The sequence below is a fragment of the Ischnura elegans genome, chromosome 10, assembly GCF_921293095.1.
Source record: "Ischnura elegans chromosome 10, ioIscEleg1.1, whole genome shotgun sequence".
NCBI classification, from domain to species: domain Eukaryota; kingdom Metazoa; phylum Arthropoda; class Insecta; order Odonata; family Coenagrionidae; genus Ischnura; species Ischnura elegans.
In genome coordinates this window covers 29,553,930-30,707,362 of record NC_060255.1, presented here as the reverse complement: position 1 = coordinate 30,707,362, position 1,153,433 = coordinate 29,553,930, and the positions used below count along the sequence as shown (strand labels likewise).

Genomic DNA, 1,153,433 nt, shown 5'->3' with positions numbered 1-1,153,433 from the left:
ATGAGAATTTCCTCCAAAATAACACGATGAGGTGGTTCAGTAGAAGAGGGCGAAGCCAGGATCTGCACAGCTGGAATGAAAGATAAAGAGTCTTGACGGGGCAGACAGAGGATGTACGAATAATTGAATGATAGGTGAGTGCTGTGAGCTCTGCAATGTTGAAGGGATATGCGAATATATACGGAGAGGCACTTGGGCAACCAGAATTTTTATTTTTGAACCCCAAAATTTTCATTCGCAGTTTGTACGTTTCCTTCTCTGACCTCATTCGTCATTATTGCGTGATAAAAGGAAAGGTGGGACAAAAGAAATGTTTTTGGAAAAAATTTTTACTCGGAGAATCGACATGCAAAGTCGAAATGAACTGAAAAATATTTTTGAACTTTCTTTTGACCCAGAAACAATTCAGTGTTAGAGTTATACAATAAACGTAAGCTTTTTCTTAATTCCTCGGTTCTTGAAAATTATTAAATATTTTACAAGTGTTTCCTCGGTGTCTTTTGAATTTTTACGTGATAAATATGTGTATGGATTGGTAGTTATGACTTTATGGCTCATACTGGAGTTTCTGAATTCATATTACCATACATTTGTTTACTTCTCCTTGTAATTTCATTTGCTTCTGACTGTAAGAAGTTCGTACTTATTTAAAACAGTGAGACATTTATGCTATGGAAATATGAAATTTTGATGATCATTTATGCATGAACTCCGGCAAAAGGTGAAGCTACATATTAACTAGGGGAACTAGATTTCAATGTTAGCCAGAAGTAAGTCGTTTTTTAAAGATAACTAAGGCTGAGAGAGTGGTAGGATATAATGAATTAGTTCAGTGAAAAGAGAAAGATGAAATTTCATGATGTAATTCCTTGTGGAATCTTACCATACTGAAATAAGAACCCAATTTGGTGTTTTCCGCTCGTTCATTATATAATTCTACAATATATTTGTACTATACAACATAATTTATAAGAAACCAGTGGAAAGTAAAAGCTCATGTTAATAGTTTACTAGGGAAGTATAAAATGGTTATTTTTTATTCAAAAATTATGTTTTATTTATTTTAGAAAAATAATAAGAAAAAAGATTTATTTCAATTAAATTGCTTCAGGCCTTAAATCTAACAATCATTGTCATAAAATAGTATGTGATAAATAATTTGGTTGAATTAACCAATTTTCTTCTTATGTATCTAAATGGATTTTTACGGCCTTTACATTAATCTTCAATTTTAGTTATTTTGCAAAAAAATATCGTTTCAGTCAGAAACCACGTGATAATTACAATTATAGTCCACAAAATATCACGGTTTATTTTGGTTCAAATACAGCGATCTTTTTGCGCCTTAAAATGACAATATCGCAGGGAGTTGAAATTTGGCTATAGCCAACGGTATCAGGGATGAAATTAAATAGTATGGTAATTATATTAGAAAGTGTATGTAATCTACACCGGTCAGACCAGGAGAGTGGAAGTTGCCGTAATTTGAAAGAGTTCAGGACCGCAAGGCAGTGGAATTGCGAATAAAATTTAGTTTCAATTGAAAAAATAATATTAGAACGAGAATGAATAGCCTTGGGGTATATTTTTTTGAAGATTATGTCCTGCTCTAGAGTTGAGCATGAGTTGGGAATGAGTGGAGAGGTGTTATGACAAGAGAACTGAATTTTGCAGGAACCGGTCCAATTGAGTTAAGGTGGGTAGACGAAGCAGAGGAGCACGAGAAATATTTTTTGTTTTATATCCAATCGTGGGAAATGAATTGGGGAGAGAAGGAACTGGAGCAGATTGGGCGGAACAGCCCGTGGCGAGAAAAAAAAAAACTAATTTCGGTCCAAGAGGTCGTCAGATGAGTTGGCCGTGCCTATGAAACAACATTTATACGAGTCCAAATTGAGGTGAGAGGGGTTGATGAGTGTGACCGTTAAGGGAGGCGATATTTCTACGGATTGTATGAGGAAATTTACACCAATATATGTGTCTTGGATCGGTTTCCCGAGGACAGTAATTAAATTAAATTTAACGGATAGGGAGTTTTTTCCTGCTAATTTACTACGAACTCTAAACCAGGCTTTTGGGAAATGAATTAATCGAAACCTTAATTTTTCTTTTCCTATCTTATTTTTTCCTGTTATTTCTTTAGAATCATTCATAACTATCTTCTCCTTAAGTTTCTAAAATCCAGTTTATATTAATATCTGCAAATACTATTTTCGCTAATTACTAGCTTTTTTTCTAGAGTTCTAAAAAGCAGTTGGTTTGAAATGGTAGCCATTTAAGTGGCAACTAATTTGATATCATGCTGATTCGAGTAAAAATAACATTAGATATTAAGAGGTTGGAAAAATTGACCAAACGTCTCGCAAACATGTACTAACTTTATAACGTTTTACTTAGGAACACGTTTTTAACTTTTCATTCGATGCCAACATGGGGTTACTTTACTAAAGAGATAAGTGATGAATGAGTATTCACTGTCGTCAGTGTTAATTTTTAATAATGAAAGATCATAACCTTTCCCGGCGAATAATATTTGCAAAATATTGCCATTGTTGGCTCCAGTTCAATATTTAAACAGCAGCATTTTGAGTTTTGACTAAAAAATGAGTGAACTTAAAATACTTGTAGAAGATAATAACCTGATGACTAGTGGAATCGTTAATGTTAAAAAAAAACCTTACCCGGTGCTCACTTGGGGTTACTTCTCAAAATAGATGAATTAGTATTAAATTTATTCAGCTACAATTTTTAATATGGACTAAAGATTTGTAGAAAGGTTTGCCTTAAAAAACCTTAGTCCATGCAAACTTGGGATATTATATAGGAGATAAGGAATGAATGTTTTCTGTATTCAGTATAAATATTTAATAAGGATTACAAGAATCACGTATTTTTACAAGTACTTCACCGAGCATGTTAGCAAAATTATGAGACGTATCTCCCACACTTCAGAATCCTTATGCGCTGTCAAGTTTTCAGCGGGGGAGCGAGACAAATGCTCCGTGGTCTGGGCTTTAGGCTCACATGAAATGCTGGCACATCGTGCGACGCGAGAGAGGGAGAGAGAACTTCGATTCGTTCCCTTTATTTTTCTCTCTCCCGGGCGTGGAGTGCGAGGGAAACGGTGAAAAAATTTGGCTCGTCGGAGCGGCAAGGTGGAGAGATGGATGGATGCGAGGAATATGCATAGAGACGTAGAATAACAACGCGAGTGTAGGATGAGAGAGGAAGAGAGGTATGATGATGAAAAAAAGAAAAGGGGAGGGAATGAAAAACAAAAAAAGTTGAGGAACCCACCCACACTCACACATACACATTCTCCGTGGAGAGAGAAAGCAATTGAAAGGGAGAGGAAGAGGGGGAGGATGGAAATGTATTCTGGAGAAAAGAGAGAGAAATAAAATGAGATGGGCCGGACTTGGTGGGGATTGGTGGGATAGGACGTGAGGTAGTTTAAGGAGGGGAAGGGGAGTAAGGGGGCAGAGGAGTTAGGGGTGGACATTGAGGAGAGGTAGAATTTTGTGCAGTGAAGTGGAGAGTGAAGGGATAGGCAGTGATGAAGATAGAAAAAAAAGAAATTAAGGGGTGAGACCTCAAATATATTACTTGATCTCCATCTACTAAGCATTCTAATAGCCTTTTTAGAAAATTTAGTAAGTTTAAGATTTTTATAAAGATAAGGAAAAATTTTAGCTTTTAGCATTACAAGATAAAATTTTAGCTCTGGTTTTTTTACTGAAGCGAAAGTCGATAAATCTACTATCCGATACCAGTGTTGGTTTCCGGGGTGATTTAAGAAGGTAAACTCTCCCAGTAGTGTCATTGAGTATACACACACACCTATTGAGTCAGACACACCTACGTAACTCATCTCTTTTACACTTTTTACCTCCTTCCAATCTTTTATTCCAGCTTTACCATTTCCGTTCTTACCATCATGTCTCAAGATATCCGATTGGTTTGCTTCGTCTACATATCATTGAGCCCTCTCGTCTCTCCTACTCTTCTTTATTCCTCCTTAAAACTTATTGATCCATCGTCATCATTCTTCTGTAGCATGATATCTCGAAAGCTTTCTCCACTGCTATTCATGTCTACGCCTCACTTTCACAGTAAAGCATGCATATCAAATGTAACTTCTGATAATTTTTTTTTAATTCTGTGATTAAATTTCAAGCTGTAAGTAGATCTTTATTTTGGTGAAATGCTCTATTAACCTGGGCTATTCTTGTGATGATTTCTTTTTTGTTGTTCCATTCACCAGATATCAAATATCATAATTCATTCACCTCTTCGAATTTTTGTTTCCCTGTTTTGATGTTAGTCATGACTTTTCTTTTGCTGCATACTAATATATTGATTGTCTCTGTGCTTATTTTCTGTTTATACTTACCCATCTTAAACAGAATATTTCTCAAATTCTTCCCTGTCCTTGCTATGATAGTTATGTCATTGGCAATTGAATCGTCATATTTTTCTCCACAGATACTCCCTCCTGACTACTTTTTTTATTTGATTACATCAAAAGCTTAATCGATTCAAAGGTTGACAGCTGCAGGTGACAAAGCATATTCTTGTCTCATAGCTTTCCTTATTATTTTTGCTTTTGAGCTGGGTACTGATTTTATCACTGCTTCTTTTTAGGTAAAATATGGATTATTTTCCTGTCGCTGTAAAGAACTCAAATTTTTTTTCTGGATTCCAAACATCAAGTTCCAATTCACGTTTCCAAACGCCTGCTCTAAGTAAATAAATGCAATGAGAGTGGGATTATTCTTTTCCCTTCTCAATGAGCAAACTCATAGCTAGTATTGCTTCTCTTTTTCCTTTACTTACAATACTTTAGTCACAATATTTGTTACCAACAAATATCCTTGGGTACAAGAACAATTTGCTTGAACGTCCCAATACTTTCAAGTACGCAGGACGGTAGAGAGATTGAGAAAGGGTAGAGAATCTTTGGATAAGGCTATGCATTTACATATATGTACGTTCGTAGGAATGATGGAGGAGGTTGTAGAGAGTAGAGAATAGGTAGTATAATAGAGGTTTCAAGAGAGATAGCCCTAAAGACAGGCAGGGGATGTAGCAGGGGTCGCGGGAATGGCATCAGAGAAAATATATACAAGAGCACACATGATGACTGCAACTTGACCAAAGACCGAGGCCAACGCAGAAAACTTATCTTCTGTATTATTACGTGGAATGAAAATGGTTAGCAAAGTTAATACGTTTCGATTGAGTGATTAAAAATACCTACACTTCTTAGTCAGCCAATCAGATCCAATAGATCAATCACTTGATCTAGGCCGAAGGTAGTACTTAATGGAAATTGCGAACATTAGACGTGGTAAATGAAATAAGTTAAGTAAAATTACCACAGATTTATCCCATTAGTGCATAGCGTCCGATATATCGGACGTGTGTATTTTATTTTTTTTATGGGCTCCAGTTGACTTGCGCTACATTTTAATTACATTTTATTACTGTATTAACTTTAAATGGATGTCTGTCTTCACCCCCCCCCGCTAATTTTTTAATTTGACTCATTGAATTTATCGACTAGAGAAGTATTTATGTGAGATATGGCACACGTCCGATATATTGGACGCTATGCACTAATGGGTTATTTCAACTGATAATTCTTCATGTTCAGTTAAACAGAACTTGAACATTAGTAACAGATTCATATACTCTCCAATTGATTTCGTTGATTGTGCGTCTCATTTTCAACGGGGAGCCAACTAAAGGGGGAGTTATGTGGAATACACATAGTTCGTCTCATTTACCATGCTTAGAAATCTAAGTTCTTGTCTTCGTAGAAGCCTGTGCACGTTCATGCAATATTTTTACTCCGAAGAACGAACTAGAAGGTTGAAGCAACCAGCCGACCCAAGCCTCCATGCGTGTGTGCAGGGAGAAAAAAAAGTAAGGAAAAAGAGATGTGGAAAGTGCGGTGGGGGGAATGGAATGACCCAAAAACGAGATGAGGAAAAAAAGGCTGGATGAGAGTTGGGTAGGGTTAGGGAGAGATGAGAATAGTGAGAAAGGGTATATGCAGGGTGGGGCGCGGAGAAAATGACGTGGTGGTGTAGGGTCGGATGAGAGGGTGTAACAGCGAGAGGAAAAAAGGGGTCACGCGAGAACACGCAGCCCCGAGGGGTACCCGTGGTGGTGGGGAAAGAGTTGGGCATGCTCCACGCGGTGGAAGAACATTGGTGGAAGATGTGGGTGACACCAAGGGGTTTCTTGGTTCGTGACGGTATTGCGCATCACTTGCACGGAATAGACGGAGTGGTTTTAATTAGTGAGGACTTGGTAAAATTCAGGTGTGTTCACATACTTAGGGTAGATATGGCGGAATTAATATTAATTAACACTTAGCGTGCTATGGGCCTAATATTACGCCACGTTAAATCCTTCAATTTGTATAAAATCGTTTCAGGCTTCGCTTGGTGGAAGTTCGATATACCTATTCATGATAAAAACTACAAACGCTAATTTCCACACTTAAATACGAGACTATACTACCTACCATAGTTTGAACATATGCCATTTACAAGAGTTTCATATATGTTTCATGTCAATTTCTTGATAATTACATAATAAGTTGAAACCATGGTCGGTGGTTGAGTCTTGCATTAGTGTGGGAATTACCTTTTGTAGTTTTAATCATGTTTATCATCGATTATTGCGACCGTCATTATTACGCCATCCATCTTTTGAAAAATTATAGCTTACCAAATGCTCAAAAAGTGGTGCTAACTTCTAATTAAAGAAATGAAAAAATCAAAAGCCAAATTCATCCTTTAAAATGGTACCAAACACCTATTCCTCGTATAAAAGGTTGGTCGTTAAGAAATAGCAAAAAAGTATTGAAAATGGCCACCACTGCGGTATAGATCTACAGTAATAAGGTTAGCAGGGTAAGTGTTAAATAAAAAATTGTGGAAAATATCATTATTCATTTATTCGTTTTTTACTTTACTTTCGTGACCGGTTACAATTTTTGTGCCCGGCTTAAGAAATCTCCACTCCCCACGATGAAACTGGAGGAGGTTTCAGAACTGGATGGCAAAACAATGTTATTACACTTTTACCTTGATCGCAAAAATACCTCGAGTTATACTAAAAGTAATTATTAAATTTGGAGCTGCAAATATGGCCAATCTATTGGAAGAACTGCAATCATTGCAGGTATATTAAATTCTATTTAGATTAATGGCATATCAACTTCTGCCGTACTCTGCTATTACTGCGGGAGATTGCTGAGCGGGACAGTCCCGAAAAAATGAAAACAACGAGACAAGAATTTTGGCATTCCTTATGTGGATAAATAATTTGGTCCATTGTAACTGAGCTAGTATAAAATTATTGTTACATCAATTTTGATTTATCAAATAAAAATATATTTTACTGAGTCGTTCAATGTCTGATCTTTTATTGCAGTTATTTTTACTTTTCCAGGTATGAATCATTTCTTTAGATATTCTTTTTTTATTACTTTCATAATCTAAATTAAACTATGTGTTGTTTACAAAGCATAGTGTTGACAATAGCCATACCTTTGACTTTGATGGTGCTGAAATATAAGTGAAGTTAAAATTAAATTCTATGTGACATTCATTACTTAATTTTATAAGCTCTTATACGAAAATGATACCTTAAAAGAACTCTCATGGTTATCTTTATTGTAAATTGAGATTAAAACTCTTGCCTGACCTTTAAGGTTGAAAGCTTAGTTCTCCACGTATTTGAATAGCACTTGAATAAAACGTTGTCGTGGTGACGTTTTGGGAGTAGTAATATCGTAGAGGAAGAGTCTGTTACGATATTCGCCGCCGGCCAGTCCAACACTCCCGTCACAGTTCCTTCCATTTGTCACTCCCCGTGTGGATGTGAGAGAATTCGGCACGTTCATGTGTGAGTCTTGGGGGTCATCACTTTTTTCCCTCCAGCAAAATGGTGGCCTAATGCGAAAGAAATGATGGTTGTCTGTCCGCTCACATGGTAAATGGGAAGGGAGACGTGGATTTTCCCTCAGAATGGGTGCAAAAGTAGAGAGATCCGACGAAAAAGTTGTCGCTAGCATTTCGCGTTTAAAAGAGATAATCCGTGTGCTACATAGTTTAAACGATGGAACGAAACGTGACGAATACTGCACTATAGCCGGCCAAAATCTAATCTACATTTTAGAGCAATTTTAGCATTAAAAATGAAGGGGGAAACCGTATTCGGGAAAAGGTCATGAGGTGACCTACGCAACGACCTCGACCTGCAAAAAGTTCAGATTGGCTATGAAAAATAGCGGAAATCGGATTGTTCCTCCTATGATTCACATCGTATTATAGTAACCTGTTTTGGATGCATTTAGCAAGAACAACTTCCTTAAAATAATCAGGAAACTTCATACCGTTAGCTTTAAATGGAAAACTCCAGCTATTTTTTTTTTAGACTTGGGCATGAACATCCTCAATTTATATAAATTCTATTAGCTTCCAATTATTCCTCAAATAACAGATCCGTTGGCAACCGATAAGCATTTCAATATTTTTTTATTATCTTTTAATTTCTTACATTTTTGAGTCACTGAAAAATCAATTCATAATTTCTGTTGATATGTACAGGAGTTTATACAAATCTTCTTACTTAAAGAAAGGAAAATTTCCGTGAATTGTGCTGGCATCGGACTTTTCATTAAATTGGATAAAAATTGTGTCTAAAAATCTGTTATGCATATCTATGAGTTAAAAAGCGTTTCTGGCATGAAACTCGTACGATAACTTTCCCCGGTATTCCTAGCAGAAATCGCATTAATATTGCTTAAAAACAGTAAATTCAGAGTGATATTCAGTCAAAGGGAGAAGGAGAGGACTTTTTTTTCCCTCAAACAATAAATTTTAAGAACTTTAAAGCGTGGCAGGCCGAATTGAAATCAACCAAAAAGCTTGCCCCACATAGGCAATTGGCTGGTTTCCTGACACCTCCATTTCCATCTCGTCAATTAGGAGGGCTTATGGGATATTTAATGGGATATGGGGACGTATTTGTATATTTATTCATTTGTTTTGTGAATCCGCACCGAAATTACTAAACATACTGCTCTATTAATATAAGGGAAATAAACAACGTTAATACTTATTATAATATTCTTATCTACCAGTTTTTATTAACAATCATGTTGCGTCTTTTTGGAGTTTTGGTTGAAGTGCAAAAAAATTTATTATAATTGTTTATAGAATTTTTTTCAACAACACAATAAAATAAACTTTCTTCGGCATAACTTTCTAGAATTTTAATGGAGATAATCATCTTACGAATCCGTCAAAAAGAGCGTGAAATTTCAAATGTAGCTAATTTGTAGAAACATCAGCTACAGCTACACGTATTGCTAAGGTATTCTAGGGTCAACGCCCTAGTTTACGCTCGTGATAGGTTTCACAGCGATTGAACACGGTAGTCTGGCTTGAGTCAATGAAGTTCTCGGAATGGGATATCGTTCCGAATCGTGGACAGAGTCGCCGCATCCATTTTTGACCATTCCTCAATAGATCCACGGGGTTCAACCATGCGGATCGTGCGTGCATGCCAAATTAGCTCGTTCTGGCCTATTCTGGCCCGTTGGGTACGAGACGTTGAAATGGGTGACAGGATACGTTGATATCGGCTGGCTGAGCGCTTTTGATCGTTGCGTAGTGAGTTGCAAAGTCTACGGTGAGAGGTGGAGAAAAAAAATACCCCTGCCCTATGACCCGAGTAGAAGGCGTAAAATGCTTTTTCACGGTGGCCAAATTTCTTGGACACTTGAATAGCCATAGAATTTATTTTTTTTGGAAAGTCATGGAATCTGTCATGTAGTTTTAATCACATTCTTTAAGCATTTGTATGTCTTCGATACCTGAAAATTGTTTCCTGCATGCCGTTCATGGACTACCATATTATTATTAAAGTTGATTTATATCATAGTATTCATACATTGTGCTGAAAATGAAACTCTTATTGTCAAACTTTTGTCCTTTAAATCTAATCTGATCACTTAAACGAGGATAATAATGATGTATCTAAATTTGAATGTGAGCCTTCCTTTAAAATTATGATTCTTTATATGCTAATGTAGACATGGTAACTCTTATCGATAAAAGGAATAATTATTTGAATTTGTTTTGTAGAAAACTCGGAGCTGAAAATATTTGCATCCTTAGGATATACGCTTTTACCTGTTAGTTCCAGTATGTAATGCGGATAATGATTCATACATGCCGAAAATCATTTCTTATCATAACATTACTATATGAGTCTGCGGAATATTATCATAATGATAGGGGCGGGTAAACGAGGAAATAATAATAAAATAATTCCTTTGGTGGAATATTAATCCCCCGGTTCAAAACTGGCTATGGTTTTTCCATCTATAACATCTCGGCGGCATCGGTGGCGGCGGTATAAAGTCCTCGATAAGAGGTCATGGGCTCGGCTTTCGCCTGGGGAGGTTTTCTCTAACCAAGGCGTGGTTGCAGACGTACGTTTAATTGTTAAATTTGTTGAAAACCCCGGTCTAAAATGATCTCTGTTCGGTGGTATGGGAATTAATAACAATTTGATAGCTGAGGAACGCCAAGGACTGTAAAATTAAAATTCACCAAATATAATATTTTTGTAAAATTATAGGGAATTTTGTTCAATGCAGCACAACAACTTTGACATAATTGGTATTTTATCCTAAAGGAGGTTATGTGATTATCCCATCACAATGACAAGAGTGCCTTAACTGAGAATGTGAGAAAATTTCAATTGGATATTCGAGTGACCACTGTTCATTCGGCGTTCCCTTATGCGACACACAGAAGGCCTGGATTGAAATGAGGTCTGAATTGACCGGTGGGTGGGCTCGGGTCGTATTGGAGGTGTCTTGAAATGTTTCCCTCCAAGAATTCCAAGTTGGTGAAGGAACTCGGGGAAGGCGCACAGTGGTCCGGATCGCGAAAAAGTTGGACAAAAATCAGATTTTCGTTGGATGTCTTTAAAAATTGCTCCCTACATGTTTTTTGGCGAGCTATTTTCATTTCTGCAGTTATTTTTACGAAAAAACTATTATTTCATGCGATATCGTGGATTTTTAACTTATTAACTGGCTAATTGTAACGCTGACTGCATAGATAATCGGTAATCATGATAAAATATGAAAATAAATGATAATTAGTTGTATAGAATGAGTTAATGATCTTTCAAATTAGTCAATAAACAAAAAATCGGCTAAAAGTAGGGTTTTTGGGTGCATTGACTTACGTTAAAGAGGTGCGATTTCCAGATTTTGTGAGATTCTTCTGTATGGACTAAAAAGTAATTACTAAATAAGTGTCAAAATAGTATTTAAGTGACTCTTTTATTCTCATAAAAGCATGATTAATTCCTCATAAATTTACAATTATGTATTATAATTGTTCAGCATCAGATTCTTCTGAATCCTACCCATCCTCCTCTTCTTATTCACTCGAGGAATTTTGAGACTCTTGCAAGACCAAGAGATCACGAACCTCCTGCGGAAGATCTTTAAGGCCCCGGTATTTGCTTAGTTCAGTTCCTAATGTGCTAATAAAAGGATCCGATATTAGGATCAGTCTCCGGAAAATATCCTCATTAGTGTGAAGTCGAGATATTTTTCTCGCGTTATGCTCGCGATATATTCTAATGTCTTTATTGCGAGATTCCTGGGCCTCCTCCGACAGTTCTCCAATAGGAAGAAGAGCCGACTCGATGACATCTGCACCATGTATTAACACTTTGTGCACTGTGGGTGGCATGTAAAACCAACCATAATGTCTCACAAAATTTTCCGCTGTATCCATACAGAACTTTTTAAATTTTACTGAATCAATCAAAAATCCGCAAGACAAAGACCTTAAAATTGTTGAGAATTGAAAGAATAACTCTTCCTCTACTCCTGAAAATTAATTAACTATGTTATTTCATGTGAAAAGTACTGCATAAAGCAATAATAAAAAGATGTTATATTGCAACAATGAATAGAAAGCATTCAAAAATATTGACCCTCGCCAGTAATTTCAGCCGATAGGCGAGAAATTTTGAAGAAGCGCCTAGCTGAGTTTCCATCACTGCATGTGCCATATTTTGGCTTCGGCACATCAACTAAAAGGCCCATTCTCTTTTTAAATTCGTAGGTACCTATTAAAAAATAAGACTACTAGAACAATATCCAAGGGGACCCCATATCACCATTAGAATACAAGGAAAATACGAACCTGAGGTGCTTTGAAGGTTGCGAAATACAACATCAGGGAAATCAACAATTTTGTCCAACCAAGTGCAATTCCTCTTCAAAAAAGAAGAGTTTGATCGCGAACTAGCTCGCCATCTTCTCTCGTTGGAATAAAAAAAATTCATCTTTAAAAAATTATTAAGCTCTAGTTTTGCCTCCTCGTCTTCGTGTAATCTGAAACAACTCTCTAGATATGCATTCAAATTCCTTTTTCGAGCATCCATGGTTTTCTCTTTTTTCTCCATCATTTTTTCGTGCAGTTTACGCCGTGTAAATGCCCATGACATTGTTGACAGTCAACAATAAAAAACACAGGTTTGCAAAAAGCTACACAACAGTATTCTTTCTAAAAAGTTTAAATATCAAATAGAAGGGAAAATATAGACAGAGCGCTGGCTCGTCTCAGACCAATTAAAAAAAACGGAAACAAGAAATGGAAATAAATGAAACATAGTACACCTGCTCCATAATCCTTATTTATGTGGTTATCAGGAACTAATAAATCACTTAATCACAATATTTTTAGCTATCACAACACTATAACTTCTTTGCGAGATCACTGTAAATCACAAAAACTGTAGCCAAAATAGGACTTCGCAATTAGTGATGGATATGTGTTCACATCGACAGAAAAGTTGAAACTGAAGGGTACCAAAATGTTTCGACCGAAATTTGGATGGGGTTAAAAAGAGGAGTAATCTTTACCAATGGAAATGTGGGTATTCCCCCGGATAACTTGTTGGGGTAGGGTTGGACCCCGTAAAGAAAATGTGATATGTTTGGATTTTGAGCGAAAATACATACTAGCGGCGGACCTGCAATAAAATCCGTCCAAAAGGAAGCGGGTGGAGGGTAAAGACCTCATCTATTAACACGTGCAGCTTCACTTGCAAGCCAGACAACCCCTAGAAAAGCAATAAACTCAAGTTGGGTGGTGCGCCAAGTGGCAAAATAGCAAAATGACAAAAGATGGCAAAATGTCCCGGCTAAAGACCCCTTCCCACTTCCCTGAGGTCCGACACGTGTTCGGATAACGGGTCTCTTGCCCGTTCGGATTGAAAGAAAGGGAAGGCGGTTGTTGGTTTTCCCGGTAGCAGTGCATGTAGCCTGTCGTATTTACTTCAATCTATTACCAAATCGCGATTGAAGTCGTTCTGAGAAGCGATCGAAGAAAATATTTTATCTCCTCTCCCAGCGTCCCAACTGCGCTTAACCTAATTCAAATTGTTCCGAAATTATTCTATTGGTCCACACACAGATAAAGTTTGGATGATTACAAAGTATAAAATAGGTTTTAAAATGCTAAAATTCTTATTTTTGTGATTCTGGCCCATGAAACATTGGGAGACACATTTTACCATGTGCCTACACTGCGCTGATGCTAGCGTGTCGACGCTCACGTCTATCGCGGCTAGGAATATAAATCGTTGTTGTTCGCTAACTCGCACAGATTTGCAGCTGATTTCTTTACTAATATCTTTATAATACTGTACTTTATTGTCACCAATAGCCGAATTTGCGCAAATCGACGTCACTTTTTTTATAACTCAACATTTATGCGAATTTTTCCTAAAAAAATTACTCCCCTTCAAATAATTCTACAGCAATCATCAACATCTCTATAAGGTTGAAATATATATTTTATGACAGTAAAATGTCTATATTACTATAGTGCAAAGTTAGTTTACGAATATAATCGGCGGCGTAAAGCCAAAAATAAATCTAAAATGCGTAATTTTCGAAAAAACGGAACAATCAAGTTTCCATTAGAAATAGTGCTACTTTGACGCAATATATCTTAGCAAGCAACTTTTTTTATAAAAAAGTAAGCATGAAAGGTGATACCCCAGACATATTACTACATAACTTCTATAGTCTAAGTGAGTTTCAAGAAAGTCGAAAAAATGATTTTTGTCCACCTTTTTCCGGATCCGGACCACTGTGAGGCGTTGCGTGGGGCGGGAGTTTTTTTGTGAAGGCATCAATTTGGTGGGTGGTAACGGTTAGGGGTGGCTGATGACGGGGCTCAAGGCGGCCAGGGGCGTGCACCGGCGTGACAAAATGACAGGGGGTGGGTGGGAAAGGGTGCGTAAAATCTGATTTGGAAGCCATAGGGGAAAATATCCATCTGCTGTAATGCCCTGTTTGAGGCAGGTGTCTGCGTGAGGATTCAGTCAGACGTACTTGCTAGGATGGCATTCAAGGTAGATTTGTTAATGCATGAAGGTTAAGGGTGTTACTAACATGTAGGCAAGTATAATGGGGTGAGGATATTAAGGTATGATGTAATGAGAAGTATATTTTGTTTCTTATGATAAAAACCATTCATACCAGGTTAGTATTTAGTGCCAGAAATAATATAGCTCGAACTTATTAAAAAACAAAAGTTTTGTCTGTGAAAAAAATTGGTTGCAATGGCGTTTAGATGACTATGTGGTTTCTCCCAGTACGATTTTGGTTGCAATTTACTCGTTACTATCTCAAATTTTAGGTAAAAGTGAAGCATTGGTGTCAAACCGAAATTAATTGTTATCTTTTGAGAAACCGTTGGGAAAAGCTGGAGATACAAACATGAACCAAAAATTAACTCTAGAGCTGAGATATCAGAAATAAGGATTCCAAATGACATTATTATATAGAGTGCGCATCAGCTATCAAACATTAAATTTTCATAATTTTACGCGTACTTTTTCTTCCTCTAAATTTTATACGTTTTTTCGGAATGTATCTGTAATAAATACAAGAGAAGGAATTTCCTGGGTTGGAATGGGAGTTTCAGTCGATAATTTATATATAATTAATGAATTTTTAGGCGATAAGACTTTTTATTTACACAATTTTCTTCTCTGTATGGCACTTATGGCACTTAAGAAATGATGGGAATGTGTTCAATTTAAATCTGGTGTGAGTATTTAAATTCTTTGAGATGTGTTTTTGAATTTTTTCATGAGAGATGATTTCTGATCCTGAACATATCCTTTAATAAACCCTATGTGAAACAAGATATTATTTAATAAACCCTAATTTTACTCAAATTTAATCGATACAATAATTGAAGATGCATTCTTGAAGAATTGAGTGACCTTATTTCATACGATTACAAGAGCTTATCACATTCAATGAGCCAGTGGAAATCTTTCTCTAACGGATCGGATGAATACGGATCCATAAAAAAATCATGAAACTTGAATATTATTCAGATGCTCGCCTTACAGTTCTAACTTTCATTTTTATCCTGTGGGAACACTAAAAAGTCCTGGAGGTGATACAGACTTGTTTCTTGCAGACATATGCCCTTTATAAAATTAGGATGGGTTGAATGGGGTGAATGAAGTTAAAGGAAGGAAAGGATGCTAAACTGATGACGAAATAATATGAATCAAGGAGGAAAAATCAAAGCAGCTTTAAACATGGGGACTCGAAGAAGCGAATACGAACTGCGGGGGTAGGGTCGATGGGAATTTTTTTCTGATTAGAGGGGTAAGATGTGAGCCATGGAAGTTTTTTCAGGGTCTTTTTAATATTGTATGTGCCTGCGATGGCCCTGGAGAAGGAAAAAAAGAAGATTCAGGACGAAGGATCGTGGGCTGATTGGGGGAAAGTCAGGAAGGAGGAGGGCGTTGGAGTGATCGTGTGTGCAAATAAAGGTTTTTTGCAAAGGGGATTAAATCAAGCGGAGACTTATAAAAGGGATGAAAAAAATTGCTAAGCCGCATAGTGAGCGACCTCGCGCACTAGGTAAGGGTGCCTTCGATACAGAAGCGGGAGGCCCTGGAACGCTGGATCGCATAGTCGCGGGGAAAATAAAGGGTCGAGAGAAAAAATCGTAAGTGAGTCTGGAACAAAGAGTGCAAAGCGGGAATGGCTTTACGCCAGGAGTTGTGCGGAAAAATTGGTAAAAAAATATAAGTGGAGCGGGTGGAAATTCTCTCTCTCGTGGCCAAACAGTTGGATTTTTGCTAGTCTAGCTTTTTTATGTCACGCGAATGGGTGCGTGTGTCTCTTTTGCTCTCCTGTGAGCAAAGATGGCTGAGTTTTTCGAGTCGCAATGTTTCATTGGGCCACACCGGTCGATTGTGTATCCCCCCTTGCTCCAGTTTCGTTCTTTGCCCTTGTAGCTCTCAAAAGTTTGTTTTTCTTTTCATCAAAAAGTCAACGCCTCGGTTGCCGCGGTATCGTGTACATTTTCTAAAGTTCCATCATCAAGTGCCATCTCTATATAACAGGGTTAACTTGTTTTTATTTTAGTAACTTCGATATTTATGTACACTAGGTTCATAGAAAAGTTAGGGCAATGAGCCCACTAGTTCACTCATAAGATATTGAGTCTACTTAAGAAGAAATTAAAATTATTTTGCGGTTGCGAATGAAATAATTGGAAAGAATGGATAAAAATTATATTTCCTTGATCTTCTTTGAAAGCGTATGAACAAAAGTAAGAGGCCATAATAGAAGTAAGTTGACTGCTGTTGATTATCTGTTGGACTCATTCATTAACCTTAGCTTCAAGTTCATCCATTGTTACTTAACCATTTTTTGCTCTTAGCGATTGTTTTTAGATATATGAAATTTTTTTTGTTGTTTCATATGGTAGAAATGGAGTTATAAGGGTTATTTTGAGTTATTTTAGTAAATATTAAAAAAATTTGTTTCTGAAGAATCTGATTTTTGCCCGTTTGTGAAAATGGATTGTGATTATCTCTCATCTATCCTTATACATGATTTCTTCTTTAATGAGAGAGATATTTAAAATGGAAGGCGTTTCAAGCATGATAAAATTCCAAAAAAATTGTCTGCCATGTTCCTAGATTTTATAGTTCCGAGCATTTGACATGGCAGACGTAAGTAAACTGTATTTGGGTTTCTATCATGTTTTTGGCATCGGTTCATCTATCTGAAACGGCGAAAAAAATTTCTCTTTAACATCATTATTTCCCACTACAATTGATGCTTTAACTTCCATATATAGATAACATATATACACTTTTAGACTCTTTTTAATGCTGTTTTAAGTGAGACTAGTTTTTTCGTAATTGATCTGCTTTCTGCGGTCTTGGTGAATATTTTTTAAAGAACAAACTTCCTTGCTGAATCGGGATTTTTTTACTAGAGCACCAAAGTTACCCAACTTCAATATTCAATCGATTTTTTGTGCTCCGACTCTGCAGTCTATCGTCCGCTTACATTTTTATCCAAACATAGCTATTGGAGACTGGAATATGTTTTGGTCGAAAGACTGGTGCTTTGAAATGGGACTCTGAGCCGCCTCGTGTGATTCCATATACCCTAGATTCAACTTTTTATCCTTAGCTCTGAAATTTCTCTCTTCAATGAATATTAGAAAAATCCAATTCAAAAAAGGACTTCTAAATAATGACTAAAATGAGAGCGTTTTACCAATAACACCGCAATCCATTTTCAAAGTTAACCGATAACCGTTTGATCATAGGAATAAAATGCGTAACTATTACCGATCTAGTATTTTGACGTCTCTTTTGGATTGCCCGACGTTTAAGGTTTTTTTTCCTCTTAACCATTCCAGTACCACTTTTAACCACTCTTTTTTTTACATCAACGGTGATTAAATAAACAAGCGGTCCTTAAGGTAAAAAAAAATGTGCATGCATAAAGGAATGAAACCCTAGTACCTTCCCGGGAAGCTTGGGTTGCCACCACAAAGTATTGAGACCTCGGAGATTTCATTCAGCGACCCTAATAGGGGCCGGTTACCCTAACTGGCATCCCAAGTCATGCCACGCCATATTACTTAGCTCAAAAGCCAAAACCTCTCAACGCCGGTCTAGAATCAGATTCTGGTTCTCGCCTCTTTTAAATACCTTGTCCCGTATATCTCAATTCCAATTTACTCCAGAGAGAACCCTGCTTGTACTCTATCCGTCAAGGTCCTCATTTACTTTGAACATGGGCCTTGGATATTTTTCAATTAATTGGAGCCTTTAAGCATAATTAGTTTTAAGCATAATTTACTTTTAGGCAACTGCAATGTCATACTTGGAGCCGTTTCCATTTCCCATGAATGTGAAAATTGATTCAATTAGAGCTTTAGGATGTAAATACTCGCACCATTTCGCAGAAATCTACCAACATTCCGCAGTCATGCATGGCATTCCATGCACCATGACCTTCTTACATCTCAATAATTTAAAAAAAATGCCCGTTGTAATAATTCACGCAACCCTATAATAACCATCGCTACTTGTTAAATATGATTTGATGCTTTCAAAGCGAATGATGCGGGTAAAATCTTCTCTGGGTTATCATTTCCATGGGATTTTTCCAATGGAAAAATTAACCCGGTGGGAATCCTTAGAAGAATTTACACGAATCATTACTTATGATTTTTTGCAGTAATAATCTACTTGTATATTATAAAGTACTTCACATTGCCGAATTCTGATAAGACACGTAATGAGAAATGAAACATATGTATTCTTAGAACAAATAATATGAATAATACCTTTGATCGCGCTGAACTAATTCTGGGAATCGCGTAACACTGACGTTAAACGTTTTAGGGTGGGAGCCGCTAGATACTCGGAGGCTGCGCGTTAGGGTTCGATTGCTTATGCAATCAAGAATAGACATCTTATGGAGCGACACGGGAACATCGTATTTTAGCCCATATAGGGTTAACAGAAATGATAAATTTTGAGAATTATTTTGCCGAACGGATAGGTTTGGAAATTAGTTTTCCCCGAACCAAAAAGGACTTTTATAAACGATAGGTGTAACTTCGTTAGAGTATTATCTTTTAATTTTTTGACCAATGATGTCGTAACACTCCCCACCACACGCTTGTTGCGGTGATTTTGGAGTAGTATATAAACGCAGATGTAAGAATTTTGCAAATACCAGCCCGCATGCATGGGAAAATCAGCAAAGTAAATCACTTTCCATGATTTTCTAATTTCAAATACATCATTCCTAACAATGCTGGTCTCACTTTGTAAGCCCGCTCATATCGAGCCATGGCCTTTGGCTGCTATGTAAGGGTAATATTGACTTCTTAGAAGTCTCGTCTTTTGATATTTTTGCTCCAATCAAAGAAGAATTTAGCTCCTATATAGCCTTGCTCGTATGAATAAATAATGTTTGTAGTCGAGTACCCATACATACAAATTTCACTAAATCCATGTACTCACATTTACCAGTCATTGGAAAGTCACGCAAAAGCCAGCATACTCCTTGTACTTTAAGTGTTCGTATCTGTGTTATGAAGGCATGGCTTTATGGCTGCCAAAATTAACGGCGACAGTAAACCTGGAAATAGCGTTTTAGGTTAGAGCTGCGCAGGAGAGAAGGTAGAAGCGAGAGCATGTTTAAATATTTCATAAGAGTGTTCATAAGCGATGCAGAAAGCTAATTGTGGTCTGAAATGCGCGTTCGTTAAGTACCTTTGGCCTTTTGAATAAGTTAGGTAGGTCTCTGTTTCTTTCCCCGCTGAAGGCTCAATGCTACATGGAACACTGGAAAAAATTCTTCTCAGCTTTAATCCACAATCCGGTCAATAATAATGCTCAGATAACAATTAGGAAAATGTGAATACGTAGCCAAATTTTATTTGTGCAGGCGAAGAAGGCATTCTATTATGAGAAATATTTTCCTGCAACTCTTATTAGAAGCGCGGAAGTAAGGTAGAAATTCACCAAATGCTACATGGGTAACATGTCTCTTTGAGGTCAAGAGAAATTGAAGTTAAAAGTAAGCAGATCGGTCAAGAGTGAAGGTATTCAAATTTTGGTGCCATGAAAGAATTATGATGCTGAAATTGTTCGACCAAGTAAGTGACGAGGAAGTCCTTAAAAAGTGGGGTGAAAAAAGAAGCCTTCAAAAACCATGCTAAGAAGGCATGATATTAACAATAATAATTATAATTTGATTACTGAAAACCTCGCTCCTTACGATACAAAAAGTAGAAATTTTTAATACATGACGAACTGTCAGACAATTTAAAATAAAAAGACGACAGTAATAGTTTTAAACCAGTTTCTTGCTTAAAATCGGCAAAAATGCCGTGACGAAATAATAATTACTATTATAATTCGTCTTCATTGGGCGACATTGGGACTAGAAAGTCCCATCTAACGATCTAATCAACCCAGCTTATGGTATGATTACATGACTTAGAGAATCATCGAAGGATAAGTAGACGGACATCATCATCATCATTAGTCAACAATCCTAAGATTGGTTTGACGCAGCTCTCCATTTCTCTCTCCTATCCGTTAATCTCTTCATAGCTACATATTTATTCTCTTTTACATCCTTTATAACCTGTCCTATATAACTCATTCGGGGCCGTCCCTCGCCCTTTTTCCCTTCCACTTGTTCTTCAACGATTGTTTTCATCAGACCATCGTGCCTCAAAATGTGGCCAACTAAGTTGTCCCTTCTTCCGCTTAATGTTTTTAGGAGGCTTCTCTTTTCTCCTACTCTCCTAAGCACTTCCTGGTTACTCACACGGTCAATCCATTTTATCTTCATCATTCTTCGGTAGCACCACATTTCGACGTATTGGAAAGAAAGGAAGGCCCTAATTGAGTTGCAAAGGAAGATTTAACAAAATATTTTGGTGTGAGGAGAGAAAAATGGGTAGGTGCGTCAAACCAATCTTTCAATTGCTGGCTCGTGATGATAATGAGGTGATATTCCCACTTTTGACCTTTCTCCCCACACCCCTTACGTATTCTGACGTATGCTCTACCCACAGTTACAATGTGATTCCAAACAACCAACGGCAATATCCCACGTATCAGTCTGTAGAATGAAAGAACTGAATTTTAGGTTGTCGCTCGGGCTGTGAAAATTTAATCGGGGAGCAAAAAGTGCACAATCCAATTTTAATTGAAGCCCGTATAATGTCCCCATTAAATATGTATAATAAGTGGAGTACGATGCACTCGTTTGAAACCGGTTAAATAACGCGCGTGGAATCCAAAATAATCCACCTCATTGAAATTACCATACATTATTCTAATTTTTAATTAAAATATCGTGTTCTGATTTGACAATGCCCAAATGTTTTTAATTATTTCGTTGCATTACTTTTTCTTCCAATGACCGTGATAAATATAATAATTATTAGTTCATGTCCTTGAATCCACTATCCAATATAAAATTGTCATATGAAGAGACCCGCAAGAATAGTTTGATTCAAATACCTGTGAGTTACCTGAATGGAATTCATTTAAAATGATTGTGCAGCTGATGTTTGTTTTTCATATTTTATTTTCACTGTCCAATCATGAAATGTGATCTACTTTTTCAATCATAATTTATATTTTTACTATTTTCTCCCCTATTATCAGTTGCCATTGCTTTGAGGAATAATTTCGGCTAGCAGATAATTGATTTATCGATTGCCAATATTTTACCTTTGACGATAATTTTATTATCCTAAAACTTATTCTAAAATATCCTAACCTTTTTGTTTTTCCATAGGTAACTAGTATGTAACTTTGGGTAGTAGGTTATCAATCCATTTGGTTGAATAGTGTGAAATGTAATGGATGTAATTTGTGAAGAAAAAAATCCGTTTAAGTTCTGCCATCGTATTCGCAACCTCCTTTGTCGAATCGTTTTAATTAGTTTAATGGTTGTTTTCTGTCAGCTTATGGAGAGCAGTGGCGGACACAGATGGGGGGCGCCCCCCTCCTTGGGGGCCTCCGCATTTCCAAGCATTACAGAACCACATTTTAGCTTTTTTATATCATAAGATGGCATTGTTTTGTATTTTTACATAATCACTTTCATTAAAACAATCTTAAACTTAGTATTTTACTGAATTCTTTTTTATTACGATAAAAGTAAAGGTAATTCAAAGTATCTTTTGCACCTCCCCTTGAATTTTTTCTGTATCCTCTACTGATGAAGAGGTGTAATACTGTAATTACCTTTCCCGTTCCATTTCTACATTGAAAACCTGATTCTTTCAAAACTCATTTTATCTAACTTTGCTCATCACTGCACTATAGTCTGTTCGGATATGTCGCCGAATTATTGGTAGGGTTTTTCAAACGTTTCTCCATGAATACTCGTGGCATTGTTGAGGGTTTTATATGGTTTATTCAGATACAGGTAATGTAGATATGAGTTGGCGAGGTTAAAATATTGTTTTATAAGGGCATCTTATTTTTTGGCCAGTATTGTGTTAAAATTTCTATCTCGGTCGGATCGGTCTCGCATACTCACCATTGTTCATATATTTTTCTTATTGGCCTCGCTTTCTGTATTTTCTGAGTTGAGTACTTAGCCAAGTGGTACGTGTTTGGCTACTACTTCCTTCTTTGTTAATTCTAATCGCATGGCTCTGGAGTGCCAACTTTCATTGTACCATTGGTTTCCCAAAAATATTTATTTTATTTTGAATGTATATTTTGAGGTAACTGCCAGGATACTTATTATGTAACGAAAGCAGTTGCTTGGACAAGATTTTTATCACCCGCCCTAACCCCAATTTACTTTTATAAAGAAACATATTTCTTTCCGCGCGTTTGGCTTGGGATGTGTCAGACCCCTGTTTACCTACTTCTAGCGGATCTTGGGATCTGTTTGGTTTGTGGTTAGTGTTGGCTTCTTGGTCGTCTCATTGAATATAACTTTGAATATAAGTAAAGATACGATATCAACATCATCTATGCAATGTTCTACTAGCTTGTGCACAACTCCGTGAACCATTTTGGAAGACATGATTTGCCAGTGATGGACATGGGGTGCCGGGAGTAACCAAATATCGTTCAATCTCTTGTAGCATTTCCTATCACATGCTGAATATCGAGCCACACTTGTGGTCGCGCTGAGCATGCGGCCCAGGAGTAGCTAGCCTTTCCATTCCATACTTCATCCTAGACCTTTTCTCTCCTTCGCACCACGTGCACCCTAAGCTACCACTCCTCAGGGCACATGACCCTGACCTTTTGTGTTTGCTACCCTATACAGCTACGTCTGCGTCCAAACGAGGCAAGTCCTTCGGCCTCAAGACTCTTGGCGGAGAGAATTTGTTTTATCTCGTGTAATCCGTCAGGCTGTGTACACAAGGTGCTGATGTGTATGCACCAATCCATGGCCCGCGATCAATCATTAGACGAAGCCGCTTTTGTGCGAATAAGCTTTTACCCCTAAGGGTTTCCTCGTGCGAGGCAATCTAGGGGTGTTGACCGATTACGATGGTGTGGGTGGCTGGATAAATTTGGTTGTAGCCGATGGAATAATCCATTAACGCATTAAAAAAGGACGCGTAATGAAACCATAAAGGGCAGTCATGCAAATAGAGGAAAACTCGTTTACGAATTGTAATTAAATTTAAAATAACGCGTGATTTTGCGTTTGTTTGCGGTCTAATTAAATTATAATGCTTCGCTAAAAGGCTTTATGACAGTTAAACAGACATATTTGTGTCATTTTTTCCACCTTTTTTTCATTTACCGATGTAATAACAGGCAAATTTATGTTAATGTCGCTGTTTTTTTATTAGCAGAGGATAAAATTTAATGCTCGACTCGTTAGTTAAATTGCGGAACTGGTGAGGATTATGCATTTTCAATTACATTCATGGAACTGATATTCGCGATACTCTCAAAAATTTCCTTTCATTAGCACATTCTGTTATTGTTACGTCATGATTCCTTTTACACGCGTAACATGCATAAAAGTTTAGCAATCAAAATCTAATCACTCCTTAGAGCCGTCATAGTTAGAAGAGAATAAAGCTAATGATCGCACACTGGTAGCCTCCTACCCTAATACTGTATTGGTCAGCATGAAGAATCTGCAATGCCTAACCGACTTAAGAACTCATTCCATTACAAAATGTCTATTAAAGAATTCATTCCGATAATATAAATGCTTATTCATATTTAGGACCCATATCGAAGGTTAGTGACCACAGGGGAAAGATGAGACCATGTCTTCTGATTATACAAATTTTAATGAAATTCTTAATTTACGTCTTACTCCCGTAAAGTTTTCTTTCCAATGTACACATTTTCACAAAGTACTTAAACAATATCGATGTTCAGTTCGTGAAAAACTGGCAGCGTCTCTACACAGCACCGAGAAATGTAATATTGATTCATATTCCTATTCTATCAAATATTTATTTAGAACACTTGTGAACCGAAATATCTTTTTAATAATTTTTTCCAACGGCAAATGCTGCAATTTTGACGGTATTAGTTAGTTTGGCACGAGGTGATTATTAATAACATTCTCAATGGCTGAATGACTCGTTTTTCATCGAGGTAAATAGCAATTTCTTCCATACGGATTGATTCCAATTGGGAGTAGGGGATTCATTCCTTTTTTTTCTTCCAGCTTCAGCCCTTCATATTTTCTATTATTCCCGTGAGCGTAGTATAATACTTTTCCTCGGAGAGGCTACAGATTATTACAGGTATGTTATAACTTTGACCTAGTTTAAAGCACCTTTTTAATAATGGAGGATAATACACTGAATTTGAGTGAAAATATGTCTTTCTTTATATTAAATCTTTAACTTTCATTGGATAAAATAATGACTTCATTGAAATTTACTTAGAAAAAAACTTGCAGTCAAAGGTAGGCCAGGAGATGATCCAAGAAATTGAAAGACAAAAGGGATCCTTTCATTCATGAAATAATCCCTTACCTTGATATTTCTTGCTCAAAGGAAAAAGTCAGTATCTTACGTTATAAAATGATGCAATTAAGAAGAAACCCTTTTACGGTTCAGCAATTCTTCCCTTTGATGAGATAGTGCAGACTGAGAGAACAGTGAGCACTTTGATGATGGTGCAAGCTTTGGAAGGAATACGAGGAGCAAATTTCAACCCTTTAGTGTGGCTTGCGCCCGCGTCTTTCTTTAGGCGCAAGAGAACCACATGAATTAAGCTGAACCATATTCTCAGTCGACCCCACGTCACTGCGAGTAGCTACTAAGAATGGGTCAAAAGTGCTCCTTCTTTTGACCAGTGCCCTGATTATATTCAGCATTATTTGACCGAATATCCTTGTATGTTATAATGCGTGCTTTTCAGAGACTTGGTTGATGGGAGAGTATTTTTTTATACTACTAGAATTTTAGAAAAGTGACAGTATCATTATCATGATGACATTGCCGGAAAAAATACTTTGCCATTAAAATTACTCGGTGCTTACCAGTTTTTGTCGTGGTATAAAGGTCAATTAATCAATTAACATTTCATAGCCTTGATATGTATATCCAATTGCAATTAGATACAAACATGTTGATCATATGATGATAATGTAAATAAAAAAGGTAGAGCTTGTAATGCACATCTAAAATTTTTGACACAAATTTTCAAATGCCCACCAAATCACGAAGAAAACTCTCTTCAATGGATGGTCTAAATGCTTGTTGTCAATTATATGCTATACGTCCTTCATTTGTATTTTCTTCAAAAACTGCACCTTAAAGTTCGTATTCCGCATTGTATTAAAAGGTTTGCAGTTATTTGGTTATAAGTGGTCTCTATCGAACCTTCGATGGAAAATGCATAGGGTATAGTTATTTAAACCAGAGCTGGTCTTTTACTTATTCGTATCTCATTTCCAAAAAAGAATGAATCATATTTTCATCCGTACGTAATAATCACTGTTGATGATACAGGAATATATGCTATCTAAATATTATTTTAGAATTCAGACGGTTAAGGTATAATTACTACGGGAGTATATAAAAACTATACTTAACCATTATTAAATAATTAATTTATCTTGATCTTCCTTTCATGATTTTAATTCAATATATTTTGTGGGCTGTTCTAAAATATAAGCAAATTTTGAAATAAATATCAAGCGAAACTCGTTTGATTTATATTTATATTAATAAATGATAATTTTTATAATTAAGGTATCCTACGACATTTATAATAAATAAATGAAAAATTTAAATATAATCCAGCAGTTATTTAGCAGATAGTTTACTCGCTATTTTCACTTTTAAATTTTCTGCTGTGTTTCATTTCTCAGTTTGCAGCACGTCTTTTCTAAATTGGCTTTCATGAAGTTTGGTCATCCATAAATCTGGTTAATTGTCTAGCCAATCCAATTCCAATTTTATATATTTTTTTCAATGCAGTACCTTAATTGGCATTTAACGTAGTTGCAGTCTGAGAGTCTTTTTCTCTCACTTTGAAAATCCTTCCATTGTGATTTTTTTCACGATAAATTTTCGGGAGCAATTTGTTTCTTGTTGAGGTTTCGATTAGGGTGCGTTTTCCTTCTATAATCCTTTTAGCGTTTCAATTAAGTTAGTTTCGTCTGCTCTCGTAATTGCTTCTTCCCTTGAAACGACTTCTTCTAGGGAATACCTCAACCACCTGGCTTTTTCAATGCTCCATTCATTTCATTCAACTCTCTTTACTTTTACCTCGTTATAAGTTTCTGAGCTGAATATTTTTATATAGCATAATTATTTGGATTATGCATGCATTTTTGGCGTCCATTGCATTTCTAGTACTAGATACGCGTTAAGACTTTTTGTTTACTTCTATAAAATTGTTTAAATTAGCAGCCTCAATGATGCATTCTGTAACAAAGCCAGAATCAATTTCATCACCTATTTTCATAATGCAGCACTCAGAATACGCATGAATTAAACTTAGGAAATCCAAATGACAAGTGAAACTGCCTGCCAAAAGAAGCTGCAATTCTTATTACATTTCAGTAGAGTCAATTCAATTGAAATGAATAAGTTTTAATCGTAGTAAAATATTATTTCGAAAACCGTTACAATGACACACACCTATAACATCCGGATTTCTGAAGTGGTAATATTGTGAATAATATCAAAATTACTGCGTGGCCATAAAAGTTTCGGTCGACGCTAATGTATGTAGGATACCTTAATTATTATTTCCAATATTTTTTTACTTTCCAACTCCAAACCCTTTTTCGAGTACCTATGTAGAATGCTTCTAAACGTTGATAGCGACGGTAAAGCCTAATGAGAGCATAATTATAACTTAGTTTAGCATAACTTTACTCAATGCGAGCCTTACCAAAAATTGATAAATTTATTGTTAAATTTCATTATAAAACGCGCGTAAGAAATCGAGTGCAGAGATCTTGCGAGAAACACCCTCGAGAAACAAAACTATGCTCCTAGTTAGTGTTAAAATTCAAGAGATATATTTCTTAATAATTCTTTAATTATGTTAGCATAATTGTTGCCATCAGTAGGATGACGATATTTTAGAGCTCCTATGCACGCTATGGCCACGAAAATTCAAATTTAAGTAAGTTAGAAACAATAGACCCACGTTTTACCTTGTGGAATGTGGAATATAATGATAGAAGAAAACATCAACTATCCTTTTTTTTATTTATGTTTTTTTCAGTTTTACGAAACAGACGCCGACCTAGTTGTTAACGGGCAAGCGAATGATGTTGCCCTTTCATTGGAATTTTGGTTACCCATTGAAACCTGGGTCGGCGTTAGTTTGATGTAAATATGGAAATTTACGTAAGTAGGTGATTTCTTGAAAGCTGATATAAATGCTGTTATAAACGTTCATAACGACGCTAAAGCCAAGTACATAACAACTTAACTCTTAACCTATGTGGTTTTAATGCGTAAGCGCGAATAACCTTACCTTTCGATAATAATGACGGTTTTCCATTGAAGCCTAAGTCGGTGTATGTCTGATTTTAGCATAGAAACTTGCCGAAGTTGATGAAATAAAATTTGATGCCGAATCTGGAGTAGTTTTTTTGATAGTTGATATCATACCTAGTTAAGTCGTTGTGTTGAAGGCTTATGGAAGAATTACCCTTCCTACCGATTACAACAATACCACGTCTCATCTCCTCTCAACCTAAGAAAACCCTTTCTCATCTCTGGACCCTTTTTTCATCCCAAAGACTCCTCCGGTCATCACTCTCGCTTTTCCTTATCACTCCTCGGGCCAGATCCTTTGCTGTTTTTTTTCATCATACGCACCACTCTTCCTGCGTCTATCCACCAAACCTCACCCCGCTCCTCAGCGTCCCAGTTCCCTCTCCAATGTCTTCCATTTCACCCCGACTCCACGCCCAACTCGTTAGGGCTGCTGGAGAAACGAGAATTAGACCTGCTGCACCCTACGCTACCCCGCTATCTCCTTTAGCGCCACGTCACGCACTAATCAGTTTTCCCCATCCTCCCTCCGCACTCGTTTGACCCAAAAATTTAAAATACAGGGTAAATCCGTCCTTTTCCTTAGAGAAACCAGAATTTGCGCCCATTTTTCTGCGATATTTATCAACATCACAATAGTTTTTGTTTTAGGGAAGAGCGTTTACAGTTAATCCATATGTTTGGTGTTAAAACAATTGATGAGATCTACGTGCCAATTGGTACCTACTGTGAGGGTGTATTTATTATGGACATGGGGATCTGATGAACAAATTATAAACAAGATATTTTTAAAATATCCAAATAAAATAAGTGCAATTTTTGGGCAAAAAAATTTTTTCAATTTCCAAATTTATGTTCAATTCTATCTTTTCTCCTCTTTTCTTCTCCACGACCATCAGCCTCCGGTAACTCTTATACCACCACTTGCTTCTGGATCTAAATAATATCACGGGTCATATTATAAAACAATATGTAACTCCAAGGCTCTCGAAATCCTGCAACTTTCGTCACCATCTTATTATTGATGGCTTTTTAAGTAATTCCGGGAAGAAGTTAAAGAAATTTTCCGGGAATATAATGGGTTTGATATAACTGGCAGGCCCAGGGAGTTAATTCCATGACTTGTGACCGAAATTATTGTGAAGTTGGTTACCTTATTTCATGTAAAATATAATAACCTCATGATCATCGCAGCTGACTTAGTAGGACGATCAGGATCCCTTATTAAGGATAGCTTGTGTTTTATTTGAACTACTTGGCTACAGTTTATCCACATGGTAATTAATGAGAATGAAAATTGTAAAGTATAAAAACTGTATGTGGCAATTGCTTTTGTTATGCAATTATGAAGAGTTAATTTTGAATGACCGTATTAATATTCTTTATAAATTATTTGTCTTATAATATTATTATTTCCTAGTAGACTGCCATTTCCAAATGTCTTCTCCCACCATTTCCTATTGTCCTGCCGTTGAGTTACTAGTACGAAAGATAGTAAAGGAGGTGTGAGAAACAGAACTTTCCTGAGACCCGACACCCTACGCGTTCCATCCTTCGACCTGATTTTTTTTCCGTTTTCCTTCGTAATCTCCTCTCCCTTACGCTTCCCTGACACAATCCTCCTAAAGTCTTTTGGCAGTCGACGTCTAGAACAAATCTTTTTCTCACACTTGGGCGTGGAAATTTATTTTTGAGCGCACGATAATTTGCAAGGTAACTCCACGCTGAATGGACCTCTGCGTTGGCCCAGATGGTGGGAGAACCGTGCGAGGGGGTGTTAAATGGTTTGGTCCTGAATATATGGGGTAATGATTCTTCCCCTGCGGCCATGATGATCAAGCCCAGACTTAATTCATGCCAAATGAGTCTCTCCAGAACTCCCGGTGGGGTTCCCAAAGTGCTACCCTTTAAAACCCCAATCGGTTCGGGGTGTTCGGATTTTCAACTTTTCTGATGGTCCCCGGCTAATATATTTGGTGTGGCGAGGAAACCATTCCTTTACTGTAGACCCTCACGGAATAATTCAAATCCGTTCCACTCTAGTGTCTACGATAACTTTTAGGTGCTTTTTGTGCAGTCGGAAAAGCCTACTAATTTCAGTAGTAGTTTAATTTTATTGAAATATTGCAGTTTTATTTTGAAATTCTAGCGGATATGTAAATTCTCAACGATCAGAAAGCAGGAGTTTCTTATACTACTTTGTCAAACAAATTATGATTCCACTAACTTCAGTTACCTGATATCAATACCAAATACTATTTTTGTTTACACTTTACGAGATACCAAGCTTTTAAAGCCGAATTCATGATTTCCTCTCTGTAAAAAGTCAGTTCACTTTTTATGTACTCCCGTAAAATAAAAATGATTTATTCTTTTTTATTATTATTTTTTCATGCTTTACTTTTTGGTAGCAATGGTAATTTTTCTGTTCCGTGAAATATCAATTCATAGTGACACAGATAATAGTTATCGATTGAAACTTCAGTCTTAAAAATGGTCTTATGTTGGTAAAAATGCTGATAATGTGCTCTATTTCAGCTCCATGGAAAGCAGTCGTTAAGTTACTGCTAATTATAATTTCCTTTCTTTCTATGTTAAGATTCTCTTTTATATAATTTTCACCACATAGAGATAGTTATTTTGTCATTTTTGTCATTACCTACCAATTTCCGTGCATACAATTGTTTCAGAACCTCTGAGCGCACTTAATTACTATTGAAATTACTGGAAAACCGCTCATATTCAGATGAATGGCTGATGTGGGACGTTATTTAGCCGAGCTGGATAGAACTCAGAAATAGCCGAGTTTGATATATCCCAGTCATTTCTCAGTTTTATGTTGTTCAGGCAGGCTACGCCACTATCGTGTGCCATTTCTCGCAATCGCGCCGAGCGCTTTATTTCCCAAAAAAATAAAATTCCGACGGAAGGCCGTGCTATAGCACCGCGGATGCGCGACCATGGATGGGATGAGACAAAAGAGAGATTGGGAAGAGATCCCCAATGAGATGAAGTGAATTGGATAATGAGAGGGTACGGCCGTAGGAGGAGGCCGCATTACGTTCCGGAATCCTCAGTGCCTAGCGTCGCTGCATTTGATCTCCCGAGTGATATATATTTTCCGACGAAATTAAGTTTTGCTGCAGCCTCCCGCTAGAGCACGTGTATTAGTGAGTGCTTTCTGTGAAACGGTAGGATGGGCGACACACTCTCTTGCCTGGGAGAGAGGCTTTGAGCACTTATCGTGTTTCTCGGGAAGTATGTGCGCTATGGAGTGAATGCGATTTCGTTATCAATATGCGGAGAGAAGAGCTTGTCATCCAACTGATGATATCGAATGGCAGCTACCTTACTGTGTCATTTTTTATTTTCATGCACATTGTATATGTATTGAAATGTTTGTATCTCAGCTTCCTGACTTAGCGCAAAATGTGATAAAGCACTTTTTATTTCCCGAAAGTGTGATTGAAAATAAGAATAGTATCTATAATGACCAAGGTTACTTCCAATCACGAGAGTTTCAGTATATTTATTGAAAATACATTTAAAACGTCCATATCCTGGAGGAACTTGAACTTGCGACCTACTGTAAGGCAGACGAGGACTTAATCCCGCCGTCACGGAGGATGGCGGCTGTATATTTTTATGTCTGAACTACTATCAATATGAAAAATACTCCACATATTAAAATATGATTCAATGGATAATATTTAACTATACATTTTCATGAAAAATGTATTGCTTTATAGTTTAGCAAATTATGCCGTGGGTTTTCATTCTATTTAAAAAAAATTGCGGCTAAGACCCAAACGAGGTAAAGTAAATTTTAACTTATACATAATAGCATTAAACGAGGGGGTTCATTATTACCTATCAAACCGTGGGATTGAGATCTTATACGTTATTAAATACTTTAAATCAGCCTCAAATGTAAATGTAAGTGTATGATAAAGTATTTTCAAATTCCATAGTGATGTGTTTCGAAGATATGCAATGACTGATTGTCCCAAGTTTTTACGTTTGAAAAAATCATGAAGATTTTAGTGCTAGCTGAAGGGAACAATGTATCAGTGTTGTCCTTACAAGTTTTCCAATTAATTGAAATTGCTTAGAAGAACTAATTTTTCGGTTTATCAGCCTTTTGCAATCCGTGAAAAGGCTAATGAAGAGGAAGAAAATAATTAAAATATGCATCTTATTTACAGAAATTGTTTATAGTGATTAATTTAAATGCTCAAGCTCTCAATAAATGACTAATGTTAATGTATAGTACTATTGACAGAGTGTGATTAATTATTTGTTTAAACTTGGGGTTTATAAATTAAGGTTTCTCAGTATTCGGTGTCGTTGCAAATGCGATGAGATGCTCAAGCGAGACCTTATGTCAGGGGCGGAAGGAGTAAGCTGTACCCGATGCGTAACTTACGGCAACTATCAGCAGATCATACAAAACTATCACTCAGCATAAAGACTCGAGAAGGCTTCAGTATGAAGCCTCAATATAGTTATCTCACCTTAACCTGCCTAGGTGCAACTTGATACATGATGAGCCAGACCCATTCTTTCGATCACAGCAGAAACCGTTCAAGTATCCTTTTTCTAAAATAAATGCTACAGAACTTATGGTAATGTTTAGGTCCCTTATTAAGCATAAATATTTTCCTTGTGACTGTTAATTTCAAGATAAATTTGTACTTCTCTCCAGTAACCACCAATTACGTTGACGCAGTTTTAAGTTGTTGTTAACCGACGGGCGATAATCTCAAATTATGAAATCATTTCAGGCTTGACTTCGTTAAAATGCGATACATCCATGATAAAACATGAACTAAAATGGTTATTTCCACACTTTACTATACAACTTCACTACCGACCATGGTTTCTTTTTCATGGTTTTCTACCCTCTATGTAATTTTCATGGTGAAAATGACATAGAAGCCATATCGAAACCATGGTCAGTATTGGAATTTTATTTTAAAGCGTAGAAATTATCATTTGTAGTTTATATTATATCAAGCGCTTATTTCAAGTTTTCAACTCCATATTCACACAGAGTGAAGTCGTTGTGAACAGTGCGAAAGGGTGTGGATGTTTTCGCGTGGGTGTCTGTGTGAAAATGAAAGGGAGATCCGATCATACGAGATTATTTACGCGGTGGAGGAAAGAGTTAGCTATATTTGGTGTGCAGCCAAAGGCGGCCATGGCTCAGGAGTCCGTCCGAAGAGCAAGAAGTGCGTCGGTAGAGAAGAATAATGTGTGGAAGGAAATGAGGGGATCAAGCGAGGGTGGAGCGTGGGCCGGGACGTAATTAATCAGGTATTGAAGCCACGCTAGAGACGAGGAGGATCGAGGAAAAAAGAGTAAGCTTCCCTTCCCTTTTTTTCCCTACGACAGCGGAACGAAATGATAGGAAACAATGAAGAGGGCTCAGCGCTGATCTGAAGGGAAATCCCTAGTGGCGCAGAGGCATCGCCCGTGATTCTTTCCCCACGAAATGTTTAAAAAATGCAAGAACGGTGATCCGGCGACTTAATCCTATCGGAATCCTCATAAAAATTTTCCCGTGTTAAAGGAATCTCGAATACCAGCTCTTACATCTCCATAAGTGTTAGAATGAGATAAAGGTTTTAAAGAATTGTTATAATGGCTTATTCAAATAATAATTCCTATATTTTGTGATAAAAATAAATATATTTTACATAGAGGACGATGTAATGCCTGGTCACTTTAGTGTTCCATAACTGAGGCAGTACCTTTCCTTTACGCTCTTCAATTTATCGGTTTTTACTTCTTATATACTTTAGTATATTGTGCGGTAGCATTTTAAGTACAGAGTCTCATTAGCTAAAGGGAGTTGAAAAATAGTCTTGTTTCGTACCTAATTCATATTTTTAATTGAGAGACGCCAATGCTCATCACTAAATCACCATGTACATCACCAAATGGTCACAAAATAAGTCAGTAATTATTGAATTCGAGTTCGGTATCAAGTAAGAAAAAAAATGGCCATCTCTCATTTCTAACTATTTTATAACATATTTTTGCTAACAAGAAGGTAGGCGATATGGTAATTTCAGACTAAGTTTACCTATTACCTTATAGGTATCAAATTGTATCTTATTTTCACCTTTAAATTTTAACTTTTAAACTTTCATCATTCTTGAACAAGTATTCCTTTATTTATTATAAGATGAATACCATATACATGTGTGTAACTCGACGATGTTGAGAATGGTCTCACTCGATAGTCGATCAAGAATGCTACTAGTTACACTACTTGCCACCAAAATTAAGACATCCTAAGATTCAAGGCGATTAAGAGTTCTTGGTTCGAAACCTTGTCACATCAAAATAGTTATACCTAATGATAAGTGCCTACCCCCACATATCGTGTCCACCCATAAAGGAAAGCAACAATACAGTTAATTGAAAATCAATATTTTATCGATCAATAATCCCAGCATTCTCAAAATGCTTACTCTATCATAGTTCATGAGATAAAATATTATAATTTATAAATGATGATTGAGGACGACATGAATACATTTAAAGCAGTTTTTTCTTATAGCTACGAAAATAAATTCACTCAAAAGAACATTTTCAGAGAAGGGTTTGCTGGTTTTTCGTCTTTTTACTTAATTTGCCAAAAACGCAAGGTGATTTTTCAGTTGGTTTTAAGCCTCCTGCCTTCATTTAGTAATCAGCCAATAGAAAATACAAAATCATTTTATCTCAAGCAAAGGATTGCGTAAGAGTGCTTCATGAAGGGGCAATCGAAAATCAGACGGAAACATGAAAAATGGAAGATACAGTGGTGGGTGACACGAATGATAAAAATAAACCGGCATTAGCATTGAAAATATCACTCCTCACATCTTTTTCGAAGGGAATATATGTTGGCCCGAGGCATTTTCTGTTACGAGAAAGGAATGGAAGAGGAACCGTATTTATAAAAAAGGGAGGATCGCGAGAAAATCATGAAGGAGAAATGCCAGTCCGCAGGAATGCGGTGAGATAGAATGAATTCCCTAAAATGTATCTCGACCAGTCAATGTCGAAGCGATCGTGTGACCGGGGGTGGGTGTTTTAAAATGGAAGGGAAGAGAAGAAAGCATTGAACTCGTCCGCCTCCCCCTCCCTCTCCTCTAAAGCCTTCCACGTGATCCCCACACCCTATTCTACCCCACCTACCGAACTTTGCCTCTCGCCTTGTCAGTTCAATTTCATGCGCCGTTTTCTCGAACTCAAAACCGTAACGGAAGAGAATAAGGGCGTTATCCAGTGGAGTAGAAGAATGGAAGTAGTGGCGGCAGAGAAGAAAAATAAAATATATATATATGTATAAAGGTTCGGCTGGCCTGGCTCCGTCCGGAAAGGGTACTATGGGTAGGAAGGTGGAACGTGAAGGTCTGAGCTGAGAGAAAAAGGTGGCCAGAAAGGAGTCTCTCCCTCAACTACTACTTGGACGTGTCGCCTGGAATGGATAAGAGCGATGAAGACAAAAAAATGAAATGAAATAAGCTAAGCCGTGTGCCAAAGGAATAAAGGAATCCGTCTCGAGCTCTAGTATTAAAATTGCCAATAGGATGAAAAAAAATATTTTCAGACGGGAATGGTTATCACAGAGTGGCGTTGATGATCCTTGGAAGAGTATGGAAGTGAGGGGGAAATTCCAATCAATTGGCTCGGAACTAGATTTCTTGCTGCAAGGGTTGAAATTTTATCATTACTTTGTTGGGATGAGGGTAGATGAGAATATTGCAGATTTTTATGGTCGCTGATTATTATTGCACCCTGGAGTATTTGAAAATTTATTCTTCTTCGACTTTTGTGGTGTAGCTGAAGTGTTTTAATATTAAAGCATAAATTGTGCACGTTGAGAGAATGAGGTTCAGTTTCCAACGATTGGCTCAACACTAGATTTATTACTACAAGGGTTGAAATTTAATTATTACTGAGATAAGAGATAAGATTACGTCAGAGAGTGGTCTTTTGTAGGACTCCGAAATATGTTATTATGTAAACTAAGAAAGTTAACTGAAATGTTCATAAGTTGTTGTATTCATAGTGCGAAAAAATTGAAGTGGCATCTTTAGTTATTTTAAAATTCATTCCAATGAGTATCACAATGAAAAGTAGCAATCTTCCCTAAGTAGTGTCACTTTTGATTTATGCATCTATTCAGGGTAGAGTGAAAATTGTATAAATTTTTCTTTCATGAAATTTCGTGAGATATTTATGACTATTAGATGTTGTGATAGGTATTCGCACTTATGTTTCCTCTTTGTCTAAGCTCTTATCTGTATAGGTATTGTCTTAGAGAGATAGATCCGGGACCGAAATACGTTTCATTCAGTTAATTTGCTAAATATGTAATTGTGGGTTTATAAAAACGCGATTTTTTAAACAGTAATCCTCAATGAAGCTCTTAACGTGCCGCTGCTTTGTATTGACGACCCTAAATACATTCTTCTTTGACATTTATATTTGACTCTTGACTTTATTTTATGACTCGATACTATATAATTGACTAATTTTCCCGTTCTGGCATATTATTATTTTATTTACGTATTGAAATGATATATCTTTATTTCTGTTCGGAGAACATTAACACCGTTTCATCTCCTCTTACTATTCAGCGCACAATAGTCTGGAATCGGAAAAAGCTGGGCATAAGCCAAAAATTACATTTTTGAAATGCTGCGTCTTGATTTCTAACCTCGAGAATTACAGGTTACGGCATTAGACGATCTTAATGTTCCTATGATATTTTTAACCATCCTTATGGTTGACTTTATGATTACCGAAGGAAATTTTGCTTAAAACACGCCTCTTTTTGCATTTATTTTTTCATACTCTCATAAACAGCTCATTTAAAGCCTTTATAACGGAAGGACATTTACAAACGCCCATGCCCTAGATAGGTGTAACTTACCAAGGCGGGAATCGAACCCGCCACCTTCGGTTTGGCAAGCGAGGAATTGAGACCGCCGCTACCGAGCCCGGCGCGGCCAAATCTAATATTCTTGATAAAAGGTTTCTCGGGCTATGCACCGGGTCAGGTCCTCCATGTCCCCTTCTAATGTTTTGATAAGCGATTCGCCCATCGTCTTCAGGGATTCAGGAATCGAATTCAATCGTAGGATTCCTGAATCCCTGATTACGATGGTCGAGTTGCTTATCGAAACGTTGGAAGGAGAGATAGAGGACCAGGCCCGGTTAATCACCCGATAAGCATTACCTTCTATTGGTCGACGGGAAAGAATTATACGGTTAATAAAAGGTTTTTCTAAGATTAAGGAAGCGTTGTTTTTATTGGGTTACAACCTTGTCGCAGTGGAAAGGCAAACGATCAGGTGAAGCGGACGGAGAGGAGGAGGAACGTCGAAGTGCTGGGCATGGTGGGTGCGGAGATGTAGCTTTTATATGAGATACGGAGGGGGGCAAAAGGTATGGATGAAGGGTGTACCTACTTAGCGAGGAGGAGAGGTTGATTTGAATGTTAGCTAAACGATGGTGAAGAAGGAAAAGATTAGGATTCTTAGATATAAGTGAAAGGGAGTAGGCCTTACTGTGAATTGAAGAGGGAAGTGCTTGCTGGAAGGGGAGGCTCACGGAATTCTTCCTAAGCACTCCATATAAACCTACCTTAATTAGTAGAATACATTAATAATAATAATAATAATTTTCATCTCAGCTGCCGGTATCATTCCAAAGCATATCGATGGCTAAGTTCTAACAACACTTATCTCGAAAATAGCAACTTTTCAGTAGAGCAAAATAAAAGATTCATTATTTTTACTTGCACAATGAAATTAAATACCAAAACTTCATAAGACTAAAAAAGGGCTTTATTTGCAAACAAAGAATTGTTTATTGTTTGTATTTAATTTTTTAAATGTTATTACACTTTGTTTAAGAAACCTGTGTCAAACCGGCCGAATTTGAGATACGTGTTGTTAGAACTTAGCCATCGATATACAAAACAGTTTCAAAATACTCAACCTTGATCCAAATTCATGCATGAAATGCAAAAGTCTGTAATAATTTTAACCTATCATATCACGTGAAAATTTCTCAAAGCAATTCAACCGTAAAGAGTTACCTTGGTGAGAACCCGTGCTCTTTACACTAAAACAACTCAGGGAAAACTGAAGAAAATTTAAAACAAAATAATAATGAAAATAATAATAGCAAAGAATGGTTAAGAAAAAGGTTAAGTACGGGTTAAGAAAATACAATTTATCGAACATCCTTGATTAAATGTTTTTTTTTAAGCAAGAAGGAATAAATCCAGTGAGAGAAGGAGAGTGAGTGAGTTGTGTAGGAGGTGGATCAAGACTTATCGCGAGGGGAATAAATAGGAAAAGACGAACTGTCCGGAGGAAGGGAATGAAAAGGAGTCGAGAGAGAGAGTTTGACGGCTTTGAAAGGGAGAAAGTTTTGCGAGGAGGGGACAAACAGCACCGATTCCTGAGGGAAACTACTTCGGTAGGGGGGAAAAGAGAATATGGGATCAAAGCGGAGGATGAGAGGGAGGGATAGGGAAAAAGGAAAATGAAGCGGGAGGAGAAAGAAAGAGAGAGAATAGGGAGGAGTATAGATGGAGAAACAAAACTAAATAAAAAAGGGAGGAAGGACAGGAGGAAATAAAGAATTTCAAAGTGAGACAGGAAGCGAAGCTTTTTGGGAAGGACGTGAGAAGAGAAAAGGGACAGGCCGGAGTGCGAAACACATGATTTAAGGAGGTGGAAAAGTTTGGGAGGGACTTGAATAATCGTCGCGAAGGGAAACTGATGAAAGAGAAGGAAAGGGGAGGGGATCCAAAAAGAGAGGAGGATTTTTCTCTTCTTTAAGGGTTCCGTAACCGTGAACTGGTTCTCGGATGGATACAAAGTCTTACCATTCTATTCTTTTTTTATTTTAAGCAGGATGAGAAAAAAGAGGGTGGTACGTCGCACCCTTTTCTTTCCAGGGGATACAAAAGTCCTCTCTTTTTCTACCCATAGTCTCGCTTGCACTCTTCAGCCTTCCTGGTTCGATTCCGCTCATTTCTGTGTTCTTTTGTCTCTCCCATTCTTCCTCTGGGCGTTGGCTAAGGGCTTTCGTTCGACTCCACTGATTGTGCACCTGCAGCTCAACCTAAACTCCTTTGGCAACACAAGCTTCTAGAGAGACACAACCCAGCCCCTCCTGTTACTATTGTTATTTCGCCTACAGCCTAACTTCCCATGACGTCTAGCGTAGTGGATAAAACTTACGCACTAAGCAGGTTGGTGCAAGAAATTGAGTATGCGTCACATGCATGTCAATTTCAATGCTTAATCTTCCAGCGGTATTAAAGCCACTTACGCTAATGCAAAATAGTATTTCAAGAAATTATTTATGGAAATTTGCATTTAAATAAAACGCATTTTTACGCAGGCCATATGATAGTGGTATCACGAAAAATATGGAATACTATGGGTATCTTGTGGTCTTATCTTGTTTACAAAAACCTGGCAAAAATTTAATGTTCTTCTTGTCAACCCTAAAAAATAGTAAGGAGTATAAGAAAATGGAAAAAAATAATACTATTAATTTACAGTCAAGGGGGACAAGAGTTATGCATGAATAATTTTATATCATCATAAACGGTTTAATAATAAATAATATTTCTATGAGCTTTCTAATCAATCGATAATTGTAAGCAGTTTGAATTGCACGTTACGTGCACCAGTGTAAAGTCTTATACTTCGAGGATGAAATTTGCCATGAAATAATACACAGCATAGCCGGGATCCGGACTCTTTCTTCGAACTTTCTCGGTTCGAACTTTATAGACGTATCTCAGGCACGAAGAAGGTGGCTCAGTTTTTTACTTGGTAGCATACCTGACCGGCAGTCAGCAAATCCGGGATCGCATCTTAACTAAGCATAATAATTTTTTTGCAGATTTTATCCTTGGTGTGTATAATTTAATCGGATTGAAATTATATTCGAATACCTTAATGAGGAATAAGAACCTCTCTCTACACTATATACAAGGAAATTCAATCCTTAGCCTTGCGTCGTGGCTAGAAACATGATAGAATGAAGTAGTCAGTCATCCGATTGAACGAAATCATGAGGCTAGCACTCGCTAATCTTATAATATACTACTGGTATGCCTTGTTCTTTCCTAATCGAAGTCACGTCTTCATTAGCTTCAGATATAACTTGTTTTACATCATTTGACTACTCTTCAATAAGCGTATGAAAAAGAATATTGGAAACTGGCTATGAGATCAGGCAGGTAGACCTGGAGGGGAATGATAAAAAATTGGGCACAAGGTTAGTAATCTTTTCAGTTTTTTCAGTCTGGTGAAAAAAGCCAGCCAAAAGAGTGCGCAAATGGGAAGTGTGGTGAGATTTGGAAAGCCGAAGTTCATGATGAACCACAGCCGAGCAAATCGACTGCAATCACCGGTCCATTGGACACCGTTATTGACGCAAAAGTTCATGAAGACCAACGTTCATGTTGATGACTGCCGTTTTGCAGTGAGTGGCGAACACATGTTTCACTACCCAAGCGCATGCTCAATCTGTTCCATCCAGAGAAGAAGTGACAAGTGGTGATGATCTGTTGTCTCAAGAGCAGTTTATTTATTACTATGCTTAAGGATATGAATATAGATACAAGGGATTTATCCAATGCGGAAAAGCAGTTTAAACTACTAAATTCAATAGTTTTCGATCACTGTCACTTTCAGGTACGAGATCAAAAAGTTACAAAATTGAATGGTTCGCAACCACCACAAATCTGAAATGGCAGTTCTAGGACAAAACTGCCGTTCCGAAAAGGTACGATAGATTCGCACTATAAAGTGAAATACAGAAATACAATACAGGTAAACGGGTGGAGTAAAAAGGATTCATGTTAGTATATAATAAAGATGTGAGGAGGCTTAAACGGTAGGATTTGTTGGTAAGAAAATAGAAAAATACTTATACTAAATGGCGAAGAGGGGCCGGGGGAGCAAGAAAACCTATCTATACACATTATAATAACAGAGAATGGAGGGAAACAGAAGGAAAGACCATCGGCCACTTGAATGAGGGAATGCTTATTAAGTACCCATACTAGTTTTACAAAACGATACGTTTTAACTGGTTAATGCATGTATAAATTTAAAAAAATGCGCATAAAAAAACTAAATTTTGCATCATATCAAACGTCACGAAAATGGAAGAGCCGAGAGGAAGGAACTGGTTCCCCGACCTTGAATTAGTAGAATCCCAAGCCTGAGGCTTAGCCTGGGTGGAGCTCTAACCTCACCAATCTAATCCAACCTCTGGGTTTAATCGCTGAGTGAGTGATTAGTCTTTGGGATCCCTATGTTTTCCGTACGGATCAGGATTTTGGCTTCGTTGAGCATGCAATGGTAAATACCTTAGATTCAGCTAAAGACCCTGGCCTTTAAAACTGACGACAATATCTTTCTTGGCCTTGATCAATCAAGTTTTGAAAAATTGCAATGGCAGAGATAGGTGTTTAACATTAGCAGTAGCTAAAATCCTGGCATTATTGAAAAATCAAAATAGTTTTTCAGCTTTATACGCTAGAATAATCTTATTCCCTAATCGTGTTATATTCGTTTGTAGAAAAAACTGAATTTTGGTATATTCTAAGGTGTTTTCGCTTAGATTTAATTCCCATTCGAAGGAGTAAGTCCCATCTCGAAAAATTATTGGAGGATTAGCCTATGATTCATTCAGAGTCATAGGTCAATTCTAGTAGTTCAATTTGGAAAATTTATTAAATTAAACTCATTCATAATGCATTTTCTTCTAATATATAGTAATGTCAACATTTTTCAGCATCGCTGAGCATTTTTTGAGATATGTACAGAGTGTTTAAAACGTGATAGTGAAGTTATCATTAATAATTACTCTCAGCCATGTGGGTGCGTCATACAATTTTACTAAAAGTTTAATTTCGTTGTGCAAGATGGTATATAGGATACTTTAAAAAAAATTAATGGAGGTATTAATCCGAATGTCAACGATCTAGTCTAAATTGTGCTCATGTTTTAAAAACTGAAATTCTCTTTTCTAAAAGCACTGACGATACGTTGATTGTTCTCACAATCGTTAATTATTATTTATTTTTGATTATGCACTTTGAAAATTTGTTGATTATCATTGATCTACGAATCACAAAAGAATATTGTTAATTTTTTTCTCTCACCCTTTGCGTATCAACCACATTACATAATAATTTTTCAATAGTTTAGAAATTCCTATCTGCTATATGAAATCTGGGAGCCCTTTAAATGGAATTCATGTTTTCATTTACTAATATAAATAATTGGTCTGCATCAATTCAGGCCAAATTACCCTGCTCTTTCGTATAATTATCCCACGAGAAAATAACGTGGGATGAAGGACTTACGTTTATGCATGTCATATCCATTTGGTTCCGTTTATGGTAGGTTGCTTCCGAATCTTTTATTCTTGGCAACCGATGGCTATAACTATGAATCCAATTTGATCATTTATAGAGCCCAATATGAATGAATTAAGCCACGTATTAAATAAACCAACACACTTTTATTCGATATGATTAATTTCAATAATTTTTATATCAACCATAGTCATAAAGCCTGTAATCATAGGCAGTAAAGCTTTATCGTCGTCGTTGCTACTCAAACAATGGCATTTTTAAGGCAAATGATTGACTGTATCGATTAAAATCACATTCATTAATTAAGATCCATCATAGAAGAATGCCACATTATAACTGAATTTTGATTAATGTATTTTCCAAACAAAAATCTAATTAAAGGTTTTTAAAACATGATTTGCATAATCACGTTTTGAAATATCATATTCAAATTAATGAATTTTTGTTTATTTACGTGGTTTGTTCCTTTCGGGAAATGCTGCTATGGCAACATTTAGCCTCAACGTTTCAGTCATACTGGGAGCGTTTTAAATAGAATCATTTACTACAACATTTGTTTTGACATTGCACTTTGAAAAGTTATTATTAATGTGATTGATTTTTCTAAACAGAGCCTTGGATTCTCAACCCCTCAATTGATATACGGATAAAAGAATATTGGGTTGGAATTTATATCTCTCACACTGCGCGTATCAACCGCATAAGTGAATCATTTTTTTTTAATTGTTTAGGAATTCTTATGTTTTCTCTTAAAAGCGCTTTCAGTAGGAGGTGTGAAACTTAGAGCCGAAAATGATTTTAAGGAAGCATTTCTCGAAAGAAACTTACCAGATAGATAAAAGAAGCTGCGAAAATGTTTTGTTTACCTTTACTCTTGCAACAATTTTCTCATCCAACCTGTGTTTTTTTTCAGTTAAATTTGATTTTGGTCACTTTTGTAGTCACTTTTTATTCGGCCTAATAAAACCCTGTATGCTAAGCGTCTGAGGTGATTACCTTATGAGATAAAAAAAATTTGAATGAAATCGCGCGAGCTTTTTCATCTAAATTAATGATTCCATTTAACAACCTTACTCGCCAGTTTCAAACGCAGGAAGAGTCCGTAGGAAGCAGGATAATATTTATTTTAGATTCCCACCAACGGGTATTGGATGAATGATGTCGTTATCCGTGTCGCATTCTGTGACATAGGAGTTACATCGCGGCAGTCCGCTTTTCGCGAATAAAACACGGTATTTATTTTTATGTAGCTCGATGGAACTACGTGCTGCGAGTTGAATTGGTACCTAAATAAAAAAAATAACGAATACCAAGCAATTGTGGAATTTTGTGATACCACGTATCGTAGCCTATTTTTCTAATGAAACAGGAATTTTAATTTTTTTATTGCCTTGTTAAAACATTTGGGACGGAACCATTTTAATTGCAACCCCTGCGTGTTTCCCCAGGATATTCGTGGAATTCGGCAAAGTGCCACCATGCCACCGATATCGACTCGCATATCTCGTATTCAACCCCACTTCTAGTGATTGCGCTTACCCACACCATGATGGAAAGATCGGGACACGTTCAAACAAGGTATACGTTGACACCGTGTGAAGCCATTGTATTCATATCTAGTACTCACAATTTTGAGCTTTCTTCATATGCTTACGATTAAATATACTTATTTTAATAATCATTGAAATCTTGCTTTTATAAGATTGGTTATATTTTATATCGTAAAAGTTACTTTTTAAATAGTAAAGAAAAAAGTGGTCACCTGCACCCACGTATATAATTTTCAGGCCTATAAAATAGTTAGTTTCCTTTATAACTAGCTATTGAATAAAAACATTTTATCGATTAAAACTGATTTGCAAGATTTGGTATGCGTTTCCTATTCCACGACCAAATTTTTAATAAGTGTACACGTGTATCAAAAATTGCACTGGGGTAGTTAAAAAACACGACTTGGGCTAATAAATAATATTTTAGGGAAAATAGTTATTATAAGACACTGTCTCAAGCGTTATTTTGTGAAATTGCTTCATTATTAAATTAAATAAAATAACTTTTTTCCACACTTTATTTTAAATAGGTTTCCGGGTTTCAACATCTAGTCTTATCATCAGGTTTCATTCAATAAAATAGTTATTCACGAAAAAAATAAATATTCGAAAAAGTATGCAAGGAATTTACCATGCAGGGGCATACTTTTTGTTTAAAAAACTTTCGAAAATATGTGCACATATCTAAAATATAAATCCATATGAATCTATTCCACACTACCTTACTCTCATTTCCCTTCCCAAACCTCTTTTCGTGATGCTTCATTGCAGCGGTGTTCAACGGCAGGAGAATATAAGTGAGGAGGTCATGGTGTTACACCCAGTACCCATGCATCCGGCCATTATACGCGAGCTTCCGAGAATCACCGAGTGGAGGCGCGTCATGACCGAAACGGATGCGCAAGATTGGCTCGTGAACGGGTCCGGCGCGATAGCGTCCGTCATGGAATATGGCAGAAATCATTATGGCGGGGACAGTTACTTTTATTGGACGATGACCTTGATTGCCTCAGCCATCCGGGTCGGAGAGAAAATTTGTGCCTTTGAAAATTGGTCAAAGCGTTTAGGGAAGCGTAGGCCGACACGGTGGACGACCGGGTCGATAAATTGTTGATGTTGGATAAGATAAAGGGGAGTGTAATCTGCTTTGTAATTGGTTAGCCATGAACCTTTCCTCGCAAATGGAATGTGGGCGTTCGAAATTTTTTAGTGTGTCATATTTTTTTCTGATTTTTGACCCTTTATCTCGCTACGCTCTGGCTGATATAAAACAGATTAACGGAGATTCGTGACAAACTGAGTTTCATCATCGCATCGAAAATATTCGGTGATTTGTTTTCTACGGGAAATCTGCCAACGGGTAAATTCTCTATGTTTTTATATTAACCTTTTGTATCATACCCTGAATGAGTATATTGGGTGAATTATTGTAAATTTCATACAAAAATGATTATATCAATGAAAGCTATAACTTAGGAGGGGTTGGTATATTGGGATTGTTAACGTATTATAAACGTCTTGAAAGGAAGATGTCGATGCCAACGATAAGTAAAGTGATGAAAGCTGTGTATACTAGACTTCTTAAGCGGATAGTTGGGAAAAATTGCGTTAGAGTTGCGATTTATCATGAAAGACGATATACGATATCGATGCGAACGATAATTTCAAGATGAAAGTATTGCAAACCCGCGGTTTTAAGCGATGACTTCGGACAAAACTACATTACAGTATGCGTATGATAGAAAACTTAATTATGAGTGCTGAATTATGTGATTAGAAATGTATTTACATTATTTAGGTTCAGAAAGAAATTGAGAAAATAAAATCATAAAAAAATTTATATAATACATTGGTGAATCACACCGATACCGGCACGCTGTATTGCGTTCCTAAGGCAGTTAAACAGTCTCAATGAGATTCGTGTAGGATTAATCTTCATGGAAGCTGTTATTTATGCTACTCATTCTCATTCATCAAACTGGCAGCTAAATTACAACCATTATTTGCATTTAGACCGATAATAATATGCACTTTGACGTTTTGTCGTGGATACACAGCATTTATATTCGCAGCAGAAGGCGGGATGTTTCGTGATTTTGGCGTATTTTACCCTCACATCCCAACGTCAGCGTAGCCATCTTCGCTACCTTATGGTCTTTTTTTTGCGCTAGCAATATTTTTTCGTCGTTTGTAATTGGTTTGAACCTTTAGTTTAGTCCCAACGGTGATATTTGTTCGGGGAGAGGCTAAGTATAAAATGTACGGAGGCAGTAGCGTGCATGTCTAGGCTCTAGTCTGGGTGGGGGAGTTACAAGAGACCGCCGTATCGCGAGGGAGGTGCCATTCTGCTTCGCTCCCGGCACCTTCAACTTTGTCGGTGACTTTGCGAGGATCCGCAATAATCTTAATGTTACTGCGTGAACTAGGCACATAACTTCCACCGCTGGATATTACAATGCAGCCGTGATATCTTGTGAGACATCCAAGTAGTTGGCGGTTCCCGGCACCGCGCGTAATCCACATTTTGTGCCCCCTGAGCTGGGACGGGATTGCTCCTTCGGATTTCACCTGGGAAATTCAGCGGCTCCGACGCTATTTGTGCGCAAACAATCAACGTAGTTGGATAAGTTATACTGGAGCTAGGGTTTATAACAGATATATTTAAGTATCTTGGTAGCAGGTGGAAACAAAGCTTCGGCTACCATTCTTTTCTGGAGTAACTTTCGAAAGGAAGTTACTCCAGAAAATAATGGTAAAGCCAGGTGAATGCTCTAATGTTTTGGAATTGTGCATGTTATTCCTAGTTATGACCATTATCCAGATCTAAGAAAATTTAATTATTGCAATGTTAGTTCTTTAAATAAAAATGGCCAAATGTTTTATGCATATAATATAAGGATTTAAGTCATCCTTATGGTTTTGAAACACCTAAATTATTTTATTTTATTTATTTTATTTTATTGTCAAACCACCGGATACAACTCTTATTGGTCATTTTACACCGGGGTGTTTAACAAAAGGTAACAGGTAAACGTACACAAACGACCATGCCCTGGACCGGGGAAACCTACCCAGGCGGGACTCGAACCCGCGACCTCTTGTTTGGCAGGCGGGAACGTTACCCCGCCGCCACCGATTGTAAGTGGTCTTGATATAAATCAGCATAGCCGTATCAAATAATCAACGTAGTCTGATAAGTCATACTGGAGCTAGGGTGTACAAAATATTAGATATATTTAAGAGTCTTCGTAGCAGGTGGAAACAAAGCTTCCACCACCATTATTTTTGGAGTAACTTTGAAAAGAAACTAAGTGCTTCCTTTCGTGTTTTTCTTATTTCTATAGCCAGGTTCACGTGGTTTTAAGCAGATATAATGTTTTGCTCGATATTTGTGGTAAAGACCAGTACCTGTATGTGAGAAAATTTAGCCTTCTATATCGAAAAATTGCCATATGTTCTACGTCAATAGCGTAAGGTTTAAAGTCATCGATGTGGTTTTGAAGCACCGATATTATTTAGCTATTTTATGTGGTCTTACTTTAAATGCTGAAGTTTTCGCCTCTGGGTTGCAATTTGTAACCACGTTCAGCACCAAAGCTTCCTTACGCTTATACTTCTTGAATCGGCCTAGAGATTTCGTTTATGAGAATAATGGCTGCGTTGTCTAGGTAGTTTTAACCCAAGTAGAGTAGCGTTTTTCCCTTCCCCCGAAAATTGTTGGGAACATATTTAAATTGCAATAAGGTTATTTTAAGGCAAAATTTTTCGCTAAAAATCATCATGTGTATTATCAACATGATTTCAGCGTACGTATGCGGTTCATGTCTGTTGATTTTGCGTTGGAGATTGTCCAAGCCTTTCTATGATAATAAAAAAATTCATATCCTCAAGGTGCCTCAAATGGTACTGAACCGAAATGACTTGAAATACACCCCTTACTCGTTTTTAGTTGTACTGTATTTACTTAATAATTAAATTTTTCGGGAAAAAAATTCTTTGCAGTTTATGATAAAGTATTTCTTATAAATTATTTGCGCTAAATTTCATTAGGCTGCGTCTTATCTCATTCTCGCTCACAATTGTAGCATAAGCTAAATTATTTTCTGTATTTTGTAGCTTTTCAGCCCCATGCGTGCTACCCTAATTGGTTACGAAATGGAATCTACCTTTCGTTTCATCTCTTCATATAAAAATTATTCTGCCGCAGCGTTGGAGGTGGAAATTTATGTTCTTTGTTTTGAAACGAAATATGACTAAGCTATGTCGGATGTAATGAATGGTCGGCGACGTAGTGAGCGCGGGTTTTCCTAACGTATTTCCATCGTGCTTCAATTTATGCGAGTTACCGCATAAGTATTAAATTTATTAAAGTTAATTAGGAATCATGAATGACATTGAATTAGCATAGGCATGGTAGCATTTGTGAATTAGCTATTGAATAAGGTTGAGGTTTTTTAATGAGGTTTTTAAATCAATCCATTCCCAAAAGTGTCAATTCAATACTTGAATGTGAATACTTGAAGCCTAATTGATTTAAAATATGTGGATATAATGCTTGGCTGCTGACGGAAGGGTCCTAGGTTCAAATTCCCGGTGAAGCTTTCGAACATCATCATAGAAAATCCTCTAAGAGCGACGTGGCCCAGCGAAAGGAAATGACCCCAACCCTGAATGTGTGGAATTCTCACTCTAGTGGCTTACTGTGGGATAAGCTCTATCATTTCTTATCTAAACCTTTCTTCGCAAAGACATAATTGATGCCATTTATAGTTAATGAGAAGTTGATGATTTTATTATGCCGCAAAATAGAATAGGCTAGGGCAATCATTAAGCTAGAAAAACAAAAGATTAAGAGTTGAAAGAGTTCTTTTATCTAGGAATTCGAATAACGTGTACGCTTAGTTAAGTTAAAAATGCCCTATGTAAAAGGGCAATGACACCGTTTTAGGCTGTGCAGGAATAAATAAATGACTAACGATGGACGAAGCAAGAAAGAAATAGTCTAAAGAGCGCATGCGAAGAGGTATTTCCACAAAAATAAGAATCTTTTTACAGCAGAAAATACAAGCATACGAGTAAGGAGATTCATGTATATGGAGCATGTTTCCCTATGTGAGCTAGGCTTGAATGTTGACGGCAGTAGAGAAGTCAAGAGTGGATGTATTCGGAATGTTGTGCTACCAAGTTAGATGAGGATAAAACGGATCGACCGAGTATGTGATGAAGAAGTGCTAATAAGATTGGGAGAATAGAGAACTCTTTGAAAAACCTTCAGGAGAAGACGGGACAACTTAGTTGGCCACACTATGAGACATGATTGCCTGATGAAAACAATCGTAGAAGGATAGGTGGAGGGGAAGAAGGGCAAGGGATGGCCCTTAAGGAGTTACATAGGACAGGTTATAACGGATGTAAAAGTAAATAAATACCTCGCTATGAAAAAGCTAGCGGATAGGAGATAGGAATAGAGAGCTCCGTTAAACCAATGTTAGGATTATTGACTAATGATGATGTACGTTTACTTTGGCCAATTGCCTTTCCTTCAACATTTAGACACGCCTTTTAAAACGGCATTCGGTTTAGAGTGTAAATGTTGGCAGAAATTGCTGTTTGTCAATATAACCCAATAAAATATGCGGCAATTATCGCATTATGATACTTTTTCTGAATTGATGTTGTAAAGGGTGAGCATTAAGTGTTTCCCTGATCATAAAAATGAATTGCAGCATAACCGTTTGGCATAATAATTTTAATTTGACGCTGTTACATAGGTCAGTGTTACAAGTTTTTTTTAAGTTAAGTTAAATTAAACTAAGACGTGTACTGTATAGATAGCCCGAAAAACGTTAAAGCGTTATTTTAGTTCCCGCCAGGTGTTTTGTAACATGTGCCCTATCACAGTACTCACAGCATCTTGTATCACAGCCATCAGTGCGTCAACGTACACTACTGGTGTGGTGAAGATTGTGTCCTTGATATAGCAATTTAAATTTAAATGATTAGGACCAACGGGTGTTCTGCAATATTTTTTTAATTAGGGCAAGACTTTATGTCAACCCTGTATAACGCCGGGTCCATTCAGGGAATGATGGTAAATTTGTTTAGGTTGTATGCAAACTGTTTGCTGAGAAAGGGACCGCGTTGGGCGAATGGAGTCCTAAATCCTCAACCGTCTGAAGTCCTAAAGTCTTGTGGGAACGGTGAAGAGCAGAGCAATGAGTGGACGATCAAAGACTGGAGATATTCCTCATCAAAACGAAGACGAGACAGGGATTGGTCTTGACCATGGAAGTGAAAAGGAAAAAGGTAAATGATGGCATTTCCAAGAAATCAAAGTCATTTATGAACTTTTGAGGAGGAATTTGCGGTTAACTAGGGTTAGAAGCGTTGGCAGTGTGGCTTATATTTTTTCCTAACCCGATATTAGTGTTTTCTGCATACGTTATTGGCTATAATCATTGACAAAGCTGCAATTTCATTGCACCACTATGTTCATAGTCGTTAGTAATTGGAAAATCTACGTAATAATGGATCATTTCTTCATATCTTGCCAGCTTTAGCCACGTGCTGATTGATAGCTTTGTCGAAGGCTCAATTTAGGTGAGCTTTGTATATAGTGATATAAGTATGTCACTGTTCACTTTGTAGAGTAGTAAATGGCGATTGCTAGAAAATAGTTGTATCATTTATTCGGGTTTACTCATAATTTGTTTCTTTGCATTTGAGTCTCTTAAATCCTCTTAATTTGAACGTATGTAATCCTTTTCAATCGTAAAGAAATGTATTTGAACATGGTTTGAATTGGTTTTTGTAAACTTCTTTAATGACCCCTTGCTATCTATGTCATATTCATGGCGTGGGAAATGACGAGAAAATATATAAATAAAATTGTGGATCAGGTGTTTTTTCCATCAGAGATCTTGTAAATGGGGAAAGGTATGTAGAAAAAAATTGGCAAGAGGTGTGCTACTACACCGAGGAAACCTTCATGTATGAAGAAGTATAGTTTCATCATAAGTGGTAACGAAGTAAAAAGGAAAATAAAAATTTATCTATTTTTCAAATTTAAGGTAAGAGGATTCATATGTAAGACTCACTGTGAAGGAACTCTTTTATGAAATCAGACAGTTTTATTTAGAAATAAGGTCAGCACTTTATCCTTTTCCACATAAAAACCATTTAATGTAAAATATTTAATTACATTACTTTGAAACCTTGGAGCATGTAAGTTCACGTGCTAAATACCGAGCATAATTGAAGCATGTAGAACGAAGGAGTAATCAACTTAGGAGTACACGCAATGCTGTGGGAATTCAGGATAAATACTAATGGAATTAAACAAATATAAGTGTGCAAACATATAATGAGCACCTGAAGTTTATTTTAGTCAAAAAAAGCATCAAACGCGAACATGGAATGAGACTAGTTAAAATTGCAAACTCCCCGCTTAACGAGGTGGACGTTGTTAGCGGTGCGGAAAAACTCAAACCCCAATGGATGTACGATATTAAAGAGCAAAGTTGAGTGAGGGAGCAGAAGCGGCCGGGGACGAAGAGAAATGTTTCGGGAGAGGGCGCAGGGATCGCCGGGGAGAAAAAGGACGACATTCCGAGAAAGAGGAAGAGAATCCAAAGGAGCATGGGGAACGGATAAGTGTGGAGTGGCCTAGGGGTTTGAGTTTAAGGGTACGGAAGGGTTTTACGGTGGGAAGATCCTCAAGGGTTCGTTGTAGGGTGGAAGATCCGGCCTTGCGTGTGGGCGGGTCGGATCCTTACGAGGAGGCATTGGGATGGATCGGTCCTTGCTGGTTGTCCGAGTCATTTGACCGTCACCGCGCCTCTTGGGTAGCCGTTACGTCCGAAGGCAGATTGGGCAGCTTTTCGGGGGAGAATGTTTTGGGGTGGACCTCGGTGTCGCTTTTCCCTCTGTGTCCTTTCCGTCCCATCTTCCTGGTCATCTCTGTCTTTGCCCACCCCAGAAGGCCATAGCAGTTGGGTCAAGGGTGCGATGGAGCGATGATGTGCTTGCTAAAGGAGAGGAGAGCTTTTAAAAGGGAGTAAGTATGTTTGGGACAGGATAAAAAAAAAAAAAACAGGAACGAAAGAGAATTCAGGAGGGGACTGGGTTATCTTATTTTTTCGCAAGGCGACACGTGGTAAAAAAGACGGGAATAAATAGATTTGGTCCGTGAAGGATTTTGTCAAGCATGAGGGGCTCATTGCGAGGGATGATGGGGATTACTTGAGCGGATGTGTATGGGATCAATGTAGCCTGGTGGAATGCTGGCGATCCTCCCTTTCTGATTCCCCATCCGCGGTTTACTTAAGTGCGCGGTCGAGGAACATGGGGGTCGCTTTGGAGGCTATTATGCTGGATTTTCTTGAGAAGAAACCGGTTTTGAATATCAGAACGAGTGAGAAATCTATTTCACCCTTTTACTGCAAGCTCATTTTGTGGGAAGAATCAAGACTGCCTGCAGTACATTTAAAAATCTTCTAAGATTTCAGTATGTTTTTTCTGGTTGTTATTTATATTTTTTGCGTATTGTTTTTTTCTATATACTAGAGATATCTTTGGAGCTTGAAGCCGTGTATTAATTATGCGCATTGAATATTATTTTTTAAACGGATAAAATAAAAATTTCGTTAGTATTAATTTAAAGAGCTGATAATATGCTTAAAAAATAATAGAAAAATATGCGCGTGGCCTCAATATATGACATGAAATAAAAAGTATAGTTAAAAATTTATGGAGCATCCAATGAGGGTGGATTCATTACCCGATGGCAGTAAAAGATTTCCTTGGAATGTAACTTCCAGTCAGTTCAAGAGAGCAAATCTTTATCAGTCGCTTTAGATAACGAAATTTATTATTCATTTTACGCTAAATGAGGAGATTGAATTAAAATAACTGTTTAGTTATAGTCTTACCCTACCATTGCCGCTTTCTTCAACTGATTTTTCATTCGCAGCGTAATGGATATGGAAACGCTTTGGAGACTTTTATGCAAGTCTTCTTTGAAAACAAACCTAATTGTTTTAGGTTTTTGAAGTGATGTGGTGACGACTTTCTAATAAATATATGTATGAATACATAATATCAGAATATCCTTAGTATTAGGATGTTATTGTATTGGCGATATTGAATTGATGTCAACGTTTAATTTTTCACTAAGCCACCTGGTGGTCGCCCATTTCATTCAATTTGTATTTGTTTTTTGTCTTTGCCCAAAAACGAATTTTCTCTCAATATGAATTTAGCACAGTGATTGCTAATTTATCCACGTTCTTTAATTTTTACGCTCATTATTCTGATATCTTAAGTCAAATGTTTTACATAATCAGATATCTGTTTTCATGAATTGAGAACATTTGCGGGCATTCTCCTAAGAGGTAGGCATTGAATATTGACGCCCTTCATAATTCTATCACTAGAGGATATCAAATTCACTACGTTTTTATGAGTATGTTTAAACATACCACACTGACTTAGGGCGCGTTCCGTAATTCACTGGCAGTACTGCTACTGCTGCTGCAAAACGGAACGGAAAACAGTACTGCCACTGTAAGCAAAGCAGTGATTTCGGAACGGTCAACAGTAGCTGCTGTTGATAATTTCGCGGGAAATTGTGAACATAGCAACCCCTTTGAAAGAGATAACATTCAAGATAGAGTTAACATTCTAGATATAATTGGGATTTTATGGATTTCAAAATACGGGTTTAATACAGATTTAATACTTTCTGTTTGTAGGGAATGAATCGTGCAAATACCATTTTCTAAGTAAATTGAATATATACGTTGTAAGCATGAAAGTTCGAAATTGATGGATTGCGGCCTAAATAAATATTTTTTAAATATCCATTGCAATTGAGGATAGACATGTAAAACTTTTAAAATTAAAAGTACTTCAATCTCAGGTTGACAAATGCCTTCAAACAGTGCGTAAACATAATCAAGAACAATTTACAAGGCACCAATACAGGAATTAATTAGGTGTACCTCAATATTCATGTTTGAAGAAAATTTAAATGCAATACAATTCACATATTCGTACTTCATGCAATGGCACAAAACAGTTAGGTCAGTATCCTGAAGGTTAAGCAGACGATTGCCGCTAATAACATACGTACAGTTAATATGGTAGAATAATGTAGTATAGAGAGACGAATTTCCAACGTGTAATTAAAATGCTTTTGCCATTACTTATGTTATTATTATGCTCACACATTAAACAGTACGGAGGAACAAGAAAGTCTACGTATCAATGCATTGCATTGATGAAAGAAATCAACAAAGTTTATGCATGCATTTATGTAACACACGATACCCATACATACATTGAGAACGTAATTTTAATAATAATAGTTTTTTGCGTTGAAGTTTTCAGGAACTTCTTCTTATGTACCACTGGAATTTACGAGACATTATTCAAGACTCCATCGGTAAATCAAACAAAGTTAGCAAAACAAATATTTCATATAGGTAATCAAACACTCATTCGCGCACAACTTGCCATTTGCACATCCAATACATATTTACAATTGAAAATTGGAGTTCTTTTTCTCAGTTTACGTGAATATATTATGAATTATGTCCGTTATACTTCATTTACTTGCGTACCAAATGTTATTAAACAAAGCGGTTGCTGTGTTCCAAAAACAGGTGAACATCGGCTTCCGTCTGCTTACTGCCGCTACTGCTGTTCTAGGCTTGCAGTAGCCACAGTAGAGTTCACAGTAGGGAACGTCATCAAATGACTGACGTCATCGGTTACTGTACCGTACTGCTAGTTGATTTTGGAACGGTTTGGCAGCACTGTCAGTACTGCCAGTGAATTTCGGAACTCGCCCTTAGTTATCCCTATGAGAACCTTGGAACTTATTCACTTTACAATGGCTTAGGTGGCTATTGTTGTGATTGAATATCTCAATTTTACACATGAGTAAATTTAAAAGCATGTGTACAAAATCTAAATCTCTTTCCAATATCTCGGTATTTTTATCGGAGTGAATTTTGAAAAGGTTTTATTTGTAGCGATCCTTTATTCTCCGTAAACATTCAAAATATTTTCCCATGACGCCATTAATGGTACAGAAAATATCGGGTATCATACTTTTGCATTCTTTGTGAATTTCATAGGATATTTGCTGGCATCATTTTATGAGATTTGACATAAGTTAATTGACATACTTGCGTTATCTGTATATGGGTTCATTATTAACTAAAATAACATCAATATTATAGAAGAAGGTTAAAAAGTTAATCCAATTTTTAAATGCAAATTCATGCTGTTTGAATGTGAAAGGGTAAAGAAATAAAGTTTAATGATTCTCCACTCAACACAGATTGTCTTCCTCGACCGATTTTAGTGACTAATTGCTATTAAAAATTGAAAAACTTTAATTTTTCAATTTTTGCTAATGTATCGATTATGTTCATAGCCACTGAAACCAGTCGAAGGGAATGAAATGTGTTGTGTAGAAATATGCAAAGGTTTACAACCTTACCATTAAAAATTTCCCCTAAATAAGCCCGTTCATGATTAATTTTACATTTATGGGTTACTTCGAATCAATTTTTAACGACAGTATCTTTTCGTATTTTAGGTGAGCTGAAGCAACCAGCGTATGAATGCGAGAAACTGGCATTTTTATTGGTAATGTATGCTATACTTTGATAGAAATTTATTCCCTGCTTGTTTTAGAAATTGTAAACTTTGCTGTGGAAAACAAAAAAATGACAAGCTTCACCACAAATTCCATTGTAATTTCAGAGACACAAATTAACGTGCTGTTGATGAGTAACGTATATATAGTGAGAAATATATTTGCCATTGCATAATTAATCATCAATTGCTTTTACTGCGAGCGTCATCGAGTGCCTTTTGGGATTGGATTTTTTAAATGCCCGTCATTGTTTTCAGCGTGCAAATTCTTGGCATTTCATTGCGAATCGGACAGTGGCATTCCACGAGGACTCCCTTCACTGCCGGCTCATAACCCTCCCCTCATTCTCCTACGCAGTAGGGCTGACAATGGTATTCCATGCCCTGAATACGTTAATATTATCCTGCTGCCATGCGTCAGCAGATGTTCCATTGTTTTTTTTCGCGATCGATGCTCATTGGCAAATTAGCGAAACTCTCTCTCTCTCTTTACTTATTTCTGGTAATATACAGAGTGCTCTCCAAAAGTAATGCAATTATTATTTTAAAAGGAAACTTATTGAGCATATTTGAATGAAAACACAAAGTAATTCCCTTGGAGTTCTTTATATTTTTTCTAGCAAATCGACCATAACTGGTATACGCCCAGGAGAGCTTCTTCGGGGACCTCTCACAAATTCCTCGTAACGGCTGATTAACTCTCTCCCAAGGGCGAAAAATGGGTTCATTTCAGGGCTGCCTAAATCTGAGGTAAGAAGAATAAGTCTGATGGGGTCTCTTCATGGGGTTAGGGTAGCGTTTGAACCTGGTGTTTTGCCAGGACCTCGAGGACTCGTAGAGCGTTGTGGGAGGAAATAGGAGCGGCCGAGGAAATTCAATTACATTACTTCCAGAACGCATCCTGTATATCATTGGCTAAGTTCTAACAACACGTATCTCAAAAAAAACAACTTTTCCGGAGAGAGAAAAAAGCATTTTTTTCTGATTGTATATAGTTTTAATTGAAATTTAAAACAAAAAAATACATAAAACTGAAAAAGGAGCATACACTTGCAAACAAACAGTTGATTTTCGCTTGAATTTTATTTTTTATGCAGAGTATTAGAAGCATTTACTCAGACCGGCCAAATTATGAGATACGTGTTGGTAGAACTTAACCATCGATTTAATTTTACTATTTTTTACGCTACATGGCGCAGTTATAATGTAAAATGCTGCTTAATATTCGTCTAAACTTTCGCGGCCATTCGTCATGCTAATGAAAAACTTTTTTGACCTTTTCCTCGCGTCAATTTTCGGATGGCCCCAACCAGTGGTGGATCCAGAATAGGGACAAGGGGGGGAAGTTTTTTCGTATTTTTTTGCACTGCCTGAGCGAACTGGCGTTTAAATAAACTTACTTTCATGACTAAAAATGGCCTTCGAATACCAATCCCTAATAAATAACTGTTTACCCTTGTTTCCCCGTCAGAGTAAACAACAAAACAGCCCCCTTTACCCCGACAACATTCCTTCCACTTGAGTTCTGAGTCAAAGGGAAAATCACGTCGGACCTTCCCTCTACGCCGCTCCCTCAACCCATCGTACCCTTTCCCCTCCATACCCCAACCCTTACCCAAGGTCCCCTCTTTCCCGTGGTAAACTTCAAAATCCCGCCCGGGCAGACATTTTGGCACGAAGCGAAAACGAACCGAACGTTTGGCATTGCACATAATTTATACCACCTACCATCCGCCGCTTCGAACTCAGCCATTTCATATCCTCTGCCGGGAAATGATGAAGTACCCTTTTCGCCTCTCCCCTCCCTCGTACCCTGATTCGCCTCCCTCCGTCCCCGCCTCCAACCTGCCCCAGCAAACGTACGAGATGTCACAGCGGGCTGGCCTTTTAAAAGGGACGGACACGGGACTCCTTCTCATGACTGGGTACAGAGGTGATACCACAAGACACGGGAGATTAAAGTATTTTACATCTAGGTACTTGCTAGAGGCACAGGATCCTGTCTCTTTTACCCCTGGCTTGACAGAAACGTTGTTCCCCTGGTCTACGATAAACTCCGACTGCGGTCACTAGGAGGAGTTAACATGGCGATCGATGCGAAGGTAAAACAAGCCAGATACTAATGTGTGCATGAAAAACTCCTCCTACTGTATGAGTTAAAGTCTGCAAATTAGTTTTTATCGTAAATATGTAATTTGATTAGGAGTTTGACAAATATTTTACCTAGTGATTTCATTCCTTTCTGAAATTAATGCACACCAATGTGATGGAATCTTTACCCATTTTCATCGCTTTTACTCTAAATATCAGTTTTTATTTGGAATTTGTTTGAGATTAAATTAATTTAGATTCCTTGACGTTAAAAATCTGTAAAACCATTTACACAATCTCTCTGAGACTACATAAATTAAAATATTGTGCAAAATGAAACCTTTTATAGGGAAATTAAAGTAAGGTAATCCATGGTTATCATTCGTGTAACTCGTATTACAGTATCTGATAGAAGTAGCGTTCTAATTGATTTTTGTTATGATACCTGCCAATAACATTCTAGTTCAGACTTCAGTACAGTACAGACAGATGTGTAATAATCTTTTTTAAGTTTTAGCACAATATTTACTGCATACCTTGCCCACCCTTATACTTAAATAGCTAATAATCAAAACTAGTCTACCGGTAAGGATTAAGAAGCGTGGCTAGGAGTGACTCTGAGAGCATCTACGTTATACCTCTATGCTGCATTCATTTTTCATTAACTATACCTCGCTAGTTATTTTTAATATTTTTAAAGCCGTTTCTAAGTGATACCACACGCCATTATACTCTAAAATTGATAATATTTTCCCATTGTTGTTAAGTCTGATTTATTTAACTGACATAATGAGCTATGCAAATAAATAAATAGAAATATAATTGGCAGTTGAATTATGTATCTTTTCTCTAACTTACGGTGATCAAAATGCTAAGCAGCTGCTATAAGTAGTGGGGATATATCCTCTTGGATATATCCCCACTACTTATAAGTAGTGGGGATATATCTCTGATACCTTCTGTGTCTTGAATAGAACAAGCATGCAGATAAATCCGGATGTTCAGCCTAGCGCGATGACGCCAAACTTTTTCGCCGCTTTTCAAAGGGGAAAACAAATACTTTTTGGCCAGCATTCCAAAGTAAAAGCGGAAGACACCACGTTCGTGTAGAGTGCATCGGAATAAAAAAATGAGCAAGGGATGTCATGCGATAAAATAAAATACCAAATAAAAAAAAAGACAGCGCCTCCAAACCCTCGTTTTACACCCATCATCGAGACATTATTTTCATTCCCCGCCGTTCTCCGTTGGCACGGCGCCACCATCGAGGATGATATTATCCCAGCGCCAATGAATCGCGGCGGGGTGTGGGTGGTGCGGGCTCTCTGTAACAAATATATGGAGTACTTGAAGTCAGCCACTCTCTCATGCACCCTCCTAACCAGGGGACGCTAAATATGTCTACCCCAGGAAAAGAAGGGAAAGGAAGGCACAGATTTTGGAAGGAAGAACGATACTTCCCGCAACGAAGACAATGTTGGTGAATAAGGTCTATTGGATGTAAAAACTTCAATATTTACCGCCTGTTTTATTTTAGTCTTACATTCTCGGCCATTATAATTCATTGTAAGTTAAACCCTTCTGTATCTACATATCTACTTTGACTCTATGTTCGATTATCTATGCTGTGTTATTTATCCGTAAAACATTATCTTCATTATATTATAAAATAAAACATTCATATAATGACCGGATGACTTTGATGTTTTTCACTGACCGGAAGAAGACTAATTTATAGCTCTACTACAATCGTACGTTTCTTATGTTAATATGATGCTTCAGACATAGCACAGCCTTTCTTTCTTTCGAATTGATTTCATGCAGGCAGTTCCAAAATTATATCGTTATTATATTTTAATGTAACAAAGCTTTGCTATGAATGTTTAGCGATGAAATGTTTCTATGAACAGAAACGGGAACTAGTCATGATTACACCTATCTTAAGCGTATAGCATATTTTTTGATTGGCAAAGCACTTACAATCTACCTTATAAAAACTATCCAGAGTATTCGGATTTTTCAATCTGAATTCTTCTCAATGCACTAAAGGCAGATCTATTATTTGTTAGTTAATTGACGTTCTATGAAGTAAATTTCCTTTTTTGTGCTATTTTCTCACCTAAGCACATCGTGGGGTACTTTATGTTACAGAGAAAGTGACAAACCTAGTTAAAATTAAAAATCGGACCTTAGGTATTCGTCATCTGGCGATGCCTTGAATACCCATACTCTTCCTTATCTAGAGACTGTAAGGCACGCGGGTATCTATCGTGTGTACACAGCATAAGATCCAAAGTTAGAGGTTATGCAGAGTACATTTATCATTACAAGTATAAGATCTGAATATTCAAGCGTTGATGGAGTTGAATTTTTCCATATTTAAATAAATGCATTTCTACGATTATAAAATTTATTACAACCAAGGTTTCAAAGATCATTCATCATCTTCAATATCGTCCCTCAACGTTTCAATTTTAATTCATCACCGTGAATATGATGTAGTAACACTGAAACCTAAGTCGTAATAAATTTTACAATCGTAGAAAATCGCAAGTATTTATTTCAATATTGCTACAATCGCTGTTGGGAACAAAATTGATGCAAAGTGGACACTACTGTGGTTATTAGGATAAAAATATGGATGAGTACACCTTTTCATACATTCGACGCAGCAATGTAGTCTTATTCGTTAGATACGCCCACACATCTTACACAATTTCATGGCATATCCTCGCCGGCTCGTGCGTTCAATTTAAAACCGCATCGACGGCTCTCGGAATCGTGCAGGAAGAGGACGGGTTTTCGTCCCGCGGTATTGCAAAGTCGTTGACATAAAGCAGAGCTTCAATAGCATTTTGCGCATACCTGTTCCACGGAAAAGGCAAGGTTACGCCACTCCCATGAAGGGGGGGGGGAGACAGGAAAAGCGTAGCCTCTTCCACCCTCTTGCCCATCCCCGTAATTTATATTCATAATGAGCTTCGGTTAGAGGAATGCTGGGGATTCTGAGCGGTCAAAAACCCCAACGACTCGTGTGATGACTTCCACCACACCGGATGCTCATAGGTTGGACTATGACTCCCCCCTCCCTTGACCGTACTTCTCACTCTGCCCTATATGTGTGCCCCATCCTACTCCACGCCCTTTCCTTTCCTGAAGGACCTTTGGTCAGCATCCTCCCGGGTTTAATTGCAAGGGAAAAGCTTTGAAGAGTGGTTACATACTTCCGCATATCCATGCGCCAATTGGCATACGAGCAGATGTCTAATGAATATTATTGAAGAGGTTTTTAACCAATTATAACCCAATATTGCTTCTAAGTAACATAAAAATGTATTTATATGTATATAACAATTCATTGTTACATGCATATAAATACCTTTTTGCTACATACATAAAATATATGTAACTGTCAACATTTAAGCGTCAAATATTTTATAGATTCACTTTTAATTTTAAGTTCACGAAAATAAATCATTAACATAGGTTTGTGTTCTCCAGGGGAGGAAGTTTAATGTTTCCATATAATCATTAAGTGTAGTAGTATAACGTAGTGTATCCTTTTACTTCTATCCAATTCGTCCAAAATGGTGGCATAGGTATACATCACATTGCCATATCCTTCCGCATATGCATTCGCCAACTGGCTTACGAGCAGTAAAACAGGTTTTCTTTCAATGTTTATCATAGGTATGAAGTAGCTCTGTAATTATTTTATCTCTAGAGCTTCGAAGAATGGTCCCGACCTTTCGCATATCCGTTCGTCAATTGGCATGCAAGCAAATGTCTGATGAAGGTTATTGAGGATTATTGACCTATTAAAAACCAATTTTTCCTACAAGTAACATTAGAAATATATACGTTTTCAGGTCTTTTTAGGAAATATTTTAACTACGTGTTCATTTTTGCTGTAAAGTTTAATGGTAAAATATGCAGAACGCAGTATATGGTTACCTATAATCTATCAAATCATACCATTCCTGCTCTTTCAGTCCAAGTCGGCTCTAACGAGCATCATCATGGTATTTAAATGTAGGTATTTGTCATTATAGAATGAACAGCCCTCCCAGGATGGGGAAATGCATTTGTCTAATATGCTTTGCAAGTATGACGCGACTTAAACACCTTTTCGAATATTTATATCTAATGGATTTGATTAGTAAATTCGGAAAGTGTTAACAATGGCTAATTAGGACAATTCACTTTTCCGCATATTATGACCTCGTGTTTTGGATAAATGCGGTGGCAAACATTGAGTCAGTTTGAAGGTTTTATTCCCATTCACCTCTCTTGCATATTTTTTAACATATAAGACGATACTTCTACGATAGTACTTCAATGGAATTTGTTACATTTGTTGCGCTTTAAGAAACATAGTTTTCCATACTTTAAATTGGACATATTTCCTGTCACGTAAAGTTGAAAGTTACTTAATATGTAATATAGACTATAAAGGCATTATCTCACTCGTGCGGTTGTTTTCGGTTGCATTTTAGAGTCGAACTGACATCTAAGGTTTATTTTATGCATATTGGGGTCAAGAAAAAGAAAAAATAATTTGACTAAATCGATAAATGAAAGTTTATATTCATCAAATTATAACAATTGCTTAACCTTATAAAACAAAATTTTGCGAGTTGTATCTATGACACTTTGTCTCATCGACTAAGATTCCCGGCATGGAATTACTTATCCTCTTTAGGAAATAATATTTAGCACCATTTGCATGTTCCTCTTCGTCAAAACATCATCGATGATTGCCGTCAGCATCCTGTGCCATTTACGTTAGATTGGAACGGCAGCGGCTTTTAGAATTGGCATCGTAGTTGATGGCCAGAAGATTTTCATCAAGCGAAATGGAGGAGAAGTGAGAAAGATAAGCGTTGGCCTAACAATTCCGAGCGCGTGGTTCCATTGTAAGTTATTGTCGACAGGAGAGGAATTGGGAATTTCGTTTGAGGACTTGCTCGAGGACATGCTGTGACGTTTTTATTGGCTGCCTTGAAAATTGGACCCTGTAGAGTGTCGGAGTTGATAGGTGAATGTGTTATACATGAATGTAATTCGTGTTTTGTTTCAGGTCACTCATACGAAATTATTCGCTCCTGAAATATTCCCTCCATCCCAGCCCTTTCTCGCCGACTTTGATAGATTTATCGTGATTGAGTTTGTCGATTGGTTTTCTGTCCAAATATAATTTCATCCTGAGATTTATTCAGAGCAAAACAACCTTGGGGAATGGACTTGGAGGCTCGTTTGCAAATGGATTCGTGTAATGAGATTTGAATGTGAAATTTTATATTTCTGAGGTTATATGCGCATTAGTCATAAAGTCAATAAGTATGGTTTTTTGCGAGATATAATTTCAGGCCCTAAGGGAAGATGCTCACCCAAAGAAATTTAATTCGCGATGTTCCCATTGAAATGCATACGGACAAATATATTTATTGGGAAATTATTTTACATTAAATATTTAATCAAAAAACCCATTTATGGCTAATTATTTAATTCAATGCTTCAATTATACGCGTGGATGAGTTCTATCTGTATTTTAGCATTCATATGTTACAGAAAAGCTTTTACTTTTTTTAATAATAGCGAATGAATTTTCCTTAAGATTGCAAATTTATAGAAATTAAATCTCCATTTCTCGATTAGAATTCAAAATTAATAGCTTTGAAATAAGTGCCAATGAAAATCGTAGCTATATAATCGAATGCTGTCACCTATTTCACTGGGATAGCGTTCGTATACATTTAAATCGACGGCTTTCTGGATGATCAGCAAAAATAAGTACCCATATAAATTAACTATTCCTGGCCACTCCTATATTCTGGCAGTGATTTGAATTTGAAAAGATAATTTCTTGGCCACCGGAAGCTTTTAATACTTACAGGAAGCTACTCTTTTCAACGTGCAAGGTGGCCTAGCGTTAGGATTCTTTGATGCTTGAATCGTGCTGAGTTCACCTCGTAAAATCCATACCTCGGTCCATATCTTTTGAATCATGAATAGTAATGAAGAGTATATTCCTCCGGCTACTTCTTGATGAAATACACGCGGTAACCCAGTCAGCAATATCGCATCCTCCTCATATTATCTCACACCATTATCATTTTCCATTATTAAACGTCCGCGGTGTACACATCTTTTGGAAGACTAAAACCATCGCTCCCGTAGAATGTGAAAATCGATTACTCCCAGCCGTCACTCGAACGGCGGTGGCTCTGGAACTGATCTTTATCGCGGTATAAATACATAAACCAACGCGGGCACGAGTTGCCTCGGACTGTAAAAACCCACGGACTTATTGAAAGCGGGGTGGAGATGTTGGTCTCAAATAGTCTCCACCCTCAACGCGGACGAGGAAACCTTCCGTCAAAGTCGCCCAGAAGGAGACAGCCGGCGGCACAATGCGAAAACTTAGTCTCCGGAATGATTTATCTACCTCGGAAGGGGAAAAGGAAAAAAAAGGAACGGGCGCTATCCTTTTACCTTAAACCCCTCGTGTTGTGGCCGATGTTTCGGAATGGGATATTAGAAAATGAATAATGACGGAGTGGCTCGAAAGAAGTTATAATGATCTCCTGGGCAGGTGTAAGTGCTTGGAGAAAGGTATTTGATGATAGAGGGCAAAGCGAGGAGCGAATTTGGGACTCGATGGCAATGTAAGAAGCAGTTGCCTGAAAAAGGGTGGACATAATGTCCAACCTTAAGAGTAAATACATGCCTATAAGGTGGCTGCATAGTATCCAATTGATGGCTCAAGGAGCAGCAAGCCGTTTTGCACATGGTCGTCCACTCAGGATCCCTCTTGTATGTATTTTCTCTGTGTGTACGCTCGTAGAGTAGTGTAAATCATCGCAATGGAGATAAGAAACCGAAGTGAGTCACACACAGCTGACAAAATACAATTGAGTCAAACTTATTTCACTTACTCGGATTCTGGATCGAATTTTAAGTGCCATTTGAAACTTTTTTTTATTGAAGAGCTTATTTTACTCTTTAAGGGCAATTAAAACGATGAGAAAGTTTATAAGTAAGGATATCACTAGCTTAAAATTAATGAGTTTTAAGAACTTTATCCTTAATTAATGATACTTTTTTTGTGAATAAAGAAGCTTATCGAATGTATAGGGATTTATTTCGTGCTTTTACTGTTTTATTTAGATGATATTGATATCGCCTTTTAAATTTCAGTACGAATTGGATATCTTTAAGTTTATCGTACATAGAAAATGCAACTTTTTGTTACAGGTATATAGTGTTATGGATCAAAAATGTACATTTCTCATTGGATTCGTTGCTTCTGTTTTTTTCTCTCGGAGGTTATTTTTAATGAAGCAGTATATTACCTTTGAATTTTGACTGCATTTGGAAAGAAGAAAAGAGTTCTCTTCCATACTATCAATAAGTTTAAAAACGGTATTTTGAAGCAGCCAAGGCCTCGAGGGTTTAATCACTGTTTTTCTCTTTATTCCCGCTATCCAGAATATGCCAGTTTATCTGTGGCCTATCCATAATAAGTAAGCTTAACGTATTCAGTTTTGGGTCTAAATTGGTCCAGGAAAAGTACATTTGCTGTTGTACTGTCGAGAAAAAAATATACCAATGATACTATTTTATAGTTTAATTAACGATTTTTTAAGAAAATACGAGTGTCCAAATATTGTGCATAGCAGCCGATCAATCGTCACCAACATTTGATCCTCAGAACCTTGGTCCCTAGGATGAAACTTAACTCACTACACCATCAAAGCAATTGTGCTCTGAAGCAGTTTCTAATTTCAATATGTTGGTTGTGTTCACGAACGTGCCGGTGAGAGTAATCGTCATCTAGAATAAACGTGGGCGAGGCATGCTTTAGAAAATATGAGGTAGAATTCTTATTTGGTTCTTTTAAGAGTTTTCATAGATGTGACGCATGTTATTGAACATAGAATACCCCGGTACAAGGGGTATGTAGTTTGAAAATTGCCGGTTGTATCATAAAATTACGAGGAAAGCGTTTGGGAAGTTTTCATATAGGAAAGCCTTGGAAATCTCTCAGTACTTCTTGAGCTAGGTGCATTCAGCCACAAATCAGCTTTAAGTTAATTTTATTCTGCCAGTGAACAATTTTTTATCGTGAGAACTTGCCGTATTTTTTCCATGATATGGAGGCTTATCACATTTCCATATCGAAATTGATACTTTTATGAACCATGAAATTCATCCGAGTATTCTTGTTGATAGCTTCAAATTATCGGAAATATTGAACAACTAATGAATTTAAAACGCCGTATTTTGAGGAATCAAAATTTGTCTCCATTGACCTCATGGTACCAGTTTGAGTTACGACTAGCAATTAATTTCCCCCAAACTACTCCGTGTCGGATCTGAGGTAATTGAGAGAACATTTTCAATTTGATCCACTTGGCTTGTTTTTGATCCAAGTTGAACGAATCGGAACTGCTCGTTTCGTGAACCTCTGGCCACCGATACCTTCCGAAACGGTAATCTTAGGAAATTCACCCATTCCCCCTACCTCAGGCAATAAGTGAGATGGACCGCATATTACGGCCTGACACTCCGCTACGTGTGGTGAGAAACACCTCATTGTTATAGGAAAACCACCCAGGTTGCCGTGGAAAACCCATCAGAACGACGAACATAAATGCGGCGTGGAACCCATTGGCGAAAAAAAATCCGTTTTCGGGAGGCGGGTTCTTTTTTCGATAGGTAATGGTAATGTTTTCCTCCCCTCTTTGTGGTTCCCTATACCTTGAGAGGAAAAGTGTGGCCTTATGATGACAACTGCTCTTGTTGCATGCGGCAACTATGGGGGCGAAATGTATCCTGATAAAGCTTGTGCCTTCACTACCGGCCTATGAGAAAATATTTTTACTTTCTGAAGGTATGTTATTCCTAGAATAAATCCGGGAGAGGAAATTTCAAACAAATTATAGTCGGTGATGAGGTTCCTACAGCTTTTCCGTCCCAAAAGTAATTCATACTAGTTGTCTAAATGGTGTCGAATTAGACCATAAATACTTAATTAAACGAAATGTAAGAAACTTTTTTCCCACACAAATTTAATACTATACGACCTAGGTTTCGTCGTGGCACGTCATCATCCGGTACATATGCATTGAAGACAGAAAATGATATTTATAATATTACTTTACGATAATACTTATAATATTTAATGCCCGGTATTGCACGGTATTAAGAGGAAGTGACCGAGAGCTAAGGTCTTTTTCACCCCGTGGAGAGAAAACCCGGCGTCGTACACTCACTGCTTTTAACGAAAGGTGTCTAGGGGATCACGGTTTAACGTCCTATGCGACGGATGAATGGCTGCGCCCTGAAGTCCCCTCCTCTAAACACTCAATCAGGTAACGGGCATTCTGTAATGAAACTCTGCCACCGAGGGGATCTGAAATCGGACTCATGGTGGGAAACCAGCACTCTAGTTGTTACACCTCTCCGTAATTAATGACTTTTAAACATTCGAATTTGTACTAGCTGAAACGCCGATTGATTTTCAACAGGAGTATACTCAGGAGAAATCATGTATTGGTTCAATACCAAATCATATTTTTCGTCGCGTTATTTGCATCATTACATTATTTCCCACTTTTTAATATTTTCTCCATGAATTTCTTAAATATACAGTTTTCAACCCATCATGACGAAAGTTTCTTGCAATGCCCTTCTTTCTTCTTCATTTTTTCTATATATTTCAAATTTGCTTGCACTTGGGTTGTGTCCATCGATGAACTCAGAACCAATCAATGCTTCCACGGTGTCAACGAAATACTTTTAGTGGATTTTGAATTTTTACCGAATTAGCCGATTGAATCACAGAGTAAATGTATATTAGAGCGCTCATTATTGCTGCGCAGTTACCGATTGTAGATGTCAACATAGAAACCCTAACTTCGTATTGTTTTGGGAAATGAAACAGCTATAAAAACTTCATTACCTTAACAAATGGAAGTACTAATGCGAACCCTACCTTGTGGGCATTGAATCTTGTGGGATTATATTTTGCTATCAAAATGAATACAATGAAAACGAATGCTTCTATTACTGTCAGCCGATCAGACTATCGGATCCAGTACATGATTTAGGTTTTCCCCTATTTAAATCCTGTTCTCGTGAACAGAAGCCTAAGCATACAGTTCTCTTTGTTTTGCATGGGCAAAGAATAATATGCCATCAGAAAAGGAGGAGTATATCTCACAGACTGTTATTAACGAACAAAGTCACCATTTTTCGGAGATATGCCGTGGAACATGTGTTATGATCAACGAAGATATCAAATTGCCAACAAATTTCATTGCAATACTTAGCTCGCTACACGTGTTTCATTTGTTAGACAATCATCATCAGGTACTTGTGGCCAATACGATAAGAAAATTATGCCTTGCTACTATCAGAAAATTTGTAAGCAATACGATATCTTCGTTCATTATTGTTAGTGACGACACAAACTTTTTCGATGGATATTTTTCCCCTAGAGTACACGCTATCGGAAGAAACCGGGGAATGACGGGGAAGAAATATGAACGAAACATTTTCGGAAGCCTCACACAAAAGAGTGGAGAACTCCCCTTTCTCTCCTCCAGCTACTTCCGTACTCCCCCGCTCTGCGCCGATGAAGGTAATTTCCAATAATAGAGGTCTTGGGAGGCGAGGCAGAGCGTAGCCTCTACAACCCCGAGACCTCCTCCCAGATTTCTTCCCACACCATATCGCTTCGCAGTCTTACGGCCTACCCCTTCCCACCTTCTCCATCACCTCTTTCTCTCCAGAATGGTCCAAAGCTCTCCCCTCCAGCGGAAGGGAATCTTACGCCTCGCTATATGGAGAGTAGTACCACAGCGAGAGCAGGTGGAGGCAACGGCCGTTCGAAAATTTAAATTCTTCCGCCCACCGCCTATTCCGCCTCAGACAACTTCCGTGTCGTTGGCTCGGAATTGGTAGTACGACAAAGCCGTGGAGACATCAACACGGTAACCTGCAAGCCATCTCGAGGATATGTGGCAGGAGGTGAAGTTTCGTCAAAATATGCACTTCACCACGTGCGATCTAAGTTCTGCGAGCGAATGGCGGCGATGAATTATGCTAAAGAATGTAGCCGTGGGGGAATAAAAAATTCTCGAGGTAGAGCAGGTAAGCAAGTTTTGTACAGTGTACCTGCTATGCCACTTAATAGTAGTAAAAAAGGTGGAGAAAATTTCGTTTCTAGGATGAAATCTAGGCATAAAGTCTTTGAGCTAGTTTTTTGTCATCTAAACTGCGAATATTTTAACTCTACCATATTAAAATTATCCAAATATTTCATCTTACAAATCATTTTCGGACAAGCTGTTGAGATTATGTTTAAGTACAAGTAAGGACACGTTTTATTTCGGTCATTCTCATTGACAATTACCTGACAGTCGAGAATTGGCATTCTTTAACAATTTACTGAAGTTTACCCACTTCGTAATACCAGAACAGCAGTCATCATTTGACCAAGTTTCATGCTTAAATTAATATTTTTCTCCTTTTAAAATATTTTTTCTGATTTAAAACTTTTTTTCACTTTTATTTCAACCTGAAATTTGAATGATTAGCGTTAAGGCTTTTCTAACATTCTTTGTTATGTTTTAGGAGAGCTTATAACTGGAAGGTCGTTTGGGGGTTGATTTACCCACAGCTTTTTTTGTTGTACTAATTGTATGTTCCTCTCACCCTTCGGCACTGAATTTTTCAAGCAGGCCTTTTCACCTGTTAGTGACCTGTTATGTCAGTGATCAAATGCGTAATTATGAATTAGAGGGTACCCGGGTCAATGCCATTTGATCAATCTGGTCATCAATATTAAATCCTGAGCCTAGTGGCAACTTTTTACTTGGTGATTGGAGAAAACATTTGAGGTAATAGGAAAACAAGCAGTCTCCAAAACATCTTTCCGTGTATCATACTTCCACATTTATATAATGGAATTGGCGATAGAAGTGAATATATCATTTTTTTCAAATTTCACATATCATTTTATATTAATCTTGGTAATGCTCCAAAGTTGAACACATTCTTCCTCTTTTTTCCAATAGATATCTTCTTTCGAGTAGAATACATTTTCCATTTAGAGAGGATACATCCCATGCTGAGATAGAATACATTAAAAAGGTGACACATATTAAAGGTGAAATTAATTTATAAGTTACTTACATAAATAATTTGGGTCTTATTTCCAAATATCTCATCTCTAGAAACTGCATGGGTACTAAGAAGTAGAAAATTCATTTCAAAGATAGAAAATCCGCGAAGATAAGTAGAGCATTAGGAGTAAGTAGGGCAGCCCTGGAAAAGTCGGCCCACGTCAGGATAAATTTCTTGGGAGCCCCGCCGTGAGGCCATCCATGATTATAATGGTTTAGACGGGGAAAGAGGATTTTTAGAAGTTCTCCCGCGTGACTAGAAACCGGATGGTAAGGGACATCAAGGGAAGAGCCTCCTCCGTGAACTTTTGCTCATTAGCTGCTACGAAGTCATCAGATTTGAAGAAAGATTTTGCTGCACCAGTAGCTCTGCGCTTCTATAAAATTTTGCTCATTTGACCGTTTTCAATTTCGAGTTCTTTCCCTTATGTCATTATTGCCGATATTCCTTATTTGCTGAAACTTAAATACTTTGCTACAGTCAGAACTTGAGCTAAAAAATAGATATTCCCAATTGTACTTAACACAGAAGAAATAGTGAAGTCAATCAAAAAATATTTTTTTCAGCTTTAAAATATAGGTATGCTTACACAAAATCCTGTTTCAATGTGCAATATCTTCTTGGCATAATATTCGTCTATTTTCCATAGTCAACAGCTTATTGCTAAAACTCTGGCAGACTCCAATAATTTATCAAATGTAATCTCCCGTAGCTGATTCATTTTCTTTGATTTTAATTCGGAAATTAATGCTCTAGTTAATTAGGAAATAAGACCCTTATGGAGTTATAGGTGAATTGGTGACTTTCAAGTTTTAGATTATATATTAGAAATTTTAATCCGTGGAAACATCGAGTGATACTTTAGGAATATTGTTTTTACGCAATAATTCAAACATGATTTTAGATTTATCCGACAGAATGATAAGTAAATTTGCATTTTAGGTAACCTTTTCAACTAAGTAATAGTCATTAGTAAATATTAGTCATTAGTAGTAAATAGTCATTAGTGCGCCAACTCAAATGTGGCTCAAGAAGACTGATGCATAACATTTGTCACTTGTGCGTACCTAGTTCTTGTTTCTATCACATTCCTTCAAATTTATCCAAACTAAGTCCCGTGATTTCTTACTCCGACGTTTATTACATTTGTTCTAATTCGGGTTGTTATCAATAATATTGATATAGTTTGAATCCGGTTATTTATTTTGAAAATATAGAAAAAAGCTGAAGGGCCAAATTGAATGATAGTGATAATGAGGATCCTCATTTTACTTTATTCTTATGTATTACATGACCTTTAAATTACATCTGATGAATTTAAAAATACTGGGCAGACTTAATTCAGGGGAAAGAAGGACATTATTGCACAAAATCATACGTCCGGACCCTTATCGGGGTTTTTATCGGTAAAACCTTAAGTGGTTTAAAATCGTTCATTTTAATTTTGAAAATGTCGAAAAAAAACGACATGATCTTATTGAATTTTGGTGATGTAGAAAATACTCACCTCCATTTTTTGCCTGATGTATCGCACCGTCTTTCATTTACACCGTGATGGAATGAAAATATAGTGCAGACCGGAAGGATATTAAAGAGAAAAAAGGATATTATTGCGCAAAAGCTAACGTCAGGTGGCAAGCTTTGCACTCCATTAGGGCCCGGGTCAAAAAAACTGTTTCTCGAATAAAAATAAAAAGGAGGTCGAATGTGGCGAGGAACACTTGGAAGTGGATTGGGGATCACGCTAGGAATTGAGATGAGGTAGCTTTGCAGGGAATGACGGAGCTGCCGCTCGGGAGTGTCCCATCTTATACATGCAATTTAGTCGTGTGCACGTTCCATCGGCTCCACTCTCTAGCACATGTGTGTTGGTGCTGCTTCTTGGTACATTCCTTGACGTTCTCACCTGTGATGCATCCGGTCGCGACCAAGAACGAGCGAAGAAAGCCAAGGAACTGTGCTCTCCCGAGAAATTCCCCCGTGAAAACCCCTTAGCGCTCAGCTTGAGAAATAAAATTGTCCAGATTGTCCTGTTTTTTATTCTTAGGTATTTTTCCGTGAGACTAATTTTAACTCTTGACGTGACAAAAATATCTTGACTGCACGTAAAGCTTTCCGGAGGATGAGTATTTACATTATTTATTTATTAGGAATGTAATTGCTTTCTGTAGTACGTGGCGAAGGATATCAAAAAGCGAAACTATTTTCTTGATTGCAGGGAGGACATAATGATTATTTGAATGTCGAATTTTATATGTTTTGAGTTATTTACATAAAGAACGCCTAATTTGCACATAAGATACCTTTTTCGTGGCCCCTATTTCGCTATATCTTCGCATTGGAATCATTTTAGCACTAAACTGTACCTTTTTAGCTAATAAGTTTAAAAATGAATAAATACCGTTTATTTTTCCGGAATTTTGAGGATTTCCTTACGGTTTTCTTGTAATTTTTTTCAAATTTGTGTATATTTTCAATAGCGAAAGGGGGTCATTAATAATTTTCTATATTATATCAACTAATAAGACATTATCACTGGCTAACGCTTGAGGGTATTCTATAAAAAATTTTAATAATTAAAGTCCTGCCGCAATATCAATATAGATAAATTTATGCTGACCGGTTACTTCCTGCCTTGTGCATGGCTTCTTGCATAACGCGTTTGGGTATATATTATTAGAATTTCATTAATGTTTGTATTAAAAGTAGTCATTTTCTTTGATAGCAAATCTAACCACGACACGAGGTCACGCACCTCTCTTTTTTGTAAGAGCGCCGATAGGTTTCTAGCGATAGCTACGTAAGTGGCTGGATTCACCTAATGACCTTGCTTTTAGTCCCACTATAACTACTACACCGGCCTTCCTTCTAAGTTATAAGAATTCCTATCAGATTATTACTTTTACGAACATTTTATAATTACTATATGGTAAATATACGACTTTAACTGAGCTTCATTATTTTAACTTCTGTTAATTTGTGCCGACTTCATTAATCTTCTTCAGGGATTTTTTGCAATTACACTCTGCGAAATATGGTGAAGCTATGAAGGCTAATAGGAACGAAATTAAACTTAATCAGTGGAAAATGGAATTGTGGACAAAAGTAGTTCATAAATAATGAATTCTAGGTCGAATTATGTGCCTAGTGTACCTGACATTCGCGTTGTAACCATATTATAGGAGAGGACATTGAGTCGATGCAATTACCAGAGAATAACTGCTCGGTTTAAGCAGCCAACGGGTCCAGCTGCTCCCTAGATATATGAGATTTGGATTGGACGGCTTAAACGTTGGTGAGATACGGGCTGAAATAAAATGTAAGAGAGCGGTGGAGGCTAGTCACCTTGGTAGCGATAGTGCTGGACCGTTGTCATTTTTTTCCATTCTTTCGAGCGAAGGCGTATTGGGGCGACAACAGAAAAGGTGAATGAGGGGAAGAATAAGAAAAATCGTTTCGACTTGTGAATCTAGGAATAGTTTAAAAAATCGTAATGTATTAAACACATTCGGTAGGTGTAAGGAAAATATAAAGTTTGTGAAACACTAATGTTCCTCATTTAGCCATATCTACGTAGTATTATTTATTTTATAGAGTTCCATGGCGGCTAAGGCCATTTTGTACCACCCACTGGCTGTAAAAGATAATAAATAATAATAATACCCATAAAAAGTAGTGCGATATTAAAATATGATTGGAAAAAATAAAAAAAGAGTAGCAATTTTCATTTAAAAAATTAAAAATTGAGATATTTATTGATAATTTCTCTTGAGCCTAAGAATGTGATGTGTCGAGAGAAGTGTTCAGTATTGTTTCCTAGTAATTTGATTAGGTTTCCCCCGAGGTTGTCTCACCCTTACGACCCAATATCCTTCACAATCTGTCAGGGCCATTCTCTCTTCTCTTTAAAATAAAAGAAACGTGGTAGTTGCCACCCACTTTTCGAGGGCTGATGACGTCATTTGAGAACTGCTTCATTAATTCGTTCAGGGAGAACCTCCAAATCTGGGTAGGAATCGCTCGCTACAGGGTAAATTACTTGCGATAACATTAGGTGTAGCGGAGAGATGGAGGCCCAATCGGCTGAAGCACTTGGCTTCATTCGCTTGCCTACAAAAGGACTCTGCAATACTAAACTGTTGAAAAGAAGAATCGCATCAAAAGTAGTCAAAATAAGACTAAAGGAGCACAGTAATAATATACGTTACCAGTTGCCTTATGTAGACCAGAATTCTGGGAACTTTGTACAAAAAATATGTAAGAGTTTGAAAACAGATTACTACTTCGGTCCAGCAATCAACTAGTGCACCTGGGAAACACGGAATGACTCACAGCCTTACATTTTCATATGAATTAAAAGCAGAAGAATTAGTGGGGCTGGCCACATCAGCACGAGGGTGACAGACTCGATGCTTAGGATAGTTGTAGAATATTTTCCACTCAGTAAACGAGCACCTAATAGTTGGGAATAATGCTAAAGGATAGTGGAAAGTGCTAAAAAATAATGGAAATATCAGATGTAACACCAAAGAAAAAGCATGACTGTGAAAAGTGGTGAAGTGCTGTTGGCAGGTTAAAAAAACACCTCTTCAGGCCACATAAGAAAATAAGCTTACGAAGAAGTAAAATTTTAAAAAGAAAATGCTGAACGAGTGCATAGTGGATTCGTGGGACTTGACCTGAAGAGACAAAGTGACGCTGGAAGTCTTCGGGGTTAGACAAATGAGAGAAAGACGATACGAATCATTTTGACACATAGGTCATGTTCAAAATAAAGCTTAGCAAGCCAGATATTATGTTATTGTTTTGTAATCTGTAACTCTTTTTTATTTATATTTTGCAAGGGTTGACAGAAAATTTGGTAAATTTTCATCTTATACGTATTGCAACTTCGGATATTTCTGACCCATGACCGAGACCTATTATTCTCTCGCACTCCCCAGATAAGTAATAACAGGGAAAGTAAGACATCAGAATACAGTTAAAATAATGTTTGATTACTTTTTATTTTAATATTTTTCTTCAAATAAAGAGGTTGTTCGGCTTCGCAGGTTGCCCAAATTATAGTGATTTTCATACTTCTTTGAGTCCAACAAAAAATCGCATTTGTTAGAGAATAATGATAGACATTCTTACTGTCCATCATGGCGTACTGGAATCTCTGCATGGCTAAAATATGCCAAAAAATAAGGCATATTGCTGATATACTCATGATAAAATTTTAACGAGATATTTTTATTTCCATACTGTAATATATAAATCCAATCCAGGTTATAGTTTCGACAATGTTATTTTCAAGTACCTGAAAAAGAGATTTTCAAGACCTTTAAAATGGCGTAGAGGTCCGAAGCCATGGTTGGTTGTGGATTTATATATTGAAGTGTGGAAATTACCGTTTGTTGTTTATATTTTTTGATGCACGTATCGCATATCCACCACACCAAACCTGAAACGATATCATATATCGCTATATATATCGTAGCAAAAAGAGCATGAAGTCAAATGACTTTATGGGTCAAAAATGACCAATTTCCGTACTTCGAAATTCCCATCCTCACAATGTTTAAGAATGAGGGGAACGATAAGGAAAGAAATGTAGGAGAAGTCGCTAGAAGTGTTCGTGAGAATTTCTTCGCCTCTTGGTCGTTCCCCTCCCCCGCAGCCTCCTTCTCCTATTTTCTCTCCCAGCGAGCTGTGTCGGTCCTTGGGGAGCCATTACTCCCAGCCAAACGACTTAAGGAACCGCTGCTATGAACAGCCGGCAGCGTGGGTGCTACGTCCTGCCTCCCTCTCCACGGACAAAGATTGCCCAAACTGTAGAGCGTGCTCGGAGGATGGCGGTACCGGTATGGTATGGGAGCAAATGCGATAAATTGAAAGAAAGGATGGAGGGAGTTTGCAAAGGATCGGGAAAATAGCATAAAAACAGCCGTTTGAGATCTGAGAGGGTGGACTGAAAAGTGAATACTCAAGAGTTTAAGTGTTGTTGAAGGCATCCACGGTTTTTCCTTACAGTTTGGCTGAATCAAGTCGTCCTTCCATCTCAACGATTGACAGTTGATCGTCAATCTAGAAATGTGCTTAGCTATGCCAATATAGCTTCGTTGAAGTTAAAGCTTTTCACATAATGTAGTAGTGATGCGTTATTACTAAAAGTTGAAAGAACTTCATGAAAGCTGATATTTTTGTAGAATGAAATGGCACAGTTGAAGGTCTTCAAATACTTTGTGGAACTTACATGGCTAACATGATTTCTATTAATGTTTTATGAGTTGTTTCTTTGAAGATGATTTTTTGATCTATCGAGGAGCCCATAGACTAATTCAGTGAATAGTTTCCTTCAAATTTATTCTTTTCAAAGCATAATAAGGGCAAACTTAGGAAATCATTTTTCGTGGTTTCGTTTTAAGGGATATTTTTCTTATGAATCGTATTTACATTCGTCTCGTCGAATTTTTGAATTCTTTTCTAATGTTTTTATTCCCGTTTTCACAAAATCATTCCCACACCACTCGATAATTCAGAAAATACCGTATACTGTAAACTGTAAATTAATTTATACAATCCACTCAGTTACCAGGTATATAACTTATTTATTTTTCACCTAAGTAGCAGTGCCAGTTGCTTTATAAAAGGAGGTTGTAAAGGTTGAAGGATATATTTTTCCACTTGCCTTTTCCGCTGTAAATCCGTTTCTGAAAGAACATAAGGACGTTTCCTCCTTTTAAAATCATTAAACACAGTTTGATGTTATTCAGAAGAGACATCATTTTCAATTATATTTCTCTGGAAAATTTTCTATGCAAGATGTCACTAGGTAATGTTGAAAAGGAGCTTTATGAGAAAATATACACATGTATACACTCCCTCCGCTTCTTGCTAGCTTTGAATTGAGAGCTACACTCTAAAACTTAATGTTTCTATACCATTTCTTGTAAAAGGGTTGGGAAAAGTAGGTTTCCGATTATTTTTATCTGAAACTTTGTGCTCACCGCTACTGCTGAGGTACCTATCCATAAGAAACTTTTCTTCGTCTCTTGCAATTATCTCTGAAAACAAAGAAATGGGAATAGTCCGATATGCTTCAGCGTCCACGTCTGATTTCAACTTTGATCGCGTAATTATTCGTCATTTGTTTTTTCCCCTTTGCCGATACAAAGCGTTTTGCCGTCACTCCTTTCGCAAAGGTTTTGAGTACTCAATTCGGGACAGTTACTCTGCAAACTTTTTTTTTAATAGTCACTCTGCCGAGCTTTCTCAAGGAATTATTTGTGTCTACTATCTACATTTTTTCATTTTTAACATTTTTACATATTGCAGGAGTCCCACTAGAAATTATATTCCAAACTGATATTACAATGACTGTTTCCGATTATTACCTTTTCTTATGTGGCAAAATTATTATGCATCCGTGTAACTTGCTTAAAAATTCTTTCCATTAGTAAGTTATTTTATGTCGATTATTTTGTATGTTCCGTTATATTTTAAGCTCTAAGCACTAAACAATTGAAAAACAGCCTCTTATGCCAAATTTTAGATGTACGCGACATGCAGACATGGAGGAAAAACTATGTTGCAATAACAGACAAGTGGAATGTCTCCACGCAACTTAATTTATCTTACTATTGTAATGCACATGGCTAAGGAATTGGTATAATTCTAGATGAATTAAAATTCGATAGATACATATTAGATATATAGAATCTAATAACACCGTTGGTGAGGCTAAGAGATACATTTATTTTTTTCACAACTCTTTCAGAGCGTTTTGCTCTATTTCCACAGACATCATACCTGAAAGTTTAGTAGGCACTACGTTTTCGCCCACAATCTTATTTTTTCGTTAAAAATGTGTAAGTAGTATTTCTTTCAACCCTTTCTGTTCGGGTCAAACTAGATCCTATGCTACTCCGTTCGCAAAAAAATTGTCATATTTTATGGTTCCTGTTGGACCTAGAATTATTGTGCGGTTCCGTGATGTCAACCATTACATATTATAATGGCTATAACCCTTTATTTATATTTTCTCTGTGCTTTACCTTATGTCGTATTTTATTTTTTCTGACTCTGTCAGGGAGACAGGAAAAAGTGTACTCCGTGCCATGCCAGTTGCACTGTGACCAAAATATTCCTTGTATTTTTAACCTAAAATTTGGCTTCGGAGTTGCCAGTCCAATACCAACTCTTCTAACTGGTGAAGTACCGTCGTTACGTCCTTGTTTTCCTCTTGTACAGCGTGTGGAGGTGGACGCGGCCCAACGCGTGTGTGGTCGTTTAGAATGCGTATATTCTATTTAAATACGGACGGCGATACGGTCAGACGTGCCGTATCCTGGGAGGAGAGGAGGAACTTGCTGTACCAGAGGGCGCTGCAGGGGATACGTATGTGAACGGATGGGGGAGGGGGGACAGGGAATGGAATGATGGTCGTGTCCAGAACGGGAAATGGAAGGACTTAAAATGGGTTGGTAGTCGGGAAGAAACGGGGTGGGGGCCTGCAATATATGTTTTCTCTCTTCGCAGTGAGAAAAATTCTCGGCCGGGGGTTGTGAAGATGCATGAGCTGGAGGAGGGAGGAAGGAAACTGATGAATTATGTGAAGAGATAAACACTAAAATAGGTAGATGTGTGCTGGAATAAATTTCCAGAGCGGTACTGCATGTATCTATGTCACTGACCGTTAGAGAAAAAGATAATAACGTGTGTGCCAGTTGTTATAAATTGCGAATAAAATTTTGTCTAGCATTAACATGCATTATGCCTTATTTAATATTAAATTATGCATTTTGCTTGGAGTCATGCCAGTACAATAATTCAGTGGTGATTAGTCTTTCGTGAATAATACCGGGCTCTTTATTTTATACATTGTCCTCATATTAGTTTTACTGCGTGAAGCCATTCTAGTTCTAAATATTTCACATGTCTTCTATATTGCCGGAAAATAATGCTGTTGTTTGCCTGAGAGAACTGTGAAATAAAACAGCCAGTGCATCAGATATAATTGCCATATATCTGGATCCCAGTATTTCTATAAATCATATCTTTGAATTTTCGTGGTCAATTAGAACGACTGATGAAAGTATCTGAAAGAGTATTCATAAAAAATATCAATCAAAAGTAATTAAGACAAGTAATACCTCGTATAGTGATTTATTATATTCATTATCATCTTTTTGGGGGTTCTTAACGAAAAAGTATACTTATTTCGACTAATCTATCTAATTATACCATTTAAATTATTTCGTGGCATTAAAAATAATGCAAATTACTACACTGAAACATATCCATACTTTCTCTACTCTTCAAGCAGACAAAATGTAATATTTAGGTTTGTAACTTGACATATAAAAATTTATTATCTGAGTATGATGGAGATTTAACTACTAAATATGGTCATGCCATTGAAGTAAAATTCACTAAAAATGTACCAAACTGAAAATATTGAAGAATGAGGTAGTATCATCTTTGTCGGTTTCTGAAGATCTTAAAATGCATTTATCCTTAGATCCTTCCCATCTCTTATATAGTGGCCGATTTACAAGTGCCTATGCGCATTTGTTTTTTTTAGAAGTTGGTTTTAAAAAGAATTGGCGTCCATATGCCTCTACGAAGTATCTCTAAAAGGGAGTATTCCATATGTGGTATTTTTTATTTTGATTGGCCTTTTTAAATTATTACTGCACATGCACTTAATTTATATGTAATTGATGTTATAAAGTTAGTCATTGTTATTGCTATATCAAACTAATTCCACTGAATTTGTTTTCTTCGCATTAAACGATTTTTATCCATTCCTAAATAGCTTTTTATATTAATCAGTTGCTTATAATGAAAATGGTGAAACGTAACCACTGGATATGACTCTGGGCTATTATTTAGAAATAAATTAATCAGATACCTTAGGTTGTGTAAGCGTTCCGTTTCCTAGTTTCCATGGCATTAAAGATTAAACCCCATACTACCTTACCCATTCCCGTTCCCTTCTCTTCGACAGACTCTAAATCATCCTCCTTGTCTTGTATATCACACTCCTCTATCCCGTGGCATCCTCACAAAATATTATTTTCCCCTCCTTAGACCGACCTAACACCCGCTTTCTCCGTCCAAATCCTCTGCCCCATCACCTTCCGCCAGAGCTTATCACGCCGCGGAGGTTGCCTTTGACCGGGATGTAGTGTTGCCATAAGGGGAAGCAGGAAGCTTTTCACTATGGCTGGAAGGTTGCATCTGTCCGAGCGGCTTCCTTGGGCGTCCTTTTATCAGTATCCACTCTCCGGACCGAGGTCCTCTTCTCTCTCGCAAAGAGGCCGGGTGGCCATGTGGTGGTGATGAGTGGCCAATTTGGATTGTGAAATAGGTGAGCGGCTCAATATGGAGTCTCTAGTGGTGCTTTGGTCGGCACGAATGCATTCATTTGATGTGGCCGACTTAATCCCTGCAAGGGGTGTATAGGAATAGGAGTAGGAGCGTTATATTTGTTCTATCGAGCCGCATTTGAATGCGGTAAAAATAGGACGCGGTTAGTCAATAGCTGGAAATTTTTTATTTACTACTGAGCGTATAGTTTTGTACCGAAATGAATAGGGAATTCTTCATGTTAGAGGGAAGATATTAGAGCCTTTTAAATCACAAGTGGTTGTTTTTGTTTAGTTTTAACAATAGCATATTACTTTGAAAGGATCTTATAGCTTCACAAATATTTGTAATAAAGTAGGCATTTCAAAACATAGATATTGTGAGTAACGCAACTAGTGCTTAAATGTGCTTATTATTACTTTGCATCAATGTTAATAAGGTATTGTATCCGCCAGGTGCGTATCTGATCATATACTCATTTAAGATTAATAGGAACTCGCCTCAATACAATTTTGTGAAGGCGCGTGCGACTACATGAAACTGGACTATTGACGTCAAACTGTTTGATTCACAGCTAGGGACCTAATCATGACTAGGTTTTGGACTAAGTATTACATGCGTTGAACTAGTCATGGATTCGTGATGTCAGTGGTCAAAGGAAAGCTCCTCACTAAAAATATTTCTGTTTGGAACAATATTTGGCCCTTGCCACTCGTGTAGTTTTCACATACTGGAAGAGGCTAGTGTATGGTAGTGGTAATACTTGATTGGTGGCATCATGAACAGATGCAGAGCAGATGCATGTCATTGATCACGATGATGTAAAACGAGATTAAGTAGCAAATGTTTACAAAAGGCAGTTCAAATGAACTACAAAACGTTCAGCCAAATACGGCACCGTTTCCATTGTACCTACTTATTTAAAATCGAATCATATTTTCTTACTACATAAAAGAAAGCTATGAGTGCATTCTTCCATTATCTTAACGAAATAAAGGCCATCAAAAGAAGTACCTACAAACCAATGCCCAATTATTATGCAGAACGATATGAGGGAGTGCTAGACAGAGTCAATTGGAACTTGATTAGCGAAGAAGAAAGGAATGAATTTTCAGGTAAATTGCTAGAGGAAAGGGCAAAAAGAAGGCCATACTTATTTACCTTATTCGCCTTAGTTTGAATTGTCTGCAAAATAGGAGAACTGTACCGCTGGGTCATTATATCTACCTCTCGTTTACCTTTTCTAAGTATGTGCGGTCATTTTGCACAGACTTATATCTCACCAAGTTCATTTGAGTATCATATTTCCACAGCAACAGTAAAATTTTAGTAACAAGAAATCAGTTGACACCTCGTTGAAGCTTTTTCGGGTAACCTCGTCTTCGTCTTAGTAGCCTCGATGCTATTGGGCTTGCCATGCAGCCGCGTCAATCCTAGGTTGATAGTAGTGTTTCCTGGCTGATGCTGGTCATTTATTTTCAATGAAAATGGCTGGAAAACTTTGGAATCAATATAATATTGATGCAGTGATATTTCTTAAGATTTTTTATCACGAATCTGTCGAAACTTTGTTGAGGCTGTAAATTTAGAGTACTTTAAAGTCCCGCGGTCGCATTTTGATTTTTTAGCCATTCTCTGGAGATCAAATATCTTGAGGCTCTGCTGCGTAACGTGCAGAGAATGAGTTACGCCTTTTTTCCCTTGCGCATTGCGACATTGAACCTCGGGCAACAATCGTTAAAACTGCTGTTCCTGCACCACCCTCATACATTCGTGACTGTGTTCGGTCGTGAAAAAGGTCTGTGGGAGGGGTTAAATAGCCAGGTTTAGAGTTTATTCAGATGCGTGCACCATTGCCTGTGACCATCCTAACACGTGAAAATAGGGAGGGCCAGAGAAAAAAAATGGTGGAAAGGATTGATTTCTAATTTTCTCTCCTTCCATTTCGAACACCCGCGTTTTTTTCTCGAGCGCCTATTTTATTGCCCAGTAAGTAGATTATCGTGCCCAGGCTATTCTTCCTTCGCTTTCCTCATGCGTGTTCTGGAAAAGAATTCTTTCCCTTCAATACATACCTACCTACCCGCTACCGAGAACCATTGTGCTACCAGTTTCGCCGCTAAATCTTCTCACCCTTCTGTACGCCACCATTTCCAACCGCCATCGTCACGAGCACCGTTATGTCCTTTCATGATTGCTCACGCTAGAGGAGCACTTTGTGGATCTATCGTAACGAGTGGAGAATTTTATCGTCTGCCGGTTTACCCTCGCCCCCATGCGTTTTACGTCTCTAAGACCCCAGTCTTTCTTTTCCTAATTTGCTCCGATCGCTTGATTTTTACATCTCACGGAACAATGGCAATTGCGGTTCTAGGGAACCCTCTCATTGGGTGGACGAAGTTTAATTTTCTTCTCACCTTCCCGTAGTTACTTCACCTGAACTCGTGTTTTTGTACTAAGCGTTTGTCTGAAATGGATTTTTCAGGATTCTTAATGTGTGAAGTAACTGGTTGAGATAGGCTGCAAAGGGATTCACTACGTATTCACTTTTCATAGCGGTTGTTAATCTTGCATTTTTTTTCGGAAATTTTTGAATTCCTTTCAGCTTTTTATGTTTTACACTTCCTTGAAATTCCTTAAGCTTAAATAACTTAAACATTAAACAAATACATTAATGTCCACGAAAGTTTGTTTGTGCACATATCCGGTGATGGATTTATTAGTGACCTGATTTTAATAGCTTCTTTCAATAGTTTTTGTAATAAAGCTATAAAATTATAAGGTTATAAAGCTATAAAAAAGCTATAAAATCTTCCAAATATTGAGTTTGAATTTCTTCCATTTGAGAAGATATGGACTCAAATGCGATTCGAATAACATTTACTAAACTGACAAGGTATAAATGCTTTTCAGCTTATGATATTATATACATAAATTAAACTTTCTACAAATTTAATTAAATTTAGTTATTGTACTTTGTAATGGCGATTATCCATACCTAAAACGTGTGTCAAAAATTCTTGCCCGGAATGTAAAACTCTGGAAGGCATTACTCCCTAACCACGCGTGTGAAAATTATTCTTTTAAAGTAATTTTTGTCAGATGAAAATTTGATGTATTCATTCAATTCAAGTTTCCTATTGAACCAAATTTGAATTATAATTCAAGTAACCAAGTTTTGAAAAGGAATAAAAGCATGTCGTTTATCATTTGCGGATTCTAATACATCAATTCAACAATTTTCAAACTCACTTCCGACTGGCTTTTCAAAATGAAAAAGTTCCGCTGTAATACCATTCATATGGCAAATGGTGTAACAGTTAATATTTGCAGGAAGTAGTGAATTATTTTTTCTAATTTCCAACTAATAAAATGCATTTATTGGTTTATTGAATGGCAATGTTTTCTTTCATCACTTGTTATATTTTAATGCTAATTTGGATTCCTTGGTTAATGTATAAATGCTCATTGACACTAATCTTTGATCGGACCGAATCCACCTTAACCTCGGTTATCTTGTGGAATTACAGTTTTTGGATGTGGCTAGAACCTTAGCTCCATTTAGCCTTTATGTCTTGTATTATGTCGCTGTCCGTGTGCATTACCCACAAAGTAGTTTAATATAAGCCATATTTTTTTTATATTTGTAAATACTAAGATATATCCATTACTAAACGTGTTCATGCACTTTAGGGAAGATACTAAGAGGAAGCAATATAGTCACGATACTTAAATCAACATTTTATTTGTTTATATTGGCTAATTGGCCCACAAGATGGTTTTAGCATTTCTTGGTAATACGAATGGAATAATTGAAGATCTTTAGGCGAAATGGGCGATTGATCCTAGACTGAAGCATTCTGTGAACACAAATAAAGCGACATGTTACAAATATTCACGGATCAGTTGATTTATGAGGATTTAACTTGTTTACTTGCACAAATCCACTATTATATCTTTCAACTAACATTTCATTCTCAATTCCGTATCTTCTCCAGTTAATGTGATTAAACGGAAGTTTTTATCATTTATTAACAAATGCTGCAATCCATCCGGAAAATTATTTCCATTCTAAGTTCACTACCGTCCAAAATTACTCTGCTGTGCTAAGGAAACGTGTTACTAAACAGCTTATTTAACGAATTTTACTCGGGTAATTCATACTTCTGTACTCGAAGAAATTTAGTTGCTATCTGGAAATTAGCCATCAAAAAATATTTTAGCCAGCCATAAATTCATTCCGGTGTTTATGTAGATATTTTTTGGCAGAGCTTGCCTAGGTACTGTGCTCATTGATGAAATGCATGGGTTTTAATTTGAATTTGTCATCAATGAGTGTTCAATTTTAGCATTTGGAAATTTAAAAATTAACTGGTTACATAACCAATTTTAACCAAGATAACTTGGTCACTCCAAATGAGCAGAGTTTATGGTGGGTCAGATAGAGCCTGCTTCCTTCCAACGTAATCGGTAATTTGTCCGAATAAATTATAAAATACCTGTAAATTTAAGTACAGTGAAAACAAAGATTTTAAATGTTCAAATAAATTTGTCTGTGATAGTACTAAAAATGTTGTTGTCAGAGGCTAATCCAAGCAAATTTTCCAGGAACCCTTAGGGGCTATGAAATACCCCCTTCCGTTTAAAGTACCCTTTCAACGGTGGATTTTTAATAGCCCCTAAACCCCGACAGAATTGCTGTCCTCCCAGCATAAAACTCTAAAATTTGTCCATGTCTGTGCTTAGTAGGATCTGCGTGATATGGTTCTCTGAATGGCTCTGATACCGTACAATGCTTCAATATGTGGTTAATTTATGTGATAGGTTAGTGCTTGCCTCGGAATTCTCATACATACGTTCACTGCTCAAATTCAAGTATCTGGCATTTCCCCGTCTAACTCCTTGTAGCTCACCTTCAACTCTTCATACTATCCTCACTTAGCTAATTTTCTCCGGCAACCCCTTCACAAATCGTTTTACCCCTCCCCTCGAACATTATGCCGCCCTTTACCAACCCCCATTTCCCCACCCCACGGTCGCCTTCCCTTACGGCCCACCTGAGCTTTGGGAGAGCACGATATTTGGAAGTCATTGCGAGGAACACGCAAAGCTTTTTGGTGTTTCTCCCTCTCCCTTAGCATATCTTCCTCTCTCACATCAGACCTTTCGGTAAGGGTATTGGCTGCGAGAATGGGTTGTGTTTCTTCAGCTAAAGGCCTGGACATTCAAATTACGATTCCTGTAAAAGCCTCTTTGCCTCAGGGTTTCCTCTTGCATGGAAATCGAAGATTGTGACAAACGATTAGTGCTGCGGCTTCTAGCGAAGCTGGCGCAAAAAGAAAGAAAGCCTTTCATTGAGACATTGATAAAGAGGCAATATTTTGTGGATCGATAAAATTTTCTATTCTACTACGTTCTTTGGCTGAATTACTTCATCACGATTTATTATTGTTGAATTGAAGATTGATTTTTAATATTCTTGGTTCGGGGAGCTTCATTTGTAACTAAAGACATAAGTGCAGAAACCACATAATATCCAATGGTGAAGAACGAGTAACAAATACTGGTATACAATTACTAATAAACAAACTAAATCTTGTGCTCAGTTTGCAGAACGCAAGTTTTTCAACAATATCTGCTGAACTTATTTGGAACTTATTGTTAAAAAAAAACAATGTGTGCTGGTAAAAGGGAGGGAGAACCACGTGTTTTTGGCAATCTTATGTTTGCAATAATTGGTCGTAATTTGGCTATTGAACTCAGGTCTTTAATTAGATTAATATGTAAGTACTTTACTTTTTTAGGAAAAAGTCTTATTCAGGCAATGGCATTACTACAGTAAGACATATTGAGAAAAAATTATGCTTCATGCTATCATTGGTTTCTTAAGTAGTTAACGCCACAATTTCGGATATTTTTCTTCTTTTTTCTTAAATGTTAATCCAAATAGTGTTGTTGATATAGTTTTATTCCTATAGTGCAGTTTTGTTTATTCTGGAGTTATGTTTCTAGTTTTAAAATTAAAAATACCTTTAACAAGACAAACAGCACTTTCTGATTACATTCATCCGCTTCAAAATTGATAGAAAAATTCATTGTTTACTTTATTTTCCATTTCTATCAACAGTGGATTTGTTTACTGCGGTGCTCTCATTTCCTCGTAATCCTTACTAGTTATTTTACTTCCTCAATGTTCATCATTCACGTTTCTTTCTTTTTTATCGTCTTCCACCGAAGTGCTGTAGGTGTTCTTCCATTTTGGTGTTCCTCGTAATTTTTTTCGTTACAGCATTGTCTGTATACCATATAGTATTTCCGGATAACATAAAAATGACCAGACTGACCAAAATATCTGTAGCCAATCTTTTTTATACCCTTTTAATTAATCAGATTTTTCTCTCACTTGTTGTATGTGTGAATTTTACCAATATCTTGTGGCATAAATGCACTCCAAAGTTTATTTCCTACTTGCACATACCTATTGCGGAAAATTTCGTTCCAGCTATCCAAAGCTACACAATGCTTGTGAGTATTCTGAATTTGGAAATTCATTAAGTTTCCCAAAAAGACACGTAAATGATCAAGTGAGAGGGAGACGTTTTAAAAATTAAGTGACGTTGTTTACTGACTCTCGCGTTAATCGAGCATATTTCTCAAAGATCGGGCAGTTGGGTTGATACGCCGCAGACAAATAAATGCGGTATTGTTAGTCCTCTCGGATTCGATCGGACAAATTTGGCAGGGATTTGGAAAAGGAGAGTCCAGAGATGTTGGAAAAGTAAAGTTTATTACTTATTACATTGCACTTCGCATAGTGATCGCCCACCCGAGTCCCGCTCTGCTCCTCCTTCACTTTGCTTTTATCCCCAGTCAGCCGTTTGTCGTAATTCGGCAAACGGCGTTGCATTCACATTCCTCCGGGAAAGGTGGATGGCACAAAGGGTGGGGAGGAGGCGTCTCTGCCAGGGAGGGGAGCCGTTGCTGCAATTCGGCAATCGGTCTTTGTTGCACATTCCATCAGTGTGAGGAAAGGGAAAAGGTAGATGGGACAAGAAGGGGGGGAGGTGACGAGGCATGAATGCTGACATAGTATATACAGTATATACATTTTTATTCTTTCCAAGGTTTTCATTCCTTGACTCTGGTATCCTTTTATATTTGGCTCAATTCCTTCACCCGAAAAACCGGTCCAGATTGTGCAAGGCTCTTCACCAGCGCTACTTTTTGCACTTGCATTCCGCTAAAACACTGAGGTGGGCAACACCGTTTTTTCATCACCACCGCAAAAACAGGTCCACAGCTCCGAGGAAGACGTAGGTGAGGAGGATACCTTCGCCCGTAGCCGTCAGGGTAGAGGACAACCCACCTGGTACCGTGAGGCTCGCATGACCCCCAGGGAGTGCGAAGCCATACTGGACGGCTTCAGGGTCTCCCATCGGTGGGAATCGGGTGTAGCGCTGTTTTAATCCGCCGACTCTTTAGGAGGTACGGATGGCTGGAGTGTAGTTCGCAGCGTTAGGTGGGCTGGGGTCATAGAGCCGGCCGTAGGGAGACAAGGAGGGAGTGAAAGTCCTCCTCGTCTGGTTATACGAAACGGTGGTCGTGGCCAAGAGTAGAGGCGAGGACGTCATTCGATAGTAAAGCCTTGGGATCCCCCTACGTCCTATTTCACCCCACACTTCCCGACCTTAGTACGGCTTCTGTTGGAACGAGGTGGAAGTGAAAACGGCCGGTTCGAAGCGCTCGTGTCGGCTGAGCCAGTTGGTCGAACGACTTGGGAACTCTTGGGAAAGACGTTTAAGGAACAGGGTCGCGAGGAGACAAATGGGGAAGACGGAATGGCGTCTAGGGGCGCCCGTGGAAGTTTTTTTGTGCAGGGGGAGGAGATTCGGAGCTGTTTTCATACGTGAACGGGTCCGTTTAGGTATTTGCTTCGATCGTGAGTGGGGAGAGGCGAGGGAGTTGTTCAGACGACGTGTTGTTAATGCTCCACTGGATTAAGTACCATATCTTGTTCCACCTCTTACATAGAGATGTGTGTACGGTATGTTGTGACGAGACTAACCGCGAAGTCAATATAATTAATTATTTAGTTAATATGTTAGTTTATGTTACGTATTATGTTAAATGACACTAGGGTATTTGGAGGGGGTGACTGACAGCTAAAGGTCATTTGCACCATTAGAGAGGGTAAAGAAGGAAAAGTGGAGAGAAACCCGGCGTCGGCAGTAGCATGCACTCTACGAAAGGCGCCAAGAGGGCTACGGCTTAACGTCCCATCCGACGAACGGAGTGCTGTGCTAGAAGAGCCCTCCACAAAGTACTCAAGCAGGGATTGGTTAGTTTCAGCAAAATGTCCGCCACCGCCAAGATGTGAATCCGAACCAACTAGGTGGGAGGCCAACACTATAGTCACCACGCCAGCACCTACTCCAACCTACTCTTTATAAATATTAATTTTAGAAAAATATTAATTTTTAAAGTAGATAATATCAAGTGATACGGAGGATACAGGTATGGATAGAGGGAGTACTTAGCGTGGAGGGGATGCTGAAAACAGTGTTAGAGGGTAGACTTTTGGGTAGGGAGAGAAGGAGGAGAATAGGATTTTTAGATAGAATGAAATGGAGTAGGTCTTAAAGTGAATTGAAGAGGAAAGCACATGAAGGAAGGGGAGGCTACCAGAATGCTTCTTAAGTTCTCCATTTAAGGTTAACTTGACCTGTAGAATGCTTCAATAATAATCGAAAAATTTATCAACTATATTCCTCCCTTTAAAACTGAATTTCCGACTCAGTTTTCGACTGCGTAAAAATCATTTTGTGATAATATGTTAGTTATTATTAATAATATGTTAGTTAGTATTTTATTTATTAATATTAGTTAGTATTACTTTTTGTGACTACATTCTACAAGGTCAAACATTCAACAACATGTAATATAAATTTTGTAGCTATTCTAATCGACGCACGTGATCTCCCGATAGTCATTTCTCTCCTTTCTCATTCTAGATTTTCCCGCCATAAAATGTTGGCGTTTCTCTCTTTGCCTTCCGCGAAATCTTACGCTGTCACGAATGTAGCGTAGGTCGGAGGTTAATAAAATTGGTGGGAGATATAACTGCTGCCTTTCCATCACCTTATAACGACATTTTTTCAGCTTTCCCCATCTCCAACTCCTACGATACAGTCTTTTCGAAAAGTTTTTTATTTAGCCCGAAATACTACAATTTTCGAAGCCCAAGAAAAAAGGTAGGATTACATTTCATTTTTTATATTTTTAATCTGTCGGAAGGGAAATGTATTGCCTTCCTTTCCGTGGAGCGATTTCGTTTTTTTCCTTCTATTTCTTCTCGATATATCCCTACTTCTTTTGTACCTTTGCGCAGTAACGCAATGCCATCTGTGCACTGCTCTCTACGTTTGACATGGATTCGTTCGACTGCAGTGCGTTTGAAAAATCCCTCATGCTTGCCATCAAAGGAAATATTCCTCGGTTCTATCCAAAATTTCATTCGTAGCAGCCTGTAGCAGATGGAGTGGAAAAATCATTTGAATGGAAATCGGAGACCTTGAGTTGTTTTACTTATTGTCATAATGCATCAATATTTTTAAAAGAGTCTACTAACCGTTAGAAGCACGTGCAATGTTTATACCTATATCACTAATGCATCACCGTTATGTAAGTTAATATTCCATAGATAAAGAACGAAATTTATTTTGTTCCGTGATATAAACTTATTTTTATGCATAAGTACTTTTTTGTAGGAGGAAATTTTAATAATATGTTTCTCATGCCTAAAACTGACCAATTGTTTCATGGCTGGCAAGATTTTAACTACGCTTACATCGATTTGTGGAGTTTTTAGATATTATGTTCCATATTTCTAATTGCACTTTCTTTTAATTATTTCAATCGAAATGATGGAGTAAACAGGTGACATCGGTGCTAAAAAGTCTTCCATTTTAGACAAGATTTCAAGATGGTTCTTGTTATCTTGACCGTTTTAGAAATTAAATGTACGTCTTTATTTCACGTTTATATTTGATTGGCTGCATTTAATGGGTTAAACACATTTTTTTGCTTATTTCCACGTGAAAATATATTGTTCTTCTAAAATGCTTTTTATTACATTGAGATTTCCTTTTTCAACGATAATGGATAATAAAATATTATGTAGTCTTTTGCGTAAACTCGTATCTTTTGTCTACCTTCAGCTATTGAGTAGTTTAATTAGTATTACAATTTAGTGCCCATATTGATAACAATCTTGTAGCAATTCTTCTTTAAATTTATAATTTATTCATCAAAGAATGAGATCATTTCCTTCGCTTTCAATTCCTTTACCTATTTTCGTATGATAAGGAAGTGGGTATATTCATCGGTTTTATATGTAGTACCCATATTGATTAAATCCTTTTAGAAATTCTTCTATAAATTCAAATTTTATTCACCAGCGAATTAGATCACTTTTATCGATTTTAAGTCCCATTGTTTTCGTGTAGCTCTCACGTTCAATGAACAAATGGGCCGCTTCATCCCCTACTCTAAATGCTAACGGTGCGCGATTCTCTTTCCCACAGTGGGAGCATCAATTCAGTTCCAGGCAATTGCCATCCATAACTATGCTGAATCAGCATTAGCGCTCCTCAAACTCTGTTATTGGCGAAACAAACCGACAACTCCGAACGCAGGCAGCACACGAGGGAGGTACAAGGACGGGGAGCTGAGGAGATCGGAGTCGTGGTGAGATTAAGACGAGGTAGGGAATTAGGTGTTTGCGGGAGCACGGAGCGCAGCCCTTGCCTTTCACTTGATTGATTGGCCAAGTTCATTTACCAATTGGCGCGAAGACGTGCATTCCGATGTCGGAGGCGGGGAGGAAGGTTGAGATCAAGGCGGGGGTAGGTTTGGAGGAGGGGAAGAAGTGGTGAGGTCGGAGATATGCGTTGAACGTGGGAGAACTGTGCTGTGCTGGGATTCACGGCGTGCCCTTGACAACCAATTGGCCGGGGATATTATGTTCTGAAGGAACGGGAAGGTTTGAACTCTGCTCGGATCAGGTTTAATAGAAGAAAACACGAAAGGGATATTTTATCATTATTTTTTTTAGATCTCTTTTACTCTCTTCAGATTGATAGTATTTTTCCTCGAGATTTCTGTCCAGACGTGTAATTAAACACGGGCCCAGTTTTGTGGCAAATGAAGTGAAGGAGCAATTTTCAGGGGTTAATTGGAAACACGCGTCAAAAACGAAGTGGCTATCGTCATTGCTACCTTTTGTTCCCTGGTTAGGAGCGAGTCATTTGCTTCGCTTCCGTGAGCTGCGCTACAAAAAATGTAGGTTGCACGCGATATTTTGCTATTTTCACCTTTGTGTAGTTTTCATTTAATGCGATTTTTTTCAGAAGTTTCCTTTGGGTTTGAGATGAGAAATAACGATTCCATTCTTCGTTTGTAATTGTTTTCATTCTCATGTCATACTTTTTTGTGGAGTGTAACCCTTATAACGCATTTCTCGGAGACCTGAAATTTTGAAATCGTTTCAAATTGATTTGGTAGCAATAGGCGCATTTTGATTTATTTCCAACCGTAAGTTCTTAAAATAGGATAGGGGACTTTATTTTGACATAGATATCGCTTTGACTAACTTATAACTAGTGGTATTCTGCGTTAAAGTTTTTGAAAATGTACTTAAAAACGTGGTGGCATTTATCACCGAGATTAATCGTTGTGAAGCAATCAAATATTAAATAAGAATAGACAGGGATTCGTTATGGTGTCGAAAATACATGATCTTTTCTTTATAGGTTACAATGGAGAGGGGTTACATAATCAGTGCTCTTGTAAAAGGTACCAATATTTTAGGTTGTAGTAGCAGTTCTGTAGTATATTCGGATTCGATGGCAAACAAAGAACTTCATTACTATGATATGCGTTTCCCGTGATATTTTCTACCGTTTTTTTCCCATAAAATAAATAATAAAAAATATTTCATCAATAAAAATTAAATTTATTTATGAATTGTATTAAAATTAATTTTTTTAATTCATAAAAGTCATTTTCAAACTCATTGGAGTCAAGAAATGGCGAGAAATAGTTTTATGATCTTAAGTTCTTGGAGTTTAGGCCAAATAATTCAAAATTTATTTGCCTACGTTTCGGTTTATTTTTAACCACCCTCAGAGCTTTATATGAAAAAATGATTGTAAAATATTGATACATAAATAAAAGGTTTCTAGCAATATATTTTTTTTGAAAAAATATATTTCAAAAATTAAATGAAAAGAGGGAAGACACTAGACATTTGACAAAAATCATTGTCAACTGAACCATTATGTACCTGATAAAATGATAAATTTAATTGTAAATGGTAATTGATATTCAAATGAATATCATAAACATTTCTAAAGCAAATATAGTATATTCTTAGTTTATTTTAAATTGGTTTGTTGCTCCTAGGGTCCTAATTGCTCCATCATGCCTATCACATCAAATAAAGCTAGTGTGGTGGATTACCTCTGATTGTACAGATGTAAATATCTGGATATTATCGTGCTCCCCAAGTTTTACGATCCGGCCGCGTAGCTTTAAAACCAAGCTATTTTTTAGGATCTCATTACGCTTTAATCAGCGTGGCGAACAATGTTTTAAAAAATAAACTCCCCCACCCCTTTCCAAGAACCGCTACAAAGGCTATGCACTCCATCTCTCACTTCTGAATCCTTTACGCTAGCCACTTATGCCTCACCACTCATCACCTGGTGTCTCTTCAACTTCTTTTCGAGCAAAACACTCCTGTATTATCGCAACCATCTACACCCTTCATTACCCTTTTTCACGGAAAGAGATTAAAGAAACAGATGAGCTCGGGGACGGTTGTAAGCGTAAATAAAACAAGAAGAGATATATACGTAGTTTTTTTATATTTAGTATTTACCCTTTTTCCCGTGTCTCCGACCCCACTCGTGAGGAGTTTACCTCCCACCCCTTTGCGAATATGTTTCTTTTACGCCAACATAGTTAATTTCCTCCCTTTTATAATAGACGTTTTTTTCCTTCGCTTTGTTTTCTCCTACCTTTTATTCTCTTCTTACTCGCCTTTTCCCTTCCTTCTTTCTCTTGCGTCGTCTTCTTTATTTTTCACTCTCTTTCTCTCTTTGCTTGAGCATCCTTTACCGTGACCTTATCATTACCACTCGCGCGTCATCCCACCATTCTTCTCATTATCTTCCTTTTTCCTTTATCTTCGCCCCTCCTCTCTCTTCCAAAACTCCAGCGTGTTTTCCCTTCCGTTTCCTTCTTTCTCAGAGAGTGTGTGTTTAATTCTAAATCCCTCCTGCCTCTTGAGCCTAACTTCGCTCTCCTTCCTCACTTCCTGTTAAACTCCAACGCCTTTCCTCCTTCCAAAGAACCTTTGCCCTCGTTCATCTCCGAGGATATACTCCCCTATACACCTCAGGCCTCGTCCTCCTTAAGGAGACGCATCACTCCCTCCCAACCCACCGTATTATGTACTTTTTCGTGAAGCATTCCTCGTTTAAAATGTATGCTACTATTTTCAATTTTGTGGTTAGTGGGGAAAAGAAAGGGCAAGTTAGAATTTATAGACATTTAGGAAGCATCCTGATTGAAGACTGGAGGAGTGAGACAGAGATAAAGACAAGAATAGATATGTAAAGGTAGCATTTTATTAGATGACAAAGGTGTTATTTAGCAGCATGGCCTTATAGCTGAGAAAGAAAATGGTAAAATGCTATGTGTGGAGTGTTGTTATGCATAGATACGAAACATGGACCTTGCGAAGAAGAGATAGGGATAGGATCAACGCTTTTGAAATGCGGGTGTGAAGAAGGCTTGAGTGAGTTAAGTGCGCGGATAAAGTGAGGAATGAGGGGGTGCTGGAAAGAGTTGGGGAGGAAAGAACATTATTGAGATTTGTACTGAATAGAAACGGGAATTGGATAGAGCATATTTGAAGGGGAAGGGTATTTTGGTCTTCGGGACTTGCCAGTGGGCAGAGAACCAGTTGATTATGATGACTTTTAAAATGCATGAAATATTCTTGGAACACATATTTATTATTTTTTATATTTGATCCCATACCACCGAAAGCAGTACTGGCCTTTTACATTGGTGTTTTACAATCTAACTATGATAGTTTCATTTATGCCGGGAATAGGAACGATGATAACTTTTACGGAAGTCACCCGCATTGCACAAGTTGTGCGAAAAATGCACAAAGAAAAAAATATTCACTGGGAGGAATGACGCCTCGGGAGCTTAACTGGATAAAGCACTCGATTGGAAATTGGGGGATCCGGGTTCGTATACTGGTCAAGGCGAATGCTTTTTTCTTTGTGTATTTTTCGTATTAATTATGATACGTGCACAAACAACCATACCCTGGCTAAGGGCAACCTGGCCATGTGGGACTCGAATCCACGTCCTCTTGTTCGGCATGCGATGGCTTTATCCCGGCGCCGACGAGGCCGGCCAATATTTTGAAAGGATGTGAAGAGTAAGCCATTGTCACCATTTTCCTTGATGAAGAGAATTATAACAACTTGGTATTTTTCCACAACACGATTCTTTGATTCAATCAGTTTCAATAATTTATGTGTAATTATAAAGGACAATTTTCCTAGTTTCCATAGTCGATGTTACTTTTATTCAACTTCACTAGGGATTGGTGCTAAATGAATCAGGATAGAGAGAGTTAAGCTGAATGGTCATCTAAGATGGCGGTGAGGTGGTTTGGTGTGGGATGGTGTTGAAGAAGGAAAATGGTCATAATGGTCATCTCAAATTCACCTGAACTCCATCTACCCTGATTCGATTAGCCCCGAACCTTTGAAAACTTACGTAAATTTTACACCGACTCCCAAAAACAATGGAGCTGTACCCCTTAGAAAAACAGAGTAATACGCATGAAGCTTACTTACTGAAAGAAACATTTTTAGCTTACCAAAACTTTTGCATGCGCTTACACAATTTCAACTGATTTCTCATTCAAAAATGTTGCAGATTCAATATGCAATGAAATTCGCTTTACGATCGGTTCTTTGCAACGGATTGATATTGTGAGGCTACTGTACTGAAACACAAACACAGATACACTAAAATTGTATCCTCCATAAAAATTCTAATGGTCTGACCCATGTTGCGACACTATACGTCATTTAAAAAAACTGAAGCAAAAGTTTTCAAAGGATCTTTGAGATTGACGCGGTGTCTATGTTGATATTTGTAATTTCAGTTGTGTTATATGCTTAATTCTTTTTCGCTGATGCTTTTTGCACGTTGGTTGACGACCAAATAATTTTATTTACCTTCTCTTAGCAGAAATACCTTCTTATGTGATGTTCTTTTAAGTGAAGTCTCAATCGATCTTAGTTGAAGTTTTAGTATAGCCTAGCAGGCCACCCGGCGTTTCTCGGGAAGGATACTACCCAGAGATGAGGAAATCTTGGAACTTGAAATTTATGTTCACACAGTAGGATTTTTACATATATTCTTTGAGTGAGTCATGAGGTGTGCCTGCCCGGCAGGATGTCCAACCGCAGAATTTGAATGATGTGACGTAACAACGGTAATGAGGAAACAACGCAAAGGACGCGTCGGACGCAACCAAAAGTAATATTACGAAGTTGGGAACATGAAATGTACCTAAGTATTAACTGAAGTCTCAATTTGTGCAGCTATAAGGAAACGCATAGAGGACAGACAACTAAACATCGTCTTTTGTATGAATAGATGTATATATGTTATAGAGTCACACTAATGGCCAATGTCTTTTACCGGGAATATGAGTTCACGTCAAGAAACTAACACTATGTAGTATCGAAACCAAGGTCAGACCACTAGAAATATTGTAGAATATATATAATATTAGCATAATTAATTATATTTCCTCGAAATAACGCCATCCACCCTTAACTTGGCTCTGTGCTCACTGAAATTTAACTCCGCCAACTTTACCCTCATAAACAGTTCAACCATTCTTAAGGCGGTACATCGGTGGACTTCCCCCTTCCCTCCTCTGTCTCCCTTTATCTTATCCACCTCCCCTCCCCGGCCCATTCCACCTTCCCACTTTTCCCTCCAATGGTCTGAACACGCAAGGGATGCCACCGTTGAAGGACAGCTTAACAAAAGCAGCAGCTGGGGAAATAAACAGGCAGTTTGTTGGGCTCGAGGGTGATTCCATGGGAGCGTTTTATATCTTTCGTGAATTAGCGGCAGGGATTACAGCGGGGAGTTTGGATGCGCATAAGGGGCGGAACGAGAATTTACGAAATTTTTATCGTATTCGAGGAATATGGCTGCCTCGTTTAATATGGTAATAATATTCATTATAATCCAAATAGGTCGGTGGTACAGGGCCAGGTTTGGGTAAAGGTAGGTAATGAAAATGTGCCATAAAATATGAATTTTTTAACATAACACCGACATAATTGTCACTTTATTCCATATCTTCCTGTTGAGAGATCATTTAGGTGGCTAAAGAAGAGTTCGTTTTTAATTACAGATCGGATCCGTCATCTGTCTTGTACTGTAGGTTCGTATCCCCAATTTATTATTAAATACATTAATGAGAGAAGCGCAATGACGTAGACCTATCTTACGTCACCAATGGATGACTCCTTACATTGCAATATATCATTACTTGAGTTGGGTATCCAATCATGTAAAAGGTTTAGGCAAAAAAATTGAAGGTTTATTAGGTTAATCCATTATTTTTTCTGTTCCCTTTCAGCAGATGCCAAAAGAGAACGAGGATTTCAAAAGGGAAGATGGAACTTAGATCCCTGTATTGTTGTCTTTTAATGGTCATACTGAGTTGTAAATGAGAAAAAATGCAAGAATTTAACATTTTATTTCAACCAGTCGGTGGTTGATGGTACTGGAGGCAAACTACTTTACGTATTTAAGAGAATGAATATTATTTGATTGGGGCTCAAAGAAAAATTTAGTCATTCTCAGAAAGCAGTACATTAATTATGCAACAGATAAATAAATTACGTTTTAATAAATTCTCATTTTCCACATGAAATAAATATGCATTACCCACGTTAAAATGATCTACTATGATTATAACTTTAAATTTTCAATATTTCCTTTGGGTCATTATTTAATGTGTACTTATAGCTGCTTTACAGTCATTTGCATGTATTATTTAACAATCAACTAGTTTCTCAGAAGTAACTCAAAGTAAAAATGAGTTTGACTACCCGTGTAATCATAAACTAAAATCAAAATTTACTTTTTTTCCATTTATAATGTCTATTTATGCCGAAATTCATCGGAGAAACCCGCATTATCATAAACGACTCTGTTTAGGCTTTTGAAATTGATTTGAATTAGCTGAACCAGCACAACGTTATTCACATCATTTGATACCTGAACCTTGCTTGCAAAATTAACGAGCCATACTTCAGAAGAAAAAATAACTCTTTCAATAAACCAGAAGCCATACCTAACCCCATACTAGTGCTCATGAGGCACCGGAGTGATTTCCACGTAATCTGTCTGAATGTCCGATACCTCTTATATCACGTGAAATCGCGTGTCTACCTATCCATTCCTCAACTTGGTAACACCCGACTACCCTCTGATCACTCTGTCATTGTTGAATCCCCTGCTATCGAGAAACCTCATACAAATATATCGTGTTTCTACTTTTTGCGTGAGGACAGCGGGCTGGCTTTTGCTACTGAGTCAGCTTATTATTTTCATTTGAGGGAGAAATTACCGCATAAAAATTATCTTATTTTCAAGGCCAAGAGAGATTCTGGTATATGCTCTTCAGCATTCAACATTAGCCCATACAGTGCATATCAATCGAAATAATCGTCCACTTTCTCAAATATCGCATTGTGTCATAGGTGCGCTTACAATTCCCTCTGTTAAGAGTTTATAGCGCTCTAAATATGATGGGGTACCAATTTTATCGTTTGTGTGCGTTTTACTAATTTATAGCATGGTATTCCGCTATCTACAAGCCTTTTTTTATGGATAATTACATCGATTTTTGGGAAATAAGTTAATAAGTCATACCAACTATGGCGTTTATATGCAATTTGGCAAGTTAGTTCTATCCAGCCGTTTAGTGCCTTTATGATGCCTCGTCTCACTCCATCGCATCGCAATCAGTGGGGCTAATTCTTACTTGCTGATTTTGAAGTTTCTTGTCCTAAACCTAACCAGGTTCATTACATCTTTAATCTTCAAATGTGTACTTGGATCTATAGATCTAATCGTGTTTTAATTAAATTTGTTTTGGATTTATAATCTCTCCAACCATATTGTATGAATTGAAAAATATTAATAGTATATAACATATTTTCAATATTTTCATTTCGAATACACTGTATACCTCTCTCTATTTACACTATGATTTAATACCTCCAAAAATGTAATTTAGGCCATAGTAATTATATTTCTCATTTCCTTTGAATAAACTCAAGGACAGATAACGAGACCATAGCGATTGAGGAGTTTTTATTTTGGCGACGAATAAAAATTATTACGGGCTGCACTATCTGCCAAAGATAGTAGAAAATATAAATACGCATAATACAGGGATTCGGGCGCAATAAATTAGCCGCAAGTAATCAACTTTAAGATCTCCGTTGATAAAAGAAGGGAAAAAACAACATGAGAATTCGAGATATATATACATATATAAATGTGTATAAAAGTTGGAAGGAAAAAAAAGACGGGGCTTAATTAGAATGTCTGCGGGGAGATGGAAGCTCAGCGAGCATTTCAATGAAAGGAAAAGTTTTTTCGAAATATTTTCGCTCATATAGAAAAGGCCAAAGAGAGATATAAAAAGGAGGCCGTGGGAAGAGGGAAAACAAGGCGGGGATGCGCGGATGGAGACGAGAAAAAGGGTTTGAGGCGAAGAGAACGGAGGGAGAGTTTAATGAGGTGAGGAAGAATAAAGATCACAAGCGGAGATTTCCGTAAATGGATGTAGGGAAGAAGGTGAAAACAGGGAAGGTAGTCAGCTGGGCTGGAGAACGGAGTTGAGAGTGGGGAAGGAGGGGTGAGTTCCTCTCTATCCTTCCATCTTTTGAAGGTAGAGTCGAGGGGCAGCGTGGATCGTAGTGATATCAACGATATATTTTGGGTATCGAAAAATCGACGACGGAGTAAGTATCGGCTTTCCCGTTACGCCGGTCTCTGTGGTGGCGAGGTAAATTCCTCGCCTGCCAAACAGGTGGCCGTGGGTTCCAGTCCCGTCTGGGTAAGTTACCCCTGTCCAGGGAATGGTTGTTAGTTTACATTAAGTTGTTAATATGTTAATAACCCCGACAGTGGCGGATCCAGGATAGGGTCGATGGGGTCTAATTAGGGGTTAACCTCCTAGCAGTATTGCGAGTCCGAGCATAATTACCATTCTGTCCAGTGTTAACTGGATATAAGGGGGGAGGGGGCTATAGCCCCCCCCTTACAGATCCGCCACTGAACTCCGATGTAAAAGGCCGTGTAGAGCTGTCTTCGGTGGTATGGAAATAAATAAAATACTCACTATGCCTTTAGTCAAGCCCCTCTCAACGACGCTTCACTTTCTATCGATGTGGGGAATGGTTGGTCGTAGTGATATCAACGATATATCTAAGGCATCGAAGTATCGATGTGGGATAAGTATCCGCTCTTCTGTACTTGGCTAGTGTGCCTTAGAGTCAGTTCATCTCCACGCCTCCTCCATTTCCTTCGAATTTTGAAGGTTTGATAAAGTTAAGAGACAAAGCGGATCGTTGTGATATCAGCGATATATCTAGGGTATCTAGGTATTAATGTCGGAGTAAGTATCGGATCATCCGTTATAACTCAATATGACTTGGGGTCAACGATTCGTCACTTTTCTTCCACACTTAAGTGGTAAGGTAGGTAATGCAGGGATGAAGGAATGAGCATAGTGATATGAACGATATTTCTTGTGTACCAAAGTATCGATATCGGGCTATGTATCGGCTGTCTCCTTCTTACATTTTATATCTTCAGGTTTCAATAGTGCTTCACTAATTCTAATAGCCAATTTGCCGGCCAATTGCTGGCCTCGGTGGCGGTGAGGTAAAGTCCTCGCCTGCCAATCCGTAGGTCGTGGATTCGAATCCCGCCGGAGTAGGTGATCCCTAACCACGGCATGGATGCTTGTGTTGTGCTTTGTTAATGTTGAAAACCCGTTGTAAAGGCCACAATGTGCTGTTTACGGGGAAATTGGAAATAAAATAAATAAATAAAATTTAATAAAAAACCTTAGGGGTTAATAATGGCACAGAGGCTGTCCGAATGCGCTTACTGAACACAAAAGCGAGTTTATTTTGATAAATTATGATTTATAATATGAAGTTTGATGAGAAATAATCACAAAACTTCCGCTAATAATTTTACTTGAACAATTGACTTTACTGGAGAGCTATTCGGTTTCAATGAATAACGCCACAGCTTTTTACCATTTGAAGATCAATTTTTGGCATATTTAAATTAATTCAACCCATATGCAATACAGAAGAATGCTGATGATCAAATGGATCAACCGAGTCTTCAAATGAGAAAGTCTTAAGAAGAGTAGCTGAGAAGAAAAGCCTCATGATAACCTTGACAGAAAAGACCAAAGAAACTTATAAGCCATGTTTTGACACAAGATGGAGACAATAGTCGAGGGCAAGTACATGGCAAGAACGGAAAAAGAAGACCTCGAATAAATATTGGTACAAATGAAGAAGGATGCGAAAAAGACGAAATGCGTCAGCGTGAAAAGATAAGCTGATAGGAGAATTGAGTGGAGAACTGCATCAAACCAACCTAGGGATTGTTGACCTGCGATAACGGTTATTATGCATTTGTAGTGAGCAAATATTATTAATTAGGAAATGACACTTGCATTTCCTTTTCCACGTAAAGGACATTTGAAAGACAATACGTCAACATCTATATCTATGTGGAACATAGGTATAGTTCGCAAGCTGCCCTGAGTATTCCATTTTATATTGCGTAACTTTATAGTGTATACATAACTGTATCATTTATTTTTTGAAATATTAGGATTTCAAAAATTAACGCCACAACATTGTAACTTTTTGAGGGCCAATGTTATGCATATCGATATTTAGTCAACCAATATGTTAAAGCATTTGTATCCTTGAGGATGGATAACGTAACGAAACCCGAAAGGTCAGCTGCCTTACATTTTCCTACCCGCGCGCAAACCCGAGAGAACTTTGTTCATTCCATTTGCCGGGAAAAATTTAAATCATATAATACACATGCGATAAATTTTATGTATCGATATACCACATCATGTAGTGTCTAAAATAAGGCATCGATGCTCTTTAGCCGATATCGCACCTGCTTTGGATTAGGAGGAACATTGTAAGATGGAAAATGAATGAGAGAAAAAAGCGGAGCGTTGAGTTGGGATGATAAAAACTGGAGAACGCTCGCTCTTTCCCGGTTACCTCCTATTTCCATCTCCCAAATCGACGTCAGTGTGCGAAAAGACGTCAGAAAAAAGGGAGATTGTCTTCTCGGTAAAGGGCAAAATTTTTCGAAGGGAAAAGAAAATGAGAGAAGGAAAAGGAGGGGGGAAAAAAAGAAACGTCAATATTTGCAGAAGCTTGGGGGTGCAAAACGGAGCACCAGAAAGAGCGTGGGATTGTAGCTATGGGAGTATAAGGGTGGAATAGAACGTAATTTTTTCCTCTTTACGTCCGTGCGGAATGGTGTCTTTAAAGGTTGCCTTCGATTTTCCGCCCAAGTTGCGTCAGTGAAGCGGAAATAGCCCGCGTAACTTGAGAGAGAGCGTCCTTCTTTACTCGCAGTCTTGTTCGTCCCGTCCTACCTGCAAAGTTTTTCCGCTAATAAAAAATGAATCTCTCCGGCCCATTCAAATTTTATGGTGTTAGATTCATAGTAAAGTCCACGGTGTTCCCTTTACAAGTGTATCCAACAAAAAAATTTGGTCCATCGCGCTACTACTTGGAGTATTAAATTATAGAATTTCTGATATGTGCAGTGATCCGAATGAGCGTAGGAATCATTATATTTGGAAATGAAACTCAGTTTTCTTTGACTGGCAAAGGGTATTTTGCTCTCTTTACCCCCCAATTTGTATAAGGAAGTAAAATATGTTAAAACTAGTCAAAATTGGCATTCGTACTCCCTAAATGATATTTTCTTATGCACACCAGCTATTAAATTTGCTTGTTTTGAGCAGGAAATGGATGTTTCATCCAATAATGCGTAAAATTTACTAAACTTTAGCGTTTTTCACCAATAGTGGACAATGAATATGTTACTGTGTATGTCACTGCCGCATATTGATCGCCTATAAGTTAAGGTTAATATTTTGCCACTGCTGTATTATAATTGTAGATAATCCATGATTCCCTTTCTATCACTATATTAGCGTCATAGGAAGTTATGGTTGATTTTGGTAGTTCACACTGAAAAATACGTGTGTATTGATTTGAAAAGCTGTAATTTTACATTGGAAGTAACGTTATGGCTTGATTCATTCTTCATTTTTCTAAACTCCATGACCGATATGCAGTTTGTGCTGAAAGTTATCCTTCCTTTAGAACTGTTATGTGTAAAATAAATAAAATTTTCATTTGAAATTCATTTAAATCTTAAGAATAACTATGCATATAATTCTCGGAAAGTTCCACGAGAGGCTTGTCTATCGTAAAAATTATTATTTCCTGGACAGTTCGTAAAATGATATTTATGCTTGTTTTCCTACTGCTGGTCAAAAATGGTGTCCAGGCATGCACATAATTCGAGTTATATTAGCTTCTGCATGGCCTATAATCTTTATTTACCAATTTCCAACTTGAAAGACCAAAGTGATAGATCTATTTGATACGCGACTCCTAATATCACGCACGTCCTCAAGTCAGAAATGTGGTGTCGCTGAATACTGGTTTGAAACGTAAAATAAACCCTCAGATATTGGTTTCGACTGGGGTGAAGGAAGGAATCCGGTTCTGAAGGAGAAAGAGAGGCTAACTGGCAGGACTCGAACACGCAACTGGAGCGTTTTGACGGCCCGACACGCCATCAGTCAGAGATGACACCTGCAAGGGACCCAGACAAGGGAATAGGTTTCGTCGTTGGAGTGGTAAAAAGCCATCCGAAGTAATTCCTCCTCAGCGCGCGGGCGGTAGGACGTGGGTATTGCGTTACTTCTGCGGGTAGGCGGTGAAAGCGGTGGAATTTGCAGGTGGAGGTCCGATAGGGGAATGGGCCGAAGGTTGTCTCTAGACAGCCCGGTTCGTTATCCCCGGATCGAAAAGGAGAGGAAGGCCGCGCACCGCTTCCATTGGTGGAAAAACCGCGAGCCAGGGTGTAGGGTTACCTGGGCAGTGCCTCTTACACGGAGGTCTTGTGGTTTTCAGCGTTGGACAGGGAGAAGGAGTCGTGTCGTGATATAATGGAGAAGATGGCCCTGTTGATGAACGACCTCGGAGAAACTATATACGCCAAGTGAATGATATCTGCATTCGTTGCTGGCGATAACAAAGACTTTGCGTCATCTACTTTCAAGACCTTTGGTGAGGAGTAATCTATTTATTTTCTCCTAGAGGTTTCTCCTAAATTTCCTCCTTTTGTTCCAACAAACTCTATCTTCAGCGTTTTTCCCTAAGCATTGTAAGAGACACATCCCGTTCACATTAAAGATATTGGTACATGTTAAGTTTTTTTTGTCATCTCTATTTTTCGCCAAGGCTTTTCTTTCTACAATATTTTGCATGAAGTCGAACACTGAGTAAGTGTGGAACAATTTTTCTATTCTTATTTCGATTTCTTTTTCAAAATTTCGCTTTATAACTCGAGTTCATGTAGTACTTGCTCTTTGAATTTTCTGTCGGTCCACTTAGCTCTTGTAATAATCATTCTCCAAGAACCTAATTTCTTCATTGTAGTTTTCACTTATCTGTTTCATGTGAAATAATTTTGATGATAAAGTTGAATTTCATTAATTCTTGAAATTTTCAGTTTTGACTGAAGAAAATTCAGTTGCAAAGAAATGGCTGGTTCCTAACCCAGAGCCGATTCGGCTCTTGCGAAAAATTCCAGCACAGCCTTTTCCATTCATTACGGAACGGTTGCAAGGATACCTGATCGGTCAAGTTGGTAATATGTGAGATTGATGATAAGTGTATTAATTATATTAAAGGTAAACAAAAGTTTTTGAGCGTAACTATTGAAATGGATTTGATTTTTATAATTTTATTTCCATTTAACTGTCAAATATACCTTGGGCAAAGTATTTTCAATATTTTTAAGTTTTAAAATATACTAACGATAGCAGGTATTAACCTATTTTCAATTGTAATTGATGATGTTCTTTAGGTAAAAATAGGGATAAATTCTCGTCCATTTAAATGCTGTTGTGACTCTTCGAGTGGCTGTTGTCTTTCTTCAACTCTACGCGATGCAACAATATTGTTGTTTATGCGACTGGCTACCTGCCTTGGATGCGCTCAATAATCTTCGCCCTTTCTGGCGTGGTCTCTTGAGATTGGCAAAACGGTAACAGGCATTATTTCAGCGTAAACACTCCCCAAAAACTACTACTATAGCTGTTAAACTGTGTCATTCCCATCGCATCCACTAACAGGTTAGAGATAGGAATAAGGGGACCTCATAATACTTAGAGAACTCACTATATTTTCACACGAGCATGTTACGGAGTCCCTTTGCGATCGTTTAAGCCGCAATAAGGAACGCACGTAAATATCCAAGCTCTCCTCATTCCGTTACGGTTTGGGTAAGGATTGGTAATTTTGGCTAAGCACTGAACGCGTGTTTGAATTTCTCTGAAGGAACACAAAATTGGTTGGGCTCAGTGTCAAGAGCTGTTAGTGTTACGAGAATGTAGAACCTACCTATAACTTGGGAGTTGGCTCGGTATAGGCCGGTGCGCAGGCTTCATCAAAGTTAGTGAGGGACTGGGCAGTAGGAATTATGCAATTAAACCCGGCCGAATGGGAAGTTCGAACACAATTTCTAACTCCTGTGCAAATATTCTTGGTTCTAGGGTCAGCCGTTGGCCGCAATATGCGAAGCTACTCCCTGAAATCGTGGGCCGGGCTAATCCTTACCAACCTGCCGCCTCACATCAATATGCTCTGATTGCGGTATACCGGAATAGAAGACCAAATGTCTAGTTTCTATGTTTATACATTTATGGGTAGTAAAGACTTTTAGATTGAAAATTTTCTGTAGACTCTATAGTATTTTATTTTTATTTTATTTATTTATTTCCATCGCCCCGAAAACAGCTCACAAGGCCTTTTACATCGGAGGGTATAACATGAAACAACAACTATCACACACAACCATGCCCTGGATAGGGGCAACCTACCCAGGCGGGACTCGAACCAGCGACCTTCGGTTTGGCAGGCGAGGACTTTACCCCGCCGCCACCGAGGCCGGCGAGTATTTAGAATTCATCTTATTTCTCCGTGAAAGGTTTTGCTTTCCGGGACTTTGAATATAGGTGTGATGCTAGATGTATAAAAAAAGAGGATATCCATTACCAAATGCATATTAGAGAACCATTTTCATTATTTAGCAACTTGAAACACACTTCAAGATAGGGGTTTGAGGGTGACCTCTTCATGCTGTGTTACCGTGCTCTAGCATTATCTCAAATAATTTTCTCTTTATTTATGCAATCAAAACATTGATATGAAAACTGAAAAGGCGTTATCGAGGAATAAAAATCAATATAATGGTCATGAAGTGTCAGTATACATAACTATGGATTTTTTATGTTTATGGTACGAGTATTTTGTTTGATTACGATATTGAGAAAATCTTGCTATATTTAAAATCAAAACGTCTCTTGATACGTTAATAATTTTTACTGAAATTACTTCTGCCTATTCATTTTCCATGTTGATACTATTATATTAATTTTTTTATATATAAAACTGTTTATTTAGAAGAAGGCAAATGCTAACAGTCACGCAAAAAGTTGATGCTCCAGATGGCTTATATGGTTACCTTTTTTGTTTCTTAGGAAGCCTCTGCCACTTTGGCGGCAAACAATATTACAACGCTTCGAAAAATTTTGTCAATGACTGTGTAACTATCTTGCGAATTGCTATGTGTTCTGATGCTCTCGCTGACAACGACAGCGGAATTTTTCGGAAGAGCTTCGTACGTACGCCGAGTAATCTTCTACCTGTGATGTACATAGATTCCTTATCAACGGTAATTCTAGTTTGAAAAAAATCCTCTGCACACGATTACTTAGAATTCGTTCAAGGAAAGCGTTGAAATGTTATGACTAGGACGGTTCTGCTAATCGATAGCGAGGAAAAAAACCCGTAGTAACCGCGGATGAAGATTTTTTTCCTTCCTGCCTGTACGTGAGAAAGAATGCATTCTTCGCAGTTAGGGAGAGGAGAATCATGGGCCTTAGGTCGCGTGAATGGTTGGGAATGGGAAAGGAGAACGAATAGTACCTCTCAGAATTGAAAAATATGGGAGGGAATGAGTTATGGTTCCTCGGACTCTATCCTGGCACCTTTTTATTTGGCTCTAAGAGAAGTTATCGCCCTACCCAGCCTGGTCCTTATTCAAAGACGTAACGGTCAATGTTACTAGCTACTATTCCGGGGGAAAAATACGTGGGGGCATTTTCGTCCTTCGGTACGTGGGACCCAGGAGAAATTTTCATGATTGTTTTCTTTTCGAGGTCGCTGCTGTTCCACCCACTAGTGCAATTCTTCCGCAGGTCTTTTCTTCGAAATACGTTTATTAGAAAATATGCTACCTAGCCAGGACCTTAATTCTTTATTACGACTTGAGGATGTAGGTCTGTCATCAATGTTTGCTTCACGTGTAGGGAGAGGTCATCGTTCGCTGAGATAACGTGGACTCCGTTCATAGCGCTTGCATGGTGAATTTTGATGCAAAGGAAAGATTGTATAAGAAAACGGAACATAAATGTTCATGATTTCCATACTAGTTTCAATAGTTTACAAATATGAAAGTAATATTTGTAAAATATTTTTGTTCCCCATTTATAGCGAATGAAGGAAATGATTTTGCGACGGTAAAAAAGGATTTTTTTCAACTAAAGGCAGTAATTATATCGATACATGAATAATGTATTTGAACATTAAATATTGTTAATTGTTAGTGACTCTCCAAAACTGAAATCGTGCCAGGAGAATGATTGAGGGACTGGAGTCGTCCATTTTAGGAGCTTCAAAGAATGCGAGTATTGCAATGGAATATAGTTGAATTCAAGTTTTTTTTCCGTGATTATCATGCTGCATACTTAGTGCTTTACTCATATTTAAATTATTTTAATTCCATGAATATATTTTCTTTGATCAGTTTATTTACAATATTATCATTGAAACGGCAGAGGTTGACGAAGTTGAAAATCCGAACCAGTTGACATTTATACTATTGAAAGTATAGAATCGGTTAATATTTTTTAAAATTTTATTTCTTGACTATGTTTCTGAGTGCTTGACATGAAAATATTTCTCCTTAAAGTTTACCCATTTCTGGAAGGTTTTTTCTTTGGTTGAAGTTGTAAAATTTCTATAAATCATCGTACGGTAGAGCTTGTCACCACGGATATTTATGACACTACCGGTTTCTGGTAGATATTTTATTTAATCAGAACGGTTTAAGTTCTATTTCTTATTTTTATTAGATATACTTGATACTCTAATAATTCTTTCGGTTCAGGTAGATATTTGCTATAATTGAAGCATTAATAGTGAACATTTGGACGCAATTATGGTTTCCGTGCTCGCACAGTGATGACGAGTACAGTAATATATGATTTTTTTGAGGTTATTGAAGCTCTTTTGATAATTATCCGCGTTTTTTTGTCTATCACCAGCAGACACATAAAATAGCGGCGGACTTTCGGAAAACCATGATCGTATCTAGTATCAACGCCGAAGCTTTCACATGAACTTACGATAGATATAGAATAGGAGGAAATACGGTTGTACGGAAAGTTATATATTTTAGTTTTTTCCGGAGTATAATTTGAAGGAATAATTCTCACGACAATGAGTGAGATACTGCAAGTCCACTTCCATGCCCATTCCCCCCCCCCCCATTCAACTCAACCCCGCTCGTTAAACGACCAGACAACCTAACCCTTTCGCCACTTAAAATAGCCAATATCCCTTCGTCAGAAATTTCTACCATGAAGGAATAATTCTCGTGTTTCCCACGAAGTATGGTTTTGGTTAATTTGTCCCAATGCTTTGAAAGTTTAGTCTGCCATTGTCTTCAGAGGCAGTGTATGGAGCAAAATTCTTGTCCGTATTTTGTTCTTAGATTGAGAAGTAATTTGATTGCTATAGTATATAGTCACCGGGAAAGAACCGGAAATTACGTCAGATATATTTAAAATGTAGAAAATGTTGCTCTAGAAAAGGTAGAAATACGGTCGACGGTAGGGAAGGTAGAAATGTCTGAAACGGAGATATATTTTAAATGGCGAAAGGGTTGCGTTTTCGGGTCGTTTTACGAACGAGGTTGGGTTGAGGAGGGAGAAGAGTGGGCTGCCAGTATCTCACTCATTACGCGCCGTGGACAGATGGGAGGGAGAAATGGACGCAAACACTCAGACAAACACACTGAATATCGCGTGCAACATTCAATTGGTGCGGTCGAGGAAGATGCAGGGGCGTGGCGGATGATACGGCGTTGCGGTTTCATTCCTTCCTGCTTGTGGGGGCGTGGTCGGATCGAGGTGGAAGATGGACTACCGGGAGATAAGGGGTGGAGAACATTTTTGAGATGCATTTTTCGAGGTTCGGATAGCGGGCCGGCCTGGGCGTTCCTCTCCCCATACTTCGCTCCAGGGGAGGTTTATGAGGAAGGCTGGGCGCGTATGTAAAGGAGCTTGGGCGGTCTGAATGACCTCAAGACGAAGGGAGAGAATTGAATTAGGCCGGGGAGGAAAGTTTAAAAACGTTGAAAAGCGGTCTTAAATCACGGGTTGATCTTTAATTACAAAGTGCTCACTCTTCGTGGTTCGGTAGGAGTGGACAAAGTGATAACATTGAGCGTTTTATCCACGATATCACTCTTAGGTTGCTACTATGTTTCGCATGCAATGGTAGCTTGATTGTCTATGCATCTCCTTGGTTACGTTTCGCGTAAGGGATTATGGTAGTGGTGGCCCCTTAGGAATATGTGATAACCCCCAAAAAATCAAGGTAATATATATTTATTTTACCGGAAAATATATTTGGACTTACCATTTGATGCAACTTTATTTTTTAGGACAAAATACTTATGCAATCAAAACTTATGTTACATTATCATTTCTAGCATGATTTGACTTCTCTTATGAGTAATGACTTCTCTGCAGCTTTATTATAAGTTTCAGCATGCTTGATCTAGTCCAAAGATATGAAGAAAATGAAAAAAACCGATTTGTCTCATGCATAGACGGTAGACCACTTCGTCCTATATTTACTTCTCTATTGATACTACCGCAGGTAGTTGGAATGGTTGGAATATTTGTGCGGTTTGCCCGATCTCGCCGCGTCCAAATCTGCTGTAGAAAGAGGGAGCTGTTTGAGTTGGCTCGGTGTTTCTAACTTCTGAAATCCCCTTCCGTTTCAGGGTCGTCATCGACCAAGACTCGCCTTTGTGCGTGCCAGCATTCTAAGCTTGCCATGCGTGGCCGATGCGGAGTAAAAAGCTTATTGGGGTGAGGTGGCCATTAATGTCCTTGCCCGCTCTTCCCAGAATGCCATTCAAGCAACAAATAGGCATGAAGGAACCAAGGGAATACGAGATTTTGGGTGGGGGGGTTGTGAATGTTGGGGTAAAGCGTTGGTGGAAGGGAAGGTTTCTTCAATAAAGCTATGGTATGTCCTAACAGGTAGAAGAGATAAGGTTTTGTATGGCTGGTTCACGAGTTTTTTAAATTCTCATTGAGCTAAACTTGAATCAACTGTCGTCTTCATTATTCTGCTCGCATCTCGTCGAATTGACTTCCGTCCTGTTACCGGAATTAGTCCGAAACGTCAAGGATAGACCACTTTTTGTTTTAAAAGGTGGATATAAATCGGTTTTTAATTATGTAGTAATATGTTTCAATTTTCTTGGTGCATTGCGAACACAATTATTTATTCAACTAACACGCAATAAAAATCACGTGCCCTTTATGGAGCCAACAGCGCTTTATTTTCTAGCGAGTAGTGCGTTTGATTCTTTACTGAAGGATCTCAGGTTCTGATTCCAAGGTCAAAGCTTTTGCTGCATTACCAAAAAATATTCCTCGTCTAGCAACTTGTCTCCAGAAAATAAACTACATTCTGTGCCCTATATTAGCAAATTTCACGTGACGATGATGCATTGTGAAAAACCATAATGCATCATTTCGAATTTTCCATTTGAATTAATTTTATTCATTGTTATTTGTTGTTTCCAGCTTTTATTTTATTAAATTTTGTCAGCTCAGTATTAAATCTCCGATAAAGAATAAGGTGATCAAATTATAAAGTTTTGGGGCATTGGGATTATGTTTTGACATGAGAAAAAACAACATCCACCCTAAAGTGAAAGGCCGAGGTTTGGTATCAGGATATAATAGCTCCTCTGTTTTATTTTGCCGATTGAAGTTACCCATTTTTATGTGCAATACTTATTGTATTAATACTTTATTACTACACACGTTGAAAGTCCACGTCTGTTGTTATTTATAATAGATAGCATTTTTTGAAGAATCAGGTATGTATTTTTCAGCAGCTGTTGTTAACATTACACAACACCATTGTGAGCTAATTCGCTGAATTTACTGACTTTTAAAAAGAAACGTCACAGTAACAATGGATCAAGATTAATTTTCCATAATCTCTTCAAACTAAACATAGTCAAGCTTTAAACTTTGTCTTGGGGACTAAAGGGTATACATTTTATGCTAAAAATTAGCATTTTTGTTGACTTAGGCTGAGTAGTTTTTTTTCATCATGAAAAATTTAATTGGTGCTCGGGGTGTGGAATCATCTGCGCATGACTTTGAAGAAGTATAATTAAATGCATAACTGACGTGCGAGAAGATGAATGGGGAGAAAGCATGAAAGGGATGAATAACTGCCGTAAAGAGGTACTTAAGAATTGACATTTTTTCTTGGGCAAATAGCGCCCTCATTGGAACAAGTAATTATTTGCATACATTTAGCAGATAAGGCATCCAATTAGCAGGCAACCCTCGCGTTCTTCTCACGCTTTGTTTATTGTTCCCAAATTAAATTCAACTACATTGCGGCTAAATTATTTTTCAACGTTCTTTCCTTTTAAGATAGGCGGAGGATTATTTAGCTAATAGAGAAGAAAACCACTATTTAATTTAGACCTTTCCTTCTTGTGTTATTTGCCATTTTATAACATCGGTCTCGGTCCTAGCGTATCTTGAACAATAAATCTTCGTTTTAATTTTTTACCACTTAGCTAATATCGTTATTGCAATTTTTTCAGTGCTTCTTAAGATATGACAGAATCATACGGAAGCATGAATCACAGAAATTGCGTATATTGATTGTTAACATTTAATAAAGCAGAAAACATGAAATTCAGACCAAAAATAACGTAATAACGTAAAAGAAATCATTTTCATCAAAGTAGACATAAATCTGTAGCCCAAAAATGAACCATCTATAAAAAGTAAAATAGTTATTTTGCTATGATGGGAAATGTATAGATAGATATCCATTAATGCCTTAAAATATGACCTCTTCATTTGATAACTGGCACTTTTTAATACCATTTAAGGGTCTTTAGAACAGAAAAACGTTCAATCGCCTCAGATGCTGTAAAAAACGTCCGTCATGAGAGGTGATAAAATTATTAGCTACGGAAATTCTCAACTGGTCATTTGTGGATACTATTCCCATCTTACCTTATATATCCCTTATCGTACCTCACTTTAACTAGAAATATTATGTTTTCATCTCAAGTGCCAATCCTGAAATGAAAATTCAACGATTGTAACCTATAAATGCGTTTTTATAATCTATCAGATACAGTTAAATTATTAAATTCTATACCCAGCAGCTTAGCTTTGCAATTAAGTACTTCAGAAAAAGAAATTCAAGTGACTACCGGATACAGATGAATTAATAATCTATACTCAGTAAATTAGCTACGCAGTATAGTACTTTAGAAAAGGAAATTTATGCTTCTTTACTTAATCACCAGCTCAATTTTGAACCTGCCCAACCATTTGCTATGAAATAAGTACATTATTTCTCAACCATTTGTATTGAAATATATAATCTCATTTAATATGGCTCAGTTGGGCCATGTTTCTCGGATTAACATTTTTCATAACTTGCTGAAGCGTCTCCGTGACGATGGCAATAGAGACTATTCAGAGCGTCCCTGTCTCACTTGTTACACCCATAAATCCTGGTGAATATCTCAGGGATTAAGGATAAGGTGCGTCACGTGTTGGACCAATCTCGAAGTGAACATGTTTCTCAAGCAACTCTATCGGAACACCGCATCAGATGTACCCGAATGACTCAAGATTATATGGATGAAAGTAACAGAGGGAATACAAAAGTTCTGGATACGTGCACATAAAGCAGAACTCTCCGCAGAAGTCCCCGGATACTTTAGGAGAGTGAAGGGGACTACTTATGACCATAGTAAGGAGTAAGGCAGGGGGTGCAAATCTATGTAGGTTCAGACGGGAGGAGAGGGGGGTTGAGGGTAGCCATTGATGGAGTACGGCCACACGTGCTGCGGAGAACTACCCTCCCAAGGAGAAGGGGAAGGTGGCGCTACGGCGGAGGAACAGGGAAGCTGACGCCGGGGGATAATAATGTGCAACTGATGATTGATGGTTAATTCCGGAACCCGTTTGCTTCCACAACGTGCCGCCTCCCCTACCACCTTCGTATTTCCTCAGCCAATGAGCGAGCCCGTTACTCGTACCTTTGGTCCACAATTGCACCTTACGCACCTCGTTTCTTCCTATTTCCCACTCCTCCACGTACTTTTTCATGCTTACCCTCCCATCTTAGGCGTGGATGTTGATGATCTTGCTCTCCTCCAGCTGACATTCCCTTGCTTTCATCGCAGCGTCTATAACCACCTCACCCCCGTTGGTGGCAACCCCCATATGGCCTTCAGTCTCGTGCTGTATAGCTATTGAAGTGTTTGTCCGAGGAGCGAAACTATCGTCTTCCGTATTAATCATCCATCTCCCCCGGTTTCGGTGCCTACCCTCCATTGTAAGCTTTGAAATACCTCCCTTTATCGTTATCTTCACGACGCTCGGTCCCTTGGTTTCAGTCCACTTCCACGTGTACTTTATCGATTACGATGCTCCTACATTTCTTGAGGTTGCCACCAACCATAAAAAATGAATGAAAGAGGTTACTTCTGCTAAGAAAACACAGTAATCTGTTAACTAAGTGAGTATTTTACATTTTGATGCTAGAAACATGGAAGATTCAAAATTAGGAAATGAACTAGAACTGTATCAATCATTTCTCTCCAGCATAGAAGTTCTGCATGAAAGGTAAATTTTAAATCCATTATATTTGTTGAAGTAAACATCCAATATTATTTGGAAACCTTCACGGACTTTGATGCAGTACCAGGAGCTATTTTTTGTGGCTCAAAAGCGTCATCTAAATTAACGGTTGTGCCAAAAAAGTAATTTTTCAGGTCCATTTTTACGTTGGCAATCACATATTAAGACCATCATGCTTGTAACATTTAGAAAGGAAAGACACACGTTGGTCTAAAAACTCCAAAAGTAAACCAGGAGCGTTATTTACCTTAATTGAGAATTAGATTCTGGGCTCCAAAAACAAGGAATGTGCTAGCCTTTGATTGCTTGAGCAATTGACAGGAGTTATTTTTCAGAATGGCGTGAATAGTATTATTTAGAACCGCAATGCTGATAGGCCTGACAGACATTTGATTACAGTTTATGTTTAAAACTGTAATCAAATCATCCTACCAACACACCTTTTAATTTGTCAACGTATTAACTGGTAAATAGCAGGTGTCCTTACACCTCCCGCCAAACTCCTATTTAGGTGCCTCGTAAGTAGCATGTAGATGTAGAAATGGTTTCTGAAAGTTTGGAAAGTGTCTCGCAATCTCTCCCGCGTATCAGCGCAAGGGTAAGTTCAGTGTTGTTGGATAAAAATAAGGAGCAGGGATATACCTAAAGATGTTCATGTTCTTGTGATGGATTTTTACCTTTATTGTATTCAGAGTTTCCCAGCATATTTTGTATGATTCTTTCGGGAAATTCTGCGTGGAAAAGATTTTCACTTAACGTGTCACTCCTCATACTAGGACCGTTATCAAGAGAAATCTAGAACAACGGACACTGCATAAGATCGAGATGAGATCGTTGCTCTCATTCTCTTAGTAACGCTCCTAGTAAGAGGAGATAAATGTCGAATGAAAATGTTTTCCACGTTTCCGAAAGGATATTTACAATTAAAAAATATCGGTATCTATGAATTCGGCATATTTCTTCTAATTATTACTTTTTTTCCTAATTTACCTCCGAGCTTTCGTACCGACTCTTTAAAAATGGCGAGAACCAAGTGGTTTGGATGGGAAATGTGATAAAGGGGTATGGGATGAAGAGGCGGACCAGGGGTTTGAGTAGGAGGAAGCCTTTCCCTCGCGCAGTTCCGCGTTGTCGCAGGTGAGCTGTCAACTGAAGGCGTCGCCATCTGTTCCCGATCGCGTGAAACTCTCTCTTCTGTCGCCGTGTCACAATGACTCTCACCCGCGCCAACCCTTCTCGCGCCTTATGCCCCTCGCCACCCATCTACCACTGCCTAAACTTCCTTTTCCACCCTATTCTGTATCCAAGCCCCATCGTTAATTCGTAAGTCCTAGTTGGCTGTCTACAGTGTCTGGAAAATAATGCGTAGACATATAGTAAGGCGTAGAACTTTTACAATCGGACAGTAGCAGAAAGGGAGCTTTTTTCGAGATTAATATTCGCAAGAATATTTTCATAGGGCGGAATTAAACTTACTACAATAAATTAAGGTGGAAAATACAATTAAATGGCATTTTATATGGAGAAAAACGTCATTTAATTTCTTGAAGCAATGCAAAAATACTCAAAAAGAAGCAAAAAATAAATGCGGTGCTAATTGCGTGATTATTCACCATAGTCTTAAATGTAAGCAAGATAGAACTTCCCAAGTAAAGACATTCAATGGAAGGTTTTCATTGGTCATGGAATAAGTTGAAAAAAGCTTATCTTAGACGTTAATGGAATGTTTTTGTTGGATAAAAAGTAGTATAATCTATTCGTAGGATGCTTTTTTTAACTTATGATATTTTCAGCTGTGTATGGGTGTCCTTAACTTACAACATTTCAAAGGTTAATTTTATACGATTTTCGCGTAAAATAGAATGAAGTTTTTCTAGTTCGCTGCCTATTTTGTCTGGCGAATAAAGCAGAGCATTGGTTGAAAGATAGAAAGATTTAACAAAACCTAGCAGAACGTAATCAAGAAAATAGTTTCCAGGGCCAAAAAGAAAAAAATATTTTTTTTTCTTTTTGGCCCTCTCAAGCATATTTTATGAAAACATGCATTAGAAATTTTCAAAACGACGCCATATCTTCTTGTTCCGCTCAAAGTTCTTGAAAACAATTGGAAATCTGCTCGATTAAATAAGGTTTCCAATGCCGCAAACCGCTTTAAAAAATATGCATTCTTGACCGAGATATTTAAAAAAGAGTGAAAATCGTATATTCGATCTAGCTGGCCCTGGTGGGCATCTAGCGGGCTGGAAATGTGGAGAGGTTAGTCCTATTTGATCTCAAATCGCATACCCCAGGTACGGGAAAAACCCCCTCTTTTCACCTTCTTATCCGGCTATGCCCTTGGTTAAATTTCTATATTTGAGATGCATATAAATTTTGGTATTGGCCTATACTCCTCACCCTGAAGATGAAAACAATAGCATGAGTCTGTATTCAGTAATACGTAACGAATAAAGGTGCAATACAATCAGCCAAGCCGGAGTGATACATCCTCTTAAAGTGAAAGAGTCGCGGACAAAGTTTTTCTTCTCACTCTTACCCTCTCTCCGCTTATATTTCTCTCCACCCATATCCACTGGCTAAATTCCACGTACCGTTAAGCACGCAGTGGTATGCAATGATCGTGTTCTAATTAAGTAACCGGTCGTCGGTTAAATTAGAAAGGGCCTTACATCATCTCTTCCAAACTCCTTTTTGAGAGATATTACTACCTATGGTTCATACGGAATTATTGCATTATACTAACCTTGGGTTGGGCAATGCACCTTACCCTCCTTACCAATATAATTTCATCATGTACTGTAGATAGAGGACGTAAATAGAAGTCATAATAGTGGAAATGGGACAAATTAGTTCTCATTAGTACCCTAAGCCCTTTCTTTCCCTAACAATCTGCAGTGATCTTAAATCTAATGCTGATGTAACCATGGATTTTCATTTTCAATTGAACTAAATAGAAACTCCTCGAAATGCATCCTCATCGAAATAAGATAAATTTCAATATAATTATAATCTTTTACAAATTAGTCCTTTTAATGAAGTTATCCCACCCAATTGACCCTATGGTTAAGCGAAACAGTTGCGTCTTTCTAACTGTAAGATCGTAGAAGTGATAACTCAACTATATTTTTGATAACAAAAAAATACCTACTCAGAAGCTGGTTCCTGAACTCTGATTGCTATCTTTTTGCATTTTAAATAAAAATTTTCTTTGATATAATAATGGTAATGAAAGGCTCATTTTTTACGACTTCAATAGCCAAACAAGGATCCAGAAGCTAGCTAGGGGGTGAAAAATTGCTAGAGGGTGATATTATATTCTTCATGCGATATTGTTGAAAATTGAATCTTGGATATTGGCATGTAAAACTCTTTTCGAAAAAATACATTTGGTGTATCCTCATTTCATCATTACCTTTATAAATGAAGTTAATATGTGGCACTTTAAGTGTCACATATTCACTTCATTTATAAAGGTAATGATGTCAGTCAGTAAAGTTAGTTAAATGGTATGAAAAATTCGATTATATTATAGGAAATATTTCTTTAAATGGTTATTAGGGAATTTAAATTCAATCCAAATTCAAAGATAAATTTAAAATAATTTATTGACTTTTATTAAATCCGTTGCGTATTTTTTTCATAATACTCACTGTCAAAAAAATTCATGTCGTGGAATAGGAAAATCAATGCTTTGAGCCAAATGCATTAAAAAATTTCTCACCATCACATCATTAGCGTGGCACATTAAATTAAATGAATTTATATTCGTTATATTTAAGTCCATAATATCATGTTTACCTAAATATTTTGTTATTTTCTGCATTTTAGTCACTCTATGGACAAATAAATGGAATCTTAGCCTAATTACCCGTCAAATAAACTTATATTTTTATGAACTAGATAATGCTAGCATCGAATTAGGAATTAACCTTTGTCTTTAAACTTAACTTCAGTTAGTCTGATGAAAATTACGACTAAGATATGAAATTTTCGATTGTCATCTGTTTGCACTACCTTTGAAATAAAATAATTTTGTAACGGATCGCGCTCCAGTATCTCCCCACTCGGATAAAATTGTATTTTTTTATATTCAGCCCACCAAAAATATTATCGGCAACGGTCAAGTGACAGAAAGTTGTCAAGAAGGAAACACACGATGATTCCCGTGAGGCATTTATTTGGAAAAGCGTTCGCGAGTTGATTCAAGGAGAGATTAACGGGGCAACACCAGGAATGCTGGGGACAATGAACAAGAGCTGGAGAAATTAAAGCGTAAAAGGAGAAATAGCATGAAGGGTACACCCAGAGGCATATTTTTTCTCTCTCGAGCTTTTATTCCTTTCAAGGTCCTTCAGGGACAGCAACGTCTCTTGGTGCTTCTCTCGCGCTACAGAGCCATACTCTTTGTGAGGGGTGGTTGAAGATGAACAGGGAGAGGAGCGAGGGAAAGGTGAATCTCCCCCCTTAAAGAGAACTCCATTGCTCCTCATTTGCCCTTGTCTATTGAGTAGGTTTGCTCGACAAACGATGTTATAGAAATTTCAAAATATTCTCTTCCATCAATTTTATGGCATCGACAAATTGCCAAAAATAAGTGTATCAAACTATCACTCGAAATTGTTTTTTTAAGGATTTTTTGATAACTTTACGGCTATTATTGCCTTGTGTAACGTAGTATATACTTAACCCTCTAAGTGCCACCGAAATTTGGTGGTACTAGCGAGAAGTGCCAACCTAAATTTAAGAGTTTTGTAGCACTTTATGAAAAAAAATACGAAGTTACTATTTTAGATATCAATGTAATGTTTTTCTCTTTTGCCGAAAAGGAATTATTTGTTGATTGTAGCATTCTAATACATTGGATGAAGGACAATTTTAACTATTAAAACAATATCAGTTTGAAAATTCGGTCTACGCTCGCGCCGATATATCGGCTCGTGGCACTTTTCGCCCGTGGTGCAAAAGCCGATATATCGGCCCGAGGCACAGAGAGGGTTAAGGGTTACCAACATTAAATATGAGACTATCACATGCAATGACGTTTGAATTGTAAAAATTATACCACAGTTATTGAACCAAATCAACGGTTGACAGGTTAATTTCGTGGAATGATGACATGATAGAATCAAACTAAACTTTGCTATATCGATAATGACCCAGAAAAGTCGAAACCGGTATATTTAATAAATAATGCTTGAAATGTAACCAGTTTTATTTTTGATCATAAGTCTTGAAGTCAGTGTGAGGTAGCTACAAGAAAATGGCGCTAAGGTCACCTTAGATAGGTGGAAATAGTGCAATTTAAAAAAATAGTACCATCGAATTATTCACTTTATTTTGAACCATATTTTCATGCTAACGTTGATGGATTCCTTCTTCTGGAAAAGCAATTTTTTAATGAAGTACGCTAAAATTGTTTATTTTGAATCGCGCTTACGCGAACCTACCCCCTGAACTCACCTTTAAAGATATTTTTTTCGCTCTCCGCTCAACATCGTGGCGCGCGCGAATCCCTGCGGACTTTCTCGACAAGGACGCACGATGTCCGACTCGCTTCCAAGCACGGTCCCCAAGGACCAAGCCGCGCGTCCTCCCGGGCGAGCTATCCGGCGAGCCTTCTCTCAGCTCTCCCATCGTTGCCTTTTAACTGCCACCCACCTCACTCGCTCACCGGGCCCGCCAACAACACGAGGCCCGGTTGAAATCCCTGCGGCACCCACCGAGGAAAAAAATAGTAGATATATCGCGAGTCCTCTCTCCAGTGCCTGGAAGTTGACGTCGAGCCGAGATGGGAGAGTGAATGGGCTAATGACAATAAAGGTCTAGTTTCCGGGCATAAAAACGGGTTTTCGTGTGTGTGTGACTCTGCTCGTAGAAACGGTGGGACTGAAAAGTGGGCAGAGGTGGTGAAGGTATTCATGATACTGGGGAAGTGATGAGTACTGAGGTCAGAAGTGCTTTCGGCGCTCGAGGCTGGAGGAGATGGGAACTGCGTCCCTAGGTTTTTCCGTGAGAGAAGGAGTGAATATAATTTTTTTGAAAAATCAATATCGTCTCTCAAATGAAGGTGGTCGTCACTCTTTAACCTTGCTCCATCATTTGGCCGCATTTTTCATTATTTCAAGTTTTACACAGTGTAAAATTGACATGTGATAGTTTGTTTTTAATTTAAAAACCGAAAGTACGTAATATAGAGCAAATCTGTCATTATGATGTCGTTTTATAAAATATTTTGATGGGAAATATTTATTTCTCACTGCATTGGGAGTGTACTTCAAAATCAGAAATATAGTACTGGAGGCAAGCGGATAATGGTGTCATTGTTTTCCTGGTAGGGCTTGAAAGTATCTTGTGTATTTCAGCATAATCTGCGTCTATCAATGAGCCAACTATATCGATCATAACTAATTTTTACGAAGGGGATTAGTTGTATAGACTAAATTTCAAATAAACTACTCGTGCAAGACTTTAATTTGAAGGAGAAATCTAATGATAGCTTTGTATGTGGTAACGATAGTGATATACGCTCCTTCTTATTCTGGCTTATCTTATCAACGTCGTAATAATTGAGTTCTTATACATGACTGACTACTTTAGGCTTGAATATTTCAATCCTATCCATTATGGAAAATGAAATAATAAAGCTTTGATAGGTACACCTGCATATTTAAGTACGCGCGACCTGGGTTTCATAACATACAAGAAAGACGTAACTGCGTTATGAAGCTCGGGTCGTGCCTACTAAAATATACAAGTCAATCTAATAAAGTTCTTAAATTTAAAACTCTATTTCTTGCAAATGAATTGCAGTGGTAAGTAGAGCTCAGGATAATGAAAGGGTATTCATGATTGTTGATTTTTATATTAACATTTTTCACTATGAAAACTTGAAAATCTTGCTTTCAATCACCATCATCGTGGCAGTTAAAGACCTCGTCATAGCAGTTTACATTACAAAATAATACGTAGCTTGGATATTTCCTAAACTGAGCAGAAAATTTACACATTTTTGATGTTGCTTAGAAGCAACATTGGGCTATAAAGGGCTAAAAATAAGCACTTGTGGCTTTGTTCGAGATGAGCTTTACCCTGATCCATCCAAAACAACCTACGGGTTTAATCACGTAGTGAGTAAGTGAAAAAATGCTTGGCATAATTTTATAACTAATAGCAAATTATTCTTCTAACTGAAATAATAGGAAACTGAATTTCACTGATTAACTTTCATCTCCTTTCCTTGAGATGCATAGATGATCCTATGCTAATCGCATATGGTGTACCTATATTTTTCATCAGGGTGATTAATAAGCTAATGCTTCAGAATTTTTATCTCAATATTCATTAGTGAATGCAAGCAAAATGTTCTCCGAGAAAGTGTAAGGAGGCCATGATTGTGTCCATTTCATCAAAAGTTTCCATCTCGAAATTCAGTCCAAGCAATTATTTAGCCCGTGGCGACTCGTGGCCTATGTAAGCATGCCGCCGCACAATGCAATGACCACAGCGCTGGAAATCTAGGCTACCTTTCCCCATTTCCTCTGGTCACATTCTTGCATAATCAAGGACCAGTTTACTCGGTCGTAATTTTGCATGATCTACCCCGTCACAGCGTTTTCCCACTCCGGAACGGATCGTATAGTTCACGTCCATTACTTCCGTTTTCCTCCGCCACCCCAGCACGGCTTGCTCATCTTAATCTGTTGATATTTACCTGCCCACGGAGCAATACTCCATTTTGGCCGCGTTTTAGGGCCTCCAGGCTTAATACAAGTGCGTTTAATCCTCCTTCCCACGGACGTCCAACGGCAAATGGTTGGCCCCGCAGGGAGGGGAAAAATAAAGAGGATGGGTTAGAAGCGAGAAACGTACACAGAGACCCGCACATAGCCCAAGTGAAGGACCACCAGGCTTGTATTCGGGGTACCTCGTCGGTCCCGGCGCTGGGCAACCGGGATTTGATGATTCTGTCTATATGGCCTTCCAGCCAACGAAAGGCTCTTCGTTGGAGGCCTCATCTAATTGCAACAACACGCCGTCGGAGGTGGAAGGTGTTGGAAGGTCTTGGGACGCTAAAAAATGCTTAATAGCCTCCACGCCAAGATTTTATACGGGTTCCTTAAATTTTGCAAGCTTCCATGTGTCCAATTACATGGTAACAGTAGTCACTTCTAGCTTACTTACTATTATACGAAATTTCAAGGCAAATAGGGGAGCGTTAGTATAATATATCAAGGTTAAGAATCAAGTCCTAGGGTTCATCATGTGGTATCGTAATGACTTGGGCGTGATGTTGCGTTTAAAGCAGAATTGAACGGGTTTTACTCACGTGAAAAATAAAAAAAATAGTGTAGAGTGGTAACATTTTTTGCAATACTTCACGGTTGATATTTGCCTTAACATGGATAAAATAATAAAAAATTATATGAAAGTGTTGTAATGTTTTTTGCTCGTCACTTCTGTTAAGAAAATATTGCGCTAGATGGTATATTCTGCTTTGAGGAGGTCTGAGTAAATAAAAAAAAGTGATTATCACTTCCTTTCATTCCTACCTACGCTCATAGCTAGCATTGTGATTTGAGCATTTTAGACGGTCAAATTTTTTTTAATGCATTGATAATTCCTGATTTAAGTTACCAGTAAACTAGAATTAGAATAAATATTTTGATGTGTTCGCCATTACTATTGAAATGTCGCCAATGTCAAGCTTAATATTGATTTTGCTTATTCTGCAAAGCACTTGTCCCTTTTGTGCCAGCATTAGAGATCAATTCTAATCAGATTACTGCACTAACTACGCTACTAAATTTTCAAAGGTAGATTTTATCGATTAAATAGCAATGGTAGTAAAATTAATTTTTAGCCAAGGCTTTTATGGAAAGCACATATTTCTCAGTGTGCATTCTTAACTAACATTAGTTTCATCTTTAAAACTCCTTTGAAATATTTATGTCTATAAAATAGTACTTAACCAATACCTTGCAACGCTGTTGATAACAATCAAAAGTCTACTATTATCCTCATTCACCATAACTCAGTTAAACTAAATCATTGAACCTTACTTAATAAAAATTCACAGAAGGTCATTACATTATCATAGCCGTAAGCAAGTGATCACACATTGTGTTTTTCATCAATAATTTCATTTTTCTTTCAGTGCTTCGTGAATTCCTCTTCCCTGTTTTTCGTCCTGTACAAATTGGTAAGATAAATAGATAATTTAACTGAATTAATTTTGTTGTCTGTCTAATAACTTTTTCCTGTTAAGCCCCCAAATATTTGTTTTTTTATGCATTTTACTGCAAAAAATCCACCTCGGTGGTGGCTTTCAAAATCCACGAATATTGCATAACTACGGAATAAATTCTCAACGCCATCACCACGTCTGTTAGAATTGCCGCTGCATTTTAAGTTTTAAGCCACGATCATTTGGTTTATTTGAATTTTGAACAGACCATTTTAAATATTTATCTATATAAGCGAACGAAAGGGTGTAGCAATTACTTTCTTTAAATTTAAATATTTAGGAATATTTTTATCTTTTATAATTTCTAGTAAAAGAATTGAAATTGGAGATCGAATGTGTTATTATCTACCCTTTCTCATATGCGTGGACTCAGAAGTGGTTTTCAAACGGGAACATTAATCTGTAGCCTCCTTTTGATGACATTGTTTTGGTGTATCTATCTAATTGGATGTGACATAATTTATTCTTATAGATAATGAAGGAAAGATCTTATTGAGCATTTCATTGAAAACGCAGCACGGGTTGGTCTTTGAGTAATAAGAATTTGCTTATTTCATGCTTATTTTTATTTCCATTGGTAAAATGAAATAACCAGAATATTCCTCCTCTGTCCTTAAAATATAGATATAACATTCTAATTTATATTCCACATATAACCCACAATTCTGGATTTCGATCGCTCTCACACATTACACTCATCAATTAAAAGATTGTTTGCCACGGTCCCTGATCTGATTTAAACTGGAAAAACTGAAAAGTATTTCATTGCAGCCCTTCTGAAAATGCGCTTTCATAGCCTTTAAACGGTTATGTCCTGTTCCAAAAAAAATACCATGCCATAAGTAACTTTATTAGAATTCACGTGGACGAATAAATATTAATTATAATTAACTGATCCTGGTTTGGACACTGGTTAAGGAAAATAATTTGTTTGGAGTTAAATTACACGCTTGCTGTAATATATCCTCCTTTGGCAATGGAGAGTGCACTCGAAATCGTCGTATCAGCCATCTTGAATTTAACATCCTGCGAAACACTATACCCGCCGTACAATCTCGACATGCTGGCAGCGTATTCACCAGGATGCGCGCTACAAAATCGCCCGAGGCTATGAATTTCTCGTGAGCCATGCGTAACCTTTGAGACTTTGAGCTTGTAAGGCTTGCTTGATCTATATGTTACTAAAGAAAATTTAATATTGAGCATTTCATTGCAAACGCAGCACGGAGGTGCCATTGCATAGTGAGAATTCGCCTTCCTAATGCAAATGATTGTTTCCTTTGGTAAAAGGAAATCAGCATGATGCCCTCTGCCCTCAAAACATAGATGTAGTATTCCAATTTATGCTATTGTAATACCATTTTTTAATGCAATGAAGAAAATTGAGTTTGTCTGATTAGTTTGAGCAATATAAAAAGCACGGAACAGGTTAATTGGTGAATTATTATTTTAATAAAATAATTTTGCTGATACAGTGCTAATGGCTGGATAAAAAATGAGATGAAAATTTAGATAGCAACTTTCATGATAGTTTTGGCAGCACGTATTGCATATTATTGAGCGAATATGAATTTGGTGTCTGCAATGTACAGACTTCCTGAGTAAAACAAAACAAATCAAAGAGTAATAAAATAAAGAGTCTCTAATTCATACATTTACCGCGGTAGCACTCATTAAAGAAATGACTCGGTCGGAAGACTATGGCTTTTGTCAAAATCTGAATTCTATTGAAAGTAAGTTTGATTGATATCAAACCAGTAGTCTACGTCTCTTTCTCTTTTTGTACTTTATATACTATACTGGACCTGCAATGGTCTGGAAAAAACCAACATAGAAGAATGTTTTTCTTTGGCGAATTTATCTTTTTCCTTTACCTTTTAATTTTCGTATTTAATGTAAGAATTGTAGTTTAATAAATTGCTTTATGTTTATGTAAAACTAAGTAGTGTAACTATGATTTAATGCTAGAATTACATTCATAGTATCTACGCTGTATGACATTTCATTAAAATTCATTGAATCACAGTGTCTAGATGATATCCAAGAGTTACATTCGAACAAATGAAATAAAAATGATTCATTATTGCCACGCTATTACATCAAAGTGCGGCTGTTTAGAATAAACTGGCCTTCAGATACTTTTCCTCCGTGTCTGTTACGTACAGATTACGTACGCTTTGATTTTATCCACGCTACAATTTACACTATATTTTATATCTAATGTTAAAGGTTACAGCCAGGAGAAAACGTCAAACTGTCAGGAACAGCAGTTGGGGAGTATATGCATTGATTTTATTTACAGAAAGAATCTCCAAGGTGATCCAAGAGAGGAGAGAATTGAGCAAGAGGTAACGGGGCATTGTGAGATTGACTCGAGATAAAAGGATAAAGGACAGAAAGGGAGGGAGAGAAGATTTGGAGCAGGGCACAAAAGGAAGAATAAGAGGCCGGATAAAAAGATTTTGACCTGCATGCTAATGGTAGGGTAGGACGGGGAGGGTCTGTTGAACTCAAAAGAGCTGGAAGCAATCGTTTGGAAGTGTTGAGAAGGTTTTGATCCGTAGATGGGGGAGATGAAGAAAGGCCGAATCAAGCGTCTTTGGTGAGCAAAAGAATGTGACTAAGACGTATAGTTAGGTAGTTTGACAATTGACGCTATCAAAGAGTAAGAAAGGACAACGCGTTTTTCAGGAAGGATATGAAACAGTCACCTAACATTGTATAGATATCTCTCTTAGTTAAAAATCGATTCAAAACTTTTAGAGGCTACCAACCTTTTTAGAATTTTCATGTCACTTGTGAATTCAGATCTGTTATTTGCACTTTAATATTTGTATTCTACTTTGCAGCACCTCTGAGGTGCAAAAATGTGATATGTTTTCAGGCTTGATGTGTTTTAAATGCGATGTATTCATAATAAAATGTAAACTAAAAATGCTTGTTTTGCACACTTTAATATGTAACCCTGCTATCGACCATGGTTTCATGTCACTACGTCATTTCTAAGCCTTTTCCAAGGCCATTCATCTATAATATTTTTTCATGCAATTATAGTTTACGTTCTTAGCTTGATGATTTGTCTCTTATGCAGTGTTATAATAGTATTTATTAAAATTTTATGTAGGTATATTTGGAACAAACACGAGCGTATATTACTTTTACTTTCATTTTACAAATCAATTGGCCGCGTTAGATCTTCTTTAACACATCTTTCACAACAAACAGTTTACTCTAAGTTCCAATAGTTTTCTTCCAGTTCCTAGATTCAAGGCACTTCCATTCGATATTATGTTTACCTCATGAAACAAAACGAACGCAGTACGTAAAGAAGCCGAATACGTAGTTTATTATAATCAACCATTCCTAAGCGGGGCATATCATAATATTGGCAAGCATCTCACCGTTCCGTATGTCATAAGCCTAGGGAGCATCAATTCGTGATTACGCCCTCTCTCTGGTAATTCTAAGCGGTGGCTGGGAAACGAAGCGTTTAATTTGGCAGAGAACCGAGTCCACCCATTAGCAGTGTTTCCGCACCGCGCCGAAGTGGTTGTAAATGTGGCATTGGAGCTCACATGCATACACGTTCACATGGAGTTATCTCCCGGGTGGGAATAGCAAGAGAGAAGGCGGCGAGTGGGGATTGGAATTATGACGTAACGCAGTGAAACCATGAGGAAGTGAAAGAACCTGTGAGGAAGAGCGCGACAGAAAAGTGAAAAAAATGCGAAACATCAAGCGGATTCTGGGCACAGTTGCGCGCTCTCGTGCCACAAATTTTCCCTTCATCCGTAGCAGTGAAGTGGAATTTTGAATTCTCCTTTCTTTTGGGCTGATGCTCGTAGGACGAGTGAAATAGGAGGAAGTCAATGTTTTTTTATGCTACGATGGGAGAGTGCGAGATGGGAGTGTGAAGCTTTTTGGTATCTAAATGGACGGTTTTACGCAAGAAGCTACGCATAACTGAGTGTTTGCATAAATTGGTGTGATATTTTGAGCTTAAGTTGACTCAACAACAATGATACATGTGAAACAGCTGTATCTGATGACTTGTTGTCCTGTAGTTTTCCTCAATATTAATGGTTTTCGATAAATATCTATAAATAGAGTGCGAGGTAAACAAGAGGTGAGTGTATCTTTCTAAATGGAAGAATGTACTCAAAGGTCTTCGCAAGATCATTGAGAATTTGTTTAAAATTCACTACGTAAAACTTTCCCATTATTGAGAATATTAATAAATAAAGCTCATTTTTTTTCAATTCTCAGACCTAAGTTACTACGTAAAACGATATGATATGAAGTACTAAATTGGGCTTTGCCTCCAAAATATGAGCGAGATACGATATTTATATGATGCTTTTTCGCTGCGTTTGCCACAATTTCAATGAATGCCAAAAGGAAGGGTGCATGATGGATTTGTAAAGCCCGTTGAATAAATCAGCGACGATTCCATGGTTCTAAGTAGACGACTTTCCTAAAGTCGCTGTGTGTGAATTGAGTAATTGCATAAATAATTGTTATTTTATGCTAAATTTGGCTTTGATTTCCCACAAATATTTGCGTGAAATAGTCAAATGTAAGACGGTATTGGTGGCCCTATCTACGAATTGTTATTACTTTCTCATTGGTATCTAACGTTTGCTAGGCCTTAGAATCGATAAAACGAGGAAAAGCCCTATATTCAAACCTAGGTTGAAACATACTGAGGCACTGAAACAAAGGGCTTATTGTATGAGGTGGTACACGTAGAGAAACAAGAATCCTTATATAAATATGTGAATATCATTGGCTTGGCTCAGAGTGAGCTCACCTCTTCAAATGTCAGCCATCATTTTGGACTAATGAGTTGTAATACTGCTAGCTAAAGCTTGGTAATTATCGTTGAATGGTGCTCTATGAATTGTTTAGTTTTCTATAGCCCTAAAATTTATTTACTACTGTGAATTCGGAGGATACGTTGCAAATATTTCATCGACGAATGAAAAATTATTTTTGTGCTCATTATTTAAGTAAAATTGGAAGGATTGACGCAGATTTGAAATGAGATTCTTCATAACAACGTTCTAGCAAGATAGTAATAGAGATGAGGAATGCCTCGGGATGACCAATAAAATGGGAAAGAAGGGCTTGTGATTTTAATGGCATGCCATGACGTTAACTTTGGCATCAGCCTACGAATCAACGTACGGTATAATACAGGTAAGATTATTTTTACCAAGTTATTAGAACCTCGGGAAACAAAAATGGTGGATGAACTTATTTCATTTTCTCTATTAAATATCTGCGAATTATGCACATATAAAGCAAGGTAGCTGATTTGGTTGTGAATTGATAAACTGACCTAAGTTACCCAAGCTTAAATCCCTATTGAAGCGTTTAAACACCCACAATAGTAACCATCACTGATGATGGTGGTGTAGGGACAGCCTCTCCCTGCCTTGAATGCGTGACTTTAGGACACCTGAGGCTTAGTCTGGAATAATATCTATCATCACCTATTCATTACAGATTTCACGTTGAATATCTAAATGAGTAATCCATTTTCTGTGTCGCAAATGTTATTTTCTAAAACTTTTAATGAAAACGGTAGATATTTGAGTGAAATGACACAATGCGATGTGCAGACTATAAATAAGAATAATAAACACAGTTCTGAAGGGACCTTAAGGTGAATACATTTTACCAACTGGAACAATTATTCACATATTTCAGCCGACCATTTTTAATTATGTGAAGTCCAGTCCGTTTTGCGTTTGTAGCGAAACACTAAATTTGTTAATTTCTATTAGAGTCCAAATTAACACTTTTGCTTTCAACTCTCGGCGTTCGAAGCTCAAAGTATGTTTCACTGGCCTTTCATAACCTTAAATGTAAATGGTTGTGCATAGTTGAATCGCTGAATAAACTTATGGGCATTTCGTGAAGGTGGACTCGGGATATCCACAGATCGCTTGTAGTAGCACTACTCCAAGCCTTCCTTCCCTTATTGGGTCGCTTAGGGCAACGCGGACAAGTTGGAAAGGCGAACGCTTGCGTCAGAAACTGTGACGTCCTTCGCACCGGTGAGGACAGAGTAGGAAATGAGAAAAAAATAACGAACGCAACAAAGGAAGATAGGAAGCGCACGCAAACGGGAGGGGGAGGAGGGTTGTGATGGGGGAGGGGTGTTGAAAAATGAGAAAAATAAGACCCAGGCGTACGTATGGTGGGATGAGAGCAAAAAAAATAGGAATCACTCCCTTTCTCCACTCTTTTCTTCCCTGTTACGAGAGTGATGGGATGAAATGAAGAACAAAGAAACAAAGAAAAAAGGAGGGTTATACTCTGGAACGGGTAGGGTTTGTTTTGTTAGTTGGGGGAATGGGGTTGGAATTGATGGGTGAGGGAGTGATGACGGAATAGAGCGTTAGAAGCGTCCGGGCCAGTGAGCTGGTGAGTGGCAGGCGGTGAGGAAGGAGGTGGATAAAGGGATAGGGAAATGAAGGAAGGTAGCAGTTCATGGAGCCGTAAGGGAAGGGTTTGAGGATGAGGGAGGTTTTGGACTCGGTATTAAGGGCGAAGAAGGACAGGAATTTTGACGAGAGAGGATATATGTGAGAGGAGATATGAGAATGCAAAATAGCGTCCACATAATTTCATATCTCGCAACACCAGTTTTTATGAAGGTATAGTTTTTGATTGACCTCCGTTATCTCATTTAATTGGCATCATGATTAGTAGCATGTGAAACTTAGAGTTACCTCGATTTTCTTTTCCCATTACAATAAATGTGATTTGGAGAGTTTCGAACTAGGAACTTTTGGTGAATAAAGACTAAAATTTGGACGAGAAAGAGAATATGAGAAGATATGTAAAACTATTAAATGGTTCTTGGCTGAAAAATTATTTTAATTCCGATATTAGCCTGGGTATGTTTTGATATTGATCTGGGTTAGTACATTTAGTTGACTTCTTGAGCTGTAGAATATGACTCAGTCCGAGTACTTTGACGGGAAAAAGACTGTGGAAAGAGAGCTATTAATTTGGAGTTTTTGACATGGTTTGTAGATGGTATTACTTTGCGTAACACTGGTTTATGCCTGGGTTAGTCATGCGTTGCTTACTACGGGCGGCTCCTATGTGTAAACACTTTGAATACTAGGACATAAATTAATGACTTGCCTGGCTGTGGTACTTCGCCCTTGAGGTGAAAGAAAAACGGAAAGGTTAATTTACTTAGCCTCTTTTAAGTTTTACTATAATTTCAAGCTGCCAAAAGTGCCTGTCTCAGATCACTGGTTCAAAACGCCCATTGAAAGGACTGTTGTAGGAATACTGCTAGAGTATCCATTACAGTCATGTCAAGAAATGACGTATTATGCACTATTGTGATAAAAACATGTAGGCTTTGGGTCTCGTATGAATATAATACACCTCTTGCACAAGTTTATATTTAGATATAATATTCTCGGGCAAGGAGGGGTTTGAATCATGTAATTCAAGTAGAAGGTCCAGCATTCAATGGATTTATCCGTAGTTAACCTCTTTTAAACATTTGAATTGCCTAATAGTACTGCCAACTCAACTCTATAATGTAAATTTGTTGAATGCTTGTCCTAGATGAATACTATAGCATAGGAAGTTCCGACTTTGGCCTCAGAACTATGAAACTGTGTCCACAAATCTCTTTGTAAAATTGTGTATCTGAAAGGATTAACCAAATTGCAATGTAATACCAACAACTTCCTAGAGGAAGAAGATTCCACGGTAACTCAGGAGATAGAACACCTGGCGAAAATTCGGAAGATTTGGGTACGAATACCGGTAAATGCAAACTAGTTTCAAAGAGAGAAATTTTCAAAACACACTATTGTACAACTCGCTTTCCTCGTACCTTCAACATTAAAAAAAACGCTAAGTTCTTAGGGGTGATACTTTCCGTTGTCGAACGCAATTAATGAACGCATTAATGAGCGCAAATTTGTTCATTCATCGTAGTTTCCTTCGTTCGAAAAAATTAATGGTGGTTCTACTTATCTTAGTCGGGTAGTCAGGGGATTAAATTCTTTCGTCTCTCAAAATATTGTTTGCATTCGTTTGCGTTATATATTTCTTTGTTATCCATTCAATCTACGTGGAATACTTTCCTCTCATTCCCTATGGTCCAGAATGTCTTTCAAATTTCTATAATTTGATCCTCTATTTAACGTTCCCTTTAATAGTTTAAAGGAGAATAACCATATTAATTATGTGAAATCAAGAAATAAATGGCAAGTTTTTCTATCTAGTTTTGCTCTGACGAATCCGTGCCATCATATTCTTTTTATTTGTCTCTACTAATGTTATAGCTTTCAATTGGTCTTTATGATCAACCTCTGATTCATTCCAATTTTACAAAGTTTCAGCAGATGGAAACTAAAGCATGACGGCTATTATAGTTTCACGAATATGTATTATTCAAATTCATATAATATTTTTCAAATGCTCAGTCTACATGTAAGCTAACAACAACGAAAATTTCACAGTTATACTCCTCGTACATTCGTTTTTCAATTTCACATGTGGAAGTAGGTCAGGTTTTCTATATGCAATGAAAAATTTTAAGAAAAAGTAATGCATTAGTATTTCATTCAATCCTTTTTCTAAGTAAGGCTAGATCCATTGATCATTTCTCGTTTCTTCGCTTTTGGTCGTATTGCTGAAATTTAAACTATCGGTAAAGAGATATAAAATACATAATTATTTCTCCAGTAAAATTTTTCAAATTATTGCATTATATAATGCGTACTCACTTGCGATTCAGGTGGGACTATGACCTTGAAAAAAAAAGAATGGATGAATATAGCCCGTGCCATTGGACCAAGTCAGCTGAAATTTTCTGCAAACGTAAGTGGCAACCGTGCCTTGTGAAGCAGCGAAGTCTGGGAAAACAGGTCATGGAAAAAACAATAGGCAGAAATGTTACCAGATAATGAACTTTTCATGGTGATTATGCAGCAGATAGTGATTTTTTTGTCTCTGCGCCCATTTTCTGCAGGCTTCAAAGTAGGTTAGCTTAGGGGGAAAAATGCAGAAAGTTAGTCTCAGAACTCAGTGCTTCCTTTTTTCCCCGCGTTTAAAACTTTTCAACTGGACTTAAGTAAATTACTCAAATGCATATCAAGCTTTGCTTAGCTCATAACGAATGCTAATGCACTAATGAGCTTGAAAATATTTTTAGTCTATTTCAGATTCCACTCAGAATTCAAAGTTTTTCTTTTCATTCTCAAGCGCCCCAGGAAATTTAACGACTTAATCCCAATATGAGAGATATGGCTCTTCATGTGAGTGTATTGGAGAATCGTTTGGTATGAGAAATAAAATGTTTTCTACCTCACCAATCGCTGAACTTCGTTGCCACATTCCGCATTGTATTGATATTACTAATTAGTAATAATTTTCAATTCTCCATACTTGGGCACATCATCGATGATAATGCTTGTTTTTAGCAGCGTCAGCACAAGTCCTATAGAATGCACCATTGAATCAGCTTATGTTATTGTTTATGGTGAACAGTGAACTATTTTAAGGTGTAATATTATCTTATTATCATGGCTATCATGGATGATATAATGCCAAATACAAAAATTCAAATAAAAGCTCAACCAGTCGCATTGATTCCCCCAGTTAATTTAAAATTATACATTACCTTAAGTCAATTTAACATCTATGAGCATGAGGTGTTTTATTTCAAGGGCTTCTATATTAAGACATTTGCTCCTGCTAGCCCCTTTCTGTATGATTCTGTGAATGATTAATCACGAAGAATTAAATTCTCCTTATCCATTTGGAAGTGCCTCCAAGTAACCGCACAACTTTTCGCAGATATATTCGGTATTATAATTTATGGTCTTTGGATGTTCAAATATGATCAAATTTTTCAATGACAGCATAATCAAGATGCTATAACGTAAGGTACATTTACCTAATCATCTTTGAATTGGGAAATAAGATGAAAGGGTTCAAGGGTATTAAGCATTACTGTTAGAGAAATAAATTAATTAAATAAAACGCCTCAAGCTAATAAATATTTAAATGACAGCTCTAAGGCATTGTTGGCTAATATAATTTTAATTTTAATTGGGGGGATTTAATGCGATTGGTTGAGATTTTACTTGAATTTTGCATGTAACACCTTATATCATGTACGACAAACATGGTAATAAGATGATTTTTCATCTTAAAATATTTTAACATTCACCATGAACAATAACCCAGAAACTGATTCAGAGGTGCGGTATTCCGGCCTTACGCTGACGTAGGTGCAACAAGCAACGTCATTGATGATGAGCCAGATTCTGGACAGTTGAAAATTAAATATTTAAATATTATCTGTGACCTTTGGCTCTTCAAGTAATAATATCACAAGTTTTAATGACAGTATAAACGAAATAAAATAAGTGTGACATTAATTTCTGATATTTGAATTGGGAAATGAAATGAAAAGTTTCAAGGACAATATGGCATATGACCCCTTTATTGCTTGGAAGTGTTAATTAAATGGCACCTTTTTCCGAGTATTGACTCCTATGCAATACACCTTTCACCCATTGTTCCCAAACATTCGCAAGCTCAAAGGACTATATTCAAATGAGGTGTGGGACTCGCGGTGATAAAAAATTTCACCTCTTTGTTCACCTCAATATTTTCGAGCGAGAACAAGAGATATTTTCGGGCATTGAAAAGGGAACAGTACCCTCGGTCTTCGGTGAAGGAAAGGTGGAATACGTGTACGGTCTCCATCGAAAGGTCTCAAAAGTGGAGAACAGTGAGCGCGTGTATGTATGGAAAAAAAAGACGAAATAAAAGTAACGGTGTGCCCTGTGTGTCTGGCCGTACAATCGCGGTCTCCTCACGTTGCGAAAGTGGGGGAGACCGCGTCGACTGAGTCAAGCCGCCGACTGTATAAATGCTCCCGAAATGGGTCAACCTGAGCTTTTATCCCTCACTTTTGAATACCTGACTGACGCCATTTATGAGCCGAGGGAGAAAAAACTCTCTTCGCAATCACACTGGACGTTTTCAAGGGAAAAAATTAATCGCGATATATAAGAACCTTTAATTATCATCGCGTGTATCTTTATTTTTTTCAAAATTCCAGTTGGGCATAAATAACGCTCCTAATGAGTCACAAGCCTGGATATCAGCCGGTGAATATCTTCCAGCACGCTGCTTTGCACCCTATTCGCTTTCACTCCGAAAACTGGCTACCGAATGTGAGTGGGTGATTGCACTCCTAAAGATAATCATTATTGCGGGCGCAACCCTCCGTGAAATTTCTGAGTCAATTCTCCGTTCCCGCCTCACCGTGGCCGATTAAGCGATTTGGGCCAATGTTTATTTTAACGACATGCGGTAATACTCTCCGACATGTAATTTCCACCATCTTCTGCCGGATAAGTTAAGGAATAATAAATTTCGTACCTACGTTACTAATCCGTGGCAAATATCCCAATGAGCTGAGAGGCTCTTATGCAAATAAATTACGTACTATTTCGCTGCGTACTTCGTCTGGAGCGGCTATTACCACACAAATATTAGCGTACAAAATTTTACAGTTATATTACGTTGTAATTCGTCTGTTTTAGTTACATTGAACACATTATAAAATAGTACAAATTACCTTCGAGAAAAAGTACGAACTTAGTTCTGAGAGCAAAACTTTTAATTTCAATTTAACACGCGATAGAAAACAATTTAATTCAACGAGATGAAATTCCATAAGTCATTTTGGTAATATTAAAAGTTATAAGACATTTTCTCTGTCATGGGATATTCCAAACATTTAGATTTTGCTGTAACAGAGGCACTATTTACCAGGAAAAAAATTAAATCCATACTTTTAAATGGAGATGCACGGTTACATAGCATAAAACCGTTGTGATGCGTTTCAGAGCTGTATTTATTAGTTCTATTTTTAAATGGTCATAGGCAATTTGTAATAATATTTAATGCTCATTAGTTCTGAAATTGGTTGGAAGTATGTGCCAGAGAACATAATTTAGACTTTTAGTTATTTACATGTATATACATTATTAAAATTTAAATTAAATTGGGTTCCATTTTAGCAAGAAAGATGCAGGAGTTCCCAACGAGATGACTTTTCTTCAGTCTTCGAACTATAATTAATTTTCAGAATCAAGAAGCCTTGCTACACTCTTAACGCATATTCTTGTAATCCTATGCCACAATATCATTCAGTTTTATTCAATATTAATATTTCTTATAATGTTTAATAACCAGCATCTCACTCATTTGAATGACATTGATTTGGGATGTGTACACTGAAAAAAAAATTATAATAAGACTTATAACCCGAAATAAAAGGTGAAGAATCAAGACAGTCTGGGGTATATACGTCATTTCATTTAAGGATTATATTTTACGATTATTTTTTGCTTAAAATAATATCAGCATCTTTTTCGAAGCATACCTACTAACCAAATTGAATAGTATTTTAATCTGCAAAGAGTCAAAATATTATGACACCGTCTATGCCAATTAACCAATTAAGTAGTGATGAGTCATGTTTTTTCACAACAGTTGATGTAGATGAGCGTTATATCACTTCATCGTGGTTTCCAATCTATTAGTACACATATAAATTCCCAATACAATTTCTGATGGAAGGAGCAATCACCGTAAGAGGCTAGACCGTATCCATGCAACCCATTTTAGTGATTTGATGTGGGCAGGCGAAAGGCAAGGCTCTCGGAGCAGTCTATCCTTTGTAGATGACATGGAAACTTGGACGGAGATTTTCAGAAATGGTTACCGAGTAGAGAATGGTTGAGATGAGATGCTTTCGAGCAGGAAAATGAGAGTGAAAAAATCCTGAGGAGGATGAAGACATTTCAGCTACCTTCCCAGGAACTTACTTTCCCCCGAATTCCATGGCGTATCTCAGTCCTCTTGAATCTCCTTGCCTACACGTCATATCCCACCCGATCCATAGCTTACCGTCCCTTACCTCGCTCGCCACAACACACCAACACGAAGTCACCGAAGAAAAACCTCCTCTCCCATAAGCATCCATATTTATATGGGCCTTTATTAATGCAAAGCTCTCGGTGAGCCGTGTGAGGTCCGGCGTTGGAGAGAGCGGTGGTTCGGCTTGACTCCGCTAGGCATGGTCGGGCCTTGAGACAGGGGTTTTTCAGTGGGAGGATCGAGGTTCCCTCAAGTCATGAGGGAGGGTCCGAGTCAGTAGTGGGCATAAAGAGTATGCGGATGTCAAGAGTTCTACAACGCATCCTTGGACCCCACTCTGTTTGTAGGTAACGCATTGCTGGAATTTGGTGCAGGCATTTCTCCAAGTTTTTTTTCTCGTTCACGCGGGACATCCTAATTTCTAAAGATTATAGTTGATGGAATTGTTTGTATTTATCTTGAAGGTAGGTAAATCAAATACAATTTAATTATTTTCCAATGTTAAGACAGTTATATGATTGACAAATACATGTAAAATTACTAGTGGTGTTACTTTTTATTTTATTATTTGAGGAAAAATTCGTATTCAATAGCGTAGCGTAGTCCATAAAATAATATTTAATTCCTTGCCACAGTTACGACAGTCATATGTTTGACAAGTACATATAAAAATCAATATTGTTGTTATTACTCTTTTTTGTTTGAGAGTAAAATCACATAAAATAAAATAGTCACTAAAATAGTATTTATATATTTTCTAAAGCTACCACAGCTATGTGTTTGAAAAATACATACAAAAGTCACTATGTTTTTACTTATAATTTTATTATTTGAGAATTAAATCACATTAATTGTGGGATGTATAATATATAGGAAAAAATATAGGATGTTACATATCGAATATGATACCTAGTAGAGGCACGTATTTTATACATTAATATTATGTATTCTTTCAAGCAATGAATGGTCTTTTTTAATTTCCAAATATCGTAATGAAGTTGTAAACTGGCGATAGCCGTAAAACTTTCGAAATGTAGGACAAGACTTAAAAATATTTCTTGTAAAAATGATAAACAGAAAACAACGCATTTAATCACACGTTTTTTGTGAAAGTTTGGTGGCTGGTTTTAGAACATTAGCAACTTTATATTAGTTTTAGATTCGACAGTGGAATAACGCATATCAAAATTACTTATTTATTTGGTCTCTTGACTTATGATTGAATATCAAGTAGTGATAATGATTATAATTTATTCAAAATTAATTGGGCTCTTTTCATGTTCCTAGGGCGGATAATTTTAAATGAGGGTAGTGTTTGAATAAGGTATACCATTATTGCTCTGAAAATTAAAAAATGAAACAAAAATATTATCATGTATTTATTTCCCAAAAACGACTAGCTGAGCGGGAGTGATGCGTTCCCCTAAAGTTTCACGACGGTACACCATCTTCATCGCACTACTCAAAGAATTCTGACAAATAAGTACTTAGTACCATCAACACTTTTCATTTCGTTGCGTCAGTGCAGAAGGGAACCATGTTTGGCCCACTTTCTCAAGTTTGCATCCGAATGAGCCCTCCCCTAGTTGTGTCACGAATGAAGCATCTTTCGTCTGCGATTCGGCTGGAAGGGGAAGGTATTTATTTATGTAGCGGAGGAACCTACTTGGCTCGGAGCACGTTTGCAGAATACGCTCGGAGTTAGCGTTAGGAGGTGCATTTCCATGCTCCCTTGCGCTGCGCCAAGGAGGTACGAGAAGGCAGAGATAAGGAAATGTGAGCGCCACAAGAGGAAGGAGTGCTTGGAATGTTTAGGAGAGGAGCAGATGGATGATATGAATGTGAAAAATGGAGAGGAAATTGTTTCGTTTTTCCGGAGATGGATAAAGGAATGTTTCCATTCTGCGTCTCATGCCTAGTGCGAAGCTCCCTTTCCGTATGGCCTCGTCTCAGAATGGAAAAGAATACGAATTTATGTGCGTTGCCATATCCTTTCCAATGCTTACGTGAAGACAGTGTGTCAGTCTCAAAACTACACGTAATTGAATGAGGGGACAAAAATAGTAGGATTCATGAAAGTTTTGAAGTCTCCTTTTATTTAAACACTCTGTTTTTATTCTATTAATCTACAGCTAACTGCAACCATATTTTAGTATGCTCTATATATATTAATTTATTCTAATTTTAAGTTGGCAAGAAACTTTAACGTTTTGAGTTATAGTAGCTACGGTGGATTAGAATTAAATTATGAAACCCGGCAGTTGAAGGTGAAGCACTTTTTCTTTCGTTTTGACGTAATAGGGGTTTTTAGAGAGAAAAAAGTTTGAGGAATAAAGTTTTGAGAAATGTAAGTATTACACCTCAAGTCCAAGAGAATACATACAAGGTGCAACTTGTATCTATTACCCTGGGTTGCTAAGAAATATTTCATAAGATACTTCCGAGTTAATAGTAAGACAAATCCCAGTGACTATCCCCAGATAATCCATTGAATTAAACCACGAGATTTTATTTGAACGTTTCCTATTTTGGTTGCAATGGAAGTTGATCAAGATTGATCAAGGCGGGGTGACGATATTTACTATCGTCACCCCGCCCCCAATATTTCAATAATCGAATATGTATGCATTAATTCTTGATCAACATAAAGAAATATTTTATCTGAAAACAAAAATTTAATTGGATAAAATTTTATCTACACTTCCATACCAATTGTCCTTTTCATTATTCAATGGATTTTTGCCGTTGGATTTTATAATTAATAAGGAAGCCATGCTGCATCTGCTAGAAACCCATTTCACTTCAAACTTAGCACATTTCTATGCTTGGATACGTTTTCTCCTCCTTTTTTCGATAAGATAGACATGTTTACACCTCCGTTCATGTTGATTCTGTTTAGTATTCCAATTAATAATATACGGGAAGATTTTGAAATAGACTATCACGCAGAAACTTAAACACACCGTCCTATGTTATGTTGAACTCGACAGAGTGTTGCTCTCGGTCGCGGTTTTCATCTATTTTCTGAAACGAAAAACATGCTAACACTTGTGTACACATTGACACTGTTTAGAATTGTAATGCATAATATATTTTTAAAATATATTATGCATTCCAAAATGCAATACAATATGTTATATGACCGTAAAATAAGGTATGAGTTACTAATTAGAAAGGAAATCAGAGATACTGCTACTCGTTATCATATTAAGCAAATATTAATTGCAAGAATATCGGAAATTTAAAGCTTTAAGAAGTTACATTAATTATTTCTCATTTTACGGAATCCATTGGTTTTAAATAAGTTGAAAATTAATTAATATTATTAAATATAACAAACTATACTCGCTATAGCATTTTCTCCAGTGTAAATAAATGTAATCTGCATTAGGAGCAATGATTGATGTAACTTCTTTACGGTATAACTATCCAGTAGTCTTGAAAACGTTTTCCACAATTGATAACCTCCCGTAGTCTTTCAGCTTTTTTCAGATATCCCCATTTCTCCTAGGATTTCATGTTACCTACTTTAAGTTTTTCAGTGTTGTAACCTTGGCTACGTTTCCTGCACTATTTTTTCCGTTAAGGAAGACTTGTATAGACTTCCATGATTTCTTTCCTGTCTGGCATTCAAAGTAATAGTACATGTGAGAATTTATAAGTGGAATATCTCACAGAAACTGAATTATAGTATCTTGCAACGTAGAAGCCTATGTTTAATCGAAGTAATCAATTACGGTTCTCTTCTTTTACCATAGTCTTAATTATTCCTTACCTACTGTCATTGTTTTTAATATATATTTCGTTTCAAAAATACATGTACAGATGAAGAAACAATACTTCTATACCTTAAAAATAAGTACGAATAAGCAAGCAAAAAAAAACGATTGCATGAATATTTGAAAGTTGAACCGCAGGGGTGACCAATGACTAGGATCCCTTAATGCGCGCTCCCCAATGGAACAATGGAAAAATAAAAGCATGCAATCTATATCTACAGAATGCCCTGCGAGCCACCTCCACGGTGCTTTTTACGGGGTGGACAATCTCCAACATTCAGCATGTTGGAGCAATATGTACACCACACAGTGATAAAATATTAGAAATAATACTCCTGATTATTCAGCAAACCTTTCTTGCAAAAATATCGAAAAGTAAAACCCTCAGGAAATTATACCATTTATTTATAGTAATGCACAATACATTGGTTTTGAAGAAGGAGAAAATGTAATTACTCTTATAAAATGTAATGAGGTATATATTAATAATACTATTTTCTCCTCTTTTGAAACAAATGCAATCTGCATAACGAGAAATGGATGTAACTTCTTGACGGTTCAACTTTCAAATATTCATGCAACAGCAGTTGTCAAAAATAATAACCACCAGTAGTGTCTCAGATTTTTTCTGATATCACTAAATCTTCTAGGAAGCCATGCTACTTCAAATTCTTCAGCGCCGTATCCTTGGCTTCGTATCCTACACTCTTTTATTTCCGGAGCGAAAAACGTGCTGTGTGTTTCGAGACGGGGTCGTCGCCGTCTCCAGGAATGCTGAGGGAGAGGAATGAATTACAGTCCGCGGGAATGGATGCGAAAAGAAATATGAATAAAGAATGGAGGGAGTGGAGAATGGAGAAGGCTCGTAGGGGGAGAGGAGACAGTTGGAGCGGTCTGTCAAGGAGGGCCCCGTCCGAGGCAGGGGACGCGAGAGAAAAGAGGAAGAAAACCTCCTGGTCAAGAATTCTCTTTCCTCATGGTGCCAATTTTTTCTCGAGGAATGGGACGCCGAGAAAATATGACGCATGGGAGTTGGATGTAATGAAATACGAATGGCAGAATCAAAGGAAACTCCACGAGTCTGGGAGAGGAACGGCGAAGCAATGCCTCTTGCATGAGCAACAAATCATTTTTCCGCTCCGCACGCAGAAATCTCTTCGCTGGTGCCTCACGACAGATTTTTCGGTATAAAAAAGCAGGTTTCTTACGGGAGACGGTATGAAGCGCAATAAAGATATGATCCCTCTTCCCTGATATTTTATTTGAAATCTCTAGGAAATCCGGTGTTTTGTCCTCTTTATACTTCTTTTCGTGCATTTTATTCTGACCCTCACTGATTTAAAGATCTTCGTGCATGAAATTCATCTCTGAATTATGAACTTAAAGATGAATACTTGGTGAAACATTTTCAGCTCACAAAAATTCATGATAAATGTACATTTTTTATTTCCCAGAATATCAAAGTTTGCCCATAATTTGGCTAATATCTCAATAGCTTTTATAATATCAATAAAAGTTGCTCCCTCTTTAATTTAAACTAGTTTAGCTTGCTTAATGAACCTTAATCCATGCAACTGATTGAAGGTTTTAACTTTCTGAGTCTTTAAATAACATTTTGCTAAGAATAATAACCCCCCCCCCCTTCCATACATTTTTTCATTGGCAATTCGTTCCATTGTTCACAGAATTACTTTGCTATGCCACAATTATTTTTGATTTTCTGAGCTAGGTCGTTACCGAATGTCAGCGACGACTCCCGAAGAAATTAAAATCATTTGATCCATCAGCCTTCTTTGTCTGGCACCGAATACGTTATTTTATAAATTTTATGTGGTATTACAAATTTTTTGTTTGCATTTATTTCAAAAAGTCTATTTTCCACTGAAATCCATTTGTAACTAATAAGGTAGTTAGCCATATTTACGGCAAGTTTACTCACTTAACGGCAGCTAAAACCCAATTTTTCTGGTCGTTAACTCCTATTGGTGTCATGTTACCACCGTGTATTGTGTGGCAATGCCATATCCAGCTCAACTGCAGTGCTTTGGTGGTGGCTAAAGAGGGGAAGAGACCTCGGAGAAGGGTGAGTTACTACGAGGGTGGGTTCACCGGATACTCATGACTTCGACCCTTCTTCCCTTCTCTTCCCTCTGAAGATTCTCCAGACCACAAAACCACGCACCGCATTTAGCTCCCTCGCACACATATACAAATAGGCACGCCCAGTCAGCTCCCTTGGAAACCCTCCCTCCGAAAGATCTTGTGGAAAATATGCAGAAACTTTTCGGATGGTGCGGTCGCCCGGACTGGGCGACTTTGGTTCTGCCGAAACGGGGATTTTAGTGTGAGGGTATCGGGTGGTGTGGCGTTTGGATGATGCGACCGACAGCAAAGGTCATTTGCACAATGAGGGAAGGGGAGGAGAGTTGAGTGGAGAGAAACCCGGCGTCGGCATTAACCTAATCCTCACGACAGGCGCCAAGGGGACCACGGCCTAACGTCCCATCCGACGGGCGGACTGAAACGCTTGAAATATCCTCTACACAAAGCACACAAAAAGGGATCTGGCTGCTTTTGAAAGATCTCTACCACCGCTGGGGTTTGAATACGGACCACCTGGATGGGGCGTCACCATTCTAGCCATTAATCGAGAATTCAGACAAATGGGATGCCAACTATCGGCTGAATTAAGAAGTAGAGCTCTAAGGATACCAAACAATTACCTTAGCAGACTACGTTGACAAATAATTGGCATTGTAGGGTATTTTCTGATTTCTCTTTTAATTTTTTAGTTAATAAGCAATGATAGTATCGTAAGTAACATGTTTTATGCATTTATATTTATTGATAATATCAGTACCCATTCATTGCCACAGTTCATAATTTACTATGACGATTGTTTTTAGATTAAGACGTTTAAAATAACCAACGTACTAAACTTTTTTTTTTCTATCCTGCTAAGAATGGTGTTTTTTTTAATGGAGTCACGCATATGTAACCATTGAAGGAAGCCTTTGATTAATCGCCGTGAGCAATTAGCGGATATTTCAGCCGTAATTTATCACTACTGATTTATCTATTTTATTTATCACTTATTGCTATTTGCTCCGTAGGTATGGAAATACCTCATCTAAACCAATATATTGATATTGAAACCTCGATATTTTTTACTTTATTTTTCCTAGTGGTTCGACGATTATTCCTATTACTCCAATTTAAGTATGCCGGGACTAGCCACAGTGAGGACTTTACGGCGTCACCCGCAATGCACAAATTGTGCGCAAATCCACAGAGAAAAACTCAACCTCCTTGACCTTGATTCGAACCCGGATATCCTAATTTCCGGTCGAGTGTTTTAGCCAGTTGCGCTACTGAGGCGTCATTCTCCCTCGTGGAAATTTTAGGACTATTCCGGACAAGGTTTGCGGACACCAATGCTATCATCGCAACACTAAACTCGATGCGTTGGCCACATTAGCAAATTACGTCAGCGCCTTCAGCGTAGCTGTCGGTGATTTGGGCCTTGAATACCATCGCGATCCCCGGGTTTCAGGTCATGAGCTGGGAAGGTCTGAAGGACGAAGAGAGAGAAGTTCTGTGGGAAGTCCAAAACATTTCCATGTTTCTCCACCATTCCTTCTCTCTCCCGTTTCCCGGAATGGGATTTTATACCTAATGGGATGCAATCGCCGCTAATGGGTACGTTTTGCGGGACGATTATGCGCCTATTGTTGGAAGGGATTGGAAGCTCGGAGGCTGTTTTTGGTTCAGTTGCACTGTTAGAAAGGGTTCAAAGGGTTTTGGGGACTTGGCGTGACGTCCAGGGTGTGGGAATTCCTCTACTTTTCGGGATCGAAAGGGTTGAAGAAAGGCAGGAAGTGGTACTCATGGTTCTTAACCTACTGGCGTTGAGTAGCTGCATTTGTCATCCTTTGGGCCTGAACGGGATCGAAAATGGGTGGGCAAATGAATGAAGACTATTCTCCTCCCTCTCTCCAGACAAATTTCACACAAATTTTCTCCCTCTGCCCGGGTTTATGTGAACCAAGTGAGGTGAGAACAATGGAGTGGTATTAAGTGCTCATAATCTTCCGGGACCTTTCACCCCTAGTATACCTTATATGGAAGAGTTTTTTTTTTGCATGGGCGGGTGTAGTAATTTATTTTGGTGTCATTCTCTGTGAGTAGCCCTAATAAGGTTGGTAATGAATGTAATTCAACTGATAGTATGTATACTCCGTATTTCTTGTGAATTTTTAGAAATTAGTATTTGTTTGATTTACATTTCAAAAGGAATTATCGTAAGGGATTGATCATCTCATTGGTTCATTATTACTCATGAAATAAATTCGTTTATAACTTTCGATGCCTTTACGTCATGCAAATAATATACATTAATAATATTACAAGCTTCAGTATTCAATTGAACAGTTTCCATCATAATCGTGTAAGAATGGTTTACGTTCCTTACCAAAAGATTTGCAACGAGAATCTCCAAAGAGAAATTCAAGTGTAAATGAACCGCATCTTTTTTCAGTAAAGTCAAGTAATTCCGTGATTTTTATTTCAATGTACTTCTTCCAATGCAGACTAGATATAGGTACATTTAATCGTTACGCATTAAATATATTTATGGAAAAGAAAAGTCCCAAAGCCGAGAAAATATACTCGGAAGCCAAAACATTTTCTAATATTTCAAATGTTTTAGGGCATCCTCTCCTAGTGGATAGAATAGAAAGATAGTTTTCCAAGGTAAAACAAAACTTCATGGATATCACTTGGATGGATAAAACAAATGATTGCTTAAAAATATCTTCTTTTCAATGTTTAGGCACCGTATATAATTTATAGCCCGATAAAAACGCAGAGATCAAACCATCACCGCGGAAACCCTCGTTCTAATAATTTATGAGTTCCGTCAAAGGGCTGCTTCAAGTTTTACTTATAACGTATTCACACTTGAATATCTTGAATTGGAATTTATATTTCATTGCACATCAAATTTCTCAATAACATCCTTTTCACTGATCAGTGAACAGCATGTATGTTGGCGACTTTTTATCTTCTGCTTCACACCGTAAAAAATATTTGAAATGCTCAAAAAGATTAACACATTGGACCGTAGTGCTCAATCGCACTCCTTAGTGTTTCTTAATAGAGCGATAAGAGAGAAATTATGCTTACGATGGAGGTCGTGGCTAGCGTCCAAATAGGTAGTGGCTTCTCCGTTGACATTCCGTGGCTACCCTGCCCAAAGCATTTTCGATTGCTTAATTAATTTAAGAAAATTAGAAATTATATTTTTTCAATTATGGCGATGTAACTCTAGTGTATTGTAGCTATTAAAGAATTTTTGGAAAATTATTTACCAAAAATTTAAAAAGAACAAGTTGTAAAAATGGCGTCAAACATTTTACCCAGTTTTTACCTTAATATGTGCTGATTGAAAATTTCAATATTCATGTTCATTTTTTCAAGTCTCGTCTCTGCATTAGATCTTGAACACCTACATGAAATTTACAGCAATATATGCAATCAAAGGGCCAAGGTGGGTCTTAAAGGGGTCAATATGCTACTAATAACATTGTTGTAAACTACACTCTGTATGAGCGTAATTGCATCTTTTCTACGGAGCAGTTGGAAATTAGTATGTAGGTGACCATCCATCTGCTGTGTCAAACAGTAAAAATATTTTAGAAGCACAACAAGAAGAACCCAATCTACCTTGTCGGCGCTCCCAGGCGTCAGATGATGAACAGATACGATAAATAAAAAACTGCACGCTTCCGAGGAGAGGCGGACCGGGGAGTAGTGTCTTGTCCTCACAGCGGGAGCTATCGTGAGATGTCAATGAGGACCCAACCAGGGGAGCCTCTGCCGTTTGAGGCCTCTCGCTCAAGCTCGTGTGGGTTGGACAACAATAGGTCATCTTTGAGGCCAACTCGGGAGCATTGTTACAGTCGTCAGAGGGGAGTTCATCGACGCGGCAACACCATTAATTTTCCTTCAGCCGTGCGTCCCAGTGGAAAATCCTACGGCCTATCTCCCCCTCTCTCTATATATAATACCACACCCACCCCTGGTTGCTGTACAATTGGATTGTTCGATGACGTCCTTGTGGGAGAGCAAGGAAAATGGGTGGAAAAAATGAAACGGCAAAGGCCACACGGGTCCGGAACTCTAGGCAGGATCCCTTGCGAAGCTTCCCACTGCGAATGTGTCCGTGAGTGGGCGTGTGTTGGCAAAGAATGACGAGGCTGCGGGAATTAATGGGGTTGGAGTGGTGTGTATAGATAGGGTGGGGTGGAGTGAAGAAAGGTGGTGGGGAAGACTAAAAAAAACTAGGGTGAATCAGGTGGGTGGGGTTGAAAAGATGATGTATGGGGTAAAAGATGATGTTGTCATGGGAGATGAAAACGTGATATGGTAATGAAAGGAAAAGTGCATGGATTAGTGAATCAGTGATAATACATTATTTAAATAAATGTAAGATCGTAACACTTTTCCGCAAATATTTTTACTGCGTACAAAGCGTTTCGGCTCACTGAGCCATCATCTGGTATAAGACACTGCAAAAAATTTGAAAATCACCTTTACACCCTTGAGAAATGAGGTTGGGGAGGATTTTTTCATCTTTGAAGAATGGGGTGGGAACAGGCGTACAGGCGCATTATAAAAAATAAAAATAAAAAAAATGAAAATTGTGGAAAAGTGCTACGATCTTTTATTTATTTAAATGCCTAACTTCCACCACTTGAAGCCTTAATCTGTTGAACTTATTCGATAATATATTAATTATCTATTTCCCCTGCATTAAAACATGCACATTAAAAACATCGCATGTAACATATGAACGCAGCACGCGCACGTGTGCAAATGGCTTTTACACCAAGGGTAAAATTCACCATGAAAAAAAAATCTATTGGTTTTTGAATAGTTCAAATCTCGGCTAAGTCAAATGATTTTTCATGGGGAACACCACTGTCAGAGAAAGAAACTTACAGTGTACAAATGTGGCGCGCATTGTTTTTTTTTAATATGCGTACTTTTTTGTACACGGGAAATAAATGGTTAACTTTCATACCTTGTCGGGGATTTTCTGTGTAGTTAACTATCGACTCAGATTCATATCCTGATGAGTTCGGCCCACGACAATAAATAAACAACAACTAACTGTGAATTGGTATAAAATGAAATTTGGCATCAGAATTTGGACTTGATTTCAGTGGGATGGAAGAATACACTGAAGCCAAAAGGATTCGTAAAAAAATACACTATAGACCGTGCCGAGGTATTTGGTTTTTCTTAAAATGAGGTCATAGCCTTCCTTGCGGTGCCCAGCGAAGGAAAGGGACCCACGGCGAAGGGTTGTGGGCAGGTAGTCAACTTTCTATCCGTTTTATCGCTGTCTCCTGTATGTCGTTTAGAGTGTTAGGATTTTTGGCTGGTGGCGAGAAAGAACGGAGCCGAGATTTGGGCAGGTGAGCGTTAGGGGGTGGAGGTTAGCAGGGGACACATTAAGGAACCAAACCTCGGGGTCGAAGTAATACTTATGGGTGTCCATGACCACCCTTCCCCCATGACATTGACTTTGGCTGAAAAAACAGAATTGTCAGAATTGTTTACAATGAATGAACTTCTCAAAACAACACTTTTTACATGACACATTGCAATATTCTCATGGCATATATTCGAACACGACGTGTTTAGTTGTTACAACAATGTTATGAGGGCTGAATTCAATCGATTCAGCTTTTACTTTGAGAAAATCCATCTTGAAATGAAAATACACTTTTCCAGTGAAAAGTTACCAAGGTTGTGTATTTTCATTTCATTATGAGGGCTCTTGATATTGTTGTTATAACAACGACCAAGGCACTTGACAATGTTTGTTCAGGACCCACAACCAGACGTGGTAGCAGTGGAAGAATGGAGATTTTGGAACCTCCATATGGACTTTCACATCAAGGTTTTCATCATGTTTACAAATTTAACGTAAGCGATCAACCATGCTCTAGATAGCGGCAACCTACCCAGGCGAGACTCGATCCCGCGACCTCTTTTAAAGCAGGCGAGGACTTCACCCCGCTGCAACCGAGGCCGGCGTCGGAAAGTAGAATAAAAACGGGTATCTTTATTATTTCAGCTCTATCGAGCTTGTCAGCGATAAAAAGGTCGGTGAACGAGTCCAATATGTACCACAATTTCTTCCCCTTATTAACCCCCTTTCCTCGCTGCATCCGCTCTAGCCTTCCTTGATGGTGTCCAATCGCGCTCCCTTGCTTCCGTCGACCAGACCGAACGTCGCCGCACCCCATGGTCTACGCCAGCCCACCCGCTTGCATCCAGCCCTAATACCTTAAGGCAGCCGTGTCGTCAAGGGAGCGTGTCTCCTCTCGATATTAATAGACCTTGCGGGGGACCCCTTAAGACCTCGTGTGTGTCTCTTGATTCCTCTTCTTAACGGTGTTGCCCTCCTCCAAGAGTCTTAGGCCTCCGAGAGCGTTCTCTGTTTCCAAGGCCTTGATCTTTGGAGTTGCGGACTGAAAAGGGAACGCAATTGTATGGTAGGACGGCGTCTTGAGGACGTTACCCCAAAAATGAGAACTCGGCTCTTTGTAGTGTTATTTTTAAAAATTTAAATCCTAAGGTGCCGTGAAAGGTGTGCTATGTGTTAAATTGAAGAGAAGTGTGGCATAAGTACGAATTAAAATCATTCAAATAATCAATTCGCAATCAATGCAACGCAAACTTCAATTCTGATACCCGAATATCCAGGATTAGCACTCTTGACAGTTATGAGAATTTTAGATAAAATATATAAGTAAACGCGATCTAAATACCTCGTTCTTCGAAATTTCAGTGATACTAAAACATATAAATGAGAGTCAAATTCTAAAATTATTTTTCATATGCCAAAATATTTTGATATATTGTGGTATTTATTAACTTCCATTGATACTTGTTGATTCCGCATGATATTTTTGAAGGAATATTCTAATGTCCTGATAGATTAGCTATGATATCGTTTGCTTTGTCTAATATATCCGGTAACAGCTATAAGAACATGTAATTAGGATGCACCCCTCCCTTCGGACAGGTTTCATTTTATATTTTTTTGTGAGAAATTACTCATTTTTATTCCTCAACCGCAATTTTATTAGACGATGTAATCTTTGAATTTTCTATAATGTACAGGGTTGACACAATTTTTGTTTTTTTTTTCCAGCGAACACTTGTGGTACAGATTTTACGGGTTTTGCACCGGGGCAGGTCCTCCATATCTCCTTCCAACGTTTCGGTGAGCAACTCGCCCATCGTCATCAGGGATTCAGGAATCCTATTAATCTAATAGAAAACTTTTGAAAGAGACACAGAGGACCTAACCGGGTGTGAAACCCAAGAAATCTTTACTTCTACAGGGTAGACCATTGCCAACATTTTTCTCTTTATTATTTAAAAAAAATGTAACTGGGAAAAAACCGAAGTAAAATTTCCAAACTTCAGAGGAAGATAAAATTGTTGGTCAGCCTATGTACATCCTGAGAATTTTAACGGTTTGGAAAAGTCTAAGCGAGGTATCCTTCTACAAAAACTATAAGTCGTCGGAAAGCCATGCTTTCTCCTAATTTTTTAACAGCAATATCTATCATCTGGCCTATGTGTTACCTCTTTGTTTTGTGTAATGTGGGCGTTCAGAAAAAAGTAATGCTCAGCTGCCCTAACAACCTCGTGTGGCTTTAGTTTCCTTTCTTGGAAAGTGGTTCTTCCTCCAAGAGCGCAAATGTCCACTGCTGTCGGTCACTTCCTAATGACATGGGTACCAGATAATGAAAGAGAGGGTAGGACGGTACCTCAAAGCATGAACTTGGCTATTATATGACAATTGGTATGGATATGAATAATCTTACAAATTGTTATTTTAAATCCTATTAGGAGGAGAAAAGTTGCTGTGTGCCAAGCCATTAAAATACTGTCTTTAAAATGAATGCCTAAGTATAATTTTGTCACAATATTTGTATTTTAACTCAATTTTAAGCTCAAAGGAAGCACTAAACATGTATTCCCTCAGTTTTAGTCCTCTAATCCATTAATGTAGAAAATTCTCTCCATTACATCCTCCTCAATCCGTGATCATTGCTGGTAGTTAAAAGTTCTAATGAAAGAATTTCTGGATATTCTAATAAAACATCGTTATCGACAATATGGTGAAGCAGTATGTTAGACTGAATCATTAACATTCCTACGCCATAGCAATGACGCAATAAAATAAAGACAGAATTATACCAAGGAAATCAGTCAATGTTCATTGGTACATGGTGCAGCAACAGACGAAATGCTTTCTTTGACGAGGAAAACCAGCGTATTTGAATCTATTCCATTGCTGCAGCCTTCCCTTACCTTCTCCAAATTACCAAAATACATTCAGCTAAGACCCACATGATCTTCGTAAAAGGATATTCACTTCTCATACAGGAAATATAGTTTTGCTACTCCAACTTAAGACAATGCAATATTGCGAACCTGAATTTTCATGGGTATTTCCACGTATCTAAGTAGTAAAAATCAAAATTAGGACGTTTTTCTGATTTCTAATTGGAACTGATGCTGAGTTAATAATGATTCCTGGGAACTATTCTTTGAAATATGCCATGCCTGGTAATTTTTGTGCATGAGCAAGTGCGTGGCCAAGGATATATTTTTTGCATTTTCGGCATAAAAAAGCCTAAAACAATCAGAATTTTCGAGAAAAAAGACAACCAGATTTGCGTGCCTTTTCATCGAGATTCCACTAAATGCGTGTATGCTTGCATACAAGTAGGTTTGTTTAGGTCCTCTACCTCGTCCCATGGAACAAAACAAAGAATAAAGTTTATTTTTACGAAGAAATTATCACTTTTTCATCTCCTCCATCCTCGCACCTGACCTTGCCCTATCTGGGCTCTCTCCCCCGCGCTATCGGTCCCTCCTTATCTCAAGCTACATCCTCGGGGCGAGTCCCTCCGTTCTTCTTCCCGGCACGAACACAAGGCGCTCACGCATCTCCTCCGACCTCGCCACTGTTACCCGTTAATCCCCGTCTTATCTGCAAACCCTTATCTTCCACTCCTCCCGTTAACACTCCACCTCCGTCTCATCAGCAGGCACCCTAGCGCAACCCCGAGATTTGACGCCCCCCACCCCCACACAAGGGGCGTTAACTGCACTTTCCTCCAACCTCTCCCGAGACTTCCCCTCGCACCGACGGTTTTAAATCTCGGCTCTTTCCTACGCAAAGCACAGCCCCTCAACGCTTCTTTCCGCGCTTTCACATCGCAACTCATTCCTCTACGCACAAGCAAGTTTCTTTCTTCCTTCAGCAGGGTGTCGGTGTTTATAAGGAAAAGTGTGCCTATTCTTGATGATTCCAACACCTTTTATCTAATACAATCTGTCGGTAAATATGCGTAGCAATAATATTGATAAATTTTCGGAACAATATACACGAGAATTGGCCAAAGGTCAGCACGAGAGTTCATTGTGGTAAGCAATCATTATTATTTCATTCAATGCAAGAGCTGCCACTAAAGAAAGTTTTCGCTGACTTCAAAATTTTGGTAATTATCATTTTTCACTTTGACTAGAGGTGAAAACAAAATCATCTAGATTTTTATTAAAATAATATCTTTCAATAAAAAAAATAATTCATGACTTGACGCTGAGTTTTAATTTTGCAGTAAAAAGATGAAAGTGTATAGATTATATATAATAGTTTCACCTGATGTTTTAGTGGGGAAATTGAGATGAGTTAATTAACACGCAATGAAATATAAACATTAAGTAACTCTAGGAAAGCGAATTAAATGCATTTCATTGGTATTTTAAATCTCAAGCCAGTATCATCAAATTTGTTCAAAACCAAGGCTCTGCAACTACTGGAAGCACATATATAGATATAAAAAAATATTATTCATGGCTCGCTTATAAACTATTTGAAAATGTCAATTTGCGCATACATATATATTGCAACATATCTGTTTCGCAGGGTCTCTGGAGTGTTTACTTTTGTGGTGAATACCCATAAAGATGTTTCGATCAAAATACTTGACACTAACGGTCAGTCATATTCTATAAGAAGGCGAAATACAAATAGCTTTTAACTTGAGGTTCTAGTTTCAGTGTCACAATGCATGTGCACTTTAAAGAGCTAACTACTAAATGAGTCCCCATGGATTCTCAATGGATCATAAATAAAAAATAATAATCGTCTCCTAATTTATTGAAAACCTGATTTATATGTTACGACCAGGATTTTGTTGAAATGATGTATATTTGTCACTATAATGCCATCATATGATATTAATAACTGTAGTGAGGCCAGTAATATGCGTATCATAAAAGTTTATGGAATGTCTTCATGAAATTCATTCATGATGAATTAAAGAAAAAAATGTCTGTTTGTCAAACTGGCCTTAAACATCTATTTTTTGAAGAATAATAAGTACAATTATTTTTTTTATTTTATTGACTTTAAGTTAACCTTCAATGCATTAAGGGTATTTAGCTTTTTATATTGCCAGGACGCACACATAATGTATCTTAATGATGTGTTGGATGTGGGATCAAATTGATTCTGGAAATGATGAATTGGAAATTGAATTGAAAAATTGTCTTTCAGTAAAACTAGACAAAAAATTGTATTATTAGAAGAATAATTGGTCTAATAATTTTTTTTGCATGCTGAATTTAAGTTTCTCTCCAATAAATGATGAGTATTTTCCTTTTTATATTTTCAGGATACGCAAATAATATTCTAAAGCAATTTCTACCGTTAATTCATGCTGAGATCGCCTCGTTTTCCTCCAATCAACCAAGGATCCTTTCTTTCCCTCAGCACCACCGTTCCGTTTATCGCCTCCCACGTCTCATGCCAGCGCCATCGGCGACTTTCTTTTTTTTCCTCGCACCCTCCTCCCCTACCCCTTTTCTTTCGCCCGACACCCTTGAGCACGCTCAGGGTCCTCCTCTTAACGGTGGCTATTCTTTCATCGCGCCTATTAAAATTCCTCATTATGCCCCCCATTCATCCGCCTTCTTTAAGCTATGTAATTATCTCGTTAGCCCATTCATCCCTGCTCCCCCCTCAATCCCGTCAAGTCTCCGGCGCCAATTCCTCCCGCGTCCGCCAACCCAACCCCTTTAGGAGCCCTATTCAACTCCCTTTCGGCCCTTCTATGCACCCTCAAATCTCGTTATCCCCCTTTTATACCCCGTCCATGACTCGCTCCCGCTATTCCCATTCCCCAATTAATTCCCGGCACCGTCATATTGCTCGTTTGTTTCGTCCGAGCTGATGGTTTTGCTTTCGTTTTTGATCCAAGTCTTTCCTGATGTGTGCGTTCTTCCTGAGGGAGAGTTCTCCCGATTATAAGGGTGATTTAAAATTTTCATCCACTCAGTATCGGAACATCTTAGTCTCTATTACCATGGAGAAAAAACTGTAAAATCCTCTACGCTTTTCAGTTTTCCTTGGTCTCCTATCAATAAACATTTTCTCAACATTATAATAAACTTAAATATATTCCTGCTATTTTTCGCGATTTTTTCCTGTTATTTTTAATGATTTTGAGGAAGATTTAAATTTTTTATCATTGGATTTTAATTTTTAATCCACACAGAAGCAATCCATGTTGGCATGTTGTGTCAGGGAAAATAGATGAACAATCTTCTTCCCTTTTAGCTTTCCAAATTTATTCTAATGATGCCGATGATTATATTTCCTTACATTTTGATTCAATGATTCAAGGTGACTGGAAGTTATATATGATTATTAAGGACTTGTAATATTTCATGAACCTTAGTTGCTTCAGTCGTAGTGTTAGAGCGTATACTGATTTAGCGAGTACAAGTCAGCAAGCTTAAGAATAAGGACGGCTTAGTGGCATATATTCTCAATAAGAATTGGTGATTTTGATTCACAAAAGGTTTGTACCCGAGGCAAATAATGAATAAGGCCGGATTGTATATTCAAGTTCTAATATCAAGAAGTGTAAGTAATTATTTCATTGATTCAGTTTTTTATGACACCTTCAAATATATTTTCCAAGTTATTTTCTAGGTTTTCTCGTTTAAACCTTAAATAGTCGCGTGAGATAAGTTGCTTAACTACTTGCATTGGGTCGCAATGACCAAGGCGTTAAACCTTTAAAGTACTAATAGTTACATTTTATTAATAAGAAACTGAAACTCTTCAAAGCATTTTATATCGTTTTTTCATAAAGGATAGGGTGACAAAAAGGAGACAAAGTATCGATGCACAATAGAATTCTTCACAACTATTGCATTGTAACATAATCGAGCCGCAGACGAATCGTAAAGTGCTATTTTTCAAGGCTCAAACACTCGCGTCGGGTCAAAACACTAAATTATAATACAAAATGCAATTACATGGATACAAATGGCATGGAAAAAAGGGAAAAGTACGTTGTGAGGTTTAATAGGACGCAAACTGCTTAAATATTTAACTAGATGTCAGTTTCATTAATTAAAAAAAACACTTCGGGCTATGTAGTCCCAACTTGATTACTTAAGAGTTAAAAACCGTCTATTGCAATCTAAAATGGCAAAATATAGTAAAATGTCTTTTCTATGCCGTTCAGCATGTTTTTTAATTCATGAAAAGTTAATTATCAATTATATATGTGACTCCTATTCCTTTGCATTGACTCTATAATCCAAATCACAGGTTAAAAAAAAAATGCACGCCATTGTGTTACTTCAGTAACTGTATGAACTGCTCAATCGTGACTGAGCTTGCTAAAAACTTCAGGGACATAAAGTACCTGAGTGTCTTTCGCACACAAGCTACTCCTGGGAATAAAGCCACTCTTTATATTCACGTATGGAGTCTTATTGTACTGACTTTATATTGTAGAGGATGTTCGTAGCCGTTTTTATACTTTTTTGACAACTTCATTGTCGAATTCTGTCGTCGCACGATCAAGTTCTGCACTTCCTCAATCTCATTGCACTCCCACCACTTCACTACTGTGCCTCTACGACCCACGAGAGCATCCTGTGTCAGCCTAACTCGGTAACTACGTGATTTCTCCACCACCAAAGAGTCTCCTTGGGCGTTTGTCAAATCTACACCCGCTTGGAACTCAATTTCGCGAATTCTCGACTGAATAATCCGTCGATAACGACAAGTCTTGTGTCTTCACCCATAGCTACTTGAATACCCATTTGTAAGCGTCCTTGACTTCCCTAAGCTCAAGAGCTTAATGAAAACTAACACATAAACAAACACCGTCTCATAGAATGGCATTCTTGAAATATTAAAAGTCTAAGTCACACGTTACTTATTCGTGCGTACAATTACCTACTTCGCTTATAGGTAGGTATATTCGTTTTTGTCGAATGTTCATCATATATATTCATCAATATTTTTTCGATGATGCCGAAAGCGCACTTTGTTTAATCTCAATTTATAATAGTAAGTCATTAATTTAGCTTCGACCTTAAGATAATTTTGAAGATAGAATATTTCGCTAAAACCATAATCCTTTCACAACATACTTGTTCTAAGGAATTTATTATATAATCCGCTAAGAAGTTGGGTTGTTTAACATCATTTACAGTTACCATTTGATAAGATATATTTTTGTATTCGATCCTTCAAAAGTATTTGATCCTTCTCGTCCTTTGAAATAAAAGGGTGCACAGTTTTTTCAATCATTTTCTTCTGCTGTTACACCGTATACCTTTTCCTTTTAATAACTATTTGTAATCCAGATTACTTGTATTGTCTTTAAGCGGGATTTTACGTAGATCTCTCTGCACTCTACGTAATATCATCTGTTTTCCCACTTTCGAACGAAGTAACATTATCGATTCACGCACTCTCATCTCCGTGACTTTTGATAATCCTAGTTTCAATCACAAATGCCATTTTGCACTCCTACTGTCACGTACCCAACTTGCATATTACTTTTCTTCCATTCATTTTAATTATTGCTAGCTTTCTAGCCGTCATCATTTCAAAATATCATAGGTAATTATTCTAGCTATTCCATTTACGGCCAATAATAGCCGAGGGCTGACCGAGTGATTACTGAGGGAACGAACTTAATCCGTAGCTGGAAGAATGGGATGACGGGCATCTGTAATTATGTAATTAGTTCGAGCGTTTGTCTGGCAGGCAGTAGAGTGGAGTACAAAAAGAAATCGTGGAAAGAGGGCAACCTCTCTCTATTAAAATTGCTTCGATGTCCCTTTATATATAATATATGCCGTTGAAGTCTACCTCTTGAATATCTTGTAAAAGATCAGCATTTCCCATAAAGTTAAGTCCTCGCCTGCCGAACAGGAGGTCGCGGGTTTGAGTTCCACCTGGGTAAGTTCCTATCCAGGACGTGGTTTTTTTTGTGCAATAAACTGCTAACATGTTAAGAACCCCGATGTAAAAGGCTGTATAGAGCCGTTTTAGGTGGTATGGAAATAAAAAAATATCCTATTTGTAGCATCCACACCGAGCTGTAAAATAGCATTTCATAGATATCCAATTTTGTAATTACTATCTGCGATATTAACAAATTGTCATTCCAAATAGTATTTATATGTAGCATACAAGGAGGTAGTACATATCTGGAGGGGGCACCACTGGTTTCAAGCGTGGAGCGAAGTGTGGCCGGAATGGGGGTGCTTAGGTGGAGCAAGCCACGCCCACTTTGACCAAAACATTGACAATCCCATAAGGGTCAATGCTTACTATTTGGTGAAATTCTTGGTCCTAACTCGTTAATACATTATAATAACCTATGGAACCCACAATGTAAACCTTTTTCTTATTTCATGGGTAGGCTTCGTGAATTTATGACTCAAACAACTTTTCCCAGGGAAAAATTATTATCAATCACCACGGTTACGTTCTACAACCAGCTCAGCTGAAAATAAAACTTTAAGAGAGTAAACCAGTCACTTACCTGTACTGTTACTGCTATTTAATTTTATTGTAGCCAAGGGAAATCTACAAATTACAGTAAAAAGACTATTTTCAACGATATTCCCACCTATAAAGCGGCTAACAGACACGGAGTTTATACATTAATAGAAGTATCGGGAAGGACGGGAAAAATCTGTCGACAATCACCGGCAAAATAGTAGTGGTTGTGGTAGCATTTTCCACTTTATGCAGCGCATTTTCAGAGAAAAACTTAGCCACCTCAAAATATCAGTCGGAGACTAAGTCCAAAAATTTTCAAACCAGGATGGTGGGACTTTGGCCACGCGAAAATCTCGGAAACAGCGCTTCAAGATATTCACCACCTCCTTGGTAGCACATATTCTCAGTAGAATTGAAGAGCACAAATATTTCATTTGCGTGTCTGAAGATTACCAGAAACCATCATAAGCTCACCTATTATCTAGGCATTTGATGCTTTGAAGATATCTAAGAGACGTTGTGAAATGTTCACTGTCCATCCATGTCCAATGTTGGACATCGCTCTCCTATCAACTAAAATTTTCATATTATTATAATAAACTTAAATATATTTCCTGAATGAAGCTTTCCATGGTTTTGCTTACTTCATTGACTCAACTATCTTAGGATGTGTGTCCTTCCTACAGGATAGTTCTCCAATTTTCTTTTTTGTGCATATTTTTATTTTGAGGACGATTTCAGCTCTTAAACTGAACAGAAATTAGTATCGAACCATCTTGGTTGCTCTAATACAGAAAAAGTTGTAAATTTTATCCCCTTTTCAGTTTCCTCAATTGAGTTGGATTGTGCAGATGGTTATGTTATTTCCTTTTCATTTTATTGTGAAGACCATATAAACGTTCCACGGACGATTAAAAGTGCGAAATTTTCCTTCATATTCAGCTTCAATGATGTTTCATGAGTGGACGATCACGAGAGACATCGCTGCAACGTTGTTTGGCGGGTCCTCAGGATATTTGATAGGCAGGTATCCATACAACGTTAATTGGATTAACATAGATATTTCACGGGTGTTATATGTTAACACCTACAATGTTGTCTAGATGCCGGTGGGATATTGATTGCTGCTTGGGTGAGGTGAAAATCTACTCTAGTCAATGATATTTTTATCATCTCTCGAAAACCTTTGAGCGTTAAATACGTGGTGGGGTGCATCATATGAGTAGTACACGCATGCAAGTACCTCATGAACGATTTCCTCGACCGCGCGGGAATGAAGGAGTTGGTTCAAGGAGAGACCGGTGAGAGAGCTGCGGGAACCAGAAGCGGGCACTCCGCACTCCCCGCAGATACGTATTCCGAGGATGTCACCGGTGTGGGTGCCTCAAACTCCAATTAGGCGAGGCTTAAGGAGATATGAAGGGGGTTGCGCAGAATGGAGCTCCGTCGAGTTCGCCGAATTAGCCGTGGGCCTGCCCGGAGTGAGGGCGGGGTACATACGAGGGAAAGGGTTGTCGTGTGTATGTGAGGGTTGGATGGAGAGGGAAGCACAAGGGAACCAGCCCCTCAGGGGATTAAAAACAAGCCAGCGCTTTGGGGAAGGGATGAATGTGCTCAGAGCCACGCGTACGACGCTATGCTAGACGAAAGTGCAATTCTACGCTACGTGTCTTGGCATCACACAAATGATAAGCAAGGTACCTGTACTGATGATAATATAAATATTCGAACTCATAGAGTCCAAAACACTCTAGCTATGGTAACGAAAACGATTTATAATTTATACTATATTCAATATATCAAGCCAATGGTTTTACGTGGTTCTACGCAAGCTTGCTCCAAGCTGCCTGATAAGAACCACAAAAAGTCACCAGTTTACAGATATATTCTCTTATTCAGACTTATTCGGACCAATTATTTTACTACGAGTATGTTCTCGAGAAAATCATCACTTATCCTGCTATATGCTACTTATTTTCCTCTATGCATTGTTTAGAGTACATTGTATTCCAATGCCAACAACACAATATATGTACCTACATCAAAAACTACCCCGCAGTCTGCCCCAATGGATGTATGGTGGGAGTTATTAGGACTATAAGAGGGTACTATTAAAGTGCATCCGGTGAGAGATTTTGATTGAAATCGTCGATATGATTTTCAAGGTTGAAAATGATATCAATATATTGAAACCAAAATAAGTAGTGAAGTGATGCATTAAAGTGAAGAAATTTAAATTTGATGTTTGTATCATGAACATGTCGAATTTCCACTTAATCAAGCTTGAAAAGATTTCATACGATGGTGTACCTATGTATTTAGAACCTGATGGTCATTGTATTTTAACTGAGACACGTGTAGTAAGCTGTTATGGTGAAATTACTAAGCAATACGATACCTTGTTTATCATTTGATATGTTGCTCCAAGACATCTCCCCGAAAAAAGTTGACTTTATTCAAATCAAATGATGCATCACATTGTAGCTGTGCATAGGAATTCTTCTTTCTCTCGAAAACTTTCAATGAACTCTTGGCAAAATTTTGGGAAAATGATGTGATGAAAAAAATCGTTGATTGGCAAGTGGAAAGTAAAGGCAGCGAAGGATAGTCTTAGATGAGATGCATGGAGCTGGTGTTGAAGAACGAAAAGCAGAAAAATGATCTAGGTGTGAGAATATTGGGGTAGTGAAGTGAAGTGAAGAGCTACGTCTAATCCACCTTCGAATTGACGGTTCATGATAATGAGCACTAACTCATCCAGTTAAGTCTCCCACAAAGTGCACTTTTATTGTTAACATGTAGTACCTCCAACGATTTGATCTTTGGATATAACTTATTTATAGTAAAATCTTTCAAAATCGTTGGCACATTACAGTATGGTTTCGCTAGTAGTGGGCCCTGGTCGCTTTCATAGTGGCGAGGGTATTACTCTATCCCGCCCTTCCATTCCTATACTTACCCTGGAGGCGTCGTCGTTGGGCTCCTATCGCGGCGGAGCCTCCATCCTTTTTCCTTTCCATTCCACTCCCCTCCCAGGGTGCACGGGCGTATCAGTTGTAGCACTGACAATGAGTCACGGCCCCGGTGCGTTGTAACCTTCTATGTACCCCCTTTGGGTCCTCATACTCTGTTAACATGTGGTACTCTCTTATAGCCTGAGTCCTTTAAACTCCCACCAAACGCCTATTGATGCGGTTTACGTAGTATTTTTATGCATATGTATAGCGCTACGGGTATTGATATACAACAAAACATATATTTAATAGATATCATTTTATGTATCTAAAATATATACAATAAAAATATATATTGAAAAATACTGAGGGGAAAGAAAAAGTGTATGGCATGATAAGTAATTAAATTCATGTTACGGCTCCTATTGCTCCAAAATGTTTGTTGCATTCTAGTTCCATATTCGTTGAAGGTACCTTTCGGAATTAGGTGGTCTAGTTAATGTCACCAGTAACTGATCTTTAGGAGTGCATAGACTGCATTTCCATAGAAAGTAACTTAATAGAAAGGCACAATCGTAAATTATACCTCACACATCGGCGTTGTTTTCTAAATGCTTCCTCAAATGGCAAGTATATGTAAATTCCAAACCAATCAGTGTTCAGAAAATTTCCAAGATTCTTTGCATGAATGAAGACATACCCATATCCTCTGCGAGAACTCTATTCTTGCATAGAATCTAATTTTCCTGTTATAGCGTAGCAGCACATTTGGCGTATCTTCGCGTAGCATCGCGTTTAGTGTATCGCATCTTATTTAGTGTATCTCATGCATAGCATGAGTAGCATCACATTTACGGTAGGAGGGACTTCGAGACGTGTGCTGTGATTTGCTCGGAGTGGGTAGGAGGGCAGATCTCTAAAGGAATTGGGGAGACGTGGGATTGCAACTTGGAAGGTAGGGTTGGGTTCCCCATGGGATGAATCAGGCAAGCAAGAAGCGTGGGAGGTTATAACTGGCAGCACGGGAGAAGAAAGGAATACATACTGTATAACTGGAGCTAGTTTACAATGTACTTTGAATAATGCATAGGATGATGGAAGATGTCTATAGCATAAAAGGTAATGAAATTATGAAGGAATTGGTGCTTTCCCGGCAAATCTTGCTGATGAACTCTTCTCGGAAAATCAGCCGGGTCAGGATGGACATTGCTGCCAACGTTTCGATAGCATTCTCTGCCATCGTCATCAGGGCGAATCTGATGTTATTTAATGAATTTTGCGTTCATCAGCAAGTGATAAAATGCTTGAGAGCATGTTCGTGCACACATTCGCATTCCTGTGGCCGTCATAGAACTCTGCTCCTTTCACACCCCGTTCGCATTTGGCTACTTAGCCCTACTTCACGAGCGCGTTGGCGGCTGCTTATGAGTAGGCAACGCATATCTCTGTCTTTAATTTTTGCTCTGTAATACATGCATGCAGACATATGAGGACATATGATATGCGGCACAATTATAAAGATATTTACGTTTTACACTTTCTCAATTCTTTCGTGGCTGAATTTGAGCATATTGTCATCAAACACCTTTTTAGAGTTCTTCTTATTAAATACCTTCAACTGCATTTATTATAGCCAGTTCTATGATGGATTTCTCCCATTAAATTTTTCTTCTTTCCGAACTTGATTTTAAATTTCATTGTTTTAGGCTGTAGAGAGTAATACTTTCTGCGTCTCCATTCATATCCTAGTATTTTACTCTTCTTCTTCATATCTTCTGCTTATATAATATACATAATCATACCTTCTTTTTGAGCTGGCCATTTTGCATTGGCAAGTACATCCATTTTAGGAACTGGTCTATGATATCTAAATATCTTGCCAAGGGTATATGCCATAGTATTACAATACGTATTAATTCTCACTACTCTTCCAGATATACCTACGTCAATGTCCTCAAAAATAAAATGCGTGTGTGAATCAACTACTGCACCAATAAAATGGCAATTATCTACTCATCTCGTATTCCCTGGTATAGCATTTTGAAAAAATACATTTATATAACGTATACTATTCATAAATGCATACGACTCCAACTAAGACTACAAAATTGATTCAAAAGCCGTAGCTTTTTAAACTCGCCATTTTACGCCAACTAAGCTCACTGTCTTATTTTACTTAATTCATTAAGTTAATTATACGAATATATTAGGTAATTCATTTATCTTGGTCGGAGGAAGATGTCGTGCGTAAAATTTTCGGCTTTCGGAGGAATTTTGTATTCAAACTAGTGAAGGCCGTAGAGCTTATATTTCCTATTTCAATCTACAATCGAAGAATTGAATAGCTATCGCAACATATTCAAATAAGCTCTTATATTACACTCACCAGTGAAAAACTGTACTTATTGACATTTTTTTCAATATTTTTGATTTCCCTATTTGATTTTCCATTAAAAGCTATATGTTTTAATAAAACAACTTCTATAAATACCGTATTCATGTGAAATATTTTAACCCTTAATTCAAAAGAGATGAAAATCACGTATACTGTGATGAGAAGAATTCCCCCGAATTGGGGATCGAACTGTGGACCTTTCCAAGTCACTGCGCAGAGGGCTACGCTGTTATACGCCAGGTTCCTGGTGCATGTGCCATGGTGAAATTAGGAACCTGGAATAGCGTAGTAATCAGCCCAGTGGCCCGGGAAGCAGAAGGTCTGTAGTTCCATTCCCGGTCCAGGAAATTTTTTCTCGTGGATACTCTGTGAACTGTTTGTCAAATGTTCGTAGATAAATGGAGTCACAGTTTTTATTGACTGAAGTCATAGACTTCAGTGCCCTGGTAACAAAAGCAGTGAATTTGAAAGGTTTTTCAAGTCAAATAATTTATTATTCCTAAAAGATGAAAGTGGAAGAAAGAGAAATGTGAAGAAGGGATAGGAGGTGGAAATATATTCCGCATCTTTTTCCAGCTTTTATGCGCGTTTTTAGCAGGAAGATGGAAGTAATTAATTAAAGGGACGAATATATTTTCTCTGCTGGGAAATAAGCGGTTTATATGGAAATGGATGCTTTTGTTTCTGTAACTGTTACTTAATGTCGGATATTTCTTTTTAAAGGACGAATTCAATTTCCACAAATGGATTCATCCCAAATTTCTCTGTGGACGGAAATGGTAATGAGGTCAGAGGCTGACAAATATTCACTTACGGCTAAATTTCACTAACTGACGCTTTTGTCTATATTTTATGCTTTGTGTCGGAAATAACACAAGAATGCCATTTTCGATTATTTTATTTTGATATCATACAGTTCCCTTTGCATTGACTTTTGTAGCTAATTATAGATGGAAAATAGCGTGCTTTCAATTTTTGTGGGGCATATAATATCGTTGCGTCTTAAATCCATAAATTTTATCCTTCAAGAGCATTCCAGGTCAAAGATTGCACAGTGCTAAATATTTAGCATATCCTAGGGATAAAAAGGTATTAATTACCTACAGTAGAGATAGATAGGTTCCAGTACATACTGGTTAAAAATAAATAACAGTGGTCATATTTTTCATCGGAGGAGCCATATTTCTTTAACCTGGGACTTGAAATGTATTCGTTTATTCAACGAAAGTGGGTTTCTTCGTGTTGTTCAGGAGAATACCCTCCAAATAGTATTGAAATCTTGAACTTATTATTTATTCAATTTTCTTTGTATTTTTCCCGGCCGACTTCAAGAGCCTCATAAAAAATTATATTTAACTGATATCGTTTCCGATTTAGTACGCATTCTATGTACGTAAATCACCTCTATGCATTCAATCTCGTCCAGCATCGTACGAGGCTTTAGCCTTTAATTATGTACGGCCAAATGTAGCACGAGAGGTATACGATAAACCTTTGATTTACTTAGCTGCGTTAACAACTGACTGATAAAAGTCGTGTATTACACAGCGCTTGGTCCTATGAATGATTTATGTGTTCACTTTGCACTAGTTAAATATTTATTTATGCAATTTCAAAAAGCCCACATCAAAACGCTCCATTTAAATTTTGTCATCGGACAGCTGTCAGATTCTCTTCGGCATTGGCTCGTAGATGGTGAGTTTTGAGGCAAGGTCACGCATTCCAATGCATCATTGTCAAAATATTAAAAAATAAGAATCATTGCGGCTTTGAAACTTTAATGAGCGTTCGAAAAATATTTTATTTTTCCTATCACATTTTGCGGGAGTTATTGAGTGTAAACTTACGCTACCAGCCTAGAAACACCCTCATGTAGGTTGCGCAGTTTTTTTCCCAGAGATCATTGTGCTTTTTCATGTGCGGTGTTCATTCAGTTGGAATTTATGCATAGAAATGACGTTTTAGGGAACGCGTCATTATAATAAAAAGTTACTTATTATATTCCCCTGGTTATTTAAAGCAAGTGAAGAAGTAGGGAGGTTGTGTATCATCGATAACTCAAGGAAGTGCATATGTAAAATATAGTGCCATACGTTTGAAATAATAGATGTTTTTCTGCCAAAACAGATTTCGCACATTCCTCATTATGAACAGGATATGTTCTATTAATTGGATTGCTTTTCATTAGTGTGATGTATTATTTGGCCCAACCTATTTGTTTTCTGTATATTTCTGAAATTAATTTTCGCGTTTGAATATATCAGCGTCATTGACTTAACATTCAAGACAGATTTACAAATTTCCGATAACCTTTCCCATATTTTTCTCAAGGACCTAAGGAAGTAATTGAATATTTAATTCATCCTTATTCGGAGCTAAGGTAGGGTAAATAGCAGTTCAAAGCAAAGTATTGACAAGTAAACGTATATACACGTTTTTGGCGGAACTCATGTTTGAAGGGGTTGGAAAATGACTGGAGAGAGAAAAACTCTCACTTAGGATTCAAGATCTTGCTTAAATGGACATGGAGGAGGGGAGTTGAAGTTTCTACTGGCTACAGTTAAGCTATAATTTATGCCTCAAAAAATGAAAAAATATGATTAATCAAATCCGCGTTTATTACATTCAAGGGTATGATGAGAAACGTTTCAACCACGGATGGCTCAGGCAAGTAGAGTTTAAAAGTATGGAAAACAATTTAAAAGGATTTAAGTTTTTCTTTTCAAATAGAAATACTGCCTTACACTAATGTAATAGTTATGTACTATTCTTATTTGCTCACAAATTTTTATATCTCAGTTTAAAGTTCATCAGGTGCTTAATGTTTTCTTTGCTTGGTAAAATAATTACTTTCCCGGGAATTGCTTTTGGAGATTTTCACATGTGAAGCAAGCAGCTTTATTCATTCATAAATTCAAAGCCAACACCCTCGCTCATATAATTACCCAAATGTTACCTAAAATGACCGGGCATTGAATTTATCCTCATTCTGAGACAAGAATATGAAAATAACAAGTAAAAGCAAAGCATGGAAAAGCGTTTTTGGCCGAACTCAGGGTTTAGCGGAGTGGTGGATGGTATACTTCTCTCATTGTATGTAGCTTATGTATTGTCTACTGCTTACGAAGTATTATGCGTCAGTGTTCAAGTTCATCAGGTGCTTAATATTTTCTTTGCTTGCTAAAATAATTACTTTCCCGGGAATTGCTTTTGGAGATTTTCACATGTGAAGTAAGCAGCTTAATCATTCATAAATTCAACACCCTCGCTCATATCATTACCCAAAAGTTACCTAAAATGACCGGGCATTGAATTTATCCTCAATCTGAGACAAGAATATGAAAATAACAAGTCAAAGCAAAGTATGGAAAAGCGTTTTTGACAGAACTCAGGGTTTAGCGGAGTGGTGGATGGTATTCTTCTCTCATTGTGTGTAGCTTATGCAATGTCTACTGCTTACGAAGTATTATGAGTCAGTGTTCAAGTTCATCAGGTGCTTACTGTGTTTTTTTTTTTCTGGAGTAATAACTTTCCCGGGAATTGCTATTGCAGATTTTCACATGAGAAGCTAGCAGATTCATTCACTCATAAACTCAAAGCCCTCGGTCATATTATTCCTTAAATGTTACTTGAAATGACCGCAAAGTCAAAGCAAAATATTGAAACTCACGTTTTTGGCGGAACTCACAGTTGAGCGGAGTGGGAGATGTCTAGAGCACCAAAAAAAACCTCTCCATTAGTATTCAGATTTTGCATGCATCGACATGGAGGAAGAAAAATGGCATTGAGATATTGTTTTTACGTAAAGTTTACACTCATTATATGTATGATGTAGTTAAACCTTCACTAAATGAAATGTAGTCATGTTTAAAATCCGCGTTTACCGATTATACTCAAGAGTATGATGAGAAACATTATCCACTGATTTGACACCGGTGGCTCAGGCAAGCACAGTTTAAACGCATGGAAAACTATTTAAAAATATTATGTTTCCCTTTTCAAAGAGAAGTAGCGCTTTATTCATTATTTGAAGGTTATGTATCGTCTATTGGTTGCAACTTTTCATGCCTCAGTTTTCAAGAGTTTTTTATGTGCTTTGTTTTCTGTTGTTTTGCTAAACTAATTACTCCCCCAGGAAATTCTGTTGGCAAGTTTTGCATTCATTTATTCCCTCATAAATTTTAGGCCAAAATTCCTAACCCTAGCTCATATTTTTTTCCCAAAGATTACCTAAAATGACCGGACATTGAATTTATCCTCATTCAGAGCCGAGGTTGGGAAAATAACAAGTCAAAGCAAAGTATTGAAACTCACGTTTTTGGCGGAACTCACGGTTGAGCGGAGTGGGAGACGTCTAGAGGACCAAAAAAAAACTCCTTCTCTTAGGATTCAGATCTTGCATGCATCGGCACGGAGTGGGGAGAATGGCAATGAGACGGGGAGGTCGAGAGGAGTTGGAGGGATGAAAAAAAATATCGGGTAGTCAGGTCGCGGAGAAAGAGAGAGAAGGGGGCGTGGCAGGAGGTGCAGAGGCCACCCGAAATGTCAAGAAACGGCAGCGGTGGGGATTTGACAAGAAAGCGGTCCCCGCGATGGAAATGCGCGAGAAAGACGCCCGAACGATATCTGATGGGAATAATATAATCCGAAAGCCTTTTCTCCGCTCAACACGACCACGCACAATCGCTCGTGGCAGAATCTTTCAGCACTGGCTTCGCAATGCATTCAGCGAGGACTTTTACCCCACTCGCCTGCACATTCTCCCACCCAACATCACGCCTCCCCTGGAAAATATTCGGAATAACTTTTTTCAGGGCTTACAAACCCTAGATCTTTTTGAAAATTTTATTTTATGAGGAAAAATAAAGTAGACGTGGTTTTCATTTTTATCATCCATATATTTCAAGAGGTGTGGTGGTAATCGTTGATTATGTAGTAGAAGCGGATTGTGATGGCGAAAAATTACCTAACGCTCAAAGTACGCTCTTTCTTAACGTACCTTTGAAGAAAATTTTTGCTAGCTTTCTTCTTTCATTTCCATAAGAGTTTTCAATATTTCTGAAGAATGCATCTGAAGTATTTGCTTCTCAGGTAAATATCCTCTAACACTAACTCCTACTTTCAAACGAGAGGATATAATTGTCTTAGTAGTTTTAAATTTTTGATATCTCTTAGGTGGGGTGGACTCAAATTATAAAAATTCTTTATTGATCTCACTAATTAGCTAAATGTTATGAAAGCTCAATAAAATGCCTTATATTTCCTTTTGAGGTGCATTCAATGGTACTTTTTACTTGAAGGAAATAATAAATATAAAAAATTTCTATATACATAATTTTATTCACCATGCAAATATGTTGGTGAACTTGAATCAGAAGCATTGTTAAGTCATGTGTAGGTATACTTTGAATGCCATGGATATGACGAGTAATACCAAACCGCATCTGAGATTTTTATTTTCATTTTTTTCCATACTTGCAACCATATTTTCTAACACATGTGGGTTTGATTGTACCAACTGAGTTATAAAGAAACGTGTCGCTTTATTTAGCCGATATTTGTACCTCGGAAATAAATATCAGAGTAAAAATATCACTTTTTCCCGTCACGGTGCGAAATTTTCACGTGCTGCAAAAGACCGCTGAGAAATTCAGGCCATAGAAAGCAGTTGAATTGTCGGAGAACCACCAGAATATTTTTTCGCGTGGTGGCAAACTTATTGAATTCCTTGTGAATTGGTACAATCGAAGGCTATTTCATGACATTCGCATCATCACGACAGTAAAAACGTCTGTAGCGTGTTCGACGTTATGTCACGCGGGACGTGGAGCTGACAGACGCAGAAGTTAAAAAATAGAAAATAAGACTGGCGTGTGGCGTTAATAAATGGGAAATCCCGATAGAAGTAGAAATACATGCGTTGCACACATGTATAAATGGAGATATGCTGAGAATTTAGCGCCTAGGGTTACCGTGGGTTTTGCAGTCATAGCTGAACTGAATCGATGCTCCGTTTTCTCTCGTGAATGAAGTGTGGCAGATATGCTTCTGTTTCACCCACGAGTGAATATAACTTGCTAAAATTCACGAGGGAAACAGTACAAGCTCTATAAAACCTGTTTCCATATTTTTTAATTTGGCTTTATATGCATTTTGCCTTATTACTTTCATCGACAGTTAGTTTATTCCGAATAATTCGGGGATATTAAATGTTTATCTCTCTTAGTAGTCCATTGGGATGGATAGATTCAATTCAAAATTCACTTAACATCGATGGAAATATTTCAAAATGAACGGATGGACAGGATATTTTTAAGGCGTCCAACTGGAAGATAAGAATAATTTTGCAAGCAATTCATTGCGGAAAATATATAGGGATGAGAAAAGCAGTGGGAGCGTATTGAAGTGAGAGAAATAAAGAAAAGTTAGCTCCACTGTTCTCTTGTTACAGAAAAAGTAACCGTAGCGCTGGCGGCGAGGGATACGGTCATAAATGCATAGACTGTGCCTTCCTCACCAACGCGTTGGTGAAGAGAGAGGGTAAACTTTCCCTAATGGAGTTTCACCGAGAGAGGTGAAAACTTTGTGAAATATCAAGGGGAAGTGGAAGAAAAAAAAGATGAAGTAGGTGGGCAATAATCGGAGATCCTTGGAAGCAGAGATTTGAGGGGGGAACTTGAAAATTCCCCGCGGTGAAGTTGATGGACCAGTGTGAATGTCAGCGGAAGAATTTCTAAGAGATTGTCTGCGGAAGGGAAATCTGCTGGGGAAATGCCGTAGGAAGTTATGCGCCGAATGTTGTACGCCAAGTAGCGACGGGGACAGGTGTGGTGGTAGACGGTTTGCGCGCTCGCAAAAGAGATGAGGAAGATTGGGTGCGAGACACGGATTGTGAGGACGTGAATGAGGCGAGATATGTGCCGAAAGAGTCCTGGGGAAGGAATACGTGGATTTGCGGCTTCGATGTTCCCCCCACGTGTCGGCAATAACTCGGGATGATGTTCACCGTGCAGGACGCAAAGGTTCAGCCGCCGCCTTCAGAGGGAGACTAGGATATGACGCTAACTGCATGGCAATATTTCCCTGGGAATGAAGAAATAAATTTCGGCCTAGTTCCATATAAGAAATGGGTGCATCAACTTATCACGCAATGCAGAACTGTCAGCTCCAACGAAAATAGTAAAAAAAGTTCTTCTAAAAATCTGGAGGAGTATAGTACCTACGATATAATAAAATTCTTTGGCAAATTCTGTCATATATCCTCTGTTGAGTCTTTGGATTTAATTTAGTGATTTTTTTATTTAATTCTTTTTTCATCACGTAGTTAATCGGTTGAAGGTATCTTCAGTCATGAATGAATGAGTATCTGATCTATTGGCTGTATATTTGGAAAATAAAGCTACATTTCAAATAGTTAAATGCAATATTGCTTCCCTTAATGGCATAAATGAATGGATACAGCTCATTATGTCATTTTTCACCAAGAGTCCATTATTTTTAGTATTCATTGAATTTTTTCATAAGTGTACCATGTCAAAAGAGAAAACTTGATTGGGTCTCATTAGTTTCTATGATTCTACTTATTACGAAGTGCAGACCTCGCATGTTCTAGCAAAAATAGTAAAAAAGGCATGTCCTCTAAGACGAATCTGGAGGAATATGTCTGCGATGTGATAACAATCTGTTGCAAACTCTGTCAAAATACCTCTACTGAGTTTTGGGATCTACTTCAGTGATCATTTTATTTAATTATTTCTCATGAAGTAATTAATCAGTTAAAGGTATCTTCAGTCTTACTGATGAGTAACTGATCTCTTGGATGTAAATTTAAAAACCGATGCTATATTTCAAGTACATAAATGCAATGGAGCCTCTCACTCTTAGCGTCATAAATGAATTGATAGATCTTATTACGATCTTTTACCACCAAGAGCTATTATTTTCAATATTTCTGTAAAGGTTTCATAACTATTCTAATTACAAGCAAAAAGACCTTCAATAATAGTTCCATCGGGGATGACGTAATTGTGTATCAATAGAACTCAAAGTATTATGCTGCCAAGGAAATAATTACCTTTATTACCTGTAGGATTTAAGCTCGTATGCAGAAACAAAGATTAATACCGGTTCCTTACATGAAAAATTCCTTCTATTCTAAGATTCAATCGGCGCAGAGACTTAAGGTATAACAAGGAAATTTTAGCAATGAGAATGGGTTGCAACTCGAAGTTTTCGAATACTTTTTCTTACTGCGTGTGTTTCAAATTTTCATACAGCAATATGTAATGGAGCAACGTTCCCTTTGTTCCAATAGAACTCCATTTGTTCCACGGGTGCGTAGCGGAGTAAGAAAGGCGCCGTGTGAGATGAAACCAATTGCAAAGAGGGAGAACTTATATCCCTGGGAGACAGGAAATAGAGCCGATGCAATATGAAGAAAATCGTTCCCGGCGTAAGTTTCTAATTCAGCCTGGGACTTGGAGCTCAAGTCGTGAAATAAATAGAATAAGTTGCTATGCATGTGAATAGAATGTGAAGTATAAGGCATTATAGGCTAGGATGTGATTGGAGTATGGGACGAGTGCAACATAAGAGGGCTCCCATGTAAAGTTTGGTAGGGCAGAAATTCACAAAGAACTGATACATTATTTCTAGCCCAAAACACCATACCTTTTCCTTCTGGAGCACTATACTCATCAACATTGTCGCTAAGCCCGAAATCATATTTCATTATAGGAATTCGGCTGAATAAAGAGAATGATCAGTGACGGGGGATGAAAGTCCTATTAAATTAAATCTCACCATGAATACCCATATGCAGCCAGTCTCTCGTTAGGTTTATCATAATAAAACGATAGTTTATCATAGTAAAACCCCCGCTTTTCAAGGGTGTTTGATGCAATTATAGTTTTGGTTCATTTGTTAGTTCAGGAGAAACCTTTTTTACTGGGAGAAGGAATCGTTCACTGGTCGCGTTGACGCGCTCAGCAGGAGTCCATGACGTCATAAACTCATTTCCGAATGGGTCATTGATGTGTCACTGGATTTCTCGCTGTGAATAGCTTTAAAAGTAGGCAATGGATGAAAAAACGGAATATTACGGATTTCTTAATTTTTTTTAACTCTATACGTTCGATAGTAAAAACAATTGGTGAAAGAGCCCTTCAATAGGGGAATGATCTATGGAATAGTTAACCAATGTCATGGTATTTCGTGATTGGTGAATTCATTCAGTGGCTATTATCGAGGTTATTTGCTTCTGAAAGCATGGGTACATTTGATAACATGCAAATATGAAGTAGTCGGTGCAATAAAAATGTGGTTTGAGAAATATTCTCGCAAAATGAGTACCTTTGGCGATACTTAGGTCTTAATACTTCATGGCCATCCACCGCAAGCTCAATTACTCAAACCAATGTTGATAGTCTCGTATTGATGAATATCTGTTGAATATACAGACCTTTAATCTTCTATATTCAAGTTTAGCAATCTCTCATGGGAATTTTCTGCATATAGTCTAAGCCCTAGGAAATTCATTGCATAGGAATCTTTCTACATGGCTCTCTCCGGTATTTCAGCCATTTTTAAATAGGTGTTTGCCATGGAATCGAAATTTGTGTCCATTTGGTGAGAAAAAAGCCTATAATAGTTTATCTGGTTGCTAAATGTGTCATAACGGAACATGCTGTTTAAAATTAATGATAATAGTCTCATATTGAAAAATATCCGGTGAGCACACAGAGCTCTAGTCCTCTTTGTTAAATTTTGGTAATCCCTCATGATATCTTTCTGCATATTTAATCTAAACCCTAGGATATTCATTGCAAAATAATTGAATTTATGATTTGTAATTTTTTAATCGAATTCCGACGGATATCCCTAGCATTCATAAGAAGAGTAGAGAACAACATAAGCATAACTTTTACTTGGCATACAATAGCAAGGTGTGAAAATGGTGTAAAACCATTTTGAATTAAAGCCGGTCTTGATCTCTAATTTTTAAGTTGGTAGAATTTTAATTCCCTAACCGATGTGTTGGAGGCGCTCAATAAGTAAAAAAAACTGGAGTAGCATTGAACCAAATCTATACGTTTTGATATGCTTCTCTCAAATTATTGCTACGCTAAGAAGGTATTATTTTGTGATCAAAGATTAGATTTGTATTTAAATGGTGATATATTTCAATGCAGCCGCGTTGAAACGGTCTGAAGAGTCGTGTAGCATATTGGTGTGGAAAGTGGTAGAGTGATCGAACGTGTGATGCCGAGAATAACAGATTGGGAACGCTTTGGCGTGCGGTACGTACCTATGATGGCAGCTGGTAGATCGGAGGAGAGTGAATTATGAATAATATATGTATTTCCGCCTCCGGTAGAGGATATGGATGGTGTCGGCAATGGTGAGAAGCATGGAGGAGAATCGCGAGGGTGGAAAACCTTACCGGAATCTGTCCCTAATGTGTGGTGATGTATGACAGCGCCAATATTTTCCATTTTCTTATAAATATATACATATACTTCTTACGTATTCCTTCCATCGGATTTTTTTCTCGAATACTTTACTCATTATCTCAAAGGAGAAAAATCATGTGTTTTTTCTCGTTTGCACAGATTCTACTCCGCGTATTCACATAAATACATATATTTGTATGCATCGTTGATCTCCTCTTAAAATGTTAATTTTTTAAATTTGATATCAGTTTTAAATTTATTATATCAGAATTTGTGTACTTGACGTTATTGATCTTGTGTACTTGGTATTCTGGTGTTTCTAAAATAACTATGCATTATCAACTTCTGTTTAGATGTTTGATTTTTTTGAGTGACGCAAGAAAGCGCCTACGTTGTCTGTGATCCTAAAAAATATTTACTTCAAAAAGAATCTAAGATTCAGAATTTCTTTATCATTGAGAGGTACTTCTGTTAATATATTCTCACCGACGCGTCGTCAACGACGTTGTAGGTAAAAACTAAAAATATGATTCACTTAGAGTTTGACACTCATCCTGCAAGTTTATTCAGCTACCCTTTAATTCAGATATCTCCAGAGAAACACAGTATCACTTCACATCCATTTTTAACTGCAATCAAGTGCAAAATAACCCTTTAACTGCAAAGCCATATTTATGCATGAGATTTTTTACTGTTAGGTTATGGAGTAAAAAACATAAAAGACTACCTGGAACGTGTACAATATATATTCCGTATTTCATAGGCCAGGTATTGCATGTAGTCTGGCTGAGAGAATGTTTTGAGAAACGATAACGTAGACAAACAATACCAATGCTTCCGAGCTTAATTTTGTAAACATCTATTTTTTTCCTCGGTGGCTGGAGTGCTGAATCAAATGGTGCGAATTCTGGATCGCATCCGTGTCAAGATAAATATTTTTTCCTTCTATTGAATTTTTCACACTTTACGTGCGCTTGTGTTGACTACGTGAAGGCACGCCGCTAGCTAGTCGGTAGTTATTTCCTTGAATGATACGTAATTTTTAGTTGTAGAGTCCACCCAATGAGACCGTGATTGCGCTGTCAAGCTATCGTCAAAAAAGTGCTACAATACCGAGAACCTCCCTAAAAAAGGATGTATAGGGGCACTTTAAAATTAAATCATTAACTGGGGAGAGTTTTTGCGATGATAATTTTTTGAGTGACGAAATTGCCTTACACCGACACTTTAAAAAAGCTCTCATTGGCTGCGGATGTAGGGGATAAATCCGGAAAAGGTATGCCGGAAAAGAAGTGAGCAGAAGGGAAAGTGATAAATTAAAAGAGGCAAGAGAAGGAAAGGACAAAGTGAAGAAATAGAAATTGTGCCAGGGGTAACAGGAGGCAGAGAAGGGATGAGAATCGGAGTAGATAATATTTAATGCAACGGAGTACATTACTTTATCTTCCGGTTACGGGTACAGTTCTCGCTAACTAAACAGGAATGGTCACTTGTTCGAGTACTGCTAGGGTAGTTTATCCCATAAGCAGGGCATCGTTGTTTGTGATCACCCATTGCTAATTGTTGTAGACCATCTATGAGGGTAATTAGTGCAATATTTGGTATGATTAATATAAACTAGTAATGTAAAATAACACCTTGGAACCACTGAATTTTTAATATATATTTCATCATTATCACTGGACAGCAATCCTAAGATTGGTGTGACGCAGCTCTCCACTTAATTCTCCTATCAACTAATCTTTTCATATCTACGTATTTCTTTTCTTTTACGTCCTTCTTTACCTATTCCATGTATTTACTTGAGATCTTTCTTTTCCGTTCCTGCTATCTGCTTGTCCCTCCACGATCGTCTTCATCAGGCCATTATCGATACGTGCACTGCGCAAACGCTCAACAATCGCCTACCGAATCAAATCCGCTCATCTAGTACTAATGGGGCTACTAGATAAGCGTATTTGATTTGGTGGGCGATTTTTGAGCAATTGTGCCGTGGAGGCGTTATGTTTCAAGATATGGCGTATAAGTGTATTTTCTAATTTACAAGCCATTACCACAAATATGAAAAAATTGCCATTCGCCGTTTGCTGGAACAGATTATCAATCTGAAATGTCGGAGCATCTAAGAATTGTGATATTTCGAGTGGTAGGGGACAAAGTGGTAGAACTGTAGCAAATATAGTAGGGAAAGAATGTTTTGCAAGAGTTCAGTAGCGGGGAAAGTAACTGTAAAGAACGTTTGGGAGGATGTAAATTTTGACATTATGTAGAAGTCCCAACAACCATTTCGGTGACATGGATACGTAATTGAACCTTACAGCACTCATTGCTAAGATACATTACAGTATATTAATATTATTACCCATAACAGAAATTAAAGTTTGGTTGAAATAAATTTTTCTTACCGGAGATGTGGGTTAACGAACTTTGATGCTTCGTATGAAATCACCCTTACAAAGGTAATTCTTATGTTAATAATCATGATTAGAACCATCTGATTTTTAAATTTTAAAATCTATTTTAAAAACGTAAAATTGAGCTCTATAAACTTTGGTTCAATTGTTTTCTCTAAAACGCTTTCTATTCAAATGATTTTTTATCCAAGAAGTAGTCTGCACAACTTTTGTTCAGGATAGGGCAGAGGAGAGATAGGAGCTAGCGATTAGGCGAAACATGTCAGGGGTGGTAGGGAGCGAAGTGGAATAACAGGGCCAAGAATAGTGGGAAAAAGAATGGTCTGTAGCAGTTTACAGGAGAGGGGTGAGTATAGGGGTGGATGGAGAACGCTTGGGAACGGTGAGGAGATGGATGGAAGGAAAAGGTGGGGAAGGAGTGTAGCCTTTCCTCTTCTTCTTTTTTTCTATACCGTGGAGGATGTTGTGAGTAGAGTGGGAAGGGCACTTCATTCAAATTCAAGATGAAGCCTCGTGTCGAATTTACATATGTGGCCAGGTGTGTTTTCTTCCCCCTACCTCCCCTCCAACTTTCCACCCTCGCCTTTCCCCAATCCTCAGAATTCTTCCACTTTCCGGCATGACCTCTCCATTTCTTTCCATCCCTTCTTCTTCCCCCTCGTCTTTGTTGTTTTCATTTCTTTTACCCGCTCCTTCCTACTACCTTCCTTCTCACTCTGACACGTACGCAGGTTTTTGGCTTAATTCACTGTCCCTTACGGTGTGAAGGGTACGTTTTATATTTTGTGTCCCTGTTTTGAACTGCATTCAATAATGCTCTGCGTGTTCCTAATTTGTTGAATTATTATGTTTCCTTAGAATTAAGAAGGATTCGGAATTTTTTTTTAATTAATAGTCTTTCTATCGAGTTTATCAAGACAAAATTAATTAGGTACCAATGGATTATGAATAAAATTGTTTTTTACGTTAGATACCAATTTTTCATGCAAGGTATTCCGGGTGAAGACTTCTTACTCCAACCACAAAGCCTTCACAGTGTGAGGTTGCTCAGGGAAGGAATTGCTTTGAATGCCTGACTTTCACATGCTAATTTAAGTTTCGGCTTCTATATACTATAAAATCCACTTCCGACCACTCACTCACTCTTACATAGATTTGGGGTGAACGGGAAAAGATACGACAAATAGTTACGAAGTCGACCTCCTATAAAATCGTCTAAAACCTCATGAAAATTTATCAAAATTCTAACTTTTCTATTTTGTGTCTATCAACTAGTTTAAAATGAAATATTAGGATTAGTTAAAAATGGCCACTGAAATTCTATTGCAGCGCTGCAATCATTAGAATGAAGAAAACAACAAATCATCGTATCGACAAACTTGATTTTTTGAACAAAATCCGAAGTGAAATGGGAAAGGGAAAAGTGGAAAAAAGGAAGGAGCTAAACTTTTGATTCTAAAAATTTATTTTCTGCTAACTTTATCACATTTTCCAGAACATGATAGAACAAAAGGCTGGAAACATCAGAAACGAGGCGTTCAAAAGAAAACGAGAGAAAATGTGCGTTGGAGTTTATTCTTCTCGATGAATAGGACGAGGCTCAAGAATCGGAAGAAAGATAAGGAAAAGTCTGGATTTGTATGAAAGAACGAGGTAAAAGGAGATGAGAAAGAACGGGTTGATGGGAAAAATTCTTATCCTTGCGAGAGTCAAGAGAGAGGATGAAAAGGGTACACTTAAGGCAAAGGTGTAAATAAAACTGGCGAAATTAAATAAAATCGAAAGACGGAGAAAATGAGAAACACGAGGTGCTGGGAGGAAGGTAGCTTTCTTGGAGAGGACATGGGAAAACGACTGCGAAAAAGAGGAGTTTTTCGAATATTTATTTTCCTAATTCTTTCCGCAGGTGGATTGGATGAAGTGCAAATTCGACCATGGACTGGTTGAATTGGTTGGGAAAATAGGCGGTTTATCTCATGATGTGGGCTGCTTCGCCATGGGAAAGAAATTGGGCTGCTGATGAAATTTTACGTATTTTTTATGCATGCATGATTTAGGAATGTGTTTTAATATGATATGAAGTAAACATGCATTGCACTTTCACACGTTAATCTTTATTTAAAAATGAGTCACTATATTTCGCTGATCAGGTGTTAAATACTGATGATGATGATGCATTGCAGTGAAACGTCTTAACTCCTATTTAAATAAATATTAATGTGCAAAAAGGCAGAGTATCTGTTCTTCATATCCTACAATGCACTTCCACGAAGTATCAGCCTCCACCATTAATTTCATGGTTTAACGTAATCATAAACCCATTATAGTTGAAACCAATGCCTTTAGGTTTTAAACGCTTATCATCCTACTTCAATATCTGCCAGCAATGGTAAAAAGCTGACATACTTATTTTTTTATACGTACTAAAAAGATAGGGGAAAAACAACAACAACCGTTTTCATATGATATGAAAAATTAGACTCACAGTGTGTTTGTTTAGGGATATTGTAATTTCTTCGCTATGACGGCATATTAAATATCTTTTTCAGATTAGTTTAACTTATTTTAATATAAAAAAATCTTATATTTTATCATTCTTATTGTCATTTTACCTCCAATATGTTGCCTATCAGTTTCCTCTAATCCCATTACAAATAATACAAATAATCTCAGTTAATTTCTTCCTCTCCTCTGTCTTATTATGCGTTTAGGCTTATCAAGAAGACTTCTGAATTCTCATCTACCTTTCTCATAGGCGTTACCTAGACCAAGAAGCTAGTGCTTCGTTTGATGCTGGAGAACGTTTGGTGGATATGGACCCTTTTTTAAGGGAAGGTGATGTGCCGACGGCTAATTTTTTTTATTCATGCCTCCTGTATTTTTTTTGCCCGTCACTCATTTGTTTTTTTCCTTCCCCGGTTATTATTTCCGTTTCCTGGAAAGTCTTTCACCCACGTAGAGGGAGTTGAAAGAAGGGGGAAAGTTGCTGGGGGTTGGGGGGGGGGGGGAGACGGCATAAAAAATAGATGTGAGATAGAGCGGGGTGGAAGGGTTGCAAAGGGAAGGGAGAGTTGGGAGGAATGTTTTTATTTCGATGGAAATCATCCCTAGGCGCCACTCTACTCCGTTCATGATACGACTGATGAAAATTTGAACTAATAAAATAATCAGCAAGGGGGAGTTTTTGGAGGGAAATATTTGAGCGAAGGAAATGCTGAATAGGAAACGGGGTAAGAGGGAGTTTTAGGGATATCCCGCGAGCAGCACGTGTTATTAGGTGAGGTGAGGTGGAAATTTCCACAATTTTCGCTACAATATGGCCATTTTCAGTCGCCATGAACGGTAAGGTAAGGATAAAATGCTTGGAACATAAATTTTTTATGCAAGAAGAAAGAAATTAAATGTTGTGAGAGCTATACTCACGAATGAATTGTTCGAGAAATTTGGTAATTTTGGTTTAAAATGCAGGGAACGCATCAAGTATTCCTTTTATTTGCTGGAACTAGTTTGAGGTAAACTTTTATGACACTCGAGACCCTTTTTTGTCACTGAAAAGTCAGCCTCATCCTTTTATTTCGTTGTTGGCTGACAATTCTTATGCAATAAATACAATTTTGCAAGTTTTTATTATCACCACTCGCGAGAACATCACCGAAAAACATGAACATTGTTCAAGCATTCTCAACAAAAAAGCTTTTCCTATGCTTCAAAAAGAAATAAAGTTTTTAATGTATAACCAGTGACAGCAGCTATAAATAATTTCAATATATTTACATTAGTCAAAAAAAAAACAAAGAAAAATTTCATCCATTGCCGCAGAAATTTAACTTTACTTACGTAATTGTAGACTGCTATGCATGGGGTTCGCAAGGCTGCGTACAAAACGCGTGGTTATTGGTATGTGATGTCTAGATAGGGGCATCTGGATTCTTCTGTTCCTATGTTACTCTAATATCTCCCCTCTATTGCAATAGATAAACTTTTTTTAGGCTCCGTTTCCTAATAGTGGACTGTCATATCCCCCCAGATCATGAATTGGTGACTGGAGCGGTAGGAACGAGAAAATAAATGTTGCATACGTTGTCTGCGCCTGTTCGGGGTTAGCGAGACCTCATACAAAACACGTAGTTCCTGGTTTTAAATGTTGATGTAGGGGCATCTAGTTTCTACCGTTGCAATTTTGCTCAAGCATCTTTCCTTTATCGCAATAGATAAACTGTTTCTAGGCTCCCTTTCCGAATGGCGGCTTTTCATTTCACCCGAGATGACGAATGTGTTACTGAAGCGGTGGGAATGAGAAATTAAATGTCACATGCGTAGCTCCATGCAAATGCATCGTTAGATTAGGCTAGGTTTGCATGGAGCTTCACGAAGCATTCCAGCAGTCTTCCCTCCTCTCATGGACTCCCTTTTCAATTTAAAATAAGGCCCACTCACTTTTATTCTATTTAACTTCCTATTTTCTTCCTTTCTCTCTCTTTTACCCAACATTCTACCCTCAAGCACCGTTTTCAACATCCCCTCCTCTCTAAATATTCGCTCCATCCATGTCTTCTGTCTCCTCCGTATCCCATCAAAAAACTGCCTGACTTCACCCACCATGTCCAGCACATCTTCATTCCACTTCCTTTTCGTCCACTTCACTTTCTTCATACTTATTCACATCTGCATTCGAACACCTCCAGTCTTCTCTCATCCTCTTTCCTAAGTGCCCATGTTTCCATACCGTAAAGCGCTACATTCCAGATCAGACTCTTCACTAACCTTTGTTGCTATTTTACTCTAACATGTCCCCTCTATCGCAATAGATAAACTGCTTTAAAGCTCTGTTTCCTAATGGCGGACTTTCAAATCCCCCGAGATGCCGAATTGGTGACTCAGGAGGCGGGAATGAGAAATTTAATGTAGCATGCGTGGCCAGTGTCTGTAGCGACGATGAATTGCAAAATTACTTACTCTCACTCCCATGGCCATTAATACTTACGATAGTACTTATATTTAAACTTTCCGCGAGATTCCGCACGGGTAATATTTTCTAAATCCCGCGCGGAATCTCGAGAAAATTTTAAACATTCTGTTCGCCGGGAAGGAGTAAAATATTACGTACCTACGATAGCATTTAGCCTCGCAAACTGTCTGCCTTCAATTCTTCGTATCTTTAGCATCTACCTCACTGACTCCCATTCTCCTCATCTTCCCATCTTTTTTTCGGTCTTCCGGGTGGTCGTCTTCTATCAAGGTTTTCTGCCCAGACTTGTTTTAATAGATCCTCTTGCCCTCTCATCATTATGTGCCCTGCCCACCTTTGTAAATAAATTGTAAAATAAATTGAAAAGCATTTAAATTAATCATCATACAAAGAAAAACTTGATCCATCGACGCAGAACTTTATCTTAAATGCATACGCAATTTTAGACTACTATGTATGAGGTTTGCTTCGGCATCTGGCTTCTACTGTTGCTATCATACTCTAACATCTCCCCTCTATTGCTATAGACACACTGCTTTTAGGCTCCGTTTCCTAATGGCGGGCTTTCATTTCCCCCGAGATGCCGAATTGGTTGACTGGGGCGTTGTGGGGGTTATGTCTCGTTTTGCACCCAGAGCCGTAATACGACTACATCCCTTTCTCTGCTCCCGTATTCCTTCCAACTCGTCTCTAAACTCCTTACCCCATTCCCACAAGGCTTTCGCCCCATCCCAATTTCTCCACCCTATCCCACCCGCCCCGTCGTAACCGGCTCATCCCGGTCTTCTCAAGAGTCCTGCGTGGGAAAAAAGATCTCCATGCCATTAGAGGTCTTCTATCCCCGAAGGACCCGTTCTTCTCCTTGCAGATTCAGTGTGCGTTCGAAGGCACTGTTAGGAGTCGGGGTTGGGGAAAGTTTTCGGGGGGGTTCGAGGGGGGAGATGGGAGAAATGGATTGAGAATGGGAGGGGTTGAGGATTAAAGGGACAATTGTGCGTGAGGTGGATCAAGGAGAGGGTATAGAAGCCGGGGCAAAGGCCAGAAAACGGAAGAATAGGAAATGAACTATTGACCCCTCGTGACGTGGGATGATAAGGCTCCCGATCGTGTGTTACTGGATTTTTCCGTAGCCCGGTTTTCTTGTATACTTCTGTAAACTTTGGATGAACCTAATATTTAATAAGTTCGACTGATACAGGCGTGATATAGTGTAAGTTTGACACTTTGAAATTCATTCTATCACTATTATTTATTCCTGTTAATGAATGGGAAACTAACAAGGGTATCGAAAGAAATGATAGTGCGTGACACCTGTATGAGACACCATCATCGTGTTCAAGAATTATTCAAACGGGTTAACTGGTTAATGTTTATGTAACCTATATTAAGACGGAGATTGCAATGGAAATTGCAAAAAAAACCTTCAGTAAATTTTTGCGATAAACCAGGAGATCTATTTACTTATGCATCTTTATGATATAGCCATCTGTAGACTAAAAACTAACACCCGTGGTCAGGATTACCTTAGCGCAACTAACTGAAAAAGCACTGGGCTATTATAAATATTATATTTCTTATTCTTGCCTGATCCGTTGCTCGTATACGATTAATAAGTTTTAACTTTCCAAAAATGTCGGTACTGCGAAAAAATTAGTTGAATTTTATTCAAATAGGAACAAAAAATAAGCTATCGACCCCTATTGGCGTGGATTTACCTCGTGGGATTCCGTCCTTGCTACTTATTTTTTGTATTGAAGCCCATAATTCTTGCTAATTTCCCTGTAATAAATGCCATATGTATTTGAAGAATAAATCCTTGATACTAGTGAGGTGTGGTACGTTTCACACTGGTACCACTTTGACTAATCTTTCTACGAATGTCCGTGGAAATTTCATCCGTGTAATCCACATTACAAACATATTTTAAATTTAACATAAACATGGATTAGGAATCCCTATTAGGAATTGCCCGTATTAGGATACTTAAAAAATAATTACAATGATAATTTAAAAAAGTTAACTGATAATAGATATGAATCATAAATAAATGCATTTAAAGACAACAATTGTTTAGTTTCTGTTGTAACCTGACGTGCATAAAAATTTATTGATTCTTATTCGTACTATTAGCGAAACTCAGTTCGATTTTTATGCAAAGTAAAATTTTTTTACATTTACGTTTAAATCAACTAACATCTTTTTTGATTGTTTCCTTATGATGTATAGTGATGAACTTTACATGGACCTGGCATTTGTTCGTTAGGTTTGGGTTTCCGTAGTGCTTTATCGATGACAATGCACTCATTATTCTGGATACTTTCCCGTTCACCGTTGGCATGGACATCTTGAAAGTAATACACAACGGTTCCGCATGATATCAAACGCCAGTCGTCTTAGTAGCGTCCTTGGGTTGAGGATATCGAGAAACATTTTTGAGCCCTCTTTATTTATTTATTTATTTTTTCACAAACCACCGAAAACAGCACTGTTCGGCCTTTACATCGGGGTTGATAACATTTAACAATCACAAACATCCATGCCCTGGATAAGGGTAACTTACCCAGGCGGGACTCGAACCCGCGACCTTCGGTTTGGCAGGCGAGGACTTTACCCTGCCGCCACCGAGGCCGGCACTTTGATGGTGAATATGACATGCCCAATCCGGGGAATATCTTTTTCCTCCAAATAGAGGTGGTATTCGTTTATCTGTGAGGTAAGTAGTAAACAGTGTGTGGAAGAGAATCATCTCGCAAAGAAAGTGATTTAGTGTAGGTAAAATAAATCCCGGAATAAGCATGGTAATATCATAAGGGGGCACCATAAAAATTCTCCACACCCTTTATCTGAGTTCGCTTACTGGACTGCTGGTGAAAATACTGTGTATTACTAAAAACATGAGTGGACGCATCTCGAGTAATTTGAGAAACTTTAATTTAATATTTTTTCGAATGCCAATGGAGAACTAGCGTTTCGAGGGAAATAATAACGTGTTAAAAAGAATTAATATAACCTTCTAGATAGCAAGTTTTAAGTCTTTAGCTTATCAGTATTGGTCATCAAAACTGATTGATGCAAAGCTATTTAGTGTTTTCTTATATGGCTGGGCGTAAACTGGAGTAACACGTACGTTATATCTTTAAATATACTTGCATTCAATATCATTTGCTTACTAAAACTATGCAGTTTGAATATCCAATGCTGTTTTACCTATGACGGAGGTAGAATTGAAACAAACGACCATGATCTCTATTATCCTAAGTTCATCATCATCACTGGTCAACAATCCTAAGATTGGTTTGACGCAGCTCTCCACTCAGTTCTCTTATCAGCAAATCTTTTCACACCTACGTATTTCTTCTCTTTCACATCTCTCGTTACTTGTTCCATATATTTTGTTCGAGGTCTTCCTTTTCCGTTCTTGTCATCCACTTGTCCTTCGACGATTGTCTTCATCAGACCATCATGTCTCGAGATATGGCCTATTAGGTTGTTCCGTCTTCTTATTAAGGTTTTCATGAGGCTTCTCTTCTCTCCTACCCTTCTTAGGACTTCCTCGTTAGTAGCTCGGTTGATCCAATTGATCCTCACCATTCTTCTGTAGCACCACATTTCAAAGGCATCTATGTTTGCTTTCTCAACTGCTGTCATTTCCCATTTCTCACTTCCATATAGGAGCATACTCCAAATGTAGGTTCTTATAAATTGTTTCCTTATTTCCATATTGAAATTTCCCGCTGCAATCAGGTCTCCCCTTTGGAGGAATGCTCTCTTTGCGTGAGCTAATGTGCTGATAATTTCTTTCTTTCTTTTACCATCACTAGTGATCCTGATTCCAGTAACAGAATTCATCCACCTCCACCAGTGTTTGATTCCCTATTTTAATGTTAGTCTTGACTTCTCCAATTCTGCTGTATACTAATATCTTAGTTTTCTTTGTGTTTATTTCCAGATGATATTTATCCGTTACCCTACCCATATTAACCAAAACATTTTTCAGATTCTTCTCTGTTTCTGCTATAACGGCTATGTCATCGTCAAATCTTAACACACTATTTTTTCTCCTTGGATATTCACTCCCAAGGCCTTTTCTATGATTTCATCTATTGCTTTCTCGATGTTAAGCACGGCCTTGTCTCACTCCTTTCATAATTCTTGCTTCTTCACAGAGGTGTCCTGGGTGTTTTCATCGCTACTTGGTTTTTGTATAGACTGTGGATTATTCTTCGTCATTGTAGAGAACTCCTATTTCTTTTAGCATTCCAATCGTTGTGTTCCAATCCACATTGTCAAATCCCAAGTTTGTTCTTTTCCATTCTCCTCTATATGAGCAGCCTAAGAGCCAATATTGCTTCCCTTGGGCCTCCGCTTTTTCTGAATTCAAATTTTTCCTCATCCAGACACTCTTCTGCTCTTTGTTCTATTCTTCTATATAAGATCATTGTCAGTATCTTCGACGCATGGGTAGTCAGGTCAGTATTGTCTCCACCTTCGCACATATGAAGAAAAAATGCTGCCCTCTCCCTCGGGTGATGAGAGGCATAATTGTTGGCGGCACCCAGTCGCACGTCATCCCCACAGGATTCGGTATAGTTTTGATATGTCTACCTTACCCAACGATAGACCAATACCCCTTCAAAACACCGTCGCTTCTGTCCAAGACTTCTTATTCGACAAAACCGGCTTATCTCGCAGCTTACCTATATATCTAGAGGTCGACCCACCATCCGCAACCCGGTGGACGCGATTTGCTTCTTAAAAATCAATTTATCATCATGAAAATGCTATAACTCATTTTTTCTGAACAGAACGTCCTCGTATTGACGTATTTAACATTCTAAGAGTGTTTGTTTTCATGGATAAAAGAGTTGAATTTTATTTATATTGAGGAACAGAAAGAAGGGGCAGACACATGTTACGTCCGCATTGATCAGTTAGGTTTTAATCACCACTATCGTGACTTGACTCTCAATTTTCATTCGAGGTCACCGAAGGTTATTCATTCTCTTGATTGTGGCCTAGTTACATCGGATGGCCCTTCAAGATTAATTGGATTGGGTACATCAATTAAGCCTTAGCTACTGCAGATGAAAGCAGCAATTTGTTCTTAAAAAATGACCTTGAGCAGCACATTACGTATTTACTATCGATATTTTTGCTAATTTTTGCTTATTATACCTTCCACATGAGTTATCTATCACAATTTTTAGTTGGAATATGTAACGATTTCCAGATGCGTTTGAGTAATTTTCAATTAAATTCAATTCAAAGATTCATTTCATCGTCTAATATCGTAATTTGCAATGTTTTTTGATGTGAAAGTTTTTTTTTATAATTAGAATTAACAACGTTAATACGCGTTGTTTATTTCACATCGCTACGTACATTATTCTATTCATTATCTCTCTAATTTCCGCGTGTTATCTTTATAATTATTATTATTTCAGGTTAGAGAAGTTTTGCTTGCAAGAGAAAAAGCTAATGAGATAGATAACTTTTAAAGCATTAATTAGGCACTAGTTTTTTCTCCTTGTTTTCCTGTACAAATTTAAACCCTCTTCCGCTTCTTCTTTTGGTTGCATAGCTGAATTTTCCGACTTGCGTGAGGTGAAAAAAATATTAACCCCTTCTTTTTGCATCCCATGCATTTTTCTTCCTGCGGCACGAGCGACGTTATGTTCTATAAATGTGCCTCGTCACGAGTCACATTGGTATGCCCATACTCTTGATTTGAGATTTTGCTTCCCCCGTACGTAGCGGCTTCTGCAGCGCGAGGTGCCTAAGGGCTCCTTGGATTCCTTGGGACTATGTCGAGGTCCTTTTCTCATTTCCCTGATCTTTCCATTGCACTATTCGTTACAGTTTTACACTTCCCTCAAAACACGACAAATATCATCTACTACGCTGTTTACCAATCTTTCTGAGGTCCCACTACAGCTACCATAGGCATTCCTTTGCTCTTTTTTCTGTTCCCTTCCATTTTTGGCTTACAATCAATTCGTAGGCATTGTTGTGTGGAGAATAAAATACAAACGTTTGGTTGATCTCTTTTATCGACAACCACTTCCAATTTTTTTATATTATGTCAATAGTGAATTTAATTATGAGCGTTTTTTTTACCTTTTTACGAATCTAAAAACGTATTTTCTTGTATTTCATGGAAATAGTTTCTCTGTGGTGTACAAACTCACTTTTTACGTACTTTTGGTTGATCTAGTTAATTTCAATTTCATAGTCAATTTTCTTGCAATAGCAGCATTTCTGCCTTGTGTATTGTACTGAACTATCAGCACGAAATTAGATAAATGATATGAGTGGCTTGGAAGCCAAGGGGTGCAAGTGATTTCCTTTTTCTATACACTGTTACACACCACCGAAAACAGCACTATTCGGCCTTTACATCGGGGTTGATAACATTAACAATCACAAACATCCATGCCCTGGGAAAGGGTAACTTACCCAGGCGGGACTCGAACCCGCGACCTTCGGTTTGACAGGCGAGGAATTTACCCCTCCGCCAGAGTACAGAAATTAGGTGTAGAAAACAAACGAGATCAATTAGATAATTGATAAAGTGCATTTGATTTTCCACTCGATGTCAGCACAGAACTGAGACTCACTCCTATTCCCTGGCAACCAATTTTAGTGTATTTCCTCTAACAATTAATGTTACCTAACTCTGTTCAGAAAAACATCACTAGTACCCCTTGGCTTCTCCCATCCTCATATAGGACATTGTTGTGTATGTTCCTAAGAGAGTTATTATTGAATTGCTTGACTAACCAATGGCTTGATTTCGACTGAATACATGAGTTTTATGCATGAGTAAGATTTTTTATATTTATGTAATAAAATTGTAAAGAGAAAAATTATCACGATGAAAAATAATATAGATTAATATTTATAATGTCATAAATACAGTAATTTCCTTTTTTTATATTTTCAGGTAGGTGTAATCCATGATTCAAAACATACAAATGAGAGTAATCTTTCCTGGTAAGTTTGAGCAAAAAATCTTCCAATTGAAGGGTAGATGCATTTGAAAATGGATTGATGCTATTGTACTGAGACATTTGTGGCCTCAGTTGAAATTATACTTGATCTTAATTTGAATGGTTTTCGACGCATTGCCGTACCTTTTCTAAAGGAAACTGGTTGCTAAAAAATGAAAACATTGTAATTGGTGTGAACATATGCTAAACTTCGCATCTTCATAATGTGTCCTGCTCTGACTTCTTTGCCAAACAGAAAGAATATTGAATAATGGCTATTCCACCATGAGAGTTAATTCCACTATTTAGCCACAGAACTACGAAACGTAGACCTCATGAGTAACATTTTCCGGTAATTTTTACAGTTATTACTTCAAAATATACTATCCAAATGTTCGATAGGACCTCCGGCAGTCCACAATACCTGTCACAAATGTGATCCATCCGTATTCAGAAATGAAAGAGATTTTGCAAGTTTAACTTGTAGTGGAACTTTTCATTTATTGTTCCCTTAACCATCACCAATCGTGTCTGCTATTATCTCCATCCATTTTCTTTTGTTCTACCCTGTTTTACAGCAATTTCCCTCTACCTAGTACCACCTTCCTTTCCCTGCCGCCAGGGTTGCGCCACTTGCGCCATGGAGCGCGCAAATTGCGTCTTCTTCTCTCATCATCTCCATTCTATTCTACCATCTGTGAGTCCCATCCATCTCTCTGTTTTAAGTCCTCCGTACTCCAAACCATCTTTGCCCGAAACGGAATCTTCCTCGGCAAAGCGACATAGGACCAACCAGCTCACGTACTCCTTGGAAGAGTAAAGAGGGGAAGGAAGACTTTTTTCGCTGGGAAATGGTAATGGCTGGCCCAGAGGGGGGTGGGTTGAGTCTCCCTTTGACCAGCGGATGATGCTATCGTCCTTGCCCTTCTGAATGTTCTTCTGCTTTCTTCCAATAGCGTGTCCTATTCCCTCATGTGCAATATTTTTCCTACCCCCTCTCCTGGCAGGGTGTCCCCTTTATTCGAGAATTTGAGATCCACGACTGTTTTAAATCGGAGATAAATTTTCCAGGTTGCCCTTTTAAGTCTCAATCAATTCATCATGAAATAGATTTCCTGAATAATTCAACATTTCTATCAGGTTTTATTGTAATCTTTTTGAAAGAATAAGTTAGATGTAGCATTTAGTGGAAAGCGATGCAATATTTCAAAATAACGATGACTTACTCACTCAGGGATTCGGACAGGAGGACTGTCTAGAATGGTGAGGGTAAGCTTAGCCTTTATTAAGCCAAAAAGTATAAAAATTCACGCATTCATTGTATGGGAGAAAATTCATTCCTTGAACCACGTCATACTTCCATCATTTATTGCTTATAGGTGTCCGCAAAGTGCATCCAGGATTTGAACCCTGTATCGTCCAATCAGTTTCCAAGCTCTCTGCAGCAATTATAAGCTAAAAATGAAACTAATAAACTGCTCAAAAATATAACAAATTATAAAAATAAAGTATTTCTATGAAATAACTACTATCTGCTAAATTAATTAAAAAACTATCTAATGCATTAAGTAAAATAACAAGCTAACATCCATCAGTATTGCCAATATCTTGTACTTTGTAATGGGTTATTAGTTTTAGTAGAAGTTTAATTATAATAAACTCTCAGCTTTCAAGATGCACATATACGTATAAGTTAATGAAACTCCAGGATAATGAACAACAAAGTGTCTGTGAGGTAGGGTAAAAATATTTTGCCCTTTACTCAGCTCTAAACGTCCAAATAAACCTTCTCCTTTGACCTTCTACTCCACCACACAGTAATGTTTGTAGCATGTCGCTAAGAGAACTCCAGAAGCACGAAGACAAAAGAAAGTGGGAGTGAGGAGAGGATATATTCGGGTACGTGATATAGGAGGAGCAAGGCATTGGGAAAAAAACGAAGTTCCTCCCCATCGTCCGCAAAGTTTTTAGTTCCGTCGGGATTTATCGCTATTGCTGCTTTTGGATGTTTTCGCTGTTTTCTTCCCCACGAAAACCTATTTTTTATTCCTTTTGTTTCGTATTTCGCGGCCGTCCGATATTATTGGTCGGGTTACTAGAAGTCCTCGGAGCGATTTTCTCTCCGTAAAAGCCATTCGAAATGATGCGAAATGGAGTAAAGATGATGTGAGCGTTCCAGGCGCGGCAATATCGTAATAATTTTCCTGGCGAGACATTCTTTCACCATTTATTTATAGTTTGCGAGTCCCAGATGCGTCAGTTTGTGGAAACGTCCGAGAGAAATACTTCTTTTGGTCATGAAAGGGATGGAAACAGCTTTTTTTGAGGGTGGGATTCTTCACCGTCCATTCCAAGGTTTTATCGGGTTTTGTGCCTGAAAACAAAAAGAAACATATCCGAAAGACAAAAAATGGAATTCTTCATTGAATATAGCTGAGAAAAGTTTCATTAGGGTTCGAATAAAATATATTATACCGGCATAAATGAATGAAGTGAGTGTCGGAAAATGTTCTCCAGTTAATTTTTATCTATATTCCCTCCCTTAGTCTACGATTTACTGTGGTTTTACTTTTTATAAAAGAAGAAATCTTTCATATGTGTGTATGAAAACAATACCATCATCAAAATGTAGCGTTAATTAATTCATGTGACGGGAAATTAATTGTCCTTTTTAACTAGGCTTTAATGCAAGGCCATCTAGTGTCAGGGTTAGGACTCCTCAATAAGTCTCGAAGGGCAATTTCTATTTTATTTTCTATGACAAACCTATTCCCATAAAATCCCAAGTTATGGAGACTCCTCCTTATGGAGCATTGATAAAAAGCTTCTTCTATTTTGATAGTTAGCGTAGCACTGAAATTTTACAGGGTTTATTTTTCAATATCATCAGGATATTAATCTCATGCAATAGTAGTTAACTGAAGTATAAGAACGATAAATTAGTTATGAATATCAACAGAATGACGTACCAGAAAGCCTTTTCAAATGGTGTGTTTTTTTCTACGACTACAATTCTTAGTTGATTTAAATATCTTACTTTAAATAAATAGCTAAATTTAAATAATTCATACTCTTTTGGCGTGTTCTTATTTTACAGCAAGAACAAGAACAATTATATTCGATTCTGTGCAGCTTACCTCTGAAATAAGGAATATTCTGTAAAGCTAAGCTCTGGTGCTTGTACCTTTGAGGATGCCTAAAGCTCCAAATTATTTGTACTTCAGTAATATGGACAGTTATCGAGTAATTATGCATTATTATTATTTTAGTCAATCACTCCCTCTCTTTGCCAGGTCATCATAACAATGACGTGCTCGGTAGTTGGAATATTTTTGTGAGAGATTATTTTTCAAAATTCCCTTGATTATGGCATATAGAATCATCTGCCAAAGCCAGAGGTATCGTGAGTCAGCTTTTACACTTGAAATGCAGTTTTAATTATTTAAATTATTCATTAAATTATTTTCTTTAATACCCCCTGCTTTGTTGAAGTTCCAAAGTTAAAGTGTTAATTTGACAAAATATGTACCTTCAAACACATTGATATTAAAACCTAATGAATTCTAATAAAATGTGCCTGCAAACTCACTCATGCTTCCCTAAAGTCAGATTATTGAGGTTTTGGTAGAACTCTCCCTAAAATAAGTCACAGGCGTGTAAATCTTAACGTGCTCCAGGTATAGGGGCTATTTCTTGCCCAACACCATTACATACCATGAGGATTTTTCCTTGGGGGTATCCAAAGCCATACTCTGGAATTAATGCAAGAACCCTCCGGTTATTAGGTAAGCTCTTCACGCACTGAACCACCTCACAGCCCCTACTATGTTAGAATAGTAACATAGTTTCTTCTCTTGCACTTTTTGTGACCTTTTTATAAGTGATATTTTTCTTATTAATATGATATATTTTTAGATAGTTAATGCACTGGTACATAGATGATCTAAAACATGAGATATAAAATCGATCAAGAATTTCATTGAGTAGAAATAACTTAACTGCAGCATACTTCTCTGAACCCGGTCGAAATGAGTAGGTAATTTTAAAACAAGGAATAGCCTCCCTGCATATATGATCCGGACACTTCGCCGGGACTTTATGTGGACTCATGCATGTGAACATTGCGAAGCAGGCATTCTCTGGCAAAAACATGACTTCCTGGTCCGCGGCGGAATGCATTATCCATCCTCCTCCTCCACATCCCAAAGGCTTAATCGATTCTCCGGAAGCCTCTCCGCCCTTCACAAGGCCACCCCAATGTGCAAAAGCATCGGAGCGGAGTTAGAGAGGTAAACAGGATCTTCTACTCTCCCCGGCATCACCCCGAAGTACTGGAGGGACGTGGTCCGCCGTAACGAATAAATATTTTGAGAACCTCTTCGCCTCCCCAGGCTGTGTGAAAGGGCGTTGGCAGTAGTCAATCAATGGGCGGACCTAATGTTGGCATGACCTTTTGCCTTCATTGAGCCATTGAGCACCAGAAAAAACGCCCAAATATTTGTTTTTGCGTAAGGTTATTAAATTACAAAGCGTCGGAAACTAAAAGCAAAACAAGGCGTTATTTTTTTCAAATTGGTATCCTCCCCCTGGATGGCTAACCAATTCGTTTGTGTCCCAATTAGGATCTCTACTGAAAGAAAAGAAGATTAACTTTTTGACAATGACCCTTTGTTCTCCCCAGACCAACTATTATTTTAGACCAATTGCCTTATTGATTATATAATACGTCTTCAGATCACTAATTTTGAGACTGGTGTTTTCAATTTAGTTGCCGTCATCAATGCGGTTTCGAGACTCCATCTTCGATATTTTTTTCTGTTTTTGTGCGTTGGAAAGATTAGTAATTACTCTTGTGCAAAAGTTAAATTTATGGTTTTGATAGGGTTGATATTCGCATACAAAATAATTTATTGAAAACTTATTTGAATGAACTTCTGTTTTGAATGCTCAGCTTCGATTGAAAGCAAAAATGTAACTTTTCTTTAAACGATTTAAAGAAAGAATACTTATCTCTTGACTTTTACACGCATTCATCTTATTTGAAGAGCTCTGTTTTAGATATGTCGTACGGCTTGACTTGAAATAAATTGGAACCGTGTGTTGTGTGCTTAGAGAAAAAACACGCTGAGGGGTATGCATTTTGGGGATCCCTGCGCCGACCAAATTTTGCATTTCTATGATTTTTTTCGAAGACTGCTACTTAGAATATTAGTGGGAGTTGCTACATATATTTTGAGTACAACTTACCTTTAAAAAATACCATTAGTTGTATCGTCCAATATTTGCATGATTTCATATTTCTTGAACGTATTTGTCGTAGCTATTTTTGGCCCTCTGTTTGCCTTCAGCAGTTGATTGCATTAAAAATCACAAAAAATTAGAATTGCTACCCTACCTAGAAAGTAAAGTGTAGTTAACATTTTCATTTACGTTTAACAAGGAAAGTTTAATTTATAAGTTTCACATATTAATTATTTTTGAGAGAATTTGTTACGTATGTGAAATAGTGTTCAGCTCATTGCATCAAAAACAGGAGCCCATTGTGGCGTGTTTCCAAGAAAAAACGCTGAGGATAGCAAGCTAACCGGGGGAAGGAGTGTTACGTCAGCCAAATTCGAACTCAAATGAGCAATGGGAATCCGCGATGGAAGTGCATGGCGGAATCCGTAAGTTTAGGCGTTTCATCGGAGGATATAATGTATGTACGGACTGAAAGGTGGATGATAGCAATGGGAATTGACCCACAAGAGAGACGGACCTATCGTTCGCTTGCCTCGCTTCCTTTTTTTTCACGGCCGAGTAAAATTTTACGATGCAGCGCATTGGGATGTCAGGGATGGAGGCCGTGGGTGCAGTTAAAAGGTGGGAAATCAGGGAAAACACTTCCAAAAGGCAACGAAATCCGTTCGTTACGGTGCTGCCAACCGTAAAGCGGGACTTTCCCATTCGACCGCTCTTTTTATGGCGCCATTTGACTCCCCTCCACTCTTGGGGGCTGACTCAGGTCCCGCTCTACTCCATATGCTCGCTGCCACACGCGTGCAACCTTCTTTCCTTGCACCCGATTCCATTCCTTCTCTCGCAGTCAGTCCTTTTCTTTATACGCGCTTCTTTTCCTTTTTACAACGCAATGGCATTGTGCCATGGTTTTATTCCATCGTCCTTAACTATTTGACTCAAGGCAGTTTTCTTCTCCTTTCGAAATCCATGCTTTTATATTTAGAGCACTGTAGTTTTGTGGTTCGTACTAAATTGTGGTTCTAGAATGGCCACTCATTCGTTTTTACATTTTGCCAATATAATAGGTTCAAATAAATCGGCTTTTCATCCTTGACACCTGGCTGCGCGAATAGCTGTAACACAAGGTTGCATGGTAACTATCCATATGATTTAAGATTTGATGCATTCCCAACGAATACGCCATGTTGGAGCTCGAAGTGTTGACTAAAATGGAAAACTCAACCCGATGGGAATTCCAAGAAAGGTACGTTGTTACCTATCAAAATTACACATACAAACTGAGGAGAAAATGTTGCAAAAAATTTAGGCCAACGGCTAAATTTAGGGAAATGCCATTCGCTCACGGTCAGTATTCCATACAATCCTAAATATGGGGAAAAGAAATGCCCAAGTATTCTCTTTGAAAAAATAGTGAAAACCGAACTGTGAAAAATTTAACAAAGGGAGGCATTTTCAGGAATATTTGGGAAATGAGTAAGTGACAGATTATGTGAAATAAACGTCCAAAATATTTTTTCACCACCATATTTCAGTAAAAAGGCGATAAAGTTAAATTAAATCATGAGATTTGATAATAAAATGATCGTTATATGTATCACCTTTCGCATAAAATGTGAGAGAGAGACACACACAGGAGCGTTTTGCGTATTGAAAGAGATTGTTATTTTGTTGAATAAAAAACAATCGTGTGCTGTGAAAATTAAATGTAACAGTTGTGCAAATTATATTGCATTAAGAAATCTAAAATTATTTTTATCGACAGTAAAAATAACTCCATGTTGACATGATATTTATTTATATATACCTCTCAAAAAGTATTATCTGCAAATTTATACTCTATGCTTATGATACAACCTTCTAAATGAATTGATTGACTGAATTTTCGCATTTTTCACAATAATCGTTGCATGTACGAGGTAACTTAAGCTATACCTATAAGGCCTACTAAAACGGAAAACGCGCCTGACGGAGGATAAATGTGTTTCTAAGTCATCATGTAGGTAGCACCATTCCTAAGTCCGCACAGCTGATTTTTTTCTCTCTAGTCACCACTCTTTACCGTCTGATGTTAGTAAATTTGTTGAAAGACCACATTCAACATCTATCCTTGGAAAAAAATGCGTCAGTTTATGGTTCCTTCAAAGTTTGTTTACATGCAGCCCTCGTTAATGAGGCATAGTTTCCCCAATGTATAAACTAAAAATTTTTTAATGTAATCTTTTGCTTCCAAATTTAGAAATATAGTATTTCAAAGTTAATATATCTTGAAAAATATAATCTGTGTTCAATATCAAGAGTAAGTAACACCAACATTTACTTCACTCATCACGATGGAATGACTTTTGTTTACCGGTGAGTTATATGAATTTGTGAAATAATTGAACCGAATAAGATGACTCGGATTGAGAATATGAGCATGCTAATTAAATCTCATCGGTAGCGTTTTCACATTTGTTAAACTTTTTTTATCTGCAATTATGCTATTGTAAAAAAGTAAATCGATTCTTATAATGTGCACGAGTTGGCCAGTTTCTGAGAAAGGCAAGTACCTTCCACTGGTGGAGTAAAAGCGATAATTTCCGTCAGACTGAATATAAAAATCCTACCTATCTACTCAAGTGATAAGCTTCGGAAAATATGTTACATCGTTTAACATTAAGATGAGTAAAAATTAATTAAAGGAACCGAATGGAATCGGATTTCAATGATATTTTTCTTCAAGTTAAAGGTTTTTTTATGTTTACATAGGTTAAAGATTTTTGGATCATTGTGATATCTTAGAAATATTAGACGATAAATTAACCTTCATTTTTTGTAGATCAATTGATTTCCATGTCTTACGTTAAGCATATTGTAATATGCCAGAAATATTAAAAATATCACCCGCGGGAAAATTTGCGACTGAAAAAAATCTATCTTTTTCTTAGTTCCGTGGGTCCGAATAAGACGGTAATATAAGAAAATTTTACTGACTTCGTGAGATCGGCTGTTAAGTTCACTGAAGTTATTGAAAAGCGTTGAAAAATTGCTTTAACAGCTAACAAATCTCCATTCTTCGTTTTATGCTACTATTGATGTTGCAATATAATTTGAGTGTTTCTTTTCGCTGGACGCGCAATCAAAGTTATGTCTGATATTACAATGTTATTTTTAATGCTGACATCTGATCAATAAATACGGAAGAAGGGTTGCGTAAGTTCAATATCATAAGGGTTGAGATCAATTTGAAACGGGATTTAAAATTCCGGGTCGTTTCTTTGTGTTATTCCATCCGTTTTAGTAACTGCTTACTTTAGTTGAGCGAAAACACTTATAAAAAAATCCTCAAAAATATCCTCCGTTAGAGACAATTCCGTTAAAAGTTCTTTTGAGAAATCCATCCCAATTTATAAAGTGGTCAAAAATCTATTTTTTCCTGCTTAGGTTTACTTTGTGCTTTTCTGGTAAATTATAACAGTCAGATAGATGTTTTAGCTTTATGAGTACCCATAACTATTGATTACTCGCAAAAGTGTGTGCTGCTATACTGCATCTTGTTTTCTTTAGCATTGAGCTCCTCCAATCTTGGGAACTGCAATAAAAAGGTCCTTTTATTTGGCAACATCAACTAAGTCTTTCATGAACCTCGCCTCTTCACAACCGGTCGTGATCTTTTTCCTTTACGCTGTCCTTCAACCATTTGGTCCTTACGCCTCTCCGACCTTTATTTTTTTTACAACCACTGGTTTTCCTGGCAGGAACCACTTTCCTTAGCTGCACTCCTACCATTAATTTTATATTCCACGCCATCAAAGTCGAAAGTATTTGTCATATACTGGAACTTTTAAATTATTCCATTTTTTTTCTTACCAATTATTCACATTATTTTATGATATACCTTTGTTGCAATTCATAATTTGTGCCTACTTAAGGTGTGATAAAATTTGAGCTTCATTGCAATAGAGAGAGATGGCATTGATTTGGTAACAATTTGGGCTTACTTTTCTAAGCAACGTCTAAGTTTTGGAAATGGTATGAATAAGGGGGTAAAAGTTGAAGTAAAAAGATTAACCATTGGGATAGAAAAAATGGATTCTCTTAAAATGGTAAATAATCCGCAAAAAATATCACCATCATTATCTATTATTTGCTAGAGGTGATTTCTCACTGGGTGAATTATTTGTTGTTTCGTACATAAACAATTTAGGCATCATATGCAACGACGCTGATGGATGAGAAAGCTTATGATAAATTCGCCATTACAAAGTTATTAGAAGCCCGATCTGTAATCTGATAGTAATTCATATTCACTAATTAATTTCTACTTTGTGAGGCAACGAATCAGCACTTCAACAAACGTAGTTAAATGAAACCTTAAATCATCAATAGAACGCAAATAAAATGGGTAATAATTTCACCAAATGCAACATTCTCTAAATGAGGAAAAATAATTGAATCTTTGTCTTTTCACTTTGCTTTATCCGTGGAGTTGGAGTAAATGCAATGGCGATTCGTCATGTCTTATTCCGCAGCATCTCGTTAAAAGCAAGTGTTGTAAAATACGTTAGTCAAATAGCGAGTCATGGCAGCTAAATGACTTAATTTTTAATATACTTATCTAATGACCGCAGCTCTAGATTTAGATCACTGTTATTTCATAATTTCTGGCACATTTAAATCTCTTGTTAGGTTTTTAAACAAATACGCTGAATCAGAAAATGACTAGGATTAGAATTTTATTGTAAAGCATTTTTTGAGGTAAAACTGAGGCCCGAATATTTCCTTTAGCTCGAATTAGATTCCATTTGAAACCATATTACTTGTATTTGCTTCACCATCTTACCTTTCCAATAACTCTTGATTTCTCAGATCTTTCTTGATGATATTTATTTCTACATCAACATGAAGTGTCATGAAAATTTTTTTTCTCTTGACATGCAAAAGACATTGAAAGTTGCATTGTTCAATGTTATGTATATGCATGGAAGTGTTTAAGCATTAATTAACAGTGAGATGATTACAAATAGAATATATCGTGTGGCATTTCACATTACGTGTTATCTTAATGATGCCAGTGTGTTTGTCTCCCTCAGTTTTTATCCATTTTAGAAACGTAAATATAGTCATGCACCAAAGTGATAAGATTTCTGACTTGTCGTATTTGCAGCACGGCATTTTATGCTTTCATTATTACGTTGGCAATTTGGGAAGCAATTTATGGAATCTATGTCAGACAATTATTACTGCTCATTATCCCTTCAACAAATGTAGTTGAACTTCGCTCGTTTTTCTTTGATTACACTCTTTCCTTACGACTCTTCTCATCTACCGTCTATCCTCAGAATTACTTATCCAAGCTTTTATCCTCTCATGACCCTTACATGTATTCCACCCATTTCTCCCACTCCATACCTTATCTTCCGTCGTGCTTCATAAAACTCCACCTACCGTAATACTTCCAAATTTCTCCCCCTTCGCCCGTATTTGACCCAAACTCTCCACAGTCCACTCCTCTTGAGAGAGTAAATCCTTACCTTCTCTCCCGAGCGTGGAGTAATCCTCTCTCTCTCTCTCTCTCCCCTCGACGAACCCCCTTCCATTTGCTATCTGACCCCTTCGCGCGTCCTGAACCCTCAAAAGCCTACAGTTTCTCCCACCCACCCTGCCGTACAGGGTTCGCCGCCTGCTATGTACCCCCTACCTATCCCCACCATCATCGCAACTTACATCGCATCTCTCTAGTTCCTCTCCAAAAACTAACTCCAACTCACTCCATTCTTCTACCTCAGCCCACTACGCTCTCTACCTAACCTTTATCCCTCCCCATCGCTATTACCCCTAACAGAGATTTTTTTCCTCATTTTTAGCCTCTCCTCCCTCCGAGCCCTATCCTCCTGTATCGCAACGAGCCCCTTCCTCTTTCCCTCTAGCTGATCCAGCCGAGGATTCGGCTTATCTCCCTTCCACCACATTCATTTCATTACCCTTTCTGCTTAAATGGTTCGGTAGCCGCTCCTCTTCGCAAAACCCCCTTCCCTCATCCCCCACTCCCAGGAATGCTTCCCATCCCCCATCCCTCCTCTTCGCTCATCCTACTTCTGACACCATTTTCCCCTAGCCAACCCCACCACCCTCCACTCTTTTCCTTCAGTCGATCCATCCACTTTTTCGGGCCCTATACGTGTGTTTTGGTGTGTGTTTAGGTACGGAGAGGAAGCGCCAGAAGTCTCGTTCTCATCCTCCGTCTATATATATTTTTTTCTCCTTGTTCATCCCGCCGGTGCCTTTACGAAGGGAACACAAGCAGCCAATCACAAGCGCGCGCTCTCTTGTGTAAGCTTGCCCAGCCATCCCCATCCCTTCCCAAACACCCCTTTCTTCCTCAGTTTCCTTCCCTTTGACCCATCATCCGAGCCCTTTCCATCGGCGAAGCCCCCCCTTACGTGGGTTTCGCGAAATGTTCTCTCGTTGGAGGACGTGAAAGGTGCGCCTGTTACGTTGCAAGCCTTGATTTTCGGCGTGTACATATTTAACGTCCATCGCTGTGATGAGGGAAGGCTAATATGTCAAAAATCACCTCTGTATGGTCGCTGTGCGTGGAGCAGGAATCATCGAAAATGTTTTGGTAGGCGATGGATCGTTGCTGCTAATGTGGGCGTCATCGTGGTTGTGAATATTTGAAAGTAGAAAATTTTCCTTTTCTTTTTGCGTTGCTTAGAAAGTATTGCAATTTTTATGATGTTTTTCTTAAATTGAAGCAAAAAATTTCAGAAATACTCAATTTAATCGAAGAAAACTAAAAAAATCCCTTTCTCTTCAACGTTTCCCTGTAAATGGTAATTTATCGTTACGCTACATTAATTCGTTAAAATAAATCAAAACATAAGATTTTAAAGCACATAATCATGAAAAATATTCAACCGCAAGGCCTGCAAATTAGACTGTCGTTTTGGACCACCTAAAACCTAAAAAGTTTTAAAACTGATATTTGAAATCTAATCTCCGACGATCTTACAACGATGCATGAAATTCATAAAACACCGAGATCAATGCTTTGAAATATTTAACCCTTTAAGAGATGAAACTCCTCCGACAGACTTTGAAAGGGTAGGTATGAGATCACGCGGCACGATTAGGACGTGTAGGCGACATGATTGGGGGAAGGGCACGTGTACCTCTCCCCTCGTAATTTATCCCTTTCTCTTCCAATTTTCCTTGCTTTACCTTCACTCTGACCTTTCCTCTCCTCACAACCACCCTTTTCTTCACCTCTTTCATCTTTCTTTACCTTATTTTCGTCACCGGGTGCGAAAAGGAAAGGCAGTTGTGGGGGAGGAGGAACTGTGAGTGAGGGGATGAAGGAGAGAAAAAGTGCCCGGAAGCCTTGAGGATTGCCGAAACAGGACGTGGGCCTATGCGATAAGGAAAGGAAAGGGAAAAGCAAGGAAAGAGTTTGTCGGAGGAAGGACGGGTTGGGTGGGGACGTGTTTTGATCCAGGGGACAGCGGGGGGTCATCAAAATAAGAGGTCATAATGGGATCACTCTTTCCTCCTCGGGCTACCATCACAAGGGGCACTATTAGTTCTTTCAGGAGGGTGCGGGCTACGTAGGTAATTTACCCGTGTCCTTTGTAGAGCGTTGAATCAATCAATATTGTGGGTGAAACACTCGGGCTTCCAACCGGGTCAGATTTAGCTCCATCACGACGTGGTTTACAACTCAGCCGTAGTCTTTCAATAAAAATTAGATTGTGTTCGGAGCGTAACGGCTGAACAATGTAATGAAAATTTCTTTTGATTAGGTTCTTATTATTGCGGAAAATTGCATTGAATAGAATTGTATTGTAGCTCAGCTTTAGCATCCAACCGCGTCAGATTTAGCGCCATCTTGACGTGTTTCACAACTTTTCTTTTACCTTGATCACTCCTCGCCTAATATTTCCTTAGGATTTCTGGTTCAATTAGGTTTCATTTTTCATCACAAGACTAGTCTTAATGTTTACACTATAAACTATAATTACTTGGAAGGACATAACCGTAACGAAATTTTGGGGTTAGGCGAAGCTTGAAAGAGATGGGTAGTTCCTTTTTAATCCATAATTTTTAATTTATGCATTCAGCTTCTATTGATATTTTATATTTTCAATTTAATTTCATATCCTATAAAGATGAAGCATAATGAACTTCTTCCGTAATTTTATCTTGGTTTCGCAATACATTAGTCCCCGTGTGCAAATAAAATCATAAACCCTAGCTTTCCGTTGAAACTTGCCCTTAATTGTAGGAATCGCAAGGAGGCAGTGGTTCCTTTTTTCATTCAAATTGGAATTTAATTAATTTTTAACTTTCTTATACAAGGTATACAGCCATTTATAAATGCATTGCTTTACATTAAATAAGGGATGTTAACGAAGAAAACGTATGCCCTGCAACAACGTAGTATGGAGAATTATAAAAATACAGGCCAGAGCTCACATCTGGAATACAATTTCTTACGGAAGTGAAGCATGGACAATGATAGCACTGAAATAATCAGGGATAGAAGCTTTTGAAACGTGGTACTACCGAGGAATGATGGGGATCAAATGGATCGATGGAGTTAGTACTGAGGAAGTCCTGAAAAGAGAGGGAGAGAAAAAGAGTTGGAGAAAAGAGAGTCCTCATGAAAACCTTGCTAAGAAGACAGAAATGCTTTATTGACCATATTTTGAGACATCATGGCCTGATGAAGACAATCGTCGTGGAAAAAGTAGATGCTAAGAACGGAAAAGGATTATCTTAAATAAAAAATATGGAACTGGTAAAGAAGGATGTGAAAGAGAAGAAATATACGTAGGAGTGAAAAGGTTAGCTGATAAGAGAACTGAGTGGAGATCTGCATCAAACTATTCTTAGGATTGATGATCGATGATCATGATGAAAATACTGGTGCTTTTTAGCCAGTAATAGTCTAATCAAAAGAGTTGATAAAGACCGGTTTCATTGGTAGACAGTAGGGAATCCTCTATCGGATTTTCCCAGGGCCATTACGTTACCAAGCAGCAGTCGAAACATCTTATGCTAGGCTAATATATTTGTCTTTAAAATTGATTGAAGTTTTAGTACTTCCACTGTTTAAATGGTCATAAGTAAGACATCTTATAAAATGTTACTGCTACTCATTGCTGCTTAAGTTACCATTGAAAGGATTGGTTACTATCTCTACATCCTCAAAATTAAGGGTCAAGGACTTTATCTTGAGCAAGTGATTTAATTGGGTTACCGTTATATAATAGTTTGCAATAATGACAACCTCACCAACTGATAACTATATTTGGTAACTTTTTGATGTTCAATTTCAATATTTGACAAAAAAGTGCTTTTTTTATGCTTCATAAAAGCTATTGGAGTGCATTGATTTCCGATTTCGGGCTGTCCCTTACTTAAAGTGTAAAGAATGGGACATAAGGCGAAATTCCTTATTCTGGACTAATAGGTGATAATAACTTAAGTGCAACTTCAGTGCACAAGACTAATAGTATAGGTATAGTACATTTATCTGGACATCTCTGTTTCGACAGTTTGTACAGCTCAAATTGCCAAGGACTGTTTTTGGAAGGCTATCACAATTTAAGAATCAAACACCGATATGATTCTGTTTTTTTTAATTTTCTGGGATAATAGCGGCTTTTCTAAACATAAAGAAAATGAGTTTTTTTGATACGCTGAGTCTATTTTATCTCGATTTTTATAATTTAATCCAAGTATGTGGCTTCAACGTGTGCTCCAAACATAAGGTGGAGCTGTTTTAATTACGTAAATGTTGAAGTTATTTTACATTTTTTTATTTAAATGTCAGTGGAATCGTGTTTCCTCGTGTGTACTCAATTTTCCATGGTAAAGGATGAAATGGACGTCTAATGGAGAATACGATCAAAAGGCACATATTGCAACAAGGGGGGGACCAGGAGCAGTGAATTGGGCGGATAATTACGAAATAAGGATAGGCGTGTCAAAGAACCGTTGAACGAGTCTCAGTCAGCCCAGATGGGCAAGGGTAGATGTGAAGACATGATCGCATATCAAAGGAAACCGTTTAGGAAGGTTTGGAAAGCAAATAAACTTTGGCTCAAGGGTTGGATGCATGAGCGAAGGGAATCTGAAAGAAGAGGTGGGCCAGCGCAAAGACGGTTTGATCGCAGGAATGGTTATTTAAGGGAAACTTCTGTGGGTAAAGTTTAAAGTGGTATTGAAAAGGGTCCCCGGAGTTGTTGGAAAGAGTTGGTAGCATGGATGAGGTGATATGAAATTATAAATGTGCATGAATGTTTGATTTTCGAACTCTATTAATGACACCAGCGAAGATATCAAATGTCTCAGGCTTGGAAGTAAAACTACTATACCATAAGAAGTAGTACGTAAACTGTTATCGACACGCGATCGAGTTTTACGTAAGGCCATGTTCAAAACAGCTGGAATTTATTTTTTTTAATTTTCACTTATTTAAGGAAAAGATCTTCATACATACGGGAAAATTACACCTCAATTTCTCATTTTTAATAGCGGATAAGGCACTCCTGAGCAGATAAAGCCCAGTTTGATTGGTACAGATTATGAACGGAAGAGAGAAGGCGTGGTTTTATAAATGATTCCATTATGCAGCACCTTGCTGGTGAAATGCATATTCCATGTTGTTAAATGAGTCATAGATACATTACTGCTGTATACATCGCTTTATTTAGTTTAGATGACCGGCTAGTAATCATCTCGTACGTGCACAAATATTTTCAAATCTACGTGTTTATTAGGATATCGTTTCTCATTGTAACTTCAACGCTGCAGAAATGGGAATCAAACTGGCGTCCTTCGGTTTGACCGGGAAGGACATATCTCCTTCGCTATCGTGGCTTAATCCATAGAATGAAAGAAATCAGGTAGAACTTCAGTACGGATAAAATTCTATGGATTGTGAAAATATTAAAATAAAATAAAAATATATAAATAAAAATGTATAAGATTTAAGAGGTCTACAAAAATTGGAGGAATATTATTGAAAATATTTCATGGATAAAAAAACAAGGAAAATTGGATGTAGAAATATGAAATAATTACTGCGAAAACCTTTTTAAGATAAAGGCAAATTTAAGGGACGAGTGAAATGCAGATCCGTAGTTTGAGGAAAGAAAATTTGGGTTGATGTGAATTTAATCCTCCATATCGGTGGTCCGGAGTGTTAGATTAAAAAGGGAAAGCTCTCGCAAATGCTTCTCCCTTTCGAAATAAAAATAATGGTTGGACGATTACAATCCCAGATTATTTATTTTTCAACTTTCCCTTTCGACGATGGTGTACACTAAGGGATCCAGTTTCGTTTAATTTGTGCCAAACGATCTGGAATTAAATATATTTTTCGTCGTTTCGTGCGAATGGCATATATATTTCTGCGGATTGATCGTTCACAACCCGCTTTCGTTGGACTTGCTTTTCCGATCTCAATTTTAGCCTTCCAAATAGCTACAGTGAAATTTTATCGAACAGCTCCTCACAAGTGTAACTTTGTTAAATGATAATATTCAGGTGGATCTCGACAACCTTCCTTGAAAAAAAATTCAATTTTCAGTAGTAAGTAAAAATTTCACTTATATGTGTGTTTGTGAAATACAGTAACGTAAAATTATTGCTAAAACATTCATTATATCCTATTTTTATGCAGACATGCCTCGACAGTAATCGAGAAATACGATTGCTCTTACAAATGTACCAAATTATCAATTATTTTTATTAACCTTTCCTATTTTAATTTGGTCGTTGGTACCTATAATCATAAGAGACCATACACGTGGCATAATTTGAGTGGAACGCTTTTTGAATGAAGAAGGTTTTAATACTTGAGAGGTCATGGACAACGTGGGCAAGACGCCTTCTTGTAAGAACATAATCCTTGTAAGGCTACTGCCCAATAAAGTTGTTATCTTAGTGATTATATCCCTCAGAATTTCTCATTAGCTCTTCCAAATAAAAGGTAATATTCATGAAAAGATTGCACAGGATGATCCACATGGCTTTCGTCTAGCAAGGAGATTCCTTTGTTTCATCCTGCGCAGGTATCTCTTTATAAACCTTGTTAAAACCTTTAAACCTGAAAATAAGGATGAAGATGATTATTGCAGTCTTCTTAACCCTACGAACCTTATCTCGGGTAGGATCAAGGCCTCTACAAGAAAACCTCCTTCTTTCGTTTAATTAACGAAAAACTGCATTTTGCGAGGGTAATACTTCCCCCAAGGGAGAAAATCCTCTCATTAAACTCTGGTTTCCCCACAATAAAGAACGGAATTCCCCTCAAATTAACGGGAAGTGTATTTTTCTGTTTCATCCTTCCTGACCGCTAGGCGTACCTTATCGATAGCAATTCTTTACTCTAATTTCTTTCCTTACCCTTGGGTGAGCCTTTCCTATTCTGAGGGCATCTTCTGCGAATGCTCTTCGTTCTCTTTCTTCTAGACGCTGGAGGGCGCCACGGTCCAATGGGTTAGTTTCTTATCTTCATCTTTCGAGGAAGAGAGGGCAGGTAGGATCTTCCGTAGTCGCTGGCTTTATCCCGAGAGCTGGATAGGGGAAGCTGGGCTCCTTCAATTAACTTCTCAGTTCATGCGGTGACCAGAAGTTAAAAGGCCTGTGGGTTTTTTCGGCTCAATGCTCGTTGAGCCAATGGTCTGGTAGGTAAAGGAAGTGGGTCCCTACGGAAAAACGTAATGATAATGTTCAGCGGAAAAGTTGCGTCCCAGCTTCCACCTTAAATTATCGGGATTCTTTTGTTTGGGGTCTTAGTTTGAGCCAACGCCACTATCATTCCCCAGTGGCGTTCGCATCGAACCGGGGAGTGGCTGAAGATTTCCTTTGTGCTTTGACTTCCTGACATTGCCTTTGTCTTATCTTCAAATGTTACAATTCCTTTGCCTCAGATCAAGATACTAAGCAATGTAAGTCTGGGGTTTTCTCCAGGGATGTGCTGGGTTAAGGACCGGGACAACAATTTCATTTGGAGATAGGAGGAGAAAAAAGTTCTAATAATCTTGTTGGCTAACTGCTTGACCTATATAGTTTCTTTGATTTTTACCTCAAGAATTATTACGATGATGTTAGGGAAAATAACAATTATCTGTGGTTACTTTTGATAAATTTATTCAGTTATTCTTTTTGCAAGAGATGAAATTCTCTGATTTGGGCGATGTATTTCACTTAGTTCATTATTTATACTTTTACTCCGAAATCGTAGCGCGTAAATATACTTTACGATGGACTTGTCTGCTTTAATCTTGTCAATATTTTGAACGACGGGATCAAACTAAAATATGATTGGGTGAATTTTAAAGATTTTTGGATGATGTGATGATAATGCCGATTGCAGTTGGCTAGTTTATATGCATGTAAATATAAGCATTAGCATCGTTGTAATATGCTTAAACTGAATTGACCAATCCATACGATCAGAGTTGGGTGGGGATCAGCGAGAATTAATTTATTTTTAAGTCAATGAATTTCCGAGTAGTTCTAATAAAAAATTGACTCCGCATTAGTTTACTTTTAAAATACCGCAGAATTTCCTAAAGCATATGTTTGCTTTGTGACATTTATAATTGTAAATAACACATCAGTGTTCGATCAGACTCGGGTTGTGCACTGTCTCAATTTCTGATTGAAATGAAGACTGCAATAATGAAATTACGTTTTGAAGTAAACTTTGGAATACCTTTACAGCTATTTGAGGTAACTATAGCGCAATTTTAATGTATCCAATGTGATTTAACTTCCAATGTATCATATAATTTCGTGATAAGTAATGAAGTTGCATGAGGAAAATCCTATTTTTTATCCCCGTTCATAATGTAATATGTTATTACAGATTTTCGTCGAAATGGCATACATATTCTGGCATTAACCTACATTTTTCGTTTGCTTAAGGTTTATTTACACAACCCATTTTCCCGTGAGGTCGGATGCGTAAACACATTCAATGTCAGAATTACGTCGTTTAAACACCCAAATTCACGAATGCATTTCCAGGAAACAGCTCCTGGTCTAATTTCGTGTATCCTTCCGAGTATTGTCCAGCCAGCTGTCTGTTTGCTCGGGTCCGGTGTCGCGCTGACGCGGCTTGAGACAAATGTGGTCATAAGAACCACTCTATTCATTCGAATTTTCGGAGGCAATATCTTTATTGCCTACATTTACTCTCTATCTCGAAATCCACCTAAATTAACGCGTGGCGGGGTTTGCTAAAACACCAGCCTCGATAGAATATAAACGAAATGATCCTGCGAACTTACTACTCCGAACATATTCTTGACGTGAATATTCGGGAATGGCGTTGGTGTCGTGGATAGAGTGTTGGCTTCCCACCCCGTAGGCTAGAGTTTAAATCTCGGCGGTGGCAGAGAATTTTTAACGACTGCCAAATCCTTTTTTGAATGTTGTGAAGAGGACAGTTCAAGCGCAACACTACGTCCGTCAGATTGGACGTCAGGACGTGGTCCCCTTGGCGCCTTTCTGTAAGAGCAGGCTAATCCATACGCCGGGTTTCTTCCCACCTTTCCTTCCCTTCCCTTCCCTCATGGCGCAAATGACCTTAGATGTTGGTCACCTACTACAAATAACATACCAAGAAAATTATTTTTTTTTGTATTTTCATTCAATGAATTACCATAAGGGGAGCATATGTGTACCATAAGGCAGGAGTAAGACGGGCAAGGGACGGCATCGAATCAGTTCCAATAGACAGGTTATAAGGATGCAAAAGAGGAGAAAAAATCGCTATGAAAAGGCTAGCGAATAGGAGAGAGGAATAGTCAATGGCTGCGTCAAACTAATCTGAGGATTGTGACTAATGATGATGACGTACCAATTTTACTCAAGATAACCGATTCTATACTTGAAAATGTTTTAATAAATGCCGTGGTATGGTTATCTAATATGTTTCCGGAATATTTAATGGAATAATGATGATTACGTATACTCTAACTATTATACGTTTTTACACGACTAATATTCCATTTCCTTCGACCAACCTCAATAGTCGTCCTGAAAATAGCTGAGAAACCATTGACCAGTTAATGTGTTGCGCGACGATCGTCTGAGATTGCAACCACTTGACTCAAGAGCTCCTAGGAGACGCATTCCCCAGGCTCGCGTCGAGTGACTGAAGTAATGTCATTCAGATAAAAGGGGCTTTCCATGAATTACAGCTCTCCGCACCTCCTAGACGTGCAATAGTGCTCCGTCACTGTGATCAAATGCCCTTTCCGTCCTCTCCCTTCGGCCCGAGGCAGACCAAACAGAGGGAACGAAACGGTCGGGGGGGGGGGGGAGGGGAGAAGGGGGGTGTAGAGGGGGTGAAGACCCCTTGTTTATTTCCGCCCTAGCCAACGCCGCAGACGTCTGGTTGCTAGCCGACGACTTGTTCGCGCCTAATCCAGGAATAGCAGCGGTCGCCTTCGCGTGCTTTGGTGCTAACGAGGAATGAAGTCCCCATCTACTCCGCCGCATAAGTACACGGAGGGCTTAAAAAAATATAGCGCGGTAATATATTGGTGGTGGGCTGCAAAAAAAAGGACGAATTCAAAAATGCAGTGCTGGAGAAATTTAGCGAAACACTTTGTGGTGCACTCTGGTGGCCTCATCTCCTAGCGTCATTTCGCGGTTGATTAACCTTGCGGAATGATTTAACGCGATGAAACGCATGCGATGAAAAAAGCGCAAATATTTGCATGCCAACGCATCCGGCAGCAAGACTATTTCATCTTATACTGCGAATACAAATTCCGTCAGCTTAATTATTATTTATCAGCACTTACCGAGTAATATTTTTTTACTTTTTTAGTTTTTAAATAAATTTTAAATATGTACAGACTGCTTCAGCGGACTCATTATAATTTATTTAATGCAAGAAAATGATTTTATTTTTTTGCATGATCTTTTAAAGTTTCTAGGCTTTTTCATGTGCAACTGACTCTTTTAAGTGCATAACAAAGTGGCTTAAGAGTTACCATTGTTTTATTATTTAATCCAGTTTTTATAAAGCCTGGATCTAAAATCATAGATAATGAAAAATCTGTGATTGAGTTGAATCATTGACTAGGAGACTTGAGAGCAATGTATTGTGATACGTTTCCTGTAAAATCAACGGAATTTAAGAATTATTGCCACAATATCTATGATAAATTTGTATGCTCATCTTATTTTACTCGTTTTATTCATCGCAATTGGCCTGCTACTTGTTCTACAATTGATATTTGGTACATTTTATCTATTAAGATTTCAATGTGACAACTTTCAAGAGAGTGGAATTGCGGCTCACCTCTACTTTTTCACTCAACTTATGTAATCCAAAAATTAAAGAGCATTACTTTTGAACAATTGCTTTGCAAGTTTTACCTTGCTTATCCACAACAAGAGTGTTGATATCTCGCATTGCGTCTTGTAAATCCAAATACATAAAAAAGCTTTTTTGTGGAATTATCAAGGAATGCCGGAGTTTTTTCTTTCTAGATCATTTAGAGACTCCGTACCTTACTATATTCCTTAACGTCTTTGGTAAATGCCAGAAAAGAAATCGAATGACAAGCTAATTCAAAACAAGGGTATTATTTTCTCGTATTGCATCTAGTAAATCTAAATGCAGAAAATAGCTTTTTTGTGGAAGTATCAAGGTATCTCGGAGTTTTTTCTTCTTACATCATTTAGAGACTACACCTTACTATATTTCTTAGCGTCTTTGGAAAATGCTAGAAAAGAAATCGAATGACAAGTCTGCAAGTTGCCATTTCGGCTACTTTAAGATTTAAATGAAGCCGAGTTCTCAAAGAAAATCCAGCGTATTTTTCCTCCCTTCCACGAATATCCTTGGCGTTCCTTTTTTCGTCATTCCGCCTCAGACACTGAGTCATAGGTCTAAAAGAAGTATTTTTAACGCCCAAGCGTCAGTAGGAATGTGCTAGCCCCAGTAATTCACATTAGCTTATATCCCTTCCTGAATGTGTTTGCTCTCTCTTTTCACATTACTGCCTCATCCACTTAAGTATACGGATATTATTTAAAATTTGCTTTTTATGAAGACTTAAAATTACCCTTTACCGTCACCATTTAATATTTTTTCTCCTTACTCTAAAATTAGATGATCTATACTTTCGAAAAAGGGAATAATTTGAGCATTTTATGGGCGTATATTGTGTGCCAATATTTTACTAGCTGTTTTTCTTTTCACTCGGTCTTCTTCATATTTCCTGCTATTTTCTCGGGAAATCTTTGCCTGATGTAGGTTTCAATCCTACTTCCTGTTGACTCATTTTGAGCCAAGTGGGAATGAGTCCACAAAAGATTTGGATTGTTTGTTTTTTAATCCGTTTCGCATTATCTCCTTCCGGGCGTATTGAAATCTTGGTAGGCGCGGGAGATGGAGCTGAAAATATCCCTTCTTTAAATTTCAAGATGCTCTCTTCCACGTCCGGAAGATATAATGTGCATGAGCAACTCATCGGGAATATTTTCAGTGTCTTTATGCCTGTCTAACGCCGTGTCTGTTCCCTAATAAATTATTCAGGGAAATTTTCCGAGCCACCGACTTCGATGTGGCACGTGAAAGGAATTGCTGATATTTAAATTCGCCGCTTTTATTTTCTGCGAATCAGTATCTGGCGTATTTTTTTTTACAAAACTAGTTCCGTTGTAAATGAAAATCAAACGTGGCGGAAATGAACGCAAAAGTGAAATGTAAGGCGTCATCATCAGTCATTACAGGTCAACAATCACGAGATTGATTTCACGCAATCCTCAATTCAGCTTTCCTATTCAGATTTGTGCATGTTTTCTATTTTTTCTGATAACTTGTTCTTCATAAGACATTCTACTTTTTCCTTTCTTCTCGTGCACTTGCTCATCATCAGATCATCACGCATCATGATGTATGATCAGATCATCATCTTATGGTTTTCAGTGGTGTTTTCTTTCCTTCATTTTTTTCCCAGCACTCAAACATTACTAATTTGGTCGATCAAAATTATTACCATAGCATTAGTTGCATCTTCTCTGCTCGTATGTGCTTCTTTTAACGTCACAATTAAAGATTCTTATCACTGATGACGGTAACATATATTTTTCCAGCTGAAAAATTGACAGTCAACATCTATCTGTAAAAAATAAGTACTATGGGAGGCTCAATGGATATTGTGCATTATTAAATTCAAGCGTTTGGTCTTAAATACCTAAATACTTAATTACTTTAAACTCGAAGGATCTTTCAATTGTTTTTTTTCTCACCATCGCAGGGAATTTATTTTATTTTTTTTTTATTCTCAAACCACCGGATACAGCTCTTAATGGCCATTTAACACCGGGGTGTTCAACAAATGTAACAAGTAAACGTACACAAACGACCATGCCCTGGACCGGGGAGACCTACCCAGGCGGGATTCGAACCCGCGACCTCTTGTTTGGCAGGCGAGAAGGTTACCCCGCCGCCACCGAGGCCGGCAAACAAATCTATTCTGTGGCCATCATTGTAAGCTGGTCTCTACAAGCAGACAATATGTTCTGAATTACAGAAAATGAACCCAATCCTCGCGTTCTTATTACTTTAGTAAATTACAACTCATCGTCATTTTCAACAATTACATTTTTCTTTATTTCTTGCTATGCAAGCATACAATACTCATTCATTTTACGAGTAGTCAATCTAAATCGCAATTTTAATATGAATTAAAGCATAGAAATACATATATAAATATACTTTACATTAGTTTACCATTTCCTCCGTTTCAGACATGACAGACTGCTTTGCTCGTATTTATCTCAATTAATTACATCCCTGCGAGCTCTAAGCTTAATTCACTTGTATCACTACAATACGATTACTCATTATGTATTCTATTGTACTAATTTTTATTCCTAAATACATTTTGAATATCAGTTTCTCTGCTTGGTGTCCTCACAACAACAATAAAATTCTTTCGAAACCTCGATAAAAAAATTAGGGATGTACAGCGAGGAGGGGAAGAGCATTCAGTACCTCTTTTACCTTTGAATCTATCTTTGTGAAACACGCCCGTTTTTGCGTATAATTTCGTTCCCCGTCAAGTCGAACGCGGTAGAAAAACAGGCTTGTATCTCCATTAGGCGAGGCCTTGGTGAGTTGGGAGGGAAAAGAAATGGGAGACACGGAGGCGTTAAAGCCCTCGCGAAAACAAGCAAAAAGAGCAGCTCATCCGTCTCTACGGTTTTTTTCTCTTCTCTTCTCTCTCTCTCTCGATCCTCCCCCGCCCCCTCTCCTACAAGGGCCTCCTTGTTCCCCCGCCCACCCGTTTCCTCCCCCTGTCCTCCTCTCCCGCTTCCAAATTCCACTACCTCCACACCCCCTGCCACCCACCCGAACCTTCGTTCACTTCCTTTCGAGACCCCACCCATCCGCCTTGCCCTATCTCTTCCTCCGCCCCTGGACCTACTTCCTCCTCCTCCTCTTCCATTCTCGACACCGTATCTCCTGCTTCCTTTTCCGCTGTAATCCTTAATTCTATTTAAGGCTCTAATTTCCTAACTCCCTCTCCTCTCCGTCAACGTGGAATGTACTCTCCAGTTATTCGTCTTAGAGTTTTCGAGTCGCCGATGGTGTTTTATTTTTATAACTTTCGTGATTTCTCTGTAAGTAAACGTAGATAGTGTATCAAGGAGTCGTAGTTTTTGCACAAACGTATGGTAGTGTGATGACTTGAAGCCCTAAGAATTGGGGAAACTTTTCTTGGGATTACTACCTTGTTAAAATTTAAGCATGTTACTGAGGATGAGAAGAGCTGAGGTTGAGCCCCGAGTCATAGCTCGAAACGTTTGAAAAATGGATTTTTAACCCAGTGCGAATACCGAGAAGTGTTACCCCACACGATTCGCAAGGAAAGCATCAAATTTTATCTCATCCGAAATAGCTGAGAATCGGCAGTCCAAATATATCTGTCAAATATTATTTCCAAGAGACTTCCCTTATTTCATCATTTGAATGTCGCAGCTCTCCTATCGGCCAGCCTTTTCATAGTGACTCATGCATCCCTTCTCTTTCACATTTTGGGTAAGTCTTCCTAAGTAACTCATTTGAGGCCTATCTTTCATTTTCTCATCGTTCAGCAATGCTTACAGGACATCATGTCATTAGGCCATCATACATCATATGGCCGATACATTTACCACATCCTCTTACTAATGTTTTTAGAATACTTATACTTTCTCCCATTCTTCAGGAGTTTGGCGGACGTTTTCATGATTAGAGAGACCGTATCCATCCGGGATAGTAAGTAGTTTTTCCTCCAAGTGCATTTTTATGAAAATTCTGAAATGAAGTTAATATTGAACAGTCTCATGATTATTTATAGTGCTAAATATCTCAAAATCTACTCTGTTCACCGGTACCCTCCCCGTCATTCGTTGAATGACATGGAATTTTTTGGGCCTATTTCCTCTCTTAATCATCCATCCTAGACATCATACATCCAACTTCCGTTTCCGCTTCAATCCTTACCTCTATTTAAGGTTCAAATATTGTATCTTTCCTCTTCATGGTATGTAATACCTTGTTTTTAGTCTTTACGGCAAGAAGCTTTGTTTCAGGTGGCCGAATCTCTTCTTTTTTCTACAATTTCATGTTTTCACCTGGATTTATTATGTATAGGGCATCAAGGAAGTATAGCTTTCGCAAAAATGTATGCTAGTGGAAAGATTTTGGTTTGAAGAAGAGTTAGGAAGTGGAATGTAAGAAAATAATTAGTTGTCAATGATTTCACTGATATCAAAATAAATAAATATTTCATTCTCTGTTCAACCGACTGCGATTGTCCTTGTTATTCGTATAATGACACATCATTTGCTTCGGATCGCCCATTTTCCTTTTCACACTTCCATAGCATCGCTATATGTTTAACAGTTCAAATCAACGTTTCCACTTTCGGATAGAACAGCTTGGTTGCGACTTCAAGCATATGCTATTACATAACTCAACCATCATGATAGTACGTAATATGGCATTGTTTTAATGGAAAATGAAAGATATTCATAAGAATAATCGGAATTCAATGAAGACTATTAGACATCGTAGTAAGTATATGTCGCAAATAAAAAAATAGAGTGTTATAGTATCATAAAACTGGCTGCATAGTATAGCGTCGACTTCATGTTATCTAGCTTCAGAGTGGCGCAGCGTAATATTTTCTTCTAATTAATACTCTCGTTCTATTCCAAATGGAAAATGGAATGTTTTAATAATGTACACATTGGAAAGAGACTCTTCTACAGATTTGCCGTTGCATGAATATCCATACCTTCCACTGCTGCATTGAAAGGGTTCGTTGAATGTAATTTAAGATTATCAGCTAGCTTAATATTATTCGATTTGATTAATGGGTTGAGATAATATATCCAAGAAATGTCTTCTTTCATAAAATTGTCACTGAAATCATGTTCCTTGAAAAATATTATTCTTGTGCAATCTAATGCATTTCGTTCTTTCGAGTTTTCTCAGTGATCTATAGTTTTCCATAACAGCTTAGATTTGATTTGTCACAGTATTAATATTGCCTGACTTAAATTTACATCCTAAAAATATGCAAGTTCTTAGGCTGATGCAACACTGTGGCCTTGTCTGGACACTGAACCTCAATTCCCGTGCGAAACGGATGAGGCAGACATGAGTCATATCCTCTTCTTTCAGAACGTTCTGTGAGGATACGGATGCAGTTGTTGTCCCAAAATTAGTCCATTTCGGCGTTTCCAATTTGGCTGTGGCAAGTTGGGAAGCATCGCTTTTTCCAGCTGTAATTTAATTGCGTTTGTTCAATATCCCTGAAAAATAATTGGTATTAGAATATGAAATGGGATTTCTAAAAATACCTTGTTCATTTGAGGTTCAAAGATGGTTCAAGGTATGAGAAATGCAACGCTTAGTTATATTTTTTAAGGTGTTTTATTATGATGCCATCATTCTGAGTGTGAACTTACTAAAAAAATAGATTATTTTAGATAATGTAAACTTTCTCGTAAATTGTGTAACTGAAATGCATAGTATATCCAACTTTCATCGTTTATGTTACGCTTGATTTGTTTGCGTTGAATAATATGGAAGTATATGATTTAGCTTTTTTCTTGTCTTGTAGCTATATAATTTCGAGCCCTATCCATCGGTGACACATGTAAGGCTTAGCCTGTCTTTATTACAAATTTCTAGGATACTTTATCCAAATTAATCTACTCGATAGAGGTACAAATACCAACTCTATTTTACCTAATTACTAAAGTTTGTTCTGAAAACATTCACGACTATAACTATCATCGTGAATTGTATGACAAGCTTTTGAGGTGATATCGAATAACTATCATAAGCCCTGTTTTTTCGGCTTTCTTGAAGGTTTTACTTAAATCACTTTACAGTTCCCTTTGATTTACAATATCTATGGTATTTTTGAGACGATGACAGGGAATTTTCAGCATCTTGGGTGGCAAATGACTGCAGAGATAGAAAACGAGGAAAATTTAGATGAAAAGAGGAAAAAGGGAGGATATAAATACTATGTGAGTCTTCCTACGAAAGGAAATGAAATGTAAAAAAAAGAGCCTAGCTATTCAGCACGTTCCGAGGTTAAATTAATAGGCAGCGTAACCTAATGGTACGGTAATTCCGGGCCACTATCTCATCTGTACCCCGCTTTTTCCTTGCTTCCTTCTGCCTCAATTATCAGCCACCCCTCACTCCTTAAAGCATCTGCTACCTACGATGTCGCCGTCATTTTTCTCCTCTGGTTTACTCTTTTCTAGGCGAAATTCCATCCTCGCGTAGGCCTGTTCTTTCTTTATGTCCCCCTGGCTTTAACCACCTCTGCTTCGTAGTCACCTCTTCCTTACGCTCACTCATTAATCATTCTTAATTCTTCTTAATTCATTCTTATTTACTCCTCTTACAGGAGGACATTCTTTCTTACGCCCTCTCTAACCCACCCATTCCGCACTTCATTACAAGGCCGTAGGTACTATGGAAAATTAGGGTAGGGGGTGAATTTTAGGGGGGTTTAGATAAGAGGATAAATTTCTGGGGGTCCGTTATGAGGGGGAAAACTTAGGGCCGTGTCTCCTGAACATTTCAGGAAGGGTGTGAACCCCGCAACCCAGTCGCTTCGACCTTGGTTCATTATGCGCTATTTTTCCTTACCTTCATGCTTCGCATTCCGATATAACACGGCCTCTCTCAACCCTTCTTTCCTCAGCATTCCCGTCTCTTTGGCTGGCTTTCTTTTTCCCTGGGAGTTTGGCCCCTTTTTGCCATCACAGAGGAACCGACGTCTACCGAAATCCTCGTGCTTTAGCCTCGTTACAAGGCCCCCGCTTTGTCATTTTTCCTTAAGTGCGGCCGGGCCTAATTGGTCATCAGAAAAAAAGTAGAAGCACGTGGAGAATTGGCTCCAGTTCAAGGGAGAATTGGCTTAAGTCTGCAAGTTTTTCGTATCCTTGATGCGTGAAATTATAATTGCATAACTTTATAGCGGGCAACTCTTGTCCTCCTAGTCAATTCTCGTGACAACTGTAAATTTACCCAGGAATAGGTACACGGTGAAAGTAAATTTCGGTAACACTTATAATATTAAAATTTTTTTAAAAATAGTTACAAGTACAGCAGTGCTACACCTAATAGTCCAAAATTTTATTTTAATCTAGTTTGGAACTATTTTTATTTAGAACTAAGTACTTAACTTGCTAATAGCAACCACGAGTCAGGTGTATTACACGTTATAATGCTTTTAGAATATTACCAAAGCTTTAGATTCCTGGCGATACTTGGTGAAATTACTTCATATGAAATAAAAATAACTCTGCTCTTATAGCGCATTTAACTTCTTGTTTTTATAATTATTGACTGATGTTATTCCACATTTTATGAACAAGAACATGCTCAATAAAGTATTTTTACTCATAGATATTAGTACATAGTCGTTAACGATGCTGCGCATATTTTCCTCCTAGAAAATCAGCATAGTAATTTTCTTTCTCTTAATAAGCCTCAGAACTGTTTTGATTCTTTTTCGTAGCACATCATTGGAAAATATATTATCATATATCTAAAATGTTGGCCCCATATGCTTTAACACTAATTGAATCCCTAAACCTTTGTGAAGATTCATAATTTCAAGTTATAAACAGTTTATATAAAACATTTTATTGGTCATGATCTCCATACGATACAAGTTACAGAAATCACTTTGACTTTACTGAGAACGTTCATAGCTTGCGATTTTACGTATTTTGTGAGTGTTATAAGTCATGAATTTAAACTTAAAATATCAAAATAGCATTATATATTGATTATCATCAAATAAGCATAATATATTGGTCGTCTTGTAAAAATTTGAATGAGTGATACTTCCGATATGAAGAATTTGTACTCATTAAGCAGAAAAGAATTTCAGTATCACTTTAAATAGCATTGTTACATGCAATATTGATAAGTCCATTTATTACGGAAATGGAGGTGAAAGTGCGTCTTTTGACTATCGTAGCATATTCAGCAAGAGTTCCATTCTCGTAAAATGATTCATTCAAATATTCATGCAGCTGCTCATGGACCTCTTCACCCTTTGTTTCAGATGGTTAAGGCATGTGTACCTACCTGCATTAGACTCTGCGATTCAAATGAGGAACGAAGCTTTCGATAAAAAGAAATGTCAAATACCATTCCATGCGTCGCAAGAACTCTTCGTGAGCAACTCTTTATTTTCAGCTGATCCTAAACTGTATCCTCTTGGCCTTCGAGGAAAGGAATCCAGATCATGCCATTCGCCAGCCCGTGAACGAGGAATTCTATGCGGGTGGCATTCAAGAATAAGTGTTCGAAATGATAACAGTGCGTGGTTATCACTAACTAATCAGTCGTTTTTTCTCACCATAGTTATTGTTGAGTATGATCTACGGGTTCAGTTTTGACTGAACTATTTTAACTATTTCATTCATGAAGTACTCACTTTTAGGGGTTTATATGATGCTCGTTTTTCATTTATACTCATTCACATTTACAGATGCAGAAACGTTACAATGAGCTGGGAAGAGAATCCATTTTGAACTGGATTTTTTTCTTAAATTTTTAGGAAGAGCGTTCCCTTTTTTTATTCCATGTCTCTTGTTTTTTAACATAGCATCATGATGTATTTGAATCATATTTAACAATCGATGATGGTAGCGCATTGACACTTATCATCAGCATTGATATTTGGACAGTCACAAGCTATACAGCAGCGATTGATTACTTATTTCATCATAAAGCTGAAAAAGATTGATTTAGGAAAACTATTGACCACTTTATTTGAAGGCAACGTTTTTAGCTACATTATCTGCTACATCACACCAGTCTGGACTATCGTTAGGTTATGATAACAGGGAGCAAAGGGTGATGGCCGAGTGTCCTGTGGCTCAGGATTTACTTCCGGTAGCAGTTGTTCCAACTTTTTGCATCAATTTCCAAACTTGAGGGAAAATTGATGCCTTTTAAATTTCATGAGAGCTGGTAGGAAAGCTATTGTGCGCGAATTTTTTCAATGGCTTCTACTAGATTTTATCATGGTTTAGTACCAGCTATCATCCTTTTTGAAATCCATTCACGATATCATAAGAAAAAAACTTCCAACGGATAAATTAACGACCTATGTGATCGGAGGTAACAAGCTAAAAACTGCTTGAAGGAGATGATGTTGTTATTTGGCCACCAAATACGTCTTGACTATTGTTACCCATAGGAAATAATATCCTCATATCAGTGGCACACTTGCATATAAACCTTACGAATATTACTGATGAGGAAAACATAGCATGGTAGTTAGTTTTATTGATAAAGATGTGGGCTGTCAATTGAAGAGTCCCAGGCAAAACTCAGGGTCAGGAATGCCTTCTTAATTCCAAAATAAAAATTATTGATGTGCCAGGCGGCTTAGAGAATGGAATTACCCCGTAGTCCTTATTGTGTGAAATTCACACGCCTACTCTGAACCTCAATCCTAGTCGAGCTATACCCTCACCTATTGATTCCAGCATACGAGCTGAGTTAATGTCCCAGGTATGCATTTTTGTAGTCGGTTTCTTCTCTTGTCTCGCATCCCATGCTTTCTTGCATGCTTTTTTTGCGTACACCATGCTTCATGTGACATGCACTTTTGTTACTTACAGCTTTTTCTTGGTCCTTAATGAGCAATTGTGGCAATTTTTAATCTATTATCTGTTGGATCATTCGTAGTTTAAATACCTATCATATGTTCCTCACTCAAAGAGGCGTCAACGCTCCCCAAAAAACCTCGCACAATCCGCTCCTTTTCCGCTATTTTTAGGCCTTCCACACATACACGACTCTTCTCCGCGCGTCTCTACCCACGCCCCGGCGTTCCTACCCACACCCTCCGTTTCCCATTCCTACTCCCGCTCCTCTTTACCGCTCCCACCACTGCCGCGCCGCGTCTGAATTTCTTTCCCTCCCCAACTCCACGTTTAGTCCATCCGTCCACCCCTCGGTCACATGCTAACCCGAACACTTTCCCTCTCTACCCTCCGTCACGTCATTTTTAGTTTTTTTTAATCTCTACAGACCCCCCACCCAATTCTGCCCTTCCATTCCTTTATATCCCCCTCCCAAAACTCCCAGCACGAGTCTGGGTCCAGAGAAGTGGGAAGGTTCTCAAGAGGTTACCAGCCGGAGGCGGCTGGCACGGCGTCACACACGCTGCGAGGGCGCCTCTGCCCTTGTTCTGTGGCGAAACGAGGGTGGCGTGAATTATTCCCTTTTGTTCCGACAGCAGTAGGCTGGGGTTCCTCTCGAAAACACGACCATCGAGTTACTTTTTTTGATATTTTATGCTGGTTTTAATTTTACGAAACGGGTGACCGGTGGAATCAGCAAGCGATGACGGCGTCGGTCACCCAATTAGACGGTTGAATGGCGGTGTCCGAAATTCCGATGTGAGCACGTGAGCAGTGTCACTTCGGTTCGCGGGAGGAGCTGATCGTAATTTTCATCACTTCACGCGGAAGAACGAGTGATATAGAAGTTGTGAATCAGCTGTGTATTACAGTGGCACAGAGATGTGGCGGTGCATGTCGGCTGTGAGGTGTTAAAAATGTTTGTGAAGTCGAATCGGTGAGTCTGGCATCGATTCTGGCGTTTCTCGGAAAAGTCTTATTCCGGAAAGGATATTCTTAGATTCCACATCGCACATACCACTGGATTTTCTCCAAGAGTAAGTTTCTTTGACTTTCCATGTATTTTTCCCATACTCATGGAATGATGCTGGGAGTGATGCTAAGTTGTGTTCACGTACTGTAGTGAAACCGGAGCGGAGTAAAGCGATTTTTTAAAATACTTATAGTTTGGGCAAGTGATTATTTTATCAAACATTTATGAAACAAAAATGTGAATAACTGTAGCTTGAGCTACGCTATACTCATGCTTTTATGTGAACGAGAGACATAAATGACGCAATAGATGATTCATTTTCATCATCTTGGTTGTGAGTCCATATAAATGTTTTAAAAACGTAAATTACGCGAAAGAATTTGCTGCATCTTATTTGAATTGTGTATGACCCTCATTAACTTTGTCATGAAATCAATACTGCGATAAATTGAAAGTCTAAGACGGTGTATTTCGATTAAAGTTTTCTGCTTTGACAGTAAATAAGTAAAATTGCGTGGAAATGAACTACATTCTTAAATAGGCTTCAATATGTAATCAACGAGGTATTAGAAATATTGTTTTTCTTATGAAACAGAGGTATTATGAGCATTAGTGAGCGAAATCGGTTTTACAATGCGAATGGCGTGTAGGAGCCAAGAAAGCGATTTTTTTCCAGACGGCAGCTCGTTGGCTCTCAGCCATGAGCAGCTGTTCTTATTTTTGATTCTACCTTATTTGACTCGTGGAAGGCACATCTGTCAAAGAGCGGTTAAATTCTAGGTTTAATGCAGCAGGCCAAACGTTTTAGGCTGATAGTCTTCTTCCTTGGTATAGGAAATATAATAGGCTGACGTCAAAAGATGGCTTAGAAAACTTTAAGTGTGACTTTTCCGATAGTTTAATCCCAAGTAATGACCACGATGTAGAAATATTCTTTTAAATTATCTGTCACCATTCATTTTACTGATATTATTGCTGACGATTAATTCTTTAGACATAGTCTTGTATTAAAATGTAAAAAATAATAGATGTGGCCTTGTATTATCAATACCTTGATCTATTTATACCTAAGCGCATTCACTTTCCGGCTGTTTTCTCACACTCTTCTGTTATTCACAGGTTATAATCCAGCCTCAAATACGATTTTCCATCCGTAATTTGCTGTAAATTGTATTTTATTTCTTCAATTCACGTGTGACGTTAATATTCCACGAAATTTCTTTGTTTTAAAATGTTTATGTTGCTAGAAAACCCTAAAATATGATTTGCATGAGTAAGAGTATGCAAAAGTCTTTGGGAGAAACCCCAATACACGTATCAAAAACCCGACATTAATGAATCTATTGCATAGATAAATATGAGCCTCAGTAGTATTTCATGTGTATCATCGTGGTAATTATACTGACTAGTTTTTCTGATGACATTAAATCATCCAGACCAACATGGGCATCTGCATTGAGGTGTATGTGGAGGATCATGGGTGGTCAACAAAGCTCTTATGTTTGTATGAATTTCAGCAACGTAGCAGCAGGTTTTACTATGCTCCCTTAAAATGAGGCCAATTTTCTCTCACTCGAGGATCATTGAAAGTGTTACCGTATAGTGCGGCAGGCATTTCCCTCGCATCCAAACTCACCTTCACAACGTCTCACGGACGCCGCCGAAACATAATTCGAATCTTTTAATCTTCTCGGCCCCTTCACCACTCCTCAACCCCCTCGACACCTTCGTACGCAATGACCTCGAAACGAGAAAAAAGAGAATAACTTTTTTTCCACACTCAGCGCCTTTCATTTGAATTGAACATTTGAGTATTTTCTCGAATAGCACTGCTGAAAGGAGGAAGGGGACAGAGAAGGTTGCAGACAAAATTGAGTGAACTAATTAAAGCAAAGTAACTGACATTAAATTGAATTGCCTTCACTAACGATCATCATTCACAATTTAACATGGAACTGGTTAATTTTCAAAAGAAAAAACGATTGTATCTAGATGCCAATATTTAGTGTAATTTAATGTCTATAATTTTAGGTATCTGTTTGCATTATGGTGAATTTAAGGATATATATTATATTACCTGCATTCTCGGGTAGAGAAATTACGCATTTATTTGGATGACATTCCTTGTCCATGATCTATCCTAGGCTTTTTTGAACAGCTGTTGAGAGAATAAATACATTTTTATTTTTAAAATGTACATGTGCAAGTCATATTACAGTTACTATTCGTAATGCTTTCAAAATGCCTACGTGCTAAGCAGACTAGAAAAGAAGAATTTGGGATTTTAGGTAATCATTCTCCATGAAACGTTTTTAAATGCTTAAAAAGTTCTGATATAAACTCTAAGTTAACCATTTAACGATTATTATATCAAAAAATTAGATTACAATTGAAAATTACTTTAAATGTAAACGTTTCCGTTATCACAATTACTTGTCCTGCCAGTTATTCAAAGCTGGGTTATATGTGATAGCTTTATTTATTTGAATATAACGATTGCAATTGACAAATTGGCTAAAATGTAACCGTTAACGAATTCGCAGTTACTTCTCAACATTTAGATTAAATAGCTACATTTATTCAAATAAAACAATCGGAAATGAAAATTACCCAAAATTTAATTGTTACCACTATCACAATTCCTTTTTCTGCTATTTATCAAAAATTTATATTATACGTAATAGCTTTATTTTTTCGAATATAATGATTTCAATTTAAAAATACCAAAAATGTGACTGTTACCGCTATAACAATTACTTTTCCTGCCAGTTACTCCCCACCTTGGGTCTCACGGAAGGAGTCTAGGGGTTCTGCGGAGAATGGAACCGAGCCGTGTTTAATGAATGTAGTCCCGTGAGAAATTAGCACGTAGCGAAAGCGGGTTGGTCTGAGGTAAGAGGGAAGGGGGGGAAAGAACAAACTGCAGAGAAGGTTGAGGTGGGGGGGAGAAGGGTGGGTTTGGAAGAAAACTGACGATAAGGGCTTTTAAGCGTGAGGTGCACGGGGAGGTTGAGAGGGGTATAGGGTGGGTGAGGAGGCGTTAAGGTGCTCAGGACCTCACCAATGTGGCTGCCGCAGGAAACACTAAAAAAGAAACTCCATTTTTTTCTCTCCTCTCCGCGCTTAGCAAACTCGAGAGGAGTATGGGGAATGGGAGGTGGGTGATACCCGCTTGGTAAGGGGTAAGAGCTCAGGGTGTTGGCGGTGGTGGCTGAATGGAAAACGCAAGGCAAGACGAACCAACTCATTTCCCTATTTCCTGCTGTTTTCCCCAGAGAGGAAAAAAGGTGAGGATCGTGGGTGAGAAATTAAAAAAAAAAATAGTACGTTTGGTCGGGGAAGGAATATAAGGATGTAGTTTTTAAGATGGAGGAATGGGCGAAGATGAGGAAAAAAATAGCTAAAAACAACAGTAGCTAAGCTTCACGTAATACTATAATGGCAACGTTATATTTCACGTTTCCCTCACAATCCCAAAACCGATGGCCTCAATCCCTCGGGGAATGATGAATTGGTATGTTAAGGAGGTAAAACTGCTCTGTATAAATCATTTACTTTTTGCCTACCTTTTAGCAAAACTTTATAACCCTTACAGACCATATCTATTGTGCTTATAAGCTATGAAGGAGCACATTTTGTATTAATAATTCAATCCTATGTTTTCAATGAATATTTTCTCCAGCTCTTTGTGGCAACCGTAACATCGTTTCCAGCTAGCTAAGATTAAATGTATCCATTTACTGCATGTGCTAATGGCTAAATAATAGTAAGGCATAAGGCCTACGTTTAATTTTTATCATGAATCTTGAAGTATAACTAGTAAGGTATGCTCATCAATTTATTTGCGAAATATTATTTCTTTTCATATGGCAATACATTTTTCTTGTGCTTAGTGAACTACTGCAGAGAGAGTGTGTTCCAGATATTATTAGGACATTAATAGAAAATGGGGCGTGGAAAGTCTATTTTCATATACGAAACTCGACGAAGAGAGCAATAAACGATTTTATAAACGATTGTGATAAAATTTGAGAAACAGGGGCTCGCATATCTCCGTTTCTCAATCTCGCCTATATCTCAAGCTATTCGCGACGGTATAGTAACGGTCTTCACCCTATCGGAGATAAGTTGATGACGTCCAAAGTCATGTCTATTGAGTCAATGCCTCTCAGCTACTCCTCAATCTTGTGCTTTGGCCTCTCGTAGAGTATTCACGCTATTTATAGTGATTATTTCTCTTAATGTAATGTTATCTTTGAACGAGAAAGAAAGTCAGAATTCTAGTGACGACAACAGCTCGCGAAAAGTGAGTATGAACTTTCGATTTTTTTATTTTAAACTTACGCAAGAATAGGGTGGTTTCCTATTATTTTTTTATTGCCTGAATCGAAAGATTATTACTCCTGGAGTACGTATTTCACGCTTTTAGATTTTTAAATGACGATATCTATTTTTCGCGATTAAATGAAAAGTGAAAATTTTCTAGCGCGCGAAAACGCGTCGCGTAAGTATGAATGTCGGGAAATCTCTCCGTGTGACGTATTTCTGGTTCCCGCTGCCGCCCTGTGAGGTGACCTTGAGGCGAGTTGAGCGCAGATACGACGCAGGCTGCTAGCGGGTAGCTAAGTACCCTGCTGGCTGGTAGAGCTTGGCTTAAATAAGGATTATTAATACCTTATCAAATGAAGAAAACTTTCCGACCTTAGCCAGTTTTAATAAGTGATTATTAAGACATGTTTCCCTGAGCTCTGCGCCTCATGCATGCATTGGTAACCTCAGACGACGTATAACTCCTATCTTCTCGTATAGAAACTAGGTCCCTGTGACGTCACGTGGAGTGGCATCGCATGGGCGCCAATCTGGCCCTTTTCAAATGAGGATAAAAATGGACCATTGCCATTCGTCTAAACCGGTATTTCTAAAACGAAATAATTTATATATTATGAATACAGTAATGATGGGTAACTAATCGCAATCAATGACTTTCGTTTTCTATGATGAAGGAAACTACCCTATTGCTGAATGGGGCAGATTGTTTTCTCATCGTAACAAGATCAAATGGATAGATCTTGTAGGCAATGCGGAAGTTATCAGAAGAACCAAGGATAGTTGAAGTCTCTTAAAAATCGTGAGTAGAAGATGGGATAACCTAATCACCCACGTGGGTACGTACATTATTGTCAGTAATGACGATTATCGTTGGTAGGGAAGAATGGCATAGGAAGGTACTTGACGAGATAGATTGAGGAGGTGATTGAAGAGTTTAAGAAAGAGAAACATGTTGGTGCTAAGGTTTGTCTGATAGAAAAATTGAGTGGAGAGTAACGTCAAACCAGCATTCGAATTAATGACTATTTGTTATGATGACAAATTATCTCCATCTTCTTTTCTCAATCACTTCTTTTCATGATTTGCATTTTCAGGTCAAGTGAACAACTTTTAGATTTTTTCTCGAAAATGACTCGTACTTCATCATTGGAACAAAACTCCTCAAAAACATCAGCAACGAAGCCTCACGTAATAAGTATGTACTAGAATAGCAATGGTATATTTCGCATTTCCTTCCTCAGCCGAAACAGACGCCACGACGACCTCAATCCCCTCAGGGAATCGCGTAGGTGTATGTTAAGATAACCCTTTCTCCAGGCTTCTATTCTCTGCGTCCTCGACCATTCCACCAGCTCACTCGAAAAATCCCCAGTACTCAAAACCTCTAGCCACCGTGCGCGCCACACCGACGAGCTTCCCGCTAGTGTTTTGTTTCTTTTGCCTTCCTTGGCGCTCTCCTTTTGTTTTCAACCTGATTCGGGTGTTGCCTCGGTAAATACAAGGAAGTGAAGACGCGCATCCCCACATCACTCGCCTGAGCCAGAAGGCGAAGCTGCGAGGGTTTTTGTGTTGGGAAAACTCTTAACACTGGTTCCCTGGAAAGTAAGAGCTTATGTTCACCCCACAACAGCACCGGGCATTTTTCTTTATTCATGTCTTTTGACGACCTTAACTCCCTTTGGTTACCTATCACGGTGGTGGTCTGTTATGGTATCCACTCATTTTTTTCATGTCTGTTATTTAAGCTTGTAAATGTTCCGTAGATTTTACGCCGTGGATAGATCAAGAAGTACCCAATGGATTGAAAAAGGGAAGAATTCGTGTTTATTTATTTTTCAAAATCCACCATTAACGTCAGTTATTAAATGAAAAGAGATGGGGTGGATTTATCATTTTTCGCGGTGACTTCCACTGCAAAAACTATAAATGCACTTTGCTTGTCATAACATGATGCTTTGAACTTTTTAGTCATTATTATGGAGGTATCCGCGGTGAATAAATTGATGATATTGATAGTTGGTTTCCTGGTTAGTTCTGCGTCGACTCATTATTGATGGACGACAGTTTCGGGAGCGTTATAGCTCCCGTCTTCGGGTCCAAATATTTTTTTAGTATCTTTGTAGCAACAATAGCAGCAAATGTTACTGTTGTATATTTGTATGCCACGCATTTAAAGCAGTAACATGTTCGGTTCAATTTTCGGATGTTTTTGGACCCAAAGACGGGAGCTGGAACGCGCCCAAAACTATCGTCCACCGAAAATGAGTCGACAGCAAATTAACCCGACGATCAATCATAAAATTTTTACAGTTATTCATGCGGAATCCTTACGACGCGGCGTACGAATTTAGATGGTGCCCCATCATTCTTAGTTGGACAGAAATGTGTAAAGTTATCATAATCCTAGGATTATTTAATGTAGGTACCATTATGTTGGGTAGATCTTAAAATGTACGTGTATGGGAATATGTGACTGATTTTAATACATCATTTAAAAAATCTTTGAAACAGCATCCATATTGTTGCTCCAAAGATACAAAAAAATATTTGATTAGCTAATTTTTGACCCCGGCCAATTTCACTTGCACCATTGAAAAATCATGACTAAAATTTTTCTGACGTCATGCCGGTAGTACTTAGTTTGGACAAGAAATTGACTCTCAACTATTTCTTAACTTTTTGAATGATATCTATGTTCTTCACTTTGAGGTATTGACTCCTGTGGCGGTGAAGATTCCGATACCTTTTACACGCAAGCGGTTGTTTGTAACACTCCAAACAGTCAAAATATTATCGAAGCCAACGCTTGCAATTTACCAATCTTTCAACTCCTTCTGCTAGCTGCGGGAAGCCCCTTGAAGGGGCATTCCACCCTATACCGTCTTGTGTCCGCCGTCCGCCTTGTGCTACTAGTAAAGAGGAATACAAAAAGTTATCCTTCTCCTAATATTTGGTATCATGTACGTTAATGATTTGCATATCATTATCCCTCGAAGAAATACACTATTATTTGCAATAACATAACTTTGTTTGAACCCAAATTTAAATTTACGCACCAATCCGGTTTCGACAAATTATTAGAGCCATCATCTGATTTTACCTATCTGTTAAAACCAAGGTTGGTTTGAAAATTACAGTGTATTTAAACAAATTCATTTTTCATTACGAATGCGATTTCGTTCAAGTTCTTCTACATATCACAATGTTAAATTTGAAACTATTACCTACGAACAGGAATTTTCCCGTGGATTGTATTTTTGCGATTATATTGCCTCAATATTGGTCTATAGAAAAAATTGCGACATTTTAGACTGAGCGCGTAACGAAAATTTAGTTTCATTTTGAATACTCTGCAAACATTACAAACAATCCGCTACTTTGCAAAACTCCGCGCGCAAGCTATTAAAATTGATCAATATTCATGCCTGCGTTTATATCTTATGCGGGGCTACTTTCTAGATTCCATCGCTTATATCCATGTTATTTTTCACGTTGAGGTGTCTTATTCTATGACGTATGATTTGAGTACACGTAGCAAAGGAGACAAACGCTAAACCAATGGCTAAGAGACAAGGCTCTCAATAAATCTTCCTTAATTCTAAATCAATCAATCTATACTACAATTTTACTTACATTTACCCATAATTCACGCTTTATTTACTACGAACTCCGCCTGTGCCGACATTAGGCACAAGGCAATATATTCTAACTCAACACAAATATGCGTCTCACTTAATTTTAAAATAAAAAAAACGTAAAATTTACCGTTCACTTATCATGAGTTAGTGGCATCAGTGGTATTATTATTAGTATTAAAATTGTTACAAGTAGGCATTTAGCCTGGTGGTAACATGTACATGTGATGAAAAAAAAAACAATAGAAAATATTGAAAAAACAATAGAAAATATTGAAAAAACAATAGAAAAATTGAAAAATTGGTACAGTTACTGGTTTTCAAATTGATAAAAAGGGATAAAACAATCGCAGAACCCCATGAGACTCATCGACTAGGGCGACGAGTCGGGGAGAAACCGCAACCCACCCGGATTAAGTTCGTGTCGTCTTGAATATACCTTCGAAAGGGTAAAGGCCGTAGCCTTTTCACCTCTAAATAGCTCGAGAAATAGGTGACGGGTAGAAAAATGCGGGTATCTTTAAGAAATTCTTCTCCGGTACAACACCAGGTTTATTTGGTCATATTGGCCAACGTTTCAGAAAACGACTTTTCTTCCATTCTTAAGGCGTGTTATTGTCTCAATGTCATGGGGTCGTTTTCCGAAACGTCGACCAATGCAACTGAATTAACCTTTTGTAGTGCCCGAGAAGAATTCCTGAATATTATTCGCCAGGAAAAAATTAAATCAGTTATTTTTATTTTTCAAACTCGAGACCACGAGAAAACGAGAAACCATAGACGACAGGGAGCAAAAATTATTGAATGAGGCCTATATATATATATTGCCTATCACTAAATTTTGTTTATCGTACTTCTACCGCCTTGCTTGGAGTATTGACTTCTTTGAGACAGAGGCCACCCATAAATAAGTTATACTCGCTACTGGTTGCGCCTCGAACTCCAAAGGCTTTCTTTCCTCAAAATATTATCGGATTCGGCACGTGCGATCTACCAATCTTTCACCTCCTCCTGCTCGCCGCGGGGGGCCTCCGGAGAGGGGGATTTTGAGGGGGGGTTCCACCCCTTCTACGCCTTGTGTATATACATACGGCGGAGTCCCTTTTCTTTGTCTCCACCTAAGCCGGTCCCCGCCTCCTATTCACGCGCCAAGCCGGGACGTCCTCAATCTCCCTCGGTCGTGCATAATTCGTCATGGGGTTATGGGTCTCGAGGAGGGCCATTGTCGTCGGATCAGTGGGGCAGGAGAGTGGGGAGAAGGCCTCAAATTGAAGTGCCGTCGCCCCCTAAGACCCTCCCCAACCAGCAGAGCTGAGGCCGATTGATCGCCTGATCACCTGCAAGCCTCACGTACCTACAGTTCCGACCTCCACTCCGACTCAAAGGAGAAACAAAGTTTTTCCTCCCCGGTAATGTCGGTGTACTAACGAAGCATCTCCGTAATGTGATGACAATTTAATATATGCCTTTCATTGGGACTGCTAAAATATCTGAGAAAATACGCAGGTACATATATTTATCACAGATCTACATCTACATGCTACCCCGCAATTCGCCTATAAAGGCGTGTGGCAGGGGGTGTAAGGACACTAGCCGTCTACATATAAAAAGCAAAAGCACAAACAAAATTACGACTAGCATTTGTTAAAGTCATTTATGGTTCGGGGGAAAAACAAATTCCCATATCTATCCGTTCGTCAAAAAAATCTTTATTTACCGCTTCTGTCGGAAATATAGTGTAGTAAGTGATACTAGACAGATAAATCAGTGTCTGAAACCTCCATTTTCGATAATTCATGTTTTAAGTAGGGAGTGAGCAAGGGTGATTTCCGTCTTCTACGCTTGAGAAATTGATTGTTGGCTAAAATATGGTGGTATACTGTTATTTTTTATCGCCTAAATCGAAAGATTGTTACTCCTGAAGTACGTGTTTCACGCTTTTAGATTTTTAAACGACGATATCTATTTTTTGGGATTAAATGAAAGGTGAAAATTTTCAAGCGCGCGAAAATGCGACGGCTAATTGTATGAATCCTTGGAAAAGCCCGTGTAATGTCATTCCGATTCCTGCTGCCACCGTGTGAGGCCACCTTGGTGCGAGGCTACGATTTATCAGAGTACCCTTCTAGCAGGTAGCGCTTAGCTTAAATTACCCTATTAAACTACCCTATTGTCACGTGAATATCAGTATTCTAAATTCCAGCACATAATGTCAATTCTTAGCGGCATTTTCATATGGGTTTGCGAGATAACTGGAGGAATGTCGTGATTCCTGTATTGAAAACTCAACAAACCCTAATAAATGAAATGTGTAAGTTGAAACCAATTGGATAATTGCATAACACTGCAGTACATCGTTAAATATTTCATTTTTTGCTATTAAAAGTATTCTTTCACAAAATATTCGCATTTGATTTCAACTATTAAATTAGTAATTTAACGTTCATTTTCCATTCATCCATCAATGTCACGTCTTGTATCTAGGACTGTTGAAGCCACAAGTGTTGATGTTTCAAGCCATATTTATCTTTCACTTAAGATATTATTGTTCAAAGCAGAACATAGATGTTCTTGTGTATTTTACAATTCCATTCATCGAACTTCTATATTTTACAATTATGTCAAAAGAAACAAAAAATAAATTTTCATCTGTGGATAAAATTTGAAGGAATGCAGTTACTATTTATAAATCCCATTTTCCTTTTATTTCATCTTTCACTGGTGTTGACGAGATACGTTTTAAGCATGCGTGGGACTCTGGAAACCTCATCTGCAAATAGCCTTAGGTATTTTAGAGCAGAGTCTAAAGTTAGGACCTTCAGTGTATACAGTCTTGTCAGTAGTCAAGCGATCGCAACTTGAGGAAAATTTCGGTGTTTATAGGGCAAAGCCTAAATAGTCTGTATTTTGGGGCAGGAAATTTAAGCCGACATATTCTAAAGGTGTTTTCTGCTTGAAGCCACGACATTCGCAGAATACTTATCAATTCCTCGAAGCAACCGAGAGGGCAAGTCGTAGACCACTCGAGGAAAACGTAGTGCGTATATAATTAGGGCACTCATGTATTTCCCTGAAGTTCTCTATTATATCTTTTGCGTCTTTTAACGATTTTTTATTTCATTCTATCATCTTAAAAGCTCCTTTCTTTTATTATAACTGGTCATAAAAGATATCGTTACTGAATGGGCATATTCTCCAACTGACTGGATAAATGGCCTTGCTTAGTCCATTTATTTTTAAACTAACGAAATTTATAATTTCATTTCTCAGTTTCTCGTTAGTCAGGAAAATATGCTCCCAACAGCTGAATTCAAATTTTTTCAGTTATTCTACACTGATTTTACAAAATTCAACAACAAGGGTTGACACGCGTTTTCCTGCATCCTGATTGAAGCAATAGTGCTTCTTCAGCTGGTGCATCCTCTAAAATATTTCTTCCATCGTACATTTATAATAAACCTCGCCGTATCTGTTATTTGCAAACATTACTTTGAGAATATCGAATATTACTGTGTATCGGTCAATTCATTCCCACAGAGTGACACGAAGTAGCATCAACAGCAACGCTGTTATCGTCACTAAACAACAGAAAGAGGAGTAGCGCACTCATCTCTTGGGTGAAATAAATTCTCCTTTGCTTCATTGGGTGAGTGATTCAAAAAGAAACTACGCTCCTGTCATCCCCAGAAAGACTTGCCTATCGCGCAAAACGGGAAGCTGTCATTTTGACTGACGCAATCGTTCCCCAGCTTCCCTGCAATGCTCCCACCTCTTCTCCACCTTCGCCCTCTAGACATTATCTTCCCATCTTCACTTCCTCCGGTGTTTCCTTTTCCTTCGTACGAACTCTACATCCTGATTCCGCGTATGTTTTCGCGGATTAATGGGGTTATATTTTTTTATTAGTTTCTGAAATATAAATTAAAATTAAAAATGTTAGAGGGTAGAATGTTAGGTAAATGAGGGAGAACGAGGAAGAGAATAAAATTTTTAAATTCAAAATAGTAACAAGGAGTAGGCCATACCAGGAATTGAAGACTGAAGTACATGAAGGAAGAGGAGGCTGCCGGAATGCTTCTCATGCACTCCATCGAAACCTACCTTAATCGGTTGAATGAATTTATATTATTAATTATAATTTAAAAATATAAGCACCCGCCACGCTGAGTAATTTGCAGCTTATGATTTGGATGATATTATTCTTTTTATCATTTTCAATTTTTACTCTACAGTAAGTTAAAACTTTCTAATTAGCTAATACTAATATTACTAATGGTAATAAATATATTACTCTTCTTAATCGGATGATGGAAGCGTTTGGGGAAAAATTATAAAGATACCGGTAAACGGAGTGTAATAGCTTTAGAATTTCTAGTGTATATTATTATATTCAGCATATTTGGGATACGTCAGGATTATTATATAAGTATCTTTAACTTATGCACCGGTGACAACATAGTAGGAGATTTTTGTTATGTTACTTTTAGTTCAAGAGTTACATAAGTGATACACTCTTGTATCTTATTATAATTCACGTTAACAAACTGTTGGAATTAACTATCAAGTAATTGCAACACCAAAAAATGCTGTGTTTTCCAATAATACTACACTATTAACTGAAATTGAATTATACAATAAATATACATATTTATATAGAAATGACCCAGCAACCTGCAGGAAATAGTTCTTATTTAAAAGTATATTATCTGACCAATAATTTTTACAACTGAAGGATGTGCATGGGATGTATTTTTTTCCGATTAATTACATCTGTAAATTGTGATGATAGGGTACAGAAACCAAGCCATGGGTTTGGAAAATTCTCACTATAAGGGTAAGGTAGGAAATTTAATTTTCTTGACCCGCTTCGCACTTCGAGGATATTTGTTAAAATTTTGATTTTTCTTTCACGCATTTGTATATGATTCGTAAAAATCCCGGATGAAGCTCAACAGAACTGTCAATTAGCGCACAAATTGTGGCCTTCATTCTAGGGGTCCTTTTGTCCGATATCTTTCGAATGAATCGGTATCACTCCCATGTCATATGCTGGGAAATAAGCGTCACCAAGGATAACTATAAACTCGATTGATTCAGGCTTAACTTTGTGAAAATCCATTGAAAACAATTAACAAGGTACGGTACTATTTCACACAATTTATATTAGACGACCGGTTTCGTCGCAGAGGCGACATCTTCTGGTAGAAAATTCATTATTTTTATTGTTATTTTGTTGTCTATTCGGTTGCTATTACACGTTGGTAGGGGAGGGTTGTGTTGGGGTTGGAGCGTTACTCAACTTTAGGGGAATTTCCAAGAGGGGAGAATGATTGATAAAACCATTCTCATTAGATAAATTTCCATTCCTAGTGTGCTTTCTCATCTCCAACTCCTCCAAGCAGTCCGTCTTCCCTTTTTCTTAAGGTGGAGAAATTCCGGAACAAAATCGCTCCTGTGGTCACTTTACTATAGGTGCTTCGCGAAATGCGACCCTGCCCTACCAACGCGTAATAGCAACCAAATAAACAACAAGAAAGCAATAAAAATAACGAATTCTGTAACTGAAGATATTGCCTCTGCGACGAAACCGGTCGTCTTAAATGAATTTTGTGAAAAAGTACCATACATTTTTAATTTTTTAGGATAACTCTACTTGGATACTAAAGTGCAATGACCTAGCCAACGTTCCATAAACATTCTCACTTTCAGATTGGCGTGTTTTTCGGCCACTTCCTATTCCCTCCCGTCAGTTTCACCCCTCTGCTGGCGACCTCTACCTCATTACTCGTTATATCATCCCCAACATTCCCCCAACCCCTTTTACCAACCCCAACTCACGTGACCTGACACCCCGTTCACTCCACGCCAAACATTGCCCCCTTGAAATATTGCCCATTAAAAACTCGCAAGCCACAGTGAACGGTGGGATCTCTGATAAACCCCTACCCTATTGAATCCCTGTTATTTCGCCATCAATACTGCTGTTATCTCCCCCGGTATTTTTAGGCAGGAGGGTGCGGCGTTATGTGGCCAATCCCATCCACTCCCCATCTCGTCAACCGATCATGCAAATTGCCAACCTTGATTCTCTCGGCATGTACCTTCCCAAAACTCTGCCTCAGTCTGCTATGTGAGGCAGACCTCACCGTCGCGTCGTCATGATTTTGGCTGGTGACCTGTTCAGTTCACCGAAAAAAAGGATTAGAAAATATGACCATAAGATATCCGATGTCTCAGTCTTTTGGGCATGGCTTACTGGACATGGCGGATTTCGACTCTTGTATTATTATTATTTCAATTTTTCCTTGAGTAACTACGATCCTATTACCTCGAAATCACAATTTGTCGCCAGTTTGATTTGCAGCCTGTGACCTTCACCATGAAAAGGAGTAAAAAAAATATGATCTCTCCATATTTAAAGCATGGCTTACTTAATTTTCGTCAATGCGAATTTCATCTTTTATATTATTAATTTTAAATTTGCCTTGAGGAACAACCAAAATTCCTAAGAAAAACTTTTATTGACCATATAAAATTGTATGCAACGCCTCTAATTCTAAAATTTGTTCTAAACAATTCTAGAGAACAGGTTTCGGAAAAAATCACTTGCGCCTTAAAAAACGTGCTCTTTTCGTGCTCTTTCCGTATAAATATCTCACTATCTATTCATTGACCCATTTTCGGTTTTATTTCCTCGAGCATACGCATATATAATTGATGTTATTTTCCAATAAGTATCTAGGACAGTGGATTTATTTTACTGTAAGATTTTGTTTTCTTTACCAAGAAGAGTTCCAATAAGAGACCAGTTCTTGATTCGTTAGCATATAAATAGTTGTTATCATTCCAATTGCGATTAAAGTTGCGTGCAAAGTACGCTAGCAAAATTCTAAATAAAAAGGTACTATCAATATACACTGTAAAATATAGCCTTGTGAACTTTTTTCTTATATTTCTTTAGAAAAAATAATCTTAGAAAATACTCACTGTAACAGTAGTAATTAAAATTTTCAAACTTGACATACATGCGTGTGTTATATAGTATATATTCTGTACATCATGGATATCTCAATATATTGGAAAATCTTTTAAATAGCTAATCCCAACTTTAAAAATATCAATAGAGCCAGAGTGATGAGTCCCCAAAACGAAAGAAAAAACTTGCGAATACAGATGAATGCAATATGAAAGTAGTTTTTGCATGGAATGGAATGACATACATTTCTACGATAATGAAGGAAACTGCAAAATGTCATCATGAAACTCAACTCACACTCCACGGTACCTCTGTTGGAATTTAAGCTTGCGAACTTATCTTTTTACCGCTTGCTTTTTCCCCATCCTCCCCATGAAGATTTGCGGAAAACCAGTTGAACTCGTCCTGGGATTTAATTAAATTAAAAAGTGTCAATTGATTAAAATTTATTTGCATTTCATAAATCCTGTTAAAGCAAATAAAGGGGTTTGATGATTAAATTGGAGAAAGGCATGTTTCCGAATGAACTACTCATTCAAAAGCAAAACACTAATGAGGTAACGTCCAATCGTTGAAATATAAAAATACATAAATTCGGGAAAAGGAGGTACATTAGGGAGCATAAAAATTAAGTGCTACTTGGATATATGTACATATATAAAGTAAAAATCACTGCGAAGGGAATTCGAGATATTACCTAGTGTCATCAGCTTCAACTCTGTAGTAACCTGGGAAATAAACTTTGAAAATCGTACCCTGAATTGGAGAAATAACGCCGATATTTCAGAAAAATTACTCTGATATCAGCTGATTGTTGATTATATGATATCATATTCTTATATGTGGCTCAGTTAATTTTACAGTGAGAGAGATAATTATCTTAGATGAAAAATTCGGTGAAATTGGATGTTTCGCCTCTTCAGACTTGTTTGAGTCTACTGTTTTCTTTGAAGAAAATAACTTTAGATTAGCATTAAATTTATGTAAAGAAAGTTACCTGAAAAACTGCAGCGTACGATTTGTAAATATATTATATGAAAAAAAGTTAATTTCTTTTATTAAATAATGCTGAATAATTTTCTCGTACGGCTCATATATTATAATATCATCCTCTTTAGAAAGCCAAAACCCTTCCCGAGTTCGCTATTTATATCCTAATATTTTCAGCCCAGAAGAAACCATTAGGATAACCTGTTTTCTATTTGCGTTCAACCTTGGTAATATTTACACCAGTGGGTCATTGGGCAGCTTGTATTTGGAGCACACAAGGCCGTGTATTTTACGCATACTCATGAGGACGAGTAGGAATGACGACGCATTTGGGCAGGCTTTGGGTTGTTAGAGGAAGAAATTTGCTCCAGTGGAAAATCTTGTCCCTCTCTCAGTCTCACGCGCTACTAAAACCTTGACCCTTCAACCTCCAGCGAGCAAAACCCTTTCGTCCAATAACGTGGACTACAATTGCACCCTCCAGGGTGATAGTAATAGTAATGCGGTGATATAGAAAGGGTTATGTTAAGGATAAATGGTTTATGGATATGTGACAGTGCGTACGACCTGGGAAAATTTTGCCTTGCAAGCTGGAGGCCAAGAATCGAGTTATATACTGCGGGCAGCGAAGGAAATTGTGTGAGGTGTCGGGGAACGGAATGACTTTTTGTTTCGCACGCCAGTTACATCTAACCTAATGGCCGCCAGGTGGCTGGTATACTCTACATCTACGTACTGTGAACCAACGCTAGGATATTCGGCACGGTTTTAATTTTTACACCCAAACATTCTCGATGAATATGGTCTTGAAAAAATAAATGTTTTTGACTCGTGCTGATGCATGCGGTCATTTTAAGCTGCAATAAAGCGCACGCTACGGGTTGGCTCACCTCCATAAAAATCTAAAATTCCTGACAAAAGCTACTGCTGAAATGTAAATTACCAATGTGAAGCTAGAATCATAAATACAATAAGCGGTATTAATGGTCAAGTATCTGTATGTTACGTTCCATATAATTTAATGTTGGAAATATCTACCGAAGTATAATATAATTCATTATAATTACTTCCCTGAGATCCTTCCTGATTAATAAATTCTTTCTCCTGTCTTAGTTTTTTCTCCGTTTCACTTCCAAATGTTTTTCCTTTAAATAACCACGTTAAGGATGCCTTTTTTGTGTATCTCTCTGTCCATTGCTCCTCTATCATACTTCAAATCAACATCTCGTACATCCTTTTGTTCATAATAATTCAAGGAATATCTCGTGGAATGAAATATAAAAGTGGTTAATGTTTTTTATTTGGCGTGTATTTATGTACTTAGTATAGATACATGTTCATTTCGTCTTCAATGTAGTAACATTACGGTATGCATGAATTATTCGCGTGAGATTTCGTTAACCTTATGCATTTGGTGAATATAGCTTGCGTAAGTTGAAAAACCGAATAAGTTACCTTCATTTAATACCCGTTCAATGTGGCTTCTTGTACTGTAACTGCGTCACTACTTATCTACTCCATGAGCGTAGAAAATTGAGAAGACTCACATCTAATGCTATGTTTAACAAGGCAGTAGTAATCCTTGAATCTCTGTAAGATATTTGCCTCGGGCAACAGCTGACGGGATTTTCCGATTGTACCTTGATAATGTATCCCAACTCTTGCAATCTTGCCCCTAATTCTGCCTATAATTTATGTGGTCAAGATATGTTGCTCCACTACGTGATACCACTTATCTCTACAGGCGATATTCCACTCATGCTGTTACTTGAATAAGGATACCAAATCTCGAGTTAGTTTCTTTAAACCAACAAACTAAGAGTTATACAAAAAATGGTCTTAACAGCCATTGCAGCCTCTCTCTGGTTTAGCTGGAAATATACTTCCACGGTAACTTGTATTCTGAAATTCATCCACTAGACATTCCCCATAAAAGCATTCAAAGCCACCCCACAAAGAACCCATAATCATCTATTGACCTCAACTGGAACTTATAGATAGCTGCTTTAGGCTTAATAATGTGTAATTCCAACACATAAACACATTAAATTTGCACGAAATAGCCCATAAATAATGTATTTTTGGAAAATTTCCTTTGTTTAAGAGCATTTAATTTACTTACCCCTCTAGAACGGTGAACATAACCTCATTTTCATTAAAGCACAATAAAATATCAACTATTCATCCGATTTGGGTAATACGAAAACATATTTACCATTTAAGCTAAATGCCTACCACGAAATATACAAAATTCAAACGGTGGTTAAGAGTCGCAGCTGAAAAACACGATATAAATAATCCATGGCTAAGTGCTAACAACACGAATCTGAAATTCTGCTGGTTTGAGACAGGTATCTTAAACAAAGTGTAATAACATTAAAAGAATAAAATACAAGGAAAAATCAGCTCTTTGTTTTTAAATGAATACTTCTTTTTCAGTTTTATGAACTTTTGGTTTTTAATTTCAGTGCACAATTACAAAATATTAATCGTTTCTTTGCTAACCTGAAAGGTTGCTATTTTTGATATACGTGTTGTTAGAACTTAGCCATCGTAATGCTGAACAGTAATGCTTCAGTGACAGCGATTAGAGGCCTTAAGAAGCTACATGACGGACATGACTTAGGTTCCCGCAGAGAGTGTGACACCATATTGCGTAATCTTTCGGAACCAGCCATTACTTCTGCCTTGACCGAAACACAATGAAGGGGGTTTGCGTGGCACTCGGTGAATGCTATTCCCGCCAGGAGGCACGGATGAAACGCGATCCATCATATTAAATTGCCCTTACCCTGAGAGATAAACGCTTTTCTCGCCCTTCCCTGTCACCTTGTTTAGTCGGCCTGGCGCTAGACGCAAGACCTTTCGGAGTGAAGCGACTGTGGATCAGGCCTGAGGGATTTCTGAACACGTCCGACACATCTTCCTGGGATTATCCGCCATTCCTTGAGCCACTCCAAACTCCCAACACTAACTCCCATGCTCCACCTTTCACTCCCGAAATCATTGAGGTAGATCCCTCTGGAGAAATCTGTGATGTGATAATTTCGCCTTGCTGTTCCTGTCTAAGCTTTTGTGTGGAAGTCCCATCAGGGGTTTTTGGCCTGGTTAATTCATCAGATTTTAATACCACTGGTGCAATGCTTTTGGTCTCCGAATTCATGGATTTCCATGGTAACTGGTGAGCCCATGTAACATTCATGGTCGCTTATCTGCTAACCTATTATGTCACCTAAGTTGGCTGAAAGATAGCTTCCAATCTAAGAAATACCTCTTATCTTGCCGTTCCGTTATAAATTGTAGTAGTATTAAGCAGAAGAGTATTAATGTTCCCTGATATTCATTTCGCTTCAAATGGTGTAATTTTGTTCTCATGTAGTAGACATTAAATTTTTATAGATATCTATAGTAAGCGTACCTATATATGCAATCATACTGATGAATTGCAGTTCTAAAGGTGCACTTTTGGAAGATGAAATTTTAGTACATTGAATAAATAATATTCAGCAATTGAAAAACTAAACTTTTGTACTCTTCGGAAGAAATTTGGTATTCAAATTTAAATAAAACATTTGACAGTTAGTTATTCCTACTCTTAAATTACAAATATAATTCGATATGGTCGTAACTTCTCAATAAACATCATTCGAGTTTGCAATAGAGTACCCTGAAGTGTTTTTCGTTTTATAGGTGTGTAGGTAAAATGAAAGTAGGTTATTGTGTTTGACTCTCATGAAAGTGAAAAAGCACCCCAAAAACTTCCTTTTTCCCTTAAAAAATAAATTATCGTGGTTAAGGGTTTGATTCTATCCTAGCAACTTAAAATTCTGCACACTGAGAATCGTGTGAAGCCATACTTAAGCTAATCGCCAATAAGAGAGAATCTTATTTGATCCATTATCTGCTTTGCCCATTGAAGGATTCAGAAGCATGTTAAGTATGGCGTACTCATTTGATTAGTGCATTGATTGTATTAAGTCTATTTGCCTCCCTTTTTGCGAAGACCGAAATCCAGCTCTTATGGAGGGTAATGAGCACCCAACCTTCTTGGTCTTAGTAGAGAAACAAGTTGTTTGAACGGGACGGATTAAGGCGGGGACTCAATCCCTTAAAACCCTGATTGGTTTTCTTGATGGCTGGGAAGGAAGGGAGTAATTTCTTACTGCGTTATTCTCCAAATGGGGAGTACCTCCGCAAGTTTGAAAATCGGGAGACAAAGCAAATTTGGCGATTGAATGGGGAGTTCATGTTGCCGAGGTCGAAATATGATGGTGCGCTAAGTACGGGGTCGAATGGGCCCGAGCGGGAGAGAGGGGTATTGGGGGATAAATTGAATGGGACCATGTAGTTAAATAGGGGAGAGCGGCTTGACGGAATAAGAAGCTAAATTTTTGAAGGCGGGAAGGGAAAATCTGCTTGTAGTGGGAGGAAGTGACTTGTGCCAAGGGCTCCGGTGATGGGGGGAACAGGTAGGGAAAAGGGGAGAGAAGCTGAGGTTAAAATGTAAACACAACGAAACGAGGGCGGAAATGAGGAAGAGGCGGGGTGTACGTTAAGGGTGGGGGGAAGAGACGGTGGAGGAGAGGGGGGTCGCTGCGTTGGGAGTCAAGATCAATATGTTAGGGGGCTGTGGCGTGTGGGTCGGGAGATGAGCCAGTTACCGTTAGAGGAGTCGTGCAAGCTTAAGACTTAACTCTCCTGCTTTGGATATCGGAAATAGTTTATCCACGGGAAGGCCTTACGGGGCGCGTAAAAAAATGAGTCTTGGTGGCTACGAAAGATTTCGTCCGATCGATTTTTTTCCATATCCCAAAGCGGTCGAGGAAATATTCCAAATCGCCTCATCAAGGTTGGTAAGGGAGTCGAGAGACTCTGAGGAAATCGTGTACTAGGCTACCTTCCAGTTTGATCATTAAAGGGTACGGGCGTGCGTATCGGATTAAATTCATTAATCCCTTTTGAAACGGAGACATTGTTTGCACTGCCTTTCGGTACAGGTTAAAAACCCATCAATGAGGACTAATGAAATTGTGGCACTATGCTAATTCGGTGTTTTTTTGAATAAGTTCAGAAGCCTACTTACGCTTCTTTCTCCTCTGTTTTTATGTGTGATATTATGCTCTATTATATAGTATAATAATAATTCAGAAAACCCATCTGTGGTGTTATTGGTCAAAGAGAATGGAAGCATTTATAAACCTTGCATTAGCTAATATAAAATATAGTTTCCTAATTAGCCAAAAAAAAGATTTTTTTCTGATTTCTGGTTGCTAGAAATTTCTTTAATTACTTTTTTGCTTAATTTATACGAGTAAAATACCTAAATAAAATAGGCAGCATTGGTTGCAGTAAACGTGGCTAAGTGTGCAAGACAAACATTTTTGCCGAAAAAAATAATGCTTGAACTTTATGACAGGTTACGGGGCTGCGATATTTTGTCAATAATAAAAGATGTACAAAGAAGTGAGGGAATTTTGTTAAAATTTTAATTGAAACAATTGAATAAGGAACAGAGATAGGAGTTATTATGTCTCCACTATCCATTCTACGTCTAATGCCGGGATAGCTCGATAATTTTTGCTGCATAATAATTCCGGTTTGAACTCTTTCCAACAGCGTAATATCCTCTGTCTTCTCTACGTTCTTCCCCTGCCCTTTGAATCCCTTCAGTTTTTCTTCATCATCATCAAGACAGCTTTGATCAAACCTGCGGCTCCTTATTCCTTTGCGCAGCAAATCACAAACTCCTTAACCTTTCTTTTGAGCATAATGGTTCTCAACATCCGTAGTGCATCTCAGGCTCAAAACTCTTTCCTTTGTGTTTGGACCTCTCCTCACGGTTCAATCTGTTGTCAGCTCTCAAGTGTAAAAGAAGCCTTAAGATTTTCCATTCAGCTGCCATTCTCACGTGAAGTAGAACTTATTTAAAGTCACGGTGGATCAAAGGTGATTAGCATTATGAATATTCCTCGGAATAGTTGCAGTATTTATATTATTTAATCACTTGATCTAATAATGGTATTGGTTTCTAAAGTCATAGTGAATTAAAGGTGATTAGAATTACGAATATCCTCGGAATAGTTGCAGTACATTCTTTAGATTATTTATACAGTAGATGACATGTTATGAAAATGAAATTCTACAGCGAGATTAATGTTGAACTTATTTTATTCCAATGAAATAATTTTATTGAAAACTCACTTAGGTAAGGCGCTTAGTATTATGAAACTATTGCTTACTTAGTGAATGCAAGAAATCGCATGAAAAAGATGCAATCTTCACTTTTAATAGCGAATTTTGTAAATAATCAACTTTCATGTTAAATAGTGTCCAAAAATATAGGTACCTAAAATATGTCATGAAATAATTAATTTATACTTAATCCTCTTTCAGTGTTCTCCAACTATTTGTAGCCTCATTAGTGTTTTTGCCCCATCATGTGTACCGTTTCGATATTTACCGAACTGAACTGATTTGCATACATGGCTCTCAGAGAAGAAGACAGTAGGTACACCGTTCTCGCGGCGCTAAAAAAATCCAGTGAAATCGATATTTGCCACCATGCACCACAAACCATTATTAAATATACATCACTGCTATTTCTCCTCCTCCACTCCTAAATCCCATCAGTATTTCTCACTATGCACTCTCCCGCCTGGCGGTCTACCTTATTTTCCCGATGTGTCTTCGAGGGCTTTTTGCCTCTTCTCATGCCCTTCAACCTTCTATTCGCTCTCCAAATATTTTATCCCACTCATCCCGACGCGCCCTCTCTTCCCAGCGTCTGCAGCCATTCACCAAGGAGCCCTTTACCAATCTTTATTTCCCATTCCACTCCGTATATCTCCCACGCTCGCTCTCACCGCGTTGTGTTATCCCTTTAGCCTTCAGCCATTCCTTGTTTTCATCCCCCGAGTCTCAGGATTTCCACCACTCTTCATTCCACACCTAGGTGCCCTTTCCCTTTCCCGAGTCACCCAATTCCAATCCACCCTTTATCTTACCGTCTCAAAAATATTATTCCTGAGTTTTTTTCCGTTTTACCGCGTGAGATATCATTTTTGGTGCAATTACTCCTCAATGAGTGTGTACATTTTTTCTAGTCTTTCATTTATCTCTCACTAAGCATGCATAATTTACGGGAGGATAAAACAAATATTGGATTCTTACAAAGTGTGAAATGGCTTTTTTGTCATTCTTATTTCTGCTATAGTTCGTTGTAATGATTGTGTGTGCTAATGAAACCTGTGGAATCAACATGAATGTTAAAAAGTGACTGTGTATGCTGCGTGGCATAAACCCATACCTGTGTCACTTCATGTAATCATCATGAGCCGCGAAAGGTCAAGAAATCAAGAAACAATATGAATTTGTTGCTTCTCAGAATGCGGTAGGTACATGAGGGTACAGTGCAATGTTTTTTAAACTTATGACGAGTAAATATATATTAGTTAGTATATAAAGTTAGCAAAGAAATTACAGGTCATAGTCCCGTGGATTCTGATTCCCGATCTTCCCAAACCTATACGCATTCACCAACTCGCACCCCACATCTCATTCCTCGCCTTCCAGCGCCCTCGGGGGAAAAAACCCTTAGCGGACTTTATTATTTTCCCTCCATTCCCTAACGGATCCGGGTTGAGTCAGCAGGCATCACGGTGAAGGAGGGGGAAAGAGAACTGATTCTTAGGAAGAGACGGGGGAAGTTCGGTTGGTACGTAACTGGCGGAAGCCATGGCTCCATCTCCAAAGACGTCGTAAGGATTTATTTCCTTCGGTACGGGGTAGACTTCCGGGGGACCGACGCACGTCTGACGGGATGTGTGACGATCAATTTGATGACAGCGTGACGACATTGTTACGATGCGTTTCTTTTTACTCTGGCCTCGTTATGGTGGCCGTCCTAGAAAGAGGGATGAACTGATCTTAAAATTCATTTACATAATAACCTCGGGTGACAGACTTTGAATTTTTGATTCCAGTCCAGATTAAACTTGAAGATAGATATTTTCTCAGCGTAGGGAATGGCAATTATTTGAATTAAAATTTCGAGATTGTTACCATGCGTTTCTTTTTCTCTTGCCTCCTTATGGTGGCCGTCCTAGAAAGAGTGGCGAACAGGTCCTAAGTTGCATTTACGTTGAGACTTTGAGTACTTAATAGATTTAAGTATTTTGAGTAGATTAAATCTAACCCTGCTTCAATTTGAAGATAGATAATTTTTGCAGGGGAGGGAATGGTAATATTTCGATCAAAATTGTAGTAAAGTAAGCAAAGAAAGAAAAAATAAGCTTAAAATATAGTCAGGCAAGAAACTGATCACTCTCCACATACTACCGTCAGTTTTTCCCTAGTATGCAGTACATTTTTCGGTTTTTAAGTTTGTTCCTCAAGAATTTAACGATGCATTTTCTTTACTATGATTCATGATTGTGATCACCCTTGATAGAGAAATTAAATGTTTTCTATGTTACAATTTACTTTTAATCTGTCATTAGCGGCCATCAAACGAGGTTTGAAAAAGTGGCCACTTAAGTCGATGGTCGTTGAATTGGGTATACTGTTTAGGTATATTGCACAGCACCTGGAAAGTGTGGATTTTTCGTGAAATTCACGAAATTTTCCGTCAATTTTCCGTGACTGATGTAGATATAAAAGGCTTCATGGCGCAATGTGAACCACAAAGTGCTTTGCATGCGATGATATCGTCTTAGATGATATCTTATCTTGCGTTTTCTTCAATGATTGGACTCCTTTTAATATTTTTGGCAATATCTGATGTTTAAAATCAGCCTTAGCTGACTTCTTTCGACAATTATTTCAATAATTGGAGGATATCAATCAAAAATGTCAGAGTTAATTTTTTAATACTTGAAATCCAAGTCAGCTAAAATTTTAAGAATATTCCCTTTATATGTAGTCGGAATAATTAGATTAAAAAAGCAATTAAGATAACAAAAATAAAATATGTAAGGGAATATATCGCCAGAAATAGAACTCACCACTGTCAACTAACTTCGGCATGTTTTTTTAGTATATTTGATAGACGTTGTAGTTTGCCAGTTGGTTTATCATCCTTAGAGGCCCGGATTCATGTTTTGGGAATGTTGACGATTATACAGTACAAGGACCGTTTGCCATCCGTAAGGTGGGACGATAAGGCGCAGTCTTATGATCACATTGCTATTATAGTAGGATAACGCTAACACAAGTATTTTTCGCCTTTGCATCGTTTCCCTTTCTAAGGTCTGCCGATGGAAATAAATTTGGAACGCCTCTACTAAATACGTTACTACTTTGTAATACTACCCATTTGGGGGCAGAATTGTGTCTAGCAAAATCAAAAAATAATATACATGTTGCAAATGGCCTTTTAAATGACACCTCAGAATATAAATTAACCATAAATGAATACAGTTCATTTTAAAGCTCAACTTTATTACTGTTTTTAGCACTGAAATGAATTCTGTATTGAAATTTTTGTTTGCCATTATGTTTCATCTCTTAATTTCTTCAACAAGACTTTCTTATTTTAGATAGAATTTAGAAAAAGACTTGTTTGTACGAATAAGAGCCTCTTTATACAATTCAGGAGAGTAAAGGAGTGAAAAGGCACGAAGAGTGATTCATTTTAATTGCATTAGCACGACATTCAGTCGCGAGAATAGGATCTTGACGGCGTAAGAGTAAAAACTACTTTTCCGTCTCTTTAGAAAAATTTTATGGACTCCTGTCTAGGAAAGCTGTATTCCCTCCTGAGACTCCTTGCCCCTACTTACTTTGCGAACTTTCTATCCAGCCCTACACATCACACCTCCGAATGTTGTTCCAGGCACACCTTGCCCGCCGTCTTACTCATATCTCCGCTGCCATAATATTTTTACGGTTCCCCCACTCCCCGACCCGAAAAATAGCATCCCCTTTAAGTAGGAGGGGTCTAGGTGGGTGGAACTCAACCCTACAAAACTCTTTCAAACAAAACTTGTTCCCATATTTTTTCTGCGCCTCCCCTTCCTTATCCTCTTGCGAACTCTCGCCCTTGGCCACCTTCGTTCTCATGGCGCCACCGTCGCCTCCCCACCCGCCCTGGTACCCTTCATGATCATCACACATGTCCCTCAGACCAACCCCTTTTTGACACCCCCTTTTGCCCCCTCTTTGCCCCGTTTTTTTGTTGCGTTAAAACCGTCAGCTTGGGAGAAAGTTGTCACCAGGTTAGGAGTTGAGGAATGGTTCCCGTGCTTCCCTAGTGTCTGGGTTTATGGGTTGGGCGGGAGTTTGCTTGCGTTGGGGATGAGAACTCAAGTTTGCCGTTGTGTTAGTGGTGCGAAAGGGTGTGAGCGAAGATTGGTGGGGCTTGGACAGGTTTTTTTCAGTGTCATTTAAGGAGGAACCTTTGATTCAAAGTACTGTCGTCTCAGGTAAATGTAGCACGCGATAAGGAGCTATTCTAAAAATGTAATGAAATCCCATTTAGAGCTCTGCGCCATGAATCATATTTTAATGCTAGCAGTGATATTTATGGTAATCCCTCCCATATCAATGTCACAGAAAGTATTGTAAAGATATATTTATATATCTCAAAGGATTTTGGGTATATTATGTACGTTATTTGACATTTAATGGTGAAAATATGCTCTTAAAGCTTGTATTGCTGCATTGATATAGCTGGAAATAGCAGAGGAAAGGTTACAAAAATTATTCTCGTGATGGCATCCAGAAAAGGATTTGCCTTAAACTTAGATTTTTAAGAACAGAGAAATTTGTATTTAATATATTGATGCCATTTTCTTCTCTTCAATCATTATCTACACAATAATAGGATCCTACCTTAGAAGTGGAGCAAATAGACGAGATATTCTCTAACTTTTTCCTGTGGTAGTAAACAACAAAGATATATCAGCATTACATTACCTAATTGACGAAAAACGAAGGGAAACCACAAGCAAAAATCAATTATTATTGTAATTTTATATTCTTTTTCTCATGATGCCTTGAAATTTGGACGAGGATGAGCTGTTTGAATTTGTGGTGATTCGTAAAATGATTCATTTTATCCACCGTTTCCGGTAAATTAATTAATTTTTATATTGTAAACTGCATTTAAAACCTAATTGCTTTTATTTTATTATTTTCTTAAATAACTACGCACGTGTATCTTGTCAATTTAAAGCGGTCAAATGACAAAAACAAATTGTAAAGAAAACACATGAAATATAAATAGGAGAACAATCCGTAATGTATTTTTCTTATCAGTCAGATGGCATGTATATAATTTTGAGAATGCGTTAAAAAAATGTAAAAAAATTACTAAAGAGATTTAAGTGAATAGCGTAAATAATTAAGTCCAAAGAGGGCGTAGAAAAATGCGTTTCATAACCCAGAGAGGGGAATAAACCCTGAGTCTTGGCCCAGAATGATCTAACCCTTCTTCCCGCGCGGAGTCGTTGTAGTAGTTGAAGGTGACCGGTGCGCGTTATGAACGTGGAACGAGGTCCGGAGGGAAAAAGAAATATCTCCGGGCATGGCATAAAGATTTATCGAGATCCATTGGGCGATAAGAAATAGCAGATATGTAAGGAGCCATGCGAAGCCCGAAGATGGGAATGGGGTGGGCTACGTTGGAGGGGGGAGGAGTAATGGAATGCTTGGACAAGATTTGCACTGCTAAGGAGGAAGTGGTCCGGTCTCCGAAGGAGCGATTTTTTACGACGCTACATTGTCGTGGCGAGGGGTTTTACTACCATCTCCTGATGTAACCTCTCCAGGGACCAGTAAGGATACGTAACCCCTTCCCTGTTTCGTCTCAGAAAAGGAAGCATTTCTTCAGCGCTGACTCCTATCTCCCCTTTCATCATGAAGGGGTTGGTTTTTGGGATTATATGGCAAGTGCAAACACTCCTCCGAGTCATTACATCGGTAGCTTTTTTTTTGTTATTTCACATTTCGGGACCTAAACCGCGCTCCGCACTCTGAGATGAGTAGTAACGTATCTCCGAAGCAATCTAGCGAATGGCTGATACGGGTTGAGCAATGTTGAGTAGTTGAATGGATCTCCGAGAATGCCAGTGAAAAATAGGCATCTCATGACGTTAGCGAAGTGCCTTAGTCAATTTTTACGGAGCCGTTTATCATAACTCACTTAGTTACTAGGGCACCCGGTTGAAGTTTTAAGTGTTCAGTTGAGTTTTATGCGCTATGCCGCTTTAAGTAGTCGAATAATCTCATGGGATGAGCGGGATATTTCCTTTAATTAAGAAACTCTGGAAAATATTAGAAGAATAACGATATTTCCTACACAAATGGATTTCTTGTAGGAAAATGGGATCATAATTTCTCTTTTTAATACTTATTACACGTCAAAAAATCTTAATTTCCAAAATGTTATGCTCATTACTTGATACTGAAAACTTGGTCCTCTATATAGCAGAAATTTCAATTATTATGGAAGGGAAAATTTTATCCTTTATTACACTAAATGGAACTCTTGACTCGAGGTGTTCATGAAATATTAAATAGGTAAATTTTAGTTGCATGTAATGTGGTTTCTTTACATAAAAAATGGGAACTATGAAAAATTAGTGTGAGAAGAACTGTCATTTTCAGTTTTGATAAGTAAAAATCATTTTCTGCCGTCCTACATGCTGGTTTTGCCTGTGGAGTGGAAAATGTGGTGTACAAATTTGACATATTTACCAATATTTATTGACCAAAATCTTGAGTGATCGTTAAAACTATTTCTGTACTGTGCAAACACATATCAAAACTATTTGTGTATCCTCAATTAAGGTAAATCTTTCTATTTCAGGTTTTCATCATCCCCATCATGAAGATGCATCGGTTTGGATAGATATCAACTCGGTAAGTCCTATTATCCTATTTGGTGTAATTGAATTTGGTTCTGGTGTGATGGTGTTAAGGACTTAACCAAATACATACAGCTATGGAGTCATGCGATAACAACGTCATACACAAATTTTTATGAAGAAATCTAAAAATTTTCGTGCGTAGATTTTTATTAATTTATTCTTTGTAGTATGTATTAAGCTAGCCAATTTAGAAGAGATATATAAGACTTAGTTCAGTTCTGAAGAGGCAGCTCCTTGTACAAGGAGACTGAAAAGCCTTTTCTGTACTTTAAAATAAAAAAATAGGGTATAATATGGTCAACTGTGCAGAATGTGCGTCTACAATAGTATAAATAGGTGCAATAGTTTCATAAGAGGAAAAAACATATGCTATTTCACGGGATTTGAACCCTTACTTCTAATTTCAATCTGAATTCTCTGCCATTTTAACTGAGGAGATATTGTTTTCTTTGGTGGAGTTTCCTTAGAAAAACATACTGCCGCACCGCACTTCAAGAATCAGGACACCGGCCACAAATTCAGGAGATGGGAGTTCGAATACCGATTTACCAAATGATTTTTTCCTCAGCGGAATTTTCGCAAGTTAACAGAATCACCAGCGGGTAATTCTGCAAAGGTGCGATGACTTGAAAGTGGTTATTTCCTAGAATAAATGATAATTGCACTTTTTTTCAGAAGAAATAAGTTAAACATTATGGGTCGAATCTTATACATTTGAATGAGAAGATTGTATAGCTACTTTTATATAATTATTTATTATTTGCAGGAAATTACAATTCTATTTTATTTATTACTGTGTTAATTGCTTTTTTCTCGATAAAATTGAAGTTGCATCTCGGAAACGAATTCCGTGACGCTCCTTGGAGTATTCATCTTGATAACTCACACTCAAGAGCAAGCGAAGCGTTCAACAATCCGATTTTGAATCCGTACCGGAGAGAGGCACCAGATTGAAAAGCAGGCAGCGGAGAAAAAGAGGACAGAAACCTCGAAATGCTTCGTCCGTACCCGCAAAAGTAACTTTCATATAGACTACATCCTACTTCATATCTGTTATCCTGAAGCCTTTAACGTCTACCTCTCCAGCAATATCCTCCAATAACCGATATCCGGAAACACCATTATGGCGACCCATCCTCCTCGACGGCCAAACTCTGGGTAGCAGCTCCCCCTACTCGCACCATCACATAACCCCAATACAGCTTACAGTTTCCATTACCGGAAGGAGACCATCCATTTCGCCCCCCTTCGTTTTTTATCCCTCCGCCGTCTTCCTTCTCTCAAGATAAAGCTTGAATTTTGATTACTAATGAAAAAGTTTGGACGCTTCTCAAGGAATGATTGACTATTTCCTTTGTTTGGCTTTAGACAAGGAAGTAGCCTTGTAGGTTCAAAGCTAGGGCAAAATGCTATGCCGGATTTTGTCTTAACTTTGGGCATTTTGTCCATAAAACAGCGTGTCCGATTTCAGCATAATCGATCTTCTTTCCTGGCATTGCCTTTCATTTCAAATCTTACGGGGTGGATCAAAAGGAAAACATTTCCCAATTTTTGTGCTGCTTCTTTTCGAGTGGTTCACTGCCACTTGGAGGTGAGTCTATTGATCTTTTCGTCAGCTGTCTTGATTCCAATATGCTTCAGGTTTTAGAAAAGAACAGAAATTCATCCACGCGAATTTACCGAGTCTTGAGATGTATTCAATTTTAATCATTTATTCAGAAAATGTCATATTTCAACGCAATCGATATTTTTCTCTGAGCGTACCGTTTATTGAGAACATAATAGTGTTCAGCGGTCGGGTCAACGGTTCACATGCTCTCTTGTTTTGAGTTTTTATCAGGTTCAGCTGACCAAACATACAATTTCACACATTTTGTGGCTGTAAATTATATTTAATTAGTAAGTACATGTAGTAAGCATATCATAAGATTTCATCCCAAACGATCTTTCTTTACCACAGTTACTATAATTTCAAATCTAGCTAAATTATATTTACGTTGATTATGATTCTACTATAGGTGGTTCCATTTCTTCTATTTCTTAAAATATCAGTTCTTATATTTCATGTTTCGAGAACCAGCATTAATTTACTCGTAGAAATTTAGCGAGCCTAGTTATATTTGTTTAAATTCTGCATTCAGTGCATGCGCGACGATTTACGATTAACATTTTGATATTATTTCAAGATTCCAACAGCTTAAAAATTTTGCACAGATATCAGCATGATATTAATAGGGAAGTCATTTCTAAATAGGTTGTAAATTTTAATATTGGATTAAATGTTTCGTTTTCCTCGTAAAAAATATTTATGGTGTCACCTGTATTATTTCCACTACTTTAATGAAAACGTATTGAGCGAAAGGGTTTACTGAGGTTATGGTTTAACAGCAACCATATGCATGTATTTTTTTAATGCAGCAAACGATTTACACTTTAGCCTGCAATTTTGTATAATATCTCCTCCGTCATAGTTTTTCCCATCACATCGTTATTGATTTCTCTATCTGAACTATAAATTCGTTGCAATTTGGTTATAGTGTACTGCACAAAATATAGACTAACTAACCAATTTCGATTCTGGACATGGAACGAACTATTGTCCATTGCTACTTCATGCCCACAAAATCAAAAAGTATGCACCACTTCGGATTTAAAATTCAAAGTCGTGGGAAATGCTTTGCATTTCTGCTCACATGGGATATTTTCCTACCGTATTGCATGAATAGTTTTTGTGCCCTTCCGCGTTGGTGAGTCGGAATTCTAAATGTCCGTTCACCGTGCAATGGCAATATCGTTTTGGATACCCAACAATGACCGCGGAAGACCTTTTGTGTGTAGCTATATCTTCGCTTCCTTCACTTAAACCTGCGTCATGACGCTATACGATCGCATCCACGATTTTCTCCGATGCTCCGAAAAGCGTAATCTTTTCCGTTTGTCTCCTTCTTCTGCAGGGCCAATCACACAAATTCCGCGGCATGGTTCCCGGGCCCCTTTTGTTCCGAGGGATTCTCTTTTGTGACACATAAATCGAACCTTTGGTCTCCGCACAGTTATGGAATAGCGCGTGGAGGGAGGATTTTCATGTGTTCCAGGAATGGGTGGGGTATTCGGAACTGCGGATGGTGACGGGCAAAATGTTTAGCGGTCATTGGGTTGCCAATAGCGGGATTGGGATTTTCCGAAGAGCATGTGAGGTAGGCTCTCACTCGGGATGTGAATTTTTGAGTGGTGCACGCACACCCACGCGTGATGAGAATATGGACGCAATGGCCTCGGTGCAAGGGACACAATCATAGTGCTAAAGTTTAAAAAAATACCTCTTATTTTCCACGAATTTCTTTCTGTTGCCTGCTGAATAGAGAGCCTGCAGCATAGAGGCTAAAAGCTGAATGGTTCTTTATTCCTGTGTGAGTACTACCTGTTGTAAATTATTTAACTTCAAGCTTAGGTTGAAAAAGGCCATACGTGCTTCGATCAAACAGTTTGTAAGGGTGCAATAATGTTTCAGGGTGGCTTTTTTCTACTTACCTAATTAATATAAATGAATTATATTTTCTTCATTCTTTTATTTACTACACCGCAAACTAGGTTTAATGCATCAAGCGGCATTTTAAGGGAAAATGAACAAACAAGTTATATTACACATTATATCCCAATGTCGCTTCTACGTAACATAAAAATTAAAGCATTTCCAGCTCTATTCAAGAAAGATTTAAACTAAGTTTTCTTCTGTGCTGTAGAGTTAATTAGTGAAATATGTAGGTGTCACAATAATTATGATTGAGCAGAAAATTTATTTTCTTGTCTTCAAATTTATTTTTATCACAAAAGCAGCTCTGGGTTACAAAGGGTTTGAAATTTAAGAGAAGTTAAAATTACATTTACCAATTTATTTACTCCATTCACCCTTGATTAAAATATTGAGACAAGAAAAAATACCATCTTATTTTACATTATTTTTTATGGCTTTTTCATTTCACAAAACCATCAATTCAATTTAATTTATTCTTCCTTTCTGTATCTTTCTATTTTCCCCTGCCTGGCCTGGATAACAATTTTCAAGAAATTTATAATAGTTCAGTTTGTTGTGAATAGCTTATATTGGGATAAATTGCAAATAGCCATTGCAAAATACCATATTCTGGCCTGCTATTTGTCATAGGATTCTGGTTACTTATCTCATGACGTCTCCTTTCAAGTAGAATGTTATGCATGCGGAATATTTTATTCCAAGAACTGCTCTATGAAAATAATGATTACGAATGCCTGAGTTTCCGAAATTGAAAATTTCTTAATACCCTGGTCAGAAGCACTGTCTTCGTTCTCTCACATCGGATTTTAGTTGCATTTGCGAATGCTGTGTTATGCTATTTATGCTTGTCCCCTGTATCGGAAATTTTGATTTGTTCTTTTATTTATAACAATGTTCATTTGTTCTTAATTGAATTCCGCCATCTTCTCAACGATTCCTTCTATTATTCATGGAAGTTTCCTCGGGTAATGGAGGTGGGCTATTGGCGAAAGTCATTTTGTCCTCTTTCAAGCCGTTATCCTTAATTGCAGGATTGCTGTCCTTAACATAGTTTTACTTCCATGATCGCACCACAGTTGGGCCAAAAAATACTTCATTAAAAAAATAAATACACATTAAAGGCACCAATGGTGCCCAGTGACCATAAATAAACTCCAAATTAATAATTCTCAATTATTGTTAACTGTTTATTTGCATAAGTAAACAATCTGGCTGAACCGTGCGTACTGCTTGGAGGAATAACAATTGTTTAATCTGCTTCACAAATCCTTTTACTCGGTTCCATCGTTATAATGTCTCCTTTCAGCTTCATATGTTCCATCGTTGATAAGTCGTTAATAACTCCTGTCCATTGTGGAGTTTTGTTTTGCCTGCCTCAAGTCAAGGGTTAAGATCCGGGGATGCTACATGTAAGAATGATAATGTGTGCCAGGATTTTCCTTACGGATTATCATGGCCACACAGGGCATGGCACATACATATAGCTGTTTATATTTTTTGACATTTCACAAACAGTGTATATTGTATATTCTTGGTACTGTAAACGTTTGTCAATATTTTATAATATGCTTGCATTGACGTTATCGAGGGGTTAGGTGGAAGAGGGGAGTTTCCAGTCTCAACCTCGCCCGAATAAAGGCATTTTATTATTATTATTTATTATTAAAGTCCATAATTTTTCCAATATTTTAGAGAGATATTTTTCTGGTAAGATTACAGATATTCAAGTTCGTTGCACATTTGAGCTACTCAATTTTTCATTTGTAAACTTAACACATTCTTCTGTCAACCCATCTCTATTTTTATATTAGGTATACTTTGTACTCGTAGACCATTAGCTAAATCAAACGCAATAATTCTGTGACAATACTGGGAGTTGTATCAGGCTCCATCCGGTGAAATTACAGCGCATAGAAATAGGCCTTCTTCAGAGGTTTCGGGTTCTAGTCCCTCCTGGATAGGTTACCCCTATCCAAAGTATAGATGATCGCGCACGTTTGTCACAGCTGTAAAGAACCCCGAAGTAAAAGGCCAATGGCGCTGTTTTCAGTTGTATATAGAATTAATAATTAAATCACCAATTCATAAGGTAATGGAAATTTTCCACTAATACTTAATGACTCAGTTGGGCCAGTATTTGAGTAAATTTGTCAGTAACTTTCAAATGAAGTGCTTTTTTGTGCGATTTACTCCTGTTTAATTTCATTCCACAATCTGGCCGTATCCGTAAGGGATATTTGACTTGTGTCATCTGCTTCTCAAATCTTGTTTATTTCCTAACTCTCGCGCTACTTTTCATCTCCGTTTATCCTTATCTCTTCGGAGTGGGATAACCCTTATCCAAATGGCGGCCATTCCTGTTCATTGCTGAGTTCTTCTTTTGTCCGGCCCCAGTCAAGGGTTAAGATCCGCGGCTGAGACGTGTAAGAATGAGATTGTGAGCCGGTCTCTCCCTCTTCGGATCCACGAGGATTTTTCAAGGTTTTCCGAGGAGACTGGTTAAAGGGAATCCAGGGGTGGATTCCGACCAATGGGATCGAGGATGAAAGTAGAGGGTAAGGGGTAGACAATGGGTGTGGGTGAGAATTTGGAGAGGGTGGACCTCCAAGGGGAATTAATGCGTGCCATTCATCCAGCGAAATTGCCGAATAAAATGAATGCCTATTTTCAGACCATTACTTTTTCTCGGACCTTTTATTTTTTTTTTCGTTCTCCCCTCCCCCCCTTTAACGCTCATCCAGCTCGCAATGCACTCACAAATCTTCTCGCTTTTCCTGCCTTGCCCAAATTTCTTCTTTCGCACCGCTCCCCCCTCGTCTCGCCAGCATGCACCAAATGTTTGCTTTCCGTTTTATCTATACTTGAATTCTTCTCTCTTCGAATCTCTCCCTGGGGAGAAATTTAAGTTTCCTTAGCACCTTTATCTTGTTTATCAGAAAAATAAGTTCTATTTATTATTATCTGTTATGATTATTCAAAGTCAAATTATTAAAAAAAAATTAATTCAAAAATCGATTAATCAAAAAATGCTAAAAATTAATGAAATGAGAGAATTTGCATTCCGATAATAGCTAAATGTTTTTAGGCCGACCGGCCTTACAAGGACAAGGAGAATGTGAAGGAATTCCATATAGATTCCTAGATTGATTCCAAATAGATTCCTACTGTCTATAAATAAAACAAGACACCCGAGTTTTGAGGACCTCTATCGTCTAAACGAGGAATTCAATTTCAATCCAACAAAAAGCATACGAAAGAAATTATGTTTCTACGTTGGATTATTTACTTAAAAAATTTTCCTTCCGATTACTTCCTGTACTTATTTTTTTCTAAAAAAAGTACCCGTTTTTTGCGCGGAAAAATCAAGTTTCCCAACTTTGAGCGCTTAGTATTCCCGTAGTTTTCGTTACCAATAACTTGGAATTTTGATATTAGAAAGCCAAATTTACTATTAACATTTTTTAGAAAACAAATTGTTTTACAGCACGAAAATTGACGGATTTGTTTTAAATAACACAAATATCTGCTAACCCAGAAACTAATGGGTCAAAATTAAGGGAAGGAAATACTTGTGGAGGTAATTTTTTTATTAAATGATTCAACGTATAAATAAATTCTCTTCCGTATGTTTTTTGTTGGATTTAAATTGATTTCCTCGTTTAGCCGATAGAGCTTCTGAAACTCGGGTGTCTTGCTTTTGTTTACAGGCAGTAGATAGATTATACAGCTATATCGGAGGCCTGGAATGTTTTTTTCCATATTTTCCCCCAATTTATTCCTTTTATCATTTTATGAATTCCAAAATTAAAGTTTTAAGGTAATTAATTTCGGAGTAGAGTTATTTTAAACAATAACTTGAGGTTTTTGAGTCTAGTATTTTTATGCAATTGTCAGTGGATTCCGTGCAAAATTATTGTCCTTAAAATACCGCAGTTTCTCTCAACTGCCGCAATTTAAGTAAAATTATCTGTAATAGATACGAGAATAAATGTTGTACTTTATTGCTATGGTCACTGATGTCATTCATTGATCGCTATCTATATGGATTGAATAGTTCCCCTTTTCTATTACCTTCAATAAAATAAGTTTCATATGTTTTAAGTTTAAAATGGTTTCAAGAACTCAATGTGTGCTCATAATAAATTCTTTCTTTATTATTTTAAATAATTACTTTAACATTATCTGACAGTTAATATGCAATAGTTTTTATATGAAAAGGTTTTCCCTCAAGAAGCTATGAATTGTTCTGGGAAATAAAATTTACTCTTGGGGAATATAGTATTGGTACCTGACCGTACCTCCTCACTACAACGGACCTTGTGATACAAAGTTATATTGTTAGAATCGCTCGTTTTATCTCATTTGTATTTGTAAAATTGACTTTTCCTACTCCCTCTAACACTCTGTTATTCATATCGCATTTTTTCAGGATTATATCCCTCCATTACCAATTCCTATTATCTACTAACAGAAATTTCTTTCGTTCATTCAATTTTTAGGAAAAATTCAGGCACTATCCAACTTTTTCAATAAGCTCAAAAATCCAATTACTGACTCTCACTTTAGCAAAACTGGACCATACCATTTTCGTAATCCATTTATTTAATACGCCTACGGGGTAGATTTGAATTATTGGGTTCCACTAATGACTCAGAAAGCAAAAAGATCAAAGTCAATCGTGTTTGCAGTCATAAACTTTTTGCCCTCACATGTTAACAATTTAATGATATTGGTTCGCAGTGATAGTGATTAGAGGAATAAGGATAATGCATTAGACGATGGCTTTTATGTACTAGTAAGTTTTACCACTACCTTCAGTTAGGTTTACAAAAATGGACGGGTAGTGTTTTCATAATGAAAGTAATATAAACCCGAACAAGTCATACAGAAATTCATGGTAGTTTTTTTTACCTAGAATAATGCCTTTCCTGGAAATAAGCGATGGCCTCGTTTGAATTCGGAATTGAAGCTTCGTTCCCAGTTTTCTTGCGCTCCGGCCTTTCACTCAATCCTATTTGAATTGACTAATGACTGGTCATTGTCCATTTTGCCGCTGTCGATTGACCAAGTACGAATTTAGCGCGGAGAATAATATATTGACGAGATGTCAAAGGAGTCCCTTATTGATTTGGATGCATTTAAATTCGTCGCACGTTTAGTGTGGATGAACTGGCATTTTGCTGTGCCTTTCTCTTGTCTATATCTGTATAATATTGGTTTAAATGTATGTTCACTCATGTTAGATCACACTCATGGTAATTCTATGGTGGATTATGGTAATTTTTGTTGTCTATTGATTTTTGTCTTTAATGATTACATGCAATTTCCATTCAAATATTTAATGATGCGTAATTGGGCTCCTAATTTTGAAGATATGGTAATTATATATATTAGTATATTTGCAGTATTAGTAACATAGAGATAGCAATTGATTTAGGTTTTCCTACGAAATATTTAATTTCAATGGACGCCTCACTAATAAAGCGATTCGATGGCACGAATAAGAGGTGAATGGGGTGGAATACCGTTGTGTTGTCACCGCTAATAACATTTAATACAAAGGATAAATAACTCCATAGCACAAGATTAAGTGTAAAAATAATTGACATGGAGATCAGGTATTTATCCAAATCATCAGATTCCTATTAATACCCATTTGATTTAGCGACACTTCGGACGATAAAATATTTACACCGTTGATGCTCGCGGAAACTTCTTTTGATCTAATAACGCAGTGGTTTAATTTGATGTGTTATTGTACCGTTTGCTGTAGTTCGTACTTATTTTTAGACAGAGATAAATTTAAGAATATTATTCCTTGAATTGAGGGCTGTTGTTGCAAATGCTTGACAAATATTGTTGATTTTTTTTTCATCAGGATTCTGGATTTTTTGTTTTAGTACTAATATAAAGAATGAATTACAACATTTAAATCAATTTATCGATACATCCACTGCAAAAACGCTCAACAATCGCCCACCGAATCCAAACCACTCATTTAGTACTACAAGGGCTTCAAGATGAGCGGATTTGATTTAATGGGCGATTTCTGAGCGTTTGTGCAGTGGAGGTATCGTTATCTTTCCGTTGGTCAGGTTTCTAATAATCCGTGAGAAATGTATTTTTTCTGCGTCGTTGATTACTTCGAGAAAGAATGAAAATTCGTAATAAATTGAGAAAATTCGAAAGAAAGAACTGAAAATTCGTAATCATTGATCTATCATATGAAAGACTTTTTGAAGACTCGTGAACTATATATCTTCATTGAAATTGTGAACGTATTCTACTGAAGTATTATCTTCTAGTGAAGCAAAGGCCAGAGCAATTGGATGTTTATTGAAAGTTTTTGGGTTCGATCTCAGATAGAGACTTCAGTCCCCCCCCCCCCCCCCGCCCCTCCAGATGTTAAGGGGGTCCTTGGAACGGAACGTGCTCCGTAGGTTGAATGTATGAATCTCACATGTCTTTGTCATACTCCGGTGTAAGCTCAAACCTCACCAACCTAAATCCACCTTCAGGTTGAACCACTGAGTGATGCGGTCATGGATAATATAAAAAAGAATCCTCAAGTTGACCCCTAAAAGTGTAGTCACCGACTGCGCATTTAAATGGGTTTACAAAAGTCGCCACTCGTGTCACTGACGGACAAATTGATCTCACGGGGAAATAAGGTGTAATTAGGGGTATTAACCAAAACTTATACACATTATGATGTTATGTACAAAGTTCATTAATTTTAAATGCTATTCCAATGAAAAACATTAAGATGAAAAATATTGAAAAAAAAAATGAATGGCATTACGCTCATCACCGCGCGGCGGTAGTTTTTTAAAACCTAAAAAAATAGGACACCGAAGTGGCAACAGAAATCAGCCTTCTATCGGTTGGAATTGGGTTTCTTCTATGCAGTCCCTATGGATGCGGTAACAAACGTATGCTACGGTTTATCCCTGGTGATACTTAAAATAAATCGAAGACTTTTAGAAATGTACTCATCCGTAGCTTTAAGTTTGTAAAAATATTCGTAAGTAATGCGGCCTTACTCTGTCTTGCGGGTTGAGAAAAATAGTGCACATAACTGCCACCCACTTTATTCAACTCAATTTATCCTCAAATTCGGTAGAACTGCAGTCACGGGTCTTTAAATGCGGAATCAATTGACATTTTCATATGGACGGTGTTAAAGGGGAATCAGGATTCAAACGGCGTGTTTCCGGGACCCTAACTAGGATTCTCTTTTACGAAATGGCTACGGCCGTTGCATAATTTGTCAAGGCTCTTGCTCACTCGGCGGTGGAGCTGTCGCGTGGAGGGAATTGAAAAAAGTAAAACACAGCGGGAGAGTCGAGAGCACTCAGGCTCCGTCGCTGAAAATTTACGCCCCCTCCCCCGCTTCCCCTCCGACCTCATTCCGCACTGAATGTGTCGCTCCGGTTTGTGTGACCCGCGATCTTTACCCTTAAACGAACTCTGGCGTTGCGATTCAACTAGACAGCGCCGCATGGCCAGGGCCAACCAGATTGACAGCATTGGTAAGGGCAGGGACAAGCCACGTGGCCCGAAGAGAAAGAACAGCGTAGACATAGTCCTCTCCGTGAAAACGTGGATGAAAATAGACAGGTTTACTACTAGGTGTTTGCGGGCGTAGTGTACTTATTTGGTGAATTTATTGAATTTTTAAATAACTTGAATCTTCATAATCCTAATTATAGGCGAAATACCATTAGACGAATCTGGAATGCAACGAGTCTTTCTCGTTCATTGAATAACATTCAAGAAATTGTGCGAAAAATCCAGAGAGAAAAAATCATTCGCCTTGACCGAGATGATTTTATTTCTCTGTTGATTTTTCGCAAAATTTGTGCATTGCGAGTGAATCCCGTAAAGCTATCACCGTGGCTAGTTCCGGTATACTTTAATTCTTCAAGAAATGATTACTACGCTTTAGGAAATAACAAAGTACTTGAAACTAGAGGTAATTTATAGATTAGAGCAACCTCCCATTCATGAAAGTTAGGCGCCCGCAATGTGGAAGATAACGTGCTAGCTTTCATTATAGATTAGATAGTCCACACATATAATTTTTTGTTGAGCGATGTTTACTTTTGAAAATGAATTTTGCCCTAAAAATGTCTCGTCTGTACATTCTTCGTGAGAATAATTCATCTCTTTTCTTTAATCACAATTTCTTTAATCGACCACTCCCCCTCCGACCCCATTCCACACCGAATGTGTCGCTCCAGTTTGTGTGACATCCATGTGCCCGCGATCTTTACCCCCAAACGAACTCTGGCGTTGCGATTCAACTACACAGCCCCGCGTGGTCACGGTTTACCGTTTCTATGAAAATATTGTGCAGCGAGTTAAGTGAATTGTTGTAATCCACTTCAACGATATAATAAATTGAGTATTTTTCTACTAAATGGTTTCTAACGCGATCTCCGGCATTATTAACTACAAATATGAACCAATTCTGTAATTCCATGCCTTCAAACAACATATTTGATGACTTTTTGGCTGTTTAAACCACTTATGGACACCATTTTCAAACACACCGGACACAAACATAACTATCACGGGATACAAATATTTACCTTTCAATTAGCCCCTTGAAAATATTATTCGTTAAACGATTCGTCATAATTATTGACGAAATACCGTTGGCCGAAAAAGAAATAAAACGCGACTGTCTTATTCAGATTTTAATCTCCAGGAAACTACTTTTACGTTTTAGGAATTAAAGACACTGTATGAAAGTCGAGGAAGTTTATAGTTTAGAACGAGTTCCCATTTACAAAATTCCATTGTTTACAGTATGAAAGATATCTTGATTGCTTACATCATAGGCAAGGTAGCCCGTAGGTTTCATTTTTTTGTTGAGAGTTGCTTACTTTTGAAAATTAGTTTTCCCCACAAATTTCTCTTCAATACATTTTGGGTGAGAGTAACTAATCTCTTTTCTTTAATCCTAATTTCTTAAATCGACCCCTTCGTCCCCAGTTCGCACAGAATGTGTCGCTCCCGTTTGTGTGACGTCCATGTGCAAGCGATGTTTACCCCTAAATTAACTGTTGCAATGCGATTCAACTAGACAGTGTGCAATGGCGAGGGCATGCCAGATTGACAGCCGGGGAAACTTCGAAGCACGTGGACCAACGTTGGAGGTGAACAGCATCGACTAGGTCTTCTCCACTAAAAAGTAATAGACTGAAATTGACTTGTAACGTTCCGTGTGAATAATTAGTCTAGCTGCACGCATTGCTATCGGTGTTAATGTGCTACAAATGGTGATAATGTAGGTTTGGAGTTCACCTATTCCCTATTCAACAGTAATAGAATCAAGAGTGTACAGAATTTTAATAAAACACCACTTACTATCTCACAAAAATTTAGTTTCTTAAATTATAGCTATGCACCTGGAAATAACTATGTAAATTCTTTGCGCGTCTACCGTTAGGTTGTTAATTATGTAAAAATAATTCAACTCGGTTTCCCTCATACAAGCCTTCATATTATATTTAATGTCATTCAAAAGGTTTGGTTGTATTCCTAAATAATTAATTTCCTCCTCAAATTGTTTACTATAACCATTTTTGGATCATGCAATCCATCTTTATACTTTAACACAATGCTCTTAAATTAACTCTGGTGTGTGATTCGACTATATAACGTGGCATAGTCAGAGCACGTCGGATTCACAGCGTGGGTAGGGGAGGCGACAACCCACGTGACTTAACGAGAAATGTGAGCCACGTTCAACTACGCCGTGTCCACGAAAAAGAGAACAAAAATAGAATGAGATTGACTTCTAGCCGTCAGTGTAAAGGATTTACGTGGCCACAGTTGCGTTGTCTCAACAGTTTTTGGAGACTTAGGATTAGCATTGGCGCGATCCGTTTCCATAACAGTATTTGTAGTCTCTGTTTCTCTAATTCCAATTGGCTTCCCTCTTTCATGTGCTTCTAGAATTCATAAATATGCTACCAGAAGTATTAAATTGTATTAAAATGAATATATAGAGGAAATGACTGTGTCTGGGAACAACTGAAAAATTTCATGACACTCGCGCCAATGTAGATAGTTGACATTCATAAAAAATCATGGATATCAAAGTTGCTACCAAGTTGGCGTTGTTCTGTCTTTCATTGTATATTTCGAAAGCTAGTTGAAAGCTGCATAAACACAAAAATCATTTTTTTGTCAACTTTCTTGCAACTAAGAATACTAGAGGAAAGGGAACAGCGAATCATTATGGTTCAGTGAAAGATCCTTTGGTTAGGACATTTCATTAAACACATTGATCACATGAACATTTAATCGAGAGATAAATTGACGTTTAAGTCGCCCCTGGAAGGCCAAGAGAATAGTAGGTACTTGCGGCAGAGAAAAGAGAATAGAAGGAAGAAAAACATCTGGAACTAAAAGAACTAGGTAGCTTTGAATGGAATAAATATTGGGCTGCGGTATTCCCATCTTAAGATTGTATTTGCAATTGATACTAATAGCATAAAACAAAACTTCATGTAATTGCCTCTTTCGTGTATTTACTTCATGACTTTTCTTTGAAGCTTTGTTCTTGAGCAAACTCAGGCATTGCGGGACCGCATGGCATGTCAAGAACCAGCTGTAATAGCAATCGGAAATGGATTGACATCACATGAAGGGGAAGCGACAAGCTACATACCCCGAAAAGTAAGGATAGCAACGTGAACGAGGCTCTTTCCGTCAAAACTTGAACAAAAAGTGAGTGATATTTAATTCCAACACTGCAGGATTTGTGTGGTTGCAGTGGTGTTTTGTAGCTTACCCTTCAAACCGTATATCCTTTCGAAATTTAATAATTTCAAAAATATTTAGTCAAGTATTGCTTTAAAATGCACTTGAAATATGACTACCCTGCTTTCACATTAATTATGATACAAATAATTGGTGGTAAGATAGTACTCTACCATACTGCATTGAATTGCTCGCCCTAGCCTTCGTGTTGCATTTGCAGGAATATTGAAAAGAATACTAAAATTAATTTAAATATCCACTCACAGTTTAAATTTTTAAGGGTATCCCTGTAATGGTATTTCTTGGAATTCATGGACAAGTTAGCTATAATTTTCTTGAAGTTTGCCTGCGTATTTCACCCTTGACTGCCAGATATGTTTGGCATTGGGATTCTATCCATGATACTGTGACGTCCTGTACTATCGGTACCGAAAAAATCAGTCTGCTTTGTGATTAGAGGTGATTGGAGCCCAGTGAAGGATTAACGCAAGGAAAGAAAGACTCCAAAAGAATGCGAGTGGCTTAATGGAGAGAAAAAATCCGACCTCGACGTTTTTTTCGTTTTTTTTGTCTGATTTCAAGCGTTCGCTCTCACTACCATGAAAATTTAGCCTCGCTCGCGGGTAACGCTGTTCGTAGCAAGGGGCGGGTTGAATGGGTCAAAGAACAAAACAGGGCTTTGGTGGTGGACACCAACGTTTAGTGAGCCGGACACGGTCAAAAGCTCTTCCTCTCCCCATGACTGTGCTTTGGCTCTGTGTTTTGGTGCTTTCATTCAATTTTTTCCCACCATTCCCCTTTCATTCATCCCAGCCTGATGTTCTTTCGACAGGGTCACATTACAAACGGTTGATAAGTGACCGAAAAAGTGCGAGGAAAGCGAGGCTGGTAATTTAGCCGCCGCGTGCATTTTGAAAAGAAAATACATCGACAGCCACTCTCAATTTATTTCCCGCGAAAAATTTCTCCCATTCATCTGTGTGTATTTCACTCTTTTATTTGCTAACAGTTTATGGAAATTATGCATTTAGAACTTAAATTATAAGGTTCCTATATACCCTTATACTTCTGGAGAGTGAACTTTCTCTTTTAAAGATCTCGTAGAATTCTCGCTATTCCTGAAAAATGGATATCGGTATTTAATCAGAGAAAATGGCCGTGCATGTTTACGAGTTAGGATATTCGCTAGTAAAATGTGTATTTAAAATATTTTTTGCTTTAATTAGTTCATCCTAACCCAAACTTTGAACACATATTTGGCCTCCTCTCCGGGTAGTATCGATTATATACCAAATTATTGAGAATCAGTGACCTTCCCGGATGGTTCGTGTGATGGCATCAACTTATACGGGAAAAGGTTGGCAGTTCGATGATGTTTTTCTGCAAATAGTAGGAGAGGTAGGTGAGAAATCTAAAAAAGGGAATGATAATGCTTTCTTTCATTTTCCAACTCTGGCAGAATCGGCAGTTTAAGTAACTGACTCCAATGGAGTTTTTATCTCGGCCTCGCAATTCCAATACATTAACAGAACTCGGTTGCTGGAAGAGGAATGTAAGATAGGGAGAAAAGAATCTTACATAGTCACCCATTTTCTCATAACTTAAAAGAAAATGCTAATATAGCAGCCATTTTTTCATGAGAAAGTGACGTTATTGGAGATGAGGTTGAATATCTCTCTCAGGGAGAACTGCTCGCTGATGGATTTCTCACAATATTGCAAACGAAAATAGGCCACGCGAGACATGTACGGAGAGAAAGAATAGCTGGGAATCGGTGACCTTTCCGGATGGTGCGCGTGACGTCATTAACTTATACGCAAAAGGGTTAGAAGAGCGATGATATTTCCCTACAAATAGTAGGAGAGGTAGGTAAAATGTCTAAAAACGGAATGATTAGGATTTTTTTTCATCTTCTAACTCTGTCAAAATAGGCAGTTTAAGCCTATTTATTTGGGGCAGTCTCTATTTTTTTAAAGAAACATTGTTGGGAAAACCGAGCATCGTTATCTAGCATGATACCCAATTTTCTAGTTACTACCTTAAAGTGTTTATGCCCCGAGGAATGTTTCTAATTTTTAACTTCACTGATACCATACTCCAATATTTTATTCTATGATCCTTTCTCTGAGCTATGAGTTGGAGAGGAATTGTTTTTTCGTGGAAGAATGGATTCTTTGGTACCATACGGCCTTAGAGCTAGATGAATATTCAATTGCCTTCGTATTATGCTGTAATTATCTTTTCTGAGAACTCTAAAGGAATGTTTTGCCCTGAAGAATTCATTATTGAACTTAATTGAGTCCAGGAATATGGAGCTGGAAGTCCCACATAATAAAGGCGCAGAAATTAGATTTTATATTTTTAGAAAATATTCAGGAAGAAAAGGGGACTTAAAATTAATTAATTGTAAGGATATTGCTACTAGGCCTTAAAAATTTTAACACCACAGAAACAAAAAAGATTAGTTATTTCACTATTTCTTGCCTGCTTAGTCAGACATGTCTAGGCAAACAAAGGGAATAGGCTGGTTCTTACGAGAGGAAAAATGGGACAATTGTCTTTTTATTTTATTTATTTATTTATCACAACCCCCGTAAACAGCACATAACGGCCTTTTACAACGAGGGATTTCAATATTAACAGAGTACAACACAAACATCCATGCCCTGGAGAGGGATCACCTACCCAGGCGGGATTCGAACCCGCGACCTACGGTTTGGCAGGCGAGGACTTTACCCCGCCGCCACCCTTGTCTTACAAAGTACATCTTTGATGTTACTCCTCAATTTACAGCAAAATTTTTGAAATATACGTTTGATGCGCGCTATTACCAAGTAATAAATATCTGCAATCAATTACAGTTACACATGTTGGATAAACATATCTAAGTATGCTTACATAACTCTCTTACATACTTGTTTAGTAATACTACCTGCATACACCCATTGTCCAATGTAGATAGGTATAGTTGACACGAGTCCCTTACATTGTAGATGTCATTCATTTACGGGCGTACTAAAAGCGTTGCACGGATATTAAACGAATTGGGCTTGTAATCACTAGCAGTGGCGCCAACTCCATGGGGGCGCCCGAGCTCCCTCAAAAATTCTTTATGGGGGTGAGGAAAAAATGTAACAGGCTTTTCGATTTTCCACGGAGTATCTTGCTGTCGAGAGTTGAGTTTTCAGGGTCCTAATATTGATCATAATACAATTCTAAAATGCTTCAAAATACTTTAGAACTAACTATTTATAATTTTTTTATAACTAGGCATCCCTTGTAACTAGAAACTGGGAGGCTGCGTGCTAGGCTTAGACTGCTTGAGCAATTGAGAATGGATAACTTTAAGAGCGACACGGAGAACATCATATTGGAACCACACTACATTTCCAGGTCTGATAGCTTCGATAAAATAAGACAAATATTTCCCCAATGCATATGCATGGGAATTTGTTTTTCCTCCGCACGATAATAGAATTTAATAAATTCTAGGCGTCATTTCGCTAGAGCATTTCCCTTTTATATGTAAGCAGCTGGTCTCCTGACTTCTTCTGCCATACGCTTATCGAGGCACCTTACGAGATATTACTTATGGGTAGATGTAGAATCCATAGTTCCCTGTAGAGTTGCGATCCATCATTTTGCAGTATATAGTCTTTGATTGCGGGAAACAGAATTGAGTTTTAATGAATTTAATTGATCAAATCATCATGTATATAAATTTTGGTTAATACCTCCAATTATACCTTATTTTCCCGTGAAACTTGGATCACTTTTGTCCGTCAGGGACGCCAGTGGCGACTTTTGAAACTCATTTACATGCGCGATGGTTGGCCACACATTTAGAGGCAGACTTGAGGATCCTCTTTTGTAATATTCGTGCCTAGATATTTTGGCAAGGATAAAATGCTTCTTATTTTTTCCGAAACGCACATTACCCTACCGTAGTGTAGAGTTACCCATAATATCCCCCAAAATTTTTGCTTATCCTCTTTCACCTTGTACCCAACCACTCACTTTCTCCCAACATGGCCTTTTTTTTCAAGGTGCACGCGTCGATTCGCACGAATACCCAGAGTTGGCGCTGCTATCGCCAGGCTTTCTCCCTTTAACTCCGCGCGCGCGTCGAAAATAAGAATGCATAATTATCGTGGTCTTTATTGCCATCATCCCCTCCTCCCCTCGTAACAATGCCCTTCCCCCGACACCAGCGCCATTTCACGACAACGAATCTCCTCCCTCGTCCCTCCATCAAAACCCTTTAACGGCACGCATGGGCACACATGGACGGCTCTTAACTCTAAAATTTCCCATCCGATCCGCAGCTCAACACGCCTTTCCTCTTCCAAGCCTTCCCCCGAAGCCATTTCAACCCCACGGAACAAACGCCCCTCCCGCCGACCAAGGCCTTCCACGACGCCACATCGAACGTAAAACATCGGGCAGGAATTCGCCTTTTCGATATTTTTGTAATAAATACTCTCTATTCACTTGTAATCAATATTAGTTAACATAACCAAATGCATGTAACTTTATAGTTGCACATAGTGCTGTACGGCCTACTAGGTTTCGACGTGGCAAGACATTGTCTGATATATTTGCAACCAAGACACATAAATTAGACAAATGATGATATGCAACGTCGAGACCTGGGTAGTACAGTATTTAATTTAAGTGCAAACACAACGTTATTTACTTTTCATTACGTTAAGGCGATTTAGTTAAGTCACGCCCGAGGCAACAAAAATAATAATAAATTTTAAAAAATCACCTGTTCGCGAGTTTTCTCGAAGGAAAATTGAAGGCATTATGGCAATGAATCCAGGTTTTTGTATTCCACTATTATTTTACTAAATATTATACAACCACATGCACGGAAAAATATATATTGTGCATAATATAAGTGAGATTCGTTAATTTGGTTTCATTGCCATGATGTCGCATTACTTAATCGAATCTTTATAGCTCCGTTTAAAAGAATGATAGCCTAGAGGGTAAGGCACTAGCCTTCCAAACGAAGGGAATTGGGCTCGAACACAGGGAACCCTCCCCGTAAGTGCTCGAAGTCCTCGATGGAAAGGAACTTATCCTTCTGTCCTGACCGTGTGCATCCATAAACCTGTATCTTTTATCTGGAATGAGTTCTATTCTCATCTCTCGGAACGCTTGGAACTCACAAACTATGTATTTCTTGGAAAATAATTGCTAAAAACCTTCGTAAGATCTTTAATTATGGAAAATATTTACATTTTAGTATTCCATCAGCTTTTTTACAGTAAGCATCACAATTTCCTGTGTAGTATTATTTTATACCTTTTTGAGCAGTTAGCGTGGAATTCCTCCCAAGTGAAAAAAAATTTTGGATGTTATGCTAATTCAGGCGGAAAAATTTGAAGCATCTATTACCATGCGAGAAATTTTCCATTTGTTTTTGTGCGGAAAACCTCTTTAGAGGAAACAAAATATATAACCTAGGCAATAACAACTTAGCCATAAATCTGTGGAAAAAGTGAAAGTATTTTTACGGATAGCTTCTTTGCACAGATTACAATCATATGTGATCTAGAATGGAGACTGAGGAGATCTCGTAGGCTAGCCGCTGAACTCGACTCCTATAGTGCAGGTAGGAGGATTAAAGGAGGTAGAATACCGCATGCAGGAAGGTATTCGAAGGCAGCGAGATATTCTACTAGAAATCCTAAATGGAAAAAAAGGAAAAGGGGAGCATCCTATCTCGTTGCAAATTCCACAGAGCAGTAGCAGAATTTAAGCATCATTGGGACTCACGATAGGTTTTATTGGCATTTAAATGAGTTATATTCATTTTACATGAGTCAGTTCCTTAATATCCTTTCTCTAGAAGTTTTTCTCAATTGATGGTATGATTCTGAAATATGAAAAAAAGAATAATGAATAATATATATTAGAATTTGTGAATATCCTTTAGAATATTAACAATTGTGTACCTCTTCCATGTATATGACTATCGAGAGTTCCTTAAAAAGCTTTCAATTCGTAACTAGAGGCTAGATACTTTTGTAAATAATATGTTATGTCTTCTTTTTTCGGATGAAAATAAAATCTGATGGTACGGATCTCTTCTCCAGTAGAGAGAACCTTATATGTAGTCATTACATGTTCATTTAAGGTTTTTCACAATAAATGTAATTGCTTTTGATACATAAATGTGGTACTTTTTTAACTTCATGAAATTTTGACGGCACACAGCAGGAAACATTGGACAAACACTGAAATTTCAGCTTGAGAAAGATTTAATCATGAATGGGATTGGAAGATTTCTGCTGGAATTATTTGACTTACATTTTCCCTGGAATTTAATTTCATTCCAGAGATGTTGAATGAGGGGAATTAGCAATTCGGGTGCCGAAAGGAGGTTTATATTAAGTTCTTGCTTGATGCCTTTGCTTTTTAGATGGGATGTTTATCATCATTGTCTTGGATCCAATTCCCAGATGATGTCTCGACCCTATTTTCCGATGAAGCCGATTGTCCAATTATGCATTCGTTTTACTAGGTTATCGGTATCCCATGCCCGCTGGCAGTCAAAACGGCTTCCAGCAAACTGAACCAAAGCCGAGTTTCATTTGAGACAATGTCTGCGCAAAGACTAGTCTTTTTGCATGAACTAGATTGCCGTAGGTCGTCTAAGCGAGCACCAAGTAAGCAAGAGAAGAAATGTTATTTTTTACCACACAAAACAGTGGTAACGGAGATCAATTTTATAGGCTCATCCTCCCGTAGCCCAATTTCAACCGTATGTATGTATGTATGTTAATTATAATTTTATATTCCCATTATATTTAAGCATCGGGTGAAACAATGGCTCTAGCAGTATTTGCTTTAAAATGTACTTTGGTAGGATGGCTAAGAAAATATTGGTTACCTATGGATTTTGCGTAAAAAAGAACAGCGATCTAAAACAGCATCTTACTTGCAAAATTTATATATAAGAAACCTTGAAATGTATATATTTATTAAATAGCTTCCTATTTTAATTTGTGAAAGTATGTAGTAGTGCAGCCAACTGCTTGAAATCTCTTTAACCTACTTGAGAGGCTGTATTAGCATAAAATAATTACATTTCTGAAATTAAAACAACGCAGCTATTCTCCTAACAATTCTATTTTTTATATATCCTTCCGCATGATTCCATGAATTATTGTTTTATTTAATGATAGAAAATCGGAAACTCCATTATGAGTAATTATTGAAAATAAATTATAATATTATAACTTAGGAAATAAAACTGCAATGTATTTCCTGTCATAAAATGGAAAGACCCACAACACACACATTAAAGTTTGGAACGATATTTTTGCTACAGAATTTTTCGAAACTCTCGAAGTTAATATAACCGTGCTAAGTATGCATAGTACGATTCTCATATAATATATAGGTCCTTTAGTATATTCTTTCATTGTGAATATCATACTGATATTTCTTAGTCCTACAACCTACAATACCGTGGTGGATATGAAGGGGAGAAATTTAACGATACCCCTATAATTTTACTCTTAATATTTTCCCACGTATTACCCTTAACTTTCCTTTCAACGACTTCCATTTGGTACTTACAGCTCCTCCTCCTTCGCCAAATTCGGCGCGGAGGATGCCGGGAACGAGGTGTGACGCAGAGACTGGGAGAGGCGGGCCAAAGTTTTAATTTTCCCTTTTATTGCGCGCGATAATGTGAGCAGTTTGGAGGAAGAGTGAAATGGTGGTTTTCTCGCCTCGTGCCGAGAGGAGGGAAGTGAAGGGACAGCAGAGAAAGGTTTCGGCACGGCGTTTGGGATGAAGTGAGTGGGCTACCGGGGGAGAGGTTTGAAAGCAAGAATTTTGAGGGAGGAGCGAAAATTTAGTTCAAGGCATGTACGTATACCCTTCGGTGTGAATTTGTGGGAAGTCTATTTTTTTACGCAAAGGCTGTTAGAACGTAATCTTGTAATTGAGGCACCTGGAGGTGGGACAGATTATGTCATTCCTAGCATTCCAGAGATGAAATGAGCTTCGGCACCGATGAACCTCAACGAGAACAGAGTGTACATACGAAGAAGTATCATTTAGCACGATAAATGTTTCCACGATAGCTATCCTCATGTCATTCACGTTGGGAATGATGCCTTGAAATATATGCAAATTTTAAGGTAAAACTTGTGCACCTAAGTGAGAGAACATCTCTAAAAATTCTGTAATCGTCCCGCAAATGTTTTTCTTTAGCGAGATTGCCCAATTAATTCAACCAAAGTTATAATCAAATTAATACCAAATGCGTTTGTATTTTTCCGTAATACCACGACTCTTTATTTGTTAGTTTTTGTCAATTATTTAAATTTCATGCTATCGTATTGAAGACATAATGTTAACGTACTGTCTTAATTTTTATTTAAATACAGAAGAAATTAATCAAAAGTCTTATCTTCTTTAAAGGAGGTCGCATAATCCTTGATATTTGGATAATACTTGGCTAAACTTTCCTCTTATCCACGGGGTAATGTTAGTCATGTCATATCCTTTTTAATTGCACTACATCTTCCAATGATATTTTGCAGAACTGTGAAGGATAATAACAGCATTTAATTACCATCATGTAATAGACGAGTAAGTAAATTTGTAACATCTTCAGGAAAAAATTTTTGGAGGCCGTACGGTTGAGATTAATATCATTGTAATCTATCCTAACGGAAAAAAAGTTATCAAGTTCTTCGTAAAGTTTTAAGGTAAAGTTTCTCGAGAAAAAAATAAACAAGGTGATGTAAGTAAGAAATCTTATCCTAATTGACTTGCAAGAAAAAATCGGCGTTTAAAAAAGACCAGAGTGAAAAGAATCTAGGGAGACTAAGTTGTATAAAAAGTCCATTGATTCCAGGGCACTATATGTCATAGTTTTCCGAGAATGAGTGAGAAAAATACTTTCCTTGTCCTGGAATAGTAGTGAATAAATCTGCAGACACTGTTCGTCTGCCCGTATATATGATGTATAGGATGTCTATGGAGGTAGAAATTCGTTTAATTAAGGGAAAGAGAGCATTTTGTTTTGAAAGTATTAAAAAATATAATTAAGCGAGAGGAAAAAATGAACACATTTTTTAAAGGGGTATAAAGTGAAAGTTTCACATGGGAAAGATCGGAAGACAAGGCGTGATATTGCGATTTTTTGCGGAAAACTTTGGCAGGGTGAGCGCTGGTTTTTTCCCCGTTTGAAGGAAAGCATGGTTTTGGTGGAGAACAATGCCTTTGCAGATAGAAATTCCCGCAGGGTAGAGCGATATCAGATTTTTTTCAGCGCAGGCGGGAACAAGAGAAGGGGGAAAAAAATAAGGTCGTTTCGGAGGATGTGTGGGTGGGTATATGGAAGGATGTTTTGGAGATCGGAGTGGGGTGGAATTTAAGAGGGATCGGTTTTACAAAATTTCAAAGCGATTCGTCATCATTACGAGCACAATCGATCCTGGTAATCGATAAGTTCATCATTCACCCGCAAAACCGGGCTTAAAATTCATTATTGTTTTTTCCACGACCCCTTTTTCCCTCGCCGTCGGCAAACTTCTCTTGATCCCCGCCAGAGGGATCGTAGTTTAGGGTTTAATATTTTTCCATAGAAATGGGATGGGTTTAAAAGGGACAGACTATTCAGAATTTTTATCGCAATTATTTTTTTTTAGTTCCATCTATCGTGCCCGAAGGTATACGGTTTTTTTTACAACCGGTCAGAGGAGAAGGTGGGTAGGGGTGATAATTCTGAGACTGTAAAGGAGAATATAATGGTAAGTGGTTAATATCGAGGTGCTTTTAAAAGAAAAAGAAGGGAATTAATATATGTATTTGATTATTAGCGTATATTTGTTTGTCCAGAGGGTGGATGTGAGGTTGAACGAGGTACGGCATAAGGGACACGGAAAAAGGAATTGAATCACGAGCATGAAGGAATTTTATCGGGCGATTGAAATGTGATCTTGCCTTTTGTCTCTCCATGAAAAAGCATACCCATAAAATAAACATGGGTTGGGTAGTGGCTGATAACATGTTTTTTTCATAATTATTGTTTGTAAGTCTGATTTACCCCATGGACAAAATTCATTAAAAATGAAATTCATTGTTTAAATGTGTAATCAATATAAAAATCGTATTTTGTTAATATTTCAGTTACGAATTCCGCTATCGCTAATACTAATCGGCTATATACTCACGGCAACAGTGGTATGTATATAAAGTTGCTTAGTTGGTAGAAAATTGCCTGAAAACGTCTCAACGAGGATAAAAGTTACTATCAACCAATCCGCCTATATTTCAGGCTCCGATCCTCGATTGGGTGATGAGTTCCCCAAGTCATGGTTTGGAAAACCGTGCGTCATAGGTATTTCCTAGAAAGTGATTGTGAGTCAAGGTTTAAGAGATCTTCTTGGCATAAATTAGTATTATTTTTCTCTCTCCACGCGATCAGTCATTCGAAATATTTGGACACATGAAAACACATAACTTTAATCATTTCAATTGGCGATCCTCTTGCCCAGCCAGTATCATAAGACTTAGCATTAATAGCGGTTTATATCATTGGATTTATATCTAGGTATCCCACATAGCATTAAAGGCACATTCTCTTACGAATTTCATACGTATTATTTACATATGCTTAGCGGGAATGCTTGCTTTCCATGTCAACGTCTTTAGCTTCCTCTTCCTTGCTTGTTCTGGTGTTTGTAGCACTACTTTCTGCCGTGAAAAGTTTTCGTTGCGTAACACATTAGGATGTAAACATGTTCTTCGTGAAAATTAGTCTATCACTCCGATGGATTTCACTGCAAAAGCCATCTCCAAATTACATATTCAACTAAATCAACAGTAGATATGGCTTAAGTTTCCCATGTAATTTTATGAGATTTAAATAGCAAGTAGGTTTGCAACATTTTTGGCTTTATCTTCCATACACATTCCCAAAATTCAAGGAACTGAAAGCTAAATAGGATTCGGAATGGCTTCTAATCTCGTTCAGCTCATATTTCTTCCATGAGTTAAATGCAAAACTAGGTTATGATTTGACCCATATCTATTTTGATAAATGCCAAAACTTTTTGCCGGAAGATATAATGCTAAAACTTTAGAATGGTACTTTTTTCAGGTGTATGCAGGTTTGAGGCAGAATACATTGGCTTTTCCTTTCCAACCCTCTAAAGCCATTCATTTCGCTGAATTTATGAAGGATATTAAATAAAAATCGCAAGGGTGCATTCATCAATTGTCTCTAATAAGTAGCCAGGGTATTAACTATTCCGATACCCCTTTCATGAAACTTGTTTGCAGAACTAAAAACATCGTGGGGAAATATGTCTCTACGTTCATCCAGCGGTGTAGACTAAAATGTCGAGAATTGCCCTTTTCATCGCATTTAGAAGACGTTTATCTCCATTAGGAAGACATTACGAGTGCTTGAGCCAACTTTTTACTCCAAATGAATAAACATCACATTAATATGGTGATCATCCTTTCGGCCAATTCACGCCAAAATGATTCGGGGAGAAAATGCAAAAATACAACGAAAAAATAAACTTATCGTAACAGTAATCATAATTTGAATGTAAATCGACTGTGTGACCTCATCCATATACATTTGAGGTTTTAACGAGGACAAAATGAGAGAAAACGTTGCGCCTAATTAATAAACGGTGATTCCGACAATTTCATGAATTGATTGCCTTTAATCTTAAAAAATAAATTAAAACATTCATTGTAATTTTGACAATATCATGGGTTATAAATGGATAGAGTGAGAACATCGTTTGCAAAGGCTACTAATGATCGACGGTAGAAATTGAGAAATAAATAACTATCGTATTTTCCGATAATATTTTTTTTTTTAATTTTCCGTTCCGGCGTGTTTACAGTCATCATGTGGATATATAGCAACGAGTTAAAGCAATTCATTCGAACCATGAACCCTTTGATGATGAATTATTTTTTTGTGACTAGCCGTTTTGTACGGCTTCACAAGTTTGGTAAAAAGGGGTTAATACCTTGAGTTGTACCTCGATATGAATCGCACTGAAAATTAATGGTTTCAATTTTTTTCGAATTGGAGTTCATTCTTTTTTGCCTCTGAAGATGGCTTTTGCTTCCGAGTTTGGTAATTTATTGGCAATAATTATTCCAAGCAATTGCCAGCAATTAATCGAATGAATTAAAAATGATGGGAGCATTTTTACTAGGTTGTCATTTTGTAACTGCTCTCTGAGTCTTTATCGCTCTTTGAATGCTTCAGTTAGCCTCGAAATTTTAAGTATAGTTTATATCCTTATCTACTGGCATTTTATCATAGAATTATTTCATCACGGACATCTAATTGCCGTGGTTTTTTTCATTGAGTTTAACGAACATTGATGCCTTTTTAAATACGGTTTAATGCTTGGTAGCATGTGTGCTTAATTCATAATTATCTAACTATAGTTACTTTTTCCCCTCTTATCAACGATCGTTCATAGGCCATACAAAAGGAGTGCATCAAGTCTGTACCCATGTAGAAATAAATATTGTGTATTTCATATTTGAAATTTGCTGACGCTTTTTTAAATACGGATTTAGGATTGTAGACCATGTGGATTCGCTTCAAATTAAGTATCTTTGTGTAATTCTGTTTAGATTATCCATATGTCTTTAGGAACATTGGCGTGATAAAAATTTCATTTTTTTTTCTGTCGCATCATTACAATTCGTTACTTATTAAAGGATTTACAAATATCTTATGGATGTACGGAAAATTTAATATAGCAGTATAAAGATGGAATAATTGTTCCAAAGCAGAAACAATTCAATCTATACTTTTATCAATCAGTCTGCAGGATTTCAATAAAAAATTTCCAATCTCTGTTTATTTTCTGGAGGTAAAGGAAATTTAATATACCATAATAAATATCGAAAAATTGCGCTAAACCAGGAACTGTACAATATATACTTTCATCATTTATACGGCAGGATTTTTTAAAATAAATTCCAATCACTGTTGTTGCTTAGACTTTAATTAATAATTCCAATCTGACTCTCATTTAATATCTTTTTTGTAGTGATTTCGTAATCATACAAGGTATAATACAAGTTTTATATTTCCACTCATTCCAGGTTTTCGCTAGATTGAATCAAAAATACATGTTGGGTAAAGGATGGGGGAAACATAAAGTGAGCATTAAACAGCAGGATATACTGGAAAAGGGCATGGGAGGAAGAGATTCGTGGAAAATGAAGGGAGAGAGATTCTGACGTAGGTGGGAGTGGAAAAAGGGAGAGAGAATCATTGTAGCTCACTTTGTCCCTTTGGCGTTATCAGTGACAGTAACATACCGTTTGGACGTAGGCCCTAAGGCACGGGAGCAGAGAGAAGAGCGTTGGGTTGGAATGGGAGAGGTTGAAGAAGTAAGTGGAGGGGAGGAAGAACTGGGAGTCGACGGGATGGGGCGCCTGGGGCGCCGAGGGAGCGGGAGGGATAGGAATTAATGGCGAGAAAAAATTAGACGTGGAGGAGAGAATAGGTTCAGTGGTGCAGTGGATGTCCGTGATTCCATGGTTACGTACATTCACTTCAAGGTTGGTGGGAGTGTCAGGAGAAGAGCACGTAGCTTGTTAAGAATGCTAATTAAGAAATACTGTTTACTACTTTGCTGGTATACTTTTCGGAAAATTGAAAATAAAATCGTCAACTTTAAATTGTCAGGTTTCTTCAGTATTTCAATCAAAAATTAAACTGCCAACTGAATACTTTTTGGCTTAACTGGTGGTGCTGCTGCATTTCGATAGTACTTTCATGTATAGGGTTCAAGTCATTTCCAAAGTTGTCCTTACTTACACGAATGGTGTGTCGTATTATTTACTCTTCTGATAGTTCAGATGGCTTCATATTATCTTACTTTATCACGGGGGAATGGAATGCGTCTGAATATCCCAAGAGAGCAAAATACATGCAGACACACATCTGTTGGAGTTAACGGTGTCCTATTGCACTTCACTGGAAGAGTGTCTTCTCTTGCAAAAATATTTGCCTCTCTGAATTCCACTATTTGTAATGCTGATGATGGTTGACAAAGAATTAAAGGCATCACAAACGCATTATACTGCGTATGATATATCATCTGGTGCCGAAATTATAGTCAATGAGAATTAAGACTAATTCATATTTCCGTCTGAATTTCCAAGGAGTTAGGCCAGTGTATTGCCTTGGTGGCAAAGAATATTTCTTCCAGGAATTCAGCCATTAATGTAACTACAAACTGTAATATGGGTCTGCATAAGGCAATGGCTTTTTTTATGCTCACCTCCGCTTGATTTAGCTCAGTTGTTGAGATTCAGTACTCTCAGTTACTCTGGCACCGTTTTTTTGTATTTATTACCTCAGAAGTAATCGTAATTATAGTTTTTCTGTGTTTGAGGGCTAAATGAAGTCAAACTCGCTCGGATTAAAAATAAAATAAATGCTAAATTAAGTCTAATAAATTCCCGTACAGGTCTAAAAAAACCGCATTATCGTAAGGCAACAAAGTCTAAAAGTGCTTCGCCCATTGTTATTTAATGAATATTGTTTTGCTAAAATACACGGTTTAGTGAATGGTTTATTTCATGATGTACGATAAATTATAATGCATGTGTGCATCGAAAAATCTAATTATGCCAGTAATACTGAAAGAGAACTTGTGTAACTATACTTGAGTGCTGCATGCTGAAAGTGACTTTGTACGTAGCCACGCGCACGGTTGCAAATTGGCAATGAAATAATCATTTAAATCAGCCGTGATTACAACGTCGATCTCACGATTGCCCGTTTAGTGGAATACCATTTAAATTACTATTAACGTGTGTAACAGACAGCTGACATGACCTGTAATCGGGAAAACAGGGTTCGAAAACCAGATAATCCAAATAATATTTACATTACGAACATCAACCATGGAGCCATGGAGTAAAGTTGTTCATTTGTATTTTTATCGCCATACGTGAAAGCTTAACTCCAGTGAAAATTTAACTGCATGAGAGAAAAAGGTGATAAAATGCGATTTTAATAGAATTACCTTGCTCCTTAGATAAGGGACTTCCTCTGGGGGGAAACCACGCCCCCTATCTCAAGTTATAGCGTCTGCTCGCAAGAGCGCGGTCACATCCGCAGCCGGTGATGGAGGTCGAATGTATGGGCAGGGAGTGAAGGAGAAGGTTTAAAGGTACGACGATGGTGGGATTTTCCCAGTACCTACAACGCTCCGACCTGGCTTACTCCCTTAATTTTACGATTTTTCGTGCGGGGGTCGAAATAGATTTTTCTCGCTCACTGTCTTCTGCATTTTTTCTCCACTCTCTACACGAGGATCAGTCTCGAAGTGGACGCTACAAGGAGAGAGAAGGAGAGTTCATTGTTTTGCGCTATCTTCGATGGAAATAAAGTAAATTGCTCGAAGAAAAAAATCCCTTATGGAGCATTCGTTGGACGGGGTAAATCCGGAATTGGAGCATAAAGTGCTATTAAGGTCTTACTTCGAGCCTTATTCCTCTGTTCCTTCTCTTTTCTCTTCACTTCTGTTACTCCCTTATCGCAGTAGCATCCGTTAATCCACCGTTTTATGCTCTAGAGTCGGGTAAATGGTCGGAGTTAGGCAAAAATAGTGAAATAGGTTTTCCTTTCCGACGGCATTCTCGGTAGATAAGCTCTTGTTCAACCCATCGAACCAGACATATATTTTCTCATTAGCTCATGTGATCTCGCGGGCGATCTTTTATATTTCTTGCCGATCGATTGACTTAAACTCCGTGCCTTTATTTGACGAGAATGGAATGCATGACTTTCACTGTAACATTTCTTGTATTATCCATGGATGTAACCGCGTTTAGACGGCGGTTTATTTATAACTAAATCCAATGCATCTCTTGATTTCACATGCTGTCAGTTTGGTAGGAAGGTCGTTCCTACTTTTAATTTTCAGTGATGCACCAGTGAATACGTGAACTCTTATTCGGCCGAGAGATGATGCTTGGGGTATAGTTATCGATATTTTAGAAATATTTTCGTGAATTTTACTATATCACTTGCTTTCCCAACATATCCAACACCCATGGAGGTTAAACGGCAAATTTAGTGTACACATATTTGGGATAAATCAGTCCTTAATTTTCTATTCATCCTTTTTTCAACAATTTGAGCTGATCTTGCGTTCATTTTCATGTTTCTAAAATCATTTCACTTCAGATACAGCAATTATTCTAGTTTAAATCTGACAGTGACGTAGCATTAATAATTTTTATCACGTTTCTTATGGGTTAACGAAACGAAAACTAACGAAAATCTGTTGCTTTGTCTATTTGACAGCTATATTCAAACAACAATTAACATGTGTAATGCTTAAATCTTGCCGCATAAATGGCGGTGAAATTTCGATGGATTTCCAAGGAAAAAAACCACTGGATTGTGAGTTAAACTGCAGATCTTTGGCTTTCCAGGCCTATGCGCAGAACACTTTGTTATCAGATTCATGATATCTATAGCAATTGTACCGAGACTCTTGGCCCTAGCTGTTGGTACTCGGAAAATTGCTATGAGAAATTTTGAACCAGAAAAGCGTAGTGGTCTGCGCAATTGCCGTGGCCCGTAAAGCCAAATGTTCGTGGTTTGAGTTCAGGGGCAGGAGAATTTTTTCCGATCGCAATTGACGTGAGTAATCAACATATTTACCGTATTAATGCATCTATCAACATAATTTTCTGGGTTAAAACGTGAATTTCCTCATGAAAATCCTAAAAATATAAAACGGATAGCCTATATTTATTTATTTCATATACCACCGAAAACAGCAGTTCGGCCTTTACATCGGGATTGATAACATTTAATTATCAAGCGTTGACAACCATCCATTCCCTGGATAAGGGCAACTTACCCAGGTGGGACTCGAGCCCACGAATTTTGGTTTGGCAGGCATGGACCTTGCCCCGCCGCCACCGAGGCCGACAATTATGTATCCTTTAGTTAAAAGCTATTTTGAAACTTCAAGGAAAATTGTTCATATTTCGTGTTTGGTACCAAACTCCCTAATGGCCAGGATCTTATGTTAAAACATACAAGTTTCTTTTTCTTCTCAGCGAAGTATAAGGCCGGATGAATCAGGTGAAGATGGAAGTGTAAACGCAAGCGTGAGAGTCGCTGAAGTCTTAAAAGGGAAGTGGGTAGGGAGGGGGGGGAAAGTGTTCTGTTTCACTTCCCCCGAGATTTTCGCTTCACGCGGAGGCAACGCAACCTATGATTAATTTCTCTTAATTAATGCCGGGAAAACTTGAAGGGATAACTTTTCACATCCGCTCCCTGGAGCTCACGCCGTCTCATTCCTCTTAACTTGGAGCGACATGGGTCAGGGCGGTGCTCTTGAGACCGAAACTCCATCAAGATCTCAACAATGAGACTAAGCTCTCAGTATTGCTCGGCCACGGGTTGTTAGCCCAGCGGCTCTAAACCTCCTTCCCAGTCCCTATTCTGCTCTGTTTCCCTCTCCGCCGACAGTTTCCCAAACCATGAAAGATGGACGTGGATTGGGGGGTTGCGGACTACCCAGGATAGGGAGGCACAATAGAGGTTGAGAGACAAATGGTAAGAGCCGATACAGAGAAGCTTAGAAGATTGCCCGTGGGATAGTGGAGCCTTGGTGTGTAGTCCAGGGGACTATAGGTCGTCGAGGAAGGTCTCTAAGCCTGATACGAAGTCAGCGGTATGAGATGTAAGCTTTCTTTTCACCTGTAACGTTAGATGTGGAAATGTTTGGAAGGGAAACTCAATCTGGCTACTCTTTGCTTGGCTTTAACCATTTCTATGTGCGTATTACCACCAAAAATGACTTTTCATAACGAAAGAAACTTAGGGAAAGTGGGATTCAGGGTCTGAAATAGCTCTAAAGGTGGCTCATCTTCTGCCTCCATATTCAAATGCAGTAATTTGTTCTAATTTGGAAGGATCATTCTGATATCAAAGCACAGTGTGCAGTTCCAGAGCCTGTTACTCAATTTTTCCATGCTTATGCTGGGAAACAAAGATTGGCATTTATAATTCAAGGAAGCTATAGAAGATCCGCCAAATGCATGTTTGTACGGAGTCACTGGAATATTTATTTCGCACACTATGTGCGTAAATTATATGAGGGAAAAAATTCTACGCCTTCTGCAGGATTTACCTCTTCCTATCCCATTCAAGGCAAACGATTTTTCCTCTGTATGATTCTCCTGTGAGTAATTCTGAGTGACTCTGTATAGATACACCTCTTACTGGTACGCGTATTTGTCCTTGGAATAAACCCCTAGGTCCTTTATTATCAATGTTTAATAACCAAAATTTTCACTAAAGTATTTATTCCGCGAATGTGAAATTCGCATAGTTTACTTTTCTGGGTCCTATTCACGTAGTACCTCTATGATCTTTTAATGGCTACGAGTGACAATGATAATTAATAATTTCAATGGTTACGAAAACCTAATCATGGCGAAGATGTCACTAAGTGCCAAATTCATTATAAAAAATTATCTGTGGAGAAAACTATTTTTACGTAGGGAGTAACTATAGCTTGTTATTTAACATGGATATAAGAGTTAAGTCCGATGCCAAATTATTCGTACAAATGATCTTTCAAGCTGAAAGAGAAAAGATATTACTGGGACCCAAAAGAAAAAATTCTTGATTTAATATTAGCGCAGGAGAAGTAAGGTTATTCCGGCGAAAACGATGGGACCCCTGCAATGACCTCTCAAGCAAAAAAAATTACCCCTATAATCCCCGGAAGATAAGGGATTAATGTCTTCTGGAATGCTGATTCATTGGGAATCCACTGCTCGCACGCAAGCTAGGTTTTTTTTCGCTCTCACACACGATTTGGGCATTTCTGACGTTTCTTTGGTTGTGGAGGAGGTACAGCAGCATAGTGCAGACCGTGGGGCAAGGCAGCAAGAGGTCCAGAGATTTCCAACTCATAACTGACAGCAGAGATGTCATATTAGTCGAGACTGAAGAGTGATGAGGGTCAGGGTACAGGGTTCTTATTAAGGGACGGCGCAGGGGATATTTTTTTAATTGCCCTACCCTCTTCCGCAGGTCCCTTCACCCGGAATCCGTGCCCTTAAAACCTTCCCAGGGATCTAAATTATTAAAGGAAGGGAGTGTGACTTATCGGAGGGAGTTGGTTTGAATTTCCTTGCTCCCGTGAACGTGACTCCATCTCATACCCCTCCGTGACGCGTGTACTTGAGGGTAAAAGGTTGCAAGCGCTTTTTGGAGTGAGCATTTTATCCTGGATTCAAAGAGAAAGGCTTTTTCCTTAGCTGCAAAAGTGGAGCTTCCCTTTTTTCGTCCCGGTCAGCGGAAAATTCTTCATTAAAGGTGAGCGGAGATGCAAATTATCGCGAAAATTTTCATCTCAATGCCCGTGCTGCCGAAGCGAATCGCTTATTTACAGAATAAGAGGAGATTCATAATCTGCGAAAGGGCACTTAGCGGAACAGGGGACGAGATATATAATTGCTCTCCCAAGGGTTTGGGAAAGCATTTTAGGTTATTAATGCTGCAGAGTGAAGCCGTTTGGGCTTCCAAGGAAAAGGATGCTGAAATTTCCGCTTAGAATTTTACCGTGAATGGTCAAGGTACATTTTGGCGGATAAAATGGATGGAAATTGTGCGTAAATAAATAGCATTATCAGCTTTTGCTTACAATGGACTAGGAGAAATATCGTCAAAATACTAGTTAAAAGAGATCAGCTGATTCTATTCTGTAAACGTAAAACAGTAAAAAAAAACGGTAAACATAGCATTGAAACCTTCAAGACTACAATGAAAATTGGCTATATCTTTCAAAATATCGGAATTATTCTTAGCGGAAATTCTTCATAAATGGGAAACATATTCTTATATTATTGAAGGTTCGCAAACATACCTATGATTTCGGTAAAAGGGATAGAAAGCTAACGCCTGATAATGGACGTTGTTCTTGGCCGCACGTTAATTTCATTGCTTGGTCTATGCATTAGCAGTTCCTAGATAAGCTTAAATCCTTCTTTATCGGATATCAGTGTCAGAAACAAATTCATCTACTCCCATTTTCTACTGTGATATTGCGTTATTACCTGCCAACTTTCTTTAAAGGGATTCCCAAATAATTTTCTTTGCGATGGCCATTATTCCTTGAATCGTGTTCCCATCGTTTTGGATGAGAAATGCAGGCAAAAGGAGCATTCTTGAAACGCTGATCACACCACTGAAAACCCCACTCACTTCTGCGCGAATTGCAAATATTATCTGAGAAGAGAAGAAAGATATTGTTATCGGAAAAGTGACCCTTCCAGCTCCACGTCGCAAATAATGCCACACTAATGGGCTATTTTCCCAGGAGGAGTAGGTGGGTGGTTGAAGGATTTTAAGAAAATATTTTTGGGCAAAAAAAAGAAAACATTTTATCCCCATTTTTACGAAAAATATCCTTCTTTTCGAGTTATTAAAGGGCTCTGGGCATTATCGACTCCCTTATCTGAGGGTATTAAAGAGAACGAGGGAATAGTCTCCATGGATATGGGTGCGAGGGAAGGAAATGCGAAGGCAGGAAAGGTGTATGTGTGTATATGTAGTGTTGTCTGGGCATGGAGGACATCGGAAGGCAGCCGGATAAGGCGGCCATCAAGATCGTATAAGAAAATGGAGGAGAGAGGAGAAGGGATGTATCCATGGAAAATGGGTAGGACGACAATGTTTGCGGACTCGGACTAATGGGAGAGCGACTTCGCAGATGAGAGAAGAAACCTATGAACAATGGATGGAAATAAGGATGGAGTCTGAGAGAAATTGAAATGATGATAGCAATATTTGGTTTCAAGGTATTGATTGTTGTTTTTTCGAGTGCTTCTATACTTTTAAAACTATATTTAAAGTTTTTCAGTAATGGTTGTTCTAATCAAGTCAAGGTCAAGAAAGTCGTCGCTGGAAAAAATATTTTATCCTCAAAATCTGATTTTTATGCCAGCCAACTGATTTTGCATTTTATCTAAATATAACTTTTTTTGCATTTGTGGGATTTATCCAAGTAATTCATGAATTTCACTCATAGCAACGGTTGATTTTGGTAATCTAGGACAAGTGGAAGGGAAAATTGGCAAGGGACGACGGCCCCGGATAGGTTACTTAGGAGAGATTATAAACGATGTAAAGGAAAAGAAATATGTAGCTATGAAAAGGATGGTGGCTAGAAGAGAGAAATGGAGAGCGTCAAATGCGTCCAAGCAATCATAAGATTGATGACTGATGATGATGAGTTAAAAAATATAGATCACAGAGGTAAAATTCTGTGAGATAGCTGGATAATTTGAGATAGCTTTCATATATCTAATGGCTAGGTAAAGTTAAATGGGTGGCAGTGGAACGTTCATGCATTTTCACTTAATTTTCACAGTCTTTAAATAATTTTGCTCAGGGTTATAGTATGTGAGAGAAATGCGAAATTATTAGTAAACATCGGTAACATATTGAATGAGATCTATAAAATATGTTTTTGACAAAAACTGTTGTGCCATAACGTAGAATATTAAAATATGAATGAAATAGTAGGTAGATAAAACGTATTAACTTTCTGTGTTAACGATACGATAACGGGTACAACTCTTTGATTGCTAACATTCTAGCACTGATTTTACCTCCCAGGCGTCTGGTCTTCGCATTCCGTTATTTTCTTTGATTTCTTTACTCGTTTTTCAATGCGTTAAGAAGAGTCTATGAAGAAAGACTTATAACCCAAGCAAAGGTTCAAGAGAACATCTATTCTAAAATAACTGGTTGACAGTAACGAGATCATCAAGCTTTGATTATTGCTTTGTCATTCCTCGGCATTTTCTATGGTAAAAGTACTCGCGACTCGAAGGTCTGCCATAACAACACATCATCCTTAAAGATATACTTATTTCACAAGCATAGGTTGAAGGTAAGATCTATTTTTGAATTGCTTGTTGAAAATATTGAGTTCATCACCCTTCGATAGTTGTTTTTTCATGATCTGGAATGTTCTATTGTAAAGTTACTCAGATCTATATTATAAATGAACACAAAATCTGCCATAGCGACACACCATCCTTTAAGGGTAAAGTGATAGATGAGGAGAAAGACCTTATAATGGGAGTGAGGAGACGGTTAAGGACGCGAAAAGGGAGAACAGATAAGATGGTTGGGTGGTAGGCGTCTGTAGGTGAAGAAGAGATAGGGAGGATTGAACGAACAAGTTTCTTGGCTGCTAGGAAACGAGGTGGGAGCAGGAAGCCTGCTATTACAAAAGAGAAGGGGGTGAGAACTTTCTCGAGGTGAAGTGTTTGAGTGCTTGCAAGCCGTGAGTTGAGCACAGGGTGTGGGGATAAGGAAGCCAACGTCGCTCGGTGCTACCCCCATGATACTCCTATTATTTCGCGAGGGTATACATGGGACAAGGATTGAATATCTTGCGACCTCACTCTCCGGCGATCATATTGGATGTACGTCTCTTGTTTATACTGTTTAATATATATTAAATATTGTAGGTTTATAATACTGAGAACACTGGAAATTAAATTCTCACATTGCAGTAATATTTCTGCAAGTTCTTTATTAGAGCATGGTGCTTATCTGGTTTAATCATACGTTACAAATATTATCCATTGAAACGAATGTTCCTTGTCGCTATCATTCGTCTTAGGTTTTCCAGTAACAGCATTTCATTTTTATTTATACATTCAATATTACAATGCAATATTTTTCTATTTTCAACCGTGAAATCTAATGGGTTCACATCGGGAAATACGCTCATCTTAATGTTAAAATCCGATTAGTTTCTGCGATCTGCGATTTCTGTGGTATTTCATCTATCTGCGATTTCTGTAGTAATCTAGAGTAAGCATAATTATAAATGATTTTCCCTCTGGTGTGCTTCGGTTACTGGAAAACATCCCTATATTTCGAAAGAAGCTATTCTTCTCTAAATATACCCCAGCGGACTTCGTCAATGATCTCTGATCTTCGTCTAATTGAATGGTGGTGTGGCTTTTACCTAGTCCCACTGGTATTTATTCATGTTTGATTACATACTTAGCCGTTATGGATTAATTGTAACATTTCTTCGTTTTCATTGAGAAAGGTCTTACCTACAATTATATAAAACTCTCAGACCAATGCCGCAATCATTATTTCCTTTCTCTCTGTGTGTCCTTACTTTCGTTCCACAATTGTGTCTCCTTCTAGCTTAACGACTAGCTTGCCACCCCCTACTCTTAGCCTGTCATAACTAAGAATGGTGATAGAGGAGTGGAATGATGTTGGGAATGAATGGGTTGTTCAGAGAACCGAGTAGAAAGGATGTCGACGGAGCAGTGATCCTCGTCTTTTGCTATTGGAAGCAATCTGCGGCCAGCAGAGAATTAACGAGGGACCCTCTCCATAAAATAAAATTGATGCTATTTTTCTACTCCCTTTCTACGCATTGAAAGCCCTATCTCCTATCGTTAGGCGGCCATGCTATCCTTCACTTATCTATTTCTTTTTAAAAGGATAGAAATATCATGGAATAAAGGAAGAAGAGAGAAAATTTAAAAACCTCTCCTGGATTTAATCTTAAATTTTCATCTGCAAAGCAATATGATTATATTTATTTAAGCCTGCATATCTTTATCAGGTCTCTAATATTTTTTTTAGAAATTTCTACAAAAGAGGTAGGCATTCTAATAATTAAAATGGATAACAATAGCTTAATATAAAAATATTACTATGACGGCTAATACGTGTTCGCTTTTTTCAAGTGTTTCTCCACCATGAATAGAATTTTATTTCTTTCGAGAGTAACGGAAATTGATTGATATATTTACCATTTCTTTTTATATTGAAGTATAAAATAATACATAACAACTTTCAATTTTGAGTTTAATCTATATTAGCAAACAATTGTCTTTTGCTGAGAATGAATGCAATGCACTCAAATGCTGTTAATGTCAGCTGTGGTATTTTTTCACAAGCTGCAATTCTTAGATAACGTTGAGATACAACCCATTGGAACAGAATTGTTTTGAATGAGAATGTTAACATTTTCCGCTTAGACATTCACTCCTCCAGCATTATTTAGATGTGTAGTGCCTTCACTTTTTTGAATGGAGAAAGAAGAGAATATATTTGATTCTCAGAATTAAACGGGCATATATAGGTCTCTCCAAATACGTAACAGTAGACATTGTACGCTAAACATTATATCATTTTGTATCTCTAAAATTAAATTGCGAAGATTCTGGTAAAAATTTTTGCAGCATAAAGTAATATAGCGTATGGTTATGAAGAACAGGACCGAAATATTTAATGTCGCGTCAAAAGTTTCCTACTCCTTCCCTTTATAAGGGTGAGGGAGACACAAAGGAATGTGTAAAAACTGTCAAATATCATAAAGTGAGAACAACCCATTAGCGTCTCGTCGGAGAAGTTTTTGTCATTTCACGACGGGCAATACGAGTGTAGCGTAAGATGTGACAAAGACGAGGGGTAGGGGTAAGGAAGCAAGCAACGTCTTGAGATGAGAAAGAAAGGTGTACATGACACCTCTCATGAAATGCGTTCATTCATCTTTCATGGACGAGTGACGCAAGAAACTCGGGATCTTTTCACATTAGGTTGTCATCTTCTTCCCCCCCCCCCTGGAGCCTCTTTCCTCGCCCGACAGAGGACTCTGCAGAACGCTCCTCCCTCTGTTCCTCCGCACGCATGACGAAGCATTTGCAATCCGTGATCCAGCCATGCTACACCTCGTCAGGTATCCTTTTTCCCTTATCTGTGGCCTCTTCCTTTTTCATTCAGCACCACCTTGTCTAATTTACACGCATTCTGCGTCCGACACGTCTTGGGAGGATAGAATCATGCGAGGGGAAAGGTTATTTTCATTATTTGATGACAGAGAGTGTATATGAAGTCGGATGTGATGCGAAAGTCTCTGCCAATGGACGTTATATATTACTTAATGCCCTAGCTTGTTACTTCGCCTTCTTATAAAAATGATTTGGTTATATGTCACTCAAATTTATTGGAATTTTAACCTGTTTTGACCTTTTGCGTCCTTTTTCATACCCTTATGTATTATTCTTCTGATATAACTGTCTTCATGCCATATTTTCTATCTGATAGGTGCTAGACATTTTTGACGGTTTTATTTGGATTCATGGTAATGGCGTCGTTCACTTAGGCCCAAATCTTAAATTATTTTCTTAAAATCTTAAATTATTTTCAAAAATTCGGTAGAAGGAAGGGAACTCTAATTCAAGATTCAGAAATATTTCTTTGAAGGCCATGCTCTTATAATTTTAAAATAATGAAATGCGAAAGTTGCTGTCACCTGTCATGGATTGGTGATATCCTTAGATTATTGGTTCATTAACCTCGGGCTCAGATAGGACAGGTATTTGAAGAAAAGAATCGCTTATTGGACGGTTAATAATATCTTACCATTAAACATTATGAAAGCTCTTGTTTATTTCCACCGACGCAGGTTTCGGCATACAAGTCCATTTTGAAGGTTTTATGTGCCAAAATTGTATTAAGTGCTTGAATGTTCAAGTTTATGTGTTTTTTATGTGTATTAATGCACTGAAACCTGTGTCGGTGCAGTGGTGTCATGGCGCTGGAACGTACCAGCACCGTTTCGGCACTCATTAACAAAAGATGCAATAGTCAAGTAACACTTTCATCAATTTTGTTACTTAAAATTTATAATACATACATTTTTAACTAAACCAAAAAAATTGTAATAAAATGTAAAAAATGAATTGTAATAAAAAACACAGGTGTTATTTCACTTCTAAAAAGAGTTTTGAAGAGTGCTTTCCGGCACTGCTAATTTTTCCATGACGTCATTGGTTGGTAGAAATGAGTAAGGAAATGCACAATTGCTTTCATTATGTTACACACCAAAGATTTTCAGCGAAATTCGCCGGAAACGGCATCTTTTATTTAAAATCGTACCACTCGAATCCAAGAAGTATATAAAAAGAGGTGACGAGTTGGTAGGAGTGCGTGAAATCATCAATTTATCTGTGAAACGGTTAAAAAAAGTATATTTATCGCTGTGCATGGATTAGCGACTAATTGAAAAACGGAATCGAGCGTTTCGTTACATTTCAAGCCAAATGTACGATCAAAAACTGTTTTCCCATTTTTAATTATATTTTTTATTAACCTCTCCAAATACATATTTTTATAACCTTTTAGACAGTTTATTTAATTTTATATGGTTTAAAAGTGAAACAGAGATTAATATTTTCGTAAGAAACCGTAAATGACTTTGCTCCGTATAAATCAGCAGCAGCGTAGTGGTGTTTATAAATGCGGATAGGAGGCAATTTTATTCCCGTATTTTTCAATATCCCGCTGATTCAAAGCTTAACATGGTACATGAAGGAGGAAACGGAACAAGGTATTGATTTTCAGATCTAGTTGTGTCCAATAACTAGTGGCCTGCTTAGAACGAGGCCGCATCAATTGCAAGTATCCATGTGTGCTTGTAGTCTATTTTCTTTTTTCTTTCCACTTTCCTTTCAGCGTTCTGTCATCGTGTACTCTTTCACTCTCATTGACGTTCACTAACCACAGTTTGGTGCCACTCCCCCAGTTACTCCACGGATTCGAGCAAATGTTTGCCGTACACACGACTGCTTTCCAGCTGCATTCTCCCTAGTCCAGTCTCAGAAACAGTCCCTCTTTGCACAAGGCTATATCTGGTTCACGTTAATCGTGACAAATCCACTTCTAAATAAAGTAGGGATTAGACATTTGCGCTAGCATTCATGGGAAGTATAGATTACCGTTTAGTGAGCTTAAATGAAGTGTTCACCAGTTCATTGATCGTGCATTGATCGTTCATTAATCGTTCATTGATCAATATTATAATTTTATTATTTCCCACCTTTCTCGCTCACGACTCGCTCTCCAAAACTACGGCACGATACAGTACTTAATTATCCTTTACTAAAGAATGTAGTTCATATTTTAATTTAACGTAATGATAAATTAAGTACACTAAAGGATAAAATTCACCATGAAAAAAGTATTTGAATTAGCCGGGAAATTAATTACACAAGACTAGTAGTAGTGAATCACAGGAATATAATATCTATATTGAAAGAAACACTTGCAATTTTCCGCGATGATAAACTTTCATTCCCAACCTAGGCTAGGGACGGTTGGTTTGGAACCATTTTTCACCATGAAGATGAGGTAGCAATATCGAAACCTTAGTTTGGAATAAAACTTTATAATCGTGGAATATTGCAAGTGTTTCTTTCAATTTCCACCCCATTACGCCTAGTACATCTTATCTTTAGCTTTTTTATTCATAAAAACGCTAACTTTTTCATAGTTTTGTGCCCCTTTGTCTAAAATTTTCAAAAGAAGTTGGTATTTTAGAACAATATGTACATATTCTATTCAGCAATCAAATTCAGCAGTAAATTTTAAACGTAAATAAAAGTGCTTGATTATAGGTACCATAATGATTTTTTTTATTTCGAATTGTGGCTTCACTCCCGGCATCCACGGTCTACAGATACCCGGTCTCTATGTCTGTACGGCTTGATTATTTTTTCCGGCCATATAGCTACTAGTTTCGTAGATACAACCTTCATTTAAATTCCTGCGCAATCTATAATCCTCCCTCGACGTATCTCCGACATAGCAGTAAAAGCGTCCAAAATCGAGGTTTGCATCGTCTACCAAGGAGTTAGCCTCCCAGAGTCAAGGTATGTGTGTTTCTCTGCATGTTTGCGTTATGCCGGAGGGGTCTGAATTAATCGCAAATCCCCTCACAGACCGTGGTGTATGATGCGATGCCATTTGCATTCCCATTCAAATTTTGGCTACCGAACAATAACTTCGTATCGCATCAGCTCACGTAGCCGTGGAAGCAGGAGTTTCCACGACTCCGGGTTATTCCGCCAATACCTCTAGTCTCCTCTGTTTGTTACTATGCAGTGGGATACAGTTCTCTATACAGGTTTTCCAGCCATAAATAAAAATACATTTCAAAGCTGTTTAAAATGTTAATTAAATTTAAAAGAAAAACACAAAATTGTTTCAGTAAAAACCATTATCTTATATATTTTGTTCATATTTATTCTAAGAGATAAACTTCAACAGATTTATTCTTATTTTGAAGCTATTTGTAGATTGAACCATTCCCTAGAAATATATCTTGATAAATTCTCTATAATATCATATAAGGCTTGGTTAAACGATCTTAAAGGGTTATTTTCCTCATGTATCGGAAATTTGTTACTTATTTGTTAGTATCATAGCATCAATTCTATATCTGTGATGCTACATTATGTGAAGGAACCAGTAGCATATTTCTACCATTAGTTGATATGAATATCAAAATCCGAAGGCTTGTAGTAAAAACTCATGTTCATCACACTCGAAGTTAGCAGTGGGTGTGCTTTTTGGTGTGCCTCAAATTCAAAAATTTTCACTTTATGCGAATTACTGCGGTAATTAAAGGTTGAAATCTGTATTTGCCTGTGGAAAGCATAATTTTCTCGAAGCCATAGTATTTGAATTGGTTTTATCGTTTCCTTTTCTTGATAATTCTTAGAGGATAAGGAATTAATAATGATATGACTGCTAAACTCATTACCATTTGTTTCTACACCGTATTTGCTTACTATTTTCTGTCCACATCAGAGTTGGAACCCAAAATTTTAAACGGGTGAATGAAATCATCCATTATCAAAGATATTCATTTGCGTCATTTATGTAAGAGTTCCAATAAGAAGTAAAAAAACTGGGATAACTCATTTTAAAGTGAGCTTTATAAGGGAAATATATGCACCACTCCCTTGGATTAAAGAGTTTCTCGTATAATTCTTCAAGGGAAAATTTTTCACTCCCCTACGTCGCGCAAGGAAACATAATAAACCTCTTCCGTTTACTGTCAATCGAAGGGGAAAGTTATCTTTGCAATTAGAGGGAAGAAGTGGGGGTGTGCGGAGATGGCTAAAGAATTGATATTGACTTGAGTTTCCATCCCCTTCCAAAAAAAGTCCCATTCCCTTCCTTCACTTTAAACGCCGACAAATTCTCAACTCCGCGAACTGGGAAATGAATTCATTTTCTAAGCTTTACGCATTGTGCCCGTCATATTATTGTCCTTCGCCCTTTCCCTATCTTTCATTTTCCCCTTAAACTCGAGCCAAGTTGGCGTCCACCGCTTCAAGTTTTCCAACATTGTTGAAAACTTTATTCTTCATTCTTCACTTTACTCTTTCAAAATTGTTTTCCTTCTTTCTCAAGTCCTTTCCTCAATTACGACGCGACTTGGATTTGAGTATTTCCATTTCCACTCTATCGCTAAATTCAGCTTCACGAGTGCTCGGATATTAATCTTTCTGAGAAATACCGTTTTTGCAAACCATTCTATGTAAAGCAACTTTCCTCAAGCGCATAAAAGCATATATTTGCATAACATATTTCGACAGATATTCATAATCAGTAGAACGTTTTTTTTGGAAGTATTTTCTCACTAGTAAAATTATGTATCTGACAAGAGTGTGAAAAAGATCATTAGAAAAGCAACAATAAGGAGAAGCGCAGGTTTACGGATCAATGATTTATTTTATTAGAGGAGCATTTTTCTCCTTGTCTTCCATACCTTTTTTGCGTTATATTTTTCCTTTAGTCGCGAATAAAAGAGGGTAAGAGATAGTATAAATATTTATTGGGTATCCCAATATTCTATTATTAGAATGATGTTTTTAGCTTTTTAATTTCAAGATCAGCTTACCCATCTATTAATCAGCGTATGCATCCAAATGTCATTTTTCTCAACCGTCTCCTTGCTTAAGGAAATCCAGGCTGATTTTATCTAGTCTCTATTAAGCTATTAAATTCAATGAATCTGCTTGCATGCTTAAAATTCTGCGCGAAGCGTCATGTCCTTTCCCCTTTAAAGCTTTGTTTGACTAAGTTTCCAAGAGTAATGACTGCGTTCATCTCTCTCTTAAAAGGCAACCTTCGTAAACGTCAACCGTCGACAGTAGCAACATTTACAGTTCTCGCCGTATTTCGCGACTAAATCACCAGGTGGCGCGACATTTGTCACCCAACATCACACGTGGGTACTCTCATCTCCCTCTCGCCCCTCTATTTGCGTCGTCTCTTCTGTATATCCCCATATTATTTCCCCTTTTACTTCCCAATTTCGGACTTTATTCCGCCCTCAAACCCCTACGCATTACCGACTGTTATTATTCCTGAGGCCGTCTGGTTCTCTGGTGCCTTTCTCCGAGGCAAAGTCATTTCACCACGGTTCAGGAGCATGGAGAAAACCTTGCTCCGATTGGGGGTTACAGAATCGGAAAGGGCGATGCACTCCTACACAACCCTTTTGCGAGGTTTTGGCCCCCGTAAAACTTCAAGGGTTTATGGTATGGAGTGCTAACCAACCCGTCAGCACGGTCTTCGAAAGAGGAAGACGGTAGAGTCCTCTGGATGGCAGTTCTCTGCACTACTCCCTCATAGGATTGAGTCGTGGCATGCATTTCGATTATAAGAATTCCATCATCTTTGTTCCATCGTTTCTATAGGGTGATAGGCGGGAAAATGAAAGTAAATTAGTTTCTTTAATGAACACGCTATTCCTGTCGCATCTAGAGTCATAATAAACTATAACCAAAACAGTGTGGACTTAGTAGGAACATTGTATCAGTAACTTGAAGAACGATGGATTGAAGAACGCGAAAAAGTACAAACTAAACGTTTACCAGTCAAGTTTTTATTCTTTTCACGGGATTTTCCAAGCCATTATCCATCATGTCCTCTGTAAATTAAGGACTATCCTGCAGAGTGACTGCCTACCACACCATATTTCACACAGTAATCAGGATGTGCAAAGAACGAAAAAGGCGGAATGCGACGACTGAACTACATAATGTATTATCTGCAATCCAGAGGGCTCTGGAACAGGATCGCAGCCAGGAATTAAGGCTAGGGGAAGTTTCAGGCGCAACTAACACTGGGGGGTCTGTGGTGTGGTATACCCGCCAGGGTAAGTGGGGGTGCGGGGGCCCTCCGCCAGAAAAAAAATTCAAGATAAATGGGTCAGAATGTTGAGTTTTACGGCCTTCTGAGGGATATTTTGTTAATCCTCACTCTATTCTGTAAGTAATAAAGTAAAAAAGATTTAATTTTAAAATTTCTCGTAGCTCTGGGGGGTTTTATCCCCCAAAACCCCCCCTCGCTGCGCCACTGCTCTGGAAGACGGTGGGTTGTCCGGGCGGAGAAGAAGATGCTATCAGAACCCTTTCCAACTCCGATACTCGAACTCTTACTCAATGTTTCGGCAAGATGTCTCTCTTCCCTCGTTCCCTAAGTCTCGGAATCCCTGCACACACGTACACAAGACTCGTCCGCACCCTACTAAAGGGTTCCTTTCCCTCGCCGTGATGCAAACAAGGGAGTTTGCAGGGTATGGGGGAGTTTTTCCTTGATGAGGGCGAATGTATACGTTGGGCGGCCCGTCGCGGATGTTCCGAGGAACAAGATGGCGTCGTTTGGGCGGAATCTCTTCACCTTAAAGTAAATGAGGGTTTGCTCAAGTCTCCATTGAGACGGTGGACGAGGAGTTTGTCCGGCGAATGGCGTAGGAGTCCCTGGCGAAGGGGAGACCGTGTGAAGAGGCGAACGGAGAGAGAATTTAGCCCCAGCAGAGGAGAACGGCTTGAGTCAACCGACGATGGAATGAGGAGGATGGCCAAAATGCGAGACTCCGCAGTAGTGTCGAATTAACAGTTATAATTGTACAGACGTTTACTATTACACACTACTACATTACTGTGACACATGTACTATTGCACTGATAATGTAAACATTTTATGAAGTGAATGGTGGAGATAACATTACAGGTATAAATCAAAAATAAATTAATATAAAAAATAAATGAGTCCCGTCTTTTTGGACAAAAATGCTCTCAACAGTATCTAGCGAGACACTATTTTATCTTTCTCATTATGGTCCCTTTACTCAGTCACTTTTTCTAATGTCGCAACATTAAATTTTAAACATTTTAATGAAAATCTTAGCATAATGAGAACTGGGAAGGGGTGATATCATAGTTGAGAAAGGGATTGGCTGCTTATCGAAGGGTTTCGATTTCAAACCCCGGATGAAGCCTTCGGATACCCTGAAATAAAATCCACGAAGTGCAAGGCGCCCCATAGAAAATAATGGCCCCCTACTCTGAATGCGGGTTATCAATATACCTGTAGATGAGTCTGGAGAAAAATCTATCCTCACCTATCTTTGGGTTAAATCAATGAGTGAGAGAAGGGGAATGAGACAAAATCATGCTTATATACTTGTTGAAAACTTCATGATTTACTTCATGCTTCCACAGGAAAAATATTTTTAATTGAATGTTCCCTAGTATTTTAAACGATGTTTTCCGTAATTAATTTTGAAGGAAGAGAAAAGAAACGTTTTAGAGGAGACATGAAAGGATATTAGCTCTTTCGTTTAAATAATAAATTTGACGGGATTTTTAGAAGCTACCCCCAAAAAGTATGTGCTATTTCCTAATTTATTGGGTTTTTAAAATTATTATAAGCGGTGAAGGCTTGTTCATTGGCATTAGTAATTAATACTTAAATAATTATAAATTAATTTGGAGGGGCTTATGCCAGCTGCCTAAAACAAAATTATAGATCAATACCAATCGCTATAGTTGATAAAAACAAGAATTAGTTAAATATTACTTTTGTTCTCCATAGCTTTCGAGAAACCTTTCCGAGAAATATTTTACCTGCATAGCTGCTATAATGTCTTTACTGTTCATCCACTACGGAACTTAATCTCTCTTCATGGGCAATAGCATCGTATTAAAAATTTACATCCTTTGAGACGCAAGCCTTGTAATTACTCATGATACTTATGTAAATCCCGGCTATTCTTCATTACCGTTAGTGCTTAGCAAGGCTGCATTCGCGAAATTCTTAATTCCTCGCCGTCCTAATTCATGGCAAGGTTTAAGCTGTGGAATATTTGAACTGTGACTGCATTTTCAAGGATGTGTTTTTAATCCACCTGTTTCCGGGGTAACGCTGCTCTCGTTAGGTAGCACTATGGAGTATCTAGCCCTATTCCTGCACTCATTCATCATAGTCGTCTAGAGAAGCCAACTCTCTTAAATCACCTAAATGCCACCAAAATTTGCGCAGAAGACTTAGTTTCGCACTAAACTTAGTATCTTTGTAATAGTACCTCAAGGCATATTTTCAAGCATTTCTGAATTTTAGGCAAATACAATTTTTTTACCTGTTGGCGTTTTGCTGAAATGTATCATTCCTTTCTTAAGGGTGGAATTTAATTTCTTAAATATAATAGAAATGGATTAAGAGATTTATTATTGATAATATAACTCTGGTATGACAAACACACGAACAGATACATTTAAAGAAATTATTTTTCTAATACGTATTTTTTTTAGCGTGTCTGTCTTTTTTCCGTGCAAATTTTTCCCTTGGCAGTCGGAAGCACGGCGTCTGCTACCAATATTGTTATACGTATTATAGCGTGCTTCTCTCCATCCCTATTATAAGCACCATATTGTCTTCGAATTTTCACATCTCATGAGGTTAAATTGATAACACTAAAATATTATTACTGAATAAATAATATTTTCTTCTTACCTTTTTACCAAATAGTTCATAGTGACCGCATTATTTCATTCTATTGGTCGGTAATTATTTAGCTTTAGCTCAATGGATAAGTAGACATTTCGCAAAATGCAGCTATTTATCACGGTAGAATGGCCAATTAAGTGTAGATAGTTAAATTGGTGATGTTTTGCGTGGAGAGACATATTCTCTCTTTTATTCATTTTTAGTTAGATAATATCATAAAGAAATAAAACTGTATGAAACGAGTGTTCAAAAATTAATGACTGCGTTGTAAGGCTATGTAATAATAATATGTAGATATTTCTATTTATTATTGCCTATGTACGTCAAAGAATAGAATAACTCTTTTTTTAACTTTTACCCAAAATATGCCTTGTTTTCTTTCTTTTTTATAAAAAAACGCTTGTAGAAAATTGGATATTTATGACCGAAAATTTTGTTTCACGAATCCTTATTCTCTCATTGTGAATCTAATGCAAATTATATCTTATGGGTGTTCATTATGAATTATGTGAAAGTGTCTATACCACTACCTGACCAACCTGACATGAAAAGGATTTATCCGTTGTTGGATCAACGTCTTCAGACATACTCACCGAGGTAGGTCTCTTGGGACTCAACTGGATCCCAGATGCTTGACTAGGTGCCGGAATTCGTTACTTGTTAGTGAAACAAAATCATACAGGGGCGCCGACTTATAAAAAATATTGGGGGGGCCCATATCGGAGGTTTTTCCCCGGGAAGAGGTTAAATTCAAAGTGTGTCGCAGCGCCGAAAAGCTGTCATGATTCACACCACAGAATTCAGTTAACCTGCTTAACCTTATAATTATTTGTTTTAACACATTGTTGAATTTATTTTAAAAGGTAACTATCGTCAAACATGGGAAAAAATTACCAATTTATTTTTGTGATTTCACAAAGCATAATATAACTTAATTATTTTCTTGAATTATTGAGGGTGCTCCGCCCCCCCAAACGAATCTTTGAGGGGGCTCGGGCCCCCTCAGGCCCCATGGAGTCGGCGCCACTGAAATCATATTTAGTACGTATTTTTTAAATGTATCAATAACACTGATTGGCAAATGGTTTAAATACTTTTGATTCCAAAGATCCCAATATTTAAGTATGATCTCATCGTTTCCCGGCGGATGATGTCTTGAGGCTGAACTCGGGCTCTCCTCCGGGTGAGGGTCTTTATTGCAACCGATGTTTAGAAAACCGAGTGGCGTGGCCATAAATTCGGCCGGAATATAATTATGCAATGAGAAGACAAAAATTAATGCATTGATAAAAACAAGAATTTATTACCTTTAGCCTACAATAAACCCCGTTAAATGAATTATCCAGACTAATTATACCAGCCCTGGTGGCAGCAGGGAAAAGTTCTTGCCTGAAATACAAGAGGTCGCGGGTTCGAGTACCACCTGGGTAGGCTGCCGCTATCCAGGGCATTGATGTTCGTTTACGCTTGCTTTTTAAGTTAAAAACCCCACTGTAGTAGGCCAATGCTGCTGTTTTCGGTGGTAGAAGAATAAAAAAATAAAATTGATAATAGTGCACTAGTGATTGGGTGGAATCCCAAGATGGGTACTCGAGTTATTTAAGTATCTCTATGATACTGGAATAACCGAGGGTGTAGTGTCAGGTGAATCCCAATATTAAGTATTTTGAACGCCCTGAATTTCTACTGCGCTCTCTACGCACTTCCTTATCTGGAGCAGTTATCCTCTTCTCCATCCCTCTGGCCTTCCCTTCTCCACTTTCACTTCCTCCACTCCACGTCAACCCCTTTCCCTCCATCGCATCCCGCCTCCTTCAACATTCATTTTTCATTCGGCCCGTTCCGGCAGGCAGAGACCCGTATCTCGACGCCGTCCTACCCCCACGGGAAGGAACGGGCCACGCCGCGGCTAGTGAGGGAGCTGAAGGCCAGAGAAAAAGTGTGTGAGAAGGTTTACAGTGTGTAGCAGGTATACTTTTCTAGAATTTTCTGACCCTGATATAGTTATTAATATCAAAGTATTATGCCGATTAAGGTAGGTTTCCATGGAGTGCTTCACAAGAATTCCGTTAGCCTCCTCTTCCATCACGCACTTTCCTCTTCATTTCACAATAAGACCTACTCCCTTTCATTCTTACTAAAAATCCTGTTTTTTTCCTTACTCTCCCTCGTTTACCTAACATTCTACCCTTTAACACCGTTTTCAACATCTCCTCATCGCTATGTACTCGCTCTATCCATACCTTCTGTCTCCTCCGTATCTCATCTAAAAGCTGCCTCTCCTCACCCACCAGTCCAATACTTCGTTGTTCCTCTTCCTCTCCGTCCACTTCACCCTTTTGTATTCTTCGCCACACCCACTTCTCAAATGCCTCCAGTCTTTACTCGTCCTCCTTCCTAAGTGTCCACGTTTCTGCACCGTAAAGCGCTACACTCCAGGTCAAACTCTTCACTAACCTGGTTGGAACATCCATGCCCCAATTCAGGGCATGGATGCTCGTTTACGCTTGATTTTTAATTAAAAAATCCCAATGTAAGAGGCCAATGCTGCTGTTTTCGGTGGTGCAGCAATAAAAAAAAATAGATAATAGCCGGGCTAGTGAGTGGGTGGAATCTCATTGTCTGCATACTCGTGTACCCCGACAAACTCATGAGAACTCGAGTACTCATCTCATCATTGTCTTGGTACTTGTATGCATATCTTGGTGACAAAGTATCTGTGGCGGTGCCGGAGTACTTATATTCTTATTTAAGTATCGCTTAGATATTGGAATAACTGCCTCTCTCCAAACTGGGTATTAAACTTATAATATTTCTCTAACTCTTGGTTTCTCTATTTTCGGTCATTTTTCACGCCCTAACTCGGGGGAAGGGAAAGTGACGTCATTGCCTTGTGATTTCCGGCTGTTTCTTCGTCAACGCGTCGTTTTTAGAGGAGATGAGCTTTTTTTCTGATACAAAAATCCCCCATTTCTTCGTCCAATTACGTTTACAAGTACCTATTTGACGAATATTCTTGCCTTATCCCATCAAGTAGGGAGGTACACTCAGTCCTTTCGTGAGAGGGTTTAGAAACCGTACCATAAAACTGCCACCGACGTAATCTGTAACCAGCGATGTAGTGTTACAGGAGAAATGAGATGGATAGATTGATTGCGTGTGTAGAGAAGACGTTTTAAGAAGAGTAGCAGAGAAAAGAAGCCTCCAGAAAAACTTGAAAACACAACTCAACTTGAGATAGAGAGTTTCTTATTTTTTTACCTTAGCATCTAGTTATTTCTTTAATGTTATTTTCCTTGGTAAATCCTGAAGTTTCAGTCATTTTCAGTAATTCCAGACGCAGTAATGTGCCCTTGAAGAATAAATCACTAGTTCAATTTTTTCAAGCTTAGCTCCCATTTAGACGTTAGTTCTATGGAAAGTTCTCGCTTCTTCCCGTATTTTTTTTATTACCACTGCTATTTTTCAATGTCAATTCAATATTCATTTTCCCTCCCATAGGTGATTTAGTTACATCTTTATTATGTCATTTATGTTACCTTCATATCTTGGAACTTATCATAATTCTAAAACTTATGCCTTTCCACTAATGGTTCGGCCTTATTATAGTATTGCCTTTGTTACTTTATATGTTTTATGAAATGTTTCATCTGTCCCTTGACTAATATTAGATTTAGGACTTGCCCTTAAAAATATCTAATAAGTCCTTTTAAGAATGTCTGGTGCCATTAAAGCTTCTTCCATGACTGTTTTATCGCTAAAACTTTTGTCTTATTTTATATTTGGTAATACATTGCAACTCTAGTATTTTTAGTTCGAAAAATATGTCCTAATGCTTACAATTCATGTTTTTTCCATTACATTGCAAAACATTGGTAAAGCAATAAAAAAGATTTTCTCCTTATAGACTCGTAGAATTCCATGAGGTTTCAGCGTGAAGAATGAGAGAAGACTATTTCATGAACGCAGTTGCGGTCGATGAACGATTTTATTGAGGTTATGGGAAGACGCTTATAGGAGTTTCCACTCTCGTAACGCGTTGGTAAATCCGTAAAAAACAATATATGTGTTTTTGCAATGCATTCATCGTTCGAATGTTTTCTATTTAGCCTTGAGGAGACAGTTCTCAGTATACATTTCGTCTCTGTCCTATTGACTAAGACGTTCCCTGTCTGGTTGTTTGTGTCTTGGCTTGGATCACCATCTGGGTATTGATTTTATTCCAAAGCAAACACTTTCATTACCCAAGTCCTTCTCACCCCCCCACCCCGAGGCGAGGGAAAAAGAGGACATGCCCTACCCATCCCTCTACTCACTTTCTCTGTTCCTCATCCAGCTCCTCTTCCTAATTGTTTCTTCCTGCGTTGTTACCAGCGCAACCTTCTCTCCCTTCCTCGCAGCTGAAACCCACCCTTCGCCCTCTTCCTTTTCCTCGGTGCCTTAATTAGCTCCGATCAGCAGGACAGCTTGAGGGTAAGGTTAGGGTGTAGCGAGGAGGATGAGAGCTGGCTGAATACGCCAGAATAAAAGACACAGCAGCGTCTCTTTCCCGCTACAAGCACGGGGATTAAAGTCCCGTTCACAAAACATTACCTCGGCATAAAATGTCTTAAAATCACCCGGACTGAGGTATTAGTCACAAATTCTATCAATCACAGTTCGTGCTGAGTCGATATCGATTTGAGAGAGATGTGATGTACGAAAACCATAGTTAAAAATGTCGATCAGGAAAATTTATCATTACTGACCATTTCAGTCGAGAAAGCAGAAAAAATATGCATGCAAAACGTAGGGTAAATAGTTTAATGAGATTACGCAACAATTATTGTCAATTGAAAGTTTTTTTTTATTTTACGAATTGAAGTGAATCGTTTTATTAATTTAATTTAGAGTAGTTTTATAATGTGCAATTATAAGTCATCACCAGAGCAAAACAGAACGTGGGCAGCCAACTTTCAGAATGTTTTGCTCCGAATGGTCCAAACTCAGGTTATCTTCAAAGTATATAAATAATTGTTTTTCTCCTCCGTGCTCTGTTACTATAATCTGTGTGAAATAAGGAACATTAGTATTTGTGGCCATGAAATAGATTATGAAACTTGATCTATAATTATGAAACTCGACTGTGAGGATGGGAAATGGAAGGGGAAGGATAAGGTCTTAACATCCTCATTTCAAAAATTTCACATTGCAATTGAAAATGACCCAACGTTAGAAATGCATCGTACCTACTTTAATCATAAATTTGTGGATAAAGCGTCATCTCCCTTTTTCATTAAAGCGGGATGCCATTCCGCTACTTTTTACCTGCTTCATTTACACATTGCCTGCCTCCTTTTGTCTGAGACGATAGAAGAGTTTCATTCCTGCAAGGAGAATTTTTTTTTGATAAAAAGATTGTCGAATAAATAGCTCTGAGTGCATTTATATGGTTCTACGTGCTGAAAATTCTATGAATGCTTGAATTCATATTTTATGGGTTAGTGGTATTGAGTGATCCATAGGAATTTTCAATCATGACCATTTCTTCGTTTATTTCAAATAAAACTTTTAGCCCGGTTGTCACTTTACAGGGAACCTAGTTCAGTCCCTTTCTCTTTCATCCTCACTTCATGAAAATAAAAGTATAATTTGCACAATATTTTGTTCTAAACAAAACTATAAAATATGAACTTTTCACACTTGCCGTCGATATTGCTAATCTGTTTACTGGAAACGTGACAGGGGAGGAGCGTGGGAATGACCGAGGCAGACAAACGATCAATATTTTCCCAAACGAGATTTTCTTCTCGAATAATACCCGGCACGCACAATGCGCAATCATTTGTCACGGTTAAAAGCACCGAAGGGGCATGGGAGGCCTTGGGAAAATATGCGAAAAAATTTGTCCCTTTATATTTTTTTATCCTTCCATTCAGCCTTTTTCTCCGCAGAATTTTATTTTCAAGGCTTTTAGCAATTGGTCGCTCGGGCAAGCATTTCATGTTAATACTCTGCATTCTCTTACTTGTAAATGAAGGTATTTTTTACATGCTTATCATCTTTTCCATAAAAGTTTTAACATTATCAGTGCAGAATGAAGATGAATATTTTTTTCATTGAGTTTAAGACTCTTTATTTATACAATGTGAAAATATTTTACGGTAAATTTTATAGGTACCCTGTCTTTCTATTCAGATCCGGAAATCTATATTTAGATATAATTTTTCATCATTGGTAATCATATATAATAAATCATGTTGTGTGCATCAACAGTACTCCAGTGTTACGATTACATTCCACGATAAATGGTTTTTTATGATGCCACGTTGACCTAGAATCTTGTCGACGGTTATTATATGTTTGATTTTAGGTTTGAAAATTAGCACTTATGGAAAGAATAAATATTTTCGAGAAATCTTATAACTTATGTAAGTATTGATTATATACGGTTTTTCATTACTTTAGTTTAATATTAAATACTGATATAGATACCTTTAATTTCATGCAAAGTTCCTCTGATGAGTCCATGTTAACGTTAGAAACTTAGTCTCTCGCTGTGTCGAACGTAGAAATCCTCCGTGAAAAATGTTTATTAGATACTAACTTTTACCCAGGAAATACGTTATCAATCTGGAAAGGACTCAAGAAAAGAATGTTTAATACGCAGTAAACTTTATGGGTTATTTATCACTTAGAATGCCTGTTTCATGTAATGAATCTATTATGCTTCAAGTATGAATTTGAAATTTCGTGCTGCAAAATCCAAAATATCTGGACATTTATAATTTTATCTTGTAGAAGTGTAAGTTTCGTGAAAATAGCTGAAATGTTTAGTTTCCCTTAAAGGTGGTTCATTATGGAGACTCGCGGTTGACTGGACTCAATAATGCAGCCGTCAAGTGTTCTTCCGTAGTTTCTTCCTTGTAGTCTCAAATTCAAGAAAAGTATAGAAAAAAGCTGAAGCCTTTCCCCCAATTCTTACTTCCTCGCCGAGTATTTTCTGTTGAAAGAAAGGGAAGTATGCCAGGAAACTGAGACCCTTGAGGGAGCTCAATAAATGGATGCTGGAAGAGAGCCTCAGGGTATAGGGTAAGACCCTAAAGGGAAAGGCGGAGTGGAATCGTCCGAAAACCAGGAATGTACGCGAAGGAGGGGGAAGATGGAGGAGGTGAGGGTAGTGAAGAATTAGATGAGGGTGCTGTGGCCCGAAGCTGACAAATTGACGCCTAGAAACGATTGCCAAGGGTTCAGGTTGCAGGGGAGCAAGATACAGATGAGTCCGGAGTGATTTAAAGGGGAACAATTGGCGTTAGCAGTGTTATTGAGTGAGCCGCAGAGCTGAGTACGTATTGTATTTTTTTGTGCCTTTTCCTTGACGTCACCCTTGACGGTAACCTTTGTAGGGCTTTTAAATGTAGAGAATTATGCGAAAATATATGATTATTTATGATGACTAAGCTATGCTACACAGTGCACGAAGGTTCTCGTAGTTTAGACCATTAAGGATATTTTTATTATAACTCTATCACAAATAACTATTCTCGTGGAAGCGTCTTGAAGTTTTGGTTATTACAGTAAATATTATGTCCTTGACGCTGATTTTTATTCTTAAAAGATATTGTCGTTGCTGGTGAGTAGATGGTGGTTTATTATGTGCTGTATTACCATTTTTTTTAATGAAAAATTGAAGGGTATACTTTTTTTTTAAATCCTTCGGTAAATATATCTCCGAACTTGATCTAAAAAGAATAATAATACTAATGCAGTATGCATTGAGATAAATGTTTAACATATCCAGCGATAGACGCTTTGTTCTCTTATCTCTATTTTTTTAAAGCCAAAAATTCTTGATGAAGTAGTAAGCTACGCCATTCACTTAAGGGGAGCAATATGTAATTCCGTATTTTAAACTACTCCCCTCAGTACTGTAGTTGCTAAGCTTTGCGTTTAATGTGGATTATCTTATTTTTTTCAAAATTTCGGAGTATACTCCTTTTTTTAATATCAACGGGTATCAATTCTAGCCTCACCTATTTACTCCCAGATTAACGACTTTTGTAGGTAGGCCTGCATTTCCATCTCCCATTGAAGAGGACAAAATTTGATTTGAATATCAAATTTAAAGTTATCTACGTCATTAATATTCATTGCAAAACCCAATTAGTGGCTAACAAATAGGCGTATTTACTGTGCCAACTTGAGGTAATGCGATATTTATGTAAGATTATTATTGACACCTCCCTAATCAGTCCCTAAACAGTCCTCAACTGTATCCTTGCTTTTGATGTATTACCTATTGGCGATTGGGATCGGAATGTATATGCTTCCATGAAAACTGGAGTATGGGAGGAGTGGTGACAATACTCAGTGAGAATTTGGGCGAGTGAGAGGTAGAGAAGTATTATTTTTTCCCACGCTAGCTTGAAATTTCGTACTTTGGGGAGGTGCTTCGAGAGGCTTGCGGAAGAGTAGGAAAAGACTGAAGAGGTGGAGGAAAGGTCTGACCATCGGTGCGGATAGGAGTGCGGGTTGTCATGGTAGTTTAAGTGGTGGAATCTTTTTGTAGTATGAGAGGATTCCCAGTATTGACGGGTGGGTGATCTGAGGAAATTTATGGAATAAAAAATTGTTGGGGTTTGCCCGGGTTCACCGTTCACGTAGATAGATCTAGCAGATAAGCATTATATTTTGCCTCAACAGCGGGGTGGATGGTATTTAGTTTGTGATAAAATTACTTCAAAGTTTTAAGTTTTTTACTTCGCATTTCATTTTATATGTAATTATCTTTTCTTCCCCTTTTTCCCTGTAAGAAGTTGCTTTTTAAATATGCAACTAATGATGAAACGGGTGCATTTTATTCGAATTAAAATTATACACGATATAATTGTACTTTAATTAAATTAGATATGAGAAATGAATGAGTGGTCTTAGTTTAGGAAATAGAAAGCAATACAGTTTAAAATGATGTCATAATATAATAACTACATTTCAATAATGCATATAAATAAAGTTGAATAGCATGTAATTCCATCCAATTTCACAAATGAAATGCGAACCTTACTTTGAAAGAAAGGCATTCGTGAGAATTTGCAACACAAAACTGCTTCCCCGCAAAAAGTACATTTTTTTAGACGAATATAGTATAATGTATGATTCAACCTATTGTATGAATTGCACTTTCGCCTTTTGATCTTTTTCACCAATTGATTTTCTCACTTAAAAATTAATTATTATTTTAAATAGGTTGCTTTTCATTGCCCTATCTTTGGCATCGGTGATTTTAACTGTACAACGATAGCGTGAAGTCATGAATAAATATTTTTAATTCTAGCATGAGTTTTTAAAAATGCGATGACTGTTCATGTGTGAATGATTTTATGATAAAAGCATGCATAATTGAAAATTCGTTCTTCAAAAATGAAATTGTTAAATGGTACGGTTTCATTTAATCAATCATTCAGCGTAGTACGAGCTACTGCTTTTAAGCTAGTCATTCAATTTATGCAGTTTGTAGAATCGGTCCACCACCCTTTTAAAGGAAGGGAAAATATTCTGTCGCGCCACGCAACGATCCATGTTCAGAGCATGAATTACTCCAGGCTTGACATTTGACCTACTGTGTATACTTTAAGCCTCTATAACACTCCATGGCATACCAAAACATCCCCACGTGCTAAACGGGGCCATAAATTACCCCCCTTAGCCTACTCCTCTCATCCCCTTCGCCCTTTCAGGCCCATTCATTCCATTGCACGATAACCAGACGCCTGTGAAAACCCACTCTTGCTATCCCTTTGGAACCGGTGAAGATTCCAAACCTATAGGCACCCAATTTGTACAACTCGGATGGAAAAATAACTGAGCATCGCCGTTTACGGAATGGCGCGCGCGGCGGTCGGCATGCAGAGGGCGGCGCTGGGAGTGGGAGGGAAAATGGCGGGAAATAACTTGCCTCTCTCCCGGTGGCGGCGGTAGTCGTGAGCGGCGTGCTAAGTGATTGAAGTAATCTATCAAACGCTCGTGCTGAACATAAGGGCTTTTTGTGATGACCGTGCGGCGTAAGTGACGACGAGGGCCATCATTTTAAATTGGAATATGTTATCAACGTGAGTGAAGTATTGTCCCCTGCAATTGTTCGTGACGGGAGAATATTTTTCCCATATAATTTAATTTTAGTATAAAATTGCATGTCTACTCTTGTGTATGAAAATTGAGTTACTTCAAACGGACTACACATCATAGATGCTCGAACAGATAAAAAGTTCCTGGAGTATGGAATCCGTCATTATTACTGGCCCTTTTATGTCACCAAATATTTATTTCTCTGAGTTTCGACACTTGGAATAAACATGACTTCTATTTATACAGAATAATATCGATAAAATTCCTTCTACATTTCAATAGCTTTTGCAGTCTAAGGTATCATTGAGATAACCGATTGGTTCTGTGACACTTTCTCATATGTTTCGAAAATTGTTTCTTCAAAATATCTTAAGTTACCTCACATATAATTAAGAATTAGCTTGTAAGAGTTCATGAGAAAAGTAATCACATATCGAAAAACGTAATGTAGTCATAGCAATGTATGCAAGTAATATAAAAGCAATTCCACAAGTAAAACTCCTAAAATATCAAGATTTTGTTAATTTAAAATGATTTTTGTCACCATCAGTCGTTCTTTGACACAAGGTCCTTTTTATATCCGATTTCAATATTAAGAGAGCTGTGAATGAAATCAAACGAGGTGAGGAATGAATTTTGGAAGGCAGAAGGGAATAAATTCTAATTACTTTCCAGGACCTTAGGTACTGTATATACGTGAAGTGTAGGGCATGGGGCCAATGGTGAAACTTATAATAAAGCACACTATGGGGTAGCAACTGTATTGATGACAGGCTAATAGGATTCAGATAAGGCTGTTTACAAATAATACATATATTTTGACTAATACTCCATGATAAGGTATCATTTTTCAGCTCAGAACTACTTTGCCTATTATTACCCAACATTATCATAGAATTTCTGAAAGTTTCTGCTTGGCACTAAAAGGTCATACTCCTATTCGTATTTGTTAATGACGGTTTCAATGCATTTGTAGTTATAAAAATAGTCAACATCCGATATCTGCGAGATGTTTCTAGTTTTGAAGTCTGCTCCCAGTAAAAATGTATTTAATTGCCATAATGAGAAATTTTAGTTGGTACCGCAAAAGAGAGAATTTTGCCTGCAAACGTAATGTCGAAGAATATCTTGATTTAATCCTATGATTAAGTTTTACCATTTTGAAATCACATGATTATTATTATTATTATTTTTATCCGTCCAATTTATCTTTATGTATTGGTTAAGAATTCTGTCTCGCGATCTGCACCCGAGCCTTCGGAATTAAAAGTACTCTTTACTACTAAGCTTAATCCGTATCTGCGTTCAGCAGGGTTCTGCTCTTTGCTCACGTCACAGCGTAAACAGAAACTGTTCATCTTTTACGCTGTGTCCGTATTTATGTTCAGTGGAAGAAGAGCCTGCGGAGCTGTGTGGGAAATGGTATCTTGCGCTCTTGATGCGTGAACTCAGCGAAGAACAAAGGAAAGCCGCATATGCTTAACTAAAGACTCCTAACGAGAAAGCAGAACGTGTCTCCCCAGCCCTTGGGAAATCCAACTATCTCTAGGACGTTACACAGAAGACATACGTTTCCTGAAAAATGAAAATCACCCGAGTGCTATTGTTGACTCTAAGGATATTATTTTGTGCCCGCCCTTCATCCGTAGAATACAAACTAACAACGGAATTTGAGCTATGTGTACAAAGTAAGCTGCAGCACGGGGATATCTTCTCCCGCACTATTCCATCACGGCTTGAAAAAGAAATGAAGAGGCTTGGATCCAAATACATTTTGCTCCTATGGCCCTTCATTTTCAAGGTCTTTTTTTCTACAGCAAAGGCCAGGAAATTTGAAACAATTTAATTACGACGGTGGTATGTTGTCGCAAGACGTTTTTGAGCGACGAAAAATCTACTAAGAGAAGCATTGTAATTGCAGCGGAAAATTGAGGAGTGTTCCGTTGTTTTACGGTCTTATGAAAAACTGATAAAATTAAGGGGTTGTTTTGCATGGAAAAGGAAAATGAAACAGAGGTAAAAGCATACATATAACATGCATGTGTTCCAGATATGACTTCGGGCAGTAATAGTGTTAAAAAATTGATTTAATACTCCTTATCTCTATGTTGATACGCACGGCATATTTTATTCTCATCTAAAGAAGGACTTAATACCGGTTAAACTTGTTTAACACATCTTAGTTTCAGTTCGCAATGTTCGAAACCCTGAAGCCAACACTATGAAAATAATTATGCATCATGAAAACCTATGTAGGAAAATTAACTTTTAATAGTCAATGCTGGTCACATATATACAGATCAGGATCATATATAGGTCAGATATATGGATACCAAAATACTTTTTAAAACCAAAAACCGTTTGCCTGAAGATAACGGCCGTACCAATTTGCAGTGGATGCAGCAGCAATATTTGACCACCATTAATTTATTTTTCGAGGGCGATGTCAGTTTGCAGATTCCTTCCTCGTTTCTCAGTTTCCTAATTTCCACATTATATTTTGTATATAATTGCTCTTTTAGATTTCAATATTTCAAAGTAAATCGTGCTTGACAGAAAGAATATTTCTTTTCTCAATCGGTCAGGAAGTTACGTCCATTAGTTAAAGAGCGTTTATACGCGTCACTGACTGACCGTTACACCCAGTTTTTGCTCATATATTTCCCCTGTGACTTAATACAAATCAATTTAGGAACTTTCTGGAGGATTCCACCAAAAACAAGTTAGTGAAAGCATACACTGGCTTTGGTACCACCCTGTGACCCCAGTGGAACCGGATATTTTAAACTTCAAAGTAGTCGTCACTGACTGACAAAAATGAAACTCCGTTTTGTGACGTTGTCACATTTCTTCGCATTGTTCTGAAATTATGCAAGATAAAGAAAATCCACGAAATACGTAAAATAGTCCTAAGTGTTGCCCAAATGTATGCAAAATCGTGACTTTGTGTAAGTAATGGTTACCTCTCTTTGGCCATAAAAATGGAGCGACACTGACTGACACATGTGATATGATGCGTGTTAACTTTTCTTTTTCATGGAATGAGCATGGCAAAATATATCTATATTGAACACAGAAATTTATATAAAAGAAACATAACAGTTGCATAGCCCGGGGATATGTCCAGGGGGTCCGGACCCCCCCCCTGAAATATATAAACACAATTATTTTCCTTCAGAAAAAAGTGATAAAATTAGTTTAGAACCCTCTACCTAGTACCCTGTTTTTAAAACATTTTCCCCCTGTGTTAGACCCCCCTGAACGAAATTCCTGGCTACCCCACTGAAACATAAGCACATAGTATGTATTTTATCCAGTAATTTTGCTTCGATTTCTATATTCTCGCTTAAAATGGTGAGTACTCATAGCACTATGATCTATTGCGTAAGGAGGCATCTTAATTATATTTATGGCAACTAACTCCACATGGTGAACAAAGAGTGTGTTTCGTATGGGTGAAATGCCGTGCCACTGTTAGTCCAGCATTTCATTGGAGGCAGAAATGCCGTGGACAGGGATCTCTGCAAATTTTATTTCCATGCTGTTTTAATTACACACTCACACTGCATTTATTACTGGAGAACCCGACTTAAAAGCTTGCCAGGTCATGTTTCTGCCTTTGCCCCCAACTACATCAACACCACTGTTGCCATGATCTGTTACGACTTCATTGCCGATCTCTATTCTTCCTGTTTAATTCCTCGCATTCGCCTCTTTGCTTTTTCCTCTCACGATGCTCGCGCTGTCTCTCTGCTCCCGTCTTTGCCATATTAATATATCCTGACACATGTTACAATTAAGGATTTCATATCTCAACAATCATTCTGCTCCTATGTCCCGCTTTCACAACAAACGTACCGAAGCGACGCGACGACAATGAAGGTGACGGTGATACGCGGCATGCCGAAGTCAACAATTGGCAAAAAAATAAAATACTCCGCTGCATAAAAAAACAATTTACCAATAACAATAAAACTGATACAGCATTATTACTCGAGGAACATATTATGCCACGAATTTAGTGTACCAGTCGGGGCCAATGAAGCGCACGCACCAAAATTTGAAACTTGAGCAATACCAAAGGTTAAAATGTCAGTCAGTGACGGCGCACAGGAACAAAAACGGTGAATGCTGGGGAATTTTTTTACTCTGATCTTTCATCCTTGGGATGGACTTGATTTGGATACGAAACGATTTATCTCCCGCATCCCTCAATTTTGGTCAGCGGAAAAAAATGTATGTCAATCGTCACTGACTGACACCAAAACGACGCACTGTTGCGTTACATTCCTCTGCGTGAGCATGTGACTTTCAAGTATTGATGAAATGGATTGGTAAGACACAGTCATGATTGGGGAGAATGGTTAACTGGAAATTTTTATAGAAAAATCTTATCTTAGTTGCGAAATCTTCAGTAATAGAATGGCTCTGTAAACGGAATCATATGCTCATATTATACGAGAGCTCAATTCCGCGGCGTTGCCGTAAAAAATGGTTGGAGTTTGGAGAGAAACAGGTACGGATTATTAAAATTTGGAATATTTACTCCATGTCAGGACTTTGAGCGGTCCATTTACCTCAAATTGAATTTTTGAACCCTAGTATGACAGTTACGTAGGAACGCTCTAAATGAAGTGGTTTATTGTTGATAATACTGTGGCGAGCAAATCCCCTCCTGAATGAGGGGTTTTCCTTGAAGGCATTTATGATATGTAATGGCGTCACCTACTCATAGTAGTAGTGGTAACTTTCGCGATTTTTCTGCTAATACTAATGTTGTGAGAGAATGCCATCTGTAATGACTTCAACAACTTATAAAAAATGGTGGCAACTTTCGCGATAATTTAATTCTACACTTATGAGAGAATACCTGACTTAGGAAGGCTCATTTCCTATGTTGCCACGGAATTCTTTTTTTGTATTACTAGGACTCCACGATTTCCACGATCTTATTGTAGCTCGAGGTAACAGAATTCTGTGGTTTGGTCCAAATGCCATCCGAAACCGTTTAAAAATCGCAAATAACAGCGAAAATTAGAAAAAATCGTGAAAATTATGCTAGCAATATGAAAATACGAACATATTTATCCGCGAATATCGAGCCCAAAATTACGCCTGAACGAAAAACGACCCCTCTCCCCACTGATACGCTCCTGCTGGGACATGAAGTTCATGAAGGGGAAATGAGAGCGACGGATAGAGGAAGGGTAGGCTGGTCGGCGACAGGGCGCGGGCAGAGTCGGACAGGTCGCAGTGGCCGAGTTTACCACCGGGGACGAGCGGTGACAGGCTCGTAGCGCCACCGGGGAGAGTGCGGTGGAAGCCCGGACACGGGTGGGTGAGCCGGCGGCGGCGGATAGCCAGAAGTATCGGTGACGGTCCGCGCGGTGACGTTGAAAGCGGGGGAAGGCTGGCACAGGCCTGTAGTAATTTACACTGGCCGATTGAATGTAGCGCCAACGGGTGAGGGAAGGCAGATCAATAGATTGGGGCCGGAAGGTAGAGAGACATTGCTGTGTGCTGGTGATGGTGAAGACGATGTGGAGGATGAGATGAGACTGGGCCAGAAATACCGACGTCGACCCAAAATCCTCGTCTCTCCGTTGATTGTACGGGTTCCCTCCGGGAATCAAGGGTCTAGCGCAATGAATTCTGGGCCATAGCCCTTAGCTGAAAATATATACAGAACTGAACTCCAAATATGGCCAATACCATTACTTTATTATAACTAAATATTATTAACGTAATAATATTTCTTTGTATAATCAGCTGAAAATTTAGTTAGCATTCCCCTCTAAATATGGCTTGGAAATGGGAGAGGTTAGCGACCGCGCGATTCAAATAAATTATGCTCTTATTTTTAGCAGCGTTATAATAATACGAATAATCCAGGAACGAATATCATTAATGGTGAAATTGAAATGCTTAAAAACATATGTTTCTGTACATTTGAACCTTTTAAATACAAGTTAAATATAAGTCGTCCCATGCCACTGGCTTGTAAGGGGGAAGGTCAAGTGCAATGGATTCTGGAATATAGCTCTTAACTGAAAATTTTGTCAGTATTACTTTCTAAATATTGCTGGGATTTAGGAGGTAATTTTTTGTCTGCACGGTCCAAATCAATAACTTCCTTTTAGCCATATTGCAATAATGCGACGAATTGAATTAGGTACATGTATCAGAAATGGTGAAATTGAAATGGCGGTTTCGGCGGTTGCTCCAATCCCTCTGCGTTCGCTATTTCTATATCCTAAGTCTTCAGAAGGACAGTTTTAGACAGTCAGAAAACTACTACATCCATTCATTAACCTCCTAATCGCCGGCCATATTTTATCCCATTGATTCTCCTCTGTCAATCTTCGTACTTGATAAAGTCGCACACAATACAGCTTTATCTGTATCCACTTTCCCCTCGCCCATCAATCTTTCGAAACCCTCTTACGGCTATCTTTCTCACTTAAAACCCCCACAAGTCTTTCCTTTTCATGTGGTATCCGTCTTGGATTCTTGCTTTCAATCAATTACCATTCCATCCCTGAGTACCAACTCCCGAATCGTCTGGAATCATTACTTACCGTTACTCTCTTTCCTTTCGCCAGTCTTTCATTACATTCCCTATCTAAGTCATGCCCAAAGACTAGATAAGGTGATATCATTAAGATTATATAAAATAATCAAAAAAATAGACTGTTGATGAACTGAAGTTTATGAACTAATCAGGCAGTTTTTCAACTCTTTATATAGCAGTACAGGTGATACATATTTCGGCTAAAAACTACATTGGGTTTTTTACCTTAAAATAATTAAAATTAGGAATCAATGTCGTTTTTTCTTCATTGATATGAAAAAATATGTTACACTAGTAACAAACTTCCATCAATGCACAATATCATAATTTTCTCTGGAGATCAGCTCATGGCCATTGACACCAGCTTATGCAAAACTTTGGCACAGAATTTAGTCGTCTATACTATTATGTGATTCTTCAATTATATTTCCCGCAAATATGAAGCATCTTACGGGTTTCTATTGATATTTCCTTACTTTTAGATTCTATACTGCTTCTTTGAGGAATTAAGCAGTCGCGTCATTCAGTTCTTGGATGTTAGAACTAAAACTTACTTTCAACTTCGCAAATAACTGCGCTATTTTGCACAATTTACCAATCAAATTTATTTTTCCTCACAGGATATAAAAGCATATGTTCTTACATAAATAGTGAATGGTAAAAGACCTCTATTACCGCAAGGTGGTTCTGAGGCATTTCGAATGTAGGTTACGAACACAGGATTTCCGCTAACTCTCTAACTGCTTCACCCCAAGTGTTCTTTTAGACGTTATCGTTTTGAAATGCTGCAAATGACGGCGAACTGCATTAAAAGATCTCGTGTCTTGAATCAAAAAATACTGATGGATGCATATTAGAATTAAATAGGAATCCTCTATTCTGGGAGAAAATATTTATTTTAATATTTCCTTAACGAAAAATATCTTTTTGCATTCTATTTTTGAACTCATTCCCAAATTTAACGTACATATGCAAAATCCTGCTAAAAAAGTCTCCTAAAACTTAACTGGTACTTGAAATTGGGGAGAGAAAATATCATTGATTTTTGAACTATTGATAAAATAATAAAATAATTAGAAATACTCCATTCAGTTTCAACGAAAGCTTTACAAATGTGTGATTCATACGTCTACGGCTATGGCATTAAGAGTTTAAAAAATATCGGAGAGCCGTAACGGGTATTGTGCTTGGTTCTTCTTACATATGAACGAGAGGCACTTTCTATGATAATTAATTTTCAGATAAATTGTTGTTTTCGATCAATCTTTGTCATGTGGAATTATTCAATGTGGAACTGTGCCCTTTGTTTTATTCTACCTTTTTGCCTCTCTCTTGTATTTATATTCTGGAGTAAGTAATATTTTTCTTCCTTCCTTCATCATTCATTTCATATTTTCCACTTTCTTCCCCTTCAAGGCCGTTTCGCACATATCTTATCAAACACAATGCTGAATATCCATTTGTCTCCTATTATTTTTCATCTCGCCTTCCTTCTTATCCCCGTTTGTCAGTTGTGCCCTTTCTCCCTTTGTGTCGATTCATTCGTCTCTTGCCCCCATTGCCTTTCAACACGCACCGTTTCCGTCAACTCTCCTTTTCTACCCTTTGTCTTATTTCTTTCCGGACCTTCTCTTGCAGCCGAAAACCTCGCTCTGTCACCCATGTCTTCTCCATTGCTCCTTCTTCATTTTTTTCTTGACAACTCTGTCATTCGCTTCCTATCCTCAACGCCTTTTTCCCATTTTCTCATTTGATCATTGCTTTTCTTTCCTGTTTTGTAATCAATTAATGTGTGGTCATGGAGCTTGTAATTTACTATTGAAAGGACATATTCAATAAAGTTCAATTTTTTTTTCTTTCTCTGCTATAAGACCTTATTATGATTTGAAGAGGTAAGTCCATGAAAGGAGGGGAGACTAGCATTTTATTTCTTAAACTCTCCTTGCAAACCTACCTTAATCAGTACAATACTTAATAATAACCACTTTTGTGTCTCTTATATCGTATTTTGGGTGTATAAGCTCTTCCTTCGATGAATTTTTCTGTCGAAAAGTCCATGAATACTGCTCGTGCTTAACTTACTTTCAATAATGTTCAATTTTTTTTCTTTCTCTGCTATAAGGCCTTATTATGATTTGAAGAGGTAAGTCCATGAAAGGAGGGGAGACTAGCATTTTATTTCTTAAATTCTCCTTGCAAACCTACCTAAATCAGTACAATACTTAATAATAACCACTTTTGTGTCTCTTCTATCGTATTTTGGGTGTATAAGCTCTTCCTTCGATGAATTTTTCTGTCGAAAAATCCATGAATACTGCTCGTGCTTAACTTACTTTCTTATTGCTCAAAAGGGGAGACCATGCACCTTGCTACGTCTTCTGATGATATATTATTTATGGTGTACGGTGTAGCAATCGATACTCGGAATGTGAGGAGGTTCCGATGAATTTGCCGTAGTTTGGCTGAAATTAATTATCATTCGCACGCTTAATTTAATTAGCCGCGCATGTGTTAAAATATTGATCTCTATAGTAATACAGTCATTGTTGGGTCTTAGACGTAATCTTCAGTCACAGCTCATGAAGTGACGTTAGGTAATGTTTCATTTATCTATAGCCAGGAAACCGAAGATGCATCTCTAAACTGAATTCTCAAATCAGGTCTACTAGCACTGATAAAATTCTTAATTCTCTATTCATCACCTGATCTATACATATTATCCTATGCCTCCGTTTACCGTTCTAGAAAATGGTATCAAATGTGGTTGGAATATTGTAGCACTCATGGGAGAATTCAAAATGATGATATCAACTCGGAAACGGCCCAATTGCGTTTTTTTATAGTTTATAGCTGTTCAAATTCGATACTAAGGTTCCTTTTTGACTATTTCTTATTTTGCGTCAAATTAAAAATTTATGAGGATGTTGTTGACGGTTCTTTCTTTTTTATCGAATTTGGAGCGTCTCAGGTGTCGCTTGTGATTTTGTCAGGAAGTGCTCCACCTAAGGAGCCTCTTTGGGTCAGGAGGGTACTCGTCTTTATTGGCCCTTAAGCATTGGATTTTGTATTGTGTTTCCAGAATCGATTTCAAGCCTTATCTCTAATTCACTTTTCTCCCCGTTGTGTTGCACTTCATCTGCGTCCTACCGGATTTCCGAATCGGTCTTCCTTGTATTTCATAAATGTATCTCCCAAGTATCCAACAGAATTACACCCGAAATTACTCTCATTTAAGACTCGACTTATGGTATTGTGAATGAGTTATTATTGATTGCAACTTAGTCCGTAGCATCAAATTTAATATCTAGAGGTATAGATATATAAGTCAACAAATGCCATTCACGAGATTCGATGCCTCGCATACTAGAGATCCGTCCTCTTTATGCAATTTTAATGCCCGTTTTTGGTTGACTGTTGCATACCTGGATGAAGATATGCACAGAGGTTTCTTTTTTCGTCAGTAATAAGAGTATAAACAATTTAAAGTTACGTTTGGAAAATTTCGTCAATGGGATGCTTACATCACCACGAACTAGGTATATAGCACTTATTTTGGGTCACACTTTCTTTAAGTATTTGGTGACACCTAATTCCTCTCAGTAACCATATCCATCTCTGGCACTTAGCTTTATTTATGCCCCTCTTCATGTACTTCCGCAGGAAGGCCACTTGTCTTCTTACTCTCTCGGAGTATCTATTTAGTGCCTGTTTTTCTAGATATAAGTACTTCAATTTTAAGATGAGTGAATGCTAATGCGATAATTTGCCACCCGACTGAGGTTTAGTCGTCCTTCTTTGTGGAACGGTTCCATAGATTCATGCAAGAAAAGTACTTGTGCTACTTGATCGATATGAAGCGAAAAAAGTCACACTCTTACAAAGAGAATTTTCTATGCAAAAAATTAGTCTTAAATGGGCTCAAGGTGGATTTTAATAAATTAGTTCATAATTTTACGATTTTGACTCTAAACTATTAGGATACTTTTTATTTAATCTTCTAAAAGTGCTTTATATACACGTAATAGACTAAAGGTACTTGCATCGCAAATTGATACTCATAAATTCTAATTCTCTGGTAATTAGAGGATGTGGGTAGAGCGTAAGAGAATAGGCTATATTTTTGTACTAAACAGGGAAGATGGATATGTATAGAGATTTGTAATATACTTCATTTATGCCTACCTTATGGAATGCATGAATAATGATAATTGCCTAAAATAAAACCACCTTCCACGTTTTAAAGGAATTGTTGAACTTTGAAAATGCTACGCGATAATAAAACTGTTGTCTGACAAAATAAATCACTATATTGAAAAATCAAAGTTTTTATTTCTTAAGCTCCTATAATAAAGGATTTTCACCAAGTTACGTTCGTAACTATTAATTACACGCTTCAAAAGTTTTGAAATATACGCAGGGACCCTGGTTAGATTTCTTAGCCTGTGCATGGTATAAAAATCGAAACTCGTGCTGCAATATATTTTCTTATTGCATAGAATCTTTCTCCTTTTGATTCCTCAACATTGATCCCACAATATCCTTCTCGACCTCCAAGATTTCTTTTTTTTTCTCTCGTATTCTACTCGTTCTTTGTGCTCATGCTACTCGGGTTTCTCGCTCCGAAATCTTTCAATTCCCGCCCTTCAACTTCAGCATTATTCTTCCTTGTTTCCTTTCCTCCAGTGGCTACGTCCTTCTCCCTCTCACTTCTCCCTTCCAGCTTTACTTTCACTTATTTTTTCATCCTTCTCTTCCTCCCGACCTTACCCCCTCTCAGCCGTCACCGAAACCCTTGCATCAATCACTGTTACCATAAATCCCTCGCCTCCACCTCGCAACTTAACTTTCACCCTGCCTCCGTCGCTGCTGCTGCTGTCCAGCGAGCTCTGGCCTTTTCGTTATTCCTGGGGAGGGAGGGTATTTGTACTTTTCGTGGGCAAACGCATTTATTGAGGGCAGGGAGAGAGGGCCTTGCGTCTGAGAAAAAAAGAGAGAAGAGGCGTGAGTGGTCATGTTTTTGTTTCAATCCGCGTGAAGGATGGAGGCGTACTTGGGATTGAAATATTATGTTTTTAGTACCGGTATTATATCGTTCGCCATTTATTTCAGGGGAATAACGACTGCGCTCATTGCTACCTTTCTTGGGTTGCCAGTACATTTTCACCTGACGTTCTTGCTCGATTTCCTGGGATGATGGGCATTTAAATTTATTCAATATTTATTTTTCCGTATGATAAAATTGTTTTGCTAATTTACAGAATAAATAAAATATATCACTCCGATCTTTGATCGAGCTTACCCACGCTACTTAAAGAAATCAATCCTCTCATACTACTCTATCAGGAAAATGGTGATATATAATTAAAAATAAATACCAAACTTCAACCATAATCATCTGCTCAAAAATAATAAGTGTGAGTCCGTCATTGAAAAAAAGACGAGTGAGTGGTCATGTTTTTTATTTAGTCCACGTGATGGATGGTGACTTACTTGGGTTTGCAATTTGTTTTCGGTACCGGACTTATATTGTTTGTCTTATACTTCAGGGTCAAAAGAGGGTGCTTATGTCTGGTTGACTGTACAGTTTCATCAGAAGTTCTTGTTACGTTTCTTGGATTGTTGTTCATGTACATTTATTCAGCGTTTATTTTTATGTATGATCAAAAAATATTTGCTAATTTGCAGTATTTAAAAAATTCGTTCCAATTTTACCGAGTTAATTATATATTGACATATACCATATAGGGTAGTATGAGAGGTTGGATATCTTTAAGCAGCTTGGGTGAACTTGATCAAATCAGGATGACATATTTTTTTATTGCTATACTTGACCTCATTTGATGAGAAAATATATTTTAAATAAGCATAAAAAAGACAATGAATAAATTGATAGCCTATGAAGCCAATAAATCCAGCGAAAACGGCAGCATATTTGCATATATCAGGCAGTGTAATATGAGAGGTTTCATTTCTTTTAGTAACTTGAGTTGATAATTACAAGTCCAGCATTTGGTCATGAATATGGAATTAGATTAGGACCCCTTTGTTCATTCGACTACAGAGAGATCATTTTATCTGATGTTCTTTCTTTCTACAACATTTGTATTACTTTAACAGTTAAATATCTTTAATGAAACCCTACAAAGTTGATAAGTGATAGCCATACTGCTAATCAGTGATCATCTTATCATACTTTTAAACAACTCGGTTATGGTGGTGTTTTACGGGATATGTTGAGGCACCTACTTGCAAGATATCAATGTTCTTCTTGTCTAAGTTGTCATTTCAGTGTAGCGTAACGCTTTTCGAATCAAAAAAGAAGTAATTGTTTTTTCTTTATCGGTATTATGTGTCGAATTAAATGCGGAAAGGAGTTAAACAAAAGGAAAATATTATTACATTAGCTCTATTTTCTTAATTCTTTACTGAACTCTAACATGAGGCGAACTTGGATTTTGGCTTCGCTGGAAATTGACTCCTGGACGTTAATATAAATATAGATTTCTTTCATCGCTCGTTGCCTTTGACGATAAAAAGAACTCGTTTATTTCTTTCCTTAATTAGAAAAGTTGATCTTTAGGCTATGGTTCATTCATTTAACTTCTTTCTATCAATATTGAGACGTTTCCATGGATAACTGAATGGTTTTCAACTTTTTAATCGTACTGAGTCTCGACGTTAACTGTGCTGCTCTTTTCAAAGACAGTGTGATTTTTACCCTATTTCTCTTCATAATTTTTTAATTTTACTTGGGCGCGATGTTCTCTCACAAAAAATAAAATGGCTGGATTCTTTCTTTTCCCAAGGAAAACATATTAAGCCCTTACTAGAGCAAAAGTATTTATGACGATGCTTGCCCAAGCAAGAAAAAAAGCATTTTCAGCGAATCCCTAGCGATTCATCGTTGCCTTTTTTACGCATATAATGCTTTTCCATTTTATTTAGAGTATAAAAAGGTGGATGTCTTAAAATTTAGTTTTTATTCCTCCAAACCTCAACCTCTTATCTCTTTACTTTGGTCATTAAACGCAAAAATTCCTGTATTTCCATACCTACGATGATCTTCTAGTCATTAACTCAATCAGCCAACTATACAATGCAATGTCACTAAGTTTTCTACATCGATCTACCTTTTCTTTGAGTATACTAAAAGCTTAGCGTAATACCTATATATTTTTGAGGACACATGGTATGAATCGCCAATGCTTTAGAGTCGACAGTAAAAACGGACTTCGTGGATCATTTTGTATGGATAACATCTTTTTACAAAAAGTTTCGAAACTATTATCTGCTACACTGCTATTCTTGTTGAACCCGCCTTTTGAAGTGTTGATCAACCGTTTCAAAATACCCTCAAAATTTGCTTTAATTTTTTCAATTGTAAGTGGGGACGTGGTTTTCTTGAACTTGACCATGAAAAATAATATTTTGTACCTGAAATATTTTTGCGTATCAGTTGAAAAGTCAATTTTCTTAGTGCTTCGTAGGTGATATGTATATTTTACGCTTGCATGTCGCTGCTTCAATGGAAAATGGAAACTTTAAAGTTTTATTTGACTTCCAAGTGGCAATCATTATTTTCGTGGGTTTAAATTTGGCTTTAGTCACTATAAGAATTCACCATACTATTGCTGGGTACCTTTGCCCCATCATAATGATGGTTATCATTCTTTTTTATCATTTTCACGAGGAAGGACTCTGAGAACGTAGTGATTGTGAGTTAACCATCACTTATTTACATGTATAAAATAATGACTGTAAATTTGCTCATTATGGATTTTGGATTTATATTTCTCCTTTTTTACAAAATATCATCCACTTACTGTGAGGCTAATTATGATGCTCTCTACTATTGTCTGTATGAAAAGTAAGACAACCAATTTTGAAGTATTCCATCGTTTCAACTAAGAAACGTATTTTAATGTTGGATATTGCATCAGATAAACTGATCATTTTTATATGGAATTATATTCTTTTAATAATATTTTCACCATATTTTCCCAATGGCTAGAACCTCTTTACAGAAAACATCATATGCAAATTTGAAAAATTGTTGAAATGAACGCTACCTTTGCAGACTTGAAAAATAATGGCTCAATTGAAATTTGAGGTGATGGTTTCAAATTCTTAAGATGGCTCGCCATGTTTTACTCCCAAAATGTGCTTCCTGGCTTTTATTGTGACTGCCTTATCACTGCACACTCCTATCACCAACTATGCTTTAATGGTAACCTTCCTAGCATAATGATCTCTTTATTTCCCTTCAAGCAAGTTTTGAAAGATTTCATTCTATGCAGTACCCATAGGCAACCTTTGTTTTCGTACAAAGTAGCATATTTTAGGCCAAGGGACAGCTTTTAAGTTAGTTAGAGTGCCTCGGTAAAAGTAATAAGAATTTGATGAAACTATGGTCGGATATTCTTTGAAAGACGCACCTTAAATGATCTGAAAAAAGGAACCCCATGTGCCGTTTTTGATGTATTTGACGATAAAACTAGTTCAACCCATGCTCTTATGAAGAAATATAGTTTTTCCAAGCTAAGGAAGCTGTTTGTAATAAGGAAAAGTTGAGACGACAACAATTATAGGGACAAAAGTTTGTGACAAATCTAAATACGTACGGGAAGAGATGCCCATGATAAAATAAGAAAATTCTCTGTGAATGATTGCCTGAAACTGGCAAAGTAGAAAAAAATATCTGGTACCAACATTGAAAAAAGAAAACTACTTCCACGATTTCACCTAAATTACGCAAATATGTTTAGTTTCCCGGCTTTTACGTACGTCTTCTAAATATTTTGTTTATGAATAAATATATATTTTTAGTATTTACCTATGTTAGATGGCTTGCCAAAATTATTTAGCAGATTGAGAATATTTAGTCAAAAGCGTCGTCAGCAGTTTAGTGTGCAGAGGTTTGAAGCAGTGTTGAAACTATAGTATGTAGTCAAGTTGAATACTTTAAATACCTTTTAATGATCATTTTTGACATTCGCATTGTGCTGAGGTGCAAAATGGCACTCACAGTTCATTCCTAATTATGGTTCCTTTGTTTAATTTTTTTGGCAACTATTTTGCATAAATAATGCTCGAGTACATCAATTGACTTCAGCCGATGCCACTCTAACCACCTTAAGGCGCTAGGGAAGAAGAGAGTCGATGAAAAAGTCAGTTGTTCCGTGGAAGAAAGAATTGAAGGAGGTAAAAGGTACGGGCTGGATTATGCCGATAGGCATGGGAGGGATTTTCCAGTTATTTAAGGGGACCGTGAGAAATGAACGGTTGTTGGTGGATTCTGAGGATTTGACGCAGTGTTAGGGCAAGCGTGGGAAATGGGGGGTTAGGAGGTGGAGATTAGGAATTCGTATTAGGGTCAAGGATTGAATGGGGGAGCGTGTTAGCCGAGATATATCTCAAAGGAGGGACTGTGGGATGGGGTAGAAATTATGAACCCCAGGAAAGGGAGGAAGGGGATGGGAAAGCAAGCCGGACTAGGCAATCGATTCATTAAAAAGAGTGGTCGAAAAAAATTTGGAAGAAAATGATTGATTTTTTTTTAGCTTGTTTCCCGTTTTTTTCGTGGTTGCTGAACGTGAAGATGAGTTATTGGTTTCTAAAAGGGAGTGATTTTTCTTTTATGAAAGCTTCAATGGAACAAGAAGCATGCTATTTGGATTAGTCTTTGGGGATGTTACTTAAAATTACTGAGATGGGAGGGAATAAAGAATCCATGTGGCCATAATTGGCTGGATTTGCCCAAGAATTCAGCGTAAAATATTTTTATAATGAAAGGACTCAATTTTAGTCGCCATATACCAAGTATTCAAATATTTTTTCTTCCATTCCTATCTATGAGGCTATCTGTACCATATTACTCATAAAGTATGGAAGCATAATGAGCATCGTGCGCTCAGGAATGATTCTAACTGTTCTTGCGCTAAAAAGAACTACAATGAAATATATTTTCAATATTTTCTTGATTTCGGCTTTTAATTTTCAGTGTCAATAGAGATAGTGAAGTTAGGCATATAATAGAAAACATTTTTGGAATTTTTGTGCACTATTTTTTATAATTCCATATTTGATTGAAATTTAAGGTTAACTTATCCGCCAATGATTGTAGGATAATATAATACACCGACACGTAGTACCTACGGATAGCTTGGCAATGAAAATACTTATCAGTGAACGAATCGTTTTTCTTATTAGCTTTGGTATTTATATTGGCCGAGTAGGGCAGGCGTTGAGGTAAACGTATGTTATTTAATTGTTGATAATAAAACATTCTTTAATAACACCATGATGATTTAAACCTTTCTCGGAAAATTAAATGCTGTCTCCATAGAATGTTTCTCAGAATGATATGAACCAATGCCTTTTTTTCCTCTGCCAATATTCCCGACGGTTGATACATAAGTAGGGCCACCAGAGGTTTACTTTAATTGCGTATTACGCTATCAGTAAACATATGTCGGCCAACATTTTTCTCCTCTTATTTGTTAGTAAATTTCAAATTAAGTCCGTGAAAAATGGAACTACATATCGAAATTATCTGTAGGCATTTAAATTTATTAAATTAATGGTTGTGATAGATGAGCTGAATAAAATCTTTTACACATGAAATCTCATATAAAGTGTGTAAATGGAACGATTTAATGTCTAATCTTCTATATTATTTCTACTGTATAGATACCTTTTTCTCAACTTATACGCAACCAAAATCTACAAATGAGGTACCAAAATGCACAGAATTTATCAGAAAACATGCGACGGCATATTTTACTTCCTAAATATTGCTATTGTTTCCTAAAATTGGTTTTTAAATAATAAAAAAAAAACAAAAAAAAACGGTAAATATTCCTGACGTAAGCGGTGCACAAACTGATACATTTGTTCATTTGCAAGAATATCTCGCATACTTTAAATAACTTTTATCAAAATGCGGCTGATTCCACATTCAAGTCTCCTGTTAATACGTAAGTATGATTCATCATGTGCGTTTAACAGAGGATAGTGTAGTTACTTCCAATTTTGTTTTTAAAGAGGTCCTCTGACCTCAATTTGTACATGAACATTCCAATTAAATTTGTACATAAGACCCTGCCTTTTTTTCTACATTTTAAAATTATAAACGTGCCTATCCCTCTGTGGACCTGCATTGAAAAGAGCGGGGGAAGCCCGCTGGGAGCGGGCGCAGCACGTTCGTGATCTTTTATAGACAAAATATTCATCTTTCAGCTAGTATTGGTATCTTGCTTATATTGTACACTCCAATCAGATATTTTTTTTACATTATTATTTACTGGCAAATATCATTATAATCAATCAATCAAATAATGTTTCAAGACTTTTTAATCAGTCTCAAATTGTTACCTTTTGTCTTTTAGCCATTACCTAACCATTTAATGTACTCAACAACAGATGAGTGAAGGAGCTTCGCCGATTTTCCGTTTAAGTGTTTACAGCTGGAATGCATCCATACAACCTTTGATTTCATTATCTCTCCAATTCTCTTGCACACAGTACTTCATGCATGTATCTGGGAGATATAAAGATACTGTTTTCATGCGCAGTAGGCAAGTGTATTTCACAGTACCTAACCCGATCATTCGGTTTGCGCCATAAACGTGAAATGTATACCGAGGACTTCATCTTGAGCAAAGCGTTCACCTGAATCCCGCAGGAATGGTCCACCAACGTTCAATTTACGGCTAGCTAGAGTCATGCATTGCGATTTCATTACGGCGGGACCACTTTGCATATGAAGCACGTTTTAACCTCGGGTAGTAAACAATACCGCCGTAATAAGGGAGTACACTGTAGCACGTGCTTCAAAGTAGGGCTTATGGAGTAGAGGAACATCTAAGACGTCTGCCTTTTCTTCATTCGCTTTCGGAACCATCCTTCTCAAGCGTGCATGTCTCTTTCACTGTTTCGCTCTCTGCTCCGCCCTACTCCTTAGTCATTAACTCCAAGTCGTGCTTCTGAACCTCCTGAGCTATGATTAAGAGTTATATTCTGCTCCCAGTCTGTGTGTGTGTCGGGCTCCACCTTATTGTCTGTCACTAAGAAGGCTTTGACGCGGCGACACTTAAGAAAATGATCGCAAAAATACCTTACCTTCTAATTATCAAAGAGAAGCCCCGACATTAATGAGTTTCTGAATACTAAAGGTCTTCTTATCAGTTTAGTCTCTTATCTTTCCTGCAAACTTTAAATTGTCTGTGTGAAACAACTCATTAATATGTGCTCGTATTACTTTATCTTTTTTCCTTAGTCTTTTCCTCAGTCTATTCTGGAAGCAAATGGTGATTAAATACCATTCCTTCTGTGCCGTTCCTCCTTAATTAATCAAAAATTTATCTCCGTCGAAAATAATCTTTTAAATAATTTTTCCGTCTCGTTAGGAATTCTTTTTATTAGTAATAATTTTGTTTGGGAGAAGTTTCAAGTGATAAGATATTCTCTGTTAGAGAGCGTTCTATCCTTGAAAAAATGATAAATAACATTTGATATACCATTGATAAATACAAGTTATTGAAGATGCGAATGAGATATTTTTATTCAGTTCTTCTCAACACAAGTGCATTATAATATAGCGGGCGAGGTAAGCTCCATTGTTCTTTTCTTGGCATGGAATTAACTTGCCTCTAATTTTCCACATTTTCCTCTACCTTCTTCAATTCAATCAATTATCAGTAGTAATTACTGCTATAGTTGATTAATCTTTAGTCTAGGTCTGTATATTTTTTCATTTCCTTTGTAAATATTTAATTTCACTGTCTAGTAAAATGTAACCAGGACCTTTGTCATTGTAATTAGCATTTTTCCGGTGCATTCTTATGTAGAAGAGTGTCCTTTTGTGTCATCCGTTAGCTTATTCCATTCAACATGTCCAGAGCCTTAGTTTTTACCAGTCAGTCGACTAATAATGGTGAAAATATCACGTTGTGTTATAAAACCTATAGGACCTATTATTTCATGCAAACATTGTTTACCTAAACCTTCATTCTTAAATCTTCACCCCATTGCGCTGACAAGTCTCTCTCGTCATGAATTTCCGATTCTAAATCGCGCTATGAAATGTGCACAGTCATCGGATTTTCATAACTTTTAGCATTATATTGTGGGAGAATATGAATATTTTGAAAAATATACAATGTCAAAATATCCTTTATGCACATAAAGAACTCATATTGCATTAAATATAATGCATTAGAAGGAATAAAATTATTATATACGAGTAGCGATGTTCACTATGTTCTTACGGGAGGAGGGTTCGTTCCTGAACTATTATTAAAGAAATAAAAATCATTTTTTTTCAATGTTCTATGTTGATTACACATTGCAAATTATCATTTCTTTACCTATCATCCCCATTAAAAATAACCACAGAAAAAATAAATACAGGATAGGAGAATGGTAAATAGAAAATAAATTGAAATGGAAGATGTTAATGTTTTCTACCTCAATACCTAATTGCTGCCAGTCCCCTCAGTTTTAACGAAAACATTTGCGCTTAGTTAAGCTTTTTAACATGAAATTTTGTAGGCATTCCTATTAACCTATATGACCCATTATTACGTGTAATCAATCTCTATCTAAACCTTGTTTCTAAAATATTAATATTCTCTACCTATATACCTAATTCCTGCCAATTTCTTCAGTTTTGAGGAACACATATATGCTTACATAAGGTTTTTAACTAACCTTTTGCAAGCATCTCTCCGTATATTCCACTTTGTCCATACTTTGCCCCCAGCCCTGTCTTTTGATTCTCCGACTTTAGCTCCTGGCTGGTCCCATACACCGACCCTTTCTCAGCATCACCTCAAGGAATGAATGCCCCTCATGGACCCTCTCTGTCACCGTGGTCCGTCCTTTTCCTCCTGCACCAAACCCTAGCCCCCGGCACATGGTGGATCCACACACCATCATGCGGGGAACCCGCCTGACTGCCGTTCTCCCAGCCCACATCACAGTACCACCGCCGGCCGCGGCCCCGTAGCTGGCTGCTCGATATTGCCAAGTGTCTTTAGTGCACAGCCGGAATCTCTTTACGATGCTCTGGCTCTGAGGAATGCGATGCATCGATGCCACAGCATTCGATCGGCCGTTACAGTGGCAATTTGTAGGTCAGCTGTCCAGTTGAGGCTCACTGTTATCGAACGAATTCGGTTTAATTACAGGCATTGTGCATCATTATACTATCTATGTTTTGACCATATTATCGTGTTTTCTCTAGAGACAAATTCATGCGGAGAAATCTAGAAAAAAAGAATTATACGATCGGAAATATCTTATTTTTTCTATATAATTATTACTGGCATTGACTTTTATAAAATTGTTATTTTAATATATAATAGTTTATTAAAAATGTAGCCCAACGTTTAGGATTTTATAATAATCATTATCGAGCGTCACAATGTATTTATCTTCTTCTATTTCTATCGTCACTGACCTAACTTCTGTTTCATCACCATCAAATTAATTTTTTTACAAAAAAACTAATTGAAAATATCGTGACGAAATAAAGGTCGATTTATCACTTTTAATAATTAGTTTAAGCCAATTTTGAAATCTATGGCTATGTTCGCTATAAAACCCGAAAAATTTGGATAAAAAATGCTAATTTATTATTATTTTATAAGAAAAAGTTGTGGCTAGCCTCTGTAAAAAGAAGAAATCACAAATTCCATTATTTGAGATATCGTGCTACTTTCCTGAAACCTATACCATCAGATATCGGTGACTTCAGTTAATTAAAATGCTTTTTGTGAATCAGTGCGTGATTTTCTGTGCGGGAACCACAAAATTAAATCGCTTTCATGCATCCGTCGCGCGGTTCCAACTCCTATGTCGGCCGGATCTTATGTTTTAAAGGGAGCATCGGACCCGCCGCAGCGTCCCATCTCCATGGAATGCAATTGCTTTGAATACATTTGCTTCCACGGCCCTCCTTCGCCTTCCACCAGATAGAAACGCATTCTGTCTCCGGGAAGCGTTCCTTGGAGCGCGCCAGCATTGGTTTGTGGTCGGCTCCACGCAAGTGTGTGTTCGCTTGCAGGTGTCTGATTTCCGTCGACCGTTTTCCTCCTCTCTCCATTCCTCCCGTTTCCCTCACTTTCACCAACGAAGAGCCGCCATCACTATCGCTTCACTATGCCTTTGTATTTCGCTGATGAGTGCCCGCTACATCATGAGCTGCTCGCTACCTGCTGACGCGTCGTTACGTGTGTATTATATCTCTCCCTTCAGGTCTGGCTGGTTACAAAATATTTTAGCTCCCTCACGAAGTGTTATTGTTTACCTTTAATCTGGTCCATAAATGTGGTGCTATCAAAGATTGATGAAGATAAAATTGATGAAACAAGTAAGTTAAGAAGAAATGCTGAGAAGAGTGGGAGAAAAGAGAGGTCTACTAAAAACCTTAAGAAGAAAACGGGCTTAAGTAGTTGGCAATATTTTGAGGCATGATGGCCTCATGAATAAAAATCTTAGAAGAACAAATGAAATGAAATGGCAAAGGATGTCCCCGAATGATTTACTTAGGACAGGTTAATAATTTAAAAAAGAGGAAATATGTAACCATGAAAATGCAAGCGGATAGGAGACAGGAATGGAGAGCTGCAACAGACCAATCTTAGGATTGTTGAAAAATGATGATGGTGATGAATCTGGTTCATAATATAGATTTCATTAATGCCATGCGTCCGATTACTCTTGAATGAGACCATTAGTAATAGTCCATATTGGCTATTCTCTAAAGTGGGCGGCTCGGTGTGGATTTATCATTCGTAGTTTTGAACTCCTAAGATTTGTTTTGGAACTGTTTGGTGTTTCTGAGTTTTCACATATATTCATCATATTCCATAATATAGCCAACATTTTGTCTTACATTGCTCCTCATATCTTTTGCAAACCTTAACCTTTTGCAATCCTTTTGCATAACCCTATCCATTCCATTCATTTAAAGTAAATAAATCTGTGGAATTGTTATCACCCAAATTTCGTTTTCAATGAGCCTCTCTATTTACATAAAATGAAATGTGAAATTTTCATATTTTTTTACCGTCACTTTAAACACCTTTATTGATTAAATTCGCTTAAAGAATGTGTCTGCTTGAGGGAATGCCAAATTTATTTTCACATAGGCAGATCAATCCATAAAAATGTGCTCAATGATTCAAACTCAGATACCAAAACCTAATTTCTCACATGTGAACCAGTCGTTTTAAGATATTTATTTTATTTTTATTTATCCTCATCGCCCCGATAACAGCTCATTTAAGCCCTTTTACATCGGGGGAAATAATGTGCAACAATGACTTTCACACACAACCATGCCCTGGGTAGGAAGAAGCTACACAGACGGGACTCGAACCCGCGACCTTCAGTTTGACAGGCGAGGAATTTACCTCGCCACCTCTGAGACCTCATTCCTTCCTTCATCCTAAATTAATATTAACTACATATTACTAATAAGTCTATGTATTATGTTTATAATTTTTTTCTGGAATACTCAACCACCTTTCCTTTGTGAAACTTTTTTTTTTATTCCATTCACTTAGGGTATGTGTCTGCTTGCGGGAATCTCAAATTTGGTTTTCACTGAGTGCATCAATTCATAAAATATCCTTAAAGATCCTCTATTGAGACACTCTCACTAGGACACTCTCTATCGATATCCCGATGGACAGACTCGCCAATACCTAATGTCTCTCACATGCGAACGAGCCTTTTTAAGATATGCATTAGGTATCGCCTACTTCATTCTACCTAATCTTTTCTTCCCAACCCCATCGTCTCTTTTATTTCCTTCCCCACCGGAAACCTGCATTCAGCATCCATTTGCTGACTATACTCGTCGTCTCCACCCTCCCCTTACAACAATCATCCCCCTACCATTCCCATATGTCTCATCCCTTTCACCGTACCTACAGCGCAGCACCACCCACCGCCAAAATCCCGATGACTTCAGAATTCTGCTCTTTTGCGGAAATTGCTTTTGCAATACGGCCTGCTGGAAAGCAAGATGGAATGGATAGCCCCCATCGAGTCTGTGTGCGAGAAAAGGAAAGGGGAGTATAGGTAGGTATATTCGGGTGCGGGAGATGGGGAAAATATTTCTGGCCTATTCGAGCCGGGGTGCGGCAATGTTTTTCGGGTGTGGGTTGCCGAGGTGTGCGGCTCGAGGAATTGGCTGCAGGAGGTGTGGGGGTTCTTTGTCAGGTGGGTGGGTGGCGGGCGGGTGCCGCTGCTCCCGTAAGTGAGTGTTGTTTTTCCATCCGCGCGCGGTCTCGCCGGCGATAACTCCTCGGGATAGGGTCGGGAGATGGTTCCAAAACATCAATAATACATGGGAGTGAGGAGAGCATTGTTGTTGTAAAAGCCATCTCCGTCGGAGCAGTATTCCCCGCCTACCTCGGCCTCCACGTCTTTTTCCATTCTGTTACGCAACTCATCGCCTGGATCCATCTCGTCATACACAAGCCAACCAAAAAATATGAAATAAAATAAATATGAACTCTCGTCTCCCCCAACTTAATTCTTCCCTTTTCCAATTTCTACCTTTTTATTCTTCACAATATCGAGGCATACGTTTATGGATAGATGGTAGTGGATGGGCTCAATAGGGCTCGAGACGTATTAGGTTGGTAGGAAAGGGATGGATTGGATCCCCGAAGTGGATTCAGTGATATAGCGTATTTCTGAGGTTGTGATAACGAAATGCGTGAAGTAATCATTTCCATGTAGGTGATGATCTGGCTTGTCAATTTATTTCTCCTTTTTGATTTCGTTTGTACCTCATACAACTTGACTAGCTACCTTTCTGCCAAAATAGAGGGGGATCCCGTTGCATGACCTATGTGATCTTTAGTCATGGGTAGTTCTATATAACATCCACTGTAGTCTCTTTCTTGCTATAAATATTGATTGTAAATCGATGTGTAATAAATAATGATGGATAGCTACCGACGGCGGACAGTAATATTTTCACAGTAGTGCACCTAAAGTAGGTATGAACTATAACTTAACGGTGACAAAATTTTGCCAGTGCTATTTTAAATTAATTGGAAACACTATTTTTGATACTTTTTTCACTTATGAAAGTGAAATTTTTGTTTCGAATACTTGGATGACTTTCGGTTGAACTTGATAAAACCTTTCAGTCGTTGTGGCCATAAAAATGGACACGACCATTTTTCTTATAGAAAGGGATACTTACTTCCTAATGTGTACAACAGGCCATTATTTTTGGTATAGGCCACAAAAATTAACACAATAAAATGGGATAAAAGTTGTTCATAAAGATTCTTGGGACCATAAATAAGGTAATTTAGCAAAATAAATCTTCCTGGAGGGACAAAATAAACCTGATTGAAAGAGTGCAAAATATACATGGTATTATATAATGTGACTTATGAAAACTTTGAAGCTGCCAAGTTTTAATTAAAGTACAAGTCAGTGGTGTAGCCAGGAATGTTGCTCGGGCGGGTCCATAACCAGGGGGGAAAATTTTTCAAAAACTTGTTACTAAGTAGAGGGTTTTATATTAATTTTAACCCTTTTTATAAAAGAAAAAAATTCATTTTTCAAATAAATATTCCGTAAATTTATGTTTTTCAACATTTTGTTATATTTTCTGGAGTAAATTAATTACGTTTTTATTTTTTCCGGGAGGGTCCGGACCATAGACCTCCCCCCCTAGCTACGCCACTGGTACAACTTCTATTGCAGTAGCGAGCACTAAAAGGATGATAAAAAATTAACAATGTTATAATCACTGTGCATGTTATCCTTCAACGCTGTGTTTCCATCAACCTCGTTACTTTATTAGTTTTTTCCTAGCTAAAGTATGTTTCTATATTTGCTGGTATATCAAAGCTGAAAACTCTGCTCTTTTCTTCTATCAATGATATACTATTCAGATTCATAGGTGTACTTGATTTTTTCATCAGCTCTCTGAGCATATGTCTTTCTTTTTATTTACGGTAATTATGCCTCATTCATTCAGTCACTACCTTTCCCTTATCTCCCGTGGATGCTTCTTTTATTTTCAGTTATATTGAATGCGCTTCTCTCCATTTTTCCATTCATTCCACATTTAAAATCCTGGTTCATAGTCTCATCTTAAATCCTGTCTTACGAACGAGAATTTTCTGATTTTTTCCTTAAATTTTAAAGCTCTCTCTATAGGAATATTCAGATGGCAGCAGTGCATTTTGTTCTGAGGTTTCCACCCAGGAATATCACCCTGGACTCTTCCTCGATGAAGAAAGTCATTTCTGTTAATTCAATTTTTTTGGTAGATACTTACCTGTATTACAGCACCCTTTACCTTTTTCCCTGCCACTGTTTCACAAAACATGTGCACCTTGCTTTTTATTTATGACTGTTCATGTACCTCATCTCTCTGATATTTTGACTGTAGTTACCTATTACACGCAAATCAATAAGCAATTTTTAGTTTTTGCTTAATTTATGACATTTCGTTAAGTCGTTCGACATGTTTTTGTGCATTCATCTACTGCCACTTTATCAGAACTTCTTTTAGTGGGCCAACATCGTTTCTTCGGGCTAAAAATTACTATCATATACTATAACTATGATAAAATAATTACTATATAATATAGTAATACATCGTACTGTTATATCTTCAGAGTAAAACAAAAAATATTGTATATGTGGCATCGAAAATTGATTGCATGCTTGAAAATGTTTTGCAACTTTTATTTTACTCTAATAAGGATTAAAATAATTTATTGGAATGCTCTTATTGCTTAAGATATTATTAGGCCAAACATTTTTCAGGTTTTCTTGATCCTTACGATTTTCTGATTATTATTAATTGTTAACGAGTTGATGCTATCAATAATCACGCCTTTGTAATTGCCATTGGCCATGCAACTCCGAGAGCAAAGCCCGTTTCTTTTTGCAGTGGGAGAAATGTGAAGAGGTTAGAGGGTAGTCGGCGAATAGTTATAACGACTTCATTTTTCTCCTAGTCACGCAAAATAACAGTTAGCAGCGTTACAAGAGGTGTGCTACACGAAAATGCCTCTCATAAATTCTCCAATTACTAGGCCAATCTCTATAAATTATCATGTTAATCATCTATGTCGTGAGGATTTACGAGTTCGTTAATGAAGTAGAAAAGCAATTTCTCAAACCAATAATTCATGATCGCTCTTTCAAATGTAGAGTACATGATTTCGTATTCCTCACCTGAACATAATAATCTCTTAGTAATGCTGAAAACAATCTCTTTTGTTATTCAGCGCTGAGCGATTCTTTTTCCCAAATTCTCATTCCATAGATAGAAACTTAAATAATGCCTACATTTTACTGTTGATGAAGGAAAAACTTTAGTGTGGACGAATTGCATATTAACTAACTTTTTGAGCAAATTTCTTGGACTATAATATCAAATGTTCAATTTATTACTGAAGGTGGAATGTCGCATCTATGTGCACCTGTTCAAGTACATGCGTAAAAATAAGGCTGATAATTTTTATGCTTCAACTCGCTTATCTCAGCAAATGAATTTTCTATTGACTTGGCAAAATCAATTCGGCGACAGGTGTACATGTCAAAATTTAGGCTAAGAGTTCCTAGCCTTTATTGCACTCTGAACATACTGCATGGTAGGATATCGACTAATCTCTACTTACTACATGATTGCCAAATCAATCAAAAAATCCATTTCGGAGATGAAATTATCAACTTGGAATCTCAGCCAGATATAGATTTATTTAATAACTTCTTAGTTTCAAATATATAAAAGAAATTGGAGTAAATGTACCTACTAATACAGTTTTTTTGCAAAATCAGCACATAAAGTGTCAACTAAGAATAAATATTAATTAAAAACATAGATAACCGTGGTAATTTTATAAAACAGGTAGGTACCTACATGAATTTGAGGAACAACGATGGGTGTGGAATTACTAGTCAGAAAAATTGAATAAAGTTGTCGTTTATGTGATAGACGACCTTTTGTGTAATAAGCTTAATGGTGTATGCTTAATTTTTTAGTGGCATTGCTTCACATGTAATAAACTACCTCTGTTACTGATCTTTGATATATAGTGGGTTGGGTAGGAAGCCATCTCAAGACATAGAAGATAATCTAACTCGAAAGCGCATTCATCTGCTCACGGCAATGATTTCGCTCCGTGGTCCAAATTTCCCACAGAGCCTGAACCCCTACCCGAACATTGCAGCATCCTACTCTGCTCGCCACTATCCACATATGTTCCCAGTCCAATTAGTCCAGTAATTGTTCGGGATGAAAACGTGAGGTGTTGAAGGGGCCCAATTGGGGGAGTTTTTGGGGAACGGGGGTTGTTTTTGAGTATGGGGAAGGTGTGGTGGGTGGTGGAAGAGAGGAGGAACTCAGTTGGCGGGAGCAGGAGCATCCAGGAGCGGGAGTTGAGTGTTGACAAATGTGCTGTCAGTTGCCGTTTCGCGGTTTTTCGTCAGGGAGTTTGCGTTGATTAATTCGATGTCCCGGGCTATTCCCGTGTGTTTTAAGACGCCGGGTGGGTAAGCACGAGGCAGCCCCGTGTTTACAAAGCGCTCACGGGTGTTTGGACGGCCAGGATTTCGGGTTGATGTGAGATTTCGAGCGCGGGTGCTCATGGGAAGATGTTCTCCGTGATGGTTCCGGGCGGAGCAAGATGGCGGCCGGGCGCAACAAAACTCGCCGAGTCCAATTACGCCGGTAGCGCGGACGAAATGTTATTGAAACCGATGCTCGGGCATAAAGTCTCGGGCGTATAAATTAAAAGCGAGCGTTAAGCGCCTTTCAACTGCTGCTCTCTCTCAAGTTTTTTTTTTATACTTCTCCTAAATCCCATCGGATTTCACCAGTTTCGGGGGATTTGATTATGCAGGACGGGCGCTAGGGGATTATAATCGCAAAAGAATACATCGATTTTGCTTTCTGCGAACCGCGCTCATCTCCGGGGTTCCAAGGGAGCTCCCTTGTCAAGTTTAACATGCATTATTTCTCTCTCAAATGAGATGTAATGAAAGCCCTTATCCCATCGTAAAGTAGTGATAAATCTCTCGAAAAAGGTTCTTTCTGAAAGAATATGTTTGTCTTTTTTTTGCGAGAAGGGAATGCATATTGAATAGTACTCCATTCATCATGCGATGAAATCGTATTTTTGCTTTTTCCTCGCAATCGCATGTGAAAACCCCATCAATTAATTTTTCCATGGGAGGGTAACGATATCGGAAATTAGTAAATCAGTGTTCTCGAGAATTTTCAGAGGTAGGGCTCCTTGAATAACGTGCGTAATACATGCTAGCTACTTCCTAATGAACAATTTTAAAATACGTGGTTCTTACGTTCGTTTTTATACTAGACAATTATTCTCTGTTTAACCTTGAAAATGTATTTTGAAATGGAATCTATTTTGCTGAAAATATTTCTTCGTTACAGCAGAAAATATAGGGATATTAGACCGTTGAGTATTATTTCTCTCAAAATTTCAGAGCACGCATGAGCTGAGATCTGTGTTCTTCTCCTAGGGTTATCGCGTATTGCGGTCAATACCCACTGATTTATTCGGAGTCACTTTAATGAAATCCTACTCTACGTAGTAACCTGTAACCTACGGTTCTTATGGTTCCATAGTAGTGTTCTTTATGTAATAAAATTATTTTTTTCCAGTCACTCCGAATACTTGTCATTACTTTACCTGGTATGTTTTCCTTGAAGAGAAAAATTTACTTTTTAATTTTTTTTACCGATCCACTCTTACCGTAGCCTTTTGCTGTTATAATAATCAGCATCAATATTTATGCAATGTCCTTCTCCGCTGTAGACTTTGAAACAGCACACATCATTCATTTTCAATATGAAGACGTTTTGAAGACACTTTCTGGAAAACAATGGAACACATAATTTATAAGTTAAAAGTCGTCTTGGAATTTTTTTATCCAGATTACTGAAGTCACAAGCCTGCAGTATGGATTTCCCGATTAACACATGATAACGTTACATATTTTGGTGCATTACGTGAGTGGCTAATGTCCAATTTATACCGACATGGGTAATTTCCATATCTCCTGTAAATGTCGACAAATTACAGAGAAAGCAGCATTAACTATTACTTAGGTTACTTATTGAAATGAAGACTTGTATTTTCTATTTATGCTGTAAATTCCTTTGGCATTTAGTGTCACAATCATGTCTAAACTTAATCACAGGCTCCTGGCATTCACACTTAACTTTTTAGCGTTCAAGCTGTTAACGTCTTCCATTTTTTAAAGCCAGGATTGAAACATCAGAAGCTAAGAAGAAAAATTTATCTTTCCTGCGTCTAAGCTTCAGATTATACCTAGTGTTAAAAGACATTCACCTTCTCATACCACCCCTCAATTGCTGACGTATTGCTCTTCAAAAATTTTCAAAACTTAGGAATCGATAATCCTTGGGTTGCCGTCAATCAGTTTTGGAAAGCGAAATCGTCCCACCAGATAATGTCGAGTCCGCTCCAAACGTCTATTTGTAGCCCATCCCTCCAGGCACGACCCTCCTGGCTCAAGGAAAAGTCTTGAAAACTCCTTCCGTATCTCGACAAAGGGTAGAGTGCACGTGGAAACAGAAGCCCCGTGCGGACAGAGGACAGGGATGTCTATAAGCGGCGAGCAGATCACCAGCATCTGGAGTAGAAAGTAGAATGGAAGAAGAGCACTCCTTAAAGAGTTAAAAGAGTGAGAGAGAAAGGATGGTGTCTCGCCTTTTTTCGCTTTATCGCCATGTCGAGATAGATGCTGGACCCACGTCCCCGGAAGCGTGGCTGTTTCCGCCAGTCTCCCCTTTCGCCCTCGAGTCAAACTTCCGGTATCTCCCGAAGCAGCGTCCCTTAACGTATCTCCGTGAACTACATCCGTCTTGGCACCTCCACGAACTCCATGACACCGTTGGCTGGAGCATCATTTAGTGTGAGAACGCCAGGTCGGCTCTAGCTGCCTTAGCCCCCGTCCTGCTTCTATAGGGCATATCTATTACAAAAAAGTAAAGGCGTGGAGAAAGGGTCTTTTGGATAGCTATGGTTAAGCAATGGTAGGATTCTAACTTTCATTCGTAGTACCACTGCAACTTTGAGTTGGGAATAAAAGCCGGATATTTGAGCGTTATAGAGTGAAAATTTTCCATGGTGAAATAGACACTTTCAATTGCACACGATTCTAAAATTTATTAATATCTATATTTATTACGTCATCTTCAAGGTGATGTAGTAACATAGAAACCTAAGTAGTAATAAATTTTATAACCGTGGAAAATTGCAAGTATACATTTCAATATCTAAATAGATGTTCTTGCCGTCCATTTCTCTCTTCAAGTAGCACCCTTAAGTTTCCATGTTTCTTCTTGCTTACGTCCTACTTTATCTACCCCTAATAACTTCTGGGTCATCCCCAGGGGACTTTTCCTTCAATTTTTCTCTCCATCACTTTCCTCACGTTTTTGCTGCCTTATTACATAGCCTCTCCCACTAGTCCTTTCACTTATCTAATAAAAACATTTTTCAAACTAGAACAAGGAAATCGAAAGTTAAATGCGGTAAAAAAATTAATTCTCATCTCGAGTAAAATATACCAATTTTGCGAATACGAATGTCATGCAAACAAAACACCATGCAAAATTGACAGTTACGACAATTCTGCGCATTATCCATGCAGAAAATTGTAGCCAGCATTACAGGGAGAGTAATATAAATTACAAAACTGGCATTAATTTTTAATGGTCTCCTAGAATTACGTGAATTCTTAATGGGGTAGGCACCAAATAATACCCTTAGTACAAATGTTTAAGTATGAGAGCTGGAAGAGCTATTACAATGGCTTTTATTCCGTGTTTAGATTACCTTCTTCCATGGCCATTTAGAAACTAGGTAATATTTAGCCTCGCCAATTGTCTGCCTTCAATTCCTCCTACCTACTGTATCCTCCTTGCTGACTCCCATTCCCCCATATCCATTAGCACCTCATCCTTCCATATTTTTATCGATCGTCTTCCATGAGGGTTCCCTTTCCAGACTTGTTTTAATAGTTTTTTTGTTAAAACTTGATAGACCTGTTTAAAAATTTTTATGCTATCAGTTTCTTTTGAGCGTTTGTACTATTAGCTGAATTTATTCTGTATCATATCATATGTGATTCACCTTTGTTTGAGTTCATTATGGTACTAAGGTATTTTAATACATGTACTCCTTCAAAATTGTGATCCTAAATTGTAATATTTCTGGAGTTATCAGGAATATCAGGGTTTCGGTGGAATGTTAACTGAAAACCATGATAACTCCGTGTTTAAATTAATGAAAATAATTTGTAAATTATAATTTTAATCTCATATTCCATAATTTTTGATTCGACCAAGCTAGTACTGAAACCTGTGTTGTTTGTTGAATCACCGCGAGGCATCCTTAAAATAATTCATTTCACAGTCAAGGTAGTGACTAGGTCCTGCTAAATATCTAGCAAGGAAACATACTCCAATAGCATACCACGCTTTTTGGTGTCGGACTGGTAGCCTGAGGGTAACGGAGAGAAGTTGAATTTTAAAGCGCGGCATAATGCGAGCCGTGGGCACGTTTTAAATTCTTGCCAGCCCCAAAACACTCCACCGCAAGATGCATTAATTTCGCCAAATCTGGCAGCTCTATCCAGTTGGGTAGAGGACGAGGTACATGCGAATACCATAGTGCGACTAAGGTAGGAACGACACCGCAGGGTGGGATGGGGTAAATAATACCCGTATCCTTTCCTGTGGACAGGTAGCAGTCATTAGTACTCTGCGTGGGCTCTAACTGTGCGGGTAAGAATTCCACGGGAGGCCACGGTTGTATTATTTTTTTTTCAAGGTGCGTTTTAAAATGCGACCTCATTCTTCGTAATGACCTCCCCTCGCGCTGAAACTGAGGTTTTATGCATTCAGGAATGCCAGGCGTCGTGAAAGAAGAATCGAGGGCGCTCAAAATGGCCGGTGAAATTTTTTTCGGACTTCCTTTTGCACGTTAAAGCGGTCCAAACTGCTGTTTCTATGCCTGGATATTCTTTGAATACGTTGGGGATTATTCAGAATGGCTTGGAATTGTGTAATGTGCCAAATCTCGAACTTGAGAAAATTTTGGTGTCTTCCCCGAAGTAGGTGATTAGTTAAGTTCTTTCATCCATTTCTTATGAAAATCGAATTTTTAATAAGTTTGGAGGCACTCATTAACAGTTTATTTGAAGTTTTTGTGGAAATTTTCAACCACAACATCAGCTCTATCTAGGCGTTGATAATCATGATCTGATATCGACTGTTTGAATTTCATCAGAGTGAGTCTTTGTTTTGATGTTGGAGGTAACATCATCAATGAGAAATAGGCATAACTTGCAACGGTTTCCCTTGAATAGTAACAATTTTTACTAAAACGCAATGCAAATTTTTAAATATAATGATGCGTATTTATAGCACCTCATACCATTCTTCATTTATTTTTATAAAATTTAATTAAATTCATTAGGGTATGTTTTGTCGACTGAAAAGCGGATGAAATGAAATGATGAAATGCGGAAACAGATGCTCACACCATCGAATTTTTTGAGAAAAAATTATATCGCTGCTTTTTTTGAAAAAGTGAAAATCACAGGTTGAAAATATAATAGCAAATATCCCAATAAATGTTTGTTAGATGTGAGCTACACTATGATTCACCTGCGGACATATTTTTCAACGGAAAGTTTCAATTACACTCAGTGCATATGCATAGTTGATTTGAAAATTACATGCTTCTACCAAATTTACTCTCATTTCTACCTGGTGGTTGCACAATATTTTTGCCCAACATTGAATAATACTCATCAATGAAAATATTTTCCTTTTTAAAAGTTGAGTTATAAAAATGCTCTAATTCTGTGCCAGGAAGTTTTTCTGGACACATTTTAATGAATTCGGAATCATATTAATCTCCTTTATCAAATGCCACCTTGGAGGCTTGGGTAAAGGGCAACGTTTTTCGTGAAATAACCTGCTTACTCATGTGGAAAAAGAGAAAAAATGTGGAGGTTTTCATTCTCTCTGGAATCATTTTCAAACGAAATTATCCCTTCGAAAACTCTTTGATCGCAATCATTCGGATATAAAAAGTTTATTCGATCAAGCATCCCAAATTTGCCTTTGAATTGCAATAATTTCGAATTTCAACAAATGAGAAAAAGGGACAGTTGGGTGTTTCATCATTGTTAAGAGAAAATCCATAGCTTTGAATACGTCCATCTCTCACAAAATTTCAGGCTGCTGGATCATGAGGCAACCGCAAATGCGTGTAGCATCCAAATAATTCCTTTAATATGTACCCAATAGCGGGATGGTGGAATGAATTTTCGTGCAATAAGCCTTAGGTGCCCATTTTCCATGGGCATTAACCTCTTGCATGCCTAAAATGCATATACAGCCCTTCAATTTTGGTGCCGTAGCCATAATCTGCCTCGCACAATTCCTTTCCGTTCCAAACTCCCCCCCTCACCAGCCTTTGCACTGGGAAAAAGAACTGTGCTTGCATTAAAATTTAAGAGTCCCTCGCCTAATACCGCACGAGACTCGGAAACGGAATCGCACAAGGCACAGCGAAAAATTTCATCTCCCGACCCCATTCTGCCATTTCTCCTTATACATATTCTTCCTTCCTTATATTTTTTTCGCCCCTTGCGGTATGGGGAGAAGTCAAAGGCTTCGGAAGCACTCCTCATGACCTCACCCCTCCCAAACAGCACATATGCCGAGAGCCGAATCGGTAGTGGGGGCACCATCTTGTACCCTGCGTTTGGCTTATGAGAGAGTTTTGAGGGATAAAAAAAATGTGCGGGTGAGCAAAAGTAATGTTAGGCGCCCGCGAGGTTTGAAAATGGGACCAAGTCAGGCACGAGAATAGAGGGAAAAATCGGTCGGAGAAAAATATACTTATCTCTCACCCCCAATACCCACTCCGGAACTCCGCGTCTTCACCGAAAAATGGCTTCGCTGTTTTGCTCGAAATATATCCATCATGTCTTTTCTCTCATTATTGCGACCGCGTCAATTGTGAATTTGAAGGAACCCACGTGGGCATTGAAGCCCAGTCTGGCCAACATGCAATCTGTTTACTTGATGAGAAAGTGTGTTAATTATTTATCAATTAATTCATTTCCAATTAAAATGAAGTGAATATAAAATGAGTAATACTTGGAAATTAGTTGACCACGTTTTCCGGTAATGTGTTAGGTGTGCATTGTAAAATAATTGCGAAAGAAACAATTTCATTTAGAAAATAAAACACCATTTGGGGCTTTCCAGGACTTACAGCGCTTTCTGATTTTTTCTGCTTGCTGATAAAATTTGCTCTCGTATGCTTTCGCTGTACCTATTCATAGTATTTTCAAACTGTTATTCTCAATATCCCCCATTCCCAAGCTGGTTCTTTTACTTCTCTGCTGATCTATTTCCTTGAGTCGTTGTTAATGTGCTCCAAATACCTGATTACCCTTCTGGGGGCAGTAATTTTCACTCTGGTTTATTATTAAGGGTAATTATTGTGTCTTATAACATGGCCTATCTATGGGGTCCTTTTTTTTCTTACGTTTCTCCGCATTAGGAGTTCCCTTTCCTTCTCATTTTCTCCTTCTTTTTCAATTAAAAATTCAAGATATTAAATTCTCTGTTGCTAGCCCAAATTCGTAGAAAATTAATTAGAGTAAGGAAGCTCAGGTCAAGGAGGTGCCCATCCTATGTGTGAGATTCACAGTCCGGGGTGAGGCCTTTTTGCACTCATCGTAGCGAACTTTCGGGTTTAATTTATGAGTGAGGAGTAATCAATGTAACCGGATACGATTCAGTTCCGTTATATAGAGATGGTAAATTTGAGCATTTTAATGTTCAGTTATTTTGAGATAATTATTTATACTTTCTTGAGTAAAATATGACTGATAAAAACTTTATTTTATCTGTTTCGTGTGGAATATTTATTTGCAATTGTAGTAAAAATCTCTACGGCAGAAATATTGCTGAATGGATAGTCCAAAAAAGACATTGCTGATGTACAATTCTGACAGCACGTTAGACCAAGAACAGAGATCAATTGAATCTGTTAGTTTTAGGAACTTGGTTTTCTATTTTTTTCATTACAAATCGTCACTTTATAAATAGGAACTTTGAGCATCAAAATTATTGATGGTGTTGTCGGAATCTGTAAACCTTTGGAGTACGTTGATTTGATATTAGGCCAATGAATTTTTTCTCGATTCTAACAAAGGAATTTCATTTCCCATATTCAATCGCACTCCCATCCATTCACTTTCATTTTATTTTTAAATACGCAAGATTTTTTTCGTTACTTAGGAAATTGGCTTTCAATGCATAGTTAATTGGCTCCGACCCCCAAAAATAAGGAAGTTCTGGATACAAATAGGGGCCTTTCCTGGTGAGCATAGTGAGTTTTTAAGCGTAGGTTGTCCATTCATGGGATCAGGAGATGAACCTATGGAACCGGTCGCTGCAATCTTTGTGAAGAAAAAGCTGACCTTACCCGTCGCCAGCAACTGAGGTTTCGCAAGCCGACCCAAGAGATTAGTTTCTCCATGCGACGCATAGGGTCTCTTCCGCCAAATGCTGTATCCTTGTGCTTGATTTGTTACTCATGTGGTGACTTTTCTCCATGAAGCCAATCTTTAGAAGATACCCACGCATTTTTCTATTATGACATGGTCTACTGATTACTTCCTTTCAGAATATTGTTCTATAGTTCCTAATGAAACGTAATTTTCTTGTGTCTCTGAGGTAATTACTCGGAAAAATCCATATTAGGCATTATAAACTCCAGCTATGGTTTTCTATAACGATTACTTCATGCCGGTGATTCAGGAATTAATTTACTGAAAAACAAATTCAAACAAAACAAATTTGTGGAGGGAAATGGACCAAGATAAATAGATGACCATAAAATTAATATATATATTTATTTGTGAATCTGAACTAACTGATAAGAACTGCATTAATAAATAGGTTATTTGGTTACGGATAAACCAAAAATGTGGTTCTGTTTTCAATGGAGTGAATACTTTTTGATTAAATTCATCATATTGCAGGTAGATTCAATTTTTATTCAGCCTTTTGTGTGTGTGTCTACTGAGCCAAGGTGGATAATTCATTTTTAACGCACCACCCTCTGCAGATGAAAGTGAAAATCCAGAAGTAATATTTCTGGAAGTCGACTAACAAAGCCTCTGCCTTGCTATGGAAACTCACAATCAGAATGTCTTATGCCGACTTTCAGCGGTTTCCAAGTTTTTCCATTCATCCATCGATTTATTTCAATGTCTTTCTTTACCTCTTCACGTACGAGCTTTCTATTCTCCTGGTCTGAGTGCCGGCTCATATATTCCCTTCATACTTTTTAGTGACAGAATCTGAGAGCAGGGGGGCTCATGTTTTGGACCTTGACATAGGTAGACATACATGCACGTGATATTTTTTCCCATTCATTCCAAGAATAGCCTCAGACTATTGTGTGGGAGGAAGCATTACAAAATGTGATGACGCTGTCATGAAGAGAAATAGAACGTAGGCTTTAGAGGGAAATGATTCTCTGATGAAGTTGAAGATTTATTTGCAGTTGATTAAATGGAAGCTTATGGAAAGGCTCACCGTAAGTCATGGACAGCCTACGTTTGCAATTTGTGATTCTGCAGTTAAATAAATTAGAAAACTTTCTAATGGGTCTTTGTGAAACATGGTAAAGTATATCAAGTAAAATTAATTAACATTCTTTTGCCTAAAATAATCGCATTCCCTATGCCTAAAATTTACAAACAGTAACTTATGGAATAAAAGTATGCATTTTGTGCATAATGTAGTAATTGATTTTTGGTTGGCGAAATAATAAAAAAGTACTTTAATTACCCATATTACAACTTAAGCGCTAATAATGAAATCCTTCGTTCTTCAGTCTGTTACGCGTATATGTTTAGTGATATTTATAATGATAATAAGTTTTATCTCCTCCCAGGCATTCATTTACATAAATTGTGTGTGTTTCTCATAACAAAAAATTGTGGAAAAGTAATGATTTTGGTACAATTTTTATGAAATAAAGTTACTAAATTAGCATGTATTCGCCATCCTAAGATTGGCATATTGCAACCTTACATTTCTTCTTATCTCGAGCTAGTTTTTTTACCTCCATGAGACTCTTAGTCCCCGTATCTTTCTTGCCACTTGGTCTTCCTGAGGGGACTATTTCATCAATTTATCCCTTTAATATGTTTCTACCCTATGTAAATGCTTTGCGTCCTCACGTAGCCAATCTACCGCTTTCTCTTTTTTCGTACAGTGATCCATAATATTCTTTCTTCAAATGATCTTTTTCATGCCCCCTGATTTTTCGCTCTCTTCATACATTTTAATACACCATCCTCCTCTATCACTAGGTCTCGAAGGTCGCTGTTCTTTTCGGATGGAACAATATTCTGAAACGTTAGTTAGCCAAGGTTAAAAAAGGTTAGACTCTCTTCTTAAACTCTCCTCTCCACGGAAGGAAACTTTCACATTGTCAGGAAAAAGGTTGATATCCAAGTCCAAGATAAAAAAAATAAAGAATTAATCGCATTTGGTTGAGCTATAAGCGATGTGGAACAATTTTAGGAAGGTATGATTTATTTGTTTTGTCAAAACCCATAACATTGCGAGCTTTTAGGTCCATTATAAAACGAAAAATGTGAAAGTTAAGCTGAGCCGGGAATATCAAAGGACAAAGCCATGATTTTATTTAATGAATTCATATTCAAATTAAATGCGTCTGTGTTAGAAAACCAATTTTAGAATTTTATTGAAATAGTTTAGGCGACGTCTGTATGTAAAATTACATTTCGAAACTATAAGTAGGTAGATCGATGACCTGTTTTCATTCAATATAAATTCAAAGTGCGGTCATTTTCATATGGCTTGTTATGCGTCAATAATTTATAAAGCAATTAATAATTAATATTTTGTCATAGAGATTTAATCAATACCAATAAAATTGAATTAAATTTTTGGTTCACCATTTCAAACGTATTCATTACACCTAATAAAATCCGAGTATGGAGTTTTACAAAACATCATTTGCGTTCCATAAAGCAAAACTTTCACTTGAGTTGACTCAAAAACAAAGAAAGTATATTGAATCCATGTATCATTTTCCTCTAAATAAAAAATTCTACGCGAATGTAATGCAATGAGAATTAGCTCACATTCCCGAAGTTACGTAAAACTCGAGCACACTAATTTTGAACACGTCATATCCGAGTATGATAAAAATGCAAGTTTCCTCGCGCTTGTGAAGTGGCTTATGAGTTAATATGGCTTCAAAATTATTTCAAAAGCATAAAATCGATATTTTCCATTAATTTATAGTTACGAAATATTCATTTTAGGTCATTATTCTTGTTGTAATGTGAAGCATTTCTGCTGCCATGATCCTGCCGTATTATTTACGATGGAGGGAGCAAATGCATTTCTGTTACCACAGAAGTACTAAATTTATGGTTTAAAAAACTTATTACTATTTAAATAATAAAAACATCAATGCAATACGAAAATTTTAAAGTAAATCTCATTGTGGTATTGACAAAAACATGCAAATCCTTTTAAATTAGGTTTTTCTATGCCCGGAACGCCACAATAGTAACTATTCCACGTATTTGTTAATAAAAGCTGACATCGTGTATCAATCATCAAATCTATCAAAGAATCCTTTTGATACACATAACCGTTTTTCTGGCCAGTGTCAAATTTTTAAGACACATTTGTGTTTTTCCCAAGTTCAAGTCAGATTACGCCGATTTAGGTTGCTGTGTAACAGTTGACGCTCTCTCTAGCTCTATTATTACGCCAAGTTAAGTCAAGTTTATGTGTTGTGATCAAGGCCTTATAAACTTTGTATTATGTTTTAAATATTCTCTCGACGTGGTTTTTCATTTCTCGGGAGCTTGTTTCATGTATTTTCAGGTGGGCTTGGTGAATTACTATGGGGAAGGAGCTTGGATGGAATTGCGAGGAATGATTGAAAATCGTTGCAAGGGAGCGCCAGAGCTCAACCATGTGCAGCATCATACTTGAATACAAGAACCCGTATTACGGAGGAGAACACTCTCCCCTTCCATAGGCATCCTGCTTTTATTGCTCTCTGTTCCTCCCCAATGCCTTAGTCATTCGGCTGAGAACCATCAGCCCGCCTCCGCACTCCAATTCTGTACAGTATTATCATTATTATTTATTCATTTTTCCGATTTTTCATAACGCTGCGATCCCTTGTGTATGTACACGTGCATATACATATATATTGTTCCCATTGTCATTCGATCTCTCCTTTTACGCCTGCTGGTAACCAAATTCCATTCAACCTCTAAGGCATTGGTCTTACGGGCAAGCCTCTATTCATGAAACCACTCACGATTACATGCACTGTTCCTAGGAGACGCTTTAAAACGACCTACGAGTGAGCTAGACATTTCGTATTTTACGAGATGAGTGGGAATTTATTGTGTATAGGTTATTCATCTGCTATTGTCAACTAAATTTGCGTATCCATCTCGTTCACTAAAAATAAGCGTAGGCGTTGTTGTTAGTACACCGTCGATTAACTTTCCACATTCCAGCCAGATGCACCCAGGCAATACACGGTGCATCAGATCTTAATCAGACTACATTGTGTTATATTCACGAAATAAATATATTATTTCTTTACTACAGTTATTGACTTAAAGAATAAACTGGATCTCGTATTGGTATAAACAGGAAGATATTTTTGTTCAAGAAATATGCGAAGTTGCTCTCAAATGTATTCAATTGATTCTTTTAGGTCAATGTAAAATAAAGTCTTTTTTGATTAATTTCGAAAGAGTTCACACTGAGATGTGGCCAAAACTTTAGTAAGTAGCCATAAATAACGCTGCTGAGTGCATACCGACGTTCAAGATCGCAATAGTGTGATTGAATGCCGGATAGAAAGAGATAAAATGCAAGAAATAGGAAGATAAATAAGCGAACGCAAAATTTCTCGCCAATTGGATTAACGAGAATGAATTTTACACCCAAGGAGTTTTGGAGGAACGGAAATACCCGGTTAAAATTGAATGTTAGAGACAAAATGGGGCACTCTTTGGGATTAAAGGAGGAGAGTTATTGATAGAAATCAAGTGAAAAAATAAACATTGGGGATGGAAAGAATGTGAGGCTGGGTTAAGGCAAAAAAGGACTGTTTTCAGGGAATTGAATTAAAATTGATAAAAAATAAATTAAGGCAAGATTGCTCCCCCTTTCGGCATTGGGGAAAGGCCTTGCATAAATTTGAATGGTTTTCGAGAAAATATTGGAAAGGGAAGGAGCAGGCGAGTGTCAGCATAATTCAAAGAAGAAAAGAAGCAGTTATTTGAATCGATTGAAAGAAATGGATAATTAAATTAAAAAGTTTCTATATTCAGAATGTATATTCAGTTGGTGGGAGACTAATGAAAGGTTAGGTCAGCAGAAAAACATTTCGGTAGGGCATATTTGATATCTAGAGTGGATTATTCTAGAATTTTAATTATACTAGGATTAAATTCGGCCTACCTTATTGTGGATCTGAGATCGGTCTTCGTTAAATATGCCACGGCGAAAAAGGGTTTGCTGACCGTTCACGAATGAAAATTGGGATACAGCTGGCCTCTGGAGTTCCTCTCTTTTAGTTGATAGTTATTAACGTGGGGAAATAATTTTCATCTGAATTTATACCTCCTATTCAGCATAGCTTAGGGCATTCACGTCTGACTGCACGGTGATGCAGAGCAGGCTAAATTTGACTGGAAAAGGGTGATGCCTGTCTATCTCTTCCAGTCTAAAATGAATGCTAAGTGTTGCATCTGTTGGTCTTGAATACAGGTTTGACACATTGTGATGGCGTGTGATCACCAAAAGGCCTAGGGTATTGAAGGTGCATCAAAGGAATACTCTCAGCGCGGAAACGGCTCTGACTACTAAGTGAGCCCAGAATACAATATAGTTGTTTTTCCCTAGGTTTAGCTTGTTCGTTGTAACGTTCTTAAATATCCACTACTAACTTAACAAATAATTTCAGTAAAATTCAAAAACAAGCTCTATATTTTGAAACTTGGGAGAAAAAAACAACATCAAAAAGCCACCATTACTATCACAATCCCATTTATATTATCCGTACTACCACTCACTGAACCACCGCCATGAACTGCACCAGTGTGGGGGTTTTGAGCTCTTCGTATCCCTTTCCTTCGGTCTCTCTCTCTCTCGTAGACGCCTCCTTCTTCTCCGCGTCCTTTAATTCCTCCTGCCGATCCTGGATTCTGCCGTATTTCTTCCTCCGGTCGCACAATACACCACTCTTTAATTTTTCTCCCGATCCTTTCTATCACGTCTATCTCTTCCTGCTCTGCACACACGACTCCCATTTTCCCATTCACAACCATCTCCTCGTCCCTCACTACCATTGTTAGCTTTAACTTATTTACAAACAACATGGTGGCTTGTTTACATTATGTTACATCGTGTATTCACCAATTTTAATGAAATATCTATGTCTTTTAAAATCCCGCATATTTTCTCACTACGCTCCATAATTCTTTTTTCCCGGATTTAATGGCACTTTTATTACTTATTTCAGTGGAAATATCGACCAATTTTTGTTGAAATTTAAATATTTCCTGAAATCTCTGCTATAATTGTTAGCGGTTTTTCGGGCACAAATCCCAAATATTGTTAGAAAAATTTGCTAGCAATTTTTCTGGCAGGGTATTCACAAAAAATCAAGATTCGTTATAAGAAAACGTTATACCTATATATAGGTATAACGTTTTTTTTCTTCCTACGCGGTACATAAAAATGTATTTTGAAAATATTTTTTACAAACGTAATAATGAAGCTGCAAAGGAAATCAATTTTTTTCCACTGATGTAGGTATGTCCATTCTTATTCTCCGTAAAGTTGGTTTCAATGATTTAGCTACACTATCAGCTAGTAACAAGCTCATGCTGTACCAACGGATATCTGCTTGTGATGCAGAAACATTGAATAGTAGCATCTAGATAAAACATGAGCATAACTATCTGTATTAGTGTCTTTCGAAACGACTAGCCATAAACTGTTTAGTCCTTTACCAATGTTGTTGACCGATTGAGTCAAAAGAGGAGAAACATATTTCGCCTACTCATCTTACATAAGTTTTTTATTTTAGATGACTACTGGAGGAAACTCGATATAAATACCCATAAAAGGCTGAGGTATCAAATTTCTTGGTATTATATTTTCCTGTAACTGATAATCCATTCAATTAAATATAACCACCTCATATATGGGTTCTGTACATATTTATACCAGTTTTCATTGGGTCTCTCTTCCTCCAGCCTAAGCAAATATTAAATCGTAATGACTCCTAAGTTTGAACTTCCCTCGGGTCCTCTCCAACCATTCATGGTCTGCATCATGCTGGCCGACATTTTACGGGTAGACTTCTCCAACATCTTCAGGGCTGATGTACTAACAGGGCTAATGCCACTATTTTTCCAGTATATATACCCTCCTCCTTTCTTATGTTCAGTATCTTTCGAAAAATTTGAGGACTCGGACTCATTAGGAAATTCGATAGGAAAATTTGTGATAGGGTTATAATTTATAATAAATCAGGATTATATGTAAATAAAATGTATTTCTCTTAGCTACAATAGTGAGTTTAATTGTCTTTTAAAAATTTGCTGTTCTAAATGCAAAATTGAAACTACACTCTATAACAATACGTTTCAAGTGGTATATGTCTACTTCTTATTCTTTTTAAAGTTGGTTTCAACGGTTTAGCTATAATGGCAGTCACCATTATGCTCAGGCTATACCTACGGATACCTGAGAATTGTGACTCTGCAACATTGAGTAGTTTCATCGGGATAAAACTTTGGTGCGGTTAGTTTAATTAGCATCTTCAAAACAATGCACCTTAAGTGTTGACTGCATTCCCAATTTTATTGATCTATTAAATTCAAGAGGACTTAAATGAAAGGAAGTGAGAATAAAGATAGTTCGCCTTCTCATCGTTTAAAGGTAAGTATTTTAGATCACTAAAGGAGGAAAATCTTTATGAAAATATCCATAAATGGCTGAGGTGTCGGATTTCTTGGTATCATGATTTCCTGTAATTCACCTTCAAAATAAATCCAAAATAACTTCCTGATATATGGGCTCAGCTCGTATTTATCCCCGTTTTAGCTTTCCTCTCCCTCCAGGCTAAGTCAATATTAAAACCTAACTGCATTTTGAATCGTATAAGATATCTTACACCCAAAGCCGGTTATTTCTGGCGAGCACAATTATTCCTCTCCAACGCATGGTGTATCTGATATCTTACACCTCACTGCTACACTGTGTGGTTCTCAAAGCAGTCAGTAGGTGTTATAGAGGATCAGTTTCTCATGTAGAAGGAAGTCCGCTTTCCGCATGACAACCTGAAGATTTTTCCAAGCATCTATCGCGTAACCAGTATAATTATGTTAATATTTTTAGAAAGTAATTAGTAAAGGTACGGAAGCCAGTGAGAAGTTTTAATTGAGTTTTTGTATCATATGTGATACATTTAATTTATAAGTTGATTAAACCATTTTTTATCATATGTGAGAGGCATTAAAATTTCCTTATTAATTTTAAAAGAAGCCGAAAAAGTTGATAAATTGAACTAATAGAAGCGCATCGAGATATATTTTATAAGACTTTTTTTGCAAGTATTTAGAAAATCATGCAGTTAATGGTTAAATCAGAACTACCCCATATTTTGATGGAAGAACAGGATTGACGGAGCGAGGTGGACAGGTCACGTAGATTCGAAGTGAATTTAAACCTATTCTCCGCTGATGAAGGATGAAAGAGATTCGGAACTTGTGTTGGATGGAAAAGCATTTGGGCCGGCAGCGTGGAAAAGGTATGATGAGGGAAGGGTTGGAAAGGAAAGGGCGAAAGCCTCTAACTGAAGGACGCTAACGTTTTGGAGATTGGGAGGTTTTGAGCTTCGGATTCGCTCCGGGGTGTTTGAAGGGTGGAGCGGGCACGAGGGGACGGGGAAGGTTTTGAGAACGAACCCCATCAAGGGAATTACGTCATTAATTTTCATACACCAAAATCGAATTCCCATACGCTACGTGGTCAGAGAATCAAAATGGATCCCACGGGCGTACACAAACACATTTGCAAATGCTCTCTCTCTCCCGGCCTAAAAACCAGATTGCCTATGCATTCTTAACCCACTCCTTCCTTTCCCCCTAACTCCTCCAATCATCTTCATGAGATATTTTGTGCAAAAAAATCGCCGGCTTCCAGAAGAATAAAAAAGTGAACTCTACTCCCGTCTCCTACTGAAATAATAGGCCGCTTTGTTTGGGGAAACAGGGAAAACATTTTTTACTTTCTTCTCGAGACTAAAAAAAGAACACACGGAATGATTTTTTTAAAGTCAATTATTTTAGCATTCACGGGAATTATCTGCACGAAGTATGTCTGTCTGTGTGCGTGAGAGAAAGGGAGGGAAGCTAGTTGCAGTCAAAGCTCCTGGGACTCAAAGAAGTGTTAACCACTTCAGTACTCTCATATTACCTCGCATGTTATCTCAAAAGAGGATAATTACTCTCAGCAGCATTAAAAAAAACTGTGTCGGAGCGTGGTTAGAGTTGTTCGTAGGCTCTGGAGCACGACTCTTTCATGTATGCTACTTCAATCCAGCTAAAACTGTGGCATCCTTGTTTTTATGGTTGCGTTTTACTCGCTTTTACTAACTTCAAGTAAAGCTACCGATGTATTTTTTTAATTCAATTCAATGTTTGGAAAACTTAAAAATAATAATATTTATATTATTCATTTATCAACTGAGTGATTAAGTGATCATTCATCATACCCTTTATCCTCTTAAGAATTTTCAAAAGTTGTATTTAATTATTTCACTAATTGTTTAAATGTTATTGGCAACCCTCCTTAATAAAGATATTATGAATCATAACCATACCATACGATAACTTTAAGATGTTTCCCGCTACTATTAAATCTATTCCATTAATTTTTTTTGTAGGTGGGTAAATATTTCCCCATACATGCAATTATTCTTGTGGCATTATGCAAAAGGCAAGGATATGTTTACATACCATATTGGACTATTAAGTAGTAGCGTAAGGAAATAATGGAAGGCTAAAGGTAGGAAATTCATTTCTTAGTATTGAAAGGAGTATTGGGAACTGCCATCAGGATTTGCTAAAAATTTTGGTTTCATAGTTATAGCAATTACGCAGACTTTTTCGTATTTCATTTTCTCGTATAATTTGTCAATTTATTGCAAAATTTATTCATTTTCTTGAGTGGAGCTAAGTTTATGGCTTGATGCCCTTCGTTAAAACGTTCACAGTGTTGTGTGCGAGGTAAATTCAAGTGTTTGGAGGCATCATGCCCTGAATCGGTTGTTGTAATATAGGTAGTACTGTATGATGACATTAAAACGTAATATGGAATGGGATCTTTCGGCGATAGGTACGCCTATGTTGATAAACCTGGGAAAAACTGATGCAGTGAATAAATAAGTTTGATTTTCACATTGTTAAATCGTTAAAACTCTACCACCTTCCATTTAAAACTAACCTTTGCCTCCATATAATTTAAAATAGATCTTATTTTATGTATATTCAGGCTTATCACTATTTTTCTCGAATGGTTCTTGGTTTAAGCTCCATCTAAATGATATCAGTGTCCTATCACTGACCACATTAGATTTGGAATAAACTATGAGCAGTTATGTGCAACCTTCTAAAATCGTCAAACTAAGCACACAAAGGCCACGGTGATATACTGTTCTTCGCATCATCTAATTTTACACCTTAGAGATTACTACGGCTTTTGCCCACTCTTTCTACCTACAGCATTACAACTATACAGCGAGAGAAAAACCTTTTGCACCTTGGAATTGGATGCGGCAATTTTTCCAAATAGTCTTTATATTTATGAAGTGTCAACGCAGATGATTATTTCAATAAGCTAATTGAAATTATATCGGGCTTTCTGAGTGAAATATGTAGTAGAAAGCTAATACCCAAGCTTGAGAAAAACTTTAAAGAGAGAACCAGGGACCTTCGGCAGTGAGTACGTAGTATTTTTATTCCGGTTCATACATGTACCTACTGCAATCAATTTCAGCTCAAATTATAATTATAAATCAGATAGCAATTTAAATAGATCACTTTGAGTTATGTATCAATTTAATGTTGCACGATACATAAAAAGGGGATATTTTATTATGACTACTTTTTACATTATTTTTTCTTTATTCAGAGATGTTGGTCGGTATTTCTCGAATTACTAATTAAATACTAAACATTAAGGCCACTCTCTCACCTAAAACCGTCTTCAGAATTTCTGAATGCTTTTCCGATGCAATGGCTTGATTGGAACCGTACAACAACAATACAAATGGAAGAAAAAGTTGTAAAAATGCTTTAACTTCTTTAATTACTACTCTTCTTTGATAATTATTTTACCTCTGCGGAGAAACAGGATAAATTATACCTATATTTCATTTCGCGATAAAAAATGGAGTTGATTTGCTGCGTTTAGAATACACAATAGCAGTGATGTGTGAACTGAATATTTCATGTTCCTAATAGACTTCGTTGCAATGATTAGGAACGAAATCATGCCGTAAGTTTGAATAAGTGTTGAAGTGATTACGTCCGAAATTATCTCGTGGCCTAAGTGGCCTCATAGATTTGGATACATATTTAAAGCAGACACGTGCAGTCTTCAAACATCCCCTTCATTGCTACGTACCCGGTACCTCCGTCACTGTGCCGCCTCAGTCTATTGCAAGAGAATTTCCCGTCTTCGCCAGCGATTTTCGCCCCCCACCCCACTTACAGAGCGTTGGATGGAGGAAATCACAGCTGGAACAATGGTGGCGGAAAGGATTGGAGACAAAACCGAAGGCAAGGAAATTGCACGCAGGGAGGAGCTTAAAGCAGTGGTAGGGGGTTTGGCAGAGTAGTGGCATGAGAAAGAAAATTTCTGCAGCCCACAAATGAAAAAGACCGCGGGAAAAAACACGGACGCACGGTTGCAATCCTATATCCGAGTCGCAGCAGTGAAGACTTCAACTATGCGCAATCCCCTTGCCGGGGATGTGCGATGCATACCAATGACCGAAATGCAATACAAGTTTAAAATATATTTGTAGTCGATTGGCCAATAGATATGGATGAAAACATCGGGGTAATGTTAAATAATGCTTTTCTTTCGGCAATTGTTATCTACTTATATCTATTTGGGTGTTTGTGTATAAAATACAATAATAAAAAAAAGAAAGTACATAATATCAGGTACAGAATACATAGTAGCAGTGATGAGTAGCAGTTGTCATTAGGAAGAGTGAAAGATAATATATTAGTTTCCATAATTTGAAAGAACTATTTACGTAAAACGGTGAAATATGTAGATAAATATTTTGTCTTGTTCTAATGAATTGTCAACAGCTCATTTGGCTAAATTCATTTCTATAACTTAATTATACCTTCATTACATGTGTGGATATCTGAAGATGTATTTAAAGTATGGTTAAAGATTTAGCTCGATAAATTACCGGATGATGGTATACAGAAAATAAAACAATGGATCGATTTACCGTCGTCATTAAAAGAACAAACCGTTAAGTAAAAAGTCCGCAGATTCAAAAGCGATACAGTGGAATTTTTCCATTTTGAAATATATCCTGGCATATTACTGATGATTTCGGGCTTAACTTTGTGAAACTTTCCCATTATGGTAAATGAGAGAAAAATATATTGGTGAATATTCAAATATATTAGTGAAACTAACACAGTTTATTCCCTCTTATACCATTAAAAATTGCAATTTTCTACGATTATAAAATTTGTAGCTACCTAGGATTCAATGCTAGATGATAAGGTCGTTATAATTTTTCTAATCGTGGAATATTGCATGTATTTATTTCAAAACCGGCATCTATCCATACTTTGGGAAAATGTACCAGACGCACTGTCACGCTGATAGATATACCGCAGATCCCTAGCCCCCTTTTTTCGTTTCTGCGCTTCATTTCAGGGGGGTGTCATTTCGGGGGACCGGTTGCATCGGGTCCGGACGTGACGTGGATATTCGAGTGAGTATGACTTTTATGCACCGGTCCCTTTTTTTCCTCTTCTCATTTCACCCTTGTTCGATTCCTGCGTTTTCGAGATGGGAATTTTCAGAGTCGGAATCGGAATTTGGCAAAAATGCTGAAACTCGCAAACGGGAGGATTTTCCAAGAACATTCTGACTTCACTCGCGACCGTGGTTCTAGGAAACATTTGGAAATTAGTTCCTTACACGCTTGCAATGCATAAAGTGATTAAATTGGTAACGTCGACTATTTTTGGTATTTTTACAGTGTAATCCGCGTGACATTTTATTTTTTTGACTGCTTTCATTACTTGGCTTGCTCCAAAATTAGCGAGCTCATTTGCTAAGTGGAAAGCCAATTTTGGCCTGTTCTACGTATCAACTAGTAGAACTCATAAAATTGCATATTTAAATTTTTGGGCTGGGAAACTATTTGGTTTAAGTATATGAAACTATTTAAGTATCAGTTATAAATTTCATTTCTACTACCAGAATATACTGCATTGAATATTCTGTTTAAAGCCGCAACGCTTTTTCGAAGATAACACTGTTTAATATTTTAAAATATTTTTGTGTTTAATGAAATTTCATTTCGATGCCTAATGCATAAAAAAACAGGGAATCGATTCATTGATGGTGATAATTATAAATACTTTTGAAGTACCATACGTATTTTTGAACAGACTGAAGTAAATCGCTTCCTCGATTCCGATTTGGATAGGCGACTATGCATGTATGGCTGAAAAAGAGAAGTTCTAATTGCAAAAGTGCATAAAAATTCCTGGGATTTTCCTTTTAAAATTCTATTGCCTGAGACGCTAACAGACGCACAGTGGGCTGAAATTGAAAAAAAGCTGGCTAAAACCTAAAAAACGATTTTTTTGAGCTAAAAAATTGAAAATTCACATACATATTTTTAGTAAAATTTTGAATAATTCTCCCGATTATCGTTTCCTTTGCCTTTAGGTTAACGACACGCAGGAAGTCATAGCTGAAAAGCTTTAGCAAAAAAACGACCACCCTCGATTTTTTCTGATAATTTTCAAATTCATCCTATTGCAGTGGTTTCATAAATTGCTTTAATGACAAAACTGTTGTACCATATCGATGAAAATTCTTCTCCATCCATTTGGTCGTTTTTTTTATTTTTATATGCCATTTATAGACAATAAAATGTTGGAGCCTTTTTTCAGCCAATTGTTTTCATATGCGTAGATAAAAAGTAGATACTTCCAACGAATTCCGCCAAATACCTTGTACTACGTCTTTTTATGAAGCTTCCGTATTGTGAATCTAGATTAAAATCCTGCTCATACTTGCATTTCCGAATTCTACATCGTTTTTTCGAGCGTGGGGTCGACTCCGGCTCTGGCCGCCGCCGGCGAGGGGTACCTACAGCGACTCTTGTTTTCTCCATTGTACAATACTCTGCATGAATGTTCAACATCAAGTGTAGGCATTTTCATCCATAACTTCTCATCTACCTTGCCTTTTCATGGTTTCACTCACGAAATCCTGAATATTTGGCGCAAGTCTTGTATTACTGGTCAGATACATGTATAGAGCCCCTTTTAACGTTCTCCATTTATGTTCAAACTGACCACGGTTGTATTGCAAGAAGTCGCTTGCTCTTTGATATCTAGTTCGTCCACTAGTGCCCATACGTCGCAGAACGTAGTTCTCCGTTGTGTTGTTCTCCCGTTCTACTTCGGCTGGCTATTTGGAAAGCTTGTGACCTGAATTTTGGAAGGAAGCACAGGCTTATAATAATCTCCGAAACATAACTTCAATAGTTAGTAATACCACTTTAATAGCTCCCTGTTCATAAAATTATTCATTTTTTCTTTGATCGTGGCATTATCAAATTCCATAAGTAACTTTTATCGGGACTTTGGAATTTTCATGCCAGCATTAGAAGTTAATAAATATTACCATAATATATTCCTCTTTCACCCCTTTTTAACATGCAGTCTACTGAATGACTGACAGACTAAAAATTGAAAACATAAATATGAAGACATTTCTGGCATAATTTAGTTCACCAATTCTAGGCTATGATTTCAAGGGTACTCTAAATACGTTGATGAGCCGGAACATAACAGCCATTTGCTGACATGCACTGATTCGCTGCTGATTCTGGATATGATTCAGGGCCAAAAGATATAACGGACAAGAATGATTTAAATATATTATGTGTTTCCTAATTCTAATTCCGTGGTTACTCTGGATGCCAAGATCTGTTGAAAATGACAGGGAAACGGAATATAATTATTTTTTATGTCTGAGGAAACGAAGAAACGTAAAATTTCATCAGTTTTTCGGATATATATATAAATAGTTCAAGTTGAATCACTCACATTGAATAAATAAACTCGTCGAAGCTATCGAAGCACTTCAGGCTTCTTCGTCAGCTGAAGTATGAATGGTGAGGAAAGGAGAGGGTTGGAAGAGGGAGAAGAGGGGTAAGGGGAGAGGTGTATGGGGAGGGGGAGTTAGGAATAGGGGTTAGGATGCGACGTTCAGACCTGGAAAGCTATTGGCTTGAAAGTGCCAAATGCAAGCCAATATATATATATATATATATATATATACATACTCTGTGGCATCGGACGCTTCGAATCGAGCTCCCGAAAAAAGCGAGTTTTTGTGTGGTTTTTTTACCTCCCGACCTACTTACTACGTACTGTCGAGAGCGTAAAGTTTTCATCTTTCCATTGGTGTTAAAATCATTATCGTACGCCTCATAGTATAATTTATATTAGTGTTTTTGTGTTTCTGTCAACTCGACTTGCAGTCGCCGGCGGACTCGCCACCTGCCGCCCGGGCTTTGGCCCGGTCGGATGCGGCGGACAAAACATCGCGATCAGCTGATGTAGCCACAACTATCTACACTTCAACTCCAATCTCTAATACTACTCCTGCAATCATCCCTGCATGCAGCATGCCATCTACTCCACCTACTTCACCTAAGAAGACAGCGAAAGGTTCGCCAATACGCAAAATTAATCAACTTAATTGTCCTGATGATTCTTCTGACTCATTACCGCCAAGCACCGTCCTACGCCGGGAGCATGGAGCGCTCGTGGCTACAACGGCTGTACCGTTATCACCTGAAAATTTAAATACGGTAACTACATGTGCTAAAAGTGAAAATATTACTAAAGTTATTAGCAGTGAAAATGTGCTCAGTCCAATTTCGAGTGTTGGAGGGGTGGGGGGAGCCAATCCCCTTTCCACAGCTGGGAGTACGTCACTCCAAGTGACCTTGAAGCCGGCTTCGCGAAGCATTGGCTATGCCTCGCCAACCACTGCAACCCCACCCCTGCCGCCTACTGCCCCCACCTCCCTTGTCGACGCGTCGGACGAGCTCATCGCAAGACGGCCAACCGCCCCGCCTGCCTCCTCTACCGCTCCCGCAACTCAACGACGCCGCAGCTACGCATCTGCCGCCAGGCCGTATGACCACTATGGCGGTCCGTCGGGCGCGCAGTTCTCAACAGCGGCGAAAACTGTCTTCGCCTTCCAGACAAAGAAGATCGTTCCCTCGGATTCCGGTCCGAATAAAAAGAAAGGAATTATTTTATCTGCTATACCTGATACTTCCATTCACACTTACGTACTAAAACTCGGGGAAAAACTTGGAGGGGGGCATAACATTACGCATGCGACCAGACTGGCTCATCAAAGAATTTGTATTTATTTAAAATCGGAGGAGCTGGTCGAACAGTTTATTGCAAATTATGGTGGATTATCAATAAATAATACCTGGGTTGAGGCAAGGCGAATGGTAACCCGCACCGAGAAAATAACACTGAAAAAAGTTCCTCCTGAAGTAAGTGATGCTGATTTGGCTGATATTCTTAGCCAAGCAGTGCAGATTGTATCCCCTTTTTACTCCCTTACACTCGGCGTCAAAGATGACGGCTATAACCATATTGGTTCATGGAAAAGAACGGTATATGTAGTCAGGCGGGAAGGAATTGTTCTGCCTGATTCCTTCCTTGTCGAAATTGGAGATACACCGCACCGAATTTTCATTGAACATAATGACCACAGATGTAATACTTGCAATAAGCATGGTCATATTTCCAAAGATTGCCCACATTCCCTATTTTCACTGGCGGAAGCAGAAACCAACGAGGAGATTGATGCTACAGAGCGGCTAGAAATTCCCGCTCCACCCCCACCTCCTCCTGAACCACAATCCCTCTCCGTTTCGGGAATCGCACAGCTATCCACCATAAACCCTGACCCCGTGCCTTTGTCATTGCATGCAGAACCCTCAACCTCTAAAAATCTTCCTGGTCAAGAAAAGGAAAAAGATCCCCCTAGTATCACTGTTCGGTCACAATCACCTTCTCGTGACTTTATATCCGAGTCTCATGAGAGGGACTCTGATAGTCAATCTTTTTGCTCCCTTTCACTCCCTCTGAATGCTGAGGATCTTTATGATGATCCTGATATTGGCACAGCTTCTTTACTGGACAGGACGGGTAAGAGGAAGAATCCTGACGATCACCGAAGTACGAGGGAGGCCGGTGGATCGCCGCAGAGGAAGAAGGGGAGTAAAGTTAAAAATCCAGACTTTGAGGGTCTCAGACAGATTGAAGAGTTCTATTTTGAACATCCTGATTTCAGTTCAATACCCTATCCTCGATTAGAAAAATATTTATCCGGGGTAAAGCGGATGGATCCGCAAAGGAAGGCCAAAGAACTTCTCCTCGATGAGGAGGAACTGTTAAATACGTTAAAAGAAATAGTACAGGGGAAAATTGTGAAGGAACAAGCTTTAAAAAATAGACTTCACAGGCTTGTCAGTGCTTTGTCAATAGATAAGAGGTAACTACCCTTCATCGATTTTTACACACATTTGTTTATTTATTTAATTTTTAACTATTTATTCATACATAGCACTAGGAATAGGAGAGGATGCATGAGATTACATTCATGACCTTGAATGTGCGTTCAGTACGGAGCCAATATAAGTGGGCTCAGTTGTCGTTGTTTATGAATAAGCATAATCCCGACATACTTCTCATACAAGAGGCAAACACTGACTTTCCCACAATGCCTTCATTGCCAAATTACACTTTTTACTTTAGCACACCTGTTATTCCTCATGTCGGTGTTGCCTTTGCGATTAAAAATAATATTGGAATATCCTCTCTTTCGACCAAGGTTATTTTCCCAGGTCATGCCCTGGGTTTATGTATGACCATAACGTATCCAGAACGTCATACGTTTTTGCTGGTGACTTATTATGGGCCTCATGATCAAGACCGTGCAGTAGAGCTGGTACATGAGGTGAATAGGTACATAGAGGCGGCCTATTCACAATCAAGAAACCATAACATTTGGGTTGTGGTAGGAGGAGATTTTAACTGTACCATGGCTCCTTCTATAGATAGATCATCTGGAGTAGAGACACATGCTAGGTATGTCTCAAAATTGAGGCAGTTGATTAATCAACATCGACTCGTGGATGTTTGGCGAAGACTTAAACCTAATAAGCCTGGCTTCACCCATTTTTATCACCGAGGTGTACATACTGCATCAAGGTTGGATAGATTTTATATGACGGACACCAGAGTGCAGTCAGTGCATAAAATATGCATTGAATCTAGTTTTTCGGACCACAGAGCTGTGTCAATGCGCCTCATTATTTCAGATAGGAAGAAACATATTCCTTACTGGCGATTTGATAATGCTTTGCTTGAAAATGATAAATACTGCTCCTATGCAAAGCTTTTGATCAAATCAATAGCAGACACACAGGTCCATAAAAATCCATGCGTAGCTTGGGAGCTTCTCAAACAGGAGATAAAAGAGCATGCTGTTACTTACAAAAGAGGATTACGAATGAACTTATCCGCTGAGACCGAAGAAGGTTATTATACTCGTGAGGCTAAAGCCATTGTGGCAAGAGCCGGTTGGGAAAACATCATTACGAATGACACGCCCTCAGCGACACACCTAGCCAAATGGGCTTCTGGAACACAACCAAAGCCAATCCAGAAACTAAAGATTGATGGGCAGTGGGTTGAAGACCCAGAGATTTTGGCGGCTACCCTGCATACACATTTAAAAAATGTTTTTGGCTCAGAGTTAAATATCTCTGAAGACGTCTCAAGTCAAAATAATTTTTACTCTACTCTTGATGTGATCGAGGAAGATAACTCTTTCCAATTGGAAGCTACACTAGAACCCAATGAGCTATTTAACGCTCTCAGGAGTCTCAAGAAAAACAAATCCCCTGGAGTAGATGGCTTAACAACAGAGTTTTATTTAAAATTCTGGAGGGAATTAGAAAAACCCTTTCTCTCAATGTTGAATGCGAGCTTCGCACGTGGGAAATTGCCTCGATCTACATCTACAGCCTTACTTGTAATGATACCCAAGATAAAAAATGTTGAAACACTAAATGACCTAAGGCCTTTGTCAATCACAAATTGTGACTACAAAATCATTGCGAAATGTCTATCCAATAGGTTGTCTCAGGTAATTTCCACAATTATATCCGCCGAGCAATCCTATTGTGTGCCTGGCAGAACGATATTCGATGCAATTTCGACAACACGTGACATTATTCGATGCTATAACGAAAGTGGTGAACCTCTGGCTGTGCTATCCTTAGACCAGGAAAAGGCCTTTGATAAAGTCAATCATCAACATCTTTTTCGGGTATTTACCAAGAGTGGTTTTGGTTCTTCTTTTACTAATATGATACAGACCTTGTATACTGGTGCGGAATGCATGGCCAGGGTGGCTAATTGCATAACTGCTCCTTTTCCATTCAAAGTAGGGATTCGACAGGGCTGTCCCTTGTCAGGTCAGCTCTACTCTCTAGCTTTTGAGCCTTTCATCAGAAAGCTGAAAACTCACTTGCAACCAATTGAAGTAGGGAATTTTATAAAATCCAGAATTGTATGTAGCGTCTATGCTGATGACATTAATATTTTCATCACAAGGGAATGCGATTTCAATAAGGTATTAAGCATATTTAAGGCCTTTTCAAAAATTTCGGGTGCTAAGCTAAATCTCAATAAATGTAACGGTCTCTGGGTTGGTCGATGGAAAACCCGGGTAGACTGTCCTCTAGGCGTTGCATGGTCGACTAGAGGTTCGAAATGCCTTGGTGTCTGGATTGATACTGACCCCATACGCGGAGATGCTAAAGTTGAGGAGGAAATAGCTACGAAGTTAAAAGAGACAATGAACATATGGAAAGTGAGAACCGGTTCAATGTCCTTGAGAGGGAGAGTACTGGCTTGTAACCAGTTTATTGCTCCAAGAATATGGCATGTACTTCAGGTTTTTACCCCGGGATCAGCCATGGTGAGGAGACTACAATCCTTACTGGTTGACTTCGTGTGGAATGGCAGGAAGCACTGGCTTCGTGCAAATGTAGTGACTGCACCCATTAACGAAGGCGGCCTTGGGCTCGTAGACTTGACCACAAAAATAATGGCATTTAGATTCCTTACAGCACAACGTCTATTATTAGAAAAGGATATCAGCCCTTGGAGAGCTCTTGCGTTGCAAAGAATGGAAGCAACCTCGGGCACTGGAAATGCTTACGCTCTCCTCTCTGGAGCGAAAACAATCTACCTTAATCAAACAAGTGACAATTATTACTATTCCCTTTTAGAGTCTTGGAAATCTTTTGATGTACAGCCCCTGATGCCAAGTAATGATAGAGGATCTGATCGACCTCGCTTGACTGGGTGGCCTCCCCCTGATTTAATGCCAACCTTCGTGTTTCACAGCAAGATACACAAATTATTTATGAAATTGCCTTTAGTCAAGCGAAAAGCGTACAAAGAAACATTATATATCAAAAGCTCTGAAACATGGCCTCTGAAATCGAAGGAAACTGATGAAAATGTGCAATGGTTAGGAATCAGAGGGTGGCCAACCCTTGGTTTAGACGCTGATGTGTCGTGGAGACTCTGCCATGGTGCGTGGGCGGATGGTGTGTTCCTCCACCGGATTGGAATAATTCGGACATCAGCCTGTCCCTGGTGCCCTGGTCAAGAGGCTACAGCCTGGCATTTGACATTCCTATGTAGTAAAACGCGCTCGATGTGGAAGGCTGTCGTAAAATCAGTAAAATCACTGACTGAATTAGAGCAAATACCGCTACTTTTCTTATATTCAGGGTTACCAAGGCAGAAAAAATTTTATGCTAAGGGAGTTAGGCTAGCAAATTTTCTTGTATCTCTAGCCAAATCAGCAGTGTATCAAGATGTAACACTTTATTTTAGAGGAAAAGTAGATTTTGTGAACTATTTGCCTTCTGTAAAAAAGAAATTATTGAGAAGGTTAAAGTCCGAAGAAAGCTACCATCGGGCTAATGATTCCATTACAGAATATCTAGCCTTTTGGGGGTATAAGGATTACCTCATAAATTCAAGGACTGGAGAGCATAACAAAAATGCTCTATAATTTAGTTCATTTATAGTAAAAGAAGGAAAAAAAATCCTCTCTGAGATGCAATTTTGAGTAATTAGAAGCACATTATTACCTAACATGATTTGATGCTTGGAAACTAAAAATTCCCACACCTTGAGAGATAATAATAATAATAATAATGTAAAATATATATATATATATATATAGGTATAATGCGAGAACACAGAATGCTCAAGAGCTTCAGGCTATGGAACAAATTTGAGAAAAATCATGAGATCTATTTTGGCCGATCAGAGAGTTTCGTGTATATATTACTTAGATTATTTTCAAATGAAACAAATATAATATTCGTCCTGATGTAGCCATAATGCTTATCATATTAACTGTTTATTAAAGATTAGTTACAATCGATCTCATTGACTGTTAACGTCCCTATTAAAGCTAGAAATTGATTCACTGATTGTGTGATTGATACAAATTAGTAGCCAAACTGGTGATAGGTGTGGATATTTGGCTTATTGGACGTAAAAGTAAAAAAAAATTCATCGGGAGGAAAAATCTGAAATTATTAAAAAGTCGATTATTTTTCGAGATATATCGACTTGAATTAACATGGGAGCCTTATGGGACTAAAACTTTTTCACTTTTTTAATGTATTTCTTAATATGTGAGGAACATGACATTCCCTTGACATAAACTAGATTTTTTGGTTGATTTTTTGGTGTGGTTGTTATTGCGATGAATTGATATTTAGTAGTTTTTATGATTTTTTGAAAGTGCCCCATGCTTTTCTTATGGCACTACGTTAGGATTTTTTTTGACCAACTTGCAATCATCGCAGGACAAATTCCTTGAAACGCAAGATACTAGATTTTTTGGTTGATTTTTTGGCTATCTTGGAATTTTCATATGTCAAAACAATTCCGAGGAATTACCGATTTCGATTTCCCATTGTAGAGGTGGTCGAATTTTCAATCTTGGATTTCGGCGTTGAGACATGTGCCATGTGAAAATTTGGAATCTTCTAGAAAAACCGTTAAGGGTTCTTCGAACCCTACGTTTTAGCTTACTTTCTCCGTATCCCTCTTAGGTTATTCATAATTAAATTCCGAAAAATGTCCTGCACGCGAAAAATCATTGTCGCCATTTTTTTGTGGAGCATACAATCTTGAATATCTTAGCAACCATTTCAGCTAGAGGAATGAAATTTTCAGGGTAATAGCATCATTAAAATAGTCAACTTTTGCTATGATTGCCAATCCGCTCGATCGATTCACGTGCGAGTTATATCGATACCAATCTCCTTGGATACACTTCAATCGCTAATAACTTTTTTGTTAATCAAGTTTTGAACATGAAAGTCATAGACTATACAACTACTAATGTCATTCATCCGACAAAAGTAAAATCAAGCGGATCGATTGATTAGAGTCGAAGTTATGATCGATACAAGGTTGTATTCGATTGAGCCATTTTTTGGGCTTATTTACATAGTTACGGAGATAAAAATTTTAACAATATGTAAGGAAAAAAATGATTTATGCGCACACAGAAATTATTTAGATGAATTATGTTTCCTAAAGAAAATACATCCATTTGAATTTATATCTTTTTGTATTAGGCCCCCGTAAGAAATACACGCATCCCGTCCAATTACGTCACCAATATAAGAACATAGGCTAAATTTTGAAAGCGGGGATATTAGAGAAGGCAGGGATAAGGGAGTGACCATAGAAGGGATATCAATAGGATTGCGGATTTCATAGTACAGATGTCAGCAGTGTCTAATGTACGATTCGATTAGTATAGCAAATACGCAAATTGGCATAACTTGATAAGTATATACGTTGGACCAATGAAACTTGGTAAACAGGTACATCTTGGTATTTCTCACGATACTCTATGGTAGTATGTTTTGTATTCAGTCTCACGTTCGATATATATCGAATCTACTTTTTCTTAAAATATGTCGAATTGCTATAACATATAGGATTTTACATCTAGGGACATAGTTGACCAGGAATTTTAAAGAAGTTACCCATACACTGGATGTCAAACCAATAGCATTGCGGATTTTACAGTACAGATGTCAGTATGATCGAAAAATCGATTCAATTATTATAGCAAATACACAAATTGGTATAACTTGAAAAGTATACCCGTTGGACCAATGAAATTTGGCGAATGTGCACATCTTGGTATTCTTCACAATGCCCAAAAGATATATGTTTTGTATGTTGTCTAACGTGCGATATATATCGAATATGCTATATCTTCAAATATATCGAACTGCTATAACAAATAGGATATTACATCCAAGGGCATAGTTGACCAGGTTTTATATAGTAGATACCCATAGACAGAAAGTTAAACCAATGGCATTGCGGATTTTACAGTACAGATGTCAGTAGGATCGAAAAATCGATTCGATTATTATAGCAAATGCGTAAATTGGCATAACTTCAATACTATATCCGCTGGACCAATGAAATTTCGTGAATGGGTAAATCCTGGTATTCCTCACAATGCCCAATGGAAATATGTTTTGTATGTAGTCTCACGTTCGATATATATCGAATCTACTTTTTCTTAAAATATATCGAATTGCTATAACATGTAGGATTTTAAATCCAAGGACATAGTTGACTGGGGATTAAATAGTAGATACCCATAGATTGGATTTTAAAACAATAGCATTGCGGATTTTACAGTACAGATGTCAGTTTGATCGAAAATTCGATTCGATTATTATAGCATATACACGAATTGGTATAACTTCAATAGTTTTTCCGTTGGACCAATGAAATTTGGTGAATGAGTACATTTTGCTATTCCTCACAATGCCCAACAGAAATATGTTTTGTATGTAGTCTAAAGTGCGATATATATCGAATATGCTTTTTCTTCTAATATATCGAACTGCTATAACATATAGGATTTTACATCCAAGGGCATAGTTGACCAGGGATTAAATATAAGATACCCATAGACTAAAAGTGAAACCAATAGCATTGAGGATTTTACAGTGCAGATGGCAGTTTAATCGAAAGATGGAATCGATTATTATAGAAAATACGCAAATTGGCATATCCGTTGGATTCGTATATCCGTTGGACCAATGAAATTTGGTGAATGTGCACATCCTGGTATTCTTCACAAACCCCAATGGAAATATGTTTTGCATGTAGTGTCTTATTAGATATATATTGATTCAGCGTTTTCTTAAAATATATCGAATTGCTACACATCGAACATGAAGGATTTTACATCCGCGGGCGTATTTGACCTTGAAATATACGGTAGATGACCAAACGGGAAGATAAATCAATATGATTGCGAAATTTTAATTTCACGTTTCAGTATACTTGATAATTCGATGATTACGGTAGCAAATACGCAAATTTTCGTATCTGTCTAACTATTGATGTTTAACCGAAGAAATTTAATGAATATGTTTATTATAGTATTGTTCATGCTGCACCAATTAAATGTATTCGATGATTACGGTAGCAAATACGCAAATTTTCGTATCTGTCTAACTATTGATGTTTAACCGAAGAAATTTAATGAATATGTTTATTATAGCATTGTTCATCCTGCACCAACTAAATATATTTGCTTTCCAAGCTCCCATTCCACACATATAGAATCTACGTTTTTGTAAAATATATCGAACTGCTATTACTTATAGAATTTAACATCTACGAGGACAGTTGAACATTCTTTGGTTCTTTCTCCAACTCAAGTTTCTTAACCGTATTCATATTTTTATTGTTATCAATTTGTTTTGTTGTTATAAATCTTCCTTAGATATAATAATATGACAGCATTGAAAGACATACATCATCAGTGAAATCCGAACATTACTTCATTGTTCGAGACATATTTATTCGGATAATCATTTCATTAGTCTCTGTTCGATTATTTTCTAAAACTGACGTTTTGAATATCATTAAGTTTTCTGTATTCTAACATTATAAATCAAAAATAGGTGAGTAAATCAAGAGGTGATACAATCCTAGGGTAAGGGCTGAAAGACGAAAAATCGGCTACATTTCATAAGTTCATCTATCGTACACTCTATATTTTTCTACATTGCGTAAATCCTCCACATCAAAACGGTTTCCCGAAGCATTTATCACCGTGGTTACTAAGAAGGTCTGAAGTATTGTTGACTGTGAATGAGCGTATTGCCCGCATATTTCACTCATTTAAACGATATTTTGAGTGTTTCTTTCGCTTTTTGAACCACTTATGGGCACATGACTCGGAAACATGTGACACAACTATGTTCCCCCCCCCCTAATTACCCGCTTGATGAATTCAAGCGTCCAATCGACTCGTTTATATTTATGTCTTGATAAATTACCTAGCGCTACGTAACGGCTTCTCCTCTCATAAAGCAATTCAGTATTTGCAACACCTCCAAGCCAGTCTTTTGTCGCTTTCAACATATCAGTTCTTTCCTGCCTATCTGAATAACAAAATGACGCTATCGATCCCTTCGGACGCCATTCAAAGAATAATGCAGAAAGAGTCCGACGTAAGTGCTTCAGGTGAGGGAAGTGATCACCACTTACAGGGAGGCAGAAATTTGAACTAATTCCGGAGACGAATGTTGAGCAATTAACTGTCCTTAAAAATGTGAATGTGAAAAGCAAGACGAGAAAGTTCTCAATAGGAAGGTGCCGCTGCAATCGGGAAAATGGAGAAATAATTAAGATAATAATGTATCGCTGTGGAGTGAGGAGCGCTCTTGTAGCTGAAATTATGTAAACTAAGGCTAATAAGTTTCTGCTTGAGGCTTTCGCTACCTTACATACCCGATACATCTTCAAACCTTCATCTCCATCTACAGATAAGGTCTGAGTGTGTGAGTAATCCTTAAAACTTATATTAAGATGCGGCCTGCTCAGGCCACGAGTCGTCGTCATCAGGTAACTTGACGCAGCTAACCCAACTTGAGAATTGAGGTAGTTAAATATTCACACGCAGGAGAACGGCTGCTAGGTTTTTCTAGTACATTATAACTGCAGTACCGCAGTGTGATTTCAATCAGTGATATAGTGCCGATTGCTGCTATTGTTTTACGGCCGTCACGCTTTCCGCCAATGTAGTGTAGCCCCCTTTACGCCACGCATCTGCATAGCGTCGGCTACACCCCATTTTCTCACCACCTCGAAGGGGTTGCTGAGGTGAGGAGGAGTGGGGAAAGGGCTCAGGTTATATGCGAGACCGCTGGCTGGCTGCGGGGGGGCGTTGGAGTGTTGGCGGAGAGTGGGAGGGGGGTAAGGGGTAGAGACCAATTAGCGTTCCGACGTGGAAAGATAAGACCACTTTGAACCCCTGCCCAGAGGTTGGAGGAGCAGTGAGGTAGGGTAAGAGGGATGGAGGGAAGAGACTAGGGTTGTGTGCAAGAGTCAGGGGGAGGAGGGTTGGAAAAGGGAATGGAGAAATCGGTACGAAATCCCTTAAGGGCGGAAGGATTTCGTGGAATGGTACGGAGGAAAAATGATGGCGTTCCGGAAAAATTTCTGGGCCTAAAATGTGTGGGGGGAGGGGCGGAATGATCCAGACCAGTGCTGTAATTTGAGGGTAAATTTTATTTTTCGTGTTCCCAATTGGTTCATTCTCCCTAAGAAGGAACAGGATTTGGCCAAATTAGGGAAAATTTGAAGTGAAAAATGTTCTAACACTCAATAAAAATATCAAATGTTAGCCGATGCAAGTTGAGATAGGTTTAGCTCTGAGTCACTCCTAATTTTTAAATTCCTTCAAACAGTTTTTCGTGAGCATTGGCTACCATTATGTTTGAGATGAAAAAATGCGCCCCTTAAATAATATGCTGAATTTTCAAGATAATACTAATGTATTTTTTCATGTCATGTCTTCGACGCTCGTCATTCTGCATCATGTAAATGTTATTTTTGTATTTAATGACCAAGACCAAAGATATTATTAGTGAGTGGATTTTATTTTGGTGTAGCATCAATATTTATTCACTTGTACTTTAGAACATGTGCAACAAATTCACACATGAAATCCATATCGTTTCTACTTCTCTCCGTATTATGAGCTATTCTTCTCCTTTGCCCTTCCCTCAATGTGTGATAATAACTTCAGACCAATTGACCACTTTTGCAATCGTGTGAATAGAATGAGCAAAATCAAATATGTCTTTTATGGCAAATGTTTTCTCAAAATACTGACATGCTTGAGATTTAGGAGAAACATTTTTTTTCTTACTTCAATCATGTGACATCCGAAGAAGAGAACTTAAAGTTTTAGAGATATATTTAGCTTTGAGGGAAATGAGGTGGAGGGGGTCTTGCGGATATGGTTGTTGGAGAACATTTCTTGTGTTTATTTTGTGATGGGTGCATGGTTGAAATAGGGATTCTAAGGAGGAATTTCGTGATGAATGGCGGACCTGTTTCAAAATGACAATCTGTTCAGTCTACCGTGTATAAATGGGACCTTTCCCTTTGCATGGATGACGTTGGCTAGTAAAAAGCTTCTCTATAAAAGGCTATGGAACTAAAGATTGGGGCGGGATACAAAGTTGTCTCAGTTACGATAGGCCTTGGTTACGGGCTACATAGATTTATGAATGGCTGCATAGTATTATAGAATGCGGTAACGGTGACCAAGCTGATGAAGTTGAGGTGATGATCTAAACTCATTAGGGGGTTACTAAAATTGGTGCATTGAACTACCAACCCATTTGTAACTACAGATCATGTGACAGTTCTTGATAATGACCTAACGTTAAAACTGGTGAAGCGAATAAATTAGCGTGAAAATTACTACATCTCTACGTATCTTATGACAACGAATTTCCACAGAGTGAATTTTCCAACAATGGATCTGATACATTCCGTAACTCCAAGCTATTGAGAATATGGAGATGAGATTATGGAGGGTGGAATGTATTTACATATCTTTAAAAGCCTTTGAATAAATTGTTTTAGTTAGCAACTTTGTCTCTTTGAAGAGGTTAATAGTACAGATTATTATGCTATTATAAATAATCTCATAGATGTTAACAATCGGCATAGTTTGAAATTCAATAGCCATCGAATGAAGTGCATAGTAAAAAATCTCACTGCATGAAAAACCTTTTCTATGCACACACCATCAGCATTAAAAATGTAATACTAATTTAACCGCAATACCTAAGTAATAAAGTGCACCCAGGAAAAATGCATTTATGATTACATTTCTGTCTTGGTGAATTAAGCATACGGTATTCCTAAGGCTATCACAGCTAAATTTTCAATACAAGAGAAATACCATTCAAATAACCTCGGAATGGTGAAACCCAGCGTGTGATGACAAGCGTGAACATTTCCAACCTCTGCACCTGTCATTTAAAGCAGAATTCATTAATGATGTCGTTAAAATCTCGAAATTGTATTGATTTTGACAGCTCAATTGAAAATGATATAAATTGAATGACGTTTTAATTGCCGCACAGTAAGGAACGGTTTCCTTTCTTTTCATGATCGTGCAATATCAATGCTATCGAATAAAGATAGATGACTACTTCGATGCATGTGTATTGATTTCATCGATTTTTTCCGCCGCGGAAATTGACTACTTCTCTAAATTGGTCGCCTCTCGTAAAAATGTTTCCTTTAAAAGGACGCGGAGAATATTTTTTGCTTTGCACAAACCTCTTCAGACGATACCCATACTAATTTGATTACTTCCGAGAATCCGTATTTTATACATCAATAGAAGGCTTTAGGGAAAATATCCTCCTTGCATATGAATTATGAGAAATGACTCTTGTTAGCTCTATCTACTCTACAAACTAAACCTTGATGTACAGATGTTGAAATACGTGAAAACAGAATCTAAGTTGCTGGTACTTATCGCATGAAAAGCCTCTCAGCATTATTACTGGCGGTTATTAATGATTTATTATCCATACTTCCATTCAGAATTTCTCCATTCGGGTAGCAGCAAATCTAGGTTAATTTAATATCAATTTTATGCTCCTAGGAGCGAAAATATAGGCTTTCAAATAAATACAGCCGCATTTTCGTGTTTATATAATAATAGAATTTTTCATCACTTATTCTTGTATAATTCCTTACTAATAAAGTCAACCTTGTAAATTTTCCGTGAAAAGCTAATTAACTAGTTTTGTTGGTACTCATCAGGCCTCTTTTAGCTTTCAAGGATTTATCTTCTATTCATTACGTGGTAAATATAAATTCTTGATTTTCAGAAAAGCACTTAAGCGAACTATATTTTAAATAACTAAAGCCAAAGAAAAATAAATTTTTCTAATAAAAATTTTGCCATTTTTAGAGCAAAATTAGTTCATAATTAAAATCCATTTTCGCGCATTATATTTATGATATGCCTAGTTCTGGTATAAGTAGAATTTTTAAGTAGGCTTCATTAATATGAGGTCTATTTTACTAGTATTGTGTGTATTCACTATTGTGTGCTTCTTAATTTTAAATGAAGCATGAAATTTGTGTGCATTTATCGAGAAATTTTTTATTAATATTATTAGGTGCAATGATACAGATATTAAGTGGTGTACGTCATTCGCATACAGCTTTACACTCAAAACAGGAAATGAATCAGTCACACCTTCTGAAAACTTTGGACTAGAATGCAGGCATAATCAAAAGTAACCAGAATCAATAGCAACTTAACTGTTAAGGAGAAAAATTGATGAAACCTAACAGGAAAAAAATAAAAATGAATTCTAATCCATCTCCTACCCTTTCTTTTGGCGAAAACACTTAAACATCCCTCTCCGAGAAAATGACAAAAGAGTAGCGAATTTCTCGAGCGAAAATGATGTTTCGAGGGGAAGGTGGGGTAAAGTTTCGGATAGGAAGGGGGGTGGAGAACTATGGAATAAGAATCAAATCCCTTCCGCATTCCTTCAAAATTTGGTGGAAACAGAGCGAAAACTAAATAATAAGAAAATTTTAGGTGGGAGGGTGGAAATGCTCTTTGCTGGTAGGTAGGGTGTATGGGGGAATCGGAAGGATTTTGGAAACTTAGCGTGGGAACTGGGGTTGGGATTTTGTTTGCACGGGGAAGAGGGTGAGGCTGCGGAAGAGACCGAATTGGAAAGTTCGGAAAGGAAATAACGAGTTGAAGTTATTGATTCCACTCGATTCCGACGAACTGACGAGGGCGCTGGGGAGGGAAAATTTTGTTTTCGCCACAGAAATCAGGGACGAACTATGTTCATCCGCTAGTCTGGATCGATTGGATTTAAATTGCCTCCAGATATATCCCCCGCGCTCCGTGCCCATGCTATTTTCCCGTGGAAAAAGATTTTCGGCTAGACTTTGATGCATGGCTTTCGTTCCTGCCTCAACAACATGCGTTATGACAAAGTGGTTAGGCTTTGGTAATTTTAGACTCGTCGAGAGAATAATGTTTGTCAGTTCTGGATTGAGAGCTAAAATATCTGAATATATACAAATATTAATTTACGGATTCAGTAACTTTATTCTAGTGGCCAGAAAAAAATATATTCGGGGAGTTTTGGAGGGGGATGTATTTTAGAAGGGTTCACTTGGAGGTACGCCCGTGACTCTCTTATCATTTTGGGAGGTTTGAACCTCTTGATTACCTCGCTAGAGCCTCGGGCAGTTAGCAAACTAATAATGGGTTGAAATTTATATAGGTTAATGGGTAGTATGTGGTACTGTAATTGAACACGGTTTGTGTAATTTGACAAGATTGATTTTACTAGCCCTTATGCATGTGTTCGCTCAGTAAGTACTCTTTATATGACATTAAAACATTTTTGAATCTATTGCATACAATTTAATGAATCAGACTTCCACTAATTATGCATCTCAAAACTCTGATTTTTAGCTTGCATCTGTGAAGCGTTCTATAATGCTTATATTTAAAACGACGCAGGTTTACTAAGATTTCATTGAAAAACCTCTCATATTTTGGCTCTATATATTTTTTTGAGTTTTCAGCACAGCAATGCATGAAAAGAAATAATCACCATTGTATTCAAATATCCTAATGTCAATTTCTAGGCCTTGTAATGAATATAGCTTTGTAATATCAGCAAAAATGCGATTACTACAGACGGAATTAACATCTCTAATATACTAATTGACTATTTTTGTACATAGTAAAGGTTAAGGAGAGACGACACTCAATTGGAGTTTTTTTTTAAGTCAGCACCCATTCCTATGAAGACTTTTGATTCATTTTTTGGCTTAAAAAGTTTACATTATAATTACTTATTCTGCTTATTTACCTACCCACGTTTTTATGATACGAGCGAAATTTTGCTTTCAGAACATTTTCACTCAAAAGAGAGAGACTAAATTTAGGATAGTCGACCTCTTTTAAAACGCAAGAAACGGGGTAATTTCCCGAGGTAAGGCATTAAATACCAACCGTCTCCTACATTCATACGCCACGGAGGCCCCAGGAGCACAAAACGGACGGAAAAAAAAAAAAATAAATGAGCAACTCACGTCTCAGAACGTGAGGTAGTCATTTCCCTCGAGCGATTGCTGACGAGCGGAAAAGGAAACAATGGCTTGATCACGGCAGCTCCACGGAGCGCATAGCTTCGCCAGCCACACGACACCAAACCTACCACACGCCTCCCACCGCTAAAAATTGTCATTTCCACCCCCCTTCCCCCGTCACCATCCTAACACATGTCCTCAAGCTCCACCACCCTTCTCCCCGTCTCCCCCGTCTCATTCCACCCCCTCAGATCTCTTTCCAGCAGCGGGAAGCAACTCTCCACGTCAAGCGATATCGCAGAAAAGGTCGGGTGCTAAAAGCTGGATTTTCTGGGTAACGGACTTCATTGTTGCCGGGACGTAATACGCTGCTCCGTTGTCTCTTCCTCTCCTCTTTTGGTCCTTTTCTCGTAGCTTGTCTACCTTTTACCCTCACCCCTGAGTCTTTGCGCCTTCCAAGCATTCGTTTCGTTCGTCACTTCCATGCAAAACCTCCGGTGTCATCAACATGCCGCCGCAACAATTAACATGCACTGACAATGATACCCATACCATTATTTGTGGGTATATGTCTCCGTAGGTCAGCAGCGTTAGTCGCTGCTATTTCTTTGGCATGGTATTATGATGTTTTACTTCTGTGTCCAAACGTTGTTATATATTTCTTGGTGAATCATTATTCCGCTTAGCTGTATTTTATTGACTTTGTTCCATACGTATTCCATGCTTTTATAAGAAAAGTACATCCTCCTGCTTAATTACTTTGTATTTAAAACGTTAGCATTCAAAGTAATGGTACTAAAATTGCCTCACTAGTTATTAGTCTAAGTCATTTAAAGCATTTTATTAGCTCCATTAGGACAAGATTGAAATTCGATTATACTCAACGATAATTAATGACCATGATTTAAGCTAGAAAATTAAGACTGTTACAAGAAATTTTCCATATTTAAGTTATATGGTAGGTATTCCTAACATTGTGCTTTATAAATTTTATTTTTCTATACCTACTATTTAAGATATATATGGTGGCATAGGAACACATTCACTAGGTAAATACTGTGCTATTATTAATGCTCTATAATAATGGTATGCTTTACCAGATAGGATTTATTTAGGAGATATTGATATTCAATGAATTTTTAAGTTGCTACTTTTTAACTCACCGTTTTAATATTCGCCTTTACGATCAAATACGATCATTTACTACGTGTTTGGTAAACACTGTGTTTCAGAAACCGGGCTGAACTAATATTTTTAAATTGAAAAAATTATCTAAAACACTTTTTTTCAGGAGTGATATTGGTAGAGTCACTTAATTTTGATACAAATCGTCGAAAATTTTCTCCACTGACTTTTGCTGGGCCAAGACCTCTTGAAGACCTGAGGAAGCACTCTATCCACTAAGCCACCAGTGGCTTAGTGGATAGAGTGCTTCCAATAAAGGGGCCTTGTGGCCAAATCTCTGGCGAATCTTTGCAGGTGTCCGAACGAAGTTATGCATGACAGAGCAAGGTCACCCAGGGAAAGTAACTGGCTCCCTCTCTCCGAAAATATGGGAAATATTCCCGGTTAAGTATATAATACGCTCTACCCTAACCCAACCAATCCTTTCTTGGGTTTGAAACACTGAGTAAGTGAGCTTCGAGTTTACTCCTGAACTGGAATGGTTAAGAATGTATTTTTCACGTTAATTATTTTCCTCCGTATTTATTTTATCATAATGATGATCTCGCTGCAAAGAGTTATTTCAGGCCAAATAATATGAGATTCTTAACCCTTACAGTGCCGAGGAGCGCTGTCGCGCTCCTTCTATCTCTCGAGAAAAGTACCAGGAGCGCGATAGCGCTTATCCTGCTATGTCTCTCTTAGATGCTGATGGTTCACTAATAATTCAATAGTCAGTATTCATTTTATTTTAACATTAACTATTTTCTTTTAACTATAAAAAATTAACTCATATTACAAAAAATTCGTCAAATTAATACATTAAATAGGTGAAACCACATATATTAAAGATTTCTTAAAGTTTTTGTATATATACCTTTAGTTGTTTTTGAGACCTAATTTTTTTTCCTAACCTACTGCAAAATCAGCAAAAATGCCTCTTCACATTTAGCATAGTACCTGGAAAACCGGTTGGCACTTAAAGGGTTAGTAAGTATGTTTAAAGTTACTCGCTAATTTCCACAATTATTCGTCTTTTAATTTACTTCATTAGAGGAAAACGGATACAGTAGTTAGGACATCAGGAACCGAATAGCATTACCAAAGGAGGCGTTCATAAAGAGGAAGGAGCTTTTGAGAGGATCGTTATGGAAGAGTTTATAGAAAAGTTTAGTGAAGAGTTTGATCTGGAGTGTAGCTCTCTACGGCGCGGAAACGTGGACACTAAGGAAGGAGGACGAGAGAAGTTTGGAGGCATTGGAGATGTTGGTATAGAGAAGAATGGAGAAGGTGAAATGGATACAGAGGAGGACTAACGACGAAGTGCTGGGCATGGTGGGTGAGAAGATGCAACTTTTAGATGAGATACGGAGGAGGCAGAAGGATTGGATGGAGCGAGTAATTAGCTGGGAAAAGGCAGTAGGTCTTACAGTCAATTGAAGAAGGCAGTACTGGAAGGAGAGGGAGGCTCCAAGAAATCATCTTTAGTACTACACGGAAACGTACCTTAATCGGTAGGTTACTATAATAATAATAATTCACCTCACGGTCGATTTTAATACATTTTATGAAGAAAATACAAAATGTATATCAACCAATCTTGAAATTAAATCTAATTATCTGTGGAAAATTTCCTGTAACTTTTAATTTACTGCTAATACGTCATTTTATAGATAGCTGCGACATGATGTATGCAGTTCTGTGCACTCCGGAGACCATTTTCACGTACTACCCCTATCCTCTTCCTGTGAGCAAACTCATCACACCCGTACCAGACACCCTGATCTTCTCTCTGCTCTCCTCCCTCGTATATCTCCTGCCTCAAGGCGCCGCCTCCCACATCCGAAACTGTGGCCTAGTTTCAAGTGCTTCCATTGTTCCCGTCCACCTTCCAGGAATTCCTCCTCCCTTTGCACCAATCTATTTCCGCTCGCACCGCGGCGTCATAACACTTCTTCCGTCTGTGATCGGCGCCGAACGCTCGCGCTGTTTCCTTCTGCTGATCTCTTTCGTGACGTGAGGCACGGACTTGAAGTGCTTGACAATCAAGTTCGAACACAAAGGCACTTTAGGATGCTCCACGCTTTTCATTTAGTACTCCCTGTGACACTGTTTTCTTGCAATGCTCAGAAGTGCAGCTGTTATCATGTAGAATACTATTACGCTGCTGAAAATGTTTAAAAATTGTAGTGGCTACTTCTCCTGAAAATCATTTAGCATATATCGCATCTTACATATTATCGAATGATGAAATTATAATCAGACAGTGATGATATCCAGAAGTATGAGGCGTAATTCACCAGAATCAATTGTAGTTGGCGTTATCACCTATTTATTCCTGTGCTTAAATGTAGTTTAGATACAATTTTGAGTTTCAAATATGTTTTCATGTGAATAAAATAAAATACATTGGGTTTTAGAATTAATTTTTAATTTTCATTGCCCTAATTGTGCCCTAATGCCCATGTGGTTCCTCATTATAAGCTTTTTTTCCTAACATTGGGTAAGCTGAACAAAAATCCAAAGTCCCAAATATCTGCTGTGCTCGTACTTTTGATGCTCAATTGGGTTTTTACCTCATTATATTACCACAGGAAATTTGGTTCCTTCTTTTCTTCCTGGCGGTCTTTATATGTCATGAAGAAAGCGAATGAAGCGGCTGGTAGACAATTGCGACCGTGAGGGCTCTTCATAATGTTCTACGTTTTATATATTACCACTTACTGTGACGTTAGTTTTTGCAGTTGTGCCTTTTTTAGTTGACATTAGTTTTTGCGGAAAAGTGTGCTTGTCATGCATGTCATTCTGCTGTTGTAAATATTATCACCTTTAAGGTGATTCAGAGTGAACATTGGTGTAAACATTGCTGACAACCTCGGTGGCGGCGGGGTAAAGTCCTTGCCTGCCAAACCGAAGGTAGCGAGTTCGATTGCCACCGGAATAGGTTTCCCCTGTCCTGGACGTGCGTGTTTGTGATTGTCCAAAGTTGTTATTTATTAGAGGTTCTCGATTTTAAGGCTTTAAATTCACTGTTTCCGGATCTTTGAAGATAAATAAAAATTAATAACGTATATACACATTATTTACCATTGTTTATATTTAATTTCAGTGCGTGGGCCATTGTTTTTTACGCCCTTGCAAGGCATTCTCTGCCCGAAGGAAAATGTTTCTCCAAGCGAGTAAAGAAATCGGAGCTCATGAGACGTCACAAAATTCTGAAAGGTGGGCCGCAAATTTTGCGTTTAATAATTTGAAAATAGTGAGAGAATAGCTGAATGAGATTGATTTATTTTGTCGTAAATTATCTATCTCTCCTCGATCTAAAAATTTCTCATTCTTTGCTGCGATTTTGGGTTTCAGTACACGGCTCCCAAACGATAACGGATCTGGTATCAAATAAAATTGAAGAATTCTTTCCCTTAAATATTCCTTCGTCTTTGTGACACCAAGGTCCTATTTTTCTCCGTCATACTTTTATTTATTTTCAATTAGTGTCCGACTAGATCGGGAGGTTACTACTTTCAGATACGCTACACTTCATTCTACGAACGACATTATCCCAATGTTTTGGTGATAAATTTAGTTTAACACGCCCCACCACCCTGTGACTGAAGTTCTTCTTTCTCCAAATTATCTCTAACCTACCCTTCAACGCTTTCGTTCTGTGAAGTGATTTTTTTCGTTTAATTCGACACGAGCAAATAGAGAGAGTGGATCTGGGAATGAAGGGAGTATGTTCTGTGACACTCGGGACTCGGAAATCACACGCTCCGTTACCCACCCACGCACTCAATGTTTTCGTAACGCCACGCAGCACGCGTTAAACAAACATTCATGATGAAGCATACGAGGTGTACTTTCAAGGAAACAGCCCTATATATTCTTTCGACTACGAAAACATTCCATGGAAGTATCGGAAACAGTTCAACAATACAGATTTTTTATACCATTCACTTCATTTTGTGGATCCTCTATATTACTGAATCGCTTTTCTCCCACGCGATTTCGCAATCAAGTCAATAAATATATTTCCTTACTTACCTTACGCACATTTTCCTTTCTGAGTGCAATTATTTATCAATGTAGGCGTGATAAACACTTCTAAATACTTCATTTAAATATCGTGCACCGTGCAATACAAATATACATTTTCACTCACCAGTAACTTCAAATTCACTCATGAATTACTGATTAACATCGTAACCAAAATTTAACTTCACTTTCATTATTTGACAAGGACATATGTGGTAGCCGATTTCTGATATTTTAGGTGAAGGTTAGATATTTTAGGTAGAGATCAGTGTTTTCAGACATATAAGAAGCGTTATTGAAATTATAAAATAAAAACTGCAATCATTATTCCGCCCTATAAAAAATTAAGCCTCCTCTAACCATTGAGGGTGTTTTTTTAAATCAAAAAAATAAAACCTTTACACTTAACTTCATGCTAAGCACATGGACCACCATAAGGGCCTGGGGCTTGAAGGAGAGTCACAAGGAAGTACATAGTATAAATCCTTCTCTTTATAAAAACAGAGTTTTGGGAATTTTAATGATGATCGGTAGAGCGGTGTTGAAGGCTGTTGGCCGCCATTATAGATATATCCAATTTATAGATGTATTCAAAGAGTTTAACTTCGACGTATAAAATACAAAGAAAACTACACATTTCGCCTAGGCCCACTCGATGACGTTGCCGTCTACACGAGGAATTCTATACCTTGTAAAGAGTACCGATGAATGAGGTTTATTGTGCGCACTTAGCACTATGAGACGAAATTATTGTCATTATCATCTTGCCAAGTACTTCCATTGAGCAAATCAATTTTTTTTTATTCACTCATCCAATAGATACCTCAAATACGTCAATTGCTCACTATAATTCTTTATTTTTCTCTAGTATGATGTGAAGCACGATGTGGTGGAAGTTCTTAATATTATTAAATTTGGACATTGCAGTATTTCCCCTGAAATTAACCCAGTGGAAATTTTTGGACATACTAACTTAACTTTTCATGCAAATTTATTAACATGAAAAATTCAGAAATCCATTGACACGGCATACTTTAGGATTGTACTCCTGCTTAGGAGGTTTAAATTCGTATAAAACCGTATTCCAAAATAATCTTCTAGAATTAGATTACCTCTGAAAGTAGCTCAAAAGTTCTGGTCAAAATAAAAAAGCGTTGGCCCTAACATTTGTTTGCATAGGTATCTTTATGGGATCAAAATGAAAAGTGTAATATTTAAATATTGTTTTTCTTCAACTTCTTCGAGATCGTTATACGATATTTTGCTCTAGGTTGAATACCCGGGATAATGCAATAAAAGTAAATTAACTATAATTATTCATCCGGTCGATATGCAAAATATATTCAATATCATTTATTTCTACTAATTTTTGGATGGTGTATGTACGTGTTCCTCTGCTGATCATATCCTTCTTGTTAATATCAAAATTGGCTACACATCACAAGGCATACAGTGAGGTGTGTTATTTTAAATCCATATTCTTTGCACTAATTTCGTACAAGTGCTTTTCTCGATACTAGTAGGTATACAACGACGAGTCTGAGAAGTTTTCTATGGTCTATGCATTTTAAGTACACGAAAAACCATTCACCTTGTCAATTCTCCCCTCCAATCCTGCTTAGCATTCAACCGGGGCGGAGGTATTAGCCATAAATCATGTTTCTGGACATATTTTCACGCTCTTATTCTGTTGCCTTATCTCCGATAAATTAGACTTTACCCAAAAGGATGAAAGGAAAGCAAACAGGACTTTGAAAGCTTAAAAAAAATAACTGAAAACACGAACACACATGCTATGGTGAGGGATGAGGTGGAGTTTTTCAGTGAACCCCTTTTTATCCTTCAGATTTTCTTCCATAACGTCTTCCTAGTTTCGCTATGGAACTCTTGAATTCGGGCTCAGTTTAATGTGAGAATTCATAGAAATAGACCATTTATATTGATGGTGATTGTTGCACATGAATAACTTTACACATCCTTTTTTCTTAGCTCGTAACAATATTTATTCCAAGTAGTTACACCTTCACAGAAGATCTCTTCAGAGAATTTTTTAAACTACACTTTATTCTATTCAAATGTATTTATAATTTTGATTTGTTTTGTCTTTTGAGTTTGTATTTTCCTTTTTCATCGTTTCTGCATTCATACATTTGTGCATTATATATATATACTAGCTGACCCGGCGAACTTCGTACCGCCTAACAATCAATGAATTTACAGTTTACTTACACCATTTATAAATCGAGAGCGGCTGTATCGTTTTTAATCATGTTTAATTTATTATAATAAAATAAGGATACAAATTCAATAAAACTACGTAAATGAACACCAAAATTGCTTGTCAGAAAGACATTTTCTTTATTGAATCCACATGGGGTGGATCGGAGCACGTTTACGCGGATTTTTTTCAACAATTTTTCTTACGTTTTGGCTTAAGAAATTTTGGGCATTGTGGTTTAATAAAGCAGTTTATGAAATAAAAATTATACGCATTCAGTTGTTGGCTATTTGCGTTATTAGCTGTAAAAAAATGTTTTTAGGTCCAAGTCTGTTGCATACACTTGGCCCTTTCAGAGGGCAGGTTGACACAACCCCAGACCGACGCTTGACTGATGCTCAAAATCGTGCAAGAAAAGCCCCTATGAAGCAGCATTCGCATTAAATGACTTAAGGCGCGCCATTTTTAGTATCTCTGTTTGGAAAAAATGCACTGCGTAAACGTACTGCATGCGTAAACGCACCACGGTGAGCCCTACACATTCGGGTTTAATGTCTTGCGTCAACCACCTTCTGATAAACAACAGTTTTTGTTTTGTATCAGGCGCAAGATGAAGCGGATGAAGCTAAATAAATATAGCGAAGCAAAGCAGTGACGCAGCGAGGGGAGGCTTTGGGGGATAAACCCCCCCCCCACCCCAAGAGCTTAGAGAATTTTTTTATGAAAGATTTTGTTATTAATATTAGGGGGACGGATGACTAACAAACAAAACATATTTAACTATTCACACAGCCACAAAACCCACTATTTTGAACCATTTATCTTAAAAAATGTCTGGGGGAAGTGCCCCCACACTTCCCGCTTACCTTAGCGAGTTTTCTTTACCCTACAGACCCGTGGTATTAGCTGCGCCCAAAACCCCCTATCCTAGCTACGCACTTGAAGCGAAGGAAGAAATACAGAGGATGGTTTATCGACTCGTGAACATAGCACGCTAAATTGACCATGAGAAAATCATGGGTTTTCATTAGCACATGATCACAAACAACACAAAAACTGAAAGAATGACCATGCGATTTTTTTAATCGTTATCACGAATGCATAAAGAATTTGAAATTGGATACGTTTAAGCTCAAAAGGGCATATGAGTTGAGATCATGGAATCTACGGAATGAGGACTTCCTAACCTTTGAATTTTCCTTTGAGTAAAGTTGCGTGAATCACATTCATCACCAATTTTTTAATGATCACACACGTTCCGTTGGATAGTTATGGTTGGTTTAGGCTTCGAAAGATCATGAGCACAGAAACTACATTTTTCTGTAAATCGTGCCTTGGTAAGCCAGGTACGTCCAAGGACTTAAAATATTCTAATTGACAGTTGGTGATTTCGTCTTCGTTTGTTAAACATTTAAAAGATTCGAATCCATGCAGAGTACGAACTATTTGAATTTACCTCGTTTTAGTCATCCACATCTTCGTTCTTGCTCGCTAAATCAACCATCTTTGATTCGGAACACGGACATTACCGTTTGTCAACAATTGCTTGGAGATTTGTTTACAAACACGGTAGTGAAGTGTCAACTCGAGCTGGGCCGCGGCTGGGCTTACAATCAGCTCGAATTAAATTTAAAAAATGTAATTTCAATTTAATTAATATTTTGAATATATTTAGTAATTAAAATGTTATATTGTTACTAAATTCAGTTATTAAAGTGGTAAAAACAAAACAAAGTATTTAATTTGTAGTTTTACCGACTTATCATTTGTTGTGTTACTATAACTCCTAAAAGCATGTCCATAGGAAAGAGATGAACTTTTTTTTGTGAAATTATCCTTTTTTTAATGGCCTATATGTTAACCCCGCCTGAGACGAATCCAAAGAACCAAATCTCATTGAAATCGGTGCAGCCGTTCTCGAGTTATAAGTGTTCTAACTAACACGATTTTCGACTTTCTTTTATATATATAGATATTAAGCACTTTTTGTTGTAAATTCATCGCTATGACTACATGAAGGTATTTAATGTTAACCCTTTCTTCACTTAAAATGGCTCATTGAAATTTCCTCATGTACCATATATTTGCTGAGTCAACAAAGAAAGTTTAGTAAAATTACTGTACTAAAATGTTTTATTTCACATTCTCGTTTTTTTTGTATCTGTGTTTATTTTCTTTGCCTCCAATAAACTTAAGCTTGTTTTAATGTGTCCCGATTATCTCATATGCTCCAAATAGGCCGGTAATATACGATATTATTATTTTTATCTTCACATAACCATCTTCTTTTTTCCTTTCCCAACTTCTTGCACGGTTTCTTTTTCCTCCCTCATCCTCTATATCTTTCCACCCTTCTTCATAGTTTCGACCCCGTCCGGATAAGGCTTCGCCTCCACCCGCTACACCATTAATCATAATCCACCTCCTCCCATCCTCTCACAAACCCTTCCAACAACTTATTAAACACTTCAGCCCTCTTCCGAATTTTACTGGGGCCCCAACCCTATGCATGAATATTCCTTTTAAAAAAGTGGACAACTCCTCCCATTTTACAGCTGGCCCTGAAACAGAGGCGCATGATAGGGCCATCGTAAACCAATATGCTGGATAATATCAGTGGAATGTAAATACTGGGCTTTACACTGAGGACAAATCACTTCCCCTCAATCAGTCTTTTTTCAAAATATACTCTATGCCAAAAACGAAAGTTATTGCATTTACATGTGACTGATATAATGGAATATATTAATATTAGTTAATAAAAGCATTGTAGTATTTCTTTGTTATATTCGGTGGAAATATTGTCATGCCATATTTAACTAATAAAATCCAGCTACTCCATTCAAATTGTCACAATGAGTAAAATATATCCTTGACAACATTTGAGTTTGCCTCGAATATGATTATTTTATTTCAGTATTTTTCCAGATGTAAACTTATTATACCTTATATGTTGGAAAATGTTAAAAAAATGTACTCTGTGAACCTTTAAATTGTATGTCAATACTTTAGGTGATAAAAAAGTAGGTCATTCATCGCTTGAGAAGAGGAAATAATACTGGTTGAGAGGATATTATGTGTCGTCTTAATAGTTTTATCAAGGGTATCTTGCCGCAAATGTCTGCAACCTGAGCTCGACCATAATATGATTATAAAACGGCCTGAAGCAATCTATTTTACAGCTCTTCTTGAAATAAATTATTAATAAATAATCGTATGCAATACCTGAAGTTAGAGCGATGATGACATTTTTCATTGGGCAAATTTATTTTCTCAAAGTCTTCAATTCTTGCAACTAAATAGGTACAGTGAAGGGAAGGTACCCACACTCTGTTATTTCAGTGGAAGAGAGAGATTCATAGTTTTTTGCGGAACAAATAAACTGACTTTTCACTGTGCATGGCGGTAATTTAAGTTCTGAAATTATTCTAACCTTTGGCTACAGCGTTTTTATCCCAAAATTCGTGTAGGCATGCAGAGACGTAACTCCAAGGATTATTTCTTGCCCGTGTTGTCAAGCTGGTAGCTTCATAAATAAGTTTCTGGTGCCCCTTCATTTGCCTTCTGCTTAAGTTGAGAGTACGAAGAATAAATCCTTAAACTTTTCCGCGAATTTCTTTCCAACTCACCGAAAATTTTCCTAGTTGCAGTATATTCAAAGGGAAAAATGAATTTTAAAGCCAGCTTCCAGCCTGTAAGAGTGTGGCCGTAATCGGATTTCAGCTAAAACCTTTTTGCAACTGAAGTTTTTACTCCATTTGTCCTTTGCTTTGCTCAATACTTTCCTTAATATTCTCGGCCAGGAAACAATTTCCTTTAATGCTATTTTACTCAGGAACCAAATGCATCATTGGCTTAACTTAGCTTTTATATATTGAACGTAATTTCGAAGAAGCACTTTTCTCTCCCCATAAAGCTAACCTTTGCTTTATTTTTCCACTTTACCCCTCAAAAGTATTATTTTCAAGAATGTTTTCTACATAGGCATGCAAAAAGATGTATTATTCAATACCAATTCTATGTTCCATTTTTTTCAATTAATGAAATTAATTTTGTATGCCTTTTTCACTTAATACATCTTTCCTCAGCATAGAATGATTTAAAACTTGAATTCCTATGAATATAATTATCTATCAGACATTTCTTTTCCTATTTTTGCCTTTTTTATTAGCTTTTATTTCCTTCCTACTAACTTCATGAAATTAAAACGTATGATTACACTCCAACACAGCTTTTCATGTAGTCTGCTCGCGTGTGATATACCTTCTAACACAAATACTTAATTGCAAAAATGAAAATATTAAGATAGTTAAATTTACATACGACATAAGAATTGCTTAAGAAAATACGTAGGTTGTTCTATTGACTATGACTTACCTTCTATAATTGGTCAGGTTTTCACTTGTAATTTTACATTTTTACATTTTTCATTAAATGAATGGAATTGTAAATTTCATATTCAGGTGAAACGCAAATGTAATAGGCTAGTTTAATTCATCAAAGAAAACGAAAAGCATTGAATGCGATTCGTTACCCAACATTAGTGTATTCATAATATGCAAATTATTTGGTTTGGTTTTAGAATTCCCTGTTTAGGCGAATATCAATGGTCAATTTTGGCCTCATTTGAAGAAGGCCAGATTGGTGCCCACGCGATGCCACTCCTCGTGACGTCACAGGGACGTAGATTATATACGAGTAGTCCGGAGTTATGCATCGTCTGAGATTACCAATGCATGCATGTGGCACTTAATCACTTATTAAAATTGCCCCTGGTCGGAAAGTTTCCTTCGTTTGATAGGGCATTAATAGTCCTTATTTGAGCCAAGCGCTACCTGCTATCAAGGTACTCTGCTACCTGCTAGCAGCCTGCATCTTATCGGCGCTCATAGTCTCGCACCAAGGTGGCCTCACATGGCCGCATCTGGAACCAGAATGACGTCAAACGGGCTTTCCCCAGCATTCTTTCTTAGTCGTTATGTTTTCGCGAGCTTGAAAATTTTTACTTTTCATTTAATCGCGAAAAATAGATATCGCCATTTAAAAATCTAAAAGCATGAAATACATACTCCAGGAGTAATAATCTTTCGATTCAGGCATTTAATAAAAATAGGAAACCACCCCATTGAAAATTGGTGTCACCCAATCACTGTGTTCCTACTGTTACACTTGCATTGAAGCTGATGAGTAGAAATAAGCTATTTTTAATTTAATTTCGTCGTAAATTTGCGCAAATTATATCTAAGAGATTCCATAATGTATCTAAAAAAATAGATAGTGTGTTTTTGTAGTACCCTCTTTATTTAATACTTCCCATCTTTAATATTCATGGATGATTTTTATGCATATTTTTTTAATTCTATGGCTATCATTTTAAATTTAATCTTTATTTATTTTTAAATATTTCTTCTTGTCAGAAGCATATTCACAATTTGGAAGTCGTTTTAAAGTTGAATTTTGTTGATAGTTGATTCTATAACGTGGAAGAAAATTTTTTAATTAGAATTCCACTCCCTCTGAGCATGAAACAATTCGGTGCGTCACTTTCAAATTAAATCCGATTCCTTTTAATGCTTGCGTAAGTCAATGCCCTGTGCTATACCCCACCGGCCCGATTCACTCCGTTTCTATCTTGCCTCCCTACACCCGCTTCTCCATTCTGCCCCGCGTGAATGCACTGCTTATGGAATCAAAACAGGCCGTGCGCAGCTCCGGAGCAGGAAATGGATTGAAAATACACAAAGTGGGCGAGAGAAAGGCAACCAGAGGTAGAGAGAGACAGAGACAGGAGCTTGGTTGAGGTGGAATCCGGGTCTGACGACTAATAAAGGCTACTTTGGGAGGAAGCGGGAAAATTGCGGGCATGTATGCTGAATTGAGCCAAAAGGTCAGAGAGGCAAGCGAATGGCGACCGAGAAGACGGAATGTACGCAGGGACAGCAGGGAAGGTAATAGGACGAGAGAGAAAGGTCCTTGGAGTGGGTATTACTCCGCAAAAGCGCTGGGACAGGGACGGGAAATAAGCTAAGGGCAATGGACCCTGGGTACCCCCGAAAACCCCCGGCGCACCCACGCTCAGCAAGGCTTTACGCCCACCTCTATCCCCGCCTCGTTCCTTTAACCCCAAAATGGAACCTTGTGGAACCGCTCCCTTGCACTTATCCCTTATTTCCCCCACTGCTCGCTGCCTATTCCTTTCTCCAGAGTCTTCCAGTTTCGGCCTGGCCGCTCCTGCCCTAATTTCACCCCATTTCTGACCCCTTGAGCCAGACCCTATCATCTCAGTTCCCTTTCATCAAGCTCACCAACTGTCACACCGACTAGATCAGATAGGGAAACTGCTGCGACTAGTCCAAGTGTTGTCCAATGTGATCTCGACTTACCACTGAAGCTGTTGTAATTGGGTACAATTTTTAGCTATGTATAAGTTTTTTTGTTAGTCGATTCAAATAAACAATTGAAAAAAATTGCACCAAAAGAGTCACTCCCTCTCCATGTGTAACTTCTACGTGTGTGTATACTTCATACAATGTGTAAACTCTACGCAACTGGCTCAACTTCTTTCCCTTAATTTGTTGCGTGGGAATTTAACAAAAAAGTTTTACAGCTATTCTTGACACAAATAGCAATCATTTCAAAAAATGAGGTGGAAAAATTGTTAATTTCAATTTTCTATTTTTACTCTTCTTGGTATCTAATGCTTTTTTATTATTATCAATAAATTATTTTTGAAACTGATTCAATTACACACGCACTCGCAAAAATAAAATATTATATTAAAAATAAATAGGGTAAATTTTATTTACATTATGAGTCCCTCTAAACCATGTATAGCTCATTATAGGGTTCTCTTCCTTATATTTTCCCCTTTTTTTCATTGAGATATACAATAACCAATTGATAATATATAATACAAAATAAAAAAGTTAATTGACGATTGCTTATGTTGTCCTATAATTAAAACACGATATAAAATACTTTCAGAAATTCACACTAATTCCGGCCATCTCATTAAAATTTCACAATGGAAAACAAAATATTTATAAAATTATAGATTTAATGAAATAAAATCATAACTTTACATTATTTTTGTAATTATACTTAAGTCAATATAGCGATTACAATTTTGCTTTTATGTTTTTAATTTTTTTAAATGTTTTAAACTCATTATATCCCGAGACTTCTTTCCATTTAGACTTTGGCTACGCAGACGCTCATTCTCTCTTTTTTCCTCACCTCTACCAGACCCTATCATCTCTGTTATCTTTTAGCAAGTCTGCCAACTGCAGTGCCGAATAAACCCGATAGAAAAATTGTTACAACTAGTTCAAGATTTTTCCAACTCTCCAATGTCTCCAAAAACCCGGCTCGCCACTTAGGGCCGTATTCTTAGTCGACGCTGTAGGGCCAACCGACCCTGGATACGTCATCAGCCCCTACGTAAACCGATCTCGCCCTACATACTCGACATCAAGCCCTACATATGGCCGTTTTTGGAACTAAACAGGCCATACTTGATGTCGGGTAGCTGAACCAGTCCTACACCCTACAAAAAAAATATGCTCGGTCATAAATTTTCGGTCGTCTTTTCTTAGTTTCATAGTTAGTTCCATTACACCACCAGAGTGCAAAATTAGCACTGCGCCATCATCTACGTCATTTCAGATAACTTGACGACGGGATTATCCCCCACCACTTATGTAGGGTCGACTGAGAAACGCATGTAGGGGCCTCTTGTTATGTAGGGACGGATATGTAGTGTCCACTAAGAATGCGGCCCTTAAACCGATAAAAATTTTCATATTCCTTTTTTCATGGAATCCCCAAATTTAGTCAAGTTATTTTTATTCACACTGGTATCTTTGAAGTATTAGGAAAAATCAATCTGGCGATTATTTCCCAAACGTGATTTGTTGGAGTACCTTATTATTACCTTATTTTTTGCTTTTCTCACTTAAGATAAATTGAGCGTCCCCGTCAATGTTGACATAGTAATATCTATCACTAATTTTTCTTGCTGATTTTTTCCTACAGAACCCCTATCTAATTAAAATAGAAACTTTATCCCGGCCTATTGCGAAGGGTTCCGTCATGAGGAAAAAAGCCTCCATTTATTCGGTGAAACCACGATATGATACATTAAACAGGCAAATGAATTTTGATTATATGAATAAAAATTTGAATGATTTTTACTTGAATAATCTGTGACGATATGACGCCTTCAATGAGAGCACAAGGTTTTGTTCGAATGTAATAAAGAAATTAAAATGCTCCATTTTGGAACTAAAATTCACTCTTCACTACACTGGAATGAAATTCTATGCTTTGCAGATGCTAATATTTTCTGTTCTTCATTTTATCACCTTGAATTGCATTATTTGAAGTCTCATTAACTTTATTTTTAAAGCTGCAGAAACGTGCATTAAAAACCAGTACCTATTTATAATATAGGTCGGAGTTTCGCTTAACGTGAATGGGTAACGGATGGATAATAACCGAGCACATCCATCTGTCTCCTGTGAGAAATCAAGCATTGGCTGTGAATATTGTGACGCCTGCTCTCAAAATATACTCTACTGATTTCGTATAATTAATGGTATCATTTTTCTGAAAACAGTATTGAAAAAGCTTTGGAAGAAAATTTATTCTTGCCTGTACAATATATTTAAATGGTTTGACATATTTACTCCCAAATTTCAGATGGCATCATTGGGTATAAAATATTTTAGATATGCCCTATTAATTCCTAATTTAATTAAGTTAGAGATATTTCACTCGTGGATTGCCCATGCAATGGATTGCCCATCTAACGAAAGTTGTGATGATGGTTTGCTTGATGCATAAGGTCTTCATAATAAATTTATTTTATATTGTAAAACGTTTTGATGTGAATTATTCTAAAATACATTGGTAGTGAAACTAGCTTATTCCCTAGTCATTACTCTTTAGTATCAGTAAAACTTAAATAACCATTTATTACGAAGCAGGAGATTTTACTTTGTCCTGTGATGCTCTTCTCATAGACTTAGACGAAATAATGCATTTTAGTATGATTTCACCATTGTCGCTCTCGTTATAAATAATTAATATACTGGTGAATAATGATATAATACTGGCAATTAGAGGCTGATATTTTAACTTAACTATTTAGGCTGAATATTGACTATTAGGCTGAATATTGTAGTAAATTTTCCATGCCATATTTTTATTGTTGTACTTAAAGTGAACAAGTATCATATGTAAAATAAATTTAATTCCTTTGAATTATTTCTGTTTCCATTTCCTAAACGGCTCTGGAAACTCTTTTTATTTAAAATGTATTATTTGGTCCTCTAAGAAAAAATAAATACCTTGGGATTTGAAGGCAACCCTTTCATGATTGGTTAAGCCCCATCCATGAATATCGCATGAAGAACGCAATCGGTTACCGTACTTGTAGTGTTTCATTTCAAAACCAATTCCATGTCCTTCTGCGGGTCGCCCACGTTAAAATGCAGCGGCAGGAAATCAAGACAACCCTCAAGCCGGAGCTTAAACATTGATCTTATTTTCCCTTGACCTCACTCTACAAAACTTCACCCCCAAAAACTTGCCTCTACCCCCAACGGAATCCACTCTCTCGTCCGCGCTAACTCCTGCTCCACCCTGGGTCTCCACACTTTCCCCACCCGGCTGACCCCTGCGTTCTCCCCCCCAACCGAAACTACCCCTTTTTCCTCGTCTCCCCACGGCCCACGCCAACTCACCCACAAGCAGTCGCTGAGGTCCATCCACTATTTATATGCTCAGGGATTCTTCATCTTTCCCCGACCCATCCCTCTCCGCCGCTGACTACCGTGGAGGCAATGCCCTCCACGAAAGGGAAAGACCGTAATAGTGTGTGGGTTTTGGTTAGGAGCTGGAGAGTGGTAAGAGATGTGTTCCTCCGTGTTTAGTCTTGTTCCCACTGTTAGAATTAATCCCCAAAATCTTTATACTCCCTTGCAATCCAATTCAGTAGGTGTGGCGGGATGTGTTAGGACACTAGGCGTTAACAGATAATGCCTTGGAAATGCTCTAACGAAGTTCCGTCTAGAGTTTAATAAAATATGTGGCGATACATCGAAAGGCTTTTGGCTCCAAGGATGGCTCCTAAGATCTGCTCTCGCCAACCATGCGAGTGTTGGAATCCGGGTGCTGGAAAATATTTTAACCGAGCTAACATGAAACTAGATTTTTCTGTAGAATTCTAGGGTAGTGTTAGAGAGGATTCTTGTAGACTTATATAGATTCATAATAATATAATATGTAATTATATATAGTTTTATAATTATATAACGTAAATTTACACAGTTTAATAATTATGTAATTTACATATTATATAATTTTAAAACTACAATAGTCGCCTTACCTATCATACATGGCAGTTTTATGCTACGTACAGCCATTATAAACATTTGAATGCAGTCAGGAAGTCTTAAATTCGCGCTGCCGACGCTACAAATCCTTTAATTTTCTGGAGAAAAACGAATTCCCATACCTATCCGTTTGGCAAAATATCTCTTTAATGTATTGTTTCTTTGACAACTTGGTATATAGCGGGCTTCTAATATAATGTCACTCTAAAAGATACTTGTTCTCAATTGCTCGAATATTCTCGGCCAAGCGTTCAGCCTCTGAGTGTCTAGTCTTTGCACACATTAAGTTCTATTCCCACCCCTGGCTCTACACATGAACGCTGTTTAACTTTGAATTAGATTCTGTCGCAAAACCATGGTAGATATATGATATTTATTTGCTCTTCAAATGTTTACCTTTCGAGCATGAAAGTCCGTTGACTGTCAAAACAGTGATTGTGGAGTTTTTAGGAATTACATTGAAAACAACTGTGTATGCAGGCAAGCATCTTCTTTCAAAATTTTGCCCCAGACATCAAATCTCCGTGGTTAGTAGGACTGCATTATTTCAATAACCTTCCTCCTTGCGCAGCGCCTTCCTATGATAATGTTTGCCACGTAGTAATTATATAGTTCCACGTAATCTGAAGGAAATGACCGACGGTCTAAGCATATGTTCAGTGAAATATATTTTTGCACAAGAGAATAGGGATAGCTACATACATGAAGCTAGAATATTGTATTGATTATAGTACATAACTGATGCAAGAAAGGGTGAGCAAGCCAGAAAAAATTGCTGAAAGCAACTCAATTTATACATTATGTACAAAATTTGGCATTTTTAGTTTGATAGAAAAAATGTTTAACTTTCATGGCTTTTCACTCGGTTTTGCCTCTAGTAAAGGAAAATATTACATAGGTAACGGCATTTTATGAATGAAATGGTTTTCTGAGCTTATACATAGCACAGATATGGCCGTACATGTATCTTCTACACAAAAATATAAATGTTGTAGAATCACTGAATCATAACTTTAAATTTTACTTAGGTACGCATCGTTAATATTATGCTTTCTGAATATTTTCATTGTTGGAATTCTACCAGTGGAAGCCAAAATGACTTAAGGTTATTTCATCCAACTCTTAAAATATATTTGCATCTATTATGTAAGAAGATGGATATTTTTAAAAATTATTTGCGTTATTAGAAGCATTTTTTTTCAGGAAAACAGACAATACTCGTAGAGCATTAGTGGTGAGGGAAGCTGGGTCGTGTGCACTGGAAAAGGAAGGCGTGCGCACAGGGGTTCTTGAGGGAGTGTGTGTTTGGAGCTGTGTTCCTGGAAGGGTTGAACTGGAGGGAGGATGGCCGCAGGGGGTGTGGAAGGAGCTGTGTTATGAGGATGAAGGCAGATGGGTGGAGATATGGGAAGGCAGTCGGGGCGTGTGTGGTCCTGTTTTTAGGGGTGGTGTGGTCGTATCAGGAGCTCGAGGGGAGCAGAGGGAGAGGGAGGGGAAAGAAGAGGGGGTGAATGGAAGAGGGGGTGGAGGAAAGAGGGGAGAGTTCAAGGGGTGAAGAGAGGGGCCGTCCGCTTTTAAAGAGGAGAGTGCTATGGAATGCGTGCGGTTGGTATTAGGGATGCGTTGAAATACAAGTCTTTTACTACAGTAGGTAACTACATAAACTCCACTTTAGTAAATTTTATCTTATATTAACTTATATGCAGTGAAATCTCTCATTTACGAAAATGGCCGAAAATACGCGAATGTACGAAAATGCTTACACTGCGGTTTAACGATTATATTCGGATTGAAAGCGAAGCTTCAGACGCCATGAAGTGGGTTACAGGAGAGGTGATTGGATTAAGTAGGTACTTTGAAAACTCTGTTCGCAGACACCTCTGATTTACGACACCTCTGACTTAAGGACAAAATTCAATTCCCCTGCAGAAGAATATGCATTTGCATAAGCATAAAACCATTAGTACGCACTCTCATACTTACGGACACGGATATTTTTGAGCAACAATTGTGCTCTTTTATAGACTCCATCGCCATGGGTTTTCTGATTGATCTCTCAAATATTGATAGGAATTTTTAAATAAAAGGATTTCATTCTTCTGGCTTAAATTCCTACACTATAATAATTACGGAGTAACATTAAGCTGAAATGAAGAGGTTTAATTCAGGTCTCCTCCGATTGATGGTAACCTCTCACTTACGGACACGTCAGTAATATTTTTTTCAAGTTTAACTTCATCCTTTGCTATATTTAAACGAATCGATGTCAGCTTTTTCAGATTTAGTTAGATACTTCAAAACCTAAGTATCGAGTTTGACTCATTTACGGCCAAAATTTCGAAAACGCAGCATTATAAAGAAACAAAAAAAAATAATTCCAATGAATTTTATTCATAAAGATATGATAAAAATTTCAATAAACGCTGTGAAATACATGCTTTGAGAAAATATTCGCTTTGACTTATTTCTTTCAATCAAATGTAAATCTATTTTATAATGGATTTAGGTTAAATAAAGCAGCATCTCACTGGATACCTATTATCTAAGAATTTTAGTAACAAAATATGACGATACTTGGCAAATAGGCATAGGATTATATCTGACAGTTTAAAAACGGCACATTCCTACGAGATGGCAATATATGGTGATGCGGGTTGCTTTAGTGTCTATTGATTACCGAATTCCGCCAAAGTACCAAAAACGCAACATTTATTTTCTACCATAAGGAAGTTTTTTTGAGGGCCAATATTTTCAATTGCCCTTATTCAGCATGTAATTATGTAAAATCAAATTTTGAAAAATATTTTTTCAAGTATTTCTTTGCTCGGCCGGTACTGGGTTGAGGTACTAGCGAATATTGCCAGTACCTTGCTTGTAGAAGAATGTTATTAGGAATCGCGAGTTCAAGGAATCGTCAATAGAAATGACTTCAAAATGGGTATTTCTAGTACGTAGTAACCGCTACTCAGTACTTTTACCGGTTTTCGTTGTAGAAAATGCTGGAAATTAATCTTTTACTCCCCTCAAGTCGAAATTTGGAGGATGAGGAAACGTCTCTAAGGATCTGCCTCAGTGCTTTGATTATAGTAATTTAAACATCTTTTAGTTCTATACTTCCCCATTCATGGTGACTTCACATCGAGTGAGGAGCAGCCAAAACCGCGTGAAAACTGTCAGAAAGGCCCAATTTAACGAGTGAATTCGGTTTAAAAAAAGGCTCCAGCTGTCATGAATGGGGGAACAGGTGTGGTGATTGAACTTTACTCCTTTGGTTTATGATAAAATCATAAAAGTGGAGTTTATATTGTTCTACTTAAGTTATAAAGTGCATACGTATTTGCTGTGTATGGCATGACGATCTCGTGTCGTCTTTCACGAGTCATCATGCCACACACAGAAAATCTAAGTCGTCATGCCTTACAAATTTGACGTGAAAAAATGACTCTTATAGCGTCATTTTTTCTAGTAAATTTCCCTGAAATGTCATCTAAACTCTCAATTTTAAGAGATGCATTTTTTTTCTTTGTAGTGTTTTGTGATACGTAGCTCACGTTTCGGTCTATATTCTCATTCTTTTAGGTGAAGCATGCATCTATTCCCACAACATTTTCCCAGTGGATATGTAAAATCCATCTCCGGGAAGTAACCTTATGCAATCAAGTTTTGTCATTTTTCCCGCACCACCCCGCTTTTGGTGGGTCAAAGGCCATCTAAGGTCACCTAGTTTCTCTACTAATCAATTACTGCGTGGTGAGAGAGGAGAAACTCCGAACAATTAATTCTCTCTCTAAAGGGGATTCTGCTCGGTGGTAGACATGCCAGACGCAATATGCTCTGATAGCGAAGTCAAACAAAGGTTGGATAACTTTGTGACAAAGGACAAAGAGCACAGGTAATGGAAAAATGACTCTCAAACGTTGGCCAAGTTACACAAATGGAATTATTTTTAAATAGCGATACGTATTCTCTGCAATTGTACCCTCAGCCTGAGGGATTGCGTCAAATGGTGCATTGGCGCGTGTTATGTTTTTTTAAAATGATATTCCTCCTCCAGTCTAATCTTGTGTTCATGAACGCTGTCGACCGAGTTAACTGTTTTTTTTTTTAATTTAATTGAATCTTTTCCTTCAAAAGGTTGAAGATCAAGCTGCGCTCGATAAAGAAGCATGAGCTGTAGGAATTTACTTCTGTGATTAAATGTCATAAACTTCAGAGAGAATGAGTCTACGGTGATCAATTACCTATATATTTCTCGTTAAGCATTAATATTTGTATAGCGATAGAATAATAGTTGAAGAATTATCAATTTCGCGGCCGTTGAAAATGGGTTTATGATTGTCCATTGGCCTTATATTTTTACGAATAGTCGCCTAGAGTTATTTTATCCATGATTAAATGGTACTGATTATAACTGGCTTTCTTCGAGACGTTGAAGGTGAATTTTTGATTCATGTTACCATTATCGGTCAACGATTTAGATATTGCTTTGCTAAAGCTCTCCACCATATTTTGCAGTCATCTAACCATTCCATGCTATTCAGTTTCTTTTACACCCTTCATAGGTTGGAAATCGTGTAACCTGCGAGGGTTTTCGTTGACTTATAAGGTAAATTATGAATCTTAATTGAAATATCACTGTGGAAATTTATTGTCGATATTACATGATATGGATGAAATTATGTGGCATGTATACATTTGCCAAATCAAGTTATATTTTAGCCTTGAGAAGATTTTTCAGTTTTTGGTGCAGCTCTGCTTTCAGTGAATTCCGAAAATAGATAGCCCATGTGTACCTCGATGTTGTTTATTCTTGTGTTAATACGGTCAGTTAAATTTCTTCAGAAATGCAATTTACAGCAATGATATAGGCATATTTATCAATTGCTAGGCAGAAGCTGTGTTGTAGAACAACCGCAGGTACTACAGCTTAAATTTCTCTAGCTTCATTTGAAGAGCTTTTAAATGACAGCGAATTGAAGGCTCTTGGGAGATGCGCTGCCCTTATTCAACTGTTTCTTCCGTGCAACCTTCTGGAGAGACCACTCTAAAGTCTTTATGAACTGATGTCAAAGCTCAAATGGCAAAGCATATATTTTTCGCGTGCGCCTGCACACGGCCATGCAATGACACATCCCAAGTCAAGAATGAAACTGAGAGAGGTCTGGTGGACATTGCAGTTGTAAGTTAAGCACGTATGCTACTAAAAAATGTCCAACTGGACCTGTATATGGCGAGTGCGTCGTGTCAGAACAAAGACCTTTGCCACTTTTAACATGGTAGCTCTTGGCTCATAAAGTAGTAAAGGTGAAGTACACGCTTTGGTGAGAGAGCATATATTTTCATTTCTGCCAGTTTTTCTTCAGCATCCATGTCCGCATTATTTCCTTTTCCGTGCATGAGATGATTTTGAGTGTGGTATTTCAGGCTCCATGACAAAAGTTTGACTATGTAGTCATAGGGATGATAAAATTCACAAATATAACGCGAAAAATATATTTTGAGATGATTTTGAGTGTTATATTTCAGACTCCATGACAAACGTTTACTACGTAGTCATAGGGATGATAAAATTCACGATTACAACGCGAAAAATGTTTTCTGAAAGCATTAAAAAAATAAGGAATGTAGAGACGCTATTCCAAGAATGGTTGGGAAACTTACAAAATTAGCATTTTTAAGCTAATTAATTTTACAACACAGATCTATTTTTAGTGAAGACCGAATCATGAAAAATATTATATTGGAAGCTCAGTATAGAAAATTTGGTAAAATTTGTAGGGGAAGAGGATATCACACGGGTACTGATATTATAAAGTCTAAGAATTTGAGGCAGCGTTAAAAAATAACTTCATTACGTATCCTATTCATTTTTATGAAGGTATTAAATTTTTATATAAAATATTGATATAAAACCTAAGTTTAAAGCTCGCGTTCTAGGATTTTGCTTTAATGCTTAAAATACTATTCATGCGCTTCCATCAGGTATCATTAGAAATTGTTTTGCACTGGTAATTGCAAATGCACTGGTATTTGGTTATTTATGCAGCTAGCTAAGCCTCTCTTGTGGAACTAAATAATTTCAAAGGAGTGGATTGACTAAATTTGAGATAGGTCTATAGAATTGAGTGTGTGAAGTAAGGAAATGTTCAAGTTAGGAATGAATTTATTTTGAAATCAGTGATTGAGTAAAGAGGTAAGAAGCCCAATACTCTATGATATAAAAGCAGGTAATACAAGCAAGCTAAAGGATTTCAGGTCAAATGTATCTAAAAAGCTATTTTATTCAATGAACAAAGGGAAAGCTTATCAAATCGGACTGATACATCTATGAATAACCCACTGGTCCACAATCCAAATAAGTTTGCCATGAGTTTTCTTCGCTGGAACGCGAAATGCTTTTTTTTCTGAAAATCATATCCTTCTTCATTACTTTAATCATTTTGAATGAATAAATGCTCTTTGTAGAAATTTCTTTCCTTAATAGCATGCTTTTTTCATGTTTAATTGTTCTTGCCCATTGGAGAACAGAATATTTTAACAGCACCTATTCTAGAATATTCCATTGCATTCAATTGCAATGTCAAAAAATTTCTGAGACACAAAGGCGACTTTGAGGTACATTTGACGTTCACAAAATGTAACGTCGGCTAGAGAATGGGAAGGGGAAGAAGTAAGAAAGCATAAGTAATTGTTATTGTCTTTATGTGCATAAAATGCAGAAGCTCCCTCGGGGCAGGAATATGAGAATTGTATCGCTTTGAACTCAGAAACAGCGACGAAACAGCTCAAGACGTTACTTCCCTTGTTTGCTCGTAGTAGATTAGTCTCAGCAATACAACCCTTGGTAGATTTTCATTGATCCATCGAGTCCACTTTCAGGTTGCTAAGGAAACAAGCGCGCGAGAACATAACTATGTAAGAAAATGAATGTGGTGCTTCCCATCAAGTTCATCGAATGCCTTTAGTAGCATGAGCTGAGTGGAAAATACCGATGCATCAATTTCAAGGAAAATTAGTACATGAGCAGGGTCGATTTAAGATCTTTATTCCAATTTCATGTGCAAATAAGAGTTAAATTGGGGTGAATAGCCTATAGAATCACTCACTTTTCATTAGTTTGGTATTATGATTTATACAAGCAATAAATTAATATTTTTATACCAGCAAGAAATTCAGCTGTTTAATATTCAACTGCAAGGATTGAGGAAATGATTTTGGTAATGACAGTTCTGCGCAACCGCTATGAAGTTTTTATGCACCATTCCCATGACTTTATGGCATTTTCCTGTATCTCTGTATTAATAAGATATATATAATGGTAATTAGGATTTTAAAAATTGATATTTTGACTTTTTAAAATTTCATTGCATATATGTGCGTACGGTGAGGCAGAAAATTTTTAATGCATAATAATCCACAACATCTTTGGAAGATAATTTCGGCTTAATCGTAAAATTTTTAGGTGCACGGAAGTTAATCTTTACTGAAAATTTTTATCAAGTTGTTATTTAAAACGGCTGTGTATCCAATGAAAGTAAAAACCTCTCATACGATCCATTGGTGTGAAAATTTTGAGTACATGATTCGATAATTATTTTTGCAATATTACGGCTAATCAATCGCTTTTCTTCCTTGAGAGTCAACTCTTCTAGGCATGCAATACTTGAAAATTTCATTTCACACTATTAATATCCGTTATGGTAACACTTTTTTGTACTACCTTTTTATCCAGAGTTTATCTTCATTTTCTTAGGACATTGTTTTCCTGATGGTCCCAAGGAAATATTTATAAAACCAAATCCACCTTCCTCCCTTATGAAGTAGTCATTAGGTCTTTCCAGTCTTGACTTAACCTATTGTTTACATTGGATTGGATTTATTTTATCGGTATGAAAAATTGTCCATAAAAAGTTTACTCGCAAAGGCTCTAATGAAATATATTCTTTATCTTGCAGGGTAGAGTGAAGCTTCGGGACATCAACGTATAGAACGTCATCATCAATGCGGAATACCTTTGAAAATGTAAGTAAAATGTGCAATAGGTAGCAATAATTCTATTTTAAATGATAACAGCTCCAGTAAGGAATGAAATGAATTTTTTTCCCCGAGATCTAACTCTACTGCTGGAAATCGTTTAAGGTTGCATAACCGTGGTACTGCAAAGTAAAAACTAATAGAAACATGACTTATTTTCCAAATATAAAATGTTTTCTATTTACTAATAGAATACCTTGTTAGAATTTTTTTCCATAAATATGCGTCGTCTTCTGCTATTTTTCCTTGACAACATTATTTCGTATAAATACCGTCAAAATTTCATTACTACGCAGGAAAATTTTGCCTTCTTTTTGCATCAAAATTATATTCAATTCTTACTGGTAATACCAATCAGTATATTCTATGCGTTATGCTACTTTTCTGTTCCAATAATTTACGTATAAGTTCTGTCAAAAGTTCTATTACTTAGCAGTGAAGCCGTGCCTTCATTAAGCACCAACATTCTTTCAGTACTAATAATGCCAATCACCATGATGAAAGCAAAAGACAAATAGAAGATAAAGGCTAGCTCATTTGTGGTGAGGAAACTATACGGCGTCATTCTCTCTCCTCCTAAACGGCAGGTAAAACATTTTCACGAGTTTAGCTAATTAGGTTTCCACCGTCCACCTCTTCCTGATGTTCCGTGCAAAATAAATGGACGCGAAGAGACTAGTCTGCAGCTATTACTGGATGGAATTGGACCCGGGAGATTTGGGAAATGTTGGATATACGGGTAGCATGGGAGAGAGATTGGCGTATATGGAGGCGAGGTTGGGTTTGTGATTCTTTGGTTGTTCCTCTCACTCTTGCCCCCACGGGGCTACACGAACCAACCCTTCTCCTAATTGACTTCTATTATCAGATCTCGCGCTGAAAGGTTAAAAAGGTATGTTGTCGAACGTCCCTTGTGCCTGGGACAACATCGCTTTTATTTTTACCGCAGTTCACGCTTTGGCCCTACACGTCCCTTGAGCAATCATTGCGTTACAGGATGACTCATAGTTTAGGTGCCTCGGCCACATGAAAGTGTAGTAACCACCTTCTTTGGGGGGAATTAGCTCAATCATTATTTTGCTCACATTTTTGCCAATGCCATCTGATGTACTAGTAAAGAAGCTACATTATCTTTTTAAATACGTGGTTCTATCCCTTGCCCTGCCGTGGAGAAATCATTTAATTGAAATAAAGATAAAAACTTGAATATTTTGTATCGATTCTTATATTTTGGAAGTTGGTTTTACAACTCCAGTAAATTTATTTTTAACTTTTATAATAAATTTTTATTATTTTTTCCAACAATTTATGGCGTGTTTTTCTGGCTAAACTTATAAAATACAGAGTATCTAAATGGAACATCCAGTATCTCTTCGATAGTACAGCTGTCTTGCTACCATCGTGCAATATCCACAAAAGTAAACTTCACAGCGGACTCAATGAAAGTTATCCTGTTAGAGAGCACTACGTAAAAATTGTCTTCCATGGGAAGACAACTCGTGTGGGTATCAACGATTTTCATAACCTCCTTTATACAAAGTAACTTTAACCAGACCACCAGACTGGCTGCAAGCTAGCCCAAACGAAGAGATAATGTTATCAAGCTGACCAACCTCGCGAGTCACATCCATTCCTCCGACTTCAACTTCTTTCTCTAAATAATTCTGGATAAGCCCTTGACTTCTAGACCCTGAACTATCACTAGACACGGCTCATTCGATGAGCGCGAAAGCCGTAGATGACCTAGAGAATTATCCAGGCGATAAGCAATCATATCACATCTATCTCTAAACTCTCTGCCCTGATAAACGAGGAAGAATTTCCCCACATCACTGGGCCATTCATTGGGCGTTTAATTACGAAACCATGACAGTACATCAGTTTGAATTATCTCAGTGCTCTGCAAAGAGATATCTACAATGAGAAGTAAATAATGCTCAATTTTACGGAAGGAAGAGGAAAAGAGTTATTTTAACACTATGAAATAAGTACTAAATTTTGGGTAGTGTGAATACTTACTAGGCAAAGATTTTGACCAAAGAGTCTGGGGTTCAAAACTTGAATGAAGTCTTCGAACCCCTCCGGCAAAATTCCCGCTGTGTGTGGACAAAAAACTACAAAAACCTATTTTTACAAAGCCGTGGATAATCGATGTAAATTACAAGTCTTTCCAAAAACACCAATTTTTTTTACTTTTACGGTCTGACCCACTGCTAGCCAAGGGAAAATATTATATTTGCGCAAAAAAGTTGGTAATTTTTTTGCATTGGAATAAATACGCTGCAAAATATATTCGGGCAAAATTTTAAAAATTAGTAAGAAATAAAATAAACGTTTAATGTTGCACACCTACACTCAAAGTCTTCCGGAATAAATCTTCACTGGTAATATTAAAGATGTAAGGAAATCTCTCGTTATTCAGTAGACGCAGATGGTCTCTAGCGAGTAATAAATAGCCGAAATTGCAATCTCAGCGTGAACCTTTTTATCATAGAAATCATAAAAGGAAAGGAGTAATATCAATTTGAGCCGTAGCAATATTCAAATTCACTGGATTAGGGATAGGGAGAGCGTCAATCAATGGGTTGCTCTTTAGTTGATTAAATGCTGCGCCTGAGTCCTTGTTTTCGGCTGATTGCTTTCCTGGCTGGCTGTCGAATCTTACTCGGCAATTAATTAGATCGATTGTCGATCAAATTCAGTGATTCAATTCACCCATTCGACCGGCTGAAATTACCCTCCGGTTCCAGCAAGCAATTTCCTGGACTAAGTTCTACGACAGAAAAACGGAATGGACTTCCCTCGCGGATGCCACATTCGTACCGTAAACAAATCTTAAAACGCTCGTGGGATTTTAAGTCGGTTTTATTAGTCAGTCGATTGTGCTGGACCGTTTAGCTTCATTGAAGTTCCATTGTTTATTCAGGAAGAGGAAATCTTCGTTCTAACAAAATGAAAATTGGCGGTCGTCTTTAATTATACTGATTAAAACGTGGAGTACGATTGAATCGATAATGTAACCATCCCATGAATCATTCACCGGCGCTAATCTGCGAAGGCCCTGCTTTTCGATCTGTCAGTGATGCCAATTAATTACTATGGACGTTACCAAACTTAAATTTGCTATTACTAAGGAACAATTCAGAAAATTCTCGTTTTTTCTACTTCAATTACAAATGTGCCTACGTGATCCTTCTTTCCTTTTTTTGTCATAAATATTGTAATTGGTAGTTAACTATTGGATAGTTACTATTAATAAGAATATTGTAACATGATTTACATGATATGGTGGGATATAGGTACCCATGAGGAATTTTATATGTAGTCTTTAACAAACAATGTTCCTTCTCTTTAGAGACTTTTTAAACAAACCAAAAGATTATTTGATGATACAAATATATTCAAATAATGAGATGTGTTCCATATTAGTTTATTTGACGCAACTAAAATGAACCGCATGTAACTAATAACAGTAAATTACATAAACATTTGAACAAGGTGCATTTTGCTTGCTTTCTTGTTTTTATTTACCTACTGCATACATTACAAGTGCGTGGAATAACTTTTCTGCAGTTCATAAACGTACTAGGAATTTGCTTTGGGGGAGGTGTATGAGCATCGGAGGGGAACCCCCCTGGCAACCGAGCATCCGGGATAATTTTCGAAGTATGACATGCCTGGAAATATATTTTACATCATTTTGGCGCTTAAAATTTAACTTGAATAGGATGCAGTTATTAATTGTCAAAATAGGCAATAGTTAAAAATATTTTTTTAATTTGTCAAAGACTTTGGGGGAAGGGATATATCCCCTCATCCCCCAAATGGTTACGCCACTGATTCGTAACATTAATTTTTATTCCCGAATAGGTCTTTATACCCGTAGATATCTCGGCCAACAATGCGCCCTCTGACCACTGTGTTGTTTTGACAGAGTTGTATACCTAAATCCGGAGAGATTGAGGTCAATACCCCATTGCGGACCAAAAAATATTTATTGAGTTTATACGTTGATGAAGCCATTCGCATTCTTCGTGTGTGTTCTCATCTATAACGCAACGCCTGTAATTTGTGGCTATTGTCAAATAACAAAAATATTTGCCTAGAAATGTGAGATTTTTACGAGGGATAAAATCGCTAAATATCGCCATGACTTGAGTGCAAAGGACAGGAATCAATCTTTATGAGTAGTGCTTCCGTATTTATAGCTAATGGAAAGGAAATAAATAATTACCTCAGGAGCCTGTAAATGGGAGAGATAATTTTTGGCTGTGTGATATATACAGTTTTTATCATGAAAAGGCAGTGGAATAAGCGATAGTGAAAATGTAATAACTTATTGCAATTTTCCACGAGTATTAAATTTAGTAAAACCAAGAGTTTAATGTTACTACAACATCTTCAAGGTACAAAAATGATGTAGTAACATTGAAACTTAAGTTAAAAGTATTTATTCCTGCATGTAAAAATTCCATTCCATCACATTTGAATTTCCTGATTTTATTCGTAGTGGTAGTGATAAATAAAGACAATAGAGAGTACATAATATCAAGCAGAAAAAGTTTTTGCATAACTATTTCATGCAAGTGTCGTAAAATGTGGCTATGAATATTTCTTTTGTCGGCTAATTTTCCTACCCAACTAATGTTACTCCTGTAACATATGCACATTAAATTGATGATACTTTGTTGTACTCATATTCTAGCGTACCAATTTTGGAACAATTAACGATTATGGTCACATCGCAAGTCAGGTCAGTTATCGCGAGCATTTCGAGTTTACATATTCATTGAGTTACACATAACGGCCTATGCGTTTTCTGCCCCAATTTTCGCATCGTTTTGAGCGAATCATTTCCAACTCCTGAAGAAGAGAATGCTCATCAGCAACTAGCCAATGCGTTAGAGAGAAATTAAATTTCGCGCGGCCTCTGCTGGTCTTCTTCCTCACATGTCCATATGGCGCTAATTGCATTAAGCGCAGCGACATCGGCGGCAGCCACCCACGAGCACACTGTCCCCTTCAATCGAGTGAGCCTCTAAATTGATGATGGGAAAGTTAGTGAAAATGGAGGTACAATTATTTTGCATTTTGGCTCGGGCGTTGAAAGCGAGTTGGGCAGTGAAATTATCCGTAATTACGTCACCTTCATTCAATCACGCTCATTTTTGTAACGGCTTTGAGCGGAAGTGTCTTTCTCCATGAGTTTCACCACCTTCATACTTTTTAATTACCAATTCACATACGAGGTTACCTCGTCGTGCAGTCCGAATGACAGCGTCATATTAGGGAAACTCGTTCTAGATGGTATCTGTACTTCCACTACACCAAAGCCCTTACTATTCATGGAAACAAAGTACGTAGGCATAGTTCATAAAGGAGCCTTTGCTACTGGTTAAACATGTTTTGCATCGGTCACTTACACATTGCCGCCTCAATGAGCATGCAGCCGGGGCTTTTAGGAAAACCACCCGTCAACCTAAAGAGGGTACTTTTATGCACTAGGGTCTGGGTTTAGAGTTAATTGATAAGCAGCCAAAATTCCATTTTGGTCAATCAGTTTTCCAAACCCTTTTGAATAACTTATATATTATTTTAAAATGTTCAATGTGATGACAGCGCGCTTTCTACGTGAGTAACTTACACGTCCTACTGAAACAAGCGTGAACTGCATTCAGTCAACTGTCATTCAACTATGTCTCTTAGTCTAGCGCAAAGTCTAATAAATTTCATTTCTCAATTATTCATCGCAGGTAAAATAACCTTCATGAAATAGATTGTAATAGAAAATAAACAATTTAAGTTTATTCTAATAATGTCAAATTCATGAAATAAAAACGTGGTAATTGCACGACAGAAAAAGAAAAACCAATCCTTTATTGGAATATCACAGCGTTCATTTGATTACGTTGCATGATTATCTCTTCGAATGAGGGGAAATGAGATCAAGTAGGCATAATCTCATTTTATTAGTGTATCCTAAGGATGGTTTAATTATTTTCATTTAAAAATTGTACACCAAATTAATGATAAAATATTTGACTTCGTATCCGTCGGAGACAAATTAGAATTATTTAATTTTATTGTAAAAAACTATATAATCATATTGTAATTATTTAATATAGCGTTCAATCAAGCTTATATCCACCAATGAAAATCCATTGTACAATTAGATAACTAATTTACTTCACAAAGGCCGCACTTAGCCGCTAAAAACTCTTCATTTGCAAATAAATGCTTCTTTTTCAGTTTTATGAACTTTTGGTTTTTTAATTTCAGCGTGCAAATAAAAGAAATTAATCGTTTTTTTTGCTCTACTGAAAAGTTGCTATTTTTGAGATACTTTTTGTTAGAACTTAGCCATCGATATGCGGGAAAAAGTTAAGCAATAAGAAATAAAGTCTATTCTAATTTGAGATTGCAAAAGATATTCTCCTAGTTCTCCCTGAAATTAATTATTTCTCTTGAGTCAAATGCCATTAATTAAGTTTATTTTTAGAATACGAACTACATCATGTCATAATCCATGAATACCATTACCTGTTATGCAGACACTTTGTGACACCATAAATACTTTCGAAAAGGATGAAATATTTTTTTAATTAGTTACAGCAGGTAACAAAAGATTACTTCATAAAATTGTTTTAGTACACATCAATCAATATATCTCTTCCTGTGCCATGCAAATTCATTCCCCAAAATTTACTTCACGTCCTGCTATCTACAGAAGAGATGAATTTCAGGTCTCTTTATTGGGAGATCGACGTTTGTTTTTGCATAAATTCGTTGGAGAACGACGAAGTTCATTTATACGTCGGATAGGTTTATCTCTGAAAAGCTTCGTCTTTTCTTTGTGCGGCCAGAAAATGAAGCCGTGTGTTGCATCTTGAGATATTGAAATGAGACCGCTGGGAATCGTGGGGGGTAAACGCGACAACTCTAAGCCGACTGTATCGGATTGGGGATCCTCCGTCTGGCTTCCACAGCAGGGTTACAGAGGGAAACGTGGATCAACCCCGGACAATAGACCTACTCTACACTGCATACTACAGGCAACTCTTCAAAACTTTTTTAAGTTTGCCAATGAAGATCCACCAAATACATTCACCTCTACCTATATAAACATTAAAACATACATATCAAATAGCCTTTCTACCATTGTAGGCAATAAAATATTATAAATTTTGTGATGATAAGGAAATAGTCAAGAAAGAAACTGTGACGACGTATTTTTGACCACGTTTTACATTTTTGATAACAGATTCTTTCGTGCAAAAGATAGACTATTGAAGATTTCAGTTTTATTTACGAAGATGAAGGCTATTTAGTTATTATCAAGGTATGATCGCCTTGAATGACTTTTAACTGATCTAAAGGATTAATTTATTCGATCAATCATCCCAAAGGAAACAGGCTGTGCTTTTCTTATTACCATGATGTAAATACTTTAAATGCTCTTCTAAATATTTATCATAGTAATTTTTTAGAATGCATTAATACTTTTGCTGGTCTGTGCCAATATATTTTTAATGAATAATTCCCTTTCAAAGGCTTCACAATTGCATTTTCACACCATCAGGAATTTGTAATTCTTATAAATAAAGAATTAGCTTACAATTCTAATCCTTCTGAAAATTCTAATCTAACATCAATCATTGATAGCTATTGTTATTGCTTGGTTTAAAATAAAGTGAAAACTTATGTAGAAAAATAATTAGGCAATTAGTCCTCCCACACTATTATGTGATTATTTAGCATCCAAACTAGAATGCACATAATATACTTGCAGATAGTAGCTACAGGGTAAGATGCGGGACGTGTCTGGCTGCGCTGAAGCAAGAGAGGCCGTCTCATTGGCTGGTGGGGGGAATCTCGGTACTCTGCGGGGGGTTGGTTCATGGGTGAGACAGGCGAGTCAGATACGGAGATCCCGGACTATTTCTGGCTCCGTCGTGGCGCTCGAAGAACTCGGAGCAAATATACATCGCACGCAAGAGGGGGAATGGAGGTGGGAGACGACTCTTTTTAAGGCTCCTCTCGGGGCAGACGTCTTAACGGTTTTAAAATTGAAGTCGGAATAGCTCCGCGGCCACCTTGTCTCTCACCCATCTGTGCTCTGGTTATCACCCGTTTTGCTGATGATTTAGATGCTCATATCTCAAATTTTCTCCTCTACCCACACTAGCAGCAACCAATTAAATTTTTCTGCTTGCTAATCCTCTCCAACATACGTATTTTTTAAAAAGATCGTAGGCTTTTGCAGCAAATACTATTGACAAAATCTTTCGGGTTTTGCACGGGGTGAGGCTTTCTAAAGCCAACGTTATTACTATTATAGACTAATCCATCCTATGTCATAATACAGTGGGCAGAACATCAGCCAAATATGGTTGATTAATAATAAACCGTTGATTAATGAAATACAATGGTCGCGGACACAGATCGAATTCCAACCCTGAGCCAAATTTGAATAGCCTGGACAACAATGGGTCTCAAACGTCCGCTGGCTAGGTTAGTATAATACCCGGCGTGGACAAAACATGGCAGTCAGCCTTAGACCTGATGACGACGAGGGACTTTGACCTTTAACAGCCTTATTCGGTGCGAAATATTATCTTCATACTAGAGGCAACATTATCTTCATATTTTTTGTTTGCGGTAATGAAAGAGAAAAGAAAGCATTATCTGTTGATAAATTTCGGTTATTTTATAGTATAACTTACTTTTGCAAGCGCATACAGCTGCCTGAAACGATGGATGAACGTATTCCTTGGCATTTACCTCAAGCGTAGATCATATGCTAAATATATCTGACCTTCATTTTTTTAATCCTAGCGTTAGCCAACAGGCATATTTATATTTTCTTCTCTCGTCTTCATCTTTCAAAGGACATAGACTTCCAAGGAAGACAAAGAATGTATCATCGGTACTTTTGTTCCACACAGGATTGTTTTATTGAATAAAACAAATTATTTATAGTACTATATGATAACCTACTCACCTCAAATGCCTAGGCAATTTATAAGATGTTTCATCTGAAGTAGTGGATAATACAAAAACCATGGATAATATTCTTAGCAAAAATTAGTCTTGTAGAAGAACGAGTGTATTTTTTGAAATTTCATATGACCTTGAATTCAAATCAACAAATAATATTTGTGGTGAATTATAGTGCTGCTTAAAATGCTTTTCTTTACTGGCAATGAGTATGAAAAGATTCTTTCCAATCCATTGTAAGAATTCGTGTCGGATACGATACTTTTGGCAAAAGAAATTTACGGATTAGATATTTAATGCACAGAGTTACTTCGTTTCACTAATTAAAAATTGCATGCAGGGAAGAATTAATGCATCGCTTTAAGAGGCATGAATATCGATGCCGAAAATAATGGTTGGCAATGCTTTAGAGTATACATTTCCCAACTTTGATTCGCTCAGATTTTCATGAAACATAGCAGGCTCGTAGAATATTTTAGGGCAACAAACTCTGCAAATTTTTTGTGCCCTTGTGAACTAAGAACCAATTTAAATTGCAACTCGAATAACATCGTGACGCATCCATGCATCTCACGTGTGGGCCAAATGCAGGCGAGCTTACGATTTATGCGAAAATTGAGGCAGCAGGTCAGGAAGGAGACCGCCCGACATGTTTAAATGAAATCAAGGAGGCTAATGGGAAATATTTTAGAGTTTCTAGTTGTAGATAGAATTCAGCATGTTGCTCAATCCTAGTGAACTTACAACAAAACTTTCGAACCGAGGTGTCTAACAAATGTTGACGGCCAGGCATGGCTCTCCTAGGGGGGAATTGCCGCTCGTAGTGACGGTGAATGTGTCGCCAATGTTCCATCAGATTGTGTTTTTAGTAATTTTGATCCCTTAAATCTCGACTAGTTGATCACGAGGACATGGTAATTTCACAGAATTTTCTCTCTTACAGTGATCTTCGCGCCAAATAAGAGCCATTGAAATCGGGGTATTACACTTTGCTGTGTGCATTACTTACAGTACACAAGTGCTTTCATCGACCGATACAAATATCTATATTTTCGATGCATATTTTTATCAATGAATTTATAGTTAAACGTACTTCGTGGGGCTTAATTCCCTATCAAGCCGTGACTGGGTACGGTCAGTATTTTCTCATTCGATATATTTTCAGCAAATGATGGATATTTTGACAAGTTGAGTATAAAGAGTTTACGATGTTTTGCCAATTATGCTGGCATTTTTACTTTTGGCTGTCCGAAATCGAATGAATATCATTGCTTTTCTCAATTGATAGTAACTTTTCTATCTCAACATCTTACCTCATATTTACGTTCATCAGAATTTGAAGGGGGAAAAAACTCTCTGCGTCACCGTCGAGGGTGCTTTTTCATGCAAGAGAGAAGAATTTGACCCGCCTTATTGACGCAAGGTTTTAATTATGAAGGAACCAGCAGTTTCCTGCGTTGGGTTTGATGAAGAAAGTACGTCAACATACGGGAAGGGTTCCTTTTCATGCAAAACCAGTCTCATTGTCTATCATCGCAGGGAGCTGACATGGGAAAACGCTTAACCTTGAGGCAAACGACCCTTGCATTGTTGACAATCCCCATGAAAGACTTTCATTCACTGCCGGTGGTCAAACTGTGCAAACCTCCCTACATTTGCGACTCGGGATAGCTAGAAATATCGGGATATAAAAAGGATAATGCAATATTTAAGTTAATAGATGTAAGGTTGAACTAATGTGTTGTAATTTGAATAATCATTTAGCATGCTGGACATTTCAATGTTGTTTCTTGCAATACAGGCTCCACGGGAATCATTATCGATTCTGATCTCGCTCCTGACACTATAATTCGGTTAGATAGGGACTTCATTTTGAAAAAAATCAAAGTTACTAAAATTATAGCTTGCTTGCACTCTTTTTCTCAACTAAAATTATTACCAGTAAGTGATTTTGGGTAGAAGTACTGAGCAAGTAGGCTTCTTTGGCTTGTAAAATGGCAGTTTCACAAAATTAGCTGGGGTAAAATCGAGGAATTGAACAACATTAACGGAGTGGATGATGCATGCGTAAATATTATCTAAGTTATTGTAAAATATCATATAAACTTGAAAAAAAATAACTTATGCCTTTCCTGGAAGAAATGTAAGTCTTACTGACGGGAAAAAGTTAATTAAATTGTTATAAAAATAAAAAATCTTACTTAGTTATATATTTTAATATCATTGCATAAAGAAATTTCTTCATTGATGAGTGACGCAAGTGAGGACCGTGATGCTTTCAATGAATAAAAAAAACATAAAAATATCACACCCCCAATCAGTTGTGTTAATCATATTATAATTTTCATTCACGTAAGTACATTAAAATAACTTTAATTCAATACGTACAAGTTTTACGCGATGTCCGCAATGCTTCTCTCTTTTGTAGGGACTCTAAGACGAGATTCTTTTAGCCTTTTCCTCGGCGTTCAGATGATACTTGTACGAAGATCTACTCAACCTTTTCAGAAATTTTTAGCGAAGCAAGTCCATAATTTTCCATGTAAACAGGCGTGCATTCAAGGAAATTACCTGTACATCACCCCCTCCTATTTGTGCTCTTGGAAGACAACATGAATCTTGGTTGCAATGAGCAGTGCATCCCACGCCGTTAACAAAGAAGAACATCAGATAAAGAAATAACAATTTAATCAAAGCTCACTGAAAGAGAGATTGCTGGAGTAAAAAAATATACGTGGAAGAGGAAGGTTCTCGTTCTGGAAGTTATGAAGGAATCCCGCGAAAAAAAAAAACATATTTTTCCGCCCACCCCCTTCTTAGATTCGTCGGGACTACCAGGAACAAGCTTCCCACGTCCCAAAAAACCTTCCCTTCCGCCGAGCACGCTGCAGAATGCTTCGAGTTCTAGCCGCGTTGAATGGGGCATGAGGAGGAGGAGAAGTCGAATGCTCCCAGTCCCGCCAGAAGTCGTCTTGCGCGCGCGAATATATAAAGAGCGTTTTTTTTCCACGGAGTGTCGGGAAGGAGGAGAAGTTGTGGAAAAGTGCCGCGAAAGGCAATGCATCACCCCATATAGTAACGACCCGAGACATGCCTCAACACGATATGAATCTCAAAAGTGCATCACGGCGCCGTTGACGCGGCCGGGCCACGTTGGTTTTTAGCGCCGCCAGTGGGGAATTCCGCGTACCCAGTGGCTTCCTTCCTTCCTTGTCGGCAGAATTTTCCCCTCCCACATTTCGTGTGTCCTCCGTACCCGCTCTCTTCACCGCTCCTTCTTCGGAATAAAGTGGTTGTACGAAAAGAGGCGTCTTGTTCTCCTTTACTTCACGGCGCTGTGCGGCTGGAGTCGGAGGCGCTGAGGGAGTAAAAATGAATGAATTTCCCTGCGTCAGGGTCGAGATGAGATATGCGTTTCAAGGGAGAGTTATCAGCATGAGGATGGAGGGGAAGTGGGGTTGCGTTGCACCAGTGCGTATAAGATAGCTTATTTCCTATCCACGCCGTGGAAGCGTAGTGCGCCCATTTCGAGTTGTAATATTGGCAACTGAGATAAGCGGATTGCATTACTTCGGGGTACATCTTATCCTAGGCATTCTCACTTTCTAGCGGAGTTATCAGTAAAATTAGAGACATTCCTCTTAGTAAATGATAGGCTTGGAATTCGTTTTTTTTCCTCGGTCAACGTAGAACATCAATAAATATTAGCCCATAGTGAAAACTCTTAAAGTTCACGCTATATCTCTCTTCCAGATTAACGGCTTTTTTCCAAATAGCCTTCCCTCCATGAGCCCATTTATGTGGCTTTCTGTTTAGCATATAAATTAAGAAATGTCCCTTTGAATATCCTTGGTCTTTCTCACTTTCCGTTTTGTAGCATTATATTTGTAGTGTGGTGACACTATATATGTAGCAACCACGTGGCCAGAATTCTCTTTCGAATCGGATTAGAAGGCAATTATAAGCTTAGGGCATTTTGAAGTTGCTTTTTTCGGGTTATCATTCTATTTTTTGAAAAATAATGATACTAACTAATATGCATTCCTTATCTATCGTTTTTTATTATTTTTTCATATATTGGGTGGTTTTATCGGCGTATTTAGGTACGTATTATATCCAAAATATTTTCTCAGGTCCTTAGAGTATAGGAATGGTTACGGTAAGTAAGATATTGTAAATGCTACCCATACCAACTTTATAAAATAAGTTCAGAACTCATTATACGAATCTAATTGCATACAGGTTTCATTTAAAAAATATATCTTTAACCTTCATGAAATAGTTATTTCTTTGTTTATGACCGGAAAAATCTTTTGGCAACTCTTATTGTGTCATCTTAGCCTGCTCAGGCTTACTGTAGATGTTTTTAATATTTTGCTGGATTGAACCGAGAAATAGATAATATAACCCCTATTGATAAATTTTAACCACCGTTGATACCATTTTCTTCCTGATATGTGAAAAGTAAAAAAGTGTTCTATCTTAAGAACTAGGAGTTGGGTCAAAAATAGAAATATTATAGGCTCGCGCTCAGCTGTATGGGAAGTATTGGTGGGGAATGGGGAGCAGGAAAGTTTGATTGCTTGAGAAAATGGACAGGGTAGCATGACCATTTGTATCCATTGGAGCGTCTTGAAAAAGTCAAATAAGGCCGTTGAAATACGGAAATGGAGTAGGTACGCGATTTCAAGTGGGTTTATGATCAAATGCTTCTTCCTTGCTGCTCATTCAAGTCAAAATGCATGCCAACATTTGAATTCCTACTCGAGTTTTTTATCTCCTGGGCTTTCTGCAGTGAATTTCGTAAAAGCTTTTTCCTCTACAGAGGCATTTTGCCCGAGGACAACTTAGGGAAGTTTGAACTGGGGCATTACAGTTTTGGCTAGCCTTCTAGGATTGCTGAGTGGTCCATGAAAACCATTTTAACTGAGGCCATAGGTATATTTTTATAAATCAAAATACTGTCATACATGCTATGAAGTTTTGTACAGGACATGAATGGGTTCCTTTACTGATGCTTAAAGAGATTATTAAGTCCTAGATTTATTCATTGAAAATAATGAGGTCATCTTTCTGTTGTTTATTACTCACACTGCATTACAAACATATTATCTATCCTGTATTTTAATTCAGGCTAATCATGTTTCAATCTTTAAACTTTTTATCTGGGCATAAAAATATATTTTTTACTGATAATTCTAAGTTTCTGGACAATTTATTGTGCCATATATCCAAATTTTCAGTTTTAGTTCCCTCATTTGAAGTTTGACATATCTGTTAAAAGATCATTTCACATTGAAATGATCCACTAAAGCCTACAAAAAGCAAATTTCGAGCAATCGATACCTCAGCAACACAAATGTAGATGTGCAACACAATTGTTTGTGAAATGACGTCAATTAAAATAATACGTCCCTTACTGTGCAGCTGTAGGAGTTGCTGCATCTATTGAAGCTCTACTAAAACTTCGTATCATTAATAAGTATGTTGATTCCTTAGATGAAAAGAAGTTAATTATTTACAGCTACTTATTAGTAATATTAACTTTTTATTGCGAATAACTCTTTAGTCTCATCGTTATCTTATCGCAAGCTGTTACATTGTATTCACAACCATGGTTATGCTTCAATTGTGTTTTCAGGTTTTTTGGACATGCAATCTCCAGCTAAAAGTAGATACTCAAAATTTCTCCCGTAAATAATCTAGTAACTGGAGGACCAAGTACATAAATAAGTGATGCGTTTGATATTGGTATCGTCATGGAGCTAGCAAAACCGAAATTTAAAGGTCAATTCGTAGTTTTTTGCTTGACCTCAAGTAACCTTTTATTGAAAGAAATTCCCTATTTCAATGTACCTTTCAGCTTACCATTTGTCCAAATTTCACAATAAAAAGCTTTCATTATGTACTGCTCCCGCCATTCTTTTCACCATTGCATGCAGCCCACAATGGGGAAGTAGAATTCTGATGGCCTAGAGTGATGGCGGTGCCTTTTGCCGAGTTCTTACGGTCGCGTGACGAGTTATTTCCTTTAAAAATATCGAATTATTCGTTGGTCACCTTTGTGAACTTTTTGGGCGCGCAGTCCGATTTTGACGTTATTTTTCCCCCCGAATTCATTCAATGCCTGTCACTGGTCTCGGCTTCAGGAGACGTGGATAGGATAAAAAATCGAAATCAATTATTAATACCAGCCCAGATGTTCCGCGGAGAACCAGCAGAAAGGGACCAGCAGATGACGGAAATATGGTGCAGATAGAAACACGAATACACGAAGAATGTGTTGTTCGGCTAAGAGTGGAGCTGTAAACATTCTCGCCGCTTTGATCACCAGAAATATTCTTCTTATCTTCTTGTATAGTTGCCCTCATTTCATTAGAATATAACTTGAATGAAACTACGGCGTCATAACTTCTTTATTATTTACTTAGTATTTCTAACTTCATTATGTTATGGTAGGTATATCAAGTTTATAATTTTTAAATAGTCATTTCTATTTTTTTCTGTGCAAAGGAATCCGTTTATCTAAATAAAAATGTATTCTGGCTTGGACGACAATAGAATTGACATCGCTGTCATACTTGTATTTCAAGTGAAGTGTTCTAGTTCCGGGATTGAATTTATAATTAAGTTCTAAGGACCCTTAAAACGTGTTAGACTAATAATTTTTGATCCACTGATTATTTTTCCATTTGATTTTGTACGATTTCGAATGTATTCGTGAGAGCTAAACAGGATACCTCAGTGATGAGAAAGTATATCCAGATTTTCAAAGTTGTTCAAGAATTGCATTTCTCCATACATTTCTCAGTGTCCAGTTCATTCCTGTATTTCAATGAGAAAATTATCTTAACTTTACATCATTTTCAATAAAATATGATTTGAATAGGCGCAGATATGTTTTAATGGATAACAACGCACAATGGAAGTTATTTGAATGATAAAACGGAAGGTACCTTAGAGAATATAGTGTTCGTTGCTTCGGGGTATGTTTTTCATTTAGCCATAAATTTTAACTTATCAGGGAGAAAGAGATTGCTTTTGGATAGTTCTAATCGCTCACAACACGTTTATAGATTCACACTATAATGAGACCAAGAACAACATCTCGAGAGAGGCAATAACTTCCACAATCCATATTTGTGGGAGTTAGTATCAAACTATAGCACCCCCAATGTGGGTAAGTGCTTGACATTCGAGCTTAAATCTACATCTTAAGTACATTTGGATGAGATTTAGCCTCCAGACCAACCTAACTTATATTTGTGTGAAAAAGTTTTTCTTCGTCATCATTAGTAATTTTACAGCACCACTGCTTGCTGCAGAAAAAAATCAGAATTTCACCTTACTTCCATGAACTGGCCACACCTTTTTGCAGAAACACCTTTTCAGCAATGCAAAATCAAATCATGGGTTTGCTGTGAAATATGCCATTGACACCTCCCTCTGCGATTATAAATTTACTGGTGCTTTGAGTAAAATTCTGAAACCTTCATTCGTGTTATTGAAAATTCAATTCGGTAGTGACTCAGAGTGACATTTAAAATAGTGTTATATCGCTAAAACTATCTGCTCGAAATACATATCGATTCATATCTTCTGTAGAAATAACACGTGTCTCATACCGTCCCTAACCTTTTCCACTACGCAGACCCAGTTTCCTACGATCGCAATTTCCGGATGACATATGGTAAATGGCTGCTCTTTGCGCGCTGAACTTTTCCTGTCCATGCGATGAAATGAAGGCTTAGTGCAAGACGTGAAGGTACAAATACTCGTCCGCGACATGATTCCAGCGGAGAAGACACGAAAACATCGGTAAAGTGGAACCGCAATATTGCAAAGAGGCACTCCGTCAGTATTTGGAGGTCGGTTAGCCTATAGAAATATCAAAATCATGGCTCATGTTTTGTTTTCAAAGAATTTTTCACGAAATTTTTTACGTTGTAGGTACGATATTGGCTGATGTTCTCATTCTGAACCATTTGGGTTTAACTCAATGTTTATCATACTTGCATGCGAATTCATTGTTCCCTGTGATCTACTAATAAATTAAAATTTAGGTACCAGTGTACATTTAAGGTTACAAAATTTTCGCGGTCGATTCCCAGTAAAAAAAAGTGACCGAGAGCCATGCGCTATCGCTGGTTACTTGAACTAAAAATAAGGTAAAAGAAGCTGCAAACTACGTTGAAACTAGGGATAATGGTGATATATCTATTTTATCTTTATATATCTGATATATCTATTTTACATTATAATACTTCCACAAACAAGAACTATATTCGCTCTTCCTTCAATTTCCGAAGAATAACATTTTAGTCCGGGATGGCAATAGATACTAAACGAAAGTCAAAACCATTAAAATTTCAATACTTTTGTTTCCGGGAACACAATGTAGGAACGAAACGGAATGGATTTAAACGTGGGGAGCTAAACTCAGTGTCGAAACAAAATCGGAGTCAAAACCGCTTTGGGTCGAAACTAAACTAAAACTCTGGGACGAAACGAAACGCAGATAAGTAATGGACCACGCGCTTCATCTTCAAACGTTTAGCTTTGACCCACACTCAAACAGCAGAACGGTGAACGCAAACTGGCCTTTCGATTTTTGAGCTCAATGTTTTAACCTCTCGGCACGTATTTCAAGCACAAAACTTCGGGTCGAACGATTCTCTCTAATCCCCCACTCAACTTTAGGGATCAAAACTTAACCATGAGCAGCGGAGTTTCGATTAATTTAGTTTCATTCCCGGGAGTAAAGTTTCGTCCCGGGTTGAAACTAAACTGATTGAAGATTTTAATTTCGTGCAGGAACGAAACTCAACCTAGGTTTCGGATTTTCGTCGAAGCGAGACATTTTCGCTCCGTTGCCTTTGCTATCTCTGATTTTAGTATGCACCGTAGGACTGTACCGCCATCTTTGGGCACACGCAGAATGAGTCCGTTGAAAGTAGCAGAATCATCACTTCGAGGGAGATACGGTGGCATTCATATTGTGGCGAAATTAAGGCCGCTTTATGAATGGTGGAAACTTCATATATGAAATCCACGATCACCACATCCGCATGGAATTAGTTAGTGATTCGGAAATACTGATATCTCTGATCCTCAATCATTGCCGTTTGGATTTCTGCATGACATGCAAGACATTATTCCCAGCAGATAAAATCATTTGAAAGAGAATGAGATTTCGTTTGCGGTTTGAAGGTGGTGATGAAGTTGAGACGCTTAGTATTTTTGCTTTCTCTTGCAATCATCCACGTGAAATTTAGAACACTTCGTAAATCCGGAATCTTAAGAGAGTAAGGCTTGATCATTTTTTTAAATATTAGCTCCTGACAAGATATTATTAGATATGACGGGTTGAGAAGTCAAGGGGTACAATTGATTTTTTTTAACAGAGGTAGGTACAGAAATTGATAGCATAAATAAACAAAAACTTGGTGACCACGGGATACAATTGAGTCTTTGTTCTTTGTTGATATCGAATGGTAAATAAAATCCACTACTAAATATCTAGTTTATCTCGTTTGTATTATTTACCGGACTTCTAAATCTAATTCTGTTTAGAAAGAAAATCAATTGTGCCCCTTGGATTCTAACCCCCTCATACAGGTTTCATTCACGGCCTCAAAACCCTCCTTCTGCCTATATTCAAACCAAACTGCTTCTTGGTTGTTCGTTTTAGTTTTGAAAAGGACGCGTAAACCGCGATCTAAGGATATTTTTTTCCTGACGCATTGCTCGTTTAAAACTTGCAATTACCTTGAAATCTTCCCATAATATATATTTTCAGAGCATGCACTCGTTTCTCGAATTTTAAAATTTTGCTTCTCTCTCTTCTCGGATGTAAGTACTTGATGTTTGAATGCAGACATTGACTCTATAGAGAGGAATATTTAAAGATTATTGGACAATCTTTTAGCATAAATTTTCTGTAAGTCTTCCAAAAATACTTTGAAATTCGCTTATCTACCGGTTTCGAAGCATGTCGAACCTGAAGGAATTATAAATATGTGTCGGTAGTTAAATTTAATTATATGCGGAAAATTGCCGGTAAATTTTGATCTCCTAATACCTACGTTAGAATTCATTTCATCAAACCTAAAAAATCTTTTTTAATGGTGGGAAAAGTTTAACAAGGGTTACTCGTCTCCAAAAAAACAAAATACAATCAATCGAGAGGAAGTTATGAATCCTTTTAAAACCATTTTTCTACTCATAGCAAATTGAGCGAATTGTTGGTGAGAGAACCTTCGGGGCATCTACAACTTTAGGATTCAACAGCTCACATGTAGCGTTCTCTCATTACCATGCTCCAGTTTTATACTCGTACATGTAGTTTCAGGAATCACGCATCGCACACCAGCAGCGTAAGCGATCAGCGAGTCTGTTTGTGGCATGTCAAGCCCCAATATCGTTCCGTACCGCTCTGGATAGAATCAATTGCTCAAGGAGGATAGCGAGCAGGCTGCGGGAAGGCGTGTGAGATGACCGCCGGGGGAGAGACGGGCTGCGTCTCAATTTGGGTCAGATGATCACAACCAACGCCGCATCCCCAAGAAGATGGGATCGACACTGTGCGGAAGCCGACGTGACGGCTTTGCGGAATCGAAGCGGGCAGGAGCGGAATACTCGACTCATTTTTTTTTTTTTTACAATTTAATATCTTTCCCTCGCTACCACCATCGGGAGAGAGGAGGCATTGGTGGGGAGTTTTTTCGGACTGCGAAGCATTCCATCGGCTTGCATCTCCGTTCGGACGTTATAACTTGGCAGGAAGTGGGACGCGGTGTTCGAAAAAGCGAGCGATCGGAACGGGCTTAGCCGCGGGGGTTCTATCTCGCGCGGATCTGCAGAAAGAGTGAGGGACTTCCACATCGCGGCAGGAACTTGAGTTAACGGAATCGAGCGGATATGGTGCTGGGGCTTTTAATTAAAAGAGTTCGGTCGGTGTCTTTGAAAATCGCTCTCATCGCGTTGAAAAAATAATGAAACCGGCAAGATTCTGAAAGTCGTTCTGGTGGTTTGAGTTTAAGAGCAAACTACTGATGGTAAAAGATATATTTCGCTTGGTACTGTAAGTAAATGTTTGAAACGAGGAAAATGCTTGCAAAAACATTCGCAGTCAGAATCGGAAATCAATGTGTTTTAAAAATATTCAGTCCATGTTTTCGTACATTACAAGTTGTCCTGAGTCATAACGAGATACAGTGGCATTTGATGAAGTACATTTTTAAAGCTAAGTTAATGTAGACCCTAATTATCATTGCCGTATTCATTATTGATTTCTCAGTGACTACAGCTGGAATTCCCAAGTTGAATGGAAAACTCAACCGGAAGGAAGTTCATTCATTTTATTTATCCATGATATTTTGATTTTTGTGTCACATTAAATGTTTGCATAAGAATACGATAAAGAATTTAATTCGGAACTATTTAAACCTATAAATCAGAAAACATTTTTTGATCGCTTTAAATTCGACATATTCACAAATTGTTTTGAAAAATAAACCAGAGATTGGCACTGGAAATTATTTTCTATTGTTGAATGTATGATCGATTCTATTACTCTAACGCTTATCATGTTCGTATTAATCTAATTTAATTAGCATAGTAGGTTATTATGCTAAAATTATTCGGTGTGAAGCTCCAACTACTAACAGGACATAATGTGCATACACATTATATGCATGGTTGATACTCGTTTGTCATAATTATTTGGAGATGATTAGCTGTAACCTGCGTTATTCGTTTAGGCCTCAATAGGGACCTGTCAAAATAAATGCGTCTTTAATGCTTCCGTCAGATCTTCAGTGCTCCTTTCCTGCATAGTTAGTTAATATTTCTGGCTTCTATTGTTTAGTAATACTTTTTTTAGGATATAGATGTCGTCGTCATTTTTCAGCTTAAGGTATTTAACCCAATATAAATTTCACCATAGAATTCTACTATGTGAATTATTAGTTATGCTTCAATAATGATGTGTGGATACTTTATGCTATCTATTGAATTTTAATAATGTAGTTTTCATATTTTTTTACAAAAACCTGGTTTACTGGTTAATTAACGTGATTAAAGATCTAAAATTAAGCCGGCAGTGGAGATGAACTTGTAGTCATTAAAATTCGCAGCCTGAAGACTCTTCCCATGCCTGTTGAAAATGCGTGAGAGAGCCAGAAGCTTTCCAGTGCTTGTCGACGAAAGTCAGCCTTAGCAATACCGAGTTTCTAATTTCCGATGCGGCAAATTTAGCGTGGCTCACTCCGGCACGTAATGCTGGGAAAGGGTTCGTCAACACGAACGTTAACTCGCAGTCTCCTCGCTGCGGTGAAGGGAAACGCGTGCGGGTGGAATGCGCACGAAGAAGTTTTGAATAAGCCGAGTCTGTTAGTGGGGGTGCAGAGGTGGAGTTCGGAAAAGAAATGATAATTGAGTGGTTGCCTCTGAAGAGATCAGCGCTATAACGGCCTTCTTTTTCCTTTCGGGTGTTATTCTCTCTCCGTCTATATATTTCTCGCTTGTTGGGCAAGATGGTAGTTCCACTACCACGCGGGTGAAAATACAAATCTAAACTGATAAAAATAATGAGCTTTTTCGGGTTTTACCGCTTTATTCAGGTTTTATCCCAACGTATCGCGGTCCCTGTTTATCGCTTCTTCAATTACCTCTGAAGAAGCGGCTAGCAGGGATCGCGAAACGTCGGGATAAAACCTGAATTAAGCGGTATGACCCGAAAAAGTTCATTATTTTTATCTGCTATGGACCGCAAAAGCCTAAATAAGTATATATCTACATGTGCATCTACATCAAGCCACCACCAGGCTGTGTGGCACGGGGTGATACCACGCTCGGCAGGCAGCACTCATCCCAGAATCCCACTCATCTTAATCAGAAACACGATCGATTGTCGGATAAAGTCCAAGCATACAGGACAACGACACGCGGTCAGACCAGTAACTATGCGAGTGCTAAGGACACAAACATACTACCATTCAAATAAAACTAGTAGTTCGTAATAGAAAACGAAAAGTTAGCGTTGTAAGTAATTCATACATGACCTTTAACATGCAGAGAAATTGATACCTCCACTGCAAAAGCGCTCAACAATCGCCCACCGAATCAAGTCCGCTCATCTAAGAGCTCAAAAATACGAACGCGCTCAGCTGGAAGTAGCCGTAGCATAATCGCTCATCTGTAATTCTCTTAGCTTCGGAGGTGAGCATTTGTGCATCCCCTACTGCCACCTGAGCGTATGCATATTGTTGTGCTTCTAGATGAGCGGATTTGATTCGGTGGATGATTTTTGAGCGCTTGTGCAGTGGAGGTATCGAAATGAATGCAGATAGCTTGTATTGACAATTATAGTAAGTTATTAACTATATAAGCAGAACCTATATTCCCTTGTCCTAGTGAAGCTATTTTAGACATAAACTATCGCTGGTATTATGCTCCCTTATTGCACGTGGAAAAAACGACATCTTAAATATATCGGTTCTTCAGTCTATATTCCTAATCTTACCCTTGTGATCGTTGTATTGTTCGCATATTATGCAAAAAATTCTTTGCTATCATATATAACATCCATAAAGACTAATAACCAAAACTAAAGTACTTGAATATGATTGGTTTACCATTCATTCAATCACTATAATATTTTCAATTTAGCACACTTTACCACTATTTTAGCCAAGCGTAACGAATATTTCATGATTTTCATAATTTCAATATACATGATTTTACTTTAATCAAAGAATTCATTTGCTAATAACTGAAAACGTACCGGGTTACGCTACCACGATACCTGGCTACGAGCCTAAGTTTTATCACGATTCTAATGGTAAAACTAACCTTATAATAGATGAGTTACATAATAACGTAATAATAATGACCAGAACATATAACATGACAATAGCATTTAAACAGGCAGAATGGAGGGAGACCACCCGGCTGGAAGCCCGAACAGCCTTTTTCGATTATAATAGTTGTTGTTAAACCCATATATATGCATTCTCACATTTTACTGTCTCAACAAACCATATAATTCGTTTGTTGAGACAAGTTACGCCCTAAAAAATCTCCATAAAATGTTTGATTTTCGGAGAAACTATGGTGTAGAAAGCTATTACTCCATCAAGTGCAGCATTGAGAATATATTTAGTAAGTTAAATGAAAATGACATATTCTTAGTCCCCCTTTGAGTGCCACGGGAATGGACAATATCGGCAACGTATTGTACGGGAGAGACGTGCAAGCGAACGTCAAATCCAAACTCTTTGTTCAGGCTCCTTGGCCGTCGTCGGAGTTCGTGTTCGGAGGCAACCGAATTAAAGAGGTGGACGACCGCGGCCGTTCGCCCAGCGTTCGCATTTCTTGCTGGCACGGCTCTCGGCTCTCTGCTTTAACTGCCTCAAAGAGTCCTAAGAAAAGAAGCGTGGGAGCGGGTAAAAGGGTCTGCAAAGAGGTCTCGCGCGAACGCCACGCCGACAACAGCAAATGCAAAAATATACAGGTCATACATACAACCAATGGAACCGGCGTGTGGCATGATGGCTAAGGAGAAAATACAACCAATCGAAAGAAGACATCTGAGATCCATTTCAAAAAGTATTTTCTCATGAAAGAGTGAGGTTTCTCGGGTTCCAACAACGTCAAGATTCAGTCTGTTATTGTTCAAAGAAAACAATCATATCCTCATTGCATTATCGGGAAGATTAATTTATTTGCTAGTCAAAATTCTTCAAGGGGACACCCTATCTATTTATCCATTTTACCTATGGTATTAGTTTACCTATTGTTCGTTTTCCGTATTTGATAATATAACCCAACCTTTGGACTATAAAGTTTTGAATAAATGAGATTACAAAGGAGGGTATACTTGTGTGGTAGTTTCATAAATAATAGGGCGGGGAAATCCCAGATCATCTTATAGCCAGCGTTGTCAGTGGTCAACAAAAACCGCCTTTGCGCTGCGACCATAATTTGCCGCTTTATGGAACTCCAATTCCATCTGGCAATATAAAGGAGTTTATGCTACTGAAAGCATAGTGGATCAGGCGTTTGGAGATTCGTATTTGAATTCCGTTCTAGTCATATTTTTTTTTCCTTGAAAATATCTTCCATTAGCGCCATTGTATTTTCACATCTGCTAGTGACTGCGCATGAAATCTTATTTACTTCGAAATGCTTTCATGAAGGGTCGTAACGTCTCCAACAATGAGTTAATGCGCTTTTAAAATAGCGTATTTTTTGTTTTATTTTTCATAAACCTATTAAAGAACTTTTATAAGGCAAGTGAGGAAGGGAAAAATGAGCATTCATTTGTAGAATGGAATGTTATATGACTAATTATAATTTAAAGAGCGAAATTCTGTGCGGGAGTGAGGACATGTTGGATTGATTCAAAAACTTCTTCATGCAAACCTACCGCAACCGGTGGAATACTTTCAATTATAATAATAAAAATCAAAATTTTAATTTTTTATAATTATTACTTTCGACCTACCTTACAGCCACCGAGTGTGTCCACATGATTGCGGATATTTGATCGACTTCGGTTTGAAGACGGCACAATTAACCGGCCACATCGTGAGATACGGTGGAATAATGAAAATTACCTTTGAAGAGCAGGTGGAGGGGAAGAATGACAGGCATTGGGCTCGGCTGATGTGCATAGAGTTGGTGATGGTGGAATTAAAGAAGAAGAGTTATATAAGTTTTAAAAGATGAGCCGATAAGAGAATTGAGTGGAGGGCTGAGTCAAACCAATGTTAGAAATGATGGCTGTAGATGTTGATATATAATTAATCATTAGTTTTAATATTTTAAGTAAGCGCGCTTTACTGTCAAGTTAATTGAGAAAAAATTCCCTTGGATAGGAAATCCAACCACGGACCTTTGGCGGACCAACGCGCAGACCACTACTCTATCCAGTTTCTTACTTTCTAGCGATTTGATCGTTGGATTATTCTTCCTCATAGGATAATCCTCTAAAATCGATGCCACAGTAATGGCTGACGCCTGGTTTCGCTAACTAGAGGGCTCTTTTCTGTTCTATAGCGTTAAGGTGTTTTTCCCCGTCCCATCCCTTCCCTTTCCCTACCCCAGAGGCGTCGTCGGGCTCCTATCGCGGCGGTGCCTCTTTCCTTTTTCCTTACTTTCCTCCCCCTCCCCGGATGATCGGGCGAATCAGCACGATCGCTGGGTCCCGGCCCCGGTGCGTTGTACCCTCGTAGGGCTCCCCTGGGCCCTCATTACTTCTTGTCAAAATTATATTCTGAGTATTGGGAGCAATAATAAACCGTTGTATTCAAGGTGTAGAGAGGTGAGGACCAATGGTGTCATGGTGCCGGAACGCGCCCGATCGCCGTTCCGGCACTGGTTAACAAAAGACATAATAGTCAAATAACATTGTCATCAATTTCGTTGCCTTAAAATTTCTAATTTATAAGTTCAAAGCTTTAGAAAAAATAGAAATAAAATGTAAATATTGACTTGAAATAAAAAAACAGTAACATTCCACTTCTAAAGAAAGTAAAGGAAAGTGCATTCTGGCAGTGCTAATTTTGCCATGACGTCACTAGTGAGGACGCAAGACCTTCAACTTCTTTGAACACAACTCGACTTTCGTGTGGTGCCTGCCAATCGATAGCGATGAAATTTCTTTTAAGTTTCATTCGCTCGTAGCCTGGAATTTCCACTAAAGTAAGTTTTGACTTTTAAGAAAAACTTCCAAATTCGTCCCCATAGATTACGTCGATAGAGGAGAGTGGGATTTGTCACGGTTGGAAAAACAATTCACAAACGTCGTTCATAATCGAGCTCATTATTGCTCGTGGACCGAGAACACCGGAGAGCTGGAAAAAGAAGAAAAAGAGGAAGAGTGACTTTAAAAACCTCAACCGTACCGCCTTTCTGTTAAAACCATATAACCCTTTACAACCTAATGTTGCTCCTAAGTAGCATAAAAGATGTACATATTTTCAGCTTTATTCACTAAATATTTAAACTACGTGTTCTTTTGTGCTAAAGTTTGATAGGGAAATATGTATCCGCCACAGTAATTATGATTTATTGTGAGTAGAAACTTTTCACATTTTTAAATGAGAAATCTTGAAATTTAAATTCTCACAGAAGCAACTCTGTGAAAGAATGGGAAAAAGGAGCAGGATTAGCAAAAAATGGCCGGAAGGTACACGCCCATATTGGAGTCGTCGAAAAAAAGCATCGTGCAACGCAATAGTCGATATTCCTTTTCCCCCGCTTGTAAAACGGGAACCGAATTAAAAGATAAACGTTGGAATAATAACGTGAGAACACAGAAAACTGTACGAGGAGCCATTAAAGTGGTTTGCGAGCTGGAGGGAGGTGTGTGGCGAAAGGTCAGCATGTGACCTCCATCTGTTTGAACGAGTCAGGCCTGTCAGGAGGGGGTGGGAGCAGTCTGGGGGACAAGTTTGTACCCCACCCCCCACCGGCCTCTTATATTTCCAGAGGCGATAGACGAGTAGCATGACAAAACTGCCTTTCATCACGCAATGCCGAAAAGAGGAACGCTTAGAATGGGGTTGGGGTGGGTGTATATAAGTGACCCGGCATGAAAGAAAGACTCTTTACGTGGACGGAAAAAGAGGAGTTTAAGTAGCCGAGGTACTGGCGTGTGTACCGAAGGTGGGTCTCTCTCTCACCGTTGGCGTGGCGTGAGCTACCTCGTAGGGTATAGATGCGACCCTGTCCTCCGTATTTATGTCTCCGAGTGCATTGGGCGTCCGTCTCCCAAGTCCGCACGCCATTACGTATCTATCGCGTCGGTTCAATCTTTTTCGACGTCCCCGCGGGCGGTCCCACCTCGACTGTGCCGCTTCAGGAGCGTGAGGCACGCTTCAAAGGGCGTCCTAATGTGGACAACGGGACGTCAGTGGGTTATTACTTACTCCCTTTGAGGAAATCGTTGCGGGAATAACTCAGGTTAAGCTGGGGTGAGGATAAGAGGAAGTTATACGGTTAAATTAAGGCTTATCTTTTAAGAGGCTATTTTATTTAATACTATTTTTCGTTGTGCAAAAGGATTGAAGTTTTTTTTTAATCAAAGGCCCTATTGTCAAATGATTTCGTGTCGTCACGGAAGTTTTATACTCTCGAGTCTGGACTCTAGTTTGTAGTAAATTGTGTGATCAAGTATTCTCGCAAGTGTCCCAAGATATTGGTTGTACTGTAAACTCCAAGAGCTTCAATTCATCTTTACGCACCTCTTTTGTGAGCGTTATGGATCAGTGTTAAAGTTAATGCAGTTTTCTAGTTGCTTGCAGATCTTTTCATTGTATTACGATTACTTGGTACTGGGAAACGTGATGGTTATAATTTCCCAAGTTTACAAATTTCCCAAGCTAGGGCACAGTCCCATTGTTGTTTAAAAATGCCCACAGCATCGCTCATCCTTGCAGATTTTTAGTGATGAACGGAACATTAAAATGTAAACGCCTCACACAGACATGTCAAAATTCAAAGACGAAAAATTATTTTTGGAATTGCAATTTTATCTTTTGTTGATTAAGTAATTTCATAATAACTCTGTCAATTTCAGCCATTACCAATTCCATAGTATTAAAATGCTATCATACCACTAATCCTTAAGAGTCTTGGCGTGAGAGAGAAATGGCGTGTAAACTAATTATGATCGCAAAGACATTAATCAAGTCCTAATCACCTAATTGAAAGCGTATGAACGCCATTAAAAGGTTACTAAATGCTTAAAAGAATCAATAGTCACTTAAGTCCTTTTAGTGCACTCTTATCTCTTTCACTTAGTGAATTAAGATTTTTTTCGTACTGTTGGAGTTCTGCACATAAAACTACCATTTTTCTCTATGACAGTTTCATCAGTGACTTATAAGCTTTTGGAAAGTGTTAGTGAAGCCTTTTTGCGCTTAGAAAGCAGTATCGGGTCTTTGTCTTGGTTTTCCTCTTGGAATGTCTTTAATAGCTGAAACTAACCGGCGTCCATATTATTATGATAGGCTTGTTCGATAAATGAATCTCGTGTTGCCACGGTTGGAAAGGTTCTTGCACGAATATGAAGTAATGGAGTTTTCTTAAATTGGTACGAGTTTATTCCTTGATGTATGAGCTTTATATATTAACTCTATGATCTATTCGAAGCTGAAATATATATGAATTCCAACTAAGATTCCCACAAATCTAACAATTCCAAGTTTACTTCTCACATTTCCATGACACAACATATAGCAAATATTAGTCCGTTATAACAAAATAGAAACCTTAACCAGTTTTTTTGTTCCATTTCTGAAGCTTTTCTAGGGCAATAAGTATTTTTATTGAAATATTTGTGGCTTAATTTATGCAATAAATGCAATATCTTGATAAGTTATTACCTTTTGCGATTTTACTAGCGATAATTAATGGCAAGCCCAATTTAAATGCAGTGGACTATCAAAAACAATCACAGCTTTTATTTTTATTAATTAGCTTTTGGTTTCATATGCTCCATTGAATATTTTATGGCTTGTGTTTGAAGCCACAAAACCCCAACTGCCAAATTCAATATTCAACATACATGGCTTTCGATTCGAACGCTTCTTAATAATTTGAATTTCGTGGATATGGTCGATGAAAAGGATGAGTGGGAAATAATGAGTGTTCGAGTTATCATTTAAACACCAGCGTTATGAAATGAGCATCCGAGATTTAGCTAATGAAAAAGGCTTTAATATCATGTATGGCTATTTCTCGGCTAATATATTTAGATTCGAGTTCCCAGTAACAGGGGTTAAAACTTTGGTTCGCTTAAAGCTAGTGTTGTATTTACTTATTAAACTTAGCATTTACTTATTTAATCTCAATTTGAAATTGACTCTGAAAGTATTACGTACTTAGGAAATAAGGTATTAAGAGAATGCCAATGATAGGAATCGAGTTTGACCTGAACCTTCTATTAGTAGTCCAGCGCTCTATCCAGCAGGCTCATTTTGGCGAAAAAGTATGGTTAAAAAGTTGCTGGGAATATTTTGTGTGCCTACTGCTTGATCTTTTACTACCTGATAATTGAGCTCTACAGAATCTGTAGATTAACAGATGAAGAAAAGGGATACAATTTTTTGTTTGACGAGTGGTGCCAAATTTTATGGCCATTGGAGATTTTTTTCATCTGTTGATTTCAATTTTTTAAATAATCTTTTATCCTCTTATTTTATCAGCTCTTCCGGAGCTAGAAGTATAGCCCTTCATCCTAAGTTATCCTACAGCGTTAAGCTTTGGCATGACATGGACATTACCTCCTTGACAGCGTGATTAAATTGTTTGGTAAATTCGTAGACAATAAAGCAGAGCGGCCGAGTTGGCTTAATATAGGCAAGCGTCTCGAAACGCTGAAGTCGCATTTGTCAAAGCAATGCTTAGGTCGCCTTAAGGGCTCGATTTTGCTGGTCGTAGTGGCTTTGTCACGTGACGGTGCCACTGGGGTGGAACTGCTCGCCAAACGTGACGGGTGAGTCAAGCAGATTCCAGAAAAGATGGAAAAAAAAGGCTCTCCGAAAAATAATTACAGGGATGGCTTTAGTGCGCTGAATGGGTGTCGAGCCGTCGAGCGGTCATTAAATGGAGTTGTAATTGTACGACTGTGCTATTCGGTTCATGCGCGGAATATGTTATGAGATCCACGCCGCAATCCCTGATATGAATATGACCCCCTCACAAGGATCGTCCAACTTTTACAGAGAACTAGAAATAAAAGTGCGATGGATAAGAGGAGGGATTTCAAATTCCGAGGAAAAAAGTTCATGCTGAAAAATACTTACGATGCCACTAAAGGTAAGCTGTAGCATTGTGCCGGAGGCTGCCTCTAGATATCACTTTTCCTTTGTTTACAGCGTGAGGAAGACTCCATATTGCTTACTGGTAACCCCCTAGTGCTTTCTATTACAAAATATGGCACCGAAGAGCTATTTTTTGTTTCAGTGGAAATTTAAAAAACATTAAACTCCAAAGGATTGTAAAAGCCTATTTCTAATTGTTTTCACCGCATCAAACATTTCTTGCGAGAGAGTAGGGTACTATTTTATGAATTATTTTCATGCCCCCACTTCCGAATTCTCAACCTACCTTTTTACAAGAAAATTATATTATTATAATTCAATAGAGTATGATACTTTGCTTCATCAAGGAAAGATATCTTGTGATTCTATCATATTGTACCTACTCTTTTTCTTACGCCCTAACATGTGTATAAATATGCTCAAGCTATCTATTGTTTTCTAATACTTTTCTCAGCTGAATATGACTGATCATCTCATATTTCAAGAACGTTCATTCTAGAAATTGAAATAAAGCATCATTTTTTTTATTTATTTCCTTGACAAAATGGAAGATAATTACTAGGGTCAGTACCATTGTACGTTTCATTTTTTAATATAGCCATTGAAGATAATTTAGATCATTGGTACAAAAATTTTATAAAATTGGTGTTTCTGCTTTCATTTTAGTATGTTTTTAGGCTGTTACTTACCCTCCTGTTGTTGGCACTAAATACGTAATCAAGGATAATGGAGCCCTATTAATTGCATCTCCATTAACTGGTTGTGGAATAAAAGTATGTCAAGAAAGTAAACTCTATTCTGTTATGGATTACAGTGCATGAAACTCTAATGGTTAGAGCGCTGGATCACTAAAGGAAGGCTTCCAAGTTCATCTCCCGGATGAAGCAAACGGAAAATTCTCAAAATAAATCCATCGAAAGGAACCAGAACCCTACCTCGAAATTGTGGCATCAGAATTCATCTGGCTTAATCCATTAAACTTGTCATATAAACGAGTTTTAACTGCTATTGAGCGATTTAGTTCAGTGAGTGATTGACATCAACCGACTTCTTAAGTTTAAAGTTTAATTCTTTGGGTTTCAATCGCAGGATAGTGTTATGATTTTATCAGTATTAACATCAGTTCAGGCAAAAATTCCATTAGAATTGCGACAAAAACATTGGGTATGCCTGTTGAGTGCATAAATACACTAACTATTGCAGTTATTAGTTGATATTTTATTCTCATCATCATCACTGGTCAACAATCCTAAGATTTGTTTCACTTAGCTCTCCACTTAATTCTCTTATCAGCCAATCTTTCCACACTGACGTATTTCTTCGTTTTTCCATCCTTGTTTATTTCTTCCATATATTTTATTCGAGATCTTCCTTTCCGTTCCTTCCTTGTCCCCCGACGATTGTCTTCATCAGGCAACGATGTCTCAAAATACGGCCTATAAGATTGTTCCATCTTCTTATCAAGGTTTTTATGAGACTTCTTTCTCTCCTACTCTTCTATGGACTTCCTTATTACTTACTATGTCGATCAATAATAGTCTATCATGTTGATAGGAGCTTCAAGAAGAATTACAGCAATATCGGTTCTATTAATACCTCTACGTTTTAATCAAAAGTGAACACCGGAAGCATATTTAGACCTAGTCGGCTAATATATTTCGGCCGAAGTCTTTGGTGCTGAATCTCACATTCGGGGAAGCAATCTTAGGGCAGCCTCGCTTATACGAGAATTACGTCATTCCAGAGTGGCGTGTGTTGAGCTGGTCGCAACCCACGCGTGGCAGCCGCGAAAACGAATATTGCAAAGGGGCGATGCGAAGGGTCGTTTATTTATTAACGCCCCCATCAATGGAAAAGGAAATGGACGGTCAGATTTGCTTTATCTTTTATTTTTCCTTCGCTGCAAAGCCATTTCTCCCACCCCCGCGTCTTTTATGCGTCCACGGCCGTGTTGAATGAAGGACGACTATAGCTGAGCCGGGCCCGAATGAATCGTACGATTCATTACGTGCGATTCATAGTCATGGGCCGCATGAATTGAATCACGTCATTCCATTGAAATGTTATGTGATAAATCAAATGGGTCATTTCGATCATGCGGCATATGAGAATAGTCACATGAAGACATTGACCAATGGCAATAACCGGCACTAAGTATACTGAGCCTGACGCAGTAATTAATGTGAAGTATTTGACCGATTAAGGTAGCTTTATATAGAGAATTTAAGAAGTATTCTGGAAGTCACCCATCCTTTCATGGACTACCCTTTTCAATTCATTCTACTCCTTTTTCTTCTACAAAAAAAACCTCTTCTCTTAAGCATGATGAGGCATAATTATTATTAAGTAAGTTTTATTATTAAGGCATAAGTATTCTGCCGATTTATATAGGTTTTCATGACGCACTTAAGAAGAATTCTGGGAGTCTCCCCATCCATCAAGCACCTCCCTCTTCAATTCTCAAATAGAACTACTCCCTTTTGTTCTATCTAAAAATCCTTTTATTTTCCTTCCTCTCCCTCGTTTGCCTAACATTTTACCCTCTAAGATGTCGCATTAAGAAGAGTAAAAAAATCTTACAGGCATATTTGGACGTCAATGATCGAGGGGAAACATGAAATTTGCAAATTCAGTGGTAGAAATTTTGAATTTTTTCTCACGGTAATGGTCTTTTATACATTCAGATCAGAAATCTGCGTTATTTTTAAAACTTTACTGATCCACTTTTGACTACCTAGAGCGATATGGAATGTATTCTTCTTTGTTATTTTTTCACATGTAATTATTTGATATCGCTTTAATAATTTGAATCATATTGTTAATATTCATTCATGGTGATCGTTCAAGGTTGGCTCAAATTCATATCATTCATTAGGTCTTCAGTGTTCATTCCGAGTCTTAATATCCATATTGTTCGCTAAATTCATTTTAATCAGCCGCGTTCGTTGGCATGTTGGCATGGGTATGTAAGGAAGGGTGGAGAGAAACCCGGCGTCGGCATTAGCCTGCCCTTAACGAAAGCCGCTAAAGGGACCACGGCTTAACGTCCCATCTGACGGACAGAGTGTCGCGCTTGAAATATCCTCCACGTAGCATTCAAGCAGGGATCGGGCAGTCTCTAAAAATTTTCTGCCCGAGATTTGAACCCAAGCCCACGGGTTGGGAAGCCAACACTCTAGCCACCACACCAACCCGATCCCCTACAGTCTATTTCTCATATGATTGCTTGCAGAATTTGAATGCAATATAGCCAGAAGACCATCCAAGATTGCGAAAAAATTGTAAAAAAAACTATGAATACATGCATTTTTTTATTCTCAAAAATCGATGCAAAAATCAAGTGGTCCTACTCATTAGGTTCCTTTTGAATCATTGGAAAGAACGGGTCTTCGGCACGAGACAAATCATACGACTGGATCCACCGAAAGGAATCGAAAAGCCCATCTCTACTCCACTGCTGTCATGACACCCACGTGTTCGGCACGAGCCCTTGTGGGCAGTCGCACGTGGCCGTGCGATAATTATCGCGCGGAGATCTCAGCGTCACGCAATTGTCGGCAGTCACGTTGGCCTTGCGACGGTTCGCATTTGTTTGCGAGGGCTGGAGAGGCAAAGACTAAAGAGGAGGAGGTTGAGGCTGTTCTTAGTTGGGTGGGGCAGCGGGTAAATGACCTGAGTGACGGATAAGATTATCATTATTCTTTTACGTGCGGGCCACAGTTTGTAATTACGCGGGAATTAGGAACGGTTAGGAGTTAATTTAAAGGGTTCCTTGTTTAAGCTTTCGCGAGTTGATTTTTGTAAGGAGGCAGATTTCCGGAACCTTATGTTGCTCTTCCAGCCATTCAAGGTAATATAAAAACTGAAACATTATTATCAACATCGCTTTCACATTACACTATAGGGCGATCATGAGGTTTGATGATATTACATATATTACTAGCGCCATATTAATTTACATAATTTCTAAATTTGGTGATTGATAAAATCTTGGATCACACCACATAAGTTAGAGGGAAATCTCTATTCCCCCTTTTCGCAGGGGCTGTAATCGGCGAAGCCTATGTCGTCATATAATTTTTATTTAGTTTACGAAAATCTTGTATTTTGCATTTGCGAATCTTTCTATCTCTTGGTGGTGGTAATGTTACGCCTCTGAATCCATAATCCTCCTAATTTTCTTTATCTTAATCCCCTTAACGTTCCTAATTTGTTTACTTCAAAGGCCTTTGGTAGGGTCTGGCTATTTTTACCCAACATGCATGGAATTACGCATGAACGAGAAGTAAGTTAATATTTAGCTGCATGTAAACTGCCACTTTGATACCTTAGGAAACTTCTATATGAGGTACGTGAGATCGTGGGAAGAGAGTTCGGATGGAAGGAATACTGAGTGTAGAGGGATGATGGAAACCGCGTTCATGGACCGAAAATAAGGTTAGTGGGAGATGGGGAGGAATAAATAATATATATGGATCGTACAAAAGCGAGTGGGTCTCATCGTGAATTTAAAAGGGACGTCCAATTTAGGAGGGGAATATAGATAGTTATTTTAGGCTTAATGTGGTGGAATTCTAGCGTGTTGCTTAAGATAGTTACTGGTAATTACCTCAAATACCTTAATTCAGTACAAATTGAATGGTGGCAGTCATCCTTCTCGGTATTTCATTCGGATAATCTCCTTAATCTCCATTAATGCCGAAGTTACGATGAAGTCCTTTGCCTTCGTCATTACGGCCGATGACTATGATAATGATAGCGGCCCTGATGTCGATGGAAAAGGATTTCATCGAAACGTCGGCAGAGATGGAGACTGAGGAGATAACGCGGATGAAATCCCGAGGAGAATTCACTGACCTACTAAGTAGTAGATTATTGAAACTGGTTGAGGAAGGGAAGTTAATAAACTTGTGGAATGTGGCTGGTAAATACATTTACTGATCTGGGAGTAATTCGTAACGTGAACCTACCTTAACCGGTAGAAAAGTATAATTACAATTATCATAAAAAATATTTCATTTATTAAAATAAGGCTGGTCTCTTTGAAACAGTTGTTATTTGGTTGAACTGCTTTTCACGAGACGAGAATTATCACCATTCTCCTGCGGTTATAGCGGGCGTCCGTTCCCCATCACGAATCCCCCGAAAAGCGTCATGCATCCTGTCGGAAGGAGCCTAACAGGCCAGCGAGTCCGGACAAGGACGCACTTCACTATGCGGCTGAATGGGGAGGGAAGTTGGGGAGACTATTTGTGAGGGTGGTGGTGGGGGTTGGAAAAAGGGAAAAGCGTGCATGACGTGCAGTTTGAATGGGCAAAACAGGAGGGATGCCGTCTCCCTCACCGTATGACTCACTTCAATGAACAAGCTTCCATGCGACATCCCGGCGCCGGGCGTTTTGCTTTTTTTCTCTTCTGCTCGTCATCCAACTCCCCCTGCCAATATATAGACACGAACCCACAGCCCACTTGTTTATTTTATTTCGCGTCCTCATGGAAGAATTATGTATTGCCGTCATACCATACAATATCTACCCTACTCCGCCTCACGCAACATCATTTTTTCGTGATGTGAATAATTGGACGGCTAAACAGACCGCGACGGGTCCGGTTCGAGAGGAGTTTCCACACCTATGAGACGCAGTAATTGACTTCTCAAGATGTCGGGAATATTTTCCCGACTTTGCAGGATTCTTGTCCAATTAGCTGAGTTCTGTGGCGAGTTCAAATTTGATTTGAAGCCTCGTTATCCTGATCTACCGTTATGGTCGCCTTCTTTTAGAGTCTCTTATCCTTTGGATCAATACGGATTGGGAAAGATGTCTGGCAGGGATTTTCACATTTTTTCTCATCTACTTTGAGCAAATTATCCGTTTTTTTACTATTTGTCTCGTTAAATATTGGTATCATTATTCTGAAGAATTATAAATCTATGAGGATATAAGGTAAATGATTCGGGTGCATTCTTCTTAGGGTTTCCAAGTTGGTTAGGACCATCATGATGAGAGAGGACGTTTCGATGGTAGAATTTCCATTAGTATTAATCTTCTTTTACAGTTGGTAGATAAATTAAGTTACCGTGGAAAATTTCCACTGAATTATACTATGACAGTACGCGTTTCGTCGTTACAAACAACATTATCAAGTGAAATGAATTGTTTGTAACCACGAAACGCGTAGTGTCATAATAAAACTCAGTTGAAATATTGCTATGTCTAATTGTATTAATATTAAGAACTTCCACCATATCGCGCCTCACATAATACAAGGTTCTGAGGAAAAACTTACATGCTAATTTAGTATTTTGTTGCGATACGCCAAATTTTCACCTTAAGAGACGTTGTAAGTACGAGTTGAAAAATCATTCGCCTTCTTTATTATTAGTCACTAAAATTAATTTTGCTAGACTTATAATATTTTTCATGTCCCATTTCAGTTTATTAAGGCGTTTTTCCTCTTTTGAAAGGCGCCTCAGTTACCTTAGAAAGCGTTATAAAATGCCTGAAAAACTTCTCACAACATTTTCCAAATCTCTCACGTGGAAGGTACGTATTTGGCGTACTCTGTTGTCTAAAGGTGTTTAACTCATGAGTGCTAATTTTCAAGTAACCCCATGCCTATCTTGAGTATCTACTACTCTTCAACCTTTATTTCTTCAATTAATACTCTAGGCTTCGTTCTTATTTTTTGTAGATACATCGTTCCACTGACAGTCTTCTATTTATCGGTCCCTGGTATGACAACGCGTTTGCACAAACGACCCGCTGATTAAGAACTTGCATGTGAAACGGCTTCGCGCCTTGCTGAAGAGAAACATAATGTTGTCTCTTATTTCAAATAGCGTCCCTAGCTCACAAGGGGAGGAAGTGAACCGGCAGTAGGTCACACAGCGCCACTGATTAACCTTGCTGCCTCGGCCGTGTAAATGCATGCTTCATTGGTGACATTGGAACAGCAAGCGGAGCGGTGCTCATCCTTCATTGGTGGTGTTTGTGCTTTAACCAGTATGCTGGCTGCGGAAATGCAAAGGAGAATGCATGGAATCCTAGATTCCCCCCACATTACGCTCCTAAGTTAATGACGAACAACGTGGAGCTCCGATTGCTGACCATGCTATTCTGACAATGAGAGAAATATTTTGAATAGAGTATATCTAGAAATAATATCTGTGTTAAAGTAAAATATCTTTTCATGAATTTTTCAAATGCTTCATCACTATGCTTCTACTGAAATAAGATTATCAAATTAACAGCTCTTATAATTTTTGGATGAATGCCTATGCAGCAAAGCTGCGTTAAATGGGTGATGAATATTATTTCAATTTATATATGTTGTCTTTTTAAATGATAAAATTTTGATAGATTACATTGAAAACTGTAGCAAAAGTCTTTCATAATAATTCCTCAGAGTGAATTTTTGTTATTTACGTTTATAGCAATTGTATTGGAGCAAGCAATGTATGAAATAAAATGAGCACATATTAAGAGTAGGATAGATAATCTTGTGATACTTTAAAATGAAAAAGCAATACGGATAATATTAAAATTACTTAACAGACTAGCTCTCAGTAGTCTTTGGTGATTTTTTTCATGCATGCTATGAATAAAGATCTACATCACTGCTGTCACACTATGAGGAGAGATAAAACCATGAAATCATAAATTATTAATTTTCTTTAATTGCCTTTGAAAACTTGTACTATATAGTTAATTCCAACAATTTTCAGCCCATCCACTCGTTCTTAGATGATTGTTTTCATCATATCTATGGTCTATTAAATTCATTAAAGTTCAGATTTAGTCCCACCCTTTTATTTAGGGTTTCACATTTTTCTGAGGACTTCCTCCAAATTCACCCATTTAATTTTTCTATTTTCATCATCCTTCTGTAAGGTATGAATGGAGGGAGTACTTAGCGGGAAGGGGATTTTGAAAACGGTGTGAGAGGGTAGAATGTTAGGTAAACGAGGGAGGGGAAGAAAGAGAATAGGAGTTTTAGAACAAAAAAGAGTAGGCCTTATAGTGAATTGAAGAGGGAAGTGCTTGAAGGAAGGGGAGGCTGTCAGAATTCTTTCAAAGTACTCCGTGGAAACCTACCTTAATCGGTAAAATACTTAACTATACTCATAATAACTATTCTCCTATGATAAATGTCTACGAGAGATTACCCTTCCGTATACCACTCTAGTATTCTACCTTTTGGTATTCAAGCGCTTAGAAAGGGAAACGGTTGACTTTACCGCGTGCATCGGAAACCAGAACATATCGACCTTCATCTCCGCGAACCTAGCTATCGTCATCGATCACATCGCTACTTATGCCCTGATACATATATCCGCAACTATGTCCGGTACAGAATACTCGGCTTTGGAGCGGCATCACTCTTCTACCAAAAATTGGGTTGGGCGTACTGCACATTCCGCCGGCTTTGTAAGAGGATTATCTCATTCGGGAGCCCGCAACCCGCGTAATTTCGTAACTTGGGAAAAGCTATGGCGTCTATTCATAACTTATCTACCGTACACCTCCAGTCTTGCCGATTGGACAGTGAAGAATAAATCATGAGAAAGCCATTTCAGAAAGACAAGCTGTTGACAGAGGTGTTTATTTATCGAGATACACATTTTTAATTCTAAAACTTCATTAAAAATTTTAAAACTTAAAAAACTAAATTTTCAAAAAAAAATTAGTTGAGAAAATAAATTTTAATTCCATTTGATGGAGAAATAACTTCATTACTTACCACGCATGTGCTTTAACACACGACCTTGGCTCTCTCGCCTTGGTGACAGTGTGTGTCACATTTGCAGCGTCATTAATGTAAATGTTATGCCTTTAGCATCAGTAAATGAGCGCGTTAATTTGGGATATAACATTCGCTAATGATATGGGTACCTATTACAGTAATTTCTGTGAATTCCCAGTGCAGTAATTTCTGTCAAAGTGACAGCTAACACTGTGCTGTATGGATATTTCCTTTGAAATTAAAGGCTCGGAAAAATGTTAATCGTTTTTAATGATAATATTTTTTTTTGGTGTGCTTTTATTTTTGTGGTTCGGTGTGCACATTTTACAATGTCAGTTTACATCTACGTGCAACTACCAAAATTCTTCAAAAGGCGTGTGGTAGAGGGTGTTAGGACACTAGCTGTTTACAAAATAAATATGGAGAAAATAAAATGCTCTTATTAAGATATGTGACTACTAAATCCCTCCTAGAATCTATCAAAGTCCTTCATCAATCAGGGGAAAAACGAATTAGTATATCTTTCGAATCGGCAAAATATGTTTAATTTACCGTTCCCTTAGAACTTTAAAAAATATTGAAGTTCTAAAATGATGTTCTCCGTGTCGCACAGAAATATAGCGTTCCCAAATGACTCGGGAAATTTAAGACTAGCAATAAGTCTTCGAATAAATATGAACATATGGGATTGTCGACTACAGTACATATCACCAATTGTAAGATTAAAATGGTAAAATCCGAGAACATGTGACTGATTTGATTAGCAGATTACAACGACATCGTTTGTTTTCCCACTGCTAATTTTATTAGGATATATTATTTCAATTAAAATCAATGCTCATACATCAGGAGGAGTATCTGAACTTCTATAGGATCTACTATTGTTGATCGATAACTTTCTGTCACTAAGTTTTTATACTAGCCATGCTAATGCTGATGTTGAGATTTCATGTTATCCTTATTTTTTGGGTTACTGTACAGCCACGTGGAACGGTATTTTCTACATTTATTCTGAAGAGGATAGATCTTTACTTGAGAATGATAACCCAGAAGGAACGCAGGTATTTTGAGTTTTTAAGCGCACGGTGTAATCAATTCCAAACTATATTAAATGACCCTTAGCCCACTTGTACTTAAGTCAAGCTATAAATACGGGTATGAAGGTTTTTCCACATTTTAGTGTTAGAATGGGATCTATTGATCTCTGCGCTTACAACTTCAGCTTTGTTGATATGAAAAAGGAGACCATTTATTTCGGTTCCCTATTCTGAAAGTACGCTCAACGGAGTGTATTCGAGGGTTCTTGGACGAGCATTCACGGGGCTGTCCATGTCAGGTAAGCCACGCAACCCGAAAAAGAGTCTAACCTTGTCGATACAACGTTTTATGGGAGAAGGATCGATGTAGTCAATCACCTGAATTTTCAAACGGTAGCTTTTCCCGTCCAACTCTCCGATTTCGGGCCTACTCAAAGCATAATAAACCAAACTTTTCTTGAGGATTCTTTTTTTGGGGTAATTGGCCGGAATATGACTAAGAAGAAATATACCTCTCCCTCCATCGGTCTGATTTAATAACTTAACATCCAGTATATCTGACTGATATGATAACTAACTTAAAACTTATGTTCCAATCTTAAACTTTTCGCGGATCGGGTTGATGTGGTGGCTAGAGTGTGGTCTTCCCATCCCATGGTCTCTGGTTCAAATCCTGGCGGTGGCAGAGAATTTTTAGAGACTGCCCGATCCCTGCTTAAATGCTATGTGGAGGGCATTTCAAGCGCAACACTCCGTCCGAAGAATGGGACGTTAAGCTGTGGTCGCCTTGGCACCTTTCCTTAAGAGCAGGCTAATGCCGACGCCGGGTTTCTCTCCACCCTTCCTTCCATACCCTCCCCTCATGGCACAAATTACCTCAGCCGTCAGTCACCACCCCCAAATACAGTACCGCACTTAAACTTTTCAGTGTATGAAGTACACCGTTGTCAGCGTTTGTCTGTTGTACTTGTTGAATAATAATTCTTTCAATTATTTTCTCAGTTGTATTTTTTTGTAATTGAGACATCTAGTAATATGAGAAGTTAACATCTAGTAATCTACTAAAAATGAAAATTTAAAAATGATAAACTAAGTTTTACGCCGTTGAATATGATTATCTGTCACAAAAAAGACCCTTCGGGAGGGAGGAAAGTATCTAAGTAAGTACTTTCAATGGCTGTCAAGTCATTATTAAGTACGGCAATGAAGTATTAATTAATTATGATCTCGCTCCCATTTTACCTCATTTATAAATATTTTTTTACCCCTAAGTTTGCTATCTACATGATATTATTATTACATTATGAGCTTATTAGCAATAATTGCTCAATTTTCCAGGGATTTTACACATTGTGCAAACCCTTCCTCCCAGAGTTCTCTAGATTGCACTCTCAACACCACTCCCTCACCATGTCGGAGTAACATACTAATTATATGGCAATCTAGAGGACCCTGCTTCCTCCTACTTCTTTGCGCCATCTCATAATGGGTCACTTTTAGTGCGTTTCCAAATTGCCATTAAAAACGTTTCTCCTATCATAAAGAACGAATTGGGAGTTCATATAAAGAAGAGGTTTTCTCGACATCACGTCATTAACATTAGAAACTCTGCTTTGGTTATTTCTAAAAATTATTAGTTTAGGACGTCCTAGTTTGAGTTTAATTCATTGGATAAAGAAATTCCTCCAATACTTTTATACAATTATGTACTCACCTCAGTAACATATTAATTACAAAATTAAAAAAATCCGTATCATATTCCGTATGAAAATTATAAAAAATTCGTATAAATCAAAAAAATATTCATCCCTACCCGAGGCGTGATAGGCAGTTAGTATTTACAAAATAAAATTATTCTTTCTTGTTAATTTTTTCCCAGCTTCATATTAATAAACGCTCCTCGGCTCCACGTGTTATTGGTAAATTTATTCCGGCATGCGGAACCATAAAAGTCTATTTTAATACGATTTATCCGACAGATTTCTTTTCCAGGGTCGCTTAATCTAATCGCGATGTAGGCGAGCTGCCTCCTACCAAGGAATGGCGCCTTCCTTAACACGCAATTTGCTCTTCGGGCGTCGTGATGGCCGTGCTAGCGAGGGCACAGGTTTTACCAAGGCGTGCGTGGCAACGAAGTGAGGTGTCTACCGAACGTCAGGGCGAAGATCAATCAACTTGGCCGGGCGCAAAGTATGTTAGGCGGCGTGTGATGGACGGCAGGGCGAGGAAGACGTTTTGGACTCCATGTTCCTTTAGTGACTTAGCACCGTGAGGCGCTGTATTATCGCTGCTGCCATTTACACCACACACTTCAGTGAGCAATCGCCAAAGACCTAGCGACCCGTGGCCTTTAATCCATGAGGAAATGGCCGAAGCTCCAAATTGCATCGGTTTTTGCAAGTAGAATTTTAATGTTTGCTTAAAAGCATTTAGGTGGCCAGTGAGTAATAGTTTGGCAAATATTGCTGCTTACTTTTTAGTTATAATATCCGAAATTTCCGAACTAAAATCGAAAAATACGCTGAAAAATGTTTAAATGAGTAAGCTTTAATTTCAGCATCCACTGCTAACCTATTAGTTAATAACGCTTATTTTATTAAAACTCACAGTATCAATATGTTTCATACTTTTGTCAAAGTATCTGGAAAAAGTAAGAGAAATATTTTTAAATTTTTAATCCATTCGATTTTGCAATGAGATCTCCATTGAATAAAATTAAATAGGATGTTTTTTTTATTTTAGAAAATTATTTTTTGTAAATCGTGACCTTAGTTACCTAACGCAGACAAACATACTTTTTTCCCTGCCATATTTTCTCTACCCCTATCAGTAGAGGTATAATATTTTATTCAAATTTGAATCCAAACTTCAGAGTATCTCCGTCTGCATAATTAAAAAAGGTATAATATTCCTACATATTTAGATGAATTGCAACCCTAGAAAGTATATCACGTAGCTAACTCATACAGATAGCTAGTTGATTCCGAAGAGGGTTAAAATTTTATGGATATCTTGCTTACATCTCCATGGTTGATTTGTTTGCCCTTACCTGTAAATGGAGCATGATTCATGTATTTTAAAATATAGTATACATCAGAATGAGCCTACTGAAATGTTTTACATTTACTATGCTCCATAGCAGCTCTTGATAGCCTTTACGGTGTTGCCACGAGTTATCAATTATTAATTGATTATTAATTAGTGGATAACGAAGATTGTTTGAGCAACTAAAAGTGTGCAAGCAAAGTATGTTGGAACTTACACAAGGGATTTGCATTTTTTTTACATGTATAACTCAAATGTAAACACTAAATTTCATCAAATATTCGCGTGAGGGCCTTACAGTACCATTTCATGTATTTCGAGGATGGAAATACAATGGCTCATCCGAATATGCATGATGTTATCATTTTAGAAAATCATCGCAGGGAGAAAATACGTTACCAGATTCTAAAAAATTCCCTTACCTTTCCGAGAAACTTTGGGATAGCAATATTTTTTAGGTGAGAATTCTTGGATAGCTTGACTTTTTGTAAATATATTATCCTTTTTTTAAAATACATATATCGTGCGTAATGATGTAGTTTTATAGTACGCGGTAGGGTAGAATTCCTGGTCTCGTCCGCGTTGTCATTTTTATGACGACGCTTCACCTACCTACTTTGCTGTAGGCGTCCTCAGGCCAAGCTGAATTCTTACCAACATAAGCCTTCATCCTGGCCTGAGAACGCATACAGCAAATTAGATGAAACGGTGCCATCAAAATGGCAACGCGGCGAGTACCCGGAAATCTACTCAACTGCGAATCTGAACGCCGCGAAAACTTGTACCAGATGTAGTTTAATGTTTATTGCTGGGCTTATACCGAGATGTTAGAATAAATTAAGTTTTAATTTAAAAAAATACTTAATTACGGACAGGTACACCTACATTCAGGAATCAGGATGAGAGATGAATGCGCTTCGGCTCCACGATTCGAGGAAACGGTTGAGACGTGTAAAGGAAGGGTGGCATACGCCCGGTGGACCAAAGACGAGGTAATCACTCATCGTTCGGGATCTCCGCTTGACTCAGAGGGAGGAGGGTTGAGGAAGGAGTTCCGCGGAAGGCGCGAATTTCGCTTGCAGCTGAGAGTGGAAAATTTCATGCGATTTGAGGATCGTTTCATCTCTGACGCAAACTTGCAGCCACCTAAACACGTGATGTAAGACCTTCTCAGCAGCCCTGGAGTTTTTTGTTGCCAGTGCAGGGTGGAGGTACCTAGAAAGAGACTAGTGATGTATGTTGCATGAATAAAGGGTTCCTTGAACGATACGGGTATTTCCGTGCTATTAAATACGCATTGAAGTCTACATGCCACCTTTGCAATACATTTCAATTCGTTGCATACCCTGTTCGCGGTGTATGACATAATATTGCTAAATATTTGCCAAATTTATCACCGACAATGTCTAATAAATATTTATGAATTACATCTCACAGTTTCTCTTGATTTTGTTTAAATTATATTTTGTGCCATTTTTGCTGATATAAATATTACATATTACCTTAATTTTATCCCCCAATCAGTATCGATAGGAGTGAGGTGTTAGGAGATCAGCCAATGAGTAGTATGTTAACACATAAGAGATTTTACCAATAACCTAGAATCCAAATAGCTCGAGATAGCATAATTTAATTAATTTTTCTGGGAAAAATAACTTTGTACTTATGATCTCAGTAAATTATGTCTTAATCTTTCACATTTTATCAAATTTGTCTTGAAATGTATGGTAGTTAGGACGATTCTCTCCGTATCACTCTGAAATTTTTTTATTTATATTTTTAGAATTTGTTTATTTCAAATTTTCCCAGCAGTACACGAGAATTTGCTTGTTATAGATGCACTAACTACGATAGGAAGAAAAATATAGCACCAGTTAATTTATTGGGTATGCATAAAATGGATGGCTTTCAGTCTCCATGACAGAGTGAGCACAATAACATATGCAGATATAAATAAATTCCTCCACCAAAATATGTTTCACTTAGAGCAGTAAAAATTCCGACACATGCACCTTTTCAAATTTATTCATCAAACATCTTTTGGCATAGTATGAATTTGAAACTCTCTTTCTAAACTCCTGCGTAGGAGGAAACATCACTCCCAATCTATCGGTCGTAATTTGGCTTTTCTTCAAGACGTTATTCTAGCTTGTAAATTACGCTATATCATGAAAAGTTCAAGTCATATCTTGCTAAATAAACTCTTTCAAAATGTGCTTGTATCTCAAACATCTTAATTTTAACTCCAAGACGATTCTGAGGCTGTATTTTCTTGTTAAGTCACAAGGAAATGCAGACGAGGGTGTAATCGATGCACCAAAAATTTTCAATACGATTGCTTATTTAACCACCTTTTATTATACTCGCTCTCTTGTTTGTTTGTGTGTTTTTCCTTTCGGGAAAAATCTTGCAACTTAAATCTCGAGCTGATTAGCTAAGGTACTGGCGCTGAAGTTTCCATGATATCTCAAAATTGATTGAAAATGCAATTTCCTATACAATTATTATGATCGGAACAGTATGTTGAGTAATAATCAGAAATAAAAATTAGACTTGTAGATTATTTCCAAACATGGTCCCACACAATGTAACATAAAAAAATCCGTAAAACGTATCCCTTATATCATTACTGAGATATCTCAACTTCCCCGGCCCTTCTTGGAAAGTGCCTCAAATGATGCTAGTCCAATATGTAGGAGTTATCTCTAGCATGTTAGACGTCTATTCGATCGTTGGTCCGTCATGAGGTTTGTAACTACTTTTTCCCCCTTGATGGTGCTACCTGAATTATTCCCTTTAATGCAAAGACGGTTTTCTTGGGATGGGAAAAGGCGCATCACGCAAGCCGAGGCCATAGGAACCTTCCCCCTCAAGAGTACGCTGCTGAGAACCCTGCCTTACTTCCATCTTGCTCCCTCGAATGGCGCAAATAGCGCAACAGGGCAAAAAGGGTTTCCAAAGGGTTTCAGGCTGTCGCCTCCCACTCAAGGTGAGACGTTCAGTCTATGCTCGCCCGGGTGTCTCTCTTTGCTCAGAACATTTTCGCTGCGCTCAGTCCCCTCGCTTGAATGCCCAATACATCTAATCGCTGCCTGGCCTCCTTCTGTGACTGCCACGTCGCCATGGCGAATGGGAGAGAAAAATTGGCCTCTCGTATGAAGAAGACGCTTCTCTCTCTCTTACAACCGGTCGTCTTTTATGACCCATATCTTGAAATTATCAGGGTACACAGGGTGGGAAAAAATAGTGCCACGAAATTATTACCCTGAATGGTTGATGCCAGTAGGAACTAAAATTACTCATGAAGTATAGGTTCAATAACCACCATTTTTAAAGTTACTTTAAGCATCTCATAAATTCGAATACTTTTCCTGCCGAATATTTCTATTTATCGAAGGCATATTGACGTCAAATCTCTTGCTTTAATAATTAAAATCTACATTTATGGAGATGAAATTGTGTGTTTCAAAGGCAAAAGGAAAAACCCACGGCCAATTGGAGCTTTTAGCTCGAAGTTTTATTAGTTTCAAAATTGTGCATTTTCGGCCTAAACATCGCTGTTGCTCTTGATTCCTGATAACATCAGCTATCTTGGGGTAGCAATTTGTAGTATAATTTTCTCCACCCTGTGATCAGTTGGCCTTTGTCAAAATTTGACTGAGTCTTGAAATAGAAAACTTTACTTCGGTATTTTCTTATGCATCAAATTTTGTCTTGGAGGCGCAGGAAAATAAAGAATACAACCTGCTCAAAATATCCTCAATAATTATTAGATGATAACTTTATAATAACTCGAGTCTCATATCATGAAATAAGACAAAATACGACCATTTGAGTGGTGCGAGGAAATTTTGTAAACTAAAACTAAGTAAAAACCAGAGAGATTATCCTCTTCAGCGCATGGGACCAAGATTATAAAGGCAAAAATCCAAGGTCTAGTGTTGGTCTGAATGTCGGCGATGGTCCGATAGGTTTTCGACAGCGATAATATGCGCTTTTATGTGGTTTATTTCATTCGGAAATTTATTTCCAATAAATTTTATTATCATTACGAAAGGAATTTATCAGGGTATGATTGAATTATTCATTCATAAGGATTTATGTTCGGTAACTTCTACCATTTTGCATCTTGATTTGAAAGCACCGCTTCATTCCATATTGACATCAGTTGCTTGTTACTGCTCTGTTAGCTTGAGCACTAATGCACTTTAAAGTATCAATGCCCAATACATCTTGGGCATATGTTCTTGGAGGACTGCGTAAGGAATTTCTCCTAATGTTTGTTCACGCTAACAAGCAAAATAAATCATGGATACACCATCAACTGCGAAGATTTTTTTATTTCCTCTTTAAACTTCACCAATATTCTTATTACACTTTAAAAACACTTTTTATAAGATAACAACTCGAGAGCAAAGACACACCCGCACGCCACAACTATTACAATCCAACTCCTCATTAGTGATGGGTGAAAATGATCGCTTTTCGATGATAATCGATTATTGTGTTCCGATTTTTTCGATTGTGTGATCGATTATGGGGTGTCGATTAAATCGTTGAATCGATTATTTAAGCTTGATATTCACTTGAAAAAATCGGCGGCACTAGTTGTTGTTTTAATATATCTCTAATCGCGTGATAATCAAGTACCGGTGGCTACATTTTTATATATAGTAATTATAACACAGTATATTTGAAATGCTAGTGATAGGGAAAATTCGAATCGAAAAATCGTATGATATCCTCGCTATCATCCAACATAGAATCGGTATAATCGTAAGATTTGTTGCCTGCACATAATCGGTAGAATAAAATGATTCGTTGCCTTCACATAATTGGTAGAATCATATGATTCGATGCCTACTAAAAAATCATAAGATTCTTTGCCTTCACGTAATCGGTAGAATCATATGATTCGATGCCTGCACATAATCGGTAGAATGATATGATTCGATGCCTACTAAAAAATCATACGATTCTACCGATTTTCAAAGTAATCGATTATGCCTTCCCGATTTTTACTCTGAATCGCTGCTAAGAAACCGATGATCATTAGATACGATTAATCGATTAGGGCGGAATTTCGCCCATCTCTACTCCTCATACACTTCATCCCGCGCCGTCAACAACAATTGCCCCACTTCACCTCTGCTGCTCATTATTGCCCGCTTCATTGTCCTCCTCCCATCAATCGTCACACCCACATCCAATCCAAAACAACTCAGAATTAAGTGTTACAAAGTGAAATACTTGATTTAAGTAAGGTGTTGAGGCTTACAGTCATTTTGTACCTTTTCCGTTTCACTACTATTTTTTTATTGTTTCTGCCGTGAGGTTGTGTAGGTATTTAGATTCTCATAAAATCCATCCCTACCGAATACTACTCTCCATCTGCCTTTCTCGTTCGATTCTCACGTGTTTGCAAATTAACAGAGTATGGTATCAGTGATTTTTTTGTACATTTATACCTTTCTTATAGTTACATAAAAATGAACTTGTCCAGAACTGCACTTGAGGAGAGCGCCGAACATCATTGATAATAAGATCACAAATCTCCAAAATTTTATGCTTTTGAAAATTAGTTTAATGAAGACGCTGGTGTAATAATTGAGTGTTTGTTATGGTTAGTAAATAATTTTTAAACTGATAAATTATAATAATTATAGAAAAGAGTGAAGACGGTACAAATTTTTAATTCTTAGCAAATGCATTCAGCAATAGGAAGAGGGCAAATAATGGCAGTAAGCTGAAAATGGCGCTTCATTTGGCTTTTAAAGAAAATCAAAAATTCGATGTAGGAGTATTGAAATCTACCTACTCATCCTGTTTCCCTTATCTTGCTTTTTGGAATCAGTATATTTCATGTACATGACTTATAATTTTTTTACGAATAATGTGTGACGCATATTATTTGAGTTTCGTAGACACGATGGCTCATTTTTGTATGGAATACTGCAATGTTAAACGCAGGACTTGGAAATTAAAAAGAAATATTCACACCTTAATTTGGCGTTGTGAATGTGCTTCGAGCCCAAAAATTCCCTCTAAAATTGCATTTTTTGAATGAATTTTTCTGTTTGGTTGAATTTTTTAGTTATTTGTGTAGTATAAAATCCCAGAACCCCCTTCGACAGTCGAAAAAATATACGCGTTCAGAAGAGCACATTATGCCATTTTCATAAAAATGACCTGTAAGCACTTCATCTCTTGGTTGATCCTCCTTAAGCAACGATGCCCTATGAACTGCTCCTTAGGGGTCAGCCTAGGTGAAACCTCTAGAGAATGTTTTCAACCAAGTCCTGAGAAAGTGCCAGGAACTACGACAAGACGAGGGAAGCGTAGCCAGGAGTAGAGGTAAATTGGGGCCGGGGGAAAGTGCGACATATGACGCATGAGTTCAATAGAGCGGGAGTCTAGCCACACCGAGAAGGGGTCTGATGGCGTGCTCTTTAACCCAAGTTGTGAGCTAGAAGAGAGCTACCGCGCTGGGAGTGGCGGCAGGCCGTTTTCCATGCCTCTCGGGTCGGCTAATGTCGGGGCGTCTCGGTGCCTGAGTTGCTCTCAACAAACTTACTTAACTCCCGCCAAAAACCCCCTTTAATACACGCCGTTCCAAAATGGCGTCAATAACCTCGGCTCTCTATGCTGATTCCCATAACAGCCGCATGAGGGCATGAATAATTACTGCGACGGGCTTTACGCCGGTCATGTTGCGGGAAGAATCCGAGGGAACTCGGGTAACAGTGCCGACGCACTGTGCCCGAAATATCTCCGCAGTGCTCTGAAGTTTTTACGGAGAAATGGATTGCTGAAATCGTACGTTAATGGAACCCATGATACTGCTAGAATTTGATGCGCCACTTGCGGGAAAGTTCAACTACTCAGGGCACAAAAAGCAAATAAATATGTAAAAAAACATTTTTATATCCCACTCTTTTTAAGGTTATCAATTAATTCACAGCAATCTTTGATCAATATCATATGTAATACTTAATGTGGTCTATACTTTGGCGAATAAAATTAAAAACGATTATTTTTGATGTGATTTGAATGCTGACTTTTAATTAACGATTTCGAAAGCATGTCCAAATTTTACCGTGATAATCAGCCTACACCGAGTGAAAATGGATGGTGGTGAAGATACTACTAAAAGTTGAACTACCAATTATGAAATTAACAAATGTAAATCAGCGCAGAAACATAAATTCATTACGATTTCCCTTTTATTTACTGAATAGGGTAATGCATAAAAGTAGATATGGACAGAAAGATCATAAGAATTGTATTACCATATACTTATCGCAGTGTTATATCAAGTATGTTCAAATCAGTCGTTACTAACTAGTTCCCTTGGACCTCCAAATGACCAATTATACTCTTTTTGACCATTGATCAACTCTTTATATCGAAATATGAATCGAATCTAGAACATCTAATATTGCGTAATTTGGCATTTGTCTTCCATTCTAATTGGAAAATAGCCTCAAAAATGGCCGAATAGTTTGCATTAAATCAATGTTTAAAATAATCAGTTAAATATATTACGTATATCTATGTATAATTAATGGGTTAATCTCTATTTTTTGCTACCCCAAATATTGACGTCATATCTCTTGCTTTAATAATTTAAAGCTACATTTATGGAAATAAAATAGTGGATTTCAACAGAAACTTAAATACTTGGATGCAAATAATGGCTCTAGCAAGAGACATAATTCGATCAGATTATTCGTTGGATTTTTCGCTGTGTTGCATTATTCCATACTGACATGATAGCTGACTTTTTTTGGACGTAATTAATTTTTCCACATCGTGTATTTTTTAAGTAGGGAACTTTCCTAGGAGGTTGAAAAAGCCTCACAAAGCGGATTGAGTTTTATTATTTATGTCGTAATCATGATAGCTGTCATTTATTAAATTTATTCGAAGGATTTCGAGGTGTGAAACACGATTCAATACTGGTATTATAATGGCTGACTTCATTAGGACGCGATGAACAGTTTCCCGAATTGGAGGGCTGAGAAAAATATCGATATGAGTCAATTTTTGTTGATTTTGAGATATCCACGACAACCGACTCCAAAATATTCTATATTCCTAGAAATAGTAGTGTGAGGTGGAGATACACTTGAGACCGGCAGGTAGCAGCGCATACTGAATAGTCCTCAGCATTGTTCAAGCTTCTTTGCGAACCATTGTGAAATGAGTCTTTCACCATTGTGTATCTAAACAGCTCACATGGATTGCTGAATCATAACGTTGCAAATTGAAACCCAATAGTGAATAACTACTAAATCTATTCATAATGCTGGTATAGTGGTGATGCCGAAGATGATAAGGATTATAATCCTGAGAACAATGAAAAACCCAAATGTTCAATTATTTCAATACTTTTATATTTCTGACTCACACCCTTATGTTTCTAAGCTCTCCATTTTATACTGTGTGATAAAAACAAACTGCAGTTTCTTTCTACGGTTCTATGTCATCGCAATCCGCGGAGTATATTCTGAAGTTGAGGGCTGCACTTTCAAAGGCTTTCGCAACTTGTCACTCAGCCATCACAGTTGGTCGCTAGCCTCTCGTTCCGAACAGGGCTTGGCTGTCCAATCTCCCGTCCAGCGACCCTTAGGCGTGGTACATGGATACACGTGGAAGCGAGTCCAGGACGAGGAAAAGGGAGATTATCGCCCTCTAGTGCTCATCACCCACTGTATGTGGCACTAAACGTCATCGACCATACTCCTCCTCTTTCCTATACTCTCTCCCTTCCCACAATCAAGTGCCCGGGGGCATACGCGGAGAGTGAGTGGATATTTTCCGCTTCTTCCTCCAATGAAAAGTCCTCAAGCCTGATATGACGTGTACCTCGTCATCCTCGTCACGATTCCCAGACTAACATTTCCCGACCTCTCTCCACCTAAAAAGCACCGACTAGTCGCGCACACCCGTCGTACCAGCCATCCGTGATCGGCAAGCCCTTGTCGAGACCATCTGCAGAGTTCAAACAACGACGCGAAAGGGGCGACGCCCACTTCGGGCGTAGGAACACTAGGGTTTTACTACTGTGTTCATCGATTGATCGTTCATTTTTCGCGGTCTTCCGCCTTGTTTGTCCTCTTTTCCCCTCTCCCTTAGAGCAGCAGTGTAGGACGAGTATGCCTACTTATACAAGCACAAATGGAGAGAACTCTTCCCTATTTGAATTTTAGTGGACACGAGCTTATATCGCGATGACGATGGATTGAGCCTACGTTCAGGTTAGATGTGTGCGCCGACAATAAAAAAATCGATGACGGCGCGACGCGTGTGAAACCATCTTGCGGTGTGCTACGTGCAGCAGCGTCCACGTCGAAAAATAATTTCCGAAGAAGGGAAATGCGCGAATCCGTCGCTTGGGATTACAAATTGTGTTCCGAGAATTATTAAGTAAAACACCAAGATTTAGGCAATCTGCGGTGTTTTCCCAGTGTGTATTGTCTTAGAAGGCTGCTAAGACAATACACTGAGCTCATGCTCATGCTTCCGAAAGGGTAAAAGTCGACAGCCATGTGGAACCGATTGGAAATCTGAGTAGCCCTCAAAAACCAATATAAAATATTGAATGCGCATCCATTGGTTATCTCCAGAAAGTATCACGTGGATGCATTGCGTATAAAGATCAATATTTTGCAATTTGCCGCAATCGAGAGGGCATATAGGCATTTCTTTGACTTGCTTGAAAATGAGATATCCTTCGTTTAAAGAGAGTACATTCGTCTGGAGGAAGTGGCATATTATTGATTCCCTTTGACGGTACCCCTGAAGTACCATACGTACATTGTGGAGAATGTATGACCACTTACAATTAGTTTTAAACCGCCATAAATCTTTCTTAGTGGCGTAATGAAAAATTGCAATGGATTTTTAGAAATGTCTTGAAATATTGCTGCCTAACTTTTTGCAGCTGCTCTGATCTCTTATTAAATGCCTCTCATATTTTAGCTTTATTAAGCGTTCATATATTAACCTCTCTTAACCCGCGCTTATACATGTGGAAATCTCTTTTATGTTTAAGAACAGGTTTGAAAAACGTTTTTATAAATAATTATATCTCTTTGTGAATTTATGTTGATTTAAAAAAAGTTTGGAATAGGTGAAATTTTAACTATTCTTTTTTCACATTTTGAATTCCGAATTTTAAAAGTCCCGAAGCCATTATGGCCTTTCATAAACTACTCAGTTTTCCGGTGGGTTAGGGCTTTCTTTCCATATTTTTGTGACGTTGTGATTCCTAGCTACTGTTTTAGCTCAAATGGGATATATCCCTTACGGCATTCAATCTAGATTTCAAAAATTTCTGCTCCGTCCATGGGAAAAAATTACAGGATAATTCACCTTTCAAAGTGCCGCCATATGGGGAAATTGTTTGCTAACCATCAACCTCGGTAGAGCTAGATGCAAAGGGAATATTTTTCCTCGATTAATTAGATTTTATTTCCACGTGTGATGTTTTAGAGCATAATTGAAATGAGTAGGACCTTTATATATACAAATCAGGTGAAGTAATGATCTATTTTTCGTTATAATGAGGACATCGCTGTTTGCTTTTCGCGATACATTTAAAAAAAATCGAGATTGAAACAGTTTAGATATAATTAGAGCCTAATTTAGATTTACTGGTCTATTGGCTATGTATGTATCGATTGGCTCACACAGTGATACTATCTAGCTTCTCTTTCAGCTCAAATGAGATATAAGACCATTTCTGTATTTCAATCTAGACACCAAATTTTTCTGGGCACCCATTTTTCTGCCATGAAAAAAAATACAAGTGTGACTAACCTTTCAGAGATATGATAGCTGGCTAATTTAGACTTACTGTTGTCTTGGCGATATCAATATCAATCGATACACTCAGTGATATATATTATGTTGCGTTTCATGAACCGTAGTATGTGACATTACGCCATGTATGTTTCACACGGAAATATCGACTCCTTCGTAAAAAAAATTACGACATGTGTCAACGCGTCCGGTTGCAAAATGAAAATTTTGCGGGATCTACAAAAAATTCAACCTGCAGACGGATTGAAAAAAAATTGGGAGGAAACGGCTAGCGTGCCCATAAAAACTCCTCGAATCCGGGAGACGAGTGCCGTAGCATAAAACGCGTGATGTATGGTGCAGTATTTTATATGCGAGGGAGAAGGGGAAGGGGCCGGAGAGTCTTCGACGTTATCGCCGGGTTGCGCAAATGATCCGCATTATAAGTATAACATCCCAAATGCGGTCAGTTTTTTTGCGTGCGGTCCCGCTATTCATCCTTCCTAATACCTTGGGCGGGATGTATGGGTAAGGTCCCTTTCTGCCCCAGAGTATTGGTGCGTTACCTAAAATCGGCGCTTTATACAGGTTTGAAGACTGCCTAATACTCCTCTCCTATCTGCGTCGTTTATCTGCTCACCCATTCGGAAAAATAGGGAATAATGGCATCCAAGCTTCTATATATCTCTGGGTCCGGCCTATAACGTGTGTATGCTGTACGTGGCCATTCAAAATTCCTTCCCCTCAGGCAGTCTTCACGTGCACATCAGCAGACTTTTCCGGGTCAAACCAAAATGAAGTTCAGTTTTCAGGATCCTCCCAGGAATGAATATAAAATTTTGAGCCGGCGTACAGAGATAGACATGGCCGTGAATATGCTCGTGGGTGGATGGGCATGTAAGAGTTTTGGAGCGCCTCTAGGTCAAGCAGCGTTTTCATGTGCTGCTCTCAATTAATTGAGCACGGTGCATTGCTCACAAACTACTGAAACCGCAGAGTTGTACATCCTTTTCTGCATCCTTGAGGAACGTGTTGGCGTAGTGGGTTATGAGTGGGGCTTTTGATCAAGGGGGGCCGGGTTCAAATCCGACTGAAGCCATTGTACAACAACCCTAAATAAAGCCCTCGTAGCGTGAAGTGACCCTTTGAAAAGAAATGGCTCCCATACCGTGAAAGTACATCATTTACGCGCTGGTGATTCATTCGTAGTCCTATTGACCTACTAGTAGTCCTGGATGAACTCTTTCCTTGCCAAATTCCGAGTACTACCTGACCTACATACTTCACTATCAGTGCGCCGTTGGGCATTGCACGCTTTACGTATGGGGCTTGGGTACCAGTGGGGAATATTATAACGTGTATTGCCGAATATTGGGATATTAAGTGTGATATGGGAGTGTTTTTAATGCTGTAATTAGTAATTTACCATTAATTTTTTTTTCATGTAGACATGAGAGATATGTTTTTAAGTGAGCAGGTGGAGGAGCTGAATCCAAGGACTTCCTCTTTACAATTTTTCCTCTCTTAAGAGGAAAAAAATCGGAAATAAAGTCGGTAATAGCAATGAATAAAGAATTATGTAAAAATTTATTTAATTTAGCTTCCAGATATGCTTGACGTATCCAAAAAGTAAAAACAAAAGAATCAACACATATTTTGTGGTGATTAACGCTAGTTATCTTGGTTTTATAATCAATTCATGATACAGGATTGATTCTAATTGTGAGACGAATACACAGTTTGCTGGAAGTATGACAGGAAAATACATTTTCATTGAAATACTTTCGAATACAATTTTTTTATTTAAGGTTAAATAGTTTATGACTCGCATATCAACCTAGGAATCTCTAAAAAAATTCCTGTTTATTTTTATTCATTTCGCACTTGCCAGTTATAAATTGATAAACTTAATGCTTGGTGATAAAAATATTTAGTAAATACGTGGATCTTATGTAAGTTGAATTTTGTAGTACGTTTTATTGCATGTGGCAATTTTAGGAAGAAATTAAGCAATATCTTTTTGTGGTATTGCTTTTTCGTATGTCCCTCTTTAGTGATGAAGTAATGCCTTTGAATACTGCAAATAAGGTCCTTCATAATAAAAACACGTAGATTTTTTTTTCAGAAAATGAGTGGGTTGCTGAGTTAAGGGCATTCCTGTGCAGTGAAGTGGTCTCTTTAAGTCGCAAGGCGCTCTGTAGGCTGCACAGAAACCTTTAAAGTGTTCGCAAAACGGTATTGATGTCCACTCTTTCGTTCATTCACTCAGAAAAGTGAAGTTGAGTCTCTCCTATTTTCCCTAACTTCAGTCTAGAAAGTAGAGCAAAACTGGATGAAATAAAAGAGCTTACCTGAGAGTAGCCCCAGAAGAACTTCGCTAACATGATTCGTTTTACCTATGGAAACTCATCGATAGTGCGAACCAGATAAAAATTTTTCTAAATTTTAGGTCACCTAAAAACTATCATGGACGGCATTATCTTTTCTTGTGCTTTTTGGCAATTCATTAACAATGTCTATGTCAGAGAAACTATCTTCAAATACATTTTAGAGCAAAGAGTTTCATTAATAAATCATGTAGATTTGTCATCGCCCATGCAAAGAGAAAAAATACTCATTGCATTATCAATAATTTCATGCAATTTTCATTTTCAAAGAAATTCATTTCAATTTTCATCATGTGTAAATTCATTATTTTACATGTATATGCCGCTTATTTTTTTAAACTTATTTATTCGACACTACTTTAAAATATAATAGGTATTCTAATTCTCTTTTTAGATCTTTCATATTTTTGTTTTACTTATAGTTTGTACCTACTGATTGAATTTTACTAAATAATTTCCTTGAATACAGATTTGCAGTTGTAATATTTCCATTTTAAAAATGATTTTAGAACGCTTAATGAACTTTATTATCTCCTTAATATAGATTGTTTTAAATCGTGGCTCTTGGATGGATTTATTTCACTGGTACAGCGAATTTTAACGAATAGAGACGGTATTTAGAACATACAAATCCCAGTAAGAAATCAGCACATGCCAGCAATACCCATTGCTAATGATGAAAATTCCCGAACAACTTTCCTAGGCCGAATCTCAATTTGTATAAGCTACCAACTTTCAGTCGAACTGTAATATTAATAAGTTATTTTTCTCGCAACATTCTGAAAAATTATGGGATAAATATGATGGAATATATTTACTGTCCACATCTAAAGCCAATATACTCTGCGCTTCAGAGGTTCGGTAGTATGCATTAGGCACACTTCAACCTGACACGAAGATTCTACCTCACCAATCACTTGGGTCCCTTCACCCTTTTCTATTCTTCTCAACCGTGGCCATATCGCTTGTTCCTTCCTTTCCCTCGTGTTTGCTTTCGTTTACCCTTATCTCATTCACTTTCTCCGAAAGTTCGCCCTTCGCCCAAAGTTTTCCCCGAGGAAGGAGACAATGAGTGAAGAATTGCTTCGCTCGACCCAGGCGGCTCATTGCTTCTCCGATACGAACTTTCCAGGGATCTCCCAACTCAAAGAGCCCGCGACACCCACCTTCCCTTTATCCCAAACCATTCTTTGTTTACTGTCCCCTCTTAGTTCCTCTCCCGGGATGTGCGTGAAACCCGTAGTTATCAAGCGGAGGGGACATTCATCTTAGTTTTCCTTGAAATGCACGGCGAGATGCATTCACCGGATGAAATATATGGAAGAAGCGATGAGGGGGATAAAACGGGGAGACTATGTTTGTATAATATAAAGTAGGTAACTCCTCCAAAAATTTCCCAATTTCACTCAGAGCAAAATAAATATTTTTGTCCGCTTATGTTACTTTTCATTGGTTTAGTTATGGAGTTTTGAAACCTTTTTTTATTTAGAATAAAGAAAATTTATGGAGTCGATGTACCTCGAGTTATTGACATGGAAAAATCGGAACTTTTAAGTCAAATTAATGGGTAAACAGTGAAATTTGAGATTGAGATTTAATTTTTCGTCAATAGCCGGTTATTCAACGATAGTACCTCATTTATCACTATAGGTGCAGTTTTAACGAAGTGTATACGGAAATAGAGGAAGGCTTTTATTTAATAATATATATTATGATTGGTAGCGTGGTGACCCAGTCCAGGAAACGTTGTGTTACTGATCTAAGGGTCCAGGCTTCAATGTCCGTTTGAAGCCTTTCAACTCCCCCCGAATTGCGATGTAAAAAACAGACCCTCCTACCCAATTGCGCAATGTCACTTACCTGTGGCTTCTTCTAGGTTGAGCTCTACCTTCACTCAGCCATTTTACCCGCCAGATTGAAACACAGAGTGAGTGTAAAAGATCAGCTTTGTAAATAATAGAGTGCAGCTCTGCGTCATACTTCTCCCGTGATGCGCGTGGACCTGTAGTTATCAAGGTGAGGGAACATTCATCTTAATTTTCCTTGAAATGCAAGTTGCGGTGCAATCACCGGATGAAATGTACGGAAGAATATATGGGCGTAAAACGGGGCACTATGTTTGCACATAATATAAATTGGGAGCGTGTTAGCATTTTGGGGGCGTGTTAGCAAGATTGATCTACTGATCTTGGGATTCAGGTTTTAATGTCTGCATGACGGCGGGTTGGAGTTCTGCCTAGGTTGGTCGCCTCTAAACAGGACACGGTTGTTCCTGCACTCGTAACTTTTACATTTTTTGAAAAACCTTATGTGCAAGGTGAATATGTGCTGTTTTCGGTGGTATGGGAATAAGTGAATAAGCCTTCCGTAGCCCTCAAATCGAAATACTCGAATTACAAAGAGAAAAACAGGCCCTCTTACCCTAAATGCGCAATATCACACCCTGCGCCTTAGTATATGTTGAGCTCTACCTTCACCAATCCAAACCCACCTTCACATTGAAACACAGAGTGATTATAAAAGGTCAGCTGTGAGGAGAATCGATTGTAGTTCTGCGTCATAACTATCCCGTTATGGTTTTATGGAAAAACAGATGTTACATTCACTTCGGATGCTGTGACGATAGTATCAGGTTGCTGTGTGGTTGTGATAGAATGCTGTGACGATAGTATCAGTTTGGCATTTGATTAGACCACATTGTTCACAAATTACATTCCTAGAGTCGAGGCCACCAGTACATAGGGTGATTTATTCCATGCATAAAGGTGGATTTAATAATGACTAGATTTAATAACGAAACATTTTATCACATGTATGGTGATATTGCCTTTCCCCTTTCAGAAGCTCTGTATTCTAAGATTGTATGATAATGCGTTGAATGAAAACTCTCATCATTCTTCCTTTCATTTCTCTGCCATTCCCATTTCTTTGTTACTCAATAATTCCACATCATTCACAATTTTATCATTAAGCTTCTGCCGTGATTTTATACTTGTCACCAATTCCGCTCTTTCAAAGTTTTCTATTTCTTTAATATTCCTTTATTTCAGTCGTGGTATAATTTGGTCTCTCCGCTGAGCATTGAGATTCCTCATTTCTCATGATCATAAAACTTGCCTTTTTAAAAAAAATCAGATATTTTTTTAATAATAATATATATTTATTCCACATTATGGTACATGAAATTATAACAGCTTACTCAAGCATGAGTTTTCACAAGGTGGAATATAGGCACCCCTGCTGTAAGAACCATTGTTGGGGTTGCCACCTCTTAAATTAACAAGCTGACAGCTGGCCGGTGCGGCCAAAAACAAAAGAATATACCATAAGTAATGAGTCAAAGTACGCTTTTCTTTAACGTGTGTTCCTTTGAGAATATTATGAAAGTTTGAAACATAAAAATAAATGAAAACAAATACATTAATTACCATGATGCATAGAAATATTCCATACACTGTACAGAAATCAGACTAACATGATACAATGTTAAAATAATGTGCAAAGATAGTATTTATAAGTACTCTTCAATATTGTCTATGGAGAACAAACATATTTTCAATTCACGTAAAAACAACGTGAAGGACTTTATAGAGGTGAAATGAAATGGTAGGAGGTTAAACATCTTAGTTGATTTAACTTTGCACTCACATTTTATCGTTTTCTTTTAGCCAGCACCAATTTGCAATATTCGCAAAACCTTTTCGCTCACCTTAAACAAATTTTTGAGTTCGGACTAGTGTGTTAATTGTCTATATTCTAAGATGAGTTTTTATGTAATGAAACATTTTAAACCATTCATTGGGGATATGTTTCGATACTTCTTATATGTTCATGTATAAAATGAAAATTTCCAGATCCATGTGATAGCGTTAATATTTCAAATTTGTCATAGTTTATTTGAATGATATTCAGTCAATGAACAGGATGACCGTTTTTACCCGATGATGCTGAATGAGAATGAACCTTAATGTAATGTTTATCGTTCCTTTTATCTACTATACCTCCATCCCTTCATAGGCTAATCATGGTATTGGCTGTAATATAAGCACCTCTACCCCAATGGGATTGATTTTAAAATAATTGAAATTCCACAGCACTAAAGATAGAACTTTGAAGCGCTAGCATTATTCCTTCCCTATAGCAAGATAGCGACCTAGTTTCTCCTAGACATGTCCTTTGACATGTCAGACAGTTGGTTATGCCTCATATACCAACAGAGCAAAGTAATTGAATCTAAGATTTTAAAAATTTATTTTGCGTTTTCATTTTATTTTGCGACACTATTTAGAGTTTCAGCACTTTTCCCATAGTAAAATTGTGATTCACAATGCTAATTTTGGTCACATTATCAGCATTTGAAATCAAATCGCATGTTTCTATTTCATATTACATCATATTTTGTGTTTAAATGTTGCTAAAAAATGATCAAAATAAAAACGTCGAACATGGCAGTTGAGTAACTGTGAAATATTTAAAAATTTGTTCCCAGCTTACCTACCGTTTGAGTCGTCGAATTTGTCATTTAAACTGTCACCAGTGATTGCTGGGTATGGCTTCGGTTAATTTCCCATAAAAATCTATTTGACCCAAATTTCGTTTTATATTCATATTGTAATTATTCGAGCATTATTTATATTTTCCCCCTTCCATTTAACTGCCCTTCAATTACTGAGACTGGTTAAATTGATTATACACCGGGTCTCTTTCATCAAAGAAAAATATTACTGTCGGGAGTTTTTTCGACCTTTGCCATTTTAACGTGACCTTAGGTATTTTTCCCCTCGGCCAAAGCATAAAAGAGATCGCTTTTAGTTCAACATAGTGCGCCCTTTGAAAATAAACCAAACAATATATTTTTGAATTTAGAGGTCGACATATTGAATTCGTAGCATATTAAAAAATAGATGAAATCAATGGTTTGTGAGGTTACTTTGTGGAACCGTGACATCATAGATTAAAAGTGCTCATTGATTGAAGAAAATTTAGTTAACTTTTTAATCTATAAACTATAAAATAATTGCCTGCATAAAATTGCCTCAGTTGGATGTAATTATTTAATCTTCGAAACTTTGACGCAATGATATCAAGGATCTCTCGATACATCGGCACTATAAATTAGTTTTCCCAATTACATTATTTTCTCATCTCTAAAGATATATGATATGCCTTCATAGATGCACCATAGTTCTGCTATCACTTGGTACTTGTCTACTTGTAGGGAATATTTGTGGCATAGCCCTAAGAAGTTAGGATTCGTCAAGTGTATCTTGAGAAGATTTTCGGATGAGAAAGTAAAATAAATGTGCTATTTCGCTCTATTCCAACCACACCTCGAATATGCAGCGAGCGAATTGGATTTGTTAAAGAAATTCTTAATCCGTGAACGGAATATAATACAAATGAAAGCTGCGCCAATCGGCAGAATTTGCTACGGGCGCACAGACAGCGTTACCGAGATGTGAAGAGAATTAGGCTAGGTGCCGCTAGAGACTCGGAGGCTTCTTAAACTGTTTGAAAAGTTGAGAAAAGATATCATTTGGAGCGACACAAAGAGCATCATTTTATTTCCCCACTTTTATTTCCAGGTCCGACAGAAGCGATAAGTTAAGGGAGATATTTTGCCAAACTTATAGATAGAAATTCATTTCTCCCCTGAACCTTATAGGAATTTAATAAATGCAAGTTGTGATTTTTTATAAGCATTTGCTTTTTAAATGTAGACGGCTGGTATTCCAACACCCCCTGCCACATGCCTTTCGGTGGCTGCGGGTTAGTATGTAGATGTAGGTGAATGAGTACGTAGCATCATTTGTTGTTAAATGCCTCAGGAGTTAAACTTGTCACGTAACGAATCGGGAAGCAAAGCTCAGAACTTCCTCCTCTCTCATCCCACAATTTTGCACATGCATCTCATTTCCCTCCACAACATCTGTCTTCCCTTTCTCTTCCATTTTTATTCAGCCTTTCCCTTCTTTCTGTCTCTTAATTCCCGAGCCCGTAGTTTTAGCGTCACCAGCTTCCTATTCCCGTGCAGCCTCAGGGCGACACTATAGTTTTTAACTCGACGTCGCCCGTTCTTCTCTGCCAGAGCTTTTCCGTTATCTTCCTTCTTTTGCTTCTGTCTCTCTCTTTCTCTCCCTACCTTCATTACTTCCCTTCAATTACGTCGTCTTATGAATCCCTTGGACCTTCCGCTTAATTTTACGTTGTTTCAAAAATTTCAATCTCGCTCCTACCCTTCATGTTCCCTTTTTGGATCTCCAACTGTGCAATTGCACATTCCCCAGACCTCGCCAGTGTAAGTAATTGCCACAAAGGAATGAAGAAAGTATTGAGAACGTAGCTTTTAGGGAAAAATGCAAGTATTCACGCAGATAGACTTCAATGCTTATGTATGTTAGTGTCTGTGTTCGCTGGCATACCATGTTTTGTCCTCAAAAGGCCTTTCATTACTTTCCGATTGACAACTATTTTCATCGAATATTAGCCTCACTAAGTTTACGTAGTTCGTATGAAATTTTCAGGAAAGACTCGTTATTCATACCATAAATGAAGATTTGAGATTATTTCCTTAGTGAGATGTTTGGCACCTCAGCCAACCATAAAATAATATAGGCAACATTCTTTTAAACATTTGAAAGAATAAGACAAGTATTGATAACGTAGCTTTTAGAAAAAGACTCAATAATTAGGTAAGTAATTTATTATACTTGCTGGCGTAACTTTTTTCCTGAAATACTTTCATTCTTTCTTACTTTCTTTCTTACTTACAACAATTTTGATTGAATATTGACCTAATTACATTTACATAGTTTGTATGAAAATAGCAGGAAGGACTCATTTTCCGTACCTTATGAGAAGCAGTGATCTTATCTCTTTACTGAAATGTTTGCTACCTCAGTTAATCACCATGAAATATTTGCACCATTGTGTTAACAAATTTGAATGAAGATTGCAGAGCTTACTCTTTTTATGTTATATATCGTATGTTAAGATTTGAAATTATTTGTTAAATACGAGCAGTAGCATATTTGGCACATTAGTCGACCAATTTTGTTTTTTTTTGTAGGAATAGTATATTATTCACGCTGGCACTTACCTGGTGCCTACCAACCAATAGGTACCTACGAACAAAACCGTTTGAGTTTGCAATAAATAGTTCTCCGGCGGAAATTTTTGTTTCTCCTAAACTCGAATTTTCATGTGCTTTTGAGAAACCATGATGAATAATTTCACGTTAAAGTTATTCTGACTATATAGCCCGCGTGAAATTTTTGGTAGTGACTGCATGAGAACGAAATATGAGGATGTAAGTTTGTGATGAGATACACGCTGCATTCTTGCTGCTATAAATTATGTCATTAATAAATTTACCCTTCAGTCGTTCATCTAACAAGACTGTGGCAAAAACTTAGATATTTTTTCCAGCGAAAAAATACTCACGTACCGAATGAGGTACGGTCGCTCTCTTTAATTCAACCATCTGCCTGCGTGGCTTTTGTCGTCCAGTAGGTGACAGTAATTTCTGGGACGTAAAATATCCAGCCCAGTGCCATTTTGAGCGGCGCGTAGCCAGAGGTGGGATTAGCCGAGCCTGCAGTATGGAGATAGGAGGAAAAGGACGCCTGGGAAAGGTTTGAGGCGTTTTCAGAATAAAATGCTTGATGTGGGAAAGAGAAAAAAAAATGTGGAGTTGGGTGTGTAACGTTGGTCTTCTAAAAGTCCCCTAGTTGTCCTCACGCTCCAGTTAGCTATCAGTTCTAAATGCACGGTGATATGAAAGAGTGTAGGTGGCTCTTTCCCACCCGCTGGCTATTTCTTTACTCATCCCAGTTTCCTCTCCAGAGACTCAGCGACACCAGCCTTATTCGCTTTCCCGTACTCAGGGTGACCACTCGCACGGGGAAGTCGGAGAACAGGAGATATCCCTCGAATAACTACAAAATTTTCTGATTTCGTTAATTATCAACCTGAAACTATACTCTTCCAGGTATCCGTGTTTTATAAGGCCCACTATATGCATACAAATGGAACGAGACTCCAAGACGGGCTCTCAAGGATACAGTCGTGGGGCAGGGTCTGTAAGCGCTAGCTTTTCAACTCTGCACCACAAAATGGGGAGGGCAAGGAAGGAGAAAGGAAGGAGGCGCCGCCGCGATAGGAGCCCGACGACGCCTCCTGGGATTGGACGAGGAATCCCGCACCGTCGCAAAGGTGGGCGGGTCCTACTACCAGCGAAACATGGAAAACCATTTCTGTGCCAGCGATTTTAGAGGTTATTCTATGAGGAAGAATAATCCAACGATCAAATCGCTAGATTGCCCACTATATACACCATTGCGCAACCTGAAATCATATTCCCATGCACGAAACTACACTCTTTTCTAGATATCCTGACTTACTGCCCGCTATAGACGCCATGGCAGATCCTGAAAGCATGGCACGGGAAAGTCGGGGGAACAGGAGATATCCATCGAATTACTAGGGAATTTTCTGTTTTCGTTAATTATCATCCTGAAACTATACTCTTTTCCAGGTATCCGTGTTTAATACTCCCCACTATATCGATGAGTAAGTTCTAACAACACGTATCTCAAATTCGGCCGGTTTGAGACAGGTATCTTAAAAAAAGTGTAATGACATTAAAAAATATAATACATAACTCTTTGTAAATGAATGCTTCTTTTTCAGTTTTATGAACTTTTTGTTTTTAATTTCAGTCTACAATCCAAAATATTAATCGATTATTTTTTCTCCTGAAAATTTCCTAATTTTGTAGATACTTGTTGTTAGAACCTAGCCATCGATATATACCATTGCTCCACCTGAAATCATATTCCTATGCATGAAGCTATACTCTTTTCTAAATATTCTGATTTTATACACGCCATTGCACAACCTGAAATCATATTCTCTGCTATACCTTATGCTGGGCATCGTAGCTCTGTGGTATCCTTATCTAATTTTAAAAATAGTTATGTCTGTTATTGTTTCACATATAATCATTCCATTTCAGACGATAATTATTTTGACTGACTCTTAGATAAATATTGAATACCTATGTTTCTCGGGAGAGCAGATTACCTTGTGGGTGGAGCACTAGATAATGAACGTAGGGTGCCGCTTTTAAATCCTGGGTGAGGCTTTACGGCACTCATAAACAAAACCTTAACCCTGAACGTATGAATTTCACACTCGTGGAGTGAGCTCTACACTCACCTAGCCAAACCAACCTAAGGGCTGAATCACCAAGTAAATGATATGTTATAAAATGGACTGATTGGTGATTGAAAATTGAACCCTTATTTTATTCGGCACTTTATTCTGCAATTGTTGTGCAGCTTATAAAATGAAGAAGAATTCGTCGTGAAATTTCCAAAAAGAAGGTAAACATTTACTCGAAAGGACCCGGGAAAAATATAATTTTTTTTTCTTATTATACATACTGCTCTCCATCGTGCAGGATACCATAATTTATTATATTCTTATGTGTATTTAAAATAATGGTAACATTATTCTTTTTCACATCATAACTTATCCATTTGAGCCAATCATTTTGTCGGCTGAGATTTATGGTGGATCCCTTTTTATTCAGGAATTATATTATAATTTTACACATTTTACTAGGCAGGAAAATTTTATGGAAACTCATTATGATGGCCAGTAGTAATGTGAGAATACAGGCACTCAGGAAGACTGGGAAAACATTAAACCGAAAATTTCATTTCCGCTGCTGAGTTGTCACCATGACGTATCCCTGGCTTCAACTCAGCAAGACCACCCTTATTACGTGTCCCTTACTCTCACACTGATGTTTCCTCACCGTTCATTCCTCAATCGTGAGCACCCATCACGCTAAGCTTGGTGAAATAAAACTTGAATAAAACTGTGTTTCCACACCTCACCCATACCCTGAGTTCGCATATCCTCGGTTGGAAAATCTCCTCGCGGACAATTTATCGTCGAATAATGCAATGTGCTATGCAGTGAACAATCGCCAACTTAAGAGACGGACACCGGACGAGGAGCATATGAGGATAATCGCAAGTGTCGTCTCACCACGCTTAATAAAGGAATGGGGAGAAAAAAGTATAAGGTTTTAGTGAGCAAATCTGCAGTTCATATGCTTGGAAATATTTGCTGAATCATCGGGAGCGTGTGCGGCTGAAACGGTTGAGTATCTGGGGAGGAAATGTGGAGTAAAGAGGCGGAAGTTCCTCTTTTATTCGCCCTCATCTAAAAATTCTCACTATTTTGCATCGAATTAATCTCTCAAGCCTAGTTTCACCGCTGCTAATCTACCTGCTCGATTTATAATTTTTATCTGTTATGCGTATCAAACGCTTTCTTCTCCTCTTTACGATGCGTTCCATTAATTTATTCACTTCGCTTTCAATCCTTTTTTATTGACTAAGAAGTGATGCATTCTGGGGAATAGGGCAGGATGTCATTTATTTTTTTCTGTAGATATTGAAATCCTTTCTGATCAAAGGCTTGCCTGTTATAAAAATTTATTTATCCAATGAAATCCTTAATTATACCTGCTTACTGTCAGTTGCATCTCATGAAAAATCCGTGGACGAGGACAATGTTCAAGATGTGTTCCTCGTAAGGATTAAAGAGAATAATTATACTGCTCGATGGAATATGTAGAAAGGTTACCTTAATTTTGCAGTGACCCATACACGGATGCGTTCGCGTTCGGGATATGGTGATTAATTAATGTATTAGCATTTCTCCGATACTTAAGCATTTACGCATAAATTAAATTCAATTGATATTTGCTATGAATTTCAAAATACGTCTTCTTTTGCTATTTATGTATTTAGCCATTGGTTTTTTTGGTGCGTACATATTTTATTGAACTTCCTTCAAAACTTTTTACCCTTTGAAATTTTTGTTCGCAATTTGTTATTTAAGAGATAAATATTTTATGTGTACGCTTAAGAACTTAAGATGTCTATGATGGCTTGCTATGTAATTACGCTCATCGTCCTAAACTAACCAAGGATGTTGTTCTTCATCATTAGTAGATCTCTCACGGTTGTCTCTTTTTCCTGTACACCGGGTTGAAACTCAAAATTATAGATCGCAAGGTTTTGCTTTTGGGTATAATGGCGTTAAATATGCAGCGAGGGAAAAGGATTATTATTATTATAGTATTCTACCGATTAAGGTAAGTTTCCATGGAGTATTCGAGAAGTGATCAGGGAGCCTCCCTTTCCTTCCAGCACTGCCTTCTTTAATTCACTGTAAGGCCTACTCTCTTTCAATCTATCTAAAAATCCTATTCTTTTCCTTCCCCTCCCTCGTTTCCCAACATTCTACCCTCTGGGAAAAGGATAGGATACTAAAAAAACATAAACCAAAGTGCTTCACGTATCTTTGTCAACTTGGTTATCCTAATAATAGCTTTGCAATAATGAGGTTAAGCCGATGGAAAGGCTAATAGTACTCTTCCTTTGACATGTTTGGATAGCGCAGAATGTCAGATGATGGCATGCTCTTTGAGCCTGAAGCATGCTGAAATAATTGTTTGCAGTAGCAGACTATAGTGGGTGACCAGTCTTTGTAGGCCATAGCAAGTGGCATTTTTAAAAAGCATAGAGATTTTCCCGTATTGATAATTTACACTCTATTTTGTTTCCGTAAGGAAATTAGATGAATCCTCGGCTTATATCCTCGCCTTGGTATCCTCGGCTTTGTTTGCTTTTCCTTATTAAAGGGTCTGAATGATTTTAGTACACACGCTACAGTGTTGGCCTCTCAACGAGATAGACCGTATTCAAATACCTAGCCGTTGGTTATCTATCGAAGAAACAATTCGATTCAAATGTGCATGATATTTGGAGGGCAATTCAAGCATAGTTCTTCATCGTTCGGATTGAATGTCAGCGTGTGATCTGAATAAGCCCTTACCAAATACTTTGAAATAGGCTAAGTGGCACCGGGTATCTCTCCAGAACTCCTTACTATCTTCGGTCTATGTTCCCGTTTACGAATTCTTTCTTAATTTATGACGCTGAAAGAGTTTACAGGAGTGGTTGACGTCATCCAGGAGTGGTTGATGACGTCAACCACTCCTGCTGAGCGGGTCACCGCTTTTCGAGTAGGTTTTCCTCAGCCACGTTTGGTTCCTTGTTACTCACACCATTGTTAGCGATTCAACCCCGGTTTCAGTTATCGGTCTTCCCTGATGAAGTGAATGGACTTGAATTCTAGTATTGTCACCAAATCTAGGAAAATTGGCGGATTTATTCCAATTTTCTATTTTTATCAAACTTGAGAACGGGTTTATGGGAAATTTTTTTTCGAAGTGATTTATCACTCTCTTTCATCTATCGCATTATTTATTGCAATATGCTTTCAGGTTAGAGTAAGCCACTGCATTATATCTCCCTTGTAAAGGAATTTGGTACTTAATCTGTCGGTGGCCTCTGGCAAATAAGCTATGTACATAGTCGGAAAAAGAATAGTGTTGCACCCATAAGAAAAAATTTATCCATTAAATCATTTTCTTCTACGAATCAGGGATTTTTTTATTTTAAATTCATCCAATACAATCTCTTTCAAAAAGTTTAGAATCTATTCGACATAAACTGGGTGATATTTTCGAAGTCTCTTATATAATATATGAAACATTAAATTTATAATAAAATTATAATTGAAATTAATTGTAATTTTGAATCAAAATGTAAAAATTGCTTATTAAGAGTAAATTAAACATAATGATAACATTTCAGAGCTCATTTGTTTAAAATATATAATGAATAAAATGATTGCCTCTTTGGATTGGATACATGACGACTCTTGTATTCAAAATTAGTTGTCACTGTAATTTATCGGAGTAGATACAGAAATTCATTCCTAAATCTCCAATAGCTATGAAAGCCAATATGTCGATGAAAAGGAGTATGCAAATCTTAGTATCTTTAGTATTAACTTTGAGAAAACTTTATTTGTCTGTTAAATCTTTTCATTTATAAGATTCAAAAGCAATTAAAAGAAATTGTTGTGTGTCAAAAGCTTGAGAATTGCTTCTCAGTGAAATATTTTGGAGAAACCTAGCGTTTAACCCTGCCTGTGGCCCCTTCTTGTACCTCTCACTCCTTACTTCATCTACACGGTAGCTTCAACTCATCTTGATCCGTCACCGCCTTCTGACCTGAGCGTTTTGCCATTTGAAGTGTACGTCTGCCTTTGAGAGTGCGAAATATTTTAGGTCCTGTCAACCTTTGCGATTCAAGACGAAATGAAATAGGATTTTGTGGACAAGGGAAAGAAGGGGTGGAATCTGTAGAAAAAAATGGTCGCTTAGCAACGGTGTATGGGGAAGTGTTGATAGTCTTGGAGATTCCGCATTCCTGTAGCGTAATATGCAATTCCTGTAGTCCACTCTCAGTGGCGCCGACTCCATGGGGCCTGAGGGGGCCCGTGCCCCTCCAAAGTTCTTTGTGGGTGTGAGGAAAAAATATGTCAGACTTGTCGATTTTCCCCGGAGTGTCCCGATATCGAAATTTAAGTTATCAGGGTTCTAATGTTGATCATATGACTCTTCTAAAATGCTTCAAAAACTTATAACTCACTACTTATAAAATTTCCCGGGGCAAGATCCCCGGTTTGGGCCTCCCCAACATTTTTTGTAAGTCGGCGTCCCTGTCCACTCTATATATGCTCGTACAAAACTTTTTCCATCGCCATTCTGCCTATTCGTGGCGTTTATCATCTTCGAAATTTATTGTCGTTAATCATTCGAGACGTTTTGCATCTTAACTCGTGGATAAAGGAGCATAACAAAATGAAATGTAAAAAAATGTAATTCCACCCAAAGTTAATACTAAACGACCCCGACGGCAAGACGGATCTGGTAATGATGTCGTGCCACGTTGAAACTTATACAGTACAGACTTAAATTTATGTGGAACTATAAAGTTGTCAAATGTCATTATGTTAAGTCGACTCCATGAAGTCACGCCCGAGATATCGAATTACATCAAGAGAGCGGAAATTCATTATAAATAAGAAGAGATTGATAATACAGCCAAGCTACTTTCCATAAAGGCTAAAAAAGGTGGTTATATAGCTGAATCTTTACTTCACCCTTGACTAATTTACCCTGGTTCCCTCCACTTGCAACATATTTTTATGTATTCCCGTTGGCTGAGATTTTTCAGAGCATTAAAGTTTTTTGACTGCTGAATATGATGTATGGGTGTTGTACTGTCGATAGGCATTAAACCTTTTTGCCGCTTCATCATTCATTATTCATAAATAATATTACCCTGGCTGCCGTCTCTTGTATTAAAAATGTATCAATCATATTGATTCGTATTTTTTTTAAATTGTTTCATCTTAATCTCCATTTAAATTATTGATTAAATATTATTTTTTAGACTTATTTTATTTAACATCACATAACGACAGTATATTATTTAACAAGTGTCACTCTCGTTCGAAGGAAAGTTAAATTTTAATTAATAATCCTGGATAGTTATCTTTTTCTGTCATTCGGTAACCGTAAATATAATTTGAGTAACCAAAGCCACATTTAATTTGGCGTGAACTAAGGCACATTGGTCTACTTCGACAAAAAGATAACTCTATTATTCCGAACATCACGTTGAACCAACTTAATGATTACTTCACGCTGCCTTCACCCTCTCATTTAACATTCACTGATAGTCACCAGTCTATTGATCCTTTAGTACCATTTGATGATAGCAATTTTTACTTTCGTCACGTTACTCCAGGAGATATACAAAGGTTATTGCTCGAATCGAAATCAAAAGCGACTGGAAGTGACAATATTTCGCCATCATACATTAGAATGTCAATGCCAGTAATTCTGCCTGCCCTAACTGAGATTATGAACTTTTCCTTATCAATGGCCATATTCCCGACTGAATGGAAATATAGCTTGGTTCGTCCCATAAAAAAGATCAAAAATCCTTCAGATGTATCCCATTATCGACCTATTTCTATTTTATGCTATCTCTCAAAATGTTTAGAAAAAATAGTTCACAATCAATTAAGTGAACACCTTGAAAATCGGAATCTATTTGACCCTTATCAGCCTGGTTTTCGTAAGTGTTTCAGTACCCAAACTGCACTGCTTAAAGTAACTGATGATATTAGACTAGCAATTGAAAACAAAATGGTCACTATTATTGTTTTGTTTGACTTCAGTAAGGCCTTCGATCGTGTCGATCATACTAAGCTTCTTTTAAAACTTAAGTCACTGAAATTATCTTGTAGCGTGCTGAACTGGTTTCTGCCTTACCTTCATGGTAGGAAACAAGCAGTCAAGGGACATGACGGGAAATTGTCAGAATGGAATTCTGTCACACTTGGAGTTCCCCAGGGTTCGGTACTTGGGCCACTTCTTTTCTCAATTTACATTCTAGATTTGCCTCAGCAACTGAAATATTGTAGATATATGCTTTATGCAGACGACTTACAGATTTACTATCACTGTAAACCCCAAGAAATTGCAGAGGCCGTAAGCAAAGTGAATTCTGACGTGCTAAAACTGCATTCTTGGGCTGCATCAAATAATTTAATTTTAAATGGTGCCAAAACTAAAGCCCTAATTATGGGAGGCACACGTATGCTTCAGCGTATTGATTTGGACCAAATACCAAAAATTAAGGTTGATAATCATGAGATTATTTATTCCCAGTATGCTCGTAATCTTGGTGTCACTATTAGTAATAATATTTCCTGGAAAGATAATGTATCCCAAATTTCAAACAGAATAAATTCCACACTATATCAGTTGAAAATATATAAACATTTACTTCCTATGGACACCAGAAAGAAACTTATTTCCACGTTGATATTTCCTCATCTAGATTATTGCTGCTTAGTTTATAATGACCTTACTGAGGAACTAAACCTTAAGCTCCAACGGCTAATGCATTCATGTGCCAGATTTATTTATGGTAAACGGAAGTTTGAACACATCAGTCCCCACCTTCGGGAACTTGGATGGCTACCAGTTTCTCTTAGGAGAAAATATCTCCTGGGATTGTTCATTTTTAAATTAATACGTAATCATGAGCCAGCTTATCTGTATGATATGTTTCCCATAAGACAGACTACTGAATCCTCATTAAAAATTAGACGACAAGTTTATTTTTACTTTCCACCACACAAAAGTTATGTATATGGAAAATCTTTTGTTGTAAGTGCAATAAAATTATGGCATTCTCTGCCAACTAACTTAACCCAAGTAAAATCAATAGAATCTTTTAAATATAAATACTGGAAATATCTTTATAAAACTTTTTCTTTGTAAAAGTCTTTCCCACCTTTGTATATTGTATATTCTTGAACACTATTTAATAATATCATATGTAATGTAAATGTGCACATCTATAATATTATTATTTGTATTCACTAGTGCCGACTGATATATTATAATGTAAATGTATTGTTTTTCTAAGGTGGCTTTGCCACAGAAAATAAATAAATATATTATTATTATTATTATAAATATATGTGTTGACGATGCCGGTGGGCACTTTTATATCCTGGATAAACATTTGAATTGCAAATCGTAATTTTACCAGCAATCACCAGAAACTTAATAATCAACTAAGTTGCAGACTTCACCGTGTTCACTCATGATTTCACGTCTCATGTATATTGCAAGTTGAATGAGTGCACTGGCTACGCTAAGTAAGAAAATCACTCGAACGAATCAGCTATAACGCGATATGAATCAAGTTTAAATATAATTAAATAGATTCGATGAACTCTCGCAAATATATGTCACGATTTGAAAGAAATATGTTTCACGAAATTATTTTTTTTTAATGTGGCCGTGAGATACTTTCATAAAAGTTTCAATTCAAAATATTCTGCCATTGACTGGGAGTGGAAGGAGTTGGCTATAGATTTATGAATACTGAGTGATATCAAGCTTTAAAATTGCTACTGGATCTTGCGACTGAAATTTTCATGTCACGAAGTGGAGCGGAAATCTCGCATATATATTCTCGCTAGTCTGTTGTCACGAATGCGGAGGTAGTGGATGAAACATTGAGATGATGTGGAGACTAGTCATTCAATTTTTGGCCCTCGCCACTAATTGAATTAGTAAAGGAAGTGACGGAAAGGATAAAAAAGGAATTTGCATTATATCGCGGGAAATGGCTGGAGTAAATTCTTTTTTATTCGCAAAATTTCGTCTAGAATTTATATCGCTCCTCAAAGCCTTTTTGGATTCTTGGCTGAAAATTCCATTTTCGCAAATGACATGTTTCATGCGATGCAATCTCATATCTTCCCTATGAGGTGAAGGTGAGCACATAATTACGTCCCGTGTCCTATTTTACTGTCAGGAACAGCGTTATGAATGCAAATAACGCTTTTCCATCAAGTAGCCCATTTTAATGAATATAAAAACGCCCTTGATTACTCTATGACCTACATCTTACGGGATGCGCAAATAGTTTTCCCCTCTATGTAGGTTATTTTGTTTATTTCCTTATCACTTATAGAGCTCTATCCATTTTTTTAAGTTCACTACACATACGCATTTCTTTGATTTTTATTTGGCCTATGATTTACTAATACGGCTCCAAAATTTGGCAATCTACCATTCCCTTTAGTTTAGTGATTAAACCTATCTTAAATGTCTTACGAGATCTTTGTTTTATATCATGAACGAAATGCATGCATAAATTATGTGCTGAAGGATAAGTAAAACGTTATATTTACGGTTTATTTAAACGTAAAGATACAAACTTCTTCTTCTGGTACTTCAACTTCATGAATAAACATTCATGAGCATGTGATGCAAAAATCCCAAAAAAGCATATCTAGACTGATTCTTCAGAATAAAACCCTATTTTCTCTTCAATTACTTATTTCAAACTTGTTAGCATTCATTTAACACTCAAAATTTGTAGAATAGTGGTGACTCTTAGCAAATAGCTTTTTTCTATCAATTTGTGTCAGTAGTGTTGCCAGGAGTTTCGTTCGAGGGGGTCTAAAACCAGGAGGAAAATGTTTGAAAAACATGGTACTAATAAATGGTTTTGAACTATCTAAATTTTACACATTTAAAAATCGAAAAAACTTAATTTCCTAAGGTACTGTTTTTTTATTAATGATTTTTCAATATTTTGTTTTTTTATGAAGGAAAATTATTGTTTTTTTATATCTCGGAGAGGTTCGGGAGGGTGGGGGTCCCTTCGCTACGCCACTGATTTGTGTGTTTGAATACAATTATAGTATGTTGAAGGCAATATATTATTCTTTCATGGTGAAATTAGATTTCGATTTCTCAGTAAACCATTTTCTTTTTCCAAAACAAATTGCTCAGTTAGGCTTAAAATCAAAACGCTTGGCCCGATTGAGTGCCCATCCTAAACAGTGGATTATTCAGATATTTTTGAGAATATGCATGGGATCCGGTGACCTCATTAAGCTTGCAATGAAAGCGCTTTGTTAACAGCGCTTTCTCTTCGAAAGATCCTTTAGCTGTAAACTTGCAGTGACTTTTTGAGTACCCATTAGATTTGGTGTAGCGATTTTTATTTCCTGTTAAATATATAGAAAGCTTTCCTAAAAGCAGGTGAAATGTTATCCCATATTGCATTAAATTCTTATGAATTCAAAAAGTGACATATTGTTGTTGGAACCGGCTGGCATCTATTTCAATGTATTTCAAAACTATCACTTCGTATCTACAGCATTTTAATTTTTTAATCACCATATTTTCACATGCGACTTTATTACCCGGTATAATCTGAGTATCTGATTGCCTTTTCTGCAGTTTTTATTCTTAAAAATCATTTCAACGTTCAATTGAAATGTATACCTTGATGTATATTTTAAGGAATAAAAGGGATGAATTTCGACTGTTGCCATTCGGAATATTACGGGTATTAATAAAAAAATATTCAAATTTTTTCGCATTGGCCTCTTTCGTATCACTACCTTAAATCTGCTATTTGAAAGCCTAATGATATGTACAACTTATGGTATTTGATCCAATTATTTTTCACTCTTATATTATCTATCACTCTCTTTGCTTTTAAAAGCAAAATATTTACTGTCGGCGGATGGTCTATACATAGAAGAAATACTGATGTCTGCAGTATCAGTCGTGATTATCATTTTTCTCATCTAATTCTGAAGAATTTTTAACCACCACGCCCTGTGCGCAAGGTTATGACAAGGAATTCTTGACAGACATATAACATTTTTGATAAATACATGACGCAAAACACAAATTCGAAAATGGCTAAATTGTGAATAATACTTAATTTTATGCATAGTATTAATAGTCTATGTGACATTGATCGCCCACTTAATTGTAATATTAGCTCTCTTATATTTTTCTCTTTCGGATAGAAACATTGTGAAGTTTGCCAATTCAGCATTGAAATTTATTAACGTCTATTTTTGGAGACCCTGCATTCCAATGGGAATGTAACATTTCATTAGCGACTGCAGCGGATTCCTCTTTCTATTTATCGAAGTTCTTCATTAGTGAGTCCTAACAGTTTTTTTCCTTGTTAAGTTTTCCTATTACTCGTAATTATTTTCCTTGAGCTTTCAGGTTTACTCATGACTACGGATCTTCACTTGATATCATTGCCGTCCGTTTTAATTATCACCTCAACGGAGTCGATTCCATTATTAAAACAGACTCACGTTAAGGTCCAAGAGTTTCTTTCAACACAAATTCCTACTCGAGAGGAATTTTTCCCTTCCGGGTAATCATCAGCTGTTCTACGGTACCATGAGCGCCATTTTTACGTTAAAATAGTCTTTTGAACAGGCAGTGTGACGTATCAATATCCTGCTGCTAATTATTATCTTTGTTCGTTGCTCTTTATAATGAACTAGGATGCAATCAATTCCTTTTTTCTTCTGATGACAGGTTGGGCTCTTTCGTATTCTCGACGCTCATAACCTATTCCTGTAAACACTCTATCATAAAAATGAGGGAAACCGTCTCACATCTTAAAAATACACCTCAATTATTGCTCAGAAAATGATCACAATAATCGTTTACACTAAGCTGTGCAATAAATAACTACATCTCTGATGAGTTATTCATCTATTCGGCGTATATGCCAACATTCTGTGCTGTTAGGTTGAAATTCTTCCGCAAATTATAATTTAATTTCATCTTCTGCGGACTCTGACGCTTTATTATCTAAACTTTTATAGACGAATTTCACATAATCAAAAATTGTACGCAAATAGGAATGCAGCAATTAGGTAATATGAGGTATATTTATATCTTTTTTTGGTCTTAGTATCACTCTTATGGTGCAAAAAAGTCGAATATGAATTATTTATCGGTTATATCAAAAAAAGCACACTCTGTCCACTGTTATATCACATTCCTCTTGAAATTTTATTCATTAATATCAATTAAGAAGCTAAAAGCTTGAACATAGTGGACGTGATGGTGGCAGTGATACCGAAGTGTTGTCATTGCTAATACTAATACATGTATTGATTATATATTTAATATGATAATTTGATTTCAAATGACATAATAAATACATCGATGCCGCTTTGTAATTAATATGGTAAAATCGGATTGAATTACTTATAAATAAACCGTTAGAAATTTGATTTAATATACGCACTTGCACTGTCAAGAGATGGTCTTGGTATCATAACAAGAGCTGTATGAATCATTTGGTAAAAGTATAAAACATTATTTGATGGCAGCCTCAAACAAATTCTTCTCCAAGTCTACCTAAAATTACTCTAAAGTTTAATGGAAATGTAACTTTTTGTATGAAGTAATAAATATTATTATATTCAAACTAAATTGATGGTATAGAAGAACACGTGATGTATCTCAAGCATGTATTCAATGTTTTCCGTCTGAAACGGAAGGGATCAAACAGAAGGGTGGTCTAAAGAGGCAAGTAAGTGATTAGTGATCTGCTGAGGGGTACATAAGGCACATATGTCGGGTTTAGAGGTTTTATACCCCATGCACAGGCGTGGGAAGCTGTGTCTGATACGCTAGATAATCCGTCTCCGCTTCCCCCGTCAAATAGCCCCTTTGTATCTTACACTGGGCCCCATTAGTGCACGGGGATCACGGGCCCTCGGCGAAGTGAGCACTTCATGACTTAGCTTATGAAGGGGTAGTTTCGGTCTCAGTTCAGAGCAATCGTGGATGGGAGGTGCAGGATATATTTTGCGAAGACAGAATTGCGCGTGCGCCAACCAACCCCCATTGACTCCTCGCCACGAGGCTCGTGGAATTGTGCAGAATGGTTTGTTGTAGTATGGGAGGGTTGAGCAGGATATGACTGGGGAGGGAGCCCGGATGGTTGGTCGATTTAGAAGTGTGCACGGGATTTTAAACCCAGGCGTCTATCCGCCGGCTGGTGCACAATGGAGCAGCACTTTTTTCAGCGGAGAAAAGAAAAGGGAGGGTGGCTGTACCCCTTCCTACTACTACCTCAAACATCAAGACCAAACCGTGCATTTACCGGAAACACAATATATATGAAGTGGGCATATACCTTGAGTGCCTTCTGCGAACCTAACCCCAATTATGCTTTTATCTCATTTTAATCTTACCCAAATTTTCCCTATTTGTGTACCTTTATTCACAAATACAATTCTTGCTTTCTAACCTTTTTTTTCTTTTTTGTTATATCTATAGTGGCTAAAATGTTTTTTTTCACTTCAAATTAACCGTCTTCAGATCTTTACTTTATCCACAACTTTTGTCGGATAATATTGCTAAATTTAAAGAAACACCTGCATTTTTTCATGATAACAAACTTTTATTGCAACCTAGGTTTCGATGTCACTACATTATCTCAAAGGTGTACCTAAGGAATAGAAGTTTGTAATCGTAAAAAATTGTGCTACTTTCAATATTGAAGAATTCTACACCGTCGTGGTTAGTTCATTTGATTTTACAATTGGCTAACGTCGGCTCAACTGATGAGTTCGGGTCTTAAACCTTGTTTACAAGAACTTGATTTAGAAAGATCAAACAGGTACCTCGGGAAGTAACGGGTAGTAAGGAAAACAATAATATCGACCATCGTATGAGTCATCGGAAATTATCCTAAATATGTTTCACCATCTCAACTTTTATTGGTGGAATATTTCAGTCTCGAGTTTAATTGATATTAAAGAAACTACTATTAAATAAGTTATTAGGACGGAGCTTAATGAAGAATGCATTAATCAAGCCCCCTATGATTGGTGACTCAGCACAGATGAGTTTACTCATTGGATAACATACGGACGAGTGTTTTCTTTCATCGTCGATTTTAGCCACTATAATGGATTTTTTAGTTGACTTGTTAGTAGAACTTCGAACATTAATAAAAGGAAGTTCCATTGGGAGGATTTATCAAGACTTTGCACATACGTAGGGCATAACATCATGCAGGTCATACAAAAAGTGAATAGTAGTGCACTTATATTTTATGAAATGTGCTGTGCATTCTACATAGTAATTGTAACGCAAAAATCTCATCTCAACTGATTTTTTTATCCCACACTGCGTTTTGAAGAATAAAAATATTTGGTGCAATTTAAAGAGTAAAATGGGAAACTTTCGTGCATGGGATATAAGTACGTCTTACAGCCATGAAATGGAGGGAACTAACCTATAATTTAATGCAGTCCAATGCATGAATAAGGTAATCACGTTGGGGCTTTGTGTTGTATCTTGGTTGAATGAAGGGTATGGGACCAGAAACAATTTTTGAAGGACGTTCCTGTACTACATTCGCTTAAGGGTACGAATTTATAATAGCATGGATCCATGCATGCATGCAAGCAAGCACTTGATCTCGTACCCTTTAGGGATAGGTACGGTCCTAATTTTTGGTGATGGGTCAGTAAATTGGGTCAGTTTTATTACTAACCAGCACACTTTCCGAGTCTTAATATAGTCAAGTCGACCTTCTTTCCTTCATTCTCAGAGATGGAAACATATTTTCCATAATTTCACCTGTTTTAAGATTTCCTTTGTCTAGAGTGATCATTTATTAGCCATTTTCAATTCATTCAAGCTACTCTGTTAATGATTTATTATTATATGCCTGCCTATTATTGCCCGAAGGAATTTTCGTATGATTAGAATAAACATATTAGTAATTTCTCTCCTCTATAAGAACCTGATATTAATAAAAAATGTACCACCATACGACAGAAAACCGCACCATTGGCCTTTTTCATCGGGGTTTTTAACTTAAAAATGAAATGTACTCTAACATCCGTGCCCTGGATCGGGGAAACCTACCAAGGTGGGAATTAGGCCGGCGAATTATGCACATACGATATTGAGAAAATGATGACTGATATAATTTTATTTTGCCTTTGCAGATAATATTATAAGAATGTTTCAGAAATTCAACACCATTTTGATTTCTTATAGACAAAATATATCTTAAATTTGCACTATTTCTGTCAACCATTAGTTTTCATTCACTTCATATACTAAATTGTCTTTATAACTGTTGCTTTTAGTGTTCTCTTTCACCAATGTTCACAAACCCTAATATTTTTACGAATGACAAAATCGGCTGGTAGTCTTCGTGGAGAATCAGTATTGAGCCCTGTTTTAATCTTCGCTGATGTTTTTTCTAATTCAATTAGAAAAGAGTTGTATTAGAAAAGTGAAGAGTTTGAACAAATTTTGCACATATTTCTTCATTATTACTGTTGATGTGCATATTGCTTCCATGTACGTGCTTCCAATGTGATCCACAGAGAGAATCAGGAACGGCGCATTTGAGCTTGAAAGCAGCGGAGGGTTAGGATGTATTCGCCGAACAACTCATGAAGGACCTCTCGGTACACATATCAGCCTTGAGCTGGCAGTGCACGCCGCGGTGCCTTGTACTAGCCAGATGTCACCAGCCAATTTGCAAGTCGTTAGCTTCTGTTCCATTTTTTTCGCACTTGACACGTCCGTTGGATGAGGGGAGGACATTATTAGTCCAGCTTGCGGAGGGGAAAGCATTCTAGTGGAAATCTGAGGATGTGTGGTGTTGGAGTCGTGATGAAGAAGAAAATGGTGGAGGATAAGCCTCTAACGATCTTGATTAAGCCGCAATTAATTATATGCAGGAATCTCCTTCAGCTGAAAGAGAACGTATTGTATTCATGTCTTCTCCTTTAATGGCCTGGTTTCCATTTTGCAAAAATCGATGCTGGTCATTATTCATCTTAGTTTGCTTTTTTGTTATAAATTTTTCATAATATTTTTTACTTTCTCAGGGTCTGGTCTGAACCTTAGCTTTGATTCTAAGTATTGCGAGATTTTTTCAGTATTTCCTAATGATCATTTTTTTTATTTTCATTATTCCAGTGCGATACAATTTTTTAATCTGCTTTGTTAATTACCCTGTGGTAATATGAGGATATAACTTCCGTTTCAAAGAACATGATTCCTGAGGTAGCAAAATTTACTTTTTCTTTTATTGATCTTGCCTCCAAAGCCTACGTTCCGATACAATCATCTATTCTGTTTCGTCAGCAATTCAACTTTCAATTGATAGAACGATATTTTCGCATTTTTATCAATTTCCGCGATAAGCATATTTTCTCACACGTTCAAAACTACACCAACCATGGAATAATTTTTTTTATTATATGGCCGGTAACTTCTGTATATCAAGACCGCACGTAACTTGGTGAAAGATTTGGTGTAGAACTAGAAGTTTAAGACCTTCTTTCAGAATGAGGAAGAAATTTAGGTTGTAAGAAAATCAATTGTACGCGGCAAAGGACATGTTACTTCGGAGTAGTTATTAGAGAAACCGAGTTAAATAAGTAGTCCATAAAGTGAGGAGGTAATCTCTTGCAGGGTAACGTAGACACTCAGTACTCGCCTTCGGTAATCAGAGGACTTCCTCTTGTTATAATTTCCATTCCAACAATCGCACGTGTTCTCAATACCCCACGTTCTCAAATCCACTAACGAGCTTGCTCATTGCACGTGCGTCCATCGCCAGCTTCGGTGAGTGGTGAGTGATGAATACCTATCCTGGTGGTACTGCGAGTAATTTTGAATCTCATCTTGATGAAAACCACGGATGAGCCATACCAAATAACTGCCAGATGCTGAACTACCTCGCCAACGAACTCAATGACCATGTTGGTCCTTTACCAGAGCTCACTTAATTAATATTAGAATATAAATTAAAACTCATCACCAAAAATATTAAAAAAATTTAATTTCTTATTAGTGGATTCAATATTTATAACTCACCTGGAGGGAATTTTTTTCTATCTCCGATCTAACCCCAAAACGAAATTTTTAGTGGTAAAATATGAGTATTCTTCGTCAACTTCACTGAACAAGTCGGTATGCTAATTATAACCACGTGCGTTTTATCGTTATAAGGAAATTTATTCTTTCTGTTATTCAAATTAAGAGCTGATTTGAGTGACGAAGCTTAAAATGCTCACGAAGCTCACGTTGATCATATGACTCTTCTAAAATGCTTAAAAAAACTTAAAACTCACTACTTATAAAATTTCCCTGGCAAGATCCCCGGTTTGGGCCCCCCCAATATTTTTTGTAAGTCGGCGTCCCTGACGCACAACGGAACCGGAAGAGGAAGCGACAAGAGAAAGACGAAACGTTTATGAAGCTCCCATCGTTCCATTTTTAACATTGAGTTATCCCAGCAAGAAAGAATATAAACGGAAGATGAATTATGCGTAAAAAAAACTCTTATATCTTAACCCTACTTACCCTAACAGCTTTGCTGACCGTAGGTTTCCCGTTCATTTTAGATTTCAACACTGGAGGGTAGCACAGGTTCCACCGCTGTAGAGTGAATATACGCTAGTTCTTACGAAAGGGGATGCCCAATTCCATCCCATAGAAGACTGATTTCTGTTGGTTTTTGATAAATTACATCATTATCCATATAAATTTCGGTTAACACCCTAATTATACCTTTTTTACCTGTGAAACTTGGATCAATTTGTCCGTCAGCGACGCGAGTGGCGACTTTTGTAAGCCCCTTTAAATGTGCGGTGGGTGTCAACACATTTAGAGGCCGACTTGAGGATTCTATTTTGTTATATTAATGGTTCTTACGATCACAGTCTGAAAGAGGCACAAGGAATCGCTAAGGGGCCTAAGCTACGCTATCGCTAAGAAATCGTAGGTAAACACGGAATACACAATAACGGAATTGTTTCAAGGATTGAGCCTCGCCACTGCGACGATGAGCGGATGTCCTACGGGAGGGAAGAAGCAGAAATCAGACGTGACGCTTGGTGGTCGTCTGGAAATCGAGAGCAACGCTTTCATTCCCCCGAATGGTTGCGTCTTTGGCGTTGTTTGGGCGAGGTGTAGCGGCGGATACCGGTCGAGTAATTGGAGGAGATGGTGGAGGAGTCGTACCTCCGCTAGTTACGCCTCAATCAGACCCACGTTTCCGCTCTCTCCGAAGTCCCCGCTAATATCCAGGGGCGGAATCGAATTAAAGCAGGGAGGTGCGGGATGTAGAACAGAATACGGATGCGAGGTCCTTGAGAGGAGGTTATTAGGTCCAGGAGGAAATGGAGGAAGAAAGACGATGAGTAGTCTCCTGTACCCGATGTGTGGATGTGGATGGAATAATCTTAGATAGCTGGCGGCTAGATGCCGTATTTGCTTTTTTTGAGGGAAGAATACTTTTCGGATTTTCATTTCGAGCTACCTCATCTTTTGGATGTTATTTCACGCGATCTTCTTTAATCTGTGATTCATTGGTGTTAGGCCTCTGACGAGAAGTCCTAGAAAAAAAATTTCCGACCGCAATGTCTCAAGGTTTTTTTATTTTTATTTTATTTATTTAAATCGCCCTGTAAACAGCACAAAGGCCTTTACAACAGGGAATTATTACATCAATCATCAACGTAGGACAATCACTAGCAACTATGCCCTCGATAGGGGCAACCTACCTAGATGGGACTCGAACACGCGACCTTCGGTATGGCAGGAGAGGTCTTTACCCCGCCGCCACCGAGGCCGGTTTATGTTTATTTCGACCTCTTTGACCTACTGACAATGAGTATTTATGTGGATTTTTTTCCAGATTTGGAAATTAATGTATTTTAAATATACGTATTGGATATAAATATGTTTTATTTTAAGAATAAAATTTTCAAAATAGTTCTTGACAATGATACACAATAATATCACTTCCCGCTTCAATTCAAGGCAATTTCTGCCTATCCGAAAGCTTATTCCCTTTATCAGCGCTCATTTACTCAATCCCAGCTTTATCAGTATGATGGGCCAGCTCTCCAAGCTCATATCTTCCACGATTCCTTCAAGTACCAACCCATTTTAATTGTTATTTTTGCAGCTCATCTTAAAAAGTTTTTGTCAAACCGTCCAATTTCTAGACGCAGTAAGAGGAGCAAGCTGTGAAAAAATAAACGTGCATCCTGTGTTTCCACTTTTGGATACGTTTGATATGGCTATTAAATTACTATTTTGTATCATATCTCCGAAACATTCATGAAATACCTGTACACTACACTACCTCGATTACAATGAAGGGGCTAACTCGGGGATCCTCAGGCAAGAACCAGACGAAATTACGCAACCCTTGCTGCGGCCGGCTTCTCTTTCAAGCCAAATTCATGGTTATTTAGTCTAGCAACTGAACTTGCCTTGCGTTTACCTCATACCATTTTCTAGCGTGTTTACCTTAATTTAACTTTGTGGTAGAAACCACTTAAAACTTTATCTTAGCAACTAACGCACGTTATGAATTTTATATTTGACTAGTTAGCTCCCTCTTTTGAGATCAAATCTATTCTTTTTGTGTACTACGAAAATACCGAATCAGCGATATAAATGCCATTTCAATCATATGTTTTCTTTTTTAAATGCTGGATAATGTAAGAAGTTTCGTCAAAATGAGGTATTGAATCATACCGGGACTATCCACGGTGATAACTTTTACGGAGTCAACCGCAATGCAAAAATTGCGCGGAAAATTCACAGAGGAAAAACCATTCGCCCATTTCACAGGGGAGAGTGACGCTTTAGGCGAATGATTATTCCTCTGTGGATTTTTCGCACTACCCCATGTTAACTTTCCTGTGATAAAATAACCGAAGTGCATTTTATTTGAGCACATGTAATACCATATATAAAATTAAAAAGAAGATTAGAAATGAAATTTGCTGCTATATGAATTGTTTATTCCAACATAAGAATTGATTGATGTGATCCTTAATCGAACTGCCAAGCAGTGTTAGGGCGTTCTCTTCAGAGATTCATAACGGATTTTAATTCTACTTTTAACCTGATAAATATTCTATAAGCTACATCAATCACCACATTTACATTAGCTGCTGAATTGGAATTTTATCGTATTGCAAACTAAAAAAGAAAACTTAAATTCAAATGTTCATGATTGTATTTCATTTTTGCCAAATACCTCTCCAATGACCAATCTTACAAATCTTGAAAAAAATATTCATAGAAACTTCTCCTGGATGCCTTCAAGTTAACGTCGTAAGTGTCTACAGGAAATCAAAGCAATAACTCCTCAAGCTAACCGGAGCAGGGTTCAAAACTTTGGTACATTAAGTTTGTGTTCTCTTAAAGGAGATTTGATGCATTACTTCCTTAATTGCAGTGTTACCTAATGGTGCATCAATATGTAATTGATTGCCAATTAGGGAGTCAATGTAGTGTAATGAAACCCATTAATACCGTATCATTAAATGTGCTGATAAACTTTTACCATTATCTAGACGTATTCATTGATGCGATTTGAAAAGGCTTCCTTCGTGTGTATCTAAACTCCAATTTCTTATCTTTCGCACAGGATGGCTAGGATCTGCTGAGGTCGCGGCCAATCGCGTGGAGTGCTCGCAAGGACGCCAACAGGAGCCGCCACCTCCGCTCTAGTTCGCGGAACCACCGGCGGCGGCGCTACCCTCCTCGCCGTTGAGGTGAGTGCATGTGCCGTTAATGGCAAAGCCCATTTAAGTTTCGTATTGTGCTCCACTCCCCTCCTTAATGGCCGCATTCCTCTCTCTCTCTCTCTGCGATACATGAAAGGATAACGTCTACAACAAGGCTTACAATTAGTAAAAGGTTTTCTCGAAGAAGAAGAAGTTTTAATTGGGAAGTAGCGGTGTCTTTAAGGCGCTGGCCCCTCTTCGAACTCCTCCGCTTTTGCGTTCTACGCTCCATTTGTCATTCTTTCATTGGGGTTAAGGCAAGTTACGATACATGAAATAACAGATTCGGGGCCGAAAAATTTACGCCGCCAAAGTTTGACGATGCACTTAGAGTTCGGAATACGCAGAGCCATGATTAATTTCCTACCAATTTCATAATGACTAAGATATCAGACGTTGCCTCTCAATAGTTTGGCTTGAAGGGATCTCTGCGATGCTATTTTTTCGCTCTTGAAGTGGCCTTCAAAAGTTTTTTTGTGAAAATGATAAACGGAGGTAATAGAAATATCTCTTTTATACAATTCTAGCCATTGGTTCGCTATTTCCCATATTAGTCATAATGTAAACATTTGTAATCATCGAGAGTAAGTCAATATTTAGAAATTGGTATGAAGTTTGTAAGGCATTGCTCTTACGATAGATGAGCTTCAAAGGTATCGAATTAAAGTTTTTATGGCTTAATCTGAATTTTTCTCAATTTCCCTTTGGTGCAATCAACTTGAATTCATGGATCGGGCATGAAGTCATATTATAGCCGTGAAATATCATGATATTAAAACTTGCTGTATTAACCAAATCTAGCAAGCAATTATCTTGAAGATAATGAGAATGGGCTGTATTATTAAAATAATTTAAATTCTTTTGACAATTGGATGACCCTTGCAAATTCAGGATGAAGTGAAGGCTTGTGGATATAAGTTTCTCTCCCTCATTCGGAATGAGGAATATTTGAAATAGACAAACGAAACTGGACTAATATCTTCTGAAAATTGCTTGCCTTAGTTTTCTAACCGCTTGCATCTCCCAAGTTTGTGCAGTGCACATAGGTGGCCGCATCATCCCTCGTTTTGTATTCCCTCGGCAAAGAGAATCGTTAGAAGCTCGCGGGAACGAGGATGTCCGACGTGCCGTGACCGGGCTTAGTAACAGTCCGAATCGTACCATGCCGCGTGGCACAGGCCTGGTGGTAATGCTCTCCCGCTTAATCTGATTTCCCATGTACACATTCCGGATTCTCCTCCGCTACCCTCCCTCTCCCACTAGCAAACCTCCACCTTTTTGTCGCATTCCCGCCTTATTCTCCCGCGCAAATCGATGAAAGCGCCATTTTCTGGCGGGAACGCCATGACGAACTGGATTTCGAGTCTGTTCTCCTGGGTAAATGCTGGATATCTCTCGACACCTCGACGTGAATTAGTGATACTGACCACGTCGATTTCGCGCGATTACTCGTATCCATCCCTATTTTTGCTTTTATCTGCGAAGCACACGGCGATTCAAGAACAGAATGAATAGGTATCCAGTGTTACTTAATTTATTTAGTGAAATATATATCTAAAAAGGCAATATATACACCAAAATCTGGCCGATCAAACTTTGTTGTATTTTTCCAAAGCCTAAGTCTTACTTGAGTCCTGTGAAAATCGGGCAGCATTAGCTAGTAGTAGGAAGAATATTAGGTCGGCAAAGAAATTGACATTTATGATTTTAAGTGGCTGCACAATAATTGTGTTCTTTTTCCCGGGAAAAGTCTCAATTTTCATGATTTTTCAACGTAGTTACCAAAATAATTTGCAAGGGTAGAAGATTATCTTCTTCCACACCATTTAAAGGTGATTGCATAGCTAGAATAATGTGAAAGAATTTACATGTAAGTGATGTTAACTGCTAATTGGCCTAGACTTTTCAAAAAGCAACAGTGTTCACAACTACATACGTATGAATTCCTTTACTTGTTGCAATAAGTGATAACATTACCTATTCTCCTCTATCCTCCTTTAAATGAAAACCTACCCTGACCCTAAATGAACCGTGCTTCACAAAATATTTTGCGCAATGTATCTATTTAAGTTCCCCTAAAATATGCAAGTTGAAATTTGTGGCGATGCACTAAATAAAATGGAAGACTAAGATAATTCTTGCAGTGTGTATTCTGACCATTTTTCATCAAGGATCGTATCAACCATTTGTGTTTCGGTAACAATAAATTTCCTTCCAACTTTGCTCAACCATAATAAATGATATGGTAATTTAATGATCGGGAAAGAGGAAGACGTTTATCGTAGTTTTAAAGAAATATTCAGTTAAAGTAAAATACGGAAACGGATTCACATTTGCAGAAAAGTTTCTCGGGTTTTCCACCGGTTGATGTCGTCCATGTCTCCCGACGTTTCGATCCGCGACTTGCTGATCATCCTGAGGGGATCTTCCGAAGATCATTCGGAAGATCTCCTGAGGATGATCAGGAAGTCGCGGATCGAAACGTCGGGAGACATGGACGACATCAACCGGTGGAAAACCCGAGAAACTTTTCTGCAACTGATACGCCGGGAAAAGCTAAGATCATATAGGATTCACATTTTTTTACCCATGACTCACGATTGCTTGTCCAAGGGCTCAATATAATAAGCGCCGGAATCATGAAATAGGCAAGTACGTAAATGTTAATCAAGCTCGAGAAAGGATACTCATAAAGATGTTAACTTACCTAATGAATCGAGTGGCATACTCTACCGAGGTGAATTAAGGTGAAATTTTTCTTCAGCTATTCAGCTAGGAAAATCGACTAAATTAAATATTCTGGCGAAAAAAAAGTCAGCGCTAGTCATGAGATCACTAGAATGTGAAATCTTACCTGAAATACGATGGCTGTCTTTTCCTGAGCCTCATTAGAGTTTTCGGCTTATTTATTCTGGATACAGGAAGCCGCACGTTCTGAGCTGACAGATCCTTACATAATGGAATCAAAAAAATATAACAGAATATCTTTCGGTTAGCGTTTTAAGTCTCTCAAATAAATTCAGTATTTTAGGCTATGGCTAACACACCTGAGAAGTCCTTTTGAAAGGCCTATTTTAAAAAGCTTTTCACTGGTTCACATTTTTGGGCGGAAACACAAGCTATAGAGACTAAATAAATTATGAATCTCTCATGAAGAACCCATCTAAGTCAAGGAAGTTCTTGCCTATCGTGATGCTGGTATTTTATGGAGGAATATATGTTACCGTTCCTCCATTAAATACCAGCATCAGTATATACTAATTTAGCCGCCAAGCTGGTAAACCGTAAAATCAATACGTAATAAACCCGAACAATATTAAAGAAGAATATATTTTTGACATGCTAATAAAAGCGGATACTATTGAAAAATGTCTATTTCAGTGATTTTTCCTCAAAATCCTGTGCTTTATGCATAATTGGTATTTTGAGAGATCTTTCTTGGAATCTGATGTTATTGAACCAATAAGCAATATGTGTATATTCATAAATATGTTTCTTCCTTGGATTTTGAATTGCACTAAATTCTTCTTCGACTTCATTTGCACCAGATCCATGTAATATCCCGCGAGCAATAGCGTTTTTCATAGGAACCTTGAAAGCAAACTGGTAATACAACGAAAGCGTGATCATATATTTATATTCAATAGGTGAATATTTTCCAATTTACTAGTGATGAAATTCACTTATTTTACTGCAATCTATAACGTTGCTTTTGTCCTCGAAGTCTTGAATTGGAGTCAGAAGTGAAAAAGCACCGGGTTCGAAGTACTTTGCGTAGATTCCAGTTAAAAATGTTTTCTCGAACGTAATTTCAATTTTATATTGTAAAAACATTTTTTCACCCATCACTTGAGAACTATTTGATTTTTTGCTAGTGTACACAAAAACCAAACGAAAACTATAAATAGCCTTTGAAAAACGACTAAACTTAATCATACTCTTCTTGACCTGCGGCGGATTCAGGGAGGCCTAGGAGTCATGCCCCGAAATACCCGAAATTTTATGAAATTCCCCAAATTTTATGAACTATTCTTAATTTTTATTAGTTATATTGTGTATGTATCCTTAAGAATGAGTAAAGGGAGAATATATGCAAATGCATGGCTACAAGTCAGAAAAGTGAAAGAAATTGCACATGCATTTGCAGTGCAGCGGAGCACTTCCTGCAAAAGTTTTTCGCGGGAGATCATCCCTCTCTCTCCCGCCTATAAATCTATAATGTACAGACCCAGGTCATAACCCTCCCCCAAATTTGATGTTGAATCCACCCCCGTGCTTCATTATAACTGAACCTTGACCGAGAACTGAATTGGAATCAACACAATCTTATTTTCTGTGCTAAAATGCTTGCCTAGCATAACCTTTTTACCCATGAATCCAGCATTCACGAAAAATTAATTTAAAATGATATTTTAACTATTAATTTCCATTACCATTAGCAGGAAGTGGTGGGGAGTGGGAATGATTATTTTCCGTGTGTCGAGTTGAATTCTTCCCCTTACTTTATCCATTCATATCCGCAACGCGACATGTGCTCCACAGTGATTGTCGCGGGGGCCTTGCTAGCGGTCGGGATCGGCAGATAGTAGATGGGGTTACACGCTTCTCCACTCGGCTCGGCCTGAACTGGAGGAGGGAGGTGATCCAACCGTGATGATCCCCAACGGGAAACCCCTTTCGTGCCTAAGGTTCATGTCACTGAGCGTACGCGGGCCGTGTTACCCTTCTTTCGCCCCTACGCTGCCGGCTGCATGCATTGCCGGCACCGGCGACCCCGCCCGACGTTCGAAAGCGGTGAAATAATAAGCCAGTTTCCCAGGAGGTGAACGAAGATACGAAACATCGGTGACCCCCGTCCGTCCCTTCAGGCCTCGGGGTCTATTTCTGACCGCGCGTGCTATCAAACCATGTCGTCGTGCTTTTCGCGTACACGGTGAGTACTTTGCTGCTAGGCGGTGTGCTTCGACTGCGATTCCCGGCGCCGAATGTGAGGTAGGACTGTCCACCTGCATTAATTCGTTGTCCCCCTCCCCGTAATCGCGTGGCCTGAAGTATGGGAGGGTCGAGTTCAACGACACAGCGCATTAACTCACGTCTGAAAGCGACCTTGCAGTTGCCGCGGTGATACTGCGACAACAGTGCAAAGGTCGGGTTGAAAGCAATGTTGTTTCGTCAATAATAATGGTTATCTTGGTAGAAACTCTATTAGCACTCATACATTTTCAAAAAAATACGTGAAGCATATGAAATTTTTTTTGTCATCAAGTGGAATAGTTTAAATCAAAGATGTTGAGTATCTCATAGAGTAATTAAGCTTATTGCTTTTCATAAGATGTTTGTTGCATGGAAAGATGCGACCAGCACAATGTAGTGGAACGAATATGAGGATCCATTATGGATTCCAAAACACGAAATGTGGATATGCTTTGCAAGTTATTCTTAGGAAAAAGATAACGTAGGGATAGATCATCATCATCAATGGTCGAAAATCCTAAGATTGATGATTGTATGCCGGGTAAATTCCATGCCGACTCATTTTTGGTGAACGACGGATTCGGGACAGAATACGGGAGCTGGAACGCGCCCGAAACTGTCGTCAACCAAAAATGAATTGACGCGGAATTCACCCGAAAAAATCATCAATTTATTCACCGCGGAAGCCTCCGTAACAATCTTAAGATGGTTTGACCCAGCTATCTACTTAGTTCTCCTATCAGATAATCCTCTCAAAGCTACGTATTTATTGTCTTTCATATCCTTCTTTACCTGTTCGATAAATATTGTTCTAGGTCTCTTTTTTCCGTTCTTGCCCTCCACTAGTCCCCCCAAAATTGCCTTTATCAGGCCAGGGATAGGTAAAAGTATGCTTCGGATAATTGTAGGGTCTCCATTTCCGCTTTTTCAAATCTTCCAACAATAAAACCTAATCGTCTTAAAATATGAGTTGGAGCCTCTTCAAAAAAATAACGGACAAAAAATGCAAACTGAGGGTTTAGCAAAGAATAACTGCATTCATTCGTGGGGAAATCGGAGATAAAGTACCTTAAATATCAAATTTTTTATACCTAGTAGTAAATGTTTTTATTCATTCGTGTACCTAGCTTAAAAACATTTTTGGGAATATTCATACGTTATGATACTTAATATACCTTGCATAGTTTGTTCCTTCATATTCCAAGCCCTTTTGTGATGGAAAATCATTATGAAAATGCAACATTGAAATACGAGTATCAACATATAAGTGAGGAATATATTTTCGTGCCTTTAGCGCAGGATCTACCGTCTAGAGTGTCTTCCTTGAAGACGAAAAGGCGCCGCCGGGTGGGGTGGAGGGTGTGATGAGAACACCACTGTAGAAGTAAGAAAACCTCGCGGGAAGATGACTGTGGGATGAGGGCCTGGAACAGTGTGGGGAAGAGGCGAATACAACTCGATCCTTATCGACTTAAAATTTTCCCAATTATGCAATTTGAGACGGGCGGGAGGGGTGAGGTGGAGAGTTTCCAAAGAGGCCTGGAGTTAAGAGGGAGCTCGAAAGGCTTTTGTATCCCCGCGCAAAGCCGTGGATGGCGGGCAAAAGGGGAAGAAAGTGGGTGGATAATAGGGCACGAGTCACGGGTGGAGGGGGAGGTCGAATGGGTCGGGATATTCGGAATAGGGTGGGAGAATCGAATAGGGCTCGTGGCGACGGTGGTGGGAGTGTGAGAGCGGAGGGCGGAGCAGCGGCGGCGGCCCTAAGGAGCGGCGGCAGGTTGGGCGGGTAATTTCCCGGCATGCCTCGTTAGTCCCGCGCGCGCGAAAAGGGGCCAGCTGGGGTAGTTTGCTCGTGGAGTGTGAGGATTTCGCGGGGGAGAGAGAGAGAGATGAGGAACTGTGAAGGGTAGGATTGCGGAAGGAGAGAAGGTGGTAGAGGAGTTTTTTTATGGTGTTAGTTGACGTTAGGATAATGGAAGTACGGGGTGTGAAGGAGTTTTTGAGGGCGCGAGTAAAGTCCCATTAACAAAAGACCGGATTACCCGATTAGATGCTGTTTTCTTTTCTTAATTATTTTGCCAAACTCCCTCCATTCGTCTGGATTTCCCTTCCAACCCCTTCTTGCGGCTTCTTTTATCCCCCACCCTGATGTCCAAACCTCCTCTTCCTAACGCAAAGGTCGTTCTTTCCAAAAGAAAAGAAGGGAAAACTTGGGAAACGATGCCTAGTTAAGTGGAATCCCGCCTGAGAGGGGAAGAAGAAAAATCCTCCACCGGGAACTTGGCCCGTAATACGTATGCCATTTGTAAAACCTTGTCAGGAACTTGCATATACCACAAGTACCAGCGTAAGACTGCCATATGGTCATTGATGCTTCGGCAAGTTCCCCTGTGGATTTTCTTTTTTTGTTAAACACATAATTTTATTCACGATACGGGATGAAATTTTCGGCTTTAGGTTGTAGATAACTTTTCACTGTCGATTAGTTAGTCAGATTCTTTAACGCTTTAGTAGGTACTATACTTCCATTTTTCTCAATTTTTAAATTGAGTATGACATTTCTTGTATAATAGACGAAGGTCCTCACAGTGTAACATTTCATATCTGTTTGGATTTCAGCTTAAATAGAGTCCTATATTTCTCGATAAGCCAAAAAGTTATTTTTAATTTTTTGGTAAAAATTCTCAGTAAATATTTATTTTTTTCTTGTAATAAAATGCATGCAATTAATTATTTAAAAAAAAAATTTAATTGATTTATTACCCATTTACCTACTTGTTAAATCAATTTCTTAGAGAAGAAATGAAATAAACGATGCAAGTTGGAAATTTAACCAAATGAAATAATATAAAGTAGCATTACATTACTATATCATTTACATTCTTAACACAAATGTTGTGTATGTGTACAAATTACTATTGTAAAATTCCGACAGGTTTTTTTCCATCTGTATCATGATGCTAACTTTTATCTTCGACTACTTACCGAGAGATCCAAAAATTTTAACTAGAGTCAAAGAAATTTGCTCGTGAACCGCTTTTTGAAAATAATTTTCCTAAAAAAAATTTACACTCGAAGAAAATGGTTCATTTGTGACATTTCGTCTATCATTCTGACATATTGTGGAAATTGCGTAGCAGAAACAAACGAGTAATGTCAGCGTAAATTAATACGTTCTCTTTCATTTAAAGCAGCTCAATATTTTTGATGCAATTTATGAATATTCCTATGGGTATATAGTATTATATATATATAGTATATTTAATATTATTATAAAAATAATTACTAGTTGACCATTCGGTCGGGTGGTAACATACATTGGTTACAGTTTATACAAATTAAAACATGACTTTTAAATGAGGAAAATAACATATACGTGGAGAAACACATAAATAAGTAAGTACTACAATATGACATCATTATTCGTGTACGCCCTGTTCTTGCTCGGGATACCATCGCGCAGAACATCCATCCTTTCCCTTTCGCCTAACCCCTGACCTTTTCCATCCTCACGAATATCCTTACGAGTATTTGGGAGTGGACCTGGGATGCCAAGTCCCAGGGCATGGTTGTGGTCGGCCAGCACGAGTGCAACACTCGCACTCATGCCTTTCCTTGCCTTCCTCATCTTCCGTCTTCCACGGGATCCCAGAGTCCCATTTGACACCTCTATTTCGTACATTCCCATACCATTGCAGATATGGTCGGCGTGACGGGCGGTGGGATTTGTAAGCTACGCACATACCCAGAACTTGCATGGGGAATTGTGATTGACCTCGTATGGGACCTTGTAGGACACAGGGGAAGAAAAAGGGTCGTCGCCTTGACTTGTAGCTGGCCAATTGACCAGAACGCATTTTCGCTCAGGTCCTGAGGCCGTCAGTTTAATCCATCTATTTATTTTTCTTCGGCTTCCGACCCCCGTTTCTCTATTTCTCTATCCTTTTCTCGACACTTTCTCTGGCCCACAGGACTCCGATGATGAAACCTGTTTCGTCCTTGTTCCTCAAAAAGTATGTAGGATGGCGTCCCTTATTTGGAAATTCTTCGCAGCCAAGGCGAGGAATATATGAATAATCATTAGATAGCATTCTTTGAATTTAAAATATAAGATCTCATTTGAATACCTTTTTCCATTAGCGGTTTTTCTTTCGGTCTTCACCTTCCGTGTCTCAAGTCAAAAAGCTACTCTTGTGGCAGGATAATCTATACGAGGTATTTTGAAAGTGAAGTTTTTTGTTACTTGACGGAGTAATTCTTTGATATCTACGTGTAATATTTTGCATCAATCTTGTACCGTTAAGGCATGATGATTCTACATGTAATAAAAAAATTCACTATTTTGTCGACCTTGTGGTAATGATAATTTTGCGGAAGGCTTTCAAAATAATTATTTAATACAGTTGAATAGAATGATAAGATTTAGCTATAAACACATTTCGTTTATTTTTCTTCTTTCAGCGTAGACTTACCTTCCTGAAAATTCTTCTCCCTGCGTATGGTAATTACTCTAGTCGACATGCATGCAAAAAAATTTAACGACATATTGTTCTTACATATTTATTGAACTTAAAAATGTAAACCTGATTTCACGAATTCTGATTCTCTTTAGAGCTTCGTCTCCAAGATATTATTTTTTTAGGCGACGAAACTCGTAATATTAAAGTGCACGAGTTAATTCATAAGGCTTATTGCTATAGTAATGAGCGCTAACGCATATCCAGGCACATCTGCAAACTTCCCCATCTCTGACTGAATTATTTGTTTGTTCCGAAGCTCCAAGGCTGATATTGGTGTTCTGTTTCGCTTCAGCTGGTGATCGTTCGAACGTTAATTCCGTTTGATTACGCTTGCATAAAACCTTGGTTCACTGAAGCTAACTGATAATTCTGGATTTCTGGAAGCTTTGTGATATATCATCCTTTAATGATAGAATTTCGCAGTACTACGCAGGCAAAAAATCCTTTTCTCTTAATTTTTTATTTTTTTTATTTCATCATTACATCTAATTTTGTAGGTACTAAAAAGTTGTTGATTGAATGGAGATTGATATAGGATAAAAATATAATAGTATAAGGAGCACCTATCTGGTAATTTCATTTTTAAAACATCTATTCATATTGTTTACTTCTCGTCCCTCCACTAAAATATTTCAGGGAGTATAAAAAACCTAATTATTTTGAAAAAAAATCATTCCTTCAATCCCTGAGGAATTTTAGGCAACTAAATGTATTTCAATAGACCTTTATGGACCGGAATGATTATCTCTGCAATTTTTTATTCAAATAAGGGCTAGTTTTGCTCTACTTCGCAGCCGACCGAGTTTAAAATTTGTCTACGCCGTATCATATACCCTGTATATTGAAAGCAGAACTGGCAGAATCGAACCCATCACCACTATGAAGCGGTATTTTCGCCCTCGCACTATTCTGTATGCATTTCGTTTCCTGTATTCCATGAATCTTTACTATCCATCCCGACGCTATCATCACTAGTCATCATATGGATACCCGCATCTGGGATGAACTTAGTAAAAAAATGAATTTATAGTGAACAAATGACGAGAAATAACTGAATACTAAATAACTAAAAGGGCTGTAACACTCACATCAAATAAATTTTGGCTTTTTGCTTCGATTTTCGGTCCAAAAAACTTTTGCCGGGTTAACTTTGAGATTTTACAATGTTATGCAACTTTATACAGGGAAACCCTCGACGATTATCAATTGCATCGTCTCTATAAGTAAAAGCTGTCTTTTCTCTTAATCATTTAACTATTCTTTTAGTTCAGAAGTTCTTGTTCTTTCTCATAAACATAATTGCGTAAAAATTGAATTCATTCTCTACGACAATTAAAAATTTTCTATAATTTATATCTCAGCTACCTGTCATCCGGAATGATTATCGCTGCAATTTTTTATTCAAATAAGGGCTAGTTTAAAAATTTTCAGATTCGGCCATGTTTAATATTATATCGTGACAAAATAACAGCATTTTAAAGAGAGATATTTATTAAATATTTAATTTAATTGCTAAATTTAGGCAATACACACTATTAAAATACATCCAAGAGGTAAAGTAGCTATGAGTTTCAAGTTACTGGGAATAAATCAAAATTTCATAGAGGGCGCATGCATCCTGTGGTTTGGAGGACCTCGGTTGATTTAATAAAAGTAATTTCATACAATCGAAAATGTTTCAGTATGTTAATCAAGGAGAGAGTGCCTATTTCATGGCAAGTTTCAAGCTGTACATGCGCACGGAGACTCTCAGGCACAAAATCCAGCCACGCGCTCGTAACTTGGCCGTGAGAACGTGATGATTAAAAGATGATAGATAGTAGGACGCTCTGCAGTTACCGCCCCGAACAAATGCATATTCCCCAGCTGGGGATACTTGCTCACTCCCGCCGCTCCGAAATCTAACGGTGCACTAGCGGCTAATTTGAAGCGACGTCTGTGATTAAGGGTGCAATTCCTAGCGCGTCGCAATAAATAATTCCGGGACCATCCCACACTCGGAAGAATGGTGCCGCAGAATTCGAATGATTCCATCCCTGGCGCCGCCCACCGTTGTCATATCGGCTTTGCGGGAATGAATTAGCTATTCATCATCGCGGCATGCAGCCCGGTTCTCGGGCATGCCTTGGAAGGTTTCTGACAGGCTGGAGCGCTACCCCTCACATTGGGCTGGGGTATCTATGCGGCTAGGAGTAAGTTTTCTTCCGGACTATCATCGCAACACCCCTTGTTTATTTTACCCAACCCCTTTTCCTTGATTCCAATCCCCCTTCGTCCGTTTCAAACCCCTCTTCTTGGTAGGTCTTTTCGCCTTCCATTTCCAACCCTCCCTGTTCCCTAGGGGTACTGGGGTACTTCCCCCTCGCACCTATACCTCCGCCCGTACGGCAAGCATCTTGGCGTGACCTACCGCAATAGCGGCCAAACCGTATCTCATTCAGGCAGGCATTTGTTTTTTTATTCATTATTTGCCTCTCTCATGCACTCTCCTTATTTTTATCTTACCTGTGCACGTACGTACCTCTTTCCACCTACGCGGCTACGCCTGCCGCTAACTTCGCCGTCAACCCCAGCCTAACTCCTCCCTCGTGGCATTTCTTCATTTATGTATCTGTTTATTTCTTTTTTTTAGAGGATAAAAATTAACATCGCGCCCTATAGCCAGTCGTGCCTTTATAGAGTTTTCATCCCATTATCCCTCTGCGGTTTCTCGTACGATATTCAGGAACGTTCCGACCACCTCCCTCCGTTGTGCTTTTCCTCTTTAATCTTTCAAATTCTTATTACCTTTTTTTGCGTTTCAGATATTTTTTTATAAATGTCTTAATTTTTTTCTTTCTCTCGTTCGAGTTCCGTTCCGCCCTTAGTAAATAAAATATATTTTCACCAGCAACGCTCGGAGTTTTCAGTTCGTGAATTGCTGCACGACAAATGAGTTTGAATAAAAATAAGAGGAATCCATTGGGCATGTATTCCTGGAAAAAGCAATCGAAAAGCGAGAATCGGGAAATGGAAGGTGATAATTCACATGCTAACAGCTTTCGAATTATTTGGAAATTGGTTGTACTGTGCTATTAACTATCGGCTTTAGCGCTTTATATTTTTAATGGTTAATGTTGGATTTTCTGGGTAGACACTATCATTGTAAATAGTTGTATTTTTAAAACTGTTGAAAAAATTCAACAAACTCTTCAATTCAATTTCTCTACCATTATGCTAACAGCATTCGAATTATTTGGAAATTGGTTGTACTGTGCTATTAACTATCGGCTTTAGCGCTCTATATTTTTAATGGTTAATGTTGGATTTTCTGGGTAGATACTATCATTGTAAATAGTTGTATTTTTAAAACTGTTGAAAAAATTCAACAAACTCTTCAATTCAATTTCTCTACCATTTTGCATGAAAATAACCACCGAATAGGATTGCCTTTTTAATACTTTGCCATTTAATTATTTGGCTCATAATGCTTTCAAATAATCACAAATAAATTCATGTTGATAGAAAATCTATTTTATATGGAAGAAATGGATTTTTTTATATTTAATAAAATAGACTATTTTAGGCAAAGAATTTTTATTTCATCACCTTTTTTCGACCGTTAATATAGAAAATATCTCGTTTGTGGTGCTTTGTGCACTTTAAAAAAAATTATTCTTTTGAGTGAAGTGCAACCACGGGCTAGAGTTGTTTCCGTGGAAACACTGAAATATCAAGCGGACCGAAAAAAAAGCAAAGCGATGACTCTAGTCTATGTGGGTGCTTTGAGTTTGAATTAAATTTGTCTCTGCATCAAATGCGAAACAGTTTTATTCTTTCGCTCCCACATTCATAAAGGTAAATTATTATATCACCCCGGTATCTTATGTCTTTTCCACTCTGCCTACACGTATCATGGGAACCAACTAAGTAGATTACCTGCTATACTTGCTCTATTGTGAGGACTAGTACCTATATATTAATCTTTACTTCCCACCAATGGTATTGGTACGAGCTTCGTTCAGATAATGTGCATTGAATAAAAGGAAATTATAAAATCGTGTACAATTCATTCATAATCTCTAGAGTCTCATGATATATAAGGACTTATTTTATGATTGTAACCTTAGTACCTGACGATGACGCCGCTGCGTCTAAACTAGTTGTACCGCGAGAAAAAATTGGCGGATAAGTACATAGCTTTCTTTTCATTTCTTACAATTCAGTCCTTTGTTTTATGTATTTTAAGTGATATGATAGATTTTTAGCACTCCGTATCCATCCGCATTTATAGTTCCAATGAATATAATGCTGCAGTTTGTACAATAAGGTATTTCATTAGAGACCAAAATCGTTTAGGAAAACAAAAAAGTCATGGAAACTGGCAAATGAGCGATTCATCATTAACCAGCGTATAAAGTTTACTAGATGTTTCCCTACAACTTCTGCCTTTAATGGTCGGGGAATAAGGGGCTAGAGTACCTATCTACCGAACAAATATAAAACTTTTGCATTCAGGTTCAGCCAATAATTTTTATTTTCATGCAATTTTTTCACTCTTACATGTTCTACAATACTTACCTTCTTTTTTCCCCGTAAAAAGATAAATGACAGCAGTGATTCATTAAATGTAAGGGAAAAACAAATAGGAATTTTGTGGGGCAAGTGCCCATTCTTTATTGGGCAAGAGTCCTAATAACAAAGTTTTCACATACGAACTGACCCTTTGCAGAATTTTGGAGCACTATTCTTTCCTCCATGTTTACATTGATAAAATATTATCTAATCAATAATTGGTGGATGTGAGTACAATTTTCCACTATCTTCACAATAATCTGTTTGAAATGATGAATTCTGAATCAATCGTTACTAAAAGACTTGCCTGGAAGAGCCCCATCTGTAACCTATTTTTCAAACGCTTTCTCACTAAAATAAATACTACATAATATAATAGATACTAAAAGCATAGCTCTTGCATCAGTGCATTTCCTGACGATACTCTCTGTCTCACTCACGATATGTAAGGATTTGTTATGTATTATATATTTCATTTTTAAGTTGCGGTAGGGACTATAAAATTTGTCGTCTGCATTACTCGATTAGTGTTCGATTAGTAGTTGCCAGGTACCATGTTCTACTAAAATTAAATGAACTAGTATTGCGCCAACTACATATTCAAGTATATTTAACAACATACTATAGATTATTCGTTGTATCCAGCATGATTGTAAATGTCGCACGATACTTTAAACTTTAGTTCTAAATTACATTCTAGTGCACCTGACATATTTTAAAAAATCGATGTGGTGTGGAGAAAGACTGGAGTATCTCAAATCGGGAATCGAATGCTGGAAAATATTCAAATATTTTGATTTATAACAATCCCTTCTTTCACCGCAATAACTTTTTCTTAAGTGCGTTATTTTCTACAATATCTCAACTTTTAATTACTTTCTATTTATTAGGACTAAAAGTATCAGTAATGGAGTATAATAACATTTCAGTTCGTTATAAAGTTGTCATGTCGGTTGTAAATTATGAAATTATTTACGATTGCATTTATACGTTCTGTATCGAAGTAGTTATTCTGGCTGTGAAAATTATGGCTAAAAACACGTTTTTCGTAATACATACTAAATCAGTGCGGACGACTGATGTATCTTCAACAATCATTTTTTTCCTACGCACCGATGCATTAAGAGATAATAGGTAAAGAGTGTGAAGTTGTAGCTGAATTATGAATGTGATTATTTGCTGAGGAAACATGATGATACCGTTGACACGGTATCTTGGTTGCACGACGGCTGCCTCATTTGGGGCCTCGTTATGTTTTCAAGTTATGAGCCTTCAAGCTATCTGGGATATACGTAGCGCACACCGGAGTCTCTTGCTCCTGTCATCATCGCTGTAGGTCAGGAGCTCACGCGAGCCTATCAGTAGGTCAAGGCTGCTCCACAGCAGCTTCTTCTCTGATACATATCCTAGCTCTTACTCTACTACTATACTACGTAGTTCACCCTCTGGTGTCACATCTATATGAACCCGGACTTCAGAAGTGCTAGAAATGTTTTTAATAAAGCTAGGAAATGCGGCTGACGTGATATTTTTTCTTCACCGTCGGTAATGGTTACAAATTTCTTTAAGTCTATCATAATAGAACGTTATATTTAAAATTAATTTCGAGTGTGATTTCAATATTTTTGAATTACAAACCATATTTTTTATATTGTGATTCTGATCTCATCTGTTGCATGCGTTTAATATGGGCGAGAGTTTTAAAAGTGGGGAAGTCTTGATTTCAAAAATGTGCCACACGTTTACGAGATCTTATTAGAAAGCCTAAAGCCTATTGAAAAACTATGTTATTAATCATTACCAGAGAGCCTGAAGGTGAGGATAATTTGGGAAATGCATTACCTCACCTTGGAATTGAATTTTAAATATCATACTTCGACCTTCTCCAAAGACACTAGTTACACACGCATATTTAATGTATTCGATTAATAATCTGTCCTGTTTTTAAAATTAGATATAATATTTGGTATTTTCGTGATACTTTAGTTTGAAAGGCTGGTTAGCAAATAAAATCCATGTGACATTGAAATAAACTAAAATATTCAATACCAACCGCTCTCTTTGTCAAATATGTTTTGTCCTTGCATGTACGTAGGCCGATATATTTCCGTAGGTACCATTAGGGTTTCCAATAAAATTTTGATTACTTTCCAAATCACGAGAAATTTTTTCGTTTTTTATTGATATAATTGTATATAATATCCCTATTGCTTACGATTGCTTACATACCTACACATCATTAAAACTTTCAGTATTTCGAAAATTGTAGTGGTTATATTTTTTTGTCAATCAATTTGTATATTCCCTTTCTTGCGGTATAAAACATCAACTTAAATAATGCGTACAAATTGAAATAAAGACTTGGTATGGTAGGTATATGTGTGTGTAACTACAAAGTTTTTGGAGTTACTTGAATTATGCTCATGTTTAATCAAATATAATTTGCTAACGAAATAAGTTTACAGCTTGTTACTATCACCGGACGGCGCCCAAAACTTATAGTTAGTTTATAGAGTTCTTTTACGATTATCTTTCATTCTTGTACATACTACGGTATTGAAAGATGTGAAACGGAGGTACAGATAATATTTATAGCTAAATAATTTTGCTTACAGCGTTGAAGGAAATAACTGAATAAAAGGTTGACAGAGTACGAGAACAAAGATACATTGTTGAATGACTTCTATTGTGGCTGAGATACATCCTATGACGTGAAGAACCCCGTGTCCCGGGCCTTAAATTGGAACTTTGATGCCAGCAGAGGGTGAAAATGATGCTTGAAAAGAGTTGCAAGATCGGAAATAACGATGTAAGGAGATTCAGCGAAAGATGTCAAAAGTCATGGGTGCGTGAGCGCTTTAGAGAATGCTTTCTTCTCTTAGAGCTGGGAACTCTTTTTCCAGGAACGGGAATCTTTCGACAGACGTCGTGCGATACACAAAAGGTCGTAATGAAAGGTTAAATTTTTATCAAAAGGTTATAACGGCTATCCAGGTAACTGTCTGTACGCCTGCTTTATAAAGGTGAATGAGGATGATTTTTTTCACAAATCGAGGTGAAAGGAACGGCGAAAAAAATTCGTATTACCGGTGTGGCCTTGTCGTCTGTTGCGTGGTGTCGAGGAAGTATTTTTGGAAGGGCCACTGATATGTCATTGTTAGGTCACCGATGAAAATGAACATCGAGCGATAGGGCTAAGCAATTAGCACCAGGCGCCTGTAAATGAAGAAACATGGACTGCCCTCATGTCATCCACGCATTAGTCCCATGTAACCAAGTGGCCCTTGCGTTTTCCTCTCGATACCCATTGTCACCACAGGAACATCTGCTGCAGATTCTGTCCACTCTCTAAAGTTTTCCTTCTCTATTTTCTTGAAAATTATACGATTTGATTGTATTTTATTTGCCATTCCTGTCGGTATGTCAGGCAAGAAAATGTCGAAAAGTCATACACTTCCATACACTATAGGCTCTACTTCTGCCTTACTTTCAACCTAAAAGCTGACTTGGTAAAAATAACTTCAACCCATTCGTTGTTATGTACCATTTTGTCATCATGAAATTATTCTTTTGCATAGGTATTGAATGTGTCTGCCTAATTTGCTTTGGGATGCGTTGAACGTTTACGGATTCCCGCCGTAGAAATATTTAAGTTCCAGAAGGCTGGAACGTTACCGAAAAGGGGACACCACTATTCAGCGAACATCATCGACTTTCATGTTGTAAATGTTGGAAAAAGATGTTGATCGCAAAAGTGCTGGAAAAAATAGTGAGTAGTGAGTGACGGCGTATTCCGAAGCAAAGCTCATGCCAGAGACCGGAAAAATCTGTGGAATTGAAATGTACAGTTGTAGGGTACATCGAAAGGGAAGAGTAATTTTTTATGTGAAAATGGAGAGAAGACTCTAACCCTTGTGGAAAAATTTGGTGCACATTAAAAGGATGAAGATGATATCAGTTCCCCAAGGGATTCATTGAAAGTAGCATGAACGAGGAAAATATCTTTGTGCCGAAAAATTCTTTGGAAACCTTCACTCAAATGCCGCAGCTCCAAAGAATAAAGTGAACCCTTTTACCTTACTCAATTTGAAAAAAATTATGCTTTATGATCATGAGATCAAAATCTCTTCAAAGCAAAAATTATTTTATTGGCGCAATGGAACGCCAAGTTTACCATTTTTTTCTTTTTTCGATGATGTTCTTTTCCTCAAAAATTTGATTTCTTACCTAGAATGCAGTTTAAATTCAGTATTGATACCTAGAATCCAGAGTACCTAGAGTACCTAGAATCCAGTAGAAATTTATCTTGCAGTGGATTTATTGTTGAAAAATTCATTTCAGTATTGATTGGAAAGTTAAATTTTTATTCGAATATTAGGTCCGTCGACGCGTGAGATGCTAAACTTCAATTACATAATGTTTTTTCGCCCACGATACTTTAATCAAAATAATTTATTTTTTTAACACTTATCAGATATTTGAGAACTGAACGTTAATTCATGAGCTATGAAACTAATTATTTCGTGATTACGATGAAAAGAATCGTAATGGTATTTAATATTTTTTTCTCATTAATCTATCCATAAACATAATATACTATTTTGACGGAAATAGGGAGTTCAGTGCAACTTGCTCCCCTCTTAAGAGATTTCCTAGCTTCGTCACTGGTATATACATTTATCTTTCTCATTGCTTACTTTATCAATACACTTGCCTTTAACGGGATTAACTTTTTTCTTTCAAAGCTAAATAATCAAAGAAGAAAAAAATGTTTACTCCTTTAAAATTTGAAAAATATCCTCTATTGGTCAACTCAAATATCAGCATCCTAAAATACTACTCCCTTAAATCATGGATATTTTTGGCAGTAGTATAGTAGATGTGTTACTAATTTGTGCTATGTTACTAATGAGTGGCTAATTTGGCTTGAGTTCTCATATTCATGAAAATAAATAATTCAGGAATCTATGAAAAAATACGAACTATACGTTTCATTTTTACATTGATTGGTACTTTTTGATGTAGTTTAGACCCTGAATGCAAAAAAATTAGGCTTGAATTGAATTGAAGGGTCGAAGGAAAAATGAAAGGTTTTTTATCCTCATAAACAAGAAATAATGGCACAATTTTCGGATGCAAGAAGGTGCGATAAGAGAACCAAAGATACACAACTTTGGAGTCACACGTTCTGGGGTAGAAGTGTGACAATTCATATTGTGAACGCGTACCCATTTTTTATATTTTTATAATGATGTTTACGTTTCGACGTCGGGACATGATGATTATATCGGTTTGAGAAAAAAGAAGGAAATATAATATAAAACGATACGCTAACGGGAGAAATAGCTCTGTACCGGAGGCGAGTGAAAAAAAGAAATATCGTTCCGATTCTTCCACATTTCTGCGTTTCTCTCGCGGAAACTGGCTCAATAGGTTTACCGATATCATTTGTGTGAGAGTGGATTCATCCAGGATATGGGACACCAAGGCACCGCATTGTGCGAAAAGAAGGAAATATAAGGGAATTTGACGGAGCACCCTTTAATTAAAGGGAAAGAAAGCGGGAGGCATGCGCGGTGTTAAGAGTGCAGTGTGGGAGGGTATTATTTTTTTATTATTGAAATATTCTACGTCTACCGATTATGGCAGGTTTCCACGGAGTGCTTAAGAATAATTCTGGGAGCCTCCTCTTCCATAAGCACTTCCCTCTTCAATTCACAATAAGGCCTACTACCTTCATTCTATCTAAAAACCCTTATCTTTTCCTTCCTTTCCCTCGGCCTCTAATACTGTTTTCAACATCCCCTCCTCGCTAAGTACTCTCTCCATCCACACCTTCAGTCTCCTCCGTATCTCATGTAAAAGTTGCCTCTCCTCACCCACCATGTCCAGTACTTCGTCGTTCTTCCTCTCCTTCCATTTCACCCTCTCCATTATTCTCCATACCCAATTCTCCAACGCCTCCATTCTTTTCTGGTATCTATCCTTCGATATAACCACTCTTAACCTTTTCCTTTCTTCGCCTCGCCCACATCTTTAATTCCTCTAGCCTTCTATCGTCCTCCCTCCTCAGATTCCACGTTTCCCAACCGTAAAGCGCTATATTTCAGATCACATTCTTCACTAACCTTTTCTTTTTACTCTTACATAAAGACCCTCTCATAAGCTCCTTCCTGTTCATGAATGCCTCCTTTGTTGGTGCCATTTTCTTCCTGATGTCCTTTACTACTGTATCCGTTTTCCTCCAACATGCTGCCTAAATAGGTGAATTCGTGGAAAGGTGTAAGGGAGGAGAAAGGGACGATGTTTGGTGAAAAGATGGTGGTGGAAAACATCTCAACTCAACCACGTCAGGGTATCGAGCGCCTGTCTCCTTACACCCTTTTCTCCTAAACCCTCCCACTTGACTTACATCCCTGAGAGCAAAACGAGTTTTCAAGCGTTGCACTGATTTCGAGCACAAGCAGCGCTGCTACTGGAGTTCCACGGAAACCTTGCGAAAGGATTCTTCCCCTTAAAGATCCCTGGAGCGAGTCTGATTTTGAGTATGGGAACGTAAATTACCTTAAAGATACATATTGGTCCCATGTTTACCTATTTTTGGGAAACCATTAGGAATAAAGTGCAATTAACAAGCAGAGGTAATTTAAGAATAACTGAAGAATGATGAATTTTAGCATACCAATTTAACAATAGGAATAACTTAGTGTTAAGGTATAACTTCATCATTAATGACACTCATCAGTCTTTACTTTTCGACGCACTTGGTTGGAGGTATTCATTCTTATGACAATCAGTAATAGGTTTTACCTTTGGCGGGACTTATAGTAAGGATTGCGGAACTAATTTTACGATAATTTCAATAATTATGGTTATATTTGGTACTCTGTGTGATACCTAGTTCTAATTCAAATTTCGAAGAAAAAAAAAGTCCAGCAACGTTACTCAAATTTGTCTTAAAAATACATTTTTCCCTCGAAATATCTTTTGAAACTTAGATTTTTAAAAACATTCTAAAAGAAGCAGTTAGAGAAGAAAGTCTATAACAATGAAACAAATCATTCTTCATCTGTTGAATTGGTGTGATTGGATAATAGAAAATAGAAATTAGTTCTACAATGACAAGATAGTTATTGAATTAAAGTTGGAGTAGAATATGAGTCATAAAGATCTTCAGAGAAATTTGAAAGAAACATTTCTCTCAGTATTGATTAAAAACGGACGTCCACAAGCCCGCAATTGAAAAATGTCACTGCTTTAAATTTCGGTGGCATGAAAGTTTAAACAAGCTAGTCACTATCATAGAACAGTTGATATTATTCCTCAAAATAATTATTATGATGATACTCAGTTACTAAATGCTATGGATAAATGCTGATTTAATGCATGTCTTCTCTGCTGTCCGCCTAACTCTTTTGTCTATGTAATGATATATATGGGCATATTTCCAAGATAAGCGTTTGGTTTCCATTATTGTAATACGACTTGGTTTGCTTATCTAATTAATTTCTTTCCTTACAGAATTTGTCCTTCATTAGTTATTGCTATTTCTGCACTTGTTACAGAAATATATTCTTCAGCATTTTATTTATTTGAAACATGCTAAATTTTACTCTGACCAAGGTTATCTATGACAGGGTAGGCTTTTCATGATCTTTCCTATCGAAGCCTACCTTAGAAATAGAAGAAAAGAGTGCTATACATATTTAAGTCTTCTCGCATTAGCCTTCATTCCACGCACATCAATCATGTGCCCCTCCAAACACTTGACATTTTGAGCGTCTACGGTGTTCATAATTCTTTTGAGCACAATTACTCTAGTGTATTTAATTACTTCTTTGCGTGTGAAGAAGTGGGAATTGAGTGAACCAGTTAAAGCTTTACCCTATTAGTATGACTCAATGGAATATAGGCCTTGAAGAGTATATGCCTCAATTAGAAGGTGAGAATTTAAAACATTAATGAAATCTGTACATTAGTCTCAGGTTCACCACAAATTTGTGGGACGAAAAGTGAGAGAATTTGGATGCTATCTTAGCACAATTTTTTTCATTTTTGAAGTTATGATTGCTTTCAATTATACACATCATTTTAATTTATTAATTTGAATAGTATTGGGAGTAAAAAATTAAACGATAGTATTTTCTAAATTTGATGTAATGAAGTTACTTTTATTTCGCATCATGTCACACTTTTTTGCGGGACCTTTTATGGAATTGATTTTATGCAATTATGAGGGGTTTATTTTTATTAAATTTTTTATCCAAAGGGTTTTTGCGTAACAATTTATCCGTTATCCATTTCGCACGGTCATGCGTAATTAGTGACGACACCGCTATCGTTAAACGCAATGTCAGGAGGTCTTTCGTCGATATTTTCTGTCGCCCGATGAGGAAATATGCTGATTCGAGTTTGCAAACTGTATAAGTGTGCTTTAGTACTCTATAAATTACGAATCCCAATATTTAGTTCTTTGATTCTCAATATCACTTTATTTTTCTCTTGATGAGTACATAGGTTGATTCACTATGGCATTCATTATATTTTTTTATGATATTCCTTGACTGAGGAGTAGCAATAAGGGAATCCTTTTGTTGAGCTGATGTCGATCCTTGATTAAATTTTTAAATTTAAATTTTATTTGAACCTTTTTCCTCAATTTTACGACCCTTTTTATGACCTTTTTTTCTGCCATGTAATATGTATGTTAGATATCAGTAGTTCTTGGCTCACAAATTTTTGGTTATTTTTGTACCTTGCTGAAATGCTCATTATGGTGCAGATAAGCATCGTGCGCCGAAGGCACATCATTCCACTTGACCTCGATTTTGAGTGTAGGAGAAACCCAAGTTGCCGTGTGGATGCGCTAACCAGCTGCAGTCTCATGCCATTTCAATTGAACCCAAGTTTCCGAATCGTTTAGACTCTGGAGCAAGAAGATGATACCGCTTGCGTTATACGACCTTACCAGGCGAAAGCTGTAAGCACCTTAGACGGAATTTTGACCCGAATTAAATTGAAGGTTCGTTCCGGGAATGATCGAACAAAAATTATTTTTTTTCATTTTTCGGCGATTTTTTCTTTTCCTCAATGGTGGCAAAGTTCCAAGACGAAGGTTATTTTACAATGCTGGGCCATATGAGGTTTAAGTGGGAGAAAAAGAAAGACGTAGTGGTGGTTACGGCAGGAGGTAAGGACTCTGTGTGACAACGTGGAGTTGGAAATGGGAGACCCATCAGACTGGAGTAGTCTGCACTTAAACCTCACAAGTTCGACGTCTTCCGTCGTTCTGCGAGACTGCCCTTATAGAGGATAAGACGGACATTTTCGCGCGAGGATGGTTCCCAGTTTCCGGGTCGCCTCGGGAGCTTGTGCGCTGGCTGTTGAGAAGTAGTTTTCAGTGTGGAGCTCACGAAACCACCAACGTTCTCAGCATACGCTTTGAGGATGTGCCCCACTCATGTTTTACGCCCCAGTCGTAATATTAAAAAGAGCTGAAATTCACAAATTTTATTCATTTTATGGCTGCTCAAAAAAATGTACTCATGGTAAAGGCGAAGAATTTTTTTTATTAATTCTAGTATACTTTTTATATTGAAAACTTCAGTGGTGCCTGAAGTATAAAACATTTTTCAATTTGCTAAAACATTTAAGAATTTATTTAAACGATTTTTTTCTCATGTCAACGGACAAAGTCCACAATTCATTTTATTAACATTTCAGTTGCTCAGAAATGATGTAGTGAACGAAATATTTCCCTTAATTCAATTTTGATTCATAGCTTGCTTGTTTGGTTATGCATGGCAACATTTTTCACTCTCATTATTACCTTTATAATTTGTAATGCATACCCAAATGATACGCTAACCAGGAACGGTAGGATTTTATGGCTGGGATTTTACCCGACTTACGGCGTCGATGCACGAATTCTAATACAAACACGATAATAAGAAAATTTAAACTACTATCTACTAATTACTATCGCCAAGTATCGATTTTTTTAAGTGATACCTTTTCCAAATGTATCATTTATTAAAATTATCATTCCGAAGGAACCAAGTCGCAAAAAAAATCCTCTACCTACAAATGAGTGATCAGTGATTTATTGAAGGTAATCTAAATTACTAATCCTTTTCTTTAAATCACTGGGTATTTCCCAAGAGTAAATTTAAGACTTCATCCTTCTGCGACAGCACATGTCGTATACCTACCTTTTCTCTCTCCTTGGTTGCACCACTAGCCACTGGCTTTGGGATAGATTTCGTGCGAATTTTTCTTGGGATTTTTTTCTTGACTTCATAGGATGTGCTTTGCTCTTAGTGCCACAGATTACGGTGTCAACAGCGTATTGATTAGGGCGGATTGTTGATAGTTTTGCAGGAGAATGTTTCATAAGGAAGTCAAAAGCAGAGAGAAGTTTTCACATACCCTAAGCCTAAGAATTAATGTGATGAAATTCCATATACTTACCGCCAAAACATTGAAACAAAAACTAGTGTAGCTAACTTAAAATGTTTGAGTGAATTCCTACCTACAGCATTTTGAATAATTATGACTGAACCGATTTGTATACTTTTCCAAAATGATCTCCGTGCCTTACTTTATTATTTGTGTATTCCTACAGTATCACCAGTAATAAATAGTGAGACATCCTTTTATTTTGTAAATAAACTTAATGTAATGGTATTAGTAGAAATATTAGCTAAGTATGGCGTGTTTTATCTTGCCATATTATTGTAAGCGAACAAAATTCAAGATGATGATGGATGAAAATCTATTATTTGCCAATTATTCTCTTCTTGCAATGATTATAAATAATATTATAATAAATTTAACTTCAACTGACGAAAATATTATTCATGTAACTACATTTATTGATCAGCCGTCAATTGACACTACTGAGGGCTTTCGTAAAAAGACTTTAGTTGCAGGCTCTCAAAGATTCTATAAAGATTTCGATGAATTGTAAATGAAAAGCTGCGTTATTTCGGATACGTATTTATCCATTTACATTCTTAATTCTGTATCAAGTGCAGCGAAAAATTGTCGTAATTTGTGTTGCTGGCATTTCAAATTGAATACGTGTTTCATATTCGGCAAGAGTACTGAAATGTTTTCACCACCTTTTCAAAATATGGCTCCATCTTTCCAATTGGCGTTCATTCGTACGGAATAATAAATCACAAGTGATATGCTCTATCCAAAATAGTTTTCCTTCCCTTTTTCCTCAAACTTGGTGCAACCGTTTAGAATTTAGAAATCAGGTTTTGTTCAGAAGGATATTTTCATGAACCCATGGAAGTTTAATTCGTCCATTCCCTTTTTTAAACTAGTTGTAATAGGCTAATATGAGGCACATATGTAAGTGAGTTTTTGTATAAATGAGATTTATGCAGTTTTCCATATAAATGTCTTTTATGAATAATTTCTACGTCTTTCACACGCACAAAATATGATGTAATCAAGAATTTAAACTTAAATGCACTTATTGAGTGGCTGATTGGATGACATGTAATCCGTTATTTTTAAATAGTCGGGAAAAATAAAATAACCAACGGCCCTAACCTTGCAATTGTTATCAAAATGATATTTACATTGGAATAAAAATATTCTGATATCTTTTACGTAATAAATAATATAATCCTTGTACTCAAAAAGCGGATTTAATTCAAGATTTTGTTACGAGTATTGATCGAAGATAATAGTGAAGGCTAAATAGTGAAGGCCAATATAAATAAAAGTAGCGTGCAACAATCATTACCACACTTAAAATTATACTCTTATTCCATACGACCCATTAGTGGCGGTAGGGGCAATTCAGATACGCGTCAGTCAAATTTGGAATCCCATTAATATGCTAGCAGTATTTACAGACTCCAACATTCCCTCAAAAATTCATTATATCAACTTTGGCTGTCGACATGGTAAATATTAGTCCTGTTGACGAGTGTAAACATTCAAATTCACCCCGTTCTTCATTTGAAACTGTCCCAATATTGGTACCGTGATTATTTCATGCTGAATGCTTTACCCATTCGTATTTGGTTTCCTTAAGAATTCACCATGCAGAAACTCAGGGACAGATGTAAGCAGGATCTTAAATATATTGTGGCTGACCGATAGAGTCATTGCTGTTGAAAGAAAATAAAATACAAATTTGCACTCAGGATAGAATTCACTATTAAAAGAACTACTGAGTTATCCGGACCGGATTAAATTCGGATATCCCGACTGGCGGTAAGGAATGTAAGTAATTTCAGATCAAAAAGAGAGCTCATTTCATCTTTGGTATAGACAACATTTCAAACATGCACGCTAATATTTTCAAATTAAAACACTGAATGGAGTGGTTTGGAAACGAGAATTATTTGGAATTGGATTTAAAACTTGAATATGTTTTTGTTAATTTTATAGTATAAACCAAAAACATCGTGAGCAATTAAATATTTTGGAAAACTGTAAAATTTTCTCATTAAACAACTATTGAATAGAATTAGGATACAATGCCTATTACCATTTTTTAAACTAGATAAAAGGCGCAGAATTAGCGATTATTCAGGATTGTACGCCAGAAATCATAACCCGCTCTCCTGGTGAGTGCTGGATGGAAGTTTATAGGGCCGCGAGAAGTACTAGGCTGGCATTTGACTTTACCTGCATAACGGGTGGCGTATTAAATAACAATGCTGAGTGAGTGTTTGAGGACAACCTGCGTAGGCGGGAGAGGAAGTGAGATTGATTAATAGCCTATGTTGCGTGGGTGGTCGAAAATGAGTAAGCCATGTGCCTGAGTTTCTGTTTGAAAGACTCCGTTGGGAGGGAAGTCAAACGAGAGAGCATGAGTTGAGTTAAAGGGATCGAATATAAACGCGGTAAAGACCATACTAGATGTTTTTAAAAGGGTGCTTGGAGGTTTATTACGAGTATTCAAACGTAATTGACTCCAATGGGGTCACAGCGTTGAATTATGCGGCTTTGCAAAACGTTGCATTGCAAAATCCATCAAGTTTATGCATATAATTATTCGAAAGCAGCCGATAAAACCTTTACATTGAAAACTAGAAGAACTTGTAATCTGGAGCTTTAAAAGGCTAAAATATAAACTACAAAGGGCTAAAACAAAAATTTAGGACGAGATGCCTATTCGAAGCTGCCTTTAGAATGATTCGAAGGGCATTGACAGATCCAAGAAAGAGTAAGTAGACGAAATGGTACTGAAAAAGGTAGGAAATCTGTAAAAAAAAAAGTGATCTCTGGGTGAGAGAAAGACGGAATTAAGGTTGTTGTAGTAGATGGTTATTACTACAGGCGCGGGTGGTAATATGGATTGAAAAGAATGGGAGTATTTCTGAGGATCGGTACACACCTTTTAAGACATTGTAAATGAGAGGAAGACCAAGAATAAACCTACGAGTGTATAGTGGGGCCAATAATAGGGCAGGCATTATTCTTTTTATAGTACTAATTAGAATCTTAGTTCTAATGTTATCTAGCTTTGTTTACCTATAAATTAACTTCTCTAATTTGTATATTACCATTCATAACTTTGAAACGCATTCCATTTATGTAGAAAAATGCTCGCCTTGTCATTTCTTCTACGGCGCGGAGATAAAACGCGCTCATTGAAAGTTGAGAATGCTGTAAGCCATTGCAGTGAAGGAAATCACTTGGTTTTAGTTCCATACATATGTTTAAAATTAATTATATGAGGGAGTTCATCTACAGAAATTAATGTAATAAATGCGATTATTTGTGCTGCTGACGTCATTAAAAATGAATGCTAAATCAATAACTTCAAAGATAGGTAGGTAATTTCCGCAGAAAATACTAATTATTGGTTTTGGATTAAAGGTATTAGTCCAAAATGTATTAGGAATACTTAAAGTATTGCCCATAGGAGGAGCTATTTCGATTAGGGACCTATACTAAAATTAAAATAACTCTTTTATAGCTCACATATGGCTAGATAGGATGCGTATAAAATTGAATGTAGGCTCAAGAAGAATATATTGCTTGTTTAATATGCCAGTGATGCTAAAAATGTGGCCAAACATGCGAGGGAACTCCATCCTAATCGCGCAAGAATTTCCTCTAAACCTTGCTATTATACTACATATTGTTATCAGCCACAAGCAGATTTCAGGAACAAAAAATCAGTCATTTTGAGAGTACTGGAATAAAATAGCGGTAAACGAGAGAAAAAGGAATTAGGTAGTGAATGAAAGGTAAAGCGTATTTATAAGCAGCAAGGTAAAGCTTATTTATAAGTAGAACAAGTCTACAATAAGAAAAACATTTTTCATGAAGGTCCCGCAAAGAATGCAACCGAAGCTTATCGTTTTGATGGTAAATATTCTGTGAAATAAAAGGCTTATTAAGCACCTTAAGTACCAATTAAAATCTATCAAATGCTATCATGAAAGAAGGTAATAACTGTGTTTGATACATAGTTTGGAAAAAAATCAGTTTTGTAAGTTAATTCATGCCAAACATTTCAATTAATAGAGTATGAATTATACCCGCTGGTATCTAAATTCAGTTCAAGCTTCGAGTCCCAATAGGTCGGAGAAATAGAATCGGAGAATAGAAACGAAGTAAATTTATTTTGATTTCTTTATTTCTTGCGCAAACAAGGAGAATTTGGTTCATGCATGTGCAAGTGAAGATATGTATTATCAGTAAAAATTCTGTTTTAGGAAAACCTTCAAGTATTTTTGTTTTTTAAAGTCAAAGCTAGTACAATAGCTTTATTAATTGTTCATCAGGTTATTCATTTATTGGTTTTCATTAAAACTGTTTAGAGATGTAATCGTTAATTTCATGAAAAGAAAAGATAATTGTCGTCAATAATTTCGATTAACCGATAATCGCGCAAATCAAGGTTTCTAAATAATCCGCATGTTGAGATGCCCCGGACTAACTTAAACTGATCCCGTGCATGGCTTACACAGATCTTCATATATTAGTTCTGAGGCTTTCAGAGGCCGAAATTCGTCGTCGATAATTTCAATTTATCGATTGATCGCTTTAAACCAACAGTTCACCAAAACTATCCGCATTTTGAGAATTCCCGTACCGACTTCAACTGATCCCGTGCATGGCTTACACAGATCATCATATCATATCGTCGTCGATTATTTTGATTTATCAACTTATGACACAATCTAAAAATACTTCCTAAAAATCGACCCTAAAAATCCGCATGAAATATATTGAGCATCCGCATCTGTTACGATGTCCCTGACTGGCTACAATTGATCCCGTGCGTAGCTTAGATAGCTAATGCAGTCTTAGTCTCGAGATAATCGTCCAAAAATCGTCGTCGATAATTTCGATTAATCGACTGATCGCACAAGCCAACAATCGACCCTTAAAAATCCGCATAAAATCTATCCTTCCCTCCCCCTATTCATCCTCCTCCATGCCAGCGCCACGCCTCGTGCAAACGAGAAACAGAAGAAAAACTTTGCGCGCTCCAGGCGATCCATTCGTCACCATTTGTTCTGCCAAACTCACCCCCCCCTCTTCTCCCCCCCCTTCCCCATATCCTTGGCACCCCTGCCATTTTTTTCCTAAACCTCCCACACCCCCATCTCGGACCAACTATGCTCCAAATCCCCACCACCTACGCCCAGGAGAAAAAAAATATACATCCCCGGCGCCGTAGAGCGCCAATGACCTGGAGGCGAATGAATATGGAACAAGCGGAAATTATTCGGACGCAGATATAGACGGCATTCAAGGGGTGGGTGGGGTTCGTACGGCAGGAAAGTTTTTTTTTCGGGGGTTTATGTGGACGACTGGAGTTTTAGTGACTTAACTTGGCGTAACTTGGCTAAATTTCACTAAGATCCCATTCGTGAAATATTTAATCTATTATTGATTATTCTCTCTCTCGCTATTAAAATCAACGCAGAAGTATGCCAAGAATGTCAGCATACTTCATTTTGGCGGAGAAAGAAAAATAATAAGCGAAGGTAGGGAAAGATCGATCTATATTCTGATCTCTTCCACCTATTACCTCTGATCGCACATCGATTTTGAAAATAGACATCTCGCTATAAAAATCAGTACAGAAGTGTCCTGAAAAGTCAACCCGCTCCTTTATCGCAGATACAGAAAACAAATGAAATTAAGGTGGTGAAACATCTCTATTCTCATCATACTCTTTGTGAGATGTTTACATTAAATATGCATTTATCATTGATCACTCTTGTACATTGTGTATTTTTATATTCTTTACCTGCGCCTTTGCTACAACGTTCACCGCTTGTTATATATCCACATTCGTCCATCCCTACTACGTTCAAAGTTCTTCCAACTGCTTCAACTTTACTATCAAATCGAATCAAGGTCGGCCACGTCACAATTGATTCGTACTTCGCAGTCAATCTTCACACCTGCAAGACGAGCACAACAATGGACATCAATAGCAGTCAACTTTGACGTATTAAGAGATGTATGTAGTCAGTTGATATGACTCCCGTTCATTATAACTGCCTTTCTTGCCAATTTGAAGAATAATTTATGCTTTTTATATCGATTGGCGATTCCAAGTTTAGTTACGCCGTAGGTTCTTCTCAAGTTTTCATCTCGTTCGTTACAATAATTTACGCCAAGTTAATTTGTTGTGAACAATGTCTTAAGAGAGGCTTTTAGAAAATAGCGATAATTCAATTGTAGCATGGAACTCTTGCAATGAGATTCCAGCACCCTCAGGTCGATGGCGGCGTTCTTAGAAACTATTTGCGCTAAACCAAGTTGAAATAAGGGAAAAAATAACGCGAGTGTGGTCGAGTTTGATTTAGGATAAAAATAACCGAGGGCGAAGTGTAGTGATCAATTTTTTCTACCGTACTTTGATAACGCAAATCGAGAAAAATGGAAGGAGTATGGCCATGAAAAATAGTATGGATATAAGAACAGAATGGAGATATAACCCCGGAGAGGACTTCAAGGTAACTAAGGGGCATCTCGACTTTAATGCAGTGCGTGCGGTTGATTGGTGTTAATTTTTCAAAAGAATGATAAATGACATCCGGTACTAGTTATTTTTTTTATAAATGCTCCTGAGCCATTAACCTAATTTCTCGCTAAGCATTTAATTCAATTTTTCGATTTTTTTATGAACCGACATTATAGTTACGCCGAAGTTAAGTCAAGTTAAGTCATTGCGAGCGAAGAGTTAGGATGGGGCGTACGGCGTTGAGTTCTTTTACTGGATCAAGGGAGTGGGGAGTCGGGAGAGAAGGGTTGGCGGTGACAGGGCTGGGGACAGCGGCAGAGGGGACTGTGAGGCTCTCCGCGCGAACAAAAATAAAAGAAGGTGGCATTTATGCCCGATAAATTTAGTCCACATTCGGGAGGGGCCGAGAGAGAGAAAGGGGAGGGATAGGCTCATCACGGTCGTGGAAACGGGTGGAGAGGATTTTGTTCGGACGGCGAGGGAGGAAGGTAAGAATATCAAAGGGAAAAGGGAGGAAATGGCTCGAGGACAGGGTCGACTGATCCTTTGGCTCCGGAAAAAAGAGACGGATAGGGTACCATACGCCGGAGTAGAAATGCAGATGTCACGAGTGAGTGTAACGCATGGGATTACGTGTTAGTAACCCTTGCAATGAAACAGGTCATTTACCTTATATGTAGAAAATCGTTTACAGTCAAAGATTGGTACTTAACAGAAGGAAAAGTAGGAATTGGCCAACATGACATTTTTTGGAATTGAAATATGAGCTCCGAGTAGGGAATGGATCAGAGCCAATTGATTTGGATATAGAGTTGATCGCGGCCGACAACGGAAACTAATCCACGCGACGGCACTGAAGGTTTTAGTAATAGCATTTAAAGCCGAAAACTAAAATGGATAGGGAATGTTTGGAGATAAAGCCAATACTTATTAATTGAAACGGTATGAAAGGGTCTGCTGCAAGGATGACGTGTTCTAGAGTTAAAGAGACTGACATTGCAAGACCTGCTGAGGAATAGGAAAGAATAGGAGAGATACCAGAAAAAGTAGAAGAGAGAAGATATTACAGTTACATTGCTGCTGAGGTCCAAGAAAAGGTTTAATGGCTTTGTAATTAGCAGGTGAAAAGTTTGTGCTTAATAATGAAAGTGGGATATCGTGTGGGACATAGAGAAGCTTGTGGTGTAGAGACACCAAGCGATGTAAGACCATGACTGCACGATTTAAAACACTCCTCGCGAGTGCTTTCATTAAGACTTTTTTGCCATTCTCCTTGGATTAAGGTAGGTATAGATTTAATAGTTTAATATCATTACCTGGGATGAAAGAAGAGCAACAGACATTTAGCACCATACATCCCAAGCTTAGACGATAATTTCGACAAGAAGGCAGCTACTCCGCCTTATGAGCATTAGACTTGAGACAAGGAAACAGCAGCACAAAAAAATTCATGTCAGCATGGGCACTTTTCGTCACAAACATGGAAAGGTTGATCAAAAGAGGATTGAAGCCTATGACACTTGGTGCTGTGAGGTTGGTGCTGAAGATCAGGTGAATAGAAAGCTGAAGAATCCAGAAGGTTTTCGGATAAAAGCAGAAGATAGGGAACTATGGAGTACCACACACCATCGAAGACCCGTTGCTGCACCGTTTCATAATACATAGCCTGTAATTTCAACCGATTCAGGCATGATATAATAGAATTTCACTATAATAACATGAATGGTAGTTGCACTTTTCCGTATTAATTAAATATGCGCGACGCGTTACGGCTCTCAGAGCCATCATCGGTTATGTCTTGTTGATGGCTCAGTGGACCGAAACGCGTCAAACGAATGAAATTCTTGTGAAAAAGCGCAACTACCATTCATTTCAACATGAAATTATGTGAGATATATAATGGAGGGAAAAAATAGAATGAAACGTATCCCGAGGAAGACCAAGAGATGAGTATTTGGGTCAGAGAGACAACCGGAGGAAGAACATTCGGAAAATGAAGGAACTTACTTAGGAGAGGGCTAAATGGAAGGTGGCCATTGTTAGGATTCCAATACTATCAGGAATACGCATGGCTTCCCTCTAAATCACCCTATATCTCCTACATTGGAATTAACCTAAAAAATATTGCATATGTATGAGCTGCTAAACTGGACTGCTTAGCTATCATCGCATTTTTCCTTTGGGGTGTAAAGGATGTGATCCAGGGAACATGAAGTGATGCTACCACCATCTAGTTCTCCTTTTCCTCACCTCCGGGCCCCACTGAGCGGTATTTTTTTTCATTATTTCCCCTCACTTTTTTTTTAAATGCATTTAGGGAGTATGGTGGGTGGGGGTGAGCCGGATAAAAGGTCAACCAGGCTCATTCAAAATGTCAGCGGGAATGAGTGACCTCAAAAAGTTCTGATGTCCGAAGAAACTTTTTGTAGCCCGTCCTTCCTAACAGCGTCCAGTGGGGGGAAAAGATCGGGAGGGCATTTTTATGGGCCTCTACGCCGATCTCTCCCGGGATTTTATATTTTTTCTGTAGGTTAGGGGTATGAGATTGGGAGGTAAGGTTGGTAAGGGATAGGTTATTCCCTTTTTTTTAATCCTGCTTTTTTCATCAGGGGTCTTTCCGTACACTCAGGAATGACCCCACTCATCCTTACCCCCGTCTTTTTTGCCCCGAGTAAAAATCCTTTTTCACTCTCAACCCACCCACGCTTCAATATATCCCACCTAAAGCCTTTTTTCCCTACTTACTTACCCCATGTCCATCCTCTAACCCCTTTCAGTCCCACTAACCTTCTCACCTTTCCACGCTCCGAAAATTGATACGAAGTCCACGTGGTAAGCAGTATTCTGGGAGGCAGTGGAAGAAGGTAGCCGGCGCCTCGGCGTCCAACGGTTTAGTAGACCTTGGCCATATCCCTTTGCACCCTCCGCTCCAAGCTCCCGGCGAATTAGCCTCACTCCCTCGGCTCATCTGGAGGCCGGGGAATGCCCTTATTTGAGCGTCATGTGGTTCGCGCAAAGCACGCGGTATTTTTCGTTTTTTTAATCTTCTTTTAATATGAATTTAATTTTTTATTGAAGCCCCCCAACGATTCCTGACCCTTATTACGTTTCTTTTTTTTTACATTTTGGGCGTCTCTTCAAAAGGCTGTTTGGTAACCCTATCCCAATAAGAGAAACCTTCATGGATTTCGGGAAAATTTTGGTGGTCCGAGACGCTTAAGAGTCTAAGGCTTGCCCTCCAGGACCTCGTCTCAAATTTTAGTTATTTTATGTTTTTATTTATTTTTTTGTTCTTACGTTTTTTTTCACCCTGACTTTTTTCTGCTTTTAACCGAATGTTTCTTTTACCAAATTATCTGAGAAATTTTGCGTTAACTATGGTGCATTAAACTTTAAAAGATTGCTTACTAGTTTACATGCATACGGTATATGCAGTTGAGTTTAAATTACTTCACAAATTCACAAGATTTACGTTGCCAATTTTGAGTAAACGTTTCTTGTTCAAATACTTTATATTTGATGCTGCAATTATAGAATAACTTATCTACTCTTATCCTTTCAAAGTCTCTTTTAAATCATGCAAACTAGATATTTTACTAAGTACAATTTTCTTACTGAATTCATTACTTATTCTACTCTACCCACCCAAGGAAGCTGCTTTTACAAGACGGGTTTACAAATACTTTTAGAATTTATCATTAAAAGGTGAAAGGAGTTCAAATTTTTAGCCACCAGTGATATTAGTTTTTATTCTATTTAAATATTATAAATATCGATTAAATCGCAAATTACTTCCTTATATTGCTCATGGTAACCCTTCGATAACTGATTAATTAGTCTTTAAATGTCAATCAATATCTAAAATTTTCATTCAGGTAGGCGTTTTTGGTATTTACATATTGAAATGAAATAAATAGACTCATCGAAAGGCAACCGTGTGGTTAGATGATTTATTAGACGTCCATTTTCTACGAATGTGTGTATTTATAGTTTTAGCTCCAGAAAGAATTGCCGGACCAGTAGAAAATTAAATATTACGGCCACAAATTAGTTCACTCAGTTCTATGAAAATCCTTCGCTTCTTTTTTCCCTTTTCCCGTTTTGGGGATGTAAATGAATAACTGTCATTCCAGGATCAATCAACCGGCGCTAATTGGCCCGACAGATGGGAGCCCATGAAACAGTGAGATGGAAATTCCTGACGCGCAGCAAACAATAATTTATGCATTTTTAAATGGGCTAATTGAATATTCGTCGGGCGTCGTTCCGGCCAGGATAATGTTTGCCCGGGCAGAGGGAAAAACCCCATCCTTACATTTCAAAATCCCCGGTTATAATTAGCCCCTAAGTATTTTCAAAAAGAAAAAAAAAAGGAATGGAAAAATAATCTCTTCCCGAAAAGTTTTTAATTTACATCACACCGTCTCTCATCTTCCCGGGGACTTGGAATGATCGCGGCGCCAAGGAATGGAGAGTTTTTGGGGGGTTTTGTGGGAAGACTCAGAGCGCAATGGCTTCGGGTAAAGGGATAACGGTGGTGGGAGAAAAGGATGGATGAAAAAAATGTAAATTTCTCTCCAGGAAATTTTTCGTGTAAACGGGAAAGTTTTCTCTCATTCGCCAAGCCTTTTATATATACATATATATATTGCGAGGAGTTCTAAGGAGGAGAGGAAGGTTCCTTCGTGGAGGTACCTCCTCTGCCGACATCAAAAATTCCTGCCTTATTCCTGCAACCTCCCGTGTGCCGGGTCTACACTAGTAACTTAAGTGACTACTTAAGTTGGCTCTGTATTTAAGTTGGTAGTGTAGGTGTCACCAGCTTCATTTAAGTACACCTCCACTTAAGTCATCTTAGAACCCAACTTAAATTGCGTAGGCAACTGTTTCCGCACGGTTGAAGCTCTTCATGTGTTGTAAATGGCACATAAATACCCATCTCACGTCATCCCGTTGATTATGTTCATGCATGCATGTTCATGATTATGTTCTAAGTTGTGCTGTATTGTATGATGTGGTTATTGAGCGTTCTATTACGTTAGTTAATTTCTAGTGTTGGGGATATTAATTCGACGAATTTATTTTGTAGTGTTTCTCATCTTATTGTTGGTTTTATTTCCGTGAAAACTAATTGCTATGCCTGTTGCTCACGGTGAAACTCGATTTATAAAACTTAGAAACGTTTTAAGGAATTTTAAGACTGACAATGAGACGACGGCAGAGGATCCGGTAAAACAGTTTATTTTCCATGGTGTCATAATCGAAAATAACGTAAACGAATGCACTCAGTAACTTCCCAAACACTGTTATTGAAACTATTGCATAGGGCTTTAATGTTAGTCCTAGGGATGCCGAGGGAGATAAGATGTGGCGATTTCATTTGACGTGGGAGGAATTAATGGTTGAAATTTAACATCAATGGTTTTAATAAAGCAGTGGAATTTGACTAGCAATAAGTGTTTTTGTTTACGTTATGAATATGTCATTCCACGAAGTCACGCTTAGTAATTCTAAATTCCTATGGCTCCATCACCTCTCGCCATATAGCGTTCCCTCAGGAACTGAAATCGGTCTTTCCTTTTAACCTTCTGAATCCAAAACGGTTAATTCACGGAGTTTGGAAGTTTATTTCAAATGACAGTCGCTTTGGATCAAAGAATCACTAATTGCTCTCCTAGACCTTCATCTGTCAACATAACTGTTTCCCGATATAGACAATCACGGTGCTGAAGTCGACTTAAAGCTCAAGTGTAGCTACCGCACCATATTTAAGATTATATTTAAGTGAAGTCACTTAAGTTAAGTGTGTAGTGTAGACAAGGCAGTGGCCCTTCTTTCGCGCTTTTCGTTTCGTTTTTTTTTCTCCCTTGCCTTAATGACGTCTCTCACCTTCCGTACGAGTTCGACCTCTCCATCACATTTCCCCAACTCGAACTAGTACGGCAAAAAGACGATCGTTTTGCCCGATGCCGTACCTACCGATCGCGAGGTTCTTGCCAAACTTTCGGAAGGAAAATTTCGTTAACTCTTTTGAGACACTTGAAGCCTCTCGCGATCAGCGGCTTGTAATGAGTCGTGTCTCCTTAGTTTACGCCCTATCGTTGTTAATTTTGCAACTTTATTTCATACTTTCCTCTTTTGCGTTTTACTTATGTAGAAATTGGCCCTGTATACTTGCGATTCTACATAACATATATATTTTGATTGCAAAGTTATATGGCCATGTTGATTCGTTGATTTTTTAACGAATTATTTGTGAAATGGTAATTAGCAGAAGGTTATGGGCCTAGATTTCACTGGTATTTGGTTATATTTCTGCTATATAAATGTACTCCGCAAGTCTGTTTTTATGTACCCCGATAAGCCATTTTACTGTAGCATAACTTTTGTGACCCTCTTCATCCCAATGTGCGAATGTATAGATATTCGTGTTTGGATTGGAGATGAAATATTTCATCGCTGTGAATTTTGATCAAAGTTTGAGTCAGTAATAACGTATCATCATAAAATGCGCTTTAGAGACACGGATCTCAGATTTCCTTAGCCATTCTGGGCCTGCCTTAATAAGTCTAATGGCATCTCAGTAATGTTTGAAAAAATAAAAGAGCTTCATTTATCGTATTTTCTCAAAGGAGATGGTGATTTTGAAAAAGAAGTAGAGGGTATCTTTATTAGAAGTTGTAGTCCATAAATAACGCAAAGGACTTACATTAAATGTGATGTATTAAATCCATATTTTTTATAGTAGGGATGTGGTTCCTTGCATCAGAACAACTATTCATCTATGACTCATATTTAAATCCCAAATTTTTGTGAAAATTCTTTGATATAATATCGTTTTATTTTAATACTTCAAATAAGAAATTAGTGTACCAAGATGTCATCGATGTATAAGATACCGTTTCATTTCATTGTGCTGCTTTGTAATGACTTGATTGTTAGATGTTAATACGTAGGAAACTATTGACCTAGATTTCATTTGTATTTGGTGACCTTTCTACTATAAACACGTACAACGAAACTATGTTTTTATGTATGCCGACAAGCCATTTTACTGTGGTACGATTCATCGACAAATCAATCATTCCAATTTTGTGATCAGGGCACTCTAATCTCATGTCATGGTTAGCATTAATTATTTATTTTTCCTTGATTCAAACTACATAGTAACTGTATTTATTTTTAATATCCCCCAAATCTCCGAAATTTATTTTTTTATAAATAATTCATTCATTTACTGAATATCCTTCTCATCCAAATATCGATATGACTGAGCCAAAGAATAAAAACTTTTTCTCTTTCTTCTGATTCTCGAGTTATTTTATTCACAAGAACTGGGCTTTCATTCATGTCATATACCGAGTTTTTTCATAATGATCATATCTTACGTAGTTTTTACTACTATCTTATCCTATATCACAGCAGTGGGTTCTAAAAGTAGACTCCTCATTAACCTATTAATGTAGGCTTCCTTAGTGGTCTCACTTCCTTCGTTTTTTTTCTTATGTACCCCAACTTTATAATAATATTTCTTAGCTTTAACGAAATACATTTCCATTCACTGTGGGGCTGAAACCACGTCTTAAAGCACTTGACCCATATCTAGTTCTTTAGCTTGTTTTTCGTATTTTTTTGCTGGAATTTTTACTTAAGTTATCCATCAAATATGACGAGTGGACTGGAGCAAGGTCATGCCATAAAATTAAATAAATTATTACTCTGCCCTATAATTCTAACGCTTGTACACAGATCTTATGCATATTCTCTTTTGAAAATTCGGCTATTGAAAACCGAAATGCATGTTGCATGTTGAATGCAATATGACATGTGATCAATTATTGTTTAATATTTTCAAAAGAGGTAAGCTAGGACATAAACCAGGGCATAAACAAGCGTGGAAGAATTATTTATATTTCTATGAATCCGGAAGGTCTAATTTTATTTTATTTTCAATTGTGATTCACTTTGAAAAATAAAGCGATCCGTATTTTTTCCGATCCCGATTTTTACTCCATTGCCTATTTATGCCAACCTTTCCCATTTCGCAAATACATCGATAACGTCACAAACTCTTGGCGAGCGTGCCGATTCTCTGCAACTCGACTACCTTGTGCACGGATCATTTATAATACGAAGTTGCTTACCCTCTTGTTAGTGAGTCCTTCTCTCAAGAAAAATTCTCCGTGAGTGATGAATGAGCGATATCAATGATGACGTCAATAACTCATGAAAAGTGGGCGGCAACTTTCACGGTTTCATATTTTACGCCTAAGACCAAATGGCTAGGTTGGAAACAGTATAATTTATAATTTTTATATTTTCTGCCATCTATCAAATTCTTTTAATGAATTGTGATTTCCGTGTGAAAGACCCCATTGCACCCATAGTTGCTCGTCACTTTCTAGTTTTTTTTTTCTTCTCGTATCCTTCCCACCAATATCCTCATTGCTCTTCTCACCACGTTTCAACCATCTGTTCCTAATTTTCCCCAGTCTTCTCGACTTTTCTCCACCCCTCCTCAACCCCCTAAAACCTCTCATCTTGCATCTGAGGAAAACTCCCGGCAGGAAAAAACTCTCTCACACTTCAGCCTCACGAGAACCCCTCCGACACTTAGAGGGTGCCTTACCCAGCGCTATCTCCTTCAGCTCAAGTAGTCGACTCAATCTGCCCTATCAGTCCCAACACCCTTGTGACGCCAGCTACCCTTTAAATCCAGCTCAGCCAACAATCTGTGCAGTATCCCACCAAGCTACGCTCTGCGTCTATGGAGACTCCGTGAATGAATATCTCATCGAACAGTTCGGTGCTGAAAAGAAAAAAATAACACTTTGTTGTTTTTATGGTAAATAGAAGATTTTTTCATTTCATTAGGTTCACTAATATATTTGGAAAAGCATGACCCGAGTTTAATGACATAGTTAAAACCACTCGCTCGCCCACAAATATGACCCAGATATATCTGGGAATAATCCCGCTGCCGTACAGTATAGGGAAGGTTGCCTAAATCGCACCAATTTCGGTAAAAACGAATGAACTCAAAAATGTGTGACGCAATATAAGTTTTTAATGCTGCTTAGTATGAGAAGGGATGTCTACTTCTCGCGAAAGTTTTGGGGACAGTAAATTCCAATTTGATCGCGTGTATGAAAATGCAATTCCAAATTTCACCTCTACAAACGGTCCGATTTAGGCAATAGAACTTGGCTAGTCCCACTGTGAAACCATAAGAACTAAGCTATGGTAGCTGATTTGGTATTTTTCCACATGATAGAAACACAAGCAGTTTTCCACGACTAAAATATGCCGAATAATTTATTCACCTGCGACCGGTTTCGATACAAGGTCTCATCTACTGGCCAGAATAATTTGCTAGGTCCACAATAAATTATTTTGGAACTAAACACTTGCAAATTCCCATGATTTATGGAATATTGGCTATTATGAAATATTCTAGTTTTGTTATGATTTTACAGTGGGACTATCAAAGTTTTATTTTTTAATAGCCATCATTTAATTTTTTATTTACGTTTATTTATTTTTGTGCTGTGCAATCACAAGTTATCTAAAGCTTTTTTTACGATCTTTCACTTCCTCTGGTGAAATTTTGTTTGTTCTCAATGTTTCCCTGAGGTTTTTTTTTGCTTGTTGTTGCAAATACTAATGGGCCGGGTTAATTTACCTTGAATTTGTCTTTACGGTATCCATTATATTTGTTTGTTATAAATTATCTTTTATCGTTGTTGTTCGTGTAAAAATTGTTGTATTTTGTATTTGCTCTCATGGGGAAACCCAAGCATAAATAAACTTTCTTTGATTCATTCATTCACCATTTGAATATAAACCAAATCGATGGGTCACACCGCGTGAATATTCTTTGTGAGTTGCTTGCGATATCCCGAAGTTTGCGCGTTGACCAGTATTCCTTTCCTCGCTTTTCTCAACCCTTCTCCAGATTGCCATTTAAACTCCCCCATCACAATCCCCGCCCATTTCATAATCGCTGCCATTCGTCGGGAGGCATTTCCAAAAAGGAGCCAAAACCTTTTTTCTCTCCCATTCCCTTCTCATATTCTTCCTTCCTCTCTCCCTGTCCTCCTTTCTCTCGCCTGCGACTAAAATCCCCCGGAATGAAAAGGAATCGGCGAAAGGCCCATTTTCCCACGCACTTTCCCCCTCCCATCAACCCAGTGGGAGAAGACTAAGGACGGATGCTTGAGGATAAGACGATGCGGAATACAGTTTTAATGGTTTTAAACTGGAAATGGGGAACCTTGATGAATTTTTTAAAGGAATCGATCGCTTTCCGTCCTTCGTCTTCCGCTCTAATCTATAACTCGGTGGAGATTTTTAGAATTCCAGATTGCTCGCCTTCCATGCCTTGGTCATCTCTCGAGAGGGAAAAATGAGGGTGTGAAGTATTAACTGTGGCGTCAGATTTATTTCCGTCCATGCCGCCACCTTTGAGCCATTTTGATCCCCGGGCAGGCTGACTCAAAATTCTGAGGAAAACCCCAGAATAGAGAAGTCAATGCGAGGCTTTAATTATGTGAATTATAGATACTGTATTGTCGTATTTCACGCTGTTAGTATTGACTGTGAAGAATCTCGTTGGTCACATTCGGGTGGTGTGTAATTTTGATGTTTTTGAAATCAACAACTGCAATTTTTCTCGAATTACAAAATTAATTCCGACCCAGGTTTCGATGTGAATTCATCATTTCCAAGGTCCAAATGGTGTGTTATGCATTGTGCATGGGCATGTGATTCTCGCGACTTTACTCAAAGGAAAACTTAAAGATGAGGAAGTTCTCATTCCGAATATTCTATGATCCCAACTTATATGCCCTTTTGAGCTTAAACGTATTCAATTTCCAATTCGTGTTGCATTCGTGATAACGATTAACAAATCGCATTGCCAGTCTTTCAGTTTTTGTGATGTTTGTGCTCGTGTGCTAATGAAAACCCATGATTTTATCATGGTCAAATAAACGTGGTATGTTAAGGAGTCAGTAAACCATCCGCTGTATTTCTTCCTTCGCTTCAAGAGCGCATTTAGGAATTAAGAAGGGGGATTTTAGGCGCAGCTAATAATACTACGGGTCTGAGGGTATAGAAAACTCGCTAAGGTAAGCGAGAGCTGTGGGGGCCCTCCCCCAGATATTTTTAAGATAAATGGTTCAAAATAGTGGGTTTTGCGGCTGTGTGAGTATTTAAATATGTTTTGTTTGTTACTCATCCGTCCCCTAATATTAGTAACAAAAGTTTTTATAAAAAAGTTCTCTGAGCTCTTGGGGGGGGGGGGGTTTCACCCCCAAAACCCCCCTCGCTGCGTCACTGCTTCGCTTCGCTATATTTATTTAGCTTCATCCGCTTTATCTTGCGCCTGATAACAACACAAAAACTGTTTTTTATCAGAAGGTGCTTGACGCAAGACATTAAACCCGAATGTGTAGGGCACACCGTGGCGAGTTTACGCATGCAGCACGTTTACGCAGTGCATTTTTTCCATACAGAGATATGGCGCGCCTTAAGTCATTTGATACGAATGCTGCTTCATAGGGACTTTTCTTACACGATTTTGAGCATCAGTCAAGCGTCGGCCTGGCGTTGTGTTAACCTGCCCCGTGAACGGGCAAAGTTTACGCAACAGACTTGGACCTAAAAATATTTTTTTACGGTTAATAACACAAATAGCTAACAACTGAATCCGTATAATTTTTATTTCATTAACTGCTTTATAAAACCACAATGCCCAAAATTTCTTAAGCTAAAACGTAAGAAAATTCATTTATATAAATCCGCGTAAACGTGCTCCGATCCACCCTATGTAGATTCAATAAAGAAAATGCCTTTCTGACAAGCAATTTTGATACTCATTTACGTAGTTTTATTGAATTTGTATCCTTATTTTATCATAATAAATTAAACATGATTAAAAACGATACAGCCGCTCTTGATTTATGATTGGTGTAACTAAACTGTAATTTCATTGATTGTTAGGCGGTACGAAGTTCGCCGGGTCAGCTTGTAGTTTAATAAAACAGGAATGCAGGAGAACTATGAGCATTATCCATGTGGAGAATGGATCATAAACGGGAAAGGAAAATAAATACTTCCAAGAATTTAATTTCTTTTATCAGTTTCTAAGGTGTACGCTAGACTCTTTTCTCTCTCATTTCTCATGATTTTCTGGCAACCCAATTGAGATTAAATTATATTGATGATTTCAAATAAAATCTTCATTCAAAGCTGAACCCCACCAACTAAGAAAATTCTTGCTTCCTCAGCAGTCTCTTTATCAAGATCCATGTGTGTGAGCTGTGTTACTTTCCATTTACATTACCAATTACATAATACCAGTTTTAATGTAGTGATCGTATCAACATATTTCCTGTTTCAGTAGTGGCAGTTCAACGATATAAGACAATTATACTGCCGAATTTTCTCTCTTCTCGCTCCTCTTCTTAAAATTGTTCGAGAAAGATCTTGTATTAAAAGTTTTTTTCCTTGAAAACCAGTATATTCTTTAGTGTTGAATTTTGGTCTAGAATTAGACACTAGTATGGGAAATTTTGGGGTAACTTTAATAAGTCTCATTTCTACATAGTAACCAATACACAGACTGTTTAGTGTCAGTAGTATGTAAAGCAGCTTATAAATGCTATTGCATTTTTCCTCGACTCGAAATGAACTCACCAATTAATTTGAATACTGAAAGAAATTATGAGTACCTACTCGCGTAATATATTTACCAATGTTTTCAGGCATTTGGTGATGTCATCCAATGCCTTAACCCCTACACGGACTACCCACCACACCATTAATAAATTGTATTATTGGTTCTAATTGGCAATTTGAATGCAAATTATACTTTGAATGGAAAGTTCACCGCTTACCGCCACACCATTATCCAGTCCATTAATGCCGTCAAGCACATTTTTTTTGCAATTGACATTTTATGCCTTTACCGTTTTGAAAAATCATAAATTTTATTTTGTTCGGTAATCTTACCAACCGCAATTACACCGGTGAAGTTTTTATGCGCGTCTAATGTCTGCTCCCAGCGTCTTCTTGCGCGACCCTCGTTTTCCCGGATAATTCCTCGCCTGGCTTTACGATCTCAAGGCCTGATTCGCCCAGTTCTAAAAATTCTTAGCCTGAAAATTCATCTGCATAGACGCTCTCCCTAATTTCTCGCCTCGACCCCCACCACCTTCTTCCTCCCAATTCCTCCTCTTTGCAAAATAAACGAAGGGGCAGTAAGCGAAGGCGGAGCCCTTTCTCCATTTTTACGGCACCTAAAGGAAAAACTCGTGAAAAAAATATTTATGCATTAAATTTTTAAAAGGGGGCTTCTTCGTCTTGCCTTCGTCGACCGAATCTTAATTTCTCCCTTCCCTCCTCCCCCCCAAATCCTCCTTTTTTTCTTTAATTCATAAATCCTGGCATCCCTCGCTAGTTTTCCCTTATTTCCGTCTCGCAACCTGACGGTTAAGTCCCCAGTAAGCTTGAGCTTCGCCCATCCCAGTGGGTGTGTGCCAAATTAGTATTGTATCTGTATGATCGAACCTCAACCAAAACCAAGTGTAACCCATTGTCAATGAAGCGAGTAACCTTCCAAGGCTGTAAACTTTTATTTCTCCTATTTCCCAATTCCTAAGGAGTAATTTTGTTTTCCCAAGTTTCTAGGTCATTTGGATATACATCCAGTAAGCTTAAGCGTGGTCTATACTAGAAGGCATGAACGAAATTAGTATTGTGTATACGAACCTCTACCAAACCTAAGTGTAACCCATTTTCAATGAAGCGAGTAACCTTCCAAGGTCGTAATCTTTGGTTTGTCCTATTCCCCAACTCTATGCGAGCAATTTTGCATTCCCAAATCTCTAGGACATTTGCATACCCAACTACAAGTCTAGTCCTTACTTTCTATCTCCTGCTTCAAAAGAGAACATGATTATTCATATGATCACTTTCTCTTTCTTTTAAAGTCATCATTTATATCACAGGAAAAGATCTTAGGGAGAATTTTGCCTGTATCACAGTGACATTTTATTTCTCCCTCTTTAGTGCTTTAATGCAGATATTGACGCAAGAAAGGTTCTTATTTTGCAGCATTCAAGTACTCATTTCACGTTTCTCGATTGGTAGTGGTCATATATACAAAGGACCTCCATGCAGAATGGCAGTTTGGATTTGGTAGGGTCCAAGCTTAAATCCTTCCAAAATGTAGTTGTAGGTGTATTTCGTAGGCCACCAATTGATAACTGCATTTATCGCGGTAATCCTTAAAATTACACAAACCGTTGCAATTGATTGCCGTTTGGCAACATGGCGTTTATAGAAATCATTTACATTCACAAACATCAATATTTTTATAGGTTATGGGTCATAGAATATAAGCGAATAAATTGAAATGTAAGTTTATCAGTGTTATTTCTTCTTTCGGGGTAAACTGTAGTACTAGATAATGTTCAAACACATCTTTAATTAACAACAACATATGCGTTTTAAATGTACGCAAACGCCATTTTCTTGATCTGAATTAATATTAGCAACTTATTGAGGAAGATTGATGATGCAGACCTAGTAGTTTTCCCTAGTTGGAGTTATAAAGTTAATGAAGTTGACAAAACGGCTAATTTTACGGTTCGCGGAGTCATTTATTGCACTTTTAAAATTTTTCATAAAACAAAAGATAAATCAGAATTAAAACTAATGTTACCTTTAAAATGACTGGTTATTCATTATTTTAGCATGCACTAAAGCCCAGTAATAAATTTGCAAAGTACAGCGGCATATCATTTTGACACCGACAGTAAGCCACAGGCGCGTGACAATCACACATTCACGGTAGGTGTTCCAGTTGCTTTCCCTTGGCTCTCTCATTCTTCGAGGATTTTATCTTGGGGTTGTCCGAAGCCGCCACACGAGATTTGAACTCACATGCAACTACTAACACAGCTAATCTACACAGTGACGCAGCAAGGGGGGTTTTGAGGATAAACCCCTCCCGCCAGAGCTCAGAGAAATTTTTAAGTTTAATCCATTTTACTTAATGGATTAGTATTACTAGTACAATAGTGTTCAGAATTAATCAAATATCTCTTATAAAGTGGTAAAACTAGTCATTTTGAACCATTAATCTTAAAATTTCTGGAGGAGGGCCCCCGCAACTCACACTGGCGAGTATGCAATACCACCATACCCTAGAGTATTAGTTGCGCCTAAGATCCCACCTAGCCTTAATTCTTAGCTGCGCCCCTGAATCTACAAGGTTAACATGGTTGGTATTAATCAGAATTGGTTGCTATCACGAGAAAATTCTCAGTGAAATTAAATGTTTGGAATCCTGTAAGCAAGATAAAAGGTGCGGCAAAAAGAAGCACGAAAGCCAAGCATTTATGAGGCACAGTCACTATAGTACTGAAATTAATAAAAAAGAATGAACATTAAATTAACTGTATTGTAATATTAAGTGGTTTCACACGAATGGAAGGATTTCTCCACCAATTCTACTTTGACATTTGGGTTTCATGCGATATTTTTTTTAAATTTATGCAGTGATAAAAACAATTTTATTCAATAACCTCAAAATCATTAATGTTATTTCCAGAAATTTTTTGGTTAAATTTTCAATGCATTATTTTCTTATGTGATCGTCATGGCAACGATACCAAATGGTCTAAAGGCCTGGTTACACGGTACATTAGAATGTACAAGAATCTGTACATTTTTCTGAATGGTTTTCTGAACAGATTCTTGTACATTCTCATGGACAAGATCCACGAGTAGGTGGTTACACGGTACATTTTTTCGGACATTTTTTCGTACATTTTTTAATGCGCAACAAATTATTTCAACTTCAAATATAAACCAATGGGGAACATGCAAACTTTTTTAAAAGTACTAGAATAATAAGATCCTTACCTCAAATGTACTTGCCGAAAATTTCGCGGATGAATAAGGTTTTATAGCTGAGATATGAGTCTTTAAAAATAATCTTCATCGGCTGTTTGAAAACACGTGACGGAGCGTGCGCGCGTTACATCACGGCCTGGAATCCACTGATGACAGACTGAGGAAGTGGATAGAAAAACTTTCTATTTAGGGACTCAAACGCAAATTTGGCGAATATAATTGCTGCTTTAACGTCAAACTTCGGATTGTGAATATATTGGGTTGCCAAGGCGTTGTTGAAATAAATAAAGGCGATTGTTTGGGGGGCTTTGGAAAGATTAAATTAAAATAAGTTGATTGCAGATTGTGATCTACGTTACACACCAACATCATTTGCTTAATGCAGTAAGTATATTGTAGCATGGACCTTCAATAGAAAAACTTGTGAAAACCATATAAATAGTGTATCCCATAAAACCATATAAAGTGCCCCGAGGTCTAGTACCTCTATTTACTCGCCGGAGAAGTTTTTTGCTTGTGTTCGAAGGGACAAAAATAAGAGTAATGAGTGGTTGATGATCCACAGAATGGAGTCAAATATATTATCTATATTGTCAACGGGATATCCTCAACGTAAGTACACTATTAAATCAGTGTTACCGCAGGATGTTATCAAGTTACTTATTTCACTTTGTGAACAACACTATAAATGTACCTATCATTCTACCCATTGTAGGATCAAATTATAAGGAAAGTGGCTGTTTACGAGAATAAATACTGATTACGATTAAACCACGGTGAAAAATAAGGAATGTAATGGGCGGCCGGCCTCTCGTCACAAGGAGCCCCTAACAAGGAATATTCTCAAAGTGTCTTTCGCCGATATCGTTAAAATTTTGTTGGATAGTACTATTCCATAATAAAAGCACATTTTCAAAATTTCTCGTGCCCTTAAGCCATGTGATATCATTAACAGGACATAATAAAGGCAGTTGAATTTTAGATTTGAAAGCGAGTGTGTCGTGATTTCTCTCCATCCTTCTCCTGTGAATCGGCGCACGCTACAGGAATATACGAGAAATATGAGGCTTTTGGCAACGTAAATTCAATATTTATTACTGCGATGCCCATAACGTTCGCTGCATGTCAACGCAACACCTAAAATTTCGACTCGCTTTGCAGTCGGTCTCGATTCAAAAACAGGAACTTGAGTAAATACAGCGTAACTAGTACTTGAATCTTATTTCTTTGCTTATCACATGCTTTTTATGACCTTTTAACGATCATTTGGATCTCAATCTTGGACAATTCTCGCGGTTCATACATTCAGCGCCTTTCCATCTGATCCTGCCTTTTACCCATCCCCTTTTCTTGTGCTCCATTCTTTCGCTACCCATATCCAATCAGTGAGATATCCAAGTCAAGCAAGATCATATCAAATCCAAATAACTATCGGGGCCATACGTAAACAAAGAAGTCGCCTGTACAAGCCAGGTGAAATGAATGTGTCGTTTTCGTATTCTGCCACCAGGTGACTCTGAGTTCAAATTGTATGATTGTCTGAATGAAATTAGAGCAGGCGTTCAGAAATTCATACATTCTTACATTTTGCGTGGTTACACGGTGCATTTTCGCGTTCATTCCGAGATTCAGACATTCTCACATTTTCTTGTACATTCTCATGTACCGTGTAACCAGGCCTTAATACACTATTTCTCTTCTCTTTTCAGGTAAGATTACCAGAACGTCTCTCAAAAAATTTCTTGGTTTCAACTGGAAAAAAAACAAAGTAGGTGTAATAATTTTCATGTTTTATATCGCGTTGATAGCTATACTAGCAGTCTGCAGTCGTACAAATAGATGCTTATACCTATATTCCTATGTCTAATTGCCTTCACGTGCTTGTGGTATCACGGTATATCTATTTTTTTTGGAAACAGCTACCCACAGATGGATGTGTATCCGAATATTTCCTTAAAACGATCGCTTCATCTCCGAAGCATGGAAAGTGAGACTCTCCGGAGGCTGAGTTGCCTTCGGCTCAAATTTGGTCATGGTCAATGTCATTTGCAAACGGGGGGAAATTTCATCTTACTTGTGATGTTAAACCTCACAAAATAAGCTAACCCTATGAAGAAATAGATCAAATGGAGTAATATATCATCAGAAAGTTTTGAATAACTAAGGCTTAAGAGCTATTTTTGTAAGAAATAATCGAGGGTTGCCCAGGAAGTTATTCACCACAATTGTTTTCCCTGCCGAATGCTGCGAATGCGAAACGTCACATGTGCATAATCTGAGGTTTTATGGGTGCCCGCGCAAAATTTCTGACTTCTACGAGCAATAGCGTATGAGCAGTTCCGTTTCCAAGTGGGGTCTGTAAGCGATGCCTGTTGCAAGCAGGGTGCCGTCATTGAATTTCTCACTCCAGAGAAAGAAACAAGGGAATATTTAATAACGTTTGTGAAAAATTCTATGGAATATCTGCTGTCAATAGGAGAACAGTTAGTAGCTGGACTCAGACAACGGGGGTGCTAAAACGTGGTACAGCGTTGTTCCAAGTTTTGCGTCGGTCAGGGACCAGAACAAGCATTAGTGCCAACAGGGCAAACACGTCCTTGTTTCACGGCGGAGGAAGGCCATAGAACGGAAGGGAGATTACGTGGAAAAATAGGGTGTATAGTTGAAACATCATTCTTTCGTTTGTGTAATTCTCATTATGTGCAAATGTCTAAATATCGAAGGAAAAAAAATATGGTGCATTAATTTCTGGGCAACCCTCGTATAATTGTAAAGCAAGCATCTTTATTGCCCAATTTATATTTACTCTGATAATTTGTGAGATCCAGAGGTTTCAACATCTATATCATTGAATTTATCGAAAAGAATTAATCTAAATACTAATTCAATTTTCATGGTGATCGAACAGTCGCAGTACTATCCCCAGCTTTTCCCCTTTCACTACCACCAACTATTTCGAACATTCTGCATAAATATTTAAAAATTATACATTTATTTATACGTGTACGCAAAAAATTGTAAGAAAATATGTTTTTTGAGGGAGGATTAAAAAGTCTATTTATAAGAATTTAATAATAAAATCCGAATATCTAAGAGATTGGAATGGAACTTTTCCGTATTAAATAAACACTTGCAATTTTCCACGGCTATCAAATTTATTACTTAGGTTTCGATTTTTACACATGAACTTGACGATAATGTAGTATCATGGAAACTTTGGTTGGAATAAATTGCATAATGGTGGAAATTTAAAATGCTTATTCCATTACGAATTTAACATGCTTATTTCTCCATATTAATATTTATATTATTCAGCGGTGTTATGGTGCCGGAACGCGCCGAAGAGCTGATTAAAAAAAGACATCATAGTCATACAACTCTTTTGTCAATTTTTCTGCCTCAAAATAACTAATATGTATATTCGTAACAAAAACAAAAAAATGTTATAAAACTTAAATAATAACTTGAACTAAAAAACAGACATAAGTAATATTTCACTTCTAAAACAAGCTAAGTAAAGTGCCTTACGGCACTACTAATTTTACTGTGACGTAACTGATATTATCGTTCAAGTTTTTACCTACTGCGTAGCCGTCTTAATCACTCTTTTTTATATATACTTTGAGATACTCCCGTCCAAACCTCTTTCATTGAGGTAAACCATTCGTAATTGAGTTTTTTTTTTCCTTCTCCTTCATCCCCTCTCTTTCGCCGGGACAATGAGCCAGGGCACGGTCCAGTATGACGGGTGTGGGCACCGCTACGCCTCCATTAAACGCCCCGCCGAACCTTTTATGGTCGCCTCCCCAAAAACCACCCTCAACTGCCTCTTCCGTTGTAGTATCCCCAACTCCTGCCGTCTCTTCACCAATCAACCTCCTCGCGGGCGCGGAACACATGCTCCCACATCCAACCGCGCCTACCTGAGCATCACGCGGAGCGGCGGTAAACAAGGTTGAGGGAACAAACATACCCTTCGCGCTCTCCGTAACGTGCCGTACTGAGTACACTGAGGTAAACTCCGCTTTTGCGCCGAACGGAAGCGTGTGCATCGCTAGGGGTCGTCGTAGTACTGTTTACCCACGCTTGTACATCGTACACAGCGGGTGGAAAGTTTTCATCTTTGAGGGATCCACCGTGGGTGCGCAGAAATCGGTCATGCTCCCAATTACGGATAATGAAGGGCTGTTTTTATGCTTACGTAGCGTAATGTTCATGATTAAGCAAATTGAAACAGCTTTTTTTTATTATAAGTATATCATATCTGCTGATTTTTTTTGGGCTTTTTGGCAGGTTTTTTTTATTTTCCATGTAATTTTTTACCAATACACGTAGTAGCTTAGTCAAACAATAACTATATTAATGAAGTACCTATGTGGTTAAGATCAATAAAAAGATTTCTTCCATTATTAACACAGGCATAGGTAACATTAAAACTCTCTTAAATCGCGTGAGAATGTTACACAATCATGATAGACCAGTTCATTACCCTGTGCTCCCTAGCTTTCTAGGTTTTTTCATTTATGTCCAAATACCCCCACCAGGTTTTGAACCGAAACCATTATTTCAGCTACTTTTGAGTCGTTTCGCTCTAACCAATAAGCAGTCACATATATTTTACTCATTTTCAAATGTTTCTGATTCAGGACAGCTGTGTAGTTCCAGAAAAATTCATTAATGAACAAACTATACATTTTCTCTTAAAATTAACACGGTAAAGTTGAAGCCATCTCGATAGTGCCAAATAAAGCTGTGCGGAATAGGAAAAATTATCAATATATTTTTAATCATGAGAATTTTCCTCAAAGTTAACTCGGAAACAATACAATATATATAAAATTAATTTTATTACCATCAAAAATTAGTAATTATCTCCAATAAGAATTCTCTTATGCATAGGAAAACTTCTAGGCGGACTTTAAGGCACACAGACCCCCATTTTGTCTGCTTCACGTTTTTCGATGCATGCAGGTCCTTCGATCGCGTCCTGTTCCGCGATAACACAAAGGATAGCTGCTCGATTCGTGAAAAAATTATGCGGGCGTTCAGAGAGCGTATCGTAGATTAGGCCGGGGGCCGCTGGAGACAGGTGGGCTGCGCGCTAGGCTTAGATTGCTCGAGCATTGAGAACAGATGTCTTTAAGAGTGACACGGAAAACATCATGTTGGAGCCCCACTATATTTCCAGGTCCGGCAGAAGCGATAAATTTAGAGATATATTTTGCCGAACGGATAGATATGGGACTTTATTTTTCCCCGAACTAACGGACTTCAATGAATACTAGTCGTATTTTTTAAGCATTTGCTTTATATGTGTAAACGCCTGGTACACTAACACCCCCTTCCGCACGTCTTTTTAGGCAGCTAGTGGAGTAGCATGTAGATGTAGATATGATCGTTCCACCCTGCACCTACTATGAAGGGAGTTTATTGCGAAACAGTTCCTCTTTTACTTCGAGTGTCAATAAGCTGTCACAGAGATCGGTTCACCCTTACGCGCGGGGAAGCCATTCACCTAATTGGGAATTACAAATGCGGGCGAGTCAATTATCACATGGATGGTACTCACGGAGCGTAAACGCCGATGAGTGATTCCAAGGCAATCTCAGGGGCCTCTCAAACTCATACGCCGCGCGACGTCGGTGAATCCGAAATTCGCGTCAAGCGACCAAATATGCAGACGCCTGCCTGTTTGTCAGTCGTCCTCAATTTGAGGCGACATTATTAAGGGTTTTACTGCTCTCCGATTGCACAAGCAGTTGAGCAACGTCGGCGAAAGATATCACGTTGCTCGGCAGCCGTCGCGGAAATTTTAGGAATGTATGTCATTTTGAGTTTGCATATTGTTTTGAGTGAGAGTGATGCTGCCTGACTAATTTGTAATTTCAATGCGGTAAGATAACCAGAGGTAATCGTTATTCATGATAAGTATACGTAAATTATTTAATGAGAATTATTTTTATAAGTCATACTTCGCAAAGAGCAATCCACGTAATTCAGTAATAATACATACCAACGATCGAAGTTGCTATGAAAAAATCATTTTGTTTTCCCGGGATTCGAACTCGGATCTCCCGATATTCCGATCCAATTCTATGCAGTACTTATCAGTCATAACATGTTTTTATCATAAATTCTAAGATTATTTGCCAGTCAAGTACCTTACCAGCATGATGATGTACTACATTAGTGTAAAACGTTCAACATGAGATGATAACTCTGTCGGCCTTGCCTATTCCTCTAGTAATTAAGTCCTTCCAAAATGAACAATACGTAATAGCATATTGGCATTTCCATGTTAAATTCTTATCAATTAAATCATATCTTCGTTATGTCAAGTTTTATCTATCTTATTTGAGCCATGACCAAATAAAGAAGCCAAGAAACTATACTGCCATCCTTACTTGCTGTGAATACGTATTGATTCAGGTACCTTTGAAGTTGTGCTAGTTCGTAAGTTAGGAGCCATAATTAATGAGACATATTTATCATTTGATAATACTTAGAGTGCTCTGAATTTCAGAAAAGAAAACTACCCATATTTTAGCATCATGATATTTATAAAAACTGCTATGATTACTTCAAAAAAGTCTGGGGTCTAAAAATAATACTGTCGATCATTGTACGATTTTTTTCTCTTTGAAGCTTATTGCACTCATTTCTAATTTCCGTTCTTTATCAACACAATTTAAAATTTTTAATGAATCGCTGGAAACATAATAATAGGAGGTAAAAAGTCAAGGTACGGAATGAGAAGGCAATCGCCACTGTGAAAATGAGCGACAGTGAAGCCCTTTATGGTTCATTGAGAGAGTCTAAAAGAAACATTTTTCATCGCCCTGTAAATATTGTTACGTTGGGAAAAGTTGAAAAACAGTTCACATTTCAAACTTTCTCTTATTTGGATGACGAACATTGGAGCGTACTAGTTCCAACTGATTTTAAAAGACAAAGCAAGTCTCCCTTTAACGTAGAGGGCTTTATTCGAGCAGTCGGAACATGTGAGCCCCAAATTACGCCGAGGCAAGATTCGTTTGGAGAAATCTGAAATGCAGAAATGTAGAAAAAATTCTGGTTCTATTCTGCAGGAATGAATAGAGTTATTTTATCTTTAATTTAAGTTACAATGTATGAGTGTGAGCATACATTTAGATAGGAATTCTATTGATAATGAATTATTTCATGTATTTTGAAAAGATTTATAGGATTTTATCAATTTAATTAGCTTTATTGCACAATAATCGCTGTTAGTAATTTGGATTGTAATGTGATTTGGAGGAATGATTTTTCTTTTGATGACAATGAAATGCTGAATATAAGCATGATTTTGAAGTTTGAATCTAATTTAACCTATCCACTATATTTTTAAACGCTATCATTGGTTTCTCAGGCTCGTGTTTTTAAAACTAATTTTTAAATTCCTCTTTAAATCTCTGTGACTGTGTTTTTACATCCACTTCTTTTATGGTAGTGGATAAGTCACTTTTCCACCTTCTTTATCTTAGAAACTGTTATTGTATCAAATATTAGGTTTTTTTCTGCAAATTGCAGCAGCACCATTCTCGGATTTATGATAATTTCTATCAACAAGACACCTAGTCTCATTTGATTGTGGAAAGAGGACAAAAAATCTTATTGAGTTAACATTGATACACGAATAAATTAATTTGTTTGGTAAGACTGATGCGTTTAAGAAGTGGCTTTGGGTGCGAATGGAGTTTGTGAGATGGTTGAAAGAAAATGAAACAAGGAAATGTAACGACTTGTGGGTATGGGTAGAAAACGATTACAGGATACAAGAAGGAAGCAGAAATTTTGTGATGGAATTAGCACTTAATTAGAGCTTTGTTGAGGCGCTTCTTAAGCGTTAGTAGCACTAAATATTAGAAAGTAAACCGAGAAAAGGTTGGAAAAAGATAGCGTAATATAAGCATAAATAGGAAGGGAATAAAAATAATTTCGACATATTCAGGCTTCAACTGGTGGAATTTAGACATATTTAAATAAATAAAAGATTGTAGCACTTTTCCACAATTCTTTTAACTGCGTACAACGCGTTTCGGCTCGCAGAGCCACCATCTGGGACAAGACAATGCAAAGCATTTGAAAATCACCTTTTAACCTTTGAGAAAGAGGGTTGGGAAGGATTTGACATGTTCCCACCCCTTTCTTCAAACACCTACCCAAACTTCTACCCTTCTCAAAGGTATAAAGGTGATTTTCAAATGCTTTGCAGTGTCTTATGCCAGATGATGGCTCTGTGAGCCAAAACACGTTGTACGCAGCAAAATATTTTCGTGGAGAAGGGCTACAATCTTTTATTTATTTAAATATGAAGGGAATGTGCCTTATTGAGGGGGAGTTTAGCATTGGACAGATCGCAGTGACCCGCAAAATTCTTCTTGTAATCTTATCTTAACATGTGGAATAATTTGAATAACGGTTAATTGTCAGTGTGTATATGAAATGAGCGCGTTTATCAGTTTTCATTCCCATTTGTTTAAGTCTTGGATATTGTTCAGTCAAACATTCCTCTAACCTTATTTTTCTCGGTATTCGGCAGAAAATCTTCAAGAGAAAACGAATAAGGAATTAGCTCAGGCATGCCAGAGTGTATTAAGGACTTAAGGGTGTTGAAACTTCTATTTCTTGAAGTTCCTTGTTATCACAATGATATTATGCTTACTTCATAGTGTGTTATAGGGTGTGGTAGATCACTATGCTCCTGATCGAAGGTTCACTGGTTCAAAATATGTTTGAAATTTTCTTGAGAACCCTCAAAAATTGAAGGAGAGCGAGGTGTCCCAGTAAAAGAAACTGTCCCATTTACCTTGTATACCCCTAAATATTGTATTAGTTCGGACTACACTCTAATCGTCTTATTCTACGTCAACCTACGGATTGACTCTCTGAGCGCGATAATACTTTGTAAGTTATTTATTTTATTTTTCTCGCATACTTTACCAATTACTCCCAAACAGTAAATAAAATGTAAATAATTCTAAAAAGAGGTGGAAAAAATTATTTTATCCTGTTCATGTTCTATTCCATTCCGTAAACCTAATTATTTTCGCCAAGAATCGTAAAAAGAACCTAATTTGTAAAGATTTGGCATATTATTATCACTTCTGCCGCAGTATCTACAATGTAACTGATACTGATGTGCAAATACAAACAAAATTCAAAGCATTAGATCGGAAGTTTTTGTCCGTAACTAGTCTCTCTCTATTGTTTCTTCTTACGTCTATTCTTAATTGGCAAGTCCTTTTGTTCTAGCACTTCGCACCGGGTTCTATAACAGAATATCCTTCGACAGCATCTTGCATTCGTCCCAATCCTGAATCTTATCAGGAAGTGGTTCCCTCTTTGAGCTGCCCAATCTCTCATATAAGCCTTTCATTATCTACTGCTCGCCATAAGCTTTCTTATCACTACGTGCCTTTCATCCTCCTGTCCTAATTTCGCTACCGTAGCTGGCCTTCCTCTGAGCTTTTAAATCTTCCGCCTCCTTGATAAGTTGAAAATTCTGATTCTTTCGCTTAGCAATATGTGCCAGCATTTTTGATTAGGTCTATGATACATTTTCACATTTATCTCCTACTGATTTCAATTATCAAAACACTAACCCAGTAGCGGATACAGAAAAAACTAAAGTGAGGGGGCGCAAAAGATATTTAGAGCTACCTTTACTTTCATCTTAGTGAAAAATAATCAATTACATGCAAATGTTCGGAAAATTTTATTTAAACTGATTGTACACATATCCAAGACAATACCGTCTTGTGATAAAAAGTTAAAATTGTGGTTCTGCAATGTTAGGCAATGCGGGCGGTCCCGAAAGGAGGAAGGGTGCGCCCCAAATGTCCCCCGAAGGTATCTGCCACTATACTGTTCTATGTATTGTCTCCCTAAAAGAATATTCAAGGAGGCAAACACGTAGTGAATTTCTTATCCGGTGGTAAATATAATCGCTGAAGTTATCAATAATTTATATTATTTAAAATGAAGTTTCTCACATAATACTTCAGGTAGGTTGATGATCCTTCTCTGCATTTAAACCGTGGTAACGAAACCACGTATGGATTTGCATTTTTTTCACCTTGACCTTTGGTGCACTTATGAAGCAAATAACCAATTTTATCTGCTGTCTTTATATTAATGATAATGTCCATTTTTCATTAAAGAAATTAAAATTTTATCTAATAAACCTAAATAGTAGCTACTATGAAAAAACCCAGACATTATTTTGGTCTCCTAATCTGACTTGGTGAGCATACGATCAATCCTACACATATGAAGCTTATGCATTATCCATTTCATGAATTTGAAAGGCGTTAAGCTGCTTGTGTGGGAGCTGAAGTCGTTTCACTCGCATGATTGGGAAACAGCGCTGAAGAGCTGCCTTGCTGCACGACGAACATTTTCACAGAATTGCAAAATTATTGCCCCATAAATTTTTCCCTAATTAATTATTCTTGTATTTTTTATTGGAAGCGGTGCAACTCGTTCACTCCTCGTATCGCATCAAGCGGAAAATAATGGAAACATGATGTATATTCCTATTCGGAGAGGATTCGGATTCAGAAAAATAAACCGGCGGGGATGCGTTAATTTGTTTTCATTTGTCGACGCACGAGAGTTATAATGGGAGTCAGAGTTGGCAACTGGATGTTGGAGGGGGTGGTGGATCCAATGTATGTACGAAGCCCTCAAAAACCCAAGAAATGTAATTTATTCGTATTTTTTTGTTTTTTCCTCCATTGCGAATTTGAAAAAAAATATGGCTACCAGCAGGGATGCGAATCAATCAATTAAGGAGCTGAACACCGAGATAAAGGAGCCCTGTCTGCCGGGGAAAAAAGAGAGACATCTATATTTTTTGTGTACGTATGCCAGGATGACACGGTTTTCCCGTTTTTTTCTCCCTTCTCTTTTGTGAAAAAAATCGTTTTGGGGAGGACGTCAGAATATTGTCCGATTTTCTCACGGTTCGATAAAGAAACTGCTGGCGTGCCTCACGTAGGACTTTTTTACATCGCCAAACTAGCTTCTCTCTCCTTTCCCTTAGCGTTGTGCTTGCCTCATACGATTGCTCGCTTCAGGTTTTCCCTCGGCAACGCGTCACGAACCAACGTCGGCTGGAATTCCTCGTTCGCAGCCATTTTACGTCGCTTCATGGAAGAGCCTTTTTCATTTTCATGTCAAATTTTCCCCCGAGAGTTAATATATTTTTATTTCCCCCGAAACTCTCCTACATCATTCCCGTGGCGCAGTGGCTCCTTTTGCTGCCGAGAATCAATTGTTAGCGCAGCCGCCGGGGTGATGGAGTTTCGTCCATAGCACTACGTTAACGCGAATGCAAATAAACCTTTACTCCAGTCAATCTTAGAACGCTAATTTAAAGTTTCCCTGAACATCTGTTTGGGACAGCATATCCATGGTAACAAGCAATGCTGAAAGAGTGCCTAGGAATCCTAGGGATTTTGTACTATGGAATTATAGCTTATGCATGTGATGGATATGTCATGCACAGCGTTCTACAAGTTTCTACCTAACAATTTTGCCGTGGGTAAGACTGATGGATGTGGAAAAAACTATTTTAATTCAAATTTCGTTTGGATTTTGGTTCGAATTATCATTACGTAGAATTATCGTGGGTATCGTTTATAGATATTTTTTCCACGTTGATTTATCTAACCTCATTGTGAACGTGTTACTCAGACACAATGTCTTCACTTACATTTTGTTTTTTCGTTGAATCCGTGTCATTTATTTTTAAATTAACATTTATAAATGAAAATTCCTAAGTTGTTTATCCCTTGAAAACATCATGGAGCAGAAGAGAAAGTTTCCAGCTCTTTTTTTACGTTTACACTATGTAAAAAATTCCAGGATCTTAATTTGTGTACTACTGAGAGTAGGTATTTTATGCGTCAAAGAGAACGGAAATATAAAACAAAGACATGATTTACATAGGAGCAAGCAAATAGTTCTCCGATTAATAAATAATCTTGTATACCTATTAGCAACTGTACTTGAAGGTTGCTGTATGGTGTTATTTCCCTTTTCCTTATTTCTTTACGATTTTCTTGCTAACTCCAGAGTGGTTTCATTACGGTAGTATGTTGAATCTCCCTTTTCTTGTCTTTCCGTCATCGTTCTATCGTTTTATTTTCATCGAGCATGAAGTCTTACCCAGTTAACGGGTGTATTATTCCAAAACCATGCAATCCACTCCCCGGAGTTTGTGACTTTTGACTCCAGCGTCAAAAGGGTTGTTGGCACTCAACCGTTTTGGAATCCATCATGAATATGCGCGCTCGTAAACATACCTACTATATATATTTGTGATATCTCGTCGCGCGTCGCCACTTCCCTTCTTTCGTCTTCACCCGTTGGAGTGGAGGACTGCTTTGAAGGGCTTGCAGCGCAATTTGCTCAGCCACGGCCTCAGCGAAGCTCGGCGAGCTAGATTGACGGAGAGGGCAAACACTTGTATCGCACGGCCGTGTTTGCCGGGAAGACGCACTGGTGTCAAGGGCGTACGTCTGCTGAACACCCGCAGGGCATTTTATGGGCATCACTCAAGGAGATCAATGGTCCGAACGTATGTGCAAGAGGGGGAGGCCTCGCTAGGAGCACTGCGGAAGAATTGTGTCCTCAGTAGCCCAAGTGCTCAGACCGCTCTTCACTATTCCCGAAACGTTGTAGCCTTGTGGGAGGAAAAAAATTACGGAGCAACTTCAATGGGCTCGGTCACTAATTCTGCGTGATTCGTCAAATATATCACGTCGACCCTTTAATTTCAATCACTGTGACTGTTCAACAATTCCTGACTTGCTCCATTGGGGAGTTATTACCTTCCAAAACCTTGCGAGTTGAATGTAACTACTGCTTCCGTGCTAAATGGGACATTATAAATAACATACAATAGCTCATCCGACTAAAAAAATGAATACGGAATGGAGAAAGAATGACGAGGTATCACAGTTTAGTGAAAATAAGTTCGGAAAATGTCTTTAGGAAAGGAAAATAAGACAAGCAGATATATTTACCTATTTATTTAATACCAAAAACAGCACTTAGGCCTTTACATTGGGTTTTATAAAAAAATAAATTATGAAAGTAAAATTAAAAAAGCATTAAAATTATCTCATAAATACCAACAATTTACCACATATACAACCTCATCAAAAATGGGTATCAAAAAGATAATATTTTCAATTGGTTATTGAAATGGGTGCGGGAGGAAGAGAGGTCAAGAGAAGAATAAGTTTTTGAGGTGAAATTGAATGTAGAAGGTAAGCAGTAAAATAGGGATCTATGGGATATTGCCAAACGGAAATTGGGCTGGTGTAGAGCTTCAGTATTTCGGATTTTGCGAGCTGGAATGCGGAGTGAAAAGAATGCCAGGAGATCAATGCATCTGAAGGACCCATTCATGATGCAGTACAGAAATTTGATGTCGGATGCCAATCGGCGGTGGGTGGGGTGTAATAATGCAAGTGAGTGAAGTATTTCGGCACGTGAAGAGAGTCTGAGGTGAGGCTATGATCATAGTCAATTAAATAGAAGAGGAATCGTCAGTTATATTGACATGATTAAGGATAGGCATTATGCACTCTTGGCAGATCTAACATAAAAAAGAGCCAGAGAGAAAAGAGCAACACCCTGAAGAAGCTAGGATTCGTGAAGTGTATTGTGGGAAAATGTTTAGTAGATAAAATGAAAGTGAGGAGCTATTTCGCACTAATCCGGCCACACCCTGAATTTGCAGTGGGCATGTGGGATGCGTCGAAGAAAGACTTATTGTTAGTCCGTGAATTGAAGGAAATACAAGGTATACACAGAACAGTATATTAGAATTAAAAAATGGTATATGTTAATGGTAAAATGGAAGTGGTAAATGGTAATGGTAAATGGTAATGGTAAATGGTAATGGTAAATGGTAATGGTAAAATGGTAATGGTAAAATGGTAAATGGTAATGGTAAAGGTAAAACCGGTAAATTTTTGAAGTATATTAGGACTCTACTATATTTATATGTCCGTCGGAAACGATAATTTAAAAAAGATTTTTTTGCCGAATAGAGTTCGTCAATTCCCCTTTCTTCCCCTTAACAATGAAGGATTTTTATAAATGCTAAGCGAAATTTCCTTTCTATTTGTAATAGGCTGGTGTCCTAACACCCCCTGCCATACACCTATTGAGGCGGCTTGCGGGTTAGTATGTAGACGTAGGTGTAATATTATTTTTCTCACATGGGTTTGAAACTGGGTTAATGTCTGTATTATGCGTGCCATATGTAAATCGCATCCATAATGATACCCCAACACGGTTGGAAAACCGAGAAGAATCCATCCGAACAATTCACCGGAGAAACCTTGTTCCTTTATAGGGCTAAAAAATAAAATGATGCGTTGATTTAGTTCCATTTCAGTTTTCTCAAGCTCTTTGCGGCGAAATATTTGCAATATTTATCCTTAAAGACAAGTTGATGACGTCACGAACTCCAGCTGATCGGGTCACCGCTATTCAGTCGATCCTTGACCTCGCGCATCGGTTTAAAGTGTTTGTTACAGTCTAAAATGTTAAGCATAGTTTTTTCAAGGGTTTGAATAAATAAACAGCATGGAAAGGTTGACATAAGCAAATTACAGTGAATTTTAAATAAGACGGGTCGATCTGGAATAAAAATCTAAATATTTTTACCAATCCTCATAAACTGCATTCGGAGTCATTGTAAGCATTATATTCACTGCCAAAAGGGCTTTTTATGAAGTAGCAATAAAACCAGAAAATTACGATGAAAATACAGCATTCAGACACCTCAATAGAATATAACGCATATTTATATTTTAAGGAAGCCATTTACACGTTTTGCTGATCATGTTATTCATAAGTCAGATAAATTTTTATTGAAATATTTTTAAATAAAATTCAGTCCTTAGGTCACGATGCATTTATATACTTTAAAGTTTATGGTTTTTTTGTATTGATTCTTCATTTCGAGAAGTTAGGGTGCATATCCACCCACAGTAATATTTAATCAGTGTTACATATCTTTAAAAAAGCAATCACTTATGCTACTCGCGTTACGAGAATTTCCAATGTTAAACACATCCCAAAACAGGGTGGCCATTTGTATTTTTTTACTGGTTCATCAAGAGTTTGTGGATTTCCTAATAATAACGATTTAGCCGAAAGGTCAAGCCACGTTATTTTAATAGGCAGTCACGAATTAGGGTTCTCTTTGTGCTCATAAAAAAATTCCCACAGCTGCTTTTAATGGATACATACAGAACTTTTCCCTTGCAGAGGTAGCCATATTCATCCGATGTGAAATCCGATTATGAAGGAATTATTTCGAGGACACTGTTTATTTGATTTCATGTATATTTTTACCCAAGTAGGGGGAGAGAGATGATAGCTTCGGACAATGATGGTGGCTCCAAAACCGTGCGTGTATCCATGCGGGGAGTGTCATCGGGATGATTTTTTTTTCAGGGAATAAGCTCGCGCGAGTACATAATATTCTGGCGCCAAGATGGGTGGAAAAATGCGTCAGTTTCTAGATTGACGGACAGTGAGTGAAAGGAACTGGAACAGGAGTGATATACTATTAGGATCCACCATTCCCACGAGTCGTGGTGGAACATCATCCTCCTTTCGACGTCTTCCCACGCGTTTTTGATTACAATGAAATCGGTTTAAACGAGGAATGGGAAAAAATGAGAATTAAACGATGATAATTCTCCAGGGGAAAAAGGGAAATTTTTGAGCTTTTTTCAGAATCATTCCTCGATTTCGGAAATTCTCGGCAACTCATCCTGTCCAACGAGGCGGAACGGAAATTGATAACAACTATTTTGAATCCGATTACGTGGTGACAGCTCGTCCTCCAGCAAACAAGATGCGTCTCTCCCGGGTAGTGTGTTTGTCAGGGGCAATTTTTGTATTCTCTGTTTGAATGGTGAATGTTCAAAGTCAGGCTTTCGGCGCGATTGTGTTTGTTGTTCCTGTTAGATCCATGCAAAAAAAACCTCACTCTATGACTTTGTGCGCGCAAATGTAATTTTAAAACCGAGAGTGAGCTATAACGTAAATACAACGAAGAAATGAAGTATGCATTGTACCTACAACGTAATTTCCGCATGATCGAAAAGCGTATAAATCCCAAAGCGCGTCCAAATCTTTATTTGCTTTGGTAGGAGATGTTTTCTGAGTAAAATTTTCACCATACTGAATTTTGGTTTGTGATACATTACTTGCTATCTCCTCTGCTTACACAAATTCTTTGCAAGTGAATGCATATTCTTACCATTTCTAGTCTGTAAAATAGTCCTTTCATTGATCTATGTCATTGGTGAAATTTTTCTTTATTATGTGTCCAGGTACTTCATATTTTCGTGAAACCCTAGTATATACTTCTTTGTCTGACTATCCATGTATCCTATGTAGTCTTTGCCGCATGAACATGGCACCTTATAGACCCCTTCTTGAATGTCGTGCGGCAAAACGTCTTTTGGGCCCGGTAGCACCTCGCTAGTCTTGGTGACACAAGTGAATCTTGTTACGACGTTGTGCTGTCGTAGAATCCTAGCAATCTTCTCTGAGGAGGAGAGACGTGTAGATCAATGAAAGTGCGCATCCAGGAACACAGAAGAGCCACAAGAAATAAGCAATTTCAGCTCTCCGCTATTGCAGAGCATGCATGGAGCGAACCCGGACACCAGATACTGTTTGACGAAGGATCAGTTGTTGCAAAAGAAAATAGATATTATCCCAGGCTAATAAAGGAGGCTATCGAAATATTCAAGACACCGGAAAACATGAATAGAGAAGACGGCTACCCTCTCCACAGCTCGTGGAAGAGGGTCATACGAGAGAAAAGAAGGTGGACCAATCAGCATCCAGCATGAAAAATTGGCGCGAAAAAATGAACTATATAAGTCACCAAAAATTGAATCCCGACATCGACCTGAAGACGCTGGTTGGAATACCGGCGAAACTGTCGTCACAAAGAAAATCCACGCGGTGAAACCCAGGAACATGGAGACATCATCTAGACAACGCCGCGGAAAACTACGCATCAACTTCGTGGAAAGAGTAGTTTAAATTTACTCTTTGTATTGGGTACGTTGGCTTTCCATTTTTTGCTCGGCCAATTTCGGCCGGCTTGCAGTTTTTTTTTCCAAATATTTATTACCAGCAAACAACTCAAAATACAATAGCCTTTATTTGAATGAAAATTATTTCTTCATCGTACCTGCTGTTACTTCACGACACGACTTCATACTCGGGTATTTATACTTTTGAAATAGACGATGATATTAACCAACTACTGATGTTATTATGTATCTAATAGAAAATATAAAGATGCATATGTAATAAGTAGAGGGAATAATTGCATTTTAGTCATGTCTAGAAAATGATTTGGTCTTAAAGACAGAAAGCCGGGAAAAGTACCTACCCAATGAACTCTGTACCTCACTGTACAGCCGCTTTTATGCACCCACAAGTCGGGAAATTTCTATCATCGTTTTGTCATTCGGGGCTAGTCTGGTCATTCTAGGGAACCCGACAAACAGTTTACCCAGCGTCGGCACATTCGATGAACCGCAAAGGAAAGAGCAGACGCTGTAGTCTCATTTACGTTGCATGAACCTCCTCAAAGAACGTCTTGGAGCATCATGAAAATTGAGTCTAAATATAAAATGAGCGCGATCGAAGTCCACGGTATATAGCCAGCTTAGATCAAAGCTGGATGATAATCACTGTGCCAACAACTCGCCGTATATAGCCCGATAAAAGACAGCAGGAAGGATGACCCAGTTAACTCGGCGTAAAATGAAATACCTTGCACGGCTGAAGGTCATTAGTTCAAGAAGAAAGAAAGTATGATGATCCGTAAAAAAACACAATGTCATTCGTTCCTTAGGGTGGATATCCTGTTTTCTTACGAACATTTCGTATTTAACTGAACGTTTTTTATGAAAGACCTTGTGATCGTGAAATGGATAAAGTACGTTGGATTGAGCCAGTAATTGCTGGAAAGTGCATTTCTTTGCTGTTATTTCCTGACGATACTTAGAGCAATAGCAATACCTATTTTAGTTCGTTAGTAAGCATTGTTTAATTCACATTAGGTTAAGCTGATGTTCCAATGGAGTCATTTTCGAATATGCACCTCATTCACTTTCGGTGAGTTTTCATGTACAACTTACCACTAAATATTAAACATATTTTAGTTGTTGATTCCTTTTGCGTTTCTTTGATGCTGAATTTACGTCATGACATTTATTACTTACGTACTCACGATACTTTTGGATAAATCGTGCTCATTCAACAAATTTGCATATAAGAAATCTGTTGGAAAGGGGTTAGGTTGAAGAAAGGACTTATTAGGCTCAATCTCGCCCGAATAAAGGCATCCATTATCATTATTGTTGATACTACGTCCAGGGATTGAATATATAAATATATAAGATGATCCCAGTCGGGGCTTTCATAAAGTAAATCCTCAATACAGAGAATTGGTTCAGGATTAATTCGGTGAAAGTCTAACAATTTTTAAAAGGACATATTAATTATTTGAAATTCATTGGCAATATTCCAAATACATTTTAATTTTCCTTCCACGACTGTCTTCAGGTTATCAGAGGATAATGTATCAAAATCGGTCGTGAAAAAATGAAATTATTTAAGAAATATTACCAATACCTTTTAATCTACTTTTAACTCCTTAAAACTTAAACTTTGGATTGGAAAGGTCTTTCGTGGAGAAGATTTCCCAAGTCAATTTATTGAATTCGAGTTCTCGGAACTCGCTTTGTTGTTGGAGAGTTGCCTTAATTGCGAGGGTCCTTACTTCTCATATTCGTAAACAATTATCGCAGGGGTCAACTGAACTTTAGTGACCAACTGCCACCTTAGACGAAAGGTCGCCAAGGCGTTGCTGCGAGGCCGGCCCAGTAGACCCCGAGAGAATGTGCGCAGTGCCACACGTAAACGCTAAATAAATAGTTAATTTTGACGGTTTGAGCAATAAAATTCCCTTTTCCAGCCGGGAGATCTCCAATGACAACGCGACAGCTTTCGCTTCCGCGGATTAAGGACTTTTCTAGTGGCCCTCCATATGGCCCATGGTGCAATTCCGGCAGTAGGGAGAGGGTCGCTATTTTGATGCAAAAATCAACTGTAAAATTTGTTCATCTCGATCTGCTATGATGTAATCAACGGTAGGAACGCTATGGTATATTGTATTTGCCTTTTCTCCAATTTGTATGCCATAAACTTTTGTTAAAGATTACGCGGACAGTCTATTTTATACCAATAAAATTAATGCGCTGCTTTTTGTAAATATTGATTGGGTTTTAATATGCCTTTGAAATAACAATCCAACAGCATTTGGAGGCAAAATAATTGTATGAATCAAAGTTATTTTATATTCTATTCCTGTAAAATGATTCCATTTGATATGGGGAAATACCTACTTACAGTGGCAGTAAAATTACCGCAAAGTTGTCTTCATAATGTTCTCATTCATCCGGGAATTTTCAAAGTACATTCCCCTCTTACTAGAGAAATTCAATCACAAGCGTCACAGCTATGACAACGGTTAAAAGAAAAAAGAAATAATTCACTCTTATACATTCCAAATTACCGGCCTCGGTGGCGGTGGGGTAAAGTCCTCGCCTGCCAAACCGTAGGCCGTTGGTTTGAATCCCTCCTGGGTAGGTGGTCCTTATCTAGGGTATGGATGTTTGTGTTTTACTTTATTAATCCTCCGTTGTAAAAGCCTTTATATTCTCTTTACGGGTAATTTGGAAACAAATAAATAAATAATTATGCATTTGCGCGCGTGTCACCTAGAATGGAGTTTACGCTTGTCAGTACACCTGTGAACACAACCGACGTACTGGGAATTAAATCTGTCGGAGGCCAAGATTCATACAATTATTTTGCCTCCAAATGCTAAATGCTGGATTGTTATTTCAAAGGCATATTTAAACCCGATCAATATTTACAAAAACCGTCGCATTAATTTTACAGGCATAAAATGGACTATCCGCGTAATCTTTAACAACAGTTTATGGTTCAAAAAAGGTGGTGTAGTGGATGAAGTATGATGCTAAGAACCTGAGGTTCCACGGATAGAATCTTGGGGACGATGATCGGGTCCTGAGTGCATTTTGTGTACATTTACCACACATTGGAAACTTCGAGTATGAGATAAAGAGGGTGACGCGTGGCTATTGAATACTACAACGCTTATTTGTTGAAATTTACCTCCTACATGGCACAACCATTTGGGCAGTTGATTGTAGAGTGAATTTTGACAGACTTTTTCGCGTCGTCCAGCCCTGCAGTAGTGCCACTAGCAATCAGCTTCATGTGCGATGCATCAAAATCTCTGCTTCCGCTTCCATTTCAAAAGAAAATTCCTTAGTGATCTTGAAAGTGGAAGCAAAATTTTAAGCCATCTTGAAACCTCAGAGGATTCAGTTTTCTAGTTTCTTTTAAGAATGGCACCATCCAATATTTCCACTATTATTTTATAACTTTAATCACTTATTATTGAAGTATTGAAGTTGTAGGGAAAACCAAAACCAAAAATATTTACTTCATATATGTTGCTGAAATTAAGTTTCAATATTTTATTACCCATAGTGGCCGAATAAATTTATCAATTCATTCAACAAGCAATTGTTTTTGTGACATTCATGCTGAAATTGAAGGTGTAAATAGACCTTTGTGAACCTCATAGAGAGAGAAAAATTATTTTTCATTCAAAAACGACCAATTTAAAGCCATATTTGAATAAGAATGATAATTAAAAAGTACCCCTTGCTGTTAGTAGATATCTCTGAGCTTGGTTTTAAATGTCTTTTTAGGTCAATCACTTGGCGTTAAATGAGAATTGTTAAAAGTATTAATTACGCTTTTATATACTGCCACGCTAGTTAGATAACTTCAAAGATTGTTCAAATTTTATTAGGTGGAAGTTAACTTTATGGAAATTGACTCTGGGATTGAGTAAATAGGAGAGAATTGATTTTATTCCTATAATTTACCGTATTTATCGAAATTCAATTAATACTTGCTTAACTAGCCTTTGATATACATCACCAACTGATACATATTTCATATACATGTTAGCTATGATTTCTTTACTCTTGGATTTATTTCCTCTATTCAAGCGGAATGTTTTCTAGAATTTTTGATTTTGTACAATATTTTTTTGAATTTTCACAATATTTGATGCTATCTTTCTTTTTCGAATCCGGTATAGTTCCCCACTTTTCCCTAAAGCGCATATGCTTTACCATACTGTCATTCATACGACTATTCGTTTCTTGCATCTGATAAGTATTCCATCAAAGTATCCATTTTCGACATATTAACTCATTTAATTCTATTCATCGTTCTCGTAGCCTGCTTCACCAATACATTTTCAATGTAAAGTTCAATTAAGCGCCCATCTCTTAAGAAAATACCTAAAAAGAGAGTAAAAAAGAAATATTCTATACAAAATGTGAGACATCGATTGCTTAGTGATAGATAGTTCCTGAGCTGGCTGCTTTCAGACGACATTGAGCTTTGCGATAATTTTATCTGCCACTGCACATGAGATATGTATATTCAGTGAATTTAATTTCATGTAATACAGTCTCCACCTGGTATTGATCGGTACGTAAGTAGATTTGAAATGATGCAAAATGTTGGAAAATAAAAACTTGATAAACATCCATAAGGTGATCATCCTTATTAAATATACTAATTTTTTTTGCTGGTTCAGCATGAATAGTAATTTTTATTGAATCAAACATTAATTACACAGAGTTCAAAGCAAAATAAAAATCCAGACTTACAAAGCTAACCTTTTCCCATTAAGGGGAAATAATTATACAATAAGAACCCCCTCCTGGTGAGGGGGTCCTTTTAAAGGATACATTACAACAGGCTTTATATTTGTACACAGTCCCCTGGTCAAAAGAGGGCCAAGGCCTCATATAATTTTATATTCTCAATAACGCTACCTCAAGCCTTAGATTCCATAATGTTACACTAGATACCACCTTATTGAAGTAGTAGAATATTCTCACTTAAAACTCGCAAGAAAAAAGCTGGAATGCATAAAAAGGTTCGATTTACTTTTAACACTTTCACTGCGACTGTTCAGGTGCTGTATGATCCAAAAATGCGGATTTTTTTTTTCTCGCCAACAGGTTTGAAATTGGATATAATGAACATCCAGTATCACCAAACTAAAATTTTCAATTATTTTTTTCGGTATAATTGGATAATTTATTTTCCACGTCGATCGACGTGGTCCGCCGTTGACGATGGTCCGTGGTTATGCAACCCGTATTATAGAAAGTTGTAAATTTTCTAATGCATAAATACATCTACTTTAGTCGCTAAATATCGATGATTTAAACATGTAGATAGTTAATGCGTATTTAATTACTAGCCTCGTACCATTAGCTGAATATTTGAACTCGGAATCCCATCTGACGCTCTTTTTTATCGTACATTTTGTAAAAAAAACATTTTTAAAGAGTAGAGGTATATTACTAATCATGCACTCCTCTATGTTGAAAATACACTAATAAATTGGTAAAAGTTTAACTTGTAGGATAATATGTATTTATCCCGAATTAAGATCAACAATTCAACAACTTGCATCCTTAGCAAGTAAAATAAAAAAAATAGAATGACTTTTACAAATGGTTTATCAGGTTTTATGACCATTAAAAAAATAAAACGTCAGTAAATATACAAGAATATGATAAAAACACTCACATAAACAAACATATCGGAAACATATTCTCCACACATGATGCACGTAATTTAATCAATCCTTCCGTGAAACTCTTTGAAGCACTTTTCCTGGCAAAGAGGAGGATTTTCTGCGCAATCAGGGTAGTGGTATATAGTTCGCTGGCGTTTTCCTTTTTTTGTACATACCCGGCAGTTTTTTTTTGTTTTCTTCTATCCCCTTTAGTTGTCATGGGGTTGAACTTGGGAAAGTGCATCTCTAGTGGTTGGGTATTGATTTGGGAAACGATGACGTTTTCCTGAGTCCGGCCAAAACTGACGAGTTTTCCTATAATACTGAGTCTAAAACTTTGTAGACTCTTTTTCTCTCCCTTTGAATACATTTTATACAGTTGAAAGCTGTTTAATAACATTATTTGCACAATGTGGAGAGCAACCTTTTTATACCAACGCAAGGTCTTTCTTGAGGTTATGTGGTAGGTCAAAAGTTGATCTAACCTATCAACACCACCCATGAATTTATTGTATTCCCTCACCGTTTCAGGAACCCTACTTTCAATTTTCCTTTTGCTCACACTATTCACCAACCTTCCCGAGTGCTGTGTGCTAATCATTGTCACCTCCCTTTTGTCCTTCCATTTTAGCTCACAAACCCCGTCGTCGGACCACATTTCCACCACTTCTCCTTTTTTTATTTATTTATTTATCACATCCCCCGTAAACAGCACATAACGGCCTTTTACAACGAGGGTTTCCAATATTAACAAAGTACACACAAACATCCATGCCCTGGATAGTGATCACCTACCCAGGCGGGATTCGAACCCACGACCTACGGTTTGGCAGGCGAGGACTTTACCCCACCGCCACCGCCGCCGGTCGCAGTAACTTCCGCGGGATTACCTTTCCGATTACTCCTCAACGTGCCAGTGCACAAAATTTTATTTGCTGCTAAACTTGCAACAATGTCCACACTGGTGAAGTAGTTGCCCATTAATACACAGTGTCCTACTCCTCCATATGATTTGCAAAAGTTTATGAACAACACAGCCCGCGTGCCCAAGTCCTCCCTCGGAGTTTTCCCCGGCTCCTGTGTAAACTAAAATTTTTGTGACAAGGCTACTGGGTTCAGCCAGCATGTATAGCTTTACACCAAACTTATGCTTTTTTCATTTGATGTACTGCCTGAAAGACAGTCGCCCCCTCCATAAAATCATGGACTCGTCAATACTCAATTCTCGGGAAGGGTAATATATTTCATTCATTATGTCATCAAAATGATTTAACAGTGGCCTTATTTTCTGAAGGCGATCAGATGAACGTGGTTTTTGTGTCCCTTCGGCAGGTGCAAAATGCAATACTCGTAAAATTATTTGAAACCTGTCCCGAGACATGTGTGAGGGAAAGAAAGGGATGTTATAAAACTTGTCTTTCCGCCAGTAATCCTGAATCTGAGATATTTGGATCAGTCCCATGTGCAGAAGTAGCCCCATAAAACACGAAAAACTCATCCTTTGTGACAGGTTTCCAACATCCTATGCGTGCGCGAGGAGATAGCCTCTCTTTCAAGAAACGATCCGCGTTATTATTTGTTTCTTGAATAATTTTTTCTACTATTTGGTCTGTGTATACCAGACGAAAAAAATCCCATGGAGTGTCTCCATTTGGTTTCACTTTCAAATTCCTCTATCTGGTGAAAGTCATTTCCGGCAATGCGGGTGTTTCCATAGACCAAGTGCGGTTAGTGCAACGCGCGTGGATAGGCAAACCCGGAGTCACAGTTGAGCCATGGCTTAGGGAACTTGAGGAGCTATCACACATACCTATGGATGAATCTTCGAAAGCGTCATCATTCTCTGGATATACGCATTATGGATACCACTGACCTAATGTACAGGAGCTAAAATTGCACTGCCCGATGTCAGAACGTCTCTCCTCCACGTGCACGTCTGTTCTGCGTTCTTGAATCTAAAACTTCAGGCTAATTTTCAACCGTGCCGTCACTTTGTAGTACATTGCTTCTGAATTGTTGCTCACCGACTAGTAGGTCAGAAGCACAGCTAATGTAGCAAAATGTTGAATCTGTCGTGTATTTTAATGATTACAACACAGAATGTGACACCAGCAAATGTTTCCTTTAAGACGTAATGATATCCTGTTCCAGAAATATCATTTACAGCGAATTTATACCGACGTCCATTCTCCGTATTCTCATCTTACCGTTTCGGGTCTGAAAATATTTTCGGCAGCATACATATTTTTTTTCATCTACCACAGCTCCGTTGTAGAAGTAATCATTTTTAAAGCTGTGATATTAGTCTTCACATGTTAAGAAATATACTAAAGATGGCAAAAAAGGAGCAATGTGTCGTTGTCTCTAAGATCATCAATATTTATTATGTATGCATCAGCTTACCACGCGGTATGAACTTTTAGTAAATATAAATAAATATTTCATACTATTTCATTTATAAAGTTAATTACGGATGTTTTAACTAAGAAAGTATGTGAAACACCAATTACCTCGCAAAATGCTTAAGTATATTAAATCTCAAAAGAGATCATAGGAAAATGATAAAAGTTACTCCAGGTAATGATAAACATAACTTTCAATGTAAGAAAGGCACCTTGAAACGGATCCGAATATATGATGTCTGAGTCATAAAAAATAGGATAATTAAGCACATGTCGGTATATATATAATTAATCCAATCAGAAGCCATTTCATACGCAAGTGTGTTAGCACGTCGATCGACGTGTTCCGCCGCTGTCAGAAGACCACGACCACGTCGATAGACGTGCTCCGCAGTGAAAGTGACTAAATATCAAGGTCTCCTTGCATAGGCACTTTGACACTTTTAAAATCTTTTCAACGAAATCGATTGTAATCACCTCCAACTTCAATGAGCTAATGGATGCTACGTCACATTTACTGCTTGACTACGAAGAATCTCCAATACCATCGCGGCTAATAGTGAAAGAATGATGCGTATCCAAAACTCTGATTTTTCATTTAAATTTCTTGTTAATAGTAACGGAATCCCCGGTCCTTTGCCGGTGTAATATCTGTTTCGCGAGGATTTCGGCCGCGAGGAGAGTCCGGACGAGACTTTTGCTCGCGCACCGCCTCCAACGGCAGTGACTCATATCTTATCTCATCAAAGGGGTTCCGGATCGAAGTTGAATATTAGCAGTTTCCGGACCTTTTGTGTGTGTAGATGGGCCATCTGCCCCGATTTCCAAAACTTCAATCACGTCTAATGAGAATTTTCGGCGGGGGCACACAGCGCTCCCGCAAAAGCCGTGGCGTCGGAGCAGACGAAATGATTGGGGTGGGAATAATTAGCTGATTTATGAAGCAGCCCCTCCCCACCCCCTGCCTCCCTTAACATCCCCCGGCTGACGAGGGACAAGGGGGTGTTGGAGGCGTGGTGTGGGTCAGCGGAGGCCGTGGGGACGGAGTTGAAAAGAGGTTTGGCCGGCTCGGGGGAGGAGAGGAGACTAGCTGTCAGGCGGCGGGACCGGCTGGAATATCTGTAAGGCTTCTGAAGGCATAAGGTTACCATCTGGCATAGGAAAACCTCAGCCTCGCAGACAATGGAGGTCGGGGCTTTATTTTTACGGGTTGAGGTGGGTGAAAAAATTTCCATGGACGACGACGCGCTTTGTAGGTGTATACGGGTTATACGCGCCCGTGTGGGTGTTGTGCTTAAAATAATGCTCTCCAGGAAAAACATGTTTTCGTGAGCGATCGAATGGTTTCATGGAGGACGTCTACGGCTCATTTATCCGAGAATGGCTTCGCGCTCTCCAGTGAAAGATAATGCTTTGACGGAATTATTTTCGGGGCCTTGCTGGCTGGGCCGCCTCTTTTCAGAAATATATATATAGCAGCTGAAAAGATGGGGTCAGGTTAAATAGCGTCCCTCTAAAATGACGATTTGAGAATAGCAGGCGATTGCTTCCTTCTTCCACAGAATCAATTTAATCGAGCATTTATAGTTTATTTTTATAACTTGGAAACGTAAAATTGATTTTTTAGTGCCTTGGTATAATGTTTAATAACTGCAAATCAATGATGTTCTCACCTTAACGGCAGTTACATTATGACGCGTGTATTTTTTTCCGCAGAATCTCCCTATTTAATTTATTTTGTAAGTTTTCCTTATAAAGTTGAATCAAATTGCCATAATCCTAATTACTATGTTCAATGTACACTCATGGTAATGATGAATTTTGAAAATATTGTTAATAATACATTATCTAGGACGCCTTCGAATTTTGCCATAGTTGCAGCTATCATTCCTCTTAAAATAATATTTAAAATTAATTCCAGCACGCGATTGCGAAGTAATGGTATTGTTTCAAGATCTACCGAGTATCCGAATTTTTTTTTCTTACTATTATCACGCATTGTGCACAATATCTCATTTATAATCGAGTGACCGTTCAAGCATCGATGTGTTTAAGTCGGAAACGTCCTCTCTAATATCTTACCATATAATTCTTCAGCCTTAATAGTGATAAGTTTTATTTTTATTTTAATGATTTTGATTCATAACGGGACTACTTTTACATTCCTGTTCTCACGCTTTGGGTTTTTCTCTAGATAATTCTGCATAAGCCTTCATAGCTAACGGCTTACAATAAATTGATGGTATTGTTCCAAGGATGAAATTTCTACTGAGTCTGCTTATGCCAACTCAATAAGCCCACTTTGACCAAAGAGTAACCTGAATGACCGAAATGCTGCATGGGGATTTCGTTTTTATTTCTCTAATTTCAAACTATTATTATACCATTTTAAATTCATAACTTCGTAGTATTGAAATCCTAAAATTGTGGTATATTTCATCCCTCCATTTCTCTATTTCACGATGTAGTTCCTTCAATTTCCTCTGGTCCCTCTCACTCGTGCCCTTCTTTACCTCTACCAAGCATCTGGGGTCTCTATTATGTAAAGCATAGGAACAGGGTTCTAGCACTGAGGACCTTGGGGGACTTTTTCTTGAATATTTTCTTCTTTACATTCCTCACGTAATTACTATGTCTTTCAACATGGAATATCCTTCGGATCAGGGGCGGATCCAGGATTTGTTTTGGGGGGAGGGCACAAGGGTCTGATAGGTCTTCTCATATTTGAGTTCATAAACAAAGCACCCCTATTACAGTATAAAATATTCTATTTATTTTGATATGAAAATTATTAACATAAAATTAAAAGATTGAGGCTCAGTAATACACAAAATAAAACGAACGTAATGATAACTGTATTAAAAGTCTAGTCTATTTTTTAACCGTATGGGGATACATTGCCCCTGTGCCCCTAAATCCGCCTATGCTTCGGATCATTCTCCTTTCTAAGGTGTTTTTTTCTTCTCATTTCTTACGGTTCACTTCCAATCCTTCTCAATTTTCATCTTGATTAAGTATATTTTACCATTCATTCTATAAATCTTTTTGTATTAAAATGATGGACGAGTTTCCGAATAGCTTTCCTTGGATCTTCATTTAATAACGGACGTCATGGCTGGTGACTTTAATCAACTGCTATATAACCCAATTATTAGTAAACATCATAGGAAATTCAGGTGATAATTTCGCCATTTTTTTTTTTTACTCTTCCACCGTCTTGAAATTTTCCTACCGCTGTTAACTTGAGTGTGAGGCAAATTGTTTAAATTAACCAAGAGAAAATTCTGAATGCACGGTGGTCAATTATTTTAGTGACGCAATTTGCAAAGTGAAACGCATACCCTAAGGCAATGCAACATTCATTCTGTTTCCAATTAAAGCAAGGACGCGAACAATTTCCAAAGCACCTGAATGTAGTTGTCGTGACGAGTGAAAGACTTGTCATTAAGAGAAGAACCTTCATTATATTGTGCATATATTTTTGTCCTTTCCTAAAATTGGAGAAAGCAGTTGCGGGGAAACAAAAGACTTGAAAACATTTGAACCTCGACATCTCTGTGTAGCACTCAATGTACACATTGCACGAGACGATTCCGCCGCATTGTAGAAACTCGGGCATAAATGTAAATTAAAAGTTACTTCGTAATGAACGAGCAGGCCTACTTGTCTCGCCAACCGACTCAATTCCGTCTTGCGTACAAGCCCCGAGCCCTGACTGGGCCTTCTATTGTTTTTTTTTTCGTCGCGATGAGAAATAGTCCCCACCCCGCCTACATGTCGACTGGATTGATGCTTTGGAATTACATCCCAGGGTTCCTCCTTCCTCACTGTATTCGTAGCCGAGACTAAATATTAGATGCGGCCGTAAAGTTTGCCACCCCACCGGTGGGCTTTAATTAGAAATTGTCAAATTCAGCCGGGAGCCTGAAGTGAACCTCGCCGACACATTCAGTGCAAGATCTCAAGTCAGACCCGGAAGAGAAGGACCGTGTCAAACCTTTTGGTGTTGAGTCAAGGTAGTTTCTCTCCCCTCTGGAGCTCTTCATTGTGTAGAATTACGCGAGCCGGGAACATCAAAGTTCACGGTTTACAGTCCCGCGGAAATAAAAAGGAAAATAGACCAGAGCGAGTTGAGGCGTCTCGTGGTTTTGGCTGTGCGTATTTTAAACTGCTTTGGTCTTTCTCGAGTTCCCTTGCTTCATACCCTTGGGATTTCATAATGGCTCACTGTAAACGCTTCCTAAATACTGCGAGTATTAAAGACAATACTCTGTTGAAGAACGTATTCGAGTTCCGCCACGGAGCCTAATTTCGTATAATCATCCACTCAAGATTTCCTGTCTAACTTCATTTCCGCGAGCTCTTCTGGGGTTCGTATTACGGAATCTTTTCAGGGATTGCATCTCCATGTTGGAGGAATTTTGAGGTTTATTTCAGTGTTGTCAAGATTTGAGATTTAGGTTTATATACATTTTTAATTATCGTGATTATGAATTAAACTATGTAATGCTGACAGTAATTTCTTTAATTATACAGGTTCTTTAGTAGCTATGTGCTATTACATTTCAATATCTTACTAAAAATCTTTTACAAAATACTTTAACGTTTTATGTGGTAACTTAAGTTTTTTTTCTGAATATACAATCGTTTTTCAGATTTTCTTCTCACAAATAGGATGGATAGAAATTGATAACAGGTAACATATTAGAAATTATAGACTACATTCAATTGATGTTGCTAATCTGGACTTTATGCTTTAGAATGAAGTATTTAAAATCTAAGATAACATATCCATCGTTGAATTTTTGTTGATTATTTTCTTAGATTGTTCACCAAACTATTTTTCACTAGAACTAGCCCTGGGATGGACTCCATACTATCGCAGGCGACGTTAGAGTGCGGAGGACATTCAATGGTATTTGAATAACTTTATTTTTAATACGAAGGAAACATCGAAAACTTTTGTTCCTGAACAGCTCGTAACTGGTTAGGAAATCATTATGACCGTCACAGATTGTCTTTATTTCCACAAAATCCACATCTTGGACCCCATCCAGTGTTTTCTTATCCTTTATTTAGCCTCCATGTTTGAGCAGTGTAAGGCACTGGAATGCTAAATCAGGCTCTTCACAATCCTTTTCGTAAGACAATTATTTGAGCTCCTTTTCGCCAGATATTTGCTGTTCATCATTGTCTCCTAGGTAAATGTAATTATTTCCTTGATACCCTTACTGCTGTGCTTATTTTCCTTGCTTGTGCAGCCCAAATAATGCAAATGAAATACTATATACCAAACATGCACAATTATTTCAATTTTTTTCATTTTAACATGCTTCGGTGGGCTGTAGCAGCAATGAAACATAATGGCTCACTAAATGCACTTTTGTGAGACCGCATTCCATAGGGGTGGGTTGAGGGGGTAGGCGTGGTCATTCCTACTCTCTGGGTACTCTAACGAGCATAAAAATGACCCCCTACGTACGAATCCTTAATATTGAAAAGGACTTTGCCCAAGCCTCTCCACCTACCCCTCTGGGATGCGTTCTCGCCAAATTCCCTTTAGCCGATATTTTATTAATGAATTGTTTCATGGTATTTCACTCCGTATTGATTTTCTGGGAGGATTTTACGCCTTGGAAGTAAATATCAAACGCTTGAAATTTAAGAAATTGACTATAGCAATTACATTACAACATCTCCCTTACCCATTAAGTAGGCAAGCCGCCTATCCCCGGAATTATACATATATCTGGCTATGATTTAAATTCCACTAGCCTCTTTTGGACTCTATACCAGGGAGGCATTTCCCGCTTTTGCTTCGGTCCAACGTTGATTAGGGACGAGCAGCCGCTATACGCCTCGTATTGCACGCCTACCCGTCCTTCATTAAGCTGCCTTACCCACTTTCATTCCAGCCCTTATTCATCACATTTGGCCGCTCTGGCAAATCTGGAGGGATTTTCGCACGAAGAGCGATTCCAACGTTCAAACACTTTTTTCCTCCGCCGTGATTCACATCTGGCGGGTGGATCAATTTTTCTGGACATGGGGATGAAAATATCCTGACACGTAAAAGAAAAAATCAAAAAACGATTTCGGTAATTTTCAGTGGATTGGCTACTTCATTCTTAAATGCCATATGAGGGAAGTGATGAAGTATTTTTTTATGAATCCGATGCACTGCATACATTTAGGTGTGGGAATGTGGAGGGAAAAGTTTTAAATCTTTGCGCAACATTTTTCAGCTAAAAAAGCTGTTTTCTTGGAAATACCTTGGTACCCATATTTCCTCGGCAGAATTCTGTATGGAAATGGTTATTGTTCAACTTTCGCTCCTCATTTCTAGCCATACCGTTTGCTATAACAAGAATTGTGTCATTTATTAATTTAATTTTTATGTGAAATAAAGATTAATTCCTTCATGCCAAGTAAAAATCATTTTTAGTTATTTGTGAAAAATTTTAATTGAATGAGAATTTTAGTTGTATAGTCCAACTTGGACCACTTAAGGGACAAACTTAACTACGGATTCCGGGGGGCCCAGACAATTGTCAGAATGACCAGTATTCAAAGTAATGCATTTATCTAGTGAATAAGAAGTGATATTCATATGTGTGTGCGGTTAATAGCATGTTTTACTGATGTTATTTATTAATAATTGTGTAGTTACTTTATTCTTAATGTTTTAAAAGACATGGTTTGTTGTGTATATCAATTTTCTGCTGAAATCATTGGAAAGTACAAAATATAACAATTTAATATATTATGTGTTTTCATATGAAATTTACTTCCTTGACAGAATTCATTTAATAAGACGCTAAAGAACCACAATTTCCCGCTGGTTCTAATTAACTTACTCATGCATGATTCCATGAAAAGCAAAGGTCAACACCATCAAGACTTCTTTTCAAAATAAAGACGTCATTATTCATGACGGTCAAGTAAACATTTTGCGTGGTAATATTATACTGGCTTGTAGATGCTTAATTTAGACACGTGCAACTTTTTACTTGTATTTTTTGGTGTCCATGTGGTAGCAAACGGTCATCCTTTACTACATGTCAAGTTGGACTGCAAGAAAAGAAGACCAAACCATGTGCTCACTTGTCACTTCGAATGCTCAGTTTTTCCTATCCCTCTTAGCACTTTGAATATGAAAACGTCCCAAAAAAACGATGCGACAAGAACCCTATTGAAAGTTCATCTCCCATGCACGTAACCTTAGAACCAAGAACCAAAGAAAAATACGTTTTAGCTCATGGAAACATATCAAGTGAGGATAAAATATTACTACGTGGAGTAAACCCGGAATAAATAATCTTTCCCAAAACTTTTTCTCGATTTTAGTGTAAAAATATGAATAATAAAATGATGAAATAAATAAAATCCTTGAGGTTGGTCATACGAGCTTGGCATCCGTCGAGCCACCCGCATCCAACATAAGTGGTGGGGACGAAAATGACGCAAAAACACACACGAGCACGTTCCGACGTCACCGCCAATTTATAAAAACCACCACGGACTCCACGGGGAAGCTTGAAGCATTGGAGGAAGCCAAGCGGGAAGGGGAGTGGACAACCACGGACACTCGAACACACGACGACCCGAGGCTGACATCTCACATGCGTCCGGCAGCAGTGTGGATTAATGTGCGGCGTACGAAGCTTTTCGGGGGTCACCCACGCCTTTTCCCAGGGGTCATAGCGGGAGATGACCACTTCTTTCAGCCTATTTTTCTCCCCGATGGAAGTAAACATCGCGTGAAAGACGAAGGGAAAAAGGAAAAATTCTCAGGGCCGTTCGCATGTCCACATAGCGTATGACAAAGGGCGATATGATTTGCTGCCATACAATCATTCTCATTGTTTCAACCCGAATGCAGTGGCGGCTTTCCCATAAGGACTCTCGGACGCCGCCCCTCCAAATATTTGAAGAATAAAAAAAATAAATACCCATTCAATTATAATTATACATCTAATTAACCAAAGTGTTTTTTCAATCGCATAAATCGAAAATGTAGGAAAAACACGCAAAAAATAGCGCGAGAAGTTCGCATTTGTAGTCGCGGGGCGCTAGCCAGAACGTCCCAATCCATCACCATGCAGTTATATGAAGAGCGGTAGTGGTGGGGGCTGCTGGTGCTATGACGAGTCTAACCTTGTGCCTTATGGAAGTCTTGGGACGCCGTCCAAGCATGCGCAGAGCGAAGTATCTAATGAGATGACATCGCCGCTACGGCTGGCGGCATTATAGTCTGGCGTCTACTTGATGCTGCAGAGTCGCAGAATACGTTGTTTTTATTTAAATTTTAATATTATAAATACTAAAATTAAATTATTTTAAATTAAACAAATTGAATACCAATAATAGCAATAAAAACTCACTAAAATACACAAAGTATTCAAATATTTTATCCCCCCGGTGAAGTGTGCACCCCCGAGTATTTGACTCACGAGCCGCCGCTGCCCGAATGATGGTGTATTTACAGCCCGCCGACGTGACATGATAATCTATATATATAAAAGAAAGTCGAAAATCGTGTTAGTTAGAACACTTATAACTCGAGAACGGCAGCACCGATTTTAGTGACATTAGGCTCTTTGGATTCGCCTCAGCCCGGGATAACATATAGGACATTAAAAAATAGGAAAAGTTCACACAAAAAATTCAACTTTATCTTAGAGATATGTTTTTAGGAGTTGATTGTTGAGACGGCCAAAAGAATAAGATTTTTTTTCGTTTTTACTAATGTATTGACTGATCTTTTTAACAATATTAAAAAAATTTAAATGTCCAAACATGTTAAAAATATTAAAGTAATAGTAAAATAGTATTAAAATAATTGAATTAAATATAAGCTCAGCTCGAATTGAGCTGTCAACAAACACATAACTACCGTGTGTGTAAACAAATCTCCAAGCAATTGTTGATTATCAGTAATGTCCGTGTACTCTGCATGAATTCAAGTCTTTTAACTTTGTAATAAACGATGACGAAGTCACCAACTGTCTATCTGAATATTTAAAGCCCTTGGACGCACCTGGATTACCACGGCACGATTTACAGCTAAAGGTAGGCTCTGTGTTCATGATCTTTCGAAACCTAAACCAACCAAAACTATCCAATGGAACGTGTTTGGTTATTAAAAAAACTGATAATGAAAGTGATTCACGCCACTATACTCAAAGGAAAATTCGAAGATGAGCAAGTTCTCAATCCGAAGATTCCGTGATCCCAACTTATATGCCCTTTTGAGCTTAAGCGTATTCAATTTCCGATTCGTGTTGCATTCGTGATAACGATTAACAAATCGCACGGTCAGTCTTTCAGTTTTTGTGATGTTTGTTCTCATGTGTCAGTGAAAACCCATGATTTTCTCATGGTAATTATATGTGGTATGATTACGAGTCGGTAAACCAGCCGCTGTATTTCTTCCATCGCTTCAAGGGCGCAGCTAGGAATTAAGGATAGGCGCAGCTAATACTGGCGGGTCTGTAGGGTATAGAAAACTCGCCAAGGTAAGCGAGAGGTGTGGGGGCCCTTCCCAGACATTTTTTAGGATTAAAGGTTCAAAATGGTAGGTTTTGCGTCTGTGTGAACAGTTAAATATTTTGTGACTCATCCGTCCCCCTAATATTAATAACCAAATGTTTTATAAAAAGATTCTGTGAGACTTTGGGGGGTTTTAACCCCCAAAAACCCCCCTCGCTGCGTCCCTGCTTCGCTTCGCTATTTTTATTTAGCTTCATTCTCTTTATCTTGCGCCTGATAACAAAACAAAAACTGTTGTTTATCAGAAGGCGCTTGACGCAAGACATTAGACCCGAATTTGTAGGGCACACCGTGGTGCGTTTACGCATGCAGCACGTTTACGCAGTGCATTTTTTCCAAACAGAGATACTATAACTGGCGCGCCTAAAGTCATTTGATACGAATGCTGCTTCATAGGGGCTTTTCTTACACTATTTTGAGCATCAGTCTAGCGTCGGTCTAGCGTTGCGTTAACCTGCCCCGTGAACGAGCCAAGTTTACGCTACGGACTTAGACCTAAAAACATTTTTTTAACGGTTTATAACACAAATAGCCAACAACTGAATGCGTATAATTTTCATTTCATCAATATTTTCTCATTTAATTTATAATAAATCAAATATGATTAAAACGATACAGCCGCTCTTTATTTATAAATGGTGCAACTTAACTATAAGTTCGTTGAATGTTAGGCGGTACGAAGTTCGCCGGGTCAGCTAGTTATATATATAAAAGAAAGTCGAAAATCGTGTTAGTTAGAACACTTATAACTCGAGAACGGCTGCACCGATTTCAATGAGATTTGGTTCTTTGGATTCGTCTCAGGCGGGGTTAACATATAGGCCATTGAAAAAAGGATAATTTCACAAAAAAAATTCATCTCTTTCCTATGGACATGCTTTTAGGAGTTATAGAAACACAACAATTGATAAGCCGGTCAAAACTACAAATTAAATAATTTGTTTTGTTTTTACCACTTTAATAACTGAATTTGGTAACAATATAACATTTCAATTACTAAATATATTCAAAATATTAATTAAATTGAAATTACATTTTAAAAATTTAATTCGAGTTAATTGTAAGCCCAGCCGTGGCCCAGCTCGAGTTGACACTTCACTACCGTGTTTGTAATCAAATCTCCAAGCAATTGTTGACAAACGGTAATGTCCGTGTTCCTGTCGAGGAGTCGAGTAGTTTTAACTCATTTCCTTGGAATGATTGAGGTGAGCTCATCAACAAAGAGTTTCAGAATATGATTGATCGCCAAAAGAATCAAAGATGGTTGATTTAGCGAGCAAGTACGAAGATGTGGATGACTAAAACGAGGTAAATTCAAATAGTTCGTACTCTGCATGAATTCGAATCTTTTAAATGTGTTACAAACGAAGACGAAATCACCAACTATCTATCTGAATATTTTAATTCCTTGGACGTACCTGGCTTACCAAGGCGCGATTTACAGCAAAGTGTAGTTTCTGTGTTCATGATCTTTCGAAGCCTAAACCAACCATAACTATCCAACGGAACGTGTTTGGTGATTAAAATAATTGGTAATGAATGCGATTCACGCAACTTTACTCAAAGGAAAATTCAAAGGTGAGGAAGTCCTTATTCCGTAGATTCCATGATCTCAACTCATATGCTCTTTTAAAACATATTCAATTTCCAATTCGTGTTACATTCGTGATAACGATTAAAAAATCGCATGGTCAGTCTTTCAGTTTTTGTGTTGTTTGTGCTCATGTACTAATGAAAACCCATGATTTTCTCATGGTCAATTTAACGTGCTATGTTCACGAGTCGATAAACCATCCTCTGTATTTCTTCCTTCGCTTCAAGTGCGTAGCTAGGATAGGGGTTTTAGGCGCAGCTAATACCACGGGTCTGTAGGGTATAGAAAACTCGCTAAGGTAAGCGGGAAGTGTGGGGGCACTTCCCTCAGACATTTTTTAAGATAAATGGTTCAAAATAGTGGGTTTTGCGGCTGTGTGAATAGTTAAATCTGTTTTGTTTGTTAGTCATCCGTCCCCCTAATATTAATAACAAAATCTTTCATAAAAAAATTCTCTAAGCTCTTGGGGGGTGGGGAGGGATTATCTCCCAAAACCTCCCCTCGCTGCGTCACTGCTTTGCTTCGCTATATTTATTTAGCTTCATTCTCTTTATCTTGCGCCTGATAACAAAACAAAAACTGTTGTTTCTCAGAAGGTGCTTGACGCAAGACATTAAACCCGAATGTGTAGGGCTCACCGTGGTGCGTTTACGCATGCAGTACGTTTACGCAGTGCATTTTTTCCAAACAGAGATACTAAAACTGGCGCGCCTTAAGTCATTTAATGCGAATGCTGCCTCATCGGGGCTTTTCTTGCACGATTTTGAGCATCAGTCAAGCGTCGGTCTGGGGTTGTGTCAACCTCCCCCCTGAATGGGCCAAGTGTATGCAACAGACTTGGACCTAAAAACATTTTTTTACAGCTAATAACGCAAATAGCCAACAACTGAATGCGTATAATTTTTATTTCATGAACTGCTTTATTAAACCACAATGCCCAAAATTTCTTAAGCTAAAACGTAAGAATATTTGTTGAAAAAAATCCGCGTAAACGTGCTCCGATCCACCCTATGTAGATTCAATGAAGAAAATGTCTTTCTGACAAGCAATTTTGGTACTCAATTACGTAGTTTTATTGAATTTGTATCCTTATTTTATTATAATAAATTAAACATGATTAAAACGATACAGCCGCTCTTGATTTATAAATGGTGTACGTAAACTGTAAGTTCATTGATTGTTAGGCGGTACGAAGTTCGCCGGGTCAGCTAGTGTCATATATTCAAGGCAGAGAGGTCCATTTCCTTACCTGTTACCGTGTGGCTTCGCAAGGAATTTCTTCATTTCTTAAAGGTCTAACCCAGGTTTTGTACCAAGACTATTTGGTCACTCACCAAAACTCTGCCTGCTTAATATTTCTTTATTTACAATAGGAGGTGATATGAGGTCCGCTTGACACCTGGAAAGCAAAAAAACTTGATGAAATTGCTTCTTAAAATTCAGTCTAGTGGTTTTGACCCTTATACTTATACTGGCTTATACTGGCTTATACTGGCTTATACTGGCTTATACTGGCTTATACTTTTCGCGTACTCAGGTAAATATATAAAAATCGATTTAAATTAATTTTAACTCAAAGTTTAATACACCAACGGATGAAGTTCTCCATGAAAAAATATTTGACTTAGCCGGGATTCAAACCCGGATCTCTCGATTGCCGGTCAGGGGTGTTAGCCAGTTACACCACCAAGCCATTTTCTCAAAGTAAGCCTTGGGATGGGTTTTACCGAACAGATGGTGTATTTAACTTTGCACCCGTGCGCGTGATTGCGTACAAAGTCACTTGTTCCTGCAGAGCTTTTAATTTTAACTCTTTTAAATGAAACATCTCGTGATATTTTACATTAATTATTTACTAATAATAATAAATATTTCGGAGTATCATTACATGCCAAGACTAGGTAGGCCCTCGTTATTGGTTCACTCAACTAGTTATGTTTACTTTACAAACTTTTCTCTTTTATTCCTCATTTCACGGGTAGAGGGTGAATCTCTTCGCGCCCCCTTCTTCTCACACACACCCCAATCGAATGATGGCCTTACTATCGAATTCCTCTAAAATCGATTAAATGATTATTGAGCTGTTTGAGTAGTGATTTATTCATTTAATCCCATACCACTGAAAACAGCACATTGAGGCCATTTTACACCGGAGTGTTCCTCAAATTCAGCAATGATACGTGCACGAACATCCATGCCCAGGGTAGGGGCAACCTACAAATGCGGGACTCGAACCTACGACCTATTGTTTGGCATGCGAGAACTTCGTTGCCACCAAGGCCGGCAGAGGTGATTGATAGAATATCTCAAAGAGGATCCTCAAGTCGGCCTCTAAAAGTGTTGTTATCCACCGCGCATTTAAATGGGTTTTCCCTCGGTGGCGGCGGGGTAAAGTCCTCGCCTGCCAAACCGAAGGTCGCGGGTTCGAGTCCCGCCTGGGTAGGTTGCCCCTATCCAGGGCATGGTTGTGTGTGATAGTTGTTGTTTCATGTTATACCCTCCGATGTAAAAGGCCTTGTGAGCTGTTTTCGGGGCGATGGAAATAAATAAATAAATAAAAAGTCGACAATTGTCCATGATTAAAACACAAATGGTAATTTCCACACTATTTTATTCAACTATATATTTCAATAAAATAGTGTGGAAAGTACCAATTGTGTTTTAATCATGGATATAGCATTATTCCACAAAATTAAGCATAAAACGATTTTATACGTTCGACAATTGTGTCGCAGACGAAGAAATTGATCTGAGTTTATCACGGGGAAATGAGGTATAATTAGAGGTGTTAACCGAAATATATACACATTATAATGTGGTCTATGAAATTCATTACTTTTCAATGCTATTCATTGCAATTACAAATATTAAAATGCAAAATATTGTTAAAAAGTGGATCGCATTGCACTCATCACCGCGCCGCGGACATTTTTGGAAACTTATTAAAATGCGACCGTAGAGGCAACAGAAATCAGCCTTCTGTGTGATAGATATGGGCATCCTCTTTACAGTCTCCTTAGTTTCAGTTATCCGTTTGGACTTTAAGTCAAATTACGCCGAGTTGAGTTGTTCTGAACGGAAGGCTATGGTCTGCTTTGGTCCTTCATCTTCCTTCATCTTTCTCTCCAGGCCCCGGTCTGTATCCCCGGCTCGAAACGGATGTCAACCCCGTATTGTGTGCAATGTACTCTTCAAGTGTTAGTGACCCGGGGGAAAAAAGAAGGTTCAAATTTATATCACGGCACGCTTGCTCCCTCTTCATAACTACTACCTCGCCTCACATATTTTTTTCTGTCCTCCGCGTATCCTTTGGCTTCTCCTGACAGCTGTTATTAATGGTCTTAATAGTGAATTAATCCATCCTTACTGCAAGTGTTGCAGTCAATAGAATTACCGATCTTTGGAAGGGTGAGGATAGAGCTGTGTATTACTTAGAAATTCAATCGACTTGCATATAATAAGTTAAATAAAGGGTAATACATTGGCTGAAAAATACATTATTTCTTCGAGAAAAGAATCAAAATGTTGGAACTTATGGGCAAGATCTTTTACTAGGAAACTATTGGACTGCTCAGAATATTTATCAGTATTTAGGGATTGGAATATTATTTCGTTTACGTAAAATATGATTTGATGGCTTTTATTTCTCTGCATGTACATTAAATAATCTCAAAATTATCTCATGATGTAGAAATTTTTATAATAAGCATTTTTTCGGATTTATGATACACCCGCTTTACTTTGGTTTCATAATGTTCAAAGCTTGTTTCTTGTTGTCCACTCGTTAAAAACTTTCTTCCCTGATCATTCACTGCTCCAGACGATTTTATAAAACTTTTGTTACTTGAACCTTAAATATATTTTTCAATCGTTTATTATTGATTGTTAGAACTCCTCGTGCAAAGTCATTATGCGCTGTTTACAAGGGTATTTTTAAATGAGTACATTGGGAATGAGTAAATTAAAATCGAATTTTTAATGGTCTCAGTTTCGGTCTTTAAAGGAAAGGTATCACTTTAATATTTTTCATCCGGAAAACATCGATTATAATCAATCATGTGCAACCACATTCTATCAAAAAATTCGCATAACAATTTTCCTATCGACAACTAATGGTCATAACTCAAAAGTAAATTTATTATGCAACATCTATTCGTAGTGACTGAATGTCTCATTGTCCTCTAAAGTCGTAAGTGATAATATCCCACCGAGTGTGTGCAAAAAGGGAGTAAATATGGTCCTGTTCTTATCGCCCTCTTTCCACTATCTTCCGTAACCTATGTCCGTTGGTATTTTCTTCATACTTTGCACGTATTCCACCTCCCCTTTCAACATTCTCTCCAGCAGTGTGCCTGCGGAGCTATTCCTGCCAAGGCCCTTTCTCATATCTCCACGCTAGCGTAACCTTCGCCACGCGATCTCCTTATCCAAGGGCCCCTGCATACTCACCCAGATCTACAGGGCCTATCCCGTTTCCCAGCCTTCACCGCGTGTGCGTCGATTCATTTCCTGGACCCCCTAGACTTTCTCATTACGCTCCGGACCCGTAATTGTATCTGCGTCGCCAACTTTCCGTGCAGTCCCGTAGGTCGCCACTTACGAGGCCATTACGGTCAGGCGATTACTGGTGACCTCCATATGACTCCTCAACGGCCTGCATTCCGTGCGCCCACTGGACTCTCTCGTCGCCTTATGTTATTGTTGTCATTATCTATTGTGTTTGCCAGCCGTGAGCAGTATTGTTATCCACGCCTTGATGAGTTAAAAAACGTATTGGTGCGCTGCTGGGGAGAAAATTGCCATTTCCGTGCAAAAACATGGAGACTAATTGAAATGCTATTGTTTGAATGTTGAGCATTCGTGGCATGTAGTGGAGAGGTCGGCAACCCATAAACTGCTAATATTTTTACGCAGTTCCGACTTCAAGTAGCCTTTAATTATTTAGACTTCGGGGTTGGCAACCTTCTTGAAGCCTACGGGACCACAGTTTGAAGAGTTCTCGGGATCGCTACCGGGTCAGGAACTGCATTACTGCCAACGTTTCGATGTTCAACTTGATCATCGTCTTCAGGGCTATTTTTGAAAGAGAGTCGACACGTCGGCAGTAATGACCAGGTGCCGATTCCGAGAGCTCTTTACAAAGTAAACTCGCCGGGATAGCACTAAATATAGGCCTACGGGCCTATACTTTGCGTGCAAGGGGCATAATATTACGCCACGTGAAATCCTTTGATTTTGGCTACGGGAGTAATATTACGATATCCGTCTTTTGAAAAATCGTAGTTTTCCATATTTTTACAAAGTGTCACTTACCTCTAAATAAACAAATGAAAATACAAGAGCCAAATTAATTCATTGATATGATACTTAAGACCCATTCCTCGCAACAAAGGTTGGCTGATGAGAAAAGCACAAAAGTATTGAAAAAGGCCAGCACTTGGTAGAAGTCTACAGTTCTGAGGTCTTATCGCTTACAAAGTAGCGTGACCATCTCAGAAAAATATAGACACTTTTGCGAGATATTGTTGTAAAAATTGGAAATGCGCTATATTTATGGATTACATTTTCTTCATATTGAGCATCAAAAATATTGCAATATTTCAAAGCAAAAAGTTTTGTGGGCCAAAAGAAATAATTATGGCTGCCGTAATAGGCCCGACCATTGACTTACCAATCTTTATTTAGGATTACCTATGAATGAACTCAATGATTGACTATATAGTCTGTGCTTTTTTCGTTATTTATTGTTCTATTAAAATAGCTTGCAAGATAATAATATTTTTCGGTCAAGAGGCATGAATATGGAGAGCAGATTAATGAAAATTATAAGATTAACCCTATCATTAAGCCCTATTAATACTTATGTATTTTTACTTCGTGAGCAATGTGCAATACCAAATTTTATTTTCATTACCTGAAATTAGGTTGACCATATTCCCAATTTGCGTTATTTATTATTAAAGCGTATTTATTAACGTAATAAGGTGTTTTTCAGGAATATCACGTAGGAAAACGTACTTTTAGATTTATTGGTCTTTTAGAAGTCCATATGGTGGTTCTTTATTTGTATTGTTTCCTTTCCCATCTTTTTACCGATATATATAGCTATAAATATTCCCCACTCCCTTGGAAATATTTTTCTTTAAAAATTCTGCATTAAAAATCATTTTATCAATTGATATTTGTTCAGTAATCATCACCTTATGCCCAATTTTCCTGTCGAAGCCAAATGCGCAAAACAGGTTCTACTAGTAACACTTATATTTCTACTTCGTTCATTGACCTATGCACTGGTTGGCAATTGCAAGCCATTCCATTGCTTCTGTCTGATTTCCACTTTATTTCCACGAATTTTAAGCACAGTGTATCAATATTGTTCCTCTTCATATCGCTTAACTTTAAGGGGCAACTCGTCCTCACGAGTTGCCCCTTCAACAGAAATTTCTTGATTAAATTTGTTTTATGTGTCGACACATGTGGCACATTAGCATTACTTTTTTTTTGTATCTGCCTAGAAGATTCTTAGTACTACAGATTTTCTATAGTACTTAAAGCGCATTAGAGTAGTAATCTTTAATTTAGAGATCGTTAATAAAAACGGGAACATGAGCATTATCCTTTCATTGTTGGACAATCCGTCTCAAAAACCTTGGTCGTTATACTAATTAATTGTTATTCTGGTTACGCAAACAACACGTTGAGTGAGTGGGAGTCTAACAATGATCCTGTGTATATACTCGTGGCTTACGAGAGCCGTCATCACCGTGTCACCCACAAGCCCACACAATTATTACTTTTTTTTCTTTTTATTTCTTCATCGCGAAAACGTGTTACCTGTTCCGATCCACCTGGAGGTAGCATTTCTGGAAAAATTTCTCCTGGTATTAAAAACGTTTCTTTTTTTAAATTCTTTTGTTTTTGTTCCGTCCACAACCGCGAAACAATTGAGTGAGCTTCATGCGACGGAACAAAAGAAGTGAGTGAAACGACAAACTCGAGTAATACCCTGTAAAACCTCTTTCTCGCCCCCGATCCTAGGGGTGGTATACCCCACCCGACCAGCCCATCACCCCACTTGTGTCGCGGGAGTCCCTCAGGGTTCCGCACTCGCACCACTATCCTTCCCCTCCACCTCTCAATTCCCATTCTCATCTTCCGCAAAACCCTCCCACTTTTGTAGACTTCTATTATCCTCCTCAATCCAGCTCCCTCAATTTTACTACATCAATCTCCCTTCACATATACATTTTTTTCGAGGTACGCATTCTTTCTTTTTTCGTGTCCCGAGCAGAAGTTCTTCCCCATCCTTCTCTCATCAGCTCCAACCCTTTCTCCCATCATTTATATTTTTTTGCGATTCTCCTTTTAATTTTTCATCTTTCAATCTCCCTCCCTCCTCGCCTAACCCCCTACTGTTTGGCCCCAGCCACCCCCCGGATCTTTTTCCCTCGCCCGAGTCGAGAACAATGGAGAAGGGACCCACTACGACTTGCCAGCGGATGTAATGCAGTGACAGCATCTAGGACACACACAACCACGCACACATTACCGCGGACTCGGTGGAGAGGAGCGAGCGACCAAGGCGATATGTATTCGAGGACGCGCTCGGGCGGAAAGCCGCGGTGTCTGGAGGTGGTGATTTGCGAAGGGTATTGAGGTTGGTGATGACGTATGAATCCACTGTACCTTTAAAGTGGTAACTAGAGGATAGCAAGTTCAAACAATCTGGCTGAGCTAAATGAAAGAGCCAAGTTCTAAAAGTGTGGCCCAAATGAACATCATGATAAATTTATATTGGTTCCATTCCATTGTCTGAAGACGAACAAATCCCTTTGTGGGTCGCTGAAAATTATTATATTAAGTGTCACATGTTGTTTTCACAAATATTTTTAGCAAATTAGTGTAAATATGGACGAAAGAGCGTGATGAAACTTCATATTTTTTATTCAAAAATAGTTTAAGCAAATAAGTGTCAATATTATTATTTTTTCAGTTAACCCTAATTTGCTTGTTGGCGTTATTTGTATATTTATTTGTTCAAGATATAGTTTTACATTTTAAGGATTTCGGGGGATGTGGTGGAGTTGAAACTTCTGATGCCCATAAGAAATGCGAGGTTCAGTGGATTTTACATGAATTGGGAAGGAAATTTGAGAAAAGTAACGTCAAGACCATTTCGCTTGAAAGTTTTGTTTAAAAATTGTATGAACAGGTAAATAGAGCTTCGCGTGATTTTATACTACATAACTATTATTTCATTTACTATCTATAATTTAATTTATTATTGATGTTTATTATTTATATATCTTATTTATCCATACAATAGCTCTTATATATTTAAGAATCAATATCAATAAGATTAATATGATCCCGTTTCAGCTAAAAACTCATAATAACCTTTTGCCCCCTCATACCCGCAAGCAACTTATATCCTCGCTAATATTCCCCCGTATCGATTACTGCTGTCTTATGTATCATGACCTGGCTGAAGAAATTAACACCCTGATTCAACGGCAATTAAAAATGTGTGGCAGGTTCATTTATGACCTTAAAAATGATGAACATATATCCCCTTAATTTTCTAAGTTAGAATGGCTTGAAGCTAAAAAAAGGAGGGATATATGCTTGCCTTCTTTTTATTTAAACTTTTCAATTGTAAACAGCCTGAATATATCATGCAATATTTTCAGTCTAAAGAGGAAAATCGAAATGTTACAACTTGAATGTCACCAGATTTTTTGATTGTTCCACAACATCGAACCACTACATTTAATAAACCCTTTTATGTTGTTGGGGCAAGGATTTGGCCCATGATAAAAAGAAGAACACAATGGTAATTTCCACACTTTTAATGTCACAACTCAGCAACCGACCATGGTTTCAACACGTAAGTGTCATTTTCAAGGTACCTTACCACCTTGAAAATGACACTTACGTGTTTAAACCATGGTCGGTTGCTGAGTTGTGACATTAAAAGTGTGGAAATTACCATTGTGTTCTTCTTTTTATCATGGATATAAAGAACTTCCACAAAATCGAGCCGGATACGATTTTATAAGGATTTGGCATAGCTCTCCAGGACTAATTAAAAACTATAAATCACTGAAGTCTTTCAAAGATATACTTTTCAATAAAATGCTATTACAATATAAAAATTAATTTTACCTATATGCTAGTATTTTCTGTCTCCATTATTATATCATTCCATGTATCCAATTTTTCCGTGTACTCGAGCTCTGATACCAATGTATACATTTTTATGTTCTTAGTGGACCAAAAATCCAAGATCAATAAATATTTTTTTATCGTTATATTTTTCCATTCATTGCTCATAACTGGCATCCATTTAAATCAAAATCCAGCTCTAGGCGAGACATAAGTTTTGAGATTTTCAGCTTTAACCGAATACGTCATTCCAACTGAGGGAATGGAATGCTCTCATATTCATGAGTTATTGACTTAAATAACAGTGAACGCGTTGAAGTTTATCTCTAAGGGTCATAATATGTGCTATACTGAATCCTATTTATTATTACAGGCAATGATCAGTTAGGTCAGCATGACATGAAACACAACTCTCCACTTTTTGCCAATCATGTCCTCCTGTCCCTATTCCCACTTTCCATTGTCTGATATGTACAGCATAAATAGGCAAAACGCTCTATAAATCGTGCCTTATTCACCATGCAAACATGAATTATTCATGACGATTGTTTACAAACCATGTAATCGCAGTCAAAATCCTTCTCCCATATTTATTAAAGCCTAAAGCCTGGATTTCTCTTCTCCTTATTGCTGCGAGAGCATTATTTCGCTATATGTGTAATATTTCACTATCCCCGAGGAGGTCTAATTATTAATTTCATCGTTGATGCAAATTTGGAATCTAATTTCACGGATTACTATAAACATTGATGGACGGGAGTTGGTCATTTTTGACACATTTAGATTACCATTTATCGCCATTTTCTTTTACAATGAAATTGCAGAAGAATCGGTGAATTTTCATCAATATAGATAGGGAAAAATACTCAAAACACAAATGAATTATTCATATGACTTTAATTACGATTTACCGATGACATAGCAGGTGCAGTAGACACTGAAATGAAACTGTATAAAATTATTAATAGTATGGAAAAAGTCATGGCTAGGTGGAGGTATGTTGAAAATACAAGCATTGAAAGCCAACTTATTGGCATGCAAATGAAGATAAAAGGCAAACTTAAATTTTCAACTAGGAACTTTTCAACTTGAGGAGGTGTTCCAGTGCTGCTACCTGGGTAGCCGAGTGACTAGTAATGGGAGAAGCAAGGAGAAAACGGTACGTAGAATAGCGCAAGCAATTCCTCAAAAAGAGGTCTCCTTACAGCTGGAAAAGTAAGCGATGAGGTGAGGAAGCAGTTCATTAAGACACACATTTGGAGCATGCTTCATTATGGTAGAGATGCACGGAAAATAACAACAGCATAGAGGTCGAAATTGTAAGCATTCGGAATGTTGTGTTATAGAGGAATGATGAAGATCAAATGGATAGATCGAGTGATTAATGCAGAAATATTAGGAAGAATGTGATGTAGTTCTCTCTAAAACCTTGGGAAAAAGAATTAGTCAACAAATTAAATTATACAATACGATGGCTTGTACAATATTTAACGTTCATATAAAGCAATGCATCATCTTATATAGATAAGCTCCATGATCACAATCATATTGGGGCTAATAACCGTTCAGTGAGACAGAGATTAATTAGTGCATAAGTTCATAAAAAGTATAGGTATTCTTTGTTTTTAATACTGCAGTCCTTCATTTCTCCTTTTCACAGGACAGTTCCTTTATCCCCCTGATCAAGTTCTACCTTCTATTCCTATTTATCTAACCCACTCACTACCTCTCGTTTTTTCTGGGGGGCTTTCCCTCCAATTTTATCCTTGAATGCGTTTCTCATGTATTTACCTTATCACAAGGTCTTCCCAGACATAAGTTATGCATTTACAAAGTTGATAGTATTGAGTATAATAAGGTAGTATGCGAACTGGCTAACTCCTAAAGCAATTTTAAAGCAACTTCAAATTGCCGGTAACTTAATTCAAGTTGAGTTTAAGTTAAGATCTTAAAAAGAGTAAGAAAAAAGCGTTTTTTTCTTCGTAGGTAGCTTCATTTTCTTCACGCCTGTATCTTTAAGCCGAGTCAAATGGGAAGTTAAAGGTGGATTCTCATTACACAGCCTACGTTTCTTCACCATACGATACGATGCACCATTACAATCTGTTCTCGACTCCTTCATTCTCATCATTAAACTATTGTTTCACCTTAACCTTCACCGCAGCTCCAATAGGATATTTGCGCTTTTCTTATAATTTCAGGTCAAGTATTTCGTTGCCCACTTTCTATGACGATATTTAAGATCATCTTCATGGCTATAAGGGGCGTTGTAAATCCGCCCTTGGTATGATGAAGTTTCAGTCGTTGAATAGTGAGAAACTTGATACTTCTCACGACGAAAAATCTCTGAAGACCACTATCTCAGCAGTACATCTATACAGAAAAACACCATATACTTTACGAATAAACTCTTTATTGTGAAAATGTACATAGACCATCTGATTATCAAGCACCCGTTTCAAAAGTTTCAGTCTCGTCAGGTCATTCTAAACAATAGTTACAACAGTTTTTTCCAAAATTAGCCGGAATTCGATCGACGTAGATTGCTGGGATTGTTTTCTTCGTGATACCGATCCCATCTAATTTCTCTAGCTCCTTCATAACTTAGTATGTATCTGTACGGCATTCAATTAAATTCACAGGTAGCGTTTCATTCTTATGATATTTTGTCTTTATTTGTAAGATATTTTTTACCTCAAAATACCTGCATATGGTAATCTGTGTTCCTAAATACGCTTTATTGTTATTTTTTCCATCTGTTTTATTGCCAATAATGCAAAAGTAGATACATATTACTGGATTCCTGTATTTAATTTACACTATTTCTGCATCCCGTAAATTTATTGACATGTGTTCCAAATGCTCTTCCGTTACTTTAAATACTTCCTAAATGAGCTATAGTATTACCGATTTAAATGTTCTAGGGCCGCCATTACCTGCGCTACTTTCTGCTCATTACCTGCGCTACTTTCTGCTTAATGCTCATTCTTTCTGTAGACCACAACTTGTATAAACCAGGATGTTAACGTATCTTGTCTTTCAGTTATTCTCCGCTCCTGGTAGATTCCTTTACTTCCACTCTTATCAACGTATTGTTTAGCATACAAGGTGAATCCAGTATTGAATTTATTATGGTCCTAAGAAATGATTTCTGTTGGTTCCGGTATAATGTTTCTCTTGTTTCCCTATAAATACTGATCGTTTGCGTACTTAATTACATTAGCAATGTTTAATCTTTGATGCTAACTTATTATTTATTCATTATTTAGATTTATTTCTCGTAAATCCCGGTCCCAATTCCGGGGATTGCCTGAAATTAGTGGTTCTCGAAATTTTCCTTGCAGAATACACCCACGATTCGTGATTCATCAGCGTCACTCAAGTACTTTGCAGTGCCTTGAATAAGATAAGCCGAGAAGATATGGAGCGATTGTAATTATGGGTTCGGTAAAACAAATTTTCCGTTATTAAAGCGATTCTCGATTAAAAAAAAAGAAAGGGATCCCATTCGCCCCTAAGGAAAATAGCGTCTTGTAGCCTCAAAGCCACGAGAACCATTTTCACTGGGCGGTGCCAGGTCGACCCCGTGCAAGAAAGTCGTAAGTCATGACGTCAAAAAGCGTTGGGCGGTGCTTTCTTCTCAAGGACGAAAAATTTGCTTCCGCTCGATTTGAAACAGGATGCAAAGCACAAGAAAACGTCCGTCAATTGAATTAATATGTTGCAGAGATAGGCGTATTTCTATGGCCTGCTAAGGATTGGTCGGCGCTAACTTCGTTGCCCTTGGTGTAAATGGCATACTTCTTGTTCTTTTAAATGTAGAAAATCCTAAGCCTTTTTGTTAAATGGATTTTTTCATGAAACCACTTGTATACGGAGGATGTTGCTTGCACGTTAAGGCTTTCCCTCATGAATTTAAGAATGTTCACTGGCTATAAATCACCTTCCGGAAAGCTTACAAGGGAGAGAGACGGACTGTAAGAGATCTGACAATCTTTTCTTGCGACGCAATTTTTGTCTTACGTCACATCGTTTACGAGATTTTTCCAGCGTTTACATGCGCAGTTATAATTTGCGTAAACATTTTTAGCCAATTATGTTAACGCTAAGATTTCCTTTTAATCAGCCCTGTGCATCAAGTTTTTGGCATTTTAATTTCTTTACTAGAATCAGTTATTCAATTGCATAATGTTCCTGTTTAGGTTCCAAAGCTGGTGAGAGGATTTATTTAGGTTAATTTAGTTTTCATTCTCTTTGAAATTGTAGTAAATGCTTTGGCTTAGGTCTTCATTTCCATGTAAATTAATGAAAAAAATTTAATGGAATAAATAGACCTAACTTATCACACTCAGTACTAAACCTATATGTTAATAATCACATTTTTATAGCGTAACAATATTTTATTCTCTCAAAAATTACACAATATTTTTTTAATATAACTGAAATACCATTTCAAATACAAATCATAGATCATGGCTATTTTTATTTTTCTCATAACTAAGTGATATTTAACCCTTATCCGGGCAAGGAGGGTCCAACGGACCCTACAGCCTTTATTTCAGGTTATAACATGAGAACAAAATATCCCAGTGCTGTGAACTTCTGTGACTTTGTTCATACGGATAAATGGAATAAGAAAAATATATTTTTAAATTTAAAAAAATATTTCTTTTTTGTTTATGGTAAATTTAAACTTTTCCTAACGTAACCGGGCAAGCTGGGTCTGATGGACCCTTCACACACGCGATCGGTTGCACATCATTAGATGGTTAATATAAATGGTATTATGTTGTCATTTTTCAAGTATTATTTGGGAATGTTCACCTATACATCTAAATAACCCCTAACTCAGTGGCGTATGGCAGGAAGTGAGTATTCACCAGTTATGCAACACGCTGTACTTGGATACTTACGAGCATATATATCCAGTTTGTGTTAGCTTCAATCACGAAGTTTATTTTTGCCATCAAGGCAGGAAAATGTAATAAGTGTAAATTAAATAACTAGGTTATGTACGCAGAATGTTATTCTAGGTATCATGGGTGGTAAGATAGGGGCAGATATAGGGGAAGGTGAAAAGGGAATATAGAGTATGCTGGAGAGTCACTGGTGCATTACGGTTGGAAAATCCTGGTAAAGGAGAGTGAGATGGGAGAGGAATGAACAATACGCAACAAGTATCATTATCTCTATCCATAAATGAAGGATGGTGAAAGTTTTTTTCATTCCTTCGCTTATTGCTATTTTACCGAGGCGGTTGCTGAAGGGCATATGCTAAGAGAAATTTTCCTTCAGTTGGATTGTGTCACCGGGAAACCCCTATAGAAAGATCACTAAAACGATCCAGTTGTTTCCAAAAAAAAAAACACTGCTCCTCGGAAATTATTGGTGGCGTCCATTCAAGGGATAAAGGAAAGGATATATCCTGTCATACAGAAAGCATGCAGATGATTTAGCTTCGAATTTGAACGCTCCTGTTCATTATCAGTCTCCTAAAAATCCTCCACCTGTATTCCAAACCCTAACGCATTGATGACAATCCATCCATCCCTGTTTCCTCCTTCTCCTGCACTCCCCGCCCATCTTTCCACCATCTTTCACCTCTACATCCTCCATCCTTGTTTCCCATATAAACTACGGTATGTGTGAAAAAAGAGTAGAGTGCTAGCAAATTGCTACTGGGCAACGTAGATGAAGGCATATAAGCTGTTGCACATAACTGATTCCAAAAATATGGGCTTCTATACGGAACTACCGCCTAAATATGCAATTCTTTTGGGTAAAAGTAACACAGTCATCGGAGTGATGGCAAGTATTTACAAGTTTCCTTCACGAAGACATCACATGCTCATGTAAGTTCTAATAGATGAGTACTGAGGAAGTAATTCGTATTTTTAGAGAAATTCTATGAAAAAACATATTTTTTTATAATTATTAGATCATGGCTAGACAAAATTTTTGTCTCAAGATGGCACACAAAAACTGCTGAAAATTGAATAAACTAGTGACGATGATTTGGATGACCAGCCAATCGAAGAGGAGAGTTCCAATGAAGAGCAATGCCTGGTTTGAATTGAAGAGTTGTACAGTACCTCACTGAACCATACCAAAATAAGAACAGAAATGAAACGAGTGACAAACATTTCTCTGTTATAAAGTTTCCATAGAGCCTTCTGAGTTATGTTGGAACTATGGGAAAGTATTAGCGATTTATTCCAGGAAATTTTCAAGCCAATAAAAGTGGTAAAGTCGTTTCTTCATTGTTTGGTTTCACCAAAAATGGCATGTTCGTGTCATTGCCCAAGATGAAAAGTTGGCTGGTAGTTCTTCAATGATTCATGCAAATTAATGAAATTATTGAAGACGTCAATGCTAAACCTGAAATTGTCAGTTACTACAATTGCACCAAAGGTGAAGTCGATTTCCTTGACCAGTTGATAAATACGCACATGAGTAAAAGACGCACGAATAGTTGGCCTTTTGCGTTTTTCATTAGTGACTTGCATGTGAGTAGAGTAGCAGTGTATGTGGTGTGGATGAATACTGATCTAAATTGAAATGTTGGTAAACATTATTCAAGAAGAATATTAATTCAAAGTTCCTCCAATATTCTGGTTAAGGTCCACATTGAAAGACGATCCAACTTGTGTTTGTCTGGGAACACAGGCTAAGGACTTTTTGATGAAGGAATTTCTGAGCCAAGACATTCATCAAATTATAGTATGACAAAAATGAGATAATATATATGCCGTAAAAGAAACAATATGAAGAAAAACAAATGTGTAACAACTGTGAGCAATCGGTACGCAATGAACATAGTGAGGTAAAACGTTTAAATCAAAAGTGAAAAAAGCTTTGAGGGGTAGCCTATCCTGGATTCGTTGATAAAATTTTGTTTTTTCCCTCAAACATTAAGTTTTGATGTTCTACCGTGTCTCGTTTCATAAGTAAACAATATTTATTTATCCCTTACGTTAATTAATTCTAAATTTAAATTATTTCCACCAGAGATCAATTTTTGAAGGATGAATCATAATTTTTTTAGATTCCAAATTTTTGTTGCTAATTAACATGTAAAATTTTCCTTTATGAACATTAAAAATATTTTGAAATAATTGATTTTGTATTAATTTGCACTATTTGACAAAAAACAATGATATTTATGCTAGCAGGTTGGCCCACTTGAGCAAAACAAAAAAAATTAACAAGGAGGGTCCATTGGGCCCTGCTTGCCCGGTTACGTTAGAAATTTGAGGTGCCCGGATAAGGGTTAAATAGGTCGCTTGTTATGTCATATGCCTACTTCATAAAATATTCAGGCATTGGATTCAACTTGAGATGCAAGTGCACTATAAAAGCTTTTGAGGCAGACCTAAACTTCTTTAACTTTCCTCTCTAAAGCTTGGTAAACTCACTCTATTTTTATTCAGAGACAACACAGTATGGCTGAAATATAGATATTCATCTACATCTACATAACACCCCGCAAGCTGCCTAAAAGGCGTGTGGCAGGGGGTATTAGGACACCAGCCGTATACACATAAAAAATGAAGTGCTCTAACGAAGGTGGGACTATCGTTTATTAAAGTCCTTTATGGTTCGGGGGAAACACGAATTCCCATATCTATCCGTTCGGCAAAACATCTCTCTTAATTTATCGCTTCTATCGGACCTGGAAATATAGTGTGGCTCCTACATTTTGCTCTCTGCGTCGCTCTTAAGGATATCCACTCTCAATTCTTCAAGCAATCTAAGCCTAGCGCGTAGCCTTCGAGTCTGAAGTGCCATCTGAGTAACGCTGTCTTTACGCCCGTAGCGGTTTTAGACGAACCGCGCAGCCTTCCTTTGTATTTTGTTCAGTTCGCGGATTAAGTCTTTCTGCACCGGATCCCATACACTCGCTGCATATTCAGGGTGTGGACGAGTGTGAAATAACACCTTTCTTTTAATTTCTCATCCGAAAATTTTCCCACAATACGCTTGACGAATCCTAATTTCTTCAGGTCTATACCGCAAACATTCCTTATAGGTGTTCCCCACGAGAGGTTCAAGGTTATCGTTTCTCCCTGGTACTTCACTTCGATATTAATCTCTACTACCGTAAATAGAAGATAACGTGACAGTTAACTGTCATCATCAGTTTTTAAAGGGTCGCTGACACCTCAGAAACTCTCAATCTATGGGAATAACCAGGCCTTATAATTATTTGGGAATATATAAATAATTGGCTAATTGAAAATGGAGCTCGATGATGCAAGCAAATGTTTCTATGATATTTTAGGACTCATCCAATGCTCTTCTTCATTAAGTTCAATAACTTGTTTTAATTTTATTTTTTTAAAGTAAATTCCGCTTTAGTCTGTAACCAGTATCTTCAGTGCGAGAAAATGATGGCCATATCTTATAACATGGAGTGAGGCATAACTTACTCTGTGCGACAATCTTTTTTATGACGTTTCTTTAACTCCTTGACGACTATGCAATGCATTAATGGGCTACATTCGTTCCCATAAATAGCTGCGGTAATGTGAATAACTCAGCACAAGAAGTTAGCAGATGTTCACCAGCTGAGTGCTTGCAGAAGAAGTGTGAGACATCAACGGAGAGCTCTATCGTATTTCACTTTTTTTTGTTTCTCGAACCTTTTCGTATTCAACAGCTAGCTTCTCTATCTGCCGTACTACGGTCCTTACTGCGTTGTTGGCCAGCATAGCTGTTAGGATCAGTTGAAATTATATTGGAGTATAAAATGAAGATTGTTACTTAAAAAGATGTTTACTCAGTATTTCTGACCGTCAAAAGAGAATAGCATTGTGAAGATAGTATTTTATGCTTTAATGTCCAATCAAGAATATTGGGGATTGAAATCAGTGCCTAGGGCATTTAATATGAAATTCCGTATTCTATGTGGGGGCTGGGGAAAATTCTTCGGAAAAATATCCGCCTTATTTTATCACTCACCTCGGGTCTGGAATAATTGCGGTTGTAAGATGCTCTCCGTGGCGCTATGAAAGGAGGTATATGTTCTTTATTGCTCAGGTTATCTTAGCCTAGCTCGTAGTCACCGAGTTTTATGTGACACCAAGCGTCAATAGTGTAATATACACTGTAAATAATACGTATTGTAAGAGGAATTGAGTTAGCACCCATTTAAGCGGTGGACTACCCTTTCTAATCGCGTGATTCAAAATTGTATGATGGAGTGCTCCAAAAAACAGTGGCGTAGGTCACTTTTCACTCGTCTGTTTTACCCCGATCCGGATTATACTGTATTGGTTTACGGGGATGGTGCATGTACCTCACTTCAACCTTGTGTTGTTTTGTAAAATATCACTTCCGCGTTAAGAAGGGCCTCTTGGAGGCCGAAATAGCGATATTCGCACCTAACTTGTCTTGCATACCTTAAAGCTCCTCGAGCTGCTCTACTTGAGCCTATTCCCCTGGCATTTTTGGCATGTGTGTCTTTGAGTGTACGCATGGGTAAGGAAGTGAGTGTCAAGGCTTGCCGTTTGAGAAGCTATGTTTGGTCCCTGCAGTCTTTACTCCATCCCCGCAAAACAATGCAGTATAACCCGCGTCGGTGTAAAATGGAAAAGTGCAACTCGTTACGGGTTTTGGAACAGTTCGTCATACTTCTTTTATTTTTTATTTTTATTTTCAAACCACCGGATACAGCTCTTATTGGCCATTTTACGCCGGGGTGTTCAACAAATGTAACAAGTAAACGTACACAAACAATCATGCCCTGGATCGGGGAAACCTACCCAGGAGGGACTCGAACCCGCGACCTCTTGTTTGGCAGGTGAGAACGTTACCCCGCCGCCACCGAGGCCGGCAATATATATTTTTATATATTGCCGGCCTATAAAATTATTATACATATATATGCAATTTTTATACAATATATACCGGTTATATACAATTTCTATTCAAGGTCGTAGGGCTCAAATCTTTATATTCGTCGTGATTCAAGTTTTAACCCAAAGATTATCTCCAGCTGCAGGAATACTATCATTGAAAATGATATCCTCCTCGAGGTAGCAGTGCAAGGAGGTAAGATGTAAAGTAAACAACAACTACCGTTTTCTGAAAGAAGACGGACTATGCTATAACAGAGAGGCTGTAAGGCGGTGTTCCATTGAGGGATTAGCTTGGGTCAGGAAAGGCATGGGGTAGTTTGGAGACGGAACTCGGTGAGTGTGCTAGAGGCTGTGAGAAAACGGAAAGTTTGCAGTGGGAAAATTCTTTGAAGAAAAGAGATGGTGGATAATGACTGGAAAAACCCTTGTAGGAGGGATTGTGGGAGGGACGAGAGTGAAAACCAAAGCCATAGTAGAAGGAAGCATTATTTCGGTGGTCAAAAATGAGTACTGAGATACCCTTCCAGGAAGTTCGTCGGAAGAAATGGAGGGAGGGTGATCACTTGTCTCTAGCAAATGTATTCGCGACTACTATGATAGGTAGAATTTTCGGTTAGGGAAAGAAATGTTTTAAGATTAAGTATTCCCCTCTAGTGCGTGCGCAAAATATCAGGTTGCTTTACGCTTCATGTTGGTTAATTTGCGAGAAATATGCAGGAAGACATTCCAAAAATGTTAGGTCTGCCTACCATTTACCTACCATGCTCTACTTAATTACATTAAAATTGCTGAACGTTAGCTGCTAACTTTCAGAATAAGAGAAAATGTCTTAATTACGCAGTCAAAACAAGATAATAAATGTTGTAGTGTCTAAATTTTCGTGTCAAATCGAGAAAAAACAGTATTTTTTGCAGTTCTACTAAAAAAAGAACCGGAAATTGTTGCCGCACCTCATCATGCCATCACGCTGAGTAATTAATCATCACCAGGCTAAGAGGGCTAAAGTTTTGGTTGACTAGTTGGAGAATAGAAGAATGGGATGAACATACTGTTTAAAAACTATAAATGCTTATAATAGCGTATTAATGTTACAGACTTTCACTTATCCATATACAATGCTGATACGCTTCTGTATCGTAAAATAATGGCCAATCTTCGCTCTCACCGTGGGTATCGGTTGTTAGCATTTCGTGTCTATATATACACTCGTGCCCTGAATACATATAACGAGGGCAAAATTTTTGTTAAACTACCAGAAGGGCAAACCGAGGCTTATTCGACCTGAACTCAAAATAGAAATCTTTAGAATTAGTATGTGTTTTATATTAGGACTTTGATACAATCAGGGAATATTGGTATTTCATTGCAAAATCGTACTACTATTTTTGGCTTCATGATGTCATTTATCAAGTATTTGGCCGTTCATTAACCGTACGAAGAGAAAAATTATACTTCAAATTTCAAGATGTTTCAACTCGTATCTCTACATCATAATTATGGTATCAAAAATAATGTTTGAATGGCGTAAATGCTGAGGATAACATTAAATTTCATCCCACCTGAATTGTACGCACCTGTCAGAGAAGAATACAACTTACCTGGTTCCACGATAACTTATTAACTTGCGACGGGTTTCGATACAGTGTATCATCTTCTGACGAAACTGTATCGAAACCGGACGCAAGTTTATTAATTATTGTGGAAATTGCTAAGTTTTATTCTTTTCTAAGAGTCATGGAGAAGTTCTATCAAATTACGCCTCAAACCATTGTATTTTATTTAGCAAATGGCTCTTTTATACCATTGTAATATGTTTCATTAGGTTCTTTAATGTTTAAAAATAATTAATAAAGGTGTCTTATTCGGACCGATGAAATACGTGAATTATTATGCGTTTTTATTTATACGTGAATTTAATGAAATACCCGGAAAAATCATTTTTTAATGTCTTTGAGTGATGAAATTAGCTTCGCATGCGCATTTAGTACGCATAGAGCACTCATTCAAATTTAAGTATGAACAGCTGCAGCGAAAAAATGTATAGCTTTGTAACTGGTGCTTATTCGAATTTTTTTTCCACAGGCTGTATGGTGAAATTTTTAAATGTCCATATATGTGATGCTGTATCCGGAGAGTACTATCTTTAGATAATAAGTATTTCATTTATTTTCGTCCTTGGATATCAGATCCGAAACACTTCCTGCAAGTTTTCCACAAAAGAAATCGCTGTGTAAAAGCGTTGAAGGCGGGCTTCTGAAATGCTTTCGTGTCTCCTCGTCCGTGAACCACACTGATTTGCTTGGCTGTGAGGTATTAAAAAAAATGACGAGCGTATTGAGCCGGTAGCTTTTACCTTAACGGGATCTAATGCTTTTTTCCCGAAGAATAAATCGCCGTCTAGTCCAGGCGGTAGCTCCGCTGCCCAAAGGAATATTGGATTATGAAAAAATTGAAGCAATTTCCATTCCACGATAGCAGGAGAGGGAATAAAAAACCAGTCGCACCCATTCACACGGTCCTGATGAAACTATGAGCATGCCAGCGAGAGAAGTCTCTTGCGGAGATAAGTGAGAAATAAATTAAAAGCGAGGGCCCAACTTAAGCTGTTGTATGTCCGTTACCAACCCCTAACTTCTAAACGCGCGGGACCGAATTGATGGAATGATTTTTATCGCAAATTTCGGATTCAACGAAAGAGGACGTCAGCTTTGGTCGCTCTCCGGAAAGATTCTGTCTCCCTCGCGTTGCTAGAGGAACGTCGAACCTCGCCTCAAAAAGCGCAGCCTTTAAAATACGACCGCTTATGTTCCTTTATGTATGTACGCAGCCACGGCCTTCATTCACCAGTCATTCCCTGCTTGTAAAGGAAATAAAATGGCTTGTCGGCGTTGTCAGCACTGAAATAGCGGTATCAAAGCATCCGTGGAATGACGGTGCAGATAAAAAAAGTAATGGATTCCAGTGCAAGTACTGCTGCGAAAAAAAAAATTAGATTTTAAGAAAATTGCAAATGTATTGGCTTTAATTGTTACACGCGATTGAAGTAAATTCCTCACATGTAACGTGGCGTTCTCGTTACAGCCAAAATATTAGTTATGCTTTTTTCTGCAGTCTATCGATATTGAATTTATTTTTGCCCCAGATTTTATAATGATTTGAAGAATAATATCCCCTTTTAGAAGATCGCCAAGGGTATTTAAATTCCGTATCCAAAGTAGGGTGGAATTTGATGCAATATTCATGTAAACAAAAAAGAATTGATGGAAAGACACTGAGAAACTGGTATATGTTCTGGAATATTCTGAAAAATATGGAATAGAATTTTTTCAATCTTGTACCGAAAGAAGAAGTTATCTACATCAAGCCATTAGTAACAAATCTACGATTTCAGTACTAAAAGCGGCGTTCTCTTCATGACGTATTACGGCATACTTTTTATATTTTATATTATATCATTTTATATTTTGAACACCTTGATTTATTTTTTCATCTCGCATTTATGCGATCCCAAATATTACAACTCTTATTAGTTTAAGACTGTGCAAAGCATTTCGATCGCAATCTGGTGCCAGAATAAATGCGAACTCAAACGATTGTTTCTTTTCAGCTATTTGTGCAACCTCCTCTCTTGTGGATTTTATCCCCAGCCATAAAACTTAAGCATCCTATCTAACATATTAATGATGTTGAGAGTCTTTTCATTTCACGTTACACTTAAAAAGATCATATTCATCCTGTAATCGAAGCGAACTAAACGGATAAAAATTATTAAAGAGTTGCACACTGTCTTCCAAGCCTCTCGACTCTCGACTAGTATTCTCGACTTCTGAACGTCTACACGCTCCTTTCACTTAGTATTATTGCGAATGTGTCTCATATATTCAAATATATACAAATTAAATTCTAACGAAAAAAGTCACAAGTAAATTTTTATGAATTAAATACATCCATATTAATTTCAGCCCTCAAGGTTTCATTAATATTTCTGACCTCATTCCAGTTGTTGACCGAAAAGACAAGAATATATTTTATAGGTATTCTGAGGTAACAAAATATGTATCTTTTATGTACAATTTTTTCAAATCTATGATATAACAATGAGTTTATTCCTTCATTTTTAAATTCATAATCGCTGTTTATTACGAAGGTAATACACTCATTTTAAAAGCTGTTCTCTACATTCTACAGTTCTCTCTAGAATATAAGTAAGTGCTGTTATTTAAAATTCATCAAGTAGTCCATTAAAATCAACAAATGCCAGTGAAAAAATGTTCTCTTGAAATATGATTTTTATATACATTTCTACCGGATTTCAGTCCTGAGGTTTGTTTATTGACTGTGGTAAGTATTTTGGGGGTACCTATTTTGCTGCACGATACATCATCACACATTATATCTGCGAGACACAATTCAATCATGGTCCATTCTTTTTTGTCTCATGACATTCGTTTGAAATAAAAAAAATGCCTATTTTTTCTTTGACATTATCACATCCTCAGTTGTATTTGCTCCCTTTTTTTTGCCAAACAATTGTCTTCTTGATGTTTTATGAAAGGTTATTTATTTGCACTAACATATATTGTGTGATTTTGAAGGCATACATTTTGTAGCGATACGACTGTTTTGATTCTTAATCAATCCATTGGTTGAATTTCGATAATGTACGATTGTATATACAATAAATTATACCTTGTATGAAATAATTTAGTCAGTCTTTGTACTAAAATTAAGATATTATTAATCAATCACTCACTGAAATTGAGTTGCGTCTCTGTTTTTTCCATGAAAAAAAGCCTTGTTATTGAAGTCTGCATATTTATACATTTGGAAAGAAACATTTTGCACATCAGTTCGTCAGGCATGTTTCTGCTTCCATGGACGTGCGCACATTGTAAGAAGAAATCGATGCAGGATTCGATATGAGCCGTGACAAAAAGGCCGATGGCTATCTTCATGGAAAATAATTATTCTATTTATTAGATGCATGGCATTGCCTTGAGATCGCGAGTGAGATAGTGGCTATGCTGTCACGAGTCATTTCACGTTGTGAGATAAACAATACAATTTTAATAGGCCTCCCATAGCGTGATGAAGCTTTGATATAGATATGAAAAAACGGCACGAAATACAGAGCGTGGAGAGCAAACTCATTCGGTCGTAGCTTAATAGATTAATGATTAATGTCACCTAATGAATGCCCAGTAGTGACGTTTGCTTTCTATTAATTAAAATGAATAACAATTAATTAATGGCATGCATTGCTGTCATCATTTTTTTAATTCTCACGCCCGAGAATCATCATAATTCCAAGGATAAAGGATAATATTCACACCCTAACAGGTGCATTTGAAATGTCGCATGTATCTAAAACCATGAACGATATTTTAAAATTCCAATAGAAAATGGCCATCTAATGCATACGTTTTCATTTTGAAATGTCCTGTTCATAAGGGCAAGTTGTATTTTATCTATTTTTTACTACGTTTTTGGACAGTTACGGCCTGATAGTATTTAGTTGATACATTTGGGGGAAGACACAGAGAGCAATAATAACAAAAATTTATTTACTCCTACATTTTGGTTTTACAGCTGAACACAAGATAAAAAAGAGAGGTAGCTTTATGTGGTCTCCAAGGTCATAGGACAAGAACTGAGCCACCATCAAATAGCAAAAATGTATGCCAATAAAAGAAAACAATAATGCAGTAAATAATACATGAGTGTTTTAAAGATACTACATCAGAGTAAATGTTCAATTATACATTGTGAGAAAAGGCAGCATTTTTATCACGCAGCAAATGAAATAACTTTGGCCCCATGTAAAGAAAACAAGGTTTATATAATGTTAACCTTAGTCTGTTTTTACCACACATGACTCACTCCTACAACTATATTTGTGCTTATCACTTCCACTCGGCATATTGCCAATTCTTGCATAAAACAATTTTAGGACTTTGAACGTATACGAATGCCTTAGTGGTAACAATTTTAGGGCCAAAAACAACGGAAATGAGTGTTCACAAGATTTTTTGGACAACATTACCCGAATTATTTTTTTGCAAAACGAGTGCACACTTGAATTTGTTCATCTATGCACTGCCCCAGCAGATTATACCATGAGTCATTTTGAAATGAACAAGAGCATGATACATGGTTTTTTATAACCGGAAGTGGATATTTGATTCGTAAGCTGTAAAATTTGGACAAGGCACTTCTAAGGCAATTGTTCACAGTAAGTAAATGTTTATCTCAGCGTAGATTACCTACTGTCCAAAATTACTCCAAAGTATTTCATTTCATTCACTCTCAATCAATAGCTGGACATTTACAGACACAATTGAAACAATTTAAGCATGAAATACAAGTTCACAATTAAAAATACTTGTATAACATATGTTATAACACATAAACGTCGTCTTTTCACTTGACTCTAACCCATTGAATTCAAACCATTTTCGTAAGGAACGTTGGTCCTCTTTGACAAATGTGTCAGCACAACTCCAATTAGGTGCTAAGTAGCACAGTGCTATATCGTCAGCAAAAGCTGTGAGTTCACCATTGAATTTATGCTCACATAAATCGTTTCTGCATTTCCCTTTTTATATTTTGTAGTTTACCCGCCCTTATCTTCGTCCTCACATTCCACGCTCCTACATTCATGGATGTCTTCTTCTTCTCCATCCTCTTGGTCTTCTTATCCTCCTTCTTGTATGCTGCCACCGATGTTGAAAAAAAGATGACGATGATATGTCTCTGCAAGGATTTCGCATGATAAGGACCTTGCCGACCTCGCTGCCACCTACGACACCAGCCCTTAAGAGATGGGTCTTGCGGTTCCATCCGAGGCTCGTTCGATTAAACTCAATGTTTTCGGGGAAGAGATTGTTGGTAGGTTTTCCAACTTCCATTTCAATACTTTTTTTTACGTGACACCATCATGTGGACTACCTTTCCGCGGCGCAACCGGCGCTAGGGGTCATAAGAGCGCTCAAGCCTTTCCACCGCGACAAGGTCGTAGACCAAGGGAAAGGAACTAATGCATTTTTGTCTTAAATTTGTAATTAAGGTCAGGGTTCTTTCAAATCCTATTAGCATAAAATTATACCTGGGCGCTACCTCTGTAATTATAATTTTTTCCGCTATTCCAGGAAGGTTATATTACTTACTTAGGTCCCGCTCGCCGGTCACAAACATAATCGTCGCGGTTATTACTTTAAATCTTCGGCTTTCCGTAAACCGATAACCCTCAGAAACGATAATCGAACGTTACCAGGAGCATTAGTTGACTCGGGCGGTGAATTTGATGGCGTGGACCTTGCAATTTTCATCCAACGTGCGCTATAGGGAATAACAAAAAAATGCCGTGTGTGAAAGTTTTTTCAACGCAGAGTTATTTTTTTTTGTCGCAGCGAAATACGGCGAAAATTTAATATCCTCTCCGTTCCAGGTTTTTTTTTGGAATCCGTTTTCAGGGTTGGGGGAGCGGTGGGTGTCGGTACGGACGCATGTGATTGCGCGAAGCTATGTATGTAACGCGTTCTTGTGACGGATTCGTGTGTTCGAGCAGTTTGCTCCAATCCATTCCCGTGGAGAATTTTGCACGAGCTAAACCTCCCCTGATCAATCATGTGCTGCAGGAGGATGGTCATTCTTTTGGTCCAGGGAATCAATCCGTGGTGCCTTCCAGCACACGCGAAAGGTGTCGATATGCTAGTACTCATTTTGTTGGTTTAATGGTCACGAGGAAGAGAGAATAATATGAATTTTGAGATTGCTGCTCGATCAATCCTAGCACATTGAAATAAGTTTTAGAGTATCGAAAAACGAAGAGGACTTAATAAAATGAACTGCAGCTTTGAAGGAGTTGTATTCATTAAAATTTTATTGATGCACGATATTTTTTTCTCATTTCTCGGCCTAAGAAAAGGATGAGAAAAACTTATGGATATATCTCCTCCGAAAAATCAAAACTTACCAATCAATTATTTCATGAGAAAATGTTAGTTACGTTCCACAACATCTTTAGTTGTGCGTTAGGGAGCCATTAAAATTATATAATCCAAATTAGTTCCTGAATGGATGCAATGCAATAATATTGATAGCACTTCCATCGGAAAGCAAAAACAATCGAAGAGTAATATATATTCAAATATGCGAACATTGTGTGCACTGTGTACATAAATGCTTGATTCAGAATCGCGTAAATTAATTTATAAATGCACGCCTTTCTTTTTTTATGTTTGATAATTTTTTAGAATTATGCTGTGACATAAATTTTGAGGTAATCCAGTAAGACTAATTTACCTTATATTGATAAATTATTGAAATGTATAAAAATTATGATAAAACAAAAATTTTTCGCAGTTCTATGTAGACAACACGCTGGAAAATTCTCGCGTAAATGCATGTATAGAGATCGCTCTCGCCACCTTAAGGGTGGAGCAGGGAAAGAGTTAGTTTCGGCGGAATGATATAGTGTGCGTACATCGGAATGCGTACATGGAGAGAAAAGGAAAAAGAGAAAAAAACTAAAACGCAACGGAAAAATTTGGTTAGGGCGAGCGGAAGGTTGGGAGTGAGTGTGGTGCAATCTGATGGATGGCTGAACAAATAGGCCTTTAAATGAGAAACGCGGGGGGAAGGCAAACGACCTCGCCGATCGCGGACCGAAAATTTTCGATCAACACCATCATGTGCTCTTCCTCCTACTCTTTTCTGCCGGCATCGCAATCACGGAGATGCGCCATCTAACCCCTACGCGCGCACGTCGAATGGGCCAGACGGAAAATGCGGCCATGTTGAAATAAAGGCGCTAAAAATAATGGCGGGAGTTTCGTCCAGAACGCTTCATGAAACTTGGTTGAGGGCATTGTAGTTTTTATTCCCGCAAATGATTTCCCCCTCTTTTATAAGTATCATTATTGCTGTTATATAGCATCATTGTTTAGGTACCATGCAGTTAGAATTCAAGGCATTTTTTCGTTAAATCAAGCACTTTGACATATTGATATTTGCATCCTCCGAGCACGGCTGAATTAATGATGATCAAGTGATGAATAGCAGATTTTTTGGATTGTTTATTTCACACCTATTCGAAAACGGGATTCCGGTGCATAGTAAGAAAAGCATAAACAACAGCCACTTTGCGTGTGATGAAAAGAGTTTATCTGCAGTGTAAGAGCTGGATTCAAAGAAAAGCTGCTAAGCGCACCCTATGTATTAGTAGTTATCACCGTATACCTTTTTGAATACCGGGAAAATATATCATATTTTTACAATCATGGATACTTTCAATTGGTATTGATTGAAGTGCACCCTGCAAAGGATGCGAAGCGCTCCTATTTATTTCGTAGTTATTATAATATACCTTTTAGAATACCGGAAGAATATATCATATTTTTACCATTTTAGATACTCGAATCGATATCAGTTAAAAGCCATTATGACATTCGATTAAGATTAGAATTCGAAGTATTCGCGCACTCTTTTTGATGCGCTAAACCACGAAGGAAAAAGGTAAGGACATTTTTAAGAGTATGTGAAACTACACTAGAAAAGCAAGAAGGTAAATTCCCTTGAGTGAAGTAAACCATGCATAGGTACATTTAGCAGCAGGAGCAGCCCCAGGCTCTCCCTGTCAGACGTTACGGGCCATCTATTCCCGGCGAACAAAGAAGTGCATATGTAATTTGACTTCGCCGAACTATCCGGGCGACTTTGGGCACCGTAGAGAATTGGAAACATCAGAATTCGAGCGATGCACTGCCAAGATAGCATTCCGCAGCTGGCTACGACTAAATCCTTGCGCCTCGCTTGCCCGAGGGCCTTCGGAAGTCAATTCCTCGATCGCAGACGCAAAAACTGCCGTCTCTCCTTTGCCCGAGGTTAAACCCATCTCAGGGAGCACAAGGCCACGTCTAATAATGCCCGGCCTAATCTAAGCAAATCAAAAAGTGGACAAGGAGTGGTATAAATAATCAAAAGAAATGAAAAGAGCCCCCTCAGCTGGGACTCTGTGGCGCAAGTGGTTTCAGAGGAATGTTTGAAGTGTCAGACGGAAGAAGGGTTATTTTTTTCTGTCAGAAGTCCAGCGTTGAAAAAAAAGGAAGTAGGATCGGAGCTAGTGTTGAGTTGAGCCGGGAGGGGTCCAGATGAAGTGCTTGCACATGACGGGAGAAACCTTTGATATTCTCCTTCCTCTTAGAATCCTATGTCACATGTGGGAGAGCACTAGTCTTTTAAGCTACTTCTTTGAAATTAGGTACTTATGAGTCATTCCATGTTAATTCAACACACCACTCAACCCGACCATGTCAGATTTCTTTCAGATTTGATGATAATCCTGGCAAGAGATGGAAAAATACCAATTTGCATTGGTAAATGACGATTGTGACAAAAGTTACAGGTCGGCAAATGATGGAAATTTGTCGAAATTTCAACGTGTCTCTCTATGTGACTCTCTATATGGTAAACAACTATAATTCTGGTTTTATTCAAGGTGTAAAAATTAAACTTATGTTTTTGGATAGGTAAAATTTGGAGATTTACATTGATATGTTTACAGGACATGCATTTTACAGGACAACGTGACCTGTTTCTAAGAATTTTAGCACTCGAGGTCATCTACCTTTAACTTTGACCTTGAATATCTCAAAACACCCCCTTTTAATTTTAAAATAAATATATATGCTATTGCTTATATATTTTACATTACGCATGCAAAATATCATGATGTCACACTTAAGGCATCATACCCTAAAAACTATTTGTTTACACCACCACACAGTAGGGCGGATTGGATCCTTTAATGCCATTTACCAATAGAATGGTCGTAAACGCCGGATATTTTTTTGCAATGAAGTAATAATGAATTGAATTTGCAGGTAAAGATGATTTTTAAATGCCGTTTTAGTGCGATGGGTGTCACTTGTTCCCCTATTCATAGAGCATACGAAGTTTTCAGATTCGTAGGGTGGTTTTCAAATAAATATTCTTAATGTATTTGGTTGGAAGCCTTAGAGAGGGTTAGGTTTTAGGAAAGGAGTGGTGAGAAATTGGAAACAATGCCTTATAGAAAGAGAAACAATGGGATAGTTGCCTGGATTGCTCTAGCGTAACGGAATTCGCTGCACCGTCGTATTTCCTGTGCCGACCAGGTAACTGTGAGCACGGTTATATACATCATTCAAAGATTTTTTTCTGTCTCAATTTGTTTCGCCATGCATATTTTCGGTTATAATACGTACATGCAGCACTTCATACTTCATTTTTTCCCGTGGTTGATGAAGGTCCAAGTGGTATTTAAAAGTAATATTTGTAAACCAGCCGTAGACAACGCACCACTTCTACTTAACCGTTCATACTTTGTCTCTATCTGGAAAGTTATGATATGATTATTAAACTAATCAACGTGTCTGAAGCTAACATACTTATATAACTTATATAAAGAAATAACGTTATTATATTGACAATTTTAGAATCCATTTAGTTAGCCTTTTCCATGCTGCAGCATCGGCCTTTTTTTCTATAAAAACTTTTACATCTCAGAAAATACCAAGTTATATTGTTCGATTTGAGACTATTACAATTTTTGATGAGAATGTAGTTTATATAACCAGAATATTTATAAAAAATGCATTGTTTACGGGTACTTTGTCACGAAAAAGGATCGCTCAAGTGTAGTGACTCGCTTTGGGCTACTTACTTTGGGCCTCGCTTACCATTCTAGGGGATAAGGCTGATGAAGGGAGATGAATTGAAATAGAGGTAGGTTGTCGAAAGAATTGGCGTTTATCATTAATTGCTTTACATGCAGATGTACCATAAGAGAAGACTTGGTAGATAGATTGAAAGATTTATTGCTTACATCTATACGAACTGAAACAAGATATCCACGTCATGATTGCAAGCTAGGTTACCTCGAAAGAATACCTATGTTGAGACAAACTTCATCTGATATATGGCATTGCTAACATTGACATATAGTGCATAATAATTTGCATGTTAATGCATTTTAAAAATAGAATGTAATAGTCCAAATGAGACATAGAAATTACTAATGCAGTACAGATGATGCCAAATAAATAATATACGACTAATATTTTAATACTTGAAGCAGTACAGCGAGCACGGTGACGAGGGAGGCTGTAAAAAGTGACTATTTTTCCGCAAGTGATGGCAAGGGGAGGCGACGAGTATGGGCTTCGGAGACAGTTTAAGTTTTTAAGCATTTTAGAAGAGTCATATGATCAAAATTAGAATCCTGATAACTCGAATATCGATATCTGGACAACCCGGGGAAAATGGACAGGCCTGACACATTTTCTCCTCACACCAATAACGAATTTTGAGGGGGCTCGGGCCCCCACAGGCCCCATGGAGTCGGCGTCACTGGGTTCAAAGTAGTCCCCGGAGGTGACCGTAGTCTACGGGACCGCGACAGTCCTCAGAGGCGGTGTCGGGATACAGAAGATGGCAGTAAAGAAGGATGAAAAGTACTCTTTGTGAGTCAAGTCGATAAAGGTGTATTTCCAATGCTGCCAGCGTACGTGAATAATTGCATAGTATTGGTAGTTTTCAGATACGTTCACAGCAAGGACCCCGTATTTATTTATTTATATACATCATCCCGATAACAGGTCTATTTTCCCTTTACATCTGGGAGCTACAACAATTAACAATGGACGATCACAAGCAACTATGCCCTGATATGGGATGACCGGGGGGGACTGCATAAAGGAGGCCTAATTTCATCTCATTGGAGGCGGATTTCTGTAGCCACTTAGGTCACATTTTAATAGGCTTTCAAAAATGTTTGCGGCGCGGTGAGCGCAATGCTATCCACTGTTTCGATTAATTTTTTTGCATTATAATGGCTGTAATTGCGAGGAATAGCTTTGAAAAGCTAAAGATCAGATCATCAGGAATGTAAATATCGGTTGACCCCCCTAATTAAACCTAATTTCCCCCGTGAAATTTTAATTCATTTGCCCGTCAGAGACTCGAGTGGCTACTTCTATAAACCCATTTAAATACGCGATGGTTGACGACACACTAAGAGGCCGACTTGAGGATCCTGTTTTGTAATATTCATGGCGTTGGCCTACCCAGATTGGACTCGAACCCGTGGCCTTCAACTTGGAAGGCGAGGACTGTACTTCTCCGCCAATGAGGCAGGCGAAAATATGGAAACACTCCTCTTCAGGGCACGACCTCCGGCTGGCAAAGCATTCGGACTCATGAGTTGTCCAGAGCATTCGGCAATAGGGCAAACTCGCGGATAATCGGAGCACTTTGCTTTAAGGATATGTAGTTTTGAAAATGGTGTGTTTTCGAACTGAACATGATAGGTGATTTCGCTTTCTACTGGTATCAGTTATCCAGGGTTAAAAGTACGTGACACAATTTTTATCCACTCTGTGTATTCGTGTACTTTGAGAATGTTTCACATTACCCATAATATTATTTTTATATATAATTTTACCGTTTACATTGAACCTGTAAATGTAGTGTGGTTAGTCATAATGAAAGTTGTCTCATTTACGAATTAAAAAAAAATGAACCTAGCGCGTAGCATCCGAGTCTCTGGACGTTTCCAGCTCTATTCGTCGAACGTAGTGCAGCGAACCGTCTTTGCTCATACTAATTTTAAAAAATTTGTAATTAGCACCTAGGAGTTACACTTTTTGCCGGTATCTTCAGCTCGAGAGAATATCGGTAGCATGTTAAACTTTGACGTCGCATCACACTCATTGGCGGGTGTAACGGGGAGAGTGAAGCGAGCTCATTGCTTAGTTACGTCTTCCACGTCGAACGCCATTAATATTCAACGCCGCGCCGCAAGACATTGCGATAGAGATAAGATTCCGGCATTTTTTCCCCATCAGAAATTCTTCCGGCGGAAAATGTCAGCCGGGAGCGGGAGGGAGTACTTCAGTGACCCGCCGAGATCACGTGTCTGTCCTTCCCACAGGGCGGGTGGACGATGTACGCTAAAAACCCCTTACCCACGACCACCACGCTTGCGAGAATAATTTCCTCCTTCCTGCGGCGTTCAATTTTTTTGTCGCCATCTGCGAGTCTGCCAGCGTCCTCATTGACAGGCCGTGAGCTCCACAGCATTCTACTCACGAGCCGGCTCTTGGATGTCCAACGACACAAACATGGGATAGAGAGGATGAAAAAGAAAAACAGTCGTGAAGCGTAGCCCGCTGACGGAAAGGTTTGACTCGTATGCTCCGCGTACGGCGCCCCTGAAGCCGTGCCGACAAAGAAGAACCTCGGAGGTTAGGAGTAAACGAGGCGAGAGAGATAGATCAAGGCGCGGGTTCATCTCCGTACAGAGCTCACATACGTACGTACTATGCGTTCGAGGACAGCCGACTACCTACGTGACAGCGTACTCGCGTCCTTGCCCTCGCGACGCTAATTAATCCAGTAATTGGGAGGTTCATGCATCCCCACCAAACGCTCGCGAAACTACGCAAAAAAATGTTTTTGCAGGAAAACGGATATAAATAGTCGATAAATGAAATATTTTGCTCGCTCGGATGTCAGAGTTTTTTTTCTTCCCTCTGCAATCATCCGCGCCAGTGATAAACCGTTACCAAATGCCTTTCTTTTTTTGATGCGTAATCGGTTTAATTGAACAATGGGGTCGAGCGTGTTTAAAAAACAAAAAGTTGCACGCAGGGTGAGGAAAAAATTTCACCTACGCCTTTGCCGTTACTGAATTGATATCGTGTTCCATAGAAGGACGAAAGGTTTAAGCCCCTTAATCGAACGTTTTCATTCGTTACACCGGACAAAGGAGAGCAAACTGGTGCGACCGAGGAAACACAATGGACCTATTTCGCAGTTAAACACAGCGGTCTGCGAGAGTTTGGCGTTATTTACGCAAACAGAACGTGAATGTTGAGTGCATGACGTTTATTTCTTGGAAGGGTTGTTATGTTTTATTATTTTCGAATTATCCTTAATTTAAAAGCCCGTTTAAACGTTTATAGTATAATCACGATGAGAGAGTATCACCGTAAAAAATTGTTAAATATTTGTCCTAGAACTGTTTACCCTCGAATAAAATGAATTGTTCGTATTAAGAGATACCTTTAAATGTCAACGGAAGAAAAGATAAATCAAATGAAATAATTTTTTAACGTTATTTCGCTCAAATCGTAGGTAAGTTTGAATCGCAATCGTGGGTTCGTGTGTGGTAAGCATTTGCTACCCATGAATGGCTTAACATTCATGGCACTTGTCGAGCATCATTCAATTAACTTATCATTCAATTAATTCACTAAAAAGTTAGGCCACCAAAGACCATACGTTATAGGATTTAAATCTATATCTATAGAAGATATTCACAAGTTTGAATTAATTTTGAGAAAGTTATTTTCTTTTGAAATGAATCCAACGTTCTTGTCAATGTAATGTAACCAAACCTTTGCTGTTTAATTTATTATTAAAAACATATTACTTTTAAAATTACTCTTTTTAAATTTTTCTTATAATTCACAAAACAAACCTTCACAATGTGGAGGTTGTAAAATTAAAGAAATCGTTCCGTGTCTTAAGATTTTCACTTTTCAAAGAAGCCTAATATCCACAATGGTAGGTTTTACATTTTAACATCTGATTATGATTGGTGTTTATTTAATTAAACTACAATAATGTTTATATCATGAACTTCAATTTTTAGTCTATTATCACTTTTTATTGAGCACAAATTCACCAATAACTGACCAACAACGTTCGCGGATAGAGTATGAGAATTCGGGTTACTTTGCCAGTCCGATGTTGGAAATTATTTTCTTTACTGTTATGTTTTAATTACTATTCAAAAATATTAATATGATCGACTCCACTTGCCTTATCTTAACAAATTTGCAGTGTGAGATGTTCAGTCCTCAGCCATTTACACAACATTTTTTTCCTTTCTTCATGCTAATGAATCAGTAGCTAAGTAAGACACACCCAATTGGTCACTCAATCTTGATAAAGAATGACGATAGTGGATTACTCCCACTCAGCCAACGCAAACATGAGAATTGGAAAGAGGATGCCTAAATGAAGTCTTTCAACATTCGTAAGAGACTGTCACGGGGGAACGAGTTTTATTTTCTGCGAAGTCATGCTCATCAATTAAACTTCGATGAGATGTGCATTCTAGCTTCCAATTTTTACGTCTAAACTTTAGCATCCCATTTAGACCTGTCCTATCTTTATCGAGGACTTAATCTGAGATGGCATAGTAATTAACAGGGATATATATATATATTCTGAACAAGGAGTTGCATATTGAGTTGACGCGGTGGAACTCCACTTGCATCAAAATAAACATCTCGCGCTTTCTGCCGCATAATTAATGGAGCAGTTTGAATCTCAAGTGATTTCATTTTTATTTTGGCCGAAAGCATACATTTTTATCACATTTTTCCCATCATAAGTCGGAGTTGTATATAGAATTCCTAGAAAAGTACGCTTTGAGTTTTTTTTTACAGTGAGCTTACAAAAAGGCAGCTAATAATGCCTCAGGAATTAAAAAAAGGGACGGAATTTGAAGTTAAAGGTAAAAAGATAAAGACCTAAGAACTTGAACACATGGAAATAAATAAGACTCATGATTTATGGTCATTTAAACTCAAATTCCTCCCTCGAATGCAAGCAAGGGACCATTCAATTCCAATGGTGACCCTGGGAAATGAAACATTATAACTAATGAAATGCTCCATGCTATCATAGTTACTTACGCTACGTTATGCGATAACTAACCCGAGGTTCACTTACTTTCCTTTACAGTTGAGTAGATTGATGAATAATGTACGATGAAAACTGTAACGAATTCATTGTATTATTTCAAATATATGGATCTGAATCTAAAGGATGGATTAAGGGACAGAGAATTAGCCTTAGATAATGACTATATTAGAAAAATACTGATTTTGCCGAATAATTTCCCTTTTCGTAACTTTCCCAATTGCCTATTATGACTTGTGGTCCCTTTTTATTGACGTTTTCTCCCAAAATCACGCACCATTTTAAGAGTCAAAGCTTAATATGAAGTATGAACAACGTTCGAAATTCTTCATTTATCGGGTACTTCCTCGTCAATTGTGGTATAGTAAAAGTCAACAGTTGTGTTTAACGATTCAACTAGGTATCAAAGCGGCCGTTTATTTATTCATTTAGTTCGCATAAAATCCAAAAAGACATTATTCAAGAAGACCTTTTAGATTGCATGTATAAATGAATGGTAACCATTGCAGCAACAGCAACAAAAACACACATTTAATAAACTAATAAATATTGTTTTATTTTCCTATTATTACCACTTCAACAGCAAAGGTAAATTGTGGAGGGAGAAGGAAAGGAAGAGGGATTGGAAGGGGAGGTCTTCGTAAAATGATGGTGGAAAAATAATAAAAAGGTGGCAATCGTATACGACAAAATTGATGATGCTATTTAACCCTCCATTTTCTTTTATTTACCCACATAGTTTTTTTTCAAAGTTAGGTAACTGTCCTTCCTTGTGGGTCCTCCTTTTCTGGGATTTTTCTTCCTCATAGGAAAATCTCCCCGGGATGGTGGTAGAGAAATTGCGTATGCTTGGTTTCGCTAGGTAGGGCCCCCTTCGATTCTTTAGCGCTGGGGTGTTTTTCCCTCGTCCTCTCCCTTCCATTCCTATCCTTTTCCCGGAGGCGTCGGCGGGCTCCGATCGCGACGGCGCCTCTATCCTTTTTCCTTCCCATCCAGCCCCTCTCCGGGTGTCCGGGCGTATAAGCCTCGGGCTTGGTTCCTGGCCCCGGTGCGTTGTACCCTTAAGAGGGTTCCCCTAGAACCCTCAGGATTCTTGTCCTTCCTTGTATCTTATTATTTTATGATTACGAATTAGTCACTAACATGATTTTATGTTCCGAAGCATTTCTGGAATTAACACAAATATTTTGTTGCTTTTGGCGTCTGGTAGACGCCACGTGACAACTTTAGGTACAATACATTGCATGCTAACTCCTTCGCGATATTCATTGCAAAGTTTTTAAATGTTTCATAATTTAAACAAAAATTATTAACAACTATTGAAAGCATAAAATTTGTGGTACGTGACTTTTAGCTTCACATTTATGATTGTAATCAATATGTCACATGAATGAAACTATTATTGCTGTAAAAAACGTGTAATAGGTATTTTATCAATATAAATATCTCCAACATTATTATATATATATTGGATCACCTTGCATGAAATTAAATATTATATGAATGATTTTATGTAGTAAAAACAGTGTTTCTACTGCCATGTATTTTCTTTAACCATTACTGAATGGTGTCTGTGAGACGCCGCGCGGCGCGACACATTGCGTTCAAAATTGTGACGCGACTGACGGAGGGTCAAAGACCGTCAATCAGAAGGAGTTTTGATTGGATTTTTAGTAAGAGGTAGCCGATAGGTTAGGGATCTCTGAGTCACAGATTAAGGGTGGTGTACTTGAAAATATATTAGTTTCCAAATTCTCTATTTTGTGGTAGCTTCCTAAAAATGGAGAAATTTGGAATCACAACGCAGCGGACAACATAGTTCTCGTGGCAACAACGTTTTTCGGGTTTGACAGAGGAAATTTTGTGACACCCACGACGAAAATTGAGAAAACGAAATTGTCGTCGCTTAGGTTTGACGCGTAATAAAATTTGCAAAAAGAAAACGAGTGGAATATTTGTAAAGATTTTACTGAACACGTTCTGTGACCTTGTGGTCTTTCTCAATGGTAGGTATTTTCAGAGGAAACGGTCGATAGCGTGCGGTCTGTTTGTAATCTGCGCTCCCGCAGCTGGTTGTTTAGAGGGGACAAAGCGTGAGGACCGATGGAGGGCAATCTGTCGCTAGCGGCCACCCATGAGGCCGTACAAGTAGTACAAGGCGACGAGTGATTCATCAATTTGCTAGGCGAAAACAGAGAGCGGCTTCGAAGTGGGAAGTAGTAGAAATGAGTGGCGGAAACACGACCGGATATTCGCACTTGGTTCGCCGCGAGAAAAATCCTCCGGTGGGCTCAAGACAAAATGAGACCTCCCCTTCCACGTTTTCTCCACTATTTTCCCCCTCACCCTGTTTCCCTTTGACAGATGTGCAAACTTTGGACCATGGGAAACTTTCGGCATTCCTTTTATTTTATTGTTGCCCACCCTTAAATTTTTCTTCTCCAGCACTGAAGTCTTTTTAGTATATCCTCTCGTGTTAAAAATTTCCCGAAACTCGTGCTGGGATTATCTCTCTCTCTTTTCTCTTTCGGCGAATTTGTAAGTTCGCACTTCTAAATTTGGGTATCCTTTAGAACTCTGTTTGCAAGGAGAAAGGGTACTATAAGCGTGGGGGGAAACCCAGCGTGGATAATGTACCGTTTGGGACAAAGTTCTCTTTATTTCAAGGGCCACCCCAAGTCTAAAGGGTCGGAGAGGCTCGAAAACCATTATTCTCCGTAAGGATATCACTTGCACGTGTTCGGGCTGGTTTTTCCCTGAGTTTGGGGCATTCAATACAAATGCATGTGGAAGGTATAATCCACCCTGGCGCCGCGCCTGCTCTGTGGAAGAAAGGAAGGGCTCCAACCTTCTCATTTCAGTTAGGCCGCTTTAGACCTTCGACACCCTGCCGCGAGCCGCGGGTGGCCAAGCCCGAGGAGAACCGCAGCAGTGGTTATCTGACGCAGATACTGGGATTGCAGGGAAAACCCACGACACGAAGGCATCGACGCCCACCCGTAAAAATAACAGCCTGAATTCCTGGATTTGTCTGATTGTGCGTCTCTATGCATGACTATGCTACTACACATGATGGACTTAGCACATTGAGCCGAGGGGACAGTCGATTTGCGACGGGAAGGTTTAGTGGTTATAAACCTCGTAGGGTCCATTCCATTGGAGTATTTGACACGTGCATTCATGAAGTCCGCTGGTTTTGGCGCTTTTCACTTAATTGCGGCAGTTAAGCTTGCGAATGACGTTCGAAGATTTGAAGAGAAACGCTGTCACTCGTGAGCAGTTCGTTTCGGGGCAGTTGGAGGTAATGCAAATGATTGTGGCGACGAAGTGAATTCTCGATATTCAAATGCACTCATATTTAGAGGATTTAAATCCACGAATAATTATGTAAGTATGAGACATGCAATTAAAATAAAAATAGTTACTTTTCAAGCAAATAATTTTGAAAACTAATAAAGTGCTGTTATAATTTTGTTAAAATGTTGGTTTCATTCCCCTTTGCCATGCTAAAATGCTACGAGGTTAACGACCGTGGCTTCCCCCCTCCCTTAGTTTTGATCCTGGGCATGCCTTTGTGCTCAGCCAGTATTTTTTTCGCCAAATTACTTATGTACTTGGAGATATCTCCTTGAGGTCATTTAGCATACAGAAAATAGCCTTGTGGATGCTGTTAAAAGTCTGAAAAATATCTTTCGTTGGAATGCGGAAAAAGGGTCCACATTGTAAAGTGGGTTAGAGTTTCAGACTTAATATACACCCTAATAACTTGAATATGATGACTTTTAAACGACACATTCGTTGCCATTAGAGACAAAATACGACTGGTCGACAGGCGGCTATGAGTCCTCTTGATTCCTAATAACTGTGTATGTATTTCCACTTTCGCTGACTATTTACCGGAATGTATTATTTGCTTCCTATGAAATTTACTGTGCTACCACTGAATAAATAATAGACGGAATTAATTTGTAGTTACCCTTAACTTCTGAAAGTCAGACTGCATTTCCTCAATTAGTTAACGCAGACCTTACCCTTTTCGGCAAAATAGTGCAATAAACGTTTTAAATATTGGAGTGGAATCTCTGGGTAAAATTACTAGATGATTTGGTGGAAAACGTTTTGGTAGCAAGGTTTTATGTAAAATTTAGGCACCACGAATCAAACGTTACTCTCCAAGCCAAACAAATTTTATCAGTGCATTGTAATAAATATTTTTCCTCCTGCTTGTATTGTGAGTTGTTTTATGAAGCGTATTTACTTTATCACCCGCTTCCTGTACGTATATTCGTAGGCATAGTTGCAATATGCGCGACGTGTTTGCTATTTTTATTTGATATTAATTGCATTAGTTTCAATTTAAATTTAGTTCCTCGTGTTTACTGAACTCAGGGTTGGTCGGTATTGGTAAACCACGAACGAGAACATCAAATTAATTTGTTGGACATATTGAAAAATATTGATTGCGCAAGTTTTTAGTCGGCTGGAGAATGTATTCTGATTATTTTTGTTATGTAAGTATGAAATGGAATCTGCTTTATACATACATTGCGTGCACATACATTCTAATAATTGTTTTTCCATGACTATTACATGGGATCCGTTTCTTTCCCGAAGTCGTTTTTACTTTAAATTATAATTTTCATTATCATCGTTATCAAATTTTTTTCCTCTTCCGTTTTTAATTAAAATTTTGTCCAAATATTCTTCATTTATGCTCACTCACAGGGTCTTACATAGAAAAATATTTCTGAGGATAGGGGAAGGGCCATGGACAGGGGATACATTTCGTGGGGGTTATTTGGAGGGGCTGAGCCCTATTTCACAAAAATTTCTGGAAGCCTGAACCCCCTAATTCTTCTTCATAATAACCAAATTGAGTATTTAAATATGTTGTTCATAAGGTATCTCCTGTTGATTTAAATTAACGAATGACCAAAGAATTCCATGTACAGTGCTTGTATTTTCGGCTGCTACATTCCCTCAAAACGAATTTAAATTGCTACCCAACATATCTACAGCACTATCAGTGGCGTAGCCAGGAATTCCGTTCGGGGGGATTCCAAAACCGGAGGGGAAAATGTTTTAAAACCGGGTACTAAGTAATGTTTTTTAACACTAATTTTAACACTTTTCATAATCGAAAAAACTTCATTTGTTAAAGAAATATTTTGGAAATTCATAATTTTCAATATTTTGCTTTCTTTAATGTAGGAAAATAAGTGTATTTTTATGTTTCGGGGGGGGGGGGGGGTCTGGATCCCCGGCTACGCTACTGAGCCTTAACCTCTTGTGTGCAGATTGCATTGTGAATCTAAGGCGCGTCTCACAATGTAGCCATAAACGTCGCCTTTGTTGCAATGAATATTAATCGAGAGTTGGTCATCACAAATATTCCTTCTCTAAGTGATACTTATCTCTACCTTGCAAAAGGCATCTGGAGCGTGCCTTCAACGTGAGGACCACCCGCGCACATCATCGTCGCGATGCGTGGTAGTCAAGAGCCTCGCGGAAAGATAGAACACTCGAAGATCCAGTTGGATTCAGCGGAAACTTATCTGCGAGAACAATTACCTCCTTCCGCCCTATCGCTTAGTTTAAGAGGCATGGTCATTGTAAACTATCAGTTCCTGCCTCGCATCTTTTATCAGCAGTGGAGCGGATATGTGCCGTTATCTTTCAGACGCAGATAGCTTTCGTTAATATTGGCGAGTTATTTTCTTTTCTTATCTGCAGCTAAGGCCAGGCGGCTGCGAGCCAAGCGTTTGATTAAAGCCACGGACAGTAGCCCTAAGAAGCTTACTTTGAGGTTCTAATCTGAATGGTAATTATATCAGGAGAGAGAGGTTACTCGGAATTGACTAATCCTGGGAGATTAAAAGGGTCGAATCACAAACGCTTGCATTAAACCCTTTTACTTCTCTTCCTCCATGTAATGCCCTCCGTTAAACTTATTATATGAGAAGCCGTATATGCTCCGCCCTTGGAAGGAATAAAATTTCCTTGTGAAATGGATTTTATATCGAATCAAAATCGAGTTATTAAAAAAATACTTGAGAAGAAACGTAAGTACAAATAGGAAGGCCCAGATAAAGGTTATAGACTTGCACATTTTTACTCTCTTGACATGAAATATAAGTACCTACTACGGATTTGCGGAATATGTTTATGATACCTAAAAAGAGTATTCATTGTTGATTCTATCAAGTATTGACTTCAATGATCAAAGAAAAGCTATTTCGGGAGATATTATTAATGCACAAGATTTCCTACTTATTAGAAATTAGTACTGTTTAAGATTCCAAGCCATGCAAGCGTTTTCCCTCTACCTAATATTGGACGTATATATTTGTGTTATGAAAGCCTCGTATTTTACGTTCTTTTTGATTGATTACATTCTTGAATCAGCTCATTTAATTTCGTATTTTTTTTTAATCATTTCAACGTTTTGCACATGCTCAAAATATCCTCTAAACTGCTTTTTCTCCTCAACATATATTGAATGTTAAAATGGAAATTACTATTAATTAAAAAATGGGTTCTCCGTTTAATTTTGCGCAACAACCCTTAACGAAAATGGGAAATGGTCGACCTCTGTCAGGAGCAACTTGCTGACGCAGCGTCCTGCATAGCTAACTATCCAACTCAAGGAATGCCTGGCGCCCAAATGTGCAAACCTTGGCAGCCCCGCTCGGCCACTAATGGGCTCCTGTAATTGGTGCCGAAACAAACCTGTATACGTCTTTTTCATTAACATCGACGGCAGAAGCGTGCTCAGAGCGCCAGACACATGCGGAGGGGGGAGAGGCCAGCACGTCGGCGAACTCAACCGCATTCAATATTGGCATCGTGTAGTACCCATTTCCCCTAGCCAACACCAAATTAGGAAGGCACACGGGTATTCGCGATCACGTTGTGATGAATTACCGTCGCGAAAAACCGCCGTCGGAGGCATTTTACCGTATAAACACGATTCCCTCCGGACTTAATTTTGGCTTAATATCGAGTCTATTAGCGTGCTATTACCACCACAGAAACATGCGCAAGTCATTGTGCAGGCCGGATGGGGCAATGGTCGTCATACATACGAATGACCGCGACCTCCAGGCCGATCAGCGAAAGCTGGTGGGCGTTTAGGCACGCTGGCAAAATAGCGGGACTTGGGGCGGGAGGAAGAATGAAAGAAGGTTCAAGGAAGGAGAAACAGAAGACAATCGGAGCGCGTATGCTGTAACTTTCGGCTACGAGTATGAAACTCATTCCTTCCAAGTTAGCTTGGTGGTTTCCCATTGTTTATTACAGGTTGCATTATTATTACATGACTTACATTGTTCATTACAGGTTACTTATTTTTTTATCACGTAATGTTGTCACCAAAATTGCTATGTCCCATCTGTCAGCAAATGAAGTAATGACTCTCTCTTCAGATTTTTTTCGTTTTTGGTTTTTACATTGTTATTTTACTTTTGTCATATTTCATTTTATCATTTATTTATTTCCGATTTCCCGTAAACAGCACATATTTGCCTTTTGCAATGGGGTCACCATCATTCATAATGCACAAAAAAACAATCATTTTTTTATTTTTCAATGCAAACATGGCGCTGATTCTCTGAGTGAAGATTTTTTTACATAAATAAATATTTATCCGATTAAGTTAGGTTTACATTGACGTTTTTACGAACTAATCTTGTCTCCATTCTCAATTTGGATTTCCCCTTTTCAATTCGCAATAAGACTTATTCACTTTCATTAGATTATAAATGTTTTTCTCTTGACCACAAGTCCTCACTACTACCTTGGCGGTTTCATATCGTTTATTAAAGGTATTTTATTCAACGCGTAGCATTGTTACCAGACAAGCTAATTATATATTCCTGTACCACCTAAAACACCTCCATTGGCTTTTTACGTCGGAGTTTTGACTTGAAGCACGATCGCACACGAACATCAATACCTTGGATAGGGGAAACCTACCCAGGCGAGATTCGACCCCACGACCTCTTTATGTGGCAGGCAAGGACTTCACCCCTAGCCACCAAGGCAGGAAAAGGCTATGTCCTATTTGTTAGCAAAGTCAATGTTTCCTCTCATCTGGTTTTTTCGCTGTTGGTTTCCACATTGGTTACATATTTTGTGACATCTCGTGTTTTTTTTATGTTTCACCGCAATTTGGCACTAATGTTATGGGTGAAGAGTGCTTTAATTTAATAAATAAATATTCATCCGAATAAGTTAGGTTTATATCGAGGTTTATCGTGATTTGAAGAGGGAAAGTCATGTAATATGGATAGACTGCCAGAATACTTAGTAAATAATACGTGCAAACTGCCTTAATCGGTGAAATACTTTAATATAGCTACTAATAATACGTTGTTTTTTGATGAACAAACCTCAGCGCAAAGCGTAAAACTTATGCGTAAACTTAGCCCATTGATAACGGGGCTTGGGGAGAGTTGAAGTGCGGTTTGCCGAGCAGTGAGAGGAGGGAGACGGAGTCAATGGGATCGCTTATACCAGCTCCTCTTTTCACGGCCCGACTTTATTTATCCCTCGTCCGCTATGAGATAGGTACGCGTCGGAAGTGGTAGAAATTCGGCTGAGAGCGACGGGATTATTCATGGGAAGATAATCACGGCCGAATTGGCCGGAATTCTCTGATGGGTGCGAGGATGGGGAGTTTTGGTTCTGTCGACGTAGTTTGGTAGGGCGGCGGCGGTGGTGTGGGAATGGGTGGACCTGTGATGACGGCTTGGTTGGGAAGCCTTTAAGGTCTTCTGGGGGGAGGTGGTGGGGTGGGCAAAGAAAACAGGTTGGCGTGCGGAAGGTTTTTTGGTCGTGGAGCGGGGTGTGTAGCGTTTCGAGTCACGGCAGTTGGGCCGGGGGTCTGGCGTGTGGGAGATTGGGGCGGAGCACGAAGCATGAGGAGGTGATGGGGCGATTGGAATGGGGTTGAATCACCCTCTTCTTCTTCGGGAAGGTATTAAACGCGGGAACGTGAAGTTTTTTTCCCGTCAGTGACAGCGTAGTCCTCGCGAGTCCGGGGGAATAACATGTATCAACCTTTCAATGGTATACCATTCGAAAGTATATGCTGACACAGTTGCGCATCTAGGAATATGCTTTGGGGGCGGGGGAGCTAATGGAAAGGCCTGGAGTGGCGATCCCCCTCCCCAAGCAACGGGGAAAATTTTTGAAAAATGACATGCCTGGATATACATCACACCTCATTTTGGCACTAAAAATTTTACTTTAAGCAGGTGCAGTTAATTTCAAAACGAGACAATAGTTAAAAAAAAACTTTTTTATTTCTCTGGAGGATCTATCCCCTCATACCCCATAGCTATGCTACTGTGCTGATGACTGTAGGAATGGGGTCGTTTTTCTCTGACTATAGATAGCTCATGGTGTCAAGATGTTTAGAGGACATCTAAGGTCCGTTATAATTCGTATATGTCGTATTCATGACGTAGTAATAGACAAAAATTTAATCTATCTTCCATTTGTGTAGTATTTCGAGCCTAGCGCGTGAATGGTGGTAAAATATACTTGAATTGCCAATGAAAAAAATTCATGTGGACCGGGAAAAGAACCACGGACTTTCCGGGCCACTGTGCAGGCCACTACGCTTCTCGGGTTCCTGAAGTCCTACGGAAAGTCCGTGGTTCAATTCCCGGTCCAGGGATTTTTTCTCGTGCCATTTCAAGTGTTTCATCCATTTGTCGTCTGACTCATAGTATTATACATATTCCTGTATCATACGAAAAAAGGTTGCATTTGCGAAAGTATTTCGTCAAAATTTTCAAACCTTATATGGGGGCTGACATTAACAAGAGACTTCTCCAAAAATCCGGAAAATTGTTGACTAGCAATAAGGAAATAAAAGAGACCGGTTTAGCGGAAGTGATGCCTTGTCTCGAATAGATTACCAGAGAACGAGGTATAGCATTCTAGACACTTTCTTGATTTAAAAATCGGTTTTCACTAACTTGGCTGCCGAATGTATAGCTTCGTGCTACTCATTGACTCGCATCAGTGATCCTGTACCCAATTACTCTCTGTAAAGAGAAATTATAGGGGTTGAACGTTACATCCATGGTGATTTTACGCTGGAAGAGTAGCAAAAAAATGGAAACTACAATGATTATTATATTTGAACCGGGCATATCCGGCAAGAAAGTGAAGAGGTTATTAAATATTGTTTTGTCCTTATTCTTGAAATTACTATCTGAAGATGTAGCTACTCTCACTGATTGACTATTTTCAAATTTTGAAATGTCATGGATTTAAAGGAGTCAAATAGTCATAAAATAGGAATTTTATATTAATTTTATCATTGAATCGTTCGTCATTGCTGCGTTTACGTTTAAATTACATGTAATTATGTCGTGAATGTATGTTTAAAAAATCCATTGAACGTTTAAAAGAACTAAGCTGATGCTTAAGAAGATGGAATAAGGAAAGTTCGAACTTAGAGATCTACCTCAAATATTAAATTCCTTTGTATAACACATGCATTCATTTGATAGCGATCATTTGAAATCAAATGAGAGTGATTGGTTCATTTCGACCTTAGCATTTGTTAATATGATGTCGTTTATCTCGAATGGATATATTATATCCATCGAACTGAGCAGTGACGAAGATAGATAAGTATCAGTATTTAAAAATAACCTAAAAGAGCATGGTAGACTAGTAGGTAGAGCGCTTTTCATCTTATCATAAGATCCTGGGTTAAAAATTCCAAATGGAATAAAACTTTCGCAGTCATCCAAACAATATCCTAACTTTATACCTTCTATTAAAATTTTCACCCCGACTTATGCCTCCCAATCTTTGGGTTGAACCACTGGCTTAGTGAGAGAATATGATCTAGTCATTAATTCAACCTTAAGATGATGACCATAGGCGAGGGTAAATCTTGCCCCTGACTAAGTGTTAATAGAATGTGAGTTATAAGCGATTACAAAAAGCCCTAACACCATGAAGATAATTCTTCTTACAAGGAAGGTATCACTCACTCAGTGATTCAACCCAGAGGTTGGTTTCGATAGGTTAGGGTAGAGCTCACTAAAAACTAAGTCACAGGCGTGTGGAATTCACAAATTCAGGGTATGGGGACCAGTTACTTTCCCTGGGCCACCTCTTCCTTACAGGATTTTGATTTGGGGTGTACAAAGACTTCACTCGGGACTTGAAACCGCGACCCATCGGTTAGCAGCTAAGAGCTCTACCCAAAAGGCTTCCAAGCACCCTGAATTGCCTAACGATAAACAATTCATACTTACTTTTTCCAATTGAATGATGCAGAAGTAGGGGCTTCAATTTTAAGCCGTGTCCCAACTCGTTAGCCATTAGGCATCATGTATTTAGCCAGCCAGATTCTGGGCAGCCAACCACAAGGGAGCATGAATTGGGACATCCTTACGCAGGTGCTGCCATCTACTGGGCACTAGGACAATGCAAAAAAATAGATAATCGGAATGGTAAGAAACAAATGATGAACAAAACCCACCCTAGCTTGTTAAAATGTAATGTGTAAAGTGTAAAGTGATTTTGAGTAAGAGATGTCCGAGAAGAGTATTTAATCATAATTTTAGTATCTTAGACAACCTTTTTGTAATAGTTAAGTAGGGGTATACTTTCAAATTCGTATTTTTAGTTCCGTATGGTTTTGTTAAAGAGGTTTTAGCTAAGTTTGTGGCGAAATGTTAGCCTATATTCCTTTTAATAGGTTTGTGATATTTCAATCGTCTCTCAACCAAGTACATTTTCGAATTCCTTATATTTTAGCAATTTAATTTCTAGTTAGTATTATTAAGAAAAGGTCTATTTAGTCTATTCAAACGGTTACCGTCTCACTTAGGAATTATTTTCAAAATTTATTTAAAGTATGGTTTACGTACATAAATCAGGTTTCGGTATCATATCTTATAATCACTATAGATTTTAATTGTTGTTACTTATTCCGATTCCAATTTCGGGACTTTGTCCAATAACATATAATAATAATTGTTTATTCTTACGGGTGTTAACCTAATGTACAAAAAGTGTTAAATAAGAATTTAGACATAGTGTTACATAATTAAGTATATATTAGAAGCATATAAACATCAATAAGCATTATTTAACACGTTAAAAAAGTAAACGGTAGCAAAAGATAACATGTGATCGGTATAAAAAGTTATAAAATAACATATACATGCATAAGAAGCATATAAACATTAATTAGCATTAAAATTAACGTCGCCTTCTCGTTACTAATTTATCCGTTATTCTTACACTTCCATTAACGCAATTTCATTATTATAAACAAAATAAAAATTAATAATTATTCGAACAAGTCTCAAAATATCAACACTACTTGCAAACAAGTACTATCCCTTGTTGACAGCCATGATGCCCTTTCTCCTGAAGACGCTTTGCACGCTTTGAATCATGGGAAAAGTGGGGCGAAGGATGCACTCCTCGATGCCTAAATCTGGCGGCCGCGTTAGCTGCCTAAATTCCCTCCCTTATGCTGGCTAACGAGTTGGGACATCCTTCCAAGATGGCGTCATGGCTAAATTCTGGAATTGGCATAGCCAAATGGCCAATTGGGACACGGCTTTAGCCTCAGATTTTTCTTATTGCGCTGCCTCCGCGAGGTTCTTTTGTTGATATGTTCGCCCCGTCAAATCATGGTCGAAAATCAAAGGCCGCGTGTCAGATGCCAAACGTTTACTTGGGGCGACGTGAAACCCGGCAACGCTGCCCCCACCTCTGACTGCCCCACATGACTCCCGGGTGGGTCCCGCCCCCTTTCGCCGGCCCCTTACGCTTCCCGAGAGACCACACAGGGCCGCCGCCTCCTCCACCTCTGCTGGCCCCCTCTCCCGAAAGCAATTCCCTGTGCCCCTGGGGCCTGCCTTTCGCGCGGGCCGAATGGGTGGGGACTCAATGGAGGGAGAACTGTTAGGAGTGGCGTCTGACTGAGGTGATGTCAGGCCCCTGAGCACTGAGAATTTTGGGACCCTTTGGGTGGGAGGAATTTAGTGAAACATTTCCACCCTACACTTTCCTCAAACCTAAAAACATGTGGATGAACGCGGACTCACATGGTGGTTCTCCATTGAAAAGAAATTAATTTATTCATTTAGCAAGATGTAGTGTTAATAAGGTGCATATATTATTATGGGGCCCTGGTGCACTTTTTATGTATTTATTTCACCACCAAAAACGGCATAAAGGCTTTTTCACTGGTTGTTCTCATAAATAGCAGCTTAAAGATAACACAATAAAATTGAAATAAACACAAAACAAAATGTTGTAATATAGGAAGGGGAATTATGGTTTAGACAGTGGTGAATTGTTCTACCGCTTCTAAGTTATGCTACTTTCTAACGCCCCTAGGCGATGCATAGAATTTCACGAAATTTTGCGTACGGACCCCTGTAAATGCGCAGAATATGGTAAATAGAGTGCATGGAAGTAGTAAGGGGATATTGAAATAAGCACTTGCAATTTTGCACGACTATAACATTTAGTCCAACCTAGGTTTCAACGCTACCATATCGGAATAAATTTTATAATTGTGGAAAATTGCAAGATTTTATTTCAATATGGAAAAATTCCTCTCCATCACCCTTGGATTGTCGAATTGTATTAGTAAGGGGATAGCACATTAAGAAAAGTGAGCTAATGGAAAATGGAATATGTGACTTATTTAGAGATTATATTGGTAGTGACGGTATACAGTCCTCGCCTGCTAAATAGGAGGGCGTGGGTTCCAGTCCTACCTGGGTAGGTTGCCCCTATCCAGGGCATGGTTGTAATTGTTAAATTTTTTGAACTCCTCGATGTAGAATGCTAAAATGTAATATGTACTGTATTAGTTGGTATGGGTTTTAATAAAAAAATGAATTTCTTTGCCGGGTTGGACGATGGAACCCGTGGAGAGTGGGGTAGATAAATCGTGTCCAACGTTGACTAATAATACCTTTTTAATTCTTAAAGACTCTTTACATTTTTTGTAAAGGCATCCAGTCTTTTTGCTCCTTGCAAAGTTATTGATAATTCATTATTACTTTTTAGATATTTTATTGATTTTCCCAATTGTAAGGTTCAATCAGTCATTTATTTTTCCTTGAAGGGCTTCCTAGTCGGAAAATCTGCCTCTTCTCTTCTTCTCGAAAATTTGGTTCACCTTGTCAAATCTTTCTCATCCTACCTTCCCCTGTGTCTTTGACATCCATCCAAATTCTTTCACTCCCCAACTCTCCGTCACCTGTATATTGTCTTCAACCTCGATCGAATACGCAAGGCTGCCTTACGAGTAATTGCCCCTCAAATTATAAGTCGGAATATATAAAAGAGTAAGATGAACTGACGTTGAGGAAAAATAAAAATTTCTCCTTTACTCACTCATTCCCTCTTAGCATGTACTGACGTATATAGCCTGAGGGCTGTAAAAACTCCGGAGCCGCCACGATAAATTTGCTTCAAAATACGGCCATAAATCAGTCCTCCCATGATTTGACTGGATTTGGATTTGCGTGGGAATAAGAAAATCGTCCAATCTATGTATTTATTTTCTTTTTCTCTCATACTTTCAAACCTCTTTTATTATTTTTTAGGCACATGCCGTCAAAAACTATTGCTAACTGTATCAATGTCAACAAAATAGTTTAGATCTTTATTGAATTAACGTACACCAAAGCCTTAGGGTAGAATTAAGTAGCATTAATTATAAATATGTTTAATGCAGGATTCAAATACTAATCCATAGCTTTCGAAGATTATAGTTACCAGATTGTAGCTAATCTTACATTCTAGTAGACTTTTGTCATACACCAGAACTTTTTTGTCCCTAAAAATATTAATATGAGTAATTATGTGCTTGGTATTACAGTTTTTTGCTATCGATTTTCCTTCTTTACCTCGCTAGAAAAACCGAAGACATTTGTACCGAAAGAAATACTTCTAATTACACTTCCAACTTGTTCAATAGAGAATGAGTTGGTAATTACTCTGTCTCGGAAAATACGGGAAAGGAACATTCCCATAGAAACAAGGTAATATGAATGTAATTTTCTCTCGAAAGATTCAGGAAGACGGCCACAGTCGAGTAATTAATATCAAGACATGTTTTAGGCCAAAAAATTACAACATAGCAGATTTTTGCTTCTGATTTCAGCATGCCTAAAAGTTTTTTGTGGATGAATTTTACAAAACGTTAATGAAGATCGCATTAATTAACGAGCATAAATGTCAAACACGAAGTTCTCCAACCTCCCCACCCCGCTATCTTCCCAACGAAGGCGTTCTGTCATGGTATTGCCCGCAAGGCAAAAAGACCCTCGCCAGTTAAGCACTGTTCCCCCATCTCACGTAAAATGACTCTTGAATAATGTCGGTCGTAATAATTTCCTCCTCCACCCCTATATCTCAGTAGCGATTCTAAATTTGCGTTTTGGCTTTCGTCTTGGCTACAGATCGTGTTTCGATATTCGTGCAATGTTACGCAATGATGGGACTATTACGTGATAATTTTTTTATCTTGGTTTAAATGGACGGATACTCATGTTTCAAGAGCTATTTTTCTCGAAACTTACCAACATGGAAACTTCAAAAAAATGCAAAGAAAAGATGTACGCTGATAAGTGGGGAAAATGGGATTGAAATGAACGTCTAATAAATTTATCAAATACCAGTGTAAACAAAAATCTATGTAATGCCCAATATTGCTTGTAGAAATTTTTAAGACTTTTAGACAGAGGGTATGGATGGAGAGAGAACTTAGCTGGGAGTGCATGTTAAAAACAGTGTTAGAGGATAGAATATTAGGTAAAAGAGTGGGAGGAACAGAATGGGATTTTTAATTAGAAATAAAGGGGTAGGCCTAACTGTCAATTCAAAAGGATGAATTACATGAAGGAACGGGGGGTGCCAAAATGCTTCTGAAGTACCCCAGTGTTACCTACAATTATCGGTAGAATGCTTTAATAATATCTATCGAAAATTTCATAAAAGATACCGTGCATTTTAAACTGAAATCTGTTGAGTTAGTATTTACGGTAAAAAGGACATATTTGGAGATTTTTGGAAATGATATGAGATTGTTTTTTGCTAAAACATCCTTCGGTTAATGTTATCGGTAATGTCATGACATGCACTAAAGTTGAGTTGGGATTTCTGAAGAAAACATGGTCGTAAAGCATCTAAACTTGTCGTGTTTGTACACGGGCTGGAGACGCCTGAATGCGATGGCCTGTGCACACAGTGACCGCAGCGAAGGAGGAAGATGGGAAGGTGAAAAAAAGAGGATATTCGCAAGGTCATTCACACCCGTGGTAATCTGCTATGAGTCCGTGCATTTTCACTCGAGTAAGCATCCTACGACGGCATCGTCCTCTACGGTGGGACACCGGCAAAAGGCTATCTTTGTTGATGTGTAATTTTGGCTATTGGCTTCCTATTCTGAGGACCAACATTCGATTCCTGGCGACTGAGAGATTTTTTTTGAAAGACCAGATTTCCGTAGAGTTACTAACTTGTTACTGTTATACTTACAATTAGTATTTCTTTCGTTTTTTTCCGTATTAAATTATCCTATCGAATGAGTGATGTGTAGTGAATACATTAGATCACTAGAGAATAAAACGTTCTGATAATTTTCAACACGGTAAATATCGTATTTATTTATATTTAACGTTTTCCTAAAATATTTGTTAATAAGTTTGACATTATGTCATGCATAATACCACGACACCTTGTGATGATAATCATTTTTCTATTTTCAGGTACGTGTAATCCATGATCCTACATCAGTGGTTGAGAATTTCCTCTCCTGGAAAGTTGGGAACACGTGTGAGTATAATTGCTGAGTGTGATCATACAAAAATCATGATACGTTACGTAGAAAATGTTAAGAAATTTATAATTTCCTCTAAAATTTGACTGGTTTAACTTCATTGACTGCAATTATATTATTTCTAGCAGTTCCAAAATTCATATGAAAATATTTAGAATAATAATTTACGAAGGTGCGACCCTACGAAAACCTAGACTTCTACGGAGTGGCCGAAACGAAAAATAGCCCACTCCTTGTTACTTCTTCATTTTCAGTGTTCATATTTTTCCTTTTTCCAGTGAATCGGAATGCTTCGATCACAGTGGATCCGTAGCATTTGGTTCTTAAGGATTTTTTTTGGAATCACAACGTCAAGACTTTCACTCATATTCATGTGAATAGATTCTTTCACTCGGACGTGAAATCGTACTCGGTGAAAAGAATTCCGTCGTTGGAATGGAAAGATATGTTACGGCGGAAAAAATTATTTCCATATTTAGCCATTCACTTTTGATTTTCTGTTATGAAAAAGCGAAAGTTACCGCCCACATTTCATCGTTAGATGACGTAAATTGAGTTTTAGTTCAATTAGGTACTCGATCAAGCACCTTTCACTGAGCGAAGGAATCGTTCACAGCAATGAACAAGGCAAGGCCCATGTACAAGAACGAGGAGTAGCTGAGAGACATTCGGAATGAATTTATTCCTTCAACCCATCTGAGGAAAATTTAAAGTCGTCTTCGTCGTCGTTCGTTGCAAATAGTTCGAGAAGTCACTGATCAAGGAACGAAATATAAAGGGTACCTTTTTCATTAAACAGTTAAAAATTTGGTGAAAAAGCCCATTCCATTGAAGCCTTGAAAGCATATTAGTACCTAGATTCCCATCCTTGTAAATGCTTCTTTGAGCAGCTGCTATTTTGAGGGTTTGAATCCTATTCGAAAATGAATCATTTCAGCTAGTACTATTTGTCCTTCATATGGTGGGAGAAATTTTCGTTTCAATTTGTAAGTTGTGTAATGACGGTATTGGGACCTAGAAGTGGTTTATTTTCTGCTACATTTTCCTTAGCGCAGTGTCTCAAATAAAATGAAATCCTAAGTTTTGAATGGAATTTTTGTTATTTTTTTAAGTTTTCGATATGGCTTTGTAGCTTAGATCGCAAAATTTTAGGTACTCTTCAGCTCTCTCTCATTTACATGGGATATTTTTAATTATGCATTTTGCCAAATGCCTGGTACTTCAGTTCGACTCAACGACATTTTTTACACGTGGCGCTTCAATTTCCCATAGTGACGCATGCAGTCAGTGGTGAATTCTGCCCGCCAGCTATTTATTTTGCGGCTTAGTTTTCATGCTTTTGCATATTGTTTTCCGCAATTATTCTTCGCGAGATTAAACTTACACTGAGCCTCACCTAGGACATTAGAATTTACCCTAAAGTGTGTCACTTGAATCGGCATTAATCTGTCTCCTTTATTTTCAATCTATATCCCGTACCTGACATGTGAGCATAAATACTGCAGTTTTTGACATAGGTTATCTCTTTTCTAATACCTACCACAATAATTTGGTAGCGTGTTTACCTATGGACGAGAAATAGCTTTAAAACATTCATTAAATGGAACATTGCAAAATTTTCACAGAATTTATTCAAAAACATTGCGTTTCTTTGTTTTTAATATTGTTGCAATAACGAAACGCGAATAATTCGAATAAATCCTGTGACAATATTGCAATGTTTCATTTAACTAATACCATAAACTTCCATCACATTCCGGTGGTGCCGCAAACAAGATACTTTTAAAACATGTTATATGGTTTATTTACTTCGTAGAATCTTGACGGAATTCAGAATGTAAAAAAATTGTCATTTTCTACTCGGGATAATGACCGTCCAGCGAAATGAACCGCGGGGAAAAATACTAAGTGTGCGTGATAAAAACTTGCCTGACCAAAAATGGTCGATCTATTGGGCGCGGCTTCACATACATTTGCGTAGGCTTTTACAAGATATTCGTGTATCGAATGACCCGAGGGGATAATCCTTGCGTGCGCGTAACTAGAAAAAGACAAGCCTCAATCGACATGTTTGAAGAGGGACCGATCTCTAAGTGCATCTTGAGCTGTGGAAGCAGGCCGACCAAGCAGTTACCTTGACGACTTCGCGCCTTTCTTCTCCTTCCGAAGAGCGTATTCCTGGCCACGGCTACTTATCCGATGAACCTGCTTGCCCCCAAGCACCCATCTACCCACTCAACCCGCTCCAACCTTCCCACTCCACTCCCATTTGTTTCGCAGCATCCGAAGACGACCCATTACAACCGCACAACGATCCTCATACCTTCTTCGAAGTTTTTCTTCGATGCCCCCTCACCCCAACAATTCAACGTCGACAACTTCTCCCGCATCCCCGCTTTTCCCTCTGGTAATACGGGTCGGGAAATAAACTCGGGAAAAAATAACACATCGTATTCTCCTGCCCTAACCAGCAATCGAACGCATCATTCTCGGTCGTATTATGAGCCGATTTTTATACGCGTTGCTTGCTTTTAACTTACCTAGTCGTCTTCAAGATTTTCTTGGCGTTTCTGGTTGACTCTTTTAAGTAATCGTATCATCGAATAGTACAGTCTAGTATGATACACGTGACAGAAATGCAGCTACTCTATACTTCCATATTTTTCGACCGAAAGGGTCTAAGTCATTTACATTGGATTAGAAAAATATTGTCTTAATTAATAAAAGGCACTATGGGGTGGAACTGATCCACTTTGAAAAATGGAATTATTTGCAATTTTTTACTTGCATGAAACAATTAAAATGCGACTATTTTTGATATCATCTCTAATTTTTAAGGCTGCGCTGTACTTACGGGTTGAAGCTATTGCGTGAGTTGGACATGTCATGGGCAGAGAAAGTGACAGAAAGGGCGTTGAAAAGGAAAGTTAAACGATTAATTAAGGACAGTTGAAAATCAACAGACTGAATTGGGGTTGATGTCATCTTGAAATTGTCTAGGTACACATTTCAGACTTTATTCAGCATTAGCATGTATCTCAAATATTTATTAATTTATTCCTGTACCACGGAAAACAGCACCATATTCCTTTTAGAACGGAATTTTTAACTTAACAATTAAACGTGCAAGAACAGCCATGCACTAGATAGGGGAAATCTACCCAGGCGGGACTCGAACCTGCGACTACTTGAATGGCATGCAGTGCCGGTAATGAGAGTTTATTACTTAGAGTAAGTGTTGGATAAAATTTCTTTCCTTGGAATAGGAAAATATTAAGGTTGACAAGGTTTTACTCTTGCCTTAAAGCTAACTGAAAATTTTCAAGTTAATGGCTTAAGTTTCCTACAAGTAATACGTCAGAAAATCGGGACAAAATACGACCGATCGAGAAGGAATGACGCGTCCTCTTAAAAATTTTATTTCCACTCCGAAACCCCTCATCCCATCCATCCAACGCCGACACCTCCTTCTGCAGCCCATTCCGCCCCTCTGGGTGGAGGAAACAGAGCGGGCAAAAAATAATCCCCCGCCCCAACCATTAACGGCCCACCTTTCCTCAGCGGAGCCTACCACCACCTCATCCTACTGGAAGCGTCTTCTTGCAGGCCAGCTCAAATACCACACCGCCCTGAGGTGAGTCCACGGAGGATGGGTAAGGGAGGTCTTCCTCATCCTCACCACAGAATCTCGGCAGGTCGGCAGCCTTCGGTCTCCGAAAGCCCTCGGGCATCTTCCAGACTCCCCCCCCCCCCCCACACCCCTTCCTGCCCCCACTCCAGGACAGCGGGGCCTCCCTCTCCAGCACACACTTCAGGACAACGAGCCCTCAACTTGCACACGCCTCCGAAGTAAGGTAGATCCACGTCTGAGTTTTCCCTTCTCTCCGCCCCCCACCATCGCTACTACTCAGGCAGCAGTCTTCTCTCCCCTCCCCCGCCTTCCCCTTCCGAAACCTCCTCCTCCCTCCCCTACCAGAGAAACATCCAACTTCCCCTCTCCTGGCTTGGGACGTTTGCTTCCCCTCATCTTCGGCCGCACTACACCCAGCCGTCTGTCGCCAGTCTCCCTTCTTTCAACCTGGCGAGCACACGCTCGAGTCTATACGGGGGGCCGTGGTTGGGTTTTTACTGTTTTGGGTTTCGGCGTTCCGGACCAGATTTTTCAACCTCATGTGCCACGCGCCGGACCTTAGGACCTACGGGAATTTCTCGGTGTCCGCAAAGGGAAGTGTCGTCGCCGGTGTTGTATCCCCCTCCTACGCCGCTGATACCCTCCGCCGTTCCCGCAGCGTGAGATAGCCTTCACCCCCGCTCTCGTGTTCCGAGATCGCTGTGCGAAGGGTACGGGGCGCATGCCTGGCGCTTTGCCGGCTATCGCGCGGGCGACCGCCGGCCGGAAATTTTGAGTCAGTCGCCCCGGTTGACTGGGACCGTGTTTCCTGCGCGGGGAGAAAATTTAGTGTGGATTTTTTTAAACGCACCGGTGTTGTTTTTGTTTGTGTTGCCGTGTTTGAATGTGATGCTTGTCGCAAAACCTTCTCTATCTACGAAGAGCGTGTGATGAAAAAAGACCTTTTTGAATGAAAAAGTAAATATAAAGGGCTTGTGTGTTTTTCTCTACCTACTACTACACTGACCGTTCTTCTGTAGTCTGCTGTTTGGAAGAGTGCTGTTCGTTTTTCCTCGCCGGTGTTATTGTGCCGCTGTCCGTTTGGATTATGGCTGACGTCCCCATGTGTGTGTGATGATTTAGCATTGAATGAGAAATATGGGCAAACAGAAGGGAGTGTACGTGGATTACACTGGTGGGGGATGGGAATGTTGTGAAGTGTCTGGGAGAGGAGAAGAGTGCAGTGTGAAAATCTCGGATACGTCTGTGGATAAGGTAATTTTTTTATCGATGTGAATGCCGTATTTCAGTGTTGCATTTGTTGTGTCTTGATTTGTGTGCTGTTTTCTTTGTGTTCCCGCACAAATGCTTGGGTTTTCCTCTCCCTTAACTCCAACCTTTTATAGCTATCTGCGCTATGTGTTTGTCCCTTGTGATTCAGTTCTCGAATTGGGCGATTTCGGTAAATCTCACTTCGTCCCTGCGGAGATAATTATCGGATTGGTTTTACCGAAAAAAAAACTGGGGAAAGTGGTAGGAATTTCGAGGAATCAGTGCCAGTTGAACCAAGAAAGTCGTGTCCAGTTTGTGCAGTCGTTTGTTTTTGGCGATGGGGACCTGTGATTTGTTATACCCGTGTGAGATTGGCCCGCAGCCGCAAGTCCGATTATAAGGCGTTTCCTCCCCGGCGAAAGGCAAGGGACCCCCCCGGGAAACATTCTGGTGCTTCTCGCTGATCCTCACTGTGAATGTCATTTACTGTACGCCTATTAAGAGATAAAGCCGTAGCGGTTGTTCATTCTCTGCTCCCATTCCATCTCATATGCGAGAAGAATGCGCCCGAAATGCCGTTATTGTGCAGGAATTCGCCCCGCGTCGTCGTTTCTTTTTTGTCTTCGAAAGAGATAAAACGGAAAAGATTCCTTCCAGAAATGGCCCTGTGATTTCTCGAGAGAGATATTCTGAAATATTTGGGTTGCGTGGCTGAAAGCGTGAGAAATCTAACGGCATGTAGCTCCTTCCGTCTAGTCCAGTTCATCAATTATGAAAATATGTGGCCACGCCAGGCGACAACGGTGTTTTCTTCGCGATTGAATTAATATTAATGCGGCGAAGTTCTGTAAAGAACAGCTCGCGTGTTTCAAAATGTGTAATTTATCATTTCATGCATGTATAATTAGCTGATAGGATACAACATTTAGTTGCCAATGGTGGCAACTCATCAAGCTCGAGCTTGTTATTATGGCATTTATAAAACGTCACAGTGAACTTCATATAAGTGGCTTGTTAGAAGACTAATATATCTGCATACCAATTTCTGCCGAAGACATCTCTGCGTTGGGATTTATAAAATTGCGAGCGCGAAGAGAGCAGTCCTATTTTAAATATATACATGCATTTCTGTACTGAAGTACTTACTGATATTTATTTATCAACATTTCGGTGAAAATAACCTCTTTATGTGGCTGTCACTTCATGGACTGTTATATACGTCCAGTGTCTTCGAGACTTAGTACTCGAGGAGACTCTAGCACACGAACAAAGCATATTTTGCTTATTTATCTACCCTGCTTCCATTAAGGTGAGCAACGTAAATATTGACCAAAGTACTTCCCGAAAGCATTGGTATTTATATATAATTCATTATTTTCCCTTACCCCCAACTTAAGTCAGATGTCAGTAATATGGGATACAAAATTTTTCTAAGAGAAAATCGCTTCGCTTCTTTGCCTACTTGCCCAGACCTTTAGTTGAGATGTTATTTGTTCTTCTATTTTTTTAAAGCTATTTTGTACTTAAATTCGAAATAGAATATTCAATGCCTATTTATTTCTATGTTGCTGGGTGTTACTCATTTTTGTGTATTGAGGATTTTTTTTCGTAGAAGGGAATACCCTGGCAATAATTTCATTCCCTTGTTTTGCATACCGGGAATCCCGACTCAAAATCATCGTAATTTTCCGCTCGTTGAGAACGTCAGTGCCATTTGGAATACTTGATGAGGACGAAGTTACGTGATTGACCAGCAATTTTTCGATGTATCTCGGAAGTCGAATCCTCGTGCCTTGGAATGCAAAAACATATCGCTGCCGTTGCAACAAGTTGGGTGGATGGGGTGATTTTGTCCGTAGGGGTGTGAGTAGGTGGGGCATCGCGTTTTTCCATGTAATAGTACTACGCGGAAGAATATCGTATACAACGTTTTATTTCCGCACGCCTTCAAACTTAAGTCCCATTATCATTTAATCGCTATCTTAATACACTCATTTTCCCCGAGTTTGGGACACTGTTTTGAGGTTGTGAATACAGTTAGGTTCCCGTTTGAGCCACAGCAAGATAATTTACTTTTATTAAGTAGAAATTTACGCACACATTCCATCCTACAACCACTCTGAAATGCATGGTCGGAACTGAATTTCTTTATTGCATTGCATGTCATAATAATTACGTATTTTGTGATCTATTGCTAGTAATCTGAACATATATTGGGACGGGTTGAAATCAAAATGTTAGCTTGCGTACGAAGCGTCTCCAATCAATGTATTGAATACGGATGGATAACCACTGCTCTGCTCCAGAATTTATATGGTTATGCGTCGTGCACTCCATATTTATCATGTCAAAACAGTAGTATATCTAGTCATTGGTCCGCGCCATAGTTAATAAGGCATGCATTTATAGGCGATAAATGCTTATTTAAATGGTTCACTTGGCCCTCAATTACATTTTATTGCAACCAATAAATGGATGAATCTCCGAAAATACTAAAATCACGATAAATATCTTCATAGACATCTTTTATAAACTTTGGACCTTGTTGGACATTTTTATCTTAAGATGAAAATAAATCATCAAAAGGAAAAATAGTCCCGATGGATCTGGACTTACAGAAACCAACAAGTTTGCTTTTAAGGGGTTTAGCGTAAACATAACCTGTAACTGGCAGGTAAAATTAATCAGGGAATTTCGGTGGTTCTTTATTTGTTTCTTGTTCGTGCTTTCAAACATGATCAGTCCCTCTGCGAAATTTAAAGTTGTAGAATTGTTCTCCGCTTAATGTAATTACACGCTTGTTGCCTACGTGTCATTTGAATTATTTTTATTGAAATATTCCCAATTTAGTGAGTACTGATGTCGTATCCATTTTCTTCGGAAAGGGACTTAGTCCCACTCACTAACACTCAGTCATTCCACCGTTAGGTGGGTTTGGTAACAATAGGGTATAGCCTGTCACTAAATGTAGGAATGGCAGTTGTAATTTTGGATACGGGCGGATAAAAGTTCTTTCCTCTTCAGTACTTCTCACCATGAGGATTTCTGTTTCTCCACGATTATATTTTTTTTAATTAAGAGAGATTCAAAGGATCCCCACTGTTTTGAACACTGGACTCATCAATCAGGAGTTGCTACAACTTGGCTAGACATGATTATTATGATTCTGATCAATATGTAATTATTCCACGTATCTCTTTGTACCGGTTAGTCAATATTTAGGGCAGTCAATTGGCATTGGCATTCTCCTTTCTTTTCTCTGGAACAAAAATTAATTAAAAGGAAACAGGCTCCATCAACTAATGGCCTCTATAAGTTCACTTACATAGTTTTAACTTTCTGTAAGCTAGCAAGCGCCTTTCTCTGGCATTCAGCTCGAAGTCACTTCACGTTAGTCAGCGAGGATTAAGAGGACGTATCATTCCCGCACGAGCAGTCTGATTTCTTGTCCTGTTTTTTGAAACGCTTTTTGAAATTTTATCTTGAAATTTTTAAAGTTTAAAGATCACATACACCCTTTTCAAATTTAACCTGTAACTTGAGCATAAATATTTGACATGACTACTTTTTTCGGAAAAAATACTTTTCTATTAGAGAGAGGAGCATATGCTTACAAAGGCGTGATGGTCACTCATACCGTGATTATTTTAGATAGTACGTTTTGGACGAATTATGAGTTGGGATTTACGGCTAAAATAAGTACTAACTGGTTGTGTGAGTGATGCTTTCTCATCTCGCAAGACAGGTCTTCCCTGATAGGGCAAGTAATGAAATAATCTGGACGACCTTCGTCATCTCTTTCTCATCTTTGCCGGACACGTTCTCATGTCTTCCCGGAGGGTATGACGAGGATGCTTTGGGGAGACTCTAGGACAAAGGACGACGGTGTGAGGAAAAGAAAATGGCAATCACGGTGCTGAATCACATAATCTTACGGTGCCAGGCGCCCGAAAAAAAACACCCTCATATCCGCCTCCTTTAAAAAAAAAGCGTGCGCGTGAAAGCGGAGCTTTCTACCCTGCCGAAGCTTCTCCCGTTTGAATTTCATCCTAAATTCACGGCGTCGCCTTGGGAATAAACCCTTTTCTCATCCCACCCGTAAAGTCCCTTTGCTCTTGCAGTCATGCCTACGGCCTTCCTGACCCCTTCAAACACACACAGACGCGTAAAGGGTATCATTCCCGTACCCCTCACCCCACAAAACCCTTAAACCTATTCGTATGTAAGGGTCCGCCGACCCCCTTGGCTGGCCATGCTTCTCTCCCAACACCACCTCTGTCCTAAAGCGCCACGCGATTGTCAGTCAGCTTGACGCCGCGTAGTTAGCACGCACACATGTAGCGAAAAGGCTTCTTTCTTTTCTGCCCCTGTTACCTTCTTCTTCTTCTTTCGGATGGTCGGGTTGTAAAGGGAGAAATTACGCCGAGAGAGTGGGAAGGGGTGCTCGGGCAGGAGAGGGTGAAGCGCTGAGAGCGACGAGAAATAGATGATGGTGACCTCTCTTGGAGTGAAATGGAACTACCACCTTTCCGTCGTGCGGCGCAGGCAAGGAGCGGATAGCGGGTTGCGTTACTCGAGGCGCACAGTGGATTCGTGACAGAATACGAGAATGAAAAGTCTAGTAAAACAGCTCACTGGAACCCCTTAATTTCAAATGAATTAGGCTCCCTGGATATATTTTATTAAGTGAATGAGTTGTGTCAATAACATAATGGATAGTAACTGCGCCGGTCTTTAATCTACTGGTCCACATACTTTTGGCCAAGTGTAGCCTTTATCAAATCTTTGCCGTTAGCGTCTCAATATTTCTTATAGTGTAACATTTTTAATACCATGTATTTTATTGATAATCAAAAAAATCATTTGATAAAGTCCAGATGTACTAGATGGGAAAATACTGGTGTCATTATTATTGTAGCGTCTGCTATAACTGCAGTAGAACACGTTCAGAGTTTTTTTAGTGGATTATATTTTACTGAAGGTTCTGAACTTAATTTACAAGGACCAATAAAAAGTATACATTGTCTTGAGTTAAAGTAGGGAAATTATAATGTTGTAACGTCACGGCTTTCGTTCCTGGCGGTAAGGCAGATTCTCTTTTAAGCTCTGCGTCTGTAGTTGATCCGATTTTATAAATTGCCTTTTCGTATTTTGGCATTATTTTAGAAAAATATCAAATAGTGTAATAACATTATTGGATGTAATAATTAGATTAGATCAAGATAATCTACGTTTTGTGAAGACTTTGCCGTATCTGAAGCAGAATATGATCCATTTTAAGCGAAATTTGAATCGTATCCTTGAGGGATTGTTGTCAGTCACTGATTTTTATTACTATTCCGATCGGTCATCATTACGAGCAGACGATTTTGAGTGGTTGTCTACGCGATATGAATTTGTTGTGTTTAAAATAGCTCATTCTGACGACCATATGAGCTCTTGTAGGGAGTCGTTGAAATGAAAGTTTAATCACAATCATTCCAATCGCAGCCTCGGAGTCAAACTTTCGTGATGGAAACCAATCTGAATAATTCCAATTTTAAACGAGCAGTAAAATTTATGATAACTCGAAAATACTTGAATTTTTAAAAATAAATACGTAACAACTGCGTTTGAAACATCCAGTGCCATCTCTGAAAAGCAGTCAGTTGGCCACGGAAATTTCGCGAAGGTAGCTTAGGGGAGATTGAAGGACGGGTTTTTAGGGCTGTTAACGTGTCAGGAGAGGACAAGGAAGGGAGGTTATTGTGGGTGGAGTGATGAGGAAAGGTAATGGGAGGAGGAGAAAATGGAAAGGTCTTCTCCTAACCCTTCATTCCCAACCTGCTCCTCCTCTCCCCGCTATTCCCGCCCTCTACACGGTAACGCGTGGGAAGAAAAGGGAATGAGTGTGTCACACAATCCATACAAATGATATGAAGGAGTAGCCGTCGGACTGGGCTGGGTTGGTACGTGCGAAGCAGGTTTGTGAGTTTGTGTGTGGCTGTGGAGGAGACGAGAAAGTGTGGGGGGTCTGTCGAAGGTCACAGGGTGGGACGAAAGCCTCAGTGGGGAAGGGTTTTGACAGTTTAGTGTCCAGGGAGATTGTTGAAGGGCTGGATTCTAAGTTTTGACATGAAACGAGACGAACCATTTTCCTTCCTCATGCCTAATTCCCACAGCCGCGATTCTAACTTCTATTAACGCATCACAGTAAATATGAATAAGAGTGATAATCGGCATCTGTGAATGTGAATAAGATTGATGTGGCCAAATCCGAGATTGCGTGATGAGTCTGAAGATTTTGATTGTTGGATACCGACAACTGTGCTCCCTTACGTGTTATTTACCTATATTATAAGTTTCTTCCGTTAAATGTAATAGTAACGGTTTAGGAGAAGCATTAGGCTTGCCATAAAATTCATCCTTTAAGTGCATCATACTTTATTTCTTTTCATTTTGAAAATAATGCGGATGTTGCCTATGGTTGGCCTGAGCTTTGGTCAATTCGCTGCAGTCATTGAGTTCTCTTGTTCAGATATATTTACTGAGAGACTAGCGTTATGTTGTCAGTGAAGCTGGTATAGCATTTCATGCTAGGATTTTCTCCGTAAGTAGGCCTTTTTTCGCGCATTATCATTCTCATTTTTTGTTATTTTTAACGCAAAAGTGTATAGAAGAATCGAGGAGTACCATTACATGTCTCAAGGTTTTTGTTTAATGAAAGTGAACCGTAGTAGGACAAAATAAAATATAGAAATCTTTCCTTCAATTTTTGGCTCCAATATTCGTAAATATTCAACAAATGATTTACAGTCAATAACCAACACTGCTTCAGGAAACTAAGTCCTCTCTCGTATCCATTATAATTTTGCATAATTTTAACATATATTAAATAATTTATACATACGCCCGAACTTTCATTCTTTAACTAATATATCACCATGTTTTTCTGTTCGTCACCAATCGTCCGGCGGAATGCATGGCACATTGATAGCTTACACGTCAAACTAATAGTGCCTAATTTAAATGCATCTCAATGATAGCAAATTAGTACAATCGGCGAAATTCTGTATCGGCGCTTCAGGAGGCCTGTGGAAGCCTTGAACGGGGTCGAAACATTGTCCAAGGACATTAATAGACGCGGAGTAGGACCCAGAAAGCAACCTTTTTCACGACAGGGACTTAAGTTAAACGTGAAACGGGACTTTCCTCACTATGACTCTCTTTCCCTGTGCGTGCCCTCCCTTGTACGCTGTTTGGAAGTCCTATTGGTCGAAGTTCTTCGGTGGGGTTGGGTCGGTCATGTACGTAGTACGTGTGTTGGGGATGGGGTTTTGGAGTGATTTTCTGCTTCCCATTCGAGTCCCCAGTTTGCCACTCTGCTTTCTCCTTCCCCCGTACAAGATTGTAGTGGTGTCGGAGAGATTGAAGGGAAAGGAAAAGAAGGGTAAGTTTTTAGGTTTTGTGTCGTAGGAAGGAGGGGGTACGACTGTCTCTTTTCTCCCGGCTTTCCTCTCTTCCCATGAGCCTCTACTCTCTTCTCTTCCTCTTCCCACCTTCCTGGAAGTGTCAGGGGCCGTAAAACGAGTGCGAATTTCGTAAAAGTGCGAATGCTCCCCTGGGATGAGGTGCCGGTGACAAGTGGGCCGTGTTCGCCCGAGGGTTTTTCCTTCGCCTCCGTTCGGAGTCGTGGAGAGAGAGTTGCAGACGTGACAAAGATTTCGGATTACAATGTGTTTGTCTCCTTTTTTCACCCCTTTTCCTCCTTGGATCGTTTCGATGGGGAGTTTAATTCATTTCCGTCGTCATACTCCGGTTCTTTTTTATGCGCGGCTATTACGGTGGCGGATCAGGAGCGAGTACGGAAAAATCCCTTCTCTTATCCACGTGAATTTTTTTTTTGTCGTGGCCAATAATTTTACACTTTGACGTCATATGGCTATCATACATATTTGGGCGACGCGCGGACTCAACTCCCAAGCAAAGGGCCTATATCATGAAAAAAGAGTGAGTGTATTTTGTAAATGCAGTCGTTTACCCAAAGACCGTAAGATCTGTTAACCTAGATGAAGGTGTATGTTGCATATTTTCCACGAAAGTTCTCTCTCCCGCTAAGATTCGTGTCTGAATAAATCTCTGGAAAATTATCGAATTTACTGGCTATAGGGAAGTGCACTAGTGTTTCAAATGCACCAAACACATTTTTTAAATTAGAGTTCAGAATAACATAATGTCGTAAAACCACAGTTTAAATCCTAATAGTGAATAGTTGATTCGAGATGACCGTCTGAAATATGGAAAAATTCAAAGGCCGCGGAAACGGGTGTCCATGTTGAATATTGGCCGTGACGTCACAAGGCAGTAGCAGAAGGCAGCATCTACACCGTTTAGTTCTACCACTATTATTGCATAGAAAAATTACAGAATTTGAGGGTATCCGTTTCTTGCTGTCATAAAATATCTTCAGATTATATATGTGGCTGCTTCTCTTTTGAGTAAACGACTTCATCATTGCGTAATATATTAATATTCATTTACGTGTCAACTTCAAGTTTGGAAAGAGTAGTACGAATAGCACATTGAATCTTTAATAAATGCATGATGGCATTTATTTTTCGCTGGGTATATTTTGGCACAATGCCGTTTATCATGCCAAAACTTATTTTGTAAGAACCGAGTCAAACTAATAAACCTATTTCAGACGTTTGCTGCAAGACTTATTCGTTGCGTATGTATTCACGCCGGCCGGAACGTTCGCCCTTCGCAACTAGAATCATGGGATGTTAGCCTTATTTCCGAGCTGGCTGGTTGTTGCAATGGTTCGCTGTCCAGGATGGGTTCAAGAAAAGATAATCTTGGTTGGGAGAAGGAAAATTCCAACGATTTATAAATGGTATACCAAACTTTGATGTATTTATGGTTACTGAATTTTTGAATAAGGAGGACAGGTTCAACGCTCCATAGAAATGCGAGACGTTAAGGCTAACAAGGGGAGACCGCGTACCTTGCTGCATCTTTTTCAATTAGGGCGTTAGTTAGTCTGTAATTAATTAATTTTCATGCGTTAATTTTTACAAGTTATATGTATAAATTCAAAATATCCGCATTTTCACAATGAATCGGTTGGGGTAGTGGTAGAGTGCACGAGTCAAGGAAAGAAATTACCCGAAGGACCGTGGTTCAAGTCTACGTCATGGCATTATTTTTTGTTGCCTTCAATGTGATCATACGGCGTCTAGTTTATCATTAATTATAATTGCAGCAATCATTGACATGAGACAATTTTTTTATCGTCATTATGGCCTTTAGGTATTTTAGCAGTGTCATTACAAACGCCGAGATACGATGACTACAAGGGTTGGTGTGCGCTAAAATGTTAATTTTTTCTTTGCTTATACTGACCAACTTCCACATTAAAAATGAAAACCACTCTTGCAAGAGCACATACGATTAAAGGCTCGCGGCAAGCAACAGTATGCGTACAGGCATAATTAATAAGAAAACAAAGCGAATATACAATGCCATATATCTCGAACACTTGTAATTCACATTACTCCAAAGGGAGTTTACTTACTCAGTACATACCTCAGTACCTTGTACTCAGTACCGAGTAGTACTCAGTTTACCTCAGTAGCAGTGCTAAAAGAACCATTCTGAAATATAATTTTAACTAACAAATGGGATGAAATAAAAGTTGATAACCCTGAACCGGGCGCGCTGGCGTATAAAATACGTCAATCTTTGAAAACCAAGGATTTCGACATTGTACGTACATTCTGGGCTATAATGGTCTCGTGTATTCTTACAATGTGCTTTGACTGCCTATATTGCGAGTTTTCAAAGTTCGAGGTATTGTAGCTAATTTTTTAGATCAGCAAGATGAACCCGTCACCAGTGGAGTACAAATTACGCCGCGCGACCTGCCGTGTACCTTTATATCTGTATCACCTATAAATGTACTAATTTCAACAAATAAAGATTAACTTTAACAAAAATCGTTTGTTATCATATATGCACATATCATGGGCAAAGTACGCATTTTGCCCGGTCGTGTAAAAAAACAGTCGCGCCATAATTCTTTAACCCTTTAGCTGCGGGAGCGTCAAAATGTTTCTGCCACTGTGTGCGGGACATGAGCGGGGAAGATATTTTTCCGTCGACCCCGGGCGTGTATCTAGCAGGTAGTGGACCCTCATAATCCGGGTCTACCCACCCTACCCCCTGACGACAGACCATGAATACAATTGAGCCCTTTCTAAGAATCATAATTGGAATTAAAATATTTGAACGTTACTTTTTCTAAATTGAATGTAAATGAATTTTTTTCCTCAAATTTGGCCATCATGACATTTTTATAAGCGATTTGATATCAAACAGTAAATAAAACCATTGATTTTTAACCATATTCCTCAATATTTCAACCATACTTCAGCCGATTTGAACTTTGGGGAGCATTTGGAACGTATGTTTGGATGCGGTAGGTAAAGGTAATGGATAATAAAGGTTATGATAGGCATTCTCATGAAGGTGGTCCGATATTACACCAGATGAGGAGCTGTCGAACTGGAAAATCTGAGGAGTAAAATCATCAGTCCTGGACCAAGGAAATGATGCGGATTCAATGTCTTCAGCCAAATTGAATGGACCACCATCGCCGGAATCATTTGCATCATCCTCATCCGTCTCAGTATCCCTGTTAGACACAGATACATCGGAAAAATTTCCGTCCTCACTCTCACAATCAGAGTCGAATAAAATATTGAGAACTTCATCCTCGAGAGAAACCTTTCTACTTTTTGGCCGAGATGGCAAATTTTCACTATCCATAGTGAAAATAAATGAAGAGATTCACAAAATGTAGTCACTCGAGTAGGTACTTGATTAGGAGCAAACGTACACCACCGAAACTCTGCAAAAACTGAGCATAGATCAAGAGAGCATGTGGAAAAGACAGGATATTCGAAGGGAAACCCATTCGGTGGGAAATCCAGGCCGAGATTATAATACTCAAAGGAAAGAAATGTCCTTGGTAATTACGCAGGTGCGACAGACCCACCACCGAAAGTATAAGAAAGAATAACCAATGCTTTCAAATAAGTTTCCCCGGCTAATGGACAATGACAAGATTAAAAAATTCCTAGGAAATGCAAGGATTCATTGGAATTGTTTTCTTCGTGAATGTGCCGCGGAGAGCAGAGAGACCTCTCTCTCGAAGAAGGGATAATCTGGGTAGCGCTCCCCGTGGTGAGGGTGCCCAGTCCTCGAAAGACGCCTTTGTGCTCTCTGCCACTAGGTTGGGCCGAGTTCAAGCAACCGCGGAAAGGATGGCAATAAAATCCTAAGGAAAGTCTGCCAGTGGTAAGAAAATCTGGTCAAACGTAGAAAAACGTTTTTCCCGCACTCACCATGCAGAACGTTTAAAAACGTTCCCGCAGCCTAAGGGTTAACCAAACTACTTTCAGTTTATAAATTACGTAGGTCTACGCGGAAGATGACTCAACACACTTTCTGATGTGACTGAGGTACCTATTAAGTAAATTATTATAATATAAATATCAATTTGATCTTACAATACCTTCAAATGATCTTCAAAACAGAATATCATCGATAGGTAAGAGTCAGGAGCAGCCTTGAACCATTTATTCCGTATAGCTTGTGCTTAAGGCACGGGAATGAATATCTTCTCCAGGCTTTTGTTTCGACGTCGAGATGATATTTGGAACAAAAAATCATTTATAATTCTATTTTGAATTCATGTTTTCGGTACTAGACGACATTTTTAGGAAGCAAACTCCACCGATTCCCGGAAACTCTAGCCGCGCTAAAGAAGGCGACGGAATACAGCGATACTCCACTGGTGACTACTGCCTTGTGACGTCACATCTCAATCAAGATGGAGGCACTGTGTTTCAGCGCAACATGAAATTTTCCGACTTTCAAAACGTTTTAAAGTGCATACCCCAGATGCAGAAAATAAAAGTGACTATACTAATGTTTCTTTTTTAGGCTAAACTTTCAAATTCAGCAATAAAAAAAAATTAGTGCACTTCCCTATTGGAGAAACTTTGTCCCATCAAAGAAAACTGTTGTTTTGGAAAATGTTCAAACTTTATGAAACGCTCGGGGGAACGTAATAATCTAGTGGGCAGACGCATTGGCTCCTAACTTAAAGGTCCTCGGTTTGAACCCTGGACGAGGACGCTGAACATTTCATTCTTGCTGCGCCAGGTTGCTCAGTGAAAGGAAGTGGTCCTCCTTTGGATAAGTAAATTTCCAAACCTCTTGCTTAGTCTGGGGTGAGCTCCAATCTCACCTATTCTTACCAACCCAAAGGTTTAAGCACTGAGTGAGTTAGTAAGCGTTGCAATTGGTCGTAATGTCGAGCAATTAACGCTTAACTTTGGGGTTATAGTGATGCATTTAAATTTGAATTTCTTAAACTTTAGCAATAAGTAACCTTCTAAAACTAGCGCGATATTAGCCGCTGTCTCGTGAGTTTTATTGAAATAAACTTGAAGCTGATCGCGAATTGGGAAATAAATTATTCCGGTAAATATTTTATTTAGACCTTTTCCTCTTCGTTATACATTCGTAGTAAAAGTCCCACTGTTAGAACGAGGAAGCCATAACCTATTCTTCTGCGTGGCAAAAAGTTCCGTCATGTTAACACTCAATCTGGAACGCACCATTTGCTCTAAGCTATTTGGCGTTTTGTTCCTCGTGATTCCTCCGACCGGAATCCCCGTTGGCCTGTTGCCTAAATCATTCACGACCTGAATTTGAGGCCGGCCTTGCGTAGTGGTCCATATTTATTCGGTACACGCCCGTGCAATGGGTGTGCCCGAGAATCGTGTGAGGTAACCGGGTGAATGACCCCCTTAGCAAATTTTCCAATGCATCCTCTAACAAGAGTCATTATTGCCGGCGAAATGCCTCATTAAACCCCTCCTCCGCTAAACTTGAAGGCTGCATCCGCCGGTGACCACAGGGGCATAAATTCTATTTGCTGATTTCGGCAGCCGTTTGCTATATCGGCTCTGAATCCTCGTTGTTCGAAACTTCTGTATCAAGTTGAACTCGCCGGTGGTGTTTAGCGATTCCAAAAATCGTTTCCAAGATTTTGGCGGCGTTCATCGCACGCCGATAGTACTTTGGGTTCCGATACGTTCTATGCTTTATCGTCGAGTATTACTTGTTCATATTGTAGTCAGGGTAGGGACGCAGTTAAACGCCTGTGTGTTTTACTTGCGTGCTCCATCCGTTGACAATTTCTTTGGTGTACTCTGGCAAATTCAGTTTATGTTTTATTGTGATTATGCCGTTATATATCGTACGAAGGTGAAAATTTTTGCCATAATTTGCAATGAATGGCATACGTTAGTAAAAGCAATATTAGTAAAACATAATGTTACAAAAAAGTTTGTTGCTTCATTTTTCAAGTGCCAGCATGCAGTTATCAATTTTTTTTCAAGAATAACTGTGCTTTTCACTTTGAATTTTTTTTTCAAGCAAATTTTGAAGTATTTTTCGTTGATATATATTCACACGCAAACACTCAGCTTTTCTCAGAGTTCATACAGAGATTTCGTGATAAAGTAATTACGGATTATATGAGCATTATTATTTTTCATCTAAAAACCTCCCCTTCCATCGGTATTGTTTGTTAAGAGCTGGCAAATAGAGCGTTTTCTCGGCTCTCATTCATTGATTTCTCGTCCGAGAATGGTTGGATAAGGCGCATGAATTTGTATTTAAACGCAAAATGTCTCCATTTCCCAGCGTCTACAATTTTTACTGTTGGTCATGTGTAAAATGTAGCTCTTAGAAAATGTTGTGAGATTATTTGTTTTACGCACGTCAGCATCGTTTAATATTTAATAAAATATTACTACCACTTAGTATTGGAGAAGATTAGAGATGTGTGAGTTTTAGGTGTGGAGAAGAATTGAGAATGTGAAGTGGACAGACAGGAGGAGAAACGACGAAGTGTTGGAGATGGTGGTTGAGGAGAGGCAGCATATAGATAAGATGCGGAGGAGGCAAAAGTAATGGATGGAGCGAGTGTTGAGCAGAAATGGGATGTTGAAAACAGTGTTGGAGGGTAAAATTTTGGGTAAACGAGGGAGAAGAGGGTAGAGATTAGGTCCTATTGTGAATTGGAGAGGGAAGTTCATGAAGGAAAGGTGAACTGCATTAAAATTTTTCATCATTTTAAATATTCGTGGTTCGCCGAAACTGCCCGTTTTTACCGCCCGCTCCACCCTCGTGATAGTACGGGAGTAGAGACGGATGAAGCCGGTGAGGGCAGCACCGTCTGCGCTTCTTCTCTTGGCCCGCCCCGGCCGCTCACGTGTCAAGCGCATATATCAGGGGGCTTGATGTCTTCTCTATTGGGGGCCTCAACGCTCCCACTCCGCCCCCTCCGCCGCCTCCGGATCATCCAACCCCGCCCTCGACACTGAGGCGCCCCACGAACAATATTCCCTCAACTGTCCTCCACTCATCGCTGGCAGGTAGAGAAAAAAGTCAGGCAATAGACGGCCGGGCAATCCTAGCTCATTAGAAATGGATAGCAAACCTTCGCTACTTCGTCAGCAGTGAATAATTAGCGGTCTCAGTTATAAGGAAACGCTGTAGTATCTGTCTTCAGGATGTATAGGCCGTTTTACACGGGGAACGCTCTTGCACAATATGATGTTTGTGCGAAGGCGCAGTCAAAATTGCGTCGAGTAAAGCGGTGAATTGCTGTTACGCATGCGAGAATTCATGGACGTGAGGAGGCATAGTAGCTCCTGTTCTAATTTTGCTCGCGCAATTCTAAGCCATATTGAGAAATAAATGCAGTTCTAACCTGTGCAATTACGTGCCTAGTGTAAAACGGCATTAACACTTATTGTTAGTGAGTAAATGTTTAGTTGATGTTCATAGAGGACTCGATTGAGCGTTTTTTTTTGTGAAGGATCAGGGAACTTTCTTCTAATTATTATTTGTGGTAGTAAACTCAAGTCAGCGGAGAATTTAGGGATTTTTGCTACAATTCTGTAATGTCTTCTTATTTCTTCCTAGCGCTAGCTGTTAGCGACAAAATAACCGGAAGTAATTGTGATGGATTTTTAGTTTTTCCACCAACATTTAATTTTGTTGGCTTTTTCCTAGGATCTTAATCATTTTAACATTGCATTTAAGTCTAGTTCAAGCTATTCAGTAAGAATACTTTTTAAAATATCCAATTAAGTAGCTAATGGCAAATGCAAATTTAAACTTAATATATCTTTGAATTACTCTGATCATTGTTCCTATTCATCGAAAAGATCTATTAGTTTTTCGCTAAAATTTTTTTTGCAGGTTCTGAGTATGCATATCACTTTAATAGGACACAATAGACTGAATTTCGTCGATGTAAGACGTATTTCAATAGCTATTAAAAATACCCCTATTGGACACTAACTATGGATCCAAATTTCATTGCGAAAAACTGTATTTCATATATGCCTATCATGTGTTTAACTAGGACGGTAAGGTTTCACTCATACTACTGCTGCATGGTTACTAGGGCCAAAGTTATTGTCTACCCTCTATATAATATTATTGACTTAGATATTGATCCATGAGATGCATTCGTACAAGCATTGAGGCTTTGTATTTGAAACCATCAAGTGACCACATGTTCTGAAAATTATCATAACATCTGCGAGCTAGCTAAGGGATGCCTAGTATTCGTTAAACCCATTCATCTGGTCGTTCGCTATCCTAGAATCTTCAAGCCCTCTTCACTAGTGCCATCTTCACTCCTGTTGTTGTACGCCTTCCGTAGATAGGCCTTTGACCGTTGCCCAAAGTTAATTTATGATGATTGGACTGATTTATCCTCGCGTTAGACTTGACATGTTCATTATTCAGTATCGTAACTGAATTGTGTGAGATATTTTTTGCGATTTGTATGTGAAACTCAGTTTTATTTAACTCTCAAAACTGCTGTTGAAATTTTATTGGCGAAGAATTATATTTCCTATACAAATTTTTTCCGCATGCTTTAATTAGTACATTTCATGTTTCTCACATTGAAAGTCCATATACTGTATTTTTTCTTCCTTTCTTAATAACACTTTTAAAGCCAGGTATATTTTTTGCCTTGTGAGCATGAGCTGTAACGTGATAGATCCGTAAATATAACTTGCAGATAAACTAAGGAATACTGATTTGTTGTCAGAGTGATGATTAAGAAATATTTTAACTAGGAAGAAATTTTCCACATCAGCCATCTTATTTACGTGATTTGACACTTCCCCAGCGAATTATTTGGGTGAATTTTTATTGGGATCCCACCCAGTTAGAAAAATTTAGCCAGCACTCCACTCTTAACGAGAGGAAAAGAAAAATTCGTACATCAGTCTTAATGCTCCGCTAACTTTTAACGGGGCAAAACTGTGAATCATACCATCCTCTGTCACAGGCACGGATAGGGTATCCCCTGGGCGGCAAATAGACGTTGAACCCTTCCGCTATCGCTCTCCATATCCTAGAATCTTCGTCCCCTCTCTTCACAGACCCCTTCTCTCCAGTGCTTGTGCAGATCGCCCTTCGCAGTGCCAGTCCTTTGTTCCGCACCCTTGACCATATACAAACGCCCATTCCCCTCACGCCAAATCCCATTCTCGTGTACATGACACCCGCGCGGTCCTTTTTGCCGTACGGTCCCGTGGCCAACCTCGTGTGTGATCAGATTTTCGGCATCTAAATTTTACAGCGCGGCTATAATTTTTTTCAAACTCATTTTTTTTACGCGGCACACTAAAGCTCCTCCCATTATATCTTTTTTTCTCTCTCCCGAGCGTCATTTCGGCGGCGTTTTGAATATTTTTATTCCTTTCATTTGCTTGGTGGAATGGCGAGGGTGGTTGTCGGGCCATAATGAACGGGGGTGTTTACTCCCACACCCCCTCCGATTTTTTTTTCCTCGTTCCCGCCCAGCTATACCATCTTCCCTACTTTATTAATCTCTTTGAACCTCCTCTCCCCTTATCGAATATTTTTTTTCTCTTCTTCCTTCGGTTCTCTACGCGTGTACCTGATTGGATTTTTTTCTCTCTCTGCCCCGACGTCGAGTGCGTGTGTGTGACTGGCACCCGCTTGGATATTGGATGGATGCTTTTGAATTTGGGCTGAAATTAGGAGCGGGATAAAGAGCCTTGCCTCGTTGTCGTGGATGTAATAAATTACCTCAGAAAGGCTGTGTACAAGAGAGGTTGTCTGAAGTTGTACTGCTGCTAGTTTAAGAGGATATTCAACGCGTGAAATTAGCCTTCTTGAGAAATGACGTTGATTGGGATCACGTTGTAGACTTGCCTATCTAATTTTGGAGTAATAGTTTTTAGTTGCACGTCAAAAGTTATTCTTGCATCACTCTTGTTTCCTTGTTATTTCTAGGTATTGACGTTTTCCTCAAGCAAACCTACATATTTGGTCTTCAAAATGCTTGGATAACTAAATACTGAAGTGGATTTATTTTTAATAAAATTTTTGAATATATTGAAAATTTCCGCTTCTAGAAGCTCATTTGAGGTTAGAGAGAAGATAGCTGAAATGACGTGGCGTTAATTGAACAAGACGGAATGACGTAAAATGAACAAGAATGACGTAAAACGGTCTGAAATACTCTTCAGTTGCGAACTATATTAATTTATTGAATGTTATAAACCGTTGCTGTTATTTGTAGATAATGACATCCTCGAACGAGTCTACCGATTGCGTGTTGAAAACGGTAACTTAACTTAATACTGAATGGTAATTTTCTTGGCAAGTTTATTTAAAACCTTCGGTATCAGTATTGATAATATTCGAAGCATGCGCTTCAAAAAATTCTATGACTGGGAAACAAAATCTAGACCTTAGAGCAAGCATTTGACTCTATATTAATTCTCGGTTCTGTTTATTTTTTCGTGTTACATAAATTTTATAAACTAATGAATAGGGAGAAGTAGAGCAAAACTTATTTTCTACATTCGTTTATATATAGAAACCTGTGTCAGATAAAACTACGCACAAGGCATTCCTTCGCTAAAAATTCATGACTGAAATAATGTACTGTTTGTGGTAGACGACGAGTCTAGGATGAGATCAATAAGAGCCACCGAGCTGTTTGTGAAGCACCCATCATTTTGTTAATTGAGTCGTTTTTCGCAGCTATTTTTCCGTTCAGCTGTGAACTTCTCTCACGCTATTGTAACGCAGCATCGCGTGCAGGTGTTTACATACCGTAAGCATATTCCGTGTTTGTGCTTTCCCATTAAGGTCAGGAGCCACAGTCAAGCTACTGGTGAATATTTTCGCCGCTCTCACGGGTGATTTTGCAAGGTTTTGCAAGAGGAGCTTCGCATTTGGCCATTATGTTAATGCCTTTTTTTCATGCATTTTTTAAAATTCGCGTACCTCCAGTTGGACCCTAAATTAGTGCGATAAGTTGATCGCATAACGCGAACTCGAGCTATTCGGGCGAAACATTCTCGTGTCGGCTAGAGAAATGCCGCGTTAGAAATTATCCTTCCCTTATTTCCCGTTGTGAATTATATCCAAAGATAGAATTCTTGTAAATTCCACACGGTGTGTTATTTTCTGTGGCATATTCTAATCCGGCGCCTTGCATTTAAAAGAACTCACTCCCATCGACCGGTATTTTCGGATGATTTATTGCTCGCTTATAACTTACAAATAGTCTTCATTTTGAAATTTACCTGGCACCACATAAAGGACTCTTTTCAACAATTAACCTGAAATTAGAAAATTTTCTCTCGGTATTTTCTCTGTTGTAATTGGTAGGATATGACATTTGGAGGAGGTAACGACCGTTGTAAAGATATTCAGTTTTAATGAAGTCGATGAGTTTCATGAATTCGGCAGGATGAAGTCCATAAATTATAGCGATTGGGGGAAACTGCGATAGTTTAAGTTATTTTTATTATCATTAACTCATTGAATAATGCATGACATTTGTGAAAGTGATGGTTAATCAATAACAAACTCTTTAGAGAGAAGAGTCTAAAATTACTTACCTATCGTTCAACGATCTCTGGCATGGTAATAGGATTACGCGACCAATAACTGAGGTCATTTGCGCCGTAAGTTAGAGATGGGGAAGGAAGGTTGAAGAGAAACCCGGCGTAGGCATTCTCTCAACGAAAGGACGTTACGTATTTCTCTCCGTCGCGACGGAGAGATTATTGCGCTTTGGGTGTCTTCCACACAGAACTCAAGCAGGGATCGGGCAGTCTGAATATTCTTTTCCACGTCCGGGATTTAAACCCGGGCCACGGTGTGTGAAGCAACAACTAGCCACCAAAATAACCCGATCCCCATGTAATTTTTTTAATATTTGAGATTGAGGCAAATATTGATCTAAATCTTCTCAATACACCCTGAATATTTCACATTGAAAACGGTAGCTCAAATTGTGTGATACTTCACCAAAATGATAAAGAGTTATGCGTCCTCGCAAACAATGGAAGTATAGCATATAAAAACGTCTTTTATGACTTCTTGATTGTCTAACTAGGAGAAATTTCCCCTAACTTCCTTGCATTTTAAAATTTATTGCCTTTAAATGAATTTACCCTTCCTTACTGTTATAGCGCCCATCATGTTTTTCTCTCCCTTGAGACGTATGGTTAAAACAGAGAACGAAAGTACAGAAGGAAGGCATGTATGGCATAGATGAGAAGGAGGACCTGGGATGGAACAAAACAGAAGGGTCAGCGTGGATCATACGCTGATGACGGCCACGCGCCCTGCTCAATTAAACGAACTCACTCCTGACGCGTGTACCAGCCGTATTATTAATAGGTCACGTGACCAAGCAATTTCCCTAGTCCGGCATTTTCTTTTCAGTTCAATTTTATCTCCTCCTCCTTGAATATTTCTTTTATATTGGTGTTGGGATGTATTTTACAGTATGGATATCAGGAAGAGATAGCGAGGGCAAAGGATAAATTTATGAATAAGGAAGGGTTGATGATGGGTGCATTATGTAAGTTTTTAAGTAGAAGCGGGCAAAGACTCAGATATCATCCTCAGTCCCGGCATATATCTACCGGGATATCTATCTCAATATGTTTCTATTTGGCTTGATTTTCATGTTTTCTGATTAATTTGACGTAAAAAAATTTTTGACATTTTTACCGATTCTACAGTTAAAGGACAACAAATGAACGCTATTTTTAAGTTTTATACTGTTTATAACAATTAATTAAGTTTAAACAAAGTTATCAACAATTTAGTAACATTTACGAGCGTTTAAAATTTCAAAATGCCTAACGGGTTAAACAACAAATGAACTAAATTATGACTCTCTACATTTTTCATAACAATTCTTAAAGTTTAAACAATTTACGCAACAATTTTAGTAACTTTCAAAAAAATTTAAAATTTTTAAATATTTTCCGTGACATCCGTTTCTGCTGCATGCCACTTTTATTAAATATTTTCCGTGACAACCGTTTCTATTGCATGCCACCTTTTTTATATTGATAATAACCTACCTTTTTTAACTTTATTATAATTTTTGCGTACTTAGAGCTAGTAGAAGTCTTGCCTGATATTATATTTCTCGGATAACTGATTGTAAGGCATTATTTCATCAAACACGTAACAACTTGTTTGCCATTTTACGATCAACATATTTTTTATGCTTGAAAGGTTAATATTGACATTAAATATGAAATCTCCGTTCCTGCTATTACATCCATTCCATTCATCATTAGTTTTCTTTAATAATCTCTGCTACCCTCACAAATGTTGGTGTTTCTTTGAATAGTTCGGTAACATATTTGATGCATGGCTATGCTTAACATTTAACTCACTTATAGTATTTAATTCTACTTAGTTTTTAATTTCAATTTTATAGGAATGCTTGCGGAAGTAACACAATAAATTGGCATTATCCATGGCGCATTGTTATGGTGCATTGTCCATGTTATAGCAGTACAAGACTTCGCCGGACGTGTCTATCAAAATGTTCCTGTCGACGCTTCCGAGAACTTTATCAAAGGAAAAGCCCCAATGAAATTCTGATTTCAGTGGAATAGAGTTTCTTAGAGAGGAAGTCCAAACCTCAAAATTGCGCCTGCAAAACCTTCATTTTGCTCTTTTCATAGCCTTTGAAAATGAATTACACTGCCTTTGATGGCGTGTTGCAATTGCTCAAATGGGGATTCGTTGTGGAGAAAAACAAACATTGCCTTCTCCCTCGTCATCGCCTTTTACACGTTTTTCCTTTTTTTCCCTAATTTATCTTCCGTTTTCCTTTGCTTCATATTCGTTTCCATCTTTCCAAATAGACTCATGGATTTCATTTTCCCTCCAATCCTTTTCTATTGAAATTTTTCATCGCCAACGTTTTTACATAGTGTCTCTCTTTCCTTCCCATTTCAATCCAATTTTTCTTTTACTTCTTACGCGTGTCTTTTATTCCCTATTCATCCCAGGAGTCCATTTTCCCTCCATCCCTTGTCATTGGTCAAATTCATCACTTGGTATTTTATATCCCAATATTTGTACGTGATTAAAATCTTCCCTTGTTCGTTTTATTTGTTTTCCATTTTTTCTCCTTCTATCATGTTTCCTCCTCTCTGTGTCACTAGTTCTCATTGTTCCTCCAATCCCTCAATGAGTGAATAATTTTATTTTTGGCCCCGAAACTATCGCAAATTTCTGTATTTCGATTACCTTTTGATTTATTTTCCTCCTAGCTCTTATTTGTGTCTCCCTTCTCTTATCCAGTTTCTCAAATGATCAAGAGAACAATGTTCTTTATCCGCTGCAAAAATTATCATCATGATATTTCTATTTCTGATTTATTTTCCGTTTTCCTTTTGACTGTTATTCGCCTTTCTCTTCTCTTTTTCAATTCCTCACCTTTGATTAAACAAATAATTTCATTTTGCTATCGCCGACATTGTCTTATTTTTCTATATTTCCTTAATCTTCTGATTTATTTTCCATTTTCTTTTTAGCTCTTATTCATGTTCCTCTATCTTTCTTCAATTCCTCATCCATGGTCAATTTTATCATGACTAATTTTATTTTTCAGTCACTAAAGTTGTCACATTACTTTTCTATCCCCTTCTGATATACTTTATACTCCCCTTTTGCCTCTAATTCGTATCTCTCCACCCCTCTTTATTTCTTCGCCCATCATCAAGCGAATAATTTCATTATTGAGTCTCCCAAAGATTTCACATGATTTTTTTTCTTTGTCTATCCCCTACTGATTTATTTTCTATGTTTTAATTTTTACTCTTATTCCCATCTCTTCTCCAGTTTCTCACCAATGATCAAGCATATAATTTTATTTCTCCCTCGCCCATTTTTTCCTCGCGTGATTTTTCTATTTCTATCCCTTCCTGGTCTATTTTCCGTTATCCTTTTGCTTCTTACTTATATCTCACTACCGCCTCTCCACCATAGGTTTTCATTTTCTTTCCAAATACTCGCCCATGGCTAAAATACCTCTCTGGTTTTTCATTCCACAGCTTTTTTACATGATTTACATCTTTCCTTCATCCTCTTATGTACCTTTCATTTTTCTTTCTCATCATTGTCGCTAGTTCTCCTTCACCCTTCAATTCCACACACACGATGAAGCAAATAATTTTTTTCTGCAGGAAAAATGTCTCATTTTTCTGTTTCAATCCTCTTTTTTTTATTTCCGATCTTCCTTTTAAATATTGTATGTGTCCCCATTCCTCTAATTCTAAACCCATGATCAAGCGAATAATTTTATGTGTCCACATGATTTTTTTTCTATTTCCATTCCCTTCTGATTTGTTTTCCGGTTTCCTTTCACATCTCATTCGTATCTTTCTACCCATCTCCGTCATAGGTTTTCATTTTCTCTCCAATGCCTCGCCCATGGCTAAAATCCATCTCTTGATTTTCACTCGTCGTGTCCCTCGCGTTTTCGCATCGGACTAAATGCCCATTACAGCCGTCCAGCACACTCCATTCAACTCGTGTGGAGACACCCTCTCTCACACTCTTCAGCCCTTTCCCCCATTTGCCTCTGAACGCTCGATGAAAAGCCCGCGAACCTAAATTCCATTGTCTCCGCATATCCTGGCGACCCTCCTTGATAATAATAAGCCCTCCATATGTGTACATCCAGATTTCTGAGGGCTATTTTCGTAGAATTGGTGGTTGTGCTTGTGCTTTGAATGCATTACATTTCACCAATGGGGACATTTTAGCTCCTGAGAAAATAAGTTGCTGATCTTGCTTATCTCATTCCATAGAAACGAGGAGGTTACTCAGTTATAATTGTGCTTCGTATATTTTTTGTGTTGAGAAGTGACGTCCCTCCCTTTTTCGATGATCTTAGCCATTTGCGTGTCCTATTTGAAAATTTTAAACGTTTCGCTCAATGTTGGCTCATTTATTTATAAATTCGAATGCAACCATTTAATAACTTTTATTTAAATATCTATTTGAAGAACCAAAATAGAATTTTTTAAATATGTAAACCTTGAAAAGTGTATTAATATGCAAGATTAAGGGGGAATCAAATTTTGCTAAAGGCATCGATTTTCTTTTGTGTCATGTCAAGAATTGATGATTTGTGTTACATTAAACTACGTACGTTATTTAAATTGTAGACTAGCGCATTATTCTAATGTTGCCTTGGTCTTATTGCTAATTTCCTCTGATTAGGATTGTAAATAAGCTTCTCACTCCTTGCGATGTCTGGCATTGCTATTGCTACCACAGTGTCACTTGTGTCTGTTAAGTCGTATTCCTAAAATGATTTTGCAATAAGGAAATATTCTTCCTATCATTTTATCATGGATGTTTAATGTCTACTGGTGTGTCATACGAAATATTCTTGGGTATTACATCTCCACTGTGCATTTTAATGTGATTTGGTTGAACTATGGAGCCACAGGAATTTAGAATGATCTACTTCTGTCATTTACTTTATAGTCATTGGTTGCTATATTTCCGATATTTTACTTACACTCATGGCTTATTTCCCCACGTTTATTGCCTCTCCCACACTTCTTTCAATTGGAGTGCACCACAATCAAACACTCCAGCTCTCATGCATAATCTTGCCGCCAACATGGCTGCGTTACATCCGGAGTATTCACTCACGTCCTTATCAAATGACGGCCAAAGAGATTGAAAAGTGAGAAATTCGGTAAAGGATTTCAGATTTTTGTACAAGGCTTTGCGGTTGAAAACTCAAATGCATTATTTTTTAATGAAATCATGGTGTTCATTCAATGCCTGCAGAGCCGATCTATAGTCGGCTGTTTTTTTTACCGCTTACCACGACCACCAAGATTGACGTTTGTGGATGTATAGAGACGTATTGAAAGCCTACGAAAGCATTGGTGTATTTTAATTGTGTAGGCCTTCATTTTCTACGGTATATGATTTTAAAATAAAACGCATTCTATGAACAATTTTCTGAGAGGTACAAGCATTGCATTTCCTTCGTTCGCCGAGCATTTTATAAAACGCTCGCTTGTATGTCTAGCTAACGGAGATAAAAATGAGAACATGATGAGCGACTAATTATTTTTTCATTCGGTCTATTTGTGAAACGGTTTAATATTGAATGAGTACAAGCTTTTATTTTAATGAATATCATTTTGAGCCATAGACTCGAGATTCATCTGCCACGTGCCGGTAAATGTTTTGGCAATTAATGGTAATGAATAATGTTCTCATTTCAAATTTTTTGTTCTTAATCATAGAAATGGACCTTTTTGAGGACGTATGAGATATGAAAAAAAATCTTCTTGAGGACTAGGCATCCGGAGGTCTGAGGACGTAATTTGTGGAAGTGACACTTTTACGAAAATAATAAATACTTTCCTCGTGAAAACACTATGTCTTCTGTTTTTCTCGAGGAAATCACAAACAAGTATAGGAAGAGGACCGTGAAAAGCATTTCTAATAGAAATACCAAGGTAAAAAATACCAACGATAGAGTTACGAGCAAAAAGCTAGTGGAAACGTGAATAATGGTTTGGCACAGATTAGTAGTTTTGGACGTGGAAATAATTTCATGTATTCATGTTAACTCATAGCAATTTCTCGTTCAGTGTGATTGGATAGGTTTTTCCACTACGTTTGTTTGTACCTTCTTTACTTAAAGCTCTAGTTTTTCCTTACTTAGAAATAATACAAAAATAGATAGTTTATGTTGTTAGCATTTACTCTAATTATTACAAATTTACCCTTCGTACAATATCTAGGTCTAGTGGCGCTTGTACCTAAGCTATAATTTAAGAAGCTGTCTTGAACGAAGAAATCAAATATACTCTCTTTCTTTCCTTGACTCAACAAACTTGCTGTTTTGATAAAAAAAAACGTTAGACGTTAGTTTTTGATGCCCTTTTTTGCCATTAGTACCCGAAATATTTTCCCTGTTACACTATAAACTCGTAAAACAGTTTCACTTACTTGGCTGGAAAAAACACTTATCATCGCGGAAAATATTATTCGTATATTTTAAGGTTGCACTTTGAGTTTTTGTTGAAGTAGAATAGTTGAACATTGATAATCCAAATCTCAATCCTATCCCTATAATAAGAATAGAACGTAAGCCATCACTCTGTGGTCCAGGAAATAAATGCTATTACATCACAAAGACGTCAGTCAATTTAGACGACCAAATCTGGGTTTGTGCTCGGAGATTATTTAACCTAAAATTTAATGTAAATGATGCTAAATACAAGTGATTTCAATATTTATTGCTAGCACAGATAGTAGTAGGCAAAGTTAGAGTTCATGATTGATGGGTAGGCATCTTAAGCAATGGATGTTGGAAGAATTTCAAGCAGCAATGAAGCAGTGCACAGTGTACTTGAGAAACACTTTTATTTACAAACAGTGCATTGAGTTTAGGAAATTTTATGTATTTTAAGTTGCTTCGATCCAATATTTCAACTTGTACCATTTTCCAAGCAATTCTCAACATTAATCAACATTCATGGAAAAATTAGTTTGTATTATAAAGTAGTAGGTAGTACTAAATCTTAGTTTGTATGTCTTTGTATTTATTTAACTCCTATCCCGAGTAGCTGGTGGAACTGGCGATAATACCAATCCTGCCAATTGATATCCCCCACCGAAATTGGAGTAAGTGTATGTAGCCGTGCGTGTGGCTGCGCTCTACGTCATATATTTTATGTTTCGCATTGAATATAGATATTCCAAATGCGGAGTCGACGGGTGTCATCCAACCGCAATATTATCGAGAAGCGAAGATTCAACCTCTTGGAAGTACACTCATCTTAAGACAAGCCACATCTTTCCATCCATTATGAAAGACCCCATTCTTCTACTCCACTTGGTTTCTTCCTTATTCTTCCGTGAGCACCAGCTCATGACAACATCGAGCTTCAGCCCTTGGCGCGAGTCTTCATTTGTTTTTTTCCCCAACGCAAACGAGAGTTTTTTTTTTCCGTTGAAAGATATAATGAAAAGCGAGCGATGGAACTTCCTATCCCCTCCACTGACTACCTCTCTCATTCTACCCCCGTTTTGTTCGTTCCGCCCTGCATTCATACTTAATATTATTTGTGTTGCTGCTTTTTTTTATGTAGCCATGTCTCGCCGTAGTCGTGTAGATGGCATCCTACTTCTCCACCAGGAGGGAAAAGCGTTCTTACGCGATTTTGAAAATTTAATTTGTTGAAAAATAATGTATGTTCGTGTCTCGTGAATTTTCTTTCGCGCCGGTTGTTCGCAGAGAACTGATAGAGGTTGGAGCTGGGCAAGGGTTGTGGGTGGCCCGGAAGGGTTTTTTTTTTGGAGATACTAGGGCGTTGGGGTTTTTTCGGAGGCGTGAAAAAGGGTTGCAAATTCTGTTATTTTTGGTGTTTTGCATGAGAAGGCTTGAGTGATTCGTCGGGGTGCGGTCTCGGGAAAATCGCTCCGAATTCGTAATTCGGCGACGCGGAAGAGTGAACGTCCGGGAAAAAGGGAACCATGAAAAAAATGAGTGACGTTCTCCGTTCCAAAAAAATTAAATTAAAAAAATATATGTGAAAACGAGGGACGAATGACACAAAAAAATAATAATAAATTTCGCTCGTCTTGGTTGAGCGAACCTTAAAGGGTGCGCCTAACATTCGCCAACCATATACGCTCTATTGTTTAAGTCATTTCGCTCTCTCTTTCTCTCTCCATCTCTCTCTCTCCAGTTGACTAAACTATGAAGTGACGCGCGAAGCTGCAGAGGTGTGCTCTTTAACGTTTGTCATCTTTAAATGGGTTAGCTTCGGTTAAAACGTCATGAAGTCCGTGTTTCTGGTCGCGGCAGTGAGTTTCTGGTTCAGTTGATGCATGCTTGGTATTTCAGTCGTAAACAAGCTATATTAGGAATTTTAGTTTTTTCCAGCGCATGGTTTGAAAGAATATTTCTCAGGTTTTCCACCGGGTGGTGGTTTGGGTAGTTGACCCATTGCTTGGAGGAATCCGTTAATTACGTGAGGCATTTAAGTGCGGAGGTGGTCAAACCGATTCTCACTTAAACACACGTGGGACGAAGAGGGGTCCTGGAAAATACCACCAATTTTTTTTCTGCAAGATACAGTGTAAAATTGCTATCTTAGTAATCTGCAATACTAGTCGAAACTAATGTCAAATAAAAATAATTCAACAAACTTTTGATTTTTGATAAATTAAACGCAATGAAACATAGTTTAACGTATTTTCACTGAATTTATATATGTTGAAAAATTTAATGTGAGAGTAGGGGAAGGGGTTCAGCCAAATTGAACGATACTTAACTAATGGGGGTCCAAAAATCTCCATAATCACCGCACGTAATCAGAAGACACCCCATAATCGGTGCCAACTTTTCAACGGCTGAGTTAGGTATCAACTTCAGGGGTATAATCTGGAGCCAAATTCTTTACGGTATTTTGTTTAGGAAAGAAAGTTTCCCGATGGGAAACTCGAGCAATATTCCGTCAGGCTGTATTTATTTCTACCTCCCTGTTGATGTTTTGGAAATATCATCGCAATATCTCCTATAAATGGTGTTTTTACTGTTGCCACGAAGCAAGTACCTTTACGTAGGTTCTTAATGATCAAAAGAATAGAAAATGTTTCAATTATTGGTCAACTATAAAGAAAATTAAGGTTTAATTAACTTGAGAATATTAGGGATAATGATTTTCAAAGAGAATTGGATGGAAGATTCATAAAGATTTGTTCGATGCTATGGCGTAAAGGGAAAGAAAATACGGATGCCAAATCAGAAGGATACTTTGAACGGTCATCTGATGGGTAATACGTGTCTCAGGAGTGCAGAAGAATGAATGGAATGATAATCATTTTGGTAATGTTTGGAGTGTTGGAACTCCATAGGAAGTAGAACTCGCGTATTTGAAAAGTAGCACTGCACAAGAATGGCGGGAAAAGCACCAACTTTGTGCTACAATGCTCCGGAACGGATCAATGATTACGTTGAAAGATTACTTATAACTAAGAATTAAGAATATTTTGTTGACAAGGTCGTGTAATAGCTAATACAGTATTTGAATTATAATTATTATAGCTACACTTATATGTGCTAAAAGTCTTGAAATAATTCCATTGATTTACGTCTAATATTTCCTGTCTTCATAGACTGGATCTAATGTGCACTAGAGCCATACCTAGCAACTTATTCAGGGTATTCATTCGTCAAAAATTCGCAAAATGATCAAAGTAAAATTGTAATGTCTAGAGTCGTCGGTTACATAATTGCATGTAAGTGTTCTCCTCCGGTTGAAATTATTAATGAAGTGATTTCCCCATAAATTTTCTCCGAAGTTTATTTTTATTTTTATCTTTGGGAAAACATATAATTTCGCATGGGGAGTATATTATACGTGCGGTATTGCGTGCAAATATCAAGGTGAATGGACAGCTTCGAGGAAGGTAGATTGTTTCATAAATTCGCGGAGGAGGCGTCGATCTGGTGCCTTAATTGGTACGTAGCACCTTTGGGGACTGTAAACAGTCAACTGCTCGCCCATTTTGTTCAATTAAGGGACGACGCACCGTTTCCAAGTGCCGCACGGTGCATGAATTAACGTGGACTTACAAGCCATTTGTGTTTTATTTTTCAACGCTCAGCAGATGTCGAGTGGCGGATGTGTTGAATAACCTGATGGCGATAACATTGTCACGCGTTCGTGTACGGAGTCACGAAATCAGGTACGTTTTGCAATATGGGAGGGTTGGGGGATGAGCTGGTTTTCGGGGGATGGGTAAGGTGATTTCTGGAAATTGTGTGTTTGGGGAAGGGGGAGTGGCAATGGGTATTTGGAGAGAACGTTATGACAACCGCACGTGTAACGAAGCAATTCGAGACATGTTCGGCCATAATTGCTTCGAAACTTTCATCGCCTTTCACTCGTGTTGCGTAAACACTTAAAAATACTCATCGTTTCCTTCTTAAATTGTACGGGTTATGAAATTTGGGTTTTATTTTGAAGGTGTTCTGTAAAAGCGCATATTTTCCCAGCATACTTATGTGAAGGCTATATATGGTGTACTATTAATATTACATAGTTGTCGTTGCTGAAAATTATTCTTACGCCCCGATTACGATCGACGAGTCGTTCATTCAAAGGTTGGTGTTATAAAGCGAATAAAAGCGGAAAGCCCGAGAGGACTTCATGCAACGTTTTGTCTGTTTTGGTATCATATTTATACAATAAGTTAACTGTGTTAAATCACATGCTTTTTACTTGCGTTGCATTTTTAAATGGCAGAAAATGAGAGGGTGCTTACAGATTGACCATCATTCTTAAAGCATTTTTTCTCAATGATGAGCGCGTCTTTGCTAAGGGCCTCGAATAACAGAGGACTGTTATCGTTATGATGTGCCGTAAGTGTGCGCAAAAATACACAAAAGGCTCATAGGTATTTGGATAGGCATATGAATGTTGCTAATATGCTGCCCTTTATGGTCTTTTATCTTATTCATCTATGTAAGCACTACATTCAATATGAGGTTAAATTAAATTTTAGATACACTTTCTCCCGGCTGGAAGTTTATAATTTTCTATTATTCCACGTACGGTAATAAATTTTTTTAGAGCATCATTTTGTGACAGAACTCATTTAGTCTAGAAATTGCTGTGAAAGTATGTTTTTTCGAATAATTTTTATTTTTGCGTAAACCATAATTCGATGCGCCAAGTAATCTAAAACTGCTTATTATTTTTTTTCAATATAGTCTTCTTATTTGACCTCTTATCTACTCTATTCTGTTTAGCGACTATATGTCCTTTAATAAAATTGCTATTCTTAGCCATCATTTCGGACTTATATGAGTTCCAAGCCTCAGGGATACAGAAAGAATTTTCAAGGGTAAAACAAAGAATTCATTAAACATTCAACTAGAGCACAATTCAGTTTTCAATCATACAAAATCATAAATACCATGAACACAGTTTGAATTAACTTAGAATTAATGGAAAGGAACTTAATTCATTTGTTCCATATTGGCAACAAGGTTGTGATCATAATTATTTAAACAATCAAACCCATTTAAATCTTCGCAGTCCATGGAGGAATGTATGCCTTGATATTATTTTTATCCAATATAATATTATTTAGAGAGACGAAATATTCCTGAGGCTTTTAGCTCAGATGACTTTGACTCCTTCACCTCTTTCTCGGTAAACACCTCAATTCGCCTCACTTTCCCCTCTAGGGCTTCCCAGCAGATTAGCTGCGCAAACTAGGCGGGTGAAAGTACTCCGCCGTTGTCGACGGAAGCGAATCGGCCATCCCCAAGGGGCAAGGGACGGGAATGAACTACTACGATTGTTGATCTGGTCGAAAACTATCGCTCACTTCGACCTCGTCGGCGCTTTTGATCACTTAACCGGCGATATGGGAAGAGTCCCGGGGAGGAGAGGTTGACGGGAGGGAGTGCCCTTTCCCTTCCGAAGGGCTTCGAATCTGGCGTGTATACCCTTTTGACGCCGGCATACCTCTTAGTCACTTACCCAACAAACAGCGCGCCCCTTATCAAAGAGGATTTTCACTGATTAATGCACGCAGTTGTCGAGTCGACACATCTTAATGCGACACCATTTTATACGGATCGATAAGGACGCAATAGCGGCATGGGTTGGGGGCCGCAAGCGTTGAGGGAAGCGAGGCGTATGGGATACGGCCCTGTGTAGCTGTGTAGGGAGTATGTGTGGAGCCATTCTCGGGCGGTTGGTACCCTTCCCTTCGTCGCTTTGTGTTGAATGGCCGCTCAGATTGGTGCACCAACAGACACGTCACTGGAGAGAGAGATAATGTTTTGATGTATCGACATTTTTTTTTACCTCGACGGTGTCGAGATCATCTTTTTTATTTGTTTTTTTTCTCACCCGCGTCATCGACCGCTCTCCCTAAGGTTTAAACCGTTCGGTCGCATGCAAGAGGATTCCAGCGCTTTGGAACAAGGCCATCTGATATTGCTTTTCCTGAGGATCCTGAGGAGCACATATTTTTTACATCGTGATTCCATTTGTCGGCTTCCGTGCTTTGGTATATGAATTTTAATTATGAGGGATGCTGGAGATGATAAATAATAGCTTCTCGTGCATGTGACCGGCTAATTAATTTTTCGTGAAAGCGTCGATGAAAACCGTGTATTCGTAAATAAAAAGTGAAGGTATTGACTCTTTGAAGGATGTGCAAAATCGATCTTTCCGTTGGAGCTGATCAAAAAGGGCTTAATTGTTTTTATTGTTTTCCCAGTCACGTACACAAGTACGTTACAAAGTGGTAAAGTAGAGGAAAATTTCTCTGATACTCTGGATTTCTCTGAAGTCGTCAATGTCGAATGAGACCTCTCATCCAGTAATTTGTGTCGGGACTTTAAATTTGCGTTTTAAAGTTCCTATAGAAATTTAACTTTTTCGTCGAGCTCAATTTTTGTAAACCATTCCTAGACTCTTTAGTAGTTTTTTATTCATAGTCGGGAAATAATTTTCAATAAGTGCTCATTTCAGAGTAAATATGGTCCTATATCAGGTATTTATTCAATCATTACCAGCTCCATAGTCAAATATTACCATTCTTGTATTTTTGTCAAAGACAGCTCCAGTTTGTTGAAGATAAAGATTATTAAAAGCAGTTTAAAATATCGTCGTATTTTATATAATTTATGAATTCCTAATATTTTCATTCCAAATCATCTGGAGTGTTCGTTGCATTAGATGTATCCTTTAATTATTTTATGATTTATTTTCAGTGGATATTAGTTATGTCAATAGGTTAGCATAATTCACATTTTTTTCTATTTCGTTGAGAGATTTTCAACATTATTTTGGACACCATGAGTGCAGTTAACACGAATAATATTGCGCAGTTTTTCCTGTTTTCTTTGATGCGAGCAATTTTTCTGAACCGCAGCATTCATAGTTTGTAGATCAACTACTAAAGTTTTCACGCACTGAAGTGCCCTTCCTGATTTCTCCGTTCCATTTTCTAGCAATCGTCGTTCTCGAAGTACCACTAGTATGTTCTATTTACACTTTTTATGAAAAGCTTTCTACGAATGTCCGTGGGTTAAAGGCACACTCAATGTTGTCCCTTATCGAACTGACCACTTGGCTCTGATTCCATGGTCGAAAAACTTGTACTGTCCCTCGGAGCAGCGCGGAGAAAACTCGTTGGTTTTGCTTTACTCGGTCGGGGCTTACGCCAGCGAGGGCAATAGCCGTTACATTTCGAGAGGGCTTCAATGTGAGTCTGTCTGCCAAGCTTTTCGACTTTGTCGGTCGAAACATGTTACTTTGAAAAATAACCCTATCGCCCACGTACGTTGCTCTTCGGTTTTTGCCTGCTCTGATCTGGCTGCGTCATTGAAATGTTGTTCTCTCTTTCAATTTGGACTGATTCGATTCATCGAAGTTTCGTCGACGAAGGCATTCACGTGTGCCGCTGTATGGTTGTTGGTCAGTTAAAAATTAACCGTATCTAATAGGAGAATACTTTTCATGAGAATATTTATTAATGAAATCTGTTTTAGTAATAATTAATTTCAAATTAAATATCCCGCAGGTGTATGAAAAATTTACGAAATGCTTGTTTAGTTTACTGAATCCACGCCTTTTTTCATTAGATTAAAATAACCTTTTATCTCTTACATTTTGTAGATTTATTCAATTTGTTTTTGAATTTGTCTACACGTTTAACGAATACTGTATTCATTTAATCTTGAATCATTCTTCCAAATTTAACCAGATATTGGAATTTCGTTATTATTACTTAAATAATGCGTTGATTTTATTACTTTTCTTTAAGAATATATAACTTTTTTCTTGTTTTTTAGACATATATGTTAATTTTCCTAGTACATGTTAATGAGTTACTTTGGCTTGACGAACGTCTCGCATCTAACCATTGATCTTTATGTTTTGGACTGTTATTATAAATTTAGTTTTCTCCGTTACGTTGCCTGCCTTTTAATAAGTAGATAAAGTACTTAAGGAAACCTTTTTATTTATACCTATTCCATACACTTATAAATATTAACCTCCTTTGTAAAAATGACGACCAAAGTTTGATTAATTTCATTCAGGAGAAATGGAAGCGAGTTTTTCACCTACATAAACATTTTCAATAATGTATTAAAATTATAATTTCAATAATGTATTGGCATCGGTCATATAGGTGGAATTAATTTTAACCAAGTGTGTCTCTGGCATATAAACTGTATCTTTCCACTGTCGCCGCGTGGGAAAAAAAATTGCTCTCAGTCTTATGATGTATAAACCTTAATTTTCACGACTTGCTTCTTTTAATGATTCATACTCCTATCCAAGTACACTTTTTCCTCATAACAAGTGTGCCAGCCAATACAATCTGCAGGACGACTCCAGAAACAAGCTCCCCTGGAATCGTTGAGGCTTATACTCCCCGATACTTACGCGCACTGCGTGATGCATAAACTCTTTGGCGCTTTGCATCATTCTCTTGGCGTGAAAGTCCTTCTATTCTTTTACATAGTCAATCATGCAGTATAACATGAAAATACTAATGTAGGATATTATAATTTGCTTCTTTTGCTTGGTTAATTATTTATACTCCTGCTGAATAGTGTATTATTATGATTTTTTCCGCTTTCTGGCATTTATGATACGTTGTTTTAATTTATTCTCTATGACAAACGACATTGGCTGTTTCCGTTAATGCACGACGATGATCATTTTCCACAAAAAATACTGCTTATGGATTATGATTTAAAAACATCTCCAAGTTACATAATAATGATTTCTGTTAGTTATGGTCACCAATCCTTTATGACTCTAACTTGCTGATCGAAGCTGCACTTTCGACTTTAGGTGGGTAGGGAGCCATTACCTAAGAACACCTAGAAAAAATGATTATTACTCCAATTAGTTGAATATTTAAACAGAATGTTTCATAACTTTATAGAATTATTTATTAATATGTTTCATTACTGACCCTACAGTGAATCATTCGAGAATTAGTTTTTGGCAGATGCCATGTCCACAAAATTATATTGATATTCTGGAATCTAATTTTTATTTCGTTGTAAAGAACTACCTCTATTTTCCTTTTTTAAGTTATATATTTTTTCAGCTATTTAAATTTCCTTTTTTATTTTTCTTTCTTATTTACTTATTGTTATTTTAAATATTTTTTCTTTTATTCTAGGTAAATTTTCCGTGAGCGGAAAGAGGTCCTATCTCGGATTTCTTCTGGATTCAGTTTTGGATATATACATTGATGTCTACATCTACCTTTCCGTGGTGATTATTATATTTATTGTTTTTTTTCGTGATTAAATTTATTTAAGTTGGCATGTTGTTAATTAAAAAATGCAGTGCATGTACTACATAGCTCCTTTTGGTAGTTGAGAGAAGTAATGAATCAACAGCATCGTGGAATTCTTGGCTATATGTTCTAGAGGGATGTCCGTAGTGGGGGAATCCCGTATTTTTTCAGATTGAGGTGCTCTCGTAATAGTTGCGAGGCATAGGACTTACCCGCAGTGAAGCACTTGCTTGCAGAGCTCGCTCTGAATTAAGACGTCCGTGTTAATTGCAAGTTCCTTTCACTGGGTTGCAGTAACAATTGTGGCACACTTGCTCAGTTGAGCGATGCCGTTGAACGTGTTTTACTCTCGCGATGAAGTGATTAGGCAATTGCGTCATCACGTTGAATTCTCGGAAATGTGTCAGTGGTCGTTATATGTTCCCGGAGGCACTCCAATGCTAGTGATTGATCCAAATCAACCCTAAATTGGTAATCAACCAAGTGTAAAAAAGTAAGTAGGAACTTACAAGTTAATTCCACCGTGATTTCTGTACTTAATGTTCATTATGTTTCAAATGCTATTGATATCAGTTATCTTGAATTTATATCGTAGTCTGCCCTCCATTGAGTGAATTTAAAGAATGAGATAATGTATGTCACGTATAATAAATCATTAAGCATTTGATGTACGGCAGTATCATAAATTTTAATATGTATAAATGACAGGTTTACTTTGTAATTGTTATTTTTATCGTTTATATCTGGCGTTTTCGAGGCAGATTTTTATTAAACCTTGAATGTGATTTATATTTAAAATAATCTTGGTTACAATTTTTGATGAATTAGCTTAAAATATTTAGGTTAAGAGTTGAAAATATTGGATCCCCATTGTAGACTTTTTATAGTAGTATTAGTTTTTGGAATAAAAAGATAAACAAAGGAAGAAACAATAATATTTCCACTACTTTGATAATAACAAACAATAATGTTTGCACTACCATAGCTCAGTAACTATGGAGTTGGACCCTTTGCTTACGGGACAAAAAAATGCTTGAAATTTTTTTCCCTTACCACCTCCTGAAGCATTGCATAGACCTCAAGAAACACTGTATATAAGGCTATGAATAATGATCGCAGGCTTTCCTGGCGTATTCAATCGTGTAAAGATAATAGGGATTTCCATCGGGTCAGGTTCTCCATCATGGCCGACGTTTCGATGAACGAGTCGTCCATCGTCATCAGAGAATGTCAAGAGTCTAGAATTGTTTTCCTTATATACAGACAACGGACGCATCAACCAGGGCAGAAGTCACGCGATTGGTTGAGAGATTCCCGCATTTTTCCTCGTTCCTCGCGAATGCTCCTCAGAACCAGTTTCCATGAAGCGAAACGTCGGCCGTGATGGAGAACATGACCCGGCAAAAATCCCGGGTAAACCTTTCATTCTGTATATGTTTAATATAGACGAAAGGAAAGTGCTTGAAGTGAAGCGAGCGAGGATAATAGAGGTAACTGTTCGTTGGTCGCAAGTGTTAGTCGGAAGAGGCAGTGTAGAGGAAATAAGGTAGGTTACTGTAGGGAAGGCAGAATGCTTTGCTGAAAGCTGGCAGGGAAGAGGGGAATTAAATGGCATTAGGGAGGAGGAAGGCAGTGTAGGATTAAGAGGGCGGGCGAAATTGAATGGAGGGAATTCTTGGGGAGTTCGAGGCGATGAAGAAAATGAAAGCAGGTGGCGAGGGGAAATCTTTCCTGCCAAAAAAAAGATCCTGCGCACAAGCTGAAATGTTTGTGCTCGCAGACCAGAAATCTGGTCTTTTTCCTGTTGCGTCAAATTTAAAATTTTGTTTTCTTATAAAATCAGAAGAGCCAAGCGTGATGGAGTGGAATGCTTCCATATTGAAAGAAGCACTTGCGATTTTCCACGGTTATTAACTTTTACTCACGACCTAGTTTTCGATGTTACTTCATCATTTTCAAGGCACAAAGTAGTTTTCTATATACTCATCGTTACCATTATTTATTTCCTTTATTGAACTATTTTTTACTTTGAAGATGATGTAGTAACATCGAAACCTAGGTCGGGATTAAAAGTTTATAATCGTGGAAAATTCCATATCTATTCCATAATTAAATCTTGTTGACTATTAGCTGTATGTATAGGCTCGCTGATTTAAACCTTATTTATAAGTTTCTCCAATCCACCATCGACTGCCCTGAATTTGTCCCTTTTATTAATTTTAAAGTTCCACTCCGCCCTTATCCCCTAATCCACATGCCCATTCATAGACTTTCACTTACTAAACGTTCGTTTTTCTACTGCATTGCTTCTGAGTTGAACTCACTCCCTCCACCCATTGACCCCTTTTTACTTCCATTATATACCCTCCTTTATAAGCCTTTCCCTTTACTATCTATCACCGAAGTAGCTTGTACAGATTTGGCAGGCAGATGCTTGTCTTTTTTGTAAAATTATTTCATTTTCCGCTTGTTATATTGTATGTTTGTCCTCTAAGTTATGTGTTGTTACCTGGACACTATAAAATGGCAATTTCATGCTGTTTGTAGTTCTCTTTCTATTAAAAAAGTACCAAGAGATCAGTCTTTCCTCCTTCAGTCCTTGACGCTGTGCTGTTGACGGTTTTGAGACTAGAAGAGGTTATTCTCTGCACGTATCAATTTGCTGCAATTCTATTGTCATATGGTGGATGATTCAAGACGCATGTTTTACAAATAAGATAGTTTATGAGATGATTTTGGTGATTTTTATCCGGAAATAGGGATTGCATTTGTTTAATTTGCTAAGTAAATAGTGCAGGAACATATTAAGGTCCAGAAATATAGCTATAAACAGCTTGTTTCGTCGTAATTTCTGCATGGAGTCGAAATGTTTCCGGAATTGCATATTTCACATTCAATGATTTTTTACAGATGCTGATTACCAAAAGTTATCGAAGTTATCAAAGTTAACGAAGTTACCGAAAGGCATTTTCATCACGACAGAAGGAATGCTACATGACTCCGCGAGATATTTGGAACTTCGTTGGAGAAATTTTCAGCTCGCGTTCAGTTTTCATCTCACCACAACGTTATATTTATTTCAGCGAAGCGAATTTAATTTTCAAACATCATCTCCGTCAATAAATGTTTGCAAACAATGCTTGCTTCGCATTAGTTACCGAATAGCAAAATCTCAACGACAGAAGTCATGCGTCGTGACGCAATGGAACATTTGAAACTTAGACGCAAATCTTTTCAACTCTAGCTCAGTTGTATGACGGCGCGCTCGTTCTGGGCCCGCCTCATGTGCCATAATGTTGGAGGTGGGGAGTTTAAAAACTCTTCATCCGCGTCTGCTTTTGAGGAACACCCAGTTTCTGAGTTGAGACTGTTTAAACAACTATTCCCCGCGATGTGAATCGCGGCGAATAGAGAGGAATGAGTATTTCAGCGACTATAATACCACATCCATCTCGTGAGACGTAGTTGCTTACAATTCACCGCTTTGGAAGCTTAGGCCGGCACCAAGCCACTGTAAGATACCCACACCTCGCTTCTCCCATTGCTTCTGGCATTTAGATTTCCCACGACTAGGGAGTATGGAAATTTTATTCGAAGGAATCAAAGCGCATGACCACCGCATTAACATTAGCAATTTCGGGCAAAAATATTCGTTTACCAGAATCCCGTATCCTGTTTCATGTCTGAAGGCCTTCGGAATTCCATTGTTATTTTCCGCATCACTGGTCAAATGTCTAAGCATTATGTTGAATGGGAATGAAAGACGCAAAATTCAAACAATGTAATTAGGTATAGGGAACCATTTCATACCTGCGCCCAAATGCTCAAGTTTTCGTCGGCAGTGATTGCTTCAATTTGTTTACGAGTTTTTACTGACTCTATCGATACCTTGATAAGATAAAAACCGGAAATAGCTCACTAAGGTTGAGAAATCAAATTATTTTAAATTTGAAAACTTCTGTTCTTTGCCGCACTGGCAGCCAGAAATAATTTTGCTGATGGTTTTAAAAAATGCAATATTTTGGCCATCATCATCAACACCATTATTCAACCGTATTAATATTGGTTTGGCTCGTCTTAATACTCCTCTCTCCTATTCGCTAGCCTAGTCAATGAGGTAGTGGTGTTTAAGTGCTGTTGAGAAAAGCCATCTGCCGTATCATCACCTTTATATCTGAGAGGATTACATTTTATTTATTTTTTCCATACCACCGAAAACAGCTCTATACGACCTTTTACATAGTGGTTATTAACATATTAACAATTTAACGTACACAAACAACCATGTACTGGGTAGGGGTAACTTACCCAGGCGGGACTCGAACCCGCGACCTCTTGTTTGGCAGGCAAGGACTTTACCCCGCCGAACCGAGGCCGGCAAAAAAAATTAAAAAAGTAAGACATAAAATAATGCCCGAATCCTTGTAGTGGATACTGATAGCCAAAGTTCAATAATTATGGGATAAATAAATCAGAAGAACGTGCGAAAATCGTGCGTTAATAGGAAGGTAGAGAATCCGGCATGGGCAGGAGTGGCGGCAAATGTTGGAGAAAGGGGAGTGTTGTTGGGGAGAGGATGAAAAGCCGGGAGGAAATAAAACAATTGGGAAAAGGATGCGGATGCGAAGGAGTTTGGGTTTTCGGTAACCGGGGGAGGGTTGCGTTGGAAGTGGCGAGAGCAAAAGGGAAGAGGGAACGGTAGAAGGCGAGAGAAAAGCGACCCATTTCCTTATTGGACAACCCCAACACTCTCTCTACAAATCAATTCTTTCGGTCGATAGGTCGGTCGGAATGGGGAGAAGCGGATCCGATTTTTTTTTCTGCGGTGGTCTGTTGCAAGTGTGCGGTGGTTTTCGCGGGGAAGGAGATGGTGTGATGGTACCGGAGGGTGGTGGGGGGATATTGGTGGGCTAAAAGCATTTTGGGGGGGTTCTTGGGTTTTCGGAAAGTGGAAGAGGTTTGAGGAGGTGATCGTATAGGAAGGTGGGGAAGGATATATAAGGTTAGCGGTAGGGATAAAGCCCTGTTGAGATTGGGGGCTGCTTCAATTCCGAGGATATACTCAGCAGCGATTGCCGACATTGGTCGGAATCGGCAAACGGATTGGATTTTGTTCCCATTCTTTCACTCCACTACTTGCAACCTCCTATAATTTGGGGCATACTTCGTCGTATTTCTCACTCCACGGGCCACTATCGTAAGTGACTGATGCTGTGGGAATAGCATCGTGAGGATTCTACAATAGAAAACCCTATCCAGCATTACGTCGGGATCTGCCGTATAAAAGTAGATTTTGGATGGATCTGAAGGTGTGGATTAAAGGAATTATAAATGTTATATAGCTTCCGCATCCCATGTAATATAATTTTTTTTCTATTCAACGTTGGTACAATGATAAATCCTTCGGAATGAAAAGAAGCCATTGAATCTGATGCAAGATATTCAGTCTCTCGCTAACTACGTGATGGAAGTGTAACTGGATATTTTTATTCCTTAAATGGTAAGACGATCAAAGAGAAATCCAAGAAAGGTATTCCATTCCTGTGTACCTTGAAGCAGTGAAATATTTTGGGATTGAAGTATGGATACTAGTTGCTAGAGGAGAACTTAAGTGACTGTAAGAAGATTTAAATCAATTTTCAGGTTTATCTTTTAAACTTTTATACTGAATTTATGAAATTTTTTCTCATGTAATTTTGTAAAATTATTTCAGTTTTTGACGTTAGTCTGTCATGTTTCATGTTATTTCAAATGGTGACCTACTTGTGAGTGATTTCATTATGAATAATAATGTAATTAAGTGATTTTACAACTGCACGCTTTAGAAGAACGTCAGGAGTCGAATTATGAGAGACTGTGATGACGTCTGAAATATTTCCCTAAAAAGTTATTTTGCTTCTCAATTACTTCTGTAGATACCAAGTATGCAGATGAAAATCCGACACGAGCATTTGTGACACTCGTATCTATTGTGAGCAGTCACTCGTATTTTATAGCTTCCCTGGAATTCCGGATAAAATATCTTTCGTCAAATGCATTAGCTACGTTATAAACCAATTGTAAGTTCAGTAAAAGATATTATTTTCTCATTGAAAAAACAGTGTAATCAAATAAAAAAATTCCTGTAAATTATCTGTTAAAATGTTCAGCCAATGTGCAAGTATTTTTACGTCAATAAAGTTAACAGTTGAGAGTTAGATTTATGGCGTTAGATTTATAGCAGCCACGTACATGGAACCATAACACTCCTCCAGCGGTCCATGTGCGTCCGAAAAATCTATTTCCGTAAGATTTATGGACGTTCTCTTGTGCAAACATTTCATTGGGTATTTATACGCGATTCTTTTTTCTGCTTGTTCCTGTATACGTAAAACTGCGAATAGGAACGGAGTATTCTGACTTATATGGTGGTATTAAAATCACAACACGATCGCACTCTGGATATTGTTACGGTATAATATCTTGCAGCTGTAAATTTAGAAGCTATTTAATTCGCTCCGAAGGATCTCTTTGTCCTCATGTGCTTTAAAAGCTTTTCATGGCAGGAAATATAAACTCTATTTGTTCGACTTTTTGGGTGGCGTATATTTTTCTGCGCGAAATGCCTTTTATGTAAAGTGAATTTCATGTGCTTCTTTTCTTGTATTCAGGATTTTTTTCGAGTCTGTGTGCGGGATAGAGTAAGGTAAAGAATGTTTTATCGAGGAAAATTATCGCTCTTTAGCCCCATTGTTATTGTTTTCATACTAATGAGATTAAAAGTATAATGGGAAAACCTAAGTAAGTGAATGGGAAGTTGATTCATTAATGCTATCGTAAGTAATACAGATTTTTCCATGTAAGTTGCACCGCTAAACTGGTGACCGTAGTTGTACACTTAGCGGTATCAGGATTTGCGATAAAAAACGGCTCATTCATCTCTATACTTGGGTATAAAATTTTGTCAACCAAGAGCCAACAATTTTCAACCTAGTACTACCCATGTCATCTAATTCCGATTTTGTTTCTTTAAACAATACCTAAATGGTTTCTTGTGATTCAAATGTGATTTTTACCTGTATTTTGTTATTCATTGGCAGATAAATTTGCCATTGTCAGAAAGGTGAGAATTGGTATAAAAGGGAGCTTATATTGCAGTAGAGTTGTATAAGCTCTCTTTTATCAGTAGTATATAGTAGAACATTCTCAACACTGAATATTCCCAAAATGTTACGAGATAGGGTTACCAGGAAATGGTATTTCCACTAAATCATTCTGCCAAAACAGAAATCGTTGAAAAGGCGAATTTCTAGGATTTCTCAAAATATAAAGTTCGTCTGAAATTGTAATGGATCTCTCTGATTGGAATGTGGCATGTTTGTAAAAATCTTCGTTTCCCCTAAAAGTTTTCCTCCGCTGTCCTCTGAAATTAGGGTAAGGGACAAGGTAATTTTGATGAAAATAATGTCCTTTATTACATGTTAATATGGTGGCCAGTAAATTGCTCCTATAAAAAAATCTGGGCTCATGATTAGAGCGCGTGTTGCGTGATTTTTATGGAAAGAAACTCTCACGATAGCATCGCGTGACTAAATTGTGCGTTTTTTTCCAGCTCAGATTCGTTTAGGGTTTCCTTGGATTGCGGGTTATGAGAACGGAGATGTTCTTGCGGCTATATTGAAGATGCACAAATTAGGGTCGGTTTTGATTTACTCCCAGATTGGTGTTATTAACAACTTAATGGTTTTTGGCGCGAGATTCGTATGTTAAATACTTTATTTTACCCATTGAATCTACGGATTCTGCGGTAATCGTGTAGAGATGTTCCAGAAAACTGCGCGATATTGAGTAGTACGATAATTATAGGCTCGATACTTTCCATTTTTTAGAAAAATTCAAGATGGTGACATTAGTACACGTGCCATTTTTAATAAAATTAGCTCCTAGCTGATTGCTTTGAGCATATTTATGTTTTCGTTGCAGTTACACCTTTAACCTAGGAGTTTTCGGATAAATCTCCATAAAGATCGTTAAAATGATACTGGGATTCATGAAATCTAGATGACCAAGTGGTCTGCGTGTTGGTCCAGTAGTTTGTCCGTGGCTCGATCCCTGGTACGTAGGAATTTATCGGTTTGGAAATTATTAACTTCACCGACGTTCACGCGGTGGAATTGAAACGCATTAAATATTTCGAGTTTTTCTTATGATGGGGTTATTATAAAGGAACTGATACTTTATTCATTTTAGCTGAATCAAGCATGCAGCTCTCGATTTATTAAACAAAATAGGTACTTTCTTGAATTTGAAATGCCACTTTTCATGATAGATATTATCAGAATTTGACCCCATTGAGGTTAATATTTTGGTTGCTTACTTAATTTTTTTCTTTTTAGGCCTGAGATAAAAGTGCTTGGTTTCTGACTTCAGAGAAGAGATAATATATTTCTTCTGAGCTCTGTGTGTTGGAAGTGGCATACATTCCTCTGCGCTCTTACATAAGAAAACCGCCATCGTTTGAGGAATAAGGAATTCGAATATTTTTCTTCCAGCCTTAGGATAGCCATACCCACCAACCGTCTTGTTTCGGGGTACCCGAATAAGGTATTGTAATATTTATCCTCCTAGACTAAAAAAAAATGAAGAAAAGAGCAAGAGTTATGGAGGAAAAATGCCCCAGTTTCGATAGCCTTGGGGCAAATACAAATCTCCATCTTATATATCTTCGTAGACCGGAGGAAGTTAGGGACGCAAAGGAGCACGTAAAAACCGGAACAAAAAGGTTTCTTACGAGTGCAGATAAGGAGTTGGAATAGGGTATTGACCAAAATAATAAAGAAAGCGAGGTGGATTTACATTTAGGTGGAGGATATTCTTCGGGAAGAGGTACTCTCCTGAAAAACACCTTTCCCAACGTGGGCTGGGTAAGCGATGCGCATTTAGGGTTTTAAAGGGGAAATTTTAGGGTTCACACTTGCATAAGGCGGCAGTGCTCGTGATCAGACTGGGTAGGGAATGTGGAGTAGGTATATCCATTTATACAGAGGCATTTTACTAGTATGGGCTCGGCGTACCTTTTGTTGGAGTATTTCTTCCACTTCAGTGAAGATGAAGCAAACATTCACCATTGTAAGGAATTCTTATTGCGTCCTAAAGCCTCTCATTATTTCAGTTCACTGTTTATTACACCAGCTCGTGCTTTTAATATTCCGCGACATCGTAATCGGCCAAGAATTAAGAAATGACTTCTTGGTGCCTCGAAATTTATCGTAAACTTAGCGCATCAGTTTCACAGGTAACAACTTTGTCAATAGAATTATTTTATGATTATAGCACAAGTAGTAATATTCACACTATTTTATTTATCACTTAACCAATCATGGTTTCGACACTTGGTGACAAAGACTTTGAAAATGTCACCAAGTGTCAAAACGGGTTATAATAGTGGCCGGTTAAGTGATGAATAAAATAGTGTGGATATTACTATTTGTGCTTTAATCATGGATATAGCATTATTCCACAAAATTAAGCCTGGACCGATTTTATGCGAGAATTATTTGACGTATAATTTCATATTGAAAGAAGTGTTAAAGAGTAGAATTTTGGGTAAACGAGGGAAAGGATGGATGAGCATAGGATTTTAAATTTAATGAAAGAGAGTAGGCCTACTTTTAAATTGAAGAAAGAAAGTCTATCACGGGACGGGAGACTGCCAGAATGCTTGGTGAAACTTCATGCAAACCTACCTTAAACGGTAGAATAATTTTATAATAATAATCTAATTCATAACTTGTCAGTGATATTCCTCGCAACATTTAATATTATCTACATTTACATACTACTCCGAAAGCCGCCTAAAAAGGCGTGTGGCAGGGGGTATTAGGAGACCACCCGTTTAAACATAAAAAGGTAATGCACTAACGAGATTACGACTAGCATCTATTAAAGTCCTTAACCCATTTACGGCCAAAGGTGCGAAAACGCACCATTTTTTAATTAGTTCGTGAAAAAATATTTACACCGTTATTTAATAGTTTTTCCATGGTAAGTTAGCCTTTAGATGGTAAACTTATTTTTAAAACCATTTTCTTTAATAATTTTGACGTGATTATTTAGTTATAATTTTTCAAGTTTACTAAATTTCTAGCTCATCGAGGGCTATCTACTTAATATTTTTTTACGAGTGCACTAAGAATATTTATGAATTCTAATACTAGTATTATAAGTGTACTAATAATGCTTAATTACTCAGATTTTTTTAAACCAAATAATATATTTAGAGATGTACAATTTTGACACTTGAATATAATGGTGCGTTTTCGCACCTTTGGCGTTTGGGGGTATGGCGGATTAGGACTGAGGCACCGTACCGAGAGACAAATGTAGCAAACCTTGGTCACTAATATTGTACGCCGCCCTGTAATTATTCGGTGAATCAATTTGATCCCTGTTAGGTTGTAAATATCATAAAATGTACTTTCTTATCTTATTGGCCTCACAGCTGTCGTCTTCTAAAATGTGGCTTCTTTTAGCCATTGTGTACTAATGAGCAGCTCGATTCCCCGCCACGAGACCTATCGGTTTTCAACTGTGTGTAATGTACTGTTTCTCAAACTGCGCTGGTCATTCAGAAACGGATCACTGCTATGTATAGTTCAATGGATCTTACCTTCAAACACTAGAAGAAAGCTTCAAGAAGTTAGTCTCATTGGTCTATTCGCATTCGTTAGGTATGACGGGTGTAAATTCTACATCTTCAATATCAACGTTTCAGGCGACGTAGGGGTGAAAAAAATTATCTTTTTCATTTCATCAAATTTTCCGTAGGTGGATAATAAAAGAAGGTGTATGTCCACCCAATATATCTTGACCACTTTAGAGGAAACCCTGGATTCTGTGAATGACGCCACGGATGTTGTCTAAATACCGCCAGACGTTAAGAACTTGACTGATGAAGAAGACGTCGATGATAACATTTGAACTGCGAAGCCGATTAACAATGACGTCGCGGTAACAGTGCAAACGTATCGAGGCGATGGCATAGTGGAGCACCGGCTGAGTGCGCAAGAAGAAGGAAAGCCATCAGAGTACCAAAAAAGATATCCAGTCGTCTGATAAAAGGCACTAATTTTCCAAAATGGAAAAAGGATATTGATGCTAAGTTTTTGTGTCGTCCAATATCAAAAGAGAAGGAATATGACGAAAACATAAGACGTGAATTTGGAGGTATGTCTCCATCTGACATTTTCCTCCGATTTCTTGATGACGAGGTTTGGGAGGGAATAGTATATTTTTCAAAAAAAGTAATATATGTTACTTATAGCAGTAGGCATTAGTTACAATTAGTATTGTAGACTTGAGAAGTGTCTTGAGATTTTGATTCTCTCTAGGTATCATGTGCTCCAGCAGCAGGACTTGTCTACAGATATTATAAAGATAAATGGGTTGAATTAGTTCGTCAAACTATGAGTAGAAAGAGATAAAGGAAAATATCCACCTTTTCTCTCGACAAAACGGACAAATGTGCAAAGCTGAGACCAATATTTACTGTGCTGAATGCTAATTTTTTGCAGTTTGGAATTTTTTCTCATAGCCCTCCTATGGATGAGCAAGTGGTTCCGTATTTTGGACGCACTTCAGCGAAAATGCTGATACAAAATAAACCGGTTTGATTAGGGTTCAAATTATGGTGCCTTTGCTCTTTACCTCATCCAATTTGTATTCGTATGCAGGGGCTAAATCAATCAAACTCTAATGGAGTGAAGGTAGGATTAGGAGCTATCGTTGTTTCACATCTCTTGAAAATAATTCCCGATATTACTCAGCATCGGTTATTTATTGAAAACTTCTCTTATACATGTTCCTTGTTCCAAACACTGAAGAAAAGGCGATCCTTTGCAACTTGAACCACTCGGGTAACTGGAAAGTGCCCGCTTGAAGACTCTAAAGCTTTTGGAAAAAACCTCTGAAAATTGATCATGCTTTTGACGAGGAATCTGAATTGTTCGCGGTCAAATGGAATGAAACCTCTGTTGCAATTGTGGCCAGCAACAAATAGCCAATTTACCATTCGAAAGAAAAGGCATAACTATTCCCCAGCTTCTGCCATTCCAATAATCCCACTGGTGGATTATACATCACGATAATGCAAACGCGAATTATAGAATCAAAATCAGAGGGAAAAGGTGGTGGTGGACATTGTTTACCAATTTACTGGAAAGTGTGTTAACTAATTCATTGAAATTCTATAGGAGGGCCAGTTGGCTCAAAATGTCTCCAATTGATTTCTCAAAGGTCATATGACGCGCTAACGTCAATCAAAGGTGACCGATTCAGTTATGGCAATCACTAAGAAATACATGCAGAAGGACCATCAAATCCGAAAAAAGACAAACCTTCTCGTAATTCCTTAGTAGTAGACACCAAAGAAGTTAATGCAGGTCATATTATCGAGAAAAAGGTAACAAGGAAAGGTGTAGGTAATGTAATAGGCACAATGTGTATTTTTGGGTAAAATGTAATGTGCCCTTATATTCAAATAATTTTCATTAATAAAAGGGATTTTTTAGAGTATGAACGGTTACTTAATGATTTTAAATGCTAAATTATGCGTTTATATGTGTTTATAAATTAAAAAGAAGGAAAAGAAAAAGATTTTAGTTTTTCACGGTATGTTAACCGAAGTACCCACATTCCGCCAAAGGTGCGAAAACGCACCATTATTTTTTTGGTATAAATAAATTTTTTAGAGCCTCAAATTTTTCAAAATGTCTTTTCTAGTATCTATTAAGACTAAATATGATGATAAATTCAAATATTTTTACCGAATATTAGCCTTGGCCGTTAATGGGTTAATTGTTCGGGGTAAAACGAATTCCTGCATCTATCCGTTCGGCTTAGTACCTCTCTTAATTTATCGCTTCTGTCGGACCTGAAAATATAGTGGGGCTCTAATATGATGTTCTCCGTGTCGTACCTAAAGATTTATTCTCAATTGTTAAAAAAATTTAAGCTTAAAATAAATTATTTGGTAGGTAAGAGTAAATGGATCGCTCTCGAATCAATGCTGCGCTGCGGACATATTTGAAAACACATTGAAAAGTTCGTCTAATGGCACCGTACATTTAGCTTCTACCACTCAGACTTGGGTATCTGACTCCAATCCCTCCTCTTTTGCGGTTCGGTAATACCGAGGCCTCACCACTGAATAGGCCCTTAGATTCAGGTTTCCACTCACCAAGTTCATTTCTGCTCGCGGACAATCTCGAAGCCCCTTCCCCCGACCCGCGAACTGACGTTCGACGCCTCACTGTCTGGACACGCCATCGATTCGCCAAGTTCCCGTGGCCGTCATTGTGCACTGGACTCTCCCAAACGCCATCCCACGTCGCGGTGGCGAAGGTAAAAATGGCACTCTCCTGTTGTGGATTAAAAACGACGAGATGGAAAGAAAAAAGAAAAAAAAAAACGTTTACGGGAAGATTGACGTCGTTCGTGTCCCACGTGCCATTCGATCCTCACCGGAGACTAATTAATGTGCTGGTTCGCGGCGCGGCGCATGAGCGTAGTACAAGGGCTACCAGGAGAATGCACCAGTGCGCCGTTTCAACTTTTCTAGGCGTGTGCCAGAAATTTGAGATAAAATAGCCGCGTAAGAAGAGTGCATTTTCTTTTAATTCGAGCGATTCATCAGCAGGTTGTATTCATCCATATACGCCGGGTAATTTTTTTACATTACTCCGCAAATCGATTCTTTAAAAAAGTATTTCTTCCCTATCAGGGTCATAGTATCATAATATCCTTTTTTTCTGGAATAGTTCAACTCAAAGAAAGTGCCAAATAGTTAATTTTATTTTCGAGACCAATCACTTTAAGCATCAATAAATGTGTATTTCCTACATTTGGCACAGTCTACTTACGCGATGAGAACAATAATATCACACCAATTGGTTTAAAAGAATAAGATCATTAAATTATTAGTTATAAAATAAAAATTACAAGCAGACCAAGAGAGTGGTAGCACTTTTTATGCCTAGTATCCTCAAAAGATATTGAGGAGAAAAAGTTATTCACTCTTTTTGATGAATTAACTTACTTTTTTTATCGATCCTTGAGATATTGAGCTCCTAGAGATCGTTGATGGGCTATCCTGAAGTGCACCCAATCCTTATTATATCTTCAAAATTATAACCTGCATTTTCTCAATGTCACTTAAAGGAAGCTATCTCTTGAGGCTTACTTGGCAATTGAGTTTAAGCTTTCATAATTGACAGTGAATGGAATTCGGCAACGTTTGTAGAATCAATTGCATGAACATGAATTGAATTTGATAGATATTTTATTCCCTTTACTTTTTGGACACGTCATTGCTGAAAAAAAAAACTCGTCAATTTAGTCCAGTGTTACGCTTTAATTGAAAATAGGTAATAATTATTTTTCCGTTTTCATGCAATACAGGGTTTACTAAATCTTTCGCCATAAAATCAGCTACTAGAATATATTTCCCATTCAAATGAGGTATTTCAAAAGACAACTATCAATTCCGAGCAACAGAGACGGACTTCTGACCAATTTCGTTAGAGGGTATATTGGTATTTCAGTGGCAGTTTCCTCACGCATAGCAGATTCTGTACTATAATTTTCAAGGCTGTGAATGATCCAGAGTTCTAACTCTAGTGTCTCTGATTTTTTTCTCGCGGCAAATCTTGAGTCATACGTTCTAAATGGCCGTTTTTCGGCTGACTCAAATTATACACTCCATCATGCCACAGAATCCACCAATGGCTGGTTTGGAATAAGTCACAGGGGAATGAATGGTCCAGGTATATCCTTGTAAAATCTGAAAACAAAATTCTCCACAGTTGTTCTGGACTTTCAACGATTCAGTGCCTCCCCACATACCGTGGTCATCTCCCTATTCATATTACATCTGGGCTCGTCCGCTTGCATATTTCTCGCTCGGCCGGTCTCGGCTCAGCCATGGGTGGGAAATGGGCGAGTCTGTCCCGTGTCCTTTCAGGCATTCGAAGCTGTCCACGCGCGCCGCAGGGTTATGCCGCCAGAAGAGTCGGAATTGTTGGGAGGAAAAGAGAACGAGAAAGTTGGACCACGGATGGGACTACTGTTCTTGGAAGGTGGGGTATTTTTGCAAGGTCTCCTTCCCCCACGTATCCAAGGCTGGGCATGCCCTGCTGGGGATAGAGCATGTGGAGAAGGGATGAATATTGTTGGTTGGGTGTGGGTGGCTCCTTGCATTGAGAGAAGGTCGGGTGGAGTTTGCAGAATCCCAAGAATCCGGCCTTTCTTTACTCCCGGAGTCCCAGGAGAATTTTTCCATTTCGGAATACTTCAGGGATTATTATTGGCGGTATTAAACGTTTCCTTTTTTTCCAGAGGCATGCCGCTGTGATATGCGCGAACTCGCAGGTGGGTTGGAGTGAAAAAGCGAATGGGCTCTAGGAGAATTTCCTTAGCGTCGGACAGGTAGTTTTCTTTACCAAAAGCGCGTGTAATATTAGACAGCCCAATATTATTGGAACTTAATAATACTGGTTATTTTTAGATACCTTCATATTTCTATTACTCAAATTATTCTATTTATTATTAGCCTTACATCCCTGAATTCGATGTTATTCTGGAGTGCCTAAAGGAAGAAATCATTTTAATTTTTCGTCTGGTTTGAAACTAACTTAACTCATGTAAGAAGAACTATCCATATAGTCAATCGGTGGCATTTTTTTCAATTTACAAGACATGCGAATGGATTCTTAAGTCGTGTCTTTCAGCATCTCCAATCTCAGGAATATGTATTCACTTGGAAAACTTAAAAGCAGTGTAATTACATGTTCTTCACTGTTTTATTTTCTGTTCATTAACTCGTTCAGAGAGAATCGCTTGCTAACGAAAGGGATTGAGGACAGCTAAGAACATCGACAAAAGTTGAGAACAATTAAGAACACAGTACATAGGAGTAACTGAGAAGTGCCACGCAAGGCAACAGTTCATTCCGTCATCAACTCAGCTGCGAAAGGGTTTAATAGTTTTTAGCCGCAAATAGGTTTATAAAATAGGCGGGTGATGAAAAAATATAAAAAAATTGCCATCAATATTTTTCAAACTTTTATGAAAATCGAAAATCGGAGAATCTGTTGAACGATCTCATTCATTCGTGGTACCATATCACAGTAAGTCACATTCATGCTTCAGCTGCCCACTCTCAGTGATCGCGCTTTACTGGCCGTGGAAATGCAATATTAAAGAAGTACGCAGTTCCATCTTGGATCGATCGATGTCGCTGTGATGAGGGTGGACTGGCTGCAAGCGCTTTCAAAAACTCTTTCCATTATCGCTCAATTCTCCTCGCCAACTTCCTGGAAGGAGAGGACGAGAGACAAGCAAACCATCTCGGCAAAATGACTCGACCATAACCGATATATGTATACGCGTATGTATATATGTAATATTTCCTATACGTCATGGTCAAAGTTTGCCCTAAAATGGGCGTTCTCCAACTCATCCTTATTGTAAGCGATTGGCATTTCTGACGTGTTTCCCGATAGCAATCTCGAGAATATGAAGGGCTGGATGGGTGGGGGATAGTTCTATAGGATCGTGCCCCTTGGACGATTTAGGCTTCGCTTCGCCAGCTGGGAAGGAAGGGCAAGAGGCAGGGGGTACCGACCGCCATTTGAGAGGTTTATGTTGCATGTCTATCTATTGCACTTTCGCTGATTTATTGTGGTTAGTGGATAGGTGTGTACCAATTGAGTAAATATGTATTTTAAATTGAAAGTAAGGAACCCTTACAGTGAATTGAGGACGGCAGTGCTGGAAGTAATGGGAGGCTCCCAGATTACTTCTTTAGTACACCTTGGAAACCTACCTTAATCGGTAGAATACAACGATAATAATAAAGGAGCGCTTGAGCTTGCGGCACCGTAACCAAAAGCAGAGGCCAACTTTGCAACCCTGTCTAAATATTACCATGGGCTGTGATAAATGATAACGAACGATAATTTTATAGAATTTATATGAATTAAGATAACTATATTTCTTCCTATGCATAAAGTCTAGGGGAAATGAATTCTCAGATTGAAATTAATAGAATGTATGATAACATTGTTGGAGTATACAAATCGGACCCAAATCGTGGTATCAGGTTTTGCCATTTCAATATTGATCACGTGTGGGGAAGTCTAACTACTCAGTTGTAGATCTTAGAAAAAGTTGACGAACGATCGAGCTCAGATTTCTAAAAAGTCAGCATGATGCGATGTGTAATGTGACCGAAAAATAAATGTTCACCGTGTTCAGACCCTTAAATTCGCCTTGCTCGCCTTTAAACGGCTCTGTTGAACCACAAACCTTGAAAAATGTGTTTTGGGGCCCTAGTCAAGTTTTACTCGTGGCAATATGTGTATTCAATTTTTCCAAGCCGATGCAAATTCCATGGTAGATATCTACCGCCCAGCACCATGGTATATAGTCCGCACTTAAAAATGCATCGGAGGGATTATGGCTAACTATCCCTTCCGCCGGAAAAACTACTCTCTTAGCTACTCTCTTCCGAGGACCGAATGTGGATCAAATTCCATTGTAGAAAATCTGCTATGTGCAAGAATTTTGGCCAACATCCTTTTCAAATTCTAAGCATGTAAACCATTTGTTTCTAAATATATTTTTTTCTTTTCGCTGAGCGAGGTAAATACGTCATGCTACTGTATGTACCTCGGAAAAAAGCCATTTAAAATCGAAACCCGAGGCAGGCTTTGAATCCAAATTGTCTTTAGCTAGGTTTATTAGGCTTTGCCACACGTACTAGGGTGTACTCTGCAATATCCATCTTTGACCGTATGTTTTTTTTATAGCTGCGTATGTGCATGTGCTGCCCAATGGTACGGGAAAGAGAATATCCAGCAGTATTTCCCTTATGGCAAGAGTGCAAAGATTACTATTTTCCGCCATGTTTTTTATTTATGTATCCACTCTCGTATTTTTTAACCTTTCTCGCTACGCTAGCTTGAGTCTATGTTCCTCGATAACTTCATTTTTTTCCTCTTCTTGGAAGAGAATTCCTCTCATTCTCCACTGACCTACTGAATCCGTCGGTAGTCGGTGAATGTATATATAAAAAATGAAGATTTCTACAGAGCGACGGCAAGATTGAAATTTTTACGTGTGCCCTATCTCATCGGATTTTTTTTCCTGTTTGCGATGCATGATTTCGGTTGCCTTCGTCGCTTTTTTCCAGTTTCGAAGCCGATTAGTGCACGCAAATCCCTCTCAAGTGCGGGCAGGAGGAAAATATTGGCCTTGTTAAAATTCATGCAAGGCTCCATTCATGCATTTAATGGTCTCTAATCTACATTTTAAGCGGGCGCATTCTCATTTTTTTATTCGATTCCTGACTTCTTTTCCCCCCCAGAGACCGTGAACCAAATCATTAGATCTGGTTCAGGGTCGCGGATATAAGTCACAAAAATTGATGGAATGGCGTTTTCTTTAACCCCTGTCAATTTTTGGGATCATGTTGACGGCGCTATCTTGCTTTATTTTACCCTTTATATGTGTTTATGTGAAGAAAAGGAGCAATTTACGACAGTACGAAGAGTAGTTGTTCAACGACTGTTGGTTCTGAAAGCCGTTGGCAATAGTGGGTTGGAAAACGTTTTTTTTTCATTGAAATTTCACAATTATCAGTGTACTATAAATAATGCCATGTCGTGCTCAGTGAGCCATATATTATTATTAATTAGTTTGGATGAGGTACAGCTATTTTAGCTACTGTTCAATTTTGAACTGGAGTAGTAGTGGATGAGCAAGAATTAATGGTTTTGCACTGAGCCAGAAGGGCTTAAAGGTAGGATTGGATTTTGATTCGATTATAATCATTTAGTATTAAATTATTTGGGAAAGTATAGTTCATCATGGGCCAACATAGATTCCTTGAAGAGACGAGATAGTTTTTCTATAACTAGTTTCCAAATAGGAAGGCTATAGTACCAAATTAGCTATGTAGTTCGATCTACATTTGCAATCGGAGTGTAACTGTAAGTGTTATTGGCATTTGTTATTCAGCATATCCTTTACAGGTATCCCGTTAAGCTTCTGATAGGAATAGCTTATTTATATTTTTCAAAGCTATGTGCTGTTTTTATATGCATCGTAAGGTGTAGTGTTCCATGTGAACTAAGTTTTTGTCGACTATACAAGGTACCCAACTGTTTAAAGCTAATATATCATAAGATACGGATATGGTATAATTAATATTAAAAGTGTCTATGATTTTCCTTTGAATAGACTCCATATGTCTTTCAATCATGAAGAAAATCTCCTGTTCATATGAATTGATCACCAAGTTTTGGTGAATACCACAAAATGGATAATTGGAATTCCATGCCCTAGATGGTACGGCATACCACTGTTATGCGACAATTACGTGGTAATCGCCCGCTCGGCAGTGATGATTACCAGTGCAGAAGATTGTTTGATCTCCATCACCAAGAAACCTCGAGAGAAAAGCACGCGATACCTTTTGAGCCGAATGCTCTGACGCATCCTTTTAGTAGTGTGGGAGACGCACAGAGAGAGTACCCCTTAGATGTCATGCATACAATACCGGATACCGGGATTGCGTGTGCCATGATGAGAATGCTGAGTTAGGAGGCTGAAATTGTAATCGACGAAGTAGGCAGGAATGCGTGAGGAAGTTCAGACACAAGGGGTAATAATAAGCTCTCTATGGTGCGTGGAAAGGTTGGAATGCAACCCACGGACGGTAAGAGACCCAGATTAGCAGGTGACGGCGGGCCATATCGATTGCTATCTTTCAAAGGCCGTAAGTTTCGGGAAGGAAAGAAATATCCTGTCAAGGAGCGGATTGTTAGGCGGGGGAATTTTAGTGGGCATCCCATGAAAGGGAAACTTACCCGATTGATTTCTGATCGATTGGAAACGTCAGCCCTGAATTTGACTTTTGTCCTTCTAGCGTAAATCTTTTGATCTTTTCTGTCTTCATTATTTTTATTCGAATTAATTTACTTTTTGATATTATGTCAAAGTTATTGAAACTTGGCTTGTAATTATATCGACGAATATTCATAATATAGGCTAACAATTATAAAATAATTGAATAACATGTCATATTTTGATATTTCCGTCGTAGTTCTTTATATACGTACCATTATCAACTGGCTACGCATTTTTATTCATGTTTTACAAATATTTTTGGTATTTTCTTCTCACTGAACTTCTGCCACACGTTCACCCTAATGTTCACTAAGGCCTTTCCTATTCTATTTCTGCGGTCTCATTTTCAGGTTACTTATGCCTCTGATACAATGCTGTACTATTTTTATAGTTGCATGTAATGCATATTAATTTAATCTTTTTCTAATTTATAATTTAGAAAGGAGAAGATTGTACAGACATATGCCTTTCTTATACACTTCAGCTAAAGGATTAATTACTTCAAAGGATTGGAAATTTTACACTGTCCTTCATTTGTCCTTCTTCTTCCATGATCTCAATATTTGCAACACATTTATACAGTTAGCATTTCATATTGGGTAGATTCCACTAGATTAATCCTGGATCTGTTTTAGTGTTGGAATTTGGGGACAAGTATACGAAGGCGCCAATTGCAAACAGACCTTTTTCAGCTTGAGCCAAGGGAGTAGGTATATTGGATTGACGACACCAGTGACAAGAGGCTTGGGATTTCGATGGAGTAGTCGGGCATGTTTCAGATGAGCAGGACGACGTCGAGGTGGTGGTGGGCTAAGAGAGTCTGTGCTTTTTGGGATGGGCCCGTTTTTAGTATTCGGGAGATGCGGACGGGATAGGAGGAGGAGCGAAAAGGAAGGGCATTGAGGTTAAGGGAATCTGTGCACGTATTCGGGGAATGAATGAGGGACACGGAGGCGATGGACAATGGGTGTGAAAATACTGTGGATGTCACCGAAATGGCCGGGATGGATGCCCCGACCAATGCCACGTCTTGATGGGGGCGGTCCTTTATTCGTCTGCGTGGATTCGCAGAGTCATTGTGTTGCCAATTGATGCTTTGGAATGGAGGTAGTGTCTGGGTTTCCCTCCATGTAATACTGTCAAATTCTCTCATTGCTCTTGTCATTTTGGCATCTGCCTTGATTGCTACTCCAGTAAAAATTAAAACTAATATTGATATTATCGTGAGTCGATGGGGACTCACGGTTGGGTTGCGTAGTTTATCTCGGATTATGGATCTTTTCATACCGTTAGAGGTACAGTGGAGCCTGCCTCTAAGGCGAAAAAGGTGAGGGAAGGGAATTGGGATGCGACAATATATCATTATTAGGCCACTTGATCACCATTGCCCCAGTAAAACTTAAAAATAATATCGATATTTATTGTACTATTTTATATATTTTTATTATATTTTTAATACCTTCCATTTTAAAATGTACTGCTGCGTGCTTAATATTGAACTCAACGTCTCGTTCCTCCTGCTGGGAACGTCCTCATGAGACTGAAGATGTACACATTTTTCTCTTGTACCGTTGGAAAACTGGTCCATTGTTGCCAAATCTTTAGAAAGTATTTAAAAATAAAATTTCAAAAATAATAATTTCTTTAAAACGTCAACTATAAAAAAGGGGGATGGGTATTGCAATATTTTTTATTCAATTTTTTTAAAGGTGTCTTTTCCACACATGGCTAAAATCATAGCTCATCCCTAATAAAATTTTAAAATATTATTTATAAATTTTATTTATTTTATTTTGGAATGTAATAGCGCATCTAATCACTGCGAAAACCGTAAAACCACAATAGAAATCAATTGTTCAATTATTTTTACCTTTTGAGTGGGATAGACTATGGTTATTTCGACTACTGAGAGTAACTTGAAACATATGTGAATAATCTATATTGCATTAGAGTGGCGGCAACTTAAAGTTAATGCAATTACCTATCACTTAATCATTTGAAAAGGAGTGTAAAACTTTGGTTCTGCTGCTCACATGCAATGCAATGTATTTTCCACCTATGGCTAGCGTTAACCTAATGTATCCAATTAGCCCAGGATTACGGCAGATGCTCAATTTGATACAGTATTTGTCTGTCCATGTTATAAATCTCTGGCATAAATCAAAATATACATAATCAAATCATAAATATTACTGGTGGTGGCAACCTTTCAGAATTTAGAATTAAGGTTCTTCTAGTTAATCTTTCGTTGACATAAGTGACTCAATATAATAACCTGTGAACAAGCTCCACAGTTTACGAAAATTTAATTTGCGTTTTTGTAGTTTGTTTTGCGGTACTTTATTGTCATATTAATAATTTATGATGGTTAGATGTGATACTGGGTATGGCATTCCGCTCTCTAGCTCCTTCATTAAAATGCGTGTATTTTTTACCATGAATACGAACACGGTTAATTTCCGTATTTTTAGCAACGTAATTTTTGGTCTTGCCGTACAATGTGTTATGACTTAATTTCAGTCCCTCTCTGAAGTTCATAAAATAGGCATTTTAATTCCTTCATACCACTGGTAAGCATTCCGCTTGCTTGGTTGAGAGATAATTTTAATTTTCCCCGTAAAAACACGTGTATCCTAGTAATAGTACGGTGGTAGTCCGGCATGGGAGTGTTTCCGCCCGCTGGAGCATAGCAGAATTTTTTAGATTCCTCTTTTTTGTACGCGAATCTTATAGCAAGCGGAATTTTTTTGTCCTCAACTTGCCACCTTCCTCGCTACACGTGCCGATGAGATCAGCGCAATCAGAATGAAAAAAAGAAAGAATGAGAAGCAGATGGCGCGGTTGGAGGAAATGACTTTTTAAATTCGGACAGCGAGGAGAGATGGGACCCTCGGAGGACCGAGCTACGGAATTAGAAATGGGAAAAAAGGAGAAATGTTGGAGCAGATGCTTTCCAGGGTTTGGAGGCTACGCTGGCGAGAAGGAATTCCCCACGGATGGTGCGATGTGTCGAATGGGTTTGTTCGCCATTTTTTTAAATTGTATATTGTGATAGAGTTTGAAAAATTAAGGCACGCGCCCTTTTTTCCGTTTTTTCATGCGTCACCTACATCTCGAGCTATTCGCGCCGAAAGATGGAAGGCCTCAGCCCTTTATCAGATAAGCTGATGACATCACGCTCGCCTACCTTGCGGGACTCCGCTTCTCCTCCTCTCATAGCGTCGGTTTCTTGGGTATCGTTGTAGCTCTCGTATTAGTGTATCTTTGTCTGAAAGAGTGGAGTAATTTAGTTGAACTACCTATTGGCTAGAGTGCATACTGGAGTGAAAAAGTCCGAAGACAGAAAATTCAATTGCCAATTAAAGCTGGAAGGAATTTCTCAATGAAATAGGATTTTCAATTTTCATAAGGGAGGAGAATATGTGCTAATCCACCGGACATTCCCCTCTAACTTTAATTGGCACTTACATTTTCTTCTCAACGAACGTATTTCATAACGGAGCGGTTCTTTCTCAACAAGTTAGTGGGCTGAAACTCAAACTACGTCATCAACTCATGAAAAGAGAGGGATAATATTTGCATTTTTTCCCCTTATAAGGGAATTGCTGTATGAGAAAGATTTATCTTTATGTCGTCGTGTTTTCCTTATATCTACCAGAATATTATGATGAATTGTTATCTCGGTTCTGAGTGAACGATTTCATTGTAGTGTTGTACAGGCTATGATGGGATGTGTAACATGGGCGTCAACTGGTAACGACTGAAAAGTGGCGGTTCCTATGCGATTCTGACCTGCGAGGGTGTTGAATTACTCCTCGTCTCCCTTGGATTTGATTAACTCCCGCCTTGAGCATGCAAAGCGTCCGATGATTCCATTGAAATTCGATTTTCGGTTTTCATCGTTGCAGGACGGGTCGAAACTGAAACTTGTTTCGACACGAATAGAATTGGATTTCCTCTGAACTAACGCGTGCGTACGGTCACACGCTCTGGATTGGAAATTCTGTTGGTTTGGCCCAAATTAGCTGAAATAAACTGTGGTTTGCCCAACGAAATTGTTGCTGGCTGGGAAGCAATATCTACCATGTTAGCGCTCAAATTTCGTATCCATAGCTGCCGTTGGTAAGGGACTATCGTGATAGGCCATTATTGGATGAAAACCTAAAGTCTATTTGTAGATTAAAAAAATACTTATGGTATGATTCAACCTGATCAAAATAAGTAAGCTAAGCCCAAATATTAATTATTGCTTCATTTTTTTGTATAGAGAGTAGATATAAATATTAGTTATTATAATTAAAATATATTTTTTCATAATTTACTTTTTAACTCCAGAATTAGGTCTGAGTGTACCGTTTTGAGTATTGAATGTACGTTGCAGGTTATACTCCATGTCATAACTATGCCACTGGCCCTTTCGATATTTTAATCAAATACAATTAGCAAATGAGCCCTTGTGCGCTGAATTTAAACCATGCGTGGCCTCTCGAGAAATAGGTATGCAAATTTGCATCACTCAGGTAATTGGAATTTAAGCGTCTGTTTCCGTTCTCAGATCGATCGAGAGAATGTAAATGGAGGTTTTTTTTTTCTCTCCCAACTCTCGACTATAAGTGGCGCTGTATGGGTATATGAGATTTGCCTTCCCTTGGGGAAAGAATTTCGATGTCTTTTAAGATACCTGGTAGTGAAACAGGAAAATTGAGGGCCTGTGAGAGAGTTGTGGGGGATCTTGAATAAAGTCTCCCTATTGGCTGCACAGGCGAAATAGGAGAGTAAAAGAATAGGGCTCGTGTTCAGGAATGTTCGGCAGTATTTTTATTGCACTTCAGCAGTATGAAAAACGACAGCATAAAGACGCAACCGAATGCTTTCTGGGACCTTGACATAAGAAATAAATATAGGTAATGAAGTAAAGATAAATTCCTGAGTTGAATTTTCAGGATATTAAATGTGTTGTTTTTCATTCTTTCAACAGTTCGTGAGTTGCTTCGGAAAGTATGATAGTGATACAATTGGTGATCTTTGTTATCAATGCATTAATTTTCGATTGAGTGACAGAATGTGGAAGAATGTAGTATATTTCGTCATTAACATAATTATCTGTTACTCCAACGGATTCATGAACCAGTTGTAATGATAAATCTAAATGGACAGCCTCCTAGTAAGCATTATAAAACAAACCACTATAATCTTTGTAAATGCACGAATTGGTAGTAGGTTACGAAATTACTAAAGATGTTTTTAAATAAAATAGGAAATGGGTATCCTGGGATGCGGTCTTTTACCATTTGTAATAATTTAAAAGTAGTTAATATTGTGCAAGAGTTAAGATAGCATACTTTTTGGCATTTTTTATCCTGTTTTTTTTCTGAAAAGGTAAACGCATGATATTTCCTGCGTGATTTTGATATGAACTTACCGGTAGTCGTGATATCGTATCGGATATGAACCGTTTAAATATAGCTACATTTCTATTTATAGAAAGGAAATTTATTAAAATAGTCATGCTCTAGATTTTAAATGTATTTTATCGGTTTACATCAAGCGTTTTGCGAAACACGAGGATCTTTTTCCCCATGCAAATTGATCTTCTTTATTCATTTCACCATAAATTCTGATTTTTCAATCTATCCGTAAACCATATTCTCTTCTTTAGCCTCCAATGCATACCATACAATCCTCTCAGGTTGTAAGAGTCCCCTTCCCGCTTAATAATCCTCTATCTAGTCCTTTCTCCACTTCCATAGTTATGAAATATGAATTTAGGATGGGTTATGAAAAATATCTTTGTGAATTCAACGTCAATGAACTAGTCGATTGTTTGCGTGTGATATACTGAGGGGAAAGGAGATGAAAATTGAGTGAATTATTGCCGGAGAAAATATTTTTTCATCGCTTATCATGAGAGGACACCGTGTCTACTGGTTCAAACTCCCTAGCCGTCGGGAATTTTGAATACTCGCGGGTCACCCTGTCCCTCGGGGTCACCCATTCAGTCGGGTGTCGAGTGGGACCAGGGTACAGCAGGGGTACACAAAATTGCCGGACGCAACCGTTGCGTGCAGCTGCCGATGGGGGCGTGGGAGAGACCCCTAGAGGAGGAAGGGGTTAAGAGGATTCTCAGGGCGTGAGGGTTAGCGTCAAGGGGCGTGGGGCCACATAGGAAACGTCCTCAGGGGAGATGGATAGGGTAAGGGAGGTGGAGGTTCTCTTAAAGGGATGGGCCAAACCTCCCTCTCTCTCTCTCCTTCAGGGGCCCTGGGACAAATGATAAATAGGTGGCGGGTAAGGCCCTCGGTCCGATGAAAGTGAAAGGTTAAAGTATATGGTTAAGGATAGGTTGGCACTAGAACCCCTCCCTCAAACGTCCTAACTGTCTTTTCTCACTACAGATTCTCATCCGGCATGCCTTATCCAAGGAGGCTAGAATGTACTGGAAGGGGCACCATTGGTTCCGAAGTGTGGCATGAATGAGGGTGCTTGGGAAGAATAAGACACGCTTTCTCTGACCAAAACGTTGGCAATCCAATGAGGGTAAATGCTTATTACTTGGTGAAATTTTTGGTCCTAACTCGTTAATACCTAAAAATTAATCTATGAAATGCACACCATTACCCTTTTCTTCTTACATATTTGGTACGTTTCACGAAGCTATGTCTCAAACATCTTTTCCCAGGGACAAATTATAATCAATCAGCACGACAACGTTCCACAATCAGCTCAGCTGAAAATTAAATTTTACGAATGTAAACTAGTCATTTCCCTGCTCGTGATAGTTAATTTTATTTAAGCCTGTGGGAATCTAACAATTTAAGTACAAAAGTATATTTTCAAGGATATATCCACCAGTAGGTAAAGCGGCTAACAGGACACAGTTTATACATTGATAGTAGATTCGCGAATGATGGGAAAAATCTGTTAAAAATCACCGGCTAAATACTGATGATTATGGTAGCATTTTTCACTCAATGTAGCGAATATTCAGAACAAAACTTAGCCATTTACAAACTTCAGTCAGAGACAAAGTCCGAAAATTGGCAAACTAAGATGGCGGAACTCTGACCTCGCTAAAAACTCGGAATCACTGCCTCCAGATATTTGCCTCCTTGTCTTGGACCGATGAAAGTGAAAGGTCAAGGTATATGGTTAACGGGTGGCACTAGAATCTTCCCTCAAACGTCCTGTCTTTTCTCCAGTGTACCTCTTCCGGGGCTAGGCAGTATATAAAATGTGTATTTATTTTAAAATACGTATTTTAAACATACTTACATTTAATTTGTATTTGGCATTTGAAATACACGAACTGAATGTATCTTGTTATTTGTATTTCAAATACAGGTTTTTCGTATTATCCCATTCTAAAATAAAAAATACATTTGTAAAATACTTTTGAAGTACCTCTGATAACTATTAGGTAACAATATGCTCCACAGGTTACTTCGTTTTCGTTAGAATCGTTTTCTTTGTGTTTGCAACTATCCAGAACGTGCCGAGACCGGTTATATCTTTTAAAGATATCTAAGTTTCCAAATAAATGTATATTGTATTTTAACCCCTTCCACTTCTATTAATTTTCCGAATATCGTGCTCCTATTCTCTATTTATTTTTTCTGTGGTTCTCTTTTAAATGGTAGTTAATGAAATGATATGTTGTGATTTGTAATCAACGTATAGTCGTGAAATAAAATGTGATTATTAAACTTGGAGAACACAGCTATCGCTACTCTTATAATTTTATTTTAATCCTTCCAATGCATCATGCTTCATGAAATATGAATTATTTATGCATAATATGAATGTTTTGACATTGTTAAGCTTTCAAAATAATTACATTGTTCCTATAAATAGTGCTAAAATTATGAAAATCCGATGACGAGATACACTCGTAATTGCGCGGTTTTGCGTCGGAAGTTCATGACGAGCTGGACACGTCATTACAGCGCGAGGGGTTAAAAAGGTACTTTAAATACTTTTTTGTAGTTCGTTTACCAAATACTCAACTCAAAGGTATTTTTTATTTCAAATACATTTGGAGCGGTATTTTTTATTTCAAATACTCCTCGGCCTGTATTTTTCCCATCCCTGGCCTCATCCTATCTCCTTTCCTCCCTTTCTGTCCTTCTCCGACGTTGAGGGAGTTTGGGAGGACCATTGTGTTTGTAAGCTAAACCTGACAAATGGCGCTGGCGTGAACGGGGTCATGAATAAGGGCCAGGGATCGGAAAGGAGCAGTGGGCGCACTACATATGTATTTGAGGAGAATGAAGGACTGCGCTTCATCCGTCCTTTTTCCAGGAGATTGTTCCCTCGCTTCACGCTTAGGCGACTATGTCCCGCACGCGATCTAAACGTTAGGAAAATTCTTTTCCGTCCGTGGGTAGTTATTCCGCCGGTTCCGGGAATAGAGGAAAAGTTGTCTTAATGCCCAACGCGTCCCGTCACTTCGGTCCATCGAGCAAAGGGGACGGTAGTAATGGAACGTATTAATTGAGGAGACTTAATTTTCAAGCTAGTGCATCAAGCTAAGTCATTCAATCGTACGAAAATATAGAGCACTAGACAACATTATTTCTTCTTTAGAACTTGATTAGCTGTGTTGAGGTGTGAAAACCAAGATCTTGATTTTTGTTCCTAAAATATTGAGTGAACCTTGCTTTACCGCACCATCCAGTATTATCGTGAACCATTTTTTATCCTAGTTCTAGATAAGGCGATTATAAAATAAACCTGACACTTTTTTTTTGGATTTCCACTGATTGGATTTTTGTGAGAGCATATCGAAATAGCTCAACGTACTAGTATCCATCAATTGTTTTGAGAGCTTAATTTGTCACTAATTCACTACACACTTGAGCATGTACGAATGTAGTACATTCATATACATCTATATAATTTTCAAGGAAAGTAGAGAAGACTTAAGGTGATTCGGTTTACCTGATATAGCTACTTGTATTTCATGTATTTTGGGTATTTTTGCTGCATATCATTCTCGTTAGCCCGTATTCATGATGGGAAATGGGTAATCCCTGTCGCTGAGCTCCAAATCCTAGTATTTTTTCTCCCAGCACGCATGGAGACTGCCGCCTGTATTCAGATCACGTTTGCTTTAATTGACGTGGTGAGACAACTTTCCACTCCCGTAGTGCGATGGAAAGCGATTTGCGGCTCTTACAAAATGTAATTCTGATATTCGTCTGAGCCATTCTCCATATTTTTTCCGTAGACATAAAATCTCTTGTTACAACGGGTCGTTCGCTCAGGCCCATTATCAGAATCAATTGAAATACATCGGTAGGTGTAAGTAAAATTACGTAACGAAGAAAAAAATTAATATTTGTTATTCAGTCATTCTCTCATAAGTTCAAATTAACGTACACGGAAATTGCAGCCTATCTGTCATAAGTTAGACTTCATAATTGTTCTTGTAGATTAATTCTCTCAGGACTAACCTCCAATTGAGCAGGGATATCAATAAAAACTAAACGAAATTCAAAACCACTAAAATTTCAATAATTTTGTTCCTGGGAGCGAAATCTGGAAACAAAACGAAATGAATATAGACCCGGGGAGCTAATCTCAGGGTCGAAACGAAATCGGAGTTAAAACTACTTCGGGTTGAAACTAAACTAAAACTCTGGGACGGAACAAAACGTAGATAATGTTTCGCATCGGAGGGACCACGTGATTCACATTCGAATAGTTTAGTTTCGACCCACACATCGAGTACCAAGTATGGGTGAATGAAGTAGAGGTTTGGCCTACCGCCATTATATGATTTGGGCACACATATTTCTACCACTTACAGCAGAACATTGAACACAAACTGGCCATTCGATTTTTAAGCTCAATGTTTTAGCCTCTGTACACGTATGTCAAACGTTATGGGTCGAAACTATTCCCTCATATTCCCCCACTCAACTTCTGGGATTGAAACTTAACAATGAGAAGCGGAGTTTTGATTAATTAGTTGCGTTCCTGGGAGTAAAGTTTCGTCTCGGATTGAAACTCCTTGGTGATTCAAATTCTTGCGGGAACGAAACTAATCCCAGACCTCGTATTTTCGTTTCGTTTCCACGGTAACGCGTTTAGATAAAGCGTGAAGTCATCGAACTTTGTACGAAAGGTCTTGATTTTTTCGCCGCGAATAGCTGCAGAAGTGGAAGACTGAGCGAAAAACGAAAAAATACGGTTCTCAAAATCAACAGTTTTAAGGAGGATTTAATTTTTTTCCGGTATAATTATGTTTCATGTACACTTGTTAGTTCTATCTTCACAACGAATTCGTATGAAATAAGAGAATGTTTCCACCAATAAAAATACCCATTTGGGTTTGATTCACCAGTTTTATACCGTTATGGTTCATCCTGCAGTTGACGTGAGAACTTACACCAAAGTGTAAGGACGTCTATTTTTCAAATTCCTTCACAGTCGGTAAATTTTAATAAAGAGGTGAACGAGTCCATTTTAGAAAAAAATCTTATCACGGGACCGAAGGGTTCTTCAGGTGCGGCTGAGTGTAAAGGAGCGAATACTTTGGAGAGCGAATTAGGGAAAAGAGAGAGGAAAAGGAGTGTAAAGGAATGAAAGAAGGAAGGAGGAAATGGGAAAATGGAGAAGTAGAAGAATGCTGAGGGAGAGAGTTTGGGCTGTAGAAGCAAGAAAGATTGGTCGGAAATTGGCGCTGCTGATTGGTAAATGACGTGAAGGAAACGGCAGAGACGTTTCTCCGTTCAGTTTTGACTCCTGGGGTAAGAGAAAGATAAGGAATGGTGGTGGTAGCTGAAAGGGAGGGGACATTGGGCTATGGAGGGAGAGGGGAATATGGGAAGAATGGCGGACGAATATTAAAGCGGCACCCTCGAACCCTTACAACTATCTTAGTGAAATACCCTTAAGATGACGCATCACTTCCAATCGACCATTAGATTTTCGAGGCAATTTCCTAATCAAAATCTAACGCTCTCGTCTTGAAATTATTATAAAGGGGATGAGAAGCCATGGGGTGCAAGTAATTTTTTTTCTAAACTCAGTTAAGTACAGAAATTGATGGAGGAAATATAAAAAAATCTTGATCGCTAAGATACCAGTGAGTATCTGCTCTATGCTGATATAGAGTGGAAAATCAAATGCACTAATTTAAGTATACCGGGACTAGCCACGGTAATAAATTTTACGGTGTTCCGCAATGCACAAATTGAGCGAAAAATCCACAGGAAAAATCATTCGCCTTGACCGGGATTCATACCCGGATCCCTCAATTTCCGGAAATCGAGGGATCCGGGTTCGAATCCCGGTCAAGGTGAATGATTTTTCCTCCGTGGATTATTCCCTCAAATGTACTACTAAGTATCAGCTAGGTTATTTTTGTTTTCTTTACCTAATGTCTGTACCTACCTAGGTCTGTTTATAAAACAAAATCACCTGTGCCCTGTTGCTTCTATCCCCCTCAATTAAGATGAAAGTTAAATAAGGTATAACTTAAAATAAAAGTGAAACAATGATTAACGATCGAAATTGTGAACATAAAATACCTTAAAATAATCGGATATTTATAAGTAACAATAAATTGTGCTATTTTGATTTTTTAGATAGAATGAAAGGGAGTAGAACTTATTGTGAATTGAAGAGGGAAGTGATGAAATTGAAGAGTTCATATAATGGAAGGGGAAGCACCCAGAATTTTATCTTTAGTACTCCATGGAAACCTACCTTTTGATTATATTAATAATAATCGGTTTTAATATACTTCTAACATTTTAATATAATAAAGTTTTTATTGAATTTATATATGAAATTAAAATTATAAATAGAATCTAAACAACATGCCAGTAGGGTAATTCTTTTTTAGAATATGAAATCTTATGCTTGTAATATGCCACTATGTTATACGATAATAATGGAAATTTCTCACAATCCTTACGGCTTAGAAGAAAAATATGGTGTCATTGTCTGGATTCACTATCCCTTCTCATTCTTTAAGATGTTAACGATGTCCTTTTCTCTCAAAATAAAAAAGGGAAATCCTCTTGCCAGTTATTGCGCAGCAGAAAAACATATTGTGTTACTGCCGTCGGTAAAAAACAATAAACATTTTTATTCTACGCAAATTACCCTGTGGTATTGTGAATGATAGTATATATCTCTTTTCGTCATGTGAATGTAGCTCCAGTCTTTTGCGTAAGAAATGTTCGTGGAATATAGACTATCATTGTAATGCAATGTTTTTATTACTTTAAGAGAAAAGAGTTTAAGAGAAATAATGGAAATTACGTCACAGATTGAAATTGTTACGCATTTGAAACGCCGGCATCGGGTTGTTAGCGCGTATTTGTCTTGTTCAGCATTCAGAGGGAAAATCTGGTTGAGAAGGGGATGGATAACAAACATTTCCGGAGCGCTTCAGGAGAAATGAAGAAGCCAACGTTTCCGGTTCTCGGAACCCGTCCGCAGTGATAGCTCAACACGCCACATCGATCGAAATATCTCCGATGATTTATGATGCTCCCCTGTCGTGGTATGCGCTTTCCAACTGCATGCCCACAGTAACCTAAGCCTCATTTATGGATGGCGTAAAGAAGATGTGAATGTAAACAATAAGTAATCTCTTGACCAACTCACGAATATAAGTGTTTTAAAATATTAATGCCATTTCCTCAACAACAAATAATCACGGCGAATCTCAAGATTCGAAATATCATGTAAATTAATTTGGAAATATCTGGAAACTCATGTCCACTTTTTTTAAGGATTGAAGGCTTATTTCATACCATTGGGCTTAAATCGAGTTATGCATTGATGGCATTAATTTACTGCATTCCTTTACTTTGGCTTCGTTTCTCACTGGTCACGTCTAATTATGAGCAGTTTTTTTTTATATCCTTACGACTCTGGACTCTTTATTTAGCATATATTTATATTCCTTTTTTGGCCAATGCCATCTAAGCACTAATGTAATGCTATTTAAAAGCTTACATGCCTAGTGTACTTTATGATTTTTGATTTCCCATCTTAATTTCTTCAGTGCCCTCCATATTAACTACTAAAATTACAATGTGGGAACGGGATGGGCTGGTCAATTTGAAGTCTGGACGATGCATTTGAATACTCCGAAATAATATATCCTCGCAGTGCAATAGTGGTCCAGGGAAAGGAACAGCCAGGAAGTTGTTGATATGTTTACTCGCGTAAGGAGTAATTAAGGTCTACAAAAGCCCTATCTAAACCAAATTTGTGATTGAATATAGCGAGCGTTAACTTACTCTCATCTAAATGATAACCTACTCATACCTACTATCTATGAGAAGACAAGATTTAAATGGATGAGAAGACAAGATTTGAATCGATGAGAAGACAATATTTGTGAATTTTTAAATTAAGAGAGATATTTTGCCCAGTGGAAAGGTATATGAATCCGTTTTTCCCCCGAGTAGTAAAGACTTAAATAAATTTTAGGCGGGAGGCAATATGCGCATCTACATATTTCTCTTCTTTTTCTTCCTCCTTTTAACCGCTGGAGTCCTAACAACCCCCGCCGCACACCTACAGGGGCGGCTTTGAGGGCAGTAGGCATGTAGAGAAGAATAACTAGTATTTCAATGGATATAACGATGCTTCGATATTATCACGGCATCGTCGGTGTTCCTGCGATGAGGAAAAAATGGGGAAGTGCATCGTCATCCACAGTCCACGTTAGTGTGCGTGCGTCGAGTATAGAAAGGGAACCGAAGGGGAAATGAAGCGGAGGAGTAGATTGGAGTCGGATTTCGGGCCGTATTATTCGTCGAGAGCTGTTCGGGGAGAGATGGGCGAGGGATTCTGAGGGATGGCGGGGATATTTACCGCGAAAATTTTGCAGAGAGGCATGATGGGGAATGAAGTGGAAATGGCGGGCGACGAAGAGGTTGAGCGATTTTCCTCGAGTTCGCATTAACGAATATTGGGAATTGCTGCTCCCTGTGTGGAGAATTGAGTGGTGACGGACGCTCTTACGATTCGATCCCTCTGAAAATGCAGACGAAGGATTACATTTGTGCAGTTTTACTCTCTAGCAGCTTTCTATTTCTCATCATAATCGTATTAGTCAAAAATTCCTAAGAATGGTTTGACGCAGCTTTTCATTCCTCTCTCCTATTCGCTAGCCTTATCATAGCGACGTATTTCTTCTCTTTCACATACTTTATAACCTATCTCTTCTTCCCTTCCGCCTGTCCTACGAATTTCTAGCTTCTCTGAAATATAAGCTTGACTATTACTTCGCGTCAGAATTTCCGCGTCAAATAGTCACAAATATTATTGCTAAGTTTGAGAAGAAAAAATCTTTAGGACTTCAGTAGTACTAATTCTCCTTCAATATTCCAGAAAAACCATTTTCTTGTTCCAAAGAGTTAATATTAATAATGAATCAGCGGCTTGTATTTAAAGTTATTCTTACAAACGTTGCCTCATTGCTCGCGCATATAATTTCCACCTTTTATGATGGCATGCAATTGAAGAATTTCATTCATAAAATTGTTCAATAATTTCAGTTATCCTAAACTCATGTGTATTATAATGTCACTGCTTTTAAATATTTTTATCTTTATTCGCTTATTGTGAAGAATAATGTATATAGATCCGTTTAACTTACATCGCATAAGCTTTGAACGTGGAAAGGGTTGATTGCATTGCATCAAGAATCTTGTCAAGAGGTCACTTGCCTAAAGCTGAGGGTCCATAAACCTATTGTAAAAATGTGATTTGGGAAACAAATCACATTTGTGTCATTTGTTTAGTCACCTCTACCAAATCACAAGTAAGTTGAGTGGATATTTATACACATATTTGTGGAGCATATAAGAATCTCGCAATCAATGAGTATTGGGAATTGCTCCTTCGATGCGTTTGGTTAGCCCATGCCTTCAGGAAAATTGCGCTCTCCGACATACCCAGCTTTGGTGTGCAAGGAGGCCAATTTATCACCTGCTCCAGCAATCTGTGGTCCCGGCTGTACGTGTGTTTGGTTAGGTACTCAAGTGCACCAAGATTCACGGATAGTTCACGCTTTCGTGTTCGTCGCAGTCCTTGACTGTCGTTTTATATGCTTGCTGCTATTGCTAGGCTGTGTGCAGATCACCCCACTCCAAGCTCTAATCCTGATTCAGGAATGAATAGTTCGTGTGGTTTCGACTGGTATCTTGAGGAAGTTGACAATCTGTTCGAGTTAGAATGTGATCCGTGCTATCAGATCCAGTTGGTGACTCATCGTCTATATCTAAAAGGCCTCTAAGCTACAGCTCTTTTTCATTCAAGTTGTTGAATGTGACTTTTAAAGCATAATTTTGATTGTATTATAACACGTTATAAGTTATTATTGAAATAAGTGAGGCAAATAAGAAAGAAAGGCGCAAATATAATTTATTTTTTTATTATTATAAATTTTATTTATAATTAAATAGGTGTTGGCGGTAAAAATGAATGGAATTTTGTTGGTCAAATCGATTCATTGGATCATTAAATCGATCAAAATGGAGGGGAAAAGGGATTAAAGCTTAATTTAAATAAACTATTCAAGTTTCTAAGAAATTCATCCGAGCGATGGAAGGACATACTCAGACCTAGGGGACTGAACACCACCATAGATTACACCATGGATTTTAATCTTACTTAATTGTTTCATGGACATAAAACATTTCGTACACTTATTTTTTTACATTCTAGCGATCAATTGTTCTCTTCTGCACAATTTGGTCTGTTCTAATACCATATCTCTTAATAGTTTCTCTCGTAGGTGGATTATATTTCTTTCTCTATTTCTTTTGCAATGCATTATCTCAAACACATAAAAACATGCAAATACTCACTATCCATTTACTATCGTTTTAAATTTGTTGCCCCTTAATTTTTTGGTCCTATGCCTATATTGTAGTCTATGGGAAAAATATATTTTATAGTTTTGAGGGCCGATAGTATTACCCATATAGTGCGTTTATATCGGAAGTCATTACTTCAGCGTTAGCCTTTCTAGCAATATTTTGCCCTTTTCCTATAGTATATCGCCGAGGATGCTTTCTTGGAAGGTGCCTTCACACGTAATCTATTTCGTGCCCACGTACTTTGATCCTATGAGTTTCTTGAAAAGCGACTATATTGGACTTTATTGAAATATACCGCGAGGGGGAGTATGCCTGAGGCGAAATATTCTTTTCTCGGGAAAAGTGAGGCGAACAGCCTTCTCTGAAGATCACTCCATCGTGCACGAAATGGTGCGAATCGAGTGGTTACAATTCTTTTTTATCTTGGAAGCAGGGTTCATATATCCTCTCAATGTTTTCACATTGGCAGTAAAAGCTTTTTAAGAAATCTCAGTTCTTCGGGCTTTGCATAGTTTTTTTTCGGGCTAAGTCGGCCAAAATATATGTACCTTTGAAAATCTGTACGTACTAGCCGATAAATTGTGCTTTCATTGCGAAAAATCGCGCTGCAGTAATGATCATAATGAGTACGTACAGCTCCACTGGACCTACTAATTAAGATGGAGTGTAGAGGTTGATTAATTTGAGGAAAAGGATTTAAATTGGTAGAAAGTGGGTTCTGGTTTATTTTACTGGTGAAGAAAGGTATGATTGAAATTTTAAGTCGCAGATGAATTAAATCGCCTTTAAAAGATCGGTTATTATCAACTCACGAAAAACTCGTCTCCAAGTCCAATGTAGGTAATCACGCTGATTTCTGGGTGAGATTTTCCAGGAATATGTATGTTACCTAGTATGGAAAATAATTATATATTCAGCTCCGAATTCAAATCTAGTTGAGTATTTTTTTGAATTGGAATTGTAAATTATTTGGGTAAAGGTAGAATTTCAATATCAATGAATTGAAATGACATCATGCGCCAAAAAATGTATAATTTGGTCAGTAGTTTATGAAAGTCACTATTTTCTAAAGAATTAATTATTTAAAAGTATTGAATTATTTATTTCGAACTGTCCTAGAATGAGAGAGAGGAATTAAACCTAGTGGAGAGATTGCAACGCAGATGGTCGTAGCGTCCTGAGTTCTAATACTCCAATTGCCATTTTGCGTTTGCGACGCGTTGGAGTGGGCAGAAATATTCTCCGAGTACCTACTTATCTCACGTTCAAATTGCACAGATATCTTCAGTGCATGCTTCATGAATCTTAGCATAATCTGCGTGGGGGAAACTAGTGTGGGCGTTAGAAGGTACTCATTCTTTCCGGTCAAAGTTTGATTAAAGAATTTTTTTACTCGTAGCTCGATGAGTTCTCGGAACCAGAACTCGCATATGTGCTGGGTATGCGGATGAATTTTCCTGACTGTTGCCCTTCGGTTCATTGGATTATAAATGTCAAAATGCTAAATTTAGCTCCGCTAAATGAGTGGGAATGTGGGTGCAAATGCCACATTCTGAATAAAAAACTATCCCATTTATTAATTTTCCATCGAAAAAAGCGGGTCTCATCTTCTTTCCTCATCCCAATATGCCGGCTCTTTTCTATTGAGAAGTTCGATATAGGGATAGGATAGGGGTGGGGAAAAACTTGCTTATATATCTATATCTGCGATCCTTGAGGGATTCTTTTGGAGACATATCGGTTACAGATATCTCCCTTGTACCAATTTGTAGGACAATATCAACAGGGTCCTGTGAGACGCCATGTATTCCGCGTTTCAGTGAATTGCCAAGTTATCAGGTCGATACTCATGTTACATATGATTAATAATTATTAATTTGGTAAATATTTAGATTTTTCTTGCGGAAAAAATAAATCGACTCTAGAATTTGTCCTGAAATGAAAGCATCTAACGTGTGTGGCCATTTTTAGTAGTTCATCTTTCGGAGGCACTATTTTGCAGACTTTACCATTTTTACGGAACTGAAGTCCTTTGATAAATGTATTGTTAGCAAGTTTAACCGATTCAGGCGTGACATAGAGGAAGTTCGACGTATTGAAGAAAAGGTAGATGCACTTTTCCAGAATTACTAATCGCAAAATGCTTTAATTTTAGCGATATAATAAAGAAACGTGAGTTACTCCCTTTTCATCGCGATAGTCGATGTTGAATTCGGTTTCATAGATCCCATAGATCAAAGCAGTGCGATTTTTAAAGCCGTGGTGAACTGTCGCTGGTTTATGGTGCTATCCTGTAGACCCTTCAATAAATCCCATGTGATTGAATACACGAGGGCTAACCCCAGGGTACTGAAGGAACTACTGGGTTTGGATATGGAGACATGGAGTGCTCCAGTGCACCAATTATAGGATTGTGATACTATGAATGAATTAAATCAGTATCTATAAAATAGAATCCACGATAACTAGAAAAATATTTGCGAATATTGTTTTATTTTCTTGACATCTTACCGGAAATAACGATTATATTGTGCCTAAATGCTGACCGTTTCATCACCATGCTGTTACCGATGCGGTTTTTTCAGCTCTTTGGAGATATCATTCCCTTCTTAGAGAGATATTTTCAGAAAAACGCATATATCACCCTGAGATGCTGGGCGTTTCATCGGCGATGTTCTGCATTTGAACGGATTTCACAGAACGTGTTGATCAAAGCAGTGGTCATTGTCCGGGGAACTCATGGTGTACTGTCGCATGTAAATGGTATGCACTCTGCAGTCGAATCTTCCACAAATCCCGTCGGATTGCCCCGGCCAAGACCGTGTTGAAGTGGGTAGGAGAAGGTCGGAGTCAACAAAGCCGCTCACCTTTCCTCGCCGATGGGACTTCGGGTGTTGGCGATTTCCGCCAAAGAGCGAGACAATAAGGGAAATGGAGCATACGGTCCCTTTCGGGATAAGCCTCGCCGAACACGGCCCGGGAATTACTCGAGGAAATCTTCGCGAAGGGATCCGGAGAATTTACCATGGGATCTCCATTCCATCGTAGGATCTGCTCTACGGCCCGAGTGTCCCGTTGCAAATTAGGAAGCGGAATTGCCTCTTCGGGAAACTTTGATGGAAGTCTCAGGAATGATGTATTTAGAAATGCAGTTTCGCGTGTTGCAATTATTTTTTCGGTGTAGGGATTTTCATTTGGAGGAACACACTTCATGCTTACGCGTTTCATTTTTTTTTGTGTATAGCATGCGAAAAGGATTTAATATTGGCAATAGAAAAGTCGTTTCTGGAATAATTTTGTGGAGGGTTTTGGCTCTCATGTTGTAACATTGACATAACTGTTAACATAAGTGTTAATATTTCTTTCTAAAATATTTTAATCGGCGTCGAATATTCATTCCCATTGTTGTATAAGTACCAGATTTTGACCATGAACCCTATGCTTCAAAATATATACTCATTTCTGAAAATATTTGTCATATTTGAGGGGAGAACTGATGGAAAAATAACCTTCGTATGCATTGTGAAGTCAAAATGTTTTAAAATTTTCACTTTTTTGATTAAATTAAAATTGTCTAAATTATTTGTCACATACTAAATAAATGTCTAGGTTCGTTCTGAATAATTTAAAAAATGGTTTGGTATAGAGAAAAATAAAATGATTACTGATTTCATGTTCAATTTAATTTATTTTAACATATTTTCTCTTTATTTTAGGTAAGCCATTGATCCAGGATGGAACAGCTGTTGACACCACACACAGTGAGTTCTTAAAAAAACCACTGAAGTCTGATTCTAAGGGAATTTTCACTTGCTCATTGAATCTCGATGCGTCCCTTAAAGGCCTAATGAATGTTGGTCAATATACGCTTGATATGCTCAGTATTCTCCCGGACAAAATATTTTGTAATTACATTTCTCTTCTAAAGCAAATTGCCACTTTTTCGTAGTTTCTCTATCTTTGGCATAAATGTGCATGACTTTTGCTGCCTTTACGGTGCTTAAGACCTTAGTTTGAACTGCTTTTAGGAAGGCGTGAAAATGTGGAAGTCCGACGCATTGAAATAAAAGATAGCTGCACTATTATTAAATTATTTAATGCTTAGGTACGACAAGTTTCGGTTCAAAGAGCTGATCGTCATCTGGTCGGTCGTTTTTCCGTCGTTTCTTAAGACGTCTTTTAATATATGATGGCTCTGTAAGCTGAAAAGCATCCAGCGTATTAAATAACTGCGGGAAAATGCACTACCTTTTATTTCAGTATGATTTTTCAGTACTTCAACTATCATTTTTTGGTAGCTCTATTGTTATTTTGGCCTCGGCGGCGGGATAAAGTTCTCGCCAGCCAAACAAGAGGTCACGGGATCCATTCCCACCTCGGTAGGTTGCCCCTATCCAGGGCATGAAAGTTCGTGCACGTGCAGATGCTAAATTTGCTATAAACACCGTTTTAAAATGACCTACAGGGACTGTATTCGGTGGTGTGGGAATGAATAAATAAATAAAACCGCTGATTGCAATCGTTGTCGATAATTGCTGGAAACTTGTTCAAATCCTACCAACTCCTCGAGTCTTTTTTCGTAATCCTCCCCAGCTCACACACTCACGATCGAGTGAGGGAAGGAAATATCTCGGGGAAATATTTCCGGAAGATGGGGTAGCGGGGCAAGTGTAGAGACGGCGGCATTTCGAGACAAAGGAACAAGGGGAGGATGGGGTCGTGCATCCTAGTTGAGGGCGGAGAGGAACGTCGGCTTTTTGGGGGTAAAGAGCCGCCTGATTGATTGAATGAAATGTTTATTGGGCGAATCGGGGCAAAGGGAGAAGGGCAGGGTAGTAGTAGGAGTGCGTCTGTGTAGGTTGTTCCGTGGTTAGGGCGATTCGGTTGCGGGACAATCCGTGGGGGAAGGTGAGGGGGGTTTTAGGATCGCGGGAGTAAAGGGACATTTCGTGGCAAAGGGAATCTGTGTGGTTCGGAAGGGGTTGCCTAGGATACGTCCCTAGTTTGTGTGCTGGTGGCGGATTGCGGATATATCGGGAGGGAGGGAGATTGGAAGGATCAGAGACCGCTGACTGATGTTCGGGAAGGAAATGAGGTTGGGTGGGAACGCTATAGGGTGGTTAAGTAGATGACGGTGAGACAAAAACGGGGCAAGCGTAATCGGGGAACAGTCGTGGTCCGGGCAATCACCTTTCTACGAACACACAGTATCTTGCGGCTTTCCGCAACAGTTGGTAGCTAGGGCTTTTGGAGAATTTGTCATGAAGAAGGGAAAGGCTTGAGAAATTAAAATTCTGTTGGATAGGAAGAAAAATAGGTTTCCCTTTTTAAGTGAGTACTGTTATGTTTTATTGGAATTTTGGCAGTGCAGTGAAATTATTTTCATGACATGCTGATTTAAGGCTGACCTTCGTACTCCATGTCCATCTCGCTGTTTGTATAATTTATTAGCGCATCAAACTTAACGTGATTGAAATTTATAATATTCATATGATGAGGTAGGTATATATCTTTGTGATATAAAAATGATAAATTAATCGATTATAATTTTACCATACACCTGATTTTAGAGATTATTGACGCATAATTTATTGTAAATTAAGTGCTACGTGGTGAGATGAACATATTTTCCCGCATTCTTTTAGGATTGCTTTCTGATAATATTTTTAATTGCTCTTCTACTGTACCAAACATGAATGGTATTTCAGAGGTTAGCATTGAAATGCGAGACAATTTATCTTAAAAGTAGCAAATAATGAATACATTAAGCATTTTCCTGCGGAATTACAATTTTATTTGAAAGTTTTATAGTGTTGATTGATAAAATTCATATCTCCACTCTTGATTAAAATTTAGGTGTAATAGTGTCGCTTTAAGACCACTTTATTAAATATTCTGCTTTTTACCTTGAAACAGGTTCAAATTACATCGTAATCAGTTTTTTTCTTTGTCGAGGGTAATATTTTTTTCGCGATGTCATGACTTGAACTCAAAGAGGAAAGGTTTTTTGAAAGGACTTGCGGTGGTGAATAATATCTTGATATTATTTGATAGGGACCCTTTTCCTTTGCCATAAGTGACTTCCTACAACCATTATTCATTTCTCATACTTATCCTTCGGGGATAGATTTACGGCCTGCTAGAAAAGAAGAGATTTCTAAATTAGCCTGCTTTGTCCGGCGAGGGAATGGTTCATTTTTTTCGTGACGATAACATTGCTTTGTGTCTTAAATCTCATCGCATCAGCCACTTTTTTTGCTTCATATCCTGTTTTCGTTTTTGATTGTTTACCGTTATGGCCCTAATCTTTCGACGTCTTTATTTTTCCGTAGAAAGTCCCTTAAGGCTATTCTCATCATGGACAGGAGTTTTTTTTGTACCGTACCACGGAAAACATCTTATAATGGTCTTATACATTTGGATTTATTCAATAGCTCAGCAATTGCACATGCACGGACAACTATGATCTATATAGAGACCACCTACCCAGGCGGGACTGGAACCCGTGAGCTCTTCTTTGGCAGGCAAGTACCCCGCTACCAGCGAGGACGTCACTTTTTTTAATCATAAACATTTTTACGCTTTTTTCAGCGTAACGGTTGGTTAGTGGTATATTTCGGGGGACAAAATCATAGATATTAGATTACACAAGGAATTGTCACAATATATTTATCCTCGAGGAAAATTTTTGAGAACTTTGTGCGTTCGAGAATGTTTCTAACGTAGTTTTTCACTCGGGACACTTGTTACCTATCTAAGCAAGCCTTGACCTTCCAGTTTGTTCCAGCGGAAACAAACTTCCCACTATCTCTGGGAGATATATCACGAGATCAATAAATTTAATGTGACGCTTGCCCTTCCTCGTTCTATTTTTGTTTTTCCCTTTATTCCCTTTATCCCTGGCCTTTTATCTGTTATTCCCTTTCGTGCTGTCTCTTCCGCTGTCAAAACTTTTCCCCGAGACCACCAAATAACTTGATATACAGGGTGTTTTAGGAGGAATCTGTATTACTATAGTACATCTATATCTATTATCTGCATACTACCTTGCAAGCCGCCTAAAAAGGCGTGTGGAAGGGGGGTGTTATCTGTCGGACCTGGAAATATAGTGGGGCTCTAAGATGATGCTCTCTGCGTCGCTACTAAGTATATCTATCCTCAATTGTTCAAGCAATCTAAGCCTTGCACGTAGCCTCCGAGTCTCTAGCGGCTCCCTGCCTAATTTGCTTAACATCTGGGTAATGCTTTCTATACGCCCGTAGCAATTGCGCAGCAGTATTTTATTCTGTTCACGGATTAAGTGCCTCTGCACCAGGACGTGATAGGGGAGACAATTTGAAGCATTTTACGTTATCATATGGACCAAACACCTTAGTTACTGATTTATGGTAGCGCAAGCATTGTTTTCAATGCACTTTTTAATTACCGTGAAAACGGTTTTTCTTGGGTATCAAGCAAATTCGACATTTTATTTAACGCTTTGAATCTTTAAGGACATCAGATAATAAATGTTGGACAAATTTGTGCGGTTAAAATTGGCCTCAACAATTAAAATTCTACCTTTATTAAACGAGAGCTTAAAGCAAGTATCTAAATTTCAATCGCGCAATCTCACCCATTTTGATATTGTATATTTAAAAAAGGTTTTTGTTTCCATTGCTCAGTAACCAAGGAGCTGCGACCCCATGCTTATAGGATGAAAAATGCTTAAAAATTGTCCCCCCCACCGCGTCCTGAAGTATTGTGAATATCCCCTGAAACACCCTATATATGTATCTGGGTGTCTTCTCTTTATCGTCCCTCCAAAGGAAAAAAAATCATTTTTATTTTCAATTTCAGATTTTGGCCTCTTCTCTCTTTCTCTCTGGCCATTTCTCCATTTCCTCTTCAGTTTTCTCACCCGCTGACACTGTTTTTCTCACTTCACTCTCCCTCTCACGGGTACAGTTCAAAGCTTTTAGGTCCAGAGTCGCTATTCTCCTTCTGAGTGCCTCTTTGTGTTTCCAGGACCCTTTGGTTTTTTCCATCCCCAAAAACGCTTCTAAATGCCTAGTCTGGTGGTGTGCGCGCCACTTTTTAAGCACCATTCAAGGGCGATTCTTTATTCCCTTCTTCACCTCCTGCTCCTCCTTTTTCCCCACCCCTATCCCAACCCCTCCCCTCCCAAAAAATTATTATACAAATGGAATGAAATCGGGGGTGGGATGGGTGAGAATTTTGGCGAGTTTGAATCGCAAATTTTTCCCATTGTGCGCGCAAATAAAAGAAAGGTCAAGTTGGTGCTCTTGCGAACGCTCTGTACCCAACCCAGTGAACGAAAATTTTAGAAAAAAATTGCATTATCCCTGAGGCCGTGAAGGCATGACGCAGACGAATGTGAGGATATTGTTTGGGACCAAATTGCTTCGGGTGTCGCTGCCGTGCACTAAATGAGAGTTAATCCCTGTTCTCGGGCGTAGAATTCTGGCCTGTATTGAGCAGTCCCTCGCCAACCGGTTCGAAATTTCTGCTCCGCTTCTGGTACCCATGAAATGGGCGTGTGCGGAATTTTTGTATTGAAATGGAATTTAGAGGAATAATTGATTTTTAGTCGGTTCATTAATTATTTGAATTCCCTGGAAAAGTTGCTGGGCTCTAATTTTAACACTTCAATCACAACCCACACTCTCGTGGTGTCATGAAATTGCAGGTCTAATAGTTACGTGGTAATCGTCTGTCATGCTAACTCTTAAAGACAATATTTTCGGTTCGATTTTTTTATCTGACTTTTCAACTATCCAATATGCATTGGCATAGCTATTTTTGCGTTCTAATTATCTTGCCAGTGTAACATATTAAAGGAGCTGGAACCCTTAGATTTTACCAACACAGATTCTCTATCCATCTAGATAAAAGTCATTGTTAGGTTTGGCTCTCACGCAAATAACTGATTTCTATGCGCTGTTGTTGATTAAGAAACATGTGCTGTAATGTCAGTAGGTGTGTATAGATCCTCAATAGTATTTGTTGTATTAGCATATCTGGATTTTGTATGTTTAAATGTATTATATTGATTGCAGAGTCTTGTTCAGGCTCTTATAAAAGTCAATCTTATAAACTTTGTATATTAATGAAATGCGGTGCTGCTGGAAAAGACATTAGGTAATCTTGCGTGAAAGGTTTTGACCGGGTTAGACCGTTGACTTCATGAGGGTTGCAAGTCACGTCTGTTGGACACTAGTGTCCATTCTAAGGTTTGTCAATTCTGACGTCACTTTTATTTGCCTTAGAAAGGAAAGGGCCAATATGCCAATGGGGTATATGATACCCTTTGGTCAGGCTGCTTTCCTGACTTTCACTCGCCAAGGTCAGAGAAGAAAGGCTTTAGTCATTTACATTTTGCGTTGCAGCCATGTCTGTATATGACCAGTCAGTCAGAACAATGCTACAAGGTCAAATAATAAGATTCTTAGGTATTGTTACATAGGCCATAAAATCAGTTAGTTTCACCCCACAAAACGTGTTAATTTATTATCCCTTCAAGTGAGACGCATTGGGTGAGTAGTCGGCTGAATACCTAAGCTATAAACGAAAGGCGAAGAAAGGTCTTTAGAAAGAGCATCCGGTCATTTGCATTCTTGGATACAAGAAGGTAAGGGCTCTTTCGGACTGAAAGTACTATAAAATTTCTACTAAACATATGATTGTACTATGGAAGGGCGTGGAAGACATTTTTGCCACGCATTTGGACAAACGAATTTTTAAGCTTTCTCCTTAATCTCTGTTATTTTGTGATGCGATTTATAAAACTGTGTCATAAGTCTACTTTCCTGTTTGGTAGTCATCGAAGTACAATTTAGAAGTAGGATTCGGTACTTTCCCGGAATATCTGCATCAAGGCGTTCTCTCGGATTGTCCACCGGGTAAAGATTTCCATTTGGGCCAGGCCTAGGTGGACGCCGTGACACGGTGTTCGGAAACTTCTTTTATTAAATAGGGAAATATATTTTGAAACTTTTGATGTGAAATATACTTCACATACGATATGATGGTAATTGGGGGTGGCGACTGATAGCTAAGATTTTTGCGCCATGAGGAAAGGGTTGAGAGAAACCTGGCGTCGGTACCAGCCCACTCTAAACGAATGACGCCGAGGGGACCACGGCTTTACGTCCCATCCGACGGATGGAGTATTGCACTTAAAATTTCCTCCACAAAACATCAAGCAGGGATAGGGCAGCGTCTGAAAATTCTCTGTCACCCCCGGGATATGAACTCGATTTCAGTGGGTGGAAAGCCAGCACTCTAACAGCCACACCAACTCGACCCCTAGGGTGCTTCTATACCCTCTTGCAGTGCTTTTGGGAATGCTGCGCTAACATTCTATTTGAGGAAATATTTTTTTGAATGCACAGCCACAGGCTTGGTGGTATAAACTGCTAAGTATTAGGGGCAGGAATAAAAAACAGAATTTTAACCCAACTGCTTATGCACATGTTTTACTAATTAAGAATTTTAAATCCTCCGTTCTCTAACCTCTAACCTCCACGAAGCATTCAATCAGGTGTCGAGCAGTCTCCGGAAAATTCTCCACCGTTGGAAATCGAACCCGGACTCACTCGGGTGGGAAGCCAGCATTCCACCAACCACACCAACCCAAACCCAGTGCATTCCGTTACGCACGCCAAATTTCCTAATAGATCTCATCGCGAGGATTCATCGGTGCAATACCCGGACGAAAGCATAAAGGTGCGGGATAAAAAAATATTACGCTCGGCCCAGTGGCTGGAACATATTCCGGATACGTACTGCGCGTACGGGTTCTCTGTACGCTCCCGTCTTCGCGTGTTTTATGGCCTCGTGCGGGGGCGTATCCTCGTGGGGATCTGAGGTAAGGGAGCGGAGGTTTCAGGGAACCTTATTTCTATGATTTTACTGCCTCCTTCCCTTATCTTCCGCGCCGAACGCGACGTACTCCCCACCACACTTTCCCTTCCTCCAATCTCCCTACCCCACCACTACTCTACGGAGAAATGATTCTCCGGAGAAATTTCCTCTCCGTCCTGCTTTTTTTCCTGCTCGTACCTCCGAAGAAAAATACTCGAGCTTCACGTGAAGCACAATCCCCTTCCTCGCCATCTTTTTCTCACGGTTTCGAAACTCTTCAGGAGGAGACGAGGGGAAATGAATAGTCGATAGTATTGTATAGAGTATTAAGAGATGGTTTGGGCGATATTGGGGTTGAATATTCAAATTAATCCATGATAAAAAGTAAAAATAGTACTGTCCACACTTAAATTCACAACTCTATTACCGACCATGGTTTCAAAATATAATGTCATCTTCAACCTTGAACCAATATTTTATGTAATTTTCTAGGTTGAACGTGACATAACATGCTGAAAAAATGTTCGGTAGTATAGTTGTGAATTTATCTTTGGAAATTACCATTTGTAGTTTTTATCATGGATGTATCACACTTCCACCTAGTGAAGCTTGAAACATTTTATGCCTTCAAATTAATCTATTTAATATTTACCACTAAGAATTTTTTTTATAGACTGCTCATTTTGCAATCGCACATTTAGCGCACCTAGGTGATTATTTCACGCAGTAAGAAATCTAGAGTGATGTAGGAAGGTATTATCTCGGTATACACTCACCGTTACAAAACGCTTCAAGAGGAGACAGAGCAGTACGAAACTTGGTGATTATAAAGGTTCTATCTACAAAATTTTTAATTTTTCAGATATTTAAAGTTAAGAACATTTACTTTCTTGACTGCTCATTTGTATTCACACATTTTTCAAACGTAGGTGATTATTTCATGCACCGAGAAATCTTGAGTGACATAGGAAGGCAAGAGTGTTATTTCCGGATTCACTCACGTATCCAAAACTCTTCAGGTGGATACGAGGGGAATTTTGTACGTATTGAACAGAGCAGTGAGAGACCGTGTGTTTATCAACGTCGAATCTAGAATATCTTTAATATTTCAAATCTTTACCATTAAGAACAGTTTTAATTCTTGACTGCTCATTTGCATTCACACATTTTGCAAATCTAGGTGATTATTTCATGCATTAAGAAATCTTGAGTGATGTCGGAAGGAATATTATCTCCGAATTCACTGTGGTAGGTTCTTGATGAAGATGTAAGCACTTGCAATGCATGCCTGTCAATGGTGCAACTTTCTAGTGCCAAGATGTAGGATGTAGATCAGAACAATTCGTGGATATGTTGTAAATTGAATGGCTAAATATGAAGTTCGTGCAAATTTATTTTTCAGCTGGCCGCAATTTCAAGCTCTTTTTTTCATTGAAATACTTCTGCTCAGTTTTTCAGTGAAAAGGACGTTTTATGACGTGAGTTTGCTCAAAAATATTCCAATAATTTACTGCATCTGGTTGTTTCAGGTGCAATTATTACATATTCTTTTCGAACGCAACATATTTTATTTGTTTATCGTTTTAAGAGATCTGAAACAAAATCAATTAGACTGACAGATATGCTGACTTTTGTTCATCACCATTTATTATGTCTTTTCATCTGATGCCATTCAAAGTTTTGGTATTTCAGGACCCAACTAAATTGATAATAATTTTACACTTTTCTACACCATTGTGAATGATTTTCTTTTTGTCACCAAGTTGCCTTAGGTTTTCGCCCGTTCGTTAAACTGTAGCTTGTTTAGTAAACAGTTTTCAAATTTTTCCTTCACAGTGTAACCTAATCATTTTGTTATTATCGTATTTTCATTCAATAAGGCTTAAGGATAAGTCACAGGCAGAGATATTTTAATTATTTATTTAGCCTAGATAAAAGAGTTCGTAAAACTTAAGCGGCTGCTCATTCAATCGAATTTATGTAACCATTTTTCAATATTTAAGATTAAGTGCTACAGAAAGTAATTTATTTACGACAGAAACGCCTGGATCCCCTTCCTGCTCTCTGAAAAAAGAAATTTGACGGATCGTTAAAATCCCTGAATCGTAGCGTGACTTTACCTCTTCTCTTGGGAATGTCACGATTTCAATTCAAAAGGAAGTTTGAAGTTTCTTTTATGAGCAATAAACTGCTTTGAAAATTCACGAAAATCATTTGGCGCTTGTTACAATTAAAAAATACCACCACGGTTTTGTCAGCTCGCAGTTAAACTCGTGGGAATCGCGAATGGGGAGGAGGATCTACAATTAAAGGCAGTACACATATTTATTCGAAGTTAATGCGCCGTATATTATGCGGCGTAGCGTGCATAAAAATCCGCTGGCTGTAATTGAAAATGCTTGGAAAACGAAAAAGAGTCGGGAATAAGGTTTTATGAACGTATTAAGTATGAAAGTCTTTTTCGACCATTTTCGGAGCGAGCAATAGCTGTTTCACGTTTTGTTTAATTTTCCATAAATCGATGACGTATCATTAGCTTCCATCTCACGCTTGAGAACTAATTTAAGGGGACAGGTCAGGTTGTGTTTCCAAGCTTTGAAGTTGCGCAGCCAAAAAAAGGAATGGGGGCTAAATCGAAAATATATGAGGGAAAAAAACTCTTGTGGCCATGCGATATTAAATTAACTCCATAGTATTCGATGTTGTGCCCGAAATAAACGAATAGTTGATGTTTTGAACGCTCTTGCTTATTGGAAATACCACGAGACGAAACTCGGAATTTGGCCTGCGGTTAATGAGGAGGGAATATCCCAAGGGATAATTCATGAGTGAAAACTCCCTGAATTTACCTTACGATATCCTTACGATCATTATATATTTTTTTCTGGAACTGGATAAAATATTTCAATCATAAATAAAATTTTCCTTGCATGCATTCATTGGAAAAAGAACTTCTCACTTATAATTTTATTTCATGAAGTTATTTTTAATGCCACGGACTTTTCGTGTCTAATGTAATAGTTAAAAGTGGAATTGTCCCACTGAGGCACCTGAATCTCAAGTATCCCACTGTAACGAATTGAAATTTAATTATATTTTTATGGGTTATTACAGTTATCTATCAGAATTTTTATTAATTTTTCATTGTGCTGAAATAGGTCATAGATTGTTCACCTCTGCCCACGCTCCTACCTATTCATTTCTTTCTACTCTCTCACTTGTGATATTTCTTGATTTCTATGTTATATGAGCGTGAAGTCTTAAGTTGTAGTTTGGACAGATTTACTTGGAGACATACGACGTGAAATGTTCATCAAAATTCCCAGAGATACATTGACAAGGAATATAAGGACACCTGATTAGTATCGGGAGCTAAGCTGGGCGTCGCAATGAATGTAATTAAATTGTGTGCAAGCGGCGTCTTGAATTCGTCGCTCAGTTTTCACTGCATTCAGGGATTATGAGCCATCAGATAGCCATTGATTGTTTTTCAGTTTCCCTCTTTTTGCTTTCTAATTGATATCATACGTGACTTCAACCATATGCCCAACATCTATGTTAGCCATCAAAACACGATACTATTTTAAATTATGCTCTGAAATTGAGATAGTCAAAAAATATTAAATGAAATAAAAAAATACGATCTGCTACAAAGTATAGACTTGGAAAGTAATTATTTAGTTTAAAACTTAAAAACTTAGTATATTTCCATAATCTTACCCTTATCCGGTTGAAGCTCTCATTTCCATCGTATCGTTAATAAAAAGTTCGCGTTATTTGTTTTACATTTGTTCCTCATTTTAAACCCGAGCAGGAAACCAAATTCCTTACTGAGAAATTTTGATACCAACCAGAATGCAGCAGCGATTGGATTTCATTCGCCATGGTATCGGTTTGCATTCTAGGAATCGCGGTTTGATGTACAGCTTATATCGGCGTTATTTCTGGGTTACCCACGCTCTCCAATTTGAGTGCATTACGCAATGGCCGATATTTTTGTCTACAAGCGGTGTAGCACTCCCCATAGATTGTGTACGCACGCCCCGGTGTGATAGGCGGATACCTGTTTTCGTGGAATCGTTAATTGATTGTTGTGGTGTTAAGGAATCCAGCGGTGAAGCTGACCCGTATATTCGTAGAGTATACTGCTAACCTCTAGACCGATATATTTTAATTTAAATATCAATTTTTGCTGAATACAGTTATAGAGTACCTGATTATGAATTTACACCGTTGTATGTGAGTTATAGTGCTTCTTTGCTATGACAAAATCGATTATTAGAGAATTTTCTGATTACATTTGACATAGATTATTACATTTGTTATTCTGTTATATAATTTTGGTTGTATTTATTGCAGGGACACCTATTTCAGTTACTCATGACGACCGTTTGATTTTTTCACAGTCAGTACCTACTCTCGCTTAGCTTACTTGTTTAATTTAGATTTTTTGCAAATTGCTATTTATGCTTCTAAGTTTAACTTTGGCGCGTGTTTAATTTTCACATTACGCAGCTCATGTTGATTTCTATTTTATTTGATTGATTTCTTGAGATGCTATAATATTTCAAAGACACTTTTGATTGGCCATGTATCGTCATAGATCCTCAATTAATAGCATTGGCACTCAGCTGGAGGGTAAACTCATTTATTTCTGGCTATAATGAAGTGACAAAATCCAATGTCAAATGCTTAACTAACCACGACGATAGCTTTAATTTTTGTTATTTTTGTCGTTTGAAATTTTTTTCTGACTAAATGTAATACTCACGAAAGATTAGGATCACAATTTTAGGAAAGGACATTGAAAAAATATTTCATTTGCTATTAAAATTAATGGTTTGAGGCGTAGCTTTATGAGAGCGATTAATTGTGAAAAATGAAAAAGAAGAATTCCTGGGCTAATGACATGACGAACCCTTCGGTCTCTCTCTCACCTGAACCCCCCCCCCTCCACCTGCCATGCCCTCCCTAAGGGAGCCTTCTCCCCCAAATTTCTTTCTGCCGTATGACCAAGTTCTTTCCCCCTCCCTCATCTTGGTTGACCAATCCGTTCAAGCTAGTTACCTTCCTCTCTCCCCCTCCAAGCCTGGTGTGAAATGATGTGATGGACCTCTGTGAGTTCACCTGATGACGACGTCTAACGTTGAAACCATGGTCGTGTAAATGTGTGAATAAATATTCATGTGAGAGTACAAATTTTCTTCTTTTTCATTTTTCATCATTTGCTATTGATAGGTTTGTCATAATGATACTGAAATAGGGGTTGCAACGTTGACCTCACCAATTGTATATAACTGCGTAGCCACCTTGTACGCCCTTGTATTTCCTCAGTGAGGGTTCAGCAGTTTAGGAAGAGTTAATTCTGCCGAAGTCCCGCAAGTGCATCCACAGACGCTCCCCTCTAAAGTGCGAACGCGGTGAACTGAGCATAAGCCTGGAGATTAATGGAGCTCGCTAAAGGCACGGCGCGTCGCGTGATGGAGAGGCCACACGTGTACGCTTCGCGTGCCTTAAGGAGACTCTGCCGTGCCTTACTGCATCCGAAGGTGGTGCACGGAGCAGCAGCAGCAGCGCTCTTGGGGAAAGTCGCTAATTCCAGTCGGCGTCACCCAGTCGTCGTAACTTCGTGGTTGTCCCTCCCAACGACGTCACGTACGAAAAGGGTTCTTGAATCGCGCACGACGAGATATTCCGATAGACACGCATGGGTCGTTATATTGCCGACCCGACCCGTCCCGAAAATTTTCTGGGGGATTTGTCATATTGCCGTTAATCTCCCCCTCATGAGTGGGGGTATCATATAAGTAATGCTGATGGCTGTTTGGCTAATGTAAATTGGGTAGCGGGGAAAACAAACCCCCGTAAAGCAGTGGGGGATGGGAGTCACGTTCAGGAGAGGAACAATATTCGATTCAAGAGGTGAAATATAGGAGTCTGATGTTCCTGGCAATTTCTGTGGGTATTCCGGGGGAATCGAAATGAAGTTATATTCTATCCTTGGAGGTAGATTAGAAAATGTTCTTCGGTCCAGCTATAGTTAATGTACTTTATTCAGCTTTTTTCTATGGTATTTTTGGATTTTAAGAAAGCAAGATCCTAAGAACTAAGGTATGGAAATAAACAGCACCAAAACTCGTAAAAAATAACTCTAGAAATAAAATTATAATTCTCATCATTAAGAACCCTATATCCATTTTTTGGTGTATTTTCCAGTGGATGACTGTGAAATATTGGACAGTTTAAGGATTCACAATGCTAAAGTGAAAATAAATAGGAAAATTATGCTTTATTGGAAACAATTCGTCTATAATGGTCTGGATTATCGACATTTTCACCTTCATGTGTTATACCGAATGATTTTTGCATGGAAAGTTTTATTTGAATTAATTCTCTCTTTGACTGAGTTATTATATCCCTACTGTTAATTTATCCCAAGTTTAAACCTTTTAAACTAATCGCAGGCGAAATTTTGGCAAATGAAACTCATAAATTCATACGTATTCGTTTGGGTAAATTAGAAATCTGAAGGCAGTGTTCGGATTCATTAAAACAGGGTAAATTTTCTTTGCGTAAGAATTTTGCGTCGCTTAGTGACGGAAGGGATTGATGTTAAAGACACTTTCTTCAGGTTCTAATTAATGATATGAACACAAGCTTCCTAAGATCCCTCCTAACTCCAGAAGTTCGCGTTAATAAGATCCTTTAGCAGGCATCAACTCCGGCCTTGCGAGGTAACCAAAGTCATAGGGAAATCCAAAGTAGGAGGCCAGAGCAAACGCTGCAGGTACTGCATTGGCGTGCGATAGTTTGCTCAGAGAAATGAAGCTTTGGCTTGTGTGGATTCAACGCCTGCCATCGGAGAAGATCAGGCTCTTTTATTGCATTTTATGTATAGAAATGAGACCAAATTATTTAGTCTACCATCAAAATAATTTGCTTTTATAGATGACTTACACTAGATTTTATTTAAAAGAAAAACAAGTTTGCAAATAGTATTTTTGGTCGTTAGCTGCATCCAAACTAGTTATACGCCTTAATGACAAGAACAAAAGGCGAACAGCCAAGCGGGAAATATCCATTGTGCTAAGATTTTTCCATCGCAACTGAATGAGTCAAAGCAAATTATTTTTACATAACGACTTTAGAAAATATCCTAAAGGCATAGATAAAAACCCAATTTATACCTAGAGAAACCCAATAGTTTGTACAGTATGTGCATAATTCAGTGTTAATTTATTTTAGCTAATACTTTTCAAATCGTATAGGTTGGCTGTAGCGCCATTCTCATGTAATTAACGTGATTTGACTAATATTTTATTAACAACAATATTAATTTGCTAATAACTCAAAACGCAGTATGATGAGTGGTCAGTTTTTAATTTAAAAATCGATTACTATGGAATTATGAGCTTTTTAACCGATTGTTATCCCGAAAAAATGTACGTTGCAGTTGTAATTAGTTTTTCTCTATGCTTACAAGCGTATCCAGGCCAAAGTTTAGACCACAGTCTAATGTTTTCAAATTCATTATTAATGTAATCTAGCCAGTTTTTTTACCTTACTTCTTTCTCGTTTAACACTTCAGGTAGGTATTGATTTTGAAATTTTCTGGGTGCTAAGAGTAAACCCTTGTCGAAATTTGTCTGCATTTTAATTTCAAATATTCTGTATTTGACATCACAAATAGGTAAATGCTGAGTATTTTCTTTGGAGTAAAAGTTTCATATTCAACTTATGAGGAAGTAGATCTACTCCATATAGTTTGGAGAATTGGACGTAAAAGTCCGAATGTTATTCAAGTACATCTGATTATTAAAAAAAAACGAAAAATCGAAGGATGATACGATCTATTTAGCGAGTGTGATGCGTTCTCAAAAACTTTTGAACTCAGTTCAATTCGTCGATTTCCTCTCGAGCCTAAAGTTTTAGTTCATGCGGGGTGCTCCCATTGAGGATTCGTCGCTCCCGAAATTTTCTTCGCGTGATGGTTTTCCGAGGCACGGAAGGACTTATAATCCCTTTCTTCTCTTACATGCGAGTCGCAGAGCTGGTTTTCGTGACCGTGACATGTTTCGGGTCGTCTGGAGGGGAAATTGGGGGTAATTGCCTTGACCGATCTTACGCTGATTAACCAATTTTCACCTATTGCCACACCGATGCGTACCGTCGCATTTGTTCTCACGAATCCACGAAAAGGTATCGTGGCAAGGGCCAAGGTTCCAAGGTTTCGTTTCCTTTAGGGTAAAATTCGTTTTGTGTGGGTATTGATTATTATTACTTCTGGAATGTCATCTCCATCTTCATACTACACTGATAACTGCCTTGATAGGTGTTTGGCTGGTGGTTTTAGTACACCAGCCGGTTACCTGTAGGGAGCGAGTACTTGCGTCTTTAAAAATACCACTCTGCGACTTCTCGACAGCGCTTATGGTACAATGTATATAAAGTTTGGTATTCAAGGACAGTACTTACAAATAATCATGAAAAATTATGTATTAGACTGCTGAATCTTATGGAAAATCAGTACAAATTCCTCAAATAGTTTTAGTTTCTTTTTAGTAAAACCCAAATTTATTTCCATTCAAGAGACCATTATTTCTTTAAATGCCTAAAATCCTGGATCAGTGCTATGACCCGACGCGAGTAGTTACGTAACTTGACAACAGGTGACTACTTTCCGTTTAAAACATTTACTATTCGAGAAAAATGCAGTTTCCCATACTTATCCCAATTCAAATCCCTCTTACATACGATCGTATTTAATTTCTGTAATATAATCCCTCGTATTTAATTTCTGATTTACTTTATGACCATTAATCTCTGACCAGAAAGTATAGGGCGCTGTAAAGGTGATTTTCTGGGAGTCACTCTCAAGCGAATTACGCCTATAACGTAGCCTACAAGTATCTTTTACTTTCCAACCTAATGCTATATAAGGTTCCTTGAGAATGAAAAAATCGTATGAATATATAACCATATGTGTAAAACATATTATCTATCACTGAAATTTTAATAGGTAATTGATTTCTCTTTTGCAATCTGTATGAGTGGTTGCGTTATTTGAATCTCCTTTCATTCTTCTTAATCCACATTCCAGCACGCAGGTCTTTTCACTAATCTATATTCTTAATTTCAATATCCCAACGATCTTTTCTACTCTATTCCATCCCTTTCTGCTGCCCCCTCTATTACTTCACTAACTGTTTGCTCCATGCAATAGTTTCAATTTCCGCCGGCAGCTCTTTTATGTCTGAATACCTCTCTTTTTAAATTTTGGCATACAAAATATTGCCTTTGCTTAATATTTTGTATTCTTCTATTAACCAAAGTAAAAGTGCTACGGTTGTTTTTGCATTATGCCGATAAACGTATACTTCTATCGATTTTTCTGTAAGATTTTAATTTCCAAAGTTGAAGTTAGATGGCGCTCGTTGCATCGTTTATTCGCAATGTCCGCATTCAAATCAATCACTACCTGGTAATATAGGCTAACACCGCGCTCTGTATTGCGTCGCTGATGAACGCTGAGCTGTTTTGACCTAATTTTTTGGCAAAGCTTAGCCCCTTTGATTTATTAGGCCGGTTAAATTCCACTACCACATGAAGTACCTTCGTTTGGCAGCATTAAAGCTGGTAGAGAATGGGAAATTTAAAAAGTCTTTTATGAATAATTGATCATACGCAATTCACTCGCACCTCAAAAGTTTAATTGACGCGATAATTTAATTGAAACAAGAGTTTCAACAAAAACCATCGCACTCAATATAAATCGTTGAGGGATCTATTGTGAAAGGTATCCGTTCATTCAGGTCTTATTAAGTTGATAATTATTATCTAAATGGGAGCTCGGCTGTTATAAATAGATGATATGCATTTCGTATGAAATTATTCATGCATAATATTTGAATAGCGCTGGTTCTCAAATTCAATGACAAAATTAAAGTATTCCAACTAAATCATTACATTTTTTGCATTCCTATTGTAGGCTGATCGTTGTCTCTAATGCATCAAATTCATGAAATCTTTTTTTCGACTGGTTGAAATACACTACTGAATTTACATCGGCACCTTATGTAATATGATTATTTTCTCCTTGCGATTATGCTTAGCTAGTGGTCAGCAGATGATGTTTAATACAATAGGTTACTGTTATTATTTAATTTTCATTATTTAACAAAAGTTTCCTTTATTTTAATATGAATTAAAAATTCCTTGTCAATCACTTTGGTTACAACAAAAACTTATTGTCACATTGTTTAATTAGGAGTTGCTGCGAAAATATATAATACGACTGGAATGAAATGACATCAAAACATTTCTGCTTGTATAAAATGAAATATTCTACTAACAATTTCTTTTTAATGTATAAATAACTCGATTTTCAAATAGAATTTATGAGGCATGTCCTGTCCTAAATGGACACAAAACGAATCACAAGTGAGTGGGTCGGGAGTTGATAAAAAGCAAGGCCTCATTTTTACTTTATTATGACCCGTATGTTAGAGGAATGACTTGTTTCCAACTTATTAAATGCATAAAGAATATGATTGTGAAGTAGTGCTGGAGACATTTCCTGTCCTATATGGAATCACAAGTGAGCAAGTCAGGAGAAAAAAAATCACCGCACCATATTTACTTCAATATGACCCTTATCCTAGAGTTATTTCCCACTTTTTAGTTTTCCGCGGAAGAAACGGGAAATAAACTTAGCTTTTCCCCCAAATGTGTGTCTCCGCGGACTTCTTGGACAGCATCACGTCTTCGGGAACAAAACTTGGCCATTGAATTGAATGTCGACCTGAAAATATTTTCCCACTCCAATCAGCCTGGGAATAGTCGGGGGAAAGAGCCTTCCTTTAACCTCCTCCCAACCCCATTGCCCTCCCTGACTCCCTAAAGAAATACACAGATTCCCTTCGCGGTTAAGTAAAACGCCGGGAATCAATGTGATATTGGACGTCGAGCGGGGACCACATCCTCCCTCCGAGAGAGGAACGGGAGTGTCTTGGGGTAGCCTGCGCTCTTGGCCTGGCTCACACAAAAACCCATTTCCGCCACTGTCCCAAAGGTCCAGACTTACCAACCATAACACATGATCTCCCAGAGGAATCGGGGTCTCTCCTCCAAGACTTCTTTTTCCGGGCGGTTCCCCTAGATGGGTATACTACCCTTCTCTCTCGCCCCTGTCGCTAAGGGCAGCGTATAAGATGTTTTCCGGGACTTGTTTCCTCCATGCGATTCCGGTTGCCTGGGTTCGTGTGTTCGCCCAAGCCAGAAATCGCAATGTGTGCATCCTTTGTGCATGTTAGGCTCCGCGCTGCAGTTGTGGGCTAGGATGTGCGCCATTGTTTGGTTCCCCACCTAGCCCATTCCCTCTGCATGCTCTCCACTCAAGTACCATGTATCTATCTCTTTTTCGCTCGCCAAGGGATCATGGGAATGGTCGTTATATTTATTCCTAAGATGCTCGAGTTGAAGCTTTTATTTTTTTAATTGTTGCTTTCGCCACAACTGCTGTTTTTGCAGAAATGTATTTTTTCTTGTGAGGGATTCTTTAAATTCATGATTTATTGTAAAAGAAAATTTTAAATATTAATTATATTTAGTGAAATAATGTTATCTCTTTCGTAGAATTTATTTCTTTGGAGCAGAATTTATTCACTCTCAATAACACCATTTTCACTTGTAAAGCTGCTGATTTTGGTTCAAATAACTTAATACTTCGTCTTAGTTAAGGAGCAATGGTTACTTGCCAAAGCTATGTCACATGTTTTGACTATAATTTTGTAGGAATACTGCTTAATAATTTTCAGATTTAAAGAACTGGTTTATTTCTTTATATTTTACTGTGGCGGTAGAGTGTGATAAAATATTAAACTTAATCTAGATTAGATCTCCTTGATTGCTGTGATTTGAAAAAATATGACTTATTTTTGAGATGTCTGTGTAGCATATAATATTCTCCAAACAATTTACCCATGTAATTCATTCAGTTTCTCTTTTATTGTTACAAATGGTGATATTTTGAAATAAAAATCGTTATCGTCTTTCTTTAAAAAAGGATTGATATTCCAGGAATATAAAATATAACGCTGTTGGAAAGGTATCTCGATATCTTCCTCATTAGCGATATGAATTACTATTATACTTTAAGTTATAACTCCTTGCAGCCTCATAAGTTAGCGTGGAAAATGGCTATAATAAACGTGTAACAGTATTACAATTAGTATGGTTGTATCTCAGTTTTAGCACTCCTCACTCACCACCTTATTTCCTTGCGCTCGGAAGCTATTTCATTAAAATTTCAAATAGGCCAAAGCACATACTCCTGCGCGGAACATGAAGCGAATTTTCATGTTTTCTACAACCCTGTTAACGAGTTCCTACCCAACCATTTTATCGCCTCTTTACTGGTTACGTGGTGCTCAGATGCCCATGGAGTACTCCCTAATGCAAAAGGCAGGGAAATACTGCCTGGGTTGAAAAAGAAGAAAGAAGAATTATTTCCTTTTTTCGAGTTCCCATGCGGATCTCATTCCATGATCTGCCCTAGACTCGAGGGAAATGTGGAGTACTTCCTTCGCACGGTGAGTGAGGTAGAAAAGGAGCAGAGTCTACGATAGTTTAGTCGTCCCATGGATGTGGCATTTTTGCGAGGCAACCAATCGACTTTTTCTCCGTCGGGAATCGTATGGGCAACTCGTTTTAAACTTAAAAAAAAATATGGGAAATAAATTCAACCTGAAGTAAAAATAAGAGCAACCTATTGGCCATGATTATCTCAAGGCTATAAACTGGATTGTCTTTACAAGCGAGGCTATTATCAGGTCGGTAAAAAATAAACTGGCGCATCTTTAAAAATTCCCAGGAAACTGCAGTACTAAATTTTGAACACAGTGCAGGTGCCTGTTTGCTATTAAGAGTATATCAAGGAATGAGGTTAGCTGAGGGAGTTAATCTTAAGCGCGGAAATTTCATGCGCTAGGTAGGTATATACTTCAATGAAGGATTTAAAGCTTAGCTATAATATCTTCGGTGGTTTTTTTATAATTCACTGGTTTAGGTGGAAATGAGATGCAAGATATATCATCGTCTGATAGTCCTCCTACTATTTCTGTTTATTTTTGTCGTAAAATACCTTTTTAAGATCATATTCATTTAAGGTCATGTTTTTTTAAAGGTAATTTTGTTTATTCATATTAAATGAATATGAAATAGTGTGCTGAGAGTGGCTCTTATTTATGTACGCCTGTCTCCTAATCCTTAAACTATTTACAGGAAATTTTGAAAACATTTCATTAATAATTGCAGTTCCTACTACACATTCCAAAACCTCATTAAGCTTGGATTGTATAATGTAACTTATCTCTTAAGTTATCACTAAAGTGTTGAAACCGGTCGAGGTCTAGTAAGTGTGGGGAAAACTAAGTTTTCGCTGCTTTCATTATCAAATGAACTTTGTTGGAAAAACTGCGCTCTTCAAAGCATGTAAATTGTGTTTTCTTATTCGGCTTTTAATTTTTACAACATTAGTTTTTAGGTAGTATTTTACCAATGCCATGGATTATTTTCTTTTACATATTGTTCATATAAGTTTTATCAAAGTCTATAAGTCTAAGAAATTTTGAAGGATACCGAGGGCGTTGCACTGCAAGGCCCGTGCTGCTGTAGCTTTTATGAGTGTTCCGTAAGCTTTTCATCTTTGCACTCATGCCCTCAGTCGCCTTGATCTCTCTTTGTGTCTTCTCCAACGAGTAAAACATTCCGTTGCTCGCGAGGACTCGCAGGTTCCCGCTCCGAAGTCACGTGTGGCCGTGATCGACAAAATGAGATGGATCCGGAGATCCCGAGATAAAATGGCGGCAACGCCGGGCCCATCTCGCGGCACAATGAACGACGGGGTCGTGGCGGGAAAGATGAAACAATTTTTGTTCACGCGTTCCCATACGAAGGGGCAATGTCGCTCCGGATTGTCGCTTCACAGCGTGCACCGCTGCATCGGCACTCTAGCTTCTCTGGCCGATTTGTGAGAGGTCGTAAGGAAGTGTGACAATTTTCTAAGGGGGGGGGGGGAGGTTGCAAAAATGGCATGGAGTACAGTCGGTGCGTCAAGATGAGTCGATGAATCCAACCTCGCTGACGTGGTGTGGGAAAAAGAACGCCTTGGTTGGTAGAATATCTGGAGTTTGAAGGAATGGTAAAGTTTTGTCATATTCACTTCACTCAACATCTGTTCCTGATTGGCGTGCAATGTCCAAATTGACGCTTTACATTGATCCCTTCGCGTAAGTTGTGTAAGAAATTTCTCCAAAGAATGGAGTTATACTTAGAGCCCACCAAAAATAAAATATTCCTTATCATATTGATTAAATATTCCATGTATCATTAAACTGTTCCTACAACCATCAGATAGCTAGGTTTTTTGAGGTTTTAACTATGCATATTCGGTTGGTATGTACCTACACGGTGTATATTTCATTTCATTTTCTTTCAAAAAATGCCGGCCAGTGGTTTCTACGGTTCATTGCTCTTTATGTTGATACTTTCCAGATTCGAGAAAGGAGAAGTTGCATTGAAATAAGGTTTTTGAATGTTAGATTCTTGAGGCGTCCTTGTTTCCATGTAAACCGAGAAATTCGGTTTCAGGTTGCATTTAGAAACGGTTCTAGGAGGATTTTTTGATCTAATATTTTTGATTTCCTCATTCTAATTTATTTAAGTATCAGAATTTTGTGTCTGATTGTGATTAAAGAAAGCCGCGGTAATACGTCGGTTTTTAAAGATACATTTCTCATTGTTGGAAGAAATTCGACATTCCCTTAACTATTACCATTTAGCCCTAGCACGATGACGTTATACGGCATTGATGTGGGATATACTCCCAATTTTATTAATAAAATTGTTAAATTTATATTCTTCTTTTCTCCTCAAATTCTGGTCAAACATGTTGTGTGATCAAATGATTGAGGACTGCGCTTGACATTTAATTAGACATACAAATTTGGGAACTGCAAATATCCTAAATTCTAATTCTGTTTGTTCTTCAAAGCATAGGTTGCTGTCAGTGGCTGCTCTCTCGTTTAGGGAACACAATATTGCGATTGAGTAGCTCGAAGTGCGTGCTTGCTCATGCTAAAATTGAGATGACAAGGTTGTGGTCTGCCATCTCGGAAGGAAAGCCGAGAGAGATTTCGGTGCCTCAATCTTTCTTTGGTGACTTCAGGTGACGTTTGAATGCGATACCTTTCAGTTTGCTCAGGCGCGATGCGCATGATAGATGTTTCTTTTTTGTGACGTTTCGGGCGGGGCAATGTTACGGTCACCGCCACAGGAATGTCATGCGAAAGGCTGGCGTAGGAACGGAGAGTCATTTGACTGAAGGTCGTCCGAGGACGTCCATGCCACGCAATCGGGAAATAAGATTTCTTTTGCACAAGGGTAGTCTTTATGAATCTAGGTTTTCCGTATACATATTTTTGTTACTTCAGGAGTGAATTTATAATAATATTAGAGCTATTTATTTCACTGCCCAAAAATTACACCTAGATACATAGATAATCAGTGAAAATAGGTACCCGAGAAGATACAATATTGTGTGAGTGTTGTTGTTCAATGAAAATAAAGTAATGCTTGGTAGCGTATTTTAGAAAATAGTTTTAAATAAAAGCACAGCTCTTCTTTGATTCATAACAGTAACATTAGTAACATTTTTCCATGCTTAGTGAATGAAATTTATGTGAACAAAAGAGCATTGCAAAATACAATAATAGGAAATTATTATCAAACATAAATTGTTTATGTTTTCATCGAAAATTTAATAAATCATAATTTTTTTGACTCTCAATTGCATTTGTTTTTATGCATCAAATCATTTGGTTTTCATTGGTTCTTACATTCAAAAAGTACCTCTAAGTGTATGGATCTCAATCTATTATTCGGATAGAAGACGCGTTAGTATATTTTTTCCACCGTGCTCATTTTGCGCAAAGAATGAAACACGAAAAAGTTAAAGGAGGAATAAAGGTAGTAAGCTTAAAATATGGCAGTCAGTTACACCGTATTAGTACTATAAAAACTGTAGTTTTATTTTAATATTGATGCACACGTGTTTTCAGCAACTGACTTCATAATTTGCGTCGGCCTCCCTCTCTTGTAAATTAAATATTGTTATTCTTGAAATTCTGAAATATCTTCTCTCTCTAATGAAGGAAGAGACATTGGTGTGAGAATTATATTCCGCTTGTGTCATTTCATAGCTGGAAGAATTCTAAGACACACTCTTGAGAAACTCTGAAAAAATATTTATTTCACCATCTCATTTGTGATTTTTCTTTATATCTGTAGGGGTTTTGCTTCTCCACAGTGTATATATTTATATATTTTGATGGAAAGTAATTTCCTTTGGGGAAAAATGAATGCGGTTTTTGTGCAGCGAGTCGTGATATAATGGCAATGCATCGCATCAATAATTCAAAAATGGAATAAAATGGAGAGCAAGCCAAGATTCATCGTTAGATAAATTACTTCCGTGGAAGAAAAGGAAAAAAAACCGCAGTAGGTTGAGTAGTCCCCATGACGCATCTTCGACGCCAAGGCTGAGGGGCTGGGGGCTTTTGTAATCTTCAGAGGCATAAATAACAATTCAATCGCCGGGGGTAGTAGCAGATAGGCGTTTCTCGGGGGATTGGACTCAGGGGTGGGCAGAAAATTCAACGAAAAATTTTAAATAGCTTTTTCTTCAAGGAGGGAGAGGTTGTATTTTTTCTCCGGCGATAAGGGGCCTGATAGTGGGGAAGAAGAAGGGGCCTTGATTCAGGTTCGGAGAAAATGCTTTCCAAACTTCAACGCCCTGCCATATTTTTTTGGATGAAAACTACCATGGTGGAGATGATAGCCAGGCATAGGGTCTATAACTTTTGGTGAAAAATTTAGGGTCTGTCTGACTGAATTCCTAATTTCAACATTATTGGATTGCATTGAAATGAAAGGTAGTTGCACTTTTCCAAAATTATTTAATTAATTTATTATTGTGGAAAAGTGGAACTACCTTTCATTTCAATATTTCGAACTTCCACCATATATCACCTGAATCAGTTGAAATTATTGGGTTGTATTTAATCCTAAGATTATGATTTCTCTTAAAATTGTTTGGAGTGGTTTGATGAAGTTGCTATTGGGTTGGCCAATGCATTGCGTGTGAGAGCTCTGTGGTGACAAGAGCACTGTCATATTTTGTTTATCTCTAATGGCGCAAAGACTCATGGTGAATGCTAATCTATTTTTTTAATCAGTGTGAAATCTCAGGCGTGGCTGGTTTAAACATATTTAAGCCCGTTAAGACAAGAATTGGGATGTAAACGTGTATTATTCGTGATAGTTGGAGTTTTTGCTAATAGAGAACCACAATGTTCACCTACTTCCTATCGCTTCTTGAGGATGTACGCAGATGATCGTCGTACAAAAGAATAGATATATTAGAGTAGAGTAAACTATTGAGTGGAGTTTCCGAATGTTTCTTCATCTTTGCATTATTTCCCAATTCCCCACTCAACCGCCTGAATGGCTTAGGCTGTTTGAGTATTGTCGAAGAGTATTGGAAAGAAATCCCTTGAAAATTTTACATTTTTGTACAGGTCAAAGCAATTTGAGGAAATGCCTATTTTGCCATTCAGCGTATGTTATCCGGACAAGCCTATTGTAGAAGCCTGATGATGTAACCAGGTTTTTAGATCCATGGGCAATTTCCTCACAAAAAAGCGATCTTGTTCACATCGAGATTTCGTGCTTTCCGACACTCTAGTACAGTGTTTCCTTTTTTCCTTCCAAACGAGACATCAATACGTTTGCTCAGTCGACATTTCCGATCCGGCCGCTATAGCACCTCTACTCAGCAAACTCTTGAAGTAGTAGCGAGCGGCTATGAAGAGAGACTCGTCCAGGCGCCAACGTTCCTCGGACCCAAATCCCATCGATGTCCGGCAATTTTTGACAGAACCACGAGAGAACGCTGAGCCGTAGTCCAGGAAGAAAGATTTTTCCTGATATGAGAGTGGTCGTTGCGATGACATTTATATGTATCCCTACAGGAATGGAGTACGCTTTTGCGCGTCGGTTGATGCCACGTAGAGCCGAGTATGTTAACGTCAGGAAAGAAATTTTGTAGACGCGGGAGATTAAAATATATGCTTTATCCATATTTATTCCTTACGCCTGATTTCATATTTCCATCTTTATTAATTCCAAAATGAATTCGCTAGTTCCAAGAAATTGATATCTATAAAAAATCGCAAATTGGTTGCACTTATGAGGTGTATTAAGTGTTAATGGTTTGAATACAACTAAACAAAAAAGAAACTGTTAATTTTTAATTTATTGGCGCAAATAATCTATTACTTTCATATTTTTCGCATGTAACGCTATGACAGTCATTTTTTTATGGGCCATATATTTTAGGCTACTTATATTTTAATTGATAGCTTAATATTCATTAATAACTTTGAAGATTTTCATTGATAGCTTATTATTAAATTAATAAATACTTGTTTTTAAAACGCATATACGAGGCAAATCTGCATTCGGCTTGCGAAACAATCTTCAGGCGCCCCCAACGGTCGGGACCCTTGAATTGAATTAAAAACCCTCACTCTGGGAACGAGGATTGAAAGTAATAGCCATGGTTTCTGAGTGAAAAGTACCTCCTGGACAATATTATTAATATCGTAATCTCCGAAAGAAGTTTCCTATGTGTGCCCCGAGATCCGTCTAGTGTACATTCAGGTGTCGTTCAGCGCTGGATGTTAGTGTAAATTCCATGCGCCAATTTTCAACTCCTATTTTCTATGTTAAAATGTAGTTCACACGCATATTTATTATGCTTATTTAGCTTATAAAAATAGAATTGAATTAATGCTCTTGTTTCAGATACATAATTTTTTATCATAGTATAAATAAATAATACATTTCTCCCAAATCTCCCAAAAGCAGAATCTGCTAAATTAATTAAATAATGGCGCATAATCAATCTGTACATTATTATGTTTAATTGCCTGAATTAATAACTGTGTGTCATTGGTCTATACATTTTACTCTACGTAAGTATTGTTTTGTATGATTAATTTAAAAATTAAATTTTTTACGCATGTAGTTTTCTTAGTCCTGCACATAAGGGATGAGAGGGAGGGAGCTTCTACATTCTGCATGAGAGTAAATCTTTAGGTCTCCCAAACGGAATTCCAGGAATATGTATAGGAATTACCGAATGGGGCAGAATTGGCATTTCTGCTGTATGCCCAGAGATCCGTCGCGTTTGTTGGAGGGCGAGGGCGGTAGGAGGTCGTTCCCGCCGCGAGGATGTGCCGCCGAACTTCCGAGGCTCCCGAGTTCGAACGACCCGAGACAGTAAAAAAGGGCCGGGTGAGGGAAGGCATGGATGGAGGCCGAGGAAGGACAAAGGACGCACGGAAGGCAAGTGTCCTACAGGGGTGGATGGGTTCTCAGGGGCCAGCGGTCCAAGGAGAAGAGAGAGAAAAAGCAATAGAGACTAAAAGAAACCTCAGAGGTTGTGAGGAAGCAACGTGAGGGCAGGCAAGACGTGACCAGAACGAGAAAGCGGACTATCGAAATCCCAGGAGAGACACTCATGGCTTAAGACGGGAAGAGTGGGGGAAAAAATAAAGCATTTTTCGAGTGCACGAGGTCTGCTGTGTGAGAGAGAGGAAGGGGAGGGGATGGATTGGGTGATGCAGGGAAGGGTTGGAATAGAGGTCCGAAATGGATAGAGGAAGGGTTTGAGCATTTCGGGAAAATCGGTATAGACACGGGAATGGGAGAGCTACCGGGATAGACTCGGGAATATCCTCCCTCGTATTACCCGGAAATGTTTGATTCCTTAATTTTTAAACTAAACGAAAAGAAAGAGAAGCAAATCCTGAATTGTAAGGTTGATTTTGCTTATAAAACGCAGTGAGATTATAATTACCTTCGAAGAATATTGGTGGATTATGGAGGGATCGGAAGAGAATTGAATTTATAAATCAAGTGAATGGGAGGCCTTACAGTGATTTCAAAAGGATGTCAAATTTGAAAGAGATGTGCAGACGGGTTAGTTTCATAAATGTTCTATGTAAATTTATTTAAAGTGTACCGGAACTAGCTACGGAGATAGCTTTACGGATTCATTCGCAATGCAAAAATTGTGCAGATTCCACAAAGAAGTAATCATTCCCCTCAACCGGGATACGGGTACAAACCCCGTTTAAGGTGTAACTTTCACACCATTCTATGTAAATCTTACCTGATCGAACACTTCAATTATGGCAATGACTGAAAATCCATGAGTCCTTCAAATATGACTATTAATAAAGAAGAAAAAACTTGTAATTTTCAATGACATTGCGTAATTGAGGAAGTTACTACTCAATTTACTACTAAATTAATTACCTGTGATCGTCTGTTGTTGATTGTTTTATTCCCCAATGTAAAGGCCTCATTTTGCTGTTTCGGGGGTAATTGAAATAAATAAACTACGTTAAATGGTATCAAGAAATAAAAACTCTCTATTGAGTTACGGACTTGGATTTGTAAGTAATTATTCACTCTGTCAAATATTATGCAGCCTGCTTAACACACTGGTTTACAAATTATGTTTACACTACCGGCTATATATGTGGTGTAAACTCTGAAACCGTATCAACTTCATTCAAGCATATAGCAACGTCTGCTAAAATTTCCTGGAAAATTTTGAAGATACTCGGTAAAACCGAGGAAACCTTCTCTGAGAGGCAATAATGGTCTGGGAAAGCTTGATCGGGACACTCGAGAGTTTCCTCAAACACGCCGGTAAGTGGGGGGGAGTTGCTTAGCAATGTTTGGATGTAATGGAAGCAGAGGAAAGAGTTGGATGCTTACGAGAGAGATGGGTGATTGGTAAACGGGAAGCAAAGGAAAAAGGGGGCTGGTCCGCTGGGAAAAATAGCCAAGGTGGACGTGAGTACGCTGAGGGTGTGAGTGTATGAGTTTGGTCGCTTGTGGATGCTAAAGGAGTTGCAGTGGAGAGGGAAAACTCCCAACAATCGAGTATTCCTTTTGCTTTTTCATTATTTTAGTCTTGCCCCCATCCGGTGTTGTTTTCCGTTTTATTTTTCCTCGCGTTCTCGTGATGGGAACCGATTATTTCGCCTGCTCACTGCGATGGAAGAATTAAACTACCTTATAAAAAAGACCGTCTATTTCCGAGGGGCCGTTTCCAGCGATAAAAGTTCCTCGACGTGGCGTGCAAAGGAAAAGAATCTTGGGGGGGAGAGGGGTCTCTGTTTTTTTCGTCTGAGCTTCTTTCCGCTCTGGAGGAAAATAACTTCGAAATGCAAGAGTCGTCCGATAGCTCAGCTTTGGTATTGTATTAGAAAAAAAAACTTGATCTTATTCTCATACTCATAAACCTGATATCATACTCCTTTTTGGATGATACTGGTGATGTAAATAATTGCGTCTTCAAATCTTTATTTTCCATGGAAATCATTCACGTTTGTTACTGATATTCACGGTTTTAAAAGTACTGTGTTGCTCCAAACAATTCCAATATTTATATTCAAAGCGAGAGAAGTTTTTTTACCATTAATTTGTGTATTCTACCGTCCTTAAAAGTTATTTCGATGCTGTTATTTCATCTGTATGCGAATTCATTTTTTTATTTCTCCTATGTGGAACGTGTTTGAACGCCGCTGTGGAAGCCCATTCTATCTCTAAAATTATTATTTTGTGATTTTCAGTGGATCTGAATAAGAAGAATATTATTGACGAAATATTATACGAAACGAACGCAATAAATGCGGTGAAAAATCTTTTCAGAGTGGGTGGCATTGTCAAAACCTGATATGGGAATAGTTTTTTCATGAAAATTGGGGACTATTTTTTATTCATTATCAGTTTCAGAACACCGTTAGTTTTCTGCATAATGCTACACATCTATGTCTTCGTAATTTTTATTCACTTTTCTTACTCTTTATAAATGATTATATCATCTGCATTTTAATTACATTCCTCGTGTCATAATAAGGGCCTTCTCTACCGGATGGATGGAAAAAAATCCTTTCTTAATAGTTTCTGAACAAATTTTCATTTTTCATAATAGTCCTCTTTTTCTTATTTTATTGTTGTGATTTACTCTTGTTAGTTTGCAAACTTCTTGCAATGCATTTATAACCCAGTGGCAGTTTTCAGGCAACGGATCCATGAATTCTTGTAATTTTGATGCCATTCGTTCATAAATATACTCACCATTAATCTGTCCACTCGGGAATTATGATTATCCCAGAGGATGGCGATATTTTTTTGAATTGGTTGGTTGGAAATTAAAAGTGAACACTTACTAGTTTCATATTATGAATTCATTGTAGTTTTTCATAAACTGCATTGCATCAAACGGTTGTGACAACGAATTTGCTGCAATTCCGTTATCTCATTTAAAATCTGTTGTTCATTCTGAATTTCGGGTGGTGCTGGTGACATTTGGTGGTATTGGCTCTAGGGAAGTATTTAAGAGGACTACTAAAGTGCAACATACATAATTCTATGGTCGCATGATAGTTTTTAAGCCTTCCAGGCCAAATCCTTTCTGATATATAAATCAAAACTTTTGGCCTATTCTCTAACCCCCAAATCTATTATTTTTATCAAATTTGGCTGTCACCTTCCCGAATTGTAATATCACAAACAGGCGAAAGGCTTTATTTTCCTCATATAGGTATACCTTCCATTAATACGTATTTGCAAACGGTGCTCCAATATAAGAACTTCACTTACATAGCGAGGTGCTTACATAGCGACAAAATGTTATCAATTAAATACCTATTGTCATCCTAAATTCTCTGATAATACTCGCACTGATATCACTGTAGATGCATCTAAATGAAAATTCAATAATCTGACTTTATTTTTGAAGGATATGTTATTTTTCTAAATAAAGAACTCCATTTTACGGCTCTACTGAGCTGGAGTGATATGACTTAATATTAGATAGCAAATAACTTCATTTTTTGCCTGAATTTAGACATGCAGTTATTTGTATTTCAGCTTAGATTTCCCGAATAAATATTTCATACTCTGTGATATCAAGCCTACTCGTTCATTTTTTTCAAATATATTGTAACCACAAGGGAAAATAAATTAATTACCCTGGTTCAAGTGGCATTTTGTCTGTGCCAAGTGACATAAACATGAGCCTTCTCAACAGTAAACATCGAAATACTAAATACACTGAATACACTGAATACGATTCAAATATATTTTTTTCTTTCTACTTTTCAGTATATTTTTGCTCAAGAGTGGTTACCAATTTATGTTTAGCTTTGAACTTGACTACTCAAAGCCTATATTTATGACTTGAGAAAATTGAAGTAATAAATCAGCAACAAAAGTGCTGTCCGCAGAGACATGAGAGTTGAACGAAGTTGTTTTTCAGTCCGAAATCAATTCCAAAAGAAAATCTTTCAATAAGCAGGTATTCCATTATTTTCGCAGGGAAAATTTCAACTTCGAGTTTTTAGCGACTGGATGATTGGAAACAAAATCAAATAGTCTTGCGTTTTGTTACCTCCGCTAGAAACTCCATTGTTTCCGTGAAGTTCTAAAGCCGGCGCTGTTCTGTTTTTGCCGGCCCTGTGCAATACGTAAGTAGATTTCGGGCCCCTTTGAAAATTTCACAGAATTTCTTAACGAGTTTCCGACCTCCTTTGGCTAAAGCTCTAACTTTTTTTCCTTCGCAAAGAAGGTTGTTTCCTCTTCGTAGTATGCATGTATCTGTGAAATATTTCCATGTGCCTGTTTCATTGAGAATATTTTGTATTTCGCACCTTCCAGCGATCGACTTTGTATTCTTTTTTTTCATTCTCAGAGAAGAAAATGGATTGTGGTGAGCTTTTTTGCCTTTCTCTGCGCTTTTCGAATTACGGTGATGGGAGAAGATAACGTTTGCTTAAGGTCCAGAGTTCCATAGTTGTTACTGATGAAGCGATTTAAGTTTCTTGTTGTCAGAAATCATCTATCATTTTTCGTCTGAAGCTCAGTCAGATTTCGGTTGGTCCGTTTAAATGTTTTTGCTCTGTCTTGTTCAGCGTTCAAAGGCATTTACTTTGACATTTGTTGCACTAGCTTTGCTTGTTTGCAGAGCTTCAATTCGAGCATATGTACCTACTAGTACTATTAGGTTTGCTAGTTTTTCTAAGAACTACAGATCTACAAGTACATATTCCAGAGGTCATTCTTTCCTCAATTCTCGTTATGGATTTTTCGTTGTATTCACATTGAATATAGATTTTTGTGCAGAAAGGTGGATCTAATAATCTTCTTAAAAGTATTGCGCACGTACGTGTGTTTTTAAGAGGAGATGTAATATAAGATTACATGAAATTTTAGCTTGAAGTGTTCAACTTTATGCGGCGTAAAAAAACGAAAAGATTGGTCAACGTCCGTTGGTCAATCATTAAGGGAGAAATTTTTAGAATCAAATGATATTTTTAGTGTGAAGTTTTTAATAATTTACGAGCAAATTATGTGTGTGTCACGTATTAAATGTAGAACGTTTTATGGAATTCTATTGCAGTCGTAATTGATCTAAAAGTACCACTTTTTTGCCACTCTTTGGTCTTCAATTTACATTGCCACCCATGAACAGAGGCAGTTGAAACTAATGTTTCGCGACAATTTTTTTCAATAAATTGTTTCTTACATCATCGATGAGATTAGCACTTCAATTCAATTTCCTTTTACGATCATTGTCACGTCGTCGGAGAGCATCCGCTAGCCGGAGCGTGAAGTTGAGCAGTAAGCGCCGGGCTAGGTCGTCGAGCGTCATGGAGAAAACTCAACGGGTCGCATAGCCATTTGGCTCTTCCGAGGGTTGTAAAAAAAAGCCGAGACTTTGAATGGGTACATGTGCGGCCAACTGTCTGCCTTCCCTTTCCCACAAGGAGCAAGAAGGGGAGATGTAATCTGGTTCTAACTTCTTCACGCAACAACAGCCGTGGAGCGAAAAAGGAGGCTTATTTTTTTACGCAGTGCCGCGCGTCAATTCCATTCATCGTCAGTTCTGGCCACCTGTTTCCAGACCCGCGGTGTGTGTGTTTTTTTATGTAAGAGTTGCTGTTTCTATCCCAAAAGTGTTTAGAATGGTGGTATGTTTTCGTCTTGGAGACCCTACCCTCCACCTAACCCTAAGTTTTTTTATGAGTGGGAATGAGGATATTTTGGTATTCTGTTTATGCCCGTAAGAGATGGGGAATTGAGTTTAAAATGCAACATTAGCCTCCATTATTTCGTGATCCGTGTTGAATGGTGTCATGTAGTGACCCGCTACCCACAGTACAACTTATTACGATGCGTTTCCTCTACTTTTAATGCGTATATCTGCGAGTTTTACGGAGGGTAAAATGTATTCCGAGATCAGATCTGTTAGCATATGTAATGCTTTCACCCTTTAGCATCACGATATAAGCGAGGCGTTAATCAAGTGTCATTTTTTTCTATTCACTACACATACTACATCCATATTTATACTATTAATGTATGTAAAAAAAAGGCATTGAGTGAATATGAATAGGAATTCAAACATATGAAGTCATCATGCAAAGTCATATGCAAGATGATCTCGGCGAGGTGAATTTTTCATTTTGCCGTGTGATTTATCGTGCATTATCAGTTACTTAGGCTAAAAGGGTGTGTGTTTTTAAATATTTGTTTTTTTAAATAAGATATGTATATTTTTCTATTCTCGGAAAATGGATTTAATTAAGTTTTTATGCTACATTTCCCGAATTTTGTAATATTTGTATTCAGTAGTGTTCTCTCCATGGCCGAAAAATAACGCTAAGCATTTGGAATAATCATGGAGCTCATGTTATTATAAAAAATGGAAAAGATGTCATGACGTATGTTGAGTTTATACACTGAAATAGGCACCCAATAACCATCCTCGTTGCACCAAGTAAGACATAGGCATTTACTCATCATTACCAAATTTTAAAGATCCTTAGCCTAATCTACCGTTTACAAAATGCTTTCTTAGTACGTATATTCTCAGAGGATACCCCCATGCATTCAGTTTTGTTGGCTCGGAATATAACCAACGTACCTGAATCTAAATGTGTCCTGAATTTAAACGAATAATTTTCAAAAGAGCCAGGTTTATCCCGGGAATCTCCGAATATGTGCTCAGACGTTATATGTTCTGCAGAGGAAGAAAACGACGCTATCTATAATAACCCACTTAAATTCCTCCCCCGTCAGAGCATAAAACTCGTTTATTCGGCAGTGAAATTCCCTTTTTATAGCTTCAAAACAAATTTTTAGAAGATGACTTCCTACGTTTGAGGACACTTTATGAGAGAGCAATGAATGAGAATTGAATGATGAATTTATTTTTCTTTCATTGGGCATACTTATACTCTTAGCCATTATCTTAAGTTGGAGCTATGAAAATGTACTCGTAAAATTCACTAGACCAGCTCTCTATGCATGATTTTTTTATAGATTAATCTGCTGGATGAATTTTATTCTGCCCTGCCATTTCATTAATTTCTTATTTATCCATCATAAGCTTTTGCATGCTAATTGCACACGCCATCAAATACAATACCGTAAATTTCTCAGTGAATTTTTACGATGATAAAACAAACGTAACTATTAACTACACGTAATCTCTGCAATCATTGCTGTCACTTATAATGAGCAATTAGATCCGTAGTATGAAATGAAGCAGGAAATAGTTCACAGCATTTAACCACCTCTGATGAAGAAGTAATCTAAAACCTCAAAAATGTTCCCTTACTTACATCATGATCTCTCACGTTTTATATTTAATCCCTTTTTAATGTTCCTTTCGAATTATCAGCATGGAATGAATGACTGACTCATTAAATTTTTAATCGAACGTACTATTTCCTTCGCGGAAAAATGTTCGTTAATTGAAACCAAACTATTATTTATGCCAACGTGGGTGGTGTTCTAACCGTCACCATGCTTATCATACCGGTAAGCAATCCTAAGATTGGTTCGACGCAGCTCTCCACCACTCAATTCCATAAGACCTCACTTTTTATACCTTGTTAGTTCTTATATTTTATATACTTCCTTACATATTCTTCATCACCTCTTTCATATATTTTATCCGAGGCTTTCCTTCACCGTTCTCGTCGTTCACCTGCACTTCCACGATTGTTTCCATCAAAACATCTTTTTCTTATAATTGGAACACATATTACTAAAACTTTGAAAACCCTTAAGTAAACTGAGGGGTAAACATACCACCATTATAAACACTTTTTGAATAGAAACTGCATTTATCTGACTTAAACACTCACTTCAGGTTAGCTATTATAAGACTGTACTCACTACATGACTCCATTCAACACGGACCACGAAATAATGGAAGCTAATGTTGTATTTTATTTTTGCATGATTCCCAATTAGGCTCTGTGCCTAGATATTTTATGGGAATTTATGGCATGTTTAATTAAATACGTTGGCATTCTCCCCAAGCCTCGTCTTAACTTATATCCGGTAAACTTCACGCGTCCCTTTTTCTCCAAGCGTTCCTTCAAAAGCATCGGGGGAACACGACCCAGTTTTATAACCTTTCCTTCATTTGGTCCCTTCACGCCTTCGTCCCTGGAAGTGACACCCCTCGGCCGTTTCGCCTTCCCTCTCCACCAACAAAATCCGGCTTGGCTCCGTCCTCCGACGACCCCTCACCTCATACGAGGACTCTTCCCAACTAAACTCTTCGCACAGGGGTCCCCAACTCCCAACGACTGTCATGCCCTTGGTCGGACGTCACTGTCCCAGCGGCGAAGTTGGAGAAATCGCTCAAAGCTCCGGACCTCCAAGCGGCAAGCACTACTGCCTTCTTTTCGCCTTGCACGCCAATTCCGTTTTTTTTTCTACTCCGGCCTCCATATTTCGTTTCATCACGTTCCTTGGCCTTCATATTCGCATCCTGTTTCTTCTATTGCCCTCTTGTTTACCTGCATCTTCTCTTAAGGCCGTTTTACACGGGGCACGGAATTGCGCAGGTTAGAGCTGCATTAATTTCTAAAATGGCGTGGAATTGCGCGAATGCATGAACGAAATTAGAACAGGGGCTATTTTGCCGTCTCGCATCCACGCATTCTCGCATATGTTCTAGCAATTCACCGCATTACACGGCGCAGTTTCGATGGCGCCTTCACACGTACGTCAGATTGCACAATTCTGTGTACCGTGTAAAACGGCCTTTATACCTTTCTTGTCATAAGAGACTCTACTTCAGTGAGTTCTTTTCTCGCTTCCCTTTCGTCACAGTAAACTATAACAGGTAAATAAATAGATTTCATTCTCAAACATTATTTTCAGAATTATTTAATTGCCACCGACAGGTTGGCCATCCTCTCACACCATAAATTGAATGCTTTTGTGAAGTTCGTATTTCGAGGCTTGAGGTAAAGAAATTCGTAGTGTTAGAGTCCACTCGATATCCAAATAAGAAATGGGGAATTTTAGTGAGTATATAGGCGGTTGATATGTAGCTGTAATGTCCCTCAGAAGTGGCCAGATGTTTTGCTAGAAATAAGGATTATTTAGAACATTAATTACATAACGATTCCTGATTTTTTTATGAGTAGCATGATTGTGTTGCTTATATATACGGAGAACTAATCTCTCTGTATTCAAAATGCTTTTGCGTTAAAGTCTTTTTGAGTCAAAAGGGATCCTGCCTCAATTTTTTTACCCAGGAGGCTCATTTCACTTGCAGATGTTCCAAAAGACAATATTAAATATATTAAGAATATCTTGTGCTTCATCATTTGATTGATATATTATCATAGACTCATTATTTCGCAGCCTTAATATCAGATCTGCTGGATAACTAAAATAAAAAAATTGTTAAAAAATACAGCATGCATTTTTAGTTTTATTATTTCGATTGTAAAAAAGAAAGATTGCTTTCACTCCTTAGTCAATTTTTTCACATGTGCTTAAATTTACTTGCAAAAAATAGTTAAGTTTGAAAATACCATTAAAATTATGTATTTTGAAGTGATTTTTTTTGCACTTAATATTATTTTAGATCACGATAACTGCGAGTTATTTTTTAGCATATAATCTGCTGGAAGACTAAAGAAAAATAAGTTTGACAGCAATAAGAGAAAGGTGGTTGAAATTTCGAGCGTCTTCCCATAGTGCGCGGGTAAAAGCTGGGAAGTGTCAGGAGCCACTAGTACCACGAGGGGTTGACCAGACCGGAGGCGGGGAGGTAGAGACCCGGAAGAAGGGTATGGCATCGAGATGGAGGGAAGAGGATCTTGAGAGACGTAAGAACGATATTTCCGCTGACTGAAGCGTATGAATTTTTTTTCTTTCCTCCTCGACACCCTCGTGACTGGGATGAGTTTGGTTCAAACCCGGCGGCGGGCGGGGCAAATATTCTTCTGTCAGGGGTGGCGAACTTGAGGGCCGGCCCTGAGGGAAGGGTGCTAGCGAAGAGACGAGGGTTACGTAAGAGGCGAGAAAAGTGATGAAAAGAGGCGGAAGTTGGGGTTTGGGAGAATTTGGAACGTAAGAGGAAGCGGTGATAAAAATGTCTCTGACATAGCATACACAGGATAGAAGCGTAGGTATGGGCCTTCGGAACTCACCATCCTCTGCTTGAAATTTTATGAACAATTAGCGAAGCTGGATTTTTATGAATGTTCATCTAACTCTACGTACTACCCCGCAAGCCGCCTAAAAAGGTGTGTGGCAGGGGGTGTTAAGACACCAGCTGTTATGCATAAAAAGCAAATGCCCAAACAAATAAATAAGACTAGCATTTATGAAAGTCCTTAATAGTTCGGGGAATAAGGAATTTATTTATCAATCTGCTCGGCAACATATCACTTCTATCGGACGTGATGGAATACAGTGGGACTCTAATATTATGTTCTTCATGTCGCTTTTTGAGATATCTATTCTCAATTGCTCAAGTAATATAAGCCTAGGGCCCAGCCTCCGAGTAGCTAGCGGCTTCCGAAAACAAGTGAAAGCACTTTAAGCTCTGTGCATGGTGCAAAATATTCTTCTTACTTAAGATTTAATTTTCTTCCTTAAGATTTAATATGAAGTATTATTATTAATTTTGTTTCCATCTATTAAAAGGTTATTGCATTCGTTGATTTAAAAGATATATGATGTAAATTATTTGGAACTTACATACATCCATGTATACATTACTCCTTTTATCTCATAGCCACTTCCCACAGGGGCGGAGTTAGATTTTTTTGGGGGGTTTCAGCTGGAGGGGTAACATATTTACGGGGAACTTTATTTAGAGGGATTACACCTATGCTGGCCTCAGTGGCGGCGGGGTAAAGTTCTCGCCTGCCGAATAAGAGGTCACGGGTTCGATTCCCACTTGGGTAGGATGTCCCTATCCCGGTCAGGGATTTTTTTTTACGTTTAATGTTAACTTTTTTGATAAACTCCTATGTCAATGCAGGGCTGTTTTCGGTGAAATGGGAAAAAATAAATAAAATATTTATAAGCAAATTACGAGATTTCGTACTATCTTTAAAGAAAAATTGGGAGGATTTAAATCCCTTGAATATTCCTCCTATACCCTTTTTTCAATAGAGTATTGCTTACTATGCAGTATTATTATTAATTTGGTTTGCATCTATTAAAAGGTTGCATTCGTTGATTTAAAAGATATATGATGTTAATTATTTGGAACTTACATACATCTATATATACATTACTCCTTTTATCTCTCAAGCATTGGATGTAATCCCTGGTTGGAATGAGATACTCATTGGGAAAGATTACAAATTTAATGAAATCGTTATGTGTGTAATTAAAATGAATATTTATTTATAAAGACAAGAAATCGGTAAATATGTGTTTTCCACAAATTAACAATTACACCTGCACGAACATCCATGCCCTGGGTAGGGTTGACCTACACAGGCGGGACTCGAACCCACGACCTCTTATTTGGCAGGCGAGGATTTATTGAACAGACGAGGTCGGATAGAATACTATAACTTCAAATCACAACTCATGACGGCTCGGAGGTCAAACCATAAGACCATATTGAAGTGAATTATTGTGGTAGATAAGGACTGCACCGAATAATAACCTATTTTCCCTTACGCTTTCTACTTCCTTCCGATTTCAAGATGCCTGTGAAAGCTAATGGTCTCGTTACAGTGTTGCGTGAGCTTTGATATTGCCTATTTTTTTCCTAAAGAGTCGATTATATGGCTGAACGTCGCTGTGGGGAGTGGAATGGCCGGACTTAAGCTCACCGGGATTCCCGGATTTTGTCGTCGCCGTGGCCGGAAGGGGAACGCCGCAGAGGCCGCCCACTTACTCCATAAATAGAAAGTTATATGTGCTTGCCCAAAACCCCCGTGTCCACGTCCTTCTGTCTGGAACGCTGAAATCTGGAGGACTGAGATATTTATTCCACGGGCTTCCCCAGGCTGAATTCAGGCTGCCTATGGGTCATTTGGATATTGAGGAATGGGAAGGACAATTAAATGTATTTTTCTTTTAATTTGTGGCTTAAAATTCAGTAAAACTGCATGACCACCGTCAGATCTTTTTAAAAGTAATAGGGACTTGATGCCGGAATTAACTGAATGCTTTCTTTCATAGAAAGTAAAAAGAAATCAAGTGAAATGACCACAAAGCAAAAATATGTATCGTTATAAAGAGCAACATTAGGCAGTTCAAAATATTCCTTATTATTTTTTTATTTATTTTAATAACCACCTTAATAGCACTATTTTGCCTATTTGAGGCTACAAAACGAATGACACAGGACAGCCGCAAATAACCATGCACTGGTTTGGGGTTGCTGATCCCGGCGGACTCGAACCCGCGACATCAATGCGGCAGGCGAGAACTGTACCTCGCCGTCACTATGAACAACAAGTTATTGTAATATATCAGTAATGTTTCCTCTTTATCTGGTTGAAAAGAAATTTGTATTCATAATTTACTTTATATTTCGTGATGATGAACGAGTTATGTATTTTTTGGTATAAATTGCCCGAAATTTCCTTTAGTTAAATAAAAATTCACTTCAATGTACAACGTAACTTTGGAATATTCGATTCGATTGGAATATTTCGATTAGGATTCAAATGCGTATCGGAATTTTCCAATGGCATTCCGCCTTACCTTGCTATTTATTTTATTTCAACTGTAGGTGGAGATAAAGATCACCGAATATGAAACGTATGGACACACTCCAACCGCGATGAAGAAAAAGAAAAACGGACAGTGGAAAAACGTGTTTAGTTTCATTTGCACAAATTTCTCGCCGTGGAAACTCACTTGAAGGGGAAAGAGAGTTGTCCTTGCTAATGCTCCGGAGTGAGGACACGCATCGGAAAACGTACGAATTATTAAAAAAAAATAAAATAAACCCTTTCCCAGCGGCTTAAAATAAAAAAACTACGATAAAATAATGATGTGAAAGGGTGTGTGCGCTTGCTTCATGACGAGATCATCTTAATGCGCTTTCGAAAATACTTCGGCGAGCGGACGGGCGAGGAGTGAAGATCCGCTTGTGCGTTCACGGGGAAGGAGAGTTTACTCGTCCATTCCGCGATTAAAAAACCCCATCTTGCTGATGAAGGAGGGATGCGCGGTATAAGTTGATCTCATCCGGACTCTCTCTCCTGTCTCGCTTATGCCACCGGCCAGGCCCCAACATGTGGTCCCTCATTCGGATGAAAACTTACGGGGGAAAGCGAAGAGAAAAGAGAATCCTATCCGCCCACACTTCCTCACGTATGTGCGGAGTTCCTTGGGTTTTCCGTTCCTTTTCTTCTTGGCACAAATGATTCCGCCCGCCGCATCTGCATGTCCCGTATAGGTCTCATTTTGAAGGTCCTTGAGAAGTCTTACGTTTCATGCTACATCGTTCGAGCACCTTTTGTGACGCGGTAGTACTTCCTTTCGAGAGAACACGTCAAAGCCATCCGTTGCGTATAGTGATCGAGTTTTCCTCCTCTTGTCTACTTCCTCCGATTGCATGAAAATCTACTGTCGACTCGAATGATCTGATTGATTCTGAAAATTTCCGCCGTTCCTTTGAATTTCTGAGCCCGTTTTTTAATATTCCGCTGTAGTCGTCCTATGAGACGCTGGCCGTTTTGAGGTTATTGTACTTTTTTTTAGTATTGCTTCAAATGTAAGAACCAACGAGTGTTTTATTTATTTTTACAGAAACTTTCCAGTGGAAAAAAAGCTTATAAAAATTTGAAATTGGGATGATATTTTTGATTTGCGTAGTTACGTCATTGAATTCCGTTATTTGTCTGATTGTTAAGGGTCAGGAAAAGAATTTTATCCAGCTCCTCCTTTGATTTGGCTATAAAATATAAAATATACTCACAAAGAATAAAAAATAAACGTGATTCTGGGTTCCAAAGTTTATATCTTCTGAATCGTTATTTGGCTTTGTGTTGTTTAATTCTTTGTTATGGCTTGTTTATTTTTCTTATGGATACTTAATTCTATTAAATTTTTATGGCGCTAATTTTCACCGTAGTTCAATTCAAAACGCGCTTGATCTTCTTGGCACATATTTTTCTATTGATTTGAATTTTCGGCGGAAATGAATTCTAAATGACCATATCGAACATCTAAGCTCCCGAACAGAACAGTGGGATGGTGTTCGATAAAATATTTACTATGCTGAGTCCTTGCTATTCTTGAACTATTCAGACATACGGAAATCTGTGAATTAAGAAATTAACTTTTCAACAGCAGTGAACCGTGACCGTCTTATTTCTATGTTGGAGGACCATTTGCCTACGACAAGGAAGAGGAATTTTTCGCCTTGGTCGTAAATTCTCCCGTACTCCATGCCGTACACGTGCCACAAAATCGTTGCCTCCCTATCCCTCCCTTCCGAGACCTCCACTAAAAACCGCGAGGTCATATAATTCCACACGACTCTCATAACCGTAAGAACTGAGAGGAGTTGGTCGGACCCAACCAGGTGTGTGTTTTTCGGCGCGGTTGTGGTTCACGGGCGCATTCCATTCCCCTCGTGTCGGCGTAAGATTTTTTGCCTCCAAGGGACGACGTGGATTGGACAAAGCCGCGTCTCAGGCCACCAGTCAACCACTCTCATCATCATATTCCAACCACACCCAACCACCTCCCACGTCCCCCTTCGGACGGTGACTCCGCTCCACGTCCTTACTGCTTGGCGACGCATACACTGAACGCTTCTGTATTCTATACAATAGTTACTTGTCGAAAATTTGGGTGATTTCCTTGAAAAGTGACAGCTTGGAAATGGGGAAATAACCAGATTATTCTAGAAAAAATAGTGTCTCTTTTAGATAATGCTGCAAATAACATTTAATGGTTGGTAAAATACTCTTATCTTATAACTGTTTTAGAAGGCGATTACAGTTCACTACAGCATTTTCAAGTTAAATTGTGTCCGAGAATCAGACCTGTTCAACGATATAAATAACATTTGCTGGTGGATAAAATGTACTGTGCTTTAATCTGTTTAAAGAGATGAAATTTTACGACATAATTACATTACCAGGTCAATTTGAACTCGAGGGTCAAAACTGTTTTACTGGATTATAACGTTACACTTCAGTTTCATCTTATAGACTTAGATTTCTATGTGAGAGATTTTAAGTGGTGTAGGTACTATTGCAATAAGTTACTCGTTTAAATATGCTTGACGACGAAACATGAAATCATCGCGGGTTAAGTTGTGTGTTTCTAAAATTTTTCTCTTAGTAACTGTTAGCTAATATTCCCTTAGTTAATGCTTTATTAGTTACCTTTTAAAGACATTGAAATAAACGCTAGCAATATTTCCACGATTATAATATTTTCCGACGTAGGTTTCGATGTTACTACGTCATCTTCAAGGTGCAAATATGGTTCTACTGCTGGCATTATAAAGAAACTCCTTCCAAAATAATCATCAGAAATTATTTCTCTGCTGCTATTATTTTAAGTTAGATAATTTTGCATTTCGCCGCGGTATCCCTCTCCTATGTTCCCGAAATATCCCCCTCCTCCCATGTACTTGCATCCCACCCCCTTGCTAATCCCGTTCGCCCTCACGTGGAGGAACCTCGAATCCGAGCGGCGGATTCAACTCTGACCTAACGAGGCGATCCCCGACCATAAACTGCCCATTTGCCCCGACCTCCTCCGCTCCAAAACTGTTCCTCTCCTCAGCCTCGCTCAAGTGCCCTCCAAACGATTTGCCTAAATTCGGCCCCTCCCTCCTCCCTCGAATACTCAAACCCGCCCACTCAGGTACTAGGGAATCGGCCCTTGCCCTTCAAGGAATCCACCACCACTCGTTCATAGCCCCCACAATGACGTCATGGTGGGGAAGTTTGTGGCGTGCGCTGAACCCAAGAAGTAGAGCATTTGCGATTTGTTGCTAATGAATGAGTGAGGGCAGGAGGTCTCGTAGAGATACGGGAAACGGAGTTAACGTCATTTACGTTGAGGACTTAAAATATAATCTTCTCTCTGTCTTTTATCTAACATTGTAGAAAAAATAAAATTACTCTGCTTAATGCTTGGAAACTCTAATTAAAAATCCTAGTAACTCTAGAAAATGGCTGTGCGTATGTGTGTTGTATTGACCGTCTCAGGCTTTTTCATATTTGTTTTTTTTTAACATAAATGAGTCTGTTATTATTAACAGTAATTATTGTGAGCAAGACTATAAATATTAAGAATTTAGATTAAGACTGTAATACACAGGTCGTATTGAACAGCAAATATTATGGTGTCTCATATAATAATTTCCATTATTAAAAGAATCACTATCGTAATTTTCCCCCTATTCCGCGCACCACCCGATGACTATTCTTTGTTATTATTTGTAAATACTGTTGAAAATTTTTTGTTTTTGTTGGTTACGTTGCTTAATGTTATGTAATTATTTCTCCTGTTATTGTAGTCCTCTGTAATTAGCCTCGCGCTGTTTTTGGACTAAATAAATAAATAAATATGTAGGCACCTAACGATATTTCTTTATGAATTATTAGTAAAATACCTTACTGATTGAGATGTTATTGAAACAAAAAATATAAAAAAGCGCCATTTCAATTGCCGGTTAACTTTGGCATGTAATCTATAACTTCCTCGCCGCCATCTTGAATTCTGAAAACGACATATGTAGTATTGCCTTGGGTTATTTTGGGCATTATTCTGTCTCGCATATAATCAGAGCCCATAAGCTTTATTTTCAATGATGAGGGATGTTTTTGTGAGAGGAAACTGATCCTTTAGGGTTCCAGCTAGGATATTTATGGCTTCACTTAATTGTCTTAGAGTCAAAATAACTTACTTGACTATGGAGGGTAAGGCATTTATCAGTGTGACCTTTCTTTCTGCCTGCCTGAAGTGACTGGATGAGCCCACCATAAAAGTGCCAAGTTCAAGGTCCGAGGGGAACGTTTGGTGACTGCCCACGGTTTTCTACCACCAAGCTTTCTCGGAATCTCTCCGTCTTTCTAGGAAAGAATAGGTGCACCTCCTTTTCACCATCAAAGCGACAGTGAGAACGTGCAAAGTGAAAATATTCAGTGTTTCTGCCCAACTTCTGCTACAAACCCACACGTTTTCTAGATTTTTTGTGTTTCTTTAGCTGGAGTAACGCTGTATGAGCTGAGACCTCCCTTTACGAAACAATTTATTCTTTTCTCGGGTCGAGTCGAGCTCCAATGACAGAGGTCTTTCCACTGCTTTCCGGGAGATTTAAATTTTCTGAGAAATGCTTGATGAGTTGCTCCCATTTTTTTGATCAACTTCCTGCTTTCTCCGTGGCCATTTTTTTCTCTGTTTGCTGATTTTATTGTTTCTCGAGTCAAATTTGGAGCCTTAAGCCTTTGAATTCAATATTATTATTATGGTATTTTTTCCAGTTCCGTGTTCTCTTGCACAAATTCAGGAAACAGGGTTTACTCACATTGCTTGTAGGAGTATTTGCCATAGTTTAGTATCTAGGCATGGGCGTTGCTTATATTTGAAACCCAACAGTTGTTTTAATTCAAAAGTAAAGAATTTTTCAATTAATATTTCCAAATGTGTCATCAAATTCACCTAATTAACTAACAGTTCTCCGACTTCAGGCAAGCATCTACCCGTCGTTGATATATGTGTATTTTTAAAAGGGAAATTTAATTTGATATGTAATTTATACAGTTTTTTAAAAGGATATCCCGATTAGCAGAAAATATTAATTAATCAGTTGGAGTTTATTAGGAAGGAGGGCTTACAGTATTCATTAATATGGTTTCCAATATTCAACCGACAGTAGTTCAATCATTCAATCAGTGATGAAAAAGGGAACATACTGTACACTAATCTTTCCGTATTCAATTTTTTTCCGCGTATCATTTCCGTTGCATTGAGCGAATTTCAATTATATCTTTTCTCTATTCGATGTATTATTACATGCCAGCATCTCAGTTTGGATTCTGTTTAAAACACTTTATCTTATGTTTCCTTTCATTATCAGCCATTTTATAAAGTAGTAGGAAAGATATTCGATAGCTAAACATGCGGCATTGACAGCAGAGGGATTTTTTGTCTTTCAATACGAATCCATCTCTATAGTTTCGTTGGTCTTCCTGTCGTCAATTTTTCATCGAAAACTACTCAATGTAAATCGATAAATGTGGGTCTATGAATTTTAAGGTGAAGCAGAATGTATATATCGATGCCTAAGCTAATTCCGTCGGCAACAACCAGGAGAAGTTACCACCGGAGCGTCGCAGCTTCCATCCCTCCCAATCCATTTCTCTTCCCGGACGCTCGCTAAAACCCTTCCCCGCTAGCTTCTTCCGCCGCTCACCCTATACCCTTACTCACCCTTTCTCATTCCTGCGTACCCTCAGCCAACCAAAATTCTCTCCGCCCTAGCGTCGACGTAATATCGTGCGGTTGACTGCACCAGGCATTACTTCCCAGCCCGTACGTCTATATATATATGTGTTGCGGAGAAGCACGCATTTATACATATACATATATATGTATATATAAATAGCAGCCACAGTAGTCTCTTCTCTGCTCCTCGAGGAGGGATACCCATCCCTCCCAAAAGGGGCCTTTCTTTCTCCTCGCGTCTCAACCGTCTTCTTGTGCCACGATTTGTCTCCTTCACCGGATCTGTACCCTCCAGCGGGTCCCCTCTCTCCTCGCCTTAAGCCTCCTTCCCATACCGCCAACGCTTTTCACTCCCACACCCCCCCTGCGTTCTTAGCCAACCTACCAGTCGGTCGTTCTTCTTCGCCCAACGCTCGTCTTTTGTTCTTACTAATCTTTCCTCTTCTCATAAGGGAGTACAGAACGTTAGTGGAAAGCGTTACGCTTGAGAAGTAATAGCAGACATTTTTTTAGTCCACGAAGTGCCGCATTTATTATTAATTTCCAATGTAGTATTTACTAACATAAATTTTAAAAGGGCATTCAGAAGTGAATGAAATTTTATCAAAATATCCAAAAACATTTTAATATTTTAGCTTTTGATTCATCATAATTACTCGTCGAAAATCCAAGTATTGGTTTGACGCAGCTCTTCTTCAGTGTTCTATAGGCTAATCATTTAGCAACTACGTATTTCTTTTCGTTTAAATCTTTCTTTACTTATTCCATATATTTTACTCGGGATATCCCTTTTCCGTTATTGCCATCTACTTTTCCCTCGACGATTATCTTCTTCAAACCATCATGTCTCAAGATATGAATTATAAGGTTGTTTCGTCTTTATAACTAACGTTATTGTCTTAAATTCTAGCTCTCATATGCTGAAAATTTAAAAAGTGTTTCGGAAAGCCGAATTTCATGTCATAATGTTTCTTTGTATACATTGGGCACTGTATTATAATACTCGCTCATTATCGCATTTATCAACACGAATGCTTGAACGAGTATCGCCAGTAGAAAATGCATATTTCAAATTACAATTCCAAAAATATAGCTCAGAAAGCTCGGAATGGAGAAAATCTCGCCCTTCCATGACTGTGCGGGGTACCTCAGGTACCTCCAATTATGTTAATGGTGCATAGTTTTATTTCCTCCCGTTGATAATTTATGTATTTAAGCCCATCCACTTTGTCGCTATTTGGAGACGAATGTTTTTTTTTTGCATTTAAATTGTTTTTGAAAACTTCAATTTTTATTCGTGGGGTAACTGAACTACCCCGTACAGCTGTTGGCGGGAGAAAAACCTGGTTTATTTTATTGAGTGTAATATTTGAAAGTGGAATGCAGTACATTTTATTATATTGCAACTTCAATAACGCCAATATTCTACATGATGGCGCATTTTGTGCTTATTTTTTTTCATTTCATGTTAGTAAATCTACTGTTACAATAGCAAAATATGAATATTCCTCCCATTTCGCACAAAATCAATTTTAAAACCTAAATTTGGGGTACAAAGTATTCATTAATTATGCAACACAAGATATTACATCATTAAAAAAGAGAGCCATAGTGTTGAATTACAGGAAAGATTAAAATACAACATAATATATTTCTATGAATGAAAAATGGGGCACCTGAGATACCCCACACAGCTGTTCGCGTAAATTTTCTACTCACAGTCACGGAAAGGTTAATCAAAATTAAATACAAAATAAAGGAATAAATGTTCTCGCACAATCTCATTACACCACCTCATAACGCCCCCAATCTCCACCCCTCCCCCGGTATTCTTCGCTTTCCTCGTCGCAGGCCGTTCTTCTCCGCACCACCCCCGTCTTTTGTTCTTGCATGTCTTCCTTCTTCCCTTAGAAACCCCACCTCCATTCCTCTCCCCTCCTCGTTACCCCATGCACCCCTCATACCTCTGTGCTCTTCTCCACTCACAGCTTCTCTTTCCCCTTACGTTTTCCTGTAAATCTCGCTATTCTAACTAATTTCTCGGTTGTTCAGTATCGCCCACCATATCCTTCTCTTTCCTCCCCAAGAGTACCCATACTTCATTCTGTCCTCCAGTTTCGGCACCCATCGTCCCCACTAAAGCATTGCGTTCTCACCCCTCAGTGTTACTTTGCGCCTACCTGCGTTCTATCGTACAGAAAGCGTCGTTGAAAATGGTTCGTTCCTCAATCACCAGTGCTTAAATGTACAATTGAATACCAATCGAATGCTTGAAGCCCATTTTCTTATTTATTTTTGTTACGGGTGGCAATTTTTATTGTGATATCCTTTTTTAATTTAGTTCAAAGGCCTGGGTGACGTGGCATCGAATTGATGATAGTTAGTTTTATCGTACAGAAGCGAAAGCACATTTCTTTGAAATGTTTAATTCGTTCTGAAAGCGTAATGCCTTGAATTTAGGCTCAAAATAACCATGCACATTATGATTTTAACTTTCCTAGCATACTGAACACTTCCATCTTAGGATAGTAAGATAGTGTAATAGCATTGAAAACTATCAAAGAAAATGAGGAAAATATGGTTGGATTCTGTGAAAATATGGATGAAATTCGTGGTGAACTAAAAAAACAGCAACATAATTTTATATGTGATAAATTATTTTAAATTGTAGGTGTTTCCTTGGTATTATATTATTCATCTCTCCTTTTCTGGTAACCCAGAAATTGTGCGGTTAATCCTAGCTTTTAAAACGTGCAATATTTTTAGATTTAAATACTGTTGTATTTTCTTTCCCTTTTATAAGCAATTTAGTCAATGTATTTCCCTCTCTGAAAGCAATTACTGCCAGAGGAAAACTATAAATATGAAGCGTTACGTCGGCGCGTAATGTTCAAAATAAACACTACGTGAAGTGTCTCTGCCTTCATTATTATAGAATAATTCATGTGTCATTTGCGTATCGTGGATACTAACTTCTTTTGGTGCATTGGATGACTCTTATTACCTAGTAAGCTAAATTGAAAATTTCAAACGGTCCTGTAAAACTTTGATTATTCTTACGGTAAAAATAAAAAAAAAAACTTCGTTGAATCTAAAAGTAAAATATATCATGCTACTATGTCTCATTTAATAGCCGACTTCATCACATCGACTCAGCATGGAATTAAGTTTCTTAGCGAGAGTTAATTCTGAATCCAATATCACGACACCAAGAAGGTTAAGCCATTTCCAACATCCCAAATTCGTCGCGCCTCGCCTTCCTTGTCTTATTTTACGATCGTGAGAGACGAGAGTGGTTTAGGATCTTTGCATCAAGTTCCATCCAACAATGCTATTGTTGAAATCTTCTCTCACTTCGGCCACCTTACGATCCTTCATCATCCGCCACCCCCGAAGAGAGATTCCAACTTGCCTCACGAGGAATATTGCCCTGCTTCGCCCGAAATCCATCTTCGGGCTTTGTCGTCATTTCCTTGGCAACCGTTTTCCTTTGATGCGCACTTAGCACGCTCAACTCATCCACCGCTCTCACAACCGTATTATCTCATCGCTCTTTGCTCCAGCCTCCCACCGTCTCGACGTCAGCCCTCCTGCGTTTTGAAAAGACATCTCCATCCCTTTTCCTGTACCACCCTGTCCCTCACCGATACGCTCGACGACAAATTTAGGGGTTGGGGTGGAAGGATTGGTTGAAATAGAAGTTTTAGTGTGTAGGAAGGAGTCCACTCACACTTTTATTCAACCAAATGTCATGGCAGTGGTTGAGGGGCCAATCAACGACATTCAGAGGCCTGTGCCTTGGTCTGGGGTGAGGACTAGCCTCACCTATCAACGTCCCTCAACCCAAAAGTTTTGGAAGGGGTAGGTGAGGGTAGAATTTACCACTAACTTACTAAGTGGTTCAACCCGAACTTTTAAAAGTTAAAATATTGATAAATGAGGGTAGTCCCCACCCCAGGCTAAGCCACTGGCTTCTGCATATCGTTGATTGGCCCCACAACCACTGCCAAAAAATTTCAAACGTAATTTTGGTAGCACCTATATGTAGAGCTCACCACTAACTAATTCAGTGATTCAACCCACGCTTTGGAGGTTGAAACGTTAATGGGTGTAGGTATTTCTCATCCCAGACTAAGCCATTGGCTTCTGAATGCTGTTAATTGGCCCCACAACCACAGTCACCTAAAATCAAGCGTAGTTTTGGTAGAACCTACTATAGCTTAGTGCATGTTGCAGAGAAATACCCTTGCCATACTTCAAATATGACTTGAATTAGAATCGGTAAATGAGTGGACTGAGTTACCCTGACACTTTTACGCCATATTTTATTGTGATTATTTTCCCTTTCCTTCCATCGAATTTATTTCTATGATCACTCATGCAGTGCTTTAACCCGAAGACTGGTTTGGATTAGGTAAGCTAGAGATCACCAGAGATTATGCCACAAGATTTCTACTCATTCATTTTCATAGTGGAGTTGCTAGTTCGTTTATTCTGATTACCTGGCACTTCAGGGTCAAACTATATTTACATCTAGACTCATTACCAAGGCTAAAAATATTTCCTGTGGTAATTCTAAATGAACAAAGATGAGTTTCAAAATTCCAACCCTAAAAAGAAAATCCCGTAATGTTCATACCATGAATCTCAAACCCCTTCCAGAACTTATAAGCTTGGGGGTGTTTTTTTGATTCGCCTGGGATTCAAGCACGTAACCCTTAGGTCAGTGGCTCAGCGCTCTACCCGCTAGGATACTCGCTCCGAAGAAGTGGTCCTAACCCCCCTATATAACATCACTCAAGTCAACTCCTCACTGTCTCCTACAATTCGTTCGCCTTCGTCATCTAACTGGTCCCTCATCCCAACGTCTCCACCCCCCTAATTATGCCGTCAAACCTTCCTGCCTTTCTTCATCCTCCTGTCGGACGCTTTTGCTCGGGTCTTCCTTCAACGGAGACCCTCCCTGTGTTTCACTCCTCTTTCGAAGACACTTTCGTTTTGCCTAACCATCGATTCCGTCCCTTCGCTGGCCTCACCCTAATCGACAGCAATCGGATTGAAATGGCACCTTTCATTCAAGTCAGTTGCTTCTTTCAGACCCTCGTTTGGAAAGTGAAATTTGGGCTCTTGGATTGGAAGTAAGGAGACAGGAACTGAGTCCTTTTGTTGTCAGGTTTTCTGCTTAATTCTGCTGAGTTGGAAAAGAAAGGACGCGATTTTGTCGAGTAAAGAAAGATCTCATTACGATGTGACCATCACTATACGATTCAAATGCTGTATCTTCTAGAAGTTCAACACATGCAGGCTTCAATTGGTGGAAGTAAAACATATTTTAAATGAATAAGTTAAACATATTTAAATAAAATTCTTGTACCAGATGATAGCTCAGTGAGCCGAAACGCGTTGTACACAGTACAAAATTTTATGGAAAAGTTCTACGATCTTATATATATTTAAATAAAGCTGTATCTTCTCTTCATCCAGTTTGGATTTTATTTTAGTTTCATGGTAGGTACATAAAAAGATATCTCTGTTCAAATATAATTACCATAAAGAGGTAAATATTTATGGTCATGGTAATAGGTCTAGAATCAAATATGCATGGCGTAAAATTTGACCCTAAAGACGGAGGTTGAAAATTAACTCAAAGAAATAGATACATTGGCACGCAGGTAGGCGAAAAATTGGAATAAATCTGTAGATTCATGCCGTATTGTCTGGAAAAGTAACATCACCATCACCAATAAATCATAATATTATTTAAATAAAAAGGTCGGTCTTGTTCCAGTTTTCGCTCTAGACAACACTTAAGGTGGTAATCTTAAGGTAAGGGCAGGGAAAAATAAGGCAAGGATTTGTTCGCCCTTATAGCTAAAAAGAGGGAAATGAAAGGACTGCGGATGTTTATGGGAGGATGAGATGTTTGGTGGTACATGTAAACAATTTCTGTAAGCTTAATTAAATTCTGAGAGATGAAAATTGTCCTGCTATTGAGGCATTGAAATATCAATCTATTGATAAATGCAGAAAAAAAGGAGTTTATATTATTGATACCGCTGTTATTAAATAGGAACACGAAATTGAACACCCAGGTATAAATTCCTTAGTAGTTTTCTATGGGCTAGTATTTTACTACATTAACCTGTGTATCGATGCACTGAATTGTTGAGGCCTTTACTTTGTAGAATTCCATTATATGGTTGGAATGAAATTACTTTGCTTTTCTACAAAACACACACTGTACCATTTTCAAGACTAGTCTTGAAAATGGTACAGTGTAACCGAAACTAGTCGGCAATAAAGTGTGTGTTTTGTAGAAAAGCAAAGTAATTTCATTCCAACCATAACCTGTGTATTGCCTTAATTTAAAATATAACTAAATAATTCCTTTGCCTGCATGAGCGTAATAATGAAGAAGTTGAATTATAAGTTAATATGATGAGGATTTTGATGAAAACTCTAGATTTAAAAGTAAAATTGAGGAATGATGGTTTTATTGGCTTTTCCTTCAATATACGTACCCTGTAGAGAGTAATAAGATTCTATTTACCGAACTTAATAAAATTTTCATTCATGGGGGTACCGAAGTCAATTATTGGGATAGGTTTTCATCAAACTGTTCATTGAGCACAAAAGCTTCTATTTTTTATTAGGTCGGATAAATTCTCTCCAGCACATCGCAAAAAATCGAATTAGGATTTTATGATCGCATTATTAGTTTTTAATACGGTTCAAAAAAGTCCAGTCCTGGTCTCTACATTTTACATAGCTCGCTCGAGGTTAAAATCTCATCTAACATGAATGAAAGAATAACCAGGGTGAGAAAATAAGCGCTGAAAGACGTTTTCCCTTCGAAAGACGACTAACGCCCTTCCCTCGCGAAAAAAAAGCTGCTGGGCGTTCGCAAAAGCTGCTCTTCTTCACCCAGAAAAGGCCTCCTCGCGAAAATTCCATCTTTCTCCACATCTTTATAGCTGGAAATCTCATCTTTAAATCCGAAATCTCATCCACCAGACCCCGTATTCATTGAAGGGCTCAAAGCAATTCCAATCTTCTTATAATACACGCCCACAGCTTCTCAGACCCTCGCTCTCCGTGGATCAACTTGTAGAGAAGGTGAATTATTGCTATCATTATGTTTATGTTGAGTCTAAAAATATTGGAAACCTTCGTTCCACGCTTCATCCCTTTTGGGGTTGCTATTTTCCACCGTCTTTGAATCTTCTTCTTCAAGCGAATTCCTTTTCCATTGTCCCCGCGAAATTTTTGTCGGTTGTGCGAACATATTTCTGCACTCAATTCCGCTTCCCATAATCCCGACGCTGGAGTCAGAACCGCTGAAACCTCAGGAGACGAGGCAAAGGAACTCTGTGAAGCATGAAAGGCGCCACTTAGGTTATTCGCTTATGGAGGGCCTTTTTACTGCCGGATTCCGGTGTTACTTCGCCGAATGATCTTCAGCTGAGGCGCGAGATGCTACGTGGCTTCAGAGAGGGAACTAGAAATTACGAATTTGAGGTTCCCCTTTTGCAAGGGACCCCTTAAAAATTTATATTCAGCCGGGTAGTGGCCAACTTGAGCGTTCAAGAATGTGATATTCGATCCCTTCCGCCATCTCCGGTTTAATTCGCAAGGTCGTGGCAATTTCCCGTCCGAGAAAAGGTTTTCAGTCGCTCTTATTTGATTGGCCGGGTCATAAAGTACCAGCATGGCGTTGCATTAGCTCGAGTTTTCGTCTCAGCAAGCGCCATCATCGGTCAAAATGACTTCCATGTCGTTCGATAAATTTGGCTTTCTCGGAAACGCGTGCTAGTGTCCGGAAATTTTCCTGTCAGGAATGGTCAAATCATCGGTCTTTGCTGGTTCTATAGTGAGCTTGAATTTGTCATTAGCTCATTTGTCTTCCTTTCATTATTACAGCCTTGGATTTTGCAATATGTACGGGCTTATCTCTTGTCACCCAACAGTAACTGTAGCATAAGGTAGAATATCCTTGGTCATAAATACTCGCAAATTAATAACTTACATACTAATGCAGCGATTTAAATTTTAATGTTGCATACTGCTACCTTAGATTCATCCTTGAGTGTAATGCACTTATATTTAACAAAAATCTTGATAAATTTCAATACAATCATCTTCTATGATATGTGGTACAATGTGGTGGAAGTCAAAGTATTAGTTAAATGAAGTATTACAATATTTCCATGGAGTATGTTTGCGCTTCATTCGTTTCCTTGTTACGACGCTGGCACTTGAGTATATAGCTGTGACAACGAAACGCGTTTTGCTAAAAGAAATTCAGAGGAAATCTTGCAATGTTTCAACTAACTAAAATTCTATAACTATAAATGTAGAGAATTGTTATTAGTAGAAAATGCTGCTTACGTTTTTACTTCAATATTGATATACCCTAATAGCTGATTGAAGGTTGGCTGCATGAGATTAGTTAGAGAAATATGTCTAAGTCTTGCTCGAAAGAGCCGACTGAGGCTTAGAAATTGAATTTATGCTTTAGACATCGCTTCAATGCTTTAGATATCGCTAGAGTAAACTTTTAATAATACTGAATTTACTGAGTGAAGACATAGGGAGGAGAAAACATATGAGGAAGGGAATAGGATTTGTAGATATGAAAGAGATTTGGTCTAACTTGGAATCGAAGAGATTAATTTGGGGAGCAGGGGCTTTCAAAAATTCCTCATACAAACCCACCTTAGCTTTAAGAATACTCATAGTAATAGTAGCAAAAATCTTATTTTTATAAAATTTATCCAGTATATTGTCTTCCGTGTGTAGCTTGTGGAAAAATGCTTCATTGTCTTGACTTTCATACTGGTCAAACAGAAAGTTTTTCTTCGGATTATTTCCAGATGAAATAAATGGGACTTATTACTTTCTTTGGAGATAATTTCCTGAATTTTACACTTTTTCTGATCATTTTTTTCGCATGATTTCTTCTCGACAAGACACACGGTATAAGTTATTCTTTCACAGAAATACGCCCACCAGTCATGAGCCTTGCCGTGATCGACCCATAGATAGATTAATATTATTTTTCTCCGTTCCCCGTCCACGGAAGAGGAAATTTGTTTGCCCAAACCGAAGTTGTATCAAGACGCGGATGTTCCCACGTTTGGGCGATCGAAGCCTCATCATGTCTTCTGAAAGAAGACCACTTTCCGTTCTTTGGTCACGATAAGCAGTACATCATGCTCAAAAATCAATCTTTTCCCCTCTCACCCTATCTCTTACCCTTGTATCGAGTCATAATTCATCCTCTTCGTCAAATACATCATGACCCACTGATATCTTTATAATGCAGTTTCTGTATTCTCTTTACTTAGGTAAATACAAGTTGGATGACGGTCGATAAAAATTTTCTTTATCAACGTGTGTAGACGTTACCTTCACTAAGTCCTGATATGCTCATAAAATTGATGTATTGTTCATTTTAATTTAACTCTGATGTTATTCTTAAATTTATGTGAAACTATTTTCTATTTCAGGTCAGTATGCAGTGTCCTGTCATAAGATTTCGATGTTCAACATGGCTGTCCGTAAGTGTAACAGTGTCTCTCAGATATTGCAGAGCGATTTTTTTTTAATTTTGAGATATTTTCACTAATAATTTATATTCTAAGTATTTTCTATCGATAATTGCACTTTTATGATGGCATTGCATGTTTGCCTTGACTAAATAGACACGCTAATCGAAATTTAGAAAAGAACAAAAATATTTAATGGTCCTTTCAAAAGTAAATGCTTAAGTTGGTTTTTTAATGCAATTGCCTTATTATTAGTGCTGATCGTCTGACGTCGTCAAAAATTATCTTCATAAAGGTTTTTTGGACCATTTTCGCGAATGAAAACTCATCAAATTCGTACTATTATGGTGATTGGGTACTCAATCCACAAACTTAGAATGATGTGTGAGAGCTTTATCTTCACTACTGCTGGTAGTGAAACCAGTCTTTGCGAGCTCGAGGTATAGTTTGTGGAAAGTAATGGAGAATGGAGCTTGCTACTGGGCGGGGATCGCTGACTGCTAGTCAACTCCTGAACTGAAATTGATCTTCCTGCGTAACTACTACCAAGTTCTGCCACCTGTCTACTCATCAGCTTCAAACTTTGCCGCGGCAAAAGCTTTGCGGCATATCCGATATCTTTTTGAGTTTTCCGCAATGAAATCAGTATCGGAGAAGGGGGCATAATTAATTTTTTTTAACCAAATTGATATGATCCCATCCGACAAGTAAAATAACCTACTCGCCATCTGCGTGACCGAATAAGTAAACTCGAGCGGGAGTAGCGCCTGCTTAGAATCGTGCCTCTTGACAGCCTGTCACGAAGGAATCTCCACTCCCGGGGTAGGTTTTCAACCGCGTTACATAACGATATCCTTGCCTGGGTCGCGCGTGCCACTACAGATTTTTTCCCATCTCTTTCCTACCGCTGTTCATTTCTTCGCTTTTCCAATAAAAAATTTTTTAATTTCTTTCCTCTCGTCTGACGTCTTCTTGTTAAGAGAAGCTCGGTTAGTTAGCAGGAAAGAAACGCGATATATATATGTATCGTTTTATTTTTCCCCCGAAGAGAAGCGGGAGGTAATGGAGTAGGGTTGAAAACCGTCTGCATGGCTGGTTCGGAGTTTGGCCTCGGGAGAAAATGAGTGGATATGCCTCGTATTGAATGTTCCGGATACCACAGGACGACTGATGTGAACTCACAGGCAGGGCTGCGTGAGGAACGGGTCCCGGGAGAAGGGAAGGAGGATCTTGAGGTAACCTTCCAAGGCGCTGCGGTTTTTGTGGAATTCAGGGCGGGATATAAGGGTTGAAGGGAGGACGGGAGACTAGAGGGGATTGGAAGATTCTAAACCCCCCTTGTTCCTCCCCTTTCATAGGGTCGAGCAGTGACGGAGGGGCGGCTCGTGGCTTAAACCTTCTTCGGAAGCATCGGAGGAATTCATAACGGATGCTTTGGCGATAAAACGAGATTATTAACTTGTATAATGATGGCTCTCCCGTTTTCGATACCGGATTTGGTCGATTTCTTCACGATTGAACATAGCGGTGGTAGGGCTAGTTGACCCTTCTTGATTTAATTAAACTTGTATTGAATATAAAGTGTTGGCATGTATGATTTGTTGTTATTATGGCCAAAAAAGATTGCAGATAGTTCCAAGATGCTATTCTTTAATTTTTAATTTTAATTAACCCCTTTTACTCCTGTCAAAAATAAATATTACTCGAGTTGAATAATGGTTTGACGGGTGTTTACAGTGTCATTTTACTACATTATGAAAGCAGAAAAGTAATTAATTTAATAGAAAAAGTAATAAAAATTAAATTACCACCAGTAACGTGTCTTATCAGATATCAGCAATCAATTCCTTCATGGATTCACTATAAATAATGAATTAACTCACATGGATCTAAAACATGATAGAATGGTTTTGAATGAATGAATCTATTGAGACACGGCAATTGAAGTTATTAATTAAAAATAGATTCTTTCTCTTCATTATGCAGAAAAAGAATCTGTATGCACCCATCAAACCATTCGCGCACATACGTCACATTTCTTTTTGGCTGTAGTGAGTGTTCACCTTAGAGGGTAATTACAACTCTGTAGAGTAATTCATGCAAAAATCTTAGTTCAATATTGTCCTCATCGTCTTCTATCCTCCCGCCTCATCATCATTCGTCAAGTTCTATTATCATACACCAATTACCTTTCAATTCCTATATATTTTCATGAGGATATGTAGTTCAGGAATTCTATGGCGTGGAAATAGAAGGTTAAGATAGAAAATCTATCATATATTACGCAAATGCTTACTATCGAGGCCCATCAAGGATTTGATTCTTTCCATCGTTTCTTTTCGGCATCACCGAGTCACAGCATTAGACCAAGGGGAATAAATCCACCGATTTAGGTAAAAATGTTAATCCGAACGTCGCGCTCCGAACCATTCTGCTGGTTCGGATTTTTTTTTTTTTTTTTTTTTTTAACGTCCGGGCAGGCGGAAATACTCGGAAATGGAGGAGAGGAAGAGGAAGCAAAAGGAAATAAGGCGACAACTGGCGGTAGATGGAGCGGAATAATACGAGCGCGAGGGAATTTAAACAATGAAGGCGAGGCTTTTCGCCGGGGTGGAATTGAGACCGTCGAAGGCGTCCGTCCTTTCGGGTTCAATCCCGGGAGATTGGAGATGGTTGGGTTGGTTGGTCGGAGGAAAAATAAAATAAGGAGGGGTACCAAGGGGGATGGTAGAGGGGGGTGTGTCTTGGGGGTGAGTTTCCGTGGAGAAAGAGGTGGTGGTGGGTATTTTACCTCCCTTGCTGCGGTTAGTACCTCGGTAGGCTCAGCCCCGTTCCTTCGAATATGGGGTGGATTTCATTTGGAAAATGGAAGGAAGGAGACGCCCCGAGAATTGAGAATGTGAAGGGGAGAGAGAAGGAGGAGAGGGAGGAAAAGCAGAGCCAAATCGACCCCATGGGAGGAGGGAATACGCAGTTGGTTGGTTGGGTGGGCACAACTGACTCCTGGTTATGCTCACGGTAACAGCGAGGGAGATACAGGCAGGAATGGGTGATGACTTGATTGAAAAATTTGTGTAGCGTTTCCTGCTTACGGCATGCCTTGTGTGACACTACTCTCGAAATGAAAGATTTTTGTTGAGTCATTTAACATGTCAAGAAATATCTAACCATCTGTTTTCTTCCTTCCCGCGAAATACGAAAACATTATGCCGGCCTCGGTGGCGGCGGGGTAACGTCCTCGCCTGCCAAACAAGAGGTCGCGGGTTCTAGTCCCGCCTGGGTAGGTTTCCCATGTCCAGGGCATGTTTACTTGTTGAAATTAGTTGAATACCCCGATGTAAAATGGCCAATATGAGCTGTATTCGGATTATAAAATAAAATAATAAAATAAATTATGCTTTAAATATTAGGTACTATAATTATTAAAAGGCACGAAAGACTGCTGACTATTAAAATAAGTTACAACAATGCAGAAATGGGTGATAAAAATTTGTGTGGTCTTTCCCGCTGACGGTATGCCTTAGGGTGCCTTCACATCTCTGCGTTGCGTCGACGCCACGAGAGCTCTCGCCCCGCAAGCAAATTTTGCCCTTCACGGCTCTGCATTGCGAAAACAAATGAAAGGCGAAAAAAGTTGGCTCCAGAAAAACGGCCTGGGAGCATATCATCTTATGATTTCGAGCTAAATTAACATGTTCTTTTGTGCATTTTCACACAATTTCATTTCTTAAAATATTCTTCTCAAGTAGGTATTAAGTATTAATAGGATTGGAAGTTAATATGGCGACCATAGTGTCGCTAATAATGTATGTAGTGATGGCACTTGCCTATGCATTATGATGACCTTCCAAGTTTAATTTCCATACTCGGAATTTACTTACTCGGAATATACGAAAAATAACAAATTATATACACTCAGTGAACATTAGTAACATGAAAAGTTATCAGGAAAATTTATTTATGATAACTGTTGTTCAAACAGGGTTTTCCAGCCATTTTATCTAGCTTATAGCTTCAACTGAGCAGATCATGAGGGCACAAATATAAAATATAACCTGGCATTGAAACGACCGTATTCACCAGCAAGGAGCTCTCATGCTGTATTTAGTCTGTGACTATTGACGAATGTATGCGTCTAATTTCAGTGATTTTAATATAATTTAAGGTTAAACTTTGTCTTATGTTTAGGAAAGATACGAAATATTTATGCTTAAAACTTCAAAATAATAGTGAATAATGAAATAAATAGAATTCGTTATTCCCATTAGAGCCACTCCTGCATATGTGTATACCTAGGCTTCCCATAAAAAAACACCAATTCGAAATCACCAGCGTTCTGCCGCCTCCACGTAGAGAAAATGAGACACGATCAGATTTTTCTGCGTAGTAGTTAGCTGGCGATATGACGTCTTCTATTCTCAAAGACGGGCTTTGATTGGATAGCGAGCCGCGGCGTCAACGCAACGCCGAATTGTGAAGGCCTTCTTATCTGACATAGTGAAGTGACACTGATTTTTATTGAGGTATAACATGTGAGGGTATATGTGGCAAACTATTTTACTCCTACTCCCAAACTGCCGAAGATTTTTGCAAAACTATTTTATTTAAAAAAATAGGTTATCACCTAATGGCACAATTGACTTCTGATTGCACTCAATGGAGTTACAGTAAGACAGACAGTTGTGATAATTCGATTGAAAAATTTTTGTGGACTTTCCCGGTGACGGATTGTCGTGTCCGACACTGCTCTCGAAGTGACACAGATTTTAGCAAAGCCATTCAACATATCACGGGAAATATGGAAATGTATATTTTCTTCCTCCTCGCCAAATGTCTCAGGTGCACATTAGTTATATTAATGCTCAGGTAATTAATTTCATCTGAGAAAATCCCATACACATGTTCCAGATGAGGCTATATAATGATACGACCGTATTGCTCTTTATTTCTCGACAATTCGCTATTCTTACTTCAGCGAGCCTTAATTATCCATCTCACCTCAGTATTTTGTCTTTTTCCATCCGTCGGGGCACGGTTGAAATGGCTGCATCGGAGCGTTCGCGGGCCTTTGGGAACGGGACGAGTGGGTGTATGTGAGAAGGGTTCCGAGTCGCGGAGTGGGTGGCAGGGAGCACGGCTAGGAACGTGCTCTCGCCGCAGATTCCTCGTTAACCTCTCCACTTAACTCCCGATCCCTCGCCCGACAAAGTCCCCATCCACCTCTCGGCAATTCCCCGCTCTCCTGCCGGCGTATCGCGAGTCCCTTACCCCTAGAATGCATCCACCTCACTTGGCGCCTTATACCCCCCAATGCGCCCCACGCTTCGACGGTTTCCTCCCGCTATCTTCGTTCCTCCCCTCATCCTCCCTAGAAGCGAGAGCATCACGGTACCGACGTACATACACTACTACTGTGGTACTGCGCACTGCAATGTAATTAAGGCCATAACTTTGTTAAGATATTGTTGCTTTGAATGCGTTCTTGCGGTACGCAGTGTGGAGGCGAGTAGCAAAGTCATAACGTGTATTCTTCGTACACCTTCTACCGAATGAATAGTCGGTTCTACAGTCACTTCTCTCACGCGGTGTAGACGAAATTAAAGGTAAAATTTACTTTCGTAAAGGTCGAAGATTTTTCTTTCGAATGTGTGCATTATTTTAACAAGTTTTGAAAGAGTTTTGATTTTTCTTCAGGTTTTGTTTATAATTTTTTTGATTTCTCCGAATAATATACACTGTGGTGCCGATAAAATACATATGTATATGGTATTTGTGAATTCACTGAATTATCCCTCATATATTTTTTCTAAAGCACTATGGTGTCATAAGCGTCACGTCGACCGAAATTTTTGAAGAGCTGCTTCACATCATAAATTACTCAATTGCTTTGCATTACTATCTGATAATCTAATTCATCGACTTAGAAAAAGTGCAGCGAAGAAAAACAAGTCAATGAAGAAATTTCAGTAAAGTTTCCCGCATAATCTACAAAAAAAATTGGTTATAGTGTCAAAACTTAAGTACATAAAAGCTCAATTCAGAAATAACTGTTCTGGGTTGTGAAATTGATGTGACGCCCATGCCCTTCAATAAAATCTGAAGACTCAAGCATGATGGAATGGAATTTGTTCCTTTTTGAAATAAGCACTTGCAATTTTCCATTATGACCTTGAATTCATCACAATTTTGAATCATTAAATACCTTGAAAATAATGTAGTAATATTTAAACATATGTCTTAATAATTTTTTTAACCGTGGAAAATAGAGAGTGTTTAATTCAATACGGCCTTCTATGATGAATTCATGGTATACGCAGGGGAATTCGTACTTGGAAGTTCTAGCAATGAGTGCAAGATATATTGAAATGTTTGGCTTGGAGTTTATTAATATTAACTGTAAGTAATAAAAGGCTCCATCAATTCCGGTAAATTGAAGCATGCGAGAATATTGAGAAGCTCTATTTGGGCACCTTTCTCCAGCGCGGTGCGCTGTATCTCATTTCCACAGCCTCTGTCCCGACCCGAAGTCTTTCGGCCTCCTTCCCCTCACAATCTCTCCCTTAACCTCCCTCACTGCCGCCATTCTTCGATCCTGTATCCCTGATACCCTTTCCCATTTGCCGGCTCCTCAACCCTCCCCTTTACCCATGCCCTTCCTTTTAGAGCATCTCAAGAATTACGTTCTCTTAATTCCTTGGTCTCAATTAACCCTTAATTTCTTCCTCAAGGACCCGCTTGGCTTATTTTTTTCCGCCTTTTCCAGAATTATATTTTTTCTCTCCTTTTCCATTTCGTACCAATTCCTTTACTTTTATTTTCCGAGAAGTATGGAAATCCTTTTAGATATTTTTTGGCCATTCTCTTATTAATTTTCTCGGATAAAACTCGGTAATTATTCTTTCTGTTTCATTTTGTATCTGGTGATGGGAGAGTCTCTAGGAGAGGGAAAGAGGAAAAGGAAGGCTATTTTTTTATGCCTCCGATGTGGAAGGCAAAACGGGTGGTGGGTAAGAGGTTTGGGATGTGCGGGTAATATTCCTGGAAGAGCTAAAGGGAAGTTTTTTAATTATTTCGGTGATGTACGCGATTTTCATTTTCAAGAATGTTTCAGACAAGGGAGATTCCTTTGTTGGGAGGTGGGTTGGCGTCAAAATTTTTTCCCTCAAGAAAGAGAGAGAGCTTCGAAGATATTTCTTTCCATCCTTTAGGGGTTATTACATTTTTCCTTATTTTTTTTCTTCTCCTCACTCCCGAAGATACCCCGCGAAGATGTTTTCAATCACTCATTATTACCTAGACGCTAATTTTTCCTCACATTTTCGTGTGGGGGGGTAAATATTTATCCGCGGGAATTTTAATTCCTCATCGGAGTCTGCCCCACGTGCCGAGGAAACTCGAAGCAAGAGGGAAAAATAATCTACTTTAATTGTTTCCTTATTAAGACGGAGGAAGAGGTTCGGCTTGCTTGCAATCACGCTGTGGAATTCCCTCTGGTGCAATGCCTATTTGACCTGGATTCTCTTCTTTATTGATTCGAGAAAGTGCAGTAAAACCTTGGTTAAAAATCGTTCCAGGATCTTGTTTTCAGGTTGGCATAGTCGTATGTTTCATGAACTTCATCACAGCTTTTGCATTTCTAGGAAAAAAGGCGTGTATATACTCGGTGGTGATTACTATTCGGTTTTAATTACGAAAATAATGACTTTGTTGCTGCCATCCACTTGGTAAGAGTTATGTAAGTATGAGGGCCTTTATTTTGATAAACGGTTGATATAATATTTCATTTAACGTACCGTGGTAGCCCAGAATTATTAGATTATATTGTGCACAGCTTTCTGAGACCTGCCGATTTAGATATGTATCTTCTTCATTATGATTGCTATAGTTAATTATGAAAAAAGGATCGTTAATCAGAAAAAGTCTTCATAAAGCGAAGAGGAAAACTCCTGAAAAATGCCGAGTAACCTTACTACTAATGAACTTCTAATCGCTACTTATGATCCACAGATGTTGACTTATTGTGCACTTGAAGGGCACCTTGCTTCTATTTTCTTGGTGTCATATTTTCAGTTCTGATTAACTTGGAGTTCGCATAGTTTCAATGCACTGGCGCCTATTATTAAGCATGGCATTAATATTATTCTCTCTTGTTTCCTCAAACTTTCTTAAATTGCATCCTATTTTCCAATACAACTAAGCGCGAAGGACGTCCAAGCTTCTTTGGTTACCAAATATCATTCAGTGAGCTATTTTTTCTTGCAAGGAAACATAATGCTAGATTATTCAGAGGTCACTGCTCCACCTCAGGGTCTACTCCGCACCAGTGCTGATTAGATATAAATCGCAACAGAATCTTCCCTTTATAATTTGAGTAATGATGGAAAACTTCGACCGTAGGTAACCATATTGCCTGCAAACACTGACCGGCATAGTTATTGAGACAAAAATGTATAATGTATAATGGCTATATTTAGCTTTTGAACACTAACTATCAACGCTCACCATCATAAGATCAAGAATCAAATGTATAGCTTTAATTTTTTGCTTGAACAGATATTATGTGTATGATCATTACTATTTCTCGAATACTAATCATTACAATACTACTGATCGTGATATGAATAGGTTACTGCCGGTATGCTATTCATATGGCGATCTCGGAGAAAAATACGCCAAATTTTACGCTATTAAATGCGTTTTTACGAAGCCAGTTTTCATTTCATTTCCATAAACTAGTTCGATCAAAAATTATTTTCGATGGTAAGTAACTGCTAAAAACTAGTGACCCGTACTCAAGAGACTTTATGCCCATCGTGCATTACGTATATTGCTAAAGTTTTTTTTGAGACTATTACGCGTTTATGCCCCGATTCGGAAAAATTTTACGACCCCCGGGCACATAAATATGTGCACTAATATTTTCCGAGCCTTATCCCCACCCGACCCCATCGTATCCCGTGCGATGCGTGTAAAACGGCGAGGGTTTTGGACGGGGATACCCTTTTACAACCCTTCCGCTACTATATGGGAGCTCACCATTGAATAATAAAAACACACAAGTGCACAATAATGACGGAAACATCGTGGGATTTGAGTAGGTTTATATACATATATCCATTTCCTTTTTCTCTCACTCTCCCTGGAGGGTAGGTCTCCTAAGAGGGAGGGATATGAGCGGGAAGCTTTAAGATAAGGGGTGATATAAGAAAGTCTTACCGAAGACTCTTTTTTCCTCCCTTTCCGGGACCGTGGTGACTGAGGAAGGGGGAGACCAACGGGTTGGGAATATTCGCGACCTGATATCAGTGGTCATAACCCGTGCCCAGGGGGTTCCTATGTGTCTCTTTCTGTTCGTACAACCCCCTCCTCGGCGTCCTTCCTTGCCAGCCTGCGTCCAACTTGCCTCAACTTCTTCCCGTCTCTCCTAGCCTCTTCTTCTCCGATGTTTCCTCTCCAGAACCTTCCCGTCCAGACTCACTACCTCATCCTACCATTCTTTCACACAGATCCCGGCGCTCAAACTCCCCCTGCCCCTCCTTCCAGATATCTCAACACGCTTGCCACCCGCTCTACCCAACAAAACTTACTCCCATCCCCCAACCCCGCTCTCTCGCGGGCTCTGGGACTACTAAAACTTCATCCTCACTCCAAAACCACACGCTTTCGTCCAAGTTTTTGGCTGGGGAGGCAGAAGTGGATGGTTTCCCGTCCAAAAGGGCGATAGGAGAAGGGATGTGCCGCGTATTTTTTTCTTCATCACCCCCTCCAAAAAATTGTAAGCGTACGACACGCTAGAGTACCTACTGTCAAATGTAGGAATTCAATGGATAGTTGCATACAAAATGTACCAGATGAAATTCAACGGGAAGTGAACAGCAGTAATATGGATTCATAGCAATTTTAAATTAAGGTTGAGACTAAATGAGATTTTTCCCTCCTTTCTATGTTATTTCTGCATTATATAACCTCTCAAACGTATCCTTTGACAGGGAATATCCTATGAGGAATTCCACGAAAGAGGCAACCTCTAGCACAAATTTCTGTTCCTGGATGAAGGTTAGGTCTGGATATTTAATGACCAGTTGCTTAAAGGCTTCAATGCCTTGAAATGTGAACAAAATAAATACCGAAACATGAGCATCTAAAAATTTCAGAAGAGAAAAGAAGACATGCTGAAAGAATGGGCACTTTCCATTAATAAAATCGATACTGTGTATTTATCTTGAAACTAATATTGCATTACAAACTGCAGCTAATCATGTGAAGTGTTTAAATAATATTGCTTGATGTATTGTAAAAAACTTTTCTTTCTTTATTCACAAAATGACAAAATGAAATGCTCCTTATTTGTGTATACAGCTGTATATATATGCTCGGAAATTTTCAGCTACTGTACAACAACACCAGCAATGGCCTATATTTATTTACAGAAGGCAGTCTCAACTCAGGTGCTTGTACATTTGAAACTGCCTATAGCTCAGAGTAATTAACTATAACAACAACAATAACAATTTAGTTTTTTTTTCAAGCAAATTTTGGACAACATTGTCCTCTCTTACAATTAATTTGATTGACAATCACAAACATCCATATCCCGGATGGTGATCAATCCATCTAGGCGGGATTCGAACCCGCGACCTCTAGGTTAGCAGTCGGGGACTTTACCCCGGCGCCACCGAGACCGGCATTAGGTACTTGAGCAATGTAAACATTGATGGAGTAAATAAACATTATTGCTATTACTTTTAGAATTAATCTCCCGTGGTAAATGAACTTTTAGGAAGAAGTTTCAGACGAGCGACGCGACCTGGGAGGGCGTAGTATGCATTTGAGTGTTCGTTGGGTCGGTTGACGACGGAGTAAGGCGGTGACGAAGGAGAGACTAGAGAGGAGACTCGGGGACGTGTGATAGCTGCGTGGGATGCCTCGTTTAGGGGTCTTCAGGGGTCAGACGTGGTGAATGAAAGTAGTTCAAGGGGTTTGGTCGGATTCAAGGGGCGGCTGTGCGTGAAGGGGCAGTTTTAAGGTCGTCAAAACGACGGGTTGGCCAGGGTTCAAAGGAGGGGAAAGAGGTCGATCACGGCCGGCTTAGAAATTACATGCGGTGGGGTTAGGGCACGGTTAACCTAACGAGGAAAAGAAGATGTAAAAAAAATTAAGCTAATAAGCTACTTCATAATTTTGACAGTTCAGTTGCATGATTTTTTAGGCTTAAGTCAATACTATGGTCGTGTGAACATATATATGTTTTTCAAAAGATTTGTCAATGTCATGAAAATATAAACCTTTTTACGAGTCATAGTATGTAAAGAAAGGGTGCCTATAAGTTTAACTCCTCTGTTCTCATATAAGATAAACTGCTCACGTTTTTGGCTGAAACATAAAAAAAATTGTTTATGAATAACTGAGGTCATAGCTTGAGGACATGCGAAAAAATTAAACTTCGTAGGTAAAAATTAAATGTTTTAGTTATAGGTAAAAATTCTATTTAAAATAGAAATTTACTACTCAAAAGTGTTGAAATATTTCTTTACTTAAAGTTTATTTGCTAGCGAAGTATAATTTTCTAAAAATAATATTTTATAAAAATATAGTGTTCAAATTATATGGGTTTCTTTGGGAAATAATTCCTGCCCTAAATTGAAGGCACATAATTTTCTGCGCCGAAAGTAATTTGAGATGTTTTGCTATAGGGGATGGCTGCAAGCGGCATGAAGGGTTGGCCGTCAACTCAAGACCTTGGTTAAGGTTCAACGGGGGAGAAAGAGGCTGATTAGTCGCACAGACCTCGCATGCAGTGGAATGGGTGTGGTCATCTAATACACGGCTTCCGTATGCTTTACATTCGATGCATCGTTCTCTAAAGCGATCCTATTCGTATTACGACGTGTGTAGATGATACACGCAATCCGTTTGTCCAACATTCAAATACCGATTAGGACCAAATGCTGGGAAAACGTGCTGCATAAGTAATAATAAATTATGGATGGTGATACGCATACGGTATGTATAATATGAGTGTTTCCAGATGGTGTGTAGTTGATGGCTGAAAAAATAAACGCATGTAAAAGAAGTTGATTATAGCGCTTGGTGAATTTTAAATGATACTTAGATTAAAATTTTAGTCCAAATTGGACATTTTATAAGCTAACTGTGGAGCTGATAGGAGTGACCTTGATTTTTTTAATCAAAGAGCTAATCTTTATGCAACTGATTTTTCGCATTAACCAATTAGTTTGTGCGGTTTAGTTAACCCATATCAAATTACGCACCGCTGAAAAGATATTGCGGTTCAACTGAGGTAAAAGATGTATATTTTACATCCAACTCAATTCAGAAGGTATAATTTACTCTACTTACTATATTTTGAAGGTTATGAAAGTGATATGCATCCAATTTTATATCAGTTATGTATGTTCCTCACCGAGAGAGTTATAGTGATCCCGTGGAACAGATGCAGTAGCCCTCGTTTCCCTAATTCAGCGGTGCCTCCAATCTCTTCGCTACACGTTTGGAAGCGTTTCAAAATTCATTTTGCATTAATCCCGGTGAAAATGAACGGCGTTACGTCATTTCAGATTACCGAACCCGTCCCTCAATTTGAGTGATTTTGTCGGAGTCATAGCGAAGCAAGGTGGAAAAAAATGAGAAAAGTGACGTGAGCAAAAAATCATCCGGCATTGAAGTGAATGACACTGGAGGGGGAAGAGGTTGGAGAGATTTTTTTTGCGCTGGTGCGTTTAGCAAGCCCTTTCAATTTCGAGAGAATCATGTTTGCCTTTCACGAAGCAATGGTGGAATGCTGTAAAGGTTTTTAGAAAAGTCTATTGTACAATAAACAGTTTACATGGCCTAATTCGGTGGGGGTACGAATTTTGTCGTTAATGGAAATTGACTTAAAACTATGGAAAGATTTGTACCTGAAGGAAAAAGGTGTTACATTTGATGCTTTTAGATTAACTAAATATTAAAGTTTTGTTAACAATCGGAAATAAATGGTTGAACGAAACATGTTTCTATTAGTATAAATCAAAATAATGACTATTTAGCTATGCTTGCTTCCAAGGAATAACTAAAACAGAAAAGGGTTATTATTCCAGCCGTACAACTCTTGCAACTTGGCTTTCATCCCTCATTCCTAGTTGACCCTGAATACTAAAACTTCGCAATGTGAAAGCCTTTTTGCCGTTTTTGATGGTGAAATAAATAGATAAAAAATTAAAAGTAACTTTACTTTTATTTAAGTATGGGGAAATAATTCAGATGCGTGTGACAACGTGCGAGAAACATTTAATCACACAATGTTATTAAAGCGTTAATTTCTGAGTTCGTATTTGTACCGATCCATTTTCATTGATAGGACTGTCATAACTTATTCAAAGTTCTTTCCATTAATGTGGCACTTATTAGATTGTAATATAAAAATTTCACTCTTAAATAAATATAGAGAAATAGTCCAGGTATTGCTGCGTGCGAGTAATATTTAATCAAACAATGTTATCAATATATTCATTTCTGAGGTTATCTTTGTAGCTATCCATTTTCATCATGAGAACCGTGATAACTGATTCGATTAAGTTTTGTACTTTGCCGTTTGGTCCATTTAAATTTTATACGCCTGCTCGATCGATGTGTGGAAATATCGATTTTGTATTGATGCATCGTAATATCGCGCTTGTCCACTACACCATACTCTCACTTTAAACATTCCCTCCCTTCCCAGTCCGGTAAGTGTATGGATGGCGTTGAATCCCCTTGATAAATTAAGGCCAATGCAATGTTTTCCCCCGGGAGTTGAGTGCTCATGTGGGGACGGTCGCCTGGGAACAGCCCACGGAAATTGTTACTATGGCAAACTCTGTATCATCACCGCTTCCCTCCTAGCAACCTCCACGTATCACCATCCATTTCAAGTCTCCCAACCCATCGTATTCACCACCACTACCAAACTACCTTCTTTGCTACTTTATCTCCGAGCTGATCGTTATACTCAGGAAAAAAATGTCTATCTTTGTCGATGCTACGGAGGCGACGAATGTATTTTTTTCATAATACCAGGATCTTTATCGGTCCAAAAGGTTATATTATAAATACTCTCAATGCTTGGCATTAATACCGATTCGATTGGAACCACACTGGAAAAACTGAAATAGCTTGAAAATTTTGAAATTTAATTTCTAATGTATCCAACTTTCAACATCTATATTCATAAATCCACGGAAATCGTAATACTCAGGAAAAAATGTTTAGCCTTGTCGATGCTACGGATGTCTAATGTTTTGCAAAATACCGGGATATTCATCAGACCACAAGGTTATATTCAAAATTCCTTCATTGCATGGCGTGGAAACCGATTGAGTTAGGACTGCACCGAAAAAAAACTAAAATAGAATGAAAATTTGGAAATGTATTTGCCTTTTCTTCAGCTTTCAACGTCTATATTTATAAATCCACGTAAATCGTAATGCCCAGGAAAAACTGTCTAGACTTGTCGATACTACGGATGTAATTTTTTTGAAAATCCCTTAAATATCTTGTTTGTAATTTCATTTAATTTGCGGAATTTTAGGCGAAAAGCAACGGAATAGTCCCTATTTTTATTTAATTAGTATCTTCAGGCTTCAAGCTACGTAAAAGATTTGAAAAGACCTGAAGATGTAACTACGTCGAAACCGTGGCGCGTCCATTGAAATATACAAATGAACCTAAGCTAGCTTTATTCTACTGTTTTTTTTTCGTTGAGACTGACCATATTTTGAGGCTATAATGCATAAATTAGGATCAATATTAACATTAGAATTAAAATCCTCTTAAGAGATTATTCTTTATGTATTGGATGCCATTCAATGTTGAAATACTGATAGAGGATTGGTTTAGAGCGCTTGACCACCGGCTGAAGAGCTTTACATTAAACTGTCAAACTCACCATCACATCAAATCATTAAATATATACACTATGATTCTCTCAGATAATTTAAAGTAATGTTTTCAGGCATTAAGGTCGTCACATTTTATAGAAGGATAACTATTTTCATCTTAAAATCGTCTAAATCTATAAATTATTTCCTCACTTACTACAATTTTTATTCCAACCCAGGTTTCAATACATATTGAAAGCAATCATCTGAGTTTCAACAGTGCTACTTTGGATTACAGCAAGGTTATTTTTCACTATGAATAAGATATTAGTGACATTTACATGATCCCGCATTTGTATTTTTTACACAGGCAACATTTGCTGGCTTTTACGTTTCGCGTGAGGAAAAAAAGGGGGGTACTTTAACCCTCACCCCCTCGCTTTCCTCCTCTATCGTCTTCCTTTGGCCGGAAACAACACCCCCATTGTCCAACTTCCCCAAACCCTTTCCCCCCGCTTCAACAACCCCTCTCCCGGTGTCCTAACTACCGCTCCAAATTAGGCGCCGCAATCCAAACTATCTTCACACCCATTTGAGCAGCGAAATCCTCCCCCCACCAACCCTTTATCTGAGGGGTGCTTCCCCCATCGGCGTGACTGGGGCAGGCATCGGTCCCCAGCCGCCAACACCTTCAGACTCGACACCGTAAACTCCCTGAACCACGTCACCAACGCACAGTTCTCTTATCTACACATCCGAGCCGAGCAGGCTCTTTTCTTATCTCGTTCCAGTGCCCGCTCTCCATTTCGGAATCCTAACCCATGCCTATCAAACCAGTGGCGCCGGGCGTCTCCGCACTCAAATTGTGGATTTGGGGATCGCGTTGGTGGATTTGTAGTTTCGGATTTCAACCATATCGGTCCGAGTTCAAATCCAGGCCATGGGTACTATGCGATTCCTGCTGGAGTGCTTTGTGGAGGAGATTCAAGAAAACGCATACTTCTCTCTCGACCGGAACTACGTATTTCTCCTTGAAATTTAACACATTCATCTTCGAACTTATAGTGCTTTTCTCTCTCCCTGTGGATTTATATGTACGTTGAAAGAGAGAGACATAAGCAATTGAATTTTGCAAATTTTTTGCTATGTTTTTTTCATTGTAGTTCCAAATCAATCGGATTCCATCACTCCATGCCATGCATTGAGGTTATTTTTTAAATGAACTTGTGGACTGATCATTTCCTCGTCCTTTTACGGCAAATATTTGAAAATAATAATTTATATCCCTCTAGCACAGCTGCGATTAAACGTCTTAATTTTCCAGAATGGAAGAAAGCCGTCTCTATTTCCCGTCCTGTCATTCGCACAATGGTGCAAACGTTCGTTTAGTTTTCGTTTAACTCGAAAAACTCGACTCTGTACGGTCCCTTTTTTGATTTTTCTGAAAAAATTGCAATATCCCATTTTATCCCATGTTATAAAGCATTGGGCCACGGGAAACCTATCGAGACCATTGTCCTCTCTTTTTGTAACTGCATGTAATCGTTGCGAAATTTTGCTCGCAAAAAAGGTTGCTTGTGTTTAATTCGATTGGAACTAATCTCTCTTTTAATTTTTTAAATGGATACTCCACACTAATTGAATGCGGTGTCCCCTTGCACGATCAGCCTGAAGAACCATGACCACAGCATCCATATCGTATCCATCATAATGGGAACTCTTATACAATTTTTACTAACTTTCCTCTTGTAAAATGATACCTTTCTTTTGAAATCCAATGGTTTGACTGCTTTGCAATTACGTATGATGGATGCCATGGTAGTGAAAGCCATGGAAGTTAATGAAAAGTCTTTAATTTATTGTATTGATGAAGTGCACCACTGTGATTTATTTCGAATAAAGTAGTAAAGTGGATGTCTATTTAATAACATTGCTGATAACTTCAGTTCGCATGGGGTATTAAGAAAAGATTAGCTAAGAGGCCGTAGTTAACAGAGCGCTTGAATTGCCCCGCACAGCTCCTATCCAGCAGCTTTGAGCGACGCATTAGACGCGCCGAGAACGTAATTCTCTGTCCTCTTCGGCGTTAGCGGCACGATTACCCACCTCTCACGCCGGCATTCACACGTGCGATTGTAGACACGGGATGGGCGTAACGTTATGTATGCTTGTAATACAAAAGGCGTGCACGAGGCTGGAAGTGCCTCGCAAGGACAAGCGGGCGGGAGAGTCCGTTGTGCCCGTGTCTTGCGCCGCCTTCTGTCCCCGTCTCGTCGTCGGGCCGGTCCAGGACACCGAAACATCCTCCTACAAGCACCAATCTCACTTCACATCCTCCCCATTCATTGCGTTCATATAGCACCACTCGTGATGGTGGCGATGGAGGGAGAGCGGGCATAGCATGCCTTACGATACCCTTGGGGGCGCTTGCGAAATTGCTCAGCCCTACCCGACGGCCCGGCGAATGCGAGAACCCTTTGCGTTAACGAGTTCGAAGGTTTTCTGACAAACAGCCGTTGGTCTCACACATATACTCCCCCCATGCCGCTTCCCCCTACGGTGTTCGTTAATGCAGGCTCAACCATCCCTCCCCCCGTTTCCCAGTACACCGCTGTGCATTAAACCAAATCCCCGAGCCGATTTTTATTCAAAACTTTGTCATCCTTGCCCCATTCCCTTTGCCATTCGCGTAAAGCCAGATGAATGTTTTTTTTTTTCATTCTTCCCCTCTCGTCCCTACCTCTTTTTATGCTCGCATAGCCCATCTATCTCAACCCCCTTTACTCGATATTGTAAACGCCACCACGGAGGGGTCATGGGATGGTTAGAATGGGGAAGAAAAAAATGTAAATGGTTTCAGGGAGAATGGTACTTGGTCAGTCTACCCCTCGATCACGCAATCCCTCTCCCGTGTAATGATTTATTTTTTTTGAATCTTGCTTCATCCCTCGACCCTCACCCCTGCGTTCATTTTTTCAGGGCCTGGGAAAAGAGGGAGAAGGGGGAGAAAATGGTCATTTTTCCATCCCATCCGAGTGCGCGTCAGCTTTTCTAATTTCGCGAAACTTGGCTCGATCCGTCGCGGGGTGTTAATGCTGTATGTGTCCGGGCCCTTCGGGATTCGCCCTAATAATATTTGCGAGGATAAATTTCGGAGAAAAAAAGAATGAATCCTCGGAGAGCGGTGGTTGTTCAAGGTCCCTCGTGGTCGGCGCTACACAATCCCATTTGTGAACGATCCCGACTGATGATGTGGAGTAAAAGCGATCGAAGCTGACGACTTTGGTGACCGTACCGTATCGTTCTCTCTCCTTGCCATCTGGTCTTTGTAGTTTTAACATTCCACGCCATGTCTTAGCTTACTCCTTAGCCCTCCTACATGTTTAACAGCTATTTTATTTAGCAATATCGATAGCATTTGGTTAACATGTTAACATAATTGATGGGAAATTATGAACAAGTACAGTGGCTATAAAAATATTTCTGGCAGCAGTATAGAGGTCATATTCTTTAGGCCACGTTACAAGTATCCTGACTGATTAAATTCTTATATTATGATTTTGCCACCTTTAGGCACGCCGTGATGCTAAATGTTCTTTCCTTATGAAGTATGATTGGATACAATGAAGTGGTTGGAATAAAACTTTTTCATCATAATATTTAATTTTGATCATATTCCTATAGCGTAACGTTTGGGAAGCATTTTAATGACTTTATGTGTTTGTTCATTTCAACGTTGACTAATGAAAAGGCTGATTATTTGGTAAGAAATACCAGAAATCAAATCAAAAACCGCAAACAAAATCCCCCAAAGTAAGAGTTGGCCCAGCGAAAGTTACTGCCCCACTAAAGGGGCCAAACGTATCAGCGGGAATATGTGGGTATTCAAACACCTTTGAATTTTTCTGGGGGTTATCTCTAACGCTCATATTTTCATACCAATCCATCGATTGAATCACTTAATGAGTGAGATAATTTTTCCTCGTGAAAAGAAAAATTTTCTCGCTAAAATTACATGGCGTTTCCGTCAGTGTAATACAGAATCGAAGGCAAAGCCTAACGCCACAATCCCTTCCAATTCACCTTGACCATGAACTTGATGTATCGCGGAAGCCTCATATGGATTATTAATCCCTGCTTTACGCGACATGGTAGTGATACTAGTAGTCTCCATGACCACAGAGACGGAAAAAATATATTTCTGCGATAGGCAAGGCTTCTCTCTGTCCCTCTCTCTCGGGAACATGAGTAATGCCAGGCTTTCGGAATCGTCCGCTATAATAGTTATGCAGATTGGAGTATCAATAATGATATTCATCTCACTCGAAAATTGACGTGAGGAACGTGTGGAGGAGGTGAGACGGGAATGAAAAAATAATGAATTCCATCAGCGCATCGCCGCTGATTGAGATTGAAAAATAATTGGAACGGCCGTTTGTCTTTTGTTCGCCTCTCCTCTGCGCTAAGACCGACGCCACAGTGGGCGGAAATCGAAAAAAGCTTGACAAAACTAATATCTCCGTTATTATTCAACGTAGATCCACGATTTTTTCGATTTTTAATTATTTTTACCTCCTTAATCCGATTATAATGTTATTTTTACTCTAGAACAATCAGGGGCCTCTCTAAAATAAAATGGCGGAAACAGTAAAAATTCCCTAATTTTAATATTAAAAGCGCTGCATGTTAGATGCTTATTATATTCATACAAGTACTATCACTGACTTAGAAACTTTGATATATAACCCTAAACAACTTAACCGTGATGTATCGATACATCATAGAATGTATAGATGCGTGGTATCTATGTAATATTAAGGATATGGATTTTACCAATGTATTCCACGGAAATTAATGCAAGTATTTTTCGATTATTTTCATGAGAAGTTAAAACCATATTTCCGTTTCTGAAATGAATGACTAATGAAATGGAAATAATGCATACCTGAGTAAATACAGTTATAGGTCTTCGTTACCTGAATCAATCCCGTCTCCATCTGACTCTGCGTTCTCGTCAATCAGAAGGAGGTTCCTAGCTCCCTTAGGTACCTTCACATTTCCGTGACTCGAATCGATTGATGAGGATACTATTGCGTCCGAAGAAAGAAGAAGTCTTAGAAAAATAAAATTTTGCACTGGAAAACTTTCTGGAGTGCTGCTCTTTGAACCTCCTAATATCCTTGTGCCTATATTCAAGGGCCTCCTTCGACAATTGTCCAATGAGTAGCACTGCTGCGTTTACAATACACGCTCCATGTATTAGAATCTTATGCACAGTTGGGGGTATATAATACCATTCAGAGTGCTCCACATAAAGGGCGGCAGTGGAAGAGCAATACTCGCGGAAACGATCTTCATCAATTAGAAGTCGCTGATTTCCCAAAAAATCCTTTGTCTCTGCATATCCCCCAATACTAAATTTTTTAATAGAAATTTGAATGCCAATAGTTTTTTCGACTCTACCGTCTACACCATTCCTTGGCACATAGCATCGTGCAGTTCTTTTCGAGTCACTTTCCTCCTCTTCATTTTCTCCCCTGTCGGAGATAAAAGCTTCTAAATCTACAAGCCACCAAAAATTGCTACATTTTCTAACGTTGCCTTATCGACATAAAATATTTCTACAACTAGTGGTGTTAATCATACCTGTGACCGATTAATGTATTCCCTCCGTCGTGTACGACCTCTCTGTATTAGAGTAAGTTCGACAACCGGTAACCAATCGATGGGCTCACCTAGGAGAACTCCTCTGTCAGTAGTCACTGTGGCTAAAAGACGTCGATGTTTCAACACTCACCAGCTAAGTTAGACTGACCGTATGAGTAAAACTGAGGAAGCAAGACATTATCTAAGACAATAGAACATGTGAATTTTTTGGGAAAACCGCCCGGTATATCGCCAGCTAACTCGTTCACTAGCGTGTTCCACAGAAACGATCTTTTGGAGGGCATTAGCCGATGCACGTGCGCTGCGGTGGTTAAACAAATAGCGGCGAGTTTCAAAGAAACAACGTAGCCCCAAACACCAAATTCAAGAGCCCCACATTTTGAAGGAACAATAAGCTGGAGTAGTCAAAAGGTGTTACTTAGAGAACTACAAGTAGTGGAAGCGGATTACCGCCCCAAGGAACAATTGCGGTCTGTCGGTCGTGTGCACTGACCGCGCCTGCTTCGATTCTTTCCCTCTCCTCAAGGTCGGTGGGATTTCTAGTTTGAAGGGACCTAAAGTGCGGGAAATTCCCTGTACATATGTATGTGAGAGTAAGTACGAATATGGGAACAAAGCACTCTGCCGACGTATGGTCACACGTCCTCATAGGACGTGTGACCATACGTCGGCAGAGTGCTTTATATCCCGTATCATGGGTGACCGGCGGCAGCGGCGAATTTTCTACTTTTCATGTGCAACAAGAGAGTACGAAATTTTTTTGGACAAAATATTGCCTTTACTTTTAGATTTCACATCTTTCCTAACAATTGGGGTAAAAATAATAGTGGTGGAACCATTATTTGCTTTAAACTGGAGCAAAAACCAAATCAGGGTAATCCGCGGCCGGGCCGGGCGGCAGCGTTGACTTTTTATACATATCCCATCAACAAGCAAGGTAGCAAGTTGGAGCAAGATTTTTCTTTTGGATCATATAGTCAAGATTCAGGTCTTTATTTCCATATGAATTTTAAGATCGAGTCTCGTCGCCCTCATAAAGTTTTTTTCCACTTTATGTAAAAAATAGTCCAAAAACAATGCACTTTTGAATGTTTAATTATTATATGAAAAATTGATAAAAATAAATAAACTATCCCGTGTAATTCTTAGGAAAGGTTTACTCTTTTACAAAATATGCGTTGAAATTTATGGAAAACCATATTAACGGCTCAATAGCGAAAGTAAATACTCGATTTTTGCAGAAATTCAGAATTGACATTTTTTATAATTTTTTCTCGTCTTTAACGGATTCTAATGATTTAATGGGTGAACCAAATATTGAAATAGCCATAGTTCCTTAATCTTTGGACATTATTCTATCGGACTGTACCATTTTTGTTCACCAAAAAAATAGTGAAAATTTAGGGTTTTGTCACACTTTTTTCGATTTCCGCCCACTGTGCGACGGCTTAGTGATTTCTGGGCCGAGGGAACGAGGCTGCCGGGAAATATATGGAATAACGGAGGGAGTGGGATAGGTTGGGTTATGGAGGGGAGCGGTGTGACATGTTATTAATGGACGCTCTCCTGCCTGACAATGCAAGTGCTGTAGCTGCAAGTAAAGCAGAATTAATGGCGTAGGCAAATTATTAGCTATTAAAAGCTTTCCTCCCTCCCACGCTATCGTTTCTATAAATCCTTCTCTCACTAAAATTATTGTAGCCAATAAAACGTGGTGGGGTTGTCCGATTTTCAGCACAGTAATTAGCCAAATGAACGCTGATGCCATGGTGGTCGAAACTCTAATTTGCGACGATAATAAATACTATGATAATGAGCGTGAAATTTTTTTTTCTTTTTTTTTTCGACCGAATGTTTTCGGAATATAATTTCACACCCTAGTATCTTTGATCATTTCTCTATTGGGAAAATTTGGGTGATTTCGTTGATGCTTGTCCGTCCATGGTTGAATTGTTTCATTAACGTAAGGTCTGACATGCTTCATTCACCCTGAATTAATCACAACCTCATTTTAATTAAGCACAAACCATAAGGACCACGGTAATTTTAATTACTGATTATCTGCTCATTAAATCAGGAAGGGGATTCCGATTAAGTACTAACAGATTTTCTATGCATAATAATTTGTGGAGTTATCTCTTCTAGTACAAACCTACTGGATTTCGGTAATTATAGCAATCCATTATCAATTATTCACGTGAATAGGAATTGTGTCAACCACTTCATTTTACGAACAAGGCTTCAAGTTTTTATAATCTTTGTAGTGTATTGTTTTGTATTTCGAAGTCTTGAAGTAATCGCACTAAAAATATGATATATGTGACGTATGTTACTCTTTCTCATCTCTTCAACGTTCAATCTCTTCAAATGTCAATAAAAAATCTAGAAAAATGTTTGCAACTTTTAGAAAGTAAAGTAATGATTCACACATTTCTATGCCTATCATAATGCGCTACAGCATCTACTTTTTTCTTCTAAATTGTTACTCTTGACCACTTCCTTATTAAGGCATTGGAATGATTTCTATTGATTTGGAACTTTGGTCATAAATGATTCTAAATTCGACGAATTTGCTAACGCTTCATTTATTTTTACTGTAAACTTTGTCATTGAATGGTGCCCCTTCATAGGTAATGATTATACCTCTACCATAATGATGCGTAATAATTATTAGCAAAATTTTGGGACATTACCATTTATTTGGATAAAAAATTGATCAGATATTCATAAAATAATTGATCCTTCTCTTTTCCAATGTAATAATATATGAGTGATGTGGAAGGCAAGGGGTGCAAGTGATCTCTCTTTCTATACTGAGGTAGGTACAGAAATTAGATATAGGAAACAAACGAGATCAATTGGATACTAAGTTGTGCATTTGATTTTCCACTCTATGTCAGCACAGAACAGAGACTCACTCGGTCCCCTTGGCAACCAGGTGTTTGTGTATTTATTCTAACAATTAACTTTACCTAACTCTTTTGAGAAAAAAAAATTGTAATCCCCCGGGCTTCCAACCCACTCATATATGTTGTATGCTGTTTTAGGTAATATCCCTTTCAATAACCACAAACGCTAGCTTCGCCGAAGTCTTCGCGCCGGGGGACCTGGTATATGGATAGATTAAGGGTTCGCTTCCGACGTGGGAGGGGGTAATATCGGATTTCTCCCAAGATGCGGGAAAGGCTAAGGAGAAAATGAGGAAGGTACGAAGGTACAGGGTGGGGGAAGGTGGAGGAAGACGTAAAGGAGTTGAGGACACATCACTAAAAACTACCGCTCCCCTCCTCTCCCTTCTAATTACACCCACATACATTCATCCTCTTTTCCCCCTTTCAACTCCCCTAATGTGGAGAAGCCCCTGTCTCCGCAGTTCCAATACCGCCCTCGCGTGAGCAGTTGCCTAATCCTCCCCTTCTTACTTTACCCCCCGTGGAGTCTGATCTCTTGGCCTCAACCCTTCACCAGCCTCCCTCCTTCGCCTCCTCTCGGCTGGTAATTCCACACACTCCCTTAAAACCGTCACCCCGGCTGGCTCCTCGCTTCTGTCTCCTTCCTCCCCTTGAGTATTCATCACGTTCGTGATCTCCGCGGAAGGTGAACCGGCCCGACTGTTCAGGTCTCCCCACTATATATGCTTGGAAAGTTCACATTGGATCATTACTTTTAAAACTTTTATTGCATTAGTTAAGTGAGACCCTGCAATATTTACGCACGATTTATTTGAGCACGGCGCGTTTCGTTGTTGTTTTGACAACATGATCATTATTGTTGTAATAAGGAAACGGGTCGTGTTCAAATAAATCGTGTGGATGCAATGAAATGTCTCATTTAAAAATATTAAGAGCATCCACCACATCATGCCGTATATCATACAAGATATACTATATCATTATTTGTTTATATAATTAATGAGCTAGTAAGGGAATTGAAGATAGAAAAAGCTTGTAATTAGAGATTAAGCCAAATATTGGAGTATACTAGGTTAATTTCATATAAACTAAGGTACTACATTCCAAACATTAATGGCTTTAAGGATATTTTTTTAATTTACGAGCAATTATATTCCCATTCATACCTCTGGAATGCTGAAATGTACACCGAAATGTAACAACGATATTAACACTAGGAATACCAGACTTGACACCCCTCCTAGAACTACCAAATGGAGTCATTTTGACTCCTACCTTATAATTGTTTATTTTTCCAGTTTATCTCTGTTTTCATTCATACATTGCTTTAGTTTATCGTTTTTGTTTATTATTGAAATACTTCAGACGTGGTTTTAACAAAAAAATATATTTTTTTAAATGCGAGATTCGACAGTATTTCTTTGAAATTCTTTTTTCCTACATGTTATGTTGTTTTAATAGGATTTTCACAGAGGAATTGGATAAAACAGCAAACATAGACATTTCAACACATATTATCGTCATGTTTGAATGGTAAAAAATATTACCTAGGCTACATGGAAGTTGGGAAGATAATTAAATGCAGCAAAAAATTGCATTTGATAAGCCACGCATTTGGCTAAGATGCTTTACAGTTCAAGCATTGTCATTTATTTTAATTGCCCACACAAATATTTTTGGCAGGTTATTCAATTCCCACAAGATCGATTCTTTTTGCACTTTGGTTTTTCCTGGAAATATTTTTTTTGCAGAATCCCGTTAGAAGAGTATAGAGCATTGGACACGCCACGCTTTTGTCGAGATCTAATATGAGTATCAGCCAACACTGTATCGAGCTTTTTCAAAAGCGTCTTGCGCGAAATGTTTTAGGTTCCTAGTCTCCTTGTACACTATCCATGAATACCTACTTAGTCGGAAGTATTTTCCAGCGAGTGGATAGGCCATCGCTGAGTATATGTTTTTGTGGTATATTTGTGATTTCATTTCTTTTGGTACTTCTCTTCTTTTTATTTACCTTTCCCACAATGCTAGCACCATAGCTTTTTTGCTGTTCAGCGAGTTTGACTAAGGTAAAGTAATTATCTACAGTAATATTTCGCCCTTTTTGAGAAACGGTTGCATTATTTTCAGTACTACTAAACGGCAATCTGCATGAAGTGAACTATCTTCTCCATCATAAGAGAAGGCATTTACAAGATATTTGCTATCCTTGTCAACAGCTAGCCAATATTCATGGCCATATTTGTCCGGCTTAGAAGGAATGTACTGAGTGAAACACACCTGATTTTACCGGGGTTGTTTAACAACCGTGATGCACGGATCAGGTTTGTAACAATCAATGTAATTATCTGTGAATCTATCCTACACTATTGAAAAGACGGCAAACTTGACAGCTTTGAGCTGCTGGAATCGATTTGATTTTTCATCAAATCTTAGAAAAAGCAAAATTTTTACAAACCGGTTCCCAGTCGTTCATTTCAGAAAATGGTATTCCCCAGTTATTTGACCAAATACTTGCAATAGAGAGATCATCTGTACCTGATATTCCGCGGGCATAAAATATGGCTGTACATACATCTAGCTCCCCATTGGAAAGAGTAAAATCTTCATAATTTTACCTGCGTGCTTCCACAATTTTACGTCGCTTTATGTGAGTCAGTATAAACGAATCAATAAATAATCGTAGATAATATTTTTGTTTTGTATCTCCTTATGAAAGGGAAAGTAAATGTAAATTATTGCATATCCTTCGCGCGTGTTCTGTCTGAATCTTCAGACTAGCTAGAAACGTTTTGAGGGATAAAATCTTCGACTTCGTCAGAGTCGAAATGGTTTCCCTTTTCTCATTCCGATTCACCTTCCGGTATAGAATGCAACATAGAAAGGACTTCTTCACGCTTTAGCCTACTTCTTCTGGTCATACTTCCAGTCAGAAAAAATTGAAGCCTTACTTCACAAGAGTTCTGCAGTCCACTCGAGAGTTCACTGGATTCTCTAATGCAAAGGACAGCGCACGGTTTTCCTGTACGACGCGCGACAGCCAGCGCTGACAGAGCCGACAATGCTAGGACAATATCTTTACTTCATTCTACTGATTTATTTTCCTAGTTCATCATTATATCAATGGAAGGATACAAAGGTACTTTTTCAGGTTTGAAAATCAACTTCCACGTAGTCAAAGCTGAAATAAAAGCACTGCAGCACAATACGGTGTATACAGTACTGTGCTATGCGAGTCTTACAGGTGGGGAGAAGGGAGGGGTAAGGGAGGATGGGCAGACACGAAGGCTTCTAAACCCATGAATTCGAAAATACTCGATATGAATGGCATATTCACCACTTTATCGCAAGATAAAATTATATGAGGACATTCATATGGTTTGTAGTTCCAAACAAGGACCCGTAAAATTAGAAATGCCTTCAAAGTCTCGCAAATATTGGCCTAAAAGCGAAATAATTATATATTTAAGCCATCGATAGATTTGAATTAATTATTTACATAAAGAAGAAACAAACTCTTGGACAAATATTACTATTTGGCGAAAAGACTAGCAAAATACATTAGGGAGTCAAAATGACTCCCTTCGGTAGTTCAAGGTAAATTTTGAAAAATGTGTACTAATTTACTTTCTAGAACTATTTCGATTGCAAAGCCTTATTTTGTGTCAAAAATGAATAAAAGTCACGGAATTGCAGGCCGGAATTCGGAAAATTTTAGTCAGGGGAGAGAAATAAAAATCGCGAGGAGTCAAAATGACTCCATCGGTAGTTCTAGTGTTAATATCATTTTTAAGTGTTGTCATGTTTGCATTTTTACGTGTGTGAGCTCGTCAGGAGAAACATTGTTAGACTTGTTATGTAACTAATTTACTCTGTGCTTTCTGCTGTCGAGCATATAAAATTTTAATGGGTGGTCAGATTTTAAGAAAATAAAGAGACCTCTGCCGGATATACTTTGGAAAACACATCACAACTTTAGCTGTTTACATTAAGTTAAAGATTTTGGTTCTTCTCTAATGTGTTTTCTTTTCATTTAAAATTAGACCGATAATACGAAATAAAATTCTGTAATATTGTATTTCCCACTGGACTACGTACCTGCGAAATAATTGATTACCGTTTAATTTCAGGTAGCGACTGCTGTGAAAAATAGAGATATGCAGAGCCCATATAAAATATGACGATATGACCGAAAGTATTCCGATAGTATTTTATTCGTCGCGTATGTATATCATTGTAAAATTGTTCATGATATTATTAATTTTCAAAATAAAGTGAATTTAGGTAGTAAGGATTAATGACTGGAGGCATTAAAGAGAAACATGTATAAATAATTATTTATATGAAAACTGTGACAATTGTGGCAAAAAACCGCAACGAAATTATTCTGCTGCATAACATTAAATTTCAGTAGGAGTGGGTAAGTAATGGGAGAGTAGAATTTTTATTTATACTTCAACGTCATCAGTGCAATGGTAATATATTAACGGCAATTCGGTGTTTGTTTGCCTTTGATATGATAAAAGCCTAATAATCTGATTCGACTTCGTTTTTTTGAAACGTCTAGATGTTTTCCGGAAATAATTTTGCCAATTATTCTAATTACCCCTAATTTTTTTCCCTGCCTGCCCAGGTTTTGAAACTTATGGTACAGAAAATTCAGACGATTCAAACTTAGTTTAGATCATTCATTCTTTATCGCTAAATACAATCACGAATGAATTTACTTATTCGCTTAATTTTACTGAAAATAGGTCGATATCTATATTTCTTTAATATTAAAAATTTAACACGAAATTTATTTTAGAATTGATTTTGGTGGAGGAATATAACTTTTTCGGCTATGTTTTTTTTAAATTCTCAATCCTAAATTATGCATTAACAAATAGCAAAATATTAGAAAGAGAATTGGTTATCTTAAAAAATACATAATCAACCTATCCCCAATGAATTCAAGACTGTTTCTAATTAAAAAAGTTAAAAAAATATTCATTCCAACAAGTTACCCCTAAAGACAGCATTCAAGTAGAGAGAGTAGTATTATTTTATAGAAATTATCAATGCCTTGTGATACAGAAATAAATTGGGAATCATTTACATGAAAATTAATTGAGGACAACTTTTAATGCAAAGACGTCAAGAAATATTCATACGTTTACCCTTGAATTTACTCAAAAATACATTATCCCTGGGTATTTCAGCTAGCAGCGTCTTTGATCCTCTGAAAATTTAGATGTGGCTGACATATAACTCTGCTATTTAGTCTTCACATACGCTTCCACCCTCTCATATTTTAACTCGTTACCGTGCCTGTCCCTGCCTCTTCTTGCAGTATCCTGTCTACTGTGACTCGTGGTCTGGCCCACTCAGGGCTATTGTCTCTTTCCAACCATTATCCACTATTTTTCATACGTGCTGAAATCCGCCTGCTCATTCGCGCCAGCGACCCTCGACTCACCTCGTTCCACTGCTATCATCGTACCCTTGATCTCCTTCTCCACGATAAATGTTTCAATCAATACGCCCACGTGTACCTTTTACCTAGACTATCCTTACTTCAGCAGGACCACACAGGATCTTTTCCGCTACTGAGATTTCGGTTGGGAATCTGTTACATTCCCCACTCCTTTCATTTTTATACTATGTAGTAAGAAATGAATGTAGGACAATTTAAAGTTTTTTACATGACATGACAACTCAAATAATAGAGTAACACTCAAAAGGGCACTTATAAAGTAGTGGATGCACTAAATATTAAGCCAGTGACTTTGAAAGCTCTTGTAAGTACCTCGTAAGTATCCTTTCAAAATTACCCTATGCTTTGTGGGTCGTACTTGTGATAAACTTTATCGCTTTCAACTGAACTGTTACTATATTAATGGATATTTTTATGAAAAATTGATGTGTTTTTTTTCGCGACCTTCAGTGCCTTTTTCAGCCTTTTTTTCACCGTTATGACCTCAAATTACCAACATAGTACGTACTCCGAGTTAGGTTCAAAAATGAAACATCATCCATTTCTTGAAAACGTTTGATTGCCTAATATACATTTTCATTACATTCAACTGTGATTTTAATATGAGATGCTTATTGAGTCAATTATTTCACTCAAAATTTTGAAAGTATAGATTTTTACACGGAGAAGATTAACCCAGTATCGTCTATGTGTAAATTTAGCCTCAGACAAAATACTGTGGCAAATTTTCGATGCTAGATTTACATTGTTATTGAGCAGGATCTATTCTTTATGACATACGTAGGTAGGTATGCGCTGGCAGGAAAAGTTTTTAATCAAGCTATAAACTGGTAATATTTAAAAAATCATAATGATGAAGTGGGACCTATTCGTCCTTTGAATTCTTTATAAATAGCACGGGTATCTCTTTAAAAATATATATATATTTGTTTTTTCGTAGAGAATCAGCGGTTGTCGTGAGGATCCTATAGAAGCAGTCCTTTCTTCACTATCACGGTGCTTGGTGAAAATCCGCTCGGCTCTGGGTGGCGTGTAGGGTGGTCACTTACGGGTTTAATGGCTGGCATGACAATTTCTGACCCACTTTCGTTGGGGTTCGATTTTTTCAAAAATCTCCAACCCTAACCACCTTCTTTAGGTCTTTCGTAGTGGACGAATCCTCTGAAAATGCTCTGGTTCCGGAAAAAAAACCTTTCCACCCGAGTGTTTAAATTGTCTCCTTGGTATGAGTTGCGCACTTCAAAATATCGATTTTCCTCCCACCCAAACCTCTTCGTACTCCCGTCTGCTACCCGTCTGTAACCCTCCAGCGATAAGTGCGGCCTCCGAGATATGCATTCGTTAAATTGTTCCAGCTGCTTAATATACAGTAGCAAATGACAGCTCATTAAGGGGAGTCCTTCTCCTGGCTCTGGCGATGACATAACCCAGGGTTGCAAGATGGCCAAATGGTGGATATCACGCAAGCCGTGTTTTTTTTATCTTGTTACGCCTCCTGATTCATTCATCTCCTGGAGATTTCACAGATCTGCACTTCCTCTCGGTCGAGTTTCTGTACCTACTTCGTTACCGATTTGTTTCATCAAGCTTCATGCTCACGAATATAACGATTGTCATTAATATTTACCTATAGATAGATCAACTTAGATGGCGATACATGGTGGAACTTGGTGATAGGAAACATAATAAAATATACACTGTTGTATATTCCATAGAAGTTTACTTAAACGTCACAGGTTTCGACTTTTCACTATGCAATGTATGTATTTATGTATACGCATTTACCTTAGAAAATGACGTACTGTAATTTCGAAACCTGGGTCGGTTAAGTAAACTTCTGTGGAACATGCAACAGTGTATCTTTTATTGTTACCTAAAGATAGGTTTATAAATAAACCTTTTACCTTTCATGTAAATGGTGGTAGTGCTAATTTTGGTGTTTTATGGAATCATCAGTCATTAAGTATGTATTTTAATTTTTTCAATAGATGAAACATACCTACAATACTCCAATGGTAAAATAGTATAAGGAATTTTAAATTCTTTAAAAAGTCATAAGTGTTCAGTGACTATATATTACCGATTTGCTAGTGACTTTGTATGCTCTCAATACAAATTTCTTTGCATTGCGTAACAAACTGCAGTTTTGGTAGAATGCATACCTAGGAAAATCGAAACGGGATAAAGAAAAGGTTTTATATATAGGCTGTTTTATTCATACACTGTCTTATATATATTATTGCAGGGTTATTGTATATTTGAGAGTGTATTCCATCCAACTAATTGACTACTTCTGGTAATTCTTTTCTACACTTGATAATTCCATTTGTACTCATTACGTGTAGGAAAGAAAAAGACCTTCAACTTGTTTACGTTATTTTGCATATTAATTGGCCAAAAGGGTTCTGGGAGCTTAATTGATGAAACATGCGGATATATTTAAGTAATAAGGTCAGATTTGATATAGTTTAGTTATAATAATTTGTTAAAATGCATCTATACGGACGAAAAATATTTCTGGATATGTTCTTGGGTACGTAAATTGTTGTAGGCCATCTCTTAATGTATCAGCTGTGGCCTCATTCATTCGCTGCATCTTGAACCTCTTGTCAATTAAAAAACTCGGACATTTCCCATCTCTCCCTCCCATTCCTAGTGTGCCCACTGAATTATTTTCCACCCTCCGTCGTCAAAAAGCTGTCCTTGGGCCATCCTCTTAACCTCCAAACCTACTCGCCACGTTCATTTTTTCTCGTGTTTTTTTTTTCTTCACTTTTTTTTAATCCTTGCTGTCCCAACTTCTTACGGAGGAGGGGCTTTTATAAGTCAGCTACCCCTTCCCAGACAGAGCCCTCACTTTGCCTATATCACCCTTCCCCACCACCCCCCAACTTTCCTCCGTGCACTCCGCCTTCTCGACCTCATTTGTCATCGGAGCTTCCCATTCCGCCCGCGCCCCACATGCGGAGGCGCTGCCGGTCGGTCCCCATACCCCTTTTCCGCGAGTGCGCGCCGCCTGCCACCTTCCGGAGTAATTTTCGAGTAGATCGAGGTCCCTTCACTCCAACACTACCTTTAATGTCCCTGCTGGGTGCGCTTCATTACACGGCCTGGAGTCCTGCAGCGCTCACCCAATCCAGGAACCGTTTTCTCCACTCCACGCCGTGCCTCATGAAAGAGGTCCTATACTCGAGAGTGGGAGAAAAACATGGGCGATTTTCGGCTTCTGCGCACGTGAACAAGATTGAAATTGCAAGATTCTAAAACACTTGATGTTTGATCGCTCTGATTCGCTAATGGTGAATATAGCATTAGTTGTCACCTTTATTTCGATTTGGTATTTATTTTAACTTTTGCATTTATTGCCACGCCGTCGAAAACAGAGCTATTTGGCCGTTACATCGGGTTCTTATAGCCTTTAATAATTATACGTACAAGAACATACAAGCTCTTGGTAGGGGCGATCTACCCAGGCACGCGAGCCCACGACTTTCGGCATTGCAGGCTAGGACCCTGCCACCACCTGGCAAAAACATTGGCTGGCTACCAAAAAAAAAAAAAAAAAAGACAATTTCATTGCCAATTCAGCCACTGATATGGATTTTATATAATATATTAGCATTAGATATATTTTTATTTCCCATAATAATATTGTAATCAGTGGTTTCAATGTTAATATCAGCTTTGCGTCACTACGCTCGACCACCGCGAGATCTCATACATACATTGTCATTCGGAGTTTCTCATTCTCCCAAGACTACCTACTCCTCTAGAAATGGAATTTATAAAATGTTTTAGGTTTCGTCTCAACAGTAGGTACTTATTGAATCCCGTTATCAAGAGATTGATTAAAAGTATAAAATTCATAATTTTGAAATGAGGAGATATCAAAGGACCCTGGTAATCTCTTAAGCGATGGTATTCCCGTGAATTCGCTACTTCTCTCGTTATATTCACTCTCCCATGCCGTCATAAAGGTTTCATAAAAATGCTTCCCAATCAAAGATGTTGGAAACACTTAATTTCCCTCAGTCCACTTCTTTATATAACCCTACCTCCTCCTCTGTTACAAGGTGTGAATGATAAATACTGCCCTTTGATTGTAGTTTTTAACCTCTTATTAATTGCAATAATTTGCTTAACTCTGTCGAGGGATAATCGATAAACATAAAAATAATGTTGCATGTAAGGTTTTAAGTTTCTTTCCTTACTTTAGTATGTAGAAGCTCCTTTCTGTATTTCCATAAAAGATTAATTTTACTCTCACCTTAAGCATTTGACATTTCCTCCTTCACCACCACCATCCATTACGTCAACTATATACTCTTTTATCCCCTCCCCACCAACAGCTAGACTCCACTCTCGCGAATTTCAATCGCTTCCCGAAAACTCCCGCGGAGGAGAATGTGTTTTATTAGGTACCAGGGGTGCAGGGCTAGGAGTCATTCGTCGCTTCACCGTACACCTCATCCCATCCTCCCAATCCTCAACCAATCTTCCTAACCCCCCAACCCTCCAGAAATGGTCTCTCAAAATCTCCCTGCACCCACACCCATCCCTTGTCTACATTGGGAGCATTTGTCACTGTTGATCATGGCGCTTTGGGCTTTAATGGACCGATTCCAGCTGGGATGAAAGGTGAAATTGAGGTTGCTCCAAGGCGAGGGAGAAGTGGGAGGCTCTATGCGGTGTTTGATGGGGAAAACGAGGGTAGTATGGCTCGACATTCCGAGACCTTTTGGAGGAGGAGACTGACTCTTCTTCCATATGTATCGATATGTTCCCATGGCTTGGGGACGTGACACGGCCCGGAGATGGAACGAACCCAAGCTTGGGAACGATAAAGACTCGTCAAATGCCGGATTACGTCGCAGGGTTCGGGGAGTTTTGGAAGGGATATGACTACTTTATATCTTATTAACCTCCCAGAGAGCAGGGTGAGGGGTCGGTCGTTATGCCTGGAGTCTGGATTCGGTTGATTAAAAGTGATTCAAGACGCAAGTGTCTCCTGCGGTTTCTAGGCTATTGCCACTCCTCGAAATGTGTGTGCAGGGGAGGGGAAATATGTTCGACGTCTCTCGGCGTGTCACGAAACTTTTCACGGCCGTAATTGAGTGATGCAGTATCGCATCCACCCCGTGCCCTCCGAACCGATTTTCGCTTCGAGGCTCGTAACTCGAATTTACGCGTGAGGAGAGGTTGTCTTAATTACCCGCGTTCGGAGGTGTCATTATGAGCCTTGATGGGTGAGTTCAGGTGATGAAACCTGTTTTGCTGCCTCTCCTCACTGCGGAGGTATAAACCGAGCTCTATGCGTTTCAGAGATTCCTAGTTCTATTTTTAGTGGTGGGACTTCGAATGTGTTTACCCGTCCATTTTTTTATATATTTCAGGAAAGATTTCGGGTGCTAAATTGTATGGGAAAACTCTATAGAAAAGTCCTTTTTTATATTTATGCAGGTAGTGCTTGCTTTTTAGCTTACTGGTAGGTACGTACCTAGTGAGATGCGGAATTTGGTTATTCGAATAAAGCAAAAATATCCAATATCGCCCGCTTGAAACTTTCAAACATTATTTTTTATTAATAAATGTCCACGTCTAATTATTTAACTGAAATAAAGCCTTTTTCTAAGAATGGAATTTCTTACTTATCAGCGCCAACCGAAACGCTTATTCCTGTGATTCTAATGCAGCAAAAAAAACGAAAATAATCTGTATGAAACTTGCAAACATTATTTTTATTCATAAATGTCCACGTAAAATCATTTTACTGAAGGAGGATTTAACCTGTATTTAAGAATAGAACTCTCTTCTAAAATGTATTTTATTAGTAATTTTATGGTGATAATGTATGTAATGTTGACGGTAACTTATTTTGTTATTGAGAGAAATTGTTACTATTGATCCAAGCAAATTTGAATAATTTATTGGAGTAGCGGAAGAAGTGTATCAAGATTAATAACTTTTTTAAACTATTTCCTTAAAATTAATGTGTGAAATATTTACGCCCATTTTCCTGGTAAATATTCCATGCATGGATGCATGGACATCATTATCGTATCGTGTGGATTGCGAGGAACATATTTGTTGCACGCCCAGAGAAATTACTGCTGCACCCACGGATAGATAACGCTATCTCATGAACAAAACATACCACTCTAACTGTCCTAAAACGTTTATCTCTTATCACAAAAAGTAATCTGGTTTATTTGGACCGGAGTTTTAAGGTTTCATAAAACATATGGCTTCCGAAGGTTCTACGATTTCAACATATTGCGAGAAGGGGCGTTTACACAGATAACGCGTCAGAGGTCCTGGACCCGAGATACCCTAAAAATGCATGGAAACATCGCCCTCATGGGGTATATCTGTGTTTCTTGATAATATATATACATATCTCATTCATAATATTTGAATGGCATAATTCTTCGCCTGAGACGGAAAGAGCCAGCAGATGGACCATTGATTTGAAAATATGGTGTTGCTGACGGGCTCCTTATCTTGAATATTTTTGTGTACCGCATTACAATATTTTATTTGCCTTTTGTCCAATTTTCACGGAAAATTCAGTCAGTCAATTTTGCATCATTTCTGACAAACTGAAACCAAGTGCAAAAAAAATTTAAAATAATGTTATTTAATGAATGCTTTTTTGTCATTCTATCCTTCATTTCAGTTATTGGGCTTCAGTTATTATGCTCGAAAAATTTTCTATAATACAAGATGTACTCCCATGGTGACTTTAAACTTCAAAGTATAATTATACATTATCTATGAAATTATATGTAGATAGAGATAAATTGTATCTTGTGGATAAAAACTTTAATTTCTTATCATGATTTACGGTAAAGTATGGTGGTAAACGCAAAAGTTTGTTCCTGCACTCAAAACTTTAAGATTCAATATATGATTTTAGGTATTCCCGGCGTATCAGGTGCACAATAGCTTCTCGGATTTCCCAGAGGTCGATGTTCTCCATGTCTCCCGACGTTTCGAGCAGTTACTTGCTGTTCACCTTCAGGAGATCTTCTGACAAACGGTATTCAGTCGAGAGGTATAAAGAACTTTCACTGGTGGGAATCCTGCACGCTGAGATTCTAATAAGGAAAATTTATGGCTAATCTTCTCTCAACATTGATTTTTGGCACGCATCGATTTAACAGTGCCTCATTGAGTTCAAAATTGATTTATATTGAAGTGAGTTTTAAAGATGTAAGTGATAAATCTTGTACAGAGCAGGGTTCTATTATTTTTTGTTGAATACGAATTTTTATCGCAAATACCTAAGAATAGTTTACATTGAGATCGTTATTTTCTTGCGACGATTTCGGAGTTTTATCACGAAAAATATCGAAGTCAGAAATTGCACTCCTTCGCCTTCCTGTATGCCTTGGCATGTGACATGCACCAACTCGGTGCAAAGGGTTGTTGGGGGAAGCTCGAAAAAAAATTAGACTTGCATCATCGTCATCCCTCTGTTCGGCGTAATTTGTGTTGCTTGCTGTAAGGAAGCCCTTAGGCTACTTCTCAGCACTCCTGCCTCCACAGGATGCGAACGCCGCGTGAACCGGGGGGGTCTCTTTTCCTACAACATTCCGAATCACGTTCTCTGCGATGTTGGTACGTGCAGCACAGCTTCCTTGTCAAAATCCTTCTCCCCGAAGCAAGCTATGAAAGTGCTCACTCTCCTCTTTGTAGTGTACCTCCCTATTCCTTTTCTTTCGCCATTTCTCGTCGCGCCCACGGTCGCGGTTATCGCTGTGCGAAAATTGAGCGAATTTAAAGGGCGGGTGTATACGAGGAAGCCTCGAGTCGCACATGTTCACCGTTACTCTCGCATATTCTATGGGGGAGATAAGGATCGGCGTCCTGTTGTATGGAAGTCTAGTGTGACATTGTCCTCAAACATACGAATGAGCATATAATCGATGGAAAGGTGTAAGGTGTCCTTAATTGGTATGGCATGAATATTTATTCGATCCTAATCACGAGAAAGAGCGTTGAGAGAATAACTGGTTAGTTTATCCAATCACCAAGATAAGTGCGAAAAATCCACCGAGAAAAATCTTTCGTATTTGCCAGGATCCTGGTCAAGGTGAATGATTTTTTCTCTGTGGAATTTTTCGCACAATTTTTTGCACTGCGAGTGACTCAGTCAAGATATCACCGTGGCAGGTCCAGGTATTCTAAAAAACCAAGATAAGTGTCAATGGTCGATTAAAGTAATTGGCATAATGTATGGTCATGCATATTTTAGATTATTGTCCAAAAATACTTTAAAATCTTATATATATAGTATAGAAAGTCTATATCTATTGATATTTATCATTTGAAAAATCATAATCGTCCTCTTTTGTGGTTTCATTGAGACACTTATTGTTTGTTTTACCAGGCTAGCTTTTGCCCTGATTGAATTGAAATTGTGTTATCATAGTTGAGAGATTTTCTTCTCTTGAATAGTTTATAATTATCCTAAGTTATTGTCAATTTTAGCTCATTGTTGGATTCTATCTCATTCATGAAATAAAATGTTAATGCCCAGAAATATTAAAAATTTCTTTGACTCAGCTTGTGTCCTTAAAACTCTCCTAGCGTGAGTTTTATAAAATATTTGGCCAAGCAGTTTTGTATTCTGTTCCTTTTTTGTTCATGAGAATAACGAGAAATTTGCAAAAACTGGTTGCTAGTGGCGATTGCTAGGAAGCACAAGAAAGTGCTCTCCATTTAGAAGTCAATAGCATGGTAGCATTCGAATACAGAGTTAAGGTATGTAATAGGTATAGCTTTGCGATGGATGGTGGGTTCGCGGGCGAAATTCATACTTGTGAGGGCTGTAGGATGGGAAAGGATGGGCGTGCCTGTTTTCGCCTTGGGTGAGGGTGCGTAGGAGAAAGTTTATTTGAGGTTAAGAGCGGGAGGTTGGTTGGTAGGCAATATGGTGTGATAAAGGTGCACTGGTGGGAATGGGCATATGATGAAGTGGCCGGGCCCGACTCAGCGGATGGGGATGTAACTCGGGGAGCATCGCGGGAAAGTGTTGGGGAAAGAATGTGTTGGCGAAAGGGTTTTCCGTTGGTTTTGGATGAAAGGATAATTGGGGTAAAAGAGGTGCAGGTACGGAGGGTGTTGGGGGGACTGGGAAAGAAGTTATTATCATGCTCGCTAATTTACAGATTGGAGGCAAGGATTTTGGAGTGTACCCCTGAAAAGTAATATTCGTTGTAGCGTGTCCAACCTAAATCATCTCCGCACAGCGTGAATACACTTTGTCCTGAATTGCTTCCTTCTTAATCTCCTCACCATATCCGCAAACTTCGTCCCTTGTCTGCAAGACTGCGTTGCACGTTAAGTGAAATTTCTAGTGATCAATTTTATAGCCCGCAGAAACAAAAATGTTAATAGTAAACGGAAAACAAATCTTTTGAGCTTACAGAATATTCTCATAGGGTTCAGGGATAGTTTCCAGTCTTATTTGTGCTAACGTGTATTTCTAGCATCCGATAAGTGTTCGGATGTCACGTGGTAAGGTTGCGTAATTCTAAGAAGAGGAATTGGTGGCATTTCCTGCCACTTACCAGTATGATGAGATATTTATTTCAACAGTTTCATTTATTTTATTTCAAGTTCATAATGAATTCTGTCGTACATGCTCTTTATATTGTGCTACATTCTTTAATAGTAGACAATTTAAATTGAGTGATTTTATCGTAAAATTATCACAAATTGTATTTAATGTAAAAAATATTAAATCCTTATTTTTTCACCAAAAGATGTTTATAGAGAATGTATTTCTTAAAATTCTACAACCGCGTTATCATTTGTTACGAGAAGAACATTGATCATTTTGGAAGAATTATATTGAGTGACTAATAAATCATCTGCTGAATATTTCATTGATGGCTGTCATACTCGCTTTCGATTGGGCTAAAGTTTACCATAAAATTAAATGAATTCATAGCCATATTTTTTGCACTATTCCAAACGTTCTATGGGATTGGATTTTTGGTGAAACTATATTTGGAACTGGATTGACTACTTCTCTCATTTAAAACTTACCTTTTTCTTTTTATGCATTCGTGTTCTAAAATCTCGCCCTGGATTGCTTGTTCCGGGTAACTAATTCTGAGTCTTCCTTCATCATTCTTCCTATGATATAAACTTCATTTCAATGCTGGCGATCCATTTGGAAACTACAAACTCCTAAATTAGCTTCCAATTTTACATATTGTGCTTCCGTCCGTGCTTGTTTGCTCTTAAGCTTTGGCTGATGACCACCCAATTGTTTACCGAACTTTAGGCAAACAGCCAATTGATTAATAGTGTCTGAAATCTGAATCCACAAGCGCATGGCAGAAATGAACGAGGTACTCGCGGCACGAAATGATTAATTCTTCAAACCTACCCCTCCCAGCCAATCAAAACACAAGGTCGTTCAAACTTTTTAGCATTGCGGTCGCAGTAAAATTGGGCTAGCGTTGATGAAATGGACCAATCTCTACGTATTTATCGATTGCTGATTGGGCAAAGACCTGAGGAACCAGTAGACAACCGGGCCATGGAATTTTGCAATTAGCTTTAATGCAGGGTAAATTAGACTGCCCTTTATATATCTTCGTCTGGATAAACTCCTTTGATGAATCATGATAGTCAGCTTAGCAATCCTAACAGTCGTTACTTTCCTTTTACAAGGCACTATTTTACTGCCATGTCGGATGATGCCCAGGTTTTGACTCCATTCAATGCGTTGGCTAAACTCTGCCTGGGATCTTTTGAGCAATCTCGCTGCATTATTATCGTACCAAATGCAGTCAACATTTATAATCGTCTGTTCAGCTGACCAGGTGCTTTCCTATTAATCATTGCTCCTGTTTCTAATTAGGAACGAGATCAACCACTTTCCAAAGTTAACATCTAGCAAAAGAGGCAGATGGAGTGCCTCAACCGAGACGAATTTTCCTCAAGCAATTAACTCAATTCATTGCACAGAGCTCAGCTTATGACTTAAAATATCCTTCGCTATATCAAATCCAGAAATGAGCTTTGTATAACAATCAAATTTGCTTTGTATCTCGTACAGTATTTTAAATAGGGAGCGCTTTACCAAGTTTGAGGGTGCTTGATATTGTAATAACTAGCTGAACCGTTAGTATGTTCATTATTATACAAATAGGAGATGACGCAGTGTTACTTTAAACGTTATAATGCGAAAATTCATCCGAGTAACGCTTGAAACCACTAGACCACCGACATCCTCTGATTCATGCTTTCATAAAGACGTTTAGTAAGGGGTCTGCGCTCACAATATTTTCAGTAAATTTGAATGTAAACTTGATTGTTTCTGGCTTTACTTTGTGAAAATCCATTCTTAATAATAAAACGTTATTGTACTTTTCCACACGATTTAATTAATACGACCGGTTTCGTCGCAGAGGCGACATCATCAGGTACAGAATCCGTTATAATAACAGTTATTTTGTTCTTGTTTATCTGGTTGCTATTACGTTGGTAGGGGAGGGTTGCGTTGGGGTTGGAGCGTCACTCAGCTTCAGGGGAATCTCCAAGAGCGGGGAATAGTTTACAAAAATATTTTCATTTGCTAAAATTCCATTTTTTATATGCTTCCTTATCTCCAACTCCTCCAAGCAGTCCATCCTTCTTCCCTTTCCCTCAAGGTGGAGAATTTCCGGAACAAAATTGCTCCTGTGGTCACTCTCCCATAGATGTTTCGCAAAATGCGATTTTTCTAATTCCCCGTTTCTCAAATGCCTTCCATGTTCCTCTGCTCTTACTCGGAACGAACGTCCAGTCTGGCCTATGTAATAGGTCTCACAGTCACTGCACTTGAGTCTGTAAATGCCACTTCTATCATTTAAGTCAATTTTATCTTTTGTATTGCATAATAACGCCCTTAAATTAGATGTGTTATAATATGCTATTTTAAAGTCTTCTCTGGGAAAAAGGTTTGCGGTTGCCTGTGAAATATTTCCATAATAACTCAGTTTGCACCAGCGTTTCTTATGCTCATTATGAATGGATGAATGGTATATCATTTTCTGTGCCCGGAGGGAGTATTTCTTCCTTAACAATTTATCTATTACACTTTCTTCGTATCTGTTTTTAACTGCAATGTTTTTGATGGTTTTGATTTCCATGGCGAGGTTCTCGGCAGATAGGGGGATGTTGAGCGCTCTGTTTAACATGGCATGAAAGGCGGCTAGCTTATGAGAGGGGTGGTGGCGGGAGTCGGAGGGGATGACATGGTCGGTGGTAGTCTCTTTCCTGTAGATTTTGAAGTCGTAGCCTTTTTCCGAGGTTGAAATAGTGATATCGAGAAAGTTGATACTATGGTTGGATCCTTTTTCACATGAGAACTTTATGTTTTTGGCTTGTGTATTCAGTTTATTCAAAAATATGTCCAGTTGCCTCATAGTACCAGTCCATATGGCAAACACATCGTCAACGTACCTGTACCAGCAATGGATAAAATTGGTGTTCACTGAATCTTCACTGAAAATTTTTTTCTTCAAACTTGTCCATATATAGTTCCGCTAAAAGCGGCGATAGCGGAGACCCCATTGCCAAACCTTCTTTCTGTCTGTAGAATTTGTTATTAAATTTAAAATAATTCTCTTCCACACACACTGTCAGCAATTTCACAAAATCGTCGAGGAAGGGTGGATCGGCTCCGGCTTTCCTCAGTGTTTCTTCTGCTATTTTAACAGCCTCGGAAATTGGAATGTTAGTGAATAAATCTTTCACGTCGAAGGATACTAACGTATGTTTGGATGGCGGGGGCTCTCTTTGGGTGAGAAGACGGCACAGTGCAGTTGAGTTATTCACCCCGTATCTTGGCTTGAATCCGGTGAATTCTCTGAAGATTGAATTGAGGTGGGAGGCTAGTTTTCTTGATGGTGCAGCAACACTTGAGACTACGGGTCTGATTGGAATGTTTGTTTTGTGTAACTTTGGAAGACCAAAAAATCTTGGTGCCTGCGGGTTCATCACTGTTACTTTGTACATCTCATTTGTTTTAATGATACTTGGGGCAGAATTTAGGGCTTTTTTCAGCAACTTCTGAAATTTGTATGTTGGGTCATTAGGTAGTTCCACTACAGGGTTGTTCTCAATGAAATCGTTGCACTTTTTCGCGTACTCAACTTTGCCCATCACAACAACTGCGTTGCCTTTGTCCGCTTTCTCAATAATTAAATTTTCTTCCCTTAACAGTTTTTGGACGGATTTCAAGGGTTTCAAGTCACTGGAAAATTGTTTTGCTGTGGGGTTAATTCTCTTAATTGCATTGGAAATTTTATGAGAGAACACTGATTTATGTCCCCTGTTGCTATTAAATAGGGCTGCGTCGCAGTCTATGATTAAGTTTTCAAGCTCTCTTTTGCCTATGGGAAGGTCGGGAACGTATTTAAATCCTTTTTCCAGGAGTTGGATCTCTTGCTCATTAAGTTCAACGTTAGATAAATTAACTACTCTGTTATAAAAACAGTTGGCTGGTACATCTATATGGGGCTTTTGTGGTGGAACATGGTTGTCTTCTGTGAGATTCTTCAATTTATTCATTAACACCAACCTTTTCTTGTGCGCAATTTCGCTGCTTCGTTGGCGAACGTAGTCGTCAAAAATGGTCCATTCCGTCCAACTTAGTTCCCTGCAGAGATCCAGGTGTAGACGGAATCTATATTGGGCGATGCTGTCCCTCTTCATGTACCAGCTCTGGAGTTCCTTCCTTATCCATGTCCTGCGTGCCGTCTCTAGAGCTATCTTGGCTGCTGGAGACTTGGAGGCGGTGGTTAATGTCACATACTTCGGTGTCAAACCCAGACCAAGGCATCTACTATTAAAGTAAATGTTTAAAGATGCCACTCTGTATTTTATAGTCAAGGTCCGGTAGAGTTTAGCCTTCTTTGCTGTACTGGCGTTTTCACCCAGTATTTTTCACCCAATCAAGTTTATTGAAAACGCCAGTACAGCAAAGAAGGCTAAACTCTACCGGACCTTGACTATAAAATACAGAGTGGCATCTTTAAACATTTACTTTAATAGTAGATGCCTTGGTCTGGGTTTGACACCGAAGTATGTGACATTAACCACCGCCTCCAAGTCTCCAGCAGCCAAGATAGCTCTAGAGACGGCACGCAGGACATGGATAAGGAAGGAACTCCAGAGCTGGTACATGAAGAGGGACAGCATCGCCCAATATAGATTCCGTCTACACCTGGATCTCTGCAGGGAACTAAGTTGGACGGAATGGACCATTTTTGACGACTACGTTCGCCAACGAAGCAGCGAAATTGCGCACAAGAAAAGGTTGGTGTTAATGAATAAATTGAAGAATCTCACAGAAGACAACCATGTTCCACCACAAAAGCCCCATATAGATGTACCAGCCAACTGTTTTTATAACAGAGTAGTTAATTTATCTAACGTTGAACTTAATGAGCAAGAGATCCAACTCCTGGAAAAAGGATTTAAATACGTTCCCGACCTTCCCATAGGCAAAAGAGAGCTTGAAAACTTAATCATAGACTGCGACGCAGCCCTATTTAATAGCAACAGGGGACATAAATCAGTGTTCTCTCATAAAATTTCCAATGCAATTAAGAGAATTAACCCCACAGCAAAACAATTTTCCAGTGACTTGAAACCCTTGAAATCCGTCCAAAAACTGTTAAGGGAAGAAAATTTAATTATTGAGAAAGCGGACAAAGGCAACGCAGTTGTTGTGATGGGCAAAGTTGAGTACGCGAAAAAGTGCAACGATTTCATTGAGAACAACCCTGTAGTGGAACTACCTAATGACCCAACATACAAATTTCAGAAGTTGCTGAAAAAAGCCCTAAATTCTGCCCCAAGTATCATTAAAACAAATGAGATGTACAAAGTAACAGTGATGAACCCGCAGGCACCAAGATTTTTTGGTCTTCCAAAGTTACACAAAACAAACATTCCAATCAGACCCGTAGTCTCAAGTGTTGCTGCACCATCAAGAAAACTAGCCTCCCACCTCAATTCAATCTTCAGAGAATTCACCGGATTCAAGCCAAGATACGGGGTGAATAACTCAACTGCACTGTGCCGTCTTCTCACCCAAAGAGAGCCCCCGCCATCCAAACATACGTTAGTATCCTTCGACGTGAAAGATTTATTCACTAACATTCCAATTTCCGAGGCTGTTAAAATAGCAGAAGAAACACTGAGGAAAGCCGGAGCCGATCCACCCTTCCTCGACGATTTTGTGAAATTGCTGACAGTGTGTGTGGAAGAGAATTATTTTAAATTTAATAACAAATTCTACAGACAGAAAGAAGGTTTGGCAATGGGGTCTCCGCTATCGCCGCTTTTAGCGGAACTATATATGGACAAGTTTGAAGAAAAAATTTTCAGTGAAGATTCAGTGAACACCAATTTTATCCATTGCTGGTACAGGTACGTTGACGATGTGTTTGCCATATGGACTGGTACTATGAGGCAACTGGACATATTTTTGAATAAACTGAATACACAAGCCAAAAACATAAAGTTCTCATGTGAAAAAGGATCCAACCATAGTATCAACTTTCTCGATATCACTATTTCAACCTCGGAAAAAGGCTACGACTTCAAAATCTACAGGAAAGAGACTACCACCGACCATGTCATCCCCTCCGACTCCCGCCACCACCCCTCTCATAAGCTAGCCGCCTTTCATGCCATGTTAAACAGAGCGCTCAACATCCCCCTATCTGCCGAGAACCTCGCCATGGAAATCAAAACCATCAAAAACATTGCAGTTAAAAACAGATACGAAGAAAGTGTAATAGATAAATTGTTAAGGAAGAAATACTCCCTCCGGGCACAGAAAATGATATACCATTCATCCATTCATAATGAGCATAAGAAACGCTGGTGCAAACTGAGTTATTATGGAAATATTTCACAGGCAACCGCAAACCTTTTTCCCAGAGAAGACTTTAAAATAGCATATTATAACACATCTAATTTAAGGGCGTTATTATGCAATACAAAAGATAAAATTGACTTAAATGATAGAAGTGGCATTTACAGACTCAAGTGCAGTGACTGTGAGACCTATTACATAGGCCAGACTGGACGTTCGTTCCGAGTAAGAGCAGAGGAACATGGAAGGCATTTGAGAAACGGGGAATTAGAAAAATCGCATTTTGCGAAACATCTATGGGAGAGTGACCACAGGAGCAATTTTGTTCCGGAAATTCTCCACCTTGAGGGAAAGGGAAGAAGGATGGACTGCTTGGAGGAGTTGGAGATAAGGAAGCATATAAAAAATGGAATTTTAGCAAATGAAAATATTTTTGTAAACTATTCCCCGCTCTTGGAGATTCCCCTGAAGCTGAGTGACGCTCCAACCCCAACGCAACCCTCCCCTACCAACGTAATAGCAACCAGATAAACAAGAACAAAATAACTGTTATTATAACGGATTCTGTACCTGATGATGTCGCCTCTGCGACGAAACCGGTCGTATTAATTAAATCGTGTGGAAAAGTACAATAACGTTTTATTATTAAAAATTTGAATGTATTAAACAAGGCCAAGAATAGAAGAAAAAAAATAAAAATAATATTTTCAGCGTGATTTCTGCTTTAATGTGGCGAATGTCAAATACGTTAAATTCGGCTGGGAAGAATTGCTGGGTGAAGAATTTCTGCTCTTAGCTCTTGTATTCTCGTCTATTTCTCATTTTTAAATTCGAGGCCTCCATTAGCTTTCCTTTTCATTTAATTACGCTCAAATTCTGAGCTGAAATGAGCAGTGTTTCGTAATAACTGCTCAAATTTATCCTGGAGTTTGAATCGCACGATATTCAGCCAAGCTTATATCCGAGGATGTAAGGCAGTACTTAATTTTCAGTGCGAAACTTAGATTCTCTGGAATGAAATCAAAACATGCGGTACGTACCGAATCTCTCTTCTTAGATATAAGCAAGCGACTCTCCCTAAGCAAACGTTGCGGCGAACAAACGTGATTGGTCAAGGGCCAGTTGATCCTAATGTAAGCAAGAATGAAGACAAGGGTGCTCAGAATGCTAATGATGATGAAGGATTTCATATATGCTACCTCTAATCACACGCATCCTAGGTTTATGATAACACGTTACTGGAAAACGTTTACGTGATTGATCCTTAGGCCCGTATCATAAAAGTCCCCTCGAAGTTTGAGCTGAGGAGGGCCTCGTTTGAAGCCGGCCTAGCTCGACGAGGAGATCCCTCGATCGCATCATATCATAAAACCCTCCTCCAGCTCGGTTCATAGGAGGAGGGGTTTGAGCCAGCGGAAATGACGCATTGTTGTCGACGATGTTTCGGGTTTCAGAGTTGACAGTCTTCCAGTATTGTTCCACGTTAAATTTTTCGAATCGTAATTTCGCAGACATGCGCAGTAGCGATACACCGAATGCGACCGGGGATATACCCGCCAATATCAACAATATAAACAGAAATGGCTAAGTCGGAGCGGATGGCCAGGCAGGAGCAGGAAATTTTGTGCAATTTGGTGGTCAAGTACAAGGACGTAATTGAGTGCAAGCGCACCGATGCGGAGTCCGTTTTGAGCAAGGCAAGATGTTGGCAGAAATTAACTGAAGAATTTAATAATCACGGATGTGTAAGACAGGTAAGTCGACATCATATAGAATGATCTAATAATCAAATAGTTTTTGATATATAACGCTTTCGAGATCGGTTCTGGAATATATATGTAAATCAGTTCAACTGTGCTTATCTTATGATGTATTTCGGTTTTATTTTATTCGTGTAACTTATAATTTGTTATTACTTAGCCGTTATATCTTTCACGAAATGTTTCTTTGTTTTCCATTTATTTAGCGAAACTGTAGACAATTGAGGAAGGCGTGGGATAATATAAAAATGAGGAGGAAAAGGGTGCTAGCAGAGGAAGCACGACGTCGGATGGGTACAGGCGGAGGACCTTGCCCATCCACGTCGAAAGACAGCACCATCCCAGAGTTGGAAGTGGCAATTCCATCGATCGATCACCATCTGTTGTCAGTTGGGGATAGTGATCGATTGATGGAAGCACCCAGCGGCCCTGAAGACTTTGTTATCATTGATGGAGACCTCGGAGGAGAAGGTAAGTTCAACGGGTCATTGAAATGTATTCATTAATAATGTTGATTACTTATTTAATATTTTTGTCGAACAAAATTCTGTCAACTGTACACCTCAAAGTTTATCAAGACATAATTAGATTGCACTAATGAGTGGAAGTAATGTTCAAGGATACCTAAATACCCATGCACTATTTTTCTTATCCCTGGCAAAAATATACAGTGACTTTTCAGTGATGTACACAGTGAATTCAGTGACTACTCAGTGAGACCGTGATTTGCCCAGTGACATTGGGCCAGTGGGCTTGACAGTGATCAATATATAATTGATATTTTAAGTTAAAACATAGATATATTAAGTCAAAAATTGAACAAATCAGTCAATTTAAGAATAGTTTATCTCGCCTTATTTGAACATGACCAGTGATTTGTTTTAAAATCAAGAATCACTGGCTAAGTCACAGGCTGCCACTGCCTAGGTCAATGGATATTTTTGCTGGGGATCTTGGGTGTTGTGCTGTGCAATGGCCTTTAAAATAATCAGTTATTGATTTTCAAAGATTTTCCATGATACTATGAAACTTGTAACATAACTTTCATAAGTAATAATTCCATGTAGTCATATCTGAAAGTATCCATTTTATGACAATTATTTCTCATGTTTGCAACCAGGTTAAAGCTTTTATGCAAGCCAACGTTTCGGAAGACTATTTGTCTCCCATCCTCAAGGCTGTGTTATTTAATGGAAGTCCAATTTCAAGATTTAACCTGGTTGCAAGCCCGAGAAATATTCATCAGAAGTATTCACCACTAAAAATTAAATTCGTTTATCCATTTTATTTTTCAAAATGAAGATGCCGCTGGGTCATGGAGTGAACCCCACCAGTTGGAGGAGACACCCATAGTGGAAGCTGTGGGATCCACAGCTGTTGTCTCTGGCTCTGCTTCGGAGCCAAGGCAGGCTGTGGATACCCTACAGTCCCCTATGGGACCTGGTCCCTCTCCACAGCAGCCAACAGACTGTGTGGGGGGAACCAGAAACACCACAGCACCAAGGGCTCTCACAAGAGCTGAAGCTCATCAAAGGGAGTTGGATGCAAGATTAGCCAGAATCCATACTGCCTCAGATGATGAAGCGAAGATGAGGCAGGCTGCCGCAGAGGATGAAGCTCTTCTGCGGCAGATAAGGATTCAGGCAGCACTCGAGGAATTGGAGCATCAAAGAACATTGCATGCAATGGAAGTAGAACATAAGCGGGTATGGTATCTCTGTGTGTAGATCCTTATATAACTTAGTCACTTTAGGAACTCTTATGTTAATGTATGCTTATTGTTTTTATATCTTACTTGCATCATTTAAATAATAGTATGTTTTTTATCTCTCCTGTCTTCCATGTGGATTTGACTGATTCCTGAGTAACTTATAATTCATAAAATGGCATTCATGTACCTACACAAATTCATGATAATACTTGAATAATATAAATAACAGGCTGCATTTTTAGTTACATTTAATAATGACAATTTGTACTTGCAGGGGCATAGTGGAAGAGTGCCTTGGAATTTTAGATGATTAATTGTGACTTTTCTTTTCTTTCTAGCAACAATATAGTAAGTGAAAGGTGCTGCTTATATTCTACTTGCAATTCCTCGAGTGCTACAACCTTGCATCCATCTCTCCTGAGTGCCGTTGGTGCTGTTGGTTTACCTCCACTGCTGTGATTCACTCCATGTGCCTATAGCTCTGGGTGGTGCTTGTCGCTTGCTTTCGCTCCAAGCACCCTTTTCCTCACTCCAACGCCTTCCTCAATTGCTGCATGTCCATGATTATTTCTGCCAACATCTTGCATTGCTTATGACGGACTGCATACACTCAATTATGTCCTTGTACTACCAAATTGCACAAAATAATCTGCTTCTGCCTGCATGGCCTGAAATATATTTATCTGATATGGCATGAAATTGTTTTCTTTACAATGCCTGTTTACCCCTTAATATGCATGCTGGTCAATTGGTGTTGCTTCTTTTAACTGTATTTATTTAAGAAAGTTATTAATTTCGGGGGTATGGAATTTGCAGAATTTTCCTCTGGGTCATTCAATCAATTAATTTGTCATTAGTTGGTAAAAACCACAATAAACATTGTCAAGTAGTGACCTTGGAAAAAATATACATTTTCATGCAAAGCTAAATAGGAAATTTTGAATCATTATCTAACTAAATCATTGCTTGCATCACTATCTGCACTCTTTGATTTTTACAATATAGTTAGTAATAAAATTATTTTTTGGTTAGAATTTAAATTTATCTGGAAAGTAATCACCTAAGATTTTATTCAATAATATATTAGAAAAAAAAGGCATCAGTTGCTTGATATTTTTTTAATAATTGCAAGAGCAGGGATAAAATACATAAATTTTGGCAGAAACCTCAGTAATCATATACTTTAGCAGGTATAACAAGTTAACAATAACATATTATCTGGAAAAGAAAATAATGTAATATGATGTAATACACAGTTACAGGTAGTAGGAAAGCATATGATTTTAGAGAATTTTCTTTTGTTAAAATAATTACATAATCTAATCAGTTAATATCCAGTGATAATTATTATGAGCCAAGGAGCAGACGGTGCAGCATGTCCACTAATGTCAAAGGCAGCATCACCTAGTTATAATAAGAAAAGCTGTAATTAGTCACAACATTTATTTAAACAAACACTGTACTTGGGAGTATTTTAAGTAAAAACCAATTTCCAATCCAAGGGTGGGTGGTGATATTGGTGGGTGGTGGAGGTGTGTGACAGCTGAAACATAATCACTGATACACTATTTCATGTTCCACAAAACCTTTTAATAATCTGACCTAGGTTTCGACTTGGTACAATATGTCATTCTCAAAAGTTAAAATACATGTTTGGTGATCTTATACTGTTTTCTTATACCTTATACTGTTTGATCTTATACCTTCAAATGACTTGTCTTTACCCCCCTTCACCTTTCCAAAACAGTATAAGAACGTAAAACATGTATTTTATCTTTTGAGAATGACATATTGTACCAAGTCGAAACCTAGGTCAGACTATTATAAGGTTTTGTGGAACATGATATAGTATATCAGGGATTATGCTACCAAAAGCCAATTTAATTTGAAACTGGATCTCAAAAGTTTACATGCACCACAATATAGACATGCTAATATTGTTTAACCCCTCAAAAATATCATTTACCACTATCAGCAGCCAACCATTATTTGTCATAATTTAAAACCTGATTTATCTCTGTTTTCATGTATGTATGTAACAAAATGATCATGGCGTGACATTGTGCACTCTATGCTATGCTTTTGCGGTCTCTTGATGTCTTGCATACATTGCATTGCTTCATTACCCTCCTGACAATTTCATTTCCTATTCAGAGCCCAGACATCCCATTCTCCTATTTTCAATCATGTTGTGAGAAGTTTCCCCACCTCCCTCTTTCACCTTACAGCATGCAGTTATCCTTGGATGAAGGTAAAGTAGCGATTAGTGAAAGCCCTTCTTTCAACTATGGCACTGAGATTTCTATTTTGCACGGCAGGTATTGGAACATCAGCATGGGGATTTGCAATTGTATGTGCTCTGGAACTGGCTCCCTCTGGCTGATGGCCACGTTGTGGAGCACAGCTCAAGCCAGTATTATTTTAGCTGATGTTTGAGTGGCTGTTCTCATTTTCATTGAGAGGCAGGGAAATCGCCTCTTCCATATCCCAAATGCCCTCTCCACTGCAGATCTGGTTGCAATGTGTAATGCATTGTACCTGAAAAAAATAAATAATATGTATACAACCGCTATCATTTCCATGAAATCATTTTTTCACTGCACATCACCCTTTTCAATAAAAGTTAGACAATTTATTTTTTCCTCTAACCAACCTATGCTCAGCTGGTGTGGCTGGGTTGCGCACTGGTGTGTAAAGGTATCTTAGCTATGCTATCTCCCAGCAATAAGCCATTGACTTCATCTCTGTTGAAGCGGAGACACAGTCAGCTGTTGTGGAAGATCCCAGCATCGTGTGTAGACCCAGGCCATCGACAAACAATATCCAAAATCTCCAGCCTGGGACCAGCAACCACCTGTTACATGCAGAGCAAAGCAAATATCACTTGTATTTGTTCTAATACTAAGGTAAATAATCATATCAAATCAACCCCAGGAAAGTGTGCCACTCGATACAAAAGTCTTCTTGCAGTGGCTAATTCCTCGTGTGATTGAAGAATCTTCACTACCTTTGGCAGCTTCCCAGTAATTTCTGTACTAATAACCTGCAATTTAATTGGGTCAAATCATCAAACCAATGTATTGTATATTTTTAAAGAAGTATTAATCATTACATTTACGACGTAGTAACACAAGTTAAATTTAATTAGGTTTCCAACTCTATTGTTCTCTTTGACCAAGGCAAAAGATAAATGTAGAGAGATGATTCAGATTTGTGCACAAGGGCGTACCCAGGATAACGACTAGGGGGGCAAGCCATGGTCTAAATGGGGGGGAACCAAGATGTAATATTAGTGTATGAGATTATTTCCATGAAAAAATAGTTTTACTTTAGTTACATGTATTGTGCGTATAATTTTTCACCGGTTTAAATAAAATTTGTTGAATGCTTTCGTTTAAATTCAGAATAGATTTTGTTTAAAGACTTGCGATTTTTTCTTCTGGGGGGGGGGGAAGCTGCCCCTCGCTGGGTACGCCCATGATTGAGCTTAAATAAACAAAACCGCATGCCTTAATTAACTTCGACATTGTCGACTGAGCCAGTTCGTGGAAATCGCCAGAGACTATCTACAACAATGACAGAAACACATGATAATTATCTATGGCGTTTCGAAGAATATAAATGATATACTATGTAAACATTTATCTGAAATTCGTAGAGAGTTGCACGTATGTAACACCTTTAGCTTATAATAAGTTAATATATAAATGCTTTCGTCAACTAATATAATTTGCGCCTGGTGTTTCATGATTATTAGTTATACAGTGACCGCGAGAAGAATAAAAGCAATGATGTACGTAACAAAAAATATCAATGCACTACTACACCACTACAAATATGTTAGGAAAAGTATTTAAATCACTCACCTGAAAACTGTCCGTGGAATAAAACCTTAGGAAAGCAAGCAATTATAATAACCTTGGTTCAGGAACGCCTCTCAAGTCGGCGTTATCCCGGCCGTAGCATCGGAAGTAACACGTCGGTTATATTTACTTTTTGAAACCTGTACCTGACGAAGAATTCCTCGTTCGTGTACCAATCTAGTGGATTGTCTCCATCCGCTAGACGGATTCTGGGTGCATATACGAAGGCATCTTCCTCAATATGACCCAAAAACTCTTCCAGATCGTATTAATCCTTCACATTCGGGAAAGCATCCATCTTCTCACAATGGCGGAAGACACCTCAAACGCTTTGAGCCGACAACAATCTAACCTCAAAGTTTGAGTCGAGGCTGGCTTCAAAATTCGACGTTTTTGAGGTTGAGGTCGGTTTTATGATATCGCATCTCCTCCTCCTGACGACAATGAGGTGGAGGCCGGCTTCGAGGGGACTTTTATGATACGGGCCTTAAACTACATTTCTTTGAGCATTGTTAAGGATCTTGATATAACAGTGAAGTAAACGCTTGCAATTATCTAGGATTATAAACTTTTATTCCGACCGAGGCTCCTGGTATCATTCTGTACCTAGAAGATAATGTAGTAACATCGAAACTTTGGCCGGAATATAAGTTCATAATCGTGGAACATTGCAAGTATTTATCATTAATATTTTAATAATAATTTAATTAGTTCTTAATAAATATTTTAGATAGGATAAATTTTTTATATTGTATAATTGCCTGCTTAAATGGAGGTGTGCTGCCTGATAAGAACTTAATAAACACAGCAATTTTTTACGATTATGAAATTTATTCTCGTCCTAGGCTTTAATTTGACCTCATCATATTCAAGGTAAAAATGTTGTGTAGTACATTCAATTCATGCAATTCTCAATTGCATTCAATTGTATAAGTTGTATGCATTAGACACCACTTACGCTGAAGATAATATAGTTCATCTAAACCTAGGTCAGAAAGAAAGTTTATAATCGTGAAAAATTGCCATTGGAAATCAATATGGAATAATTTCACTCCTTCACTCTTTCATTTTTTGTTTCTTTTGATTTTATTTTTAATAACAGCTCTACCTTAGAATATTCCTATGAATGAAAGGGCATCATGGCGGAGGGTACGCGTTGTGAAATGGGAATTCGTGATGGTTTGCAGTGACCCTTTTTGCCGAGGTATTGAGTCCCCTTAACGCACAAGGGCGGGGGGTTGAGGAATTGAGCTGGAAAAATGCGCGGCGATTAGCGAAATGAACGCGAAATGAAGCAGGAGGAGAGAACATTAGCGAAAGGATGCGAGGAAGAGTGAAGATGGTGCCGAAGGAAAGGACACGCTGAACTGGGGAGAAGTGTTATGGCTGGATTAAGAGAAGGGTGGAAGTGAAGGTTGGGTTGGGAAACGACCTTCGCAGGGAAGGGTAGCACCGCTGTCAAATGGGAAAAGTGGAATGGGTTTGCGAAAACGCCGCCGTGGCCCTGGTTGAGATAGCCCAGTCGGGGGAGTCATGAAAATTTTAGTCAACCCCTTCCCACCTCCTCGATCCCCTCCTTAGTTTGATTCTCCTGTGCTTGTATTCCTTCCCTTTACTTCACCTCTCCTACTACCGTCACTTTCTTGTGTGCATACCCTGCTGCATGGGCAATTGGTGAAGTTAAAGAAATATACTTTGAAGCTTGCATTTTATGCACCTTATTTTTTTCCGACCATTTATTTAATTATTTTCATGCCACCGAAAACAGCTCGTGTTGGCCTTTACATCGGGGCTTTCCAACAATTTTCAACAAATACACGTTCACGAATAACCATGCCCTGGATAGCGGAAACTTACCCAGGCGGGACTCGAACCCGCGACCTCTTGTTTTGGCAGGCGAGGACTTCACCCTGCCGCCACCGAGGCCGGCCATGATTTAAGCTCTGCTTGAAGTCCATTTAAAATTACTAGTAATTATATTATTATCATTAAAGTGTTCTACTGATTAAGATAGGTTTGCATGGAATATTTAAGAGAAAAATGAGGGGAGGAAAAGTTTTCCTCCCCTCATGGACTTCCCTCTTTAATTCAAAATAAGCCCTACTCCGTCTTATTCTACCTATAAATCTTATTCCCTTCCTAGCTTTCCCTAGTTTACCCAACATTCTTACCTCTAACAATGTTTTCAATATCCCCTCCCGCTAAGTACTCGCTCCATCCAAGCCTTTATTATTTTTTATCTACGAGACATATATAGAGCAATTCCATAGGATACAGTCCAAAAAAACTTAAACCTTGGAGCATTTATAACTTCGATACGTTGGTAGGAAAGCACAAATTATCCCGGTTGAATACTCTCATAGAGTACACCGAAAACATACGCTGCGGAACCATTAGGTGTGATGGACATTAGGGTGGACATATTCTGCAATAAAGTTTATTTGCCAATTAAGATTTCTTAGAATTTTCCCGCGACCGCGTGGGTCTTTTTACATATTAGTTTTATTAATGTTTTAAAATATAGATTTGCCTAATTTACACATAATTTTCAACTCAATGAATTCATTTTTTTTAAATAAGTGACGGTGTAGTCGCAAAATAAATTGTTTCGCCATTGCGCCTGAGTCCAAAGGAATTACTTTTCTCAAATGCTCAAATGTTTGAAGAAATTTGGAATCCACCAGTGACTAGCTATGAGTAGAGTTTTGCTAGGTGACTGTTAGAACTGTTTGAGGGAGTTTAATAAGATTTAATATTACTACTTTATGAGTGTGTACAAACTCCTTGGAAACAACCAAGTGCGTGCTGGGACAATTATAGAGTAGGACCATGGGGGAGAAACTTACGGCGCATGGTTAGATTGCTTCAAAAAGGGGTGAAAGGGAGCGGTTATAAAGCAAATGTGGAGTGGGGACGAGTGTATGGTGCGGAACTTGAAGCGTTTCAGTCCCCAGAAGACCCAGGGGAGCTGGGAAGTAGCACTGGAAAAGACGGCGTGTGGAAAATGGGAATCTCGCGATGTAATGAGGTGATTATGTCAGGGTGAAGTGCGTAGCAGAGTTAAATGGCGATGGAAGTTTTGCCCGAAATTATGAGTGAGGTATGGGGAATTTTTGCCTCAAAAATTCCCTCGAATTATTACCCTCTCCCCCCCTCACCTCCCCTGCGTTGAAAAGGAGGCCTCGAGCAGGTCTAGGCGCTACAATTAGGCAGATGACTTCTCGGTGTGCTTTCCTTCCGAATAGCAGGATTGCGACGAATTTATTCACACGGCGATTAGTTTGGAGAGTGGTGAAGTGGAATATCCCCATGCCATTCACGTGTCCCATCCGCGGTTCACACGTCGGTGGAGCTAATGGCACGTATATTATTACGTCGAAAAAAAAAGTCGCATTAATGTAATTGTCCGACGTGAACATTTTGTGAATGGATTAGCAGTTTTAAATTTCGATGGAAAGTGATTCCTATTAAATGGAATTATTAGTCATGAAAAAAATGTAATGGTAAACACTTCTCATTGCGAAATTTCGTAAAAAAAAGTGATTATGTGTTCATAATAGTGTTAGCATAATATGCAGATACTACTATGGAGAGGTATCTAATAAATATTAACTCAGTGTAGTATCAACATTGTATAAGCGTCGAAAGTATTAATTGCTTTGATATTCCACTCTCCGTTCGCTATAAGAAAAAATGAAAATCCAATTTTCCAAAATTTTACATCATGCTTTAGGCTCGTTCGCGAATTTTTAACTCCAGCCAATCAGTTATTTATTCTTCTTCCCTAGCCCTAGAAACGCGCATGAATGGGCAAAATGAAATTCCCAACAATAGATGTATCATCCTGTTTTATTCGCGAGCGGACGAGTAACAAGCCGCCAAACGGCTATTTATTGCACGCTGCTGAACCGTGAATTTAAACTCAATTTTACATTGATTTGAAAATGCAATCACCCTTGCTTTGTGTGTTTATGGAAAATATTGGCTCCAATTTTCTCACGCTCCGAGAGTAAAATTTTCCATCGCATGCATAAACCCGGAATCGAATCCCAAACTCGCCGTCCGCCTGAGAGAAATTAGCCGCTAGTTTCATGAATACCTCATTTGGCGAATTGTTCCACCCAAATATAAGGGAAGAGGAGCGGGGACGCGCAGTATCTTTCGTTTTTTGGTTCTTTGTTATTTTAATTCCTCTTCACACGGCCGAAGTTTATCGGAATTCCTCCCTTCAGCAAAATTACTACTGCAAGCGAGGTAATAAGCAGGAACAGTATCTCCACGGATGGTTCGACAATTGAAAAGTAATGGGAGAGGATGCTCCATGATTTATTATGAAAACTAGTATGTAATACTATATTTATAATATAAGTAAGCAATGTGGAATATTCTAACGCATAAGAATTGTAGTTTTTTCGTAGGAGTATCAGTGTTAATTTCAAACTTGGTATTCCTGAGAATTGTCTATATTTTTTCTTGGTGGAAGTCATTCATACGGCTAATTCATCATTACCCTTGGAATAAACAGAATAATAATTAAGTACACTTTTTGGCCAAGGTGAAGTAACCTAGGAATTCGTGATGCTCTCTATAGTGACGATCATAACCAAAGTAATGAGCTCATTTGGCAATCAACGTATGAAATTTGACTGCTCTTAATTTCCCCGGAAAGCGATGAAAAATATATTCATTGCTCTTGTTTATTTTATCTCACTCCTGATCCCCTGACCTCATCGCTCAAAAATACTCTTTCCAAAAATGGGAAACGAGCAAAAAAGAAACACTGTTTCCCCTCTACTAATCTTCCCGTTTTCACCCAAAAATTCGCAGTGGGCTGTTCAGAGTAGCGTGGAAATTTTTTTGCCGCTAAAATAACGAAATCATGTTGTAATTATTATTTTTATAAACACTACAGAAGTGGTATGCACTAATAAAGAGAGATATCTATAAAATTTTGTCGCAGTGACAGTATCATCTTCGGATAAGCTTTGAAAGCATTATTTACCTTGATATTCTACATTTTGCGTATAATAATGAAAATTAAAACTCTGACTTTTCGGAATTTTAAAGCAGCACCTTGTTCGCGCATCTATACCGATCTGTAGTGGTCTTTCCCTGGTAGATGAGAAGAGGAGAGAAGAGAGAAACCTGATGTCCTCCATATTCCATTGTCCCCGTTTTCGTCCTTTTCTCCTCCGTTCGGTCTTTGTTTGGTGGTGTGGGAGCCTACAGGGGAACTGAAAGGGAAGAGGAAATTTTCTTTCTGTCATACAGATAAAGTCGGGCAATGTTCAAGCCTCCCATCCGACGAGGTAGGATGAGCTGGAGTGGTCTGCGTGAGGGTACGGGGCTAGCAGAGCGAGCTATAAAGTCGCCCATGATGTGAAATAAGGGGAAGGAGAGGAAGGGAATGGTTGGAAATTTTGTGTTCGCGGAAAAGGTTGTACAGGAAAGCGGAATGAAGGTGGAGGGAAAAGAGGGGATGATGAAAGTAGAGAGAAAACAAAATGAGAAAGAAGAGAACGCACCATAAAGGAGAAGAGGAAACGCTTTAGAGGTCTTACGCAGAGGTAATGGTGTTCCTCCACACTCTAACATTATTATCATCGTGCGCATGCTTGTAATGAGGCCAGACTTCTTATAACCGAATCTTTTCCCTTGTTCTCGGTTTAGAGTTTCATCAAACTCGCTTCTTTTGAGAATTATAATAATGGCAGGACAAGGAAATGAGGGCATGTTAAAAGGTGGAGCAGGTTGTTTCTTAGAAGGCTCACTTGTTTGTAATTATCCCTGCAAAGTGACATCATCGTGTGCTCCTTAGACGCATTTGCTGCCAGCGTTTGAGTGAATTTATCGGTAAATTCTTATTTGTGCGTGACAGCCTACTTGAACGTTTGTTACAAAGGCTTTTTATTTTATAATTACTCCTCAGACGCCGGCCAGTTAGAAACGGTGTTGTGGAAGTTTTGCGTATCCAAGGAGGTATTCCTCTTGATACTTCTAATTTTGCGAAACGATCTCTGTGTATATATCTACTGAGTGGAAAATAAGAACTTGTATACAAGATGAATACATGAGATATTTTTTCCAACTACGTGGTCCATGTGTATTTTCCTCTGAAAGTTATAAAATATTCTATTTCCTCTCCTCAATATTTATTCAACTCAGAGCAAGGGGAAATAAATAATAGATTATTCATATATTCAATGGTGCATTCAGGATTTCAAGACTATCGATAGAATTAATGGGAGTAAACAAAACGTTTCATCTATATGAGCGTCTGAAGCACTTGAAGGGCATAAAGAGTTACACTTGCTAACGCCTTTTAATTTCATTGGCAACCTTCCTCGGAGGTAGTAGTGGCACTTGCCGATAATAGCTAACACATTACTTTTACTTCTTATTCATCATCATCATTGGTCAGCAATCCTAAGACTGGTTTGACGCAGCTCTCCATTTCTCTTTCCTATCCAATTGCCTATTTATAGCGACCTATTTATTCTCTTTTACTTCCTATTATTATTCATTAATGATTTTATGTGAATATTATCCTTGAGTTTTTCTTCACTATTTAACTTAACGTTGGTTGTGCGCATGAAAAAATGTAGATAGTGAAAATTTTCCGGCCTCAGTGGCAGCGGGGTAAAGCCTGCCAAAATAGAGGTCGCGGGTTCGAGTCCCGCCTCGGTAGATCATTTCTATTCTGGTCATAGTTGTTTATGCACGTATAATTGCTTAATTTGTTGAAAACCCTGATATAAAAGGCCGAAGGATATGTGCTGTTTTCGATAGTGAGGTAATCATCAAAATTAATTAATAACAACACTTGCACAAAGTCTGTTTTTGTCATTTGCATCGAGGAATAAGGAGTTGGAGGGAAGCTTTTAGAAGGATTGCCTGTCTTAAAACCGCCCGCCTATCGGCCAGCGCTGGGGATACGGTGGGTAATACAATTCATGCGGTGGATACCCTGATGCTGTTCAGAAAATTTGAAGAGAAGAGGGACTTGGATGGACGGGCCTCGGAGAGAGGCGACGCATGCCGGGAACGGCCAGAGATTTTCGGTCGGACGACAAGGAGAGGTGGACGGAAAATGTTGGGAGGAGGATGAGTAGTGGAGAAATATGCTGAGATTTGAGGGGTAGGCAAAAAAGATGGGAGGGGTGGTAATAATAGGCCGTGGGGGAGTGTGTTAGCCTTCTGACGTCCCCGGGAAACTGACACTTTGGGCTCTGCGGAAGATGGAATAAGGGGTGAAAGGTTTGAGGCACTGCAGGCTTGGACCTGGGATGGGAAGGGTGGGGGACAGTAGCCCGCCTCCCCTCCATCAGGGGGAGAAAGGGATTCGGGCGAAGGTGGTGAAATGAGCTAAGTTGGCATTTTTCTTCCAACCCCCTCTCGCCACCCCTTTCGTTTCATTTTTTTCTTTCCTCTCCCTCTCCCCGTGCCCAGTCAACCCCCTCTCTCTCTGACGATTCTAAAACCCACCCCCGTTCTTTCCTTTTTTGCCTCCCCTATCCGCATTCTGTTTCTCTCAGACCTTTCATTCACATCTCCACATGCACTCCCAGTATGGTATTTGGAGGAGGTGACCAACAGCTGAGGTCATTTGCGCCGTGAGAGAAGGGTAGGAAACGAAGGGTGGAGGGAAATCCGGCGTCCGCATTAGACTGCTCTTAACGAAAGGCGCCAAGGGGACCATGGCTTAACGTCCCATCCGACGGACGGAGTGTTACCCTTGAAATGTCCTCCGAAACAACATTCAAGCAGGAATCGGGCAGTCTCTGAAAATTCTCTGTCGCTGCCGGAATTTGAACCCGTGCCCGCCAGGTAGGAAGCCAATACTCTAGCCACCACACCAACATGATCCCCCTCATGCACTCCCACAGGTCGCCTAATTTTCATGATGGTTCCCATGTTAACGTTTCACAATTATTTTCCATTCCTACAATATAACCTATCTGTTACTCCTGGCTATGGTCAATTCACGGTGATCTGTGCCACGGTGATCTTTGTCACGGTGACCTGTGTCACGGATTCACGGTGATTGAATGGGATAATTAATTTTTCATGGTGTAGTAAAAACTCACAACTTAAAAATGTTAAATCCCACAAACGTACCTCCCTGCAGAAAGGATTCCCCGGTTTTCCACCGGGTAATTGGCCCCATTTCTCCCGGCGTTTCGAAGAACGACTTGCTCTTAGGGGATCTTCTGCCGTCTCTTGTTCGTCTGCATCTGGGGACAGATGATCTCCCGAGGATGAAGAGCAAGTCTTTCTTCAAAACGCCAGGAGACATGGACCCAGATACCGGAGGACACCGAGAATCCTTTCTGCACTTGATCATCATCATTAATCAACAATCATAAGATTGGCTGGAAGCAGCTCTTCAGTCCTCTCTGCTATCTGCTAACCTTTTCATAGCGACGTATCTCTTCTCTTTTACATCCTTTATAATATGTCCTACGCAACTCATTCGGAGCCGTCCATTGCCCTTCTTCCCTTCCACCTGTCCTACGATTATTTAATTAGATCCATCATGTCTCATAACGCGGCCAACTACGTTGTCCCGTCTTCTACTTTAAGTTTTTAGAAGTCCTCTTTTATCTCCCGCTTTTCGGAAAACTTCCTCATTACTTATACGATCATTTTATCTTCTTCATTCTTCGTTAGCACCACATTTCGATAGCTTCCACTCTTGACTTCTCTACTTGACCATTCTACTATTTCTCTCCTGCTTCGTCCATCGCAGGTTATGCTGCATTTGATACGCCGACAAAATCTAAGATTCTACAGCGCATTTCCCTGTCGGTAGAATGGAACCAGCAGTATGTTTTTTCCCATCTCCAGTATCCCTCCCACAGTGCTACCCTCTTTAACGCGTTCCCCTCCACATGTCGCCGGTAGTAATGAAAGCGGGTGACCCTTGGATTGTGCTGGGGAGGTGGGACTCACGAACCATAGGCGAAGATCGTGGACACTATTGCTCCCACACTGAGAAGCGGAGAGTGGGAAGGGGGTGGATTTATTTTTTCGCCCTACCAAGCGGATGGCTGACGGGACTGGATATGGCCGAGTAAAAGAGTGACCGCAAAGAATTCGTTATAAGGGAGGGACGATGTCGCTATGTTGGAGTATCCCTACGGACGATGCTGGTGGAAATATCCCTGCTAGACCTAGAGTATATTGGGCAATATTTTAGCAAGGATAAAAAGAATGAAATTGTAAAATGGCCAGCAGCTTTATTAATAGGTATGTTCGACTTTCACCAGAAACATTTTTATATCACGAAATCGCGTGCTTAAATGGAGGTTTACTGCTTTATAAGAACTTATTGAATTAATACTTGCACGTATAAAATTGTTTTAGGCTTGATTTTGTGAAAGTTAGATATATCCACTATGTAAGAACACAAATGGTAATTTCCACACTTTTTACGCAAAACTCAACAGCCGACCATAGTTTCAAAATATTGTGACATTTTCACCTTATGGCACAATTACACATTATTTTTGAATCAAGTGTTTGGAAATTACCATTTTTCTTATTTTATCATCGATAAAGTTCTGCAATTTTCCACAATTATAAAATTTATTCCCAATCTAGGTTACAGTTTTACTACATTGTCAAGGTACATATAGTGTGTAGTGCATTCAATTAATACAATTTTGCATTGTAATCAGCTGCATAAATTGAATACACTACACAATATTTTTTACATCGAAGAAGATGTTGTAGCATTGAAACCTAGGTAGGAATCAATTTCACAATCGTGTGTTTACTTCAATATATAAAAATTCCACTCCATCACGCTTGGACCATTGCATTTTATTTATACGAACCTGTATCCAAGTGCTATTTTTCGACGAAAAACGCGGTATTTTCAGTGAATAATCTATCTGTGGGTAGTGAAAGTAGTTCTAATGACTCTTTATAAATAAATGCATTACGCGGTTGTAATAATAAGTCGTTTAATTATTCCCAACTCTTGCCTCTTGGGAAACGCAAATTTGGTGAGAGACAATTTACCTATCTCACAAATTATTTTTGTTCATATTATTTGAAATAATTAACATTCTTCTAAAGCACAGCCATTGAAAAACATTAGGCGAAGATTTTATCCCATGCATGGTTACTTTTTTTTAGAATTTTTTGTTATCGAGGTCATTAATAGTTCATATCGTCTCGATATAAATTAGAGCGAAATTAAGGGTTGATACATTAATTTTCCGGTTAAATGTGTAGAAAAATTGACGAGAAGGGGGATGTTGTTGAGTGCAAGGTTGAGAGTAAAGAATTTTATACTTTGTGAACAAAATTTAAAAAAAAATACATTCTCCTGGAGCATAACCATTGTCAAAATATAGGCGAGTATTCTATCCCACGCACTGTTACTTTCATGTTTACCATTTTTTTATCGAGCTCATTATTATTGCATATCTTCTCAATATAAATCGGAGTGAAATTAAGGGCTGATAAATTAAATTTCCTGTCCAATGTTTGGCGATACTGCCGAGGAGAGAGCTAGACTATGTCCGAGTAAAAGGTTGACCGCAAAGAATTCGGAATAAGGGAGATACGGTGTCACGAGTGTCGGAGGGTTCCCATGGAGGGAAGTAAGCCAGCTTCCACGCGGTATGGGTGGAAGGAAGTTACGGGGGTGTCAAGCTGTGCTATGGTTTGACTTGGTGTTGGTGGAAATATCCCCTGCAAGACCCGAGACATAGGAGAGGGTTGGGGACGTTTAAGGGAAGAAATGAGAAGTGCGAGGAACGTGTGGGGAGATTTTCGCTCGTCTTTTTTTTTCTCATGTCCCCGCTTTTCGCCTTCCGGCTTTCCACGGCCGCCTCTTCCGACCGTATAATATGGTCCGCATCCTCCCTTTCTCCAACCCCTCTGGGGTAAATTACACTGTATCATGCGCCTGGTGGTTTAAGTGACTTAAAATGCCTGCGGAATCATTTTCGGGTGTGGTGGATTTAGTGGTGGTGATGTAGCGCCATGTGGACCCATGAGCAAAGAGTCAATGGCGCAGTATTTCAGCCAGAATTTTTTTTCCACTGTTATAATTTTTATACACTTTCGTTTTTTTGTCTTGAGGCCAGAGGAAAAGGGATAAGCACGGTGCGGTAGGAAGTTTTATAGCTCTTGAGAATGGTCCTGGTATTCGGTGTGTGAAGGAAAACGTGGTGATTCCTTCAAACATGATGGGATAATTGAAATTATTTCAATAAAATCATATAATTTCCATAGGTTTATACTAAACTTCCTTGCTATTTGGGCATGGAAAAAATTATTTGTTTAAAGACCACTGGGAAAGAGAAAAATTATATTGCAGTCGCAAATTTTATTGCTCGAAAGAATTTCGATGGTATTCGGTACATGAAAAAAAACCTAGTGATGTCCTACAAAACATGATAGGATAATTGAAATAATTTGAGTAAAATCACCCTCGGTGTTGCAATTATCACAGGTTTACATCAAATCACCTCTGTTACTTGCGAATGGAAAAAAATTATTCACAAACATAGTTACTCCATATTATCATAATAACAAATAAGGTCATGTATATTTAGTGTAACTCATCTATGGAGTCACAAGCACTTCGTGTCATCAACAGGATAGATATTTTGCAAAATAACGTAGCGGAAAATATTGCCGAAAATTCACAAACCTGCTCATCCTTCAGGTCCTTTTTTAACGTTCAGTTAATTACATTCTCATGAAGCGTGTCCGTAAACTAAGTTTAGACGAGTTTTTTTAGCACAGTCGTAAATTATTTCACGTGAAGTATTTGTTTATCAAGTTCATTAATATTTCAAATCTTCTAAATATACATTGGAGGGAAGTTTGGGGTTGATAAATTGAATTTTTGGTCAAATGTTTACTGACACGGAGCCACGTCTAAGTTTTTTCAAACTAAAATTTCCTCCGCAACATCATTAAGCTTTTTTAGCAATTTCCATAGCTTTCTCTGGCGTTTTACTAAAAAAAGGAGTATCATCATTTTATATTTTGGGATATAATTCAGCAATATTTTATCCACGCTCATTATTTTTTCCATTGATTTTCCGTCAATTTCAGCGAGAGCGGGGATTTTGAGATTAAATCCGAAACCACGTTTTAAACCAATTAACATTCACCCAGATGTACCCCCACATAAGAGGCAAGGGATAATCCGCTGTTCTTGCAGAGTTAAAAGAGGAGATGTTATTGTTTTTTTCATATTAACGGTTTTAATGGATTGCTGTCCGACCATGCAAAACTACATCTGCTAAGATGGATTTATATATTTCAGGATTTGAGGTAAGGTTCTGAATGTGATTAAAAAAGAACTTAATTCTGCCATACGCGCTATATTTCATTTATTTATAAATTTTAAGTTACCTAATTAAACAAATTTTATCAATAAAATACATTTCTGTGGCTTGCTTTCATCATAGATATTCTCTTTAGAGGTATAAAAATAGGTTTAAAGCTTAAAATCAATGTCTTTCTTTAGGTATAATGTTTTAATGCTATAATCTCACGTTTTTTTAGCCAAAATTTTATTAAAAATTATGTATGCATAAGTGATCCTGTCAGAAGTTTTTGTATATTCCAAGTAGAGGGTAGGTGTAGTAAAAAAGTAAAAATATTCATATAGCCGATTTTTTATGCAATATAATATATGGAAAATATTACTTTTCAATCACACTGTTATAATTTCCCTGATAGGTTTGAATGTCTCTGACATTATCAGTTACCGTGAAATATTACATTCATAAAATTGCTTGCTATCCTATTTGTAACTACAAGTTCGATTTCAAGTCTTATGTTCCATTTATGTTGAGGTTCAAAAATTTAGTTAACCCTGTTGTTTTCCCTGCCTTATAATTTCTACCACCATCAATCCCAAGAGCTAAAAATTGTAAGCAACTATTATTTTTATGTATCACTTAAGCAACGATATGCTTTGCTATTTGATTAAACTGCGAAGAAATGCTTTGGAGGATTTCTGTGACTTGTTAATTAATGGGTTTTCATAAGCAATAAATCCTCCTATGTCCGAGTATTTAGACAAATTATTTAGACACTGCAGGAACGAGCCTGGAACTCGGTCATGGTACCTGCCACACTCTTTGCGTAAGCCTGAATGATTCGTACCAGTTGCCGTTTATCATTGACTTCTCGGAAATTCAATTTCAATCTGAATGAAATTATAACATCTCAGAAGTGCTTAAAACGTTATCAAATCGAAAATGCCTGTTCCAACAAATAGTCAATTTGACTGGCGTATATTACTAAATAATCTGATGCTAGTCTAACCAGAATTATGAGTAAACTTCAATTTTTTTCCCGAGGAAATTAATTCACATGTAGCTTTGCGTTTCCTTAATTGTCTGTATACCCATGTTAATTACCGCTATCACTATCAGCTATTTTGGAGATAAATGACATAAAACTTCGGATAAAGATTTAATACAAATTATAACGCCCACATCCTAGTTATCATCTTCTATACACACCGAATAAATAATTGTACAATGGAAATTATTTCATTACTCATTTAAAATTAAATTTATACATAGTAGATATATGGCCGCTTAATAATTCTATGGTTAATAGATTTGATCAATTTTTATAGGATTTATTAATAGGTTTTTCAGTTGATATATTGATCGTTTATGAATATATAACTTGAAATATAAGTTATTTTTTTAAAATTTCTAAAACTTTCCTCTTAAGTACATGCTTGGGTCTTTAAAAATCGTTTTTACATCGTAGCCTGCGTATTTTACCTCAGTTGTAGATCATTCTCATTTATAATGAAACCTAAAAATTTTTACTTGCACTGTATTATTAGTTAAAAAGCACATCTTAAGACCTTTGAGTATCATATCATTTTAAGCATATTTTCTTTTTAATTCATTCACTCAGTGATTCAGTCCGATGGTCGGTTTGGGTTAGTGGCGGTACATTAGAGATCAGTCTCTGATTAAGTCAAATGCTTGTGATACCTCATAATCAGGTTTAGGGTGATGTTTTCCCTTACTTGATCCACTTCCCTCTTCGAGGTTTTTTGTTTTCATTTTTCCGTAGTCTTCAACCGGGATATGAATCCCGGACTCTCTGGTCTGTTGGCCAACGCTCTTCACATTCATTGCATGTGGTTTATTAACTCTGATTTCATTTTCTCTGACATTCGTCTAAGAGACTGTTGCTTCTGGGCCTAGTCGAAGTAGTTGTCCGTACTTTTTGGACTGAAATATCTAGTGTGATGGTGTTAGTGTGAATGTAATACCCGATTTTTAAATAAATGTTTATGTTTGATATTAACGCTTCATATTTTTAGAGGTTTTGCTAATACGATTGAATTTCCTTTATCCAATGGTGTAATTAATACCTTGTGCAAATGATAGAGAAGATACACAAATCAATATTTTCATACGATTAATGGCGAACTGCTATGCAGGCACTGCATTATTATTATTATGAATAGTAATTAAAAGCTTTTAATGATTGCCCTCCGAAAGGTTAATGAATGAATATCGGTTAACAATAAAATATAAAATTTACCTCCGGATCAAACAAGGTCCTATTAATTAACATCAAAAGATTAATTTATGGGTGGTCTGCAAACACACACGTTAAGCGCAATTATTTCAAATTCTTTTAATTAAAATGTGCTGTGGGAAGTGGGAAAATATCGACTGTGATATTTTACGTTTAATATTAGCCAGTATATGGTTGATTTCCATGACGTGATTATTTCAAGATTGGGTGAAGGACGCTGATTGGTCGCAGATTTGCAGTGGAATGTTGGGAAAGGTATCAAATTCAAATGGTAATTTCCTCACTTTAATTTACCTCCACTCCTGACTATGGTTTCGACACACAATTTCGTTTCCACAACCTTGAAAGTTGCATACAATGTCAGAACCATGATCGGTAATGGAGTTAGATATTGAAGTGTAGAAAATACCATTTGTTGTTTATATTTTGTCTTATCGCCTTTCCACCTCGTGAGGCCTGAAGCAATATTATACGTTGGGGTAGAATTCATCTTATTTCAGTATTTTTGTAATGCAATGAAAATGGACATGCATCCTAAAGAATCCGCTGCGACACTTACGTTAGGTTGTGTCCTGACTAAGGGAGGTTAAATCGATGTAAAAATATATAAGTAATCTGTTGCTAGGAAGGACTACATAACTTTATTTAGTATGCTAAGATCGAAGAAGAAAATTGGAACATGATAATGTCTACTAGTAAACGATCTCCGAGCCAATCGTGGTACTTTTTAAGTGACTCCTTTGATGAATCAAATCTGCCGAAGTTCCCTATTCAGTCTAACCATGTTCTAGAAGTCAGAAGTGCATGTTTCATATTATGAATATTTATTGTTGGGATAGATATCATCATTGGAAAGGAAAATTCCTTTTCTACACATAAAGGTGTTCTTCAGTTTATTAGCAATTTTTTTCTTCGTTTTTTTATCATCTCGATATATATTTAATAATAATAGCCCATGCATTCCGAATGTTTTCATAAAAATGCTCAGGATTTATCTTCTTTCCTCCTCTCCTGTCTCAATTGTCTAAATATAGTACACGCTTGTATTTTTAGTGCACCTGTGTTTTAATTCTGAAGAAGTGTTACCACTCATGTTGTATATTTTAAATATATCGTGAGTATCTTAGTCGATAAATTATATAACTCCTCCTTTCGCATTATAACGGTAGACATTTATAATTGTTGTTGAATTTAGATATCTTAGTTTAAAAACAATTACATTTTACCGAAATTAAAATATCTATTAATATTTTATTTTTTATTTTTTACAGATTGACCGCTTCGCTGAAAATTATTCTAACTCCAGCCCAGAAATGACGCTGGTAAGTATTCTCAAATCGTCATAGTTGTATTCGTTTTTTTATTAGAATCTACTCTGTTCATGGTACAAGCTATTAAGAGAGAAAGCATTTTGTTTTGTATATTCCCGTTTCCTCGTGATAAACTGTTACCCAAAGAATGCAAAAAAGAAATCATTCGTAAAATATCTTAATACAGCTCTCAGTTTTATGTGTCAAGGATTGCTTTTCACTAAAGATGTATCGGCTGCTCAACTTAAGTAGCCTATTAGCGTTATGGGATTCCATATTTTTGGTGAAGATTTTCCTGTCATTTCGCTCCGAGGACAAAACATTTACATTGGATGTCGCCAGACAGTTTATCGTGGCTAAGGGCTGAGAAATGTTGGGACAGACCCTCGAGACATTATCCCATTTATAACTTTCCCCGTTCGATGCAGCGCCACCCCTTTCGGTCTTCCGCGAAGGCGGCCCTCATTATGAAAATAAGCTGCGATGTATAAAACAGCGGCGCATGAAGATGTCACATAACCAGCAATATTCGCTCTCCAAGAGACGTACCCGCCATGGAAGTAGGGCATTAAGAAAATATACAGACATATCACAATCATATATTTAAAATAATACTTTCTCCGAAAATTTTGTACTAATTCCTATTCATCTTAAAATTTGTTAATTACTTTTTATTTGAAATTTTAGGAAAGCACTTTTAAAAACTTTGAATGGCATTTTTATTTTTTTCAATGGCTTTAACTCCATGAATTGTAAGTCGAAAAATTTCTAGTATGGATCGAAAGTATATTTATTTTAGAAGCATCCTGCCCCGAATATCCTGCTTGAATTTAAACGAAATGTTCTAAGTATACCAATTGGGCACTCGCTATGTCGTTCAATCGTACAGGTTACGAAATAATGGATACAATTCATTCAGTTAGTTTTGCACTGAAGCTAATTATGCTTAAAGTAAACTGGGATGGTTTTATTAAAGTGCTCTACTGGTGAAGGTGGGTTCACACACGTTCGTGTTAGCTTAGCCTGTCCACATGGGATCTTTTACTTTAACTGAGAAGGAAGCCTATGGTTGGAGGTGAATTTCTTTCAAACTAGAGTTAGGTACAGAAATTGATGAAAGATATGTACAAAAAATTGGTATCCAAGGGATACGAGTGAGTCTCTGTTCTGTGATGACATGGATTGGAAAATAAAAGGCACTACTTAATATCTATTTCATCCAGTTTTTTTTTCTGTACCTAATATTTGTATCTAACTTTTTGTAGAAAAAAATTACTTCTCCCCCTAAGATTATCACCCCCACATTCACATCAACTCCTACTCCCTTTAGGCCCCATTTTCCTTTCGATAGTCTAGAAGTTTCTCCCTGAATTTTAACTCTAATTTCTCGATTATACAAAGATACGGGTATGCATTGATTCATCGGAAAAATATACCGCGCATACTGATGTGACGATAGTTCCCGCACATTCCTCGTGCTGGAATAGTGAAACCTTTTGATCCCATGCGCCCAACCTATTGAGACGTAGCGACTTGTCTTTTCACGGTCTCCCAAAAACCCTGCCTCGTTCATCATCCGGGGTCTTTTTCCCCCCGCTACCCCGCCCCCCTCATTCCTCCTTACGAGCCCTTTAAGGCTTTTGCCCATTAACAACCCTTCCGGGCAATCATTTCAGGGAGCCGCCATCACAACATCTTCGGGAGGTCGAGAAAGGGTAACTTCCTGCAAAGCTCGTTTTTTCTTCGCCAGAGACTCCGAGACTCATTTTTCCGTCCCCACCAGACCGGCGCCCTTATTACGTGTCTCTTTTTTCTTCCCACCCGCAGCTTATTGCATTCCTCACTCGCTTAATTTTTTACTTTTTTTGGGTCAGGATTATTTTGGTCCGCTCATTCTACTCCGCAAGGTGGGCAATTCATTCCGACCGAGTTGGGCTCTAGCCCTAATTGATATATTCTCTCTTAAAGTGAATCAACCCGAAGCTTGCTGACTTGGGTGGCGATATTTGGTAGAACCGTGTAACAGGAAGCATAATCTCAGATACACTACCAGTGTGTGCTGTTAAGGACCTTGAAGGAGTTTAACTGATTCAGGCGTTGAATAGTGGAAATTCGACACATTGAAGGAAAGGTAGTTGCAATTATCCGCAAAAAGCGTGGAATATTGCGAAAAAGTGCAACTTCCTTTGATGTCAATAGACCTTGAATTTATTAGGGTAGAGCTCACTACGGACTAAACCACAGGTGGAATTCACATCAACACATCCTGGGTTACCTCGGAAGTAGTAACTAAACTCACAGTTGCTTGTAAATTTTCATTCATCGGGGTTGTTCAATTCAATTTCTCCGATAAAAAACAGGCCTTGAAGATATATCGAAGCCTACATTATCTACGTAGTCAGTAGAAGAAATTACGTTACCATAATTAGGGCATATGTTGAACAGTGCTAAGATTTACTTAATGATGATTCTGAAAAATAAATGCGTAGCATCCCGATCACTCGGAGGTGATTTTAAGGCTACCGACGCGAATGATAAATAAATTTCAATTTACGAAGAAAATTGTGTTTTAAAATTATCTTTGCTTCATCTTTGCTAAATTATCTTATCATTGCTTATATCTATGGTTTGCTCTTTTGGCATTTGATAAATCCGGCGGCCGGTGGATCAAAATAACCAAACAACTTACTTGACTTACCATTATTTATTTTATATCTCATGCGTTTCACATGACACGTTTCAAACTTGTGCATTACTCAATGTGAGAAAATGATTAAACACCGTATTATATTTCATTCGTACCTCATAAGTACTCGATGATACGTAGCACTGAAAGGTGAAAATTTAAAGGTTCATCCTCTCATTTATAACGCTGAAAGGCATGCGTATATGTCGTAAACTCAGTGGGTATAACGATGCTAATTGTGAAAAAGGTGAATACATTTTAATTGATGGTGAAGCACTGAGTAATAGTCGATAAGTTCTGCTAATAATGAAAATAGATACTAAAGGTTACTCTTTTTGTTTTTATCAGGTCCAGCGGCCTATGTGTCTAATTTACGAATTATGTTTTCATGTCTTACCAATGACTGTTTCAAATTTTGAACGGTGAAGACGTGAATTTCTCATTGTTTATTTCAATTTTTAGCCACTACGTTTACATTTTTCTCCCCTTAAACTTTCACATTTGCATGATCTGGCTGCGATCGTCCCAGAAGTCTTGGTAGCGACGTCTCGCGGAATTCCCTCCTTGTTAGGTTTTAGGCCTCCCTCGTTTGAGTTTACCATTTTACCCCGGCCATTCAGAGCCAGGCTTTCTTGTCCAGTTTCGTGCTTTTTGCCGGCCTTTAGGGTCACGGATTTGATCGCCTCGCTGGTTCCACTGGCTGCTCTCACCGCTTCCGCTGTCGCGGGCCGAAGCGAAAATTCACTGCCCCACGGCCGTCGCCCGGCGCCTTAGTGCCTTAATCCCATGGTGAGACCGTCGCCCGGTTTAATCCCCCTGGCTAATGTAAATACTTTTCGGACTTAACGCCTGTGTCTTTTTTGCTCGCTCCCATGTCGTGTCGGTTACTTTCGCTGTCCTCCGTGGTGACCAGGAGGGGAAAAAATATTGATAATAACAGCCCTCAGTTGCCTCTCCTCTTTTTTTTTCGTTCTGGTAAAGGATTTTGCAGAGCCTGCTTGCTTGAATAGGCACGCTACTTTTCGAGTGCAAAAGTGAAAAAAAGTATATTTCGTAGGGATGTGTATCGCATAAATACTGAGTAATGCGTTGCCCTGAAAGGCGTAAGTTTACAGGTTCTTGCTCTCACTTCAAACTTCGCGTTTCCTAATCTTTTTTTTTTTGCTTAGTCCCTTAAAGCCACTATGATAACTATATGTGCTAATTTAAAAATTCATTTGAGGGATGCTTGTAATATATTTTGACTTTCGGTTACTGGTTCATCATATTATTCTTGATAACTTCTTGTATACAGTGTCCGTAAATTAAACTCTTCAAATTTCACTAACAATTTTGCGTGTTCCATGAACTTTTGAGACTATTTTTGGTAACATTCACAGTGTTTCCTGCGGAAGTAAAATTCTATTTAAAGCAAATTGAAGCATCATAATTGAATAGAAACGGCTCTCGGAGCAGTGAAATGCAGCGCTTTGCATTATAAGGCATGCAATGAAATCCTGATAAATATTTGGTTATTGAATAGTTGGTGATACTGTAAGAACTTTATCCTCCGAAGCATTTCTAATGTCATTCCACATATATACCCCCTATTCTTAAGCACAGCACGTCCACTCTTTCATTTATTCCTTTTTTTTGCTATCTCGCGATAAAATTGACCGCTGTCCCTCTCTGCTTCCATTCCCCACATCATCTGGGTCGCGGATTTTCCGCACGACGTATTACGGATGAAGAGGTAGCCGTTACTTCCGTGAGCATCCAAAGGAGAGCTTCCTTAAAACAAGAGAGATAAAGTTAACCCTTGGGTCAACTCGTAAATTGGACCTATTTTCATTTAAGTGGGATCGGAGAAGCTTCGTCATATGGGATTTCCTCATGGGTGGGCATAGGATGTGGGCCATTTAATGGCTGTCCTGCAAAGTAGGTTGTTTGCGATAAAGAATGATCAGCACGCATCATTAAACTAGCTACTATATTATTTCCTACTCATAGGTCAACTTATGCGTTACTTCCAATCTCAATCAGGCAAGTCCTACTGCACGTTAAGTACGTCTTTGAGCATGAAGACCTTATCAGAGGTTATTGTGGTATATATAAGATACCTTGGCCAACTATCCTCCTGGAATATCTTCTCATACTGTTTCATTTTTTATCCTTCGTCAAGTCATGAATTCATCGGTAGTTTTCCATCATTTTGCCTTACTGAGTGGGGTTTTTCGTAAAATAAATACTGTAAGGATACTTCCATCTTATTGTGCGCTTTACTCTTTGATCATTATTTATATTTATTTATTTCCATACCACCAAAAACCGTTCTCTACGGCCTTTTACATTGGCGTTATTAACATGTGAACGGTTTAATGTACATATACGTGCCCTGGATAGGGGTAACTTACCTAGACGGGACTCGAACCCGCGACGGGACCTCCTGTTTGTCAGGCGAGGACTTTACCCCGCCGCTACCGAGGCAAGCAAATGTATCACCTTGCTTGCTCGGTTGTATAAGGATAAAATATCTTCTCATCCACTCAGTTTCTATATAAAGCTTGAGTAAGAGTGGATATATTTACAGTTTTGGAACAATAACAGTAACTTTAACATTTACTTTGCCTTATAAATATTGGTAAAGCGTACGATTGTGTTCGTTCTTCGCCCTATGACTGATACTGACTTCTTACTTCGTACTGTTATTCCTTCGTGTCTGTTATTGAAATGACATCCCTTTTTACAAATAATTTTAGTCAAACAGTTGATATTCAAGTACCTTAGAAAAAGCACAAAGAGCTTCCCTACCGCATAAGCTTGGCAATACTAAATCTTTTAATTTTTTGACGTAAATTCTGGAATCTCATTATTAATTAACCCCGGTAAGATTTATACATTGAAATTATTCATTTATTCACTTGAACACGCAGAATTTTTGATAACATTGAAGTAGGTTCTTGGCATTCGAAGCTATACAATGAGTATTTACATAATTGTTATAGTATCTCTTGTATTTAAGCTAAGTTTCTCATCTCCTTTACCTATGTCCCTCCTTTACCTATCTCCTTCCTCTCCTTTACCGATGTATCTATTTTTCTGCAAAAGTTTTCGGGAAGAGTATTTCTATTTTTCTTGATTTTCATGCGTCATATATTTACGGTTTCACGATTTTTTTGATGCGAATATATATTATTGTTTTTTTTCGTTTTAAATGAAGTTATTTTTCAGATAAAGCAGTCAATTATAATAATTATTTGTGATGCAAAGTTAAGTTGCATAATTTTTGTGCAGGAGATGACGACTACTATATTATTTAATGCGAATTAATAATTACTTTATCTGTGGACGAGGATTCCTTCGAAAATTTCACTTAAAAGTTGTACTCAGTTCAAATCCTACAAAACGAATCCAATGTTAGGTCTTTTATCGCTTAATTTCTTAGTTAACCGCTTCCCAAGGTTTTATTTCCCAAAAGAGCTAGATTTTATGACGTGACGTGTGTACACGTTTTGAGTAGCTGTTAAGTCATTAGGTAACGGCTCATTTGCTTCCTCAGGTGGTGGGTGGAACCGGGGGCTTTTACACTTGCCTCATTTCCAGTTCCCCGCGTAAAAAATCGAGTAAGGAGGTAATAGCTCTTCGGGTCAATAAAAGCGATTTTTACAATACCACCCTCACCTTCTTCGTACTTTGCATGCGCTGAAAGGTGTCTCTTTTTGTGCGTTGAAAAAGGGGGAAAAAAACTTTGAAAATCCTTGCATAAATTTTTGGCCAGCCTTGAGTGCCCGTTTCAGAAACGACTTCCTCCGCTAGGGTAGGATATATTTCTCGAGTCAAGTGGCGCTCACGTTAACTTGACGCGTCATTCAACGTGAGGCTTGGTAAGCTCCGCGTCGGATGGGTATGAGCTGGGTGGAGGCGAAGGAACGCTGCTTTGTGCTAGAATTTATCCAAATCCTCCTTCTTCGTGCCGAGAGGCTATTGCCATCTCATTTGCAGGCGCTCGGGGGCCTTCCCACTCCGTTTTTCTCCGTTCCATATCCCCGCGGTTCATTTTTTTCTCTGCGGATTGCTGTCATCCCCAGCTCATTTCCCCCAACTAAAAGCATCCATGCATCAGACCGCGTACAAATTGAACCGCAATATTGAGGCCTGATGAGTCGTTTCAGCCAGTTTTTACTGCGTCATATTCGGTATGTTTCTGCATGCTTCAAGAAGTAAGCCGTCGTTGTTCACGTGTCCAAGTTTTCCGCAAGTTTTGTCACTGGTGAGTGCTCGTCCATGCATGGTGAGAATGTTTCTGCTGCAACGGGGAGATTTATAAGGAAGGTAATGACAGTAAGCCGGCCTCGATGGCAGCGGGGTAACGTCCTCGCCTGGCAAACAAGAGGTCGCGGGTTCGAGTCCCGCCTAGGTAGGTTTCCCCTGTCCAGAGCGTGGTTGTTCGTGTACGTTTACTTGTTAAAGGTGTTAAATACCCCGATGTAAAATGGCCGATATGAGCTTTATTCGGTGGTTTGAGAATAAAATAAATAAATAAAATAATTCATGTAGTACTCTGTAGATGGTAATTCAATATTTATAAAGGCTAATATCGTGATGAAGTTATAATGACGGGGAAATCGTTGGTACTTTCATAGTGATTTATTTCCTGATATCATATTTCATTAAGCAGATTTTTGCGTTTATGTGGCACCAATTGTGACGTTACATTTAGCAGACACTTTATCATTCCCTATTCTTGCTCTAGGTCCGAGTAGGCCTCATGCCGTGTTTCATTCCTCCATTGCTCTAGGTCTCTGCCTAATTCATATGTGAGACGACAAATGATATCTAAAACATAGATAACATGGCTCCGTCAAACAGTTTTGACAAAAATGTGTGATTGAGTTTGAGCTACGGTCAAATTTACCATAAATGTCGATTATGCAGTGCTGCAGAAAATTACTGACAATTGTGAGCATTAATTGTGCGAAATAATACAATTTGTTATGTTCGAATACTCTTTATTAATTTTTAAGGTGGACCTTGATATTGCATATCGAATAGTTGAAACCCAGGGTCGGATTAATAAAGTTTTGTGGAACATTACAAAGTGAGTCATTTCACACTATAAATTTGTGATGCCTGAAAATTTGATGCATACTGTGTATTATTTTGGTTAAGGGCGCATGAAGAAGTATAAGAGATATAGTTAGTGAAGTAATTAATCAACCAAGTAAGGAAGCACCGAGCAGTGTTCGTATTTTCGCTCGGATTAAAGATCGAATGTTTTTCTTTGGAAATCCTGCAGGAAATACGTTACTGCAAGTATTTATTCCACAGCTTGACTACTTCATCTTCATGGCAGTATAGCTTACTCTTTCACTTTCTCTTGTAATGCATTTGGCTTATTTTGTATTCAACTCGTCGAGACGCTTTGCTTTTTTGCCTCTTTATCGCCGTAATACGTGTCGTTGTCCTCCATTTTCCCCATTATTTTCTTATTCTCTCTCATTCCCCGTCGTCTTTATTTTATTTCTCTGATGGCGTTACACACCATTGCCGTCAAATTTGGCCCTTCCATTCGTAGCTAATAGCCCCCGGCTATGCGCAAAAAGTTGCGTCCTTTTTTTCCTTAATGCTATTACCTTGTTTTGAGGGAACTCCTCCATCGTTGTGAGAAATAAGCGCAACTACATCTGAAGATCCCCAAAGCGTGACCAGCGTGAAGATTTCTCTTTCGGATCTTGCTTTTTTCTGGAACAATTGTCTTTTATTTTTTTATAATTTAAGAGTAATGCCAATTTGTACAAACGCCTTCTTTCCTCAAATCCTTTTCTCGACTATTCATTTTAAGAACTAGTGAGAAATTAAAAAAATATTTATATTACATTAATCTTTTATGATTTTCTGTCCTAAGGAGTACGTAAAGTCAGAGTCATTTAGCTATTTTATCTAATTATGGATCATAATGATTTTTCTCCACTATCGAACTATTTTTCTGGCCGTTTCTTTTTATCGGCATTTCATTCTAGGGGATGGCCACGCACCTATTTACAGAGGAACGACCTCATCAGCACAAATAGTATAAAGGAAATATATCATAAATAAATATTGAATAGTAAAAATTTTATGTCGTATTCATCGAATGTTTTCATTGAGGTTCTACATTAAATCTACTTAATATCAGCAATTCACATTTTATTTATTTCTTATCAAATTAACGTATACATTTCTGCCTTTTTCAGATGGCTTTGGACGTAGGGTAACAAATTTCATAAGAATTTTTGTTGTAGCCTTATGAATATTCTGCCAATGTTCTTGTGACAACTCTTTACAAATCTCTATGATGGTCATGATTCTGCATTGGTGAAATAATTATAATTTAATTTTCATTTTTGATACACTGATATTACATTGTTGAAATAAATACTTGCAAATTTTCACGATTATAAAATTTATTACGACGTACTGTACAATGTTACTTCATCACCTTCAAGGTCAAATGACTATGTGAAATACGTGCAGATGATGTAGTAATATTGAAACCCAAGTCGTCATAAATTGTATAATCGTGGAAAAATGCAAGTATTTGTTTCAATATGGAATAACTCCACTACATCACGCTTCAATATTCGGATTATTTACATCAAAGTGAAACTGATGGAATTCAATGATGATAAACCGGTCATTTTTAAGTTACGAAACGAGGTAGTGACGAGAAGCTCAGAACGCAGCGTATTTCCATTCTTTCCCGTGACCCTTTTTCTTTCCACTCGGAAACCCCCATCTCCCGACCCTCCCATATGTAGGTCCTTCCGTCCTTAATCATAGGCCCGGGCGCGGCATTTGTCCTGTCAAGTGTCGAGTTGGATAATGTGCTGCCTTCTCCCCTTCTCGGAAAACGCGTTTCAACCCACGGGGCTCGCTGGTGAGACAGTGCCCTGCTAGAGTCTGGGAGTCGGGTAAAGGGTTCCAGGCGCGAACGAGGAGATTGTGGGAAGGATTCGAGGGTGTACCCTGTATGCGTGGGTGAGTTAAGGGTTCGTTTTTTTTACCCTTCCTCGTCCCTTTTTTTGTTCCGAGAAGACAGATATCCTACCATCGAGGAGGGCGTTTTTTTTTCGAATCGGTTTCAGGGGGAAGGATATGGAGGGAATCTGGAGGATATCGGATTCAAAATGGAATGGATACAAGGATTATATGAAGAGGGTGGGTGTTGGATTATGGATATTCGAAGAGCGGCGAGACTTATAGGAAACGATAAAGGGAATGAAATGTGGCCGATAACTTTTGCCTCATAATCCGCCTGTTCTACAGATTTCTTGTTTTTCCGTGCGCGCTAACCGTTTTCATTCTGTCGTGCTCGTGGATCGGTTTTTTTATCTAGCCTATATGTATATTTAATTAAATGTGAATGGTTGACTCTCATATATTCACATTTAATTTAATTGAATTTTAGCGTAACCCAAAAAACTGAGAGGGATATCTTTTCTCTTTGAACTAGATTACGATGAGATTCATCAGGGAGATATTAGTACTTTACCACCACATCATACTTCCTTTATGTTATGTTTCCAGCCACATTGTGTATCAGTTCGTTCTTGTTCCAATGGTATCAAGCCGAAGTAATTTAATCAGAGCATTCTATTTTGCTAGCTTGAGCGGATAAGTATAAGTTTAATGTGGCACAGTAAAGGTAGCCAAAATGACTTTTTTTACTTTAACTTTTAACAAAATGACTTTAACTTTTACGTCATCCCTTTATTTGGTTTATTAACTTTCGGTAGTCTCAAAAATTTTTGCAAGATATCGTCAAGAGGTAAAATATTGTTTCCTTGAGAAATCTAGCTGCGGAAGTATAATCATTAACTTCCAAAACAACCCGCAATTTATTCCATCGATTATTTGGATATGTTCATAAGTACCTCTTATTGTTTCCATTCCCCTTAGTTCTAAGTACTATGGGAATATATTGTTAGACTGGTTAACATTGGAATGGTAAGCTAAATTAGGATATTTACATGTGCTATTCGTGGACTGGCACGGATGAATTCAGGGAATGAGTAACGAGCGTAAAATCTTGACGTCGTTGTGACGAAGAGTGGTTAATTCCTTTTTCCGATTGAGGAAACCCAGATTTTTCTCCTGAACCAAATTCTGGAGCGGCTGTCAATGACATTGCAGGGTCGCCGAAAGATTGAGGCAGTAGTAGCTTTCTCGCTCAGCTGGAGCCGGAAGAAGTTAATTGCCTTCTATTAGGAGACAGTTGGATTGTATCAATTCCGACAGTTGGTGGTGGGGTCTTGCGCGCCCGATTGCCGGCTCTCCGGCTAATGACGGACTAATAGCATTATAATGGAGTCGACGAGGGAAGAGGGTAAGTGAGTAAGGAACAGATTTTGAGTAAACGTCACGGATCTGGCGTTGATAGATTAGCCGATCTGGGAACCATGTCGTATAGGTTCATAGTTTCAGGGAAAAACTCAGCGGTATTGATAGAGCGAAGAGTAATTGTAAATAATTCCACCAAGTGTAGTCATTGAAGCAATGAAAAATGGAAGGGACTTAAAATATTTTTTTATTTAATTGTTCTACCGATTAAGGTAGGCTTGCATGGGCCTTCGCGAAGCATTCCGACAGTCTCCTCTCATGGACATTCTTCTTCAATTAAAAATAAGGCCTACTCTGGAAGTAAAGATTTCCCGATTTTCATCGGATGAGGTCCTTATATCTCCTTCCAACGTTTCATTAAGCAACTCGCCCATCGTCTTCAAGGATTCAGGAATCCAATCACTGGAGGACCCGTCCCGGTGCAAAATCCAAAGAAATTTTTACTTCTATTGTTCGCCGGGAATGAAACAAACATTATATTAAGTCCTACACTCTTTCATTCTATCTAAAAATTCTTTCTCTTCCTCGTTTACCCAATATTCAACCCTCTAACACTCTTTTCAACGTGCCCTCCTAACTAAGTCCGAACTCCATCCATACCTTTCGTCTCCTACGTATCTCATCCAAGAGCTGCCTATCGTCACCCACCATGTCCTGCACTTCTTAGTTCCTATTCATTTTACGTCAACTTCACCTTCTCCTTTCTTCTCCACTCTTTTCCATATCTCAAAATCCTTCTCTTCTTTCGTCCTCCTTCCAAGTGTCCATGTTTCCGCATCGTGAAGCGCTACACTCCAGATGAGACTATTCACTAGCCTTTTCTTTGAGCTCTTACATAACGATAAGTTTGGTAATTAAGGGAAAGTGTTGGGTTACGCTCATCACTCAGTGATTTAACCCGAAGGTTATTTGGAATAATTGAGGATAAAGCTCGCCCCGAACGATCCACAGGCTTGTTAAGTCACACATTCAAGTGAGGGAGTCCGTTTCTTTTTCTGATCCACCTCAAACTTAGGTGATATTTTTGTTTGCCGGAATTTTGGTTGTCGGAAGTCTTCTCTCAGTTTTCAACCTGGGGCTCTTCGGTAATTCAAGATCAGTGTTCTTTCTCTTTTCCCGGATCGTGTTCCTTCAGGCCCAACGGGGTCGAGTGATTGATTTCTTTGTTTCACCCCCTCCCCACCTGCCTCTAAACGCTCTTTTCTAATCACACCTCCTTTTTCCATTAACTACTATTCAAAATCTGTTACAAATTTTGATCCTTTTTTTGATCCCATATCCATCTTGCACAATTTCTATCGTAATTTTCCCCCTACTCCTCGCAGAACCCTTTGAAGTCTGCCATTCTTTGTTATTTATTTGTATACCCTGTTGAATATCATTTTGCTCATTGTCGGTTACATTTTTCTTGATGTTTGTTAATTATCCCCTTAATTGTGTGTTCTCTTTATTTGGCCTCTTGCTGTTTTTGGACTGCATTAAATGAATAATAATTAAATAAGATATATAACAACTTAGATACCACGCTTTCCTTTTCCCACTCTTAGTCAGAAAATGAAATTTCTTGAATAGCGTAGGCAATAATCACGTTGTCGTGTTGACGGATACATTTTTTTGCGTTATCAAACGAAAAATATCAATTTTCAATTTTCCGAATGCATTTAAAATAATAGCGCGAGAAAAATGGAAATGTTTTGAATTCAACTAATATTAGTCGATCGTTAATTCGTCGATGACAACAGTCACTTTATTTCCGTTTTCTAATAGGATTCCTACCTTTTTTCATAAACCATTTATTGATACGGGGGGCGGTAAATATTTCCCGAGACTTTGCAGGAGTTATCCGTTATTCTAGAGGGAAACCAAACGGTAGTTCATCAGTCAGGGGCCGAAAAAAGGAAAACACAGGTTACCACGTCGCTCTTCGAAATTGATCAATTTCGCAATGCACGCTAAATATTTTAACGGCCCATCGTTCATACACTTTATTTTTACTTTTTCTGCGTATAGATTGAAAGAAGGAAAGGTCTATAAACCTATACATGCATACCGATAGGAGGATGAAGTCGATATCTCGTTTCATAGTTATGCGTTTTGTTTTTCATTTACCACGTCGGAATTCGATATGTTGAGCCCGTCATGAATAGCCTACCTTCAACCGCACGCCTCTATGCTTGGAAAAAATGAAGAAAAAAAGCTGTGTGCTCTGAAAACACATCCTCGAGGATCGAAAAGAAGCGGGAGGAGGAGAGGATTATGGCGGAGATCAAGCTCACGTCCCGCTCAGATTTTTAACTTTTCTCTTTTCCCAATCACGACCCCCTTTCAAAACCTATCCGAAAGGAATCTCAACATTTCATTCCTGGCGCGGAGTGAAGAAGGGCAAGATTGTGTTAGGTCATCCTTTTTTTCGTCCCTCTCTCCTCTGGTTTACCCGTTGAAGAAATAAGGATTTTACGCCCGTCATATGCGTGCATTGCCATCCTCAGGTATCTTGCTCGTTCCTTCAGCGGTCAGTAGTGAACAAATATCAGAAGACGGTGCAAAAATTTGGTGAAACATTAGCTAAAGTATGCCGCCGAGAGTATATGTTGTTTTATTTTATAATTGTAAAGCTGTGATGTTAAAAGCCTATGGTCGCGCAAAAACCTTTACCTTTAATGCATATGCTTACTGGAGTATGACGTAGCGGCAGTAGTTTGTGATGCTAACATCATACGCTTGAATTTCATCAGGAGGGTTATTGTGTAGAAGAATTTTGTAATGATCTAAAAATCTGTCTCCTTAAAAGTGCTTCATCTACCAGAGTGTACATTATCTGTTTTCCTAATTTCCTTGGTAAACTAACGTGAGAACTTCAAATTGCACCTTGCTTTATCGTTTTTAGTGAATGGTGATACAATGTAAAATCGTTGGATTATTAACTTAAATGGTGGTGAAGTTTGATTAATTTATTGCCATCCTTAATTTTCTAGTTTCCCTTTCTGGATAAAATTAGTCATAGGTTCGTAAGAATCTCAAATTTAATGCATACAATAGATCCGGAAAACATTGCATAGGGCATCGCTATTCAGGAGAAAAAATGTAAGGTAAAAAATCAAATTCTTTAACTGCTCAGTATGTCGAGTGATGTATATTATCCGGTGAACTCCTTCCAATCAGCGTGTATTGTGTAGATACTTTTTTCTCCTCCTTTGTTAGTGTAAGCTTTACGGCGGCTATAGTAGGAGAGGTGGAATTCTAGACTGATGGATGAATTCGCTCCTTTATCCACCGTGCGGCGATTCTATCTTTTTTTGTGTGAGCATATCCTGCGGTCCTCACCGAGTCCGTCCTTCAGACGTCCACTGGACACGCAAGGGTTGCGGCCCAGCGACTTAAAGAATGCGCGGCTGCGGGAAGCAATCTTCTGCGGTTTTCGTGAGATCCGCGCGACGCCTCGCCATGCAGAGCCAGCGGTGAGGGCTGCTGACGCTCTCGAGTTGGATGTGGTAGCGGGGGCCCCAAGGAGGAGTTTTTGGGCCGCGGTGCGGTCGCGAAGACGTCGACTGACAAGTACGCCGAGTTATTCGTGTTACGTGAAGCGAATGCACGCCCGTGGACGGAGTGTGAGGGAGGAGTTTACCAACGGTCGTTCCCCCGAGTCGCGTCGAATTGGCCAGTCGATTAAAAAATATGCATTCATGCATAAGGAGAGAGACAGTTTCGTGAAACATACACTACGAAGCCAATGAATCTTAAAACTTTAACGCATCATTAAGTATGAATAAGCTACTTATATTGACAGATAAATACAATGAACTGTGAAGAACTTTATAATCCCACATAAATTTTATACTGTGCGACTATGGTTTCGGCAAAGTGCGTCAACATCATTAACAGATTGTTACGTGATAATTTTTTTCGCGGTGATCAATCTTTTAAGGACCCTTATCCGTTTTTTAGGTGATTGAATTTTCTATTTCTGATGCATTTCTGAGTTCTTAGAAAAATGTAAATGCATTTTAATGACCACCTCCCTTATGATATTGAAATAAAAATACTTATGAAATGCCTGATTCGTTCAGTTGGTGGTGTTCAGTGAGCATTTTAGTTAAGTGCACATTGTCATATCCAAGTTTCTCGGTAAAAGAAACATCACTGGTGCACAAAGGTTAAGAAAAAGACTTCGCTGTTCCACGAAATACTAATAAATAAATAATAAAAATGTATTTTGTGGAACAGCGAAGTCTTTTTCTTAACCTTTGTGCATCATGAAGGAGTTCCACCTTGTTACGCCAACCACAATCGCATTTATCAAACATCACTGGGAAATTTCATAACTTTGAGATGATTTTTTGGTCAAAAACAGACCCAATAAAATCTATTTATTGACTATTAAAGCTGAGAATAAACTAAATATATGAACAGGAAATGGACCGTAAAGACAAAATTATTTATTCGTAAAATAGGGATGTGATGCGAAGATAAGGAAAGGTCTATACTGAACCGAGGTGTTTATCCTGTCTTGGGAAATTAAATGCAGTCACGTGGGCAGCGAATCGTGGAATCGTGTGTAAGTTCCGTTGCAACCTCGCTGCGTGATCCGCCGTCATTGTGGGCGCTGAACCGGAAAAAATGAACCTTTTGATGTAACCGGCTGCGTATGAGACAAGTGTGCCTCCTCAACATCCTGTCTACTTCTCCAGAATGATTCTCCACCGCCTCTTTGGCTTCGTAAAACGCGATAGGGTCCCTCCACTCCGTTCTTTGCCCTCAGAATCGTGTCTCCATTCTTTTCCTTTCATTCCTTCCCGAGTATTCAGTCGCATGAGTGTACTCGTCTTTTATCTTTCTCTCCTCCAAACCCGGGCGTGTATTTGTGTTCTTATATGTTTGTGTCGCTGAAGAAAGGTTACCGCCGGAGACGCGACCAAAGTGTTGTTATAAAAGATTCTCCTCAACCCTTTATTTGAGCCCACCATCTCCAAGAATGCAACTCAACACCCGCTCCTAACTTCTAGGTTTGTTTTCGCTCCCCTACCATCGCATTCACCCAGCGTCGCGATAACAAAGGGAAATTCGTCCGCATTCAAAAAACCTCCCCTCGGCTCAAGCAGACCTATTCTCATCCCCTGCAAATCACAGACCAACCTATTGTAATACGGACTGATTTGACGTGCTCTGTGCGTGAATATGTTTGCTGGGGGAGGGTTGACGAGGTATGTGCTAACTGCTCTCCTCTGCTGTGGGGTGGTTCCAAAATTTTAATTCTACTCTCAGTGTGTTTATTTTTCGTAACGATTGCCACGCGAGAGTGAAAATAAAAGTTCCGTGGTCAATATTCGACGATTTTAAAGATGCTCCTTCATTCATCGATTTTACAGCTATCCTAAGAATGATACAGTGCAGCTCTTACATGTCCCTAACTACTTTATTTACTTCCTTGATGTCCCCCTTCCGTACGTCGTCATTCTCATTCCTAAAATATATTGACCTTTATCGAGGAACTTTTACTTCATTGTATTTTTCCATTAAACTCCTCAAACACTTAATATGATTTATGATTGGTACATCCAGTCCTAAAGCATAGCGAATATTCAATTCCTATCCGTAATGAAGGAGTATCGCTAAAGCTCTGCAGTAAGGTGCTCCACCCTTCTGTGATTTTGATCATCAGCCCAAAGCTATAGATGCTATAGGCGTATATGCCCCTCATTTTAACCTTTTTTTCTGTCAAATATGAAAAATAGAGATATTTCTGGCCAAAATAATGTAATAATTGTACCCGTGGATTTCTTGCCCATGGCCAGTAACAATATCATTTTTAACCCCACTGAGGAAATCTGAAAGCACAGAACCTCCTTCAGCATCGGCTTATATCCTCCATAATAATTGTACTTATGGAGCTGTGCTCAATGATCAGTAACAATACCATTTTCGAACATACTATGGAAAACTGAATGTACAGAACCCTAACTTCAGCAACGACTCATGTTCTCTGCATAGTGGCAGAGCCTTTCTTGTACGCGTGAACCAGTTCCTTCTCGCGCCTTCTAAACCCCCTACCCTTCCGTTTTATATCCTTTTCCTGTCTCTCCTTCCACGTTCGCAGCAGCCAGGCTTCTTCACTCCTCACCAGTCATTCTCCTTTTTATAAACGCCATGCTTCCCTTCCTCATCTCCGGCAGTAGTTGGATCTCCCATCCACACCCCTTTTCTCGGTCCCCTATACACAGATCGGAGCAAGACAGCACAGTCTTCCAGCTCCCCACCCAACCGTACATTTGTTCACGACGGTTTCCCAACCTCCCCTCGTCTTCAACGTCCCTCTCCCCAACCAACGCTGCTCACCCTGAGGCGACTGTGTTATTTTTTGATTCATACTCGTTTCTGGCTGCCGCCTTCCCTTTCCTTCGCACGTCACCCCCACCCCTCTTCCCCTTGACTCCCACGCCAGCCTCACACCCCTTTCTCTCCCTCTTGTCTTGTCTCCCCAGACTCCTGTTCCTCTTCCCCTCCCTTGGCTTCCTAGATTATTTCGTTCCCGGATATTCTCTGTTCTTTCCCATCCTCCCAGGCGTTACCGCCTCTCCCCATCCATACGGCACTCTCCAACCGAGAAACAGGAGTCTCGCGAAGCCAGCCACATTTTTGTCCTGCCTATCTTTTAGTTGCGTGCCACAGCTTTTAACAGCGGCTGTCGTCCCTTTAGCCGTATCGGTATCATTTTTTTTCTTTCTTTTCTGTTTCATCGAACGTCCTGCAACCACCAAGTAAAATCGGAACATTCATGCTTTATGTAGTGGAATTTTTCCGAATTGAAATGTATTCTTGAAATTATCCATGATTATAAGATTTTTTATTACGTATTTCAATGTTCATACAATCGTGAAAAACTTCAATTATTTATGACAAAAATGTCTCCAAGGGTTAATGTTTCAAAAGCCAAGTTGGGAGGAGATTCGGGAAAAATAAAACTCGCCGCTTCAGGCTTTTGAATTAACGATAAGTGTTCGCCAAATTATTCTTCGATCCTCTATATTCCTTCTCGTATCCTTTTCTCCTCTCTTCCCTCCTTTCATCCCGAGTGGCCTAATTCCTCCCATATCTTTATTCCTTCGTACAGGCTTCCTATTACGGGTCCATTTTCGTCCTTAATTTTCCTTATATATCTTCACTGAAACGAACCCCTCTCCTGAGGCGCTTCTTCCACTTTACCTCGGGCATGTTGCGAAGGAGAAGGGAAGAAGCTGGCGATAGTTACACTATATAAAGGCTATGTAATGCTTCCTCATTTAATTTATTTAGTTTTTTTCTTTTCTCACTTTATTTTTCCTCCAATCTTTATTTTTTTCACTTTTGGAATTTAAACACCCGCCACGGAGCGGGTCCGGAGAAGGATGTATAAGTCTCTAAATTAATGCCGGGACCTTAGCGTCCTCCATTAAATCATTAATAATTACGCAATTACATTTACTGTTCCAAGTTAACCAGTTTTCCATCGGAGTGAGAGGCGTACGGCGGCGCAGTGGCTTAATTGTTTTTGCTCTGCCTGGCATGTTAATAAATGTACCCTTGCCTTTGTTCCTTTTCGTAAATCTGATAGTTCATTATTAAAAAGATTTAGATTTTTTTCCGACAGATATCTTTTTATGTGTTAATTAAAAAATCATAATTACCGCCCTTTTTGCGTGGCTTCTGCTCGGAGGTTTCACATAAGTTTTTATGATTTTTTAGCGTATAATACGATGTTCCCATCTCATTAGTGTAGGTCAAGTTTTTTTCAGAACCTTGTGCATTCCCTTAACACAGGCAGGAAAATTGTCTTTTTTAGTGATGAACCATGGGATATTACAACTAGAAATCAAAAACTACGTGCGATATATTGTCCTTTGCCTGATTTATTGAATTAACTCTTTTTGTGAAAACATCAACTTGTGGTGGTATATTGATTAATCTCTTCTTGAAGGAATATAATTGACAATGAGTTTTACCACGCCCCCTGAACAGAGTAATGGTTCCCAGACTATTTTACAAGTAGGAATTGATAAAAATGTTCGAGTGAATTAGGATCCAATGAAAAATTAGCCGTGTTACCACTAATTTGAATGAATACGAAGAATTGGCATGAAATAAAGATAAAACTACCAGCTGAATTGAATTGGCTGAACAATCTTAAAGCCGTGTACGATAATGCTGTAAGGTACTCTGGTTATTTTTTTCAAATTTAAAAAGGTGAAGCTGTTCAACAGTAAAATATTTCATCGAGCTGAGAGAATATAGAGTCGATTTTATGTAGCGCCAATGTGAAGCTTTTGATTTGTATATTTTTATTCGCCTTTCACTACTATCTGGAAGTGCTTTCCCTTAGCTCGTTAGGTGACTTCCGACTTAATTTGTTTTCCTTGGTGGAGTTATGAAACTAATAGAGTATTGATGAAGTATTAGATCACTATTCAATTTGCTATCAGATGCGACCCAAGGTCAAGGATATACAGGGGTGAAGGAGGAAAACCTGCTTCAAGAGGGCTTGAGAAGCGGATGTATTCTTCGAGACACTCAAGACAGGAAGGATGTACTCGAAATTTTCCCGGAAAAGGATATGCTGGTACGGGGAGTTTTCTTCGCCAGGTTCTACGCTAGTGTGCAGACATCTTTGTGGCAGGAAAACCCTCTAGTAGGGGGCTGATGTTATCTCGATAGGTTGATAGCTGGGGCAGAACCCTCATGCTTCAATGCACCGACTGTGGTACTACAGCAGGCTGCTAAAGGCGATTTAAAAAGTATTAAGGCTGTACGTTATCTAGAAGTCATGGTGATGATATCCTTTTCTATCTTTGGTAACATCCTAACGATTTGGTAACGGTCAACAAATGACTATTTGGTCAATTTGTTGTTAAATGGCCAAAGTTTATTCCGCTGGCATTTCTTCCCTGTTCATTGACAAATATCCTGAAAATGCAAGATGTTTCATAAGATAAACAATATTTAGAATTAAGCTTTATGAAGAATCTAGATCTTTGATGATACTATTCATCCAGAATAGTTTCGGCGTTATTAGTTCGCTCTTAATTAATGCAACATAAAATATTAATTGGTTATGTTGATTATGGATTTTTTTAAGTTATGCAGGAGAAAGGATGAACTCTGAAGCTATTCAGTAAAGAAGATTTTCTTTTCTTTAAAAGTTGCAACTTTCGTTGGAAATAAAAACTTTAAAATAGTTTGGATTTGATCTCGTCTTCAATTAGAATTTTTTAACGATAGATGGTTTTTATTTTCATGATGATTTGATGAATTATGTACCTTCAATTTGAAAAATTTAAAGAAGGCCTTCTTATAGCGAGTGAATTCTACATTTATTCGATGGGAATTTGGCCTTTTTAATTCAGCTGTCTTGGAAATCAGCGTAAAAATGTTGGTGTGTTTACGGTTTGTAAAAATGGTGTTAAAAATAATACGCAATAGGCGCGGAAAACGGCTTCATCTGTATTCCCTGTCATTCAGTCACTTCCGCGTATCTTGTTCCTGCTAAGCTCATGCATGTATTCCGAAACCGCTGCATCTGGGATTGGGCGTCTCATTGACAGGGGCCGCCGGATCGCTGCGTTCTTGAGCGGTGCAAAAATTTTTACGATGCAGCCAACTGAACAAACGGACAAGCATAAACATGGCCAGACAGAGAGCGATACCCCTACGTAAACCGGATGGACGGTGTATACTAAGCGAAACAGTCACATCTTGACTCCCTCCCTCGCGCATGTTGGCTCGGAGGATAACAAAAACGCATCGGCCTTTTTTCTCTTTGCGTCATCGCCCGCTTCCGGTAGCGAAGAGTTCGCGTCAGCAACAGGCCGAGTGCCATGAGCGCTAGAAATGGCACAGCTGAAGAGAATGCTGGGATATATTTCCGGGGGGGGGGGGAGAAGACTTCGCGAATTTCTTCACGTTGGAATCGTTGGAGAGCAGAATCCACTGACAGCGTGGTGCGAATGTGGGGGAGGGGGAATATGGCACCAACTTAATGTAATCCTCATTTATTAATGGCCGCCTATCTAAGTTTTATTACCGTTTCTTAAGGCTGTTTTACACGGTACACGGAATTGCGCAGGTTAGAGCTGCATTAATTTATAAAATGGCGTGGAATTGCGCGAATGCATGAACGAAATTAGAACAGGGGCTATTTTTCCGTCTCGCATCCGCGCATTCTCGCATGTGTTCTAGCAATTCACCGCTTTACACGACGCAATTTTGATTTCGCCTCCACACGTACGTCAGACTGCGCAATTCCGTGTACCGTGTAAGACGGCCTTTACTAATTGGTACATTGGATGAAAATTTCGTGCATTGTTGCTTACCAGGCATGTATTAACTTGCTCGCTCGCTCATTATTACCATTGAGTGACCGTTCGTGCGTTTCACGCATTAATGTACTGATGTCCGCAGTATAACCGCCAAAATGTGCCAAAACATATCCGTTTTTTCACTGGTCCGTTCTTCGTTAGCTTTTTCATTAATCATACCATCCTTAATTAAAACATTACCAAATACATGTAAATGCATACGTTTTGTCTCATACTGGCTCTTGAATTGTGGTTTATTTCCGGCTGAAGTCGCTCCAAGTAAATGCATGTTTTCTCGATCTTACGCTGAGAGTTATAATAAGAAGTGAATTATTCCGCATATTTTTTAAATGTCCTAAGTTAAGTGGATAAGGATATATGTCCCTAATAGAAGGTATTTGATGATCATATGTCCAAAGTTTGCCCTATTTTATAGCTATGTGGTTAATGCTCAATGCAAGCATTTTTTCGTATATTATGGATTTCATTTACTTTCTCCTCTTGGTGAGACTGATTTATGCTCTTATCTCTCAATTCATCGATAGTTACTGCTTAAACTGTCCGCCTATCATCTGACTACATGATCCTGCACGGAAAATTGGGAAGATAAAATATAATTCCTGCTTCTCCGTTCACGAAAAATAGCTTTGCTTTCTCAAAGCTTGATCGAACTCTTTCTCCGGAGAGCATTTTTCCAGTCCTCGCAGACGTTTGGCGAACTGAGTTGCATTTTGCATCCAACACCTTTCGGAGGATATTGGGAGAACTCGGTCGAGCAGCAGAGTCGGGGTCGGTTCCATGCGCCTCGGAAAACCCTCGAGGGAGTCGGGACAAAGTATCGCCGGCGGGATTCGTGTGAGCAACACGGAAAAGGGTGTGGATTGGTTGAGGAGTAAATGTGAGCAGGGAGCGGGGCCCAAGAGGGTGAGTTTGTCGGGGTAGAGGAACGGTTCTCTCTGTGTAAGGCGGAGAAATGGAAGGCCCCTTGCACCAGTATGGGGAAAAGATGGATATCCCATATAGGAGGTGGTAGGGGATATAGGTGGGGTAAGGCAGAAAAGGGAATACTGTAGGGAGAGATAAACGATCGGAAAGATAAAAATGATATGGTACAGGGTGTAGCGGACGTTTTAAAAAAGTGAGGAATGTCTCGAGAATTGATGGAGGTGTGAGAAATTGGGGGCGGAGCTGCTGGCGACGCGTGAAAGATAGGAATGCGGAAATGGGTTAGGGATTGAGTGACTACGGGATGCAATAAGAGCGGGAAAACCTTATCGCGTGATTACGTGGGTTGAAGGGGACGGCCTTACGCATTATTTTATTATTGACCGATGATCTGAGGTGTAAACTGAGGTGAATGAATCTGAAGACGATAAGTTGCGTGTTAGGGTTCCTTCGTGCGAATAGTCCATTAGAATTTCGAGAGAGCTGTGTCGAGATTAACGCTATGATATTTTTCTCTCTCCTTGTACCTATCCCCATTGAATATTTTAGGAAGCATATTTAGTTGCATTGATGGGATAATGAAGCTAGTATCTTCAACAAGGTCAGACTTAGGGAATTCAGTGTTACTTACCACAATTGCGTTGCCCACACTGCTTTACTATTGGGTAAACCTGTATAGATATTAATTATTATTATATATTAGACATATTGTATATTAGATATTTTTATGTAGATATTATAATGTTGAGATAGTAATAAAATTTCTACTTAATCCGTTTAGGGGTACATTGATAATATCCTTTCTTTAAATGCTTGAATGGTAACAGAACTGTGGCACAGGCTCGAGGTTCCTGGTTCATATCCACATAGGTGCCCATCCGCCCAATGCTAATGGCGCATTCTCCCCTTGAGCAGAGACATCCCAACGTCTTGTCGGTCCATACAATAGGTTCCCACTTTAAAATGGGTTCAACATGCATGGTATTCGGCACACGATCTAAGCTAATTTTTCACGCTGTTTAAAAAACATGAATCGTGCCAATTTTGTTTCCAACCAAACAATACCATTTATGATATGATTTTGTCCATTATTGGTTTACGAAACACATTATTCAACATTTACATGCAAATATGCTCTTTTAACTTCTTCCTCGTACGGAAATCATGGAGATTCAAAATACGATGAAATGTGATTCACGATCGGTTCCCCGCAGCCATCGTAAGGCAAGAGTGTACCGTAATATACATTTCTAAAATTCATCAAATCTTTTATTGCTGCCTATGTTTTTTTTATAGGCAAAACTTGACCCAAAAATCTCCCATGTGTACGGTTTTGCGTTTGGTAGGCAAATCTTATTATTTTCACCCTCTGTAATTTTCGGTCGATGACCGTTTTGTTAATTATCCACATTTTGCATATTTGCGGAACATAGGGTACTCCTTGCTCCACCATGTGAACAGCTCCCAGTTTGCTGGACTTGTCAAAATATTTTTCTCTTCTTAAATTTTCCCACTGTGACCTTTTGGTTGATTATCCTAATTTCACACACTTGTGCAGCATTGGGGTAATTTTTGGTCAATTAAAGCACCTTTACACCAAGTCTGCGAGCGCGAGGAGGAAAAAGATGCGCTCGACACCGGAAGCACCTTCTTCGTGGGAGGTAAACAGAGATTTGGCCCTGATGGGAGCGGGCGCCGAGGCATCCGGATGGTTGGAGTATTCCAGGGGGAAAATAAGCGACAAAGACGGCGGATGGAATGAGTTTGGGACATGGGGTCTTGGGTGTGCGTTGCACGAAACGCGAGAGAGAAAGGGTGTATATATATTGGGGGAGAGCAGATGAGAATTTGGTCTGCCGGTTCGATCGATGATGTGGAATGGGGAAGAAGTTCGTGGAAGTTGGGAGAAGGAACGGGGATTTATTTATTTTTCCCCCGGAGTTAGCCGGAAGGAAGAGGGTGGTGTTCTTGAGGCGAGCGGTAGGCACAGTGGCGTGGGAGTGAAGGAAGGGGCGAAATGAAAAATATAAAATAGATGGCCCGGGGGAGAGTGTAAATTGATCGGCTGAACTCGAAAGGTTTGGGGGGCGCCGCGCCGTATTGAGAAGGAGTTGACACGATGGGTTTCGGTAATGTCTGCCGATGAGGGGAGGAAAGGGAAACAGCCCTGCCATAATTACAGATATTTTTTATGGTCGTTCGGTATTTTTCGTGTCGATAATGTACTTCTTTCTGATAATAACGTATTTCGACCCCTAAAGAATGCAGTTTTCAGGTATTATTACGTTTATCGAGTTTACTCAGTTTCCCGAGCAGTGCATGTATTCCCTTAAATAGTTCCATGTGGGCCTCTCATTTGCATGCTCTTATTTTGTTTTGACATTTTGGGTGTTGAGGATGATTATGGAGTGGGTTTTCTGTTAAAACTATTGTGATTTATTGGTATCTGTAATAATATGATGAGAAAAAACAGGCAACTAAATGTTACGTAGCCCTCCCTGATTGATTAAATATTCCGGTGCCAAATATGGACCGAAACTGGGATAGTAAATTGGTATAAATAATGGTACCGGCGTTGATGAAATTGATGCTTCGGCAAATGATGACCTTCTTCGTCAGATGCATCCTTAAATTTCTCAGCGTATCACGGATAAAATTTAAGCTGTTAATGCTATTACCTATGCTGAAATATTCTTCCTGTTATTATATTTACGATTTGGTTTCTCACGGTGACATAAACTAGGGTGAGTAATTTTGAAGATGCAACGATAGCGTTTAAATATATATTTCGTTTAAACGTAAGATTCCTTAAAAAATCAATGACTGTTGTCTATTGAATATGATGCCTTTGTGATGTTTCTATGTGCTATGGTAACATGGTATACTTATATTAAACCATTTCAATGTGAAACATAGGAAAGTGACTTGCTTCTAAGCGAGTGAGGATGCACCTTACTGATTATGATGGACATTTTCGTGTCGGTAATGGATATAATGAATATGCCCCACACAATAGTAATCATTGAGAGAATTACTCTCGATGTTTGCGATGAATATCGCGAAAAAGTTTACTTATCCACTGATGACATCGTCTTATTACGATAACCAACATTTTCAATTGAGTGTTTTACTCACATGAAAATTGTTATTGGCAAGATGAAGGGGAGAAGAAGTTCTGGGGGACGAAGAAAATAAGAAAGCGATATTGGAAAGTCTTAAACGAATCAGTTGGGTTCCTTTCCATCTCCAAGTATTCTTCATGGTCTTGAAAGATCTGGTTCTTGGGAAAGGTAGTTGGGTGGGGAGTAAAGGTGCTGCTGATGTTTTTAGAGAAGGCAAAAATGTGGAGTTGCGGGGAAGAGTAGATTGGGATGGGGTTAGTTCGCGAAAAAGTCCGCTCTGGGATAGGGGGACAACAAATCAAAAAGTATTCACCTTTTCCAAGTTTTTTTTTTGCAGCCAGTACATTTTTTTTCGCTTTATACATGCGTCAGGAGTGTGAGACGAGTAGGAAATAAATTGTTCGATGAGTGTAGCTTTGAAGTTTTGGATTATCCTGTCGGTTTTGTTTTCTTCCATGTTCCGTTCCGTCGTTGTTGCTGATTTATTACTCGCTTTACTCAGGCCGAGATGAGGGTATCGGCAACCCTTTTCGGGTTTTTCATTCCCGTCACTCAGAGCGGTGTTTCGAAGATGAATATGCGTCAACAGTTTTTTTAGCTACCTTTCTACCCACACGCAATCAGATAAGGATGTCTACACTTTAAACTGAGTCTAAGAAAGTATACTTTCAACTTCCTCATAAACAGCACATGGCCTTTATAACGAATATTCCAGCATTTACATTGCACAATATAAACATCCTTTGAAAGTGGCCGCCTATCCAGGTGGAATCGAACCCACGATCTTCGTTTCGGCTGACATTGACCTTACCCCATCGTCACGGAGCCTAACATTTTATCCATGTAGTTATTATTTCGAATTTAGTAATGGCATACCTTATACGGAATACTTTACTTACTTAAAGAAATGCAGGTAGCAAACTGAAAACTTTTTCAATTCAAAGTTACAACTGACTGAAATAGTAGTCGACTTTATTGCCAATGTCAAACCTAGGTCAGCGAATTAAATGCCTCGTAAGGGGCACTACTAAAATATTTTTCACAAATTCGGACATCCATGCATTATCTGTATTAATTTTTTTACGAAATTTTGGCCGTTTAATTTTTTTAAAAGGATTATTTGCTGGAGAGTTTGAATCCGTAAACTATTGCTCATTGGCCCGAATTTAAGTTGTTGTACTCTTAAATTGCATTGCATATTTTTTATCTTCCTATCGTTAATTTGATTTATAATTGGATACGTATTGATGCGTCCCTCTTTGGATTGTAAATAAACTGAAAAGCTTGCTAATTCCATTTGGATTAAGCAACACCTCCTTGAAGAAACTTCCTTGAAGGAGAGACGTGTCAACGTTGCATTTTCCGAGCATGTGCAAGCTACTCTGCCTACCAAATTAAATAGTCTGCCTCCGCGACTACTTTCGTCGCTCTCCGTGTGACTCAATTTTGTTATAATTAAGTCTGAATACGTTTCTTCGGCGGGGAAACCTCGCACACGGCCATAAATAGCCTATTCGGACGAGTTACACAAACAAACATTTTCTCAGCACGAAAATAAATTATAACAAGCAACCCTGAGAGAAGTAAAAAAAACTGAGGTCTTTGAAGTCTCCAGGAGAGAATTTTAAATGTGGCAAGGCTTGAAAAAAATCATAATACGTTCTCGGGGGCACGGATTCCTTTCCCGGAAAGTTTTTGTGAGCGCCCGTGGGTCTCTGTTGAGGACCCCGGGTAAGGTTGTGGCCCGCAAAGGATGTGGCGGAAATCCATCTCATCGCGGGCGTAAAGATAGCTCCCGGAGAAAATATATCGCCAAAGAGTCAAAGTGGCCTTTTTTAAAATGGAGCGTATCTTGGTCGTGGAAGAGGAAGACATTTTCTTCTCTCCACCCCCTCTGCATGTATAGCTAGGGGAGGGTGGATTGGTAGAGGAAGCGCGGGTCAAATGCAGGCGGGTTGAAGGGGGTTTTTTCCTCCCCGCCGTCCCGTGTCTCGGAGCGAGCCAAATGGGGATGGAGGGTTAGGTGGCGCAGAGCCCCATTCTCCTGCTGGGCGACTTAAAGGAGTTGTTCCTCTCCTATGGCGATGGCGATAAGAAATATGTGGCTTCCCGAAGAAACTGCCTTGCCGTTAGTCCTTCCCGTAGAATGGGGAACTCTGGGAATGAGGGGAAGGGTTGGTTACTATAGGAATCGAATTGCACGAGCGAAAGACTTTGAGTGAGAGGAGACGGGAAGCAGTTCTCGGGTAGTCACGTGCTGAGAGAAATTTGAATTTTAATACGGTATTTCGTCACGGAGGCAGTAATTCCCCCACTTCACTACCTTGATGCCCGCGGACTGTTATAAAAACTGAATTTATCACATCGATGATTTTCTATCTCTGTTTTTATTAGGGTTAGGTACGTTGTCGAAGTGTTTGAGGAAATGATTTAGTAGTGTTATAGGAAATTGGAAACCAATGAGCAATACAATGTAGCAGCATCACGATATCCATTTTCCACGTTTTCTAAAATATCGAATGAAATTCTGCAAAATACAATTAGGTTAACATTTAACTTTGCTTGCTTTTTAAATTTTGTTTTTTCCAAAAATATAAATTACCGCGCATCAATATCTTCTCAAGGTAAATACTTACAAGATCACTAACGGTGGCTATGTAATCACCAAAAATAGCGGCTTAAGCTGAAAGAGGGACTTAGGTATTATTTCGTCCACCGATTTTTAAAAATTGATTTAGTGTAAGTTTTCCGTCCACAGATTGGTCAATCGGAATATTGATCAACTTTATCCTGCGGTCAATTAAAAAGATGCATCACACGCATGCAAGTATTCTTATTAACATGACTTCTAATAAGTAATGCATTGTCTTTTCTGTCTCAAATGTCTTTATTTTATCCCTACTTCGAATATACTGTGGAAATCTGAATATATCGCGTATCGGAATTTCTATGAATTCCATATTATGAGAACGGTCATGAAAGCACTCGATGAATCGAATTGTTATGTTATAAGAAGGAGGCTTATGGTGTGCATCGTGAAAGTGGTTTTATTTAGGCTCATCACAACGGAAAATAAGCAGGGAATATCGAAGGAGGAGGTTGATAACCTTGGGCAAACATTCTTAAGACATGTTATTCTTGTCATGATGAGTCTCGCGAGTGCCAAAATTGTGGCTATTAAGTCCGATCCTTTCTCCTGGCTCCTAGGTTAGGGGAAGGTAGACATGCGTGGGTGGTAACACGTTTGTGCCTGTGGAAGGGAGGAAAAAGAATCGGTCCAGACGTCCCAGAATATCCAACTGAGCGCGATTCTCTCTAAGCTGCTGATATCTCTTCCGGAAATGAAAGAGAAAGAATTCGAAGAGAGGAAACATTAATTCCCAATGAACGGTCTCAAGTAGCTCTCGGAACTATTCAAAATAACATTTTGTATGACGTCATTCCGTGATTCGTATTATTAAAGTCTGAAAAGCATTCGGCCACTCATACCGTGGCAAAAACAGTAGGAACTAAATTATCACAATTGATAATTTGTGAGAATATCTTACGTAAATGGCGGAGGCGAAGATTGGCGCTAATTCATTTATCAAAGGTTATTTCATATGAAGGAAAGTATCTTGCTTTTTTCGGCATTTCATGGCTTTAACTTGATTCTTTTTTGTGCGAATATTGGGTTCATGGTCGTTAATAAATTATTTCATTCTGGTTTTGGTTCAGCATTTAACTGCTGAGGAATTATTATTAATATATTCTACCAATTAAGGTAGATTATCATGGAGTACTTAACAATAATTCTGGGAGCCTACTCTTCGATGAAGCACTTCCCTCTTCAATTCACAATAAGCCCAACCCCATTTTATTCTATCTAACAATTGTATTCTTTTCCGTAAGTGATAAAATTTGAGGTGCACTTACGTTAGTCTCATTACCGAGGAAAGTAATTGGAAATCTCATCGCTACTCCCCCATCAAAATGTACGTGGTATTTCTAATCCTATGCGGACGTAATGATGAAAATAGGTATTATTGGGAATAGTTGCTGAACGTTCCCGCACTCTATCCTGATGTTATTCTGATGTGTTCAGCGGTATTACGTTACTGAAGTAATCATGCAGAATTGATTGAAAACTAACCATGTTTTAATGGCCAATTGGAAAATATAATATTTTAGGACTTTTCATTTATTATATTAAATCCAAAACAAATCCCATATCCTGTCGCTGAAACTAACGCATTTATTGATTCAGAAGCCTTTACTATTTGCTTGAGTGATTGACGTGATCGTGAGATAAAAATCTCCACGAACAAATTCGTTAGCTACTGTTATTTCAGCAGAGAAACGCAACGTGCGAAAGTCAGTGGAAATATTTTAATGCCATTTATTTGCCTACGTATGTACACTAGGGCGGATCGGAAAAATCGATTTTTTTCAAATCCATCTGGCCCACTGAAAACAAGTTGTGGGACCTATCAAAAATAAGGCCTGAAAAATTTGAGACATCTAGGTGAACCCCTGACCCTCGCTCAAATGCAATTTAGGGGGGGAGGGTCAAGATTCGAGAAATGTAATATTTTATGGTCATTTCCTATAGATTTTGCCGAGTTACTGCCCTTTAGGGCCAAAATTTCATGCATTTTGACGTATCTGCCACCGTTTAGCCACAAAATGCCTAAATTGAGTCCGCGTCCGCGAAGAAAATATTCCAACGCCCACGCAGCGTCGCGGATACAAGAGCCGCAGGCCGATCCCCTCCCCTCCCCGCTCGCTCCTACCCCTGCCACGCTTCCAATACAGCAAAATTCATTCCGCGTATGCTGCTAGGAGGTCGTTTATCTTTGATAATATAAATAGGAAGATGGTAGAAGGTAATAAAGGAAGCTTAGTAAGACGACTTGTCCCTTATTAGGTTCCTCGTCGGGGTTAAACAAATCGATGTTACCAACTTTTAGAGAAGTGATGGAATAGTTTTAGATCCGAGAACGCAGGAAAGGAGCCTACGGTCCATGAAAAGGCCTCTCGAGTGGCTATAAAGGTGTGCGAACTATGGTGACGCTTCCCTTCCATTATGTGTGTAACTAAATGGATTTAGCGATGGAACAGGAAGTACTAAAACTTACGGAAAATGGGAATAGGCCAAAAGTAGGGTTTTAGCTGAAGTACAAAACTCAAGCACTTTTGACAGAACATTTGAAATTATGCGATATTTTTGCGAGTAAATGCAATAAGGAGCATAATGTTCTCCCCAATGAAGAAGTATGTTGAGAGACCAGCGGACGAAACTAAAGATGATGCCTGCTGGATTGAGTCCTAAAGAAACTCGACAACTGAGGAAAAAAAAGAGAATCGTCGGAGAGCGTTGAGTCTACATCGTCAATTCTTGTATGGGAAAATAGTATCAAAAATTTTCTTCATCAATTCATCCGAAGAAAATTAAACTTAAGAGAAATCATCCGATTTTTATCTCTACGTTCCTCATCAAATAAAAATTCAGGACTAAACTCAAACGGGAACTTCTGCGTGGAAAATGCGTCTGCCAAATGTCATAGAGGTATATGCAAGAACCAAGAAACAGCAATGATCGTCCCCGCAACTTTAGTTGATGCAAAAATCATAACTTCGTAAGAAACATCCAAGGTAGTTTGCAAGAATTACTTACGTAGACAGAAAAAGATGCTAATTATTGTGAATACGAAAAGAGAGGTATCAAAGGGTGTCATCAAAGGAATACATTTTTATGGAGTGAAAGACTATACTTTAGTCTGATGAAAAAAGGCAAGAGCACTTATCAATCCAAGTTTAAAGGGGAATGTGTGATGTTAGTTGAAGAAACAGGGTCCCACTTTTGGGTTTGCCTCCCCCGTCGGAGGATTAGCAAAAGTTATAAAATCTGCGATTCTCGATTCCTTTCCCAGTGAAAATTAGATACTCAAAAATAAAAAGGATTTGAATGCGATGGTGAATACCGCCCAAAAAGAAGGCATCATCCCTATGCTACAAGCATAATTCCAACATCCCTTGCTATGTGAGTAAACTCTTCTCGGGATTCCCACCGGGTTAATTTTTCCATAATGGCAAACGTTTCAAGCTCCGACTCGGGGCTCATCATCAGGGATAAATTTCGTTGAATCTCGGGAAGAGTTTACCCACATCATTCGCCGGGAAAGCATCAAATCATATTTCATCTCTTACAGAGGTCTATTTGCTAATTGCACTAAGTTGACCTAGATTTGCGACATAAACATTGGGAGGGCAATCTAAGGACCGACTTTGCATTGTTGCAAGTATGCGTTTGGCGGCCGATCCGAGATTTTTTGAATTGCTGGAATTTAATATCAACTTTAATGACTACTCGCTGATGACATATTGGAGAGAGACCACAGTACCTCCGGCTACATCTGAACTTAGTGCTGTGGATTTTCAAAAATCTATTCATGAACGTTCAAATTTGAAGTGAAATATTTCTTTTTATAATACATACGGACGAGAGATTCGTGAAGAAATTCACCAAAACTTTGTTGACAACAGCGAAAGATGAGGAATGACACTGACATAAGAAATACAGATTGGAAAGCAGGTAATTGAAAAATTCTTTCGTGATTGTTCCTCCACAGACGATACTGAAACATTAAATATTTAGACTAACGAAGTAAGACGCACTTGGTGTGAATTTTGGTGCATTTGACGCGTGGGAGTGGCTTGAGGGGAGGGGACGCGAGCGGCTTTGGCCCAAAATCCATTTAATCACATCTGTCGGACAAAACCGAAATTGGAGCGCATATCCGAAGTTAGCACACCTTTATAGCCACTCCTATAGTTTCGTCCGCTGGTCTCTCAACATACTTCTTCATTGGGGAGAACATTATGCTCCTTGTTGCACTTACACGCAAAAATATCGCATAATTTCAAATGTTCTGTCAAAAGTGCTTGAGTTTTGTACTTCAGCTAAAACCCTACTTTTGGCCTATTCCCATTTTCCGTAAGTTTTAGTACTTCCTGTTCCATCGCTAAATCCATTTAGTTACACACATAATGGAAGGGAAGCGTCACCATAGTTCGCACACCTTTATAGCCACTCGAGAGGCCTTTTCATGGACCGTAGGCTCCTTTCCTGCGTTCTCGGATCTAAAACTATTCCATCACTTCTCTAAAAGTTGGTAACATCGATTTGTTTAACCCCGACGAGGAATCTAATAAGGGACAAGTCGTCTTACTAAGCTTCCTTTATTACCTTCTACCATCTTCCTATTTATATTATCAAAGATAAACGACCTCCTAGCAGCATACGCGGAATGAATTTTGCTGTATTGGAAGCGTGGCAGGGGTAGGAGCGAGCGGGGAGGGGAGGGGATCGGCCTGCGGCTCTTGTATCCGCGACGCTGCGTGGGCGTTGGAATATTTTCTTCGCGGACGCGGACTCAATTTAGGCATTTTGTGGCTAAACGGTGGCAGATACGTCAAAATGCATGAAATTTTGGCCCTAAAGGGCAGTAACTCGGCAAAATCTATAGGAAATGACCATAAAATATTACATTTCTCGAATCTTGACCCTCCCCCCCTAAATTGCATTTGAGCGAGGGTCAGGGGTTCACCTAGATGTCTCAAATTTTTCAGGCCTTATTTTTGATAGGTCCCACAACTTGTTTTCAGTGGGCCAGATGGATTTGAAAAAAATCGATTTTTCCGATCCGCCCTAATGTACACCTATACCTTTTTGCTCGCTGTAGTTGCCGTTGTAGTCATTTATACATTTTTGAAAAGGAAGATTCCAGAAATACATACCACTCGCTACCCATCTCCTTGAAATGGTATTTTGTGAGGAAGGGAGGATAAGGGATTGCGGTTTATACAGAAAGGTTGGAGGGGGGTGCAGCCAAGCCGTGGGTTAAATTGAGGGAAGGGAGATAAATTGGCCAATTTAACCGCATTTTTGTCGCCCTCCTCCTCAGCACGTCGACTCTGGGCACGGTTTCCGTCCTCGATAGGGCACAAGGTACACATCGAATCGGAACATCAATGTTAACATGAGCACGTTATGCATGCAAATCCCAAGTCCCGAAGGGGGCGACGCGTTCCCCACCCAGGTTCCCTTTCTCCTCACCCGAGGCGTCCTTTGTGCCTTCCCCATGCATTCTCTTGCCCATCGCCCCCAAGTAGCTATCCATAGAGCCATCGCGTTTGGTTAATATGCATTTGTCCTAGTATTGCCACGCTTTTTCACGTGATTTTAGGGAAGAAATATCTACATCTACTTACTACCGCCCAATCCACATAAAAAGGCGTGCGGCAGGGGGGTTAGGACAGCAGCCTTTTACTTATAAAAAGCAAAGGCTCAAGCATAATTACGAATAGCATTTATTAAAGTCCTCTAGGATTTGTGGGAAAAAAAATCCTATAGCTATCCGTTATATAAATCGCAGCCTCCGAGTCTCTAGCGGCTCCCACCCTAACTCGCTTAACATGTGGATAAAGCTGTCTGTACGCCCGTAGCAGCTTTGACGAATCGCGCAGCTTTCCTTTGCATTTTACTAAGTTCATGGATTAAGTTTTCGATACATGGGTTGATTGCAGTCATATGAAGTTTTTGCCTCTTCCCCTATCCATAGAAATATCTTGAGGGAGAAGAGTTTTGGCCAATGTGCATTTGATTTTCAAAATGTGCACGATGAAAATGCAAACCTTTTTCCTTGTCAGGAAGACTCAAAAGGAGCAAATCAACTTCCTAAACTGCGTTTGCCACTGAGGGCAGAAGGCTTTGAGACTGCTTTTCGTCTACTTTATCATCAGTAAGCTTTCCTAAGATAGCTTTGACGCAGCTTACTTATTACTCCTATCAGCTAAACTTAGAAAAGGTTCATCCGAGAAATATCAATCCATCTCCACATCATCCGGGTTAGAGAGTAAAGGATAATTTCAGAGTTCCCGTAATTAACCCTTCATTTCCCCTTCCCTTATGAAAACAATTGTAAATTTTTAACCGATTTTCTTCTTGCATTCTGTAAAAATATGCTTCACATTCGAGGGATACGGCTCTTCTAAGACATTTAGTCCAACCAGAAGGCGTAACATTGAGACTTTTTCTGTCATCTGTAGTAGGTATCACTTCACTATCAACATTCGTCTGTTAGATATAACCTTGATTAAGTTCATGTTAAAAGTTTATGAAAACCTGATACAGCTCCATACACTTAGTTCTGCTATACCTTTGAGAGCTTAATGCATCGTTCATCGTAGATTTTGTTTGGCTATTATGTGGCGCGGCGGCGCTCGCCTTTAGTTAGAACAACCTATTCCCACTGCTTAACCTGCTCTGCCCCACTCTTTTATTTTACTGCGATTCTTCTACCTCTCCGCCACGGGTCCCTCCGCTCACGCAACTACTCCTTTCAGATCGGAACTAACTTGAGCACCCTCAGGAGTTTACTCAAAGGAAACTACCTCCAATTAATTAATATACGATAAACTAATGACGGAGCCCTGCTTCACGACGCTGCCGAGTGTTTGCTCCATTTATCCCGCACCCAACCGCATCCGCAGCGCCCAGCGGAAGGTCTCTCTGCCTTCGCTAAGCTCTCTCGTGCCCACGGTGAGCTACAATGCCACGAAACGGAGTCGATTCACCTGCTCATGAGCGAGGGACTAAGCCCTTGAAGGGACTGTTCTATCGGTTTGAGTATGCCGTTGAATTATGAGGTGTGAAAAATTGCATTTAAGTATAATATAAAGGATGTAATGGCATGGAAGAATAAATTGGGAGGCGCCTTGCCTATTCCCCCAGATTACGTGGAAAAAAATAAAAAATGATAATTATTAAACTTGCTCTTCAAAACAGGAGGTGTTTTACTAGGTAAAGTAAATTTTTTAGAGAAAATTGGAGAATTTTTTGCTTAGGTGATGCATTATCGATGAGAGATATTACGTATTTTCAAGGCGCCGTGGAAAGTCGTGAACTGCCTTTAATCCACCCTGAATATAGGCTTCTAAGCCTTTTTCATTTTTTAAGCATATGCTGGAGTTATGAATGTAGAGAGCAGTAGTGGAAAATAAAGCACAAGTTCGCCATTTGATAGTTTGGGTAATAAGGTACATAGACACTTCATAAACATTCATTTCGTTGTGAGCCTTAAAGAAAATAAAATGATTTTTTTTCTTTGGAATGCAATTCCTTTCAATTGTTAACTGCTGTCACTCCGTATTCGGCAGTCAGTAAATTAGCTTTAAGATTTTATTTCTTAGGTTATTCATTGCTCTCCATATGGATTAAGGCACCCGCTTGTCAAAATCCCTATAGAAGGTTAAGCCATAATTTCCCGTAACTAGGCATGGACGGCAAACTGCCCTTTGAAGACAGGAGCTCTCGCATCATACTCTAAACCCTGTTTTCCTTCCCCGTTATCCTCACCCCTTCTCAGGGGTCGTCTTTTGGTGATCCACAACACAGGAGCTGGGTCCACCAAGAAATACTTCCTGTGTGGTTCATAGGGGCGGTTGGTAAAGACAAGAGCGATGGGTATTTGCGTACGAGGTAGAGAGTGTATTTGTGAGCTTGTGTGAAGCAGAAAATGCCCTGGGGATCCGTCCCGCCTTGCAACCGGAGACCTGTGAATTGGCCGTGTGGATGAAAATGAGGGTCATGCTGGGAGCTAGGTGGAAAGGACTCCAGCCGGTGCTCATACGTGGAGTACGAATATGCCTGTGCAGTTTACGTAGGGAAGGGTGTGCGACGAGCGCTTTTAAATGGTTAGTTCAAAGTTTAAATGGTTCACCTCGATGAGGTTGTAATTGGACGTGACATGCCGATGACTGTCAAGAGGTTGCTATCTCAGAACGGTAATGTACCTAGGTGCGAGTTGTAGCTTGCGAAACAATATAGAGAGTTATCCCAGGCTTTCTTGAGGAATTCTAAAACATTAATCGTTCAAAAAGGCGTATTCAATTTCCCACAAATTCTTAAATTTCCATTTCACAATCACTTTTAATACGTTTTTTTTTGTTTTCTTCACCTTTGTAGTACCTAGTTGATGGTTATGGTTTATGAAACAATATAGAGAGTTTTCTCCGGCGTTATGTGTTTGAGTTCTAACATAATAATCAATCAAAAAACTTCTGTCAAATTCACAAATATGTACTTAAATTTTCTTTTACGACCGCTTTCAACGCGTATTGTATTACCTTGAGGTGTTCCTGATGGTGGGTTGGTTAAAGAGAAATTGAAATTAGAGGTAGTTGCAATTTTTCTCAGTAAAATTAAAACGTTTGAAGAAAATTTTCCAGTAGCTTTTTATTTATTAACTCGTGAAACAAGTTTTAGCAAATAATAAATTGATCTTTCAGTAGTATTTTTAGTGGTCCCTGCGCCCTAGTTTTCCTGTAAGATGATGCGTTAAAATTCTCTCCATTTCTTCTTCATTTTTTTCTGGCAGCCGTTCATATTTTTCTCAATTCTTAGAAACATTTCTCTTAGTACTAAGATAAAATCTATTCACAGAATTCTTTTCTTCTATGGGTATTTCTTCTTACCTTGTAATTGGAGTACACGTCAGCAACAATAATGCTTATTCTATTGAAATTTAGTAGAGGTACATATTTTTTTCTCCATCCTTTAAGAAGCCTTATGTTGTTGCCCAGCGTATTTGACATTTATTTGATGTCAAAATCAAGTATCATTCAGCCTCAGCGTTATTTTTTATTTTTCCTGTGCTTCCTTTGTGAATGATATTTTTTCACCGTAATTTCTTTCTCCATTATTTTATGCCAAATCTTTACCCAAGAGACATAAATAGTAGTTAATTCATTTTGTTCCATCATATATCATTGCAGATGCATGTAAAATAGAAAAAATTATACTTTAAACATGCATTCATTGTTACCTTATGTAAATATAAATATTAAAAAACGCATATTTTAAATAAATTTTTACCCGACGTTGACTACATTCTGAGACAAGAGGAATTCAATTTATCGTGTCAATTTATCATAAACTATGAAACTCTTAATTTGTTTCATAGTAACGTATATTTTGTTGGTTTCCAACACCATTGCCATGTTTTAATGAAAATTGTGTGGAAAAAAAGTTGAAATTTTATTCATCCAAAACGTGTATTTTCTTTCACTCTTAGACAGGAAGCTAATTACATCAGAAACGTTAAAGTAACATTCGCCTGCTGGAGATAACCTCGATTCAATTCATATTAAAAGTTTCCGAAAACGTGTTATAACTCTCTAAGCTTAGTCCTATTCTGCCTTTGAGAGTTCGATGCGTCGTTCATCGCAGAATTCGACCGAAGCATTGCCAATTCCGATACTATATAGTAGCCATCACCGCTTTCCTTTCATAGGGACAAGCGAATTTCGTGAGTAAACATGCGCTAACGAGCAGTCGTGGTCCTCGCTTGGCCTTGTTGTTTTCCCGCTAATGCTCTCGTGAAAGCTGAGGTCATTCGATGCTTCGAGCCAAGCTTGTAATGACCGAACTGAGGCTAATTGATAGTGAAGTTAAAAAAAAAGTATTCGAGTGTTTGCGCTGGTGCTATTGGACTGAATAGAGAAAGCAAGTCACGTAATTCAACTCCCTTTACCATGTTATAGTGTTCTCAGTTATTTGATGCTCCAGATAGAGCCAGTTAATAGAAGTTCTTCACTTTTTCATTTCATCCCCGAATTTTCGTTCCTTGTTCTCGTATTCCCAAAGGTAACTCAGATCTGTTATCACTTCCTCACGTGGATTTGATTTCTTTTGTTCATATATTTACCGGAGTGTGTGAAAATAGGGAAGATATATCCCCAACGCTTAAGGTTTCAGGAGACGATTCATATCTCATCCCATTTATTTTTCGAGTTGGACGTGTGGAAACTAGATGAAGAGGTCATTCGGTTCTGAAGGTATGAGAAAAATTGCGATTAAGAGTTTCGATAGAAAAATAGTGAAAACTAAGCTAAAAAGATAAATTGAGGTATTTCGTGATCCAACTAAATTGATAGATTTATGTTTGGTGAAGGAAAATACGGTTGATAGTTTTTACACCTTCGTATTGTACCAATTATATTTTTCGTATCATTGTTTTTGAGCCGTTTCAGATTCTCTTCACGTGCCGAAATACTTCTTTCACTTGGATTATTACACCCCAACCACCGCAGATTGACATTAGACATCAAATTTCTTTACCGCATCTTAAATGGGTCCTTCAGATCCAGTGATCTCCTATCTTTCTTTTCACTACGAATTCCTGCTCGCAAAACCCGCAATACTGAACTTCTACACCAGCCCAACTTCCGTCTGGCAATATCTCAACGATCCCTCTTTTCCCGCCTAGCTTCTATTTTCAATTCAGTCTCCAATACTTCTTCCTCTCTTGACATCTTCGCCTCCCGCTCTAATTTTAATAACCAAGTGAAAAGTCTATCTTTCTGACACTGACCTTTGTATCTGTTGTATAAGCTGAAAATGATTGTTACTTATGATATTATTATTTTTTTTACATATTCATTATTATATTTATATAATTTATTTTGTTTATAAGCCCAATGTAAAGGCCTTAGTGCTGTTTTTTGTGACATAAATAAATAAATAAATAAATATTCCACAGTATGTAGGGGATAATATAAGATTTAAAAAATGTTTTTGGTTCATCCAGATTTCCTGTGCTAATTTTTTTCACATTATAAGCAAACTTTATTTGATAAACTCTGTTTTTTGCAAAAAAGTGTGAATGAAGATGTTTTTTCCATCCTATTAACATTGAATTCCGTGGATTTTAGGGGAAAAATCGTGTATTCTCCTGTCTTTTTTATCACGTTTTGCGGAAAAGTAGGCAAAAATAATATCCTATTTTTCCTTGTTTTTGTATTTACAAAGAGAATAGTGAAAAATGTTTTCGAAGCCAGAAAAAAATACGTCCAATTTTGCTACAACTTGGAGATTTGGTCGGAGGACGCACGATATTTAGCCGAGGGCGAATAGGTTTTTCTCGCAAGTGAGTATTCCTCTTCGTTTTGAAGCAGATTGGATAGAGTCGTTCGATAGTAAGTTCTATCTGCGCCGGAATCGGGGAAGAATTTCTATATCGCGTGAGGCAGAATGTTTCTTTTCGTTGCTGGTAATTTCTGTCCTTTGTGCAAAACCAATTCCCTTCACGTCGACTTGTGGATGTCGCTCTTGATTCGTTCATTTCATCTTTTTTATCTCGTTTATTTGTGCTTTATGCGACCGAAATATTTTTACTTAATTCCGATGAATAGATTTCGTTATTTCTTCAACGGTTTTCACAGTACATGGCTTTCTTCTGGTGACCTAGTAAATAGCCTTTTGAAACCCAGGGAGAGCTCCTCTTTTCGCCATTTTTTGTTACAATATTGTTCGTCTGTTGTGTGTGAGGAAATAAAACTGATTTCGCAATCTAAATTGCTGCCACTACATTACTGCAACACGTACTACATCATAATTGTGCTACCTAGAAGTTTTATCTCTGCTTTTTGTATGATTAGAAGCATACGTTCTTTGGACCTAGCTTTGGTTATTTTTTTTGGGGAAATAAAACTGATTTCGCAATCTAAATTGCTGCCACTACATTACTGCAACAAGTACTACATCATAATTGTGCTACCTAGAAGTTTTATCTCTGCTATTTGTATGATTAGAAGCATACGTTCTTTGGACCTAGCTTTGGTTATTTTTTTGCCTTTTTGCATTTTAAAAATTATGTTTGGTTAATATTTCACGCATTTATGATTGATTCAAAATCAAGGTTTGTGAATATATTTCGCGTCCGGTTATAATTCAAAATTGATTTAAGCATACTTCACGCATTATTTTTAAGTTTCTCTCCTGCGAAAGGAATTTAATCAGAGCTAAATCTACCTCGTAATGGGCTTTCCTGACGTTGTAGTGTATCGACCACCGCCATTCGTAAAAATTAATGTACTAATAGGTAATTATATTAATATATAGAATTTCAGAACTTGGTCAGGCAATGGGTGTCAATGCCAATCATTTTAAGCCATTTCATATTCAACAATAAGGAGATGATTAAGAAGGTAAAGGAATTTTTTTGCTCGTCCACATTTTCTACGATTTTTTTCATACTATACTATGCATATTTTTTATGATCTCTGATTTTTATTATATTAGTAGTGCAAATTTAATTTTTTCTCCGATACTATTTAAACTTACTTCCGTGGACTATGTGAGTGGTGAGGTTTTCTTTCCTTACATAATTCATTCCTTCACTTATTTATGGAGAAATTTCAGAATCATTTGCGCTAATTTGATACGTTAGGGTCAACTATCGCCTCTTTCGATAACTCAGTTATTTCATGGCTTTCCAAAGAAGGATGCAAAACATGGTAACCGATTACTCCGCATGAAACTTCCTTGAGTGACATCATCCAGGAATTTATCGAGCACCTTTCTCCGAGCAATATGGCGGTTTATTCTTATTTTACGAATAGCCGGACGGGAACCCTTTTATGTCGTCAAATGTGGGAAAGGTGCTCGACGGTTGGATAGCCGTCGGGCCGGGGCGAAAATGAGATGGCCCGAGGGAAGCAGCGAGGGTTGGTGGGGATTTCAACTCCGAGGACCGCGTCGTGGAGAATCAGGCGTTAGTCTTTTGTAGAGAACTTTACGGGGATGAAATATTTTTCTTCAACATCTCTCGTTTTCTATTCTGTCATGGGGTGGCAGTGAGAAGTTGAAGTATGTAGCCTCGAGTCTGAAGAGGAGGGAATGGAGTAAATTGGCGAAGAAAATTCAGCATGATACCTATCCTGCAAACCGCCCGAGAGGCGTGGAGCAAATGCTATCATATGGTGCGGAGAGTAAAAACGTTGACAAGTGAGCTTTTTTTCTTCCTGTACTTCCTATATGGATTCATGGCGAACCATCAGAATTGCATTTTGCGCAATTATAAGCGTCGTTATATAGAACCAATGTAAAAATGGGGTTAGAAACAAGCTGTTCTTTAACAAAGTTAGTATGATGTAAGACGAAAATCCATCATACAACGCAGTCAAGGATTATGCACGGAATAACGTGCCTTAATGACATGAATCAACTGCGTTTGCATTTCAATAAGAACAAAAGTTGTGATGAAAGATATTGGTAATGTCGGCTTTTGGGCGATTGTGTTGTAAATGTTTCAAATTTACTTTTTCCTGAGATTTAAGGCCCAATTTGGGAGGTTGTAGCAAGCGGGGTGTAGCGTAGGCCTTAGGTGTTCAACAACCATTTCCCCCAAATATTAGGGAGGTAGGGACTTAAGTGTGGCCCCTACAACATAGGTGTACCTAGAATCAAAACTAGAGGGGGGTACTGGCTGTCATTCGAGTTGTAACTTTTTGCTCAGAAAAGGTTAATGAAACCAAGATTTTAAGGCAACTATGACAGCAATGTGTTAGTTTTTATAATAATTTGCTTGAAAAAATAATTATTTTTATTTTAGTTCCATGTCTTACACTACTATCATTTTTCTTCAAAAGGAAAATTTGTTCATAACTTTTGTTTTGAACTAAATTTATTTTTGCATCTTGGGGGAAGTTGCCTCCCTCTGCCCCCCGCCGGGCACGCCCATGCCCTACAAATTAACACGCCCGATATTTACCCCATCCGTCAATGTACCTAAAATGTTTCTGGTTGCGGCCTTGCGGTAAATAGCACATGCCTAGAAATTTCATCGCCTTTTATTACTTCCGTTGTGTTCAATCGAGGAGGATTCAAAGCAGCTTTCGTTCGTATTCGTAGGTAGGAAGAGAGAGAATTGATGAAGCTGGGTACACTAGATAAACGGAGGGCCTTTCTCTCGCCACCCTTTGGTCCTCTTGGGAACAGAGACAGTTCATTTCACCCACTCTCTCCTGGCCTTTTCTGGATTTCTCAACGGACTTACCTCATCGTCCCTATCTCGACCTATTTCTCACTCCTTTTTTCCTTCCGTCCGGCTTTCAATGGGAGGAAAAGGCATAAAACGGATTTCAATTGTGAAAGAGCGAAGCGATGGAGAAAATGGAGGGAGAGGGCGCGCGCTCTCTCCGACAGTGATTCCCCGGTCTACCGCCCCGCGGCGCTGCGTTCTCAGTGAGGTTTCACAACCCCCTCTCTCCGCAGCCGAGGGAACCACTCACATCCTCCTTCCCCGCACACTATGGCAGACCCAGCCTTCACTCTGAGGAACCCCTTCCTAGGACCCCTTACCGTTTCCTTCCTCTGCATTTGCATCCCCAAGAGGATTCGCTTCCGGGGCTAAGCCGCCAGAGAGTCCTTCTCCCGAAACCCCGATCCCTTTAACACTAGAATGGCGGGAGTTTCACACTACCTAGAATAAAGGGTATGGGTCATTTCGAATTAAATTTTAAACCCTTAATTTATTACAATCATCCACATTACTGACATCAAGATATCATGTCTATTTAGAAAATTTCTGTTTATTCTGTGTTCATTTTAGAATATATAGAATTCAAAGATTGCTTGAAGAGCTAACTCCTTTGGAACATCAACTTACGAGGTTTGCAAGATAAATGACAACGCAAATCAGCCAGTAAGACATCCAGGGGACAAATAAGGAAATTCTTCATAGGAATTGCTAACATTAAACGTAAAGGTAACAGCTTAGTTAGCCAAAAATATGAAAAAAGAATTAAATTTACAGTACGGAGAATGTTCATTATAGCGTAGAAATTTAGGATAAATGGACTTGGGCGTTTTTTCTCTCATTTCACGACATCTTTGCGTGCAATATTAATCACAAAAATTTAGATATCCAGTATAAAAATGCAAATATTGTCCTAACTCGCTGAATGTAAATTGCATGTATACCTTTATTTACGAATGAAATATGAGGATTGTTTGATTAGTCCGCGACTTTTTTTAATAAAATATATCTTTATCCAGAGAATCTTTTATCTACATTATTTAAATTACTTAGGGATAATTCTAGATGGTTACTTATGTTTATCCGCAAACCTCTTAATATGGGTCAGTATATTTTGTGTAGTAAAGTAAAATATTTGCTAATGCATTTTTGCAGAAAGTTTCATGCAAATGCAGAGGACTTATCCCTGCTGTTATTTTTGGAACATTGCGGTTTCCGCCGGGGTAGACTGCCCCATTAAAGTCCACCTTTGATTCCCCTAATGCCGTTTCTCCTTTCAACGTCCAACCCCCATTCAGATTTCACACACTTTTCACTTCACAAGACTCAATCGTCTCGAGAGACTCCTTTTAGAGTGGAAGGCATCGAGTCAGGTGTCGAAGGCTAGAGAGTTAAATGTGTAGGTATATAAATATATCATTTTGGGAAGTTTTATGACAATGAGGTTGGTACCTGTAGGACAGGCCTCAAAGACTTAATTTCGTGTGGTGAACTCAGGTGTTTCCTCATTCTATCATTTAATCGAGGAGACGATTGTGTGCTCTGCCCATGGATTACCGGCGGAGTTATGTAGCTCTATTCATCCTTTTCTTATTTCACTTACGTAAAGTGTAAATTGTTGAAATTATGAAGAAAATCATCGGCCAAACGAACGTTTAATGTGTATCATCAAACCGTGAATCAATCAAATCAAGAGCAATCAAAGCAAGAGGCCGCTTAAGACATGAAACTTAACACTAGGAATTTACTAAATGATTTCATGGTTTTGTATCTTATTGACTTTATCTGGGAAGTCACTTTTTACATCGGTTCTACCAAAGGCGAAATTCAGACTTTGCGAAGCTGATATTCGTTGAAGATACATATTTATCTTTTGAGCGATTCAGCGTTTATTTTATTTAAGAACATTATTTTATCTTGTTCTGTTGCTGGATAACTCATATCCATCGTGCATAAAATACTTTCTCTTGAAAATAATAAATTACGTGCACAGCACCTTAGATTTATTATTTTCTATTAAATCAAAATTCAAAGGCAGTCTGTTTTCTTGGGACCTTAGAAAGCCATTGTTCGCGGAACAGACCGTACCGTACTATATTGTGGAGGATGAAGTTTTAGAAGAAACGATTTTTTGAAACTCTCTGGAATATCGAAAGTTTGATGAAAACATTAAAAATAAGTAACAAAGATTTTTTTCTTTGATTACATCCTGTATCTCCGTTGGGGCGGGTATTTTTACGGATTGTGTAGTACGGCGATGGTCTTGCATTTCGCGCAAGGAGGGAAAGAAAAAAGATGAATGTAAGAGGGCGCAAGAGGAGCCATGGGAAGACGGACGCCCGTACGCTTATTTATTGGGCCATTAAACTCCACAATCTTAACGAAACCTTTTATTTTCGTCGCGGGGCCGAAAAATCCCCTTTCCCTCTGGCACAGCCAATGAAAAGATATATAAAGCCGGCGAACGGGAGACTATTGGGGGAAAAAGGGGAATTTGAACATTAAAAGACGAGGCGAAAAAATAATACGTGGGAAAGAAATCCGCCTGTTTGAATCGCGGAAGCGGTAACGGTGTTGGTGTGTCTGGGTTGGTCGGGATAAGAATGGGCTGACTTCGAAGGAATTTCTTCGTCTTGGAGAGAGGAAAGGGGAATATTTTTCTTTCCAGTCCCTTCTGGGACCCTTTAATATTTCGACCATATCAGGGCTCTTTTTGTGCTTTTTCAGTTTGCGCAGCATTCGGACATATCTCCTGCCTCTTCACTGTAGTACATATAATTTACATAAAGCTATGAAGCTCTGAGTACTAATTGTTTAAAATAACCTATGATTGGGAGGAGCATGGACAATGTATGGAAATAACTAAATTCTGGAAATATGGAGGAATTTCGAAAGCTGCGTCATCGATGCGTCATTTTTATTTGCTTCACTAGAAATCCTCATCCGAATTTCCGGAAAACTGGGTTTCTATACGGTTAACATGTTTTATACATGCAAAAATTTAGTTTCTCCCGGTGTATTCTCGGATTTACCACAGAGTATGGCTTTGGGTAATTGGTCAACGTTTTTAAAGGCTGTCTGCCATCGTCATAAGAGGTACAATCTGGAGCCAAATTCTTTTCGGTATTTTGTTTATTTATTTATTCATATTCTTGACTGCCTTAATTGGTTCTATCTCGATTGTTGCTGTTGCTTAACAGGAAACCTTTGACTCATTTAAGTTCTTTATTTCTGGCTCTTTCCAATCACCTCTTTTACAATGCGATTCCAATAACTTTTCGCGCGGTATAGACCTTCGTATTTTTAAAATTTATTTTACGTAGTACATATTTCTTGCGTTTCCGGTCGTACAAATAGTTTTATCTTCTATGCACATGCCATACGATCGTACTGTAACTCTGGTGCTCACTCTAACATTTTCCACTTCTATGATCGCTACAGCTTCGAAAGCTTGGCGCAACCCGAGGCTTGCCCCTACGACCCCGCATCTCTTGCGTTCGAACTCGATTCCCTGGGGAGTCGGAAGGAAGTGCGGGAGAGATCGTGAAACGGCACTCTTCGTTTTTTTTCGTCCCGGATTTCATTTTCCCCACCCAACCCAACCTTCCCTTCCTTCGCTTGAGTTTTTTTTACCTCAGAACTCTGTTGTGTTCAATTCCTCTCGCTTTTATCGCTGCTACCGGAGAGAAAACTTTCTTTGAATCCAGTTATCATCTTAATTTATCGGTCTTTTACCGTTCCTCTGGAAGTAGGTATATATAACGTGTACAGTCAGCTTTCTCACTCCTCAAGATTCGGAGAAGTTCTCTTTATTTTCGGATACTATAATAGCAGAGTGTAATTAGGATAAATCACCTGTTTTAAGTGTCAATATTTTGCATTTATTCCTCGTTCTCCCTTGCTCTTGAAACATTATTTCTGCTTGGTAAATTTACAATTTTCAAAGAGCGTATTCAACGACTTTCTCTATTTAAAGATTCATAATGTTTTGGGTACGAGAAAAATGCTGTATCCTTGGAGTAGATGAACTCACCCACTAGAGGGAACTTGAGTAAACCATTTTAAGTTAATAATTATTTAATCGCCACTCGAATGTCACTTGTTTTGTCTTTCACTTTTAATAAGTTTATGGACAATAATTGACTCCAACCTACTCTTTAATAATATTTCACATGTTTCAAAGTTGCGCATCTAAATATATATTCTGATTCCCAATGAATCGGGATTATAAATGGCCAAATAATTATGCTTGTTTTTCGATGCTGCATGGAGTAAATATATTTATTCAAGAAAAATGAAATAAGATAATCATGTGTGAAGCATATTTTTTCATGTATTCAACTACTTCGCCAAAATTTTCCCGAATTAAGGAATATTTACCTTTGCTCACTTTGGGAAATAGATTCGTATTTTTGCCCGCAACTATCTGGACAAGGACACGTAGTGAAATTTTAAATATTCATATTTATGCCGTCCTATACGGCAATACTTTTGCCCCCTTTGTCTCACCTCTGCGAGGGTAATAAGGCATACGCAAATCTCTCTTATCTTGGTTCACTTGTCCTATTCCATCTCATTCCCACCTGCCTGCCTATCACAGGTTTGTGCGGCACATCCATTTTACCATAATCTGCTGTGCATTCTGCATTTACGCCAACACCATTGGCTATACCTTCTCCCAACCCACCTGCTTTGTGCACACCCACCATAAACATCCCCGTTTTCCCTAGAGCTCCACGTTCGAGCATCTACGATTATTGCGACCCTACTCCTTGCACCACAGTTTGTCCGTCAGCGTTGCAATTCCAAGTCTGGATAAAAAGCGGCATTCTTTACGTTTATTTTTCCTGCTTATTCCGCAGTTATATTACGCCCTTCATTAGCCTCTCAGCGCGGGCATTACCACATGAAAGGAGACCTCAAAGAATACGCAGTTGTTTTCGCGTCGTAATTTTGACTTTGTGTCCCTCTACTGAAAAAAATTTTGCTAGTACTTTATGGCTTTTTCCAAGCTGAAAAAGTTTGATCTCCTGTAACTTCCTTGTAATTTCGCCACTCTGGGTTTAGTTTTTGAATTGTACCATGCTCGAAGCATATATCTTCCTTGTAATAAATCATTTTTATTGTTAGTTGTAGAGTATTAACTAGGCTGGGAAAGTGGATCTTGTTTCTCAACCCTTTAACATTGATTGTTCTTTAAATTCTTAGGTCTTCCCATAATATGTATTCGAAAATGTATCACTTTAAGGCTTTCCTTTGCTTTTTTCTCTTTAGCTATGAAAGGGAATATTAGTTTAGAGTGAAATAGAAGAGTAAGATTTTATTTATATTCTCGTATTCCCGACCTGCATTTTAATATTTCTACGATATATGGTACTTTTTAGCGTATCAATTCCGAGAAAAATGTATATTCTTGAAACAGTTTTTTTGTGCTAAAAGGCAGAGTATGTCACATTCATTAGCAGTTCATGGGGGAATACGATGGACTGTCAGGTGAAAATTTTAGATTCCCTAAATAAATCTAAATTACGATTCCAGAATCCAGAGAGCATAATAAATCAATTTATCAATGAGGTAAATCTTGTGCTCGACGGAAGATAGAAGCAGTGTGTGTAAATATGGAGTGTAGAAGTTATTAGTAAACAAAGATATTGTTTTTCATGTAAACCCATGTAAGCAGACAGATAATTGGTGAAAATATTAATTTCAATAATTTTAAACCACAAACTATTGGTTAAAGTAAGTGTAAGTTAGAAAAAGCGGCAAAGGAAAATAAATCAAAAATATCTTCCTCCCTAAAATAAACCAGAGTGTGTAATTAATTTCGCTGTGAGGTGTACTTTGTGATATTATGATTGAGTGTTAAACCTTGCTAATTTTACCGAAGTATTTCTGACATCACTACAAGTTTAGGGTATATTGAGTATTTCCTATAGCTGAAGCCTAATTGCGTATTGAATGATCACCCTTCACATCCCTATATACGATTTACTCTGCCACAATTGATTTTGGCCTAGTATTACGAGGAAGCCATGCGCACCGAAGTAGTTACCAACTTGTAATTAACGTTAGTATTGTCTTTGGCGTTTGATAAACACCTCGTCCGCGCAAGCACAAAGCCTAATTAGGAAAGTCCCGGGTCAAATATACGCTTAATATGTATTGTATTCGGTGGATAATCTAAAAGGGAAGTTTTATGCGGAGTTCACGCTTTCGTGCACGGAAGTTTTTAAACTCCATGGCTGCAGTGCAGAAGCACCTCTTTTGTATTTTACAGTTTTCGCCCCTATTCTCCGCTTGTTATTCCTCCCTCTTCGTCCCCGCACTAATTTCTTTCTCCCCCCGAAACGAATGCATTTATTGCGACACTCCGTTTCCCTACACCGCCAAGTCCTTTTCGCGCCATACCAAACCCTCTCTCTCCGTTAGGCTCGCAAGCCAACTCAACCATTTTCCCCCGCGCGCCCTTTTTTTATACGCGTTATATAAATGTGTGCATACATTCTCTCAAAAAAAAAAAACCATTTCGGTCTCTCTCTTCCACCCTCACAATTTTTTCCCCTCCTAACCTGCCCATTTTATTATATTTTCACCCTCCTCTTTTTTCCGGGGTTCCCCTCGTTTTTCGCGGTGTATGCAAAGGAATTCGTTCGGTCTTCGTGGGGAATGGGAGAATGGGGAGTTTTGCGAGAGGAAATGAGTAGGAGGCCCAGGGGCTAAAGGGAAAGGCAGAGGCGAACATGGGAAAGGGAAGAAGCCCTTAAGCCTATCGGAATTGACTTTGTCACCCATTTAGATAAACAATAGGGTTTCACGGCGACCTGATGTCGTATTTTCCTTCCCTTTCCCTCGCCTCTCCCCCCAAAACAACTGACTCCTCTTTGCCTCCATCTCGTTCTCATCCACGTAATGGGATGAGGAATAAACTTATTTTTTTTCACCCATTTTCTCTCCGAACCAATTTTTATTTTTGCCTCATCCTCCGCACCTTTTTTTCTTGGTCAGAGTATAGGGAAGACAGGAGGACAACAATATTGAAGCGTTTCACGCCAATGGAAATTGGTATGGGTGGGAAGGAAGAATCCTTCGGTGGCCTGGAAATAATTCTTTGCGGTTTTATTTTGTCTCTTATTATATTTTCTCCGCGCAGTATTTCCGTCTTGGACATACGTGCTGAGGATCCAGGAGGGGAATATGGTGTATTGTTTTCTTTTTCGTCGATCGGTTTTCCCCTTGCACTTTTCGTTTTTCTTCCATTGGAAGTTTTAAGATTTCTCCACCACGTTCTCCGGTGTATGTCTATGGGTTCCGGATTCCACTCTCGGAATAATAAATATGAGGCAGGTGTCGTGGTTACGAATCAAAGCCCTTTTATTCTCCCGTCGTTTTGAAATCATTAATATCGACACCCAAGGGTTTTTATGACCCTCTCCCTTGTTGTGCTTAACGTGGGCTTCGAAGTTGCACAGGTTTAATGCTATTCGAACGTGCCCCGAATGAAAGGGCATCGAGATGTGAAATGTATTGTACAAAATATGCGAATAGTCGTTCGTTTTTTTTTATATGTTCTAGATAGCCGCGCAGCATCAATGAACTTTATTTTCTTTTACTTTTAAATCCTTTCAAATGCAACTGTTGATCACATTGTGCGATGATTCTTTTCTATCTATTTCATACTGGAATAATTTCGATGCGGCTGCTGGGAGAGTTTATTTTTTGACGGCATTTTAATATCAGTTCACTATAGGAAACGTTGAAAGGTTAGTCAGCCTAATGGAATTTCGGTGTAAAAAGTGGAAGCTGTGATGGAAGTAAACCGTGATGCTTGCATTGCAGTCATGGGTGATATTATTCATTTCACTGTATTGCTCAAAAGAGGTGGCATTTGTGTGGGAAAATTTGTGATATTCATTCTGATGTCTGAGTGATAGAATAGGTCAAATTTTTTCTCGCCGTTTTACGCGGTTCTCTGCGCCAAAAAAGCAATTCTCTTTTGAATTTTAGCGTTTACGGTCAAAGAATGGATGAAAAAAGAATAAAATATAATAGTAAAAATATTATACATTTTTCTTTTCATCATAGCTAAAAAATAGCACATGACGAACTGATGTATGTTAATCCTTCTTTTCATGTCATGGCATTTAATCAACGTGGTCTATCATTTAGTTTAGGTCAGATTGTGTATTTTTTCTTGCCTCCACGATCTTTGGTGTTTTTTGATACCAGTAAATGCAATATTTCGCCGAATTTTACTAATATTATGTTACTTAGTGCTATTTTTAGTCAATTTTAGAAGAAATAAAGGAATGGTTTTAACAGTTACTTATATTTTTATCAATTTTTACAGTTTAGAATTCCAGTTACCAAATTTAACGATGCTTAATTGGATACCACTTCTACTGTTTCCAGAATTCCATCAACAGTTTAATTGGAATTAAAGAACTGTTGCCAAGTGACTTTCTGATTCATTTGAAATCACCTAAAATGTCTAGTGAGTGCGTGAATGTGAGAAAAAAGGCTATGATTCCTCAATTAAAATATGGATAAATTGTAATTTTTTCGTGTATGGTATGGATAACCATATGCCTTCATTTGTGGGGATATATCCCATTTGTAATCTTCAATTCCATAGTTTGGAATGCTTTGTACCTTCTTCGCTGATGAAACCACAGAGAGTAGAGTATTCATAAAGAATATTTTTTATTAATATCACTGAATGAAATAGAATGAACCTAATACTTATTGTCCATATAAATAATGGCTTGAATTAATACGTGTTTCTTCTCAATTCATTTATTCAAAAACTGTGCAAGGGTAGATCTAGGATTCTTCTGGGGGCACACAAGACACGGACAGGAATACGGTCTTCTCATGGTTGAGGTTAAAAAAAACATAACAACAATCATAGTGCGAAATATTCTCTTTATTTTAATGAAAAAGTTATTTATTTGAAATTAAGCGACTGAAGCTCAATTTTACTAGTCACAAAGCGAACGAAATGACGACAGAATTTTTAAAAATTGCCTCTTTCATAAGCATCTTGAGGTGGTGGAGCCACGTACCCACTTTCCACATACAACCAGCCTATGATTGATTACATGAGTCAATATCTATTCACCATAGGCAGAGCGAACAAGATATATGACTAATTTCTCTTATAGTTGAGTGTAAAACATTCCATTTATAATGAGTAAATCATGCTAAGTACCTTTCCTTCTTGAATTTACAGGGCTCACCTACGTGTGGCAGGATGGACGACTTCGCCATGGGGCTGGACCAGATGACAACCACGCCCGCCAACACTACGCTTCACCTAGTCCCGCGTTTCCGCGACGAGACCCTGCCTTCAACCGCCACCGCCGCATCACACCCCCACGTTGGTGGTGCGGCACGGGCATCCGCGGCACCCGACTGCGCCTCCCCCCTTCGCTCCTCTCCCCGCTCCCTCCTGCTCCTCCTCACCACCTGCTCCAGGAACCTCCTCCACCAACTGAGGAGGAAGCCCTCGACAACGCCGATGAGAAGGGACCGCTACCAGCGAACGATCGACTCGACGCGACTCCGTCCCGGCCGCGACGTTCCCCTGCAGTCCCCGGGGTCTTGTAGCCGGGGACGCCACCGGAATAGCCGGTCTACAGTTCCCGATGAGTCTACTACCACGCATGAGTCTCAAAGCTTCGCCGATCGCCTACCGTCCTGTTCCCTGAAACCACTGGCACACTTACCGCTCGTCATGGTCGTCACCGCCTTTATCTTGATGCTGTCGCCGGCGGCGTCGGCGGAGCAGAAGTTCGCGATGCAACCGATGGACCAGACAGCCGTGGTGAACAGCAAGGTGACCCTGCCTTGTCGGGTGATCGGCAGGGCCGGGATGCCGCAGTGGACTAAGGATGACTTCGCTCTCGGGACTGACCGGAACCTCTCCGGATTTGAGAGATACGCGATGATCGGAAGTGACGAAGAAGGTGAATATCGCTCAAAATATCAATTTAATGCCCTGTTTCTTTGAGTTACTATTAACGTCAGCTTTATCTCTATCGTCTCAGGATCCACTTTGTCGAAGTTTAGTGTAATTATAAAATTAAAAAAAACTTTGCTTTACTCCACCAATTTATTTAATGGTATGACTAATTTAGACGCAGCGGCGTCATCATCATGAATCTTAGAAAGGAAGAGGTACCAGGTGATGCCGCTGCGCCGAAACTAGTCATACCATTCAATGAATTGGTGGAATAAAGCAAAGTTTTATTAGTTTATTATTAACGTCAACGTATATCGTAATTCTCTAATTGAAATAACCAAGATGTTTAATTTCTTATATGAGAAAAGGCAAGTTACTGGGGAGTTATTTTCGTAAAATATTATGCACTCTGTACATAACAAGTACTGTAACTAACGCAAATTTAACATACTTAGGATATAAAAACGTTAATTGCTTGGAAAATAAAGGATTTCATGAAATTTAAATGACAAATATGCTCATTTTTAATTTAATTTCATGAAGTTAAATCCGCCTCTTGAGTGAGACATCGCTAAAGCTAAGTTTCTTTTCAGCTTTAACATGTTCAATTGTTTCGTGGTCGGTAGAATGCTTAATTATCTTGTACAGTTAACTATTTTTTCTCTTACATTAATTTTTCATCTCTGATCCATTTCAGGCGACTACTCGTTAGAAATTCACCCAGTTAGGCTGGAAGATGACGCAAGGTACCAGTGCCAGGTGTCAGCGGGGTCCGGCGGTGAGCCCGGGATTCGATCCCGGTTCGCCACCCTTACCGTCCTAGTCCCCCCTGAACCTCCACGCATCCTTCCGCAGCCGGGCGACACCGTATCCCCGGCCAGTGGCACCTCCACTTCTACCGGACACGGAAGCAGCGGCTCCTTCTCCCCCAGCAACCCCATGTCGCTGATGACCACTGAGGACCGAGAAATTCAGCTGGAGTGTGTCTCTAAAGGCGGCAAGCCAGCGGCAGAGGTAAGCTGCAATGCTTACTTCATACTTTCCTCAGGATTTGAATTTGCACGCGTTATTCTTTAAACACGGCCATCTACTAAGCTCCAAAGATTTTTCTTTGGGTTCGTTAACAGATTCGACTATCTTACCTAGTAAGACTTAAAAAATGTAGCCAATACATTTTAAATAAAGCTAAAAATGAACGTTCGGTCAGCGAAGTGAAAACCAGGAATTGATAAATCAGATGATGAAATCCTTTTCTCTGATTTATATTTACGTACTTATTCAATCAGAATAATTCCTTAAAAGTTGGTGGAGCTATTAGAAACAATACAATGCGTAGTTTTTTTTGCGTGGTGAAGGCAGTGAAACAAGATAGTTGCAATAAGTTTGAGTATATATAGCGTACCTGAGATTTGCATATTAGTTTGTACCACGTAAAATAAGTACTATCTTTTGAATAAAGGTTAAATGGCAATGATACTGAATTATAATAAGATTTCAGTGCCATGTATCGATTTTTTTGCGTTCTTAAGTATAAAGTGTAAAGTAAGGATATGAACTTCGGTGGACAAATAATAACCTCCAGCAACAAATGTAGGTTTTTCATTAATGGAATGAATTCTCCTTTTATATCCAGTGTCCCAGTTTTTCACTTCAATAGCAATATCTAGTCCCCTAAACATCACTTCCATATACATGATAATTGAGAAGGAGAGAGTAACTCAATTCTGCTCGGAGTTTCCTTATCCCACGAGGTAGACTATTTGAATTTCCAAGATTTCGCATACAGTTTTAGCTAAACTTTCCAGTGCATCTCTTGTTTTTCGCTGTAAAACTAAGATACAAATTCACTTGTTGAAAAAAGTCACTTGGATTGTGAAAAAAAATTGCTAGATACCTTAGGCTCACGGCTCGTGTCCTCCCCTGCTCCCGGAGGTAAACCGATTGTATTTTAATCGATGGATGCCGTGCTCTACCTGTGCTGCCATCTCTCTATCTCTCTTCCTTGTCACAATGCGCGGATTTCACGGGAAAATCTCGACAAGATGAAATGGTTCTCCCCCTGGGCGAAGCGTGGGAATTAAATCCGAGAATCCGTCCTTTTCCTCAGAAAAAAATGTGGCAAGGGAAAAAAAACACGCGGTAAATAATGATGATAGAAAAAGAAAGAGGAATATTTTCAGTTTTTATTCATATTGTGCACTAGAATGAAAGTCCAACAGAGAATAACTGCGCTTGTTTGGAATTTAAGTAAAAAAATAGAGAACTTCGACGATAATAGCAGCGTCAAAAGTATATGCTAAACATAAAACACTCGAGAATGACTAAATTTTCAGGGAGCAATCAAGACCAAGTGCCTTCACCGATGTAGGTAGTAGAGAGTGGATTACGAGACGTGTGTAAAAATGGCTTCAGGGACTTAGCGTAGACGAAAGAGGGAAGAGTTGTAATGGAATGGTCCTAACGCCTCCCTCGACGTCTTCTTTATCGTCTTCTCTACTTTTTTGGTCCCTTGTGAGTCAAATCATAAAGAAGGCACATCGCCTGTGGCGGAGAGCAGTCAGGTCGAACGGTTTTAAGGCGTACGGGGAGACGTGGAAGTAGACTGGTCCAAAAGAAGGCGGCTGAAGAGCGTCAAGTCTTGCGCCAACATTTGTAATAGGCCCATCTATACATATAGGCATAGCTATATTTAAAGGTCAACTGAAAAACATTGAAAAGTAATTGGAAAATCTTTTAGCATTCAGTTTATCAGAAAATCGATTCATTTCATGGTTAAATTTTCTTATGAATACGATAGTGACTGAATGCAGAAGCTGAAAATAATTTTTATTATTAGATGATTGTTTTTTGGAATAATTGGTGTCAAAATTTCCTATCTTGTAGCTCTCCGTATATGAACTGTATACAATTTATTTAACCAACCACAATACCATTACCGTTTTGCATTAACAGCCTAAATAATTTAAGACTGATCAGTCGCTGCTATACTTACGAAGTTATGAACCGCGTCTCAATGAGTATTAATTTCATGAAAATTGTGGAATTGAGTTATTTGACCTGGTAAACGGTTATATATTTTTATTGGCCATTTTTTACTTCAAAATTAATTATTATTGTCGATTGCCGTGGTATTTTAAATAACTGTCGGGTAATTATCTGACAAGAGCAGGGTGGAGATAGGCAATTGGGAATAACCCAATGTCTTTTGACAGGTATGACACAGATATGCGAGAAAAAGAAAATAGTGTTCGGGAAATGGAGCGGAGAAATGGCCAAGGGTTTGAGAGGGGAGGCAAGAAAACTGTAACTGAGATTGTTCCAACGTGAGAGGAAGAAGGGACGCAGGGAAAACTTTTTCCCGCTAAGACCGCGAAGGCAAACGGATGGGGATGATAGCAGAATCTTTTTCCCACGTTCCCGTGATGAGGTTGAGCATGATGATGAAACGAGGGGGCCGGGTGGGGACTTGTAGAAAGATGTTTTCTGCGAGGGTTGGGCGGCTTTAAAGAAGAAACGTTGGAGATGAAGAAAATCCGTCGCGCTGGGTACCCGGAATTCATTTTTTCCCCCAAGAAAGCAGTCGGGTAGGTACTATCATGTCGTACTGTCTCTCCCAGGAGGAGTAGGAGGAGCTCTTTGTCGCATGTGCTAGCAGTCTTCCTCACCGTGTAAAAGGGTAGAGGGGATATCTTGAGAGTGTACCGGAACTTAGGAGCGGGAGAGCTCGTTCTTTGAGTAGGGGGTGGCGAGTCTTAAGCTTTTCGGGCGAGAAGCCTAGCTGATTGCGAAGTGGAAGTCCCTCCTCCTCCCGCCAGCGGCACGTTTAGCCAGGTCAGGTCTCTTGGGGCATCGCCGACGCGTAGTAGCGGGCTTTGTGAGTAGTGGGGCTTCGCGAACAATCCCCCCACACCCTCCTATACCGCGACGCCTCTCGCTCTTGAATCACCGTACCTAAATGCCGGAGGTGGTTACGTGGAGGTACGCGGTGCAGATATGAGAGGCGGGATCGGAGAAGGTCCCTTATCTTGTCATATTGAAGGTCACGGCAACCCGACGTCCGGGGGTTGTCTTCTGCTGGGGATGCTGTGCGCTCCGGAATCGTATCACGCAGTGGTACTTTTCCGGCTCCTCCACTAGACTACGTTCTCATCGATTCCTAGTGGCCGCGAGGGAGGAAGAGAGTGTAGCAAAACCCTCTGGGCTTCATCCGAGAAATATACACGCGAGTTAATCCTGCTGCGTGGGAACGAACAATGGAAACAGCGCTGAGGCGGGTTGAATGTGGAGTCGACAGGTAGGGCAGCCCGGAGGAGATCGACTAGGAGCTTTTGGTGGAGACTCGGGGTATGGGATGTGGAGGGATTGTACGAACTCAATGGATGGAATGTTTTACATTGCGTTGATCGTTATGGTATTGGATGCAGGAGCAGTTATTGATTAAGTCTCTCACGCTATGCTCCGCGGCGGACTTTCTCGGGTTGTTTAATTTTCTAAAGCTTAGTTTTACATCCAACAGGGTGCGTGCGTATGGTTCGTAAGAATTTCAAAGCACCATGCACTCGATTACCTTGAGATTCATACGTGCTTTAACTAAACCGGGTAACCCGAGCAATATCACATAGCAAGAAAATGTCTCTTATATATCATGAGTGCTTCAAGGAACGATTATGAAACTTGGCTTTCAAATTTGAGAAAGGATGTTCCTTTGTTGACGCATGTGGTGCTCATTAAAATCGTACCTCTTGTTTTATATTGCATAAAATATTATTCCGTGAATTTTTTGTTACGAATCCACTTTGTTATACCGCAATTGGTTAACAATATTTATTGCAATACTGTTAGAAACAGAAATAGCACTATTAAGTATATATTCAGAGTATTTGTCGTTATTTGGATTCGTTGACATCAATTCCACCTGGTATGGCGAAATTATGGATATAATGTTTCATTTGTGTTTTAATGTAATTGATATCTCAATTCATCCCGCTTAAAAAGTTAATATTTTCTCAGATAATTCGTATATCGTTCTACAATTTAGATGAATTGGTTTACCAAAGTAATGAGGCTTAGGACAATATGAGGTGATGTATGGGAAAAGAGTTCACAAATACACAGATAGGTTAACGCTGCTCAGGGTTTCAGATTAATGTGACACTTGATTCCGAATTTTGTTTGAATTAGATGTTTATGGCTTAATTACTTAGTCGTAGGCTTAAAGTTGATGATGACTTAATAGGATAACTAATTTGGACGATTCATTGCACCATAAATTTTCACTCAATAAGTTTTCGCATTAATTAAACTTGAATGTCCTTAAACTCGAGTTCATGATGGGCAGAAAGAATGCGTTCCGGTTGTTCGATTCAGGCATTATCTTCTGGATTAACTGTTTTACAGCCCTTGTTATCATTCCAAGAGTGAGGGGAAGAACCGTCAAGCGGAAGATCTGTTTGTTGTCTGAGGATCATCCATTTTCACCCCAAATGTATTAGCCGGGCACGGAATTCCTAAATGTGCTTTATGTTAACGGGTCTTCTTAAATAACTTCCCAGCATCCTGTTACTATATGCGTACCCACATCACTCCGTTACCTTCCGTATCCTCTTGCTCTTTAAAAAAAATTGACTTGGCCTTTCGCAAGCCTCGGCGTGTTCTTTCAGGTGAGGTGAACACTGGGTTGGATATCTCTTCTGCCTCTCGCTACCAAATGGATTGTATCTCTTGCTAATGAACGTTTCCCAATTCCATCTCTTCTCTCCGTCCTAATAGCGCGTACTCATTCCCTGGAACCCTTAACTTTACTCCCCACTCCTCGCGGCGAACGAAAGGTACACAAATTTGGTAACCAATGCTATCACCAAACATCCCATTAACCGAAAGGATATATGCTGTTTAATCAACTTTTTACCGTTAATCTGGGATCAAACACAAAGCTTCTTCGTGATAGTGTGCAAACCGCTGCGATTGGTAACTTCTACTGGATGCAATATGGCGTTTTGAAAAGTAATTAAATCTTTTGACCGTTTTCCAGTTCAGAGGCCTTTTAGAGAGTCAGCCTTAATGGCTACATGCTGATAGCCTGTCGTGGAACAAAATATGACTTAGTGTACCTATTGTGGAGACCATTCTCCTTAGCGTGCGAATGTTTTACATGTTTTTTGATAAGTAAAACCGCATATAGAAAAGGCGCCATTTAACTGTAGTTAATTAACGAAACATACATTTTGTTACTTACACGGGGAATTCACCCATAAATACATACAATATTGTAAAGAAAAATAAAAATTGGAATAGTCGAGGAGAATTGCTATTTCTCTATTTATCCCCACACCACCGAAAACAGCGCATATTGGTATTTTAAATCAAGGTTTTAAATAAAATTTATTAATTACATGTGCACGAACAACCATGCCTTGGATATGAGAAATCTACCCAGGTGGGATCCGAACCTACGACCTCTTGCTTGGCAGATGAGGCCTTTACCGCACCGCCAACGAGGCCGAAATACTGTTTAGTTCATAGATTTGAGAGGGCCAGGGTTTTATTATTCATATAATTGACGAAATTGTGGATTGATTATCGAAACTTAGTAATTGGAAAGAAAATGGGGGAGAGAATTCAGAAGAGAGAAAGATGCATGCAAAAAGATCGTTTGTTAATTTAAAGTCTGGGATTAGGCATATGGAGAGAAGGGTAAGGACGGTTTGGGGGTGTAACTTCGAAGTTCATGCAGGAGAATACTTCAGGGCAGTCGATGGTGGAATTATGTACAAGTATTACAATAAATAAGTTTTAAGTCTGCACTGAGTCTAAGGGTATTGAGATTGGGGATGGAGAGGAAGGAGAGAATGCTAATGGTGGACTAGTTGCCGTAGTGCGGTTCTCCATTCTAATTAATTTTACGAAGAAATTGTTCACACGGTCCAAATGTGAAAGGTTAAATTGATGGGAGATTGACTAGGTAGGAGAGGAATAGGTAAGAATTGGAAGAACGATAGAAGAAAAATAGTCCTAAGAGAATGAGGTTATTTTACTTTGATGAAAAGAAAGAGGAGGGACATTGCATTCGAATTGCAGTTTTTCACGTGCGGATAAAAAATTTAATCTGTTGCACGTGAGAATATCTAGGTTCTTTGTTGTTGAGACACGTTCCTTCATTGAAATTGTTGTAGAATACTATTTGCGTAATTATTTCTTTGAAATTTGGCCATTATTTGGATGGCAACTGAGGAGGAAGTAAAATGGATATTACGAAGTCTTATTTCGTTGATTATTGATTTGCTCAACTGTGGTACAGTCGATAATTCATTCATCGATACAATTTTGCTCACGGCATTCATCAAATATGCTCTTATGAATAGGTTGTCTGTACTTGAAAAACCCAAGAATTTGGATATACTCTAGAATATTAGGAGAGATATACTACCTTTTCGAGAGACCGGCAAATGTTTTTTCGGCAGTATTTTTCACATAAAGCAATGAATTTGTTCGCCTCCTTGTAAACGGTGGATAGCGGTTCCTTCTGTGGGTGAGGTTTTTTGCACAGTGTCTCTCCAGAGAAATACATGCGTGAAACCGTCAGCGTAGAGGTCGTCGAAGCACCTCATGGTCACATACTAATGTGCTAAAAATATTCAACCGGCCAAGTCAAAGTCTTGATCATTTCCTTTGGATTTTCCCTTTGACCCTCGTACCTCAAATTCCATTTTCTCCCTACTTCCTTCTCCACCACTCGTATAGTCCGCGGTTTTTCCTGCCCCGTTTGACTGCGTAGGTACCAACCGGTAGGTTTAACTCTTGATTTCATGGCTAAAAGGACCCAGGCTCTTCCCCAACCACTCCAACCTTTTCCTATAGAATATATTTCCAAAAACGATTCTCTCTTTCATGAACACAAAAACACTCTCCTTCCGTAACTCCAGAACTGTCCACGTTAAATCTGAACAACTTTTGTTGTATTTTCACTTCTATGCCGCTATTTATTTGTGAATATGTGCCTGAGCAGAAGCCAATAATTATTAAGCACGAGGAAGCTGGTCATATTATTGGTTTCCTTGATCAATTCATAACTGGCACCAAAAGCACATAGACCGCTCAACGAAAATTTTTCAAAAACATCTGGTCAAACTTTTCTCTCACTTCACAATTCACTCCTTGCATGAGAAATAATTTGTCTGGTCATACCTATTTTAGCCGAATTGCTGAAAATATGTAAATAATAAAACTTTTCCGTAAGGGCTAGCAAGCACAGCCCGATTTTATTGATAATTCTTTTATAATTAAGTTGGCTACAAATTATTATTCACTGTCAACTGATAAATGCAAGAATAAGACTTGGATGTATGATTTAACAATATTTAAAAGTTAGAATCATCATCTTTCGGATGTAATGCGCAATTGCATAATCTCTTTACCTAGCCATAAAACCTGAGGACGCGACTGCGCGTCCTAATTAATTAACGTTTTTTTAATTAGAAAGAGAAAATTTAATAAAATTCCATTAAATATTAGAAAAGATCGAATAAATTTTTCAAAAAAACCTTCCGTCTTTGTAAAAAATAGAATAAAAAATACTCCGGGTCTAATAAGTTAAAATAATAGCGTTGCGATTTTATAATTAATTTCCCTATTGCCCAAACCTGCTTTGCGATACTGGGATGAAATACATTGCATTCAATCCGACGTTTGAAATCAAGCTGAAATCCTACCGGTGCTATCCAACGGTTAGTGCTCGCTCCACTGGCAGCTTCATCAAACGTTCGGGGGGTCTCCTGTTTTCCTCTCCATAATTCTACCCTTCCGTGCTCCCCACCGAATCCAACCAAAACCTCCTCTCCCCACCCATGCATTTACTCTCGTTGGCACCCAAACAGTTCTCCTTCCTATTCCACCTAACTCACTCACCCACCCTCCAACCTCCCCACTCCCCTTTCCCCGGGCCACTTCTCGCGTTACTAAGGACCTTTCTCGTAATGGAAGCTGGCGGAAAGCAAACAACCATCAAAGACCTCAACCCCCCGGCCCCTCACCCATCACATCCCAAACCTCCCTAAAGCCTCACTTTAAGTCTTGCTCTTCCTTCATTCCTCTTTCCACCACCCATTTCCTTCGCCACCTTGCCCCTCAGCACATATTCCTCCTCCTTTGCTCTTTCATTTCCTTCATTCTCTTCCACGAATGCGTCTTTCATCGGTGGTTACCTCGCCACTCTTCTTTCCACGATTTATCCGCATTTCCCTGCCTTGCCCGAGGTTCGTAATTGGCCGCCGAGTGCTTGTGGATGAGGAGTAAAGAGGCTAGAGGGCGTTTGGTTAAGAACTTAAAAAGTAAAAAAAAACCTTCTAATTTCTCGAAGGAGTGGATCAGAGGACTCGCAAATTTGAAGACACTGGTCGCCGCAAAATTCCTGTGACAATAGGAAGAAGCTGATATTGATATCTATATGACGGTGTTAACTATTAAGCCTTATGCATTATTTTCGTATCGAAAGATGGTGATCGTTTTAACATCTTTTCATTTTCCACCAAAATTTACCATATTATTGTTTATGATATGGCGTGAATATGCTACGCTTATGATTTTATTAATACGAATCTTGTTATTGCCTTTGAAAGAAGTTTTTCTGGCATTTGGCGTAAAGGTATAAGACCTCTTCCTAAGTTCATTACCACCGCCTCATATGTGAAAATATTAAGATAGTACTTTTGCAGATAAGGCTATTCATCGTTTATTGGCTAATGGAAATTTGAAGAGCCTCTCTACTACATCAAATCACGACTGTTCTTGATTGATACCATGTTTTGAAGGAAAATTTCGCTGAACTGATGTATGTACGTAATGCGGCTATAAAAATCATTGATACCGTTTGAGGTTTGAATCGCTTTGCTTCGAAGGTGGGCTTCATAACATCCCTGAGAGTATTTCTTCTATCAAAAGGTCTGCAGAAGTTTTGGGAGCAACTATTTATTCTGAGCTTTCTCTGTCAATCCCTCCTCTCCACCGTTGTTGCTGGTATTTGTTGCGAAACTTGAAAACTTAGAATGAATGTATTTAGTCTAAAATATTAGTTTCAATGATAAGAAAACTTATAGTGTGGTGCATATATGTTGGCAAAAAGCTATTCTAGACGAAAAAAATGATTGTGAATCAGTATTTTTTTCAAAATTTTGCTTCCTTTACGATTTCACGTTGCAATATTTCAAAAGAAAGTGTCCGTTGTTTTTCATCATATTGGTTCTTCAACGCCTGGTTTTTCATTTCGGTCAGGTTATTGTATTAAATATAAGTTTTATGTGATATAATTGAGTTTTATTTAAAACCACACGAAAAAAGTAATATTTGACACAATCAAATGTACACCCCTCCTTTCAGACTCTAGGGCAAACTAGTAATTGAAATGCATAATGCTTGCAATTTTTCCTACGGAAAGGTGTCGTCGCTTTTCATTATTAATAGATATTAGGATACAATCATTTCTCTTCAGCTCATTCGTACGCACGGCAATTCATTCCGAAGACGTTCTGTGGTTCACATATCGCAAAATCTGGTCATTAGATCGTGGCACAAAAACTGCTTACTCCTAATAGGTGGACTGCTAATATGTTTTTTGCGCCAGAGCTGATGTTATTCCGAATGCGTATCTATACGATCATTACCGAAGGATGAGGAAATCGAGAAATACTTATCATGAATGAGACGGTAGGACAGGATGCAGAAATATGACCTACTTCACGTATTTTATCTCAGCAGAGGTGTTCTGGGGCAGACTTATATGTTACATTCCAATAAAAAGTGGGAATGAGGGCATTAAATATGACGTGCATTTATATGAACTCAAATCCAACGAGATACGGAATTTCATGTTCTATAAACGGAATTTTTTAATTTCAGAGGGAAACGAATAGCTTATATTGCCTCCTTCTTATGGAGGCGAGTTGTAATCATGAGATCATCTGACTTAACTAGAAATGGTACTGTATAGGCCTCAAAAGAAGGAATATATTCTTATTGAACAAGAAAAATGTGCCCCTATTATCAATTGCGCGTTATTGGAAAATGTTGAGATGTAAAATATAAGATATATCGTTTCTAGTATTATATAATCCATCACAGGTGCCATTCTTGAATGAAATTTTCTGTAGTTTTTAATAAGATAATATTTTTAATCGAAGCACATGAAGCAACTTATGAATTTATGTCATTTCATTAATTTTCCTTTCTATGCATGAGTAAATTTTTAATACATTTTCTTTGCTACGAGCTGTTTTAAAAATTGTTTTAATTCCATAGACACATGATAATACTAATTAGGTTTCTTTCTTTAATATTATGAAATGTAACATAGAAATGACAGCCACCTTTTACATAAGTTGGATAGCCTAAGCATAGCCCCAATATTTTTCTTCTATGGCTAAATATATCGCAATGGACTGCGTTAGTATCAATGCATATTTATTCTCTATATGAAGCTGCTTCGAAAGAGTGAACATTTACAAATTTATGAAAAAATTGTTTCTTGAAATCTGAGGAATCATAATCGCTTCAATACAGATTATTGAAAAATTGAAGTACAATATTAGTTTTGCGATACGTTTTCCTTACGAATATCTAAATCTATCATAAATCGGAATATATATTTAGAATACTGCACAAAAACTCTTTTAGAGTCAACTTGTTCATCGCTAGAGGCATTAGAACATTCTCATCCTAAGCTCAAACTCATTTATATTTCATTGGCCTAGATTCTGACGTCGAGCGTTCATTTTCTGAGTAATCGAAGGAAACGTGGGACATAAAACCCATTGAAAGGTATTTGAAAGTGAATCAGTAATGCTCTGACTTCGGTAGATGACGTGAAAAATAAAGCAGAGGATGTGCACGAAAGCTATATTCATTCGATCGAGATGGAAGCTTGTGCATCGCTCTTTAGTGGACCTCGAACTCAATTCGTATAGATATTTCAATTCATGCTTCAACTTGTCGACTTTACTGTTAAAAAAATGGAGCATTTGTGCTTTTAAGGACAGATCATATTATAAAAAATCCTGCCAACTTATTGGAAGATATTTTATATTGACTGCTAAAAAAATAATAAATGATACTTACTGGTATATCCTTGTCATAAGATTTGCATGGTTCTCATGCATGTACATGTGCGTGTGGTTATATTTCTAGTGTTTTTCCTTTTGCCTAGGTGTAACGCTGTACAATTTTAATACCCGAAATAAACGTTTTACTGATATGAGTGGTCATGGATATCGAGAACCGGTTTTGTATCTATTGGTTTTATCACATCTAAGGTGAAGTAGGGATGCCACTATACTATATAAGTAAGGATGGCTATTGCTTTTGAGGCTATTACCATTAAAATTCCAGATTTTCATCAGATATCTGTATCAGGTTTGGAGGGAAAAATAGCTTAAATTATATACTTTACTAGTCAAAATCATCCGTCTAGAAAATGGTTAGCTATGAACATAAGTAAAGATATTTAAAGTGATTTTTTTAAAGCAGAAATATCTCACAAGGGCTCTTCAAAATTCATTCTATTTTCTCTAACATTCTCCCCTTTTATACTGATAGGCTATTCAGGAGTTCTTAACTGAGTGATTGGTGCCAGAACTGCGGTCGTTTCGAAATTTGGGTCAAATTTCAGCTGACTCGAGTTTCTGAAGGTCGGCAAATATCAACATATCTTTTTGGTGATTTATAAACCCGATTCGTATGGTGATTTGTATTCATTTGCAGAACGTTTATGTATATCTAGCTTAAAGAGAATAACTATTTTTCTACTCGAGGGAAGGTTTGGTCGTCGCAATACGTTGGTAAAACACCACATTGAACTTATTTCTTCTCTTGTGTTGTCTTTTTATAGATCACTTGGATCGACGGAACGGGGAACGTTCTGAAGGACGGTGTGGAGTACATGACCGAGCTCCTGCCGGATAAGAAGCGGGTTACGGCCAAGTCCATCCTCAGGCTCACCCCGCGCCGGGAACATCACCGGCAGGTCTTCACATGCCAGGCCCAGAACGCAGCGGACAGGACTTACCGCTCTGCCAAAGTGATGCTTCTGGTGAAGTACGCCCCCAAGGTGACAGTCGCCGTGTCCGCCATCCGAAGGCCTACTCCTGCGCAGGACGATGACGAGGAGGGCGGAGGGGCATCTGCCCTTGCCGGTGGACCCTCCGCCAGCGTGGTCCTGAGTTCCTCCACAGCCATGGCGTCCTCCTCTTCCGGAACACACTCACAGTCCGTCACCACGGTCAACTCTGGAGCTCTGATCCGGGAGTTTGACGAGGTCCGGCTGACTTGCATGGCGGACGCGAACCCGGACACTGACCTGATCTATCGTTGGTTTATCAACGATGAGCCGGTGACGGGTGGGGTACTGTCCGGGACGGGACTTCCTCCGGACGGGGCCTCGGCTGACATCATCCCGGAGGGTGGAGTTGGGGCCGTGGCTGTGGATCCGACGATGCTGGTGATAGCGAACGTTAGCCGGGGGTTCCACGATGCCATAGTCAAGTGTGAGGTTCACAACGCTGTGGGGAAGAGCGAAGAGTCGGAGACCCTGGACATCAGCTGTAAGTACAATTTTACACAAATACACTTTTTCTTTTACACACCTTTTCAGATCGTCATCAACTGATGAGTAGATGCAACGCTATAAGTTAAAATATTACCCAATGTAAAGGCCTTAGTGCTATTTTTGGTGTTAAATATATAAATAAAAATAGTAAAAAATTAATGAGGTAACCAATTTCGAAAAGACAGTATCATCTCAAAATGTTTTCAAAACCGATCACCTCAATATATTTCCTCATAATTAATGAAACACTGCGTATTGGTCATAATAGATAATTGAAAAATTCCGCAGCAGCGATCTCAATAAAAAATAATCTTGAGACCTTGTTTTGCTGTATGTACCGTATTCTGCCCGATAATGTTGACGGTGGCCATCATAACCTCATTGAGTTGTTCGGGATTTTCAGAGTTTCGTTAAAACCTGATTAGACCAAACACCTCTTCTTCAGATATACGCGTTCTCATTATTGCCGCGTGATCACACGGTAGAATTTAGTCATCGCTAATCAGCAATTTGTAAGAAAACAGAGCTCATTGAGTGGGAAATAATATTGAATTTGATCCTTTTGCGATGCTCTAAATACTTTTTAGCGTGCTTATTGTAAAAAAATTCAATTCTATGAGGTTAAATTTCTAGTGCATGAAGCATTTAGATCTGTAGCGGAAGTAGAATAATGATAGCGTACACTGTCAGAATCGTGATATACTTAGGCATTTTTCACATTTTCTTTAGGCTGTCATAAACTATTCTACGTGGTGAGGTATTGGAGTCAAAATTAGTAACTTAACTAGTCTTTGGGAATCTCCGTCGTTTTTAAATACTTATTGGTAGGTTGAAATATCTTTAAGATAACTTTTTTTTGATATTTACTTGAAAATTTGACATTCTCGACATTGTACAATTTCTCTTCCATTCCTTGCAAGAAAGACCTATATGAAAGACCTATAAGAAAGACCTATCCGTTAGCCTCCATCCTCGGACAACGTTTGCAAAAAAACAAATGAACGAAATTTCTCATTTTTTTGGGTAATTACGAGTTCCTCAAAGCGTTCTCCGAAAAATTGTTCCCGAAAAAGAGAGGGATAACGAAGTGACGTCCGCGGAAACTAATAGCGATCGCCACAAGAAAGCACTGAGTGTAGCCTCGTGAAATCTGCGGTGATGCCTTCGCCAGAATGGGTTGTAACGAAGAGTTTCTTCTTACATCTTGCTCCGGATGGAACATCTTCGTCCAGCTTCAGACTTCTCTCCTCTTCTCCTATCTCGGCATTTTTTTTGCTGTACCTCGATCTGGTCGATAGTCGAAGCAGAAGGTGTCGGTAGGCTTATGCGGAACGGCAGAGGATTTGGAAAAGAGGATGCTATCTCCGCAGCAGCCAAAGGAATCTATATTCGAGCGCTGTTTTTTTTACCGGCGCACTTTTGTATTATTTTGTATGCAGCAGTTCACTAGCTCTGGAACAGATTACTATGCCTCGACATTAAAGAGGACAAAAGGTATCCTCTCCTTCTCAATGCTCGAAATGCAGTCCCAAATTTCAATCAAAGGAGCTTGTCAGGCGTTTGGGAAATATTTCCCCTTAAATTACTCCATAAAATAGAAAGATTTCGCATTCTACATCCGTATGACTTAATTATTAATTCATAAATTTTAAAGGCACTGACTTTTTTAGGATTCACTATGCTTAGTCATGCTTTCTTGCTCGATAAAAGAGTACTTTTTGTCGATCATTGTGAGATAAGCGCCTTACTTACTCCTTCTTTCCAACAAGATATAGGAATACAACAAAACATTGATCATTTATCTATCAATTACTCTTAAGTAACCACTGAAATCTAATAGGTAGCTTTATTAAAGGTCGGTATATCGATATGGTTTTGCTTTCATTGAAATTAAAATGTTGGGTTTCATATTTTATTGATAATTACATTCCAAACCTTCTATCTCATTTTTAGTCATTGAACTCTGACCCTTCTTGGTCATTCCGCGACTTTTAACAAATATCATTATTGCTGCGTCTGGAAATGGAAAGAATGAGGAATAAATATATGAAGGACTACTAGAGCGGTGGCGATATATCCCCGTAATATGTGCTACGGAGCAGTGGCGTAGCTAGGAATATGCTTTGGGGGGAATGAGATGGCCTGGGGTGAGAAAATTTTTGAAAAATTACATGTCTGAATATATACGATATTTTTCACCATTTTGGCACTAAACATTTAAATGTAAGCAGATGCTGTTATTATATTTCAAAACTGGGCAGTGTTTTTAAATAACTTATTTATTTCTCTAACGCTTTGGGGGGATCTATCCCCTCATCCCCACCATAGTTACGCCACTGCTACGGAGGATCAAATCTATGCGGCAAATGCTTGTAGGGTGATACTTGAAGGTTTCACGTCCATGATCCCTATCCTACTGGATGATCAATCCTCGGCGCCCGCTCCGCTCAGGACCGGTAATTGATGCCGTGAGTGTTGGACTCATCACAATGGCCTTCGGTTGGAGGGGGAGGCGGAGTTTATGCCAGGGCGGCCGGCCGCAAATTCTCGTCCCATCTCAGAGACCCACGGCTGATGTTTGGCCTCCGAACAGCAGCAACCTTCCACGGGCAGGGGCAATTATCACACGCGGATCCGAGTAAAATATGACGCGCGTCGGGCGAGCGCGGTTGAATGGGCCGTTCGATTGGGCAGGTGCATCGAGGTCCTCTCGTTTCCCGCGCTCGTGGATTGGGAGCGAGATTCCCGCCATTTCCGAAGCTCTCCTCGGACCAGGGAATCAAGCGGGGGTGTGTGTGAGATGAGTAATGACCGGGCCGGGCCAGACGTTTGGGAGAGCATGTCTAATGCATTACCGCCCTCCTCCGCAACTCTAGGGCTTGTCCTCCACTCAAAACCCCCCTTCCTATATACCACCAACACCAAGGTGCCTCCTCACGGCTGTGTGGAAAATATCTCGTGTGAAGAGAGGCATCCCTGTATAACTCTCCCATTTTCCTTAACACCAACGGATCACACCGATCCATTCCTCTACAACCCCACTTCGTTCCTCATTCAAGCTCTTTCATTCCTCTCTCGCCCGCTCTTAAGGAGGTTTTATACCCCCCTGCCTTCCCACCCTTCTATCCCTCCTTCCTCCCGGTGATCCAAGCTTCAGAAACACTTTGCATCTCATATTGCCCGCGAATGGAGGGCATTTCTTCAGTGTCATTTCGCGGGCGTTCCTCTCCTTCCTCCCCTGATTACCCACCCTGCTGATACCCTAACGAAACCCTACTCCTCCCACCATGCCACGCTCCCTTCCCCTTCCATATTTCTGAGGCTTGAGGGTTGCATAATTTATCACCTCGCGGAAGGCTATAGGGTGAGGAGTTGGATGAAGGAAGGCTGTGAGGTGGAGCAGGGATGAGCGTTTTGTATATGCCGCCCCACCTTTTTGGGGGCGCGTTTAGGAAGGGTGAAGGATGGGGGAGTAGGATGTTACTTGTAAAGGGAAATGGAATGGGAAGGATGGATTTTAGGCAGGGATGAATTTGGGGTTAGAGAAATGTGGGGTTTTCATACCATGGGCAAGCCATATTACCCATCGCCCGTGGTATTTTGGATTTAGGTGTGTGTAAGTGGTTTAATTAGGGATGACCTGTAATTAGCCTTTTTGACTGTTTTGGCCCGATTATTTAATATAATTTTACTTCAATTTCTCTCTGTACCGCGAATTCTCCACTGGATCTCATGAAGCGTTTTATTTCGCATTGAAGTGACAACTTTTCTGCTTAATTTTTTAAACACGAGCCAAATTTGTGCTTAAGAATAATCTGTCAAAGTCCATACTAATTCAGTAGCAATTTTCATTTAACTCTAAAAGATATTTTGCCTGTCTCACCAGGATTACATCAAATTAATATGTAAAATATTTCTTCATTATCTTTTAGGAAAGAACTTCTGTTGAAAAATTAGGAAATTTAATTTGGTTTTTAAATGAACAGTCTTTATTCGTGATTGAGACGGAGATACCTTCTTGCAACGGAAAGTGTTGCACATATTCTAGAACTCTCTGAATTAGATGACTTTTTTTTAGACGTCATTACGTCACAAGATAATTAACTGGCAGGAAAGTTCGTCAATTTACAATGATGGTAAATGCGCTCGGAGCTACTTCCTAGCGACGCCGTTCACGGTCTGCCGTTGAAATATTCTCGGTTATTTTTGCTGAGGGATATCCCTAAGGACATTATGCCGGATGAGATTCACGAGCGAAATTTTCTCGTAGGACGACGTTTCCGTTTTTTTAATCTCATTTTTGAAGGGTTTCATGTAGTTGGCATATTTCATCAGGAAGCCTTCGTGATTTAAGTGCCAAAGTGCGTCCCATTCTGCTACGCTGGAGTTTTCCCACCTGAAAATCCGTCTCGGGCACGATGCAATTTGGCAACTCCCTAAAATAGATCGCGTTAGAGCGGTGGTGATGTAGGGCCACAAAAGGACGGTGATGCTGGGAGTTATGAGGCCGGCGTAGAATGAGAAAACCACGGAGTCGTGAATAAGGGAGCTGTGGTGGTCAGGCAGAAGCCAGGCAGCCGAGGCTAATGGGAGTTGCGATGAGATAGATGCTGCAAGGTTAAATAAGATGGAGACAGCCAGTCGCTGACAGGTTCGAAACTTTTGGAATGGGAGGAGACCCTAGGTCCTCCGAGTAATTCATAATTATTACGAAATTTAAATATTTTTATACAATATAACCAAATTTCGAATCCCAGCTGTCTTTCTGGATGTCTGCGCGTCGAAAATTCCCTTAATATATAATACTGTTTCTTTTTTGTGTTTTTTTCTAACGAAATATAATTAATTTAATAAAGCTATGTCTAGCTCTTGTACAGCTCTATGTCGGAAATGATTATATAATACGGAATAAGGAACGTTAAATTTAATTCGCAAAGAAACATTTGAATGCTTACCTAAGATATCGTCGTATTTTTAACTATAGGTTGAAAACTTTTCTCCATAAAAAAGTGCGAAGTTTGCTTTTCCAGTCATTTCGTGATTGAAATGTCATCGAATCCTGTTGATTACAACATCCGGATATCTTTAGATTTTTATAACATGTCACTGTATATAAGAACGGGATAACTAGCCAGTGTAGGACTTGAACTCATAAACCTCAAATCGGTACGCTAGAGTAGCGTATTATTGCCTACATTGCTCGAAATACTATCGTAAAATACTAGAAGTGGCTAAAAACTAAAAGGTGTTAAACTTGAAATGAAATTAACTCTTTTACTACTTAATAAACTTTAACTCCATGACGTGCTCACTGCTCCGGAAAAGGACTATGTGAGAATTAATCGTGCTAATTTCGACCGCATTCCCTTTTTGAATGGACGTCTGTTATTTCATACAGATGGATTGATATGATTCAATCATTTTTTATGGCTGATTTCGTAAAATTCCCTATTCGTCCAAGTTAGTACGCTACTATTCGCAAATATTTTTGGCTAATTGCACTTAATTTCTTACTGTGTAATTTTCTCTAGTGATGAAAAACCTATATTTGTGCATGATACAGAGGAAATCAGAACTTGTCTCTTAGCTTTTTCAGATGCTCGTAAAAATACAGACATCGCTCTCAATTTTACGTAAACAGCTTTATTTTTTCCATATTGCACGCTATCACCCTAAAAATTATTTACCCGTAAGCTCTACGCAAATACGTTCTCGGATCGAACTTAGGGATCAGTGCACAATTTTTTTCCAGCCATTTTCAACAAAGGAAAACGGGACTCCGTGACCATGAAGCGACTTGGATGAGCAACTTATGTCTTTCTATGGCCGGTCCACATGAGAAGGCTACTTTAAACAATACGGTGTGCTGGAGGGGGTCTTACTGCTTATGGTCAATGCATCCAAAACGAGGAGAGAAGCCGTGCAAAAAATGAAGGCCAAAAATTGCTAGGATATCGCGCTTCACGGGGAAAGGCTTTGAGTGTGGAGGGTGGGGAACAATGGCCTATATGATGACTACGGTGTCTCATTTGTATATTTTATCGAACGCAATAGCTGGTATAAATTGCCATGCCGTTGCGAAAATTCGGGCGTGATTTTATTCCAAAATTGAGTAATATCTTCTGCAAAATTATTTGCTGCTAATTTTGGATATTTCAAAAATAAACAAAAATATTGTGATATATTATTTTTTATTATTGTTAGCCATATGTTTGAGGTCCTGTGTCAGCTATTAGCGAGTTCTTTTACCGAAATTTGATTACTTACTTGCGCACTGTGGTGACCACAAAAACGCAAGTTGGTTTTCACCCAGGCAAACAATAAGCTAGCATTTTTTATCTCCAGCCTCTTTCCCTGCTTTCTCATTTATTCATTTTTTTCCCGTTTTTTATAATTACAAATTGACTATATTAGAGGAAATTGTTCTGACAGGAGAATTTAATCAATTAGAAAGAAACAAATCTGTAATATCGATACGAATTTTTCGATTCTCGAAAAGTATTTCGATTTGCTTTGGAAAAAGTTAAAATGACCGTGAGGTTACTCCTTTTGCTGAAGTTTGAGGGAGGAAGGAGATGCTTTGGAGATGGGGGGAAGAAAGTATCACGGTTCGCGGAATTAATGAGAGACGGTTGAGTGGCCCGTGTGGAGAGGGCACCCGGTAAGAGAAGGGCGATGTCGTGTAGGAAATGAAGAGGTGTTTGAGAAGTGGCTGCAGTTGAGACAAGGAGATAATGTGGAGATGGTAGCGAGAGGGAGACGAGAGCCTGAGGAACTGAGGCAAAGACGGAGAAAGATGGATAGACACCGTAATCCCCCGGATGCTGTAGCTTGGGAGAAAGTGTTCACCCGGAATGGGAGGTCGTTGGTTCATATCACCGCTCGTCTTATACCCTCCATGATGATCTTGAATGTGAGCATCCCAACACGTTTGGAGAGGGGATAAATTTGCGATTTTACCACTCGTTATGTGCTTTTATGGATACAGTTAAGTCCTTCAGAGTGAGAGCCCTTTCGGCCCTATAACGTTCTAAGCGATCAGTAATAGTACTCTTAAGATATTAAAGCTTAAGTTATAATAATAATTCTGGACAAAATGTTGGATAATTGGGAAAGGTAACATGAATGTTGATGCTTAAGTAAGGTTACATATATGCTTAGAAATAACTAATTCCTTTGTTTTATTGCGTCAATATTTTAGTAGTTATTCATATATGATCTTATCCTTTAATTATTTCTGGGATAAAAATAGTTTTACGCAAAATAATTATGTTTTTTTGTTATCAAGTTATACCATTAATAATTGGTTTATCATTAGCCTAATATGGGAATAATAAAGGTTTAGTTCAAGGGTGGACGTGTTCATTTCGAACTAAGTGCTTTTGTTACTGAGCTGTGCCTGAATCAGTAGGGATTGAGCTAGGCTTTGATGCTTTCCATTCACGGACCCATGTTGCTCTCAAGAGCCATTATCAACTCTTCGAATAATCGTTTTAAAGTATCTACACGTATCTCTTGCAGACCCATCGATTAGGTGCCTTATGCGGTTTTACTGAAATATGTATCCGCGTAAATTTACTTTCTGAGTCGTTGAGAGCCTGAGACCGCTAGTGTTTCGCATACATTTTCATGTGCCAGCTCGTTTTCGTCCCTCGGGGGATACGAGAGTGGGGGTGCGTGGGTGTATCAATTCCCCATACCCTGTGACGAAGTTCGAGCAGAGGTTCATGTTAGTGGGAAATAGAGATGTTGAAGCACAACGGTTAGGCCGGGAATAATAACGTATCTGCTCGTTAAGTGGCTTTGGTGCACAAAAATTTGAATTATATTTGAACTGTTCCATCATAAGTCTTTGAGTTTAAAAGAGTTTTAAGGTATTGCAAGATTTTAATAGTAGAGAACGGAAAAATTATTTGAGCAAGGGGTAGATCAAGATTAAAAATGCCCAGGTTGAAATTTAAACAATGTCGAGTTATCTTTTGGTTTTCTTGCTGATAACTTTTGATAAATATCCCTGCTGCATACTGACCACGTCACATTGAGAATATACCTTGTCCATTATTTTATTTTAGTTTATTTATCGTAAGTTTTCTTAGCGGAGGAGGATAATTTTGCGATTTTTTCACTTCTTATAAGATTTTATAGATTCTGTGAAGTCCGTCTTTGAAGTGTAGGTCGTATAAAACTTAGGTGATCAGTCTGCTAGATAATTCATGTGTTTTACAATCAATAATGCTCAAGAAATGACAATAGCAGACATTTTTCATTTATAAAACGGTATAAAATGAAACTCGCTGTTCAAAATGTAGGTTATTTATGTAATTTTAGATTTCTTAAAAGTTTATGGGGTTGTTTATCCCTTTGGTGATAGGGATTGGTGGGGATGTTAAAGATAAAAGAGTGAATAATTGTGAAGAACTGATTTTAAGCTTTTTATTAATAACGTCCGGAGTATGTGTGATGAAGGCTTTATTTGGAGGCGATATATGTTTAGTGAAAAGGCACGAGTGTTCAGTTTGGCACGTGCTGAAGAGGATACAAACTCGTGGGTGATGGTGTAGTATGAATGCTGACTGCGTTGCACTTTGATGATCAGGTAGGAGAGTAAGGGCCGACGAATGTGCAAATGGAGTCATCGGAGAAGGCCTTGATCATCGCTTTCCATGTTTGGACTCCTTGAAAGAATACTCTTCTTCCCTTTATGGTAATGTGTTGCGCGGGGTTTTGGAGAGTGACCTGAGCACGGATACGTTTGCGTGAGGGAATACGATAAAGTTACGGCAGGGAGTAGCGTGGTTTGATGGCTGGAAGAGTGGCAGGATCAAGTGTATGAGCACGAGGATGAGTTGCGGCGTGGGGGGAGTGGGGGGGAAAAAGAGACGCCCTTCGATTGGCTCCCTCGACGGAGCGTCATAAAACGTCAGCTCCAGGAACCCCTCTTCTTCCTCCCCTATACCTCTGGCGCGAGTCTATCTCCTCACCCTCCCTCCCAGGGTTGATATTCGCGGGAGTGGTGTTTTAATGTGTTTCACGCTCAATAAAATGGAGACCCAGGCGCAAAATTGATCCCCATCTATCCCACTCTATCCATCCCGTTATGCTAGTGGTGCCCCCTGTGCTTGTGTGTGTGGAGAGAGTTACAACTAGCGGGGTCACTCGACCTCGAGGTAGGGTCGGTGGAACCGTCGAGTTAGTTGTGTAGGGTGTCCAGCGAGCGAGAAAACCGGGAATTGTGGGTGAATATTTAGTACCTGGAATTATACATGAATTATTCATGAATTTTTGCTCTAACCGGGAATTCAGAAATCTCTTATTTCAAATTCACTTCACACAAAACTTCGCCAGTTCAACACACATTTTCTGGCCTTAAATGTGTTTTTTGCAATTTTAACTGCAGTAGCTAAGTAGATTTTTACAAGCCGCATTGAAACGTGGAATTTCAGACAAGAAAATATGATCAAAATTTCCAGCACTCTTGAATCGAGTAAGATTTTAAAAAACATGAAGATTAGAATGCCAAGTGACGTCTACATCTACTCATGAGGCTGAAGGAGCATCTAGGCGTGAATTGAATAAATTTTAAATACGATGGGTGCTGACTAACCTATTCATTTCCTTGTAAATACATGAATGTAATATTATTTCAAAATATTGAAGTAATTTAGGGTGTTTTATACTATCTTTCGCAATGAGTACGTAATATCAACCAGTAAAATTTCTCTGGAAAACCGAGAATTATGCATTAATTTTTCTGCTTTGATTAGCTGGACACCATGTTGTGATGGATTTTGCAACGGAGGATTTTCCGTTCTACCTACAGCGTAGTCCCGCGCTCCTCTCATGAAAGGCATCGGACTTTTAATTTCATGGTGATTTATGCAGTTTTAGCGGTACTCGTGTGAGTACCTTCCGCGGTGGGTGGGGGGGATTCGAACGCCCCGTGACCCGACTGGGCTGTCCGTTGGGGCGTGGACAGCTGTGGGAAGTGGATCAGCATACCCATGCCGAGTGGGATCACGGCCTGAACGATTTTAATGCGCACCTATTCTTTGCATTGACGGCGCCGACACGCAACGGTGGATGTTCTTCCAATCGGAGAAAAATATGTGCGGATGCAGTGCCGTAAAAGCACGAGTTTAGTCTCGTTTTGAAGATAGGCTTCGGCGCATGTCTGTTAAGGTTCGTCGTTTTCCCAGAGGTCCGTGTTTTGTAGCGTGTTTAATAAGCATGCATTACGTATGAATGGCTGTACCTATATCTGTGTCCATTATTCTCTTTAAGGTCTCAATAACTCAGTGCGTGTAAATATGATCCCAGCGTAATCCATACATTTATGTGGAGATTTGAATCTGCTGTATCTTTTCCTGTATCAAGGGTCTAAATGTGGAACATCGTCCGCTTCGCATATGATTCTATTGTTATCTCTAAAATACGTTATGCAGAACTGCAAGACTTTTTTGTATATTTTTTCAGAAGGAATGAGCTTTTCTATTAACATGTGTATTTCCCTAAATACTTTTTCATTCGTTTAAATATTCCCACGCCAATGCATGGAGGAAATTTTGGGGCTATATGCGTGAAAATATTTTCACATGTACGCCAAGGAAAACTTCTATTTTCGGAAGGACTAAATATCTAAGTCAGCAGATTTGACGATTAACTTGCAGTATTTTAGCGCAAGCGGTTTTTATCTGGATGTGGAAAAATATAACAGGTCTGCCACTCCATATTTGGTAGCTGTTTTGTGATCACAGTAAAAAATGAATTACATTTCCTTCCAGAAAAAGTGAACGCTGTACTTTTCGCTGCCCTGTGACAAGCATCATTTTTATGAAATTATTTCATATAACAAGCGTTGCACACTGACTTACCTGTGCGAGAGATGGGACAATAAGAACCGAACTCCCAAAACGAACAGTTCACTGAATTACCCGGATCGTAAATGAACTATTCTTTTAAACTTCCTGTTCAATGCTCAAGTTTACAAAGCGCATATCTGACGCATTCGGACCAATGAAAATTGTGCCTTGACTGTTAGTTAAGAACTGATGTCAGAAGCCTTCTTTTTACTGAAAAGGATGAAAATGAACTGTTAAAGCCTACTCTGACCTGCGCGCCTGAAGAGTAATACAAAGGTAGTGTTTCTGGCATTAGCTTGTAAAGTCACGAATGAAGTGAATGAGACAGACTTGGGATGTGATTGAGATATTTTTATGTGAGTTTTAACAGAAAAATGCGGAATAAGTAGGTAGGGGAAGGTAATGGGAGTGACGAAGTTTCGAGCTACGTTTTTCTATGAACAGTTTCGGAGACGGGACGAAAAAGTGCGGAAGACAGATGAAGAGGCGTTAGTCGAGACGGATGAATTGGGGAATTTTGAGGCGGAAATTCCAATGTTATAAAAAATGTGATTCCATGGGACGGTTAGGAGTAATGTGCCTCATTGGTGGTACCACTTGTGATTGAAGTTGAATTTTCTGCAATCATAAAAGATGGTGGACAAGCGAGGTACTTTTTACATGAAACGCAGGACGTACTGCACGGATGCAATTGAAAACGCGAATGGTTTCAGTCGTGTTCCTTCATGGCGATTATTTTTCAGCTTAGATTTTCAAATTAGTTCATGGAACTTGTCATAGGACTGTGAGGTGCCAGAAAGAGTGGAGTAAATTGACTTTTTTCATTGCTGTGACATTTTGGTGACCATTAGAAAATATTTTTCTCAGCATTCGATTTGTTCGCTGAACACTCAAGCTTGCTTTGAGTATTTTAAGACATGTGTTAGAGTGAGTGGAAGGAAAAGATACTATAAAAAAATGGTTGAAAGTCGTGGTTCAGTGTATGATATTTGTGTGACAAATGTAACAAATGCCACATGCTAGCATTTAAGGGAAATTTCTATATCTATAGCGCTATAAGATGAAGAAATATAATTTATAACTATACGTAATGAGAGGATTTCATTCACCTCCACTATGACTCGTCAACCTTCCTCGTCTTCTCCTAAAAAATCTATGGATGTTAGTGACTTGTATTTATTAAAGGATTGATGTATTTAAGAGATCAAAACTCTATTTGGACGAATACTCGGCTATAAACTCCAATGAATCAAGCTATGTACATCCGATGTTTCTGTTCATTTCTGCCTGTTTTTTTCCCTCATGCCTTGCACACAGAAAACAAGGTAATTCGTTTAAGACTGCATCACTTTCACTCAATGGGTCATATTTTTCTTTATTTCGTAACGTAATATTTACAGAGGACAGAGAATAACGAGAGAACAATTTACTAATATTATGGAAAACGTAACCAACAACGAACAAAATAATATTCAAAAGTATTTACAAATAAATAAAAAAGAATGGTAGGCTTCATCGGGTGGTGGTTAAATAAAAAATAAGCAAATTATTGTATAATTTTTTAACGAGAAAGATGTCAAGAAATGGAAAAGATATGAGGGAGTGAAAACCCAAGGGATACAAGTGATTTTCTTTTCTAATAAGGTGAAGAAAACAAACGAGATCAACGAGATATTTAGTAGTGCCTCAAATTTTCCACTCAAAGCACAGAAGAGAGAGACACTCGTACCTCTTGGCCACCAAGATTTTCTGTATTTCTTCTATCAATTTCTGTACCGAAATCTCTTTGAAAAAGAAATAACTTGTACTCCTTGTCTTCTCACCCCCTCATATACCTGGTCGGTCGAGAATGATTCGGTCTCCTGGTCTCACACTCCTTTCCTGGTATCACTCAACTAAAACCCTTCACAACGCGCATTTATATACGGAATTAATCAACTGGATTATGTCAGACCGGAGACGGGCAGTCTAAGAGCAAGGGGGGGGGGAGAGGAGACAATTTTGTTTTGAGAGGGAGAGGTAAGGGGTTGAGTGGATTTAGGCTCTAGACCGTATGGGGAGAACGAAAGATCGTGTGGCACGCGGGGAACAAGTACTCAGACGCGTGTGCATGATCACGCACGCTTTCGGGGTCTATACGCCTCCATTCAAGAGGACCTGGCGACAAGGGTAGAGCGGAGTTTTAGGGGAATAAATTTATTTCGAAAGACAAGTAGGGGAAGGGAAGTGGTTGGGAGGGGATGGCAAGATTGCAGCACGTGTGGTTGGTGTGGGAGAGTCACGCGTGCGAATTTGAGAAAGGCGTGACGTGAATTCTTGATTAACAACACGCTGGGAGCGGTGCCAAGCTTCACGAGCATGCTTCCATTTTTTTTTCACCATCCTTCCTCCGAAGCATTTCCGAAAGAGTGGTGCTGAAAAATCTATTATGTGTCCCCTCGACAAGAGCGGTCGTGACGGGTATGTGTTGGTAAGAACCCTAGAGCCAGATGCGGCACGGCGTCGCCGATGTCATTATGCCCGTACAGGTCGTTAAAAATCGTTGCAATGCTTCGCACGTGGAATGGGTACGGTAGGTCAGTTGACTCATCGTGAGGGATGAAATATATGCCCTGTGTATTGTGATCATTATTCAAGGATTAGTAAAGAATTCAGAAATTGCTTCGTTGCTCTTAAATTTATATTCTGTCACATAAATCCTCCAGCAATTGGCTGTACTAATTGATTTATCATCTTCGTATGCCTCGGAACTTGTCTATGCATAATTTATAACGAATTTTCATATTTCAGAAGAGTTTTCCGTCTCTTTGAAAAGTTATCGCGTTCATTGCCAACGAAAATAAATTCAAAGTTATTGCTAAGACTTTCTTACGTAAATTTTTAGAGTAAAAATATCTCGCAAAATATTGCAAAAATACACTTTTCACTATTTTTCCAGCTTATGTAAATGTAAGGGATGTTTAATTGATATGGATACTTAACGCCCGGTCAGATGTAGTCAATAAGCTGAAGATCTATCCCCTTTTCTGGTGTTTACGTTGACCTACACTATGACTCTAGATCAAAGTTTTTCCTTTGTTAGGATAGCTATTTCAATGGCTGATGCTAAAATAAGGCAATTCAATTTAAAAGCACAGAACTTAGTTTAAGGCAGCTTAATGATCCCAAGAGAGAGTATTTTTAAACCATATTAGCAAGTTAAGCCTGGTAAAACTAAATATTCGTTTACAAATTACGAGACATCTGCGACATTTTCGTGCACATAAGATGATATGTAAGAGCTACTGAGTAAGTTGCGTGATTTTGGCGAGAGCTTGAAATCCAATTAGGTTCTAGAGTACATCTCGACTGAATTGTGCCGTGAAGTCAAGTTTTGTGCATCTATTGAACTTCCGAAGTGAGAGAAGGTCCGTCTGGTCATTTTAATGCTTCCCTTTTAGCATAAATATGTAACGACGCTCATCCTCCTCCCCAAAACGAACATTACAGTACTAAAATCAAAATTCCCAGCTTCCACCGAGAAGATAAGCGTTGCTAGGGAGATGACACCCTTGATAAAATTCCGCGAAACGTCGAAATGACAACCATTTTCGTGGCACACGCAAATTTATACATATACCTAGCAAAAAACCTTACCTTTCTCTCTCCGGTCTCCAAGAGATACATATATTCCCCCCCGGTCCCCCTCCGACAAAAATGTCCCTCTTGATACGACGTATTTCTGACGCTTTCTGGGAGGAGGAGCTCTTTAAAATGAGATGCGTCGGCCTCATTTGACAAGCTGCCATTTTCCCGCACGTGACGAATCACCGCGCCTGTTTCGGAAGGGTTTTTCTGGCGCGCAAAGAAGGCGGAAAGGTGGGAGAGTAGGGAGGTGGTAGTAGCAATGAGAGAAGGCTTGATGGCAGAGGGTTCTTGATAGGCAGCGTTAGCTTGGGTGAGTGAAGGGGATGTCTCGCTAGGAAGTAGGCGGGGCGAGGAATATCGTCATGGGAGAATGGAGAAGGGAAAAAAACGAGTATGGCAGGGAAGGAAAAGGAAACATTGTAGTAAAGTTGCCAACCTTCCAGAGGGTATCGTATTTTCTTGGTGAATCAATGGGGTAAGTCTTACGTGCTGTCATTTTAACTAATCTTCGAGGTTATACCGTACAGTGAGGGGTTTAGGAGTTATTTATTTCCCTGCCACGGAAGACAGCTCTATGCGGCCCTTTACATATAGGATACTAACATATTAACAAATTAACATACACAAACAAGCATGCCCTGGATAGGGGTAACTTTCCCCGGCGGGACTCGAACCCAGGACCTCCTGTGTAGCAGGCGAGGACTATACCCCGCCGCCATCGAGGCCGTCGAGGGTCACCATATCCTCCCCCCAAATGTTTGATACACCTACCCCATCTAGCTGAAAGCGTCCCAGGAAGCGCCTCTTCAATAGAATCCCACCCCTTAATATTTTTTCTAGCGATGACCTTGTTACGACACTTAATTTAGGTACTCCATATGCCTTCGAGCGAATTTATAATAATTTAGGCTATATCCAATGCTAACTAGAGTAAAGAGTTCGAGAGAATGTTTCCTTGGAGCGATGTTACAAAAACGTGCTGTGAGGCAAATTCTTCGGCTTGGGTTGAATACTCCCATATAAATCCATGATACTTGCGGATTTGAAGGAATAAATAGAAATCCAATAACCCTTTATAACCCAGAGCGGAGAATTCAAATTTCAAGATTTTTCATTATGAAAACTTGAAAATTTTTCAATCAATCATAATTATCGTGGCAGCTAAATATTTCTTCATTACAATTAAAGCACAAAATAATGCGTAGTTTAAATATTTCCTCAACAGAGCATATAATATATACCTTTTTGATGTTGCTTAGAAGCAACATTGGGCTATAATGGGTTAAAGAGGGTAGAGAGTGTTTTGAAGGCGTAGTGATATGAAAAAGCATGATTTAGTACTTGAATAACCGTCATCACTTACTCCACGTTCGAGTATTAACCTGTAAAATATAAAATTCCCTGGTTTCTCTTTCTTTTTGAACTAATGTTGGTGACTCAACATCGAAGAGGTAGACCAAACAAACCCTTAGCCTTAGGAGTAACCCCAATTCCACTCCCACTATAGCCCAGACTCCCCCACCGATAGACACAGGCTATCCTTTAAACCTCACTACACCCTGTCTCATCCAAATCCCATCCCTGACTCCTCCCGTCATGCCTTGCGTCAACCTACAACCGCGCCTTTTCCTCAGAACGCACTCATTAAGGGGTCGCTGTGTGCCTTATGCAGGGAGGGAAGGGTACCAGCTCTCGCAGGGGGACACTGGGGGAGGGGGCTAGGATTCTTTTGAAGGGGGCAAAATGGAAAGGGCTGGAGATGGGGTCACATCCAAAGGGTCTAGTTGGAGGGGGAAAAGGGAATGTCTAGTGTGGGATGGATGTAGAAAGAAGATGAGGCGACCCGCGGTCAAAGAAAAGGAAGGCTTTTGAGGGGTGTGAGTGGAACATTCTTCGGTGTGGAGGGGAATGCTCCGGTATACAAAACACGAAGCTTGGCGGAATTATGGAAATTAATAGAAGGGGAATAGAGAGAGAAGGATTTGTAAGGCGTGGAGAGGAGAAAAGGGTGAGTAAAGATGTGCTACGGAGTGGCCGGGAGAGAAAGGCGAATGGGTAAAGCGATGCAATTAGTTGAGTGGGGAATGAAATCCGTATTTAGGAGGGATGACAAAGGCTCGGAGGTAAGGATGGTAATGGCAGGAGAAAGAGGAGAGAGCTCTGGATAGGTTATTAGTGGCTGCAAGGGGAGCAAGAGCGCCGGTGAAATATAATAAAACTCAGTTTTATCCATCCTTTTGGTCATGTTCATAAAAGTGGTGTTAGATATGTTTTTATTAGTTAAATAAGAAATGCAATGCAACCAATATTAAGAATTTCCACCATATCGTGACGTAGATCATGCAACATATATTTTTCATTTGCGTTTGAGTTAAGGGTAAAAGAAAAGGTGTAAGCAGGACGTTGCATGAAAATCTTGAGATGAATCTCTTGAGATGTGTACCTATGGATGTAAGTCCAAAACAGCTTATGCTCCCGTAACATTTTAAATGACTCTCAGATGTATATTGCCACTACTCTGCTGTTACCCCACGATTATCTGCTTTTCAATGGAAGGCCCAGCAGATTTTTGAAACTGATCGAGCTGCGTTACATATCGTTTGTATGGCCACTATTGGCGATTCCATTTCAATGGAATATTTCGAATACAAATAATTACCGTTATGTTACATTTTTGCTAAGCATCCATTCACAAAGATGGCATGTGCCATTTTCATTACTTCATACATTTATCCCGTCACATATCGCCTCTTTAAGGAGGTAGAGTATTTCCCTTGACTGAACATTACTTTGTGGATGACAAATAATTTGCACTGATATACGTTGATTTAATGGGGTCAAGTATGTTTGCAAACATTCGTCGATAAATAGGAATCTTACGCCGAATAATATTCTATTCGGGCTAGAATTTAGTACTTTTTGTTAATTGGAAAATACTATGCAAAGTCTACTTATTCAAGTTGAAGTAAGCTCACCTTTTCTTCAGTGTAACACTTCACAAAATGAAATAAACGGCATCTATACGCTTAAAAACTCTTGTACCCTCTATAATACGTGGGCATGAGCACATGCATATTTATTGTGAGACGCATGGAGAATTCAGTACTGGAAAATAAAATTTTCTCCTGTTTCCTATTGAAGAAGCCGTACCTCATGGGCGTGATTGTTTCAAAGCCGTTTGATACTGTAACTAAATTTTTGTGGAATCTACGCTGCCTACGTGGCCAATGTTCTCCTGTAATTTCTGACGACCGCCAGCGCTAGAGAAAACTTCTCTTGGTTATTAAGGATTCGTTCCTATTTTTCTAACTGCATTTATCTTTTTTCTTTGTTCGAAAGTCCACAAATTTACTACGCTTTTTATCTCTAGCGATAATGTAATATCGCGAACAAAGACGAGTGACGATACAGGAACGAAAACGTGTCTCTCTGAGGGTACCCACGTATCTGTCGCTAACGACATCTTTGTCGTGTCTCTGGGGAGATTTTAGGAATAATTAGACCATATCTATCCTGTACTGCACGCAAGGGTCCGGGCTTATTAGGGGAAGCGCGAGCAAAACGCGAAAATTGTCGTTATCCCTTGGAAATATAATTAGCCGCTCCTTTCTGTCGTTTTCCTCGGTCAGTAGGCGGGTACGGAGGTACTCATTTAAAGGGGGTTTTTAGTCTCTGCTCGCCTTCACAGCTGTGTTCACCGCTGTCCTTTTCCATGTCCTCATCATCGCATACCCGAATCCTTCATATGGCAAACCCATCCTGATATGAGCTTCCTTCCCGTTCGAAGTCGCTCCCGTGAAGCCGGTAGCTTGAGGGCGGGGAGGCGTGTACGGACCGTTGTGAAAATTAAACCCGAAACATGAAGGGCGCTTCCGGGCAATTCTGAGGGTTTGGGGTTCGCGGGAGCGAAAGAAATGTAATGGGCGAGCTTGGCAGAGAGAGAGAGCTTTTTGGAGTGTGAGGAGAGTTAAGGAGCAAAGATGGAAAATTAGGAAATTGCGCGCCATTGTCGCAGGGAAAGAGATGAGAATCAGGGCCGGCCAGGGAAGACAGGGAAGGGGCGGCAATTTGGTCAGCGAGAGGCGCTTGGAATGGCGGCACGGGAAAATTGTGAAAAATAAAGCGTTGGAAAGTAATTGGGAGTGAGAGGATGAGGCTTGGCCGCATTTTGCATACAACAAATCCTCTACTTCCTTCAAGCTAGATTTTTTGACACGAGAGGGAAGTAAAGCGACGCATTTGAGGTCTCATTCTGAGGGATAGCGATTTTGTTTCGTTGGCCAAACAATCTGAAAATATGATGGGCTCTCGTTGGAGCTGTGTATGAATTCCCTTGCAATTTATAATGTACATTGAAATCATCTAAAGCACCAATGTATCTAAATATGTGTATGTTTCTGGATATTACACTAAGTGCCGGAAATAAGAATGATTTGTATGGGCACTTATGTAATGAATACCGGCATTGCTTTGCTGGCGCATTTATATTCCCGAGGATATAAATGTTACATTCCAATTGTATTTATACCTTTTTTAATTAGTTGGTAATTGAATTATGTGCGTAAAACATTAAGCCTTATAAATTATAATACATTATATACAATATATTATATTCCATTATACAATAATAAGATATAGTAAGTTATATTTTATATTCATAATATACAATGCGTTATATTTCATAACCCAAGTACTCTGATAAAGAAAATCAATCGATAATGTTAAAGGTTATCTTTAGCACCAGACTTCAATTATTATTATAGCTCATTTCATAAAGTAATTTTCATTGTTACAGCATCGCTAGCCATGGCTATCACGTCCAGTTTCTGCGTGAATTTTTTCTGTTTCGGCCAAAATAACTTACCGACCTACCTCCCATTGTTCCGTTTCCTTGATGTTATCATGAATACGTTCTTTCTCTATACGTTTTCATAAATTTGATGTTTGTATGACTACGCAATTGAAAGCCGGTCAGAATTCGGCGTATCCTTTATCAGAAGCCATCGGAAAGGACTTTTCTCTTTCTTTTTCTTCTTTCTATTCATTTTTTATTTTTATTTTTTCTTAACGAAAAACTTACCGAAGCTCAGCTTTCAAAGTATTTGAGCTGTACTCGACACGGTGTCGTAGAGATGCGATGGTATGGGTTATGAACGAGAGATATTGTGGTACGCGAGTGAGGAGCAAGGGGAAGCAAGGTTCGTAAGAGAGTGAACGGCCTGGCTCCAAGAAAGCGTGAGTGATCCACAAACATTTCAGCAAATGAAATTTCTTTTTTTTTTGAGCCCGGCTACGGATGTGTATCTTCTTGAAAACGTATTGTATAATTGTTTGCTTTTATTATTTCTTCCTCTCCCGTTATTTGAACCAGTCAAACTCAGTTCTCAGTAAATTGTTATTTGGTGCGTATGGCTTCGGAAAAATGGATATATATATATTTACCTTCCCTTATTTTTTTCGCTGAATTAGCTGAAAGTAAAAAAGAATGAATTTGCTGTATATATGTTTATTTGTGCGAGTTCAAAGACTCGATGGTATCAACGTTTTTCCTGTAATTATTGTGAAGGTAAATCTAATAAGTTGGTTGTTCGGAATTGGATTTGATTTCGTTATGAGAAATTTTATTGCACAGAATTTACTCGGTAGTTTCCTCCTATGAACCCTAGTGCCAAAACAAAAATACGATTAGTATTCAATGAAGTCCTTTATGGTTCGGGGGAAAAAAGAATTCCCATATCTAGCTGCTAGGCAAAATATGTCTCTAATTTTATCGCCTCTATTATAATAGTAACTTTTGCTATCCACTTTGGTGAAAGAAAAAACTTGCGCTATCCGGATTTCAATGCTGGATCATCATCATCACGTGCTATGTTTAAAATGACATTTCAAACATAGTGGGGCTCTAATATGATTTTCTCCGTGTTGCTCTTAAAGATATCTATTCTATATTGCTCAAGTAATCTATGACTAGCGGCTCCCAACCAAATTCGCTTAACATCTGGGTAACGCTGTTTGTATGCAAGCATCAGTTTTTGACGAATTAAAAGTTCAGCTATTTGATAGTGCAAATCAACTCTCGCTGGACGGATTGAAGGCTTCTTCTACGTAATTCTCTTGATTGTAGGTATTAAAATAGGATTGCAAGAGCAATGTACGACTGATTTTTGAAGAGGTGGATTGAGCGATTGAGCAGGATGGAGAGAAAGTGTTGTCTCGACGCGTCGGGTTAGGGTTTGCCTATATTGCGTATGCAGTGCCGAACGCTCCCGTGGCATCCATGGGCCGGCTCGCTCCCATTTGCAAGCACTTAGGTTGATTATGGGGACGTAATTCTGCCGTGTATACTTAATTGGCGAGGCGGTTTCCACCGGGGCGTGAGGCGTGGGAGGAAAAGGCCCCATGCATATATATGGGGGCTGGGGAGAGGCGTGTTGCGTGGGCGATAGGGTCGCGGCATGGGGCGGCTATCAGGAAGGACACGGGGTCCCTCGGGGGGCGGTGTATGCGGGGGCGACTGGACCTGTCCCGGGGGCAGGTTTTGGGCATTTAGCAGGTCAATGGAGGAGATCTATGGACCAAAGAACGCTGAAAATTCTTCCTGAACAGTCTATTTATGTGATCTTGTACTGGTGCTAAATTATGAGCTCTAGTATTTTTGGTACGCAAGACACAGTCAGGTGTACTCTACTCTATTTTAATTAAATACAAAGGAAAGCTGTGCGATTCGTCAAAAATTGCTGCGGGGGTACAGGCACCGTTAGGCTGATGTTAAGCGAATTATTCTGCGTCCTAGGCTTAGATTGTTTGAGCAATTGAGAATGGATATCTGTAAGAGCAACATGATATAGCAGGATATCTGTAAAGATGAAAATGCCTTGTGTGCATTTTTTGTGATCTTGCTGAGGTGCTGAACTATTAGCTCTGGTATTTTTGGCATGCTAGGAACGATCAAGTGTACTCTACTGTTTAAAATACAAAGGAATGCTGCGCGATTTATCTAAAACTGCTACGGGCGTACAGACAGCGTTAACTATATGTTAAGCGAATTAGGCTGGGAGCCGCGGAGACTGCACGCTAGGCTTTGAATTGAGATAGAGGCTTAAGTATTTCAGAATAGATCTCTTTAAGAACGAAACGAAGAGCATCATATTAGAGCCCCACTATATTTTTAGGTCCGAAAGAAGCTAGGAATAAATATTTTCAGCAATAAGCTAAGAAACTGAGGAGAAATATAAAGCGATTTGCACTCACGCAATGGACTTGAAACAATAAAAGAATTTTTTAATCATGTTCTTGCTCGAGGTAGCGTAACCTTATTTGAGGAATAATTTTTTATCTATTTAAAGTTAAGTTATTTTTATTTCCGTGCACGAAACTTATGATTAAGTATCTTGGGGGAAATATTGATTTTCAAACGAGGTCTAGTGCCTTACCCTATTTTCGCACCATGCCACGTACAATATTTTGCATCACGGCGTCGTAATTTAATTTCCCTGGTACAATAACGAGTTGCCTTGACCGTCCCTCATCTATATCGACGATATGACCTAGAAACTGTTTACTCTGATGGAGGTAACTAGCGGGGAAGTTGCTCTTTTGGACGAAGGGCGTCTGGGGAGCGTGCGACGTTGAATCCCGCCCGCACAAGAAACAGACGCGAGGGAATGTGGCTCGGGGCAGCGAACTAAATGAGTAAAACAAGCGACAGGGCGTGTTCGAAGGATGGGGAATGGAATCCCACCTTTGGTTTGACGACATATCGAAGTATTGAGGAACACAACAAAGCTAAAATATATCGGGAAGACGATATTGAGTTTCGACCATTAGGATTTCTATGCTTGTCCGATATAAAACAAGTGCCCAGCAGCAAAAATCGAATGAAAGTGACTGATAAAAAATCTGTACGATAAAATATCGTGAAGTATTACCATAGAGTAAGTAATATACTTACTCTATGGTATTACTCAATATCTCGATTTATCTTGTGAATATATAGCAATCATCTGTTATAATAACGATATTTGATATTGATAATTTATTATCGACGGTTATTATCAATAAAATGGGTTTCTCTTTTCCTTTTATATTTAATATTAAATTTGAATCATGGGGTGGAGGTCTCAAAATATAAATGCATGATTTGCCGACGCTTCGGTTTTATTTATAAATCATCATCAAGGCTTGAAATGAGAATAGAAGTAAAATAATTCAAAGATAGACATAATAAAGGGTTACATTATTTTTTTACAATAATAAAACATGAAAAAAATCAGTTGTAAATTAGCAAAAAAGAAGAGCTACAATTTTGACATGCCTTCTGGTAATGTTTATTTTTATTTATATGCCAAATCACCGACAACAGCTCTATTAGGCCTTCTACATCGGGGTTTCCATAAAATTTAAAACTTATGTACCTACAAAACGTCCATGCCCTGGTTAGGGACAACCTACCCGGACGATATTCGAACCCGCGATCTTCGGTCTGGCAGGCGTGGATTGTACCCCGCCGCCACCGTGGCCGACAAATTATAGCGTTACAATATTATCGATGGTAACTAAATCAATACGATATTATGTATCGTAATGGTGAATTATCGGTGCCACAAAGTTTTCGCAGTAGGATATTGGTTTTTTAATATCGCCAAGGTGAGTGACATTAACTCCTATTCGTTATGGGGGCGGCACGGGTAATATAGGGGAGTGGAGGGGGGGGGGGCGAGGTGTGATGAGAGATATAATAGCGTCGGAGGTCGTTCAAAGGCGAAGTCGGGTGGAATGAGACTTAAGGGGTCCCTGCCTACAGCCCACCGTAGTACTACCACGCCGTGTGTTTTTAGCGGTCGTGTCGGGCCGTGGGCGATATATGTGTTCTGATGATCCCTCGCTGCCACGTCGACCTCTAGCGGGCCGTGTGACTCACTTGTGTTCTCGTCTGCTTGTGTGAAGGTCGGCGACTCGTAATTGCACCTTCTCATGAATTTTAAGCCCCTTGTTTCCACTTACACCTTCTCCCTCTGGGTGAATATGCATGGTTAAATTAATGTCATTATTTCCTCCTGTCCCGCGGACTTGCTTGTAAAATTGCGATGATCTATCCCCGCTGATTTCAAGACCGCAATGTTCTAATCTCAGGGAGTAAGTTTTGAGGGCCCAAAAATTGTGATATTGAAAAATGATGAGGCTATTTAATCAGCTTTAATCTAATTATTGCATATAAAGAAGTAATTAAAAAATATTGCAAAATTATAATTTGCGGTATTAGCCGAGATCGTATATGCAGTAAAATTGATTTTTTGCCCATTAATTGCTGTATTTGATCATAACTCGTACATATGCATATACGTACGATAATTTAGTAATTCTTACTCGATATTATGTAAGCATTGCAGTAGAGTAGTGAGGAATAGTTTTATGTAATTTAATTTCAAAATTAATGGTAACTTTTATACCAGGAAAATGTTTAGTAGCGGCTAAATAATGCATGTAGTTTATGATACATAGCAAACGATGTTTTCATGAATCGCAAATTTTTAAATTCTCGAATAAAAATGCAACGCCTAGTTTTAACAAATCAAGATAAAATAACAGCAAGTAATTTGCATTAATTCAGATTATGCATCGAAGTACGTTCCCACACCCGAATGCTGACATTACTTTATGCGTTCTTGAGGCTTTTTACGATATGATTAATGCCATGCATTACTGTTGTGTAATATGGATGTAAAAATAATCGAAAATAAATGTATTGCCTAATATTCTCCAAGGTACCTACGGACTCTCTCTTTCTCTAGACCTTGGTACTCCTAATTTTTCACGAAAGTGGCAGACAGAAAATCTTATTCAGAAAGCTATATCAACCTTCAGTCATCAAATCTTCCATCCCTCGGGTGCAATCTCTTTGTATTCCTTAATAGTTCTTGTCTTATCGGTTATATTTGTTCAACGAAAACGTCGTTCTCACCTGGATCCTTTACCATCGCGGGCCCCTTTAACGCTCTTTAATAGAAGCTTTGCCTCTATCTCCCACCAGAACCACTTTCTTTTTCCCTAAAATGAGCGGCTCGTTCTTCTAATCGAAGAGGACGTGGTGAAAGCTTGAATCCACACCAATGGAAGCGTTTCCTTTTACCCTCATTCATTCCAAGGAATGAGTATATTCTCCTTTTCCTTCCTATCTTCCGTCATTTCTTCCTTCCTTATTCTTTTCTACTCCTCCCTTTTAGCTCTTTAGTCCTCTTCATTCTCGCCGGGAAAATCCTTTTTGTGTTCCGCCGCCGCACGCCTAACAAAACTCCCCCTCCAGGATTCCACATCTTATCTCTAATACGCGCGGCGCCTTGTTCGAACCACTTCACTTACGTCTTCCTCCTCGCAACTTTTGCTCGCGTAGATGGAGAGGAGGATTGGTGAATCTTTTTCGCCCAAGAGATACGGACTCATCCGACTATTTTAAAGAGGTTTTACCCTTCCCTAAACCTCAAGACGCCATCAAATCTCAAGCCCAGCTCAGGATTTTACCAACATCACGTTACGCTCGTCATTTCTTTGGTATACGACCTCGCTACCCTGAACGAAAGGCCAACACGCACACAGCTCCCCTACGCCAAGTGCTGGATTTACTTCCGTTAAAAACCCTTTCTTCTACTTTTATGACATTTTAATCGGGCGAACTTACCTTCTGAGGGTGTATTAGCGGGGTAAACAATGAAATCCGGGGAGAAAGTTAGAAATTTCCAAGGAGTGGGATGGTAAAAAAAAAATATGGAAAAGCGCACACGTTTAAAGTTCAAACATACTCATTCAGGCAAAGTCTGAGGAGAAGTAAATAAAAGTGGCCTTGAAGTAGTAAGTTACTTTTTTTTCTAAAAAAAGAAAGGCAAGTGATAAAAATTAAAATTCCTGGATTAATTACTTTGTGTACAAGATTTCGCTAATGAAATATAAGGTCTTCATGTGATGTTACAATCATTTCATTGGAAATTATAAAATTGTGCCAAAAACAAAAACAAAAACGTGATCCGGAAATGTAAATGAAAATGTACCTTTGTTAGCGTTATATTCAGATTATGATGCAATTAGTTTGGCTTATAATGAGATCACATTGTGAAAGGGAAGTACCTAGGGTAAGGCAGGGAGTGGGAGAAAGGAATAGGAGAAGTAGGCAAAGCAAAGGTAATAGGGCTATAGGCTTAATTTTGAATTGGATATGGAGGATAGATTTGGGAGTGAAAATGTTAATGATGGAACAAAATGTTCCATTTTAATCTCCTTTTACTGGTTATGTAGGTAGGTAATTTAATCATAATAATGTGCCAATGCAGATATTTTTTAAGTACGTGGCTTGTGCTTACTATGCTTTTGCTCTAAAATTTTCCGAATGCGTACTATCAGTGCGCTATTTGGGATAATGCATTTGCGCGATGGAGTTGAATGAAAAAGAATTGTGTTTCATCGCAATAGGATTTTGATTCGACGTAATTCTTTTTCTTAATATGTTTTGAAAGTGGAACGAGATGATTATTATACAGGATGCAATTAAATCTTTTATTTTCTCCTTTGCTGGTATTTATATTTAATTTCCGCATCGATTAATCAAAATATGCTTAGTTATTGCATGTTCGTTTCAGCATGTGGGGGTAATAATTTAATTAATCGAGATATTTTTCCAAGCGAAGACTTTGTAATATGTATTTAATGTGTTAAAACCTGGGTCGGTTGAAGAGTTTTGTAATTAAAAAGTGTTAAAATTTCTATTTGTGCTCGTTCATCATGGATATATCGAACATCAACCGATTCAAGCAGGAAATGATTTCATATTTCGTTCTCTGCTAAGTCGATGAGACAAGCATAAGGCCCGAGTGGGTAAAGTATCGGGTTAAGTGACCTTCTAATAAGTTATCGTCCCCTAGAATAAAAATCGCCCCCTAATCGACACGGCATGTAAAAAATGTAAGTATTCAACGTCATTCATGAAAACATAACAGAAGCTGTGGGTATAAATTGAAATCCGTTGGAAAAAATATACCCAAAATAATAGCACGGTACACTGTAATGAACTGGCACTAAAAATACAAATTTAAAAGCCTAAGACTATAGGTAAATCATTATCAAATTATATATGCTTGTTCATTACTAGCGGAATGGTTTAAACTCGCTACAACATTTCATTCGAACTAAGGGCAGATTTATCTGTCAGTGTCAACTCTGAAAAAAAAACTACTCAACTAAAGCTATTACCCAACAAAAGTCACTTAAACGATTTAGCGTAATGATATGTGCCGATATGTCGAAATTAATGCGGAGAAACCCAGTTCCTTGCTAACGAAATTCTTATGTACGAATCCATTCCCACGCTCTTTCTCATTTTCAGTCTTATTTTCGAGGCGCAATCTTCTTTTTCATTCCATATCTGTCTCATCGCATTCCTTCATCTCGATTCCGAAGCAAGGGGCCATCCCGTGTCATTTCCACCCCAGAATCCACCGACGGCTCTTTCATCTGATTTTCTCTTGAAATCCTCGCCCATCTGCCATGAGAGTGGTCTATTGTCAAGGACTGGGCGCCGCTTCCAGCCGGCTCACATTATTAATCACGTTAATATTACCTTTTTATCTCAAATCTCATATTGAGCTCACATTTAAAATCGTATTTATTTTTTTCCATTTCTATCGCAAGCTATTGTTCGGTGAATCGTATGAATCGTCTATTACCGCTGCGAACGCGTTTGCAGTTTTATAATTATTATTTGTCGAAGTATGGAGGATCTCACTTCGACTGCTTGGGCTCCATGGTGTCCCTGTACTTTCTTGTGAGAAAAAATTGAATCTACTTTCGTGTTATGATAGAAATGATGATTTTGACGGCCTACGCGAAGCGCGCTTCCAATAGTATTCTTAAGGTAGAGATCGATACGTTTAAATTTTATGTCTTGTTGCACGCCCAATTTCATGTGCCAATTGAATTTTATATTTATATGTATGTGCACTCGATAAAGCATTAGTAGTATTTACCACGCAATCATTGCCAAAAGTGACTATTAAAATTTCATCGATTCCTACTGACTGTTTAATGGTGAGTTAACATAGCATCTCATTCACCGAAATTCATTGCCAGCCGTTTAACTATGCGGTTTTTCTAATTCGCATATGATTTCAGTATCCTGGAGCTCAAAGACTTCTTTTCAACAGCTTTGAAAAGTTTCCGTTTCTTAAGATTTTCTTCGTCAAAGCCAGCCGATTAATTACACAGGCATGGTGAAATTCTCAGATGATTTCAGTATCCTGGAGCTGAAAGACTGCCTACTTTACTTTTCATCAGCTTTGAAAAGTTTTCCTTTCTTTAGGTTTTCTTTCCTGTGGCTACTCCCATCAAATTGGAGAAGTTGAAATACTATCCCTCACCGAGGTTGTATTGTTTATCTTCGTGAAATCTTGCAAGGACGTTGAGCTGCCCACGCGTTCCGCTAACAACCCCCTCATGTGTCGATCCCTCAGCCTTTACTAGCCGCTGGCGTCAAACAAGCCTTTCTCACCTTTCCCCGCTTCACCCCCCCCCCTAAAAGTGTCCCCTACTTAGGTTACCCTAATGCAGCCGCATGTTCCGTCGCCCTAAACCTTTATCCGCGCCTTGTTTTGCCTTCCTGCAAGCCAAGAACATCTTGGATTTCTTTATGCTTCCCTTATCCCTTCCCATCGTATCCCTCCGAGCCTAATCCTCTTTTTGCCTTGCCTCCTCCGTCTCGTCCCACTCCATCCATCTCTGAACTCCTTCGCAAAAGGAAATCTCCTTTTTATGCCATTCTCCGGTTCCCGCGCTTCTAAACTCCATCGCGCGGGAAGGCGGGCGGGCAAAGGCAAACAGTTGAGCGTCGGAGCGCGCAGCTTAATACACCACAAGCCTCGCGCGTTCCCCTTCCATCTTCGTGTATTTGGTTGAACTGGCTTCGTCTTGGGGAAATTAGTGTAGTGCAACTGGGTGCGCATATATTAGCATGGCGAAAAGGGAATCGAGTTTTAATATTTGGTGGGAGGTTAACGGATGAGTGATCTACAAATTTAAAGTGCGTTTCCGCCCGCTCGGCGATTTGCAAAGGGATTTAGATTTATCCCAAGGGCTTTTAATACGGAAAGACACCGTGGTAGGTTAGTTAGTATACGAACGTGCTTCCGTGTGCTTTCTCCAGGCTTTTTACCCCAAAGAGAAAATAATTAGGTTATTTCTGATCCATATTCCATCAAGACTTTCTTCATGAGATTGGGTTCTACAAGTTGAAGCTCATAAACAGAGAACTCAGCTAATTATCATGTACTAGCTTTCAATTTTGATCTCTAGTTGTTTGCATATTACGTCAAGTGTACAAATGCCTCAGAATACGTTGCGTACGAACATACCTTTTGACCTTTAGATAGTGACCTTTTAACATAATATCGATTGTATGTTGGTGCGGGAAAAGAACTCTCGAAATCATTCCAGTTCCGCGTTCTAATTGTCATTTGATTTTAATTGTGCTGCATTTGAGGCACAAAACGACGAAAATTGCTTGTCTTTGAAAAGATATTCACAATTTTGAAAGTTGAAAGTGGAAAATATATGTTTTATGATAATTTTCTCCTCTTACTTAAATTTCCTTGGATTAAAACAAAGAGTAATTAGTTTTCTTTGACTTCATTTTCTATTGACAAATTATCATGTATTACGTCACGAAAACAAACCAAGCAGGAGGTAATTTTTTCATACTTAATTTACATACAACGACGCCTTTAAAGGAGTTTGCTCTTCGTAATAAAGATTATGTTGCAATAATTTCATTGGTCTAAGGCAAGCTTAATGGTATAAAAAGGTATTCGAGTTTTATTTCCCTTTACATTGAAAACAGAGATCGATATTAAATGAAATCCAATGTTGGCATGCAGACTTAAAAACAGCTAAATAATCAGAATAGAAACCAGTTCATACTCTACATTTTTTTAAGAAATCTACTTCTCTAATTGTTATCATGCTTTTATTATTATGAGAAAGATGTCATTACCACGGCGACATCTGGTGCTGCATGAGCTCGGAAAATGTTTGAAACTTTAAAAAATATTAATTACATTTCAAAAAATAAGATTTGATGATTTCCTGGCGAATAATAAAGGTAAACGTTTTTCGGGATTCCACTAAGTTAGCCGATGTTCCGAGCTCCGACTCGGGGCTCTTCCTCAGGTATGCTTAGTGCCGTTTTTTATGCCTTTATTGTGGCTCACACGGTCACATTGTTACATTTAATTTGATGTTATATTTCATGTCTAATTTAATTGTTGAGTAGATTACTTATTCTGATTATATTTTGAATTTTGACCAAATTTATTTAAGTGCAGTTGTATGTTTTTTATCTATTTATGAATATGAAATATATCCATGGATAGGAAAGCGAGTGCGCGAAATGTGATTTGTAGTTGGAGACTAGGCATAACTTTCAATCTTCCGCAGTCTTCTCCCGGAAGAGAGGACAGGAGAAAGGAGAAAGATAGGATAAAAGGGGACGGAAAGACGAAGAGGAAAGAGGCTCAGGGAAAGGACGTGGGAGGGGAGAAAAGCATGTGCCTCACTTAATTCCACTAGAGACAACACAATTAGTTAAGGAAAAGACGAGGGAAGGATCGTGGAGGAGTGGGAGGGGGTGTAGGGAGAGAGAAAGGAGAGGGGGGGGGTCTTTTGGAAGGTAGGGTAATGTATCACTGGATAGGGAAGCTGTGGGAAGAGGCGGAGGGTGGGAGGGAGGCTGCTGGGAGCGGTATGCTTTTCGGGTGCAAAAGAAGTTACTCCTCGAAATTGCAGAATGAGAAAAGCACATAGGCACGTGGTTAGCGCAATGAGTAAGTTTCTGAAGCATGAGCATTGTCACCTCGAATATAAGACATCGTAAATCAAACCTTTCATAAGAATTACATTTTTATGCCATTAGTTGTAAAACCTCGAATTTCATATTTTGCAGGTGAAATTTTTTTATTTAAAATTGAATTTAATGGAATCAAAAATCAGTGCAGTTGTTTAAATGTTGAAAGACAATGGATATAAAGTTTTTTTGTTCATACTATAAATTTTGATATTTTTGATGCACGAGGTTTTAAGATTTAAGGTTACAATGTGTAAAATATAGGAGTAACACTTACCTACATTTTACGAAATAAGGTTTGATACTTTCCTGACTAATGATGTGGGTAGGCTTTTCTCGGGATTCCTATCCGAATTCCATGGCTATTTATAACAATTTACTTACACCCGATTTAGGGCTTTGGTTAAAAAACTCTTGCGTGCTATACGAAGGGGTAACACTTTCAATTCTTCGAAAAGTAGAGTCGTGTCATTAAGAATTATATGATAAATAGCCGACTCCTCGCAAGTTTTACTTCATTCTACTTGAATACTCCCTCAGCTCCAGATCGGCATAAGTAAGGGGTTATTTTTTATCAAGAAATTACACAGCAGTTTAAAACGATACCAGGAGATCTAGTAGAAGAGGCCAAAAAATCTTCCATTGTCTAATTCAATTACCTCAAGCAGGACCAGAAATGCCGATAAACGTAACGTCGCGTCGTATCGTGAGTGTTGCTGTCCAAATTATTATCATTCAGGGCAAGTCTACAGTGCCCCCGAAGCCCGCTGGAACAGTGGAAAAGTATACGCATAGTATAAACAATTTACAGTGAAATTTTATGAACTAAGAAAAAACAGTCAGGTTTATTTCTTCCTACCCAATATTAGTATTCTAGTAATAACGATTTTAAGGGATAGAATTCGTGAACTTCATCGCTTTTAGAACAAGATGATTAAGCTAATGGAACTCATAATATATAAAATATATTCTGCGGAAGTATTTCATTTCGTACGCATGCTATCAATTGATTACTTCAACAATTACTTTTCTGTTTGTTCGCCTGTTAATACCGTGGGATTTCTTGAAAGAAAATTGTAATATTGTATTCATTTCCTAATTTATTTTAATATTAGTATCATCATGTCTCTCAGCATCTTCGTCATTAATCATATAACGAGTATGTGTAAAATATATGACCCATTAAATCGAAACTTGAAGCTTTAACGTGGTGGAAGGGCTCCATATTAATAATGAAAAACACTTTGTTACTTCCACAAAATTCACAGAGTTTCTATTTTATTAACGGTTTCGGCTATTGTACAATTTTCAAATGCATGACAAATACATTTATATGATACAAAATTTTATATAATGATAAAAAGTCTTCTAGAAAGAAATTTTCTTTCCGCAGAGCCGCACTATCTGTGAATTGGAATCATAAGCATCTGAAGCACGCATCCTTGATGTGTACCTCAAATCGTTCTGTAACTAATATATTTATGAGTTCAGTACATGTGTCGGGGATTATCCTCAGGTCACAAACTTGAAGTTGGATACAAATGTGTTTCGAAAACTTTGCGTGAGTCCGTAAGATCGACGACGCTTTGCACATCAACGCGCTTGTTACACACTAGCCTTTTCGCCGTGATATCACGAGTTAGTCGAGTGGAAAGTGAGTGCTCTCCGAAAATATGCTCCCAACTCCCTTTATCCTCGGCGGCATAATCCAGAGATTAGCAGTGGTCACCCTTTGCGATTCTCTCCGTGAAGGGCCAAGTCTGGACTGTCTCTTTCATTACCGCGCGGACTGGTTAGCTGCTCTAAAACGCGTCGCCCGAGGGTTCCGCTGCGAAATGGGAATGATACAGCCCCATCTGACAGGCTCACCCCGCGAGGAAGTTGAAGCAGAGTGGAGAGTTTTTGAGCAGGAGAAAACTAGATGGGGTAAGGCGGCATGAAATATTCCGTAAAATCCCGAGGAAAACCTCGGAATATCACAAGAAGCGACTAAAAGGGTGGGGAGAGAGAGATAGAGTAGGTAAGGGAAAGGGGTGCTTTGAAGACGGGCGGTGAAAGTGTAAAATGGGTGGATGCCGTCGCTTGGAGTGTGGCAGGGGCTGTGTGAGTGCATGTGCTCGTAGATTTGAATCCAAAATCTCGTGCCTCATCCACGAGTTCCGGGAAGAGGTTCCTTTCTCCATAGTTGTGCTCTGGGTGCTGCTTCTTAAGGAGATGGAAGGAGGGATGACTAGCAGGAAAGGTGGGAGGAAGGAGTGGAAAGAAGTTTTGTTCGTGATAGGGGTTGAAGAATGGGCGAAGTAAAGTTTTTATGGGGTGCACAAGAATGTTAGCAATATGTTGAGTCTGTGGCAGCGGAACGACATGTTTATCAATTTCGTAAACTTTACGTGAATCCGTAAGTATTAGTATTTATAATACTAATAGTTTATTCGTTACACTAACAGAAATTGGGTTTGAGTCGTGGCGGAAAAATGGCAAGTTGTGGTTGGGTTCGACGGACACTTCCAGCGTGAGGAGTAGGAATAGAAAGGATAGATTGAGGTTGAATGAATGTAGAAAGGATTTTCGGAGTCACAACCAGGCAATTGGCTGCATGTCTCCTGAAGTTTCGAAGAAGGATTTGTTCTTCATCCTCAGGAGACCTTCACCAGGAGATCTTTATTCATAAGATTTGTTAACGATGAAGACCTAGTCGTTCTCCGAAACTTCGGGAGATATGCAGTCATTTACCCGTTGGAGAACCCGAAAAACCTTTCTGCAACTTGGAAAAAATATAAGGCTGAAATGTTTTTGCTTTACAGGCGAGCAAAGGAAGGTTGGTAAAAAGGTGGTAGGCAGATATGTTTACGCTTAAAAAATCTTAACAAAGGTTTGAGTCTTGGTGGTAAAATGACAGGCTGTGGTTGGGGTTCGACGTCGATTTCCAGCGAGAGGAGAATGGAGAGGCTACTAGATAGGGTTGAATGAGGTGATAAAAATTTCGTTCTACAGAGCTTAAGATTAGTGCCTTGGCGGTAAAATGGCAAGTAATGGTTGTGTTCCGACGTAGTCTTCTTGCGTGAGGATTAGGACTAGATAGGGTGGAATGGGGTGGAAAGAATTGAGCTCTCCCCTATAGCTAACAGGTATAGATTCCTTGCCTTAAAAAATCTTAGTCTTGGTAGGTAGAGATTATTAACCCTAAAAAACTTTATCCTTAGTGGGTAGAGATTATCAATCTTAAAAAGTCTTGGCTCTAAAATGGCACGTTGCGTTTGGGGTTCGATGTTAGTTTCTAGCTTGAGGGGAAGGACAAAAAAGGATGAAAGGTGGAAAGAAATTTACCTCTACTTGTGATTGAAGGAAGGCAGGAAAAGAGAAGTTAGGTAGAGATTCTTGTGCTTTAAAATCATAGCGAAGGTTTCAGTCGTGGCGGTAAAATGGCAAGTTTTGGATGGAGGGTAGCTACACTTCGGGCTCGCAGTAGGAGGAACGGTAGGGGTTTGGGGAGAAAGAGATTTTGCGGGGTGGGGATTGGGCGTATGCTTGCCGTGGGAGTTGGGCGGACTGATGTTTACAGCTCGGGGAGGTCGTGGGAGACGAGACAGGTGAAGGATTGAGGCAACAGCGGGGAGGCAGGGGCGTTGAGCAAGACGCGGGCGCCATCCGATGGTTGGCTGCTCAAGGTTTCACGGTTGAGTACTCGGCAAGGCGGGAGGCCCTTTTGGATTCGTGAGGCAAGGAAATTTATGGAATTCGTAGTTGCGTGGGGCTTAAGGAAGCGAGGAACGCATGATTAAAAATTTTATATAACTGTTAATAAGACTGGGGATTTAACCGGAAAAAGTGAGGATTCTTTCAGTTATTTGTTTTCCGTTGGTGAAATAAAATGAAATATTGGCTTTCATTTTAGTTTTAGGTTTTTGGGTGCTGCTTAACACATTTTGTCAGTACTTCGAGGATTTGGAGTACAATGCCTAGATTTCCAAGAAGCTATCCGCGTTCGATCAAATGCAATAAATATTTGTGAATGTTGTGGAAATTTAAGAATGTTTTCATATTGCGAATTTGTTGGAATCAACCGTAGGTTGCGTTTCTGCGGGCGTTTTGTTGTATTGGAGGCCATTTTGAGTATAAATTCTTGAATGCTTGCAGTTGGCGTGAAGGACACATGTTGCGGTGTTCGTAACTAAAGTGAAAGTCAGCGTACGTATGAGGTAGCTGAGTACCGTTCCTCTCAACGGTCACATTGATAGAATCCATCGCATTTTCGGGAATGCTATTTGGACCTATAAACAGCTAGAAACACTCATCTATGATAATAAGCCCATTTTTATGTGTCTCTAACGCTTTTAGGGAGATACATTTAGGAAACCTTGAATTCTTGGTCATTTGTGACTCATGAAACACTTGAAATTCCTGGTCACCTCTGTGGTGGTGCTTGAAAAGAAGCTCAACAAGCGATTCTGAGCGCTTAAGATACGGAAAGGAGTTAGGCAGAGCAATCACGCAGTATGTTAAAGGAAGAACACTGATAGAAAACCATTATTTGAGAGCCTTGAAAGCATTTTAGCTCGTAAAAAACGAATTTCTTGGTATATTTTCGAGTATATCCCTCTGGAATGCGGTTTGGAGCCCATTATGTGTATGACGACATTGGTACTCATAGTCGTGAACGATATGACCGATGCATGGGATGAGAATCAATCATGGTGTTCATGGCAAATGGCCCGTGTGCTTCTTTTAGGAGGCTTTTCGACGCCTCCCTACAATTACCATCATGAACCTTTGTCTCGCACTAGAGAATAAATGGCTTCGAGGACCCTTAGGAGTGGATTGATGCCGATAGTGTCGGCGCTCAGCTTCTTATCTATTCCCGTCTCCTACTGTCTTCTTTTAGAGCAGGCACGAGTGCATGGGAGCATTATTTCCCCGTCACTTAAAAGCTTCGTCTTGAGCTCCGTAAGGGTTGAGGGAATGTTTCGGGAGACGAAGAGAGAAAAGAAAGGGAGTGAAGGTAGCTGGTGTTCCAGGCTTAAGAGGAAATGTAACTCCCGCAAGAACGGTAGTGTTTTGTTTCTCATGAGTTGTTTTAGGCTTACACTTTCACATGCAAATTTTTGCAGTATTTAAAGTAGATTATTACATAGGTTAATATAATGGTGAAAGTATATATTCCTGTATTAGAGAGTGAAAATATCGCGACAACCTGTGAAGTGAGGGCTAATTAATTCAGGTTCGCAGGAAGTGCAAATAACCTTCACTTCTAGGACACATCCAGTCGTATGTATGTAAAGTATTTAGAATTTACCTCCCGCTCGGTCTATTTTAGTAATGCATTACATGTTACACACCTACGCTACCATATTGAGATATAAGGGGGTATGGAGTAGACCCATTTCAACGTTTGCTGTTAAGTAAGATAAGAAAATTTTGCGTAAGGGTCATCTTGGAGGTACACTTAGTAAGATCGGGATAAAAGTAAGTATTGACTTGTAATGCGATTTAATGAAATAAGAGCAATCAAATTACTGTAAGCGTTCATACATTTGGTAATTTTTCCTTGTAATAGAAACATTATTTTAAAAGTGATTTTTAATCTTTATCAACTCCAAAGCTCCTGTGAGGGATCGTTAACATTTTAGTATGTATTCAAAATTGAAAATTTGAATTCCACTCGCGCGGAAGGCTAAAATAACGTCCACAGTGTAAACATTTGTTAGAACAGATTTAATTATATTTAAATCTCATAAGCATACTTTTAAATTTTTATTTCATGCTCTGGTTTTTATAACAATTAAGATTCTCTTTTGTATGTTAGTACTCTCTGTTTGAGGAAATGTTGACAGTATTTCTAAATAATAATTGTAATGCTACTGATTAATTTTTCTAAGAGTACATTATTATTATATTGAAAAGACATATAGCTGCACTTTTCCACAATAACTAATAACTCCTCTCGTTAATTCGACGACAACTAGTTAAAATAGAGGAAAAATTAAATTTACTTTCACATTAATAAATCGAACTTCTCCTTTATCTCGCCTGAATCGGTTGAACTTATTTTAACAGTAATTAATTACATTTTTGGCACTGAAATTTTAGTTTAGTCCAATAAAATTTTTAAAATACATTTTCCAATCCTTAATCCCGGCAATCGTTATTCAATTTCTCTATGCTCCTTGAAAATTTTTAGTTTATACACGTGAGTCGTAAGCAAGTAATTTGTCACGAACAAATACCAATCAGGCGGCGGTGATGGGTCCTCATAGACGTCTTCATCTCGATGCCGATGAACCCCGGAAGGTGAGATAGAAAGTGTCGGGCTAAGGACGGAGAGGAATAAAGAAAGAGAGGAGGGCCTGTGTAGGAGGCTTAAGTGTCTGGTTCGAAACTTTTCGACGTAATGGGAAGGATGGAGGGGCTGGGAGGATGAGTGGATAGCGTTTAAGGGATCGAGCTTTAGTGGGTGGCAGCCTTAGGATAAAGGGGCGAAGTGGGATAAGACTGAAGAGAAGTGGCGTCTGGGGGTGTTTAAGGAGATTCCGGGATGAGTGGAGGGGGGTGTGAGGGTTAAAGGATTGAAGAAAAAAAAATGGTGCAGGAAATGGATCGAGAGAGGGTGAAAATAATGAGTGGGGCGTAAGGGCCTCATTTCCGGGGCCACCAAAGTCTCATTCCGAAGTCTTAATAGGGAAGTGACCAAGATGGGGGAGCTACTATAATGGATGGTAACATTCACCCACGGATTGTGGGATTTTTTTTATTCATCTTCTTACAATTGAAATGAATGGGTGTTTTTTCGTCAGGGCGTTCTAATGGAAATCTATCCTATGAATGCGGAATTAAGGGTAAAAATAACGTATTTTCAACTGAATTGAGGGGCCACCTGAGAGATTACTCGCTATAAAGGCCAATTCCTATATCTTTTCTTTCAGGGAAATACTGCACCACCCTTACTTTAACTTTTCTTACGTTCTTGAAAATATGGTGCAGTTCTAAGATATCGTTCTCTTGGTTACTCTCTAAGGTGTTTAATCTCAATTGTTCACGAAATACAAGCCAAGAACCTCAGGGTGTCTAGCGGCTCCTAGCATAATTCGTGTAAAAGCTGTGTTCGCTCTCTCTTTTCGCTTTTAGTGGTTTTTGACTATTCTCGCCACTTTCCTTTGCAATCAGGTTTTCAGTTTCCGGATTCAAGCTTTCTGCACTGTATCTGAGAGTTAATACCGTCGGAGTTCAAACTCAGCTCTTCAAAATTGAAGAAAAACATTCTTATCAACGCCAGGACGCGATTCCATGATTTTCTTCTCTTGTTTATATTTTTTACCTTTAGAACCCCGAAGAGATGTGGTTGGGTTTGCGGATAATATTTTTCGTGCTCAATTTCCCGCTCGGGGAAGACCACACGTTCCGATGCTATTTTTATCGCTGCGTTATGAGCGCTTTTGCATTCTGGCGCTAGCGTTATGCACACGCTCCGGTTTCAAGTTTTGATGGATGGCGTGGAGGAAAATACGATTGAGGTAGAAACCGCACTTAGACTCGCCTCTTGTTGGCATACGGGAAAATGCCCACTCACTATACCCAAGGGAGGAGGAACCGATGCTTCGCCAGCCCCGACTGGCTGGTGGTAAGCGCCGATTATGACATTTGATGCACTTTGTGCTCATCACTGCGAGCCTTTTACGCGTGCTTATTGAAATACCGTGTTTAGGTGGTGGTCTGTGCATGTTACAGAGCGGGGAATTTACATTTGATGCGAATTTGCGGAAGAGATTACCAAATGTATGTCCGTGCGCATTGAGAGAGCTTTATCCGAATGCTTACGTCGGTCCGTGGATGGGAATTCAGCATATTTGAGCGAGAATTATATTGTATCCTCTATTTCCAGACTCGTCAAGTTGAAGGGGAGTACGTAATATTCGAAGGGCGCTTTTGCTCATGAGTCGTATTATTCATCATTTTGTGGTAGCCGGTCGCTAGCTAATCCATATTGGATTGGTATTTAAATTACCATACTGGAATGTTAAAATTGAATTCTATGATGCAGCTCACGCAAGTTTAGTGCATCGCGAACAGTCGAAATATTTATGCCAACGATTGGATTGTGTGAAATTTAAAAGTTGGTCGTGCATTTATGGTATGCTCTTGCAGACAACGATTTCAACACGGGGTGGGTGATCCTACAGTTACGCATTATGTCCATTGATGAGAATAAGAAGTAGATATTTTTTTCATATTTTCCTCCAAACATGTTCAAGTCAATTCTACAGACTTACTTCTCCGACGTTACAATCTTCAAATGTAAGCAGTTATAACAAATCACAAGTTCTAACGAATTGTATTGAGTATAACAAGCTGAGCTCTTTCATTTTCATATTTAACACCGATTAAATTTATCTGCCAGGAAAAAATTATTCGACGTCATTGTCCTGAAAGGTAAGCAGTAGTAGCGGACGAGAGCTTTTTTCGTATTTACCTATAAAAAATTTAAGTTACCCCTCTCTATCTTCTAATTTTTCTCCGACGTATGTTCAAAGCAGTATTAATAAATCACAAGTTTTAGTAAATTCTATTAAGCAGTATGAACGCGAGCTTTTTCCAAGGACCGGAATAAACAGTAGTAGCAATTAGTACTAACGTAGCAGTGGTACTGGACCATAATGTCTGAAAATTTCTGTCACTCGCATTACCAAAGTAATTTAGCGAGATTCCACGACTGTTCGAAACACATAAAATTGTGCAGGACAGATTAGTTAAACGTATGTGATTAATGGTAGGCAGATCCATGCACTAACGTGGATAAAAGCTCATTGATTTTGAGGGCATTAGTGTAAACGTTAGGATTGGCGCAAGGGGATCGTTAACATAAGCGCTTTCCGTGTAATGAGCTCTCATCTTTTATTCAAAGCTCTCGAGCAAACACGGCACCGAAAATAAGAGGAAAAAAAATACTGCGGGAGGAAGGAGGTGGAGGAAACAAGCCGGACAGTTGACCGGTCCGTTTGCGATGCCCTATTTACGGCTCAAATGATATGGACGGGACAAAAGGACGCGACGGTAATGGGCGCACGCCGCTAGCTATACCGATCGCTCCCGAGTACCATTCCGAATGCTGATTTCCGATTTTGGATTCTCACTTCGAGCCAAGGAGCTTGAAAATATAGTGGAGGTGGCTGGGCGGGTCGTGCGAATGAGATTTGTTCCTGGCGGGAATAAGAGTGCTGTGTACGTTTATGCCTCTCGCATGAAAAACCCCGGACGTAACTTTGTGTTGCACCGTAAAGTCTCGTAATAAATAAATAATAATATTTGAAAGTTTCCAAAGAAAACGATTAATTTTTTTTAAGTTGTAGAAATTGGATTATTAAAATTTATATTAGAAATTCACCTGTCCGTGACGTAATACGGGGCCGAGCTCTACCCAAGCTGAAACCATCATGTTGAATCGATTAATGAAAGAGCGATGTCCAAATGTATATGATGATGGTTTGGCTTCGTCTAATTCGGATAATAAGTTGCAAATTAGCTTTAAAATGTGACATAACATAAGTAATTTGGACTATGTCACTAGGTTTTCTTTTGAGAAGTATTTTTTTTAACTCTGTATAATTATATTCATTTCTGAATATCTCAAGCGGTAAAAGGAATCGCTCCTCATATCCCGACAAGATTTGATGGCGAATGTATAAATAAAGAAAGTAGCAGTATGGATGCGGTCCAGTGGCAAAGGGTGGCATATTGTCAATCCAAGATGTTTTCTCCCACGATAAACCTAAATATTCCATCAATTATTATTCAGTCAAACTTATGAATAGGACCATAGTATTGGAGGTTGGTGACCACGCTCTCCTGCTATTACAACCGATCACTCACGTGTTCCACCCCGAATGCCGATTTCAGGCCGCCGTTCGATCCAATTCCTCGACTGCACTTTTGGGTATTCCTTGCGCGCACTTGGCTGCCGCGTCAATTCTTCTCGTGTCTTTCCTCCAAAACAGAACTTCCTTACCTCCACCTTCCCCTCAGACAATCAATTCCAGCCTTTTCCACGAAATACGATTTGCCGTACACTCTCGTCCCTATACTACAGAACGAACACCTCGAAATGATCAAGGAGGCAATTAGCCTGCCCTTTTAACTTATTCGACGGCTACCGATTTTCTTTTTCGTCTCGCAACCCGTTTTGCCCTCCAATGCGGGAATCGGATTCGGGAGGGAAAGGGTTGGGATGCAGGCAGCCTGTTTGGAGTGGTGTGACACTGGAAAGGGGTTTGCGATGGGCTAGTGGGGGGGGGGGGGGCTGGTGAAAAGTCCTACTCCTAATTGATGGGCCGAAAGGAACCGACAATTAACCTCCAAGTCCGGGGGTAGAAAAGTGTGCGAGAACCCAGACTGTCGGGACTCTGCCTGATCGATTAGTTTTCAAGAGACGTCGGCCCAGCTAGTCGGACTCTTTTTCCTCTCTAGTGACATATTTCGAGTGTTCAGACACGGATAGCATGGAGGTTAAATACAAAAAACTAATGTTATAAGTAGTGTACACAGCTAACGATCATTTCCCGCAGATGCCGATTTTTAAGTCCACAGTTTTATATTATTGATATACGGATCAAAAATGAACCTCTCCAATGGAAAGAAATAAATATTTTTTTAACGACCAAAAGAAGTGAATTAAGTTTTTTTTGCTAAAGGTTACACAAACTAAAGTTTTTAATTTGTGTAATCTTTAACAAAACCTTTAACCTGTAACTGACATTCTATTCACTCAGCCCTTGACTTATTTATGAAATTTGTCAACCACGGAAAATCCAATATTGAAACAAGTATAATTTGGAAAATTTCGTTGGTGAGTTGCGATTCATATGATTTCAAACTTTTGGCGCACGAAAATATCATGGCTACGCCTCGTTTAGCACTTTCAGAGGACTATATACTACAGAAAATTAGTTATCAGGGAGAAAAACTCCAATTGCTTCGAATTTTATCTGATGATGAGGCTTCTATGATGCTCAAATATTTCGTGTCTTCCGAAATCAATTCTCGGTGAATTCGAATTGATTTACTACGGGTGAGAATCGATATGACATACCCTCTGTCAATCAGTGTACAGAAGCTTATATGCATAGCGTGACAGCGTGTTAGTCAAATACATATTTGCTATTGTGCACTAATTGGCTGCAGAAATGCTACGCTCTTGTTGTTGAACAGGGAACGCGATGGTACATACATTGGTCACATGCGTGTTGAAATACATAAGGGAGGGTGATCCCCATTAGTCGGATGCCCCCCCAACCTGAAAGTGTGGGAGATCACTGGTTTGCTGCGTGGTCTGTGCTGTGGTTTACTATAACTTATCCGTACAAACTTTTGAGTTGAATCGTTGAGTCGTCAAAGAGAGCGAGGAAAAGGCATGAATTAATTAAGCATGGATTTTATTAATATGTTAATGTCACTTCTTCATAAGCTTTAAAATTGATGGCAGTGAAATATCCAATCGAAATAAATGTCCTTTTCAATCCTTACTTTTAAATATGTCAGTATTATTGCAATTTTCATGGCAATTCAGGAGCCTGGATAGCGTAGTGGTCTTCGCAGTGACCCGGAAAGCCGAAAGTTCGTGGTTCGACTCACGGTCCAGGGGGATTTTTTCTCACGGCAATTCATGAATTAATTTGCGTGTCGTTGTGATAAAATAAATTCAGAGGAAATGTTAAAATATTTTACTTAACGGATATTAATAACTTCCAACATATCTTGCCACATATCATACAAAAAAAAAAAACAAATATCTTGTAAACCAACGCTTTGGTCGGAATCAGCCAATCATCGCCATCGGCCAAATCACGTGATCTCTGATTTCGCCATTTTTACGATTGGTCGCAAGCGCGGAAGCCGATCATATACCCTTGTACATATTTACTCAGTGGGCGGTCCTCATTGAATCTATGCAGCGGATGGCTTCAAGCCCGTCCGTTCCGCAAGCCGCTTCGTATGAGAGGAGGGGAATGTGTTTTGGGATGGGGTGGAAAGGGGTGTGGGTTTTTACGCTTTCGTGTGGTGTCCACCATTTTATTCCCCCCCCCCCCTTATCTCCCCTTCCCTCACCCCCACACCTTCCCCGAACTCTTTTGTACTGCAAAATCGTTTGTCTCGCGCGTCGATTCTAATGGGAGCGTTCGTTTTAATGTCAAACGCTTGCGTACACAAAAGGGCCTCGCTTTTGTGCAGCAGGCAAGCGGGCGTGTTCCGGCCCCTCTATGTGTACGCCGTATTTTTTATTTCTCTTCCTTCGTCGAGAGCAAAATAGCTCTTGAGGATATTTGATTCAACGACGCTAGAGCTCGCCCGCATTTCGAGCGAATTGGTACGTGTCCTCAGCGTTTATGTGGAATGTGTGAAAGGTTCATTTATTGCCAAGTTTTTCTCTTTTCATTTTTATTATACTGCACTACAAATGATAGCATCAGCTGACCAAAACATCAAAAGATAGCGTCTTTATTTTATTTATTTTTTATTTTTTTTAGCGAATGGCTATGGCTCGTTGGAGACATAGTGTGTACCCTGGGACATCGTTTGGATAAAGTGTGTTGAAGGTTTATTTTAAATCTCTCTGTTTAGTGTGCCGCGGAAAATTTTGCGGAGTTAAGGATTCGGAAGTTCTTTTTCAACGGGATTAGGCTAATTCATATCGCGAGTGTATTCAGATTTCAGAAGCAAAATTGTATCTATTAGTTGTTTATATACTGAACTGTGATATGGATGTCTGTAGATGATAAAAAATATGCTATAAAAATGTTATTTTCATGATGCCACTCGTTTCATAGTTTATATATAACAGAGGTTCAGTAGTAAGTGAATAATTTTATACTGCTTTTAAGAGATAAAATTATAATAAAATGCCTTGAATGCCATATTTTACGTATGTGTTTCAATCGATATATTTTGTAGGCAATTTAAGTTCTTTAAAGCATTCGAGGTTTCCTTGTGCAAAAGTTTGGAAGTAATTTGAATGCACTGTGTACGTTTTTTCAAGAGTAAATAACTAGACTTTATAAATACTTATCTCGTCAAATAAAAACTATTACTTCCTGAGAGTGTGTTAAAACAAGATATCTCTGTGGTTATTTGGCCACCATCTTCATATTGTTTTTTTATCCATGAATGGTTAGCGAAATTAATTAATCATAGAGAACTGTCTTTTTGAAAATGATTTTACCTTTTAACGCCCATATTTCACCCAAGTACCCTTTCGTAAGGCTTGACTGATTCTCAGCATTCAATCCCGTAGATGTTTCTGCAGAAAAGTTAGAACATAAAATCATAATCAGTCGTTATTCGAGACACACAATATTCGTAATTCATAAATTTTTACGAAATATTGGAATGTCTTATTTACCTTATACTAATTACACCACATCGTGGCACATGTCACACAAAAAAGTAGCTACATATATGGCATTTTTTATATATTAACAGGATATGATTACTCCACAGCGTACGAACTTATAATCCATTACCATTGTCTTTTACACTGGACCAAGCCCGGGAAAATTTCTTTGCACCTTTCAACACACGGGTGATTCCTAATTTGTAACCCGACTCACTTGCACACTCGCTTCACGGTCGAGCGAAACGGCCTTGAGGATAGTGAGAGAGAGAGAGCCCTTGGACTGATGTTCTGGGGCGGCTAAGGCTTTCCAATCAGGTGGATGTATAGCACCGTAAATTGGGCTCAGGGCCCAAGGGGATCCTGGGGGATGAGGAGGCGGAAATGGGCCCAACCGTGGAGGGCGAAAAAAGGGGAATGGTTCGATTGAAAAATCGTATGGATGGGCCGTGCGTGTGGCCGCGAAGTAGAAGGATCGCTTCGACGAGAGGAGGACCAATCACAAACGGGCGGTTGCGAAATTAATTAAGGGCCGGGCGATACTGCCGGCCCTCCGCGTGGGGAGTTGGGTATTCCTGAGAACAAGGCGGAGGTTGGAGCTCGCAGAAGACGGAGCGCTGGTGTTAGAGGGTGCGGAAGGAGCGGTAATCTCTGTGTATCCTTTCTCTATGGGTGCTGGGAGCGGGGGAATCTAGCGTGTGATTGGAAAAAATATTGATCTCGAGGCCATGTCTGGGGTTTGGAACTGCATCACGAGTACATAATTCTGCTTACTAATAACAGCAGAATTTGAATGTTTTTGGTGGTTCAACCGGGATTCGTTCAGCTTTCATGTAATCATTTCGAAATGTCAGAAATGATCGAGGAAACCTTAAATTACCGTGAAATTATTAAATTGAGTTTTTTTCACCCGATAGAAGGATGTTAAGTATATTCATCTTATTTTATCTGCCTGGGTGAGAGAAATTCAAGTGTATCACTTAGGTATATCCTCCATAGAAGAAACAGTTAAACCAAGTTATTGCCATAAAGCATTATCATTTTCTGAGGTTAATATCTGAACTTCGACCATTTTAACTATTTTATTTATGTATCATATTTTTGTAATTTCTTTCACAATGGCGAACGTCTATTTTGTAAACGTTAGACCAGTGCTATTAATTTTGCGTCTAGTTTCATCATAACCGGGTGAAAATTATTCATTTTTTTATTTGTATTCACATTTTTTTGCGGCTTCTGGTCTTTTTTGGAAAATATAAAAAAAATTGTTTGAAAATTATAAAAGAAATTGCCAATATCCTCGAGTACTTTTCATTGTGATTTCTGTCGTTAACATTAAATTGTGGATCAGAAAATTTGAACACATGTTGATATGACCTATCCTCGGATGAGGTAGGAAGGCCGAATGGAGGGTTTGGGTAAGTGGAAGAGAGGAGATGGTTTTAAAGGGATAGCGAGAGAACGTGGAGGAAGCGGACTGGCTGGAGATTAACGAAGGACGGAAACGCAGCTACGAGGAGAGTGGGAACGAAGAGATTTCGGGTCGGAGATAACGCGGACTCCAACCTCTGCTGGGGGGATATAGGTTTAAAGGAAGGGAAGGGTAGTTATTTAGCGGTCCAGGGGTGGGGTGGAGTGATTGTTATGCCATCGGTCAGGAGCGTACGGAGTCTTTTCAAGATTGGAGTGCACACACACTGCCTGTGAAAGAGGGTTCGGTATCATAACCAATGAAGAAATCCGTTTTGTTCATGATTGTGATCAATGAAATGTACTACAATGAGTTGAATTTGTAAATCATTATAAAATAATTATTGCTACCTACTCAAACCCATTGAATGTGAATGATGCGTTACAATTCCAAGTCATGGAAGAAACAAAAACATCTTAAAAGAATAAAAATGATCTAAGGGCTCTGGTTTGAGCTTCTCTATCTCTAGTGAATATTTAATAATATCATCACCAATACACTACCCCTCATGCCGCTTAAAATGGCGTCTGGCGCGTGTTAGGAAACAAGCGTTCTATATATAAAAAAACATATGCTCTAACAATTTTACGATTAGTATTTGTTGATGTCCTTTTTGGTTAGGAGGAAACACGAATTCCCATATTTCTCCGTGGGGCAAAATACATATCTCTCTTAATTTATCGCTTCTGTCGGACCTGGAAATATAGTAGGATTCTAATATTATATTCTACATGCCGCTCTTATAAATATCTATTCTCAATTCTTCAAGCAATCTAAGACTAGCACGCAGCCTCCAAGACTCAAGCGGCTCCCAGCCTAATTTGCTTAACATCTTGACAACGCTGTCTGTACGTCCGTAGGAGTTTTTGAGGAGTCGTGCAGATTTCATTTGTATTTTATTCATGTCACGGGTTAAGTCTTACTGCACCAGATCCCATATGGTCACTGCATATTCGAGGTGTGGTCGGACGAGTACGAAAAAACACCTTTATTTTACTTTCTCATACATCTTATGTCATCGGTAAGGGGCGTGGAATTACGAGGAATAGAGTTCAAATGTTATAAATTTGATAGATCATCACGGATATGCATTTCGGTTAACACCCCTAATTGCACCGTATTTCTTGAACTATTCCCTATCTGAATAAATTATTTGACTGATTGAACAATTAAGAATGGATATCTTTTAGAGCGACACGGAGAACATAATAGTAGAGACGCACTATAACTTCGGTTCCGACTGAAGTGTTAAATAAGAGATATGTTTCGCCGAACGGATGGATATGGGATTTTTCCCCAGAACCATACAGGAATTTATTTAATGTTAGTCGTTATTTCGTTGGAGAATTTCCTTTTTATGCGGAAAAGGGTGGTGCCCTAACACCCCCTGCCGTATGCCTTTTAGGCGTAGTATGTAGATGTTGATTTCCCCGTGAGACGGATCAATTTTTCCGTCAGTGACGCAGGTGGCGACTTTTATAACCCCGTTCAAATGCGCGGTGGGTGACAACACATTTAGAGACCAACTCGAGGATCCCCTTATTGTAATATTCGTGATAACAACACTATTCTCGATACGTCGGCCATATTGGCGAACCACGTTAGCGACTTCAGTGCCGGCATCGGTGATTTGAGTCCGGAATTGAATGTGAGGAGGGGCACTGAAAGTGAGGGTTTCAAGAGGCAGGGAACTCAGTGAGACGGGAGTGTGGTGAGAAGGAATATATATGGAGGGACGGATATTGTGAAGGAGAAAAAGAGGAATTAAGAGATTGAGCCGACTGAAAGGAAAGATATCGTAGGAAGTGGTGGGAAGGCCAAGAAGAGGATGGAGTAAATGAAGATAAATCACAAACGGATGGGAGGGAAAATAATTAAAGGCTTTCGCTCCGTATGTACGGGGTGGGGAAGGAGGAAGTAGCCGAGGAAACCCTCAAGAGAAGATGAGGGAGTAATGGAGGAATCGGTGTGATTTTGCGTAGCTCCGCATGAAGAGGTTGAGTTATTTGGATAGAGAGCTAGTGGAATTGATCTTTCTTTGTTCGCAGCGTTGTTCTTTCGCCGTCTGTGTCGCTTTAGACCCTGTTACGGTTGCCAGACGCTTATATTGGCCAGAGATGGGGAACGAGAAAGTTTCGAGCTAAAGCATAATGCTATCCCTTTGGAATTTGCGGGTCTATTTTCTCTTTTAAGGCGTCTAAATCGAGTCTCATTTTTTTAAGAATACTAATTGCTCTAAGTTACCTCATTTCAAATTTTAAGTTGCTTGAATCTTTTGGTACGAATGAAAGCGTAAAGATGTATATGATATGGGAAAATATGTAATTTAATTGTTGTCATTCCGATTTTTTTGCTAAATGAAAGGATTTACGCAAGTAATTTTTCGTAAGGTACTATAAAAGATTAAATAATTAAATAACGCAAGAGGTGTAAGAAATAAAGCATTTCTGGTCAATCATCACAGAGTGTTTATTGCCCCCAGCGCGTTTAGGTATTCCAATAGGAATGCAAAAATATTTCGTATTAAAGTGTTAGCTTTGATGTTATCGAAATGGTTTATCTTCTTTGAAACCTATGATTTAGACTACTAAAATATTCCGATATGACGTAGTACTATTCAGATCCGTCACTTTTTTGCAATGTGTTTGATTTATCTTCCAGTTAATCGAATAATAAATTCATTAGCCGATAAGATTTTCTTAACCTTCCTCGTTTTGGACTATGATGCATTTTCCAATTTGTCCTAGAGCTTTGTGGAAATCGTTGACTTCGGCTAATCACATTGCTTGTTGGGTTGCAAAAATAATTACGGTTGATATGCAATCTATAACTTCTTATCTCTTTATCTCTCTCTCTCTCTAAAGTATAGACTCACACGGGTAATAATGGCGAGGAATTATCTTCATATTTGCTGGCGTTTTTTTTTCACCTATGGCTGAAATTTTATTACATATTCATTCGGAAAGATTGATCGCAATGACAACCGTCATCTCAGAAATTTCAAGATATTTTATCGTAGCAATCTAGGTGCTACAGTGGGCGCGCATCCTCTAGGATGTCTTAAAGAGCAGAAGGTAAGAAGGGTCTCACGGAGGTGGGTAGGGTCGAGGAATTAAGCGATTGAGAGAAGGAGATATCGGACTAAGGATGTTTGATGGGGTGAGTCCCGTGTTCTACCGGGAAGCGAAGGACGGGGAAGTGTCTTAGAACGGAGGATGGGAAAGAGAATGAGTCTCGGGAGAAGATAAAGACGAGCCAATCCAGTTCTCCGCTCACCATCCATCCCTCCTTGCTGGGCAAGAGAACCCCGTAGCGCACTATGAGCCGGATGGAGGCCTTTTTCTCCGCCATCCTGACTCCCACCGTGGGCACACAAAAAAGCAATTGAATCCGCTGGAGGGAAATGAGGGAATGTTGTTGAATAATGCAGGCAGGCGTTGAGGAGGAGGTGGGCCAAAGGTGAACCTAGACTAAGATGAGGAGGGGGTGCTGGTTTCTATGGAGGAAGCGGGAGGAGTGGAAGGGAAAGAGTTGGCGAGGTTGACTTTCTCCCAACTATCGTAGTTCCCACCATTCCCTCGCCAAACACCAAGTTTGTCTCCCCCTCCTTGCCACGTTTATTCGGACGCTCAGGCCCAGTCTTTAGTTCCCTTCTCCTCGGCGGTCCCGTCGGGGAATAAAAAAAAATCAGGTGCTGCCGACACGAGTTTGTCTCCTTGATCGGTTTCCGAGCGGCTCGGACGATCTTCTTTCTCAATGGTGCTGTCAGTGTCGCTGTCTCCGCCTTTCTTTTCCTCGCCTATTCCACCCACATCAAGTGTGGCAATTGAGGATGTTGTTGGGATGGTGGACCACAAAATACGCATCACTTGTTCCCATAAGACCCCTGTGATCAGGATATGGAGTGAGCCGTAGCCAGTAGTCAGTAGAGATCATAAGCGTATCTATATGGTGGCTGGGATCCCCAACGAGAAGTTTGGAGGGAATAAATAGCTTGCCCCTGACAAAAGGTCTTGGAATTCCGAAATAAATCATCCTAATAAAGCGTTTTAAAATTATTGTGAAGCTGGAAATTAATTTATCATATCCATTTTTTGATTTTTCAATATATTTACGTTTTGTATTGATGACGGTTGTTTAACCTTCCCTGGAGAAGCGTGTGGTGGTGGCTGAAGTTAAGAAAGGCTTGAGAGGCTGTTATTGGAATTAATTTTATTCTGTAAGTAACCCTTCTATTGATGTTTCCCATATTCATTTTATAACATGCTCCATGTAAACCTACATTAACGATGAAAGGAGTGTTTTAATAATCAATTTTATTTTCATTCCGGTAAAATTTCTGTGACAGCTTATGATATCTTTGGTTTTGTATGCACATTGCGTTTTTTACGCGTGTATGCACTTATTTCGTGGGAGCTCGCGAAGTTCAAATTCTTAAGCGTCTATGATGGAAATAAGCTAGAGAAATTTGGGGATAATTCCATTGTCCAGGTGCAAAAAAGTGACAACAAAGGGAATGTACTGAAACGTACTTTACGACAGAGCGAGTGTTGTGCGTGAATTTATCATGCTGATCTAGATACAGAAGTATGTTTTTCGCCGATCACCTTCATCACTACCGGGATTCAAGCTCTTTCATTTAAGCTAGGCGGTGGAAAATTTGGTGGAATTTTGACGAAGAATTTTCCTTATTTTGTTTTAGACTCGAGCCCATCAGCTTCCAAAAATGTAGGTATTGAATAAAATAAAATAACTTTGTTTTATTCCACACTTTATTTTAAATAGCACGACCCGAATTTGAACATTTAGTGTTATCATCAGGTGCACTGATAACACTAGATGTTGAAACCCGGGTCGTGCTATTTAAAATAAAGTGTGGAATAAAACAAAGTCATTTTGTTTCATTCAATATAGAAGCAATTCCACAAAATAACGCCTGAGACCGTGTCTTATAACAAAAATGTAGGTTTGGGGAAAGTATTTCATAGACGACGAATACAAATTTTTAGGTATCATTGAAAATGGGCGGGAACAGCTAAGAATTTTTACGGTCGAGCATGGCCCTGTTACAATGTTAGGGTGGCTTAACCATGGCGACGTGGAGGCAGTAGAGGCGAAAAAGGTTATTTCCACTGCCCACGGTCGTTGAAAGTGTCGGCGAGTGAGTCTGCAGTCGTAGGGGAAGGTTGTGGATGGCGAGGAAGAATGGGGTGAGGTTTGTAAATGGTGTTGCGGGTGGGATGACTGTTTTGGGAATGAAAGTATGAAAATTTCAGCGAGGGGAATCATGGGTAGGTGGAATGTTTTGGGGTCGGCAGCGTTTTTTTTGTACTTGGAACGGGGGAAGAGGGTTTTTATGTGCGGAGCCTTTGGGATGGGCGTTGGGTAAAAATTAACAGAAGGTAGTATTAGCGCGTTGTGAAAAATTGTTCAGCCCAGGCCGGCAATGTTTTATGGAGTAGGGGGAGGAAAGAGGTAGTAGGTGTCTTCTTAGCCATCCACCTACCGCCGTCTCTCTTTCCCCTGGAATGCTTTATGCAGAGCCACTGCCCCGGCATGGAATAAAAATAGCTAAGGTGTTATAAAATTAGTTCTCTAAGGAAGAGGCCTCTTTTTTTTCTTCACCCTATGGTTTATTGATGATCGGGCAACGGAGAGGGAGATGGCGCGCGGGAAATATTCGTTCTCTTGTTACATAATTTACCTCTGCGGCTCTCATACTCTTTCCCAACCCAGCGGACGTGGCCCACATCCAAGGTAACCTAGGTGGAGCGCTATAAACTCTTACCCTTATCATAAATTTTCTGTCAGCGTTCCTTTAACCTTATGTGGTCACTTTAATGTTTTTTCTCGTGTTCAGATTTTGAAAATCTATTAATTAATTATTTTCTCATTAACAACCATTAGAAACCTACCTTTATTATCAACAAGTTGAGAAATTATCAAAGCGTGCCTATGTTTTAAATAGAAAAAATGTGGAAGATAAAAAAGCTTATTAGTGTAATAGAATTTGAATTACGTTGTACCACGGTTCATAAGCGTACAGCTATAAATCCATTTTCAAACTGTGGAAATATTAATACGTAAATATTTAGTTTAGCCTTCGTGTCACTGATGCCTTTGCGTTTAGCCTTCGTGTCACTGATGCCTTTGCGTTTAGCCTTCGTGTCACTGAAGGGTGCTAGGTTGGGACCAAAAGAAATATGTATATACCGGTAACTGGGAGACTCTGTGAGCAATAGGGCCAATACGGTTGCGTTAGGCAAGGGACGCCATGATTGAATTTCTCACTTTTCAATTTTGACGCATTTTATGGCTAATGCTCCACAAATATTCATGAGATAGCATCACACCGATTGAAGGAGCAAAATCCGTTTTGATGTTACGTCTTTTGGGGGGATTGCGTTATACCAGAAGCCTAGGAATGAAGTGAGTTGAGTTTTGGTCAAATTTTGTGCTGTTCTTTTCACCAAGATCGGGTATGCAAGCCTCTTTTTTACGCAATGAAACAAATTATCCAGGGAACTAAGTTATCAAGTTGGAGAGAAGTTGCTTCTGATAAATTTCGATAGGCAGGAAAGGATTTTTAATTTATTGTGATAAACAGACACGTATAAGAATTTAATCAGTTTGATATTAGCGTCGTGGAATGTGTCTTGAGATTCAAGTTAATATCATGAGATAAAAACATGCGATATCACCGGAACCGAGAACACTTTTAGAAAGTTGTACGTCCATGATTAAAATCCTGTTTTCTGGGGAAGTGGATCTTTCCCGTAAAATGTTGTCAAATAATTAAAGTATAATTAACTTAACAAATATTGGTTGTACGAATATCCGAAACATTTCTGTTAATGCTTTCTTGTGTGACAAACAACAAGGATTTTTTTCACGTCGGTTGATGAAACTGCAAAAAGCTGGTTACTTTACCGCTAGAACTTAGTTACCTACGTTCTTACCTGTACAGGTTGGAAATCTGTGAATTTATATCAAATTATTGAGGTGGTGTATATGTTATTTGGGGCCACATCTTTTCTTAGTGGCTACTGAAAAGGAGCAAAGAATTCATGAATACGGTTTTAAAATATCATTCATTCAGCTGCAGAATTCAACAGGAAATGAGCATTGGGACACAATTCTCTCCTTTATTTCCACTGGTTTTAAACAAGCTTCTTTAAGATTGCGTGTGACTGGAATGATTCGTCTTTTCCTCAGTTGCATTTGAATGAGTAAAATATTTAGTTTTTAGTTAATCGATCTTCGCTGAAGTTATAGCAGAAGATAATTTTTGTTAGTGCATCGATGGTAAATATTCATCGATTCCTAAAGATACTCAAGAGTTTGAAACTACCCAGGAATCTGCGTGGTGCAAAAAGGACTTGTCTATTTTTTTTAAGTTAAGCCTTTTCATCAGCTATACATATCATTCCCAATTTCTTCTTGTTTAGTAATTTGCCTAATTTATTTTTTTGCGTATTTAGACGGTGGGTTCTTTGAAAATTCTTGTTGCCAAGTAGCTTCTAGAAAAGTAGCTGCAATTTTTTCTTGAGCCGAACTCCATCACTTCACAAAGTTTTATTTTCAGAAAAATTATCCCGGCTAGGAAGTTTTCTTCGAAATAAAAGTTTTAAGGGATGGAGCACTAAAAGAAAAATCCGTTTTAATGAGTTAATGCCGAGGAAACTCTTTGCCTATGAGTGTTGGCGATTTTAGGAAGTAAGTTGACGCGGAGGAGTGTATGTCTCGCTTTGATGACGAGAGGAATTAGCTGAAGAGAGCGAACTAGCTACGCCATCGGCCTTTCTAAAGTCATCTTGTTTGAAATTACTCCTCCTGACGTTTCTCTAAGTCAAACTCGATTCCGTATGCTAGAGGCCTCAAATTTTGACGCAGAGCGTAGTGGAAAAAGTATTCTACTAGCCTGATACACTATTCATTATTGTTCAACTTTGATAGGGATTAGTTTTAGGCATTTCGAATGTATTTTGCAAACAACTTTAAGACCGGAATTCTCTCACTGTCACGGCTAAAGAGTGTAGGGAGATAAAAACCTGCGGTTTCTTCCAAAATATGAGCAGTCCCTTTTGTGCTGGGGCAAGAGGTTTTTATTGCGGCCCTAACTTTGCGGGCATTAATGGCCCCCGTTAATGTTTTATGCTCTCTACAAAGCTGTTTATCCTGAGAAAACGAGGTCTTAAAAACTAACTTCGTGAAGTCCGTAATGTTTTTAGTATGCCAAATATTTGACTAAGTTTACGAAAAGGCATTTTTAACGAATTATTGCAGCTTGAAATACGTAGTACGAACTTTTTTTTGCGTGGTCCGGGGGCGAAAATATCTTACCCCAAAGCTGATCCTATGATATCTGAGGCAAGAGCTATTAGCATGTTTCGTTGGATAATACCCTAATCGAGAGACAGTTGGAAGTTTTGATATATTTAATGATAAAAAAAAATAATTCCAGTTAATGGAAATTGCTTATAAACTCTTTATGAATTTTGTAAACTGCATTCACATATATTTACTGCATTTTTTCTTATTGACGATACAAGAGCTACTTCTTTGAGAAGTTTCTCTTTCTTATGGCCATGTAAAACAAATGGGAGCGGAATGTGGTGATGAGAAAATTTGGTGCCACGTATATAATGGGAATGTATGCATGATTGTGTGGAATTTGGCGAATCAACTTTTATTAAGATACTAGCTGACCCGACAGACTTCGTCCTGTCAAAAAAATTTGTAATGTGGCAGTGTTTTGTTCCTACCTTTTTTATATTCTTTGCAAAAAATTATTCTGAACAGAACCGTCACCCTGGTAATAATTCGGCGTGAATTAAAAATAATTAAATAAAACACTATAAGCATTTAAAAGTAAGTAATTTTAATCATGTAAATCATAATTATTAACAAAAAAATCAGTTCTATTTTCATTGTAGTGCTTTGTGATAAACGATGTTTTTTGTTTGATTACCTGGCGCATAGACAAACAAATCTGATGGTTTTCCAATACGGGAACAGGCAACATACAATTGACCATGTGAGAAACATGGGTTTTCCAAATTAATACCACAAACACTTAATGATTGCCCCTTGGGTACAATGGCTCTGGTGGTGGATTCAATGGTATTAATTTCACTTTACCATTTGCGCAACACAATCCATTGGCTTCGTTTTTGTATTTTAATGCTTTACAATGTGAGCAAACCGAGTTCATAGAACCAATAACAACACATTGGTAGTTACTGTAGTCAATTGACACATCGTAACTGAAAGCAGCTCGATTCAAATTTACGCGATTATTAGTTGAAAGTCGTGCTCGCGCTTCACGTGTTTGTGATATCCTAATTCTTTCATGTTCATTTCGGTCGTCACGTTCTTGTGCAGTACGATTAGATCGGTAATTAGCTTGGTTTGTAGCATTTCGTGTTCTTCTACTTAAATTGCCTCGTCTTATAGGAGGCATTATTAAAATATTGTGTCACATGCAATAACATTTTTTTCATAGGTAGATAACAAAACACTGCAAACAAAACAAAAGCACACTCAGTAGAGTATAACAGAAAATCCAAGAAAAACAACACCGGCAAAGGCGGCAAATCGACATTGACAGTTGTTTTTTTAATTTGTTTTTTTTTTATCTGATATGACTTGAAGTCAAATCCTTTACAGCCATACCAATGTTTTATTTTTTTTTGTCGCCTGCCGAAAGTAAAACAAAAGAAATAATATCGCGAAGCCAACCAAGTTGTTATTTGTCCGCGATCACTTTTTTTTAGTTTCGGAACGCGACATTAAATCCTCCAACGACGTATTCTGTGCTCCAACGCACACACGCACACTGTTTTGATAGATATGATTGAATTTGAACTTTGTATAGCGGTAAGAAAGTGCAAATTTACTTTTTGACGTTAGGAACACACCTACATTTCTTAGATAACAGTGAGTGCTTGTAATTTAATATGAACTTTATATAATAGCAATAAGGTCAAATTGATTCTACGTTTTAGTTAGAAAACGTTTGTATGTGAAAAAGAAAAGGGCTGTTTTTAGGGTTTTCACGGCAATTATTCGATTTTTTCTCGCCGTAAGAACCATCCTTGGACTTCAACGAACATTTAAAAAAAAGAATTGGCCAAATTGGTCCAGGCGTTGTTGAGTTATGCGCTTACCAGCACATTTTGCGATTCATTTTTATATATAAGAAGAAGAAGAAGAAGATATAGCTCCTCTCTGGCCAGGAATTTTTTTGTCACAGATATAAAAGAACTTTTTATGAAACGTAAGAGTTGTTTGCGAGTTGTCGAGCTGGAAAGTAAAAAAGGGGGAATGTAGGAAAGGAAATCATTTCTTTGAAATATTTCGCCCGGGTTAAATACCTCCTCGGAAATACTGTTGAAACCTAAAATTCGCTAGGAATCCATTCATTTTCAGAGAAAGATGTATTTGAAGTAGAGGGTGTATTTAGTCTTATCTGTTTATGTGTGGTCCTTGCTCGTAAATGAGGAAGCATGTCTGAAAAAAATAATTTGTAAAAACATATCCGAATAAAAGAATAAAAAAGTAATTTGTAATGTTAGTTCACTAATTGATTGAGCAAGATGATTTACCAATTATACAATAATACATCAAATGATTATTTTAAAGTTATCTTCTTACGATAAAGTTATTTCGAAAATAAAATGCAGTTATTTCATAAGTTCTACTGATTCAGGCCTTATACATATTGTGGATGTTCGACATATTGATAAATGATTATTTATATCCATGAAATTATAGGAACTTAATCAAAAATATGAAATAAATTTGAACGTGATTAATTAGAATAAGGCAGAATCAGCAAGGAAAAATACTACGACGCTAATGAAACACATGAACTCCTTAGGAAATGCAAGATGCCTGCGAGGTTTACGGAAGTAATGATAAAGATTGGAAAAGGATGCATTGTAGATGGAAAGGGAAATATTTTTACAAACATTCAAGCCCCGGTTACATTGTTATCCAGCCGAAAAGTCGCAAGGAATTCGAGAATCCTTGTGTATTGGGAGAGAGAAGGTAAACAAGCTGTTTGGGGGCACTTTCGCCTATGATAGCAAATATATCTGAAAAAAGAAGAATTTAAAAAGTAATTTTCAGTCTTAGAACGCCAATTGATTTCCAAAGATGTGTTACTAATAGTTCCTCAAATTATCGTTGTACAATTATAACCTTACGATAATGCAATTTGAAAAATAAAATACATTCATATAAATTAATGCAGAGGAACCCAAACTAAAAAAGAAATAAATATGAACGTTAATCAGCGTCTCCGAGCGTAGGTCTTTAAAAATGAAATGCAAAATGTTTGACCAAAGTTTCGGTTTATTTTTATACCTTCTTCACGGTTTTTTGTAATGAATATGATTTATTTCTGGGATAATCATTATTAGAATTATATAATTATATTCATTACAAACGAAAATGGCATATAAAGAAGAAAAAAAATTTACCACAGCGTTGACCTAAAATTTTGCATATAACTTAGAAACACCAACACTCCGACACGTGAATCGATGCAAAAAAATTAGGTCAAGGGAAACAAAAACTAAATTTATTGATATTTTATTTTTATTTTTTTATTTTATTCTAAAACCACCGGATACAGCTCTCATTGGCCATTTTACACCGGGGTGTTCAACGTATGTAACAGTAAACGTACACAAACAACCATGCCCTGGACCTGGGAAACCTACCCAGGCGGGACTCGAACCCGCGACCTCTTGTTTGGCAGGCGAAGACGTTACCCCGCCGCCACCGAGGCCGGCATAAATGTGAGTTACCACAACTAAGGCGAAATCAGCTAGGAAAAAATACTATATTGCTATTTAAAAAATGAATTCCTGAGGAAATGCAAGGTGCCAGCGATTTTTAGGGAAATAATCATAAATAAAGGAAAAGGATGCATCGACGATGGTAGGGAAAACATTTTTGAGACCGTTTACATTGTTGTTGAGCAGAAAAGTCGGGAGGAAGTCGGTCCGATTCCTTATGTATTGGGAGGGGAGAAGGTGTACAAGCTGTTTGAGGCTGGTAATGGCCAGGGATGGTGGAAAAAAGGTCAGGGGTCTGGCGTAGGGGTCACAGTGATTGTGGAGGGAGGACGGTGTGAGGTGGAATGATTTGGGATTCGAATCCGAGAAAAAAAGGAGAGGAATGCTATGAATAGGGGCGAAAATTGCGATGGGGAAAAGAGGCAGAGTTGGACGGAAGGAAAAGGACTCCAAGCCGCCAAGGGTGAAGAGTTGGGAGCGGTGGAGGTTGAAGGAATTGATTTGAAGTAGATGGAAGAGCTCCGTGGATGAAGGGAAAGGAAGTGTTGGATGGCCAAAGGGGGGCGGGGCGGGAGGGGGACGATATATTGCGGCCAATTCCAGTGGAAGTGAGGTTAAAGCTTTTCAAATGCTAGCTTCCGTCCCTCGCCGTTTTCTCCTTTTCGTAACGCCATTATTTTTAGTTTTCGACTCCTGACGATTTTTTCCGGCAATCTCCTTTTCCTTTCTCCCTCCTCGCCTTTTTCAATAGTATTTTTGTTCATTTTAGCTCCTCTTTCTCATCTTATCTCAATAGTGAATGAAACATGATTGATAGACATTTGCAGGATTCGTCGAAAATATTTTTTATGATGGCATTAATATTAAATTAGTATTATGCCAGTTTTCGTAGGATTACTTTTCATGAGAGGTGAAAATAACAATATGTAACTTTGTTTTTTGATATATTTCTTGATATCCGTGGGATTCATAATATCTCTCTGAGTATCATCCGTGTGTAATGGTAGTATTTTTGCTTAAATTTACTATTTTTACTCATATCTCCATGCTTGAGGAGACTGTTGCAGGAATGCTAACTAGGTTTGAACTATTATAATTGAAGTATTGTTGTGGTTAATATATGTTTAGATTGAACATTTAACGAAATTACCATCTCCAGCCTCCCCTGCCAAATTGGACTTTTCTTTTCACTTCGCAATAAATATTACGTACCGAACGCCTTTTCTCTACCTCCCTGCTTAACTGCCTCCTTTACAAGCCAAAAGCGTTACACTCCAAATGAGACCATCCTTTTGATATTAAAATAACAAAGGAGAAAATAGAGCTGGTGCATAACTTGAGATATTAGGGTATTATGAATAGTAATACATGTATTGTGCAGGGAATATTATGAAAAGGGTTAAAATTGCTAATGAGTCTCAAGATATTAGTGAGTTAACATGCTTTATGCCTTTGTGGAATATTATAACTATTGATGAGCTAGTTTCATGCAATTTTTAATTTACCTCCTGATTCTCTGTATTATAGTACGTGGATGTTGGTTTAGAATGTGGTTATTTGTTGTAAAAATTAGTCTCAAATTTCCGTATTCATTGATGAAAGGCTAAACATCCTCATCTGAAAGCTTTCTTAGATATTCTCCTTTTATCAAACACGGATTTCGGCAACAGCTACAAGTTTTGTCTGTCTTGAAGAGATTACGAAAAATTAAATTTCATCTGCTCCAACAATTCGTGTAAGGAAACATCCCACGCAATCATATTCCCTGCTATGAATACCGTGTGTGTCGCATAAATAAATATCTTGTGTTTTCATCCAGGCATTACCCCCGGAGAACAACATCTTGACGCGCCTTTCGAATTATAAATATTATATCCTCTCTTAAGCTGCTTCCACGGGAGGGGGGAGGACACAGTAGTCATTGCGAGGCACCCCATGCTTATTTTTCTCCCTCTCTGTGTAGAGCAGCACACTTGCTGCTTGCTCGTGGGGAAAGAAGGTTAATGAAGCAGGGAGCGGGGGAACAGGAGTGAGGGCTAGGAAAATCGGTTGGAAGAGGGCCCCTTGTTCGAGCATGCACCTTAGTCATCCCTTTCTTAGCCTTGCTGCTGATGCAAAGAGGAGTATTTTTCGAGAATAAAATAGGAGTCTTAAGGGTAGCAAGGGTAGGTTCGTGCTCGGAGGAGGTAAGAGGATCTAAGCCGAGTAATTCTGCTATTACCTTCATCCCCTCCACGACACTGGGATCGGCGATGAATATTTGTGTCGCCGTGGCTCGATGGGTTCGTGTTGCGAGCAAATTTTTTCATTATTTTAATCCACCCAAGCTGAAGGGATCTGATGTTTTTTCTTTCATTCCTTCATTCGCGCTGATCTCTATGCAAAACTTTTTTTCCCTCCACTATTCCCTTCAACTATGCAAGTCTTACTGGATATTTTCCATTTCTGCCCCATAATAAGAGGCAAGGTGTATACAGATTATCTTCAATGAGTAATCAAAACTTATGGTGCAGTTATTGTTATATATACTATAAAAGCATCTCATTACGAAGCGTAAATTTCTTTGACCATTTTCGGAAACATCTTTACGCCCTTTTTCATCGCATCATTTACCATATCACATCAGCTTTGAAATGCCTAAAGACATTTTTTTGCATTGAATTTTCCACTGATTCAGAGTTAACACTGACAAGAATTGTTTGCAATGCGTGATAAAAAAGAATGCTAGTTATAATCTATTTTAGCCTCATAACATTATATTTCTACAGATGCTTTCCTATGCCCTTGGTTTATTGCCATTTACGGAAAGATTTAGACGCTCTTAGCTCTAATTACATCATTTAGCTTATCACATCAGCTTTGAAATTCCTAAAGACAATTTTTTACATTGAATTTTCCACTGATTCAGAGCTATGGCTGACAACAATTGTCTTCAATGCGCGATAAAAAAATGCTAGTAATAATCTATTTTAGCCATTATATTTCTACGGACACTTTCCTATGCCCTAGGTTTATTGCCATTTACGGAGATTTAGACGCTCTTAGCTCTAATTACATCAGTTACACTGATGAAGTTCGCTCTCGTCTTCCTTGCAAGTTCCCTTCTCGTCAATTTAAGAAACTTGAGACGGAATAAGGCTTCCGTAGTGGGTTGGCCTTGAGGTTATTTGTATTCATGAATGAATAATCAAGTGCAATGAGTAGCTTCAGCGCCAGGAGCGTATGCCTTAGAAAAATTTTAAAATGCAAATCATAATTAGGCAAAGCAGATGATTCCGCGAAAACCTAGTACCTAAAGTCGCGAGGTTAAGGGAGTAAAAAAATAATCTCTTCCCCTTTTGTTTGGGGCGGAATCTTTAAAAAAAAGGCAAAGAAATATTTTTGCAGTACTACCTTCTTTCGCTTATCTAAAATTCTAATGAAGCATGAGATATTGTTTTTTTTATGAGAGCGTGCCTACTTTCGCCAACTTGCGATGAGAGATGAAAATACAACGCGCAGTATGCAAGTGTTCACGAGAGAACTACTTGTAATTCTGCCCATAATACTTAGCCTTCCACTGTTGGTGTCAGTAATGGGAAATGTAACGCTTTTTTAGGTGAATTTTAAATCCAGTTTATGAAATAAAGAGTATGAAATCCGTATTCAATTGCGTTTGGAGATGCAGTACCCCACGCTCTTGAGTATAAGGAAATATTTCGAATTATTAATGGAGGATTAATATAAGAAGTTTCAGATACATACATTTGAGAAATCTCACGAACTGGTATCTTAGTGTAAACGTTCCCATTATTAAACGAGTTATCTGAATACATCTGCTTGTGATGCGATTTCAACGAAATAGACGGTCCAGATACGTTGAATAACACACGTTCAACTTCTGCATTTCAGCTTTGGTAGATATTTTCGCAAGAATCGGGGTGATAACTTTACGTGGGGTCCAATGGTGCAGTGAGGGTATCCATTTCGAGGTTTAACAAATTTTTTTTTTTACTGACCAAGATTTGAGCACTTAGTGTCATTAATAATTTTAATTTGCCTTTAATTTGATCGGTCGAGTAAATAATTGTGTGTAGACTGGTAGTATTCTTTTTTAATGTTGCCATGGTTGTGACCGAATTCCGTAATGTATAGACTGGTACGCTAATATAAGAGCTAAATCAGGGTGCTTCTTAATGACTGATAGTAAATGTTTCAGAAAAATTACATGGATTTTAATGGAGGGCGTTAAAAATCACCGAGAACGTTTATCTAGTGCTCATTCCGAGGGTCCATGATTCGCACCCATTACTCTCGTGCTTTGTTTCCCCATTCCTCGTGTTCATTACTGCGCTCATTCCACTTCGACTGTGCATACGCATTACGCACACACTCAGAACGGTGTGATAGGTCCATTTTGGTCCTTCCACCCGCCCTTCGACCAATCATTCCCCGACGTACCATCCGAGATCAAGCGGTTATCCCACTATATGCTCTCCTCTCGGCTTAGGAGCTCTCGTTGATATAAAGTCATATCGACGAAAAGTCGACTTTTTCCTTCTTTTTGATTGATGTGAGGAATTAAATGAAATAGAGAGATTGGTGAATGGTCAATTTTTACAAATTAAATTTGTAAGAAATTATCTAGAATTAATGATTTATTTGGTACTGGAAATTCAAGTGGCCTTACTGTGGAGAATTATATAGAATAGTTCCGTACTCTAAGAGATTGGCGAATCGTCAATATTTGCAACTGAAAATTACGATAAGATAGTCGGTTCTCTGTAATGCATTATGTAATTGGTAGCTACAAGTAACTTAAAGGGGCGGTACCGCCTCAGCGAAAAAATTCGCTGCAGATAATTTCAGAGGTCATCATGAGAGAGGTTCATCATCACTCAGCAGGTTGGCGTTTTTGCTGGGCCAATTTTATTTTACAGTTTTTTCCAAAACTTGCCAAAGGTAGGGATTTTCAGAGTGTTAATACTGTTTTCTAGCTTTTAAAGCAGTTAAATTGATTTCAATACTGAAGTGATAGGAGTTAAATCGGGTATAAAACATAAGAGGACTTTAAACCTTTGGTCTTGCCAAAACTCTGTGAAGACTTACGTTATCTTAAATTTTTGGTCGTAGTTCAGTTTTCTGTGCTGAGTATCGTTTAATTTTCTCCTCCATGATTTATTGGAGAATAGAAAAAAAAACAGTGGAGATCTTGGGAATAATACCGCCAAGGATGCAGTAAAACCAAGAGTAATAGATGTGAATATTAACACTTGATTGATAATGGTTACCTTTATTGCTTTTGTTAACAAAAGGAAAGATTCTGGCCGTCCGGATTGCACTGAGCCGCTTAAAGTTAATTAAAATAAACGTCAGTGCTCAAAAATGGCGTGAAAAATAACTTCAATCTTGAGGAAAACCATGCAGCCAATATTATACCTGGATTAGGCTTTGAAGAGTGTATAAGGAAAGGTGTGTCACATGCTCCGTCCCCGTATTTTTCAATTTTTATGAAGAGTTCATCAATAAATTCAAAAAGAAGGCCCGGGCTCAAATCCTCAACGTTCCACCTCAATCGCTACGCTTCCCGAGCTATCCACGCCTTTTCTAACTCCACCCGCCCCCACCTTATTTCCCCCACCTTTTCCCCCACCCCTCCTTTCACGTTAGTTGCGTCATAACTACGGCCGCCCCTTCGAACATTCGGTCCAGCCTCATTCCCAGAGTGCCGTGCGAGCGCAGGACAATGGTGCACACTGGCCGTGCACCAATTGAGCCAGCATCACCCCCTTTTCTCCCCCCCAAAATCAGCCCGCGACCAACGAGCCCGCTTTCAGAGAGAGAGAGCCTAATCCCCGCACCCAAAACCCCGCGCCGGCATTACCCGCACCCACACTCCGACATCCCGCTCCCAGATGTCATTCCGCTGTCGAATTCAATGACTTTTGTCGTTTGTTTTTCGCACAATGACCCAAAACATCAATTTTCGCGGGACCTCTCCATTCTCTCTTTCCTGCGCCCTTTAAGCCTCGCCTCCATTATCGTCAGCGAGGGCTCTCTCCGCTCTCGCGTCTATCCTAAATATTCATCCCCTGTTTTCCGTCCGTGCTCCGCCATATCTGCTCCGGGTCCATACGCTTATTATTACGCGGCTCTATGGAGATAGAGAGAGGGGTCATGAAAGGTTCACGTAGATTGTCGTACGGGGCTAAGCGTGACTCGCTGGCAGTGAAGTGCAGCGAATTTGTTCGACGAAAAGGGAAGATAGAGCCGTGGAGTTAAGCTCCGTTTTCCGCTCGTGGGAGTGTTTAAATAGGGTGGACATTCCTCGATGAGGTGTTGAATTGATTTTTATGGCCCGTGGAGCGAAAGTGCTTCGATGAGAGTTCACTGTAGTTGGGGTATGTATGTACCCTTATGACATTTATAAGGCGGTCATCATTTCCGTTGAACCGGTCTGTGTAGTTGACGTATTACTCATGGCGATTGAAATAAGAACACTGCATTTCCACTCATAATTTTTAAAGCATTACTTGGATTCCACTACAGCGCGGCTTTAGCAGGTGATCTTGGCACATTAATCGTTTCACGTATATTTTATGCTCTTTTTGAAGGTATGTACTATATGCAGTTCACCTTGGTAAATATTTGCCTGTATCTTTCATTTTAAATTTTTATCTCTTCATTTTCTCTGATATTTTTTAATATGATAAAGGCGAATACATTATACATATACCTATACCTATAATTTCAATATCACAATGTCAGGTTTAAGCCAGTGTAACGTTACAAAAAAGGCAAATTAGGATAGGTATACGTGTGCTCTTAAAGGTTTATTTCCATAACTATTCAATGATTAGTTTAGCTAATGAATGATTACCTACTGAGTCTTGCCTTGATTAAAGTTCTTTAGATATACTTTAATGCATTGCGGATACCTTTGTTAAATGTCATTACTCCTGCTGTTCAAGAAATTTGACTGTTTTAATGGCAACGTAACGTGCATGGAGCTCGTACACACGCATTTTCATTACCGAGAAACCTTTTTTTGGCTTGGGCTTTCTCCATCATAGTAATGATTTTGGACTCTATCCTCAAATTTGGTCGATATATGTGAGGGTAGATGGAAAATAACTCTAGAGGGTCATTAACGTGCAGTAAATTAGTTTCTAGGCACAGGAAATCCAATTTCAATTATCTTTTCGCGTGAACCCTTTGAGAGAAATAAAAGATTGAATGGCATAATAAATAAATAAATTTCCCAATTATTAATGCGTTGAGCTCCATAGATTACACTCGAAATCATCCGCACCTAGGATTGCCATCAAAAGGAGGAATAGAAAGAGCACGGAAATATTTGGCAGTAGTAAAATTATCATTCCCAAATATCACATCTACTCCTCTCAGAAAGTGAAATATTTCATAAAACCTCTTCATTGATTTCTCTTTCCGTAAGTGAACAAATTCTCTTACCTCGTTAATTGATAGTTATTGAATGTGGTCGCTTCCAATGAACTTGACTATAGGTAACGGTTGAGAAGTCATGGTGTAGCATCTTGTAGCAGCGGAGAAAAACAATAACGGTTGCTGTCCCCACTGTTTAAGTTAGAAAAAATAAGCGTCGATATTTGAAGAAAATGTCAAGAGTTTTTTCATTCTTTATTGCTCGCAACAGGAAGCTAGATTTCATTATTTTTTTATCGTTCACAGCGAAATGTAATTTCTCAGCCAGCCGAATATTCAACTGCTTTAAAACTTCCCGATGGCATTCTGCAACTCATTGTCATTTTTTGGTGCGCTGCATTAAACCCTCGGGGAAAGATGTCCTCGAGCTCAATTGAGGCATGGAAAAGCTCGCGGGTCATAACAGGGTTGTGTTAATGTTGCCAACCCACGGGAATAGTTGCCTAGCGCTCGGATCGAAAAAGCGTTTTCTCTAGTCTCCAAGGGAACGCGTAATAGCAAGGATATTTACATTAATTTCATTTCACTACGGTAGAACTCCTTTCGAAATACGCCTGTAGATATTGCCGCGCTACAAAACTAGGTCTTGCACAACTAATGTCATTTCAGTTTTTCCTGGAACGGTGATGATACATGTCTCAGTGGTTGATTCCGATGTGCACCTACCCAATCTACCTTGGTACGATACTGAACCATGATGTTTCGATTATAATATTTCTCAAGAGAACACGAAGAATAGAAGAAGGATATTTCCTTGACAGTTAGCCTGCGTGACAGATGCCTGATTATCAAGGGTTATAATTTATATTAGGTATGAATGTAGTATTTAATGGGCAGACTAGGGAATATTGTATACCAATGAATGGTTGTCATTCAGCTGCGGATCCATGATTTGTTTTCTGGAGGGTCGCAAGGGTCTGACAGGCATACGATCTTCCCATACTTGAGATTAAAAACAAGGTACAGCAATTAATATACGAAATATTCTCTTCATTTTGATGAAAAACTTTTTTGAAATTATGATTGAGGATCCGTAACACTCACAAAACGTGTTACCAAGCCAGAATGAAGTTATTACAAAGTATCAAAGTACTTAAGATGTCGGATAGTATTTCTCTGTAGCCATAATATAGGTTCATTAGGTTCTTCAGGCATTAAGAAGCCCCATGTAGTCTCCTTCCTCTAACACTACGTGATAAACACCGGCAAATAACTAACGATGATAGAGTATTTTGAGGGTTGAAGCTAGATAAATCTCTACCGTAATCGACAGCGGAAAAAAATCACGCGGAGCTTAAGATGTGCTAAATGTGATAAGGTAAGTATATCTGATTAAGAGTTGATGTAAAGATGCTGTTTTTCATCATTCATACAATTAGCAGAATAATATTGGATGAAAGTCCTGTTAACCACCCTTGAGGCCCTTTCACTGCAAGGACACTTAATGTTTATTCGAAGATAAAGTGTTTCTTTTTTTATCGCAACCACCCCTGCACGCTCATTAAAATTCTATCCGACTACCTCTCTGTTGTTCAAGTTCTTCGGTGACAAGTTGAGAGAGGCACTCCGGCGAGTGCACCGGATGTGGCTCGCGGAGACTCCACACACCGACTGGACGCGTGCAAGAAAATTCTGACCCGACGTGCTCGGCGTCGACCGTTCGCCGGTAAAATACGAATTTCCGCCGGACACGAAGGAAGGGGTCCAACGCATCCCAGCTTTCCTCCCTCTCACTTAGAGCGCCTGCGGCGGCATTATTTTAGCCGTTATTGCATTATTTTTTCCCTATAGTATCTCTCAAAAAGGAGAGCCCCACCCCCTTTTTTCCATCTCATCGCTCCGGCCGTGTGGATGTAACAAAAAGCACAAATTGTCCTCGAAAAAGGTTGGGTGGGGGTATGGAGGGATACGTCGAGGCAAGTTAGTTCCATTCCCTTGCTCGTCAACGGACGAGGGGGTGAGTGTCTATCATCAGGCTCAGTAATTTTTGCGGTACTCTTTTCACGTTCGCCTCTTCCTCTCTCTCTGCATGTTCTGTTATTTGTTTTTTTATCCTCTTTCTCTTTTATCCTCGCTCCGGGGAATGGAACGCGCAAATTGCCAAGGAATGGTCTCTTTTTTTATCGACCACGCTTTTTCTCGTTCCCCGCTAAAGCGATCCGGTCTAGCCATGTTCTTATTTTTTTGCCCCCCTCTCTTTCTGCCAATTTCATTTTTTTCCATGAAATTTTGTCATTTACCGTAGTCAAGCTGCTTTTGATTCCCAACTGCCGTTCCGGAAGGTCACGGTCGACATTTTCTGTAGCCTCAGGGGTTCGATATCGATGAATATCATTTTTCCCTCCGATTAATGTGGATTCCTAGCATCATGTTTCTATTCTGTTTTCATAGACCAACACTCGTGATTGTGGTCAACATTAATTCAACTAAATTCGTTTTTTTTTATGGAGCTGATATCTATTTAAGCCATAGGTGGTTTAGATTATGGTTTGCTTGAATATACCAATGGGAGTACTCAAACTCCAGCGATAAAAATGTTAATAGTGAATGTCTAAATAATATAAATTCAATCACGTGACACTAGTTTTAAGCACACGATATCATCGTCAGACACAGTGATGTGAAAATTATCCGTACGTTAAATCGATAAAAAGGATAGTTTGCCATATCCTCGTAATCCTTGGGAACACATACACGTCACGTCCCGCTTCCTACTATTAATTCAGAAGCTTCATTTTAAGTCTTCGTTGTATAATTGTCGAAGGAAAATTTATAATGTCGTCGTAGCGCTGGTTCCTCATAAATATGGGGATGTTAATTTTTAACGCATAATTTTTTGACCAGAGCTATGAAAGAGAAAATATAGGCTATAGGTTATTTTGAAAACGATAACTTCCTTTGTGAAAAACTGTCTCTTAATTTCTGTGATCACTTAATATCGAGCATGATCAGCGCATTAATCCTGCTTTACACACAAACAAACCAGCGGACGTAGATTTCAAGGCACATTTTTTTTCGATTTCATCGGAGACCCATCCAGGGAATCATGTATGGGACTTGTTGAAAATCCCTTGAAACTCGAATCCCCACGCGGGATAACTGTCCACGACGTCATATTTTTGCAAGCGTAAAAGGGGGGAAGAAGGGGTATTTACCATTCTGTGTACCGTAGGGTTTTCTCAACAGTGGTGGCCATTATAGTCGGAAGAGCGCTTGCAGTCATATGAAATATGCATTATTCCCCACGATGTAGACCTCTTCCCCCAAAGGAGAGGAAAATTAGCCGTGAACCAGATCGCCGAGTTCAATTACTAACCACTGATATGCATGTATATTAGGGTCCGAGGAAATCCCTGAGGAAATACCCCTGCAGTCTTCCATTACTGACCCAAGGTGCGCACACAATCACTACAAATAGGATCACCGGGGTACGGTCCTGAGTGTAAACTAGCAGTCGCAGCAATTCCGAACTGCCCGGATAATTCCTACGAATTCGGATTCCGCATCAACACAGAGGTAGACCTCATGAAGCGTTGCAATGCCTGATCAAATTAGTTCGCGTGGTGGACTCAAATAGAATTTTTTCGAAATTGCCTGTGGGAGGCTTTTTATTTTATTTCTTGGAATCCATTTTTAGGAGTTAATTCTCGCAAATTTGAAATGAAATTGAACGTGTTACTGGGTGTTAGAAAATATGTGCACTATGTGTTGAAAATGTTATCCCCGTATTTTGTATTTTCACGCTCAGTTATTGTTTTAGACGTTTCAGCCATATCGATGCTAGTTAAAAGTAATGTTTTCTTACAACGTCATCTCTTTTAATGTTCTAACTTATACATACGGATGCTGAGACGTAAACCTGATATAGTTTCAAGTATTACCATCGCTTTTTCATATGTGTTTCCTGTAAAATGTTATGGCAGCTTTTCACATTCCTTCTCATTTACCACATAAGGAGACTGACAGTTTTCAATTGAGCAAGGAAGCATTTTATGCACGTTTAAAATAATTAATACTTTCCTAGTGGCAATTATTACTGGCCTATGGAAATGTAAATTAAACGACGTTCCATATGAGGTTAAATGTTAATGTCGTATAGAATAGTTCGAACTGAACGATGGTTGTGTTTTATACCATTTCATTTTATTGAATGGAAAATTATTGACAGAAGAATTGCGGCTCGAGTAATAAAAATACATATTCGATTTGGACAAGAGCATATTTCATTACTTGCATTAATTTTAAAAGTACCATTTGGTGTGGTTCTCTTTTTTCCATCAAAATGGTGTACTAAATTAAGAAGATTAATGTGGCTTTATTTTCCATTTTTTCAATTGTCTATGAATTTTTATACGATAAAATATTACATCGACACATTCATGCATATTAAGAAACATGCAGGGAAAAGGACTCGTCGAGTGATATGTAGCTTAAATAATTCCAAGTAAAGGAATTTCTGCTTGAAATTAATTACGGTAGTAATTTCAAACCATTCCTTGTTCCTCCTCAAATGACTCGTTTTTGCAGTCATTATGTTCTGGGAGGGTTTCATATGTATCATAAAAAGAGAGAAGTGGTTTTATCATTAGAGAGTGCAACCCCCAGCCCTAGGATTATTACTATCGTGCTTGATTGCTTTAAATACTTTGAAATGTGAGACTTATTTTTTGATGCCAAAATTTTCCCCTCAGGAACAAAATATCTGGCTTATCGCGACTCTCGTAAGGAACGTATACTATATGGGGAGAGGGGAACGAGAGATATAGGTTTTTCGAGTGCTTTGCAACTCCGTATAATCCCATAATGCGTGACCATAATCGTTATTCAGTTCTCGGAAGGATACCAACTCAACTACCTAATTTTGCCGCACATTTCTCCGGTCCATAACCCACAGCCTATTCCGTTTCACCTGTAGTTTTTAAAAACCCTCCCCTCTTTCTCGGATCACCACTTTTCCACGCTTTCCGTACCTCAACCATACCCCGCCTCCTGCCGCTCTCAAAGCACGCCATTTCCTTCGGCTTCCCCATCTTCGCCAGTCAATAAACCCCGCCCACGCTCATATCGTGCAGAAAATGAGAATTTGCGGTCAGGTGTTGCGGTGGCTAAAAGGGAGGAACTGGATATGTGTGCGAGCCCACTTTGCCGAGCCTTCTTTTCTTACGATCGCGTCCTTAACTAGCTTCCCGCGTATCAATTTTGGACCAAATTTGCCATCATTTCTCATTACGCTTCGTGAAAATGACGTTGTTTTCATTAGTCCACGTTCCCTACAACCTCGAGACGGAAAAGTATTGTAAGTAAAGGTTGCGTGGTAGTTAATTTCAAGTGATGGACTTCTCGTGGTGGAGGGAAGATTTATTTTGGACATTTTACGTATCCCTCATCTCATTGCCTCCAGGGACGGGTATAGTACTTTAATTAAGATAGCGTATATTTTATTAAAAATGATAGATACTTATTCCTTAGAGGGTTCTTTGGTAAAAACCCGAGCAGATTAGTTATCAGAGATGCGCATGCAAAATGTAATACTTTCAGGTTATATAACCCGAAAAATTTAGATTTTTTGTCAGGTTTTAATGCTCGAATGCTGTACCATAGTTAAATAACTGGTTAAACTGTAACCGGTTTTTTCCATATCCACCCATCCCTAGTTTTAATGGCTTGTTTTGTAAATTTCGCTTGTCAATTGCTCATTTGGTTGCTGAATGGTGGCGTCTTTTTGCTTGATTGCCTATTGCGGGGAAAACATTTATAAATTCAAGATAGCTCCTCTTTGGTGAGGATTTTTTTTGTCAAAGATATAAAAGAACTTTTTATGAAACGTAAGAGTTGTTAGCGAGTTGTCTAGCTGGAATGTGAAAGAACGGAAATATAGGGATGGAGATCGTTTCTTTGAAAATTTTCGCCCGGGTTACATACCTCCTCGGCAATACTGTTGAAACTTAAAAGTCGCTGGGAGTCCATTCGTTTGCAGAGAAGGGTGTATTTGGCGTAGAGGGCGTATTTAGTGTTATCTGTTTATGTGTGGTCCTTGCTCGTAAATAAGTAAGCATGTCTGAAAAAAATAATTTGTAAAAACATATCCGAAGAAAAGAATGGAAAACTAATTTTCAACATCAGTTCACCAATTGATTGAACAAGATGTATAACCATACAATAATACATAAAATCATTATTTTAAAGTAATCTTCTAACGATGAAGTTATTTCGAAAATAAAATTCAGTTATATCATAAGTTCTACTGATTCAGGAGTTATACATATAGTGGATGTTTTACATACTGAATAATTTATATCCATGTAATTAAAGGAACCTAATCTCAAATATGATATAAATGTGAACGTGAATAAATAGAATAAGGCTAAAACAGCAAGGGAAAATACTACGATGATATTAAAACACATGAATTCCTTCACTTTACATTTTGGACGGAAATATTTTTTATTCTCGCGTGAGCCAAATGACTTGGATGGAAATTGATACAATTGGGCACTTATTATGATAGGACTCTTCATGTTAAATTCTAACTTAAATACATTTGAATTGGACGCGTGAGCGGTGATGAGGTTGATTACTACGATGTCTCGGTTTGTTCAATTACCCCTGAATTCATTTGCATACAGAATAAATGTATCATTTACTTGTGGCCAGCAACCAAAGTAGTTATTATATTATTTTTTTGTAGTTCATTACACTACCTTCCCATGAACGATTTATGTGTTCTATTCATTATGTTTCAAGAAGGATGAATGTTGCTGCTGCGAACCACTCGTTAAGCAAGTAAGGTGGCCTCCTGCTCTAAATCATATGGACTCGCATTTCTTGCTGTTTCGCGACTGAGAAAGGTAGCGGGTCACCATTTATCTCTGAACCCCATGCCCGACTCTCCCGGGATATGTCGTGATTGAAGGAGGATATCATCGAGGCGAGTCACTCTGGTCTCTAAGGCCCAAACAAAAGAATGCCTCGTCCTCCAGGGAAGGTAACGCGGCTTTGAGTAATGTTTTTAAGGAGGAAGCGTTACCTAAGGAAGCTACACGCGAGATCTGCGAGATATAGTGCCAGAGATGAGGAGTCAAATGGGCCCGAGGGGAGCTGGACGGGCGGCGCATTCGCAGTCACACGCTGGTACATAAAGTTGGTGGGGGTGATGCAGCGAGGCTCGAACTAGAGTTGCCTCGTAGGTAGGAGGAATTGCCATTTACCACGGTCGGTGTTCAGCCGTAGTTGGCGGCCTGCTCATTATACCATACTCCATTTGTTTTTAATTTATCACAGACTTCGTGTTTAATGTAGGGTATGCTACACCCTTTTCAGTAGTTTAATATTCTAGTTGAGTATTTTTTCAGAATTCTGTTGCAAGTAACAACGCACATCCCAGGGCTGACTCAAATTTTTTTCATTTCAAAGAGGAACTCTGGTATGCATAGTGTAGGTGGTAGTTTTGTTGTATCATATGAGAAGAATCTCTGCTGATACCCTATTTCCGCTTCCTAATCTTTGAAATTTATGTCGCTTATGGATGACAGGTGTATGGAAAAGACGCTTTCAAATCTGAACTAGAATCATCAGTAAAATGAGCGTATTATCATCCTACTCCTACGCCTATGACTGTTAAATATTTTTATCTAAAAGCATTGAGGATAACCCAATTCGAAAAGTTTCTAGCTTGGAAGAATTTTTGAGGAAATTCTAGGCCTGTGTCAATGGTATTATTTCTGAGCAGGAAATCTCTTTGACGTAGGTTTGTCCAACGTTTGCGCTTGCTCTGTGTACTCACTGATGATGGAACACACGTTTATTTCCGCAGCTTTTTCATTCACCACAGTGATGGGGTCTTCCATTTCCTGTGTTCACAGTCACCACAGAATCAAGTTCTGCTGTCTCTGATTGTGTTTCTTCGTGTGCTTGCTCACAAACACTCTCATCACCCGAATAGCTTCCGCCCAAGTTTTGAATGCTTCGTGTCTACTTTCACTATTTTTTAACCTTTGCAATCTAGTACCCAATCCATTTAGATGATTTTTCCTCTCTCATTCATCCACCCACTTTCCTCTCTTAAAAATAATCTTGGTGCGTTGATTATACTCTACCGTTATTGAGGTGATAACTGGGGATAAAAAGGTTTTCCATAAAGGACTAGGAATTGAAACATTTCCTTCTATAAAAGTGAAATTAGAGAGCTAATAAATCTCAGGAGAAGTATTATATATTTCCCAATGCATTTATTAATATCGTCTCCTTCTCCATCCATTTTCAAATAGATATGTGTGTTTGTCTTATTTTTCAGAAGCAAATCTTACCATATTTTTTTTTTCGTATTTCGCGGAGCTATATGGTCGCTTTGTCATTCATTACTATGTAATTTGTCAAGAATTCCTCCAATTCAAATATTTGACTTGCCTTGTCTTATGCATTTTGGTTGGCTTTAACATTACTCAAATAATTCCAAAATCCTTGAATTTCTGAATGAACAGGAAAAGTGCATACCTACTAGTTAACCTTTATTTATCCTTGGAATTTAACGCATCGAATCAATCGTTAGTTTGTCTAAATGTAATATGGGTTTCATTACTTCAGCAGGGAATTAAGTTTTGCTTAACGTTGATAAGTATTCAATGAATTTGATACGATCGAGATGAATTTATGAAATGATTATAAATTTAATTGTAGCCAAAAACATCCCATATTATTTATTTTCTTTGGTGATTGTGTCCAAAGCTATATTCCCCTATAGTCATCACCTAAGTTAGCCCATTTCTCTCTAATAATTTCTTATCCGTTTTCTTTCAGTATTAATTGTCAAAGATTTCATTCTGATGCTCAGGGGGTGTCTGTTATGGATACCTCTATCCCCTTTCTCTCCTCTTCTTCCATAGATCGTACTACCCGTATTTCCGGCATAGCATTTTTCCTTTTCCTCCGTCTTGGCGTCCACTTCTAGCCCTCATACTGTTCCGCTCTCCGTTTCCTTTGAGCAAGAAGAAAAATGAAAACCTAATTAGGTCCCCGCAACAGAGAGAATGTTCCAATCCAACCTTTTCCTCGCCCATTCCTCAATCCGGGAACCGTAAATCATTGAGGAGCTTGTTTCATTTCCTCCTTCGTCTCATTGCCTTTATCGAGTCGATTTTTTCTCCAACACCCCACGGACCTGGCCCATCCAACGGAATGCTATCTACCAGCTGGGGCTTTGATGCCGTGCTGTGACGACATCTCTCTTATTTTCTCAATCGTGCCATCTTTCCCTTACATTTTTCATGTCGTACCCCAGCGTAATGGTCAACTTTTGAAGTTCGCGAGTTCTCAGTTTTGAAGTGCTATCGGTACTCTTTCGTACGGTCGTCTTTTAATGAAAAATTGACGTGTAATACTTTTCCTCTTCGCAGGAATACTTAACCTGGTCACATTTGACCAAGTTATGATCAGATGGAAAACTTTATTCGCATTTGATCTGTGTTCTACATTGTTCACTTGGCGATGTGTACCTATGCCTTAAATTGGAAAAGGCCAATCAAATCAATTATTACTGACTGTTAATCATCGTAAATGGTCTTGGTAATCATGGTACTTTTGGATAATAAACATTGCAATTTATTTAATAGGAAGCAAGATTTATCGTATATATATTTCACTAACATTCGTCAAATAAGTGCCCAAAATCTCCGTTCCTTACTTTTTTCACGGGCATACCTACACGTCAATAATGATACTGAATGCTGGATATCAAGTAAAGTCAATGCAGCATGAAATAAATACCTAAAGGAAAACTTTTTCGCGTTTTTCATTTGAAAGAGAAACAATGTACTAAGCAGTTGTACTTAGGTCTGAGGTAAATAAGCAATTTAAAAGATCAATGAGATGCAGTATCTTAAGGTAATGTGAAGAATAATGTTCCAATGCTCCTTCGCCTGTTAGCCTCGTTATATCCCACGGCTTTGTGGACTGAATTGATCTGAAAGACATCCTATTCTCCAAATTTTGTGTTCGTACTCGATCCCTTGCATGTTAGCTATGATGTCTTTATGTATCAGAGTTTAATAATGATCACCGGCACTATCATACTCGTCATGTATGTAACTCGTCAAGTAAATTGTCGTTTCGTTTTTGAGACCGACCACATTTTCAGTGTACTTCCCAAGACATTCCCTGATTCAAAAAGGTTCTACAACAATATCCACAAACGTCTGTGCGTCGCTCGACCATACAACGTTTACCGTACAAAATTAGGTGGGCTTTTTTCGATGGAAAAAAAAGATAAATGAGCGAGGGTTAGAAATTCCTCGGGAAAAAAAGCAATCGTGCAATGCCGAAGAGAGGTGGGGACGTGAAGGAGGTAGACTTTTTTTCTCGAAAGAAGAGAACCGAAAAAGTGGCGAAAATTGACGTGTAAACAAGCAATAGTGTACAAGGGAGAGGGGAAATTTTTTGGAACTCTTCCCACCACCCTACGGGAATGAGGATATAGGGGTCGAAATAAGAGAGGAAAGAATGAGAGAGTATCGGAGAGATAAACGAAACGAATTCCGTTAACGAAATAAAAAATCGTTAAGCTAGTTCAGATGACCGCTGGACCGGAAAAGGGAGGCGAGATAGGAGGGTAGTGGGGATTTGGTGTGTTTCATGTGAGGAGTTAGCTGGGGAGGCAACGGGTAGAGGAGAAGCAAGAGGCTGGGTAGAATTCGGGGAGAGTCAAAGCAGGCGGGGAATCAGATGGGAAACAATTCGATGGGATTTTACGTAGAGAGGAGGGGGCCTTTTCAAGAGTTTTGTTTTGGACTTGGGCTGGAATGGTGGCTGAGGGATATTCATTCTCCGGCGAGGGAAGGGATGGGCGAAGAGAGAGCGGATAGAAGTTTTTTTGGCGTGGGATGGATCGGACAACAGAATTCAACCGGGGGCCTGGAGGGGGGTTTTGGAAGCAAAAATGATGCCGGAAGATTGGAAATAAATGTTGGGATCGTTGCTTTTTGAAGGAGTTCAATTACGTTTTTCCCGAAGAGGTCTGTTTGCCGGAAGGCGGCGGGGTTGCATTTTTTTACTATGCCGCAAAAGGTACAAGCCAACGTTGGTGAAAGAAAACGAGTAGTATCCCGGTTTCATGAATTCTGTCCTCGTCCTTTTTTTCAGTAACCTTACATGGTCCCCACCGCCGAAACAGGGAACACACTGCAAAGTTAGAATAAAAAAAGGCATGAATAACCCATGTTGGGCGAAATATGGAATAAAAAGGGTCAATCGATTGACTAGGAAGTTGGCATGGGAAGATGGTCCGGAGATTCCGCCACTGGGGATTCGGTTTGGAATTAAAACAGAGTCAGCGTTCAATTTTGGAACCGCCTAGGGTGAAGAGGTGAATAAGGTCGCAGAAAACTAACGTTCAATGCATGTCAGGGAAGGGTTTTCAGAAAACATGAAGGCTGAGCAATATAATTGATGAAAATATGAAAGGGAAAGTAGCGTGATATTCAAGATTGTTAGTTTCGGTGACGGCGGGGTAGAGTCCTCGTCTTGGGTATTTAGGTAGAGAGGAAAATGGATAAAAAATACTATCACATTGACCCCTTCCCTCTCCGGCCTCCTAGGACTTGTAGTCAAAAGCCAGTCCTCTTTTGTCATTAGAAATTCGATAATACAGACTAGTAACATTCCAACTAATGCCCGAATTCGGAATTAGAGCAACGAGGGTACCTAACAGTTTGGAAACCTTAGGAAACTACGTTCATAAACCATTAGCAGTGTTGGATATTTTCTATGATAAAGTCTTAATTAATAGATTTTATGCATTCATATTTATGCATGGTGTCATTTAATTGCCATTCATTATTGCGGTTCATCATTTAGTATGTCGATGGTATGTAGCATGAAGGCGTTGAAGGTAACCAACGTATTATACTTTATTCTTTTCTTCCCGGCTAAGAATAGTGTTTTTTTAATCGGAGTCAAGCATTTATGATCATTAGGGACCCTTTGGGCAATCGCCGTGAGCTAGTAACGGATATTTAAGTTATAAGTTATTACTTGCTGAATTTTTATTGATTTTTGTCGATGCTCCTAGGTATCGAAATACCTCCTCAAAGCCAAGAAAAACCTTCCTTGATTTTTTCTACTTCATTTTTGGAAGCGGCTCGACGATTGATCATATTACACCAATGGTATCAGCACAACACTATCCTCAATGCGTCGGCCATATTGGAATATTACATCAGTGCCTTCAGCGCCGCCATCGGTGATTTCAGTCTCCAATAGCGTTTTGTTGTACATGCATGTGTTATTTTTTTGTGAGTGCTTCGATGTGATATATGACCGGATGTGTCTTTTTTATTATTATATTGGGTTCGATTTTATTCAACAGCATTTATTCCGATTTTTTCACTCTTCAATGACCCTTTTAAGTTTTTTTTACAACTCTTAAATCATTATTAATAATGTGCATTTGAGTCCTGACATTTTAAATTAAGCCGCGAAAGATTGATGATAAGTCGTACACTCAGCAAAGGGGGTCGGGGTGGACATGAAAGTTTCATGAATTGTTGGGAATTTATGAATGAGTTGGCGTTACTCATGATACTGTGCGGATGTCAGAACACCGCATTATCCGTATACGTTATTGATACGACCTCGTGAGCACGGATGGGGGAATCCGCGGAGAACAACGCCAGCCGATCAATTCTTTTCAAATCTATAGCCATGAATTTTATTGCTTTTTGATATATTTGCTATTTTTTCCCCTTCCGTTCAATATCCGAATTTTCAAACGGAAAGGGATGTGTTTTTATGCATCGCGGCTGAAATGTCGGAAAAAAATTGCTTGCTCTCACGGTAATTAAATTGTACCCGAGGGAGTTATCGTTATTCACCGTTGATGGCTTCGGTGACAAAGGAGATCAAACATCCCTTTAGATGCATAGTAATTGGGGATTGTTTAAAGTAATTTAAGGCAATATTTTCATTTCTTCTTAGGGATAGTATTATTTTCATTGTAGCTTCAGTTTCTCCGTCAAATTTTAACTTTCCAGAAGATTGCAGAGTGATATGACAGATTTATTAACCTAGAAATGTTTTATGGGCCGTAAAAATTACTCTAATGCGCCTGAAACGATTTCATAGTGCACACAGTGTGATCATTTGTAGTAGGTTAAAACTGAAATTACTTTTTGACTTGAATGTATTTTGAATTTATTCCATTAAATGCTTCATGGTGTGTGGCGACGGCGGTGTATGTGTGGATGTGTTTTCCCTTATTTTATGTCGCAATTAATTTTATAATTACGTGAGGATTGTAGAAGATATATTCCTTTATTCGCTGTTTCCATGATTAGAAGAATTAGTAAGAGGCAAATTTTTTTCCTAGGGGGAATATTCGGTTTATCGGTTACAATTTTTTAAGCTACTGAGTTAAAAAACATATGCTATCCGATATATAGGGTTTAGTTTTGTTATCCACACAGTATCTATGGTGAACTTCTCAACTTTTTCTTACATATACCGATGGCTTTAAATTAATTTTTGGGTCTTCTAAAGGTGTCCCATAAATTTATGCATGGTATTCAAGTTATTATATCAATATATTATATATCGTGACTTAATAAAGTATTAATCTGTAAAACCGATTTATCTTCTCATTTCAGATGGACCTAGGTTTCGTGTTCGACCGCAGAGTGTGGAAGCAGAGGAAGGCTCCACCGTTTCCATGTCTTGTGATGTTGATGGCAATCCACCCGCTGATATTGTGTGGATCCACGAACCAACGGAAAAGGTGAGTAATAATTCTTTCTATATTTCGTACCTACGGATAAAAATTAGAAGAACTGTGATGATATAAGAAGAAATTTATGATATATGAATTCTTTAGGGGTAAATAATAATATTTCGGGTAATTCATCACCAACAGAGATAAATTTTCTAAGAATTCATGCAAGAAAAGGGCTGGACAAAAGTTGAGCAGGAAGAAATAATATCAAAGACGACGAAAATGCCAAAGATGGCGATTTCTAAATTACGACTATAACAAAATTAAAGTTGAGTCATAAACTGATATTTTTAAAGCACTACCTCATGATTTTTATCTAGAACTGATATCACGTTCAGCAAGTTTAATTTTCTCTACTATTTCTGGAAATTTTTAATTGCACTTACGCTGATCTAAGGGCGGGAGCTAAAATCGAAGGCTTATACGATCCAAAATATCATTGCTCACGTTCTTGTTCCTGCACACTATGTTATAAAAAGAGGTCACATTCAGGTTTTTAGAAATGCTTTAATTGGACTGAAAATTTTGGAATGACGGTACATTCAGAATTGAAAATAATTCAATAACAATATTATGAATCTCATGTTGAAATCATTGAGAAACCATTTCATATTCATAAACAGCGCTAATGGCTGAAATTCCCATCTACTTCTCTTCTCCTGACATTACCAGGTTTAGTAAAAAAAAGTAGCCTTGCTTAACACCATAAAGGAAACATGTTGCTGCAAGGAGCCTCCACGTCTATTTCAACAATGGGTCCATTATCATTGATCACCGAATACGCGTCCTGTGTAAAGGGCGCCTGTTATTACAACAGATGCGAACTAAATTTATCGACGGATAATTCACTGCCGGCGAGGACTCCATTATTACGAATGCCGGGAAACAACTGTGGTCTCTTCCTTCCCCCAGGCGACAAACGGGCAATTAGGATATTTTGCGAGATAGGTTTCTCTACTATTGCCCACTGTTCCTCTTCCGCTCACCGCAAATATCAACCTAGTTACCAGCAGCCCCTTTCGCGAAAGGAAGTGAGAGGGAGTAAATCATGAAGATACTTAATAGCCATCATTTAAATGGGAACGATGTACAAGATCCAGAAGTTTCCTTGAGAGATACCACATGGGACCGTGCCGTAGTCGTTTTCTCAGTGTGCGCACAAATGTATTCATAATACCGTATTGCCTTTGCGGCTTCTGAAAGGAGGGCTACTGGGCTTCAAGAAATGATGCTGATGGGTACGGATCATTAAAAAGAAGATTTCCGTGGGGGTTGTCAAAATTTCTGGGAATTTAACCGAAAAACATTATTGGAATGTGACCGTGAATGATTCCTAAATTTCTGGCCTCTACTGTTTTCATAAAACAATTTTGTTTGTTAAGAAAAAGGCTGGACAAAAAATGGAGAACGAAGGTGTAATGTCAACGATAACGTAAATTTTAAAGAGGAAGACTTCTTTAGACCTTACCTAATAATTTATAATTTGATCCTTTATTGTTAGGCTTTATAGAATTTATTTCTTCGTCTCTAACTCCAGGATTGTTGCATAATGCTTGTCACGAGATGTCAACCTGAATTATGCATACTAGTAAGCGTTGCTCATCCATTTATCTTAGCTCAGAAATTCTTTTCTGAGCTAATCATTTTCTGAGCTGAGATAATTATTTTCTGGCTTGCTATATTTATTTCACTGTAAAATCTTTTTATTCCCTTTTTTGAATCGAAAAATTAATATATATTCCTGTCTCTATCGTTTCCCACCATTACTAATTTTATTACCGACATAATTGTGTTTATTTTGAAAGGAATAATACAATATATTTCCAGAAAACCGGCGTTAAATATTTTCGGCCATTACATTTTGTCCTCTGCTCTTCATATTTTCTTACCATGGTTTAAATTTGAGACCAAAAATGACCGATTATAGTCACTCATGTCAAAACTAGTTAAGACGTACTGATACGGTGAAAATGAAGAGTGGGATGTGTAAAATGATGTAATTTGTCTTTGCAATAACCAATTAATTTACGCCGAGGCTCTTTTAAGAGAAATGGGATAGGGAGCGCAGCTTGAAGTATTATTGTTGGAAATCGGGCGCAAGAAGGGTTTAAGAAAGTCCTGTAGATTGAGTTTAAATGAAGCGACGAGAGTTCTATTCAAGTTTTGAGCGATTGTTCGCGTATGCGGGCGAATGTAAACCTCGGCGTTGCCGTTGGAGCACAAACGGTGGCCCACTAATTCATGGAGGATTTGTGACCTTCCAGAGTCGAAATATGAGCTCAGCTGCCGCAAAACACTCGGCACCTCCTCTGGCTCCCACCTTGTACCACGCGTAATGCATTAAATGCGGTTTCAATACTCCTTTGCCAGCTGGAGGGTGCTCCTCAGCATACCCCATGCACTTTAGGATTAATATTAAGTAGCCACTAATTGCCTCTCATTTTTCTGAAGTGGAGGTTATTGTTTCCTTAAAATTTCGAATTACCGCGAAACAATTCTTAGGAAGAATTTTGAGATTTTTATGTTATCTGAGACATTCTTAAATCGCCCTACACGTAAAACAATAATAATAATAAAATTTCCCTTAATAATTTACTTATTAAATATTATGATTTTTAATTAACTCTATTAATTATGAGTGAGGAGTATTAACAGCCATTAAAAATATATTTATTTAAATACAAAATGATGTATTAATTGCTGAGGATTTTTCTTATATTACTTTTGTAACTTAATCTCAAATTTTGAAGCCATATACGTTGCAGTTTTGGTCATTATACATCTCAAGTCGTTTTCATTTTAAAATAAATAAACCTTAAGCTCGCTAAAATAATTCTTGGAATCATGTAAACAATGGAGCGTAACAAATAAGTAATAAAAAATTGCGTCTGCGCCACTACATGCTTGTTCTAAAGAATATACCGTATTTTTAATGCTGTTAAATATAATTATCTTTGTCATAGTTTTTAGATTTGGTTCTTTGTCACAATGAATTAACTTAATGCAACACTGGCCTATGGTGAAGACTCTAATTAACTCGCGGCAGCGGATTGTCTTAATCTTAGCACCGAATTCCAGCAGTATCTCAAGTCAGCGGGTTCGAATAAAGTACGCGTCTTTGAGTCACCTTTACCCTTTCCCAGCGAAATGATACAGAGCGTTTCAACTGCCACAGCTCTCTCTCTTATTTAGCGCAACACCGCCCACCACACCCATTCCATCGTCCAAAGGGGTACAACAACGGCATCCACTCGGGAAAGTGGCGGAGAGCAGATGTGGGAGGGAAGCGAAGGGGAGTCACACATACAACGCAAAGGAGCGAGGGTTTTGTTGGTCACTACTAATCAGGCAAAGATGCCCGCAATCCCCAGGAGAAGGCGCTGAAATCTTGTGCCGACGAGGAAAGAGGGTGGTAGTCGAAATCCCTACAGGAGCCGCCCTGATTAATTATAACTCGGGGAGGGTGGTCGGGTTGGTGTGGGAGGAAGAATATAGTGTGCAGAATTCTCGGTGGGGCGACTCAAGTGTTGCAAGGCCCCGAGCGGGTGGGGGCGGCTGGGGGCGCGGGCTAAAGTATGGGGGCCTCTTCTTCCACCGGCTCTCCTCGGCTAAGATCAATGGATCTTTCTGCTGGGGAGGCGCAAAGTGGCACTGGGAATCTTCGGGTGGGATTTTTAACTCTCCATCCCCCCATGCCGAAAAATCTTATCCCCTTTGCTCGGAATAAATCAACGGGAGAAATTGTGAGAAAGGGAGAGAAATCCTTGGTGGTGCCGCTGCTTATGCCCGGGAAATTGTTTTCATTTTATACATTTCCCCGGATTTATTTTTCGCGAGCCCTGTCCAATCTTTCTTCGCCTCTCCTCCGAAGAACCTCCCTCGAGATGTTTGATATTATCTTGTATTGAATGCCCAAGCGGAACGAGTTAACTACCTTACCACTGTATTCCTTGCTCTCCCTCATGTCGAGTTACTGCGAGTCTAATTGGCTCTCATAAGATGACATTACGGTGGGGAACTATTTTCAGAAAATAGTGGAGGAATTTTTGATTTTATGTAATCGGTGGCAGTGTTATTATCTATCATTCACGAGATTAGATCTTTACAGGAAGTAATATTTAATAATTATGTTCAATTTCTATCTTAGCCCAAATTTTATGCTCTTTTTATTTATATTTCACACCCATTTTGTTATCATTTCGCTTTCGAGATTACAATTATATGCTCAAAACTTTTTCAAAGTATTTATCAAATATTTATATTGGTATTTTACGAAACGTAAGGCAGATACTCCTTTTATTATTTACTTCTTGTAGTTTTCTCCTCTTGGCCTAATTTATAAATGTTTTAGTGTGATACTTAAATGTCAATTTCTTGGCCAGAGCTCTTAAAATTCTGTACATACTTCATTGATGGGATACCTTACTCATTTCCTCGTCCAAAGTGACCAGCAAAGGTCATGAAACGTCTGGAGACACGCCAAATTCTTACTTGGTTTACACCGAAAAACAACTATAATTGCCATTGCCTTTTTCCCTTATTTAAGCATAGTTGAACCTGTTTTTTCCACCAAGATGAACCTATCCGATCTCCGAATCTTACTAAAGCTATTCCTACTAATATTAAGTAAAATATTTGGCGGTGCAGTAGGATATTCAGAAAAATATACATTATCACAACGGTATAAAATATTGTGGAAGAAGCTGTATGCGACTGGATGAAAATTTATGGCACATCAGCTTCATTTTACACTGGCCACCATGCCTACACACGTGCTGATCTCTGGCTGTTCCTCCCAATCCCAACGTACCTACCATTGTCTTTTCCCGCTCCCCAGCTCAATATTTCTCGATCCTCCCTCGAATCTACCGCGGCTCTTTCTCCCTTCGCACTTTCGCACTTAATCATCGCGAGTCCGCAAACTATTCATCGCACTCCAAACTCTCCACCTCCGCGTGGTCCCTGTGAAATTCTCCATTGGCGCTCTGATGCTCCAAAGGACCTATTTTCTTCATCACCACGCCCACCAAACTCCTTACACTTAGAAATCCACCTTTGATCTCTAACGAGTCTCCCTCTTCAAAGCCCGATTCCAACTTCTACTTCCCGAATATACAAGCTGGATTTTCGTTTCCGGACCGTAGCTGCTCCCTAAACTTCTCATTCATGACGAACTTTATGGCGATCGCTGCACCGCCAATTTGACTCTAAAATGTGGGCACAGGTTATTTAAGTGTCCGAAAAAAATATAATTAGTATTAGTACTCCAAAGGTTGCTTATTCTTCTCACGTGAGAGGGTAGTTGCCATTTAATCCCAGCAGGATCATCAATGGTATGCAGGAGGAAAGGTAACAGCTAGGCGATTGTAGGTCCACGTTTTTGTATCACGTAAAATTATCTCCTCCTTATAGGAGGCCGACCCGTTATATCTACTTCTATTCTATTGTAATAAATTCATGTTTTCATGCGATAATAATTTTATGATGGAGGATGAATTGAAAGTCACACCAAACAAGGCATGTAAATACTTGAAAACTTGAACAACACTATAAAATGGAAATCGTTGTCTCGGGCGTGAAGTCATGAAATCGACTTAACATAATGAAATGTAAAGAAATCTTAGTGAATACACTTTTTTATTTTTATTTTATTCTCAAACCTCCAAATACATCTCATATTTGCCGTTTTACATCGGGGTATTTAACAATTTTAACAAGTAAACACAAACAACCATGCCCTGGGCAGGAGAAAACTACCCAGGCAGGACTCAAACCCGCGACCTCTTGTTTGGCTGGCGAGAACGTTACCCCGCCGCCACCGCGGCCGGCTCATTTATTATTTTTAATTTATTAATACGAATTGGAAAATTATCATCTTGCACATTTGCATCGATGACTTCGATGTCTGAATCTACTACATTTGCATAGAAGACTGATTTTTGAAGTCTTCAATGCTAGTGTACCGGGTGAGTGACGTGCCGCGCCGAAATTTAGGCCACACAGTAATAAAATAATGTGGAATTAGAAAGTTTTTTACATTTAATTATGTTAAAAAATGTAAAGTGTTGAGGACACAATGAAATTTCCGCACATTTTCTCATCGGCTTGCCTAACGCACATAAGTACTATTTTATCTACATTTATATCATCTTCCTTATCCGTTCCACACTTCCTCGCAGTGATCCACGCGTCCATATCCTTATCCTCCTAATCGCCTCCTATTCTCTCGGTGAACACAAAAGGCGAGGGTGAGCGGTTATTGGGCGCGATTCCTCAGCCCCGAAGGCTCACTCTATTCAACCTTTCCGGTAGATTAGAGAAAGTTTTACCGCCCTCCTCTCATTCGCTCGCCGTCTGTGATTCTCGCGAGTTAAAGCGAAGTGGTGGTGTTGGGTGAAGGAGGATAAAGGGAAGGTCCAGGATTGGAGAGAGATTTCAGAGGAAAATATATAATGAACGATTTTCCAACTCTGGGGAAAGACTCATAAATTAGGCCGGGCAAGGTGTTGGAAGGAGAGAGGGAGGGTGTATATGAAGGAGTGTGGGAGAATTTTGAGGGAAGGGTCAGAGGATGGGGGAGTAAGGGTGCAGGGTAAGGTGGGATAGGGTCGCGAGGTTTCTCGCTCTACTCTCTCGGAGCATGGAAAATAAAGCTCTCCCAATTACAGGAGGCCTAGCAACGCGGCTTACCGTGGGGAGGGACCCTCTTCCTCTTGTTTGCTCGCGAAAGGGGTTAAAAATCGGTGGGGGAGGAATTCAATTTCTCGCACTCATATTTCACGCACCGTACTTAAATCTGTTGTCCTTACTTTCTTGATTTTTTTTCATAGTAGAAGAGAGGATGCGATTATTTCGCCAAAATTTTTTTAAAAATATTTTTTCGTTGTTTTTGCTCACACCCCAAGTCTTTTCTTTGCTCGAGCAATTAATTTAAGTGAATTAAATGGATATGTCACTAATTATACCGTTGCATAATTTATCATTTCTCGCAGCTCGCCAGCTGAGTATCTTTGAGCCTCTGTTTCATTTTGAGAGGAGGAGATTTATTTCTTATCCTTCCATACGGAATTTCAGCGCATTATGCATGGTCTCTGCTAAGTGGCAGGGAATTCAGTGTTAATTTAAATGCTTTTGCGCGAATATCTGATTATAACTAAAGGTTGGTGTATAAGAATATTAAAAGCATGAAAAATATTACTCCCCATTCTGTACCTCCACTAGTTTTTATGCGTGAACAAGGGTAGTGGGATGAATTCTGGGTAGTCTTTTGTATGTCTTCCAGTTGACTTGCGATGAAATAACATATATTTTCACCAAAATTAAGGAATATTAGAAAAGATTAGAAAGAGAGGTAAGGGTATGTGCCCTCCATGGACTGGAAGAAATACATTTCCGAATGACATTCCGAATGACATTTAAATGAAATTCTGAGGATGATATTAGAAAAAAATGTTCTTATAATAATTATTTTCTCCATTTACGGCTGATTATTTCTGTGAAACTATCGCTCTCTCATGAATTATTTAATAATTACATAATCGAAACACATTTCAAGGTGTTGAATCCTTGTTAGTTAGGTGCCACAGTGTAAAAATCTCTTTGGCCACGAAGTGCAAGATTCCTTGTCTACAATAAAATAATTATTCTTCCAAAAAAAACCGATTCTTATATTATATTGACATATTTGGATGTTAGGTGGCATCAGGTATTTTTTGGGGTGCCAAAAGGTTTATTTACATGAGTTGATAAAATAAAACATAAGAAATGATATAAAAACGATTGGAGGGAAAATAATAATACACATATTTTAACTAATTAATCAAACAAACTATCTTTCACCGATAATTTGACTCTGGTAGCAAAATAAAGAAGTAATAATGAATCATTATGTCAATGTTTTTACACAGCATCAACCATTTTTTCACTAATCTCCGTTTTTTTCTTATCTTCCTCCCTAGGTTGTGGGAACATCGCCGAACCTCACCTTGCACGCTGGCCTGGAGACGGCGGGTCGCTACCGGTGCACAGCCCGCGTGCCCACCCCTCACGTCCAGTCTCCCGTGGACCGGCACAGGGGTGGTCCCTCGGGCGCACCCCCGCCACCCCCCCAGGAATTCCCTGTGGCCACGGCGTACGCGTGGCTCCGACTGCGCGGACCTCCCATCATTGTCTCGCGGAAGGTTCAGTTCGGCGTGCGGGGCGACACGGTGCGGCTGGAGTGCGTCGCATTGTCCGTGCCCCGACCCGAGCGGGTGGTGTGGACAAGGGCTGGCCGTGACGTTGACGCGAGTAAGTGATCGACTCGAACAAGGTAGCGAAATTTCCGTTCGGCCAATCGGGGGTTGTGCGACAGTGGAGCCGCGGGGCTTCTCACAGGCACGGAGAAAATGCCAACTCTGCTGGAATTCGCCTTGTAGGGAAATGGCATGGTGGTGTAACTGGTGACATAAGTAACGGAAAATTGGGGGTAGGATTTGCATTAATATCCCGGTGAAAGTAAACGTTCTTATGAAAAATTTCAAAATCTGTGTAAATAAATTTGTACCCGCACACGTTACTAGGAAAAAAGTTATGTGTTACCTAACTCGACTCATGGAGACAGTTTTTTTTCATAGTGATGTAGGGGAAATTTTATTTTCCATTTTTCTGTGCCTAAAGAATAATCGAGAATTTTCTTTTGAAACTTTGTCTACAAAATAGAATTACCAACCTTTATTTGCTGAATGAAGGTGTTTTAATGCAAAAGGGAAAGATATTGCTAAAATCGCACCCTTTTCGTCGATTTCAAAGGCCAGAGATAATTCCTTTCAATCTTAACGGAAAAAAATTAAAAAGTTTGAGAAAAAAGCTAGGTTCAGGTATGAAAAACGAAATAGCCTGCTTGTTGATCCATGTTTTTTTCGTTCTGTAATATCTTATTGAGATCAAATTCGAGTCGATTTAATTTTGGAACAGAGAGGCGATATGTTGGTATTGCATCCTTTAGATCAGCATCCCGCATTCACATTGGCTAACACTGAATTGACCCCAATGTCAATGGACGCTGCCATGCCGAAGTGACCTCGTCTGGACTGCTATACTCTTCTCTCGCGCAGATAGACATCCATGCAGGTGCCCGCGGGCCCGTTCGTGTTACTGTCAGCTGAATCAGGGAGACAGGGAAATGGGATTATAAAAACTAACTGCCTATCTGATTCAGACTGAGCTTGTGTTTGATCTTTTTGTTGGGTTACCCAATCACAAATCACAGCATTGGAAATTACTGTAAAATACTTCAAACTGAAGCCAAAGGTTCCAGAAATAACAACCTAAAATTGAATTACTAAGATTAAAATTGGATTTTAAAATAAAATTATATGATGAATCATAAGAAATAATCCAGCAAACAGTAACTAAATACAAGAAACTACTCTCAAGCGGTGCTTGGGATTACGATTCCGATTGGTTTGGTATTGAATATTTATTTTATCCTATTAAATTACGGTTTAAAAATAGGCATAATATGAGACTCATTTCTTCTTTTTAAAAATTTTAATTATAAAGCCTTTGTAGTTCCAAAAATTTTCCTGTCATCAAATATATCTTATTTTACTTTCAATATTTATCACTTTTGCCGCCTGCCACATGTCTCCGGGAAAACAGGAACTTTTATGTGGTTATAGGCATTTTTATCTACATATTTTGGTGAAGCTATGTAATTGTATTTTATTTACAACTTTTATTATAATTATGCTTATAATTCTTCTACCATTTCCAGACGATCGAGACTTCTCCGTTCTGGAAGATCCTCTTCCCGAGGGCATAAAAAGTACGCTCATCATCAGGGACTCCCACGACGATCATTTTGGACCCTATAATTGTTCTGTAACCAACCCTTACGGGAGTGACGGCTTGGAGATCACTCTGAAGATGCAAAGTAAGCATTCATGAATTAGTCTGCCTATTTTATATCTGGTTTTTCAACACTTATTTCCAGATAAGAACTTGTTTTAACCTCATTTTCGTAGGAATACGTTCAGAAATTCTTTCTCTGTCTGTCCGCTTTGTGCCGTGAGCCGTAACGTAAGTTATTTAATTTAACTTCACGCCTAAAATCAATTTTTCCTGAACCGAATCGTTACGAAACCGGTCAGGGTAAAATATGTGTTTATTTTTGTTATAGTTTTTTTGAGAAAGAATGGTCGTATTCGAGAAAGTTGATTTAAACTAAGTTTTAATAACAGCAATTATATTTTTTCTGAATAAAGTTTTCTATTTATTTGTTTCTAAAGAAATCAGTTTTATACACCTTTATATTTTCTTATTTTCATTTATTTTTCTGAATTTCCAAACGATTTCTACTTCGGCTGAATCATATCTCCGGACCTGACAGTTTCTTGCAAGGAAATATTTTTATCACTTATTTAGTTATATCACGTCATGTTTTCTAACTCCTTTTAAAATTTATCTACATTTGTAATTTCTCTTAAACAATATTTCATATTCTGATATTTCCCTCATTGAGATCGAAATATTTTTAAAGCAAGGACATTGGCGTGGTTTTATCCGCTACTATGACGGAGTGGGTAGACGGAGTAGAACGTTGCCCAAAATGTGTACACAGAACCAACCACGAAGTGTGATTATTTTTCATTGCGAATGAAATTCAGCCTCCAGTAATCCTGGACAACGCATAGCAATAATTTTCCTGCCCCCTGAGTAAAGGGAGAGACCCGTGGCACTGAATAAATAACCTGCTCTGTGGCTACTTCACATTCCCTCGGAGCGTTCACCATTTTTCTACAATGACACCACAGTGCCATACCCCTCCCACGTGGAACCCGGACCTCAAATATCAATAATACACCCCCGTGACCCATAGGCCAAAATCCGTACTTTACTTCAGGCATTCTTAAATACAAGCCAGAGGGTCCAGGGTCCTTATGGCCTTCTTCACACGTTGGGATGTATTTCATCTCGTTCCCTCTGCTTATTTCCTGTCCCCCGGAACCGTCTATGAGGGAAAAACACAGCTCCGAAGGCCTTGGGCGGCCTCTGTAACCCGGGCACGTTTTTCGACGCTGAACCGGGCTGCTCTGCTTGCCCCCGGCCCTTTACGCCATACACACTGTGGTGACTGCTACAGCCACCCCTCTGTTCTCCTTTTTCCTTCGCTCATCTAAACGACCCTCTGGGTTTAATATCGCCGTTATCTGTCCCATATGACAACAGAGCCGCCCACAGCCAAGCATCGGTCCGTTCGAAGTAAGGCCGCCGTGAGGCGACTGGCTCCCTCGCTTCCGCTATCGCGTTCTTTATCCCATTCTTTCGCGAGCCCACTTCCTTCCCGTCCATTTCCCTCAATATAGCTCGGAAGTAAGTGTCCGGAAGGAAATTTTGGAGCGTGATTTTCATCGTCCGCCTCGGGAAGTGTAGCTCTGTTTCCCAAATCGAAGGTGGGAGCAACAAAATAATGTATTCTATCGTTGAAAGCCCGCAAAAGTGCTTGTCACACTTGGGTTCAGTTTGAATTTTTCAAAATTTTTAGACTGTGTTTATCATTTTTTGATGTGGCATATCAAATTAAATCGTCGATATGTTAATCATTCTAAGTGAATCGCCTCTATTCATATCATGAGTTCTTTCAGGTGAGACTATATGGTATTTGATGAATGTAATGAGAAGTAAAGAAAACTTCGTGATTCCACATAAATATTTTACGCACAGCCTAGGCTTCGATTTGACAAAGTTTTCCTTAATTTTCATTAATTTGAATTCTTGATAAATCACACACGATACACAGAATGGACAAAAATTGTACTGTACCTAAATGTACAAATCACTATTTATTAGTGACCGTCTCGGATATAAATACGCATTTTTATTTCCTTGCAGAAACATTACCGCTGCTTCTGATAATCTTTGGAATAATCGGTGGCATCGCTTTCCTAGTCGTCGTAGCCATGATCACACTGTGGTGTCAGAAGAAATCAAAGAAAGGCGATGGTAAGTATAGTTCATCTCAACTATTTTGGTTTTTTCAACTAAGTTTTCTAACGAAATAATTCTTAATACCTTTATCGGTTACGCGGTTACGCTTTTCAAATTCAAACTAATTTAGGATGGCATGAGAAAATATTCATTTGTCGAAGGATAAATATTTCTCTCTGCTCCATGAATGTATCCGATGAAATGTGCGAAAAAATGGTCTAATTTTAAAGTCATTGATTTTTTTCCTTCTAAAGGCCTGGTTACAGGATACGTTAACACGTACGGGTTAATGTCTAAATGTATGATCGTGAGAATGAACGCCAAAATGCACCGTGTAACCACCCAACTTGTGCGAATGCATAACAGGAAAATAGAGCCTGTTCTAATTTGGTTCATGCATTCGTACATGCTCCGTTCCGATCCACCAAAATCATTCACGCAAACGTTCATTCACTTGTACGTGCTAATGTACTGTGTAACCAGAGCTTAACAATTGGCTTTTTATGATGCATGCCCATAGCAAATGACTATTGCCCAACAGACCTACCTCTATGATTAAGTTTTTATAAGAAATTCTTGGTAACGTGTGATATTATACAAAAATTATTCCTAAATGTAAAATCACTCGTAATAAAAATATGGAATACAAAATCCCTCAATGCTTGAAATTTACGAATTCGTGTAATTTTCTTAGCTTTTTATGATTCGGTTATCCTGCAAAATAGTGGTACGGAGGCTTTAAGAATATCTATTGAAAGGAAATAAGCCAAGGGCTTTAATGATAATCTTCTTTCCCAGCAGCTCCCGACGAAGAGAAGCAGACGAAGGTGGCGGGGGCGGTTATAGGCCAGGGCCAGGGGGGCCAACTGCAGCAACATCACGTTCACCACGTGGTGCACACGCATCAATCAGACAGATCCTCCAACGACTCGGACCTCAAGGTGGAGATACGCACGGCGTCGTCGCTTAGCAATACCCTGAACGAACGCGACTCGACGGGACCGTGGTGCGAGGACGAGGAAGACGAGGATGACGGCGAGGTGCGCATCTCGGCAGTGGACGATGTGGATGTTAATGGCATGGTGACCTCGACGGGGGTGCTGTCCGGCGGGCCTGTCGTCCTGGGTCCGAGGCTATCGCTCATGACGGCTGGAGGTGAACTCGGCTTCCGATATTCGGCTGCTGGTGGGGGATCCATTGCTCCGGAATATCCTGAACCGACCTTCCCCCCCAAGCCAGTAAGTATCAATGTGAGCTATGCATCGCAATAATCTATTTACTGGATTTATACTTGAAGATATAACGTTAAATTCATTCTTGGCAAAAAGTGCAGAAAAAATTAAGTGTAAATGAACTGTAATTATATGATATCAGTGGAGACAAAATAAGCCAATGCAAAAGTTTACTTCCTCGGTTAAGCTTACATATCGTGGTGTACAAGTAGTACGCAAATACAATCTGAGGACAAAACAATATATATGTTTATGGTTCAGTATCAACAAATGATAGCGTAGATAACTTTTTCAAACATGAATGGATGCGCCTATTACCAATGTTGATTATGTATTATGCATAACTTTTGGCCTTGAAATTGGGTTATCCATCATCCGTGCCAAGACGTAGATTCTGGATATTATTGATGTTGTCCGCTTGTATCGGCAAATATTTTGACTAGAGATGGAGATATTTTCGTAATTCTTTTCTTCTCTTCCTTATCTTGAAAACTTTTTGTCTCAATTTTACTTTTGAATATGTTTGCATAGCTGGTGGCCTTAGCCTGAAATTATTATTTTTTCTAAAAAAATACTTTTTTTTCTAAATATTAGTGGTCACCAAAGTTGACTGACTTTTCGTTTTTGTTGGATAAAAAACATATCCCTCTAAGTTCATGGTATCGTCGGTAATTTTTAAAATATATTTAGCTCCTAATTTAACATGGTAGCAGTATAGGATATGCATAAATATATTTTTTTGTCTCTTCTATGTTTCAAATGTGACATATGTTTTAAGTTAGTCGTTGTATAAATTTGATTTTTCATGAGTACATGCATCAATTTTCTTCCTAGCAAATAATAAGAGTGATGTTTCGCAGTTACTTCTTGAAAAGATTGATATTATGTATTTGTATTAAAATGGTGACTGATTCCATCTTGTGATTTTAAATTTTAAACTTCAAAATTACGTACCTGTTATAATATGAACAAATTTCAACTGACAATGTGTAATTCTAATGTTTTCCCGTCCCCTCGTATGTTGTGACCTAGTGACCCCACTCATTCGTGGTTGCATCGTGCGTGAGTATAATTACAATAACTACTCACCAACAACTCTCAAGCGACTTAGATTCCTTTTATTCATTCTAGCATCTTGCATGGACCTGTCGTTTCTACTGCAAAATCCGTCTTCTAGTTGATTCGAGGTTTATTCCTTACATAGGTTCTGTTATTAATAATTAGAAAATAGAGGATATTATCATGTAAGAAAACACAGATTTTAATCACAGGCGTGCAGAAGTAGATCCTTATTTTAATACCCTTTTAGGTTACTGATATATTTTTTTATGCTGCCAGAAGTGAAACTATTATTTAACCATGCACACTTTAGACCAATTGTTGTTTAATTAAAGGGAAGGAATTAATTTTTACATAGAATGTGATTATAGTGCACATAAGTAATGGTAATATCCCACTAATTTTGGTTTAACACGCCTGTGGTCTGAATATCTATGGACTAGAAGTATAGAAACCTAGAAAATAAGTGACTTTCTTCTAAAAAAAAGTTAAGCATTGCATGTTTTCTGTATCATCGGATGCAAATTTTGTTGGAGAACCCTTTAGTAAATATCCAAGGATGATGTCGGAACGAATATTGCTCGAATTATCTGATGTATTCTAATTTTAAATTAGGCTGATTGTCCAGGAATCCATTAATTATTGGTGGCATGTTAGACACCAAAGACGAATGTAGCCTGCATGGCGCACAATGATACCTCTCGAAGTGCTTTGATGATATCTGCAGTACCTCTCACGCAAATGTTATCTTGATCTTCCAGGACGGAACGAGCAACAACGGATACGTGCCGTACGTGGACTACGCGAGAGACTACAACCCACCGCCACCCCCATCCATACACGACGCCCTGAGAGGCAAGAGTACCATCCCACCGCCACCGCCCTCGTACGGCGCCACGGTCGACCCGCGCTACAACGCCACCTACGGGAACCCTTACCTGCGCACCCCGCCCCCGCCACCTCTATCCTCTGGAGGCAGCAACAACAGCCTTCCCCAGCCCCCGACGTCGCATACCCTCAACCTCACAGACCCGCCGATGGCGGGCTCCCCAGTGTCTAGCGCCTATACCCCGACGACCTCCTCGTACGCGACCAGCACGCTGCCGTCGTCCGCGTCTAACTACGGCATCTCCTCGACGGGTCCGTTGGCCAACTCGGGAAACCCGGCTTCGTACGGAACCCTCAAGGCGGGAACGACGCCTCCTCCGGCCGCTTCCTCGTCTTCAACATCCTCCTCGCCTTCCGGCACCCTGACCTGTGTCAATGGCAACAAGGGTAGCCTTAGGAACGGAGCAGTGCCCCAGGTGGCGAGGTTACCAACTTCTCCCACGAGGCACTACATAGTCCCATCCCATCACCAGCAGCCCAGCGTCGTCAAACGGGGCACGCTTGCGACCCACGTTTGAAAGTAGGCATCACCCCATGGTTAAATGGGACAAAGGACGAGTTAAATAGCAAAAAGAGCGGGAGAGGTATTTGCTCTAAGCGGGCGGGTGAACTCTTTGAGTGATATTTGCCGTGGCAAGGCTCTCAAAATCACGCCAGGGGCTACCGCTACGTTCTCTTCGACTGATGACGCGTGTGCGCGGGACATTTAAAAAAATGAATTAAAGTGGTGCTTTCGAGGTTGATCATCATCTTTCATTTTCAACGGCTTATTTGATGGAGTTTTTCTTTCCCGTCAATGGAAGGGGAAAAATATTTATCCGCCAAAGACAGGACAAGGTATCAATGAGATTTTTTCCTGCGTAGGCCGTTGTTCGCTGTTCCTCAATTTTTATTTTCGAGCAATGATTTGATGCTCGAGCAGTAGCAAAGTAATGCAAGAATGAGAAGCCTGTAAGTTTTTTCCTTACTTCACCGAATTAAAAAGGGAGAAAAAATGTATGCTTGTATTCGCAAGAGTAGTGCAAGTTGTGGGGGTTCCCCTTTTTCCAAAGCGTGCGTCGGAATAGGAGAAAACATTTAAATTTTATAAATAAATATATCGATGAAAAAAATCAGAAAAAAGTCACATCGTGTTTCAAGATAATTATTTAATAGCTTGTGTCCGTGTAAAACAATGTAAGCATAAGTGATGGAAAGGATGGATGATGGATATCTCAGAGCCATGGATGGATATTCGTGTATCTATAGGTGATTATACAGGGAACTATAGTTGTGATATGTCACCCAAAGGACACTGTTGTTTCAAGGACCTAAAGTGGTGCTTCTGAGATAGTTTACGAACGCTGCTTAAAAAACACATTCACTTGAGCTTCCAAGTAAAAAGTGTTGTAAATCTTGAAAATGTTAATTCGAGTCATCCAGGTTTTATAAGACCTTGTCCTACATAATTATTTAAGTACGACGAAGGTTTACTGCGGAGAAGATGGTGTGCATCATGATTACCAAAGAGTCGTGAATCAATTTGGTCTGCACTTGGCGCAGAGGAGATGCAAATAACCAAGTGATACCGAACGTTACTAGGTATCTCTGTGCTTCTTGGTGGAAAAATTGGATTCAAGGCGTGAAATAAAAACACTAGTGTGAGCCATCTTTTGTTCCATTCTGGTGATAATAGTGATTGTAAAGTTTCATTACAGTTTTGATTTTGTTTCATCTACATACGATCACTGGTTTTAGGCAAAAATATATATATTTTAACCTTCCTAGTGAGACTGAAGAGAGATGTACATGTTGTAAAGCATATCACTTTTTATTTCTTAACTGACAACTCCATCAGTTTCTTTTGCATGGAATTCTTGCTGATAAGTACGTGTTGAGCAAATTTAATATGAATGTCATTGTTTACCTTGCAGTTTCCCGGCAATTTGGGACTCCTTCGTACTACATGTTATTTGTATGGAAGAAACTAACTGATTTCTTATTTAGGTCCATGTTCTAAAAAAAACAAATTTATTTTTGAGCTTTCAAATTTCACGAGCTACAAAATACCGTTTTAAAAATCTGTGAAACGTGTTGTGCATTTTTGTAATTTCCAATGATCTATTGATTACAAAGCAAAAAGTGGTGCAAAAAGTGATTTCTTGATAGAGAAAATGTCATTGAAACTATTACTCCTCTGTTTGAGACTGAACAGGAAAAAAACATCCTTGGAATGCGGGCGAACGTTGCTTGTCAATAGGCCAACATTTAAGAGCATCATATCTGTTTGTGTTTCAAGTTGTTGGTTGTATGTCTCTGTGCAGATAAATTTTCAGTGTGTAAAAAATTGAAAGAATTGGTTTTATACCAGCCGTCCAAGGGAGGCTCTAGTGATTTATAAACTGAATAAAACGAACTTCAGCCATGAATATTATAAATCAGCCGTTTTTATCGTAATCTGATGATGGTATAATGAGATCGAATGGGCTCACTTTCTGGTTGAGATGCATTTACTCGTTCTCCTTGAATTATTTATAATCATATGATGTTTGTTGTTTATTTCCGATACAATCAACCTCTCACATGAATGAGCTTGTACTGAAGCCAGTATAGTTCACAAGAATTTAATTGAAATTACAGGAAAAAGCTTTCAAACCAAATTTATTTGTAGTGCCCTGGAATGGTAAAGACAGTAACCTTAAATCCGCTGGAAAGCTAAAATTATTGGGAGGAAATTAAAATTTAATATGCGTAAATTTCCTGAGATGACTGGGTTAACTATCTTGAAATTAGAATACTCTTCAATTGAATTTTACCGAAGACATTTTAAGTGAATCATTTTAGGATTGAAAATTTACCACAAGACTTGAGACCTTACATTATAAATTGAGTTTATTTCCGTGCAATAGTATCCACGACTAAATGAAATCTTAAGTGAAGTATTTCATAGCCTCAAAATAATACTTGAGTGGTTGACTTGCCAGGCTATAACCTAAAATTTTACCGCGATATTTACCTTTTTAGCCGATACCTATTTTACATATCCCGGTGCCAAGATGGTTTCTTTACGCGAATATTCTAAAGTAAATGTTTATTGAAATATTTTACAGTGTATCAGAATGAACCTATTTTGCATAGTGCCCCATGCTGTTTATTTCTTCCCGGCATTGCCTAACTGTATCTCATCCCCCATTCTTCATGTCAAACCTCGTGAAAACTATCTTTGGCATTCAGTGGACGTACCTAGCATGGAATCATCCATCAAGGTTCATGTACCATAGTTTCAATTTTTTGTAAATAAGACTTTTATATGTCGAATAAATGATTGACAGTTGAAATAATATGAGTACTCATTTAAACACCAATTATGGTCATGAAGTTGTATCCTTCAATACAAACTAAAAAAATATTCGAAAGGTAAATATTTAAGTGATTCTGAGAAGAGGGTTGATTTTTGGACTTGCAGCACTTTCTCCTGAGGACCAGCGAAGTCCAATCGCCGTGTGTGGGGTACAAGGAGATGTGAGTTGCACTGTTTACCACACTAAGTGAAACTTCTGGTCAAGTTTTGGTGAACCGGAAAACACTTTTTTATGTTCTCACCTCCAATTTAGCAAGTTAGTTTGGATAAGTTCTTTAGCACGAGTTCCTACTAATTCCTGAATCCATTTGTCTCGATTCCCTAGTGCTTACTAGCATAAGGTAGATATCTTTGGGGACCACATTAGAGTTTCGTAAGCACTGGAACATTTATGAACTAAATGGACCCCTTATATCCTTCTTAGCGTTGTAAATTCTCCCAATTTATATTTACCCAATGTCTGCGTGGTAAAATGGCGGTATTCAAATAACGAGATAATACAGATTAGCGAAGTGCATTTAAAAAATCAACTCAATATTGTTGAAAATAACTTATCTTGAAGTGACGTAACTTCTTTTGATCCAGAGTGATATGTAAAATATTCTTCTAATAATAACTCAGAACTTGGATCAATCGCGAAAAAGATTGTAAAAACTTCTTCAATAGATAACTTTAATATCGATTGATATTGATGATTTTCATGATGAGTTCCACTGTTTACTACACTAAGTGAAACTTCTGGTCAAGTTTTGGTGAACCGGAAAACGCTTTTTTATGTTCTCCAAATTGGTAACTCCAAATTGGTAAGTTAGTCGGGATAAGTTCTTTAGCACGAGTTTCTATTAATACCTGAAAAGGGCATAAAAATTATCATCAAAAGACACTGATTCTCCTGTACGTGCTTGAAAATGACTTTGGAAAAAAGTCTCATTACTTCCTCACGCAGGCACCATGCAGCTGAGGACGGTCATTACAAGAAAGGACCACCTCCAACTCTTCAATCTCATCCCTTTCACAATCATCGCAGATTTTGAAACAATTAAGCAAATGACACATCTATCGGTAAAGCAGGCTGCATTTAAAAAGACACGCATCACCTGCTCAAATAGTCTTTTTTCGTGTAAACGCATAACATATTTGTTCTAAATGAAAGCATACGTTATCATTTTCAAATCAGTCAGGTGATATCGATTCTCACTTGAATGCACTCCTCATGCTTTAGCTTTAGCTAGCCTTTAGAGAGTCGATTAGCCTGATTTAAATGAATATTTACTACATGTAAAAAAAATACATAAATGTGAAAGCAGTCATTTCTTCGAAGGAAAAAAATTCACATTAGAGATAAGAGTGTATAGCTATTGTCTTCTCCTCTATCTTATCTGAAAATTTCCACATGAAAAACTACATTTAAAAAAAATGGATTGGAACGAACAAAAAAATCGTTACTGTAGAGTGGGTGATATGTCGTAACCCAATTGACATATGATACCATTTCCGTCCAATAGACCAGGTCTCCGAGCCTAGCAATTTCCTCGACCATCTTCCACTTCCATGAACTCAGAGAATGCTTTATAGGATTCGCTGCTCGCTCCCGCGCGGTCGCATTAAAGTGACCTCGAAAGGAACACGTAACCGTTCACCAATCTATCAGGATGCGGCAAAATTTCACTGGAAAGCAAAGACCAAACATTCCGCTGTCTTTCATACAAAGACGCTATCTTCTGCGCGATTCTGTCCACGCTCCTATATCATTTGAAGAACAGGCAACGGACGTGTTCGAGTTGTTTACGTGATTTCAATGAACGTGAGGAGTTCATCCGGGGAGAGGTTAGAGGAGGTGGGTGGTTATGACTCACCATAGGCGTCGCACCAAACTCCTAGTGTAAAGCATCTACATCTGTCTAGCCTCAAACCTCTAGGGTGTTGACAGGGGTTGATCAATCCCTGGCATGCAAGGGGATTCCCACATGCATACCATACTGCCATAAAAATGTTACGCAAACTAACAAATTATACTTCCACATTCATGAGCAGCACTCTGCTTTGTGGTTAGCAATGGCATTCGATTTCTAAGCACGATTGAGGGGCATTTCCGCTGCTGGGCCACACTCACCGAGTCGACTGACAGTTGGTCGCGAATGGTAATGGTAAGATGTTTGGTGGCCGGAGCACAGAGGCGAATTTTCTCAAAATCCTGGCCAAAACCCCAGCAGTGAAATTTATTTTTAAGGTTTTATGACGAAGGCTACAATCATCTGACAAGTCATTGTGAGTGACCTTGGCATATAATGGCAAACTGGCATGGAATAATAGCATGGTCCAAAGCTTTCCTTAGCTTTTCAATGGCTGTTGACAATAGTCTTTCTGAGTTTTGACGGCAAGACGTGTTGGCGGAAAATAATATAAAGTTAAACTGCTATATTCAAGTAAAATCGGCGAGTCCAAGACATACAATCAATATCAGCAGATTATCCGAGAAAAATAAATTGTTGTTTAAGTCAATGTTAAAATTTAAAGTACTTAATTGTAAAATACTGTGTAATTAATCGCGTAATAATTAGTTTTCAAAATAGATGTCGGCATAATGTTATCGATGTAGTTGCATTAAAAGGGGAAATTTGCATCGGGTACCACCGTTGTCAAGGGACAAAGGAATTAAGAAATGAGGAAAATTTACTGCCCGTATAGAAAACATTTTATTGCTTCATGGGTAGTCTCACGCTGATAATTCTTTTATTTTTAAATTCCCAATACCTCGAGTATATGGTGCTTCTGTGACAAGCAACACTCTATTCCCATCAGAAATCGCAAATAAATAAGTTATATACGAAAGCTAATGTTTTATCTATGCCATCATTAAAAACGTGCTAACGTCATATTTTTCCATACAAATCAGACCAATTTTAGTTTTATAAATTCAAACTTACGATTATGGATATAATTATTCCCGTGATAATTTTCAGGAATTTTTACTAAAAAGTTCACATTTAATGACGGTAAAGCTGGCGAAAATAGATAGAGAAAGTGTTAATTCATAATTCATACGAAATGTGGCCGCAATATACGATTTCATAAAACTCACACTTTTTTGCACTGATGCAACATTCTTTTGATATCAATTCTCCATGATGCAATCAATACCTAATATAATTGACATCATTCTTAATTTCTAATGGAATACGTTCTTTTACGTTTTTAATGTGCATGATACCTTGCGTGAAATTTTATAATTATTATTATAAAAGGACTTGTTAATAGTATTTTAAACGATGTAAAATGTTTGATACTTAGTTCTGTCTTAGCAGGGAACTCCAAACTCCTTTTATTGTCCAGCCTCACTACATAACCACTTGGCCAACTCAGTTACAAGGGCGAAATTATGTAACAATATGTACTATGGACACGATGTTTTCGTTTCCGTTTATTTTTATCATGATTACAAGATGATGCAAATTTTCCACATAATACAACAGATCATCTGGGCGTCTTCGTGGTGGTCTCTTTATTGGCTCCTCTTCATTTGATGATTGGCGGAATTCAGCCCGCCGCTTCCGTTAACTAGAAAAAAGGAGGAAACACATGTCAGACTTTGTAGCCATGAATTTCCATAAGAATACATTATGTATTAATGATGAAACTGAACCGAAAGTTCTGAAGTTCATCGAGATACTAGAATAATGAGTTCGGCGAATAGCATAATAGTGAAGCTTACATGAGTTAAATAAATTATGAACACTATGAACTTGGATAGACTTACTTATTAGTATTAATTTTGCCCTGGAGAAGTTTTCCGAAAAATTGACGTATGTATACTGTAGTGATGAACGTTAATTACTTTTAAAAAGGCAAGATATCGAGTGGTTATAAGACGAAAAAACTTGATTTTGGTTCTTGCACTACTTCTGGGGGTCTCCAAAGCGTGATGAGGAGAAAGGGCTCCAAATCGAGAAGCTGAGAAGGATGCTGAGGAGTGTTTTCGGGTCTGTGAACGTTAATGAGAGCGATAAAGGTAAGGAACTCTCACTAATCGTGGAATAGGATTGAAGAGGATATGGGATTTGTTTATGACGACGGAATTAGAGCCTCGAAGCCTAATGTCTGGTAATGAGGACAGCTGAATAATGATCACAGATGGAAGATCCATTAATTTGTCATTGATTCCTGGTCATCTACCTCAAAAATATAATTTAATTACTCTACTGAACAGGATCAAGAACTGAAATGATGCTTTATATGCTAATCCTTTCATAAATATTAGTTCTCATCAAAATTGCAGATGGGTTCCCCAATATTTATAATTTTTTGCTGAAATTTTGCTCAGAAAGTCCCTCCTAATAATGTCTAGTCTATTTTTTATATGAACTGCAGTTTTAAATGCAATATGATGTAAAAAAAAAACATTTCAGAGGTTTAGTAGATTAGTCATGTCAAAGAGGAATTCAATACGAAGACCCCACCGGATGTATAAAATACCCGTATTTTTCGAGGAGTTTGTAAATGCATTAATACTTAAAATTACCAATAATTGTATTTCTTAGGGAAAAAAACTTGGTCTTCCACTACACCAATTCTAAAAGATAGACACATGAGCCTATGCCATTCCAATTAGCTCATATTTTATGTAAATAAATGTTTCAACTTCAATGCACCTATTATGTTTTTTATTTAAGTATCAGATGCATGACGATATTTAATTCGTAATTGATTTTTTTAAACATAAATGATAAAAAGCTCTCCTGGACTGGAAGTATAACTGTGAGCCTTACGCATTCTGGGTCACTGCGCTAGCCGTTAGACTATCAAGCTTCCTTTCTGTCCCAAAATAATTTACCTAGATTCATTGCACTAAATTGTCATATGCACTCACTTATGCTGTCTGGTAACATTGCAAATCAGGCAGTGTAATGCCCACTAAAGCAAACAGTATAAATTCCGAAATGGTTAAGAACCGACTTTTTTTTTTAGAGACAGAAGTGTAAGAGTATTTAGAACCGTCACCACCAATTCTCGAATAACGCACTTAATATCGCCTTCCTTCGAATATGCAGTGTTATGAAGTAAAGGCTTGTGAAGAGCAATATGTTTTCTGAAAAATTCATAATAAAAATCAGGCTGTGTATGAAGTCCCTTGCGATAATGATAGAATAAGCGCAGAAAAAAATTGATTGTAACTAGATTGATAATACCGCGGTTATTATGTACTATTGTTATTATTATGTATTCTACCGATTGAGGTAGGTTTGCATGGTGTATTTATGAAGTTTTCCAGCATTCTTCCTAGTCTTCTCTGGCACCATGGACCTCGCGCTTCAATTCATCATTCAGCCTATTCCCTTTCATTCTATCTAACACTATGAATCCTCTTTTCTTCCTTCCTCTCCCTCGTTTACCTTACATTCTCCCCCCTAACACCTTTTCAACATCCCCTCGCCGCTCGGTTCTCGTTTCATCGATACATTTAGTTTCCTTGTATATGAATTTTGATGAAAGCATTGCATAAGCATGTAAACGTGCTACTATATTATAACTAATTTTGATTATTTGCTAATAAATGCAGTATTTTTACATAGTTAAATTCACATTATTATTATATCACGTTATTATATTATTATTATCACAAAAATGGCACCTCGTTTGATTCATGATGCTCAAAAAATACTACTTCAAAAGGAAAATGCCAATTAATGATAAACTTTATTCTATGTTGTAAGCTGAAACTTTACTACCTGCTGATTTAACTTAAAATGTGCGATTAATAATTGCTATGAGTTGTTCACTTGCAATTGAATATCATAATATGGAACGTAAAAAATGGTCACCATATGAATGTGATCTATTACATTTACGGATAATTAATTTTGAAGAAAAATATTAATAAATAAATAACTTCAATACAGAGAAAATAACACAATATATGTTGCCAGTGACGGAGTCAAGTTCATCATTATGCCCTGGTAGCAATAAAAGCACGATCAAAGTATAATTTAAGTATTTAATGGATGGATAGAGTGCCAATTAGTTAGTTATCAAATTTGTCAATTAAGAATATTAATCGAGCCTCTTTTCGTTAACAGTATCCAAGCTAATTTTTTTTTGATAAACAGTACAGTTTCAGTCACCTGAATGAAGCAGATGAATTTTAGTAATTATATCATAAACTGCTTATTTTGGTGAATTCCAGACCCAGAGTAAATCACGAGTTAGTACACCTTTTTATTATTATTACCTATTAAAGTAGTCTACCTATTAAGGAACTTAAAATTAAAATAAAACCCGGGATTCTGACGTTTCTTTTCAAATCTTCCTCAAGGGGTCCGAAAAAATATGCGGGAAAGACGTCTTAATTTCAATATGCATTTGAAAACATACTACCTAGCTATCATGAAGTTATCTTTCATATGTAACATTAAGAATGCTCTGGAAAATCAGCCCATTTACAATCCAAAAGTAGGTTTTACGACCCAGAATCGTGACAAATTCTCTTCATCGTTCGTACAGTATAGGCACAGATAAATATATTTCTGGAGGATGATGGCAAAGTTTTACCGACTCGGTTTCACCTTTGCGTGACTATAACAGGCCTCGATATGATACCACGAATGTACGTCTATTAAATGCCAACTTGTGCATTACGGCTTTTACAGGCTTGTGTGAGACGGCCTATTTTCATTTTTAATAGCAATTTCATTGACAAGCGGAAAACAGCATAGGACGTGATCTCCTGCTTATTGCACGCTAGTCAAAGATATTGATTTCTCATGAATACATATTTACTGCCTGCGAATAATGGGCTTCCCAATTTTAGAGCGATATTTTGAACAAAAATACGGCCGACGCCTTATGAGTAAACTCCAAAGTTTTTAATTGAGCTCAGTGCCGAAAAACTATAAAAATCATAATCAAAAGTTTTCAGGAACAAAAGATCTTCTTTCGAGAAAATATGTCTTTCAGTCATTGAATTTTTCTTACTGGTATTGCATTATAATCCTCATTCCAAAATTATTATATGCTTCTTACGTCCGATTTAAGCGTAAAAATCCCAAATTCTAATTTTTTTCGAATTGGAACCAAAATTAAATTAAATCACATCAATTTTAGCCCGCACAAAATGTATATTCTATACCTACTCAAAGTTTCTGATATGCTTAGATCGTCATTGCTCCAGAAAATCAAGAAATTTATGTTGTAAAAAGAAGTTTATGTTTTATAATGAAAATACAAGGCGTTTTCTCTTGATCGATATATTTTCAGGACCGAAGGAACACAATCACCTTTTTATTTACCAATTTATTTATAAACTCTGTCGCTTATTTTAGAAAAAACCTAACGATTTGATGAATAGTATTTGATAAAATAAAAGTTATATATTGCTGAGGATAGAACAATTTTGTCCCATTTTTTCGCAATATATTATCTAATATTTAACGAATTTTTGTTGACTTTTCATTTTAAAATTGCAAAATCATGGAAATTTTTAAACTTTTTATTATGCATCATCATTTATTGCATGTTATCTTTACTATAAGTAGTATAATGTACTGATTGCCGTAAAAAATGGATTTGGAATTTCGTTCGCAATAAACTTTTTTCGGTTAGCTTCAGCATTAAATCTATCGCAGCGTAATAGAAAATACGCAGCTTAACATACTTATTGCAGTAAAAAACTGATCTATACAAGAGAAAATGCGCTGTACGTCACTCACTGCAGTGAGTGCTGATCTATTTTTTCAATCGTAACGATCGGATTCATACTCGTAATCAGCAACTGACTGAGTTCGTCGAAACAAATAAAAAAAGACCACTAGACTAGAGGCATTAAAGAAGAAAAAAACTTACATACCGTTTCCTTGCTCATCTCTACACACGCACGAATAATTGATTCCGCGCATTGCCTTGTAAATCGCCCTACGCCGTACACTAGCTCTCTGGAGCACTTGCGCCTCGCTCAATCGAAGATCAGGTCCCCAGCCATCAGATTGTACCTACGGCAACATGCTAAACGATGCCCTGTGATAAACCAGAGCATCCACGCGGTGCATTATCTCGGTGGGAGACTGGAGTGAAGCAAGAGACAGATCGTGCGCGGATATGTGAGAAGGAATAGTGGGGATGCATACTTGCACAACATATATGTGCGTCCAGCGGCCGCTGTATGAGTTAGTTGGCTGGTCGCAGAGGGACATACTTGCTGTGGTCGTAGGTGTCGCCGGAGATAGGTGTCGCGAGAATAGGGCAATGGGATAGAGGAAATAGCGCGCTAGTGATCCAGTTCTGGCCTTAGGTTACCCAGACACACTCGCACACCTCTTGTATCGAGTGGGCCTTGTCGGCATGCTTTAGTGTCTAATCATGGAATCATGCTTGTAAAGCGCGGTACCAGGCACTCTTCCTATACTCTTACCCTCATATGTATGCACGCACCGTAGCGCATTGCAGATTGTGTTTGCTTGTACTGTTTGAGATGTTTCTGTCAAGCATAAAATATAATGAGGGAAATGATTATTAAGAATTGGGAAAAATGGCAATCAAATTATTAGTCACACTTAGATAACATGTTGGCTGATAGATGTTTATATCCCTTGACCCTTCCCACTCCAGTTTATTTTATGAATATCGTGCTCCTATCCTCTATTTATTATTTTCTGTAGGTTTTTTTGAATGGAATGTTAGGTAATGAAATGATATTTTTTATTTTGTAATCAACTTAGAGTGTGGTGAAACTAAAAGTGATTAGTATTTCATATTCTAAAGTATCAAGCTAATTACATTGAGAACACAGCTATTGCTACTCGTCAAAAATCATTTCATTATATTTCCAATGCATAATATTTCACGAAATATGTGTTCTTTATGTACATTGTGGATGTTTTAACCTTATAATCTTTCAAAATATTTATATTGTCCCCCTAAATGTCGCTCAAATGATGAAAATCTGATGAAAAGCTACACTCGTCATTGCGCCATTTGTATCGGAAGTTTATGACGAGCTAGACTCATCATTTCAGCACAAGGGGTTAAATGTTTTCTATGCTAACAATAAGTACTGTTCTACACTTACATAAATTTATATGCCATTCATTTTGAAATATTTTTATGAAGAGCAGCCATGTATTTGAAAATATATCTGCCGTTGAAATTAATTAGCGAAAAACTGAATTTATTTTATGTGGCATATAGCATGAAAAAATCCAAATTTGGAATATGATTGAGCTTTAAAAGTCGTTTATCTAAGAATACGGTGATACATCTGAGCTTCACTATTCTGCTTTCACTGACAAAAGAAATATATTTCTAAGATAAATGTCGTATGGTAAAAATTAGGTTCCTATTTTTTACAGTGAGAGGTATCTGGAAAAAAATGTAACTGAATTTTTAAAAAGATGTTGGTTGCATTTTTTAGGCAGAATGATTAATGATTATCCAAAATATGGATTATTAATTGGAATTTAGCTTTAATTTATATTTAAATGCTATGACATACCTGACGCTTATAATTTTAAATTTCTAATAGAGATAAATAGTTCTAAATGACTAGCCACACGCTGTAAATTCATAAAGCCGAGGTGAAATGAAGTAAAAAGGCAAAACCTATTTAAATCAATGCCTTACACTATTAAATTGCATTAATATTGAAAAACTTGAATTTGAAATTTTATGAGCCGAGGTAAAAATGTCCCACAACAGGGACCTTAATTTTGCTTTCATGGCTAATATTTCAATTCAAAAATTTCCCTCACTTTGTAGTATTTTTAGTAAAAACATTTCATGCTTTTTGAACAAGATTTTCAGCCGATTTAAGTATTAATTTCACCTAACTCACTCTCATAAAATTAGTTCCGACAGGCTTAAATAAAGAGCGTTGATAATACTTTTTCGTACAGACATGACGGGGTTAGCTTACCCGGGAGAAGTTTCGAATATATTCGATTTACTTTATTAAGGGTTGTTGCCGACGTAAGTTCACTGTCTCAGCACGAAATAACGCTTGTATAGAAGAGCGCCTGGTTCGTGCACTCTTCTACACACGTACTTATACGCTCTTAAATATTGCTAGTTGTCAGCGTCTGTTGACAGATATCAGATAGCCCGCAGCGCCTATACACAACACTTCAAACTCGAAAACAGCTAGCTACACCCCCTACCGAGCATTATGAGCGAGCTATATGACGAGCAATTAAGCCAAGTTCGCGAATCTATTAACTTCTATAGAGCTCCGGCTTGTTACTGGTAGATTAAAATTCCCAGCAGGAGTAAACAGTACGGCTTTGGACGTCACGTCGTCCATCAAATACTCGTCGTATCTTTTCCGGTAACCTTCAGCGAGATGCGTAAGCCTGAGGGGGATTAAAAACTTAGTGGCTCATTTATAAAAAAAGAGAATTTACTGTCCCTCTCAAAAATAATGCGGTTTAATTTGTTGTAAACTACGTCTTATTTATTTGAAAGTTCCTTATTTTCTTTAGATTCGAGTTGATGCAAAGCACGGTATAGTCCTAAAATTTCCACAGAGGAGAATGACGCCTTGGTAGTTGTATTAGCTAAAGCACTTGGGGGGTCCGGGTTCGATTCCCGGTGAAGGTGAATGATTTTCTCTGTGGATTTTTCGCACTTGAGTTAATTGAGATTGCGAGTACAGAACGGAACTTCAAAAAATCTAACAATAGCAACAATAGGTGCTCGCGGAATACTTATTTGCGTCTATGTGTTATTAAACTCATGTGACTCCGAGCATCCACGCGGATGAATTCTACGACACTTTTATTACAAAACAGGGAGAGAATTGAGTTTTAACAAAATGCACATATTTTCTCAGCAAAAAAAATTAGATGACATATGTGTTATGGTCCTCTAAATTAGCTTTATACAATTTCTCTTCAATAGGTACTGTTTTAATCGCAGAAATCAAGGCTATTTCAGACATTTTTGCCAAATTTGCGGTCATTTAAGGAGAAAATAAAGCCCATAGTTCGATAGGTATCCATTAATTCCTTTGCTAATATATTCGGCACTTATGTTGCCAGGTTGGTGTTTATCGCGAATTTCTCAATGCCACCAACTTGGAGAGGATGGCGATCATTTCCACACACACATATTGTGACGTGTACGAAATTTTACAACAGTCAAAGCAATTTCAAATGATTAGATAAGACTATCATTTATTTTTTCAGCTCTAACTTTAAGTAAGGAGGGGTTAAGTCCTCGACCGGCAAACCGAAGATCGCGGGTTCAGGTCCAACCTCCATAGGTGCCCCAATCTAGGGCATGGGAGTTGGTGATTGTCCTGCGATTTTTTTCGTTATATTCTCCCAATATAGAGGGATTTACTTAATACGATTTTTTAGAATTAAAAATACAATAATAAAAAAATCCTTGTCTAAAAACCCTGTTTATTCCAAAATACATGTTCAGAGAATGCTTAACTAAGAAGTTAAAAGTTTATCTATTATATATAATGTATGAAAGACGGTGTTATTGTTGTGTTAGTTAATTACTGCGAATTGAAAAATTATGTTACATTGATTTTCTCTTATTTTAAAAAGGAAAAAATGCTATAGATTTTAATGCTGGTTAATCGTATTAAATTAGCTCATATAATGATTTATATCCGTAAAGTTATCTTTGCTAATTTTATCATAATGTCCTATTCTTGATAAAATTATATCATTTTATTTTTTTTGTTATTAATGCGAGCATAAAAGGAAAAATAATTTCATTTCTTTCGAATAGTTACGTGTCTAGTCTCATTCCTATTTAATTAGTACAGATGGGGATCATTTATCTTACCGAAATAGTAACGTATATCCTATAGCTAGATGTCCAATTATTACTGCATTTTCTAAGTATTTTTTAAAGGTTCCCTTGATTTCGTACGTGCAGAAAAAACGAAAGAGGGTAAGGGAAAAACCTTGTTTCGGAACAAAAACAAATCAATCTAAAAACTCAAATTATTTCAGGATTTATAAATACAAGCGTAATAATTTAACTAAAATATTTGATCCATTGTAAGTTGCACATTATAATTCTCGAGGTCAGATTTTTACTCAGTTATGCAAAATATTTTACTTTTATGGAGACTGGAGGAATGATTGAATGACCGCATTAACTGAACATTTCCTTTTATTTGGTCGAATAGAATTTAATCACCTGTTACGTTTGCAAAAAAGGCGACATAAATATTCTGAGAACACATAATCATCGCATCACTCATGTGTGGCGTAATGAATTTGGAATGTTGGCTTGAACGACAAAGGAATTCAGATAAATAGAAATACCTCTCATTAAATTTATTTAGCTGCAAGAAAAATTCCACATGCTTGATCACTCGCCAGGTGGAATGTGTTACTGTGAGATCATACTGTCATAATATATTTCAACGCCCACCGCCCGAGAGGGAAACGATTTTACAGCAAAAAAATGCCGCTAGAACAACACACGACGAAGTTATCAGTTAAGTTCGATCATTTCGATTGCTTCGGCCAATTAAAAACACAAGGTCTTATTATAATTAGGAGTGCCTTGAGGAAGGAGACAGAAAGCACAACAACCACACTGATATTGAAGGAAGTACTGATGACATGAAAAAGTTCAGGAAACAGCTCCAGATAATTGCAAAATATTTCTATCAACCAAGCGGTCTAATTTTTTCTATCGATGCGTTAAATAATACAGTGAATATGAGTCTCTTTTTATCATTTGTACTGTGAAATCACAACAAAGTTGGGTCTAACGATATTTATAGAGATTAATCTCCTTCTCACAAGATGATAGGTTATGGCCATCAGCACGAAGGATTGAAACTACCGACCCAATTCAGGGGAAGTAACCACATAAAAAAGTACGCCAAAAATAAGTTAAAATAGAAATGTAATCTCTATCGTCTCAGGCTCAGCTTTGTGGAAGCTCATGTAAAAGGTAAAATGAAAAAAAAAACATTTGTTTTATTCGACCAATTTTGTGGAGGGAAACAATTTTTGTTCATTTCATTACCTGCAATAGAAGCGTAAAAAAAGTACTTAAGAAAGTTATGATGGTGACATCCATTACTGCAATTTGCTTAAATGATAATTTTCTCCCGATGCAATTACTATTTCATTTACCTTTGTAGACTACTCCTTGAGAACGTTTGTTTCTTGCTTTTTAGAGGGTACAAACGCTTCTGTTTGACCCGTTTCTTTCTCCTTCCCTCCCAGGGGATTACCTGCCACCGAAACTCGTCGGACCACCAGATGGGTGGGAGTGAAAGGGGACAAAAACAGAACATGGGATCGACGCGGTAGAGGCTGGATGGGCTGAGCCGAACGCAACGTCCATTTCTTGTGCAACATCCGACTGGGCGTGCAAAAACCCGCGTGTTGGGAGGAGGGTAACAAAGGGGGTGACATGCCACGGGATCTCCTCATAGGTGTGGGTGGGTTTGATAAAAAAAAATTCTGTGACAAAGACCGCATCCTTTCCTTCCCTTTCCCGTTTATGGCTAGGTTTTATAGTCACTAATTTTAAAGTCTTTCGGTTCTATCCTGAGCATCAAAAATCAAGGATTCTAAGGTCAATTGTCTAAAACTACATTATGAATATCAGCTAAAGGATATTGTGCTGTTATTCATTGAAATTTATGAATAAATATCACAAAACTATTCAAATATACATTTAATTGGATGACATATCCAATATGAATGAAAATTGAGGACCTTAAGACGTATTTTATCGCACAAAATAGGTTTTTATGATACCTACTTTATTTTTCTAAGTTCTCACTAAATTGAATCTAGTTTCGGCCAAGTCATCAAGTCTGCTTCTAAGAATATTTATATAATATACGAAAGAAAAAAATGCACGAATAATGTCTTGTTATTTATTATTTTTTGGCCCATAACTTATGCTTATAATTTTTTAGCATTACTCACGAATTAATTTTCCAATATACATCAGTTCAGCTTCTACCGATAACATACTGCGCTTGCATTAATGTGTTAGAAATTTCATAATTGCTTTTAGCGAAATAAACGGGAATCCAATTTCAAGCATTCAACGTTTAATCTTAGTTATAATTGTAAGTGGGGGATATTTCCAATGTATTTGAATCGTATTGAACTTAAATATGTATTGAAAATACAATGACCAAGCCTTTACCTATTATTCTGCTATTCACATAAAAAAAACATCTTTATAGCTGGAATAATATGTTTCTCGAAATGTCAGAGGTAAAGTAAGCGAGTGTAAGACTCAAATTCAACAGAATCGGTAAAAAACGGAATGGCTACTTATATGGAACAATTTTCCCCAAAACAATAAATATCTACTTATCTTTTCTTAGTGTAGCGATATTAGAAAATCCTATCACAAGGAAGTTCAAGGGGTTTTGTATTTCAAGGTTAAATATTAAATTGAAAAATATTTTCACCATCTAAACTTTAATATGTGACTTTATATGCAGGCAAAGTAAGATCATTTAGCCAGTTGGCCATGTATTTTAACTACTCCTATGCACTGTTTGTAATTTTTTTCTACTGCGATGCCCTCATCAATTTTATCGGGCACGCAGAGAAAGAGGAGCAGACCAAAGAATAATCCGAGTATTGAATAAATAAAGTGCTGAAATGGACGCTAAGTTTGTTTGAAACAAAATTTCATCACTTACGAACGCCGGAAAAACATCATTTTTTAATTAGGGTAATAAATATTCATGTGTATCTAGATTATTTTTCTTTCACAAGAAAGTATTTTTTATAAAAGAGGTGTACCAATTCATGAATTGCTATGTTATACAAAGTGATGAATAAATAAAGCGACTTTGTACGCAATCACGCGCGAAAGTGTTAAGATGCCCATACTAACTTATATATTTCACCACAAATGTAAGAAATGGAAATTAACGAGGCTTAAATATAAGGTGAAAATTGGTACTTCTATGAAATTATAACTGCTATTTTAGTCACAGCTACGTAACTAGAAAGATTTGAACCAAACTTTTCGCTATGGTGCCAGAGATATAATGGAAGTATACGCTGAGAATCAGAAAAAAAACTTGCCTTGAAAATAAAGAATCTGCTATGGGATGCCAGACCCTTTGCTTCCTTGCTTCATATACCTCGGCTCGGAAAATTCATCTCGGCAAGATTACCCAAGAGTTGGGAGGGCAGAAGAAATCACGCAATCCTTTCATAGCTGCTGGTGCGATGCTATATTGTTTTCGAAGACGGGAAAATGTTGGAAAAAGAAACGAATCTCGACGGAGCAAAGGAGGAAAAAAAAGGTGAGATCTCTTGGTTTGTAGTTTTCCATCGATACTGAGTACGAAACTTTGGAAAAGAAAACATGTGGTTTGGAATTCATGGAGGAGGTAGAGGAAAAAGAGGGGGGATGTCCATTGTTGTCGGGAGCAAGAGCGTGAAGAACTTGGAGTGTTGAGAGGAGAAGGGTTAAAACCGAAATGTTGGATGAACTCCGAGGGAGGCGGTAGATAAAAGCGTTTCGAAGGCATTGGTAGGCATTATGGATATCCCTTTATCACGCAAATGAAATTTAAAGCCCTGGGTACAGGAAAGATTTGAGAAAATTACTGGGACTGCGGATGTCACATATCTGCCCTTATACACGCGGCCAGAAAATATATTATACATTGAGAGGGATTGAGCTAGTTATGTACAATAAGGGCCGGTTTTATAATGTCTAGTTAAGTTTTTTCGGAGCATAAAAATCAGAGTTAATGATGTATTCCACTTGAAGACACCTGTTAAACTAACAGTTATCCTGAACTAAATTTCACTACTTTAACTTTAAAACACCTTCAAGGTTACGACAGAATAATGTTCCGGTTAACGCTAACTAGACATTATAAAACCGGCCCTACCTAGTCCAAGCTAATGCATTGAGCTAGTTCTGTATTCATGACAAAAATTTTGATGACGTATGCTCACCAATTTTTCACTTTATATTTATGAATCGTTTAATTCAACTTATTACTTTTTTTTGTGAAAACAATAGCATTGTTTGAGTATTGAAATTTGCATAATTTTTTTGAAAATTAGTGAGATGAGAGATTCAACAATATAGATAGGGCACATGATAAAATCAGACGCTATGTCGTAATATTATGTGCACCCTTGCAATAGTCATGAAGGACACCTGTAATAAGCAGTTTCGTTCATTATAACCTTAAGGTGATGAGACAGTGGTCAAAATTCCACCTTTAAGTGAATATAGTGCGGAACATTTGTAATTTTTGGGTACTTTAAATACGGAAAAATATTCAAAAGCGTTCAAGATTTCTAAAAAAAGTTGCAAATTCGATGATTTTCTCGGAATTTTTGCTTCATGTTTATTTTATAAATAGTACAGAAATCAAATTTAGACTGTAGGAAAACGATAATTCTCTCTGTAAATAATATCTTCCGATTGCAGATTTCCCTTAAATTTTAACTGTTATAATGTTTTTATTTCCCCGCCATGCTTACAGGGATTCTGAACTGATAAATGATCATGGAAAAATAAACATTTGGCCCTAATTTTTCCTCAAATTACTTGCAAATTGATTGAATTGTAATTTGGCAACTTTCAGTGAAGAATTTCCAACCCCGCCGGAGAAAGTTTCAACGTATTTATAATTTTCGGAGTTGTGAAAAAAACAATGTTCACCGAGTCGATTGAATTCGACGTCACATGTTGTCACACGAATTTTCACGAATTGATATTGTAGCCACCTCACTTAATTTCGCATTTATATGTACCTTAAAATTTTGCTGTTTTAATATTTTATTTGGTTAAAGTTACGTGGATTTACATTAGGCTCGAGAAAATGTTTTTAATGTTTAAGCAAGATGTATCTCATAAAAAAGAAAGGTGAAAGGAGACAGAAAATAACTGATAAACGAAAAAGAACGTTGACCGTGAGTAAATTCTTAGAATCAATATGAAAAAAAGTTGCATTACCTCGTGGAGAGAATAAAGTTAGGTCGAATTATCCTTCAAAGAGTACTGTTTTACTGTATCGAGGTATTTTAGAGCACTTTACACGAATTATGAGGGCGATAAATTTTCAAGGAAAAATAGTAAAAGATCGACATAGAAAAACGTCAGTCGTCATCTTTCTTTTACTGAGGGGACAAACGGGAGAGAAAATAATGGAGATAATTTGTAATATGTATAACCTGCCTGTTCGTCACGCACAGATATTTAGAACTTTTTACTGATCAGGATGAAAGTAAACGGGTTATTAAAGCGAATAGTTTACCCCATCTCCGATTGACTTTATGACTCATTTTCAGACTGACTTGTAAAAGCAAAAGCGTTACACACTAAGTTTTCTGTAATTTCCCATTAAAAATCAGGATTCATACACGCCAAGGTTTTATTGGAGATGATAGTTTAACTAAAGACACAATATTTATTACAATTTAGAACCCTAGACGTCAGGGGGTACAAGTGCAATTTTATTATAATTTGGAGATAAAGCCATGAAAATAGCTAGTTGAGTGCACAATATTGTTGTGTCGAAGGGATATACAAGTTAATCAAAGACTTTCCGCAGCAATATTGTTTTTTCCCACCAACCATTAAATGCACTCATCTCCAAAATTATAAAAAGTTAACCAGTGACCCGCGGCTTCTAGGGTCGTCATTAGAAAATGTATTTAATTACAAATAATTAAAATTAAGTTTGTTATGCAATGATCATCATGGCAAGTTAAAATAAACCACCGTTAAAACAGAAAATATCAATGGAAACAGAGAATGATATTTGAAGCAAATGCCACCAAGGATAATATTTGCCTTGAAAACATCATATGGCTTAGCTGGAATGCGAACCTGGGTCTCCCGTTCGCTGGTCAGGTATGTAGACAATTACACAAACAAACCATCTAGTTTCAAGGCAAATTTATGAACTATTTTTTTTCTTAGATCCTGCCCGCGTGTAAAGTTACCTATCACATGCGGTGCTTGAAATTCATATTTATTGCACAATAATAATGGTTCAGTGCAAAAACAATTATTAGTTGACAAGATTCGTCGAAACTCCTGATTATCGACTATATTATGTGCTAGTCATTTCCCCGAAATTGAGAACAGAGAAGGTAACGAAGCATCGGGCTCCAAATAATAATTTATCGTCGACAAAAAAAAACGAAATATTTATACAATTCGCAAAAAAAGCAATACAATTCATGTCAGTGTTTTCCGTTTATTTCAGCGGAGATGAATTTTATTTATCTATAACAAATACCTATTCCGATTTTCAATGAAACACTCAATGATGCAGGCATTGAACAATAAAAGCATATGTTCAGGCATTCATGAAGGATTGAATAAAAATAATTCCTAGAAAAAATTAAATTAATCAAATATTTTGTTTCCATAAAACTACTTCAATTGATTAACACTTCAGCTTGACCCCACGATGAAAATAAATTGAACACGGTGATGGTTTTGCACAAGATTTTTTTTTTACTCTGATGACTTTTTAAAATTTTATTCAAAGTAGAAAAAATAACGATATATTACGTCAGCTTTTGATATCTAAATTTGAATTCCATAAATAGTGATTTCGACATTAAAAAATACAGTTTAGAGCAGTGAGAATCGCATAAAAATGCAGTGGTCGCATAAAAATGCAGGATTAATAACACACAATTTAATCATGAAAAACTCATCCAGTAAAACTATGCCGAGATAGTAGCATATTATGCCTATAATTAAATAAATTATTTTATTTATGAAAAAGTTTTTTACTTCAATTTCACTATCCGTAGAATATAAAAAAAAGAGAACAAATGATTATTATGGATATAATTTCAAACTTTAGCACGAGATAATGGTTATAAATGTTGAGGAATGATATATTGTCAAATGTTTGCAAAATTAATGCAGTTAAATTGAAATAGTTATTTTTTCTTGAAATATTAGGATTGTGTTTCACTAATGTTTATTTGAGCCTGGTGCAGTTTCAGCAATGAACATAATGACATAAAACTAATTCCGCTCAATGTTTTGGTTTTTAATATTCAATTTTACCAAACTATGACAACCAATCACAGGAGCAGGGAAGAATCATACCTTTGTTTTAAATATCATTCATATGGGGCATCCAAAAATATTCTGTGTAACATAAAATAAGTTTTCTATAGTTGTCTCAAAAGTACTTTTCAAAGGCAATGAAGTATGTAGATGTACTTTAATGCACTTATGCTAAATATTTAAAACATACCTACTCCTGGAGGGCAACTGCTGCGAGTCTTTTTTTTAGCCAAAGGACTGCCCAGATATTTAAATATTTATCAATATTCATGTAAAATGTTCTCAATATCTCAATAATTATACATCGTGGCCGGCCTTGGTGGCGGTGGGGTAACGTTCTCGTCTGCCAAACAAGAGGTCGCGGGTTCGAGTCCCGCCTGGGTAGGTTTCCCCTGTCCAGGGCATGGTGGTTTGTGTACGTTTACTTGTTAAATTTGTTGAACATCTTGGATGTAAAATCGCCAATAAGAGCTGTATCCGGTGGTTGGAGAATAAAAAAAACGTGAACTCGCTGATCTAGTAAGGGATAATGAAAGTTAGGTTACGAGAATGGATGAATAAAAATTAATTTGATGAGTCTTCAAAATGTTATTCATAGTATAAATACCTAATAAAGTTGTCCAGCCTTTGATTCCATGAGGACTTAAAATACAGTTTAAAGGAAGTGAGAGGATCCACCTAGAAAGAAATAAATGAACACCTATAATCACAACGTTAAAATAAAGAAAAACAGTAGCTGATCGGTAAACTCACGGATACTTAGGTTTCGTAAATGCTCTCAATTATCCTCAATTAAAGAAATAAATTAAGTAATACATAGCAAATATAGGACGAAAAATGAACTGCCATGTCTTCGAGTCATATCATCCCTTAGAACGACAGGTGCTAATTTTGTATCAAAAAGTAACAAGTACGGATACAAAAACCACTGGTTCACTCATTTTTTACCCAAAAATTTGTTTACTTGCAAGTCAAATATGAAAAATGAAAAATCACTGGTATCGTGATTAAACAAAATGCACCTGTTTTTAAGAGATTCCTATTTTCGCTAGCAGGTGGAAATATTGAACAGACCCTAAGCAGAGCACATGCAATAAATAATTTTGCAGCAGTATTAAAGCAGAAATTATATTGGTTCCTTGGTGTCATTCTCTAAGAGAAAGAACATATGCATGACTTGTTAGAACTTCTATTATCATATAATTTTATAGCAGAATGAGGACTTTTGAATGTCCTATAGGAATGAAGTATAGCTCTATGCCAGTGCCTTTTCTTATGTCAATTTTTGTGAAAGAAATAATAGGAAGAGAAAATCAATCAAAGAATTCCTGATTAATTTCCCTTTCTCTTCACGCGACAGCATTAAATCGGATGAAACTTTAATTGAACGAATGATGCTACATTCAAATAAATTGTTCAGTAACTGAACGGATAACATTCATAAGCCTTAAAATCCACTTAGTTGAATTAACGAAAGAAATTACATCCTTTTTATTTCTTTTCATATTCTTACTGAGGGGAGGAAAATCATAACCGCTAGTTGTAAAAAGTACTATATTCTTAATTTAAAAAAACACTTGTTAACTTTATTTCTTTTACCGAGAGGCTCAGAACATAATGTGTGTTGTAAAAATATGTACGCAATGACGCTATTTGTTCAGTAAACAATTATTGAATAGTCCTTACACAGTGAAAGGGAAATCTCATTATGGAGAGAAATTTTTAATTAAAATCACCTTCTTATTCCCACTACGTGATACTGCTTACTGCTAAATTTTAGTAATTTAAGGTTTTCAATATCAAAGTAAAGTACTTGTGTAAAATAAAAAAATGACAAATTCCATACACCATCCTATATATCTGTAAGGTAGTTCAATTTTTTACCTTTTATGACTCGCTCATATTCATCTTTGAGGTATCAAAAAAGAGTCATCGCATATTTTATTTTATTCCTTCGTCCATAGCCCATCGGGTACGCAGTTATTAGGTTATGAGGAGACTTACGTGTACGGAGGGCGGGTTCCGTGTGGATAAAGTGAAGCCACAGATTCGACAGGTATCATGTACCATACACTATCCTCTTTCTATTCTGTAAGGTTTTTTTTATCATTTGCCTGTAATGGTTCGTTCTAAGTCGTCTTCAATTGGCTAATAAAAAATAACGCATATTTCATATGTTTAGTCCTTTAAATAACGGGAACACAGTTATTGAATAATGGGGAGACCGCTGTCTATCTCGATGAGGTATTTCAATTATTTGCCTATTATGATTCGCTAATATTCATCTTGAGGGTACCAAGATAGAGTCGAAGCATATTTTATATTATGCTTTCGTCCTTAACACACAGTAATTTAATAATGAGGAGGCTTACCTACGTCGTGGGCGGGTTCCAAGTGGATAAAGCATAGCCGCAGATTTGATGACAGGGATCACACGTGGCCAGGCGGTACACGGCGCGGAAAGATTCATAATAAGCGAAGAGCATCTTTAGGAGCCGGAGGAGAACTCGACAAAGGCGAGAGGGTTTGAGAGCGAAAGGATCTGGAGGGAGAAAGAGAGAAAAAAACGGAGGAGAGCATTTTCTCGGATGGCCGGAGGCTCGGCTGATGAGTCTGGACACGAGAAGCGGAGATTTTCTCGCAAGAGTGTGTGGCCGGAAGAATTAAAAAGGGGACGGGGGAGATAGCAAAAGATCCCCTCGGGAGTTGCTTGCGGTGCGTGGTCGTATTCGAGGTCTCTGTATGTGAGCGGCGAAGAGGAGGATTCTGGAAGTGATTTGGGAGAGAGTATGAAAATGAAAATGTGAAAGGAATGAGGGCGAAATGATGGGGAGGGGAGATATATTTCGTTTGAGAAAAAAATATTCCCCAGGGTAGCAAGGGAGGCGTGCATCCAAGCATTAAGAGAGTGCGTAAAATAGATGGAAGCTCCGCAACTGGAAATATTAAGATTTTTTTAATCTTTCCCTCGGACACTAATCTCCTGGAGGAGCTGGTACGAGATAGCGAGTGCAATGTTTTTCTTTATTTTGACGCATTCAATCCGCAAGACGTATTAATCGAGGAACCATGAAACAAAAGAGTTATTGTGATGAAAGTATTCAACCGATTTCGGGAGGTTTCCATTTAGTATTTAAGAAGTATTCAGGCAGCTTCCCCTACTCTTATATCAAGGATAGATATAAGAATAATACAAGGATTCTTTTAGTTTCCTACGGACAACAGCAAACTTAAATGAAGAGCCAATAAGATAAGTGACACATATCCCTTTGAAGCGGCCTCGTAATCAATTTGCTTTATACATGTTGAGGTGAATATTTGAAAAATGCAGAACTGAAATCAATGGTTACGTATCATTAACAAAGAGATTTTCCACTTTCACGCCAACGCTGTGAAATGAAATTATTATCATTAAAAGTATTCTATATATATTATCTCTCTTCCTCTCCCTTGTTTACACAACATTCTATCAACACCCCAATCCAACCTTGTTTTAAACATCCTCGCCAAGCTGAGCACTCGCACTCAGACAGAACTTAAAATAAAAAGATTTGTTCTTAACCTTAGGGAATAATCTTTTGGATCGAGTTGGAAAATTCAATGTTTTTTTTCGACGGATTCAATGCATGGATAGTCCAAGCAATGAATTGATGGAGGGAAATTGAAGCAAAAGATAATAGAAAGTAAATTAAAACCATCCAGGTAACTATAAATTTTAAACACAAAAAGGCCCAAGAAGAAGGCATAAATGTTTAAGCCACATCAGAAGTATCTCTGCGAGTAGAAAAATTAAAAGTTGATTCCTATTCAATTCAAAAAATCAAAATTGATAGTGAGAGACGTTAAAAACATAGAAGCACTAATATTTCCTTCCCTTTTCCTTAGACACGGATTTTGGTAATGCAGCAAGATGAAGAATTTAAATTTTATTTTGTGGTATGAGAGAGGAATAAATTTTCTTTTAAAGTATCCAGAGTGTGTGGAAATCCAGCACAAAAAACATGTTGACTAGGAAACCAAGAAGTTTATTAAGATCACTGATGTACTTGACAAAATGCATTCAGGGAAATAGAAACGATCAAGCGATATCAGTGTGCATAATTATTCTATGGCTTAGAGCTGTTGGTGTTAGCTGACATTCAAAATAGTTAATAACTACGGCTGGAAATATTCTCTCTTTTTCATTTTTTTCTTTTTTTCAGACTGGGGTCTTTTATATGCGGTTGGATGCGTAAATGTTTTTTAACGTACACCACGGAAATTACAAAGAATGCATTGGACGAGTGACAATGAAAGGATGCAGTGCCGAAAGTAGAAAGGTAATAAAGGAAGTAGGTTCGAAATTAAAGTAATAATTTCCGTGTTTCGCAGCACATTGCTGATAAAAGAATGTCAACGAAAGCATGGCAGAAATATAATTTCATTACGAAAAAAATGTTAAAATAAATAAAATTGCAAACAAACATCGCATTCATAAGTGGCAACAGTGATTTATAAAGAACCAAACAAAATAACCGCACATAACGTAAGATTTTATTTAAATACGACTGTTTATAAGAGTGAATCAATTATCCTCATTCCCTTACGATTTATTCAGGTATATTATAAGAAATATGTATTCATCTTATAAGAAGTCTGAATAAAAATGCATGAATAAAATTTGATCAAAGAAATAGGTATGAAATATATAGCAAAACAAGCAATTGTTCTCATCCAAAAAGAGATTACTTGTGAGCAGGAATTTTCTGCATAGTAATCAGATGCGCGTTTAGAAATGACTTTTGCGCGTTTTTGATTAGCAATCAGTTTTATGCAAAATTATTTTCAACAGTGCAATTTTGCATTACTAATTAACTCTCCTATTCTTCAAAAGCAAAATTAAAAGCAAGATTTCTGTTCGAAGAAATAAGAGAATTGCTGAACGCACAAGTGAGAAATGGGTATTAACGTAGATAAAAACACCAAGATGAATTTGGAAGAAATAAAATTTAGTTTTCTACCAAATGATGACTTTGAAAAAGACCCCTTGAAAATAACTTAAAAAACTGGATGAGTATTTCGAGGAAAAAATAGCCCACAGTGAAGGATTGGACGGAAAAATATAAGAGATGGCTCAATCTCACAGGAATAACTTCCGTTATAGAGCATGTTCTGTTTTCTTTTACAAATTTCCACGGCAACTTAAAAAAATATTTTTTTGAACTCCACTTCCGCGCCATAAAATTATATTATTTTACGGGTATGATGCTTGCTTTACCTAGAGCACCATTATAATCGGGAAGGGAAGCTGTGTAAGGGACATATCATTTAACTAGCTAATAATATTGAGGTACGAGATGACAATATATATAGAAACCATTCACATTTAACTTTTACTGTAGGCTTAAACGTGGGTAACCAGAATGCGTTACGCATTTTATAAAAGTGAGTTAACGATAACATACAAGAGTAAAATTAAAAGTAAGGTCTCCTAAGTCGTTGCATCGCCGCATGAAGTGCTAGGAGCCATCCGCCAACCTCACCGTGTTCGTTGCTTCCTCCACTACCACCCTCGACCGCCGCGAAGTTGTCAACCTCTCGTCGCGTGTGCTCGACGCGTCGTTGGCACATAAGCCATTTCCATGGGGCTTCCCCTCACGTCTCCGTCCAGGAGTGAATTTCGGTCAGCCATTCGATTTTTTCCCGGGAAAAAGGTGACACCTATCGACATTAATCATGAATTTATTGAAATCAACGGTTAACCATTTACCAGTGACGTGAATTTTGCAGGCATGATGTGAGGTCTCTCAGACCGTTAATCAAATTAATTTGCAAATTTACAGAATTAAATAGTAAAAACGTTGCATTTTAAGATTTTCATATGCAAAAATATGAGGCTAACGATAATTATAGATATTCAAAAACAGTAATTTTGAAAATATTATTTATTATTTCAAAAACGCAGAGGTCTCTCAGACCGCACGTCACCGGTTAAGGGTTAGAAATGCATCGATGTTAAAATTGCTCGTAGTTAAAGTTCCTTTGTGGTCGCAAAAAACGTTCACCTCTGGGTGCATGCCCAAACAGCACGCCGAAGACCACCAAAGGCAGCGCGTGAAATGTGCGGAAGACGTTTTGAGCCATTTGAAGCGGAAGGAAATGATTTTTTTGGACTCTATCACCAAGTGATTTCTACATGCTGCTCGCCCTAAAGAAACGCCTAGGAGGGATGACGTTCGCGACGGAAGGCGAGGAGGTCAACACCTACCTTCGCAACGCGGACGGAAGCTGGCATGACGACGGAATTCAAAATTTCAACGTGCGGATGAGAAAATTAATCTAGCACCAGGATGACTACATCGAAAAATAGCTGAAGCCAAGACCTTTCCAGCGATTTATCCAACAGTACAAGAAATACATATTCAATGACAAAAAATTGGAGACCTTACTTTTAAGTTTACCCTCATATATCCTTTGGAGCTCTTGTTTCAGACATTTATTCACAATTACTCTTTGAAAAATGAAATATGCGACTGACGAATAGCAATTTCTGATTTCAGTAGTTTACCTTGTGAAAGTAGCGCCCAAGCGTGATTAATAGGTGAATGCCTTATTCGTTGCTTTTGGTAGTTTGAACTCTTACGCATGGTGAATGGAGCGTAAGCCCTTTGATACTCATAGAAATCAATTTCAGCCCTAATAAGTTAAAGAGAGGAGACCAAATGAATCATATTTTCCCATTCATCACTAAATGAACGAAAAACAAATTCTCTTTGGAAATTCTAATTGCATTCATCTTTTAAAATTTCTCATATGGAAAATATCGAAAATTTTACTTCCATCAAACTATTGATTTCAAATGCAGCTATGAATAAATAAATAAGCTTCTATGAATTCTAATATTATAAATCTGCAGTTGGTGGAATATTTCAAATATGTAATGCCGGTGAGACACTACAGTAGATGTTAGGGAAAATAACACATGTTGAAGATTCGTGAAGAAAATAGTTGTTGAATTATGGAGACAAGAATTTATGTTTGTTCAACCAAAAAACGTTATAATTTCAGCATGGAGATAAGATAGACAAAAAAGGACGTAATTTCATTACATGGTTTTATTTTGCTGCGAAATATGTTAATTTAAATCTTGTATTAATTTCGCGAAGGTCTTATACTTATTTATTTTATGCAGACCAAAAACAGCACGAGGCCAATTACAAAGGCCTCGTAATAACTTTTTTAATAATATAACTATAAATTTAAAATCTTTTACGAAGAACTCAAAAACCTACCCACTGAAACAATTTGGTTATTGACATTCGAAATTCAATTAGCTATTTCAAAGTTCGAAAGCTTTCAGTTGAATTATAATTGTTTGCTTCTTATATAGCTGCTAGATCATTTTTCAGTCACTATAGAGAAGTTCGAAATAACTAATCTTAGCCTAACCTGACTTGAAATAAACCAGGAAGAGAATAAATTTGTTCCACAAATCATAGCTCAGAACACGATTAATTGAATATATCAGCTTTAGATTGAAGATAGTTTAGGTTGATATAAAGTGACGTATCCCTCACTATCGGATTAAATAAATGAAAAAAGTTTTTATTACCTAAGTTTTATGCTATATTTATTATCTTGTTAAAAGTTGTGAACTGCAGACTAACTATTCAAAATATCAAACCCAAAGTCACTCCAATTAATATAAAAAAAATAAATTGAAAAAGAAGCAAAATGAAATCTAATATTGAATAAATTAGAATTTGTGCAAACCTTTATAGGTCACTCCCTCGGCGATTTCCTTCTTATTTAGCCGCAAAACCACGGTATAGGAAATATAGGTAAATAGATTGTTGCAGTGGGCTAATTAGAGAACAAAATTCTCATAAAAATTATATTATGTATAATTTTTATATATGTATATATTATATATATGTATTTATAACTGTAATAAATTATGGTAATAGAAAGTAGGAGGAGGATTAGAACAGGGATCACAGAAGATGGAAGACAAAAGTAAATATCCCTACATAAGGAGTGCTTTAATCTTATTTAGGCATTTGGAAGAATAGAGAATTATTTTGTTTATAAAAATAATAAAATAAAATTTTTATTTGCAATTAATTCAATATAACTTTGATAAAATATATAATTAAAAATATACCCCCGCACCTCCCTCCCCCTTAATCCGCTTATGACATCTTACGTCCCGCATGATAGTTCTTCCCATATAGGTCAGGTAGGTCTTTTCAGGTAAGGAATATTTAGTAGCGTCACGCCTTCTTTCCCGCCACGCAGAGAAACTTCCGATCACCATATATCCACTAGCTATAATTTCTTACCAATGTGATGACTACATAGAGCTTTTTCTTCTTCATACTTGTTCTTTCGTCTTCACCTCATTTATGTTCATATTGTACTCCTGGAGTACTTGATTCATTGCGTTCACCTTTAACTGTGTTTACCTGTAACTGATTGCTTTTTATATAGCTGCTAGATCATTCTCCAGTCACTATACTCCATCCCTAATCTTTTAAGCAATCCGAACGTGTTTTTTTATTCAATTTAGTTGAAGGCTTTCTATAGATTCTCGAACGCCACGGTTTTTCACTATAAAGCTTTGGAAGTCTCCTTCATCAAGTAATTATGCAGTGTTTTGTTGTGAGCACAAGGGGCAGTATATACCATTTACCAGAAATAGAGAGAGAGGGAGAATTAGTCGACCAAACCTATTTTTACCCCTGAACCTCAATTCCAAATTTGAAATAATAGCTCTTCCCATTTTTCCTATCCCCGCAGCCCCGCAGGCCCCGGTAATGATGTGCCCTTTCATATTTCTACTTTTGGTTCTAACCTTAGAGGGGTGGACGCCTAGCGGAAACCCTCTCCTTCCACTTTGGGCCGATGTAGATATAAAGGGAAGTGCACAGAAGGACAAGGGCAATCCACGGATCTGGGTAGTCCGTAGTCAAGTCAGGGCAGTTTGTCGTTAGTTAGTTCGGGTTAATTTTGATATTTGGTTATTGATTCATCGTCCTAAGAAGAAACACACGGTAAGCCTTAAACTATAAGAAGCCCCACTTAAGACTCATGACTCTCTCTCTCTACTTCGAGAATATTTGCACTCGCCGCCTAAATCTACTACTCGGGTGTAAAAACTATGTCTGTATAATGAAACTTGTTTTAAACTCTATGGAGGTATTCTTAATCTCAGGTCAAATGACAACCTGACAAGACCCCTACAATATGCAGCGTCATGGAGTGATCCGTCAATCCACGTTGAGTGCGCACAACAGTTTTACGAGCTATAAAATCTAAAAACTTGCTACCGTTCTTGGTTCCACAACCTGAAGGTTAATTTGGACAAGGTACGAGAAGAACTCACTCCATCCTACGCTGAATTTGTGTGATGGCATCTCAATTAGGGTCTGTGCTACCTAATAATGGGAGGAATTTTATCCTTGAGTGTGTTCAAACTTTAAAAACTTCACACGGGACACAATAGTCTGCAAAGTGAACAGTGAGGATATCAGAAGTAAAATTAAAATAATGATTTTTCATTCTTAGTCGATCAGACTTTGAACTAACAATTCTAGTTATAATGTAATTGAAGAATTTTAATTGTAATTTAGGCCGAAAAATTATTCTTTTACTTAAGGACTTGACTCTTATATTAATGACAGAAGCCTTCAATAAAAAGTTAGTATTGCCGCAATTCGGCCTATTTTATAACGCGACTCTTTTATCACCAATCATGTGGAAGGTTTCCATCAAACTTGAAAAAGAAATAAAATTGACCATTAAAAGCCACCAAGTGCCTGAGATAATGGTTAACCTCCATTAAAGCCGTTGTCTTGCTTAAAAAATATTACGAGGAAATATTTTTGGGAAAACTTCGAATTTCCTATAATTTGCGAAACTGTAATGAACATGATTTCATATACTCATCGTCATTATTTGGGGGGGCTGTCAAATAATTATGGTACATAAAAAACCCAATGAATTTTATTCGCTTCAATTTCGCTGGAAAAGGTGAAATTCTTATCTTTACGACTCTTGGTGCTATATGGGATGGTATTTTCAACTAAAATGAAAGATTTAAAACTGTCAAAGTAAAAAATTGAAAGGAGTAAATTTTATATCTAACAACCTTTATCTCATCCTGTGGGATCATGCCCTCATATTTCACAAGGCAATAAAAACTGATTATGATTAGAGGCTTTCTTTAAGAGCGGTTAAAATTATGGTTTTCGTCGTGTTAACCGAATTTTTAGGGATTGTTTTCAAATAATAAAGCATTATATTCTTAAATTCACAAGATATTTCGAAAGAATGAAAATATATATCGCGACGGAAAAAATTAGTCAAAGAAACGTAGTCGCTGTGGATGAATAACACATAGATTTGCCGAAATATATCTAACACCATCGGATGATTATCACTTGGAGAGTTTAAAGGAAAAAGAATTTGGATATTTGTAACAGTTGACCATTCACACTAGATACAACAATACCTTATGCTAACATTAAAATTAAGTGGATGCATCAGTAGACTGGAATAAGAACCAATGAAAATATCCGTTTTTTCTATGATTATAATGAAATTTACTTCAATCACAAAGTGTTGTAAATCATTATGATAAAAAACAATTTTGGCATATACTCAAACCAATTTAATAATAATAATATGTCACAAAGCCATGTCATGGAAGAAAATTACCTCAGGATTTTGGCTTCAGCTTTTTTATCTCTGGTGGAATTTTAACAATGTTTACATGTACATACCATCCCGAAATCCACCGCAATGGGTGTGTGGCGGGTGATGTTAGGTCACCAGTTAATGGTAATTACACCGAAAACTCTACCGATGTTCCGCCTAGCATTTATTAAAGTCCTTTACTTTTCTTGTGAAAACGAATTCCTTTATCTATCTGTAATAAAATATCTCTTACTCTGTAATAATAAAATATTTCTCTTCATTTGTCGTTTCTGTCGGTCCTGGGAATATAGTGGGGTTCTTATATGATGTTCACCATATAGCTGTGAAAGATATCTATTCTCAATTGTTTAGGCAGTATAAGCCTAGCCCTTAGCATCCGATTCTCATACGGCTACCAGTCTAATTCGTTTAACATCTGTGTAACACTTTCTGTACGCTCGTAGCAATATTAGATCTATCGCGCAGCTTTCATTTAAATTATATTAAGTTCACGATGCATAAGATATGAATTTGAAATAATCAAAAGTTTTCAAACGAATAAAATCATACATATTCATCATGGTCTCAATTTTCAGCGAATCAAAGAAGAAACTCAAGTGAGGCAACGACAATTTTGTTGATACATAGAAGGTAATATTATATTTTTGAAGTCACATGTAAACTTTCTTACAAAGAAATCACGAATATCGACCCAAAATTTTCATATATTCACGCGGAGTCATTCGCTCAGACTAGATATTTTATTTCATAAAAAAAACTTGGCATATTGAAAAAATGGTAAGCTAGAACTAAAAACTTATATTTATCATTCAGCCAGTGTCTCATAAGATTAAAACTAACGCAAAAAATCTCAATCAATTTTCATGAGACGGTAGAGGCATTAGTATGTTGGTTTGTTAAATAGTGGAGTGGGAACCGCTTATTGAGGAAATAAATCGTCTGTAAGGGTTTAAACGACAAAGAGGGAAGGAAGTGTTACTTAGAGGTGATGACTCGCTCAGAGATCGTGACGTCAACAACTTATCTGAGAAAGGTTTAAGGCCTTCTAATGTTCGCCGAAGAAGGTGACGGATTGAAAGGATAGAAAAATGGGAAGGTCTTTAGTTTTCTTTAATATTGACTAAATAAATGGTCGACCATTCTACAATTTGAAAAATGTAAAAAAAAACAATATTCGCCAGGTTATCAAACTTGAAATAAATGAAGTTAAAAATAACAAATAGTTACAAGTAAATAAACTGTATCTTTTGGGCTAAGCATGATCTCAATAATGACATTTATCATACTCCTTCATTTCACTAGACCATAATGACCAAGTGAATCTTAATTACAAATGGTTAAAATGACTTTATACTACACTAAAAAAATCGCAGTTAAAATTCGGAAGCTGATTAATGAGAATGAAATTGCGTTTGACTACCATGGCCTTATCTGTGCAAATACTAGTAAATGTACCGTTCCTGTACTTAGTAAGTGTAATTGGGTACTTCCATTGATGGTCAGTTCAAGATGATTGTTACTCTTCCTTAAGATAATCAACATTTATAGTGATGCAAAGGAGAATATAATTGAAAATCACTTGGGATATTTTTTACAATTGACCATTAAAACTGTGCTTATAATTAAATAATGCTAAAATTCTAATGCGGTGAGTAGATTGAGTAAGTCAAGATCCTGACAAACGAAGAAATCCATTTTGCTCATGATGATACACAATTCTGCATGGCAAGCCACCTCAAGGTCTGAGTGGTGTAGGTTGTTAGAAAACCAACGGTAATTCGCAGCCGTAACACCAAAAAAATAAAATAAAATTAGAAGTGCGTAGGAAATATTATAATATGGAGTTCAAAGTAACATATTTAAAAACATTTTTTTTCTGGGAATCAAACATTTTCGTCTACCTATCCGTAAGGAAAAATTTCATCACAATTTTATCGTTTCTGTTGTAGCTTAAAACTTGATTTAAGCAACCTTATCAGGTAAAACAAATCAGAAAGTTTACCCAAAGCCATAAGCGCAAGAGAAATATGCGAAATACAATGAGAACAAGCCAGCCTCTCATTAAGCAATTTATCTGAATAATTATCTCTCTCGGTGCTGCATGTGAATCGTCTGCATTGTTTAACATTCACCGATTGAGATATTAAGCATCAGATAAAGCTTATTGCTGGAATCAACAATTATGTTAATCGTCATCCCTTCCTCGAAAACTGGTTCCCGAATAATCAGCCATATTCTTCCACTTGATTGAAATTGGCTCAAATGCGGGCGATAACGTCATAGTTGATCAGAGTCGAGAGATATGAAAAAATTCATTTTCGGCAGACGTATTTCTCGAAGATTGAAGGCTAACTAAAAGCTTAACAGTATGGTTATAAGCATTAATTACGATTAATTTAAGTATAATAGGCATTTTTAAGTTACTTTTCATTCTTAATCAATAATATTAAAAACTTTTCAACAATCGTTCCTCTCAACAGCCAAATCAAATATCCTCGTGGAATGCAAATATGCAAAAGGTGCAAAGCGGTTATTCTTGTTTTTGACCGTGTTCCACCAATTTTAAAAACCTGAAAAAATAGGGATATTATACTTTCATGTAGGAGTAACAACATACATTTTATCAGCGTATATATTGTGTCCTACAACTTTAATTTAATTTTGAAAATATCAAACTCATATAAAAGTTTAGTTTTCGGTCGAAAATTTGAAAAAAATCAAAATGGTATAACTTAATATTATATAAATTTTAAAATCAAGAAAAGAATTTTACAAAAATAAAACTGGAGATATAGTTAAAAAATTTAAAATTGTGTTTCAATTTTTTTGGGGGTTAATTTCCATTGTTAAGGCCTGAAACTTTGGGGAAACACATAATTTTTGATGCAGTTTAAGAGTATATTTTTTGTTTTTCAAAATATCTGGGGGCACTTTTCACCATCTTAGCCTGCTAGACCCTTTTGGTATTAATTCGATTAATTCATAACACGATGGATTTTAATGTTGTATTTTTAATTTTGGGACATATTGAACCTGGATAAAGTATTTTCCACTAAAGGTGATAACGCAAAGCTTAGTCTGCCACAATAGATATCATGATTAGAGCGATAAAATGATATTCATGAACGAATCCAAATAAATACGTATGTGTGAGAGACCAACACTCGTATATTGTGAGTATGAATATATGAAGCTCAGTAAATAAAGTAATCTTATTCAGGAGCATGACATTTTCCACAGATGAATACTAAATACTTAAATTCAAAATAGCCTCAATCTAACTTAATTTCACCTTTGCAATAAATTTTCCAGCGGTGAGAGAGATAAAAGATTTTTTTTTTCAAAACAAAATCGCAGTGTAAGGTATTTGTACGTGTCCCCATGGTTGCCCACACAATACTTGCCGGGAAAAATATTTTTCCGAAAAAAAAGGTGTTAGGGAGAAGGAAATTATCCAGGCTTGGTGAATAATAATGAAACTTCATTTAATCCCATAATGCACACCCGTTTAAGGTGAAAATTTTTAACAAAAATCCGGTCACAACATGAAGCATACACTCAAACCTTATGGAAAGGATGGAGACCTTGTTTAACGCAGGATTGTCCACGAAATATCCAAACGTAGATCGCGACATGGACACCGAGTAGAGAGGAAAATACTCTTCTTAGAACTCAGAAAACGCACGGTCACAATCTAAAATAGGTACTGCAACCTTTGGTCACTGGAATAAGCACTTCTCTCTGCAGCTTTAGTCATCTTAGGGTTTTCATTTTTATTTTTACTACAAAATCGTGTAAGATCACACCACACTGCACGACACAATCTAGTTTGTTGCTCAAGAAAATATGGCATCACCAAAAAAATGCGGGCATTCGCGTACAGCGTATATTATATTTAGAATGACGGGAAATCTTGTATTGCAAAACGTTTATGCCTTAATGATTATTTTAGTAATTTTTGCCATAGATACTTCACATTTTAATGGCAAATTAAATCTAAGGAAAAACTTGAAATTCCCAAGAGCCCGAATGGACTTTGTAATGATGTTTTTTTTTACTGATTCACCATTGCTGAAGTTAAGCATCTCCATTATGAAAAACCCTCGACCTTCTCTCAGGCCCCGCTTGTTGTCTGTTTCCTGATATCGGCCTTCATTCATTTGTTCACCCCAACTGTTTCTCTTCCCACTACACTCACGCCAATTCCATATACCCCCACCTATTACCTTAGCTCTGGATATAAACACTGAGAGAGTAGGTTGTTGTATCACATTAAAAATGACATTATGTGTTGAAACCATGGTAGGTTATAGAGTTTTAATTAAAGTGTGGAATTTACCAATTGTGTTATTTGTCATGGATTAAGGTTAGATAATAGATAAAGGTTAAATGTTTAAAGTTGAAGGGCTCTGCGATCGAGCAATTGGAAACCCGATGCCTTGAGAAAAACACGTCACCGCCGTTTAACCTGTATGACTTTCTGGCATGTAACTAGTTTTAACTAACGGTGTAGTGATTACTTGACTGTGAACTCTTTTTATCTTTTGATGGCCATCAACGACAATAGGGGAAAAAAGCTTCAAAAGAAAATTTCATGAAAAATATTTTATTTTATCTCAGCAATAAAGATGTTATCTTGATTTCTCCTTGAGGTTTTGAAATTCTTTACTTTTCTCCCGCTCTTTGTTACACTTCCTTATTACTTACTCGTTTGATCCATTTTATCTTCGGATTAATTGTAATTGAATTTTTAGGTTCTTTTCTTTTTATATGTTACTTAAACGAAAAAAAATAATGATCATGAATCCGCAAGTTATCAATATCTGTATATTTTCATTCTCGTTCAAATTTATAAAATTATAGGAGCGTATTTCATTATATATTTATATGAGTTTATTAGCTTTACCTTAGGAATAATTCTCAAACTCAGGATACATATATATAATGTCAAGGGAGCAATTTATTTTATTTACAAAGTTTCATCAAATGGATCGAGCGAGTTAGTAACGAGGAAGTCCTAAGAAGGGTAGGAGAGAAGAGAAGCTTCATGAAAACCTTAATAAGAAGACGGAACAACCTTATATGCCACATCTTGAGACATGATGGCCTGATGAAGACAATCGTCGAATGACAAGTTGAAGGCAAGAATGGAAAAGGAAGACCTCGAACAAAATATATGGAACAAGTAAAGAGAGATGTGAAAGAGAAGAAATACGTAGGTGTGAAAAGATTAGCTGATAGGAGAACTGAGTGGAGAGCTGCGTCAAACCAATCCTAGGATTGTTGACCAGTGATGATAATGATGATGACAAAGTTTTAGGGAATGGATTGCATTTAACATCAAAACGCTAAAAATTATACGGGTGCAATAAAGACGCATCTTATTAGTATTAAAAAATAAAAGAGACACCTAATCGAAGGAGCCTAGGAAACCTAAAGGATGGCAGCAAAGATAATTTTCCCACCCTAACTAACTATTAATGTTTCAATAGATATGAAGGAATTCTTAAGAGCAAATGCGGACGATTCACCCCGACCAGCTATGCTGGTTATGTTAACGTGAGTGAATTAAATGCTCTTGACAATGCCCGAAATAATTTTAGTGACTCATATCTCAGCGCACAAATTGATCTGATAAGGTAAAAAGTGGCACAAAAAATTTCCTCTGTACCTGGAAACAGCTGAGTGTAATCAATTCCGTTTCTACATTACTAAACATTTTCCCAATTACACCGTAGACCCAATGTTTCCAATTATATGACATTTTTCTTTCAGCGTTTTGGGAATAGGAAGAGGTGGCCTATTATCTGACGAATCATGAGCTGCTCTCAATACCCGCCGTTAAAAGCTTTCCTGCCGCGAACCCATAATTCAAGAGATAGAAATTAAGAAGGCGAAGCCTGCTCGTGAGCTGTTATGGGTGTGGGTCAGAGTTTTTAGTGTCCCACAATTCACACGTAGGGCCATCACCGGCCAAGAGTGGTGCGTTTGTACGTCACTAGATCAGATTAAAAACCTCTCGGCCCCCTCCCATGACGTACTGATCAGGGGGAATTTGTCAAGGGTAGGAATACGTAGGTCGAGGGAGGTTCTGCTTCCGAGGACTAAGAGCTGAGAGGGGACATTTAGTGCACTCAAAAGTAAACGAGGAGGCACTCATTTATCACTAGGGGAGACGAGAGAGCATCAACAGGCAATGATTGCCTCGGAACCGTGATATATGGAACAGGGACGAGAGTCTTGTGTTTCTCAGAAAAATTCAATTCTCTTCCACGCTGCGCTCGTGAACACAACTCACCGTGGGCGACCTTAAAGTTGAATTCCAAAACAACGACGCCCTGAGAACGCAGTGATTTAAAACCACAGATCTGTAATATATTGGATGTCACTGTCCAGTTCTCAAGTCAAGGGGACCAACTAGAGGAGGACCCAGTCTGTCCCGTGGAATGTCCCTTATATATGCTGCCACTTGGGGTGCATTTTAATCAGTTCGTAGCGCGGAGATGAGTGAAGTGATTTATTTATTCTCATTATTAGCAATCGAGTAATTGCACTCATATTTAAAAGTTATGAATATGATATGCTATATTCTAGAAATCATAAATATCGGCAAACATCCCTAATTACAGCCTATTTAGCCGTTTAATTTGGACCGCTCTGCCGCCGGAGACGGTTTTACGTTAATCAAAATGCCCTGTGGGTGATAAAATATCGAATGGTCAACTTTTTAAGAATACTCTGTCACAATATCCCAGAGGAGACAAACTGTCAAGTAAACGGAGAACACTTTTATTAAAAAAAGGTTCCATTCCATGATTAAGTGCTCAAATAAACCAGTTCGAACAATCTTGCATTTTACCCTCTATTACTAAAGAAAAATGAAATGCCAATTCACATGATACGCACTCCTTTTCTCTTGGCTCGAACATTGCAGCGTTCCGATGGCATGATCAAAGGACGTGAGAGTGAGTGTGTCTGATCGAACAAAAATGCCCAGTTTTGAGTGGAACCAGAGTACTCCATAGCTACAATCAAATATCGATGATCTCCTGAAGTAAAGTTGTCAAGGGTGACTTAACAGCTCGGCATCATCGGACCCAGTGGCTTGCTTAACAGTGCGCCGACCGAAGAGCCTTTCACGCTCCATTGCGTTCCTCAGAGGGTCGTAAATAGTTCTACAGAAAACTTCTCGCCCGGACGAGGGGGCGATGAAAAAAGGCCGTCCTTCATGCGTATGATTTGGCTCCGAGACATAGATAGCAGTCCGAGAAGCATCACCAGCCCTGCCTCGTGAGAGAGGACTTCACAAGTTAAGTAGGAGGAAAAACAGCCCAAGAAAAAGCTCGGTACGTGTCAACAATAGCCACTCGGAAAGGAGGCATACCTCCCAGTGGACCGGTTGATTTTGTTGACAAGTTACTCACTTAAACATTCATACTATTGTATTGAAAATTTCAGGGTACATACGCAGATCTTAGTTTGCAATTTCCTCCGTAACTTTACCTTATTTACAGTTGAGAAACAGTAGAAAGCTGACAAATCATAATTGAATGTTTAATGATGACATGGAGTATATGAAATAATACTTAATAATAATAATGCGTAAGGTAATGGAAACGAGAAAGCCCTCGTTCGTTCCGTTTGTGGACTTAGATAAGGCGTTTTACAGCGTGGATTGGAACACAATTCTTGGAATACTGAAGTAAATTCTAGCTCTTTACAATGGCAGGAGTTTCATCCTCGGGTTACACAAAAACCAAGTGACGGTGATAAAATCACCATCAGGGAAAGGGCAATGATTAGGAAAGCAGTTAGAGAAGGCTGTGCTTTGCCACTCGTAATTTGAAACATTTTAATCGAGAAAGCAACTAATTAAATTAAAGAAAATGTCTCGAAAGTGAATATTCATGAAGAAAAAATAGGCATGCTACCATTTTCCGGTGACATGGCTATCGTAAAGATAAGAAAAAGAGTTGAAAAATATTCTGCTTAATATGAGTGGGGAAATGAGCAAATATTAGCTAAAAATAAACACTAGGAAAACTAAGATATTACTATTCAACAGAAGAAAAAAGTCAAGACTGACATTAAAATAAGGTAAAAAAAACTCGAAGAGGTGAATGAATTCTGATAATTAGGAAGCGTAGAACTAGCGATGGAAGAAGAAAGAAATTAGCGGCAGAATGTTTCACGTAGAGAGACCATTCCACCAGAAGAAAGATCTACTTACAACGGTAAATTAAAACATACACTAAGTAAGGAAAAAAATTTATCAGAACATACCTTTGGAGTATGATTCTCTACGAAAGTTAGGCCTGGACAATGACAGCAGCGGAAAAATTAAGGGTAGAAGCCTTCAACCGTAGAATTTACCTTATCTTGGGGCATGATGGTCTAATGAAGACAATCGTCTACTGATGACAAGTAGATGGTAAGAATCGAAATAAAATATCGCGAAAAAATATATGAAACTGGTAAAAAAGAATATGAAAGGGACCAAATATGAAAATTTGAAAAGATTAAGTGAGATCAGAATTAAGTGACGAACAGTGTCAAAATTAACCTTATTTCCATAAACCATTGATGAAGATAATATGGAATACTAAAAGATGTGTGCAGTTTTCACAAAAATACTCTTCAAGAAATAAGTACTTACATAAAGCACTGAAAATATCAAGGTGGTGGGAAAAATTATACGTCATCTATGAAAGACTAAATACAACCAGTTTGCGCCTTCTGAAATTCAAGCGTCAGCTGCTGACAATGTCAAGGGTGATACAAATATCACCAAATTTCACGGGAGTAACATGGACTCAAAACATTGAAATAATCTTGAAAAATGAACATAGAATTTAAAAAAAGAATTTATTTACTGATATTTCATAACGAACAGCGGTGACCATAAAACGAAAGAATTAACAGTTTCATTAAAAATTATTCATCATTATAACGCAGTGCTCTATACGAGACCAATTTTTTTCACAAAATCAAATAACGACATATTATTAATCGAGAGTAACAATTTTTAACGACAAATTATGTAATTGAGGAACGCTGAAGATATTCTATTCAACAATTGTAACATACACCGTCGTAAAAATGTTTCTTTTAGTGCAAAATTGTGCTCAAGTTTCAGTATTAATTTAATTAATTCTCATTTGATTTAAAATATGTACCTATCAGTCATATGATAGACATTGTCTTAGGGGAAACAGCATAAAAATGTAATTGCTTAACCCATTTTGCAACAGGTGCAATTGGTGCTGAATAAAAGTCCTAATCGGAGGAAGAGTTCTCGGGTTTCTCGGGAATGTACTTGAAAAACCCTAGAAAGGTCATAAGAGAATGGAGGAACTCTCCACTCCTAAGCGCACAAAGTGTGTAGGATTTACCCGATGTCATTTATACGGTAGGTATGTTTTAGTTTAATTTCTCTTGATTCCATGAAACTTTATTTACATTAGCAACATTCCTAAACATTACATGCTTGCAGCTTCAACGAGGGCATACGGCGTTATCTTAAGTACATGAAAGCACTTTTTACGTTCAATGTGAAATGACAAATATGATTATAGTTAATGAAATTGTAAAATAACTTCAAATCTCATTAACAACATCAGAGATAGCGGTAGCTGTAAGAAAAAATCAAAACGGAAGTGATCCACAATATATAAAATTGCTATGAAATCACGTTCCATGAATTTCTTCATCAACTACCAAACCACGTTATGAGCAGCGATAAAATATAGGTAAGGCATTGACTACCAGACACGTCAAAGAATTAGCTCTTATTGGGTATTTAATCAACCAAGAAAACGAGAAATAATACGACCATAACCAAAATTCACTTGAACTCTTACGTGGCAGTTTTTCTGAGGTATAATTGGAGCCCTAACACAACTAACCCAAGACATGTCCATACATTCTACATTTATTCTAAAATCATATATATTTTGAAGCAAACAGTATAAGCTGACAAAGATATTGCATGTTAGCAGCAGAGGTTTTCGATAGAGCGAGTACTGAATTAAGTGAGGATACTGAAAACCTTGTTAGGGAGATATATGTAAGTTAATCGGGGTAGAAAAAGAATAGGATTCACGGATAAAGTGGAAGGTGATTGATTGATTGTGAATTTAAAAGGGAAGTCCAATTTGCCAATGAAAGACAGGCTGGGATAATTCAAAAGTGATTCTGTAAACCTACCTCAGCTGGTAGAATTCGCTGATAAAAAGAGGAACATTCTGTCGAAATATGATCAAATTGGAATTTGGAAGTGTAGTGACGAAAACGTCACTTCAAATTCAATGGTACAAAGCATCAAAGGCATGAAACAAGGATAAAAGGGAGAAAAGTTTTAGTTGAGAAGAGAGTGGGATAAAGATACTGTAAGATGGATGAAAAAAAGGCCAAGATAACAGATCGGGAAAATAGATTAGTTCAGTAGACCTTAAGAGCATTAGGTCCCCTTTCATGCGTTAGAATGGCGTGGGAATTCTATCAGGGTAGCTCCTTGATTAAAGATTAAGTGAGAAGTTTTGCGGGAACCGGAAGCAGACAGTGGTGTTAGGTACAGAGTGATGTGAGACGGATGGAGACTAGGATTTCGACCGCCCACCTTCGAAAGAATAGGATACTCGGTTGAGCATTTTTCATGAAAATTTAAACGAATGAAAGAAATCATTGAATTCAAAACGAATAAATACGGTGAAAAAAGATTTCATCATAAAAACATTTTCATTATAAAATTAATCTCTGTTTTTTTTAGAAAAATGAGGTTAACAAAACGAGAAGAAATTTTTATTTAAAATCTAAAAAAAAACTCCTTTGATATAAAATAATGGGCTTGATGTTTTACGCTAAGGCATTACTTAAATCATGCGTATTTTGCACACCCAATGTTAGCAATAAGTGGTAGCGTTGACATGGGTGTACAAATACACCGTTAGCAAATAAAAATTACAAGAATGTTGAGTTTTTATATCTTTACAATTTTTTTATTGGTTCCAAATTCGAATAAAAATAGTGGCAGTAGATGATTCATAGGGAAGAAATCATATTAAAGTACACCTTTGTATTTATAAAATTTAAAAATGCATCAAACAGATACTTTTAGCAAACAGAAAAATCAGCACCTCATTGAATGAGAATCGACATCAAATCTTCACACATAAAAATAGATTAGTGTTATTAAGTAAAATTAGGTTTATAATACCATTTATTTTCCTTAAAGAACAGCCGTGAGAAATATTAAGCACAGAACAACTTGAAAAATGGAAATAGCAATGGACTAGCCAAAAGGAACTCAGTATAGCTGATTTTTCATGCAATATCTTACCTGAAAAGCCTATTGAAATCCTTCCTAAAACAATTAAATCAGGATTGAACGTCCCAATACTTGAAGCAACTGTCCCATGGATTAGCCCATTTCAAATGTCGATTCTCAATTCCACCGATTCTTGGGGACGGAAAGGAATCGAGAATCCATCAACTAAAGTCATCTCTGATTCCATCTTCTATTCCTGGAAGATAAGAGTTTTGAGAATAGACCATAAGCTTGGGATACGAAGGCCACCATAAACTTGAACCATTGTGTCCTGTACATTATTAAGTAAAACATTTATGTCTAAAACAGTTAAGTTGTGTAATATTTTACGAAAAATGATATATTACGATAAAACTACTTCCCTATTTCTAGCATATGTCCTTTTGGCCCACAAAATTCTCTCTTTTATTTTATTCCATTCAATTAATAGAAATTAATGATAGTAATGATATTGACAAATGCGATATCCTACCTATTAGTAAGAATAATAATCGAGATGGAATCGGAATCGATAATCGATTCGAAAGAATCGGAATTGCAATCGGAGTCTAAAAAAGTAGAATCGACTCGTCCCTAAACTGCGAATTTTATCCGAACTCGATTAGAGAGTAATCCGTTTGGTTAGCCAGTACTTACAGTGCACTCTAGATTTATACGGAGTGAAAGGGAAATGGAGGAGGGAGAGGAGAAATGCATGGACTCAAAAGAATACGCAAACGTTTACAAAACAAGCTTCGCATCTCTTGTAGAATCATTCGTTACACTTTTTCCATTCCTTCCCGAGCGGACGGTGCAGGGTTGAAATAGCGGATGGGGGGATGTGTTGGGTAGTGAAGTGGTAGCAAGCGAAGTGGCCCAACCACATTAATCACTCACCTCCCTCTACCTGTCTTTTTTACCCCCAACGCTCCCCACACAATTCTCGGCTCCCCTTTAAACCTTGGATATATCCCTACCCCATCCCACCCGGCCAACTTTTACCCAATCGGCAATCAATCCACGTTAAAGCCGTTTGGGCACGCCCGCAACGTAGAATAAAAATTTGGACTACGATACGCCTTATGGGAAGACATATGCCACCTTTTCTGTTTTTACCATTGATTTTTCCTAATCTCACGTAACTCTGAGGTTTATCTGACGCTATTTCTTAATGGTGAAGGGTATGTTATCAGTTATTGTGGACATTCAAGCGCAATTTACATTACTTGCGTCTGTAATCCTGTTTGCCATAATGCTAAATTAAATCTTAATAGAAAAGCAGAAAAAAAAAACAAAATGCCTTTTGGCTTCCTCTTTGACTTAAGAGCTGTTTTAAATCAACATATCAATTATTTTCTGATGATGATGATATTTGAATGGTAAGAAATAGCTGTATTTTTGCATATTTTTACTGAGAAATAAGTCAAATCATCTAAAATTATTTCTCAATTTCAACAGATGATTTTTATGGTTCACGTATTTTTTATTGTGCCGAGCACCATTGCAAAAGTTAAAAATTTTCACCTTCTGATTCGGTTAGGCATTGATTCAATATTGAAATGAAAACTATGTTTTTCACTCCAATATTAAGCATTTTCACCAAAAGAAGCCACAAAGGAGGAAATGATTCGGGTCGTTTTAACTGAGATAAGGGCGAATAAAACAATGTATTGATTTATCGGCATGTCAAAAATCCCTCGGCGTACCTTTTCCCATCGGGGAAGCTCTCCGCCCGCTGTCGAAAGTAGGGAATACCTCATCGGCATCACGATTTTTTTAAAGCTCTCTTGCTCTCGGCTTGCGTCTGTCACAGGACAAGCGTGCGAGACCGTCGGACAGGCAGATACAGTGTACGTCCATGCACTGACCGACCTCCGTACAATTTCACCCAGCCATTTTCATACCGCTCACTCAATAGTTGTGGGAGGCTCCCGATAGGTGGTTGTTGGGACACGGTCTTGGAGTCAATATACATTGCTTTTAACAGATGCGTGTCAATTTCAAGCAGCAACATATGTGCCCGTTCCCACCACACAATTTTAGAAAGAAACTTCCCGAGAAACAAGACATGCGGGCATGGTTTCGGTAAAAGAATAATACCCGCGGTATTTATTCAGTTATTGGTTCGCTATAAAAGAGAAAGGGCTTAGACCTTTCTGTTATCGGCTCCGTGATGATCGAATACCGTTTTTCTTTTTTTATCTCGGTATTCACTATGCTTGCGTGATGAAATATGACTGTCAGCCTTACACAGTAAAAAAGTACCTTCAGCTAGTAAATGTGTCGAAAAAATTTCTATCTCAGCTATTCCCAATTTTGTTTCTTTTGGCGAGCTTGTGAAAGAAATACTAAATTTTATAAATAGCTCTCCGCGATTGAAAGCATATTTATACCTCCGTTCTATTTATTTTCTCACGATAAATTGGTAAATATTTTCGCTAATATATTCCACTCCTTTGAAATTCTTGAACTCGCAAAATATAAAAAAGATGAAATTGCTACGGTAGTAGTAATAGCAAAATTTGCGTGATAAAATATGAAATTTATTCTCCTAAGTGAAAAAATAATGGTTTTAAAATTTCCACGGTGGTGTCAACAACAGGTTTTACACGAAAAAATTAAATATAATCTCCTTCGTGAAAAGTTCATAATTTACCTCTCTAAATCCTAATCGAAATTATCTGTAAGGCCTCCGTGTATACCTAATTCCACCTGCTCCTGTTTGGTCCAGAAAATTAAAATATATCAGCTTTGAGGTTACTTTTTTTTAGGAAACATAAATCAGCAGTTGTAATTGGATTAGAAATTTCTTGATAGGAAACAGCTGATATTGTAGAGCAAAGGCTTGTGAACCTAGTGTTGGCTTGCTTTAGATCTATTGCTCTAAGGCTTGCTCTCCACCTATTTGGTTAGCAATGCTTGAACTCGAAATTTGGGATCGGTTTAGCATTTAATATTTATATTTTTATGACATTTTTTCAGTTGTCAATTGCGACTATAAAAATGAAAAAAAGCAAATTTGTCATTGATTTAATAATCCTGAGGAAACATTCATTTGATCCATTATTAAAAACAATTCTTATTAAAAACAATTTTTATGCTTTGCTGTATCGAAATTAGGTTTCACAAGTCTTTCCTACCATATATTCATGAAAAAAGTCGATTCTAACTATTTTAAGTAACATAAACAATAGCAGTTTGATCAAATACTCCTCATTGCCCCGTGTATACATCCAGCGACTGTCCTCGATACTCACCTTTTACTCATTCTTTCTTTCAGTACTCCTTTCATGAGGCTATTATCACACACTATGAAAGCAATACGATCATTCATGGTTCTCCTTGAGGAAAGAGCTATCATCAAGAATAATTTCTTTACCTCACCTTCTATGCGTGATTCTTTACCTGAATATTATCAATTAATATTAATTCACTATTACCTGGGATGGGAATACTTACATTTATATATCCTCTTTTTCCCTGGGTGTGAATTTATAGGATAAGCAGCTGTAAGGTAGATAACAAAAAAAATCTTTGACCAAGGAAATAAATATCGAAATACAATGCCATTAATGTAAATAGATCCTCAGACGAATTTCTATGCTAGGTGAAGTTGCGGATCCGCAAAACATGAATCAACGCGGTGTAAACCCGGAAAACCATCACCAATCAACTCACCGCGGAAGCTCCGTAATAGCACTAGAGGTCATTGGTGGAATGTCACTCGGGATTTCCACCGGGTTAGATTCTCCATCACAGCTGACGTTTCGATGAACGACTTGTCCATCGTATTAGGTCATGATGACTATGTACAACTCGTTCATCGAAAGGTCATGATGACGATTCGGGCGATTCGGTAATCAAAACGTCGGCTGCGATGGAGAACTTGACCCGGCGGAAATCTCGAGTAATCTTCCACGATACAATACGCCGGAAAAGCCTGCATTAATTCTCCTCTAGAGGTGATTTTTTCATCTAATGAAAAGACTTTTCAAAGTACTTTGAATATTGCATAATTTGCCAATAAACAGTACACCCGTGATCCATTATGCTTCGGCGTAAGCTGAAGCTGTGACCTGGTGGAGGAAAATGCTCCCACGCAAATTACTTGGAGGAAAACCGGCTCTCTTTTCCTTCCTCCAAACTGACTTTTCCTTCTTTCGGTATTTTTCCATGCCCTCGAGGAATTCGGAGCGGACTCAAAACTCGGTAGATCAAAGATGGATAAATCAAAGGAATGAGAGAACTCAAAGATGTTTTCCTCGAATGGCTCCGATTGGAGGGAGCTTGGGCCAAACTGTGGCTAATGACTATTGATGATGACGACGAATTCATTTGCGCAAATAGTCTCCGCGATGTCGCGGGTGAGCCGAACAAGTTAGGCACGGTAGGTTGGAGTAGTGGAGGTACACGTAACATAGAAGAAGTAGGGCGATCATTATACAATTAGCCTGCGAACCCCAACCTTTCGCAGTGAGCCAACATCCAGCGATCTGTACGCTATGCGGAAGAGGCGGAACTACACTTGTAAACACAGTTTCTGATTCTGTTCTTGGGATTCGTATAAGAAGGAAGCAGTGCCAGTAAAGGTCGTAGAGGTCACGTAAAATCATGTTTCCTGAAATCATTGAGCGCCCATCTAAATTAATAATGCATGGCCAGAATATTTTTTAAATTTAAGAGGGATTCTCCCGTGAGTTACAGTGTGAAGAAAACATCAGAAAACTAGCAATAGTCATTCCCCCGAGTCATTTCCCTTATAGAAATCCAAGTGAAAAAAATGATCACGTCAAGAACATATATATCAGTAACACCCTTCATTACGCAAAAGCTAGATGTCACTCCCGACGCAATCGAACAATAAGATCCTCTAAAATCTCGAATCCTCTCTCAGATGCCACTGTTAAGAATCAAAAATCTCTTTACATAAGAGAAAAATGCGGGTGGTGTAGTTGAAATAATTCTCAATATTCAAAACAATAAGTAACAATATTCGTGAAATGGTTTTTTTCTTAGTATCCCTGAAACATATACATAAAACGTACGTTTATAAACAATAAAGGCAAATATTAGGTTACCTGTACTTAAAAGTTGTATCTTTGATAATTATTAAGTAATCAACATGTTCACTCATCCTTCTGATTATTGAATGGCATTTTACGGAGTTGTTCGATTAGTTCCGAGGAAATCAAGCACCGGTAACCAAAAATTGATAGTGTCTTCAAGAATAAATTTGGGTAAGATACGTACGCTATATTTGGCATGCATAGACAAATACACCAAGCGATTACGATGATAAAGATGCTACATATATGGTTCCATCTTACACAGTACAAGGGTGTGTAATAGTGCACTCGATGATGAAGGAAAATGATTTGGAAAACGCTCGAGATGCTTCCTAATTACCACTAATCTAAGGATAAGTGAACGGAAGTATTCTTGGGTCATACTTGACTAAATGTTCGCTAAAAATATAGGCACTATTCGACATTATTACTATGATTGTATATAAGCAGGTAAAAATTTCCACTCAACGTTCTATAGACCTGAGGACAATGGCCGAATCGAACATAGAAACGTCGGCAGTAATGATGTTCCTGACCCGGTGACGATCCCGAGAACTTTATGCCATACATTCGCCGGCAAAGCACCAATTTTTTCTTCATGTATTGAAATGCTCATGAAAATGACATTACTCGTACCTAAGTCTTTTCTCGGAACGATCTCTTTAAGGCTGATGATAATCGATGACGGTGACGAATTCATTTGCGCAAATAGTCTCCACAAAGTGTCACGGGGGAGCTGGTCGCTGAGTAGGGCGTGGTGGGTTTAAGTGGGGGTGGCACTGGGGGAGAGGGAGGAGGGGTTGGGGTTGAATTCGGACGGGGATGTAGGGGGGCGGTTGACGCATGACGTTGACACAGTGCGTCCCTGTCGCAAGTGATTCGTTAGCTATCAAAAGCATTTTGCATGGTTTCTCTGTGCGTCGCACAAAAGCTCGCGAGCCCAAACAAAGTCCCCTTTGTCTTTTTGTCGACCGCTCGGGTCTCCGACAACCCCACGACTCCTTTCTCCTCCACACCTCCCACAGCAAACCATACTCTCCCGTTTGCCCCCACGCTACGCGACTGCTTTTCCTCTTTTCCTTACCGCAGCCTTTTTTTCACACAGTCCTTTTCAATTTCTCTTTCCTCCCATTGCCATGATGCCTAGGAGGAAAGTATACGCTGAAACACATTCAACATTCATGTTTTAGTTCATCAACTGCTGTGATTTGGAGCCTACGTTAAGAGTTTTACGAGGCAATTTGCTTGAACTAGGCGCGGGCCGAAAATAATTCGCTGCAGCATCTACGCTGTTTCCGCTCGTTACACAAGTTTTCGGCGCACAGTGGTTGATGCACAGAAATTGTTGAAGACAAATATGGCTCAGAGAAGTCCTAATACTCAGCACAAGAATGCCTTCTGAATAAATTTTAGCCACTTATCCCCTGAAAATAAAATATTTTTTTACCATTCGTTGTCGAGGCGTTGCCTATAATTTGGCCATGTATGAAGGGCTTCAAGGAAACAAAGACAGTGTAGTACCAGGAGATAGCTGTGGTTCACCCAAATTTTCCTTAATTGTGAAATTAATCCTCTTGATGCTACCGAACATTTGTAGTACTATCGAAAAATACTAACGTAAATTTAAGAAATTTTTAACAATTCATGAAAAAACAATGTAAAAAATTACATCAAATGTCAATGCAATGCTTTTCGTTTTTCTAAAAAGGAATTACTTTTTGGTATGAATAAATTGTTTATTCCTTAACCAATTTAAAAAAATATTTTTGATACATTTGACAAAGGGAAAAACAAAATTTATTATCTTATAAGGATTTTAAATTCGGTCTTCGCGTGAGACGATCAATCGGCCCGTGACACTTCGGGTTAATCATGTTCATAATATCATTTCATTAAGTTGTTAAGCCATGCTTTCGTTTTGCACTTGAAATATGCTCAAAAAGCAATCAATACTAAAACGTAAATAATCATATATATATGAATAAATTTTTCTTGGAGTATATGTCTCTATTTATTCCTTCATCAAAAATGTAATTACAATAAAAGATAAACATCTGTAAGCAAGGACAATATCGCTTATTAAATAAGAAGTCAACAACAAAACTCAATCTATAAGAATTTTCCTAGGCGATTACGATGGCTGGTTTCAAGCCATCTTTCAAGATCTTCTTTCTTATCATTTTGTGTGGTGAAAACTGTTTCTCTCACAAAAAATGATAGGGCTTCAGTTCAAATTTGGTCATTAAATCGCTCGTTGCCATTTGGATTGAAGTTGGTCTATAAGAGCAGAAAAGAAAGAAAAAGACGATATTGTCGCATCGTAGCATTCTTTGCAGGTGTAATTAACACAACTTAGCGCCATCTCGATATACCTCGACTACACTCTGTAAACCGATGCCTATTCTTGTTTACATGTTCGACAGATTTATGGTATATAGTTATACATTTAGTAAACTTTTCAAAAAGGAAAGAAAAACTAATTTCTTGAAATTAAAATATTCACGGCTCTTTCTCACCCGTTCATTGTAACCAAAATACGATGACAAGCTTACGTTACTATTATACGACTAACGAATTAGAATATCTGGGCATTTCAACCAACTACCAACGGGAGGCGCTGGCTCATGAGCCCTTTCGGATGTGGCAGAGTGGGATGGGTAGCTGCAAAGAGATTTTTATTTTTAAAATAAAGTGTTATATTTCATATTTTTATAAAACTGCGTTTTAATGAAGCAATTACATATTTAATTTAATGCTATTTAACTCTAAGCTGTGCAACGAAAAAATCCGTTTGAAAATAAATGAAACGCGATACACAATTATGGATGAAGTTCGTGGTAATCTCTACATCGAGCCGCAAAAAAATGTCAAGGATCTTGTTATAGCTATTGTAAATTCTACGCTAAACATTGTATTCACTGTGATATTGTACACATCTCGCGAAGTATTTTTCAAATGCACCTACCACTCGGCTTTATCTTCCTTCGCTGTCATCGCCGCCGGGATTGGAAAGATACAATTGTCTAAAATAATCTTACTTCATGGTCCCACTGTATCGCCAATAGTTCGGATGAAATCCTCAGCTGGATTAGCAACGCAAAAAAACGCTACAAGGGTGCATTGGGAAATATAAAATCTCCCCAAAAGTAAAGGCAAATCATCTTCTATGATTAACTTAGCATTAGGATCCATAGTAAATATTTAATCTTTGCTGTGCTCTTCTTAGCGTCTAGAAGTCATTTTTCAGAAAAGTTTGAAATCATATCTCAGCGCAATGAAAACGATTTGGCGTCGGCGTACACACCTACGCATTCCCACACGCCGCAAAAATTACCAGCTAAAACTAATACGCAGCGATTGAGTTCTAAATTCGATGCACAGCTCCACAACTAATATGTTGCAATAACGTCGCTACACAGGTTGCCGAGTTAATAGTTTTCCAAGAGGAATCAGTGTATTTCATTAGCACTTTAAGAAAATATTGATACCATTGACATTACTCAGGTATGTTATGGGGAAAATGTACCAATACAGAATCAAATCAGCACCTATGTTTTAAAGCATCCAGCATCAATTGTTACAATTAGGTTCTTACTTGCATAGAAATTGCTATAAGACAAAGAACATGTAACAGGACGTAAAGAATCAAGGAAGTGAAAGCACATAGTTTCATAGAGAGAAGTCATATGAGGTGAGTGGCTTTAATAAACAAATGCCTGATGTTTCATTGCCATATTAGAAGTTCTATTGAGGCCAACGCACGAAGAATCACTAACTAAACCTATAATCCACAATCCAAAGTTTAGGAGGCCACCTCGCGAGGGCTTTGCGACTCCGTTTGAAAGTGTAGTCTTCCTAATAAACAAATATTTTTGGCGGCAAATTAAGTACAATGTTGCGATATAATTTTATTTCGATCTAATCTCCAGAAATCATAATTTTTACCACCAGTTTTATTTTTTCGAGTCCCAAAGAAAGGAGATAGAAAATTTGGTTTCAAAAAAGGCTGAGGTGAAGTTTTTCACATAATGAACATGGCTAGAGCAGTTAATACATATGATATATCACGTATTAAACATTGCTTCGGGCCATAAAATTATATAGGTAGAAAATTCCTCATGCAACAGTTTGCCAGCTAGACGAAAGTGAATTTAATAATTTTTCCGGGCCATACTTGACTAAATTTTGTGGGAAAAGAGAAGGATTGGGCATTATTTCAAAAGAGGAGGAGGATTTCGAAACTTTTTATTCATTCAGCCATCTAAAATTTGCGGATTCCGCCGTGCCGAGTCGGTATATTTTTCTCTTCGACTACTTCACGACCGAATTCGGTGAAACGTCTAAATAGAACCGGATTAAGCGCTAATGATTAGTGAGGAAGGTGCATTACATCGTCCTACAATTTTCATTCACTCCTTTTCCCCTCCCAACTCCTCCCGTTAATTAGATAAGCCTCTTCGTGTCGCATGGACAGTTTAATTTTATTTCCCCCGCAGAAACGTATCCGTTTTCTCTCTCTCTCCGGGCGGGAGAGTTAAACGGAACGGCAAGGTTGCCTTCGTAGTTTTCTCTCTCGTCAGACTCTCAGGGCCCAAATGAAGCCAGTTTACGCGCACCACCCCTCTCCACTCCTTTCCACGCCAATTCGTCCGACTCTTGCCATCATTTATCGCAACGTTTTCCACGCACTGCCGCCCAGGCCTTGCCAACTCCCCAGAGTCAACCAAACCCCCACCCTCTACCCCATCTAACCAGCCTCGTCAACTCACCTCATACCACGCCACACCTAACCAGCCTTCTCAACTCCCGTTACTAAGGGAGGCCACACAGCTACGGAAATAAAATCCCGAATTTCCCACTATAGACCCGAACATATAATCATTTCTTGTCCAATATTTTTCACGGAATTCCATGGATGAACGCTCTAAAATTTTAAACTTGAAGATTTTAATTGACTGTTCCAAATAACAGCTCTTTCCAACCTTTTTATGTAATCATGATCTCAAAATTCCAATCAATATTTTTTTCATTTACTGATCATCATAATATACTACCGCAAGTAAAGTTCTTGGTAATTTTTTTGCAAATGTCGACCTGGATGTACTTAGGCACAAATCCAGTAAAAAACCTGGAAAAATAAAAAAGGTATCTTTATTTTCAAAGAATACCCTTTCGTTCCTTAAATACAGATATAAAAATGTTGGCCGAAGCATAAAGAATCAGAATAAATTAACTAGTACTGTCAAGTATCTCACCTACGAAAACGAAGGGAAAATAGATTTAAACATAAAAATTATATTGTTTTTACTTTAAATATAATCATTAACTATTCAATAAGGTGACTACAGCTCTGATAAGAGAATATTTTTAAAATATCGCGCAAGTTACGTAACGCTCTGTACCTCATCGAAATTCTAAGTTACCATCTATGAAACGCAAAAAAATGGGAAAATAACTTTTACCCCGGTTTGAATCTTTTAGCCTGAAGGTGAAGTTTGATTGAATGAAACGATGACGATCGTTAATGGATGATGGATTGAAAAAATAAGTTCAGGTTGTGAAGGGCGCATATAATTTCGTTTTTCCTAGAATTTTCCTTGGTTTCAAGATTCTCACTTGAATAAATCCATAGATACTTAGCCTCACGGAAATAGGAGATTATCGGCGTATGTTTATTTTCATTTCCCTCTTGTGTGAAGATTACGAAATCACAACTTTTCCAGCTAATATGAGGATGTTTCCACTTTATTTCCATATTTATCCCGGTAGCTACTAAATTAGGTACCTTAAAAAATAATATCGGCGGAAGCGAGGTATTCAAAAACCCCTACTTGAAAAATGATAAAATCAAAAAGAGTTATATTAGCAGGATTACCCATGACAACCATGCCACACACCATGCCAAGTAGTGAATACTTCAGAGAGACAAAAGCCCCTGGAGTGGAAAATATACTTTATTTATAAAATTAAATACATTTTGATTAATGGCACCTGTATTTACTATCGATATTGCACGATTGCTATTATTTTACTGGATATTTTTTTTTAAGTTGTCGTTTATACTACGAATACCTTTATTGAATTCGCCTTCTGTCACTGTAGCTAGTAGGGTAACAAAAACAAATTGTGTGACAAAAGTGAACCAAGAACAGCAAGCATAAGACATCAACACTAGGTACGAGCGAGTTTACCCTGCCTTCAAGTGATTAAAGGTCCTGTCATGATAGTCTCGTATGGGGATATCAGAAGTCTAGACCAGGGGCTCAAAGCCAACCCAAGCACTGAATCTTTTATGAATCTACCCGCAAGGCTAACACGTTCCCCGACCCGAACCGAAAATCTTATTGCTAATTCCATTCAGTCAGACATTTGTGGCGAAAAATCAACCCTTTTTCGAATAAGTTGATGGCGTCACGAATTCATGACGGATAATGTACTGCTTGTCAGCCATTCCTAGTTTGTGTGCTTGGTACACGTGTGGTCCGTTGGTGGTTGCATTTTTTAACGACTCCTTTCGAACAAAAGTTTACCATGAACGAGGAAATCAGATCTGAAATGACGTCACTAACTCATGACACATGGGCGACAACTTATTTCTTATTTCATATTCATGGAAAAATAGCTAAATGGAGATTTGGAGATTTTTTCGTCGTAACTTATCTTATTCTTTCATCTTTCGAATCATTTGAATGAATCTCGATTACGGTTTTGAGCGAAAGACCCCATTCCCGAGGTTTTTTTCACGTTTGGGTGTCCAGCCTGCTCCAATCTTCCCCCTTCACTTCCCTCTCGGGCTTGTTACGGGCTCCTGCTTCCCGCGCTCGCTATCCTTTTGTGTCATATTCGTCGATCCAGTTTTACGCCGCGACAGAAATCGGCGACTGTTCGTCCGACGTAGTTTCCGGGATTTTTCCATCTGGCTTCTCTCTCCGCTCAAGTGTGCCTGTCTCTTCACTCGTAATACTCCCCCGCGACCCCTTCCTCTCACTCCACACACATCCTCGCTTTATTCCCAGAAATGGCCCCGTGAGCACGACCATCCTCGCAGTAATTACTCCCTCGTCGCACTTTTTGAATCCCCCTTCGATGTTTATTTCCGGAGAGCTCGAAAGGCTCACCAGGAGTCCATTTCCATTTTTATTCCAAACGACACCTAATCCACCTTACTTCACTTATTGACAGGACAGGATTTGCCGGCCTCGGTGGCGGCGGGGTAACGTCTTCGCCTGCCAAACAAAAGGTCGCGGGTTCGAGTCCCGCCTGGGTAGGTTTCCCCGGTCCAGGGCATGGTTGTTTGTGTACGTTTACTGTTACATATGTTGAACACCCCGGTGTAAAATGGCCAAAGAGAGCTGTATCCGGTGGTTTTAGAATAAAATAAAAATAAAATAAAATAAAAACGACCGAAGACGACCACATGTGAAGGGCTTCACGTACTAACTTCTCTATCTCTAAATTATCATATCTAGTATTTCAGTATCACTTTTTCCAGCTTTTGAATAGAGTCACGCAAAATTTGGAAATTTGGGTGACTTGATACAAATAATAAAATAAGTGGTAATAAAATTTGTGGACCTGTAAAAGGCTCACCAGGTGTCATTTTCCATTTTTTTCAAACGACACCAAATCTACCTTACTTCACTTATTGACAGGATATGACCGAGGACGACCACATGTGAAGGGCTTCACGTGCTAACTTCTCTTTCTCTAAATTATCATATCTATCATTTTTGCATCACTTTTTCCAGCTTTCGAATAGAGTCGCCCAAAATTTAGAAATTTGGGTGACTCGATGTAAATAATAAAATAACTCGTAATAAAATTTGTAGATTTGTAAAAGGCTCACCAGGAATCCATTTTCATTTTTTTCAAACGAGACCTAATCACCCTTAGTTCACTTAGCAGGATATGATCGAAGAAGACCACATATGAAGAGTCCATGAGTTTGAGCTAAAACTTCTACGTAGATATTCCGCGATACAGAGTTAGATGATCCTCAATCATATATACTATTTTGGTATTACTTTTGCCCTGCGGTATAAAACATTAATACTTCAATGAATCAACTGAGTTCATTTTTATCGACTATAATTAAAATTATGGACATCCGTAGATCGCAACTGAAATATTGACAGCTCTACCCTGGAAAAATGACGAAAAAACTACAGCAAAAGCCTTTTAATAAAAATAAATCTAACTACTTTGATCCCTCGTTCGTCGTTACTATTTGAATTCCATCACAGTAAAGACGCATGCTTCTTGCGCTAAATGTCGTTCAATCATTTTATTTACGACGAATAAAGTTTTATCCTAAGGCTTTGCAAAGCGCCTTCAAATACATGAAACACCGACGTCAATCATTGTTTTCAAGCGATCAGAAAACGCCAGAAAAATACCCTACACAATCTTGAGCTCAAATTCAGAACCATAAAGCGTAAATTTGCAAAAGGTTGCATAACAATCTGAGTCGAAGTACATACTTGAATTAGCAATATCTATAACATGGGATGATTTTGATTGAGCCTTCATGATGGCAAATAAAACAATGACGAATAAAATCTCCAGCAGGATCACCGGAGACTAACGCACGAACGCTTTAAACATAAACTTTTCCCATTTTCATCTAGTGCGGACATATCATCTTTGCCAAGACTGAAAACCCGTCACTATCTCATTTTAACTGAGCTACGTATGTCAAGTCTTGGGAAACCCTAGTCGGAAAACAGATAACAGCACCAATAACAAGCTTAAAACTGATGCCTGTACTACAAAGGCATATTTCATACACTCCATGATTAGATTGAATAACTTCAACGTTCAAAATATGAAATAAGTCGCACTAGAAATTTTTCCCCGTCAAACGTCTCCATATTAATGGAATCTTCGTGAAGACAAATAAAATATGATGAAAGAGTTCCGATTTTGCTAACTGAGCATAGAAAATTAAGTCTATGCAGCAAAATTACGAAATAGAACCGTAATAAAACTCGAGTCAACACGAGAGATTTAGTACTTTTATTATATTCAATATTTTTGGTATTAAAAAAGCTGAAAGTAACTCCAACATTCTATAATCAATAAAATCTATTTTAATAAATCTTTTGCTGCTTCTGCGGTTTATGCAAGGAAATATAGATTTTATTCAAACCTGAAATTAATACTTGAAATTTTCTATTAACATTGAAAGCCATGTCGAAGTAAATTTTCTTATCACGGAATAATATCAGTATTTATTTCAATAAGGAAAAAAATTAATTCCATCACGTTTGAGTCTTCGTTTATATCCGTAAAATAAATTTAAACAGCTGCTTCACTTATCATGGTATCATCTTTCTTCGTGTTTGAAAGAAAAATAGCAACATGATATGCCTTAAACTCGCACATACCCATACTTACTCTGGCAGAAAATCAGGAACAGGCAAAATAAAGAGTGTTATTGGAAAAACACCTCAATCAAATTCCTCTAACAAAATTTGGTTATAAATAATCGTTGAGGTGATAAGTTAAATCCAATTCGAAAAATCACAAAAGATATCCCAAAACTGAAATTATACTGTGAGGGAATGAAATGTGGCAAGGGGGAACTGTCACTTATCAAAAAGGAATTCAGACAACCGTATCTGCCATGTCTGCCACGTTATTAAGGTTTCTTTTAAAGTAAAAATCTTCAATGCATGCAAAAATTTTAAGCGAATAAAATATCCTTTCCAGCGCAGAAAAAAATGTTTTTAAGAGATAAATTAATCAATTTTCGCCCCTCGCTTTGAAATGTTTTTGAAAACCTCTTGGAATGACAATACTCGCTGATCTCAAAGGAGAAACATGAGGACTGGCACTTGAATGGAGAGGAACGGGAGATGAGGAATAAACTCACTTTCATGAAAACGGGGTTATTGGAGGGGTTTGGGGGGGGGAATACTGAATACATGAAATCCAACCTTTAGGTGTCATACATGGATTAACCCTTTTAAAAAGTGATAAAAACGTAAACAATGCTTTTATATCTGTACAAATCCTCCTAACCATTAAGGGAGTAATTGAAGAGACTTGTCAAGTGGAGTTGGGGAAAGAAAGAAACATAAAGAGACAAAAATCAACACGAGCCCACCAGAAAAAAGGAAAGGGAAAATTATAAAAAACCGGCTCGAAAGAAACGGAAGGGGCCTCAAAGCGGAGACGTAGTGAAGTCAATGAAAGACCGGTGAAAGTGAAGGAGAGTCGCTGAAGTTGAAGCGGAGTAGTAAATAAAATATGAAGCACGAACAAAACCTCCCGAAAAACGTGAGGAAGGATTTTGAGTGCAGACATTTTTGGCCACTGTGCTGCGATGAGAGGGTGACGTGTTCTTGCGTCACAGTAGGGACCGGGCCGTCTGAAGAGGGTTCAAAAGCAAAGAGATTGCATCGAGTGCAGGGAGAGAAAGGAAAGTGCACGCCGTGGAACGAAAGGCCAAGCGAAAGAGACTCCGATTGCAAATGCCACGGACATTTTTGGATCTTCGCCACCGCACTCTCCTTCGCCCTCGTGGGTAATTGGGAGGACGACGCAAAGAGGATTTCGGAGACATCCTTACCGGTGGAAATATGTGTATAAGCAAATAAATTCATAGGTAGGAAAGAAAGGGATAAGAATGCAGAATAGAAAAAAAAACTAGGACAAAGGTGCTGAGGCTGATGGGAATTGCCAGAAATCAGAGGGTAAAAATGTTGCATGAACGGGACTCAAACCGAGAATTTCTTCATTGTCAATCGAGTGCTGTATCAAATGCGCTATGTGCAGTTTTCAAAATGAAAGTGTTCTGGAATAATCCATCATGATTGGTAGGGGCCAAGTCAGATTCTAAATTATTACTGCGGCAGTGTTAGAAATTTGATGACAATATTTCATGTTATTTATTATGAATAAATTATTCTACCTATTTCGGTAGGTCTGCATGGAGCATTTGAGAATTACTTCGTCTGTCTCAACTCACTCTTTGAACTTGTCCCGTACAATCGTATCACGGTCTACTCCCTTTCATTCAGTCTAAAAATCCTATTTTACCACACCCTCCTTACCAACCATTATCCCATTCAGCATGATTTTTTTCACGGTTTTTCATGTCAGTAAACACTCAATTGAACCCATATCCCTTTGTCTATGTGATGTGATCTAAACTTTTTTTCTCCTCGCTCACCACACATTCAAATATTTGGGTAGCATATAAGAGGAAAGCGGACGTATCAGGAAATATATTTTGAAGGGAAATTCGTTATCAGAGAAGGTTTTCATGAATAGAAAGGATAATTATGTTAGGACTTGGAGAAAAGATTTGTTAAGAGTCTGATCTGACGTTTAGCGCTTTACTATGTGGAAACGATGACGTTGAAAAAGGAGAAGATACAATTGAAATGTGGCTGTGGAGAAGAATGGAGAAAGGTAAGAGGACAGAGAGGAAGAGGAGTGACGAAATGCTTCAGATAAATATAATAGAATTTATCAATTTTAATTTAAATCCGATTTTGAACTGATAGTGTTATCAAAGGCTTGCAAAAGAAAATATTTTCCCATTTTTCAATCCGACGCCTACAGCTCCAGCTAACAGCCGCGAAACTCGATGGCCATAACCTTTTCGCAGATAAGTTGGTGACATCATTTGTCATGCCTCCTCTGATTACGCGTCTCTGCTACTACTCGGTGTCGCGCATAGATCTAGTGCGGTTCGCTGTTGCTTACAATAACGCTAGCGAATCCAACCTTCTGTGAAAGTCTCTCTCTGATGGAGTAAATCAACCAAAACTCTAACGATTTTATCAACTCATGAAAAAGGGGCAGCAAGTTTCGCGTTTTTTTTATAATTATGGGGAATACCTGAATGAAGGAAATGAGAATAGTCCTCTTACTGAAAATAAACCAAAGAGACGAAAATCTTCGTTTAGGTACAATGCATTGAGGCGGAGTGCATTACGTCTTTTTGATTTACTTTAAGTAAGAGAAACAATATCCTTAGATGTAATGTTTAGAAATATTTTTTTACATGTGGCATACATAACTTCAACATTCATGTACTATTCTAAGCCTCGGAAATTAAAATCTACCTTCCGGCCATTTTAAAAATTAAGGAATGGGTAAAATTTAATTTTAAAAAGCAATTTGTAATGCAAAGATGCACTTCCCTCCATCAAAAAATACAATGAAATGCACCGATCAAATATTTTGCCCGTTACGGCATGAAGAATACGATCGTTTCACCGTTTTCGTAGTTTTTCGCTTGTTCTTCATCACTATTTCGAAGGTAGAAGCTAAAACTTTACGTTTAAACAATGTTAAATGATTCGTTGTTGTAGTCGAATAAACCATGAGTAAAACATTACATGACACGTCCCTATGGAGCTTCGGCGGAATTTCGTACAAATGCTTAAAATTCAGCGTTCTACCTTTTTTGTGCTGATAGTAGTTACTACCACTCAGTGAAAAAATTGAAAATTTACTCGTATAGAGTCCTATAGCGTGTAATCTGACAGCCAAATATTGTGCAAATAATCCCGAGTTAATAATGAACTGTCTAATTTTTTTCCTGTACTTCGTGTGCCTAACCAACACTCGAACAAGGGCTTTCTCATTTTTGAATATTTTAAATTTGTTTCGAATATCACGAGCTCAATTTTTAGTTATTGATTTTTGGCTACTCGACAACCACATAAATTCCAGAAAAATAGTACTTACTGTTATTCGGATCCATTTAAAGCCTAACAGGAATTGTGGTATATCAAAGTTCAAATTATAGAAATCGTGAATAAACTCTTCTGATTAATTTTAGAAAGCAAATGAGATTACGTAAAAAGCTAAAATTGAAGAGAAATAATGATGGCTAATGAGCTTGGCACCGTGGTAATATACTTGAGTGAGTTTTCAGGAAGCCAGCTTGTAGGTCGTTCTAGTAATTTAAAGAGGACATAATAGCCATGCCTCAATAGATAAGTGCAATGGATGGCGTTGTAGTCTTTGTATAATGGTCCGGAAAGGCAAAGATTAGATTCCCGACAAAGGGAAAATTATGCTCATGGCAATCAATGTGGATTTCACGTGGCAGGCTTGAAATAAACCTCGCTTAAAAAAACATGTTACTAAACTCGAAAGGATTTCTCCTCCTTCTTTCCTCTTTTCGGTTAGTCTTGCGGAAGGCATGATGCACACTGCACGCAATATTTTTATTTATCCGGAAGCTACGAATAGGATTTCATAACAAAATGCATTGTAATAAATGACCATAACAATAATTTCTCAGTTTTATAAGTAGATTATACCTTAATTAGCACAGGAAACCAATTCAATTCACTCTTCGGTTGAATGACCGACACTCCAAGCAATTGTTTTAGTCTTTATACACATTAGTTTTAACCTTTTAAACGATATCTGTACCAACAACCAACGGGTTGAATGCAAAAAAAGAGCAATCCAAAATATGTTTTGAGCAAGTTGACGCAAAACGTAGCGGCTGATGGATTTCTTTCCAGCAATGACTTTTCGCAGTAAATAAAATATATGATGAAGACAGTGGCCGCAATTCTCATTATAGATTCGACAATTGGGTACGCTTTGAAAGTAAAAAGACGTTATTATTAAACGTTCACGAGTGTTTCTGAATGATTAAGAGGTATTTAGATACTTGACCAAGTAAGAAATTTCCTTGTACAGAAGTTAAATATGCTACCCAGGAAAATGTGGCCCAGTCGGGCCTCCAATGTCTTCGACAATGCATTAATATTTTCTGTGCCACAGGGAAAAGTTCCTGGCATAACCGAATAAGGAATCACTTCACCTTTCTAAGAGGAAGTTATTGTACACATAATAATCTCGGAAAGAAGTTTATATATGAGTTGATTCAACGAAGGTTTGTCCCTTGGGGTCTCAGATTTTGACGGAATTTTCTTGATTTGTATAAATCCACCTCAATGTAAATACCATGTGATAGTTTTGCGAGAAGCAATTTTTTCGAATTAAGGGAATTATAATTTATTTTTGCCGAAAAATCGTAATTATTATTTCTATTTCACCACTAAATAGAGATTTATCCATTGTTTATGGCTTATTTTCACGCTAAAACCTAGCGTAAGACACTACAAGTGTAAAAAATCTGTAAATGGGCATATAACACTTTAATATTGAAATGTTTAAAAAAGTCAATTAAATTAAAAAATATTGATATACTAATTTCAGAGAGCTTTTAAGCCAAAGAAATGGAGATAACATGATAAGTTATGTCTGTAATCATCTTCTTCTCTACATAATTTTCATCTCTTCATCATCCATATATATTGATCATAGAATAGATTATAATATTTCACAGGTGGAGATCCAGACAATATTAAGTTAGAACACGTAATTAATTCGTTAAAAGGAAATTTTATAACAAGAAAATTTAAGAATTTTGAAAATTGCTTTGGTATAATATCCACAAAACTTCACGAAATATCGCCTCTGACTAAGCTTACATGTGAAGTTAGCATAAAAATTCTCTCCCATTTCCTGAAACTATTCCAAATAAAGCTAAGCGTTTAGGAAACTTAGGCACGTATAGTAACAAGATTGTTGTTGATTGAAGATCAAAGTTGAGTTCCATGAAAAAATTAATCCTTTTTTCGTCTTTTTTCGCTATTTTTTTTTACGAGAACGGGAGTTCTAGGTATATAAGAAACGTGTGTTTAAACTAAGTTTGGGATGAAATTTGCGAAACAGACGAGGAGAAAATACATCAAAAGGAGTAGAGCCTATGGCTATGCTCTTGGCCAAATGCTTGTGACGACCGCTCATCATAAATTCGCGAAGATGAACAAATATCGAAAGTATGCGTTCACATACATGACCTTGTCCCATTGAAAGTTTGTGAGGGGAGAAAATGCGGCATCGGCGATTTAATACTGCGTTGGTTGCGAATGGGAAATCAAATGAAAGGCGAAAACATTGAAACTGGAGAGAGAAACAAATCGCAGACAAAGAGAAGGGAAAAGGTAAAGCATGAGGGTAAATAATGGCTCTAAGCCATTGGCGGTCGGAGAAAGGGAAATAAAATGCCAAGTACATGAAAAGGTTGAGTTCCAAAGAGAGAGAGAAAGAGTAAAAGAAGAAAGAGATCGTCAAGGCCCTAATAACATCCGCACACCCACGCCGGAATAATATCAACCCTTTCACTAAAATTCTCTCAATAAACCGGTTCGCTAATAATGTTTGCTCGTGCCCTCGTACACAGGTGTCTCGCATACCTACACTCACCTCTTCCTTTTCTTTCTCAGAAATTCTTCCCGTTAAAACATGATAACCCAATGTTGCTTCTAAGCAACGTTAAAATGAATAGATTTTAAGCCCTCTTCAGGAAAGATTTAACCTACCTGTTATTTTGTGCTGTAAATTTTAATGGCGAAATATGTGCCTGCCACAATAATTATGAACGAGTAGAAAATTATCACATATTTAAAATGAAATTAAATTTCTCCCTGATGCAGTTCTGGGTTAGAAAGGCTTAATGGTGTTGTTCGTAACTAATGGTATCCAAGTCAAGATCCTGGGCATCTAAACCTTCTCTCTCTTGACAGAGTCTCACCATCTTCTCCATGGTATTTCTCTCGTTCTCGTCCCTAATACCGTCAAATTTTGAATACTGTTCTCCACATACTTGTCATTCTTTCTTCAAGTTATATAGAAAATATGCTACTGAGGAAAATGATCCAACACTCCATTAAAGTCTATTACAGTCCATTTACATGTTAGTTTCACATTTTAAAACTCACCTGTAACAACACTCTTCGGGTTAAATGGAAGAAGAAATAGTCGTCAAAACAATTTTTGACCAAGTTGATGCAAAACATAGCGACTGAATGACCTTCCAGCAATGAATATCTGCGCTAATTACATCATTTCAGGAAGAAAACAGTTGCACTTCACATAACATCATAATTTCCCGGACACACATTATAGACCGAGAAAAGTTTACCCACATTATTTGCCGGGAAAGCATTAAATCATATTTCAATGTCAATTAAAGTAATATTATTATGTAATACTTGGATCAAATTTGCATACTGCAGTTATATTTTGTGTTTAATCTTAGGTACAAGTGGTGAACTGTCTTGCACAATGGCTGAGACTATTTAAATGTAGAGAGGCCATTCCCGAGACTCCACTCCTTTGTGTTTGAAACGATCGAAATTGTTATTTCCGCTCAGCTGAGGCGTATTTATTCGATTACGGAATACCAATTTAGTACTGTTTTACTCACTACGTGGAAAGAAACCCGGTTAAGATATTAGCGTCCTCTTACGCAACAAGATTAAAGGGATCACAGCGTAATGTTCCATCCGACACACTTAGTGCAGTTCTTGGAGTTCCTTCCACAAAGCACTCAAGCGGGGATGGGCAGTCTCCAAAACATTTCTGAGATTTGAACTCGGGCCTACTAGGATGGAAGCCATCATTCTACCCACCATCCTGAACCCCACTATTCAACTTACCAGTTCAAATTTTGCTGTCAGTATTTCAAATTCGGTATTTTTTATTTGTATTAAGAACTCACCATCCAATGTGCATTCAAGTGACAAGAATTTCCTTAGTAGTAAATCCACGGTAAAAGAATTGACTAAATGGAATCAAGATTGGCCAGTCAGGGTGATATTTGGAAGATATCCCAGTCAAGATGTTGTCTTGCATGAAAAGCTTTCTCTTTGAAAGAGCTGAACCCGTTAATGCGATTATGGGGCATAAATAAAAAAAACGGCAAAACATTGTTTGTTTCTAGCTATTTTTGCGCTCAGAATCTACCTTTTATCATAAAATGAGTGTTTTGCTCAAAATTAAACTAATTAAAATTCCTGAAAAATAGGGAATAAAATTTAACTGTAGTAATTTACTTGTGTAATGTAGAAAATTCTGATATTTTAAATGGCCGGATCGGTTATTGTGGGCATAAGTGCTTAGCCTAAGTAATATTTGTATATTGAAAATTTCAAGTTTCAAGCAATACGCTTCATCGGATAGAAGTTAACATACACGAAAAATTAAAAATGGCTATACATTAATTTTTTAAGTCATTTCAATATCCAGTGTCAAAAAAATCAAATATTATCATGATAAATCCTATGAAGTAGGTGCTTTAACAAAGCATCGAGTTTTGAATTCCTCTTTACCTTTTTAAATGGCACTGGCCTATAAAATTTCTTTCCTTGCATTGTAGTCATCATTAATGCAGTTCAAAGATATAAATTATACGAACACTATACGAAATACGATAGTTCAGGAAAATATTTCGTTAATATGACTTATAAACCAGAATCTTTTAAAATTATCAATCGCGAAACTTAACAGTAATGAGAAAAGAACTGCTTCTTTACATTTATACTTATTCTCTACTACCTCAATGTAGCATAAAACCGTGGGACAGCTGAGGATTTTATTGGCTAGCGTTTCTCGGATAAAAAATCTGGAACGGAACTGGTGGCGAATACTGTAACAGCAGAATAAGTTTTCAATATTTTAATCCATAGGGATGTGGACATGATCCAAAATCCTTACTGTAACTTATTCATGAGACAAGGAATGTGTTGCGAAATTATGTTAGACAAAAAATTATCTTGTCAAAAAACTTTACTGAAACTAGAAATCGATAAATGATAACATCAATAGATGTACATAGAGACTAAGATTTTCAATTCACCTGGTTAACTCTCCATTTCAAATGGCATCAGAAATAAACTCTAGCTAGAATTAGCAAAATGAAAATCAAACTTCAATGGAATTTGGGAAATTCCTCAGGCAGAGTTCTGAAAATAGAAGAAAAATATGACAATGTACAAGCCTGTCTCAAAATTGGCAGAAAAAAATTTCAAAACATGCACTTAAAAGCTAAAAAACCAAAATGCATAGCTGAAATTTTACATTGAAAAGGGTACCTACACATAGAGTAGCATACATGAACGGTGGAACCCCTACATTTAATCACTAGTATTAAAGTCAAACCAAAGTGATGGAGTGAGGTGTCACTAGTCTCAGGTGAACACTCTAAGGCATGTAAAATCTATGTTGGTTGCTTTTACCGTCCCCCTAACAGTGACATTACTATTCTGGAACATTGTCTAGATTCTGTGTTCAGAGCTACTAACCTAGGTCCTGTAATTCTGGTTGGTGATTTTAATCTTTCAATTCAATGGAAAAACCCAACAAGCGGCTGTCCAACCAACGCCCATGACGATTTCTTTCTTCAAAATTTTGTAAATGCTCTTGGCCTTCCTCAATACTGCCTAAACGGAACTCGAAATGCGGCAACGCTGGACTTACTTCTTGCGACCATTGCCCCGGAGGCAGTCACCCCCGGGCGAAATATTTTCGACTCCGACCACGACTCCCTCGATGCAGTGTTCCTCGTCCAACGTTCCAAGAAGCACCGCGGGGTTCCTACCCCGCCCCCTAAGCCATTCCCTGCTTGGTCGAAGGCATGTTGGGACGACATAAATCGCTGTCTCGACCTCATACCCTGGGGTATCCTTGCTTCTATGTCTCCGGAAGAAGGTGTGGACTTTCTTTACTCAATCCTTGAGAGTGCGGTCAAAGATTTTGTGCCCATTGTGAAACCTAAGTCAAAAAAATTCCCCTCTTGGTTCAAAGCAGATACCATTCGCTCGCTTGGAAACAAGAACCGTGCTTGGTATCTTTATAAATCTTTCCCGAACGAGGAAACTCGAACTACATACACTAACCTTCGTCGCTGTTCCAAAACGCTAATTCGCCGTGATCACAAGGAGTATGTTCAGGGCATGTGTTCATCCATTTCCTCCAACCCAAGAAAATTCTGGTCCTTTGTGAATAGTCGCCGAAAGTCTCCACGCATCCCCCTTCACGTGACCTATAACAATCTCGAGGCTGTGGGTCCAGATAGACCAAACTTATTCAATCAATTCTTTACTGATTGCTTAGCTCCTTCATCTACTCCCTCTAATAAAATTGATAACATCCCCACGCCAATTCGTGACCATTGTCTATCTAACGTTATCACAGATCCCAAAGAAGTATTTGAGTATCTCTCCAAAATCCCTCTCCATCGTGCCCCTGGTCCCGATGGTTTGAGCCCCAAACTAATTAGACACTGCGCTTCCTCCCTCTCTCTTCCATTGAGCCTCCTACTGAACCGTTGCTTTTCCCTCGGCACCTTCCCCTCCCAATGGAAAATTGCCAACATCATTCCCATACATAAAAATGGTCCTAAAGATGAAGTCTCAAACTACCGCCCAATATCGATACTTCCGATACTATCTTCAGTTTGTGAAAGGATTATTCTCAACAGGCTCTACTACTTCACTTCTCCTTTTTTATCAAATAATCAGCATGGTTTCCTCCCGGGACGCTCCTGCCTGACCAACTTAGCTCTTTTTCAGCATCATGCAGTCGTTTCCATCTCCAATAAAGCTCAACTTGACGCAATATTCTTGGATTTCTCGAAAGCTTTCGACTCTCTTGACCACTCTCTTCTCCTTCACAAACTCTCTCATCGCTTTAACCTGCATGGAAATTTTCTAAACCTAGTGGACTCTTTCCTCAACAATAGATGCCAGCGTGTAATACTTCCTGGCTGCTCATCCCAATGGTCACCCACAACATCCGGAGTACCTCAGGGAAGTGTACTCGGGCCATATTTATTTAATCTTTTCATTGACGATCTGGCCTCCCTTGTACATCCCTCTCAAGCCCATACCCTTTTTTACGCAGATGACTGCAAAATATTTAAGCAAATTAACAATATCGCAGACTGCCATAACCTACAGGATGCATTGAACAAGGTTTCAGAGTGGTGCAACACCTGGAATCTCCGCCTAAACGCTAATAAATGCAACATAATTTCCATTTCGCTAAAAAAGTCCCCTTATGATTTCAGGTACAGTTTAAACTCCCTTCCCCTCAGACGAGTCTCCACCATCAAAGATTTAGGTGTCTTAATGGATCAAAAATTAAATTACTTTGAGCATATTACAAAAATTAAAAACAAAGCTATGTCTCTCCTTGGCCTCCTCTACCGCTTCTCAGAAATTGCAGACCCGATAGCATTACGCGCATATTTTTCAACTATTGTCATTCCCGTTATAATGTATTGCTCCCCCATTTGGACAATCTCAGCCCCATCCAATGTTTTGGCTCTTAAAAGTGTGACAAATTTTTTCACTAATATAGTTAAGTGCAGAGCCACTCATCTTCGTAATATGTCCGCTGATTCTGTTTTGCACACTCTCTCTATATCTAATATTCCAAATTTAATCTTAAAATCTGATTTAAAACTAATACATAGCATTCTAAACTCTTCCATAGACTGTCCCGATCTCGTCTCCAATCTAAACTTTAAAGTTCCATGCAGACCCACTCGAACGCATTCGCTCCTCCATGTGCCCATTCCCAGATTGTCACTAACCAAACGTTCCATCCTCTCCCGCCTCTCTTCCCTCATAAATTCCCTTCCAGATCACATTGACCCGTTCTCCATTCCAAACCACTCCTTTACAAACCGCGCTCTTTCCTACCTTAATGTAAGCTCTTAAGGTCAAAGAGCTTCTTACTTCAATGCATTGTTATTTATTTAAATTAATTATGTTTGATTGTGTTTGTGCTTTTATGTTTGTTATACTGTGCCACTATAAAATGGTAAACTATGCTGTATGTGGACATTTTGATAAATAAATAAATAAATAAATAAATGTAACTATGTATTGCTATTTTATACTTTTTTCCAGACTCCTCTTTGTTGGTAATGCACTAATATCGAGTAGTCAAGCCTCACTGCCTCATACAGCGAATTCCCTCGAAATACGACTTCAATAAGCTGGAAAGAGTGGCACCGTTTTTGAGTTGAGTTGATATGGCCCGGATTTGGATTATTAAAGAGGTTTCACCTTAACATTTTTACCATCAGATAATAATTTAGCTCCAGACTCAGGATGAATACAACCATGTGAAACTTTCTGATGAATCTACGTGCTTAGAGCTAAACGAACACGGCAAACGATTTCTATTGACGTACCTAAATGTCAACCTTAGACACTGTATTATAAAAAAAATATTTTCTATTCATACAAAATTTATTCCTGCCAAAGCCATTCTCAATTAACTTTTATTATTTTATATCATAGCACTAAAAATACTCCATAACACTGGTAAACACGATTTTTGGCGCAAAAGGTTCATTAACCGATACTAATAGGGTTTTTCGCGCTGAATTCAAATATGTAAATAGTTTTTCTCCATCACCCTCAGTTTTCGTGTGATTCACCGAAACGTCCCGAAAATCCCGAAAAATCTGGTTTCATGCACCAATATACACTTAAAAGGACATAACTTCCACCCTAGTTATCGTAGAGCAATGAAACAAAAACCAGCGCACTTGTCATACTATACGCGTGAATTGAGACTGCATTTCGTTCCATTATACATCGTCAGGGTTGGTACCCGGGGACCACAATGTCAAAAAATGCAATTTTGTTCCTGAAAAAGCGAACTTTCTGGACGCCCAGTGATATATATATTTATTTTTTTAGTATTGTCAATTTTATCGCTCAATATTATTAATCAGGTATGTGTCGTGAGTAGTGGATCGGAGCGCGTGCTTTATAATCGCACACATTCCTACTGTAGTAGCGTTGTCAGTCATTGTTGACCACACTCGCTCGTCAGAATCACCGACATTTCAGTAGCAAGCGTAAGGTGACAGAGGACTTGAATAACCGGTACGAAGTGAAGTTGTTTTCACCTTCTTCAGTGTGCGGTGCTGTGCCTGTGTTTTACGTGTGAGACAAGATGCCCAGGAAGTGCGTTAACCACCCCAACAACTTCTGTTATATTTGTGGGGAGTTGACATTCAAGTCGCAACGTCGTTCTTTGACCCCTTTGGTGAAACATTGCTATGAATTATACTTCGGTTGTAAAGTGGGGGAGCAAGACAAGGACTAGGCACCACATATATGTTGTTCGACATGCGCGAAGCGTCTCGCAGAGTGGGAAAAGGGATCGCAGCGTCACATGAACTTTGCTGTGCCCATGGTTCCGCGTGAACCACGAAACCACTCATCAGACTGTTACTTCTGTGTAACAAAGATAAGTGGAATTACTGCAAAATCCAAGCATACAGTGAAGTACCCAGATTTGCCGTCTGCAATGAGGCCAGTTGCTCACAGCGAGGACTTACCCGTGCCAGCTCATCCACCACAACCACCAGTGCACTTTGAATATGAGGAAGACACCCATGTTGAAGAGGTACAGCTGCATGATCCTACGTTTACGGCAAGTTTATCTTCCAGTGAATCTCATCTCCTAACTCAGGGTGATTTAAACGATCTTATTCGTGATTTTTCCTTGTCGAAACAACAGTCCGAACTGTTAGGTTCAAGACTAAGTGGCTGCAACTTATTGCATCATGACACAAAGGTGTGTTTCTATCGCAATCGTCAAAGAGAGTTCCAAAATTTCTATTCTGAAGCAAATGGTCTGGTTTACTGCAACAACATTGAGAATGTGATGGATGAACTTGGCCATGAACATAAAACGAGTGAATGGAGACTATTCATTTCCTGACAACCTTGGTGCCGCCAGTGACGAGCATGGTGAGCGGTTCCACCAAGATATAAGTGTTATGGAGAAGAGGTATCAGGGACAGTGGAATGCAAGAATGGTTTCTGATTACTGTTGGACACCGAAGAGAGATGTGAAAGATGCGAAATACAGAAGGAAATCCATCTCCACAACATTTTGAGGTAAGATAATACTTTCTTACATGCTTGCATATTTCAATAAATATGCAAGCTTTTCTAAAACTGAGGGTGACGGAGAAAAACTAATTACATATTTGAAATCAGCGCGGAGAACCCTATTAGGATCAGCAAATGAACCTCTTGCGCCAAAAATCGTGTTTACCAAAATTGCATTTTTTGACATTGTGGTCCCCGGGTACCAACCCTGACGATGTATAATGGAACGAAATGCAGTCTCAATTCACGCGTATAGTATGACAAGTGCGCTGGTTTTTGTTTCATTGCTCTACGATAACTAGGGTGGAAGTTATGTCCTTTTAAGTGTATATTGGTGCATGAAACCAGATTTTTCGGGATTTTCGGGACGTTTCGGTGAATCACACGAAAACTGAGGGTGATGGAGAAAAACTATTTACATATTTGAATTCAGCGTGAAAAACCCTATAAAGATCGGTTAATAAACCTCTTGCGCCAGAAAATTTTTGTTTTTTTGTAAACCAGTGTAATCATTTATACGTGACGCATAGTTTCATATTTCTCGCGAAATTCCCAATAATCGTGTTCTAATTAGTTTTAATGAATTGAAATAACAAAAACAAAGTTCGCAGCAAATATCATAAAGCCAAATAATGTTTTTACGTCGAAATTCTCTAAAATAGCTTCCAATAAGTATGGCTTACAGATTATATAATTCCCTTTAACATTCACATGTGATAGAGCTATGGGATTAATTAGCTATTTAACAACAGGAAATAGAGTAGTAACGCAGTAAAATTAACTATGACTTTTTTCAGTTAAGAAGGATGCTAAAATATCACGAGCTCTTAATATAGCATATTATTATGACTGTGGACATGTCGTAATACATATATGCTCGTGACCAACGGGATTCTAAAAAGGCAGAACTCTAAATGTTCATGGATATTTTTCACCATGTCAGCATGTCTCGCATGTAAGCCATACTAAGAAAGGTATTGTTAGACTTTTATACCATGTATTTAATGCTAATACCATTTTCATTTACTGATAACTTCATATACATCGCTTAACCCTTATCTTCATGAATTTTTAAATACTTACCAATTTTTTTTATCATAAAATATATCCAGAAACGATTCATTGACTACATTTTATTACATTTTCTGCTATTTTCTTTATTTTAAGGAAAATTTGAACATGCATCACGTATGATGCACAATGGTTTAATCGGATTTTGAATTAAATGCATATGTATCACATATGATACGCATACTCATTGAAAAATTCTCATTGGCCTTTTATTTTTTAATTTACCTTTAATAATTACTTTCTTATAATAATGCGATAATTACACTGATAACTTTAGAGATGGCTTGGAAAAATCTTCAGATTACCATGCGGAGAGTGAACTTCCTTCTATATAATGAGAAGCTGATCACCCATACTACTGACTACCCACCCTACTGACTGCTTCGAGAACCACATAGTGTAGCGGCGGGGTGAATCACATCTGAGATCTATATCACCAGGCGTTGCAGAGAATTGAGCCCATACGAAATAACCAGCACTGTGTGTAGTGTATCATATATAATACAAAATGCAGTGAAGTGTTAAGAAGATATTATTTGATGATACTTTAAAAAATTCAAATGGACTAGCAATAGCGTTGGTATAGCATGTCTAGCACCGAAAATTCAGGAGCCGAATAAGAAATTGAGCCTTTGATGCTCGTTTTGAGGGTGACACAGCTCGTGAAACAAAGAATTACGACAAGGCGATGAAAGGGCCATAAAAAATAAATGAGCTATGAGATTAATGATACCAATTCCTTTTTTAGTACGGCTGAGAATCGACTCTCACGAATAATAAAATCGCAAATATCACCGATGAAGTATATAAAATTCCCGCGAAACAACATCGCGTGGTTCTCAGAGTTCTTCAAACGAGAGAATATCCTTCTCGGGATGAAAGGAGATGGTATTTCAGCATAGGTAACTATGCGTGACACTATTATTGCAAAAGAGGTTTCTCAAGTCGGCCTCTAAATGTGTTGTCATCCACCGCGCATATGAATGGGTTCACAAGAGAGGCCACTCACTTCGCTGACGTACAATGTGATCCGAGTTTCACGGGGGATTAAGATATATTTAGGGATGTCAGACATAATTTACAATCATGATGATTGGATTTATCAAATTCATAAATTTTCAATTCTGTTCCTTAAAATTATAAAAATTATACTGAAAAATATTGGAAGAAAAGGGGACGCATCGCACTTATCACTGCACTGTGGACAATTTTGAGAACCAACTAAAATGCGACCAAAGCGGCAGCAGAAACTACCCTCTTGTGGGATGGAATGGGGCCTCTTCTATGCAATTATCTTGCCCAAAACAATAAAGGACTTGAATAAACACCACACATAATTTCATTAGACCATTTCCTTTATTTTATTAACGACTATTTCTCGCAATTACAAATACTATACATAGTGCGAAATATTGGAAAAAAGTGGATCGCATTGCAGTCATCACCGAGGCGCGGAAATTTTGTAAACCAAAGAGGCAACAGAAATCAGCCATATTTGTGATTGAATTAGGCCTCCTCTATACAGTCCCATTGACTCTTAAAAAAAAACAGAATTTCCTTCTCGGACAGAACGGAAATGGGAAAATACAGGATAGCTCACTATGCACGGTATCAAGAAGCTCAATTTCACCAGCCACCGAAACGACATCAAACCTCCAACGTAAACTCTGTAACTCCTCGAAGGCCATATGGGTCTAATCCTCTCTATATATCCGCCGTTACACTACTTACCTTTCCACAATTCCCACCGCTCTTCCGCCCGCTCCTAACGCAGTGTTATAGGTCACACCCCCGCGAACACCCGGCATAGATACTTCCCCGTCCCCAAGCCATGTCAGACTTCAGTTCACAGTTGCCTCCCACATCCAATCTACTCTCTGCAAACACAGTACACCGTTTCCCCCAGCATTCACCTCTCCCATCCCCTATTGCTCATCCTTCAAACCCGTGTTATCTCGATAACACTGTTGTCAAGGAGTAATCAGTTTATCGGTCGAGAGGCACACTGCTTTGGCAGAGGAAACTGCAGTCAAGCCCCCTCTTTAGTGAGGTGGGGGAGTAGGTAGGCTTCTAAAACCAATAAAAGTGCGGTTGAAGGGTTTTCGGTGGGTTTATTAGAAAAAAGGGTACCTTCTAGCTTTTTCATTATGAACCTGACAAAGGGGTTTATAGTTCAAGTAATTTACAATTAACACAATAATATATATATAGAAGAGGATGCATATCTGTCCGGAATGCATTTGAAGACCATTGCACGGATTGCAACCAATTTTAGATAGCAGTTTTAGAATAATACGATATTGTAATCGATGTACTTTAGACGAAATAAAAAAATCTCACATGGTAAAATGAAAGAGTACCTATGGCAACAAGGAAATGAAGCAATTGGACAATAGGTACTTTGGCTAACCTTAGCGAAGTTAAACAAGGTCCAAGTTTCAGTTGATCGAATCAAAGACCTGATCCGAAATTCATCGGGCATATTGGCTCTGGGGAACATTAACCACTTAGTATATTTAAGGCCATACAAGAAACTATACGAATGAATTTTTTTGGATCAGGTCCCTAATATTATTATTAATAAAGTATTCTACCGATTAAGGTAGGTTTCCATGGAGTGCTTTAGAAGTACTTAAGAAAAATTCTCAGAGCCTCCCCTTCCATCATGTACTTCCTTCTTCAATTCACAATTAGACCTACTCTCTTTCAATGTATCTAAAAATCCTATTCTTTTCCTTCCTCTCCCTCGTTTACTTAACATTCTACCCTCTAACGCTGTTTTCAAAATCCCTTCCCGGCTAAGTAGGTATTCGCTCCATTCATACCATCTGTCTCCTCCGTATCTCATCTAAAAGTTGCCTCTCCTCACCCACCATGTCCAGCACTTCGTCGTTCCTCCTCCTCTCCGTCCACTTCACCTTCTCCATTCTTCGCCACACCCACATCTCCAATGCCTCGAGTCTCCTCTCGTCCTTCTTCCTAAGTGTCCACGTTTCTGCACCGTAAAGCGCTACACTCCATAACAGACTCTTCACCAACCTTTTCTTTAAATTCTTACAGAGTGAACCTCTCAGAAACTCCTTCGTGTTCATAAACGCCTCCTTTGCTAATGCGATTCTCTCCTGATATCCTTACTACTGTGTCCGTTTTCCTCTAACGTACTGCCTAAATAGTTGAACTGCTCAACTTCCTCATTTTTTTCACCACCCACCTTTATCTTAAGTCCCACATTCCTCGCTCGTGATGCTTTACAAAAGCGCATCAGCGGGATAATATCCTTTCCGGCCAAATTTGGTGCCTTTGACTGGCAAAAAGTGATTCATAGCTCGTGAACTGGTTGATTAAATAGCCCTAAAGAGTTAAGTTATGTGAAAATATAATTCTCGAGTTTAATTTTTGGTCTCTACGAGTTAAAAGAAAAAAATTTCTATACTGATCTTGGAAAAGTTGTAGAAATATCTGATGGCTACAACTGATGAAAGCATTTACGATTCCCTTTATTTGACAATCACAAATGAAGAAAATATTTTTGGCAATGATGAGATACCGGTTTCCGAAGGGTTTTTTTCCATGGCCCTCTGTCTACAAAAAGTGAACCATTGAAGATGGAAAAGCGTTTTCTAATGCAGTTTTCTCTAGAAAATATTGAGGTAGGAATTAAAATATTTGATGAAACATAATATACCTGGCAAGGATTTTTGCTTATTCGTTTTGAGTCAAGCTTTTTCCGTGGGATTATGAGGGTGTTATCTTAACTTCATTATAGAAATACGCCTACTAAATTTTTAGAAGTAAAAATAGTAAAATCCGGGCTTCTCCGCTTCTTCAATTATAAAACAGAACTATGCATTGCAGAAAAATTTAAGGGGGAAAGATTTTAATATTTATTCGATAACTTGGCAAGATTAATGCTGAATGAGCCATATTATCCGGACAGTTTCCAAGAATAAAGAATAGTGAAGCATGTAAAATTAAGTATGACTGCATATTCACCGCATACGGTTAAAAGCCTAAAACCATGAATGACATCTGATAAATGCCATCTTGTCATAAAAAGAAAACGTTTCAAGCGGTCGTGGTAACGCGTGAAGCACACGATTTTATTCTCAAGTTCATCACCTCACGAATGATGTTTCTTATTGGTTGTGCGAGAGCGTATTGTTTAAGGTTTTCACGTTTTTTCAACGCTTAGGGATCCATTGCAATAAAGTCAATGCAATTGGGAATCATGGTGAAGGAGGAGACTTACTTCCAAGAATTCTCAAGCAGTAACCCGGATCAACTGTTGTAAGTCATAAAAAAACCTGGTCCGATGGTGGAGGTATTGAAGCGACTCTAAACCTTTCGCATGTTTGAGGTATTTTCTAAAATATGCGCGGGTGCTTTTTTTCAGTATCGTGCCACCTGATTTAAAGCTCACATAAACGCATCGCGCTCAGAGGAATTTGAGATTAGTTCTCACGACGCCAATATGTGCCCTAAAGTGCAAGAACACAGGGATACGGTGGAAGTAGAAATGCAGTGCCAAGGGTGAAATAGGAAAGCTAAAGTCTTAACGCCAGGAATTCGGAGCGGGAGCAAAGAGCTTTTGGCGTCATCGAGGTTGGCCATGAGGTAAGATAGATCTTGACTTAGCGCCCTTGTGGTGATGTGATGCTTGTGTTTTAAGTCTATCTTGGGAAGAAGACAAAGTTACTGCTTTAAGGTTCCGCGAACATTCTTGCTATAGGGTTTCCGTGACCTCTTTTAATGAAGTATCTTAGGTTTTAATTCATTTAATGGAAATGATAATGATTTAAATGAATATGCGCAGGTATTTTATAATAAAATAAGTTAGAATGTCGAAGGCATGGCCTATAAATTAGATCTCACCATAGATTCGGTTAAAATGAGGTATAATAATATTAGAAGATACTAATGTTGAATTGAAAATAAAATGAGCACATGGAAATACAATAGGTAAGAGTCCAAACAGATAGGACAATTATTTTCATGATTCATGTGACGAAATTAAAACTTTATATTTACACATAAACATACCGAAAATGAAACCTGAACTTACTCCATCAAATGAGCTGCAAAATATTTGCCATAAATGGCACACAAACAAGGTTTGATGCACATAAAAATGCAATGTTTTTATTAAAAATTATTTGTGAATCCTTAAAAACTTCTTTGCCTAGTACACGGTATGTAGGAAATTTACAATCGTGACCGGAAAAGGAAAATTTGATTTTTTAATTCCTAAATGCATCTACAACAGCTATGCTTTCACCTCATATTTCCGAAAATATTTTCAAACTGCCAGTTTTATGCTTCTCATCTTAAATTTTAACATCATATGATAAACAATCACGTTAAATATTCCGGTGCACTATTTGACAAGGTTATCATAATTTTGAGTAATTTTGATGAATTAAATGAACTATTGAATCGCTATTTTATAATATTACCGTTATAAATGCAATGAATGTAATTTCAGATAATAACTAATTTATTTATGAATAATTTAATAGTAGCTAGCAAATAATTCATTCCTAATGCACACCAACTCTGAAATTGTAGGCTCACCGAAGATGCTTACATATTCCAGTATATATGTTACTAATCAGTGTGAACAGTTTTATGAATATTACTCCCTTAATATCTTGGAGTTCACTTCCCTTAGGTTGGTACTTAGTTTGTTCCCTTGGCATGTAATGAGAACGATTTTTTGATTGCGCGTCAAGACTGAGCTACACAACGCGGATTCCTTAGGCTCGGTAACTGCGGTGGATTTTTAATTTGTCGGAATACTTTTTTAATATTTTCATTTAAAGCGCGGCGCATAATTATTGCAGATCAAAAAACAGCAAACTGAGGATATTACCAGGATAATGGATCGATCGACTCCTCCATTTAACGCATTACTCTAGTGAAGATGCTAATGACTGGACCTTTGTAGGAAGCGTCCAACGTATAATAAATATGCATCGGTTACTGAAGTAGTGTTAAGGGAATAATTCTAAATGCAAAAGAGAGAGAAGTAAACAGTTTCCGGGAAAGGCAAAAATCGATACTCTTTTTTTTCTATCCTTCCCATTTCACCCTCGCCGAGTTGGATCGCACGGAGAGGCGCTTTTTATCGCAGCATGTAACGGGTTCTACCACAAGAGGTTTCCATTTTGAATGTGACAAAGATTCATGCTCTGGGGAAATATTTTAGGCTGTTTTACAATCTTATATGCCTCTTTTTCCTTACTTAGAGTGATAGTACAAAAGGAGGATCTCTCTTCGTAGTCACTGTCCAAATGTAACAGTCGAATAAAGTTGTGGTATGCGTGCAAGCATTTTATTTTAACAAATAACTATTCTCATTTAGTGAGTATATCATTAAAATACTTTTGCAAAATAGACAAAATCCATCGAGGGGAAAAGGTGAATTAGCGTTTGTCTAATTTGCATAATTCAACCTTCACATTTTTGAATTTTATTGAGATTTTCAAAAAAATGGCATGAATTTCGTTTCTTGTGCCAACGTATATCACCTTAAAACCAGAAAATGGGTCATGGAATACTAATTTCAGAAAATAAAGTCAGTAGAGTGTCATGAGAATGGTTCATAGTGAAATTTTTTGCGAACACTTTCCTCGTCCTTAAGAGGAGCAACCCTAATGGCCAAGTAGTTCAGGAGAATCGGAAGCACCTGCTCCCTAGGAATTCTCGCTCTGGGCAAGGAAGGAATCAAGGAGTAATTTCAGCTCTAACAACAAGCAAGACTGTTGCTTCATGAGGGAACAAAACGCCGCACAAACACGGATTATTTTCGGCCAATCGTTGATTGCCGATTGCGAGCGTAATGAAATTACAAGTTTCCGAGTGGGCAAATGAAACATCAATGCGAGTATAGGATACAGTTTTAACCCGAGAGTAAATTTTATAAACCAACATTTCACAGGAAATGGAAAAACTCTTTCATTGGAAGATCAATTTGGTTTCCACCAATTGACCATCAGCTCTATGCAGGAAAGATTTAAACTGCATTTGCGTCAAAATAAGATGCAGTTTAAATATTTCCTGCATAGAGCTGAAGATGTTCAGGAACATTTTTGGGTGTTACTTTGAAAACACCTATTGTTAATGAAGAAACATTAGATTATACTGTGTTAAAAGTCGTGTTACTTCTCTTTATTTTTTCTAGAAATGAATTTAATGGCATTTAATTTCCACCCGAAATAAATAACTTGAAAATAAATGCTATCGTAACAGAAGACTTTCCAGGTGAAGTGATGAGTTTTTGATTTTTCGAGGAAAAAGCCGACCGATTCAGCAGTGGTTGAGGCTAGGTTTTGACTCCAATCGAAGAATTGCTAGTGAAATATTTTTGAACAGATTCCATTTACCCTAAGGGTCACACCTCAGCCCAGCCACCTCGCGGCCGCACGAGATAACTCGTTTCCCCACGTCGAAAAAAACTAGTTTTACAAAATATACGCTATTTAAGGAATTCTAACCCGTTACTCTAATGTTTTTAAGGGTCCTTCAACAATCCTAATGATGCTTTTCATCGGTCAATTTATATACAGCGCTCTTGGAAACTGGTAATATACGAGAGTAAAAAAAAAGTTTTTTTTTCAGAAAATAGTTCATTACCCCGCTATTATTCAATGTCAAAGACTAAAATTTTAGCGTCGTACGAATAATACATACCACTATCATAAATTTGAAATGAAAATTTTCTACTCAATCATTACTAATGTTGCATCTGAATATTGCAACTTTAAACTTTAAAGCACAAAATGAGATGCAGTTAAAATCTTTCCTGCATAGAGCTGAAGAGGTACAGGTACATTTTTAATATTACTTTGAAAAAACCTATTGTTAATGAAGAAACATTAAATTATAATGTGTTAAAAATCGTGTTACTTCTCCTTCTTTCTTCTAGAATCGAATTTGATGGCATTTGATTTCCACCCGAAATAAATAGCATGAAAATAAATGCTATCGTAGCAGCAAGCAAATTAAACGACTTAGATCCAGAACATGACCTTGGGTGTTGCCATTTCACCTTGTTCACCGATACAGGAACCCATAATCACTCCTGTTTGTATTTTATCAGAGATTTTAACAATGGCAATCGACCTAAACATTGCAGTCAACGCTGTTGTATTCCCAACGAATTTTCTCCCTTTTCATGAAGACGCTTCACACAATTGACCATCAACGTTCGCTAACGCCACGTTGATGACGCCTCAAACAAAAGAGGTTCAAAAAGAACACGCTCCCTTTACCTCCCCCACCACCACTTCCGGATAATATGTGACCAAACGAGGTCCGTAGAGCACAATGTCGCTTGCAGTAGAAAAGTTTGCTCTTCTGACGACTCCACCGGCCGGCCCTGGGAATTCCACGGCGTCCCCACGTTTATTTGCCGGCCATGTTCCGGTCCGCGAGCTGCGTGTTAGCATTTCGCCCACATTGCTTTTACACTCAAAAATGCTTCCCCCGGGGCACATGAGATCCCATACGCGACGGATCCTTCGCGATAACTTCATTTAGCCGGGAGACTCGGCAAAAACCAACCGTCGGGATGGGGGAGAGTTTGGCGGTAGGTGTAATAAATAAATTAGCGGATGACTTCGGGAGAACGAGGAAGCAAAACAAGCATATTGTGGATGGAAATAAACTGGGACTGTTATTTAAATTATTATTGGATCGTGTTCTTCCCACTCGAGTGGCAGAGAAAATTAAACCTAACCGACATTAGTTTTTGATCGCACTTGGGAACGACATCTCCCAGTTCTTATTGAAACGAGCTTACCACTTGAGAATAGGAAAATGTGAAGTAAATTTTCTCTCGGATAATAGCTATAAGATAAGGTACAATCATATTCCATACAAGTGCTGCTCGTAATAGTGACCTGTCACCTGCACGGGCGCAAATTTAGCTAATACAGCGATGAAATTAACCATAAGAAAGAGATATAAGCCAAGGATTAGATAGGTGAAGGTCATCCTAGGTATAAATCATGAATTCAAAGGTACCTATTGAAATACGCAACTTGTAAGAAGGAATTCTATTCAAATAGCGTAGATTGGCACATTGTACAAGCAATTAAATAAATAACGCACGTATTTTGGTATCTTTTATTTGCTTTCGCCAAGTTTGTGAAGTTTGAGGCCAGAGGCTGTTTGCAAAGGTCTTGGATATTTTTTAAATTTATGCATGCACAAACACCCTAGAGGTGTGACCTCAGCTGAAAAATATGGGTCTCTTCCAATTCTAAAGCAGGAAGAAATTTTATATTTTATAAATGAAACTTATATGTTTCAGGTGCAGTTATCATCCCTTCCACGCCCTATTGAATTAAAATTCAAATTACCTGCATGCTAGAGATGACTCTTAGAGTGTAAAGACGTATGATGTCATAGGTCTTACTTTCTCATGCTGAATTTGACCTAAATTTAAAGTTTTAAGCCATTTATTTTAATGCCAGATGTAATGATTTTAGAATACATAATCTTAGAAGTTAGGCCTTAAGCCTTCAGAATAAAAAAATAACAAAACATTTATACTTAGTTCCTTCTAAAGTTTTTCGGTTGAATAGATGCATAAAATATTCCTGGGTTTAATCCTAGCTGCGTGTTATATTTATTAATATTTGAATTTAGGCCTAAAGCCTTCTGAATATGAAGAACATTAAATTTAAATTTAGTTCCTACTGAAATTTTCGGGTTGAAAAGGTAAACAAAAATCTTGCTGGGTTTTATAATGTGGGTGTAAAAATGCATAGTCCAATGTGAAATTGCAATGAATACCAAATGAAGTTGCCGTGAAGAGAGATTGAGAGTAAAGTTTAACGAAATATTTGAAAATTAATAGTTTGAATTTCTTCTCTTTAGTTCTATGACCTAAACTGCCGTGTCCACCCCGACTGAAATAAAAAAAATGCAGCACGACATCTTTAAGTCATCAATCACTAATTTGGTTGGGCACCTGTTATAAACTCTGATAAAAAATGGTAGCTAGTGTGATTACAATAAAAATATGGGGAAGTAAGACGGTATTTCTAGAGGTGGAATTTCCGTGATATGAGTTAAAACATACTGCTCATCTTTCGTAACCACGGTATTGGAGCCCATAGTGGAACTAGAGTCGCCGATGACTTTTAAGAAGTGTCACTTACGGTCAGTAACTCACCATTGGGGGAGAATATACTTACTCTATGGTGCCACCTTCAGCTTGTATCTTCAAAAGACATGGATCTAATACATTACGGATTGATGCCAGAGTTGTAAATTTTATATTTAAACCTGATTACGCAACGTTAAGCAGCCCGCAGGAGCTAATAATATCAAAAATAATAAAGTATATATCATCCAAGTAAACATGAAAAATTAATAAACAATGTTTAAAAGAAGAGCCGTGTCAAACACATAAAGCTGGGACTTGATAGCGTTAAAAATTTTCCATTAGAGACGAGGTACTTCACGAGGAAATTAACCCAGCGATACTGTAAATAGCAGAACACAGGGAGACCGAAGATTGAAGGGAGAGTAATGAAGTGAACGGAATTTTTCTCCCTCGGCACACACAACGCTCTAACACGCAATGCCCACGGAAATTTTCCGACCCCTGACAAGGTAAGGTTAGGAAATGGTAAATAAGAGAGTAGCCGCCTCTCTTTCCTCGCCAGTGCGAAAGCCTGGGGCGGGGTTCAACTGGCGGAAAAGGGAAAACACGGGAGGTTAGAGGACGCGGTTTGGTGGGGACAATGGCGAGTAGTCAGAAACTCCTAGCCCGGAGCCAATTTTTAGAGCGAGGAAACTTTCTCCCGTGACTGTACCCCGAGTATATACGCGGCTTTCAACTACCGGTGATTCCCAATTACTCCGAAAAAAAATTAAAGTGCTCTCTCTCTCTCTTTCTCTCCCTTCAGGTGCTAAAGGGAAAGTGAACGCAATAAAGAGGATTAAATGCACGGCACTGGAAGCACCTGCTGTTTCGTTCAAAGAAAACCTTTCTAAAAAGATAGCAGGCTTTGTCTGTGCCCAGAGGCTAGAGATGGGAAAACACGGTAAGAAAATGGGAAAGGACGTGACGAGGTTGATTGAAATGGTGATGTGAACTGGAAAGAAGCTGGCAAATCGAATTATAAAACTCAACATTCTACTCTGCGGGAGTAATAGACCAGCCGGCAGCGAAATCGATGAGCGAAATTAGCTCCAGTACCCGCTAGAGGGCTTTGACGCGCTTCCTTCAGTCTCATAGCAGTTGCTGCGACGCATGATCGGAGAGGAGAATACTGCCTCCTCTTACCTTGATACACCGTTAACGGCATATGAGTGATGGGCACTTTGAGCGACGAAATTGAATGTAAGCTGAGATTATGGATTTCAAAAGTCGCAGTACCGAGTTTGGTATGAATTATGGAGCTGCTTGAGAAACGGGAGACACGGAAAATCTGATGGTGGAGCAGCTGTTGACGTGGGGTACGTCCAAGTAGGCATGAGAATTGGATGTTGCGATAACCATTCATGAGGTCGGTATGTCCTACTTCAAAGTGCACAAACCAGTCTCATTTAATGTATCTGCAAATTAATACCACCATTAACTGGGATCAGGTTTGAAATATAAGGGGAGAAAACATTGATTAATATTTAGGTGTTATAAAAGAATAGACATGGTGATTAGAAACAAAAAATTAAAACTTTGCCTGAAATCACATTTAAGAATGATTGAAATAATTTTACGAATTAATTATGTGTATCTTAATGTCAATTTTTATGTCGAGATTTAAAAAATTTGAAACTTTTATTCATATTTTGATAGAATAATTAATGCACCATAAATACCACTACATTATTCCCAAAATAAAATAGAATAAAACGCAATTTAAGATGTCCGTAGTGCATAGAAATGGGAGCACATAATGAGATATATATTGCCATAGAATTACTTCGAAATAACGTTAAGAACATGACTGCCGCAGAAATGAAAATTCAAAGCGTACGCATCAGAGCTAACATTTTACCAAAAGATGTTTTGCAGGTTGAACGATTTTCAGTTCTCGTTTTGGAGCATTACACTCAACTTTTTTTCTTTCCACTGCTACCAGCAGATGTGAATTATTAAATCAATTATTGAAACGAATACTTCAATCCTCGAGTCTAAAACACGATTTTCCTTCAATGAAGAGAAATACACTAAAAACTCTGAATACTCAGGGGATCGTTAGCTGCTAGCGGTCCATAATGAGAACAAAAATTGCGCACAAACGCTCCCGTAATTACATAATAATCAGACCAAACCCCCTTCCCTCTCAATTTTCCATTCCTTTCTCTAAAACATGGCAACAATTGCTTCTGCACGGCAAAGTAGCGCTTTTGAGTCGGCAGTGAACGCCATTAGTGACTCAGCGGAACGAGAAAACCACGGAGTTCAGTAGAATGCTTTGGAGGAGAGGGGGATTTGAGGTAGGATGAGCGGAGGAAGCAAAAGAAAATATAAGGAAAAATGACAGCCGGAAGGCTTTCGTTACAGAATAAAAAAAGAAGAAATCACGATGGCTGGTTTGCGGAGAAGTGGTTAAGGTGGGCAAAAAAAATCTGGAAGAGGTTTTCCTATCTCACCCTTCTTCGCGTGTAACCCGTTCGCGAGCAAAATAAGACAAACGAGAGGAAGGAGAGAGGCAGGCGTGGATTTGAAATCGGAAAGTAAAAAAACAGACGGGGCTAAGGTGGTCTCTGGGATTCAGGGGAGTTGATGCTGTAAGACGCCGCGGAGATGCACCTGCCGTCCCACACTCTAGAACCGAAGAACATTTCCCCCGAGCCATTCCGCGCCGCTTTCAGAAGAGACTGCTGCTGGTGGCTACAAAATCCTGTAGGCTTGACTGTGGATACGTATGGATAAACAACGGAAAAGGGGTTGTTTTATACCCCTTTACAGCATTTTAAATTCATAAACGCTTAATCAAATATGCAGCATAAGCAAAAGGTTGCATGCTTTTTACATCAGACCAAACCCCCCTTCCCTCTCAAATTCCCATTCCTTTCTCGCGGCAAAGTAGCTATCGAGAGTTGCATGCTATCAAAATATCGAGAGTAGCATGCTATCGAGAAAAGCAACAGCATATTATAAGAGACATTCGAGAAAATACTCAAATAAACTTTCCAAATTTAAGAGACAGGTAGGTGCATTTAGACAAGCAGGTGAGCTTTATATAACCTGAATGTTTCAATATTTGCTCATTAACATACGCAATGATCTTGATATTTTTAAGGCATTTATAATATTTTTAAGGTTGATCGTCCTCAGCATTTGCCAACCAGAACAAGGATTTACTCTCAATTACTCAGTGCCCTAACCAAAGGTTTCTTTTTAATAGGAGATGGTAGAGATCATCCGAGACTAACAAGCGAAAGACGTGCAAACCACAGTGACGGGGACAATAAATCGATTAAGAACTCATGATACATGAAAACTTTACGATTTCCTAAGCAAAGTTACTAAGTTATCAAAAGTGATGTTTTTAAAAGTCTCTCTACACGAACGTTACTGAAGGATGAAACTCATGAATGCAAAACAAGTTCTTTGAAAGTAGTAGCACCTATAGTTCGTGAAAACTTGACCCAGTTGGCTTATTTGAAAATTGTATCATTGTGAACTTAGTTTTAACTAGCTATACTCAGAGATTTCTATTAACTAAATTTCAATTATTTAGTAACGTTAAATATTTCTTCGGCAAAATCGAATTGTTATGAGAAAAATTTTCCATTCCTTCGTTCTTAGTGAACATAAATTCATTTACACAGTATGCATCCATAAAAAGTGATTATGGCGATATTTCCCAAATTCTAAACCATTTAACAAGATTGCTAAAAAATATAACATAAATGATATTAACGTCCTTTGTAGGTTATCAATACATAAATAAAATTGAAAATCGTTCAAACTGCGATTCGTAGTTGAAAAACATAATTAGTAATGTGTGTAGCTGAAAATAGCCTAATTTTAATATACTAGCAATAAGTAGGGGGGAATTAAAATACTTCTCAAAATATCGATTGCTTTACTTCTTAAACTCATTTTGTTATTCTGATGACATTTTAAAATAGAAAAAGTACAATAAAACTGGGCATTGGTAGAAATGATATGATTATATTAATATATTTTCGTGACCTTACGGTATAAAATTGAAACTTCCAGGAGAATAACCATGAAAAGTTTTCTCATTAGCTTCAACTTTATGATTAAATCTGAAAATAAGTGTTATTTTAAAAATGGATTTTCACGTGCATTTTAAATCAATTTTCGCTCTCGTAATTAATTTTTCTTAGAATTATTTTGCTCTGTCAAACTTTGAACGGATAAATCAGTGCTCTTGGCTGTATCTGTGTGTTATTATAAATATTAAATGGATTAATATAAAGTAATGGTTCTACCAGCAGCAAAAGAAATTTTTATATTTGATAAGTGATTTGATTGCAATAGTCAAAGTATAATACTTTGATTTATTAAACGTAGAGAAAATGAATTGATTTAAGTAGAGGCATTTCATTTTTGTTCCAATCAAATTATTGAAATAAGGATGGATCCAGCTCACTGTTCATATCTCTATGATGACTCTATACATTGAATGAGAGAAATATAGCTCTAAGAATAGAAGAAAGAAGCTTCATATGTACCTTTATTTAGATAACTCTGGTTTATAAAATGAATTAGGAGATGGACATTAATGCCAACGCTATTGTAAATTTATTATTTCCATGTTAGATATACATGAGACCAATAAGTTGCAATGTTGCTAAATCAAAAGTTTAAGTAGCTGAATATATAATAAGAACTATGGAAAAAAGTCCCTATTCCCTGAATACCTAGGCATAGAATAATTATTCTACCAAAATCGATGGTTCTGTAATGCACAGTAAGTACCGATTAGCATAATTAAAAAAAAGAATTATATATTAGATACTCATTAAATGATAAGATTCAATTCCGTTAAAATATTATTTATAGAAAATATTCAAATTAATAAGAGCTACGCAAATGTGTAAGTTAATTAGAAACTAATTACTACTGTCTTCTTTTGAAAGAAGAAGAAAATGCCAATAACCATGCAGCTATTTTTTCTTATTTTACATCGAAAAAACCTCCGAAAATTAACAATCTATGTAATACTTGTTTTTGACATTTCATTAAATTTAATTAAGGTAATTAATCTATTCTACAGTTAGAATTAATGAACTCCACCTCTCCACCCAAATGCGTACCTAATAATATTTGGACGATATGAGGAGTTAAGAAACGCTTCTATACGAAATAACTCACCCAGGATATTTGCTCTCTGTAAAATATTAAAAAAGGAAAACTGCACCAGCTCACTACAAATTACTAGACTTACTTTTACTTACATTTAATACACTTACTTGTTTCGATTGTTACACGATGATCATCAGGTACTGGACTGTAATGATCGTGTTACGATTGAAGTGATGATTAAATAATCATAACTGCGCTAAATTTTTAGTAACTACAATAAATAATTATATAAATAATATTTTTAGTATGCAAATAATTTTTAATCAATTTAATTTACTAATGATTATATTACTAAATACATATTCATTCTTTCTTTTAATTCCATTCCACTTTCTATATTTATTTATAATTTATTACCTAATGATGATGGTGTAGCAATCGAAACCCGTGTAGTAAGATGTTTTAATGAAATTTTGGGCAACTCGACATCTAAGGTATGTTATTAGATGTGTTGTTCCACGACATCTCTCAGAAAAAAGTTGAATTTAACAGTAAAAGGAATAATATCCGATTTTAACAAACGTTTTACATTTTATTACTTAAATCCGAAATATAGACCATTTGAAAAATTCTACAATTTAGACATGGATGAAACAGCGCACACAGCAGTTCGCGTCCATCAGAGAAATTGTATTTGTTCTCGGGAAATTGAAACATCCTGTAATCACGAAAATCCTTTGTGAGAGACGTTGCCTCCACGGCAGTTAGCATCTCTAAATAAAGACGGCAGACGAGGTGGGCCTTGGCTGCGGTAAAGAAGAGCAGAGTCGACAGAAGGACGAGGTAACAGTTACCCCGAGGAACTACAAGAACGATGGGCTCCTAGGACACTCTTACCCCCGGGCCCTGAGAAGGATTCCTAGGGAAACGTACAAGGGAGACGGGGAAAATTAGGACAGGTACGCTTTGCATTCCCGCGAGAAGCGTCTGTTCCGGCTGGATTTCGGAGTGCTTGCGGTTGGCAGCACTGCCGGTGCAGCTCCCGTTGGGACGAATGCGAAAATAAATGAACAAAAAAAAAATAAAACCAAAGGGCACGACAGGCTTAGACGTGTCACGGTTGAAAAATTAAAAATACAATAAATAAATGAAACGGGGCGGGGAATAACGAATGCGAAGGTTTTCTCTAGTGACTCGGCAGCGGGACCGAATGTAGATTTTTGCTCTGATCTTCACTCACTGCACCCGTAAACATACATTTTGTCATTTTCAGCATTATCTGCTGCATTAAAATAATGGGAATAAAACATGGAAACCTTGGGAACATGTGCGAAATATGCATGAGATTCGCAGCGATCTTTACTATGTAATTATTTCAAAAAGACTACACCTGACAATACACGCTTCTGTCATATTCAACTATCGAGCCGAAGATGGACTTCCTTTTCCGGTAAACAAAAAGCATTAGCATGTTTCTTTTGCGAGATAAAAATTTAAAAAATATCAAATCAGTTATACTGATATCTACAATTACAGTATGTTAGAATTCTAAAAAACTAAATTCAATTTTTCAATTCGGCAATTTATCTCTAAACAGAAACAGTCCTGTAGCTTTAGGGACTTCCACATGCCTAGTTAAGGCTACATTTGAACTAATTACTGAGACTTTTGTCGTATATATTGGAAGGATTCTATGGTTGATTCTATTATTGAAGAAAATAAAGGATAATGCACTGCCCTCAATAATATATGAACTTAAGCAAAAGTGTCATGGACCAATAAATCTTTGTTTGCATAGAAAATAAATTTGAGCAAAGTTTCTTTGATAAAACACAGAATTTGTGAGACTACAGCAAGTACATTGAATAAGTCACTAACATTTACGTTAGCGGGGAGAGTAATTTTCTTCCGGCTGGACTTAAATTTGTGTTTCAGAGGTTTAATTAACAATATCAAACTTTAATAGCTTCCTCTTATAAGCATAATATATTAAAAGCAATCTGAGGACTTCGTACGCTCCCGAATCGCTTGAGTTTTCTGGCCTGGCCATTCCCTTTATAATGATGCAGAAATGTATGCAAAAACGTTAATGCTAAATACGTGTACAAGATGAGAGACCAATTTATCTTCGCCTCCCATTTCGTCAACGTGATTTTTTCCTGCGACTGTCCATAAAATCATAATTATTTTATCATACTCTTCCAGTCACGTAATAGCAGTTACCTCAACCAGTATTCTATGGTATTATCATTCGCTATAAGTAAATATTTTATTTGCTATAACTAGATTTGAGATTTGTTAATGGAATTGAAAATATGGGTTAGTAAGAACAATTTTCAAAATATTACCACTTATATGTTTCAAACATTTAAACAATACTTGATTTATTTTCCAATTAAACCTAAACATGATTAATCAAATAACTATTAAATATCGATTAATCCTTGCGTTTGATATAATTTTACTTTTTTTGTCGAGGAGTGATTGCGTCTATTAACGAAGCCATAAATTCGAAAAGTAATGGAGAAGGTAATAGAGGTGGAACTTCCTACTCATAGACAACCTACTACACATCAAAAACACAACAACCTACAAATGATACGAACTTAATCGTCGCAGTCATAATCTAACAAATTTGTTTAAGGACGACACGTTTATTTTTTTTAAGCATAAATGATTTAGAAAATGTATAAACTGACTGTCTTCCTGAACATCCGAACCGCAACGGAATCGCCTTGACTATACATTTCCGAAATTTCTCAGCGGGAAGCGTTTAACTCCTGTAATTGAAACGTACGCGCATACTTCACCACCGTCCGTAGCGAAATGATTAAAAGCTATTCCCATATGCAATGACTTGCTTCAAGAGAGCAAACGTGGCAGGGAGTCGGCGCTGGGGTTGGGAGTGTCAACCTAGAGCGAGGCCTTCAAAAAGTTTTGCCTCCCAGTCTACCCCGGTCTTCCTATCCACAAAAGCGGACGGGGTACGGGAGAGCGGTCTTGTTTTTCCCGCGGGGAAATGAACTACGTTGGCCGCATCCGTCTGCGGGCACTGTAGTTCATTATTCGTAACCTGGGGAAATTCTCGCTTTCACGGAGGGGACCATGACAAGGGCTCGTTCCAGCGACCCTGGCGTCGCTTGGAGGAATCTGCAAATATTAACTGACGCCTCAAAACGGTGGCGGTGGCAGACGGCCACTCTACATTTTAACGGGGGAACTTATTCCTCTTGTTCAAGGTTGCATTCAAATTTTCGCTTGCACTGTTTAACGTAATGTTTATCAATCGTGTACCCTCGGATACGGTGCTTTTATAGTCTCGAGATCCATTCTGTACCCTCATCAAAGGAACTGCAAGGATCTTGAGACTATTAGGGCCGTTTTACACGAGGCGCGTACTTGCAGTCTGACGTACGAAGGCGCAGTCAAAATTGCGTCGTGTAAAGCAGTGAATTGCTACAACGCTTTAGAGATTGCAAGCACGAGAGATGGCAAAATAGTTCGTTCTTATTTCGTTCGTGCATTGGCGCAATTCCACGAAATTTTGAAAAATAAATGCAGTTCTAACCTGTGCACTTACGTGCCCCGTGTAAAACGGCCTTAACCGAAAATGCGACCTCAGGTCTATGACAAAAACAATAGGCCTCCCATAATGAGGTAACTGCAAGGAAGAGGTTGCAGTCTACATCGTATGATATAGATTTATGCATCCCACTTTTCCATTATATATTAAAACCAATTTTCAAAATTATCCACAGAGCCGTGATAAGTTCTGAGCGATCCATTTAATCCAAATATTTGCAGTATAATATTTCCTCTCATGAGGAGTAGCGCTGATAAGTTTATTAAATCGATAGGTAACACTGTCACAAATATAAATTTCGGTTAGCAGCCCTAGTTCTTGCATATTCCTTGCCAAATTCGGATCGCTTATCGATCAGCGAAGCCAATGGTGGCTTTTGTAAATTCATTTAGTGCACGATGGTTTTATTGTCCAACTGAAGAAACCTAAGCTTTGCAATTCGTGGTCGTGAACAAGACGATATTCGGTTATCACTCTCAAGAGTGAATTGATTGGAGTCTTAGATCAAGTGATACCGTATTGACCCTCCATTCTCTTGTACGACTGGTAGCGGTGAGGTTATTTCACTCAATCAGTTATAAAACCCAGAGGCTGGTTGGTTTATCGATTCTACAGAGCAAATCTCACCCACTACATGAGCCACTGCTCTTTCGTTTGTGATCATTCTTTTCTTAAAGATAGGCTTCCAAGAGTAGCATCTCTAGCCGACGAAGAAACTTCAATCACCTTGTCAGCGCTGCCTAAGCTAAAATGAAAAATAATAAATACTTTTTATTGGATTTTATTGAGAATATTGTTCATCGTACGCAAATAAATTTTATGGATGGATAAATAACGCGTAAAATACACGGGGAGAGCGAGGGTAAAATTGAATTTTAAAAAGCTTTTTTAAATGCGATGATATCGTTCTCTCTATAAAAAAATAAAAGGAACTGCTCCAATCAAATTTTTTGCCTGTAACGAGATGAAGAAAACGACCATTTCGCCGTTTTTATAGTTTTTCGCGTGTTCTTCTTCACCCCTTCCACCGTAGAAGCTAAACGTTTCCGTTTAAGCAATGTTTAATGATTCATTGCTGTAGCCAAATAAACAATGAGTACAACGATATATGACACGACCCTATGGAGCCTCGGTAAAATTTTCGTACAACTGCTTAAAATTCAGCGTTCTACCTTTTTTACGGCGACAGTAGGTCTCGCCCGTTTGAATTTCACACATTAAGGATAGATTGGCAGTTAGTTACTTTCCTCGGGCCGCTTCACACTCGGAGAATTCGGTTTGAGGGTGTCCAATTTTGGTCATCCACATGATCCATTTATCACCATAATGACCTCGTTCCTAGCCAATCTAGATCAAATGACTCGCAACCCAGATCTAAGATTCACATCATCTTCTTAGGCACACTTTAACATAAAATTCAGTATGTTGGTTTCCTCCATACTCCACCGTAATGCCTCAGTGATATTTGACTTCCTGATGGTCCCTGGAGGTTGACATCGTTGATCTAAAGACATTGTAAAGACACCCTTTCAAACTCTGTGGCTTGAAACATTGATTGCTACAATATGTAGACTCAAATCTTCGGTTTCTGCGCTCCAGAATGAAATGAGAGTCGCAGTTCTCGTCACCATATTTTAACCCTCCTTTCCCTTTTCGGCTTATATTACTGGTAACCATATACCGAAGAAGGCATTGCATGGTAGCAGCGGTGAGGTTTTTCACTTAATATGTCCTTTAACCCGAAGGTTGTGTTGGGTAGACGAGGGCAAAGCTCACCCCAGACTAAGTCTCAGGCGTGAGAACTATCCTTCTATATTGAACGTGTGAATTTCACACATTCAACATAGTGGGATAGTTCCTTTCTTAGACCACGCAACGCTTGGAGAATTTGGTTTGAGGGCATCAAAACACTTCAGCTGGGATATGAAACCGGGATTAAATTAACATCAGCGCATAGTTCCACCTACTAGGCACTCGCTCTCCCCGTGTTTTTTACGCGTTTTTTACCCATCCGTTATTTTTATTTGCTTAAGAATGAACAATATTCTCAATAAAATCTTATATATATAAAAGAAAGTCGAAAATCGAGTTAGTTAGAACACTTATAACTCGAGAAAGGCTGCACCAATTTTAGTGACATAAGGCTCTTTGGATTCGTCTCAGCCCCGGATAACATATAGGACATTAAAAAACAGGAAAAGTTCACAAAAACATTTCAACTTTATCTTAGAGATATGTTTTTAGGAGTTGATTGTTAAGACGGTCAAAAAAATAAGATTTTTTTTTTCGTTTTTAATAATGTATTGACTGATCTTTTTAACAATATTTAAAAAAATTAAATTTTCAAACATGTTAAAAATATAAAAGTAATATTAAAATAGTATTAAAATAATTGAACTAAAGGTAAGCTCAGCTCGAATTGAGTTGTCAACAAACACATAACTACCGTGTGTGTAAACAAATCTCCAAGCAATTGTTGATTATCAGTAATGTCCGTGTGCTCTGCATGAATTCAAATCTTTTAACTTTGTAATAAACGAAGACGAAGTCACCAACTATCTTTCTGAATATTTAAAGTCCTTGGAGGCACCTGGCTAACCACGGCACGATTAACAGCTAAAGGTAGGCACTGTGTTCATGATCTTTCAAAACCTAAACCAACAAAAACTATCCAACGGAACGTGTTTGGTTATTAAAAAACTGATAATGAAAGTGATTCACGCCACTTTACTCAAAGGAAAATTCAAAGATGAGAAAGTTCTCAATCCGAAGATGCCATGATCCCAACTTATATGCCCTTTTGAGCTTAAACGTATTCAATTTCGAATTCGTGTTGCATTCGTGATAACGATTAACAAATCGCATGGTCAGTCTTTCAGTTTTTGTGATGTTTGTTCTCATGTGTCATGTGTGAAAACCCATGATTTCTCATGGTAAATGATATGTGGTATGTTTGCGAGTCGGTAAACCATCCGCTGTATTTTTTCCTTCGCTTCAAGGGCGCAGCTAGGAATTGAAGGTAGTCGCAGCTAATACTGGCGGGTCTGTAGGGTATAGAAAACTCGCCAAGGTAAGCGAGAGGTGTGGGGGCCCTCCCCAGACATTTTTTAGGATAAAAGGTTCAAAATGGTAGGTTTTGCGGCTGTGTGAACAGTTAAATATTTTTTGACTCATCCGTCCCCCTAATATTAATAACCAAATGTTTTATAAAAAGATTCTCTGAGCTTTTGGGGGGTTTTAACCCCCAAAAACCCCCCTCGCTGTGTCCCTGCTTCGCTTCGCTATTTTTATTTAGCTTCATTCGCTTTATCTTGCGCCTGGTAACAAAACAAAAACTGTTGTTAATCAGAAGGCGCTTGACGCAAGACATTAAACCCGAATGTGTAGGGCACACCGTGGTGCGTTTACGCATACAGCACGTTTACGCAGTGCATTTTTTCCAAACAGAGATACTATAACTGGCGGGCCTAAAGTCATTTGATACGAATGCTGCTTCATAGGGGCTTTTCTTACACTATTTTGAGCATCAGTCAAGCGTCGGTCTAGCGTTGCGTTAACCTGCCCCTCGAACGAGCCAAGTTTACGCTACGGACTTAGACCTAAAAACATTTTTTATGGTTAATAACACAAATAGCCAACAACTGAATGCATATAATTTTTATTTCATCAATATTTTCTCATTAAATTTATAGTAAATCAAATATGATTAAAACGATACAGCCGCTCTTTATTTATAAATGGTGCGACTAAACTATAAGTTCATTGAATGTTAGGCGGTACGAAGTTCGCCGGGTCAGCTAGTCCATTATAAAGGATGTATTATTTTTCTTTTTTTATTCTAGCTATGGCAGCGCGGGCAAGATGACTAGTTTCTTCTTTGGGTAGAGATGCTCCTCTTGGAGCGCCAAGCATACCTTTTAGTAAAGGAAGATCACAGACGAGAGAGCAGTGGCTTATATAGTGAATAATTAGTATATAATAGAATCTTCTAAAATGCCATTATAGAACATTATAGAAATAACTCAAAAAAATACTGAATTATTCAGCAGAAAATTTTTTCACGAATATTTGAACCCGTAACATCCACTCGGGAGGCTAGCGCGGATCCATTAGGCCAACGCAACATTCCACATACTTCAATGTTGAACGCATCTACTAGCTACTGCGAAGACGCATTGAAGGCTCTCACATAATTTAACCCGAGGTTGTAGCATATCAATAACATCTGTAACCAGAATATTTGAAGAACTAGTTTCTTTACATTTTAGCTACGGAACTTTTCTCCGTTCAAGAGCCTAGGCTGCATTTCAATGCTCTCAGACACCTTTTAACCAGTATATTCAACTGAAATTACTCAGTTACAACCGCAGACAGATATATAATGGTGAAGGTAACATATGGAAGACCAAAGTATATGGAAGAGAGTCATGAAAATAACGCCTGTTACGTTGGACATTGTAATTTGAGAGAAAATTCGAAAATTTGGATGATTAAAACCTGTTTCCTCTTTGACTTGACTTGAAATTTGGAATGTGTTCACAATATTTTAGATCGTGCACGTAATTTTTGATTAAGTATGCCGGGTTAAAAGGATGAAATGTGGTGATATGTCAATAAAAATAATAAATTTATCTAATAACAAGAAAGGAAACAAAACCATTGTTTCACCGCTATTTAAAAATTCCTAGGAGATTTATTTTCTATGAATGTGAAAAATACGTGACATAAAAAAATATAACCAATTTAAAGTCATATTTAAGATATTTAGCAAGAATGCTCGCATTAAGCGAGTACAAACGATATACCAGGAATATTTGATTCAATAAAAGGAAATACGAGAATGAAAAGATTGAAATTATAAAAAAAAACTAATTCTTTACTTTTTAAACCCTATAGGTCGTTCGTTAAAGTATAAGCTGTACGCCATTTGTGACCTCCAAAGAAACACATGATTTAGAAAGAGGCCTTGGTAGGAAAGAAAAAACAAGAAATTTTAATTAATATTTTTATCAAGACGGGAAACGCCCGTTGAATTCAGATCCCACGTGGAGAAACAGGCTGATGAAATCTTGGTCGAAACAAATTTTGGACGCCTGAGGGAAAAATTTAAATGAATCTTGAAAACCTCTTAAGGATAAAATCCCCAATTGAAATATCTTATTTCCCGCGGCATTTTATGAACAACGGTGTCGAAATATCCCGATAGATGGCAAATTATAGAAACTTCATCAGGACCTGAGTGTTAAAATATCATCTTTATTGCGATTCAATATGGATAACAATACCAGTTATCGATATTTATATTATACCTGAAGGGTATTTTGGAATTTCAGATCCCTGAAGACAGGGTGTAATTTGAGGAGTTCCAATAAAAAAAGAATATTTTCCTTACAGACTTGGACTTAATTTCCATTTTAATGGGAATAGAATACGAGTTTGCGCAATAATAGGGCTATTAAAAGATGAAGATACCTCGTTCATCATCAAATAATGTCCAACCATAGATTAATTACAGGTATTCTACTGGTAAACTTCAACTTGCTGGTCGTGATAAAAATGATTTTCCTGGCTCCACCAAAAATGATATGTTACCCTGATGATTTCATTTGACGTGCTGTGATGTAAACGTATTAGCGTATTATGATGATGCTATTCCGCTGGAAGAAATGGTTCGTAAACATCAAAGGAGAAGGAATGAATAAAAATATGTACTTATTCGCATAGCTATTCAGGAACGTTGGTTTGCACAAGTGAGGGTAGAAATATTCTAATGCGAAGTCATAGGGAAGCGTATGAATCGATTCTATGTACTGAGAACGTTTCTCATCCTTGGATTTCTTCACCAAGATAAATAAGTTTAAATTTCATATAGTAGCATTATTTCCAGAGAAGCCTAGGTGTAAAAGAAACGGAATAGATAGTGAAAAAAACTAGTAGCTACAAAATGTATCGCTGATATATTGATAGATGAATACATAAATGAATAAGAATGGATAGAACCATGATTAAGCTTAGTTATCTGAACAACCAGCAGTTAAAAGTACAAAAAATCTGTACTACCAGAACTAATTAAAATTGGATTTGAAAAACTACACATGGAAAGTTCTCTAATATGGCAAATGTCCATGAACCTCCGAGAAGTTTTAGGGAATATTTCTAAAATTTAATCTTAAGTAACCTTACGTTAATTTAACCATCAGTATTTTAAGGAAAAAGAGCACCGCAAGTAAAGATAAAAAGAGGAGAACATTTAGAAGAAAATGAGGTTCATAGGAATAGCAAAACGATCATCGAGAAGAATAAATAAGTTTTAAGTTGACGAAAAATGTAATAGGATTAGCTAGCTCTGTTGGACGACATCATGGTTCTTGAGAAAGGAGAAAGGGATATGGAAGTGCTCAAGATAGGGGGTATGGAGAACGATAAATAAAAAAAAGAGGAAAAGAAACACGGAGGAGCTAGACATAACTAATGTGTAAAGAAAAGAAATTCTGGCTAAGATAAAGAGGACTGGGGTGCAGATGGACCGTTAAATGTGGGGAGCGGTTTTGAAACCATGGAGGTGAGAAGATGTTGGGTAGGTGGAAAAAGTTTAGAAAGAGGGAGAGCTTCGTGAATAGAATGGGGGGTAATTGGCATTGTGCCGAGGTGAGGAAAGAAATCATGGTGTGCAGTCGAAAATGACACCGATGTAGAGTAATTAGCGATATTGGTGTATACCGTACCCCACGAAAACCATCAGTAACTGCTAGAACTTAAAAATCTTAAAAAGAAAAATAATACCAATGGATACAAGCTAACTCTACGCAGTGAAAATAGACGGGAAAATCTCATGAATGTCGATTTCGTGCCAGAAACGATTCATGAGGTCATTGGTGCCTTGCGAATAAATTTCAAATTCTGCCATATCAAAAGCAATCTCAAATTTTAAAGAAACATTTTATGTACTACATTTGTAATTGGGATTTCGAGGAGTTATCTCAATGGTACCAATCAGTGACGGATCTACGCGGGGGGGGGGGGGGGCTAAGGAGGCTATTAGGAGGTAAGCCCCATTGGGTAGAAACACATACTAGGTAAAATCGAAGTATTTGGGAGATACCACTTTACACAAAAGTTTTTAGCTATATTTTCCTACGTATTTACCTTCTTCAACGAATTGAAATACAAATTAGCTCTAAAATTAGGACCTATTTTACATACTTTTGACATATTACCTACAATCCAGAGGTAGAGAGGGAATTGGAGGGGCTGCAGCCTCCCTTTGGTATTCAATTCATATTATATAGAATCGTAATCTTAGCCTCCCTTGTCCTTATCCGCCACTGTTATAATCAAAATTACTCCATTTCAATGAAGTACTTTAAAGAATGGGAAAAATGTGTAATGATCCACCTAAAGAAAAAAATATATTTACCAGTATGATTTACCTAGAAAATGGAACTAAAAATTAAAACAGAAAGAAGCTGGGAACACAGGAAGCATAAAAGAAAATATATTCTTGGTAGGAGAAGATGTTTTTTTCGAGCTTGTTACCGGTTGCTTTCTATCAAGAATTTTACGTGGAGCCAAGAACAGGGTTCATTTGACGAGGAAATTATTCCACTCAGGCTAGACGACCCTCAGCGTCACCTCGGCATGATGTGTCTCACGCACGCCTTTCTGTAAAAATTGGTCTGGGACGAAAAAAGTTGCCTTGAGAATATAACGAAGGGTTGCGTCAACGCCATTTTCTTCCACTTTTGATGCCAAAGGCTTCGCTCTTCGAGAGCGTAACTACGTGTCCGCATAATTAGCAACGTGAAATTAAAGGTATATCGAAAGATGGTATCTTTGTGATAGGAATATGGTACATGTATTGCAACTATCACGGTGACTGCCGTTGTTGGTACCTTAGAGCTGTTCCTGTTGATATGGATGCATTTGGAAAGAGAAATCCATGAGATAATAACCATATTTATGAGCTAAATCAAATTAGATGCGTATCAGCGGGAAACCTTCCGTTATAATCTTGATTCCAAAGTTAGGTTTCCGTCTTTCAAGTGGTCAACATAATGCATGGAATGTGTTTTATTTCAAGTTTTTAATGGAGGTTAAATTCACATTTATTACCGCAGGAAAAATTACCCTGGACCCGGAATTGAACCATGTAAATCCAAAGGTCTATGGAGCGATTCTCGATCCAGGATAAATTTTTTCATGGAAGCTAGTATGAAAAATGTTTGGCACCCTTAATTCTTCGCTTTCAAAACACACTTCTACTGCTAGTCTCTTTGCTTCATTTTCCATCGTTTACTTCTGCTATTTATAAATTAAAATACCTGGTAAACCACACTTTAGTTCATGCTATGTGAAATGATCATTTCATAAACGGGTGCTCTGAAAGAGTCAACATGTTTGTAGTGTATCTCATGCTTGCACTGAATGTCTGATCTCTGATTGAGGCTTATTTCGCTCGTTTCTATCTTAAAATTAATTAAGGGCCTGAGGTTCATGAATATGCTGCATACCGATCATTGCAATTTTAGTTCCCCTAGCTCGTCTTTCTATTCAGTACTTCCGAACAACTTTTTGCAATATTTGTACCGTCGTAAATCTTAATCGTGCCTCCGATATCGGATGATTGTTAACTCAAGAATAAAACAAAATATATTTCGACTTTAAATTTACCCGGGGGGATACCCAAAATACAGAGGTCATTTACCAACAGCAGCAATGGACTAATTCCTTCAGTTGGCGGAATGCATTAGCAACCTTGATTTGGTTTGTATAAGACGACATATTCAAAGGTGCGGATGTCATTCAGGAATGCTTTTTTTACCACAAGAAAGCATGAGTACCGTCCAAGAGGTATTGTAGGGTATATGGTGTAACCCAATTACCACTATAAGCTATTAAAAAAATAGTAATTGCTTATGGAAAGAGGTGTTAAAATTATGAATAACCTCATTTGTAATGCATGCGCAAAATATTCAGAGAGATCAGTGTAGACAATGAGCGAGATGTTGGTGAGCATAAGTAGCACTTCACTCCGTAAAAATGCTTTCAAAAGACAATCAAAAACTAAACGCAATTAAGGTAAGAACGATAAAAATTTACTTTCAAGTAATATAATTCTGAATTCAAAATTTCCCAAAAAAGAACAAAGGAAACAATTCAAATTACTGTTGAAGAGGCATGTAATTATGGTGCTCTAACTCATCTCCGTTATCGGAGATCCTATCTCTACGAGCTTTTATCTATCCAGCGTTTGCTATCGGTCCATATTGCTTCTGAGATTTCCATTGTAACCATTATCCCAAAGAGATAGGTATGCAGGAAATCATTTTATTTCCATGTAGAGCGAACTCAATATCTAGGCTAAGCGAACGGTGAAGGAGGGATCAATGCCTAACGGCATAAGGTTCTGAAAAGTTGCCTTTTTAAAATGTGAAACAATTTTCGTTTTTATGCTATGTTAGGAGGGGATCTCAGACAAATAAAATTCCATATCCAGATGTATCCTCAAAGGATGAATAAGAATTTGGAATAAATTATTCATTACCTATTAAACATAGAAGTTATTGTAGTTATTATATTACTCAGGATTTACGGCCAGACATGCAAAATAATGCAAAATTATAAAATATTTTATGTAATTTCTGTTACGCAAATTTTCAAGGAGTGATACGCAATAAAAATCAATTGAAGCACAGCTTTGCCCACCTATGGTATATATGGACAGTATAGAGAGTGATTTTGGCAGATCATGAATGCACATAACCTACCACCTACCTCCCCTTCGCGAGGAAAAATCACTGGTTATTTGATTTACTCAACATTATTTTTTATTACAAGCGTGAGTTTATTTTAAGAGGAAATTTTATTTCTACTAAATTTAAGGCTCATATTTAAAAAGAGGAGTGGAGTTTTTATTTTAAGCTTACTAAATCGGAGTCCATTACTGAAACTTTTCCCGATTCGACAAGCATAAGAATCATCACAAACTCAAGTAGCCTTAAAATTGTTTACAGATTTCAGAAACTGTGCAAGTCATTTCTTCATCGGGACGATAATGCTATTCATTATTTTATTGCGTTTGCATTATTTTTGTCGCCAATAATGTCATCTCCATACACTTATCACAATTTCAAGACAGTCATGGCGTGAAAACATAGATGAGTTCCTTCGATCAGATGCGGAAATTTCTTGAAACTTCTTCCTGAAGCACAAAATTTGCATATCGAAATTGATAAAGCGGAGGGTAGGGATTAGACAACTAACCTTCAGGTTTTCTAGCCACCGCTTAGAAACTATCCCATCTATGTTGAATATTATTAACACAGATTATAAAGTATCTTCATAAAACTACCACATGAACTACGTCCCGTTATAGGGGGCATTTATTAGCTCGGCAGTTTATGACAAATTTGACGTACACTTATTTATTCCATCAGGCATCTCATCAAGAATTTCCAGGAAAAATTTGAACCTTTTGCACGTCTTCCATAGAGGAAAATAGAGTTCAGGTCCCTCGCCGCTAGAGACGCTAACGTCCCTCCCACGGCGCTCCCATAAAAAAGGGAAGTAACAAAACACTGACTAAATGAGCATTGGAGACCCTTCAAATATTCCTCTTTCGAGGGTTCACTGCCCTTCTCTCTTAACTCCTCCTCCTTCGGTTACAAGGATTAGAAGTCGGGACGAATCGGCAGTTTTGTGAAAGGACTTAGAAATAGGAGGGACGGAAAGTCTGTCAATAGAGGTGGTTGTGATAATAGAGGCAGAAAAAACGTATTTCCATATCACATTCTTCCCTCGATCTCGATTCCCTCGATCACGCGTTGGCAAGGGTAGAAGTGGAGATTCTAACCCAGTTGGAAACCCGAGAACCATTTACGTCAGCCATATGCCGGGAGAAAGTTAAAAGTTTTCATGACGGGGAGAAAGCTTACAGACAACTGAAAAGGCCGTTTTACACGGGGCACGGAATATGTTAGTTTCCTTCATCAAAGAAAACGAAAGGCATTGATTGCGATTCGTTACCCACCATTACTGTATTCATAATATACAAATTATTTCGTTTTAGAAATACCGGTTTAGACGAATGGCAATGGTCCATTTTTATCTTAATTTGAAAAGGGCCAGATTGGCGCCCATGCAATGCCACTCCACGTGACATCACAGGGACCTAGTTTCTATACGAGAAGATAGGAGTTATACATCGTCTGAGGTTACCAATGCATGCATGATGCAGAGAGCTCAGGGAAACATGTATTAATAATCACTTATTAAAACTGGCTAAGGTCGGAAAGTTTTCTTCATTTGATAAGGTATTAATAATCCTTATTTAAGCCAAGCGCTACCAGCTAGCAGGGTACTCAGCTACCCGCTAGCAGCCTGCGTCGTATCAGCGCTCGACTCGCTTCAAGGTCACCTCACTTGCGGCAGCGGGAACCAGAAATACACGTCACACGGAGAGATTCATACTTACGCGTCGCGTTTTCGCGAGCTTGAAAATTTTCACTTTTCATTTAATCGCGAAAAATAGATATCGTCATGTAAAAATCTAAAAGCGTGAAATACGTACTCCAGGAGTAATAATATTTCGATTTAGGCAATAAAAAAATAATAGGAAACCACCCTATTGCGCAGGTTAGAGCTGCATTAATTTCTAAAATGGCGTGGAATTGCGCGAATGCATGAACGAAATTAGAACAGGGGCTATTTTTCCATTTCGCATCCACGCATTCTCGCATGTGTTCTAGTAATTCACCGCTTTACACGACGCAATTTCGATTGCGCCTTCGCACGTACGTCAGATTGCTCAATTCCGTGTACCGTGTAAAACTGCCTAAACGCACGGAACGCTCGCAGTGAAGACTGCTCCGGTTTCACACCGCTGAAGACTTTCCATATCTCCTTATTTCCTCGGGGGTACGGTAGCGGGAGCAGTGTAAATAAATGCAGAGAGTGCACACTGCATTTTAAAAACCAGAAGATGTTGACTATTTAGGCAGAACATTGGAGAGAACGGATACAGAAGTAAGAACATCAGGTAGCGAATTGGTTTAGCAAAGCCGGAATTCAAGATAGGAAAGGAGCTCATTAGACGATTCTTATGCAAAAGTATAAAGAATAGACTACTGAAGAGACTACTGTAGGAGTTTAGCGCCGCGTGGATGGCGCGGACACGTGGACACATAGGAAGGAGGACGGAAAGAATGTCGAGAAATACGAGTTACAGAAGTAGATAAAAGTGGAGATGATGAAATGAGAGAGGTGGAAAAATAAATACGAAGTGCTAGACATGGTGGGCGAAGAGAGGAAACTTCTGATACAACGGCGTACCCAGGATCATAACAAATGGGGGCAGGCCATGGTCTAGGGGGAGGCAAGGCAATTCGTGACTTTTTGGCATGGAAAAGGTGAATGAAACCAACATTTTAAGAAAATTAAAACAGCGCTTTATTAGTTTACGAGATTATTTCCTTGAAAAAATAGTTTTATTTTATGCTAATACATATCATACTTCGTGGGTTTAAAGAAAATTTGTTGAATACTTTCGTTTCAATTCATTACTGATTTTGCCTTAAGACTTTTGCGATTTTTGCTTCTAGAGGAGGGCAGCTGCCCCCACCCCCTGCCCCTCGCTGGGTAAGCCCATGTTCTGGTAGAGATAAGGAGGAGAGACAGTGTATGGATATAGGGAGTACTGAGTGGGTGAATTAAAAATCCGTGCTAAAGGGAAGAATATTAGGTAAGCGAGAGCGGAAAGAAGAAAGTATATTTTACTGATAGAATGGCAGATAATAGTCCTTCATGTGAATTGAAGTTGGAGATTCAGAATGGAAGGGGTGACAGGCAGAGCTATCCCACAAAACAACCTATGCATTGGCGGTTCTAGATACATGTCAAAGGGGATTACCGGGTAACCCATTGGGTACGGTGCACCTCCAAAGGAAGCGAAGTATCCGAAGAACATTGAATTTGCTTAGGCGTATTACGTATAGTCATGATGCTACATTAACCAAGCAGTCGAAATCGTTAAACCTTAAAAAATGCAAAACTTCCGGAAGCCAATTTACCTTGCGTAAGATGAGATTCATTAGAGGCAAGGGTTAGACCTCCTTTATCAACCCTAACTGGCCCCATGTAAATGTAAGTGGAATAATAGTTTTAATTATAATTTAATCCAATTTTACACAGATCTGATCCCCAAAAATAAATTATATATGCGGTACTGCGTTTGGGATAGCGGCGAAGGAAGGGGTAGACAAGCAGGATAAATCGCCAAATCTGCAAAATTGTAAAACTGTCGGAAGCCAATTACCTTGTGTATGATGCGACCCAATAGCGGGGGTTAAAGGTTTCTAACTTTACACTTATCTGACCCCCAAAAATAAAATCTATGCGTGCTGTAGTGTGTGAGTTAGCATGAGAGAAGGAACTAGATAAGCTATAAAAATCGTCAAAACTTCAAAATGCAAAATACCAAGAAGTCAAGTTACTTTGTGTAATATGAGACCTAATAGGGGTAAAGGGTTGAAGCACTCTCAGCAACCCCAACTAGCTCCTGGTAAATCTGCCCTAACTGAAAAAATAATTTAAATCATAAAATTATCCAACCTTACACGTAATTAACCCCAAAAATAAATGCTGTATTTGCTACTGCGTATGGGTTACAATGTGAAAAAACGGAGGGGTAGACTAGCTGTCAAAATCGTTGAATCTTCAAAAATGCTAAACTTTAGGTAGCCAATTTACCTAGTGTAAGATGAGACCCAATAGGAGTAGAGGGTTGAAGCCCTTTTATCAACACCCTCACGCTCCATGTAAATCTACCTTGAGTAGAATAATAATTTTAATAATAAAATAATCTAATTTTATAATGGCCTCAACCCCAAAAAAATTCTACATGTGCTACTGCCTCTGGGATAGTGTGATAGAAGGAAGGGGTAGAGCAAAACGGCAGGGCAGATGAGAGAGAGTGTCGGAGAGCTATAGAAGTTCAGCCTTGTTTTTAGGTCGTAGAAGGGAAGAAGGTATATTAAAAAAATAAAGTGAAGAGAGAAAGAAGGGGGTAGGAAGATAAACTTGTCGTAAAAAAACGCGCGACTATATTCCACTTTATTTTTTCCCTACTTCTTCCCTTGATGTCTCGGGACCAGAGAAAGATCTCCCCCCTCCACACGACCAGGTCTCCAAATTATGGACCACCAACCCTACCCTCCCAAAGAGCATCCCGAAGACTTCCACCCCCTGACACATCATCCCCCCACCCCACTCCCGCCTCACCCACCCCACCCTCCCCCTCCCCCATGATCCTTCGGAGCCCTCCGCTCTATTTCATCTGCATATAATGATGCCATCGTAATGGGAATTTTTAATAGCTCCGAAGAAAATGCGGGCGTCTGCAAAAATAGCTGGAGGCCTTGTGGAGGGGATCAAGAGGGAGAAAAAGGACACGACGCAATGGAAGAGAGAGGGAAGAAAGAAGAGTGGAAAGGAATTGAGAAAATGCTTTGGAGTGAGGGAGTATAGGGTAGGGATGGCTCTTTGTCAACTATGGGGACTTCCTTATGAATGCAAATCGTTCTGACACTCATCGCTTTACGGGAATCCCCTTCTCTCTACCTCCTAATTCCAAAACTGGCCCGCTTCCTCGGCAGGTCTTTACGGCTCCTCCAGGACATCCTCCCCCCTGCTCCGTTTGAAATTTTTCCATATTTCCACCCCTCCCGGCCGTTGCTCATCGGTATTTATTGGAGTTAGGAGGAGGAAGAGAATGGGTACATAGCCTAGCTAGTCGGGAGGAGATTGGAAAATTCCTGAGCACACGAATTAATTTGCCAGCGATATTTCCGAACGGAGATGGTATATCACGCAGAGGGAATAAAATGGTTTTGTGTGGAATGTCATGACGTCTCCAATTCTGATAAGAGCCAATGAATCCAACCATTTTGCTTTCCAACTTAATGCCTCTCGCGCTGTGTTGGATACGAAATGGCAGCAAATTTGAGTTAATAAATACCACGGAATATGGATGAATGAATAACATCGTCTCGAACTAGGATTATTTCCTTCTTCCTTTACTATCTTCAGCTTCCATTACTTCTTTCACAAATAACATGCATGATTTTCCTTCTCAAGTTTAGAAGCTAATCCATTTCAAAGAATATTAACTCAAACAAGAATTGAAACTTAGGACAAAAATTAATCAACAATATCTATTTCCTAAGTTCTACAAATATAAAAGAAATGGATATAATATTCGTCACAAAACACATAATTTTATTCCACTGATAGGATTTTAAATTAGTGGTGGACGAATTCATTGTTTTCGTAGCGGTTAAGTAAAATTGTCCAATTATACCAGCATGTCATGACGAAGGTAAGCGATAGAATTAAAATCGGAAGTCAAAAACCGGGTAAATGGGAGATATGCTACGAAATTGATGCAGTGGTGAAGAAGATAAATAGTAAAATCTGAGTTGATACAATCGACGCGCCTCATTTATCCCGAATAGCTCTTTGGACGGGCTGTTTTGCAGATAATTCACAATTTTGGCAATCGCTTTTATTTCCATAATAATTTAACATATAACATCGGGTTATTTTGTACCTATGTCTGTGATAACTTTTTCATTAGGTACTTTAGCTTTAGCTAACATCAATTATTAAAACCTGAAGTGCATGTTGGTCATAATCTGTCCATAATCGTAGATTGCCATATGTTCCTAAATAAGCCCATATCCTTTTTGGAGAAAGGCCGTCACGACAAAGGTGTACACCTGAGTTAGTTCTTTTCCCTTTTGTTAGCCTCATATTTAGTCTTTGTATCTCTTGAAGCGCGTACCTTCGGGGTATGCCATTTATACAATTAAGAGTACGCATCAGTTTCACTCAACCGATTCTTTTTTTGCAGCAAAATACTTATTAAAAAATTACGATTTCATTTACAAATTATCAGGGTGTGAAGGATAGCTACATTTTCAGTATTTTTTTCATCGAACAAATATTTAAAAATGTAGCGAAATTTTTTGTGTCATAAATGTTATCTAAATTCCAGGAAAATTTGATAAAATTCAATTCTTTGCTCAACTAAAACTTCAATATTACATTTTAAATAAAATATATGATATATAAATCACCGTTAAAAAAAGAAAACACTACCGGTAGAGAGGTAGTGAAGCGTTCCCTTTGAAATGTGCTTCATATTTTTTATAAGTAATCTTAAGTGTGCTACAAACGGATGAGATTATTGGTCTTTTTGCGTTGAGGAAGCGGGAATAAAGCTATTTTAACGGTGAACTTTTCCAAGCTGCCGAAATTCTTACCCATGAGTTATACGTTGGGTTGAGAGTCGGAAATGACGGTAAAAACCAAGAAAAATATATATACCATCCCTCCCATCCCATCTTGCATAGAGAGGACCTATTCACGTGGAGACCCGTCTCCCATTCCTAAAAGTGGCCACAATAAAAATGTACGCGTCCCGCAGGCCAGTACGTCTCTCACTCACTTTTTTATACTCGGCCCCCCGCTCCTCCTTTTTTTACGATTTCACGGCAAACTTGAGTCATTCTCATCCTCCATTGGACCCATCTACTTCCCCACACTCCCGAACTTCTTTTTACTCCCCATGACGCTTCTTATGATGTCCCTCCCCTCTCTGTGTCCCCCTCCCTGCCCCCCCTGGCTATCTGCTGCTCTGTTGAGTGTCTCAGATTGTGATTGGTTAAATTTGTTTCCACTCCCATTCCACAGCCACGCTCCCTCCCTCCGAAAACATTCGAAAGAGCAATCGTGGAATCGTATCCATCCATTTCCCACTGCCAGGTCTTATTTTTTTTCTCAGCCCCCTGAATGGCTTCGGCATTACGGGAAAAAGGGTCATCATATATATCTCTCTTCCCGTTATTGGCGCTAAAAAAAATTACTAGCTAAATTACGACATCATTACCATCATTTTCATGGTGGGATGATATTAAGACATATCTACCTGGTATCCGACTTGAGTTTACAGCTCACGAGGTGACAAAATTTATTTGACGTCGTTACTGAGCGGAGAATATTGCATTAGAACATCTCAATGTATCAAAGGCAGTTGAGGTTTGAAATCTTATTTACGGTGTTATGCGAAGTGTTATTGTATGGAAATCTTTACATTTTCTGCGGATACACTGTCTAAAAATAGCAACAACTGAAAGAGTAAAATAATTCGAAAAGTTTTCACAAGCACGAGAATCGTATATGACACCGTTTTGATGTGATATTACATCATGAAACTATTTTGAATAATCTTGAAAAATGTGTATGAACATCAGGATTTCCTGGAAAAATTTAATTAATGCTGTTATACAAGTATTAAATTAGAATAATATTCTCCCAATGGAACAAACGCAATTCGAATGATGCATTTGTTTTCTATGTTCCTTAAGCTCTAGGATCCTAAAACAAATGAAATTGTGAAATAAAATGAGGGAACATGAGTAATAGAGAATATTAGGTAAAGATCATTAACTGACCGATTCTTAATTATGATCAGAAATTTACAGAAGGTAAAATCGCCGAATAGAAAGAAAAGCATGGAATATTGTTCAACAATAATTGCAGTTTACATATTTTTTAAATATGTTGATTCCACTATTGTGTTCCAATTATATCACAAAGAGGTCCCATTTCACAGTTCTTGCCGCTTTGATAAGTATTTTAAGCACGATGATTCACCAACTTATTGTTTGAAAAGCTTAATCTTCCCGAATTTCAGATCCTGATTCTAGCTCTAACCAATGTCATTTCTCTTGTGGAGAATATCCGCTCTTCATCTCTCTTTTTAGCGACCGTTATAGGTAATTACTGCCCCTTTTGATGATATTCAGTTATTTTAGGAAACGTGGCATGATGCACCGTTAAGGTGAGAGACTTAAAATATTTCTCAAAATATTGATTTAGTGCATCATATTGATGTTGTGTATTTCTGCCGTCCATGCATTTATCTTCCCCTCTATGTATAAAACCCTAATGTCCTCGAAAATACAAAGGTACTCTATACAATACAGTTTCGTTTTAATGTTTGGCTAAGATATACACCAGCATTATGTCATGCACTAATCTCTGTTTTCACCTCTTTCATATCTTAATTTTTATTAACTCTTTTCTCAGACATACACACTTATAGAGATTCTTATCAACAAATTTTCTTTTGTTACAAAAGCAAACCAGTCAAACACCAGCAATTTGTCAGATCATCATTATAATAATTTAACGACTTAACAGCCGAATATAGCGAAAGTTAGTGATACGCTGTGTTTGTTAATGATTTTGAACTCTTCTAGTTATGAAGCACATCCATTGAAGCAGATATTTGTTATTTACAAAATTTAAGTCACGAGTTAAATATGGTAAAATATTTACTTATCTCTTCGTTAGGTTTGGTGCATTGTATTTGAACTAATCTTTAGTGCATAGTCAAAGAATACCTTGCGAAATTTACATTTGAATATGCTGAAGAACGAAGGTGAAACGAATTTTGATAATTATAGCATAATTTTGTCGAAAACAAATTTAAGGGTACAAATCGGAGCTCTTAACTAGTTGGTTCTCAAGTTATAAATTAATGGTCAAAATTCTGGAAACTAATTACATCATTGCTCTTAATTTATTGTATAACTCCATTTACCAGCATAAAAATCTAGGTTTTTAATCGTATCGTTGTTAAATCGAAAGAAACATATTTCATTTTACGCTTTTTAGAGCTGATAAAGGCATTAATTGCATGATGATTGTGCCAATCTAACCTAATTAATGTTTGAATAACATTATTGGAATTTAAAGGAATATAATTGGTTTTGACTGTGAAATGAGTCATGCTAACATGGAAGGGATAAACAAAGCTGATTTGTGCGATAATATTATTAATTGGTATTAGAATGATGAATGATGCAATACAATTTTAACTCAACCGTAGCTGTGATTTACCTGTCGATATGAATGAGACCAGGTACTGAGATGTAATTAATATAGGGCGTGATTGATATACAGCGGTATAATTGAAGTGTCAGCTATACTTCATAAGGCCTCATTCAGTAAATCTTTACTATGTCAATTTAGTAATAATTGAAGGGTATTATTTCATGAAAAAAGCACACTTTTAAAATTTACGTCCAGGTAAGACTGTCGAATACACCTGGTCATGAGAGAGATTGCTAATTACGTTTGCTGTCATCTTTTTTAGGGTGGAAACCTTCAGTGATTCGGTTAAACACTGCACTTTGATGATGAATCAAGTAACTGAATCAAAAACCATTTCCAAAAATTAAAGGACGACAGATGCCAAGACTACCGTAACATTCACTATAAGAAATGTTTATATGCATCTTTTACCAATCAACACCTCTTTGCTTTATAACAGATATATGTTTTTTAAGCTGATTCTATCATTTTTCCTTGTGCATTTCATTTTCTATCTCTTCTTAAACAATAGTACGCATTTTGCATCTGCGTGCCAATTCTAAGGGTATTTATACCTCTAACATGAAATTACTAGGCTTGACAATTTTTAAGGAAATTAACCGGAAATATTCTGTTATGTCTCTTTAACAGCAAGTTTTCGCACAAATTATAAATTTATATTTTCCAGGAGATAAGAGAAATTTGGACTTCTACCAAGCCCATCACAGGAAAGCACGGCAAGCAGCAAAAATAATAGAATGCTCTAACGTAAGGTTAAGTGGCCAGCGCGTTAATGCATTCAGAATATACAGGTTTTAACACAGGGAATAAACCTTATATTGATACATTCTGTGATTTACCTAATGTTTACCTACCATCTGATTGAGAAAAAGATATTTTAATAATTGAGCTCTCGACAGAGGCTTGCACAAAGCTGCTGAAAAAAATATTGGAGAATTAAGACAGCTGATATTTGGAAGGCGGATACTAATTTACTTGTAGGAAATACCAATCGCTAAAAAGAATCTTTATTGCTTAAGACTGAGAGAAATTTGGCTAAAAATTCAGGTGCAAAAGGTTGTAATTTTTATGAATTCAACCTCATTATACCTATGGATGACATACCAAGATATGAGTTCGGTCGCTTTTTTGCCTACAGAGACATCAATAACACCGAATACGAAAATAATTACCAGCCACGTGAATACATTTCCTCCTAAACTATACGGACGCTATTTCCTATAAATAAATTTTGTAATGAAACAATATAATCACGGGTCTTAATTCTCCGTTCAGTAATGCTTGTTCCTAAAAAAACCAACGTTTGTTCGAAATAGTAACAAATCAGTCCTACGTATCTTCATTATTTATTCAATTTTCAATTTCTTTTACTCTATCATCACTCGCAAATAAGGGCAAGAATACAGCATCACGAAAGAGAATATAAGCGTCCAATCGCGGACAACAACGGAAACAAAAAAATTATTTCCGAATTCCACAGTGTATTTACTCCTCCTGAGGGCTTGTTTTTCAGTATGATCGTCTTAATGTTACTAATCGGTCGGTTAATGCCACGCCTGAAGTCATTTCTAATATATTGCTGCGGTTTTGCTATTATAAAAGTGATTTATAAATAGGATGTAAGATAATAAGGACCACTAGGAAGGAATTAAACTTACCATAACAATATCAGCATTATTGGAAAATAAATTACTACTTGGTCCTAGTTATCGACTGCAGCACAGCCACGCTGAGAGCTTTGTGTATGCCTACTAACAAGCCAGAGGTTAATTACGAGTGACATCATGTTTAGTAAATAATGGGGTCCTTTACTTAGATATGTAAGTACTATCCAAGAATTCCGTAGAAGGAAGGAGAAGATAAGTAATCGCGAAAAAAAATCCTTCTCCTATTGATTTTGTTATTTTAACATATAAAAAACGCGGAAGTTGTCACCCACTTCTCACGAGTTGGTGACGTCATAACAGAGGCTCTCTGGGAGCTTGATCAGAAAGAACCACAAATTGAGGTAATTAATTACATTCTAGAATAAGATAATGAGCCACGCGAAGCCGAGGAGAAGCTGAGATGTGGTGACTCGCTCGGAAAGAGCGCATGACGCTATCAACGTATTTACGAAAGGGTTTAGTTCGTCAATTTTTCGTTGCAAATAAATTGGGAAAAAAGGATAGGATCGAAAAAGGGAAAAGACTAGTAATTTAAGTATATCGGGACTAACAACGGTGATAACCATACGGAGTCCCCCGCTGTGCACATGGAAGCAAAAATTCCAGAGAGAAAGAGACTATTCCCCTTGTCCGAGATTCGAACCTGGATCCCACGATTTCTTGTCGAAACTTTAGCCAATTTAACTACCCTATGTAGTTCGCGTCATTCCCCTGTGGAGAGGAGAATGACGCCTCGACCGGAAATCGGGAGATCCGGGCTCGAATCCCTGTCAAGGCTTTGGAATTTACACGCCAAATACCGGTATTATTATTTTTTAAACTAAGAAAATTCTCCCCAGGATAATCTAGAGATGAGTATTTGGAACATAGTGAAAAGTAGATACTTAATAACGAAAGGCGCAAGGAACAAGTTAATCAGGGAACTAAAGGAGCTTGATTGAGGCAGATAGAAATGAAGGCTTATAGTTTACCCAGTAGCCTGTTTGTACGCTCGTCAATACGACGGTTGGTGAGATGAGTCAGCGGACATCGCTTAGAGATATGGGCTCAGTTTTTGCACCGTCGATGGATGAAGGGTTATGCGGTGGTGTGTAAATATATGATAACGCCGCAAACGAGGAAGTGAGAGAGAAGCGAAGGTTGAGGGGATGGGCCGAAGGGACGGAAGAGACTGTGGGTAGGTGAAAGGCAAATGGTTGGCGGTGGGAACCAGTGAAGGAGGATGTGGAACTTACATTGACATGAAAAATCCATGAGATTAATCCTACTTACTCCCCCAGTCAAAAAACACCTACAATCATACCAGACTCAGCACGTGTCCAACTTTTAGCTATGTTTGGAGTTCGTGGCAGTAGAAATAGTGAAGGAGGTACTTATTATCTCATATTACAAAAAAACTGGTTAAATAATGCGTGAAAAAGATGAAACCACATTTAATAAAAAATTTCTAAAGTTTTTGAATATATACGATTAATTGTTTTTGAGACCTAATATCTTGTAATAAAAATGCCTCGGCGCTTCAACCATAGTAGCAAGAAAATCGGTTGGCGCTCAAAGGGCTAAGGATAGGTGCAAATATGTAATTATTTTTGTCTGAAACAGTTTACCCCAAAATAGGTGCCATTTTACAATGCTGATATTTAATATTTGCTCGAATCTCTCGTTTAATTAAGGTTGATGATAGTGAGATAAGAGAAGGCCATGAACGCTAAAGTAGAGGGTACTCAAATAGATGATTGCATTTACCGCATTTTTGCTTATTTTTCGTTTAATATTCTTTATATTCAATAGGAATTTTGTCATGAAGGAAGAGTTTTTGGACTCATAAAATGTATGCTACCCGTTATATTCTGATTTGGCCAATTCAATCCAGTGATTTCCTCATAATCTTAGAGTTTACAATCCTAAAACTGATTATACATCGACAAAGGTGTCTATATTCCATTAAAATGGTACCTGAATTGCAATTCGAAGTCATTACCAATCACTATTTTGGAATACCGATGACGTCTTTTAGAATACACTCCAGAATACAGTTCCTTCGAGGATTATCTACGGATAGCAAGGATAAGGCTGTAGAAAACCCAAACGCCGTGTAAGGCATGTTGAGGAAGAATAACTCTCGAGGGTGGATAAGATTCGCAGGGTCTAGGGGGAGCTGGCAGCTGAAGTGCTGGCGGACGCGTGGGTCCAAAGGGGTTTGTCGGCGGAAGTGAAATAACAGCGCGCGAAAGAGAGGGAGGGGTGATAAAAGGGCCGGGTTGAAGCGCTCCCTCCGATGATGAATGTTACTAGGGGCGAGAAGGGCCGGCGCCCAGTACTACTACCGAGCAAAATCCAGTCGTGGAACGGGTGTTTGAGAAATATAGGGAAAGTAGCAGGCCACCTGGCGCTGCTCGGGAAAAATAGTACCCAGAGAAGTGGGAAAATCGGAACTTAGAATTCATGCTCACATAGCTGGTTTTTTTAGGCACCCTGAACATCATACGACAAAAAAAACCATTGCCGTACAACTTTCACGGGATCAGTTTATATTCCGCTCCACAACAATGATCGTATCGCTCACAACAGTGTCTGTATCCATATTCGTTTGGACCAAAAACGTCTTGTTATCTCATACCCCAACTGAAAAGTTTGCACTTACAGGATTAATAGCATGGATGACAATCGAAACTAAACGAAAGTCAAAACAGGTAAAATCCAATGGTTTTGTTCCCGGGAACGAAGTGTAGAAAGGAAATGGAAAGGATACAACTCCGGGTGCTATACTCAGGGTCGAAACGAAATCGGAGTCAAAACTACTTCGGGTCGAAACTAAACTAAAACTGTGGGACGAAACGAAATGCAGATTATGTTTCGCACCGGAGGAACCACGTACTTCAACTTAGAACAGCTTAGTTTCGACCCACACACCGAGTACGAAGTATGGTTGAATGAGGTAGAGGTTCGACCTACTACCACTAGATGCATGGGGCAAAATACATTGCTTATATTTTTACTACTAACAGGAGAACTGTGAACACAAACTGGCCATTGGATTTTTAACCTCAATGTTTAAACCTCTCTACATGTATGTCATACGTGATGGGTCGAAACTATTCCCTCTTATTCCCCCCCCACTCAACTTTTGGGATCGAAACATCACTATGAGTAGCGGAATTTTGATAACTTTAGTTTCGTTCCCGGGAGTAAAGTTTTGTCCCGGGTCGATACTAATTTTTTTGTGATTTTTTTCGTTAGGGAACGAAACTAAACCTAGGCCTCATATTTTCGTTTCCCTCCGGATCGAAGCGAATCATTTTTATTTCGTTTCACTTGCTATCCATGATTAATAGGTAGGTGTAATATCATTTGAGTTATGTCATCCCTTTGAGTGGGTGCCAGAGGTGCGCCTAACCGGCAGGATGACCAATTGCAGAAGTCGTATGGCGAAACAAAGGGCAATGAGATATTGACGCAAAAGACGCGTCCGATGCAACTGAAAGGCTTGGGAGAATAAGGTGCATCCACATTCTGTACACCGTAGGGTGGTACCAGCTACCTGTGTCGGTCCTTTCCTCCCTTCAGCGCTCGTGGTTGTTTCCTTAATGTGTCACCAACTAGCACCTCTAATAGAATTATTAACTTTTTTACTTTCTCATAATATCTCAATCTAAATAGCATATTTGTAAGGTACTAAAATAACTAATAATAGAAGAATAAAACACGATGCGCATCGAATATATATAACGAAATGGTCGAAAGTTATTTTTTTAGCCATGATAATTTGTTTAACATTGTATATTTATAATATTGTCCTTATCTTGATATAATATCATTTTAAGGATACTTTAAAATAAGGTAGAATGATATTTAACGATGTTATCGCGTACTAATAATCAAGTTTCGAATTGATGGAAAAAGTAAAAATTATAAAGGATATTGATCCCAAACAAGTGATGACCTATCAACGATGCAAAATATATTTATACCTGCCTCACTCAATGCCACCACTCCACGCTTGTTTTCGTCGTTGTTAATACAGCACTTCACGAACGTACGCTTCCTAGAGGATCTGAAGACCCTTCACTTCATCAGCGCAACGAAATATTCAGAGAGTCATCATATCACACTTGAAAACAATTCCGGAATAAAAAAAAGGAAAAGGTAAAACTGAGGTTTTTCATTTTTAATAACTTTTCAAGAAGCTCTATCGAGCCTTCAACAGGGTGAGAATAGAGGTCACTGTTTGCGACAAAAAATCTACAAAAGATATATAAGGCTGATTTTACGGATCTTATATTAGCCCGGATTTAGTCAGCTATCAGAATATTGGAATCAACCTTGACCGCTACCCAGTTGCAAATCTGAGCGATCTTACAAATAGAGTTAGATACCACTAAGAGAAAATTTTAGAGACACACATTTGAGGAGCGTCATGGCTAGGTGGGTACATGGTTTTTCTGGTAAGGGTTCAAAACCAGAGTGTAGCGTTTGAGCATCTCCATATTATAAATTATCAGTTAGAGGTGGATCAAGAAAGGTATTGGTATTTCCACCTAGAATATAAAAAGTTCACTCGCCAGTTGTTTAGTGGAAATTGCACTCGCCTATAAAAACCAAAATTCGGATCAAGACACCGCGTGAGTGACATTTTAGTGGTAATAAAAAAACTAAAAACGCCAGTGTTTCATGAAGGGCTTCAAAACGTACTCGATCAGAGGGCAATAAAGAGTAAGGAGAATAATCAAGCAATAGAGGTTGGAGTGTATCTAATTGGCCACAGCATGAGATATGGTTGTCCTATCTATGGCCTGAGAATGAAATTTTGCTAAAGGACAGCCGTATGTGTAAAGAAGGAAAATAAAGGCCTCGAATAAGCAGTATAGGCAAAGTTACTAATTATGTAAAAAGACGACGTTCGTAAATATGACAATATTTGAAGGAGATCTAAATGATTCAAACAGTTAAAGAGTAGACTTGTGATGATGATGATATGATTGAAAACTTGAAACGTTTCACTATAATTATTCTCGGTGCACTACGTGACAAGTCATGAAAAAATATAGCCCGTTTAGTAATTCCCTTATGAGTTAAAAATAAAAAAATGCGAGAGTTACCGCCTACTTTTATTGATGTTACGTAAATGGAGTTACAATTCATTTACTCATCATGCATGAATCATCACATAATGAGAGAAGGAAATACTTTGCAAAACAGGCAACAAAGGGCCGCACGAAGCGATAAGGAGGAGGAGAGGAGTGGCTGAGGATCGGTAACCCTCTTGGAATAAGGGCGTGATGTCATCAACTAATCTACGAAGATAAGATTGTCGATATTTTGCCGCCAATGGCTCAATAATTTGGCGACGGAGAGAGGAAAGAAAGAATATGGGTCTTTTTATTTTTTTAAACTATCAATTTATCACTACCAATTTAAGAAAGAATTAGTTCCTGATCGAGTCCAATAATTATTTTAAAAATACTGATAGGAGACAAGGATTGTACAAGGTTTCGTACAAGGCTTTCAAACTGTCAAGATCTCAGTGCAAGTAGGAGAAATTAGTACAACTTCCCAATAGTGAATGTGGCGTGATGCTGAGGGAGCTGGGCAAATATAACTTGTCTACTTAAGGGGGACCAAGTAGCTTAGATATATATTGTGACATCACTTCCTATCAAAAATATATCACTGCTAATCTTGTATGTGTAGAAAATGATATTTTCATCAACAATAATTTTTTGCCAGGATAAGGTGGTATTTACCAGTTATATCATTTTGATCCAAAACAGATGTCAATTGTTGACACGCATTAAATTCAGGCACTACTTATTCTTCGTTCAATTGTATTAGGCTCAACTATGTGGAAATTAATGCACGAAAATGAAAAGGAGACTTCGTTGATTTCCACGGATTTATTTCGTCCGTGCGACATGTTTCGAACCATAGAGGTCATTATCAAGTACATCATTTCACTACTTATACACCAAAAAAATCACTTTGTCTTAAATTCCCGAAAACTGATTTGGCACGCTGCTATGAAAAATATTAACTGGCTAAATTAATTGTCTTCTAATTATGGTTTAACCAGTTTATATTTGTGTGTCCTCACTTTTTCATCAAAATTGGTGGTATAAAATTTTGATACACCAGGGGTAATTTTGTTCATCACCTCATCACTTGTAACATCATCAAATTTTAACATCCAAACTGATATTAAAATAATATCACTATTATATCACCAGAGGGATAGGGACGTAAGATTGATATTGGTGATAAAAACTTGATATTTTTTTAGGATAATGAATGAAATTTGATGCTGCTTATTGGTGTGGCTGTTAAGGGTCCGTATGAGCAAGGGGTTAAGGGCTAAGGGCGGGTAATCTAGGCCGCACAAATGATGAGGAGATTTCGAAGGGAAAGCTTATGGTGATAATGGCTTAATGCAGAAAATTAGTAGTAGAAGTGCAAGAATAGGAACACAGTGGCATAAGCAGTATAAACATAAAATATCCAAATATTCTAGCGAGGTTGGAGGGATTGAAACTTTAATTGTGTTAATAAGATTAAATTTTCAACAAAAATGTCTAACTAATCATACAATTGCCCCTGGACTTCTAGAGAACGTGGCCTACTTATGTCAAGGGTTTCCAGGCACCAATACATGTGAACTTTTCACTGAGTCATACTCTCTGTGGTGAAAAATCCACTCAAATGGGACTCGAACCCGCGACCCAAGGATCGGCATGAGAAATTGACCCTAATTTCCTACTTTTATTTCAACCATCGTCACCCGTACGATGATGCAGAAGCAATGAATCCTGGGTAGAGATAAAACATATTTTTGGGGTAAAACATAATTATATATCACAAGTTATCATCGTACGAGATGGAGTGGCGAGGACAACCTGCCAGAAAGGGATGTCCCATATTACCCCCTCTCTACTTTTACTATTATTCACTCGTCGTTACCCATAATATGGTACAGTAGCATCGAATCCTGGGTAGAAATAAAAGATGAAATGCTCCTCATAATCATCATAAAATATCATATATTACCTTATTCCAAGCTGGAGAGGCGAGTACAACCTGCCAGAAGGGGATGGGGTCTCTAGCAGCAATTAATCTCCCAACAACATACAGATAACATTTTCGGCATGAGCTTATGAAACCCATGGAATATCCATGTTAATTCGATAATTTTCCATGGATAACCGTTGAATATCCAAAGAATTCGCCAAAAAACGTTGCAGCAATGTCCAACAAAGGATATGGAGGTCCATACTACATCTGTTAAATATCAAATCAAGATCTAATGAGTACATAATGCTTGTGCTTACTATGGTTTTTGATAATCCCCATGCATACAAACAAAACATAAGTGCTCGTCGATTATATATAACACATATGCTAGCTATGGATATTGTTTGAAACGACCATTTTTTAATATCACGGATATTACCTCTTGGATATCTATTTAACGTTATTTTCAACAACTCATCGTGAATGTTACAAATAGTATATTTATACAACGTAGTCAAAATATCCATCATGCAATAAAAACCTATTTTTTATATATCAACCTTATTTATTAACCCGATGGATATCGTCTGTTACTTGGAATGTAATGCTGATGGAGCTGGGCAAAAGAAACTGGTTTCGATAAGGGGGCGGTGCTGGTATGGAGCCGCGGGGGCGGTTGGGACAGGATACACCGGCCACACATGAGACGGGGAGCGAGGGGCATTTGGGGGGGGTGAATCTCCCGGTTGGCCGCCTCCGAGCCGGAACATGAGGCTACCAGCACCACCACCTCAGACCGCGGCGGGTAGTTTAATTAAAATTAGCAAATCACAGCCCGCCCGCTTATTAATTGGGGATTTTGTGGAGGAAACGGAGTAGGAGGAGGAGGAACCCAAGGGTAGGATGTAGAAGCTTCGGGATAGGGATAGGATACATACACACACTCCCTCTCACCACCCTCAAGGGTGCAATCTGGGTGAAAAATCAGCTAATTGGGCGGCTCTTTACGTGGAGTGTGTCGGTAATTATGCAAACTCGTTGTACGTATGATGGACTTCATCGTATCCTCGTTCCGGATTTTATTTTCTCGAGTTTTCTCCACGACGGAGGAAGGTAACTCGCCTACAATTCGGAAAATTTTTCAGTCGGGTGAAAGTTTTGCTAATATATGGCTGCATAACTTTTCGGACGGATTAAATCAGTTATTTATCACAGGACCAACTACCTACCTGCCTACGAATTTATTTCTTTTTTTTTGAAGATACTGAATTATTTTTTCACTTAGAGCCCTGGTTAATTAATCTCAAGAGTGAAAAGATTTTGAGCTGCGTATAAAAAGCGAAAAAATGTTTAAAGGTTTATGGACGTCGTGAGCTTCACCACAAAAACGGTGTTACCTTTAAAACTTTATCCACAATAGGTAAATTAATTTTTCTCCTTATTCCTAAAATTAACAAGGTATTCCGCGGGGAAAAAGGAGAACTAACAAGATTCATCAAAGTTATTTAATGCGAAAAAAATTTATTCTGTTTCGATTACATTTATATCAAAGCATTCTATTATAGCAGTCCATATAGTTGTCCTTTTAGATCTCGAGTCGAGTATCGAGTCGAGTTAAAAACTACTCGTGAGCATCGAGTCGAGTCGAGTTGAGTATGGTATTTTCTGGACCAGGTAACACGACAATGGAGCTTCAACATATTCTCATTTTTCCAATCCCTTTGTAAATTTTCTATTCTGAATGCTTAGCTTGATGTTTACAGAAACGATAAGGAAGGATTTAAATGAGTTTGGGTCATAAATGTCTCTTAAAAAGTTGCATGGCATTTAGGGTTATGACTTTTTTGTAACCCCATGCTCCTGTGCTATGAATTGATGGAATTTTAATCCGGAAATAGCTGTTTACAAACTACTGATGCTTTTCTGGTTGATAATTTTATAGATGTTACTAATTGTGTTGCAGTTGTGGTTTTGCTATACTTCTTACATGCTTGCTTGTGTTGTGGCTTCTTCTTCTTCTGGCTCTTCATATTCACTCTGTCTCTGATACACAAGTTTACATTATTGTTGCAGTTGCCGTTGATGAAGTTGATGCCAAAGGAATTTTCTTCTTTTAGATGGATGGATAGATTCATTACTTTCTGTCTTTTCACATACCCTACTTTTCCTTTACTCACTCCCCTACTCCCCTACTTACCCTACTTTACCCCTTTTTCTGTCCTCACTGCACAGCTATTCACCATTTTCTTTTGTGATGTCAAATACTTCACTCAATGAATAGTATTTTCCTCGTTTTACACATTCATCATAGGTTTAAGCTAGTACTCTAGTTTTGATTGTACTACTTGATTTTATAAACTTAGGAAATTCAATTTCATTTGGCACAAACTTGTAACTTCTTTCATAATCTCTTCACTCATTTCACTCGTTCCTTCCTTCCTTTTATGTATGGCCCAAGGGTTAGATAGCGGCCAAAAACTTGGATTTTCTGTGGTACACTGGTGTTTTTTCCAGTGTCTGATCTTCTAATGGAATAATTCTTCTTTTCCTATGTTAATCTTAAAGTTGAGTAAGATTCTTTTCCCAGATCTTCTTGTTCCTTTTAATAGTAGTTGAACTTATCTTATGAGACATTATGATTTCAAATTGCAGTTGGAGACTTGGAACAAATTAATAAGAAATTAAGAATAAGAATTAGTAAGAAGAGCACAAACTTAGACAGTTATATACCTAAAAATTGGAGAGTGTTCAAGAGCATTCTGGACAATTCTATTAAGTAATATAAAATTCAATACTGTCATTGAAGACTTCAGAGAGTCTTACAAACTTCCAGACTACTTTTTAGAGTTCCATCATACAGATTGAGATCTTTGAACGGCGTTTGACAGGACTCTATAAATAACAAGGATGTTTCTATTATATGAATGAAATTTTAATTAGCATTTTCTTGTTGGGGGTGACTTTTTTAAGAAATAGAGCAAAACTAATACTTCGAAAATTATTTTTGGGCGAAAGTTCATTCTTTTGTGGCACTGGAAATCATGTTTTGTACAAAAAGTCAAAAAGTCATAACCCTAATGACCACACATAAAATTAATTAACTTCTAGTAATGTAATCAATAATATTAATATATGTTGCAACAATTTTAATAAATACTATGTGCGTAAATGAATAATATAACCTTAGATTTTTTCAAATTCTCATGCAAAAGGACCAATTGTTCTACATGCTCGGGCCGCTGGTTTTGATGTCTCCTAGCTGAAGTATAACTGCCTGCAGAAAATTTTCTATCGCCACACAATTGTCTTTATATCTCACTTCGTTTAATCAACATCTGCAACTCTTGTGCTGTAAGTCTAAGAAGGAAATTAAACGCAGAACAGGAAAGCATTGTACTCTAAAACCTAAATTAGAAAGTTGTATTTTCTTCATAGAGCTCTTAACAATTTTACGTATTCTCTCGGATTTTCAGTAAAGAAAGTAGGGTAGTGCATAAAAGTAACGCATAAGAAGTATGAGAAATGCAACGGTCCACTCCGATAACTCCGATAAAATGAATTCGCAGACGGGTCGTAAGGCGAATGTTATTTGGCACTCACGTCGACTATTATAGTGATTGACTGCTACGTATACAGCAAGCTGAGACTCCCAGACAGGCCAAGAGATCACGACTTATCTACGTTAAAAACGATATCATTATTAGTATGAGTTTCATAAAAGCCCCTCCTGTTGGCAGATTTCTGAATATACTATACTCGACAGCTCTGTAACCGAAATTACTCGACTCGACGTTCGTAATGCTACTAGAATCACTCGAGTCGAGTACCAACTGCTCGACTGGAATTTTCGAGTACTCGCACATCCCTGCAATTTACACATATCTCTTCTTACTAATTCCTTGCATACCCAAAATTACACCTGAAACACATCATCTCCTTTTAGTATAGGTCAAATTCCATTCAAAACTACTGCCTTCCTCTTATATCCTCTGGCATTTTTCTCGCATTGTCACAATGTCTTCAACTTCTTCGCTCCGCTTTTTTCTACGCCCATTCTTCTTCAAATCTTTTTCTTCTCGAACCATTCTCAGGGTCAATGTGTCTATCCCGTATGCAAATCAGCGTTCCATATCAGACAATTCATAAACGTCTCCTTTTGTAACGCTATCCTCATATTTATATCCTAACTTCTGTGTCCAATTTGCTTCCATGTGACACCCAAATAGTTAAATGCTTCCAACTGCTCAAGTCTGAGACCATCTGCTTTTATATTGAGTCTCATGATTTGTTCTCTATAATTTTTACAAGTCCACAAAGCTTTTGCTTTTCTCGTGATTTATCAATATGCATTATTATTGGTAGTTTTCCCTAGCGCAATTACCGGCGTCTGCAAGCTTTTATATAACTGGAGTATCATTTCTAGTCAATCCTTAATGACAGACTTAACCATCAACGCATTTAATCCAAAATCTGAATCTTCTCTCGCCTGCGTCAAAATTTCCTTTGAATACTCAATTAATACGTAAGATTTAAATGACTTTAATTGTATTCACTTACAGTAAAAATATTAAGTCACCACATTCCGTACTTCAAATATCCGCCCAAATAAACCAAATTGAAATTTGTTTTTATCTGAGTCACAGGACAAATGTACCTCATCAAAATATCCATTTAAAGTCAAAAATGAATGCTTAAACCTTGCAGTTTTCGTCTCCGTTAATTACTCTTATTCAATAAGATGAAGTATTGTAACGTCCTTTTCTAGCCCCCTTAAGAAAATATTTTATAAAAGGATTATTAATGTGAAGGATTTCTCAGGCTATAAATATTTCATTAACTTAAGTTTGCATTTTAGAGTACGCCTCTTCGGGAATAAATAATCAATACTTTATCACAATCTTAAAAATTCATCAATAACTGCATTATAAATTCATCTTCCGACGGAAACTGGTAATTTCGTAATTGAATTCTTTATTTTTACCAAAACCCCCAGCGAATTAAATGCTTTGGCTACTTGCTTTCATTAATTCGAGTCCTTCGATTCCCAAAAGATCGCAGTCATCCACTTTTAAAGGTCAAAATCTGCCTAGAATTTATTAATAATATAAATCCGTTAGAAAGAGAAAATTTTTACTTTTAATACTATCCGTGAATAATTTATCTCAGGATCTTGCATAAATATTCAGCCTCGAATTTCAGCTAATAGCCATAAAATCAAGTAGGTAAGCAGCTCTGTATAATACCATAACGGAGCAATCATAGATCATCAAAAAAGGCTCACCGTTGGACATAAAAACCTTTACGCATGTTTCTACACACGTTTAATTAGAATGTAACATTTTTTCCCTGGAAAATATTTCAAAATATGTTAAAAAATAATAATTTTGATCGAGGAACTTCTCCTCTACTATGAGAATCAAGGCTGAAATTTAGCTTTAAATACTTGGAGCAATATTTTTCATAAAAAAACCATCATATGTTTTCTGTAGAAACCTAATTCAATGCAACAGCAACATTTGAGTAAAAAAATTAAATTATTTAGACTGTAGATCGCAAAGATTTCATTAAGAAGTTTTTTTCGGCTTGAACGACAGAAAATGATTATTCATGATAATAAAATTTAAACGAACTTCGAGTGAATAACTAAAAATACAACACAGAGTAATTGAAGCTTCTACGAGAATACCAAAACTGTTATCATTATTTTTATTACTAGTCCTTCATGCTGCTGTTAATCATTTAGAGCTTTTCACGCTATTATGGCAGTTATAATATAATTTTTGTGCTATTTTTATCGAATTTTTAAGGTCGGATAATTCTCTGGATAAAATAATAGCAACAGATAATTTATTTAAATTCAAGAAGCTAATTTTCCATGCCTAGCAATCATAAAAAATCACTTGACAGTACGCTATCATTTTACAGGGAAGAATGTCTACGAAATGAGATGATAATGATAGAGCGCTGCCGCCGACGCGGAAGACTAATTATCCGTGAGGAAAATAGAGCTTTCCTTCACCTAATACGCCCCGGATTTTCCCTTCCGAGAATTCCACCTTGCACGTGAGTTAATCGGTAAGGCGAGACCCAGTCGAAACTTAGGGGTCCTTAACTACGGTGCCTGGGGTTGAAAAAATACAACCTTCCGTTGATCCGGGAGACGGAGGAGAGACAGTGCAGGAGTCTGCGGCCGCGCAAGACGAGGATGGGGAAAAAAATTGAAACACGGTCCCGGAGAAGAGGGATGCTTAAGGGTACGGGACCCTATGCCTCACACGGACGTGTCCCAGGAAGGCGTAATGAATGGCCATTATGTTCGTGGCGGGAGCTGCTCACCGCCTGATCATCTTTCCAACACTCCCTGCTTTCCCTCCCAGAACCACCCGCGACGACTCCTAGGGGCTTCAACTTCAAGGGTGAGAAGGAAACCCTCACCATTCTAACCGTGACCCTTTATGGTCCAACCCTGAGAACCCCCTGCCAGACGCCACTCGCCTCCGAGCCTCCCCGTGTCCGTCCGCGCTTCCGTGCTCCCCCGGAAGGCTGGACCGCTATGACGGATTATCCTCCGAGACCGCAACGACCACCGGCTACAGGGGAGGCTTGACCGACAACGTCTCCCGCCTTGGTCCGCCCGCTTTGCCCGAAACTGCCCCCGCTGAGTCCCCGACCCGGTGCGCCCACCAAGTCTCTCTTCGTCCTCCACCGTGGCCCCTGGAATTGCGTTGCAGCTCACTCAATGTATAGTAGCGAAATTCCGTCACCGGTTGGGGGGGGGGCCGGGAAGGTTTCCTGAGAACGGTAGACAGATGCAAATCAGGTTCGTTGTCCAACGGTTATACGTAGAAGCTTCTGCGATGTTCATGCTATTAGAAGGGGGTCCAGACAAGACACAGCTGGACTTCGAGGACCTTATCACACATCTGTAACTAGAAATAATGCAACGTGAAGAGATTAAGAAAATTATAATCCAATCCTATCCCTACTTAGTGAATTTACATGAAGCTTCATCATGCAAAAAACCTTTGAAATTCTCAACTATGTCGATTTCGGCCTTCTGGCCTAATAACTCTATACTTTATTCGGTGTTTTTAACGCTTCCTTTTAATACCATCAAAAGTCATCGTGGTATGTTGTGAGCCCAGAGAAAGTATTTGGTCACTTCCTCTAAATGAATATCGCAAAGCTGGTGCTTTGAATAGGGTGTGCTTTATCCTCACCAATCCAAATTAATTATCGGATTGATCTTCTGAGTAAATTCCTTGATTGAAAAGCTTGAAAATTTGAAAATTAATTTTTTGTGGCTATGTTTCGCATTATAGCTCGTAGGCACACCAGCCGCAATGACACCAAAATGTTTATCCCCAGTTTGGATAAAATATCAAGGAGTATTATCTTCTATTGTACTGCAGCCAGTAAAAAAATAGGAGTGAGTACATCAATCAGATACATAAGGGTAGCATGAAAAGTTAATCCTGGGAGTAAATAATAATATAGGTGACACAATATAGGAAATATGGTTACCGTTCATCTATCCATGATTATGGCGTGAGAAACACATAAATTGTCGAATCATTTCGGCTTCAAAAGAACTTCTTAGGTCTCAAAATAACTCTTCGCAGTTGTTATCTGAAATTAAGCAATTTCCAATTAATTTCTCTTCTCTGAAATTATATTTGATCCTAATCTTCCGTCCTATCGTCAAAAACAATCCGTCACAGCAAAGAAAAATTTTGCTGTCTGCCACACACTCCATTAGCATTAATGGCATTTGCCCTGTAGGGGTAATATATATCGGGTCAATGTCCTCTGCCACTACTGCGGGAAATAACTGAAGAAAGAAAATGCATCATTTTGGATGATATCACTACCTTATGATCAAACTTTTGACTACCATAAATAATAAAGTTATTCCGTTGAACTAAAGTTTCGAATAAAAGTACCAATATACCGTTTTGATGGGTAAATTTGATCAATTTTATGGTATTTTTCATTTAGTTATCCGAAAAGTTAATACGGTTTGTAAGAAAATAAATCGGTAAGCACATGAAACACGTTTTTCCAAGCAATTGCATACCGCCACCCATTGTTGAAAAGAAACGTAAATTTTGCCATTTGACTATCTCTATACTGACTTTAGACATATAATGGTACTATTGGCAAGGGAACGTAGAGCAGACCCAATTCTTTCCTATGAAAGGCTGATTTCTGTTGCAACTTCGTTCACGTTTTAATCTGTTTTCAAAAATGTCAGCATCGCGGTGATGGATGCAATGCGATCCCCTTTTTTCCAATATTTCGCAGTAAATGTTTATCATTTCGAGGAAAAGCATTGAAAAGAAATGGATTTGAATAGATCACATCATCATGTGCATGAATTTCGGTCAATGCCCCTAATTATTCCTTATTTGCTCGTGAAACTCGGATCGATTTGCCCGACAGCGACATTAGTGGCGACTTTTGCAAACAAATTTAAATGCGCGGTGGATGACAACACACTTGGTGGCCGACTTGTAGATCCACTATTATATTTTTCGTGACTGAAGGAACGAACATTGAGGTCTTGCTATTTTATTATTTCTTTAGTGTCAGCTATGAATGGCCTTATAGGAATAAAGAGACTAGACTTGGGATGTGTCTGGAATAAAAATAGATGGACGAAATGTATGGGAAGAGGGCAAGGGAAAGTGAATGGTTGGGAGAAGATAGCAGAGAAAATTAAGCGGGGGAGATGGGTATGGAGAATAAAAGGTAATAAAAGCTGAATTGGCTGTACAGCTCAGCATAGTTAGAGAGGGTAGATTTGGCAGCCGCCGAGGGGGATGGTTTGGCCGAAGAACTGCCGGGGTGAGAATGGGGTTTGGTCATTGAGTCAGCCGCTATGGTCAATATTTGCGCAAGTGAGTGCTGGGCGACTCTTAAACCCCATTCCTCATCCATGACGCTCACTCTTCGTCTGATCGCGGTGCACTTGTCTAGACTCAAGGATTGCTCAAACACCTCCGACGGTTTCCATGCGAGAGTTCGTTACACTGACGGATAAACTGTTGTGCCGCATTACAATGCTGCGCGGTGAAATGTGAAGTGCTGTTCATCCATATGTTCTTCACATCAACGGCTAAAATACTAAAATTGGAACTTACAATATCTCTTGTAGCGATTAATACACTAAAAAAAACTTGTATTCTTCAGCGATATCATTATTAATACCCATTAAGTAATTTTCAAGTACTAAAATATTTATAGATATTTCTGAATTTGAGATATCTCTAAAGAAACATTACTTTTTAAAAACACGTTTTCTTTTGAATCGGCTTCGAAAGATCGTGAAAAAAACATTTCTAGCAATAACGTGATGGTTGGCGTATTTTAATAGTAGGTATCATTACTTTAGCTCTTCGAATCTAACTATCATATTTTTTATGCCTTTTAGATACGATAACCCTTTCCAGCATTTTTGCCTTAATTTCACCGCAATAGTTAAAATTTAATAATCAATCCCCAAGATATGCATATTCTAGCCCGATGAGTGTTGACATAAGGTTTTAGTGATACCATATATCTCATTATAATGCTACTTTTTATATTTATAAATTCCCATGAAATGATAAATTCTTGGAAAAAAGAGTTTGCACCAGTTTATATTTCTTGGGAACAATGAAATCAAAATTCCTAGAGAACATAGATTCCCAGGTAGAGGTACAAGTTAGGGAAAAAATGTGAAAAAACTTTCTTTGGAATAAAAACTTTTTTACTCGACGTTAATACACGTCCACTGGAATAAAGATTTTTTCCCATCATTCATGATAAGGCTTGAATCAACAAAAATGGTCAGTCATTTACAGAATAATATTAAACGTATTTTTGCTGTAATTGTAAATTAAAGTTATACAATAGATAAACCAAATTTTCCAAAAATAGAAACTAATACATAGTTTAAGTCAGAATAAAATATTTGATTTCTCTATAAAATTTTATTAGACGTTACTTTTGGGCAATGATGTTTCTTTCCCCACTTTATGCCGTATGTTTTTGCGTCGCTAAATATTCGAAAGAAAATCAACAGCTTTCATTTAACGTCATGACGTATGCTAATTATTCGGATTTATTCTAGATTAAACGCACGTTAAGAATGAATATCTACAGCTACATACTACCTACTGAATAGGCGTGTAGAGGGTCTTAGGCCGCAATCAAATAAAAATTAAATGCGTATACGAAGTTTCTTAGAGTCGTTTCTATAACTTGTCTTGAAGTTCGGCTACGGTTAAATACCTCTCATTACTCCAAATTTCTTTTGGACCAGAAATTATTATGCCGGGCTCTACTACGATGTTATAGCATAATTTAATATAGGTAACATTCTCCGTATCGCTTTGAAAGGCATCAATTCCGAAAAAATTCGATGCAATTTTTAAAATATATTTAACGCAAACCATCGTCCCTATATCCTTTACTTTTACGCTACTGTCAGGCCCTTCACATTAGAATTTCTTTTATCGGAATATTATTCTCAACAATGTGTAATTAATAAAATTTAATGCCTCCATGACTTTTTGACATTAGAACACTCAATTTTGATTCAGAAAAACCCAAGAGGTATTGATTATGATACATAAATAAATAGGATTTCGTGTCCAAGTGTAAAAGTCTATTTTCCCCAATGGGGAGGATACTTAGATGCTCACCTCCTTCGAGATGAGTGAATTAGGTAAAAAGAGATACAAGAAAGGAATGAATGTTCTTTTTTGTTCCCTCTCAACTCCATGCACCGTGGAGCTCATAAAAAGACACCTACCTCGCGGAACTTCAAGAGAGCTGATGAAAATGACTCCAAATTCCAAGTTTAAATAGCCGTAGAGCGGCAACACTTTCAGATTGAGCTTGAAAAGACGTAAATCGGTTTAGGGCGATCTAGTAGAAGATATCCGCACTCATCCACTTCCTTCAGGTATGGTACATAGGGATGTCTAAGTGAAGGAGGTATAAAAAAAACTCAATAACTACCGGCTTCCCCCCTGGCATTTGGAAAATCAAGTTTCCACGGTGGATTCACGGGCGGCAGAGGTTCAAGAATCCACAAAGAGCAAGAACGTTGAGAGTGTGGTGGTAGAGTGGAAAATAAACTGGAAGACATTCGTATTAGTGCAAATCTAATGAACGAAAGAGACTACTTGTTAAGAAAGTTTCCAGGCCTTAAAATCCTCCAACATTTCCCGTTTCAACACGTCTGCTCTCCACCCCTTAACAAGACCAACCCCCCTGAAAACTTGGAACAAGGAGAAGGCATGGCTCTGCGTTGGTCTGGATGAATCATTTCGGAATAAGAAGGGTGGGTATCAGTACACCATGGGGAGAGACAGAAGATATAGCGGAGCGGAAAATACCCCTGGACGTAACTCCTACGTTGCTATGGAAACGAAGGAGAGTGCAGGGACAAAGAGCCAACAATGGTTGTTGGCAGAGTGGGTTTGGTCAAGCAAACGTACAGCTGAGTGATATTTGAATTGGGAATAAGTCACTAGCTTCACTACGAGAGCAGTATATGGCCATATTCAAGGAATACCTTTCATAAATTTCTCGTTGAGCGCGCCAAGGGGATGAACTTTGTGACTTACCAAGAAAAGTTATTCAAAGACAATATTCTGGAAGCGACTAACATACAAACGACAATTATCTATCTATTTACGATAAAGCCCACTTACGACCTTTCACTCACTCATACAAATGTTTGGGGTGAACGAGACAAGATACGTCAAAAATTCTTGTGAAGACCCCCTCTAAAATTTCCTGGATCATCAGGAAAAATTATGAAAACGCTAAATTTCCCATTATTTATCTGTCTATTCATTAAAAATTGAGTATGAAGATTAGTTAAAAAAATGCCACCAAAATCCAAAGCGGTGCGGCAATCATACAAACAAACAATCATAGCAACGTATTTGTTTATGCACACAAGAGGAGCTAAATTGGAAAAGATGATAAAGGGATTAAAACGAAAGGATGATAAAGATAAGGTAGGATATTTACTAAGTAATTTTTGAAAAGTCAATCTTTTAATGACTTCTTTTCATATGAACAAAAATTTGATCACACCAAAGTGTATTCTAAGGAAAAGAGGAGAAATATGAGCTAAATAAACCTTCCTTGAAAGATAGGTGGGTAAAAATGATTTTTACTGGCAGAGCCCCTCCAGCGAGCAAAAGCGTGTAGAAATACATGTAACTGCATAATCAAGCTGGCAACATTTGGTATCTATGTAGCTGATCTTCTAGTTGAATAAAACTTAACATCAGACAAAATACTAGCCTCGCATTACGAAAAAAAGGAAGGATGGAAAAAATATTTATATTCTCGCTAAACATTATAAAAACGGAATATAAAATTAATAAACACACCTAATTAAGTTCCAGATAGCAAATACATATGAATTAAAAATAAAATTAAAATAAAATTAGTCATACTCACGCATTAAAAGAAATAAAGAAAAATAATGGCATACAATACAGGCAGAAAGAACGAATGGAAATTGGCTTACGTTAAGATTAAAAAAAAAATCTCCCGATCCTCCCAGGAAAGGTTGCTTGAAACAGTCTTCACAGTCGAGCTGCTAGATCCCTGCTGAATAACTTAGGGGTGCAAAAGGTCATAATAGAACTGAACCGAGCTCTTACAGAGGGCCGGAACCCTCGGGGTACGCATGACGTGGTTTCACGTCATCAGTACCAGGGGATAGCGCACCATTACGTGATATCACGTCATGCCGCATACAAGGTGATAATCAAGAGGCGAAACAAAAAGCACGTTCAGAAAACAATTGGAAAAAACAACCGAAATTGAAAATTTATTGGCTATATATTATTAATTGGAATGGAAATCGTTAACTGTTAATCCTTAATTGTCGCACCCCAAAACTTACGTAACTGGTCGCGTCGGGACATTGTGACCCGAGTTCATTTTATTGCGATTTAAAAAAATTTTTGTCAATATACTGAGCCCATTTCACTGCTACTCACTAAGTAAGTTATTCGAATAAGGTTTACATATTTTTATTGTTAAATTTGCAGTTAGATATACAATAAACATTGCATAAACTATGACCGATGAATTGAAAACTGTATCAATATTTATGAAGAGAACATACATAGAAACATGAATTTTATAGAAAGAGGGAAATCTATTGAACTTTACAAAATTTGAAGAAATCAGCGTGCTATATAAAATAGACTAATATAAGACTAAAACAGAATAAAGCGTCGGGTCAATATATCGGTTGCAGCGAAAAAAGGCAATATTTTGAAAATATAACTTTACGCAGCGGTAGAATTACAAGAAATAATATGCTAGAAAATTTGCAATTTCGAACGAGGTTACTTTATTTAAAAAATTATACTATAAGAAAATCCAGTCGGGTCAATATGAACTAAGGCGACCAAATTTTATAAGGAAAAGAATTGAAAAAATAAAACCTTCCTGTGCATTTATATATTTTCTTGAGTCTGATAACTACAAACACTAAAAATACAATTCAAAATTTACATTTGACCCACATCTCGTGATTTAAAAAAAAACATATATATACTAAAAATACAATGATTTTTTCTGAGTTATAGTTATTATGATATTTATTATATTTATTTAGGGAGATGGTGACCAGTAAAGATGTAATGAATTCATTTACCAGCATAAAATCTTTTTGGAAACCCGCTGGTACATATGCAACTGCTTAAAAACCTTAGGTACCTCAGGCCAAAAGAAAAATTTTAAAGGAACAAGGAAAAAAATACGCAGCAGTGGCATGGCTATGATATGATGATTGAAAATCCATAAAATATCACTATCGAGTTTTATAACAAGGCCGCCAATTCTTAGGCTAGGTACATGGACGGCATAGGCTAGGTATAGGTACATGGACGGCAATATGAATACATAATTTATTTTTATCATTTAATAGTCGCTTCTGCTGCATATTTCGGGAAACAGGTGGATTTCTCCAGTCAAATATGCAAATTTTCTACAACTATACTCAAATATTTGCATGGAATCATGAAACTCGATTTATTTTCAATATTATGCAATCATGCTAATGTATTCTGAATCTTTTATAAAATCACCCGAACCAGAAATGAAGCTAATTTTAAAAATTTAAAAGGAAAAATGTTTGGAGCACTTTCGGCTTCTTTGTTAGGATTACACGCAGAACTGTGTTCAGTGATGGGTTTTATGAATGGAATACGCGCGAACGTTTTCTTTAGTGCGGTTGTCACATACATCATGATCCCGTGGTCTATATTTATAAAAGGTTGGAATAGTTAACACTTTGAAAAAGCTTATCCCTGTAAATAATACGAAATTGTTAATGTAATAGCATTAAAAAGTAAGAAATGAATATTTTGCGTTTTTTTTAAATCACCCAAAGTGAACAAAAAGTCACTAAAAGTTAGCAAAGTCAAACAATCATAAGGTTTCTTGGTCAGTAATCTGAGAATATAGATTTTAAAAATTGTGAGCTCTATTCAGCCGCTGCATACACGCCAAAAATTTACAACAAGTTTCGGATTCTGCCTATATTCTTTTGACATTAATATTTTTCAATACAAGGGAAAAATTTTTCTTAGTCAAAGAAAAAAGCATTACTTTCATTATTTGACTCATAAACATTTCAGATTAAGATTGTGAATTTTTTTAAATATATGTTTATTTATTTTCTTTTTATAACTCGCCAAAGCCCGAAAACCAGAACATTATTTTTTTGTAATGGATGGTAATGGTCGCTTGATCCAGTGTTATTGAAGATTTCTTGTTATTGCCTTACTTATGGTAAGTATAATGACTATGATTTTATCTCATTATTATATATCACACAAAAGATTTCATTATCATCTTAGTGTTATCATGCTTCGAGAAGTTCAAAAAAGAATACTAAAAGTGAGAATTAACCTCTTATTTTAAATTTGTTTTAATTTTCGTTCATAAAATTATTCAATTGAAATGGAAAGTTTTTCCTCATAAAAAAAAATTAAATAGTTAAAATGAATATAACATTCATTTCTCGAGAAGTGGCAGTGTAAGGGTGCGGGTTCTTGCCCTTGGTGTCGGGAAGCGAATAATCACACACAAGTATTTAAAGTTTTTGACCCAAAGTTTATTTCCATTCAAAAACCCAATATCCAAGTCAATGCAATGAATATACATAAAGTAATGATGATTTCGTGCGTCCAGAATAGCCAAAAGTTAACATATTACCAAGTCTCGGGAAGGAGAGGAGCTGCTGGTGATGGCACGGGTGGATAGCGAGGCGCTTAGGTCGCACGGGCCATATGGCCCGCGCTTCGACTCCAACTGACGGCTACATTGCTGACTGCCCTGTGTGTTACTGGTTGCGTCCCTGAGTGCGAGAGTGCCAATAGCATCTCCACCGTGTCATTATATAGGGAAGTGGAACCAGGATGTTTTCGTCCAAAAGGAAGGGGAAAGGGAGGGGAAGAGGAAGGTTAGGCGTTCTAGAAAGTGAAAAGGTGCAAATCCCGAGGCATAGTTTGTCATAGCTGGCTATTCTGAGACTTCACAAAACAACATATTGATTCATACTTTGGAAATGGAAATCTTCCATTTCCGGGTCACTACAGCAGTGCGTAAAATGGGGTTTATTAGAGACACTCCTTCGACACGAACGTATTTTCCTTCAAGAATGTCCTAAATGTTGCATTGTACATTTGACTGCCACATTTATAAAGAATTTGGAAAATAATTACTCGCAATAATAAATCATAAATTGAGAAATATTGTCAGAGATTACAGTCACAGTGACATTATAAACAGAAATAGGAATAAGTTCGTTGAAACCAATTTAGGCGTGATATAGTGGAAGTTCGACAAATTGTAAAGAGTTACACTTTTACACATAGTTACACTTTTGCAAAATAGTTTTACAGCACAACGCGTTTTGGCTCACATAGCTACCATCTGCTCAAAAAAATGTAGTACATGAGATGAATTACAATTTCTTATACCAGATGATCTGTGAGCCAAAACCCGTTGTGTTGTGAAATTATTTTGAAAAAATGTTATTATCTTTCATTTATTTGTGAACCGACACTCGTCGTACAGATAAAATTATTGAAGAAAAGTAACTATCTTTCATTTTAATAAACAGACAGGAAAGAAGTATGTTGCGAGGCCAAGACGGAGGGTGCACCAGTTGTTCAGTTATCATGGGAGGGGTCGCCGTGAATCCAAGAGACGAGACTTGGTTGAAGAGGGTGTTAGCTGCTAGAGTTTTGCGTATGAAAAAGGGGGACGGGAGAAATCGGAGCGTAAAGGTAGAGGGAATGCGTTTGAAGAAGAACAAACAGAATTCATCTCCAACATTGTTTTTGTCAACGCCAAACCGAATTAATTCTCCAAAGAGGGTAAGGCCTGGCGGTTTGGAAATGTGAGAAAATACTCGTGTCTTCCCACCCATTCCACGAGGATGGGAAGGGATGGTAGGAGGAGATGATCTGAGAGAGAGAGGTGTATGTAGAAGGAAGAGGGATAGAGCGACGGGAAACACTGAGACGCTCCATCCCAACTCCCAGCCACCAGGCATGATGTAACGGGCTTCTTTCCCCGAGCCTCGATTGTCGCTCGCTTAGCTGGGTTCTTGTTTGCCTTCTGGTGGGATGCAGACGAACCCTGATATTCCACCCGAAACTCAAGTTCGTGATTCAATCAAATGAAACGTGGTCGCCGACACGCTGTGCAAAGTTTCTCAAAATTATCCACTCCACTCTACACTTTCTCGCAGGGAGCGTCGTCGTTCTACCTTTTACTGGAAAGTATCTTCTCGCCTCGCACTTAAAATTCCTTCACCAATACACTTACACCGTGATATCGATATGGAGCTGATTGTGGTGCGAAGATGGCTCCAGTTCCCCATGGCTGCAGCGAAATAGTTCTCTAGGTTTCGAACGGGAAGGGAGTGAATAGGTCTACATGCAATGGAGATGCATTTCATGACTGACGACATGCCATTCTTCTCTGCTAGATGACGGAATGCAGACCCCATAAAGGGTTTCCAATTCAATTACAAGTTCCACGTGCAAGAGGAGTGGGCTGCATCCTTATTAACAGCTTGGATGGAGGAACCAACTTACGGTTGCAGAAGGGAATAGAATACGATATCAGATCGTTAAGGGTTCCATTAACTCAGTCCTTGGCATAAGCAAGAGGAGGAGCGCTATAAATTTAATTCCGGAAAAAGACCCCGGGATATTCAATGGAAGGTATCTTAAATTCAGTGACGATTTTCATATGAAAATGGAAATAATAATTTTTATCACAATAAATTTTCACAAATGGACATATAATTTTTAACAAAAATGATTGTGGACGAGTATAGAGCATTCGATAGTTTGAATTAATAAATATCTGGTTACGTTCCAAAATCGGAAAACATACAACTCACCGTATTTATAATTCGACACTCAAAACGTCATTAGCGAAGTACACAAAATGAATTTAATCGGAACAGAAAAGGAATAAATTTTGACCACAGAAAGAGTTATAAACAAAGAAAGCATATTCTTAATAATAATGAGAATATTTATCAATCCAATCCCAATTGATCAGCTTTTTTAAATACCTACTTGCGTATTTAAAAAGAAGAATTGAACAAAGAATGTCGTCACAAGAAGGAAAAAGCTTTTCATTTATTCTTTTTTCTGCATAAAAGGAAATTTAAAAGAGCTCTCATGATATCATATAAATATTAACCTCAACTGTATCAAACTATAATAATCGAGTGCATTATGACACGAGTTGGTACGAAACAAATAGACATTACCCAACTCGGGGCGTAAAACGATTTATCACTGATTTAGGACGAGGAATTAATTTATATTCGCATAATAAATATCCCGAGTCGTGGGGTTACCAAAGAGTTTACACGCCTGCGACTGAATTATTCCACGTGATTACTTTTCTCTATTTATGTTCCCCGATAAATCAATTACCTACCACAGAACTCAGCGGAGAATTTGAATAAAGAGATTCAAATGCACAAATTGACAAAACCTAAACGGTTCAATCGCTTTCACGTCGAATAAATGATGAAATTTGAGAGACTAAAGCTTGTACGTGGTGGAAGGGCTCCTTACTAGCAATGAAAGACAATTCTTCGCTTTCATAATTTATTTAAAAAATACAACCTGTTTCGGATGATACGCCATTATAAAGTACATAAAAATATTTTTAATAATATTTAATAATAATAAATGAAAATATGAAATAATTGTAATTACAAAAATGAAAATGAAAAAAATAATGAATGATAAATTTTTATGCACTAGATAATGGTGAAACAGCCGAAATCGGTTGTAATTTTTAAATACAATGCGGAAGTAACGAAGTGTCTTTCATTTCTAAAAGTTTAAGAGTTTTAATAATTAAGTTAGAGTCGACCCGGAGCGTGCATAACTCGTTTCACTTGGAAATTCGGTGAAGTGCGTGGTGTGCTTCCTTCAAGTCTGCGTAAACAGCAGATAGAGTGGAACAAACAAACATATCCTGCACCTTCCCCGTTGAACCTCTCCCTTTCTCACCCATCTGCCTCCACGGGTTTCAAATGCTTACCCGCGAGTTGCTTTTGGCACTGCTGTCAGAGCTGTTTTCTTTTCTATGCCCTCCTACTCCAGTTAGAGCGGAATATTCTCCCATGCATAATTTTCCGAGAAATGAGAATATCTGAGGGAATATCTCTTAAATGTTATTCTCCTTCCCATAGAAACCAGGATGGAGCAAGAAATCAGGGAAAGCATATTTTTCCACTATTTGGATGACACGTGTAAGTTGAAGCAATTATGAGCACCCGAACTCAAGTTACGTAGACTTAAGAGTCAAAGCTAGACGGAGGAGAAATATCACCTCATAAAATCCAAAGCTATAAATGATTCGCCGGCAAGATAAATTGGTCAACGTAAATATAAACAAAATAAATGGCTATTAATTGGTAATATTTACCCAAAATTAGGAATAATTCTATTCACCTGATGCCTAATGACAATGTTTTCTCAGGACGTACTACATTAATAACGTTTTAGCAGCAGAATTTTGGTTTACAATGCACACGCAGAAATGAAAAACTATATCATAATTATATTGCTACTTAAGCCAGTATCAATGATAGCTAAAACAGAATAAAAATGAGGTACATACTAATGTCACTAAATTTTTTAGTGAGTTCAGCAAATAATTTAAAAGAACTGAAACAGTACCAAATTCGTAGCAAAGAAAAAATCAATGTAAAAGAAAGGAGCCCTTGTGGTCTATCCCTCAGTATGTATAACCACAATGAACAGGTAATGATAATCGCAAAAATGTGGACACAGTCCCTAATTTATAAAGAAGTTTGTATCCTTCATTATGCACTTTATGATCCTTGGATCAGATGCTGAAATACAAAAGATATAATATGGCATCCATTCTGTATTTAAATATTATGGCATCATTTGCAAAAGAAGAGAGAGAGTTGGAAAGAGAGAAGTATCGAAATGACCAATTTGAAGACATATTATTACATTCAAAATCGTTGGTGTATAAATTCAACCATCATGGACAATCATTTCATTTCACTAATAATGGGATCGACTTCCTGTTAGATACGTGATGGAGAAGAAATTTCAAATGAATTTCACCAATAAATGCTCACATGTTTATCTTATTCGATTGAATTCATACCAGAAACTATATTTTGAGCGTTAGGATGTATACTGCCTAATCTTATGCACATTGAAAACTCACCCAATTGCAACATTTAGCTATCTTTACAAATAAAGCAGAAATTCCAGGTGAAAATGTTTGGATGCTCAAAATTTTTAGCGATTTCTGGCGAACGGCCATCATATTACTTTCAAATTAATTGCTTTTATACCCCGCAACGAAAAAATGCAAAACTTTCATTTCAGAAAACCCTAAGGGACCTTAATAGGCTCAAAAGGGTTATCCTGTACGAAAAGTGTAGGGATAAATGAATAGGTTTCTTTATTTGATCATTTTAAATACTTACCACTGAAATATCAGATTGTAAAGTTAACCATAAGAAGAACGAAATAGAGAAGCTTCCTATTTTTTCGTTTGATTATCGTCTACGATAATATTTTATTTGATAATGGTAGTTTTAATGATAAAACTAATCTCATTTTGTCAACAGCACCTTATTACATAGGTAATTAAGGAATTGAATTGGTGAAAGGGGACTTTGGGTCCATATGTTTTGACAACTGACGAACAAACCCATGAGTCTGTGATTTATAGTGAGAGAAACTGATAATTTGACTGCCGATGTTCGTAGATAAGTAAATACATAAGCAATAAATTGCATATTTGAGATTAGTGTAGCAAATGTGAGTGAATGGTAAAAGACAAGGTAAATGAATTTATTTTAAATCTTTACTGAACTTCTCATGCATTTAAGGGAATTGTTAAGAGCATATGAAACCTGGATTATAAAAATCAAAATCAGATCCGATTTCGTATCTGTAGAGATAAGGTGAAAGAGACTTTTTGAGGAAAAACATTTTAGCATTAAAAGGGAGGGATTGTTAAGAATACATGGCTTTGCAAGGTGGTCGCAAAACTATAGGTTGCGTGTTGTGCCTATGATGGAATAAATTGTTTTCCTCGGAATCAAGAAGCCTAACTGAATGATGATCTCAGTGTTATGATGTTGAAATTCTACCTGAGAGTGTCAGAATAAGTATGAAATCTGGATAAATGCAAGAAAAGTGGGGTAATAAGAGAAGTGTTTGTATCAAAACAGGGATAATTGATTAGGTTGGATTGAGTGGGTGTGGAGAAGAGGAGCCATTTTTAGTTTTTACAATGCAATGCATTTTCCAATAATGGATTTACTAATGGGGACTGCGGGTTGAATTAGTAATCCGTAGCTAAGCAAGCTTATGGGCATTTGCTAAGGAATAGTAAACAGCATCATGATTTCAGCAGCTTTTGGCGATAATGGTTTTAAGACTAATATAAATTAAATACCGAGAACCAATCTTCTCACGGCTAAGTCAGTACGTACCACAGGACAATAACTACATTGTATACAACGATGATGAATATAAAAATTTTACTGCATGCGAAGTTGATTGTTCTAATATGATATGCAAGCACTATGAGGGTGATACCCATGCTTCAGCAAAAGACCTAATAACATACCTTAGTCGAGGTTATTGCTACGGTATTTATAAGACGCATAATTATGTTCTCAGAAGGAAAGTTTAAGTTTGGCGTGGAACAACGTTACTGCAACCATATTTCCAACGTTTTTTTCTGTTTTTGCCCTGGGCTAATGAGCTTTTAAATTCGGAATAGCACTAGGATATGATTTGTAGCGAAGCTCCATGTATACCAATTTTAATGCAAGAATATTAAGCTGATGTAAGGGCGTTGCCGTTTAGCATATTGAGAATAAAAGTATCAACCCTGAATTTTAGTTTTGATGGGACAATAGTCATAACATTCCTTGATTTTATGACTTTTGTTCCATCGAAGACGAATATATTAAGAAAGTTAAGGTTTTGAAGGCTAAAGGGCTCGATATAGATAAAAATTAATTGGAATTGCTTTTTTCCTAAAAAATGTTAAAAAAATATAAAATAGCTACTTTCACTACTGAAATTTTAGTGGCACAAACGATACAGCCAGTTTCATTTCTCCTTAGAATTCGGAAACGGCAAATGTTTTTGCAGGATACCCCACAATCAGACCTCAATCTACGTGTGGATTAACCCATTAGAGCCCAATTTTGCTTCTTAGCACTATAACATCAAAAATGTATAAATTTTCAGCTCTATTCAGCCGGGAAAGATTTAAAAAATGAGTTATTTTGTGCTGTAAAGTTTAATGGCGAAATATGTAATTGCCACAATAATTATGATTGAGTAGCAAATTGTCTCATTTTTAAAATTAGACGTTTTGAAATTTAATTTCTCCCAGATGCAGCTCTGGGTTAGAAAGGGTTAATAGGAGTGTCACTGGGGGGTATTAAGACACTATCCGTTTACATAAAAAAAGGAAATGCTACAGTGAAATTACGCCTTGCATTTATTAAAAGTCCTATATCGTGCGGAAAAAAAACCCATTCCAATTCTTATCCGTTCGGAAAAATATCTCTATTAATATATCGTTTCTATCGAACATAAAAATGCAATGTGGTTCTAATATGTTTTCCTTGTCGCTCTTAAAGATATCCACTCTTATTTGCTCAAGCAATCTATGCCTAGCGCGCAGCCTTCGAATCTCCTACGGCTCCCAGCCTAATTCGTTTAACATCTGCGTATATCTAGGCCCATAAACGGCGATGGAATAAATAACTTGAGCTATTGAATGAAATAGATGAAATAACCGAATTAAGAGTTGAAATTTTATTTCCTCTATAATAAGCTCTGGATTAGAATGGGTTAAACAGAAGCAGAGGTCATAAACACAAACTAAATTTCGGGTGGCAGTTATGTACGTTGCGTAGCGAGGAAGGGATGGAAAATTCATCAAGTGCGGGGAGAGAATTCAGCAATCGCCGCCGTGAACGAGGGAGGTGGCCAGGTGAAGGAGGAAATCGGACCATTTGCGAAAGGAAACGGGAGATTGGAACAGAGCAATCACGGCAGGGTTATGAGATGATACGAACGCGGTCACAATCACCTCCCCATCCTCCTGTGCCGCGTGACAATATCCGGAGGACTGACTGCGGATTATAAATGGCGGTTGAACTTGATGGTGCCCGCGCGGACTTGGGCACTGTAATTCAATGGGTCCATCCATCTTTCGGTAGTTGAGAGAAGTGATTAAAAAGGATTAAGCAAAGCGGAAATGGCTCGAGGTCTTTTCTTAGCCAATATTCTTAATGGCATGCACTGAACAGAACAAAGGCAATCACTGAAAATATCCGCATAGAATAAAACAGTTAATCGTAAAGAAACTAACGATTGTTAGTGATAGCATCATCGATATTATAACTTCTTGATGAAAGCATTCGCATGGGGATTCGTAAGGGATGAATGGTAAAGGTAGGTCTAGGATGAAAGACATGGACCAGGTAATGAACGGAATATTTATCTAAGTGTTACACATTAGCCGATGAGAGAATTGAGTTGAAACTGCGTCAAACTAATATAAGGATTAATAACCGGTGATAATGACGATTTTTAGAGCAGTTAAAATAATTTTTAATGGGATTTTATAGCGTGGCATGTTTTAATGCGACCCACCAACAATAAAAGGGAAAGGTTACACCCCGAATAACTCGAAAAATAAAAACAAACTCGATTCGTTTGCGAATCGCAACAACATAGAGGTATCCTAGGGAGAGAGGTCTTCATAAGCTGTCTAATGTAACTCATTCGGGGCCTTCCCTTGCCAATCTTTCCTTCCACTTGTCCATCAACGATTGTTTTCATCAGGCCATCATGCCTTATAGTGAGGCCAACTAAGTTATCCCGTTTCTCCTAACAACATTTAAAAGGACTCATTTTCCTACTCATCTTAGCACTTCCTCGTTTCATATACCGTAGTCGCTACTTAGTTAAAAATGCCAACCATTCCTATATTTTTCAAACCCATTACAGATTTAGAATATCTTAACTATAAACAAGAAATAGACAAGGAAACTGGCCACGGAAAACCTACGCAGTAACTCCATTGATGTGCATGTAACCCCTTGGTGGCAACATGGTTTTTTTCCGTGGTTTAAATCCTAATTAATGAAATTATGGCTGCAAAATAGGAAAGCATACAGTCATACCAAAATTTAAGATTGATTTAAAATGGAAATTGGCTAGGAAAATTACTTGGATCCCTCTGGAGGTAATGAAATAAATAACATAATGTAATATTATGAGTAAGTAACTGACTACAATGGGAATTGCTGCCCTTGTGGAGAGGGTTGTGGTGAAAGATTCGATAAAAAGCTGGTGTTCTGCCTACCACACACATATGGTGTCAGGACCGCAGGACCTTGGCAACATAATCATGAAACTGCACACGTGTTTATACAACAAAGTGAACCCATAGCTTGAGCTAAGATAATGAGGTCAAAATGCCACTCTGTTACATGAATAATTAGCAGACAAAATACTTCCATCACTACTTTTTTCCATTTGCATGAAAATATGCATTATCTCACCAGTACGAAAAGTAATATATTAATATGTCTTCAGTCTAATTGTAAGTTGAGATCGTTACAGAAGAGCGTCATGGTGGCTTTGTTAAAGACATATGGATACTGGATTTAAATTCGAATCAAATTTTCAGACACATGAGAATGAATATCTTCTTTTATTTTCAAAGAATCAAAGCTTCCCATTGTAAATCATCTCAATATTTTATACTGAAAATTATTTTCCTCGAAAAAATTATGTGGAAGAGATTAAAAAATGAATAATTTTAGACGGCTAGAAATAGAAAAATAAATCTATCGATCGATTTTGTAAAGCATGAAAAAATACCTTCTTTTTTAATTATGTATAAATACGAATGGATTTAAATATACGAATACGTAATGGCTTCTCCACCATAGGATACAAGAGGACATTTACGTTACTATGCAATAATAATTTTGTACAAATGTAGAGCATATATTTTTTTAAAGACGAAAAAACCAAAAATATTCGCGTAGTTTACTCACACAAGAAAAATGCGCATATGTAATCAACTATTAAATAAAAAGCTGAGTTACTCAACGTATCATGCATATTTTTATTCCGTCAACCTGTACACATTTTTCATGGAGTTCATACTCCAACCTCGGTAAACTAACGAGAGGTCTTCGCGTTCATTTCATTATGCATGATTAGTGCAGTCGGCTGCGTGCACGCGCTCTCCATGTCCAGACCTACGCATACCCGGAGGGTTATTGTACAGCCATGCGTAGACAAGTGACATCATTTTACGGACCCGAGATGGGTGACCGTTGGCTCGAAAAAAGTGGTGCAAGAAATATGCAGAGCAAAAACGATTACAAAGCGGAGCAATCGATGCATACTGCGGAAGTCCGGCACGTAATTCCTTTTTTAACAAAATTCCCATATTTTTTCGTCACAAACTAATTAGAGCGTAACGCATTACTCTCTGAGAAAAAAAATCAGTGCCTCGTCTGAAATTGTGAAGAAAACGATGTCAAAGACTCAACCATTATTCTGCTTAACCGATTAGAGGAAGCCAGGAAAAATGAGAATTTAGTCAGATTTCATCAAATACTTGTCTCCAGTGGCGCCGACTCCATGGGGCCTGAGGGGGCCCGAGCCCCCCCAAAAATTCGTTACAGATGTGAGGAAAAAATGTGTCAGGCTTGTCGATTTTCCCCGGAGTGTCCAGATATCGAGGTTTGAGTGAACAGTGTTCTAATGTTGATCATATGACTCTTCTAAAATACTTAAAAAACTTAAAATTCACTACTTATAAAATTTACTGGGGCAAGGTTCCCGGTTTGGGCCCCCCCAATATTTTTTGTAAGTCGGCACCACTGCAGTTGTCTCTTCGTAACAATGGGTGAGATGCTTATAAATAACGGTTAGAATATGCGTCAAGGGAGTAAATGCTGAACTCGTTACACTCTAGGATCCTGGAGACTTATAGGTTCTATACTTATACACAAATCGTCATCGACTGTGAAGATAATGTCAGTGCAAAATGTATCTTTTACACATATATTTGAGAATCACAAAATTTATTTCTGAGCTTTAATAAACAGAAAACTTATTTACTATGGATGTGCGAGTGCTCGAAAAATTCGAGCCGAGTCGAGTAGTTGGTACTGGTCTCGAGAGATTCCAGTAGTATTACGAATGTCGAGTCGAGTAATTTCGGTTACAGAGCTGTCGTGGCCAGTTAGTTCAGAAATCTGCCGACAGAATGCGTATCATGAAATTCGTTTTGAAATATCGTTTATAAAGTCGGTATTAGCTTTGGCCTAGGAGTTTCAGCTTTGGTATTCGTAACTGTCAACCACTATAGTAGTCACCGTAGGTTCCGAATACCTTTTCGACACCACGGCGTCCGACCGTCTTCCGCCCCAGCAGCGTATTCGGAGTAATCGGAGTGAACTACAGCATCGCTCATACTTTCTTATGCAATACTTTTTATACCCTAACATACTTTCTTCACTCAATCGCCGAGGGAATACGTAAAAATTGTTAGGATTTCTATGGATAAATGCAACTTTTACGTTTCAGCGGGTAATACAGGTTTTTCCCGGTGTTTGACGTCACCATTGGTGCCATCTCATAGCCTTTTTGAGCAATAAGTACGCCCAAATTTAATTTTTGTTTATTCCTTTGTAGCGTTTAGATTCCCTCTTGAACTAACAGAAAATAGAGTCTGTGGTTGATTAAACGAAGTAATATATACAGAAAATTTTTTTTTTTGATATACAAAGCCTAAGCTAAGATCTATAGTTCGTTCACTTCGTCCACTAAAATTCCATGAATATTCAAGATCCATATAAATCGTTCATATAGGTTTTAATAAAACTTCCCAAGGTTTCCAAACCTTGCAACTTTGGATAGAAAATACTTATCCAGCTACACAAGTGTGTTGTGGGAGACATTTTTCTGCAGGCAGTAAAAATGTAACGTGGAAACGTCAAAACCTTCTGCCTGAGCATGTAGAACTATTGGTTTTTCTGCATGAGAATTTGAAAGGATCAAATATTACATGATACATTTTCGTATACAATCTTAATTACAATTATGAAAATATCTTTATTTATGTTTCTTCTAAGCAGTTTGGATTCAAACATATGACGAAATATGCTTTGCTGTATTGCCTAGTTCAAGAATTACCATACTAGACTCGACTCGATACTCGCGAGTAGTTTTCAACTCGACTCGATACTCGAATCGAGGTCAAAAAGTACTACTCAAAAATCCCTAATATTTACCATTAATTTATCGCTGGAGCGATGAGGAGCGATAATTTCATAAAACAACGATTGTTTTTTAAAAAAGGGAAGATGCAATGTATATTACATCAGCTAAGCGTAAAAGTTTCTCTTAAACAGAATACATCATCATAAAAAACTGGTATGAAAGAGACAAAGTCGGGTGTATGCCTTACAAAATATGGTGCAAGTTACGGCATATTCAGGAAAATATAAAAGAATTAGCAGGTAAGAGTCACGTATTTGTTAACAACAAAGAAAAAAAATTTTATGAAAAAAATGCGCTTGAAATTTTGCAATGAATATCATTACAATATAAAGGATGTAAAATTGTCAATAACACAACTTTAAAGGAAAATGGATGTGCTTAAAGGAGGATATAAAAGTGTCCTGCTCAACTTAAAATTTGTTAGAAATTTATTAATAGTTTTCATTGATACAATTGTTAAGTTATAAACAAACTAAGGCCATAATTTGGTTCGGGCTTTATTCCGGCATAAATTAAAGCAATTATTACTAACTGTGTTGTAGCTCTTGAAAACTGGTTTCTATTACATATGTTAATAGTAATGAGTTTTTGAGGACTACCCATTTTATACTATAACTGTTCGTCAACTTTTACCTTTAATTTCATTGAATCTTCATTCCTTCAAAAAGAAGTGACCAGCAACGACCACGAAACGGCGGGAAACAAACCTAATAAGAAATTATTTGGAGCATACTTGAAAAAACACCATGAACAGTTTTACTACCAATGTTATCTATAAAGGCTATTCATAGCAACATTAAAATGAAAGAGTATTCATGAAATAAAATTGTAATTGCAAAATTAGTAATTGCAAAAAATAAAACACACTCTACTGTCTGAACATTATTTTACGAAATTATCAATTATTAAATTTTAATAAATGTTTCATTATCATTTTATTGTGCCTAGTTCTTATGATAGTCAAACAAAGGAGAAAAACGCTAGAAGTAGAGGTTGACGAATAATTATGATTATATTAACCAGACCTCGATAACTCATTACCACTATATAGATCATTATTACTTCTGCTTCTCTCTCGTTTTCAAGCGATTCCATCCCCTTTGCTCAAACGATAGTATTATTTCCTTTCGTTGAATGACGGAACATGTCGTCGGAGTTGCAGACCAATATGTTGTAAATCGCGAGGCGGGCGGCATTTCGTGCCGAGGAAAGGTTGAGAACGACCGTAAGTGCGGGAGTACGAGAAGCGGGTTTAGGAGAAAGGGAGGCAGTTTGAGTGCATACGGGGGAAAAGGTAGAGGGGAGGGTGGGGGAGGGTGTGGACAGTTACGTGAGCAAAGTCTTCTAGGGGTACAATGATCGAGGGTATCTTGAAAGGGGGAGGGGGACAGGGGTACGGACAAGGTTGAGCAACGACCGGAAATTTGATGGGGAATGGCGAATGACTGGTCATACTCGTAGGGAGGGGAGGAGAGGTGGAGGGGCGGTGACGTGCGGAGGAGTGGGGGGAAGAATGAGGAAAGAATGAGATGAGGGAATGGGGGATGAGGGTGGGAGAATAGCTAGAAGGGAATGCTGGTAGTCTGTTGGCGGCGATGTGGGTACGTGAGGGCTCGAGTGTGGCGCCACGACCTATCGACACTTGAAGTATTTTTCAAATGCATGGCATCCCTATATAATAATATATACCTACCCCTGGTAATGATATTCAAGAATGCAGACAAGGGAGACGCTAACTATTGTTCGAATTTGGAAGTAGAGCTTCGAGGATACCTAGCAGTTACCTTAGGAAACCACGTTGTCAAATCATTAGCATTGTCGGGATTTTTTTACCTCTCTTGTTATTTTGTTATTGTAGAGCATTCATAGCGTCATAAGTAACATATTTTATTCATTCGTCTTTATTATATTGACTTTCAGTTTCCATTCATTGCTGAAATTCTTCACTTACTGTGATAGTGGTTTGCAACTAACGCATTAAACTCTTTCTTTTCTACCCTACTAAGAGTAGTGTTTTTTATCGGAGTCACGCATTTATGGCTATTGGGGACCCTTTGAATGAGCTGTGAGCAGGTAGTGCAGGATATTTCAGCCATGACTTATTAGTTCCTTAATAATTATTGCCATTTGCCGTCACCTCTTGGTATATAAATACCTCCCCAAAACCATTACAAATCTTCCATAACATTTTCTACTTTATTTTTCGCAGTGGATCAGCAATTCATCCAATTACACCAATGTTATCATTTCAGAGAAATGGAGAGCTACCCTACTAAAAGAGGTTGTTTATGTGCATTATAATATTTAAAAATAGTCGATGAACATCTACAAGCAACTTTTCTACTCCTATCAGGCCTCGGACGTAAAAATTATTGGTGACATGTATCGCATAACTATATGGTTCCGCGATAAGTAATGACTCTTAGGTTTGGTGAGCTGGGTGATTACTGAATAGGTGTTTATTTAACACTGTTTCATCCAGAGTAAGGAATATAACCCAAAAACTTGGCCATTGGGTCGAATATTATAATATGATTAAACAGCTCCTTTATCAGTGTCATAAAAAAATATTTTTTCATAAAAAAAAATGTTTCCCAGTAATATTCAGGTATATTTTTTTGCTGTTTTGCGGCCCTTTCGTATTTTTTTAAAGCTATTCCGTAAACAGTAATCAAGAACTTTCGGTACATTTTTCGACGTCTAATTTAAACTAAACATAGACACATAAAACTCCACGAATTTAGCAACAAAAAATGGGGATTTGGATGTGTGATTAAACAATTGTGGTGTTGAAACTCAAAAATATTTACAAAATTTGGTACAAAAACCTAGAATACACCCCCATTTTAAGTAGTAGCATAAAGACTTCTTTAACGCTCCTTCCATTGTACCAGTTACTTCATTGCTAGTTTTTACAAGTGCATACGGGGATAGCTACCGATGATGGTTTTGATGTCACCAACTATTTCTATTAACCTAGAAATAACTATTTAAGTAGTATTTTTAATTTTCGACCCAATGGACGGGTTTTCCAGTCATTTTCCCCCAATATGCGAAGGAGGAAATTTGAATCCGAATGATATAAGGGGCTGGAGGGAAATTTTTCTTGCACAGAGATGCAATTCTGTTGAAATGGATACCGTATGGACGAAGCAATGGGCAAAACTGAAACATTAGTTTTTCCTGTTTGCCAAATTACCCGTTACCATTAGAAAGATATACAGCATTTCACGGCATTGAATTTCTATAATTACTGTGATTCAGCCGTACAGTTTTTCCTATCCCAAGCTATTTCAGTTCTCTGTGATTCTTCTCCTCGTATCCATCTTGACCTACCCTACGAAACTATCTATTGGTCTTCCTCATGAAACTCTTCCTTCGAATTTCCCCCGAACATACCTACTTCATTCCATGAGAAAAATAGCATGCAGAGAAATTAATCGGATCTTTTAGTGTTATGCTCCACAATCCCTCTCTGTTGTTATTCACATCAGTCATTGCCGATATATTCCACAACTACGGTACACCAAAACCTGCATCGCATTATCGATCTTATATGCAATAAAATAGGTCTTAATTCGTAGAAATGTGCAATTTTCATACTGATATAGTTTTCAATAATGCTGAAAGAAGAGTTCAGTTACGAAAATGAGTATTTTATAGAATTACATTTGAATGATGACCACCAAAACACTTTACAAAAGGGAATGGTATTCAAGAGGAAACTTTACTAATTATGGGAGGGTAAGATATTATGTGATTGGGCACAGTGATATTTGTGAGAATCACCAAGTGAAAAAACACACTTCCGGGGATTAAATAGTGGCTTCACGTGTGCAACATCAATTTTCAGTTTAAATCGGAAGGAATAACTTGTAGTAATTTTGTGGAATAGTACTGATTTAAAATTAGTATTTTCAATCATGACCGCTAAAACACTTGTAAAAACTTGAAATGAAATTACATTCCAGCGGAAATTATACTAATTATGAAACGGAAAAATGTCGTCGCATTGCCCCTCGAATGTTTCTAAACTAGGTTAGAATCACGGACTGGCACGCCGGCGTCGTGGTGGAATTCGCTGGGGAGGCAAAGGAGGAAAGTTTGATCTGGGTGGGGCGTGGAAATTCGTTCGGAATAAGGCGAGACAGGAGGTGGTTGCCTGATGAAGGGGACACACTGCCAGGAAGACAGAATGGGGAAACTGCGAGGGCTGGGGTGGAGTGGGCACGATAGGGGAAGGAGGTAAAATTGGGTCCTGGATCACGGGGGTACGGGCGGGCGGGACAGGGAGGTTCGAGAGACTTCGGCGTCCAGCACGTGTGGGAGTAGCTGGAGGATGGCCGGACGTTACGGGTAGTAGGAGGGTCAACAATCGATAGGATTGCTATATGGCCGAGAAATTCTCCATGCACTGCCGTGGCGGTGCAAGGGAGAGAGAGGGAGAGGGAAGACCATGGGGGTCCATTATAATTAGATAGGGGTTGATAATGGAGATGGAAAGCGTGGAGGGAGTCGAAAATCGCGGCAAATGTTTGCAATACTTAATGAGAGTACTCGATTCGCTCGGCAGGTTAGCTCGGCCGTTAGCTCTTTTTGGGGCACTTCTGCCCCCACCCGAGCCCTTTCCCCCCCGCGGGCCGCCTCCGTCGCCAAGGGAGGCACTTCGTTAGGGACGTGGACTCATCGAGGGCCGGGATCCGGAAAGGAAATGGAAAAATGGACCGAACTTACCACGCGGCGCTGCAGGTCAGCAGATAACGTTGAGATTGCTCCGAATCATATAATTAAATTTCAATTCCAATTTCAATAGGAATTACGAGGAGAGGATTTTTTTCACCCTGAAAGGAGCGACCAAACAGTCAGCACTTTGTAAACACGGTCTAGGATTCATTTTAATCTTGGGGGTTGGCGGAATACCTACTAATGGAATTACGTAACTGGGAATTATTATACTTATATTAACTTCGTCTTCATTTATCAACCGAATTTAGGAGTGCACCAGTTAGGATAGTTAGTTAGGATAGATAGATAGTTAGGATATTGTTAGTGGATAACACGGGTATTTGGACAATACCAATGATTTGGACACCCTTTAAAACCTATGGATCGACACCTTTGTTGGTATGCCATTATTTTTGCCACCCCTTTGACTTTGACTGTGATTTTACAGGGTCAACGGTTGAATTTGCGCAAATAAAAATGTAATTTCTTTTTCTCGTGCCCGAAAACCTAAGAATTGATATCTTGGTCGATGAAATTCAGACTTTTTTCAATCTCGATTTTGTTAACATTGAAAACCCATAAGGCAAATTCAAAATTTTGCTTTGGACCCACATTGTGAGGTGAAAGGGTCAAAATTGTGAAATATTGCTTGCAGTCAAGAAAACATACGGCCTTTCCCCATTATTATGCAAATTATCATGAATATTGCTTGAGGCAAAGTTACTAAAATTAGAGGTCAAAATTGACACACGATCTGTGGGACACTGTAATATGTTCCTTTCTTACAATAGTCACGCACATACATCTATGACCTTGATGAGAGGATATCCTCTCAGGCGGAATTCAAACTTGCGACCCCTGGATTAGTAGGCGAGGACTTTTCCCCACCGCCACCGAGGCCGGCTTGGTTAAGGTCAGCTTTAAGCAGTGAAGGTAAGTTGATGGTAGAGATGCAAGGTCTAATAATGTTTAGATGTAACATTAGGCCTGGTTAAACCTGAGCATTCAATTCCTGTATGACTTTTGCATTCCCATGCTAAGGAAAGGCATCACAAGCAACACGAATGAATTTCTGTCGAAGTCTTACGTGCTAAGTACTTGATATGATCATGTTTTCGGAGCGTCCGCAGTTTAAATTTAATGAATGACGAGGAAAGTTCTCCAGAAATGCTGCCTAAATGTTTAGGTCAGAAGTAAAGTTTTATGCAAAATGAGTCTGTTTTTATATTTCAGTGAAGTGCTAGTTGCGGCCAATTGACAACCGTGTTTATTTTAATTGGCTGAAGTCATGTTTGGTTATTTATAGAGTGTCCCTTGAAAAAGTCTCTACAAAGTATTGGGTAGCGAGCGAGATTTTCGACGGCACTTTGGTCATCAGGCATTAGACATCACGCGGTTGAAGCCTGGAAAAATGTCGCATCAACTCAAGTGCATTTAATGAAACGTAAAATCTAACTCGCTTAATCCTTGAAATAAATAAATAAATATTGGGGATAACTTGGCTGGAAAAAGGTAACTCATAGATATGGTTGATCAAACTTTTTGTCTGTCAATAAAAGTACAGGGTATTACAGCTGTGAGACCTCTATCACTCAGAGCCTTAGCCTGAAGGCAAGTTTGAAGAGATTATTCCATCACCTCACTCATAGCCACATGTAAGTTTTAACTAAGGTCATCCTAAAGTTCCACTCCGATATTTACTTGAAACATTGACATCAATAGCGTTCCTTTAGGAGACATAAACATTTTAAATTATTTTTATGATGGTTCAAGGAAAAAATTTTCTCCAGAATTACTCCTAATTAATCCAAACTAGCTTCCGTTAACTTAAGTTGACGTTAGCCATTGCTTTTGATAACCTATTCACTATTCGTTAACCCTTTTTTATTGTCCTCAAGTATATCCTTTCATGTAGTTAGCCGTATGAAAATGCATTATTTAACGAACACCTGTTTTCCCTGCTACATACAAACCTTCCAACAAACCGCTTATAATCTGCTATGAATAATTTGAACCATGGTTGACACAAAGGATTATTAATTCATCTCATTAAGTAGGGGTGGAGTTTCCGCCACAGAATCGATTCCATGGCCCTCATCACCCTCTCTTCTTCACCGTCCATTACTGCGGCAAAATTCCCTTTTCTCTACGAATACATGCTGAGAAAAACTTCCTTATTACGACCGACGACCTCAGATCCTGTCTCGCTTGCCCTCGAGGTAAAAATTTGGCTAGTATGCGCTTGTGAGATTATTCACGAATGTTTTTCTGTTCTCTAAGGTGATAATACCTGAAGTTGAGTAAATAAAAATAAGAAAAAAGCATATTCATCATTCGTTGATTTAACTTAATATCAAGCTGAGTGCTCCATAAAGCAATTTACTAAATTATCCGAGAGACCAAATTTCTTGGAGCTAGATAAAATTTCTATCCCCATAGACTCTGTGAGTCCCTAGAACCCGGTATAGGCTCTAGGGACGCTATCCACAGTCAAATGATGATTTTTCTGCCTTCATTTATTGGTAATTGATGAAAAAGATAAGGGACTGAAAATAATACAAAGAAGAAATAAGAGAATATATTCAATATACCGGTTTGTCAACGCATTTGAGCATAATCTACATCTACATCTACAAATTACCCTGCGAGCCACCTTGGCAGGGGGTGATCAATCACCAGCATGCAGCATGCATTTGGACTCCCACATGCACACCACACCGTCCAAGAAACGTCCCGTATAATAACAAACTATACTACTATATGCTGTTAGAAATAGAATATAGAATAGAAATTCAGAAACATGCAGTAAGTTTTACATAGGTTAGTAGGCTACACTACAAGTCATGCAATCTATTTACGCGTTCTATTGCTGCCGTTATAATCTCTTATTGATCGTGGAAAAAATGACATTCGGAATCTGTCTGTTCTGCAATCTATCTCTCTTATTTTATTTATATGATCTGATCTTCCGTAGTACGTTGGCGTCCGCAAGATATGGTTAACTTCGTCAGAAAAGACACTGCTCTTGAATTTATCTAAAAGGTTTAGTCTATTTTTTAATCTACGGTCCGACAGAGATTCCCATCCGAGTTTATGTAAGAGGTCAGTTACACTAACAAGACTATCGTAACGACCTTTCACATACCTGGCAGCTCTTCTTTGCACGCGTTCTAACTCTGTTATTAAGCCTTTTTCATGAGGGTCCCAAACACTGGCAGCGTATTCCAAATGTGGTCTAACGAGGGAAAAGTAGCTAATTTCTCTCACTTTGTCGTCGCACTTTCCTAATATTCTTTTAACAAAACCCATTTTACGATTAGCTTGACCGGTTATTTCTCGAATATGTTTATTCCACGATAGATCATTATTGAGTCTAACCCCTAGATATTTCACAGATTCAACTGCCTTTAACTGCGTGCCCCGAATGACATAGTTACGCTGTAGGGAGTTATTCTTCTTCCAGAAATTCATTACGACGCATTTTTCCAAATTTAATTCTAACTGCCAAGCATCGCACCAAGCTTGGATAGCAGCAAGGTCATTCGTTAGTTCATCTATATCTTTGCTGGAACGAATTTCTCTGTAAACTACAGCGTCGTCTGCAAATAATCGTAACTTACTCTGCACTACTTCGCCAATGTCGTTTATATAAAGAAGGAATAGGAGTGGGCCAATGACACTACCCTGAGGAACGCCAGAAGTCACTCTAACCTCATTGGAGACTGCACCGTCTAATACTACTCTTTGGACGCGGTCGCTCAAAAATTCTCTAATCCAGGAAATGACATCTTCGTCTAGACCATAAGATTTCAGTTTTATTATTAACTTTCCGTGGGGTACTTTATCAAATGCCTTTTTGAAATCAAGAAAAATCGCGTCTACTGGAATGTTGTCTTCCCCGGAGACTAAAATATCGTGGGCGAAAAGCGCTAACTGAGTTTCGCACGATCTGCTTTTCCTGAATCCATGTTGATTTCCCATTAATAAGTTTTGCGCGTCTAGGTGTTTCATTACCGAGCTGACTACGATGTGTTCAAGGACTTTGCAAGAGATGGACGTTAAAGATATCGGCCTGTAATTAGATGGCTGTTCCTTGTCTCCACTTTTAAATATAGGCGTTACATTAGCGATTTTCCAGTCATTAGGTACTTCGTGTTGCTTGATGGATTTACTGAATATTAACTGCAAGTAGGGGGCAAGTTCTGAGGCTAGTTCTTTATATACGCGAGAAGGGATTTCGTCTGGACCAGGTGATTTATTTGGACTAAGCGATTTCAATATATTTTCTATTCCGAGCGTACTAATGTCAATAGCTGGCATCTTATGTAGACAGGGATTGTCATCGGTCTCGGGTGAGTTTTCGGAAGGCTCCGTGAACACGCTCTTAAAGTAGGAATTTAATAAATTGGCTTTATCGTAACTGCTTGTCAACACATCTCCATTGTCGTTTCTCAGCGAACATACGGTAGATCGTTTACCTTGAACTTCCCTAACATATGACCAAAATGCTTTTGGGTTATCCTGTAACTGCTCTACTAGTGTTTTTCTTTTAAAATTCGTGAACGCATTCCTGAACGCTTCCTTCGTGGCGGCTTTAGTCATCCTATATTTTTTAATTATTAGCTCGCGTTCATTAGCGGATAAATCCGTGCTGACTTTTTTCATTTTAGCATGACATAAGTATAGAGTATTAAATTATTATGAAAGTCGGTATTAGAGTATCATTCTAATCGATGCCTATATTTTTGCGACGAATCAAAATTATTTCTATAAACATATTCTTTATTTTAATAAAATTCATTTACTTACTGTAAGTTATTTACTCATCGCCCAACTCCAGGGCATGCTGCTTTTCAAGGCCGTTTTACACGAGGCACGTCATCGTGCAATCTGAAGTACGTGCGAAGGCGCAATCAAAATTGCGTCGTGCGAAGCGGTGACTTGCCAGAACACATGCGAAAAAACGTGGATGCGAGACGACAAAATAGCCCATGCTCTAATTTCGAGCTCGCGTTCTCGCAATTTCAACAATTTTTTTCCGATACATGTCGCAGTGGTAACCATGAATATTATTCAGACTAGTCTCGTGAACTGACCAAAAATGCCTCTAATTTCTACTTAAGAATAAGTGTCAGATGTGAAAATTACAAGTTGTGTGAGAATAAATGTCTGAAGTACATACATGAAATATTTGGTTTGCTAACTCTGGGTGATTTGCCGATCACGGTGTCTTATCTCGCGATACTCCAGTAGTAGATGAGTGAACGCAATGAAATATCCTTAGAATATTGTTTTTCCCGCATTTATGTACACTTGTTACATTAAGTATTGAACTATTGGAAGGTTTGCGAAGCATAAACTTTCTTATTTTGCCACAACATTTTTTTAAATGAGTGAATGATTAATTGATTCGTCTCGAGTGTACGTTCTATTAACATACATATTAATTTAAGTTCATGATATATTCTATTGAATTTCCGAGACATATGAAATTCATCATGTACATATATGTTACAATATTTTGTAGCATTCCATAAATTTTCTAGGCGTGAAAAATTTGTAATTTTCCATTATGATTTCCGTCTTATTCCCATAATTGCGCGTGGCGAAAAAGTATTAATTCTAGGTAGTGGCAAAAGCTTTAACTATGCGTGGGATCTTCGTCTCCCTTCTCACTGTTTTACCTTATTAATTATATCCATATTATCGTCTGATTAAGCTTCAGGATAATCGCTTTGTGCCAGTGAATTTACACGAAACAGACCAGTATGCCAACAACGTCGCGCACTGAATTTCCTTGTTCTCATATGCAGCACGAAACTCGCGCACTCAATAGACGGCGAAATTTCGCGAATGAATGCTTGATTGCAAGTATCATTTAAAGCATTAACGCATACATATGCGCAATAATTATTACACGCAAGATTGAGAAATGAATGCAGTACTAAACCGCGCAATGACTTTCCCCGTGTAAAACGGCCTTTACAGTTTAGCCAAGTCACTGATCCCCCTTGATCATCCTCAAATCCATATTTTCCGGTTATGGGTATATTCCTGCAATCGTTTCTTCCCGGAATGTTTCATTGACATTGCACTTAATCTCTATTGTCTTTGGCACAACTTTGTTGAATTTAATGTTGAGCTAATGCAAAGAAAAAAAATTGTAATTTTCCACGAATTTATTTTTACGGTAATACTAGCTACGACGCAACGGCGTCATCTTCTTGATGGAAATTGTGGAATTTTGCAAAGAACCTAGGAATGAATAAGTTTAATGCCAAGCAAATAAAGATAAAAATTTTGTAATTTTACACCAATTTATTTTCACGGTACTACTAGTTACAACGCAGCGACGTCATCTTCAGGTACCTGAAATAAATTGGTGGAGAAGTACGAAATTTTTCTTTACATTTGCTCGGCATTACACTTATTCATTCCTAAATTATTTGCAAAAATCCACAATTTCTACAGACAAATCGCTTTAATTAGAAAAAGTATAGGGTTGATTAACCGACTAGAATCAGTAAAATCTGAAGAACAAGCGAACTGCATGTATTGATTTTTCCATCGATTTAACTCCATTTCAACTCAAATCTAGCTTGCATAAACATTTATAGAATATAGGCAATGGATCCTTTTACTCCGTTTTTATAAATTTTGCTTTTCACGTGAAGACATTTCCAAAAAGACTGCAATTTCGCTAAGAAAAGAAGCAATAACATATATATTGGAAATAAAGGAGGATCGTGAATCCGTAGCTCTCCGAACTCTCAAAAGCATATGTTGGGAGATATCCTTTCATCATGGGCCATGGAAAAGAATCAGAAAGATGCACCAAAAGGTAAACCCAGCATCGTACGTTACTCCTTTACTTAACCCTGGGGCATTTCCTAGTCCGTCCCTTCACATCTTACCCGAAATACAGCACTGCTCGACCCACCCGAAATCCTACCTTCATATTGCCTTGTACCCAATCCCACATCCTCCACGACTTCCTATCCCCGGCACCACACGCCGAAGAAGATGGTTATCGGACCAACTATTCCTACACATTCCCACTCCTCCTCCGAACCGGAACTCCGCTCTCGATGACGTAATTGCATGAATCCAGGAAAAGTGTGCTCTGCTGACCAGGGCCAGGAGAGAGACACGGGGAAAATATTTTGTGCTGACGGCACTACCTCACTCACACCTTCTTACCACCATCACACCCCAACTGAATGCCTACTGGCAACACCTGCCCCTTTGCCCTATATTGATTTCTTTTCCCATATATAACATAAAAATATCCCAGGTTGGGCAGGAACACAAAACATAAAAATATAAAAAAACACTCACTGAGCTAAATTTTTGGTGGTATACATCCGCCTTCCTCAGAGTTAGGTATATGTAAAAGAGTTAGATGTATGTAAATTTATAAATTAAAAGAGAATATCTTTTTTCCTGTCCTCTATGTGTTTCAATACGGCTTCATGGATTGCGACCAAAATTATACCATAGGTTCATTTCATGCTCCAAAAGCCCTTAGTGCTACTTTTAGTTGCGTAAGACGCGTCGTTTCCTCATTACTGTTTGTTACTTCACAACTGCGGTTGGACATCCTGGCGGATAGGTACACATCTTGACACGCTTAATGAGAAAACATAAAAATCCTATATGATCATGAAATCCAAGTTCCAAGTTTCCCACATCTCTGGATACTATCCTTCCCGAGCAACGCCGGGTGGTCTGACAGTATATGTATAAAAAAAGAAAGATGTATATGGAGCAAGTGGGAGGAGAGAAAAAGAGAGAGAGAGAGAGGGAAAGAATATAATATGAAGAGGACCATGCAGAGAGAGGGGACAGTCTGAAGGTGGCCGTGGGAAGTGGTTGGTAGCGAAAAAATAAGAAGCTGGAGGGAGTGTCTTGGATGAAAAGGGACAATGACGCCGTGAGGGTGACGCCGGAAGTCGAACGGTGAGGGGTTATAAGACGTAGAGGACTGGGTGATGCGGATGGGGTGAAGGGGTTGCAGGAGAGAAAGAAAAAGAAGTGCAGGCATAAAGAGGGTGAGAGACAAAGGCCTTAGGGGCCGGCGGGCCGCGCGCTGGTGGGGCACACTGGCGGGAGAGATGGGGCTTGAAGTGCCGGCGAGGAAGGCGGACTCAGCCACCCCTGGCCACCCCTCACGGACCAGGGAAGGGCTAGCGAGAGGAGTGGGTCGCCGCCATTATTACAAGCACTCCGTTGGTTCTATAAAAGGCAGAAGGCGGAAATCCTGCTTGTGTCTGTCTTTTTTTCAAGATAGCTGAAGGACAGGGAAATGGATCAAAGTGATACCCCTGATCCTCGTTCTACTGATACATATGTAATAGTAGTCAAATCGAAACTAGAAAGTTGTACTTGGTGGAAGGGCTCCATACTAGCAATGATAACAGTTTCAGAAGTCAGCAAATGTTATTATTGCTAATATAGTAGTAGTAGTCCATCGACTCTTGTTAATCTAACGCTTGTGGCTCATGAGCACTAGGGAAATGTTTGCAAAGAGAACTATGTTTTATAATAATCTCAAATTGTTATGTCAGGTAGTACCGACGATTATTTATAAGAAATCACTATTTACAAATCGCAATATAAGTATCACTAAGAGGATATCAGAATTGTAAGTATATAACTGTAGGTTCCCAACTAATTAGCCGGTACATACTTAGTGGTAGCACTCTAAGATGATTGTTTTTTTTAAACCATTTTATATTTGTAGATTCAAAATATTAATTGCTTTCATATATCTACGAAAAACTATTTTATGTCTGTAGCTTCGAAATATCAATTGCTTTCATATATCCACAAATTGTACTGGATGAAGGCATTAATTTACTCTTCCAAGATGATAACCATCACGATGCGTCATTTTTTCTGTAAATGGCAGGCAGAAAACATCCTGCTTGCGTCTATTTTGAAGATAGCTGATGGACTGGGTTAGGATGAAAGTGGTGGAAGGATGAAAGTGAAATGGATAGGCTTGTCTCGGTTCTACTGATACATACTTATTAGTCCATGATCTCTTGCTAATCTAATGGTTTTGGTTTTCATAAGCTGAGCACCAGGGTATATTTGTAGAGAGAACGATGTAGTGTGATATGCTCAAATTGTTTTGTCGAGTAGCACTGACTAATGGTTATAATGAACCATAAATTCTAAATCGCAATATAGGTATCACTAAGAGGACATAAGAATTATAAGAAGCTAATATTTTGCGTGAAAAAAATATACAGTATTGGTTCTCACATAATCAGCCAATAGATATTTAGTAGTACTCTACGTTGTTAACCGCAAAACTATGATATATTCGGAGTTTCAGAACATAAACGGTTTTCATGTATCCACAAATTGATCAAGGTGAAGGTATATTTTCGCTCTTCAAATTTGATGGCCGTTACAATGCGTAAATATTGTCAAAATAGGTCCGTGGGAAGATATCATGCTTGTATCTGTTTTTTTTTTCAAGATAGCTGATGAACAAGGGAAGGGGTCAAATTAGTACGCTTAATCAATGTTCTGCTGATACATATGAAGCAGTCCATGGACTCTTTTTAATCTAATAGTTGTGGCTCTCCTAAGCTAAGCACTAGAGAATGTTTGTAAAAAGAACGATGTATTATGATAGCCTCAAGCTATTCTGACGATTGTTTATAAAGAAGCTCAAAATATAGATCTCATGTTATGGACTCCAGGTGATATGTATCACTTTCTGTCCTTTGCAGAACGTCTCTCATTTTAATATATGCCGTTAGCAGGCTAAAATTATACAACTGGGATAATTAGCCGCTAGAGCACAATATCAAGAGTTAAATGTCGAGTTAGTAATTAAGGGCAAGAAACACGTAAAGTAACCTGATCCCAACCACATTCGCGTATTCTCTGACAATAGAAGGACCTCGGTCTAAAACAAGTTGAAGAGCTGTTCCGAAAATTGTAGTTGCATCGGTAATGTTGCATGCCAAAAAATTAAAAAAGTGACGTTTTCAGTTGGAAACAGCAAGAAATATAACCGAACGCACGTATTTTAGAGGAAATATGAAGCTCATCCAGTTTCCGGGGTCCCAGGAATGTAACTCAATACTGCAAAGTAATGCGTTTCGTTTTATGAAGCAAATATTTAGGTGCATTCAATCCATCAACGCCTCTACGAATGTAAACCCATACAGAATGTAACCTAATACGATAATAAATAATAATTGCAAAGGGAAAATTGAGCTCCACCCTAGCCACCTGCGCCTTTGCAAACGTAATCCAATACAGAAAGGTAAGTAGCTATTGATGCTCAATTTTTTTATCCTCCTGATGACTAAGAGACCAAATGATATCAGCCCGTTATTATCTGGACGGAGGAATGACACTTAGAGCGTTAAAAGTTAATTCTACGCAGCCATAAACTCGAAAATTAGCAAGTGCGCCTGATCACTGCGAAAATCTAAAAGCAAATACGTGTCATTAACTGCCAACTTAAACTGATTGCGTGATCGTAGAATTTCTCACTACACATTTCAAAGTAAATAATCCCTTTTGCGATGGGAACGTGCGTAAATCTTGTCTTCAAGTGGTCGGTATGCCAAGTCATACTCGCCGCACGTGGCCCTCAACGGTCAAAAAATGAAGGAGACTCACTGCCAGTCTCAAGGATCGCGAAATACTTAGCGGTGGACATCTTTGTGGTTACGGCGAGCCCTAATTAGGGTTTCTTTACCCTCGGGAGGGGCGATGTGTTATTTTTTTCTCCTGAAAGAGGTTTTCACTCGCTGGGAAAGTGTTGTTACCAGAAGCTACGCAGAAGTCGAGGTTGCAGTATATCATTCAAAAGGTTTGCATGTTTTGTCCTTCCATTCCATTTTTATGCGCAATACTGAGTGACAATATGGTATGTGTTTGAATGTCAACAACCTTGGGTGAAGAGAAACCTATTCTTCACGCATTCAAGTGAATTTTTGTTTTTTTTTCGAGGAAATTTGCTTTTGCGCTTCGATGAAATTATGCTCATAGTTATCGACCATATTGCATTTCTCCCCGTTGCGCTAGTTAGGCTTTTGCTTCCGGTTAATTGCCAACTTGGAGAAATTTTAAAAGACCTGTGAGCGAGAATTTTATCAGATTTATTCATTACGTTCACCTAATAATTTGTGTGAAGAAAAGATGGTTTACAAAATAACCTTGGTTACATCGGTGAACATAATGGCCAATACAATAATGATAGATGTAGAAACTAGAGATTTTCTAAATAGCTGATTCGACATATTTTGTTATCATATGAACACATCTTACAGCGAGCATATAAATGTGGAAACAAGAGACCCTGTTCGCTGGAAATCAAACCATACACATGATGATCATTTGGAGCAGTGGTTCCCAACCGGTGTGCCGCGGCACTAAGGGGTGCCGTGAGATCCTTTGAGGGTGCCGCCAAAATTTCGGGGAAAAAATTGCACTAACGTCATTCTCTCTTGGTGGGATTTTTTATTAAGGCAGAATCAGTGTAAACAGTATTCTCATATCATCTAGGACTAGGTATAAGGTGTTGTTGCATGCAAACTCTCGAAATGAAACAAATAAATAAATAATAATAAAAAAGCTACGGAGATTTTAAATATATATTTCCTTATAAGGGTGCCGGGAACTTTTGAAAGGCTTTCCAAGGGTGCCTCAAACAAGAAAAGGTTGGGAACCACTGATTTAGAGAATTCTCGTTCGGACTGAAGGCGATTCATAAGTTCGCTAAATTCCAATGGATTGCTGTAAATAAATGTTGAGAACACATGGGGGTTATATTGACAGAATTAAGTCACAAAAAGAGCCGTTTACTGAATTGTAATGGAACCACTCAATCATGCCACTACAGTAATGACCTTATTTCTGGAATAGTCAAATCTATGCGGCTAAGTCGCTCCGCTGCGCTCTTCCTCCTTAAAGAACGATATAGAAAGATACACAGCCAGATTGTAAGAACGGTGAGGACAAGAAATTACTTCCAAAAAACGAGCAACGAACTCTCAAACCCAATCTGCATCTCCTATTTCAAATATGATAAACTAACTTCGCAGGTGATAAGCTAGTATTGGGTGTGTTTTATTTTTCTAAATCACAAAAATTGGAAATCAAGTCTTTTCATCTTGAATGACAATATCTCGAAGATGATAAGTCAAGGAGGGAAAACATGACATAAGCAGGAAAGGTAACATGAAAAGGGGAATCACGTCAATCAGGAAGTTTCGCGAGATAAGCAGTAGCAGTTTATACAAGAAGCCTCGAGTGGGACGAAGACGAAGGAGCAAAAGCCGCAAAGGTTGAGCGTGCCCTGCGGGTAATTTAGGTCAGAGGTGGTCAAAGGCACATAAGTGCGTAGGAAGGACTAAGGTGAGCTCTGATGTGAAGAGGCATTGATCAGATGGCAAAGGCATTGGTCGAAGAGGGATTATCAAACATAACGCGATTGATTCCAAATTTACACAGACGGACGATGATTATAGCTTAGGTCAGAGAACGCAACGGTCTCAAAGAGGCACCAAAATTCGGGAACTGTGTCTCAAGCATACAGATAAAGCACCTCGGCTCAAGAGAGGAAAATTCACGAAATTAAAGGAGAGTTTATTACTAAATGATACATGAAGATAAAGGTAAATAATATTCCCTGTGTATAATGGAAAGTGAAGAAAACGTGATTCCACATAAATATTTAATGTAAGACCTAGGTTTCGACGGGGCACTTCCTCATCTGGTACATATGCATAAAAAGCAGGGAATAAATCTGAAGGCAGAGAATTTTCTATGCATTTAACGATGATAATGACGTCCCACCTCCAAGCCCAGGTCTTACATTAAACATTTATGTGGAATTACAAAGTTTTGTTTACATTTCATTAGGTTTGTGAAGTAGATTCCATAAAGTCACGCCTGAAACAACTAATTCTATATGTACCCATCCATGTCTACATGTTCCGCACCAATCACCAGCGGAAAAGTTAAATGTCATTTATTAACTGACCAAGGAAAATCAAGAATTGATAAACAATTAGGGAAACTCCAGATTAGTTTAATTGTAAAAACACCAAAGTTTACGTGAAATTAGCCTGTCTTAGATCTAGAGCATAGGTAAGCTAAAGAAGGGCTAAAAAAAACTTAATGCACCATAATACTGACAAATGCATAGAGAAAGTGAATATGTAAAATAGGATACATTGCACGTCAAAAATCTTTAAATGTGCTTAACAACTTATGTACTAACAACTTATATTTAAGAGACATACCTAGATGATACCATACCCATATTTACAGGTGATTACAGTATAAAAATAAAAATGCCAACCGGCATCTGTAAGATAGGAAACACGAGAATAAAATTAAACCAACGAATGAAGCAAAAAAAAATTCTTGGATTAAGAAAAATTGATATTTATCTACTTCGCGTTGAAAACACGCAGCTCTCGAAATGAAACGACTGTGTGCTGTAAACTGCTTCCGCTCGTGCATAATGGTGTCGTTCGCCCCACAAAATAACCAGCAGTTAAGCTTTAAGAAAACTTTTTACGTTCCCTATTCTTGGTGCATGATGATATAATTTGGTGAAAGGGATTAAATAAAAATATTTCACCATGATAGATGATTACAGCATAAAACTATGAAATTCAAAACGAATCTCTACGATAGGGAACCCGGGAATAATATAAAAATCAACAATTGAAGCACAAAAAAAATACGCTCTTCGATACAGAAATGTTAAAATCTATCTATTTCGCAATTAATACACTCACGGACTCTCTAAATGTAACGACGCACAGACTGCTGTAAACAGCTTTCGGTCTTTCTTCATAGTTTTGTTCTTTCTACAAATTATTCAGCAGGTTAGCTTCTAGAAAACTCTATTCCTTCCCTATTCTTCACGCGCCGAGATGCATGATGATATAGTTTGACGGAAGGGTTGAAACACAAATATTTCACTCTGCCTTTAATATTTCTTTAAGTTATTTTCATCACCACATTCACTTTCCCTCGCAAAACTGAACTACGAGGAAGGGGAGCTCGGAATATCTCAAGGAGAGCGGGGATCGCACCATTGCTCCCGACAAGATTGGCAGAGAATCCTCACCCCCAACCCAACACCTCCCGATCTCCTAACACGTCCGCCTGAAGTGCCCCTTACTCACCGGCCGTGGCGTTCCATCAGCTCCCTTTCTTTCTGCAACACGCCGAGCTAGGGCCGGCCGCCCCTAATCCCTTGCCCGTCTTCCCTCGCCCAAAAACACAACTCATTACACCCCTTGCATCTTCGCCCTTACAAGCTTCCAGCTCATTTTTTCCAATCTTCCCTGGCCTCTGGGAGTTTCTGAGACCAAGATGACCCCTCCTTCTCCTGCCTTTTATTTCAGAATAAGCCTCGATATTCCGACGCTTCCTGAAATATATCGTCGCTAAAAACTTCCGCACTTGGGAAATCAGTAGTTGATCATAGCATGGGCAATATTATAAGAACGTGAGCTTCACATAATTAGAAAAAAAAGATCCTAATTCAATTATCTCTATACAATAAGGATGTGGAAGAGAAGAAATACGCAGGTGTGAAAATATTAGCCGATAGAAGAACTGAGTGGAGAGCTGCGTCAAACCAAATTTAGGATTGTTGGCCAGTGAATATGACTCTATTGGAGGGTTACAATGTATTTTAACAAACAGTTGACTAACTATTTTACATTTATTTTATAAAAGTTTGCTCCTCAGGTTCCCATGTCGTTTTTAAATATGCTATCAGAGATTTTACCCGTATTCTGCGGCTTCACAGTTTTGAACTCTTCAACGCCCTGACATGCATTGAAGTAAGTTAGAATATTGGCCAGTAGCTCAACAAATACGTCGTCATAACGTCTTAAAGAAAAAAAGGCAAAAATGGGAAAATGAAGGTATTAAGATTGAAAATTAGTGCTGACATACACCCTCTATAACTCAGCTGTTACTTTGCATGCAAAATGATTCCAGAAACGTGTAAATGAGAACTGGCCTTGGCCTAACTGCGCACATATAGGGATTCATACAGCCATTGCTTCTCCAGAGAGATTAATTTGAATGGCAAATCAATTGGTAATTCTTAAAATATGACGATTAGTACATCAAATGGACGTGAATGATGTGTAAAATTTGAATATTCCATAAATTTCGGGAAAAGTTTAAAAAGGAAGGTATTATAAGAAAGTGAGAAGAAAATAAAAAGGAGAGGTGGTCATCCTGACCACTTTGACGAATCAAAGGGTTATTCAGCTATGTTTAAATAAATATTAATACGTATGGAGGCAATATATTTATCAAATTCCTTAAATATAAAATTTAAAATAAAAAATATCGAGCAGCATTAAAAAAATAGTCGAATGCTTCCAAATGACAGCTGCTACCAAGGCCGGTGATATCATTATGACTTTAGGTTTCATGATGATTTGGTGAATTTTTTTAAGAATTAATAAATTCTTCCACTCCCACTTCCAATGTAATTTTGATGAGTTGTACCGTTCCTATTTTGTTGAGTCCACAGTACATGATCGACCATGATATCCGGAACTTACCAAGGATTTTACCTTTCCCCAAGCAATCGCCCGACCTTCTGACTAGAAACCCAAAGCATACCGTCATGAATCCCACCTATACTTCATCGGGCGCCATAGCTTTCTTCCCACGCGTCATTTCCGCCCATCCTATCTTCGTGCGCAGCATCATACATCTCACCCACCGACCGGCCAATGGATACTTTTCTGGAAACATTCGCCTTTCCTCTCCACGCGAAACGGCCCAAGGGTTCCATATTAGAATATGATCTCCTGTTCGTAAAAAACCTACAAGTAAAGCGATAAGGAAGGGTTTATTTTATAGGTATGGTCTATGCAAGTTTGGAGCTAGGGCTGGGCAGAAGGGCACGTTCCTAGGATGGCAGATTTCAGGTGCGGCAAAATTTGAAAAGTTCGTTTAAAGTTAAAGTTATTTCATTTTTCTAATTAAATTATTTAACAATAATTGCTAACATATAAATTATGAAACAAAAATTGTAGTAAAGCTTCTTAATAGCAGTCATACAGTGCGTAATTTCCACTACCGTATCTCAAAAAGTAGCATACGGAGGTATTATATTTTGAAGGGGAGAGGCACACTGATGTATGCCACCCTAACAAAACTTCTATTTACGGCCGTGGGTCTATCAGTATAACTATGAAACTCATAGTTACACTGAGTTACATAGTTATACTGATAGACCCATCCTTCAATTAATAACCTTGCCCAAATGCCGACCTTTTCTCAAATTATCTAACTTTAATTGCCAACTACCTAGTTGGGAATGGCAGTGGTAAGAACTTATGTAAATACGGAGTAATTAGTAAATGAATATATGAGTTATGATAAATTTACTACAACTATATTTTTTCATCCGGAAATCTGTAGTTCTATCCATGACTCCCAAAAGTCTCATTTATCAGACATTTCCTTCAGTTTACCAACCACATTCTATCACAAGAAGTGTAATGCCTATTTAGTTCTTCGTCGACCCATTTTGTTTTGCTAAGATTATTCTACGGATGTTGTAGCCCAATAAGCTTTGCTTTTTTTGTCGTCATCAAATTGTTGTTTTCAAAAAGAGCAATATAATAGAGTCAACTAGAATATAAAAAACATGTTTTAACCATTCTTAAAACCTTGTTGATTTTGAAGTGATCACACACACCTATTGGAAGTTCTCTCTTAGCGGATTTCTAATTAGCAGAACCATTTAGAATTTACTTTGCAAGCCAAGGGGCAGTAATTAGAATTACAGAATGAATCTGTAAATTTTCCCCAGCATCGTCCAAGAATATATTGAGCTTGATTGATTATAAGAGTGATAGACCACATGCACGATAAACAAAATGACAATGATAGTTCTGGATGTTTCCTACGAAGATGCTATGTAAACGATTGTACACATTGAAGCAAAAAATCGAACGCAATTAAATTCTTTATTTTTTAAATCTTAGATATGGTAATAACGAGGATGGGTATCTCCACGCTGTAATGTAAGTCGCATGAAAAGAGAAAATCAAACGGATGATGGAAGGAGTTTAAGGCGGTGGAATTGTTGGCTAGATGGACAAGTAATTGCAACTAAACCATTGTGGTGAGATTTGTGAAATTTCTAAGATTTAGGTATGAGATGGATATCAGTAAAAGTTGGATTAAATTTGCATTCAGTTGATTCTTAGATGGACTTAATAATTAAATAATCGAAAAATATTGTTGATTTATGATGATTTCATGAAAAATGTTAATTTTTCGTATAAATTAGAATTTATGCATTAAAATTTTTTATTTATTTAAATATTATTTCGGATTAATTACATGAATGATTTTCACCCAAAGCACAGTCATCATTACATACTAAAATAAAAGGCGATTTGTTCATAGTGCCTTGTATTTTATTTTTGAATGTATAACTTCCCCAAATTCACCCACCAATTGCTTCATAATTATATACCTCTGATATGACAGTATATACGATTATTTTGTCCCGTAGGTGTTTGTTTCCGATATCAGCTGGAATTTCAAATGTAGGGCTCTGGCGGGAGAGGTTAATATCATCCTTTTGTAAAAAAGTTGAGTCTCAGACCTTTTTATGAACATAAAACTTATATTTGGATAGATAAGCAAAAGATTCCTAAAGTCAACTTTTTCCGGAGAGATATCTTGGAATAACATATCGAATGGTGACCAAAGACATCATACTGCCCACTAATTTTATTTCACAGCTAATGAAACGTGTTTTGATTGCCATACAGTCATCATCAGTGACTACTTAGGGGCATCAGTAACTTTTGATGATAGTAATGGATTACAAAAAATATAAAATTGTTTTATTCAAAAATTGTTCACCGACACTGCATTACAATAATCATGCCTTACAATGCCTTCCGTTGCATGATTGTATTGCTTTGTAATCAATATTATTGACTATTCAGGGGAATGGCGCACCGAGAGGAGGGTTCTGGGGGATGAAAAATGCCCCCAGAGCTCATAGAAATTTTTAATTTTAATCTATTTTCCGTAATCGGATTAATATTACTTAAAGAATTGTGTAAGGATTGATAAAATATCCCTCAGAAAGACGTAAAACTCACAATTTTGAACCATTTATCTTAAAAAATTTCTGACGGTATTCCATACCCCCTAATCACCCAGCATTAGTTGCATCTGAACCTCCCTAGCCTTAATTCCTAGCTGCGCCCCTGTTCAGGGGCATCAACTGATGATGATTACGAGGCAATCGGAACGCGTGAGGTGAGCGGTTAAATAGAACTAGTGAGCAGTACGATATCTTTGCTTATAAAAAGATACCTAGATCACACCCAATCGGCGGAGTAAAGCTGGAAAAGGAAAGCCTTCGACTAAGCATCACCTCACACCGGAACAGAAGGTAGGAGCAGGACGGTATCCAAACAAACATGGGCTGAGCCAACCCTTTAGCTCAGCCTCTCTTTATTGCTTGGCCATCTAGCTTCCCACGTGGCCTTCTTTCCCATTCTCCTGACCATCCTTTCACCACGCCCAATCCATCCAACCATCCTAGCAGGGAACCTTTCGAACCTTGCCAAGTGATTCGCACCCGCGCAAAACATTTCAAATGACCGTGACACTGCCCCTGATCTCCACTGCTGAACCTCTTCAATAGCGTCTTGGCTTCTATTTTTTTTCTCAACGATTTCCACTATTCCTCCTGAATATTTGGCAGTTTTGGTCAAAAATTCAAACGGAAATATCAACACCTTGTGTTATTCTGGAACCCACTGTTTTCATAAATCCTCGAGATGCTTCGATAAAAAATAGCGATGCGTTCTGATTTGTCATGTAAAGACGATTCATTTCACAAAATTTTTGATTCCATTCCACCTGAATGAGCTGAACGCAAAAAGAAACACACCCCACAGAAGGAAATTTTGTGCAAAATTGTGTGTGAGTTACATCGAAAATAAATATATATTGTACCTAGTCAAACTTCTGAGCTTGGATTTTGGCGTTCAAAGCCCTTGTAGTGGAGAAGATGCTTTAATAGGAAGCTACAAAAGCCAAAAAAGGTGCTATTCTTCGTCTGCATCATGAGAAAGTTCGCTCAAATAGTATGAGGGATTTAGTGCCACCAATCTAGATTAAAGAAAATTACGATGATTGTGGGAAAATAGATATGGTAGAATAGAGGTATTGTGGGCCTCGTGAACTTCAGTAAAGAAGCGAGAAATTAACGAAGTTCGAAACAAAACGCATACGTGAATACGTTAATATCTGTCAAACATGGCCTGGAATGGCAATTAAGGTTATTGGGTTAAGATATGGCAGTACATTCCGGTATTATAAAAAGCATTTCCGTTAAACACTTGAATTATATAATAATAATAATAAAAGGTACTTTGTACTTTCCACCTTGATTTAATGCTCGGTAACCGGTTTCGGCGTATTCTACGTCATTATCAAGCACAACTGCAGTTGTGCTATTAAGCTGTTCTGGTAGTCGATGAATATTGGTCATGTCGATGAATATTGGTCATGATAGCGACGTAGAATACGTTTTCAGTTTTAAACCAGTGCGTACAGCACAAAATGCCTTTCATTATCACTATAACTTCCACAAAGTGAATTAACCTGCTATCAACTTCATAAATCATATAATTTGGGGGTATACGGGGATGGGGAAGAAGTGAGGAAAAATTTGAACTGCATTGAAATTCTGACAATAGCCTCACTTGGAAGACTCTTTTATTAATTATTTGATCGCATACTTGCTAATAACGACTCTGAGGGAATGAGTATTTCTGAAAGGGAATTATTTTTTTGTCTATTATAACGAAAACACTTCAAATTGCATTTATTTATTTAAAAAATATGAGTTTAAACAAATCCTCTCTCTTTAGTGCTTCAACCAATTGGCATGGATAATGGTAGGCATGGGTAATGGCAGCGATTACCTACAACTAAAACTAACTAAAGTGGCTTAGCGTCACATAGAGTATGGGTGGAAAACCCTTTCAACTGGCCACCTCGAGCAATGGTTTCACTCGGGCTATAAACCCGGGACCAATGGGTTATAGGTTATTAGCTCCATGCTCTAAATACGCTTTCATGTATATAAATTACGTTATATTACACTCACTCGCTCCTGTAGCCTCTCAAATTCAAGTCGATTTTTTGGTCTCGTCAAGAAGTTTTCTCCTCCAATCAAGAGAAAGATTATTTAAGAACTTCACTAGAATAATTTTCATCAAGAGTCTCAATTCGAAATGCACAACTTCTATCAAAGGATTTAATCCTCCAACCGTATCGTCCGAGGCATCGATGATTAAGCAACAACCGTAGAGACCATCACCCAAGACCGTACCTTGGATTTGCCAAAGAGAAACATCATGAAATTTAGCGAAGACCTGGCCGCCGAAAGTTCAATTCGACACCGGAACAAGACGCGAACCCGTTAATCAAACGGCTTCGTCCACCGTGCCTCCCAAACGCTCGCAGCCAATGGCCTCGCAAGTTGGGCATAGAGCCTAGGGACGCCCTCCTATAGAGGCGTGAGCGTTTCCTCCCCACGGACGCGATACCCCTACACCCTGGGCCTAAAGAATTCACGGCACC

The 1,153,433-nt window shown here is 38.2% G+C and overlaps 1 protein-coding gene across 6 annotated transcripts; it reads left to right on the top strand.

Annotated features, from left to right (window-relative positions):
* The first annotated feature begins 218,637 nt into the window (after positions 1-218,637).
* On the top strand, positions 218,638-984,766 carry LOC124166530 (irregular chiasm C-roughest protein-like). Of its 6 annotated transcripts, none has more exons than XM_046544081.1 (14): positions 218,638-219,225; positions 248,000-248,052; positions 399,640-399,706; positions 484,380-484,506; positions 822,197-822,247; positions 873,763-874,498; positions 875,192-875,508; positions 887,369-888,080; positions 966,179-966,306; positions 974,259-974,589; positions 976,058-976,216; positions 978,175-978,285; positions 979,069-979,508; positions 981,323-984,766. In XM_046544081.1, exons 5-14 carry the CDS (start codon positions 822,239-822,241, stop codon positions 981,965-981,967), a joined length of 3,588 nt encoding a protein of 1,195 aa, XP_046400037.1. In that variant the 5' UTR covers positions 218,638-219,225; positions 248,000-248,052; positions 399,640-399,706; positions 484,380-484,506; positions 822,197-822,238; the 3' UTR covers positions 981,968-984,766. The 6 variants fall into 6 exon arrangements, with proteins under 6 accessions (XP_046400037.1, XP_046400036.1, XP_046400038.1 ...); XM_046544080.1 differs by having other exon boundaries at positions 218,638-219,325; XM_046544082.1 differs by lacking the exons at positions 218,638-219,225; positions 248,000-248,052; positions 399,640-399,706; positions 484,380-484,506; positions 981,323-984,766 and adding exons at positions 624,479-625,316; positions 980,535-981,265.
* Positions 984,767-1,153,433: the final 168,667 nt, after the last annotated feature.

Coding starts and splice junctions, on each gene's coding strand:
- LOC124166530 (XM_046544077.1), top strand. CDS start 625,191: ATGAGAAATATGGGCAAACAGAAGGGAGTGTACGTGGATTACACTGGT. Junction 888,081..966,178: donor GGAGACCCTGGACATCAGCT/GTAAGTACAATT, acceptor TTCTCATTTCAG/ATGGACCTAGGTTTCGTGTT. Junction 974,590..976,057: donor TGGCCGTGACGTTGACGCGA/GTAAGTGATCGA, acceptor TACCATTTCCAG/ACGATCGAGACTTCTCCGTT.